At 47.1% G+C, this 1,077,806-nt stretch overlaps 1 protein-coding gene across 3 annotated transcripts; it reads right to left on the bottom strand.

Moving 5' to 3' along the window:
- Nucleotides 1-104,298: 104,298 nt before the first annotated feature.
- SLC23A1 (solute carrier family 23 member 1) lies at nucleotides 104,299-1,049,974 on the bottom strand. 3 transcript variants are annotated; one of them, XM_069654343.1, is made up of 15 exons: nucleotides 1,049,862-1,049,974; nucleotides 973,160-973,249; nucleotides 883,976-884,098; nucleotides 804,887-805,044; nucleotides 758,547-758,635; nucleotides 618,164-618,231; nucleotides 554,820-555,001; nucleotides 471,741-471,861; nucleotides 471,503-471,659; nucleotides 345,205-345,352; nucleotides 308,896-309,001; nucleotides 301,380-301,509; nucleotides 288,238-288,381; nucleotides 207,988-208,083; nucleotides 104,299-104,715 (listed from the first exon to the last, which is right to left on the bottom strand). In XM_069654343.1, exons 1-15 carry the CDS (start codon nucleotides 1,049,895-1,049,897, stop codon nucleotides 104,474-104,476), a joined length of 1,890 nt encoding a protein of 629 aa, XP_069510444.1. In that variant the 5' UTR covers nucleotides 1,049,898-1,049,974; the 3' UTR covers nucleotides 104,299-104,473. The 3 variants fall into 3 exon arrangements, with proteins under 3 accessions (XP_069510444.1, XP_069510445.1, XP_069510446.1); XM_069654344.1 differs by having other exon boundaries at nucleotides 973,160-973,246; nucleotides 1,049,862-1,049,934; XM_069654345.1 differs by lacking the exon at nucleotides 973,160-973,249 and having other exon boundaries at nucleotides 1,049,862-1,049,933.
- Nucleotides 1,049,975-1,077,806: the final 27,832 nt, after the last annotated feature.

Below are 1,077,806 nucleotides of genomic sequence, written 5' to 3'. Positions count from 1 at the left end.
GGGAGATCTTTTGACCGGAAGAGGAATGGGACGCTGAACCGCCAGCCTCACTAGTTATGCATACCATGATCTGGCTGGACACTGAGGCACTATCAGAATGAGCCTGAGGCCTTGCTCCTCTTACATCTTGCAGATTACTCCTTTTTTTTACATTTTTAAAAATAATGTAATATGGTTTATTTAAACCTTTTAAATTATGATTAGCACATCATAATTTATCATCATGCATATCACATCTGGTAAAACACCCATTTTACCTTGTATAGCAACGTCTATCAGTTTTGAACCAAATGCATTCTTAGCAGGTTATTGTCCAGAGTTTTTTCCAAAAATGTCATTGCTGCCAAGGTTAGGCACATATTTTTCCCACTCACAATCATGCTCCACTATTCCTCTGCGGATGAGTTTGTTTTGCAGATGACTTTGCGAAGGTATGTTGACCTTAGATTTCTCAATGCAGGGCAGGTAATAATTATATGTTGCAAGGATTCCCGAACTTCATTTCTTTGGCAAAATCTACACCCTAGGTTGGCGTGTGGATCTTTTTCCCAGGTGTGTAGAATTTCTCCCGTTGGGAGCGTGCTGAGCCTAAATCTTAGAAAGATGTCCCGATAGTGCTTTGAGGGAAATTTTACAAGGTACTCTGGCGTCTCGTTTAATGTTCTTCTACAGATGGGTTTGGAATATTCATTCGGTTAGTGGACTTGTCATTCTGTGTTTGAATACAATCATAATCTTTTAGCTTCTTTTTGACTATGTTATGATTTGCTGTCAGCATTTCCGTTGCTGCTCCTATTTCTGAGCCAGGTCTCACATTTGTCCTTCCACTTGTCTAGCAATTCTTCTATTGTTCTGTTTTTCTTGGTTCTAATAATTTCAAAAGGCGGGGAATGATCTTCCAATATGCGCTTCCTTACTAAATATAAGAATTTCCACAGTACTTGTGATTCCATTGATTGTAGTCCTAACTCGTATCTAATGGCACTCATCGGCAGGCTCTTGGGTAGTTGTAGGACCAGCCTCCAGTACAGGTCTTCCAGCACTGGCCATGTTTTCCCTGATAAGTTTAGTAATGTTTCACTTTGTATTTTAACACTGGAACCACCTTCCGTTTGTAAAATATAAGGACCGGTACCAATGTGTATGTTCCATAGCGGCTTAGTATGGCTTTTGCTTGGGCAGACAGTCTTCTTGTTTTGGCACAAAGTGTGTTGTACCACTCTTTCTCATTAATGCTAGTGTTGAAAAGGATGCCTAGGTAGACAATAGATTTAACTTGCCTTTGACACTGACCTCCTAGTCGCAAGTTAAAGGTCCTCTTTGTTTGCCTGCGATTTCCCAACTTAGTTCCTAGTTCCAACACACAAGTTTTCTTTATATTCATTCTTAAGTTGTTGGCAGTGGTGTAATCAACTAAGGCATCCAGCCATCGGGTCTGATCGATAATTACCATGTTGTATAGAATCCAATCAATTTGTTGGTTCGCCAGTTTCGAGGGGGAAGGCTGCAACAGAGTTCTGAGATTCATAGAAATCCGATAGGTATAGGTTGAATAATGTGGATGCAAGGGGACATCCTTGTTTTAGGCCTCTGTGTGGGTGTTGTATTTGTGACTTGATGATGATTGCTTCTGGATTGTCGTGTTTGAATATAGAGTCACAGTAGCTTCTAATAATCCTTGTGGACATTACCACTCATGTAATTTCCTCCACAGTCTGCACCTGTCCACATTGTCAAAGGCGTGCTCAAAGTCAACACATGCCAGGAAGTCTTTTTTTAAATTTATTTATTTTCTTTGGCTTTAGTATGTTTAAGATGAAAAGGTTTAGGGTTTTGATTACTCTTTTGATGAACCCTGTTTGACGTGGATCTAGCATCCAATTTCCCTTGGTCCATGAAGTTAATTCTCGTAGTAGAATGGAGCTAAAGAATGTACTCATTACGTCGAGTAGGGCCAATGCTTTGGATTTTCTCTGTCCCCTTTTTTGAAAATCTGGACAATGATAGCATTTGTTCAAGAAGACAGGATTTTTCTGTGTTGCATGATTCTTCTGAATAGGATGGTCATGAAGTCGGCCTCTTTCAGCATGCAGTTGGTTAGGCCGTCAGGGCCCGGTTCCCGCGAGGAATTCAGCATGCCGCTAATTTTTTCAATGTCGTCTCTGTCCCATTTGAAGTTCCATTGGTTCATGGTTTGGTTTGCTGTCCATTGCGGTTCTTGTGTTATGGCAGCATATAAGTTTGTAAAGAATACAGTCCAACTTTCTTCAGAGACATTCGAGGTAAGACGGCTCACTTGGGGCCTACCATTGTTGTTGAGTAGTTCCCATAGGTATGTTGTGTTTTGTTTGGTGATCGTTCCATGATTGTTTTCGCATTTTGTTGTTCTCTTTGTGACTTTATTGCTATAAACCAATTTTTGCATTTTTGTCACCTGGCTTTCAATTGGGATGTCGTGTCAGGTTGTAGATTTTGTCTAATTTTCCTTATGTCAGAGCGCAGCTTGGCTTTGACAACTAGAGTGTTGCACTAGTGTGTTAGTTTGATGGAGGATTTCTCACACTTTCTTGTTGTTTTTTTGAAACTCTTTAGTAGCCATACATATTCTGGAGCTTTATCAACTTACCCCTGAACTTTGTTCAATGTATTTATCATCACACGCAAGAACACTTTCAGCAAGAAACTTATTAAACATAATTCTTCTTTTTCACTACATGTGTTACCTACCTGTCCCTAAAAGAAGAACATCCTTTCCCTGTGTGGGGGTGTCTGTCCCTAGGTGGGAGCTGGTGCAACGCTTATCTAAAAGGGAAAGATGAGGAGAGCTGTCCCTATGGCTACAATGTTCACTAAGTATACTTCTTGGTTAAAATGCAAAACAGTCTCTACTCATTTAATGTCAACATTTCTTGGAGGAACTTTTTCTCCAGGGCAACAGAGCCCTGTTTTCTTTTTAATGACCTTTCACAAAGTGTGTTGGCACTATAACGTAGATCAGTTGCTGTGTTATGGGAAGCCCCAAGGCCCTTCTTGGAAGGACATTCTAAAAACAATATTTAGGTGTACATATAACTCCTATATACCAATAATGGATTCTAGTTTTGTTAGCAAGGTTCATTAGTTATCGAGGGCTGCACACATCTCTTTACTGCGCCACAAGTGTATTTCAAAAACTTCGACTCAAGGTCATATTAAGAGTGGATTTATTAAAACACGTGTTTCGGCACACTCCTAGTGCCTTCCTCAGATCAGGGCAATGTCCATCGACTTTTCTGTCCGCTACAAATAACGTATTTGGTGGCTGAGTCCCATCAGACTCCAAACATTTTCTGACAAGTTCTGTTTTTAGAAACCCGACGCGTGATGCAGTAGAACAGTCAGAAAATGTTTGGAGTCTGATGGGACTCAGCCACCAAATACGTTATTTGTAGCGGACAGAAAAGTCGATGGACATTGCCCTGATCTGAGGAAGGCACTAGGAGTGTGCCGAAACACGTGTTTTAATAAATCCACTCTTAATATGACCTTGAGTCGAAGTTTTTGAAATACACTTGTGGCGCAGTAAAGAGATGTGTGAAGCCCTCGATATCTTTTTCACAATCGGAGTGGGGGAACTCAATGTCTCCGTTTCTGCTGCACATACCATTGCGACACCACCAGATTTGGTGTACATAATTGAAGTCGCGGAGGTCAAAGAGTGATTTGCCCCAAAAAGTTCCCTATAAAAATTAAGGTTCATTAGTTAGTTGGGGGTGAAAGAAGCCTGTTCTCCACTAGAGTGGCATTAGTTGGGTCTCGTATCCCATCTGGTTTCAGGGATATCGTCCAACCAGTTGGTCGACTGGTTCCGATGACTATCCAAAGTGTGTCATCTTCATCAGGACCAGGTGATTTGCTTCATCAGGATCAGATCGGGTGTTTCAATTGATATGGTGATGATCGCCACATCCACCTGGGGAAAAATTATGAAGAGTGGTTTTGGTCTAGGTCCGTTAGGTATTCCATTTCTTTATATATGCAAGATTGCACAAATGTATATTCATTTTACAGTAACAACCTATTCACTATTGTTTGGGTGGTCTGTCGGCAGCCCTGGGCACCCCAGCCCTACCTAAAAACTCTGTTGCGGATGTATATCACAACCGCTTAATTCAGTCTCAATCATGGATTGGTGCAACAATGCTATGTGGTTACCTTGGACCCAGACTTTGCTCCCTTGTGTCTGTGTGATGTAGCAGGCTCCTAGTCTCTGGTAGTGTTAAGGGATCCAGAGATGTTTTCAATTTCAGTCGTGGGTTCCCTAGAGGGAAGAGGGAAGTATTAGTTATTGTTCTCCCAAATTCCAGGTCTATAACATCTTTTTTGGTGTGTTAATAACTTAGATTTTTCTGTAAGTTAAAGAAGATCCGATGCCACTCTTGAGATCATTGATCGCACCTATTGTGAAAGAGCATTAATCGAAGGATATATTAACGAAAAAGGGGCAGCCTTTCTTACACCGAGTCACCATAGGCGTCTGGCTTTTTATGCTCTACCAAAAGTGCATAAGGGGATAACACCACCGCCAGGACGTCCCATAGTATCTGGGATAAATTCAACATTAGAACCTTTGTCCCAATACTTGGACTGTTTCCTGCAAGATGAAATACCCAAGCTGACGTCCTACGTGAAAGACTCGACTGCCATTTTAAATTTACTTATCCCACTAGCCTTCAACAGTAATAACCAGTGGCTTGTCATTATGGATATTGAGGCATTATATACCAACATTCCCCAAGTAGAAACGGTCGAAATGGTTAGGCGACGCCTGATCAATGACCAACGTCTCTCCCAAGGCCATCCTGGGTTCATCACACACTTGGCTGAAACTGCTTTGACCCCCAATTATTTCCTATACGAAGATACTTTCTTCTTGCAAACATCTGGTACAGCCATGAGGGCGACTTTTGCGCCAAGCCTGGCGAATCTATATGTTGAATACTTTGAAACTGAACATATTTATGCCATAACCAACCCCTATCTGGCCCAGATCACCATGTGGAAGAGTTACATTGACGATGCCCTCCTGATCTTCAAAGAATCAGCGGAAGAACTTACCAAATTCCATCTATGGCTGAATATTTGTAATCCCCACCTAAAATTCAGCATGGATTTCAGCAAAACAGAAACGCATTTCTTGGACCGGCATATTGTGGCACAGGATGGAAGATTGGTTTCCAAAATATATTAAAAAAAGAGACGGACAGGAACTCATTACTACAATATAACAGTTACCATCCAAAGGCTCCCGGGGACAGTCTGCCCTTCAGCCAATTTTTAAGGTATCGCAGGACATGTACATTGTTGAAGGACTACAGCACACAAGCTGGAGCCCTGAAAAGACAACTGAAAAACAGGGGTTACCCCACAAAAATCATTAATGACACATACAAAAGAGCAAACAATATACCTAGGGAAATTACCCTCCAACAGCAACCAAAGACAACTGAAAGAGAAGGAATAACAGCAGTCCTGAGCTACTCGCCAATCTTCAATTCATTAAAGAAAGAAATTAAAAGACTCTGGCTAATTCTCAATACAGGGTCCAGTTCACTGGCCATGCACTCTTTTGCAATTAAAAGGCGAAAAAATACAAGATACTGTCTGGTACACACTCTTAAAAAAACTAACATGGCAGCCGGGGAGGCCACCATCTGGGGTACAAACAAACCCAGAGGCCACACTCCATGTAGTGGATGCACCATGTGTGACGAAACCACCAGGAGCATAAACATCGAAATAGGGTGGAAAACCCCCTGGGAACAGAGAAACCTGACCAATTGCAAAAGTAAACGGGTCATATACCTCAGCACATGCCCCTGTGAACTGCGCTACATGGGCATGACGGTGAGAGAAGTGAGAAAAAGACTTATCGAACACAAGTCATGCATCCAAAAAAATAGACTCACAGCTCCTTTGGTGAGTCATTTTCAAACATATGGACACACCCAGGATGACTTCAGATGGACCATCCTGGAAAAGGTGAGCCCACCACGAAGAGGAGGAAACTTTGGGCAAATGCTACTCAAGCGGGAACAGCTATGGCTATTCCGCCTCAACACAGTACAAAATGGCTTACATGAAGAGATTCAGTGGCATGAGCTTGCACTGATAAAATAACAAATTGAAAAGGGAGGTGATCGAGCTCATTTCACCTAACAGCACCAAGATAGAGGGCTACAATGCAAATCTGGCACCCAAATGACGACAAAATAACAAATTGAGAGGAGATGAGATCGACCAAAGAGCACTAAGATAGAGGGTGATAATGCGAATCTGGAACCCAAATATGCCAATGGGGGCATTTTCTCCACGAGAATGTATATATTTAAATTGCAGACATAACACAATGCCACATTGGATGCTTGTGTGTTTTCGTTTTATTAACACACAACAAGAACATGATTTATGCCATCAACGGAGAATAAACTCATGTGACATTTGAAAATACATGATTAATACATGCACAAGAATTGCTCACTAGGCAGTACCATCATTGCCTGTGAGAACTCCAGCTCAACTCTAAGATGGCCACCGGGAAACTCTTGTTGTAGAAACAGAAGATGACCTTTAAAAGCAACCATTTGTTTGCCTGGCTACTGTTTTTTTGTGCAGGACACGGGTGCGTAAGCAAGACAGCATTCGTCCAATACCGTAGGCTGGGATTCCCACATTAAGGCTAAGAGATTGGCGCTCCTGATACCACCTCTAGGTCAGATGCGTGGTAGTACAGCAGTATGCTTATTACTCATAAACACGCACTGGATACGCTATACGAATGATGACTGTCCTGTGAGAACGTGCACAGCAGATATTGCAGAATGAAACACACGCGCAAATCCAACCTTGCGCTATGCACGCAAGATGAATAATGATTGTCTTTGTAAGAACGTACATAGCAGCTATTGCAGGATGGAACACACCCACGTAACTAAATCTTGCTTGCGCTTTATGAATAATGCGCTTGACTTTTTACTAAGCCAGATTTAAGCGTGGAGTATGGAACGGGTGGCATATTTAACACAGAGCCCGTATAATACAAGGACCACCACAGATATGATATGAGCTGCTGTGGATTAACAATTAATTCAAAATACAGCAGCGGATGATATTTGTGAATATTGTGCGTATAAGAAATGGAAGTTAAGACAAGGTAAGCCGCAGGCATCACCTGCTGATCCCAATAACCCAGGTAGGGGGTGATTGGAATGATTAACCTCTCGAATAAGATAGCAATTTAGTCCCTCACTAGCTTAGAATGAGACAAGTAACTACCACACAAAAAAATACGTTATAGACCTGGAATTTAGGAGAACAATGACTAATACTTCCCTCTTCCCTCTAGGGGACCCACGATTGAAAAGGAAGCGGTTGTAATATACATCCGCAACAGAGGTTTATTTTTTTTTCCCTAATTGTTTTTGTTTTTTGGTACAAGCTTTGCAGATATTCAAGTGTTACATGCTTTTGGGGCTTGTAATAGCACACAAGAGAAGAAAACTACAATTAATACAACTGAATAATAACAAACAATAAACTTTCTCAAAGAACAGAGCAAATAATAGAGGAGGGGGGAGGGTAAGGTCCAGGGGAGGAACGGGAAGACTGCCTCTTTCACAGTTGGCTTATTGTAAAGCTGTCGGTATGTCTCAGTGCTTGGGCTCGGGATGGGCTCTTTCAGGGGAAGCTTCTGCGGATTTGTGCAACTTAGTCTGCAAGGTATTTAGCGACTCGGTTTTAAACAGAAGACCTTCGGTTCACTGGCTGTTTGTTATGCCCCTTTCCTTTCAGTCCTGGGTTTCCATCCAACGCAGCGCCGGGGTCTGTCTTGCCATGCTGGGGAATTGTTGTGCGTAGTCCAGGAAGGGGGCCCAGATACGCTCGAATTTGGTTCTGTTGCCAAGTCTGATGGCCGTGACTTTTTCGGCTGCTACGATTTCCCAACATTTGGACCACCACATTTGCGTGGATGGACCTTCCGGGTTTTTCCATAGTCTGGTGATGGAAATTTTGGCGGTTGTCAGAAGGTGAGAGCAGAGGTCCGCCATGCAGCCTGTTTAGGGGAATTGGCCATCCCCTGTTGCCCCCAACAACACGATTCCCGGGTCCCAGGGGATAGTAAGCCCAGTTATTGTTTTGATATGTTCAATGCCGTCCCTCCAGAATTGGGTGGCATTTGGGCAAGTCCAAAAGAGGTGGAACAGGGTTCCTCGGTCTGGGTAGCCCCTCCAGCACTGTGCAGGGATGGCCGGGTTGCACTTGTTTAGGATTTCAGGTGTGCGGTACCACCTGTAGCAAACTTTGAACGCCCCTTCTTTGTTTGTCACACATTTTGAGCTTTTGTGCGCCCGGGTCCAGATATGATTCCATTCCTCCGGCTTGATCGTTCTTCCTATGTCGTCTTCCCATTTTAGCATGTATGGCTCTTTTTTGGTTGGCTCCGTCCTGTCCAATAGTTTGTATAATGTGGAGATTTTCCCCCTCGGAGGGTTGGCAGTGAGTGTGTGTTCTAGCTCTGTCAGTTCTCTGCTGCCATGCTTCTTGGATAGCTCACTTGAGAGCCAGTGCTTCAGTTGCGTGTAGCAGAACCTTTCCGTCTCCGGGACGTGAAATTTGGCTTTGCACTCCTCAAAGTTCTGTGGGCATCCATTCTCAAAGAAGTCTGTCATGGTCTCCAAGCCCCTGTCTCTCCATTTCGTGAAATGATTTGGTGCAATTCCTAGGGAAAAATCTGGGTTGTCCCAGATTGGTGTGAGGGGTCCCATTGTGCTTCTGCACTTCCATAGGCGGGTTGCCTTTTTCCAGCTATTGACTGTATTTCTCGTTGAGGGCAGAGGGCCCGGGTCTTGGGTACCCTTGGGTTCTTTCATTTGGGGCAGCGCCTCATTCGGGGTCTTGCTCCAATCTTCTTCCATTTGTAGCCACCGGGGTCTATTATTGAGAAGTTTCCATGCGAAGGCTGGGGCCAGCTAAGCTGCGAGGCAGTACCTGGCCACATTCGGGACCCCTAGGCCGCCCGTCGCAGCACTCCGGAGCATGATGCGTTTTGGGATGTGTGACTTCTTTCCTTCCCAGACGAGGTGCAGTATGTCCCTTTGCAGCTTTTGGAGGGCTTTTTTTTGGATGGTCACTGGAAGGGCGTGTGCGAAGTATAGCAACCTTGGGATTAAATTCATTTTTACCTCTGTGATCCGACCAAACCATGAGATTTCTTGTTTTCTCCAGTGTCCTAGGTTGTTTTTAAAATCTTTGAGAAGTGCGTGAAAGATTGCCTTGTACAGCTTCTCCGTTTTGCTGGGTATCTGGACTCCTAGTTAGCTGATACTCCCCTTTGCCCATGGGATCAGATATTCAGCCTCCAGTGCCGTTTTGAGCTTTTTTGGTAAGTTGCTGCCCATCGCTATAGATTTTGAGATATTTATTGTGAACCCCGAGGCTGTTCGAAACTCTTCCAAGGTTTGCCATAAGGCCCCTATGGATTCTTTCGTTTGGGTGAGTGTTAGTAGCACATCATCCACTTTGTAGGATTCCCCCTTGATTGTGAGACCTTGTATCGCTGGGTTAAGGCGGACTCTGTTAGCAAATGGCTCCATTGACAAGGCAGATATGAGAGGGGATAGGGGACATCCCTGCCTTGTGCCTCTGGTTATGTTGATTCTGTCTGATTTGGCTCCGCAGCAGAGTTTCCCTTATGTATCCCCAGTCGAGCATGTCGAATGCCTTGTGCGCATCTAGTGAGAGGACCGTCAGCTCCGAGCCCATCCTGTTTGCCGATTCTATTATGTTGACAGTTCTGCGGATGTTGTCCTGAGTGCCCCGCCCTGGAATGAAGCCTGCTTGATCTGAATGGATGATGTCGGGGAGGAGCGGGGCCAGCCTGTTTGCCAATATTTTTGCAAATATTTTAGCGTCGTTGTTTAGAAGTGTTATTGGCCTATATGATGCGCATTGCATCCGGTCCTTCCCTGGTTTTGGGATTAGCACCGTTAGAGATTCTCTCATGGCTGCCGTAGTGGAGCCAGTAGAGAGAAATTAGTTATATAGGTTTGCCAGTTGGGGTGCTAAAAGGTGAGCAAATTTCTTGTAAAATGGGCAACCCGTCTGGTCCGGGGGTTGTGTTTTTCAGGAGGCGGATCGTCTCGCTTACTTCTTCCACTGAGATTGGCTGCTCTAGGTCAGTCATTAGGGGTGTGGCTGCTTCTTTGGGACCAGGGCCAGGAATTGCGTGATGGCCAGGCTCGGTGTCGGGGGCCCTACCATGATTTCCTCGTGATGTTGAACCATTGTCTCGAGCATTTCTTCTTCCATATGGTGCGGGATGCCACTTTTGTCGACCAGACATTGGATGTAATCCCTTGTTTGCAGTTTCTTCAACTTGTGCGCTAGGAGGTGGTTAGCTTTATTGCTGTTGAGGTAGTAGAATTGCTTAGTGTAGGTTAATGCTCTGGTGGCCCGGTCTGCTAGGTGTATTTCCAGCTCCCTTTTCTCTCTTTTTAGGTCTCGGTTTGTTGTTTTCGTGTGGCGCTTCTTGAGCTTGTTTTCCAGTTCTACTACCCTCTCCTCCAGCCTTCGTTGCTTCAGAAGATTTTGTCGTCTGTTGTGTCTATTGCCACCCCCGAATTACAGGTTTCATAGCGTCCCACACCATTGCCATTGGAGAGTCTAGGGGTGTGTTTTCTTCGAAGTAGTTCCGAAGCGCCTCAGTGAGGTCAGAGCTGGCGGTTACATCAGACAAGATATTGTCCTGCATTTTCCATTGCCGTTGGGCAGGTTCTGGAACTCCTTGCAGAATTAGGTTCATCGTGACCGGCGCATGGTCTGAGATTGCTATGTGCCCAATTTGCACTTCCTCCACATAGGGGGCCATCGTGTTTGATACAAGTAAGAGGTCGATCCTTGAGTACCCTCTGTGGACATGGGAGAAGAATGTATAGTCCCTTTCTCCCTGGTTGCGCAGACTCCATATGTCGATCGTCTCGGATTCCCGTAGGAATTCGACCATGGCCAGGGCTTTGATAAAGTCGTCCCTTGAAGGTGGTAGGGTCTTGTCGGTGCTCGGGTCTGGGGGGGGATTGAAGTCTCCTCCAATTAGTAAATGGCCGGCGGTGAAAGCTGTGATGATCGGGAGGAGGTTGCGAAAAAAATGGTCTTGCTCTTTGTTTGGACTGTAGATTGCCCAGGGTAATTGGGAGTTCAACCAGGAAGCCTTTTAGAAGCAAGTATCTCCCCTCCGGGTCTCTTTTGATAGTGATCTGAGTTAACGGCAGATTTTGACTCGGCAGTATCGCAACTCCTCTTTTTTTCTGTTTGGCAGAGGCGAAGTAACATTTAGGGTAACATCGAAAACATATCCGTTTTTCGTCCTCTGCTATTAGGTGAGTTTCCTGAAGGTAGACTATGTCGGCTGCTAACTGGTCCAGTCTATGTTCCACCGATTTCCGCTTTCTTTGGGCATTGAGGCCCTGCACGTTCCATGTCGTGATGGAGAGTGTTTTATCTAGCGTACCCATCTTTTGAGCCTGTAATAGTTCAGTTTGTTGTCTTCCCTGGAGGGTTCTTGTTTACTCCTTGTCGGTTCCTTTTTCTGCAATGCCCCCCCATTCAATGTGGACCACCCCCCAACCCCCCAGATCTCTCTCCACCCCTGAAAATAACAGGTTTTCCATACCAGCCTTCAACCAACGGGGCAATTGGTGCGATAACGCTGATGGAGGCAACTGCGCCTCTTTTGCTACAAAATAAAGTTGGAGAATATTCGGCTTTGTGATCTTGGGCGGAGCGTTACAAAAAGTTTTGGAAAGTGTTCAGGCCCCCTCCCCCGGGCCAGGCGTCCTTTTGAGTCGTTTGATCAGTCTGACATGAGGGTCCCAGGTGCTAGAGAGTCCGTGGTTTAGGTCAAGCAACAATTGTCTCGGACTCACTCTCTGCCAGGTTGGCGTTCGGAGGCCTGGGGGGGGGGCATAGTGACTCCCCTAAAGTGAGGTTGTAGTTGAGGGGGACTCCTTTCTTAGAGATTGTTACTCCTCTTACTTTTGGTTGGGGGGCCCCGTAGTCTTCGGCGCCCCTCCACCCTAGTCCAGGATTTGATGGAGTCCCTTTGGGATTTTTCCGTATTGTCTGCGTGCCCCCCGAGATCCCCGTCTCGTTCTCCGGGTTCATGAAGCGCTCCGCTTCCCTGGGGGAGGGGATTAGTCGTAGCTTGCCATCCCATGTGAAGATGAGAGCCATGGGGAACCCCCACCAATAGGTTGTCTTCCTCTCCCGCAGCCATTCGGTCAGTGGTTTAAGGGATTTTCTTTTTGCGAGGGTGGCCGCTGCTAGATCTTGATAGAGGGATATTGAGGCGTCTCGGAAGCCAATTTGGGCCGAACTTCTAGCTTTGCGCATGATTTCTTCCTTGACTCTATAGAAGTGAACTCTCGCTAGGACATCTGGTGGAGAGGTTGCATTCTGTTTGGCTCTGACCCTATGGACTCTGTCCAGTTCTAGGGGGGCTTCATCTGGGAGCATTAGAATGAAGCGGAATAAGTCGTTGACATAGGCCCTTAGTTCTTCCTCGGGGACAGAGCTCGGGATTCCTCTCAGGCGGATGTTGTTGCGCCTCTATCTGTTTTCTGCTTCTTTCTGCTTGTTTTCGAGGGCGTCACATCTGGCCTCCAGCGCAGTGAGCCTGTCGGCCCCCTCTCCAATCTCGAAGTTTTGCTCATAGAGAGTTGTTTCAATTTCTTCTGTTCTGGCTTCGGCTTCGATTTCGCTGACTCTCTTGTCTAGGGACGAGATTTTGCTTTTTAGTTCTTCTGTGCCTTTTTGATATTCCCTAGTGATGGCGGAGAGGAGCTCTTGGAGATCTGCTTTTGTAACTGCTTGGGTTGGCAGATCGGGACTGGGTTCAGGGGGTGCACTGGAGTTTGCATTGTCGTTGCGTTCCCCTTTCTTTGACTTCTCCCCCATGGTAGTCGACAGCAGGATAGATATGTCGGCTTGTTTGGAAGGTTTAGGGTTTCTGGACATTGTTCTGTGCTATTGTAGCGGTGGTCTGGTTCAACCCTTCGCGCCAGATGGGCAGATTTGGTTATCCGGAGGCGCGCCTCTAGCTCAGACTCCAAATTCGCGCCTTGGAGGTTTCCTGGGGTTGGTGTATGTTGTTTGGCGGCTCTGCCATGGGGCGCTGAGGCGTGGGAGCCCCCAGTGCTCCTATGTTGTTCTGGGGCCTCAGGGAGTCCTTTGCGTGAGTGGAGGATCTCCGGCCCCTACCCAGGGAGTGATAAGGATGCTAGTGGCGCCCAGCTGGGTCCTCTCTTGCAGCAAGCTGAATGGAGGCATTGGGGGAGACGTATACCTTGGCGGCCCACGAGCCGCCCGCTCCCGCCACCCCCACTGGGTCTGCAGCCAGCAGGCAAGGACAGGGAGCACCGACCCGACTTTGGTCCCCCCGGCGGGAGCTGAGGGGGAGGGACGCGGCTACCTCTCTTGGGTCCGCTCGGGCCTGCTAATTAATTTCGGGACGCCCTCCTGAGAGGACTTTGGGCCCGCTGGATCTTCCTCGCCGTCAGCGGAGAGATGGTGGCTGTAGAGCCTGCTTGCAGGGCTACAAGGGCCTGGATGGTGCGGCAGGTGCTGCCCTACCTTGGTCCGGGTGCGGGTGCCATGATCAGGATGTAGGGCCACTGAAAGTCCGCCTCTGCTTCCTGCGTCAGATGCTTGCTGAGAAGGAGGCACAGCAGCAGGGTGCCCGAATTTCCCAGAGCTGCTCCAGGCGCCGGCTTCACTGGCTTGTCGGCGAAGGCTGGTATGGGGCCAGAAGGTTGGTTGGGGGACTGAAGGGAGCCTTCACTGCGCTGCTTTGCGGTGGGTCCCCATCCGCTGCAACTGGCTGCCCTCAGTCGTGCTGGATTGGTGGTTTGCTAGCTGGAGCGGCTTGGTCCACTGGGTCTCGGCGGGTGTCGGGTCCTCGCTACGACCGCTCCCGACCACGCCGGCTGCCGCCTACAGGTGAGCGCACCCCTCAGAGGCAGCACACAAAGTTGTCCAGAGTCGGGGAGGGGATATCACTGCCACTGCCTTTTTAGGTTATCCCACATGCCCATGCCAGGGCTTATCGGGCTGTGGGGATCGGTTTAGGCACCGGTGCCGTCCGCCATCTTGGGAGCTTGTCAGACGCGCCAAACTGCCTCGCTAGGAAGCTCGGCCAAACTCCGTCTCCACAGGGCCAGGAACGTTGAGAGTGTAGCACGAGGTGCCTCAGCCTTCTGGCTCTTCAGGGTGCCGGGTTTTTGAGCAGAGGATTTGATTTTGCTGGGGCATTTTTGTTAGACACGCAGTCTCGGCCAGGAGCTCTCATCGGGCCAGCCCGTCCATCATGGTGCTAAGCCACGCCCCCGCAACAGAGTTTTTAGGTAGGGGCATTTTTGTTAGACACGCAGTCTCGGCCAGAAGCTCTCACCGGGCCAGACCGTACGTCATGGCGCTAAGCCACGCCCCTGCAACAGAGTTTTTAGGTAGGGCTGGGGTGCCCAGGGCTGCCGACAAAGCATCCAAACAATAGTGAACAGGTTGTTACCATGAAAGTAATATAAATTTGTATAATCTTGCATATATAAAGAAATGGAATAACTACCGGATATAGACCAAAACCACTCTTAATAATTTTTCCCTAAGTGGATGTGATGATCATCGCCATATCAATTGGAAGACCCAATCTGATGCAGACGAAGCAAATCACCTGGTCCTGATGAAGATGACACACTTTGGATAGTCATCGAAACTGGTTGACCAACTGGATGGACAATATACCTGAAACCAGATGGGATACGGGACACATCTAATGCCACTGTAGTGGAGAACAGACTTCTTTCACCCCCCACTAACTAATGAACCTTGCTAACAAAATTTGTATCCATTAGTGGTATGTAGGAGTTATATGTAAACCTAAATATTGTTTTTAGATTGTCCTTCCAAGAAGGGCTTTGGGGCTTCCCATAATAAGCAACTGATCTACGTTATAGTGCCAACACTTCGTGGAAGGTCATTAAAAAGAAAACAGGGCTCCGTTGCCCTGGAGAAAAAGTTCCTCCTAGAAATGTTGACATTAACTGCGTAGAGACTGTTTTGCCTTTTAACCAAGAAGTATACTTAGAGAACATTGTAGACATAGGGACAGCTCTCCTCATCTTTCCCTTTTAAATAGGCGTTGCACCAGCTCCCACCTAGGGACAGACACCTCACACAGGGAAAGGGTGATCTTCTTTTATGGACAGGTACGTAACACGGGTAGTGAAAAAGAAGAATTATGTACAATTAGTTCCTTGCTGAAAGTGTTCTTCTGTATGATAACAAGTTACCTTAATTAACACTTAAGGCAACATTTTGTATTTCCAATCAGAATTCCTGATTGTTGTTAGTGCAATGTATTTGTCATGCATCTTATGTTCTTGGCCCTCAACGTGAGTCTGTTGTGTCATTGCATAACGTCTATGTTGTTGTTTGTTTTCTGCTGCTTCTTGGAAGACATTTTGTCACAGAGCATGTCTTAGAGGTTGTAATCACTTGACGGGATGTTTTTAATGCGGTAGGTTTCCACTACTTGCAGTAGGTTTTCAGAAACTAATACATAGTCTAGGTGGCCACTTGTGTTGCCTCTGGACCATGTGATCTGTCCAGGTATATCCCCTTTTGTTTGTCCATTAAGCAGGTGTAGTTTGCTTGCTTCCGTGCCTTCTATCCACTCATGCGCCTTCCCTTTTAACACCTGTTTGCTTTACACTTCTCCCTGGTTGTTGATTAATTTTATATTCCAGTCGCTACATATTATAACGTAGGAATTTTTATGCTCTGTTGTCAAGGCTTCAACTCCTCCATAATTGAACTGACAAATGTTTTGTGCTTGCACATATTTATGCTGCGATACACGTTGCATATTATTATCGTTTGCTTCTCTTTTTTGCTCTCTAAGTATCTATCAATTATGGTTTCTTGAGAGAATATATTTAAATTTCTGATTTCTCTTACCGCAAGGCCAGTTCTGATTTTAATGAGTGTGAAGAGACCCGAGTAGGGTTGGCCGTGGGGCCCTTTCTTTGCAGGGTTTACATGGCATCTATACCCATCGCAACATGGGGTCTGTCTAAGCCAAGTTTCTTGCAGGCAGAGATTGTCATTTTTTTCTAGCCTAGGTTCCGATCAGTGAAGAGATGATAGAATCCATGTGAATTCCTGGATTCTATGTATAGAGGCGCTTTGTCATTTTTTCTCTGGCTCTAATCCTCTGTCTAAGGGGCCAAGGCTTTCGCAATCCAGCTCCCCTCTTGTTCATCCATGTTTGGATTCTGCTTCTCTGCCAGTTTTTGCCCTTTTTGTTGCGATGTTTCAGACGTGAAGTTGATTTGTATTCGTATGGGAGGTCGATCCCTCATTTCGCACTTCCAATCATCTTCTGTTATCGCTAGTGGCGATTTAGATTCATGCCGTGATTTTTGGGCTCCTTTGTTGTTCCATTTTGTCTTAGCAAAAACAAAGAGGTGATGGCTGGAAGGTTTAGACTGAATCTTAACCACTGGCATTGCTCGGGGCAACCCTCCATCTGGCGTTCTTCGCCTGCCAAGCCATTACAGAAGGGGAAAGACCCATATGCAAATCAGGCTTGGCCCCACACCAAAAGGGGCAATCCAGCCCGAACTGCTAGGTCACATCCCTTCTGCACGAGACCACAAGCATCCCCAAACATGTTTCACCCTTGTTGGGGCTCATCAGTGAGGAGTAGCCTTGGTCTCTAGGCCCAGCAGGCACGGACCCACGTCTGGGCATACCCGTCCCACTCGGGGTGACAAAGCAAAAACAAAGAGGTGATGGCTGGAAGGTTTGGACTGAATCTTAACCACTGGCATTGCTCGGGGCAACCCTCTAGACCATCGTTCTTCGCCTGCCAAGCCATTACAGAAGTGGAAAGACCATATGCAAATCAGGCTTGGCCCCACACCAAAAGGGGCAGTCCAGCCTGAACTGCTAGGTCACATCCCTTCTGCACGAGACCACAAGCATCCCCAAACATGTTTCACCCTTTTTGGGGCTCATCAGTGAGGAGTAGCTTGGGTCTCTAGGCCCAGCAGGCGCGGGACCCATGTCTGGGCATACCCGTCCTACTCAGGGTGACAAAGCAAAAACAAAGAGATGATGGCTGGAAGGTTTAGACTGAATCTTAACCACTGGCATTTTGTCTTGACTGTGCAGAAGCTTTCTTTGATTGCCTCACATGATTCTGAATTTCAAAGCCTAGTGGCAAGAAGTCAGTGGAGGATTCCAATAGGCCGTTCATGATTAAAGGGTACTTTAAGTGTAAGGTCACCCAATCTGTGCGCCTTTCATTCATGAACTGTACAATCTTGATGTCTTCAGATGTGATATATCTGAGTTTAGGACTGTGATGTAGTAATGTAATGACGTTTCTGTGATTTAATATTAAATCGCCTTTATAGAGCGAAGAATTCTTTCTATTGTCACTAGATTGGTCATGTTGTCGTTATCGTTTCTCTTGTGACCAGCTTTAGTCCAGTCTTCTTCATTCGTCGTATGATTACCAATGAACTGTTCTCGCTGTGTTGTGCTTTTCTCTTGAGCGATAGATCGTTTTTGTTCTAAGGTTAAAAATGTCTTCTGTAACGATTTCGGACTTCGTCCAAGTGTTATTGCCTCCTTGCTTGGTGTACTCGAGTCATCTTTGTGCGCTGAGCTCACTTTATGGCTGTTTATATTTGTTGTTTCTGTTTCCTCAATCGTGAATGGTTGCTCATGATTCTCCTGTATTGCAATTTCATTCAATTAATTTGGAGATGCCTTCGTACATTTCACTTTCTTCACTTTCTTAATTTTCCATGTTTGATATATTATTTAAGTTTATTATGTCAGCCCCATTGTCATTTTTTGCCAACAGTTTTTGTAAGTCGATTACTTCTGTTGGTTGCAGGCACCGTCTTTCATCTTCCATTGCCACAGTGACTAGTCTATTTGAGATCCTTTGAGCTGCTTTTGATTTTTCTTTTGTTTCTGTCATTGGCATTCTTATGTTGCATAAAAAAGCTCTTGACCCATTAGTTTTTGAACAGTTTGTATGTTTTTTGATTTTTTCATTTGTGATTTATTCGATGAAGCCCTCTGGTGGACCGCTGGAGTCTGTAGTTGTCTCTTTGTGTTTGGTTTCTTCCAAATATTTCAAAGTCCGGCAAGCTCTCTTGGTCAGGCCTAAAATCTGCGGGCTATGCCGTTAACAGAGATGTTTCCTTAACATTGGCTGCACGTGCTGCATTCTGTGTGTTTGATGTTGTGACAACTGTTCCTTGCGTGTTTAAGGTATGATGGTTGTCATGATTATTCACATGTGTTTTACTGAGGGTTAAGGTGTTCAGCGTTTCCCTGAGATCAATTTCGGCATCAATCACTTTTGTTGCTCTCCTAGGGGTTGCATTGTGTGGGCTTTCCTTTGTTCTTGGTGAGGTGTCCATTTTCCTGTGTTCAGACACATTTCCACCATGTGTTTGCTTGTTTGTTGAATTCGTTGATTGCTTTCCAGAGTTCAGGGATTGTGAGCTTGCTGTTTGTTGTGAGTGGGTGTGCTGGCGCATCCAATTGCAATTTTCCAGAACGGCTGGTATTAGATCAAGTTTATCGGACTCCTCTTTCCTTGCTAAATCGCATAATATATTTTGCCACATCAGAAGATGTCTCGGCTTCTTGGTCTAGCCTTGCGTTCACTTTATTAACTGAGCCTTCTAAATAAAATCAGTTTAGTGTGTGACATGGCTAGTAGTGTGGGTTGGTCCTTTAGAGTGTCATGAATTGCTTTGTACAATTTGATAAAGGGCGCCATGGAATTGCATAAGATGGGCATTATGCTGTTTTGCAATGGAGTGATTATCTCTGGTGTTATGTTCACTTGATGTTCAGCTAGATCATGGTGAAACAAAGTCGTCGTCTATTATGCGATGGCCAAGGGGATTTTGTGAATATTCGGGTGATGCACGCACCTCTTTATTGTGCTCATTGGTCTCGTAAGAGTCCTGGCCCAGCTGAGTATTGCTTGGACTCTTGCATTCTTGGGTCTTTTGTCAGGGATCTGTGGTCGTTTCAAAAGAAGTTTGTTTTCTCTGTCTCTCTGCCTCACAAACACACGTGTTTCTCTCGATCGATGTTCTTGAATTAGTCTTGTCAGCACGAGTTGTTTTGGGCTGTGATGCCAGTCGTGTTTTGATTTCCGTTATGTTGCAGGATCTCCTTGCTCAAGATTAGAGCGAGGCGATTCTGTATGTTTTAGTTTCTGTGATGACTGTGATTGGGGCTGCTTTCTTTTTGGGACTTCTATGGATAATCCATCTTAGGAGAGGCTGGAGTTTGCAAAGACTCGTTCCAAGGATGTGCAGGCCATGGGATGATTTACACTTAATTCTAATTCTGAGTGTTTCCACAGAATCTTGCACGCATGCACAGTTGGAAATCCCCTTTCACTTGTGCTTTCGATTTTGATTTCCTTGCTTTGGTCATCACCTCAAGTGTTCGCAGTATGTAATGAATCATGCGGCATGTTTCCCTTATCGACTCTGCTGTGTGTGGTGGTGCAGGAGCACTTGCTGGGCCACTTGTGGTCTGTTCTTTTTGTTTTTTCGTGTTTTTCTGCTTTGAGATCTGAAAGTGGATCTTTGCTGAGATGGGGTGCAGTGACATCAATGGAAGGTGGGTTACTGATACTTTGGCTGTGGCCAGGGGGCTAGATGTCTGGCCTGACACCAGTGCATGGTCTAGCTGTTTTGTCAGAGCTGCATGTTAAAGATGCTCCAACAGCCAGGGTAGGATGTCCTGTGCGCTTGTGGATGGGATTGCAGCTGTGTCATCATTGTGGTCCTGAACTGTGTTCATTTTGACAGTGTAGGCAGTGTTACCAACTGGGCGAAATCTGCAAAACCCCAGTTGTTATCTCGAGGCGCGTGGGTGGGCCACTTACCTCTTCATATCGGGTAAGGCAGCTGTCCTCGCTCAGTTGCTGGGTCAGCGGGCCGCCTGGCGACATCCCCGCCTTGGTGTCTATATCAGGCCAATGAAGTGTAGTGCAGCCACTTGAGCGCTGGATTCAGCTGGAGACTGCTGAGACCTCACCACCTCAGCACCAGCTTTGCGTCCTCTCCGCGTTAGACAGGGATTTTTTAATTGTAGTCCAACTCCTCCTCTCCAATGATAGAAAGTATGGAAAGACTGCTGAGACTGCACCACCTCAGTACCAGCTCTGCAGATGACTCTGTGTATCAAAGGAATAGGGGGAAAGCCATGCCCAGAACCTGTCCCATGGCAGGTGTAGCGCGTCCCCCAGTGATTCTCTGACTCTGCCCATCCAGGAAGCAGACTGGTAGCACCTCCTGTAGTGCTCCGTGGCAAATAGATCTAAACTTGGATGGCTGCATGTCTGAAAGATCTTGCCCAGAACCTGCGGGCATAAGCACCACTCATAGTTGTCCACGTCCAGTCTGCTGAGCCTTTCCGCTTTCAGATTGGACTTCCCCCGTAGGTGGACTGCCAAAAGCTGGCTATTGTGTGCTATTGCTTACTCCCAAATCTGGAAGCCAGCCTGCACAGGGTGGGAGATCTGGTGCCCCCCTGCTTGTTGATGTTGTACATGCACATGGAAACTGTCTGTCTGAATGCAGACTGCACTGTTCTTGGCCAGTGGTAGGAACGCACGCAATGCTAGCTGTATGGCTGTCAACTCAAGATGATTGATATGGCTAGCCCTGTCTGACCACAGTCCATGGAAGTAGTGGTCGCCCAGATTGGCCCTCCACACCTCCAGCGAGGAGTCCATCAATGCCGGCATGGGCTGGTGAAAAGACATGCCTACTGAAAGATTGATTTCCTGCCTCTCCCACAATAAATCCTGGCGGAGGTCCGCCGGAATGGAGACTGTTGCTGCCTGTGAGTCCCTCTCCTGGTTCCAGGATGCTGCTAGGTGCAACTGAATCCTCCTCATTCTGAGCCTCGTATGCAGAATCGCCAGAAGCAGGGATGCTGCCATGATGTCCAACAAGTGCTGGAACCACTAGGCCGTTGTTGTTGTCCTGCTGAGGAAATGGCAGATTGCCGCCCTCAGCGCCCCAATACTCTCTGTTCTAGGAAAGGTCTTCTGTTCCAGCATGTCACACCGCAGGCCAAGGAAGAGCAGGATCTGGGTGGACTGCAGCTGCAATTTGCGCTGGTTGATGGAGAACCCCAGCTCTCACAAGATGTACATAAGCCGGTGCGCAGTAACCTGAACCGCACCTGGAGACTCCAGCCGCACAAGCAAGTCGTCCAGATGCAGGTAAACGTTGTGGCCCTCTGACCTGAGGACTGAAGCTACAGAGTTCATCAATCTGGTGAATACCCGCAGGGCTGAGTTTAGCCCGAACGGTAGTACCCTGTATTAGAAATGGCAGCCCATCACCCTGAACTGGACGGAAACCCAGTGGGGCTGACAAATCGGGACGTGAAGATGGGCATCTTTGTGGTCCAGTGAGCACGCCCAGTCTCCCTCACACAGAGACTCCGCAATCAGAGCTGGCATAAATATCTTGAATTTCTGAAGCGGGTAGGTAAAGAATTGGAAAGGACAGATTGAGACCACTCTCAGGCCTGCCTGGTTCTTTTTATGAATTGTGAACATTTCGGAATAGAATCCTGAGCCTCTCAGAGAGGGTGGGACATCCTTCAACTGCACAACTCTCTAGAAGCTCTAAGATTTCCACAAGAAGAGTTGGTGTCCCGATCTGAGGAAGGGGTGCTGGGATGGGGATACCAGAGGGAAAGGGAGGCAGAATTAATGGGAGACCACTGAGATAATCCATGGATCCGGAAATTACATCCACCAGGACTGAATGTGAAGGGCAAGCCTGCCCCACATCGGAGAGCTGTGGACCCATATTGCTTTTTTTCCATATTTGGTAGGTACCTGGAAGGGGTACTGGAAGAAACCCTTGTTTGAGGTCCTTTGCTGCTTGTGCCTGTGAAGTATGGGGGCCCTGTCCAGCTTGCGTATCCTGCATTCCTGGTGACTTTGGAATCCCCCAAACGCCCCCTATTCCCTGTCAGACCTTGCCTGAACCTGCAACCAGCTTGGCCTTGGCTAGCCTGACTTGAAGGCCGGTTGCTTGTGCACTGGCAGATCCGAAAGGAACTCTGCAATCTCCCTCCAAAGCCTTTAGTTGGTTGCAGCAAGCATCGCATCCGCGTTTGCCTCGGGTGAAGCCCGGCGTTCGGAAATCTTTTTGCCATAGGCATCCAGAATCCTGTTGTCCTCTCCCAGCAGAGTTGAGGCTGTGGTCGAGGACGTGGAGGCCTGCTGCTTGGCATGCATGGATGCAGCCGCCGTGACCAAGAAATGTGGCTGAGGATGGACCGATAGCAGCTGGGTGTCACCCTCAGCGTGTGTTTTATTTGTTATCCAGGTGTTTGTTGGTGGGTTGTGTGGTATGGGCTTAACCCAGCCCTTTGTGGCAAAGGACTAGCTTCCTTCTGCAAAAGACTAACCAACCTAGTGGATGCTTAAATGGTCAATACCTCGGCCGGGACCCCCACCTCAGGTTGTTCCCTTTGTGGTTGAGGGATACCTAGGTACTCTGCTAGCCTGTCATGGAATGCCCAGGCAGACATGGATGTATCTGCATCCTCTTCTTCATCTGTGTCCGCCTGGTCTGTAGCCCACTGGTGAGCGGTTCCAAAACTCCCTGATCTCTGCAGTCTCCTGGCAGAGTTGCCAGTGGTATCTCTGGGATTTGTGGAGTAGAACCGGGAGAAGTGCTTGTGGTAGAGACTGGACCTGAGGCTGAGTTGGCCCGGGTTAGCCCCAAAGCCTGACACTGTAGTGGGGTGGTTGGTGCCAGAGGCAACACTGGGGCCAGAAGCTACACTGGAGCAGGCAGTGTCTGAGGCGTTACCAGGACCAGAGGCTGTGATGGCACAGACAGTACAAGAGGCATCCCCTTTATGAGGCCCTTTAAGATGCCAGTCATCTGCTGCAACCTCATCAGTGTCATAAACTCGTTGTGAAATCGCTCCTCGCATGCAGGCGTGGCTCATTCATGAACCGTTGGAGCCGCCAGGGTAGCGGACTAGGCCCTACCAATACCCTTCCTGGCTTGTGTATAACTATTCTCAGTTTAGCGCACCGACAAGGGTGGTACTGAGTAGGTTGCGCACCACAGCATCTGATGCATGTGCATGGGTGACCATTCTATCCGTGGGGTGAATTCCTGCCTGGGTGCGTGAGGCGCGACTCCCTAAGCGTGCTCAAATTGGGATGGGCGTGCCTCTGTATGCGGCACTATTTTGTCAGGTGGGGCCAGCAAGCGCAGAAACTGCATGTCCACTGAAGTACTTGCACGTGCCTCCACCTCTTTGCCTGTAGCGTAGGCTTGGCATCTCGGGCCTGGACCTGGAAGGCTTGCTGCCCTCTGGCATAGACCCATTAGTGCTTTTGCGTAAAGGCGCCCCCTCGGGCCACGACCCGGTACCAGAGCAATACCCCTCAGGAGATTTTCCGGTGCGAGAACGCTTAGGTCCCTCACTCCTTGGCCTGGGAGGATTCTTGGATCCCTCAGTCTGCTGACCGGTAACTCTAAGAGCCTCCGGCCCAGAACTGGTAATAGGATCGGTACGATCCTTCCCGCTCAGGGTCTTCCCCAGAAAGGAATCACCCTTGCCGGCTGCTTTAGAGATTAGTATACTTACCTTGGGCCTTGATTTCCTGTGCATGTACTACTTCAAGTGTTCGGGCAGAGATCTGGAGAAGAGCTCCCACCACCTAGCTAGGCTATTTTTGAGTGACTGAGGTGCGCGTTACTCACCGAGCAGCCTTCCCAGCCGTGGTCCTCACCTAGGCACTGCAGCCACAGCGCATGCAGATCCAACGCCAGGAAAGATCTGCAGCAGAAAGGGCACCTACTAAAGCCTGCCCAGGCCAACATGCGCCGGGGAGGGCGAGGCACCAGAGGCCGGTGTTAAAGTAAGGTAAGTGAAATTAAAACAAAAGTATGGGACGCTGGTTCTCAGGGGAAGGTAAAGTACGTGGAATTAAGAGGGGGAAAAGGCCTCAACCACCATCACAGGTGAAGCAGGTCTGCGCCCATCACAGCAGAAAAGAGGACTGGGGTGTGGCGCCAGAGGGTGGAGTCAGGTAAGCGCATGCTCCTGGTACCATGCCCCCGCGTGCAGCTACCTTTAAAGGGGAAAGGCTTTTTTGTGTGAAATAGGTTCTATTCCCGTCCCTAACGACGGACGCCCCATGCAGTATGGAGGAAATGGGGCGGAAAGTAGGAGTATGTCTGAATACCACTGGCCTATTGAAATGCTAGTGCTCTTCAACATGAAAACCGTAGGTAATGATGGAATGATTTCCACTTTGTTTTTTTCTTTTCCTATTATTGCACTTATTTCTTGGTAATTTATATGGCAATGCCCGTTGTGCATGCCTTGTTTAGGCCAAAATAACTTGCATTTATTTGCTTAATTTATTATTATTTCGGTGCACAAAAAGGGTTCCATGACTTGACTCCACAGTATTTACTGCACTGGTCTTTCCAGCCATTGCAGTAAATGCATTGGAGCACGTCCGTTTCTGGCCGGCCCCACTTTGACCTGCCTTTGTGAAGGAGCTTCTCCCCTTCACTCCACCCTCACCCCTGCTTCCAGTTCCCACGAAGTCTCCTGCTCTGCATTGTGGACTTCCTATTGTGCTGCGCCCCTTAACGCCCACTACCTGCCCACCCTCATCTGAAAGTGCGATGCAAGTGCAGCACCGTAACCACTTGTATCGCACTTTCGGTGCTGCAAAGGCACTTCACCAACAAAGAGTACTGTCTGAGCATAAAAGTAAAATAAGAGGCCCATTTATAAAAGAGTATTATATAAAAGAGTAAGAGTAACTTTTATTTTGGCATATGCCTTAACACCAGGGATGCGCTTAGGCTAACACTTAGAGGTTGAGGGGGAGGGTGGTTCTAACGAGGCCCGGCTCCAGGAATTTTCATCTGAGTGGGCCAGGTGTTTGATGAAAGGGGCCCAATTTCCATTGGGTGCGGGTGTAGGAGTACCTTAAACACATTGAGACAGATTTCCTAGATCCGTGATGGAACAAAAAATTGCACCGTTTTGCACCCTTCTATTGGTTTAGTCTGTTGGACTGGTTTAAAAGGTGCAGAAGCCTGGATTCAAACCCAATTTTTTAGAACCAGGAGCGAGACACTTACTCCTAAGTCTACTTGAATGTCTGATCATGATGCTGGTTAAGATTGCACTTGGTGGACGATTTAAGGCAAGGGCTTCATGGGCAAGACTGACCATGGGTAGGCTGGGCATGGTTTATGGAACTTAGGGTTGGAGTAGTTAATGCCACGTGTGGCAAATGTTACATGTTTTTAAGTGGTTTTCCCGACGGTCATTTGCCTAGGATCACTCAATTTGTTCAAGCGGAACATCTGCTCTCCTCCTAAATCCGCTCATCCATTCCAAAATCACATGCTCTACAGTATCCCTTTCCAAAATCTTCTGCTCACCTCTTACATCTGCTCCTCTGTGTTCTTCCATAAATTCCCTCGCTACTTTGACCTTCCATATGCTAGTCACTTCCACTTCCATCCTCTCCCCCTTACCTATAAAAAAAAACTATTGCCAAAGCATGAAAAATAAAAACTATCCTTCCGACCCCTGAACAAGAGCCTGTGAGGTGAATCCCAATTAATCATGACCCAAGAACAAGTTATGTATCTTGTTCAACTTAGTGCTATAAATGAGCTATAAAAACAGCACAGAAGAGAAGCAAGAAAAATAGCTCGGCAGCAACAATTTATCTGGCTTCCCATCTGCTCTCCCCTTTCTATTCTATTCATTTCACCTTCACCTTTCACCCATAGTCACATTCCATCAGCTCCCCCTGACCACTATTCCCATTTACAACCACTCCAACCAAACCCCACCATGCCTTCTTTGCCTGGCTGGGGAGAATCGGGGATGCCTCTTCCTCCTCTGTGATGGGCTGAGAAACGAGGCCCCCAGAGCTTATTCAATCTCAGATGGTGTACACTCAAGAATGCCTCTCTGAACATTGTGGCTACTCCCAGCAGGCTACGAAGGAGGTGCCTGTAGTATTGCCATCTTGTTGTGAAAGACAGACCTCACCTCCAGAATACTGTAGCAAGGAATATGACATGTTATTTCTTGCAAAATGAAATTTTGAAGCACAAAATTGTATTTGTTGAATTTTTCCAGGACATATGAATTGAGTTCTGGGTGTGAGCGAGTGCTATCATGCAGGAGAGTGAGCCAGGGGGTGGGGTGCAGGATCAGGAGGCAGATGGTGCAGGTTGAGGTGTTTCCGGCCTCCTGGTATATATTTAGGTGTGACATGGCAGGGAGGAGGGGGCCTATATGGCATTGTCTGGTACATGCTGTTTTTATTTTAATATGCAGTGATCTTTGAGGACTTCTTGTTTAACATTTTTGCTTTGATTTACTGTTGAATGTCGCAATTTTGTCAATAAATGCAGCCTTATTTCTCTGTTGTCCTGCCTCTCCCTCCTTCCCAACTGATTGGAAACGCCTGCATCCACAGGCGGGCCGAAAAAGTTGGCTGAAAAAGATAGCTGTCACTTTAAGAGTTTTAGAAGGGGAAAGGCCTATGCCACGTGTGCGTCTCTCCACGCGCCGGGCCCACACCTTACCCTCACGTCACCAACGGTGCACACCCAGTTCCTGTTTTTCCACCTACTGGGCGGGTCAGAATTTTTTGCTGTGTTGCGACTCCCTTTTCTGGGCGTTCCTTTGGCTGTCCATCCCTTTTTTCCTAGTGATTGGTTCTTTATTTTTTCTATTTGCAGTGCCTCCCTCTACGCATGCCGTATGTGAGAGGCTTCGAGCAGTGCATCCGTTGCCGGAAGCATGTTTCAGCAGCCGATCCCCACCATGGGGACATCACCCGTCGAGTACCTGCATATTTTGCTGTGGAATTCACCCGATATCTCTGCGGACTAGCCTTCTCCCCATGTCCGAGCTGGGACCGGTACCAACGGTGACTGAGGACTTCGTTCGGAACAGGAGGGAGGCCGATATCGTTAAGAGGGGGACTATACCTACTAGTTTCAGCACTGGCTGTCATTAGCCAAGGGAAGACTGCTTCCTCAGTTCCGGAGTCTTCACAGGACCATTCAGGGGGAACTCAGGGGGAAACACCCAGCCCATTCACCTGAAAGTACCTCTGGGTGGTAACGCACTAGTACCTTCAGGTGGGAAAGGGTCACAGAAGACCCACCCGGGACTGGAAGAGTTATTTACTCCGGATAAAATAACAACGGTCCCGGCAAAACCCTCTATTGCCTCGGTACACCGAACAGGCAAGGGTACGTGCAAAGAGGTTCACGCCTCCAGGTGTTGATTTGGTCCATTCCGATTCCTCTGTACCGTACAAAGCCAAATCGGCTTCTGCACATAAAACCTCTGGTAATTCGGTACCGAAAGAAAATGTTTTACCCTCAACTACCGCAGTTGAGCTTGCAAGCTCCTCGGTACCAAGGAAATCTCATAAATCCTCTCATAAGAGGCCTAAGCACTCTCATTCAAGAGCTAGTCCGGTACCAAATTCTCTGCGAAAACACAAACAGAAGAAATTTCTCCTGTGTCGGGCTCTGTCCAGGAAAGCCAGAAAAACAATTCAACTTTAATTTCTGACTCGGAAGACTTTGAGGCTTCAAAGGTTTTTACTGTTCCACCAGAACAATTGTTCAGCACTCCTGTGAGAGCTCAGACTCCTCACGTTTTGCCTCAATTTGCTCCTCAGTCGTAGGAAAATTTGGGCCAACCCGCACTAGGGCCATCACAACCTTCACCCTAACTGGCTCTAACCAAAATTCAGGTGCCTGGAACGGTGGTGTTGAACATTTTCAATCCTAGACAACCGCTTTATAGGGTCGATTCTTCTACTTCTCCTATCACACGACATCACTAACACTGTGCTAGAAAATATGCTTTCTGAGCCCTTCTTCAAAGTCTTGGCTTAACGCATCAAGGACAAAATGTCACCAGTACTACCGCAGGGATCGGCTCCAGTTGACCCTACTCCTGACCCTTTACCAGTACCAGTGGAAAATGTGGACCCTGCTCCTCCACCCAAAAACAGAAAATGTCAAAGGACACTGAGTCATATTCAGAGGAGGACACCACTCATTCACCCATTAAAGTGTTCAATGACATTGTCACTAAAGCCATGCAGGCTCTTGAAATCCTCCCAAAGGATGAGCCTGAAAGGGCTGGTGTTTTTGGGAAACTGCCACCACAGCATTATAAGATTCCTCTGCCCATGGAATTGTCTGTGTTGGAGCAAGCTCTAGCTCGTTGGGGAAAACCCCATTCCGATCCCCACATATCCAAGGCCCTAGATAATTAATACAAGGTGCCCAAGGACGAACCCTTCATTCTCATGGGAAATCTTCCAGCTCAATCAACAGTACCCTCTGCTGCCCTGGGGGGTAAAGGCCCTTCTGTAGCTTCAGTGCTGGACAAAAGTGGAAATGCATGGGAGACCCAAGGTAAGAAGTCTTACACCACTCTAGCTTACAATTTAGGCAGATTAACACTGCTACAGTTCTGGCGAGATTTAATATCCTTAACTGGGAGAATCTAGAGCGCCTCACTGACATGCTCCCTCGGGAAGCCGCAGACAAGTTCTCTTTCTGGATCTCTGAAGGCAGAGAAGCTGCTATGCAACAACTTCAAGTAGTTAAAGATCTAACTGACAGAACTGCTAGGGCAGTTACTAGTGCAGTCTGCATGCAAAGACACCCATATCTGTCTGCCTCTTCGCTTCACCAGGATATCCAGGAGAAGGTGCTTGACCTTCCATTCAATGGTAAAACGTTGTTTGACCCATCTACATGAGGTCATACAGAAATGTAAGGCTAGTGACACAGCAGCTAAGACTCTCAGTTCCATCTCAGTGAAACAACCATATCATCAAAACTTCAAGGCATTTAAACCACCCACACAAGGCAACAGTGGTTCCTCCACTTCTGCTAAATGGTACTACTCTTCCAAAAAGAGAAGGTATAGACCCAAAAATAAATGGACCCCCCATTTCCCTTCTGCCTCTTGTTCAGGAGCTGCCTCTTGTTCAGGAGCAGAAGAAGTCTATTTGATATTTGACTTTCCCCGGGCATGTACTTACCTTCCGCTCCAACCATCATCCAGGAGCATACATCCCTGGTTGCAGAAAGGCTTTCCAACTTCCTCCCTGTTTGGAAAACCGTTACTCAAGAGGAGTGGGTTCTAAATATTATTCAACATGGATACCGCCTTGCCCTTCCGGTTGCTCCACCTTCCTCTCCTCCAAAGCTCCAAAAATCATCCCCAGAGCTTTTGGAAGAGATTCAAAAACTCCTTCTTCTAGGAGCGATCGAATTGGTTCCCCAAGAGGAAATAGGTCAGGGATTTTACTTGCGTTACCTCCTGATTCCAAAGAAATCAGGCGGGATCTGTCTATTACTGGACCTTTCAGACCTCAACCAATTTATGTCTCTGGATACTTTCCATATGATAAACATCCCTCAGATTCTGTCTTACCTACATCGAAACGATTGGATGGAATCAGTAGACCTACAGGATGCGTATTTCCACATCCCCATCTATAAACTCCACCGTCAGTTTCTGTGATTCACAATAGGAAAGTCTCATTACCAGTTCACATGTCTACCCTTTGGGCTAAATTCTGCCCCCAGGGTTTTCACAAAGGTTCTGGGGTCAGTGGCAGAACTTCCTTCAGTAGCAGACAGTACATCTATATCCCTACCTAGGCGACTCGCTTCTCAAAGCCCAGTCCCCAGAGGTATTGCTTCAGAAGTTTCAAATTACTTGCCATACTCTGTTCAACCTGGGGTTCTCCATAAATGTGACAAAATCCCAACTCAGTCCCTCGCAAAGGATCCAATTCTTAGGAGCAGTTATAGACACTACTCTGCACAAAGATTTTCCACCCTTGGAAAGAGTGGAATCCATTCAACAAACCATTGTTTGGCTCTTCACTCATCAGTCACTAACAGCTTGGTGGTTTTAAAGGCCCTTGGGCCTCATGGCCTCTTGCATTAACCTAGTTCCCTTTGCAAGGCTCCATATGAGAACGACCCAGTGGCATCTTCTTCTCAAATGGAATCAGCTCTTGGATCCCCAGGAAACAAAGATTCAAATTCCAGGCCAAGTCCAAGGCTCTCTCCGGTATTGGAACACCCCAGAGAACCTGCTAACGGGATCTCCCTTTCAACCTCCCCCTCACCAAATAATCATAACAGACTCTTCAGAGTATGGTTGGGGAGCCCATTGTCAAAGCTTAACAGCTCACAGTCTTTGGGCCTCTCAGGAAAGGAAGGACCACATAAATGTACTTGAACTAAGGGCCATGTTTTTCAACTCTTAAATCTTTTCTTCCCTCACTTCAAGGAAAGGTGGTGAAAATTCAAACAGACAATACCACTGCAATGTTTTATATCAACAAGCAGGGGGGACTCACTCCCGCCTTCTGTGTCTCCTTGCAGAACAAATTTGCTATTGGGCCATTCAAAATCAAATTTTCTTGTTGGCGTCCCATCTCGAGGGCAAGAAGAACGTCCCGGCGGACAAACTAAGCAGGTTGCATTCCGCTCCGCACGAATGGGAGCTGAAACCATCAGGAGCACACATGATATTTCAGAAGTGGGGCCATGCATCAGTAGACCTCTTTGCCAATCAACACAACACACTTTGTCCGCAATTTGCGTCAAGGCAAGGTCAGGGTCCTCGGTCCCTGGGAGATGCTCTACATCTGTATTGGTCAAATCTAGCACTATATGCCTTCCCACCTCTTCCATTGATTCACAAAATGTTACTGAAATTCAAAATGTCACACAACCTGACAATGATTCTATTAGCCCCGTTCTGGCCTCGCCAGATTTGGTTTCCAGATCTTCTGGAGTTAGCGGGGTATCCCCCCTTAGATCTTCTACTTTCGAGAGATCTTTTGACTCAACAGAAGGGGCAGAATCACTTGAAGGCTTGGTTCCTGAAAATCTAGCCTTCACCCACTTGCATTTGTCAGAACAAAAGATTGCTATTATGTTGGCCTCCAGGAAATCTTCCACTAAGAAACAATATCGTAGCAAATGGTTATATTTCTGTCACTGTGCCTTAGCACAAAACCTTAACTCTCTAAAGGCCTCCATTGATAATGTCATATCCTTCATGTCTTATCTTGTTTCCACAGGTGTCAAGGTAGACACTTGCAAACATTACTTATCAGCTATTGGTACTTACCTGAATAGAGAACACAAATCTTTTTCTCTTTCCAACAAAGCCATTAAAAGGCACTTAGAGGGCCGTTTACGTTTACATCCCCCTATTCGTGAACCTCCACCTCAGTGGGACATGAACGTGGTTTTAGCAGCCCTAATGCAAAAACCATTTGAGTCTAAGGCTTAATGCGATTTAGAATTCCTAACTTGGAAATCGGCCTTCAAAGTGGCCATTACTTCAGCTAGAAGAATTGGGGAGCTCCAGCTCTTTCTTCTAAGGAACCATATATTGTGTTCCATAAAGACAAAGTTATCTTGCGTACGGTTCCCTCCTTTCTGTCTAAGGTGGTGCCCGATTTTAACTTAAATCAGGGAATATGTCTTCCTGTTTTTCTTCATAGACTGCATGCGCCTGCGGCAGAAGAGTAATTGCATAATCTAGATGTAGTAAAAACTTTCGCAAATCCGCAGATACTTTGCGCTCATTCTTCTAGAGCCAACGCAGAATCTGTAGCCTTTACCAGGCAGGTTCCCATTGTAGACATCTGTAAAGCAGCTCCATGGGCTACCCAGCTTGCCCTTTTCAAGCACGATGCTATGGACACATCGTCCAGAAATTATGCAAAGTTCGGCCAAGAGGTTCTCCGCAACTTGTTTGCCTGAATCCTGTACATGCTGTCTCCTCCACCCTTTCTTATTCAAAGGCTTTTTAGTCTGGACCCAACCAGTTGGGCAGGAGGGAGAGCCAGGACGACAGAGAAATAAAAAATTACCTTCATGGTGATTCAGGTTCTCTTAGTCTAGGCTCTCCCTCCTACACAAAACCCACCTAGCCTTCCCCTGCAGTACCCATGGAACCACAGGACCTGGGTGTGGACCGTTGGTGACGTGAGGGTAAAGTGTGGGCCCGGGCGCGCGGAGGGACGCATGCGTGACGTATGCCCCTTTCTCTTCTAAAACTCTTAAAGTGACAGCTCTCTTTTTCAGCCAGCTTTTCTGGGCCACCTGCGGATGCAGGCATTCCCAACCAGTTATGAGGGAAGGAGAGCCTGGACTAAGAGAACCTGAATAAGCATGAAGGTAATTTTTCATATTTTCCAAAGAAAGATGTGTGTGTCTCCTTTGGTGGCCCATAACCCCTGTACTGCCCATTTATTAAACCACGAGTGAGGCTTTTTTGGGATACAATTTACTGCAAACTGAATCACTTCTAGGGACACCTAATTTTTTCAGGTAAGGCACAGTGAGATAAAATGAGTTTCCCAGAATCATACTCTTTGGTTAAGTGGTAAAGCCAGTTTTTAATACATAAAATAATACTCAATTTTATACCTATTACTTTAAAAATGCACATGTCACATGATAAATCAACTGACAATGTATATATCACTGTATAAACGTGTTAATGAAAATGAGTAAGGGGTCATTTTGTTTTGTATCCTAAATTAATTGAATGGAGGGGACCATTCCTGTTTGCAAAAGGGTCCCTCCATGCAATCTACTTGTTTGCACCAAGTACTGGAAAATTAAATAGTGAAATAAAGGCAAAATCGCCTTTGCGCTTCACTTTTCCGTTACATTCTGGAAAAGTGTAAATCCCACTATTGTGGGAGCCATCTACAATGGAATCTGCCTGCTTTTACCAGGTGTAAAAGTCAGGCAGTTTTCATAGGAATGCAATGGTTTTCTCACCAGCATAAACATACATGCTGGTGGAACACCAATCACATTTGACAAGGGGACCTGTAAGAGCAGGCAAACGTGTTAAGACCGCTCTTCTCTCTAACTTCACCTGACAAATTGTACAAAATCTTACAGCACATAAAAAGTGGTGGTACATGCATTTCGTTACACTTTTTCCACTCTGCTTCACGACACCCTATGATTGTAGCTTTATTGTCCCCATCCTGAATGGAAGCCTACAAGCTCCAGCATGCAAATTTATTCGAAGTTACAAAAAATCTCATTCAAACACAAAGTGAAATGAAATGCATAACAAGGTCTGTTTTACACAGCTTGTCCTGTACCCCATAATTTATTGTCTTTAATGGGAGAGAAGCAGAGGGCATATGTCCCTTGTCTGACTGTTAAATCCATTTATGATTGCACTCTTCTGGTTATATTTAAATACCTATTTTTAGGTTGAAAAGATGTTACTTTCCAGGTATTCATGATTCATCTTCCTGTCCTGTTCTCTGTCTTCTTACCCTGGCCTTGACATGTTCAGGTATGGCATTGGACTAACACAGTGAGGTGCAGCTTGATTCCCTAGTTGTAGCAAGCAAGGCACCCACACCTTGGCATATACACTTTCACTTACTGAAACCAACATGCATTGGCAAAGCCAACAGCTTGGGCCTTTGAGTAGGCACGGGTAGGCATTTGCCTGGCACTGCCATAAGGGTACCACCTGGCCATGAGATGGGAACAGCTGGAATATGGTGCACATTCTAGGGCATATGATGTAATTAATTGCCTGGCAAATGTCTGTCTAATACCTATACAGAAGCCAAAACTGTTGCCTTTGCGACTGTTTGTTTTAGAAAGGACTCCAGTGCAAGGAGCAGATTCACGACACAAATATTGCTTATAAATGAACAGGCTACATACCCACATTTGTAGTAGATTTTTATTACACTAGAAGTTCTTTTACAGTGGCATTTAAGTCACAAAACACTCAAAAGAATGTATGGATTTAACACTGGGCCCTATACAGCATAAAACGTGGTTTTAGTTTGTGATAGAACTTGCTCACAGAGTTCCCATAGCAGTCCGTTTCGTCAGGGAGGGGCAGTTAGTTGGTGGCAATGCCATAGGGATTAACATGGCAATGGGTAGTCAATGAGTTTGTAAATGACTAAACACTCCCGTAGGTTGTGTGTTCCACCTCACATCCCATCTCTGACCAATTCGTGCTCCAGTGCAAGAGTTCTGCCTTTCACCTATAAGCAAAAACTAAAAAAAGTATGGATGCAAGTCTCTGAATCAATCATAACCACTGGCATTGCTTTAGGATTCCTACCTTGCAGATGTGTGTGGTCCAGTGTAGTATCCATAACATCATTGAAATCCCCTCCTATCATCCAGATATCAGATGTGTGGGCTGCAATTACGGGTGTGATGTCACGGCTCAGTGCAGTGATTAGTGACGGCGGGGCATATATTGCTAGAACTGCAAGAGTTTCTTTCCATAGCGTGCCCTGCAGTAATACAAATCTACCTCTGATACCCTGTACCACTATTTGACAATATAAAGGGGAGTCTCTTATGCAGCAGTATTAGAACCCCCCGTGAGCCCATGTAGAAACCAGCATGCAGTGCTATGTGATAGTTTGTGCGTCGAAATAGTTGCATGTTGTACCAGCCAGGTGTGTTTCTGTGAGGAGAACAATGTCTGGGCTGTGCCTATTAAGGAACTGTGTAACTAGACATCTTTTAATTCCTATTGCCTAGGCCATTGACGTTCCATGTCAGAAATGTTAGGGTCTTAACACTGTCCCCAGCCATTGCTATTCCGGTTGATCCATGTGTGTCTATACATAGGACAGTGTTGGGGATGTGGTTCGCATATGGAAATCGAATCGGTGGTTTGAGGACACAGGTTATGTATACATTTCAATCGGTGGATTGGAGAACAAAGTCAAACTTCCCATCCCCTCTCCCTATACTCCATCCCAACCTGAAGAATCTGTCGCCCAATAGACGAAACGGTCAGCTACCAAACTGTCGAACCTGAACCATACAAATAGGCTGCGTCACCGGTCACCAGAGCCTCGAATGGGTCCAGTAGCGTCTTTGGGGTCCGTGAAGTGTATTGTTGTACCTTTGTGGTATATCTTAAGTTGTGCTGGGAATGAAAGACCATATTTGACATTCAGGGATTGTAGTCTTTTGAGCTGGTCGAAAAATTGCCTGGTCCGCTGTACTTCTCTTGTGTAGTCTGGGAAGAAGGCAATCCGGGATCCGTTGTATGTTATTGTGCCTTTAGCCGGGCCATCTGAAGCAGTCCATCACGGTCACTATAGTTAAGTAGTTTTGTAATCACTGTACGTGGTGGTGCGCCAGGTGTCGGTCGTCCAGTTGGCATTCGGTGGGCACGTTCGATCGAGAAGAATTTGGAGAATGTTTTGGGCTCAAACATATCTGCCAGCCATTGTTCCAGAAACAGTTCCATGTTTGGCCCTTCCGATTTCTCCGGCAGGCCGTGGATGCGGACGTTGTTGCGCCGCAATCTTCCTTCCCCCTCATCCACTCTCTTCCATCGTTTTCAATCGTGCCATGATTCTGGACATCTGTTGTTCCATGCTACGGATCCCATCCTCTGCCCCAGATGTATGCTGTTCTGCTTCTCCTGTGCGGGATGTTAGATTTTGCAGGTTGTGTCGCAGGAGGGAGACGTCCGCACTGATGCCATCCTACTATTTTTCCATGGAAGCATGAGTGTTTGCAATTGCGTTCATGACGTCCTTCAGAGATATGGTGCCTTCTGTTTTTGCCATGCTATCTGATGGCTCTTGTTCAACGGGGATCGCTACTGCAGATGTCGCATATTGGTCTGTTTTGCTTTGGGTGGACATCTTCTTACGTTTGTCCTTAACCATGATGATGTGTGGTCCCAGGTGGGTCGTTGCATGGTGTACTATTGCTTAAAACAAGCTAGGTGGCTGCGCTCGGGGGTGGTTTAGTTCAGTTTCTAGGCACAGTGTGTATTGTGAGGCCGTAACTTGTCAGTCTCTGTAGTGATTGGTAATTTCCGGGTTCCAAATTACCTGCGGTTCTCTGCCTGCCATACCAGGCCGGTCAGCGGATAATCCGTGGAAGGCCATCTATGGATGCATGGTAGCAATGTCTTTTCAGTGGTGGACACTATTGCCTGCCCAACCTATGGTTGTCCAATCACTTCTTTGCAGTATTGGGCATTGCACTGTCTGCGTGAGGCCCGTCTGTTTCAGGGAGATGGGTGTTCGACTATGTCTTCAGGAATCCCGCCTCAGGAGCCTCTCGCCAGATACAGGGCTCCCCAGGCCAACCCGATCTCGGCCAGGTCACCCCTCTGCTTGGGACAGCACCAGAGTCACTGTCTCATCCAAGAGTCCCCCAATTTCTCTAGGTCTTGTTTCTTGACGGAGTTGCCTAGTGTGCTCCTCGTGGCACAGTGTTGTCTATTCCAGGATAGGTTGTTTCGTATTGCTGCAGCCCCAACGTTGCTCCGCTACTTGGTTGTCACCCAGGGTAGTGCTTGCAGGAGACCAGTTGTGGGTATGTTTGTTGTGAGGGGGTCCTTGACTAGTGTCAGCACTTCCCAAATGTCACAGTGTGAGCGCGGGTCATCCCAAGCTGGAAGGGCGCATGGTACAGAACACCATGTCAGGTGGAGATCATGGGTTGCGGCGCATGCTGGTGCAGACTTGGTCTGGCAGCGTTTCAAGCCGTGCGTGGCTTCCCAGCGTCTATCTGCTCAGAGCAGTGGTGTTCCACAAGCAAGTCCTGCAGGGTTAAAGTGTCCTTGTATTATAGCTAATGGCGTGTGTAATGCGGCGCCTCACCTGGATGGATTAGCTGGGGCCTGCGTGCCGGCATCCACTAGACTGTCTTCTTAGCAGCCTGTGGTGATATTTGCTCAATCAGCTTTTACATTTTATATGCTCCCATTTATCATGTCGCTGTCGCCTGCAAATATGCGGCGTTCCTGGTATAGTTACGCGGTCGTGGTGTAGTGATACGTTGTCTGAACTCGCATGCCGTTCCTGATTCACCAGCGACATGCACCAGAGAGTGGCATGCTGTCCTTTTGCTCCGGTCCTTGCCCGCTTTGCAGTGTAGTGGATGTAGGCGGTGTTCCGACTATGCCGGGGGTTCCTGGTGTTGTCCGGGGTTTCCAGTTTTCTTCCATATGATAGGAGGAGTGCCGGAGGCGTCTGCTGGTATATGTATCCCAGGGTATTGCCGGTGGAGTGCAATACAGTGCTGGTTATGCTACTAGGGGATTTGAGCCGTCTAGACTTGCCTCTCGGTCCGCTCACTCTTGAGGAAGCCCCGAGCAGGAACTTCTTTGATCCCCTGATGGTTGAAGGCTGCGCTGTCACCAGCTCCGGTGGTGTCTATGGAACCGCAGCGGCAGCGTTGCACAGTCCGGCGTGACCGCTTGGTTCAGTTTGGTCGGGTCTGGCTCCTCTTTGTGGACCTGTGTGTGTCGCAGTTGGATTTTCTGCTCTGATCTGTTGGGCATGCCAGTCCGCCTGTTCAGTGTTGCGGTAGCTACTGTGGCGTATCTCCTGCTGTAGTCGAGGCTTCTCACTAGCTCGATGGGATCCCGGCAGTCATTTTGGCTGCAGTTGTAAGTGCCCATATTACACACCATGACGCGTCAGATATCTTCCGTTTCGGGCTGATTTCGCCGCTCATAGTGTGTCAGTTTGTTCCTCACATCGACCGGTTAGCTGGATGCCTTCTTTTCTTTTCCTTGCCACATATGCAGGATGTTTTTTCAGGATGTTTTGGCTGCCACGGGATCTCCTAGGGACTCACGTCCACATTGCTTGTTGGCTAGCCATGCCCCCCAACCTCCACATATTTTGATTGTGGGGATGGAAGGTATCATGGCCCAAGGACACACATGGTAATTTATATCCCCTGCCTTTCAGAGATTACCCCATAGTAAGATATTGGGGCATCCTGCTTTATATTTATTTAGGCCCCAAGAAATGCACCATATAGTTACTTCCTGGACACCTGACAATCATTTTATTATCACCAGCACATGAACATTAATGAAGAAGTTGCAAGGCAAAATCTGTCCATATATGAGATGACAATGACTGACTTTACTACCGTGCCACGCCTATGTTTGCGTTTCTATCGACACCCATGCTCTTTGTCTTATTATGCATACCTTGTATTATGTCATTTGTAAACATATAAGTCTGCCACTTAATTGCAGCTGGTATTATGCTAGCACCTCACAACTGTCCGCATCCATACTCTGCAATGCCTTGGTATGCCTCCATCTAACTGGAGAGAAGGAACCAAGCATCCCCACCTCAACCACTTCACCCATATTGCCTATATGTTGGGAACCAGAGTGTGACACGTGCGGTACCAGTGAAAATACTGATAATGAGGAGAATCCTGGAAGCAAGGTTGCCCATGAGAAAGCCATACCTGCATACACGACAGTATGAAGGCCATTTGAATGAAATCCCAGAAGAAGCAGGACCAATGAATGGAAAGGAAGAATGGTGACGTCACATGAAGCCAGACTGATGTACATGGAAGAGATGCAGAGACAAGAGAAGTGAATATATTCTATAAGGCATCAAGAAATTGGCATCTTGGGATCAAGATGAAGAAAAGTATTCTTGAGGCTAGCTTTATAGTGAATAGATTGCGGCACGTGCCAACATATACATATATTGAAGAGAGTAAAGAATGGATGTTTACACTAGATATTATGGCAGAGCTGGACTAAAAAAGGAAGGCCTCTTTTTCAGTGTGTCGCAGTTAAAAATAAGTGAACGAATTAACAGGAGTGAAACTCAGAAAAGCAAGGCTGGACGAGCCCCAAGAAGCCAAGGCTGTATCAGGCTGGGGTGAGCAGACATTGGATACAAATCGTGTGAAAGAATGAAACTACTGTTCAGAAGACATTGACAAAAACAAGAAAGATGTCTGACGTCTATTAAAAATTGTATTTTAAATGCATTAGAGCTCGATTTTGTGGTCTTCAGTCATGTGGAAGGATGAAGTTGGACGAACATGATGACCACGCCTATGCATGAGGGCAGAGCGTGCCTTCACTCCTCTGAATTCTGAAGAGCAAAAGAAAACACCCAAGGACAAGTTCAAAGCCTTAATTGACAGACCGCTGAAGTGATGATAGATGAATATGCTAATTGGTGGGAAGCTATGCTTAAGACTAGCTCACCAGCACCTGGAAGACCATCCTGCGTGCTACTAACATAGGTGGAAAAGTACTGACATAGGTCAGAGTGCCAACCAATGGTAGGGAGCCGCGTGATTAATGGTCCTATAGTTGTGTAACCAATGGGACGTTGTGTATTTAGTGACGTTCATAGTGACCTATTTAAGGGGAGAGCTTAGTTTCCCCACCTGATGTTAAGAAACCTCTCAGACTAGTATGGATCGTATGCTTAGATGTTCCTTAAGGACCTATCACAATAGCCACTAGGTTTTTGTAGTTTGCCACGTAGGATGACGATAGTAAATACGTAGGTTGACATCATCAATGATGATCTTTTGCTATAAAAGAATGCTTTTTTTAACGATGCATTGAGAGACCATACGCTGAGACATCCGTTGGTGTCCCTGTTTTAGATAATTGATATTAAAACAGTTAGTGGGTTTAGTCCCACTGTACATCTAAGGACTGACTCCCAGTATGCCCTATTGCCGAGCCTAACCTATATTCCACTTGCTACACAGCCCCTTCGCACCATGAGGTAAAGCTTACCAGATGGTGCACTTACTCAAATGTCTCTATTTTGCCTAATTGTACACCGGTGTAGCCCACCGCCCCGCACCATGAGGTGAGGCTCTACTTAACTGTGCACTTGCTATCTTCCTTCATGTTGTTACTATGTTTGGTCCTACACACTGTGGACTGCTGTACCGCACTTGCAATGTAACTAGTGCCTAGATGCCTCAGGGCTTTGTGCACTACTATGAATGTAAAATAAAATAAATATAATTTTGGAAAAATTGGAACAAGTATTGCCACAAGCAAATGAATACTAGAAGAAGTTAACAGACAGAACTTGAACATGTCTCCATGTATGAGCTGTCAATATGGGGGAAGTTGGAACAAGTTGTACCAAAAGTCATTGAAGTATAAACAGTGAAGGAGTACAACTGTGTTATACTGAAAGCGAACATTGTAAGACCCCCTGGTGAAGGAAGCACATCGGACAGAACTTTTGGGAGAAAAGATACCTGGCAAGAGAGTATACCAGGGGATCTGCAAAACCCAGAAGGATTCCTGGCAGGGGATTATACCAGTAGACTATCCTCAAGAAAGTGTATGTGAAAGAGACATTTCTACTACTCTTGAGCAACCATTGTTTGAAAAGACATGTTTGCATCCTTAAAAGGTTTTTGTGTAAACAAGGCACTTTTGCTATTCTTCAAAAGATACTTTTTGCCACCCCGAAGAAAGTGTTGTGTGAAAGAGATCTTTATGCTACTCTTAAGGAATTATTGTTTAAAAAGGACACTTCCACTGTTCTATCTGAAACAATCCAAGGGAAGGGAACCACATCCTGGATTCAAGCATTTTATGTCAAATTTGCATATTTGATTTGTACACACTTTTTGATAAATCAAAAACAGAGACACTTACCTTACACCTTTGATTAATTTTTAGTGTGAGGGTCAGATACATTTTAGACACAGGGACAGTTTGCATGATTTTGATGACACAACAGTCTGGTCTTTAGTTTTAGTTTTCTAGGAAGGGAAACCCTCTTTAGGATAGGGACAAATAGGCCTTTATCCAACCCTTTTCTTTTAATAAAGTTGTATGATATTGAAAACATTGCAACTTTTTGTCCGCCTCTCATTTATTTCGGACCCCTCTTATATGGTGTCAGAGGTGGGATGTTGACCCAATTGACACAAATTGGGAACCAACTAACAAAACCTGTATATCCTAATGTAACTTATTATCCAACAGTTGGAGGAAGGGAATGTTTCAGTTGCTGTTAACCCTCATGACACTATTTTCAGTCTTAAAACAAAAGATCTTGACCAAATTTGCTTTCCCCCTCCTTCACCAAAATATTTTTTTTCACAGCCGACTTTTCTTGGATACATATAAGGTGTCCGACTACGATTTAAAACCAAATTGTAAATTAAATCAGGTCATAAAAGCAGAGATAGATCTACCTCTATCCACTTTTCCATGCCTTAAACCCAGTCTGAGGAGGCCCGCTCGAGCCCTGATAAAAGGAAGGAAGAATGATCAGATCCTATTTCTTTACTAAAGATAAGTCAACTAATAGAAATACACTCCTCCGCTGAGGTACAAGAAAAGATATTTGCATTCCTTGATCAACCAGCTAGAGACATTGATATAGTTCAGGCTGAACAAAACATGTCTTTTATTGAGGGAGAAGGTCCTGGATAAAATAGCAAAATGACAACTCTTGAAGGTCTTTTAGCCCAGTTGACTGCCCATCAGATCCAGGCAGAGACTAGATTCCAAGACGGGCTAGATAGAATTGTTGCAACCTCCCAGAGACCCATTTTTCCCCATAAGATTCTACAACCCTACAGAGAAGGAGAGGACTCTGGGAATTTCTAAAATGTTAGCGTTTGGCCCGACAATTTCATTGGGATGATGATTTAAAAACATGTTACCGAGCTATCTCACTGAGAGGAGAAATTCAGAATTCATATCACTTATTAAACCCTGCAGGAACAACCCCTTTCGATGACATCAAAGAAGGGCTGTTGAAAAAGGTAGGCCAAACAGAAAATGTATATAAACAGAAACTTCAAAGGATTAAGTTGAACCCGGATGAAACACCTATAGAGCAATCAGATAGAATACAGAATACCTTACCTGTGTGGTTGGGAAAGAAATCCTTGCCAGCGGTATTGGAGATCTTAACCATAGAACAATTGATGAGCTCAGCACCACCATACTTACAAAAAGCAATTCTGCAATTGAACAAACCTAATCTGACGTTAGTTATTGAAACAGCTCAGAATTTTGCAAAAGCTAATCGTCATGTATAAAATCTTCATAAAGTTGAAGAACTTAAGAGTCCCAAAAGGGTTTTCTCGTTTCCCCGTTCAGTAAACAAAGATAGAACTCAAGATAGTTCACACAAACTCCAAGCGAAAGAATCATTTAAGGGTGAAAGAAGGCCCATCATAGTTAAAATAAAGAGTGAGATAAGAACTGAAGAATGACAAATCCAAAAGCCTACCTCATTGGTTTGTTTTTCATGTGAACAACCTGGACATCTTGCCCGACATTGCCCTTCTAATAAAAGGGAAGAACCAATGGAGACTGGCTATATGAAGGGGCACGATTGGGAGGAGGATGATTTGGATGAGGCAAAAGTAGAAAATACTAGTAATTTATTCCTTACTAGTAATACTTCTAAGAGAAATGGTTCTGCAAAAGTTAACAAGGTTCCAGTTAAAAAACCTTAATTGATTCCAGAATTAAATAAACAGCCATAGGATCTCATTTAATATCCACCAGAAATCGGAGAAAAGCAACCCCAATTAAAGTTATCTGTGTACATGGGGATGAAGAAATTTACCATAGAAACCCAGTTACTATTAGGGCTCAAGGAGAGGCTGCTAAAATAAACGCTATCATTCCAGGATTACCCGAAGAAACAATTATTGGTACATGTTTCTCCAATTTTGAAAGGCTTCAAAGGAATGCTAGTAAAACCTCCCTTCCATATTCTCCAATTCATTCATGGGAAAAGGAAGGATTCCCATCAACAGACACTGGCTATTGGTTCTCATCAAACTAATAATCCTAGAGCGGGAGGCCAGATCTTTACAGGAATGGTATGTGATTATGTGATGAATACTGTGGAGTCATAAGTGATCCCCAGCCCTAAATCTCCCATATAGCCAGGGGACGGCAACCGCTACCTGATCCTGACCCTGCGGGTCGTAATATGAGGTAGGATCACATGGGAGGGGATGGCTATCGTGAGATGTGGTGACCCCATCAGGAGAGACATGGAATTCCTCCCTTTTAAAGGAGGAAGACCCTATAATTCCGGAATTCTTAATGCCTTGTTGTCATTTTACAAATCCCTCTCATTGTAAGCTCCAAAAAAAGTTCTTCAAAACAATCTGAGAAGACTACCATTCATACCTCATATACACGTAATACTTCACTTCACCTGTTTCCGATGTTTGTGATTTAAACAAAGATCCAAAACAATATAACCTTAAAGGATCTAACTTTCCTACTGACTCCAACTCCCATAAAGCCTCAAGTGCTGAGATGAGGAAGAGAAAGGAGTTAATGAGGATTGATGGAAACACAAAGCTAAACGTGCGGACTACTTGTTACAATACACTGTGCACAAACACAAATTGTAATATAGTTTGTGTGTATTTAATCAACACTAAAGTAGCCTGACACGTGTTTCGAGCGACTTGCTCTTCTACTGAGGCTGCGATGAAGGTTTCCTATGATTTGAACACCAAAAAATATGGTAAGCGAGGGAGGAAATGGAATCGTGGGCGCCACTTAATTGTGCAGTTTCAAGTACAACTGATAATGCGTGTTCGCGTAGACACAGCGTCTCCGTCTCTGGGAGATGCAGCGGAGACGCGAACACGCATTATCAATGGTACTTGCAACTGCACAATTAAGTGGAGCCCAGAATTCAATTTCCTCCCTCGCTTACCATATTTTTTGGTGTTCAAATCAAAGGAAACCTTCATGGTGTTCGGGAAAGGCAAAGGAGATCCACCCGAGGTGGACGGGTCAAAAGTACTAGTGCCTCTTTACCCTCGGCATCTGCATCAGCCTCCCCCAAACCACTCTGAGGTCTTTCCACACAAAACACCTGTAGGCGGCAGGTTAACTCACCATCTGATGGAATGGCAGGCTATAATGTCAGATGCTTGGGCATTGGAGACAGTTGCCCAGGGTTACTGCCTACCCTTTCTACACATCCCTCAGAGTCATCCACCGGGGCACATCTCTCTAAAAGTTCCAGATCCGCTCCTCTCGCAGGAAATTATAGACCTGCTAGAGAAAGGTGCCATAGAACCGGTACCTGTAGCGGACAGGAACAAGGGCTGGTACTCCCCCTTACTTTCTCATACCAAAGAAGGACGGAGGACTGAGACCCATCCTGGACTTACGAGAATTGAACACGTTCCTCAGGAAGGACAAGTTCAAGATGGTAACTCTCTCTCAGATCCTTCAGGCCCTCCAGCTCCAGGACTGGCTGTATCTCTGGACCTTCAGGATGCTTATTCCCATGTGCCAATCCATCTCAAACACAGGAAATACTTGAGGTTCGCAATTGGCTACTCTCATTATCAATTTCGAGTTCTGCCATTTGGGCTGACCTCCGCCCGAGGGTCTTCACCAAGCTAATGTCGGTAGTGGCTGCGAGTCTAAGGAGGGAAGGGATCCACGTCTACCCCTACCTGGACGATTGGCTGATCAGGGCTGTATCTTCGGAACAAGCTCAGATCCAGCTAGATTATGTCTGCCACTTCCTTCACAAACTGGGCTTCTCCCTCAATTTATAGAAGTCACAGATGATACCATCACAGAGACTCCAGTTCATTGGAGCGGTCCTGGACACTTCCCTGGGAAAAGCCTCGCCACCAGAGGTGAGGGCTCAAGATATTCTGCAGATGGTCAACAAGTTCCAAAATGCCCAACGTCTCCCAGCCTTCGACTTTTTGTGGTTGCTAGGCCTCATGGCATCCTGCATCTTCCTTGTGCCAGAGGCTCGCCTGAGAATAAGATCTCTTCAGTGGGCACTGAGAACTCAGTGGTCGCAATTCTCAGGGAGAATGACAGATCGCCTCCGGATTCCGGACAAGGTAGCCCACGACATTCTATGGTGGGCCTATCCAGAGAACATCTTGAAAGGAGAACTGTTTTGGCAACCATGGCCGGAGATAACAGTAGTCACAGACGCCTCACTCACGGGGTGGGGAGCCCATGCCAATGACTTGACCATCAGCGGTCGTTGGGCTCCATCGGAGTCCAGACTACACATCAACCTATTAGCGCTGAGAGCGATCAGACTAGCGCTGAAAGCTTTCCTGCCATCAGTACAGGGGAGAAATGTCCTGATAATGACGGACAACACGGTGGCCATGCACTACCTCAACAAAAGAGGAGGCGTAGGGTCACTGCCACTGTGCAGAGAGGCAATGCAGCTATGGTTTTGGGCAATTCAGGATTGAATCTCTCTATCGGCAGTCCACCTAGCTGGGGAGAAGAACTTGACAGCGGACACTCTGAGCAGGCAGAGCACAGTCTCCCACGAGTGGGAGCTAGCTCAGGAAGTTCTTCAAGAGATCTTCGCCCTTTGGGGAACCCCTCAGGTGGATCTGTTCACCACCAGCACCAACAGGAAGTGCGATCTGTTCTGTTCAAGGGAATTTCCCTCTAGGGGACGCATTCGTAGTGGACTGGGAGTTCCCACTCCTTTACGCGTTTCCACCAGTCCCTGTTATTCCTCAAATGATCAGGAGGTTGAGAAGATTCCGGAAAACCATGATCCTAATTGCCCCGGACTGGGCCAGGAGAACATGGTACCCGGACCTTCTAGATATGTCCATCTGTCCCCCAATACGTCTTCCACTCAAAGAGAATCTTCACTCACAGAAGGGAGGTCAGGTTCTCCATCAGGACATCAGAACCCTCAACCTTTACGCTTGGTTTCTGAAAGGTTGAGATACAAGGATGGGGACCTCCCAGATGACGTCATGGAGGTGTTGCTTTCAGCCAGAAGGCCAGCAACAAAGACTTTATACGGCTGCCGTTGGAACAAATTTTGCAGCTGGTGTAGAGAAAAGAATATTGAACCCTTTTCATGTGGTACACCAATGGTGTTATCTTTTCTACTCTATTTAGCGAATTCAGGTCTTCAAGTTGGAACGATCAAGGGCTACCTCGCAGCGCTATCAATCTTCAAGCGCACTGCGGAGGAGCCATCATATTTCAAATTACCCCTAGTAATACAATTTCTGAAGGGGTTAACTAATGTCTATCCCCCGAGACCGTTCCAAGTTCCCTTATGGGAGTTAAATTTTGTCTTAAATGTCCTGATGGGTACTCCTTTTGAACCACTCCACTCTTGTTCATTAAGATTTCTCACCCTTAAAACTGTCTTATTAGTGGCTTTGACATCTGCCAGGAGGGTGAGCGAATTACAAGCCCTGTCTTGTAAACCCCCTCATACAATTTTTCACAAAGACAAAGTTGTCCTACAAGTGAAGTCTAATTTCCTCCCAAAGGTAGTTTCTGAATTCCACATCACTCAGAAGATAACCTTACCTTCATTCTATCCTCCTCCCCATCCTGGCAAAGAGGAAGAGCGGCTACATGGGCTGGATCCAAGGCAAGCATTGAGTTTTTATATCAGCAGACTTGCTAGGATTTGCAAGCAGACCAACTTTTCATAGGTTACACAGGGCACAAATTAGGATTGCCAATCACAAAACAGACGATTTCCAGGTGGATTATTTTGGCCATTCTGGAATGTTAGACTGGCAGGGAAAGAGCCACCCCAAAATCTTAGGGCTCATTCAACCAGGGGTATCGCAGCCTCTTCGGCACTCCAAAGAGGGGTACCGGTCCGAGACATATGTGCGGCTGCCACATGGTCGTCCGCACATACGTTCACAAAATTTTACAACCTGGATTCCTCCACTAGTCAAGAGACCAGATTTGGCAAAGCCGTATTACATTCGGTTCATTCCTAAAAGGGATACATGACATTATTACTCCCACCTCCAATTACATGCCACTGCTATGGGAGTCTTTTACTGCTATGGGAGTCTATCAAAGATAAGGAATACGGCGGAGGACACAATCCCTTCGAAGAACAAGTTACTTCTTACCTTGTAACGTTCTTTTGATGGGATGTTCCTCCGATGTATTCCTTATCGCCCCTCCCATCCATTCCCGCAGTAATACTTCCCTTGTGGTTGCAGCTTACGCTCCTTCAAGGTCAATAACCAATTCAGGCATGACTTATCTTATGCTACAAAACGGAACTGAGCAACGGACGCAGCGCATGGCTATTTATGGGCATGGTGACGCCGGCACGGTGGCTGTCGAGGGACATCGACTCGGCGGACGTCGACGCGCAGTGCCCTCTACAGAGAAAAAATTTCCGAGGCCAGCAAGCTGGAGACGAATTATCAAAGATAAGGAATACGTCGGAGGAACATCCCATCGAAAGAACGTTACAAGGTAAGAAGTAACTTGTTCTTCTGTCTCAATTGGTGGTTGACCTGACAAGTCCCCACACCTACATTCACCTGCAGTGCTTTTCACACCACTCCTTACAACACAGGTCCTTGCACTGAACCTCGCTGTCCTTTTTTTCCAACCCCTAGCTTACTTGTTACAATAGAAATCAGCTGCACAGGACATTTAAACATGGTGAACGCTTTCAGTTGAGAAGTGGAGAAGAGAGATGCAGAACGAGTGAAGTGGGAAGCAGAACCGAAGGAAGAAGCAGACGCATGTAAACGAACCATGCTGAGAAAGGCAGATGCTTCCAAGCAACCGCCCGTGAGCGTAATTTACCAGAAAGGTGTGAGACCGGGAGAAGTGCAGCGGATGCCTCAGAAGGACAGCAGAAAGGCCAGCAGCAGCAGCAAGGCTGTTTGGGACATGGTCTTGTTGAATAGCAACAGTTCTAGGAGCAAATTAATGTGAAGTTGGCAGGAAGACTTAATCAAGGTCATGTGAGAAACCTGGCGGTATTCTCCCAGGTGGACCTTGAGAATCCCTTATTCAGGTGGCCAAGGAAGGGCTGACACGCTCAGGTCCCAAACTTGGGGGTGAAAGAACGAGAAGGGATCACCTGGATAGGGGAACTCTGGGTTATGCTCGAGGAAATACCCGAGGTGAGAGGCGGTATCATACCAGAGAAAGGAATGAGGAAGACTAGCTCTTGAAGCTTTTATAGGTTGCACCAACTCAACCTCCCTTCCTCCTAAGGAATCTCCTTTATCCAAAATCAATGACCCCTCCATATCTGTCATGCACCAGCCCTGGAAGATCCCGAGTCGCTGGAAATACTACTAACCTGGACCTGGAAGTTCCACTTTAATGGTCTAGTTTATTTCCAAGATGGCCGTAGCAATCTATAAACAGCTGTTCAAACTGGCGCTCGTTGCGTTGTATCGTATTCGTTACGTGTGCTGCCAGTCGCTTTTTTCAAAGCGACCCGCTCTCCAGAGCTTTTTCACTTCTTCTTACTTGCTTATTTTTCCTTCTGTCCTACTTTCCCAGCACACTAGGAGTATTCCAGTCTTCAGGTAAAGTTGCAGGATTTTTCTAACTGTTCTATTGTGCACCGTAGCACGTACCTCCTACGTTTGTAGATGCTACCTCTGTTTGTGTCTTTTAATTCTGCTATAATTAACTAGTCTCCTTCTGTTCTAGTACCGCCTTCTTCGGTACCGTGTGTCCTCCTAACTTTTACTGTTCTTTCATCTCTTTGTTTCTATTTTCTGTGCTCATTACTATCTAGGCATCTTGCTATATATTCTTACCTGCCTTTCTGGTTCCCGGATCGGACCTTACCTTTCTCAGTTCCGTTCCTTGTTCGGACCGCCTCCATCACACTCCAGTGTTTGTTGTATCAGAACCTCCCGTTTCGATTCCATCCTGAATCCTGTCTTCGGAAGATCGAAGGATCCTGTCTTGTTCCGTGTAGTCACCTTTCTTGTGAGCCTGGACTTTCTCCTTATTAACATTGACTATTTCGGATTGCTGCCAGCAGTATTGCTGGAATCTTCAAGTTATCATGGTCTTAAAGTGGAAGAGTCGCTTCCTTATATCCGACGACTGCACATCTACTTGGAAGAAGACCGGAAACACCTAACAGGGTTTTTTCAGCCTTTGGCTTTTTCCCTGTCCAAGAGGCGTGCTCCTCCGGGGTCCCCGAGGTCTGTATACACTTCAGATCAAGGTGGCCACCGAAGGAGCGCGTCCCTACTTACATCAAAAGAAGGGGAAGAAAACAATAGAATCTAAGAAACCCAGGAAGAAGAAGGAAGCAGAGAAGTCGGAGGAGTTGCTAGAAGACACAGGTGAGGAGGAGTGTGAGGAAGGGGATTCAAGTTGTGACAGTATCTGGTACATCCCCTAGGAACCTAAACCCTGGTATATTCGACAACCACAATTCCCAGAATCCCTGTTTTTCCTGTTTTCACCCCAAATGCTCCCAATCCTTCTTCACGTCACTTTGATTATTCTTTTCCAAACACCCACTCTACCTTGACTAAACACTACTGTTCCCACAATCCCCCTGTTCATTTCACGATAATAATCCCGGTCGTTTCCATTTGTCTCACAATATTTACTAATCTCATCCTTCTGACTTTACAGCCCCATAGTACGAGGGTTATAATTCCGTTGTCCCCTTCCGACCCTGCGGAATACTCAAACTCTACCTCTCCCCTTTTCCGAAACAAACACCTTCTCCTGACACAAAATAAAACTGACTAACACTAAATCTGTTTACCTGACATGTCCCAACGCAAGGGTTATGCAAAGTCAGACAATTAACCAGAACTGCACACATCTGACAGCCCTTTCCTTTCCGCACAGGGATAAAAGGTGGAGCACAGGAGCACAATACAAGCAAGTCTGCACAATGAGACAGCTATCCAGGCACAGCAGTTCAAGAGGAAGAGAAAGGCAGTGATAACTGAAAGGCTGACAAGGAGAGAAGTGACCTTGCCCTTTCCGACCCAGACTCACGAGACCTCCGTGGAAGGAATCGTAAGACCGCAAACAATAGCTCAAGTGTGTTGCAGCAGATGTCAATGGTACACAGAATGTGCCTATGCTGATAAGCAGGACCGAGAGAGACGCCTGCTACAATGGTACCGGCTTTGACTGCAGATACAAGGAAATCCAAGCGGTTCATCACAGTCGATGAGTCCCTGGGAGAACCGTTAAGAAACCAGACTGTGCTGAATGAAAGTCGCAAAGTGGCATATTGAGGAAAGTTCAAAGAACTGTAAATTGTTAGAACTGTAAAATTGTTAAGGGAAGTCCAGCTGCAGAGGAAATCGGCACCACGTGGATGCTCACTCGAGAGACTCTGGTTAATCCTGTGTTGATTGAAACTACTGATACCATAAGGCCATAGGAGACCCGCCAAGAAAGGTCAAAGTGGTCATACAGAGGTCTAGCAAAATCCCTGTACAGTCAAACGTCTTTGACCAACAAACCTTTGAGAACCCTTGGGAACTGAATCCTACATCAAGAGAAAGCAAAAGGAAATGTAAAGTGGCAAGAGGAAATCAGACAGAGGGGTGCCAATAAAGAGAGGCGAAGTCGGCAGTCACAAGAAACAGTGTGTTGACAAAAGTGAACCCGGCAGAGGGATGTCCACGAGGAACTGTTTTAAAATACATTAAGGACATGGAACACTGAAAGTGTGTAGACTGTTCAGGTTATTCTGCTGAAGAGGTTATGGGTTTGTGTACAGGAGTTATCCTCCTGCTCCGCGACTTCCATAGATGGTCTGTAGGCCGAATTCCGATTGCTCATTTTCTCCACGAGCTAGGTATCCATAGCTCTGTGTGCCTCAGAAGCCCGCCTTGCGATATGAAGTAATATTCACATTGTGTTGGCTCCTGGGGGGAGGTTGATGACTCTATTATTAGATTATTGCTAGCGTCAGAAGCGCATGAAAGTTGGGGGTTCACTGATATATGTGATTGTATTATGGTAGGACCGTCTGTTCTGCGGTCTTCACTGGTGGTCCGAGCTCGGCTGGGTGATGTTAACCTGGGCGAATCGGGTGCCGACTAAGTTGGGGCTGGGGAGGGGGGTGGGGGAGAGGGTGTTTGGGGAACGCACGGTTTGCACTAATTTTGACCCAATAGAAGCACAGATGCATCTCGGAAACAATGGGGTCTATTGTACGCACCGAACGACCTGGTCGTTGGCCTTTAGAAAATTCTTTGGGATCCACTCATATGACACTGACCCACACGTTGCAATAGCCGACGGGTTATGTGCCACGGCTCAGACGAAATGGCCGTTCACGTCCTTTGAACATATCTATGATGGCACCTATGTCCTGTAGCGACACATTACGCATTTGCACACTTAACGTCAAAGGCTTGAACTCCCCCACAAAACGATCAATGGTGGCCAGGGAATTCAGGCACTCGAAAGTAGACATCCTGTTCCTTCAAGAAACAAGATACCGGAGGGGTGAGGAGAGGGCCATACCATCACGGGAGATTGGGCTCGCTTACTGGAGCTCGGGTATACTGAAGAAGGCTGGGGTGGGGATTCTGATTCGCAAATCTCTGCGGATGACAGTTCTTGACATATGGACAGATACTGAAGGTAGGGCGGTCACGGTTGTGGGCAACATAGGGGGCATAATAATTACTTTGGCCACACTTTACGCACCCAATCAGGGACAAAATCGGTTCCTTCATAAAATCTCCGAAAAGGTCTTCAATATGGCTAAGGGGCACACTGTCCTGGGTGGGGACTTCAATACATGGATGGACAGCTCCATTGACAGACAAACCAGAGCCGACGCATTGGACCCGCCCGTTATCCGAACTGAGGCCGACATTAAGTTTACCCTTGACCTGTATGGCCTTGTTGACAGTTGGCGATATCTGCACCCGTTAGAAAGAGGCTTTACCTTTCACTCCCTCCCCCACGACACACTCACACGCATCGACTATATTTTCCTTTCCAACGACCTTCTGCGCGTGCTGCAAGCCGCCACCATATATCCCTCCGCATGGTCCGACCACGACATGGTTGCGATTGACATGTCTTGGACTGAGCTCGCACCCCGAAATACCAAATGGAGGTGTAATGATTCCCTCTGGGCTGACTCAGTCTTTAAGGAGGCCTTTGAAACCGAAATCGCGCAATTCTTTTCCACTAATGATACAGGAGAAGTGGGGAAGGTGTCTGTGTGGGAGGCAGCCAAGGCAACTTGGAGGGGAGTCCTCATAAGGGAAGGGGCCCGAAAGAAAAGGGAACGTGCCTTAGTGGAGAGGGGCATTAGGGAGAGGCTTGGTGTGGCCCAGAACCTGGCGCAATCTTCCCCGTCCGATAGGCCTAAGTACTTAACTGAATCCAAACAACTCAGAGAGGAATTGAGGATACTGATTGCTGGCAAAACAGCCCAGACCCTACAGTGCCTTAAGCAAAAGTATTACGAGAAGGGGGATAAAGCAGACGCTTTGTTGGCGGCTCGCCTTCGTGCACAGAAGGCGGAAAGATGGGTCGATATAATTGAGAGGACTGACGGCACTCTTATAGATACGACGGTCACGTCCCCGGAGGGCATACAAGAGGCATTTGCCTACTTCTATGAAGACCTATATATGTGTGACCCCCCTCCCCCTGTGGGATGCATAGACGCATATCTTGAGGACGCACGTCTTCCTACTCTCACGGGTACGGAGGCCGAATCCCTAGATACACCAATCACTGAGGATGAAGTTGACAATGCCATTAAGAGGTTGAAAATAGGGAAAGCCCCGGGGGATGATGGATTCACACCAGGTTTCTATAAAACATTCTCCAGCCTTATTGCCCCTTTCCTAGCATCCTTATTTAATCATATCTTCAATACAGGTCAGGCCCCCCCATCCTTCTCTCAGGCCCTCCTGGCTGTAATTCCTAAGGAAGGTCGAGACCCCAAATACTGTAGCTCTTATCGCCCCATATCACTCCTTAACATCGACGCAAAAGTGTATGCCAGAGTCATTGCGGCCCGGCTTGAAACATATCTCCCTAGATTAATACACTCCGACCAAGTTGGCTTTGTCCTGGGTAGGCAGGGCGCAGATACCATGAGGAAAACGCTACACTTACTTCACGAGGCACAGGGAATGAAGGGGGACCCATCTCTTCTGTCATTGGATGCTGAGAAGGCTTTTGATAGGGTGTCATGGGACTTTTTAGAAAGAGTGTTAGTGTCTAATGGGTTGGGACCGAAGCTCCGCTGCGCCATTAAAGCGTTGTACACCTCCCCCACGACGTCTGTGGCAGTGAATGGAGGATACTCTCGCTGGTTTCCCCTTGAGAGAGGAACGAGACAGGGTTGCCCAATGTCAGCAATATTATTTGTGATGTCCCTCGAACCATTGGCGCAGAAACTAAGGAGTGACAGTAGAGTTAAGGGCATCAAGGTAGGAGATCGGGAGTACAAACTGGGATTATACGCGGATGATATCCTGCTTCATCTGACGGACCCCTTAGAATCAATCCCAGCTGCGCTCAGCATAATTGAAGAATACGGTGCACTGGCCGGCTTAAGAATCAACACAGGAAAGTCAGTCCTCCTCCCGATTGATAAAGACAGGGACTCTGAGATCGCGCGCTTTGCCCCGCTAGGAGTTCAAGTCAGCCTAACTACCCTCCGTTACTTGGGCATCAATGTCACCCGTGACCTTGACTCCTTATATGGAGCTAACTTTCCACCACTATCACTCGCTCTACAGAAAGATAGCCAACGGTGGTCTAAGCTCACGATCTCCTGGATGGGCCGCTTAAATGCCATAAAGATGGTCTTTCTCCCCAAGATATTATATTTATTTCAGATGCTCCCCATTAGGATCCCCCCAGAATATTTCACAGCAGTGAGACAATTGTTCCTGACCTTCCTATGGCAGGGCCAGAAGCCAAGGATTCCGAGACCTTTACTCCAGCTCCGCAAAGACAACGCAGGAGTAGGCCTCCCGGATATGGAGACATATTACAGGGCGACGCTACTTAGGGTTCTCGTCCCGCACTTTAGGCAACGTTCAGAGCCTCAGTGGATAGCGCTGGATAATTATCACCTCCGTCCCTTTATTGTGTCCGAATGGTTGTGGGTCCCCAGATCTCAATTGCGGGAGGGAATCAGATCCCATCCTATCTTGGGCGCATTGTGGGCTGTATGGAAACCTGGCGGGAAAATGAAGGGCGTCACGACATGGCCATCTCCCTTGGGACACCTTTGGTCACCAGGAATTCGGGATGCAATCCCAGAACCGGGAGGCTATGATACATGGTATCAAGCAGGGCTGGAAAGGGCGGGTCAATTATGGCGCAATGGAACCTTTATAACCATTCAGGAGCTCCAGGAGGCGCTTGACATAGGCCCACTCTCAGTCTTCTTATACTTAAGACTCAAAGGGGTGATGACAAGGTCAATCTGGAAGGACCAACTGCAGAGGGATCTTACTCCGTTTGAAATGATCCTTGATCGATGGACGGGCTCCAGTGGCCTGATAAGTGCTATGTACTCGGCTTTGATCGAGGCTGATACTTCCTCCTCCCTGGTCCTTAAGAGCAGATGGGAAGTAGATATGGGTAGACCAATCTCGCAAAAATTGTGGCTACAAATTTGCAGACGTACTGCGAAATCCTCTATATCCTGCCAGTATAAACTGCATGCACTAAAGATATTGTATAGGTGGCAGTATGACCCGATCAGACTCGCCAAGATGTATCAAGGGGTCAGCCCATACTGTTGGAGGGGCTGTGGGATGCGGGCTGATTACTGGCACATGTGGTGGGGGTGCACAATGGTTCAGACTTACTGGTCGGAGGTTCTTAGTTGGATTAAGGACCTGGACAATGAAGAAAGGGTACAGCACCCAATGCTCATTCTGTTTGGTCTGATTGAAACAGAGGACAAAGTTATAAAGGCATCCACGATGGTGCTCGGTCTTCTGATGGCTGCACGAGCCTGCCTCACTATGGTATGGAAGAGGCCAAAGCTCCCGAGTAAAACCGAATGGCTTGGGGTTGCCCAAACTCTCTACAGAATGGAACACCTGACTGCCGCCCTACGCGGAGACCTTACGGATGTTGAAAGTGCCTGGTCTGAGTTCAGAGCCAAACACGCCCTGTAAAATCAATGTGTGCAGACTATTGCTGTGATTTCTGTCAATACTAACGATGAACGATGAATTTCGTTATCGCGGCGTCACGGGCCGTGTCATATGTCCTGGTCGAATACTATATTTGTACTCAAAGCTTTTCTTGATGTGGTCTTACTGTTTAATGTCGTTTTTCAATCCCATAGTTAGAAATGTTAAAGAAGGGAGGGGAGGGGGGAGGGAGGGAGCGAGATTGGGTATTACAGATTTTACTTGCAATATTGAGCAATTCTAAGGAACTAATGCGCATTCCATACGGAAACGGTACTCTACTTACAAGCCATTTACAATATCTTATTGATAAACTCTGTATGAAGATGATTGTTGACTTTGCATAAAATCAATAAATTTTGAATTTAAAAAAAAAAAAAATACATTAAGATTTGTAAATGCCAAGGAGAAAATATCTTTGAAAGGCCGTAGTGAACCTGACGGAGGGAGGCAAATGTTTAAAAAGAGTGTGTGCCCAGAAGAGGGGGATCCAGAGGTAAGAAGCCTGACCCCAGCGACATGTGAATGCAATCGAGAAATCTTTGAGAATATAAGCCAGTGTAAACGCAACGGGATGGAGGCTGATATTCGAGAGGGGCCTGTGCCCGGAAGTGGGGGATCCAGGGGTGAAGAATCACCTCAAGTGCCATCTAAAGGACCTTTTGTTTGTTAATTTTGAACCTATCAGACCGTTGGAAGCAGGAAAGCTATCCTTCGAAGCTCATGATATCGCTAAGAACCGTTTGGGGATCTGAGCCCAGAAGAGGGGTATCTAAGGGTGAAAAGCCATCACCTAACTTACTTTTAAAAGGAACTCTGTTATTTTTGGAGACTATCAGCTCCTCGGAATCGAGAGACTTTTTGTTGAAAAGACACTTAACCAGCAAAGGTCCTGAGAACCAAAACTGGAACTGTTGTTTTGTGCTGAGAAAGCTTGAGTGTGTGCTGTGCTCAGAAGGCCCACCTTGCCCTATGCTCAAAACATGGGGAAGGGAGGGCCCTAGCTACCTCATCCTGACTTATCATTCGTGAACACTTCTTTCTTTCTTGTGAATCCTATCCTACACTCTTTTCGGTATTGAGTTGAGGCCCTTTTATTTTGACAAGCCACCACTAGAACTGCCGTATGTTGATTTGATGGTCTTAGCTTGCTCCCATCTTAGATTTAGGTTTAGATTAGGTGTTTTTCCACCCTACCTATACAGTTTAATAAACACCCTTGAACTGTGATCACTTGTGTCTGTCCTTGATACCATGCCTTCCTTACAGTCAGCAGAAGCCTTGCCAGAGTGAACACTTTGCTGCATCAATGTGCCGCGATTCGGAAACGTCATCAAACGCTGGTGAGTCTTCCCATAGGGGTTGGGGACCCCAGGGCATGCAGATAGGAATATGAACAATTGCAAACTTATTTTGAATACCAACCAAGTAAATTAGAAAGATGGAATTTTCACAAATCCTCATATATGAGAAGTCAATATGGGGAAAGTTGGAGTAAATATGATCACCAGCAGATTCTATACAAGTCTCCATATATGAAATGTCAATTTAGGGAAAATTGGAACAAGTATTGCCACAAGTAAATGAATACTAGTAAAGAAGTTAACAGACAGAACTTGAACAAGTCTCCATATACAAAATGAAAATGTCAATATGGGGGAAGTTGGAACAAGTCATACCTAAAGTCAATGAAGTTTACACAGTGGAGTACAACTGTGTTAGACTGAAAGAGAACATTGTAAAATGTCCTGGTGAAAGAAGCACATCTGGCAGTGAGCCTTTGGGAGAAATATATATGGCAGGGGAGTATACTAGTGGATCAACTAAACCCATAAGGGGATTCCTGGCAGGGAAGTATACCAGGTAATCCATTCAAAATATGAGAAAAAAAACATTGGCAAGTGAACCTTTGGGAGAAAAGATACCTGTCAAAAGTATACCAGGGGATCTGCAAAACCCAGAAGGATTCCTGGCAGGGGACTATACCAGGAGACATTCCTCAAGAAAGTGTTGTGTGAAAGAGGCATTTCTACTACTCTTGAGGAATCATTGTTTGTTTGAAAAGACACTTCTGTCATCCTTAAAAAGCTATTGTGTAAAAGACACTTTTGCTATTCTTCAAATGACACTTTTTGCCATCCGGAAAAAAGTGTTGTGTGAAAGAGACATTTCTGCTACTCTTAAGGAATCATTGTTTTAAAAGGACACTTCCACTATCCTTCCTGAAACAATCCAGGCGAAGGGAACCACCTCCTGGATTCAAGGATCGTTTAATTTGTATATGTGATTTTTACACACCTTTTGCTAAATCAAAAGGGAGACTATCACCTTACACCTTTTGATTGTTCATTTTTGTTGTGAGGGTCAGATACACTTTGGACACAAGGACAGTTTGCATAATTTTGACAAGACACAGACTGATCTATAGTTTTAGTTTGCTAGGAAGGGAAACTCTCTTTAGATTAGTGACAGAGAGGCCTTTATCCAACCCTTTTCTTTTATTAAAGATCTCTGATGTTGAAAACATTACAATTTTGTGTCCACCTCTCATTTCTGACCCCCCCCAAACACTGTTTTCATCACTCCTCATGGCACTTTGAAGTATATACGCATTCCATTTGGGTTATCTTCTGCAGCTTTGGTATTTTTTTTATATACATTTTGGTTATTCGTTTGACCTTGCACATTGCATCACTTTGACATCGTTACACAATTTGCATTGCTCTTACAGCCAAACTTCTTTTTCTGTTTCTCACCCCCAACATTCCAACTCCCCCCTCACTCCCAGCCTACTTACTGCATCGCTCTCACCCCCGTCACCCACTCAACCTTCCGCGCTATTGTTCCTCCCCGCTGGCCTATCGTCTTCCGGGTCGTCCAGGTGTGGCGTGGATAGTGCCCCTACCAATAATCTCCAAGCTGTCAATGTTACTACATCCCCTTCCCCCTCCCGTTTCGACGCCTCTTGCCACACTGTTGTCTCTGCGTTCGACCATTTCTTTAAGTCTTGCCACCAGACGAAGGCTGACGGTCTTACACACGCTTTCCAGCTCATTGCAATTCTGTGCTTTGCTAAGATATGTGGCAAGTCTTTTAATTTACTTATGTGTTTACCTCTGCGCGGTCTCGGGAACCCTCCTAGTAGGCATGCCCAGGTGGTGCTCTTGTCCAGATTAATGTCTACATCTATCAGGAGTTGAGCCACCTCCCTCCAGAATCTCCAAATTTCGGGGCAAGACCAAAACATATGTACCATTCCCACTTCTGTTTCCCCCACATTTCCGGCATGTCTGTACAGTTGTGTGTTTGAACTTTGGTATTTTTTTCAAAGTCATGTATGCTCTATGTTTTACATATAGCTGGATCTTTTGTAGTCGAGCGTTTCTTGGTACCTTTTTATGATATCCCTGCGCGCTACACCACAGCCCATCATCCATTGCTTCACCCACCTCCTCCTCCCAGTCTGCCCTCGTTTGCACACTTTCCTTCCCGATCCTCGAAATCAGCAACTTGTATATACGTGAGACTTTGTGTCCTCCTTCCGACACATCATAGAAAGTTTCTATCACTGTGTTGGGTTGTCTTCATCCTTCCATCTCTTCTTCATTATACTTGCCAGCCTCAGATAGGTGATGTGCTGTCCCCGGTGTAACCCTGTGTCCTCCACCAATTCCTCAAACTCCCTAGGTTTCTCGCCTATCCATACATCCCCCACCCGCGCTATGCCCACTGGTTCCCACTTTCTCCTAATGTTCAGTCTGGATTGTTCGTCTGCTCCCACCAGCACCACCAGTGGTATCTCTGCAGCTTTGGTATTTCAGAGGTTTATGGACAGAACATTACTGCGCACAGATAGAAGTCTTTTATTTCCAAAATGGTATATTTCTCTGTGGTAGAACGAGAGAAGAGCACAAAATGGCATTATATGAAGTCCTGTTCAAATTGTAAAAAACTGAAGAAAGAAAAATGTATCCTGGCATAAAGTACAGTAGAGAACTTGGGGCATCCGAAGTGCATTCCAAAGTGGACTGTTGGGCTGGAGAGGCTGAAGAAATTGTCCGCTGCATTCTTCCTGCGTCAGTGACCGTAGTCGGCAAGAGGAAGTCTGTCATCCCACCGCAACACGTTGAATCACTTGTTATTGGACTCTAAACTTGCCAAGTAATTGATGTATTTACAGACACTGCACACCTGTTCTCTTGTCTTTGGTGCCGCGGCTTAAACATGTTGCTATTTTATAACTCTTACCTTCACTTTCTTTGTTTCCCTGTAGTTCTTCCTGTTACCGCCTTCTGTCCGCCTCTGAGCCCACCTCCTTTGCTCCCACCTACTTTTTTCCACTTCCTATATTTGAACGGGTGCGCGCGCATCGCGCTGTGCATCCGAAGTGCATTCCAAAGTGGACTGTTGGGCTGTTAGGCGGCTGGGGCGCTGGTAATTTGGTGTTGTTTGATACTGTTGTGATACTGTTTTGATATCTTGGCTTACGTTATATGCAAACACGGATTGCTGGTCCTAGGTTGACCGCATCCCTACTGTTCAAGGGTGTGCTCTTAAACCACTGGCACATGAACACTCGGAGTGTATAGACAATCACTCTAATAATGGCCGAAGGTCTGCGCAGTGGAAAAAAAAATCAAACATGCATAACATAAAAAAAGCTGGGGCGGAACAAGTCGGGGCTAATTCACTTTTAGATATACCTGCTATCCCTCCCATTCTTGAAGAGGAAACTGAAGGCAACGCTATCACTGACCATTCTCCAGTATACTTAGTTTCTCTAGAAAATGTGAATGGTCAGCTCGTGACAGGAAACGAGGGGGCTTTGATGGCAGAAAAAGATCTAGTAATTAAAGGCATAAATGTACCGGCCACCCGTGAGATCGGAGTAGTAAAAGGGACATACACCCCTCACTTACCCAAAGAAATGCCTTCCTCAATGCCCCCTAACTTGGCCGCTGAAAGTGAAAAACGTGACTTCATTGCCCCTAAACTAGAGGTACACGCAGAAATAGAAATCGAGCCTTTCAAGGATAATTCTTCACAGAAGAAATTGAATCTGAGTAACTCTTGGGAGTGCATTACCCCCAACCTGGACAAAAAAACTAGAGACTTTACAAAAGTGCTGGGGTCTCTTTCCATCAAAGAAGCCAATAAAATCTCCCAGAGAGGATGGGTTAACGAGGACTCAAACATAGATATTAGTCTAGATAGAGATGCGATCAGGAAAAAAATGGGGATAGAGAAGTTTGGTACCCACCCTGCTGACTTCTCTATGCTAGCACCTGCTATAGAGTTGGAATTGGGAAAGCGTATTAGACTATCACACAAACCCTCCACTCCAGTAAACAAAAGCAAATATGGGATCGAAAATGTTTTTCTATTTAACAATCCCCCAACTTACTCATACTCTGTGCCTCCTCACTTTAGCGCTCAAAAAGAGGCACGAATGTTAGGGGGCATTTTTCCTCCCAGAATGTCTAGCGCGGGTGGTCCTAACACTCAGACCAACAGTTCTCCAATCTCAGAAAAATCACTGACTCAAGGTACCCCACCTTCACATAGTCCTGAATGTTTTGGTGTCTCACACTGCGAGAGTCCCCGAACCATGGAAATGTGCCACGGCCGAATCATGGCCCTGAAGAGCAGCCCAAATGTGTAGATGAACAACAACAATGCCTTGAAAGCTTCCCTGTTTTGACTCGGATCCTAAAACTATTAGAAAGGGTCACGAGCAAACACACGAAGAAATAAAAACCTGTAACGCTCACCTGTTTCCCACAGAGGCGCTGACCCGTTCTGGACTGCTACCAATTCTTCTACAGTAAAGCGCAGGGCCCGGAAGATGGACTGGACTGGCCCTCCCCCGAATCTCGTCTGACTGGCTCGTAGGATAATTTTTCTGTAGGTGGGAAAGAGGGAGTTAATATCTGCTGGAAAGAGTATCTGCTCCTCCCTTTCTCCCCCTTCTAAATCCCCTTGTCGCTAGTTCGGTTTTTGTGGGCTCTCACCTTATTTTCTGTAAGGATGAGCCCTCCATACTGCTTCTGGTGCAGGGGCGCGTTGATTCCAGTTACTTCACTGGGGTATTTAGTGGGCGCGATTCCTCTGGCTGTTCGATCCCACTTCGGGATTGCCGTAAGTATGTAGTCTTTAGATTATATTAAATGTCTTTTCCCCTTCGGGGCCGAGGTCTAGAAAAGGCAGAAGGGCCCTTCTGACCCGAATGGAGGATTGAGTTCAACCAAAATCTGGTAAGTCCTTAGGTGAGTATTCCCTCCTGTATCAAGTCCGATGCTCGCCTTCTCCCCTTTTGCAGGAGCCGATTCGCTGCCGGAGTCGAAACCGCTGTAGTTCGTGGTAAGGCCTCGTAAAGGTAAGTGGAATAGGTGTGGCACCGGGTGAAGCGGAGCGCTTCTAATCGTGTCTTTCCCCTTTTTGCAGGTGCCGAGGTCCTACAAGCTTTGTAGCCGTTTCTGCACGTGGCGCGGCCACGATAAGGTAAGAGAAAGCGGTGCTGCGGCGAGCGTTGTGGTGCGCTGCTAACCTTGTGCTTTTCTTTTGCAGGATTGTCGGAGGAAGGATTTCCGAGTGCAGGATTCCGGTGAGTAAAGCTTTGGATGCTTGTCTTTTCTCTCCTTTTGTCTTTCAGGTGTTCCAGGAGCTGTGGGCGTGTCAGGAGCCAGGATGCAGGAACCGACTCGCTGAGCGTCCTGCTGCTGATGCAGAATAACGCGAAGCACGTGAATTCCTTCGGGCGTGGTTTAAATAGCAGAGGAGTGCTTCAGGTGAGTATCCTTCCTCCGGCCCCACCGAGGTAAGAAAAAGAGTTCCTGAAGAGGAAAAATAGTTCCTCCCAGCCTAAATGGCTGGAGACCTCAGCCAGACTGGATTGCTCTGGGTGAGTAAGCAGCATGGTCTGCCTCAGGTAAGTCCACCCAAGCATTATGACATGTTTTGACCAAATGAGCCTGGCGCCTATGGCGCCAGGACTGAAGCCTTTTATGAGCCTGGCGCCAAAGGCGCCAGGACGTGGTCCAAAGGGCCCCAGTAGCGGTCTGCTGGATCTGGTGATGTGGGTGATAGGTCTGCTTCCGGGGACGCTGGGCCTGGCCTGGCTCCCCGGGAGCAGCCATCATGACAGCACCCCCCCTCAAGGCCCCTCCCAAGATTGTCTTCCCAGGGGGTTTTGGTTTATTTGGAAAGGTCTGATAAAATTTCTTAATCAGCCGAGGAGCATGGACGTGGTCACTGGGTTCCCATGATCTCTCCTGAGGACCATAACCTTTCCAGTCAATTAGGTAGAACAGCTTTGACCTAATGACCTTAGAGTCCAAAATGTTCTTTACTTCGAATTCAGGTTCTCCATCCACTTGAATGGGTCCCGGAGGTTTAGTTAGTCTGGTTCCAGGTTGCATAGGTTTTAAAAGTGATACATGAAACACTGGATGTATTCGCATATGAGTTGGTAATTCTAGTTTAACAGCCACCGGATTAATTATAGCAGTAATAGGGTATGGCCCCAGATACTTCGGATTAAAAGTGCGAGGTCCTTTGAGTGATAAGTGTTTGGTGGACAACCAGACTTGGTCCCCAACCTGGTATTGAGGTGTCTCGCTCCGGTGTTGATCTGCACCTCTCTTGTATCTTTCCTTGGCTTGCTGTAAGTGTGCCGTTGCTTCTTTGAAGGCTTGGGTAATAGTAGTGTGCAGCTGATCCACGGCGGGTGTTCCGAGATCCTGAGGAGGATCGAGGTTGCAAGTTCGAGGGTGGATTCCATATACTGTGTAGAAGGGACTCTGCCCCGTTCCTGAGTGAACTGAATTGTTGTATGCATATTCAGCTATCCAAAGAATGTCTTTCCAGTTGCTTTCTGACTGTTGTAGCATGCGTCGTAAATATTGTTCGAGTGTCTGGTTCGTTCTCTCAGTTTGACCATCGGTTTGGGGGTGGTGGCTGGTTGAGAGTCTTACATCAATTTGGGCCAACTGACAGCAACTACGCCAGAAATGGGAAATAAATTGACTCCCTCTGTCGGAGATGAGCACCGACGGGAATCCGTGTAACCGGACAATATTTTCAAGGAATTCTCTGGCTAGTACTGAAGCTGAAGGTAAACCTTTTAACGGAATGAAATGTGCCATTTTGGAAAATAGATCTATAATAACGAGGATGGTGTTGTACCCGGAGCAGGGGGGTAAGTCAGTGATAAAATCCATAGAAAGGGTGTGCCAGGGAGATGGTGGAATGCCTAACGGTTGAAGAAGACCAGCCGGTCTTTTCTTTTGACCCTTGTTTTGTGCGCACACACCACAGGACATCACAAATTCTTTTATATCTTTTCTCCACGAAGGCCACCAGAATAATCTTTTCACTTTTTCTTCTGTTTTGGCTATGCCAGGATGTCCTTCTATCAATGAGTCGTGGTAGCAGGTAATAACTTGCTTTTGGAGTTCAGAGTGTGGAAGAAACAGTCGACCTCAGAAATAAGGTAGGCCATTGGTTAAGGTAAAATCAGTTCCTTTTTGTATCCAGTTCTGCAAATCAGTTGAATTTAAGAGTTGTTTAACTCTGTCCTGAATGTCTTCAAGTGATTGCGAAGAAGTCATGCCTAAGATTCTTTGCTCAGGAATTATTGGTACCGGTTCAGTGTTACCGATAACGTCCCCCATTCCAATTCGAGAAAGGGCATCTGCTTTACCATTCTTACAGCCAGGGCGGTAAGTGATTACAAAGTCGAATTCGGCAAAGAACAGGGCCCAACGGAGCTGTCGAGATGATTGTGCCCTGGCGGTTTTCAGATACTGTAAATTCCAATGATCAGTAATCACCGTGATGGTGTTTCTTGCTCCAAGGAGATAATGGTGCCAGGCCGAAAAAGGCGGATTTAATTGCCAGCAGTTCCTTGTCAGTGATGGCGTAGTTTATCTCGGGAGCCGAGAATTTCCGGGAACAGAACGCTACAGGATGGAATTGGTTGGTTTCTGGGTCTCTTTGAGAGAGAACGGCTCCCATAGATAAGCTGGACGCATCAGTTTCGATGATGTAAGGGAGGTCCGGACGTGGGTGTTTCAATATCGGTGCAGAAGTAAACTTCTCTTTTAGTTCTTGAAAGGCTTGCTCAGCTTCTTTGGACCATTCAAAACGTTTGTTCTTTCTTAAGAGTGCCGTGATGGGTTGCACCACTCGTGAAAACTCCGGAATGAATCGGCGATAAAAATTGGCGAAACCCAACATGCTCTGAACACCTTTTACGGAACTGGGTGATGGCCATTTGAGGATAGCGTCCACTTTTCGTGAGTCCATTTGGACTCCTTTAGGTGTCAGGATAAAACCCAGAAATTCGACCTCGGTGGCATGGAAAACACATTTTTCAAGTTTTGCAAATAATTTGTGTTGACATAATTTTTTAAGTACTGCTCTGACATGATTTCGATGATCAGCTTCCGAAGAGGAGTATACGAGAATGTCATCTATGTACACGACAACACAAACGTCAATGAGCTCCCTGAGGACATCATTCATAAAATCTTGGAAGGCAGCCGGTGCATTGCACAGTCCGAAAGGCATCACCTGGTACTCAAACAACCCATATTTGGTGCGGAACGCCGTCTTCCATTCGTCGCCTTCCTTGACCCGCACCAAATGGTAAGCCCCTCGGAGATCTAACTTGGTGTATATGCAGGCTTCACCTGGTCAAGAAGCTCTGGGATCAGAGGTAGTGGATATCTGTTTTTCACTGTTATCTGATTCAAAGCACGGTAATCTATGCAGGTTCTGAGGTCACCTTCTTTTTGTTGGTACGAAGAATAATGCCGAGGATGCAGGGGACTTTGACGGGCAAATAAAACCATTGGCCAGGTACTGGTCCAGATACTGACGTAAATAAAGATTCTCGGGCTCGGTGAGGGCATAAATCCTGCTGCAGGGAGGAGTTGCTCCGGGTATTAAATCTATCTGACAATCATATGACCTGTGGGGCGGTAGGGTATTGGCTTGCTCCTTTTGAAAAACGTCCTGAAATTCTCGGTATTCCGGTGGTAATTGCAAGCAGTCAGCCGTTACTGTAGCTAGGCCATTGCCCGAAGCTTGTAGGTAGCAGGTTTGTGCACACTCTGGAAAAGTTATCGTCTTTGCTCGCCAATCAATTTGCGGATTGTGTGTTTCCAGCCAAGGAATTCCCAGAATTACTTGAAATTGCGGGGCCTTGATCACGTCAAACACTATTGCCTCCCGATGCCCATCTTGACCTAACAATGTCACTTCGGTAGTTGAATGGGTTACCGGCCCAGAGGCGATCTCGGTTCCATCCACTGTGGTGATGACATCCTTGATGGTTTTTGGGCAAAGAGGCAGATTCATCCTGGAAGCCAACTCGTGATCCACGTAGTTTCCTATAGCCCCACTGTCGATGTACGCCTGAATTGCATGCAATCGTTCTGGCTGCTTCGGATTTACGAGAACCATTGGCATAATGAAGTGCGAGGTCAAAGAATTGGTTTTCAAGCTCGGCAAGCGGACCTCTACGCTTGTCGGGCGAGGTCGTTTCCCGGCTCAGACTGTACAGGATTTTTATCAGAGGCGCCTACTGTCTTCTTGGGAGGTTTCACCGGACAATCTCGAAGAAAATGCCCCGACGACCCACAGTAGAGACACAGTTGCATTTGCCGTCTTCTGTCACGCTCCTTTTGGGTCAAGGGGCCTTTTACCACCCCAATTTGCATAGGTTCAGTGGCGTCGAGGCCTTTGGAGTTACTCTGGATTTTCGCGAAAACCCGAGTTTCAAACCTGGATCGATCTGCTTTCCTATTTTGAAGTCTGTGATCCAATTGGACCACCAAGTCAATATATTCCGAACAGTCCTGGGGTGGATTTACAACCTGGGCAAGGACGTCTTAGTTCACCACGAAGACCTCGATGGAATAGCGTGATTCTTTTGTCCTCGGGCCATCTTGTTTCTACAACTAGCCTATTGAAGGTTGCAATGTAGGCCAAAAGGTCCAGATTACCTTGTCGTAGGGATAGGAGTTCATTGTCCAGGGCCTGCCCTTGGGAGTGTCTTGCAAACAGTCTTTCCATACTAGTCTGGAAGGCTTGAAAATTCCGAAGGATTGGATCAACTTGGGTAACCAATGGAATTGACTAGTCAGCTGCACTGCCACTGAGGTACGAAAGTACATAAGCTACCTTGGTCTGGTCATTCGGGAAGGCCCCAGGCCTGCAGAGAAAGTGCAATCGACATTGATTCATAAATACTGCGAATCGTTTGGGATCTCCTGCAAAACGTTCAGGTGGTGCCAACGGCACATTTCCGGGTAGGTTGATTTGAACTGGATTAGTTGCAGGCACAGGGGTGAAATTCCCCCCTGAATTGGGTAAAGGTGTCTGCCCCGCTTGACTCTGTAACAGCTGTCTGGCAAGATCATCAGTTCGTTCCTAGGACACTATCAATTCCCTCCTGAGGGCGTTTGCCTCCTGGCGGGCAGCATGAACTTCGGCCCGTAGCTCCCCTAATAGCTGAGCAAGTTGGTCTGTCTCAGAAGTTTCCATAGCGCCTGGGTAGGAGGTTATTGGTAGGCGTCGCGTTCTGTAACGCTCACCTGATTCCCACAGAGGCGCTGACCCGTTCTGGACTGCTACCAATTCTTCTACAGTAAAGCGCAGGGCCCGGAAGATGGACTGGACTGGCCCTCCCCCGAATCTCGTCTGTCTGGCTCGTAGGATAATTTTTCTGTAGGTGGGAAAGAGGGAGTTAATATCTGCTGGAAAGAGTATCTGCTCCCTCCTATCACCCCCTTCTAAATCCCCTTGTCGCTAGTTCGGTTTTTGTGGGCTCTCACCTTATTTTCTGTAAGGATGAGCCCTCCATACTGCTTCTGGTGCAGGGGCGCGTTGATTCCAGTTACTTCACTGGGGTATTTAGTGGGCGCGATTCCTCTGGCTGTTCGATCCCACTTCGGGATTGCCGTAAGTATGTAGTCTTTAGATTATATTAAATGTCTTTTCCCCTTTGGGGCCGGGGTCTAGAAAAGGCAGAAAGGCCCTTCTGACCCGAATGGAGGATTGAGTTCAACCAAAATCTGGTAAGTCCCTAGGTGAGTATTCCCTCCTGTATCAAGTCCGATGCTCACCACCTCCCCTTTTGCAGGAGTCGATTTGCTGCCGGTGTCGAAAACGCTGTAGTTCGTGGTAAGGCCTCGTAAAGGTAAGTGGAATAGGTGTGGCACTGGGTGAAGCGGAGCGCTTCTAATCGTGTCTTTCCCATTTTTGCAGGTGCCGAGGTGCTACAAGCTTTGTAGCCGTTTCTGCACGTGGCGCGGCCACGATAAGGTAAGAGAAAGCGGCGCTGCGGCGAGCGTTGTGGTGCGCTGCTAAACTTGTGCTTTTCTTTTGCAGGATTGTCGGAAGAAGGTTTTCTGAGTGCAGGATTCCGGTGAGTAAAGCTTTGGATGCTTGTCTTTTCTCTCCTTTTGTCTTTCAGGTGTTCCAGGAGCTGCGGGCGTGTCAGGAGCCAGGATGCAGGAGCCGACTCGGTGAGCGTCCTGCTGCTGATGCAGAATAACGCGAAGCACGTGAATTCCTTCGGGCGTGGTTTAATTAGCAGAGGAGTGCTTCAGCGAGTATCCTTCCTCCGGCCCCACCCAGGTAAGAAAAAGAGTTCCTGAAGAGGAAAAATAGTTCCTCCCAGCCTAAATGGCTGGAGACCTCAGCCAGACTGGATTGCTCTGGGTGAGTAAGCAGCATGGTCTGCCTCAGGTAAGTCCACCCAAGCATTATGACATGTTTTGACCAAATGAGCCTGGCGCCAGGACTGAAGCCTTTTATGAGCCTGGCGCCAAAGGCGCCAGGACGTGGTCCAAAGGGCCCCAGTAGCGGTCTGCTGGATCCGGTGATGTGGGTGATAGGTCTGCTTCCGGGGACGCTGGGCCTGGCCTGGCTCCCCGGGAGCAGCCATCATGACAAAACCCTACAGATTCAAATGATTGAACTTATAAGTAAGCTAAGCAAAATGGAGGGCATGCTGTTTCCATGTAATATGTTTTCGGCCCTGATCCACAAGAAGGATGAGACGCCAAATACTCATCACATTGCCACACAAACCAAGTCTTTCGGTGAGGCAGTGACTGTGGGCCTTCCACCCAAACCTGCCACAGTGAAGGACACTGTTCCGCATACAGCAAATACAGAGGACGTTAATACCTCAAATATCGCAGCATAGACCGTCCTAGTAACAGAGATGGCAACTACTCTTTGCACCCTAACTACCTCAGCTGTAATTGAGGACAACATGCCCTTGAATGGAAAAGATGATGTCCGCCTGGATAGTCCCTCTGCGCTTACTGACCTCATTGATCTAAGCAGAGAGGGATTTGAATCAAAGGATATAGGAGAAAAGACAACAGTCGACCAACAAGAAGATGTGCCTCCTATAATTCCTCAAACAAAAAAACAAAGAGCAGCCTTGGCTCGTGCAGAAAAGCTGAACATCTTCAATAAAAGAATGAAAGGAAAAGCAGAAAAAAAAACTAATAAAATCAAGCATGTGATAAAACAGACAAGCACAATACACACATGAGAGACATTTGTAATCTATCTGGGGGTGACACCATCATTGACCTAAATCAATTGAATGAAGAATCCAAAGCGATGCTGAATCTTCCGGAATCCAATCAGACAGTACAACCAATCAAAAAAAAATTACATGAAAAGAAAAAAGCTTTGGAAACCAAAGTGATGGGTGAATCCAACACGGGTCCAATGTATAAGGATACAAAGAAGCCTGACACGAAAGTTAAGAAAGGGGCAGTCTGTTTGGATGAAGGAACTGCAAACGCAAACTTGGAATCACATCCGCAACACTATTCTCCAAATCAAAAACAATCTGTACTTTCCAACTTCTATCCCATGCTGGACATAAAAAAGACAGAAAAAGTGATTATTGGTTTAGATAACGGGCAAAGGGCTCTCAAACAAGTCAACAGTGCAAAGAAGAAAGGAAATGTTCATATGACCACCTCTAACGGTCACAGTTCACATATTGCTGATCCAAAAGCATCAGTAATACATGCTGAATTGGATGACATGACCGCTCATGAAGGGGCACAAGACTCAGAGCAGACGATGCCAACATCAAATGCTTCGAACTCAGTGCCGCAATGCACTTTAGCAAGTGTTAATCCAATTGATATAAAATCCGCCTCAGTAATGGGGTGGGAAAGCGAGCCTGAATGTTATGGAAAGGCTCGTCTGAATCGTACCTTCATGATGACTGCAATCCAGGATATCCCCGCTCTTCGCATTATACGCTCAAATGATATTGACTGGGTGAAATTGGCAACTGTGAACAATAATAGAATGATCTGCAAATGTATGTCTCCTTTTATCCTGAAGCTGTTATGGGAACATAGAGAAGATTTAGCATCTATTGGCTTATTAACTAGAATATTTCCCTCGCTCGACGAAGCAACAAGCTTCTTGGAAACTATGCCTCCCTCTGTTGAAAGCATGCCTTCCAGTTCTACTCTACACAAGGCGATCCAACTAACTTTGATGCTAACACCATGAAACAATGTATGGCCTTTGTGTCAGCGTTAAAGGAGATGTCATGGAAGGATCCTAAAATCGATCAATTACTAAATCCATCAAATGGGATGAGAGATTCTTAGCTTGGAGAAATTTTACATCATTTTGTGGAATCTGTGCGGCTTAAATAACTTTAAAAAATGGTATAGCCTAAATTATCATCAAAGACCCGACATCATCCTTTTGCAAGAATCTATGAACCAAACTAATTTTACCATAGAGGGCTACTTTGCATACATCCAGGTAACAAGTCAGGGACCTTGGGGAAGACCGTCGGGTGGCCTCGCGATCTTAATTAATACTGCATACGAGTGCTCCACAGAAATGATCAGCAGTTCCGAATCTATATTAGCTATTGTATTAAAAGATGACGAGGATTCTTCCATTGTTCTCCTACTGATTTGTATCTATTGGAATAAACTAAATACTCCAATCGAGGCCATTTTAGATGAACTGAATGCTGTGATAGAAAAGGGCTTGATCTCACATCCATCAACTAGAATAATTGCTGGAGGTGACTTGAATTGTTACTGTTATGAAAAAAAGCTAGCTCTCATTCAAGTGCTATGTGGAACAATCACTCGACATCCTCGAAGAAACATGGGCAAATGTGGAACACTTTTTTCTCGATTGGTATATGCAGACACCTCTCTACCAACTGGAACCATATAACTATACTTGGGCGAGAGCAGACTGCAAATCCCTAATTGATTATTTTTTTGTTTCTTCGAGGCTATATTCGTATGTTGATTCTCTGACGATAATTGATCCGGCATTAGGAGATCACATGATAGTTTCACTGACCCTGAATATCCCTATTACTCGTTTTGGTGATGAGTTATTTCGTTCTCTGGTAGAACCTGATCGTCACTCTCTATCAGTTAGATGGAATTCCAGAGTTTGCACCACCTTTATAAACCATCTCGAATGGCACCCTGACATCACCCCCCATATTGTCTTAGGGGGTACTTCCCTACTACAAACACAAAATAAGAACACCATTAGAATAAAATTTCACTTGCAAAAATTAAACGAACAAACTCAAAAAGAATGACCAAGTTTCATCTAATCACGCTCACAAATTTAATCTCCAAGTAGCATGTCTGAAAGCGCAGAAAAAGTCAGAGATTAGAAGCCTCATTAAAGCAACAATACCTTCTGAAACCTGTAAAGAACGAATAAAAACAATTAGACAAAGCTATAGAAACAAGCTAAAATGGTTGAAGGGTAAACTGCACTACAAAGATAACCAAAAAGTTATTTACCACTTGCTAAAACATGACTCAAGGCAAATTTGGAATACTTTGCGCACCATAACTTCTGATCCTGCCAATGCAATAGAATCAGTGATTACAGCAGAAATTTGGGTTTCTTACTTTAAAGCCAAATATCATATGCCTGAGCTCTTTTGTATGTTAAGAGGGGGAGAGCCCCAGCTGCTCCTGGACACACAAGCCATGTGGTCGATTGGGGACATCATTGAGGCCATAGGGAAACTCAAACACTCTAAGACTCTGGGCCCCGATGGTTTACCCCATGTGTATATAAGTCAAACCCTTTATTTTGGGCTCACATTCTTAAAATCAAATTTGACTCCCATATTGCTCACTGATATAATCCCCCCCTCCTGGTCATCAGCTCTCGTCATACCCATCTATAAAAAGGGTCCTCCGGACTCTCCCTCAAACTATCGTCCGATAGCGCTCACTGACGCTTCCTCAAACATTGTTTCCCTTCTTTTGCTACAGCAACTACAAATGTACATTAATGACCATAATCTACTGTCGCTTTATCAAGTAGGCTTCAGGAAATACATTGGCTGCCCACTAAACACCACGATTTTATGTCACCTTCAGGCCTATACGTCTTCCTCCAAAAATGGCTCGGTATACATAGCTAGTTTGGATCTGACCGCAGCTTTTGACTGCTTTATACATGAGATTTTGTGGAATAAAATGTTAGCTATGGGGATTCCACCTCAACTGGTTGCATTGATCGCACTGCTGCATAAAAACACCAACTACCGTATTCGCCTAAACAAGGAAGGCGCACTTACTGACCCCATACCCACTGAAATGGGTGTAAAACAGGGTTGTAACATGGCAGTGGTGCTGTTTAATTTATACCTCTTGGGATTGGATGATCATTGGCAGATTGGAGAGTGTTTTCCAGCTAAGCTTGGTTCTCTTAAACTAGATTGGATGGGATTTGCGGATGATCTGCTATTCTTTGACAGAACCCCTTTCGGTCTACAAAGAAAATTAGTTCTATTCACAGACTTTGCTTCCAATCACAACCTCTCTCCTAACCCTGCCAAAACTTCCATATTGATCTTCTCTGATGGGAAACTCAAGCCTTACCGCTTTTCTTGGACTCTAAATGGTAAATGTCATGAGTTGAATTTGCTACCTCTGTCGGTAAAACACAATTGGAGAGGTATCACAAACTATATCAAAATGCTGAATCCGCCCAAAAACACGCTTTACACAGAATTGAATAAAATTCTGGGCGACTCGCACATCAGATTGCTACACCTCATAACTTCAAAAATTATTAAAATCCTATCTCTTATCAACGAAACTCCAGCATCTATGAGCATGTGGCTGCCGAGTCAACAAAAAACATATCAAAGATTTCATTGCTGCAGCATGCTGGATGCAATGGGTACCTATCCATCATATGAGGAATACAATTGTGTTCGGGGCAAATGGGAATGCAGACAAAAATATCTGATTCAGTTTCCCTCAGCAATTGCGAGGAAAACTTACATGCGATTCAGACTCAACCAATTCTTAATGCGTTATCGGACAAAAAACTGGGCTGTTAGTTCAAAAAGTACAGAATCAATACTGTGTTGCTTCTGTGAGAATTTTGAAGGACCTGAAACGCTGAAACACCTTGTGATTTTTTGTCCATCTTTTGAGGATTTGCGCATTCAAATATTCGAGCATTACTTTTCAAATTCAGACATTGTGAGTGAATTCCTATGGAAACACTGTATGGAAGGGTACAGCCAAAAACTCATTTTCATATTAATAAATCTGCTTGTAATTATAGAGACCAAATTGGCAGAAGTACCGTCAACTGCTTAATTGTGTAACCTTGAAGTAGTGTGAAAAATAACGGACTAGCTGAAAGTAACCAAACTAAAAGTATCCCTTTCAATATCTATGTGATGTGGAAGATATTATATACTTCTTCTGCTTTTCTTAGTTCCCAAAAAATTCAGTTATAAGTGTGACCAGTGCAATCTGTTAATGTTCTTTAAACTCTATGCAGCGGAATTTCGTCCTTATTAACTCGAAACTACAACAAACAATTTGTTCAACTCCCTTTGTTATTGTAATCAGGAGTCTTATCTTCTATGACATAACCTAGTATTTGTTTGGCACGTCTTCAAAGATGCTTTATTAATCATTGTTTTTTTTTTGTTGCGCAATGTCTATATATGAATGTAAATGTTGGACTTTTTTTATTTTGACCAAATTTCTTAATGTATTTGTGTATTTTGAATGAAAAATAATTGTAAAGGTTTTTATTCTAATAAACCAAAGACAAAAAAAAAACATTACTGACTATGCCAGGGAGAATGGGCTTATCATCAAGCCTAGAAAGACTAAAATGTTGGCATTCTCAAGGAAAAGGCAGAAAATGACAAATACCTCCTGGCTCGTTCATGGTGCAAATATTAAAAATAGCCTTAGTGTTGTATACCTGGGGTTCCATTTTGGGGCTCATGCAGGTATAAGAAATTTTAGACATACTCTTGCAATAGGTAGCCCAGCTCCAGATCATTAAGATCGATCAGAAATTTGGCAAATTCTCCTTCTAACCGACCCTTATGTTTTACGAAGGGAAAATCACCCCAAAAGTAATATATGGCCTTGAATTATACAATGATACCATATTTAGATTGCTGGATAGAATTGGAGAAAGATCTTGGGCATTCCGAATGCAATACCTTTGGTGGCCATCAGGTTTGAACTTGGGGTTATATCTCTGATGGCCCGGGTTGAGTGGGGGCTGCTGATGTTCTACTCAAAATTAGTCTCACCAATTCCGGATTCCTTGTATGAGACCCTTGGTGTTACTATCAGATGATAAAATGCTTCTCAGCATAATACCAATTATCTTGCTCAGTTGGGGAAGAGATGCAAAGCTTTTCTCTTGAGAATTGGCCTGGATTTGGAGACCTTAATTAATAACTCAATGAAGGCTAAGAGGGCTTTTTTTGACTCGATTCGGCTACAACTGATGTATTCCATTCTTACTCATCTATGAGTTACCTATCTCATGAGCATAAATGTCGGGGAATTCTATCCACATTGCTCTCCCAATTCCCTAATCGCCACTATAGGGTGTTTTACTTAGGTTGCGCTGGAATTTGCTCACAACAAAGGCTATTTTGCTCAGGAGAAGCTTAACTAACAGATGCTGAGAGTACATGTAGATTCTGAAATGCCGGTTTGGAAACTATAAAGCATTTAGTACTGGATTGTGCTGCACTAACATCTTGCAGGACCAAATATATGGTGCGTCTGCTGAAGTATCGGTTGGGCTGTATAGATGAAAACAAATGGAGATGATGCCTAAATATTCAAAATGCTCATGAAGGCTTAGCCTTATCAGGTTTTATCAAAAGCCTTAACCTGCTGCAATAACTATGTGCTTATACTATTGGACATCAACTTGTGTGCGCTTTCTTATTATGCTGCACTAGCCGTGACCCACAATTTGATGTTGAGTAATTCTAAAGATATGCTATGAAAGACTTTTACTTTATTTACTTTTACTTTCTTGTTGTTTTTTTTATGTCTAACCTGTATAAGTGGTTTTGTTGTATGTAAGTCATGTAAATGATGTAAATATTCTGTATTTCTCTGTGATGGTTTGTTTTGTAAAGGTTTAATTGAAACCAGATACAATAAAAAAAGAAAAGACATTTTATGACCTTTTACACCTCAGGAAATCATTGCTCTTCCCCGAGCCCAACAACCGAATGGCCTACATTAACTCATTAGTATAATATATACTTACTTAGGTATACACAAACATTGTGCGACCATGGATGAGCCTTTAGACTTTGCTGAATACCGGTCGTGGTAAGCAACCACACTTTCAGCGAGTCGAGGAATAGAAACATGTACTCATTAGGGATCAATAGGATGGCCATACTCCAATACCGTATGTGAAGGCCGGGGCTGTTCTGGCACTGGCGCCATTGCTAGTGCATCAGGAATTACTTACAGAGATTGTATCTCTGATCTCAGCGGCCACATTTACTTGTGAATTATCAGCCTATGAGTTGGAGCTGGCCCAGAATCCTCCTTCCTTTCCCAAAATCAAGGCCTTCTGTCTCTCTTGCATCCCAAGCAATGTGGGATGTAACTTGATACAAGTGGCTAAATGGGCAGAGGACCTCAGTATACAATTAGACAATGAGGATATGGAACAAGTTACTTACCTGTAACTGTTGTTCTCCAGCATGGGTCTGGCATGGATTCACATGCTCATGAATATTCCCCGTCGTCAGGCTGGGAATCCTCGGTAAAGAAAAATCAGTATCAGTTTCATTTCTGATCTGTCTTTCGTAGTAGTAACCAATCACTGATCTCTGTGTCATACTGACCACAGCCAATGACTGCCATCTCCCTAAGCCCCGCCTCTGGCAGCCATCTTCAGATTTGGTAGCACGTGAAGTGGCAGTATGACCAAGTGAAGAGCCGCAGAGGGGTAGGCGGGAGGGTTCGCATGTGAATCCATGCCAGACCCATGCTGGAGAACAACTACAGGTAAGTAACTTGTTCCTTCTCCAGCATGGGGTCTGGCATGGATTCACATGCTCATGAATAAAAGAATACATAGCAGTACACACATGCACAACCACGGGAGGTGGCAAAGGCTCAACATTAAAGATTACATCCAAAACTCAACATTAAGCAATTCTTACCTCCTCACCAGGCTCACCTTAGGCGAACAGGTTGCGCAGCACTGCTTGACCAACCCTGGACTCCTCCCTGGAATCCCGATCGACGCAGTAGAATTTCGTGAAGGTGTGCGTCGACCTCCACGTAGCAGCCCTGCAGATGTCCAGCAAGGGCACACCAGATAGGAACGCCGTGGTAGCTGCGATCCTTCTGGTGGAATGGGCTCTCGGACGGCCAGGCAGCGGTCGGTTTGCCAACCTATGACAGTACATGATACAGCCGGAGAGCCATCTGGAAATGGAAGCCTTCGAGAGAGCCTTCCCCTGATTGACAGGTCCAAAGTTCACAAAAAGTTGTGACGTCTTCCGAAAACTCTTCGTGCGGTCCACCTAGAACTTCAGCGCTCTAGCCACATCCAGCGAGTGCAAAGTCCTTTCAGCCGGCGACGAAGGCGACGGGAAGAAAACAGGCAACACCAAGGGTTCGTTGAGGTGGAAGTCCGCGGGCACCTTGGGCATGAAGGAGGGGTGCGTCCTGAGCACTACCCTCGTGTCGTGAAAAGTCAAGTACGGGGGCTTGCAGGAAAGGGCTCGTCGTGCGGAGGTGATGGCCACAAGAAACGCTGTTTTCCACGACAAGAATTTCAACGGAGCTGAGTGCAGAGGCTCGAACGGAGGTCCCATGAGCTTGGTCAGCACCACGTTGAGCTCCCATGCCGGGGCCTTCACCGGCGGGAACGATCTGAACAGTCCCTTCATGAATTCTTTCACCAGACGATGAGACCACAAAGACGTCCGTCCCGTGGTTCTGGTGTATCGGGAGATCGCAGCAAGATGAATCTTGATGGAAGCGTGCACCAGTCCAGCCTTGGCCAGCGTCAGCAGGTACGGCAGTACTTGAGGAGCCGTAATCCGTAGAGGGTTAATCTTCTGTGCGTGGCACCAGACAGAGAACCTCTTCCATTTGTGTCCGTAGCATTTAAGAGTTGAGGACGCCCTGGCCTTTGCAAGAACCTCTCTGCAGTCGGCCGGTATGTCGTAGCCTCCAAACTCTAACACTGCAGGAGCCAGGCCTGCAAGTTCAGCGACTTCGGGTCGTGATGGAGGATGGCGCCTCCTTCCCTGGAGAGAAGATCCGCGTCCACTGGCAGCTTGATTGACGGGGATGCTGACAAGTCCAGAAGGTCTGGGAACCATATCTGCCTCGGCCACGCAGGTGCGACGAGGATCATCCTGCACCATGACCTCTTGAGCTGGTTGATGAGCCGGATCAGCAGCGGCAAAGGAGGGAACACTTATAGGAACAGGCCCTCCCAGGGGAACGAGAAAGCATCGCCCATGCTCCTCGGCTGGGGAAACCTGCTGGCGAACCTCCGGCACTTGGAGTTCGTCGCCGTCACGAACAGATTGATCTGGGGTGTGCCCCACCGTCGGAAGAGGCGGTCCACCAGATCCTGTCGTAGTTCCCACTCGTGGCACGAGTGCAGCTCTCTGCTGAGTGAGTCGGCCATGGTGTTTTTTATTCCTGCCAGATGAAACGGCACCAGAAACATCCCTTGGCCGACGGCCCAATGCCACAGATCCTGCGCCTCCTTGGACAGGGCTGGGGATCTGGTACCGCCCTGCTTCCTGATGTAGAACATGGTGGTGGTGTTGTCGGTGAAGATCCTCACCACCTTACCCTTGAGGGACTGAAGAAAGGACCTGAGGGCCCAAAACACTGCACGGAGTTCCAGGACGTTGATATGGAGGGACTTCTCCGTCGGCAGCCAAAGGCCCCTCGCGTGCAGATTTTCGGTGTGCGCTCCCCACCCTTCCAGGGAGGCATCCGTGGTCACTGTCTTCTGGTGGCCCGGGGTCTGGAAGTCCATGCCCGCCGTCAGATGCGCGCGGGTGCCCCACCACCGGATCGCTCGTCGGAAGCTCTCGTCGAGTGTGATCCTGTCCTCGAAGCTGCCCGTCTGGATCCAGCGAGCGTCCAGGAACTCCTGTAACAGGCGCATCCGAAGCCTGCACAGGCGGTTGAGATAAATGCAAGAAGACATCATTCCGAGGAGGGACTTGATGGACCTCACCCTGGCCGCGTCCACAACCAGCATCCGCTGCACCTTGCCCAAGATGGCCCTCGTCCTTTCCTCCGACGGAGAGGCCAGAAGCGCCACTGTGTCGAGCTTCGCTCCCAGAAACAGTGCGTCTTGCGCGGGCACCAGATGGGACTTGGCGTAGTTTATGGAGAATTCCAGGTCCGTGAGTAGTTGGACGGTCCTCGCCGTGTGCTCCGCGGCGAGCTCCTTTGTCTTTGCTCGGATGAGCCAGTTGTCCAGGTAGGGGTAGACTTGGATCCCCTCCAGGCGCAGCCGCGCCGCCACCGGTGCAAGGCACTTGGTGAACACCCTGGGTGCCGACCTCAATCCGAAGGGAAGGGCTCTGAACTGGTAGTGACGCCCTTGGACCACGAATCTGAGAAACTTTCGGTGTCCCTTTAGGATGGGGATATGGAAGTAGGCATCCTCCAAATCCAACGGCGACAGGAAATCGCCCTCCTCCAGTTGACCCAGGACGTGCTGGAGGGTGACCATCCGGAAGTTCTGTGCCTTGATGAATTTGTTCAGTCGTCGTAAGTCCAGGATGGGACGCCATCCTCCCGTCTTCTTCTTCACGAGGAAGTATCTTGAGTAAACTCCGGAGCCCAAAGCCTCTTTGGGACGAGCTTGATGGCGCCTTTCTTGAGCATCGCCTTTACCTCCAAGAGAAGTTGAGGGACGTGATGTTCCTTCCTGGCCACGGGGGGGACGCGCGGGCACTTCTTTAGAAACTTGAGCGCGTGACCCTGGGCCAGGGCGTCCAGCACCCAACGGTCGGTGGAGATGGACTCCCACACGCTGATGAAGCTCGCCAGCCGGCCTCCCACCGGGGTGCTTCGGTGGGGGCCTGACCCCACGGCCGGTTCAGTCCTGCTTCGACGAGGCTTTGCCGCCTTGTCCTCCTTGGCGACGACGGCGGGGTCCCCCCGACTTGCCTCGTCCCCTATAGGCTTCCTGTGACGACGAACGGGCCGCTTGACAATAGGTGGAAAATCCGCCTCCGGAACCGTTGGAGGCACCCTGCTTGCCTCTGACGCTCCGAAAGGGCGGCCGTCGTTGCTGGAGAACACCAAGAGCCCGGGCCGTCTCCGTGTCCGTCTTGATGGCTTGTAGGGAATCGTCCACTGTTTTCCCAAACAGGTTGCTCCCGTCGAACGGCATGTCCAAGACTCTGGTCTGCACGTCCTGACGGAAGTCCGTTGCCTTGAGCCATCCACGCCATTTAAGGCACACGCCGTTGCCCAACTGGCGAAATCCAGTGTCAGCGATGTCCGTCGCTATCGTAATGGCGTGGTCCGACGCCACTTCTCCTTCCTGCTAGATCTCTAGGGCCTCCGCCCTCTTGTCGTCTGGTAAGAAGTCCAGCAGGGGGGCGATTTTGTACCACAACTCCCTGTCTTAGCGGGCTACGATAGCCAAGGCGTTGGCAGCCTTAATCGTCGTCGCTGCCGATGAGATGACTCTGCGTCGCATCGTGTCCAATTTCTTTCCCTCGCCGTCCGGCGGGGAGGTTGATGTAGAGGCCGAGGCCCCCCCCCGCTTTCTTCCTGGCCGCCGCGGAGACGTACTTCTTCTCGTACCGATCCCTTCTCGCAGGCGTTGTGGATGGGTTCTTGAGGAGGGCGAGACCCTCATTCCAGATATCGTCCAGTAGAGGTACAGCGAGGACCGTCTTCCTCTTAGTCTCGCGCCGTTGATAAAGGAAACCTTCCTTCTTCTTCTCTTCCGGGCAGAGCTGGGAAAGCTCGGATGCCCTGGCGATCATGGCATGAAACGATCCAATCTCGTCGGGCGGGGAAGCCCGGGGAGGAGGTGACGACGGGAGATCCTCGTTGTAAACCTCGTCATCTGTACCCGTCGCGGCCGTGTCAGTCCCTGTATCATCCCCACGGGTCGTGGACGGGGAGGAGGGCTGAGCAGGGCGCGATGGTTGAAAAGGAGGTGGAGGATGAATCCTTCTTCTCTTAGGAGGAGGGCTCCCAGAAGGGCCTGGCTCCGGGTCCCCCGTCGGGAGCGGTTCCTCCGTTGGTGGTAACGGCAATCTCGTCCTTAACTCCGAGCATAAGGACTGTATAGCCAACAAAATGGCCGCCGAGTTGTCTTGCGGCAGTGGTTGAGGGGATTCCGACGGGCGGTCAGTAGCCCCGTCGGCACCCTCGACGTTCTCGTCGTCTCCTACGTCGGGGTCCCTCCCGACGGGCTGGCCTTCTTCCACGCCAACGCTGTGGCTTAAGACTTCGATCAGCTCCTCCTCAGAGGTTGAGGCCAAATCCACGACGACCTCCTGCCCCCCTTTTTCTTCTCCGTCGGAGGTTTCACGGGGGTCCTGTCGATGGGCATGAAAGAGGACTCCCTCCGCGGTGGCAGGGAGACTCTGGGCCCCGAGGTCGCCACCAGTGGTGTAGCCTCCACAGGCTGAGCCAGGGCCGCCTCGACTGTCTCGATAGAGGCCTTGGCCGAGTGGATCAAGGCTTTCACCACCTCAGGTGCGCTCACCGCCTTCTCCTTGGGGGGAGGGTCACCGCCTCGCTCCCCCTCCGATGGGGCCTTCGATCTCTCCAGGAGCTTCGCCGGGTGCTCGGCCTTCCTCTTACTCGAGCCAGAGCGTTGGCTCGTGGTTGATGGCGCTGGGGAGGATGCGCCCTGCCTGGCGCCCGTAGAGCCCGACCGTTCGGCGCTCCTGGTGCCAGCGGACTCGCGGTGCTTGGCCTTCTGTTGGACCCCCGTCGTCGGGGCGCCCTCAAAGGTCTTAGAAGACCGCTCGGACTTCTTCTTCTTCTTCTCGCCTGACGGGCTCTTCCCCTCCAGCCAGTTGGCGAGACGCAGATGGCGGTCCTTCGTGGTCCGCTCCGACATATTGCCGCAAAACGCACAGTCCTTCTCCACGTGCGTCTTGTCCTCATGCAGGCAGTAGAGGCAAAGGGAGTGTTTGTCCTCCTTAAAGACATTCTGAAGCTGGCATCCAGGGCAGACCCTGAACAGCTTTCCGGGCGTCGAGCTTCCCCTCTCCTGGGCCATGATCTAGATGGGCCTGAGAAACTTCTGGAGTCCTCCAAAAGCGTGGCTCGACCAAATCTTCACCCTTGAGGGGCGTAGAAGAATCCGACACGGGTCCCCGTTGATCGGATAAAGAAACGGTGGAGCTTGAGGCTCTTTTGACCGAAAAAGAGAAAATGTTCCTAAGAAAAAGCGCGAAAAAAGCACTAAAGCTCGAGAGCAATAGCACGAGGATCCCAACACTTGAACGTGCGGTAAAAATCTGAAGATGGCTACCAGAGGCGGAGCTTAGGAAGATGGCAGTCATTGGCTGTGGTGAGTATGACGCAGAGATCAGTGATTGGTTACTACTACGAAAGACAGATCAGAAACGAAACTGATACTGATTTTTCTTTACCGAGGATTCCCAGCCTGACGACGGGGAATATTCATGAGCATGTGAATCCATGCCAGACCCCATGCTGGAGAAGTACGTGTTCTTCTCATTGATTAACGATCTGTCATATAATTTGGGCAATAGGGAAATTCAATTTAAAATTATACAATGTTTTTATTATGCTGCAGTTAAGCTTGATGCTATGAAGCTAAGTAATACCCCAGATTGCTGGAGGGGATGTGGGCAACTTGGGAAGATGGGGCACTTACACTTATTTTGTCCTTGTCCTAATATTGAACCATTTTGGAGGTTGGTATTCGGGGAGCTCAATAAGGTTTCAGGGGCAATCCCAATATTTACCCCTGGATCTATGCGGATTAGGGTGTAGGTGGAGGATGGGCTGGGGTATGTACTTTTTCGGGAGGGAGGAGTGGGAGGATGGGGTCAGTTGGGATTTAGCTACATTGCTGATACTGTTTTTTTAGAAAGTGAATATTATGTTCCTGTTTGTTTTTGATGCTGTGTGTATTCATTAATAACACAAAATGTAATTAAAAAAAGGACCTCAAGTTAAAAAAAAGCTACTGATCATGTAAGTACATTTCAACATTTTAATAGGTGGAAAATATCTCAACCATTTACAAATCGGTGGATTGGTCTATGTCCATCTGGATCCAAAGGTTTGCTTTAAAGTCAAATATGCAATTGTTAAGAAAAAGAAAATAAATCCAGAGGTTTGTCAGAGGGCCCAAAGCTCCCAGTAATCAGACCCAAATTGTAGGCTGGATCACTTGCTTTAAAAACAAAAATGCAATTCTTCTAAGAAAAGAATAAAATTCCTAGGTTTGTGAGAGACCACAAAACGCCCTCCGACAAGACATAATTAGCCTTTTGGATGAATTGCTTTAAAATAAAAAAAAAAAATGCAAGTTTTGAGAAACAAAATTCAAACAAATCCATAACTGTGTCAAAGAGCCCAAAGCTCCCTCTAGTGAGACAATTAAACAAATCTGCATTACTGCCATGGTTTCAGCCTTTCCCTGGACTGATAGTATGTGATAAGTCATTTATAACACGCCTTTACACAAGTGTTTCTAGGCGCGACAAGACAAGGAAGGGAGAACAGGAGGACAAAACAACGCTCTTACTAGGCCTTGTGTCATTCAGATTGCGCAAGTGCAGGGGGAAGTAGGGGAAAATGGGGGGAGAGTGCAAAGTAACTCGTAAGTGCTGCCGGGAGTTGGCTTATATGTGCAGAGAGTCAGGGGACTGTAGGGTTGCAGATACAGTCACTTAAGTGGTTCGGAGGGCCGGAGGCAGTGCAAGGGCAACGGGTCGTGCCGGAGCCTGGCCCGGTAGGTTCAGTGGGTGGCCAGGTAATCAGTATGCGCAGCAGACAGGGACATCAGCAAGGGAGACAGAGAGAGAAAGCGGAAGCGAAAAGGAAGGTCTTGAGTTGCTTCTGGAACCTTAGGCGGTCCTGCTCAAGTTTGAGAGAGGCAGAGAGGCTGCTCCAGAGGGAGGCCCCAGCCGATGACAGAGATCTACCCCCCACTCTGCCTGAAGAAGCATCTGACCCTCAGAGATTTGGAGGTAGAGGGGCGGAGGGCTCGAGAAGGAAGATGCTTAGCAAGAGAAAGTTGGATATATTGTGGTCCCCGACCCCGGAAAGCCTTGTGGACGATGCAGAGGGTCTTGAACTTGATCCTCGCAGCCTCCGTGAGCCAGTGGAGAGATTTCAGGGCTGAAGAGATACGATCCCTGGGCTTGAGGCCAAAGACAATTCTCGCAGTCCTGTTCTAGATTAGTTGTAAAGGACAAAGAATAGAGGCAGGTTGATTTAGAAAGAGGCTGTTGCAGTAGACCAGCCTAGAGAGGACCAGGGCTCTGGAGACAGTGAACTTCTGGGGGAAAGTGAGAAAACAAACAATACCTCTGAGGAGGTGCAGCTGATAGTGTGACTTCTTAGGGACGCCAGAGATGTGAGGAGAGAAGGAGAGGGTGGAGTCGAAGATGACACCCTGGTTCTTAGCCTCACAGGAAGGTGCAGGTAGAGGGCCCAGGGTGGGCGGGCAGAGTGTGAGAAGAGCAAGGCGGTAGCAGGTGTCCCAATGAGGAGGATCTCAGTCTTACTAGCATGAAGGCAGAGATCATTGGAGGCACACCATTCCTAAATTGCGGACAGTCGGGTGTAAGAGAAGGAGCAGAAGAGGGTGAGGGGAGCCTGAAGGAGAGCGGGATGTCATCTGCATAACACTGAAAGTTAGAACAAAAGGTATAGATGCGGTGGGCCAGAGATCCCACGTAGTGGTTAAAGAGCCAGGAAGAGAGGTTAGACCCCTGGGGAACACCACAAGTAGAGAGAGAGAGAGAGAGAGAGAGAGAGAAGAGAGGAAAGACCCAAGTTGGACTTGGGAGGGTCCATCTGTGAGAAAGGAGGTCAACCAGGCTAGGGCCTGACCAGACATACCCAGGTTATTATGGAGACGATTGAGCAGGTTGGTGTGGTTGACCATTATAAAAGCAGAGGATAGATCAAGGAGAATGAGGAAAGAAGGAAGGTGAGAGGAGAGAAGAAAGTGGTCAGTCCAAGAGAGAGGAGTGGTGAGAGGGTTGGAGATGGGGAAGTCTGACGAGATCAGAACATCCATTTATTCCTCCCATGCCAGCCCAGCTGCTTTTCATGAGGGCAATGTGGTGTGTTCTCCGTCTCTCGTATCCAGTGTCAAATTGTGTACCCTAAAATACTTTTCTTAAAGGGCATATTTTAATTGTCAGAACTGTCCATGAATTCATGTCTTTAGTGAAGAAAACCATTTTATCTGCAGCAAACGAAACCTGACCGGTGAATCAAAATATTCAGCCTAGTTAATTGCTTATGTTTGAATAGCTTTTTAAATAAAAACAATGCGTGAGATAGGTTGTTTACCTTTAGAGCAGAAACATGTGCTTTAAGTAAGCATTTGCTTGGGTAGTTCGGTTATTTTGTTTTGGCCTACAATGCATCATTTTGTCCTGTCATGACGACCTACCGGTCTAGTCTTGCCCTTGCATCTTCCGTGCTGACTTGTGCTGCTTTTGTGCCTATTGTATTAGTGCAATGGTTTGCTCGCAGCCACTCTGTACAGCTAAAGCTTGGCAAGCATCACTAGCTGCCCTTGCTTAGGTGTGAAATCGAAACATCGCTCTGTGAAATGCAGGCATGCACATGCAGACAAAGGCGGTGGAGTGAGGCTATCTTTCTTTGTTGTGCATGAAACGTGTACTTGTAAAGGTCATGCCAGCTGTATTTGTATGGTGTTGGTTCCCTGTTACCGTGGATGCAACAGTGCATCTGGATTTACATTATGTTGTGTAAGTGTAAATGTGCAATGTGCTTTCTGCCATGAATTCACACGATATTATCTTTAAACAAATAACCATGTGTACATCGTGTGTTTTAAACAACATTGCATGCCCTTCTATCCTTTCTTTAAAAGGCTGAGGAGCCTGAGACACTGGGCACATCTGTTCAGTAGTGCTGCATTTGCCCAGCTCTATATTTGGGGTATATGACAGTTCCCTTAGTTTATCCATGTCAGGGTGCTCACTACTGTGTTGGAACCACAACTCCCATAAAACAATTTATTTCACCTGGTATGGCGAACCTGAAGTAAGATTTGCAAACAGAGGACATGGTTCAACGATTTACCTTTATTTAAATTAAAGAAAATGCCTTACTAGCCCTATTGCGAAAAAGGGGTGCCCTTCCTAACAACTAAAACTAAGGTGCTTGTCATGTCAAATGAATAAAAAGCAGTCGTTCGTCATACCCTGTCCAACTAACTAGCTATACCATTAGATGAAAAGGAAACACAAACAAGAGAAATTGTTTTCACACTGGAGGTCATCAACACCTCCTAGCTGACGCCCTCTCCTACAGACAATCTTCAAATCAAATGTTCATCCAAGGACACAGTTCCTGGCCTGGGTCACCACAGTGCTCTTCAAAAGAAGACATTAGAAAGTACAAAATTGAAGACTGTCTCATTTCCACTCATTACAAAGCTCACTGAGTTCATGAAAGGTTTTCAAGTGTTCAAAAAGGATTGCTCAGTTTAACAAAAGTTTCAATGTTTTTTATCCAAGGGGGTACTTGAGGCATCAACCGCCAACAATGCTGTATCTTAATGCCCAACTCTCTCACTGCAGCCGTCAACCTCTGGGGTAGCATGGGCATTATACTTTTCAGTTTCTCTTTATGGCTCTCTTGGCCTTCAGTATTTTTATCAGTTCTCATCAGTGCTTTAAGTGGGGTAAGACATTGAGGGGGTTAATTTGGGCACTTGGCTTGCCTGATGGGTGTGGTCTAAAGAAGAACATGTGAAAATACACAGGGGTGGTCTGGCCTACATAACTAAGTGCATAGCGCAACACCATCTGCTTGCTACAGCCAAAGTGTGTGTTCCTGGACAAATCAAATAATTGCACTGTTTCTTATCTGCAGCTCTATAAGTGATTCTGATTCACCTCATAGCTTATGTTACTATATGTTATGTTAAAGGTACTTATATAGCGCACCGTCACCAACGGAATTGGGCCCCAGGCACTCTGGCGGATCTGTAAACAGGAAGGATGGGTATGGTTAGTCTGGAGGAGGGGAGCAGGAGAGTGGTAGAAGTGATGTGCTGTTGGCAGCTTAAGCTCGGTATACACCGAGTGCTGGGCTTTGGTGCTAGTATTGGATCGGGCGAGACCTCGAGTGCTGTAGGTGATGTTTATGTGTTGTTGATCTGTAGGTGATGTTTATGTGTTGTTGATGCAGTGTGGTAAAGTGCTTGCGGATTGCTGGGAGAGAGATGGTTGTGTGGCTTTGTGTGGTTTAAGTATGCAGAAGATTGAGGGTTGGGTTAGTGGGGTATATCATGATATTATAAAAAAAATAAAAATAACTACAGATTTGTGTTGTGTGACCGGGTTTCCAAGCATGGCCCCGGCTGAGCCCCACGTTTTGGAGACTGCCGGGGCTTGGCCCGGCACACTCAAAGCCCTGGTCTTACCCTGTCTGTGCTTCATGTGTTCACCTTTTATGTTTGAAGACGTCCAATAAAGACTGCGCTCAGCCCATACACTTTGCCAGCTCTATTGGAAGAAGACACATGTTCCACGCTCCTATACAAACCAAAAGGGTCCCATTGGGTCTACACAACAGGGGGCAGCTTCCAATAGAAATGCCCTATGCTCTTCTCGCAGAGCGTTCGAGCACTGGGAATATATGGAGGATGTGCTACACAAACTTAGGTTCTGGAACACAGGGGGGCCTCTCCTCTTTGAGCAGGCATGCGCCAGTATCCTCCATGCAGTGCGTCGATTTAGGAGGGACATAAGAAAGAGTCATTTGACACCGGTGTCTGAGCCCATGCATGCCTCCCCTCCCGCCATCTGAAGATAGGCAGGAACGATGTGGCAGAGGAGAGGGATGCAGTTTCGATGTGACAGATGAATGGGAGTTGTGGTCACACAAAAAACACCATGCATTACAATTGCATCCCGCCTCCAGTGACACGGGCCGTGGCTCTGTCCACACATGGCAGCTGCTATGCACGGTGTTTACCTTCTCGTCTGGGTTAACGTTTTTTGGTTGGTTTGTTGATGGGCAGGGCATTATTTGTGACATCATTTTCATTGGATGGAACTAGTATATTTTCAAGTCGTTTGTGCTGATTCATCTATTTTGCAGTAACTCTGCATATATACATGGGTACTGTTTTCAAATGCCATTTTAAACGTGTGTATAGCAAACCAGTTAGTTACAATAAAGTGTTATTGTGATTACTGGAACAGTCCGTGGCCCACATTCAGGGAAAAGGCCACTAGTGCACTGACAGGGAACACGAAACAGAACAACAGATGGGAAGAACTGGGTATACCTTTCAGTCGTGCACGCTTATGCTTCTCCATCAAACTCCGGCCGCAGCCGGAAAGGCCAGGCCAAAATGGCCTTTAGTTTGTAGCATTCTAGTCCCCTCAATATTAAGGGGGTAATTCATAGAATTTAGCACACAAGTGGCGCACGCGGCTGGCGCACTGTGTGCCCGTGCGAATCCCTGCGCCAGCCGCGTGCGTCAAAACCCATTTCCGCACACAGCGTATTCATGGATTCCAGCTACCAAAACCAGCCGTGGTGCACAGTGGCGCAGCGACCCTGCATCAGCGCCAGTTACGCCGCCAAGAACGCCTCTCGCGCAGGGAAAAGCCATCCAAATCCCCAATCCAGCTCAAAGGGCTGCGCTAACCCTGTACCAGCACGGCAACCGGGCTACGTGTATCACTGGGGTGCGCGGGAAGTACCTCACGTCATTTCAGCTGGGTACGTGTATTTCAGGGGTGCGCTTGAAGTTCCACACGCGATTCCATCAGGGTACGTGTACATCAGGGGTGCGCGGGAATTTTCCCACGTGAATTCAGCAGGGTACGTGTATATCAGGGGTGCGCAGGAAGTTCCACACGCAAATGTCCTGGCTACGTGTATTTTGGGGTGCGCGGGAAGTTCCACACGCGATATCAGCAGGGTACGTGTATTCCAGGGGTGCGCTGGAAGTTCCACACGCGAATGTCCTGGCTACGTGTATCTTGGGGTGCGCAGGAAGTTTCACACGCGATATCAGCAGGGTACATGTATATCAGGGGTGCGCGGGAAGTTCCACACGCGAATGTCCTGGCTATGTGTATTTCGGGGTGCGCGGGAAGTTACACACGCGAATGTCCTGGCTACGTGTATCTTGGGGTGCGCGGGAAGTTTCACACGCGAAATCAGCAGGTAAATGTACATCAGGGGTGTGCGGGAAGTTCCACATGCAAATGTCCTGGCTACGTGTATCTTGGGGTGCGCAGGAAGTTTCACACGCGATATCAGCAGGGTACATGTATATCAGGGGTGCGTGGGAAGTTCCACACGCGAATGTCCTGGCTACGTGTATTTCGGGGTGCGCGGGAAGTTACACACGCGAATGTCCTGGCTACGTGTATTTCGGGGTGCGCGGGAAGTTTCACATGATATATCAGCAGGGTACGTGTATTCCAGGGGTGCGCGGGAAGTTCCACATGCGAATGTCCTGGCTACGTGTATCTTGGGGTGCGCGGGAAGTTTCACACGCGATATCAGCAGGGTACGTGTATTCCAGGGGTGCGCGGGAAGTTCCACACGCAAATGTCCTGGCTACGTGTATCTTGGGGTGCGCGGGAAGTTTCACACGCGATATCAGCAGGGTACGTGTATTCCAGGGGTGCGTGGAAAGTATCACACGCGATTCCATCAGGGTACGTGTATTACAGGGGTGCGTGGGGAGCACCACACGTGAATTGCACGTGTGGGTCCTCCCAGGTGTTCCCTCCACGGCCCCTGCAGATGGCCCACACCACAGGGGCCTACCCTGCACATGTCCTGCAGGCACCTCATCTACCATGGCCATGCCCCCCAGCCAACCCACATGTCAACTTGCACTACTGCCCACCAACGCATGTCCCCCTGCACCCCCAGCCACCAGGGGCAGCCTCCACCATGCCCCCACCACCCCCACCCCCCAGCAGTGCAGGGGCAGCCTCCATCAGGCCCCCACTCCTGTCCCCTATCACCCCCACCCCCCAGCCACCAGGGGCAGCCTCCACCAGGCCCCCACCCATGTCCAACTCATGTTCCCCTGCACCCCCACCCCCCAGCAGTGCAGGGGCAGCCTCCACCAGGCCCCCACTCATGTCCCCTATCACCCCCACCCCCAGCCACCAGGGGCAGCCTCCACCAGGCCCCCACCCATGTCCAACTCATGTTCCCCTGCACCCCCACCCCCCAGCACTGTGGGGCACCTGCCAGCAGGCCCCCACTCATGTCCAACTCATGTTCCCCTGCACCCCCACCCCCCAGCACTGTGGGGCACCTGCCACCAGGCCCCCACCCATGTCCAACTCATGTTCCCCTGCACCCCCACCCCCCAGCAGTGCAGGGCAGCCTCCACCAGGCCCCCACTCATGTCCAACTCATGTTCCCCTGCACCCCCACCCCCCAGCACTGTGGGGCACCTGCCAGCAAGCCCCCACCCATGTCCAACCCATGTTCCCCTGTACCCCCACCCCCCAGCAGTGCAGGGGCAGTCTCCACCAGGCCCCCACTCATGTCCCCTATCACCCCCACCCCCAACCACCAGGGGCAGCCTCCACCAGGCCCCCACCCATGTCTCCCACCACCCCCACCCCCCAGGGGCAGCCTCCACCAGGCCCCCACCCATGTCCAACTCATGTTCCCCTGCACCCCCACCCCCCAGCACTGTGGGGCACCTGACAGCAGGCCCCCACTCCAGTCCCCTATCACCCCCACCCCCCCGGCCACCAGGGGCAGCCTCCACCAGGCCCCCACTCCTGTCCCCTATCACCCCTACGCCCCAGGGGCAGCCTCCACCAGGCCCCCACTCATGTCCCCTATCACCCCCACCCCCCAGGGGCAGCCTCCACCAGGCCCCCACGCATGTCTCCCACACCCCCCACCCCCCAGGGGCAGCCTCCACCAGGCCCCCACCCATGTCCAACTCATGTTCCCCTGCACCCCCACCCCCCAGCAGTGCAGGGGCAGCCTCCACCAGGCTCCCACTCATGTCCCCTATCACCCCCACCCCCCAGCCACCAGGGGCAGCCTCCACCAGGCTCCCACCCATGTTCCCCTGCACCGCCACCCCCCAGCACTGTGGGGCACCTGCCAGCAGGCCCCCACTCATGTCCAACTCATGTTCCCCTGCACCCCCACCCCCCAGCACTGTGGAGCACCTGCCAGCAGGCCCCCACCCATGTTCCCCTGCACCCCCACCCTCCAGCAGTGCAGCGGCAGCCTCCACCAGGCCCCCACTCATGTCCCCTATCACCCCCACCACCCAGCCACCAGGGGCAGCCTCCACCAGGCGCCCACCCATGTCCAACTCATGTTCCCCTGCACCCCCACCCCCCAGCACTGTGGGGTGCCTGCCAGCAGGCCCCCACTCATGTCCAACTCATGTTCCCCTGCACCCCCACCCCCCAGCACTGTGAGGCACCTGCCAGCAGGCCCCCACCCATGTCCAACTCATGTTCCCCTGCACCCCCACCCCACAGCAGTGCAGGGGCACCTGCCAGCAGGCCCCCACTCATGTCCCCTATCACCCCCACCCCCCAGCCACCAGGGGCAGCCTCCACCAGGCCCCCACCCATGTCTCCCACCATCCCCAGCCACCAGGGGCAGCCTCCACCAGGCCCCCACCCATGTCTCCCACCACCCCCACCCCACAGCCACCAGGGGCAGCCTCCACCAGGCCCCCTCCCATGTCCAACTCATGTTCCCCTGCACCCCCACCCCCCAGCACTGTGGAGCACCTGCCAGCAGGCCCCCACCCATGTCCAACTCATGTTCCCCTGCACCCCCACCCCCCAGTACTGTGGGCACCTGCCAGCAGGCCCCAACTCATGTTCCCCAGCCAACATGTCATCACAATCTAGATCCCTGGTCCCTATGGTCAGCCTCCAAATGCAAAACACCCACCCGAGTATTGCATCCACCCACTCAGAAATGGCAATAACATGACAGAACACCAATTGCAAGTTTGGAAACAAACACATGTCCCTCACATACACCCAATGGGTGTCAGTGAATCTCAAAACCCATATCATGATATGCATTAAACCAATGAGATGATACTACACATTGAAGTTCGATCAAAAAATATGTATTAAAGGAAACATAAATTGAATCAAAAATAAAGAAATAGAAATGGGAATGTACAAAAATGAAAAGAAGCATGTCCGTGAAAAAAAGCGAAAACCAAAAATCATAATCCAAAGGAATGGTGTCCAAAGTCACAGTCCACAAAAGAAAATCCAATGGAAAATTATAATTGAAAGCCATTGCTCCATGGGTAAATTGTGAAAGAAAAAGAAAATCCAACAGTGAACTATGTACAGACGAACAAGCCAGGGTCCATTATCCCAACAAAAAAAATGAAACCTATCTAACAACACTAACTAATAAAAAAAAAACTATATACAAAAATGTGGCCCATTGTCCAAAAGGTCCAAAATAAATTCAAAAACAAAGGAAACCTAACACTAACTACATAACTATGTACAAGGGCAGCGGGCTAGTCTGACGGCTCACTTTTGGATGTCCCGGGCCAGGGCATCATCAAACTCCTGCTCAATGTCCCGGAGGCGGTCCTCCTCCATGGCCCAGAGGGTCCGCAGGGCCGTCGACGTGTCCACCTCCAACCCCCTGCGGATTGCCTCGTGGCACTCGGCCCGCCTCAGGGCCCTCTCTCCGCCCTGACCATTCTGAGCCGTGCCTCTTCCGCCCGCTGCCGCTCCGCATATATGGCGTGGCCCAACCGCTGCCACACGGAAGACACTCTCTGTCCTGGGTCCTCCTGTCCTCCGGCCGACGATGCCTGCCCCTCCGATGTTGAAGGCCCCGAGCCTTCATGGCTCCCACCACGTTGCTGCTGCTGCTGTACCTCTGCCCGTGCACTGCCTCCTGCTGCCTGCACATCCTCCGCCAGCTGGGGTGCAGTCGTTGATGTGGCCACCCCTGCTGGACGTCCGACTCCCGACTGTGGCAGGGCTGCCTCCTCCACCAGCCTGGCCGTACTGTCAGAGGCAGCTCCACAGGGCACCCAGGTGACTGATGGGTGGGAAGATGGCACGGAGGACGACTGGCGCATAGGGGGTTCAGTTGAGGAGGGGGTCGTAGCAAGCCCCATCAAACGGAGGAATCCGGCCTGGGTGACCTGTCCCAGTAGGCCGACGCGGTCAACGAGCCATTCGAGATGACGTGCAGTCTCCTCATGAAAAGACTGCAGGTCACCTCGCATGGCCCGTTGACGCAACACCACACCAGTCAGGACAGGCTCAACCCGGACACGGATAGCCACGTCCGCAGGCAGAGGAAGGCCAGTTGTCGTTAGCTCATCCCCTGCCTGAAAACGGGTCTGGACGTAGGCATCCCTGCTGGTGCAAGATGATGCAGGGACAGGATCAGGGACAGGTTTGCACACAGGCACCTCCGCGGTGGCCTGTGCTGCCTCCTGTCCCTGGTCCTGCGCTGCACCACTAGCACCAGTGGGATCCCCACCTCCAGACCCCGTCTCTGTTGCTTGCACAGCCTCCTCCTCCACCAAACCCCCCACCAACCTGGATGACTCTGTGCCATCTTCCCCCGTTGGGCCCTGTGGGGTCCCAGCTGCCCCTTCTGCTGCCGAGGAGTCCAACTCCAACCTCCGCCTCTTGGACTTCCCCCCGGCAGCTGCGGCCTGGGACGCGGCACCGGACTCCTCACTCCCCGACGAGATCACAACATGGGAGGGGAGCCGGGCCTTGCGTCTCCGGCTGGCGGTGGGATCCCCGCCGCTGTGCTCCACAGCACCTTCTCCGCCCTCTTCATCAGTTGACGCTGCAGACAGGGAGAAATAAAACACAGGCATCAGGGCACTGTACAATGGACACATACACACATGACAGTTGTACATGAGTGGCATTGGCAAACCTCAGACATGCCATCACAATCCCCAACACACATGTCATTTCAACTCGCACACATGAGCCATACCACAGCCATTTTGCAACTGCCAGCACCATCCATACACATACAACAGCATGAGCAGGCAAAGCTGAGCCAGACATCACATGCAACACAGGAAGTGCACTACACATGTACACACACCACCACACTTGCATGCATGTGTACACCTCTGCCAAGTGTTGCAGTGTTCAGATGGGCATCCATGTCACATCTGCCAATCAGGCTTCCACATCCCGCTGTCACATGCATCCATGTTGCATCACTGTTGCACCCTTGTCAAATACACACAAATGCACATGTACACAGTGCTGATACATGCAGCTGAAAACAACATACATGCGTGACATCACGAACATGTCTACTTACATACACATTCATCCAAACGTGTGCCCACACAACTGCATTTGGCATGCAAGCCTACACACACAAGCACCATCCATGTCTCACATATTACAGCCCTTGCATGTGTTAGCCTCACGGTCCTGTACACCCCCACCCATACTCGACCCCATACAAACAGATGTGCAACCTGCACACTACTGAAACATCACCACACGCACAGCTCACAATCAGGATGCATGTACACTTACCGATCGACTCCAGACGGTCTCAAGGACCTGGACGTGGAGCGCTGGGGATATGCGTTCCAGGACCCTCATCTGATCTTCCGACAAGTGGCCCCGGCGCCCCTTAGCATCCGCTGCCTTCAAGAGGCGCCGGGCCTTGTTCAGGGTCCTGGACCTGAAGTCCTCCCAGCGCTTCTTGACATGTTGTAAGTCGCGGACTGCCACCCCCTCCGCGTTGATGGCAGTCACAATGTCAGTCCAGATCCGAGTCCGTCCTTCCTTGTCGGCGCAGGAACTTCCGAAGAGGGCATCATACTGCCCCAGGACTTGCTCCACCAGGACACCAACTTCCCTGGCACTGAAGCTGGTGCCCCTCTGCCTCTCTGGCCGGGGGTTGTCAGTGGTGCCAGATGTTGCAGTGCCCGACATGACAACCCCAGAGGCAGGAGTGGGTGGGCAACTGGGTCCTGGGGCTGGGCTGTGGAGCGATGGAATCCCAGTCGGGAGTCTTCGGTTCCAGCAGGGGTGGTCACAGCAACAGCACCCCTGGCTGATGTGCAGGCAGCAAATGGCAGGGCACGTGGGCAGCAGGCAGTCAGGCAGCAGCAGATGGCAGGTGGGAGCGTGCTCGGGGCTCTGGGGGGCAGTAATTCGGCCTTCTGGGCAGGAGCGTGGTCTTCCGTGTGCTTACGCTTGGCCAGCTTGATACGGAGTGATTTGGCACGTGAAAATTCTGCACGTCAGCGTGTAATTCGAGGAAAGGCCCTTAGCGCGTAAGCGCGTCTGCACGCATATGCAATTTCATTGGACAGAAGGCCCCTCAAGCGCAAGCGCCCCTGTGACGTGATGCGAACAGGCGTGCATGGGCATTTCAGCGCGCGTGAAAAAATGCACGTCCGCGTGTAATACGAGGAAAGGGCCGATGTGCGTAAGTGATGTGACGCGCGCGTGCGTTTCCCTCAGCACGGGTTAAAGGTGAGCGGACCCAGCAGTTCGCTGTACGTGCCTTTCGTGGAGACCGACATGTGTTGCTGCTTCCTGTTGTTTCGCGCGCCATCACAACTTCACAGCTATCAAGGACGTATCTCTTCTTTTGGCGGGGGTATTGGCTACGCGTGTTTTTCTGCATCGCGCTAGTCAGACGGTGAGTCGCACACGCTCTTTTTCCCACTGCGGGTGCCCCTGTGTATCGCACCCATTTTCGATGTCATAGTAGCCTGCGTGTCCCACGCGTACGCGTTATTCGTGTTACTGGGTGCCACCGCGTACTGCGGGAGGTTGAATCCACGCACGTAGGCTGCAGGGTTGCGTGCACGGTTTTACTGCAGTTTTGGGGTGCCTGAGCGTTGCGTGACCCGTCACTACATCACCGGGGTCACATACAGCCTTGCAGGTGCAGGGGGGCTGTTAACATCTTGCTTCCCACCCCCTTCACCCCAATTGCCCAGGTCAATTGTGGTGTACACCTCCCATTGGCACCACTCCATCTGTGCCGGCACTACTACATCTGTGCCATGGTTGGGAGGCCACCAAAGGTGTGGGGCGCCTCAGCTGTGCGTCCTCCTCGTGGCGGGCGTGGTCGGGGACGTGGCCGTGGTGATCAGGGAGTAGGGGGACTCCAGGGTGTCCAGGGTGGCCACAGACGGGGAAGAAGCAGGGATGCGCCACTTGAGCACAATGTTGTGCCATGTGTCGGTGCAGTCATGCCACCACCCCCTGTGGTTCAGGGGGATGCAGCTTCTGCATCTGGCACTGGCGCCCGTGTGACCCGGCAGTCCGTTCCATCGACTGCCACGGGCCCAAGAGTAGCGGTAGCTGCAGGTGCAGCTGTGGACACCGCCACCCAGGCTCAGGGTCTGCCAGCGCAGGCTGCGTTGGCACTTGAGGAGCCCTTGGTAGATCTCCAACAGGCCAGGAGGGAAACCATAGGGGCAGGCCGGGCTGCTCAGACCAAGACACGTGTCCCTGGGGCAGTCATGTCATCTGCCGGGTGTTGGCAAGTGCAGGGGCAGATGCACCCAACAGCACCCCGGTTGTGAGTCTGCCAACCAGGACCGTTGCGGTCAATGACCCTGCCACAGCTGATGTTGCTGCACAGGGTCCATTAGTGGGCACCCAGCTGCCACTGACACAAGTCAGGCCTTTGGTCATCCCTCCACCTGCCACTCCCTTGGCTCAGTCCACCGAACCCACTGGCCATACTGGTCAGGGCGGCATTAGCCAGCCAGGGTCTGCGCCACAGTCCAAGAGGAGGAAGGTTGCACCTGCAGCACAGGCTGGGACCCCACACACAGCCACGACCTCCTGCACGTCGAGGAAGAAGCCTTTCTGTAAGCAGGAACTGGACTTCCTCATGGACTACGTGCAGGGCCACAGCCGTGACATGCTAGTGGGTGCCAATAGTCAGACTACGGCTGCCCAACGTGACATCCACTGGATGCATGTTGCGGAACATGTCAGTTCATTCGGCCATGAGGTGGGCACGGCGCAAGAGTGCAAAAAGCGTTGGAATGACATCAAACGCAGCACTAAGGCTAAGCGTGCCTCTAATTACAACTTGACTCTGGTGACTGGCGGTGGGCCTGAACCAGAGGAGGAAGAGCTCACTCCGCATGAGGCACTCGTTGCGCAGTTCATACCACCTGAATTGGTCGAAGGAGTGGGAGAGATGCTGGACTTTGATGCCCAGTCCAGTGAGTGTTGATGCGTGTTTGTTGAGGACGTGTGTGTTTCACTTGTGGGATGTGTTGTGCATGATTGCCGCTACATGTGACATGTACATGGTTCTGATGTGTAAGTAATGCAATGCTTCCGTCATGCATGTCTCCTCTGCCTGCATCCGGGGACTCCATGTAGGCATGCTCCCTTGCCCCTCCTCTGCCACTCTGCACCCCAGTTCCACCTTTGCACTGGTGTTCTTCAATCTTGCCAATGTGTACTTTCTTGTTCATGCGTCCTGTGTAGATGCTAACTTCCAGCGTAGAATCTGCCAAACATATGCCGTGTGGTACAGCCTTAGTACTTGATGCAGGGTATCTCACTTGTACTGTGCATAGGTGAGATGTCCCGCAGGGACATGAGTGCCCATTTATGCTCCATGTGCATTGCACGCATGACCCTATGTGTCCTTGACTGGATGATCACTGTAATACAAGTCCTTGGTTACATACATTGCCTGCCATCTCATCAGCCTTCCCATGTCAACTGTGGCTCAGTCCTGCGTTGCACACATGTTTAGGGTCTGACAATCTGTGTGGCTCACAGGCCTCAGCCTGTTCAATGGCCAATGACTCTGTCCAACTGTTGTTGTGTCTTCTTCACACATGGGCGGAATCCAGAGTTTTCATCATGTGTCCTGCTTACATTTGCAGTGTTGTCACTTGAATCACATTAAGCTGTTGATGCCAGTCAACACTGCCTGTCAATACACAGGTGTATGGTCAGCCTTTTGATACCATGTCAGGTATCCCTGCTTTGGTACTAGGGTGGAGGGGTGCTTGGCTTCTAGATATGGTACACATTGAACGCACAATGCACGTGATGTCTGAATTTGACATTGCACTGCCTTCACATTTCCTGGCACACACCATGGAGTCCTTGTACATGTAGGTAGTGAGTGGCGTACACATTTTCTGCACTGCATAGACCCACTTCCATGGAAACTGCCACCTTTCAACAGGTCTGATCACAGAAGCAATTCAAAGTTGACCCAGCATGCATGCCAGGTTATATGTTGTGTGTCACATGTCTGCCTGATGCGTTTGCTGTCGGTGTGTGTGTGTGTGTGTTGTGTGCTTCTGACATGTGTAGTGACCTTTTTTCTCTCTATTTTTCAGGTGATGACGCAATGGAGGTGGCGGATGGTGTTGTCATGCCAGACACAGGGTTGTTACCACTACATCAACCCGGCACTAGTGGGGGTCGTGGGGTGGTAGGCCACGAAAACCCCCAAGTGCTACAGTCCATCTTGTCTCTGGCTGCCTATGAGTCCAGCCTTGATGACGACTCTTACGTCCATGTTGAGTTGGATGAGCATCAAGTCCATGTGTCAGGGGTGAGTGATTCTGATGTGGACACTCCTCTGTCTGCGACACCTGCACTGAGGGATCAGACAGTCTTGGTTCCTCCGCCCGTGGTGGATCGGGACGCAGGGTCACCCTCCACACCAGTCACTGATGTGCCTGGGACATCACGTCGACGGGGGTATGTAGTCGTGCAGCCGCGGGCGGTGCCAACACAGCGATGAACCCCGGTCCTTGGGTCCCGCAGGGGTCAAGCCTGGCAACGCGGTCGCCGCGCACAACCGCAGTATACTGAGTGGGAGCAAGACATGACTGCCAATTCAGAACGGCAGGGGGCAGCAATGGAGAACATCGCTGAGAGCATTGAGCGTGTGGCCAGATCTGTGCTCCCCCCTGCTAGACAGGTGCTTCTCCAGCAGCAGGCGGCACGGTCCACGGCCCGCTCGCTCAGGCTGGGCATGGCAGCCTCAGACAGGGCACGCCAGGCTGAAATGCCGTCTCTGCGTCAAGCAATTGCTGCTCACGCAGAGGCGCACATGGATGCCCTGAGGGAGGAGTATGCTTCCCTCAGATCCACTCTGGGTGTCCTTTTGATGTCCCAGAGGCAGCAGGCAAAGGAGAGGTTTGCACAGCTTGAGCGTACCATCTCGGCTGAGCTACAGGCTTGCCGGGAGGTGCAGAGGTTGTCCAGCCAGGCCTTGCAGGAGGAACTCCGTGTTACACGTGCTACCTTGCAAGAGGAAGCACGTGTATCACGTGAGGTTCTGCATGCAGACCTAAGTCACATCGCCACACAGAACCAGGCTCACCCGTCCGGCAGACTTGCTGCCGACGAGGGGCAAGCTGCGGCTAGGCGTGGCCAGGCTACTGTGCCACGTCCTCCTTTCCAGGATGAGTCAGACTCGGACGACCATCTATCTCCCACATAGGTCGGGCTGTGCAGGCGTTGAGCCCATGGAGGTTTTTTTTTTGGCTCAGCATCATCGCATGTGGATGTTGAGCAGCACCCTGTACCTCCCCCCTCCTGGGTGCCTCCCCTCCCCCCCGGGTCGTATGTGGCCATTTTCTATTATTCTTTTAGTTTAGTTAGTTAAGTTTCTGTTTGATGGTTAGTTTAATTAGGTAATGTAGGTTTTCCATAGTTAGTGTAATTAGTTAATATAGTTTAAAATTGCTTGTCTATTGTGCTTTCATGTGACAGTGCGGTGCTTTGTGGCTTTTGAAGGCATCCACTGTCTGTTCCAGCTGGGCCCTTCAGGCTTGTCTTGTGTATGTGTTTGCTGCTTGGGGTCCTTGACTCACATATGCCACTCCTGCCTCCCTTATCCATGGGCTCGCAAGGATGGTTCGGTGTCACAAACTTTTACACAAGGGCTTTGGACTGTCATATCTGTGGCATGTCTGGTGCTGTGTGACTTGTGTTTACACCCCTAGTGGGGATGATTTTGGTGTTATTGTCCACTGTTCAGCTTTTGCTAGATGGGGTGTTTCATGATTAATGTGTACATTAATTGCTATGCATTGTGTAGTATGTTTCTTATCTTTACTGTACACGTGCTTGTTGCAATTCATGCTGTAGATAGTGTTCCACACTTTGGATGTGAAAGATGGACTGATGGTGTGATTTATGATGTGACTCTCTGACATGGTCAAGTAATGAGATGCCTGAAGAGACAAACACAGATGACTTTGAAGCATTAATCATGTGTTTCATGCCCTTTCTGCAGGGGGATGAGCCTCCAGAGCACCTTTGCCAGCAGACATGGCCCATTGGACGACGGAATTCTGGACACGTTTGTTGGTGCCCACATGCACATGTGTGCACAAGCAGAGGCACAGGGATTGCAGACCTACATCCTAGAACTGCTGACGTGTTCCAAGGAACTCCAGGCAAGGTGAGCAGCACAGGGGGGCCACAACACAGCAAAGCTTGCACCAGGCGAGTTGCACGTGCAGGCTTAGTCACAGCACTGAGGGTGAGCTTGGACGAATATTGGTGTTGAAGCACACAATGCAGCTCAGATGTGTTGGTGGACTGATGGCTGTTGATTGTAAGGTTGTCTGGGACACCTGCAGGGGCAGTGGCACATACCCTCCGGTACACCAAGGTCCATCGAGGCACTTGTATCAACCATGTAGCCTTCCGAGACATGGAAAGGGGCAGCTCACAGGGACATACAGCAAGGGACATACTCGGGTGCAGTGCATTTCATTTCCATGTACTTTATGATGAATGCACTGCCAACTTTGTTTCGGTCATGGTGGTAAGCAACTTGCTCTGAAGTATGGCTTGCTATATGGGTCTGTCTGCTTACCCAGGGAACATTGCATGTTGTGTGAATTGTGACACATTGGTGTTCCATTTGCCACGCACCCACCGGCGGCTGACTTACTGCATTGACTGTGTATGACCCGTCACAGGGGTACTGTTATATATGGGTACGAAGCATCTACACCAGATTGTCTGTTTGTAGAGTAGTTTGTTGCTATGGGGCATGTTTGGTGGTGTGTTTTTGTGTAATTGGCACGTACAGGTTGTTGACTGTGGCTCTCTTTGCAGCATTGCAGTGCTCCTGTGACCGGACCTGAGAGTGCGCAGGCAGGAGGCCAGCACTCAAAACCAGAGCTAAGTGTCTTGTTGTTTTTCTTTCAAACTGCTCTGCATAGGCTTGCTGGGGGGTGCACTGATGCATGGATGTATGTGTGATTCAATTTGGTATGTTTTTTCCCCCTAATCACCCGGAATCCTATGCAATTTTGAACCCTGTACCCTCTACCCGGTGTTCCTGCTTCCCGTACCTATCCAAGCAACGTTCCCTAACCCTCTTTCCCCGCTGGGGTTGCGGATGCCTGTGTAAGCCCCGAACTTGCAGGCGCCAAAACCCTAGAGGGGGTGGTTGGTTCGTACCACTCCTAAGCCTGGACTACAGAAGGCCATGACAATGATGTCCAAGTTTGTTTGGATTGTGTATGTGTTCATGCAGGTAGTACATTTTCGTGCATTCCCTACTTTCATGTGTCATTCCTCCTCCCCTCTCCTGCCACTCATTCCAGTTATCCAGTGTGCCAACACCTGTCCCGACTGCATATCCCTGAACCTCCTTCCCCACCAGGGTCTCAGGGGCCTGTGTGAGTTTGACCTTGCAGGCACCCGGGACACAGTGGGGGTGGTTGTTTCGTGACACTCCCGCGCCTGTACACGGGACCTGTGACAGTACACATCCGTTCATGGTGCATCATCCTATGTTATGTACCACACATGGTTCACATCCTGTTGTGACATTGTTTTACTGTGCTACCTTGGTTGTTGCATCTTTGTGGTAGTACCTGGCCTTTGTGAGGTACTGCTACGTCAAGTCATCTACTGGAGGGTGTTCTGGTTCGTTTTTATGCCTTGGATTTTGTGATTTTGGAAATGAGTGTGGATTCTGAGGGTGCAGGCACCTTTTTACACACAAGGTGGGAGATGGTGACGAAGGGTAAAGGTGATCCTGTGGCCAGGTGGAATTGAGGGTTGAAGGCTCCATGACCCAGGTGCAGTTGTTCAGTGGGTCATGGTCATTTGTGAGGGAGGGGGGGGTTGTTGTTGATAGTTGCCTTGCCCTGCAGTGTGATGGGAACCCTGACATTGTAATGGTGGTATCCTATGTACATGTTGTGTTCTGCTGATCAATGCCTGTTCATGTGTTGTGTTTACCTTTCAGGTGCGAGGGGATAGTTATGGTTTGACATGCTGGGGTGTACACATGGTGAATGTTCACATGTGATGTGTAGAGAACACTGATGGTCACTTGATTGCACATGCATATGTTGAGTGCATGTCCTTGCTGACCCACACACATGCACTCTGATGCACTACATGTACTCCCACCCTTGCATATCCAGGTGTACACTGTTTGCCTTCTGGTGCCCACTGTGTCCCTGCAGCACATGTTCTGTGACCAATTATGGATCCTGTACATGCCTAATTTGCTTTTTGATGTGGTCTGTCGCTTAGATGTGATGCTCAGGGTGTGCATTACACACAATGGCTGATCACTGTGCTGTGCGCTGAGCAGTGTGTTGCAGGAGTAGGACACAGCACACAGAAGCTGCAGTGTTGATTTTGCAATGCACAATGTGCATGTAGACAGGCATTCATTGTTATGTTACGTCTACAACTCTTGTAATGCATTTGGAAATGACTTATTTTGGGTGGGAGGTTGTTGGTCTGTCATTTCATCTGATTCCAGGTCAGGCATCATTGTCTGATGCCACTGTACATTTTGGACATGGCAATGTGTATCTTATTGTTACTGTGTTGGTGTATGGGTATTGCTTGCCATGTCATGTTGTGGTTTGGGAGGGTTTGAGTGACATAACAGTGATGGCCATGGCCTGTTTTGCAGGTGTGTGTGTGATGCACACCTTGCATGTCAGGGTCATCCGCTTCTCAGAGCAACTAGCTGGGGGTAGATCTCTCTCCGCGGCAGGGCCCTCCCTCTGGAACAGCCTTCCTGCCTCACTGGAACTTGAGGGGAACCATCTCTGGTTCGGGAAGCACCTCAAGACCTTCCTCTTTGCTTCTGCTTTCTCTATGCCTCTCCCTTGCAAAATTCTTCACTGGAACTGCACTGGATCTGCAACTGGGCCACTCTCACCGACCTCGGTCCCTGGCCCAGCCACTCTCCACTTGCACTGCCTCCCTGGCAACCCCTGCACTGCGGTTCTGTCTCTCTATCCCTACAGCCCCCCCTTCCCAGCACTTGTCTGCACTTACCTTTGCAGTTGCCACCAGCTGGCCTATGTATTTGTTTTTTGGTCTACTTCCCCTGTACTGCACTCCCCCCCTCCCCCTTGCACTTTTCCCTTCCCCCTACCCCTGCACTTGCACAATCTAAATGACACCTGGCCTAGTAGTACCGTTGTCTGTCTTGTTCCCCCCTCCCTGCCTCATCGCACCTTGAAATACTTGTGTATAGGCCATATCATGTCATGTCATATGTGTGCCTTTTGGTCACACAGGAGAGCTTGTGTTTAAGTAGCTAGGGATGCAGGCAATGTGGCACTTCCATGGCAACTATCTCAGGGTGGTAGGGTTGTGACAGTTGACTGTCTCTTTGTCATCATCGATTGTCACCTGGTATGTGCCAGGCCTGTGTGCACTCCGCAGGGGTGGGAGTTTAGGTGAAAAATGTGGCCACAAGCTGGGTCCGGGCTTCCTCGCCACGTGCCCTGTCCCCTCCCATGGGCAGCGCCTGTGCCTGTGGTTGGGGATGTGGGGGCACCACCATGTCCACCGGGACGCCCTGCCGTGTTGCAACATTGTGCAGGACACATGCTGCCACAATGATCCTGCACACTACTGGTGGTGCATAGAGTAGCTGCCCGCCAGAGCGGTCAAGGGAGCGGAAACGTGACTTGAGCACTCCGAATGTGCGCTCCACTATGGCCCTGGTTGCAATATGGGCGGCGTTGTATCTTACCTGGGGTGGTGTGGTGGGGTTCTGGATTGGCGTCATCATGTGGTTGCTCAGAGGGTAGGCACTATCCCCTGGGGAGGTGTAAATGGTTGTGATTATTGTGGTTTGTTTATTTGTGTGTGTGACATGCATGCATGTGCAAGGGCATTTGTACTCACCTAGGAGCCATGTGTCGCCATGCTGCCCAGCTTCCAGGGCCCGGCTCAGGGCGGACATTCTGTATATGAAACTGTCATTGGTGGAGCCAGGGTAGTTTGCATAGACAGAGGTGATGATTCCCTTTGCATCGCATACCACCTGTACATTGATGGCAGTGCTTGTGGTTTCGGTAGATGTGCTCAGTGGCCCTAGGTGGACGTAGGGCCACATGGGTGCAATCTATGGCACCGAGCACTTTGGGGAAGTGTGCCACCCTGAAAAAATCCAGGACAACGGCCTGCCTTTCTGCGGGTGTTCTGGGCATGTATATGTGCCTGCGGACTGAGGGGCGCGCTGTCATGATTGCCAGTACCTGGTGTAGGCAGCGTGACTGCGTGGCCTGTGAGACCCCCCCCCCACTATGGCAGTAGTCCGCTGAAATGACCCAGTGGCCAAAACATGCAGGACATTGAGCAGCTTCTCCAAGGGGCTCAATGCTTGGGAGCAAAGGGTGGGGGATGTAAGGTCATCTTCCCACTCCCTGACCAGGTCTAGGATGATGTGGGGTGGAAACCTATACCTGCCATAGACCTGGTCGTCAGGCATCCCAAAAAGGCTTGTCCATGGTGTGAAAATGCGTGCCCTGGCTATTCTCCTCCTCCTGCGGTGTCCCACGATCAGTGCTGCGACAAATGGGGCATTCATCGTAGCTGTATATACGTGTTTGTTGTTTGCGCACACTTTTATACAGTGCGCGGGGACGCTTCCGCCTGCCTTCGTGTGGCGGACGCGTTGACGCCTGTGTGCGTCTTTTTCCGTGCGCGGGTTTCCCATATTCGGATCCATGAATACGGGTTGTTCGCGTGCGTGTGGGCGTTCCGTGTAGTTCCCTGCAGTACTTCCCCAGTTACGCCTTCTTTTTCATGCGTTATTCCCCATTCCGCGTGTTAGGCCCACTGTTCCGCCCACTTTGGTTGTGTGCGCCGCGCTATGTGCGCTTTTGCTGTGCGCGTAGCGCACGCCGTGTATGCCTGTGTGCGCCATGGCTGGATTGGGCGCACGGGCAGCGGGAAACACGCGCAGCGTCTTCCTTGAATTGCACACGTGTGCGTGCGCTGCGTTTCTCGCGCTTGCGCTACCTTGCGCCTGCTTGCGCATGGATTTTCGGCGCACGTTTGTTCCATGAATCGGCCCCTAAGTTGGTAACTGACTGAAATATCTGAATTTTACACTCTTGTGACTTGATTTTTGTAGCTAACTGCACACTTACAATTGAAGAGAACATGGAAAATTGATTCCAATCATAATCTACTCAATTCATTGGACACTGCTGAATAGAAACAATTTCAAGTGAGGGAGGCACATTTCCAAGAAAATGAGATCCATGGAATTTACTAAACACTCTTTCCTTCCAGCCCCACTGTCCCGTTGAGTCCTTCAGTTCCAAAATCAACGGAGTTTTGGTAGCTTAGTCAGGACAAATGTCCTCTAACAACAGTACTTTGTTGGCACCATTTTTTTGTACAGAAATACATTGAATCATTTTCTTATGAATTGGCAGCTTAGCATAAAAAAAGAATGGGACCAAAATCATCTTTAAAAACAGACTTGTTAAGTGTCCCTTACATTTTATTTAAAATGGGATGTACTATTCTGAAAAATCGTATTGGTCATCATGATTCATGCAATATGGCACATATACAGCAGGAAAAAAGCCTAATGCTTCAAAACATCATTTCAGCCAAAATGGTCACACATTTAAGAAGTTCATTAGATTTTTGTAGATATGGAAATATCTTCTGTATTTTCATTTAATATTTCAGCTGAATTGGTTTGTCTTCTAGATTTAAAGCCTTGAAAAACTGGACAAATTGGTATATATTTAAAAAACTGTTTCTTTTTTATCCATGTCATTCCAAATGGGAAATCGTAGCTTTTGTGATCAAGGGACTGTTCACTGTCGGCATGTGCACCTTCTTTCCACTGTATGAGTCCACGCTCCTCTTGAGTTCCTGTAGGTGACAAAGACAACATTTTCTTACAATTTGGAGTTTAAGAAAATGAAAGTTGCAAACATAACACATACCTATCTGAAAAAGGAATCACATCTTCTTTTGGTCCTCATTTTACTGTAGTCAGTTTTGCACTAATATTAATGCCCAGGCCATTTACCAGTAAGTTTAAGAAACCGACACTCTTTTACTCAAAACACATCTTTTCTGTCTCTGGTCCCACCCAATTCAGGGATGGGATAAACTCCGTCATCCTCTCAGAAAGCGTTTTTGCAATGCACCAACACGCTACTGTGGAGGGCGGGCGGAAATGAATGACTGTGGCAATGTTAATGTTAATGCAAGGATTCAGTATTATCAGATTGCCTGGCCATTACCCCTTTGTCTCTTCTTCATCCCATAATAACATGAGGCTATGCCAAACCATACATGATTTTGGCCTAATCAGTCTCATTTGTGAATGGCAAGGGACCATTGTGCCGCCAGAAAGTTATTTAACGCAGAACTGGAGTAATCTCATCAGTCAGTGCCCGCCACTCCCGGCTTTAAGGACAGTAAGCCTGAACGAGGAGTCACTCATGCAAAGCGTTGGGTGATGAGCAAATCTAACAGGAGATGCCTTAGTAGCTGCTCAATTAATGTCCCTCATGGATACACCACCAGACATTGCTCTTGAAGCAGCCTTCCAAGGAGTTAACCTACCCTGTACAAACTGTGGAATAGGAATATGAGACAGCTTTTCTGCCAAGGAGGTAGCGTGCTAAATCCACCCACTGAAGGCAGAAATACGAGGTTTATCTCCTTTCAACAGACATGAAAAGTACAAAGAGGGTATCAGACAAGCAAATAGAGGATGAAGGGCCTCAATCACCCCCAGAACCACAGGTTGGGATAGAGATGGTAGAACCAGATCGTGATTAAGGTGGAAATGAGACACAATATCAGGTCTGAAGTCTTGAGAGGATCTAAGGTCCAAACCCAAAGGTTTTTGTCACAGAAAAGCCCTCAATTCCTAAACAGGTTTAGTGGAAGGGGCCACGATTAGACAAAGGACTTTGGAGGATAGTAGGTTAAGGGAAGCATCGTGAAGAAGTTTGAAAGGCAGGCCCCCCAGAGATTTCAACACCAGAGTCTGGTCCTAATTGGGAACGTGAGCATGAACATTTGGGCAATCAATTTTAAAACCTCTAAGAAGGTTTCAATGGAAAATATACCCCAGGAAGATCTTGCGAGGACCGAATAGCTGCTATCAGGTACCTAAAGATAGATCCAGTCCAGCCCATTAGAACCCCTTGCTTTAGGAAGTGAGCTGCAGTTGATGATGGATAGAGATTTAGCCAAGCACAATCTGCCCAAGGATTAACAATGCTCTGCATATGATTTGAGAGATGAGGGCCTGTGTAAATGTTGGAGAGTCATAGCAACCTCAACAGACATACTCGTCATTTGTTTTGTTTGCATGACGAATTACAACAGAGCTGTTTAAAAGCACAACGGGTGGAGCGTATGAGGAAGGGTAGTTGAACAGTAAGAGTGGGAGGGGCAGTGCAATAAACAATCACAGTCCTCATCCTCCTCGATCTCTTTTCTGCCTTCGACATGGTATACCACCCTGCTCAACCGTCTCTGTGATAACCAGGGTATCACTGAACAGGCTCTGGCCTGGCTGACCTCTTTCCTCTCTGATCGCCCTTCCCAGGTCCAACTTGAGTCCTTCCTATCATCCATCTTCCTCTCTACCTGTGGTGTTCCTCAGGGATCTAACCTCTCGCCCTGGCTTTTCAACCAATACCTGGCAACTCTCGCCCACTGCATTGCCATTTTCTGTTCAAATGTTCAGTGCTACGCTGATGACACTCAACTAATTTTCAGGCTGCCCTCTGCCACCTCCTCTCCCTCTCTCATCTCTGATTGCCTAACTGCCATTCAAGATAGGTGTTCTGCCAATGATCTTTGTCTGAATGCCAGCAAGACTGAGATCCTCCTCATCGGCACACCTTCAGCATCCTTTTCCCTCACTCTCTAGCTGACCTCCCTTGGCCCTCTTCCTACCCCCTCGGGGTCATCTTTGACTCCACACTTTCCTTCGCAGCCCACATCTCTGATGTCTCTAAAAAGTCAAACTTCCTACTGCACCTCCTCAGAGGTACTCTGCCTTTCCTCTCCTTCCCCAGAAGCTCATGGTCTCCCAAGCTCTGGTTCTCTCTAGGCTGGACTATTGTTACAGCCTCTTTCTAAATCTACCTGCCTCTACTCACCGCCCTCTGCAACTATTCCAGAACAGGACCGCGAGACTTGTCCTTGGCCTCAAGCCCTTGGATCATATCTCTCCAGCTCTGAAATCTCTCCATTGGCTCCCAGTGGATGCAAGGATTAAATTCAAAACCCTCTGCATTGGGGGGGGGGGGGGGGCGCTATTGCACTTCATTAAGATGGCTGCCTGAGCGTGACGCTCCATGATGGGGAAGATTCTTTTCTCCGTTCCTGCCTCGATACTGCTGCGTTTTGAGCCGCAAACCGGCAGATTGGTTACTAAGGACCTGCTGATCCTTCTACTCGATTTGTATCTTCCGGAGAAGAGCCAATACAGAGATCCCCGCGGTGCAGCAGGACCCCGCCTGAACAAGCTGCGTCGACCCTCATACGCATCCACGGAGGGCGGGCTCCAGTGCAGGCAAGAGCTGCGGATCCTGGGACTGGCGGGAGGAGGGGAGACCGCCACTCGGCGCTGCACGCCCTTCTGGACTGCTCTTAGCGGCCGCGGTCCCGGGCCCACGTGGCCCCCCCTCCAAGGATACAATCTCTGCCGCGGGCTCGCCTGGGATTCCACCCCTCTCCTCTGGCTCCTGCTGGGCTTCCCCCCTCGACATACCCTCTGGGGGCGCGGCCTTGGGACCCTGCCTGGCACTGCCGCACGCACCTTCCATCCCACGCTCCACCAGCTGCTGGGTGCCCCGCAGGCCGGGTGGAGCCTCAGGCTGTCGGCTCCTTTGCTACACCAGCACCTGAGCTCCGAGGGCACTGACCCGCGTCGAGGCGGCGGGCAGGGGGTGGCGCTGTCCCCCCTCCATCGTGACTCAAGGTATGGAAGCCCCCACATTTCTGGCCAACCCCCATGCTGCCACTCACTTGAAGTGGTGCCCACTTGTAGTCTACTAACCCTTCTCGGAATACAAAGGGCAGCAAATTAAACCCCACATAATGGTGCAGCGCCAGATTGATCCATGCAACCTGGACGTTGCCACTGCCCCGCACTCGGCGTCCAGTGACTCTGTGACTCAGTGGGCCCACTGCCTGGGATTCATTTATGCATCAAATATACGGCCGATTCCATGGCCTGTCATACTGAGAGCACCCGGCACGTCATACTGCCCTGAACACTACGCTGCACATCCCTCCTCTGCGGCAGCGGCATCCATACCCCCCTGAACCTCGGCGACCACCCAGGGGAGCCCCCCGACTGGGCAGAGCCCCCTCTTCAGTTGGCCCACTGCTGCCCTGTGATCAGCAACGGCGACCCCGCCGATTAAAGTCGAGACACCACGGAGAGGTACTGCACTGTCCACACGCTGGGGCACGGGGTGCGAGGCTACATTACCTACACTACCGAGGGCTGTATAGGCGCATCTACCACACTGGCCCCACCACTGCACTCCCGGTGTAAATAAAAGGCAGAAACTGGGATAAGACCCTAACACCGCAAAGTCGCTCTGGGCCGAGCCCGCTGGACTGCGCACTGCTCAGGAGACCCAAGCCTGGAGGGGTGCTGCTGCACTCGATAGACTGGTGACCTGCGGGCTGGACTCTGGACCAGAGACCCCTACACTCGGAGGAGGACACCGGCGCTTGGGCGTAGCTAGCCACTCGCATCCCCCCACCCCCCGGCGACCACCCTCCGAGGACATCATGACTAAAGGAGCGGGTGCAGGCAAGAAACAAACCTCCCTAAGCATGTTTGCTATGACTCCAGCTAGGCCGACGGCAGAGTCGCCTGAGGAGACCCCTTTGACATCGGCCACACCAACCCCTGATGACTCGCAAAAATTTTTGGAATACATCCGTGAGGGATTCACCACTCTTCACACCAAGCTGGATGACATGAATGGCACCATCTCATACAGAAAGGCGCATATGGAGAGAACTGATGGCCGGGTGGCAGAAATTGAAACAAGGGTTGGTGTCGCTGAGGATGATGTTGGCTCCCTGCGGGCCACGGTCTCCTCACTCTCTGCCCGCATGCTGGCGGTTGAAAAAAAGAATGATGACTTAGAGTCCCGCTCAAGACGCAACAATCTACGCATAGTTGAGTGCCCAAGGACAATATTAACGAGCCCACGGAAGACTTTGTGGAGCGCATGTTTCTGTCAGTCTTGGTTTCCCCGAAACTCTCCCCGCAGTTTGGTGGAAAGAGCCTACCGTTCCCTGACTGCAAAACCCAGACCTGGCGCACCTCCACGCCCCATTATAGCCAGGATCTTAAATTTTCGCGACCGTGATGCTCTTATGAGAGAGGCGAGACTCAAGGGGGAGTTGCGGATGGGGGCAGCGAGAATCCATCTCTACCCTGATTTCTCTGAGGCGGTGCAGCAAGAACGTATAACCTTCATGGCGGTAAAGAGAAGACTCTGTGATCATGGGGTTAAATACTCCATGTTATTCCCTGCCAAACTAAGAATAGAACACTCCAATCAAACATTTTTTTTCACGATCCCAGAGGAGTCCTCGAAGTTCATAAATGAGCACTTCCAGGGCTCATTCTTGACTGCCGACATGGCACCAATGTAGCCCGACCACTTTGGGCCGACTCCCTGCCTGGAAACAGGCCCACAGATGCGCTCACGTACACTTGAGGCTATATTACTTGGAATGCATGGGCAACTCAATCTTGTTATTCCACCGAACAGTTGATTCTCCGGTCACGCATATTATACAACTTCCGCTTAATCAAAACTGCAGTATCGGAAATCCCCTTATATGTGCCCCAGTCCGATGCATCACCGCCAGGCCAGCCAACAGGCCCCCAGGCGCTGATACCAACGAGTTTGTTGTTGCTATGGTGTTTTTGGGTTCTTATTCCTCTAGTTGGGGGAGGGATGTGGGTGGGAAGTGGGAGTTATGTTAAAAAGCACTTGATGACCACAGAAGAGGCCACACATACCACTGTATTAAGTCACGGACTTGCGGATGGCATGAAGTGCCCGCCCCCGTTGGGCTGGCAATGCCTAGCGTCACTCCGTACCCCGGAAATCAACCAACACCCCTATACAAATGGCTGATAGTAGCTTAGCATTCATGAGCTGGAATGTAAGAGGTCTGGGTAACTACAAAAAAATGAGGCAGATGCAACTATACGCGGAGCGTCATGATATTAAAGTCCTATGCCTACAAGAGACCCATGCCCGTTCGGAACAATGCAGGAAGTTTGCTAAACAATGGGGGCCACAAAGATACTTCACTAACTATTCCACCCAAAGTCGAGGTGTCCTAACTTTGATACACAAGAGCCTAAAGTTCTTCTGTACCCATTCATTGATATACCAGCAAGGGAGGTATGTGCTACTCCATGGTAAATTACAAAATCAAGAGGTAGTCATCTTAAATATCTATTGTCCAAACATCGATGACCCCGATTTCTACTTACACCTAGCTTCAGTGTTGGAAAGCTACCCTCTGGTCCCGATCATTTGGGGTGGTGATTTCAATACGATACTTGACGTAAATCTAGACAGATCGGGCTCTTGACCTCACCAACTATCCAGGGCAGCCTACGCAATTTGAAATACACTCCCTCGTTTGGCGATCGTAGACGCCTAGCGACTCATGTACCCTGAATCTCGCACACACTCCTACTATTCCACAATGCATGATTCACACTCCAGGATAGATAGGTGGCTCATATCGAATATATTAATCAGGTGCCTGTCTTACCTAAAGATCCTCCCTAGAACTCTATCTGATCATTCACCGGTTATTATCTCACTTAACTGGGGACAAGACTATGATAAAATGAGTCAGTGGAGAATGAGACCACACGCCCTGCTCGATGAGACCACACGCCCTGCTCGACCAAACCTTTGCATCTGAACTTGAATCCTCCATCGAGGAATTTTTTGCGATTAACACTAATTCAGTCGCATCACAGGCTACTCCCCGGAAACATTTAAAGCATGTATCAGAGGTATTGCCATCTCCAAGGGGTGTGGTATCCTGAAGGAAATCCGTGTGGAAATCGCTGGCAGCGAGTCGGCTCTGGGTACCCTCGAGACCCAATATTCCCGCAATCATGCTCCTGAAACGTTGGCGCGACTGGGGTCGGAGCTAGACACCTTCCACACCCTGGCAGAACGGGAAGTCAAATTTTTGGACAGCCCACACTCGGTTAGGAAATATGGCGAGGGAGAGCGGCCAGGTCGACTGCTCGCCAGGTTGATTCACCGAGAATTCGGAGCCCCCAACATACCGGCGATAAAGAGATCAGACGGAACACTAGCCACGTCCCCACAAGACATAAACTCAGAATTCCTATCATTCTACACCTCCTTGTATTCTAAAGTGGATGGCCCCCAGGTATCTGAAATTGACTCCTATTTAGAAAACCTCCCTCTCTCGGTCCTTTCCACTGACGCTAGCATGTTCCTGGAGAGGCCGTTCACATCAGAAGAACTTACGGAAGCCATTGAATCATTGGCATCGGGTAAAGCCCCTGGCCCAGATGGCCTCCCCATCGACCTATATAAGCGCTTCCAATTTCTCCTAGTCCCACACCTATTAACCCTATGGGAAGAGGCATGTGAGAAGGGCATACTCCCTCCCCCCGTTCCGTGAGGCGATGATAACAGTCCTTCTTAAACCTGGCAAAGACCCCACCCAATGCGGCTCATACTGGCCCCTCTCACTAATCAACAGCAACGTCAAAATAAATGCCAAAGTACTGGCTATCCGACTGGCCGCATTCATGCCCCACATCATCCATCCTGATCAGGCAGGATTCGTCCCTGGCAGATCCACTGCCCTGAACCTGAGAAGGCTCTTTAATGTGATCAGTAGGATTGGTCCGGGGGTACAAGCAGTGGCTACCACTCTAGACATGCAGAAGGCATTCGACTCGGTGTCGTGGGAATATCTATGGTGAGTCCCCATCAAAGACATATATATCTATGGTGAGTCCTTGAGAAGTGTAAATTTGGCCCCAACTTTTGCACCTGGGTTAGGTTGCTCTATACTGACCTAGGAGTGCATGGTGAATAAAACTGCAGATTCTATACTGACCCATCGGCCAGGGTCCGCACAGAAGATAGATGCTCCTCCCCTTTCCAGATAGCCAGGGGAACACGGCAAGGCTGTCCATTCTCCCCACTAATATTCGCTATAGCCATGGAGCCCTTTGCCGACATAATGCGCCAGTCACACTCTCATAGGGGCTTGCGTACAGTGGGCCAAGCTGATATTGTTTCCCTATATGCCGACGATGCCCTCCTTTATATTCGCTGCCCAGAGTCCAACCTTGCCCCTATCCTGGAAGATGTGGTCCGCTTCGGTCACATATCTGGATTAAGAATAAACTGTTCTAAATCTATCCTCTTCCCACTCACAGACTCCACACTACCCCCGTCCGACCTACGAGGATTCACGTGGTTCCAATCCAATATTACCTACCTGGCGGTGGTGGTCTCCCGGCATATGGCAAAGCTGCGTGAGGAGAACTACAACACGTACCTCACGCACTTGGCCACCAAAACAGAGAGTTGGTCTAGATTCCCTATTTCCTTGGCGGGCCGGATAGGTATACTTAAAATGGTGGTGCTCCCCCAATTCCTTTACCGATTAACAAATCTTCACCTATGGCCACGCGACAAGTTCTTCTGTTCGCAGCGCTGTATAACCAACACCTTTCTATGGCACTCTGGGGCAGTCCGACTCAAGTTAACGACACTGACCACCCCTAAGGAATTGGGTGGGTTCGGTGCCCCTGACTTTACCAGATATTGGCTAGTGGCCCAAGCACAATTTGCTTCCTACTGGTTTAACACCATTGACCCCCCTCCACATGTCCGCCTAGAGAAACGAACGGTCAGTGATCAGGAGATTGGATCCCTTATTCTGAAACCTGTCCCAGCTAACCCAGTAATGGCTGATCCTGTTGCCAGTACATCCTTGGCCCTCACTAAGATCTGGAAACTGGTTCAAACACCACACCCCTTCCATGGGGACCTCCCGCTTTGGAACTTCTTCCCCGATGTCCCGAATATCCCACAATCCATAGTGTCCTGCTGGGCTGATGCAGGTTTCCTGGTACTCCGGGATATCTATAAACAGGGAAACCTCCTTGAATGGGCTGACCTCCCAATTCCCCTTAGACGTAGGCCATCTGCATGGCTGCAATACTCTTCCCTCTGGAAAAATCTCAAGGCCAGATACCCCAACTTCCCCACAATTCCACCGGACGAGCCCATTATTGAAGAGCTATTCACCTTTGACTGCTTTAGAGGGAAGGTATCAAGGCTCTATACCCTACTGCAGACTAAGGCCACCCCCCCTTCAGTAAACTGAGAAGTAGGTGGGAGGAGGACGTGGGAGTTGAGATCACTGATGAACGCTGGTCCCAGATGTGTGCTCGCACCCATAATGTATCATATAACTCTCGGTTTAAACTAATACAATTTAAGGCGCTACATAGATACCATCACACTCCAGGTAGACTACACCATATGTTCAATGAACTTCCTTCCAACTGCCCTAGATGTGGGGCGGATCAGGCCCCCTACATCCATATGATCTGGGACTGCCCGCGGCTCACGCAATATTGGACCAAAATATGCACCACCCTGTCTGCCATACTAATTACACCATAGATCCATCGCCACTGGAGTGCCTCTTCCACGACTTCCCCCAACTGAGTCGTTACTCGAAAAAACTGGCGGGAATCTGCATGATACTAGCCGTACGCTGCATCTTGATGAATTGGCTCCGCCCCAGGGCACCCACGTATGCACAGTGGCTCAGGACGGTCACGTGGGCACACGACTCCAAGGAGGCCTGGAGAGCACTGCAACACCCGCACTCAAGGCCAAGAGACATTTGGCGGAAATTTCATAATTATATGTCTGCCACGACCTCGAACTCGGACACTGAACCCTCCACCCCTGGCCTTTCTCCGACACAGGAGTCAACCCATGAATAATGAGTCCTAAGCCTTATACTCAGGCCATCACATAGTTCCCTGATCCTCTTGATGTACCCGAAGCCAACACTTTATTGCGAAGTATGCATTTTTGTAATGACGTATACTGTTCCTATGTTGTGAGCATCTCTGTTTTTTTGTATGTCGTCAAGTTGAATAAAGTTTTTTTTTTTTAAAACTGCATTTTCCACAAGGCTTTCTGCGGCCTCGGTCCAAAATACCTTCAGCTATCCCTCTGCCAATACCTCCCCTCTCGAGCTCTTCGCTCCTCTACCTCAAACTCCCTCAGTGTCAGTCGTTTTTCAAAGAAACGAGCTCGGGGTAGATCTCGGTCTTCGGCTGGGGCCTCCCTCGGGAATAGTCTCCCTGCCACTCTAAAACTTGAGGAGAACCATCTCCGGTTCCGGAAGCACCTCAAGCGCTTCCTCTATGCTTCTGCCTTCGCTCCCCCTCTCCCCTTCTGATCTGTTCTTTCTTGGCACTGTGCACCTGGCCACCCTCTGTCCTCTGGGCCCAGGTACCTGCTCACCCTGCCACCCTCCCGCGCTGTCTCCGGGCCACCCCTTGCACTGGGGTCTGTATCTGTACCCATACAGACCCCCAACCCCTCTTTTCTTCCTGCACTTATCAGACCTACCCTGTTTGTTGCCTTAAACCCAGCACTTGCCAATTGCTGGCTGCACTACCACTGTTTGTTGCCTTTATTATGTATTCATTATTATTTATTTGTTTCTCCTTTGCTCTGCACTTTCCACTTCTCCCCTCTTCCATGCGCTTTTACCCTCCCCCTCACCCATGCACTTGCGTGTTCTCAATGTCACTGGGCCGAGTAAAACTGCTGTTTTGTTCTCCCCTATTCCCCTCCCTTGCTTTGTCTAGTTCTGTTCAACCTGTGCAGTTCCCTTAGGGACCACTGCAAAAGGCTTAAGGCTACAGGTGTTGGCAGTAAACCCAATTGGTAGCAGTCTATACCACACAGATTTACCTGGTAGCTGTGGCTGAGCAGCCAGACTTCTCTCAAGAAGAGTTAGACAGTATATAGAGTATACCAGATAAGTACCAAAATACAGTAGCACAAGCAAACACTAACCAGAGCTTTGGTATCAAAGTATATAATTATTTATTAAAAAGACACACTTAGAAACACTTCAGCACTATTATTGTAAGCAAGTTAAAAAACACAGTCACTATTAATATATATATACATCCATTATTCCTTATTAGACAAGTCTTAGTTAACACCACTTATTTCCAGACAGAGGTGAGCGCTTAACTAAAGATGGCACTCCAATAAGTTAAGAAAAAGGGAGGGAAAAGGCAGAAATTAGGAAAAGCACACAACACAATACCTTGAAAGTGGAGAGAATCCTCCAGCGGGGGCAGTTGTTCCTGGCAGCGGGTGCAAGGCGCGGCGTCGTCCAGAGGAAGAGAAGATCTCGACATGGAGGAAAGCTGAAGGCCGTTGCACTGCCAGGGAAGAAACCAGCCGCGGATTTCTCCGGTTAAAAGGTACTACCCTTTTATTTGCGGTAGTGGAAAACCGTGGTATCCCGGTTGCCGGGGTGCTTGGCACAGGCAAGGCGGCCATGAGATGATCCGGGAAGGTGAAAAGGCGGGCAAACTGGTTATCCCCACCAGTCAAAGGAAGAAGACTCTTCGGGATGAAGATCTCCTCTGTCGTTGGAAGAAGTGGTGAGTCGGTTCAGCAGGGCTCCACCGGTGGTGTCATTGTTGCAGGTCGGCTCAGCTTTTCCCTCTTCGGATTATTTGGTCCTGTGGCGACGTCTGAAGTCCCAGTCCCCAAAGCCCTGCTTTTATGCAGAAAACCCCCATTCATCAGTCCTGTCACTCAAACATGCTAAGTGGTGAGCCGGGCGGCTCACCACTGGGCCAATCACACAAGAGTGCGACTTGAGTTGCCGATGCAACTCAGTCCAGGGTGCCTAAACCCCCCTCCCACACATCCTGTAGACCCAGACAGAGTGGCACCACTTTTGGAGGCTTCTGTGGAGAAGCCCGCCAAAAAGTGGAACAAAGGGCTCGACTTGGGTTGGAGTTACAGAGACGAACACAAACGCCATTTTAAAACCGAGTCCTGGCGAAAAGACCCAACTGGGGAATAAATATTAAATAAATAACCCGGCGGTATCTTTAACATTGCACCAAAAAGTGGTGCGTTTAAAATGAATGGGAAAATCCCATAGTAAATATTCTTAAGGACTATTTTGCGTGGTAACCACTGCCACCAGCCAGAAACTCGACGAGGGGGGACTGCACAGTGCCCCCTCGAAAAACAGACCCAGGGGCAATCTAATTACCCCTACCATTACTTCCACAATATGATGGTTTGTACTGGTTCTGTTCCCAATTTAAGACTAGTAAAGTCAATGGTGACTTTACATGCCCTGGGACACAGTAGTCAGTCCCAGGGTATGGAGTCTATGTTTGGGGGTCACTATGACACCCCTGTGTTACTGCACTGAGGGTGCTGTGTAACACACTTACCAAAAACCACATGAAACCCTATGGAGTAAAATACCCCATAGCCCATTAAACACATTGCAAAGTCAAAGGATATCTCAAATCATGTCTAAGAGTGGGAGATAAAGAGTCTCACTCTTAGCAGGAGAAAAAAATAAACCCCAAAAATCCAGCAAAGCTGCTGGGGGACTCACTAGGTTTGGGAAATTAGCCTTTACAGAGAATTCTCCCTAACAAGCTCTGAAACACTTGTGTACGAGCGCAATAGAAATAAAATATCAATATCTATATCAGTATAATAATCAAAAAGAAGGCAATCTCATCATAAATGTGACTGAAACTTTACATGTCTAACCCAGTAACCATTCACAGAGAGGCTGGGAAGGATAAGGAAGGGAGTGAAATGACATTCTCCGAGTCATATCAAATTGGTAAGAGGTTGCTGCCGTTCCTATTAACTGCAGGTAAAACTAGCTAAAGATCTCAGAAGTCTTTTCTTTAAAGGAAGTGTCTATTTGGAAGCACAAAGGGTAAATAGCATGTATTCAACACAAATTGCATGGGTCTGTGTAAATTGTGCAGAATGTACGCTATTTGCCCTTTGTCCTTGTGAATAGGATACATTCTATGCAATTCGCAAATACGAAGAGGATCCGTGTAAATTGTGCAGAATGTATGCTTTTTACACTTTGCCCAGTAATTCTGCACTATTTGCCCTTGGCCTAGCAAATAGTACACATTTTGCACTATTTACCCTTTGTTCTGGCAAATAGTAGACATTCTGCACTATTTATCCTTCTTCCCATTGTCCTTTTTAATAGTAGAAATTCTGCACTATTTACGCTTGGTCCTGGCAAATGTATGCATTTTTTTTTACTATTTACACTTTGTCCTTATGAATAGACATTACCTTTTTTTAAAAAAAATAGGAGGGCCACGTGAGATCTCATGAATCTGTTAAATTCAGTTGTTTGTTTTTTGGGCAGTTTGTTCTGTTTCTTATGTGCGATGACTGCACAGTTGTTCGCCCTGTTTTGCTGCCTTTTGAATTTAGGTGGAGATTAGGGGGAGATTCTTCTGCTGAGGAATTTACCACTAATCCCAATAAAGTGAAACTAAGACTGTATAGACACGAATGGATCAAGATCAGGGAGAATATATTGGAACGCTGATGTTGTAATGACCATTTTAATTGGAACAGACATTTTTTTAACACTGTTGCTCCAAACTTGGTCAAACACCTGTCGAGGGTCAAGGGATTTTATAACTAGAGTCCTAAGATTAAAACTAAATGTATTACTATCAATGGATGTCCTAGTTATGAGACAGAAGCTCCCTGTGGATCAAAGGCTATGCCGCTATGATGGTTATGGTACTGATACCCTGAGACATTTGTGGTTGGAGTGACCTGTCCTCGAAGGACCTACGTTATGCGAAATTGAACAGGTTTACAAACAACTACCAAGTGACTGGGCCACAACAGCTATGGCTCTGGATTTTAAATACCAGTGAATTTTCACTGCCATTGGCAATTGTAGAATTTTTGGAAATAGTGCTAGTTGGTTTTAGTATTGTATTTTAGTATATGTTTTTTTAAATTCGGTTCTTGGTATTTTGTGTGAATTGACTGTCTGAATGTACTGGTTCCCTTTTTATGATCTTCTAATAGTTGTTGAAACCACTATATGTAATTGAAATGTACTTGTAATGACTTGTCTTAATGAGGTTTGTGTGAAAGGTTCGGTTGTGTAACCAGAGCACACAATAAATAAAATTAATTAGGTGGTATAAGCAGGCTCTTTCGTGACACCATGAGGCTCCTGCCTGGGTGGTACAGTTTCCAAAGGACTTGTAGGCCTTACTTTGGAGGTTCCAGTAGGTCACACACAGAAACTTGAAACGGATTCTGTATTCGAATGGGAGGCCGTGGAAGATGTCATTCCTGGTGAGACAATTGTGAATTTTAAGGCCCAATGTGACTCTGGCTGCTTGATTTTGAATGAGTCTAGGTTGAGGAGATTGCTATTTGTCCAAGCCGATGTAAACACTGTTAACATTATCTAGGTTAGATAAAACCAGGGCTTTCATCAATTTAATCTTCTGTGCCATATATGACAATGTTCCCTGTCTGACCCAATGGGTGATTGGGACAGTGACCATGGGGATCGAGGGCCACCACTCGCTCCATTATACAGGGGTGGGGCTGGTATGAAGAGGATCCCCTGGCGACCCCTCTCAGACCTGGGGCAGGAGATTGACATTTGCCGAAATCCATGTATTACCCCCCTATAAAACTTGTGGCAGGAAGATTTCCATACCTGTTGATTGATTGGAGATGTGCCAGTTGGTTAGGCATTGCTCTTTTACTAAAGTTACCTTTGGTACATTTGATTGAGCTATGAATGAGAACCAGACAAACAATCTGTAAGCACTGTACATGCAACCTATTTTTCATAGTTTTGGAACCAACCACTGTTAAAACCTATATCCGATGCTGCCAAATAACTTCAAACATATCCTTTCAAAATGCAACATCAAATTTATAAAAACTTCGGCCACAACTCACACGTTTAAGATCTTATAGTCTGGGCACAAAATTCAATAAATAATCTTGCCACACATCACACGTTCAAGCTTTCATCATCTGGGCAATGAGGGCTGGTTCCTTGTTGTTGACGTCTGTGGTGGGCCCGCTGCAGAGTTGATGCATGTTTATGATTAGAGCTTAGCTGTTCTTAAGCTAGTGTAGGGAATGGTGAGGTCAGCAATGTATTGCTCTGAGCAGTAGCTTGGTTTGTAAGAGTTTGGATTGTGAAAGATTTGGCCTGGTTGGTGGACTCGATTGAAGTGTGTAACTCTCGTTTACCATGCTTATGTGCTCAAATTATCTATGCTTGTGTAGTAAAACTGATGTAGGTGCAGAAAGTGGTTTGTAGCATGTGATTCTGCATGAATGGTACAAATTGTTGCACAGAAACCGTTGCCAATTGTTTGGCGGGATGTGGATGCCCGGTTTTGTGCCAATTGGAGTGGGATGTGGATGCCCACAGTTTTGTGTAAATTGTTTAGCGGGATGTGGATGCCCAGTGTTCTGCCAATTGTTAGCGGGATGTGGATGCCCGGTTTTCTGCCAATTGGAGTGGGATGTGGATGCCCAGGGTTTTGTGCAAATTGCTTAGCGGGATGTGGATGCCCGGTTTTGTTGCCAATTGGTTAAAGGGATGTGGATGCCTGGTTGTGTGCCAATCGGAGTGGGATGTGGATGCCCAGGGTTTTGTGCAAATTGCTTAGCGGGATGTGGATGCCCGGTTTGTTGCCAATTGGTTTAGCGGGATGTGGGCGCCCGGTTTTGTTGCCAATTGGGTAGCAGGATGTGGATGCCCGTATATGTAGTGCCAATTGCTTGCGAGATGCAGATGCCCGTTATTTTTGGTTGCTGCCAATTGGTGTAGTGGAGTCGTGCTGTATGTGCTTCAGGCTGTTAGTGGGGGTTTGAACCCTGTTTTTAGTGTTGTGACACTATTTGTTGATTGTGGATGAAGCAGGATGGATTTAGGTCTGTGTTTAGTTTGTTTTGGGTGTGTGCTTGAAGGTGGGCTGGTTCCCTGAATTGAGTTTTGTGGTAGGCCACCTATGGAACTGTTGTGTTGTTTTGGTGTGGTGGGCTATACATTAGCTGTGGAAGGTACAGAGGGAAGAAAGCTTATTTCTTGGAGCATTGTCGCTTTGTAGCAAGGTTTTGGAAGTAAGTTATGGTGTTTGTTTTTTTTGGGAGTTTCCTTGTGCTTTCCTTTGTTCTATTTTTTCTTTTTTGTCATATAAGGGAGATGTGTTGTGTTTTACATCTGTCTTCCCTTTGCTGTCTTTCTTTGGCTCTCCCTGACCTGTGAGTGTGTATGTACTTAAGTTAATTTGAATATGGAATGTTTGGTTTTGTGACTCCTTAAGAAAAGTCAGTTGGGCTTGGTGCTGGAGTGAATAAGGGACCGGTGGATGTCTCCCTACATAAGATCTTGACCTAAATGTAACTTACCTTTTCCTCTGTACTTACCTGCTGTCCATGTGAACCCACGTATTCAGTAAACCATATATGCTCAACCCCAAGTAGTTTTGGTGCAGTCTGTGCTTCAAGGGTTAAACCTTTCGGCATCCTATATTTACAGGGTGTTAGGTGGGAGGACTAACAAACGTGGCAAAACATTGAGGAGCCTCAACAGGAGTTACCTGGCAACAAGGGTGAGAGAGATGAACTAGAGTGACCTCACGGGTACAAGCATATGTTGGGGTCAGAAGGTGCTGGGAAGCCATAGGAGGATAGGTACCACGAACACATCCCTCTGAACCTCTAACCCAGACTGTCCTAGACCAAGGGCTGGCCATGTGCTACTTTGACTCGAGAGCAGGTGGACACCTAACTGTGCTAGTGATTGCCGAGAGACAACAACAGGGCACATCAGCATTGTCACTCAGGGAGACCATAAAAAATAAAGCTGGAAGAGCAACAATAATGAGAAATTCCTCTTACCAGAGCGACTGAGTGACAAGAGGGAGAAACAATGAGGGAGGATTGAGAGAGCTTTTACACCCACATTCCGTCCCGTTTCCTTCACTTATGAATTTCCGTCGCCAGGAAGTGGACGGGAATGAAGCTTGATGTGGGGCAGCAGACGAATTTAAAAGAAAAGTGCACAGGGGTACTTGCCCTAGTGCTACACGGCGCACGCACACACAGCCTAAAGTGCATATACTCCTTGCTTAAACCGCCGGGGGTTGCGCCTCTTAACACAACTATTTTTTTATTTGGTGCGTTTTGGTGGTGCAACCACCAAAATATCACCAAAAACATTGAGACTGTATATGAAAAGGCGATTTCAGGAGGACTGTGACTTTGGCATGGCAACTTGCCATTGGTTGGCGATGAAATGGCCAAAGCACCAGCTGAGTTTCGTTTTTCCCCATTTGATTGGCCTTGTTTTTTATCCATTTGACATGCTTTGATGAGTTCCAAGCTCTGACAGTGGGTTCTGTTTTAGAGAGGAGAAGCCTTCAAGCCCGCAATTCGCTGCTTCACTCCACGGTGTTGACGGGACTCTGATGCAGTCTAGGAATGCAGTTGTGTAAAGGTGAAAGATGTGCGAGAGATGTGACACCCGTGACATGCAGAGCGAGCGGAAGCAGGGAAGCTTCTGCACTCCGTTAGTGTTCTGTGTGGGGCGTTGACATCACTTGCGCCTGGCGGAGATGCCTATCTTTACAAAGGCATGTTCTGGAAATGGTGTTACAATTGGGAATTTTAAATTACTACAGTAGGTCGAGCACATTGTGCTCCCCAAGACGTGCTATCTCTTTTTATGTCCGTTTGCTTCCACGGCTGCCGTTTCCCGCGAAGCTCGCACTGCGACTCTAGTCCTATGCGGTACCTCGTATGGAATGAATGGGCTGGCCTTTCGTTTACATTTTTAAATACATACATGTCAATCTCTGTGCCATTTCTCTCTCTCTCTCTCTTTGGGCTGTCACTCTCTGCAATGCTATTCTCTTTGTGTGCTGCCTTTCTATCTGTCTCTCTCTGCGCTGTCACTCCTCTCTCTCTGTGCTGTCACTCCTTGCTCTCTGTGAAGTCTCTCTCTGCTGTCTCTCTCTGCATTGCCACTCTCTCTCTCTCTGTCCTGTCTCTGTGTTGTCTCTCTCTATGCGCTGTCTCCCTCTGTGCTGTCTTTCTCCTCGCTGGTTTTCTCTCTGTGCTGTCTCCCTCATTACACTTTCTATGCTCTCTGTCTCTGCACTCTGTCTCTCTCTGCGCTGTCTGACTATGCTGTCTGATGCTCTCTCTTCACTCTCTCTCTGCTCACTTTCTCTCTTTCTGCGCTCTCTCTGCATCCTCTCTCTATCTGCATTCTCTGTCTGCACTTTCTCTCTCTGTGCTGGCTCTTTCTATGCTGTCTCTCTCCCTGCCCTTTGTCTCTGCGTTGTCACTATCTCTCTCTGTACTGGTTTTTTACATTCGCACCCTTTCTTGCTCATATTTCCTCTTGCTCATCGCCAATGCACCCTCTATCAATTGCCTCCGCCCTTCCTCTATTCACCTTCTTATTCTATTGCGCACCTGCACCCACTATCACAGCCTCCTTTGAAACTTTGAATTCTCCTGTTGCACCCTGGTGCCTATAAATGCAAAATGCAAAGAACAGGAAACGCCACAACTATTGGTAGTGCCAATGTTTGTTTCTTTTAGGTGCTCCCTGTTTATCCCCAAGGAAAAAGGCTTTAAGTGCTCTGGGTCCTGTAGCAGAGCTTTTCTGCTGCGTAGACACATGCTCTATGACTGGAGTACCTAGGGCCAGATGATGAGTGGGACTAATGCTATTTTAAAGAGTGTTCCTTCAGGAAATTCCTCAACTGGTGAAAGGACATTTTTAAGACCCTTCTTCCCCAGAGCATATACAACTTTGTTTCGGACGAGGCATGTACGGTACTGATTTTCAGGCATGCCAGCTGGGTTACACGTTTCCAGCATGTTGCCTGTCTGGGTAGGGATACTCGCATTCCTTGAGCCCCTCCTAAGCAACATTAACCAGGGCTTGCTCTGATGTGTGCGTTGGGCCTAATATCGGCCTTTGTGTTGAGAAGAAATGGCATTCAATTAAGATTTGTCCTGGGAGGAGCCCAGTGCAATGTGTACCGGCTGAAGGGCCCATCTCTTGCCTGTGAGGTTTGTGTGGACCCTGTAAGGCCCCTGAGCTATCAAAGCTACGGTGGGCTTGTCAGATCCTTGGCTCTGAGGCACATTCAATCTCTTAGTGGTTCTGGAGGGCTCTTAGTATTTGCCCTTGTATTGGACAACCACATCAGAAACCACCAAAGAGTAATGCGTTCTTCAGGGAATATGCCCCTTCGTCGTCCTTCATGGATAAGGTTGGCTCATAGTGTCACTCCTCTCAGGTGGTTACCTTACACCATCATAAGCAGTCAAACCGTTCAAAACAGGTGATGGTTCCTAGCATAAATAAAGTGTTAGACTTTGGCAGCCCTGGTTACAGTCCCAAGCTTCCAGTCTTTGCAGGAAGACAGTAAGCATTCCTTATTGGCAGAGTGCCCTCTTTGTCGCATTTCAGAGGCAACGCCCCCTCAGTCAAGGAGATCCCCCCCCTCAACCCGAGTGGTATCCCAACACCATGTTGTATTTTCCATCCGAGATAGACTAGGTTTTTATCGCCTCGGTTAGAGTAGTGTTCATCCATCGTTAAGAGATTCTTCGTACCCCACCTCCCCACACGCCTCTCTTTTCAGACTCCCCTGACCCAGCAGGGCCGAGTAGATGTACCCCCAAACCTCTCAAGGACCCACATCAGCACCAAGTGCATGACCACCTTAGCAGAAGTCAGATTTGCTTTCCAGAGTCTGGACCTTCATTTTCTTTTGTAAATCTTATTCTTTTGACAGTGATTTGACACAGCGACCGTGAGATGTCATAACATATTAGCCGAACCAAAAATTGGCATTAATGAGCCACACATTAAATGAAACTCAACCAAAATTCAACATGTTAATAACATTTGCTTACACTGCTTAGCAATTACCTGTTGAACCTATCCCCTGAATTAACCTACTTCTGCGCTGTACCTCTCACTGCTTGTACACGCCAACCTATCAGCAGAGGTCAAATCTACAATTATCTTATCTGTTATCAGAATTTCACCACTCAAGGAGGAATCTCATCTGACGGGGCGTACATTGTTTGTGTCAGCGCATTCCAGGCAGCAACATAATCGCTCACTTCTTTCCTCCCTCTGTATACTGCCCTGTGCTATACAGCTGTCTCTGCCATAGCCAATCTCTTAAGGTCCTTCCACCAAGCTTCAATCTGTGGGCCCGTTGTGGACTTCCACACCATTATTATCGTACAATTTGAAGGAAGGCAGGCTAAATCTATCATTCTGGTCAGTTGTGCGGTTGTGCGCCAATGGGGGGAAAATTCCTAATAAACAGGCCTCAGGGGTCCATGTATGCTTGGTTATTCCTCCCTTTCCTATCTTCTCTGCATTCCCAGACCAGAACAGTTCTATTACCGGGCAATGGCAAAACATGTGTACCATATTGGCTTCATTGTCGGTACATCTAGGCAGCCTTTCAGGTTCACACCTGCACATTTTGATATCCTGTGTTGGGTCATATATGCCAGGTGTGCTATGTATAGTTGTGTAAGCTTGAACCTGGCATTCGTGGATGCGTTTTTGGTGTATAGCAATGTGCTGGTCCACTCGACTTCCATGAATTCCCTTCCTAGATCCGCCTCCAATTTAGACTTCACTTGGAGTTCCCCAGTATTATATCTCGGTTGCAGTTATCCGTGTAGCCTGGACAACCCGTGTTCCCCCACAGACAAATCATACACCAGACCCAGCATGGTGTCCCCTTCTAAATTCTCTGGGAATCCTAGCCAGCTAGCCCCAATCACCTTCACCATACTAATGTAAGTCAAGAATTGGCTAATATTAATGTCATGTTATAAGCTCCAGAAACCCCCTCAATGCTCCATCCTTAATTAAGTCAACCAGCACAATTACTTAGCTATTCAGCCAGTGTGACCCAATACTGTGAAGGTCACTAGTCTGTTTCCGTAAATTGTGGCCATGGGTATGTTTGGGGAGTAGGGTTCTGCAGTACCTAGGAACTTCCGGATTCTATGCCAGATCCTTCTGCCCAATTTTAGTATGTGCTGTCCGTTAGCTATCATCTTCTATTCTAGCCAAAGGGCCTCCTTTCTGTGATGAAGCTTGACAGACACTTGTATTAGCTGCATATCGATTGAGGCCTCATCATCTAACCACCCAGCTCCAAATTAAAGCTGCCCCGCAAAATAGCATAATTCAAAATTCAGCAGCTTGACCATGCCATCCACGTAATCCCTGCTCGGTGTATTCAGCACAATCCTACTTCTCCTCCCTCCCCATATTCATCCTCCCATTCTGGACTCAATCATGTGGAAGAATGATCTAGGAATGTCGTAGGGAACGTTGTGAAAATGATACAGTAGGCGCAGAAGTACCACTATCTTGAGTAATGCCACTCTGCCTATCACTGACAAGAACAGTTTCTTCCAGAACGCCATCGATTTCTCTATGCCTCTGAAAGCTTCTAGTGTGTTATTGTCGTGTGAGGTCCCCAATTCATGCCAAATATTCACTCTGAGGTATCAAAATGTGTCCCTGGCCAATGTCAACCCGAGGTCCGGTAATTGTTCCTGGTCTAATCTTGCTAGTCCCGCAAGTGGGACGATGCGTGATTTGTCACAACTTATGGTTACACCCGAGTGCATTGACACATTGTCAAAAACGTTAAGAGTATACAGTAAAAAAAATATGTTTTTTTATATATAGCAGCATGTCATCTACGTACAAAGAAATTACATGTGTGGTTCCATCAACTGACACACCCGCCACCATAAATTCCGTCCTTGGAAATTCTGCAATGGGTTCCAGAGCAAGGACAAATATCATTGGGGCCAGGGAGCAGCCCTGTTTGGTCCTTTTTCTTAGTTCCCATTCTTTTGATATCTGTTTCCCTCTGTTCTAATTATGGATATGGGCTTTGTATGTATCAGCTTCACCCATGGCAAAAATCCAGCCCCACTCCGAAGTGCTCCAAGGAGGCGTATAGCCAGTCCCATCACACAGAGTCGAATGCTTTACTAGCATCCAGAGAAGCCACCACGCACTGGCCCTGCCGAGAGTTAATTCTGTCGATGATGTGATGTAACATTTGCAGGTTGCAGGAGGTGTTCCTACCTAGGACATACCCTGTCTGGGCCGGGACGTACAAGGTTCCCTGTAACATTTTTCAGTCCTCGCTAAGAGTGCATTGAGGATCTTACAGTCTTGATTTACCATGGATAATGGTCTATATGAACCGCACTCTAGGAGGAGCTTGTTTGGCTTAAGTACCAGTACTATGATAGATTCTCTCACTATTTGCAGAAGTTTGCCCTGTTCATGCTCTGCTTCACATGTTCTCATACGCCTGGGGATAATGTCAGCTATAAATATTCCTCATACAATTCTGCTGGTAAGCCATCTCTGCCAGGAGTTTTGCACGACGGCAGTTACATAATCACTGTTCTTAACTCCTCTTCCGTGATAGGGGCGTCTAACATGTCCACTTGTTCCTGCTCTAGGAGGGGACAGGGCGTCCTCTATGTTGCGCTCCCTCCCCACACTTTCTGTGCCATACAATGTTTCATAAAATCTGCAGAATATACCATTAATCTCGCTCTGGGCTCTACATATCTCACCACATTCCTTCGTGTCACAGATCATCTCTCTCAGTTCTTCTCAACGGCACAGCCATGCGAGTACTCTCCCAGGTTTGCCTCCCTGCTCATGTGGCATCTCTGTGTATTTTGCATGATTATACTTGCCCTGCCTCTCTTAGTCCTCAATGCATTGCTGCCTCAGTATTGTGAGTTTCTTTTCATAGCCATCGATGTGTTCCGGTGATCTTTCCAGTCTTTCTATTTCAGCTTCGATCCTGGATAGGCTCACTAGCAATTCCTTCCTTATGCCACCCTTTTTAGTTATCGCTTCCCCTTTAATAACTACCAAGAATGTTTACCATATGATCCTAACATTCTCAAGACACTTATTTACCTCAAAGAATTCCTCTATTTTCTCCCTCATGTGATCCCTGCACGGTCCATCCATTAAGGCTTCTGCATGCAGCCTCCATGTACTGATCGTGGGCATGATTGCGCAGCCTTTGCCAGGAGAAAGTACTCTCCCATTATATATAGCCTCTGTAAACTCACCAGTTATTTCCTTCCCTTTGAATAGGTAATATAATACATTCTGCACTCAGTCCCATGTATCACTCTCCATATGTCTGAAAGCTCGAAGTCTGTCAGCAAAGTTCCCAGTAATTTCGCGGCACAACCAGCTTCCTGCACTTCACATTGAACCTATCGACCCAAGGGTCTAACGTGCAGTGGAAGTCCCTTCCCCAAATCCACGTGAGACCCCTGTAGGGGGCCATCTTAGGGTACAGAAAGTTAGAAAAGGTATTGGCGTTGTGGTTGAGTGTGTAGGAATTAATGATGCATAACTCCCTATTTTCAACAAATCCATCTACAATGACCATCCTGCTTTTGTCATCTCGTTTTTCTTCCAGCAATTTAAAGGGGCAATCCATATGAGAACTCCTCTGGCATATCTAGAATAGGAGGCCCCATATCCTTGTCCCCCCACATTTTCTGACAACTGTGGTTTGTCTATCTACTGTGAGGTGTGTTTCTTGCAGCAGCGCTATCTCTAACTTTTTTCTACGCAAGTACGTCTGCACTCTGTTTCGCTTAATGTAATTGTTCAGTCCCCAGATGTTACAGGTGACATGTTTAATCCCCAATTCTCTATGTGTAGCGTGCATCCGACCCAATAAGGATTGCGTCCTGTTCTTCGCATGCAGCTTAGTACTGAACAAAGTAATCTCTAGGGCATCTATCTTAGCATAAGCATCGCAGCAGTATAGCAAACAACCAACATGAAACATTAAACTTATAACCTACAACCATAGCCCAATAGTGCCCAACTATTCAGGGCTAGCTGCTTTTCCCAGTCCGCCCGGTCTTCCCTATGTCCTCGGGTGGCGAGTGGCAGTGGAGTACTTTGAAATAGGTACCCAAAGTTATTCTGTTATTGGGGGTTTGCTTCCACCTTCAGTTACAGGGTCTTTAGGACAGTTATCCAGACTCTATGCTCGCAAACTCCTCCGGCCTGCTTCATGTATGTCCCGATGACGTCCATTATCCATCCTCCATCGTGATTATCACAGGCTTCACTTATTTGGTGTTTTCTTGATGCCTTATTGTCATGCTTCTCCCTAAGTGGGGGCCACTCTCGTTGTATCTATCCTGAGGTGTGCTTCTTCCAGATTTTTAAAGAAGTGGGATTTTCCATTGTGCAACACTAAGTTTGGCAGGGTAGAAAATGTACTTCAGCCCCGACTGCTGCAGCCGGTCTATTGTGGAGCCAAATATGAATTTATGTCTCTGGACCTGCACTGTACAGTCAGGGTAGATTATCAGCATCGCAGATGCTATATTTATGGTCCTTCTGCCCCTGGAGAGCGCCAGTATTCGTCCCCTGACCTTAAAATTCAGCATTTTAGTAATCTGTGGTCTCTGGAGTGTGCCCAGCAGTGGGTTCCTGGCCAAAGATCTGTGCACTCTCTCCACATTAAATCCCCGCGTGAGTGTGCCAGGAGCGACATATGTTTTCTACATATGTTGACGGGTCCTCTCTTCCTTCTCCTTCCGGGAGAACCAGTATCCTTACGTTGTGTCTGCGGGCCCTATCATCCGCATCTTCTGCCCTATGTTCCAGGCCTGCTGTGTCACTGTCCCACTCATTGCCGGGGCTGTAGCCTTGCCATCGCATTTGCAGGTGAAAGCCTCCATTCCTTCTCTGCCTTTGGTGCTCTTCTCTGGCATGGGGTGACTGTGGGTGGCATATCTGTTGCATAGCCTTTTGCTGGGTCTATTTGTGTCAGCAAGCAAACCCAGCCCGGTCCTGTTCCTCCCTGATCAGACAATTCTAGTAAAGTGTGCCTTTTCATATTTTATGCATTTTCTTAAGGCAGTATTGGCCTCAGGGGTTCCAATGGGGTTAGTACAACCACTAGGCCTTGTTATCAACCCAAGTTTCTTCCACCTACCGCAGGCTGCTGATGGCACCTCTGCACCCTGTTGCCTCCTCTTGTCAGCTGCAAGCTCTGCGGGTCCGTTTGCACACCGTTGACCTCCTCGCTATGTCGTTATTTCAATGGAGGTCCTCCCTTCAGCATGCCCAACGGACCTTGCGGACTCACGTGCAACACACGCTGAGGTTGCTCATGGACCTCCTCTTCTGCTACTTTTGCTGGCAGCCAGGCTCCTTCTGTCTAGCGGCTTAGAGCCCGTAGAGTTCCTTGGCTGACTCGCCTTGTGCACGGCCCTCTCGAAGGTGTCTGGATGGTTCACAGAGCAGCAGTGGTCATCTTGCTGCGGCCTTCATCCGCACTCAGAGTCATAATTGCTTCTCGCTCGCTACTCCAAATGTGTTCAGCATCAAAGTGCCTCAGCAGTGCAGTCACCGGTCCTCAGATCTGCCATGTGGAGTGCTTCAGTATCACAGGGAGCACTTTTTTATAGGATCTAGCAGGAGCGATCAAAAGGTACGTCTTCACCGCATGGATGCTGGCCACACCCCCACCTCTGGACTTTCATGAACTCATCTCAGAAGAGGGAAGTCTTTTTAGGCATGTACTGAGAGAAATGATGCCTTATCCTGCTCCCCCGTTTTTCCAATGGTACCTCTGCTGCCGCCTCCTCAGATTAGGCCGCCATCTCCTCCCCTACTGACGAGGGTTGGGTCTGTGCCTACCTCCTTTGTAAGGAGATAAACCATTCAGGGCATCTCCCATTCCAAAACCTAAAGAGTTGGAGCTGGGCACAGATCAGGATTATGAATGAAGGTAAAGCTGAATACGATCCACCCTCTTCAATATGAACATATTATTATTGTAATATATTTTCATTGCGCAAACCTAGCTCTGGACGAACAGAGAACTGTACAGGTCATAGAGAATTTAACAAGCCATCAAGTAAGCATTTGTAATAATTATCACAGTACAATATACAGGTGGGGGAGTCATTCTTGTATTAGAGAATACTATTAGTCACAGAGTTCTCAGATGTGAGTGTTCCAACTATTCCCAGATGTGAGTGTTCCTACTATTCCCCATATTGAATGAGGGTCCTAGCACTGATGCTATGCCCAAGATATGATAGATTAGGGAGTCCAACTGATGAACTTAAGTTGGAAGACAACATTTGTGACATGCCCCATCTGGTGATGCCCATAAATACCTAGATGCAAAATGTAGGTTAGTGACAGAGGATAAATCGTGTTTGGCTACCAACAAAGCACCATGCTCAGCAGTTGTATCAGCTGTTTCAGCACAGAGTGGACCCTGTTCAAATTACCAATTAGGACAAGCTTTTCTCACCCCATCAGGTAAAGAATAGAAAGCCTTGGACATTTGGTAAAGGGAATTACTGTGATGAATCTCAGGATGTCGTCACCCCTTCTCATGTGGCCAGGGTGGTGCGGCCACAGTCCAGAAGACCCCCTCAGGGTGGCAATATGAGGGAGGATCACATGGGGAGGGAGTTCCCCTATGAACTTGGGTATGATATTTCAGAGAGAACATGGTATCCCCTTACCCATCTGAGATTGACACCCAGGACCCAACTCCCCAATCCACTATATCTTATTGTTATGTTGAAAAATACCACCCTTGAATGACCAATAGGGAGGTTCTTAGAACCCCCCTTTGACTCTGACTGAAAGTACTGGGAGGAGTAAGTGGGCCAGAGTGATGAAGAATGCCTGAAGGACCCAAGCTACACAGTCTAGTTTTTGGGCCAATCCTAATGGTGTAGAACATTTTCTTTTGTTTATTTGTTTTTGGTTCAATTACAAAAAAGTAGAACCTTTACAAACAGAGAGATTTAAAAACATAAGAATGTACAGTTTACTTCACATTTTACATTGTTTTCCTTTAGTAAACAAAATAAATCAGTTTCCATCTATTTACATTTCAAAATAAAAAAAGAATCATATCGTAGTAAAAACTAGGATCTAATTAAAATTAAGTAATTCATTTTCTATGTGCTTGCACAAGCTAACCAACTCAAAAATGAGAGGTTTATGAAGACCCTGCATCATGCGAGCCCAAAGGAATTCCAAGTACTCCTCAAATTCAATGTTCACAAATTTCATCAAACGATTCGTTCTAATTAGTTTAAAATGAGGGCATTCAGTAATCAAATGCTTCATAGTTTCCATGGGCTCATTACATGATGGAAACGACATTGAGTTACTTTACTCTCCTCTTCCTTTTTCCAATTTGCTGTTCTTTCCCTGGTATGGAATAAATTCATCCTATAACGTATATAAGTATTCCTAGTATGATTGCAAGGGAATAAAACGACATAATCATATCTTGGAGTACGTAGCTTGACAAAATTACCATATTCTTTGTACAATTTGAAAGTCGAAATATTTTCTACAGTCACCCTCCAATCATGTTCAAAGATCCTCTTTTTTGCACAACCTGGACGCTGGTGGACATCATCAATAGAAATGCTTAATGAGTTCAGTAATTGCTGCATTTTGCGATGGTATTGCAAAAAGGAAGCCGAGGAGGGAGAATCCAACACATCCTCTAGATCTTCATATAATGAATTCTTTGGCTGAAAATTAATTTTTACGTAGTTGGATAATTGACGCCATTTCCAGCGTCCAGATAATGCCACTAAACCCAATTCATGACGAATTATAGCATTTGGTACAGACATAGGTAGGCGCATTACAGTCTTAATGATGGATCCCTGTGTGTAATCTAAGATTGCACTCAGGTCACAAAGACACATATCCAGGGAATACAAGATGACACTTTCTATTTTCAAGGTCAAAAAGTTGATCATAGGTGTTAAAGAGAATTTGCAATATTTGGCATATATTATTTTAAGTTGAGATATGAGAGGTCTGGTCTTATTTCTAATAAGCTCTACCCATGCCTTGATCGAGTTTTGAGACGACAACTTGTACCCAAGATAGGTTGCACTAATGGTGTTAGGTATTTGAGTCTTCATAATGTACCATTTGCAACGTTTGGTATTTGTTGTATTACCAAAAGTCATGATAGCCGTTTTTGCTGGATTAGGTGTCAAATTATGCGCCGCTGCAAACTCCTCAAAAAGGAGTAGCTTCGTTTGTAATCCAGCCGGAGTGGGGTCAAAGATGATAATATCATAGGCAAAAGCAACCCATTGTAGGCGGAGAGCCCCAATTTTAACAGAAAACAGGTTCTTAAATTTCCATTCTACATCAAGGTCTGAAAGGTATAAATTAAAAAATGTTGCCGCGAGATTACATCCTTGTTTCAGACCAAGAAATGTAGAGATAGGTTGAGTAGTTCTGCCGTCATCAGCAATTTTTATTTTATACGCGGTATTTGTATGCAGTTTAATGAACCAATAGATCAGTACCATGGGAATTCCCATGTTCATCATTTTCGTCCATAAGAGATTTCTAACTACGTTATCAAACGCTGCTGACATATCTATCATGGCTAAATAGACGGGATAAGAGTTCCTTCCTCTAGTACCTGCTATCATATGCGCCATAATGGTAGCGTTTAGAGTAGTACTCATGCCTCTCCTGAAGCCTGTTTGATATTTCGAGCAGAGATTATTTTTGGCTATAAAATTTTCAAGGTCGTACAGGAGAAGAATTGCAAACAATTTTGCATTTGTGTCAATTAAAGAAATTGGCCGATAGTTGTTAGGCAGAGTCGGATCGCCCTTTTTAAATATTGGAACAATATTTGCTGATAAGCAGGATGGAGGGATCGAACCTAAATTAATAATAGAATCGAATTTAATTTTCAGGATCGCAGCCCAAAATTCAGGGTTAGTTTTGTAGAGGCATGGTGGAAGGCCATCTGGACCGGCTGATTTCGAATAGGAAAGTCTTGAGATCGCCCATTTAAGGTCTTCAAGTGACCATTCTAAACGGGTGATCTTGCTATAACACAGTGTTAGACATGGAATAGACTCAAATTTAGTTGGAATTTGAAATTTTTCTGCTATGTAGTCTCGCCACATTTGATCTGATATACAATTAGACATATCCAACACAACCTTTTTATCAACACTTTTAATTGTGTGCCAGATTGATTGGGTATCATGAGATGAAATAGATCGTATGAGATCACAATTATCTCTATTATATTTGAGAATGCGAATATGCCTAAGATTGGACTTGTATGCCTTGAGAATTAGTAAGCGCTTCCTCCCACTTGATATTACATCCAGCCGCATTAATCTGAGTTGTCTAAGTGCCTTATTTTTCTCCCTTTTTAGACACTTACAGTTAAAGTCAAAGGGGTGGGGATGGATTTTCTTAATATATCTCTTACTAAAAAGTGTAAGTGTATTATTAATCAATTCAGAAAAGTGACTAATCAATTGCATATCCATTTTCATATTTAAGTAATCAAGTGGTCGTATTTTAAGAGAAACATGACTGACAAATTGCTGACCCAGACCATGACTCCACCTAATAGAGAGGCAGGGGCGATCAGTCTCTACCAGAGCTAAAGCTGTCTCCACAGCCAGCAATTTGCACTCTAATTTCAAGGTACATGAAATACGTGCATGATCACTAGATGAGATATTACTGGTGTGAAGGGGTGATGCAAGAAAAGTGAGAGTTTGGGTGACAAATATAAAATCGATCATAGATGATTTAATACCCCGGGACCAAGTACAGTGCGGTTCTGACTCTTTACTCACAACCATGTCCATATCCCAGTCATTTAATAAGTCTCTAAATTTCGCACCCCTGCCAATTGATACCCCAGAAACGATGATTCCAAGTACTTGGATCTCGAACATCACAATTGAAGTCACCACCAATAATTATTTCTAAAGATAGATATTGGTTAGATATAATCTCTAAACAATCATCTAATTCGTATAACATTGCGTCAATCGAAATGTCAGCAGGGTTCCAATAAAGGGACAATATTAAGATTGCAGAGCATTTAGGCAATTTGGTCTCCAACAATACACCTAGTAGACTTGCCGATTCCCATATACATTTTGATTGAAGGTTAGCAGAATTATTCATTGAAATTGAGATGCCTCCACGTGGCCGCCCTTGAAGGGATCTTTTTGCAAGCATACAGTATGTGGTAAACCCCAGAATTGTGAAGGAACACGTTTTCATTGCTTCTTGTAACAATAATATAGATGGCTGATTCTCAAACAAGAGTGATGAGAACCAGCCAGTAAAATTAGCGAAACCACACATATTCCATGATAAGACCTTTAATAAAGTATTTTCGGGGTGCTATGAAGTAGAAGGCAGGTTTTCAGACCCCAAAATAGCAGCAAGCATAGGCGCAAGCCATGGAATGCCTTTTGCTGTTGCTACATGGGTCATTAGCGCCTGTAGATCCACATCGGCGCTAAAGTTAGCATTTTTAGGAAGCAAACTTGTCGTCAGTGTCTCAGCAAAAGCAGGATTTTCCAATTCAAAGGTTAATAAACTAAAACCTTGATTTTTTAGCTCCTCTCTATTGAACCAAAGGAACTTCAGAATGGACTCAGAACTCAGGTAGCATACAGCTCTGCAATTGTTCGACTGAGCTATAGAAACTCTCAAATATCTTCTGTTTTTACCATTCTCAGTTGCGGAATTCGGGAGAATAAATCTAGAATGAAAGAACGATTTATTCGCTTCCCAGCAGTGGAGGTCGTATCCCCTTCTAGGCCAATAAGAAAGAGTTTTTTGACTGATTCAGATGTATTTTGAGAAGTTGTGTCTTCTATTCGTATGGGGGAAGGGATTTCTGCTCTAATCCTCTGTGGTGGAGATGAAAGGCACTCATTAGTTGGTAGTGCTACCTTCAGAGAATCATCATACAACGCCTTCCTAAGCATTTCAAGAATGTCATAATGAGAGCTTTCCAGAGATTTCCGCTCTATTCGAGGCGGGAGGGTCATTTCCACCCTGGTCAACTCCGATGGGAGCGAAGTTAATGATTTCGATATAGTTTTAGCATTTATAAAGCCATCCGCGAGGATTTTCCTCGAGGTTTCGTCTAACTCCAAAGGGAGCTTCACAAGGTCCTCTTTGGAATTTTCCGTCAAAACCCTGCTAAGTGCAGGGCCATGTATGGAAATTCGATTAGGAGCATAGGTAGTTTTTATGGGCTCGCTCTGGATTAGATGATTTATTTTCAGAGCGGTAGAAGGTCTGATAATGCACTCACTAGCCGCAGAAGGGACCGTACCGTTGTCAGTTGGCATAGTTGGAGAAAGAGTCTTAGACTGACCCGGAATAATGTCAAGTTGAAAGACCTTTCCCTTGCCATTTACCATATTCAAAAGATTCGGGTGATTAATAGTGTTCTGTTGCAAGTCAACCCTTTGGGGGCCTGATGACTCGATACATACAGCACTGTAGGATTTTTTTTTGGACAAAATAGACTCATTGATAGCTTCAGTATTATTAGTGTCAATAAGTTGTATGTTTATAGGATCTTTCCTAGATGTACAGTGTCTTCCTGAAATCGGAAAGTAACTGTTCAGATTTAGTTTTGGATTGAGCATAGAAGTACTTTCTAACAATTTATTTTCCTTAGCACTTTCACCTGTTTCACTATTAAGGCAAGAGGCTTTAGCAGAAGTATTGACTTTAGGAGATTTGAGATTAGACGATTTCAGAGAATCCACAAATTTTTTTGACATAGGTTCACTATTCTTAATTTGAGATATTGCTTTTGAATTCGTACTTGGGGTCGGGATAAGAGCCTCTTGACTTTCTTTGGATAACTGGCCTAGGTCAATACTTTCCCCATCGGAAATTGATATCGCAGTTTCTTGATGGGCGGTCTGAGAATCGGCAGAAAGTTGCGATATGGAGGTATTGGGCATATTATTTCGGGTTTTTTTGGCCATTGCTTCTTTTCTCCTCTTAGCATATCGCTTCACTGTTCTTAAATGTGTCTTTTTTGCACGGCGAGACAAGAAGGAGAAGTTCTCATCACTAGTCAAACCTTCATTATCTTTCTGCTGTTGCTCATTTAGAGCTTTCACCAAGGTCGAGGGACTGTCCGGTAAATCAGTGGGTATGTCCAGTTTAGCAAAATGAGTAGATATTATCAAATTCATACCTTCAATTGATAATTTAAGTTCTTTAATTTCATTGGTACAATTACACTGTGCAAACGTGGCAGGAGCATTTGGCAACTGAGGAGAAGAGAGCAGGGCTTCATTACAATATTGGGTACCTTTCTCACATTGAGGTGGATTAGTGTCCATACGCTGCTTGTTAAGTGTTCTTAGGGTGTCAGCGGCAATAATAAACCCTTCAATCTTATCCATCTGGGAACATAAATGATGCAAAATCTTTTTTACATCTTTCAATTCCAAATGGGTTAAATCATGGCCCTTATCAAGTAAATCAAGTATTTTTATCATAACAGGGAAGGTACATGGAGATCGCGAAGCCCTCTCCGTGGAATCAATAGGACCACCTGACAATTCGTTTTGAGTCGGCTTAATGAACACATCCATCGGGTCTGGGGAATAAGACAGGCGTGGTGGCTGTAGATCATAGTTGGATTCGTGAGGGCTGTCCTTATTAGGGTCCTTTACAAAACTTTGATCTCCTATTGTATGTTGATTTGCCCGTTGGCTTATTTTTGAGGGTCCATAGACAAGGGGAGTTAGCATACCGATTGCGCAGGACACCTGGGCATCAAGGGCAGCAATGTTTTTTATGGTAGAATCATGTTGATCCTTAAGAGATAAGTTGGGTATAGGGGATTCAGACCCACTTCTGTAAGCTTCCTCTTGAGAGCAGCCCACTGGCTTATTCAAATTCCCATGGGGAGGGTAAATTACAGAAAGGGAGTTTTCAGTGGCATGTACCATGACCACACGCGGTGGAAGTCTAGGCACAACCGACTGCTCCCCCAAAGTACTTGGAATCATCGTTTCTGGGGTATAAGGTTCAATATAGGAGGTGCGACCATGGCAAACCTGCGAGTCGATACTCAAAGATGTAAATGAAAGAGTACCAAGTTCATTAGTTTTGCTCCGCAAGCCGCCTGCCATTGTTACACGTGCGGCACTAGTTTAAAGAAGTATGCAGAAGTATACAGACAGGAAGAACTCGACAATCTTAATTTGAATACAAAAATAGTAGAGGCAACGTATATTCAAGTTTTAAGTGAACAAGGTGGACAAACTTCAAACAAACTCACCAATCTAGAGTCAGTTAATGCCAAGTTCACTATTCCGGCAAATACCAGAAAAGGAAATGAAAAATGAAATTCTAGAAAATAACTAAACCCCCGAAACACCGAAGCAGCGAACAGCAAACAGCGCTACTTTGAGCGCGTACTTCGATGCGCACGCGCAGATGCGCGCACAAGTCTGTTAATGTAGGCTTCTGGGAAAGGGGGCAGAGACACCTAAACAAATACAAATATGTACTGTATTAGTATCTTAGATGAATATATATAGCGTATACACTAACATATATCTAATGTCCTTTATTGTCTTGGAAAGTAAATACCCTGAGGATCCAGTAGACAAGAGTATTGGGAGTCGTAGTCCGAGTGCAGCAGCAAATCCACACTCCACACAGCAAACAGCGCTACTTTGAGCGCGTACTTCGATGCGCGCGCAATTCTGTTAATGTAGGCTTCTGGGAAAGGGGGCAGAGACACCCTGAGGATCCAGTGGACAAGAGTATTGGGAGTCGTAGTCTGAGTGCAGCAGCAAATCCACACAGCAAACAGCGCTACTTTGAGCGCGTACTTCGGTGCAGAACATTCAAAACATGGGTCGAGAGACGGGAGAGCTGCAGGCAGAATCGCAGAGCCGAAAGGCTCAGGGTGACCGCGTCCTGACGAGAGACACTTCCGAGAGGGTTACGTTGTGCGACGGTCGAAGCGGAAGGAAGGACGGAGCCTTCCTGCAGATGAAGCGGACTAGGAAGTTGGAGAAATGCTACCTTAGTACAGAGCAAAGTTGCACAGCCGAACAAAGACCGCGAGAGACCTGAAAGCCGCCATGAGAAGCGGGTGAGCCCGTAGAAGGGAGTTGGGATACTGGGGCGCCGCATGGAGACTCGCAGGGGATGAGAAGCTGGGTCAGAAACCCAATCCCTCACCCTGAAGAGGAGATCCCTTTTTCATGGCAGTACTTGCATGAGAATGCAAACTGTTACGAAAAGCAAAGTACCGAAACCTGGAATGGTAAGACATTGAAATTATATGAGACTGTGAATATTACTAAAGTCCTAGCAGGAGAATATTCCAGGCAAGAAGACTGCAAGTCTGGGGACCCACACCCAATTGTGTGAAAGAGAGTTACTAAATTTGAAGCCGGTCAAGTGGCACAGCGAGTAGAGCGCTCGCTTTGACATCAGTGCAGAGCCTGCGAACGCAGGTTCGAATCCCGGCAGCGCCAAACTCAGCGTTTCATCCTTCCGAGGTCGATAAATGAGCACCACACACCGTGGGTAATAATAAGCAGCGCTCAGATACCTAAGGGTTCGTACCGCTATATAAATGCCAAATTATTATTATTATTATTATTAAAGAGCCGGTAGGAGAGTATAACAGGCAAGAGGATTGAGAGTCTGGGGACGTACACCCAAGAGTATGAAATAGAGTTAATAAAGCCCTGGCAGGAAAGTATACCAGGCAAGAAGACTGCGAGTCTGGGGACCTGCACCCAACTGTATGAAGGAGAGCAACCCAAGTTCTGGCAGGAGAGTATACCAGGCAAAAGGATTGTGAGTCTGGGTCTCAAATCTAATTGTGTGTGAACTGTTGTATGCATGGTAAGCAGAGGAAAAGAGTCATACCATCTGGTCCTGTGTAGAATGTTGAAAGCCAGGAGAAGAGGGACTGCCTCTTGGTCTTATGAACATTATTGCATCTGGTAGCCAGGGGAAGGGAGGAAGTACCCTGGTATTAAATGTGAGTTTTGAAACATCAAGAGTGACAAGTCAACCTCTTCACTTTGTAAAGATTTATGCTTATGATAACGAGAGGCAGTACCCTGGTGTTGACTGGGGTTGGAAAAGCCAAGAGAATGAGAACTACCCTTTAAGTTCTGAACACTGCGGCAGAAGCGAAGAAGCCCTTGTCTCTATTAATGGTTGAAGAACCTTTTTATTTTGAAACTGTGAACTTTACTTTTCCCTTTTTGCTACACCTGGAGCAGTGGTGCAAACTCTGGACATTACTCTGAGGAAGCGAGTCATTCCTCTGTAGTAGGAGTCCCAGTTCTCCCTTTGTATATTAGTTTTAAGTGTATGGGTTGGAAACATGCGTTTAGGGCACAGGACAGTGGACTATTGTTTTAACAGACATTCTGACAGTTTCCTTAGTTTGTTTCGAGGCAGGGAACCACCTCTTAGATTTAGGGAAAGGTAGGATTTTCCTATTTTCTGTTTAATAAAAAGGCTATCGGCCATTAAAATGCCACCACTGTGTACACACCCTGCTTCAGACTCCTTACAGTATACAACAACTTTTCACTTAACTTGTGGATTGCAAATTCTGAAGTTATTATGGCCAGATGCAATTAAAAACTATGTAAGGAACTGGGAGATTTTGCAAAGGACTTACCCCTGGACATTAAAGTGCAGTTTCCTTCAGGAATGACTGAGATAAAGGCTTTGGTACATGATATGTTGGAAGCAGTGGAGAGGCATGTCAAAACCACTGTCAGGTACATTTGCCTAGAGCTAAACCTGAGGTGGTTACCTAGCTAAGCTTATCCAGGAGACCCAAGTAAAAATGAGAAGTCTACCTTTTGACAGCCTTTCCTTATTCTACCCCTCAACTAATGAAAAACCAATGAAGTAACAGACAAACACCATAACTAGAATTTGCCAGTCAGCAATAATGAAGCTGGCCTGAAGAACTCACTCCTTTCCCAGAAGAGTGAAAGGAATAGGCAATCCTAGGGATTCAGGAGTTTTCAAGTCGGAATGCAGTCGAGCGACAGGAGAGCAGGTACAACAAGTGTTCCACTTAGGAAATGGCACAAGTAAAGGTGTTTTTTTTACCGCCCCTACTTCTTCATCCAACAGGTCTAAAATTTGACCCTTTTCTCATCCACAGTTTCGACACCGCAGTAGGGGGCAGGATTTCTCAGTTTTCTAGAATGGTCAGCCATACCACAAAATCATTTGGCGTTTTAGGTAGTTCAATCAGACTTCGAACACCCTTATCTGCCTACCTCTCCCTCCTCCCCAATAACTTGCATTGAATCTGCAGGAAGTGTTTTGCCAAGTTTCTTCTCTATGAGATTTCCTAGGGTTTCTACTCTCACTTTTGAGTTTCCAATGAAGGACAACAGGTGCGAAGTGCTGGTTTTCTTTACATAATAACGTTATGTGAAAACAGTGTTTATATGCAAGATAGCATTGTGCAGCATAGTAATTAATGGTTTAGTTGCTAGACCAGCAGTGTACAGTTGGTATCCAATGTTATATTCCTGATGTTTTGTAAAGGTGGCAGTAAAGCAAGGTGTCAGGAAGTTGCCTCATATTGGGGCACATAGTTTAGTTGCCAAGTTCCTGAATCAGTAAGAAGGGACTGAGTAAGCACTTAATGTGCTCTACTGGTAACAAGCCACATCTTGGGGGGGACTCAGTGCTGATACAAACTGAGGGGTAAGACCTCCAGCGGGGTGTGTGAATGAGAGAGCATGTATGAATGTAAAAGGTGCTGCAAAGCCTCACCAGCACAGTGTAAAAGCACAATGCCAGCTGGACTAGGCTCACAAGACAAGAGGCAAGGAGCATGTTTTCCCTACTGTCCCCATACCCATCCATTAATTATTCCTAACCCTCTTTCTGGTGTACCTACATCCCTCTACCCATCCAATCCGTGGACCATAACCCTCTTTCCCTGTGGGGGTCACGGCAGCCTGTGTGCATACAGTTCCAGGCACCAAGACCGCCAAGGGGAGGTAGGAGTTTGTGCTGCCTCTGTGCTGGACCAAGATTTGTCTTGACAATCGATGATGTGAATCTTTTATACTCTTGGAACACCAGGGGACATGCACATATATTTGAGTCTGAAGGTCTAGTAACAGTACTAAAACACTTACTAACTGTGGCATTACAAGGGACTTGGTGTATTGATAACATCCAATTTGATGGGCGCTGTACTGTACAGCACTCAGGAGAGAAGGGGACGAAAGGGAGACCTAAGGGTGGATTAATGATATTGGTAAGATCCCCATGGACTGTGATTATGATAGACAAGTCCACCCCTTGTGTAATGGCTGCTATGCTATCCTGCCACCAAGTGGTGATACTATTAGTGAATGTGTACGATCCGCCAAACATGATAGCCACCAAAGAAAACATTAAGGTGGTAGATAACATTCTTAATCAATATGCGCATAAACACTATGTGTGGATTATGGGGGACCTAAACGCAACAATTGGTGCGACAGACGGTGGCCAAGATGGTCTGTATATGTCCAAGTCTTCCCCATTCATGAAGGATGAATCTAATAAACAAGGGAAAGCATGGAGTAAGGTGTTGTTAAAACATGGTCTTTCTATCCTGGACGGGTGCACTATGAGTGATGCCTCACAGGCATATACCTGGGTTGATCGCCGTTCTGCCTCAACTACTGATTTTGTAATCGCTAATACAGGAGGTTTAACGTATATACTTGATATGGGCATTGTCAGTCATGATGAAAGTGATCATTTTCCATTATGTGCCCTTTTGGCTCTTCCTATAGTCGGCAAAGTTGACCCACATACTGATCCGAATGGACAGATTTTTATTAATGAGGGAGAAAATCGCATTATGTAGCACTCAACCAACTTAGATAAGGCAAATTTGTTGGCAACTCAAATGCTACCTCTGTATATATCTGAGGGTTGTCATAATAACAGTAAAAGTGACAAAGGTGGTATCTCCCAGTTTAGTGCCATGGTGGGAAATAGCAAATCTGTGCAGGAGAGTGGAACTTATAAATCCTGTCTAGAAAAATCCAATAAGGTGAGGCGTAATAGAGGGGCGTGGCTTGGATGCCATGTGAAAGGACGTGCCTGAACGGGAGCTCCCGCTGATCCGAACATTATCCGGCTGAATCCGCGCAACGGCCGCTACGATGTGGCATAGACGGTGATGACTGTAAATGCGAAGCTCGGCTGCACATGTGGATGCATTTTCATACGGGATTGTGCAGCGCTTGTGTCCCCAGGAGCCGCGTGAAGTTTTTGGGCCGGAGCTTCGCCGGCAGACAAAATGGCTGCCGCCGCTTGATGTTGGGACAAAGGATCGGGGACCGGATTCTGGAGGCGACTCCCTCAGTTCACGTTCAGCGCGATCCAGCGAAAGCAAGCTTGACTGGAGGTAGCCGAAACTGTGTGGCGACGGGGGGACATAGTGCCCCCAGGCTTGGGTCCTAAGCGAGATCGAAGGGACGCTCCTGATCGAAGATATGACGAGCAAGCTCCTGAGGGCGAAGAATAAACAGCCCACGCTCGACGAATTTGCCAAGACATCGCCTGGCACCGAGGGGACCAGGAGCAAAGAAAAGGCCCAGCCCAAGGAGATGGCCGCAGGAGGAACGAACCAGGAGGTCCTGGCGGCGATCGCAGATCTGAAGGCGACATGGGAGACCAAACTCCAACTTGCGGTGGCCGAATTGAAAACTGCGATGGAACTTCAGGTCGGGGCGGTACAGGAGGACGTGAACCTCCTGAGGCAAGATGTGCGAACCCTGGCCGAGCGCACAGAGACCCTGGAGAAGGAGATGGGCCCGACTGTGGCGGAATGCACCGCGCACAAACGAGAGATCCATGCCCTGGTGCAGAGGGTAGGCAACCTGGAAAGCAGGGCTGAAGAGGCAGAAGGTCGGGCCCGCAGAAACAACATCCGGATTGTGGGCCTACCGGAGGGAGCTGAGGGCCAGAACCCCACAGATTTTATTGAGACTTTGCTGCTGCAGGAGATCACCGGAGGTGCCCTAACGCAGGGATTTGCAGTGGAGAGGGCACACAGGGCCCTGATCAGAAGGCCACCGCCGGGTAATCCGCCCAGGCCCGTGATCGCCAAGATCCTCAACTACAAAGACCGGGAGAAGATTCTGGAACATTTTCGTAAAGGGGGCACCATACGGCGAGGGGAGGCAACCATCTCTGCTTACCCCGACTACACTCTACAAGTGCAGCGCAGTCGGATGAACTTTGGGGCGGTCAAAAGGCGCCTGCGGACGGCCGGTTTCAAGTATATGTTACTCTACCCAGCCAAACTTAAGGTCTTCTTCAAGGCTAAGACGCTGTTTTTCGACACCCCGGAGGAGGCCATGGAATGGCTCGATGCGCAGAACTGCCCTCAGGAGCCTGATGAGCAGATGGCGGACGGAGCAGGGAGAGCTAAGTGAAACAGTGGGCCTGGCGGACTTTGAACATTTGGACTGGAATATAGTCTTTGCCACTTTGTGATGGGGATGCATTTTTTAACTGTTTCGAACATGGTCCGTGAGCGCGGATATAAATGTGTAGGGGGCAACCGAGGGCCGTTTTATTCGTACCCCAGTGTGTGGTTAGGTTAGTCACTGTGTGGGGTGTGACACCCTGTCGGGTTCTCTGCGGGGGCTTCCGTAGAGAACCGAACACGGGGATGCCTGAGATCCAGGGATGGAGCTGGGCGGTTGGTTGGGTTAGGGGGGTGGGGGGTGTTAGTTGTTATGTGAGCCTGGGGAAGAAACTGAGAAGGGATGTAGTCGGGACTGGGGGGAGGCGATCAGACCAGAGGGGGAAGTGGGAGCTACGGATAAATCATGGGAGACCTTAAGGTATTGACATGGAATGTTAGAGGGTTGAATAGCTACCTGAAGCGTAATAAGGTCATGTTGTATTTGAAGAGGCAGAGGATAGACGTGGCCTTGTTACAGGAGACGCATTTGACACGGGATAAACTTGAAATGGTGCGGAGAAAATGGAGGGGGACAGTGGTTGGATCCACATTCTCTGCGTATGCCAGGGGTGTGCTGGTTTGGGTTGCACCACATGTCCCGTTCAAGCTCTTGGGGGAGGTTGTGGAGTCGGACGGGCGGCTGGCCATGGTTCGGGGGATTGTGGAAGGTAGAGTTGTCTGTATCATAAACACTTATGCGCCCAACCAGGACACAGCGACTTACTTCAAGACACTGTGCGCGAGACTCGGTGAAGGGATGGGGAGCACAGTAATCTGGGGTGGAGACTTTAATTGTGTGCTTAACCCCAGGGAGGACAGGTCGGATGACAAAATGGTTAGGCCCAGCCCAGCGGCCAAGGTGTTGCAGTCGCTGCTAGCGGATCTAGGCCTGGTGGACGTGTGGAGAGCGAGACACCCGGGTGGGAGGCAGTATTCGCACTATTCGGCTCCGCACCAACTGCACACGAGGCTCGACTACTTTTTTGCCACTCCAGACATTCTTATGGAGTGTGAACAGATTGACTACAGGGCGAGGGTCCTCTCGGACCACTCGCCCCTAATCATGCATTGGCGGCTGCGCCCCCCACGTGCACGGATTCCAACATGGCGCCTTCGGGCGGAAGCGCTACGGGATCCGGTATTCAAGGAGGACATGAGGGAGGAGATAGTCGCGTACTTTGAATCGAACACAGGGAGTGTCAAATCGGCTGGTACTTTGTGGGAGGCTTTTAAGGTGGTGATGAGGGGAGTTGCTATCGCGAAGTCCAAGGGATTAATGGGCGGAATCCTGACCGACCTGCGAGAGGCCGAGATCGAGCTGGAAAAAGAATTGGAGAAGGGTGGGACCGATGTGGAAGTAGTTACTGAGCTGCAGCAGCGGTGCTCTGGGCATTGGGACAGACTTTGTAACCTGAATTATACGAAGTACATTGAGAGGTTGCATGCGGGTGGGGACAAGACAGGCAGGCTCCTCGCTTGGCTATACAAGAGCGAAACCCCTAGGGCGCCGATCCGATCGGTCATCACTGAAGGGGGTGCGGAGATCGATACGCAAGAAGGGGTAAATGGGGCATTCGCAGAATACTACCAAACATTGTATGAAGATCGGGAAGGGGGGAGCCGAGAGGAGATAGATGAAGTACTCAGGGATATAGGCCTGCCCAGAATCAGCGATGAAGAGCGAGAGGAGATGGATGCTCCGATCACTCTGGAAGAGCTCAGAGAAATAGTGCGACAGCTGCCCACTTGCAAGGCCCCGGGGGCGGACGGGTTCCCCAGCGAGTTTTATAAGGCGTATGGGGAGGAGGTACTCCCACCCATGCTGGACATGTTTAATGAGGCGTTTGAGCTGGGACAGCTACCAGAATCGCTCAGGGAAGCGGTCATAGTGCCACTCCCCAAGCACAATACACCGGGACACGGTTGCGGCTCCTATCGACCCTTGTCAATGCTGAACCAGGACTGCAAGATCCTAACAGCTGTCTTGGCGGCTAGAATGAGGAGAGTGATAGGCAAGCTGATTCACCCTGACCAGACGGGCTATGTCCCGGACAGGAATATTACCCACAACCACAGACGCCTACACAGAGTGGTCGAATGGGGATGTAGCAAAGACGGCGAAATGGCGATAGTGGCGCTGGATGCGGTCAAGGCGTTCGACTCTGTTCGTTGGCCGTGGCTGTTGGCGGCACTGGATCACTTCGGAATGGGGCCAGGGTACAGGAGGTGGGCCGAATTATTATATAGCGCGCCTCTAGCCAGAGTTCGTACGGGGGCAGTAGTGTCGGACAGGTGGCAGTTAGGTAGAGGCACCAGGCAGGGATGTCCTTGGTCCCCAATGTTGTACATCCTGGCCCTTGAGCCCTTGGCAATTTACCTTCGGCAACAGTATGACCCGGTGGGCATAGAGGTGGGGGGGGAGAGCCATCTGATATCCCTGTATGCCGACGATATGCTGTTGTACCTCCAATACCCTGAAGAGAACTTGCAATATGTCTTGGAGGTGATGGAGAGGTTTGCTTGGCTTTCTGGTATAGCGGTCAACCCTCGGAAATCCACTCTGTTCCCGCTGGGCGGCTATGTGGGGATACCGGCTGAGAGGTTGCCAGTATTGCGAATCCCATGGGCGACAAGCACCTTTCGGTACCTTGGCATAGACGTATATCACACGACCGGGGAGGAACACAGGCACAATACTGAATTGGCAGTGGGGAGGATTGAGAAGTGCATGAGGTTTTGGGAGAAACTACCCTTGGCGATGATGGGCCGGGGTGCCATGCTTAAGATGGTCGTGCTACCTAGGCTGCTGCATTATTTCAATAACATTCCATACATGATACCCAAGGGGTTTTTTGCTAGACTACATGGGGTATGTAGAGATTTCTTATGGCAGGGCACGCGAAACAGGGTCGCATTGTGGAAATTGCAGAAGGCTTATGAGAAAGGCGGCGTGAGGCTGCCGAACTTTGAGGCCTACTACGTGGCAGCGCAGCTGCAGTACGTGGCCAAGTGGCTTTCGGACGACGAAACCCAGGAACATAGACTGTTGGGAAAGGACTGCTCCCCCTTCTACCTGCGAGAGATTATTTGGGTATCCAGCACATGGATGAGGGGGCGTCCTAAGATGCTAGCGTTGGGCAGGAACATGTGGCGAAGAGCCTGCCGGATGATGGGAGATCCCCTGCCGTGCATGCCGCAGCTGCCGCTGGTGGCCTTGGCAGGGGGAGACGGACAGCTTAGGGCCATCTTGCGAACATACTGGGAGTCAGTGGGGCTGGTCACTTTGGGGGACATTTGGCAGGAGGGGGCCTTGGCGGAGTTCGCAGATCTGGAGGCGGGGGCGGGGCTGCATGCGGGGCAATACATGACGTTCCACAGAGTGGTCAGAGAGGTCCGGAGCACTTGGCCCGAGACCGTATTGGCTGACGAGCCGGATGCGACGCTGGAGATCATGTATGACGCATCCGAGGGCGGGCATGAGGTCTCCAGGCTGTACGAGATGCTGATGACAAAGGTTGGGAAGGATTTGGGGTACCTGAGGTTGGAATGGGAAACAGAGATGGGGGCCCCGATGGCGGATGGGCAGTGGGAGCGCGCCCTGGGGTACCACAAAAAAGTATCGAGGAATGCCAGGTTTAAACAGATACAACTATATATCACGCATAGGGCATACATGACCCCCCTGAGAATTTCCAGATTTCGAGACGTTGGACGCCAGGCGTGTCCTAAGTGTAACACAGAGAACGCTGATATGATTCACATGTTCTGGGCCTGCCCTGTGATTGCAACCTATTGGGGTGAAGTGGCGCAGAAGCTGGCAGGGAGGGGCATTGTACTTAAGATAGATTCGGCCTGGGCCTGTTTGCTTGGAGGGTACCCCAGGGCGCGCAAGCTTCGGCACGTGGAGAAGCTTAAGATTTGGCTTATACACTTGCCAAACGCAGAATAGCCATGGGATGGAAGAATTGTCAGAGGCCACGGGTGGAGGTATGGTGGCGTGACCTCCAGAAATGGGCTGCCGCCGAGACGACAGCATGGTGGGAGGCCAGCAGGGCGGGAGGGGAGGAAGAGGTGAGCTCCCTCACGGCATGGAAGGTGCTATTGGCTGAACTGTTTAGTACGGGGTCGACCTCGGCTGGATCTGAGAGCGACGGAACCCCACCACACGGAACGGACAATGATGGTGGACACCCTACAGGCTCATAGGGGGGAGGGAAGGGGATTGTTAAGTTAATTTCGTTCTGTTTTTTCTTTCTTTTCTTTTTCATATCTGTTGTTTGGCCTTTGTTGTGGCTTGATGTGTTCTATTTATGTTCTGTTGCACTGTGTGGTCGTTATAAAATAAAATACATTTAAAAAAAAAAAAAAAGGTGAGGCGTAATAAAAATGGTAATGATAAGTGCATAGCAAGGCCTGTCTCTGATCAGGTAAATGTTCTACTAGCATAAGCAACAATATGTCGTTCTCCTTTGCGCTCCTTCCTCGGATCTATCTGTGCCAGAATCGCACCTAGACCCACTAGACTGGCATCGACAATTATTTCAGTTTCCAATTCTGGATTAAAATATGCCAGCCGTCTGTCATTGCTTAGTTCCCCTTTTATTTTCTTGAAGCTTCTCTCACAATCTTCATTCCATAAGAATGCCATATCCTTTTTTAACAGCTGTCTCAGGGAGTCAGTGAGAGTTGCATAGTTTGGCAAGTATCTCGCACAATAGCCAGTCATCCCCAGTAAATATCTCAGTTCTGCCATGTCCTTAGGAGGGTTTAGATACAATATACTTCTTACTTTCTCTGGGTCTGCTTTCATACCATTCTCGGAAAATATATGTACAAAGAATTTCAAACTCTTTCTGTTTATATCACATTTTTGTCCATTCAGAGTCAGGCCATTTTCTTGCAATGGTCTGCATACTTGTTCCAGCGCCTCATCATGTTGAAATTGATTGGGTCTGTAGACTAGAATATCATCACTGTAGTTAAATGCATTTTGTACTGGTGCAATGACCTTTCTTATTGCTTCTTGAAATATTTCTGCTGCAGACGAGATTCCAAAGCTGAGTCTCTTATATCTAAATAAACCTTCATGGGTGCTAAAAGTGGTTATGGGTCAAGACTCTGGATCAATCACCAGCTGATGATATCCCTGATTTAGGTCCAGTTTGCTGAATCTGTTAGCCTGATTTAGACGTATTATCAGGTCACCTATGTTGGGTCCCTGGTGCCTTTCCCTCATGATGGCCATGTTGGGAATTCTCATGTCTACACATATCCGAAGACGTCCATCCGCTTTAGGTACGACCACCAACGGGGATACTCAGGGTGTTGGACCATTTTCAATGCTTTCAACGATATCATTGTCTCTCAACTGTTTCAACTCCTGTGACACCCTTGCTTGTAGGTGAAATCCTATGCGCCTTGGATGTTGAGGAATAGGTTGAACTGTTTTATCAATGTGTAGACGTATCATATTATTTTTCAGTTTACTGACTCCTTGAAACAAGTTTCATCAGGACGGGACGCTATAACACAGTATACGATTAAGTCAGTTTACAATAATATGTACTCAGGTATCCCCCTGATTAGACTCTCCCTTCCCCTGCAGCACAGACATCCTACCGTACAGCGTCCCGTCCTGATGAAGGCCGTGTTCAAGATGAGGCATAGCAGGCCCACCTAAACGGCTGAAACACCCCGATTTAGGCGCATTTCTCCTAACCACAGTGTATTGTCACTGTCCCCCACAAAGAGAACTATTGTCATCTACAATTTTGTTTGTTGTCACTATGTCGAACTGTTTTTTTGTGTATTTTATTATGTGAGTTTTCTGACAAACAATGACTGAGATTCAGTTTGTCCTACAAGCACAAATTGTTGTCAAGCCAAAAAATGTTTGGTCCTGTGTGTTGTAAAAATTTCCGTCTGTACTACCGGTTAAATACCGTTTGATGTCATGTCTCTGATACTTCATCTATGTTGATTCATACAAATTTATATAAAACCAGGATTCTTCCATAAACAGAGCATGAGAAAGTGATCTTTTCTTTATATATGCAGAGGGTGATAGGGAGTAGGAGAAGACTTGAGCACAATTCTCTCTGGACCTATTCAATTGTATTTTTTGTTTCATAAGTAACCCTCCTGGGTAGAATAGGCTCCAAACCAGGAGCCCAATTGTTAAATTTACAGCTAAAGAGGCATCTACCAACAACAGGACCTTTTATGACATGTATATTGGTTGGTATACAATGTCCTTCATGAATCAAATCACATAGAAACTGGCCTTTATTCAGCAGTGGCTGTTCTGCACCCCATTGAAAAATGTCAGCCTTTGATAGATGTAGTGGATATTGATTAGCGATCTTTTCGTATGCTTCCTCACTCATAACATTCACTGTAGCTCCAGTATCTACCAAAAAGGGTATTTCTTCTCCACATAAGTTCACTATTACTCTTATGGCAGTCTTACCACATTCATTGTCACATATTAACCTTACATATTCTTTACTTTATCTATCGTATTCCTGATAATGGTCCATTGCTGCTATCTCTCCTTCTTCAACAGGCATGGGCGGGTTTTCATATGGATCTTCATATTTTATTTCTTCTTGGCTTTGAACTTGATGACATGATGCTGCTCTCTGGCTCAGTTCCAGATCATTTTGATCTGTTACTCCGATTTGTAAACTATCCATTGCTCTAACAAATCCCGGTCGAGCTATTTGTTGATTTGATCTTGAAATAAGGTTGGGTCTTGTTTCTCTTTCTGTATATATTCGTCCTCCCAGACTCCCCGGGTTATCATATCTTCTATTATATATCATTTGAGGGTTGTAATAACTCGTCGGTGTTGTTATTCTTTCTCTACACATAGTCTGGAAGTGATTTTCCTGTACACATCGTAAACATAGTTCACCCAAAGCAGGACATGGGCCTTTGTGGGGAACTCAAATCCGCACCTATAGCATTGTCTTTCCCCTGTATTTCTGCGCATTGATCATGTTGATGTCACGCCAGGATATCTTCTCTGCCATTGTACATTCTTATTCATGACAGCAATGGTATCCATCTTCTTTGGATTTTCTATGTTAGCTGCTTTTGCGTCCACTCTTTCATATATTCTTGCGAGTTCTAACACCTCTTTCAGAGGTAGAGGTTTTTTTAACAGATGCTTCCTGAATTGCGACGATAAACATCCCTCAATGACCCTCAGAGGTATTGCTTCGTCATCATTGAAGTTGATGAATTCACAAAATGCTGCCTTCCATAAACAGAGCATGAGAAAGTGATCTTTTCTTTATATATGCAGAGGGTGATAGGGAGTAGGAGAAGACTTGAGCACAATTCTCTCTGGACCTATTCAATTGTATTTTTTGTTTCATAAGTAACCCTCCTGGGTAGAATAGGCTCCAAATTGGGCTTTGTTCTTGTGTGGGCTTTGTGTGCATTGATTGAATATGTATCTTTCATAATCTCTGATGAGCAGAATTATTATTTGGTCATTGATTGCTGCTATTAACGACTGATATGTTGCCCTGTCTTGAAATGGTATTGTTTTGATTATGCTCTTCACTTCTTTTCCCACTAGGTTTGTAAAAATGTTCAACTTATTTGAGGCTAACGCTTTTAATAATTCCTCAAATTCATCAACCCACTCCTGCCATCTTTGGCCCTGGGTTTCCTGTGGTTCCAAGGTAAAAGGGTTTGGGCGTCGCAAATAATTTAATCGATTAGCTGCCATGAGCGTACCCGTGGTACTTTGAGATGTGCCCTGCTGTCCATTTGCATCTCCACCTGCATTATCTGTTGACATGTTTATATATATCTGATCAATCCGAGCCGGAGGAGCCTGAGAAACTTGGAAAGAAAAACCGCAGTGTTTTCAAACACATTAACGTTGTATTTATGTTTTCGGTCGCTTCAAAAGTGACCGCAAACATAAATACAACCTTTTTAAAGCTGCGGTTTTATTTCTAAGTTTTCCGGGCTCCTCCTGCCCGGAAAACTTAGAAAACAAAACGCAGCTAGTGCTTATTTTTAAAAATAAATAAATAGCACTTACCAAGATTCAGCTGCAGCTTTCCTGCTCTGGTCTCCGGTCCCTGTCCTCCGCGTACAGCACCAATGAAGGAAAAGCCACCCAGCGGTAGCTTTTGTTTACTACAGCTGGCTGGCTTTTCCTTCATTAGTGCCGCAAAAGCAAAAGCCAGCACAGGCGGGCATCCATTTCACAAAATGGATGCGCCCATGTGCTTGCTTTTGCGAATTTTGAGCTTGAATAGCTCAAAATTTTACATAGGAAGTTCCAAAAAAAAGTGCTAGTATTTATGTTTAATGTTGCCTATCTATTTTTTAAATACATTTTTTAGCTGGACTACCCCTTTAACTATTAATTGTATTACCAAACAAGTATGGATCTCTCACATAGAATCCACTTTAGGTCACAAAGAACACACTGATAAGGTTTTTCCAATAAGTTCTCTCAGTTGGCCTTGTAAGGCATCACTATCGGATATTATAGAGATAATTGTACACCTAAATAACTCCAGGGCTCCCGGCCCGGATGGGGTGTGCAATAGTCTATTAAAACTGGCCCCTGAATTGTGGGCTATGGCCCTGCATATGCTATTTACTGAAATAGGACTGGTTGGCAGGATCCCTAAAACCTGGAATGTCAGCCACACCCTCACTGTCTATAAGAAAGGTGCATGGGACGACCCTTGCAATTTTAGAATGCTAGCTATGCTAGATGTGCCATCTAAGATATTTGCAAGGGTCTTGTTACAAGAACTTAATGAGTGGATAAGTGCCAATTCTATACTGCCTCCCAATCAAAATGGTTTTAGGAAAAAGTCAAGCACCATGCATAACTTGATTATGCTAATATCAGTGATTGAATACGCTTGTAAAAGGAGAGAGTTGAGCGTCTACTGCGCCTTTATAGATTTTACTGCAGCGTTCTATTCGGTCCTTGTTGAGCGCCTTGCAGACTACTCCAAAGCTAATAGGCGCCTGATAAATATTGGGAAAAGTAAAGGAATTACTTTCCCAGTAAAAAAGAATAAACCAAGTAATAAGGTTTGGTTTTATGAACAATGAAAAGCTCGAACAAGTTCATCACTATAACTACCTTGGTGTGATAGTTGATAAACTAAGATGGGAGAGTCAATGGCTCTCCATTAGTGGAAAATGTAGTGGATCTGCCAGTGCAATCAGTGTCTTTATTGGGCAAAATAATGGCTACTCAATTAGCACCATCCTAATGTTGTATACAGCTAAAATCTGTGTGATGCTCATGCATGCCATTGAAATTTGGGGTCACAAACATATTGTACATTTTAAGAAACATGAAGCAATGATCTTGCGTAAGCTCTTGAGGTTACCTAAATGCACTGCTGTTGAATATTTATATTTAGAGTTTGATGTGAAAGATATTGAGCATGAATTCACCAGAAGTATCGTAATGTGCTACACTAACCTTATTAATTTAGCAAATGGCCTCTGATCAACTTGAGAGCAGTAAAGCGATGGGTACTTTGGGTAAAATTCAAACCGTGTACTCAACATGGGTTGCTCGCTTTATACAAAATCCAGATAATCATGGGTATCGGCAGTTGAAAGGCTGGATAAAGAAAAGTGTGACAGCATTAGGCCATGAATGCAGAATGATCGAATTATCGACAAAATCTCATAGTAGAGCTTATTGTCCATATCGGCATGAGCGTGACTTAAAACCACAATATATCATGGCCTATCCGATCCCAAAAACACTTTGCTATTACCTGTTGAAGTCAATAACAGTGAAGCGCTGGAAATCAAAGGTGCGCAGGTAGGCTTGCCCAAATCCATGCGCATGTGCCGTTTATGCGGCAATGAGGTAGTAGAGTCTCTTCAACATCTGATGTTGAACTGTGATAGCCTGTTGGAACTGCGATTGAATATTGTTAGGGAGAATTCTTTCTTTAGGCTGAATTTCCTAACCTAGTGAGTCCCCCAGCAGCTTTGCTGGATTTCTGGAGTTTGTTTTTTTCTCCTGCCAAGAGTGAGAATCTTTCGCCCACTCTTGGACATGATTTATGTTGTTCCTTTGACTGTTAATGTGTTTTATGGGCTCTGGGGTCCTTTACTCCATAGGGTCTCGTGTGTTTTTACTATGTGTGTTACACAGCACCCTCCATGCAGTAAATCAGGGGTGTCATAGTGACACCCCACCATAGACTCCATACCCTGGGACTGACTACTGTCTCCCAGGGCATGTCAAGTCACCATTGGCTTTACTAGTCCCAAATTATTAACAGAAACCAGTACAAACCATCATATTGTGGACGTACTGGTCGGGGCAATTCGATTGCCCCGGGGTCTGTTAGTCGAGGGGGCACGTCTCCGTCCCCCCTGATCGAGTTTTGGCTGGTGGCAGTGACTACTACTTTTTATATTCGCACCACCGGTGGAGCCCTGCGGAACCGACTCACCACTTCCCGACGACAGAGAAGATCTCCCGGCTGGAGAGACTTCTTCCCCTGACTGGTGGGCACAACCAGTTTACCTTCTTCTCTTCACACCCCAGACCGTCTTGTGGTCGAATTGCCCATGCCAAGCACCCCGGCAACCGGATAGCCACTTACCACTGGACCGCGAATAAAAGGACCGCTCCTTTTCCCTGAGAACTCCGTGGCTGGTTTCTTCCCTGGCAGTGCAACGGACTCCTGTCTTCCTCCCCAACGAGATCCTCTCTCCCCCCGGACGAAGCACCGACTTGCATCCGCTGCCAGGAACAACTGCTCCCGCTGGAGTATTCTCACCACTTTAAGGTACCATGTCCGCCAGGCCTCCCTTTCTAAAGATTGCTACAAGGTAATAATAACCCCTTAACCTTCTGGACTGGGCTGGCCGCCTTGACCCTCTAACTGGTCCCTTTCTTTTGGTCCAACTCTCTTTGAACCTTTGCAAGACTCTTGTGCACTGCAACCGTGTGACCTTGGACACATTTAGTTTTGATCCCCTTAAAGTGGATCCGGCCTACTAACTCTAAACTCACAGTGTTACTTTGCCTTCCTCTCTTGTTGTGTTCGTGAAAAAGTGTTGGGATCTGTTTCAATTTATTCTCTGCTTTTCCCTCCCTTTTAAAACTTATTATTAGAGTGCCATCTACGTTAAGCGCTCACCGCTGTCTGAAAATAAGTGGGGCTTTACTTAAGACTTGTCTAATATTCTTCTAAGGGAGTGTATATCTTTTAGTGACCGTGTTTTTGAATTGCTTACTATTAGTGCATGTGTGTTTTTCTAGATGTGGTTTTAAATAAATAATTATATCTCTTTTACACCAAGCCCTGGTCAGTGTTTACTTGTTCTACTGTGTTCTTTTGACCTATTGTGAATACTCTATATACTGCCTAACTCTTCTTGAGGGAAGTCTGACTGCTCAGCCACAGCTATCAAGTGAATATGTGTGGTACAGAATGCTACCAAGTGGGTTTACTGCCAAACACATGTAGTCTTAAATCTTTTGCAGTGGTCCCAGAGGGAACTGCACAGGTTTCTGCCTAACAAATATCACACATTCTTTGACTACATATTAGATATTAACAATCTTTCCAACACATGGCAAACATTTTATGAATGATAAGGTACACAATTTGATCGATTTTACGATATAAGTATTGTGGCTATTCTTAACTGCTTTTAGTATGTGCAATCTTTGTCTAATAGTGGTTATTGTAAACCCTTGACCTAATTCATAGAGGCATTTTCGTATTATAGAATATCATGAATACTGCCTTATTATAGGGTTCTATCTTATTCTTGGGAATGTATTTACTTTGTATCAATGTAGATGCTGACACTATGCTGACACTATGTACCGTGCAAAAGTACTTTTTAGATTTATGTTATTAGTGTAATGTATTTTTGTTGTATATACAAAGCCTTATGGCTATAAGTATATTAATAAATTAAACTAAATATGAAATTCTCTTTTAAGCGTGTACAGAAAAAGGTTTTCAAGATGATGAGCCAGGTGTTAGTTCATGCATGTACATTTGAACGTCTGGAAACCCTACTCTGGTATTGAAGGGCCTGTTTTGTAATGTTCTCCTTTCTGTTTGGCATGATAATGTATCTCATATGCCACTCTTACAGCAGTTGTTGGATGGAGATGTGTGAGAGTAGGGCTAGGATAAACTAGGGAGTTGGTTGCTTCCATTGATATCATCACATCACATCATAACATTTAACATTGAAGCTTCCCCGCGAGCCCCAACACCTATAGCCCCAGCCCTCCCCACCCGCAATAAAAAAAATATAACAAGAGAACATCTCCTCCCACTGTTACTCCCCTCTCTTAATGCGGCGACCAACGCCTGCTCTGATCCCACCTCCCTTGCAAACATCTACAACCAAACGATGCTCACGGCCATTGACACCTTAGCACCAATTAAACTTAGAAAGGCTAAACCACGAGCACACCTCAACTCATGGTTCACTCCACAGCTAAGAATCCTTTGCAAGGCCAAACGCTGCGCGGAAAACCGGTGGAAAAGCCACCCATCTGATGAGCATAAAGACGGCTTCCTCCTCGCCTCCCTCATTTATAAAGACGCCATCATCATTGCTAAAAAAGAATCGCTTAATAATCGTATCACACAAGCCGACTCTAATTCCAAGGAACTCTTTAGAGTCCTAAAAGAGCTCGAAACCCCAGTATCCCCGCCAGACACTTGCACAAAAGACATCAAATGGTGTGCTAACATTCAAGCAGCCCTCCTAAACAAAATCTCTAAGCTCCAATCTAAAATAAAAGATAAGCAGGACTGCCTGAGGCGTGACAACCGCTCATCCTCCCCCACTAGGCCCACCCTCTCCAACTCTGCCAACATCAAACCCTTCACTTTCGCACCTCTCACTATCATCGAAGTAGAAAATATCATCCTCAGGATGAAACCTTCCAACTGCCAAGGGGACCCGTGCCCAGCTCCCATCATTAAGGACTCCGCCCATGACCTAGCCCCATTCATTACAGCCTTCATTAACTCTTCCTTTGAAACAGGTATTGTCCCGGACAACCTTAAAGACGCCTGGGTGATCTCGCTACTAAAAAAACCTTCCCTTGACCCAAGCATACCTACGAATTTCCGACCTATTACTACAGTACCATTCTTGCTGAAGATACTGGACCGTGCAGCTTACCTGCAGATCCAAAACTACCTTGAATCAAACAATCTGCTAGGTCTACGACAATCCGGATTCCGGCCCAGACACGGGACCGAAACGGCTCTATTAGACCTAAAAACCCAGATCGAAGTCCTGAAGGACAAGGGCAAATTAGCAATGCTATTACTCCTCGACCTTTCCGCCGCATTTGATTTGGTTAACCACCAGATCCTTTGCAGGCACCTCCACTCTGCTGCCAACTTCTCTCCCTCCGCAGCGGCCTGGATCAAATCCTTCCTGAGCAACAGATCTATGAGGGTCTTTGCACCCTCCGCTGCCGCAGCTCCCTCCCCTATTCATTGCGGTGTTCCTCAGGGCTCTTGCGTGTCTCCTACCCTTTACAATATCTTTACGAAACCACTCTTCGATGTGCTCGATTATCTAGGTGTCTCCTACACCGACTATGCGGACGACACCCAGATACTCATTCCCATCTCGGGTGATTATCTTGCTGACACCAAGGCCCTCAATGACGTCTACTTGGTCATCCAAGCCTGGATGGCCCAGCACCAGCTATGTCTGAACGACGATAAGACGGAGCTACTTATTCTAGGTACTTCACAACGCCTGAGCAAACTGGAGCCATCCTATCAGTCATTCATCATAGACGGCAACTCCATACAAGTCTCGAAAGACACCAAAACACTAGGCTTTTACCTGGATTCCACCTTTTCCTTGTCAAGACAAACTAATGCAGTCAGATCCACCTCCGCCTACACGTGCAAACTCATTTCAGCCTGCAGACCTTTCCTCACCACCCACAATAGCGTCACACTAGCGAGAACACTTATCATGGCAAAAATAGATTACTGCAGTGCCCTATATCTAGGCACCAGCCAAGAAAACCTGTCCAAACTCCAAACCACCCAGAACAATGCAATTCGAGCGGCTCTGAACATCCCTCGTAACCACCACATCTCAGAAGCCAGAGCTAGCCTTAAGTGGTTACCCGTGAAGCAGAGAATTTCCCTAAAAACGCTTGCCCTCACGCACAAATGACTAGCCAACAAGGCTCCGATCTATCTCTGCAGTCGGCTTACGCGCCACTCCACTGCCCGACCACTAAGAATTGCTCAGACTCACTGCCTTACTATCCCTAGGTTTAAGCTCCAAAAAGCGGGAGGCACTAGCTTCCCTGTCCTAGCCTCCAAACTTTGGAACACCCTCCCCGCTGCCATCAGAGCTGAAGACTCCTTCAACGCCTTCAAGAATAAAACCAAATCTTGGCTCTTTGACCAGCAATAGCTGTGTCAGACATCGGTCCTACTTACCCAACCCGCCTGTTCCCCTGCACGATTTCCGGTCTGCTACCTTTCCCAACTACCTCAGGGATACTTCCTCTGCAGAGCCTAGGGACACTGTACCATGTGTAAGATATGTAATTATTAAGTTTGTTTATTATGCTGTATTGTTATACTTTTTTGTAATTTATTTCCCTGTATGTTCTTTTCTTGCAACCCTGTACAAATTGCGCCCTGATGCCCCCGGGCCTGATGGTCTGCGCGTTATAAATAAACAAATACAAATACAAATAGCACTGGTTCTGCTGAACTATCGAAGAAGCCAACCTGTCCCAATTTGGAGATATTAACATCTGAATATCATAGGCTGGCAAACATGATGTGTGAGGGGGTTTATAGTCAAATTACCGAAAACAAAATCTCGAACTACCAAAATCTCGAAAAAAAAATATCGAAATTTAAAATATCGAAAATGTATACATGTCATTAAAAGGGTCAATATCTCGAATACTTAAATGTCGAAAAAAAAAAAACCGAACATGCATAAATAGAAATAAACAAAGTGACGAAATTAGCGTTTTATGATAGGGGGGGAGCCCCCCCCCAAACCCCCCCCCTGTCGACCACCCCCTTACCCGGCAGCCCGCTACCCCCACTCCCCCCCCACCCACAGTGTTGTCAACAAACGTATTAGAATCACGAGTGTAGCATTGGTTAAAATGATAGGTGAAAAACAAGAGTAAAGAACCTTGTTCAGGAACCAGGATTGGAATAACGGTAATGCCAAACCGTCATTACCTGACAGGACGACATTTGATGCTGTACTGCGGGAAAACACTTGCGTTTACTTCGGAAAACAACAGGTAATATTTATAAAACATTGAAGTGGAATATCAGTAAAAAAAAAACATTTTATGAAGACATATATGACAGGAAACATTTCTTCTTTTTTTTTTAGAGTACGAAATGGAATTTATAACAAGCCAAAAGGGAGGAAAACAGCTAACACTGAATGGATACGTTTATCATAAGGAATATGAGAAGAATGAGCGTATATACTGGAAATGTGCCGAATATAAAAGAAATACATGCCCGGCTCGCGCAATAACTGAGGGAACAAATGTGCGCAGTAAAAACGAACATAATCATCTACCGGACTAGTCTAATATAATTATAAAAAAAACCCTCTCGGAGCTGAAAAGAAGGGCAGAAGAAAATCTCGGGGAAACAAGTGGTTCGGTTGTGTCAAAAGTATGTGACCATTTACCAGTCCATATCGCTGGACAATTACCAGGTGAAAAGTTAATGCAACGGACAATAAACAGAGCGAGAAAACAAAAAGAAAATATGCCGCCTGTACCAAGGCTTTTTGAGGACATTACAATCCCTGATGTATTTAAAACAAATAAAAATGGAGACATATTTCACCAAGCAACAATTGATTTACACCAAGAAAAAATATTAATATTCGCAACTGCAAGTAATTTCCACCATCTAACGAACAGTGAAAAGTGGCAGAGTGACGCAACTTTTAAAATATGCCCGCAACCATTCTACCAGTTTTATACTATTCATGGAACAATAAACGGCAAGACAATTCCACTTGTATATACATTGATGCCGAAAAAGACTGAAGAGGCGTACAAAATCGTTTTTGACAAAATAAAACAAACGATCCCTGAGGCAAACCCAAATACTATAATCATGGATTACGAGACGGCGCAAATCAACGGATTTAAATCAATTTTCGAAAATACACGGATTCAGGGATGTTTTTTCCACTTCACACAAAGTATATGGCGAAAAATGCAGAAATTAGGCCTGAACACAAAATACACTGAGGACAGTTGCTACCAGATTAATATTAAAAAACTTTTTGCATTAGCTTTCGTACCAATAGATTATGTGACTGAATTTTATGAACATTTAATTGACAGTACATTTTACAAGAATCATGAAGAAGAATTTAGTGATCTATTAGACTATTTTGAAAAATCATGGATTGGACAATTGACAAGAAGTGGCACAAGAAGACGACCTAAATACCCATTAAATTATTGGAATTGTTATCAGGCAACCCTAGAAAAAACACCTAGAACTAATAACGCCCTGGAGGGATGGCACAGCAGGTTAAACAAGCATTTTAACATCAACAACCCCACTTTGTGGCAATTTCTACGCGACTTGCAAGAAGAAGAACAACACCAACAGTTTAAATTGGCACAAACCATATCCTTAACTAACCAGACACAAACGAGAAAAATATACAGAGACTATGAAGGAAGACTAATACAATTAATAGAAGCTTTTGACCCCCAAAACCAAGAAACCTTCTTAGAATCTATAGCGTTCAACTTAAAATGTTAAAAAATGTAACTCACGTTTCGGATGAAGTTGCAGTCCACTGTGCCATGAAACCCAAAATAAATCCAAATAAAGCAAAATAGCCAGCCAGGAAAAAATAACCAGGAAAATCCATGGAAAAAACCAAGAAAGTCCTCATGAAAACAAAAAAACCGATGCAAATCCAGTAACAAAAAAAGACGTTGTAGCCATGATCCAGAATCCAGCGACTGCAAGTGAATCCACTGTAAACCCATATTTCACCAAATCCGGCCAATCCTGTAGAAATCCACAGTCCATGTAATACGAATAAATCCAGTGAAAAAAAAGCCATCCATGGAAAAATAAAATCGAAATCCACGAAAAACCAGGAACAGCATCCAGGAACAGCCTGCCGGAGAAGCGAAAACCAGGAACAGCATCCAGGAACAGCATGCCGGAGATGCGAAGTCCAACGAAACCAGGAAATGTAACCCGAAAAAATCCAGTGGAAAAAAACCCATTCGAATTTAAAAAAGAAAAAATCCACGAAAATCCAGGAGCATCTTGCAGGAGACGCGACCGCAGCAGAAACCAGTTGAATATGAACTTTAAAAATGGCGCTTACGTTTTACGTAGAAACACGTAACGTGAATTTAAATAAGTAAACAAAGACAAACTTACAATACATACAACTGTTATTATTGATACAATAGCACCATCAAGAGGAAAAGGGATGTATTACATGTTAACATTTTTAATAAGTTTAACATAGACTATATGTAGGTTTATAATAATACATATAAAAATATATTAAATACAGTTAAATTAGAATGCTTTTCGGCTAATATATAAACAAAATTACAGTTAAAGTTGATACTAAAATAAAAAGAAAACAAAGTGTAATTTTGACTTACCTTTGTCAAAAATATGATGTTTACTCATGTTAATAAATTCGAGATTACTTGAAAAAATTAGAGATTTTGTCTTTCGAGATTTTTTATTTTCGGTATAATAAATTCGAGATTTTATTTTTCGATATTTTAGAATTCGAGATTTTGACTGACCACCGTGTGAGGGTGGGATGAAAATGGAGAGAGCGTAAGTGGCATCAAATCCCATGCAAACTAGTGACAAAACGGAGCAAGCAATTAAGTGTATGAAAATAAGCAGAGGAACAAAATATTTGGCTAGTCATTTTTTGAAACATTCAAGCAGACAATATCTGTTAAAGAAAATAAACATTTTGGTTAACAAGTGGGCAAAGGGTGGATACCTAAATCAGGGCAATGGATATAATATGTCTAACAAGAGAATACATACACAGCCACACTAGACAAGAGAGTGAGTGAGAGAAGGTGGGCAATCTGGAAAAAAGAATGGAGAGAGAAAAATGTGCTCAAGATAGGTATCTTATGTTAAGAGCTTTGTTTGCATTGTGGCATTCACCACTGTAGTAGTCCAACAGCACTAAGGCGTGTCCTAAGAGAAGAAGCACACATTTCTGGGGAATCAGGGGTCATGCCCCCAAGCAGGGCTTGAGCACTGAGGCTGGACCAAAGAATTAATCCACTCCCTGGGCTGCATACCCTCTGCGGGGATGGCAGAGCAGAAGAATCTGCTGTTTGCAGACATGGGGCCTCATTATGACCCAGTTGGTCCGGAAACAAGGGTGCCAGTAAGCTTACCTTTACTTTACTTTAATAGATAATGCGCAGCAACTGAACCCATGGCCATGATGGCGCAGACAAGACAGAACACAACAGTAAACAGAGAAGTTGGCAGTCGAAGGGAGTCATGAAATAAATGTTGTAATCAAAGTGAATGTTTTGTAACAAAAGTTTGTAATAAACTATAATTTACAAAAAAAAAAAAAAAAAAAAAAAACAGGAAGAAAACTTTAATCAAACTGCCAGGTTTTGAGCTTTCTCTTAAATAGCTCGAGTTTAGTTTCCAACCTGAGATCCAACGGCAAACAGTTCCGGGCTATCGGAGCTGCTATGACAAAGGCTCCTTTTTCACCTTCCTGGATTTACTTCTCGGGATAATAAGTATTTTAGTCTCCTGCGACCTAAGAGATTGAGGGGTACTCTTAATCAAGATCAGTTCATTCATGTAGCGGGGCATAATGCCCAGAAGGTTCTTAAACGTAATAAGTAGTAGGAGAAAGTGGATTCTTGCCTCTACATGGAGCCAGTGTAGAGTTCTTCTGGCTGGTGTTACATGATCACGTCTAGTCAGACCTGTAACCACCCTCACAGCTCTATTTTGAAAAACTTGAAGTCTGTTTGTTTCAGTTTTTCTGATGCCAGTCAACAGACTGCAGCAGTAGTCCATTTTGGCTCCCACTACGGCTCTGGCCAGTGTTTCTGCATTGGACTGGGAGATCATGGGTCAAAGGTGTGCGAAAGGTTTTAGGTAATAAGCCGTACCAGATACCACGCTTCCCACATGAGATTTCATGGAAAGGTGTTGGTTGAGGATCACCCCTAGAGACTTTACTTTCTTGAGGGTGTCGATTTTAAATTCACCAAGCTGGAAGTTACAGTACCTAGGAAATCCGACTAGGGGATCCCACAATCATGAGCTCGGTTTTGACTCTGTTCAATACTAGTGCATTCTGCACCATCCAATTTTCAATACAAGTGTAGGATTTATTGATACATTTTGTCTTGTATATGGTCTCCAGTCAAAGGGATGATACATTGCGTATCATCCACAAAATTGGTAAACCAGATGTTTTCTTGCTCCAACATGGAAAAAATGGGGACAGTAAAGATGTTATAGAAGCAGGGCGAGAGTCTTGCTCCCTGTGGGACTCCATATTCGATCAGAATCGTGTCTGCTTCTGCAATATCCGAACAAAAACAGCTAACCCGATTCTTAAGAAAGGAAGCTACCCACTGCAAGGCTTCTGAGGCGAATGCTGCCACTTGTTCGAGCCTGGTGACCAACAACATGTGGTCGACCAGGTCGAATGCGGCTGAGGGGTGCAGCAGCATAAGCATGGTGGTCGTTCCCCTATCTGTTAGATAGTAGCCTGGATTTGAGTTCCAGAATGGCTGTTTAAGTACTATGCCCTGCTCTGAAACCCGATTGTCGGCAGTTTAAGATGGGATAACTTTCTATATGTTTGGCTATTTGTTTGCATACAACCCTATCCAGAATTTTTCTGTGGGTTCTCTTTAGGAATGCCCGTTCTTTTCAGTAGAGGTGTCACGCATGAACATTTTAGTACATCAGGCACAGTGCTCTCTCCAAAAGATGCGGTCACAAACTGAAGAATGGCCGCTAGCAGTATAGGGGAACATGTTTTAATGATGATGGCTGAAAAAGGGTCAGCCCTGCAACTAGTTGTTTTCAGATGTTTCACCACCTCCGTCAATTCCTCCAGTGTGATTGCTGAAAATGAAAATTCGGGGACTGTGGGACATATAATAGGTTCCTGGCATTCGGTCGTGCTGTTATTCCTGGATGTGTTAGCCTTTTTCCGACTAATATTGGCTTTAATACCTTGGAGTTTAGCAGCCATAGCGTCCTGAATCGCCTGACACCATGCTTTATCTTTCACCACTTCATCTACCTCGTGAGCCGGTGTCACTTTTTGCTCTTTAAGAATTTTAAAGAACTCTCTAGTCTCTGACCTAGCTGAGGTAATCCTATCATTAAAATAATTTTTCTTAGCCTCCAGTATGATGGCTTTATACGATCTGGCTGCCTTTTGGTAGGCAAGGAGCAGGTCCGGAAAATGGTTCTTTTTACAGCTATAATATTGTTTGCGCATAAACACTTTCTGTTTGCATAACGCAGGTGTGAATCAAGGTTTATTGGAGGGAGCTAATTTTTGTTTTCTCAATTTCTCGGGGGCTAGGCGATTAGTGATATCCTCAAAGGTTTCCATAAGAGCTATGGAAAGCTCCTGAGTCTGGTAACTGTTCATTGATCAGATGGGTGACCAATGGGGAGATTTTTTCTAAAGTGAGCAATTGGGATTGCAACCCTTTATAGACAGTGAGGCTTTACTTTTATGTTACACAGGAAAGGCTGAGCAAATTATAAAATTAACAAAGTAATGATATGACCAAGGACAATGCATAGTGGTCAGATCTGTTATGGACACATTGGCTGCTTATGGTGAGATGGGTGGCGGTGATGTTGGGTAAAACCCAAGGAATCCATAGTAGACTCCAGATCTGCCCCTCTTGGATCATCCTGGTGGCCAAGCCAATCATTAAAGTCACCCATAACAATAAAACTAGAAAAGGGTTTAAGACATGCCATTGGGTGGTTAGATAATGCAGTAGTGAAGTCCTCGACATGAGATGGGGGCCTGTATATTAATAATAAATTAATACTAGCCTCAACATTTATGCTTATCTTGACCTGTAAGGATTCAGTACCTTCTAGGATGTTGGTTGATTTCCCCCAGATGGTAATATGAGATTTGAATATCAGCGCCACTCCATTACCACTCCCAGAGGCCCTTTCTCTTCTCAACATGGAGTATCCTTCCAGAACCGCCAGATTGAGAGAAGGGCCTGCAGCACTATGTGCCCAGGTTTTGGTAAGGGCGCAGATATCAATGTCGTGCTCTTCGATATGAGCTGCTATTTCTACAGAGTGTTTTAACATGGAGAGGGTATTAAGTAAGACATGTGTGCAAGTGTCAGCAGCTGATGCCTCCTGACCCCTGTGGTCACAATTGTTATGCTGCTGGTCGGTACTGAGACCAATGTCGGATACAGCGTCAGTCTGGTCAGGCAGAGTAGAATGAGAACCACCCCCCACGATAGGCGTGGTGGGCGGAGTAATACTAAGATTGTTATATACTCCCTGTTGAGGTTTGCTCTCCCCTACGTTTAGGCCTGTAGTACCCATGCTGGTGCGTGAAAGGGTGTTATGCGTACAGGGAGACACCTGGGGAGGCGCAGCAACAAATGGTACAGTCTCTGAACTCTTACCATCGTTCCTCGAAGATAGCGATATACCGAGCCGATATTTTTAATCTGTCTGCCTCAATTACCATAAGGACTTCATGCAAGCCCACTGTGGGCTAATACAGGAACAGCAGCAATAAAAGAGAGAAGTGTGGGATAGCTTCCAGCCTAGTCCGTCGTCCGACACGGACGGACAAAGACTGGCTAAGCCCTTCCGCGCCGGCGCGTTCGCACCGGGTTTCACAAGAAATCGATTCTGGACTACAATCCTGCTGGGGATTGTAGCCTCGGGCTGCCTAATAGTATGTGCAATAGTCTAAAAACACGTCTAAGATAATACACTAAACCAGACTAAAAAACAAGCAATCTATGAGATGCAGCCAGGTTTGTTTCCAGACCGACATATTACATGTCTGCCTGCTGGAGCTGCCATGACCAACAGGTCTGACCCTGCCGGGCACAGCGGCCATGGTAGACAGACCGGTCACGGAAGCACTGGCACCGTTAGCAACGGCGCCTGTGCTTCCATGTCCCCCCTCCCATAGATGCCTGTGGGACTCTATGGGAATGAGGACTTACATTTTATCTGCGTCTGAATTTCCGGGCCGCCGGTGTTGTAATCTCCCGGTGTCACTGGGATGTCAGGCGCTGGTAAATATTTACGGGTCTGGCAGCAACCCAGCAGTAGCACCGGCAGGGTTACAGCTGGACCCGTAATGAGGCCACATGGTCTTGATCAGTGGTAAAAAAAAAGGATGGAAAGAGCATTGGTGCTGCCAACCCATGACCACTTGGTCACCATTTTAGAGTGGACACTGTAGCTCAGGTCAGATGGAAAACGGCCCTATATATTGAAGCTCTTGCAAATGCACCACATGGGCAGGTTCAGGGAGGTCGAGTCAGTCAACAGATCTTGAAGTTGAAAGAGTCAGGGGGGCCAAATCGATCCAACATCTTTCACCTAAGGAAGAGATGAAAGAGGATTTCTTTCAAAGTGGAGTGGAATACTTCTGAAAATCTATATGATGAGGGAATAGAAAGATTTAATTTTCTAAAGGACACAACAAAAATGACAAGAGCAGCCTCCTCACGTATCATCAGAAACACCCCTGACGTAGCGACAAGTGAGGGAAAGCAAATCAGTGACCCAATGCCCAACAGAGAGACAGAGCATAGGAATCTCAAGCCAGGCAATTCCAAGAGCATTGTTCTTTGAGGCTACAATAGACACCCTAAAATGTAAACAAATTAAGTTGTACCTTTCTGTTGGCAAGCACTGATCCCACGAAGAAGGAAACACAGCACAAAGCATCCACCTATGTGTTCTCCAATCCTGGAATATGGGACATCTGAATTAACAGATGGTCAGACTCTAATCAATTCATGATCTGTCATTTTACAGAAGCAAGAATAGCAGTTCTTGACCCCCAGCCTGTCGGTTGAACCTATCTGTTGAACCTTTCTGTTTATATAAAATGTTGTCACTGTCTTGTCTTGACAAGCAGTGCAGAGCCCTGTAATTCCTTTGAGAACCACATTTAAGCTCTTGGGACTGGTGACATTTCCTTCTAGTTGGAGGAATGTTACTGTTTTCAGAGGTCTATAGACCTTGAGCTGGCCTGACCCAAGCTGTCCGTACCAACCTTGTAGGTTTGCGTCAGTGGTGCAGCCCGGTGATTTTGGCAGGATACGTGGAATTCCAGAAGAGAAGTTGCTCAGATGAAACCACCATTTGAGATCCTTGAAAGTCTTGGGGGTGCAAGGAATTTATTTGAGCTAGTCCATGAACCCCAACCACCAATGGCAGAGAAGATGGTAAACCAGAGGCTTGAAATACAACAGAGTACATAATATCACAAACAGCAGCAGACAAACTTCGCTGCACTATCAGCCAGTAAAGGGCACGGGGTGTGCTGTGCTTTTGAATCAGATAGGAATGAAGTCTGGAGGAGCATGATTTGGGATGAATTCTTTGAATTCAGAAGCCTGCAAAACTGATCTAAGAGGAGACAAACCTCCTGAGTGTCCAACTGGGCCTGAAGAAATGACCCTGCATGAATTAACCAGTCGTCCAGGCATGGGTGAATGATCACCCACACTTCCGTATAGCAAGGCCACCAATAGGGCTAGAACTTTGGGGGAAATGTTTGGAGTAGATTTCAACGGGAGCCCTTGAAATTAATATCGATGGATCAGAATGTGTAAATACGTGTCTTCCAGATTCAGTGGCCTCATGTAGCCCCCTCTTTTCTTTAGCAAGGTAGCTTTCAAATTTAAAGTGCACCCTCTTGAGGTCTATGATGGGAGGAAATGCCCTAGAGGGCTTCAGTCCCATGATCTCTGTTGAGAAAACCTCTGCACTTAGTTATTCCTGAGGAACTTGAATCATCGCCCCTTTTGCCATCACTGACACTTGTAGAGCTTTCCACCAGACTGAATCCAAGCCAAAGAGGAAGGGAAGCCCTTGCATCCACACAGCCAGGATTGCATTTCTGGAACTCAATTGGTAATTGTTTCCTTTCCCAAGTAGAGGTGCCCCCATCCTGAAAATCATCCCCTGAATAGGTTGCTGTTTGCAAGGGTTCCCTGGTGTTGAAAAAACAAGAGGCATCCAAAAAGGGGTTGACTTTGGTTTAGATGGAGGCAGGAACATGGTACATTCAGTGCCTGCCTGCTATAGCAGCTCACCTATCATATCTCTAGACAGATTGTTTCACAAAAAGCTACATGTAACCATTTGTAATGAGAATATAGATACTGTTCAGATGCTAGGGACTGGTAGTAGCAACACAGAATATGAGTGTCCTTTGAAAGTCGAGATGTATAAGATGCATAGAGGGAAGTTCTTGCTTCCACACTCGAGAAGCTGTACCCTTCCAGGCTCTGAACAAGGACTGTCTGCATCCAGCCACTGTTGAGATTATTTCTAATGCTGTGGCCTGGATGGCATCAAATTAAGCACCCTCAACCATCATCAGTTGGTTCTCCATGATCTCAATAAGTGAACTGCAGTCAGCACTGAGACCCATGCCATCACAAGTGCCTCCAAATCCCAAAACTGTGCTATGTAAGTGCTGGACACACCAGCGCTGAGGGCAAAATTAGAGGCTGTCTAGGTTCTCCTCAGTGCCCCTTCTTTACTCTTATCAGTACTGTCAGCAGGAGATGCATCCTAAGTTCCAACGAGGCACATCCTGAAAAGCATAGAAGTGAGTGCTTTTTCTTCCATCAACTGCCCTTTTAAGGGAAGCAAAGAAAGGTGGTCCCACTGAATCAGCGGTGCTGCCCTCTCCACTCCTCTCACAGGGTTACAGAAATCTCATCTAAATCAACAGAGGGAAAGAGAGGGACTTGCAATAGGGAAAGAAACTCAAAGGTCAGCGAACCATCCATCGTGCAGGGCCTCCACTCCCATACTGTTAAGAACAAATAAGTTAAAGGAGTCTACATCATGTGCAGGGATAGGTCATGACAAACAGAGAGATAACTGCACAAAAGGAGAGACCTGCTAGCCCCACATCAGAACTGAAAGCCATCCTCAGGGATGGGGCACATAGGCCAATGCCTACACCAGCTTGCTGGTGAGACAAACCTGTGTTCTCTTAACAGCAGAGGAAAGTTAGTAGGTATGGCCAGGGTGTGGCAGGCAGTGCGAGGACCATCCAAAGGGAGGGGGCAAGACAATCACATTACCTATATAAGGGGTTTCAGCCACCCTGGGACAGAGCCCAACAGCCGATTGCCATCCCATCCTGAATCCCCTTTCACCAGTGTGAGGGTAGATGGCACGGACACAGTACTATAAGAGCACACAACCTCAGCCTGTCAGTGCTAGTTTTTGAAGCAGGTGCTAGAGATAGGAGAGTGGAGACAGGTATTGTTTTGCAGAAGGATGTAGTAGAGAAATGGCAGGCCTGGAGCTAGTACAGAGACCGGGAGGCTGGAGGAGAAGCCCAGAACACTGGGCCACAATGGATCCTGGGAGTTTCAAAAGTGGCCCAAGGGATCAAATTAAAGGAGCCAAGCAAAGTGCAGTTACTGGTAAGGAGTGAGAGGGTGGTGGCCAAAGACAATGACACTAGTAGGAGGAAGGAAGGTGGAGTTATTCACAACAGTGTCCAAAGCGGTGAACGAGGTGAGGATAGTGACAACAGTAGCCAAAGGGTGGAAGAAAGTAGTGCAGAGAGGCTTGAAGAAGGGTAAGCCATTGATAATAGTGCCCGTAGAGTTGAAGACGGTGATTTTAGTGCCAAAAGGCACCTTTGTGTGTGTTTGCAGAGGATAGAGACAGGGAGTATAGAGATCAGAGCTAGTTAGCGTGTCTTGGAGAGATGGGACAAGAAGATTGTAGAAATCTAAATAAAAGTGTACACCAGTGAAGGTTGGGAAAGGGAATGTGAGAGGAAGGTCAAGAAGGAGTAGAGAAGAGCCATCAGAGAGTGAAGAATTGATAGAAGATAAGAGGAGTAAGGGTCTAGGGTGGCTTAAAGATGTTATAGAGAGCCAGAGGGATGCCAGGTCCCTGGAGATAAAGGTAGGCATTGCTAGCCACTGGGGAGCAAGTAGGAAAGTTGGCCACCATTAATACACTCCCATTTTTCCACACGGCAGAGTTTGGAATTTGCCATGCTTGCCACTGAGGTCCATTTACTCCCAGATATGGGACCCCTAAGTTCCCATTGTGGCAGATCATTTAGAGGAGCGAATGGTGGTAAACCTCAGTAGGGCAAGAAGCCCTACCAAAGTATGTACTGTACTGTCCACCGGGGAAAGAAATAACAGAACGGAGAGAGGACACTTTGAGTTTTGGTTTCTCTACACCCCACATTGGAGGAACACCTCACTTATTCTGGCACTAGTATTGAACTTTATGTATATCACATTCATTATTTCGCTCAATTCCTGAACTAGTTGCCAAATAAAATACTTAAAACATACTTTTCTGTTTATCTGGCCATTTGATATACATCACAGACGTGATATAAACCATATGTAAGGAAACATGTGGTATTGTTCACATCCTCAACTTCAGCAGAAAGTGGGAGCTCGGGTGCAGGCTCCTCCCACAGATTCGGATTAGTATGGAGCTATGCAGTAACCTCTTCCGCCAATACATTGCACATATATTTTTCTGCTGTATCCCACTCGGCTACTGGCAATCATCTGTGTGAGGCAGCATCCACAGTCCCTACAGTAATTTGTCTCAGTTTATTAGCAGACAGAGCAAAAGCAGGATAGCCAGCACAGCATGCACTGCAGGAATCGGTGAAGAATTGTCAACACTCCTAGGACAAAAGGATCTCCCATGTTTATGATGTTTTATGACAGTACTTTCTATGGTGCCAAATCACTGGGTTAAGAGTAAGATCTGAGAAGGTTACTTTTTTCACAGTTTCTTTCCATCCACCAAAAAATGACAGCAGACAAAATTATCTCAGAGAAGATCGGCACATAACCTTTGGCCACTAAACCACAGAGATTAGCAGCTCACGGAGTGTTCCGAGCAGACATCTTGGATCCTGGCAACTAGACCAGTGTTGGAATTATGATGGACTACTTTGGGATCTCTGAATCCATATTTCCTTGTAGGTACACACGCTGCCATCTTCTCCCTTGCTTGTTCGTCTCTGTTTTAGAGGGGTCCTAAAGACTAAAGAACCTTTTGCCTTCACTCGCAGGCCTTCTAACCGTTCCTCTTTTCTGCTGACTCAGCTATCGGCATGAAAGGCAGACACACAGAGCTAAACTTCAGGTCAATGAATTAAATAAAAATTAAATAAACATTGTTAGTTACATCTGTACCTGATATTGCAACCAACCAACCAGTTCACAAGTTACTTCACTCTCGAGAGACACTAAAAACAGGATGTTCCTCGTGCTGACGGAATGCATCCCCTCCCTAACAGGGAGGGCCAAAAACCATTTAAAAGATGATTTGTTTATATTTTATAAAGTAACTGTGCCAGTCTCTGGGGTCAGATCACCTCATGTAATTAAGTACTGTTATGAGGAAGAGGAAGGGTTAATGGTGACAGACTAATTCTAAAGAGTAATAAATACAATAAAAAAGAGGTATTGTTGAACTGAAAAAGTAGAAGTACTGAAAATGTGATAATTGGTTCTAAAATTGTAGAATTATTTAAATACAAAAGTAGCAAAAATTACTTGTTGCTCACTTCGGCCTCTGCCCTCAACACTGTATATCAGAACTAGCACCGCACCTGAACACAGCCAATTCACAAACTGAGATTAACTAAATTTCCTTGGGTCACCTGTTTGACATCTGGGGTATGTGGCCGAGCACATGATCTAATCCTACAGAAGAACAAGTTAATTACCCCTGGTAATGTTCTTTCGACTGGATGCTCCTCCCACGTATTCCTCATTTTATGATATAATATCTTCCAGCTTCAGCTGCTTCGGAGAAAACATTTTTCGGCAGAGGGCGCTGTGAGTCGATGCAGTCGACTCGATGTCCCGTGAGGACTTGCTTCTCAGAGTCAACGTCATCGTCGGTATATATCGCATGCGCAGCACCCATTGCCTTCAGTTCTGTTTTTAGGCCTACCTCATGCTGAATTACCAGCATCAGTTAATCCTGGACAGAGACTCTGAAAGAGCGTAAAGTGTAATGCCTGGAAATTCTACAGTGGGGTAGGTTGGGTGGGCCATTGAGGAATACGTGGGAGGAACATCCAGTGGAAAGAACGTTACCAGGGGTAAGTAATTTGTTCTTCAAATGGTTTGTGTCCTCCCACTTATTCCTACTCTTATGATAGACCCCCAAAGCAGTGTTAGGTTTTGGAGGAGGGAGTAAGAATATTCAGTTTTTAATGTTTGTCATGGATTGAGTATAAGACCACTTTCCCAAAACCTCCTTCCTCACTAGAGTATGAGTCCAAACAGTAATGCTTTGTGAAAGTGTGGATGGTAGACCAAGTGGCTGCCGCATAAATGTCTTTTATAGGCACCCCTCTTTGGAGAGCGGAAGATGTTGCCATGTCCTTTGTCGAGTGGGCTCTTATGCCTTCTGGGGGATCTTTCCTGGCCATTCTGTAGCATTCCGAAATGGCAAGAATTATCCATCTGGATAAAATGTGTTTAGTAACTGGAAGTCCCAGTTTGTGGCCAGTATAGCCAATGAAAAGTTGGTCATGCTGATGTATCTTCGTCATCTGAGAAATCTAAAAGCTCTAGGCTCTTCTTGGATTGAGCCTATGTAGCATTTCCTCTTTCTTGCTAGGGTGAGGTGGCGGATAGAAAGTTGTAAGCAACATTTTCTGGGCTAAATGAAAATCCGACACAATCTTTGGTAAAAAAGAAGGTTTAACCATCCTTGTAAAACATGGCAAATGGAGGCTTACAAGGCCTGCAATTCCCTCATCTGGCAAGTTGATGTTAACGCAACTAACAGAATGGTTTTAAATGTAAGCAGTCTTAACGGACATGAATGAAGTGGCTCAAAAGGAGCCACACATTAGGAATTTTAATACCAAATTAAGATCCCAAATTGGGACTTGAAAACGTGTAGAAGGGAACACATAAGTGAGCCCCTTAAGAAACTATATGATTAATGGCATTTTAAAATAAGATACTTCCTCCAAGGTGCGCTTGAAGATTGAAAGCGCTGCCAAGTATCCCTTAATGGCCCCAATGTGGACCCCCAGATAAGCCAAATGTAACAAAAAAGATAACACCATAGGTGTATTGCATTGGAAAGGTTCTGTGTCCCTTTCCTTACACCAGCTGCAGAATTTGTTCCAACAGCAGCGGCATAAGAATTTTGTTGCTGGCCTTCTGGCCAAAAGCAAAATCTCCATTACGTTGTCTGGGAGGTCCCAATCCTTATATCTCAACCTCTCAGAAACCATGAATGAATGAAGTTTGAGTGTCTTGACCTCTGGATGGAGAACCCAACCCTCCTCTCGCAAGAGAAGGTCCTCTCTTTGCAAAGACAAATTGCAAAGCAGATGGACATGTCCAGAAGGTACGGGTACAACGTCTTCCTGGCCCAATCCGGAGCAATCAGGATCATGGATTTTCCAAACTTTCTAAACCTCCTGATCATGTGAGGAATGATGGGGACTGGAGGAAATGTGTACAGGAGTGAAAACTCCCAGACCACTATGAACGCATCTCCTAGTGCTCCTCTTGGGGGAAATTCCCTGGAGCAGAACAGTTTGCACTTCCGGTTGGCACTGGTCATGAACAGATCCACTTGAGGGGTTTCCCAAAGAGTGAAGATCTCTTGAAGGACTTCCTGAGCTAGTTCCCACTCATGGAAGACTGTGCTCTGCCTGCTCAGAGTGTCCGCCGCAGTGTTCTCCTCTCCGGCTAGGTGAACGTCCGATAGGAAGATTCCTTCTTGAATTGCCCAAAACCAGAGCTGCATCACCTTTCTGTAGAGTGGCAGTGAACCTACGCATCCTCTCTTGTTTAGTTAGTACATGACCACTGTGTTGTCGGTCATTATCAGGACATTCTTTCACCTTACAGAGGGCAGAAAGGCTTTCAGCGCTAGTCTGATAGCCCTCAGCTCTAAAAGATTATGTGTAGTTTGGACTCCGATGGAGACCAATGACTGCTGATTGTCAGATCATTACCGTGTGCTTCCCACACCGTGAGTCATCCGTCACTACTGTTATCTCTGTCAATGGTTGACAAAAAGGTTCTTCCTTCAGAATGTTGTCCTTGCGGGCCCACCACAGGAGGTCCTGTGCGACTCTGCTCGGAACCTGAAGTAGGTCTGATAGCTTGCCCTAGAATTGGGACCACTGTGTCCTGAGAGCCCATTGGAGGGATCTCATTCGTTGGCGAGCCTCTGGCACCAGGAAAATGCAGGATGCCATAAGACCAAGCAACATCAAAAGGTTGAAAGTCGGAAGACGCTGGGTACTCTGGAATTTGGTGACCATCTGCAGAATGTGCTTATCCCTCACCTCGGGCGGTGAGGCTTTTCCCAAGGATGCATCCAGGATCACTCCAATGAACTGGAGTCTTTGAGATGGTATCATGTGGCAGTTCCTGTGACTGAGGGAGAAGCTCAGTGTGTGGAGAGAATGGCAGGTTATGCTGAGGTGTTCCAGGGTCTTTTCGGGAGAACAAGCCCTGATCAGCCAATCATCCAGGTAAGGGTAGACATGAATCCCCCCTCTCCTGAGACTCGCTGCCTCCACTGCCATTAGCTTGGTGAAAACCCTTGGGGCAGAAGTCAGCCCGAATGCCAGAACTCGAAACTGATCATGAGACCCGCCATTGGTGAACCTAGGGTACTTTCTGTGCTTGTCATGGATCAGCCCTTGAAAATAAGCATCCAATGACACCCCCCAATTCTAGAGCTGGAGGGCCTGAAGGATCTGAAAAAGTGTGACCATCTTGAACTTGTCCTTCCTGAGGAACTTGTTCAAGCATCTCAAGTCCAAGATGGGTCTCAATCCTCCTTCATTCTTGGGGATTAGAAATAGGGAGAGTACCACCCTTTGTTCCTCTACGTTACAGGTACTGGTTGTATAGCACCTTTCTCCAGCAGGCTCCAAATTTCCAGCACAAGAAACAGATCTGGAACCTTGAAAAATTGGATTCCCAGTGGATGGTCCTGAGGCCTTTTTTTATAAAGGGGAGGCAGTAACCCTGGGCTACTGTTTCCAATGCCCATGCATCTGAAGTAATGCCCTGTCAAGGCCTCAGAGAGGTTTTGAGGCAGCTGAAGCAACGGCTGAAGGTAAAGTAGCCGATGCCTGGGCGGACTTTGCATCTCTCCTTCGTTCACCATCAGGGAATCTTCTACGACCACTTGGACTAACCAGTCCACTTGACCTTACAACTAAAGAGTAGAAGCGAAAGGACTTACCCCTCCAAGAGGATCCACTGGGTTGAGAGGGTTGTGGCTATCTGAGGGTGGCTCCAAAGGATTTGATCGCTGCCTTTGAGGTCTGCAGCTTCCGCAGGCTTTCATCAGCCTTGCTGCCAAACAGCTGGGTGCCGTAAAAGGGCATGTTGAGGAGTCTGGACTGCACGTCCAGTGTAAATCCTGATTTTCTCAACCACGCAGACCTGCGTATTACCATGCTTACTGCCATGGCTCTGCTGATGCTATCAGCTGACTCCGATCCTGATTGCAGAGACTCGTTCATAGCTTCCTTGCTGTCTCTTACAATGTTCAAAAAGCTGTCTCTTTCTCCCTTTTCGGGAATATGATCAGCTGCTAGGGCGCAAGTGGCATTGGCAGACTTAAGTGTCATGCTTCCTGCAGAAAAGACCTTTCTTGCCCAGGCGTCAAAGCGTTTATCATCCCTATCTGGTGGGATGTTAGGGCATGCCGCCTGTTTTGTAGATGTTGTTGCTTGAACAACTAGAATTTCAGGTGTTGGGTGTCTATATAAGTAGGCAGTGTCGCAATTGAATGGGCTGTATTTTTTGGTAAGGTTTTTGTTTAAAGCTGGACTGGACTCAGGAACCTCCCAATTTGCCATAACCCTTTTCTGAAGAGCTATATGAAAAGCAAGTATTGGATCATTTTGTGGAACTTTATCCAGTATTTCTGTTATGTCGTCTTGCTCAAACATTGGAGCAGGTCTGCTCCATCCCAGAAAATCAATGACTATAGTCCTAAGGTGCCTATAAGAGGCTGGTCTGCTGGGTCTGGCTTGCCAAATTCCATTTCCAGTGAGGTGTCGACCCCACTAGCAGTTTGCAGATTCTCATACATATCTTTAAGTCTGGATTCTTCAGAAATAAAACTTTCTGGGACTTTAGATGTGTCCAGTATCAATCCAAATGGTGGAGTGTCATTGTCTGAGGGTTCGTAATCCTCATAGATTGATGATGAAGACTTGAAAAAGTCCTTTTTCGGTAAAGGCTTGTATGATTTTTTGAATCTCTTTAGATTGTGAAGGTAAAGGTGTCGATGGTTTCCACACAAGCGTCAATGGCTTTGACACGAACGATTTCGATTACTTTTTCATTGATGGCGTCGACTGTGTCGACGCGAAAGGCGTAAATGTCCTTGGCGACTTTTCTGTTGATTTTGCCTTTGACAGAGCCCTCTAAAGGCTTGACCCTCGACTCGAAAGAGTCTACGAAGATTTCTCTTGTTGAGATATCGAAAGATCTCGGGGGTCTCCGACTTATGACCCGGGCTTGAGGGCATGCAGGAGGTAGTCTTTGGCCTTTCCTTGTCTGCCTTATGAGACTCAACAGGAGCATGCCATTTTACCTTTTCCTTCCAGGGGGTTGGAGCCGCTTTCAAAGATTTTCAACATTTCCTGTCTGGAATGTTCCCACTCAGCCAGAGTAGAGGATTTAGTTGGACAGGTTATACCTCTCTCCGGAGAGGAATCAGACAAACTCAAAGAGGGCGACCTACAATGCCTTTTCTTCAACTTCACCGAAGATGACGAGGAATGGTGTGACCCGCTCCTGGAGCGTGATCATTTCTTTAATCTCTTCCTTTGAGGAGAGTCACCTCTTGACTTGTTGGATGATCTTTTTTTTGATGGGGTCATCGAAGGGGATTTAGTAGGGGTCCAACCCGCCGCTAGTTTCCCTTTACGCTATTTCAGAGCCTCACCGGTCATCGACTGACAGGATTGACAGTCCGCCGTTTTATGTTTGACACTAAGGCACCACAGACACACCCAATGGGGGGTTTGTGAGGGGCATCTTGGTGCCACATTTATAGTACTTCTTGAACCCGGTCTTCAGGGTTGAAGGAACTGAAGACGAGGCCATTGCTTGAACGAAGTTTTCGCACAAAGATGGAATCTTGAAGCAAATGCTATCGAGGAAAAACAGAACTAAAGCCAACGGGCGGTGTGCGTGCTTTATATACCGACAATGACGTTGACTCCGAGATTGAAGCCCTCGATAGACATCGAGTCGACCACATCGACGCACAGCGCCCTCTGCCGAAATGTTATTCTGAAGCAGCTGAAGCTGGAAGATATTATATCATAGGAGGAGGAATACTTGGGAGGACACAATCCATTTGAAGGTTATGTGAGTTACAAGACTCAACATGGTACAATTCAAAACCAAATAAAGACAATTCTAACTAGATCGATAATATACACGCTAGTATAAATAGAAACAAAACTGTCAATAGGATTTTGAGGTAAGAGCCTTAGAAAAAGAAAAGGTGTATTCGATCGTACTGTTACAATCAATATGTGGAACTCTTAAGTGGGGGCGGAAATCTTGAAATGAGCCAGATGTGGCTGGAGCTAGAGTGCAAGTGAGTGCGGAGATCATTTGAAGAAGTGAGCAGGGACACGAGATTTGAAAAAGCATATATAGGTACTAGAGGCATTCCCATTTCAAAAGGTAATTAAGCTTTGTTGCACTGCATTGTTTTGTTTCGGAATTTTAATGCATGTTATATCAAACATTGTTATCAGACTAATGTTCCTAGAACTAGCAGGTTTGACCTGGGGCAGAAGGCTTCCAATGGTTGGTCAGACTGAGAGATTTCATTAATTACCCTGCCTCTCTTTTGAAGGCTATGTTGCCTAGCAGGTATATGTTAGCCTAGGCTATTTGTGACCTACTGACTTTCCAGTGATGGTCACATCACCAACCACCCAGGTGAAGTCACAGCAGAATGTGAAGATCGCACCACTATGCAGTGACCACTGGACAGGTCATAAGGAATGCAGGATACCTTGGTGGGATTATACTACTCTGTGGAATAATAAATAAGTACTTCAGCTTGTCAAAGCAACAGGTGCAGCAAATGTACGAAGAGCCGGCAGTTTCCAGATGAAGCAGATTGAGAGCCAGGAAGATCCCAGCTCCTCTTGTTCAGTGGGTTCCATGTGTTAATATCACCATACAAAGATATCGCCATATTTTTGCGCCAATATTAAGGCACGGAACCTGCGGGGGACACCCCCACAGCCCCTGCATTATTTTTAAAGGAGCAGGGAACACCCCCGCAACCCCTGCTCCCAAAAACCCCAAAAATGACCCCCCCAAAAATATTGCCTATGGCCGTTCCAGACGACCATATATACGGCAATATTTTTGGTGGGGATAATATGTAGTGATACCGTTCAGTGGCCAGTAACAGAGAGAGACATAGGGAGAAAGAGAGAGGGAGAGAGTTTCGTAGGTAGCCAGATATGTGAGGAGAATAGCCAGAACGCAGCAGAGCTTTCCCTATGACATATTTATTTATTTTTGCATTTGTTAAGTGCACTAAACTCATAGGCATCAAGGCGCTGGTTAGAACATTGAACATCAGGGATCACACCCACCATATACCAATATACTGTTTCAAAGCACCCACAGGGCAGGGATTGAGGGAGGGAACTACAATTACAACATTACAACACAATATTTAAGAGCAGAGGGAGAGATGGAAGGGGACAAACCGACTATGCCTTGTGAGTGAGAATTCAGAACGTGCAAGTGCAGAAAGGAAGCAGGAAGAGGGCGTAAGTGCTGGGGAGTCCGAGCCTGTGGGTGAGCCATGGACAAAGTGCTAGAATGTTGAGTGCTACACGGCCTGGGCCGCAAGAGGTGTACATTTAAGTCTCCAGAGTGGAGGGTATGCATATGCAAAGTGCAGTGGAAAGGCAAAAGCTAGGAAGAATTGGTGTGGGAGGTCAAGGCCCCGAAGATGCATAAGGGCCAAGGACACTGATTCAGCAATTGTGGGATTAGCAGAGGAGAGAAGGGGGGAAGGAGGAGGAAAAGAGGGATGACTTAAGGAGCTTCCGGATTTGAGAATATCCTGCTCAAGGCGCAGGGGCAGGGGGAGGCTATTCCAAAGGAAGGAGCCAGCAGAGGAAAGTCAGCGACCCCCTGCCCTCTGCTTAGCAAAACGTTTTACACACATGGAGTTGGTGCCAGAGGAGCGAAGTGTTCTGGGGGAGAGTATTTAGTAGATAAAGTTGAATATAGTGTGGTCCTCGGGCCCAGACAGCCTTGTGGATGATGAAGAGGGATTTGAATTTAATCTGTGCAGCAACCGGGAGCCAGTGAAGACTTTTTTGTGCAGGAGAGATGCAGTCCCTCGGTTTAAGGCCAAGGATAAGTCTTGCTGCCCTATTCTGGATAAGCTGGAGGAAGAAGGAAGGCTGTTACAGTAGCCAAGTCTTGAGAGAACAAGGGCTTGAGTCACATTGAGCCTCTGAGGGAAAGTGAGAAAAGGTAGAGCTCCTTTGAGAAGGAAGAGCTGATAGTTGGACTTCTTGGCAATGTCCTGAGTGTGAGGGAAGAAGGAAAGAGAGGAGTCGAAGATGACTCCAAGGTTTTCTGGCTTCAGATGAAGGCACAGGGGGAGAGACCAAGGAGGAAGGCCAAAGTGAAGGGAAGAAGGAGGGAGCAGGGGCCCCAACGGTTTTACAGGCTTTGAGGCAGAGATCATTGGAGGCGCACCAGGACTGGATGGCAGATAGGCAGTCAGGGATGATGGAGGATGCAAGAGGGTCAGCAGGGAGTCTGAAGAAGAGCTGTGTCTCATCTGTGTAACACTGGAAGTTGGAGGAAAAAGAGCAGATGAGGCGAGCAAGGAGGGTGTTGAAGAGCCAGGGAGAGAGTATAGAGAGCCCTGAGTAACACCACAGGCGAGAAGGAACAAGGAGCGTAGAAGGTGACCAGGATGACTTGGGAAGAGCGGTTAGTGAGAAATGAGGACAGCCAATTCAGTGCCCATTCCGAGATATGAAGTGTATCGTGGATCCTTTGTATGAGGATGGAATGGTTAACTGTGCCAAATGGAGGAGAGATCGAGAGGGATAAGGACAGCTGGGGAGTTGGAGTCCAGAGATGTGAGCAGTTCTTCACGGGTGTTCAGAAGAGCAGTTTCCATGCCTCTGGATGCTCGGAATCCAGACTGATGGTTGTGGTGGCCTCCAACAAGTTCAGAGAGAGAGTTAAGTTGGGGCAAAGCATGCAGAATGCACCTCTACTCCCACTATCCTCACCTCTACCTGGCTAGCCCCTTATCAAGTGAACATTGTGAAATAAGGGTTTGTCCATTACCTCAATGCTACTTGTGAAGCAAATTTTGGCATCGCAAAGAAAAGATATCGGTCCTTATGCATTGCTTGGGCCAAGATGAATAAAACGTATTTGAAAACCTTCCTGAACTGAAGGATGTGTCATGCCGCCGACTCACAGATGCCTTTGGCGGCTTTGGAATGCTTGGTGGTGGCGGCGCCATTAGGTTGTTCCGTTTTGGTTTCCTCACTTCCTGGGTGTGCGGTCTAGTCTTTCGTTCTGTCCCTTTCATTTTTGTATTAAGCTCTGCCCTCTCTTCCGGCTCAGTGCGTTCCAACTTTGTTTACTGCTCTGTTGCTTTGCTCCCTCTTGCTCGTCCGTTTTTCTCTACTTGCCTGCCTCCGTTTCTTTCCCCGTCTTGCTCCCCTGTGTTTTGCTAGTACTTCGCTACTTGCTCCCTGCTTTTTCCCCTTTGTCTTTTCTTATTTCCTCCCTCATTCTGTTCGCTTGCCTCTCTTCGCAGTTCCGCCGCTCTGTGCATCGCCCTTCCTCCTTCTGCGTTCATTTCTTTTTTCCCTTCCTTTTTCTTTCCTTTTCCTCTGGCTGCTGTTTTCAGCCCTCCCCAGTCCTCCTCTACTTCCACACTCCTGCTGAAGCGACTTTCCTGGATTCTACCTCCCGCCAAGCTACATCTTCTACGTTCACCTGAGTTCGGCTCTCCGCAGCAACAGCACTCCACTTACCATTCTGGACGCCCGCTCCGGATCTCCTTCCTTCTATATCTGGACTTTTCAAGACTGTCAGCCAGAGGCCGCAACAACGTACACTGAGAGGTATTTTTTAAGCGGCTGCTTTTTTTCCCTCTCTGAGTGGTCTCTGCGGGAAGGGGGTCAACTGCTTCCTTGTTTAGCAGGGGATCGGCGTGGCTTCATACCGCGGAAGACCGTTTCTCTTCTCAAAGAAAAAGAAGTCAAAGAAGAAGCTACTGCACCGTGAGTTCTCCACGGAAGAAACAGGTGAGGAGGAAGGGGAGGTGGACATTGATATAGCTGGTACCCCCCTAATCACATCAGATAGTGACAGGATGAGGAAGGAAGGAATCTGACAGACTATGAAGTGTGTATTAAAACTGTTGATAAACATTGTGAGGCAAAACATAGTGTAGCATTAGTCCGAGTTGAGCCTTCAGAGTTGTGTTGAAAAGATGACTTAGGATTGGATGAGGTTACTGTGAAGGCGAACACCATGTCCTGCATGAGCAAACTGCAAAATAACTAAAATACAAGTGTGCACAACCAAGAGTTCTGAAAATGTTACCTTGATGGTGATCACAAATGTATCTGCTGTTCTTTCATGTGAAATGTTTGATTTCTGTTCAGTTTTAGCTACTTATATTACTTTAAAACCTTCATCCCACTTTTCGACTGGAAGACACGTTAACAGCCTTGTCAGCAGAATTTCAGGCGGAGTCCATAGTTGATTCCATGGTTCACTTTATAAATAAATCATTATTTGAGGTTGTTATTGCTGACTCGCTCAAGGGATCAATTTTCACCACTCCTCGAGTTGCTAATGTTTTGAAACACGGTGACTGCTCAACTACAATCATTTGTTGAATCCAACTCATTAACAGATAATTTTCAGTCTGGATTTCATCCCAACCATGGTACAGAGTCTGTCCTCTTGATTGTCTGGGATGATATCCTATCATTTGCTGATGAGGAGTTTGCGTACATTTTGGTGATGCTGGATTTATCTGCAGCGTTTGACACAGTGGCCCATGATTTGCTTATTACCCACCTGTCAAGTATAGTATGTGTTTCGGGATGTGTCATAAAGTGGTTTCAATCCTTTCTCAGTGAACGATGCCAGTGAGTAAGAAGGAGTCCACGTGCCCCCAAGATTATAGGTGACATGTGGCATTCCTCACGGCTCTCCATTGTCATCTTTAATATATATATTCTGCCAATGCACTGAATTTTTACCAATCATGGCCTGACATTTCAATCATATGCTGATGATATTCAGGTGTAATTTAAAGTTCATAATATGGTAGCAGATTTCAATAATATCACAAACTGCCTATGGGTGGATGCTAGAAAATAGGCTTCAACTAAATCCTAGTAAAACAGAGGTCATTTTCTTTGTTTCTAAATACAGTCTACAGAACGCTGGACAAACTTTCTCATCTCCTTAATTATTTGTTTTTTCAAAATAATTTGCCAATGAGATTTAAAAAAGTTGAGGTTTATTGGTAATTCAACTTAGATGTGAATTATCAAATAGGGGAAGTAACCCAAACAGCAGTTTATAAATGGTGACTGATCAAATGACTCCTTCCCTAGCTGAAAAAAGAGCACTACCACATTAACATCGGTTCTTTAATCAATTCTAGATTGGATTATTGCAACACCCTACATATAGGAATCCAGGATATCAGCTATCATGTTTACATATGGTGCAAAATTTAAGTTTCTTTGTTTGGTTTTTAAATGTGTGCATGGCATTGCCCCAAACTACTTGCTAATCTTACAAAGTAAGATTAGTCTTTACAAGCCAGAACGATACATTTCTGAAAATCTGTGCCTTTTAGAGATTCCAAGTTCCAGGTTTAGAATCAGGGGTGGGTAGTTTTTTGTTACTGCACCCAGTTTGTGGAATGAGGTACCTCTTTCCCTGCGTAAATTGGATAATTACTTGCTTTTTCGTAAAGGTCTCAATCTAACTACTACTGTTGGTTGGGCCAAGACATTTCTCTTTAGTGTACCTGTGGTGCACTACAAATACATTTAGAAAATGACCAAATTAGAGGGAGAGCAAGGACTAGGAGTAGCAGAATCACCTTTAAGGTAATTTATTTTTACTCGAGCGTCCTGCTCTCCCACCTTTCCAACTGGTTGAGAACTCAAACTGTGCAGATACTTGAAATAAGTGGAGGAGAAAGCATAGGCTAACCAGCAGCGTGGAGCGGACGTGCTCAGCGGGCGTGCCGAAGGCGAGCGAATGGCAAGCATGTGTGTGCATGCCTCAGGGCACAGGATGGGCCGTGGACCCCCTCCCTTTGTCAAACCCGGAAGGAAGGACACGGCAGTAGGGTGGAAACCTTACAAGAGAAGGTACCTCTGAACTACTCTTGTACCAAGTTGTTGGAAATGGCTCCACCCGGCTCTTTCTTATCAACAGGAGTCCAGAGTGAGAGCTCGGATAGGTCGGGAAAGCCAATCTACGCCCTATGTGAAAGCCAGGTTGAGGATGCAGCCTTTAGAGAAGAGCAAAGGGGAGGGAGAGAAACAACAGGTCTGAAGAAGGACCTCAAGGGACTGCTGATTAATGTTAGATCAGCGGGGGCACACCACTATGAGATTCATAATATACTTGAGAAGCTATCCCCTAACATCCTGTGCATGACCGAGACCTGGTTTTCTGCCAGTTCAGACCCTTATGTCTGCCAGATGTTACCTGACGATTACGCTGTATTGTGCAGGACAGGCTCCAACCTGGTCAGGGTGTTGGCCTTGCGGTAATATACCATACCTCTCTCAAATGTCAGGTTATTCCTGTAGACCACTCACTGTGCTGTGAGGTTCTTTTAGTTAAAGTGCAGTTAACGTCTAATGTGTCATTCCATTTCCTGGTGATCTATAGAGTACCCTCACATAGTCGGGCAACTTTGATTTGGAGCTCGGACAGCTGGTGGCTGACTTAGCATTAAACAACTTGAATCTGGTTCTACTGGGGATTTTAATTTCTACCCCAATGATCATTCCGATCTCTATGCAAAATATGTGATTGCCAGTCTAGCCAATCTCTCTTTTACTTTATGCAACCACCTGCCTACTCACAACACTGGGAATACCCTTGACCTCATTTTTGTGGAAGCAAATCTCATCGCTACCTTTACCCCCCTTCCCGTACTCTGGTCTGATCACCTTTTTAAGCCCTTTTGGGTTACCACACCCTATCACCCACCAAGGATCTTTCATTGCTGGAAGACCCAGCGGTTATGGATTAGGATGGATCACTCTGTGGTGGCGGATCAACTGATTCAGATTAATAGTCAGTTAGTACATCTCTTTTAAACACTGACTGAGGTCGCAGATTTGGTAGCTCCGGTGGAGTCTCGATTCGGGCTTTCAAAGCCTTCTGCGCCGTGGTTTACCCCTAGTCTTCAGTCCCAAAAACAAATGTCGTTGCTCAGAGAGGAAATGGCAGCTAAAATACTGCCAAGAATCACGTAATAATTATAAACAGGCAGTACTCTGCTATCATAAAATGATCGTCATGGAAAAAGCAAAATGTTATGCTAACAGAATCACAGAGGCAGCTTGCTGCTCCAGGGAGCTATTTAAAATTGCAAAAGAGCTCTCCATCTGCTCACAAAAAACAACGAATAACAATGAATAGCATTAGATGCACAAACTCAGTGTGCTGCTATTAGGGTTTTTTCACAGTGAAGATTGAGGGGATTCAGCAGGATATTGGGGAACAATATTTACATAAGCAGGAAGTGGCAAACTGCCTAGTTACCCCAAGGAATGTAGATCAACCACCCCACCTGCTGTCTTTCCACTAGGGCCGATTGATGATGCAATTACGGCAAAGGCCCTTAAATCAGTTAAATCAGCGTCGCCCTCTGAGCCCAATACCCTTGCACATTCTGAAAGCGTTACCACCAAGGGTCATTACTCTGTTCTCAGCAGCCTTACAAAACTCCTTCTCCTCTGGTGAGTCCCCGTTCAGCTGAAACACGATGTGGTCTCACCTTTTTAAAAAAAAAACAACCTCAACCCTAGTTTGGCTGAAAATGATTACCCTATAGCCCTGCTAGCAGTTGTGATGAAGTTAATGGAGGCTGTGATCATGCCTTGTTTTTCTCGATTCCTGGAAGTCAGCAACTGTCTGCACCCGTTCCAACTGGGTTTTCGTCCCTCGATGGGCACAGAATCTGTCATGGTCTCTCTCCTGGATGATCTTGCTCTTTGCCAGGATTGCGGTGAGGTCGGGGTATTGATTTGCCTCAACCTCTCCGCAGCATTTGACACTGTAGATCATGTGATCTTGATGGCCCACCTGGAGCAGGAAGGGGTCAAGGGCTCACTTCTGGCATAGTTTAATTCCTTTTTGGCAGAGCGCACGCAAACGGTCTCACTTCAGACCTGCCAGTACCCTCCGCAAACTCTCCCCTATGGGGTTCCACAGGGGTCGGCTTTGTCCCCTCTTTTGTTTAATCTCTATCTGCGGCCACTTGCAAATCTTATTGCGAAGTTTGGAGTCCTTTTCTACACCTATGCTGATGACACCCAATTGGTGTTTCGGCTGTACTCCCCATCAACTGATTCCTCTGCTAAGCTTAGAAATTGCCTCTGGTATCGGCAGGTGGATGGCCGCCAACTGGCTCAAATTAAATGTGGAAAAAACAGAAGTTCTGATAGTTGGCTCTCAGGCTGATGCCGGTCTTTGGAGTTCTCAGTTCTGACCAGACTCCCTGGGCCCTTCTCTGGTGCCCAGTATGTCGGTAAAAGGTCTTGGTGTGAGGCTTCTGCCTAATGGCTCTAGAGAGGCCCAGGTTTCAGGGGTTTGCAGTGCCGGGATTCGGCAAACTGAAGGTCCTGAAAAAGATCCTGCTACTGCTCCCACCCACTAACCACACAAAGATAGTCACCTCAGCAATAATGGGCTCACTGGACTACTGTAATGGAATTTATCTGGGGCAGCCCAAGCGCCAGATACAGCGGCTACAAATACTTCAGAATGCGGCAGCCACGCTGGCTGTGAATGCACCGAGGCTGACCCCTTCTGCCGGTCTGCTGCGGCAACTTCACTGGCTGCCGGTTTCCGCCAGGGTCGAGGTTAAGACTCCCTACGTCACTCACTGGGCTCTCTACGAGGGGATGGGACGAGCTACCTGAAAAGCAAGAACGAGAGGTACTACCCTACCAGATGTCTTCATTCATCTGCTTTGTGTCTTCTCTGAGTGCCTAGGTATCAGAGTGCATGGGCTGGTGACTGTTCCTTCTCTGTACTTGCCCCGACTTTATGGAACCGGCTCCCGCTCTCACTGCGATTAATAGAGGCGTACCTTCCCTTTTGGAAGGCACTTAAAACGTATCTTTTCTAAATCTTTTCTAGTGCTTTGACAGGACTCCCCTGGGTTCCCTGGTGTCCGTAAGGAGCTTTAGCGCCTAGATGCCCTTGGGCCTTAGTTGTGCTCTATACATTTTGTTTACATTACATTACATGGTCCAAGCGAAATGGGTGTGCAGTACTTTCTTGCCAAAGAGAGCATTTCTACTGAAGGAGGCATCCTTAGAATACTGCCTCACAAATGTCTGAGGAGTAGCCCAGGTAGCAGCCCCTCAGATGTCTGAATAGGGGACATGTCTCTGGTAGGCCACTGATGCTGTCTTAGTTCTGGTAGAATGAGCATGTAATCTTTCAGGAACCGGGAGACCAGTATGTTTATAAGCCTTAGAAATGCAAGATACTATCCATCTAGAGATGGTAGCTTTACTTGTGCTGTTCCCGGTGGAAAGACCACTGTGAAACATGAACCGGCAGTCAGATTTCCTGAAAGACGTAGGGCCTCATTACAATTTTGGCGGTATTCTGGTGGTAAATCCACAAGAGGGTGGGGAACCTTCCAGTGGCGTGACGAGGGACGGAATTGTTGTGGGGCATGATGGGATCAAAGGGGAGGCCAATGTGTTTCAGACTGTACAGGCGGTATGGCGGATGTTTCTTGGGAGGATTCATGTTGCATGTTTATATAGTGCAGATCTGCCATGCAGCGCAGACCTGAAGATATGGCAGATCATTGGGAGGATAGGGATTGGACGGTTGTGGGAGAAAGGGTACCAGACAGCAGTGGACCTGTTTGAAGGTGGAAAACTGATGACGTTTGCTGAATGGAGCATGCAATATGGGATTTCGAAGGAACATTTTTTGACATATGGGGTGATGTTTAAATGGCTAGCTGCGATATGGAAGGAGTTTATGTGACCCCGACCAAACTCCATGCCATGAATGGCGCCCTTAGTCAGGACGGCCCGTGCTGTGGAATGGGACCAGCGGCACACTGGCATGATCTGGGGCTGCGTGGTTATGGGGTGTTATTGACGAGCAGTTATATCAAGGGTCAATATGTTGTTGGGCTCCAGCTTTGAGTACAATCTGAAGGTGTGCTTATGGGGCATGATGTCAGGGGGATGCGACACGGGTCGCAAAATCGACTAGCCCAGTTTTTGTTGATACTTGCCAAACAGCGGATAGCCACTGCTTGGAAGAGGCCCCAGGGGCCAACGATAGAACAATGAGCGGCAGATGTTTGTAGATGGGGGATGGTGGAACTGGAGATATTGCAGAAAAACAGTGACCCTAAGCACGAGGAAGGGGTGACGGCAGACTAAGTCAAATGCTAAATGAGCTGGGTTTCCCAGCAGATTTTAAACCCCCTATGAGGGAAAAAAGGGAGGGAAATTGGGAGGTGAGAGGAAGGGAAACAAGGGGTTGCAATGCACTATAATTGCTTGATTATTGTCACTATCTACTGTGTAAATGTGTTTGAGTGGTTGTGGACCAGAGGTACTCTGAATCAATAAATGTACCAGGAGAGGGGGAGACAGAGGAAGGGGTGGCTGTGGGTTGTGTGTGTGGGGGAAGAGGGGTGTTACTGTTTGTTTTCCATGCCAAAATCAAGAAGAATATATATTTTTTTTAATCCAGCAGAATACCACCAAACGGAATTACCGTTACCACCACTTGGGCCAGTGGAATTACTGCTGTATTACAAGTGGTGGTATTGCGGTTTTAGTCCCCATTTATGGAGTCTGTAGGGCTCCATTGAGATTTCGGCAAATTACTGCTGATGGTAATTCTGCTGATTTTGGTGAGTTTTGACGGTTAGACAGGGGAATTACCTTGAGCATTTTTCTGGAGGTTTTTCCTCCACCTCACTACCAACGTTGTAGTACGGACGTATTTGTAATGAGAACCTGAGTTCTTTCCAGGTAGAATTTCAAAGTTCTTGCTACAGCGACAATGTGCAAAGTCTCCTCTGCTGAGAAAGTGCGAGGTCAAGGGTGGAAGACCGGCAAAACAATTTCCTGATTTAAATGAAAATTTGACAAAATCTTAGGAATCAAGGATGGCACAGTCCAGAGGACAACTTTGTAACGGGCAAAAAAAAGGCTGTTTTCCATGTGAGACAGTCCAATTCGTAAGAGACTAAAGGGCTGCATCATGAGTTGGGCGGTAGCGCTTAAGTGCGGCGGTAACGCTATTACTGTCGCATTTAAGGGTTGGCCTAATCATGAGTCGGGTATAAAGGTGAAGTTTTACCTCCAGCTTTTTGCTGGAGGTAAACATTTCAACTTTCCTCCCGTTTAGGCGCTATTAGTGCAGCGCTAATTGCACTGAAAAACCCTCTGGGTCCAATGGATACAATGGGGATTTACTGCGATACCGCTACTCATGATCTGGCGCTAATAGCGCCGGACTGAGTAGCGGTAACGCTATTTGCGTTGCTGGTATCCTGGCGGTATTACTGCTGGGATACCGCCAAGGCTGTGATGCAGCCTCTAAATAAAGGGTCAACGGGCCTATGCACAATGGCAGCCAGAATCACATTAAGGTCCCAGAGAAGAGGAGGTACTCTGAACAGGCGATGAAGATGAAGAAGTCCCTCAAAATGCTGCTTAATAATTGTATTCTTCAAGGAAAAAGTCTACTCAGTAGAATTAAGGCAGGTGGCTATGGCAGACAAATAATACTTACAGGGCTGAACATGAATGCTTGTATCTGCTAAAAAAGTAATGAAAGAAAAACACATTCTCTAGTGAGGCCTCAAGAGTATTGAAGTACTTCAACTGAGACTATTCGTGAAATCTGAGACATGTACACGTTATTGGCTTCTTCTGAGATCCTTCCTTGCTCCCCCCATGACCAAGATGTTTGCATCAGGGATCCAAGCATTGGCACAAACTAGTCCTTCAGGAGCCAGACGCTCACACTCAGCAATGGTAAGGAAAGAAGAAAAACGGCACCTTCCTGATGTATTAAGAGATCTTGGGTCCTGGGGAGGAGATGAAATATTCCCCTCAAAATCAGGAGGAGGTTCAAGAACCACATCTGTTGGGGTCAGTAAGGAGTCACCAAGATTAGGCTGCAACTGCAAACGTCATTGAAGCGGGGAATTAGAGAAAGAGAGGAAGGAACAAGTTACTTACCTGCAATTGTTGTTCTCCAGCATGGGTCTGGCATGGATTCACATGCTCATGAATATTCCCCGTCGTCAGGCCGGGAATCCTCGGTATAGAAAAAATCAGTATCAGTTTCGTTTCTGATCTGTCTTCTTAGTAGAAACCAATCACTGGTCTCTGGGTCATACTGCCCCCAGCCAATGACTGCCCTCTCCCTAAGCCCCGCCTCCAGCAGCCATCCTCAGATTTGGTAGCACGTAAAGTGGCAGTATGACCAAGGGAAGAGCCGCAGAGGGGTAGGCGGGAGGGTTCGCATGTGAATCCATGCCAGACCCATGCTGGAGAACAACAGTTACAGGTAAGTAACTTGCTCCTTCTCCAGCATGGGGTCTGGCATTGATTCACATGCTCATGAATAAGAGAATACATAGCAGTACACACATGCACAACCACGGGAGGTGGCAACAGGCTCAACATTAAGCAATACAACAACTCAACATTAAGCAACTCCTACCTCCTCACCAGGCTTACCTTAGGCGAACAGGTTGCACAGCACTGCTTGGCCGACCCTGGACTCCTTCCTGGAGTCCCGATCGACGCAGTAGAATCTTGTGAAGGTGTGCGTCAACCTCCACGTCGCAGCACTGCAGATGTCCAGCAGGGGCACACCACACAGGAACGCCGTGGTAGCAGCGATCGCTCTGGTCGAATGGGCTCTCGGACGGCCGGGCATCTGTCGGTTTGCCAACCGGTGACAGTGCATGATGCAGCCGGAGAGCCATCTGGAAATGGAAGTCTTCGAGAGAGCCTTCCCTTGATTCACAGTCCCAAAGTTCACAAACAGTTGTGACGTCTTCCGAAAACTCTTTGTGCGGTCCACGTAGAACTTCAGCGCTCTAGCTACATCCAGCGAGTGCAAAGTCCTCTCAGCCGGCGACGAAGGCAACGGGAAGAAAACTGGCAACACCAAGGGCTCGTTGAGGTGGAAGTCCGACGGCACCTTGGGCATAAAGGATGGGTGTGTCCTCAGCACCACCCTCGTGTCATGAAAAGTCAAGTATGGAGGCCTGGATCTCTCCCACTCGTCATGCGGAGGTGATGGCCACGAGGAAAGCTGTCTTCCACGACAGGAACTTCAAAGGCGCCGAATGCATAGGCTCGAATGGGGCCCTCATGAGCTTGGTCAGCACCACATTAAGCTCCACGCCGGGGCAGGAGCCTTCACTGGCGGGAATGATCGGAATAGTCCCTTCATGAATTCTTTCACCAGGCGATGAGACCACAAGGACGCCCGTCCCGTTGTCCTGGTATATCGGGAGATTGCAGCCAGATGTATTTTGATGGAGGCGTGAGCCAGTCCAGCTTTGGCCAGCGACAGTAAGTACGGCAGTACTTGAGGGGCCGTAATCCGCAGAGCGTTAATCTTCTGTGCACGCACCAGACAGAGAACCTCTTCCATTTATGTCCGTAGCACTTGAGAGTTGAGGACGCCCTGGCCTTTGCAAGAACCACTCTGCAGTCGGCCGGGATGTCGTACCCTCCAAACTCTAGTGCTGCAGGAGCCAGGCCTGCAAGTTCAGCGACTCCGGGTTGTGGTGAAGAATGGCGCCTCCTTCTCTGGAGAGAAGGTCTGCGTCCGTCGGCAGCTTGACTGGTGGGGACGTTGACAAGTCCAGAAGGTCCGGGAACCACATCTGCCTCGGCCACGCCGGTGCGACGAGGATCATCCTGCACCGGGACCTCTTGAGCTGGTTGATGAGCTGGAGCAGCAACAGCAGAAGAGGGAACGCATAAAGAAATAGGCCGTCCCAGGGGAACGAGAAAGCATCGCCCATGCTCCTCGGCTGGGGGAACCTGCTGGCGAACCTCCGGCACTTGGAATTTGTCGCCGTCGCGAAGAGATCGATTTGGGGTTCGCCCCATCGTCGGAAGAGTCGATCCACTTGATCCTGGCGTAGTTCCCACTCGTGCCACGAGTGCAGCTCCCTGCTGAGTGAATCGGTGATCGTGTTTTTTATTCCTGCCAGATGAAGAGGCACCAGAAACATCCCTTGGGCGACGGCCCAATGCCACAGATCCTGGGCTTCCTTGGATACGGCCGGGGACCTGGTTCCGCCCCGCTTCCGGATGTAGAACATCGTGGTGGTGTTGTCGGTGAAGATCCTCACCACCTTGCCCTTGAGGGACGAAAGAAAGGACTGAGGGCCCAGAACACAGCGCGGAGCTCCAAGATGTTGATGTGGAGAGACTTCTCCTCCGGGAGCCAAAGGCCTCTCGCGTGAAGTTCTCCGGAGTGTGCTCCCCAACCTTCCAGGGAGGCGTCCGTCGTCACCATCACCTGGTGAGCTGGGGTCTGAAAGTCCGTGCCCGCCGACAGATGGGCGCGGGTACTCCACCACCGGATCGCCCGACGGAACGTCTCGTTGAGAGGGATCCTGTCCTCGAAGCTGCCTGTCGACTGGATCCAGCGGGCGTCGAGGAACTCCTGTAAGGGTCTCATCCGAAGCCTGCAAAGGCGCACCAGATAAATGCAGGAGGACATCATCCCGAGGAGGCACTTGATAGATCTTACCCTGGCCATGTCCGTGGCCAGCAGACGCTGCACCTTGCCCAGAATGGTCCTGGTCCTTTCCTCCGACGGTGAGGCCAGCCGCGCCACTGTCGAGCTTGGCTCCCAGAAACAGGGCGATTTGCGACAGAACCAGGTGGGATTTTGGAAAGTTGATGGAGAATCCCAGGTCTGTGAGCAGCTGGACGGTCTTCGCAGTGTGCTCCACAGCGAGCTCCCTTGTCCTTGCCCGGATGAGCCAGTCATCCAGGTAGGGGTAGACGTGGATCCCCTGTAGGCGCAGCCGCGCCGCCACCGGTGCGAGGCACTTGGTGAACACCCTGGGTGCCGACTTCAATCCGAACGGGAGGGCCTTGAACTGGTAGTGCCGCCCTTGGACCACGAACCTGAAGAACTTTCGGTGTCTTTTTAGAATGGGGATGTGGAAGTACGCATCCTCCAAGTCCAACGACGACAGGAAATCGCCCTCCTCCAGCTGTCCCAGCACATGCTGGAGGGTGACCATACGGAACTTCTGTGCCTTGATGTACTTGTTCAGTCATCGTAGGTCCAGGATGGGGCGCCATCCTCCTGTCTTCTTTTTTACAAGGAAGTACCTTGAGTAAACTAAGGAACCCCGAAGCCTCTTTGGGACGAGCTTGATGGCACTCTTCTTGAGCATCGCCCTTACTTCCAATAGTAGTTGAGGGACGTGATTTTCCTTCCTGGCCACGGGTGGAACGCGAGGGCACTTCTTCTGAAACTCGAGGGCATGCCCTTGGGCCAGGGCGTCCAGCAACGGTCGGTGGAGATGGACTCCCACACGCTGATGAATCTCGCCAGCCGGCCTCCCACCGGGGTGCTTCGGCGGGGGCCCAACCCTACGGTCGGTTCAATCTTGTTTGGAGGCCGCCTTGCCTCCTTGACCTCCTTGTCGACGACGACAGGCACCACCTGACTTGCCGCGTCCCCTGTAGGCTTCCTGGGACGAAGATCTTGCCACTTGGCGGTAAGTGGAGGAGCCACTGCCGGATCCCTTGGAGGCACCTTGTCTGCCGCCGGAGCTCCGAAAGGACGGCCGTCGTTTTTGGAGCACTCCCAGTGCCCAGGCAGTCTCTGTGTCTGTCTTGATGGCCTGAAGGGACTCATCAAGCACCTTCCAAACAGGTTGTTCCCGTCGAAGGGCATGTCCAAAATGTTGGTTTGTACGTCCTGGCGGAAATCCGTGGCCTTGAGTCATCCACGTCGTCTCAAGCAAATGCTGTTGCCCAACTGACGAAAACCGGTGTCGGCGATGTCCGTTGCCACCGTGATGGCGTGGTCTGAAGCAATCTCCCCCTCCTGTAGGATTTCAAGGGCCTCAGCCCTTTTGGCGCCCGGAAGGAAGTCTAACAGAGGGGCGATTTTGAACCACAACTCCCTGTCGTAGCGGGCTACGATAGCCAGAGCGTTGGCCGCCTTGATAGTCGTCGCTGCGGATGAGATGATCCGTCGTCCCATTGTGTCCAACTTCCTGCCCTCGCCGTCCGGCGGGGAAGTTGATGTCGAGGCCGATGCCCCCCCAGCTTTCTTCTTTGCCGCCGCCGAGACGACCGAATCTGGGTTAGGTTGTGCCCGAAGGCACAAGGGGGCAGCATCGGGGACCCGGTAGTTCTTCTCGTACCGGTCCCTCTTTGCCGGCGCCGTGGCAGGGTTCTTGAGGAGGGCGAGCCCCTCATCCCAGATGTCATCAAGAAGCGGTACGGCGAGGACAGTCTTCCTTTTAGCCTCGCGCCATTGGTATAGGAACCCTTCTTTCTTCTTTTCTTCTGGGCAGAGCTGGAAAAGCTCGGATGCCCTGGCAATCATGGCATGAAAGGATCCAATCTCGTCGGGCGGGGACGCCCGAGCAGGGGGCGACGGGGGACACGTCCCGTCGTCGCCTCCGTCGTCATCTGTACCTGTCATAGCCGTGTCCGTGCCTGTATCATCCCCGTGGGTAGTAGACCGGGGGGAAGGCAGAGCAGGCCGCAGAGGTGAGAGAGGTGGCGTAGGATGCGTCCTCCTCCTCTTATGCGGTGGACTCTCCGAAGGTCCTGGCTCCGGTTCCCCCGTCGGGTCTGGCTCAGGTACCTCCGTTGGGGGAAGGGGCAACCTTGTCCTTATCTCCGAGCATAAGGACTGAATCGCTGACAAAATGGCCGCCGAGGTGTCCTGCAGCACCGGAAACGACGGGCGCGAGGGCTCTTGGGGAGCCTTGTCGGCGACACCGTCGCTCTCGTCGTCGCCCTCGTCGGGATCCCTCCCGATGGGCTGGGCCTCTTCCACGACTTCGATGAGCTCTTCTTCAGAGGTCGTGTCCGTATCCACGATGGCCACCAGCCCCTCCCCCACCTTTTCCAACGAGGACTTCGGGGGGGGTCTTCTCAATGGGCCTGAAAGACGACTCCCTCCGCGGTGGCAGGGAGACTCTGTGTCCTGAGGGCGCCTCCACTGGAGTAGCCTCCACAGGCTGAGCCAGGGCTGCGGCGACATCCTCAATCGAGGTCTTAGCAGGGTGAATTAAGGCCATCGTCACCTTCTGGACGCCTGGGGCCTTCACCTTGGGGGGAAGGTCCGAGCCTCGCTCCCCCTCTGCCGGAATCTTCGAGATCGACCGGGGCCTCTCCAGAAGCTTTGCCGGGTTCTCGGACTTACTCTTACCCAAGCCAGAGCGTTGGCTCGTGGTTGATGGCGCCGGGGAGGATGCGTCCTGCTTGGCAGCCAAGGAGCCCGACCGTTCGGCGCTCCCGGTGCCCGCGGACTTGCGGTGCTTAGCCTTTTGTTGGGCCCCCGTCGCCGGGGCACCCTCACAGGACTTAGAGGACCGCTCGGACTTCTTTTTCATCTTCTCGCCTGACGGGCTCTTCCCTTCCAGCCAGTTGGCGAGACGGAGGTGGCGATCCTTCATGGTCCGCTGCGACATGTTCCCACAAAACGCACAGTCCTTCTCCTTGTGCGTCTTGTCCTCATGGAGACAGTAGAGGCATAACGAATGCTCGTCCTCCTTGAAAACATTCTGAAGCTGGCATCCAGGGCAGGTCCTGAACAGCTTCCCGGGCGTCGAGCTTCCTTCCACCTGGGCCATGTCCGGGGTAGGCCTTGGAACTTCTGGAATCCTCCAAAAGCGTAACTTGACGAAATCTTCACCGTTGAGGGGCGTAGAAAACTCCGAAACGGATCCCCGTTGATCGGATGTAGAAACGGTGGAGCTTGAGGCTCTATTTAACCGAAGAATGAGAAAAATCTCCTGAAAAAGCGCGAAAACGCAGCAAAAGCTCGAGAGCTAAGCACGAGGACTCCCAACACTTGAACGTGCAGTAAAAATCTGAGGATGGCTGCCGGAGACGGGGCTTAGGGAGAGGGCAGTCATTGGCTGGGGGCAGTATGACCCAGAGAACAGTGATTGGTTACCACTAAGAAAGACAGATCAGAAACGAAACTGATACTCATTTTTTTCTATACCGAGGATTCCCGGCCTGACGACGGGGAATATTCATGAGCATGTGAATCCATGCCAGACCCCATGCTGGAGAAATGTGTAAATACATCTTGCTGACAAATTTAGGCTAAAGGCGTCTCTTTGGGAGTTGTAAGAAAGGCATGGTATCAAGAGAGACACAGACTCAAAAGTAAAAGTACGAAAACCTTTATTTATAAACTTTGATGGGTTGGTGGATTGCCTAACTGGCCCTAACTCTAACTGATGCTTCTAAGGGCCGTTGATGTCCGTAAGTCCAAAACCAAAGACCGTCTGTGTCTAAACCTATGCTTGCCCTTAGACAAAAAAGTGGTAAGGCATCTTCTTAAAGAAAAATTGTGGCTAAAAAGGAAATGTAAACCACAGCTGGTTTCAGGTAGTCTTACCAATAGGTGTAGTTCTGCCATTTCAAAATAGTTCAACTCAAAATGGTTGCCTTGGAACCTTCTACGTAGGGCACTTGCCATAAGTAACTAGAGTTCACAATGTCTCTGGGTCTTTTGGAGTTCCCTTCCCCAAGCTTCGATCCTTCCAGTTCCAAACAAAAAAGACACAGATCCTGTTAGGCCTCACAGGGTTCCCTTTCCCAAGGTTTAGGCCTCTCTTCACAATGTTCAACTATGTCTCTGGTGGGCCTCTCAGGGTTCCCTTCCCCAAGCTTAGGCCTTTCTTCTTCAAACTCAACAATGTGTTTTGTGGGCCTCTCAGGGTTCCCTTCTCCAAGCCTATGCCGCTCTTCTTCTTCAAACTCAACAATGTTTTGTGGGCATTTTAGGGTTTCCTTCCCCAAGCTTAAGTGTTAGGGAGAATTCTCTCTTTAGGCTGAATTTCCTAACCTAGTGAGTCCCCCAGCAGCTTTGCTGGATTTCTGGAGTTTGTTTTTTTCTCTCCTTCCAAGAGTGAGACTCTTTTTCTCCCACTCTTGGACATGATTTATGGTGTTCCTTTGACTGTTAATGTGTTTTATGGGCTCTGGGGTCCTTTACTCCATAGGGTCTCATGTGTTTTTACTATGTGCGTTACACAGCACCCTCCGTGCAGTGACACAGGGGTGTCATAGTGACACCCCACCATAGACTCCATACCCTGGGACTGACTACTGTCTCCCAGGGCATGTAAAGTCACCATTGGCTTTACTAGTCCCAAATTATTAACAGAAACCGGTACAAACCATCATATTGTGGACGTACTGGTTGGGGCAATTCGATTGCCCCGGGGTCTGTTAGTCGAGGGGGCACGTCTCCGTCACCCCTGATCGAGTTTTGGCTGGTGGCAGTGGATACTACTTTTTATATTCGACCGCGAATATATCCCTATGGGATTTTCCCATTGTTCGAGGCTACCAACTTTAATTATTTAATTCTCATAGCCTCGAACATACCGCCGGTTTATTTAATTAATATTAATTCGCCGGTTGGTATTTATTGCCAGGACTCGATTCTAAAATGGCGTTTGTGTTCTCTTCTGTGACTCCAACCCAAGTCGAGCCCTTTGATCCACTTTTTGGCAGGCTTTTACCTTCTTTTCCTCGCATCCCATGACGTCTTGTGGTCGAATTGCCCATGCCAAGCACCCCGGCAACCGGATAGCCACTTACCACTGGACCGAGAATAAAAGAACCGCTCCTTTTACCTGAGAACTCCGCAGCCGGTTTCTTCCCTGGCAGTGCAACAGACTCCCGTCTTCCTCCCCGACGAGATCCTCTCTTCCCCCGGACGAAGCACCGACTTGCATCCGCTGCCAGGAACAACTGCCCCCGCTGGAGTATTCTCACCACTTTAAGGTACCGTGTCCGCCAGGCCTCCCTTTCTAAAGATTGCCACAAGGTAATAATAATCCCTTAACCTTCTGGACTGGGCTGGCTGCCTTGACCATCTAACTGGTCCCTTTCTTTGGTCCAACTCTTTTTTTTTAACCCTTTCAAGACTTTTGTGCACTGCAACCGTGTGACCTTGGACACATTTCGTTCTGATCCTCTTAAAGTGGATCCGGCCTTCTGAACTCTAACTTCACGGTTTTACTTTGCCTTCCTCTCTTGTTGTGTTCTTGTGAAAGTGTTGGGATCTGTTTCAAATTATACTCTGCTTTTCTTTCCCTTTTTAAAACGAATTATTAGAGTGCCATCTGCGTTAAGCGCTCACCGCTGTCTGAAAATAAGTGGGGCTTTACTTAAGACTTGTCTAATTTTCTTTTAAGGGAGTGTATATCTTTTAGTGACCGTGTTTCTTAACTGCTTAACCTTAGTGCCTGTGTGTTTTACTAGATGTGGTTTTAAATAAATAATTATATCTCTTTTACACCAAGCTCTGGTCAGTGTTTACTTGTTCTACTGTGCTCTTTTGACCTATTGTGAATACTCTGTATAATGCCTAACTCTTCTTGAGGGAAGTCTGACTGCTCAGCCACAGCTACCAAGTGAATCTGTGTGGTACAGACTGCTACCAAGTAGGTTTACTGCCAAACACCTGTAGTCTTAAATCTTTTGCAATGGTCCCAGAGGTAACTGCACAGGTTTCTGCCTAAGACTAGGCCCCTCTGCTTTCACACAAAAGTTCACCTTGTCAAAATGCACCGTTTTAACACACAGTTTTTCCATGGGGTAGTGTCAGAGACTTTAAAAAAGCTGGGCTTTGGCTCCTCCCCTGCGCACCCACTCTGACTCCTAACACCTCTCTTTGTACTCTGTTTCCTTTCGAGCACCTTTCCCTCTTGTGCTCTTTTCCACTCTGGCTTTGTTTTTCTTTCACCTTTCTTTCCTTTTATGGTGCACACCTGCACCCTTCTCTCTTTTTTTCTGTGCCTCTTGCACGCTCCTCTTGGCTTTATCGTGCCCCTGGCACATTCTGCTCTTTGGTCGTGCACCCTTGCACCTTCCTTTCTTTGTATCGTGCCTTTTGCACTTTCCCTTTTCAACCTGCGGGTCTTTCATACCCCCTTTATCTGCTTTTGGGTCGCTCGCCCCCTTTTCTTTACTTTCTCTGACTTTGTAATTCACTTTCTCAATCTGTCGGGTCGCTTGCGCCCTTCTTTCATGTTTCTTGTCGGTCGCACACTCGCTTTGCTTGCTTTCACTCGTTTTCAATCTTTCACTTATTTTCAATCTGTCGGGTTGCTCGCAACCCCTTTCCTGCTTCACGTTGCTTGCACTCTGCTTTGTCCTTGCTTTCTTTTCCTTTACGCTTACCGCTTTACTTTCTGCTTTCAAGCCGCGCACCCACTCCAGCCATCCTCATGCGGCTTGGTTCCTCTCATTCACCTAGTAAGACTCACCCACACAGCACAGCGCAGACGAGCTGATCCCCAGGATACAGGGTGTGAAGTCAGGGTCTCACCACCTGCCCCTCGGTCACCCCAGGGGAACGAGCACTGGCCTAGACAGGCCAATAAGCGGCACTTTGCCTTCCTCCGGCTTCACATAGACACGGCTCTTTCGCCACGCTGCAACCCCTCTGGTACACCAGGCCAGCCTCTCGGCCTCCCCTCCTCCACCAGTCCTCCCAGGCTTCCCGTGTTGCTGCCTTCACGTTGCAACCAGCAATCCCAGCTCACTCTGCTTTACTTTCAAAATCTGGCTAGGGACTGGGAAGGGATCTCTTCTGCTCCCCAGACTGCTTCTTACTGCACTGTTGAATGCCCCACCTTTAATACACCTGAGGCCTGTTAAGGGGCTTCAGGTGTGATTCCTTGGCCTCCCTTGCTTGACCTTCACTGGGCCAATAAATAGGACATGCCTAACCCTTAAGACCCCTTCTCTCCTGGTCAATCCTGAAGTGGTGTTTAATAGAGTGCTACCTGAAGTGGTGTTTAAAATGAGACTCTATTAACGGCACAGCCTAATTGTGGAGTGTAGTAGGCCTCTCCCTGCACAGTATTGTTCCTATGTGTAATCCTAATAACTCCTGGTTCCCTCTTCCTGGTCTCAGTACATGTTGAAAATGGGGAGTGGAAACAGGATGAGATTGAAAATACCCCATAAGGGCTGAGGGAGAGTGTGATGATGTATAACTGGGAAGGGGGGAATACTGTGTCTCTGTACCAATAGATGTTACATGTGGGAAAATGAGGGAAGATGTTTTACCGCAACCTAAAGAGGTCGTGGCAGGGGTAAGGGTAGATTGGCCATCAGAAGGCAAAGGGGGATACCGCGTCTCGCCCGTGGATACCTCAGGCCCAATTCCCAAGGACCCTTCACCCAGGGTATCCTCCCCCACTTGTCCACCCCCAGGTTCTGGCTCCAACAGCGGTGGCTGTCACCTGGTCACCTGAGACAAGGTTCCAGGGGGAATAGGAGTGAGAATACCCTTAGGTTTCTCACAGAATGGAGGCCCAAGCCCTGACGAGAGGATACTCCCAATGCAGACGGGTTCTCTTTGTCACAAACAAGCCCACCAAAGGATGTTCTCATTTATGAAAACAAATTGAATGATGGCCAACGTATTGACCTCCCATTTGTGCGTGGCACAGAACAGCCTGCGCAAGAAGTCTGCTTTCATCTTCTTCTCCCCGTTTAGATGGGATACACATGGATGAACATGGTTCAGAAGGCACCAATCCAAATGCTTACAGGTTAGAATGCACAAAGATGGAGATTTTATTCCACCTTGTTTCTTCAGCTAGAACATGTCTGTGGTGTTATGCATGAACACCTGAACCACTTTTCCCTGTATTATAGGGGGGGGCGGCCTGAAGTTTGGAAAAAAGGCTCTCAGTTCTAAGTAGTTCATGTCAAGAAGCCCCTCATGGGCGTTCCACCAACCGTGAGTTGGACAGTCCCCCCGACTCCCGCTCTGAGAGGGAGGAGTCAATCTCTATTGAGATTTGAGGAGAAAAGGGGACAATCTGAGGAGGTTCTCCTTGAAAGTCCACTATGTGAGAGAACTCTCGTTTTCCTTTGTGATGGAAATCTTCATGGGCTGAGGGTCCAACAGTTGATCCCAGTTTGCTAATAAATATAACTGAAATGGCCTCATTCAGAGTCTGGCTATAAGAAAAAGTAGAGTGCACAAGGCCATCAGTCCCAGAAGCCTCTAGAACCATCAGGCAGAACTTTGCGTCATGATGGAAAAATTATGGATTGTTGGTTTCAAAGCAAAAACAAAGAGGTGATGGCTGGAAGGTTTAGAATGAATCTTAACCTCTGGCATTGCTCTGGGCAAACCTCCAGACCATTGTTCTTCGCCTGCCAAGCCATTACAGAAGGGGAAAGATCATATGCAAATTAGGTTTGGTCCCACCCCAAAAGGGGCAGTCCAGCTCGAACTGCTAGGTCGCATCCCTTCTGCACGAGACCACAAGCATCCCCAAACATGTATCGGCCTTGTTGGGCCTCATCAGTGAGGAGTAGCTTGGGTCTCTAGGCCCACCAGCCATGGGACCCACGTCTGGGCATTTCCGTCCCACTTGGGGGGACAAAGCAAAAACAAAGAGGTGTTGGCTGGAAGATTTAGAATGAATCTTAACCTCTGGCATTGCTCTGGGCAACCCTTCAGACCATCGTTCTTCGCCTGCCAAGCCATTACAGAAGGGGAAAGACCATATGCAAATCAGACTTGGTCCCATCCCAAAAGGGGAAGTCCAGCCCGAACTGCTAGGTCACATCCCTTCTGCACGAGACTACAAGCTATTAGGGAGAATTCTCTTATAAGGCTAATTTCCCAAACCTAGTGAGTCCCCCAGCAGCTTTGCTGCATTTTTGGGGTTTGTTTTATCTCCTGCTAAGAGTGAGACTCTTTTTCCTCCCACTCTTAGGCATGCTTTGAGGTATGTCTTTGACTTTTTGTGTGCTTATAGGCTATGGGGTCTTTTACTCCATAGGGTATCATCTGTTTTTCATGTGTGTTACACAGCACCCTCAGTGCAGTAGCACAGGGGTGTCATAGTGACCCCCAAACATAGACTCCATACCCTGGGACTGACTACTGTCTCCCAGGGCATGTAAAGTCACCATTGACTTTACTAGTCCAAAATTGTGAACAGAACCAGTACAAACCATCATATTTTGGAAGTACTTTAAGGGGTTAATTTGATTGCCCCTGGGTCTGTTTTCGAGAGGGCACTGTCCAGTCCCCCCTTGTCGAGTTTTTGGCTGGTGGCAGTGGTTACCATGCAAATTATTCCACCTGAATATTTCCTATGGGATTTTGCCATTTGATTTTAAACGCACCACTTTTTGGTGCAATGTTAAAGATACCGCCGGGTTATTTATTTAATATTAAATCAACGGTTGGGTCTTTTTGCCAGAACTCTTTTCTAAAATGGCGTTCGTGTCCGTCTCTGTAACTCTAACCAAGGTCGAGTCCTTTGTTCCGCTTTTTGGCGGGCTTCTCCAAAGAAGCCCTCCAAATGGTGCCACTCTGTCTGGGTTCCACAGGATGTGTGGGGAGGAGAATTGGCACCCTGGACTGTGTTGCCTTAGCAACCCAAGTCACACTCTATTCTGATTGGCCCAGTGGTGAGCCGCCCGGCTCACCACTTAGCATGTGTGAGTGACAGCTAGTCTGCTGAATGGGGTTTTTTCTGCATAAAAGCAGGGCCTTTGGGACTGGAACTTCAGAAGTCACCACATGACCTAAGAATCCGAAGAGGGAAGAAGCTGAGCAATCTGCAATGACGACACCACCGGTGGAGCCCTGCTGCAATGAACTCACCACTTTCCCAACGACAAGAGAAGATCTTCTGCTGGATGAGTCTTCTTCCTTTGAGCTGGTGGGATCAACCAGTTCGCCCCTTTCGCCTTCCAAAGACGTCTCTTGGTCTACTTTGGCTCTACAGTGTATACTGCCTTTATTCCCTTGCTTTGAACTTCTAAAAGTGTTGGGAACTGTTTTATTTGTATGCCCTGCCCTTTTCTCTCCCTTTAACTTAACTATTGGAGTGCCATCTAGGTTACGCGCTCACATCTGTTTTAACAAATAGTGGTGTTTTAACTCTGACTTGTCTAATAGTTATCAAGGGAGGTGTGTATACTTTACCTAACTGTGATTTAACGGTTCCATGTGATAATATCGCCGCAAAAATAATTTAACTTGCTTTTGATTTAGAGTGCTAGTGTATTTCCTAAAGTGTGTTTTAAATAAATAATTATATACTTTTGATACAGAGCTCTGGTCAGTGTTTGTTTGCTCTACTGTGTTTTTAGCCCTATTGTGTATACTCTATATACTGCCCTACTCTTCTTGAGAGAAGTCTGACTGCTCAGCCACAGCTACCAGGTAAATCTGGGTGGTACAGACTGCTACCAATTGGGTTTACTGCTTACTCCTGTAGTCTTAATCTTCTTGCAGTGGTCCCCAAGGGAACTGCACAGGATTCTGCCTAACACAGGCATCCCCAAACATGTTTCGGCCTTGTTGGGCCTCATCAGTGAGGAAACCGCATTAATCTGTCTGAGAGATTGTCGCAGTCTGGTAAATGTTCTTGCTCTGAGATTCCCAAATCTTAGACTCCTGATCTAGGACAGTTGGAGAATTTAGAGTAGGGCCTTTGGCCTTACTAAGAGTTGCAGAAACCAACAATGCAGACAAGTTTCCCATAACAACAAAAGGTTAATACTTTGGAGTTTTGATTTTGGAATCTAGGGATTTGGAAATTATAGGCTCTGAATATGGTTTCAACCAATACTGCATTACTTGTTCCGTTAAGGAAACCTCCATTGCCAAAAGATGCTCATCCAAACAGGAACAAGAGAGCCTTGAAAAAAGGCCTGAATCAGAAGGCTTCTCAGAAGGCAATACATCTAAAGCCTGGTTTGCCTTGTAAATTACCATATGGAACTGCTTTTGCAGAATGAATAGGAGTTTCGTCGTCCTCATCCAAAGAAGAAGAGACATCATCAACCCTGACCACGTCTGGAGGAGGAGGGCCGATTGGTACTTCTGTCGGTACTAAAGGAGGAATGGGTACAGATGGTCCTGCGGGTTGTAAAACCTCCAAAGCTCATCAGACAAAACAGACTGCATGACCATAGAATTTATAGACTCAATAAAATCTGTAGGAGGCACAGAGGGGCCTGGTACAGTCTCTTCTTCTAAAGAAGCCATAATAGATGTAGAACCATCCACCAATGTGGGCATATCAGTCCTGGGTAATGAACATCCTAAAGAAGTGTTGACAGTATTTTGGTACACATTCAACACCACTGGTGTCGGTACCAGAACATTCGTAAAGAAAATTGTTACGGAGGGCTGATAAGCTGAGGGAAAGCTTCTCTCCGAAGAGAATTGTGGTATAGGAGAACTCTTTTCTCTCACAGGTGTCCCAAAAAGCTCCTGAGGAGGTACTCTGAAATACTTTGAAGGAGCGAATTGATCAGTCTCATAATCAGAAACTTGAATGGGTTCAGAAGGAGAACTATGCACACTCTCAACATGTGAAGAGTGTTTCTGTTTCTGCTTCTTATGTTTAGAACAAGCCTCTACCAGTCCCAAAGCCAGTGCTGAATGTGGCCTGTGGTCTTCCCTCATAAGGGAAACTGGACAGGATTTGCCTTGTTTTTCGATTGCTGGTACTGAAGTAACCGGTTTGGGAACTGCCCGGGCTGACTTAGAGGTACCGGGGCACTGGAGGGAATTAGGCTCAACCTTAGAATAAAGGGAGCTAGACTCCACTTCCTTGTAGACCTCGTACTCCTTAGAGTTATTTGTGTCTTTTCGAGATGGTGCAGAGGCAGTAACGCTGCACTCCGGTACCGTTTGAACATTGTCTGGGGTGAAAAGGTTGTCCATATTGAAGGCCAACCCCTGCAACTTTGTACTTTCTTGGGCCTTTCTGAGGTGGGGACCTTAAAACTGATACCGAAAGACGATGCTGATTCAGATACAGAGCCAGGTCCCGATTCCATCTAACTACTAGGATGCAAGGTTTTCCGTCCCTCCACAAAGTCTATGGTGGCTTATGGTACCAGAACCTTCTTCAACATGGAGACTAAGGGCCTCATCATGGGGCTGGGCAGAGCAGTAAAAATGTGGTACATGTGGTAACGGTACTACCGCCACATTACCTCTCCGCCCAATCCCGAGTTTGGCTGGAAAGTGGGAGGTTTACCTCCAGCTTTTTGCTGCAGGTAAGGTAAAAAGCCCATTTTCAGTGTAATTACCACCAGCGCTATTACCGCCAGCACTATTACCAATGGTATTAATAGTGCCAAAAAGCCCCATAGAGTCCTATGGACTCCGAATAAATAGGGATTAACAGCTCCACTGCAACTCGGGATTTTGCGCAAATTGCGCCGTACCGAGTTGCGGTAACGCTAATAGCATTGGGTGGTATTCCGTCAGGATACCGCCCAACTCGGGATGAGGCTCTAAACGAGTTATCAGCAACCTGGGCTTTATACCTTTGCAGAGCTGACAGAAATTCACCAGATGGAAGTTCCCAAGACGACTTGCACAGGCTCTGGGAGAGCCAGCCACTGAGAAGTGCTTACTGCATCCAAAGTATCCTTGAACCCTGTCATCCGCAGCATGCGTGGAGGAGGAAATATTGAAAAAGAATATTACCAATGGAATTGAAAAATATGCCCCTCTGAGAGGGGACACAGTAGAAAAGAGAAAAACAACACCCTGAAAAAGGGAGGCACAGAGAGAAACTCATCCAACTGGATAGTAGAAAAACTGCAACTGGGAGATGTTGGTTGGCAACACAGGGGTGGGGGCAGGGCTGGGCATGCAGAGGGATGCCCATGTGTAGCGAGCCCCGATCTAAAAGGCTTAAGGTGACAGCATCCTCTTTTGGAAAAGCATTTTTCCATCCAGCCTGCCAGTTGGCAAGCAGGGAAAGCAGGATGCTAGAGTACATGCTATACAACTCTGACATATGCCAAATGGGAAATAAATATGTTGAACATACCCTAAATATAGTTTAGGTGAGATGGTATATAGGGTGGAAAGGATGGATCAGGTATTATTGCAGAAAACCTTAAAACACCACAGGTGTGGCAAAAAGTCACATGGTGAAGTGCTGAAAACTAGATCAGGTGAATTAGGGGTACCAAGTGAAGAAATCAATTTTTTGTGTTCGGTCTTCAATATGCGGTAATATCACATAGAACCGAATTAGGAGCTGTGGGAAGGGGTGGAGGAAGTAGTCCTAAGCATGGGACAAAATAGAGAGGATGAGGACGGAAGCAGTAATACGGTTTTAGCAGTGGATAGGAGGAACATAGCCATGATAGTAGACTCAGGAGACAAGTCAAACTTAATATTGCTCAAAGTGTATGATAGTATGTTGAAGGACATACGCTTGTGCCCAATTAACATCAACTGGGTAGCTTTCAGTTGGAAAGGCATAGCACTAGTGTTTGATTCTAAACCAACAGGATATATAAGTGGCACAAAAGCCACAGGAAAAATCAATGACTGAGAAAGGTTAATTGACCAAAAAGTGCCTGAACAAGTTACATTCCAATTCCCCCAAAGTAGTCATGGTGTTTCAAGACACAGAGGACAACAAAATGTTCAGAGGCAGCATAGGGTGTTTATGAGGCTATTGCCAAAAGATTAAGCTATGCTCAGGAGCTAGAGCGAAGCTATAAATAACATGCCCAACATCCCCATCAGAATGAACGATGAAGTAAAAAGGGATATGGAAAGCTTGGAGGAAAAGGAACAAGTAGGTGCCTTGTTTGGTTGTGGTCCACAGAGAAACTGAGATTGTGTGTTATCCTGCATGCCCTTAAGAGATATGTTATCCCTAAAAAAGACCCTCCTCCGAACATCTGTGAAATTCTGACAGTTCTTGGAGAATGCATGCTGTTTCCATGTTAGACCTCACTGCTGCCTATAGCCAAATCAAATTTTACCCGTAGACTTGGAAGCTCACATCTTTTAGGCCACCTTTATCAGTACATATGCATGCCATTCGGTTTGTGTAATCTTCTTCAGTTTTCCATACAGTTATGTATTGTTTATTTTAAGGTGTAGAAGAAGTCCAGTTCTTTCAGGATGACATCCTGGTACATAGAATGGATGTCAGCGAGTATGACTAATGGCTGGAAACTGGTGTTGCAGATAATAAAAGAGTTGAATGTTCCTAGGTCATGAGAAGTGTAAAATAAAGAAGTGAAATATATAATATTTGGGCTAAATGATGTTAGAGAAGGGGGTGATGCCCAAAAAAAGACTTAATTGGGTCAATAAGAGATTCTTCTGAACCAAAGAACGCTCCTCATTTTTAGGAGTCGCAGATTATTATTACACAAAATGTGCCAATTGATGAAGAAGGGTCAGATGTTCAAATGCAAGCAGGAGTACAAGAGGGAGTTCATAGAGGTAAACAGTGCAGTGGAAGATGCACCATTGTTAAGTCATTTCTGCCACAAAAGATAATCCCACCAATGGAGGGGAAACAATTGAGATCTTGGGGCTGTCCTAATGCAGATAAACAAAGGAAGACAAGAAGTAATCGCATTCACATCCTGAGTAATGTTGGGCACAGAACGGTTTTACGCAATAATAGAAAGAGAGATGTTGGCATTGCCCATGTTCAGATTCTTCATATATAGTGTCCATTTCGAGATCAGGATCAACAATAAGCCTATTTGTGAAATTCTAGTCTCCAATGGTCTAGACAAAGGCTCATTATGGGTTTGGTGGTATTCTGGTGGTGAATCCACTAGAATACCACCAGACGGAATTACTGTTACCACAACTTGGTCTGGTGGATTAACCAATGGATTACAAGTGGTGGTAGGCAGAGTTAGTCCCCATTTTTTGGAGTCCAGAGAACTCCATGGGTATTTTGGTGGAGTTACCACTAACGGGAATTCAGCAGGTGGTAATTCCACTGGCTTTGCACATTTTTCGGCAGAAGGTGGGAGGATTTATTCCCTCCCAGCATGATGCTGCATGACGTACTTCATCTCACCACTGATTGAACAGTCTTTCCACTATTTTTGTTGCATTTGCTCAGTTTGTATTTCTCACTGATCATCGGGGATGTTCTGAGAAAGTGTTGGTTTGACAGAATCTGCCATGCTATATGTGCCATCTGTTAGGTACGGCAGGTCTGGGATTTTGTCCTGGATCCTATTTTAAGCATCAATGGCCTTAGGTATTGCTTGCTGACTTGTGATCCAGGTGGCAAAATAACCATAAATTGCAAATAATACTGATGGAGGTCTGATTGCATGTGATCACTTACTCCTCCAATTGTATCACTGCTCCCTGCCTCTTATGGATTTAAAGCATAGCTGACCATGGCTTAGTCTAGCGCATGTATCACATTCCTATTCCTTTATGCAATCTTTAGATTCTAAACCATGGAATCTGCTGAAAGGCCGGTCGGGGACAGCTGTTGATCTCTTTTTTGGCAATTGGTCCCTGGACTGGACTTGAAGCTTTAAAGGCTCTGCATGTTGTTCCAAGTATGAGACCCTGAGGAAGATGGGCCTTTGGATTATGATCACTGGACCGTACATTTCCACACTTTTAATTTTTTCCTCTGTTACTGTCTAGCTTTTTATGATACTATCTAGTGTAACAGTACTTTTTTGCTGTTACATTTACTGCTTGATATAATCGGTCATTCTCTGCAAATGACAACTCATCAAATCCCAAAAAGCAAAATTTGTAAATAAAAATAAAATGCAAAGCAATATTGTTAATACTAGACATACATGTTCTGAACACATACCTGGCATAGTGTTGTCCATGATGAAGGCAATGCAGCCACCAACAAACATTTCTGTGGTGAGAAGCACTGTTAATATTTGATCAATTTCTACAATGCCTGCAAAAAGTGAAATGTATACAAAATTAAAGTAGGAAAATGGACATGCAAAACATATACTACATTTTCAGTTTATGTTACAAAAAAGACAAAAACCCCTTAGAATTAAAGAATATACAGAAAACGGATAACCTACGGCAGTGCCCAGGGGACGTGCATGATGAGGAGGTAGGTCAGGTCTTGATGAGAATTTTACTCTGAAACCTCTGGAGAGCCAAAGGTTGCACACTCCGGAGTTAGACAATTCAAGATATGTCAATACAAGAATTACTGTGGAAGATGTGGGGCAGTCTGTGCCTGTCAGCCTGGGTCGGGGGCACGGTTAATAGATGGTGTCCCAACTTTGTGAGAGGTTTTTTTTCAGGCATATGTTCCACTGATGCAGCCTATGCATATAAAGCAATGTGAATCTGGTACATGGATGCATGAGGTGTGAGAAGATGTTGTGCAAGTGGCAAGCAGATGTGTGGCTGTGGGTGTAAGTGGAGATGGCCTCAGGTAGGGAAGGAAAAGTTACACTTGTGGGCAGAGCCCTGATAGGCAATGTATGAAATCATGGTGTGTGTAGTCGAGTATAGAGGTGTTTTTTGTGGGGCCAGGGGGCGAATGGGCTGCATATGACAAGGCTGAGCTCTTTCTCTGAGGGCCAGAACTACTGAGTGAGTTCTAAAAAGAGTATGATGGAGTAATTCTTTTTGCTGAACACTTAAATACTAATTATGATGTTGGCCAAGTGCTGTTGAAGGTGGGGATGAATCCCACAGTGTTAAGAAAAGGCTTGTGAATACTTTTGGATTTTTATGTAGCACATGTCGCACACTGTAAATGTTATTACATTTTAATTTAAGTCGAAATAAGGGATAGCAACCTCATTAAACAAATGACACAAAAACACGATACACTGTCTGCATGTATTCATCCTCATTTGACTCAACATTAAATATTCATGTGAGAAAAGGTATGTTAAACTTTAGCTTCAATACATGTTTGCATCTCCTTGATCAGCAATGATTTTTTTTAAACTTGTTTTTATTGAAAGTTTTACAGATAGAGAAAACTTATAACAGCCAGTGCCATATGCTTAGCTATAGAATTTGTTTCCATCTCTTTAAACATAACAAAGCCTTTGTACCTCCCCACTACCTCCTCCCCCAGACCTAATGGGTTTGAAGTGTCAGTCACATGTGGGTTTCATCTAGATCTTCGGGCAATCAGTTTCAGGGGCTATTTATACATGTTGAGGAAAGGTAGCCATTCCATCTCCCTGCTCGGGGTGAGGTTGCGTTGGGCTCCCGTGATGTTTTCCATCTCGTACAGTTCCTTGGCCTTCTGGGCCCAGGCGGCCTGTGCAGGAAGGGTGTGCGATTTCCATTTTATTGTTATGCAAACCCTGGCTGCCACTAGAAGGAAGTGTGGCTTGTCTGGGAGCTTTGTCCAGAGGTCCTCTTGCTCCTCTAGTCTGCATAGGATCAGCCTGGGATTACATTCTCGCTCTACCCCATCTAGCTGTTTAATCCATGTCAGGACCTCCTTCCAGTATTCCTGGACTTTAGGGCAGGCCCACCACATGTGCCAATAATTGGCTTGTTCACTGCAACCTCTCCAGCACAAGGGTCTGGCTTGCTGGAACATCATTGACATGCGCTTGGGGTCATAGTGGCATCTGTGGAGGAGTTTATGGCCATATAGCTTGTATTGTGCGGATATGGAGGTTTTGTGAGCGCAGGTGCACAAACATTTCCATTGATCTTGGCTCATTTGTTGGCCCAGGTCTTTCTCCCATTGTTTCCTTAGGGGGTCGTTCATGTTGGCTTGGCTGCCCACAAGTGTTTTGTATAACTTTGAGATGAAGCCTCTTGATGATGTGGTTTCACGTAAGAGTTTTTCAAATGGGGTTAGATCCCTTTGTAATTTGTCGTTCCATGTCGGGACTGTCAGGACATCCTTCAGTTGGAGGAATTGGAGTGGTCCTATAGGTTTAATTTGTATTCCTTCTTCCAGATCCTGGAGGAAATGTAAGAGCCTTTCTTTAGCAATTGACCTACTGTTTCCAGGCCGGCTTCGTACCATTTTTGGAAGCGTAATGGTTCTTGAATCTCATTTCTGATAGGGGGAGCCCAAATATGGCTCAACGGCGAGGGCCAGGTCGTGTGAGCCTTCATTTCACTTTTTCACCACCCTAGCTTCAGGAGTGGCCCCAACTTTTTGTGATCAATTACCTTGGTCGGGAATGACGATTTTGGGGCCCAGAGCCACTCCCCCAGTGTTACTAGCCTTAGCATGTAGTTTTCTATCTCAACCCATTGTTTGTTTTTATCCCCTCTCAGATGGGGGATCATGGCCCTAAATTGGGCAGTTCGGTAGTAGGTATAGCAGTCCTGGAGGCCCACTCCCCCGTCCTCCTTGCCTTGTATCATAGTGCTGTAGGAGATTTGTTGCTTCTTCCCTTGCCACAGGAATTTGGTGGTTTTGGCCTTAAGATCGCAGAGTGTAGGCAGAGTGTCTGGTGCTGAGGTGCTGGCTGGTTTCTTTGTCGCTGAATTCTACTGCTGCTGCATTCAACGCGATTTGTCGAGCAACAACAAGCAAGCCTGCTTGCTAAGGACTACAAATTGGTGAGAAAAAAGGACTACATTACTCAGCATCACTGCAGAGCCTCAGTGTCACCTCCCCCGCCAACGCGCGCTTGGGCTTCAAAACCTGCCTGCCCAGCGTAGCGTAGGCAGGCAGAGTGTCTGGTGTCAGGTGACCAGAGGATGGAGGAAGGATCATCTACAACCATGAATGAAGGTGAGCAAGGGGTAGCCCCAGGTCAGGCTGTTGCTGCTCTGCATGAAGATGCATTTATAAGTGAAGACATTCCTGCCCAAGAGATATTGTCAGTCTCAATGATAGTATTGTCAGAGAATGACACGCTGAAAAACCGGGAAATTGGAGAAAAGGAAAGCCCAATTATATCTAGGAGCAACAGTTCAGAAGATCAACCTGTTGATCAACCAAGATCAGCAAGCTTGCCCGTTTAACATCATTGTAGACATTGACTTACGTACAGCGTAGCGGAAGTCTTGAAAGCAGTAAAAACAGACCCTAAGACATACATGAGAGCGCTGCCGAAAAGGAAGAGCAGCCCGGAATATAACGCCAATAGTGGCTCCGAGAGTAACCATAGCTGGAGTCAAAAACCACAGCCAGAAGCAATGGCGTTTTTCAATGACCGGGGTAAGTATCTACAAAAACGCCCCGATTGGTCCATTGAAACATTTACCAGTTTGCCGGGTCTGGTAGGGGGACCCCCGAGGGGGCAAAGAATGGGCAATATTTGGCCTGAAAAGCATACAAATGTAATGCAAAATGGTGTTTCTAGGGGGAATGAAAAATGGGTGCCTCTGAGTCTGTCCTTCGGTGATAGTTTTAGGGGGCATAGTTTTTTCTTTAACAACAAGCCGCTGTCCTCTATAACCCACGGAAAACAAGCTTCCAGCAGAGCTGCAGTTAGCTCTGAGATCTCAGATCAAATGTTATTGGAAACCTCGTTAAATATTGAGGCAGAGAGTCAACTAAATTGGGACTTTTCAAAGAAAACTTCACTACAAGATGACAATGGCCCAATTAGGTGCACCAAAACAAGCCACAACGAACAAAGTACCCAAACTTTACAAGCAATAGAGAAATCTGGGTACAGAGAGGATAAAGCTTCACAGACAGTCGATGATGCAAAAATAGCAAAAGAAAACTCACAAAAAGCGCCAACGACTCCAGAATTAGTGGCAAAGGCACAGACATTAATGAGAAAGCCTTTTTTACAGTGGAAACGCTCACAGAGATTCAATCCCCTTTTATGAAGCTGTACGAGGCCATGGAGGGCACCTTAAAGGACCATAGTAGGGTGCTTGCCATGCTACATAGCAAGATGGTTTTTATAGAAGGCTTTGTTACTGCAACAGAAAAAAACCTGGAGAATAGTGCAGCGGGAGTGACAACTTCTACATGATATTCTTGACCCTCTAATCAAAGAGAAAGCAGAACAAAGGCAATCATGTGCCTTGATGGGATTTGGGAGTGGTCTAGCGGATAAGGCTAACCTAATGGACCCCTTCGAAGTAAGTTCAAATAAAAGTGAAAGTGGATGTGTGGACTTGACCAAAGAAAGTAACCAATTAACTTCGGATAGTGTCCCCCCGGTGCCGGAGGCGCTCCTGAGCAAGCAGGAGTCCAATACTGTAACACCAGCCCTAAGGTAGTCAGAAAGTCGACCAGGGGGCACTGGCAGTGGACACACTACCCTGGCTACAGTACCAGAAATCCAGGCCTTAAATGATAACATAGAGCCTGCCATAAATACAATGGGCCCCTTGTGCAGGGAAGAGATTCAGCCCTCTCTTTTACAGCCGGAAAGTGTCAAACTGATAATCAACGCATGGACAAAGTGACAATACATCTTGTGTCTAGATTAGCTAAACAACATATTTTGGAAGACGCACATCACCTGTGACTCTTAGGGTTTGAGCTACAAGAGGAAAAACAAAGAATAGCACAGGAAAAGGGCCACCTACTAAAGGAGGAGTGGCATTATGAATCAGTGGAGAATCAAGGGAAGGCCAAAGCTGAACAAGGTTCGATAAAAGATGACAAAAACAGCAGACCGGCTGCACAGAAATTGCCTCTTGAGGGAGATGAGGCGAACTGGAAATGACTGGCGGGCATTCTAGCCGAAAAATTAGATAGGAAATAGCACCAAACAGGACCGTTAGAATGGACCCTCGTAAGTTGGAAGACCAGAGGGTCATCACACCTATTTTCTGATGATGGAAGTGATCTTGGGAAAGCAGACGTTATTTGCCTCAAAGAGGTGTGGCTCGTTGAGGGCCCTTTGATAGAGGGATATTGGGTGACGCTAAACCCGGCGATTAAAAACCAGGTGGGCTGTCCAAAAAGTGGGCTGTTAATGGCGGTGAAGAAGTCTAGGTTGGTCCTTGATGTATGCTTATTCCCCAACTCCTTCGTTCAGGTGGCAACAATAAAAACCTCAAATCATGGCCATAGTAAAATCTGAATACTCGTTGTGATAAAGATCTACTGGAATCCGTTGGATAAAAGAAACAGCAACATGGTCGACGATATAACACTGTTAATAGATGAAGAGAGGTTAAAGTGGAATGACCTGCTAATAATAATAGCGGGCGATTTGAACAGTACATGTATAGATAAGAACAATGAGCACATCTATAAAACTCAAAGAAAGAAGAGGAATCGCCTGGAGGAAAATGCTCCAATCAAGAGACCGTTTAATCTTAAATGGTATTCTAAAAGGAGACATTTCGGCCAAGCCAACATGGAGAGGTACGGCCAGTGATCAACTGTTGGACTATATTTGTGTCTCTTCAAATATTTTGTCGCTACTTAAAACACTGGCCGTAGATATAACTCAAAGCAGCGATCGTAATCAACTTAAATTAACATGCCATGCATTTGATTCAGCAGAACTACACAAGTATGTGCATAAGATCCAAGTAGATGCAGGGAAAAACAGACTACTTATCAGTGCCAACAAATTGCCGGAATTATCTCAACATCTACTTAAGGCAATCAATAAAATGCAGGATACAGAAGACTAACTTAGAATCAACTATCTCCCATTGTTTCAAAAATTTGAGGCTAATGTTCAAAGTAATCTGAGAAAACCGCAGATGTCTCATCGACTCATCTATGATAAAGTGATAACAATTAAGAAAAAACAGCTTAAAAAGAACATCCAACGATGGAAAAAAGTCAATACCGGAGAGGCTTCTAAAGAAATCCACAAGTTCAAACAAAGATACCATAACTGGCTGCGGCTTCACAAAAAAACAATGATAAATCAAGATGCTCATGCAATGTTAGCCACCATCCTAACAAAGAATACTGCGGCCACATGGGCCATAATTAATCAACTTGACGCACCACAAGATGCCTTATTGGCAACCCCAATTTCGTCTTCCGAATGGGAAACCCACTTCACCGAAATGCAATCTGAGGAAGAGGAGTCACCTTTGGAAACAAATTGCATCGTTTCGGCAATAATGAAGTTAGATAATAAAGATTCAAACCTACATATAGACAGACTCCATTGAAGGGATCATCAAAGGTTTGAAGAATTCAAGAGCGGTAGGCCCTGACAGTTTGTCCAACATCGAAGTGAAAATAAATCGTAAACTGTGGGCCACGCTTTTGCATCACCTATATGAAGGTATATTGAGAACATCAAATGTCCCATTATCTTGGAAATCGGCGGTGGTGGTCTGCCCCATTTTTAAAAAGGGATTAAGATCAAATCCGGATAACTACCGGCCGATTGCCTTATTGGATGTGGTGGGCAAAACGTTTGGATCAATATTGCTAAAAGTGTTGTCAAAATGGCGAATTACCTCGGGCCATCAAGACCCATGGCAAGCAGGGTTTGTGAAGGGCATTGGCCCTTCACTTTGTTTTTTTGATTAATGTGTTAAAAGCGACAATGATGCAAAAGAAAGGCAGCCAAATATATATGCATTTATTGACCTCTCTAAGGCTTTTGACTCCATTAAGAGAAACTTGCTATGGGAAAAGCTTGATCGATGGAATTGCCTGTAGCAAATTCTGAACATCAGAGATCGCCATCATGAAACATCCATCAAGGTCAGATAAGGGTAGGCCTGAAACAAGGGTGCCGTTAGCGCCTGAACTCTTTAATCTATTCTTATCAGATATCGAGACTGCCTTCTGTGACATACCATCATTTCCCCCAAAAATCGGAAAGAATGAAATTGGAAGACTTCTGTATGCCGATGATATAGTGGTAATTGACCAGACTCCGATAGGCTTGCAGCGTCAGCTCGACTCCATTCAGAAATATCTGGAGGAAAATAAACTAACAATAAATCCAGCAAACTCAAGGATTATGGTTTTTGGCACAGAGAACAGTGGAAGAGGGAAAAAGAACTATCCCTGGACCCTAAAAGGGCAACGAGTTTACATAGTGAAAGAATTCACTTACTTGGGCGTCTGCATTAATAAAAGCAGATGGGAGGCACTGAGAATGGAGTCATTGCAGAAAAAGGCCAAAAATTTGGCGGCACAAGGCAGAATTCTATAAAACAAATATTGTTGATACTCGCTTGCCCCGTTGGTACAATTTTTCTGATTGAAAGTTACGCCTATTTTGACATACGGGCGGTGACATCATTCATGCTGCCGGAGGAGATTTGTCCCTGGCTAGAAGGACTCTTCTGGAGAATTGTTATGGGTCTGCCAAAGAGCACTCCCATGGCCATTATTAGAAGAGAGTTTGCATAAACATCCCTTAAAGCAATATCTTTATGGAAATCTTTGTCCTTCTACCGAAAATGTATAGAGGAATAACCGAAGGGAGGTTTTGCAACATTAAACTGGCTTTACAGGACTCTAGTGAGAAGCATTTAAAACAATGGGAGAGTATCTGCCGGACGTCTCTAATGAATATGAATGAAACATCAGACTCTCTACTTCAGGGCCCTGATCAGTTGTCTGGAGATGATTGGATAGATACGCAATAATCTTTATACAAATACAAATATTATGAAGGTTTTTGGTTCTTGCCCCAGAAACTAAATGTCTTGCCATGATATATAAACATGTTTCCGAATCCATTTTTAAGGCTGCAATATCTACGTCTACGCCTGAACCTATTTCCATCTAATCTGCGGATAATTGAGAGGAAAGGAGCAAATATCATTCCTATATGTAGACTATGCCGCCAGGAAAATGTGATCGAATCCATTCAACATCTGCTTTTGAGGTGTCCTGAGTTATCGGCTGAAAGAGAACTGGAAATGGGTGAAATTCTGAGGCAATATCGCTGCAGGTCTACGGAGGACTGGTGGTGGATGATAATTGAGGAGGAAAAAACACATCTTATATTAGGCGTGGCAAAACTTTTAATTCTAATTCAGGCAAGACTTGAAGAAACCGTCCAAAAAGCCAATACGACTACTTGAGCTTATATGAAGTGTCTGGTACCCAAGGACGTTATCTGGTTTAGAGGATTATTAGACTATGTGATTTTAATTCTGTCTTAATTTATTATATCTTTTGATGTTTTTATGACAGTTGGTTTTCATTGTTTTTATTGCATTTCTTTTCTGGTTTAATTTATTTCATGAAAGTAATGAATTTGTTAACTTTGGCGAAAGGCTTTCTAAATTGCAAACCATAAAAATGCCAAATAAAAAAGATCGAAGAGGTGTAGAGGTGTATGCTTGGGATTTCTATTGGGAGCATTTGATACAGGTAGAGGAGCTTGGGGAGGATTACCATCTTCATTGCGTTAAGGTGCCATAGGCAGGATATTGTCAGCTTCTCCCATCTATCTATTACCTGGTATTAGAGCAGGTTATTGCTAATTCTACAGGGATTTAATGCTCTGCTCTGGGTGCAGAGCATTAAATCCCTGTAGAATTAGGCATAACCGGCTCTAATACGAGGTAATACACATGTAGAAAACACCTAATCTGGTTAGCCAGATAAGAAAGACAGAGCACACCGATCTGTCAGAAACGACGACCTCCATGATGCTCCGCGTACGAAATGAGTGCAGAAAGAGGCCGGCATAAGTCACACAGGTTAGATTTGGAAAGTATGCATAGAGGAATATCCAGGGTAGAGCTCCAAATCGGTGCACAACCATAGAAACTGGTCTGAATATGTGACATTATAAATATAGATGACACTGCATGGGTGCAAACTTATTTCGAGAAACTACAACCCCCATAATGCTATGTGAAGAAAACGAGTGGGAAAGGGGCCGTTATGAGCCGTAATAGATCACTTGTAGCAGCACCCATGGGTGATTATTAAATTAAATTACCATGTTACCTGGTAGTGCTGCCAAAAGAACTGACAGAATTTTTCATTAATAAAATATCGTAGTGACATGGCCATAGAAAGAGGACTAAAGAGAGGAAGGCACCACATGACTTCATAAGCACGTACGTGTCATTTGTCAAACGGCCGCACCATCCGAAGTATGGAAGGAACGGAGAGAGCAACACAGGCGCACTGACAAAGGTAAGATGCGACCCGTGAGGCAGATAATGTAGAATTATAGCAGGTGGTCTCGCGGGAGGCAGTCCCCAAGACGAGCCAGTAAATGTAACACTAGAAAACTGAGAGACCGCATAAAGAGAGAGAACGCGACCCGCGAGCCCACATTCCAGAATGGGAGGAGTATCACCTTGAGGGAAAAAGTGCCCACCAAATATCCATTTGTTTCCAGGAGGCACGAAACGCAACACTTGGAACTTGGATAAACCGCTATAAATATAGTGGGAAAGAGCTTAGAACAGAGATAAATAAATGAATGCATGTTCCGAATAAAAGTGTGGAGTTGGAGTAGATCAGTACTATGTGAACGGTGTAGACATCAGGACTTAAAGTAACCCTGCATTTGTATGTCCCTCCAGCAGGTCGCATAATAACCTATTAAAGAATATCTTTAGAATTGGAAATTGAGAACATCCATCACCCATCCTCAACACTCAGACCAGAATAGGTGGCCCAGTAACCAAGAGCAGCCACACAAATGGTAAGCAAATTCTATGGATAATTGGAACACACAAAAATTACCCCAGAAGAAATGATTGTTGTACAACTGCTGGTAATCAGATAGACTGAGTCCCTGATTATCCTTTTGCAGGGTCACTACATGGAGTAGGAGACGCACTTGAGGAGTTTGAATACAAAAGAAGAATTTCTAAACAATCAAGAACGGTTAAGAACACCAGGGCAGAACACAGGTTCACCTTTGGTGACTTGAGTAGATGTACTAAAGAGACAAAAAGTGATGGTTCTCCCTTTTATGTATTCCATTTTAGGGAACTGGAAATTAAGACGCCTACATAAGGAAACACGAGACGCTTTCCCCTGAAAAAGAATATGGAGCTCAAGTCATAAAGAAGATTGTCTTTTTTTAAATGTTTAAGACTTGATAACTGATGTCAAGCTAGAGTCCTGAAGAAAGCAGATAGTGAAACTGATTCCGCTGAAACCGGTTGACAAAAGAAGTTCAGGGTGATGACCAGACCTCCAAGATAGGCTGAATAATTAACAAGCTCGGCTGAATGATATCCTTTTAAGAGAAAGGTTTAGCTCTGTAAAATGAAAAGTGTGAACAGATATATACACACACACCTATCAATCTTCAAACTAGATTGTATTTTTTTAACAACATGCAATATGATTGCTCGTAATTGATAAGTCAGACGGAAAGGAAGCAATATGAATAAAAAAGAACAGAATTGACTTCCGAAAGTGTGCACCTATTTTTAGATGTTAGAGAAAGTTATGAGAGAGGGTAGAGCGAGTCTCTTATCTATCTCCTAACCTAGATAGGTGTTACACCAGCGCTTACTAGGGAGCGAGTATCCATCTGAGGGATATTAAGACTCAGATCAGGGATGTTTAGTTAGCCATAGGTGACTATAGATGTAGAAGTTGTAACTTAATGTGTTCTGTCTGTGTTGTAATAAACAGTAGATGGGTTCAGACAGAATTTGTAGCCCTGCGACTTTAGTTGTAATTTACAATCTTTAACCCTGCCCACTTCCTGTATTCTTTTATGACTTGGAGGATTCTTGGTATGGAGGCTGGGGGGTTAGCCAAGTAGAGGAGTCCTCGGCGTGGCCTGCGCGCATGCTGTGAAGACATGCTCCTGCGGAGCTCCGTCCGTGATCCTTTCATATAACAAGAATATCGCTGTAATGGGTTGGTAATCCAGAAACGGACCGGACGGAACGGAAGGGGAACCACTTCCCGACACTCGCCCTGACTCCCGGCCCGAATCGGAGAAGCAAAGCCAGAAAACGTGAAGCCCAAACTTGAGCCCCTGGGGCCCGCAAGATGGCGGCGCCCGTTGCGCGCCAAGACTAGAGCTGCGACCAAGTGCGACGTACTGCAGGGCGAGACGTACGCCAGCACTGAGGCTGCTGGGGCTAACTGATTGCGCTCCGGCTCTGCCTCAACCCTGGTGACTGCGTGGAGGAGCGGCAAAGTCCGGGTTTGCACCCCCTGGGCCTACGGAGCGATTGCGGTTGCCGGAGGCGGAGCTGACCGGGGCCTCGGGCCTCCAGCGGCTTCGGTGTCCCCCGCTGGAAGGACCGAGGCAGAAGCGGAGAAATTCGCCCCGCGGAGCAGGATCGGGCCGGGAGGAGCGTGGCTGGCGCAGCAGGTGAGGAGGAGGGAGCGGAGCCTGCCTGATAGACCTGTGAGTGGGAGTTCATGCTAGACTGCCGCCCACGGTTCCTCCATCGAGGCTCCTAGAAAAGGAGCGGACAATAAGCCCCTGGGAACTAATCCTACAGAGGGCCGGGAACACCGAACCCCGCAGGCAGTCCACTGACAACATAGGCGGGGGACCCCTACCACCCCTTCAAATCCCAAATAAGCTTCTGAGAGAACGCCATCTTGGATCCGAAACTCCCAGAACTAAACTCACTGGCCGAGAGTCGGCAGACCGGCCCTTGGGAAGCTCCTTGCTAGACACAATGGCAAAGGCGGGGTTGAGAACCTGAAACTAGCGGGCAGCAAGGGCCTACGCCCGGCCGGATCGACGGTCCGAACAACAGCGACAGCACCCCACCCAACTGCCCGAGAAGCGAGAGAGGGGTGTTTGCGAAACCGCAACTGGGCCACCAGATACGGAGCTGCTAAGGGCTACTCGATATCTAAAACACATTAGCCGAGAAAAAGGGGCCGCTAGGCCAACCTGCACACTGCGCAGAAACGAACCCGCAGCCCCAAAAACAAGAGATGTCTCCCCCCAAGGGCAAGCTGAAACTGGTCACGATGGATTCCTTCACGACAGTTAGACCCCAGAGACAGTCACAACAAGACCCAGAACCTGTCGATGAACTGCCCCAACAAGGAGAGGATCTTAAACATGCGCAAGTCCTACAAGCCATAGCTGCCCTCCGTACATCACTCGAAGGAAGACTGGAAGAGGTGAAATCGGACATTCAGCTCATGCTTCAGGACGCCCGCAACCTAACGGAAAGGGTCACGGTGGCAGAGACTACTCTCCAGGAAAACGTAGAGGACACCCGAGACCTGAAGAGGACGGTCCAGGATCTGGAACCGAAAGTGGTTAGGCTGGAGCCCCGCTCTGAGGAGGCCGAAGGGCGAGCCCGCCAAAACAATATCCGCATACTAGGGGTCCCTGAGGACTTGGAGGGCCCAGACCCGACAGACTTCATTGAAACACTGTTGCTACAGGAAATTGGACCGGGTAACCTCTCCCAAGGGTTCTCTGTGGAAAGGGCCCATAGATCCCTTCAGAAACGTCCTCTGCCCGGATCCCATCCACGCCCAATTATAGCTAAGATCTTAAATTTCCGAGATCAAGAAACCATATTGAGATACTCCAGAGAAGGAGGGGAGATAAAGAGGAAAGATTCAACAATAGTTATATACCCCGACTATACCCCTGCAGTGCAACGTGCAAGGAACTCCTTTATCCCAATAAAAGCCCGGCTAAGGAATCTTAATTTAAAATACATGCTGCTCTACCCATCATGCCTCAAGGTTCTCTATAAGGGAAAAGCAATATTTCTAGAGACTCCAGCCGCGGCCAACATGTGGCTTGAACATAACAACCTGGCAGATGATGGAACAGGACTATCAAAGTCGGACCAAGGCTGAATGGGAACATGCCAGAAAGAGAAGGAAACGGGTACTCCCCACATAATGACCGACCCCAACCAAGCACTATCCAATGCAAGCCTTCAGTAAAGTAAGCTATACCGGACGGACGAGAGCTCAAAGGACCAAACGAGCGAAGTTAGGCAACCCAACCCACTGAAAACTGTGTGAGCAGCCTGCCCACACACAACCTGATCCGGAAGGCCAGGAGTGGCCTGGAAGGCTCGGGACCCCCTGAGCGTTGCAAGTTGGGAGCAACTGCTAGGGACTGTTCATCTTGTTCTGTTTGTTTTTCCCCATTCAAGGCAATGGGAGTTACTCAAGTTACTGAACCTCCTACGAGTGAAACGAGCGACGCTGGAGAAGGTGGACGGGAGGGGAGATGGCATGGATCAGGGGACACCGCAGATGACACTGGTAGGTGCCGGACTGATTCAGAGACAATTCGATTGATTCGACATGGCATCTAATGCTAAAATAAAGATAATGACTTGGAATGTGAGGTGCCTGGGAACCTACTTACGCCGAAACAGAATCAAGTCTTACTTGAACAGAAAAAGAGTGCAAATAGCGCTGCATAAGGAGACACACTGCACGGCGGACTCCTTGGCTAGACTGGGAGAACATTGGGGGGGACAGGGCATGGGCACCACCTACTCCAAATATGCAAGAGGTGTGTACACTTGGATCCATCCCCAACTCCTTTTCCACTTAATCAGGTCTGAGACAGACCCTGAGGGCAGGTTTGTAATTCTCTGGGGCCGCTTGGAACTGGATGAAATATGCATAGTGAACTCTTACCTCCCCAATACTAACATTCCAATACACTTGAACTCCATGTATGCTAAAATCGCACCTTGGTATTTTTTTCTGGGGGGGAGACTTTAATTGTGTCCATGATGCGAGCCTTGACAGGTCCCAGCTCCACCCGAAAGGACCCTCAGCGGCAACCACAGCCTTATCCTTATTATCAGATAGATTGAACCTAGCCGACATTTGGACAGAGCGTCATCCTGACTCGGGGGTACTCATACTTCTCCTCCCCTTATGATCTTCACACGAGGATAGACTACATCTTCATAGGCAAAGAACACCTGTCACAAATAGAAGAAGCGCAATATTTGGGAAGGACCATTTCAGACCACTCGCCGCTCTTAATAGAATGGAATCAAACTGGCCCCAGACCCCCTATCCCTATGTGGAGAATGCCGATAGACGCCCTAAGTGACCCGGTTTTCAGGGAAGAACTGCATGAATTTATAGATAGTTTTATTGAGAGGAACACGGGGAGCGTTACCCACCTGAGCACGATGTGGGATGCTCTTAAAGAGGTGGCGAGGGGAGAAATCATTGCGAAAGCAGGGGGCATCAGGAAACAATTGAGGAGTGAATTGGATCAGTGGGAATGATAGGTTGAGCAGCTCGAATCTACCCCGGTGAATACTCACCAAAGAGAAGATAACCTTAAGGAACTTAGAGTTAAATGTGCCCTGGCATGGGAAAGACTAGCCAAATTTGATTATGCCACCAAAACAAACAGAACGCACAGAGAAGCCGATAGACCTAGCAGAATGCTGGCCTGGTTATGTAGGAAAAAACACCCTAAACACATGATCACCATGATACAGACTGAAGAAGGTAAGGTAGTACAGACACAGCAAGATATAAACGAAACCTTTAAGGGCTTCTACGAACACCTTTACTCTCACAAGGATCAGGTTCCCCGAGAGCAAATCATAGACACCCTGGAGGAAATAGGGCTCCCCAAATTGACCCCTGAACAGGCTGAAGCTCTTGACGCAGATATCACAGCGGAGGATATAGCAGAGGCAATCAAGTCACTGGCCCCCGCTAAGACCCCCGGGAGTGACGGACTGCCCACTGAGTTTTATAAGGCATATGAGACCTCCCTAACACCCTTTTTACATGAGGTCTTTCAGGAGGCACATGAGAGAGGGATACTTCCTGACAGTATGAGGGAAACCTTGTTAATTCCAATCATCAAGCCTAATAAGCCCGCCGACAAATGTGACTCCTACCGCCCAATAGCCATGCTTAACTACGATGTGAAAATATTGACCACGGTATTAGCAGGCAGACTGGCCAAAATCATAGGGGACGTAGTGCACGAGGATCAGTGTGGCTTCATACCAAGCCGGAACACGACCATGAACCTACGTAGAGTACAACAGGTTATTGCTCAGAGGGAGGCTAATACGGAGACATTTGCCTTGCTGTCCCTTGATGCCATTAAGGCGTTTGATTCTATATTTTGGGAGTGGCTAGTGGAGGTTCTTGTGGGTTTCAGCTTTGGCCCAGGGTTCATTAGATGGATCAAGATACTTTATACCAAACCTACGGCCAGATTAAAAACAGGAAAATACATATCAGAGGTCTGGGACATACGCAGGGGCACTAGGCAGGGACGCCCGCTCTCCCCCATGCTTTACGTACTAGGACTGGAACCCATTGCTATATACTTCCGAAGACAATTCTTTGATGCTGGGATACAGCTGGGGGGTATTCACCATATTATCTCTCTTTATGCAGACAACGTACTATTGTACGTCAGAGACCCACAAAACAACGTGCCCACGATGTTAGACGTCTTGGACAACTTTGCAAGGTTTTCTGGTATACAATTTAGTAGGGCGAAGTCCTGCCTGTTCCCCCTGGCAGGCCTCAGGGGGAAAGACATAGCAGAACTTCCTGCGGTAGGAATACACTGGGAGCTGACCTCATTCAAGTATTTAGGTATACACATAATGCATACCCCTACATTAATGCATGAGCACAATACGAAGACTGCGATCCCAGCCTTGAGAAAATCTATGCAATTTTGGGCGAAACTCCCCCTATCCATGATGGGAAGAGCTGCCATAATTAAAATGATTGTCCTTCCCAGATTCTTGTACGGGGTCCAGAATATACATTTTCACATTAATGTGCCTTTTTCCCGCCTGCTAGAAAGGATAACCCGGGACTTCTTGTGGGGGTCAGGGAGACGCAAAATAGCACTTTCCACCCTGATGCTACCGTACACCCAAGGGGGAATCCAACTCCCGAACTTTGAAAAGTACTACCTGGCAGCACAGCTTAGTTTTGTCACCAAATGGCTAGCAGATGAAGCCACATCCGAGACCCCCCTGCTGCAGACCCTAGTATCCCCGTTGCATATGAAAGAACTCATCTGGGCCCCCTCCCACCTGATGCAAAATGCCCCCATCCTGGGACAAAAAGTATGGCGCAGAACAGTAGCCCTTACCTGCACTAAGCGCCACTACTCCCCGGACATACCACTACTCTCGGACCTATGTGGCTTCGTCGCAGATTTGCACCACCTCAGACACTGGGAAAGGAATGGGATATACTCATGGGGGACCTGTTTGTGGATGGGGCTTTCAAAGACTTTGAAACACTTCAGGAAGTAGATGGAGTCCATGCAGGCCAGTTCCTGTGGTATCAGAAGATGAGAACCACAGCAAGAACCAAATGGACGTCATGGCCGGAAGAACCGGAATCCAACCCCCTGATTGCACTACTTTATGCTCTGGGCGAAGACTGGAAGCGGGTGTCCCAGATCTATGCCCACCTAAGCGACGTCCCCAACCCACGGACTGCCGTTTTGAGAGGCAAATGGGAAGCGGACATGGGCCGGGAACTGTCAGATGGAGAATGGGAAAGGGCCTTGACATTCCCCAGGTCTGTCTCCAGGAACCACAGATTCAGACAAATACAACTCAACCTGCTACACCGAACATACTTAACCCCATCCAGGCTGGCAAAATTCAATAATATGTCGCCCTCTAATTGCACATGGTGTGGACAGAGCAATTCGGACTTGATCCACGTGTTCTGGAAGTGCATTAGGACACAATCCCTGTGGATCGCCATACAGCAGACAAGCGACAATCTGGAGGTGACTAGATACAAATGGACCCCGGAGGAATGCCTATTGGGCACATACACTAGACCGGCCAAACTCAAGCACCTCACCAGACTAATGGACATTATGTGTATACTGGCAAAGAGGACTGTGGCAATGTCTTGGAAGAAAACGACTGGGCCCCAACAGAAAAGCTGGCACTCTGAGCTGAAACGCTGGGTACGAACAGAAACAACGGCTTGGGAGGACAGTGTAGCCAGATCCACAGATGACTCTAGTATGACCCTTGAGGCCTGGAAAGAACTCACAGACTCCCTGATTTACCCCTCAGATGACAAGCCCCCATGAACTGGTATGAATCCACTGAAAGCAGAACCATGAACTGAGTTGGCAAGACCTGTGACCATTACACTGCCACCTCACTGGGCTCCCACAGGCATGGGCCTCCCCTTTCCCCCCCTCTCCAGACCATCTGGATGCTCCACCAAGCGACAGCACCTCAACTGGAAAACACTGGGAAATAGTTAATGTTGTAATGTTAATTTGTTAAATGTTTTATTCTGAAATGCTCATTATCCTCGAAACACGGACATGCTAGGTGTCCTGTAAATGTACTAAATAATAAATGCCAATAAACAAATTTTAAAATAAAATAGCCAAGTAGAGGAGTAATTAGTCTGTGACCATAGCCAGCTTATATTCGCTTTCCCCAACCTTGATCCCTTCGATGACCAGGTCTTTTCTTATCATGTTCCCAGCGGTTCTATGGACAGGGCGTACAGGAGGGGGGAAAGCAGACACCCCTGCCTGGTGTCCCGTGTGAGGTCAAATTCCCTCGATACCTTGCCATTTACCACCACCCTACCCTATGTGGGAGTTGTATAGCCCCTTAACTCCTTTCATGAACCTCTCCTCAAATCCCATTGTGGTCAGGGTGGCCCAGAGGAAGTCTCACTCCATCCGGTCAAACGCTTTTTCTGAATCAAGGCTTAGCAGTGCATGTCCCTCCCCTTTCCCCCTCGAGTGTTCCATAATACCTAGGGTTTTGCGCATGGAGTCTGCACCCTGTCTCCCTTTTATAAAAACCCAACTGGTCAGGGTGGACGAGGCAGGGCATGATATCTTCCATGCGGGTTGCTAGTGTTCTGATGTAGATCTGTGCATCGGTATTCAACAATGAATTTGGGCGGTATGATTTGCAACTTGCGAGATCTTTTCCAGCTTTACAGATAACCACTATATGGGACCGTGTGAAGGAAGGGGGACTATACCTGTGTGTTACGCTCACCTGGTCTCTGCGGGGATGTTGGGGCATGGTTGGAGCCCTCCCTGGATTCGGCTCCCCTGGATCGATTCTCACCCCCTGCTGCTGCCCAGTACACTGTTCTGGAAGCTGATACTGCCCCTGCGGGAACACAAGAGGTAATAAGAAGAGGGTGGAGGTATTGTGACTCTCTTCGGATCTTTCGGGCCAAAATGAGGTGAGTAAGCGTTTATCCATATAGGCCCACCTGGTATTTAGTGAGGGCAAGCTCTCCGTCCTGCTTCTCATCAGCAGGGGCGCTTCCTGATGAACCAGTTGCTTCACTGGTCCGTTGATGTGGTGGCCCAGACCGGCTGTGACCGAACCACTTCGAAGGTAAGAGTTTTCGTGTTGATTATTGTTCATATGAGTATTCATTCCATGTCACATGATTTAAGTTTGTTCTCTTATAATGTCTCTTTCTCTCCTACAGGTGTCGGCGACCCAACAGAGCCGTTACGCCGGTGCAGGACTTCAAAGTGTTCCGCAAGAGGATAAAGTTGGAATCTTAAGGTAAGCGTCAGATGCGAAGGCGCGCAACCTTAAATGATGTCCCAATCAGGTTTCTAACCTTATTTCTTCTTTTCTCCTGCAGGGATCGTCTGGTGGCGTCCTGAGAAGAGTTGCGGAGCGCAGACCTGATGGCGGTGAAAGAAGTCTGTGACCGTGATGAAGCTGACCGGTGAGTTGGTGCTCGAGTAGAGAGTCAGGTAAGTGCGCGCTGGCTGGTCAAGGATGGAGTCACTGCGAGCAGGTAAGAGGCGCTTCAGCGATGATTCGGCTGGTCTTGATGGTGAAAATAAACAGGTAAGTGCGCCTCTGCGATGGTTTTGCTGACTCTGCAGGTAAGATGCTTCTCCGTAATGGTTTTGTGTTTCTGCAGGTAAGATGTTTCTCCGCAATGGTTTTGCTGTACAAAAGGTAAGTGGTTTCTCCGAGATGGGTCATTGGATAACAGGATGGATGCTTCGCCGAGATGGTTGCTCAGGAACATAGGTAAGGTGCTTCTCAGGCGGCAGTGAGCGTTACGCTGCTTGGAAAGAATAACGCGAAGCCTAGGCCTGTGGGCGGGGCAGGCTTAAATAACGTGGTCTCGGCCACGCCCCCTTGCTCTGCTAGTTGGTTCCACCCTGCCACTCCCAAATGCTTCTGCACGTGCAGCTTCTTGGATTTCAGTGGCCACGCCCAGCGCAGATGCGAGTGGCTGACTGAGATAGAATGGAATAGCACGTGCCCAGGGGAAAAGGTGTGCAGAGCACACTTTCTTATGAGCCTGGCGCCATAGGCGCCAGGACTCGATCCGCTGGACCCTTTAGGGGATGAGGACTGGGGATCCAGTCCAGTGGCCATGACACTGTGTCCTGTATATGGTTGAATAATTTCGTCATCTGAGGGACCAAGAATTATGCAAATTGGTTGTAAAAACCCATTGTAAAACCATCTTCCCTGGGGGCACCCCCGGGAGGAAGCTTTTTTTATTACCGCCTTTACTTCTTCAGCTGTGAGGGGGGACTCCAGAAACGCCCATTCTGCTTGGGTTAGTCGCGTCATCCCTGTTCCGGCTATATATTCCTGCATCGCTATCGTATCCCCGGAACCTTCCAATTTGTAGAGGTTTTCATAATATACTGCAAACCGATCCGCTATGCTGCTTGGGGCCGTCACCCAGTCTTCCTCGTCTTCCCTGATTCGCTTAACCCAACGTTCGGTCCTTCGGGCTCTCAGCCTGCCCGCTAATATTTTGTCTGCTTTGTCCCCTTTTTCATAGAATTTTTGCTTTAAATATTTCATCTTGCGTATTGTGTCTCCCACCACCAATACCTTTAAGTCTGCATGTTTCTGTTTTAGGGTTAACAAATGGTCCTCCCGGTAAGTACCCCCCGTGTGTAGGGCCTCTTCCAAATTTAATTTCCCAGTTTCTCTTCCTGTAGTCTCTTTTCCTGTTTCTTCCTTGCGCCCTCTCTCATCATGATGCCCCTCCATGTGGTTTTTCCTGCTTCCCACAGTGTTATATTCCCCACCTCTCCGTTATCATTGATTTGGAAATACTCTTCTATCGCTGCCTTGAGCTCCCCAGCAAAGAGCTTATCTAGCCAAAGGTGTTCATTGCAACGCAACCTGGATTTGTGTCCCCCTATGCCCTCTTTTTCCATTGTCATCGTCACCATGTCATGGTCCGACCATCCCACTGCACATATTGCACTATCCCTTATTTGCAAGCGATGTTCCCTGGGGACTAGTAGATAGTCAATTCTTGTGAATGTTGCGTGTACACTCGAGCAGAAAGTATACCTGCTTCTGTCTGGGTGTTGTGTCTCCTCTCCCCACTGGCACTCCCATATGCTCTGGTCTCATTGCCTGTCTGTCTAGATGGGGGTCAGCCCATGTGTTAAAGTCCCCTCCTATTATGGTTAGCCCTTTACTGTTTGCCAGGATGGTTGTGAGGGCCTCTTCATTGAAGGTGCAGTGCCCCTGGTTTGCGGAGTACACTCTTGCTAGTGTGACCCATGCCTCTTCCCATGTCCCTTGCACCACTAGAAGCCTGCCATCCATCAGCGACTGGACTTTGAGGTTCATCAGTCTGATTTGCTTTTTTAATATTAATCCCACTCCTCCTTTTTTCTGAGCAGAAGAGGCCCAGAACATTTGGCCCACTCCCCTGCCCCTCAGTGACCTGCTTTGACTCTGGTTTCTTGGATGAAAAGGACATCCAACGATGCCCTCTCAAATTCACAGCCCACCAGCGACCTTTTAGTTGGGGAGTTTAGACCCTTGACATTTAAGGATCCCACCGTTAGGGAGCTCCTTCCTGCCACCTGAGTATCTGGTTCTACCATTGGTGGGATGGATCACTTCTCCATATTTCCCCCTTACTCACCCCCTTTTCTTCTCAGTCCCCGAGTCCCCACGATCTCTCTCTTTTTTTCCATAATCCCATGTGTCTGCACCCCTCCCTTATCAACTGAAAACCTTGATAACAAAATATGCCCACGGTTGCAAACCTAATTCGTGGGGTCTTGTGGTGGGACACCCTCCTAAAACTGAGGGCCACTAGGTGGTTAGTTTTCCCCAATCAGAGGAACTTTCAACTTGGTTCCTGTACTTTTCCCTCTCTTCCTTTCGGGGCCTTGTGGAATTGAGTTGATCTCCCCTTCTGGGTCAGGGCGGTTTGGATGGCGAGGGGGAGCTTAACTTCACAAATTTCCTTCCTACTTTACTTCGTTTGCGTCTTTGTGGCAGCATTTCTGTTTGCGATGACCTTGGCGTGTGGGTTCCTCGAGGGCCCGCTGGACCCTCACCTCCTTGATGCAGCATTTGTTTCACTTCTTCAGGCATGGTCACTCAATAGTTTTGTCCCTTGACTTCAAAGGTTAATGCAAAGGGGTATCCCCACTTGTATTGTGTGCCTTGTTCTGTGAGCCATCTGGTGAGTGGTCTACAGTCTCTCCTATGTCCCAGGATGAAGCCTGCTAGGTCCTGGAACATCTTTACCTTTGAGCCTTGGTAGTCGATCACTTGGGCCTGCTTGGCTCTGAGGAGGATTTCCGTTTTTTCTTTGAACTGTGGGATATTTTGACCCACTCAGCTGTGCTGTGCTACAAAAAGGCTGCACCCCCTGCCACACACGTTTCAGGTGGGGTGGAACAGAGTACTCACTGCAGGAGTATGCCAGTGTGCTTTGCAACATTAAACATGGAGTGAAGTGAAAGAGGCAGCAGTGTGCTGAAAACCCAAAATGCCTCTTTAAATTGACACTTTCCCAATCTTAGAAGTGCTGCTTGGTGCTAAATTCATCATTTTCTCATGAACCACTGTGAGTGAAAAGGCCCTGCAATGCCCAGGATCATTCATTGTATTTTAGAGGAACCAGGCCTCACTTGAATGACAGCTCCCGTAAAATGTATCCTTGAAAAATCAACCCGGGGATCTGTTTTCATTTTACACGGGGAAATGTGGCTATTTCTTTGCAACAGTATCAAGAATCAGCTGTCCAGAGAAAGACTCTAAATAGATGCCTGTAACTGTATCCATGCTGAAAAACAATTCCAGCACTCAAGACTAGAAAGACTAGAGCTGCACAAAGTGTATATTTGCTGAGATGAAAACCGATTTGAAAGAAAGAGTAAAATGGGCTTTTCCCTGACTTAAGGGGGAAAATCATCTATTTAAAAGTACATTATTGTGTAAAGACTTGATTATTTAGAAATGTAAAAGGATTTGTTACTGTTAAAAATACACCTATGAACTGTTTTAATTCTATAGATTTAAAGTTAAGAATCAAAAGGAGAAAATCAAAGCTAAAACCCAGGCTGAGTTGGCAAACTATATAACAAAAGGAACTTGCTCTGCCAGTTACTAGCCCTGAGAAAGGATGACACCTCATAAACTGCTGGCACAGGAAAGGCTAATTACTAGCTTGGAGGCTTTGCATACCCAGGACAAAGGGACTTCCCAACTTGTCATCAGTCATTCGTCTTTGCCCCAGGACTGACACAATAGAAGGCTAAGACTCTCACCTGTCAAGTGTGAGGGGCGGGAAACTTCAGTCAAAAGAGAGGCCCCTCATCCTGCTTCAAAGGAATTGACATTTGCTGGCAGTTGGGGAAAGGCATAAACAAACTGATCAAGTGACATTTGGTTTAAAAAAGCCTATTTTGTAACTGAATTTCAAGACATTTAACTTTGCAGCAACAATGAGGAAAAATATGAAAAGTTGTAGTTTTAGATCGAATTGTATGCTCTTTCTTTGAAGATGTGGAAGAACTCCTTCCTGCATAAGGAACAGAAGTTGTAAAGAATCACAGATTGTGGGGAAAGTATGGATATTGCAAACATAACATTTTGTACACACATTCAAGGGGTAAATGCGCATCTATTTACCAAGGTGGGATATTTTAGGCCAAATCATTCATGGCTAAAATTGCCAAAATGTAGCAGAAAGGCAAAACCAGGTCCCACAGACTTGGGGTTTGGATTGAAATGTGACCCACAAAATATGTAACCTGTGTATATGATTTTCTCAGAGGTTCTAAATGCATAAACATGTATTTGTGGGAAAGTTAGATTTTGGTTCCAGTGGCTAGGGGAAGTTTCTAGTCATTGTAAAAATCATCCCATAAACATGACATCCTTTTCTGGGATCCAATCAGCGAAGAGCATGGCAGAAACAATGCTCTTGCCCAATCGTAGCATTATGGGTTTGGGTAGTAAGCCTGCCCCTGCCATATACTTTAGTGTTGTCATTTGGCATGATAAATAAGGGAACCTGACAGCACACAAGACACTGATTCCTGACTTTCTTCCTGATTTCCTGTGTGGCGTCCTTTCCTGATTTCTTCATCCTACTTGATCCTGATTCCAGATTTCATTGCAAAGCCAAGGCCTATGCATTGCTAAACCCCTTTTCAGCTAGGCCCCAAATTCTAAAAATCCCAAAAACCCAAGGGAAGCATACTGATCCAACCTGGCTCACTACTACTAGATGCATGCCTGCTCCAAACTCGCCATCCCACTGATCCACAGTCTCCAGTAACCAGAAAGGGCCAGTCCAGTGCAGTCCAGTGACCAGAACAGTCCAGATGATCCTGTCCCGCCCGAGTTGCCCAGCTGTCCTTGGTTAGACCCGACCCGTGTGATGACCAGAACTCTTGACCGTCCAAAATCCTAAATTAAAGTGGACTGTATTAATAGGAATCATAGAAAACCATAGTATACCTTGCTTTGCCTCATCCCAATCTCTAACCCATCCTATCCTAACCTTAATAACTTGTAACATTGTCTGAATCCTTAATGCTATCCTATTTTTGATTTATCTTGCTAAGCGCTATTTCTTTAGTCATTTTCATCTTCTGTAAATCTTAAGTTATCCATCATACTTCGAGTGATCCGACTGGTTCCGCCGGAGAGGACACTGGGGATCTAGTGTTGAAGTCATGAATCAACTCTAGAGCTTACTGGGTCCCTCCTTGGTATTCTGGCTGGAATGCTCTAGCATAGAGTAACATAGTAAATATTTCCTTGTCCAAAATGAGTTTCTTTTCTGTTTTCACTACCCGATTTTTCTAAAAACGCTCTTCATTCAACCTTGCATATCGTCCTCAATTTAATAGCTAGAGACTTCATTTCAACTCTGGAGTATACCTAAGACCTATAGCTACATCCCAACCTGCAAACCGCACCCAAACAGTGTATTTCACCTGTTTTTCCTAAAAAACGTTTGGTTAATTTTAGGCGGGAATCCACGTGTTTTTGCAAGTTTTACACTTGTGATTTTTGTTCTAAATTATATTCAACCTTCCATTCAGATTCAAAGTGTTTACTTTTGCTGAAACTATAGCTCATGATTGTTAGTATCTTTCCCATGTTGCTCCCATAGAAATTTGTACTGATTTAAGGATTTTTGCACACATTCATTGTTTCACACAGCCATTTCCGAAATGTCATTTTAAAAGTGTAAGATTTCAAATCCGTTTTTCTCTCTTGTTTGGAGAGGGAAGGTTGTATTCGAATTCTGTCTTCCATTCCTTATTCCTGATTACCTGCCGCTTCCTTATATCTATCTATAAAATATTGTTTATTTGTGGGTTGAGGAATATTGAAGGGGGAAATCTTAACTTAAATGCCATGTTTTCAAACAAGCCAAAAGTGTTCTTTTCTCTGGTGTTTTCCTTCTGTGTTGCTAAAAAGTAAATTCAAGTGCAATACATACCTTTTGATTTGTATTTGTATTGTCACCACATTGGCGATTGCTGCTTCCTATTAAAAGTATGTTTGATTTGAATTTTAAATAAATAAATATTACCTTTACCAACCAGCCTGATTCCTGGTCCATTGTGACCTGGGGTATTTGAGAAGGGGTGTGATATGAGTGGTATATCACTTAGAATATTGAACCTATAAAAATAATAAAATAAGTATTTCAGCTGTGCGCTGCATACTAGGCTGAGACCAGGGTGTATCGCCTGATTGAAATACTTAACAGACCTGCAGAAATTTTGCCACCACAGAGTGTTGGCCATCGCTGAAAGCTCTCCTCCCTCTGTGGGCCCGTTCTATTTGCACCGTTCTACCTCCCTCTGCTTGAAAAAGAAGATTCACCATGTCTTGCACTTTCTTTTCGACCTGGCTGGGGTCTCTCCGTCCTCTTCTTACAGGCCCACAATCCTTATGTTCGACCAACTTTCTCTATTTTCTAGGTCACCCAGTTTTAAGGTGAGTTCTTCTTCTTTCAGCTCAATGTCCGGCATTCTGCAATTTAGCCTAATTTCCATACGCTAACATTGACCTGGTTATGTTCTAGGTTCTCTACCTTTACTTCAATTCTTTCCACTTTCCCACGCAGTTCCAATATCGATGTTCGGATGTCAGTGCGGAGAGCTCTTATCTCCGCAATCACTGCTGCAATATCTTCTTTGATGGATGCGTCACTCATTACTGGGCCTGGGGTGGTGGAGCTGCCGGCCTGCTGGGGCTCTGATCTTTTAAATTGTTGAAGTGACGCCAGGCCTCTTGGGGGTAGCCCCGGTGTTGGCACCTTCCTTCCTTCTTGCGACCCTATAGTGGCACCTGGGGGTGCACTTTGGGTCCCGTCTGTCTAGGCGCAACCTCTGTTCTGGGCGGTAGTTCTTCCAGAGTCAGTTCCACCTGTCTAATGGGTGGGGTTGCGCAGCAAGTCTATTATGGTTTCCTGGGAGTGTGCCCTCCTGGGGTTTTGCGTTCAGTGGGGTGTGACCCCTGGGCCTTGTGTCAGCCAATTGTGCCCTCTTTTGGCGGTGCTGTGTCCCGCTTTTGGGTTTTCTCTCTATCCCCTTGTGCCCCCCACAGCTGGGCTGGGGGCTTGCTATCCCAGGTGGTGGCCTCCTTCTGTGGCAGGCTTAGGCTTATTTACCCAGTGCAGCCTTCGCTGGAGGTAATCAGTCTTGGGGGATCCCAATGTGGTTTATGGCTCGCTCCACTTCCCCCCACTATTTGCACTGGGCTCTTTCTGCATTGTCCTGCTTTCACTCCCTGTTTCGAGGTTTCTCAGGGCCCCCTGAGGCTGGGGGTCTTCTATTTTCCTGCGGGTCGTCTCTCGGAGTGTATGTCACTTTCTTGGAATGCTATCGTTCTGCCTGTGGCTCTGTTACAACGGCTCGGTCCGCTGCTGATACGGAGTGTGGCCTGATCCTCCTTCGCTATGCTGGAACCCCCAGTTGGGCGGCACGGCCCGTGATGGATGGTGCGCAAGGAGGGTGGTATGCTCCCCCTCTTACATCTTCATATTGTGGGATGCGCTCTCTCTCTCTCTCTTTACACACTGGTGTCTGCTCGGGCCAGCACTCCGGGGCTTTGCTTACCTTTGGTGCGTTCCCCTCCTGTGTCCTCTGCTCTGAACTCCGTTGGGACCTTGCTCCCTCCTTTCTCTCACCATCTCTGCGTGTGGCGCTGGACCAGAGTCTCTCCTCCTGCATGGCTCTCCCACTGTTCCTCCCTCAGCGTCGGAGAGCCCTGGATGCTGTTGGCTCAATCCGACGGGGGTCTCCTGTCACCTCTCCATGTCCTCACAGCTGCTCCTTCTCGCCACTCCGTGGCCAAGCCTTTAGTTGGAGGGGGCGATCCCGACTCAATCCTCCTGGGGGTTTCTTTCTGCTGGGCCGTGGCTCCTGCCTCCTGGATTGCGGCCACACACCACCCCTGTGAAAATATATTTAGTTTAGTTTCCTATGAGGTATGCATATTGGCCTAAGCACATTCGCATCACGCTACGAACATATTGCTACACACAATAATGGTGGTCACGTTGCCATTTTTTTTTATTCGCCATCTTGGATGCAATGTTCCCTGCTCATTCTGCGTTTTCATTCTGAACATGGTGGAAGACCGCAGCATGAATTTTCTGACACTTACGAGACAGGAATACATATTCTGCTGAGCGTGTTGTTTGTATTACACTGTAGAACCTAGAAGTCCTTGCAGAGGTGTAGCTATTCTACAAGTTAGGTGCCCTCCTGTCTCGACCATGTTTTCCTGCTGAACCATTAATTGTAATAATGTGCAACGAACCATGCTCCTCTAGAGAAAACCCTATTCCCAAGCTTTAGAGCAGACTACCTTAGGCCCCAGGAGTAACATAGATAAGCTGTACAGCAAATGTTCCCTTGTACCAGAGAACACAATATGCCCCCACGCATTGTTTTGCCCTGCTCCCAGACAGTAAATTGTCAGTAGGAGGATGGGGAAAAATGCAAGAACGTTGTCTTGGTAATACCATCTATGTGGAAAGGCCATGAACCCTATGGACACTATCACATGAGGGGGCTGGACAAGTGTATCGTATGTGATTCCGATTTGTATATATGTATCTGTCTCTGGTGGCTTGGGGCTCTCTCCCACCACGTTGTCTGTACACATGCATCGTGGGGCGCTGAGACCCAGTCGCGACTGTAATAAACATTGTTCTTTGACCTTGTGACTGGCTATTTCCATTTCTTTGTAGTAAGCCTCATTTTTTGTTCTTTCACCCCCACTCACCTTACGGTTCGCGCCTGCCGCAGCTCGTTACCCTCACACAGGCCTCAGGGGAGTGTGCCTACTCACGCAGTTCAAAGAGGGTAGCAAGGGTCCCCCACTTTCGCTTTCATAGCCGGTGCAGTCGCCAACTTTTCCCGACACTGCCCCTTCGTTTTCGTTTGATAGTTTCGAATGGAAACTCTCTTTTGTAATCTTTTTCTCCCTCTGATCTTGGGTGCTGCGGTTCAGGCAGCCATTGCCATCCGGACCTGGTCTCCGATCAGCAATGATTTTAACTAAGCATTACCTGAAATTGTTGGATTTTTGGGGGGAGGTTTGGCCCATTCCTCCCTACAAAACTGCTCCAACTCAATCACATTGAGGACTTCCTTGCATGGACAGCTTCCTTCATGCCATACCACCACATATCAACAGGGTGCAGGTGCCGACTTTGACTAATCAATTCTAAAACATTGATTTCATTGTTCTGCAGCCCTTCTTTTGTATGTTCTCCATCACAGGATCTTGATTTGTATTTATAAAACTAAAATATCTCCACCCATGAGCGGGATTCCGAAACACATGTAAAATAAAATGCAGTTAGTCAAATATAAATGTAGCAATTATTAAAATCTAATTTCTCGTTTTACTTTTCAAATGAAAGAAATAATAAATAAGAAGTAATTAACTTTATCTGGTTTTACAGACTTTCACATCCCAAGCGGGGCCCCCCAATCTTCTTCGTACTCAAGTTTGTGAAGAGGTTGCCAGCAAATGGGAGGTGGTAGACACAGGAAGAGATAGCGAAATTACATTGCCTGTCAGAAAGCTGTCAGAGAGCGTTCTGGCTTTGTGTCTAAATGCTGTAAAGCTTTATGTAAAGTATTACTCGTTATGGTAAATCTACAACTTATCAACCCTCTTTGGTTGGCTGAACTGAGATGGTACATCAGTATTTTTAATAATTCCTGCAATGCTTTGTAACTCAATTTCAAAATGCCTGGGCAAAGTGGGCTCATTGGTAGATTAAGTGTACAATAATCTGGTGCATATGTCCACAAAATTGTCACAGTTCTTTGCTATTTATGGATTTCACGCAAATATGTTTCCTAATACACTCTCTCAACTCACCATCCTGTTCTCACCAACACATTTGAAAAACATCTTTGTGATAATAACTACATTCGCAAAATGCAAAAAAAAGAAACGTGCAGCTATGAAAAATACCAAAGCACAATAATATACCAGATGACGTACGGCTACCAGCATCTTTTTCACACATTTCAGATTTCTGAATTTGTGCCGTGTTTTGTGGGTCACCGTCAAGACAAGATTTCTAAAAAGAAATCCACCCAATGGCCATGTGAAGGAACATGTTTCAAAATGGGCAAATCCACATGTTTTTACATGTGTCATTATGATAAACGGTCATTCCAACCTTGCAAACCATGGAAAATCAAGGACTTATGGTGATATATCGCACACCTCATTTTTACATGAATCTTTAGACACCTCAGTGATTGGAAGGGATATGGACCAGATGGAAGGTTGTGAGAACCAGCTTCTTTTGTACATGGTCCTATTCTGGTTGAACACTTCATAAAAATCCCCCTCTAAACCTTAGCCTTATGGAAAGAGATATAAAAGAGGTATGTGTCAGGGACCTATCAATAAAAAGGTTACATTTGAACAGAAAGAGATTAAGATGTGGCCAGAAACTGGATGTTTTGGCTAAAATGAAGATTTAAGGGCTCGATAAAGAGATGGTGGCCAGGACAATGGCTACTTACGGATATCACTTTAGGATCATTTTCGCCACCCTTAAAAAAAAGACCACTACTATGTTGCTTGGCAATGTCACAGTTACCACACATTGGTATACTTCCATGCCTTCCTCTTGTTGTTAAACTATCAGAAGAAACATTCTAAACACTTGTTCTTGTCCTTTGTTCCCCTTTAATCCTACCTCATTGTAATTCTTTTTTCCTCTTTGGCGTACGTTTTTTTTCCAGCTCCTTCTCTCTCCTTCCTTTTGTCCCGTTACAAAACCAGAAGTTATTTATTTATTTAGTTGTTTTTAGTTCATAGCACTATACAACTTTTATATTCAAATACATGTTAAAACCATTCAAACTATCAGCATATATTTAATTACATTGGGAAATATAATTTCACAATTCATAATTCATTAAACAATGTCTAGTACACAATTCAAGATATTATTCATAGTATTTCTCTATAGTACATCAGTACGAGTCTTATATACTATATTTCAATCGTCTTAACAAAGATCACCATTGATATGATTACATTATAGGTTGGCTGTAATGTTTCAGCTAGCTAGTTCATTAACTGGAGGAACAGATCGCCAAACTCTATATAGGGCTATTAACATAGATATTGATTGGATATTCAAACACCAATTCCAAAAGTCATCAGACTGAGTAAAATTCAGATTATGTACATAACGCACAAATCCTGAGTTTGCATTTTAGGACAAAATGTCATCACATGCCTCATTGTTTCAAGGTCGTTCACTTTCAAGCACATACGACAATCTCGATATTGGTTCTGTACTTTCCATTGAGTACCAAACGTAGCTTTCACTGGTAATTGGTTAGTTCGCATTAAAAGCCTACATTTTTTAGCTAACCGGTCTGGGCAACGGATCAAATACATTTGGGGATGATAGTAATTATGTACTATCCTTTCAATATATTTGTAGTAATGAAGTTCACTCCTTCGAGAGAAGTTCTTCTCACAGTCGTTTCCCTTAACTTTGGCCTTGAATGCAGGTTTGATTAGATTGAAACAACCACAGAAGTTGTGTTCAACTGACCAGTTTAACAAAACAACTAGCGGTGTCGTAGCTGTTTCTATGATTAGATTTTTCAACTTCGATTAATTTTTGACCCAATGTTCCAGAGTAAATGACTTTCAGGATGACAAATGGCTTTCAGAATTCAGAGGTCTCGTTGTTGCAATACAATAGATTTCAGAGATTGAAGCCCAAATTCCACCCTGATATATTGAATAGGGCAGGCGGGGGGTAATCCAAGAATATTACGCCAGAAAAACCCTCAATTTTGTCCAGCCATATAAGATTCCTGATTGGACTCCATGATATGGGAACCACTGAATCACTGGCACCGCTGTTAACAGTGCTGGTGATTCAGTGAATTCTCTGCTGGTAGGGGCCTGAACTACCAGCAGGTCAGGCCTGTCGGTAGTTCACTGACCCTACTGGTAGACTCAGAGTATGCCGGTCCGGAAAAGGTGCCGGTACACATTGTTACTAGCACCTTATTTCTGGACCGGCATGCTCATAATGACCCCAATTAACTCTCAGAAGATTGCTTTGGAAACACACTGGCAAACACATCAAGTGCAAAGTTTGATGGTAAGGGGTGATTAAAGTAAGCAAAAAGAGTTCCCATGCATGGGAAATTGCATTTTATGATTATGTACATGTATGATGTATGAACATTATGATGAATTTTAAACTGTTGAAATTGATGAAATTGTCCTAATTTTTGTGTTTTTTGTTATATGTATTTCCAACATTTCTATTAGCCAGCTATGGCGGCTTCTAAAGATATAATTAATAATTAAATAAAGAATTGTTATGTGAAATTATCAGGTTTATCCTTATTCCGTCCTTTCAGTATAGCATAAGTATCAGCATGGCCATGAACAGTCAGTCAGCATATGAGGAGGGACCTACAAGCTGTGTGTCCCTCCTCATATGCACTGCTCCCTATCTGTACTCTAATGCAATAGTTTCAGCTTATAGGTGGCACAAGTGCCACCTGATAGCCTCAACAAATTAGATCAGTACATATCTCATGGAAGCAAAGACACTGCATGGGATATTATTTTTGTTGGGGCATGTTTGAAGTTTAGTAAGAATCACAGCGGCCACACTTAAATCAACACTGATAGCACTGATTTAAGACTGACATCATTCTGAGTCTTTGTATGAAATTATTGATGCTAACATTTAGACATTTCTCCTTACATGTGCATACCCACAGTTTTTGGTAATGCTTTGACTATGGAGATTACATTTCTTATTATGTTATATTATGTTTATTGAGTTTATATAGCACTTTACTCCAAAGCGCTTTACAGTATAACAACAGTACAAAAGAAGAAGCATATTTACAAACTTGAAACAAACCAGTGGTACAGTACATAGAACAATTTACTCAAAAGGAGAGGGATGGATGGTTTTGGTGGGTGAGGTAGGGAAGGAGAGTCAGGGGGGGAGTGGAGAAGAAGGGCTTTCAGGGAGGAGCAGAAAGATGAGTAGGCGGGGGAGGAGCGGATAGGGGGAGGTAGGGAGTTCCAGTGAAGGGGGGCCAAGAGTTGGAAGGAGCAGAAGCGTGAGGAGGCACAAGGTGCTGGGGATACAGTGAGAAAGTATAGGTCAGCTGAGCGGATAGAGCGGGAGGGAGAGTAGAATGAGAGGAGGGAGGAAAGATAGGGGGGGCGAGGTCATGGAGAGATTTGTAGACAAGGCAGAGGAATTGGAATTTCAATTGTGAGAGGAAAGGGAGCCAGCCTAGCTGGGAGAGTGAGGTAGAGATAGAGTCTCGAGGGCCGAGTAGATAGAGTACGAATAGAGGAGTGTTAGATGGATTTTAGGGGAGCCAGGTGAGAGATAGGGAGGCCAAAGCAGAGAGAGGAGCAGTAGAAGAGACGGGAGAAAATAAGGGAGGAGATTAGGAGTTTAGAAGCGTGAAAGGTTAGGGAGGGGCGGATCTTCTGGATGTTGAAGAGGTGGTGCCGATAGGTATAGGTATGAGAGGTTAGAGAGATGTGGGTGGAGAAGGAGAGAGAGGAGGCAATATGGAGGCCGAGGTTGCAGGCATGGGTCGAGGCAGGGAGATTGGAAGGGGGGAAGTGGATGAAAGGAGGAGGGGAAGGTGAGTGAGTGTTAGGAGGGAAGAAAAGCACTTCAGTCTTGTAAGAATTGAGGGAAAGAAAGTGGGATGACATCCAGCTTTTTATTGCCGTGAGGCAGGAAGAGAGAGTGTGGTGGAGGTCGGAGGTGAAGGAGGAGAAGGAAAGAAAGAGTTGGGTATCGTCTGCGTAAAAGTGGTGGGAGATGCCGAAGGAAGAGATGACGGGAGCGAGGTGGGAGGTATAGAGAGAGAAGAGGAAAGGTCCAAGTACAGATCCTTTTTGGATGAGGTGCGGCCGCCCCAGGAGACAGTAAAGGATTGGTTGGAGAGGTAAAAGGAGAGCCAGGAGAGAACAGAGCCTTTGAAACCAAGGGAGGACAGAGTGCTGAGAAGTAAGGGGTGATCTACAGTGTCAAAGGCTGCGGAGAGGTCAAGGAGGATGAGAATTGAGGATTGCTTAGCGTGGCGAGCGTTGAGGAGAGAGTTGAGTACATATGTGAGAGCAGTCTCAGTGGAGTGTTTAGGGCGGAAACCAGACTGAGAGGAGATGAGGAGGGATTGAGAGGAGATGAAAGCAGAGAGTTGTGAGTACGCCAAGTGTTCAAGGAGCTTTGAGATGAAGGGGAGAAGAGAGATTGGTCTGAAGTTGGAGGTAAGAAGAGGGCTAGCATAAGGTTTCTTCAGGATGGGGATGAGGGTGGCGTGTTTGAAAGCTGAGGGAAAGGTAGCAGAGTAGAGACAAGTGTTAAAGAAAGTGGTTAGGTAAGGGATGAGGAGAGGGTAGACTTTGGGGATGAGGGAGGTGGGGATGGGATAAGAGGGGGCAGTGGTAGGGGGAGTTTTGGACAGGAGACGGGAGACACAGGCTGGGGTGATAGGAGAGAAGTTGGACATGTTAGCAGAAGTGGAAGAGGAAGGAGGGAAGGAGGGGAGAAAGAAGGAGAGGAGAGGATGTTTTGGCGAAGAGAGAGAATTTTGGATGAGAAAAAGTTGGCGAAATCAGAGGGAGAGAGAAGAGAGTTTGTGGAAGGATCAGGAGTGGGAGGGGAAAGAAGGCGAGAGAGGGTTTGGAAGATACGGCAGGGGTGAGAAGCTTGTTAGTGTAGAAGGTTAGAGTAGTAGGAGCGCTTGGCAGATGAGAGGCAGGAGTCGTAGAGAGAGTGATATGAGAAGTAAGAGGATTTGTTTGACAGAGAGGGTGATTTAAGCCAGCGTCGTTCGAGGCGACGGAGGAGGCGACGCATGGACAGAAGGTGAGAGGAGAGCCAAGGTTGGGGAGGTTTGTGAGAGGGTGAGAAGGAAGTAAGAGGATAGAGTAGGTCAAGACTGGAGGAAATGGAGGAGGAGAGTGAGGAGAGGGCATCATCGGGCAAGAGGGATGAGAAGTCAGGGAGAGGGGGAAGGGAGGAAGAACAGGTATCGAGGAAGAGAGAAGAGTTGAAGTTGCAGAGATCACGACGAAAGAAGGAGGAAGATGAGGTAGAGGGGAGGGACAATGAGGAGGGGGAAGGGGTAAGGGAGAAGGAGAGTAAGGCGTGGCCAGAGAGATAGTTGGGGAGGGACGAGACGGGGGAGGAAGAGTGAGAAGAGAGAAAGATGAGATCGAGAGTGGAGCCAGAGGAGTGGGTGGCGGGGGGTAGGAAGGGGAGAGAGGAGGTAGGAGTCAAGTAAAGAGAGAAGAGGGGAAGAATGAGATGAGGTGGAGAGAGGGAGGTTAAAGTCGCTGAGGACAGAGAGAGGAGTAGGGGAGGGAGAAATGAGAGAGAGAAGGTGGTCTAGGTCTTCATAGAAGGAAGCAAGGGTGCCAGGAGGTCTGTAGATTATTAAGAGGGACATCGCGTGAGGGTAAGTGAAGGATTTGAAGAGAAATTCAAAGGAGGAGAAGGTAGGGAGAGATAAGGGAGGAGATGAGGAAAGGCATTTAGGGTGAAAAATGAGACCGACGCCGCCTCCGCGACCTGAGGGGTGTGGGATATGAAAGACGGAGGAAGAGGGGGTGGAGAGAGATGCGGGAACAGTGAAGTTGAAGGGGGAAATCCAAGTCTCTGTGATGCAAAGGAAATGAAGGTTGAGTCGTAGGAACAGATCAAGGGCCGCAGTGGCTTTGTTGCAGATGGATCGGACATTCCAGAGTGCGATGTTGATGATACTGGAGGGATTGGCAGTGGGGAGGTGGATAAGATTAGAACGAGAAGAGATTATGCGAGGGGGAGGGGGAGGGTGTGGGTAGAAAGGGGGGTAAAAAAGGGGGATCATGAGGGTAAGTGGAAGGTAGAGGAAGAGGAGGAGGAAGGAGTGGGAGAGGGGGAGGGAGATGGAGGGAGGCCGTCGGAGGGAAAGGTAAGTAGAGGGCATGACAGGAAGGGAATGAGAGAGTAAGTACTGGTGGCCACACAGTGGGGTGCCCAGAGTTGGAGTGGGTGTCAGGGGTTGTTGTAGATTCAGTGAAGGGGAGGGGGGGTGAGGTTCTAGAGAGGAGGGATGGGGAGTTGCAACAGAAAAGAGGGAGTCCAGGCAGTGGAGTGAAGGTTGCAGTAGCAGAGTGACTGAGGGCGAGTTGGTGAGGGGGGTTGGATCCTTTGGAGATCAGCTGCAAGCAGAGAGTCAGACAGGACGATAGTCGCTGATGGACTGTAGTGAGGAGGGTGAGGTGGCACGCCCGTGGGGAGGTTACAGATCGTTGCAGCAGAGTGCAGGAAAGCTGGGACGCTCGGAGTCAGCGACAGTGCTGGGTTGAGCAGCGGATGGGATGGCGAGGGGGAGGAGGGAGGCCCAGATCTGCTGGTAGTCACAGTGGCGGTGGAGACAGATGCGGTGGCTAGACGGGAGGCCCAGATCAACTGGTAGTCACAGTGGTGGTGGAGACTGATGGAGCTGCGTAGAGAGGGCTAGAGGGAGCAACAGATCTCAGGTGGTCTGTAGTACAGATGGCGGTAAGGCACGCCCCCGATGTGCCTATTGGAGAGGGGCTCGCCTGTCTGTGTAGGAGTGGGGATGATTACTTACAGTGTGTGGGTAGAGGGAGTGAAGAGGCTCCTGCCTCAGAATGGTAGTCGGTCACTCTGTGGAATAGGGCAGTGCTGGGTGGTGGATCGGGATAGCTAGAGGGAGGCGCAGCTCCAGAATGAGGTGGCTGTGGGGGTGATATCTGGCGCAGCAGGCTTGATGGCAAGGCGGCCTCGGCAGGGACCCAATGGTAGTTGGATGTTGGGCGAAGAAAGTCAGAAGAGGTAGGTCCCGTTGGTGATCTCCGCTCCAGATGGAAGTAGGAGTGGGGGGTGATGTTAGGCGCAGTCAGCTGGCAGAAGAGGCGTCAACAGGTGCACAGAACCTCATTCAGCGCAGTGTTTATTTGGCACCACAGAACTCCTCTGGGAGTGGGCAGTGGGACGGGGCTGCAAGGTGTTGGAGGGGGGTGCAGCACCTGACGGTAGATAGGTGGTGGAGGCAGGCACGGCAGGGGGGCCAGGGCGGCAAGGTGATGAAGGGAGCCGCTGCTCTTGGCAGTGGGTAGATGGTAGAGGTAGGTACGGCAGGTGGGCCAGGGCAGCAAGGTGATGGAGGGGGGCGCTGCTCCTGAAGGTGGGTAGATGGTGGAGGCAGGGACGGCAGATGGGCCAGGGCAGCAAGCTTTTGAAGGAGGGGCGCTGCACATGAAGGAGGTTAGGCGGTGGAGGCAGGCAAGGCAGGCGGACCGAGATGGTAGGCGCAGTCCAAGATGGTGCAGTCATGGAAGTGGCAGTGCTGGAAGCAGCTCAGAGTGCTGTGGTAGGAGACGACAGAGCACTCGGTGGCACAGCACACAGTGGTAATGGTGTGCGCAGCGAGCAATATGGCAGTGTAGGCTGTGGGTCCGTCCGTAGCCTATGTCTCCAAAGCAGTGTTGGAACACCTATTATTTCACTTTTTATTACAGTGCTTAGAAGCAGGACAAATGTGTCACAGAACACTTCTTATAAATGCGATAATATTAATGTTATATTTTGTATTGACTGGAGGGAACAGGGGTCAGGAGAGGGTGCAGAGCAAATATGATAAATATATCTTTTTATTTGCACTAAGTGTATAACTCGGTGAGTTAAATGCTCAACTGTGATATGTGCCTGCCTGCACTTTCCAAGTTCAAATCTTTGCATTGCCGAATCAGTACCATTACATTTGGTAGTAATTCCACAGTTGTTACAGCACTTAGAAGTGGGAGGGTTCAAGCATGAAGCGCTATAAATAAACATGTGATGTAATAACACATTCTAGCGGCATTAGGTAAACTCTTGACCACAGTAGGATCCAAATAGAGTATTTTGGCATGCTCAAAATGTTAGGCCATAGAAAGTTAAACCAGTCAAGTTGATGCTATATAACAAGCTCTTGAATTGGAGCATGCAGTCTGCCTGACCTAAATAGACAAACCCTACTCTCTACCTGTACCCTAGCGAAAAAGCACATTAGCCACTGAAAGAAAGCCAAAACTTACGTGAAATGAGGAACATTCCTGGCAGGGGAAATTGAGCTGCAAATGTCAAACTGCAGCCTGCATTAAATGCAATGTGCACACATTTCACCTGACTAGAATCTGTAACAAACAGTTGCTGTGTGCTGCACATCCCCAGCGCCAGGCCTCCTGTTGTAAAGTAAAGGCGGGTGAGGGGAGGCCTTATGGAAGGGGTCTGCAGTGCTCTTCCTAGAAACTCCACTGTACCAGCACCAGCCATTACGGTACTCCAAAAAACAGAAATACTTTCAGAAAACCAGTTATGCTCAGTCACCAAGGAACCAGCATTGGGAGGTTACTCACATGATGATAATGGGGTACGATTCTGGCCCAGAGGAAGCTTAGGGATTCTGGGTCCGTGCATCATGAATTGCCAGACTCTGGAAATAAGAGTCTGAAGATTATAAAATTGGCAAATAAGGTGATTCAGAATCAGGCCTGGTGTTGAGGCCTTTCAAGCTACTCAGTTAGAATGGGACTCTACTCTTTGTGCCCCCTTGCCCCTTTGAATTTGACAAGGAAGCTTAATAGCTTTTTTTAAGCGGTCATTTTGGTGTTAAAGTTTCCCTGTTGGCTTTCTTTCTTTGTTTTGCTATGCAGAGGCCAGAAGACTTGTCCTGTGATAATCTGTAGTATTAACATCCTCTCTATTGCTACATATAGGATTTGCCACAGGATGCAGTCACGGGGTGAAGCAGAAGGTATGCACATATGTCCTAAAGAAAGGAACAAGTTACTTACCTGTAACTGTTGTTCTCCAGCATGGGTCTGGCATGGATTCACATGCCCATGAATATTCCACGTCGTCAGGCCGGGAATCCTCGGTATAGAAAAAATCAGTATCAGTTTCGTTTCTGATCTGTCTTTCTTAGTAGTAACCAATCACTGGTCTCTGGGTCATACTGCCCCCAGCCAATGACTGCCCTCTCCCTAAGCCCTGCCTCTGGCAGCCATCCTCAGATTTGGTAGCACGTAAAGTGGCAGTATGACCACATGAAGGGGGGTAGGCGGGAGGGTTTGCATGTGAATCCATGCCAGACCCATGCTGGAGAACAACAGTTACAGGTAAGTTACTTGTTCCTTCTCCAGCATGGAGTCTGGAATGGATTCACATGCTCATGAATATAAGAATACATAGCAGTATACACATGCACAACCACGAGAGGTGGCAACAGGCTCAACATTAAGCAATACAAAAAACTCAACATTAAGCTTCTCTTACCTCTTCTCCAGGCTCACCTTAAGCGAACAGGTTGCGCAGCACTGCTTGGCCGACCCTGGACTCCTCCCTGGAGTCCCGATTGACACAGTAGAATCTTGTGAAGGTGTGCGTCGACCTCCACGTCACAGCCCTGCAGATGTCGAGCAGGGGCACACCAGATAGGAACGCCGTGGTAGCAGCGATCGCTCTGGTCGAGTGGGCTCTCGGACAGCTGGGCAGCGGTCGGTTTGCCAACCGGTGACAGTGCATGATGCAGCCGGAGAGCCATTTGGAAATGGAAGCCTTCGAGAGAGCCTTCCCTTGATTCACAGGTCCAAAGTTTACAAACAGCTGTGATGTCTTCCGAAAACTCTTTGTGCGGTCCACGTAGAACTTCAGCGCTCTAGCTACGTCCAGCGAGTGCAGAGTCCTCTCAGCCGGCGACGAAGGCGACGGGAAGAAAACTGGCAACACCAAGAGTTCGTTGAGGTGGAAGTCCAAAGGCACCTTGGGCATGAAGGAGGGGTGCATCCTCAGCACCACCCTCGTGTCGTGAAAAGTCAAGTATGGTGGCTTGCAAGATAGGGCCTGGATCTCTCCCACTCGTCGTGTGGAGATGATGGCCACGAGAAATGCTGTCTTCCACGACAGAAACTTCAACGGTGTCGAATGCACAGGCTCTAATGGGGGCCCCATGAGCCTGGTCAGCACCACGTTGAGCTCCCACGCTGGGGCAGGGGCTTTCACCGGCGGGAATGATCGGAACAATCCTTTCATAAATTCCTTCACCAGCCGATGAGACCACAAGGACGCCCGTCCTGTAGTTCTGGTGTATTGTGAGATGGCGGCCAGATGTATCTTGATGGAAGCGTGAGCTAGTCCAGCCTTGGCAAATGACAGTAGGTACGGCAATACTTGAGGGGCCGTAATCCGCAGAGGGTTAATCTTCTGTGCACGGCACCAGACAGAGAACCTCTTCCATTTATGTCCGTAGCACTTGAGAGTTGAGGATGCCCTGGCCTTTGCAAGAACCTCTCTGCAGTCGGCTGGGATGTCGTACCCTCCAAACTCTAGTGCTGCAGGAGCCAGGCCTGCAAGTTCAGCAACTCTTGGTTGTGATGAAGAATGGCGCCTCCTTCTCTGGAGAGAAGATCCGCGTCCGACGGCAGCTTGACTGGTGTGGACGCTGACAAGTCCAGAAGGTCCGGAAACCAGATCTGTCTCGGACACGCTGGTGCGACAAGGATCATCCTGCACCGGGACCTCTTGAGCTGGTTGATGAGCCGGAGCAGCAACGGCAATGGAAGGAACGCATAAAGAAATAGGCCGTCCCAGGGGAACGAGAAAGCATCGGCCATGCTCCTCGGCTGGGGGAACCTGCTGGTGAAACTCCGGCACTTGGAGTTCGTCACCGTCGCATAGAGATCGATCTGAGGTTCGCCCCTTCGTAAGAGTTGATCCACTTGATCCTGGCGTAGTTCCCACTCGTGGCACGAGCGCAGCTCTCTGCTGAGTGAGTCGGCGATGGTGTTTTTTATTCCTGCCAGATAAAAAGGCACCAGAAACATCCGTTAGGCAACGGCCCAATGCCACAGATCCTGGGCTTCCTTGGATAGGGCAGGGGATCTGGTTCCGCCCTGCCTCCGGATGTAGAACATCGTGGTGGTGTTGTCGGTGAAGATCCTCATCACCTTGCCCTTGAGGGACGGAAGAAAAGACCTGAGGGCCCAGAACACTGCGTGGAGCTCCAAGATGTTGATGTGGAGTGACTTCTCCTCCGGGAGCCAAAGGCCTCTCGCGTGAAGATCTCCGGAGTGCGCTTCCCAACCTTCCAGGGAGGCATCCGTCGTCACCGTCACCTGGTGAGCTGGGGTCTGAAAGTCTGTGCCCGCCGACAGATGAGAGGGGGTACCCCACCACCGGATCGCCTGACGGAACGTCTCGTTGAGTGGGATCCTGTCCTCGAAGCTGCTCGTCGACTGGACCCAGCGGGCGTCGAGGAACTCTTGTAAGGGGCGCATCCGAAGTCTGCAAAGGCGCACCAGATAAATGCAGGAGGACATCATCCCGAGGAGGGACTTGATAGATCTTACCCTGGCCGTGTCCGTGGCCAGCAGACGATGCACCTTGCCCAGGATGGTCCTGGTCCTTTCCTCCGACGGCGAGGCCAGCCGCGCCACTGTGTCGAGCTTGGCTCCCAGAAACAGGGCGACTTGCGACGGGCCCAGGTGGGATTTTGGAAAGTTGATGGAGAACCCCAGGTCCGTGAGCAGCTGGACAGTCTTCGCAGTGTGCTCCACGGTGAGCTCCCTTGTATTTGCCCGGATGAGCCAGTCATCTAGGTAGGGGTAGACGTGGATCCACTGCAGGCGTAGCCGCGCCGCCACCGGTGCGAGGCACTTGATGAACACCCTGGGTGCCGAATTCAATCCGAACGGGAGGGCCTTGAACTGGTAGTGCCGCCCTTGGACCACGAACCTGAGGAACTTTCGGTGTCTTTTTAGAATGGGGATGTGGAAGTACGCATCCTCCAAGTCCAACGACAACAGGAAATCGCCCTCCTCCAGCTGTCCCAACACATGCTAGAAGGTGACCATCCGGAACTTCTGTGCCTTGATGTACTTGTTCAGTCGTCGCAGGTCCAGGATGGGACACCATCCTCCTGTCTTCTTCTTCACGAGGAAGTACCTTGAGTAAACTCCGGAGCCCCGAAGCCTCTTTGGGACGAGCTCGATGGCACCTTTCTTGAGCATTGCCCTTACTTCCAACAGTAGTTGAGGGACGTGATTTTCCTTCCTGGCCACGGGTGGAACGCGAGGGCACTTCTTCTGGAACTCGAGGGAGTGCCCTTGGGCCAGGGTGTCCAGCACCCAACGGTCGGTGGAGATGGACTCCCACACGCTGACGAACCTCGTCAGCTGGCCTCCCACCGGGGTGCATCGGCGGGGGCCCGACCCCACAGTCGTTTCAATCTTGTTTGGAGGCCGCCTTGCCTCCTTGACCTCCCTGTCGACTACGAGGGGCACCACCTGACTTGCTGCGTCCCCTGTAGGCCTCCTGAGATGAAGATCTTGCCGCTTGCCGGTACGTCGAGGAGCCACTGCCGGATCCCTTGGAAGCACCTTGTCTGCCTCCGGTGCTACGAAAGGACGGCCGTCGTTGTTGGAGCACTCCCAGTGCCCGAGCAGTCTCCGTGTCTGTCTTGATAGCCTGAAGGGACTCATCAACCGCCTTTCCAAACTGGTTGTTCCCACCGAAGGGCATGTCCAAAACTTTGGTCTGTACGTCCTTTCGGAAATCCGTCGCCTTGAGCCATCCTCGTCGTCTCAGGCAAACGCTGTTGCCCAACTGACGGAAACCGGTGTCGGCGATGTCCGTTGCCACCGTGACGGCGTGGTCCGAAGCAATCTCACCTTCCTGTAAGATTTCAAGGGCCTCAGCCCTTTTGGCGTCCGGAAGGAAGTCCAAAAGAGGGGCGACTTTGAACCACAACTCCCTGTCGTAGCGGGCTACGATAGCCAGGGCGTTGGCCACCTTGATAGTCGTCGCTGCGGATGAGTTGACCTGTCGTCCCATCGTGTCCAGCTGCCTGCCCTCGCCGTCCGGCGGGAAAGTTGATGTCGATGCCGATGCCCCCCCAGCTTTCTTCTTTGCCGCGGCCGAGATGACCGAATCCGGGGTAGGTTGTGCCCGAAGGCACAAGGGGGCAGCGTCGGGGACCCGGTACTTCTTCTCGTACTGGTCCCTCTTTGCAGGCGCCGTGGCAGGGTTCTTGTGGAGGGAGAGCCACTCACCCCAGATGTCATCCAGAAGTGGTACGGTGAGGACCGTCTTCCTTTTAGCCTCGCACCGTTGGTAAAGGAACCCTTCCTTTTTCTTCTCTTCGGGCCAGAGCTGGAAGAGCTCGTATGCCCTGGAAATCATGGCATGGAAGGATCCAATCTCATTGGGCGGGGACGCCCGAGAGGGGGCGATGGGGGACACGTCCCGTTGTTGCCTCCGTCGTCATCTGTACCTGTCGTAGCCGTGTCCGTACCTGTATCATCCCCGTGGGTAGTTGACCGGGGGGAAGGCAGAGCGGGCCGCAGAGATGGGAGCGGCTCCGGTTCCCCTGTCGGGTCTGGCTCAGGTACCTCCGTCGGGTGGAGGGGCAACCTTGTCCTTATCTCCGAGCATAAGGACTGAATCACTAACAAGATGGCCGCCGAAGTGTCCTGCGGCACTGATAACGACGGGCGCGAGGGCTCTTGAGGAACCTCGTTGGCGACACGTCGTCGCCCTCGTCAGGATCCCTCCCGATGGGCTGGGCCTCCTCCACGACTTCGATGAGCTCTTCTTCAGAGGTCGTGTCCATATCCACAATGGCCACCTGCCCCTCCCCCTCCTTTTCCAACGGGGACTTCGTGTGGGTCTTCTCGATGGGCCTGAAAGATGACTCCCTCCGCGGTGGCAGGGAGACTCTGGATCCTGAGGTCGCCTCCACTGGCGTAGCCTCCACAGGCTGAGCCAGGGCCGCTGCGACATTATCAATCGAGGTCTTAGCAGGGTGAATTAAGGCCATCGTCACCTTCTGCACGCCTGGGGCCTTCACCTTGGGGGGAGGGTCCGAGCCTCGCTCCCCCTCTGCCGGAATCTTCGAGATCGCCCGAGGCCTCTCCAGAAGCTTCGCCGGGTTCTCGGACTTCCTCTTACCCGAGCCAGAGCGTTGGCTCGTGGTTGATGGCGCCGGGGAGGATGCGCCCTGCCTGGCAGCTAAGGAGCCCGACCGTTCGGCGCTCCCGGTGCCCGTGGACTCACAGTGATTGGCCTTTTGTTGGGCCACTGTCGCCGGGGCGCCCGCACAGGACTTAGAAGACCGCTCGGACTTCTTCTTCTTCTCGCCTGACGGGCTCTTACCTTCCAGCCAGTTGGCGAGACGGAGATGGCGATCCTTCATGGTCCGCTCCGACATGTTCCCACAAAAGGCACAGTCCTTCTCCACGTGCGTCTTGTCCTCATGGAGACAGTAGAGGCATAACGAATGCTCGTCCTCCTTGAACACATTCTGAAGCTGGTATCCAGGGCAGGTCCTGAACAGCTTCCTGGGCGTCGAGCTTCCTTTCTCCTGGGCCATGTCCGGGGTAGGCCTCGGAACTTCTGGAATCCTCCAAAAGCGTACCTCGACGAAATCTTCACCCTTGAGGGGCGTAGAAAACTCCGAAACGGGTCCCCGTTGATCGGATGTAGAAACGGTGGAGCTTGAGGCTCTATTTAACCGAAAAATTAGAAAAATCTCCTGAAAAAGCGCGAAAACGCAGCAAAAGCTCGAGAGCTACAGCACGAGGACTCCCAACACTTGAACGTGCGATACTGATTTTTTACTATACCGAGGATTCCCGGCCCGACGACGGGGAATAGTCCTGAGCATGTGAATCCATGCCAGACCCCATGCTGGAGAACATTAGTCCTCACAAATTGAAGGCTGGTGCACTTTAATTGTGCATTGTTAGTCAAAGACAGACCTTTCCAAAAACTGTTCAATAATCAAAGACATGTTTCACACTTCTTTTAGTTCTTTGGAGTCGGTTTTCGAATATGATGGGAAATTAATAAAGTTCAACAGTGAAACTCATCAAGCTATCCAACTTTAAAGCTAAAACCAGGAAAAACACTCATTCATTATGCATTAGGAAACATATTCTCCTATAAAACTCTATGCAGCCTATAGTTGCCACCCCTAAATCCTTTCCCTATGTTGCACTAAATTCACTCTTCCCATTCCTTATGATACATGGATTTTGTGATCAGATATATGCGCCTGCTATTTAAAAAAATAAAATCACCAACTGAAACTGCTTGTGCTCCAAAAACGTATTTACCATTTTTCAAATGCCCTTTTGCATTTTAAATCCTAATACTACACAAGACCTGCCTCCAACTCCCTCAGGGTAGTCGCTTCTCCAAGCAACGAGTTGGTGGTAGATCTCTTTCTTCGGCTGGGGCCTCCCTCTGGAACAGCCTCCATGCCTCCCTTAAACTTGAGGAGAATCATCTTCGGTTCGGGAAGCACCTCAAAACCTTTCTCTTTGCTTCTGCTTTTTCTCCTCCTCTCCCCTGGCTGACTCTGGAACTGCACAGGTTACCTGACCACCCTCTGATCTCGAGCCCAGGTCCCCTCCCCCGCCAGTTGCACTCCTGCACCACTTGGGGACTGTTTTTCTGTATCCCTACAATCCCACTACCATTACCTGACACCTGATGTCTGCACTTACCCTTGCACTTGCCACCTGCTGGCCGTACTTTACTTATTGTTATTTTATTTTTCCCATGTACTGCACAGTCCTCTCCCCCCTCCCCCGCACTTCTCCTCCTTCCCCTTCCCAAGCACTTGCGCGATCTGTATGACACCTGGCCTAGTAGGATCGCTGTCTGTCTTCCCTCTGTTTCCCCCTCCCTTGCCTCGTTGCGCCTTGAAACACTTGTGTATAGGCGCGTTATAAATGCCATATCATATCATATCATATCAATACCTTCTTTTATGAACATACACAGACAGGTTTTCACAGCTGTAGGTAAGAGGGCCCCCAGCCAGCATTTTCAGATGCCCCACTACTCACCCTGCATAACGTGCAAGAATGGCTCAAAGAATGGTTGTCGGGACGATGGAGGCTGAGCTTCCCTGTGGAACTTCCATTCCATACAGCTGATGCTTGTCCAGCCCTGGTTAGTTTGAGCTTTTTAACAGGACTTCAGTGATGGACATGCACAGTGCTTATGAATAGAGTGGCTGAAGGCAGGCCTGGTAAGATGTTTTTATTACACCAGTAGCGTGTTTGCCACTCCTGTGAAGTCATTAACTCTCAGAAGACTGCTTTGAAAAAACCCTTGTCAAGCACTTCAAATGCAAAGTCGGATGGTAAGGCTTGATTAAAGCGAAATCAGAGTTCCCATGAGGAGGAGTTTTGAGCGGGGAAAGGCAGGCATGGGTGGGAATAGCAATGGGGATTAAGTCAAAGCCAAACAGCACCTATAGCCTGTTTGTCCCCCCTCATATGCCATTCCTCTGTGCCACTCCTCATATGCCATTGCTCCCTATCTGTACTCTATTGCAATAGTTTAGGCTTATAGGTGGCGCAAGTGACACCTAATGTCCCAGACTAAAAAGTAAAAAAAAAAAAATGGCGGTAATACATCTTTATATGCATGTTCAGCATGTGTGTGTAAAACGCCTCTAGATGGCAGTGCAGGACGACATTTAAGGGAGAACGGCTATTTGCTTGGAAAGGGGGATAATATTTTATTCAGTAATATCTTCTGAACAAGATTTCTAGGAAACTGGGATTTAAGACTGATTAAATCAGATACAACCAAAAAAGAATTAGTCTGTGGTGGACTGGGAACCAAAAGATGCCCTGGAAATAACTGTTAAAGTGGCATAGTACACATTTTCAGCAAGCCCAACCCTTTCACTATAGGAACATTTGGAAGTCTCTGATAAGAGGTTCAGGGTGCAGAGACCTACCAGGAAATCTCCAGAGTTTCCTTAATATCAGTCCATGGTAACAGAATGCATCATACATCATGATGCATCATACCACACACGGACATTGTACTTGTCTTTTCCGGTGGTTCCGGTGCAGAGTACTCACCTTCCCTTGTGTTGTTTTGTTTCCCCATTTCCCCCAAAGTTCTAGGGCATGAGGGTTCTCTTCAAACCCATGATAGTGGGTGGGTTGGAACGTAGGGACGTCGCCTCGAATTCGGCAACATAGCATCTGTGGATCGACATCCTCTCAGTGACAGCATCACTGAACACAATGTTTTTTTTTAGCATTATATAGTCTCAAACTAGGTCAGTTTTGCCATTTTAGCTGCTTTGGACTTTATTTTGTAATTTTCTAGCAGAACCATGTATTTGGCTCCATAATGTTGTGTTTTCCTTACTCCTAATCTAAAGTATGATTGTCCTCTTTGACAAAAGCACCAAACGAGGTGGGAAGATAAAGCAGGAATGGCATGACAAGTGTCTGTATTTCCTGCCTGTGGGCCATCATGTAGAACGGTGACAGATCTTTATCCGGACCAGCAAACTCCGAGTTGTGCTCGCAGGTGTCTTTCATTCCGCCAGGTCTGGCCTGGCGGAATGAAAGGCACCCACGAGCACAGCAAACCTGTAGCAACGGCACAGTAATGAACCGTACCGGTGCTACAGGCATCCCCATTCTCAATGGGACTGGGGATCTACCGACACCCGCAAAAGGGCAATTACCAGGTCCGACGGGGCCGCAATACCCCGGTAATTGCCCATTCACGGGTGCCAGATTTTCCTGCCGGTTTGGAGGTAGCCTTGCCGGTTTTACCAGCAAGGCTACCTCCAACCTTGTAACAAGGCCCTATATGTATGAGATCTGGGTCTTCTAGGTACAAAAGCCCCGCCAAGAAACCCACTGGCGGGGAGACTTATGTTACTGGAAGACATACTGACCCCAATTACACAAGGTCCTCTAGGTGACAGAGACTCCTGTGCACTTTAACTGTTCAAGGTCTCCCACATTGTGTGGTTCACTGGCTATGTACTCCCCATCCTCAAGCTTTTTGGCGGTGATGTCAGTTTCAATTTGAAGGCCTTTGACATACAGACCTTTGCCATCAAAGATTTTGATGTTGAATCATTCAGTCTGCTACTGTAACTAATAGGCCTATTCCAGCCACACTGCTAGGCCACATCTCCTCTGCATAGAAACACAAAGACCCCCAGACACGTTTTGGTCTTGTTGGGCCTCATCAGTAAATTAAAGCTTGGTTTTCTTTTGTGCAGCGAGCAAGGGACACATGTCTGTGCATAGCTTCTCCCATAAAGGAAAAGGAACTAAAATGAAAGCGGTCTTCTCCATTTTGTAGTGGCATGGCAGGCTAAAAAACAATGGTTTGGAGGGTTTTCCTGAGCATTGTCAGTGGCTGGGATTTATTCTAGACACTCCATTGATCACTCCTCAGTGTTGCATCCCCCAAGACCACAACACAAAGAGTGGGAACATGTCACAAACGGCTCCTAGACCCAACATCATCTGTTCTCTTTCTATCTCTGGACACACACGTGTCTCTTTCTACTTTAAAACCCCTTTCCTTCCACAGGGGCTTCTAAGATTAGTATATTCAATAGCGAGTGCTTCAGGGTCAAGAGGTAGGACACCACATTATCCAAACCTTCTACACCACCAAGAGTTAGGTTATCAACATCTCTGAGTCCAAGATCATCCAACCACCTAGATGCACTGCCTCTGCATCAGAAGATGTCCTTCCCACCAAGGACAACAACACAAACCCATACCCATATGTGGGTACCTTCCTAAAGAACAGGTCAATGGGCTCTGTTCGTTCTTGCAGAGGGGCGCCTATGGACTATTATTTCATTGTTTAAGGGACTTCGGTTTAGTCACCCTAGGTTTCCTAGGGTCATCCAGACGTGGACCCCTTGCTCACTGTGATCAGAGAGGCACAGCTCCACCTCACTGATGAGGCCCAACAAGGCTGAAACACGTGTATGGGGTTACTGTTGGTACTCTTGTTCAGAAGGGAATTACCATAGCATTTCGGTGCTGGACTGCCCATGGGTGTGGGACAAAGACTGATATGCAAATGGATACTTCCCATCTGTGAAAGGTACAGTGAGCTAAAGTGTGGCTGCGGACTCTCGAGTGGGTACCTTCCCAACGAACAGGTCAATGGGCTGTGTTTGTTCTCGCAGAGGGGCGCCTATGGACTATTTTTTCATTGTTTAAGGGACTTGGGTTTAGTCAACCTAAGTTTCCTAGGGTCATCCAGATGTGGACCCCTTGCTCACTGTGCTCAGAGAGGCACAGCTCCACCTCACTGATGAGGCCCAACAAGGCTGAAACACGTGTATGGGTTGCTGATGGTACTCTTGTTCAGAAGGGAATTGCCATAGCATTTCAGTGCTGGACTGCCCATGAGGGTGGCACAAAGACTGATATGAAATGGCTATTTCACATCTGTGAAAGGTACAGTGAGCTAAAGTGTGGCTGCGGACTCTCGAGTGGGTACCTTCCCAAAGAACAGGTCAATGGGCTATGTTCGTTCTCGCAGAGGGGCGCCTTGGACTATTTTTTCATACCCATATAAACTGTTCAGAATATTGTCTGTTATCTACCCAATGTCCAAAGTCCAGGTCCTTTCCCACAGATGACATTGTGACATTCAACCATATTACAGTCAAAGCAGTGAACAAGCTTAATGGTGTTTACTTTGTAGTGACCAAGAAATCACCTGTCCTTTTTTAGACACTGCGCCAGCATTCCTCATTCATGTCTTTGGTGCTGCTTCTTCCAGTAATTATGAAGTGATACAAGAATCCACCCTTACTTGCTGTTGTGAAGAAAACAAAATATAGGTATCGCAAACAATAAAAGACTCTGTCCATGATCCATTTTTCAAGAGAATTTCCTATGCCCAACTCCATGGTGGTGTCCACAGCAAGTGTGCGGCATTATTGTCCTTGTCAGTACCATCTGATATAGAGTAAGATGATTGATGCTACTGGAATTAAGGAATTCTTGATAGCAGGTACTTACCTTTTGGGTAGCCTTCTAGGTTGCTAAGATGTAGGAATGTATGTATTTATGTATCAGATTTATTACACAGGAACCTAGCTGGGAACCTACTTGTAACCTCCATAATTATTGAGCTGTTCTTTGACGGGCAGTGTCTTCAAGCCCTTCCTGAAATATAAGCTGGAGGATCCCACTCTTATCTGAAGTTGAAGAGGGCCAGTCTTGTCTGCGTTGATAATTGTTCCAGAGAAAGGGTGCACACCAGAAATACAGCTTTTTTTTCCTGTTTTTCTCTTTTTTTCTGTTGTGCGTTTCCAGCTTGGTGATGATGTAACTTCTGATGGTTCACTGGCCTCCAGAAATTGTGCATTTCTTGGCCAAGAAAGTGATGTTTTTGTTGTGACTGCTTTGCAGGTGATGCAGGCAGTTTTTAACATGATTCGTGCTTTAAGAGGTAGTCAATAAGATATGGAACTTTGGGATTCTGATAAATGCCTATCTCAATTCAGATAATTCCCAAAGACAAGCGTGAAGACCTACTGAAGGTCATAAAGGAGGGCTAACTAGTGTTTAATCACATGATGAGTTTGTCATTAGGGCTGTCCCCTAAATTGCCATGGTCTTTCTCTCTGGGAACCTCCTTGGTTCAGGTTGACATCCCTAACTTTCAGAAAAAGATTCACGACTTACCAGTTTCAGTAATATTGTTCTTCGGATCTCTGGCGGATAAGCAAGTCCAGAAGATGAAAACTGAGGTGGACATGTGCTAGTTGATTGGCCTTGACAAGAGGAGAGAACTCAGAGGCCCACCTGAGGTGGACCCTCGTGCAAGGACCACCAGCGGAGGGTCAAATACAGTGTCAAAAGCCTCACTTCTATCAAAGGCAGGGGGAATAAAACCATGGGAGGTGCACCACACAACATCAGCCACACAACGGAAGACTACACTTGCCCACAACCTCCAGTGACTTACCACCTGTTAGTTTTATACGGCCATCTCCAGCAAATATCCCACATAGTAACAGATAATTGTGTGTTACCCAATGCTGACACTGTGGAAAGTTTTATAATGGAGCATTTAAAACTGTACTGTATATTATTAGAATAAAATGTGAGTTAGGTGCATTAACCAACTGACTTTTCCTGAGTAATAGAAATTTCAATGCCAGAATAAATACTAAAATTATAGAATATTAATGTAACATTCTTTATTATATTCCCACTTGTTCAAGCCAGGCACTCAAATGAAATTGCTCAGCTGCATAATCATTTCCATCTTCCCCTGTATAGGTTTTTTACCCTGCCAAGTTCACTCGGATTGTTGGCCCGGATTGCGTCAGAAGGGAGATCAGTGTCCGGATACATTCTCAAGGCGACTTTTGACGCAGCAGACAATGCAGACCGGCTCATCGCAGAGAGCACAGTCATCAAGAGACACGCCTGGGTAAGGCAGTCGGGGTTCAAACCCGAGACACAAGCCACTCTGATCGACATGCCAGTGGAACCAAATGTCTTGTTTTGGAAAGCGGTGGAGGAGGCACTCAAAACAGCAAAAGATGAATATGACACTCTTAAGTCCCTTGGTCAGCAAACCAATAAACCCACGAACCAATGAGGGAATAATCATTTTCGTCACTCCCGCGGCCAAAATTCCCAGAGAGGGTCCAATTACTCCCAAGGGCAAGGTACATCGTGGGGAAACGACCAACAGATCACCCAGATTTTCCCAACAAACAGTGACGCGCCGCTCAGGTCCCTTCCCATACATCCCCAGTAGGGGGGCACATTTCCAGCTTCACCCACGCATGGGAAGGGATCACATCGGACAGATGGGTGCTGTCCACAGTGTCCGCGGGGTACTGCATCGAACTGTTGGAGTGCCCCTGCGACCATCCTCCAAGACAGAAAATACACTCCTTGGAGCACCAAAGAATACTCCTCGAGGAGACTGTCACTCTTCTTGCAAAGGAAGCGACAGAACTTGTCCCGGGCAACCAGGTAAACAAGGGTATTTATTCAACTTACTTCCTTGTGCCAAAAAAAGATCTAACAATGCGCCCAGTATTAGACTTACGCCCTGCAAACAAGTATGTCAAGCCTCAAAAATTTTGCATGATACCTTCCAGAAAGTAATCCCCCTACTACAAAAGGGATATTACATGGCAACATTGGACATGAAAGATGCCTATTTTCATATTTCCATGTTCCCAGCACAGAGAAGATTCTTGCGCTTCAAGGTAGACAATCAGCACTACCAGTTCAAGGTGCTGCCCTTTGGTATAGCCTTGGCTCCAAGGGTATTCACCAAGGTACTGCCGGTGGTGACGGCGCACCTATGCAGGGAGGCAATCCCAGTGTACCCTTACCTGGACGACTGGGTCATCATGGGGGAGACCCCAGTAATTTGCAGATCCAACATCCAAAGAATGATCGACCTCCTCTTCAAATTGGGCTTCTCAATCAACGAGAAAAAATCAAGCCTGGTGCCAACCACCTCCAAACAGTTCTTAGGAGTTGTCCTAGACACTCAAGAGGGGTTGGCCTTTCCATCGGAGGAAAGAATTCGGAATCTATTACTGCAAATTCCTCAATATCAGTCCGGTCGTCAGATAAGGGTTCGCAAAGCGATGTGTTTGCTAGGCATGATGGCGTCATGTATTTACCTGGTACCCCACGCGCGCCTGCGCATGCAACCCATGCAGGAATGGTTGGCGAAACAGTGGTCTCAGGCAAGTGGTCAGTGGGATGATCTAGTGGTCGTTTTGCCAACACTAGTAGAGTCTTCGCTGGTGGACAAGGGAGAATCTTTCAAAGGGGAAACCTTTTTGCGATCCAGAAATACAGGCTGTAGTCACTACAGACACGCCCCTCCAAGGATGGGGAGCACACCTCCTTCACCACACAGCGCAGGGCCTCTGGTCTCACACAGTGGGCAAGAATCACATCAACCTGCTAGAGCTTCTGGCAGTCTTCAGAGCGCTTGAGCTTTCGAATCCCACCTATCGAACCGGTCAGTGCAGATCCTAACGAACAGCACAACAGCAATGTTTTACATAAACAAACAGGGGGGCACTCGTTCGCCAAATCTGTCCAAGCTTGCCCAGAAAATTTGGATATGGGCACTCAGATGGAACATTTACCTGTCATCTCAACATGTTCCAGGGGATCTCAATTCACTAGCAGACGCTTTGAGCAGAGACCCCCTCCCGGAAGAACACAAATGTTGTCTACACAAGGAAGTCGTAGGAGACCTCTTCTCACAGTGGGGTTTCCCCACTATAGACCTATTCACCACAAGCGAAAACAGACAATGCCCAGGATTCGCATCCAGGTTCCCCTAGCCAGGCTCCATGGGGAACGCTCTATGGATGAACTGGTCGGGGATGTTTGCCTACGCTTTTCCACCAACTCCTCTGATGAGGAAGGTGGTCAACAAGATGCACATGGAATCGATGACGCTCATCTTAGTTGCTCTCTTGTGGGTGAGACAACCGTGGTTCCCGCACCTGCGCAAACTGGCGGTGTGCGAACCCATTAGACTCCCGTGCTGGCACAACCTACTATCCCAGCACGAAGGACAAACAGTGCATCCTCAACCCAGCTTGATGAACTTGGCAGCATGGCTCTTGAAGTCATAGAGTTTGGCCATCTCAATCTACCACAGAGATGCATGGATATCCTAAAAGAATCAAGGAAACCAAACACAAGACACTGTTACTTTGATAAATGGAAGAGATTTGTTATTTGGTGCCAGAATAAACAGATCAACCCGGTTGATTGCACTCCTTCCAATATTGTCACCTACATGCTCCACCTGCTGGACGCAGGGTTGGTATTCAATTCACTCAAGGTACACCTGGCGGCGCTGTCAGCCTACACCACCTCCCATAGCAAGGTGTCGTGGTGGAAAGTAATAGTGGTTAAGGCCTTTATGGAAGGGGTAAAGAGACTCCACCCTCCAATTTCGAACCCACCACCAGGATGGGACCTTAATGTGGTGCTTGCTAAACTCATGCCCCCCCCCTTTGAACCCATGCATAAAGCTAGTCTCAAACACCTGACCTATAAGACTGCCTTCATAGTAGCCATTACATCCATAAGAAGGGTCAGTGAAATTCAGGCTCTGTCAGTGCAGGATCCTTTCTTTACGGTTCATAAGGATAAACTGGTTCTACAAACTCACCCTAGGTTCTCACCTAAGTTCATTTCTAAATTCCATGTTAACCAGTCCATTGAGCTACCAGCCTTCTTCCAAGAACCCAAAAGCTCTGCTGAGGTGAAACTACACAGACTAGATGTGCGAAGAGCAGTCCTCCACTACGTAGGCAAGACCAGACAGCTAAGAAAGACAGATCAACTGTTCATCGCCATAGCTACAGGCAGAGAAGGAGATCGCGTCTCTAAGGGTGCCATCTCCAAATGGATAGCCAAATGTATCCAGCTGCGTTATTCCCTTTCAGACAAAACTCTTCCTTTTATGCCAAGGGCCCACTCTACAAGAGGCACTTGCGCCACACTGGCTTTCATTGCAAATGCACCCCTTGACACCATTTGCAAAGCAGCTACATGGAGCTCTATTCACCCCTTTACTCAGCACTACTGCATTGACACTCATTCCAAGACAGATACTCAAGTGGGACAAGCGGTTCTAAGACATTTATTTGCTCATGACCCTTCTCACATCCCACCCCCTTCTTCTAACACTGCTCGCTAATCTATGCACAGCATGTGATCTAAGCAGATTCCACAAGCCTCAGAAGGGATACATTACTCACCGTAATCGTATTTCTGATGCTTATATCTGCTTAGATTCACATCTGCTTAGATTCACATGCGCCTGCCCTTCCTCCCCCCCGAGACAAGGCGCATGGATACTTGTAGTCTTATCTTTATATCTGCTTGGAAACTCTGTACTCACGCTACTCCTCATGCTACCTCATGTCAGAAAAAAATACAATCTGAGGGTCCTGCACGCGTGAGGGATCATGGATACAGTGGACCTCACACTAGGGATAGTATTACTGGCACGTCCTAGGTTGATGCCCATTTTCGAGTTTCAAAAAAGGAACTGTAATACTCTGCAGCTTCCACTAGATGTCGGCCTATGCACAGCATGTGAATCTAAGCAGATACAAGCATCAGAAATACGATTACGGTGAGTAATGTATCCCATATGTTTGGTTTTATGCACTTATGCGTATCTGCTCCAAACAAATCTGCATCTTATTGTCATTTAATTCAAATACGTATATTCCTTACCCCCTCCCTCCCTTTCATTTGTGGTTTTGATCTTTGTTTCAAGACACCAAGCTAAAATAATTCTGTTAAAACAAAGGTCTCTAAGAGTTCAAAAAGAAAATTGTGTGGAAGACAGCATTTCTTAAAACAACCACTTAACTAGCATTAAATGAAGGACGATTTTCTTTGTTTCTTAATGTTTCTTAAATGGATATTTGGTGAAGACTAAGCATGTAAGTCCAATTTGCATATTCTGTTTGGAAACAAATAGGAAATATATTGGCATACAGCCACAAAAGGGTCCCTACACAATCTACACAATAATTCGGAAAACAGATTTTTATTAAACATAAAGAACTGCTTCTCAGGCAAACCTTAATCAAAAATATGCCAGGACAGTCCTTGCCTAACGTTTGCACCCATTAAAAAAGCTCCTTCTTAAGTTCTCAAGAATGTGGGCATCTTGCTGGCACACAAAATGTCTGTGGTTCTTTCTCTGAAAAGTCCTCTAGCTTGCATCTTCTCTGATTACACTTGTAGATTCTTTAGACATTACTGTGTCACTTCCATGAGCCATAGAAACAGCTGGAGCTTTGCTTTTTCTGGTGGACATAGACAACTAGGTGTGCCAGCCTCAGCACAGAAATGCTTACAAAGGCTTTATCACCTTCCTTCCCTAGGGTCCCAATCTCTACCCTTGATACCTCGCTCTACTCTGTTTTAGTACTGGACATCCTTGACACCACAATACGCGCTCATTCCTCCTCCCACAGTGGGTCCAACACACTTGCCTTGGCCGGTGCTTGCCCTCTTCCTGCTTTCTCAATCTTATTGCTCACAAGTGCTGGATTCCTCTTGCTTCCCAGCCTCCTGCTGCTGTTTACTTCCTACCACCTCGGAAAGTTTCTTCCTGCCACCTCCCAATGTTCACTTCCTCCCACCGTTAGATATTCCCTTTCTGTCTCCTTCTGATGTACCTTCTCCCTCTTTTGCCTTCAGATTCCGCTACTCATTCCTCTCTCCCTTTAGCCTCCTCCCACATCAGGCTTGCAGACTGATTATGCAGGGATTTTGATCGGTTCCCCTTAATTACAGCCATGAATTCAGGTGTTTTAGAGTTTTCTTGTGCTGGAAAGTGAACCGCAGCTTTAAAAGCAGCATCCACCATCTTGGAATGCGACAGTGCCTGTTTCTGTGCATGCCCTGGAGTAGGCCTCCCACTCACGGGGAGGATCATTGCTCTGGTTTCAAAGAGAGTTCCCTCTGTCGCTCCAGGTTCCTGCATTTTTCCCCCTCAGGTCCATATTCTGACCACATTCTCTATAGTACCTTTTCAGTAAACATGGGTATCCATAACAGGCTTTACCAATGTGATGCTGGAAATGCATCGGAGGGTCAGGGCCTCCATATCCTTGTGCTTTACTGCTGTTTATCGTGTGTTCTGTCGTGTTTTCCGCGCAGGAGTTCATGTGGGACTCCTGGCGGTGCAGCTCTCTCTTTTGGTTTTGGTGAACAGACCCATGGGATACCCTTATGGCACCCATGGGTGGGAGTACAACCCTGTGCCCCTAGTGTATGTTTTTGGGCACCTGTGTGTGGCCCACACAGCAGCGTACGAGCTGGTGGCAGCTCCGTGCTTAAATGACTGGTGCCCTGAGCGTCCTCCATTTTGGGATGCCCACGCCCTGTCATTGAAATCAGTAGATTCCTGATGGAGACAAAATGGCCCCCGTGGCCTCTTGCCTGCCATCACCTGTTAACTTGATCTTCCCGAAGTCCCGGGAAGCCCCGGCTTTGTCCCTTCCCCCTGACTGTCTGTTGGGTGGAAGTTCCATATATGGTAGTGTGGGGAAGTGCCGACCAGACAGGCTGGAGCCTTCCCAACGACCGTATGTTGTGGTTACACCTGTGGGTGGGACCTGGGTGAATGGAGTGTGTGACGAATATGCAGTTCTTGTTGTGGATGTCTGGTATCTAGTGGTTGACACAATGACTGAGACAGCCCTGCCCGAAACTGGTATGAATACAGTGTGTAGTGTTGAATGGCGTGGTACTTGTCCGAATCCACATTCTGTGTTATGAGTGTCTGGATGGAGAAGAATGGCCTGAATGCACTGTGCGCCTGATTGGCTGAAAGACTGCTGAATGCCCTTTGTAATGATTGGATTCTCGAGTTTGACCCAGTGGAATGAATGGGAGATCAACAGTAAATCTGGGGACCTCTCACTGCTAGGAATCGTGTTCAGAAGTGTTCAGAGCTGAAGCCCAAACTACGAAGAGTAACTGGAGTGAAACTGATGCTTGCCCTTGAAGCCCTGCTGGAAGAGAGGGATTGCTCTTGCTCTCCTTATCAATCTGAAAGCTGCTGTGTCTCCAAGGACTGACCAGTCCAATAGAGGACCTGGTAAGGCGCCCTCTTCCCGAGCTACGAGGGACCATCATGCACCAGCTGATCTTTGCCAAAGCTCCCTGGTAGACAGACCTTCGACAGGCTGCCGACCCGAGACAGGGACTGCCACGGAATCCCAAGGAGAAGTGCCCGGACTGTTGTCCGCCACTGTCGACGACCGCCGTCGCCGACCAGAGCCGCAGTGCTCCCGTTTGCCTAAGAACTCTTGATTCAAGGACGCTCTCGTCTGCATCGTCGCCGCTTTATCCCGCTGGAGAAGGCCAGACTGTTGACGCGCCGAGGAGCATCCGCCGGTGGGTTTCCATCCACACAAAGACCACAGAGAAGCCGATGACTCGACGCCCATGCTGGGTCACAGTTCTTCAAACTCTTTGCGGTCCAGAACTATCGACATCGAGGTGCCCCGCATGCTTCTTCCTTGGAGGACGTTTACGCTTCTCTGTCAACGAGCACTGCTAGGAACGAAGCTGCCACTTCACCGTCGTAGCTCACCCTGTTCTCCGTCGGAGGTTCGATGACCCATGACTCCTGCCTTAAAGGGATGACACTCAAGAAGGGCCGTCGATTCCCCGACGAGGAACGCTACAACACCAGGTACTTTGGGGTTGCAGAACTATTGGAAAGTCTCATGTGAACAATATCTGGACTGGGCTTGTGATATCTCTTTATTCTACAGGTTGCCCAGGTGGGGGGATCACCACACAGGACTGTGTCTCGGTAGGGGCCAGTATTCTGCCAATTGCTCTAACCAACTGCTTTCCTCTTACCTCTATTGTTGGTTTCCTTTACGACTTGATTTGTGTGCCTTTTAACCGTACAGTTGATGCACTTCAAAGAGATCTAATAGTAACTGTTGTACCACGTAGAACTGTATATTTGCCATTATAGACAACCGAGTACAAAGTCCGTTATTGTGATATTGTATATAACCTTGAATATTAATTATATAAAGACTGCGTTTTAACCGATACAGTGTGCGGACATTCCTTTGTGGGTGCTTGGGGACTACACTGTACTTAAGAACCAGCCTGCATCACCTCCTGAGAAGTTAGGCCTTGATTGCTCGACCACGTACCAATAATAGAGAATCTTGGCTGGGGTCCTCTGTGCCTCTCCTCTGCCATATAGATAGCAGAGGTACAGACACCCACCACCGGTCTTTACAACCACCTTCTGTCATATACACTCCTCAGCTTCCTCTGCCAGGGTGGGAAGATACATTTAATAAATCAACTAGTAAATGGGGTCCAATTTTGGACTTTAAATGTCTCAGAATTATGGTTAAAAACAAACACCCTATAGTAATATATATCAATAATTCCTGCTCCAACATTGATACTGTATTTCGCAACTAGATTTTACTTGGGACCAATCCTACCATAGCTTACCTTTGGCAGTGCCACTTGGGAGGCCTGTGGAAATAGGGACCAGCCCCTCAGGGGATTGTCCACTTTTTCTGCACTATACAGATTCATCCAGGCTGACTCTAGGAGGGTGACTCTGGGGTGGTCCTTGCAGGAATTTAGGCAATGTTGGATGCACAAGCCACCTACAACCTAGGGAACTGGAAGTCTTGGCTAGCCTTTAATAACACATTTCTTAGATTCCACTTCTGACACCATTTATCATATAGCCGAGTGGGGTCTAGAAAACTCCCAACAGAAAACCTAGGAAAACCGGTTTTATTAAACACAAAGAGCTCCGACTTGGGCAAACCTCAAGCATAGAAAAATCCCAGGAAGTCGTTCCTTAACAGTTGCCACCAGTTTCAAGGTATCCTTAATCTCTCAATAATTTAAAGTATTTTCCCAGAAATTACAGTCTTTGTGGTTCCTTCATCCCAAAAGTCTAATTGTGCATCTCTTCTCCGATTCCTCCTATAGATTCCCTAGATGTCGCTGTGTCTCTTCCAATAGCAATAGAAACAGCTGCAGATTTGGCTTTCCCAGTAGACAAAGCCAGCCAGGTTTGCCAGTCCTGGTATCCACAAAGACTTTTATGAGGGTATTGTTCCACCGTTCTCCAGGGACATAATCTCTACCCTCAACACCTCATTTCTATTCCTATTCTGACCCTGTCTCATCTCAATGTTATACTACATACTCAGATCACCTGACAGCATGGATTCTACACCGTTTAATCAGGGTCTCCCCACTACCCCTTCCTCAATCAATGCTTGCCCTCTGGTTCCTTCCTGTATTCCCTATCTAGTAGCTCACTACTGCTGGATTCCTCTTGCTTTCACGCCTCCTGCTGCTGTTTCCTTCCTACCATTTTCTGATACTTTCCTCATGCCATGTCGCGGTGTTCACGTTCTACCGTCTCGTGACACTCTACTCCTGCCACCTCCTGATGTTCTTCTCCTCCAGCATCTTGATTATCTCATGCTGCCTCCTAATGTTCACCTTCTGTGATCTTCCGATTTGCTTCTCCTACCACCTACTGAAGTTAAGCTCCTGATACTATCCACCTGCCTCTACCTGACCTGCTCCTTACTCTCTCCCTCCATCCTTCGTCTCCCACTTCTCTTCTGAATCGCCAATTCACTCTAAACTATGCTTGTGGCTTCCTTCAAACACACTTCAGCAGGGTTGGGCTGGCATTACAGGTCAGCAGCTTTGATTGTGTTGAGATTTGGATTGGCTTCTCTTAATTATGTCTCTTGGATCACAGGTTTTATTTTTGTACCAGGAAGTGGGACGTGGCTTTAAAAGCTGCGTCCAATATCATGGAATGGAACAGTGGAGGCAATTTGAACTCTTTGCATAAAGTGCACAGAGGGGACCTGTTACATCTGCACGTAAGTGCAAACAGATTCCCTCTGTGCAATTTTAGTCACATGGACAATGAAATGCAAAAGGTAGGTGTAAAAAGCAGGTGAATCACCTATACGCCTTCTTTGTATCCTTTCGTAATGCAAATTGAGTATATTTTGGCTGACATTTATGTATGGAAGGCACCATTTACAATGGATCCCTATGGAATCCGCTTGCTTTTTGCTGATGTAAAAAGCAGGCAGATTCCATAGGAATCCACAACATTTGCATCAGCATGAAAATGTCACGCTGGCTTGAATGCAGTGTATTAGTATTGCAGTGAGGATCGTGTTGGCAGAAGAACAAGTTACTTACCAACTGTAACGTTCTTTCAATTGGATGTTCCTCATCTTTAGATATGTTGTCTCCCAGCTATGCTGCTCCGGAATTTTTTTTTCACCAGTGGGCGCTGTGTTCGAGGCCGCGGAGTCGTAGTCCCTCGAGGGCCGCCGTCAGGGGCCAACGTCATCCGCTGTATAAAGGGCTCGAGCAGCGCCCGTTACCTCAGTTCTGTTTTTGCGGTGTTCACGGTTGCATCAGCTGATCAGGCTTTAAGTCCTCAGGCTCTTAAGGAAGTTTGAGTGCAACTGGCGTAAACTGTACGGAGGGGTAGGTTGGGAGGGTCGATGAGGAATACGTGGGAGGAACATCCAGTCGAAAGAACGTTACAGTTGAAGTAACTTGTTCTTCGAATGGATTGTGTCCTCCCACGTATTCCTCATCTTTAAATAGGCTCCCAAAGCTGTAAGAATTTGGAGGAGGGAGTACCAGAAATTTTAATTATGGACTGAATGAAGGACAGCTTTTGCAAAGAGTCCTCCGTGATATGAAGTAGAGTCCAAACAGTAATGCTACACAAAGGTGTGCATTGACGACCAGGTGGCCGCCGCACAAATATCCTGCACTGGGACACCCCTTTGAAGAGCCATGGAAGTTGCCATGCCTCTGGTTGAATGAGCCCTTAATCCATCTGAAGGCTCTTTTCCAGCCAATTTATACCACTCCGAGATAGCTAGAATTATCCATCTGGATAGAGTTTGTTTAGACACTCCAAGGCCTAATTTGTGTCCAGCATACCCAACAAAAAGTTGGTCACATTGTCGAAGATTTGCCAATCTGGAAATGTAGAAACTGAGAGCCCTTTTTGGGTCCAGTCTATGCAATCTTTCCTCTTCCTTACTAGCGTGAGGAGGAGGATAAAAGGAAGGTAAGGTAATTTTCTGTGACAGATGGAAATCAGAAATTATTTTAGGCAAGAAAGATGGTTTTACTTTTAGAATAACTTTGAATCTATGGAAAATGGTGTGAGGAGGCTTACAAGAAAGTGCCTGTAACTCACTAACCCTGCGGGCTGATGTTATAGCCACCAACAAAATTGTTTTAAGAGTGAGAAGTCTTAATGGGCAAGAATGTAAAGGTTCGAAAGGGGCACACATGAGACATTTTAAGACTAAATTCAAATCCCAGATGGGCACCTGGAAAGGTGTCGGAAGGTACAAATGTGTCTGCCCTTTCAAGAATTGAATTACTAAGGGCATTTTAAAATAGGACACCTCTTCCGAGGAACGTTTAAAGATAGATAGCGCTGCCAGATATCCTTTTATCGTGCCAATTTGGAGCCCCAAATTGGCCAAGTGTAAGAGGAAAGAAAGTACTGTTGGAGTATTACAAAGAAATGGGTTCACATTCTTATCCCTGCACCAGTTACTGAACTTATTCCAATGACACCGTTACAGGGATTTTGTTGCTGGCCTTCTGGCCGAAAGCTAAATCTCCATTTCGTCATCCGGGAGGTCCCAATCCTTTTATCTCAGCCTCTCACAAACCATGCGTTAAGACTGAGTGTCTTGACCTCTGGATGGAGAACCCGAACTTCCTCTTGCGAGAGAAGATCCTCTCTTTGTGGAAAATGTATTGGAGGGCAGATGGACATGTCCAGAAGGTCCGGCTACCACGTCCTCCTGGCCCAATCCAGGGCAAATAGGATCATGGTTTTCCTGAACCTTCTCAACCCCCTGATTAACTGAGGAATCACGGGGACTGGAGGAAACGCGTAGAGGAGTGGAAATACCCAGTCCACCACGAACGCGTCCCCTAGAGCTCCTCTTGGAGGAAATTCCCTTGAGCAGTACAGCTCGCACTTCCGGTTGGCATCGGTCGCAAACAGATCCACTTGAGGGGTTCTCTAAAGGGCAAAGATCTCTTGAAGGACTTCCTGAGCTAGCTCCCATTCGTGAGAGACTGTGCTCTGCCTGCTCAGAGCGTCCGCCGCTGTGTTCAGCTCTCCGGCTAGGTGAACTGCCGATAGAGAGATTCCTTCTTGCATTGCACAGAACCAGAGCTGCATTGCCTCTCTGCACAGTGGAAGTGATCCTAAGCCTCCTCTTTTGTTGAAGTAGTACATGGCCACTGTGTTGTCCGTCATTATCAGGAAATGTTTTCCCTGTACAGAGGGCAGAAAAGCCTTCAGCGCTAGTGTGACTGCTCTCAGCTCCAAAAGGTGGATGTGTAGTTTGGACTCCGATGGGGACCAACAACTGCTGATTGTCAGATCGTTGGTGTGGGCTCCCCACCACGTGAGTGAGGTGTCTGTCACTACCGTTATCTCCCCCCATGGTTGCCAAAAAGGTTCCCCTTGAGGACATTCTCCTTGCAAGCCCACCATAGGAGATCTTGAGCCACTTTAGCTGGGACTTGCAGAAGATCTGAAGATCTGACATCTCCCCCGAAAATTGGGACCATTGAGTTCTGAGGGCCCAATGAAGGGATCTCATCCTCAATCTGGCCTCTGGCACCAGATAAATGCAGGATTCCATAAGGCCTAGCAACCTTAGAAAATTGAATGCCGGTAGATGTTGGGCATTTTGAAACCTTGTTACCATCTGCAGAATGTGGTGAGCTCTCTCCTCGGGAGGCGAGGCTTTCCCTGAGGAAGTATCCAGGACTGCTCTGATGAATTGGAGTCTTTGGCTTGGAATAATTTGTGACTTCTTGTAATTGAGGGTGAAGCCCAGTCTGTGTAAGAAGTGGCAGGTCAAGCCCAGATGTTCCTGGGCTCGTTGGGGTGAACTTGCCCTGATTAGCCAGTCGTCCAGATAAGGGTAGACGTGAATCCCCATTCTCCTGATACTAGCTGCCACCACCACCATCAGTTTGGTGAAAACCCTCGGGCGGAGGTCAGCCTAAATGGTAGAACCCAAAACTGATAATGAGAACCACCAATTGCGAACCTCAGGTACTTTCTGTGCTTGAGATGGATTGGCACATGAAAGTAAGCATCCTGAAGGTCCAACGAAACCAGCCAGTCCTGAAGCTGAAGAGCCTGAAGGATCTGAGAAAGGGTCACCATCTTGAACTTGTCCTTCCTGAGGAATTTGTTCAAATTTCTTAAGTCCAAGATGGGTCTCAATCCTCCGTCCTTTTTGGGGATGAGAAAATAAGGGGAGTACCAACCCTTGTTCCTTTCCGCTAGAGGTACATGTTCTATTGCACCTTTCTCTAGCAGGGTTAAAATCTCGTGCACAAGGAGCAGGTCTGGAAATTTTACAGAGTTGGCTCCCAGTGGATGATCTTGAGGTCTTTGATGAAAAGGAAGGCAGTAACCATGGGTCACTATCTCTAGTGCCCAGGCATCTGACGTAATGCCCCGCCATTCATCCAGATACCGAGGGATTCTGCCTCCCACTAGGGTCTTGTGCGTGAAGACCTCAAAGTGGCTTTGCAGCAGCTGCAGCAGTGGCTGAGGAGGTATTAGCCGCTGCTGTGGCTGATCTAGCACCTCTCCCTTTTCCACCACGAAAGGGTTTTCTCTGTTGGCCTCTTTGACTGGCCTGCCCCCTTCCTTTTCCAAAAGAGGAGTAAAAACGAAAGAAGCGACTCTTCCAGGAAGATGAGCATGCGTAAGAGTGTTGTTGAGGCTGTTTTATAGGGGTGCTAAGTGATTTAGCTGCCGCTTTTGAGGTCTGCAGCTTCTCCAAGCTCTCGTCCGCCTTGCTGCCAAACAACCTCAAGCCGTAAAAGGGCATATTAAGTAATCTAGATTGCACATCAGGTGCAAAGCCAGATTTCCTTAGCCATGCAAACCTGCGTAGGACCTTGCTTACACTATCAGCAGTGTCCAGTACTGACTGAAGGCATTCCTCCATAGCCTCTTTACCATCTTTTACTATAGCCAGGAAACCATCCCGTTCCTCACCTTCTGGGATGCGATCAGACGCTGATGTCATGCAGTCCCACAGGGTATATGTAAATCTTGCTAAAGTACAAGTTACATTAGTCGATTTAAGGGCCATGCTGCCCGAAGAAAAAACTTTACGGGCCCAAGCATCAACTTTATCATCCCTGTCTGGTGGTATTGAGGGGTAAGCTGATTGCCTAGTGGAGGTTGCAGCTTGAACCACTAGACTTTCAGGGGAGGGATGTTTAGTTAGATATTCTGGATCTGATAAAGATGGCCTGTATTTTGGTACAAAGTTCTTCTTTACTGCTGAAATAGAATCAGGAGTATTCCAATTTGCCATCACCCTCTTCTGAAGTGCTTTATGGAATGGAAGAACAGGATCTTTTAGAGGACCTTCACTCAGGATGTCCATCATGTCATCTTGGTCAAAATTTGGGGAAGCTGCCTTCCAACCCATAAAATCAATGACCCTTCTCATGAGATTTCTATAACTAGGATCAGCATGATCTGTAGGGTATGGTCTCTCAAATTCCACTTCAGGAGAAGTGTCTAGGCCACTGGCATTTTGTAATTGTAATTGTTTTGGAATTCGGGTCCACTAGCTCTTCAGGGACCTCTCTGGCTCCAAACCTAACTCCAGCTGAAGTGGCATCCTCTTCAAAAATAGATGACATGGATCTGAAAAATTCCTGTCTGAGTTGAGGATGAAAAGCTTTAACAGGTAAAAAGTGTGGTGTCGACTTAGGTGTGGGCAATGGCGTGGACTTGGGTATCGGGATTAAAGAGTGCCTCCATAAAGCCGTCGAAGGTGTCAATAAAGAAGATGCTGGCTTTAACGTTTTCAAAGGAGACTTCGATACTGTCGAAGAAAGCTTCGCTACAGTCAAAGGCGTTGATGCCATTTTTGTCGGCGGTTTCGACGCAATAGTCGTCGACTGTGTCGAGTCGAGTTTCGTCATCGACGCCAATGTCGATTCCGCTCTCACCGATTTATGCACCAGAGGTTTTGTCTTTGTACGAGGCGTTGGGGAACTTTCCCCTGATGACACTCTCGACTCTTTTTTGGCTCTCGCGTGTTTAGATTTTGATTTCCCTCTGTCACTTTTAGAGTGGGTAGAGGCATGATCACCCGGCGGCATCTTTGAGGCGGACTGGGCCACTTTCTAGAATATTTTAAGCATCGAAGCCCTAAAGGCCTCCCATTTTTCAGGGGAATCGTGCTTGGATGGATAAATTACTCTCCTCTTAGAGGAGGAAGAGGAGGAAGAAGACCTGGATGTCGCTTTTTTGACTTCTTAGTCGAAGACGAGGAGGATTTCCTTGAGCGACTCTTCGATCTCGACCTCCTCGACCCATGTCGAGATTTTCGACTAAATTCATCCGAATCCTTTTGTCTTTTAGAAGACTTGTAAGTTTCCTCCCCCACCACAAGCTTACCTCTACGTTCCCTAAGAGCCTTATTGGACATGGCCTGGCAGGAACCGCACTCGTCAACCCGATGGTCTGGACTGAGACACCAGAGGCAATTCCGATGGGGGTCGGTTATTGACATTTTCCTACCACACTTCTGACATTTTTTTAACCCTGTCTTGGGTGTGGTGGGAGTAGATGACGAGGACATCGTCGAGAAAAAACCTGATGCGCCGTTCGTGACACAAAGCAGTTGCTGGGAAAAATGGAACTGAGGTAACCGGCGCTGCTCGGGCACTTTATACAGCGGATAACGCTCTGTGGCGGCCTTCAAGGGACTACGACTCCGCGGCCTTGAACACAGCGCCAGGTGAAAAAAAAATTCAGAAGCAGCAAAGCTGGGAGACAACATATTTTTTTTTTTATTATTATTTTTTTATTGTGTTTAACTGTTGTTAACAGTTTTTACAAAAGAAGAAAAGAAATCCTTTTTCCCAATGCATTATTTCCCAGATGCTTGTCAAAGGGGCTAAGTCCTTGTAGGGGCTTTCTGATCCCTCGCAGATGGCATCCAGCTTCAAACTATGTAGAAAGTTTACCACTGCGATTACCGGTCTTCGCCCGTTCATTAGGTATGACCTCCTCGTCCATTCTTGAAAAGTTTGAATAAAGGTGGCCCAAGTGGGTATCTTTGTTGCCAGTGGTTCCTGGGCAATGAATAATCAAGTGTTTCAGGCTTTCCTTTGAGTCTGGGTTCAGACAGAATCGACAGACGTCCGATGCAGATTTACCACGGATTTTCAGGACCTCATTGGTCTTTAAAATATTCAATCTTGCTCTCAGAAAGGTCGAGCGGTGTGTCTTGTTCGGAAATTGCAGTAGGTAGCTGATGGGCTCGTTTAGTTTTTGGGCGAATGCCGGGAGGTGGGCCACAGATTTGTAGTTTGCTGCTATCTGTTGAGTCTCACACCAATCTGAATCTTTCAGTTTTTTTGCCGTTCTTTTCGGGTTTGTCAAGAGCTCCTCCTCTGAGCTACCTATTGATTTCAGGAGAGTTTGATTTTTTTCTAACCAGATTTTGAGCGTTTTGTTTGATCCTTTCTCAATTTCTTCTTGGATCAATGTATACATTTTCTCCAAAACATCAAACACCAAAACATCAAACTGTTGATGGATACTGTTCCTTGGAGAGAGGTGAGACCGAGTTCTCTTCTTATCAAGGCTATTAGGGTCGAAGTGGGCAGTCGAAGCACTTTTTTCCAGAGTGAGCCCTCCAATTTAGGCCAAGTTGAGTCTGGGATGCCGAACATGGCCACTGTGCCATAAGTGAGCGCTGGGACAACTTTCATCCTGTAAATGTTCGTCGCCGCTTTTACTGAAAAGCGGCCACATTTTTTGTCCATGATGATCAGTTGGTTTGGCAGGGTTTTGTTTTTGTTGGTCAGGAGGTCTAGCATGGATTGCTCGTTCCGTTTGTTACTGAACATGGTGCCCAGGTATCTAAAGGCATCCACCTCTTCGACAACAACAAACGTGTTGTTGAAAAACCATGCCTCTGAGGTTTTCCGTTTGGCCGCTTTTGTCAGTCGCATCACTTTGGTTTTCATTGCATTGCTTTCCAGATCGTTGGTATGGAGATATTCGTTCAGGTTGTCTAGTTTGCGCTGTAGCCCTATCTTTGTTTGGTCGATTAAGATGATATCGTCAGCGTAGAGCAATCTACTGACTTTTTCAGATCCTAAGGAGCGTGGGAAGGCTTTTACGTTCCTTTCGGCCTGTTGGTAGTCGCCGGTTGTAGGCGTTGTAAAGTGCCGGTGCCAGAGGGCATCCCTGCTTTACTACGCTAGATGTTCCAATTGCAGAGGAAAGTAACCCTGTGCCATTAAGTCTCACTCTCATCGATGTTTCAGAGTAAAGTCCTTGTATTGGATCCAGCAGAGACGGGGGACAGTTCCAGTTTGCAAGTTTTATCCAAAGTTTCTCTCTGTTTACTTTGTCGAATGCTTTGGATAAATCAATGAAGGCCATGCATAGGGGAGGCCCCCCTTCCTGGACTCTGGCCTTCAAGATGTTGATGGTGAATATATTTGCCATGGTGTTCAGGTTTTTACGGAAACCTGTTTGAAAGTTGTCCCACCCTTTTGAAGAGGCCACCCAGGTTTTAAAGTTGTCCAGTAGGAAGGATCCGAAAAGTTTACCGATACAGTCAAGGAGTGCTATCGGGCGATAGTTGTTCGGATCGCTTCTGTCTCCTGGCTTGTAAATAGGCACAACGTTTGCTGTTTTCCAAGACTTCGGGACAGATCTGGTTGCCGTACATGATTCGAAGATTTCAGCTATCAGAATTGACCAGCTTTTTGAGTTAGATTTTAAGTCCATGTTTGACAGGACGTCAGGGCCGGGTGCTCGTGATGATTGACAACATTTCTAAAGACGAGGAATACGTGGGAGGGCACAATCCATTCTAAATGGTAATTCTGTTCCGTGGCACCTCTCTTTCATATAAATCACTGATAACGCAGAGTAGAGTAAAATCAGGTGTAAACCTTTTATGCATGCAATTTAGGCATGTTTACTGTACTCCACATTTAAAATGACTCCCAGTACGGGTTTCTGCAAGTTCAAAGAGTGAATGTACTTATCTACAGGAGACCGTGTCCATTCTGGAGCTTCTTACTTGCGCTGTTGGAGGATTGCCACAGAGGTGTGCTGCTGCTTCTGAGGACCGGGTTTGACCATATAACCTATACCATGGACTCTTTGCCCTTGCTCATGGTTTTTTCCTTGGTTGGTGGAATTGTTTGTAGGGCTCTTACTGGCTGGAATGATTGCCAATACTAGGGCTGTTTCTATGTCACAGCTGTGTTTCCTCCCTGAGAAGTCCACCTGGACTGGGATAGGGAGTCTTGCCAATCCTAGAAGAGTGGTAGGCCACCACTACAGCTGTATCTTGGGCTATTGTGGGTTGCATCCATCCTCTGCTCCGATTGTAGGACCTTTGTCTGTTGGCTGGCTGCCCCGTCTAGCACCTCGAGATGCACGGATACCTTTGGTCGGATTCCTCTGTCTTCCTGGTGTCTTCTCTGTCACTGCTTCTGGCTGGTGGATTGCCCTCCTGGGAACCGAGATCATTCTTTGTTTCATCCATCTGGGTCAGTGCTGATCTGGGGTACCGGATCCTAGTCCCAACCCTGTAATAAATGACCTATGTCATCTGGTTTCTCCCACCATCTCTGACAAGAATCTTCAATGACTGGTCCCCAGATTGTGGGGTAATGATATCTTCCTTGGAATCATTTTCAGGCATCCCCTAGGCCTTGGAGTAGTTGGGTTTTGCAGCCCCCCCCTCTACTGCGAATCGCTACGGACTTCCATTGGCCCAAATCATGCTTTGCTTGCATCATTCTCAGACTGGTGGGGCCTCATACATGGAGCTGAAACTCTTATAGCGGATCTCTTCTAAGTTCACTGGGGTTGATTGCTTCTTTCGCTGCACCGGCTGGGAAGAACTAGTCTTTATCTAGCTTTAACTCGCAACCGTGGCTTGCCTATAGGATTTGCACCTTAGTTTTCTATGGACAACACATTTGAACTCTTGTAAACTACTGAAACCGGGGCCTTTGGTATATTTCATTGCTCCACCTTAGGAGGTCCCTGTAGTTCTTTGCCACAAACTGTGACTTTAGGAAGTAACAGTGGTTAGAGAATTTAGAGTATACATTATTGCTGTTCCCTATTTTTTTTTAGGATATCTTTGGACACTTTCTTGCAATCTTTTTTAGTGTGTTTCTAGATATATCTAAGGGTGAACAGGGACCTACATTGGCCAGGGGCATGCTATCTGATTTCACTATATTTCTGAAAGACCTTCTGGGCCTGTTTTAAAATTGTTTAACCCTTTCACTTCCTCTCTGTAAAGCATATATCTATACCATCTTTTCACTTTAGGAATACATGTTATGTAATGTATTGGCAGTTGTGTGGAACAATTGTTCAACCCTTATATTATATTGGTATGGTGATTCCAGGATATATGTATGCATTTACCTGTCTGCTTAAAAATGGCTTTTCTCCTCACCCCTTACTTTTACAATGTGTAGAGTTTATCACCGGGTATAGACCTTACATTATTTATAGGAATGGAAAGGTTTTCACCTAAGGCCATTTTACTGTTTTCATAACTAGACATGGTTTTACTGTGTGATGTTTCCTAAACTTAACTTCTGAATTTTTGTGTAAATAGTTCCTAAAGTGTACAGCTTATAACGTTCTTTAGGGTTATCTATTGGAACTAATTGTCCCTGTCCACAAGCCTCCTCTGCTCCCTTGAGTGAAGCCCGATTGCTCTACCATTGCTAGCCTTTTTTTAATTTTTTTATTGTGAAACTGGTTACAAAAGCAATCTTACACAAAAAAGAAACACATATCCAGAAATACAAAAAGAACGGAAAATAAACAATTCTCACTGTATAAGAACAAAGACAATTCTCACTGTATAAGAACAGAAACACATAATAAAAATTGATACAAAGATCAAATAAGAGATACATTATGGTCCCACATCAACCGAGAACAGAAAAGGTCAGAGAAATCATATTCCCTCGGAGCATTTTGTTTATAACATCTTTCTCTATTTTCCCATAAGTAAGGACAGGCAGTGACCCAATGTTTAAGGGTTTCCTGGTCATTCATACTATCACAGAACCTACAGTGGATGTTATCAAATAGAGACTGTTGACCTGTCCAATGGATGATACGTTCTTTAGAGTGACACTGGTTGAGGCGAAAGCTTAGATAGACCTCACAAACTCTGTTCCAGGGTAACCTCTGCAAATACCAGGGCATACATTCTATTTTGTGTACAAATTTGGCATATTCAGTATATGAACTATACAAATAAATTGCATCAACTGTTTCCACCCAGTCTAATTTGTACAATTTAGCCTTTACGTAGCCAGGTTGATGAACTAATTCCTCTTCCGTTCCACCAATATTAATCAGAATGTCCTGCATTCTTTTAATAAAGGACTTGACGGAAGGGACTGTGGCTTCTTTACTGATACTGTACAGATCCATGTAGAAGCTATTGGGCGGTGGACAGAGGATTTTAGAATAGTAACCAGCATACGCCAAGTATAGCGTGCCTTGAGCGAGGTGAGGCAAAATTCATGCCTAATAACAGAATTAGGAATAGCAGTAAAAAGACCCAGGACCTGTTTCCACAGTTTACCTTGCACAACATTGAGTTAATCACCTGTGTCTAGTAGGCAAAAGTCTAGTCCATACAGTAACACAGGTTTAACATTAGCCATGTAGAAACGCTGAACTGGCAAAACAGAAAATGTGCCCAACTGTCTGTAGAGACATTTAATTTGGGAGATCAGGAGGGAGCGCCTCCTCTGTAGGCCTTCCTTCCAGATAACACCCGAGGACCAATTGATCAAGTTGTAACTCAAATACCTAAGGGAGTCCACATGTTTCAGTCTCTCCCCACCTAGATTCCATGAACAGTGTTTAATTATCTTTCATCCCTTGGAAAAGATGACAATTTTAGATTGATCCCTGTTAGGGGAAAAATTGTTGGAAGTACAATACTGAGCAAATACATTTAATTTATGTTTGAAGCCCCTGGGTGTATTATTGAAGAGGATAAAATCATCTGCAAAGACTAACCAATCAAGTCTGAGACTACCTAACCTAGCCAATGTCATTATCTCACCCTTCCACAAATATTCCACATCCCGCACATATAGATTGAAGAGGACAGGGACAACAGTACAGTCTTGCTTCAACCTCCCCCCCCCGCACCTCCCCAAGTCCGAATACAAGAAAACCAAGAACCCTCACGCATAAGACGCACCCTGAGTGAAGCAGCGCCAAGAGCTGAACCAACTTTTTTGGTAAATCCCAGCTTAGGAACTTGTTTCACAAATGGGATCTCACCACACAATCAAAGGCACTAGATAAGTCCAAGTAGGCCATATAGACCTCCCCAACATCTTTAGTGTGTATATTAGATATGAGATGGGCAAGAATAGTGGCAGCGAGTGGTGTGCCCATGTTTTTCCTAAACCCTACCTGTAATTTTGAAAAAAGACCCTGTTGCCTAATTAGTCAAGGTCCCTAAGGAGTAGAATAGAAAAGACCTTGCAGGTGGCATCAGTGTGGGCAATCAGTCTATAATTGCTGGGGTCAGCAGGATCTCTGTTCTTGTAGATTGGTATGATGATCGACTAAACCCATGAAGGTGGGATGAGATGACACATAAATACTGCATAGATGAGGGGCTTTAGAATAGTTGCCCACAGAGAAGGATAGCTCTCTAGAACAAATGGCGGAATACCATCCGGGCCAGGGGCCGTTGGTGGTTTGAGACTTTCAATAGCCCAAATAACATTAGACATTTCCCATTGACACTCCCCCCCCCCACTCCACCGGTCCCAAATTGAAGTCCGCACAGGACACCATATCTTCCGGAAGCGAGCATTTAGCCTCAAAGAATGCCACGTATGCGGCTTCAGAAGTGACAGAATCCATAACTGCGATTTGCTCCCCACAAGCAGAATTGAGGTTGGCCCAAAAGCTTGCCTCCTTGCCCAGACATAAGCTATCAAGCATGCACAGATTATCTAGTTCGTAAGACTCGATAAACAGGTTTTTGACCAGATTTGTATGGGTCTGCGCAACTTTCTTCTTGGCTAATTGATACTCCACAGAATTTAATTTGTGTCTCTTGAGTCCACGGATAGATTGCTGTTTGACTCTCTTAGAGGCCAGAACCCTATGACCAAAGGTATGGCGCTTTCCCCCCACAGTGGAAATACTCTTGATATCCCCCAGATCGTCAAGACCTTCATTAGCAATACAGTGGACAAAATGTATCTGCTCATCAGGAGACCCAAGTAACAACACCCCTTACTCATTTCAGCAGTCCTCTTGGCAATACATTGAGTACACTTGGATACTGTCTTGTAGTTCCATACAACTGTTCATCTGCCAGATTCAGGCGGAAGAAGTGCCAAATCCACTCTAACAGAATGTAAAGAGGAGAGAATGTCCAGAAAAATGTCAACAGTAAATGGTCACCCACCCCGGGATCCACACGGCACAAAGAACACCATCTAGCTCCCAGACTGGTAGCAACATAGACATAGTCGATCCTCGATCTAGAATTCCGCCTATGGCAAGTGTATGCTAATTCTCTAGTGGACAAATCCTCCAGTTGGAAAATACGTAATTCGTTCAAGAATTAACCCCATTCAAGACCTCTTTTCACATTCAAGGACTGAAAGTGTGCACCGATATTGGAGTAGTTCAGCAATGCACCCTCTGCACAATTGTAATGGAAATCCCCAGCTCGAATAATATAGGCCCCGTTCCCCTTGCATACCATCCCTCGACAAGTTGCCTTAAACTTTGGATTATATCCTCAAGATTCCAATACAGATTGACCACAAGGTACGCCCCTCCCGCCCCTGAGCAAGTGCGTGTCATTTTAACAGCAAGCAGCCATTCCGATTCAAAGAAGACCTCAGACAACAGTTTAAGGATGAGGTCAACAACCACTGCAAGCCCTCCCCCTCGGACATTCCAGACTGGAGCAAATGTCAGGTCTGGTAACCATCCAAATTAAAGTGTGCAATAGACATAGGGCCTGATTTATGGAACGTTTTCCTATGGGATTGCGCCATTATAAAACACTTCCATGAATCAGGCCCATAGTTTCCTGCTAGCGTTTAGTCTATCTTTTGCAAGGAACCCTGTCTCAACCTTAAGATAGATGGTTTTGCACTGCTCACCAGAGGGCTGTGAATAATCTCCCTAACATGCACCATGGGTGCCCAGTCCTCTCGTCCACAAGGTGGCTGTCGCTTGTTCTAGACAAACTAGTTACAGGATTTCTTGGGTCCGTACCCAGGTCTATCTAGAACTAAGTATCCACACAGAGTTCTGGTTGTTTTCCCTTATTTCTCTATCTCCTTCACCAGCTGGAGCTATAACTCAAGCTTCTTGAGAGTTTTGAGTTGGAGCAAGGAATTCCTAATACCTTTCTACATGCCAGGGCTCCTCTCCAACGCCAGAGGCATATTGCAGGACCTCCTCTCTAATTGGCTCCTTCCTACACCTGTTCTACTCTCGCGACAAAAGTGCTTGAAAATGCTGCATACAGAAGCAGATGGACCCTCAGCTATGCCCAGTGCCTTAAGTGGCACTACAAATCGAGCCGGGGCTCATCGAGGGGCCTGGCCTAACAACGGGGGTCTTGATGGTCTGTTAGGCCACGCCCCCTCGATGAGCCCCGGCTCAATGGGCTACTGGCACCCCTGCCAGGCAGCCTTTTGTAGAGATTAGCACCCTCTCCCCTATGTGGGAGAGGGTTCTGATCTCAGCATTTATTTTGGATAGCCTTGCCTGGCAGGGACAGCGCCTCGCCTATTCAGCCTTAATGGTGGTGCTGTCCCTCGCCAGCTGGGGAGGGGTGGCGTCACCATTAGGGCTGAAAAGGGTGAGGCCGCTGGAAGCAGAGGCCTTTTTCCTAAAGACTGAAACTCCCGCAAATCCGCGGGAGCTTCAGTATTTAGAAAGCAAGGCCTCTGCGTCCAGTCTCCATAATGGTGGTGCCGGCCCACGTGCATCACTTGATTAAAGTGATGCCGCGCAGGTGCGGTGCCACCATTATGGCTCAAAGGCATTTTTTTCTGAAGCCTGAAGCTCTCGCAAATGAGCGAGAGCTTCAGGCTGTAGAAAAAAATGCGTTTTCGTGTAGTGGCCGGGGCTGCCAGGGGAGATTAGTGGGCCCCGGCAGGGCCCCGCCTCAAAACGAAATTTCGGAGCCTGCCAGGGCCCAGCCACGGCAGGCCCCGGCCCACTTAAAGCCCTGGATATGCCAGTAAGATAAGGTACTGACATTCTAATTGATTCCATCAAACATATTTACCTTGTGGTCTTCTACTTTGACTCTTCTATATAGACTTTTTTTCTTTATGAAGGGGAACCCTTGATACACCTCCATGCTGCTCCTACCCACCCCATCCCACCCCTCCATCTATACTATCCCTACATACACACATATACACACACACACACACACACACACATACATACACACACACACAGTCACACACACACACACTTAAAAAGCTGACATAGATCAATTGGGGTCGATGGAATCACTGCATACCTGTACTGACATACCGGCTTCATGTGGTTGGATGTGGGTTACAATATTTGTCTATTACGGTTGATCATACGTAAATCACTTCTTACTGGAAGAGTCCTCTCCAGACCTCATTCTTTCTAATACCTATACACATTATTTCATACAATGCTTTAAAAAAGTGTTACCTCCCAATCCTATGCCCAATTTTAGAATACTTTCTCAAGCCTGGGAATTTAATGTATTCCTTTTTAAGTTGATGGGGGTCTCTATTTCATCGTTTGTACAGAATAGACCAGGTAGCTTTCCTCCTTGCCATTCCCTCCGCCAGGCAGGTGGATCAAAAACAGGCAAAGTGTTCTCACAGGCTTTATTTGGTATTTCACAGGAACAAAGGGTAGGACTAATCCTTCCTCTCGACCGCATATGGTCTCTAATTTCAATGTAAATCAGATAATGTTCCATCCTTTGTTTCTTTCCTAAGCCTTCATTTATACACCATATTGGATATTAATGGACATATTTGTTATGAGTATCAAATGCTATAGCATGATCCAAAAAGTATGAAAGTTCTGTCATTATTATTTGAGTTCACACATCTTTTCTCAACATAATATGCTGTTATAGGAGACCAAGAGTTGGGGGCACAGGTTGAAAGGTGGATGTTGTTAGGGAATGGGTCGGTTGCAATAGGAGATAATGGTGGCAGCAGCCTGAGGCACAGAACATGACCTCTGTTTGAGAGCTCAACATTAGACTACAGACTGTAACCTGGTGAGGAAATGCAGTTGAGTAAGCTAGTCACTCACTGCTTCCCTAGAAGTGTGTTGGTGGGGAATACGCATATTGGGTCTCATCTTTAAAAGTTAATGAACGAAATTCAATGAGGGGATGTATACAGAGAGAGGTGAAGGGAGGTGACATTGCTGAGAAGAATGTCCTTGTGTTAGCCTGGTCAACTAGGTTGGAGTAAAACCAGGAGATTTAGGACCCATGCACCATGCCACTGAAACAGCTCTGGCTGCTTGGTTGTAATCAGAATGCCCCATTTTTAATGTAGTACTTAATACTTGTGGTCAGCCTATTTACAATCACACCCACTTTTATAAGAAGTGGGACTGGGACAATAACAGAGAAAGCACCTTTACCACAATCACAAAATGTCATCGGATCCAACTCTTAAGTATACCTTCTCATCAGTGTCCTTTAAGTGTGCAGGCTCTGTGCTTTACTATGCTCCAACTTCAGACTTCACCAACAAGTCCTTCTCAATTTACCAGAGACAACTGGATGTCTCCCAGCACTGCATGAATAGGTGGAAGGGTGATAGGAAGATTTGCCGCTTTGTATTTTTAAATCTATTTGTCTACACTTTTCAATTCCAATACAAGGATGTATCCTGCAACCTCAATTCAGGACTGCAAGTGTTAACCCAAGTTATGGTGGCAGTAGCAAACCTTCCCCATTTTTAGGTTCTGGTTTTAATTGTCCCACAAATATGGAGGGAAGACGATGTGATATCGGAGTATGTACATTCTCCCTCACCGTAGTCACTGCTGCTTTCCAAGTCCTTAGTGCCCTTTCCCCAAAACCTCCTCCCTACTTCCCCAATAATCCTTGTTATGGTATGCATAAGCACATTGCATTAAAATGGATGGGTGGGCCAAGCCAGTGTGAAGAGTGTAGTGGGGCATGGAGTGTTCGTAAGAGCCCTCACTTTACTTTCCAAAATCAAAGGTTATGGCTGAGAACAAATGTCTATGTCCTGTCCACATAAGATAGATATACTACAAATATGGAGGAAAGTGGACTGTGGAACTGGAGTACTGTAGTCACAATGGTGAGTAACGTTTAGGCTGCAAGTTACCTCTGGTAGGAAGAGGGATAAAGAAAGGGGAAAGAAATGAGTTAGAGGTGAATCCCGATTTAAAAAAGAAAGAAATGCAGTAGTCCACATATCACACACTTCTCAAAAGTCAGTTTAGTAGTTTTATTACTTTTATGGAAAGGTAAGGAACACCTGCCAGGGGAGCAAGAACTAAAATGGGAGGTTCTAAGGTTACAGTGTCAGGAAAAGGCCACAATGTAAATTGAATCACCTATTCTAGAAAGACCTGTTGTCCTGAGTCCAAAAGTCTGTTCGTTATTCTAGAAATCACAGCTCTTCAGTGTTCACACCCAGGCCAATGTCTAGCAAAGTCAGTCACAGTCTTAGGGAGTTATGGTGCCCCAGCACACTTCTTTATCCTCCATTGGTTCTAGTCCTCCAAGACCTGGGTCATAACTTAGTGTCTGTCCTTTGCTGCATCACCTCCAGGATGGTGAGATGGCCTCTAGCTAAGACCAAATCCCTCTTGTCCTGAGGTGTTTGCCAGACTCTTGGTTGGGTAAGGTGCGTAGATCCCCCCTCTGCCCCAAGGCGCTCTCCTGTACGGTTGCCCCAGTTTGGGTAACGCGGTTAGTCTGCAGCAAAGTGGGTACTTCCGGGTCAGTGCTTACTACAGGGCTATTGAGGTAGATTGATGACTTAACCAGACTATCCCAGTCTGAGCTAAAATCCATTCTCTCTAGTCTACCTTTCTGGTCCTGGGGATATAGCATATCGTGAACTCTGCCACTTTAGGGTACATAGCTCCCATGGTTCACTGGACCAGTTTAGATGAGATATAACGTATGACTCGCTTTACTGATTCCTCTATTACTGGACAAATCCAATCTGTGGGACTAGGGCCTCAGCAGGCCCCCATAATCTAGCCTGGAGTTTTAAACTGTCCTCTTTATTCCTATGGTTCCATGGATACAGCCACCTTCTGTTCGTTGACTCTGTTTCAAGGTGACCCTCCTAGTCTAACCAACACAGCTCCTGTATGCCTCCTCTCTCTCATCTCACAATCTTACTAATTTGTTATATTGTAGTCTTCCCCACATTGCTAGGAGATTTCTGCCTCATTTCTTAATGTGAATAATCGGGAATTTGAGGTGTTGAAGGTTTTGATTTAGTGGGCTCTTTGCTCATCGACTTCACAGATTCGGATTGGCCAGGGCTCGGGGGAGGCACCTCTTTCTCCCTCTCTGTCTTCATGTGCAAAGATGTGTGAAGTGTTTTCTTCTGAGCCCTGCGTGGCTCAATAATGTCAAAGCTAGGAAAGGGTACCATGCCAGAGACCCAGGTCTGCATTCTGCTTGCTAGGTTAGTAGGGTATTGGCTCTCCGCCCTCTTAGCTTGCATGGGCAAGTGTAAGTAGTGGCCTGCAGTCGTGCACCAAGTGTGAGTGCTTACCTTCTGTCCTTGCCATGAAAGGATTTTCCTTGGGGTTCAGTAAGCAATCAATACTGGGTTTTGACTTTGTCACAATGGATCTAAAGGTTTGACAAGTTGTGGGGTAAGAAGAAAGATGTGTCAACTGCAAAATGGAGACATCTGAGCGGGTATTGACAGAAAGCATTGGAGCTACATTATGATGAAGGAGAAGGGGAGGACACAATGTTAGTTTGTAACATTTGCGGCAGACTGGAAATATTTGAGTGCTTATTTTGGGGGGTTCATTTTCATATTTACACAGTCTATTGATATTTTGCAAGGTGGCACTAATTGCTTCATGGTTTAAAAAAAGGATGCCCGAGACCACTCCTTTAAAGCATTAGATAGCTCATTGCTCATAGTCATGTGCCTTGTGCACGTGGGAGCCCACCCACCTTGCACACATGTAAGGATGGGCCAACACACTTTTCGTGCTCTGAGATGCTCATTCACCTTGCTAGAGTATCCATGCTCCTTGCACATGCAAACAGGAACATGCACTGTGCGCACATAAACCCACTATCTTTGCATGGCCCTATGCACAATACATAGACTTGCACCTTGCACGTTGGTGCAGGCCATTGAAGACATTGATTCACGCACTTTGCTTGTCTAGGTTCATGCACCTTGTGCATGCAGATAGCCCACTCATGTTGGCGTCCCACTCAGCTTACACATGTGGGTGGCTCGCGCAACTTGCAAGAGTGGGCAGTACATGCTCCCAGATGTGAGTGTTCCCACACGTCTGCACATGCAAGCACACTCGCCCCATACCTTTTATACACGTAAGGGAGAGAGAGCAACCCACTCACCTTGCACTTTCACCCTCGTGTGATCCTGTTAGTACTGCCTCCTTGTTTTTACATGAATCTGGCTCTTCGTCTCTCTCGAACCTGACCGCCAGTGTCTTTTACAGTGCTTTCAGTGGGGCTCATGTTGCTGAATTTGGTAATTTGATAGTGGGGAGCTGTTACGTGTTACACATAGGTGGCTCCCCGTGTTGATATACACATAGGTGGCTCCCCGTAGCCAAAGATATGTCATTTGCATGGCAGAGTGCAAAGGTGCAGGGCAAAAGGTGGCTTTACGTGTGTATGCCACCTTTTTCTCTGCACTTATGCACTCTGCCGTGCAAAGTGAGTAAATGCTGCCTGGCATGTTCGCATGTCAGGCAGCATTTACTTTTAATTGCGAATGCTGCTTGCCATGCATGCATGCCAAGCACGTTCACAATTACAATTTAACCATGCCCGACATGCGGTTGAAGTTCAATTGAGAACACTGATTATTTCGTGCCTTGTGGAGATCATGTTCCTGAAATTAATAATTTGACTCCGGAGAGCCATTACGTGTTGGCATACAAAGAGGCGGCTGCCTGCTGCCAAATTTTCTTCATTTGCAGGGTGGAGTGCAAAAGTGCAGGGCATAAGGCAGCGTACATGCGTGCATGATAAGCAGGGTTCACAATCACAATAAAACCTTGCCGACATTCGATAATGCCAGGCAGGGTTTAATTGTAATTGTAAACGCTACCTGCCATGCAAGCATGGTAAGCAGTGTTCACAATTGATCCCTATGGGGTTCCCCTGCTTTAAGCTGCTGCTTAAAGCTGACGGACCCCATAAAGATCTCCAGCATTTGCGCTGGCATGAAAATCATGGATCTTTTGAATGGCATAGAGGAAGGGAGGCGGCTGAAACACAAGTTGAGTTTCGCATCTCCTCTCTGTCAGACAAATGCAGGAAAATGTGGCGTGGCATGACTGAAAGGCTTGAAAGCCTTATTGAAGGCTTTTACGCTTTCCGATTACGTTGTACCACTGACCAACATGAACCCAAGTGTGTTTTCAACAGAGAGAAAGATTAGTCTAGGTGACAATTCTGCTTACTAAACCATTCTCTTAGCATAGGTCAAAGATGACAGAAGTACTCCACAAAACAGTGGCCAAACTATGTACGTACTCCACCAGCCATGGTTCTGAGCATGCTTCTTCCAGCGCCCAGCTTCACTAATCCTTTGCAGATATTACATACAACGGTGACTAAAGAGTATCCATCCTGGGGTTGCTCTAACTTGCAACATCTCACTTTCAATCAGCTGTACGGCTCCACATCGCTTGTTCTCCTATGCAATATGAATCTGCAACGGCATATCAACACCCTGAACTTGCACCCCAGATGAAGCCTGCTCCTCCCATACAACTAGAGAGCTCCATCTCTATCCGTATAACCATGTGAGTTCCCCTCCCGAAATTAACAATGTTTTGGCTTCACACTCCATTAATCATCCATCAGAGGCAGAGACCTGCTTGGATTGTGCAGTTTCCATCTAAACTAGCTTTGCACACCTGTTTGATTAGAGCTTGCACAACGCTTGCTTTTGGCTGTACGTAGCCATCGTTACAATGTCTAACGGGCCATCCTCATGCAATCTCTTTCTGTAATATAAAAGTGTAGTCAGTCCATCATGATACCTCAAGGCAGTGGGCTTTCCAGCTCTTCTCTGATTTCTGACACAGTCACCCTTCTCTCAACCCACTGGCACTCCCACAGCTACTGCTGGGATCACCTGACTACCAAAACAGTAGCGGGTGGCTAAGAGGTGTCCAACAAAACTGCAGGTCCTTCACTGACAGATAATAACAATTGGCAATAACAAATGGTAAAGTAGACTCTTTGGGAGAAGTGCAAAGGCTCCATTAAATTGTGACCATCAAACAGGACAATTTCTCAAGAGTGTCCAAATTAAAGCAGCAACCCTTGATAACAGCCAGATAAACTCCTGGTCTTTATATTTTGCAAGACTAACCTACAGACATGAGATATGACAAGCCTACAAACAGTCATTTGCCCAAAGTTTACTGGATTTCTAGGGCTGTGCTGCGAATAATCTTGTCGACGGGGAAAAAGTGGTGATGAATACCTTTGAGATGACCAAAGTGCCCCTATGTATAATGATGAGTTCGTCTTTTGAATCTAATCTGCTACAATCATATTTTCATGATGAATTCTGGCAGTACATACAAGTCACTTAATATCATTAGTGCTGTTTACACAAGCAGCCATGTCCACCAAAACAGGACATTAGATGCTGATTTTGGGAAATAGAGGACCAAGAACAGTCTTACCTGTATCAATGGCATTTGGATTTGAATCCAAGTAGTTGGGTAATGCTAAGCCAAAAAACATTGAAAATCCCAAAACAAATAGATTCCGAGATGAATTCATATCAACAAACTGGAGATTGGAAAGTCCAATAGCTGTTATCATTCCTATAGAGAAAAGAAAAGTGATGCCATGTAAGAAAACCAACATCCTAGCAATGGGCACAATATTAATTCAACTGTAAAGGCAGCAGTTCATTGTGTGAATCGACTATTCAGATATCCAGAGCCGACTGCCACTTGATGTCATCTAGAAGTGTGATTGCTTTGACAAAAGAGGACTACAGCAAAATGCTAACCATTGGTCCAATCGCAGAGGCCTTAGCTAACCTGCTAAAGGTTCAGAACATAAAAACGAAGAGGTGATGGCTGGAAGGTTTAGAATGAATCCTAACCACTGGCATTGCTCTGGGCAACCCTCCAGACCACCGTTCTTCGCCTGCCAAGCCATTACAGAAGGGGAAAGACCATATGCAAATCAGGCTATGCCCCACCCCAAAAGGGGCAGTACAGTCCGAACTGCTAGGTCACATCCCTTCTGCACGAGACCACAAGCATCCCCAAACATGTTTCACCCTTGTTGGGGCTCATCAGTGAGGAGTAGCTTGGGTCTCTAGGCCCAGCAGGCACGGGACCCACGTCTGGGCATACCCGTCCCACTCGGGGTGACAAAGCAAAAACAAAGAGGTGATGGCTGGAAGGTTTAGAATGAATCCTAACCACTGGCATTGCTCTGGGCAACCCTCCAGACCACCGTTCTTCGCCTGCCAAGCCATTACAGAAGGGGAAAGACCATATGCAAATCAGGCAAAAGGGGCAGTACAGTCCGAACTGCTAGGTCACATCCCTTCTGCACAAGACCACAAGCATCCCCAAACATGTTTCACCCTTGTTGGGGCTCATCATGATCCCCAACAAGGGTGAAACATGTTTGGGGATGCTTGTGGTCTCGTGCAGAAGGGATGTGACCTAGCAGTTCGGGCTGGACTTCCCCTTTTGGGGTGGGGCCAAGCCTGATTTGCATATGGTCTTTCCCCTTCTGTAATGGCTTGGCAGGCGAAGAACGATCGTCTGGAGGGTTGCCCCGAGCAATGCCAGTGGTCAAGATTCAGTCTAAACCTTCCAGCCATCACCTCTTTGTTTTTGCAAAGGTTCAGAACATTGCAGGGAACATCGACTGTAGACCATGCCGCCGCCAGTGGCTGCTGAATACAGCAAGAATTATGGTCAGCAAGCTTTGTGGTGCTTTTTAGAAAGACTGGGCTTGCAATGCCATTTCTGAATTTCATGGGTCATACGTCAGCTCTGCTAGTAGGGCCACATCACCTAACATTTTCATTGGACGCCAACAAAAAGCCAAATCCTTTTTGCACCATGTGCAATATAAATGGAGCAAACCAGTTCTGCTGACCAAATTAATATAAGGTAAATATTTTCCATCAGGGGATGCACTAAGGAATGACTGAGCTTTGTTTGCAGAAAAGGGACGGATGCAAACTAACGTTGTGTCAATCGTAGTCCTGACGTTTACATTCGAAAAATGGAGCAAAATTAGTTTGCTATTTTCCTAAAAGAAAAAAACTACGAATTCAGTTTGTTCACTTTTTAGCACGAGATTAAGGGCCTGGTTCATGGAAGTGTTTTATAATGGTGCAATCCCATAGGAAAACGTTCTGTGAATGAGGACCTACATTGTTAGGTAAACCTACCCAATATTATCAGTAAATGTGGTGTGACAGTGAGTGGAAGTTGCCTACATATTTGCGTCCATGGAAGAAGTTATATATTCTATAAAGCACAGGTGTCTTAAAACATGATCACCACACAAAAACAAGGTGGGATGCCTTATAAAATAATTGGTCACTAAAATTGTCAAGAGTGTTTCTCTTATATGTATTTTGTGCCCGCATATTTTCATATCTACTGTTCCGTCGTGACAAGAAAAGTGAATTATGACACAGACCCCTGTTTTGGAATGTAAAATAATGTATTGCATTTAAATTAAAAAAAACAGGTACTTAATATATTTTAATATACTAATTTGTATGTGCAATGTTTAACAATGTAAAGTGTTTCCTAAATGCAGTGAATCTAACTGGAATGCATGCCCTGATTCCTCTGTTCATTCTATTACGCAACTGGATGTAAAACGCTTTGCTATTCCCAGAAATCAAAAAAACACACATTTAAAGGGACTCCATGTCATAACTGCACATTATTTACCTGATTGGCCATCCAGCTAATGGCTGACCATGTTATGTCCAAGCACGGGGTCGGCCACCTTGCACGTCTGAGGTAAAATTGTAACCGTTCGCTGTCATCCCTTTGTGAACAGCATACAGTGGTAGAGCTGACAGGCTACTTCTGAAGAAAAAGCCCACGTTTTTGACTGAAGGTTGAGCGAGCTAAGGGGGACCCGTGCTTGGAGGCAGAGACGTTTATATAGCAGGGCAAAAGGGGCACTTGCCCAGGGACCCCACCTTGGAGGGGGGCCACCACAAGTCGGCCTGATCTAAAGACGTAAGATTCCATTGTTCACCAGACTTAAATAGCACATGCCAGGATATTTTAGGGGATGCTGCTGAGGTTCTAAATATTGCCTGTCTGTTTTGACAAGTACATTCTGCTCAATTCATCATGTAATGCCTTCTGTGTTCACTGTGGTATACATACTTTGTGTGTTCCTAAGGACACATCTCAGTAGCATTCTATCCTTCCTGTGTGAATTATGCTGATCATGTGCAATAGCTAAAGTTGAAACACAATCGTTTAGAAGTTAGCTTGGTGTGTTAAGCACTCATTGCAGAGATATGTGTTCATATGCAAGATTAGAATAGCACATTCCATCAAAGCTGGCTGAGCCTTTCCTATGTTTGAAGTTTATAAACCTGCCTGCACATGTACCTGCTTGTATAGCACATGTACATATGCATATGTACATATGTATAGCACAACAGCTGCTATTATCAGCAATGTACCTGCACCAGATAGGGGTTGCTATAAAAACGAACATATCATCTGTATGGTGAAGGTCTAGACATTGGTTTGTTCAGATGGGGTGTTGTAAAACCCAGGCAATCACCTCCAATAATGAGCATAAACTGTTAGTCCAAGAGGTGAATAAGTATCCAAATTCAAGACTGTAGAACAAAAGTGTTCATGCTTGTATCCTGGCTTTGTCAGCAGACGATACAGTGATCCTGGTCACATAATCTAATATTTCTTACATTACTGTGCTGTCTTCTGTGAGGATTGTCTTTCTGCATGCAGTGGTATTGTTTAGCCCATTACTTGATCTTTCTTCTTATGTAGGCCATTCGACTGGAAGGGGTGGTAGACAGAAAAGAGCAGACCAGGTGTTGCAAGCCTCAGGCAAGCATTGTCAAGGCCTGCTAGTTTGATACAAAAAAGGGTTTGCTTTTTGTAAAAGTCAAAGGCCCTCATTACGACCCTGGCGGAAATCGAAAAACGATGGCGGAAATGCAATACCGCCATCGAATAGCGCTCGGTGCGATTATGACCCGTCACCGTAAAGTACGATGCCATTAGCGACACCGTAGTGAACGCCAACGCTAACTGCACCAAGTACGCGCGCGCGCGCCATGCCAAACCGTAATTAGCACCATGGCGCAAGGGTACGCGAATTCCGACCCTAGCGGACATGTACTTAACGCCATCAAGCACGGCGGAAAGTACCATTCCGCCATGGTGAGAAGTACGGCATCGCGAATCAACCGTAAACGGCCCCACTGAGTGCCTGTACACCGCTCCCTGGCCACATAGTACAACTCCCCGTAGGTGCAACGAAGTCACAATGCAACCAGTGAAATGTACAAGTCACCCATGCATGCCAACGAACAAAAGAATCACAAGAGGGGCCAATGGGAGCTGCAGGGCACAGATGGCACGAATACAGAAGCTATACCAATGGACATGACCTCAGTCTCCCACCAAGAAACGCACGCAAACACAGGCACCTGTGACCAGCAATATTCCGATAATCACATCATTCCACCAATCCACCTGGCTGACCGGCATCTGTTACACAAAACCTAATCCCCCGCCCCTGAGCATGACATCATTCAAACAGTCATATTGGCAGCCCTCACCCCTGACCTCACTGGGCTTCGTAGGCAAACGCGCCCAGCACAGTACCACGCAACTATACTCCGAAGCTGGAACCCAATGCAGATCTCCTCACAATACATCGCTCCCCAAATAGGAATATGCCACATCACTTGCAAAGAAGAACGCTACACGGCCCATATCAGAATAGAAATTTAATGCACAACAAATTCACCAAGCCCATACAGACATTAGGCCATGAACTCCAAAACACATTTCACCATTGTGGGCTGCATCCGCAATAAATGACCAGCTACTTCTTGTATGACGCCCTGTTCCTTCATGGTACACAGGGGCTACATTCTCGTACGAAAAGGCAACATGGAAGCGCCTAGAACCGCAGGGCCGTCCCAATAGGGAGGCACTAGTCCAGCTGAAAGGCCGAAATGTTGCTCCGAGCCACTAGTACTGCGTAAGGGCATGTGGCCCATTGGCGATCGTCCCATAAGATCGTAATGCTGCTCCACTGATTAACACGAAGCAGCAGGTGTCGGGAGTAAAACCCATCTGCAGGAGTGGCATACAGATGGCAGTGGCAAAAGGGGAGGAGATACCTGTCGACCAAAAGAAAAGAAAAAGAATAGAATGGCCATCAGAACTACATTCGATCAACTCACTTCAATGATCACACTAGATCCACAGCCATATGCATGCTAGCCCACTCCAAAGGATCATCACCACCCCAAAACCACTTGCGACTCATAACTATCCATATCGAGGTGAAAACACCATCACAAACGAGTGTACCTGTGCATGCGTCTGTGAAAACAGAATCCATCAGATGGGATTGGTAACGTGCATGGACACAAGTGTCTGAAGGCGCGTCGAGACAGGGAGGGCTCAACAAGGCCAGATAGACGATGGTCCCACTATGGCAGCCCTGCATCACATAGCGCAGGGGAGGCGGACAGATTCCAAGAAGCCCTGTACATGGCAAACACTGTATCAAATCATCTGTCCATGCATCCATTCATCATTCCCTCATCCCGTAATGATAACGCCTGTTTCCATACTCACATAACATGTGAGAATTCCATTGAGTCTGTGCGTTATGCAGCCTGCAAAATCCACTGTGCCCCAGCCCGTAATTCCAGTGTTGTGAAGTAACATGTATTTGGGAACGTCCGGCCTCATCATCCACTTCGCTATTGCGCATCCCAAACTATTCATATCAATCATTGCATCCTCGCCATGGCCCCTGTCCCAAGGACACTGAACAATAGAACGTTATATTTGCAGTCAGACCTGTGGGCATCTCCTCGCCGCTAGCTGAAGACCGAAAGCGCCGCCCTTCGAATTCCTCATTTGCAACATCACGTCGAAAAGGCATCTGTGGCCGCTTGAAATCACAAATTAATCCATCTAGTGCGGATGTGTGTGAAAATGGCAACTGCCTTCACTCACAAATGGGACGCCCCGCCCGTCGGTGAACCTCGGTACAGTGATGCATGAGGGTCCACCGTTACTCGAGTACTACGTTCCACTGACCCTTCACAAGTCTGTTCGCGACTGCAAAGAATGCATGTGAAACAATGGGACCATAGCCGAATGAACATATCAACCAATGTTACACGGCCATCGGGTACTAATACATGATTGTAATAGCAAGATGCCATTCCTCGAATTTCAGCGTTGTGTGCGGGACGTGCTCGCCCAAAGGGGAGAGCAGCTTGCACAGGTGGAATGAATCACCACAGGTGGAGGCCATACAGCCTGAAAACACATAAATTGCACACCCAGTCTCCTCCCACAACCACACCCACTCCGAAATGCTACCGGCAGGACTCGCGATGTTGGCCCTGGGGGACCTGATAGCACTGCAAGTACTCCAACTCCAAGAAGAAGACGAACACCAACTACAACCGGACGCACGGAGGAGACGCAGGAGGAGGAGGAGGGCAAGGCAGGGCCAGCAAGGGCTGCCAGCACAGCCACTACCACCACGCAGGCAGCCCGCAATCCCATGCCTCCGAGCACATCCGTTCAACCTCACTGATGAGCAGATCCACACCCTCTACCGTTTGGACCGGGACACCATAGCCGCCATTGTGGACATGACACAGGCTGACCTTGTCAGCATGATAGATAGCCCAACCGCCATCCCACCCCTACTGAAGGTGGTGTCTGTACTCCACTTCCTGGCCACAGGCACCTACCAGCACACAGTCGGACAGTTGCATGGCATTTCTCAGCCACTGTTCTCACGGACACTATTGCAAGTGCTCGATGCCCTCCTGCAGCACGCAGACGACTACATCTCTCTACCACGCTCGGAGCAGGAAATAACCAACACAAAAGTGGGATTCCATGCACTTGGCGGCATACCGGGTTGCATTGGTGCCATCGACTGCACCCATGTGGAATTGGTCGTCCCACATGCCATGGAGGCCCAGTACCGCAACCGAAAACAATTTCATTCACTGAATGTACAAATGGTGTGTGACTCCAACAGGATCATTACACATTGTTGTGCCCGATTCCCTGGATCAACCCATGATTCTATAGTCTTGAGGAACTCAACAATACCACGCTACATGGAGCGACACGCAGGGAACAGATCCTGGCTACTCGGTGAGTCTCATTTCATGCATGATGATGTGGGGTATGTGATGCGGCAATGACCTTGCAGGAAGGGGGGGGGGGCGTACGTAGCAATGGCATTCCACATAATTCGTTTATCGTCCACATACAGGTGATGCCGGATATCCACTGAAGAGATGGCTCCTCACACCAGTCCGGAACCCACGGGACCAGCATGAGGAGGACTACAACCATGCCCACTCACGTACCCGTGTAGTCATTGAACAGGCATTCGGCCTACTGAAGACCCGTTTCCGGTGCCTCAGCAGGTCTGGCGGGGCACTCCTGTACCGCCATGAGAAGGTTGCAAAGATGGTGATGGCATGTGTCATGCTACACAACATGTGCGTACGTAGAAATGTGCCCATGCCCCCTGACGCAGAACTGCAAGCACCTGAAGATGGTCATGATGAGGGTGGGGATGTGGCAGCACCTCAAGGAGTCTGCGAGGCACAGGAGGGCCGTGAAATTCGTCAGCATCTCATAGATGCATGCTTCTAGCACTCACGCCTGGTGGCTGATACATGGACACGGGACTCGTGGCACTGTGTGTGTCTGGTACATGCACAAAATGGACTGTACGCCTATGATGGCCTAGTACACGAAGATCATTGTCCACACATCTCATTGGTTGATCGTGCATTGTTTATGGCATATGTGATATCATGTTGAACACCCTATCGACCCGCAACCCAAGTGAGCCCAACACACCCCCTCCACCCTCCTACCTCCCCCCCGAACACCAGTGTCCAAAGATGCTCATTGTCAGTGGGCATTCGCTATTGCAAGCCCCCTCTGCGGGTATCAGGGGCACCCCTGCCTGTGGAGCGCAGGTTCCTCCCAGATCTACGTTGGGGGCTGCCCTGGACGGAACTTGCAACGGATGATGTCTCTGCCTGCTCACGTCCATGCATGTCCCTACGGGTTTGTGAGAGCTCAGTGAGCACACGGCGCACTGCGGCAAGTTCGGCACATACGTCTTTGGACGTCGCATGCAGTTCCCCCCTCAGGCTCTCGGTGCTACTCTCCATTTGGACTCTCAGGCTCTCGGTGCTACTCTCCATTTGGACTCTCAGGCTCTCGGTGCTACTCTCCATTTGTGCCCTAAGTGTCTCAGTTGATGTTTCTATGTCTGCCTTAGTGCCCCCACATCCATCGGCATGGTCCTTGAGGAGCGTGGCCAGTTGCTGCTGTTGCACGATTAACTGGTCGAGGGACTGTTGCCTCTGCTGGGCCATGGCCATTTGCGGTGGTGTCACAGAGGGGCTGTTCGCCTCATGTTGCCCTGCCACAGGGCTTGTGGGGGATGGCCAGTCGTCGTCTTGTGGGTGCCCCTGCGTGGTATCCTCATGGTGTACGGGATGGAACAGACAGGGGGATTGGGACAGGTCATGGATGGATCTGACTTCGACATCCCCGTCTTCTGTGTCGGAGCATGCTGCCATTAATGGGGTGTCACCTATGGTGCTGCTGCCACCAGAGGCAGTACCTTCTGTGGCATCCATTGGGGGGACCTGTGGTGGTGCTGTTGTGGGCATGCTGGCTGCTGGGGTGCCTGTTGATGTTCCCTCCTGTGTGCTGCCACTTGATATGTGCTGCTGCCGTGTCTTGATGCGTGCAGCTGAGGTGGAGGGTCTTTGGCCGTCGGTCTTGGCCCTCTTTGCAGGTGTGCTGGTAGGGGTGTCCTGGAGCTCGTCGTTTGGATCGGACCCTGTGGTGGAGTAAAGGAGGGCGAGCGTTATTAATGGGTCTGTGGGAATTGGAATGGCAATGTATCACATGCATTGGGGTGGTACCTGAGGGTGATTTGGGTCGGGGCCTTGGAGGTGCTTTCATTTGTGTGTGGAGTGAGGGTGCAGTTGTTTGGCAGCCTGCAGTTAGGGTGTGCCTGCTGCACGTGTAGTGGGTGTTTTTGGGGTTTTTACTTATTTATGTATTTATTGTGAGTTTTAAAGTGCGCTATCAGGCCAATGTGTGTGGACGTTCTCCTGGCCATGTGTTGCTGTTGCGCTATGTGGACACATGTGAGTCACATGATTGACATTGTGGATTTGGCATGGTTTTATTTGGGCCACCTACCTGATTCTCCGGATGTCTGCACTCCTTTCTCCATCCCTCCGACTCCCTCTATGCTCTCCATTCCAATGGTGGAGGCACAGATTTCCTCCCAGGGGGTCAACTTGATGGGTGATTCCGATCCTCCCCCGGTGGCTGTGGCAATGTTGCGGTTGGCAGAAAGTATGCTACGGACGCGTATCCGCAGGTCGTCCCACCGCTTCCTGCATTGCTGTGGGTTGCGGGGTGCGGTCCCCACCGCACTTACCCGCTGTGCCACCAGGGCCCATATGGCCTTCTTGTTCGCAAGTGCCGTCCTGGTCATTTGCGTGGAGAAGACGGCGGCGGCATTCTCCTGGAGGGTCTCTGTAATGTAAGCACGGTGAGTTCCTCACGGGAGAAGTGGACCTGCCGCTTGCGGTCGCACGCTTTCTTCGCTACTTTTCCCATTTTTCTTGGTTTCACTAGGGTGGATGACGGGTTGGGATGTGTCTCAGGGTGGTGTTTTTAGTGGTTGTGTGTATTTTGTGGTTTTATAGGTGTACGGGGTGTTGTTTCCCGTTCCGGGCCCATGTTTTTACTTCCGTTTCCGTATATTTACGGTCACCGTACTTTCCGGTTGGCGCTCACTGCGGTGTCCGCTATGATGGGTGGCGGTATTGCACCTAGGGCGCCGTACGGCGGCGGTGTGGGCCGTTTTGGGGTCATTTCCGCCATCGCGGACTTTGCACTTCCGCCATGGCGTGGTGCTCGTGCCCGATGGGTCGGAATGGGCTGCACTTTGCTCCATCGTGCAATGGCGGAAACGCTATTTACGCTGTGGCGGTCCGGTCAGTCACTTTCCGCCAGGGTCGTAATGAGGGCCAAAGGCTTTTATGCACGTTAATAAATGACAATCAAGCCATTGTTTTGGAAGTATTTAAAGCTGAAAATACGTAAGAAAACCCTAGATTAAATGTGTTAAATAACATCGATTGGTAGTCTGGTACTTATATACTTCCCTTGATGGAGAGAATTAATGTAGAATCATTCCCATTTTGTGTAACACCCTTCTATAATATTTTATTTTTAAAAATGGTCATGTTGGGTAATGTGATTTGTGTACTTTCCAAGTCAGTTTTATAAAATGAGATTCTTTTCCAGTTCTTATAATGAACTAAAACAAAGTGTTCAAATGCAGAAATTGCATAGTTGGCACACATCCACCCCATAACCATTGTGGGATCCTGGGCATCTCATTTACTCTTGTATTGCCTAACCTCTCAAAATTACCAGTCTCTAATCCTTTCAAAATTGTCAGCACTTCAGAGAGATTTCCTTCTCAGGGTATGATCTTCATAAAAGCCTTGTTCATGGTTTCACTATTGTGTTGCTTCCACAAGAATAGTGAGCATTGATATATTGCCCACCACAGGCACTTGTTCCTTTGATCTCTAATGGGAACACTATTTGTAAACCATATCCCACTTCTTATCTCAGTCTGTCTGGATACAGGCACCTTCCTGGTAGATTCTAATCTGCATCCACTGCCCATGCTATGGTATGTGTAGCTTACCCCTTCCTTCCAATTGGTCTTCTCTATCCATGCTTGAGTCCTTTTGCATTCTGTGAAGCAGCTAATGTGAGATCTCTGTCTATTCTGGCTTACATGTACCTTTTACATACGGCCCTGCATTAATACTACAGGCTGCATACCTTCCTGACTAGAACAGAAGTAACCTCTTTGGAGACTGCTAATGTTGACCTTCAAATGCTATTTGTTTATCATTCTGATAAGAGCAAGAATGAAGTGGGTAAGGGGACTTATAGGGAGTAAACATGCTTATTTTGAATGTTGCAAGGCAGCATATCAACCTATAGGTTGTGATCGGGAAGAGGGTTTCGGGGGTGTGACCAGATATTCTTGATCACTTAAATCCTTCGGTTTGGTGGAGGAGCCCCAAAGATGTCTGTGCTCAGTACCCCAAATGTGGTTAAGATGACACTGCATGGAGGAGGGCAGCTGGCCTGTGCAGTCCTTGTCTGTCGGCTTAGAAAGAATGCTTGCCTTAGGCTTGTTGGGACTGCTGTAGCTGCTGAGAGCTGCTCTGGATACGCTGTCCTACTCCCTCGCCAGGGTTGAGGACAGACGCATCTGAGCTCGTCTATGGTGTGCGCCACAGCCGTGCATGCTCTGCCCTATGAACGCAAAAAGAAGACGTTGCTGCCGTTGCCTTGTGGCAATGCGGGTCCCAAGGGAAGTGTCGATGGGTGAAGTAACGAGCGCCTGGCATCTCTCGGCTCTCCCACCAGGGCAGGGTGTAGACAGCAGAATGATATGCTCATTTGTGTTTCGTAGTCTGCAGCTGCTGTTAGTTATAGGACTTGGCGAGCACAGAAATCTCAAAAAGTTTTCTAAAGGCAAAACAAGTGGCTGGTTTGCTTAAGTGACATTGGACAATTGTGCTCGCTAAGGATGCGGTACAAAAAGGGACCCAGGAATAGGGGCTGAAGGCAGAGAAAAAGATATTTCGAAAGAAGAGGCTGTAGTTAGAGTTCAGTCTGTTTTGAAACAAAAACATTGTACACACTGCTCTGCAGCCACTTCATGGATAGATGTTTCATTATGCAAGGTTAAGGAGGACTGTTCCCTCTGTTTAAGAAATGAGTTACTATTTATCCCCCAGAAGCTGTGTAGTGGCCATTTGTTTTTTTTTACCAAGAAGTGAACTAAGTACTGCATTGTCTATAGAGGATAGCTCAGGGGCAACGTGCTCGCCTTGAAAGCAAGACGATGGAAGCAACACATGTTCGATCCCCGGATCCACGCTTAGAAACCTCTAGGTATTAAGCGCGTTATAAATAACCAATCATATCATTCTATTTAAGGCCTGTTTGCTATTCATCATAAAAGACTGTATTTATTGATGTATTTCTTTATTGTATTTGAGGTTTAACCTGACAGGAGTTTTAAATACGCTGGTGAGAAGGACCGCTTACTGGCATGTTCCTGACTTTAATCATATGACCTTATAACTGTATTTGGAAGGTTGTTTCATATTTCTTTACATGTAGGGAATCCTGGGAGCACGCCCCTCCTTCACTGCCGGTGTGGGCACTATATGCTTGAGTGTGTAGACCATATACACACCAGGGTTCACATATAGGGCATGCATATATAATAACGGGTTACAGTTGAAACTACATGTTTGTGCAGCGCATAAAAAATGGTGCAATGGAATGACTAGGTCATTCTGGACATTACTTAACTGGGATCCTGAACCTGGTCACCGCCCAGGGACCATAATGCCATGGTAGGGTATTGCAGCAATTTTAACAATGACCCAAATGGCTCCAAAAAGGTGATGAATTAGTAAGAGGTCAATCTGATTCAGGTTGGCCTTTTTAATTAAATAAATGTCATCTTTGCGAAGACATATCATCCTTAAATGTCTTTAAAGCAGAGAAAGATTGGGGTCCAGAAAATCCTATCGACCAATATAAACGTGGCACATCCGGATGAGGGCCCCTCAGCCAAAAATATAAAACACTACTCTTAGCTCCTTAATGCCATGCCATATAACCTGTAACAACTATCCTCCATGTGATCTGACTTGGCTAGTGGAAATCGCTGCTGCTATCCACTCCGAAAGCATAACAAGGTGGTTTGCCATCTTGGAATCAGGTGACCTTTGTCTCTATGGCTGCCTGCCCCTAGGAAGGCGGTGCAGATGGACTCTGCTGAAGGACTTCTTTGAAGGTAAACTCCTTTCCTTGCTGCTTACTTCGCAAGTATGCCCTGTTGTTTTTTTCAGAAGCACTGCTTGCGCATTGGATACCCAAGGGCAGTTGTTTTTTTTACCTGACCTCTGTGCGGCTCACAAAGCTATGTGAGCACAGGCTCTGGAGAAACACTTATCATGCCCATCATCATGTTTCCTTTTCCTTTTGTATCTACAGCATACACGGATAGAGATGGGGTGGATGGCTTGGGGGATCTCCTGTATCCATCCTCTGGTGTCAGCAGTCAGCATCATGGCACAATTGGCCACCCCAAGACCCCTGGTACTCAAGAGACCTAGCTCCCAGCCTCTTGCAAGTGAATTCATCACAGTTGCTACACCTTCACTTTGAGACTATCAGCTATACAAACAATACAAATGCTCTTTGATTTAATCACCTTTAACGTCCACCTATATCATTGGTTCAGTAATTCAGTTAATTCCTGATATTTTTCAATGCGTAAACCAAGAATGTGTATGCCCTAGAATGTCTCATCCAAACTGGTCAAAGTGCAGTCTTCTTTCATGTGATTCTACAAATCTATATGAAATGTGTGTTAAATACTACAGTATAGTGTTGCTTACCAAATAATGTACAAAACATGCCACCGAGTATGGGATCAGGAATGGATGCAAACAGGGCAGTGAACTTTCCCACAGTTCCCAAAATAAACATGATACCAGCGCCATACTGCACCACTCTTCTGCTTCCTACCTGTAACATAAGAACACAGTTAGCAACCTAGGAGAAAGTTTATTCACAATACTAATTCTTCCGCGTTTGTGATTTAAGTACAGAACATTGATTGACATTCTTAAACAAATATTTGTGTTCACAGTTTTTGTTTTCTTTTTTGTGTGTGAATTGTATTAAGATAAATTTAGTACTAGATTCAGTGAGGGGTACATGCATTTGTTAGGGTGTTTTATAAAGAAACAAACAGTTGTCTTTCAGTCACTTCAACGCACGTTGGTGTGAAGATGCATTCACAGGTGTAAATTAGTTATTGAGTTAATTTGGCAAGCTCAGGGAAATCCTGGATTTAGTTATTGTTCCGAAGATTGGCTGTCTCATCCTTTTAGGGATGGAATGGAACATTTGTTGTTCCTAAATGGTTGGAATAATGAGTGTCTCTAATGGGAAGAGAATAGGATTGAATGCAGTGGGGAGGAAGTGGAGAGAGTATGGCCAGTGCTCTTCAGAGGGTTCTTTATCTGGCATTGTTCTTGGTCATCCTTCTCCAGTATTCTTTTCGTGGTGTACCTTACCGCGAGAAGCTGGGGTCTCCCTCGGGCAGACATAGGAAACAGGGAAGACAGAATGCGTGTGTTCCGTCAGCAAGAGATACGGTCACAAGGCTCTGGAACCCTTTAGGCATACCCCAAGGTCAGCAACTAATCTGAATGACCTACATGCACTCACTCCTGCCAGGAATGCCACTTTCCTGGCCCCACACCCTACGGCCCCGCACCCTACTTGTCCCACTGTCTTGTGCTTTCTATGGTGGCCTCCCAGTGACTGACATCCCCATATGTAAGTGTGCCAGCGAGGGTCACTCTGTTCCTGGCCACAGATGCCCACAGTTGATACAACATCTTTGCATCTCATTTTAGAGCTGAAGTGTTTCAGATTTAGTAAATAAACTGGTGTGCCCTCTTGAATTCTCATTTTGGCCTGGCTCCTTCTGTTGTCCGTTTTCTCCCCTCTTATTCAGCGACATTTTCAGCATTTTTAGAGATCATCATCTGTTACGCTTTGTGAGGATCTTTGTGTTGTCCCATCTTGCTAGTCCTCTATCCAGCTCTGTCTCTTCTTTGAGGAAGTATTTAAATTATGATGTATTCCTCATGACTGTTTTTTGTCCGAAGTCGCTGTGACCATTGTTCCCTTCACGCTTGTTACCTGCATGATCACTGAACCAGTTCTCGGCCATCCTCTCTTGACGTTGTTCCACTGAGATTTCATCTACCACTTCAGCAGTGGTTCTTTGGCATGTCTTCTTCTGTCTGTATAGGCTTGGTTTTTTGTCTTGCTTTTGGACCCTGATTATCTGGTCAATTTGTCATTGTGCGATGCTTTCTTTTTAACACATGATAATCTCTAAGCATCTGAAGTAATGCCTCGCCATTCTTTCAGATGCAGTGAGAGTCTGCCTCCCACCGGGCTCTTGTGAACTAAGGCCTCAGGGAGTTGTTGAGGTGGCTGAAGCAGTGGCTGATGGTAAAGTAGCCACTTCCTGGGCGGTCTTAGTACCTCTTCCCCGTCCACCACAGGGAAATGTTTTTTGACCTCGTTGATTTGACAGTCCTCTACCCCATACAACTGAGGAGCAAAAGCAAAAGGACATACCCTTTCTATGTGTCCTGGTGGGGCGGTTTTGTGGCTGTCTAATATCAGCACTAAGGGATTTGGCTGCTGCTTTGGAGGTCTACAGCTTCTCCAGGCTCTCGTCAGCCTTGCTACCAAATAAAAGTGTGCCGTCAAAGGGCATGTTAAGAGGTCTGGACTGCACACCTGGAGAAAAACCAGACCACCTTAACCAGGCACATCTGCGCATTAGTGTACTAGCTGAATTGACCTGGTGATACTGTCAGCAGTGTCAAGACCTGTCTGGAGGGATTCGCACATTGCGTCCTTCCCATCCATGACTAGATTTAAAAATCTGTCTCTTTCCTCCCCTTCGAGAAAATGTTCAGCTGCCATTGCTCTACATTCCCAAATTGTGCAAGTGAACCTGGCCAATGTGCACGTAGCATTCACCGACTTTAGGGCCATACTCCCCGCAGAGAAAACCTTCTTGGCCAAAGCGTCATAACGCTTGTCATTTCTGTCTGGGGGAATAGTTGGGTATGCATTTTGTTTTGAGGTGGACTTGGCAGCCTGCACTACCAAAGTTCAGGACTCAGGTGTTTCGTCAGATAACCGTGGTCACTACTGTACACCCTGTATTAGATGTTACCTTTTTATTTACTGCCGGAAATAACTGGCATCTCCCAATTGGCATTTACCCACTTTTGCAAAGCCACATGAAAGGGAAGAATAGGATCCTCCTGGGGACCTTTATCCAGGATATTTGTAAAATCATCCTGCTCATATATTGGTGTGGGTCTTTTCCACCCCATGTATTCAACCTCCCTGGACATTAAATGTCTTTAAGACCCATCTGCATGGTCAGTAGGATCAGGACTCCCAAATTCTAATTCTGGGGAAGTATCTAGTCCACTTGCATTTTGCAGGGACTCCTGTAGATTTTTAATCCTTGATTCCTCTGAGATCAAGGGTTCAGGGACCCAAGGTGTTCCATATTCTAGGCCAAAGGGACTTGAATTGAATCATCAGAGGAATGCTCTACATCCTCATAAATATAAGAAAGTGACTCAAAGAAATCCTTTCTTGGTAGTGGTGTGTATGATTTTTCAGTAATCCTCGATGGTGTTGATGGTAGCGCTGAGGTTTTCGACCCCGTTGACGTTGAGTGTTTCGACGCTTGTGGCGTCAAGGACTTTTTAGGGACCGACGAGGAGCCTTTCAGCGTCAATGACTTCTTCCTCAAAGGAGATTTGTCTCGACTCGAGAGATCCTTCGACCGCTCTTAAGGAGTTTTTTCTTTGCCTCCCGGGCTCGAGGGGGCGCATGGGTTTTGCCCTTATTCTTTTTCTTGTTGAGTTTTTCGACCTGGGCATGGCTTTCATGAGTGTTCGAGGGGGTCAAGGCTGCATTCTCGAATACTTTCATCATTTTTACTCTGAAACTGTCCTACTTAGTTGGAAAGGCTGATTTCGTTGGGCACTTGACCCGTTCTCGGGAGGAACTCGACGACGATGAAGAGGGCGACCTAAGGTGCCTTTTCTCCAAACGCCGCGAAGATGACGAGTGGTGAGAACCACTGTGTGATTGTGATCTTTTGTCATCGATGGAGATTCAGACCTACTGGCCACTAGTTTTCTTCTTCGCTCTTTCAGGGCTTTTGCCGTCATCGATAGGCAGGTCTTACAGTCAAAGGTAGCGTGAGAGTAACCCAGGCACCACCGACACACCCGATGGGGGTCCGTAAGGCTCATCTTCACCCAACAGTCCTGGCATTTCTTAAACCCCAATCTCGGAGTTGATGGCGTCGATGACGATGCCCTTTGTAAGATATTAATCAAAGATTCTCATAGGGAACCGAAGCGCACCGTATCCGAAGCAATAGCGGAACTAAAGCCAACAGTCACTGCACATGCGTTATACCATCGATGACGTTGACATCGAGATGGAGGCCTCCGATGGACATCCAGTCGACAGGCAGAGATGCGCAACACCCTCTGCTGGAAAAGAATTCCAAAGCAGCTGAAGCTGGGTATGCAAATATCATAAGATGAGGAGTACATGGGAGGACACAATCCATTCGAAGCATGATTTGCGAGCGATTTGAGACGAAGGAGGAGATCCATGTTAGAGCAGAGTCCTTGATTCCTAAGTAGTGTAGCCTGTCTGTGAGTATGGTAAGGTCAATGGTATCAAAGGCAGTAGATAGGTTGAGAAGGATGAGTGCTGCATATCCTTCCTTATCCGCTGTTCTTTTTAAGTAATCCCAAACCAACACAAGGGACGACTCAGTTCTTCAGAGGGGTCTGAAGCCTGTTTGGGTTGGGTCAAGAAGGTTGTTGGATTCTGTGAAGCTGCAGGGCTGTTTATATGCTGTGCGGTCCAGGAGTTTGTCAATGAAGATGGTGTGGGAAATAGGTCAGTAGTTCTGTGGAATGAGTGGGTTGAGCAAGGGTTTTTTGAGGAGAGGTTTGATATTGGAGGTTTTGAAGGTTTTCGGGAAGATTCCTCAGGACAGGGACTAGTTAAGGATTGACTGTGCAATGCTGCCTGCACAGGTTGTTGTTAGGATGTTCGTGAGGAGATCGGAGGGGCAGAGGTCTCCAGGCGAGCAGGACGGACGGCTTTGTGCTAGGAGCAAGAGGAACTCATGGTGTGAGGTGGGGGAGAAAGAGGAGAAGACTGGCATAGAGAAGGATGTGGGTCTGGGGTCAGGTGGAGAGTGGGGAGCTATAGAGGGCATCAGTGCTATTTTAGAAAGGATGGCATGGTGTCTATCAATAGCAATATTGTGAAAGTGTTCGGACAGGGCGCCACACAGGGATTGGCATTGGGGGGATGGGTTGAGCACCCTGACGTCTTGAATTCTGGTAGGATTCTGTGCAGTTCTTTGCTTGGGTTGCAGGAGTTGAGGATTTGGTTCCCATTGAAGATTTTTTGGCTTTCTTAATTTCTGATCGGTAGGCCCTTGTCGGTCTTGCAAGAGAGGATTTGTTTTGAGGAGTGGGCTTGGTCCTCCAAGTACGCTCCAGTTTGTGCTTGAGCGTTTTAATAGGATTGAGGTGGGTTGTGTACCATTTGGGGCTAGGGCCCGGTCTCTGAGAGGGACGTTTTGTTGGAGTGAGGGGGATGAGGGTGCTGGAGAGACAATAGCGAAGAGTTAATTGGGTGAGGACCTTTCTGGAGTGAAAGTGCCGGGAGTGATTTGAGGAGGGAATTGGCTAGATTCGGGGTTACTGGTGACTTTATTCCAGAGAGATGGCCTGCGGTGTGGGTGGGGAGGGATATGAATTGTGTCATTGTGTCAAGTTCAGGGCTTCTCGATTACCCATGAGAGAGTGGGTCATGGGGTTTGAGGGAGTGTCAAACAAGATGTTGACGTCTCCTAGCATTTTGAGAGAAGGATGCTGATTTAAAGTGGTTGATAGTGTGTCACAATGGGAGTCTGCGAAATTCTTGTTGTTGCCAGGGGATTTGTATAAGAGTAGAAAGCTGGAATTTTACAAGCAATGATTCACAATAAGTGCTGCTGGCTAAGGGGGCCCTTAAATAGTACTGGGATCTGGTGTTTGTGTAGGATGGCCAGGATGTAGGAGGAGGGACACTAAGCTTTAAGGTGTTCAGTTATTTGCCCACCCATTTACTGCTCATGGTCATGCTAATCGGTGATCATTGCCACCCAGTTAGTGTCCCACCCCATCCAAAACACCTCCTCATGGAAACTCTTTCAGCTTGCTTTACTAAACTTTGCACTCAAAAAAGTGCCTGCCAGATTTTTTTCAACGCATTCCTCAGAGAGTTAATGATTTAATTGTGGCAGTAAAAATGCTACTGGTGTCATAAAGATGTCTTAACCAGGTCTCTTCAACCACTCAATGTATAAGCAATATGCATGTCCTTCACTGAATTCATGTTCAAAACAAATATAGGCATTTGGCAGGCACTGCTAGAAGATGCCCAGATACTCGAACTATTTTGCAGGTGCTACCATCGATGGCCAGTTAGTTCACAACAGCAGTGCCTGGCAAGTACCTTTCCCATGCCTACACAAAAGCCCAAACTTTTGGAATGGCCAATGCTTGTTTACAAATCCCAACCAAGTCATTTGGCTTTATTAATGTAGAACCCATAATGTTTGTGAGAGCCTGGTATACTCCCAAAGAGAGCAAGGGCCAGAGTTGCATTTCATATGTAATTGCATGCACACCTAGTTTTGCCTATTGGAGTGAGGGACACTAATCAGTCTACAGACAAACAGGCTTAGGCTTTTTCGAGTGTGTGCATATATGTCTATTTATATTATATATCTGCAGTCGCGGCTCTAAAGTTAAGCTTACAGTAGAAGTCGCAAGGGGAATTGAAAAACATGCTTTTTACTAGAACCTTTCGACCTGTGAATGGACCTTCCCAAAAATGTTCCAAGCAACTGATTGTGTATATCGATACTATGAATCCATGCACAGCTTCGAATGTCATAAGACGTTCATAAAAGGTCATTTTTTACTCTATTAGAATGCGGATCTCCATGTGGAAATTGTACTTTCAGAACACGATTTTTAAAAATGTTTTGCTTTGATCTTTTTCACGTTTGAGACAAATGTAAAGTTTCCCTTCCAGTTGTTTATGGTGAAACGATTGTGAATGCCCCACTAGCCAAACGGGAGATATGAACTTCAGAAAAAAGACAAATGCGTCGATTTTTCTGATATGTGCAGTGTCTACATGCATGAAATATATGATGCAACAGTAATGTTCACTTCACAGTGTATTATTTACTATCCAGTACACTTCAAAAAAAAATTAATTACTGAGGATTCACTCAGGTGAATATGTATGATAAACCAAAGATTGGCAAAGCCAATAATGTTGCTGTTTTTAGCTGTTTGACAAACAAATAGTTGTTATTGTCACTTATGTAAAAATGTAGGACATAACAGGCATTGGCAAAGCCAAATGTTTTGCCATTGGTAGATGGTCATCGATAAACAAATGGTTGTAGCTTCAATTATTGGGACCCATCACTTCTGTAAGAATGTAGGCAATAATAAGCATTGGCAAAGCCAATACTTTTGCCATTTCTAGAAAAAAAAAAAGCATTCGAAAAAAGCCTTCATTTTTCTGTTTTTAGTTTTCCATTGATGAATAAATGGTAATATCTTCAATTACTACAAACAATCACTTGTGTAAAAAATGTGTGCAACGCCAAAAGTTCTGGCATTTATAGTGATTCACTGACAAATGGTCATAACCTCAATTACTATGACCAATTATTCTGTGAAGCTTTCCGAAATAACAAGCATTTGTAAAGCCAATAGATTTGGCATTTGAAGTTGTTGTTTGAGAAACATATAGTCATAGCTTTGTGTCCCGTTACCTAAGTGTATATACAAATTTTCAACAGAAAACTCATCGAACAAGCATTATCAAGGACAATATTTGGCGTTTGTACTTGTTCATCGACAAACAAATGGTCATAGGTTTTTATCTCCTTTTCGTATATCACGCAAAACCCTCCCCACAAAACACCTTAACCTAAAGAAATAATAACAATCAGCTCTACAAATATTGGGAATACCAACATTAAGGTTCCTATAATCACTCAATGAAAAGCAAATATGTTATTTTATGTTTTCTGTCCGTGGGTACCTTAAAGCATCTTAGGAGGGGATAGTGTGGTCTATAAATATGAATTAACATAACATAAAAGATGTTTATTCTTTTGAATCCTGCTAATGAAAATCTACAGCTATAGCAAATTGTGGGCTTTGAAGGAGTATAAAGAGAAATAATTACCTTTGTTATTCCGATTACACCTATGTTAGGACTAGACGATGTGGAGCCATTGCCTGTGCCAAGCAATCCCGCTAGAATGCAGGAAAGTCCTTCAATAAATATTCCTCTGCAATTATCAAATGCATTAAATGTTATTTCTTTATAATTCAATACAAATGGTTGCAACAAAGACACCATTATAAGCAACATGGAATGTTTTGCTATGTGCCTTGGCTGGCTAATATTTAAAACCTTTGTATTGTCTGTATAGCTTTCATCAATACAGTTTTACTCCACTTTTAGACAGTGGAATTTCTAAGGAAATAACATTCAACTGATACTCCACATACAATTGCATAGCAGATCAAATAAGCCAATTTGGAACATTATTCTGATACTTAAGATGTAGAACATTTTTGTATAAAACAAGTTCGACTTTCAGAACTGAAACCTTAGATTTGCATAGCGGAGTAGCCTGGGGCTTAATCACATTTGGAGTTGGGTGGTGGCCTTCTCAGAGCACATGAACAAAAAATAAGCCACACAATAAAATTGGGATGAGCCAAATTATTAAGAAATATAAATACATATTTATGTGAGTCATAGCAAGCCCTTTAGTAAGCACTAGAAAAATAAGGAACAACACAAATAAATGTGATTCTGCCTTTGTTACAGATTTGGGATGTTTGACGGTGGTAGAAATATTTGCAGCAGAATTGACTGTAGTAATTCTGGCTGCAAATACGTTTTTACAGCGGTTAAATAAACCAAACCCATGTCCCCCAATCCACCAGTATACCCACAAACCTACTTATCTTTTCACTGTCTGCCGCCTCTCCTGTACCCTGCAGCGTCAGTTCTGTCCCTCTAACACGGGTCGGATCCGACACCGCAGGGTCCCTTTTTCTTTCTTTTTTTCTTTTCCGGTCCCCTGGCTCCAATATTGAGGAATAGGGCACACCCCCGAAGCCTAAATATACCGAACATGGGGAGTGGGGGAGGTCCGTGCAACACCCGCTCTTCATGTTCAGTATTTTTAAAAATCAATCCAATGGTACTGGCCGAAATCAGTCAAATGTGCCATTCCATAGATTTATTTCAATCAAATTGGCTGATTCCCAAAGTTACAGTACTTTAAAAGTTTACAAAGCTTGGAAAGCTTTTCTGTGAATTACTTGAGCTGTAAAGTAAAGTTTGTTTCATGTATTCATGTACAAATATATTGTTTGCGAGATGGGGGAGACATGTTCGACTTTTAATAGAGAAATGTTGCATTCACAGTGAAATAATGCACACCTGTTCAACCTCAAAGCTCTCAGTTCAGGACATGTTTTTTGAACAGTAAATTAATCCATAGTTTTAGGAAGACTAGTGGTTGCTTTGCATGCTTGCATATTTTGGAAATCTCTCTAAAATTACATATATGCAGGCGCAGGATGGAATCACTGATCCAAACTCAGGCCCATACCAGTGCATTTAGGAAGGTCAGATGATTGCAAACTCACAGAAACTGTTGCTTCATTGGAAGCACATCTGCAGAAGCTCACCAACTCAGACTGGGCTTTGCTTTCCCTCCCTACCTTTAGCCCCTTCCTGTAACCCTCTGTATAGCCATGGCTCCCCATCCTTCTCTTCTCACTGTATCCTTAATAGTCCATCCTATTAATGATATCCTATTTTGAGTCCACTTGTTATGCAGTGCTTTGATGCCTGCCAGTTCAGTTTGTGCTGTATAAAACCCACTACATACATTCACATATGCTGAAAGCACCCTACACAATGGGCCTCATTAGGACCCTGGCGGAGAGGGTATTACGCCAGCGTAGTGCATGGCGTACCTCTCCGCCATACTACGAGTTCCCGTAGCGCCATGGAGGTTTTCTCCGCCTGGTTTTACCAGCCGGAGAAAACCATGGCGCTACGGGACCTCGTTGTTAATTACGCCACCGTATTTTACGGTGGCGTAATTAACTCCTTCCCCACTCCCATTATACCCTATGGGGCAAAAATGGGAATGGGGAAGGGCAGAATGAGGATTGGGGATTTACCGCTCCGCCGAGGTCGGAATGGGGCGGTAAATCCGCCAACCCCCATGGCGCTATCGGCGGCTTTCCGCCATGCTTCGCGGTGCATTTAGCACCGCGAAGTCCGCCTGGGTCGTAATGAGGCCCAATGTCTTATAAGTTTGTTTGAATTAATCTATTTATGACATTGCCCACCTGTTTCCTTACTTATTGCACAAGGTAATTGTAGCACTGGCTCGCTATTAACAAGAATGTTAAGTTTTTCTTTTGCACGTACATTATCATATCTATACAAATCACAATTAACTAGTAAGAGACATTGGGCCTCTTTTTAGGTATGGCGGTAATGTCAAAAAGTGGTGGTAACAGAATTACTGCCAACTTTGCCACTTCACCAGCAAATGAAAACCGGACGTAATTCCCCAAAACTTTTTCATCAGAGAAATTTGTGCTGGACGAATTACAGACAAGCACCAGTGGTAAATCCTTCTGTGGAATTAGTGCCCAAAAATAAAATGGCAAATCAACAGTGTTGCCAGCTGAAGTATTGCTGAAATACCACCAAAACAGGCAGTAATTCCTCCAAAAACAAAGTGCGTCCATGTTATGTAAATTAATTCACAGGTTCACACAATAGGCCCTGCAATAGTATGTAAGGGCCACATCTTCACCAAACACGTTTCCAAACACCACACAGCCACTAGCAGTAGGTAACTTTGAGATCCTGAATCTTATGCCTTTCATTGAGCACAGAGGGCCCGAAGGTGTCTGAAGGGGTCTACCAGAAAAGGAAACCACAATATTCTATACATATATAGGTGACATGTGAAGCTGACATGGCCACGAGACACTGTTGTTCCTGTTTCCCAGGTTTCACCTATTATGCCACGGTCCTGCAGAACAGTACAGCACCTATATACATGGAGACCTACAGAAGATAATGGACGTGGATCGTGGGTAAATAGAAAAGCCATTACATAAATCATAGAGGTGTCAATAGTGAAAAGGGAAGGAATTACTGGGAGGATTGTTCACCTATGTAATGCTTATGTCATGCAAGCTCTGTCACTGTCCACTGCACAGTGGGCTTTCTCTATAACACACCGCATAAGAAGTCCTACACCACCAGACACACCCCTGCATGAACGTGAGGCCATGACACAAATGCACATTCCTACAAGTACAAAGATGGTGCTACAGGTACCAAAATGCATAGAGTGACTATTCTTATACAGGACATGGCACAGATCACCATTGGAGGATGTGAGTGCAGCAGATACATAGTAGTGTTATGTAGGCACACATCCTGAATGGCATTTTCCAAGTGCATGATCACTATCACAAAGTGCAGCTGCATATCAGTAAGCATAACAGAGCAAATGCACAAGTGACGAGTACAGAAGAGCCACACAGGACACGGCCATTAGCAATCCACTAACGGTGAAGACGTGTTATTTCTGGTCGGTCAGTGATGGGGACATGGGGATTCATCTAATGGCATAAAGCATGTTGCCATTTATTTCTTGAGGCTCTGCATAACTGAGGGACACTGACCACAATGGTGGCCTTTTAAATGTTGCCATACATACATCAACCTAAAGTTTTCCCAGAATGACATTACTACTGATGACTCCCACGTATTGTACCACACCAAACATTCATCCCCAATGTTTCTGGGGGTGACCCTGGCCAATTCCAGCTCCCGCGGCTAATGACAACTGTCTGGAACCCTCAGAGAGCATAGAAAGTGGCATATAATGAGGCGCACATCAAGACGAGGCTTTGGACAGAGTATACTTTTGGCATGCTGAAGGGAAGGTTCTGGTGACTCATTCAGACATTTGGTGTACAGGTCAGATAAAGTGGGAAAGAAGTATGTGTTGCTGGTGCCATACTTCACAACATGTGAATCAGGAGACATGTACCCATGACACCGCACAGTGCCATGGCACCTTCGAGGAGGACAAAACCACACATATTTGGGTCAACATGCCGCCAGGCAGTGGCTATGAAGAAGACAGGGAAGGCATATTATGTATCAGCAACTCATAGATATTATTTTCTAAGGACATTTGATTACACCTACTTAATTTGATAGTTTATAGTCACAAAGTAAATGTTTAACACCCACTCAATGTGGACGATGCTCTCTGCAATTCATATTATAATGTTACTTTATTTTCTGACTATACCACTACAGTGACCTCGCTCTCGCCTTATAGCCAACACCCTTGCCCTCGCTCCACCTTCATCCGCAGCTCCTTTGCATCCCTCCACTTTTATTCCCAACAACTGTGCTCTCCCTCCACTCTCATCGCCAACTGGAATGTCTCAGGAACAGAAGCTCTATTTATGTTGCCGGTTTCAATGACCGGATTTCTTTGCTAGCGAGCATGTAGCAGAGTGTTGTGACTGACGACAGGGGCTCTCAGGCATTGAGCCTTCAGTAGGGGTGAGATAACATCAGAATCCAGACCCCAGATGTGCTACACTGTCCGGGGCAATAACCTCTGCATTGTCTTTGTGCTCGACAGTATTGCCACTGCCAATTTAGGAGGGACGAGATTGCGCATGGTAGTAGAGCTAATGAAAGACTCCTGGCACTTTTGCCTACAGAACAAGATATCAGTGACTGCAGCATATCTGCCGAGCGTCCAGAACACAGTGGCAGACTGGACTTCCTGCTATTGGCACGACTTCAGCGACTGGAAGTTGCACAGGGAATTGTTCAGACAAATCACATCTCTCTGGGGTGCTCCGGTCACCGACCTATTTGCCTTCAGATTAAACAAAAAATTACCAAAAGTTTCAGCAGGAGGTTCGACCCAGTAGCCCAGGGAGCAGACGTATTGCTGCAAACATGTGCAAGCGCGATGCACTACGCCTTTCCCCCCTCATAATGCTAGCCACAGTACTAGCAAAAATCAGAAGGGATTGGGTGGAAGTGATAGTGATAGCCCCAAACTGGAAATTGCAAGCATGGTTTCCAGTTCTGATGGAACTTTCTACAGATTTCACGGGAGTCCTCCCTTCCAGGAAGGATCTCCTATCTGTCAGGGAACTATCCTCCTCTGACGAAGACCGGCCAGCTACCCTTCATTGCATGCAAGATATCAGGAGCAGATGGGCCTTGCCAGGAATTTCAGACTCGGCTGCAGAGCTCATCAAACGATCCTGGGCTCTCTCCACACTCAAGAGTTACGAGGTATCTTGGGGAAGATGAAGCATATGATGCGACCAGCACAACCTTCATCCCGTTTCAGCCCCTTTAGTTCAAGTGCTCAATTTCCTGGCAGCTTTGGCCAAAGAGGGGGAAGGCTTTTCGTACAATAGCAGTTTACAGGTTGGCCACCTCAGCAGGGCACGATCCATTAGAAGGAGCACCCAGCAATAGTGAGGCTCATGCGGGTGGTTAAAGCTAGTACAACTCCCCTGCCGAGATCTGCCCAATTATGGACGTATCAACGGTCCTTCACCTATTCCTAGGCTGGCCCCGTAATAGAGACCTATCCGATCACTAGTTATCAGGGAAGCTAGCCATGCTACTGTACCTAGTGTGATGTAAAAGAGTATCAGACGTGAAAGCTCTAGAAATAGACGGAAAATCCTTCAGCGCAGACAAAGTGATTTTCACTATAGCAAAAAGAACTAAATGCCACACGTCAAGTATCTCATACCCCTACTTCCGAGAACAACCCAAGCTATGCGTTGTAGAGTGTATCAAAGAATACGAACTAAGAACAGCAGAGAATAGGCCGGCAGGCGTAACACAGCTGATCATTATGCGCAGAAAACCTTTTAGAGCAGTAGCAGCAGCGACCATAGCGCGATGGGTGCGAGAGATCATGGTTCTAGCAGGCGTAGACGTATCTAGATTTGGAGTGCACTCAGTGAGGGGGGCCATGGCTTCCAAGGCTGTAGGAGCCGGCGCCAGCCTTCAAGACATATTGAAAGCAGCAGACTAGTCCAGCGACAGCACGTTAAGGACCTTCTATTTTAAGCCTACAACAATCGCAGCAGGGGCAATAGTTCATAGCTTTGAACAAGCATAATGCTTTCCTCCGGTCTTGACATAGAAAAAAGAATACCCCTGCCTTGGCGCATGGAGTCTTGATTCTATTAAAGACACAGAGGCAAGCATTATCCCGCCCATCGACGCAATCAAAATGAATTTATGGTGATAAATGATGTGTATCGTTGATATTTGTCACAGTGCCTCATTATTTCCCACCCTAATATGTGTCTTCTCTGATAGGAGATGACCAGAAGACAACCTGAAGGTGACAGAGCGCAGTAATAGCAAGCTGCAGTCCGGATTGCCAAGGTTGGGTGTGAGATGACTATGCACGCATGGGCCGGATAAAGAGACCTTGCAATAACAGTTCAAGTTCAGTTGAGAAGTTTGTTGGAGTTACCACAGATGTCAGTTCGAAGGCATCAAAAGAAGAGGAAGGGACCTAGACAGGAAGTGATATATGGACCTCAGTATGGTCATAAGGACTACCAGAGACACTGGAATTCATAGGAAATGGAGTATGGTTATGTTTTCTTCGTTTAAAAAAGAATATGAAATATTACCTTCATGGTGATTCCAGTTCTCTTAGTCCAGGCTCTCCCTCCTTCACAACTGGTTGGGAACGCCTGCATCTGCAGGAGGGCCGGAAAAGCTGGCTCAAAAAGATGAATTTTGAAGGGCTTACGTCATCCATGCGTCTCTCTGCACACCGGGCCCACACCTTACCCTTGCTTCACCAGCAGTCCACACCCAGTTCCTGTGGTTCCGCAGAGGCAGTACAATTTAAGTACATGCGTACTGTAGGGTATGGCTGGGTGGGTGTTGTGAAGGAGGGAGAGCCTGGACTAAGAGAACCTGAATCACCATGAAGGTAATTTTTAATTTCTCTGTCCTGGCTCTCCCTCCTTCCCAACGGGTTGTGACCAGACTAAATAGCCTTTGAATAAGTAAGTGTGGAGGAGACTGCATGTACAGGATTCAGGCAAACAAGTTGCAGAGAACCTATTGGCCTAATTTTGCATCATTTTTCGATGAAGTGTCCATAGCATAGTCCTCACCCAGTTCTTCAGGGCGGGTTGTAATTTTTTGCTGCACTGCAACTTCCTTTTCTGGGCTTTTTTTTGGCTGTCATTACCCTTTTTCCTAGTGATTGGTTCTTTCTTTTTTTTCTTCTATTACTGGTGCCTCCCTCTGTGCCTCCCTCTGTGCATGCTGTATGCGACACGCTTCAAGCAGTGCATTCGTTGCCAGAAGCATTTTTCAGAGGCCGATCGCCACCATGCCTGCATCTGCTGTCTGGGTATACATTACCCGGTCAGTACCTGCATATTTTGCTGTGGAATTCACCCGATGTCTCTACGGACTCGCCTTCTCTCCATGTCCATGCTGGGACCGGTACCGAAGGCGACCGAGGACTTTGTTCTGAACAGGAGAGAGGCCTGTATAAGTAAGAGGGGGACTATACCTTCAGGTGAGGTACTAGTTTCGGCACCGGCTGTCGGTACCCAAGTGAAGACTGCCTCCTCAGTTCCAGGGTCGTCACCTGAAAGTACCTCTGGGTGGGAAAGCACCAGTACCTCCAGGTGGGAAAATATTAGTACCTCCAGGTGGGAAAGGGTCACAGAAAACCCACCCGGTACTGGAAGAGTTATTTACTCCGGAAAAAATAACAACGGTACTGGCAAAGGGTACGTGCAAAGAAGACAAAGAAATCAGAGTTCGGGAGGATATCTTGCGCTCACACCAACAGCTTATTATAAGACCTATTATCATTAGTGCAAAGTTCTTCTGAAAAAGTACAAAAGTTCCTCAAATTACATAGCAATTATCAAATATATTTTTAATTTTAATCTTCAAAGTGTAGAACAGCCGACACGTGTTTCGACCTTTGGTCGTTATCAAGGCTGTACAAATCATTACATTTGTTCAATATATCATAAAAATGAAAGAGAAAATTCAAAAAACCATACCATGCAGTGCCAACATGTCAGATCAGGATATGGGAAAATTCACGCCATAGGCAAGATATGAAACAAAAATTCAAAGAAAAATAAACAAAAAACAATAGTTTAGTTTTTCCACCAACATGACCAGAGAATATGTGAATGTTCCAAATGAACTAGTTACTCTTACCTTGTAACGTTCTTTCGATGGGATGTTCCTCCGACGTATTCCTTATCTTAGATATAAATCCTTCAGCTTTGCTGGCCTCGGAAAATTTTTTCGCCAGAGGGCGCTGCGCGTCGATGATCGCCGAGTCGATGACCCTCGACGGCCTCCGTGCCGACGTCGACGTCATCCTGCCTATAAAGGCCGCGCGCAGCGTCCGTTGCTCAGTTCCGTTTTGTAGTCCCCAGTAATGTTTTTGGATTAGACTAATCACCTTGAAGGAGCATAGGCTGCAAACCCACAGGAAGTCATACTGCGGGGATGGATGGGAGGGTCGATAAGGAATACGTCGGAGGAACATCCCATCGAAAGAACGTTACAAGGTAAGAGTAACTAGTTCTTCGAAGGGATTGTGTCCTCCGACGTATTCCTTATCTTAGATAGACTCCCATAGCAGTGGTATTGTGACTGGAGGCGGGAGTAATAAAAGTTATGTTACCCTTCCAGAATGGACAGAGTGTAACACAGCCTTGCCGAATCTAGTTTCTTGACTAGAGGAGGAATCCAGGCTATAGAATTTGGTAAATGTATGTGCGGACGACCATGTGGCAGCCGCACATATATCTCGAATTGGCACCCCTCTTTGAAGGGCTGAGGATGTTGCGATACCCCTGGTAGAATGAGCCCTTAGATTTTGAGGAGGCTCCTTTCCTGCCAATTTGTAGCACTCCAGAATGGCTAAAATAATCCATCTGGAGATGGTTTGTTTTGTTATTGGAAGGCCCAACTTATGTCCTGCATAACCTACAAAGAGTTGGTCTGCTTGTCTGATCTTAGCCAATCTGCTGATATAGAAGCTCAAGGCTCGCTTAGGGTCCAGCCTGTGCAGTCTCTCTTCCTCCTTCCCCGGATGAGGAGGAGGGTAGAAAGAAGGTAATATAATCTTCTGAGTGATGTGAAACTCCGAGACTACCTTCGGGAGGAAGTTAGGCTTCACCTGAAGAACAACTTTGTCCTTGTAAAAGATTGTATGTGGAGGTTTACACGATAAGGCTTGCAACTCGCTAACCCTTCTAGCAGATGTCAATGCTATTAGCAAAACAGTTTTGAGGGTGAGAAGCTTCAATGAACAAGAGTGTAGTGGTTCAAAAGGGGCACCCTTTAGGAAGTTTAAAATTAGGTTTAAATCCCATAAGGGAACTTGAAAAGGTTTCGGGGGATAAACATTAGTTAATCCTTTTAGGTATTGTATTACCAATGGAATTTTGAAGTATGAAGGCTCCTCTGCAGTGCGCTTAAAGATTGATAGCGCTGCGAGATAGCCCTTAATTGTGCCAACCTGTAGGCCTGAATTAGCCAGGTAAAGTAAGAATGACAACACCATAGGTGTACCACAAGAAAAGGGTTCAATATTCTTTTCTCTGCACCAGCTGCAAAATTTGTTCCAACGGCAGCGGTATAGAGTTTTAGTTGCCGGCCTTCTGGCCGAAAGCAACACCTCCATAACATCATCCGGAAGGTCCCAATCCTTGTACCTCAACCTTTCAGACACCAAGCGTGAAGGTTGAGGGTCTTGATGGCTGGATGGAGAACCTGACCTTCCTTCTGCGAGAGAAGATCCTCTCTGTATGGCAGTCGAATTGGAGGGCAGATGGACATGTCTAGAAGGTCCGGGTACCACGTTCTCCTGGCCCAATCCGGGGCAATTAGGATCATGGTCTTCCGAAACCTTCTCAACCTCCTGATCATTTGAGGAATGACAGGGACCGGAGGGAACGCGTACAGAAGTGGGAACTCCCAGTCCACTACGAACGCATCTCCTAGAGCTCCTCTCGGGGGAAATTCCCTTGAGCAAAATCTGTCGCACTTCCTGTTGATACTGGTGGCGAACAGATCCACTTGAGGGGTTCCCCAAAGGGCGAAGATCTCTTGAAGGACTTCCTGAGCTATCTCCCACTCGTGAGAGACTGTGCTCTGCCTGCTCAGAGCGTCCGCTGTCAAGTTCTTCTCTCCGGCTAGGTGAATTGCCGATAGAGAGATTCCTTCCTGAATTGCCCAAAACCAGAGCTGCATCGCCTCTCTGCACAGTGGTAGTGAGCCTACGCCTCCTCTTTTGATGAGGTAGTGCATGGCCACTGTATTGTCCGTCATTATTAGGACGTTTCTTCCCCGTACAGACGGCAGAAAAGCCTTCAGCGCTAGTCTGATGGCTCTCAGCTCCAACAGGTTGATATGTAGTCTGGACTCCGATGGAGACCAACGACCGCTGATGGTCAAGTCGTTGGCGTGAGCTCCCCACCCCGTGAGTGAGGCATCCGTGACTACTGTTATCTCCGGCCATGGTTGCCAAAACATTTCTCCTTTCAGGATGTTCTCCCGACAGGCCCACCACTGAAGGTCTCGGGCTACTTTGACCGGGATCCGAAGGAGATCTGTCATCCTTCCTGAGAACTGTGACCACTGAGTTCTCAGTGCCCACTGGAGGGATCTCATTCTCAGGCGAGCCTCCGGCACGAGGAATATGCAGGATGCCATGAGGCCTAGCAACCTCAGAAAGTCGTAGGCTGGGAGATATTGGGCATTCTGAAATCTGATGACCATCTGCAGAATATCTCGAGCCCTCACCTCTGGTGGCAAGGCTTTTCCCAGGGAAGTGTCCAGGACTGCTCCAATGAATTGGAGTCTCTGTGATGGTATCATCTGTGACTTCTTTAAATTGAGGGAGAAGCCCAGCTTGTGAAGGAAGTGGCAAACATAATCCAGTTGTCTCTGAGCCTGTTCCGAAGATACAGCTCTGATCAACCAATCGTCTAGGTAAGGGTAGACATGAATCCCTTCCCTCCTTAGACTTGCAGCCACAACCGACATTAGCTTGGTAAAGACCCTCGGGGCGGAGGTTAGCCCAAATGGCAGAACTCGAAATTGATAATGAGAGCTGCCAATTGCGAACCTCAGGTATCTCCTGTGCCTGGGATGGATCGGCACATGGAAATAAGCGTCCTGGAGGTCTAGAGATACCAACCAGTCCTGAAGCTGGAGGGCCTGAAGGATCTGAGAGAGAGTCACCATCTTGAACTTGTCCTTTCGGAGGAATTTGTTCAATTCCCGTAAGTCTAAGATGGGTCTCAGTCCTCCGTCCTTCTTCGGTATTATGAAGTAGGGGGAGTACCAACCCTTGTTCCTTTCCGCTACAGGTACCAGTTCTATGGCACCTTTCTCTAGCAGGTCTAAAACCTCCTGCAAGAGGAGCGGATCTGGAAGCTTCAAAGGGTTGTTCCCCGGTGGATGACTCTGAGGGATATGTAGGAAGGGCAGGCAGTAACCTTGGGCCACTGTCTCCAGAGCCCAAGCATCTGACGTAATAGCCTGCCATTCCGTCAGATGGTGAGTTAACCTGCCCCCTACTGGTGTTCTGTGAGGGGAGACCTCAGAGTGGTTTTGAAGCGGCTGATGCAGTTGCCGAAGGTAAAGTGGCTCCTGCTCCTGCGGGTGCGGCTTTCTTTCCCCTACCCCGTCCACCACGGGTAAATCTTCCTTGGCCTCTTTGAGCCGGTCGTCCCCTGCCCCTTCCATATGAGGAATAGTAACGAAAGGACCGTCCTCTCCACGATGATCCCGAAGGACGAAAGGTATTCTGACGGATAGCAGCTCCCAATGACTTGGCTGCTGCCTTGGACGTTTGCAGTTTCTCCAAACTGTCATCCGCCTTCTTTCCAAAGAGGGTAGAACCGTCAAAGGGCATATTCAAAAGCCTGGTCTGCACGTCAGAGGCAAAACCAGACTTCCTCAACCACGCATGCCTGCGGATTGTGGTACTTGCCGCCATGGCCCTGCTGATACTGTCAGCAGAATCTAGGCCAGTTTGTAGGGTCTCGCACATCGCATCTTTACCATCCCTGATGATGTTTAAAAATGCGTCCCTTTCCTCTCCTTCTTGGAGGCAGTCAGCCGCTGATGAAGCGCACTCCCAAAGGGTGTGGCTGAACCTAGCGAGCGTACAGGTCGCGTTAATAGACTTTAACGCCATGCTACAGGCAGAAAAAACCTTCTTAGCCATGGCATCATACTTTTTGTCATCCCTATCCTGCGGAGCAGTGGGGTATGCAGATGTGCTGCCTGATGAGGTTGCAGCCTGTACAACCAAGCTCTCAGGAGTAGGGTGTTTTGACAAATATTCAGGGTCAGAACTAGCCACCCTGTATTTTGTTGACAGTTTTTTATTTACTGCCGGGATAATTTCTGGCGTTTCCCAGTTTGTCAAAATCCTTCTCTGTAGAGCAGAGTGAAATGGAACCACAGGATCCTCCTGTGGGCCCTTGTCCAGTATGTCAGTGAGGTCATCCTGCTGAAAGGCAGGAGAAGGTGCAGACCAACCCATAAATTCTATGATTCTAGACATCAGAGCTCTATATGGAGTCTCCGCATGTTCTCCTGGGTCTGGTTTGATAAATTCTGCTTCAGGAGAAGTGTCCAAGCCACTAGCTTCCTGAAGTGCATCCTGAAGATTTTTTAATCTTCCTTCCTCAGAGGCGAAAGTCTCTGGCTCTGGTGATGTGGTCCTCTGTAAATCAATATCTTGGTCTGAATCCTCCCTTTCCTCAAAAATCGAGGTTAAAGGGGGATACATTGGTTTTTGGAATGGTATAAACCCCATTTCCAATGCAGAAGGAGCCATCATCACAGGCCTTGAAAACGTCGATGTCGTCGACACCGACGTGAAAGTACTCGAAGGCGCCGTGAAAAGCGTCGAGAAATGTGTACTAGGCCTCGAAGAACTCGAAAGGATCGGAGTCCTGCTCGAGAACGACGTCGACGTTCTCGGCGTCGAGTCGGAGGTCTTTTGTCTAACCGTTGGCTGTGGAGTAGCCGTGGTTCTTTCCTTCACCGGCGTCGATATCGGCGTCGACGTCGGCGTCGACTCGATCGACTGATGCGCCGATGGATCCTTCGACAACGGCGTCGATGGCGCCGACCTCTGTTTCGAAGGAGTTTTCGACGATGGCGTCGATGATGCTTTATCTCCCGATGGCTCGAGGCGCTTTCGGGTTGACTTTTCCGCCGGGTACTGCGACTCGCGGCGTTTAGATTTTTTGGGTTTTTTACCCGGGGTATCACCCTCAGCTGTCTTCGAGGGGGACGAGGCCGCTTTCTCGAAGACGCTTAGCATCTTTTTCCTGAATTCCTCCCACTCAGCTTGCGAGCTGCGTTTTGTGGGGCAATGAACTCTCTCAGGAGAACTCGACGAAGATGACGAAGGGGATCTCCTACGTCTCTTCTTCGAGTGTCTCGATGTCGACGAGTGGTGGGAGCCACTTCGTGATCTAGATCGAGAGTGTTTTTTATGGTGAGGAGACGAACGTCTCGACTCTACCGAAGAAGCTTTCGAGGAAGTTAAAGTTGACCTACCTCTCTCGAGCTTCCCCCTACGCTCCTTCAAGGCTTTCGCCGTCATGGAAAGGCATTCCTCACACTCCGAACTCTGGTGCGTGATTCCCAGACACCACAAACAGACCCTGTGAGGGTCCGTCAACGACATTTTCTTCCCGCAGTCTCGGCACTTTTTGAAACCGGACCGAGGGGTCGTCGGGTCGGAGGAGGATGCCATCGATATCGAGGTAAATAGTAGTTATTATATACGTTATCTTGACGAGAACTGAGCAACGGTGTTCCGAGGCACAACGAAGCGCGGAAAAACGGAACTGAGCAACGGACGCTGCGCGCGGCCTTTATAGGCAGGATGACGTCGACGTCGGCACGGAGGCCGTCGAGGGTCATCGACTCGGCGATCATCGACGCGCAGCGCCCTCTGGCGAAAAAATTTTCCGAGGCCAGCAAAGCTGAAGGATTTATATCTAAGATAAGGAATACGTCGGAGGACACAATCCCTTCGAAATATCATTACACATTAAAGTTGCAACTTACCCTCTCTATGTCAATAAGTTATATCATCTGTTTCTGTATAGTAGACCCTTTAGGTAAAAATTGAGTCTCAAAATATCCCAGTGTCTGGACACCATTTTGTACACCACGGATGAGTCTTGCGAAAATTGAGTTATTATTGAAATACAGTCACTCTCAGATTTCTCTTTTACACGGTCGCATAAGAGCTCCAATTGACTACACTCTTTGTACTTGTCTGCCGCTTTCTTAATACATTTCAGGTTATATCCTCTCTTTTGGAATCTTTGCGTGAGCAGATCAGACTCCCTCAGATAATCCAAATCTGAACTGCAATTTCGCCTGGCCCGATAAAATTCCCCAGCCGGGATATTATCGATTGTTGATCTCTGATGACTACTTTTTGCATACAGTATTGAATTGACTTCTGTTGGTTTACGATATGTGTGTGTTTCAATTTGCCCATTATTCACAAAAATGTGCAAATCTAGAAAGTCAATGCTTTGTAATACAAGATATATCGAACTATCCTCTTGGTATGTTTCAGGAAGGTCCTTTTAGTGACTCATGATGTGCAGATGGGAACTGAACACAATATAATATTATCCTGCTCAATAATATATTTGAAATGATAAAACATGGGGGATCCAGCTTACCCTAGGAAGCACTATTACCAAAATACATATATTATTTTTTGTAGGAGTAAGCCAATTTTGGATAAAAAATGTTGGAGTGTTAAGATCATTGGAACATATGGTATGATAGGAACATAGACTTTCAGGTTGGTGAACATTTGATATTTTATATTGTTTATTTTTAATTCATGTTACAATATGGGATAAAACACTTTTGCAATTCATATTACTCAATTTTTACCTAAAGGGTCTACTATACAGAAACAGATGATATAACTTATTGACATAGAGAGGGTAAGTTGCAACTTTAATGTGTAATGATATATTTGGAACATTCACATATTCTCTGGTCATGTTGGAATGGCGTCACAGGGTGATAACCAGTAATTTGTGTAACCAATATATTGTATTTGAGTATTACTATATAATTAGATGATAATTGGACACTATGTTGAATATATAGAATTACTTTATTTATACATCTATGTATTTATATTTTTGGTGGAAAAACTAAACTATTGTTTTTTGTTTATTTTTCTTTGAATTTTTGTTTCATATCTTGCCTATGGCGTGAATTTTCCCATATCCTGATCTGACATGTTGGCACTGCATGGTATGGTTTTTTGAATTTTCTCTTTCATTTTTATGATATATTGAACAAATGTAATGATTTGTACAGCCTTGATAACGACCAAAGGTCGAAACACGTGTCGGCTGTTCTACACTTTGAAGATTAAAATTAAAAATATATTTGATAATTGCTATGTAATTTGAGGAACTTTTGTACTTTTTCAGAAGAACTTTGCACTAATGATAATAGGTCTTATAATAAGCTGTTGGTGTGAGCGCAAGATATCCTCCCGAACTCTGATTTCTTTGTCTACTTTGTACAAACTTTGTGGGAAGTTTGAGGGAGTGATATAACTTGCTGCCGACCCCTCCGTTTTTCGATTATATTATATTCTTTTGAAATTTGAGAGTGGAAAAGAGCGCACGCAACCTATTAGCGATCCCACAACTTTTCGTATTTCGGTACGTGCAAAGAGGCTCGCGCCTCAGGGGTTGATTCGGTCCACTCCGATTCCCCTGTACTGGGGAAATCTCATAAGTCCTCTCATAAGAGGCATAAGCACTCTCATTCAAGAGCTACCCCACTACCGAATTCCATGCGAAAACACAAATGGAAGAAATCTCCTGTGGCTTCTGTCTCTGGCTTTCCTTTTATGGCTGTATGCACAATTTTAAATATTTTATCAACTGACGTGTAATGTAATCTACAGCTGTTATGTGTGCATGTTGTTATGGATTTAAAAGCTTCCTTGATTGTGATTCTCAGTGTTTTTCTTGACATGTGCACCTTGAGGAGGAGACAGCATGCTACTGTTCCGTTATGGGCCTTGTATGTATTCATGGCCCACACACAGCACTCTTGTGATGGATGAGTGAAACAGGGATACGTGGTCATGCAGTAGCATGGTTGGGCTAGTGCATGGAGTCATAATATCTTGGCCTGCCGTTTGTACTGATGCTCATTGGCAGATGCATTATTCATGTAGCGCTTAAATGGGTCTAGACAGTTACTGGCTCAGGTGTTTTCAGTTTAGGTGTAATGGTGCAGTATGCTTATAGGATGCATGTGGGCACGGCGGGATTTGGTTGACCATATGGTGATGGCCTGCCTCAATGGATGCATAACCAGATTGCATGAGGTCACATATGCATAGAGGCAATGATACCTTTCGTTTTTAGCAGTCAGGTAGACTAGGGGTCTCACTGTGTGTGCAACATGAATTTTGTTTGGCCAGGATTACTGTGATGGGATTTTACCTGTGTGCTTGGCTTGGCCATTGCAGCCATCTAATATCACCTGTTGGCTCGTGCATTTGCCCAAGGAGGCTTATTATACATTCACATCACAGAGATAACATTCCTCCCACGTTGTACTCACCAGGTTTGGATTGACTACCTGCTCCAAACTCTGCTACCAAATCCCCCTGGCCAGACATGTGGAGGATACTGCTGACGCTGTCTTCTTAGGGCAAATGGGTGAGTGGTTCAACTGTGACACCGTTCAAACAAACAGGGTAAGCTAGTAGAAGCTAGGGGACACGGACAAGCCATTGGCATCATTTAAACCGTTAACAGGTTACAATGTGGTAGCACAAAACGGTTTTATGGTGTTGTTTTGGACATGGGTATTCCATTTGAACTTGTTGCATTCCAGCTACTGAGACCTATGGGCATGATTAAAGTTGACACTCAGTTTGGAATACAACCTGTTGACCTGGCTTCAGGTTGTTACCACTTAGATTGGGCGGCGTCAGAATCTAATATACAGTTCTTTTTACTGCTGCAATAGCCATATGGAAATACCCTGAATATCTGACATTTAACAACCAGACACATGCCACAAGCATAGAAGGTTAGGGACAGCTCTCTCCTCTATCACTCTTAGATAGGCTTTACACCACGCGCCACCTAGGGCAAGGCACCCCCGATAGGGATAGGGTGTTCTTCCCCAGGGCGAGTTCTGCTAGCTGGGTGGCCCTTCTTCAGTCTGAGCGTTCATATAATCATTTTCTAATTTGTGTATTTTTTTAACTACTACCCTCCTATAAAACCGTTGCTTTTTGTGCTACCTCAGCTGTGACACCACCACTGACAGCTGTCTCTTGCCGGTGGATGGAGATTCAACTCTGCACCATGGCCTTCAGCCCATTCCACCACTTGCGGAAGTCTTCATTATCCTGAAGTACAATGCCCACAGCTATTAAGTTGTCTCATATTTCATTCCAGAGTATGTTCTTTCTCTGGATGGTTGTTTTCTGATGCTGTGCCCCTAGCCCAGCACAGCTGACCATCTCTTTAGCAAGGACTTGGAGCTCTGCTTCACAGAATTCTGGTGTTCACACTCGCATTTCAGGCTTCTTCCCATTGCCTTTTTCTCCTGGCATGGTTGCAGTGTTTGTGGTTTTGGATGGAAAGAGGAAATGGGTGATTACGTTTCCAAAGATGACCGCTGCTGAGCTTCCGGTTTACAGACTGATGCTATTTCCATGTGGCACTAATTCCACTGCTTTTGGTAGAATTACCAATCAGTAATTCCTCTGATTTTTCAGCAGAAGTGACCTACCCCAGGTAACGTTCTTTCGACTGGATGTTCCTCCCACGTATTCCTCATCTTTGAAATCTCCAATATCCAGCTTCAGCTGCATCGGAAAAAGAAATGTTGGCAGAGGGCGCTGTGCATCGATGCGGTCGACTCAATGTCCATCAAGGGCCAACGTCTGGAGGATGATGTCATCTAAGGTATATATAGAATGCACAGCGCCCGCTGGCTTTAGTTCTGTTTTTTCATGTCATTCTTATAGTAGAACGATCAGCATTAATGTGGTTTAGACCATACTAGACTCTGAAGAAGCATAAACTGCAATAACATGGAAAATCTACAGCAGGGTAGGCTCAGATGGGCGATGAGGAATATGTGGGAGGAACATCCAGTCGAAAGAACGTTACCAGGTGTAAGTAACTTGTTCTTCGAATGGATTGTGTCCTCCCACGTATTCCACATCTTTGATAGAATCCCAAAGCAGTATTAGTTTTGGCAGAGGGAGCAAGAATTTTGTCATCAAGGGATGATGTGAACCGAATGAAGGACTGCTTTCCCAAAGCTTCCATCCTGACTTAAGGTGGAATCAAGGCAGTGATGCTTTGTAAAAGTGTGAATGATAGATCAAGTGGCTGCCTCACAAATATTTTTTATTGCACCACCTCTTTGCAGAGCAGATGTAGTAGCCATGCCCCTAGTGGAATGGGCTCTCCAGCCTTCTGGGGTATCTTTCCCGGCCAGCCTATAGCATTCAGTAATAATCCATCTGGGCAAGGTTTGTTTAGTTACAGCCTGTCTCAGTCTATGACCTGCGTATCCTATAAACAGTTGGTCACCTAAATGAAACTTTGACATATTTGAAATGTAGAAAACTCAGACCCCTTTGTGGGTCGAGTCTGTGTAGCGTCCCCTCTTCCTTGCCAGGATGATGTGGAGAGGGTAAAAAGTAGCTAATACTGGGCCTAATTCACAGAGGCATTTTATGATGGCAAACCCCCATTGGAAAACGCTCTGTCAGGGCCACTATCTTTTGTCCTGAATGAAAATCTGATATAATCTTAGGTAGGAATGAAGGTTTTACCTTAAGGACGACCTTGTCCTTATGAAAGACCGTAAAAGCGAGTGTAGAAGATAGTGCCTGCAAATCACTCACCCTATGGGCTAGTGTTAACGCTACTAACAAGATGGTTTTGAATGTTAGTAGTCTTCAGGGACATGAATGGAGTCGTTCAAATGGTGCACACAGGGTGGGGAGTAGAGCAATCACTCTACCCTGGAAGCTCTGCCACATAACAAACCTACATACATTGAACAGTACTGTGATTATTGGCTTGTACCTTCTAAGATAGTACTGTGATTGTTAGACTACACCACACGCGTAGAGATTTCCACATACTGACTTGAATCACATCTAGAAAGCACCACAATAGAATAGTACTGTGATTGTTAGCTTGTGCCTTCTAAGATAGAACTGTGATTGTTAGCTTGTGTCTTCTAAGATACTACTGTGATTGTTAGCTTGTGCCTTCTAAGATAGTACTGTGGTTGTTAGCTTGTGACTTCTAAGATATTACTGTGATTGTTAGCTTGTGCCTTCTAAGATATTACTGTGATTATTAGACTACGCCATACCCTTAGATTTCCACATACTGACTTGAATCACATCTAGAAAGCACCACATCTAGAAAGCACCACAATAGAATAGTACTGTGATTATTAGCTTGTACCATCTAGATAACCGTGTGCATGTTAACCATTGCTACATTTAGACAGAATTGTGATTATTAGCAAATGCCACACTTGGATAGAAATGTGAATATTAGCCTGCGTCACATCTAGACAGGATTGTGAATGTTAGCCAGTGCCACCCCTGAAATACTTCTGTGATATATTCTGCCTGTCCCTCAAACTTAGAAATTGCTCCTGTTAGCCTGTTTGGCATCTAGAAAGTACCCCTCAGATATTACTGTGATTTATTCTGCCTGTCCCTCTAACTTAGAAATTGCTCCTGTTAGCCTGTTTTGCATCTAGAAATAACCCCTGGGATATTACTGTGGTTTCTGCTCGTCCCATACTTGTGAAACAGGCTCTGCTCCTGTTAGCCTGTTTCACATCTAACATCTGTTCATAAATCCATGAAAACTCGCTCATCCCATATCAGTGTGCTTGTTCTGTACTCTACACCATCACACAATTATAATGCAGCTATACCCCTCGATCAATTTAGCCTAGCTGCTCACATACGAACATTACCCCATGAACACCTCATCACTCTAATAAAACGCAGCTATACCCCATGACAAACTGGCCTAGCTGCACACATAAGCATCCTAAAGTCCTAACACAGCCAGAACCCAGTCTTGGTGCCCACCCGCAAGACTGCACACATTCAATCGACATCAATTCCACCACACCTAATTCTAGGATGCAGCTACCATCAGGCAAATACAACAGCTGCACACATAACCGGTGCACCCAAGCACCCTACAACACCCTACTCTCTCTACTGACCAGAACTAAGGTCCCCGAGGGCATTCAACCTACCAGCGCTTTGAGGTCATATCAGTGATATATAGAGTGCTATATAAATGCCAAATAACATAACATAACACATGAGAAACTTTAAAACAAGATTAAGGTCCCAAACCGGAACCTGTAAAGGAGATGGAGAGAAAAAATTTGTGAGTCCCTTCAGAAATTGTATAACCAAAGGAATTTTAAAATATGACGTTTCCTCAGAGGAGCGCTTGAAGATAGAAAGCACCGCTAAATAACCTTTAATGGTTCCAGGAGTGGAAACTCCCAGTCCACTATGAACGTTGACAAAAAGATTCTCCTTTCAGAATGTTCCACTGGCAGGCCCACCACCGGAGGTCCTGTGAGACTCTGCTCGGAAGCTGTAGGAGGTCTGACATCCTTCCTGAGAATTGGGACCACTGAGTTCTGAGAGCCCATTGGAGAGATCTCACTCTCAGGCGAGCCGCTGGCACCAGAAAACTACAGGATGCCATGAGGCTGAGCAACTTCAGAAAGTCAAAGGCTGGGAGATGCTGGGAACTCTGGAATTTGGTGACCATCTGCAGAATGTTCCGAGCCCTCACCTCTGGTGGCCAGGTTTTTCTCAGGGATGCATCCAGGACGACTCTAATGAATTGGAGCCTTTGAGATATTATCATGTGAGACTTCTTGAAGTTGAGGGAGAAGCCCAGTTTGTGAAGGGAGCTGAGATGTTCCAGGGCCTGTCTGGGGGAACATGCCCTGATCAGCCAATCATCTAGGTTGGGGTAGACGTGAATCCCCCCTCTCCTGAGACTCGCTGCCACCAATGCCATTAACTTGGTGAAAGCCCTTGTGGCGGAGGTCAGCCGAAATGGCAGAACTCGAAACTGATTATGAGAACAGCCAACGGTGTGTGCTTGTGATGAATTGGCACATGAAAGGAAGCATCCTGAAGGTTCAATGATACCATCCATTCCTTAAGCTGGAGGGCCTGAAGTATCTGAGAAAGGGTAACCATCTTCAACTTGTCCTTCCCGAGGAACTTGTTCAAGTCTCTTAAGTCCAAAATGGCTCTCAATCCTCTGTCCTTTTTTGGAATTAGAAAGTACGGGGAGTACCAACCCTTGTTCCCCTCCTCTACAGATACTGGTTCTATAGCACCTTTCTCTAGCAGAGTTAATATTTCCTGCATAAGTAGCGGATCTGGAACTTTGAAAGAGCTGTTGCCCGTTGGATGACTCTGAGGCTTTTTTAGAAAGGGAAGGCAGTAACCCTGGGCAACTGTTTCCAATGCCCATGCACATGAAGTAATAGCCTGCCATTCTTTCAGATGCTGTGAGAGTCTGCCTCCCACTGCAGTCTTGTGAGCTAAGTCCTCAGAGAGGTTTTGGGGTGGATGATGCAGTGGCTGATGGCAAAGTCCACCATGGGGGAATCTTCTTTGGCCACTTTGAACTGACTGTGCTCTGCCTCTTTCAAATGTGGAGTAGTGACGAAGGGACCTACTCCACATCAGTTTGGCGAAGACCCTCTGGGCAGAGGTCAGCCCAAATGGCAGAACTCGAATTGGTAATGAGAACCAGCAACTGCAAACCTCAGGTATTTTCTGTGCTTGAGATGGAATGGCACATGAAAATAAGCATCCTGAAAGTCCAACGACACAAACCAGTCCTGTAGTTGGAGGACCTGAAGGGTCTGAGAAAGTGTGATCATCTTGAACTTGTCCTTCCTGAGGAACTTGTTCAAGTATTTCAAGTCCAAGATGGGTCTCAGTCCTCCGTCCTTCTTGGGTATCAAAAAATATGGGGAGTGCCATCCCTTGTTCCTCTCCGCTACAGGCACTGGTTCTATAGCACCTTTCTCTAACATTTATAATATTTCCTGCACAAGCAGCGGATCCGGAATCCTCAAAGAGTGGTTTACTGGTGGATTGTTCCGAGGTCCCTTTATAAAAGGAAGGCAGTACCCGTGGGCTATGGTTTCCAGAGCCCAAGCATCCGAAGTAATGTCTCACCATTCTTCCAGATGCTGAGACAGTCTTCGCCCCACTAGTGAGCTGTGAGTGAAGACCTCAGAGTGGTTTTGCGGCGGCTGATGCAAAGGTCAATGTTACAGAGGCTGCTGTTTGAGCTGGCTTTGCACCTCTACCTCATCCACCACAAGGACATTTTTCTCTGGCCTCTTTGACTGCCCATTCCTCTCGCCCTTCCAACTGAGGAGTAGTAGCGAAAAAATCTGCCCCTCCACGTTTGCCCACTAGGATGAAAAGGCTGAGGTTGCCTAATAGCGGCACCTAAAGATTTGGCTCCCGCTTTTGAGGTCTGCAACTTCTCAAGGCTCTCGTAAGCCTTGTTGACAAAAAGATAAGACCAAGGCATGTTGAGAAGTCTAGATTGCACATGAGGTGCAAATCCCGACTTTCTCAACCGCGCAAATCTGCGCATAACCGTGCTGGTAGCCATGGATCTGCTGATGCTATCTGCAAAATCCAAACCTGATTGAAGAGACTTAGACATGGCCTCTTTGCCGTCTCTAACAATAGCTAAGAAGCCTTCTCTCTCATCCCCTTCGGGAATGTGCTCTGCCGCCGTAGAAATACAATCCCATAGAGTATACGAAAACTTTGCAAGGCCAAAATTGGAGTTGGCAGATTTTAGTGCCATGCTCCCTGCAGAAAATACCTTCCGTGCCCATCCATCTACGCGATTGTTGTCCCTATCAGGAGGAATGGTAGGGTACGCTGCTTGTTTGGAAGTAGCAGTGGCTGCCTGCCCTACCAGACTCTCCGTAGTGGGGTGTTTTGACAGGTAGTCGGGTCACTATTGGAAGGGTGTTATTTTTTTGTCAAGTTCTTATCAACTGCTGGATTGGACTCCGGAGTCTCCCAGTTCTGCATCCGCATGCTCCCCAGCCTATGGGTTTCCAAATTCAAGTTTGGGGGGAGGTATCTACCCCACTTGCTGTTTGCAAGTTGTCATACAGGTCCTTCATCCTGGGCTCTTCAGAAATAAAACGCTCTGGTACATTGGGTGTACCGTACTCTAAGCCAAATGGGGCTTCATCATCCTCAGAACGCTCCTCTTCTTCAAAAATTGAAGTAAGAGATTTAAAGAAATCCTTTTTTGGAAGTGGAGCATATATCTTGTCTGGTTTTTTAATAGTAGGCTTTGACGTCGTCGAAGTCGTCAATGCTTTCTTTATCGGTGCCGACTTAGGAAGGGCACTCGGCACTGATGGCACAGCTCGCAAGTATGGCGCGGCTGTCTTCGAAGGCTTTGGCATCGATGTAGACTTCGAGGGCCTGACGGATGTCGAAGGTGTTGATGGCGTCGACGACCTCAACCTCAACTTTTCCTTGTGTCTCGTATGATCCTTCGATGAAACATCAGATCGAGGCCTCGAAGGCTCATGATGCGGATTGGGATTTTTTCCAGGCTTGAGGGTGCACAGGATTTCGGACGAGACCTTTCTTTCTGACTTCTTTCAAATGCTCGGTAGGAGCATCAGTTTTTTGTTTCTCAAAAATCTTTAACATTTCAGCCCTGAAGGCTTCCCACTCGGCTGGAGTGGACTTCTTAGTAAGGCAAGCAACCATATCGGGGGAAACGTCAGACGACGTTGTCTAGGCAGGCGACCTATGGTGCCTTCTCTTCGATTTCTTCGAGGACGAACAAAAGTGGTGTGAACCACTCCTCGACCTGGATCGCTTGGCCTTCTACCTCTGAGGCGAGTCGCCTCTCGACTCGTCGGTAGAAGGTTTCGCGGATCGGGTAGGAGATTTATTAGGTATTTATCCTACCTTTAGTTTCCCCTCCCGTTCCCTCAAGGCTTTTCCAGTCGTGGACTGGCATTTCAAACAGTCAGAGGTGTCGTGGTCCACTCCAAGGCACCACAAACAGATAAGGTGCGGGTCAGTTAGTGACATTTTCGACCCACAATCCCAACACTTCTTGAAACCGGACTTCGGAGTCGACGGTGTCTATGATGAAGACATTATCGAGAGGAGATTGTAACAAAGATGTCACAAGATGAGGTGCGCTGAATTTCGCTCGAAGCTATCGCTGTTGCGTAAAAACGGAACTGAGGCCAACAGGTGCAGCGCGTGCTATATATGCCTTTGATGACATCATCCTGGACGGAGGCCTTCGAGGGACATCGACCTGACGCCACTGACGCACAGTGCCCACTGCCGAATTTCTTTTCAGAAGCAGCTGAAGCTGGCCATCAAGTGTCAAAGATGAGGAATACGTGGGAGGACACAATCCATTCGAAGTATCTTCTCCTTCGATGATCTTACTGAGGAAGGGGATATTTGATATAGGCTTAAAATTTGTCAAGACCTCAGGATCCAACTGAGTTTTTTTCAAGAGTGGAGTAACCTGAGCTGTTTTCAGTAAAGTGAGAAAAAATCCTCTCCGTAAAGACTTATTTATATTGGTGGCTACATCTTCCGACAACACAGGGATACACTCTTGTATAACTCTGGAGAGTCAGGGATCTAAAGATGGAAGCTTGCTTCACCTGGGTGGTGTGGGCTGGCTTGGATTGGCATTAGCTCATGTGCTTATGTTCAAATGGTCTGTTTTGTTAAGTTATGCTATCTTAATGATTTATGACATGAACTGCTGCTATTTACAGGGTCTCCAGATGTTCTGTTGGATCTGAAAGAGTAGGGCATGGGTTAAGGTGCCAACTTTGGTTGATGATAATTGTATGTTAATATGTTTTCTGTACAGACCTAGTGTCTATATCAATAACAAATCATTATCATTAAGACAAGTGAGGAGTGGAAATGCAAAGTTGCTTTGCAATTGTGTTGATGTTTGTAAATTGGAAGTACCCTGAGCTCTGCATACAAGTCTGTTTCTAGGAGTCTTAGGATGAGAGCACAGAGTTGTTGTATCTAGAGGGGAGGCATGCGTGCCCACAGTGCTAGGATGCATTGGCCAGGAATGTGATCTGTTGGGAGGGTTATGCTACCTCCTCGAAGTGACAGTTGGTGACCTTTCTCCTATTCAGTTGCTATATGTGAGTGGTTTATTTGGTATGTGCATAGTATGTTTGAGAAGAAAGGATAAAAATGTTAGTTCGGGGAGGTTAGAGGAGGACCCCGTGGATAACGTGGGGCATCCACTCCGGTGTGGCCATGAGGGTGTCATGGCTGGTGGGCCCCTTGGGCGATGTGCCAGTAGCAGTGCCCTTTGGGTAAGGTACTTGTGAGGATATGTCCTGAGGCACACTTGAATGGACTGGTATCTATGGCAGTTGATCGTGGCTGGTCCTGGAAAAGAGTGGGCAAACATGGGGAGGAGTGAAATAAATAGGGATCATGCAGCACTTGGCACCAAGTAGGCAGTGGGATTAAATAATTTGCAAGTGAAGTTCAGAGTAGGTATTCCAGAGAGGTCAGAGTCCTAGTGCGGTCACTAGATACCACTCAGCAAGCTACAAGGTCATAGTGAGCTATCTAGGAGCCAGTACGTCCACAGGAAAGCCCTTTCTGCTCTGGAAAACATTTGTCATGGGATAAATTACACTGTGTCTCCCTTGGAGTTTGTTGTAATAGACGGACAATGAGACAGCTAGAATGTGCCATAGGTTTCGCATTAAACCTATGACACTCAGCCACGAAAAACTCTATATGCTTCCTTCCCGGTTTGCCCGCCCTCCCCCGTTTCTCTCCCTTAAGTAAAAGTAACTAGTTGTGACAGCGCCTAGATGCCTTTGGGTTTTGCACACTTAACAAATGTAAAAATAAATAAATAATGTATCTGTGCAGGCCTTGTGGACCATGCTTGAAAAGGCTTCCGTTATTGTTGTTGTTTGTGCTTAAACAGTATCGCGGTTGGTGTTGAGGACTTCGCTGGTACTAATGCTGTGTTTTTGTGTTTTCTCCAGTGCTGCTGCCTAAGAAATTAAAACAATGTTCATGACTTCATATTTCTCCAGCAGTGTTGCTGGAAAAAACAATGCATCAGAATTACCATCAGGAATCCTATTCTTACTTGGCAAGAGCCATGAGGCTAACCATAAAACCTTACAATGGCTCTTCATTTCGGAGTCCTGCAGCTTGAATCTCTTAATGAGTGTTGTAGTGTCCTTCTATGTGGACCGCCTCACGCTGTCGTGTCATTTATAAAAACACATCGATAAGGATGAGCCGACACAGAGCTGGGGTGCAACACGTCTTTATTAGACAACTGCTTATCTCGAACTGACTGTCTGCCGGTAACCCCGCCCCTTAACTCACGTGGGTCACAGCCCACTAATTAATAGCAACAGACAGAGGACTCGTCCTCTAAACAAATAAAGAGTGGAGACACCACAAGTGTGTGGATGGGCACTAATCCCTTAATCAAGCAGGCCCACCATTTAAGGAACAAGGGCATGTTTTCACGTAAAGCAAGTTTATTCTGTGTCAAGACCGAAGGCAAGCATCACTTTCTCTATATTTTTTGTGGGTAAATAAACCAGGTCAAACAAAACTTACATCACCAGAGACTACAAATTCCCAGAAGTCCCCTGGGATCCTGAAGTTTTGAGTCCTGAGACGATAGCCAATCCTGCCTCAGTACAACCTCCATGTCATGTCCTGCCGATAACTCCTCCTCTTTCTTTGCTGCTCTTCCTACAGATAAGTCATGATTCCGAGTCCTTATCATGTATTGCATGTTGTATGGTGATTGAACGTGGTGTTGGTTATGATACAGGGCGGCAGTTCATTAGAAACAATTTTGGGAGTGGGTTGGTTTGCGGATTATTCATAGTGAGAGAAACCATGCTTGAAGCAGGGAAGTGACCAGGAGGCTGGAGAGTCTCCGTCTCGCCTCGAGTAGTAAAGCCGGGCACATTACATTAGCTAGCATAACGTTAGCGGGAGCGCACTGCAGCAGCGAGTCCCAACGCTATTATATCGGTCGGCGGTGCGCTCCCCAGTAGCGATTACCAACAGTGCACAGAGAAAACAACCTCTTATTGTGGTACGCGCGTCCCCAGGAAGGAACAGGAATCAGCTGGGAGACGGGATACATCTTTCCGACTTTCGTTAGAGGAAAGCACGGACAAATGTTTTACTTGCGCGCATGCGCAATGATGTTAAAGATTGTTTTGGAGTGAAATGCTGTCAGAGGTTGTGCTGCAGCAAACGCTATGGTCCACTGAGAACAAAAGAGTGATATGACATATATATAAATAGAAGTGCCAGCTCTCTCATTGCATCTTGCAACGTTCAGGACCTGAATTGGCACCAGGCACAAGCACTATATCAGGGCTCACAGGTTATGGCACAGATGGAGCCCGAAAGCTCTTCACCCGACTATTCTGAGGAGGAGCTGGAGCAGGACACAGACTTGTCCTTGAATTTTAAGAGAGTGCTGGGGGGAGCCACTAAGTATAGCAGTGGCTCAAGGAGTCCAACCCATAAAGGAGCACCTGCAGGCACTCGATTCCCTCATTGCGGCTAAGAGTACAGCTCCAAGTAAGTGAAAGAGAGCTGAGCCCAGATGAAGGTACCTTGGCTACACACCCCAAGAAGAAGGAGAGGTCCAAGGGGGAGTGCAAGACCCCGAAGAGCCAATACTCTTCTATACTCCCCCCCCGCGTCATAGAGATGGGGGTCTACAGTTACCCCAGGAGGTTGTCAACCTGTTTGATATGCTGAAGAAAGCTTCCCTAGGGAAACCGGTGGTGCCGAACCTTTGCCCGTGGTTATGATTAATTCAAAACCTTCCAGCCATCACCTTTCTGTTTTGCTAAAGTCACCCCGATTGGGACGGGTATGCCCAGATGTGAGTCCCGAGTCTGGGGGGCCTAGAAACCTAAGCTACTCCTCACTGATGATGGCCAACAAGGCTGAAACATGTCTGCGGATGCTTGTGGTCTCGTGCAGAAGGGATGTGACCTAGCAGTTCGGGCTGGACTGCCCATTTTGGGGTAGGACCAAGCCTGATTTGCATATGGTTTTTCCCCTTCTGTAATGGCTTGGCAGCCTGAAAAACGATGGTCTGGAGGGTTGCCCAGAGCTTTACCCGTGGTTATGATTAATTCAAAACCTTCCAGCCATCACCTTTCTGTTTTGCTAACCTCGTACCATCTGACCCAAGGGCGGAAAATACAGAGGACACCAACAAATGTGAGGCTCCCACAGACAAAGATAGGGGGGATGATGATAGCTGTCTGGACGATGGCAGCATTGTGGACCACAGTAGCAGGGCAGCGACTAATCCGTGCATAGCAGCGCAGGCACACAGAGATGAGCTAGAAGAAGGAGAGCACATGGGGGACATGTTTGATCGCAATGGCATAAGACACCCTAAGTTCACCGAGTGGCTACCATCTCCAAGAGTAGCGCAGTATATGTCGCCACGGATTAGAAAGCCGCTGGAGAAAGAGGTCCGCTTCCAGATGAGGGCGGAGTGCACCAGGCCGGAATTGCCAGGCAAGATAATGGACACCACGGGGCTTGATGCCAAGATTGTCACGTTTGTTACCAAAGCCCCCAAAGTTTTCAGGTGGGGGTAGAACGTGCCTGGGGGAATTGCCAGGCCAAGGTCCTTGAGATAGCCAGACCGCTAGCCAAGATAATGGATTTGGCTGAAAGAGCCAGAGACACGGGTGAACCCGTGGATGCTTCCACCCTAGCAAGTTGGCCGCAAAGTGCAGTGTGCCTGCTTGATAACGCCAGCTGTGCACTATCTTTGAAGAGATAGAGAAGCCTACTGCTAAAGATAGACAGCAAGCTGGGAGATCTCCCTAACTATGAAGCAGGGGAAGCTGCACAAGGACATCTTTTTGGCGAAGCATTTGCAAAAGAGATGTCCTGCTTCGTGGGGACCAACACAGCACTAGAGAAAGCCCAGTCGTCAATGCACAAAATATTACCAGGACAGGTTTTCGCAGGGACCGGTTCAACTTGACTAGAAGTCCCCAGGGCCCGAGAGCCCAGTACTAGGAGAGTCACCAATAAGACACCTTCTTCCCATCCAGAGGTTGAGGCCTCTGGGGACTAAGAGGCTGTGGTGGCTATAGACCGCAGAACATCTGCAGTGGTAAGTGCAAAGAGCGAGTGCTACCCCAAAGAAGGGGGTGAAGACAAGACAATGTTTGGCCAAGTGAGCTATCAAGCAATATTTGGGTCTTGAAGGCCCTAGAAGGACTAATGTTGGAGTTCGTGAGTTGGCCGCAGCAAAACAGCTTTCCACGAAACTCGCGATGGTGAAGGAGGAGGAATTCCTCCTCAACAAGGAATTAGTCAGCCTAGTTGAGAAAGGGGCGATAGAGAGATGCTCGGGGGATCGAGCAGGTTTCTACAGCACCTCCTCAGAGATATACTGAGCAAGACAGACTGGTTAACGAGGATGGACTTGAAGGATGCATATCTGATCATCCCGAGAACATCACAGCACAGGCGATTCCTCCGATTCTTGTTGAAGGGGCAGAGTTGGCAATTTACTTGTCTAGCCTTCGGCCTGGCATCAGCCCCCTGAACTTTCACCAAGGTCATGCGCCCAATGGCAGAAGCCATCAGAGACAAAGAGAACAAGATTTGGAGGCACAAGCTTTGATTCATGGGCCCCGGCCCTATGGAATTCACTTCCCAAACACCTTGCTAATAGTGGCTCCTTGTTCATCTTTAAGAAACAACTAAAGACCTCCTGGTTTGACAAAGGTTAAGACATATTAATCTTCCCTGTACAGTGCCTTTGCACTGGATCTTGTATCTCGCCATATTCTACTTTTATTTTGGCTTCTGTGAGTACTGGATTCCTTTGGTTCTATTGTGTCTTACGTTTTTTGATTGTTCTTGTTATCTGTTGTCTGTCTCTTTCCTTCTCCTGTGTGCGCCCTGAGGTCCTCGGGCTTGTGGCGCAATACAATAATTTAGATAGATAGATAGATAGATAGATAGATAGATAGATAGATAGATAGATAGATAGATAGATAGACAAGGGGATCAGGATTATCATCTATCTAGACCACATTCTGACCCTCGCACAGGACAAGCTTGCGCTTATGAATCAAGTGAGCTGGGTGTGTTCCCTGCTGACGTCATTGGGTTTCCTAGAGAATATGGAGAAGTCCCAAGACAGCAAATGGAGTTTCTGGGATTCGTAATAGACACCAGAAAGGCAACCTTAGAACTGCTCCAGCCAAAGATGAGGGCGATCAAGAAAGAGCTAACTAAGAGCAGCACTTCTGAGGACGCATATTTCGCTTCGGAATCTAGCCAGGATAGTGGGGCTTTTAGCGGCTACAATTCAAGCCATATTTCCAAGGCCTTTGCATTTCAGAGTGCTTCAGCGGCTCAAGATCAGACACATACAAGGGGGTGTCCAATATCACCAGTTAGTCCCATTAGATCGGGACGGGAGGATATAACAGGAATGGTGGTTGCAGAACATGGAGGCTGAATGGCAGTTGGTAATAGAGTGGTAATAGAGTCAGATGCAAGCAGGTCAGTTTGGGGCGCAAAGTAAGGGCATTTGCAGACAGGAGGAAAGTGGTCCCTGGGAAGTTGCAAATGCACATAAACTGTTTAGAGCTGCTAATGGGTTTGTTTGCAGTGAAAGCGCTCACCAAAGAGAAGGTGCATTCTGTTGAAGATGGACAACATCTCAGTGCTGAGGTATATAAATCATATGGGAGGAACGCGCTCGAAAATGCTGGTGGAACTCGTGGAAGATTTTTGGCATTATTGCCTAGAGAAGAACATGGCGATTGCAGCAGAATATCTGCCAGGGAAATAGAATGCAAACACGGACTGGAATTCCAGGTATCTGGAGGTCACGAGCTATTGGAAATTGCTCATGCCAGTATTCGTATGGTTACAGGAGCTCTGGGGGTGGATAGACATCAATCTTTTCACCTCCAGGTTGAACTCAGACGCCCAGGTATTTCCGCTGGAGACTAGATCCGGGGGCGTTGGGGACAAACGCGTTTCTCCACAGTTGGTCCGGGGCGCTACATTACGTCTTTCCCCCATTTTTCATGCTAGCAAGACCATTAGCGAAAGCACGCAGAGAACAAGCAGATTTAGTGGTCATCGGTCCACTCTGGAAATCACAAGCTTGGTTTCCAATTCTGATGGAATTTTCACCAGATTTCCTGAGAGTGATTCTGTTGCAACAGAATCTGTTGTGCGACCCAAGAGGTCAAGAACACCTGCTAGTGGTGACAGGGACCCTTCAACTTCTGGTGTGCAGAGTTTCAGGCAACGATGGGCACTACCAGGCCTTTCAGAGTTCGCTACAGACGCCTCCCTCCACTCTCCAGAGCTATGAAACAGCTTGGACTAAGTGGGAGGAGTGTTGTGAGTCGCAGCGTGTTTATCCTGTTTCATCATCTATCGTACACTTCCTAAATTTCTTGGCGGAGCTAGCCCAAGAGGGTCGAGCATTTTGCACTATTGGGGTGTATGTATCGGCCATTTCGGCAGGACATGAGAGGTGTGAGGGAGTGTCAATTGTGGAACACCCAGCAGTGGTTAGGTTTTTGTGGGGAGTGAAGATGCGGAAGCTGGCCTCAGCCAAGTACTCAGTGCTCTGGCATGTGGAAGGGGTTTTTCGTCTGCTTAAAGATTTTCCAGCGAATGGACAGTTGTCTATCAAGCGCCTGTCCGGCAAGTTGGTCATGTTATTGTGCATGGTATTGTGTAGGAGGGTGTCTAATGTCAAGGCACTAGAGATCAATATTAAGGTCTTTTACCCGGAAGGGGTAGCTTTTCACATTGCTAAGAGAACTAAGAGTGGGTCCTCCATTATCTCGTATAGTTATTTCCCTGGTGAGCCCAAACTATGTGTGGCCTAGTGTATAAAAGACTATGAAAAGATGACTGAGAAGGGGAGATCCTGAGTAGTGCATCAGTTAAAGACTTTCCATGCAGTAGAATCCACCACCATTGCTAGATGGGTAAGATAAATTATGCAGATAGCAGGAATAGATCTAGGAGTGTTTGGGGCTCATTCTGTTGAAGGGGCAATGGCATCCAAAGCTTTCTGCGTGGGGGTATCTCTAGAGGACATTATGAAGTCCACTGATAGGTCTTCGGAAGGGACTTTCAAGACTTTTTATTTCAAGTCTGTGTTTTCAGTAGCAGCAGTGGTTTAAGACAGCTTTGAACAAGCATAATGCTTGCCTCCGGTCTTGACATAGAATTAAGATTACCCAGGCTTATAGCACAAAGTAGTTTTTTAAAGACACAGAGGTTAGCATTATCCCACCCAGAATACACAGGTGGGACCAATTGATTTATGAGCTGAAGCAGATGTTGGTGAATTTTGCAGGTTGTGTTTAAAGGAGGATGTAAAGTTATGTGCACATTTTTCTGCATATTTTTCCCTCCCTAATGGTGAAATTTTTGTTTGGTTCCTAGGAGATGACCTTAAGAACAACTGATCGGAGGAACCATACGAAGCCGGAACAGGGCGATTGGTGCAATTGTGGAGTGGCTTGATTGAAGAAGTTGTGGTTCAAGGCAGTGCGAGTTCCTACGTCAGATCAGTTTTCGTGTTGGCTTTTCCCACACAAAGGTTTTTCCGGTTGGAATGTTTTTTACGTTGGATGATCAAAGAAAGAGGAGGAGTTATGAGCAGGACATGACATGGAGGTTGGACTGAGGCAGGATTGGCTATTGTCTCTAGACTCAAAACTGCAGGATCACAGGGGACTTCTGGCGATTTGTAGTCCCTGGTGATGGAAGTTTTGTTTGATTTGGTTTATTTACAAAAAAAACAAAATAAATAGAGAAAGTGATGTTTTTGAAATGGCTGATGTGAAGAGTGGCATTAAAGAGTTAAGCATTATGCTTGCCTCCGTGTATTTAATAGAATCAAGACTATAAGCCTGGGTAATCTTCATTGTACAATCGTCCGGGGAGGAGCTAGATGACACTGTTCTGTCAAACTAACCCGAGTCTCCTCGATCCACATAAGTTGACACATTATATACATTTTTGCAACAGTTAAAACACTCCCATATATTTTATTACAATCCACCCCCATACATGATTGGACAAAAATCTACACAGAGAAATCCAATCTTTCTCCAATTCCTCCATTCTCATTGGTCATCAATATCTTAACTACCATCTTCTTCTTGGGATTTGTCCGTCATCGATATCTTAACTACCATCTTCTTCTTGGGATTTGTCCGTGGTAGGTCGTGACATCATTACATGGTTTACACATTCATTTACAAACATAATTCATTTACAAGTCACAGCTGGCTTGAGCCCTTTAACCCTAACATAATTGCACATGGTTTGCATGGATACGTCAACAACACGGGAGAGAGAGAGAGCAGAATAAACAGGTTCCTGTTGAACTATCGATGGTCATCTCATTCGCCCTGGTTTACTCGGGTCCCGGGAACATTCTAATTTTTAAGACTACCAATTCAACACCCATGGTCCCTGGCCACATTGTGAGTAAATAATCGAAACACAAGGAGTATCGGTCACTCTGGCCTCAAGCGTCACCTCACCCTACATTTATTGTTGAATCAAAGCAAACTCCCATGCACAAAAGAGATTACATTTGCTTTATGCGGAACTACCTGGCCATAACCCCTCGGCCAGTTTCTAGCTGTCCATCTGCTCAGTTAATAATTACTCTTCCTCCAGCCTTTGATCCTGCAGAACTACCTTTTCTCAGCCACTTCAAATACACACCGCAAACCGCTAACCGCAGAGTTTCAATGAATTAATAAAAGCCTGCTACGTGTACATTTTTAAGTTCCCTGTGTATGTATCTCAGAGTGAATGCATGTTTAATAAATATGGTCTCTTCTTTAAAGTGGGTCCACCGTGACCAGTCCCCTTCCTCGCATGCACATTACAAAACTCCTTGCCGCCCAACCTCTAGACACAGGCACTTCATCTCACTCCATCTCTGGATCGTGTTTTTATATTGCATTTGCCGACTTTGGCATTTATCTTTCTATGTGTGTGCAAATCTGACATCAATATTGAACACAAAATAACACTTAAACATATCCCATTCACATTTAACTACACTGGATACATATGAAGTTGCAACATTGCGCCCATTTTGCCGCACCCCAAGTCATAAATATGGCACGCGCAACATGAACTCCTTTTCATTGTTGGGACCTTTCCTGACCATCCTAACAAGGGGCAGGCATGATTTTTTATCAGAAGTGACAGAGTTTGGGTGACTGAAAGGGACAACGTCTTTGGAATCGGAGAGGGATGGATAGAGGTAGTTGTCATGTTCTAAGGGGGAAGTCCCGTCCCATAGACATTAATTGGGTCCTTAGCTAAACACGTGACAGTTCCTAGCACACCATGGGAATGTAGCCAAGGTGGTCTGGCAATCCTCTCTTTACATCATCCTGACCCATCATGTACTAGTCTAGTTCCAAGAGGCAGCATGTCCCCATAACCACTCTGCTGCCTGTTCTCAGGGTCAAGAATGGGCCTTGCCAAGGTATGGATGGGTTTTATAAAGTGCAAGTCTAGCTGTGGAGCAACAGAGCACTGCACATAAAGGGCACATCCAGGGGATTACAAGTAAGGGTGCAAGGGTAGCAGAGGCTCTAGGATGGAGGGGGAGCAAAAGATGGGTGAGCTAGAGCTCACTAGAGAGAGAGAATTAGGAATGAGTGGAGCGATCAGCATTGGTTCAGATGTTCATTGAAGAGTAGGGTCTAAAGTGTAGGATGGAGGAGGGCACTCTTATCTGTGTTGGTAAACTGCTGTGGTTAGGCTGCTTACTGTCCAATCCAGCCACATTGTGGATACTGTATTTCCTGGTCTGTGACCTCTGAAGACTCTTGGAACATTTGTAAATTTATTTTGTAAAAAAACATTCTAAGTTCGAATGTTAAGAACTTGGACCACAGAAACACATATATACAACAGTATGCAGCAGGTTGGTCTCATTCAGGGGAAAAGAGTCCAGTTAAGCCTCGGTTCTATTAGCTTTGACACCTAGAACGGGTTGGTATTCTGGTTCCATATTCTCTGACATCCGTAGAGGAGGTATTTTGAGAAAACAGTATCTATTCCATTATTGCAGATTAGTAAAAACAAATGTGAGTCTGAGGTCTCCTGCTCCTTCTCATTTCTGAGAGTGAAATCATGGTCCTTAGTATTACTTGGGCACATGTAGTCATGTTCTTAAGACTTGGCCATTGTGCAGCAGGAAGCTCACACCAACCCACATATGAACAGTTTGGTAAAATAAGGGCCTTTTTTTCTAGGCTGAGCTAAGCACTTAGAAATTAGGGGTGGGAGCACTGCACCCTCAGTATTGACCAAGGGAGGCACTTGCAGACTGGTGCACTTCATGTCCTCAGATTCACACAGCATCATTCTTACTACAAGGGATTGTGATGCCTCTGTCAGGAAGAATTATAGCCTACACTGCAAATTTAGAAACATCTGGCATAGTGCCAAGAAGTCAGGTGCAGGGTTGAGAGTTGTATACCCACACTCCTAAGGCGAAAAGCCAGGTTTGACACACTTGTCTTATCATTGAAACACCCAAGTAAAGAGTGAATCAGGGAACAACATTGTCAGGGTTGCCTGCAGAGTTGATAGTGGCCCAGTATGACCTGTGGGGGGTTCTCAGGTATCATGGCTGGAGTTCTGGACTGGGTTACATGGGACAAGTTGCATCGATTTACATTGGCCTGCGCAGCTGGATCTGCTGTGTGTTTGTGGCTGGGATTTGGCCTCTGATTTTATTGTAGGTATGTTTACCTATTCAGTATGCCTGCAATATTGTATAGTGTTGGTTTCTTGCAGACAACAACCAAACCTTGCAGTACCCATCCACAGAATAAACAACGTTACTTTGCAAATCAACAAATACAGTTTGACCACTTCATTTAAGTGCCTAAAAATGGATCTGTGTTGTTCAAAGCATTAACTATGTGCCAGATAAATCCATAAAGGTCAATGGAGTCAAAACGTCAAAACATGAGAAAATCATTACTATATGCTGATAACTAGATTAATTAAACTATCAAACTGTAGAATGATGACATTGAAATATACATTATAACACAAAGGCATGTTACCTATTAATTGCGTGCACAGGAGGTGGTGGTGCACCTGCTAATCGGGCACATGCGTAGTAGTCTCCAATCGACTCAACAATTCCAGCCAAAGTAGCACTAAACATTCCCAATACTCCAGCAACTGTCACTATGGGTAATCCCCACTGGCCTGTAAACAAAGAACAATGAAGTTAATAGTGGGAATGCGTTTTTAAAGAAGTCATGTACACTGAACGGTGCCATTTTATTTACACAATGTTATTGCAAATAGTCAGTACTGTTTAAGGTACATTTGCACTAGCTTATAATGGTTGTCATAGTAATTGGAGTGCTCATTTGTTTGAGCCCTTTGATGAAGTCCCCTGCCAGGGGCAGTATGAGGGTGATCCACCATCCTCTGGTCTCTTCTACATGGAAGGGGTCTGCCACACATCACAAAACCCTCCCCTGCAACCCCTAGCTGGGACCGATTATATGGATCCCACCAGACACTCATCAGGCCAGGGTCCCTAAGGCCCCTTCTACTCCCTTAAAACCTCACAGGAGGTGCTGCTATGGTCCCAGTGGTTCTGGTGTACTGCAACATCACTTTTGTGAGTTCCATGGGGTGTGCGGACTCATCCAAACTCACCAAAATGCTGCAAACACTATGGGGAATATGAAAATCAGCTTTCAAACTCCTCTAGACCCCCTAATGTACTTACCAGCCCAGCAGCAGAGCACATGTACCTCTCCTATCTCCTATGTACACAGACATAACATCCCAAATGGTGGCAAGGTTTGATATAGGTTTAGGAAGGCCGCCATTCAGCCTCAACTAGACCGAAGTAAGGCTTGAACCGATAGCCAATCCAAGCCCACAAACAATTGGCAGTCACTGAGATAGGCTCTCACCCAAAGTCTTTCCCATCAGAAGGAGGGATATCCATATATGACACAAGCAACTTAGTCTGATAGTGTGTGGTGTAGGGGCAGGAGGCTTTCAATAAGAGAAGGCTGGAAACTGGAGAGTGCTGGTGAGAGAAGATCCTGTAGGGACGAAGGTGTATGGAGAGGTGACAGCAATAGGGGAAAGTAGGTGGTTACAGCTAAGTTAAGTAGGAGGCAGTTTTAACTACCGGGAATGAGGAGGAGCTTGCAGTTAAAGAGGGAAAGGAGCTGGTTACAACTAAGTTGAAGGATGAGTTAGTTATAGGAGGAGGGGGTGTCAGCAAGTAGGCAGAGTTGACAACAGCAGAAGGTTGCAGTATCAAGAAGGTGGTAAACATGCTAACAGCAGTTGGTGTCAGTGGAATTGCGAAAGAGAAGGAGTTTATGGAATGAGATGGCTATATCAATTAGGAGGAGGTAGTTACAGTAGGAGGTGGTGGTACCAACTATGTCACTAAGTGATTCTGATAGAATATGAGACAGAAAGTAACAACAGTTGAAGTTGAGAGAGAAGGTAATAGTGGATGTTCGGGAGTAAATAATGAGGTAGTGCACAGGAAGATCACTACATACACAGAAAGAAAAGAGCAGGAAGGTTCGACCGTAGGCCGGACTAGGCAATGGGAGGACCAATGCGAGGGGGTCAGGAAAGACAGCGCAGGATCAAAGAGTTTAGTTTAGTTTAGTTTGTTTATTTGTAAAGCGCGGCCAAACCCTCAGGTAGCTGGGCGCATTAAACTTGTGGACAACATGTTACATAATGTTGCGCAACAAAAGTGCAGACATTCAATGGTACATAGAAGAATACAGTAGGTGACACGATGCAGGTGCAATAGATAGTATAGGACCGGGTTACAGAGTGGTCCAGTTCAATTATAGTCAAAAATGTACGGTACTGAGTAGAGGTGTAACGGAGTCTGGTCTGTGAGTGGGCGGGTAACATTTTGTTAGGCGGAGAGCCACGATTTCACCATGGCTCTGAAGGGCCAGAAGGAGGCTTCCGATCTGATTGATAGAGGGAGTGTGTTCCAACATTGTGCAGCGAGAACTGGGACGCTAGATCCTCCTGCAGTTTTTAGATTGAATTTGGGAATCTTCAGTTGGTGCAGGTACAGTGTTTTGGTGGGTCTGGACGTGCTATGTCTAGAGAATTTGTCAGACAGGTAACGTGGGGCAGTCAGTGACAGGCATTTGTGTGTAATTACAAGGGTTCTTAGTTTGATTCTGTCGCGGATGGGGAACCAGTGGAATTCGTTACTGGCCGTGGAGATATGGGCCTTACGTGGGAGGTTGGGAGCGCACCTAAGGGCGTTATTTTGCAAAATCTGGAGTCTGTTTAGATTTTTGGTAGTGGTGCCAAGGAAGAGTGTATTACAATAGTCTCACTTGGATAATATCAACGCTCTGGATAAGGTGGGGCAACTCGTAATGGATAAAAATGGCCTGCAGGCATTAATAAGTTTGTTGGTATAGGTGGTAGATGAGATGGTGGGATTTATTTGTTTTTTCAGCGATAGGGTGGAGTCGAGGTACACACCTAGTGTTTTGACCTCTTCGGAGACTTTTATAATGTTGCCATCAATGGTGAAGGATTGGTACCTGGTGTCCAATTTATTAAGGTGAGCCTGGTAGCCTACGATAAGCAGTTACGCCTTGTCATCGTTAAGACAGAGGCTGTGTGTGGCCATCCAAGCTTGAATTTCTAGGTGCATTTCGTTGAGTTTTGCAACTTCTTCCTCATAGCGCCCAGTGAGTGTGATGAGGACCTGGGTGTCGTCTGCGTAATTCGTGTAGCTGATTGTCATGATCTCTGCTACCAAAAGGTCAGGGTTTTCCCAACTCCCTTGGAAGCAGATCCATAACCCAGGTTCCGAGTGCCAACCAGTCCCAATTGGGACCTTTTGGACCCAGTCCTGGCGCCAGTGGCACCAGGCTCATAAATATGCCCAGTCCCAGCGCTGGAAGCGCCGGGCTCATAATGCTTGGGTGGACTTACCTTCAGCAGACCATGCTGCTTACTTGCCTGCCAGTTGAGCCTCTGATCCTCTTCTGTTTGGAACTACTTTTCCTGTTGGGTGGGGCTGGAGCCACTCCCTAGATTCAGAACACTGGAACTCTTCTGGAAGGCAGGAACTCTTTTCTTACTAGGAACTCTTTTCTTACTTAGGCGTGGCTGTGGAAGGAGACACCTAAGCACTACAGGAGGCTATTTAAACCACACCCGGTGGATGAATCTTGCTTTGCGTTATTCTGCAACCTCTGCAGCAGAACGCTCATCGTGTCTTCTGCATCCGGTCCTGGGCCTAAGGAAAAAGGCTTACCATCCTGAATCCAGTCTTCAGCAACACCTATAAAGACAAGAAAGAACAGGTTAGCATTCCGGCATCTGAAAGGCAAAGGCTTACCATCCTGAATCCAGTCTTCAGCAACACCTATAAAGACAAGAAAGAACAGGTTAGCATTCCGGCATCTGAAAGGCAAAGGCTTACCTACTCTTCGTACGCTCCGGAGGCCTTCGGCGCTGCATCCCGCATCTGAAAGACAAAACAAGGTGCGTTTAAAGACATTGGGGAACTTTAATACTCACGTGCCATTACTCCTTTCCACATCTAATCCAGTGGGTATTCCGGCACCCTGCAGCCGCTCCGAACTCGTACCTGCAAAATAAAAAGACAGTTAGAGCGCATAGTGAAGCAGGCAACAAGCGCTTACTTACGTGCTTCCAGGCGCTTCTATTCATCACACGGGCTCCATCTTCAACTCACTTCAGCCCATCATCCGCCATCGCCGGAACCCTGCAAAACAAGAGACATCATTACTAAAGACTTTAAAGACATTTGAATGACTCGAAACTTACCGTTCGTGCAGTAAACGACGGACAGCAGTCCTCTGAAGTCAAGAGGCCTGCGCTACCTATCCAGTGAAGAAACTGGTTACAGCACCCTACCCCGAGGCAGATGGAGAGCTCGGCATTCACTTACCTAAGGTGAGAGCGTTAACCTTTGGGGGTCTACAGGAGAGGAGAAGAGGAAAGAGATAGGGACGCCCCAATAACCCCAGTTCATTAACCCCATATTTTCTATCTGCAGACATCTTACTCTACACGTCAGGCATACAGTGCACAGAGGTCCAGCCCAAAGAGCCAACCGGGTGCTACACATCCCCTTTGAAGATACGGTAGTCGCCCAGTCAAGACCGGCGCCTCTGCGAGAATCAGGTGAGCGTTACAGAACGCAAAGCCTACCGCAAAACTCTCGCCCAGGCGCTATGGAAACCTCGGATACTGACCCCCTAGCCCGGTTACTTGGGGAACTAAGGGCAGAAGTGCATGCAGCTCGTCAGGAAACGAATGCTCTAAGAAGTGAACTAATTATTTCCAAGGAGAGAACAGACAATCTTGCTAGACAAGTGCTACAGTCACAAGCCGGACAGACCCCGTTACCCGCATCAGGGGCAAATCTTCCTTCAACATCCTCTATGAATCCAGTGCAGATCAACCTACCTGGGAATGTACCTCTGGCTCCGCCCGAACGATTTTCTGGTGACCCAAAGAGGTTTGCAGTATTTATCAATCAGTGCCGGTTGCACTTCTTATGCCGGCCAGCAGCCTTTCCAACTGATCAAGCAAAAGTAGCTTTTGTACTTTCGTACCTTAGTGGCAATGCGGCAGACTGGTCGATCCCTCTAGTTAATCAAGATGATCCGGTTCTCCATGATTTTCAAGCCTTTCAGCTTAGTATGGAAAAACTGTTCGCAAGACATTCACAGGGGCAGGCCTTGGACAATGAGCTTCTTTCGTTGCGACAGGGTAATCAAGACCTTTTGGCTTATATTGCATCTTTCAATAGACTAATAGTGGAAACTCAATGGCCTGAGGACAAAAGGATTACGCTGTTTTATAGAGGTCTACGTGGAGAGCTCAAAGACGTTTTAGCCCAAGTAGTGAATCCCCCACAAGACTGTTCGGATTATATAGACTTGGTCGTTCAAATAGATCACAGGCTGCAGAACAGGAAGGCCGATCGTTCCAAGTTTGATGCTCGAGTATTTTCCAAACCGCCAACTCCTTCCAAAGGAGTAGACTCCGGGGAACCCATGCAAATAAGGGGTCTGAAAGGTCCTCTAACACAAAGGGAGCGGGAAAGGAGGAAACAGTTGCAATTATGCCTATATTGCGGAAACTCAGGGCACTTTCTTCGAGACTGTCCGGTGAAACCTGCCAAGAAGGCAGTAGGAGCTGCAGTTACCAAAGTTACAAACTCTGAGCAGGGAAACGACCTCGCCCGACAAGAATAGAGGTCCTCTTGCCGAGCGTGAAAACCAGTTCCGTGATTTCGCATTTCGTGATACCTATGGTCCTCATTAGCCCTGATAATCCGGATCGATTACATGCAATTGAAGCTTACGTCGACAGCGGTGCCATCGGCAATTATGTGGATCATGAAATGGTTTTGAGGATGAATCTAACTCTTTGTCCCAAGGCTGTAAAGGACGTCATTACTACGGTGGATGGTACGGAGATAGCCTCCGGGCCAGTAACGCATACCACTCAAGAGGTGACGCTAGTAAGTCAAGATGGACACCATGAGAAGATCGTGTTCGATGTGATCAAGGCCCCTCAGTTTCAGATTATTCTAGGAATACCTTGGTTAGAGAAACACAATCCTCTGATCGATTGGCGAGCAAGAACGGTCCAGTTTCCAGAATGTGTCTCTACTTGTCACCCTCCACCTGGTGTTGCACTGGCCGCAATTTCTTCAGAGACTCCCCAGTTACCTCCCGAATACCTAGAATACCAAGATGTTTTCCGGAAGGATCAGGCTAACTCTCTACCTCCTCATAGGTCTTATGACTGCCAGATAGACCTGATACCTGGATCTACTCCTCCTTGTAGTAGAATTTATGCCCTCACCGAGCCTGAGAACCTTCACCTTCGACAATACCTGGATCAATACCTGGCAAATTGGTTTATTCGTCCTTCCAAGTCCCCTGCTTCTTCAGCTTTGTTCTTCGTTCCAAAAAAGGAAGGAGACCTTAGAACTTGTATCGATTATCGCTCCCTGAACCAGATCACCGTTAAGAATAGATATCCGTTACCTTTGATCCCTGAACTCCTGGACCAAGTCAGAAAAGCATGCATATATACAAAGCTGGATCTTAGAGGAGCTTACCACTTGGTACGAGTAAAAGAGGGCGATGAATGGAAGACGGCCTTCCGCACCAAGTATGGGCTATTTGAATATCAGGTCATGCCCTTCGGACTTTGCAATGCCCCGGCCGCCTTTCAATATTTTATGAACGATGTCCTCAGAGAGCTCATAGATGTATGTGTTGTTGTTTACATTGACGACATCCTCGTTTATTCTTCATCGGAATCTGAACATCGGAAACACGTGAAAATGGTCCTCGAAAGATTGCGTCAACACAAACTTTTCGCTAAGTTGGAAAAATGTGTTTTCAACGTGACTGAAGTTGAATTCTTGGGATTCATATTATCACCTGGCGGAGTGCGTATGGATTCAAAGAAGGTCGATGCAGTTCTCAAATGGCCATCACCATCCTCCGTAAAAGGTGTGCAAAGCATGTTAGGCTTCGCTAACTTTTACCGCAGGTTTATCCCCGAATTCTCTCGAATAGTCCAGCCCATCACTGCCTTGTTAAAGAAAAACAAACGTTTTGAATGGTCTACCGAGGCGGAACAAGCTTTCCAGGATTTGAAGACTAAATTTATCTCTGCACCAATCTTAAAACACCCTCGCCCCGAACTCCCCTACATCGTGGAAACTGATGCTTCAAGCCTTGCCATGGGGGCAGTTCTATCACAAAAGGACCCGGTAACCAATCAGTTGCATCCCGTGGCATTTTGGTCCCGCAAATTCTCGCCTCCTGAAATCAATTACACGATTACTGACAAGGAACTTCTGGCTATCAAGTCTGCCTTTAAGGCTTGGCGGCATTATCTGCTGGGGGCCCGACACACCGTTACTGTGATTACGAATCACCGAAACCTGCAATATTTGAAGACCGCAAAAGCCCAATCCTCTAGACAACTCCGTTGGGCATTATTCTTTGCCGAGTTTGACTTCATAATTACCTATCGACCTGGTACAAAGAACGGTAAAGCCGATGCCCTTTCTCGGATAGGAGTGGAAGAACACTTGGTCAACCCTAAACCTGTACCAATCATTCCCGAACAAAGAATTCTGGGTGTAATCGCCACAGAATCCATAGAGGAAGTTAAGGATAAAGCCAGGCAACTTGTAACTCCAGCAGACATACAGAATTGGCATCTGCAGGGAAAGGACTTTGCAGTAAAGGACAACTTATTGTATTTCCAAGAACGATTATACCTACCCAGCACAGATTTACAGAAAAAAGTAATCTCTTGTTATCACGACTCTTTAATGGAAGGTCATCCCGGTATAGCCAACACCTCAGAAAAGATCAAGCGCTACTTCTGGTGGCCGTCTTGGAAAAAAGATATCAGAGACTTTATAATGTCCTGTGGAGTATGCGCCCAAAACAAGAGTCAAAAGGAAAGACCAGCAGGCCTCTTACGCCCTATTGACATTCCACCTCGCCCTTGGCATACGCTTTCTATGGACTTCATCACCGATCTACCTCCATGCTCCGGATACAATACGATTCTAGTAATCGTGGACTTATTCTCCAAGATGGCGCATTTCATTCCGCTCAAAGGCTTGCCAACAGCAGCAACTCTGGCCCGAGAATTTCTCGAAAACATCGTCCGACTGCACGGTTTTCCTTCGGTTCTAATTTCGGATCGAGGTAGTCAATTTATTTCTCATTTTTGGCGAAGTTGCTGTCGGTCGGCTCAAATTGATGTGAGACTATCGACCAGTCACCACCCTCAGACCGACGGACAAACCGAGAGGACCAATCAAACTCTGGAACAGTATTTACGCTGCATGCTGCAACAAACTGAAAAAACTTGGAAAGATATCCTTTGGATAGCCGAGTATGCCTACAATAACTCTGTCCATTCGGGAACTGGGAAAACCCCGTTTTTTCTTTTGTACGGCAGTCACCCTCGAACCTCGGAGTTGGATCCCCTCCAAGATCTTGAAACACCAGCAGTAGACTACCTGCATTCTACAATCACCCAAGCCTTTAAGGAAGCTGTTTCTCACCTTCAAAGGGCTAAAGAACAATACAAGAAAGGAGCAGATCAACATCGGAAGGAAGCCCCTCACTATCAAGTAGGGGATCAAGTCTGGTTATCCACCAAATATCTATCTCTAAAAGGGCCACGCACATTCAACCCAAGATACCTTGGTCCCTATTCCATCACTACCATAGTAAACCCAGTAGCGGTCAAGTTGGACTTGCCCCCGCACATGAAGATACATCCGGTCTTCCACGTCTCTCTATTAAAACCCGTGCAACCTCAAACCCGACTAACCAAATCTCCAAAACCTATCCTAGTGGATGGAGAACTCGAGTTTGAAGTCAAAAGCATTCTGGACTCCAAGATCTCCAAATCTAAACTATTCTACCTAATTGACTGGAAAGGCTACGGCCCCCAAGAGAGATCCTGGGAACCTGCTGAATATGTCCACGCTCCTCGCCTAATCAAAAGATTTCACCGAACATTTCCTGACAAGCCAAAACCCCCGGAGAAGCCCGGTTTGGGAGGGGCCTTGAGGGGGGGTACTGTCATGATCTCTGCTACCAAAAGGTCAGGGTTTTCCCAACTCCCTTGGAAGCAGATCCATAACCCAGGTTCCGAGTGCCAACCAGTCCCAATTGGGACCTTTTGGACCCAGTCCTGGCGCCAGTGGCACCAGGCTCATAAATATGCCCAGTCCCAGCGCTGGAAGCGCCGGGCTCATAATGCTTGGGTGGACTTACCTTCAGCAGACCATGCTGCTTACTTGCCTGCCAGTTGAGCCTCTGATCCTCTTCTGTTTGGAACTACTTTTCCTGTTGGGTGGGGCTGGAGCCACTCCCTAGATTCAGAACACTGGAACTCTTCTGGAAGGCAGGAACTCTTTTCTTACTAGGAACTCTTTTCTTACTTAGGCGTGGCTGTGGAAGGAGACACCTAAGCACTACAGGAGGCTATTTAAACCACACCCGGTGGATGAATCTTGCTTTGCGTTATCCTGCAACCTCTGCAGCAGAACGCTCATCGTGTCTTCTGCATCCGGTCCTGGGCCTAAGGAAAAAGGCTTACCATCCTGAATCCAGTCTTCAGCAACACCTATAAAGACAAGAAAGAACAGGTTAGCATTCCGGCATCTGAAAGGCAAAGGCTTACCATCCTGAATCCAGTCTTCAGCAACACCTATAAAGACAAGAAAGAACAGGTTAGCATTCCGGCATCTGAAAGGCAAATGCTTACCTACTCTTCGTACGCTCCGGAGGCCTTCGGCGCTGCATCCCGCATCTGAAAGACAAAACAAGGTGCGTTTAAAGACATTGGGGAACTTTAATACTCACGTGCCATTACTCCTTTCCACATCTAATCCAGTGGGTATTCCGGCACCCTGCAGCCGCTCCGAACTCGTACCTGCAAAATAAAAAGACAGTTAGAGCGCATAGTGAAGCAGGCAACAAGCGCTTACTTACGTGCTTCCAGGCGCTTCTATTCATCACACGGGCTCCATCTTCAACTCACTTCAGCCCGTCATCCGCCATCGCCGGAACCCTGCAAAACAAGAGACATCATTACTAAAGACTTTAAAGACATTTGAATGACTCGAAACTTACCGTTCGTGCAGTAAACGACGGACAGCAGTCCTCTGAAGTCAAGAGGCCTGCGCTACCTATCCAGTGAAGAAACTGGTTACAGCACCCTGCCCCGAGGCAGATGGAGAGCTCGGCATTCACTTACCTAAGGTGAGAGCGTTAACCTTTGGGGGTCTACAGGAGAGGAGAAGAGGAAAGAGATAGGGACACCCCAATAACCCCAGTTCATTAACCCCATATTTTCTATCTGCAGACATCTTACTCTACACGTCAGGCATACAGTGCACAGAGGTCCAGCCCAAAGAGCCAACCGGGTGCTACACATCCCCTTTGAAGATACGGTAGTCGCCCAGTCAAGACCGGCGCCTCTGCGAGAATCAGGTGAGCGTTACACTGATGCCCAGATCATCAAGACGGTCAAAGAGAAGCTTGGTGAAGATGTTGTAGAGTGTGGGAGAGATGCAGGAACCTTGGGGAACTCCACAATGGATTGGGACAGGGTCAGCAGCTGCTGAAGGGGCGAAGACCCTAGTCGACCTATCAGACAAAAATGACTGAATCCATTTGGTGGCATTCTAGGAGAATGCTGCAGCCGAAGAGAGGTGTTGTGTGAGGATCTGGTGGTCAACCGGGTCGTAAACAGTGGATAGATCCAACAGGAGCAAAATGGCCAGATTGCCCTTGTCTTTGGCTTCATCCATTTGGAGTTTTAGATCCAGGAGGGCGGTTTCGGTCCCGTCTCTGGGTCTAAAGCCGGACTGTCGCAAGCCTAGAAGGTTATTGTCTTCCAAATGTTGTTGTATTTGGAGGTAAGCCACTCTATCTAGTATTTTGAGGAGAAAATGGACCGTAGTGATGGGTCTATAATTCGTGGGAGTGTTGGGGTCTAGATTGGGTTTTTTAAGAAGGGGGGAGGACCCAGGCTTCTTTGAGGTTGCTGGGAACAACTGAGTTCTTAAAAGACAAATTAATCTGAGAAGTGATAAATGGGGCTAGATCTTTGGCTCCATCCTTGATGACTGAGGCTGGACACTGGTCGCCTTTGCATTTAGACGGTTTGAGGCAGCCAATTATCTTTACAACTTCATCCTCAGTGACTGGGGAAAAGTGGAAAAGGGGGCAGTCAGCAATGGTGCGACTGTTATTGCTATTGAGGTGGTTTTAGCAGCAAAGTTGGCTTTTTTAGACTCTATTTTGGCTTGTAGAAGAGCAATTTTATTTGATAGGGCTAGTTGGATATTATAGCACCAGGCTTTATCCTTGATGCAGTCCTCAGAGGGTGGCAATGGTGATTCGAGCTCTCTTAGAATAGAGAATAGTTCTTTCGTGCCCGATTTGACATTTTGTATTCTCAGGTTATAAATCTCTTTTTTAGCATTTAAGATAGCGGATTTGTAGGTGGAGGCTGCCGATGAGAATTTATCTTTAGTAGTAGGAGAGGGCGCTTTTCTCCAGTTAGTTTCTGCCGCTCTTTTAATGTTGCGGAGATCCTTTAGTTCTGCTGAGAACCTTTGTTGGAGTGGGCGATAGGTTTAGCCTTTCGTTGTTAGAGGGAAGCTATCTGGTTGAGGGCTTGTTCCAGAGTATTGTTGTAAAGATCTACTAAAGCAGATGGGTTGTTATTCCGTGTAGGGCGGTTAACCTTAGTGATGGGCATGAGGAGCGGTCTGAGGTTTTCTATGGTGATGTTACGATTGTTTCTGGAAATTATTTGAGGTGTCCTGGTAGGCAGTGCTGTTTTAGGTACGGTTTTGGGTATCGAGAAGGTGATGAGGTGATGGTCTGTCCACGCGCAGAGGGTAATGTCTGTCAATGAAAGGTTGCAATTAGCGTCTGCTAGCCAATCTAAAGATCTTCCTTTGGCATGTGTGGGTTTGTTGATGTGTTGAGTTAGGACTAAATGGGTAATGGTGTCGTTGAGAAAGGTAGCATGACTGTCATTTGGGTCATTGAGTCCCAAATTGAAGTCGCCCATGATGATAATTTGTGATTTAGGTTTGGTATTGGTGGTAAGCAGAAGAGAGATATCCTCTTAGAAGGTGGACAGGGCGCCTGGAGGTCTATGTAAAATGTGTAGGAGAATGGTTTGGGTGTTAGATAGAGGAAGTTTGATGGAATGGAGTTCGGCTGAGGGAAAGGTAGTGTTAGTTACTTCTCTGATGTTAAGGTTGGATTTAGCAATAAGGGCCACTCCCCCTCCAACTCCCGTTTTTCTGTCCGTGCAGAAGATATTGTAGTTGTCGGGGATGGCTAAGGCTAATGCAGGACCAGCTGCTTGGTGGAGCCATGATTCGGTGATTGCAATGAAATCTAAGTGGTTGGCAGTGATAAGGTCTGCAACATCGGTGGCATGGGCTACCAATGAGCGTGCATTGATGAGGGCACCCTTAATGGAGATGGAATTTGGGGTAGCATTTGTGGGTGGTGGGTTGTGGGGTGTTGTGCAGTCCTGGTTAACTGGGGATTCGGTGTGTGTTGTCTGCAATGTGTGAATCTTGGTCTGTTTGGTGATCGGGCTTGTGCCTCAGGCTGGTGCGATAGCTAAGTCTGGCATTCCTCAGATGAGTAGGGCAAGCTATGTGCAAGTTAACAATAGTGAGTATGTAGAGGCGTAAGCCTAAGTGTACGTTTCTTAGAGGTGTGGGGCATGGAATGAGAGGTGTAGGCGGGCAAGCAAATCTGTTTATCCAATCTGCTGGCGATAGGAGTTCAGGGTAACGTGGAAGAGTCATGTCGTTGCAGTTCCGCAGTGGGAAGTTGTGGAGTAAAGGGAGGAATGTGGCCATGGCAAGAGTTGCCCTTCTTAGAGTAGCCATCGTGGGAGGCTAAAATGCTGGCTAAGGGCTGGTGAAGGCTAGAGTCTGTGGTCAAGCGGGTGAATACCTGTGGATAGCTAGTTCAAGTTAGTAGTTAGGCAAATAGTGGCAGTTGAGAGGTGCAATAATGTTAATACTGGATGTAAGGTGCATGCGGGAGAAGGTGCACAAGGGTGAACTGTAAGGATTAGGCCGGTGTAACAAGTGTAGGAATATGTGTTCAACAACAACAATAGGCAATCTCACAGCAAGATGCAGAATAATATTTCAATGAGAGTGCAGGATGTATGATCTGCAGCATTAGAATGCTCTGCTAAAAAATTGATAAAATTCAGTCGACAGGCCATCCGGTCCCGGAGTCTTCCCAATTTTTAAATCATGGATAGCTCGTAGGACCTCCTCAACCATTACCGGAGAATCAATAAAGTCCCTACCATCACTAGACAGACAGGGAACTTCAATTTTATCAAAAAACTCTTCAAGTTCATTCACTGATGGACTACAGCCCTCAGCATATAGAGTAGAGTAAAAGGAATGAAAACACTCACCAATATCTTCCCTCTTAAACACCATATCACCTGAACCATTATCTAGTTTGCGGATGAAAGAGCGTTCAGTAAAACCTTTTAATCTTCTCGCCAACAACCTACCACTACAATCTCCACTCTCCCAGAAACACTGGTTCGAATAGAAGGTACCACGATCAGCCTGAGCCTCCACTTCACATTTCAACAATTCTCTCACCTTATCCATATTAATACGGTCTTCCCTAGCCCTAGTGCGGGCAAACGTAGACTGAAGTATACCTAATTCCAATTCCAGATCCTTCAACTTATTTTCCCCTTTCCGCCTAATCCTAGCAGTCCAGTTCATCAGCTCCCCTCCTATCAAGGCCTTAAAAGAGTCCCATGCTATTAGGCTATCAGCGGAACCAGTATTTTCATTAAAATAATTCACTATAGATCTAGTCAGTGAGGTTAAAGCATCATCCTCTTTCAAAATGAAAGGTTTTAATCTCCATCTACCAGACTCTCGTCTCAAAATCCCAAAATGTAGTTTGACTTTAACTAATGAATGGTCAGAGAGGAACCGTTCACAGATTTTTGCCTCCACCACAGTTTCAACTAAAGTGTCAGAGATGAACACATAATCAAGCCTGGAAAACAAGTCATGAGCAGTAGAATAAAAACAAAACCCCCTTTCCCCTTGATGTAAAGTCCTCCAAGAATCAATCAGGTCAAATGTTTCATTAAATTCTTGAAATTCCTTACTAGACCTCTGGCCAGTAAAATGACATTTTGAAGACCTATCCAATTTATAATCTAGAACACAATTAAAATCCCCTCCTAAGACAATAAGTTCCCCTTTCATACCACTCAACAGCTTAGTCAGAGAATCAAAAAAATTACCAGACACATGGGCCATAAACGGAACCAATAGTAATAACCCTATCTTCATATTTCAAATCGACCAGAATCACACGACCCACGTCATCCATTGCCACCCCTTCCACACTTGCGCCCAATTCCCTCTGAATCAAAAGCCCAACAACCCTCGACTTAAAAGAGAAGCAGTTCAGCCACACATTCGTGTATCTTGAATTAGTAAGAAGCTTCTCCGCACCCTCCACAAGATGAGTTTCTTGAAGAAAAATCACATCAATCCTTTTAGCAGTGCATTCTTTTTTTTTTTAAACTCTTTATTTAGGTTATTCAAAAATAAGTACAATTCAGAACAGACAATCAAAAATGGAACAAATAGAGCATAACAAAATATCAAATGTGATAACTAAATCAAGGCAAATACAGTGAGGGAAAAATTTTTTTAAAAACCTTAATTGCCAATTCACCACTAACCAATTATCCTAAACAGCACTTATACACTTAACTAACAAAAATACAACATCAAATACACCACAAACATCAATCCTCCCCTCCCACCACCCACTGCCCAAAAAAATAAAAATAAATACATAACACATTCTGACAGAGCATCAGTCATAAAACTCATTGAATTTACTCCATTGTAAATTTCCTCTTTGTGTAATCTACCCAATTTCTCGAAACGAGAAAGAATTTGCAATTGAACTAACCAATCATCTACACATGGCTTTTTCCTAGTCTTCCAGACTTGTACTATCAGTCTGACAGCAACTAGAAAGACTTTATTAATCCAACACAACATTAGGTATTCAAGATGTCTCACATAACTCCAAGATTTCAATATCACCGCTAATGGGTTTCTAGGAAAAGCAATCTCACACACCAAATCAACCCTATCCAAAACTTCTTTCCAAAACCCCACTACCTTTTCACAATCCCATCCATTTTTAACATAGTACCCTTCTCTCTCAAACAACCCCAGCAACTATCAGTATCACCAAGTCCCAATTTAAACATCCTATCATGAGTCCAAAAAAGACGCCCTAAAGTCTTCTGGTGAATAAAGCGCAAATTCAAATCAGCCTTCGCCTTAATAGGAACCTTCCACATACTTTCCCAATCATTCAAAGGTATAACCTCTCCAAGTTCCTCAGACCATGTGCATATCAATTTATCCCAGAATACTAGGGAACGATTTTCAGTCGGAAAGAGTTTTAAAAAACTAGACACCCCATGAGGAACAATAGAGAGAAAATCACACCTCTCAGGTCTCTGCAATAGAGGCAGATCAATCATCTGACTCCTCTCCATCATTAAAGCATCCAACAAATTATATCTCTGTAGTTCCTTTTGATGCAAATCAAACATAACCTTCAAATCCTCAAAAGACTTAATACCCCCATCATACCAGATATCTCGTAACAGTAAAATGCCCTTATTAATCCAGCTTCTCCAACACAACATCTGATTATTAATCTGCAAACCGGGATTCTGCCAGATGGAAGCTTCCTCACATAAATAAATCCTTGTCCACCACTGATAATCAGGGAGATAATAACATCTTTAGTGACCATCACAGACTGCAATTTAGCCACTTGCCTAGGCAACCTACCAAAAGAGTATAAACTTCCAATATGGAAAGGACTCAATATATTTTCTTCAATTCGAGCCCAAAGCGGAACCACTATTCATAGAGAAATAAACAGACGATTTCTTTAAAAGAAAGCCATTGAAGTAATTCTCAAGGATGGGATATCCAAAACCACCTTCAGAAGTCCCCCGGATCATTAGATATCTCGGTATCTTGGGCATTTTCTTAGCACCCCATAAACATTCCTGAAATACTTTATCTATCCGACCAAGAGTTTTTTTTAGAAAATCTTAATGGAAGAGAATGAATAATGTATAAAACCTTACGTAAGAGAACCATCTTGATGGCATTAACTTTAGCCCAAACCGTCAATGGTAGCCTTTCCCATTTACAAATGTCCTTCCAAAGGGTTTCAATGACTTTATCAACATTGAACTCGACCATCCTCTTCATATCTCTAGTGAGATATACCCCCAGATATTTCACAGAACTATTTTCCCATGTACAATTCCAATTTGACAATTGATCACGTACAGGAGTGTCACAGACCGGGAAAACTATAGTTTTTTCCCAATTAATCTTATACCCTGAGAGTTTACCCACCTCCTCAACCATATCTTGAAGTATATTACCACCCGTTTCAGAATTACCAAGGATGATCATAACATCATCAGCATAAGCCAACACCTTAATCTCAATTTCTCCCATCCTAAATCCTGAAAGGTTCTGAGATTGTCGAATATAAAGCAAAAACAGTTCCAAAGCCAAGTTAAAAAGGTAGGGCGATAAAGGACATCCTTGACGAGTACCTTTGAATAATTTGAAGGAAGCTGACAATAACCCATTCACCCAAACCCTACCACTAATATCTAATTGTAAACCCCCAACAGCGTTAATGAACAATGGACCAAAACCCATCTTCATCAGCATAAAATTCAAGAAGGTCCAGTTTACACTGTCAAATGCCTTTTCGGCATAAAAAAAAATAAAAAGTACATTTTCAGCTTCTGCACCAGAAAGATTCAAAACATCTAATAGCGTTCTAATGTTATCGTACCCAAAGCGCTGTTTCATAAACCCAACCTGGGTACTATCTATCAGAGCACCTATATGTTTATCAAGTCTATAAGTCAGGATCTTAGTGAAGATCTTGATATCCACATTCACACGGGAGATGTAGGAAGGACATAGTGTACCTTCCATCAAAAATCTATTATAAAGGTCACATAGTTCTGGAGCAAGCGGCTCACTAAAAGATTTTTATTTACTTATTTTCTTCTCTCTGATTTTTTTTTTTTAATGATTTATACTTAGTGGAAACATTGTTCTGATGTTCTTCGGAGTGCTTTGGAATTTGCTTCACTTTTGCTGATTCAATTTGGAAACATGGGGAGAGTTTCAATAATACTACTACAATGTGGATGCGGGTTTCTGGGTGGTATAGTTAGGATTTGGCCTACTTATGTAAATGCTATTTTTTTAAGGGGTTTGGCTTTAGTCCGAGCCAGTTGAATTGGTATATTGAATTGTTTTCATGTGATGTCCTGTTTTGTTTCGTTTGTCTGGGTTGGGGATACTATTACATTGTTTATTCTGGCTCTAAATGTCTGTGTTCTCTAACTGTTCATTCTATACTTTTTAGGGTTGTGTGGTCCTTTTTGGAGGTTTCCGATACTCGATTAATTTCTTTGCCATGGGATTGATTACGGTAGGAACATGGAATGTGAACGGGTTAAATTGCCCAATTAAGAGGAAAAAAGTGTTGTCTAGACTTTGGATCCCTCCAAAGGGCAACAGTTCCGGTGTCAGGGTTCCATTGGATTCCTCTTTGTCTGATCATAGATCGGTCCCACACAGGAAGAAACATTCCCGAATTCCCAGTAGATATAACAGTTCATGTTCACCTTGGAACCCTGGTCCGTCATTGTTTGCGCGTCTCTTCAGAGAACGCTATGTGTTGCCTTGGAGATGCTGGTGCCCTTTGCATTCACGGCGGCGCGGTGTGCGTGCGGTCGGCTGATCTGTATTTAAACTCCGCCCCCACGCACGGCAGCGCTTCTGAATTTGAAATTTTCAAAGCTATGTATCTTGTTATCCTGTCTTCAAGCTCTTTGAAACCCTGGTCTGTTTAGTGACCTTCCTTGCCTCGTTCTTGTCATTTGCTTTCTTTACCTGTTGCTGACTCGGAACGTCCACGGACTGCATTCGCCTCATCCCTGCACGTCTTACCTGCTTGATGCCAAACCGGAGCGCCCACGGACTGCATTCGTCTCATCCCTCACGTCTTACCTGCTTATTGCTGTTAGGCAGAAACCTGTGCAGTTCCCTTAGGGGGGACCACTGCAAAAGGCTTAAGACTACAGGTGTTGGCAGTAAACCCAATTGGTAGCAGTCTGTACCACACAGATTTACCTGGTAGCTGTGGCTGAGCAGTTAGACTTCTCTCAAGATGAGTTAGGCAGTATATAGAGTATACACAATAGGTACAAAGATACAGCAGCACAAGCAAACACTGACCAGAGCTTTGGTGTAAAAGTATATAATTATTTATTTAAAGACACACTTGTAAATCACACTAGCACAAAAAGAGGTAAGTAAATTCAACACACAGTCACTATTATATATGTACAACCCTAATTACTTCTTAGACAAGTCTTAGTGAGAAACACCACTTATTTTCAGGCAGAGGTGAGCGCTTAACATAAGATGGCACTCTAATAAGTTATTTAAAAAGGGAGGGAAAAAGGCAGAGTTATGAAAGCACACAAATCTCAATACTTTTCAAAGAACCACAGTGAGGCAGGTTAGGCAAAGTCTACTGGAGAGCAAGGAAGTTCAAATGCCAGGCCCACTCTTAGAGAGAGCAAGCGAAATCTGTCCAGGATCACACAGTGGGGTTATGCCCAAAGAGTCTTTGTAAATAGTTCACAAAAGATTGAGATCAAGTCAGGAAAAGTTAGTTAACAGGCCCCAGGCTAACCCAGGTAAGAAAGTCGAGGATTTACTGTCACCCCGAACGATCTGTCGCAAGGGAAGCCAGGCGGGACACAGTACCTGAAAATGGAAAGAACGCTCCAGCGGGGGCAGTTGTTCCTGGTAGTGGTTGCAAGTCGGTGTTTCGTCCAGAGGAAGAGGAGGTCTCGACGTGGAGGAAAGCTGAAGATCGTTACACTGCCAGGGAACAAACCAGCCGCGGAGTTTCCCTGTTACAAGGTACCACCCTTTTCTTCGCGGTAGTGGTAAACCGTGGTATTCCGGTTGCCGGGGTGCTTGGTACGGGCAAGGTGGCCACGGGATGGTCCAGGAAGGCGAAAAGATGGGCAAACTGGTTATCCCCACTAGTCAAAGGAAGAAGACTCTCCGGGCTGGAGATCTGCTCTGTCGTCGGGAAAAGTGGTGAGACGGTTCAGCAAGGCTCCACTGGTGCTGTTGTCGTTGCAGGTCGGCTCGGCTTCTCCCTCCTCGGATTCTTTAGGTCCTGTGGCGACTTCTGAAGTTCCAGTCCCGAAAGCCCTGCTTTTATGCAGAAAACCCCCATTCATTCAGCCTAGCTGTCTCTCAAACATGCTAAGTGGTGGTACCCAGACAGAGTGGCACCACTTTTGGAGGCTTCTGTGGAGAAGCCCGCCAAAAAGTCAAACAAAGGGCTCGACTTGGGTTGGAGTCACAGAAGCGAACACAAACGCCATTTTGGAACCAAGTTTCGGCAAAAAATACCAACCGGTGAATTTATTTTAATTTAATAAACCGGCGGTATGTTCGAGGCTATTTTAAAAAGTGGTAGCCTCGAACAATGGGAAAATCCCATAAGAATATATTTGTGGTTGAATATAAAAAGTAGTATCCACTGCCACCAGCCAAAACTCGGTCGTGTACAGTGCCCCCTCGAACAACAGACCCCGGGGCAATCGAATTGCCCCGACCAGTATGTCCACAATATGATGGTTTGTAGTGGTTCTGTTCACAATTTGAGACTAGTAAAGCCAATGGTGACTTTACATGCCCTGGGAGACAGTAGTCAGTCCCAGGGTATGGAGTCTATGTTTGGGGGTTGCTACGACACCCCTGGGTTACTGCACGGAGGGTGCTGTGTAACCCACATCTCAAAAACACATGAAACCCTATGGGGAAAAGGACCCCATAGCCCAAAGAACACATACAAAGTCAAAGGAACACCTCAAATCATGTCTAAGAGTGGGAGGAAAAGAGTCTCACTCTTAGCAGGAGAAAAAATAAACCCCAAAAATCCAGCAAAGCTGCTGGGGGACTCACTAGGTTTGGGAAATTAGCCTTTACAGAGAATTCTCCCTAACAATTGCCAACCTTGGAATGGCCACGGACTGCATTCGCCTCATCCTTACACGTCTTACCTGCTTGCTGCCAAACCGGAACGTCCACGGACTGCATTCATCTAACGCCTCACATCTTACCTGCTTATTGACAAGCCTGAATGTCCACGGATCGCATCGGAACGTCCACGGACTGCATTCCTCTCATTCTTCATGTCTTACCTGTTGGTTGCCAAAACAGAACGGCTATTGGACTGCTTCAACTCCAACCATCGTCACTTCCTCCCGCTCTTACCTTACAGCTCAAAGACTAAGGATCTCCAAGGACATTAGCGCATCGGCGCAAGGATCAAAGGACTTTAGCACAACCGTGCAAGGATCAAAGACTCTTTAGGCGTCCCCGTGCTGTCGGGAATAGGAAACAAGACATTCTGTTCCCAGGACTACTACTCCATTACTACAATCTCATCTTCAGAATCCATTCAGAACACTTATTGGTAAGCGCACTAATATCTGGTTATTCCTTTGTCTTACTATCCTGTACACATGGTAATAGTCTCCTCTCTTGTTTCAGGATACTCACCAATTTACCATTGCTTCTTTGCCATCATGATTTGAGAAATGTTTATTTTTTATTTTTTTGTATGCGTTACCTTTAGTTGTAGTTGTGATGTCAAGAGATATGTTAAAAGTCAAATGAATTGTCAGTCGAATTTTCTTTTAATTTTTTGTTTTTACTTAAAATGATTTGTTTGATTTTACAAACTTTTCATTAGAATAAGAACAAGTCATTTAATTCAGACCCTTTCCGATTCATTTGTAATCTCAATCCAGAATTTAATTATTGTAATGATAAACCACTGATCGTTTCCTAGTAGGAGATTAGACCATCTTTCTTCAGTCGTCTTTGCTTTTGACGAGATTTTAAAAAAATCTCTAAAGAGTTCCCTTTTTTCTTTCAGCATCGGACACTCCATGATTATGTGAAATAATGTTTCTGTTGTTTTCACTTCTTTACAAAATCTACAATTCAAGGAAACGGTGTCAGATTTATCTATCATTGCTAGATAGTCTCTGGTCGGTAGTATGTTCAGGCGAAATCTTAGAAATAAGTCACGTATATTTCTGTCCGGAAATTGACTTAAATAGTTAGGTAGTTCGTTTAAAGCTCTTGTCTCGGAGTCACATTTGAGGTAACGTTTGTAGGTTGTTTGGCTCTCTACTGTTTTTATCCAATCATTGTTTTTTAGTTTTTGTTTCGCTTGCTGTGGCCTCTTTGTTAGCATTTCTTCTGATATTTCTTCAAGTTGCAATTTTCTTTTTATTGCTGTTGTCCATTTCGAAAGAGCTGTCGTTGGAAAAGCTTGTGTTTTTCTTTTTAGTATTTCCAGTGATGGAATCTGCTCAATGTTAATTAATTAATCAAGTAATATGTTTTAAAGAAATGTTTTTAAATATTTGATTCATGATATGTCTTGTATCTATTTTGAAAGGTTGATTGAATTCAACCATATCAAATAATTAAATTTTTATTTTTAGCTTGGAACTTGTCAGTCCCTGCTCCTCACTTTGCTTAGATATTTTGTTGCCTTGAGTCTTATGTTAATACTTGATTAATTTCTCTTGCAGCCAGCTGTTTGGGTACCAGGGTGTACCAATATTTTCGGGCAATACTCACCTCAATCTGTACTTTTGTACTCTTGAGGGGTATATTGTCAGAAAGACTCAATTGCATCACGACGTGTCAAGCCACCACTACTGGATTTAGCCCTTGGGCCCTAACATCCAGTCACTTACCAAGTAGAATGTTCAATCATGGTGGCTATGGAGACGGTTGGGCAGCACAATGAGGCCCTCGGCCCGTACGGCTCAGGACAGGAGCCGAGCCTTGATGTGCGTGCCTTTGTGGGTGAGCTGGCGATCACCTGCCTGCGTCAGATAGGCTGCTAAGAGGCAGCTAGAGACCAATCAGGTCGCGGGGAGTGCACCTGGTGGTGAGTTAGGCCAGGGCAGCCATGGAGATTTGGCGAGTGAATGACTAGACCTCGTGGCAAACAAAGGAGGCTAGCATTCAAATGGTAGTTCAAAGCAGATTTCACTGCGGAAACGAAGCGGCGGCTGGATAGTTGCACTTCGTGCGAATTCTACAATAATAATCCAGCTATTGCGGCGATCTCAGCTGATGTAGATTCCTTTGCAGAGATATGGCTGATGAGGGGCCAGGGACCTACCTTTCGTCCGGTGATGCCCCCGTTCTCCTCCTGAGTGGAAGCACTGCTCCTGCAGTGTGGAGGGGTTCCAGCTCCTCCTCTGATACCAGCACAATGCAGGCAGACAGGCTCAAGACAGGAGCCGAGCCTTGATTTGTGTGCCTTTGTGGGTGTGCTGGCGTTCACCTGCCGGCGTTGGACAGGCTGCTAAGAGGCAGATAGAGACCAATCAGGTCACGGGGAGTGCACCTGGTGGTGAGTTGAGAGTGGAGGAAATAGGATATGTGCAAGGTAGAACAGGCCTGGCAGAATACATTTCCACTGCTCCCGGGCTATCACTGCAGAGGCTTGCAGATTAATTTGGTGATGGTAGGACTTTAGGCTAGCTAGTCTTGAGGTTTAGATCGCTGGAAATCCTGTATCCATGCACTCATTGGAGTGCAGCAACAGATTCCTCACCTGCACTAAAGGTCTGTAACTTGGCTATGGGGGTGATGCAAAGCTCTTGTGGGTTAGAATGTTCCTGTAGGTTCATGTTACCCTGTGATGTTTGGGGTCAAGTGTTTTGTTTCTCTGGGTGATCCAGTTTTAGATTTTCTAATTGTGTTGCGTTGGCAATTTTCCTTCAGTGGTGTTCCCTCTTTAGCTTGGTGAGTTAAAGAGCCTTGTTTTTAAGACTTTCCTGAGTTTTAGGTGGCCCTCTGTTGTTCACATTTCCTTTGGGAGCAAGTTTCCAAGTCTCATCGCCAGTGGTCTAAGTGGGCGGAAGCAGTTGGGAGCGGTGCGCCTCTACTTTTTTGTTGTTGTTGTACTGTTCCTATACTTTTATTTTAAAAAGAAACCGTTCCAGAAGGGTTTAGATTTAAAATAAAAGTATAGGAAGAATTCTAAACTTGCACTTCAGTGCACTGGCCTGAGCATTCCCTTAAACAACAGGCACATGTGTTTTTTTGGGGATTTGGATTGCATGTGGGAGAGGGCGTGGTGATGGGGTTTGGGAGGAGCGGTGGCAGGCCAGCGGGGAACATGGTTCCACTTCTTTCCGTACACTTCCACCACTGCTCACCGCTATGCAGGAGAATGCAGATCCCCTGAATGTGTGCTTTGCATATTGGTTCGGTTAAAGGCGAATGCCGTTGCTGGACCTTATTGTTCGTCTTAGTTTGTAGATGGAGATTTTTCCCCCTATGAATTCCACTCCTTGGCCGTGGATTGCTCTGTGTGTTATGCAGAGTGTTTTGAAGATTTGTTTTTTGACTGGTAGCCATTGTAGTATTCTCAATGCTGGCGTGATGTGTTCTGTGAGAAACATGAAAGTATCCGACCCGCTAGTCCCCGGGTATCTGTCATCCATGTGACCAGGACACAGCCATTGCTATTGGAACCAGTTCCTGGGGGTGGACCAGTGTGGGAAGGATCACCTGAATGAGGGGCCTTCAGGGAGTGGAAGTGGGACACCTAAAGGTGAGACGAGGTATCCTCTTTCCTGCAACACCTTTTCCCCATCCTACCAGGTAAGATACCTAAAAGCTCCACCCCCCCTTTCCTGACACAAACACTTTCTCACAGACAGTTCATCGTGAACGACAACGGACTAACACCAGAGCCTACCTGACATGGTCGAACATAAGGGTTAGGCACAGTCAGGCTATTACTGATAATTACACACACCTAACTTCTATTACACTTCCCCCACACAGATAAAAGGTGGGGCCCGAAAGCACACTCTGAGTAGGCAAAACGCACAAGGAAGCAGCAACTCCGAGATGTCTGTTTAAACCGAGGAGAAAGGTGGAGAGACGAGAAAAGGCTGCAAGGAGGAAAATACCCTTGACCTTTTTGGAGAAGATTTGTGACTTTCAAGAGGCCTTGAGGAAAAGAAACATGATCGGGAATTGCAGCTGAAAAACAGTGCAGTCTGTCGAAGGTACTCAGGGCGCTCCCACATTGATAGCCAAGGTGGGGAGAAGCAATTGCCGCTGTGGTACTGTCGTTGACTCCGACAAAGAAATGCCAGTGAATTCAGCACAGCCGGTGAGTCGGAGAGACTGATAGTAACTGGACTGTATTATGCTCAAGTGGCAACATTGAATGAGGAAAGATGACTCATATGTGATTGAACTTTATGAAACCAAAATAGGTACCAGACACAGAGTGTTCCGGTGCCACATGGGTGCTCACTCAAAGGACTCTGGGCCTCATCACGACTTTGGCGGTTACCCTTAAATCCGGCAGTAGCGCTATTACCGCCGGATTTAAGGGTCCGCCAAATCAGGACTTCGATGGATTTCGCCCCAGCTCTGAGCTGGGAGGAAATCCGCCGAAAATTCGCGCTATTACCGCCGGCGGGAAATCCGTGGGCGGTAAGAGCGCAAATTTTCCCCATTGAGCCCAATGGGGAATGGGCTCGATGGGGAATGGGGATTTACTTTACCGCCGAACTCGTGATCCGGCGCTATTAGCGCCGGGGAGTTCGGCAGTAGGGCTAATACCGCCGCCGGTAATACCGCCAGCGTTACCAGCCAAGTCGTGATGAGGCCCTCTGTTTGGTATCCAACTGAGCGTGTGAGAATTTTTTTAGTAACATCTTTTTTTTAATTAATATAAGTACAGATCAAGGGGATCAATGAGCATTTTTTTCAACAACTCACATAACCAGAGATACAACAAACCAACAAATTCCAAAAGCGGGGTCAGCCCCAGGGGTTCGGCCCAATTCCCATAAATTGTAAATGAAAAAGTTCTTATGTTAATACCATTGTCTCTGTGCCGAAGAAAATCCTGGGCTGGAGCGGGAGTGCCCCTAGCGCCACGACCCCTAGTAGAATCCCTCCTCTCCCTCCTTCCTCCCTCCCCCCGACCAAAACCCCAACTTTATATAAGCTTATCACTATAGCAACCAGGGGACACCCATAAACGTTGGCTGGCGTGATACATGGGTGGCTGGGATGGCATCAGGTGGGGAGCTGGGCGTATACTAATTCAGGGGCAGATGGTCATGCTGCACCAGGCTTAGGGAGCCAAAGAGGCTGGCGTGAAGGTTTGTGGCATTGCATGCTATGAATGTGCAGGAACTAGGGTCGCTGCAGAGGCAGCACCGGTTACATCCAACATGGAGCCTTTTGGCGGTGGGGGGGCGATGAGGCTCAGGTATTTGTATGTCGAGGCGGCCCTGGGTGGGTTTGTTTGTTTGAGGGCGCTATATTCCAGGGAGCCTATTTTCGCCATGAGAGCGATGACTTGGGTTTCAGTAGGTGGAGCCCTCTCTTTCCACTTCATGATCAGGAGTTTACGTGCAGCAAATATCCATACATTCAGGGTTTTGCACACTTGGGGGTCTAGATGCCACTCTTTCTAATTGATCCCTAGTATCAACTTCTCAGGGGTTTGTGGGATGTTCGTATTCAGAATGACAGAAGTTACTAGTTTATGCACCATGGCCCAGTAGGGTGCCAGTCTGGGGCAAAACCAGAGCATGTGGCCGATTGAGCCAATCTCCCCACAACCGTGCCAACAGCTGGGGGATGCCAGCAGACCCATTTTGTACATTTTTGATGGTGTAGTACATACGTTGGACAATTTTGTATTTGATTTCCCTGTTCTTCAGGTTCATTGACGTCCCTATATGGCTGCGAAGATCTGGCATAGATCTCCAGTTTTGATCGGCGTCTTCAGGTCCCGTGACCATGTTTCCGCTAGAGTAGAGTTTCTCCCCACGTTATTTGGGATGGCCATGGCATAACAGGTTCAGAGTCGTGGATGGGCATTTGTCTGACGTTCGAGCTCTAGCTCACAGGGGGCAGGAGTTGCTAGTCTAAAGAGCTTGGTAGTGTGCCTGAGTATCGCTGCTCGGATAGTGTTATATAGCAACCAGTGCCCTCCAAGTAAGGATAGGGTGACCATGGCCTCCGAAAGAGTATGAACTGTCGGGCCGTCACAAACGTCTTGTATTTTGATTCGCTCCCATGTGGTGTTCTGTACTGGATGCAGTGTTGATGTATGCTCTAGTGTGAGGAGGCCTTTAATCAACATCAACGTGGGTGCTGCTTTGGTGTCGATGCCCTGTGCCACTGGGTTACTGCCGGTCCCACTACTGGGTGTGTTCTGAGTTGTTGCGTTAGTTTCCCAAGGGGTGTGGCCAAGGCGTCCAGCGGGGAAAGAGGGGCAATTGATGCTAGTTCCATCGCCCTCCAGCTGGATTCATCGTCCGGATTCAGCCAGCGTTCGGCCCAGCAAATCTGGGCTGCCATGTAGTAATTCCTCCAGGACGGTAAGGTAAGGCTGCCGTCCTGCTTTGAGGCAATGAGAATCCTGAGTCGGATACGTGCCCTCTTTCCCCGCTAGACGAATTTCGAAAAGGCGGCCTCTACAGTCTTGTACATCTTCGGGCCGGGGGAGCAGGCTAACCTCATCCCCAGATAGATAAGTTTTAGGGATCGAGTTCATTTTAATCGCATGGATTCTACTGGTCATGGATAAGGGCAAGGTGTTCCATTTGGTGAGATCACCCCGGATCCACTCATTTGTATCCGGATAATTCAGATCTCGTAGGTCTTTTGTGTGTGCGCTGATATTGACACCTAGGTATTTAATATAGCCTGTCTGAAGCCAGAATGGTGCGACCCCTCCTGGATCCCATGAGATATCTGGCCGAAGTGGCATAATCTCCGACTTGGCCCAGTTGACCCGGTAGCCGGTCATCGGGCCGTATTCCTGCAGGAGAAGCGCACTCTGGGGAGGGACTTATGGGTGTCTCCTATGTACAGAAGGAGGTTATCGACATAGAGGGAGACTCAGTGCTCTTTGCCACCTCTCCATAGTCCCCGCCATAAGGGGTCTGATCGCAGGATCGTGGCCACCGGTTTGATAGATAGAGCGTATAAGAGGGGCGAGAGTGGGCAACCCTAGCACGTGCCCGAATAAAGGGCAAAGGGGGGAGAGGTCTGGCCATTGGTGGTCACCGTGGCCTCCGGGTCTGAGTACAGGAGGCGTATCATGTCTATCAAGGGCGGAGGTAGACCAAAAGCGGCGAGGGTGAGGAATATAAAGTCCCATTGGACTTTATCAAAGGCCTTCTCCGCGTCTATTGTGAGGACCGAGTCCCCTCGCTCTGGTTCCTCCGCTATGACATGCAGAAGTCGCCGTACATTATCTCCTGAATGCCTTTTGCGGATGAATCCTCTCTGATCTGCATGGATCAGATCCGGCAGAACTGTCTCAAGTTTCTGAGCCAGACATTTTGCCAGGATCTTGGCGTTCGAGTTTATAAGGGATAAGGGTCGCTATGACCCGCATTCGTCGTTGGGCCTCCCTTTTTTGTGAAACACCACTACATTAGAGGTCAGCATTGATTTTGGGAGGCGGCCGCCTGCAGCCACTTCGATAAACACTGCGTGGAGTTTTGGAGCCATGTCGTCGACAAAGGCTTTATACATGTCTATCGGGATCCCGTCTGGGCCTGCGGCTTTTCCTGAGTTTAGAGCTCTGATTGCCTGCTGGACATCCGCCACTGTCAAGGGGGTGCTTAACGCCTCAAATTGGGCTTCGGTGATTTTCGGGAGTTTGACGGCGTTCAGAAATCTTTGCATTGCCTACGGAGGGAGAGGTTCTGGTTTCGCATAGAGGTGCGAGTAAAACTCTGCGAATCTGGCGTTTATCCCCTTTTCCCCCCACTATTGGATTCCTTTCTGCATCTTGCATTGTGGAGATTGCTGTGGCAGCTTGCCGTTGCTATAGGGCAAGTGCCATAAGGCGCAAGGGCCTGTCGGTGTCAAGGTAGTAGTTCTGGGCCCAGCTGGAGAATGATTTTTGAGCTCTAGTGGTTGCGATCTCTTTGATGTCTGTGCGCGTCTGTGTAGTAGTGTGAGGGTTTGTTGGTCTGTGGATGTCTTATGCTGTTCTTCTAGAGTCGCAGTGTGGGTGTGAGTTGCTCCTCCTGGGTGCGCCATTGTTTCTGCTTGTGTGCCCACCTGGAGGTACACTGGCCTCTCATGTAGGGCTTGAACGCGTCCCAGCAATGGAGGATCGCGTGGGAGGGGCTGAGGTTGGTGTCCCAGAACATTGTCATATCCCCCCTGAGATGTTCTACGTAATCGGGATACGATAGTGCTCCGAGATTAAGCCGCCAGTGCAGGAGTTTTTGTGGTGTGGCTGGGACGGTTAGCCTGATCTTGACCGGTGCATGGTCTGAGAGGGTGGTGGAGAGGATGATACATTCATCTATGGCATGTGTCAGTGTGCGAGGGGTTAACCAATAATCGATTCTAGAGTAGCTCTGGTGTCTAAAGGAGTGAAAGGTGTAATCTTTGTGGCGACCGTGTTTTTGCCTCCAGATGTCTTCTTGGCCCGGGTCTGAGAGCAGAGATGTGATGGCAGAAATTTTTCTAGGTCCATTTGTGGTCTGTTGGCCGGAGGTTAGTCTGTCTAGCTCAGGGTCTAGGGCCACATTTAGGTCCCCCCCCAACCAGCAAAAGTCTCCTCATATAGGGTGCGCATACCGCAAATCCATGCGTGAAAAAGCAGGGAGAGTCGGATGGTGGGGCGTATAGGTTGAGGAGTATAATCAGAATATTGTGTAGCAAGCCCTGCACCAGGACATATCTCCCCTCTTTGTCAGCGATGGTAGTATGAATTACCAGGGGTGTGTGTTTGTGAACCAGGATAGATACCCCTCGTTTGCCCCGGTATGGGGCATGTGCGGTCGCTCTCACCCAGCCCCTTTCCAGTTTCTTGGATTCCCCATCTTTGAGGTGGGTCTTTTGGAGGAAGACAATGTCCGCCTGGAGATCTCTGAGGTGGTTCAGTAACCGCCTGCGCTTGATGGGGTGACCCAGCCCCTGCCCATTGAGAGTTATCAGAGTGATCTTAGCCATCTATCAGCCCTGTTGTTCTTCACCTTGATGCCCCTTATAGATTGAATTAGCCTTGGTAATTGCCCGACATATTTTACTTCAACAGGATTATCATCTTCTATTTTCCAGCTACTATACACGTTGCTTATTTCCCTGGATTCTGCAAACCAATAACCGTTAACTAAAACATTCGAACAAACTGTCTCTCCAAGAACATTGGGCGTAGGGGAACCATGCCCAATACTAGGCCTGTAAGCCCATGCATGGTGTTGTCAGGCGAGAATTAACAAATTTGTGCTCCTTACCATGCATGACGAGCATTCCTCCCATGTATGTTCATAATCTCGTGGAACGGCAAGCCTGCCCGCTCCTCGTCGTCTGGTCAGTATTGCGGTTGATTTAATTGTTGCTCGGAGCAGCAAGCATTTTATTTTTTAGGCTGGCCGTCAATGATGTCGGTAATGGGGGAGCTTGTCGGATCAAGATACTGGGGGGGGGGGGGGGGTGAAAGCCGCAGGCCCCGTTAACCGTGCAGACCCGACCTCTGCCTTGGACGTGGTTTGTGAAGACCCCCTCCAGAGCTGGTGGATATGAAGTGAGCCATTATTAAGGGTAGAAGCTAGTAGCACATTTTAGTTGCGGATAAGAGTGAGCGGGACCCTCTGCTGTGTTCCAGAACTTGAGTGCCTTCCAAGTTCTACAAAAACATATTAGCCACTGCGAGAGTGGGGGCTCAGTTGGTAGGTGTTTTGAGTCACCTGTCTGGGCCTTTCATGCCCCGTCTCGGTCTTTGCCATCTATTGCCGTTCAAGGAGGCGGGGGGCTCAGATGAGGTCGCTGCTCGTGATGCCAGCGCCCCCGGTCCAGATTCCTGTGGAAATTCCGTTGTGACTAGGTTTTGACGCTACAGAAACCGGCTGGCATCCTCCGGGTCGTCGAAAGTATGCCATTGCCGGTCGATCTGCACACACCAGACCGGCGTGAATTTCAGGTAGTGTCTCCATTCACCGCCTCGTAGTGCCTCAAACAACGGGTTGCAGTCTCTCCTCCGGCAAGTCACCTCGACCGAATAGTCATTGAAGAGCCATATGGGGGTTCCATCGATGCTCACCTGCCCCACCGCTCTGTACGCTTTTAGTATTGCCACCTTGTGTTGGTAGTTAAAAAGCCTGAGAGTTATTGGTCTGGAACGTTCGCCGGCCGCTGGTTTGGGGATGGGTGCATGGTGGATTCTCTCTATTGTAAATTCCCTGGGGTTTTCAATGTGCAAAATGTCCTGCAAAATATTATACATAAAGGTCTCCAGGCCCGATCCCTCAGCGTTTTCCGTAAGTCCAATTACCCTAAGATTGTGTCTGGACCGATTTTCTTGGTCTTCCATTTTTGCGCCGAGCTGCTGGACTTCTTTGATGACTCCATCCAGTTTGGTGGCCGTTGATTCTTGATTGTCCTCCAGGGAGCTGATGCGTTGTTCATTATCTGTCGTCCTTTCTGTTTGAATAGTGAGCCTGGCCTGCAAGTCTTGTAAGTCCCGTTTTATGTCTTGGACTGTGGTGTTGGTCTCCTGTGTTCTCTGGCCAATAAGCTTCATTTCCGTGAGGATGGCTTGAATTTGCGCTTGGACATCCATGTCTGCCTTGCATCTGGCAGAGATTTGTTTGTAGATGCAACTTTATAGTAGTTTCGCCAGGTATGGGATGTTTGAGATGTTTGAGATTAGTCAGTAGTTAGTTAGGTCCTCTGTGTTTCCAGGTGGGTCTTTTTTTTTTTAACCAATTTGATTTGTCAGAGTTTGGCTGTTGAGGCGATTGTATTTTCTGCCGGCGCTGATAGTTTGCCGTTTGGTTCTTTTATCATAGCCCCTCAGATGCTATCCGTCGGTGGCGACCTTTGCAGTCTGGGCTGCCGTTGTAGGATCAGGGTCTCGCCATTGCGGTTACTGTGCCTGAGCTTCTGCTCCGCAGCTACGTTGGGAGCCAGGCCCCCACCTCTGCTGTTGGTCCCTTCTGCGCTGGGGTCTCCCTGGTGCCCGCTATCCAGTGGGTGCCTTCCATGGTTAGTTTGGTTGCCGGTCTCCTTTGTATGAGTTTTGCTCTCTGACCAGGGTGAGGGCACTTGTGATAATGCCGAGGGTGGGGGCTCGCTCCATGCGGTTTACTACCGCGGCTGGAGGGCTCAATGGTGGGCCGACCCCCCCCCTCAGGCAGCAGCAGACCGTGTCAGCCTATATGAGACCCCGGCGAGGGAAGCCCGCATCGCTGTAGACTGGCCCCTTGGATCTGACTGACTGCCAAGGGTAGCCGCCGCACTGTTCTCGGGTTATGGGCCTCCCAGGCTACCTCGAGTGGTCCCTGTGCCACTGAGGGATTTATGGGGCGCGGTGGGTCAGTTGGTCTGTAACCTCATGAGTCACGTGGAAGGGGAGAGGAGCCCTCCGTGCGTACCCCCAGCACTCCGTATAAACGCCAGCAGGCCACCCCTCTCACCTGTTCTTCCTGAAGCAGCTCTGGCGAGGGTGGGTCCAGCCGGTGGCTCTCCTCGCTGAGTGATGTGTAGAGCGGTTGGCTGCTCCCTCGAGTCGTTAGCCGTTGTCGTAGCACTGGGAAGCAGGCGCCACTATATGTCGCCAGATGATCTGCGTTCCCTGTAGGCCCGGCAGGCTGCAGCGCGGTGTCCCACGTGTGTCTGGTGGGGAGGCCGGCCATTGGCTGCAGCCGCGAGGACGTGGCAGCCGTGCCGGTCAGCAGCACCTCCACATCAGGGACAGGTTGATGAAGCATCCTGATGGACCCCTGTCGTCTCGGCGGACCGCTCCCAATACACACCCTCCGGTGCAGCGCCATCATGGCCGAGCCGCAGGGTCACAGCTCCCACGAGGGCGGGCCCGGCTCCACGTAACGATAGGCAGCTGAGGGGGTTCCTTGTTGGGCGTTGCGTGGTGCCTGATTGTGCCCCGTTCGTCGTCCCACTCAGGCGGCCGCGTGGGAGAGTTAGTCGTTCTCCCTATCATGCGCTGATGCTGCTGCAGAGGGTCGTAGGCACTCCCACAGTCATGGCTCACCTTTCATCGCCGCGGCTGTGTTGGTTGGGGGCTGCGTTCGCTCAATTTGAGTTTGTTTGTGCCATTCACAGGCCCCGCCTGCCCTTCACTAGCCGCGCCGAAACAGGTGCTGGTGGTGGTGTAGGCGGCTGAACCTTGCCACATGGGTGCCCCGCAGGTTCTAGCTTCCATCGGGCAATTTTTGCCACCACTTGTAGGGGGGTCAGTGATATTCATTTATGCATCGCAGTGGTGGACCAGCACGGAGCCTTACAGACCCGTGGCCATCTTGCTTGGGCTCTTGAGTGCCCCCTCACCCCCCCCCAGCGTGTGAGAATTATTGAACTGTGAAATCAAAGTGGTCTTGCAGCGGGTCAAGCTAAATCCTGTGCACATTCGAAAGTCTTCAATAGCCTATGAACTGAAATTGGTCTGAGCCCAGTTGAGGGAGACTAACTTTATTAATGGGGATACAGGGTGAACCGTGAGTTACCCAAGAAGATATTGATGTGGCAAATCTGAACCCCACTGAAGGGTTCCTATGAACTGAAATTGGTCTGAGGTAGACTAATTGAATAAAAGGGGATATGAGCCCGGAAGAGGGGGATACAGGGTGAAGAGTGACTTCACCGACTTGAATATTTGGAAAGGAATTTTCTTTGTTGTTTTTGGTATATCAGGCCCTCTGAATCAAGTGTCTTTGAATGTAAGAGACTTGGGCCCAGCAGGCCCTGATGTTGGTTAAAGGAACTGTGTCCTTGTGCCGAAGAAGCCCAGGAGTGTGCTATGCTCAAGGGAACCACCTTGTCCCGTGCTAAAAACGTGGGGAAGGGAGGCCAATGGCCTGAAGATCCTGACTTAGCATTTTGTGAACACTTCTTTCATTTTCGTGAACATTACCCCACACTATTTGTAACTTAGCGCTAAGGATTGGCAATACATTATTTAGTATAGGCTCTTTTTATTTGACGAGACTCCTCTAGGACTGTATTATAATTATTTGAAGTCATAGCTTGCTCCGGTCTTAGATTTAGGTTCAGATAGGCGTTTATCACACCCTTGATAAAGTTCAATAAACACCCTTGAACTGTGGTCACTTGTGTCTGTCTTACTTTGATAACATGCCTTCCTTACAGTTTTCTCTTAGTGAGTATGAAGAGTAGTCGTGCTGTAGCGTTCTGTACTCTTTGTAGTTTTCTCATTAGGTATTCTGGCATTCCGAGATAGATGCTGTTGGCGTAGTTTATTCTTGAAATGACGAGAGAGAGAACGGCAAGTGTTCTGTGTGGCAAGGTGAACAAGAGGAGTATCATCTTGATTGTGTATAAGTGGAAGAAGCATTTCTTAACTACAGCATTGACTTGTGGGTTCTAGTATTAGTTCCTTGTCGATTAGTATTCCAAGATTGTTGACTACTTTGGATGGCTCTAGTTTCCCAGTTTGGTAGGCCAAGGAATGTCATGATTGTTTAACGGGCCGTTGGGTGCGATCATGATTTCTGTTTTTCCCAGATGGTGTTTAAGGCTGTTGATGCTCATCCATTGGTTTATTTCAGTGAGGCAGTTGGTAAGGGTTAGGTTTTGTTCTTCACTGGCGTTGATTTTGTAGATCATTTGAGTGTCATCTGCGTAGTTGTAGTGGGAGAGGGCATGTTTTTGATGAGGTTAATGAGGGGGTTAATGTAGATGTTGAAAAGTAGTGTTGAGAGTGATGAGACTTGTGGGACTCCACATATTGTTTTAAAAGATTCTGACTTGAATGGTGCTATCCAAGTTGTTTCCATTCTTTCATTCATGAAGGATTTTAGCTAGAGGAGTGCTATGCTGCCAATTCCAATACCTTTGATTCTTTTGATGAGCGTTTCAAGGTGAACTGTGTCGAACGTTGCTGACAGGTCGAGCAGTATTAGTCCTGTTTTTACGTTAGAGTCTGCATTGGTTTTTGGATCGTCGCATATCGATAGTAATGCAGTTTCCCCTCCTCTCTTGGGTCTGAAGCCTACTTGTGCCTGGTCTATTATCCGATTGTTTTCTTCATGTTCCAGGATTTGTTTGTAGATGCAACTTTATAGTAGTTTCGCCGGGTATGGGATGTTTGAGATTAGTCGGTAGTTAGTTAGGTCCTCTGTGTTTCCAGGTGGGTCTTTTTTTTTTAACCAATTTGATTTATTTTGGTTTTTCAAAATATGAATACAAACATTCATAACATTCCCTACCCCCAACCCCCAACATCCCCAACATTGGATACAGTGTAGCATATTTCAACAATTGAGACTCCTGGGTCGCCCATTCTTCCAGTTCAGAGTGTGTATTTTAAATAACAGAAATGCTGCACAATAGTCTCGGTTTAAAGTACATTTGTTCTCTATCGTTTGTGAATTTGTGTAGTGGCATCCAAGAGTTCAAGTATTTCGTATAGGAGCCGTGGGATAAAGCCGTAGTCTTTTCCATGGCCATTACCCTCCATAGCCTCACCCACCACATGGCCACTATCGGTCCTTGTTTATTCTTCCAAGTATGCGCCAGAGTTATTCTAGCAGCACTTAGCATGTGGGTAATGAGATCGGCCTTTGGTCCAGATTTAGCACAGCATCCCTGCACGGCCTCCCCCAGTAGGGCCACCATCGGGTCGAATGGTAATTGTGTCCCTGTTATCTCCTTGATGTGACTCAGTATTTCCTGTATATTTCAGCAAGTGGGCAAGACCACCACATGTGTATTAAATCACCTGGTTGTCGGCAGCCTCTCCAGCAGGACATGGGGTAGTATGGGTTAATGGAATGCATGCGTGCAGGCGTCATGTACCATCTTAAGCACAGTTTGTATGCTTCCTCTTTAATGGAGGTACATTTGGAACTTTTAGCGGCTCTTTGCCAGATTTGGCTCCAGCTTTCGCTAGCTATTGGTTTCCCCATATCCGCCTCCCACTGCTGCATATAGAGGAGTGATTCTTCAGTGTCTACTGCTCCCATTAAGCTATATAATCTTGACACCCCTTTTTTTGGCTGGCCCTCTTTTATCGTGAGTTCTAGTCCCACCGGTTGTCGGGTTGCCTCTTCTCGGACCTTCCTGTTAGTGATCCAATGCCTTAACTGGACGTAATGGAACCTCTCAGTCTCAGGTATATTGAACTTAGTCTTGCATCTCTCAAAGGTTAGGGGTGTACCTTCTTCGTAAAGGTCTCCCATTGTCAATGCTTTCTCATTCCCACCCCATTGTACCCAGAACGCAGACCGCATTCCAGGGGAGAAGTCTGGGTTATGGGCCACTGGTGTCAAGGGCCCCCCTCCAATCTTCACCCATCTACTTCGTAGTGTCTTATCCCAATACCATAGGTTGGCTTTGGTGGATTCAAGTAGCACACCCTCTTTGTTTCTGTGTCATTCAGGAAGAAAGGGGAGGCTATCCAAGGGGGCTCTAGTTGCTTCCTTTTTAAGGGTCGACCAACTCGTTTGGGTATTGCTGGGCGACCACTGTAGCACTGGGGCTAGCTGTGCTGCCCATAAGTATCTGCAGATTTCGGGAACTCCCAACCCTCCCAGCAATTGGGGTCTGAACAGGACCTTTTTAAATAAATGCCATTATCTCCCTTTGTAGTTGTGGATTGCTGGGGTTGGGATGCGTACTGGTAGGGCTCTTGCTACATAGAGGAACCTGGGGAGAAGGGTCATCTTTACAGCTAGTATTCTTGCCAGCCATGACAGTTCCTGTACCTCCCAGCGCTTTAGATCCCCTGCTAGCTCTTTCAGCAATTCCGGGATGTTAGCCCCATATATTTTCTTGTATTTGGGGGCCAGTTGTATTCCTAAGTATTTCACTGCTCTTTTTTTCCACTTCAGCGGGTACCTGTCCGCCCATTCTGTCACCTGCTCTGCTCTCTCAGTAATATTGAGTGCGCAGGATTTGCTATAATTAATATGGAATCTGAAAACTTTTGCAAACTCCGTTAATAGGTCTAATGTATTTGGTAGCGAGTGTGTTGTGTCTTTGAGAAACATGAGGATGTCATCCGCGTAAAGAGCAATTTTTTTAGGACCTCCAGTGCCCACTTCTACTCCCTGGATCTCTGGGTCGTCACAGGTCTTTTGTGCTAGTGGCTCCATGGCCATGTCAAATGTTAAAGGTGACAGCGGACACCCTTGTCTTGTGCCCTTCTGAATAGGGATATTATCCGTGAGCCGTCCATTGACCATTAGTCGTGTGGATGGCTGTGCAAAATTGGCCATTACCATGAGTATGAAAATCGGGCTACACCCGAACTTCCAGATTCATCTGTAGATACCCCCAATGTAGGCTGTCAAATGCTTGGGAAGCGTCTAATGCCAACACTGAGAATTGCTGTCCTGTTCTACAACCCCATTCAATTGTATTTATGGCTCTGCGGATATTATCATGTGTGTTTTGCCCCTGAATGAAGCCCGCTTGATCGGGGTGGATTATCCCGGATAGTACCTCCGCTAGTCTACGGGCCAGGACCTTTGAGTACATTTTTGCATCTCCGTTTAATAGCGAGATGGGGCGGTAACTCGCACACTCATTGGGGTCCCTGTCTGGATTTAGTAGTAATACTGTGGTTGCCTGGCTCATGTCTTCAGAGCTCCTACCGGTGTCGCGGATGGAGTTAAACAATTTCGTTAGGGGGCCTATCAGGGTCGTTCTGAACATTTTGTAATATGTGTTACTAAGCCCATCTGGGCCAGGGGTCTTATTCGGCTTTAGTGTTTTTATTACTTCTCCCACCTCTTCTTCAGTTCATTTTTTTCCATCTGGATCACTAATTTGTGGCAGGGTCATTTGGTTGAGGAATGCGGTTTGTTTTTCTCTCACCAGGTCCTCCCTTTTTACATTTTTGGTGTAGTATGAGTGGATCACTTCCTCCACTGTTTTTTCTCCCCATATTAGGTCCCCTTCTACTTTTTCCGGAGTTGAATTATTCGGTTCTGGTTTCTTCGCTGCTTCAGTTTAGCAGCGAGGAATCGATTAGATTTATCCCCTTTAGTGTAGTAGAATTGTTTGGTACGCAGTAGGAGAAGCGCCGCTTCGTCCACCAGGTGGGTCTCTAAAACTGCTCTAACTTTTTTCAATGCCCTCCATGCTCTCTGTGAGCCCTTCTTTTGGTACTCTGCCTCGGCCTCTGCCACTTGGGTCTCCATATCTCACTTCACCCTTTCTTTTCTTTTAATGTAATTTGTTGTGTGCGCTATAAATTCTTACTACGGCTTTGCTTGCGTCCCATATAGTATCCCAGTGAACCTCAGGGGTGGCATTTTCTTGGAAATAGTTCTGCAGGGTTCGTTCTATGTCTGTTCGGAGGGCTAAGTCTTTCAGGATTATTTAATTTAGGCGCCATGGTTTGCGGGGCCGATCTTGTGGGATCAAGGGTTCCAGCTTTAAGAGGACCGGGGCATGGTCCGACAGGCACCTCACTTCAATCTCTAATCCTGTAACTTGTGGGATCAGTGAGTCCGAGATAAGCACCATGTCAATCCGGGAGTGGCCTCTTTGTACCGCAGAGTAATGAATGTAAGCCTTTTCCTGCGGATTAAATAAGCGCCATGTTTCAACCAGGTGTAATTCTCTGAGGAATCTAGCTGAGGCCTGTCTGAACGCATGATCATTGCAGGAGGCTGGGAGCGTTTGTCCATCTCGGCGTCCATCACTCCGTTAAAATCTCCCCCCATTAATATCTGTCCCCTCCCCCATTGCACAATGATCGGGAGCGTCTCCATCAAGAAACTATCTTGTCCTTCGTTAGGGGCATAGATGGATACCAACGTTACTTGTTGCCCCATCAGTTCCCCTCCCACCAACAGGTAGCGGCCCTCAGGGTCCCTCTTCACAAATTGCTTTCAAAGGTGATCCCTTTGGCTATCAGAATGCCCAACCCTCATTTTTTCGTTCCACTGGTGGCGAAAAACTGCATGGGGAACGCTCTATGCCTCAGTCTGTGTTCGTCTTCCTTAAGTAGGTGTCTCTCTTGCATCCAAATCACTGAGGCCTGCATATCTCCCAGTCTAGATAGCATAGATGTGCGTTTGATGGGGGAATTGAGCCCCTGGACATTTAGTGTAACAAACGTTAATTCAGCCATTTTCATGTCTTGTACTCTTGCTTCTCTGAAGATCCAGGGATCTCTCCACTTTTCCGAGTGTTCTTAGTATCTGATGCATCACCGTCATCCTTACATGTAAACTTTTCCCTTAAGCCCCTTAACCATCGAACTCCAACTTCTTTTACAAACATCCTTGGTGGATTTACCACAACAAGTCACCAGGTATAACTTTCCTGGGAAACAGGGGTCTGGTTCCCCCCCCTTTTGTTCGGTTCCTATATTTTCTCGGTTTCCATCTTTATCCTCCATGTTGTATTTACGCCCCATTTTGTTGGTCCCTATCGTAGGTCAACACTTGGGGATTGAACTCGAGCACTCACGTAGGGTCTGTTGCGTTGATATCTTTATTGCGGCCCCTTGAACGGGGGCGTGCTGGCTTCCATTGTTCCTTTTCAGGTGAGTTTATTCTCTTTTTATCTCTGGGTGGAGAGCCATTTGCACCGGCTTGTCGACTGTCCTCTTTGTCTCACATAAGGCTTTCCATTTCTTCCTCTTTGGTGATCGTGTAGCGTTGGCCCTCGCATTCGAAGGATATGCCCATCGATAGCGGACTCCTTTAGCCCGCAGCCAGTTTGTCACAACCCTCAGCCGTTTTCTCTTGAGAAGGGTTGCCTTCGCTAGGTCCTGGTATAGTTGAATAGTTGCAGATCTGAAGTGGATGGGTTCTTTCTTCCTTGCGGCACGCATGATGTCTTCTTTTAACTGAAATAGGTGTACCCTTGTAATGACATCCGGAGTTAAGTCTTTGTTAAGTTGGAACGTCGAGTAGACCCTGTGTGTACGGTCTAGAACTATGTCCTTATCATCCTCAGTACTTAGAATTTGTTGGAGTAGGTCTATTACATATTGCTGTAGTTCTGGGTCGGTCACGGATTTTGGGACCCCTGCATCCTCCTACCTGTTTTGAACCTGTTCCATCTGCTGTTCCAGCTCTTGTGCTCTTTTGGTTAATTCTTTCTGTTCCTGCCCTTGTTCAGCCATCGTGGTTTCCACCTCATCTATTCTACGTTCGGCTGCCATGACCCCCTTGTTGAGATTGGCTATGGATTTAGCCAAGTCCGCTGCGTTTTCTTTAATTCCTGAAGCAGTGCCAGGAGGTCAGATTTTCAGATTGGCGCGTCTGTTGTGTCCACCAGGTCTTCCGTTGGAGAGAGGTGTACCTGTAACGCTCACCTTGTATCCACAGGGACGCCTCTGGACTGGTGTGGGACACCTCTGGCCTCTCTGCACCTTCACCGGACTTCATTCTGCCAGGAATCAGTTCTAGAAGATAGAATATAGAAGGGGGGTCAGCAACTTCTTCTCTCCCGCAGCCCGCCTCCCAGTTTTCCCTTGCAGTTTCCCCTTGGAATTTTGCTGACCTTGTTTTTTGTAATGCCGCACTCTCCGTCCTGCCGTACTAGGCAGGGGCGCGTTGTTATTGGTTTGATCCGCTGAGTTACTTCACTGGCGTTTGCCTGGAGTCCAGACCGGGTGCGACTCCACCTTTCAGGTAAGTCTTTAGTGTTTTTTGATTAAAGTCTATATTGCTGAATGTCCAAGTAACCTTCTTCTCTTGTCTTGCAGAGGCTGATGGAGATTGCAGAGGCCGACAACTGAGTTTGAGAAGGTAAGGATGCGCTAGATGCGGCGCTGAAAGCGTCCTTGCAAGTTGACTGACCTGTGCTTTGTTTCTTCGCAGGTCGCGGAGAATTCCTGGAAGCGACGATGTATTGGGACGGAACGCCAAAGGTGATGTTCGGATTGGCGGAGGCCTTCCAGGTGAGATGGTAAGTAGCTTCTAATTCTTGCCTCTTTTGTCCTGAAGATGTAGCTGGGGACCGATGGAAAAGTCCTCAAAGGCTCCAACTGGATGGAAGAGCTGGAGCTGAGCAGGTAAGGATAGCGATGTTCTTCCAAGTTGTTCGCCCGAGCAGGCCAGGATACAGAGCAGGACCCGGTGAACGTCACGCTGCAAAAGCAGAATAACGTGATGCGCGGGCCTCGGGTCGGCCGTGGTTTAAATACCCGACAGGTATCCCAGGTTCCTTTGGGGCGGACCCCACCATGAAGCTAGCCTGCTTGTTGCAGTTCCCCGATAATCCTTGTGGGGGCAGCCATATTCATCCATTGTCCATTGGAAACCATACTTGCCAAGTGAACCTGGTGCCAACGGCGCCGGGAATGCGTCCAAGGCACCCGCAATGGGCTAGTGTGGGTCTTTCTGGCCTTGGGACAGTACTGAGGGGGGCCATGGTGCCCAAGACCCATAGTCTGGGTTTGAGGTCGTGACAGCACTCCCGCCCCCAAGGCCCCTCTCACAGTGACCCTCCTGCCCGGACCTGGCTTGTCTGGGTGCTCTTGATGGAAACATTGAAGCAGGCGCGGAGCATGGATGTACTCATTGGGCTCCCATATTCTGTCCTGAGGACCGTAGCCTTTCCAGTCCATCAAATAGTAGAGTTTTGTCCTCACATACTTAGAATCCAGGATGTCCTTTAATTCGTACTCTGGTTCTGCATGAATGATTACGGACCCTGGTGGGGTAGTAAGCCGAGTTCCCAACTTTACCGGCTCTAGAAGTGACACGTGGAACACCGGGTGTATCTTCATGTGGGCAGGTAATTGTTAGGGAGAATTCTCTGTTTAGGCTGAATTTCCTAACCTAGTGAGTCCCCCAGCAGCTTTGCTGGATTTCTGGAGTTTGTTTTTTTTCTCCTGCCAAGAGTGAGTCTCTTTTCCTCACACTCTTGGACATGATTTGAGGGGTTCCTTTGACTGTTAATGTGTTTTATGGGCTATGGGGTCCTTTACTCCATAGGGTCTCATGTGTTTTTACTATGTGTGTTGCACAGCACCCTCCGTGCAGTGACACAGGGGTGTCATAGTGACACCCCACCATAGACTCCATACCCTGGGACTGACTACTGTCTCCCAGGGCATGTAAAGTCACCATTGGCTTTACTAGTCCCAAATTATGAACAGAAACCAGTACAAACCATCATATTGTGGACGTACTGGTCGGGGCAATTTGATTGCCCCAGGGTCTGTTAGTCGAGGGGGCACGTCTCCGTCCCCTCTGATCTTTTTATATTCGACCGTGAATATATCCCTATGGGATTTTCCCATTGTTCGAGGCTACCAACTTTAATTATTTAATTCTCAGCCTCGAACATACCGCTGGTTTATTTATTTAATATTAATTCGCCGGTTGGTATTTTTTGCTAGGACTCGATTCTAAAATGGCGTTTGTGTTCTCTTCTGTGACTCCAACCCAAGTCGAGCCCTTTGTTCCACTTTTTGGTGGGCTTCTCCACAGAAGCCTCCAAAAGTGGCGCCACTCTGTCTGGGTACCACAGGGGGTGTGGGAGGGGGTTTAGGCACCCTGGACTGAGTTACCTTGGTAACTCAAGTCGCACTCTTGTGTGATTGGCCCAAGTGGTGAGCCGGCCGGCTCACCACTTAGCATGTTTGATTGACAGCTAGGCTGAGTGACTGGGGGTGTGCTGCATAAAAGCAGGGCTTTGGGGACTGGAACTTCAGAAGTCGCCACACGACCTGAGAATCCGATGAGGGAGAAGCTGATCCGACCTGCTACGACGACACCACCGGTGGAGCCCTGCGGAACCGACTCACCACTTTCCGACGACAGAGAAGATCTCCCGGCTGGAGAGTCTTCTTCCCCTGACTGGTGGGCACAACCAGTTTACCTTCTTTTCCTCGCATCCCAGGACGTCTTGTAGTCGAATTGCCCATGCCAAGCACCCCGGCAACTGGATAGCCACTTACCACTGGACCGCGAATAAAAGGACCGCTCCTTTTTGACCCGAGAACTCCGCAGCTGGTTTCTTCCCTGGCAGTGCAACGGACTCCTGTCTTCCTCCCCGACGAGATCCTCTCTTCCCCCGGATGAAGCACTGACTTGCATCCGCTGCCAGGAACAACTGCCCCCGCTGGAGTATTCTCACCACTTTAAGGTACCGTGTCCGCCAAGACTCCCTTTCTAAAGATTGCTACAAGGTAATAATAATCCCTTAACCTTCTGGACTGGGCTGGCCGCCTTGACCATCTAACTGGCCCCTTTCTTTTGGTCCAACTCTTTCCGAACCTTTTCGAGACTTTTGTGCACTTTTCAACCGTGTGACCGTGGACACATTTCGTTCTGATCCTCTTAAAGTGGATCCGGCTTTCTGAACTCTAACTTCACGGTTTGACTCTGCCTTCCTCTCTTGCTGTGTTCTTTTGAAAGTGTTGGGATCTGTTTCAATTTATGCTCTGCCTTTCTCTCCCTTTTAAACCGAATTATTAGAGTGCCATCTACGTTAAGCGCTCACCGCTGTCTGAAAATAAGTGGGGCTTTACTTAAGACTTGTCTAATATTCTTTTAAGGGAGTGTATATCTTTTAGTGACCGTGTTTTTGAACTGCTTAATATTAGTGCCAGTGTGTTTTATTAGATGTGGTTTTAAATAAATAATTATATCTCTTTTACACCAAGCTCTGGTCAGTGTTTGCTTGTTCCACTGTGTTCTTTTGCCCTATTGAGAATACTCTGTATACTGCCTAACTCTTCTTGAGGGAAGTCTGACTGCTCAGCCACAGTTACCAAGTGAATCTGTGTGGTACAGACTGCTACCAAGTGGGTTTACTGCCAAACACCTGTAGTCTTAAATCTTTTGCAGTGGTCCCAGAGGGAACTGCACAGGTTTCTGCCTAACAGAAATGACAACCTTACAGCAGCTGAGTTAATGACGGATTCCACTGGGTACGGTCCCAGAAACCGCGGGCGAAATGTCCGCTTCCCCTTAATAGGTATGTGTTTTGAGGCTAGCCACACCTGATCCCCTACTTTGTAGTCCGGAGCCTTGGTTCGATGTTGATCTGCATATTTTTTCTGGCGTGCCTTGGCTAGTTGCAGATGTTCTTGAGCTCTTTTGAAGGCCTGTGTGATGGTTGTGTGGAGGGTGGTGACGGCTGGCTTCTCCAGAGTTGTCGGGATGTCTAGCTCGGACATGTGCGGGTGTCTTCTGTAGACCGTGAAGAAAGGCGTATGCCCAGTGCTGCTGTGCAATGAGTTATTGTAGGCGTATTCAGCGATCCATAAGAGGTCCTTCCAATCCCCTTCTGTTTGGTGGAGCATGCAGCGTAGGTACTGCTCCAGGGTCTGATTCGTTCTCTCAGTTTGACCGTCTGTTTGGGGATGGTGACTAGTGGACAGTCGGATGTCTATCTGGGCTAGAGAGCAGCATTTTCTCCAAAAGTTGGATACGAACTGAGTTCCTCGATCCGATATTAGGGCCGAAGGGAATCCGTGCAAGGGCACTACCTGCTTGAGGAAGATCCGGGCGAGGGCGGAGGCATTAGGCAAACCCTTGAATGGAAAGAAGTGAGCCATTTTGGAGAATAGGTCCACGACTACCAGGATTGTGTCATAGCCGTGTCAAGAAGGGAGGTACGTAATAAAGTCTAGGGACAGTGTGTGCCACGGAGCCGGCGGAATGTCCAAAGGTTGAAGGAGTCCTGCGGGTCTTTGTTTGGAGGACTTGTCCTGGGCACAGATTCCACAAGACGTGATGAATTCGATTATATCTTTGCGCCACGTTGGCCACCAGTACTTCCTCTTCACTTTAGACAAGGTCTTTGCAATTCCCGGGTGTCCCTCAATGAAAGAGAGTCAAGGTACTCAGATTTAACTTGTTCTTGCAGTTACTTCACCGGCACGAACAACCGGTTCCTGTAATACGGCAGCTAGTCCTTAACCCAAAAGTGCTCACCTCTGGAACCCCATTCTTGTAGTTGCTCTTGAGTTAGCACTCGCCGAACTTCGTATAAGAGCTCGTCCTGGGTCATGGTGGTGGTGATACCTAGGATTCTGTCATTAGGGATAATGGCCACGGGATTAGGAGGCACAAGTGCCATTTCCTCGGTGCCCATGAGCGAAAAGGCATCCGCTTTGCCATTCTTAACTCCAGGTCGATACGTGATTACAAAATCGTACTCTGCAAAAATAAGGGCCCAACGTAGCTGCCGAGATGACTGAGCTTTCGCATACTTCAAATATTGGAGATTTCGGTGATCTGTTATCACAGTGATGGTATGTCTGGCTCCCAATAGGTAATGTCGCCAAGCCTTGAATGCGGCTTTAATAGCCAGCAGCTCTTTATCGGTGATGGCATAGTTGAGCTCCGGCGACGTGAACTTCCGTGACCAAAAAGCCACTGGATGCATTTGGCCTGTGTGCGGGTCCTTCTGCGACAGCACTGCGCCCATCGCCATACTGGACGCGTCTGTTTCTACAATATAGGGAAGGTCAGGACGTGGATGCTGCAGGATCGGGGAAGTAGTAAACTTCGCCGTCAGTTCTTGGAAAGCCTTTTCCGCCTCCTCTGTCCAGCGAAAGGTCTTTTTGCATTTCCGTAAGAGTGAAGTAATCGGGTGCACAATTTGGGAGAACCCGGGAATGAAGCGGCGGTAGAGTTCGCGAAACCCAGCATACTCTGGACACCCTTGATGGAACTTGGCGCTGGCCAGTTGAGAATTGCGTCAACCTTATGAGCGTCCATGCATATTCCCCTGGGTGAAAGGACAAAACCCAGAAACTCCACCTCCGTAACATGGAACGAGCATTTCTCCAGCTTGGCGTAGAGGTGGTGTTGTCGAAGCATGGTCAGGACTGCCCGTACATGCCCTACATGTTCTTGCTCCGATCTTGAGTACACCAGGATGTCATCAATGTACACTAGGGCGTAGACGTCAATGAGTTCTCTAAGCACATCATTCATGAAGTATTGGAATGCGGCTGGGGCATTGCACAGACCGAACGGCATTACTTGATATTCGTATAGGCCGTACTTGGTGCGGAATGCCGCTTTCCACTAGTTCCCTTCTTTATTGCGCACTAGATGGTAGGCCCCTCTAAGGTCTAATTTAGTATAGATCTGGGCTTCTTTGACCTGGTCTAGTAACTCCGGGATCAGCGGCAGAGGATAACGGTTTTTAATGGTAATTTGGTTCAGGGCGCGGTAATCGATAGACGTTCTTAAATACCCTTCTTTTTTCGGTACGAAGCATAACGGAGCCGCGGCCGATGACTTGGACGGGCGGATGAAACCGTTCGCCAGGTATTGCTTTAAATAGGTTTTCAGGTGTGGGTTTTCTGGTTCTGTGAGCGCATAGATACTCCCAGACGGAATCCGGGCTCCAGGCAGCAGATCGATCTGGAAATCGTAGGGTCTGTGAGGGGGGAGAGTATTTGCTTGCTCTTTCGGAAAAACGTCCCAAAAGTCTCGATAGTGTACTGGCAGCATAGCGACCCCTCCCAGGACGCTCACAGCACCTTCACGCACTGGAGAACTGGCGTGCTTCCCCTTCCGATCTTTTGGGTAGCAAGCGTGCGTGCAACTATGTGCGAAAACCAGTTCACGGGCACGCCAGTTGATTCGCAGGTTGTGTGCGACTAGCCACGGCATTCCCAGAATTAGCCGGAAATGTGGTGCCTTGATCAAATCGAAGGTGATGATTTCACGATGACCATCCTCACACAAGAGGGTGAGTTCTGTGGTGCATTCAGACACAGGTCCCGAGGTGATCTTGGTGCCGTCAACAGTTGTGACCGTCTCGGTGGTTGACTTAGGGCAGAGTGGTAGCCCCATCTTTGCTGCGACGTCCTGATCAATATAGTTCCCCACTGCTTCACTGTCGATATAAGCTTCTATGCAATGCATGAACGATGGGTGCTGGTGAGTGATTAAGATTACAGGCAGAGCAAAATGGGAGGTCTGTAGATGAATCTTCTCGATTGATAATTGGACCCCTACAATTGCCGGGCTTGGCAGTTTTCTGACTCCTCACCGGGATTCTCCTCGTCTGTAGCCCTGATGGTCCTTCTGGGCGGTTTGACAGGACACTCTCTTAGGAAGTGGCCAGCCTTGCCACAATACAAGCACAACTGCAACTCTCTCCTTTTTTCCCATTCGGCTTTGGTTAAAGGAGGTCTGACTCCTCCTATTTGCATGGGTTCGATGGCACCCTCAGACCCTCGAGGAGCTTGGTCTTTGGGTCATACAAATACTGGGCGGGCATCTGGCTTACCACGTTCGCTTTTTCGGTCTTGCCTTCGTTGATCTACTTGCACTACGAGGCTAATGAATTCAGCACAATCCCGAGGTGGGTCCACCACTTGAGCCAACACATCCTTCAGCTCTCCTCGCAGACCCCGATGGAACAGGGTAGTCTGTCTTCAGGCCAATCTGCCTCTACCACCAGTCTATTGAATGTGGCAATATATGTCAGCAAGTCCTGGTTCCCTTGTCGAAGGGACAAAAGTTCATTATCTAACGCCTGTCCATGGTGGCGTCAGGCGAAAAGCTTTTCCAGCTCCTGTAGAAACCTTCCAAAGTCCTGCAATAGGGGATCATCCCGACTGATGAAAGGCACCGACCAATCAGCAGCACTCCCACTGAGGTAGGAAAGGACGAAGGGCACCCGCAACTGGTCGGTTGGGAATGCCCCGGGCCTGCACAGAAAATGGAGGCGACACTGGTTCATAAAAGTCGCATATCGTCGGGGATCTCCTGAGAATTGCTCAGGAGGGGCTAATGGTACTGTTCCAGGTAGGTTGATCTGGACCGGATTGTTCACTGGAGTTGGTGTAGAAGGGGCGATGCCTGGCAACGGGGCTTGCCCGGCTTGTGATTGAAGAAGTTGCCTACTAAGGTCATCTGTCCTTTCTTTGGTCACAATGAGCTCTCTCCTCAAGGCGTTGGTTTCCTATAGCGACGAGTGGACCTCTGCGCACAACTGCTCCAACAATTGGCCCAATTGATCCGTCTCTGAAGTTTCCATACCGGGCGCCCAGGTGGATTATTAAGTACAGCTTTGCGTTCTGTAACGCTCACCTTGTATCCACAGGGACGCCTCTTGACTGGTCTGGGACACCTCTGGACTCTCGGCACCTTCCCCGGACTTCGTACTGCCAGGAATCGGTTCTAGAAGATAGGAGGGGGGTTAGCGACTTCTCTCCCGCGGCCCGCTCCCAGTTTTCCCTTGCGGTTTCTCCTTGGAACTTCGCTCACCTTGATTTTTGTAATGCCTCAGTCTCCGTCCTGCCGTACTAGGCAGGGGCGCATCATTGTTGACTTGATCGGCCGAGTTACTTCACTGGCGTTTGCCTGGAGTCCAGACCGGCTGCGACTCCACCTTTCAGGTAAGTCTTTAGTGTTTTTTGAATAAAGTCTATATTGATGAATGTCCAAGTAACCTTCTTCTCCTGTCTTGCAGAGGCTGATGGAGATTGCCGAGGCCGACAACTGAGTTCGAGAAGGTAAGGATGCACTAGATGCGGCGCTGAAAGCATCCTTGCAAGTTGACTGACCTGTGCTTTGTTTCATCGCAGGTTGCAGAGAATTCCTGGAAGCAAAGATGTATTGGGACAGAACACCAAAGGTGATGTTCGGAATGGCGGAGGCCTTCCAGGTGAGATGGCAAGTAGCTTCTAATTCTTGCCTCTTTTGTCCTGAACATGTAGCTGGGGACTGATGGAAAAGGCTCCTACTGGATGGAAGCTGGAGCTGAGCAGGTAAGGATAGCGATGTTCTTCCAAGTTGTTCGGCCGAGCAGGCCAGGATACAGAGCAGGACCCGGTGAACGTCACGCTGCAAAAGCAGAATAACGCGAAGCGCATGCCTAGGGTCGGGCGTGGTTTAAATACCCGGCAGGTATCCCAGGTGCCTTTGGGGCAGACCCCGCCTTGAAGCTAGCCTGCTTGTTGCAGTTCCCCGATAATCCTTGTGGGGGCAGCCATGTTCACCCATTGTCCATTGGAAACCATACTTGCCACGTGAACCTGGTGCCAACGGCACCAGGATTGCATCCAAGGCACCCGCAACGGGCTAGTGTGGGTCTTCTGGCCTTGGGACAGTACTGAGGCGGGGGCCATGGTGCCCAAGACCCCATAGTCTGGGTTTGAGGTTGTGACAGCATCTGGGCGGTGGCTTGTATCTGGCCCCGTTTTTGAGTCTCCGCCGCTTGCATCATCGCTTTGATATCTCCCGGTGTTCCTCCTTTTGATTTAGTAGATTGTTGGGACATATTGGAGTGGGATGAGGGGAAGGCAGGAGCGCGTGGGTTTGCTACGAATGTGTTTGTAAATATGCTGTATTGCCCAGGTAGTTCTCTGCACCTCCTGACTGTGGGGCTTTATGTAGGTTGCAGTTCCTGCACACACCCTTGAAACCCCCGTGAGTGTAGGGCTCTCTGAATCTGTCTCTCTTGCTTTCTTCCGGGCGTTTCAAATTGCTCTATTGAGTGAGTTTCGCTTACGGGTAGCTCGTTGAGTGAGGTTCGCCAGTGTTGTGTTCATCTCTCCTGCTGGATTGCCGGGTCATCATCTTCCAGGCTGCTGGGTAACTCATGGAAAGGCCCACCCACAGTTGTGTGAGCAGGAAATGTTGCCACGTGGTAGAGCCATGGCGTCTTTAATAGGTGCCAGATGCTATTATGATGCAGAATTCTCCTGTAATGTGTTCCAGTGGCGTGCGGTGTCGTAGTAGTTACCTCATATTGTTTGCCTCACATCTTACTTCGGGCTTCTCCTTCCTGCAACCCCGTGTCTTCCCAAAGTTGCTAGACGCCGAGGGAGGTCCATCCTTTCCTCCCACGGCCGGCAAGGCTTATGTCTAGTTGGGGTGTAATGGAGTCACGGCTCCCGCTCCGGTGGCTTAATGAGGGGGAGGGATGGTATGCGCCCGCCTGAAGCGCAGTGTTTTGTGGTAGCCCCTCCGCTGCGCTGCTTCCTCGCTGCTGCCCGCAAGAGCCTCCGATCCCCTTCTTACCTCACACACATCCAGCGCGGGTCACAGGACTGATCCGGTCACAGCTTGGGTGAGTCTGTCCATCTCCTTGGGCTCCTGCTACCTCCGCTTCCCGCTCCCGCTGTACTCCGGTTGACGCTACTCCTCCTACTCCTCCATACGAAGCTCGATGGCTCTGCTGGCTGTTCTTTGGTCTGCGTGCACCGCAAGGGGAATTCTCCTGACAAGCCGCACAAGGTCTCCTGTAAGCGAGCATACGTGTTCGTACGCTGCGTTGTGCAACTTGCCGCCTTCGGGGACCAAAGTGAATCTCTGCGGCGCCTCACTGAGCATGCAACCGGGCTACACCTTCACATTCAGTCCTCATTGATGGGGCTCGGAATCTTCGGTCTCATTTAGGGTAGAGGCTCGATGGCTACCTCACGCAGGGTGAAACGGGACCATCCCCCATCCGCTAGCAGGCACCTGTCGTTTTCAGCATCGGTGGCTCCCCGTCGCTTCTCTGCTTTCCTGGGGCTGCCTCATGTGTTCCGCCACGCCAGCCTCTCTTCCCGGCCAAAAATGGTCACATTTGTGGGGGGATTAGGGCCGTATCGGGAAAGGGGTTACAGAGCCTACCTCTGAGCCATCTGCACGGGTTCTCGGCTGGCCACGCCCCCTCCAGGTGGGTCTTTAAGGAGAAGCTAAATAATGGATTTATGGTTTTTCCTCAGAAAAAGTGCTGAGTGCCTACAGGCATTTAATCCCAAGTATTACCAAGGCCTTCCTGAGGGAGGGCTGACTGAACAGGAAGTCCAGGTTTCACGAAGATTGGAAAAGAGCTAAGGCATGTCTGCTAGATACCTTACACTCTTTGGACCAAGATAGGCGGCAAATAGTGCAAGCTAGAGCAGCCTACATGAAGGCTAGGCAGGACAGAAAAAAGGAAGCTAAAGAAGAGGAGAGTTGGGAAGATCTGATTATGGTAGCATGACATGCAAATTCCAAATGTTTCTGGGAATCGGCAAATTATGACCTTAAACATATGAGCAATTGTATGGGGATTATGACCAATGTCCCTAATATTGTCTGGGTGAATCACCTCTCCTCACTTTATGGTGATCCTGCTACTACGCATGTTGAGTGTGATGAGGAGAGATAGGAGGTCCAGGGTACCTCTTCTCAGATGTTTGAGGCGCGATTTACTCATACTGAGATCTCAATTGCTCAACGGAAGCCAACGTGGGACAAAAGCCCAGGTCCTGATGCCATCCCCTCACACCTGCTCCGCTCCCTAGAAGAGTTTTGGGCCGCAGGCCTCACCTGCATCTTCAACTGCATGTTGGAGCTAGGATCTTTCCCAGCATCCTCTGGTCGTGCAAGGATAGTCCCTATTATTAAGCATGGGAATAGGGAATCCCTTGCAGCCTACAGACCCATCTCCCTCCTTGACTCGCAGTTTAACATTTTTGTCAGTGAGTATTGGCCCACTTACAAAATTGGGTTGACAACAAACATATTCTTGCTGATTGACAGCTGGGGTTCTAGGAGGTAGTGGGAATCAATGAGCAGGCAATACACTTGTACTTGATCACATATAACCCAATCTTTTTGCAAAGGGAGGCTATTTATATGACATTCATGGACCTGAGCACTGCTTTCAATAAAGTTAAAATTGTATAATGATGGCAGTGTCTCAGGAAAATAAATTGCGCAACTGATCTTATCCAAATTCTTTCTTTTATTCATGCTCATAATTCAGCATGCATTTGCTCACACTTCAATGAACACTGTACACCATGGTGCCCAGTGGAAACTGGAGTGAGTTAGGGGGGCATGCTTGTGCCATTACTTTGCTCCCTGTATATTAACGGTCTTACTGAGTGCTTTAATAACTGCAAAGTGGATACTCCTCACTTTTGTGCCCGCCATATCCTGTCATAGCATACGTGGATGACACTGTGCTGCAGGTCAGGACCCATGTGCACTCTAACAACTGTTGGATGCCTACAATATGCTTATGAAGGGTTTAGATCTATTAACTAATGTGTTTGAATCTGCAGTTTTAGTATGCAGGCCCAAGTGCACTTTTAAAAAGGCCAAAATCGCTGCCCTTCTGGATAGGTGGCAAAAGGCTGCAAAAGGCTGCAAATTGTAGATTAATTTCACTACTTGGGCATATCTTTTTACATGAGCTTTAATGGTAATTTATATATTGCTAAACAGACCTATAGGATGTCACAGAGCAATGCAGGAATAAAGCAGTTCGCACATTGTATAAAGCCTAACTTATCTGGTTGACAAAGGAAACTAGAGTATCCTCGATTAGAACCAGTAAGGTTCATGGTTGGTATAACCAAGATTGTAGGAGAGTCAAAATTGTCCTTGTGAAAGCTCTTAAAAAACAAGATGGAAGGAATCAAGATGAAGTGAGTCTTCTGAGACATGAATATAGAACTCTATTAAACAAAGAAAAGATAGAGTATGCTAGGGCTAAATGATCAGCATTACTTTTGGCAATACAGACATGGAACACCAAGGATTCTTGCCACCTAGTGAGAACTGGATCGACTTTTGCAGAGAACCTATGTTCAGGTGATATTTCCCTTTGTGCTTGAGTTTAGCATTTTCAGTCCTTGTATTCCTCAACTAATAGCTTAAATGTGATGGAGGAACTCAGTATGGGCAAATTGAAGGGGTCAGATTTTGTTGCGTTTCCACATCAGGTTGTTGTTTTTACTCTTCTCGAAGTCGAGAAAGCCGTTCTCTCAACACAATGATAAAGTCCCTGGCCCGGATTTTATTCCACCTGACAGTTTCAAGAATGACGCAGACATATGCGTTCCTTTTTTCACAAAATGTTCCAATGACATTAACGGCTTCTTGATCTGTCTGTTAGCTGGAGGAGAGCAACCATAATTCCGATCCATAAAAAGGAGGATTTGGATCTTTCCCCGAATTACAGACCCATATCTTTGATCGACTCAATTGCTAAAATATATGCAAAGGTTATACTGCAGTCTTTGGAGGAATGGTTTGAGGAAAATGGGATTCTTTCCTACTCACAGGCAGGCTTTGGGAAGGGAGTGTCAACTACTGACCAGGCTTTTAGGCTGGACCTAATCTTGCAAACATTTGTCTTACTACAATCGCAGACTATCTACTTGCCATTCGTTGATCTCCAGGTGGCTTTTGATACAGTCGCACGGGAGAAGCTTTGGAAGGTTTTGAGTAATCTACAGGTCCCTCCTTCTATTAGGAATCCAATTATTGCACTCTATTCTTGCAACTATGCCTGTGTCAAATGAAGCCAAAAGGGTGAGTTAACAAACCGCGTCCCTGTCAATGTGCATGATTGCTTGCTCACTCCCTTGTTATCTTTGCTATTTATCAATAGCTTAGCCACAGATATGTCTGCAGCATCATTAGAAGCTCAGATGGTGGGTTCTGTTAAGTGGAGCATTTTCTTTTTTGCAAATGATGCAGTGTTGTCTAAAAGCCCTGTTGGTCTTCAACACCAACTAGTAACTTTTAGTACATTATGTGCAACTAAGAGCTTTACCATAAACACATCCATGACAAAAGCCATGATCTTTCATACTACATGCTGTCCTTATCGTCCCAACCACACATTCTATCTGAATAACCTTCTTTTGACACTTGTGGATGGCTTTGAATATTTGGGAATATCCATTGCTAGTAATCTGAGGTGGGCAAAGCAGGTGGAAAAGAGCAAGCTAACAGCAGCTAGACAAATGGGATCTGTAGCCGGCTTTCAGCACGCTCTGGGCGAAGGTCAATTCCGTCAGCATTGAAGGTCTATAGGACACAGGCTATTCCGGCAATAACCTACGGTGCAGAACTGTGGGGTCATGTGTCCCTCTTCAGACGACCGATTTGTCTCTCCCCTGCAGTGCGCCTTCTGTACCACTAGCTCTCAAACTGGGACAAATCAAAATCAAATATGAGGCTATTATTAAACCATTGCTATAACGGCTCAAGATCTGGTTCTCGGATGAACTAGCTCTCTATAGAGAAGGCCTTGTTGATGTCCTTTCAATTGATGGTGTGAAATCTCTACTGTGGTTTAAGCATGTTAAACAAATGCTTTTGATTTTCAAGCTTGAGTCTTTGTGGTTTAAACCGTCTAGAATCAATAGGCAATCCAAAGCATTTCTAAAGAGGACATTTTATGAATGGTCCCTAGGAATTAGACTTGACATCTGTTATACAGGTCGACTGTCAGCAAGTTACTAAACAATTAAATCTTACCTGACTATGGAGTCTTATTTACACTCCCACTAGGAATGAAGATTACATCCTTATTTGTCAAATTCCGACTGGGCATCCATCCCCTGGCTAAATTTGCCAAACTTTGGAGGAAGGGAACATCTGTTTTCTGCCCAGAATGTATGACATCAGTGGAAGATGACTTGCATTTTATGTGCGCCTGTCTTTTATATGAAGCCTTGACTGAGAAATGGCTTAAACCATTGTTAAGTCTGTTTGAGGTTGAAACTAGGAGAGAGGCTCTTATAATAACGAAATGATGCTCTTCAACCAGGCTTTTTAATGCAGCCTCAAAGTTTGTATTTTCTGCCTTTAAAAAAGGGAAGGTTTTCTTAATCAATAGGAAATATTACATGCTCCATTTGTGAAGGACTTTCTTGTTACCGTTTCTTGTTTGTCATATCTTATATATTGCTTTGTATTATATTTTTAATATTTGTTCTGGAATCTCATGTATTGCGCTGCATTTTAAATTGTGAAAATTGCCTTTTATATTTTGTGTATTAACTTGAAGTAGGTGGTATGTTGGTGAAATTGTGTAATTGCTGTGTTTGATACATTTATCATGCTTTGTTTTCTGTCAGTTTTTATGGTGTGGAGACGAAATGAAGATGAATTGAACTGAAATTGAATTGATGCTTTGGATATACAGAGCTCCACATATCTAGTTACACCTGCTCCTTGCGTAGCAAACTGACCAACTGGCTTCTATCACAAATAGTCTGCAAAGAGGGGATCGGCAAACACTCCTTCTCTTGTCACGCACCCATCCTCTGGAACTCAATCCCAGTATCGACTCGGAATGACACCGCAATTCTCCAATTTCCCAAATCTCTCAAAAAGTGGCTTTTGCAACAGCCCCACACCATGGACTACTCCCAATGGACACACATTGCAACTAACAGTACTGCACTACTGTCAAAAGATGACAGCCTAAACACTGGCTACCCAAACCTTGTACAGCGCTCTGCTGCTCTCGAGCTAGGTCTGGGCTTTAAACAATTAAAACATCTTTTCTTTTTTTTAAATGTAAGAAAATTATAGTGCCAAACCAAAAGCACTAGCCCTTTATGGAGCGAGCATATGGGGGTTTGCTAACATTTCACCATTAATAACAATGGAGAATTCATTTTGAAACATGTTTTGGGCCTCCCGTTATCTATGCCTAATTTTGTAGTGCACAAAGAACTGGAATTTTCATTCTTCGAGGATGAACTAAGATTAGAACCGGGTAGGCTCTGGTTGAGAGTATGGTCAAGTGATATGCAGCACTAACCAAAGAAATATTGACCCACCTTATGGGCAGGGAAATGAACATATTGGACATCACAGAGAAGGCGTTCACATTAAGATCCCTACAGATTGGTAATTTTGCCTCCTCCTTTTTTAATCCAAGGGCACTAACAAAACTACAGTTGGTACAATTCTGGATTATTTGGGCCTTAGGGGCAACCTGGATAAAGAACGTTCAGAGATCATGAAACCAGCTGATAGAGCGCATCTAGTCGTATTTCCATACACATACTGGATAGAGAGACTTAATGCCGTGACCCCAAGGGTGATAAATAAAGATTGCAATTTCTTATGTTTCCTACGAAACTAGGATTGAAATGAATAAATAGTTTTTCTCAACGTCACATCACTTCACTCACTTTACACTAATGAACATAGTGAGAGCCTGTGATCTACTGTATACATCAGGATGTAATGATTTTGGACCACTGGATTGAAGTTAACATTGTACAATATTTGTAGGGACATATACTATCAGGTTTAAACAACACAATTTCTGAGTTTGGTAATACATCACAAGGGAATGTGAATTCAGGCATAACAAGCTTATTTTTTACCTAAGTGCCAGGCTATTATGCAAGTCTATGCAAAAAGCATTTAAGGGGTCTTGAAGGACTATGATATGTTTGGTTCTTTTGTACCGTAATGTGATGGTTGACATTATGTATGGGTATGGTTTACTTCAGCGCTTTGGCGTAAGGCGCTTTATAAATAAAAAAATACAAATACAAAATAGCATATTGACTTCTACTACCGTTACCAGGCACTTTACCACCATAATGTCCATATTAAGAGATGTAATTGGCACTTATTTTGTAACCATCATGCGATGGTGATAACATTAATATTCAGAGATTTATCTCAATGAACAGATAGCAATTCTTTCTATTAATTCCTTCGTTACACGCTGCCAATGTGTACATTTTTTGACATTAGTGATGTGACCTTGGGTATGTTGTCATGACACCTAGCTGTCTATGATGTCATCATCCATATTACTAATCATACTGAATGGATGCGCTTTTTGCTGTGGTTTTTCTGCTTATAAACATCTAGACATGCAAATAGTAAGGCTTTCGTGAAAACCTATTTTCAAATTGAGGATAACCTCAAAAGAAGTGCGTTTTATTTAAATCTAATCTTTATCCACTATGATCTTGGGTGCATATTTTGTACAACGCTTTGATGTGGTGTAGTATGTTGGTAGACAGATTTCTGAATATATACACCTCAGGTTGAGAGGAGGAATTGATACAGCATGGTTCAGGTATTGTGCAATACACTCTTTGTATAGAAATTGGTTACATTTGGATGATTCTTTCTGTGGTCAGATGTAACCATGTATTGATAGACACATATGTTTCTTCATCCTACATTTTATTAAAATTGTGGATACATATAATATAGAACACACATACAATGCATCATTTGAATTGTGTTTCAATTTGAGATGATTGCTTATTTTTGCTTTGTTTATTCTTTTTGTGTTGTGTCTATGCGACATGTCATTTTTGCATTTTTTGTATCATTTTGTGCATATTTATTTCCTCACATAATGCTGTACATTACATGAATGACTGAAAGTATATATTTATTTGATAATGCTGTGGATCTAGTGTAAACAAGTGCCCTGATGACAGAGTATCGTCTGCAATGCATTGCCATTGAATGTGCTTGTGTCTGTTTTCTCTGAATATGCAGTTTTGATTAAAAATATTGAACCATTTAACATGACACACAACTGGATTATTTGCATAATGATTATGTCTACATAACTAATGTGATTAGCTGATTTAGCATTGATTGTGAGCATGCAGTTCTCTGAAACATTCTCAGAGATCTTTTTACATGCTGAAGGTGCCCACAGCAGAAGTGTTACAAATGCTGTCATCCTGCAGGTGGGTGCATAAGGATGGTCAAATTTGTGGGCTCCTGAACAACTGGGCCTTAAAGCAGCTTGGTTTGTGATACTGCTTGCAAGCTGCAGAAACAATCACAATCTGTTGAGTTATTACCGAAGAGCCTCTGCTCCAAACCAGTCTCAGTACTCAAAGGTATCCCCAGCCCCGACCAGGACAGCCCAGCGGGAAGCGCTAGCTCCTCATAAAAGGAAGGGGCTGGTGGGAAGTAGCGTGGGTGTCAGGAGTTGTCAAGCAAGTACTGGAGGTTGCTGGAGGCAGAGAGATGCAGCAGTGAAGCAGAGAAGATGAAGAGATGAGAGGTGGTGAAGAGAAAAGAAGCGATGGACAGGACAGGTGAAAGCAGGAATATAGGCGACGAGAGGGGAAGAGGGAAAGAGAGGCCGAGGAGAACACATCCTGAGAGGAGGTTGCTGGAATAAACTGGAGGGGTGGACAGAACATCCTAGTATGGATGGAAGGAGGAGCGAGGAGATCTGGCGAAATCAACATCAAGGACAAGGTTGAAAGTAGAAACAACAGAAAGGAAGTTGGCGCAGGCACACAAGAGAGGGGTTAGGGATCCACACACAGAAGGAAAAGGAAATCCCAGGAGTTTGGAGGTAGTCCTGAGAGTGAGCAAACCCTAAGGGCTAAGAAAATGTTTAAAGGAGTTGACACCCACAACTGCTAAAGCTGAATCCGGAATGGTTGGAATTAAGAGTCTGTTGTGAAGCATTGAGGATCTCCATAAGAAGTGGCCGTGCCAGTTGAGAGGCAAGGAGATACAGAGGCGATCCCCTTATGCACAAGAGCATGGCAGTCGATCAAAGGGATGACATCTTGAAATATTCTTATGAGGGCGCTTTTACTCTATTGATTAGGTTAGATTTTAATATTTTGATGTCTAGGCTGTCTGAAGTTGCAGTAATGTTTCAGCAGGTATTGGGCTGGTTTCATTAATTCTTAAATGATTGTAAGCAAAAGGTTACATTTGGGAGCTGTCTTTCCGATCCAATCCCAATTTCCTGTGTGGTGCCTAATGGCTCATTTCTGTCTCTGTTGCTTTGCAATACATACAGTCAGCCACTTACATCTATCTTCTCTAAATTTGATATTCAATACCACTCTTACGCAGATGGCCCACAGATCTATCTGCGTGCCAGTAATCCGACAGATTCTTTTCTAGACAGGAAATTGTCAACTGCAAGTCTTAAGAAAAACAAAGATCTCTAACAAATTGGAGCCTTACCTCTCAAAAAAGAAATGATGTGTTTTGGACCTAAACATTTGCTAAGTGATCCATTGAAGATGCCACCCCCCAACCCCCATTATTGTTTGAACTGCCAACTTATTTCACACATAAAGCAAAACATGTAGGTTGCTAATGACACTCTAACTTTGGGAAGTGAATACTAAGTTGGCAAGATTGTCAAATCTATCTTTTACAGACTTGTGCAATTCCGCTCTTTTTTGTGCTTTATTCCTTCTGACGATCATCCAGCAGTGTTCGACATATTGGTTAATTCTAAATTACATTATGCAAATGCTATTTTTGCATGTTTCCCAGAGAGCCAACTATGTCTCTTACAGACTGCTCAAAATGCTGTGGTTAGCTTCATTTCTCTGTTGCTCCTATCGCTCAATTTCGGAGATCTTTTCACTGGATGCCAGTCAGAAAGAGAATTGTGTTCAAGTTATTTAGTTTGGTTTTTAAATTTATTTATGCCCTGGCTCCGTCAAATCTATCTGATAAGAATCAAACCTATCATCTTAGACGCTCTCTTACATCTTCGCATCAACACTTGCCAGCTGTACCATCAGCTGCTTTATTCAGGAGACAGGCATTTCTCTGTTCTAGGTGCCCGCTTTTGGAACATTCTCCCTATCACTCTTAGAAGGATCGATTCTGGAACCTTTTTTGGAAGGCCCACAAAACTCACCTTTTTAAGTAACTGTTTTTTTTATTTGTGTTCACTCCTTCATATTGTTCATTAGATAAAAGCGTTGGGGGAAGAATAAAACCCCAAACTCTGGCCTTGTAGTTGGTAATATAAAGTAGGTGGTCGTAGTGAATCCAAGTGAAAGAGATGCTTCCCTGTTGCTTCACAAATAATCATAAATATACACAGGTTTACTTGGTTTCAAGCAGCGCACTATCCTGTAATTGTGTTGAACACAAAAATGTTAGTTACTGCTAAACTAATGACTCCAAAACACCTTCAAAATGTTAGCAGCATGATTTATTCTGCTATACGTTAGTGATAGTAAATAGTTGTTGATGGTTGTTTGTTTGTACAACATGAGCCTACATGTGTTAGGAGAAAAGCTCTTCTTCAGGGAGAAAAGCTCTTCTTCCTAATGCACCCAATTGCATATTTGAATCATAATTTAAGTATCCACTGTGGTATTGAAGTGCATGGATGTCAAGTGTTCTTGTGTATTCCAATAAATCAGCACAATCTTCTCGTTGGAGGTGCATAATAACTGCTGCATAAGCTCCTCTCTAGGATATCACCCTTGTTAAGCGGACGTTGTGTCACGACATTGATCATTAATGATATGTGTCCTCTGTACAGACTGCTGGTTGTTGGACCTTATAAGGATAAAGATGGATCGGGCAACCTGCACAGATAATGTTTTTCTCTGCAACGACATAGGAAACTGCACTGATCCGTGCTATCACACACAGATTATTAATGATGAATTTATTAGACATCTCAAACGAGAAGATCATACCAATTATGTCTAAAGAGAACAGGTTTAAAGAGCCCAAGTAAACCAGTGTATATTTAAGAAAAAATCCTCACCTAGATGCAAAAATCCTCACCTAGATGCAGTTTGTTCTGCCTGTTGTTTTTGTAGCACAATACAAATGTCCCAAATCAAATCAGCAGGAAAGTAAGGATGGGGCCCTGGGAATATGAGCAGGATCCTGAAAACAGGAGGTGGAAAGGATGTGAAGGGCAAATACAGCTACTATTCCAGCTCAGGTTGCCATTGTTGTGATGGTGGCTTTAGGGCCAGGCCAGATATTGCCCACCCCTAGAGGCCCTAGAGCAAGTGGGCCTTTCAAAAGAAATGACAAAAAACAGATAATCACAATTATCCAGACCATGAGAAAAGAAATAAGTGTGGGGGACTCTTAAAATAAAGCAGGAATGTGTGTGACTGTATGGACTATCTAGCAAGGGAGGTGAACCATACTGAGATTTTAACTATTCTACTTGAGATAAAGTCATCCTGTTGTTATTGAAGATGTGCATGTTCATTACTTGCTTTGGCCCTCCATTGTAAATACCCATAATACATCTTTGTGTAAGCTTACATTTGGGTCCCTGCCACGCTTTAATCCTAATCGTCACAATCACACTACTCAGTGATGGCAGCAACTGTGGCAGGGTAGATTGCAAGTATCCTGGCGCTCACACTAGAAGCTCCTGTGCCAAGTTATATTTGGCAAAGACTTTACCAGTGTTGGCACCATCTGAAGCAAGCCAAGGCCCCTTGAGCATGGAAGTTGGAAGGGAACGCCTAGAAACTCAGCATGCTGACCAAAGCGACAACAGGGCATGGCATCAGTCAAGCCAAGAAAGAAATACAGGGGACACTTGAAACCTTAGTACTGTGAGGCACCTTCATCTGATTACCAGGAGACAGAGCCCTAGTGAAGCAGGTGTTGGACCATGAGAGTTCGATCCATACGCAAGATGGAATTCCTCCCTTTCACCTTCTCCTCCTCCCATTCATTTATTTTTTATTTGTATATGGTTTACATGCGAAACCTTTACAATAAAATTCAGCTAAATACATCAATAGTTAAAATACGATCATCATCACATATTTACAGATAAAAAGAGAAAGAATATGAGGACAACATTTCATAAAATGCATTTCATCATTGTCCACTTTTACTCGCAGGGTGCCTTCATACACAAAATACCTCAGATATCCTAAAACTGCTGACAGCTCAGGGAACAGGAAATTGGTAGAGAGGAAGTGCACTTAAGCCGACATATACGATATACTATAATATCTGAAGGTTGACTGTTATCCTAAAACTCCATTTACCTAAAAAAGGATACGTATATTCGGGTTATAGGCACCTGATGTATACCCTCCCGCAACATTGCAGGAGATTAATGTGCCTGATATAAAGGCATCAAAAACAGCAATGTCCCAAATGTAAGATTTCCCCATAGCCAAAGCCAGAGCAGAATCAGTATGGAGGTCCAGGGGGTTTGATAAAGCTGGCCACTGCCAATCCCTCTACATTATTCTCAATTGATATACATCAAGTCCAGATGTATTCATCTTCACCTAGAATGCACCATTTAGCAAATTTCTCCATATATGTCATTTTGTTCGTCTTGAGCTCGGGACATGCGAGCAAGAGATGTTTACTGGTTTCTATAACCCCTAGCTTATGGCAGAATCTACAGAGGACATTCATGTCATCCACCATCTTCCTTCTCCTCATTACCTCCTTTGTAGGCAGAATGTTTCATCTTAATCTGAGGAGGAGAGAGCGGTAGTATTGATTAGGAAACTGTGCCATGATAAACGAGATAGTCCCCCTTTTTTATGTTCATGTTTTAGATCAGACAGGGAGGGATAACTGTGGAATTTCCCCATCGTGTAAATCCAGTCCTTTTCATACAAACGTTTTTTAAGTTTCTCTGGATTAGTCAAAAGCCTCTCCCTATCTGTAGCCATATCTCGCAGTCTGATCACAGTACTCCCGAAGTGCATTCAGATATTCATTCCTTAAAGAACGTCCCAGAGAAAAGACCAATTTGCCTAGTTCTTCATAGAGAGTTTCACCTATGGAGTCTAATAAGCTATGGAATAAAGCCAGCGTCCACCATTGGGACCTCACTTTCATGGTCAATAGGCCAAGTTCAAATCGAATTTCAGCCATTGGAATATTGTTTGGCAATTTTAATATTTTCCTCCAAATCGATCCCTCAAGTAGATGCCAAACATTCTGTAGTTCCAAGAAGAGCAGTTCCATACCGTGAATCAATTTTGAAACTATTTTCCCTTCGTAGTAAGAGACTGCAAGTTTCATTGAGAATCTGGCAAATTTATGGTCCAAATTCAATATTTGGGCTATCAGATGTAGGGCCTTCTGTTTTAGGAAAATGCAAAGTCCTGATCTTGACGGTTGTGCCATTATCGGGAAGCCCAAATAGAGAATTCTTTGTGTGATCTGAATTGGTTGAGCTCTTAAGGTCCAGCCCAATTTTCTTTTCCTCATCCCTTTAGAAACAACCAAAATGCGGGTCTTTCTAGGATTGATCATTAGCCTGTTAATTCTGGCGAATTCATAAAATTTGTCAATCAACGGTTGAAGACCCACCCTCGTCAGGTCAAAAAGTAGGAAATCGTCCGCATATGCCAACTACAATATCCTCAGATCCCCCAACTTTGCACTTACAAGGCCCACTTCTTCATGTACTTACCCACATCTGAAACCTAGAGATTAAAAAGACAGGGTGCCAAAGGAGCATCCCTGCCTTACACCTGGATACATTTCGATTCATTACCCTCTAGATTTAAGCACACATGAATTCCAGAGTTTTCGTACATGGCCATAATTAAGTTTAGCTCAGAGGCACAACAGGATTACACTGTCAAAAGCAGTTGATAGATCGATGGATGCCACATATAAATCCCCACCAAATTTTGCCCAGGCTGACTCTTGGAGGGCTCTCATCACCAACCCATTTAAATTTGTCCAGTGCGCTACTCGAAAATTAGCCTGGTATTTGTTTAATATATGGGAACTCGTCATCCCTTCATTTACGTGCAATAGTAAAAATGGCGCAAACAGTTTGCAGTCCACGTCTATCAATGCTATTGCCCGTAATTCCTTGCTTCATTGCATTCTCCCTGCCTAAAAATAGGTATAATATGTGCTGTTTGCCAGCTAGTCGGTAGGGTTCCACTTTTTAGAATACTTCTGAACAACATTGTGAGGATTTGGGCCCATGCTGTTGGCATTGCTTTCAGTGTATTATTAGTTAGTCCAATAAGACCAGCCGCATAATAGTTCTTAGCTGTTTTAATTTGTTTTAATACTTCTGAATATTCAATACCAGCATCTCATTGTATCATTTCCCCACTAACCCCAATATGTTTTTTTTGGTAACTGTCTACATGGTCTCCATATAGATCCGAGAAAAAGCAAACCCATTGGGCCTCCGAGACCCAATTTAAATGACCCACCATGAGCAAGATATCTTGCTGGTTAATCAGTTCCCAGAAAGCCCTCAGTTCTCTTTTCACCAGAATACCAAGCATCATTTGGGCATGTTTTTGCATCATAGCAGCCTTTTTGGAACGGCAGAAATTCTTATATTTCTGTTTGATACTTTTGGTTCTAGCGATCTTCTCTGATTGTTCATAATTGGGTTTACGGATCCCTCTTAGAGTCTGGCGCAATGAAGATTTTTATTTAGCAACACTCTGATCATAAGTATGTGTGTGCCTTTTCATTGAAACCCCAATTCTTAAGTTTTACCGGGCTCTTCCAAACAAATCACTCAAGAAGGAATCAACTTCTGAGGCATTAAAGACTTTGTTTCCATAGGTAGGTAGTAGTATTGATGGTATCTATTAATTCACCATTAAGGACTTCAATGTTATTTGGTGACCATCTAATTCCTCTGCCTTGTCCCAGAGTTTAAGTTAGTCCCACCCCCTTTAAGGGTCTTAATAGGCAGAGAGAATTCTACTTTCAGGGTGCTTTGGTCACTCCACATAGTGGAGGTAATAGTGACCCCGGAGGTTAGTTTTGCAAGACCTTCGTCAACGAATGTATAATCAGTAGTGGAGCAATTGTACTCCCCTCGGCCATGTGGAATGGGAGCAATCAGATCCAGCTCTCCATTTAGGCATGCCAAACCCACAGATTCCAGGGAAAGATTCCACAATTTACCCCATTGGGATTTCTGCCTCCTACCTGATCCTCCCAAAATTTCTTCACCTAAATCTAGGTAATCCTCATCAAAGGGGATACGACATTCTGAATTAAAGTACCCGGCTATGATCACTTTCCAGAAGCCATGTCTCTTGTAAGAAAATACAATTGTTTTCTTTTAGCATAGAGGCTGTATCTGGGTTTATGAGTAAATGCGTAAACCCCTGGTGTTCCAAGAGATGCACTTCAGATTAACGATTTCTATTAATTGAACTGGTGGGTCTACACTCCCCATATTATCCTCATTTGCATAATGCTGATGTAATTTGCCCCAATCTTGCATCTCTCTAAATTGTCCTCTAGGGACATGCCTTCCTTGTTCCGGACTATTTATTTCAGGTCGAAAGACCACCTTCAAGTTGCCATTATACTCTGTGCCCTTTTGTCCCTTTGTGGAATTCTGTTCCATCTTTGTAGCTTTTACTTCAAATCCCAACTCTCTGAAAACCTCTGTTTCCCCCATGACCAGATTAAGGTCCACTCGCGATTTAAAAGAGATATTACTCATATCACAACTATCTTTATTCAGGAAGAATATCCTATCTAGATCACACGTGGACAGCAGAGTCAGCGAAGGGATCTGTGATAAGATTTTCAAGACATTGCTTTAATTAAGGCACAGCGGAATACCTTGTCTCCAGATGAATGTCATTTGTATTGCTTCTAGTTGTTCATCGTCACCACCCAGTTTTACAATGTATCCCTCACCGTTCCCCTTTGATTCCTGCATATCCAGTTCTTGTAGGTCAATTCCCCTGGCAACCCTTAGAATACTGCCTCTCCCTAGGTTCTTCGGCCCCAATGGTCTCCTTTCTTGAGGACTAAAGGATTAAAAATGATTTTCCTTAGCCCCTAATTTCTCAAGACATTTGGGGACATACAGTTCACTCAAGAATTTTAGTTCGGACTGGGAGACCCCCGGGGGGGGGGGGGGGGGGTACGATCTCTCTCGGGAGCACCTCTGTCAGCTGACTTTTCTGACTTTGATTGAGGGACTTAAAGTTATTGTCCTTGGCCCCCTGATTCTCAGAACATTCTCTAGGGTGCTGCTCTGCCAACTGGCTTTTCTGGCATTGGAAATCCTCAAACAATCGTCTCGCTGAAGCAATATTAATAAAGATAGGACTCCATTTCCAGTCAGCTGTTTTATCAGAACCGTCAGCCCAACCGCAGCTACTGCGGTGTCTTTAGGTTTTCAATTATTATTTGCCGCATTTATTTGCATTCCCTCATCATCCTTCGTGATAGTTCCTACAGCAGATGCCCTGTCTGCAAAATGTCCTCTTGTTTCCTCCACAACTCATATTGCTACAACCCTCACTCGTGATTTGGCAGTTGCAGAGGATACGGGCAGTGGATCTGTTTGGATACCAGTGTCTACCCTTAAGCAACATATTCCTTTATCATCACTGATATTCAATGGTATGGTGGGGAAACCGACAACATGTCAACCCTCACTCCCCAAAGTGTGCCCACAGTCCATTTGATCCCCTGAAAGTTATTTTTTGTGCCTTAGGCCCGATTTCCACACTGTTGCCGTTACACCTACCTTCATGTTGCAACGTTTCAGGTATAGTGAGGTTACGTAGATATTTCGTGTTATGAAATTTCGTTTTTTCATGGTCTTTTTATTTTTCGATTTCCTAACTTGCTGATTCTTTCTTTTAAAAGTCGTTCCATCTGTAGTCAAATCAATAATAATAGGGCACTCCTGATTGACATTGAGGTTATCCATCTGGGTAGCTAAATCCTCACGACGAGTCGAATCCACAAACTGTGTATCATTAACTGTGTCCTGCTGGGCAGTCAGAGTTAGGGGTTTCACACGAACTGTGTCCTGTCCCATCTCTGCTTCCCTTCGAATGTGCTTGGGGCTCGCATTATTGTCCCCCCCATCATCAGCCGTTATCACAGCTCGGCCACACATCTCAGCTAATGCAGAATTTGACTGTGGATTACGTCGGTTAGGGATAGCGGGGGCCTCTAGCCGGTCCCAACTGCCGGACACTAACCCATCTATGCCTTCCAAACCCTCTAATCTGCTGTAGATTTCTGTCAGTAGTTTGGTGTGAGATCTAACCTCTGCCCATATATTGTCATACAAGTTTACGAAGGAACTTAAAACCATGTTCAATGCTGAAACAGTAGATTGAGTAAGCCGGAATCTATCATCGGCTTCTCTCAGCGTATGGTGTATTGATGCATCATCAGAATATTATTTTGGTGCTTCCAGCAGAAGTCCTCTCTCTCCTAACCGGTTTTGTTTCTCAGTATATTCATCTACAAAATAGTTAAGTGCAGACGGGGATGCCATATGTGAGGCGTCACATGCATGCTGTATTACACTATTACATCGACTATCTAGATAGACCAAATTGTTCTCTTCGATTTCCTGGTTGGCGAACTCAATAATACTCAGATCGTCAATTTCATTATGTACTGTTTTATTCACTCAAAATAACAACAGGGCTTATTGGGCACAAAGGCCGGAAGGACAATTGCCTGTTTTATTCACTTCCAGCTTCTTTGCCACTTCAGCCATTAGTGAATGATCCAGTCTGGCTAATGCTATAGCCGATATAGCTGGTTTTATTTCACTGCTAGTGGCAGTTCTTTTCCCAAAATAATTTGAGATCTTGGTGCCCGGTATGGGGCCACCTAATAGAGTCTTAGACTGGTTTTGGTGTGATATTCTCCCACGATTACTTGCTACTGGTGTTTTAAACGATTTAACTCCCCATCTAGGGCTCTCTCGATTTAAGTCGTTCAGTGTGCCATTATTTTTTTTTTTCTTTTTTTCTTTTTTGTTTATTAACCTGTTAGGGTTTTCTACAAATCTGTGCTGTGGTAAACTGTGTTTGTGCTACTTTTATGGATTTTTTAAAGGTTGGAATTTGACCCAGAACTCACGACACCACTCTCGAATTTCCTTGAAGGTCTCTTGCTGCGGATGCAGGCAGTGAGGCAATGTCACTAGCTTTTGCCAGAGCTACTTCGAGAAATTTAGCTGCCGCTCTGGACCATCTAGTGGAATCGCCTGCAATTAGTCGGAACCATATTGTCTCTTCGTCGAGTGTGAACGGGCATGTGATGAGTGGTGTCAAATAAGCCCTTCTTTCCTGTGCCAACCCAACACATGAAGTGAGTAGATGACGGACAGATTCTATTTGGTCAACTAGACCACAGACCCGGCAGTGAGGAGAATTTGCCAGCGCTCTTTTGGCCAAGATTTCTCTCGTGTGCAGAAGATTCAGGCGGGCCCGTAGAAGAGTTTTTCTCAACCTTTTTTTGGGAAATTTTTCGCAATATTTCAGCGGAACCTTTGGGCGATTGTAAGTGGGTGGCAGATCTTTTAGGGATGTGTACGTTAAGATTTTCTCGTTAGTACGTATCCAATCTTGTTCTAAAAGTTTTTGCTTCACACGCCCAGGATTAGAGATGGGGAGGTCGTCCGTACAGTGGACTTCTAGTTTTTTTCCAATTTTCTTCGCCCAGTTAGTGAATGGTGTGCACTTCCCGTTTTCCAGTTTGTTTTCTAATATCCGAAAAATCGGCAGAGAGTCAGGGGTCCGTATTTTCCTATAAAGTAGAATCGCACTTTGCATAACAACTGAGGCTAGTGAAGGAAGGCCGAGGTCGCGCCGAATGGCTGGCATGGGGGCTGAGGTAGGAAGCCCCAAGACCGATTTCCATAGAAAACCTTCCAGTCTCAGCCAAAATTCAGCAGGTAAAGTTAAGTTGGCTGCCATGCCGTATGTTATGGCCGGTACTACCTTTGTTTTATAGAATTGCAGTACCGGGGTCCAAGAAAACTTGCAGAATTTTCTGTCGACAGCTCGAGATTGGGCTGTCAAGTTCTTGATTTTTGACCATAACGAGGCTTGAAGTGAAATGTCATTCAAAGTTTTGTCTAGTTGGATGCCCAGGTACTTGAACTCGTCTACTACTTCGATTTTTTCTTCATCGAGAAACCATACCGGACACTTCTTTGTCTTTTTTTTGCCTTTTGAAAAGGACAGGATTTTAGTTTTGTTTTTGTTTATTTGCAGATTGTTTTCTTCCATGTATGTGGCCAAGTTTGTTAGCTGTCTCTGAAGGCCCACTGCCGTCTGCTCTATCAAAATTAAGTCGTCGTCGTACCACAGTCTTGAGACTTTAGAGACACCCACTCGCGGTGGGAAGGATCTTACTGATTTCGCTGAGTCTTGGAAGTCTCCAATAAACGAAATAAACAGAGCTGGGGCTAAAGGGCAGCCCTGTTTTACTCCCCGTTTTGTAAAGATTTGCTCTGAGAGTGTGCCTTGTTGGTTTAGGCGGACTCTGAGTGAGGTGGTTGCGTGGAGTGCCATTACTGGTGCGAGAATCGGGTCAGGACATTTCCAGGTGGCTAACTTGGTCCACAGTCTTTCTCGATCTACCAGATCAAAAGCCTGGGACAAGTCCACCATTGCCATGTGGACCTTTCCAGTGCCCCTCTTTGTGTTTGCTTTAAGTATGTTCAAAAACAGTAGGTTAATTGACGTTCCTGCTCCCTTCTGGAATCCTGTTTGAAACATATCGGCTGCTGGGGAGGCACTGGCCCAGACTTTGAAGTGGCGGAGGAGTAGTGCTGCGAAAATCTTCCCTATGACATCCAGTAAAACTATAGGTCTGTAATTGGCGTGGATGTCTCTGTTTCCTTTCTTATAGATGGGCACCAGTACAGCCTCTGTCCAGGTTTTAGGAATTTCTTTAGTTTTCTGAGTTTGAGTGAATATTTCTCCAATTGCTTGCGCCCATAGTAGTGGGTGTGCCTTGAGATCAGTGTTAGTCAAGCCATCTGGCCCTGGGGCCCTTGAAGATTTAAGTTTGTTGATCGCTTCTGTGATGTCCTCAACCGATGAAAGAGTGATCCATGGGGAATCTGAGAGGACGGGAAGATGTAATGACGAGGAGGTGGGGCAGCGGTATAGCTCCGTGAAGTGCTGAATCCACTTTGACTCTGGGACACAGTTTGCCAGCACGTTTGCCCTCTGCCCGTTAATTGATTTCAGTAGCGACCAAAAGTCTCGAGTGTTCCTTGTGGCACAAGTATGGAGCATTACTTCAGCGTCATTTTGGTACATGAGCAACCGGTGCTGTTTTAGCCATGATTTGTAGGACTTTTGTTCTGCTTGATAATTAAACCATGTTTCCGGCGAGTCAGCTCTTATGGCCGTTTTTTCAGTTTGTTAAGATTTTGTCTTTTTGTTGCCACTTCTGTGTCAAAAGAGTGCATATGCGTCGGTTTCCCTATTTTTGTTCCCGCAAATTTCGTTTTGTGTGGGGCCAGAAGCGACACGTATTCCGGTCGTATGTCGCTTTTGCTCTTTGTTATTTGGACAGTTTTCCTCGCAATGTTGGAAAAAAATTTCTTTACATTGTCGGGAGTTAAACGAAGCCTGTTTTGTTGTAGGTTAGATTCCACCACTGCAGGGTAGAAGGACCTTGATGGAACTGTTCCGTTCCATGACATTTTTAGGAGGTTGTGGTCACTTTCCTGCGTTTTTACCACCGTGAAGTCGGTGAAATAAGCTATCAGTCCTTCCGTAATGAATATGTAATCCAGCGTGGCGGTCGAGCTCAGTCTTTCCCACGTAGGGATTTGTGTTTCTCGATCTTGAAGTGATGATACGTTGTGGAAGTTCCTTGATTTCATTAGGAGGGACCAGGCTCGACCTCTTTCGTCCATCGTTGAGTTCGGGCTTTGTTTGTTTTTCACTCTCCCCTCACATTTAGAGTTCAAATCACCGCAGATGATGATATTGGGTACTTTCCGCTCCACCGTTAGGTCGTCGATTTGGTTGGCGACCATGGTGCAGAACTCTGTAGTGCTGGTTTTCGCCGGGTTCCAGTAGAGGTTTATTATGCCTAACTCCGAGTTTATCCAAGCGTCTCTGGTTAAGTCTTGATGGAACCATGTAGCCAACGTCGTCAGCATTCCATAACACTCTGCTATTTTCCCTTTTGGAGTAATCCCTGAGCCAATCCGGATAGCTGTTAGTATGCCTCCGGAGGGGCGTCCTAGGATGGATTTGCAGGCGGGCGAGGCCTCTGTTACGTATCCGTCCATGGCTGGTTTGTGAACCAACCATGTTTCTTGAAGGCAGATCAGTTCGAACATACCTAAATTTGTGTCACTAGGCGTTGTGAGATGTTGATGTCCTCTCGTATTCCACGAAGCCATGTTTAGGGAGCATTTTAGTAGAGGGTTTAAGGGACCGATGCGTTGCTTCTCCGTCGAATGTGGTCCTTGGTTTTGTTGCTATTTCTTGTGATTTTGCGCAAAGGTTTCCGAAATCCATTTCCATGGGTTGCGTGCTGATGGTACGTTCGTTTCTCTTAATGGTCTACTCTCCTTTGTGAGTTCCGTTCTAGATTGTCTTGTTTCTCTTTTCTCGTGATAGCTTTGTGTTTTTGGAGCATCGTAGTTATTAGTTCGGGTCATAGTTGGAAGGGTAGTTTGGTTTCTCCGCCACCACCTTTCGTTGCCGTGTGCCGCGTTTTGTTTTCTCGGGAGCCTCTGTGCGTTGTTTTCTCTGTGTCGCTCCCTGTGTTGATTTGGACATTCAGTTTTTTCTTTTGTCGCCTTGGCATTGTCCTTCGATTGTTTCTGAAGGCAATGGATTTTTAGGCCCATTTTTTGGAGGCTCTTATGCACATCGGGAGTTAACTCCAATGATGTTTTTCTTCTTAAATGGAGATAAGCTTTTGCTTTATGTTCCCGGTGGTAGGGTTCGACCAGTGTGAAGTCTTCCGTTCTTAGGTGGCAGAGTTTCCCTATTTTCCCCAGTCTTTTTAAGACTGTTCTGCGGTTTAGGACCAGATAGGAGTCTTTAGACGATATTTGTTCTAGCTTGAAGAGTTTACCCCCTTCAAAGATCTTGTCTTTGTCTGAGGCAGCGTCCTTTTTTTCTCTTTGTTCCTTCAATGACTGAGCTCTAGCGGAATAGTTCGGTTTGTAGTGTTTCTGATCTCGATCTCTGTGTGGCTCATGTCCGGCATTTTCATGAGTCTCCTTTAAGTTTTTCAGGGCTTCTAGGGCAGTAGATGGAGAGTTTGAGCGAGATCGTTGTCTGAGCGGCTCCCTAGATGCCTCGGGGTGACTTTTTTTCTTGAATTCTCGGATGGGTTCATCTTTAGTTGAGGGGTTTGTTTGCGTTTCTTTTGAAGCGTCGTCACAGTTTGACGGCGGTGGGGAATCTAGTTCCCTTTCGTCAGAGTACAGCGATATGTTTGAGAAATCTGAGGATGAAGTTGAGTCTACACTTATTCTGGTTGTGTCTGTTGCGTTCGACTGCTTCAAGTTTGAGAGTGAGAAGTTTGTTGTCGCTTCCCCTTGGTTAACTCCCGTCTCTGTTTCCCCAATACAATTTCGATTTTGAAGGGTTTTTTGAGGGGATTCCTTTGGGCGCAACAGCACAGAGGTTTTGATGCCGTTTTTGGTCTTTTCTTTGACTTTCCCCCTGGCTGTGGATTTTGGGGGGGACAGTAGTGCTGGTGCAATCTCGTCGGCTTTATGTTTTGGAGGAATTTTTGTGAAAATTGGGGCGACTTCTTTGTTCTTCTCGGTCTGTGTGGACTGTGTGGTTTTGGTTGGTAATTCCACATTTTTATGCGTGGTGCCCTCTTTCTTTAGTAATTCTGACATCATAATGTCTATTTTTTCCTCCCACTTTGAATGTATGGAGTTCGACGTTCTTTCCATTGCTGTTAGATAGCCTTCCACGAAAATTAGCTTGTCCTTTAGTTCACTAATCATTGCTGTATTATCTTTCAAGGCCTCGTGTATTGATTCATACAGCTTTGTGAAAGGGTTTAGCACTATTGAGAATGCGGACATCACTGACAGAAGGTCTTTTTTCTTTGTCGAGGGAGAGTCATTTTCTGACATGTTTGATGTGTTCCCAGGGCGTCTGCTTTTCTGCGGGGTATTTGAGTCTTTAGCGGCGTGGAGTGTCACGAATCTTTCTGAGAGTCTTCTTTCTGCAGTTGATACGTTCGGTTGGGGAGGCTGAGATGGATTTTCCGACGATTGGCTCAAATTTCCCAAAACATGCGGCTTGTTCCACACGTGATTTTCTCGTTGTTGGCTGGGGCAGGAATTCTGGGTCTGCTTTGGTCCCTCTGAAGTGGGCACAGAAATTTCCAGGTTCGCGTGTGGCAGCTTTGGGAGACAGAGAGACTTCGGGGAGCTTGTTTGTTACGTCTGACTTCTTTTTGTTCGGATCTTCTTCTCTTTCTTCTTGCTGAGACAGTTCAGGCAGCACTGGTCTCCTTTGATTCAGGTCCCCCGATTGCATAGTCTCATGGTCGGTGAGAGCATGTGCCGTCTGAATCCGTCCTTGGAGATTTGTATCAGTTTTTCTGGCTTTACTCAGTGGAGATTTGTCTTGGATGGCCTCTAGGATTTCGGCGTCTGATAGCTCGGACTCTTGACTAATCTTTCTTTTATGTTGCTTTAGAAAGTAGTCCTTTAGGCTGCTTAGATTTGTCAGGCTCGGGTTACCTTTGTACCCTCCTAATGGTTTAGAGGTGAGTTTTTTTTCAGGGTCTTTGATGTCGTTTTTTTCTCCCTTATTACGTTCGGATTAGAGTTTTCATTTTTGCGTGCAGTCTTTTCTCCCTGGGGTGAGTTTGTAAGGAATATGCCATGTTGCTCATTGTCGCTCAGCTGTGTTTCAGCCAGCACCAAAGGCATGCCTTCAGCTGAATTTGATGTTTGTGGTCTCAGTTGTCGGTCTAGATCCTGGACTGGGGATTCGTTCCCCTCTAGGGACCCTGTGGACCCCACGAACTGAATTACTACTGATTGATTTCGGGCCTGCTCAGGGTTCATGGTGATGGTTGTTTCTGATGGTGAGTACACCTCCAGCCCTTTGTTCGTGAATACCTCGTCTTCGGATTCTGTGTCCCATGAGGAAGTTTGAGTAATTTTCCTCGTGGTTAGCTGGGCCTTCCTGAAGTGAAATCTCTTTTCAGGGTTCATCTGGTGGGCTCGACTCTGATGGACCTGAGCCTGAACCTTAATGGCTGTGTCGTATAAGTGTTCTTGCGCTGGGGCCGCCTCAGCCCACGTCGCGCTACTGACCGGCATGTTTGCCCGATCTGGGTTTTCCCCGAGTTTCTGGAATGCTGATTGAAGCTGACATGGCGAGGTATGTGGGGCCTCCAGGTCGCTTTTTCCGTTGGTAAGTTGAGTAGGTTGCAGTTGGTTCGTGTTTGAAAAGTCCTGCTTGACAGGACCCTGCCGTGCCCACCCTCCGATGGTCACCGGCAAGGAGTCACTCGTCGAGGCGGTGGTCAGACTGGGCGGCTGGTGTCGCTCCGTTCTTGCTGTTTGGCTGGGGTGACTGCGCGAATTTCCAGCTGTAGTAGCGAGACTTTCCCGCCCTCCTGCTTGTGTGGTGCACTTCAAGTTCCCATGACCGGGGTCAGATTCACGTTTTTTAGGAGTAGTAGGTGTTTTTGACGGACATGTCTCGCCCTTCCATTGCCTGTCAGCTGTTTTAGTACTGGCAGGGCGATCTTGCAGGTTCTCTTGGTCTGTTTTGCTGCTGCTGCGCAGCCGGCGGCTAATGTCGCCCTCCGTGGGTGATGGCGGAGCCATAGATGTGATGAGTGTGGTGAGAGGGTGACTGCAGGGTTGTTGCGATAGAGTGGGGACGGCACGAGTTCTTTACCTTTCTGGTGCTGCCACAGTGCGCCAAACAGTCGCTCAACAGTCCCTGGGCTTTACTCCTCTCGGGCTTAACACCACAAGGGTGGTAGCCTCCGGGCTTTGAAGGCCCACGAGATCACGTGATGTCGTGTGTTGCCGGGGAGCCCCGCCTCCTCCAGGAAGCGCGGCGAGTCAGTTGTTGCCGGTTCGCAGTGCCGGTTCTGTAGATTACGGTAAGCGTGCTCCTTCTTGGATTCCAAACAAGTTTGCTACTGAGTGCCATTATTTACCATTTGTAGCTTCACATTTTTGGGGCGAGGTACGTTTTTGGGGTACTTTATTAGTAGTATCCCCATTGATGGAATTGCAAGAAAACTCCCCTTCCTTATTACAGTTCTTAGCTTGTAGGATGCTTCCTTTCCCCTGGCACTCCTGAAGCTCTTTGGTATGTATACCTACCTGACTCTGGGTCATCCCAGCCTGATTGGGTGCAATTGCTTTCTCCACAATCTGTTCTGTAGGTTACCTGCCCTTCCTAGCCCCACCCCTTCCCCATCAAGATGTCATCAATACAGGTTATTCCTACCTCCCCCAAATTGTGGGCTAGGGCTGCTGCCAATCTATCCTCTTGGACATCAATTGATATGTCACCATTTTCTTTATAGATGCATCTATTAGCCCTAACCCCTTCCAACAACTTACCTACCTTAGTCTTAGTATTCTGAGGGACGTCTGAATTTTTTGATTATATATTTGGGCTGCAGTCAACCCATTAATCTTGCATGGAGCCCCAGTCTCAGTATCAGTTACAAGGGCTACTTTCAGTGAGTCCTCGACTACAAGGATATTCATTTCTAAAGGTAGGTCCATGGTTCTATCTTTGTACTCCAGATCTACAAAAGTATTCATCGATTTATTAGGACCATTTAGCTCCTCGGAGGTTAATTGGCTCCTAAGGCATTTACGGGTCAAGGTAGTTCAGGCCTGGCTCAAACCAGTGCACTCCAGAGGAAGGGTCCAAGAAGAGACAGATCTAGAGAAAAACTTCTCAGATTATTGCGAGGTTAGAATGGGGTAAAAAAGGGTAGAAGGCCCTTATAGTAGGGATAAATTACCCAGGAAACCAATAATGCAGCCAAATCAATTACAGGCAGGCTAAAATCCCTGCGGCTTTGGAGAAAAAATAATATATAAATAGAATGAACCCAAAATTCCCCCTTTCAACTGTAAGATTCAACTGAGATTACCGCAGATCCAAAATTACATTTACAGGAGAAAGCCCAAAATAACGTTCCTAGATTATTAATAAGGTGCACCGTATGAAGAATATTCCTAAATGTAGGGCCAAAATACTAATTTCAGACAGAACAGTCCTGTGAATCTATACCAGGTTTGACTGTATATACATATTCATGAGGCAAACCAGTTGTTTATAAAGTGCAATGTGCAAGTTAATATACCTGAAGAGGCAAACTGATCCACTAAGGGAATATTAAAAAGGCAATATGCAAATGCAATAAAAACATATAAGCATATGACAATTCTCCTAACACATATCACGTTTCACAGTGTAAACACATTCACAAGGCAAACCAGTTGTTTTATAAAGGGCAGTGTGCAGGATAATAGTCCAAACAGAATAGTCCACTAAAAGAGAATTAAAACTAGTGAATTTGTAAACGGAATATCAGTATGTGCAATGTCATTCCTATATATTTACGTTCCCACAGTTGATGTCAAAATAGTGCAAGTGGAGTAGAAACCTTTACAGCCAGTGGTAAAAAGAGATGTAAATAGGCAGGAGAAAAAAAGGGATACCAAGTTCAACAACCCCAGGTTACGCACACTATCACGGTTAATGACACAATCTAAACAACAAAATATTTCAGTCATCAGTAAGTTTATCAGTGAGTTCCAACAACTCCCAAAGGGGGAGAGCAAAACCTTGCAGCCCCCAACCACTTCAGTGGCACTTCCGCGTTCACAACCAAAGTGGCTGCACAGCCGTGCAGCCCATAAGAAATGGGAGATTGTTGTATGTGAGTGAAACTTCCAAAAGCCCTCGGACAAACTAATAGGTTCTTTTGCAGCCTTGATACCTAACACATTTGTTGCCGCCGGCCTGTGCTTCACTGCAAGGTTCTAGGAGGTTCTAAACAATATGTAGTTGTAGACGGGAGTATCCGTCCAACCGTTCTTAAGCAGCAGTTCTCAGCAAGTAAGAAAGCCAACCTCAGGTTGCTTAAACAAGCGAAACCGACAGGGCAGGGCACGCCCGACAGCTTGAGGAGCTGCCTGAGTCCGACTCTCTCCCCCCGCCGCCACCCTGGCGTTCCACACTGCTATACAGTTGAGGCAGATCAGTTTCAATCAAAACAATTTCACCTGTGGCGTAGGAGGATTTTATCCTTAACCAGGTCCCAACTAGCACAATCTGCCAGATGTCAGCACTCTGTTGCACCAGAGAGCCAGAGAGCACTTCCCAGGAGGATTTATCAAGAATGTATACCCGCCACTCGTCTGGCATCTGTCGCAACAGAAACACAGCACCCTTTTTGCTGGAGAGGGTTTAACGCCACAAGGGTTACGGAGCTCTGTTTTTATTGAGTTTCCTGTTTCCAATGGTAGGTGGCTCCAACTCTTTAAAGTGACTGGAACAGAGAAGTGAAGAGCAAGGTACACAACAGTCAGCCCAACAGCAACGCAGCGCCCTTTTCGCTGCAGAGGGCTTAACCTCCTCCCATTCATTTATACAGTTCATCCTGAGCCATGAGCCTATTTGTGTTGTAAAAGCAACATATGTGTACACAATTGTGCATGCCTTGAGTTGTCTGTTGATATTTGGGCTGTGACACACCTTTGTTTACGACATGCAACATAGTTTTAGAGAAGGGCAGTCCTGCACCAATTGAACTTACATCTTACTACAGCTAAGTAAGCTACAAAATGTGATTAATCTGGCATTCATGGACTTGTACTGTTGATTTTTTTTAAATAACCTAACCTCACTTCCCTCCTCTACTCTCACAACTCTCTCCTACCCCTACCCCCTCTCCCTATGTCTGTCCTCCACGTCTCTGCCACGAAATGCTCTCTGCTCTCACTGAACTCTTGACTCATACACTGTTTCCCTCTTCATTCATTCTTCTGCAAGATGGGGTGTAGATGTGAAATTGGTCAAAGTGACTCAGGTGCGTCTGAAGTACAGACGGCACAAACAGGCACCTACTCTACAACCTTAGCACTTGATACTATAAGGCTTGAGGGCTGCGCTGTGGTTCCTCCAACCACACCTATCTCTGCTTGGGCCACTATTTTGCTTACACTGTGCAGACTGCAGCTGCTTGGAAGTGTCAGCTCCTCCTTCACTTGGTAACAAGATAGCAATTTGGGGTTTTGAGACAGGCAATGGCTCATGAGGGTATGGGGTCGGGACCCACATGTGTCTGCAGTGGTAACAGAAGCAGACTTACACCACTCAACAAACCAAGCCCCTTCATAAGTATTAGAAATTGTGTGTACGGGCTCCGTGGACAGTATGAGATTGCCTGCACTGTAACTTCAGTTTGTCTTGCCAGGACTGCTCATAGACATAATTGTGAAATACACAGACGAGGCTAGTCATGGATTGGTCAGCAGAAGAAAGCCACCATATACCTCTACAAGGGCATACGTCTTGGAGTGGGAGTTGATCCTGACCTCTAGGGTCAACCAATCCTCAAATATGGGACTTTTTCATCCTACCCAGTATAAACGTATATGGATCATGTGCATGACCAAAACAAAAATGTGACCTTTTGGGAATTCGAGCTGTGAAACCTCAAATTATTGGTGGAATTTCATAACGAACTGTGCAAATATATTGCTTGAAAAGAACACCACATCACCATTTGATGTTTTTCTTACTATATGCTTTTACTTGACAGGAAAGCTGCTAGAACAGATTTGCTTTTACAATGAACCATTTTGTTCCTATTTTATAAACAAATCTTTGTTGAAAACCTCCACACTTGCAGATGCCTTACAACAAATAAAACCTGTATTGCCTGCAGAACACTTTTAGTATGCTATATTTAAACATGGTGGGGAGCTCACTCCAAAACAAATACCTAGCTGTGTCCCTCTATGCAATGTAACAAGAAAGATAGATCACCCAAGACTTGGATCTGATGAAATTAGCTTTTAGTAGGATTGTTGAGTCCAGGCATAAACCTTAGTTTATAGTATAAAGAGAACTCCAGTTTTCTCTTTATTGAATTGCTCAGGGGTGTTACCATTGTAGATAGTCAAGTGGTTGGGATCGGGCTTGTTTGTTCCCAGAAGTGGAACTTCAGTTTTTGCTCCACTGAGGCAGAGCAGTTTTACACATGAGTGTCATGGAATTGATAGCCTTCAACAAAACACTCCCTTCTCCAGCAGTATCTTTTCTTACTGCACAAATGTGTTAACTTTCAAGAAACTGCGTGCTTTCACATTACACCTAATGTATGCTACCAAAAATACTACAAAATAAACCCACCTTTAATTTACCTACACATTTTGTCCATTTACTCACTTTCATTTGGGATAATGACCTTTCCCCAACTTATGGTCATTGGCTTTGTCTTGTGCCACAAATTGTGGATGGGTCATTATCCTTTGATAATTACCCATCCCTCGGTCTAATGGATGTATTTAGCTACCCTTAGAGAATTTTTAAGTTAACCTGTTGACTGACGCACATAAGCCAAGGAGGTTTAGAGATTAGACGAGGCCTTGATCTCTCATGGTTAGGAGCTCCTTCATAATGAAAATACATATTATTCCTGTGATTCCTAGTAGGAGAACGCCAACTGGAACTTGCTCCGATATTTGTACTTTTCCAGGTAGATCGATATTTGGGGAGCAAATATTCCCTAAGATATAGGGGAAGCTGGACATGGGCTGGTAGATCGCTGATGTCTCAGGATCTGTGTTGGATTCTTTAGGAAGTAGGGTGATGGTGGCATCTATGAATGTTTAAATTAGTGGGGCGATAAGTTAAATAATTAACTTAAGATCGGCCACCAGAGGGTGCAGAGATGCACTAGTACATATGTGTCGCTGCCCTTCAGCTGGGCACGTTTGGGTAAGGAGCCCCCCCCTCAAGCAAACCCCAATTAGATGTGCCTGTGTCCTGTCTGGCAAGCCCACACCACAAGCGCTTAGTGGGTGAACAAAAGGACCTGGAGGTTTCCGGTTTCGAGCAGAAACACAGTGGGAGGCCCGCAGCAGTGTCGATGGCCCCCCGACACGCGTCCCAGCTCCACATTGCATCCAAGTGAGGCCGCCAGCCCAATGCGGGCCCACACCGGCACCCACAACAGCAGACAACGGGGCACTCGGTCGCCCAGGAGAGCAACCTGGGGTTCGGGCGGAAATATGGTGGAAGGCCTGCAGCAGTGTCAACGGCCCTCCCGACCCACTCCACAGTTCCGTATTGCATCTAAGCGAGGCCGCCAGCCCAAGGCGGGCCCACGCTGGCACCCACAACAGAGGTCAATGGGGCCCTTGGTCACCGGGGAGAGTAACCTCAGCTGTCCCCCACACTCCTCCACACATCTAAGGAGAATTCAACGTCTGGCACATCACTAAGAGGAGGTCTGGGGCAGACCATTGTCCGCAGTGTAGAGAGAGTGTTGGAGTAAGCGGACTCCAGCACCAGCAGGAAGAGCACCGCACAGGGAGTGGCCTCCACCACCCGTGGCTTCTACAAGATATACCACACAGGTAGGTGCTCCCCTCCCCCAGACTACACAGCGTGAATACACTGCAGCAGAGGGCACTAACGTTGAGAAGAAGGCACCTACTCCTCCCTGACTCTGCAGCCCCCAGTCACCATACATCAGGTGAGCCCAGAGTGGGTCCAGGAGGTGGTCCCAGGGGGATTGCTGGCCCCTCGGCCCGGGGAGGCCTGACCCGCAGGGAGAGGCAGTCCACAGCCAATATCAATGATGGAGCAGACTGGGGCCCACTGACGCTACATGCCCCCGCCTCTCTCTGCGCCATTGCGGAAAGACAGCCCGCCCAAGGTGCCGTGGCACTGTACTGTGCCGCCACCTGATGTCCCAGTCTGGGCAAGCAATGGGGGGCCCGTGATGGACAACCCCAGCTACATCCACCGTAAGTGCCGGACCCACAAAGCACTGTGAGGGCATTACACAGCCACAAGAGCCTGAGACCAGAGATACGATTCGGGTCACTGTTTTTGGCCCTCACCCTCTAATAATGCGACACCAGGGAGTAACCCCTCTGCCTGATTTCCCCAGGAAACGACCAACTGAGTTAAGGGTGAACCTGGTGGCTAACAAGTGTGAGAGCTTCTGGTTAAACAAGGAGAGCCCCCCACATACACATCCATGAAATGGTCTGCCCTGCTCCAGAGATACAAATGTACCCTGTCCCCCAAACCAGCAATAGAGGGGATGACCATGCCCGACCAGGGTATGGCGGAAGATGTGTTGTGCATGCAGAGAGATATATGGTGGCAATACTTGAGGAACTCAAGGGTTTCCGGTCCGATATCAGTCGCAGGCTGGATGGCCTCGATAAAAAGGTGGACAACATGGACGATAGACTTCAGGGGCTAGGGGCCAACCAGTCATTGGTAGAAGTCCTAGAGACCCAAATACATATGAGGATCTCAGAATTGGAGATAAGGGAAGAAGTGTACCCTAAAAATGGACGACTTTGAGAATCACGAGCGCCGCAACAACCTCAGATTCTTTAGATTCCCGGAAAAAGAGGAGGAGACCCAGGGGGACACTGTAACAGCAATCAATAAAGTCATCAGGATTCTTTTCGCAGAGGACATGACCACGGAACCCACTATTGACAGGGCACATAGAGCCGGAGGTGGAGGTAAGGGCCCGCGCTCCATATTGGCGAGATTTCATTACTATGCAGAGAAAGCCAACATTTTGGATGAAGCCAGCTCAGTGGGCCCGATACTGTGGGGTCTTCCCGCATTGCCATCTACCAAGACCTCTCGATATTCACCCTGTCTAGGCGAAGACTCTGTACCCAACTGACAAAATGGTTAACTGCCAAGAGCGCCAGATACAGGTGGGGTTTCCCTTTCTCTCTGAATTTTGAATACGAGTCGTATATGTACAACTTGGTAACAGAGGATGACATCAACAGGGTCTCCCGAGATCTGATGGGGCAAGCTTCAATGGACTCGGCGTCTGCAGCCGGACGGGCTACACATGGACGAACCACGAAGAACGAAAAATCATTGAACAAAAGATCTGACTTCAGGAGCATTAGGGGGTTCCACAAATATAAGAAGCTTAATTCGCCTTCCCCTGCTCAGCCGTAAGGAATGTACCCGAGTAACACACTTGAAGGGAAACAGAACCCTGCCCAATTAGCCAGCAGCACCAACGGCGGGAGAGACTGCCCCGTCTTGCTGTGCTTCCCCGGAGCTGGGCTGAGCAGAGATGGTGGCTGGGGTTAAACTACCTGCTGTTATGTCCGAACAAGTGACCACTAAAGGCATTTAGGGGACGGGGCGGGGGTTTGGGCATGAGTAAAGGGATAATCGTTTTATTGGGGGACTCGAGGGAGGAGACTTGGGGTGAAACAAGGCCAGGAGAAGAAGGGTAGGTTAGTAATCTGGCCAGATAGTGGAAGATGCATCATCTAAGGTCCAGATGCAATTGGGGGGCAAGGAGGGGAAGAAGTTATACAAGTTATAACTGTTTTGTTTGTTCTTATGGGGAAGGTTTTCAAAATATTCCTATTGTTACATGCTACACAGGGGCTTCACTTGGCCATCACCCGCAGGGGAAGGGTACACACGGTTCACATGGCAGGACCATAAAGAGCAAGGTTAGTTCTACTGTTTACAAACGAGAGCCCATATGTCTGAACTAAACGTTGCCTTAGTCTTAGGCTCTCTAAACCTCAGGGGTCTCAACTCCCCACTTAAAAGATCCTTGATGGTGCACAAATTCAATAGTTTGAAAGCAGACCTACTGTTTGTACAAGAGACCCACTGACAGAGGGGCAGGCAACCAACCATGAAGGCGAAGTTGGTTGCAACAATCCACCATGCCTCCAGTACATCCAAGAAAAAAGGCGTGGCCATTGTTATAGCTAGCAAACTGGGTTTTGTAACAGAGTTGACCCTAAGAGACCCAGAGGGATGCTTTCTACTAGTCAAAGTGTGGATAAAAGGACAAAAAGTAACCCTGGGTTCAGTTTACTGCCCCAACGAGGGACATGAACAACAGTGGTATCTGGTGAAGGGGAAAATCCAGATCTTTGTAGAGGGGCTTCTGCTAATTTTAATATGGTCTTGGACCCAGCAATGGACAGGAAAAGAGCTAACCCATCTGTAGTTTCCCATGCCCAGCTAAGCAAATCTCAGTGCTTCAGCCAAAGTAATAGTGAGCTTGGGGTATCAGACTTGCACATATGTGACGGGGGGCCAACCCACCCTACACATTCTACTCCACAGTCCATGATGCATACTCATGGATAGACTATTTCCTCCTTGACAGCTCGCTGATAAGTAGAGTATCGAAAACCACCACTGAGCCCATTCCATGGTCAGACTATGACTTAGTCAGGAGTCGAATTGGGTGATTGGACTGGAGAGACCCAGAGGGGTAGATGGATATGCAATGATCTGCTGTTGAAAGACAAAGAAGCAGTCCAGGGATTGTTGAAATCAATAAAATAATTCTTACAGTTCAACGATGGCAGGGAGGTGGTGCTACTGACAGTATGGGAAGCATTAAAGGCCTCAATACGAGGGGAGTTTATGCAGTTGGGGCGAGGGAAAAAAGGGAGAGAGAAAAAATGGAGTCTCCCTGATAAACCTAGCAAAAGTACAGAAATACAAAAGGCAGTTGAGGGCCTTGCTGGTACACCAGATGGAGCGAAAGCTAGCATCCTCAAACAAAAGTAAATGGAAAAAGGGAGCATGCAGACAAGATACTGGCATGGAGACTGTGAGCAAAGAAACGCTAGGAGGATGGGGTCAATACAAGAAGCAGAGGACAAGAGGGTATATGAGGATAAAAACATAGCTGAGGAATTTTGCAAATACTACGAACTCCTCTATATGAGCGTATTTAAGGGAGATGGAAGGCTGGTAGATACATTTCTGGATGCCCTACCCATGCCTGGCGTATGCCTGGACAGCGCAGCCGCGCTAGACGCCCCAATCTCAGCAGAAGAAATAATCTCTGCAATTGGGAAAATGAAGGGGGAACAGCGGTGGGTGACGACGGTTTCACAGTGCGCTTTTATAAAGCGTTTCGGTCTACCCTGGCCCCGTTCATGGCTAGAACGTTCAATCAAGCATCGGAAACAGGAGTTCTACCTGATTCCCTACTAAGGGCCCTAATAGTAGTGATTCCAAAAGACAGCAGGGGCCCAACGCAATGGCAGTCATATTGACATATCTCCTTGTTAAACACAGACGTAAAGATCTTTGCGAAAGTGCTGGGTAAAAGGTTAGAGAAGCTCATGCCTACACTAATTCACAGTGACCAAGTGGGGTTTATCTCCGGGTGGCAGGGAGCTGATAATGTCAGAAAAACAATTGATTTAATGCACACTGCGCAAGAGCAGAAAGTAGAGGGTGCCTAGTTTCCATTGACTGGGAAAAGGCTTTTAACAGAGTGGAATGGGCATATATGGGGAAAGTTCTAGAGAGAATGGGATTCAGCCCCAACTTTCAGAGGTGGATCTCAGCACTATATAGGGATCCGACGGCCAAAGTACTAGTCAATGGCACCATCTACACCCCTTTCCACTTAACCAGAGGTACCAGACAGGGCTGCCCCATCTCTCCACTTCTGTATGGAATTACGATGGAACCTCTGGCGATAGCAATTAGAATCAACCCTGACATCCCAGGAATAAAAGACAGTGACGTTGAATTTAAATTGTCTCTTTGCCAGACGTCATTGTATGTTATCTAACTAACATCTCTCGCCCCCTCCCGAGATTCCTGGACTTCATAGCCTCCTTTGGGGTTTTCTCGGGCCTGAAAATCAATACATCCAAGTCCAGTGTCATGCCATTATGTGCGGAACATCCCACCACGATAGAACCAGGGCCCCGGAGAGGGATGAGACTCGAACCCAATGAAATCACCTATTTGGGGATACGAGTGCCCAGAGACCTAGACCGGTTGATTGACATCAACTATTTGCCTGCACTGCACAAACTCTGCTTTGATCTCGCCCGCTGGACACCCCAGACTCTCTCATGGTACAGTACAATGACATCGATCAAAATTACCGTCCTCCTGCACTTTCTATACCTATTCATATCCATACCCTCACCCCTCCCAAATACCTTCTTGGGAAAGCTCAATTCCATGATATCTCAATTCATTTGGCAAGGGAAACATCCCAGAGTTAAAATAACTACCCTAACCCTCTCGAAAGACTTTGGAGAGTTCATCCTCCCAGATTTCTTCCTTTATTATAAGGCTGCCCAAATGCGTATCCTGCAGGAGCTCATGAGGGACGATATGGTCATGTGTTGGACGTACCTAGAGGATTCTTACTCCCACCCTAAGCATGTTAGAGATCTTATATGGGCCCCTTCCAAATCACTCCCTGCAAAAGTCCGGAACTATCCACTATTGGGAGTATTGTGGTCCTTATGGAGAAAAGAATTGCCCCAGCGAGCGACTTTACTCCTGGCCCTCCCCACTGAGCTCACTGTGGGGAACATCCATGGACCCGGGGAACAAGGAATTCAAGCATGCTCAAACATGGTCTGATAGGGGCCTGGAGAGGATGGGACAACTCTTTCAAGAGGGACAATTTAAAGACTATGACACAGTAAGAGAAATGCTAGGGGGAAATGTTTGTAGTGTATTTGATTACCTGCGGCTGAAGGGTACCTATGCAAATCCCAGAGTCCTCACCAGCCTCCCGTCGGTTTACAGGCTTTGAGAGAGTCATCAACGAGGCCACTACCAGGAAGGGGATTATTTTCAAGATGTACAGGGCAATTATGATGGCGGACCTCTCGGGGAGACAACATTTTAAACAAAGTTGGGCCTCACAAATAGTCAGAGACATACCTGAGGACACCTGGAGAATGTATACGAGATCATGTTCCAAGGCAATCCTTTTACAGATGCAATGGAGCATAATTTAAAAGTCTTACATGGTTGGCACCTATCCCCACAGAGGCTGTCGAAAATGTTCTCGAGGGTGTCCCCATTCTGCCCCAGGGAATGCGGCCAACACGCTACGTCGTACCATCTCTGGTCGTCATGCCCCAAGATCCAGATGTTCTGGGTGGAAGTCACTGAAGGAGATCACTGAAGTATGCCTAGAACTCGATTCTATGCAAATGCTGCTGGGCATCCAGGGAGGACAGGGAGGAACCCTGACTACCGGGAACCTATGCTGAGAGCCGGGAGGGTGGCAATAGCCCAGAGATGGAAAAGGAAATCTGTCCCCTCGAAAGCAGACTGGATGAATACATTATGGGATATTTTCATTCTAGAGAAGTTCACTGCAATGGTAAACGATGGTTTGGAGGTCTTCCATGCCGACTGGGGACTGTTCATTCTGAAGTGGGGTAGTAGTAGACCAACCTGATACTCTTGTGACAGTACTAGACATGTGTGTTCAAGAACGTGGGTCCATAATATGATTGACACCTCTGGGATGGGTTTGTGATGAGAGCCCTAGGCACTTTATATTGGGCACCCTCTTATCTCTTTTGTTGTTACTCGCCTTGCACGTTTTGATCAATTGTGGGCTTCGTGATTTATGTCCCGTACCCCTGTCTAGTACAAGTTTACATGAGAGGGAGTGGGTGGTTGGAGGAGGGGGGGGTTTAAAATGGAAACCATGTTATGGTAAAGATGTACTGTATTATGGTTGATGTTCCTGTTATTTACAGAAATGTAATAAAAGCAAAGTTTAAAAAAAATGTACTTCCTGGAGTAACCGCTTCTTGTATGGGGAGCAATTACTGAAAGTGACAGTAGGAAAAGGATAGTCAGCAGGGGAGATCACTGTATGAGTGGAACCTTTAAGAAGTGTTCCGATTTAGAGATTTCTTTTGCAGGGGGAGGACATTACATCATTGCCGAAAAACCTTGGTCTAATGCAGAGTCTCCTATTTCATCATAGATTGAAAGTGATCATTTGATACATATTTTGCTTTGTTAATCCAGGTTTGAAACAGAACTTTTTGCAACAGGATTGCTTTTTGTAGCGTCGGTCATGTTTGTGGGAAGTGCTTCAATGCCCAAGAGACTGGTATTTTTGCCAATTCCTTCCCAGCACTTTTCCCTCTGATTTGCATGCTACAACGTTCAGTGCTTTTTTGGTATTACCTTTCCTTTGTTAACAAAGTTCCCGTAGTTATCAAAATGGTCATGTTTTACTTTTCAAATGCAATGTTTATGCGAGAGTTAGCCAATAGAAAAGCTACAATAGGGCACATGTCTCGGACTTCGGCCTCAATGTTCGTGAGGTTCTTTGCCAGAAAAAATTACACTGAGATTGCTACTCTAGTTCCCCTAGGATGGTAAATGATATCAGTGAATGATGATAATGGCATGTATTTGTAAAAGGATTCTTGTCAGATGCACCTGGGTAGAATCGTCCCTTTCGGACACCTGTGACTGCAGATTGCACACAGATCTCAGAGGCAAACGTTTAGCTCGCTGACCTGTCTTAACAGTGTGATGATGTACCCTGTCTGGCTATCAGCTAGAAGGGTATGGGGACTATGGAGTTTGGGGGTCACCCGCTAAGTGATTCATGTCCTGGGAAGGATTAGGAGGATCACCTGGTCCACCACAGCATGTCCTGGCCACCGACATGTCCTGGCCAAATGGCAGTAGCTTGTCCCCAGGAGCATACCCATGGCAAAATTCTTTTAAAAGACTGACTCATCTCAGAAGGGTTGCCTAGTCATATCATCCTCATACAGTCAAGAAAACGCAAAACAAACTGGGTAGTATGAAAAGACCACATTTACTAACTCAGAGTGGGGCATTCCATATAAAGCATTAAGGAAGAGTAAAAAGAGAGCAAGAGAGATCACACAAGCATGAGCCCCGGTGTGCTGCGACTCGCTCTCTAATTGCTGGGTATCTGCGACTGGGGAGATCTGGAGAAAATCACAGATTACTGGGCTCCTACTCAGAAGTCGTCTCCATGTGCACACACTAATAATACAAGATGGCAAACACCTCCAAGAAGGATTGGTTCACGAAATGAGAGGAATCTAGGGATTCTACGGGGCTACTTGTTGTTGAAGTCATGAAGAAAGTAGCCAATCCAGCTTCCAAGCATAAAAGGCTCACCCCACCTGAGAAATATTCAATAAGGGCATTCCATGTGAACAGAAAAGAAGTGAGTAAACTGTGGAGTGCAGTGACACAGAAGAGCCAAAGTTGCAGGAAGGGAGAGGAGGCTGGAAAAGGAGATTGAAGAAGATTTATTTTGGCTGTAGGGAAAAACGTAACAAGTAAAGAGGAGGAGGTTGAGAATGGGGTGAAGGATTACCCGATGCTACACAGAGACCAGAAAATAGAGACGTTTCCTAGACAGGAGGTAGGGAAGTCCCATGAAGGAAGATGGTAGCAGGTGCAAGATGAAAAACTGTTAATGTGCTTTATCAAAGCCCCAATTCCTCAATTCCCCTTGGCTTGTCTTCTACCCAATTAGATGTTTGGTTGCATACATTCAGCAGCTGGTAGAGTTTACTATTAGACTACATTAAAGTAACGGTGGAGCAAAGAGTGGTCTGCTGTGGTGCTGGTGTCATCTTTCAGGCTGTTTGCTGTTTCCGTGATTAGAGGAGGAGTGTGCATGCTACTTTTTAAAAAGGGAGGACGTCGGGGGACTCCTGCAATACACTGGGATGGTCAAAACTCGCAACTGGCAAACTTCACTTTCAGTGGCTGTTCAGTGTTTCAGCTCCTCACGTCTACCGTAAATAGCAACACTGCGGTTCCTGGCTGTCGAGATGGACTTTCATTGCTTCTGGGGTCCCACACTCTGGTTCAAGCCCGGTCAGCCCTTCTTCCTGGGAATCCGGAGGATCTTCCTGGAGCTCTTGGCCAGCTTAAAAGCAACGCACACAATGTGGTGTTCCTCTCCCTGGCTATACGGTTTCCAGCAGCAACTCAGTGGAAATTCAACCAGCTCCAAGATGGATGTCTAGGTGGCTTACTTTGGAGTTGATTGGTCCCACCAACTCAAGGGGAGAAGTCGTCCTTGCAGGGGTTTCTCTGTCGATGTAAACTTGGCGTTTCGGCCCTGCAGCAGGGCTTCAACAGGCGAACCAATGGTCCAGGAGTTGCAGCAAGCGTCCTCTTCAAGTTCTTCTTCGGTTCGTTCGTCCAGTGGTCGACTCTGCCTTCCAAGCCAAAAGACTCTTTTATTCAGTTCTCTCCAATTAATTCCAGCCTAGCTGTCAGTCACCCAGCAGGGTGGCTGTCCTTGCCAGACAGTCAGCCGGCCAATCATCAGAGTGCATTTGGGTCTCCTAGGAGACTAAGCACAGGGAGTTTCGGGCACCTCCCTCACTTCCTGCCTACCCCAGAAACCCTGGAGCTAGAGGCGGGCTTCACTCGTGAATCCCGCCAAAGGCAAGCGAACAATGGGACCAAACATGGTTTGGCGTGCACAGTAAATCTCAAGAAGGACCTTTCCACAAAGAAATGGCAAAAAAAGAAGACCGGGCCATTTTGACAAATATGGCACCCTTGGGTGATTTACTGTAGTTGCGAACGCAGCCCACGCTAAATGCAGAACACGGTAGTTAAAATGAAACCACTGCCACCAGCCATTCAGTGAGGAAAGGGTAACATAAAAAATGTTACATGAAAAGCTAGACAAAGGGGATACTAGGTAACCCCTCCAGCACCCTATTGTAAGATAGTGTGTGCTGGGTCTAGAATGTTACAAATGTAAGTAAAATCAATTTCACTTTACTGCTCTTGGAAACAGTAGTTTATCCAAGAGAAGATATTTAAACCTTTGGGAAATCTGAAAGACTTTCCTAGGCTATTGCACTGAAGGTGCTGTGTGATCCAATGTAAAAGATGATGCCTATGATGTTTGTCAGACTCCACAACCAAAAGAAACACAGTGTACAAAATCACATCAAAATACATGTGAAAGTTGGAAAAGGGGTCTCACTCTCACCAGGTTAAAAAAAAATCAAGTCCTCAAAATCCAGCAAAGTTGCTCGGGGTCTCTAAGGTGGAGGGAATTAGCACACTTCAGAGAATTCTCCCCAACAGCAACCTCATGTGCAGGAACGGGGCACCTTAACAGTGTCCTCTTATTACGATCTCTAATTTCTCTGAGTCCAAATATGGCCCACACATACAACTTGCGAAGTGCGGTTTTAGGGGACGATTTGAGAGCCCCGGAATTCGAGGAACCCACATGTGAAGGGAGTAGATTGAAGAACCATCTGAAATCTCATTTCAGGTCTGCATTATGTTTGCAGTCGCAAGGATTAACATCGCAAGGAACATTTATTTATGATAATCAGGCTCCCTCATCTTCGGGCTAAATGTACAGGGGGAATGTGAAACCATGGCTATTTCTACACCGAACCATCTCACCTCAACGGAAGCAGAGGTGATATGTCCTATGGGACTCAATGGGAATGGGGAGTTACCGAATCTGCTGCCTGAAATCCCGCTCCGACAGTGCTTGTAATGCTCTGGTGGCACCAGGAAGTCAGATGGCAGATTCAGTGTTTCCAGATCGGCGGTAACCCCCGCTCACCTTGGAATGAGGCCCTGAGACAACACAATTTGTTCATAAGCTAAAGCTGCCACTCGTTAGTGGGAAAGATTCATCAACAAGGACCAAGCATGTGGAAGTAGAAAATAATAGAGAAATTTCCAATGATGAGACCCCGGGGGCTTAAAGACTGGGTCTAAAGAAGGCAGTGGAAAGTGGCATGGATAAATGTATGCAACTAATGGAATCACAGTAGGGGTTCAAACCGAAAAACAAGAGGAACCGAAAAGGTTTGTGCCCATTTTCGTGCATCGGAAAGCTAACTCCAAAGTCTTGAGAGATGTTAACTTGGTTCTCAGAAAACCCTTTGATACAAAATGTGCACAAGAAAACTAGCAAACAGGCCATAACAGTGATGTTGACAAGGCAAACGATACATTAAGTCAGGAAGGGCTGAAGAAAAATTGTAGAGTAATCCATACTCAAACAGAGGATGATAGGAGTAAGGAATCATACTTTGAACCGTGCCCGGGGCATCTAGGAGGCAGGGTAAAAAGACCTGTAAATGCCTTGGTGAACAGAAGGGACAGGAAAATAGCCATCAACAGAAGAGATCACAGGCTACATTGTAATTTGCTGTACTGAAGGTTTGGATGAAACATGTGGTTGTGACTAGGAAGAGGTCAAGGCCGCTCAATCGTATCGTAATCACTATCGATCTTCAAAGGAATACCAGACTTCTTCCATGTGTTAACTGTAGAAATTGAGTATATCCGGTTTCCACAAGCTAAATGCACTGATATAGTGGAAATAGGAATAAAGTCAAGGTTGGAAGTAAGTGCCATTCTAGCGGCAAGTGATGAATTAGTAAGGAAGGGCTTTGTAGTTTCCTCTGAATTGTTGCATGATAGCAGCTCAATGGGAAGGAGAAAAAGTACCTTTGAAATGGAAGGTCGCGATGGGCATGAATGTAACAATGATGTTCACCTAGACAGAAATATATATATATAAATGAGGCTAAGCAAACTGATGCCAAAGCGACTGTCTGGGTGCTCATTCCCGACATCTTGGGGATGATCTTTCAGAAGATGGGTTTCCTGACAAGTGCCCTATAGTAAAACAAGAAGTGAGACTGATAGGCTGGAATACCAGGGGTTCCAGTTCCTTTAAAAACACAGTGACTAAAGAATAAGTATTCAATACGTTTGACATAATTGTCTTCCAAAAGACGTGGTTAAAGTTTCAAGGTGGACGAGTTCTAAGTATTTGAGCAGTTTGCTACCGGCAAGGGAGAGGGGCCACCATCGGGAGGACTCTTGATTGCATGTATAAATTAAGTTTTCGTGAATTCCGTACTTTTTGTAATAAAACACCAGAAATTCTGGCTGTAAAAACTGTCATTATGAGTGAAAAATCTATCCAAGTATGATTGGTGATCAATCTCTATTGGAAACCCTCCTGTTCCTCTCCCTCTTGGATTTTCAGTAGTCGGTCTCAGATCTGCTCCTTAAAATCGAGGTACAATATCCCTCTGTTAGTATCATCTTAATGGCAGATTTAAATTCCCAATGTATAGGAACCAGTGTTCCGGGGGTAAGTATTTTAGAGAACCATCGGCAAATGGCAAGAACTGGTATTGTTTTCTCATGGAGTGGAATTTATTGATGGCTAATGGGGACATCACCCCTTCATCAACATGGAAGAGTGATGAGTGGTGTTCGACTATTGATTACCTCTTCTTGTCCAAGGACTTGTTTGAGAAATGTAGCCATTTCCACGTTAAACAAGGGGGCTCAAGTGACCATGAAATGCTGGAAGGGACCTTTTACCACCAAATTGTAAAGTGTAAAGAATACTTTAGGGAAGAATTATGAATAAATAATGGGAGAAATAGAGCTGTGAAATTTAGGAGGGACAGATATGACCTTATTAATAAGTTGCATAATATCATAAGTATAAGGTGCGTTAATGAATTAGCAGCAATCTGTAGTTCAAAGAATTTTGTGAACTCTTTATGGGATCTAAATCCTCCTTAAATAGTGGGAAAACAACCAACATGCCAGTACAAATATCTATTTGATGACAAAACCTGGGAAAGGAAAAGAAAACTGAGAAGAGCAGTGCATGCTTTAAAATGTAAGTATCTGGCAGATGTGTTTTTGAGAGAACTGAAAACACTGATAATGTGTATAGAAACTGGTCTAGATCTAATAAATATTTGCGCCTGCAACGGGATGGTGTTAGGCAGAAACCTGTGCAGTTCCCTTAGTGACCACTGCAAAAAGCTTAAGACTACAGGTGTTGGCAGTAAACCCAATTGGTAGCAGTCTGTACCACCCAGATTTACCTGGTAGCTGTGGCTGAGCAGCTAGACTTCTCTCAAGAAGAGTTAGACAGTATATAGAGTATACAAGATAGGTACCAAAATACAGTAGCACAAGCAAACACTGACCAGAGCTTTGGTATCAAGTATATAATTATTTATTTAAAGACACACTTAGAAACACTCTAGCACTATTATTATAAGTAAGTTCAAAAACACACAGTCACTATTATTATATATACATCCCTTATTCCTTATCAGACAAGTCTTAGTTAACACCACTTATTTCCAGAAAGAGGTGAGCGCTTAACTAAAGATGGCACTCCAATAAGTTTAAGAAAAAGGGAGGGAAAAGGCAGAAATTAGGAACAGCACACAACACAATCCTTTAGAAGCACTCAGCAAGGCAGGAAAGTCAAAGTCTACTTGTGAGCAAAAAGTTCATAGGCCAGGCTCCCTCTTGGAGAGAGTAGAACACCAATGCGCCCAAGATCACACAGTTTAAAAGGCTTAGAAAGTCTTGCAGAGAGTTCATAAAGGACTTTAGTTCAGTTTAGAAAAGTTCAGTTAGCCATCCTAGGGCCAACCCAAGTGGTAAATTGAGGCTTTAAGAGTCACCCCACACAGACTGTTGCGAGGGAGGCCAGTCGGACACAGTACCTTAAAAGTGGAGAGAATCCTCCAGCGGGGGCAGTTGTTCCTGGCAGCGGGTGCAAGTCGCGGCGTCGTCCACAGGAAGAGATGGTCTCGACGTGGAGGAAAGCTGAAGGTCGTTGCACTGCCAGGGAAGAAACCAGCCGCAGAGTTTTCCGGTAAAAAGGTACAACCCTTTTATTCGCGGTGGTGGAAAAACGTGGTATCCCAGTTGCCGGGGTGCTTGGCACAGGCAAGGCAGCCACGAGATGATCTGGGAAGGCGAAAAGGCGGGCAAACTGGTTATCCCCAACAGTCAAAGGAAGAAGACTCTTCGGGATGAAGATCTGTTCGTTGGAAGAAGTGGTGAGTCGGCTCAGATTCTCCCTCTTCGGATTCTTTGGTCCTGTGGCGACGTCTGAAGTTCCAGTACCCAAAGCCCTGCTTTTATGCAGAAAACCCCCATTCATCAGTCCTAGCTGTCACTCAAACATGCTGAGTGGTGAGCTGGGCGGCTCACCACTGGGCCAATCACACAAGAGTGCGACTTGAGTTGCCGAGGCAACTCAGTCCAGGGTGCCTAAACCCCCTCCGACACCCCCTGTGGTACCCAGACAGAGTGGCACCACTTTTGGAGGCTTCGGGAGCAGCCCGCCAAAAAGTGGAACAAAGGGCTCGATTTGGGTTGGAGTCACAGAAGCGAACACAAACGCCATTTTGGAACCGAGTTCTGGCAAAAAATACCAACCGGTGAATTAATATGAAATAAATAATCCGGCGGTATGTTTGAGGCTATGTTAAAAAGTATTAGCCTCGAACAATGGGAAAATCCCATAGGAATATATTTGCGGTTGAATATAAAAAGTAGTATCCACTGCCACCAGCCAAAACTCGCTCAGGGGGGACTGGACAGTGCCCCCTCGAACAACAGACCCAGGGGCAATTGAATTGCCCCTACCAGTACGCCCACAATATGATGGTTTGTACTGGTTCTGTTCACAATTTGGGACTAGTAAAGCCAATGGTGACTTTACATGCCCTGGGAGACAGTAGTCAGTCCCAGGGTACGGAGTCTATGTTTGGGGGTCACTATGACACCCCTGTGTTACGGCACATAGGGTGCTGTGTAACACACATACCAAAAACAGATGAAGCCCTATGGAGTAAAAGACCCCATAGCCCATAAAACACATTCAAAGTCAAAGGTATCTCAAATCATGTCTAAGAGTGGGAGAAAAAGAGTCTCACTCTTAGCAGGAGAAAAAAAATAAACCCCAGAAATCCAGCAAAGCTGCTGGGGGACTCCCTAGGTTTGGGAAATTAGCCTTAACAGAGAATTCTCCCTAACAGATGGTGAAATGATGCTAAGGGTGGTGGGTCAGACCAACTCAAGAAACATTTGGTCATTGATTATTTCAACCAAGGTATACCAGAGTAATCTCCAAGGTGGTATCACACAGGAAGATGTGTGGCCTGAGTACCTGATAAAGCTATATGGGAATACACCAGATCACATGTATGAATACCCAAAGGGAGTAAATTGGGAGTTGAACATCACACATGAGGGAACAGAAGATCTGATTTAAAAAATCATCATTGTCTCGGACCACAGGGCCTAATGTGTTGTCTAATGATATATTAAAATCTGATACTAGCCTGTGGTTCCATTTGTTATCAGTACTATTCAACGAGGTAGTGAGGACCAGACATCTTCCCGACTCATGAAGGAGATCCATTATTATCCCAGTCTATCCAACGAATTACCGCCCAATCTCGCTCTAGGAAGCAGATAGTAAAATGTTTGCGGGTGTTATATTGCAAGAACTTGAAACATGTGTGGATGCATTGGGAATCTTATCAAAACATCAAATTGGCTTTCAAAGGGGTCTTTCAACATCCTTGAATGGTCTGATAATGAGTACTGTGTGCAGTGGGTCTTTCCAAAAGGGAGGGTCCATGCTATACGGGGCCTGGATTGATTTATCCCAGGCCTTTGAAACAATAAATAGCATTTGTGGGGCAAGTTGAAGAGCTGGGGGCTGTCAGAGTCTTTATTAGCGATCATAGTGGAGCTGCATAAGGACTCGCACCTAAAGGTTAGGCTTGATAGAAAGGGCAGGTTATCTGATGTAATCAAGACGGAAAGGGGGGTAAGGCAGGGTTGCTTAGTTGCACTCTTCCTTTCCAACCTTTACTTGTCTGATCTAGCTAAGAGCCTGGAAGGATCCACTTTGGCAAGTCCTGATATCGTGCTTCTAGACTATACCCCGACAGGTCTACAACGTCTGATAGGTGCTCTAGAAGACTATGCAAGGCTGAATGAACTAAAGATAAATCGGCAAAAGTCTAAAATTGAAAAATGTAAGCATCTGCTAAGATAGAGCGCTCATTTGTATGGCACTTAGAAGACCAAGTTATTCCAGTTGCTAATGAAGTCATATACTTGGGCTTCAAATTGCAGTCTTTTCCCACCAAGGCGTATTTAACAACAATCCTGGAGGGAAAAATATTACAACTAAGCTCGCAAATGAGAAAAATCTTGAATTTGTACTGTACATTCTCGTTAAAACCAGTCATAAAGTTCTATATTGGTAAGGTCACTCTCTCTTTGCTATATGGACTAGATGCAAATCCAGTGTCTAGGTTAATTGGTTGCGAATGGCTGGAAGGCCAACTATGGAAACATATATTGGATCTGCCTAAATGTGTACCAATTGCCAGTGTGAGGTATGAATTGGGCCTTCAGTCAATGACATATCTGATGCAGTGGAGGTTAGTGTAAATATACAGGCTGATCTTGGCTCTACCTGGGGAAAACATGAATAGTTACCTGATTGATTTGAAAGCACGAGTGTTAGAGATTCTAAGGGGATGTGACCGCTCAGAAACTGATCTCATCCAAAACCCCATGAATGTTAAAGAGTGTTTGAAAAGGGTGGATTGGATAAACACGATCACATTGATGTGTAGATCGTCTTTGTCACAGGCATTGTCTTGTTTGGACAAACCGAGGGCCTGGCGGCCCATGTATCTAACGACATTTCTGGATTCTCAGGGGAGATCAGACTTCTTGAGATTTCATCTCAATCTGTTACTGTCAAGAGAAATCCTACATATTACGTATAAGGAAGAGTATAGGGACAATGTATGCCACCTATGTGGTGGAATTGATTCACAGACTCTGAAACATATCCTAATAGACAGTGTTGGTACTTGGGATCTGAGAGTCATGAAACTGTCAAGATTTGTTGATAAAATATGGTGGCGACAACGCCTTCCTTCTGGGAAAGATTGCTGTCAGGTCAAGTATTGCTGACAATGGAAATCCTGAAATTGTTGAAGAGTTGAATTTTATTACTGTATTGTTTTAATTGTATCTTCATGTGAAAAGTTGTAATTTATAACTAAAACACAATTAAAAAAATGCGACAGCTAGAGGTGGATAGAATACCGTCAGGCGGAGAAGGAAAGCTTAGTTAGAAGACAGAACTACAGGTATATCGCATATCGGGTGGATCAGAGTGAAAAAGGGGAGCAGGACCTTGCTGTGGAAAAAGGTGCTCCCCCTGAGAACAAGGAATCTGATAATCTAGAAGCTCACGATTGGATGTGTGCCGAGACAGCTGCTAGCCAGCAAACAATTAGGGGCGGGGGGGAGTTGGGAGACAAGTCTCCAGAAAGTTCTAACAAGGGGCAAGGTTCCTCTAAGGTACCCGATATCTGGTCATCCTATAAGGACCAGTTGCTGCAGGATCTAGCAGCATGTCTAAATTTTGAGGAATTTCGGTCCTGGGTGACGTCTGTTGGTCAAAAACCTTTTGCCTCACCTATGTCGACTCTGCAGAAGCCCTTAAAATCAGAAGCATACAGAGCTGAAAATTCCTCTCAAACCTTATCGGGCCAATTCATAAAATATGGCGCAGATGTAGCGCATGCGGCTGGCGCAGAGAGGGAGCGTGAGCCAGCCGTGTGCTCCAAACAGCATTTAGGCGCACCGCATATTCATGGATTTCCCAAGCCATTTGCAGGCGTGGCGCAGCGAACATCCTGCAGCGCCAGTAACCCCCCCAAGAATGCCCCTTGTGCCAGAAAAAGCCATAGAAATCCCTGATACGGCGCAAAGGGCCGCGCTAACCCTGGACCAGCTTACAGCCCCCCTACACCGTAATTGCGTGAAAAACTACGCGTACCCCATACGGCAGCAAAAACACGTGAAAATCTACTCGCGCACCCCCTTGAATACACGTACCCCGATCGCGCCAGCCAAAACGCCTGAAAATCTCCCTGCACACCCTCTTGAATACGCGACCCCCGCTCGCACCAGCCAAAATGCGTGAAAATCTCCCTGCGCACCCCCTTGAATACGCGTACGCCACTCGCGGCAGCCAAAATGCTTGACAATATCCCAGCGCACCCCCTTGAATACGCGTACCCTGCACGCAGCAGCCAAAACGAGTGAAAAAGTCTGTGCGTGTGGTGACAGGTGTTGGGTGGGGGTCCCCCCTGTGGTGTGGGCTGCCTGCGGGGCATGGCCAGGAGTGTTGGGTGGTCCCCTGTGGTGTGGGCTGCCTGAGGGTCATGATCAGGGGTGTTGGGTGGTCCCCTGTGGTGTGGGCTGCCTGCGGGGCACAGCCAGGGGTGACGGGTGGTCCCCTGTGGTAACCCCCACATGATGGTGACAGGCCAGCAAGCCCCGACTCATGACCCCCCCACCAGTGATGGGCACCTGCTAGCAGGCCCCGACTCATGTCCTCCCAACCAACACACTGTCACAACCTACATGCATGTAGCAAATGTCCACCCAAATGCCACCCCACGCTGCCCCCCCCCACAGTGCAACTCCACTCCCATCCATTGTCCCCACTTCCCAGTACAGGCCCCATGGCATGTCATTCACAGAAGCACACATGAATGTACCCAAAGACATGCCCGACATGGCCACACAGCAGTGACACATCACTGAGGCAATGACGACTGACACATGCACCAAACAAATGAGAGCAGACAACACAAATATATGAACTGATGAAAATGTATTAAGAAACACAAATCTACCAAATTAAAAGCAACCATGACAACGAAAAAAAGAAATGAATGTGATCTGAACAGAAATGCAAAATCCCAAAAATAGATGTGATAAAAAAAAGCAAATCCTCAAAGTGGTCCATGTCCAGAGTTAAAAAATCAGAATCCAAAAGGAAAATAAAAAAACATTCCTTCATGGGTGTAAATAAATAGAAGAAAACAATCCACAGTACCTGAACTATTCACAATGAAACTCTGAGGGTCCATGATCCCAAAAAAAATGAAACTTAAAAAAAAAAACCTACAAGAATACACTATACACAAAAAGTGGAGCAATGTCCGTGGACTCCAAATTTAAAAAAAACAAAGGAAACTGAAGCCTAAATAACTATATACAATGGCGGCGGGCTAGTCCTACGGCTCACCGTTCTCACCAAGAGACTTGACCAAGGCATCATCGAACTTCGAGTCTATGGCCCAGAGGCGGGATTGGGCTCTGTCCTCGAGGGCTCGCAGGGACGCCGACATGCTGTCCACCAACTCCCTGCGAGTCTCCTCGAGGAACTCTGCCCGCCTCAATGCCTGCCCCATGGAGTTCTCTGCCCTGACCATGGTGAGCCGTGCCCTTCTGCATCCATTTGCTGGCCCATCCGCTGCCACACGGAAGACACACATAGTCCAGGGTCCTCCTGCCCTTCGGCCAATGCCTGCCCCGTGATGTTGTATACCCCGATTCCGGACGCCTCCTACGTCCAGCCCGGTGCTGCTGCCTTGATGTCATCTGCCTGTGTCACCACAGGACAGGATGCTGACGACCCCCGGGGCTGTCGTGGACGTTCCCTGCTGGAAGTTGCCTGCACATCCTCCATTGACAGGGATGGGATCTCCACCAGCCTGGCAGCGGTGGATGAGGCAGGTCCACATGGTGCCCTGGTGGCTTCTGGGCGGGAAGATGGCATGGAGGACGACTGGTGCATAGTGGGTGCAGAGGAGGAGAGGGTCGCAAGAGCGGCCAGCACATGGAGGAACCCTGCGACCGACAATGAGCCGTCCTAGCCAGTTCAGGATGGCACACAGCTGTTCATGATGATGTGCGTGGTCCTGCCTGGAATCACGCCCATCATCGACACTGACTAGGACGGGCTCAACCCTGTCACGGATTGCCTCGTCCGCAGGTAGAGGAAGGTCAGTTGACGTGGACACATCCTCTACCTTGCGGACGGGCCTGAATGAGGCATCCCTGCTGGTGCAGAGTGATTCAGTTGTAGAATCAGGGACATGATTAGGCACAGGCACCTCCGCGGTGACCTGTGCTGCTTCCCGCCCCAGCCCCTGGACTGCCCCACTTGCACCATTGGAATCACCCCCACCAGGCCCCACGCGTGGGTCTAATGCAGTCTCCTCCTCTTCCTCACCCACCACCAACCTGGATGCCTCTGCACCGTCTTCCGCATTGTCCTGCCCCTGTGGGAGCTCACCTGCCCCTCCCGCTGCCGAGGAGGCCACTTCCAACCTTGGCCTCTTGGGCCTCCCCTCAGCAGCTGCGGCCGTAGTGGCGGATGCGACACAAGTCTCCTCGCTCTCGGAAGATGTCATAACCTGGGAGGGTGACTGGGCCTTGCATCCTCGGCCGGTTGAGGCATCCCAGGCACACTCACCACTCAGTAACACGCACATGTACACCATGCACGTCCATGAGGGTGACATCAGCATCCATGGTTCACACAACAGAGATGCACAACAGAGATGAGGAAAACAGAAAGTTGATGGCTGGAAGGTTTTGAATTAATCATAACCACGGGCAAAGCTCTGGGCAACCCTCCAGACCATCGTTTTTCAGCCTGCCAAGCCATTACAGAAGGGGAAAAACCATATGCAAATCAGGCTTGGTCCTACCCCAAAAGGGGCAGTCCAGCCCAAACTGCTAGGTCACATCCCTTCTGCACGAGACCACAAGCATCCCCAGACATGTTTCAGACTTGTTGGGCGTCATCAGTGAGGAGTAGCTTGGGTCTCTAGGCCCGGCAGACTCGGGACCCACGTCTGGGCTTACCCGTCCCACTCGGGGTCACTTTAGCAAAACAGAAAGTTGATGGCTGGAAGGTTTTGAATTAATCATAACCACGGCCATGGCCAGGTACAGACACAGGCATGCAATCATGTGTGCGTTGGCACATCATGCATAGCAACACACACACACCATTGTCGTTGCACCCGCTTGACCGGACTCGCATGCTTCACTGTCATGTCCCTGAACACAGACATCCATACATGGGGCATGCCAGATATACGTCCAAGGTGCACACACCTGACACACCTCAACATGCACTACGTTGGAGATGAACACATGGACAATTACCACTCGACTCCGGACGGGTCTGCATCTCGAGGACCTGGTGGGTGTATGCGCTCCAGGACCATCATCTGGATGTTGGTCAGCTGGTTCCGATGCCCCACTTCTCCACGAGCTTGAACAAGGCGCTGGGCCTTCCTAAGGACCCTGGACCTGAAGTCCTCCAGGCGCTTCAGGACACGGTCGTAGTCGCGGGATACCACCCCCTCCGCGTTGATTGCATCCACAATGTCCTTCCAGATCATCCTCCGTCCATCCCTGTCGAGCCGCGAACTTGAGAAGAGGGCATCATAATTCCCCTGGACTCGTTCCACAGGGAAGCCAACTTAATTTTCAGTGAAGCTGGCAGCCCTCTGCCTCTCTGACTGGAGGTTGCCACTGGCCCCAGATGGTGTTGAGTTGGACAGGGCAACCCCCGAGGCAGGTGTGGGTGGCCAACTTGGTCCTGGGGCTGGGCTGTGGAGCGATGGTACACCAGTCGGGAGTCTTCTGGGTCAGCAGAGGTGGTCTCAGAAACAGAATCCCGGGCAATGGCTTCTGTGCAGGCACCAAATAGCAGGGCATGTTGGCAGCAGGCAGGCTGGCAGCAGCAGATGGCTCATAGGAGGCTGCTCGAGGGACTGGTGGCCAGGTAAATGGCCTCCTGGGCAGCAGCATGGTCTTCTGTGTGTTGTCGCATGGCCAGTTTGATGCAGAATGAGCCCGCACATGAACAAACAGCACGTGAGCGTGTAATCAAAGGAAAGGCCCTTAGTGCGTAAGCAGCATGATGCGTGCGGGCGTTGCCTTCGCCAGGGGTTAAACGTGGGTAAGCAGTTCGCTGTACGTGCTTTTCGTGGAGACCGACCGCGTGTGTTTCTTCTTGTGGGTTCACACGCGATTACATCACAGCGCTTAAAGTTCATACTTCTTGTTTCGGCGGGGGAGTTGCCTACGCACACACGCGCATATATTTTTCTTTTCCACGCAAGGCAGACGGTGAGTCGCGCATTCTTATTTTTCTCACTGTGGTTGCCCATGTGTGTCGCGCACCCATTTTCGAGGTCAGAGAAGCCTGTATGTTCCACGCGTGTGTATTTTTTGTGTCCCTGGGTGCCACAGCATACTACAGGAGGTTTATTCCAAACGCGTGGGCTACCGGGGATGAGTGCACATTTATTATCATTCTTTGGGGCGCCTGAGCATTGCGTGACCGGTCCTTTATCACCAGGGGTCACAGACAGCCTTGCAGGAGCACAGGGGTGTGTCTAACATCACATACCCTGGCCCCTTTACCCCAATTGCCCAGGACAATTGTTGTGTGCACCTCCCATTGGCAATATACCATCTGTACATTGGTTGGGAGGCCACCTAAAGGAAAGGGCGGAAAAGCTGGGCGACCTCCCATGGCTGGGCGTGGTGGGGCATGTGGCCGGGGGGGCCTGGGTGGCCAGGGAGGCCAAGATGGACGCGGAGGGGGACGTGGCCAGGGTGTTCCACCGGGGCTGGATGTCCAGCAACTTGTTGGGACAGCCATGCCACCACCCCCAGCGCCTCAGGGAGATGCTGCTGCTGCAGTCATCCCCAGTGCACATCTGACCCCACAGTCAGAACCATCTGCTGGCACGGGCCTCCAGTTGGTGGAAGCTGCAGGTGCAGCCTGCCTTGGCACAGGACTCCCAGGCAGATTTTCAGGGCAGGAAGGCCAAGCCACATGTGTCCAAGGTAGCTATGACCAAGGCACATGTTCCTGGGGCAGTTTTGACATCTGCTGCCCCAAGCAGCCAGGTGGTGGGAGCTGCATGGGCAGATGCAGCCGACACCACCCGGAAGTGAGTCTGCCAGCCAGGACTGTGTCGGTCACAGCCCTTGGCACTGAGGCAGTTGTGCTGCTGGGTCCTGGCAACAGCCCCCAGCAGCCAATCACACAATCCAGTTCTTCCGTCCTCATGCCAATTTCTACTCCCATTGGCCAGTCCACCATCGCCACTTCCCCAACTGACCAGAGCAGCATTTGCACACAACCGGCCCAGAGGGGGAAGTGTGCTTCTGCGCAAGAGGCTTGGACCCCAGGCACGGCATTGGCCTCCGGCACGGCAAGGAAGAAGCCTTTCAGTAAGGAGGAGCTGGACATCCTTGTGGACTACGTGCGGCACACAACCCCAATATGCTGGTGGTCTCAGGTTGCCATACTATGCCTGCCCAGCGGCTGGTCCACTGGCAGTTCATTGTGGATGGTGTGAATGCAATGGAATATGAGAGGCGCACAGCTCAGGAATGCTACAAGCGTTGGACTGACCTCCGACCCTGTGCAAAACAAAAGCAGCCCTCCAATTACTCCCTGACTCTGGTGACTGGCCGTGGGCCACCACCAGAGGAGGATGAACTCACTCTGCATGAGGAAATCGCTGCAGAGTTCATCGATCGAGGACAGATCCAGGGAGTGAGAGAGATGCCGGATTATGATGCAACATCCGGTGAGTCTTGATGCGTGTGTGTCCAGCCCATGTGTGTTTTGCTTGTGTGATGTGTTGTGATTGACTGCCAGTTCAGGCTATGTATTAATGAGTGACATGTGTGGCACATGCAATACTTTACTGATGCGTGCTTGTCGTCATGCAGGACATATGCTGCACACGGGGGCAGTCCTCATCACCACACCTGCACCCTACTTACATGCAAGTCCCTCTGCAGCCTCTCCTGTCCGTGTACAGGCTCACTGACATGTTTGCATATAGCCTGTGGTGTAGTTCCACCCAACACTCAGCCTATGTCGTCACATGACTGACGGTTATGTGAGGACACCCTGCAAGCTGCTCCTCCTCCCGGGCATGCTTCCTTGCCTCTCCACCACCCTGCAGCTCACTGTCTCCATGGTACTGGACGTACCATAATCGTGTTGGACTACTGCATTGGCCTGTCCCCCTTTCCTGTGTACAAGCACACTTCCCTGTGCAAACCTGCCATACATGTGCTGTGGGGTACATCCTTTGTCCTTAATGCAGGGTGTCTCACTTGGACCATGCAGATGGCAGAGGCTCAGAGTGCACATGAGTGTTCATTCGTGGACCATTGCATTCCCTGCAAGCCCCCATGGGTCCGTGGCAGGCTACTCATTGTACCACATCTCCAGTATTGTATTTGTCTCGTGGTAGTTGGTCATCCATATCATGCTCACTCAGGGTCACTTCATCATCATGCACATGTTTATGGTGTCCTTGTCTGTGTGGAACACAGGCCTCCCTCTGTTACAGCCACCCTGCCTCCAGGCGACTTGTGTTGTGGCTTCTGCCTACAAAGATTTACTTGTGATGGTTCCTCATGTGTCCTGCTTTCTGTCCCCCTCCCATGTGCTGTAGTCCCGGTTGTCTCAGATGATGCCATTGACACCTGCAAACACTGTCTGCTACTTCACAGTACTGTGGTCAGCCATTCAGAGCCATGCACTGGCTCCCTGCCATTCCCTGGGGGGTGGAGGGATTGGAGGGGGCAGTGCATCCCTACAACCCAGTGCCAACACTTTGCACATGATGACTGCACTTGTCCTTACAGTGTCGTCATGTCACAAGAGTGATATCCTACAGTTCTGGTTCTGTTGATAGTTGAGGACGTACACATGGGCTGCACTGCACCCACGCACTTCTGAGCCATGTTTCACCCTTCAACATGCCTATTCACTTGTGTGTTGTCAAAGCGACCTGCCATGTATGTATCCATGTGCCTCCCTTCACTGTATTTCAAAGCACTTGCATTGTTGCATCCTGTGACACGTGTGCTTTTATTGATATTAATGTGCTTGTACTGCATGTTGACATGCATTTTGCATGTGTCATGGACACTTCTATTTGACTTACTGCTGTGACTATTTGGGAGTTGTGCCATGGCTATGCTATGTGCCATCACTTTGTTGACATCTGTAATTTTTGGCTGAGATATACGCCTGCCAGAAGATTGTGTGTGATGCAGTTGATATGCAACATGTATTACATGTGTGGGTTTGGCATTTGACATGCATCCATGTTTGCTTTCAGGGTCCCCTTCCATTTCATTGCCAATGCATGCATGCCAGAGTTTGTGTCGTGTGTGACATGGCTGCCTCATGTGTTGGCCCTCAATATTGTGTTGTCTTTGTATGTGGTATGTGCTGCTGACATGTGTGCTCATGTTTTTTTTGTTTTTTTCACAGGTGATGATGCACCAGAAGCAGTGGAGGAGATGGCAGACCGGGTGGAGGGTTCAGGTCACCTACCATGCACCAGTGGTTGTCGTGGGATGGTAGGCCACGAACATCCGCTGGTGCTCCAGGCCATCCTGTCCAGGCCTGCCTCTGGGTACGGCTCTGAGGATCTCTCTGAGTCTGATGTTGAATCCGATTCTCATGAATCCATGCCGTCGACGGTGGGTGATTCTGCAATGGATTCTGTTCTGCCCGCCACACCTGCAGTGGGGGTAGACCCCTCAAGGGGCCAGCCAGTGTTGGAATGTCGGCCTGTGGTGGTTACGGGTGCAGAGTCACACTCCACACCAGTTGCTCCTGTTTCTGGGGCAGCAGATCGACGGAGGAATGCAGTCCTGCAGCCGCAGGCTGTGCCGGCACAGCAAGGACCACGTCTCCCTGGACCCTGCAGGCGTGGTGTCCAGCAAGGCGGTGGCCGTGCCCAACCGGGGAAAACTGGGTGGGAGCAATCCATGCATGCCATTGTACAGCAACAGGGGGGAGCAACTGAGATGTTGGCTCAAGGCGTGGAATGTGTGGCTGATTCCATTCTCCCCCCTGATAGGCAGGTGGAGCTTCAGCAGCAGGCAACGCAGTCCACATGCCGCTCGCTCAGGCTGGGCACGGCAGCGTCCAACAGGGCCCGCCGGGCTGAACTGGTGGTTCTGCGCTCAGCTATTGCTGCTGATGCACAGGCCAACAGGGAAGCCCTGAGGGAAGATCACTCCTCCCTCAGAAGTACTCTGGATCTCTCATCATGGCCCAGGAGACACGGGCAGAACAGAGGATGGTGGAGCTGGAACGCACCCTCTTGGCTCAATTCCATGCAAGCCGGGAGGAGGTCTGTAGCACATGAGTCCTTGCAGGAGGAACTCCGTGTTACACATGAGGTGGTGCAGGGGGACCTCCGTGCCATATTCATACAGAACCAGGCTCACCAGGCCCACATGCTTGCTGACGTGGAGGGGCTTGCTGGGGCTATGCGTGGTCAGGCACCTGTGCCACACGCACCGCCTGATGTACAACCACGGGATGACGACGACCTCTCTCTCACTCAGGTCATGCCGTGAAGACCATGAGCCCATGGAGGAATTCTTTTTTTTTGTCTCAACATCGACACATGTGGGTGTTGAGATGCACCCTGCACCTCCCCCCTCCTGATTCCCCCCCATGCCACCAGGTCCACTATGGCCATTTTTATTTGTTGTCCATTGTGCTTTTATGTTGCAGTGTGGTGCTATGTGGCATCCGTGGCATCCACTGTGTGTTCCGGCTGGGCCCATACAGGCTTGTCTCGTGTTTGTGGCTTGGGGTCCGGACACACATGCCACTCCTGCTTCCCCTTTCCATGGGCTCACAAGGATGGCACAGTGTGACAATAACTTACGCAGAGGCATTGGACTACCGTCATATCTGTGGCCAGTCTGAAGTCCAACTTGTGTATACACCCCTAGTGGGGATTCATGATGGTTTGTCCAGTGCATGGTCGGACTGCATTTTGGTGAGTATATTGTTGACTGTGCATGATTTCATTCTGCTAATTCATGTATTGCCTTGGCTGTATATATTGTTTTTTTTTTTAAAACCAAACATTTTATTGTTTTTTGGAAACATAAAAACATACAGACTCTTATTTCCCTTTCCCGCCCAACAACAACTTCACACCATGAGTCCAATGTGATGAGTTTCTAAACACATCTTGTTGCGTTTGTTGCGCTGGTATCTCGTAATTCTAGTTTCCTGTGCACGTCCTTGGGTGCTGGCTCGGTCCTCTGATGTTGATTACCTCTCAGTGTGAGTCTTCCCACTGTTGCCATATTTTCTGGGCTTTCTCAGAACATCCCCTAGCTGTGTAGACTCTTTTTTCCATTGCAATGCAAATGTCCACGTCCGTGGTCCATTGCGCGTAGCTCGGTGTAGTCTTAGAACCCGAGAGTTGGGCTATGTTTCTCTTGATTAGTGCAGTAGTGATAGATAAAAATAGTTTTTCGTAACGTGATAGCTCGATTTCCTCTTCTATCCCCAACAGTAGATGTTTCGCGCTTCTGTGAAACGTCTTGCCCATGACCATTGAGAGTTCATTGCAGCACTGCTGCCAGTATTGTTGAAATATGGTACATTCCCATAGTGTGTGATAATAGGAGCTCTCATCCCTTTTGCATCTCAGACAGGATGAGTCAATGGTTTTGCCCCAGTTAAATAATGCTACCCTTGGGTAATACATTCTGTGTAACATCTTCAGTTGGATTAGTCTGAGCCTATGAGAGATAGCTGATTCTCTGGGGAACATCAAAGAAGTTACCCATTCCTCTGGGAGTATGGCACCCACGTCCCTTTCCCATTTGGTTTTCAGACCCGACAGTTCCCCAGTAGCAAAGGAGGTTATGGCATTGTACATGGTGGACGTAACTTTGTGCTTAATCATTTCCGGGAAAAGGTTGCGTTCTAGCGGGGTATAGTCAGGCATGTCAACCATTTGGGGAGATGGCCATGTAGCGCATATTTAAGTTGGGTGTTTTGATACTGCTCATTTGGTGGGAGTGCGAAGGCAGTAGCTAAGTCTGTGAATGATATTATTTTGTTTTATTTCACTACGTTCCCAATTTTGGTAATGCCTAATTGGGCCCAAGAGTGCCATTTCGGTAGTTTATTCACTTCCGGGAGGTATTTATTGTTCCAGAGTGGTTGTACTGGAGTTAGCTTTTTGTCCCAGCCTAAGTATTTGTGTGTATCTGTCCAAATGCGACTTGTGTGTCATCATGGACGGGGTAGCAGACCAGACTTTTTTGCAGTAGAGGTGTTTCATAATGGGTCTTTCTTGTTGGTTGGGGTCTTGCGTTCTGTTGTGCGGTAGTGTGGTGTACCCATGGAGTCTATCGTTCACTATTGCCATCTGGCTGGCCCAGTAGTAGGTTTGCAGGCGGGGGAGTCCAATTCTGCCTTCCCATATGGATCTTTGTAGTGTGGTGAGTGCCAAATGAGAGTGACCCCATTCCATAGCAATTTCCTCAGTGTCTGGTCTATTTTGTGGAATTCACTGGGCGCTATAGTTAGTGGTGCGTTTCGTAATATGTAGAGAAAGTGGGGGAGCGCCAGCGTCTTAAAAAGTGCAGCTCTACCTATTAGTGTTAGTGGCAAGGACATCCAGTGGCGGACGTCTTCCTTGAATCTCGCTGTTATTGGGTGTAGGTTCTTGGGCACATAGTCTGTTAAGTTAATCGTAATCTGTATGCCTAGATATTTGAATTGTTCCTTCTCCACACAGTAGGGGCACTTGTCTGGCACTGCGTTATCTGTTTGCTTCAATGGGAATGGTATGGACTTAGTCCAATTGACATGGAGACCGCTAAACGCGCCGTATCTAATTAGTAATCACGTCACTGTGGGGCAGGATTCGCGTGGGTCCTTCAGGTATATTAGCAGGTCATCCGCGTATAAGGATACCTTGTCCTCCCAGTCGTTCGACCACCTGAAGCCACTCCATGATTGTGTGGATCTTAAGAGAATTGCTAAGGGTTCAATTGCTATAGCAAAGATCAAGGCTGATAGGGGGCAGCCTTGTCTCATGCCTAATTGGAAAGGGTTTGAAACATGTCCATTCACCTTTGTTCCCACTTCTGGGAGGTTATATAGCAGTTTGACCCAGCTCAAAGTACAGTCCTATGCCCATGCGCTGCATAATTACCCAGATTGCTTCCCAGTAGACAGAGTCGAAGGCTTTTTCGAAATCTATGGCCAGTAGGGCCAGGGGATCCTGTATCTCGGGTAGTTTTTCTAATGCTGTATGCAGTCTGTATATGTTCTGCCTAGTGGACCTCTGTGGCATGAATCCACACTGGTCCGAATGTACCAGTGTGTGTATGACTTGTTGCAGCCGGTTGGCTAATACCTTTGCCAGTATTTTCGCCTTGCAGTTTATAAGAGAGATAGGTCTATAGGAATTGCACTTATCGGGTGGTTTATCTGCCTTGGGCAGAACTATTATCGTGGCTTTCCTTAAGTCTGGGGGGAGACAGCCCTGTGAGTGTGAGTGTTGTAATAGGCGTAGCAGGTGTGGGGAGATTACATTTGCGCCTATTTTCATCCATATTTCGATGGGGAAGCCGTTCGGGCCTGGGGTCTTGCCCGATTGGAGTTCCGACATGGCTTGGGTTAGCTCTTCCTCAGTGATTTCTTGTTCTAATAAGTTAGACTGTTGTGCGTTTAGGGTGGGGAGGGTAATTTCCTCCAGGATGTCTGTCGCGGGTGGTGAGGATGGTGCCTTGTATAGCTCAGCATAGTATTTTGCAAAGCCTTCCGCAATATCTAGGTCTGTTACTAGTGGTTCTGGTTCTTCTGTTGTCAATTTCCTAATCTGAGTGAGGCCCAGGTCTCTACGTTCTAGCCATGCCAGTATTTTCCCAGCTTTGTCCCCCGTTTCATATATCTTTGCCCTCATTGCTGTATATGCCTGTTTCGTATTGTCTAAAGCTATGTGTTGCAGTTGTGTCTGTGCTAATTGTAGTGCGCGGGGTGTTTCCGGTTGGTCCTGGGTTAGGTGATCAACCTCATTTTTTTGTACTTTTGTTTCGGCTTCACGTTTTGCTTTAAGGTGTTTTTTCTTGTGGGCTGTGGTCCAGGCTATGATTTCACCTCTGAGCACTGTCTTGAACGCTTCCCATAGCGTCACCGGGCTATCTACAGAGTCAGTATTTATCTCAAAGTATGCTTCAGTAGTCTTTTGGATGTGTTCTACTAGTTCTGGGAAACCTAGGTAGTATCCGTTCAGTCGCCAGCTGGGTGGGGGGGTCGATCTGTCGGTTGTAATCGTTATTGTGCGTGGGGAGTGATCTGATATACCTCTGGGGAGTAGTTGTGCCTCACATGCTTCATGTATGTTATTTAGTGGTAGGAAAAAGTAGTCTAGCTAGACAGTGAGGCGTGTGCTCCGGAGTGGTATGAGTATTCCCTTGTGTCGGGGTGTAGCGTCCTCCACGCATCTTGTAGCCCCAGTGCATTAGTGAATGTAGCGAGTTTGGTGCATATGTCCGGGTTCCTGGATCTTACATGTGTTCTATCAAGGTCTACATTCATTACTTCGCTGAGGTCTCCTCCAATTAGTGTGAGGTCAGCAGGATTGTTCACGATTAGAGGCGTGATGTCATTGGTCAGAGGTGTTAGCAAGTTAGGTGGTGCATATACAGCTATCATGGTAACAGTGCGTTCCCAGAGGGTCCCTGTTGTGTGTACAAATCTGACTCCCGTGTCGTGCGTAATGGACACAGGCACAAAGGGGAGTCTTTTGTGTACGAGGATTAGTACCCCTCGTGATGCCATGGTGAATCCGGCCTGCAATGCTAGCTTGTAGTTAGTGCGTCTGAATAGTGTACAATTTGTACCAGCCAGATGTGTCTCCATAAGGAATGTCACATCTGGGGAGTGTCGGTTCAATGATTGCATTACCAGTCGCCTTTTTATACTGTTGCCGAGCCCGTTTACATTCCACGTCATCACTCGGATGGTTCTGTTTTTATTCACATTGGTCACCCCTGCCATCTGAATTGTGTATTGGTGATGTCAGTGTGAGTCGGCCATCTGAGGGTGTTGTGTAGTTTCGCACCATAGTTAAGGGCTTGCCGTGACTATGTGAAGAGTGGTTTCCCATTGAAACATGCTTGTACATTCGTGTTGTGTGATTTACTAGCAATAAGAGTATTACAGTGTGTGTGTTAGAGACGGTGTGATTCTTAACGTTATAACTTGTATCCCCACCACCCCATACTCCACCCAACTTGAAGCATCTGTCGCCCCATATAACAAATTAAACACTCTGCCAAAGTTAGACAGCTAACTCATTAATTAGTAACTATTACCCAACTTCCCTCCCTCTGCTCGTTCTCGATCTTCGCTTTCCGGTCTTCGCTGGAAAGTATTCTGGGGGGGGGGGTTTCCCTTTGGGAGGAGCCTTCCTTAGAGCTCCTTCCCAGCACCATATGTCCGAGGTTTACATGTTAGGTTGCTTAATGTGGTAACCCACCAGGGTTCCGAGCCGGTTGGCCTTGCGCCATTCCATGTTTCAGGTATCCGTCGACTAGGGGGGGCCGTGGGCGGCCATCAGTGTTCCATCTGATCAGCCACCGGGTCCATGGCGTCCACGCCAGGGGCATTTGGGTTTCTGCCAGGGGGGGCCTCTCCGGCCAGGGTCGGAGCCTCCTTTTGCGTCTTTGTGGTCTCGCAGACTAGTCGCCTTCCATATTTGTTTCCGCCCACCTCCACGCTTCTTGTGGATCCGCGAAGTGGGTCGTAGAGCCTTTGTAATAGATTTTGAGTTGGGCTGGGTACAGTAGCCCATATTTCACTTTCATGAGGGCCGGTTGTCTCTTGAGTGGCTCAAATGACTGCCTTGCTCGCTATACCTCCCTGGTGTAGTCAGGATAGAATGCAATCCGGGATCCATTATGGGTGATCGTTCCTTTTGTGCGGGACATTTGGAGGAGTGCATCTCTGTCCCGATAATTAAGCAATTTAGCAATCACCGGTCGGGGAGGTGTGCCCGGGAAGGGTTTGCCCGATGGCATTCTGTGTGCCCTTTCCACTGAAAAAAAGTTTGAGAAGGAGTGGGGCGCAAAGATGTCCACTAGCCACTGTTCCAGAAACATTTCCATACTTTGCCCTTCCTCTCCCTCCGGCAGTCCGAGAATGCGTACGTTGTTGCGGCGTGATCTGCCCTCACCTTCATCCACCCGGTTTTCTAGTGTTTTGAGGCGATTTAGAGCCTGCGACAGTTGCTGGTTGATGCCTCTGATGTTGTCCTCTGTTCCAGAGATGCGCTGTTCCGCCTCCCCTGTACGGGCGGTGAGCTTCTGGAGATCATGTTGTAGGAAGGAAACACCTGCAGCAATGCTGTCCATCTTGATCTCCATGGAGGAGCGTGAGCTAGCTATCGCGGCCATTACATCTCGCAGTGACAGGTTTTCTTCGTCCCCTGGAGGGTTTGAGTGCGGCGTGTGACTTGCCGATGCCGAGGTTTTGGCGACCGCGAATTGGTCCATGCTGCTCTACGTAGCTGTCTTCCGTTGTTTCTTGTCCCTGCCCATCGTGTTGTTGACTTCGGTGCCTGGATTCTTACCGATTGTTGTCTAGCAGGCCGGGTTAGGGTCACACCAGTCTGCGTGGCCGTGCAACACCACCCGTAGCAGCGGCGGGTCTCTAGGTTCAGCCTAGGTTCAGCTCTTGCCCGTGTGCGCAGCACCAGTGTGCGCGGGGTTTCCCCCTCCCCCACCACCGTAGTTCGTTGGGTGCCTCGCGGTTCTGATTTCTGGAAGCCGATGATTTGAGGGCTGGTCTCGCACCACCGTGACACAGGCCTGTCTGTGTACAGTTGCTGCGGGTGAGGGGTCGTCCTTGGCAGGGGCGAGTATTTGGTAGAATCTGTGGCCCAAGGTAGTGGCAGATCAAGGCTGTCAGGGGTTTGGGTCCACTTACTCCCCTTCTCTACGACAGGTCTGTCTAGGTATATAGGGCTTCACCCATCCAGTGTGTATAAGGCAGGTTGTCGAGGTGGATGTGGGGGGGACTTACTTGTTTGCGCCCCAAGCCGTGGACGCAGCCTGCTCTCCTTCACCACCCGGGTACGGCGGGTTAGACTCCACCTCAGGCAGCCTCCCCCCCCACTCGGGTTATTTCACTGTATCGGGCCGCTGCGCAAGGCAACCAGGCAACTCGTGCACGGCTGCAGGGGGGGCCACGGGCAGGCCTCTGCAGGTCACCATAGGAGCCGCCTTATCCGCTGCTCGCTCGACCAGCGACGAGCGGTGTGCACTGTGTGTCTCCAGGTGTCGCGCTGGTGGGGTCGAGGTGCCCCCGAGGCCCGAGCCGCCTCGCACTATGCGCTGCAAGGCAGGGCACGTATCATGTGGTGTGTCACCTCCGCGGCGGGTTCTGCAGAGGTTGGTGTTTACCGGTATCCGGATTCTCTATATGGCCCCACAGGAGTTTGTTGGAGGCCGCTCACGGTCCCGGGCCGGCTCAACCCCTCCGGTGTTGAGTCGATTTCAGGCTGCGTCCGCCATTTTGGACTCGTGCCTATGGGCCACAGTCCTCTGCGTCTCGTCGGATTTCTCTGCACTCCGACCAGGAGTCTGCTTCAAATTAGGTCGGCCGCCGCTCGGCACCCCCTGGGCTCAGTCGTATTTTGGGGTTGTTAAATCCACGGAATCAGGATATTTTAACAGGATACTTTCGGCGCTTGGAGGAGCACAGGCAGCTCACGTCCGCATCGCTTGCGCGCTGGCCATGCCCCCTTGGCTGTATACATTGTTGATGCACTTCATGCTGTATACTGTCCCATGCCCCCTTTGGCTGTCGAGGCCACTCATGATGGTAGGGGGTCATGTGATGGCAATGTCACATTGAGGCACTTGTGCTATGGTGTTTACTCACTGTCTGACATTGTCACTGTTGGGTCCTGTGTTCATGATGTGTTATGCTGGTAAATTGATAGTCCTGTGTTGGCTTTGCTTTTGATATGTCACAGGATCAGCAATATGTTTCCGTTGCAGATGTGTCCACAACAGTGGTTAGAATTGAAAATGTATGCTACAATGTGGGTTCATGCATTTCCCATGCTAACATGCATTGAATCGCCCTGCAAACACACCCCCACAACACACAACACCCCACTACCCCCAACCCAACATCCACCCACCCACCCACACACTACTTGCCTTCTGAGATATGCTGTGTCCCTGCTGCACATGTTCACATTGACTTTCGTGATCGTGAACTGGCGCCGCTGGCTGTTTTTTTTCCTTTTTTTATGCAGCTGCAGGGGTTTCCACCCTGCAAACACCACACACAGTACTGTGTGGCGTGGTGACCGGGGTGTTGCGAGGGACAAGCCCGCAGCACCTGCATTTTCTTTTATTTTTTGGAATTCCCTGAAATGCATGCCACCAAAGGTTCAGGGTTTTGGTTTTCAGAACTTTGGTGGCATGCATTTACTTACTTTTAGTATAGGTTGGATGTTTTTGCTCACTCTCTTCTTCAGAGTCTGAGGGGATTGTCTGTGGCCTGTTTCCATTTGTAACAGTGCACTTTGTGACAGCTGTGTCATGTGGTTTGATATTTTTATTGAGGTTTTCACATTTCATGCATGGTGTTTGGGGTAGGTGACATGGGGTTGAGGGAGGTTTAGGTGACATACCAGCATTTGGATGTGCTATTTAGCATTTTGCATCTGTAGCTTGCATGTGTGCCTTTTGGTCACACAGGATTGTGTTTGTTTAAGTGGCTAAGGATGCACACATTTCTGCAATTCCAAGGACACATTCTCAGGGTGTTAAGGTTGTGACAGTTGACTGTCCCTTTGTCATCATCGATTGTCACCTGGAATGTGCCATGCCTGTGTGCACTCCGCAGGTGGGGGGGTTTAGGTGAAAAATGTAGCCACGAGCTGGGTACGGGCTGCCTCGCCACGTGCCCTTTCCCCTCCCATGCGCAGAGGCCGTGCGTGTGGTTGGGGATGTGGGGGCACCACCATGTCCACCGGGTTGCAACATTGTGCAGAACAAATGCTGCCACAATGATCCTGCACACTACTGGGGGCGCATATAGTCACGTCCCTGCGACATCCCGAAAGCTGTGCGTGAGTCGCCCAGTGAAGGTACACAACGTCGGGCCACATGGGTGCAATCAATGGCACCAAGCACTTTGGGGAAGTGTGCCACCCTGTAAAAGTCCTGGACCACGGCCTGCCTTTCTGTGGGTGTTCTGGGCATGTATATGTGCCTGTGGATTGAGGGGCGTGTAGTCATGATTGCCAACACCTGGGGTAGGCAGCGTGACTACGTTGCCTGTGAGACACCCCCAACTATGGCAGTTGTCTTCTGAAAAGACCCAGTGGCCAAAAAATGCAGGACATTGAGCACCTTTTTCAAGGGGCTCAGTGCTTGGGAGCACAAGGTGGGTGATGTGAGGTCATCCTTCCAATCAGTGACCAGGTCTAGGATGATATGAGGTGGAAACCTATACCACCTGCCATAGACCTGGTCATCAGACATCCCAAAAAGGCTGGTCCTGGGTAGAAAATGTTGGGCCTGGCTATCCTCCTCCTCCTGCGGTGTCCCACGATCACTGCTGCGAAGAATGGGACATTCATTTTAGCGGTTTATGCTTGCTTGTTATTTGTGCCTGCTTTTATGCTGTGCCGGCCCGCTTCCGCCTGCTTCGCGTGGCGGACGTGTTTCCGGCTTTGCGCGTCTTTTGGCATACGCGGGTTCGACCTGTTCAATTCCATGAATACGTGCTGTTAACGCACGTGTGGGCGTTGCAAGGGTTTCACTGCTGTACTCCCCCGTTACGCCCACATTTTTGCATTTTGTTCCCCATTTTGCATGTTCTGCCCCCTTTTAAGGTGGGTGCGCTCGACGTTGTGTACCTTCACTGGGCGACTCACGCACAGCTTTCGGGATGTCGCAGGGAATCGGTAAACGGGCACACGCGTGTATGGATTTCGGCGCACAATGATTCCATGAATTACTCCATAGGTGTCCAGCGCAGGACTCATCAGGGCTGCCAAACAGACCCCACTGACTCTGCTTATTCGAACTGGGCTTTGCAGGAAAAGTCAGTCATCCCTTCTCCATGCCCTGAGGCTAAAGTTTTATAAAAACGGTACTCTACACCCCATTAAGCCCACAGCCTTATTGGCCTCTATACCTCACAAGGACCCATGACTCAAAAAATCAGCGATGGCTAAAATCATTGACCCAATCTAAGGAGCTTTGCTCTGGATTCAAGAAATGTTATTATCACTAACGTTCAGAAACTCGTCCAGTTTGAATCAAGGGAAGCTCTAAAAAACAAAATTTTAGCATGGCTCAATGTAAAAGTGGCTCCTAACTGTGTCACACATCAGGACCTAAGGGTCCTTCGGAGAACTCAGATTGAGAACTGGTGCAGCTCAGATAACACTGATTGTATTGTGGTGGGATGTGGCTCTAACAGTTTACCTTTGTTTCTGCACAGGATGGGAATAGTTTCTTACCTGTAACTCCATTTCTCCAGCATTGGTATCTTTCATGGATTCACATGCTTAGAATATTCCCCGTCGTCAGACTGGGACCCCTCGGTACACATATATAGCCTTTTCCAATAGGAAAACTTCCGACACTTTTGTGTCCTATCTACGTCCTTTTAGGACCCGCCTACGCATGCTCCGTAGGACGTCCCCGTATAAGTGGCCCGCCCCCGCGGCTCCCCTTCAGATTTCGGCCCCACCAAAGTAGGAAGGGTTAAATTTATCAATTAAATACATTACATTCCGGGGAGGTTGGCGGGCGCATGTGAATCCATGAAAGATACCAATGCTGGAGAAATGGAGTTACAGGTAAGAAACTATTCCCTTCTCCAGCATTGGATCTTTCATGGATTCACATGCTTAGAATAGATTGTATAGCAGTAACACTTGAGACGGCGGTGAGAATGTAATGTAATATACCCTCAACATACTACACAAAGCATATGTACAGTAGGAGTAAGTTACCGCATATAACCTTACCCACCTAAAATAAACTGTCATTAAAAAGATAGACAACAGATTCTCCACAGCGTGGAGCTTACCTTATTGAAACAGATGGCGCAAGACAGCTCTTCCCATCTGCACCTCGTCCGCATGCTGCCTGGCAAGGCAGTAGTGGCGGGTAAACGTGTGGGGCACTGACCATGCCGCAGCTTGGCATATGTCCGTCAACGGAATTCCTGCCCATAAAGCTGTTGAGGAGGACATCGATCTTGTAAAATGGGCTCTAAGATGTCATTGCAGTGGCCTTCCGGCCTTAGAGTGACAAAACGCAATCGTCGATGAGACCCATCGAGCCAATCCTTGTTTAGAGATTGCTTTTCCTCTCGTCGACGGACCATATGCGACGAACAGTTGTCTAGTAGACCTGTGTACGATGAAGGTAAAATTTCAGAGCCCTCTTAACGTCCAGGGTATGAAGAGCTTTTTCTGCTGCCGATGATGATGTGGCGAAGAAAGTAGGGAGAACCATGGACGAGTGTTTGTGATACAATGTCAGAACTTTTGGGACGAACATAGGATTAGTTGCCAGGACTACTTTGTCCTTAAAGAATCTTAGGTATGGCGGGTCTACGACCAGCGCTTGCAGTTCCGAGATTCTTCTAGCTGATGTGATAGCAATCAAGAATGCCAACTTCCACGAAATGAATTTTATGTCGGACGTGGCCATAGGCTCAAAAGGCGGTTTCATTAAGCCTGCCAACACTGTGTTGAGACTCCAAGTCGGGGGGAAACGTTTTTCCGGGGGAAAAACTCGAAATAAACCCCTCATGAAGTGTTTTACAAGTCTGTCGCTAAATAGAGGAGACGACTGCCTTTTCCTTGTGAACCTCGAGATGGCCGCCAGGTGCACCTTTATCGATGCGAAGGATAATCCCCTCTCCGCCAAAAGGAGCAGGTAAGGTAGAACTTGTTCCGGCGTTACCGACAACGGTTGTAGGCCCTGTTGTCCCCTACACCATTCGCAGAACCTCCGCCACTTATAGGAGTAGGATTTGTTTGTAGAAGGGGCTCTAGCCGCCTGCAGAATTTTTTGACAATCTTCCGAAACGTCTAAAGCACCGAACTCCGAAAAGTCAGGAGCCAGGCTGTAAGGTTGAGACTGTCCGGGTCGTGATGCCACACCGTGCCTTTGTCCCGGGATAGTAGGTTCGGGGCTTTCGGAAACCCTATGGGATGTTCCAGCGACAGGTGAAGCAGGTCGGAGAACCACGGTTGCCTTGGCCAGTATGGTGTCACTACAATTACCCGGCAATTGTATCTGCGTATCCACTGTATTGTCCTCCGTATGAGGGGGAACGGGGGAAAAGCATAGAGGAACATGTCCGTCCATGGGATGGAGAATGCCTCCCCCCTGGAGCCCTCTTGAGGCCATCTGCTTGCGAATTGCTCGCATTTCTTGTTGTCTTTGGTCGCGAAGGCGTCCAGAGGGGGGTGACCCCATTTCTCGAACACTTTCATCAGGTGACCTGTGTCCATTTCCCACTCGTGTATCTGGGCCATGCTTCTGCTGAGGGAGTCTGCTTGGGAGTTCCTCACTCCTGGAAGGTGATGAGCCACGATGGAAATTTCATGCTTTAATGCCCAATGCCATGTTTTCTGGGCTTCTATGGAAAGAGTTCTTGATCGCGTCCCTCCTTGTTTCCTCAGATAAAACATGGCCGTTGTATTGTCGGTCAGTATTCGTACTCGCGAGCCCTTGATGTGTGGTAGGAATGCCTTTAAGGCCCATCGTACTGCTCTGAGTTCTAACACGTTTATGTGTAGGAGTGACTCCGTTGGAGACCAGCGACCCTGCGTTTGGAGAGCACCCATGTGAGCTCCCCATCCGGTTAGGGACGCACCCGTGACTATGGTTCGCTGAAACTCCGGCTCCTGTAGGGGTACGCCGTTGTTCAGATTGTGGAAACTCTGCCACCACTGAAGGGTCCGAAGCAGCTTGTCGTCGTCGATGGTTATCTTGTCTTACCACGATCCTTGAGCCTGCGTCCATCGGTCCGCGAGGAATTCCTGGACTGGCCTCATGAATAGGTGACAGTTTTCCACCAGATGGATGCAGGATGCCATGGCCCCTAGGACCGAAACGTATTTTCTCACTGAGATCTTGGTGTTTCGCCGTAGTCTGCATGCTTGTTGATTGAGTTTTGAGGTTCTGTCGAGAGAAGGTTTCACTAGCCCTAACTGGGTCTCGAACTGTGCCCCCAGGAATACCAGCGATCTCGATGGCTGCAGAGAGGATTTTTCGAAGTTTATGGCGAATCCCAGCTGTTGTAGAAGCTGCATGGTGGCTTGTAAACTTGTGTTGGTCGACGCTGGGGAGGATCCCCTTACCAGCCAGTCGTCGAGGTATGGGTATACATGGTGGCCTTGCTTCCTTAGCCAGGCCGCTACTGGAGCCAGGCATTTCGTGAACGTTCTGGGGGAGGTCTTGAGCCCAAAAGGAAGAACCGTGAATTGGTAGTGAGTCCGCCCTATTACAAATCTTAGGAATTTCCTGTGTTTCCGACACATTGGAATATGGAAATACGCGTCCTGTAAATCCAGGGACGCTAGAAAATCCCCCTCTTGAACGGCGCGGATCACTTCCTGCAGAGTGAGCATCTTGAATTTTAGGCTCTTCAAAGATTTGTTGAGATCGCGTAAGTCTAAAATGGGACGCCATTTGCCGTTCGGCTTTTTTACGACGAAATATCTTGAGTAGACTCCTTGACCTCTCTGTGATGTTGGAACTTATTCTATCAACGCCCTTTGCTAACATGAGTGTTACCTCTTGTTGCAGTATCTTCAGATGGGAATGAGCGGTGAACGCAGGTGGAATTTGCAGAGGGCTGTGTTTGAATTGTAGAGAGTGTCCGTTTCTTATAGTACCCAGCACCCATTGATCCGTCGTTATTCGTTCCCATTCGTCGACATATGCTGAAACTCTTCCCCCCAGAACGGTGTGTTGTATGTCACTGCTGATCTTTATTTTGCTTGTCTCTCGACGACGACGGATATGATGGTCTTTTTCTGGAAGTCTGGAAGTTCCGGCGACGGTTTGCCGTTTGGGAAGCACGTCTGTATCCCTGGGAGGGGTAAGCAGATCTGCCAAAGGATCTGTCTCCAGATGCAGAGAATCTTGAATTACCTGAAGCCCCTCTAGAGGGACGAAAAGACTTGTAGTTTCTGCCACTCTGGAGGGCACCCAATGAACGTGCCGTGTCCGAGTCCTCTTTCATTCCCTTTAGGGCTTCGTCCACCTTCTCACCGAAAAGAAGGTCTCCCTCAAAGGGCATATCTAAAACTTTGTATTGTACTTCTGGCCTGAAGTAGGTACACTTAAGCCATGACTGTCGACGTAATACGACCCCATTATTGACTTGCTTGAAGCCTGACTCAGCGAGGTCCACCGCGATGTTTATTGCGTGATTTGAGGCTTCCTCACCTTCTCGGACGAGTAACATCGCTGCCTTCCTATGCTCTTCCGGAAGATGATCAAGCAACGGAGCTAGCCTGTGCCACATCTCCCTATCGTATCTGGCAACAATTGCCAGAGAGTTTGCGGCCTTTACTGTGGTCGCTCCCACGGATAGCACTTTTTTGCAAAAGGCATCTTGGCGTCTCGCTTCGTTCTCCGGAGGAGTCGTGCACTTGTGCTGGGCCTTCGCCTTCCTCGCCGCTGCCGCCGACACCACCGAGTCTGGCGTTGGTTGGGAGGATAAACACTTGGGGGTAGACTCTGGAGCCTTAAACTTTTTTTCCAGGCGTCCTTTCACTGCCGGCTCTGAAAACGGGTGACGCATTGTCTGCAACCCCTCCTTCCATACATGGTCTAGTATTGGTATCGAGAACACAGACCTCCTTCTCTTACCCATGTGGTCGAACAAAAAAACAGTCCTTTTTCTGTTCTTCCTGGGACAAACCAAATTCTTTGCATGCCTTCTCCATCATAGAATGGAATGACGCAATGTCGTCCGGAGGGGACGGGTGAGCTGGGCTTCTAAGGGTTTCCAACTCCACCTCTGACTCCCAGGTTGGATCCCTGGAGGGGGATGATGAGATATCCGACATGGCTCCCCTGTCAGACTCCGAATCTGGCAGCTCACCTTCCTCTTGTGCCAGTGCTGAGATTGGCGTGCGTAGGTGCGTCGGTTGACGGGACGGGCCCGGCCCGTCGACGGGTGACTGTGGCAGGTTTGCCTGAGGTAGTCTCTGGTCCAACGACTGTGACAACGATTGAAGCGTGGACAGAATTTCCGACGACAAAACCGATTGAGGATTGAGAAGAGGGGCAGATACCGGTATAACGGATCCCCTCGTCGACGACTTGTCAGCCACTCGTAGCCCTAGGTCTGCTGGGCCAGCTATTCTCTCATCCTCGTCCTCCGAGGACAGCAACACAGCCTGTTCTTGTAGTAAAGTATCCGGGGGGATCGGATCAAAAATTTCAGGCCTCCAGGCCTCCTGTAGAACCCCCGTCGACGAGGCCATCGTCGACGTCGTTGTCGGTGGGACGGTGGATGCCACCTGTGGCAGGGTGGAGGCCGATGACTGGGCCGCCGTCGACGAAGGTGACTTAGCAGGTGGTTTTGGCGGTCCCGCCTTTTCCACACTTGGCTTGCTTTTACTCGACTCTCGACTCGTGGTCGATCTATGATGATCGCCCGAGGAGGATTTCCTTTCCTTTGATGAAGATGATTTCTTTGACGAGGAGTCTCTAGTTGAGTGACTTCCAGACGACTCTTTTTCCGTCGGTCGAGATTTCTTCGCCGATGGTTCCGACGAGGTAGCGCGGCGTGATGTTTTTGCCGATTGTGTGGAGCCTACCTCCGAAGGGGGGTGTGCCCCCTCTCCATCATTCAGCCATGCCACCAGTCGTCGACTGCGGTCTTTGAGGGTTTTTTGAGAAAACCCTTTGCATATGTCGCAGTTATCCGCCGAATGATGAGGGTGGAGGCAATATATACAATCCATATGTCCGTCCCCCTCGTAAACTTTTTTCAAGCCGCACGTCGCGCATGGGCGGAACAGCGCTTTTCCTGACACGGAGGACATTTTCTGTATTCAAATTCCAGTAATGCAACCCTTGTACAAAATAGTAAGACAACGCGAGGAGATCCCACTACTTTGGAGACGGTTGAAATCTGAAGGGGAGCCGCGGGGGCGGGCCTCTTATACGGGGACGTCCTACGGAGCATGCGTAGGCGGGTCCTAAAAGGACGTAGATAGGACACAAAAGTGTCGGAAGTTTTCCTATTGGAAAAGGCTATATATGTGTACCGAGGGGTCCCAGTCTGACGACGGGGAATATTCTAAGCATGTGAATCCATGAAAGATCCAATGCTGGAGAATATGAATTTGAAGCCACTCCATTCCAAGCTGAACATTGTTTTGAATTGATCTGTCATGTTTAGTTGTTTTTCCAATTTATTTAGCATTTGTTTATGGCTTTTATTGCAGATTTGTCAGGGATTCCCTTTATGTTTTATGTTGTTTAATTTCTGTGTTGTTTGTTTGTATGCACCATCATGCCTTCTGGTCCATTGTGCGCGATATAAATTCTATTAAACAAATAAATAAAGGATCAAGCATGTGGCTTGCTATTAACGTGAAAGGACAACAGGCCAGTGAGAATTAAAATGCTAGAGTATCAGAAAGGATCTGCCCCAGTAACATTCTTGTCTCAGCACAGCACAGCAATGTGGTTGAGAATGATGGGATATGGGGGAACAAAGGTAGTCCACCAGAAAGAAAGAGGAAGGGTAATATCATACTCCGCATATAAAGCAACCTTATTGCCCAGCCCTTGGTGGAGTCCTTTGGGTTAGGCCTGGATGCATGCTTTCCTCTCTCCCCTGCTGCCTATTCCAGTTGCAAGTGGACCAGGCCTGTGAAAACAGTTCTTAACAGGTGTATAGGCAATAAGGAGGTCCCAAATTTGAAAAGCCAAGAAGAAGTGACCCATAAGTATTCTTACTGACCAGCCTGAATAATGAAATACATTATAACCCTCCTTTGGCTTCTCTGTGCATTGATTCCATTCAGCTTTGTCACACAGGCGAATAGTGTAACTATTGATAGGATATTGATAGGATATCACGTCAATGTGATGTTAGGAAGCAATGGGAACAGGAGGTTGTGGTAAAGATGCAGGTTCAGCATGGTAAAAGGCTCAAAATTACCAGCTGCGGGAGTAGCCTGCTGACATGACGGGGGCTTCATTCTATGCACTACGCTAGATAATGCCCTAAATGATTGTGTTTTAATGCAAGTAACATATAGGCAATACAAATAGGCTGCAGCTAAGTATATGTGGCTTAACATTAGACCGAGGAACTGTAAACAGGCATCAGAACATGCTTTTCATTAGAAACACATTCACATTTTACTAACGTGATTAGTAGCAGCAGAAGCTGACGGCACATTGCAAATTACATGTTCCCAAGATCATACGGTAAGAAATGCATAGCTCTTGATACTTTCCAGGTCAGGGAGCTAAGATCATGGGTGCCGAAGAAAGGCAGAGGGCACACAATCATTTTATAATTCAGCAAATTAATTTATGAACCTGGTCTACTGGCAGTTTCGAAGTGTCCCCATAGGGGTTTTAAATGGCCCCTTGGCACATGTGAGCCTGAGAAAAGGTTCGAAAAGTTCTTAAGATGCAACATTAAAATGGTAATTTGTCAGTGGTCCAAGGCTCCTGCAGTGTCATGATCGACTATCTTCCCATGAAAAACGGATGGAGATAACTGGCGGCAGATGAATAAAGATCTGCTGGTCATCTCAAATGTCTCAATGTTTTGGCACGATTAATGTGGCAATTGTGGGTTGGACTGTGACGTTACACAGGTGGTCGAGGGTGGTGTGGTGAGATTTGCAGCACCCAACCATGGCGGGGGTAATGTATCCCTTTCCATAGGGGAATGATGTAGCTCTACTAATCAGCTTAATATAGAGGACTATCTCAATGTTGCAATATGATTTGATGCTAATTACTTTATTTTATTCATTTATTTATTGCATTTGTTATACACCCAAACCCTGGTGTATCACGACGTAGTTAGACATCTTGATTATAATTCGACAGTATTCAAAGTAGATACATATTCCATAAAGTTACAAAAAGGTTACACAATGAAGTGACATTGGTTGACGTTTACATTGGTTGGCGTTGCATAGTCATGTTACTTGTTTACATCTTTTGGTGGTAGTCATTGTTTAGTTTGTTTCTTGTCTAGGGAGGCGGGTGGTTGACTGTTGTAGGCTCGGTATTCAGTATCTAAAATTGGTTAAACAGCCAGGTTTTTAGAAGATTTTTGAAGCACTGGAAGGACTCTTCGTTTTTGATGCTTAGGGGAAGGGCATTCCAGTGTTTAGGTGCCTTGACTGGGAAGCTGATTCCCCCGGCTCTGGAACTTTTATACCGAGGGACCACAAGGAGCGACTTTTTATTAGATCTGAGCGTTCTGTTCAAATCTTTTTTAATTATTGAATTATTGATGTGAATGGGTGATTTCTTATAAAGACATTTGTGGGTCAGACAGTGATTTAAAAATAATTCTGGCCTTAATGGGTAGCCAGTGGGTCTCCCTCCTGATATTAGAGATGGTGTCTGACTTTTTTAGACCTAGAGCTGCTCGTAGCGCTTCGTTTTGTATGAGTTGTAGTTTACCTAGGTTGGTATTTGAAGTACCCAGTAGGAGTATGTTACAGTAGTCCAACTTGGATGATATCAATGCCCTAGCTAGGGTGATGCAGTTTGTGAGTGAGAGGATCTGGCGACTTAGAGCAATTAACTTGGATATATAGGAGGTGGATGAAGAGAGAGCATTCACATGTTTCGTCATAGTTAAATTAGTGTCGAAGTAGACTCCTAAGGTTTTTACTTGTTTTGGGACTGGAATAAGCATACCATCAATGTTCATAGATGTATAATCCAAATGAAGGGCATTGATTTTAGTTTGGGAGCCGACAATGAGAATCTCTGTTTTCTCATCGTTGAGAGCCATCCAGTTTTGTATTATTGCGTAGATTTTATTGATGATCAACGTGTCATGGTCATAGTCTCCTGTGATCGGAATGAGGATCTGGGTGTCAGCTGCAAAGTTGGTGTAGATGACACCCATGGCATCCAGAGCAGAAAAAAGGAGCTTAGTGTACGCATTGTATAGGGTAGGTGAGAGACATGACCCTTGAGGTACCCCAATGGGGATGGGATGGGATATGCCGCCTCTTTACCAATGGATACTCTAGACGTACGTTCAGCTAGAAAGGATTTCACCCAGAGGGTGGCATCTTTCGAGAAGCTAAAGTCATTCGCTAGTGTGGAACATCATTTATCGCGGTCCACTAGATCGAATGCTGACGATAGATCTAACAGCAGTAGTATGCAGAGTTTACCGGCGTTCCTAATGGTGTCCATCTGGACCGTTCCCGATTGTCTAGCTCCCAGGAGCTGGTTTTGTTCTAGATGGGCTTGGATTTGGGTGTACGCTATTTCATCTATGATCTTGAGCAGAAAGGGGTCCGTAGTTATTGGTCGGTAGTTTGTAGGTATTGTTGAGTCCAGCGAAGGTTTTTTCAGTAGAGGGGTCACCCATGCTTCTTTTATACTAACTGGGACCGTGTTGAACAAGGCATTCACAAAGTTGGTAATAATAGGAGTGAGAGTGGGGGCACATAGTGTGACTAAATGTGCTGGGAAATTATTGCTTTTACAGTTGGAAGCTTTTAATTTAGAGATGGTGTCTAACACTAAATCTTGGGTCACAGGAGAAAAGTGCAATAGCATATTCGCATTGTCATTTGTTATATTGAGAGTGGATTCAGGAGTGTTTTTGTCAGCTAAGATCTTTCTTTTTAGGAGAATTTTCTTTTGTAGCAATTCAATTTTGGAGGCTAATGCATTTTGGATAGTGGTACACCACTCTTTACTAGAGTTGGCCGGGGTGGTGTCTGTGGTTGGATTTTCGAGTTCTCTAAGGATGGTGAAAATCTCTTTAGAGTTTGAGGTGGCGTTATTAATTCAAGTGTTATATGCATTAGATATATGGGTTATGATTGCTGCTTTATACATTTTATTGGCAGTTATGAAAGCATTGGCCAAGTCTGTTGTGAGAGATTTTTTGTGGATATGTTCAAGCGATCTTTTAGTCTACCTAAGCGCAACTAGTTCATCATTGAACCAAAAGCTTGTGCGTTTTTTTCGACGCGTCGTGTTATGTTTATAATGGGTGCTACTGGGTCAATGGTAGTTGTGAGACACATGTGGTAAATGTCTGCAAGGTGACAAGGATTGTCCCTTATAGTAGTATAGGTTAACAAGGCATCACTAAGTAAAGGGAATAGGTTGTCAGCTGTTAGCTTCCGGGTGTTTCTTGTTACAAACGTGTCCGTTGTCTTGGTCTTGGGGGCACATGTCTCATTATTGAAAATAGTGAAATTGATGCAGTGGTGATCAGACCAGTCAAGGGGTGCGATCAATTCGATGGATACCTGGGAGTTAAGTGTACCATGGCTATAAACACGTTTGTTTTAGGGGTGTATTTCGACAGCACCTTTCATGCAGTACTGTTCTGCCGTCTGTGTGAATTTCACTTTCCCAGCTGCGCCTGGGCTGAGAATAAATTGCGTTACTTCTTGCCTGGTGTACACTTCTTTTTTGGATTACTTTGAGGCAACCTACAGTACAAGTTCATGGCTGTGTCCTGCTTCATGGGCTAGTGTGTGGAGCAGTTGAGGGAGCAGTTTTCATGTTATTGACATGCGTTCACCTGCCGCCCTCTGGCTTGTGGTGCACGTCCCCTCCCAAGTCGCCGGGTGTGCGATGCCAGTTGCGGCGATCCTGCCTTGAACACGCCTACGTCCGCATATCTTCCTTGGCAGTTGCCATGGCGCCTCAACGATGCTGCACAACACGCAGCTTGATGCTGTGGTAATGCAGTCTTGTAACATTTGGTATCCCTTGCAGCCTCTAAAAAAAAAAACCACAACAAAAAAACCTTTTTTTTTGTAATGTAAGCTTCTGGGCTGCGGCCAGCACCATGTGGCTCTTTACTTCTGGAGTGGCTGGCTTTCTTGTTCAGGCCCCTTACAAAAAAGAAGAAAAATAACAACAGGAGTGTCACAAGTCTAACACTTTCAGCACTGACCCTTAATAAGAAAGAATAGGAATACCAAATAATATGTCTTTTTGGAATTCTATACAATAATTGCTAGACTCATTAAAGGTTTATTTCAGGCACACTTCAGGGGGTGAGTCACTGATTTAGTCTGTTCTTCAACGCCCCAACTCAGCCTTTCATCCTTCTGAGATGGATAAATGAGTATCAACACAGGTTGGGTGATATTGGGTGTATATTTCTTCCTATATAAAGCGCTTAAGCGTAAGTGCTATATAATAACATATCATTAGGTCATGGACGTCTGCTTGCATTCACAGTAATTTGGTAATATGGGCCTATACACACTGATCTTAACGATATATATGGCGATCCATTCTTGTATGAAATGTACATCACATTATAGTGATATCGTAACCATATTTTCCGTAGTGTAAAATGCTATGTGATGCCACTTCGTGTTTTGTCAACAGGTGAAAGGTAGTGTTCCATCGCTTCCCGCGATATCACTTCAGGGTGGGGTCAAATGACATCACTTCCTGTGATGTCATCAGGGGGACAAGGGTTGTGGGATGTCACTTCCGCCACCACTGGCATTTTGGTGAAATGACGTCCCTGAAACTTTGGCTTTTGGAACTGCTCTTGAATTTACCCCTGGATTTTGGAACTTTTGGACATTGGACTTTGTGTGACTCTTTTCTCTACTTAGAACCCTGGTGAGACTGTCAAACTATTTCTTTCACTTAGCTTGTGGCCTTGTGCCGTACAGGTTAGGTTACTTCATATTTGATTCCTTGGAAAATCTCAACAGAAGAACCTTTCTTCAAGGCTCGCCTATTCCTGAATCAGGTATGCTATGTATATGGGGCGGGGTCACAATTGTATCTATAGTAGTATCGACTCTGTGTGACTAATTTCCTGTTTCCGTCTAGCTTTCGAGTGCCAGGAGGTGCTGTATCCTGTCTCACCCTTTGTTCCAATTTCTGGCCAGGGATTTCTTTGTTCTTCCCTGGCAGGTACCTGGGGAAGAAGGCATAAATTAATCTGGGATCTCAATTCACGACAGTTATGTTAAAAAAAGTCAGACGTAAAGAAGGTTCTGGATTTCTGTAGGAGGGTAGTGAGTGATTGTGCAATGGTGCAATAAGTTGGTCCTCGAAGCATTCAAGAAGCTGGTACTCAAGGGCATCTTAAGATGGACCAATAGGTTATTTTCAGATAGGGTTCTTAATCTTTGTGGATGGCTGTGAAACCCATGCCACGCCCAGGGTTGTTGTTATTTAGCAGGATGTTTCAACCATTAGAAAGAAGGTCAAATAAGGCAGGAGAAGTGGAGTGGGAAAAACATGTTTCACTGAGAGTGGGGACTGTTTCCTCAGTGAGGTCCCAGGAAATACTATGTTTTCAGTCCAAAAAAGCTAAGAATAGTGGCACTATTAACATACTCATATATAATCGGTAGTGCTGTTTATTCAAATTGTGTGAATTGTCATGTTACTGCAATAATATCCATCACATTACATACAAAGATGTAATTGTGACCTACAATATACTTACAAGGGTAGGGAAAACGAAACCATGGTGCACTTGACATTATTTCACCTCTGGCATCCGTTCTTGCTTTGTAGCCAGGTGCGCTGGGATTGCTTGGAAATACATTGGTAAGTGTCAAAATGTAGCAGATGAGCCATACGACCATAATGGCCATGATGATCTGTTAACAACAGGGATGCCGTTAAAGAACAAATAACCAACAATAACAAATAATATCTAAATAGTTTGTTAAATTGGTTACCGGAAACATTTTGAAGATTTGTATCCTGAATAGTTTGAATCCCTTGCCACGTTTATAGCCAGGCACGCATAAGCTCACATTTCTCAAATACTGGGCAAACAGAATTATCAAAAATAATGACCTACAGAAAAAAACAAAAAACATTCATTAGGCATGATCTCCCATTCCAAACTTCAAAGATGCAGCATACATTAAATGGTGAGGACCTAGAATACAAGGGACACATGGAGTTGTTTGCAATGGAACAATGACACAATTCTAAAGGTATATTCATAATGCTCTATTTTTATTATAAAAACTGGGTTTCCTTAGGACAATTATCATATGTCACTAATATAGCAAATATAACATGTATAGGGCACAACCACAAATAAAGCCATCAATGTGAAGGCAAACATTTCTCAAATTCAGCAATAAAAAGATTCAACTATGTTATGTTCAAGTTATGCTTAGAAAAAAGAAAGGGAAATGAAGAAAATGGAAAGAAAAACAAAGGGACAATTCCAAGGAACCTTCAGGGTGAGGAAGGGATTGGGAGAATAAAGTGATTGATACATAACGTGTAAAAACACTATTTCGACCACAATCACTGTAATATATACAGTAATGAAAGGTCATTCCATAAAAGCTTATACTTGTTTGGATGGTCCTCACAGTTTTATGGTTAATCTTGTATTCATGCAAGAGCCATGTAGTCTTCCAATCTGATTTTTTATTCAAAGGTTTTCTCTCGGCCAGGGTATCTATTGGCAAGGCAGGATTTATGCACATATGTGGACCTAAGCATACTTTATAATATTATAAAAATGTATTGTGTTTTAAATCTTATATTTTAAAACAGAACACATCACTGATGAGTAGATCACAGACAGTCCAGGATTAAAATGAATATACATATTCACCTCCCATATCAGATTTCTGGCCCCATCTGACAGGTAATGTAAGGTAGTACGTTATACAGGACAGTTATCTCTTGATTTGTCTGAGGCGTGAGAAGCGTGAGGAGCCCATCACTGTAACCCACAGCAACGAGTGCTACCTTGTGGCTTAGCACTCAGGTTCCATCCCTTGGGGAGGTCTTCATCAAGAAATTGTGCAAGTACCAAATAAATGTCCTTAGATCTACAAGTGGGTGCTTGCAATATGTGTTGATATGTGTCCCCACGCTCATTGCAAAGTGCCAGTTCCTTCAGCCATGACTTGTCTTTTGGAATTGGGCATTGGGTACTATATCGTGGCCAATATGCTCCTTCCTGTGACGACCAAATCTATGCATAAGAAGCATCGTTATGCCTTGTTTTTTGGTCTGAAGAGCCCCATAGATCAGAGTGCTTAGTGAGATCAGTCAGTCAATGAAACTTTATTTTGTTTTTAGCCACAAAAGTGTTATCCAAAAACCTTAAGATTCAATAATCAATACAATAATCACTTAGTAGGTTACAAAATACAGTTCGATTGAGAAGTACAACTTACTTACCCCTGGTAACGTTCTTTCGACTGGATGTTCCTCCCACGTATTCCTCATCTTATAATACTTTAATTTCTAGCTTCAGCTGCTTCGGAATAAATGTCTCTCAACAGAGGGTGCTATGCGTTAAGACGGTCGATTTGATGTCCCTAGAGGGCTTCCATCTCAGCTGATGTCACCGTTGAGTACATATACCAACGCGCAGCGCCTGTTGGCTTTAGTTCTGTTTTTTCATCACCTGTATGCCGAATAACCGGCCTTGATAAGTACCTTTAAATTATCAGACCATAAAAGAGCACAAGGTCTAAAGCTCGAAAATTCTACAATGGGGTAGGTTGGGAGGGCAATGAGAAAAACGTGGGAGGAACATCCAGTCGAAAGAACATTATCAGGGTTAAGTAACAAATGGATTGTGTCCTCCCACGTATTGCTCATATTATGATAGACTCCCAAAGCAGTAATATGTACTTTTGGAGGAGGGAGTAAAAATTTGAGTTACTGTTTGCCCAGAATGGAGCACAGAGCTGCCTTCCCAAATCTTCCGTCATTTTTCGACGTGTCTAAACAACAATATTTTGTGAACGTGTGGAAGGTGGACCAAGTAGGTGCATCACAGATTTCCTTTATCAGAACTCCCCTCTGAAGGGTAGAGGAAGTGGCCATGCCCCTAGTGGAATGAGCCCTTAAACCTTTTGGTGGATCGTTCGCAGCTAGCCTGTAGCACTCTAAAATAACCAGTATGATCCATCTGGATAGAGTCTGTTTGGTAACTGACAGACCTAGTTTGTGTCCTGTATAACTAATGAAAAGTTGGTTGTGCTGTCGCAACTTTGCCATCCTTGAAATATAAAAGGTTAGAGCTCTCCTCTGAGCATGTCTATAGAATCTTTCCTCTTACTTGCCAGGATGAGGTGGAGGATAGAAGGCTGTAAGCACAACTTTCTGTGCTAAATGGTAAACTGACATAATCTTAGGTAGAAAAGAAGGGTTGACATTAGGGACAACCTTTACCTTGCAAAAAGTGGTAAACAAAGGTTTACAGGATAATGCCTGCAACTCACTCGTCCTACAGGCTGATGTTATTGCTACTTACAAAATAGTTTTGTAAGTTAGCAGCCTTAAAGGGCAGGAATGGAATGGCTCAAAAGGAGCGCACGTCAAAATTTTTAAAACCAAGTTAAGGTCCCAAGTTGGTATTTGGAATGGTGTAGGAGGAAACACATGTTCGAGTCCTTTAAGAAATTGAATTATTAAGGGTATTTTGAAAAAGAATGCCTCTTCCGAGGTGCGCTTGAATATGGACAGCGCTGCTAGATAACCCTTGATTGTTCCAATCTGGAGCCCCAGATTTGCCAAATGTAGTAGAAAAGATAACACTGGAGGTGCATCACATTGAAAAGGGTCCACGTCCTTTTCCCTACACCAGCTGTAGAACTTGTTCCAACAGCAGCGGTGTAAGGATTTTGTTGCTGGTCTTCTGGCCAAAAGCAAATCATCCGGGAGGTCTCAATCATTGTACCTCAGCCTCTCAAAAACCATGCATGAAGGCTGAGTGTCTTGACCTGTGGATGGAGAATCTGACCTTCCACTCACAAGAGAAGGTCCTCTCTTTGTGGAAGACGTATTGCAGGACAGATGGACATGTCCAGAAGGTTGGGGTACCACGTCCTCCTGGTCCAATCAGGGGCAATTAGGATCATGGATTTCCCAAACTTTCTCAACCACCTGATCACATCAGGGATGACAGGGACTGGAGAAAACGCATACAGGAGTGGAAACTCCCAGTCCACTACGAAAGCGTCCCCTAGAGCTCCTCTTAGAGGAAATTCCCTGGAGCAAAACAGTTTGCACTTACTGTTGACACTGGTCGTGAACAGATCCACTTTAGGGGTTCCCCAAAGGGTGAAGATCTCTTGAAGTACTTCCTGATCTAGCTCCCACTCGTGGGAGATTGTGATCTGCCTGCTTAGAGCGTCCGCCGCTGTGTTCTCTTCTCTGGTTAGGACAACTGCCGATAGAGACTTCTTCTTGAATTGCCCAGAACCAGAGCTGCATTGCCTCTCTGCACAGTGGCAGTGACCTTCCCCCACCTTTCTTGCTTAGGTAGTACATGGCCCCTGTGTTGTCTGTCATTATCAGGACATTGTTTCCCCGTACAGAGGGCAGAAAAGCCTTCAGCACTAGTTTGATTGCCCTCAGATCCAATAGGTTGATGTGTAGTTTGGACTGCGTTGGAGACCAAGGACCGCTGATTGTCAGATCATTGGCGTGTGCTCCCCACCCCATGAGTGAGGCAGCCTTCACTACTGTTACCTACAGCAATGGTTGCCAATAAGGTTCTCCCTTCAGAATGTTTTCCTCACCAGCCCACCACAGAAGGTCCTGTGAGACTCTGCTCGGAATCTGAAGGAGGTCTGACATCCTGCCTTAGAATTGGGACCATTGTGTTCTGAGAGCCCATTGAAGGGATCTCATTCTCAAGCGAGCTTCTGGCACCAGAAAAAGTTAGGATGCCATGAGGCCGAGCAACCTCAAAAAGTCGAAGGCCGGAAGATGCTCGGCACTCTGAAATTTGGTGAACATCTGCAAAATGTCTTGTGCCGTCACCTCGGGTGCCAAGACATTTTCCAAGGATGCATACAGGACTGCTCCAATAAACAGGAGTCTCTAAAATGGCCTCATATGAGACTTCTTGCAATTGAGGGAGAAGCCCAGTCAGTAGAGAAAGTGGCAGGTGATACTGAGATGTTCTTGGGCCTGTTTGCGTGAACGTGCCCTGATCAGCCAATCGTCAAGTTAGGGGTAGACGTGAATCCCCCCTTTCCTGAGACTTGCTCCCACCACTGCCATTAACTTGGTCAAAACCCTTGGGTAGAGAGTCAGCCCGAATGGCAGAACTCGAAACTGATCATGAAAATCGCCAATGGCGAACCTCAGGTATTTCCTGTGCTTGTGATGGATTGGCACATGAAAGTAAGCATCCTGAAGGCCCAATGATACCATCCAATCCTGGAGCTAGAGGGCCTGAAGGATCTGAGAAAGTGTGAACATCTCGAACTTGTACTTCCTGAGGAACTTCCTCAAGTAGCTCAAGTCTAAGATAGGTTTCAGTCCTCAGTCCTTCTTGGGGATTAGGAAATAGGGAGAATACCACCCTTTGTTCCTCTCCATCACAGGTACTGGTTCTGTAGCAACTTTCTCTAGCAGGGTCAACATTTCCTGCAACAGGAATGGATCTGAACATTTAGCGAATGGTTTCCCGGTGGATGATCCTGAGCTCTTTGTATAAAGGGGAGGCAGTAACCCTGGACTACTGTTTCTAGTGCCCATGCATCCGAAGTAATACTTCACCATTCTTTCAGATGCTGTGATAGTCTACCTCCCACCGGGGTGTTGTGAGTCAAGACCTCACTCAGAGTGGTTTTGAGGCGACTGAAGCAGCGGCTGATGGTAAAGACGCTGCTGCTTCGGCAGGCTTTGCACCTCTCCCTCGTCCACCACAAGGGAATCTTCTTTGTCCTCTTTGACCAGCCGGTCCTCTCGTTCTTCCAACTGAAGAGTAGTAGCGATAAGACCTACCCCTCCAAGATGATCCGCTGGCGTGAAAAGGCTGTTGCTGCCTGACTGCAGCACTTAAAGACTTGGCTGCCGCCTTTGAAGTCTGCAGATTTTCAAGGCGTTCGTCAGCCTTAATTACAAATAAATGGGCACCGTCAAGTGGCATGTTAAGGAGTCTGGATTGTACATCAGATGCAAATTCTGATTTCATCAACCACGCAAATCTGCGTATGACAGTGTTCGCTGCCATGGCCCTGCTGAAACGGTCAGCATTGTCCAGACCTAATTGCAGAGACTCACGCATGGCCTCCTTGCCAGCCCTTATCAGGTTCATGAAACTGTCTCTTTCCTCACCCATAGGGATGTGATTAACTGCCATTGCTATGCAGTCCCGCTGGATGAATGTAAACTTTGGAAGGGCACATGTGAAATTAGCCGACTTTAAAGCCATGTTGCTTGCAGAAAAGACTTTCTTTGCCCAAGAATCAATGCGTTTGTCATCCGTATGGGGGGGGGATGGTTGGGTACGCAGCTACGCTTGGAGGCAGATGTAGGTGCTTGTACTACAAGGCTTTCCAGAGTTGGATGTGTTGACATGGAAGCTAGGGTCGCTACTGGATTTGTTCGATGTTTGTTTACTGCTGGACTGGACTCTGGAGCCTCCAAGTTTGCTGCAACCCTTCTTTGCAGTGCCACATGAAATCGTAATATAGGGTCAAATTGAGGACCTTTGTCCAATATGCCAGTCACATCGTCTTGTTCAAAAGCAGGAGCTGGTCTACTCGATGCCAAAAATTCCACCACTCTGGACATTAGCCTTCTGTAAGATGCATCTGCATGATCAGCCGGGTCCAGTTTCCCAATATCTAGTTCTGGGAAGGTGTCTGCCCACTAGCTGTTTGTAGAGTGTTCCCTAACCCTGATCTCTTCTGAAATGAAACATTCAGCTATGTTAGTATTTTCCTGAATACTTGGGAGTATCCATTGGAGACCACATAGAGGGGTATCAACTGAGGTTTCATAGCCCTCAAAAATAGATGTTAGGGATCTGAAGAAATCATGTTTAGGTGAAGGTTTAAAAACCTTTTCCTGGCTTTTGTGTGGTAAAGGTCTCGAAGAATGTACAATCGGCGTCAATGTTTTATGTATCAGCGTCAATGGTGTCGACGTCTGTGGCGTTGATGGTGTCGACGGCTTGACTTTGGTCTTGTGCTTCGAGGGACTTCGCGCTCAACTCAGCAGTTTCTTCAATTAATTCTCCTCTCGTGGAGTACCCAAAGATTCTCGAGAAATCTTAGGCTTATGACCTAGGCTCGAGGGTGCGCTGGGTTTTGCCTGGTCCTCATGCTGGTCATCGACCGTAGCATGGACACCTTTCTTGTGCTTCGAGGAGGACAGGGCCTGATCCTTGAAGATTTTGCACATCTTCTTCCTAAAGAGTTCCAACTCCTCTTTGGAGGAAGATTTAGTCGGGCAGATTATGCTCCTTTCTGAGGAAGAAGAAGGTGATCTATTCCTTCTCTTTGACTTTTTCGATGACGACAAGGAGTGCCTGCTCCTCGAAATGGGATCATTTTTAAAAAAAGATTTTGTGAGGAGATGACCCGAATGTAGATGGAGTGACATGGATTTGGGGAGAATCCTACCCACTGAGAGTTTAGCTTTGTGCTCTTTCAAGGACTTACCTGTCATTGACTGACAGGATCGACAGTCGCCGATTACATGTTCCACGCTCAGGCCCCGGATACAAATCTTTTGCGCGTCCGTAATGGACATTTTGGTGCCGCATTTTAGACATTTTTTGAAGTTCGTCTTTGGAGTGTTCCGAGCTGAAGACAAGGCCATTTTCGATACATTTTCAAAGAAAACTGAAGCGCACCGTAATTCTTGAAGCAATCACATTTGCGGAAAAACATAACTGAAGCCAACGGCCGGTGCCCGTGGTATATGTACTTGATGGTGACGTCAGTCGAGATGGAAGCCCTCGAGGGAGATTGAGTCGACCGTCTCGGCGCACAGCGGTCTCTGGCGAGAGAATTTTTTTTCCAAAGCAGCTGAAGCTGGAAACAAAGATATCATAAGATGAGGAATACGTGAGAGGACACAATCCAATTGGAAAAAGGTTTTCAACCCAGCCAATAAAACCAATTATGGGATACATTACTCACCGTAATCGTATTTCTGATGCTTGTATCTGCTTAGATTCACATGCTGTGCATAGGCCGACATCTAGTGGAAGCTGCAGAGTATTACAGTTTGTTTTTCAAAACTCGAAAATGGGCGTCGACACAGGGCGTGCCAGTAATACTATCCCTAGTGTGACGTCCACTGTACCCATGATCCCTCACGCGTCTAGGACCCTCAGATTGTTTTTTACTAGTATACAAAATAACTATACATCTCAAAATTGATTATGCTACTAAATAGTATTACAATACTAGTCCTGCTCTTAAAAAGCAGCATGCACCCTCGTAAAGTCATACAATAGCCAAGTTTTGAGATTGTGTTAATAGCATTAACGATATTATAAAATGTGATCCTCAATCCCTTCAAGAAAAGGGGAATACTGATTATACATTTTTTTCTCTTGATCCCCTTGCACTCAATTCAAAACCATTTCTAACAGCATACAGGGGGACAGGCTCAAAAACATAAGCAAAGATACATGTGTTAGGCTGCAATGACATCTCTAGGAGGCTCCAAAGTTAACCCTGATGCACCGTCTGCAACGGACCTTGAGAACTAACCCTACTGCCCAAAATAAAATTGCCCTAGCAAGACTAAAAAAGGCCTACAGATCGCAAACCTCAAAACCAAAAAAGCATTCTATGGGAACAGAATCTTGAACTCTTGCAACCCAAGCAAGGAACTGCATAGAATCACTCTAAATTCAAATTGCCAGGCTGCTCAATGCCCCCTCCTCCCAACTCCCAAACCCTACGCGTTGCCTTATCAGAAAATGTTCACAACATTACCATCGACAGACATTCTTCCATCATCTCTAAAATAGAAATAATGCCCCCGGCCGTTGCCTGCCCATCTCCCATTCCCGTCCAAAACATCTCCTGATGCATTCACCTCTTTCTCTATGATCTCACACCAGGAGTTCCTCTTGCTCCTAGCAATAATCTACCCGTCAGGATCCTCTGAGGACCCTTTTGCGCCCACCCTCCTCAAAAACATCCTAACAATGTGCACAGGCAATATTGCACGCTCAATCCTTAACCACTCCCTAACATCGGGAATCTTCCTGTAAGTTTTAAAAACCTCCTACATCAAACCCCTCCTCAAAAAACCTATGTTCGGCCCACTCCTTCCCCAGAACTACCGGCCCATTTCCAACACCCACTTCATGGTCAAACTCATGGACCGAACAGCATGCAAGCAACTCGTCCACTTCACTGAAGCCAACAATGTGAGAAACCAGAAGGTATCTCCCCCGCTAGTCGTCGGGGATCTGTCATCCAGGTGGCCAGGACATGCCCATCACTTTTGGATCCAGTTCCTGGGGGTGGACCAGTGTGGGAGGATCAACTGGGTGAGGGGTCTTCAGGGAATGGGAGTGGGACAACGGATGGCATACCAACCAGGTATGATAGGAAATTAATAGGAATTGTTACCTTTTCTCTCTTGAAGAACCATTTATACAAAAGAATGGTGAAACACGTGTCAAGAATTTAAATATATAAACTGAATTATCTATTAAAAAAGTGTGAAGCAACACTAATAGGCCAAATTTATTTAGAAAATAATCAATAATTGAACTTCTCTACAAGTGTGCTGTAGATGCTGAAGTATGCGCTATACTCTTTCTCCTTGACCTCTCTGCAGCCTTCTGTACCATTGACCACATCATTCTCCTAGACAGGTTACTCTCTTTAGGAATCAGACACTTCCCTCAATTGGATCTCCTCCTTCATCTCTAACCACTCACAAATCATGCTCCTCGACCCTTTCACCTCGGCATCCTGCCCAGTACCAAAAGGAGCATCCCTTTCTCCCCTCCTCTTCAATATCTCTTTGAACACTCTCTCCGCATTCATCCGTTTCCACAATCTCATCTGCAAAAACTACACAGACAATACCCAGATCATCCTTAAAATACCCAAATCATCGGGCTACAACCGCCTGGATCTACCATCATGCCTCTCAGACATTGACCACTGGATGACGACCAACCACCTCACAATCAACTCTTGGAAAATAAAAATCCTATCCCCTGGCATTTCTAGGTCTTCTACCGGCAACCACCACCTTGGATGCACGCTGGGCGCGAATTTATTGCTCTCCACGCACATCAAGTCCTGTATCCAGAACCTGCTTGTTTCACCTGTGCACCCTCAGGCGTATTTTCCTATACCTCATATATCCTCACTGATTCTCTGTCATCATCTCCATCATCCTCTCCAATTTGGACTATGCAAAATGCCTTTATCTAGGTGCACTGGCGTTCCAAACTAAGGAAACTGCAAAGGGTCTAAAACACTGTCGCACACCTGCTCATTGCCACCCCCCCACCCCAGGGAACACAGCTCTACACTAAGAGTGTGCATCACTCATTGGCCCTCATTACGACCCAGGCGTTGGACCATGGTGCTAATAGCACCATGTTCCATGCCGGTAACTTACTGACTCCGCCATGGCGGAATGGGGAATTACCGCCCCATACCGAGGTTGGCGGGGCGGTAATTCCCCATGCCGCCATGGCCCTTCCCCATTCCCATTTTTGCCCCATAGGGCTCAATGGGAATGGAGAAGGCGCTAAGTACGGTGCCGTAAATTGCGGCACCGTACTTAGCACCAAGGTCCCTTTGCGGGTTGGTTTTTTAACCCGCAAAGGGACCTCGTAATCAGGCGTTAAGGGTTTAACGGCGACGCCACCTTTTACGGCGCCGTTAACCCCTTAATGCGTGGGTTGTAATGAGGGCCATTGTGCCTTCCACAACACTGACCCGGAATTTGTAAGACAAACTAACTTGCTACCACCCCTCCAGTACAGCATCCCTCCTAGTTGTCCCCCATTAAAACTGCACCAGTCTATCCCACAATCCACTGCGGATACCAGCAGCATATGCAGCGGCACACTGTGACAAACCCAGACCCCTTAGCCCCCCACCCGCACCCCAGACAAGCAGACATCACTCCCCCATCCCTCCGAGCCCCCACCCACTGCTCAGGCTCTCAATCTAGGGATTCCCCAGCTGGCGAGACCAGCCAATCGCATTGGACCAAGGAAAAGTGACATTGAAGATTAACTCCAGCCGATTTTAAGGCATGTATAAACTACACCACATCTGAGGGCACATGCCACAGGCACAGTCAACCATCCATACACTATAGAATGCAGCTATGGCTACGCAAATCCGGTCTAGCAGCTCGCATAGTTATCCACACTGACACACCTGGCGTGCCTCAACACCTCTGCCATTATAATAAAGCAGCAACCTATGAAAAATATTGGTCTAGCTGGGCCCACATTGAATCTCCCGCATTAGCACTCTATCCTAAACTAACAACAGCCCTGGTACACATGCCTGACCTCTGAGCTGCTTACTGGAGCCTAGGCAGCCCTCCTACGCCCTAACCTGGCAGAATGCACACAGGCATCTTAAAGTTAACTCTTAGAATCTCCCATACATGGACTTCGGTCCCCGAGGACATTCCTACCACAAAGCACATTGATGCCATACAAATAGGAAAGTGTTGCTATATAAATGACAAATACAATACAACACAATACAATACCATGATAATGATACATTCAGCGAAACACAACTTTTACCAGACCTTGGATGGTTTGTACAAAATCTCCCTGCTTTCCCTATGCATTTAGTAACACCAACGAGAATGCAGCAGCTATTGCACAAATAACAAAAATGCAATACATCTCATATTTTTTTTATTTTTTATTTATTTATTTGCATTTATAAAGCGCACAGAGCTGCCCTGAGGCATCGTGGCGCTGTTACAGAAGGCTTGAACTTAGCATAACATACATACACAAGTAGGGTATAACATTCAGTAGCAGTGGTACATTGACAAGGTAAGAGGCAAAGAGCTTATGCGTTGCTGAGGTTACAGTGCAAGCATACCATGCATGCTGGTTTAGAGACATTAGCGGAAAAGCAAGGTTTTTAGGTTTTTGCAAAAGGTGGTGTAGGATTTTTCATTCCTAAGCGAGGTTGGCAGAGCGTTCCAATGTTTGGGTGCAAGGTATTGGAAGCTGGACCCTCCAGCTCTGGTTCTTTTCAATGTGGGAACATAGATCTGGTTGGCGCGGTGAGCTCTGGTAGGTCTGATGGAGGTGTTGAGGGTGATTCTATCAGAGAGATAGGGTGGGGCATCTAGTGTGAGGCACCTGTGGGTGATGGCCATGGCTTTAAAGAGTATGCGTTCGTTATCGGTAGCCAGTGTGCATTTTTTCTGGCTTGCGAGATGTGTTCCCTTTTGGGAATAGTCAGTGCCGCCCGGAGCGCGTTATTTTTGTGATTTGTAGTTTTTTTATGTTGTTGACAGAGGTGCCTAGGAAGAGGGCATTACAATAGTCCAGTTTGGTACCTATTGTGGCTCTGGCGATGGATAGGCAGTTTTTAGTGAATAGAAACATACCTTTTGTATGTTATTGCTCCGGAATATGACAAAAAGATGTCACACCTTTAACTGCCCAACTTGCTGTAAAAGTAGCTAATGGTAAAATACTGAAGCAGAAATTTAAAAGTGGTAAAAGGGCTCAATCATCTCCATAAAAGAATCATAGTCCATTGTGAGTTTCCAAGGTAGCTAGTGATAGAATAAACTACTAGCAGTACAGTCTGTCAAAAAAACAGAAGTAGACCATTCATTAACATTTCCAAAAACAGACTCGATGGAAGATAAGGGCAACACTCTTCGGCTTTCCCCAAATGTCACCCACATTCAAATTTGAAGCCATTTGTCAAATGTTTCTAAACCATGCAAGATCATCAGTTCCAGGATAAGAATAGACATCTTCCGATGCAATTTGATAGCCAATATAACAATGGTTTGTTTTTGTCTCATCGGCAATGCCCTTTAAGCCCGATTGTACTCTTTGGGGCTCAAGACGGGTATTAAAATACAGGGGTATTAAAAGGAAGTACATTAAAGATTTGATATAGCTTATTCAATCCAACAGCAACATCTACTTTTACATTTCCCCACAACTTGGCTCCATAAATGGCTGTTGCAAGGGCCTGGGCATCATAAAGGTTTAAGGTAGGGCCAATTGCCCTCCCACCAAACTGTACAGAATAATTTCTAATGACCCCACCTTGTTTAGCTAATTTTAAACCACGTTATTCCAGCTGAACAGAGCAAGAACCATTGGCACTAAAACGCACACCAAAATAGTCAAATTAATGTACTGTTTCAATCTGTGTCCTTTCTCACTTAATTGGGAAACCTTTTATTGTTTTTATTTGGATGCCATACCATACACTTTGTTTTGGTTGCATTCATTTCCAACCCCATTCCACCACATAGATCATCAAACAAATCAAGGTATCCTGATTTCAAGAAAAGTAAAGTAGTTTATCCACTCACCAGCTAACTTGGGGCATCAAAACAGAAAGGAGCTCATTTTCGACTGCACGTAACATAAATCAGCAGCGTAAAAGCCTTGCGTCAGGCTTTTACACTGCTGATTCCCATCGTGGCTCATTTTCTTCAATTTGTATGGCAAAGAGGAGGGGTGGAATGCAAGTGTGGTTACCGCCGCCTCCCTGTCCCGTTTCCCTTATTTGGATGGGCAGAGAAATGCAGTAAACACACTGGATGCGAATCCAGGAGAATAATTTAATAAGCACACAGAGCAAGGTTCCGAGTTAACTGTCCTTTATTCTTCACACCGCCAACTGCCTAGCGCAGAATTTTCCTCCTGTGCATGCACACTCATTCTGCATACCCATTGGCAGATACAGTCCCTGACGCAGCTCAGCAACTCCATGAATTGTGTCCTCTCTGGGACACGACATCTCCCTCCTTCGGGCAAACAAACGTCACTTACATTTCTATGTGCCTTCACATCTCTTCAATTAGATAGACAGGCCTTCTGATGCATCGTGTAGACCTGGCCCGACGTTCCTCCTGCTGTTCCTCATCTTCTTTTCTCATCTGCAACTCATGTGACCTTCCTTGTGCAGCTTGAAATTAGAGACATTCCAAGTGACCACCCTCCTGGGGCAACAAGCGGTTACCATTGTTCCATTCACATGAGATATCGTTAGATAGTGTGGATCAAATCTTGAGTCCAACTTCTTATCTTGCAGTCTGCATACGAGTACCCTGTCAACCACTTGTAGGTCAGAGTTCTTCGCTCGCCTTCTATTGTCAGCATACTTTGTTTTTCACTTCTTGCAGGCATCCACTTCTCGAATTTTTTGATCTCATCCTTCGCATCACCTGTTAGGTGAGGCAGTCTGGTCCTTATCTTTCTGCCAAAGGGTAATTCTGAGGGACACTTTCCTGTCGTGCCACGTGGAGAGTTTTTGTAATCCCTAAGCATGTTGCATACGGCCTGATTAAGTGACAGAATAAAAACATGGACCATAGTTCATTTTGTTGGAGAACTCTTTTCAGACTGCCCATAAATCGCTCCACCATACCAGTTGCTTGTGGCCATAGTGGAGTCATCTTTCTATGGTGAATGCCCAGGTATTGCATGAATTTTCAAATTCCAGGCTGCTGAACGGTGGACCATTGTCCGATTTCAGGACTTTTCCATGCAGAGAAGATGTTGTCCAACACTGGTATAATAGTGCTAGCTGCCGTAGAAGATATCATGTGTACCAGAGGCAACCAAGAATATTCATCCATGATGACTAGCCAGTATTTGTTTTCTCCAAAGGGTCAGAAAAGATCAATTGCGAGAGGAGTCTATGGGGGGTTCGGGCATGTCGGACATCTTTAGAGGTTCTGGATGATTGGGTCTGGAGGTTCTCTGACACAGGTGACATGCATTGATTGTGCGATCCACCATTTGGTCTATACTTGGGAACCACATGGTGTCCCTTATTTATCTCTTCATGGCCACTGTCCTGCTGTGGCCTTCATGAGCTAGATCTATGATGGGTTGTCGTAAGTTCATGGGGATCACTATTCAATGTCCTTGCATGACGAGTCCTTCTGCTGATATTGACAATTCTTCTTGTATGTTCTTCAATGCATGCATCTCTGCAGTGACGTGGTCTTCGCTTTGGCCACTTGGGACATCTGTTTCCATCCATCTTCTGGATTGAATCAGATCCTGCACCTTCTTCTGTGTGATCCCTCTCCTGGTGTGGTTCAGAATGATTTCAGACGTGATTGCCAGGGGACGTCCATGGTGAGTGAGAAAATTGACATATTCTTTCGCCATACTTTTGTCAGTGGAGTTGTCTGGCAGCGGGTGTCGCAATATGAAATATGCTGGATTGTATTGTTTGCCTGGTTTGTGAATAATGGTGAAACCACAGTCCTGTAGTCGCAGGCCCCACCGTTCTACTTGTGGGGGCATCTTGCATCGAGAACTTCAGTAGATGGTCACCAGGGCCTAGAAATCTGTCACAATCATGAATGGCTTACCCAGGATAATGTGTAATGTGCAGAGCTACGAGACTGGGAGCCTGACAGGCAATGCCAAACAGAGATAAAATAGCCAAGGAATTAGGTTAATCTTAACAGCAATTTTGCCTAACCAGGATATGTGTCCCCCCCCCCCGCCCAAAACGCACCATCTAACTAAATCCTCAGACAGCTCCTGAAACAAAGACAGGAAATTACGATGATAGACCTCAGAGACCTTATTGGGAATTTGCGCTCCCAGATAGGGGATATACTCTCAAGACAATTGTGTCAGGGCCAGGGGATATACTCTCAAGACAATTGTGTCAGGGCCAAGGCACCCACAGGGGATCTGTCCTGAGGTCACAAAGACATCCAACCCATGAGACTTGTCATAATTGACCTTGAAACCTGAAACCAGGCCAAACTCCATCAGTAGACGCAAAACCTCAGCCAGGGAGGTGCTGGGATTCTGCAGGGATAACCGAATGTCATCTGTGTAGAGAGAAATCTTAAAGCTCACACCACCTACCACATTACCTTCAATGGCTACATTTTGCCTAATGTGACAAGCCAACGGCTCCATGCTCAGAGCAAAAATCAGCGGACACAACAGGCAGCCCTGCCTTGTACCCCTAGCTATCGACAGACCAGATGAAAGCCGTCCATTAACCCAGAGGGAGATTGACTGATTCTGATAAATGCAAATTAACAAGGGGGGTCCTGGGAGTCCCTCTGCCAGACATTAGTCCTGGTTGCGAGAGACTTACCCAGAATCTTTAGCTCACTATCTTTCACAGAGGAGAAATATCCTAAACATATCAGTCTTTGTCCTGCCCTGGGGCAGTCCAGCACCGAAATGCTAGGCAATTCTCCTCTGAACACGAGTACCAACAGCATCCCCAGACACGTGTTTCGTTCTGGTTGGACCTCATCAGTAGGGAGGAGCTGTGCCTCTCTAAGAATAGTGAGCAAGGGGTCCACGTCTGGATTCCCCTAGTAATTTAGGGTGAGACCCAAAGTTACTTGCATATGCAAATTAACAAGGGGGGTCCAGGGAGTCCCTCTGCCAGACATTAGTCCTGGATGCCCATTTGATGAACCCTGGACCAAAACCAAAGTATGTCAGGACCCCCCAGAGATGCCCCAGGTCCGCCCTGTTAAAAGCCTTGTAGTCATCAAGCACAATTATCCCCACATCTGCCCCCGAAAACTGCCCTACCACCAATAGTTCAGGACCCGTCTCACTATGTCATGGGTTGTGCACCCTGTAATAAACCCTGTCTGATCACTGTCTATAATTCTGGGAAGAAATTCCATCAGGTGACTCGATTTTAGAGAATATCTTGGAGTCTATGTTAGTGAGCGTGATGGGGCGATATGAATCGCAATGCTTCGGGTCCTTGCCGGGTTTAGAGATCAGGACAGTAGTTGAGGTACCCATAGAGGGATCCGTCCTTCCCATCACCAAGAAGGAATTGAAAAGATCTGTCAGGGGTAAACCAGCAAAGGGAGATGTAAATACATCTGGACCAAGAACCTTGATAGCCCATTCAACTTTACATGGCAGGATCAGGGCCTCTGAGGCCTCCTCCCAAAACACTGCCCTAAAGTGAGCCTTGAATATCCCCAGTTTATCAGCTTCACCCTGCTGCACATCACCTTGATCATCCCGCAGGGACAAAATCAAATTTTGTTTTTGGAGTTTCCTCAATTTGGCTACCGGTAGGCGATTAGCACGATTCCCATTTGCGTAATAATACTGCCTGGTCCTTAACATTGACTGGGCAGTCCTATCTGCTAGGTAGTCTTCTAGGTTTTTTTGTGCTATTCTCAGTGTGCGGAAGGCTGAAAGCGTACCTAATCTTCTGTGCTCACGCTCAGCCTCCCTTAGCTTCACCTCTAGGCCCACAAGGACTATCTGATGCTCCCGGGCGTAGGCTGTGGATTTGCTAATTAACTCCTGTGAAGGGATCATGAAGTAAGACACAGACAACAGATTCACTTATGAATAAAATGGTTTATTTCTTAAATGTCTGGATGGAGTAAGGTCTTACTTGCCCTATGCTAAGGTTGGATTCCCCTACCTAAACAAACTAAGGATAGTCTGTGTCAAATGTCTGTCTGTGTCCAAAACCTATACTTGCCCTCACAACTAAAGGTATACAATGTGTAGGGATGTCAGTGACCAAAGAACCAGTGTTCAAAATAAAGTTCTGAGCTTCTTCCCCAAGTTCACAACAAGACCTTCGGGTTCCTTTCCCTAACTTCAACACAGTTCCAAAAGACCTCTGGGTTGCCTTCCCCCAAGTGCAACACAATTCCAAAAGGCCTCGGGGTTCCCTTCCGCAAGTGCAACACAATACCAAAAGGCCTTAGGGTTCTCTTCCCCAAGGTCAACAGTTCACAAAGTCTCAGGGTTCCTTTCCCCAAGAAGGCAACTCTTCTAGCTTCAAAATCACAGTCAATTGAACTTTCTCAACTTTCAATAATGATTCCCAATCCACTTTGTAATCTTTCAGGCTTTTCACCAATTCACATAGATTGCTTCTTACTTTAATAACTTTAACATGTGTTAGGCAAAATGGTTTCAGTATCTTGACTTTTCTTGGTTCTTTCCAAGTGAGGGGTTACTCTGTGCATTGCAGGTCACAAAACCAATAACCCATGGCACCTTGTTATCTTCAGACTTTGGACACTTGCTTACCCACATGTGTTCTCTCTCTTATGAACTTGTGCCATTTGACGACATTCCATTCGACGTCTCTTTTACAGTCTCTGGGTTTTACCATAACATTTTTCCATGCCTTAGGACTCTTTGAGATTATTTCAGATTCTCCTTGCCCATCTTGTATTTCATACCATTCTTCAGGCCTTATGGCCAACACATGCTTTCTCCTCTATCAAGCAGTGTTTTCAATTGATTCACTTCAGAGTCAATTCTGTTTCTTCTTGGCAGTCTCTTCACTCTGCCACAACTTGACTTTCACACAATTCACTTTGTGGTTTGTATTCCTTGTCACCACCTTGCTTTCACACTATCCAATAGTGCTTCATAAGCTCTTATTACTGACTTTCACTTTACTCATACTTTCACATTGTCCATCAATGCTTTTTACTTGTTTCACTGTGTTTGTAAATGCACATCACTTTCTTTTCACTCATGTGATATTTTCATATAATTTGCATATCTTTTACTTCGTTCGTTCGGTATTCAAACATTCATAAAGTACTTTGAAGCTTGTTCTGCATTCAATAATTTCCCTTTGGTCTCCAGATCTATTTATTACAAGTTTTCATTCGATCAGCATCTTCCTTTGCCTAAACCAAGCCCCTGGAGCGCCCCAGCATGAGTGTTCCGTCACTCACCGGTATATGGCCGCTCCTCTGGGTGCATTCGGTTTCTTCTCCTGCTGTCTCTCGCTCCCCCTTCACTTGCCGGGAGCTCCGGCGAGCAGCGCTGGCCTCTTCCAAACCTTATTGCTGCTGTCTGCAGCTTTGTGGAGTCTTCTGTGCCCCTACCTCTGGCTGGGACACACAGCACAGGGAACTCCACGGCTCTTGACCATCTGGCGGCACGTCCGGGTTTTGGCATCTTTCTCACTCTTCTGCAGTGCTCTGCATCCTTTTCACCAGCCCCTTTGAAGCCTGCTCCACGTCAGGTTGCTGCGTCCTTCTCCCCAGGCAGGGTCCTTCTCCACAGGCAGGTTCCTTCTTTCCTCTTTCCCCTTGCTACTTTCTCCTTATATTTATTAGTGGGACATACATGACCATGGTAGTGGTGTTCCAGAGTGAGGAGGTGAATGTGGATCTACCCAGCTCATATGCTCATATGTGAAGGGGTCCTTGATTGGTCCCACCAACTGAAAGGGAGAAGTTGTCTTTGAAGGGCTTCTCTTTCGAGATCAATTTGGCGATTCGGCCCTGTAGCCGGGCTTCACCGGGCAAACCAACGGTCCAGGAGTTGCAGCAGCTGTCCTCTTCCAGCTCGTCTTCGGTTCTTTCCTTCCAGTGGTCGACTCTGCCTTCCAAGCCAAGAGACTTGCCTTTTAAACAGTTTTCTCCATTTATTCCAGCCTAGCTGCCACTCACCCAGCAGGGTGGCTGTCCTTGCCTGACAGTCAGCCAGCCAATCATTTGGGTCTCCTAGGAGACTAAGCACAGGGAGTTTCAGGCACCTCCCTCACTTCCTGCCCACCCCAGACACTCGGGCGCCAGAGGCGGTCTTCATTCCTGAAGCCCGGACAAAGGGACCAAACCTGGTTTGGCGCGTAGAGGTAAACTCGAGTAGGACCTTTCAAAAAGAAATGAGGAAAAAAGAAGACCGGGACCCGTTTAAACAAAGGAGGTTCAGACGCCATCTTGAAAAACATGGCTCCCGCGATTTAACGTTACCGGGGTTCGCGGTCGGGAAAAATCATGCTAGTTCGTTGTAAAACCACTGCCAGCAGCAATTTCGATAGGAAAGAATAGCATTAGACTGCTATATGAGTTTCTAGACATAGGGGATATTAGGTAACCCCTCCAGCACTCTATTGTAAGATAGTGTATGCTGGGTCTAGGAATTTGAAAAGACTAGTAAAGTCAATTTCACTTTACTGTCTCTGGGAAACAGTAGTTTTTCCCAGAGAAGGTGTTTAGACCTTGCGACAGCCTAAAAGACTTCCCTGTGTCACTGCACTGAGGGTGCTTTGTGACACAAATAAAACGTTGATGCCAATAGAGTTGTCTAAAACTCCATAACCAAAAGAAATAAACACAGAAAACAAACAAAATTAAAAAAGTTCAAAGCCCCAAAGTTTAGCAAAAGAGCTGGCGGTCTCTAAGGTAGAGAGGAATTAGCAAATTTATGAGAATTCTCCTTAACATCCACCTATACTGATGGTGGACTCGAGGGTCATTTTGAAAGGAAGAAAAGGATGGTGTTTGACTACTGGCCCCTATAAAGGCTTCTTGGACTTATGGTTCATTGTGAAATTGGAATGAGGAATACTGTGTCTCACCTAAGGACATCCTCCCTTCAGTCCCCAAATCTCCTCCACCCAGGTAATCCTCCCTCACATAACCACCCCCAGGGTCGGGATCCAAAAGCGATGGCCTTTCCCTGGCCACCTGAGTGGAGGACATCAGGGAAAAAGAAGTGAGCACGCCTTCAGGTGTCTCCCACTCCCCCCTGACCACTGCCTCATGGCAACAGAGACAATCTCCAGGAGAGGATCTGCGGCACTATTCTCCTGAAAAATAGTTGGTTATTACTTTACCAATCTTATGACACAACACTGGGTCTCTCAACACGAGGTCATACAATTTCCATGGGTGCCTAAACTTCTCCGGTCTGCCCACAATGGGCAAGGTAAGCGATACTGGTGCATGATCCAAGAGCGTCCTCATACCTTTTCCTACCTCATGAATACAAGGGTAGAATGTGCTAGGAACCAGCATGAGGTCTAATATGGAACAGCCCCCATGAATATGTGAATGGAAAGAGACGTCCTTCTCCTCATCATGGAACAACCTTCAGGCATCCACCAGACCCAATTCCCGAATGAGAGATGCGAAAGATATGGCATGCTTAAAGTCTAGTCTGATAGCAGGCAGTGGGCCTCATCACGAGTTGGGCAGTAGCCCTTGAATGTGGTGGTAACAATATTACTGCTGCATTGAAGGGATGCCCCTATCACGAGTTGGGCGCTAAATGGGCTGTTTTACCTCCAGCTTTGTTCTGGATGTGAAAATCCCATTTAGTGCCCTGTTTTTGCGTAATTACCGCTGGCTGTATTAGCACGTAGTATTTGCACCGAATATTCCCCATTGGATCCAATGGACCCAATGGGGAATGGGGATTTTTCGTTAACATCCAACCAGTGATCCAGCGGTAATAGCACCGGACCGGTTGGCGCTAACGCTATTAAAGTTGGGCAGTATTACAACCAGGATACCGCCCAACCCATAATGAGGTCCAATGTCTTGTCCAACAAAGGGATGGGCACTAGGTTGAAATCACCCCCCCCCATCAAAACTTGCCCTTTCACAAAGGGAAGTGCATGTAAGAGAAGATTCTCCAGAAAAAACATCCTGACCTACATTAAGGGCATACAGGGATATAAAAGTGAACATGCGTTCCCAAAGCAGGCCCTTGACACACACACATACCTCCCCTGTGGGTCTCGTAAGACCTTAACTTTGGAGAAAGGAATCTGCTTCCCCAGCAGTATGGCCACCCACTGCTTCTTTTCGCCCTCATGGTGAAGAACTGACTCGGGAATGCCCCGGTGCCCTGCTGTTTCTTGTTCTGCGACCGCAGGTGAGTTTCCTGTATAAAAGCCACAGAGAGACATATCCCCCAATTTCCTTCGAAGAACAAGTTACTTTCTTGCCTGGTAACGTTCTTTCCATGGGATGGTCCGACAACGTATTCCATATCTATGGACAGGTAATCACCACAGCTGTGCTGCTTCGGAAAATCTTTCGGCATCTGTGTCCTGCGTCAATGACGTCGATACACTGTCCTCGAGGGCCTCAGTCGAGCCCACGTCACCAGATGTTATAAGTAGGACGCACGACGCCCGTAGCCTCAGTTGTAGTTTTTTCCTCAGAATGTGTGGCAGCAATCTTCTGCCAGAATGACTACAGAAAGCCTTGCGGAAACGTAAGCTGCAATCGCATAAGAAATTCTGTAGCGGGGCAGGTAGGGAGGGAGCGATATGGAATACGTCATCGGACCATCCCATCGAAAGAACGTTACCAGGTAAGAGAGTAACTTGCTCTTCGAGGGGATTGGGTCCTCCGACGTATTCCATATCTATGACAGACTCCCAAAGCAGTACCAACGTATGAAGAAGGGAAGAGAATTTAGAATATAGAAATTTAGAATGCCCAATCAAATTGCAGAGTAAAGGACCACCTTGCCAAAGGCCAGATCCTGCCCATGGAGAGTCTAGGGAGTAGTGTCGTACAAAAGTATAGACCGAAGACCAAGTGGCTGCTTCACAGATGTTACGAACAGGAACACCCCTCTGCAGGGCAGTAGAGGCAGCCATACCCCTTTTAGGCAGAAACCTGTGCCGTTCCCTCCGGGACCACCGCAAAAGATTTAATACTACAGGTGTTTGGCAGTAAACCCACTTGGTAGCAGTTTGTACCACAAAGATTCACTTGGTAGCTGTGGCTGAGCAGTCAGACTTCCCTCAAGAAGAGTTAGGCAGTATACAGAGTATTCACAATAGGTCAAAAGAACACAGTAGAACAAGCAAACACTGACCAGAGCTTGGTGTAAGAGATATCATTATTTATTTAAAACCACATCTAATAAAACACACAGGCACTAATATTAAGCAGTTCAAAAACACGGTCACTAAAAGATATACACTCCCTTAAAAGAATATTAGACAAGTCTTAAGTAAAGCCGCACTTATTTTCACACAGCGGTGAGCGCTTAACGCAGATGACAGTCTAATAATTCGGTTTAAAAGGGAGAGAAAGGCAGAGTATAAATTGAAACAGATCCCAACACTTTCCCAAGAACACAGCAAGAGAGGAAGACAGAGTAAAACCGTGAAGTTAGAGTTCAGAAAGCCGGATCCAATTTAAGAGGATCAGGACGAAATGTGTCCAAGGTCACACGGTTGAAAAGTGCACAAAAGTCTCGAAAAGGTTCAGAAAGAGTTGGACCAAAAGAAAGGGACCAGTTAGATGGTCAAGGCGGCCAGCCCAGTCCAGAAGGTTAAGGGATTATTATTACCTTGTAGCAATCGTTAGAAAAGGAGGCCTGGCGGACACGGTACCTTAAAGTGGTGAGAATACTCCAGCGGGGGCAGTTGTTCCTGGCAGCGGATGCAAGTCAGTGCTTCGTCCGGGGGAAGAGAGGATCTCGTCGGGGAGGAAGACAGGAGTCCGTTGCACTGCCAGGGAAGAAACCAGCCGCAGAGTTCTCAGTTAAAAAGGAGCGGTCCTTTTGTTTGCGGTCCAGTGGTAAGTGGCTATCCGGTTGCCGGGGTGCTTGGCACGAGCAATTCGACCACAAGAGGTCCTGGGATGCGAGGAAAAGAAGGTAAACTGGTTGTGCCCACCAGTCAGAGGAAGAAGACTCTCCAGCAGGGAGATCTTCTCTGTCGTCGGGAAGTGGTGAGTCGGTTCCGCAGGGCTCCACCGGTGGTGTCGTTGTAGCAGGTCGGCTCAGCTTCTCCCTCGTCGGATTCTCAGGTCCTGTGGCGACTTCTGAAGTTCCAGTCCCCAAAGCCCTGCTTTTATGCAGCACACCCCCATTCACTCAGCCTAGCTGTCAATCAAACATGCTAAGTGGTGAGCCGGCCGGCTCACCACTTGGGTCAATCACACCAGAGTGCGACTTGAGTTACCAAGGTAACTCAGTCCAGGGTGCATAAACCCCCTCCTACACCCCCTGTGGTACCCAGACAGAGTGGCACCACTTTTGGAGGTTTCTGTGGAGAAGCCCGCCAAAAAGTGGAACAAAGGGCTCGACTTGGGTTGGAGTCACAGAAGGGAACACAAACGCCATTTTAGAATCGAGTCCCGGCGGTATGTTCGAGGCTATGAGAATTAAATAATTAAAGTAGGTAGCCTCGAACAATGGGAAAATCCCATAGGGATATATTCGCGGTCGAATATAAAAAGTAGTATCCACTGCAACCAGCCAAAACTCGATCAGGGGGGACGGAGACGTGCCCCCTCGACTAACAGACCCCGGGGCAATCGAATTGCCCCGACCAGTACGTCCACAATATGATGGTTTGTACTGGATTCTGTTCATAATTTGGGACTAGTAAAGCCAATGGTGACTTTACATGCCCTGGGAGACAGTAGTCAGTCCCAGGGTATGGAGTCTATGGTGGGGTGTCACTATGACACCCCTGTGTCACTGCACGGAGGGTGCTTTGTAACACACATAGTAAAAACACATGAGACCCTATGGAGTAAAGGACCCCATAGCCCATAAAACACATTAACAGTCAAAGGAACACCATAAATCATGTCCAAGAGTGGGAGAAAAAGAGTCTCACTCTTGGCAGGAAAAAAAACAAACTCCAGAAATCCAGCAAAGCTGATGGGGGACTCACTAGGTTAGGAAATTCATCCTAAACAGAGAATTCTCCCTAACAACCCCTAGTAGAATGGGCCCGTGGGCCTACCGGAGGGGCCTTACCCGCCAAGCGGTAACATTCAGAAATTGCCAAGATAATCCATCTAGACAAAGTCTGCTTAGTAACAGCTTGTCCCATCTTCCAGCGTAACCTATAAAGAGATGATTGTCCACTCTGACCCGGGACATGCGTGAAATGTAGAAACGTAAAGCTCTCCTAGGATCCAACCTATGGAGACTCTCCTCTACCTTACCAGGATGCGGAGGAGGATAAAATGCCGGAACAATGACCTTCTGGCTTAAATGAAATTCCGAGACAACTTTCGGAAGAAAGGAAGGACAAATTCTAAGGACAACCCTGCCCTTATGAAACACTGTGAAGGGTGGCTTAACAGAAAGTGCCTGCAACTCATTCACTCTGCGAGCGGAAGTGACTGCAACTAAAAACACAGTTTTAAGGGTTAACAATCTCAAAGGACAAGAATGCAAAGGCTCAAATGGAGCACCCATTAGGAATTTTAGAACAAGGTTGAAATCCCAACCGGGCACCTGGAACGGCGACGGGGGGAACACATTAGTGAGCCCTTTCAGAAACTGAGAAATCAAAGGAATTTTGAAATAAGAACACTCCTCAGACGAGCGCTTAAATATGGACAGCGCCGCCAGGTAACCTTTAATGGTACCCACTTGCAGGCCCTTGAGGGCTAAAGAAAGCAAAAAAGACAGAACCACAGGAATGTCACATGAAAAAGGATCCACATTCTTAATCCTGCACCAGTCGCAGAACTTTCTCCAACGGCAACAGTACAAGGACTTTGTTGCAGGCCGTCTGGCCGAAAGCAACACCTTCATCACGTCTTCCGGGAGGTCCCAATCCTTATACCTCAGCCTTTCAGAAGCCAAGCGTGAAGGTTGAGGGATCTGACCTCTGGATGGAGAACCTGATCCCCCTCCCTTGAGAGCAGATCATCTCGGTAGGGAAGACGGCGTGGAGGGCAGATGGACAAGTCGAGAAGGTCCGGGTACCACGTTCTCTGGGCCCATGCCGGAGTAATGAGGATCATCCGGGAACCGAACCTCCGTAACCTCCGCAGCACTTGTGGGATGACGGGGACTGGAGGAAATGCGTACAGCAGTGGAAAGGACCACTCCACCACAAACGCGTCTCCTAAGGCTCCTCTTAGAGGAAATTCCTGCAAGCAGAACCTTTCGCACTTCCGGTTGACACTGGAGGCGAAGAGATCCACTTGTGGGATCCCCCAAAGGGCGAAGATCTCCAGGAGAATCTTCTGAGCCAGCTCCCACTCGTGAGAGATCGCACTCTGCCTGCTCAGAGCATCCACCATCTCGTTTTCGTCTCCGGCCAGATGAACTGCCGAGATCGAAATTTCCTGCTGGATGGCCCAGAACTAGAGCTGCATTGCCTCCCTGCACAGAGGAAGTGACCCTGCTCCCCCTTTTTGTTGAGGTAGTGCATGGCCACTGTGTTGTCCGTCAGAATCAGGACATTCTTCCCTCGCACAGTCGGCAGAAAAGCCTTCAGGGCAAGCCTGACGGCCCTCAGCTCCAACAGATTGATATGGAGTCTGTACTCCGACGGAGACCAATGACCCCTGACTGTCAACTCTTTGGCATGAGCTTCCCATCCCGCGAGGGATGCGTCTGTCACGATCGTCACCTCCGGCCAGGGAAGCCAAAATGGAGCCGCCCTCATCAGATTGCCTTCGACAACCCACCACAGAAGGTCCTGGGCGACCGAGGGCGGCACCTGAACGGGGTCCGTCATCCTGCCGGAGGACTGTGACCACTGCATCTTGAGAGCCCATTGCAGAGATCTCATCTGCAACCTGGCCTCCGGCACCAGAAGAATGCAGGATGCCATGAGGCCGAGCAACCTCAAGAACTCGAACGCCGGGAGACTCTGGGCATGTTGAAACTTATGCACCATCTGCTGAATGTGATGAGTCCTCACCTGGGGAGGCAAACACTGCCCCGGGGTCGTGTCGAGCTGTACTGGAGCCGCTGAGTTGGTGTCAAGTGGGACTTCTTTAAGTTGAGGGAGAAGCCCAGCTTGTGAAGGGAGTGGCAGGTGACGGACAGATGATCCAGGACTTGCTCGGGAGAGCGTGCCCTGATCAACCAATCGTCCAGGTAGGGGTAGACGTGAATCCCCGCTTTCCTGAGATACGCTGCCACCACTACCATGAGCTTGGTGAAGACTCTCGGCGCGGAGGTCAATCCGAACGGCAGGACCCGAAACTGAAGGTGCGAGTCGCCAACCACGAACCTCAGGTACTTCTTGTGCTTGAGATGGATCGGCACATGAAAGTAAGCGTCCTTGAGGTCGAGAGACACCAACCAGTCCTGCAGTTGAAGGGCCTGGAGGACTTGAGAAAGAGTAACCATCTTGAACTTGTCCTTCCTGAGGAGCTTGTTCAAACCACGCAAGTCCATGATGGGTCTCAATCCCCTGTCCTTCTTGGAAATCAAAAAATAAGGGGAATACCATCCCTTGTTTCTCTCCGCTACAGGCACCAGTTCTATGGCGCCTTTTTCCAGCAGGGATTGTATTTCCTGCACAAGGAGCGGATCCGGACTCTTCAAAGAGATTCCCTGGTGGATTGTCGTGAGGCCTCTGCCGGAAAGGAAGACAGTAGCCGTGGGTTATGATCTCCAGAACCCACACATCTGAAGTAATGGCACGCCATTCTACAAGATGCTGCGCCAGCCTTCCCCCAACCAGCGAACCATGGGACATGGCCTGATGACTGAGCGTAAGCAGCTGCGGCAGTGCCTGAGCGTAAAGAGGCTGGCAATCCGACGGTTGCCCCTTTGACTTGCAGCTCCCTTCGATCTACCAAAAGATGAGTAATATCGAAAGGAACCTCCCCTCCATTGTTGTCCCCTAGGACGAAAAGGCAGAGGTTGGCGAACTGCAGCGCTCAACGACTTTGCTGCAGCTTTGGAGGTCTGCAACCTCTCAAGGCTCTCGTCAGCCTTGCTGCCAAAAAGATGTTCACCATCAAAGGGCATGTTGAGGAGCCGGGCTTGTACATCAGGAGCAAACCCCGACTTCCGCAACCACGCAAATCTGTGCATTACAGTGCTCGCCGCCATGGACCGGCTGACGCATTCTGCCACGCCCAGACTCGACCGAATGGATTCACACATGGCATCCTTGCCATCCTGAACAAGAGCAAGAAAGCCATCCCGTTCCTCCCCTTCGGGAATGTGTTCAGCCGCCAACGAGACAATTCCACAGTATGAGTGAAACGTGCAAAGGCACACACGGAGTTGGCTGTCTGTAAAGCCATACCCCCTGAAGCAAATACTTTCTTCGCCCAGCCATCAAAACGTTTGTCGTCCCTATCAGGAGGGATGGTAGGGTACGATGCCTGTTTTGCCTGGGCCGTAGCCGCCTGCACCACCAAACTCTCTGGAGTGGGGTGCATAGTCAAGTAGCTGGTGTCGCTACTGGCTGGACGATATTTCTTCGGCAAAGACTTGCTCACTGCCGGGAGACTCTCCGGAGCAGTCCAAGCCGCTGCCACCCTTCTCTGCAAGGCCATATGGAATGGCAGTACAGGGTCAGTTGGTGGAGCTTGGTCAAGGATATCTGTCAGGTCATCCTGCAGAAAATCCACTGGTGGCGCAGACCACCCCAAGTATTCCATGACCATCGACATAAGGCGCCGGTATGAGGACTCGGCGTGGGTGCCAGGCTCAGGCCTACCGAACGCCACCTCCAGAGAGGTGTCCAAACCACTGGCGTCATGCAACGACTGACGCAGATCTTCAAGCTGGCTATGACCAGACAAAATCTCATCAGGTACCTCATCAGGAACCAAAGCTTCTTCCTCAGACCCTTCTTCCACCTCAGAAATATAATCCACAGGCTGGAATGGGGGCACAGAAAAAGGGACAAACATTTTTAGACTTGACCAGAACCTTTCTAGGGGGTTCCACCGTGCCACGGGGTACCTCAAACAAAGCAGCCTCGAAAGGCGTCGATGGAATCGGTGTCAACGTCGAGCGTGGCGCCGATGGCTTTGACACAGTCCTCGAGGGCGGAGCCCCGAGCGTGTCCTTCGACCGCCTGGGCACCGATGGCGTCGATGGCTTCCTCGGAGGCGAAGCCTCGAGAGAGTCGGCGACCTCACAGGCTCCGACGGTCTCAAGGGCATCGAGGACCGGGACCTGGAGCGGGCATGTCTAGAGCGATCCACCTTGTCCGATCGAGACCTCGAAGGTGCTTGTTGATCGCGCTGACCACCTGAGTCCGAAGGCGTGCGAGTGGTGGCTCTAGCACCGTCACGGCCAGCGTCTTTCGACGGCACGGACGGACCGGAGCCCTGCGACTGAAAAATCACCATCATCTCCTTCCGAAATGAATCCAATTCCGCAGGAGTGGAATGCTTGTTGGGACAAGCCACCCGCCGACGGGCAGAGCCCTCGGACGAGGACAGGGAAGGCGACCGATGACAGCGCTTCTGTGAGTGCCTCGAAGAGGCAGAGGAATGGCAGGACCTACTCCGGCACCGAGACCCACCGGACTGGCGACGACGATGCAGAGAGTCGCCCCTTGAATCGTCAGTCAAAAGCCCCGTGGATCTCGACTTCCGAGGCTTGGCCACCTTACCGACAGAACGCTTCTTCTTACGCTCCCGCAAGGCCTTCGACGTAGGCGACTTGCAGTCAACACAATCATCCGTGTCATGGCCCTCACCGAGGCGCCAGAGGCAGGCCTTGTGCGAGTCTGTCAATGACATCTTGGACCCGCAGTCCTGACACTTCTTTAAACCTGGCCGCGGGGTGGAAGAAGCCAAAGACATCATGGAAATCTTCACAACGAACAGGTTAGAAGAACCGAAAGAACAGAACTCAGAAGAACCGAGGCGCGCCGAGATCTCCGAAGCGAACATGTTCGCAGAAAAAAAAAACGGAACTGAGGCTACGGGCGTCGTGCGTCCTACTTATAACATCCGGTGACGTCAGCTCAACGGAGGCCCTTGAGGACAGCGTATCGACGTCATTGACGCAGAAAGATTTTCCAAAGCAGCACAGCTGTGGTGATTACCTGTCCATAGATATGGAATACGTCGGAGGACCCAATCCTCTCAAACCGATTTTCTTTTCATTGGGGAGTTCAACCCCTGCACATTCCATGTACCCAGGTGGATAAGATCCTCCCCCTCCAGGTCAACCATATCCTCAGCCATAGATCGCTCCCCAATCAGGCTGTGCCCGCCTCCCTCTCCCGCCCAGAAGTATCCAACCATGTATAGTGCATATCCAATACCAAACTGTCATGATTCCTGCCCCTCATGTCCCCAGCCCTCCAAGATGTCAGGCTGGAGCCAGGCCACGATCACCTACATGGCCCTCAAGGGCCTCTCCATCCCTCCAAACACCCACTTGGAGTCAGACTTGGCGCTTGTGGCACCAGACTCACTCACTCCCATAGGATACATTGGGGATTGGACTTGTAGTGCATTGATGGGGACAAGATGGATGTAGAAGAACTTAAGAATATCTTGGCTCTCACAAATGAGAAACAAGATTCATACAAAAAAGATATCGAACAGAGGAAAATACGTAAATATCGCAGAGATACCTTGGACTATTCAAGAGACATAGTATACACGTGGCAGGAATTTTATCATCAACAAAATCAGCAATTTCAAAATTCGAAATCTAGAACACCACCTCAAAAAACACCAAGAAGAGGTATTAAAAGTACAGATCCCTCAAGTGACGCCTCCAGTGAAGGAAGAGATCCAACGTCCAGTCATCCAACATCATCACCACCTACAACATCAGGTGTCACTCCAAAACCACAGAGAGAAGAAAGTCAATCAGACGCGGCCTCTTTTTTAGATGACGGCAAATGCGACAGGGAAGGCAGAAACCTAAGGAGCAAAAAGAAAACCAAAACCTGATTGTAAATATTTCTTTCAAAATTTTTACCAAACAACAATTGGATCTCTTGAGTTTAGGATTATCCTTTGTACCAACGAACTACACAAATTTGTTCCAAGAAGAGGTTAACCTAATCAAATTGATTAGGAAACTCAAACTAAAACAATTTTTTTATTCCATACCACCGATGTACGATAGATCAACTACATTTGAATCCTTAGAAATGAAACCAAGGAGCACCTTCAGTCCAAATGTAAAAAATCCGACCCTGGATCTGTTCGAATCCAAAATGAAAAAGGATCTAAGATCAATCAAATTTGCAGAAATTAAACACCAAAATCTCAGGAAACACCAACATAGAATTCTAAAAGAATTAGCTAATGATAGAACAATTGAGATTAAACGAGCAGACAAGGGTGGTGCAATTGTAATCATGGACTCTAATTTATACAAACAAGGATGCTTACTACTATTGGAGGATGATAATACTTGCATGAGTCTTGACAACAATCCCACAAAAGAAACACAACTATTGGTTCAAGAAGTAGTGAACAGAGCTGCAGAAGAAGGGTGGATAACAGAGAAAACTAAAGAATTCCTTATCAACAAAAATCTGATTCTTCCAGTATTCTATGGACTACCTAAGGTTCATAAAAATTTGACAAATACCCCATTCAGGCCAATTGTAGCAGCAACAGAAAGTGTCTTTGATCCGTTATCAAGGTATTTGGACAAACTGCTTCAACCAATAATACAAGCTACATCTACCTACCTAAGAGATACCACTCATTTACTGAACATTTTCAATGCTGTTGAAAAAATGGAAGAAAGTTGGATATTATTTACACTGGATGTACAATCACTCTATACATCTATACCACATGAAGAAGGGCTAGAAGCCCTAGAATGGTTATTACTTCAACAGGAATACTTCCCATCTAACAAAACCTTTGCGATTGAACTTGCGAAAATTATTCTCTACAATAATTATTTTAGATTTAAAAGAAAATATTATTTACAGATATCCGGAACTTCAATGGGGTCAGCCATGGCCCCAGTATATGCTAACACTTTTATGTTTCATTTTGAGACCCAACATATCTTAGAGAATCCAACTGGTGATGTGGCGTCATTACATTGATGACGTCTTTGCAATATGGAAAGGTACGAAAAAAGAACTGGAAGACTTTTTGGAGTATTTGAACATATGTAACAACCGCATCAAGTTTACTCTTGAGATAGGGACACCAGCAGTTCATTTTTTGGACACAAAGATCTATCCAGAGAATGGTAAATTACAAACAACAATTTACAGAAAACCCACGGACGTTAATAATAGTTTATTTTTTACAAGTCATCACCCAGAACATTTGAAAAGAAATCTACCTTTGAGCCAACTGCAAAGGATTAAATGTATTGTTTCCAATGAAGAAGGCTATAAAGAAGCAGAAATAGATCTACTCACACGGTACAAAGAGAGGTTTTCCACAACCGATACTGACAGAAGCCAAAGAAAGATGTCGACTGAAGAAAAGGTCTGAACTTTTAGTTCAACAGAACAAACAAGATAAGGATAATCCTCCTTTGATCTATTTGTCACAATACTCTACAAGCAGCGCACAGATCAAAAGGTGTCTACAGAAGAATTGGAAAATCACTAGACTAGACCCACAACTCAGTACTCTGTTCCCGAAACCACCGCTAATGGCATACAATAGAGGAAGGAACCTACGGGATTCACTAGTCAAAGCGGAGAGAACGACCACAACACAACAACGGTTATTACTAAAATCAAAGAAAGGGACATTTCCCTGTTTGAACTGCAGTCAATGCAATAATGTCCAAAAAGGTTCCACAACAAGACATCCTTATACAGGCCAAAAATAAATTTACAACATTTTACGCAACCTGTGAAAACAAGTGTGTGATATATGGACTAATTTGCCCTTGTGGCAAGCATTATGTGGGCCAAACACTGAGACGTGTGAAAGATTGTATATCTGCACACAGTCGAACATTAGAACAGGTAACATAAAATCACCAGTCACAAGACACTTTCGAGATCACCATCACGCAATCTCACAACTGAAGTTTGTGGTCCTTGAGACCATTGCACGACCAGCGAGAGGTGGTAATTTACAACAAATTCTGTCTCGCAGAGAGATGTTTTGGGTACACAAATTGGATGCCTTAGAACCGAAGAGTATTCCTTGAATGTATTTTTGTAAACAACTGATAACATGAAAACAACAACATGTTTAGACCAATAAAATGGAAACCAACAGAATATGCTGGTCAGATTGGTTAAAAAGTTGTTAAAAATTGTTAAACATCAAACTTTTGGATCTCACCATGATATATGATATATTTTGCCTTGATTGTGGGATAATGGAAAGAAGATCTGAATACAATTAGACTGCCTCCGATATTAGAGACACTATGATTCCCAGAATCCTGTATGGTCAGGTGATTAACATCACATGACCTATTACCATAACACGCATTGATAATATGTTTCAAATTTCATATTTACAAAGAAGTATACCTGGTGAAACTACACAGAAACAAAAGCGTATTAGTTATACATTTTGTGCAAGCATGCGATCAACATCATATGTATCAATACACAGACTCGAGTCGATTAGAATTGCAATGAGCATATTTGGCGAATACACTTAGAAGTTTAGGTGAGTTTCATACATCTATGACATACACACACAGGTTGTTCACTAATATGAACATTATACTGGAATTCACTATGATGCCCAGAATTCCAGGTGGTCACGCGCAAGTGAATCGTCTTTCGTTCACCAGAATCGGGAAAGAAATATTGACGATTAGCACACGGAGAGATTGAGGTAAGACTCGCTAATGAACAATTAATTCAGCACATAGCAGCTAGAAACCACTGAATTTTGACATGTATCATCTTTTCTTTAGAAAATCGAAAACTTGAGGGTAACTAACTCTGGAATTTGGACCACACGACATTACAATTAACTTTGACACCAGTAGAACGTGGGCTGTACCAAACAGCACTCTACGGAGTAGGTGAGTGCATTAAATAGTTCCAATATACACATTGTGTAAATACATCTTATTTGTTAATTAGAACAACTGAAACACATACATCTAACAAGTGGATATACTTTACTCCATAGGGCAATATCATTTGAACAGTCTGGCATTTGGACACCTAAAACCTGTTGGTATATGCTGTAACACGACACAGGTATTTAAATAATGTATCTTATCATTATCAGAACCTTATTTAATCCACACATTATTAATATTACATATCAATATTATTCACAGAATCTCAGAGAATTGTGCCACAAGATGACGTTTCCATAATCCCACAATTGAATGATCGTGTTGAAGACACACAAGACAATTAAGCTGAAAAATTCTATTGTGTTTGCATAAAGTTTGAAGAAAAGGCATTCTCTTGAACTGATGAACTGTAACATTTTCGTCAAAAGAATTTCTGTTAAATGCTCGGTTTTAAATATTGTTGATTGCTCCTGAAGAAGAGAGGCTCCCTCTCGAAACGCGTAGAGCTCATGATCATTACAAATAGATTTTTTTGATTGAATAGAACTCTCATTTTGATTTTCAAATATAATTACAAGATTAAATTATTCTTAATTGAACGTTTCCTTGAATGTTTTGAAATATTTGCCAAAAAGTAATTGCTTATATTGAAACACACATCGTTTGAATGACTTAAGTTGTTAAAATATTGTTTGGAACGTTTATTTCCAATACCAAATGGTGTGCAGGGGACGGGAGTTTCTATTGATAATAGGAACTCTGTCTTCTTTGACAAGATGGATGCCCCCACATATTTCGGTTCCCAGAACTGCATGTGCAGTCTAGTCTTTTGGGTGTGGTTCAGCACAGAGACACCTGGGATACCCAGAGACTATTTAAGCCACGGCCAGGCTCAGAAACATGATTTGTGTTTTCTGCACCTGCAGCGTGACACTTAGCGTGTTCGGATCGGTCTCCAGTAGGCCTGCATCTTTCTTCTGCGCTCAGCTCCTGCAAGAACAAGAACACCGTTAGGAACAGCCTTACCTTGCGGCGCTTCTGCCCATCATTCATAGCTCCTTCTGTTCTGCGGGCATCTTCGGCGGTGTCATTCCCATCCCGGCACGCCGCTTCCTAATGAAAAAGGAAAAGAACAGAAAAAAGGCATTAGTAAGCATTCAGCAAATCCAGGTTAGCGTGGAAACATCTAGAGGCGCTGCATACCGCGCTTACTCACCGCATTTCTTCTTCATAACCGGCATCCACGCTGAAAACGTTGCGGCACCTAAAAGACACAGAAAAAGAACTCAGTTCAATACAAATACGAAAGGGTTGCATCGCGCTCTCACTCACCTTCAGTGCTACTCATCTCAGCAGCACGTCGCCATCCCCGGACGCCGTCCATCATCGAAGGAAGGAAAGGAACAAAGTTAGAGAACTGTTCAAAAGACTCATTATACTTACCTGTCGGACTATTGCCAGTGAAGTAACTAGCCAGCAACGAGCCCGCATCAATCAACGCGCCCCTGCGCTGAAAGCAGGACGGAAAGCACACTTTCCAAGAAAACAAGGTGAGCTGTGGATCAAAGGGAGGGGTTGGACCCCGGGGAAGAAGGGGTTCAAGCACACAGAGACAATAGGGAGTTAAACTCTGCGAATCCTGTGTTTCAGGCCCAGTCTCCAGTCGAGTAGACTCCAGGGAAGGGTAAGAGGTCAGAACAGGCTGAGTGACGTCCCCGTGAATACCAGGTGAGCGTTACACAAACTGAACCCACAGTAAACATTTACAACTTGACACCTCCTTTCCCCCACCCCACCATCCAAACAGTAAACATTTCACAACCATAGGTATAGATCATGTGACCCGAAAGCCAGTATGGGACTTTGACATTGAAGCAACATAACACACCATCAAACTATACCCCTGCTATCCTGACCCCACTCCAAATGAATCCAACCCCACCACCAACAACCTTTAACATAGGCCAGAAGAACCACTCACCAGAGCAATCATAACTTCCAAAACCAACCAGGCTGGCTACAAAACCATTAAGGCCTTTCTGTCCAACCCTTTCACCTACCGCCCTCTGCCCACCTTCATCCATTTCTGTGACCCCTCCTATCTGGAACCACCATTGGTCCCACCTCCTCAGCTGCCCATCCAACCACCTCCCCATCCCTCAGCAGGCTCTCCGCTTCCTTCAACGATGGTATGAGACGTTGAGTGCAGTAGGAAAGCTGCATCTGTAAAACACTTCCCTACTTTGCAGCCATTCAGTAAGTGACCACAGAGCTATCCTTTTTACCAAAGTAGTGGAGGCCAAGTCTTGATACAAAGAGAGACATGCTACGGAAGGCAATTGTCAGCAAAGATCTGGCCACAGACATTATGCGTTCCTTCAGTTTAAAAAAGTGCCCTTGTGAAAGCACATCAGGAGGCCTGTCCCGGGCGAGGCAGGCCGGGACCTCATGCGGTGAGTCCTGTCCATTTCGACAGCAGGAGTCTGCAAGAAAGTTCAAGATGAAGCGAAGGATATCCGCCATAAAGTCTGGAAGCTCGTCATCTCACACTGCCAAAGTGATGCCACAAATCCAAACGTTCCTGGGGGAGTGATTCTCCCCGTCCACCTGCTTATCCTTCAAGGCATCACAACGTGCCTCCAAACTGTTGGAGCACTCCCCCAACTCATACAACTGCTCACATAACGTGTCCTCCACCTCAGACACCCACTGCTTTGTCTCCAACACCTCTTTATGCCAGAAACCTTGTAAAAGTTCCTCTGTGCTTTAGTGGATTTTTTGGGGGATTTCGGCCAACAACTCTTGCAGATCAGACTTAGTAGACATCTGTGGGAGCAGGGTCGGAAGCGAATCAGTCCCATGGACCTGGCTTGTCACCACCTCACTGCACGTAGGCTTGTCAGCTGACTGTAGCATGGCAGAAATATCACCTGGTTTACCCGGCTTGGGAGTTTTAGCCAGGGCACCAACGAGAAGCAGAGAACACTGGGAGGGAACCTATAGAAGCCACACACCATATGTGTCTTCCACCTAGCTGCGGCCAGATTCTTTGCACCCCGGGATGTGCCACACTGGGATGTCCACTGCAGACTATTTGTATACTACCACCTTGCCACACTACCGCTGCTAGCCAGCCCAGAGCGCCTAATAGGGTCTGGGTTAAATGGAGCATGTAGGTCTGCCAAGGGAATTGTAGGCCTCTACTACATACAACCACCCCGTACGGGGGCAACACCTCACAAAACCTCCACAAAGCTCACAGGAAGCAAGAAGGCACATTCAAGAACCTCCAATGGCCCAGAGGAACAATTGGGCAAAATCTGTGTTTGAAGTGTTCACAGAGCAAGCAAACGGCTCAGTTGGAGCAGCTTTAATCTTGGTTGAGAGGCGAGAGAGCACTACACACCCCACAATGCCAGCACGGTATGGGCCTGCAATGATGAGCTCAAAGAACAGCACACATGTAGAGGTGGTGGGCACTACATGTACGGCTGCAGGGTCAGCCGCACCCCCCGCCATGGTCAAAGGTGAGTACGCTTAAGGCGGGGTACCTCCTGGGGGCGGCCACTGCACTCTGAGTTATAACACCCAATGTCAGCCCTGAATGTACTCCCTTCAATGCTATAACACCCAATGTCAGCCCTGAATGTACTCCCTTCAATGCACTGACGGCACAGGTCCTCCCGCCAACATAACGCTTGTACTCTCGCTGGCATTGATGCTCCTTCTGGTGTGACATGGAGGCCCCAGCATGCAAACTCACTACTCTGCTGCCGGGGGTGGGCTCCAGATGGCCCCAGCTGTCAGGGACAGAAACTCTGCTCCACGGAAGGCAATGCGGTCCTGCAGCCCACAGCGGGGTACAACCATGCAGAGTATCCAAGAGAGCCTCTGTACAGGGGCACCGGGAGGACTCAGACACCTCCACCTCAAGTCACTGCCACAAGTTCGCGTCTCACAGCATCATGCTGGTACTGTGCTGGCCGGCGCCATCACACGGGCAAGCAGCTCGCACTCCATTAGGTCTGCTCTCTGGACTCTGCACATCATCTGACGTTGGAAAAGGGCCTATCTGCAGCGCCAGACAATGCACGGCCCGGTTCAGCCCTCACTTGTTGGTTCAGGGTGTCGGGAGAGGAGTACTCTACGGCCACATTGCGTCTAAGGCTCTTGTGGAGCCATCTTTTCTGATGACGCGCCTAGCCACTCCCTGTCTCATGAAATTTTAATACATTTTTCTCAATTGTCCTTTCAGTCCGTTTTTTTAATATACATGTAGCAAAAATCTTGGAGAAAGTATCCCATAGGGCCAATAGCCGATAGTGACTAGGGTCATTCTTAGATCCCTTCTTCTAAATAGGCACAAGAAGAGATTTCTTACAACTACTTGAGATAAAGCTAGGGCATACAATATAAGAAGTAAAAATTATGTATAAAAGATTAGCCCAAAAAGTCAGACATCCCTTAACAACAATATTGGCAATACAATCAGGGCTTGGAACCCTTGATGGCATATATTTAACAATAATCTCTTCAATATTGTAGATTTTAGAAGTAAAACAGGACAAACATAAGGTAGCTAAATTTCTAAGAGTTGGCTGCAAGTACAACTGAAGAATCTTGTTTATAATAAATAAATAAGACATGATCAATCCACCTATCCTCAGAGATGGGATTGATTTTTCTGTCATCATTAACTAGCATAACCTTTTGCATAGCATAGACTTAAGCCAATATCTGAATTTCGTTCTAAGATTGGCAATCTGAGATCTTTTGTCTGAATACTCAATATTTTACGTTCTAATTTTCCTAATATTAGCAAGTAAAGTTTTTTTTCATTCATAAGTCTTAAAGGACTTCTTCTCATAACAAATCTTAGAGACAGCAGTTGTCAGTTGCAGTGACTGTACGGTGGATCGAGTGAGCAGCAGTCTTTCTTGCTGTCCACTAAGAGGAGGAGACAAAAACCACTACAAGGCGCGGAGCACAGCAGGGTCTGCTGAGTCTGAGACAGCAGTTGTCAGCAGTTAGTGGCAGGGAGTGGCCGCACCAAACAGAACTTTGCTGTCCCACAGGACCTATCAAGACAGAGGCGGAAAGCGAAACAATACTTGGCCGGACTAGGAGACAGACGCGCATCCAAGGTGAGCTTGTCCCACCTACTTCCCTTCGAAGTGAGGATCCTACTCTTTCCCGCGCTGCTCCATGTCTTGGGGGGAAATTTGACCCTGCATTGACTCCCTGATTACCCTCCATGGGTTTGGGGAAACTCAGAAAGCACCCCTTGGTGAATGCTGGTAGCAGGGCCTCGGTCCCGGCACTTAGGTTGGACAACACAGATGACGAGATGCTGGGGCCGGCGGGTGGGAGCCTTCTGGGTCCTTATGTGCCAAATCAAGACTGTGGGAGTGGTGCAGGAAAACCAAATCTGGATTTAGAAGTTATTATACCGAACTTAAATACATTGATAGAGGGTAATCAGGCCAATGTTACACCTCACTCTCAACTAGGAACAACTGAGAACTTGAATATTGCATAAAGCAAGGGGGGGGTGAGCTAGGAGGGTTCACAATGTCATCAGGGGACTCTCCAATACTAATGGATAAGGGGGCTACAACTCTGAAGAGCCCTTTGAAGAGAAAAACTTTGGACATCACTGGAGAACAGACTCCTGTAGCTTTATCGTCCTCCTTGCTAGCGCTCCGTTTGACTCTGTTTGTCCCAGGATATAGCTCTTATCCAGGCGTCTTTGAACAATAGAGCTAACTGGGAAAGGAATAATCATCCGGCACAGGTGAATGATCTCTTAAAGGACCCATCTCCTTGGGGCAATCAAATTCAATGAATATGGCTCACGGAACTTAAAAACTTCTTCTACACAAGGAAACATCTGGCCGACTATGGATAGCCTGAGCCCTAAATCTAGGGAGGAGAACTGGGTGGCGGTTCCATCACCGGCAGAGATACCTACTCTATCTGAGATAAGTACAGGGCGCTTGCCCCTGTTATCTACAATTTTGGCGAAATCTACACAAGATTCTGAAACGTCCTTTTTGAGTGACTCAGTCTTTTGCCCGAACATTCACAATCAAATCCCTCAAGTTGGTGGTCAATCAATGCACCAAATTCAATCTCTAATCATGTCAACTCTTTCAACCTCATTGGCCCCTTTTATCAAGCTCTATGAAACAATCAATGAGGACTTTAAGGACCAAGCCAATAAACTGGCTATGGTCCATTGTAAATTGGAGAAACAAAGAGAAAACATAACACCACAAATGAAAAATCAAAAAATATTAGTATATGCTGTTTTTTATTCATAACAAGTTTACACTAAGTGAGAAAAGTATGAATTAATTTCTCCGCCATATATATACGGTTAACAGCATATAATAATATTTTTTGATTTTTCATTTTTGGTGATGTTTTCTCTTTGTTTCTCCACATTATCCCTCCCTCTTCCCCATCCTTGTTTCTCTGTCTTTAACGCACACATACACACATTATTTTGTGTTCGCATTTTTATATACTGTTCTCATAAATGTGTCATATATTTGGTTGCAATTTTTATATGTGATGTACAGACCTGGTTTGAGAAAGGCAATGACAATTTGCCGAAACACGTGTCACCAATATAGGGCTAGTTAAGGTGTATCTTCAGAACTGGATATGTTAATAAACAACAGTTTTTGAATCACCAAGCTTCAAGAGTGGCGCATTTGTATGTAGGAGGGTGTGTTCGATGAAGATGTAATTTAAGAGGTGGGGTTCTGTACCTCTATCTCTCCTGCAAGTGCGACACGGTCAATGATGACAAATAGCATCAAGGGTCACTGAGTACTTGAAAGTTGGTGCAAACAAACCCCAGTTTTTCTTCAGTATTTTTCCATTCTAAATTGATTTACTTAGAAGCTATCTCAAACAAGCTACAGACCAGACCGGACCATGAAGCCGAAACCTCAAATAAATGGCAAAACAGGCTATGTGATATGGCATGTGTGGAGCAGACCCACAAAATGTCATTAATTGAAGCAATCTTAGAATCACACAAGTGGATCCGGAAGTCAGCTGAGCAGAGTGATAAGTGGGATCAGGGGGGAAAAGACCAGAGACTGTCAGCCTTGTGGCCCAAGAGGATGCTAAGCAAAGGAAACAATACTTGTTCGAAGCTTGCCTCTGAGCTAAAGGGAAAGGATGGTCTTAATCGGCAGACGGGAGAGTCCACAAGTTCTGGGTCGACAAACATCTTGGCCACTGAGGCCAAACCAAGTGAAGTGGATGAACTGGTCGCAGAGCCGATAACATGCAATATGGAACCTTTGGAAACAGAATTGATTGCATGAAGGGGAGATAATCCCCTTAGGGGGTACAATCAGGTTCAGCCAAGCGCGAAGGCCCTAAAAGAACCAAGAGCACAATCAAAAAATCTAGAGGTCTCAGATATGACCTATTTCATTTTCAACAAAAAACCAAAGCCCAAACAAGGAGGGTCACTACTGCAAAGGAAAACAACGAAAAGAACAAGTTACTTCTTACCTTGTAAAGTTCTTTCGATAGGATGTTCCTCTGACGTATTCCTTATCTTGATAGATCACTTCCAGCTTGCTGGCCCCAGTAGAGGGCGCTGCGTGTCAACGTCCCTCGAGTTGGTGGCACTCGACAGCCTCCGTATCGGCGCCAACGTCATCATGCGTATAAACAGACTCGCGCAGCGTCCGTTGCTCAGTTCCGTTTTGAAGCTTAAGAGTAGCTGTGCATGAATTGGTTATTGACCTTGAAGGAGCGTAAGCTGCAACCACAAGGGAAGTTTTACTGAGGGGATGGATGGGAGGGGCGATAAGGAATACGTCGGAGGGACATCCCATCGAAAGAACGTTACAAGGTAAGAAGTAACTTGTTCTTCGAAGGGATTGTGTCCTCCAACGTATTCCTTATCTTGATAGACTCCCATAGCAGTGGTGTGTAAACGGAGGTGGGAGCAAAATTGCCATATTCCCCTTTAAGAATGAACAGAGTGTAACACAGCTTTGCCAAATCTAGTCTCTTGGCTAGAGGAGGAATCCAGATTGTAGAATTTTGTAAAGGTATGTGCGGACGACCATGTGGCAGCCGCGCATATGTCTCGAATCGGTACCCCTCGTTGGAGGGCCGAAGAGGCTGCGATACCCCTGGTTGAATGAGCCCTAAGATTTTGAGGGGACTCTTTCCCTGCCAATTTGTAACATTCTAGAATGGCTAAAATAATCCATCTGGAAATGGTCTGTTTTGTGATTGGCAATCCTAATTTGTGCCCTGTGTAACCTATGAAAGGTTGGTCTGCTTGCCTAATCCTAGAAAGTCTGCTGATATAAAAACTCAAGGCTCGTCTTGGATCCAGCCCATGTAGCCGCTCTTCCTCTTTCCCAGGGAGGAAATTGGGCTTCACTTGTAAGACAACTTTGTCTTTGTGAAAAATTGTATGAGGGGGTTTACAAGATAGGGCTTGTAATTCGCTCACCCAGATGTCAAAGCCACTAATAAGACAGTTTTAAGGGTGAGAAATCTTAATGAACAATAGTGGAGTGGTTCAAAAGGAGTACCCATCAGGACATTTAAGACTAAATTTAAGTCCCATAAGGGAACTTGGAACGGTCTCGGGGGATAGACATTAGTTAACCCCTTCAGAAATTGTATTACTAGAGGTAATTTGAAATATGATGGCTCCTCCGCAGTGCGCTTGAAGACCGATAGCGCTGCGAGGTAGCCCTTGATCGTTCCAACTTGAAGACCTGAATTTGCTAAATAGAGTAGAAAAGATAAAAACATTGGTGTACCACATGAAAAGGGTTCAATATTCTTTTCTCTACACCAGCTGCAAAATTTGTTCCAACGGCAGCCGTATAAAGTCTTTGTTGCTGGCCTTCTGGCTGAAAGCAACACCTCCATGACGTCACCTGGGAGGTCCCCATCCTTGTATCTCAACCTTTCAGAAACCAAGCGTGAAGGTTGAGGGTTCTGATGTCTGGATGGAGAACCTGACCTCCCTTCTGTGAGAGAAGATTCTCTTTGAGTGGAAGACGTATTGGGGGACAGATGGACATATCTAGAAGGTCCGGGTTCCACGTTCTCCTGGCCCTGTCCGGGGCAATTAGGATCATAGTCTTCCGGAATCTTCTCAACCTCCTGATCATCTGAGGAATGACAGGGACTGGAGGAAACGCATACAGAAGTGGAAACTCCCAGTCTACCACGGACGCGTCCCCTAGAGCTCCTCTCGGGGGAAATTCCCTTGAACAAAACTGATCACACTTCCTGTTGATACTGGTGGAGAACAGATCCACTTGAGGGGTTCCCCAAAGGGCGAAGATCTCTTGAAGGACTTCCTGAGCTATCTCACACTCGTGAGAGACTGTGCTCTGCCTGCTCAGAGCATCCGCTGTCAAGTTCTTCTCTCCGGCTAAGTGAACTGCCAATAGAGAGATTCCTTCTTGAATTGCCCAAAACCAGAGCTGCATCGCCTCTCTGCACAGTGGCAGTGATCCTACGCCTCTCTTTTGTTGAGGTAGTGCATGGCCACTGTATTGTCCATCATTATTAGGACATTTTTCCCTTGTACAGATGCCAGAAAAGCCTTTAGCGCTAGTCTGATAGCTCTCAGCTCCAACAGGTTGATATGTAGTCTGGACTCCGATGGAGACCAACGACCGCTGATGGTCAAGTCGTTGGCATGGGCTCCCCACCCCGTGAGTGAGGCATCCGTGACTACTGTTATCTCCGGCCATGGTTGCCAAAACAGTTCTCCTTTCAAAATGTTCTCCCGACAGGCCCACCACTGAAGGTCTCGAGCCACTTTGTCCGGAACCTGAAGGAGATCTGTCATTCTTCCTGAGAATTACGACCACTGAGTTCTTAGTGCCCACTGGAGAGATCTCATTCTCAGGCGAGCTTCTGGCACAAGGAAGATGCAGGATGCCATGAGGCATAGCAACCCCAAAAAGTCGAACGCTGAGACATTGGGCATTTTGAAACTTGGTGACCATCTGCAGAATATCTTGAGCCCTCACCTCTGGTGTTGAGGCTTTCCCCAGGGAAGTGTCCAGGACCGCTCCAATGAACTAGAGTCTCTGTGATGGTATCATCTGTGACTTATTTAAATTGAGGGAGAAGCCCAGTTTGTGAAGGAAGTGGCAGACATAATCTAATTGAATCTGAGCTTGTTCCGAAGATACAGCTCTGATCAACCAATCGTCTAGATAGGGGTAGACGTGAATCCCTTCCCTCCTTAGACTTGCAGCCACTACCGACATTAGCTTGGTGAAGACCCTCGGGCGGAGGTCAGCCCAAATGGCAGAACTCGACATTGATAATGAGAGTTGCCAATTGCGAACCTCAGGTATTTCCTGTGTTTGAGATGGATTGGCACATGGAAATAAGCATCCTGAAGGTCCAGAGATACCAGCCAGTCCTGAAGCTGGAGGGCTTGAAGGATCTGAGAGGGTTACCACCTTGAACTTGTCCTTCCTGAGGAACTTGTTCAATTCTCGTAACTCCAAGATAGGTCTCAGTCCTCCATCCTTCTTCGGTATTAGGAAATAGGGGGGCAGTACCAACCCTTGTTCCTCTCCGCTACAGGTACCGGTTCTATGGCACCTTTCTCCAGCAGGTCTAGAATCTCCTGCAAAAGGAGAGGATCTGGAAACTTCAAAGAGTTGTTCCCCGGTGGATGACTCTGAGGGGTGCGTAGAAAAGGCAGGCAGTAACCTTGGGCAACTGTCTCCAATGCCCAAGCATCTGATGTAATAGCCTGCCATTCCGTCAGATGTTGAGTTAACCTACCCTCTACTGGTGTCTTGTGAGGAGAGTCCTCAGAGTGGTTTAGAGGCGGCTGACGCAGATGCCGGGGGTAAAGAGGCACCTGCTGCTGCTGCGGCTTTTGTACTTTTAACCCGTCCACCTCGGGTGAATCATTTTTGGCCTCTGCCTTTTCCGAATGCGGAATAAAAAACGAAAGGACCTACCTCTCCAAGAGGTTCCTGAGGGGCGATAGGGAGCTTGACGGATTGCATCTCCAAGGGATTTTGCTGCTGCTTTGGATGTTTGTAACTTCTCTAGGCTGTCATCAGCCTTCTTACCAAATAAAGAAGAGCAGTCAAAGGCATATTCAAAAGTCTGGACTGTACATCTGGAGCAAAACCAGAGTTTCGCAACCATGCAAATCTGCGGATTGTAGTACTTGCCGTCATGGCCCTGCTGAATGGAGCTACTGTCAGCAGAATCAATGACAGTTTGAAGGGATTCGCACATTGCTTCTTTACCATCTTTAATGAAGTTCAGAAAAGCTTCCCTTTCTTCTCCTTCCGGAAGGCAGTCAGCCGCTGATGAAGCACACTCCCAAAGTGTATGGCTGAATCTTACGTACAAGTAGCATTAATGGATTTAAGCACCATGCTACACGCAGAAAAGACCTTTTTTGACATAGCGTCAAATCTCTTATCATCCCTGTCTTGTGGTAGTAGGGTATGCAGATCTACTGTTCGATGAAGTTGCTGCTTGAATAAACAGACTCTCTGGAGTTGGATGTTTTGACAAATATTCAGGGTCAAAAGCAGGTACCCTATATTTGGCAGATGGTTTTTTGTTAACTGCCGTGATAACCCCAGGAGTTTCCCAGTTGGCCGATATTTTCCTCTGCAATGCAGTATGAAATGGAACCACAGGATCTTCCTGTGGGCCTTTAATTAAAATGTCTGTAAGATCATCTTGTTGAAAAGAAGGTGAAGGTGTAGACCAAGCCATGAATTCTATTATTCTGGCCATTAAAAGTCTGTAAGGGGTCTCAGTATGTTCCTCTGGGTCTGGTTTAGCAAATTCTTCTGGGGAAGTATCTAACCCACTTGCATCATGCAAGGATTCTTGAAGGTCCTTCAACCTATTTTCTTCAGAGATAAATTCCTCTGGTACAGGTCTTGTAGTCCTCTGCAACCCAAAAGGTCTTTCATGATCGGAATCTGTCACGACTCTCGCCCAAAACCCCCTTTGGCAAACCCATTGGCTAGGTGGAGTCAGGACTTAGGCCTCTAGAGCCTGGCATCCTCTTCAAAAGCCCTCATGGGGCCAGTCCTGGCGCCTATGGCGCCAGGCTCATACACCATGAAAAACAATGTGCTTGGGAACTACTTTATTGTATTGTCAGCCAACATGGAGGCATCCACATAGCTTGGTTCTTAAGAACCAAGCTATGCGGTCTAGTGTTTTGGGTGTGGTAGCCTAGGGACTACTTTACCTGGACTATTTTGTTGGGGCTATTTAAACCACACCCGAGCAAGACAACACACGCTTCGCGTTACTTTGCAGCTTGCAACGTGTTGCTCACCGCGTCCAGCTATTCCCTCAAACCTCGGAGAAGCAGAACCTGCAAGGAGACAAAAGGAACATCGTTAGCAGCAGCATCTTACCTGCAGTCTTCATCTTTAAACACTCGCAGCTACTGAGAACAGCTTCCTCGAATCTGCACGCCTCCCGGACAGAACGACCTGAAAGAGGAAGATAGAGGCAACATTAAAGAAAGCTGTGGAGACATTTACAAATTACGTACTGCTCAAAAGGCTTACCTGGCTGGTCGCCTCTCGGCTGGCACCACTCCGGACATTCCACTTGCGCTGAAGAACACTGCGACCTACAAGGAAGGAAAACACAGGTTAGCAAAGGCAAGACTTCGCAGTGCTGCACATAGCGCTTACTTACCGCATCATAGCGCTCTTTATTCGCCATCATTTACCAGCAGGGCTCAACGAAGCCAGTTTGCCGCGCTGAAGCTCCGCATACCTAAGGGAGAAAAAAAGAGACATTTTAAACAAAGAAAGGCATTAAGAATAGCAACAAAACTAAAGAACAGCAATAAGACCTACCTGAACAATATCAAACGGGCCGGCGTCAGTGAGGTAACTGGACCGCACTCACCCATGAAAGACAACGTGCCCCTGCAAAGAAGGCAGGACGGAGCGCACGTCTAATTCTACCACAAGGTGAGGAGGGGGCGCCAGAGGGACTGAAATCATACGGGGGTGGAGAGAGGATACTTACCCCAGTCGGTCAGTCTTGAACACAGTCCTCCTGTATTTTCAGGCACAACCTTCCCCGCAGACCACATCAGGGCAAAGCTGAGAAGCATACCAGCGAGTAACCCTGCTGAGTGGCATTCCTGTGGATACCAGGTGAGCGTAACAGAATCCTCCCCTTCCTCATAAATAGAGGACATGGCTCTGAAATAATCCGACCTTGGGAATGGCTTAAAACACATTTCTAGAGCAGAAGGGGCCTAGCTTGTAGTAACCGGTTAAGAAAACGTCGAAGTTGTCGACGCGGAAGTCAAAGGCTTCGAAGAAACCGAAAAAGGCGTCGAAAAGGTATGAAGAGACTTCGAAGAACTCGAGAGGATCGGAATCCTACTCGGAGTCGTCAAGGTTATCGACGACATTCTCGAGGTCATGGTCAAAGCCCTCGGTATGACTACTGATTGCGAAGTAGTGACAGCAGTAAGTTTGTCCTTTATCGGCATTGGTGTCGAAGACGGCGTCGATGGGCCCTTCGATAATGGCGTCGATGACGCAGATTTATGAGTCGAAGGGACTTTCGACGATGACGTCGATGACGCGGTCTTACTGCTTTTGCTCGAGGGTCCATGACGCTCTCGGGCAGTTTCTTTTGCTGGGTGCAACGAATCACAGCGTTTTGATTTTTCGGGTCTTTCACCCAGGGTATCACCTTTAGCCGTCTCCGAGGGAGTCGAGACCGCTTTCCCGAAGACGCTAAGCATCTTTTTACGGAATTCCTCCCACTTAGCTGGAGAGCTGTGTTTCGTGGGGCAGGTGACCCTTTCCGGGGAAACAGAAGAAGACGAAGAAGAGGGTGACCTACAACGCCTCTTTTTCGAGTGTTTGAATTTCGAAGACTATTGGGAACCGCTTCGAGACCTCGAACGGGAATGTTTCCTGTGATGGCGAGGAGACGAATGTCTCGACTCAGCCGAGGAAACTTTCGAAGGAGTAGAAGTTTTAAGAGTCTTACCTCTTTCGAGCTTCCCTTTACGCTCCTTCAAGGCTTTCGCCGTCATGGACATGCAGTCCTCGCATTCTGAACAATGGTGCTCCGATCCCAGGCACCACAAACAGATCATGTGAGGATCCGTCAATGACATTTTCTTTCCACAATCGCAACACTTTTTGAAGCCGGATCGTGGGGTCGACGGTTCAGATGAGGAAGCCATTGAATAGAGTAAGCTATCTTCGAGGAATAAGCAGAATCTACTTGAAGAACGAACTGAGCAACATGATTCCGAGGCCCACGAAGCGCGGAAAAACGGAACTGAGCAACGGACGCTGCGCGAGTCTATTTATACGCATGATGACATCGGCGCCGATACGGAGGCTGTCGAGGGACACCAACCCGAGGGACGTCGACGCGCAGCGCCCTCTACGGAAAAAAATTCCGAGGCCAGCAAGCTGGAAGTGATCTATCAAGATAAGGAATACGTCGGAGGACACAATCCCTTCGAAATATGGTTTTGAAAAACAAAACAAAATCTAATTCCTCGATTTCATTCATTCAGAGTTTGAAATCCTTGGAAGATTGTGCTCATTTGATTTCAGATGTGAGAAGTGTAGCTGAAATCACTCCCGTGGAACCCCCTTTACTGACGACTACACATGGGGCCCATCAGTTGAATGAGGTGGGAGAGGAAGGTCTAGAGAGTAATGCTCATGACTCCATCTCCATATTGGACCTCTCCACATACTCGGTTGAATCATCAGAGGATGCCATTCAAAGAAATCAAACAGCGACGAAGACGGTAGCTCAGGAGAGTCTTCTTGGGTCTGTAAGGCCCCCTGGTCCTCCAACTAGGAAACTGGATCAGCGCAATGCTCCCCTAGAAGATGAAGAGACCTTCATGACCCTGGCAGATCGAAGGGTAATGGCAGGGAAAAAACTGGAGAGGCCAGAATCAACCTCAGTTTATTAAAGTCAATACTCAAAAAGAGAAAAGGAGGCCTGGGGCATCAACTGTGGAAGCAAAAAGACGTGAGCCAATAATATATCCTTGGAACATCTAAAGCAAGAATGTGATGGCCTGATATTAAATGGATCTAATGTGATGATTTTATTACATCGTTTACAGGCTTTGGGCTTCCTGAGCTCTAAGGATATTTTGGTGGTGGAATTTGTTCGAGAGGACAGAATGGATTGGGTCCGCCTCCATGTGAGATCGAAACATATTAAGAAAACCCTGTGGAGCTCTGCTTCTGTTTTTTGGTCCTTAGGATTTGACCTGGCTGAAGACATAGCCCATGAAATCCCATGCCCAGAATCAGCATATAAGCCTGAGGTTAATTTCAGGGCTGACAAGAAGAGAAATGGACAATGGGCAAAAGATCAGAAACATGTGAAAAGATTGACTTGTGTCAGACCAAATTGGGCGTTGAAGAGGATGTTCCACTGAGGAAGTCACTTTCGCAAGGAGGCCACAGATTGAAAGACCAGTGGAATATGGAAACTCCAGAATCTAGCCCTTCTCGAAGGATGAAGACTGGTCCTGGACCTGGATTCAGGCAGCTCTGGCGCCCTTGAGGGAAGATTAATGCTTAAAGAACTTCTGAAGTGATGCACTGCAAATTGGATCCTGGAATATACTGGGCTTTTCAGACCTAATGAATAACAATTCTATAGCCTGGTTGCATTATGACGTCTTACTATTTCAGGAAACATGGTTACGAGAAGCTCTGTTATGTGATGGATATACAGCCCTATTAAATCCAGCTCTAAAGGGACAGCGGGCCGACCACACTCTGGGTTAATAACACATCAAGTTATAATAAAAGTTTTAAAACATGAAACCCCAAATCCATGGATCCAAATAGTAACTGCCCAATGGCCTACGGAGGTCTCCATATAAACCAATAGTATCTGTATGGAGCGATGTATATTGGAATCTAAAGTGGCCTGTGAAATTTTCATAGACTCTGTGATGAAGGCGATTGATGAGGCCAGGTTGGCTAATGTGGATCCATGTATCATATTGGTGGGCAACCTAAATATTAGATTTATGAGTGTGCAAGAGTTTGGGTTTGGGGCAAGCAGTGCGAATAAGGCCAGCAGAGCAAGGTCAAAAGCCTGGCTCCAAGAAACCAATGCAAGAGACCTGTTCATGTTAAATAACAATATAGTCTGGGATATCCCTGTAAAGCACATGTGGGGCCGCGATAAAACTAAGGCAGTATTGCATTACTGTTTTGTCTTGTGGACTGTTCAGGAGAGAATTCAGTCGCTGATAGACATGCAGCTTGACCTCAGTGACCATTGTCTCCTGGGGATAAACTGGGCTGGACGGCCCATAAGAAGGGGGATACCTAAGCCCTTATCGGCTACGGTCTGTCAAGGGAGAAATAGACTTTGCTTGGCACTGCAAGATGTCTTGGATGGAACTACTGCCATGAGCTCTAGCACGGAGAAGTAAAATATGAGCAGGTAGATCGGAAAGGCAGCAAACCAGAATTCATCTACAAACATAAATTTAATAGGAAACTGGTAGCCGAGCGTCAGAAATCTAGGGCCGATATGAAAAACCTTAATAATATGCCCTTGATTAGTCGAGCTGAGAATTAAAAAAAAAAAGTAAGCAGCAATGTAAAAACTGTTGCACTGCTTTAGAGCGGATCGCATGCAAGTGAAGGGAGAAAATATGCTCAGTGTATGGAGTAAAAAGAATAGAAGAATCACGTGGGAATGGATAAACAAAACTGAAACTTCCCAGAGTGCAGTACAACTACAAATGGTAGATGAGCAGAAATGTGACACCCAGTTTCGGCTACTCTTTTCCTCCAAGCTGGCTGACTTTGCGGCACAACAGCCCAGAAATGATGCACAATGGTCTTGGAACCTAAATAAACAAGAAGTTATTGACGCAAACCTAAGCCTGAGTATGTCTAGGGCCCTGACTCTGATGGGCTGTCTAACTATGCATTGAAGTTAGCATCGGAGGAATGGTCTGAATTAGCCGATGTTCTGTCAAAATTCTGAGAGAAAAAAGATTCCACCGAGTTGGAATAAGGCATTTATCATACCAATTTTGAAAAAAGGGTCAAGATTGGATGGGGGCAATTATCGCCCAATAGCATTATTAGACAGTTGGGAAAATCTTTGCCACTTTGATTCTAAATTGTTTGACCAAATGGGCTAGAGATTCGGGTCATCAAGATCCCAGGCAAACAGGCTTTGTAAAGGGCATAGGAACTAGCCTGAACTTATTTCTATTAAAGCTCCAGGCAATTAAGAGGAAAACTAAACTCTACATTGCCTCGATTGACTTGGAGCAAGCTTTTGATAGTGTGGATCGAGGAAGACTATGGGCCAAATTGAGGGAATGGAACTGTCCAGAAAACTTAGTAGAACCTATGGAGGCAGTGTATCGAGATACGTTTCAGGTTTGCCTGAACCAACAAGAGCTTCTGTCGGAGGTAATCAAGGTTAATAGGGGCTTGAAGCAGGGATATGCCCTTGTGTTGATCCTCTTTAGCCTGTAGAAATCTGACTTTGAAAAGCTACAAAATGAGGTCTATGGAATCCCGCCAAAATTCAATGGGAGGCCGATTCCGTGGATCATCTATGCGAATTACCTCCTTTTGATTGATAGAACATCAATTGGGCTCAAAAGACGCTTAGATGCCCTTCACTCTTACATGGCTCTAAATGAACAGAGTCAACGTTAAAAAAAACTAAAAAAGTTCTGATATTTAATGGAAAGAGAGGCAGGAGCAAACAAGAACTCTAAAATGGCAATTAAATCGTGAACCATTGGAGTGTGTCGACTTAATTATTTATCTGGGAGTATGCCTTAATCAAAGCATAGCTGAAACCCTGTGAGCAAATATGTTAAGACTTAAGACCAAAAACCTTAGTTCTCAAGGTATGATCTTACATAAAAGATTTGGAAAATGTCTATTGTCCCTTTAATTACCTTTTCCAATCAAAAGGTAATTCCTGTTTTGTCGTATGCAGCTGAATCAAACTTGAATATGGCATGGCAAATATGGGAGACTCTCGAAGGTGCTTTTTGGAAGCAAATATTAGGGCTTCCAAGAGCTTTGCCGGTGGCATGCATGAGATTTGAACTAGATTTGCCCTCCTTGCATTCTGTATGCTTGTGGAAAACATTCTCTCTTTTCCGCAAAGGTTTGCTCTCTCACACAGCACCGCAACTGAGTATCTTGAGGGATAGTGTCTCGACCCAAGGCTCTGACCACCTAAAACTTTGGAAGACAAAATGTGTGAACATTTTGTTGGACCTGGATTCATCAGTCAAAACCCTTATATCCAACCCTGTCTCTGTAAAGAAATAATTGAGCCGACAGGACTGGATACTTACTCAATCTAAGCGAAATAAGTCGGTCCTGATGAAAGACTATGCCCTTGAATGCAAATCCTTAATGCAGATACCTAGATATCTCGAATAATGTCCCTGCTCAGTGATTAGGGCAAACGTTCTGAGATTGCATTTAAATCTATATCCGACCAGAGAGGTTTTAGCTACCCAGAAACAATTGACTAACTCAGAAATTATGTGCAGGTTTTGCAAGTTCCCAACGGGAACAGAGTCATTCAAACATTTGCTAACCTCCTGTATATGCCTAACGGATCGCTGTATTTGGTTTCTGGGGCACAGTATTGCCATGGCCCCGACACTGTCCTGGGATGAATGGTGGAGGAGATTTCTGCTGGGTGAGCATCCACCTCTGGTTTTTGCTGTGGTTAAATCTCTCAAGGGAATTATGGAAGAAAGAGGATAATCATCATGGATTTTTTTTTTATCAAAGATTTTATTGATTTTCAGCTTACAACAACATTACATTCATCTCTCGACGCTCCAGGTAGGGGACGTGGGGGGGAAGGATGGGGAGGGGGGGGTGGAGGGAGAAGGGATAGTAGGGGGGGAGCGAGGTAGACCAGAAAAAGAAAAACAATAACATTAACAACTCAGCTTCAGGGACCATGGTACGACAGTCCACCGGAATCGGCATCGGGTGTCCTCGTGACCCAGGGTGTGCTTAACAGTCAATATTTCCCCCTTTGGTAGGCCTCCACGTTCTCAGTGATTACAGTACTTGCCCATGGTCCTCAGTTATCCTCCTCCCACCTTTTCCATATTTTCTCAGCTTTTTGCGGGCAGCCCCTTGCTTTGTACACACGGTGCCCCATTACTGCACATATGTCCACATCCATGATCCATTGGTCGTAACTGGGTGTGCGCTCCGATCCCCACAACTGGGCAATGTTCTGCCTGAGAACCGCCATTGCAGTGGACCATAGCAGTTTCTCATAGCGGGAGAGGTCAGATTCCCCAGATATCCCCAAAAGCAGTTGTTTCGGGCACCTCTGTATCGGTTTACCCAGCACTCTGGACAGTTTATCGCAGCATTTCTGCCATAGCTGCTGGATATTACCACAATCCCACAGTATATGAAAAAAGGTACCTTCCTCACGCTTGCATCGCAGACATCTTGCATCCGAGGCTCTACCCCAGCGAAAGAGGGCCACTCTTGGGTAGTAGGTGCGATGTAGTATCTTTAGCTGGACCAGTCGGAGCCTTGAGGAGATAGTTGTTTCTCATGGGTACATCAGGGCTTCCACCCAGTCCTCTGGCAGAAGCTGGCCTACGTCGCGTTCCCATTTTGCCTTAAGACTGGATAGCTCCGGTGTCGCAAATGAGGTTATTACGTTGTGCATTGTGGAGGTAACCTTCCGCTCCACCCGGTCTTGGACTATATTACGCTCCAGTGGGGAGCTTTCCGGTAGTTCTTGCATGGGTTGTCGATGGGCCGTCCAAGCATGCACCAGTTGCATATGGTGGAATCTTTCTGTGTCCGGCAGGGAGAATTTCTCCTGCAGCATCTCGAATGTCGCCAGATTATCTTCGTGTACAACGTCTCCGACACTGGAGATTCCGCGTTGGGTCCACTCGGGCCATCTTGGCAGCTTTCGTATTTCGGGCAGGTTGCAGTTGTTCCATAGCGGCTGGGCCAAAGTTGTTTTCCCTCCCCAGCCTAAGTATCGAAGCGCTTCCTTCCAAATTCTCATTATGTGAGATGCCATGTCTGGTCTCGGGGGTCGGTTCAGGTCAATGTAGAGAAGCTCGACTGGTTTAGCCGTAGCGTTACAGTGGAGACCCTTGATGTGTGGCAGGTTCCTGTCACCGTGGAGCATATCGTTCACCACCTCCATCTGAGCAGCCCAATAGTATGATTGCAGTCTGGGCAACCCGATCCCCCCCTCCCAGATGGACCTCTGAAGAGTGGCAAGCGCAATTCTTGGGTGTCCCCCTTTCCAAAGCAATTTCCGAAGAGTGCATTCAATTTTGTGGAAGACCTGCTGGTGGATGTACAAAGGCGCATTTTGTAGAACGTATAGAAATTTGGGAAGGGCGATCATTTTGAACAGAGCTGCCCTGCCCAGCAGCGTCAGTGGCAAGGCGATCCAGTGTCGGGTGTCTTCTGCAAATCTTATGATCAGGGGGGAGAAGTTCAGTGTTGTGTATTCTGTAAGTTGCGCTGTGACATGTATTCCCAGATATTTAAACCGCTCCTTCTCTATCTGGTAGGGGCCCGGTGCTAGGTCCGCCACCAAAGCAATTTCCGAAGAGTGCATTCAATTTTATGGAAGACCTGCTGGTGGATGTACAAAGGCGCGTTTTGTAGAACGTATAGAAATTTGGGAAGGGCGATCATTTTGAACAGAGCTGCCCTGCCCAGCAGCGTCAGTGGCAAGGCGATCCAGTGTCAGGTGTCTTCTGCAAATCATGTGATCAGGGGGGAGAAGTTCAGTGTTGTGTATTCTGTAAGTTGCGCTGTGACATGTATTCCCAGATATTTAAACCGCTCCTTCTCGATCTGGTAGGGGCCCGGTGCTAGGTCTGCCACCGAGGTGCCTCCTATAGGGAAAAGGATAGATTTGGACCAGTTCACACGTAGTCCGCAGAATACCTCATATTGCCTCAGTAGTTGCACAACCTTGGGGCCAGAAGCGTTTGGGTCCTTTAGGAAGATGAGTATACAGAGATATTCTATCTTCCCAGGTCTCAGACCACCGGAAGCCCTCCCAGGTTTGGGTGTTTCGCAGCAGGATCGCCAGGGGCTCGATGGCAATGGCGAAGATCATGGCTGATAGTGGGCAGCCCTGCCTCGTACCTCTTCCCAGCTTGAACAGCTCGGATCTCCAGCCATTGACCCTGGTCCTAGCAACCGGGGATTCGTACAGCAGGCGCACCCAGCCCATGAAGGCATCACCGAAGCCCATGCGGCGCATTATGGTCCAGATAGCTTCCCATCTCACTGAATCGAAGGCCTTTTCGAAGTCGATTGCTAACAGGGCTAGTGGTCCCTGTATGCTGTCGGCCCTTTCCAGCGCTGAAAACAGCCTGCGGAGGTTCATGCGAGTTGATCTCTGTGGCATAAAGCCGCATTGGTCCGGGTGTATCAGAGCAGGAATTACCTTCTGTAGCCGGTCTGCCAGCAGCTTGGCAAGTATTTTAGTCTCAGAGTTAATGAGTGAGATGGGCCTGTATGAGCTGCATCTTTCTGGGGGCTTGTCTGGCTTGGGTATCACTACTATCGTTGCTTCTCGTAAATCTGGAGGGAGTGTGCCCTTTTCTCGTGCATGGAGGTACATTTTCAGCAACTGGGGGGCTATCACGTTGGTGCCTACCCTACGCCATATTTCCACCGGGAAGCCATTTGGGCCAGGAGTCTTACCCGACTGGAGACCAGAGATGGCACTTAAGATCTCATCCTCCGTGATCTCCTGCTCCAATTGCTGCCGCTGCGTCTCGTTTAAGGCAGGAATCTCAATGTGGTCCATGATCGTAGCGTCCATCGGAGCTGTGGGTTCACCGTACAACTCAGCATAGTATTCAGCAAAGCTTTGTGTTATTTCCTGGTCTGTTACTCCTGCATTTGCTTCTCTTACTTCGAGTCTTTGGACATGGCTGCGTCCCTGCTCCTTTCTTTCCAGCCATGCCAGCATCTTGCCGGCCTTATCACCTGTTTCGTAGATCCTTGCTCTCACTGCAGTGTGTGCCTGCCTAGCGTTATCCATTGCAATGCTTTGCAGTCTTTTTTGGGCTAGTAGCAACGCCCGATTAGAGGCTGGCGTACTTTCGTTTATCTGCTCCACCTCTGCCTGTTTGACCTGTGTCTCTGCTTCAAGGATCTTGCTCGCGTGCTGCCTCTTTTTGGCCGTCGTCCACGATATTATCTCGCCTCTTAGGACCGTTTTGTAGGCTTCCCAGAGCGTTTCAGGGTTCGTTCCCGCTTGTGTGTTTAGCTCGAAGTAGGTATTAGTAGTTTCCTGAAGTCTGTCAACCAGCTCAGGGTCTCCCAGGTGATAGCTGTTCAGACACCAGCACGGCGGTGGGATTTTCCGAGATGTTGTAAGTAGCATTTCAATCGGGGAGTGGTCAGAGATGCCTCTAAGCAATATATTTATTTCTTGCGCCCTGTATAGGTCGGTTGCGGGAGTGAAAAAATAGTTCAACCTGGAGAGCGAGGCATGTGCTCCCAAGTGGAAGGAGTACGCTCTAGTGTCTGGGTGGAGTTCTCTCCATACATCGCAAAGGCCGAGTGCATTGGTGAATGTGGCCAGCCTGGTGGGGACGTTAGGGTTCCTGTTGCGTATATGTGATCTGTCCAGAGTTACATTCATAACTTCATTAAAGTCACCACCTAATATCATGTAGTTGGAGGTGTCGTTGGCGATTAGCGGGGTGATGTCGGTGAGTAGTGGCTCTAGAAGGGTTGGTGGTGCGTAAATTGCTATAAGTGCCACGGATTGTCCCCACAACTCGCCCGTCACATATATGTATCGACCGCTTGTATCATGGGTCACCGAGTGGAGATGGAAGGGGAGATTTTTTTGTATCAGAATCATGACGCCTCTTGCGCCCATCGTGAAGCCAGAGTGGAATGTTAACTTATAGTTAGTTCGTCTGAATAGGGTACATTCAGTGCCTGCGAGATGTGTCTCGGATAGAAACACTATATCAGCCCCTCGTCTATTCAGGAATTGACGCACCAAGTGACGCTTGATGGTATTGCCCAGGCCATTTACGTTCCAAGACATGAGCCTCAGTGTTCTGAGGGCGTCCGCCTTACTGTTAGCCTCTGCCATGTGAGCATTTATTGTTATTGACCCTCATTGTCTCCGGCGGCGGTATACGCCCATTGGAGCCCTGCCCGTGGGGACCCAACATCCATTTTAGCCACATACCCTTTTGAGTTTGATTGGTCTCTACTGAAGCTGTCCTTAACAAACCCCTAACCCCCCACCCCATACTCCTCCCAACTAGAAGCATTGGTCGCCCGAACAACAACTGTATGGTGTCAACTGGACACTTAACATGCACTAAACCTGATTTCAGGTGGGAATGACTTTCCCCTGGATTAAACCCAAGGGGGGCGGGTGCTATTCCCCTAGGGCTGATCCCCGTGGGAAACTACCCGTGCGCTACACGCGGGGTTGACTTGCTCCCCGTGGGGAGGGGGGGGATTTCTCCTTTTACTGTAGGGCTCGGGGCTTACCGCAACCGCTACAGGTGGGTATATGTTGCCTGTCGTTGCATATGTGTGTGTGCTGTAGAACTGTAATAAAAAGGGGGGTCTATTGCTTGCTTGATTGTCGCAACGTGGCCATAGGGTGTTGCTAGGCACTTTGCGGAGGGGGGGGCGTCGGAAGGGGGTTCAACCCCAACGTCTTCCGGCGGGTTCTGTGCTGGTGGTCGTCAGGGTTCTCGCAGTTGTTCTGGTGGGGGTCTTCGATTTCTCCCCCTATTTTCGCGAGGTTCCGACCAGTCTATGTTTTGCTCAGCCCAGCGCCAAGCCTCCCTGGGGTCATTAAAATGGACTGTTGTACCTTTGTGGTAAATCTTGAGCTGTGCAGGGAAGAGCAGCCCATATTTGACTCCCATCGTATGCAATTGCCTTTTCAGAGGGTCGAAGAGCTGCCTTGTCCTTTGCACTTCCCGTGTGTAGTCTGGGAAAAAGGTGATTTTGGAGCCATTGAATGTGACAGTTCCTTTGACACGCGCATGTTGCAGTAGGGCATCGCGATCCCTGTAATTTAGGAATCTCGCAATTGCAGTTCGTGGGGGGGCTCCAGGTGGTGGTCTGGTCGCGGGTACTCTGTGCGCCCTCTCTATGGAGAAGAACTTAGGGAAGGCGTCGGGCTCATATAGATCAGAAAGCCACTGCTCTAAGAAAAGTTCCATGCAGGCACCCTCCGCCTTTTCGGGTATACCAAGGATGCGCACATTATTGCGTCTGGACCTACCCTCTCCCTCCTCCATTCTGTCCTCCAATACCTTCAGTTTGGATGTTGCGTTGTGGAGTTGATGTTGCATATTGTTCATCCTGTCCTCCGTGGTGGATATGCGCTGTTCAGCTTCTCCAGTACGTGCCGTTAGTTTTTGGAGGTCATGCCAAGGAGGGAAACATCCATACTTATGCCATCAATTTTTTGCTCCATGGATGTGCGAGAGTCCGCTATGGCAGCCATGATATCCTTCAACGAGATACCCTGGTCTGATCCCATCTCCTCCTCGGGTAGTGGGTGGTGGTCAGTGGGCTGGGGGGGTGGTATACTGGTCCATTATGCTCTGTGTGGGAATCTTCCTCGGTTTATCCTTCCCCATGATGCCACGTTGGGTGCTTAGTGTTTCGTTGCGTTGGCTCCTCTGTAATGGATGTCTCACTATGGGGGGGTGGTGGAGCCTACTGGTGTGCTCAGTGTCCAGTCTCGCTGATGCCGCCCCTAACACCGCTCCGCTTCGGGACAGCTAGCTGACCAAGGCTGTTGCATGTTGCCCCGCTCCAAATGTCACTTGCGCCGTGTGGACCGGCATATTTGCCTTGGTGCAATGCCTCCCCGTGTGTCTCTTGTCCCCCGTACCTCTCCGACGTGCCGGGCCCCTTGTGGTCTAGGGCTCCGTGACAAGATCTCACCTCCCGTTCACGTTTCAACACTCCACACTTTCAGGAGGCCCTCTACCGCACCCTGCAGCCGCTCGCTGCAGGGCCGCAGTATGTCTCTGGGTCCGGATGTCTCCTCCGCTCGTCTGCAGGCACCCGCGGGTCCGCCCGTGTGTCACTGGGCCAGCAGCGCCCGCGGGGCCGGACAGGCAGAGAGCCGTGACGCTGCTGCGGCTCCTCCACGGCCCCAGCTCCTCTCCGGGTCACTTCGCCTGTCACCGAAATCAGGGGGGCAGGGCCAGTATGGGGAGCGCAGCCCTCCTCGCCCCCGCCGGCCCAGCAGGCCTCCCGGCCGGCGGCGTTCCCAGACCGCTGCTCCCTCCGGGCTTCAGGAGGTAGGTGCAGGTGCTGGGGGACCCGGTCTCCACCTCCCGGTGGATACCCCCTCCGCTCTCCCGCTCATGTCGGCAGGCGAGATGTGTGCCTGCCGATCGGGACTCCGCTGGGACCCAGCCGGGTCCGTGCCCACTCTCCGCCACAGTCCGCTGGGCCGCCGCGGGCCGGATATCGTCCCAGCACAACCGCGGTGCACTGGCTCAGAGAATCCGATCAAGCCCGCCCGCGGCCATCTTGAAGGCAGGCCGGGCTCTGCTCATCAGCAAACTTCGCTCGAACGTCTCCAGCGGCTCCGGCCGCGGTTTTTCCCGATCTTCGGATCAAGTGTGCCCAAGGATGTTTGCCTGCACACGGAGGAGTTTCAGCTCCCAAAACTTTAGAAAATCAGGCTTTTTTTTCCAGGATGTTCAGTGCGGCTGCGGGAGCCGAGCAGACACACGTCTACCTCATCTCACTGCTGGCCACGCCCCCCAATCATCATGGATTTCACTGAGAAATTAATTGTAATATGTGTTGGCTTAATTGGAGGGAAATGGTATACTCCCTGGGTCCATTAACTTCAATGTCAAAGTGGATATGGATTATGGGGAACAGGGGAGTGCTAATCTCAATGGAAAGAATTGTATTCTTATTGTAAGAATTGAAATTATGAGATGCATAATTTGTCTAAAATGAGTTGTAGGTCTGCCTCGAATTTCTCTGTGGACTTTTCTATTCCCTCCTCCTCCTTGATTTGTTCTAATTGTTTCTTTCCCTTTTTAAAATCAAGGAATTAACTGTATTACAAGATGTTTGTTGAAGGTTTGAAATAAACTAATAAAACAAAAAGAAGAAAATAAAATGACAAATCTTAGATTTCACAAGATTGGATAAGTGATTATAAGTATTATTAATGATCACCAGAATATACCCAATATTAAGGGAAAGGCAACCATTATATAGCCAATCTTTCTCAAATCTAGTTAGTACATTACAAATCAAATTAGTATTACATTTATTGATGTTAGCCACATTCCAACGGAGTCGATTCCCCCCAGAAAAGCACACAACATTATTCATTATATATTCCCTATTATCTTTAAAATTGAATTTCAAAGTACATTGAAGAATAGCATGATCCCCCAGGTCATTGATCATTAGGACAAAATCATCAAACCAAGTCTCAAACTGCAATATCACAAACATAAAGCCAATTCTTGACTTTGAGAATCCATTGTGCCATGTACTGACATTGTGCATGCCTGTCATCCCCCTGGAATTAAGATAAATCATTTGATAACCTTCAAGTAGCATAGACGATAAGGAGCCCATATGCAGCTTAAGAATAGAAGAAACACCATCATTCTTTAACGAGAAATCACAAACCCCATTTAGAGCATCCATAACAATACATTGCAAATTAGGGTTATCAACAATCCACTCAGACATAATTATGTCAACATTATTCATTATAGATGAAGCTTGAGCACCATCAGGTGGGACATAAACATTAATCACTAACATTTTAAATTCAAAGGCAGGATTAGCAGCATTCAATACGCACATAGGGGTATGACCAATCAGACTCATATTCCTTTAAAGAGAAAATAGAATTTGCACCCATCATAAATCCCCGTACATGTATTCCGAAAATATTTTTGTTACACTGTATAACCATCTATCTAAATCGTATCCATTAACCATGTCTCTTGAAATGCAAATAGGTCTGACTCCAGAATTACCTTAAAACCATTCTTATTACTTTAAAAGGAGTTGAATCCTCTGGTATTCAATTAGATTACAAAGATTGCATAGTAATTTAATAAAATGTAATGTAAAACTATTTAATAAGTACTAATAACCAAGGGCAAAAAGGCATCTGGGCGCTCGGCACCAGAGAAGAGGAACCAGACAGAAAAATAACTAGTCTCAGAAGAAAAATAGCTTCTGTGTCCCACGGAAGCGTAAATGATCAGGGATCCCTCTCAGTAATGTGGGGAAGGAGTTCCACAAGGTAGGGGCTAGCACTGATATAGAACGGCCTCAGGCTTTGCAAAAATGGGGGACTTCCAACAAATTAGCCGAGGCTGACTGCATTTCCACAGCATCATGTTTATATTCAATCCTAATTCAATTCTTATCAGTTAAAGAGATTGATGAGCATTGAACCCTGTATCATCGTGCTGTACCAAATTATGTTGACCAAAAAATGACTTAATTCAAGACACAAACCGCTCTTCCATATCCTTGAGAATATCTGCTCCTATCTGCTGTGGAGTACCCAGAAGGCCTATCTATCTGCAGGCTCTTTTTAACCTTTATGTTAAGCCTCTCTTTGATTTGCTATCTGAAATGGGTGTTCCATTTTCAAACTATGAAGATGATACACAGCTTCTGCTTAACCTGGAAGGTGAATTTGACTCAGATTCAATAAAACTTAATGCTATCTTTAAAAGCATAAAGGAGTGGATGAGCATGCACCAGATGTGCTTCAACAACTCAAAAACAGAGTTCTTGCTTTTTATATCACCTTACACTAGATTAAGTTGGACCCCTACCATGCTAGCTTTCTCATTGACAAATGTAAAATCTTGACACAGAACAAGGTTAAAACCTTCGGTATTTACCTAGACTCCTCCCTGAGTTCTGATACACAGGTTAATAATGTAGTATGTACCACAGCATATCACTTGAAGCAACCCATGTAAATTAAACCATTTATCTCTGAGAGGAACTGTGAAACCTTGGCCAGAGGGTTCCATGTGATAATGTCCCTGCAAAAATGTCGCCTGGGAAAAAAGTCACAAACAAATTGCAGTTTTTGCAGGGACATTATCACATTGAACATGCAAATGGGACACCCCAAAACCTTTTTTTATTTTCAAAGTTAGCGGGGGACACCTCCGCAACCCCTGCTCCTCTTGACCCCATATATATGGTCACCATATATAATGTCGCCACAACCTTTTCCCAGTGACAATATGTATGGTGTCCATATATACAACGATTCCATCTAGAATCGACTATTGCAACGCCCTCTTAGGAGACACGACTAAGGGGAGCCTCTGTAAACTTCAAGGAGTTCAGAATGACGCCATCCGTATAATCAAAAACTTGTCCTGAAGAGAGCCCATTTCAGAGAATAGAAAAGATCTTCACTGGCTACCGGTGAAATCCAGAGTTCAATTTTCGATCCTTAATATGGCGCACAAGTGCATCCATGAAAAAGCTCCAGCATATCTGAAAGATACGCTAATTAACTACCAGCCAAAAAGAGTCTTGCGTTCAAGCAATAGTCAACTGCTTATCTGCTCAAAGCCAAATCGAGTTAAGGGTAATGGCAGATCCTTCCCATTTCAAGCAGCCTCTGCCTGGAACTTACTTCCGCTGGCTCTACTACTGGAAAAGAGCTTGCTGCGATTCTGCAAGCTATTAAAAGCCAAGCTGTTTGAATAGACACTTCTCACCTGTACTTTATGCTGTACTTTTAGGTTGTCCTGTGCTTTAGGTTTTGTCTGATGTGTTTTTGTCATGCCCTGATGCCTATTGAGTATTTGGCGCATAGCAAATACATAAATAAAACCACCTTACCATTAGCCATTGGAGAATCAAATCCTGCATTCTCACAAAGTTTAAAATGTCTTGTGCATAAATTAGAACATAATGCACTATAACTGGTGAAATCAAATTCTCCAGGGACCAATTCCTAGATCTTGGTGGTTTGGGAATTTCAACTAAATCAATATTCCTTGACGCAATCATTCCCAGTTGAGGGACACAGTGCAAAGGTTTCAAAACATTACATCTGTTCAAGAAAGAGCTATTGTTGGTTGCAAAAACGTCAGTGATCAAGAGAGAACATCCTCCAGATGTATTCAGTCTCATCAGAGATCCATCAGTTGACAAGGGAAATGCAAGTCGAAGTCACAGCAAAGTTTGGAAATTCATTCTTCTCCTGAGGAGATTTTTTAATAGATTGCTTGGCCAATAGCGGTGTAGCATCTTGCTGCGCACTAAGAACAGCTGTCGAAAACCTCACCCTATTGGTATCCGCAGCAATCAATTCCGATTCAATCTCACAATCTTACAGGCGGCTATCCGGGAGCCTTGGAAGCGAGACGATGCAGAGCAGCACAGGTTCGATCCCTGGATCCGCGCTTAGAATCCTCTGGGTATTAAGCGTGTTATAAATAACCTATCATATCATATCATATCCAAATCAGAACAGTCTTCCGAAGAGCAAATAGACTCCATCGCATGTTTTAAAACTTGATTAGGTTTTTGCAACCAGCCACCATGCAGACCCAAGAGTGTAGGCCCTTTCAATGTATTTATTTCTGTTTCTTTTTCGATGGCAGAATGAATTCAAAGTTGTTAGAAGTAGGAATACATTCAATGTTTTTAGAAGGGGCAGTGGCTAATCCAGAGGTGTTTTTCCTAGTGGCTTAACCGGATTATTCAGACCAGCAGATTGTACTCTTTTCCCTCTTATCCTTCGATTTTTCCTTTTATTTGTTTTCCGTAATCCATTAATTGTGACTACAGGACTCTTAGGATGATTATGGGTAGCAAGCAGATCATCAACAGTCACTACCAAAGATGAAGCATCAACATCTTCCATACAATCAGTGCCTTCCTTCAACATAGATGAGCAAGGCGGAGCAATATCCGCCACAATAGCTGAAGGACTATCAGTTGAAGTATCCGCTATAGCAGCAGGAGGAGTATCAGGCATGAAGTCGAGGTATTATTTGCAAGAATCACATTCACAATTTTCCCCACCACATTACAAAGCTCTTTCTGCTTATTAGACATATTCATGGAAAGGGTAAAAAGATCAATAACAACAATTGTGAGGATTTCACTTTGATCACAGCCAAAATCAGACTCCGAACTAGATGATGAATTACAATCATCCGGCAGATCATATACATTATTGGCAAAAGCAACTAAGTCCAGGATTTAGATAAATCGAAGCTGATGATATAACTTATAGGTGCATCTTATTGTATGGGAAAGCTTGGTAGAAGGAAACCAGTAGGCTCACGCTGCAAGCTGTAGTGCATATTGAGCAATTAATTATTATCAATACGTGGAAGTGATGAATTATCAATATGCGATCCTTGCACAGTGAATAGAAATCTCTGGTACAGCAAAGTAACAGTATCTTCCACAGTCAAGCCTGACACTATGTCAATCGAACTATTTAAAATGTTACCTACAGTGCTCGCTTGGAAATTATCAGTAAAGAACAAGTTACTTACCTGTAACTGTTGTTCTCCAGCATGGGTCTGGCATGGATTCACATGCTCATGAATATTCCCCGTCGTCAGGCTGGGAATCCTCGGTAAAGAAAAAATCAGTATCAGTTTCGTTTCTGATCTGTCTTTCTTAGTAGTAACCAATCACTAGTCTCTGGGTCATACTGCCCCCAGCCAATGACTGTCCTCTCCCTAAGCCCCGCCCCTAGCAGCCATCCTCAGATTTGGTAGCACGTAAAGTGGCAGTATGACCAAGTGAAGAGACGCAGAGGGGACGGAGGGAGGGTTCGCATGTGAATCCATACCAGACCCATGCTGGAGAACAACAGTTACAGGTAAGTAACTTGTTCCTTCTCCAGCATGGGGTCTGGCATGGATTCACATGATCATGAATATAAGAATACATAGTAGTACACACATGCACAACCACGGGAGGTGGCAAGGCTCAACATTAAGCATTACATAAAACTCAACATTACGCGTCTCTTACCTCCTCACCAGGCTCACCTTAAGCGAACAGGTTGCGCAGCACTGCCTGGCTGACTCTGGACTCCTCCCTGGAATCCCGGTCGACGCAGTAGAATGTCGTGAAGGTGTGCGTCAACCTCCACGTAGCAGCCCTACAGATGTCCAGCAGGGGCACACCAGACAGGAACGCCGTGGTAGCAGCGATTGCTCTGGTCGAATGGGCTCTCGGACGCCCGGGCAACAGTCGGTTTGCCAACCGATGACAGTGCATGATGCAGCCAGAGAGCTATCTGGAAATGGAAGCCTTCGAGAGAGCCTTCCCTTGGTTCACAGGTCCAAAGTTCACAAACAGCTGTGATGTCTTCCGAAAACTCTTTGTTCGGTCCACATAGAACTTCAGCGCTCTAGCTACATCCAGCGAGTGCACAGTCCTCTCGGCCGGCGACAAAGGCGATGGGAAAAAGACTGGTAACACCAAGGGCTTGTTGAGATGGAAGTCCGACGGCACCTTGGGCATGTAGGTGGAGTGCGTCCTCAGCAACAGCTGGAGCCTTCACCGGCGGGAACGATCGGAACAGTCCTTTCATGAACTCCTTCACCAGGCGATGAGACCACAGGGACGACTGTCCTGCAGTTCTGGTGTATAGGGAAATTGCTGCCAGATGTAATCTCGATGGAAGCGTGAGCTAGTCCAGCTTTGGCCAGCGACAGTAAGTACGGTAGCACTTGAGGGGCTGTAATCCGTAGAGGGTTATTCTTCTGTGCACAGCACCAGACAGAGAACCTCTTCCACTTATGTCCATAGCACTTGAGAGTTGAGGACGCCCTGGCCTTTGCAAGAACCTCTCTGCAGTCAGCCGGGATATCGTACCCTCCAAATTCTAGTTCTGCAGGAGCCAGGCCTGCAAGTTCAGCGACTCTGGGTCGTGATGAAGAATGGCGCCTCCTTCTCTGGAGAGAAGATCTGCGTCTGTCGACAGTTTGACTGGTGGGGACGCTGACAAGTCCAGAAGGTCCGGGAACCATATCTGTCTCGGCCACCTCGGTGCGACAAGGATGATCCTGCACCGGGACCTCTTGAGTTGGTTGATGAACCTGAGCAGCAACGGCAGGAACGCATACAGGAACAGGCCGTCCCAGGGGAACGAGAAAGCATCGCCCATGCTCCTCGTCTGGGGGAACCTGCTGGCGAACCTCTGGCACTTGGAGTTTGTCGCTGTCGCGAACAGGTCGATTTGGGGCTTGCCCCATCGACGGAAGTGTCAATCCACTTGATCCTGGCGTAGTTCCCACTCGCGGCAAGAGCGCAGCTCCCTGCTGAGCGAGTTGGCGATGGTGTTTTTTATCCCTGCTAGATGAAAAGGCACCAGAAACATCCCCTTGGACAACGGCCCAGTGCCACAGATCCTGGGCTTCCTTGGATAGGGCTGGGGATCTGCTTCCTCCCAGCTTCCGGATGTAGAACATCGTGGTGGTGTTGTCGGTGAAGATCCTCACCACCTTGCCCTTGAGGGACGGGAGGAATGACTTGAGGGCCCAGAACACTGCTCGGAGCTCCAGTATGTTGATGTGGAGCGGCATCTCCTCCGGGAGCCACAGGCCTCTCGCGTGAAGATCTCCGGTGTGAGCTCCCTACCCCTCCAGGGAGGCATCCGTCGTCACCGTCACTTGGTATGCTGGGGTCTGAAAGTCCGTGCCCGCGGCGAGATGTGCGCGGGTGCCCCACCATCGAACTGCCTGGCGGAATACTTCGTTGAGCGAGATCTTGTCCTCGAAGCTGTACGGCCCTTGTGTCCAATGGGCGTCGAGGAACTCCTGCAGAGGACGCATCCGAAGCCTGCACCTGCGCACCGGGTAGATGCAAGAGGACATCATCCCGAGAAGGGACTTGATGGACCTCACTCTGGCCACGTCCGTGGCCAGCAGACGCTGTACTTTGCCCAGGATGGCCTGCGTTCTTTCCTCCAACGGCGAGGTCAACTGTGCTACTGTATCGAGCTTGGCTCCCAGAAACAGCGCGACCTGCGACGGAACCAGGTGGGATTTTGGGAAGTTAATGGAGAATCCCAGGTCCGTGAGCAGCCGGACGGTCTTTGCCGTGTGTTCGACTGCGAGTTCCCTTGTCCCTGTTCGGCAGTTGTCCAGGTAGGGGTACACGTGGATCCCCTGCAGGCACAGCCGCGCTGCCACTGGTGCCAGGCACTTGGTGAACACCCTGGGCGCCGACTTCAATCCGAATGGGAGGGCCTTGAACTGGTAGTGCCGCCCTTGGACTACGAACCTGAGAAACTTTCGGTGTCCTCTTAAGATGGGGATGTGAAAGTATGCATCCTACAGATCCAGCGACGCTAGGAAGTCGCCTTCCTCTAGCGGTTCCAGCATGTGCTGGAGGGTGACCATCCGGAACTTCTGTGCCTTGATTTATTTGTTTAGCCGACGCAAGTCCAGGATGGAACGCCAACCTCCTGTCTTCTTTCTGATGAGGAAGTATCTTGAGCATACTCTGGAGCCCCAGAGCCTCTTTGGGACGAGCTTGATGGCTTCTTTCTTGAGCATCGCCTTCACCTCTAACAGCAGTTGAGGGACGTGGTTTTCCTTCCTGGCCACTGGAGGAATTCCAGAGTGTGCCCATGGGCCAGGGCATCCAGCACCTAACGGTCGGTGGAGATGGACTCCCACACGCTGACGAACTTCGCCAGCCGGCCTCGCACCGGGGTGCTTCGGTGGGGGCCTAACGCCACGGCCGGTTCAGTCTTGTTTGGAAGCAGCCTTGCCTCCTTGGCCTCCCTGGCGACGACGGCGAGATCCACTGGACTTGTCTCGTCCTCGGTAGGCTTCTTGCAATGAGGAACGGGTTGCTTGACGGTAGGTTGAGGAGCCGCCGCTGAATCCTTTGGAGGCACCTTGCTTGCCTCCGGAGTTCCGAAAGGGCGGCCGCCGTTGCTGCAGAACTCCCAAGGCCCGAGCCGTCTCCGTGTCGGTCTTGATGGCCTGCAGCGACTCATCCACAGTCTTTCCAAACAGATTGTTCCTGTCGAAGGGCATGTCCAAAACCTTGGCTTGCACGTCCTGCCGGAAATCCGTCGCCTTGAGCCACCCCGGCCGTCGAAGGCAAACGCTGTTGCCCAACTGGCGGAAACCGGTGTCGGCAATGTCCGTGGCCACAGTTATGGCGTGGTCCGATGCCACCTCACCCTCCTGTTGGATCGCCAGGGCCTCTGCCCTCTTGTCGTCCAGGAGGAAGTCCAACAGGGGGGCGATCCTGTACCACAATTCCCTGTCGTAGCGAGCCACAATCGCTAGGGCGTTGGCCGCCTTAATCGTCGTCACCGTCGACAAGATGACTCGTCGTCCCACGGTGTCCAGCTTCTTTCCCTCGCCGTCCGGTGGGGAAGTTGAGGATGAAGCCGATGCCCCCCCCGGTCTTTTCTTGGCTGCCGCTGAGACGACCGAATACGGGGTCGGCTGCACCCTAAGGCACAATGGGGCAGCGTCGGGGACCCGGTACTTATTCTCGTACCGGTCCCTGTTGGCAGGTGTCGTGGATGGATTCTTGAGGAGGGCAAGACCCTCGTCCCAGATGTCATCCCGCAACAGCACTGCAAGGACCGTCTTCCTTTTGGCCTCGCGACGTTGGTAGAGGAAGCCTTCCTTCTTCTCCTCAGGGCAGAGTTGAAAGAGCTCGGATGCCCTGGCAATCATGGCGTGGAAGGAGCCAATCTCGTCGGGCGGGGACGCCCGAGGAATCCGCGACGGGAGGCCAGTCCCATTGTCACCGCCATCGTCATCCGTCCCCGTCGTGGCCGTGTCCATTCCCGTGTCGTCTCTCGGGATCGGGGAAGGCGACAAAGGCTGAGAAGGCCGTGAAGGCTGACGGGGCACTGTATGAATTCTCCTCCTCTTGTTCGAAGGGCTTCCCGACGGACCAGGTACAGCTGGGTCCTCCGTCGGGGGTCGGGGCAGTCTCGTCCTTATCCCCGTGCATAAGGCTTGGATTGCCGTCAAAATGGCCGCCGAGTTGTCCTGAGGCTCAGGTTGCGAGGGGCGTGCCGGAAGCGACGGTTGATCCTCCACGGGAACCTCGTCGTCGTTGCCGCTCTCGCTCTCGTCGTCCCCCTCCCCGGGATTCCTCCCGTGGGGCTGGGCCTCCTCCAAATTCTCGGTCAGCTCCTCCTCGGAGGTTGTTTCCGTGTCTGTAATGGCCACCGCCCCCCCCCTCTTTTTCCACCGTGGTCTTCACGGGGGTCTTCTCGATGGGCTTAAAAGAGGATTCCCTTCGTGGAGGCAGGGAAACTCTGGGCCTCAAGGTCGCCTCCACTGGGATAGCTTCCACAGGCTTCGCCAGGGCCGCAGCGACTCCCTCGATAGAGGCCTTAGCCGGGTGACTCAAGGCCTTCACCACCTTGGGTTCGCTTGAGGCCTTCACCTTAGGGGGAGGGTCACCGCCTCGCTCCCCCTTGGCCGTTCCTCTGAGATCGACTGGGGCCTCTCCAGAAGCATAGCCGGGTTCTCGGATTTTCTCTTCCCCGAGCCAGAGCGTTGGCTCGCGGTTGATGGCGTCGGTGAAGGTGCGCCCTGCCTGGCAGCTGAGGAGCCCGACCGTTCGGCGCTCCCTGTGCCCATGGACTCGTGGTGCTTTGCCTTCTGTTTGGCCCCTGTCGCTGGGGCGCCCTCACAGGACTTAGAAGACCGCTCAGACTTCTTCTTCTTCTCACCTGCTGGGCTCTTGCCTTCCAGCCAGTTGGAGAGAAGAGACGGGTCAGGCGATCAATCATCGTCCGATCCGACATGTTAAAGCAAAACGCACAGTCCTTCTCCATGTGCGTTTTGTCCTCGTGGAGGCAGTAAAGGCATTTCGAATGCTCGTCCTCCTTGAACACATTTTGTAGGTTCCATCCAGGTCAGATCCTGACAGTTTGCCGGGAGTCGAGCTTCCCTTCTCCTGGTCCATGTCCTTCTCGTCCACGAGGTAGGCCTTAAACTTCTGGAATGCTCCAAGAAGCGTAACTCGACGAAAACTTCACCCTTGAGGGGCGTCGATAAATCCAAAATGGGTCCCCGTTGATCGGAAGTAAAAACGGTGGAGCTTGAGGCTCGATTAACCGAAAAATTAGATAAATCTCTTTGAAAAAAGCGCAAAACGCAGCAAACGCTCGAGAGCTATAGCACGAGGACTCCCAATACTTGAGCGTGCAGTAAAAATCTGAGGATGGCTGCCAGGGGCGGGGCTTAGGGAGAGGGCAGTCACTGGCTTGGGGCAGTATGACCCAGAGACCAGTGATTGGTTACTACTAAGAAAGACAGATCAGAAACGAAACTGATACTGATTTTTTCTTTACCGAGGATTCCCAGCCGGACGACGGGGAATATTCATGAGCATGTGAATCCATGCCAGACCCCATGCTGGAGAATTGTAGCTTGATCCACTGTCACTGCTGGGATTCATTGATTATGCCGCCTGCATCGCGCAACCAACATCCTTCACTAGAGGTGTTTTCAGCTTCCCATTGCATATTTTAGCAGAAGCTTTAGGGGGCTACTTAGAGCCACCATTACTACGTAGTTGATAACTTCTGCACTTTCCAGGCATATTGTTAACAAGGAAAAATGTACCAACAGTTTTATGCCTTAATCGCAGACACAGCCCAACGCAAGTCTACTTGTCTGCACTTTCCAATGCACTTGCTAGATGCGCACATTGCGATGCATGTGGGATGTGCGTGGGAAGCTCCTTATTTAGATAGGGGCTCACGGGAAGTGTCCACAGCTGGAATGAGGTAATAATCTGGTCATTGCGCGGAAGACACAAACAGCAGCGAGGAAGACAGCCTGGTTCCAAATTTCTCTCCAGTGGAAATCAAGCCCTTCATCCCAGAAATCAACGGCAGATCTTCTGTCCAAGCCTTGGTCCTCTCCCACCTGGATGGTGGCAATGCCCTTTTGGAGGGCTTTCCGGCGGCTACCCTGGCACCCCTGAAATGTGTCAGGCATGCTGCAGCAAGGTCCACTGAAAGACTCTGCAACTTCAACCACATCACCCCGACCCTCATCGAACTGCACTGGCTCCCACTGAAAGCCTGCATCATCTTCAACTCCTTTTACATCTTCTACAAGGCTGTCATCCTGAAGTCCCCAAGCTACCTGACTGAGAAAATCAGCATCTACTGAGGCCTGCGATCCAGCAGAAGTAAGGAAATGTGCAGACTTGAATTACAACAGTGCCGGAAGGAAAGAATCAGAAGACAGCCTTTCTCTGTCTATCCTTCAAGACTCTGGAACCTCCTCCCCGTCAACCTCAGACTTGCCCCAACACATCTAGAGCTCAGAAAAGAGCTCAAGACCTTCCCCTTCAAGGAATGGCTCCTTCTTAACAACTAGGTCCACACACCCTGAACTCCCCATCCTACCCGAAACTCAGGGATTCCAGATTGGTCCTAGTGATCAGTTACCCCTACAGTCTGCTTTTTTTTAAAAAAAGGTTTTGTATTGATACAAAATACAATTATTTGGTTTGATACATTTCTATCACTTTGTGATAAAGAGGGATCTGTCATTTCAAGTTAGGAAGGAAGATGATTCCAGGGGTTTAGAAGTATGGGTGTACTAGAATTTTCAAGTTGCTGCCTGTGGAAGTAATACTGGAAGCCCTTCTCAGTATAGAATATGAAAGGTTATTCCGTGAGATGACATATTTAGGGGGTTAATAGCCAGGGAAAACAGATAGGGGAAAAATACGGCCTTGGGCACCTAGTTGGAGTACATTCTTCTGAGAATATGTCATTTGTCAGTGCTTTGGCCTTACTGCATGAGTATAGCAGCTTTATCCACAAAATGAATTGGAACTCCAGGGCTATGACCACAGCGACATCAGGATCTATAAACGCCTGTGATTACTTTGAACGGAACAGCCCTGTAGAAATACCACTTGTCCTTATACTGTAATTTTTGTGATTTCATGAGCGGCAGCAATCTCTGTACAAGACTTTTCAGTAGTTTTGTATCAGTATTAATTAATGAACGCTGGTGTAATTGGAATATTCGTGGCAAGGTTTACCCTGTTTTAATGGCAACATATCAAGTGCTTTTTGCATGCCAGAGTGCAATGCTGTCACATCCAGGTTTAATAGAAGGGAGGGAAACCCTTCTGCATATTTGTTTATAGGATTCAGCGATCTAGTCATTTATCCTGTTGCTTTACCATTGGGTAAGGGCTGGATGATCTGTTCAATCTCTGCTAGTGTGTGATTGGCATATTGAGCACTTGAGGAGAACCATCTTCGGTTCCGTAAGCACCTCAAGGCCTTCCTCTTTGCTTCTGCCTTTGTTCTTCCTCTCCCCTGCTAATCTGTCTGCTTTGGCACCGGGCACCAGGCTTTCCTCTAATTTTGAGCCCAGAACCCTGTCCGCCCAGCCTCACACCTGAAATGCCTCCTGGCAACCCCTGCACTTGGGTCTGTATCTGCTACCCTACAGTCCCCTTGCAGCAGTTATCAGGCCACCGTTGTCTACACCTTATTCTTGCACTTACCACCTGCTGGCCGCACTACCAGTTGTTGTTCTATCACGTGCTCAGCACTTTCCACTCGTCCCTTGCCCCTCACACTTTTGCCCTTCCCTCTCCCCTGCACTTGCATGTTTGCAATGTCACTGGGCATAGTAAGATTGTTATTTTGTCCTTCCTGGTTTCCCCTCTCTTGCCGCACTCTGAAACACTTGTGTATGGGCGTGATACAAATAAAACATATCTGTTCCAAACAGTCCAATGCACGTTTATCTTCCAGAAGCCCTGGGATTCCCCTAGATAACCCAGTCAGGTTAGTGGTATATAAAGCCTTGCAATAGGTTTAGAATGCCTTGTTTCTGCTTCCCTCATAGGGTCTTAGAATCCCTACCTTGTGTTCTATACCCATGTTGCCATCAATCCCCATTTCTTGCTTTATGGATCATGCCAGAAGTCTTCTAGGCGAGAGAGGGCGAGAGAGAGGGCAAGAGAGAGAGAGAGAGAGAGGGCAAGAGAGAGAGAGAGAGCGAGAGAGAGAGAGAGAGAGAGAGAGAGAGAGAGAGACCCCTAAAGTATGTTGGCATGTATCAGTGCCATAACTAGTTTCTAAACATTTAACTGGTTTTCAGTGTTAAAGGGTTCCGGAAGGGTTTTTAGGATGCCATATTTATTTGTAGATGCAGGCACCACAGATATAAACAGGCTTTCCATAATATTGTGGCATCAGAGACTGTGCCTACATCAGTTTTGGATGACCGCATAATGTCTTCAGCTGTAGTCTTTCAGAACGGTACGTCTGTCAGTGAGTCTCCAGGGTTTGTAGCATTCAGTCGATGTTGGAAGCAGATTCTTTCCAACTCCACATAGAAGGGATGATGAGTCTATGAGCGCTACTGTGATTCCACGTACAAACTGTTCTCTCATGTATCAGTCCCTCATAGCGATCATTACAGAGTCCCCAGTCCTGCTTCACAACTCACTCCTGTCTCTCCTAAATGGCAAGGTCTGTGTAACCTAGGTCAAACATTTCGGAGTATATGTAGGTGGACGCTATCAGCAGACCGCAAATGGGGGAGAGGCTCTGTGAGGTTCTCCGTATACTACCTCTAGAGTCTGCATCACAAGGCTGATGACGTCCCCTTGCCCCCAGAGTCTCTCCCAACCGCTGTCCCTTCATGCTCCATCCAATTAGGTCACAATAGTTCATCATGGAAAGGTCCCAAGCACTGGGGAATAATATATGTACTCCCTTTCTTTAGGATATAGGCAGCACCATGCATCTGCCAGCTATATCCATTGAAACTCCACTTAAGAAACTGTTTGCCAGATGCTATCTGATTTACCAGGATCAACAGATAATGCACATTTCAAGTCACCAAACCAACTAATTTTGTAGTCAGTGTATTTGTGTCATTTTGCATTAGTCCAGGGAGTGTTTGGGGCATAAATATTCTGTAGGGCTACTGTGAAGCTGCATACCACTCCTGACACCAACAGGAATCTGCCAACCTTACCAGAGACAATAGCCAGGGATGTAATTTGTGGGACACCTGGGGTACCAGCTGCTACCCTTGTCAACTCCCTTGGTAGTCCTGGAAGTCCCCCTGAAACATCTGAGACAGGGATCGTAAGGCCATTGCCAAACTGAAACTAAAGAGGGCTCTGATGAGGTCCCCTGCACTTCCCAAGTATTGGCCTCACCAGCAGCCTGAGCTTCATATTTGGGGACGGTCACCAAGCACACAAGGATCAGACATTAGCCACATGTGGAATATGTTTCCAATCAGGTCTTTATTGGGGTTTTAAGGACAAACTAAAACAAGTCTCACAGTGGCCAAGAATGTACATAAATGTCATTAGTCAGAATAGTAACGCCCAATACATACATCAATGTCCCTCATGTAGGTTCTAGGTTTTTTCAGTTTTTGTTAAGGCTGGATAGTGGTCCTTCGTCGCGATGTTAACAAACAAAACAAATGTGGGTGTAATTGGTCAGAGATCCAAATAAAGTTTAAAATATTTCCATGAAAAATGCCTCACAATCTTGTTGTATTTACCGGGGCCCCTCTAGGCTTCTCGCTGCCTCCCACTATCTGTTGGTTCTGAGCGAGCCCCTGTCATATCATTAACCCATCAATCACGCAAAAGGCAGCATCTTTTGCACTGAGATGAAGAAGACAAAAGGAATTATGACGAACATGGCCCTAACACAAAGCAAGGACTTTCCTAAGAAGCTGGGCAGGGGGTAGAAAAAAAGAGGAGGGCCATTAGAACCTGGAAGTGGGACCAGGGAGTTTCAAACCAGCCAGATCGAGGAGGATGGGAACCCAAGAAAGACGCTGCTTTACATGCACAGAAGCAGCTATTGAGAAGAAGTACCAGCAGTACGAACAACAGACTGGAGGAAGCCTGTCAAAGTCCCAGGAGGAACACTCGAGCAGGGCCGGAGAAGAGCCCCGACATTGGCATGCTGGAGAGGCAATATGCCAAGAAAGTGCCTGAGGGAGTCTGATCAAATACGAAGAAGAGCGAGAGAACGCTGACCTGGTGACGCAGACCCCTTCCATTGCAGGTGACAGAGAGAGTGGGAGACCTGGGGAAAAGGTGTAGAGGAAAATAGGGACAGTAATATTCCTCCCATAAGCAAACCAAATATAACAATTGGAGGAAAACTATTTGTTGCAGTGAATGGAGAGATTACCAGAAGAGTACGAATCATTTAGGGACTCATCATATTCGGGCCAGAGAATGGCGAGATTATCTGAAGATTGAGAATAATTTAGGGTCTCGTACTCCTCCCAGTGAATGGCAAGATCATAAGAAGAGCAAGAGTCAAACAGATAGCAAGAGTTAAACAGAGACTATCTACATATCTCAGTAAGAAGATAAATAACAAAAGAACAGATGATTGGACTGAGAATCTGTGTTTGTATCCTAAGAAAGAAAGAAGGGTTGTGAAGCACAACACATGCCCAGAGACTAATTCAAGAGCCAGAGAAAGCCCGGAAAGGAGTCTGAGGAGTACATGGAAAAAATATACAAGGGCCTATAAAGGCCCCTTGAAAGAACTGAAAGAATTATTATGAGAGATAGCAAGAGACTATTTTGAGAAGAACATTTATGAAAAGCAATCCAGGAGAAGGGTGTCATTCTACTGGCCTTTTTGTTCTGTGTTAATGGTAGTAGGGTCAGCCTAGGTTAGTTTCAGATGGAGGGCAGATTTTTGATTTTGGACTACATTCATGACTACGAGCACCCTAGTTTAGTTATGTTAGGTAGGGAAACCCTTAGGATAGGGAAAGTTAGGCATTTTCATTATTTTCCAATAAACCTTTGGAAAGGGCACATATTCCTTCTGGCCTACCACACATAGGACATCATTAGTCAGGCTTTCTGTTAGGAACTGTGACATCTGGTTACGTAGGACAATTTACTGCGTGTAACTGATGTATTTATGGGGTGCTATCTCCCACATTCACTGATCTACCCCCCCCCCACACACTTCCCACACCCTACCCTTTCATACCATTCCCTGTTGTTCATCTATACTGCCAAAACATACCACAGGAAATGCTGTAAGTTAAGTTGTCCCTCTGACCAATGCGCAAAGTCAGCTGCGGCCAGATATGGGGATACCTTCTATTATCAGTGAGAATTTCAGTCATGACATTAATTAATTCATCTTTTATAACACGCTTAATACCGGAGACCAGCTTTCAAGTGCCAAACTGGGATTCAAACCTGTGTTGTCTTGCTTCTAAGACAAATGCTTTGCACCTGAGCTATCGGCTTAATATTGGTGCACCTGTTGACTGAATCACATTATATGTACCCCTCATTCTTCATCAGAGACACTGTTACGGATGAGCTTATATTTGTAAATAGCAATCATAATGTAATCTTGGCTGGGTTTGTATCTACATGTGTACATCACACCATGCAGGTTACATAAAAATGACTTCAAGACCGTTCCCACCCTATTGCCTCCCCAGCTATCATGGCAGTAACCCCAACTGAGAGGCATATCCTCCAAAAGAAAAGAAAATATATTGATAATGCTGTCAGCAACTCACACACAGAGGGGGTGGATTACTCCAGCAACCTTCAGATCGCACTTTTATAGGGAGAAGTGGCAAGGACATACACTGCTAAAGGTTACCACTTAAACATAGGAGTGTATGGACTAAAGGATATCGTGGACAAAATTCTTAGGCAACTGGGCCCTCATGCGATGTCACAGCTGAGGGGTCAACAGACAACTCGGGACTCACTAAATATGTTTAAACACAGATATTTCGGAACACAAACAGACCCAGTGTTTCGATGGAGTGAGAATAAGAGTGAGAAACTTTCATAAGAATCGAAAAGTGCAATTGCAGCATGCTTGAGGAGAGTAGTTATTGCTTTAATTTTCTGGGACTCTGCCTCTTGGTAGTCGTACAAAGGTCACTACCAGTCCAGTGGTTTTTATGTATCCCCTGCACTTCTTTCGAAGTTTTCTTGGCTTTTTCTGATGTAGTCCCTGTAGTCAGGATGCTGAGGTATCTTTTGGTGGTCCTCCCCAACTGTCTGATATGTGAGGTCTGGGCTTGCTTCAAATCTTTCCACACTTGGGTCTCATTCTTCCAGATTTTACAGAGTCCCAGGAGCTTCATGGGTGCACCCTGGAATAGTGGCAAGTAGCGGTGCCAGAGCTATCATATGTCTATGTCTATGTGTTTGTAACGCGCCGACAGCCCGCGGGCATCAGGGCGCGGAGAGCATCTGAGAAAAGAGTCTTGTAGATCGCCATAAGAAAAAAAACAGTTCGGGGAAAGAACAGGTGGTCGTCTAGATACTAGTGGGAGGTCCTGACATATCTGGAGGTTATTGGAAGAGGTATGTTTTCAGAAGTTTCCTGAAGTTGCCATAAGTACCTTCTAATCTAAGAATCCCTGGGAGGTTGTTCCAAAATTTGGCTGCTATGAATGGGAAGGCTCGGCCCCCCCCTGCTGCTCGTTTCACCCTGGGGATAACCAGGAGGCCTAAGTCGGCTGATCTCAGGATTCTTCTAGGTGTGTAAAGTGCGAATTTCTCTTTAAGGTATCCTGGCACCGTGCCATATAGGCATCTGTGCACGATCGTCATGGCCTTAAAATGGACTCTTTCTTCAATTCTGAGCCAGTGAAGATCTTTCCTTGCAGCCGATATATGGTTTCCAAATTTAATTTCCTTAACAATACGGACTGCCTCATTTTGCATGACCTGGCAGCGATGCAGCTCTTTCTTGGTGGCCCCCACCAATAGTGCATTGCCATAATCGAGACGGGATAGAATGATCGCTCTTGCGATGTTAGCCGCGTTTGCTTCACTTATGTAGGGTCTTATGGCTCTCAGCAAGCGCAAGTAATAAGTGTTGTTTTTGTGTAAATGGTTTACTTGCGCTTCGGCCCCTACTGAGGCTTCTACCAACATCCCAAGTGTTTTAACTTGGGGTAGGACTGAAATTTTGGCATCTTTTATACTGAAAACCTTGTATTGATCGCCTAGTTTGGTTCTGGCATGCTGAGCTCCAAAGATCATGAGCTCAGTCTTGCTATTGTTGAGGCACATCCAATGCTTCTGCATCCAGATATCGATGGTTTTATATACCTCTTCTACTTTCGCACTATCTAGTGTGTAGTCTCCCGTCATTTCAATGACCAGCTGCGTATCATCGGCATAGTTGGTGAAAAACACACCGATGTTTTCCAATAATTCACACAAACTACGCATGTAGACGTTGAAAAGCAGAGGGGACAGACTGGCTCCCTGCGGTACTCCAAATAGGATGAGAGCTGCTTCTGAGAAAGTGTCTCCCCAATGAATGCGTGCCCTCCTGTCACTTAAGAAGGAAACTAAGCAGCAGCTGAACAGATGCTCTCTCCCTAGGAACTCCCTACTCTCATTTTTAAATTCCAGGAATCATTCCCTTTCTTCTCTTACTCCTCAACCTTGCAATGATCCAGCACTCCCCTCAAGTCCCATGCTAACTTATTTTCTCCTCCTCTGGGTGAATATGGCTCCCATCCCTTCTTTTTTTTTATAAATCTGTTTATTATTTTGCAATAAAAGTCACATAAGAAAGCAAAACAAAACAAAGGTTGCATAGCTTAGGTACAGCGTATCAATGATTATAAGACAGTACAAAGAATACATGGGTGACTCGGGTTAGCCGGGCAATGAGTACATCAGGTTACATTCACACATTCAGTACGTAGTGGCTTCCATCCCGTCTTGATTCTATCCTCCTCTTTATGGTCTATTCTTTTAATTTCATACTAGTGTGAAAGCCTGTGTACATAGGTTAAAGTGCATGAGGAGAGCAATTTGCAGAGTGTTACTACAGCTGGCCTTATATATTTCTAAGGCAACAACTCCCTCTAGCGGTCACAACAGGCGAAGCGGGCAGTCTCCACTGTGCATGACTGCATCAGACAAACATGCATCTGGCATTTAATTATATTGTATGACAGGTCTATCTTTGGAAATGTCTGCCTTCTGCTTTCCTGATCCTTTTCTGTACTCATTTCTGGGCCTCCCCATTTTATGCCATAACCTTTGTTCTCTCTCCTTATCGTCAAAGCTGTTCTTCCTCATGTTTCTTTTCTCTCCCCCTCCAGGGTGTTCCTGTTTTTGATGCTCACGTCCCTATATTTCAATACTCTATCACCACTATTCACTGTGTTGTAGTGTCCCTTTGTAGCACAAGGAGCACTCATATAGTTATCAATTAGCCTTAGAACGTGAAGATCGGTTGATAACTACACCATCTGCCAATCAAAGTGTCATTTTCAGATTTGTGCAGAAATGTCCATTTACAGCATGGGCTGAATGAATTATGCTTTACCCCATGTCTGCATTCCCCCAAGATCAACACCTCATTTACAGCTGTGCTGACTCAGGGCCATTTGGTGTGCCAGCTCTTATCCAACAATTTCCAGGGATTTAATATCTCTACACAACTACCCGTCTTTCCCCCTTTGTGAACACTGCCCATTGTTGTACAGGCATCTTTAAAGTTCACCAAATTGGTCATGACACCTTCTGAGTCACACTACCTGTTTCCTGGGTATTTCTGCAGAGAGCAGTACAGTGCCAATGTGCACTACTCACTCACTGCGGCTGGGTACTTTAGTGGGATCACAGTGGTGTAGCACCCAGTTCACAATCAGGGCACTTGGTGCATAAATTCAGAGCCTGTCAGTCAGTTGCAGCTGCAGAAGAATTAGCAGCTAAGTGTAAGTAGACTTGTCTTCACATTCTCTGCATCCCCAACACTGCTTCAGATATCCTCACGACAGGGCTGTGTTTGTAGCGTAGATCTCAGACTAGTCCTCCTCCGAGATGACTGCTGTTCGTTTTCCTTGGTCTCTTCACTGCAGTGATACAATGGAGACTGTTAAAGCCTGGGAGCTCAATTCCTCAAGTGGTTCTGCCCACAGTCAGCTCCTGTTAAATGCAGCATTCACCAAGAGCACCTCACAACTGGTCCTGAGGGTGCGAACAATGTGACAGCAGAGAATTCCACCAACTCCAGATATCCTTTTGCAATGTACATGTCACAAGGCTCTCCCCTTCTCACCTGTCTTTCCTTGCTTGCAACCTTCTTTTATGATTTCTATCACACTGTTTGGGATTTGTAGAGACCCGTGTGCTGGTCTTCGGGTTCCAGAGTAAGGATAGCGGTCCTACAACAGGAGGCGTTCAGATGTCCAGGTCCGGGACCAGGAAGGAAACAATGTCTGAGCTCGGAGGCACAGAACGCCGTGACCCGAGCGCAGGCAAGGATCCAGGAAGAAGCTTGAAGGTAAGTTCGAGGAATCGGGAAACAGGACTCGGAAGGAAGCCCCGAGCGAACTCTGGCAACACACGTCAGACTACTCCGAGCGGTAGCGTTGAGACGTGCAGAGCCGCGGGGGCGTGTCTGTTTTGTAGAATGTTGAACGTAGCATGTAAACGCACCAAACGGCCATGTTGGAAGGATCACGGAATTCAGTCCTCTATGGGTCAGGGACCAAGAAGTCCATAATGGGCGCAGGCGGCGGTTCATGACAGTACATCTACACAAATACATGTATAAAGGTGGGCTGTACACTTTCAAAAGAAGGCGTATTGCCTATTGTGATATGGTCAGTGTCTTGACTCTGTCAGGGTAGACAGGGACCCCTCCTGACCTATTAGGTGGCCTACAATGGCATAAGCCAGAGCCGATCCTACCCCAGAGGCTGGTTGACAAAGCTGGATGGATCCCAGTCCATGGACCCCCCTCTTGGAAACTGGATACCAGCAAACTTGAACTGCTATCCGTTACACTGTGACTTGCAGCATCATATCTGGAAAAAGTCCTATCTTTTCTAGTGTAGTACTACCAGCTCCAGAAAGCAGTTATTCGCCAGTAGAGAATTATATGAGCAGGAACACCGAAGCCACATCAGAGTCTCGCTTCCATCATCACTTCCAGAGTGGCGGCCAGAATGCAGACTTCCACAGATGGCAGGACGGGGACCCAAGTGGCTAGAATAGCCAGGACACCGCTTCAGCAACACCACGAACACTGCTGCAGGAAAAAAGTGGGAAGGGTTAAGAAGGAGTTTTAATAATGGCGGGCCATGTAACCCAGCCACCAGAGAAAAAGAGCAATGGGGGCGGAAACAGGCAAACATGAAGGCCCGGGTATAAAAGACCCATGGGACCAGAAGTGGATGAAGGGTGTTCGGTTGAGGTCAGGAGGAGAGGTGGCGGACCAAGAGACCAGGCGGAGGATGGAATGTGGAGAAGAGTGCTGAGAAGGTGCTGGAGATTGTAACAGATTACAGGTGAGGTGTTGAGTGTCAGAGAGAGTGGTACCAAGTGTGAGAGAGCAGAGAGGCTGGTGTGAGTGTGTGCTGGAATGAGCAATAGAGTGAGGAGAGGGGAGGGTGGGAGGCAGCCATTGATCCATAATGCCCGTGAGGAAAATAAAATGATCTTTAAAAGTCAATACTCTTGCAGTCTTCAAAATATTCATGAGCAGCGGAAATCCACAATGGATCAAGTCTTTGCCTGGAGGAATGGAACAGGCTCGGCTCAATGTGACACACGAGGTGGGTCGAAAACAACAAATTTGCCTCTGTCAGCTTTTGCTGTTTTGAAGAATAATTTCAACCATTCATATCCCCTCCCCTTATAAATGTTTTCTTGCAAGGAGAGTATTTATGTCCTACGGGCCAATTTTATAAGTATCAGAAAATAGTGGTCTTTAAGTTCCTCAAATCTACAGAAGGATAGATAGTGAGCAACATCAAAGACCACTTAAATGTGGCTTCTACACACCTATCTGGTTCATACAATAAATAGCAAAACTACAGTTTACCTGGCATAACGGTCAACAACAAATGGAATTTAGATCCTGGGAGTTCTGGGACCTTGGCTATCCTTTATATGTCACTGTCCTACCGCTAGTTTTATTCTGCTCAGTTCTCAGCATCAGCTGTGAGGCAGGACCATGCGAGAGGCTGGATGATGGGACTGGTATGACTCCAAGGGCCCATGCCACCACCCTCTCAATAGTTTAGGCTCTGGAAGAGATACAGGGTGGATCTCCCAGTTCCCAAAGTCCATCACCAGCCTTGATCTAATTTCTCCACATAAGAACGCTTATGTCAAGCTCAGAGAGCCTGGGATGAGACTAAAAGTTGGTTTCCCATTAGGGGTTCTATTTGGCATTATGGGAGCAAATAAGTTCACTCAAAAGCAAGACAAATAAAACCCAGTTCCCAGTACGATATGGAACACCTCCACAAACGCCCCCTGGTACTCTGCTGAGGGTGAGGGTTCCCTTATAAAAACCCTTGCCTCGCAATCATGGAAAGACCTGTAGCAGCCCCAAGTAATCTCTGGACAGAGGTTGAGAAGATCTATACCCTTTATCCGAAACAAATGGTTTCCCCGAGAAGGCCCTGACAATGGGCCACAAGACCTCATTTGGCCTCCTGTAGAAAAGGTTAAAAGGGTTCAGGAATGCATACTGACTACACCTGGATTCGAGAAGGAAGACCAACAACCAGTTACAGCGTGGAGTAGCCCCACCTATGCGCACAGGAAACAGGAATCCAGGATACTGTATAAACTACTTGCGCACAGGAAACAGGAATCCAGGATAATGTATCAACTACTTGGAAGCTCAGATTACAGAGGAAAGGCCAGCATGTACAACTATGATGAGCCAGGAAGTTTGTAGTTTCTCAGCGAGTGCAGCAATCAGAGGGCTTGCTCATAATCATCTCCCAGTTGATGTGAATATTATAATTAGAGGGCCAGCTGATGGACCCGCTTCACTAGAAAAGGGGCACAGGGAACCCAGGGAAGTTTGGGATTTGGACGTGAGAGAAGAAAAACAGTACATAAGAGAGCGATGATGAGAGAAGCGAGGTGCGGTGGAGGAGGAGAGGATGTGTGAAAGAAGATATTAGAGAAAGGAGGGGTGGAGATAAAAGAACAAAAGAGTAGCGTAGAGGTGTAGAGGGTATGGTTAAAAAGATCAGAGGGAGAACTGAGTTGAGCGGCAGAGAGGAGGAGGACAAAGAGGAAGTGAAAGAGAAAACAGGAGAGTGGCAAGGGCCAGGACAGAGCATGGCAAAGCATAGAGGAGGAAATGAGGCGATAACTAAAGGAAAGGAGGAGCATAAAGAAGGTGGAGAGGAAAAGGAGAAAGGGATGGCCTGGAGCCGACTACCTAAAAAAGGTCCTTGCTTGCTGGGGAAAGATAAGCCAAGTAACTCTCAGTCATCACTATAGGGAGTCAGGTCTAATAACCCTGATCCAGTCAAGTACCTGAAATAGTTGAAATTATGCCCCACTTCTCAACGACGTAAACCCAGCTGTGGTGGTGCCAAAGGTATCTAGGACGAGTAGCTCACAGACCACTTCCTGATAAAAGAAACATCTCAATCAAGAAAGAAGTGTGGGGCACTTACAATACAAGGACAAAGTGATTTAGGGATGAACATTGATTTAATTTTGTTGTATTATATTCCCACAAACATACCTAAATGAAACCTAGCCCATTAGTATACTGTTGTTTCAATAATGACCCTTGAAATTCGGAATCCACTTCAAGATGTTTGTTGATCCTTCGGCCGGTGGCACAGCCCTCATCTAAATTTGACCATGGTCTTCCGGCTTCTGGCAGGACAGTGGCTCTTTCTGAGCTACCCCTGAATGACGCACACACAGAGCTGTGTCACCAAAAACCAAACTTGCATGCCCCAGCATGCATTAGCGCAAAAGCAGCGCTGCAGATACCATATTTTGCAGAGGGCACATCCTACATCAAAAATACCAGCGTTCTAACCTCAAATGTCTATCAAGCAAAACAAAATAAAAATACAACTAAGGAGCAGAAGGCGCACACAGCCAAAGATAAAGAATCTCATCTCTGATGTAGTCGCCAAGACAATCCTAAATCAGTTCATAGCTGAACATTAGCAAATCTAGGATAGTATGATGATTACACAGAATGGATATCCAGCAATATATATGAAAATAACATAACAAACATTAGTTACTGCATGCATACTGCATGTCTTTCCCAATCCATTAGTGACATTTCAATCATTTTTGGTAGTCAACAAAGCCATGCAACTAGGTTCCAGGTTCGTTTCCAATTGTAGCAGCACAGTAGATGACGTGTACTACATCATTTGAGAGTATTCTATTTTGCCATCACAATGAATACCAGCCAACATATTGGAAAAAGTGTTGATACACTTCTTTAGGTTTACAGCATGAATTGTTCATACCAAGTGGAGGTTTTTTGAAAGTGCACTTACAGTATTGAAATCCCCCAGTGGGACCCAGCTCTTTCTCCAGCTGCTTGGAACACAGAGAGTCCAATCAAGGAGATGGTCGGAGTCACCGTCAGAGGTCCAATGTAACTGAGAAGCGCTCCTGGGAGCCCCACAAATCCAATCACCACTTCCACAACGCTAGACACAATGATGGCACCTTGTATCTATTTAAGAGATGGAAGAACAGAAATGTTAAAGAAAATGTAATGAATATTGTTTCCAGCTCAACATAGCAATATAAGTAAATGTTTACTTGTTAAAGAATCACATAATTTCAACAGTGTCACTGCCAGACCTTAGCCTGTTAAGATAGACATTTCTATTTTTGGGGATTCTAGGGCCAATTTTAAAGGCACCTCACCTTTTTGATTCTGCTCCCTCTTTTATTTTTGGATAACCGACCTATTTTTGGTGGTTAAAGGGACTTCTGCAGAAGTCCCTCTGCCATTGCAACCCTTTCACACACATTTTGTGTATATGGTCCTGGGTCCCCCAAAAGGCTCCCAGTCCCATGGGTGCTTCTTGAGAACCCTATGTATGCTCTATGGTGAATATATCACTCTAACATCGTATTAGGGAGTAGGATGGTGGAACCTGCAATTTGGATTTGGCTCCTCCGGTGGTGCAAGCCGTTTCACTGCATTGGTAGCCCAATGTACCTTTTTGGTAGTCATCAGGGTACCAAAGTATTGTTTTAAGTTCTGCTCTTTATACATTTTAGGGCTTCCTTAATTCTAGGTAACTGCAAGGTAAGCTTAAAAGGGCTATTTTGCACATACTTGCTCTTTGTGAGTCCACATGGCAGCCTCCATATTGGGTTTTACTGGCTTAGAGCAGTATATGTCCTGTGGAACTGAGTGGTCAGAGTCAAGTGGCAGCCCTAAGGGTCAGCCAGATTGGTTGGCCACTTCACAACATTGTCCCTAGCCCCCTCTTATGATTGGTGTGCTGACTTTGTACAGCCCCGCAGAGTAGTGGTACTTACAGAGGAACCCTGTACCTCAGCTCAGTCCTGTTCAGGAATGTTCAGAAAGGGCAGGTTTACCTACCTGATGCAAGATTTCTTCCTCGTTCTATCTTAAGCCTTAATTGGTCATACTGGCTGTGTGCAGTTTATTGGGCACATCTAGTGTTAGGGACGTGTGTTGCTTGACATCATCCTGGGCATCCTCAATCCTCCTGCTGGCTTCACTGGTGTGTTGAGTCAGGCCTTCCATGCTGAGACCATCTCAAGACCATTTTACTGCTGCTTTCTGCTGTTTACCGCCAGGGATCTCCCGCTTTGGTGGTGGTTACAGATGTCACCTGGAAGGGAAATGAGAGACCAAAACTCTGACTTCTGCTCCTCGGGCCGCCTGGGGTTGCTCCCACCATTATCCCTATGCTGGTATCATCTTCTGCTGGGTTGCTGCCCTTTTTTTCCTGCCACGCCATTACAATCCAATTTCCTGGGTTCTACTGTCTTCCTAGAATCTTCCTAACCAATACTTTCACTGCTGGCTTGAGGGGCTCCATTGTTGAATGGACGCATGTTCCTCCCTATGGTCATCAGGGTTTTTGTTTATCTAGAGTTCAGGTCTCTGAGAGCCGAATCTCTTCAAACTGCACCTAAAAATAAGCTCTTTATTTACCGGGTTGTTCAGCCCCCCTGGAATAATATTTTGGGGAACCAATGTGTGAGTACTTACCTCTGGGTCCTGGGGTGGGTGGTTACTCTTGATACTCACCCTCAGGGGTTCTTCTGGTCCGGGATGAAGACGTTGCAGATGCAAGTCCTTAACAATTTTTTCATTGATTAACATTGTGGGTCTTCTTGCTGTATTGAATCTTCTCAAGGGACTCCTGATTCTTGAACCAATCTCTAGATATATTCATTTGGGTCCTCTCTGGTCCTCCTTGGGGTTTCTCGTTGAATCCATACCTGAGGTCACCTTCATATTTCCCAAACATGTTAATGGCCTACTGACTTTGCCCTCTTATTTCCTACACCCTTTCTACTCACCTTGGAAATTTCCTAATTTTATTTTTAGATCTGTTTATTGGTATATGACAGCTCAATACTTAGTCCACAGTCAGTATCATAAGGTCAACAAAACAAAAACTCTATTAACTGCATAGCAAATGTCAAACAAATCATAACAATGAACAGAAAAAAAACAATCTAAAAAATATTTTTAGATCTGTTTATTGGTATATGACAGCTCAATACTTAGTCCACAGTCAGTATCATAAGGTCAACAAAACAAAAACTCTATTAACTGCATAGCAAATGTCAAACAAATCATAACAATGAACAGAAAAAAAACAATCTAAAAAATGAAAAGAAAAAATCAGAAACAAAAATAGGGCATCTTGGATTACTTTATCCAGTGGTTCTGTGGGGACAGTTCACAGCTGTGCTGTGTCCTTAACCCAGAGGCCGCCCTAATAGTAGAACCATTATGATAAGAAGGGGACATGTGGCCCAGATAAAGTGTCACATATTTGTATAAACCCATTCAGGCATATGTTCAAAAAGAAAAACAGCTATCTAATGATCATGGGGTTTGTCATCTGACGGGTGCAACATTGCCAGTAGAAGCGCATTTCACAGCTTGATCTTCTCCTATGGGCTTCTGAATACCAGCTTTAAGAGCCCTTTACAAACAGTGGCCTCTGCCACGCTCCACCTAGCAAAGTCGTTATACCATAGACAATACTGTGGTCCTCCCTTCTGTTTCTAGGCCATTGCTATGCCCCGTTTAGATAGAACACATGCTAAATCCATACATTGAATTACATGCCTGTACTTCTGCGGTCTGGGGTATATGGCCAGCAAGCATTCCGTCGGATTCTAGCAGTAGCGTGTGACCTCAGCATTAACACACGCTGTCTTTATCTGGTGCCAGAAAGCATGCATCCGCGTACAGTTCCAAAACATGTGCATTATATCTGCACCACCCACACCACACCACCGACAAACAGATGTCACAGTAGGGTCAAATCTAGCCACTTGACTGGGCATCATATATGTTTATGAAGTACATTAAGTTGTAGAATGCGGAACCTTGCATTACGCGAGACCTTCTTGACAAAAAACAATGCAGCATCCCACTGAGAGTTGCATAATTCCTGCCCCAAATCTGCCTCCCACAACGCTTTCAATCTCATAGTTCGCACACTGACCACACTTAGCAAGCACCCATTCACCCGTGATACGGGGCGCCAGCCATCCTCCAATTCATCCAGCAACGTTAGTTATGTTGTAGGTTCTGGTTCTCCCGGCCAGGTTGTCCATTTCCTTTTTGCCGCTGACACAAGATTCTTGTATCACAAGAGCTGGCCTTTGGGGAGACCCTGAGTCTGTGTCAACTCCCAGAGATCTCTGGAAACTCCATCTTTGTGCATTTCCCCCATGTAGTGAGCCCTAGTTCGTACCATCGCCTGGCCACCACCAGTTCGCCTCGCTCCGAGCATGCATTGGCCATCATGGGAACATGCAGCGAGTACAGGTTACCCAACTTCAGCACCTTCACTACTCTTTCCCATACCTGTCGCCCAATTTGACCAACAGCGTAATTCGGCCTATACAACAGCTTGCAACCCAGAGGGCTTCCTTCAACACCGGCAGGTGCAGGATATCCTGCAGCAGCCTAGATTCCATAGTGGGTTCATCCGATAGCCAGCCTGCCACATATTGCAGCTGCACAGCCAGGTAATAAAGCTCCAGCCGTGGGAGCATCGCTCCCACCCCGTTCATATAGGCCATGCAGAGGGTATTCAGGATGACTTTCTGTCTGCCCTGGTCCCACAGAAATCCTCTAAGTAATGTGTTTAGCCAACGAAACAAACTATCTGCAATATAAAAGTGCACATTTGCGAAAGAGTAGAGTAGGCACAGTAATATTATCATTTTCACCAACGATATCCCGCCCAGAAGAAACAGTCAGCAATTTACCTCAAAATGTCATGGACCGCCTCACCATCTTAACTGTGATTCTGTCAGGGACAGAGGCAGGCAAGGACAGAGACAGGATACACACAAGGGTGTTGTGGGGGCTGTTTTGGCTGGGTCAGCTGTACAGATACTGCCTAAGAAACTGCAGCCGTATAAAAGACTGCTTTGCCCTATGTGCAGGAAAGCAGCACTAAAAAACTACATTGCCCAGCAGCAGGCGTCGAGTAACTACAATCCCCAGCATGCTTTGGGCCGGCCCGGGCCAATCAGGAGCCAGGACGGGCGTGGCACGCCAACGCACATGCGCAGAGCCCAAGGCACGGGGCTTGCGCTTGAGACTCCACGGCGAGAGGACGTGCACATTGGAACTCCTGTAAATTCACACGCGAGGGGCCCAGCCCCACCTGAGCAGCAGCCCGGCTCCTCGCCTTTGCAAGGTAAGTACCAGTCTATGCTAGAACCTAAGGGGATCGCGGGGAAAGTGCAGGGGGCCATCGTTTGCCCATCCATAGCCCCTGGACCTCCAAGCTAAGATAAGTGGGCGTATTTTTGCCGCGGTAGTGCGTGGCTAGCGTTTTACTGGGGAATTAACCCGTTCAGTGCTCCGTACTACTTTTGGGGTGTCTCCGCCTCCTGGGAACCAGGAAAAGGCCCATGAGGCGAAAACACCAGTGACACCATACCATATTTCCTAACGCACACGTGCTTGCGAGGGTCTGAGGAAAGACCGCTCGCACAAACCTAGTGAAATAACAGTTACGCCGGCAGGGGTCTGCAGAAAAGCCCACTTGTAGCCATTTGTGAACCCTGGTGTATATTACTTATTCTTGGCGCAATCATCCATGCACAATACCGTGCCTTGATGAAGGAACGCTGTATGCAGTGTGTTGTATGTGTCTCTGCCTCCTGGGAGCCAGGAAAAGGCCCATAAGGCGAAAACACCAGTGACACCATACCATATTTCCTAGCGCACATGTGCTTGCGAGGGTCTGAGGAAAGACCGCTCGCGCAAACCTAGTGAAATAACAGTTACGCCGGCAGGGGTCTGCAGAAAAGACCACTTGTAGCCTTTTGTGAACCCTGGTGTATATTACTTGTTCTTGGCGCAATCATCCATGCACAATACCGTGCCCTGATGAAGGAACGCTGTATGCAGTGTGTTCTATGTTTGTGAGTGTGGCATAAGTATGAGTGCTGACAACTCTGGGGGCATATTCTAATATGTGTCCTTTCTTCTAGCTTGGATCATTGGTGTGAACTTCACAGACGTGCCAAAGGACTCGACCGCCCTACCACGGACAGGACTCTAATGACCAGAGCTAAGTCTGCACGCCAAGTTGTATTGCCTAAAATCTGTTTAACTAGTTTTATGACATAGGGCTAGACAGTGAGGGGTGAACTATGTGTAATATGGTGCTTATGTGAAGGAACAGCTAAAATGGGCCGAGGACACCTGAACAAATGTGTGCAACAATCAACCTTTCCCTAAATTCCTGTGTCCTACCCATAACCTCTACCTTAGCCTCATTCCGGTTTTCCTAATTTCCCCCTACCCATCCAACCTTCGAGACCCTAACCCTCCTTCCCTGCTCTGGTCTAGGAAGCCCGGGTAAGCTTAGACTTGCGGGCTCCGCGACCATAGTGGGAGTGGTTGGTACAGCATCGTTCCTGCGCCTTGGACCTGGATATCGTGACAGTTTCTAGTGCGCATTCCCTCTGGTGTATCAGCAATGTGTATTCCCAGATATTTGAAATAACCGATCTCCCATTGCAGCCCCGGGTGTGGCAGGTTGCGAAAGTCATACAACTGCATTCTCGGTAACGGAAAGAGACACGATATTTGTCTGCTAAAAGAAATCCCAGACAATTTAGCAAAATCATCTAGCACCTCCACGATAATGGGCAAGTTATGTTCCGGTTCACATAAATACAGGAGGACATTGTCCTTGTAAAGGGATTTAAGATGACTAGACCACCACCTCACCAGTGGTTCCAATGCCAGTATATAAAGAATGGGTGACAACAGGCAACCCTGTCATTGCACTAGATGTAATTCTTAATAAAAAAAGCATCTCAAACAATAGAGCAACATTTCTAGGTGGAACTTTCCGAACATGGGCACCTGGGCCCTATATAATTTAATCAACCTTCCAAGAAGAGTTGTCAATATATTGTAGATCAGTTGCTTGGTTAAGCGAAACCATAAAAACCTTTTTCAAAAGGTACAGTAATTCGAGAGAAATTGTGTTTAAAACAAAAGGTAAGGGATTAAATATCCACTTGGCTTCTATATACCACTAATGGGTTATAATTGTTTAGACAACTTCGTTAGTTAGTCGGGGGCGGAGAATGTCTGTTCACCATTGTAGTGACATCAATTCGATCCTGTATCCCACATGCTCTTGGGGATATTCTCCGTCCAGGTGGTCGACCGGTTTCAATGACTATCCAATGTGTGTCATCTTCTTCAGAACCAAGTTATTTAGTTGAGTCTGGATCAGATCGGCATTCCCGATGGATATGGAGGTTGGTCGCCACATCTACCTAGGGAGGAACATTGAGAGCTAGTTTTTGTCTAGGTCCAGTAGGTAAATAATTGCTTTCGTATACGCATATTTGCGTTAGTCTGAATTACTTAAATCAACATGGTAACAACCCATTGCTGGTTAAAAAGGGCTCCATCTACAGTCCCAAAGTACCCCTATATCACCCAGGTGCTCTGTTTTCCACATAGTTCAATGCAATCTCAACCGTGGTTGAGTATTACCTTCAACCCAGACTGATAATGTGTCTGGGTGATCTTTAGGCGGTCCCGGTCTCCAGTCATTGGTAGAGATCCAAGGGATTCCTGTTTCGGTCTTGGGTCTCCTAGGGTTGTAAACGATTACTCTTAGTCATAGCCCACCCCAGTAGTACTTTTAGTTTAATTTGTTTTCGTTCTAGGTCCCTGTTTCACATCGTCAGTGGAGGCCTGCCTCTTAGCCTGCAGGGGCTACCCACTGATGCGCACTCAGAGGAGAACTAAAGGTGTTTTTGTCCAAAGCTGCTGGCCATTATGTAGTTCAGTTTTTATTATTGAATTATGAGGGCGGTTTCCGACAGATGGTGCGCCAGCTTGCCACCGGATGTTTCATGACAGATAAATTCTGTCCTTTATGTTTATGTCCAAATGTTGTCCGATGTGCGCTCAGTGGGCAGCTTACGGTCTGTTGCCTTCATTTTGCAGCCGTGCCGAGAGTGTCTTAAATGCATCTTTTTCTTATGTGGGCGCCGTGAAACGTGTGCTGCCCCTTTTCCCTAATCCGTATGGAAGCAGAGGCATTTAACCAACTGTAAGAGCAAAGGTGTCGTATACCTCATCAACTGCCCTTGCGAACTACGGTACGTGGGAATGACAGAGAGAGAAGTGAGAAAAAGATTGATTGAACATAAGTCATGGATTCAAACCAGCAGGCTCTCAGCACCCTTGGTGGACCATTTTCAAACACACGGTCACACAGAGGATACATTTAAATGGACTATTCTTGAAAAGATAAGACCACCACAAAGAGGAGGCAACTTTGGCGAAATGCTACTAAAATGAGAACAGCTGTGGATATTCCACCTGGACACAGTTAGAAAGGGCCTCAACTAAGAGATCCAGTGTCATGACCTTGCCCTGATGAAATGATGCACTATGAGGAATGGGTTCCCATTCCCTAAAATCAAGAAAAAAAATTCATAACTAAACAAGAGATTTTACAACGTGTCTACTTTGAATTAGATAACACTGGATTAAGTAAATTAACAAGCGGCAAAACACTCCGGTGCCACTATATTAAGGACCCACCAGAGTCATCTAGTAGACAGTACGCTATGCAGTTATGTGCTCCTCCACTCCAAAATGGCCGACAGCCTGGCTCAGGATGTAAAAACTGAAGATGGACCTTAAAAGCCAATGCTGGGTCGCCTAGCAACTGTTTGTTATGCGGACGGAGCGCGAGTAACACAGCGCCACCTCTACCCTGCTGGCTGGGATCACCTCCACACCAACGGTAAGCTACAAGCACCCCGCACCCCCGATCGTGGTGATATGCATTATACTGGCCTGTTTAACAACGAACCCACAGTGAATGGTCATGCACATGTTTTAGCCCTCTAATAGCAAAGCAACACGCAGGCTCACTTTGCCTACAAAGAACTAGATCTGGAACTTGTCCACTTAGCAATCCGCACGTTCCCCCACATTTCTACAGCACAATACGGAAAAGGGGCAGCACACGTCTCACGGTGCACACATAAAACATGTTTGACACTGCATCAAAAAGAAGGCAGCAGACCCTGCATGCTAGGACCTCCTTCACACTAACGATAAGCCACAGGCACCCCGAACCGTCGATCATGGGGGTATGCCTGATTTTGGCATGTTTGGCAGCGAGCCCACATTGGGGGTTTGCGCGCGTGTTCTGGGTCCCTGGTGGCGGCAGAACACGTGGGCTTGTTTTCCCCGCACGGAACAAGACCTGGCTTTTGTCCTAATAGTAATCTGCATGTCCCTCCACATATTGACAGCACAATACGGATTAGGGAAAAGGGGCAGCACACGTTTCACGGTGCCCACAAAAGAAAAAGATGCATTTAAGACATGCTCTGCATGGTTGCAAAAAGAAGGCAACAAACCGTAAGCTGTCCACATCGGACAACAGTTGGACATAAACATAAAGGACAGAATGTATCTGTCACGAAACATTTATCACTCGGGATGCCATTAAACCAAAGGCACCAGTGAGTTACCAATCATGATATGCCTGACATAACATCCGGTGGCCAGCTGGCGCACCATCGGTCGCGAACCGCCATCATAATTCAATAATAAAAAACAAACTACATAATGGCCAGCAGCTTTGGACAAAAACACCTCTAGTTCTCGTCCGAGTGCGCATCAGTGGGTAGCCCCAGCATGCTCAGAGGCAGGCCTCCACTGACGATGTGAAACAGGGGCCGAGAACGAAAACAAATGAAACTAAAAGGGCTACTGGGATCGGCTTTGACTAACAGTAATCGTTTCCAACCCTAGGAGACCCAAGACCGAAACAGGAATCCCTTGGATCTCTACCAACGACTGGAGACCGGGACCGCCTAAAGATCACCCAGACACAAGTTATCAGTCTGGGTTGAAGGTAATACTCAACCACGGTTGAGTTTGGATTAAACTCTTTGGAAAACAGAGTACCTGGGTGATATAGGGGTACTTTGGGGCTGTAGATGAAGCTTTTTTTAACCAGGAATGGGTCGTTACCATATTGATTCAAGTAATTCAGGCTGTCGCTAATATGCATATATGAAAGCAATTATTTACCTACTGGACCTAGACCAAAATGATCTCTCAATATTCCTCCCTAGGTAGATGTGGTGACCAACCTCCATATCCATTGGGAATGCCGATCTGATCCAGACGCAACTAAATAACTTCGTCCTGAAGAAGATGACACACATTGGATAGTCATCGAAACCGGTCGACGATATCCCTGGATATCGATATCCCCAAGAGCATGTGGGATACAGGATCGAATTGATTTCACTGCAATGGTGAACAGACATTCTCCGCCCCCCACTAACTAACAAAGTTGTCTAAACAATTCTAACCCATAAGTAGTATATAGAAGCCAAGTGGATATTTAATCCCTAACCTTTTGTTTTAAACACTATTTCTCTCTAACTACTGTACCCTTTGAAAAAGGTTTTTTATGGTTTCCATTAACCAAGCAACTGATCTACAACATATTGACAACACACTTCCTGGAAGGTCGATTAAATTATATAGGGCCCAGGTGCCCATGTTGAAAAACCTCCTCCTAGAAATGTTGCTCTATTGATTGAGGTACTGTTCTGTTTTCTATTAAGAATTACATCTAGTGAATAACATTGTAGATTCAGGGACTGTTCTTCCACTCTTTCCCTGTTAGATAGGTGGCGCGTCACCTCCTTCTTAGGGACCGACACCCCACACAGGGAAAGGGTGTTCTTCTATTAGGGACTAGTAGGTAACACATATAGGTTCTGATTAATGGAATTTGTGTGCCGAAAAATGGGGATTTGTGCACCATTCTGCCCGCAAATCCCCATTTGTTAAACAGGGATTTGCGGGCAGAAGAACAAGTTACTTCTTACCTTGTAACGTTCTTTCGACGGGATGTTCCTCCGACGTATTCCTCATCTTAGATATCTCCTTCCAGCTCTGCTGGCCTCGGAAAAATTTTTCTCTAGAGGGCGCTGCGCGTCGACGTCCTTCGAGTCGATGTCCCTCGACAGCCGCCGTATCTTCTATTGATGAATAGAATGCAGTACAGCCCTTCCAAACCTAGTCTCTTGACTGGAGGAGGAATCCAGATTGTAAAAACGTGTAAAGGTATGGACAGACGACCATGTAGCGGCCGCACATATGTCTTTAACCGGCACGCCTCTTTTGAGGGCCGATGAAGCTGCAATACCTCTGGTCGAATGAGCCCTAAGGTTTTGAGGGGGCTCTTTCCCTGCCAGTTTATAACATTCCAGAATGGCTAGAATGATCCATCTGGAAATGGTCTGCTTAGTTATTGGTAACCCCAGCTTGTGACCTGTGTAACCTACAAACAGCTGGTCTGCCTGTCTTATCCTGGCTAGTCTACTAATGTAAAAAAAACTTAAAGCCCTCCTAGGGTCTAGTCTGTGTAACCTCTCTTCCTCTTTCCCCGGGTGAGGAGGAGGATAGAAAGATGGTAGGGTAATCTTCTGAGTGATATGGAATTCAGAAACCACCTTTGGGAGGAAATTAGGCTTCACTTGCAGGACAACTTTGTCTTTGTGAAAGATTGTATGAGGGGGTTTACAAGAAAGAGCTTGTAATTCGCTCACCCTTCTAGCAGATGTAAGTGCTACTAATAAAACAGTTTTAAGGGTAAGGAATCTTAACGAACAAGAATGGAGAGGTTCGAAAGGTGTACCCATCAGGAAAGTTAGTACTAAGTTTAAATCCCATAGGGGAACTTGGAATGGTCTTGGGGGATAAACATTGGTTGACCCCTTTAGAAACTGTATTACCAAGGGTAATTTGAAATAGGATGCTTCTTCCGCAGTACGCTTAAAGATGGATAGCGCTGCGAGATAGCCCTTAATGGTGCCAACTTGAAGGCCTGAATTTGCCAAATATAGTAGGAAGGACAAAACCATTGGTGTACCACATGAAAATGGGTCGATATTCTGTTCTCTACAGCAGCTGCAAAATCTGTTCCAACGGCAGCAGTATAAAGACTTTGTTGCTGGCCTCCTTGCCGAAAGCAACACCTCCATATCATCATCAGGGAGGTCCCAATCCTTGTACCTCAGCCGTGCAGAAGCCAAGCGTGAAGGTTGAGGGTTTTGATGTCTGGATGGAGAACCTGACCTCCCTTCTGTGAGAGTAGGTTCTCTCTGAGTGGAAGTCGAATTGGAGGGCAGATGGACAAGTCTAGAAGGTCCGGGTACCACATTCTCCTGGCCCAATCCGGGGCAATTAGGATCATGGTTCGCCGGAATCTTCTCAACCTCCTGATCATTTGAGGAATGATAGGGACCGGTGGGAATGCGTACAGAAGCGGAAACTCCCAGTCCACTATGAACGCGTCTCCCAGAGCTCCTCTCGGAGGAAATTCCCTTGAGCAGAACAGGTCGCATTTCCTGTTTAGGCTGGTGGCGAACAAATCTACCTGAGGGGTTCCCCAAAGGGCGAAGATCTCTTGAAGGGCTTCCTGAGCTAGCTCCCACTCGTGGGAGACTGTGTTCTGCCTGCTCAGAGCGTCCGCTGTCAAGTTCTTCTCTCCGGCTAGGTGAACTGCCGATAGAGAGATTCCTTCTTGGATTGCCCAAAACCAGAGCTGCATCGCCTCTCTGCACAGGGGTAGTGATCCTACGCCTCCTCTTTTGTTGAGGTAATGCAAGGCCACCGTGTTGTCCGTCATTATCAGGACGTTCTTCCCTTGTACAGCTGGCAGAAAAGCCTTCAGCGCAAGTCTGATGGCTCTCAGCTCTAACAGGTTGATGTGTAGTCTGGACTCCGATGGAGACCAACGACCGCTGATGGTCAAGTCGTTGGCGTGGGCTCCCCACCCCGTGAGTGAGGCATCCGTGACTACTGTTATCTCCGGCCAGGGTTGCCAAAACTGTTCTCCTTTCAGAATGTTCTCCTGACAGGCCCACCACTGAAGGTCTCGAGCCACCCTGCCGGGAACCTGAAGAAGATCTGTCATTCTCCCTGAGAATTGTGACCACTGAGTCCTCAGTGCCCACTGGAGGGATCTCATTCTCAGGCGAGCCTCTGGCACAAGGAAAATGCAGGATGCCATGAGGCCTAGCAACCTCAAAAAGTCGAAGGCTGGGAGACGTTGGGCATGCTGGAACTTGGTAACCATCTGTAGAATATCTTGAGCCCTCACCTCTGGTGGCGAGGCTTTTCCCAGGGAAGTATCCAGGATCGCTCCTATGAACTGGAGTCTCTGCGATGGTATCATTTGTGACTTCTTTAAATTGAGGGAGAAGCCCAGTCTGTGAAGGAAGTGGCACACGTGATTTAGCTGGATCTGAGCTTGCTCCGGAGAAACAGCCCTGATCAGCCAATCGTCCAGGTAGGGGTAGACGTGAATCCCTTCCCTCCTTAGACTTGCAGCCACTACCGACATTAACTTGGTGAAGACCCTCGGGGCGGAGGTCAGCCCAAATGGCAGCACTCGAAATTGATAGTGAGAGTTGCCAATTGCGAACCTCAGGTATTTCCTGTGTTTGAGATGGATAGGCACATGGAAATAAGCGTCCTGAAGGTCCAGAGATACCAACCAGTCCTGGAACTGAAGGGCCTGGAGGATCTGAGAAAGAGTGACCATCTTGAATTTGTCTTTTCTGAGGAATTTGTTCAATTCTCGCAAGTCCAAGATGGGTCTCAGTCCTCCGTCTTTCTTCGGAATGAGAAAGTAAGGGGAGTACCAGCCCTTGTTCCTCTCCGCTACAGGTACCGGTTCTATGGCACCTTTCTCTAGCAGGTCCAAAATTTCCTGCAAGAGGAGCGTATCTGGAGCTTTCTGAGAGCTGATCCCCGGTGGATGACTCTGAGGTATACGTAGGAAAGGCAGGCAGTAACCTTGGGCGACTGTTTCCAATGCCCAAGCATCTGACGTGATAGCCTGCCATACCGTCAGATGTTGAGTCAACCTGCCTCCTACAGGTGTCCTGTGAGGGGAGTCCTCAGAGTGGTTTTGGGGCGGCTGATGCAGATGCCGATGGTAAAGAGGCACCTGCTGTTGCTGCGGCTTTAGAATATCTACCCCGTCCACCTCGGGTAGTTCTTCTTTGACCCCTTTGAGCCGGTCGTCCTCTACCTCTTCCGAATGCGGATTAGAAGCGAAAGGACTTGCCCCTCGCAGAGGTTCCTGTGGGACGAAAAGGAGTCTGACGGATTGCAGCTCCTAGGGATTTTGCTGTAGCTTTTGAAGTTTGCAGTTTCTCTAAACTGTCATCCGCCTTTTTCCCGAACAAAGAAGAGCCATCGAATGGCATGTTCAAGAGCCTGGCTTGCACATCTGGGGCAAAACCCGACTTTCTCAACCAAGCGAATCTCCTGGTTGATGTACTTGCCGCCATTGCTCTGCTGATACTGTCAGCCGAATCAATGCCCGTCTGGAGGGATTCGCACATAGCGTCTTTACCGTCCTGTATAATATTCAGGAACGCATCCCTTTCTTCTCCCTCTGGGATGCAGTCAGCCGCTGTAGAAGCACACTCCCAAAGTGTATGGCTGAACCTAGCAAGGGTGCAAGTAGCATTAACAGACTTTAACGCCATGCTACATGCTGAAAAGACTTTCTTTGCCATAGCATCATATTTTTTATCGTCCCTGTCCTGTGGGACTGTAGGATAAGCCGTCTTGACATCGGTAGAGGATGCTGCTTGTACCACCAGACTTTCTGGGGATGGGTGTTTAGACAAAAACTCTGGGTCTGTGGAAGATACCCTGTACTTTGTAGACAGTTTTTTATTTACTGCTGGTATTACATCTGGGGTTTCCCAGTTTGTCATGATCTTTCTCTGAAGAGCTTTATGAAAGGGCACCACAGGATCCTCTTGTGGGCTTTTGTCAAGAATATCCGTGAGGTCATCTTGTTGGAAAGATTGTCAAGGTGCAGACCACCCCATGAACTCTGTAATCCTGGCCATTAAGGCTCTTTAGGGGGTTTCAGCATGCTCCCCCGGGTCTGGCTTAGCAAACTCCACCTCAGGGGAAGTGTCTAACCCACTTGCCTCATGTAAAGAATCATGAAGATCCTTTAATCTGCGCTCTTCAGAGGAAAATTCCTCTCTAACTGGGGTTACAGGTCCCTGTAACTCAAATGTGTCTTGTTCAGACAAATCACCCTCTTCTAAAATTGAGGATATAGTTCTCAATTGTTCTGAACTCATAAAGGGAGTAAATCCCATTTCCAAGGCAGAGGGTGTCGAACTTGTCATTATTGGCCTCGAAAGCGTCGATGTCGTCGACGCCGACGTCGAAGGCTTCGAGCGTGGCGTCGAAAACAGAGGTGGAGGCCTCGAGGACCTCGACAGAATTGGAATTCTACTCGACAATATCGAAGCCATCGACGTCGAGGGCCTGGGGATAGTCACTGGATGTGTGGTAACCGTGACTTTTCTTGGCGTCGACGCCGGTGTCGAGGCCGGCGTCGAGTCGACAGACCCGTGTGTCGAAGGTCCCCTCGACAACGGCGTCGAAGACATCGACCTCGACGGGACCTTCGTCGACGGCGTCGACGGAACCTTCGAGGAAGGTTTGGAGGTCATAGTCCTGCTCGAGGGTTCGAAACGCGCTCGAGAGGTTTCTTTCGCCGGGTACTCCGACGCGCGGCGTTTTTGACCTTCGGGTCTTTCGACCAGAGCATCGCTCTCGGCAGTCTTCGAGGGGGTCGAGGCCGCTTTCTCGAAGACGCTCATCATATTCTTTCGGAATTCCTCCCATTCAGCCCGGGAACTATGTTTCGTGGGGCAAGGGATTCTTTTTGGCGAAACAGAAGAAGAGGAAGACGGAGAAGGGGATCTTCGACGTCTCCTCTTCGAGTGCTTCGATCTCGAGGAGTGATGAGACCCACTCCGAGACCTGGAGCGCGAATGGTGACGAGGAGACGAATGTCTCGACTTCCGAAGAAGAAGCTTTAAAAGTCTTACCTTTCTCCAGCTTCCCCCTATGCTCCTTCAGGGCCTTAGCTGTCATGGACATACAGTCCTCTCATTCCGAACAATGGTGTTCAGCTCCCAAGCACCACAGACAAATTCTGTGAGGATCGGTCAACGACATCTTTTTCCCACAATCTCGACATTTTTTGAAGCCGGATCGAGGAGTTGTCGGTTCCGACGAGGAAGCCATCGAGTACGGATCGAATAACTCGAGGTAAATAGGATTAATCTGACTAAGAACTGAGCAACGGTATTCCGAGGCACCGAGTAAGCGCGGAAAAACGGAACTGAGCAACGGACGCTGCGCGCGGACTTTATAGGCAGGATGACGTCGAACGTCGATACGGCGGCTGTCGAGGGACATCGACTCGAAGGACATCGACGCGCAGCGCCCTCTAGAGAAAACATTTTCCGAGGCCAGCAGAGCTGGAAGGAGATATCTAAGATGAGGAATACGTCGGAGGACACAATCCCTTCGAATGGCGCACAAATCCCCGTTTTTTTCGGTGCACAAATTCCATGAATCAGTATATTAGTGTAAGCAAACAAAAATACCACGTGTATACAGTTGGTTCCTTAAAGTGTTTTTCTGTGTGATAATAAATTACTTTAACTAACACTTAAGGTTGAACTTTGGACCTTCAATCAGTATCCCTGATTGTTTTTTGTGTTAAGAATAAAAGGTGCCCACCTTTTAAACCCAACAATTTAAAATGAAATATTCCAAGGGAAACAAAATCCAAACAGGAGACGTGTGCTTTGATGACACTTGCCCTCTCATCCTTATCCTTCTCACCCACACATTTGGCTTTCAACAATACTCTGTTTTATAAAGAGAAGTTGAAAAGTACACAAACTATAGTAAAGTACTAACCCAAATATATAAACCCTTATAGAAATATGCTCTGCAGAACATTTCCAATTCTGGCATTATTCCCCCCACCTGCAATGGAAGACTAAACTCCAGCATGCAATTCAGCAGTAGGCAAAAAAAATGACCTGTGGATATAGTGCGTTTGACAATAAAAGTCAGTGTTGGAAAATTAGAAAGCAGGTTGTGCTTTGCTTTTCCTTGAAAGAGCTTGGAAGCAGTGCCAGGTAGAGGGTGCTTATCGAGCAAAGAGGCCTGGCAGTGGGCCTTGAAGATAACAGCGGTGGGAAGCCAGCCCTGGATACCAGAGCGAGCAGTGCAGCTTTGGAGGATGCTGGCTAGGTTTACGGTTCGACAAAATCAATTGTTCTGAAAGCTTCAGAAAAAGCACCGCAGCATGCCAGCGCATCAGAACGATAAAGGCTAAGAACACGGGGTTGGGGTGGGAAGCAGTGGCGTCGCTATGGTGTGTCAGGGGGTGCCGGGCCCCTCCACTGAAATCCTGGGCCTTCCTTGGGCCCCCCCCACAGTGGCATACTGAGCGAGGGGGGCAAGACTGGGATATGTGTCAGTGGCACACCTCTTCCATTAGGCATCTCAATGAGGGTACCCAACGAGAAAGGTGTCCCGCTGGCAGGACAATGTGTGCTGAGCAATTCCATGCTCTTACTGCTCAACATATTTCTATGACAATGCATATAGTGTATAAGTCTACTATGAAAGAATAGTTTATTATGTAATGTGGTTTTCTTCCAAGGAATTCCTATAAATGAAGTATTATTTAAGCACATGAAATGGAAAGAAAACCTTTAATACACATCTATATCAACTAAACCTGGGAAGATGTGCTCAGTTGATTAAATTGTCCACATCCCGGTTTCACCATTTAACCAAAGTGTGTGTTCCTGGGAAAATCTTTCAACCACACCGTGTTTTATCTGCAGCTCTGTAAGTGATTCACTTCATAGTTTATGTTAATATGTCAAGCTGTTATTTAAAAAAAATGCCTAATAGAGTTGCTCCATATATAATAATAGTGCAATTTAGGTATTTTGCACCACAAATTTATTTGCCAGATGGCTTACTTATGGCAATTTATTCTAAAATCACTTCCATGGTGCCTTCAAGTATCTTAAACTGATGATGCTTCTTGCAATGTTTATTTTGTGAAGTAATTTCTGTTGGTGCAATCCATATGCAAATTAGGAGGTTTGCATGTATTTTGCCCCAGAGCGCCTGGACAGATCTGTAATAATTCTAGAGTTTTATTTGTTATTGTGTTAAAAAGCATCTGCCACTAATGTTACCAAGAACAAAAGTGGAATGGGCCAGGGGTGGGCGGTTTGGGGGCACGAATGCAATTGGGCACACAGCATTTGGGGGTGGGGGAGTACCAGGACTTTTTTCGTGGCTCGCTCCCCCCTCTTCCCACTCTTGCAATGCTGGATACTCCACTGCCACCCTACCTGGGCTAATCTCTCTGCAGTGCTGCCTGTGGTCCGCCCGCACAGCACACACACAGGGCCGCAATACACAGGGCCTCAATGATGCGGCCTGGGCTGGCTGCAAGGACAGCAAATGCAGTGAATAACGCACCATAAAGGTGCACACAGAACAGCGGCACAGGGATGATGGTCAGAAGTCAGAGTCCAGGGTTTGCCAGTGCTACTACATGCATGCGCACGCACGCACAGCTAGGTGAAAAGGCAAGCCCTGCCCCTGCCCTGCCTTATGGAGTGAGGGCACAGTGAAAAAAGACCCTAATCTGAATTTCAACAATTGGGCTCGGCGGCAATTGTTGAAATTGAAATGGGGGTCTTGAAGGGTAGCTTGCCTCTGCCAAGGGTTTCCAGGCCACGCCCACAGCGTCACTGAGGGAAGCAGGGGGCTCAGTGATTTCATCTGCTGTCCTCCTTTCCCCAGCATCACTTGCACGTTTACAAGCTCTTTGCTCTGCCTTTTTCTTTCTTCTGGCCTGAAAGGGACACACTCCCCTGAGACATCAGAGTAGCTCCATCTCTGCGGAAGACACTGCTTTAAAGGATCATAGCTTGTTGCTGGTTGACCGCTGTTATAGCGCGCACACTCACACAGTTCTTCTCTAGTTCACGTGCCCGCTCTAGATATTCTCAGAGTTCTCGCTACATTTGCACTATACAATTTCCACATTAAGACACTGCTGAGATAGGAACCCACAGCCCGAATTGTGATCTGCACAGACCTTCCAGTAAAGCACCTGCAGCCAGATGCGAGATGCACAAAAAGGCATTGTGAACCGTGGGCATTAATGGCAAACTTGTGAAAGGCCCCCTACAGCAGATGCGATCGGGACACAATATGTACACTGTATCATTCCAAAGTGCATAAAATGACAGGTGTCCATTACCAGCTAGTGACCACAGGCAACATCTGAACAAATTGCCCAAGAAGGCCCGAAACCAGTAGTGAACTAAACTACTAAACTGGTGCTGGGCTATATACTGATTTTTTTTAGATATACCAATATCGGTAACATTAAGACATATACACTAAATTGCTTGCTGTATAAATGCAAGATTTTTACCTCCCCCGGCCACTTTGAACTTCTTTGCCCATGTCAATTTGGGAAAACCATATACATTGCCCTTTTATAGGTGGCCCTCCTACTTTTGTCTGTGGCCCCCTACTTACTTGCAGACTTGCGTATATTACCCTCGCCCTGCCTTACGTACTTACCAAGCCTCGCTCCATCTCCAGAGTTAATGTTTCATTCTACTGTCTAGTTGTTCTACTCTCTACTCGCCACTCTCTCCTTTAAATGTGCGTCGAGCGTTCGTGGGTATTGAATACCGGAAGTGTAGGGGTCGGAGGGAGAAACGGAGAACTGACCCTCCTTAGGAAAGAGGCCAGGGCATCACTTTGCCGTCTTCGGATGTTTTCAGTTTTCGGTTTCCTACTGTGCATCCAAAATTAGACCGTAGTGTATTTAGAAAGTGTCTGAGCTGCTGGAGATGAAACATCATTTTGCTTTTAAATCCTTTCCAACAACTGCGCTTTTGGTAATGCAATGATATTGCCATTATCGGGAATCCATATTCCATGTGGAATTCTTTAAAAGTTAAGACGTGAGAGCTACAAAGCTGGAAAGGTAACTCAGCAAGTTGACTGACCTCGTGAGGCACAAACATGGAAATGTAAATCTCAGCAACCGTCAGTTAACCTGCTGAGCTATTGATCACCAGTGTGTCCTTGCACCTGTTTGAACCCTTGTGGGGCTGCCTTAGTTACTTTCTTTTTTTTTCCTGCAAAAGTGAATCCGATTTGTTTGTGCTTTCATGTCACATTTATTGGAGAAAGTACTAGTTCACCTTCTGAAAGATAGCTATGTAGAAAGTGTTGTTGGTGAAAACGAAGATGAAACAGGAAAAGGCCATCATTTCTGCTGTTTAAATTGTCAACATTAGAACCAGGAAACCCAGACTCCGATCTCTGCTTCCCACTTGACAGCACTGTTGGGGTTTGTCCTGAACCCCAGCGATACCCGTAAGTCCCCCAGCGCGTACAGACCACACTCACACGTCTGTACTGCTCGGCCTTCCCAGTCGCACTACCGCAGCCGGAAACGCCCCTTTTATTTATACTGCATGCGGCGGCGTGCAACGTCACGCCGCCGCATGTGCGTCCCTTCAAGGGGTAGCGCCACACTCCTCCTTTTTTCGGGAGGACAAACAAGAAACACTATAATACACACTGCAAATCAAACAACTCTGTTCACACAACACTTCAAAAACAGTTTCTCCACACACCCCTTTATTAACAACCACCCGGGTCCCCTTACTCAACAATCCCCAGACTCCGGTCGATGAGACAAATTTCCCAGCACGTAATCGCTGAGGTAAGCAGGTTTCCCTCGCCCAGCCCTCTTGAGGTACCTCCCGCTTACCTCCGGCACGGGCAGTCTATCCACAGGCGTTCCCCTGACAGGGGACTCAGGTGCGCCGGAGGGGCCTCCTCCGTCTTCAGGCATCTCCAGTAAGTCCAGTTCCGGGGGTGGGTCAGTTCTCGGGTCTCCTAGCTTCTTGAAGAAGGTCACATTCCGGGTGACGGTGGACCTCCCGTCCGAGGCAGTCACCATAGACCCCTTCACAGCCACCACGTCCAACGGCTCCGGCTCGTAGGGAAGTGAGAGTTTTCCATCAGGGTGTCTGTTGTAGATAAGGACCTCATCCCCCGGCTCCAGCCGCTGCGGGCGAAGACTCGATCCTCAATCGCCGGTCCACCTCAACCTGTTGGTTGTCGATCACCCCTGGCTCCTTCTCCCCGACCTCGGGTATCAGACCCCGTGGGCAACACCTGAATAAAGCCTCAGCCGGAGCCACCCCTGTGGACGCATGCGGGGTGGTGCGGTACACCCGCAGAAACTGATAGAGCTCTCTGGAGGGACTGTCCCTGGCCTTGGGCGATCCTGAAGGTCTTGTTCAGTGTCCTCATTAGCCTTTCGGCTTCTCCATTTGCCCTGGGCCACACAGGGGATATCTTCCGGTGCTGTATCCCGCAGCTCTCCATCAACTCCGAGAACCGTTCACTCTGGAATGGCGCCCCGTTGTCAGAGCAGAACGTGTGGGGGAAACCCATTGGGCCGCAAACACCTTCTCCACGGCCACCACCACGTGTTCAAAAGCCACAGACTCCACGAACTCCACCTCCGGATACCTTGAGTATTCATCGACGATCACTAAGAAGTGGGTGCCCATGGTTGTTGATCTGAAGTCCGCATGGACCACTTCCCAGGGTCGTGTGCCTCGCGGCATTGCCACAATGGCGGGTTCTCGCTGTAAGGGAGATGCAGCCTGACACCAGACACAGGCTGCCACAAAGTCGCCCACCTTCCTCTCTAGTTCAGGGAACCAAACCTTCAGTCGTAGCCTGGCCTTGGTCTTTGCCGCGCCCTGGTGTCCGCGGTGGGCAAGGGTGATTACGTCCTTCACCTTGGACTGAGGGACTACTATCCGGTCACCTCTGAGCAGCAGGCCTGACGCAGAGAATAACAGCTCTTCCTTGACCTTCCACAGCTGCTCCAGTCCCGTCTTGGCCTCTTGAGTCCGCCCAGCCAGGGATTCCAGCACCGACTTCCAGGAGCCTTGATGCATGGAGTGCTTCAGGATTTGGAAGCACTCATTTTCGGCTGCAGCTGCCTCCAGCTCTGCCAGGGGCATTGCGTTGGGCGTGGCCGCCTCCACCATCATTCGGACATGATCATCAGCCTCCTCCGCACATGTGTCATATTCTACCCCCCATGCGCTCCCGGGTGCCTGGGGAGATAGTCCGCTGCGTTGTTTGCCCCCCGCCCATACACCAAAGTGACCCCGTATTCCAGAAGAGCAAGCATCCACCGCTCGATCCTAGCCGGTGGTTTAGATGACCCTGTCAGAATGGGAAGCAAGGGCTTATGGTCCGTCACGACCGTCACCGGGCGCCCCAGGACATAGAGCCTGAAATGCCTGCAGCCCCAGAGAATCGGCAGCGCCTCGCGCTCAATCTGGGAATACCTCTGCTCCGTCTCAGACAGCGCCTTGCTGGCATAGGCCACTGGGGGGACCCCCGTCACAATCTGAGTCAGCACGGCGCCCAGGCCAAATGGGCTGGCGTCCACGATGACCTCCGATGGTAGGGGTGGGTCGAAAAACGCCATGGTGTCATCAGCCATCAGCGCACCCTTCATATCCTCGAACGCCGCCTGCTCAAGCGGGCCCCAGTGCCGTCAGGGCCCTGAGGGGTTCAGACCTGGAGGCGAGATTTTGAATAAACCGCCCACAATAAGTGACCATGCCGAGGAAGCTCCTCACATCGGACACCGACTCGGGCGGCTGTGTCTTCTTGATGTCCTGGACCATCTTGGGATCTGGTGACACACCCCCCTCCTTGAACACAAAACCAAAGAATTCGATGGAGGGGCGCAGGAACTCACATTTTTCCATGTGAAGGGTGAGGCCAAGTGACTGCAGTCTCTCGAATGTCTTTGTCAGCCTCCGCAGATGGTCCACCTCAGTCCTGGCGAACACCAAGATGTCATCACTAATGTTCAGAACGCCCTCCAGGTCTGCGAGGGCACCTCGGATGATATTCTGAAAAACCTCTGCTGCCGAGGACACTCCAAAGCTAAGTCTTTTGTAGTGGTAGAGTCCCCGGTGGGTGGTGAACGTGGTGATGTACCTTGATTCTGGGTGGAGGGCCACCTGATGATAGCCCGCCCGGATGTCCAGCTTGGAAAAGAACCGAGCACCCTGCCCCTCCGCAATAATGTCATCAATGGTTGGGGTAAGGTGCCTCTCCCTTTTGATGGCCTTGTTCGGCAGCCTCATATCAACACAAATACGGACTGAGTCAGGTTGCTTGGGTTTCCTGGCCACGACAATCGCAGACACCCAGGGGATCAGGCCCTCCACCTTCTCGATTATGTCGAGGTTAACAAGGTTGTCCAGCTCCTTGTCCACCTGTGGAATGGTACCCTGCAATGTTTCAGGGCAATGGGCTGCAGAGACGCCTCAATATGTAACCTTACAGGATCACCAGCCATCTGTCCAATTCCATTAAACAGGGCAGCATACTTGTCAAGCAGGTCGTTAATGTCCTCCAGGTACACTGAGTAAGCGAAGCTGACAATGCCGAGAGCCGAGGCTGCGGCACAGCTCAGAGTGTTCGTGCTTACTGGCGTTACATAGAACCGTGCAGTGATCTGCGAGCCATCGTGCTCCACCTTCGCCACGAAGGCACCATCCAGTGGGATCGGTTCCAGCCCACCAAACGCAAAGATGAGAGCTTTCGGTGTGATTAGCTTGGGGGGCATGTCCATGGCATCATAATGCCCACGGGCAATCACATTGACTGATGCCCCCGTGTCTACCAGGACCGGGACTGGCGAATCAATGACCTCCACCACACACCTCGGGTGTCTCCTGTTCTTCCCTCTCACGACTCCCACACTGGAGACAAAGAAAATGTTCTCTTCCTCCTCTTCGTCTGCCTCCTCCACCTGGGCATCTTCCTCACTCTGGTCCACCTGGGCAACATTCGGCGGGCGGTTCTGGCGTGGGAACCGGGACCGGGTCGGGCCTCTAGGCACCATCACGGACAGGGCTGCCTTGCACACCCGAGAAAAGTGATCGGGCAGCCCGCACCTACCACATGTCCTTCCCGCCGCCGGGCACTCAGTCGGGTGGGGAAGATCGTATCCACACTTCTGGCAAGACTCTCCAGCTCTTCCAGCTCTGTCACGGGGACCTACACCAGGTCTTCTGAAGCCTCTTCCACCTCGCCACATGGCACACACCTCCTCAGACTTGACTGAGCGGGACCCCGCCTCCATCCTAGCTGCCCGAGGCTCCACCACCTCGTGGCACCGGCCCAGCTCAAGGATGCGGGGCAGTGTGATGCCCGGATCTCTCAGGACTTGTCTTCTGAGTTTGCCCGAGGAGCACGCCTGTATCAGCATAGTTCTTATCATGTCCTCTGCGTCGCCCCACGCACATGCCAACGAGAGGCGCCGAAGACGTCCATAAAAGGTGTCCAACGTTTCATCTTTTTGTCTTGCGGACAGCATTACAAATCTTTCATAGTCCGAGTTGGCAAGGGGCAGAAAATGAGCCTGGAGGGCAGTCTTTGCCGCATCGTAGGAGCCATCCCCTGGTGGAAGCGACTCAAATATCTCCTGGACCGAAGCCCCCGCCGAATACAGCGTAGTTGCCAACCTGCTGTCATCATCCGCCACCTGTGCGGCCCTAAAGTACATATCGAGGCGATCAACCCACCTCTTCCATCTGGGCCCAATTCTAGATGGCAGGCCCGACACGTCAAACTCAGGGATGGGCTGCAGGGCCGCATGGGCTAGTACTTGGGCCATGACGGGAAGTCCTTGCTGGGCAACCGGCTGCACTACCGGCGGTGCCTGAGGCACTGGAGCCTGGCCTCCTACTAGAGTTTGAGGGGGTTGCTGTTGAACAGATGCCTGTGGTGGCGCCTGAGGCAATGGAGCCTGACCCCCTGCTGGAGGTGGAGGGGGCTGCTGTTGAGCTGCTGCCTGTCCTGGGGAGGCTCCTGAACTGCTGGCGGCGAAGTATCTTGACCACCAGCCCCACTCATGGGCTTGAGCGCACAGGCACCCCCAGCGTAGACCTTGGGGGCCACAACTCAACACCCACCACCACAACACAGTTCCGATGCCCCACCCAGCCAAAATGAAATGCCCAACCTGGGGGCGAAGAAGATGATGGTAAAGTGTCTCCCTCTCCAGACTGCCTCATGTGCAGACACAGCAGCTGGACATGATGAAGAACAAGAAGAGAAGAAAATGGAGGGTCCACCGCTGCAGCAGTCTTCACTGATGATGAAGAGGATGAAGAAGATGAGCTCTCCAGCCTGATAATGAAGGGGATGAAGAAGTAATCAGAACCCTAGCTGCAGCAGCACCTTGTGGGCACAAATGTTCCAAAAATTGAGCCAAGATAGAGATCTGGGCTATGCAGGCCCAGACATTGTAGCCCTTCTTCTTGCTTGCACTCGACATAGGAGACCCAAGAATTGAAAAAAAATCAGAAATCGGGCATGGGCATGTAGGTATAACTGCCTGCTAGCAGTGTGTCCAAAAATTAGGCCTGGATGCCACTCACCGCCCAAACCGGAGCTCGGTGAAGTTCCACGGCCCAACACACAAAATGGCCGCCAGCCGCGTGGGTGATGCACGGCCTACAGCACGAAACGAAAGAGCATCAAGATTCTGTTTCAGGGAAAAAAATTGAAGATTCCGTCACCGCCGGGCCCAGGCATCATCCCCCACCCGTCGCCACTGTTGGGGGTTTGTCTTAACCCCCAGCGATACCCATAAGCCCGCCAGCGCGTACAGACCACACTCACACGTCTGTACTGCTCAGGCTTCCCGGTCACACTACCGCGGCCGGGAACGCCCCTTTTATTTATACTGCACGCGGCGGGGTGCAACGTTACGCCGCCGCGTGCGCATCCCTTCAAGGGGAATCACCACAAGCATCATGTGATCGTAAGCGACACATTTTAACTAGCTGTACCTGATTTTCCTTAACTACCAGAAGTGTGACCATCGAACTGTTAATTCTGCCAGTGGATGTTCTAGAACGAGTCTATAGTGTTGCTCCATATATTGTGGAAATTTGAACTATTTTTATAGTGCAAACTGAATTGACTCACTCAGTTGTGAGTTTTTGCTATCTCACAGAAACGGTATATGCCAATGGTTAATAACGCAAGCAAATGTACGTCTATTTACGAATAAACACGTTGGCGTCCCGCCCTCTGCTCCAATGTTTGTGCGCATTATATCCCGATGGTAGCCACACCAGAACTGTTTTAGCCTTTTCTTTTTCCAAATGTTCTCAGAAATATCAAACTCCCACTTGGTAGCTGAAGTAGCGGAAAATGTTGTGTGCTCAGAACGGCCTGTGATATGGAATGTGAATCCTATTCTTTTGTAATTTACGCATACACATATTAACATGTACATTTTCGGGCAAGAACTCCCCCAACCCTTCTACTCTGAACCATTAAGGGAGGGATCGGGCTCATGTTCAGGGGATGAACCAAGAAGGCCAATAAACACAAGCAGATCTGAGTAAACAGAGCTCGCTGCAATTAGATGCCTGCCGCTTTCACATTTTTATTGAACGATTCTGCAGAGCGACCGGGCCTCTCTGACTGCAGTATGTGCGGCAGACTGCAGTGCGTAACGTAATGAGGTTTCCGCAAGACTTTGCAAAACTGAAAAGGGTCTGGGTACAGTCTGATCCAAAGGTCTGATTAGCCACGAGTTGTTTTCCAAATCAGAAACTGGTGAACAAAAACAGTCAATGCACAATTCGAAAATTTAAGAATGCACTCTTGTTGCTTGGGTTTTTAAAAATTACCTATCTCTTTAATTTGGATTAATCCTCCACAGGCGGTGTCGGTGTGTGCTGCACGCAATGTGCGCAGGATCCTGCCCCCTCAGCCACGGCTTCCTCAGGCGGGCCCCGCACTTGCTTCTCAGTTATCTGCCGCCGATGCCGCTCTTCCAATCCCAGCACCACAAGTGCTATGCCACAAGTGCTATACCAGTGGCGGCTGTAGCTTTGGTAGGGGATCTTGTCATCAGGTCCATTCTCCTAATCGCAGTGGAGGAATCCCGCTCTGTCGGTCTCCTGTGTGGCTCAAGGCACTTGCGGTTCGTCAGGCAGGGTTTGCCTTTTGCTTTAAATGTGCATACATGCGCTGTGCAAATGTGCAAGGCCCTGTCTGACCCTGTTTCCTGTGTCTGGAGCGCCCGTGCACCCCTCCCTACCCGTAAGCACCTTAGTGTGGGACAGCCCCGGGCACAAAATAAGCACTGGCTACGCCACTTGCCGGCTGCCCAGGAGCTGCCGTTAAAAAGAAAAACAAAAAAAAACGGCAGGGACTGCAAATGTGAACACAGCGTCCCCCTGGCGACCCCCAAATGGCATCCCTGCTCCTCTGTCTTCCCAGGTTTTGGTATAGAGACTAATGCAGTGACCCGCATATTGCAGGGGACTAGGCCCTGATCCTATGCTTCTTCATATACTTTAAGCAGGGCAGGGGTAAGAGTAGGACCAAACGCTTTGTGGAATTGTGAATGGAGTCCACCCCCGCCCCAGTGTCTTCCCAGTAGACAGGCACACAATCACTCTCCCCAGCTCCTCTTCCGCTAGAGGTAGTTCCAGAGTAGCAGTGAGTTCAGTGGTCAGCCGCAGAAGCTATATCTGGGATAACTCTGCGGACAGTTCTTCAGAGTCAACTAATGTCTCATGTCTATACAATTTACTATAGAACGTACTAAAAGCGTTATTTATTTCTGCTTAAGACCACCGGGGAGCACTGCATTCATCGTGTAGTAGTGTGAGTGTACGCTGGGGTTGCTCGGCCTTACAGAGGCACATCAACAGCCTCTCTGATTTGTCGGCCTTTTCATGCATGCGTGCTGTGTGTACTGTGGAATCAAATTTGCCGAGTCTTTCCCATGCTTCTGTACAATGCGTGCGTAATAGGTGAAGTCTGGCTTCAGTGTAGAGGTCCAAGATACTGGCAGATTCTATCATTTGGATCTGGCCTTCCAATGACCCCAAGTCCTCTTGCAGTGACCTCTTAAACCCCCCCAGCTCCTGCAATAACCTCCCTTCTTGTCACCACCTTCAGTGTCTCTCATAACGTTCCCAAACTACCTACACTGTCCACATTGGCCTCTAGGAATGCAGTGAGAAAACCTTCTAACTGGTCCCTAAAGGTGTCATCATGTAGTAGCTCCGCCGACATGCACGTGCCATGTCGTGACCGGCGATCTGGGTCCGCAAATATCCCAGTGCACTGTTAGTGGCGAATGATCTGAAATGGGGCGCCCCATTTGTTCTGCTTCTGAAAATTCAGCCAAGTGTTCAGTCCCCACAAACAAACAGTCAATTCTAGTATAAAGGCAATGAGGTGTTGAATAGTATGCGTATCCCCACTCGCTCACATTCTATTCCCTCCAAATGTCCACCATTGTTAAATCAGTCAGCACAGCATTCATAGCCTCGGAGGCTGGTGATGACCTGGTCCGTACAGCATCTGATCTATTCAGGGCCGGGTCCCTAGCACAGTTGTAGTCCCCACACCAAAGGAACAAGGAATCCCTCATGCATGCCAGTTTGCTGCCCAAAGGACCAAGGAAGGTGGGTATTGCATGATTAGGGCAATAGGAGTTCACTATATCTCCTGATGGTCCACATATCCATGCACAATTACGCATCTGCCCTCTTTATCCGTTTCAGCTTCTAGGAGCCAAAAGGGAACTGTGCTATCTATCCACACCATAATCCCTCCTAGCAAACCTTTAGTATGTGGATCCATATCCGACCCCTCCCCATTTGGCTACAAACTTCTCTTGTTCAGCAGGGAGCAAGTGTGTTTCTTGCAACAAAGCAATCAATACTTTTTCCTGTGCAAGCATGATTGCATCTAGTTCCTGCGCAAGTAGGAGCCCAACCCCCTGACGGTCCAGGTCAATATTTGAATCAATGCCATCTAAAGAGCACATAAACACCCCTGTCAGCATCCTCTTGGTCTGGTATGCACATTCTTCCCCCATAGAGGTCCTCACCCGGCTCCCAGGCCTCAAGTACATAAAATACAGGTTCTACATTTAACACCCCGCCACTCTGCACTTTCCACCCAGCCACCAGCCACCTTCCAGTACCTAAGATGGCAACATTCACATCAAAGAACAACCAGATATATTGAAACAAGAAAAAAGCCCCTTTAAATGGGGTTAAAACAACGCTCAGCAGCATCAAGCCATTCAGGCACCCATCCCCACTGGACGAAACCTCACCGCTTGGGAATCAGGTGAGAGGTGCCAGCAAAAGCCCAGCACCCCCCTTGTCCAATGCGCTGGAGGTGAGAGAAGTTCCACGCCCGGCAAAGTAACACTGCGCTCCCACTACCAAGCAGCTCCCCAGGCAGCAGTCATAATACAATCACCCACTGTATTCTGTAGAGTACAGCACATTGCCACCAGTTCAGAGGTTCCTCTTCTTTCTGCCTGAGCTGTCTTCCAAGGCCTCATCTGACATGCCATTGGGATAGATGCATAAATTAGCAGCTTCGGGGGTTTCAAAGAAGAGTGCCTTCCCTTTATAGAGAAACTTCAGTTTGGCAGAATATACAAGCATATACTTTAGGCCCTGTCAGCAGAGCCTCTCCTTTGTGGGGACAAACATGTTTCTTTTCGTCTGGACCTGTGGCATATAATCCAGGTAAATTACAATCATCGAGTTGCCCCATTGGATAGAGCCGCCCTCTCTGGAGAAATGTAAAATCACCTCTCTGTCTTTGATATTTAGGACTCTGGAGATCATGGGCTGCGGATTGGCACACGGTGTCTTTTCTGTAGCGAGCAGTGTTCCCTTTCAATCACAAGTCCCAGAAATAATCAGATCAGGGCCCATTTCCTGAAGTATCACATTTTCAATATATGAGGTGGGGTCGGCTTCTGCGGCCCCCTCTGGCAGAACCAGCAAGCAGATATTATTTTTGCGCAACCTCACTTCAGCATCTTCAGCGCACATCTCCAATTCCAAATTTTTCGCTTCCAATGTCTTCAGTCACAATTACAGCTCTGTGGTGGCTGCTGCAGAGTCTTGCAGCAATGTTTCCGTAGCTGCAATCCTCTCTGCCAAGGACCATACATACAGCCTCAGGAATTGTACATCCACTTTAACTTCTTCAATCTTACCCTCCAATGAAGTCCTTGACGTCGCAATTGCAGCAAGGATCTTGTCCTCATGAATCTCCGCCAGCGTCGCGTATATTTGTTCCGGTTCCTTCATCAGGGTTTGATCTTGGCGTCTCCCTTCGGCCACAAATTACTCCAGTATTGTGCCTTTGTTGCCCCCTTTTGGTTTGGCGGCCGGCATACCAAAAAATGCTTAGATATGTACTGAGCTATGCATAGCGTATTGTCAGTCAGCTGGTGGCGGTTCCATGTGTTAATATCCCCGCAAAAATATTGCGATACAAAAATATCGCCATATATTTGCAGCGATATTGAGCCATGGACCCTGCGGGGGACACGCCCGCATTATTTTGAAATGTGCAGGGGACACCACCGCAAACCCAGCTCCCACAAATTATCCCCCCCAAAAATATCACCTATGGCGAGACAAACGACCATACGTACAGTGATATTTTTGGTGGGGATAATATGTAGGGATACCCTGGCGGCAGGGACAGACGGCAGACAAAATAAATGCCCTCCCTCGTTTGCCTCGGAACAGGTACATCAGTCGAGGGGTGTCACACCAAGTGTATGTCACTGCCCACCTTTCACAGCATAAGAAGGAGGCACCCACAAGCCCCTTGCTAAGGAGAGTTCCAGTACCAGGAGTAGCCCTATGCAGGTGGCAAAGCAAGAGGAATGCTTGATAGTCCAACAGCCAACACAAGCAGGGTGCTGTCTGCCTGTGCCCAGTCTCAATAGTGTAGCGCAATCCCCACTATCCGCACCAGGGCCGGCCACCATGCTCTGGGAGCATACCCCTTGTTACAAGAGTCCCAATATGTCCATTTACTGATAAGTTATGCATCTGCGTGATAACTGTAAACACCTGCAGAACCTCCGGGGGCTTGTCTGTCCTGGTGAATTACTCACCACTTGCTATTTATCTGGTGTAGACACCTGGATCCGGCACTACCACATCAGTGCCATGAACCTATGGTAAGCAGCAGACCTCTGTTCTTCGGCCCCCAACCCACCACAGCAGGAGTGATCCACTTGTAGCTGAGCACGTTTTTTTACAGACTATCACAGTTGGTCTTTGCAGACCCAACCGAACAGCTCAATTTATCTTTCACCATGTCTTTCAGTCACTCCTACCGACTGGCCTTTCCAACCAATTTGCCAGCTAACCAGGGGTCTACCTCTAGTCTGCATGGGGTGGTCCCCCTGCCACTGTCCTGGGACAGCCATCAGGTTCAGATAAGGATGCCCCCAGAAGCACATCAGCAGGAATCTCCCACGCATTGTAGGTGTTGCCGCTGTAATCTGCAGCACCTGTGAGTCATCTCGGTTCTGTGAACTCGTATGGTAGGGATGCCTTCCTCCTCCGGCCTGCACTGTTCTCAAGAGCCGGGATGGGGGGGGCGGACAACGCACTCCGCAGTGCAACCCTCCGCTGTGCTCCTGAGCCGATGCCACAGCTGGCTCCTGCAGTTCCTCTTCCTCTCAGCAACGCAGCACCTCCTCAAAGCGGGCCACTCGGTACAAGCACAGCGGCCCTCCGTTGTCTCGGGCACTGAGTGGGGGATAACCTCTGCATTCTCACTGATCCTGCCCCTGGTGTTCACCTGGTCTCCAGCCCGATGCAGGCTGCTGTCTCCTCAGCAGGTCCCGGACAACCTGCCACTTCAGTCCCAGAGCCTCGCTGGTGTGGCCGCCATCTTGGGGTCACAATGTTCTGTCACCAGAGGCTCTACACAACCATCAGAGGACTTGAGCAGGATCAGCAAACACTGCTGCAGTTGTAACGTACAAAGGATCGTGACATAGCAGGTCAGATCTTACTGCAAAAAGGATACATTTGAGGATCCAGGCGGGAGCTCACGCCAAGCACATCCTCAAGGCATGGACCCTGGCCATGCCCCCTCTTGGACCTTTCCTAAAGTGACTTTGGAGGTACATACCTGCACCTGGACATTTTTCCTGTACCCAGTTGGGGTACAGGGCATTCTAAGCCAAGAACTAGATTGTTAGTACTTAGTGATTTGGTATGTATTTTCAAAGGCATGCTCCCCACTTCTTCAACTATTCATGTATTTTTACACTGTGCCTATTTGTAATAACTTACTATTTCTACATGAAGTGAATGGCAATAACTTTAAAAAAAAAATGTTTGGGGATTTTTTGCAGGCCTCTGTGTTTGAGAATCATGTTCACCCCTCTAGCATTGTGTGTGCATTTATATTTTTGTGACAGAATGCTGTGCATTGTTGGTGTTAGCCTAGGGGTCCTTTATTACATCTATTACTGTGTGTTTAAATGCCTGGTTCCTATCCCTTCTCTTTATATGTTGTGTGCCTACTGCCTGGTTGTGGACCTAGAAATATTGGGCTGTGTCTCAATCACAAGTTTGGTGGTTTCTGGACGGTAAATAACATAATACAGGTAACATAATACATTTATATATTTTTGGATATGGATTAGTGTGTGAACCAATTATATCTTTGCGTTAGCCTGTTACCACTTTCTGTGAGTTAAGCCTGACTGCACTATCACTCCACCTAGCTTGAAGAGAGTTTTGGCTTTTTTGTTGGTTGAGTGCCTTTGACCCAGCATAGGGTTAGTGGCCGTACAGCCCTAACCAGGGGGTTGTACAAAAACTGCCTTTACACTTGTCACAACATCTTATGCATCAGTGGGCACACCTGCAGATGGTTATTTGTACAGGTGTAGTGTGTGCCATCAAAGGTGTTGCCAGCACTGCATTAGTAGGTTCCCTTTTTGCTATCTTAGCCAAGTGTTGAAGAGTGAACATATGCAGCCCAACACATATACATATATACTAGCCATTCCCGGTGTAACATATCATAACGGTCAATATCGGTCGGTAATTCATAGGGTCAATTCTGTCCACCTTCTTCAATATTGGAATTACGACTGATCGCTTCCAGGAAGGGGGCGTATGTCCATGTGATGTATTAATGGTCATTGAAAAGGTTAAACGTATAGGTAACTGTCTTCTTTTGAATTTGAAAGGCATATTTTGAACAGATGGAATGAGAGGTATGCGCGGTACAAGAGCAGTATACAAGTTCCATCGATTACACAGGTCTCTATGATGTGTCTTTGTAGACACGTAATTGTCAATCTTGCTCTATTTGTCATGATCTCTGCTTCCAAAAGGTCAGGGTTTTCCCAACTCCCTTGGAAGCAGATCCATAACCCAGGTTCCGAGTGCCAACCAGTCCCAATTGGGACCTTTTGGACCCAGTCCTGGCGCCAGTGGCACCAGGCTCATAAATATGCCCAGTCCCAGCGCTGGAAGCGCCGGGCTCATAATGCTTGGGTGGACTTACCTGCAGCAGACCATGCTGCTTACTTGCCTGCCAATTGAGCCTCTGATCCTCTTCTGTTTGGAACTACTTTTCCTGTTGGGTGGGGCAGGAGCCACTCCCTAGATTCAGAACACTGGAACTCTTCTGGAAAGCAGGAACTCTTTTCTTACCTAGGCGTGGCTGTGGAAGGAGACACCTAAGCACTACAGGAGGCTATTTAAACCACACCCGATGGATGAATCTTGCTTTGCGTTATTCTGCATCCTCTGCAGCAGAACGCTCATCGTGTCTTCTGCATCTGATCCTGGGCCTAAGGAAAAAGGCTTACCATCCTGAATCCAGTCTTCAGCAACACCTATAAAGACAAGAAAGAACAGGTTAGCATTACGGTCTTCAGTGACAGCTCTTCACTTACCTGGTCCATCGGCTGTCACCAACGCCTCACGCTGCATTCCGGCATCTGAAAGACAAAGGCTTACCTACTCTTCGTGCGCTCCGGAGGACTTCACACTGCATTCCGGCATCTGAAAGACAAAAGCTTACCAACTCTTCGCACGCTCCGGAGGCCTTCGGCGCTGCATCCCGCATCTGAAAGACAAAACAAGGTGTGTTTAAAGACATTGGGGAACTTTAATACTCACGTGCCATTACTCCTTTCCACATCTAACCCAGTGGGTATTCCGGCACCCTGCAGCCGCTCCGAACTTGTAGCTGCAAAATAAAAAGACAGTTAGAGCGCATCGTGAAGCAGGCAACAAGCGCTTACTTACGTGCTTCCAGGCGCTTCTATTCATCACACGGGCTCCATCTTCAACTCACTTCAGCCCGTCATCCGCCATCGCCGGAACCCTGCAAAACAAGAAACATCATTACTAAAGACTTTAAAGACATTAGAATTACTCGAAACTTACCGTTCGTGCAGTAAACGACGGACAGCAGTCTTCTGAAGTCAAGAGGCCTGCTCCCCTTATCCAGTGAAGAAACTGGTTACAGCACCCTGCCCCGAGGTAGATGGAGAGCACGGCGTTCACTTACCTAAGGTGAGAGCGTTAACCTTTGGGGTTCTACAGGAGAAGAGAAAGGGAATAAGAGAGAGACATTCAATAACCCAGTTCCTTAATCCCATATTTTCTATCTGCAGACATCTTACCCTTCGAGTCAGACATACAGTGCACAGAGGTCCAGCCCAAAGAGCCAGCCGTGTGTTACACATCACCTTTGAAGATACGGTATACGCCCAGTCAAGACCGACGCCTCTACGGGAATCAGGTGAGCGTTACAGAACGCAAAGCCTACCACAAAACTCCCGTCCAGGCGCTATGGAAACCTCGGATACCGACCAGCTAGCCCAGTTACTTGGGGAACTAAGGGCAGAAGTGCATGCAGCCCGTCAGGAAACGAACGCTCTAAGAAGGGAACTGATTATTTCCAAGGAGCGAACAGATGATCTCGCTAGACAATTGCTACAGTCACAAGCCGGACAGACCCCGTTACCCGCATCTGGGGGAAATCTTCCTTCTACATCCTCTATGAATCCAGTGCAGATCAACCTACCTGGGAATGTACCTCTAGCTCCGCCCGAACAATTTTCTGGTGACCCAAAGAGGTTTGCAGTATTTATCAATCAGTGCCGGTTGCATTTCTTATGCCGGCCAGCAGCCTTTCCAACTGATCAAGCTAAAGTAGCTTTCGTGCTTTCGTACCTTAGTGGCAATGCGGCAGACTGGTCGATCCCTCTAGTAAATCAAGATGATCCGGTCCTCCATGATTTTCAAGCTTTTCAGCTCAGTATGGAAAAACTGTTCGCAAGACATTCACAGGGGCAGGCCTTGGACAATGAGCTTCTTTCGTTGCGACAAGGTAATCAAGACCTTTTGGCTTATATTGCGTCTTTCAACAGACTGATAGTGGAAACTCAATGGCCTGAGGACAAAAGGATTACGCTGTTTTATAGAGGTCTACGTGGAGAGCTCAAAGATGTGTTAGCCCAAGTAGTGAATCCCCCACAAGATTGTTCGGACTATATAGACTTAGTCGTTCAAATAGATCACAGACTGCAGAACAGGAAGGCCGATCGTTCCAAGTTTGATGCTCGAGTATTTTCCAAACCGCCAACTCCTTCCAAAGGAGTAGACTCCGGGGAACCCATGCAAATAGGGGGTCTGAAAGGTCCTCTAACACAAAAGGAGCGGGAAAGGAGAAAACAGTTGCAATTATGCCTCTATTGCGGAAACTCAGGGCACTTTCTTCGAGACTGTCCGGTGAAACCTGCCAAGAAGGCAGTAGGAGCTGCAGTTACCAAAGTTACAAACTCTGAGCAGGGAAACGAACTCGCCCGACAAGAATAGAGGTCCTCTTGCCGAGCGTGAAAACCAGTTCCGTGACCTTGCATTTCGTGATACCTATGGTCCTCATTAGCCCTGATAATCCGGATCGATTACATGCAATTGAAGCTTACGTCGACAGCGGTGCCATCGGCAATTATGTGGATCATGAAATGGTTTTGAGGATGAATCTAACTCTTTGTCCCAAGGCTGTAAAGGACGTCATTACTACGGTGGATGGTACAGAGATAGCCTCCGGGCCAGTAACGCATACCACTCAAGAGGTGACGCTAGTAAGTCAAGATGGACACCATGAGAAGATCGTGTTCAATGTGATCAAGGCCCCTCAGTTTCAGATTATTCTAGGAATACCTTGGTTAGAGAAACACAATCCTCTGATCGATTGGCGAGCAAGAACGGTCCAGTTTCCAGAATGTGTCTCTACTTGTCACCCTCCACCTGGTGTTGCACTGGCAGCAATTTCTTCAGAGACTCCCCAGTTACCTCCCGAATACCTAGAATACCAAGATGTTTTCCGGAAGGATCAGGCTAACTCTCTACCTCCTCATAGGTCTTATGACTGCCAGATAGACCTGATACCTGGATCTACTCCTCCTTGTAGTAGAATTTATGCCCTCACCGAGCCTGAGAACCTTCACCTTCGACAATACCTGGATCAATACCTGGCAAATGGGTTTATTCGTCCTTCCAAGTCCCCTGCTTCTTCAGCTTTGTTCTTCGTTCCAAAAAAGGAAGGAGACCTTAGAACTTGTATAGATTATCGCTCCCTGAACCAGATCACCGTTAAGAATAGATATCCGTTACCTTTGATCCCTGAACTCCTGGACCAAGTCAGAAAAGCATGCATATATACAAAGCTGGATCTTAGAGGAGCTTACCACTTGGTACGAGTAAAAGAGGGCGATGAATGGAAGACGGCCTTCCGCACCAAGTATGGGCTATTTGAATATCAGGTCATGCCCTTCGGACTTTGCAATGCCCCGGCCGCCTTTCAATATTTTATGAACGATGTCCTCAGAGAGCTCATAGATGTGTGTGTTGTTGTTTACATTGACGACATCCTCGTTTATTCTTCATCGGAATCTGAACATCGGAAACACGTGAAAATGGTCCTCGAAAGATTGCGTCAACACAAACTTTTCGCTAAATTGGAAAAATGTGTTTTCAACGTGACTGAAGTTGAATTCTTGGGATTCATATTATCACCTGGCGGAGTGCGTATGGATTCAAAGAAGGTCGATGCAGTTCTCAAATAGCCATCACCATCCTCCGTAAAAGGTGTGCAAAGCATGTTAGGCTTCGCTAACTTTTACCGCAGGTTTATCCCCGAATTCTCTCGAATAGTCCAGCCCATCACTGCCTTGTTAAAGAAAACCAAACGTTTTGAATGGTCTACCGAGGCGGAACAAGCTTTCCAGGATTTGAAGACTAAATTTATCTCTGCACCAATCTTAAAACACCCTCGCCCCGAACTCCCCTACATCGTGGAAACTGATGCTTCAAGCCTTGCCATGGGGGCAGTTCTATCACAAAAGGACCCGGTAACCAATCAGTTGCATCCCGTGGCATTTTCGTCCCGCAAATTCTCGCCTCCTGAAATCAATTACACGATTACTGACAAGGAACTTCTGGCTATCAAGTCTGCCTTTAAGGCTTGGCGGCATTATCTGCTGGGGGCCCGACACACCGTTACTGTGATTACGGATCACCGAAACCTGCAATATTTGAAAACCGCAAAAGCCCAATCCTCTAGACAACTCCGTTGGGCATTATTCTTTGCCGAGTTTGACTTCATAATTACCTATCGACCTGGTACAAAGAACGGTAAAGCTGATGCCCTTTCTCGGATGGGAGTGGAAGAACACTTGATCAACCCTAAACCTGTACCAATTATTCCCGAACAAAGAATTCTGGGTGTAATCGCCACAGAATCCATAGAGGAAGTTCAGGATAAAGCCAGGCAACTTGTAACTCCAGCAGACATACAGAATTGGCATCTGCAGGGAAAGGACTTTGCAGTAAAGGACAACTTATTGTATTTCCAAGAACGATTATACCTACCCAGCACAGATTTACAGAAAAAAGTAATCTCTTGTTATCACGACTCTTTAATGGAAGGACATCCCGGTATGGCCAAGACCTCAGAAAAGATCAAGCGCTACTTCTGGTGGCCGTCTTGGAAAAAAGATATCAGAGACTTTATAATGTCCTGTGGAGTATGCGCCCAAAACAAGAGTCAAAAGGAAAGACCAGCAGGCCTCTTACGCCCTATTGACATCCCACCTCGCCCTTGGCATACGCTTTCTATGGACTTCATCACCGATCTACCTCCATGCTCCGGATACAATACGATTCTAGTAATCGTGGACTTATTCTCCAAGATGGCGCATTTCATTCCGCTCAAAGGCTTGCCAACAGCAGCAACTCTGGCCCGAGAATTTCTCGAAAACATCGTCCGACTGCACGGTTTTCCTTCGGTTCTAATTTCGGATCGAGGTAGTCAATTTATTTCTCATTTTTGGCAAAGTTGCTGTCGGTCAGCTCAAATTGATGTGAGACTATCGACCAGCCACCACCCTCAGACCGACGGACAAACCGAGAGGACCAATCAAACTCTGGAACAGTATTTACGCTGCATGCTGCAACAAACTGAAAAAACTTGGAAAGACATCCTTTGGATAGCCGAATATGCCTACAATAACTCTGTCCATTCGGGAACTGGGAAAACCCCGTTTTTTCTTTTGTAGGGCAGTCACCCTCGAACCTCGGAGTTGGATCCCCTCCAAGATCTTGAAACACCAGCAGTAGACTACCTGCATTCTACAATCACCCAAGCCTTTAAGGAAGCTGTTTCTCACCTTCAAAGGGCTAAAGAACAATACAAGAAAGGAGCAGATCAACATCGGAAGGAAGCCCTTCAATATCAAGTAGGGGATCAAGTCTGGTTATCCACCAAATATCTACCTCTAAAAGGGCCACGCACATTCAACCCAAGATACCTTGGTCCCTATTCCATCACTACCATAGTAAATCCAGTAGCGGTCAAGTTGGACTTGCCCCCGCACATGAAGATACATCCGGTCTTCCACGTCTCTCTATTAAAACCCGTGCAACCTCAAACCCGACTAACTAAATCTCCAAAACCTATCCTAGTTGATGGAGAACTCGAGTTTGAAGTCAAAAGCATTCTGGACTCCAAGATCTCCAAATCTAAACTATTTTACATAATTGACTGGAAAGGCTACGGCCCCCAGGAGAGATCCTGGTAACCTGCTGAATATGTCCACGCTCCTCGCCTAATCAAAAGATTTCACCGAACATTTCCTGACAATCCAAAACCCCCGGAGAAGCCCGGTTTGGGAGTGGCCTTGAGGGGGGGTACTGTCATGATCTCTGCTTCCAAAAGCTCAGGGTTTTCCCAACTCCCTTGGAAGCAGATCCATAACCCAGGTTCCGAGTGCCAACCAGTCCCAATTGGGACCTTTTGGACCCAGTCCTGGCGCCAGTGGCACCAGGCTCATAAATATGCCCAGTCCCAGCGCTGGAAGCGCCGGGCTCATAATGCTTGGGTGGACTTACCTGCAGCAGACCATGCTGCTTACTTGCCTGCCAGTTGAGCCTCTGATCCTCTTCTGTTTGGAACTACTTTTCCTGTTGGGTGGGGCAGGAGCCACTCCCTAGATTCAGAACACTGGAACTCTTCTGGAAAGCAGGAACTCTTTTCTTACCTAGGCGTGGCTGTGGAAGGAGACTCTAAGCACTACAGGAGGCTATTTAAACCACACCCGATGGATGAATCTTGCTTTGCGTTATTCTGCATCCTCTGCAGCAGAACGCTCATCGTGTCTTCTGCATCTGATCCTGGGCCTAAGGAAAAAGGCTTACCATCCTGAATCCAGTCTTCAGCAACACCTATAAAGACAAGAAAGAACAGGTTAGCATTACAGTCTTCAGCGACAGCTCTTCACTTACCTGGTCCATCGGCTGTCACCAATGCCTCGCGCTGCATTCCGGCATCTGAAAGACAAAGGCTTACCTACTCTTCGTGCGCTCCGGAGGTCTTCACACTGCATTCCGGCATCTGAAAGACAAAAGCTTACCAACTCTTCGCACGCTCCGGAGGCCTTCGGCGCTGCATCCCGCATCTGAAAGACAAAACAAGGTGTGTTTAAAGACATTGGGGAACTTTAATACTCACGTGCCATTACTCCTTTCCACATCTAACCCAGTGGGTATTCCGGCACCCTGCAGCCGCTCCGAACTTGTACCTGCAAAATAAAAAGACAGTTAGAGCGCATCGTGAAGCAGGCAACAAGCGCTTACTTACGTGCTTCCAGGCGCTTCTATTCATCACACGGGCTCCATCTTCAACTCACTTCAGCCCGTCATCCGCCATCGCCGGAACCCTGCAAAACAAGAAACATCATTACTAAAGACTTTAAAGACATTAGAATTACTCGAAACTTACCGTTCGCGCAGTAAACGACGGACAGCAGTCCTCTGAAGTCAAGAGGCCTGCTCCCCTTATCCAGTGAAGAAACTGGTTACAGCACCCTGCCCCGAGGCAGATGGAGAGCACGGCGTTCACTTACCTAAGGTGAGAGCGTTAACCTTTGGGGTTCTACAGGAGAAGAGAAAGGGAAGAAGAGAGAGACATTCAATAACCCAGTTCCTTAATCCCATATTTTCTATCTGCAGACATCTTACCCTTCGAGTCAGACATACAGTGCACAGAGGTCCAGCCCAAAGAGCCAGCCGTGTGTTACACATCACCTTTGAAGATACGGTATACGCCCAGTCAAGACCGGCGCCTCTACGGGAATCAGGTGAGCGTTACAGAACGCAAAGCCTACCACAAAACTCCCGTCCAGGCGCTATGGAAACCTCGGATACCGACCAGCTAGCCCAGTTACTTGGGGAACTAAGGGCAGAAGTGCATGCAGCCCGTCAGGAAACGAACGCTCTAAGAAGGGAACTGATTATTTCCAAGGAGCGAACAGATCTCACTAGACAATTGCTACAGTCACAAGCCGGACAGACCCCGTTACCCGCATCTGGGGGAAATCTTCCTTCTACATCCTCTATGAATCCAGTGCAGATCAACCTACCTGGGAATGTACCTCTGGCTCCGCCCGAACGATTTTCTGGTGACCCAAAGAGGTTTGCAGTATTTATCAATCAGTGCCGGTTGCATTTCTTATGCCGGCCAGCAGCCTTTCCAACTGATCAAGCTAAAGTAGCTTTCGTACCTTAGTGGCAATGCGGCAGACTGGTCGATCCCTCTAGTAAATCAAGATGATCCGGTCCTCCATGATTTTCAAGCTTTTCAGCTCAGTATGGAAAAACTGTTCGCAAGACATTCACAGGGGCAGGCCTTGGACAATGAGCTTCTTTCGTTGCGACAAGGTAATCAAGACCTTTTGGCTTATATTGCGTCTTTCAACAGACTGATAGTGGAAACTCAATGGCCTGAGGACAAAAGGATTACGCTGTTTTATAGAGGTCTACGTGGAGAGCTCAAAGATGTGTTAGCCCAAGTAGTGAATCCCCCACAAGATTGTTCGGACTATATAGACTTAGTCATTCAAATAGATCACAGACTGCAGAACAGGAAGGCCGATCGTTCCAAGTTTGATGCTCGAGTATTTTCCAAACCGCCAACTCCTTCCAAAGGAGTAGACTCCGGGGAACCCATGCAAATAGGGGGTCTGAAAGGTCCTCTAACACAAAAGGAGCGGGAAAGGAGAAAACAGTTGCAATTATGCCTCTATTGCGGAAACTCAGGGCACTTTCTTCGAGACTGTCCGGTGAAACCTGCCAAGAAGGCAGTAGGAGCTGCAGTTACCAAAGTTACAAACTCTGAGCAGGGAAACGACCTCGCCCGACAAGAATAGAGGTCCTCTTGCCGAGCGTGAAAACCAGTTCCGTGACCTCGCATTTCGTGATACCTATGGTCCTCATTAGCCCTGATAATCCGGATCGATTACATGCAATTGAAGCTTACGCCGACAGCGGTGCCATCGGCAATTATGTGGATCATGAAATGGTTTTGAGGATGAATCTAACTCTTTGTCCCAAGGCTGTAAAGGACGTCATTACTACGGTGGATGGTACGGAGATAGCCTCCGGGCCAGTAACGCATACCACTCAAGAGGTGACGCTAGTAAGTCAAGATGGACACCATGAGAAGATCGTGTTCGATGTGATCAAGGCCCCTCAGTTTCAGATTATTCTAGGAATACCTTGGTTAGAGAAACACAATCCTCTGATCGATTGGCGAGCAAGAACGGTCCAGTTTCCAGAATGTGTCTCTACTTGTCACCCTCCACCTGGTGTTGCACTGGCAGCAATTTCTTCAGAGACTCCCCAGTTACCTCCCGAATACCAAGATGTTTTCCGGAAGGATCAGGCTAACTCTCTACCTCCTCATAGGTCTTATGACTGCCAGATAGACCTGATACCTGGATCTACTCCTCCTTGTAGTAGAATTTATGCCCTCACCGAGCCTGAGAACCTTCACCTTCGACAATACCTGGATCAATACCTGGCAAATGGGTTTATTCGTCCTTCCAAGTCCCCTGCTTCTTCAGCTTTGTTCTTCGTTCCAAAAAAGGAAGGAGACCTTAGAACTTGTATAGATTATCGCTCCCTGAACCAGATCACCGTTAAGAATAGATATCCGTTACCTTTGATCCCTGAACTCCTGGACCAAGTCAGAAAAGCATGCATATATACAAAGCTGGATCTTAGAGGAGCTTACCACTTGGTACGAGTAAAAGAGGGCGATGAATGGAAGACGGCCTTCCGCACCAAGTATGGGCTATTTGAATATCAGGTCATGCCCTTCGGACTTTGCAATGCCCCGGCCGCCTTTCAATATTTTATGAACGATGTCCTCAGAGAGCTCATAGATGTGTGTGTTGTTGTTTACATTGACGACATCCTCGTTTATTCTTCATCGGAATCTGAACATCGGAAACACGTGAAAATGGTCCTCGAAAGATTGCGTCAACACAAACTTTTCGCTAAGTTGGAAAAATGTGTTTTCAACGTGACTGAAGTTGAATTCTTGGGATTCATATTATCACCTGGCGGAGTGCGTATGGATTCAAAGAAGGTCGATGCAGTTCTCAAATGGCCATCACCATCCTCCGTAAAAGGTGTGCAAAGCATGTTAGGCTTCGCTAACTTTTACCGCAGGTTTATCCCCGAATTCTCTCGAATAGTCCAGCCCATCACTGCCTTGTTAAAGAAAAACAAACGTTTTGAATGGTCTACCGAGGCGGAACAAGCTTTCCAGGATTTGAAGACTAAATTTATCTCTGCACCAATCTTAAAACACCCTCGCCCCGAACTCCCCTACATCGTGGAAACTGATGCTTCAAGCCTTGCCATGGGGGCAGTTCTATCACAAAAGGACCCGGTAACCAATCAGTTGCATCCCGTGGCATTTTGGTCCCGCAAATTCTCGCCTCCTGAAATCAATTACACGATTACTGACAAGGAACTTCTGGCTATCAAGTCTGCCTTTAAGGCTTGGCGGCATTATCTGCTGGGGGCCCGACACACCGTTACTGTGATTACGGATCACCGAAACCTGCAATATTTGAAAACCGCAAAAGCCCAATCCTCTAGACAACTCCGTTGGGCATTATTCTTTGCCGAGTTTGACTTCATAATTACCTATCGACCTGGTACAAAGAACGGTAAAGCTGATGCCCTTTCTCGGATGGGAGTGGAAGAACACTTGATCAACCCTAAACCTGTACCAATCATTCCCGAACAAAGAATTCTGGGTGTAATCGCCACAGAATCCATAGAGGAAGTTCAGGATAAAGCCAGGCAACTTGTAACTCCAGCAGACATACAGAATTGGCATCTGCAGGGAAAGGACTTTGCAGTAAAGGACAACTTATTGTATTTCCAAGAACGATTATACCTACCCAGCACAGATTTACAGAAAAAAGTAATCTCTTGTTATCACGACTCTTTAATGGAAGGACATCCCGGTATGGCCAAGACCTCAGAAAAGATCAAGCGCTACTTCTGGTGGCCGTCTTGGAAAAAAGATATCAGAGACTTTATAATGTCCTGTGGAGTATGCGCCCAAAACAAGAGTCAAAAGGAAAGACCAGCAGGCCTCTTACGCCCTATTGACATCCCACCTCGCCCTTGGCATACGCTTTCTATGGACTTCATCACCGATCTACCTCCATGCTCCGGATACAATACGATTCTAGTAATCGTGGACTTATTCTCCAAGATGGCGCATTTCATTCCGCTCAAAGGCTTGCCAACAGCAGCAACTCTGGCCTGAGAATTTCTCGAAAACATCGTCCGACTGCACGGTTTTCCTTCGGTTCTAATTTCGGATCGAGGTAGTCAATTTATTTCTCATTTTTGGCGAAGTTGCTGTTGGTCGGCTCAAATTGATGTGAGACTATCGACCAGTCACCACCCTCAGACCGACGGACAAACCGAGAGGACCAATCAAACTCTGGAACAGTGCAACAAACTGAAAAAACTTGGAAAGACATCCTTTGGATAGCCGAATATGCCTACAATAACTCTGTCCATTCGGGAACTGGGAAAACCCCGTTTTTTCTTTTGTACGGCAGTCACCCTCGAACCTCGGAGTTGGATCCCCTCCAAGATCTTGAAACACCAGCAGTAGACTACCTGCATTCTACAATCACCCAAGCCTTTAAGGAAGCTGTTTCTCACCTTCAAAGGGCTAAAGAACAATACAAGAAAGGAGCAGATCAACATCGGAAGGAAGCCCCTCAATATCAAGTAGGGGATCAAGTCTGGTTATCCACCAAATATCTACCTCTAAAAGGGCCACACACATTCAACCCAAGATACCTTGGTCCCTATTCCATCACTACCATAGTAAACCCAGTAGCGGTCAAGTTGGACTTGCCCCCGCACATGAAGATACATCCGGTCTTCCACGTCTCTCTATTAAAACCCGTGCAACCTCAAACCCGACTAACTAAATCTCCAAAACCTATCCTAGTTGATGGAGAACTCGAGTTTGAAGTCAAAAGCATTCTGGACTCCAAGATCTCCAAATCTAAACTATTTTACCTAATTGACTGGAAAGGCTACGGCCCCCAAGAGAGATCCTGGGAACCTGCTGAATATGTCCACGCTCCTCGCCTAATCAAAAGATTTCACCGAACATTTCCTGACAAGCCAAAACCCCCGGAGAAGCCCGGTTTGGGAGGGGCCTTGAGGGGGGGTACTGTCATGATCTCTGCTTCCAAAAGGTCAGGGTTTTCCCAACTCCCTTGGAAGCAGATCCATAACCCAGGTTCCGAGTGCCAACCAGTCCCAATTGGGACCTTTTGGACCCAGTCCTGGCGCCAGTGGCACCAGGCTCATAAATATGCCCAGTCCCAGCGCTGGAAGCGCCGGGCTCATAATGCTTGGGTGGACTTACCTGCAGCAGACCATGCTGCTTACTTGCCTGCCAGTTGAGCCTCTGATCCTCTTCTGTTTGGAACTACTTTTCCTGTTGGGTGGGGCAGGAGCCACTCCCTAGATTCAGAACACTGGAACTCTTCTGGAAAGCAGGAACTCTTTTCTTACCTAGGCGTGGCTGTGGAAGGAGACACCTAAGCACTACAGGAGGCTATTTAAACCACACCCGATGGATGAATCTTGCTTTGCGTTATTCTGCATCCTCTGCAGCAGAACGCTCATCGTGTCTTCTGCATCTGATCCTGGGCCTAAGGAAAAAGGCTTACCATCCTGAATCCAGTCTTCAGCAACACCTATAAAGACAAGAAAGAACAGGTTAGCATTACGGTCTTCAGTGACAGCTCTTCACTTACCTGGTCCATCGGCTGTCACCAACGCCTCGCGCTGCATTCCGGCATCTGAAAGACAAAGGCTTACCTACTCTTCGTGCGCTCCGGAGGTCTTCACACTGCATTCCGGCATCTGAAAGACAAAAGCTTACCAACTCTTTGCACGCTCCGGAGGCCTTCGGCGCTGCATCCCGCATCTGAAAGACAAAACAAGGTGTGTTTAAAGACATTGGGGAACTTTAATACTCACGTGCCATTACTCCTTTCCACATCTAACCCAGTGGGTATTCCGGCACCCTGCAGCCGCTCCGAACTTGTACCTGCAAAATAAAAAGACAGTTAGAGCGCATCGTGAAGCAGGTAACAAGCGCTTACTTACGTGCTTCCAGGCGCTTCTATTCATCACACGGGCTCCATCTTCAACTCACTTCAGCCCGTCATCCGCCATCGCCGGAACCCTGCAAAACAAGAAACATCATTACTAAAGACTTTAAAGACATTAGAATTACTCGAAACTTACCGTTCGTGCAGTAAACGACGGACAGCAGTCCTCTGAAGTCAAGAGGCCTGCTCCCTCCCCTTATCCAGTGAAGAAACTGGTTACAGCACCCTGCCCCGAGGCAGATGGAGAGCACGGCGTTCACTTACCTAAGGTGAGAGCGTTAACCTTTGGGGTTCTACAGGAGAAGAGAAAGGGAAGAAGAGAGAGACATTCAATAACCCAGTTCCTTAATCCCATATTTTCTATCTGCAGACATCTTACCCTTCGAGTCAGACATACAGTGCACAGAGGTCCAGCCCAAAGAGCCAGCCGTGTGTTACACATCACCTCTGAAGATACGGTATACGCCCAGTCAAGACCGGCGCCTCTACGGGAATCAGGTGAGCGTTACACTATTGCACCATTGCAGTGTCTCAGTGATGGCATAAGACTGCGTAGTAGCATAATTACAGTACCTACTTTCAGTTTTAGCTCGTGAGGAGGCATTCATCCTACAGCATTTTGCTCTCTAGAGCTGAAACGTTGAGCCGGTAACTAACTGTTCATTGACACTGGAACCACCATGCCCTGTGTGAAGAGAAGTGGGGGTGGAAAGAAGTAACTTGAAATTATTCAGAATGTTTGCGATAGTGGAAGGTAAAGGTGCATAACCGTGCTCCCTCTGTTTGTTAAAATGACAGCTGTTAAATAAAAGGGCTTCTAGAGGTGCCCTTTGCAGTTTGGACAGCAGAGGACAACCTAACACTGATGAATTGCATCAACTGAGTAGGAAACATACCTAAGCGTTTTATATATTTAGATGTTCTGCATTGCTCAGACAGTAACCAAAGGCACTGCCATCAACTATGTATCCAGCTATACCCAGGTTTTGGCTGTTATTTGAAATGTGACCCATGGTGTCCTAACATCTGCACAAGCAAATGGGTCTTCGCATCTTCGCACATACTCTCTCAGTCTGGGTAGATGAGTGAGGGTGCATCCCACATTATGGGTCTACATGCTGCACGAAACAAGCTGGAGTCCAAATCACTGGTGACAGCATCTCGAGTGTTACAGTTAACACAAGAACAAACTCTTTGTGGGATGAATGGAGCTGGCATGCAGGAGTGCAAGCAGGGACATTTAAAGACCAACTTCTTCCCACAAAACATCCATCACAACAGCAACATCTCAGTAAACTCGCTCAGGACCCATCTATTGCTTCTAATTTTTAACTAAGCCACTTGCCATCTTTATATGGCATGCTTCTAAATAGACCTTGGCAGCATATATCATATTCTAAGACCTTAACAATAGCATATCATTATAACATGTGTTCCCATTTAATGTACATCCTGGTTCTTGATTGTCAATTTAATATTTCCTACAAGACCATTTATAGAATAGCATCATTATAAGTTTCGCTTTGGATATTTATACAAGATATCCATCAATTCACACAAAAAGATAACCAAACAAAAAATAAAACAGCCTTTGAAGCAGTTACAGATCCGCAAAATTATACAATAAGAAAGGCTACTGATATAATGTAAAGGCATGCATAATGAGCAAGCAGCATATTAATCAGGATACAAATTATATGATATGATAAGTCATTTATAACGCGACTGTACACAAATGTTTCTAGGTGCAAAACAAAGGAATTTCAAAATGTCGAAACATTTATCTACCTTACTATTAACGCTGCATGTAGATATATATCTAAGGCCTACGATGTCTCAAAAGTAGAAATTAATAACAGAAATACAATAATCAGGAAGGATATTTTCCAGTCTTACATTTACATATTTCGGACAAAAAAGAAAATAAAGTGTGCAGGAGTTTCAGTAATATTTGGGCAGAAAGAGCGTGTACAATCTGCCCAGGCTTTGTTATACTACTGTAAGGGTGCAGAAGTTAGAGTCCGACACAGTAGTGGCATGCTTGTTGGCAAATCATTTTATTATAAAAACTAAAGAAAAGGAAAAACCTATCTTGCCCTATTTCTATGAAGAGTTGCCCTACCTCAAGAAAACACTAAGGACTCTGTCATGATGTCTTGTAAAATATTTTGCCCACCATCCTGTGTCCAAACCTATTTCCGTCTCTTATAATAAACTAAGGAAAAACTGGTCCTCTTCTTGACCCAGAAGGAGGCTTCTCTTGTTCCGGATACAGCACTATAAAGTTCAGTTTGTGATGTGAAAACACAATGAGTGACTCTTTAAACACAGTTCCCAAGTATCGAGGGGGAAGTCTCTTCCCCTTGTTTCTTCCTCCAGCTCAAAACTGTAGCGCCAAACCTGGGGCACTATCCTGCCAGACTTGACAATAGAAAAGAGACATTTCAGAAAATTTCTCTTCCTTTGGCAATGTGTCCTCAACCACTTATTTCAGTTTTTTGCACTTATCTTTCTCTTTCACATGGGTCCCAGATTCCTCTGGGCTATCTCCACTTTGTTCTGGGCCACAGCCCCTTGACTATATGTTTCTTTGCTCTTGTATGGGTCCCCCAACTTCACGTGGATCCCAGACCCTATTGTGTTGCTTTCTTGGGTTCTTGCGAGGGTATCTGCTGTTCTGGGCGACCAACCTGCCTGCCATGTTTAATCCTCCAGGCGGACTGCATGGACCCCACTTGTTTACCTCTTGATGGTTTCACACCCTCTTGAACTCTCTCTTCAAAGTTCTTTTCAACTTTCCCTTACGGTACTTGTTGGCTATTGGTCTTGCACGTGTATTTAGCCTTAGATGGATTCCCAAGCAAACCGACTCCGAGAAGACCCGATCAAGGGAAGCCGGGGCTGCTACTGGCCTAACAACGTCTGCGGGGTGAGCCTCGATCTGAAGGACTTGGGCCCCCTGAGCGGTGCTGGGAGTCGATATTCTGTATGCCACATTTCTCGCCCCCGCCGCCGGATGGGGTTTCGGCACTGGGGTCTTCCCTCTTCACTCGCCGTTACTGAGGGAGTGCTGGTTAGTTTCTTTTCCTCCACTTAGTAATATGCTTAAATTCAGTGGGTCGCCACGTCTGATCTGAGGTCGTAGTTGGGGAGCAGAAAGCTTGATGGGCGGCCAGCCTCGGGCCCTGGGCTGTACGGGGGGTTGCCCCATGCGTACAGTCCACTGCTGCCACCACTTTGGGTATGCCTGTCATGACATAGAATCTTGCCTTTACGGCATTCACCTGTGCCAGGGTGGTTAGAAGCGCAACGTGCTGTCCCACATGCAACAGGAGTGCATCCAGCATCTCCACCAGTACTTTGGAAAATGTTGGTTGCACTAATCCGTGCAGCTGACTCACAGTATGCTAGAAAAAGCCTGGAAAAAGCCTGTTGTGAGGAAATGCAGGACAGACACTACCTTCACCAGCGGTGGTATGGCTGTGTGGATGCCAATCCTGCTTTCAATGTCGCCCTGGATCATGCTAAGCACATATGCTATGCTCTCCCTCTCCAGGCGATACAGGGTTAGTATTTGCATGTCACTGAGGGTCCATGTTGTGGCCCGTACACGGGGTATGGGTGCACGCCTTGCATGGCACCTCCTCCTCCTCCGGTTCCTCCTCCTCAACGTCCTGTCCAGTGCCTCTTGGGCCCTCTGTTGGTCCTCCAGCCGCTGCAGCACAATGTTGGCTTGAAGCATCTGCAGGTCAATTCTGACTGCAGCCAGTAGCAGCATTGTGTAGTTTGGCAGTGTATGTGTTGAAAGTGTGGCCTTTTTCACCTACACCAGGCTGCATTGGGTGCACCTGGATGCATAAGGTGCACCCGTGGCCTCATTCAACACACATGCATGCATTTGCTACCGTTTACCGCCTGCTTTTAGGTGGGGGTTTAACCGCCTTCCATTTTCCTGTGTTACTGCCATTATTTTGCTGGTATTTCTGGATAGGTGAGACATGTGGCGGTGTTCCCTCCAAGTCGTAGGTGCCCGACCGGTGGACATCGGTGCCAGTTTCTCTGCCATCGTACTTGCCCTTTGACAATTGCCATCAGCGGATTTCCCGCCTTCAGGGGGCTCCAACTGACTCGTACTTTGGCGGTCCGGTAAAAGTGGTGGTATCCTGTATTACTGGCACTTTTGTACCAGACCGCCACACTCGGAATGAGGCCCATTGTACAGTCCTAATAATGTATAGTACTGCAGAGAAGTACCAATGGAACCCTGGAGGTGATGGCGTGGCTCTCTCCGAATCAGGGAGCTTGGAATGTGGGCATGATGTCATGGTATCAGCCTGCCTTCCGAGCCCAATGTACAGTAGGAAACATTGCCTTCAAGGCTCTGCAGCTGCCCGCCAGTTACTCCTGCTCCCAGCCATTTATCCACTTAATGCTTCCCTCAACATCCCCATCCGTTTCCCGCATTCAGGCCTCATGACACAGCCTTTGCAATTGCTGATCACCCAGCTTGCAGGCCTCCTGCAATGGCTACCATGAAAAGAGAGAAGGGACTACAGTTTCCTTCTCCCTTTTTGATTATGGAAATGTTCTTGTCGTTTGTTTAAACTTGTGAAAAAGTTACTGTGCCAGCATGCTGGTGTGCTAATAGCTATATCCTCAGAAGGTGTAATTACCACATTCGAATTGTACAAATACCCTCATTAATGTAACTTGGGCCCCAGGTCATTAGCAGGCAGTGCCCACCCACCCCCATCTCTGGGATTATCGCTTAAATACAACTGGTGAAACAAGTAACAGATCTTAAAAAAAAAGTGCTGATTCTATCAGATTTAGGAATTCCATCTGTGCATAAAAGTGATATGCTATCTTAATAAAGTAAGTACGTGCTGTTGGGAAGTGCTAGTACTTTCCCATTGAAAGTAAAATAGGCCAGTTGAAAATGTAACTGTCCAGTATCATTAAAAGTGCAGTAAAGCAAAGTTGTTGCCATATCACCCCATTAAATTAATTGCAGCTGAGATGGGGTTGTAAATTGCTCGGAAGCAGCAGCGAGATGGTATTAGTGGCTATATAAACATCAATAAACTGCATTCCCAAATAAATAGTTTACAAATCCTGAGAAATTTCCACCATATTGCCCCATTAAATGAACTTCAGTTCCATTGAGAAGTGGAAGTCTAGGTGAGCTTAGAATAGATAGATATCAAATCCCTGGCATTCAGGGTGCACACATCTATTAAGAAGGCAAATTAACTCACTAATATACTTCACCAGATTTGGCTTATCATATTAAGGTTAATTAGTACCCGGCGAGGGGGGTGTGGCAGCCTCCCAGCCAAACGGGAGGCTCGGAACGGGGGAATTACCACATGGTAATCCCCCGCTCACAGCTGGAGGCCGCCGCCTTCCCCCGCCGGGGAATCAGGCAAGTACTCCCAGTTCCCTCCCTACCCTCCATCCCCTCCACAGATCCCCCTCTGCTTCCCTCCACTTACCTGCTTTTTCGCTCTACTTCAGGAGCGGATGCGCTGGAAACACTTCTGTCTCCAGCGCATCCGCTACCGATCTGCGACAAACTGCCATGGAAAGGAAGAAGGGGCTACATATAGTCCCTTTTCCCGTTTCCATGGCGGACATTTTTTTTGTTTACTTTTTATTTACCATTTACAATGGCCGCCATGGAAAGGGAGAACAGACTACGTTTCGCCCTTCTTTGGCGGCCATTTTTTTAACATGTTATTTTCTGTTGCGAAACAGAGCTTTTGGCAACAGAAAACCATTCCTTTAGTACCCCGGTCTTACAGGCCAGGGTACTAATAGCAAAAAGCCCCTTGCATGGGGGGAATAATCACTTCAGGTAATGCTCTGGGGCCTTCATTAAGGCCCTCGCTTCACTCGAGCCTGTAACTATGGGCACCAGGGCATTACCTGAAGTGGTAATGCCCCCCCCCCCCCGTGAGGGGCTTATTGCTTAAGTATAATCTTTCTAGTAGGTGCTCACACATACTAATTTGTTAGCAGGCTGTTGTCTTTGTAAGAACCTCTTGGAAGACTGCCACTTGTTTGGTGCACCTGACCTGCAAATGGCTCTAGACTAGCCTACCAGTTTTTCTAACACAGACCTATATGTTTTATAATTATATTGTGCTCTTCAAGAGTGCTTCATGCCAAACTCATCCAGTGTCTGTCATAATAAAAGGTGTAATTTCTACCCCATGTTGGATGGTACTCTATTGGTCTTTGACCGCTGAAAGGCTAAGTTGTTCCTGCCGCAGGATTCAGACATTCAAAATGCTGGCATCCTTTATGTCAGGGACCAATGCTTTACTCTTGTAGCTATCCTTCTTTGCTAAATGGAAACAACAACATAAGTGGCACTGAATAGCTGGCAGGAAAGGGGAAAGTGCAATCATTTGTCTGGCATTGGAGCATACGTGTTTACGAAAGGTGTCATATAGGGATCACTATGCCCTAAGATGACCCACAGCAATGTAATCCTTTCACACTACCCACCAGTGTGCACCATGCTTGCCCAGGATGGTAAAAAGGGATCTTAGACTATGCCCATGGATCATGTTAGCTCTCTGATGGCACAGAGACGTACTGGTACTTTGCTAATAAATGTACAGGAGGAATTCTGAAAAGTGCAGTTAAGGTCCCAATAAAAAACATGTCAGTACTGCACAGAAATGTGTATTGCACTCGCTGAAAAGGTATTTTATATGCATGTTTCAAACATGTTGTTCTTCAAAACTCTAAAAGCAAAACAACTTCATACTCCACTCTCACAAGGCTCTAGCATTACCCTAACTTTCCATTCAGAAAATAATAAATGCATGTGCTAGACAAGAAATAACAGTAATTTGTCTGAAGAATGAACTTCCTAGAATTTTAAATTACTGATAAAATCACACATTGCAAGGATGAAATAACACTTCAAATGCAGTAGACAGTGTAATTCTGCTATTGAACATGACCAGGAGGGGGGCGTGGCTAAGAGGCCATGGAGTAGGAGGTGTTTCCTACAGGGCTCCGGGTGATCCGTGAAGATCCTGATAAAAGACTAAGTTCAGAGCGAACACTGGCGCTCACAAACAGAGGAAAAGATACATGAAATTGCTGTGCGCAATCATGGGCAGTCTGGAGGCCTGACGGACAGAACGTCCACAGAACGGGCGTATCGCAGGTTTGCATCTGAATGGAACAATCTGAAACAAGATGGCCGGCACGAACAAAGGACTGCTTCACAGCTGACAGTGTAGCAGAAGATTTCGAAGCCCGGCTGGGCGCCAGCGCGCTTTGCCCTGCTGCTTGACAGCGGGCCATCGGCTGAGGCCAATTTACATTGCAACATTGTTACAAGAGGAGCGTTGCTCGTGCGGCAGGCAGGGCGACTTGGAGCGGCTCAGAGACTGTGGAGCTGCGGCAGAGGAAAGCGAGTGCCCCGGAGCAGGAGCGACGCTCGCAGAGGAAAGTGGGCAGCTGATAATATAGCGGGCCCCACGGAGGGGAAAGTTGTATCCCACGGACAGCAGAATATGAACAGAGTCGGACCGAGGGCAGCCCGCATTTAATGAGCACCAACAAAATGGTGCCCTTCCAGCACAAACAAAAGAACGGGCGGTGGGATCCCTGAAGCCCCTACCTTGCTACTGCAAAGTGCATTGATTTATCACCTTAAGTGGATGGGAGTTAATGGCACGGGGGGTGAGATTGGGACAAGGACAGGGTGTGCCCATGAGTACTGTAGAACGCGCCTGCCGGGGACAGTGGAGCGCAGGCGCGGACAGCGGGATAGGCGGAAGCAGAGGCCGTACCGGTGAATTCCCAAGGGAAGTGCCTGGGCAGCGCATAGCCCCGAAAGGTGCATGGGACAATCTCTGAGACACCACGGTGTCGGATCATGAGAAGTACTTCCTGAGGCGCGACACGGAACTCGCGCAACAGGGGAGCAACACCGAGCCCCATCTGAGGATCAAGGCAAAGTGCTCCTCGGAGTGACCATCCGCCCGACTCACGCCATAACACCTGCACGGTTCGGGTAGAAGGGGGCCATCGTGTGACAAGCGGTCCAACTGAGTCAGATAGCACAACAGGATACCACACACTTGGGCGGGCTGCACCTGCGACCTAACTGCAAGCACGGCCCCAGAACGCCGAGCCCGCAACAACACTGAGTGAGACTCGCAGGCAACTGGAGGTGCAGCTACAAACCTGGACCGGTAGGAGTGGGGGCACAGAAGGAAATAGGAATAGCCAATGCACAGTTGCGCAAGAGGACACACTCCACTCCAGGCACAGACCCGGTGGCATTAGGAAACCCTCAACCCCGGCTCACCCAGGTCCAGTTGCCAACCACAGACCTTCTCAACGGAGGCCAAAAACTAGAACGTGGTGGGTCTGGTAAACACAGGCCCAGAAACAGCAAGATGGCCAACAAATTTCCCAAGACAAAAGGCAAACAGCCCACGCTTGATAATTGCGCCAGAACACTGGCGGAGGCAGAGGGGGCCAAGAGCAAGGAGAGAACCCCCACTGTGAGCACAGAGGCCATGAGCAAAGACCAGGAGATCCTGGCGGTAATTGCAGACTTGAAAGTTGCTTGGGAAACCAAATTGGAATTGGCCATGGTCGAACTGAAGGCGGCACTGGAGCTCAAAGTTGGGGCAGTACAGAAAGAGGTGACTCTCCTCCAACAAGACGTTAGGGCACTAGCAGATCGAACAGGCGACCTAGAGAATGAAATGGCCCCGAACACAGCTGCATGCACATCCCACAAATCGGAGCTCCATGCCCTAGAACAACGAGTGGGCAATCTGAAAAGTAGGGCGGAGGAAGCGGAGGAACGCGCCCGAAGGAACAATATACGTATTGTGGGATTGCCGGAAGGAGCCGAGGCTCCAACCCCACGGAATACATCGAATCAATGCTGCTGCATGAGATAACAGGCGGAATGCTGAACCACCACCGGGTGCCCCCCCTAGACCAGTGATTGCCAAGATCCTGACCTATTGCCAAGATCCTGACCTATCGAGAACGGGAGAGGATCCTAGAACATTTTCGGAAAGGAGGAACAATACAAAGGGCGTCAGCAAACATAACGGCATACCCGGACTACACTCTGCAGGTACGACGACGATGCATGAACTTTGGTGCAGTGAAGAGAAGATTGCGAGAAGCGGGCTACAAGTACATGCTGATTTACCCTGCAAAGTTGAAAGTGTTCCACAGAAACAGAACATTGTTTTTCGATACCCCGGAGGAGGCGACAGAATGGCTGGACACGCAGAGCTGCCCACAGGAATCGGGTATCCAGAAGGAAGATGGCGCAGATAAGTAACATGGAGACTGTGGTGCCTATCCACCATCCCCACCAACCACTCTAAGGAAATGGCTCTTTGCTAAACTCACTCCAACCCAGCCCCATCCACCCTAAAAAAGCATCAGGCTCAAGAGCTTCCCAGAAACCTGTGAGGGCCTCTATCTCAAGGCAGACCTCACCCTTTCCTCATGATTACAAACACAATGCCGTTGAGATACTTGACACAAACTTACCTCAATGGGCTTCATGAGTCAAAGACCTAACACATAACTGTTGTACCTTATCCCAATTATCCTTGTAGAGGCAGCCTAATATGTTGATGATTGTGCCACCACTGATCTTGCAAAGGGACCAGCCCGACACTGATTTTCAACTGAATTGCCCCTACCATGACTGACGCTATACCATCCCGTCCTACTTTCCAAAGGGCACTCTAACAGGACGGGCTGTGTAGAACTTTCAATAATTTTTTTCTTTTTGTTCTCCTTAGTTCCACTGATTGCTGCCCCACTTAACAAAATGTACCATTCCAAACTTGACAACTGTGACTTGTGGAGGGATTCAATATCCATAGCAAGCCTCTCCAGACAAACTACAAATTAGGTACCCTGAGAGGCAAACAGAAGGAAAAAAGGAATCATAGGAGTGACTTTGTATGCTTAATTTAATATTTGCCAAAGTCTACATTTCCGTTCTGCCTGAGGAAATGGTGAAAACCATGAAAGCTTGCAAATAAATTAATTTGTTAGCCTACGTAAGGTATTGACTACTTGTATTGTTTTGCATCAACACTATATATATGCATTTATACATATATTAAATTCGGGTCACTGGGGTTAAAATACATGTCATGGTGCCCTCTGGTGTTGACCCATTATCGGGGTACATTATGGTCCAATGGTTTGGAACCGATTTCACCCTTGCAGTTGATTGTGAACCTATAGACGTAAAAAAGAGTCTACTTACTCACAGAGTATATCATCCACTATTAGAAACCGAAGAGGTCTGGATTGAGGTACATAGGCCTAAGAGATTAAAAAAAATAAAAACTTGGTATTTAGGGAATAAGAGGACACCCTTAAAGTAAGATGGACTTCGGCCATCTAACACAGAGTAAGGTGTGCATATCTAGAATAAAAACCCTAGATAAATTGGCTATTCAACATAGTGAAATCTCTATATCTTCACAGTACATTTTGTTGATCAACAAATGGCTCCTTTCATTAAGGGTTCTTCAGAGAAATATACATTTAACATTGCAAGTGACTTATTTCGATGTATGTGTTTTGTCCAGTGATTAGATATTAACGTATTTGAAAACACCTAATCAGAAACACAATTATAGTTTTGAAAAAATATTCCTCAGATGAATTTAAATCAAGTTACATTTAACTCAGAAGAATGTCCAATATGGACACTGAGCCATTCAGATTAAATTAACTGGTTCTATGGAGATCTATGGTTTCCAGACACATTAGCCAGGTATAGTCCACATCCCAGAGAGAGCTTAATGCTCAGTAAGCTGATGCAATTTACCCCCCGTAAGGAGTTATCCGACCCGTAATCAAAGTCACATTATGAACTTTTAAGATTTCATTTTGGCACCATTTTACTGATGGCACTAGAATGAAATGCACCAGTAGATAATGCCGCAATCCAAGACTCCGCTCCTACATTAGAGGGGGCAGAGCGGAACATTGAAAAAAACAGTTTTAAGACTCAGGGGTTACGGCTACAGGCAAAGTAGAAGGAGAAAAAGGTGGGTGATACAGGGAGAATTCAAGGCTCACTACAGAGAGGGATGAAACAGGTACTGTCTCATTAAGTTAATAAGTTAGTACTAAGACAGAAAGCTATTCCTCCAAAAACCACACCTTTGCCCACACATAAAATTGAAGTCGTGTATTTTTACAAGCAAGACAGCCCCATGGCAAGTGAGCACTCTGCAATGAATGGGTCCACTTCAAAATCTGTACAAAGCCTTGAAGTCTAAAGTGACCAAGGAATATAGTACACATTTGAATAAGAAAAACGTATATATGTGTATATAACAAAGGGTTACAAAAATGTTAGTAGAGAAAGGGAAGGAAGGGCTGAAAGGAGAAGTGGTGTTGACCCTCCCATTAAGGAACAATAGAGAAGAATGGGTAAAATGAAAACGATGCGGATATAGAACTTTTTCACAAGTTAGTAAAACAAGGCATGTTGAACAAATGACATAGAACCCTGGTTTCACAAGGGTCTGGGCTATCGTCACAGGAATCTCTAGGGAATGGTGGGGGCGTGGGTCAATGAGACCCCTTTCAAAGTGTCCAACCTATCCATTGTTCCCCTGCTGTGAGCACCAGCAGGTCCAGAAAAGGGCTCATGCAGTAAACAAATGTGAGGAGCTCGGCATTTGAATGAGCTCTTTCTTTTAAATTCTAGGCAGCAGAAATATGCCTTTATTTTTATTTTAGTTATATATTTATAAAGCGCTGGAGCCTGCGGGCATCAGAGCACTATAACAAGACACCACTTACAACATAAAATAACAAACAATTCACAGTCAATTGGAAACACAAAAAATGCCAGCACAGTCACTATTCATCATAATACAATCATTCTTAACAGGGGGTTTATTGCCAAAGTCTAATCCACTAAAAGGCTTAGATTTGACGAACCCTTAGCAGGCTGCTGGCCCCACATCATATTAAAACACAACCCCTGTTTTCCTGAGTGCACCACTCATCAATATCAAGCCTACTTAACATTTTCAAATCTGAAAGTCTAACCACTGCCGGTCCAGCTCTTTCACGGAGCCAGGCCAGAACGTTATTCCTTTGTGCATCTCTTGGTTCTTTCCCACATGTTTTCTCTATATTGGTAATAATAAAATTCCTGTCATCCATGACAAAGTCTCTTAAAATCTTATGCACAAGTACCAGCATTTATGATTTCCTTACTCGTACATTTTTAGAGGTAAATGAAAGAGTAGACACTTTCACGGGTCGACCCTGATCAGTTGGGCCTGGCTTGGATTTCCTTACATCCATCAATGGAAGAGGATTAATGCCTCTGAACTTCTCACCTACTTCAGGAAGAGGGACAGAAAGCCCAGCCATGAATAGAGAGAGGATAAGAGGGCCCATGTCATCAGGTGTTACCTGTGTGGTTTGTGAGGCACGGTCCATTTTCCCTGGTTGATTAACTAATTTGACCTGATGGCAATGCATTGTTTCAGGGATTAAAGGATCAGTTTGGCATAGTTTGCCCATCTTAATCATATGATAATTCCCTACGCAATTATCCAAGGAGTCCATCCAGGTGCAGAAGCCGGAAAGGTTATTGCACCGGTTCAGTTCTTTCATTATATTGGCCTTTATCAACAACCATTGTTCAGGGGTGGTCTGCTTCTGTGGATTATCCTCCGGATCAGACGATAGTAGTGCTGTAACAGAGACTTGGAGCTTGAGGTTAATCTCAGTCCCCTTAACCTCTGAGAGGGAAGTAATGGAAGGCGAGGGCACAAAAATGTCCATTGTATTTGTTAATACATTTTCAAAATTAGCAACCTGAACTGTTTTTAAATTAGCCGTATTGCAAGCCAACTCATTACTTCCATTATATAAAACAGTATCGTCGCTGATACCAGGGACCAAATCTGCCCTCTCTGTACGCAGCCTTTGCCTCCTGCGTGAGCTCAACGCCCGAACTTCCGATAGGCGATCCCCCTTAAGAGCCAGGGGAGTAACCCTACGAGTAACAGCTGTGAATTCCAGCAACTGAACTCTGTCAGTGACCCGGGAGGTGTGCACAGGAGAATTAATTGAAGGTATACCTTCCGGAGCCTGTCTTGGAGGGGTCAAAGTACATTTGTCTTTTATCAGGCATACCGCAGGCTTTTTCAGTATACCTTTTTTGACATTTGTTCTTCTCCCGGGCATAATGTATTAGGAGGAAACAAACGCAAAGACAACAAAAAACACTGTTCTCACAGAAAGCCTGAAGGCACAGTGGTTTCTAAGGTATTTCAGGCAGCTATTTGTGCAGCAGCCGTCTGGAACTGGGCCCTCCTAAGGCCACTACACTCGAGCCCCAGACCCGCCAGGCACATCACGGGTATGGTGGGCACGCCACAGGCACTAACACAGCCTCGGCTGCTACACTAGTTGATACCGCTATACTCTCCCTTGAGCCATTTACCAGTAGTTTAGAGGAAAGGACCCACATAGTCCGTACGAAAAGACGTCAAGCCACACTGCTGCCTAGAGCAAACAGCCGCCTCTGACAGTCGGGAGTTAGAGTGAGCTGAAGTATGACATTTTCTCCACAATTCCCCGACACAAGCCTTCAATTACATTTTGGGTTTCTTCCAACTGCTGATGTGCTATATTCGCAAGGGTGAAAGTAGAGACAGACTGTATTTGAATTTTTTTGAATTTTTGAAGCATTTATAAACAAGCGCACAACAACCCAAATCGTATCCTGGCGCAGATGGAACAAAACAATAGAGCTCAGAAGGCCAGGAGGACCAACTGGGTAAAACGGTACCATACAGACAAAAAGTAATCCAAAATCGCAAGTTTATTTGAAGAGATACGTTTTGAGACCTGCTCTGAAGGTCATCAAGGAGTTAGCTTGTCTCAGATATAATGGGAGACTGTTCCACAATCTGGGTCCAGTCACTGAAAAACACTGATCTCCTCTAGACCTGTACTTCATCCTAGGAATAACAAGGAGGAGTTGGTCCTCCAACCTAAGGGTACGAGTGGGTTGGTATTGTTTCAATTTGTTTATTAAATATGCTGCTGCCATATCATGCAAGCATCTATAAACCAGGCAACCAGTCTTAAATTGAATCCGATTTTCGAACGTCAGCCAATGTAGTGATCGGCGGAGACAGATATATGAGTATTTGTAGATACACCAAACACCAGTCTGACTCTGGCATTTTGTGCTTTCTGGAGACAATGGATTTGATTACTCGGTGCTCCTGCCAGAAGTCCATTACAGTAATCAAGGTTTGAATTGACCAGTGCCCCCACCACTACAGCACGATCTGCTTTAGGCACATAGGGTAGAGCTTGCCGCAAAAGGCGGATATTATAGAATACGGACTGCACCTTGGCTGAGACCTGGGCATTACATCCCAGGTCACTCTGCCATATGCAGCCTAGATTCTTTACCTTGGTGGAATATTTAAGGCTGGCTCCCAAAAACTGAGGAGGAGAGGGACATTTTCCTCCTTCAAGAAGATGTTTAGGCCCAAACAAAATCACCTCTGTTTTTTTTGGGTCCAATTGCAGCCAGTTTTCCTCCATTCAAGTACCCATCTCGTCTAGGCATCTTGTAACCAGGGCAAGATCATCCTCTACATCCTCAAGCCTGATGTACAGCTAAGTATCGTCAGCATAAGAATGAAACCTGAGATGATATTTTTCCAGGATATTCATCAAGGCACGAAGATAAATATTAAACAAAAGTGGAAAGAGAGCCGATCTCTGTGGCACACCACAACACAGAGTATTTCTGAAAGAAATCCACCCACTCGAACACTTTGCTGACGGTCAGTGAGAAAAGATGTAAACCATTGAAGTGCCCCAGGGCCCACATTGATTAGATTTTTTAGGCGATCTAACAGAATATTGTGGTCTTCTGTATGAAATGCGGCTGACAGATCAAGCATCACAAGCAGGGAAAGTTTCCCAGCATCGCCTGCCTGCAACATATCATCTCAGACCGCCATAAGTGCAGTCTCTATCCCATGTAATGGACAGAAGCCAGACTGTAAAGGATGGAGTAAGCAGTGATCTTCAACAAAGTCCTGTAGCTGTTTAGTCACTACTTTCTCTAAGATTTTGCCTGGCAAGGGGAGACCCGCAATGGGGCGATAATTGCCATAGTCTTCCGGATCCAGTCCAGCTTTTTTCAGCAGGGGAGTAACAATCGAGACTTTCAAAGCATCTGGGACAAATCCCTGGGCAAGTGAAAGGTTGACAAACAGTCATAAAGGGTGTAAGTTCCAGACAAAGTCGTTTGGCAACCAAATCTGGCAATGGGAAAAGAGAATCATTTGTGGGTTTAAGCTTGGATAAGAGTGGTGTAATATCCTCAGCTGAAACTTTTGTATGTGATAGCTCGTTATCTACAGATACATTGATTGTTTTGTGGTTTTCATGTGCATGGTGAAATAGTGAATGTTTTGACATAACTGTTGTTCTAGATTTTCCTGTATCCAGCTAGAATAGTTTTCTACACAGCACTTCATGCTTGAGTCCTCCCACTTCTAAGCGATGTAACAAATTTAATAGTATTCAATTTACTGACCTTGTAAGGATGAAAGGCTGAGTCGCTTCGGCTGCTGATAAAAGTGCAACTTGTTGTTCTATCCACTCGGACTACATCATGTCATTTGAACAACTACTGCATTTTTTATGAGATCTACCCACCACCGCCTCTGTCCCCAGTCATTTTGCAGTACAGAATATCATAATATTAACATCTTAACATTTTTATGAGGTGTCCCATGATGTAATGTGACTGCTCAGAAGAACTGTAACAGTAGGTGTTATATCAACAGGTAATGTAATCCCCAGAATCAAGTCAAGATCACACTGAATGTTACACAGGTCAGGAAATTGAAAACTGCGGCTTTAGTTATCCTCCATTTGAGCTCTACCCGTACTTTCTCCTCTACCCTGTTTCTTTACCACTGACAACTGCCATCTTCCCTCCACTACGTTTAAAGGACTTTGATGCCTTATAGTGAGGTCTGCGTTTTATAAAAACGTTTACAGCATCGTTGTTGTTCTCCCTGCATGTAATATTAAAGGTCCACGAGCCGGAGTGGACAATGAAAGTAGAAGCAAGACAAACTCGTATTTACTCTTTTATTTTCCACTCCATCTAGTGGAAGTAAATTCCGCCTCCAAATACGCTTTGCAGTCACCGTGTACTAATGGCTGACAATGGAATCTACCTGGTTTTAACAAGGCACACAACTGATGCGGATTCCAAAGCAGGCGAAAAATTAAGTGCTCACACGAGACAGAGGAGGTGAGCACATCAGGGATCTTAATTCTGTTCTGTGACCCTCCTCTGCCTTTTGTCAGCAGGAAAATGGGTCAGAGTGGGAAATGGAAGCTGAAATGCATTACGCTTCTCATTTATATCTTCCATTCCCACTATGCACTAAATGAGTTCCTAACTATAAATCGGTCACCCCTAATATTCTTTTGATCCTCTGCCTTGCATCCCTCACCTGCTGGTCTGGCATCTTTTGCCAGTCGTATTTCACACCACTTGACATCATCTGAGAGGCAATTTTCCAGGTCCTTCTTTTACATCAGGCAGTAATCCATGCACAGATGGCAAGTCTTCAGAAAAATGCAAGCTGAACACAAACTCTTTGAACTATGTCCCCACAGATAGCAGGTGATAAGTCATGATGTTACACTCCACGACATCTGCCCCACAGCATCAACTGGCATTGGGACCAAATTCCTTTATGTTGCTAGAAGACACATTGGAGCATCCAAAAAAAGACAACATTCTACTCACAATGTTTACTAGGATTTGAACCCAAATAAATGAGGGTGGAACCCTGAAGCGAGAGGGAAGAACCAACAATGAACATGACACACTTCTGTGTAATTTCTTGTGCTTTCTTTCGAAGTAAACCTTGACATTGTACATTTCAAATGACAACGTTACAACAGAGTCGCTAAAAGAATTCCTCCACGCTGATCTGTTCACTATTTTAGTGCTTTGGCCTTTCTGTGTTAATTGAGGCATAGTATTACATCCTATGATAATTACTGACAGTGGGGCCATATTCTGGCTTATGTTAGAAGTGCTCAGTGAAGACTTGCTTCGGAGTGTCAGTTCACTTGATCTCAATTATGGAATTCGCTAGAAGATGATCTGAACTTCGAAGCTCATAACTACTATCTGACGCTAAAAGAGATGTACACATGATGTGAGCACTGCCTCCGCTGCCATAAGAGTATTTATAAGCTGACTTTGCATTGCTTTGCTTTTCTACCTGTTGTCTAATGCTACCTAAGGCATGCCAACTTCTGAACAATCAAAGCATGTTCAGTATGCAGTGTACATGGAAGGAATAGGCCTAAGAAGCACTGTGAAGAACCTCTTCAATTCAGTAAGAATCATGCATCCGCACAGAGCTTCTTCCTTTGCAGCAGTCTGGGGTCTTTTATTTTGAATCAACTCCCCCCCCACCACCATCTAAAAACATCCGATGCCTCAAGTCTCAAACAATTACAACACGGCTGCCTATCTAAGCAAAATTAGGGAATGCACACTTACTGAGACATTCTAAACTCTTCCATTTTTTGGCAGAATCTTTCCTCGAATTGCCTTGCCAGACTGTCTAGAGCGCTTTCTTCTAATGGAGTAACTTTGCTGAAAATGTTGGGGGGACATGACATCTAAAGGAAAGAGGCCCCTGCCAAATGAAGGGGACAAAATGCTTTGCCGCGAAAGTTGTCGGGAAACACACCCTTGCCCCCACCTACAATTATGCCCATGTCACTTTCGCCCTAGTTAGCGTGCCTCACGCTCAACTGAATTAAAAGTTATTGTATGCGGTCTCCACATAATTGATGTCCTCTAAAAAGTGAGTAGCTACTAGTCTTACATAAATCGGGCGTGTCTATAAAACCATAGACTGTTTTTAAGGCTTGTCTGATACATATCATAGAAGTATAAATGAGGAGAATGGTTCTCTTTTTTAAGGCAAAAATGATACACAATTATTCTGAGTTATTGTCGAAATTAGCCTAGGCTCTTAACGTTTGTCATAAATGAAACAGTGGCACAAAACATGGTAAAATAGCATTAAAATAATGCCTACTTCTCTTATTCTTGGCTGCCAAATGTGGGATGTGTTTAGGGGCACTGTCCAATTTCCATAAATTTCCTCTGAAAAAGACAACAAAAATGAACATTAAAGTGAAATGTGTGCCTGTGTTTTGTGTCCTGTTTGTATAATGGGTGATACATGCAAGAATACACTTCAAGTGACACACCAGCACCATTTGAAACATTGGAAAAGTTAGTTTTGGCCTTGTATAGTATTTTGATAGATTCTTGCCAGCCACTGCCATCACATGGCCTGGTACTTACACAATTTGCCAGCTGCTTCCATTTCATGAAAAGGTAGTAACCATTTTCCAGGCATTACCATGTGTGGTCTCTCCCGGCTTGTGGGCAAGCTGCAGCACATTCGGTACTCCAAAAGGTGTGAGTAACTGGGCAAACAGTACCTAGACATATAAGCACCATGTGAGTAGGGGCTGCCATCATATGCCAATTGCAGCATAGAATGCCCCAATCATGGCACCAAGTGGTCCATGTCTACCAGAACCTCTAGTACTTTGCGGAAGGAGCCCCGTCAGCCTCTCACCAAATCTGCTATTTTCCTACTTGTTTCACAAAGTGTACATCTTACCTATTTGAGAGACACAGAGAGAGTTTGACAGTGGCAAAGTCAACATGGGAGGGTCTCCCCAGGCCAGTAGCAGGAATACGTGTTCTTTACTATCCCGTCTCATCATGCGTTATCATGCCTTGCTATGCAATGTAGGCCTTGCTGTACGTGGCTTCATGGTTGTTTGTGTCTCTCACTAACCTGCTCAACATTCCACTTTCCACTTTACAAAACACATCGGCTATCCACTCACAGACATGGGCCTCAGTGCAAGTCTGGTGGTATCCTGCTGGGAAACCTGGTGGGATACCACCAGACGGAATTACTGTTACCGGCACTTGGACTGCCGGAAATTACGGTTAGATTCCAAATGCCGGCAAGGGTGGTTAATCCCCATTCCCATGATAGGACTCCATGGGGGGATTGCCAGTATTACCGGCACCCGTAATACCAGTGGCGGTAATACCGGCATTTCTTTCCCTTTGGGGTGTCTGACTTACCTCCAGCTCTTGCCTGGAGGTAATCAACCCCCCACCGGCAAACTTGTAGTTTGTCGGTGTGGAAACATGCTGGCATACAGAAATACCAGCACGTTATTTCTGCACCGGAAAACCTGTAATGAGGCCCACTAGTCCCTGACGGGTTGCAATTCACAGCTACTTAAATATTATAAAAAGTCCAATGGTGCCCTGATTTAAAGCTCAGGTAAAGGATTCGTACGATATATATTATTTCTTCGTCCAGCCGCCTTCAAACACATTTAACGAGACTCCTATTTTCTCAGCGGCATGAAGAGCTTTATTTTCCGTTTCTTCACAGATAACCGCTTTTAGATATGCAGTTGGCTTTCTTTGTAAAATAGAATAGATTAGAACAGGGAGAAAAGTGCACACACTCATAATTTCATGTTTTTGTTGCCTTTAATTATTTTTCAATATAAATACGACATATTTGCATTATACAAAAACAAACATCCTTACCCATGGCCACTAAAGTACCATTCCAATTCAGGCAGCCTCATTTATGGAACAAGCTTCTCACAGTGTGCTGCCCAACAGACATTGCTGGGTAAAGGCAAGCCTAAAAGTACCCGGTTCAGCTCAGAGTGATGATGTCCCAGGTCCCACATCACCATTTTGCACCTGTCCATCGTGGGGGAGGCCCAGGCACCAGGCCGTATGGTGCCTCCTAACTACAAGCGAGTGCCCTCTGGCCAAGAGTCCCACGCCCGGAGGCAATTTATTTAAGTTCTAACATTTCTTCCACTTATGTTTATTGCCAACCGGCTAAATAGCTTTTCTAGTATTCTGGCCATTATTTTATTTGAAAATGGGCTACACGCTCAGTTGCCAACAGGCAAAACACTCGCTCTGGTGCCAATAATTCTTGCTTTGGGACACACATTGTTGATGCCTAGCACAGCCACACACAGATGCCAGCTTGTGTTTGTTACGTTGAGACACAAACATACTTTATTTTGCTCCTTAGCACCCAAGTTTAATTGTTTGACCAGGGTATGAATTGCTTGCTCAAACACGAATACTCTTCTACACACTATATGGAACCAACTATGCGACTCTCACATTGCAATTTAAAATCCCCACCTACAACTGTACACCTCTGAAGTTAACCTACAAATCACCACCCCGCCAACGCTCCCTAAAACCACTGGCAAATGAGGCTTCCATTTAGCCACTAATGACTATGCCAGAGGTGGGCAACCTGCAGTACTCCAGACATTTTAGCCTGCAACTCTCATCACTCCTAAGGTTCTTTGGAATTGTAAGCCAGATTGTCTGGGGTGCAGTGACTTCCAAACCACGAGTTTGGAGGTAGCCATGCCGTTTTTAGCGGGATGGCTACCCCCCAAACCGGGTACGGATCCTGAAAATTGGGAATTACCAGGCCATGCCAGCTTTGGCGGGACTGGTAATTCCCATTCTCGGGACCGGGTACATCCCCATTCCCATTTGAGCCCCCAGAAGGGCTCAATAGGAATGGGGAGGATGCTAACAGACCCGTTAATGACAGGCCTGTTAGCATCCTAGTCTGCTAGCGGGTCCCGCTCTGCATGTCTGGTCTGGCCACGTATCCAGAGTGGGACTCGCTGCAGACCTCGCAATGTGGCGTCCCGGAATGAACGGTGCCGGTCCCTTACCGGCACCGTTCATTCCGCGGCTGCCTTCCTCGTAATGAGGCCTATGTCTTTGACATAGACCACCTAGAAACAGACCTGCACTCTTTACCTGTGTACTTTCAAACTGCACAAATCAGCACAAGTATCAAAGTTATCTTGCATTTTTCCTTTCTCCAAACTAACCGAACCTACCATTTTCTCTACCTGATCTGCCAGAGTGCCAGGATATGGGAGTGCCACATGATATAAATCCCAATAACTGAACATAACACAATTTTGAAGGATCTTAATGCACTGGAAATGCTTGAACTCAGTCTGCCTGCATTTTCTATAAACTTTGCTGGTTTCAGTGGGATGGCTAATATTGTTCTATCACCAACTAGACACTGGGGGGTGGAGGGATCCTTGTCAACCAATTGTTTGTTTGATTTATAATTAAATGGACACGTTGTGATATTTCTGGGAGTAAAGGGATTTTAAACCTACTTTTTCTCAGTTTATGAAATGTCAGTGTCAATGTTTAGCAATCAATCTTTTTGCGTTCAGACAAGCCATAGCACAGAATTTCTTAACAGACGGGCTCATTCGAGGACTACGACCTAAAAGACATGTTTCCGGGGACATAACAACCAATGATTTTAGTAATGGTATTCCAGAGCATCATCTAAAAACGAATAATCGGTGGACATGTCCATGGCGTATGGGTGAAGGTAAGTTGTGAAGAATGACACCTAGGGGAACCAGAACTATTTCACTGTGAAGCTTAGAACGTTGTAATGGTGTGTTGTGATAGTGATATAATAATTTAAATTGTATGAGTTTATGAGTTTTTGAGCACATCTCAGACAAGTGATGGAAGAGTTTAACGGTTTATAGTGATATTTTCGAATAACATTTTGTCGAAAGTCAAAATGTTGAAAACAATGTCGACATTTTTTTTTCGAATATCTTTTTTTGTTTGTTTTTTGTTCGAAATGGGGGGGTTTACATGCTATTTATTTTGCTGATATCCTACTTTCAACATTTAGCAGTGATGCTTGCCTAAAAAACAAGCACCTCTCGTAAGTCTTATCAGGTTCGAAAAAAGCTGCAATATAAGCTTCTCTTGTGGAAGAAGGAAGAATAGCTTTATTCAAAGGAGTCTTGTATAAATGAAGTGCGTTAAGGTAAGTATGTCACCATAACTCTATAGTCACATTCAACTAAGAGGCCATTGGGGAAATACCTTTTACATCAATCGCCTCTTTCAATTTATTGAGTAACAGCAGTATTTTTAACCAATCCGTAGGTCCATCTTCCCACCAAAGCATAGTAATGTCATCTAAATGAGGTGAGCGTACCCCCCACCCTCGCCAGAACGGTTTACTGATAATGACATGGAAAATGTAATCAACACATCGTTCTCACTCCCTTCATTTACATCTGAACCATCTGAGTTTAGGAGGCAACTGAAGTCAACCTCTTCAGTGGTGGACCAGGTCATGGGGGATGACGGAGGATTTGGGAATGACACAATTGCTACTATTAGTAGGGGAGAATCAGCCCCTCAGCGTCTAGCACAGTTGGCGACCATGATCGGTGCATGTATCGCTGTGAGTGTTCCCCTTTATAAAGGTCCCCATGGCCCTCCCACATATCTAACAGACTTGCAACTTCCATTGAAGGGCGGGCAGGCCCTACGTAAGGAACCTGATCCAACAAATGAATGTCAGCGTCCGATTCAGCACTTATATCTAACCAAAGGCAGAGTGATTCACCAGATATAATCGGGATCCAGGAGGGGCAAAACTCACATTTGGTGGTGCGTCTCAACGGAGACATTGCCGAAATAAAAACACAACTGGACTCACACAAGAAAGGAAATGGCAGCGTCTGATCAAATACCCCTGGGACTAGCAAGAGCCTAAGGATAGATTCCCCTGAAGACGTTCTAGGGGGAGGGAGGAGGCAGGGTCTCGAGCACGGCCGAACTTCAACAAGGCAAAGGTCTCAAGCCAAGGGGGTGTCTACGACATAGATCACCAAGTTCAGAGTCCCGCTGTGTGAGAAAAATCATCCTCTGTACTCCAGTGTAGACCCTCACGAGTCGACCAATTATCATCCTCTCAGTCCTCAGACGCCTCAGAACGTGATTCCGTTTTATGTCCTAACAGGGAGGTGTATGTATCCTACTTGCCAGCTGCGGCGGAGCCACATGTTCAAAATAATATAATGGCAGCGTTATCTATATCTTTGGCCCCTTTTTCAAAGCTAAATGAAATGTTGAGCGACACACTTAAGGATCAGGCCATCTTACTAGTGATGATACATTCCAAAATGCTATACCTGGAATCCTTCACCTCTATGGTTCAAACTAGACTGGACAGAGAAGCAGACGTTTCTGCCCATTGTCAAAGTAGGCTTTGCAATCTAGCAAGAGGAGAGGTAATTGACAAACGCATCATGAGGGTGGCGCTCCTGGAAGATTGTAACTGGATGAGGGCCCACTTCAAAAATGGAAACATGGACATCACTGGCCCTAAGGTGAGGGTGGGGCGCAACTTTGCAATCCGGAGCCAATGTACCCAACCCCTAAAGGTTCCTAACACCACCACATTACAGCAGCCTAACCCACTAAACTTGGTGGCTGTGGAACCCACTACACTGCGGCAGCCTGAGTCTCCCAATAATAACCCCAGGACGGAGGGTGGGGGGCAGTGAAAAACAACAGTGAGTGCCACAATCAAACGGCGGGGAGACGCAAAGTCAGCAGGGGATAGCCACTCCCTGTAACAAGAGTGCTATAATGGCGAGGCAAAATGATCTTAACACATAAGCCCCTGTGCCCAAGCCATTTGCAATATTTGAAAAACAGAAAAGATTCACCTGTGCTAATACCTGTGAAAAATGTTGTAATGCTGTTTTAATTCCTAAAGTTAGCACATGGAGTCCCCCTGGATTGTCACTTAAAATCTAAGAGGACCAAGGAGAGGATTGCACTGTACTTCTATTGGCCCAAGATGAGTGAAGACAGACCAACACTGTAGGAGTTGTCACACCTGCCAGTTATCTGATAAGAGTTTTGCCAAGAATGTGGCACCCTTAGGGCCTCTCCCAGTTGTGGGAGTTCTTTTGAAAGGGTGGGTATTGACATTGTTGGTCTCCTAGACCCTCGAACATCTTCAGGCAACCGATTTATATTGGTTGTGGTGGACCATGCCACTAGGCACCTTGAAGCAATTCCAATGAGAACTGTTACTGCTCAGGCAGTGGCTAAGGCCCTACTTGGTATTTTTTACCAGAGTAGGATTTCCTAACAAGGTTGTATCCGATAGGGGGTCACATTTTATGTCCCACTACATGGAGGCTATGTGGAAAACCAGTTGGGTCCCCTACACGTTCTCAACTCCCTACCACTCTCAGACAAACTGGATGGTAGAGAGGTTTAATAGAACCATGAAGAGCATGATTGGAGCTTTGGAAGTAACAGATGAAAGTGGGACATTCTTCGGCCATGCCTTCTATTTGCCTAAAGAGAAATTCCTCACGCTGGAGTGGGCTTTAGCCTCTTTTATGGTCATCCAGTCAGAGGTGCTTTGGCCCTGATTAAGGAGGGTCTGGAGAGTGCCCCTTCCCTCAAGCCAGTACAGATTACTGACTATGTGCTTGGCCTCAGACAGAGGATGGCACATATGATGACAGAGGCTACGTAGAATTTGAAAGCTGGTCAAGCTCTGGTTAAGCAATGGCACAACCAGAAGGCAAACGTGATGGATTTTACTCCAGACCAACAAGTGCTCATCATGGTCCCAGTAAGACAGAGGGTCTTGCAGGACACATGGACAGGACCCTTCAAAGTTGTGGCACAACTTGTAGATGTCAATTATTTGGTAGACATGGGCAACCCCAAGGAGGCCCCTAGGGTCTATCATGCCAACCGTCTGAAGGCTTATGTTTCTAGACCAGAGATAGCAGGTTTGCTCTTAGCTTCTAGATCGAGAAGAAGAGGAGAGTGAGCCTCTCCCATATCTTCTATGGAGACACCATTCAGATGGGTCAGCAGAAGGAGTAAAACTCTCTACTAATATAACGATGCACAACAGGAGGTGTGCAAAGATTTGTTGACTCACTTTGCCCCCCTGTTCTCACTTACACCAGGCTTGATCCCTTGGGGCCAGCATGACATTGACGCTGGTGATAGTGCACATGTTAAAAGCAGGGGCTACAGGATGTCAGATAATGCGAGGAATCACATAAAATAAAGAGGTAAATAAAATGCTTGAACTTGGAGTGATTGAACATTCCACAAGTCCATGGGCTATCCCAGTTGTGTTAGTACCAAAGGCAGGAACTAGGGAACTTAGATTCTGTGTGGACTATAGGGCATTGCATGCAGTTACCAAGAGTGATGCCCATCCCTTGCCAAGGACAGATGAACTAATGGATAAGCAAAATTCCTCAATACTTTTGACCTGACAAGTGGTCATTGGCAGATTGCCATGACTGACCAGTCCAAGCAGAAGACAGCATTCTCAACTCTAGAAGGCTTGTACCAGTTTAAGGTCATGCCATTTGGCTTAAAGAATGCACTTGCCACATTCCAAAGAATGGTTACCCATGTTCTGAATGGGTTAGAGAACCTCTGTATGGCATACTTGGATGACATAGCAGTGCTCAACCCTACTTGGGAAGAACATATTGACCACTTGGGACATCTATTGCAGGCCCTTCAACAGGCCAATCTGACCATCAAAGCAGGTAAATGCTAAGTTGGTCAGAGTAAAGTAGTCTACCTTGGTCATGAGGTAGGAGGAGGGGAGATCAAGCCCTTACCCAGCAAAGTGCAGGCTGTACAAAACTGGGCCATTCCAACTACTCAAACTCAAGGAAGAGCCTTCTCATGACTTACTGGTTATTACAGGAACTTCATTAAGAACTATGGGACAATAGTTTCTCCCCTGAATACCATATCCTCTCCCGAGTACCATAAAAAGGTCAAGTGGAATGAGGACTGTGGAAAAGTCTTCAAGGGGCTGAAAGATGCCCTCTTAAAAAGCTCCAGTGCCGAGAGCTCCAGATTACACTGAGGTCTTCCTAGTCCAAACTGATGCTTCCAACACAGGGATAGAAGCAGTCATGAGCCAACTTTATAGCAAAGGCAGGAAGCACCTCATCTGAGACAAGGTGGGCAACCATGGAACGCTAATGTTTTTCTATTGTGTGGGCCCTGAAGAAATTCAGACCATACCTCTATGGAACTACTTTCAAGATTGAAATTGACCACCAACCCTTAAGGTGGCTAATGCAGATGGAAGGAGAAACTCCAAAATTGGTCAGGTGGTCCATAAGCCTACAAAGCTTCGACTTCACTATTGAGCACAGGTCAGGTACCCAACACAAGAATGCTGATGGTCTCTCCAGAAAGTATGATTGACTGGATGAAGAGAGCCATCCAGGAGTGGATTAGACCCTCCTGCCCCTAGTCTGGGGGAGGAGGGAGATTTAATTATTGTGCCTCATCCCCTCTCCTAGTGAGACCCCTGACTACTTTTTGCTGGACTTCTGGACCTTTTTCTTTCAATCCTGAATGAGTGGGCCTTTTTCCACTCATTCATTCCAGTTAGCTCTGTCATTTGAAACTCTATTCTTTGTAATCTACCTGTAGTATGGAGTCTGTCTGCTCCACAGCTCCTAAAGACACCTATGTTTTACTACTGCAGCACACAGCTCCTTATGGGCAGTATCGCTGGGGACCCTTAGGGTCCTCCTTTAAGATTATTTTTCTATATCCTTAAGTAACTACAGTTACTAAGGATAGAGATATAATTAGTGTCTCTCCCAAAACTCTATAGTCTGAGAGATTGGCACACACTGCCATCAGTGGAGTGCCAAAGGGGTACTTAGTAGCCCCCTTCTCTCTGCTCCTGTGACTTTTTAGTCACATAGACAATCTCCTAGTTATGGCTGGTGGCAGTGGATGTGTTCTACCAACTATTCTGTCTCTTTTATACCACAGGTTTTGTCCATAGTCTCTGTAGTGCACAATAGGGGCACTCAAGTACCTACTTGGGGCCTCCATTCTTTTTTCGCTATTACTAGTGTGGTTGTTCTTTGTTAGCGCCCTTCTTCTACCATTCTGAGAGGGGGAGTCTGGGAACCAGTAGGTATCCCTGATTAGGCTCCAGAGTGTCTGGGCAGGAAGTGGGGGAGGAGTCTTCCACACCCCTGTCCTTTGTCTGCCAGAGTGCCTGAATAGGTCAGGCTCACAAAGGGGGTCTGGCAATCCTGATTGGACAGCCAAACACCCCTTTCTGTAAAATGCTGAGAGAGATTGCAGAGGAGTGAGTGCTTGAACTGAATAAAAGGTGAGGCTTCCGGGGTGTAATAAAAGTTGACCACAGGAAACAGAAGTAACCGAAGAAGAAGACAACGACCAGAGACACCTGCAGACCCTTTGCAAGACCGTGAAGCATCCACTGCTGTCCTGACCCCGCTTTCTATGTGACAGAGGAGCGCCGAAGAGAACGACTCCTTCCCTTTGGCTGGTGGGAACAACCAGTCCCATGACAAACTTTTAAACTAGCCATCTCCTGAGGTGCTAGGATCTTCCAGAGTTGCGGAACCCCAATATCAGAAGTCCTGCTGCCCATTTTGAGTGCATCGCCGTGGAAAGGCTGAATCCATCCAAATCTTTGCTTCAAGGACACTCCAGAGATCCGATCCATCTCACCCAGACCCTCTCTCTCACCAGAGTGTGGGAATGCAGGAAGTGAAGAAGATTGACTGGGCAAGCCATGTCCTTTGTTGGTGCTGCTGAAAAGGTGCCAAAACTGCAGAGTGAACCAAGAAGTTGCTGAAGGTTGTCCTACAGGTCCTCCCTTGAGACTGCTGCTGAGAGACACTGTTCATTGTCCTGCCTTTCGTCACCAGACCAAGGAATCCAGAGGTCGGGTCCAGAGCTGCCACATCGCAGATGAGCCAACACGTACACTTTCCTCAAACCAAAGGTACTGTGGGGAAAAGGGAATTGCTTACCTGATTCCAAGAAGTAGCACTAGAGCATTGGAGTGCATCTAGAGGTGTTCAGGGCAACCACCTCTTACCTCTGTCCCAAACTGCTGCTTATGTCCCCTGTTCGAGTCAGTTTTTAGATCTTCTTTGTTAGTTGCTAACTTGCTGCTTCAATAACTTTAGACACTGCAAGAAATCTGTAGGAACCCTTCATTATTTCCTGTTTGTCAAGACTTCAAGCCCTAACGAACTGCCTTTGGCTAGGGTTGCGTTTTTGCACTCAAAAGACTTGCCAGGTGAAGAAACCGTCTCTAGAACCTTGAACTAAGCTCATGTTGCACTAACCACTTATTTTCCTCCCTATAACTGACTTTCCAACGCATTACCGTATGACCTGTTGAAAACTGCATGAGTGCGCAATTACCGATAATACGATAACCCTGTGTCTTCCCTGTCTAATGTTGCTTCAAATGCAACCGCGAACAAACACAAAAGTGAAAGTGCCTGTTGAAGTGTATTATCTAGTAATCCTAAGTGTTCTACCGTAAACGCCTGAAGTATTTAAAGTGACTCTGGTGTAAATATAATAAATATATATCTTTTATATAAATATATGTGTAAGAGCTTCTTTGTTGTGCCTGTCTAGCTAAGAATCAGAGTACTTACCTACAACTCACATCTTCCTCTTAAGATAAGCCTGACTGCTCTGCCACACTACCAAGGTCCTGAGCTAGTACAGACTGATACCAAGAGTTGGGGATCTACAAACCAATGGGATAGCTTACTAAAGTCTTACTGCCAGTAGGACTTTAGGAATACTCCCCTAACAGGGACTAACAGGCATACTGAACGCCTCCCGATGGCCACACATATAAGGCTCCATCTGCACACTATGCCCCATGCCAAACAACCTCTCCAGGGTTCTACCTGCCTGCTAAACTCCCCATGCTCGGCCACCTTACTAAGGGACCATGCACAGTGAACACGGTCGCGCCACAACCTACATTAACAATGGAGAATCATCTAAACCTGACCATGCACCTCACCCATCCACACCCCTATGGCACACCTACCTCTTATGACCACCCTAGCCTGCCCAAGAGCACTAAACTGATCCCTTCCCGAACACTGACCTCGACGGCTGGGAATGACGGGGGTAGCCTAAACCTACCATCGCCTTGCAGTTCACCAGACTCCTGCATCACACACTCTGATGGCGACCACTCACACTCCTCTAAACCTCTAGTTCGGCACCAGATGCACTAAGCCAAACCATTATACCCAGCCTGGTTATAAACACGCCCATCAAAAGTGCCTTAATTAACACCAGATCCCTCACAGACCACGCACTTGACATCAGCAACTTGATCACATCTCGACAACTTGGCTTACTAGCTATAAACAGAAAGGACCAACCTAATCCCCGGCAGTCCTGAGCAACTACCCCATCTTCTGCAAAGACAGGATGGACTCTAGAGAGGGGTGCTGTAACGCTCACCTGGTTCCCACGGGGGCGCTGGTCTAGTCTGGATTGCTGTGGCCTCTTCTAGCGTGATGCGCAGGACCCGGAACACCGATTGGACAGGACCTCCAAATCGTGCTTGCCTGGCCCGTAGGAATATCCTTATGCAGATGAGAAAGGGGATTAACAGTCTGCAGAATAGTGTGCTAGCTCCCCCTTTTCCCCCTTCGTTCCTCTCTAACTTCCTCCAAACCCCGGTTTAAGCTCACCTTATGGTTTGGAAGGATGAACTCTCCATCCTGCTTCAGGTGCAGGGGCGCGCGTTCGTCCAGTTACTTCACTGGTTTTCAGAATGGCGCTGGCAAAATCCACTTGACTTTCCTGAGCGATGCGCCGTAAGTATGAAAGTTCAAAGTTCAAGTGAGGCCCCCTTTATGTTGTCTTTCTAACCTGTGATCTGTCCTTTATTTCAGGTGCAGAATGAAGGCGATGCGTCGAGGGGTTAAACTGCCGAGGTGAGTAGTGATGAGGGCGATCCCTCTAAATGTCCTTATCATTCCCCAGAAATGTCTCTTGTCCTTTCCCCATAGGGGCCGGGGTACGGTACCTGCCAACGGGGCGGCGCCGACCCGAAATGTGGAAGAAAAGCCCATAAGTATTATAGCTGTTAATCAGGCTTTCCTTCTGTGTTCCTTCTGCTCACCTTTTGTTTCTTCCTCTCTCCCCTAGGTGCAGAGATGTGGCGTCCGATGCTGACAGCCGCGATGGAGCCGGGAGATGTCTCGAGGACAGGTGAGTGAAGCGTGGCGCTGCAGCGAGCAACGCGATGCTTTTAAATGGAAGTCTTTCTTCAGGGATGCTGGCGAGAAGATTCCGGATGCAGGTAAGAAGTTTGAATAGTCCTTGGTTTTCACCTTTCTCTTCTCTTCCTTCCTTGCAGGTATTCCAGGTTCGAGGCGGGCGTGGCTGGAGTCCAGGAGCAGGAGCAGACACGGTGAGCGTTAAGCTGCAGGAAGCAGAACAACGCGAAGCATGAGCTGCTGTCTGGGCGTGGCTTAAATAGCCTCCAAAGAAGTCCCAGGTATGTATCCTTCCCCAACTAGGTATGTATCCTTCCCTGGCCACGCCCGAGTGAAAAAATAGTCCCTATGAAAAAATAGTCCCTTTCAGGTCTCAGGGAGGCCTGAAGCGTGCAGCATGGTCTGCATCAGGTAAGTGCACAAAACACCTCCCTTTATGAGCCTGGCGCCTATGGCGCCAGGACTGAGTCCAAAGAGCCCCTATAAGGGGCCGCTGGGCTTTTACCCGAGGGCATGATGCCTGCTTCCGGGGGTGCTGGGCCTGGCCTGGTGCTCCGGGGGTAGGCATCATGACAGCACTCCCCCCCAAGGCCCCTCCCAAGGCCGTTCCTTCTGGAGGTTTCGGTTTGTTTGGGAAATTCCGATGGAACCTTTTTACCAGCCGAGGTGCATGTACGTGATCACTGGGTTCCCAAGACCTTTCCTGAGGCCCGTACCCTTTCCAATCAATTAGATAGAAAAGTTTTGATTTTGAGATCTTAGAATCCAAAATGTCCTTCACCTCGAATTCAGGCTCCCCATCTATCTGAATCGGTTCTGGTGGCTTTGTTAATCTGGTTCCTGGGTGCACTGGTTTCAAAAGTGACACATGAAAAACGGGGTGAATCCGCATGTTAGCTGGTAGATCGAGCTTGACTGCCACTGGGTTGATTATAGCTTTGATCGAGTAAGGGCCTAAATACCTTGGATTAAAAGTTTGAGGCCCCTTGAGTGATAGGTGTTTGGTAGCCAACCATACTTGATCCCCTATTTGGTATGGAGGCGCCTCTCTTCGATGCAGATCCGCATTCTTTTTGTATTTCCCTTTCGCATGTTGCAAATGTGCAGTTGCATCCTTGAAGGCTTGAGTAATCGTAGAATGCAAATGGTCCACTGCGGGCATTTCAAGGCTCAGAGGTGAGTCCAAGTCTGAAGTACGAGGGTGATGTCCATATAGGGTATAAAAGGGGCTCTGACCAGTTCCAGAGTGTATCAAGTTATTGTATGCATATTCAGCCACCCATAAAATGTCCTTCCAATTACCCTCCGATTGGTGCAACATACATCGTAGATATTGTTCAAGGGTCTGTTTCGTTCTCTCCGTCTGACCATCGGTCTGTGGATGGTGGCTGGTCGAGAGTCTTACGTCGATTTGTGCCAGTTGACAACACTTTTTCCAAAAATTAGAAATAAACTGGCTTCCCCGATCGGAGACTAGTATGGACGGGAATCCATGCAAACGGATGATATTTTCGAGGAATTCCTTGGCAAGAACAAAGGCTGAAGGTAATCCTTTCAACAGAATAAAGTGGGCCATTTTGGAAAATAAATCCACCACGACTAGAATAGTATTGTAACCATTACAAGAGGGCAGGTCCGTGATAAAATCTAGTGACAGGGTGTGCCAAGGTGCTGGTGGAATGTCTAAGGGCTGAAGAAGACCAGCGGGTCTTGTCTTTTGACCTTTGTTTTGGGCACAAACTCCACAGGACATCACAAAAGATTTAATATCCTTTTGCCAGGAAGGTCACCAGAATTGTCGTTTAACCTTTTCCTCTGTTTTGGCAATGCCAGGATGTCCTTCCATCAGGGTATCATGATGACGGGAAATAACCAGTTCTTGCAATTCCTTTTCTGGCAAAAATAAGCGTCCTTGGAAGTAAGGTAAGCCATCCTTGACTGAAAAGTTAGACCCCCTTTTGATCCAATCCTGCAAGGCTGAAGAGTCCAGGAATTGTTTGACTCGTGCTTGTATGTCTTCAAGGGTTTGTAAAGTGGTTATCCCCAAAATTCTTTGTTCGGGAATTATCAGCACAGGTTCTGAGTTTGTGTCTATTTCTTCCATTCCAATTCGGGATAGAGCGTCCGCCTTACCATTCTTATAGCCGGGGCGGTAGGTGATTACAAAATCAAACTCAGCAAAGAACAAAGCCCATCGGAGCTGTCGAGACGATTGAGCTTTGGCAGTTTTTAAATATTGTACATGTTGGTGATCAGTGATCACGGTGATGGTATGCCGGGCGCCGAGGAGATAATGCCGCCAAGCCTTAAAGGCGGACTTAATGGCTAATAGTTCCTTATCGGTGATCGCATAATTTATCTCCGGCGGCGAGAACTTTCTGGACCAAAATGCTACGGGGTGCAGTTGGTTGGTTTCAGGGTCTCTCTGAGACAGGACAGCTCCCATAGCTAAGCTGGACGTGTCGGTTTCGACTATATATGGGAGATCGGGACGCGGGTGCTTCAAAATAGGTGCGGACGTGAACTTAGCTTTCAACTCCTGAAAGGCCTGTTCGGCTTCCTCGGTCCATTCAAAACGTTTATTTTTTCGCAAGAGTGCAGTGATGGGTTGCACCACACGTGAAAACTCCGGGATAAACCCGCGATAAAAGTTGGCAAAACCAAGCATGCTTTGGACACCTTTCACCGAACTAGGTGATGGCCATTTGAGGATGGCATCCACTTTGCGTGAATCCATTCGGACCCCTTTAGGTGTCAGGATGAATCCGAGAAACTCAACCTTGGTGGTATGGAAAACACATTTTTCCAGCTTGGCAAACAGTTCGTGCTGGCGCAGTTTCTCTAGGACGGCCCTGACATGCTTTCTGTGATCAGATTCCGAAGAGGAGTACACAAGAATGTCATCGATATACACGACAACACAGACATCGATGAGTTCCCGAAGGACATCGTTCATGAAGAATTGGAAGGCTGCAGGCGCGTTGCACAACCCGAAAGGCATCACCTGGTATTCGAATAGTCCATATTTTGTATGGAAGGCCGTTTTCCATTCGTCGCCTTCTTTTACTCATACCAGATGATAAGCCCCCCGGAGATCTAACTTGGTGTATACGCAAGCGTCCTTCACCTGGTCAAGGAGTTCAGGGATCAGAGGCAGAGGGTAACGATTTTTAACAGTTATCTGGTTCAATGCGCGGTAATCGATACAAGTTCTAAGGTCGCCTTCTTTTTTAGGCACGAAGAACAAAGCTGAGGATGCCGGGGACTTTGACGGGCGAATGAAACCATTGGCGAGGTATTGATCTAAATATTGTCTCAAATGCAGATTCTCTGGTTCAGTAAGGGCGTAAATCCTGCTACAAGGGGGTTGTGCACCGGGCACCAGATCGATTTGGCAATCGTACGATCTGTGGGGAGGTAACGTGTTGGCCTGTTCCTTTTGGAAGACGTCCTGAAAGTCTTGGTACTCTGGAGGTAGTTGCACTGGGACAGAGGTTACTGATGCTCGATTAATCTTTGGATTTTCTGGGTAGCAGGTTTGTGCACAATCCGGGAAGGTTATTCTCTTCGCTCGCCAATCAATTCGAGGATTATGTGTCTCTAACCAAGGGATTCCGAGAATAAGCTGAAACTGTGGAGCCTTGATTACATCAAACACAACTGCCTCCCGATGGCCATCCGGACCTACAAGTGTCACCTCAGCTGTGGAATGTGTTACCGGTCCAGAGGCAATTTCGGTTCCATCTACTGTGGTGATGACATCTTTGTTGGTTTTAGGACGCAGAGGGAGGTTTATCCTAGAGACCAATTCTCGATCCACATAGTTTCCTATAGTCCCGCTATCGATGTATGCCTTTATAGCATGCAACCGTTTAGGCTGTTCCGGATCTACGAGGACCATTGGCACAATGAAATGCGAGGTCTGAGAGTTAGTTTTCAAGCTCGGCAAGCGGACCCCTACGCTTGCCGGGCGTGGTCGTTTCCCGATACAGAGTTTCCATGGATTTTATCAGCGGCTCCTACCACCTTCTTGGGCGGCTTAACCGGGCAATCTCGTAGAAAGTGTCCAGAGGACCCACAATAAAGGCATAATTGCATCTGTCGTCTTCTTTCCCGTTCTTTTTGAGTTAGGGGTCCTTTAACCCCTCCGATTTGCATAGGCTCCGAGCCATCAGCCCCCTTGGGGTTAGCGTCGGTCTTGGCCAACACCCGGGTTTCAAACTTGGACCGATCTGCTTTTCTGTTTTGCAGCCTGTGATCCAATTGGACCACTAAGTCTATATATTCAGTGCATTCTTGGGGCGGATTTACAACTTGTGCCAGGACATCTTTAAGTTCTCCGCGTAGACCTCGATAGAATAACGTGATTCTTTTATCCGCTGGCCAACCAGTTTCCACAATTAGTCTATTGAAGGTTGCAATGTAGGATAGAAGGTCTTGATTGCCCTGTCGCAGAGATAAAGTTCGTCATCCAGAGCCTGTCCCTGGGAGTGACGAGCAAATAACCTTTCCATGCTTGTTTGAAATCCTTGAAAATCACGAAGAATCGGGTCATCTTGAGTTACCAGTGGGACTGACCAATCGGCAGCACAGCCGCTGAGATATGACAACACAAATGCTACCTTGGTCTGATCATTAGGGAAGGCCCCAGGTCTGCATAGGAAGTGCAAACGACACTGATTCATGAATACGGCGAATCGTTTGGGGTCCCCAGCAAAGCGTTCAGGTGGGGCCAGTGGCATGTTTCCAGGTAGATTAATCTGCACCCGGTTACTGGAAACCACAGGAGCGGGGTTCCCTCCGGAACCGGGTAAAGGAGTTTGTCCAGCTTGACCTTGCAAAAGCTGTCTAGCCAGGTCATCAGCTCTATCCTTTATTACAATCACTTCCCTCCTGAGGGCACTAGTCTCTTGACGAGCGGCGTGTACTTCGGCCCGTAATTCCCCCAGTAATTGGGCCAACTGGTCAGTTTCGGAAGTTTCCATAGCACCTGGGTGGGAATTTGTAGGAAGGCTTTGCGTTCTGTAACGCTCACCTGGTTCCCACGGGGGCGCTGGTCTAGTCTGGATTGCTGTGGCCTCTTCTAGCGTGATGCGCAGGACCCGGAACACCGATTGGACAGGACCTCCAAATCCTGCTTGCCTGGCCCGTAGGAATATCCTTCTGCAGATGAGAAAGGGGATTAACAGTCTGCAGAATAGTGTGCTAGCTCCCCCCTTCCTCCCCTTCGTTCCTCTCTAACTTCCTCCAAACCCCGGTTTAAGCTCACCTTATGGTTTGGAAGGATGAACTCTCCATCCTGCTTCTGGTGCAGGGGCGAGCGTTCGTCCAGTTACTTCACTGGTTTTCAGAATGGCGCTGGCAAAATCCACTTGACTTTCCTGAGCAATGCACCGTAAGTATGAAAGTTCAAAGTTCAAGTGAGGCCCCCTTTATGTTGTCTTTCTAACCTGTGATCTGTCCTTTATTTCAGGTGCAGAATGAAGGCGATGCGTCGAGGGGTTAAACTGCCGAGGTGAGTAGTGATGAGGGCGATCCCTCTAAATGTCCTTGTCATTCCCCAGAAATGTCTCTTGTCCTTTCCCCATAGGGGCCGGGGTACGGTACCTGCCAATGGGGCGGCGCCGACCCGAAATGTGGAAGAAAAGCCCGTAAGTATTATGGCTGTTAATCAGGCTTTCCTTATGTGTTCCTTCTGCTCACCTTTTGTTTCTTCCTCTCTCCCCTAGGTGCAGAGATGTGGCGTCCGATGCTGACAGCCGCGATGGAGCCGGGAGATGTCTCGAGGACAGGTGAGTGAAGCGTGGCGCTGCAGCAAGCAACGCAATGCTTTTAAATGGAAGTCTTTCTTCAGGGATGCTGGCGGGAAGATTCCGGATGCAGGTAAGAAGTTTGAATAGTCCTTGGTTTTCACCTTTCTCTTCTCTTCCTTCCTTGCAGGTCTTCCAGGTTCGAGGCGGGCATGGCTGGAGTCCAGGAGCAGACACGGTGAGCGTTAAGCTGCAGGAAGCAGAACAACGCGAAGCATGAGCTGCTGTCTGGGCGTGGCTTAAATAGCCTCCAAAGAAGTCCCAGGTATGTATCCTTCCCCAACTAGGTATGTATCCTTCCCTGGCCACGCCCGAGTGAAAAAATAGTCCCTATGAAAAAATAGTCCCTTTCAGGTCTCGGAGGCCTGAAGCGTGCAGCATGTTCTGCATCAGGTAAATGCACAAAACACCTCCCTTTATGAGCCTGGCGCCTATGGCGCCAGGACTGAGTCCAAAGAGCCCCTATAAGGGGCCGCTGGGCTTTTACCCGAGGGCATGATGCCTGCTTCCGGGGGTGCTGGGCCTGGCCTGGTGCTCCGGGGGTAGGCATCATGACAGCTGCGGGGTGGTCATAATTGCTAAAGACTTCTTAGCCATTAGAGATCCAGTTATCCAAGATTTCCCATCAGGAGAGCTATTGACTATCAAATGGTCTCCATCACACACGCCCACTATAACACTGCATCTGATTTATAGACCTCCAGGCCCTCTACAATCATTTGAGGATGACATTGCTCATCTACTCTCTGTAGAGGCCAAGCCAACTTCCAAAAACATCCTCATGGGTGATATGAAGCTAGGCCTTACAGACAATACTGATGCCAACGCCCTTGCTGTAACTAATGACCTTGAAGCCTTATGCTTTACTCAACGCATCACTAACCCTACCCATAATAAAAGCCAGACCTTAGACTGGCTGGCTGACCTGAATTGCAATGTTACTATTGTATCCAATGAGCCCTGCCCTTGGTCAGATCACAATATTATCACCTTTAACATAGTGATCCGCAACCAAACCTAGGACCTTTCTAAGACCACACCTTCCACCGTAACCAGAAACACCAGAAATATCACACCCTCTCGTATCCTGCCCCTCTTGAAGGCAGTGACTGACTACCAAGACACCTCGAATGACCCATCCAAAATGGTGGACACTCACAATGATGCTCTTCTATGCGCCATCAACACAGTGGCACCTCTCGGTAAACGTAAGGCCAAACCTATCACCCACCTCAATTCGTGGTTGACCCCTAGCCTCAAAGCACTCCGCATGAACAAACGTGCAGCTGAAACCGCCAGGAGAAATGATCTCATAATTTCAAACAAACATTTTACCATCCTCTCAAAAGACTACAAGCAGGCCATACTCCAAGTCAAAAATTCCATATACAACGACCAAATCAGCAAAGCTAACTCCAGAACCCTGTGAGCTCTTTGCCATACTCCAAGAACCTGAAGCCCCAATCCCACCTCCAATAACTGTCCCAAAGATTTATCTGGTGCACTAATATACAAAATGCCTTACTTGACAAAATAACTTCCCTACAAACTAAGATCTCACTGAAGAAAAGTACATTGCCACCACCACTTGCCTCCTCTGATGCAAAACTCCCTCCCCCGCATCATGATATCCATAGCTTTGACTTTAAGCCTGTCTTGGAAACTGAGATAACCAAAATCATTAAAGGCCTTAAGCCATCCAGATGCCACGGGGACATCTGCCCAGCCACAGTTATCAAGGACTGCGCAGAGGAACTTGCACCTTTCATAGCATCACTCATTAACTCATCATTTGGCTCGAGCTCAGTTCCAACTAATCTAAAAAATGCGTGCCCCCCCCCCCCACTAACTACCACCCCATCACCATGGTACCGTTCTTCCTCAAAATTCTAGACAGAGCAGCATACCTACAGATCCAGTCCCACTTGGAATCCAATAACCTTCTTGGTCTTTGCCAATCTGGATTCCGGCCCAGATATGGCACTGAAACAGCTCTCCTGGATTTAAAGAATCAATTGGATGAGTTCAAAGTCGCTGGCAAGCTCACACTTCTCCTACTGCTTGACCTCTCAGATGCCTTTGATTTGGTGGATTACCAAATCCACTGCCAACATTTGTCCTTAGCAGCTCACATTTCCTCTGAAGCTACCCCCTGGATCTCATCTTTCCTCTCCAACAGATCTATGAGAGGGTTCTCCTCCCGCACATCAGCTCTGCCTACCCCTGTAACCTGCGGCGTACCGCTGCACTCCTGTGTCTCACCCACTTTGTACAATATCTTTACAAAACCCCTTTTTGACCTAGACTCCCAAGTTATCACCTACACAAACTATGCAGACAATACACAGATACTCATACCAATTACAGGAAACTATATCACTGACTAGACGTTACTGGGATCAGTCTACCAATCAATTTAGACCTGGATGGCCCATCACTCGTTAGACCTCAATGATGACAAGACTGAGCTGCTCCTGGTTGGGTCTCATTCCTTACTGAACAAACTCAACACAGCTTATAAATCCTTCACCATTGATGGCTTACCTATTCCAGTGTCTCAGGAAGTGAAAACCCTTGGAGTCTACCTGGACTCCAACCTGTCTCTAACGAGGCAAGTAAATGCAATCGCCTCCGTGGCAGTTTACACCACAAAACAAATGAATGCCTGAAGACCCTTCCTCTCCTCAGGCAGCTGTACTGCTATCGCCAGAGCGCTCATCGGATCCAGACTTGACTACTGCAACTCGATATTCGTTGGCACAAGTGCATGCAACATTAACACATTACAGATCATACGGAACAATGCACTGCAAGTCGCTCTGAATATCCCAAACAAAAGACCACATTACTGCAGTAAGGAAAAAAGCGCACTGGTTGCCCATCCGTGAGAGTATTCTATTTAAAACACTTGTCATCATGCATAAGTGTCTTTCGAACACTGCCCCAAGATACTTATCCTGCAAAATTAACAAAGCTCAATCTACCAGACCTACCCGTTTCACCTATATGCACCGCCTTACAACCCGAGATTTAAACTACAAAAAATGTGGAGGTTTTAGCTTCCCGGTTATAGCGGCGCAGGACTGGAATGTCCTCCCACCTGCTCTGAGAGCAGAGAAGTCTTAGTGGGCCTCCCGCAAGTATCTAAAAACCTGGCTTTTCAATGAGGACTTGTAATCTTGAAGCAGCCAAACTCTCTCACATGTCTCTGCTGAACCATGCGTACTCCCCCCTGCCATGATGCAATCTAGGTCAGCCTCCTGGCCTACCATCTTACCTCTAATTTACAAGATATGATCTTTTGTCCTGATGTTATCAACTTTACACTGTAGCCAGCAGCTAGAACACTACGGATTGTGTGTGCTTTACAAATGTCAAAATAAATAAAATTAAAATAAATCCCTTTGTGATTAAGAGTTATTTTAACAACCATGAATGTCTGATGGGCTGCTTGCACAGTAGGGCTAAAATCGGGAAGTAGCTAAAGTTGCATGTTAACATATCACACCTCACCCAATTTTCTAGCTGCTGTATGGATTAAAGCACAGTCTCTCACTTAAAAAAAAAACGGGCTCTCATGGGGTGAGGTGAACGACACTGAAGTGGCCTAGGACCTAGTGGCGGGTGCACTCTCTGTATCATAAACATGTTGAGGAAAACAACATTGCCGAGCACTTTGGGTGGAATTGTTTCTAAAATGACTCCATTAATCCCTGTATGGTGGTCTCTGGAAGGTCTACTATCTGCATGTTATTGCACCTAAATCTGGATTCCAAATCATTTTCGTTTTTGCCCTGACAGAAGCTAGCTCTTACTTGAACATTGTGATGTCAGTACCATTGATGTTGAACTGATATTCCATGTCACGTTCGCTTTTCCATTTTGCTCATTCTGGTCAAAAGCTGCTCTGTTTTATGCAGAAAGGCATCAAGCCTGTAGATTAAAAATCAGATTTAAGACCCAGAAACGATATTATCCGTTTTAGCTCCATTAAAAGCTGTTTTGGGTTAAACCCTAGTTGTTCATTGTGTGGATGTTCTGGCTGGCAAGTCTATCACATTATCCAATGGCTAGTATGATCCACCAGGATATTGTTTGTTTGGTTACTGCCAAGCCCAATTTGGGGCCGGTATACCCAATGAAAAGTTGATAAACCTGCTGAAATTTAGCCATTCTTGAAATGTAAAAGCTCAGGGCCCTTTTTGGCTCTAGCCTATGAGGTCTCTCTTCCTCTTTGCCTGCATGAGGAGGAGGATAACATTTTGGTAGCGCTATCTTCTGCGACAGATGGAAGACGAAGACTACCTTTGGTAGGAATGAGGATTTTACCCTGAAGATTACTTTATCCTTATGGAAAATGGTATGTGGAGGCTTGCAAGAGAGAGCCTGCAACTCACTTACCTGGTGGGTTGATATTATTGCAATAAGTAAGACTGTTTTCAATATTAGGAGCCTTAGAGGACATGAATGTAAAGGCTGAAATGGGATACATGACAGGAATTTTACAACAAGATTTTGGTCCCAAACAGGTACATGAAATGTGACTGAAGAGTATACATTAGTACGTCCCTTCAGAAATTGTACAATCAAGGGTATTTCGAAATATGAGACCTCTTCAGAGGAGCGCTTAAAAATAGACAGCGCTGCCAGGTATCCTTTTATGGTTCCAATATGGAGCCCCAGATTGGCTAAATGTAACAGGAAAGAAAGCACCATAGGTGTGCCACATTGGAATAGATCCACATTCTTATCCACAATTGGCAGACCTGCACTACCAAGAAATTGCACTTGGTTATCCTTATGCACTTGTTTCAGGCATATTCAAGCATTTGTTCTATGCATTTGTTGTAAATACTTCTATTATATATTTGTCAAAAACATACGAGTTTGTGTATTTGTTATATGTATTCACATTATTTTGCGTAATAATAAAATTGTAATATATTTTTTTAACAAGTTGTGTTTGATGTGATTCTGTATTGCTCTGTGTTTCTCTTGGACAGTCCGGGTAGTTTCAAGTTAGGATATCCATTTGTTGGATACTTAGGTAACCACAATTAGTAGTTTTCCTTGAGTTTACCTTTCACAGCTTGTGCATTTTTGTGAACTTAGATTTTAGACCCCCTCACTAGCTGTACCACATTTGGGGTAATCCCCTTTTCATGTCCACATTCTTATCCTTGCACCAGTTACTGAATCTATTCCAACGACACTGGTACAAGGATTTGGTTGCTGGCCTTCTGGCCGAAAGCAAAATCTTCATTATGTCATCAAGGAGGTCGCAATCGTTGTATCTCAGCCTCTCAGAAACCATGTGTGAAGGCTGAGTGTTTTGACCTCTGGATGGAGAACTCAACCTTCCTCTTGTGAGAAAAGATCCTCTCCTTGTTGAAGACGTATTGGAGGGCAGATGAACATGTCCACAAGGTCAGAGTACCAAGTCCTCCTAGCCCAATCCGGAACTATTAGGATCATGGATTTCCCAAACTTTTTCAACCTCCTGATCACGTGAGGAATGACAGGGACTGGAGAGAGCGCGTACAGGAGTGAAAATTCCCAGTCCACTATGAACGCGTCCCATAGATCTCCTCTTGGGTGAAATTCCCTGGAGCAATACAGTTCGCTCTTGCGGTTGAGACCGGTCGCGAACAGATCCACTTGAGGGGTTCCCCAAAGGGTGAAGATCTCTTGAAGGACTTGCTGAGCTAGTTCCCACTCGTGGAAGTCTGTGCTCTGCCTGCTCAGAGAGTGTCGGCCGCCGTGTTCTGCTCTTCGGCTAGGTGAACTGCCGATAGAGAGATTCCTTCTTGTATTGCCCAGAACCAGAGCTGCATTGCCTCTCTGCACAGTGGTAGTGACCCTTCACCTTCTTTCTTGTTGAGGTAGTACATGGCCACTGTGTTGTCCTTCATTATCAGGACATTCTATCCCCATACAGAGGGCAGGAAACCCTTCAGTGCTAGTCTGATTGCTCCCAGCACCGTTATCTCCAGCCATGTTTGCCAAAAAGATTCTCCCCTGAGAATGTTGTCCTTGCAAACCCACCATAGAAGATCTTGAGCAACTCTGCTATGAACTTGCAGTTGGTCTGACATATTCCCGTAGAATTGGGACCACTGAGTCCTGAGATCCCATTGAAGGGATCTCATTCTCAATCGGGCCTCTGGCACCAGAAAAATGCAGGATGCCACGAGACCGAACAACCTCAGAAAATCGAAGGCCGGAAGATGCTGGGCTTTCTGGAATTTTGTTACCATCTGCTGAATATGTTGAGCTCTCACCTCGGGAGGCAAGGCTTTCCCAGAGGAAGTATACAGGACTGCTCGACTGCTCCGATGAATTGGAGTCTTTGGAATTGTATCATATGGGACTTCTTGTAATTGAGGGAGAAGCCCAGTCTTTGAAGCGAGGGGCAGGTGATGGGAGTAGTTTCTTACCTGTAACGGTAACATCTTTCCTAGCTAACCGTACGATGAGAGTGTTCTCCCCCCTAGCCTCAGCGGACCCAATACATATCACCTGTGGCGTCCCACAAGGTTCATGTGTCTCTCCTACCATGTACAACATCTTCACTAAGCCACTCTTCGACAGACTGGGGGTAACTTATACCAATTACGCGGTGACACGCAGATCCTCATACCACTATCTGGCAACTTTGTCGAAGACACAGCCTTGGTAAACAAGATCTACCTCCTCCTTCAGGCATGGATGGCCTCCCATGGCCTCTGCCTGAATGATGACAAAACTGAGATACTGATCCTGCAACCTCAAAAAACTCAGCCCAGGTTACTGTGCCTTCAACATAGACGGCAACATAATTAAAGTGGCAGCCGATGTAAAAACATTAGGTTTCTACCTTCACATTATCTCTCAAAAAACAAGTAAATTCCCTAGCATCCTCTACAGCGTCCTCTACAGCATCCTCTACAGCGTACACCTGCAAATTAATCAGGGCCTGTAGACCCTACCTTTCCAAAAATAACTGCATTACAGTAGCAAATGCCTTAGCAATGTCTAAACTGGACTATTGTAATGCCCTCTATGCAGGCGCCAGCAAAACCGTCATAAACAAAATGCAAATATTGCAGAACAATGCTCTTAGAGCAGCGCTGGACATACCCCGCAGAGCACACATTTCTAACATCAGGAAAGACCATCACTGGTTAAAAATTAGTGACAGAGTTCTTCTCAACACGCTATCCCTCACCCATAAAGGCCTGAACAATACTGCGCCCCCCTACATCTCTGCTAGACCGATTAGAAAATCCCCCACTCACCACATTAGAGCCTCTAACCACCTCCTTCTTGAAACGCCCAGATTCAGACTATCCAAAGCCGGTGGGACAAGCTTCCCTGTCAGAGCTGCCCGGGCCTGGAATGCACTCCCCACAGCATTGAAAGCTAACCTACCCTCCACCAGATTTAGACGTAACGTGAATGATGACCTACAACTGCGCTAGGCCCGGATTGTTTATCATACTTAACTACCTGATACCTCTGATACCCAACATCAGACCATCTCATGTAAGGGACCCGCACTGCTTGGACCATGCAGTCATAGTCTGCACTCTCTGTATACCAGTCTTTGTAAATCTATCAATAATATACGCACTGTACTTTCTGTATGTATACTATGTATGTATACCTGTTTTCTTTTGCAAACTCATCAATAACACATGTGCTGCATTTTATCCTATGTATGTAACCTAAGCTTAAGTATTCTTATAAACTGCTTCACCTGGCTACCCCTGGGTTTTGTGCGCATTATCAAACAATAAACTAAACTAAACTCCATTTCTCCAGCGTTGCTATTTTTCATGGATTCACATGCTTAGAATATTCCCCGTCGTCAGGCTGGGAATCCTCAGTTTTCTTTCAAAAGCGTTTTCCTTTGGAAAACTTTGACACTTTAGTGTCCTATCAACGCCCTTTTGGGACGCTTACGCACCACCCAATAGGACGTAGGGCACAAATAGACTTGCACCGCGGCTTCTCCTCAGATTTTTACCTCCAAAATAGAGGCACCAGCTAGGTTTGCATCCAGGGGAGGCCGGCGGGTGCATGTGAATCCATGAAAGATACCAACGCTGGCGAAATGGAGTTACAGGTAAGAAACTACTCCCTTCTCCAGCATTGGATCTTTTATGGATTCACATGCTTAGAATAGATTACATAGCAGTATTCATCATACATGGTGGCGTGTAATGCAAACCAATAGATTAGGAACGCAACACATACTACCAGAAAGAAAATATTAGCCACGGTAACATTGAAACAGGTACCCCCGCTGTGGGGGCTTACCTTACTGAAAGAGGCGTTGCACAACTGCACGTCCCATCTGTACATTTGCACCATGTTGCTGCTCCAGGCAATAATGCCGAGTAAATGTATGCTGCCCCGACCAGGAGGCCGCTTGACAGATGTCCACCAGCGGAATCCCCGACCATAATGCCGCTGATGACGCGGTGGATCTCGCTGAGTGCACCTTCGGGTGCCTCTCCAAAGGCTTTCCCCCCTTAGAGTGACGGAAGGAAATGGCCGATGAGACCCAGCGTGATAGGCCTTGTTTGATGATTGCCCTTCCCTTTACTGAAGGTCCATAAGCTACAAACAGTTGTCTTGAACGCCTGAATTCCTGAGTACGACTTACATAAAATGTCAATGCTCTTTTAAAGTCCAGCGTATGCAGTGCCTCTTCTGCCGATGAGGAAGCCGAAGCAAAGAATGATGGTAGCACAATAGAAGAAAGTTTATGAAACGTAGTTGGCACCTTTGGAATAAAGTGCGGGTTAGTAGCTAACACCACCTTGTCTTTGAAGACACGTAAGTACGGAGGATAAATCACTAGAGCTTGCAACTCCGATATTCTTCTTGCTGAAGTAATGGACACTAAAAACGCCATTTTCCACGACAAACATTTCAGGGGCGTCAACGACATAGGTTCAAACGGGGCTTTCATCAGAGCCGACAGCACCAGATTGAGACTCCAGCCAGGAGGGAACTTCTTAGCCGGAAGAAAAATCCAAAATAATCTTCTTAGAAAATGTTTAACGAGATGATCACTGAACAGCGGGGTAGCGTGCCTCTTCCGAGTGAATCTAGAAATGGCAGCCAGGCGAACCTTTATGGAGGAGAATGACAAACCTTTCTTTGCCAAGTGTAGTAAGTAGGGCAGAATTTGCTCCGATGAAATTCTTAAAGGGTCTATCCCAGGCTGATCTTTACACCACCCACAAAACCTTTTCCATTCGCATGCATAAGAGACATTCGTGGATGGAGCTCTAGCCGCGTCTAAAATGCGGCAACAGTAATCCAAACTCGGAGAAGTCAGGAGCCAAGCCGTCAGGCTGAGAGAGCCCGGGTCGTGGTGCCAAACTGCCCCCTTGTCTGGAGACAGAAGGTCCGGCGTCACTTGAAACTGCACTGGTTCTGCTACGGATAGATGGAGTAGGTCTGAGAACTACGGCTGCCTAGCCCAGTAAGGGGCCACCAGAATCACATGGCATGGGTATTTCTGACTCCACTGGAGGGACCGCAGAATGAGTGGAAACGGAGGGAATGCGTACGCGAACCTGCCCGTCCACGGGAACGATAACGCATCCCCCAGCAAATTTGGCAGAGGCCATCTGCTGGCAAACTGCTTGCACTTTTTGTTCTCTCGGGTGGCGAAGAGATCCAGTGAAGGACGCCCCCATTTCTTGAAAATGCTTGACACCTGCTGATCCTTCATTTGACACTAGTGGAGCTGGTTCATTTCCCTGCTGAGAGTCTGCCTGTACAATCATCACCCCTGGTAGATGAAACGCCACAATATTGAAGTCTTGTTTGAGGGCCCAATGCCATAGTTCTTGAGCCTCTCTCGAGAGAGCATTCTGGAATGCGTGCCCCCTGCTTCCTGAGGTAGAACATTGTGGTTGTATTGTCCGTCAACACCCTCATGACCGAGCCTCGTATGTGCGGCAAAAATGATTTTAGAGCCCAATGACCTGCTCTCGGTTCCAGCACATTGATATGAAGACTCAATTTGACTGGAGACCACCGACCTTGAACTTGGAAGGACCCCAGGTGAGCTCCCTACCCTGTTTGAGAGGCATCCGTCACAATTGTAGCTTGAAATTCCGGCTCCAGTAACGGCATTCCTCGCGTCAGATTGTCCGAGAGTTGCCACCACCGAAGCGCTTCCTGCAAGTCGCTATTGATCACCACCTTGTCAGACCATAATCTGTGACTTTGAGCCCACCGGACTGCCAGGAATTCCTGCACTGGTCTCATGAAGAGACGACAGTCCTTCACCAACGGAATACATGACGCCATGGCTCCCAGCAGCGACATGTAGTTCCTGACCGATACTTTCGTTCCGACTCTCCACTCTGCTGCTTTCTGCTTGAGTTTCTGAATTCTCTTGACAGAAGGCTTCACCAGACCTGACTGGAATTCCGCACCCAAAACCACCAAGCTTGTGGAGGGAGACAGAAATGATTTTTCGAAGTTGACCACGAAGCACAACCGTTGCAACAGCTGCATGGTAACGTTGAGACTTGCCTGCGTCACCGCCGGAGATGAGCCTCATATCAGCCAGTTGTCCAGGTTAGGATAGACGTGATGACGTTCTCGTCGGAGCCACGCCGCCACCGGCGCTAAACATTTCGTAAACATCCTGGGAGACGATTTTAGACCGAACGGGAGCACTTGGAATTGGTAATGATTTTGACCCACCACAAACCGTAGGAATTTTCTGTGTCATCGACGCATAGGTATGTGGAAATACGCGTCTTGCAAATCCAACAACGCCAGAAATTCTCCTGGCTGCACTGACCGGATGACTTCCTGAAGTGTAAGCATCTTGAACTTCAGGCGTTGCAGAGTCTTGTTCAGGGCCCGAAGGTCCAGAATGGGTCGCCACTTGCCGTTGGGTTTTTTTTACCACGAAGTAACGGGAGTAAACCCCCTGACCTCTCTCGGCCACTGGAACCAATTCTATAGCCCCTTTCTGCAGCATAAGTACAACCTCCTGCTGTAAGATGTGAAGATGAGGTTGCGCAGAATACACAGGAGGAATGGGAAGTGATGGGTCCTTGAATTCTAGAGAGTGGCCCAGCCTAGCCGTGTCCAATACCCAATGGTCCGATGTAATTTTCTCCCATTCGTCGACGTGTAGGGCCACTCTGCCTCCCAGGACATCTCGAAGACTGTCATTGCTGAGATTTTGTTTGCTTATTCTTGGTGGAAGAAGACTGTCCTCCCCTCCTTCTGGATGTTGGAAAATCACAGCTTCTTCCTGTAGCCTGAACTGCTCATCTGTATCTTTGTGAGGAGTATCCACACGATTATAGTTTCGGTCTCTGGATGCGGCAAATCGTTGTTCCCCGAAGCTCCACGGAAGGGACGGAAGGGCCGAAACGCTCACCCCCTTTTTAAAGCTGCCAGTGACCTTGCGGTATGAGAGTCCTATTTCATGCCTTTGAAGGCTTCATCTATTTTTTTCCCCAAACAATTGTTCACCCTCAAAGGGCATGTCCAGCACCTTGTAATGGACCTCTGGCCTAAAGGCTGTGCACTTTAGCCAGGCCTGCCTCATTAGTACCACACCATTATTTATCTGCTTGAACCCCGATTCTGCTAAATCTACAGCGATGTTAATGCTGTGATTTGATGCCTCCTCACCTTCACGCACCAGTAGCATGGCTGCCTTCCGGTGTTCTTCGGGCAGATGTTCCAATATGGGGGCCAGGCGATGCCACATTTCGCGGTCGTAGCGTGCCATAATCGCTAACGAGTTAGCGGCCTTGACTGTCGTTGCCCCCACTGTTAAGATCTTCTTTCCGAAGGCATCTTGTCTTTTAGATTCACTGTCAGGAGGTGTTGTGCACTTGTGCTGTGTTCTGGCTTTCCTGCTAGCCGCCGCTGACACCACTGATTCAGGAGAAGGTTGTGCAGCCAAACACTTTGGCGTAGAGTCCGGGTCCTTGAATTTTTTCTCTAACCTGCCCTTAACTGCAGACTCCGGAAATGGATGGCGCATGGTACGTAAGCCTTGTGGTCCAGGATCGGAACGGAGAAAAACGCTTTTCTTCTCTTTCCCATGTGTTCAAATAAGAAACACTCTTTCCGTTCTTCCTCTGGGGTCAGACCAAACTCAACACAGGCTTTTGCCATCATGGCATGAAAAGCCCCAATGTCATCCGGGGGACACGGTTGCGCCGGACTTCTAGGAGCCTCTATTTCTCCGTCAGACTCCCACATTGGGTCTCTTGATGGTGACGATGAAATGTCTGAGATGGAGTCCCTAGGACCTTGGTCCAACTCAGAGTCTTGTAGCTCACCCTCCTCCGGGTGGGAACGAGGAGTTTCTGTGCTCATCGGCATGGAAGCCCGCAACTCAGCCGTGGACGCTGAACGCAGTGGGGCACCTGCCGCATCGACGACAGGTGTTACCGGAGGCGTACCCATAGGAGGCAGTCTGGCATCCAGCTACCTTAAAAGGGACTGCAGTGTAGATAAAACCTGAAGAGACAGCACCGACTGCAGATTCAACAGAGGAGACACAGGTGGGACATTCTGCGCCCCCGCCGTCGTCGAAGGGCCCATGCACTGTAAGCCGAGATTGGTTGGATGAACCACAGGCTCTCGTTCCTCCTCCATTGACGACACCGAGAGAGCGGACTCCTGTTGCAGTAGGGTATCCGGTAGATTGGCGTCATACGTCGAAGGCTGCCAAGACCCTGGTACATCGACCATCGACGATGAAAACCTGGGGCCCTCATCGATTGCCACCACTCTGGCCGACGACATCACTGTAGAGACCGATAGTGCAGCGGCAGTGAAGGCGTCAATGACGGGACTCCCGTTAACGGTGCCGGCAGTTGTGGCGCAGACTTGTCAGGCGATCCTGCCTTTTTCGAGTCTCTTGACAGGTGCTTTGAAGATTCTCTACTCGAGGAAGACCTATGATGGTCTCCTGAGGAGGGGCGTCTCAAAGAGTCCCTTTTGTCCTTTTTCGAAGTAGAAGAAGAAGATTTTTCATGCTTTCGGGAGTGAAGGAGCCCCTTTTGTCAGATGTTTCCCCAAAGAGGGACGACTTGTTTCGGTAGGCCGTGGCTTCTTTGCTGGAGTCTCAGCCGACAACGACCAGCGAGGAACTGCAGGGGAAGGCCTCTCCGATGCTAGACTGCGCACCGATCCTACCTCAGATGGAGGGTAGGCCCCTTCGTTCAGCCACGATATCAGTCGCTGATTGCGGTCCTTCAAGGTTTTCGGCGCAAAACCTTTGCAGATGTCACAGGTATCCGCGGAGTGATGAGGGTAGAGGCAATAGAGGCACTCCATGTGCCTGTCCCCTTCATAAACCTTTTTCATTCTGCACATAGCACACGGGCGAAACAACGCTTTCCCCGACATTGGGAAAGAAACGACTACAACCACAAAAGTGTAGAAAGCACGAGGTGATCCCGACATTTTGGAGACGGTTGAAATCTGAGGAGAAGCCGTGGGGGGAGGGTCTATTTATGCCCTACGTCATATTGAGTGGTTCGTAAGTGTCCCAAAAGGACGTTGATAGGACACTAAAGTGTCGAAGTTTTCCAAAGGAAAACACTTTTGAAAAAAGACTGAGGGTTCCAGGCCTGACGACGGGGAATATTCTAAGCATGTGAATCCATGAAAGATCCAATGCTGGAGAAACTGTCACACCCTTCTTTCCTTCTCACCTGTTTTTCCTTGTTTGTGGTCTTTTTGGGAGCACCTTCCTTCCTTCCTCCTCAATGATCGAGACTTGTACAGGTAGGGGCGCAAGTCTTCGGATTCCAGTGTGAGGTAAGCAGACTACCTTAAGCAGGATAGCGTTCAGTATCCAGGAATGTTCAGCGACAGAATTCAGGAAGGAGAGGGGGCAGGCGTCCTACGCTCAGAGAGTGCCGGAAAGACCGCGGCATAGAGCACGAGACGCGATCCGGGATAAAAGATAATAAAGTTAGCAGAAGCAAGGCAGGAATCAGGAGGGGGTTCCAGGAAGGAGAAACAAGGGGGTAAGGAACTGGAAATAGCACAGGTCACGGACTCAATACACACGCCTAACAACTCTAAGCAGTTGCGTTGAAATACGCAGAGCCGCGGGGGCATGCCTGATTTCTAGGAAGCAGAGCGTTGCGCGTAAACACTAGAGCGCAGCGTTTCTGGGCCGTCGGGCATGTTGGAAGAATCACCGACCTGATGTTGCGGTGCATCATGGACCACGAAGACCAGAAGGGCCAGAATCGGTGGTTCATGACAGCATGCCTCCTCCTAAACCCAGAACCACCGGCTTTGCCTGGATGGATTCGATGGAACCTTTGTACTAGACGGGGGGCATTCATATTTGAGACAGGTTCCCAGGTGCGTTCGCTGGGGGGGGTAGGAGGGGTATCCTTTCCATTCCACGTAATATTGGAGCTGACCCCGTCTGTATCTAGAATCAAATATCCTGGAGACCTCGAATTCAATCTGGTCATTGACGAGCACTGTGCTAGGTCTAGGAGTAGTTCTGGTGAACCGTGCATAAGGTTTCAATAAGGAAGTGTGGAAGACTGGATGTATCCTCTTCCAGGATTCTGGAAGTTGAAGTCGAAAGGCCACTGGATTAATGATTTCCTTAATGGAGAAAGGTCCATAATAATTGGGAGCCAGTTTATTAGGCCGTAGATGTCGAGGGAGAAGTTTTGAGGATAACCAAACTTTATCCCCGATTTCATATGAAGGGCTAGGTCTCCGCTTCGTATCTGCATATCTCTTGAGTTCTGTCCTGGCTTTCTCCAGGTGCTCCTTCGCTTCCCTATGTACGTTTACTAGTGTTTCAATCCAGGAATCAACTGAGGGAACCGGGTTAGAATGTGGAAGGACAGATGGCAGAACTGAAGGGTGAAATCCTTGACTGCAAAAGAATGGACTTGTCTTGATAGCCGAATGATCAGAATTGTTGTAAGCAAATTCAGCTACAGGAACCAATAGTGACCAATCATCCTGGACCTTGGTTGCAAAACAGCGGAGGTACTGTTCCAGGGTCTGATTTACACATTCCGTTGCTCCATTAGTCTGAGGATGATATCCGGAGGATAATGCACGCTGGATGCCTAGTATTTGGCATAGTTGTTTCCAGGACCGGGATATATACTGTGGTCCTCGGTCGGAGATGATCTTGGAAGGTAATCCATGAAGCCTGAATATATGTTTTAGGAATATCCCAGCCAATTCAAGCGATGATGGTAGTTTGAACAAGAGTGTGAAGTGAGCCACATGGGTAAACAGATCAATGGTAACCATTTCGGTTGTATATCCTCTGGGTGGGTGCAATTCCACGATGAAGTCTGTGGAGATAGTTTCCCAAGGGCATGTTGGTAATGCGGGTTGATTTAGGAGCCCTGGAGGTTTTCTGTTATCATGTTTGTTCTGATTGCACACTGCGCAGGTTTGGATGTAAGTTCTTACATCAGCAATCATCTTCGGCCACCAGAATTGTCTCTGAATGAGGCGGAGAGTGGTAGTGATGCCACGATGTCCCAAAGGGAAGGTATCATGACAAAGACTCATGATCTTGCCTCTCAGTTTTTGTGTGGGTATTGCCAATCGTTTGTCCTAGGTTCCATTGATTAGTCCTGATGTAATCCTCCCAGAGATCGGAAGAGGGTGTTTCAGCTCGGACGTTTTCCAGGAGGGAATTTGCCTGTGCCACAAACACAGTGTTTGGAAACATCTTCGGGAAGGCACGAGCTTCGGCAGGCTCGTAGTCAGGACGCCTGGTTAAGACATCTGCTATAATGTTTTTAGTTCCAGGAAAGTGGTGAATATGAAATTGGTATTGGGCAAAAAAGAAGGCCCAACGGGCTCGACGACAGTTTCTGCATTCCAGGGACTGTAGGACTTGCAAGTTTCGATGATCTGTTCATACTTGCACTGCATGTTTAGCACCCAAGAGTAGATGGCGCCAGTCGGTAAAGGCTTGTCGGATGGCCAATAACTCCTTCTCCAGGACAGAGTAGTGGCTCTCGCTGGGAGTCAATGTGCGGGATAGGTAGGCAATAGGATGTTCCACCTTGTCTTTGAATTCTTGTTTTAAGACCGCACCAATGGTATAGTCTGATGCATTTGTTTCCATCAGAAAGGGCCGTTTTATGTCGTGTTAGGCCTTCAGTAAATCTTTGTTTCTGCTCCTGAAAGGCTGTCTCTTGCGCAGTAGACCATTTAAACGGTGTGTCCTTTAGGAGTGCTACTATGGGATGCACTATGTCAGAAAAGGTAGGGACACATTTTCTGTAGAAATTTGCAAGTCCCAGGAAGGATTGAATCTGTTTTACAGTAGTAGGTGCTGGCCAAGAGAGTATGGAGTCGGCCTTGGCAGGATCCATTTGATTCCTTTGGAGCTCAGCACAAATCCAAGATAATGAACGGTCTGGACATGGAAGAGACATTTTTCTGGTTTGGCTAGGAGTTCTCGTAGATGTTGTAAAACTGCATTCACATGTTCCTGATGGATCGGAGGGTCGTTGGAATAAATCAGTATATCATTCAGGTACACCATGACAAAAAGAAACAGCATATCTGAGAAGACTCTATCCATAAACCGTTGAAAGACCGCAGGGGCGTTGGCGAGACCGAAGGGCATTACTAGATATTCAAAATGGCCAAAAGGGGTTCTGAAGGCCGTCTTCCATTCGTCGCCTTCCTTTATCCGAATGAGGTGATAAGCACCCCGAAGATTGAGTTTAGTGAAGATGACAGGACCCCGAACTGCCTCCAGGATGTCAGAAATGAGTGGTAGAGGATAACGATCCTTGAGAGTACATTGGTTGAGACCATGGTAGTCCAAACAGGGTCGAAGTTCTTTGTTGTCTTTCTTTGAAACGAAGAATAGAGAAGCACCAGCTGGATATTTCGAAGGACGAATAGTCCCATTTGCCAGGTTGCTATCCAGGTATTCTCGTAGGGCCCTTTTTTCGGGTTCGGATAATATGAACATTCTGCCGAATGGGATCACTTCTGAAGCATCTGTGTCAATGGCACAATCCTCAGATCTGTGGGGTGGAAGAGCTTGAACAATGGCTGTTGAAAACACATCCGAGTATAGTTGATAAATCTCAGGTACTTGGGTAATGTTGGATACACATAAGGGCGATTGTTTGGGATTCCGGGAGTTCACAGGAGGGTTTTGCAATGAGTCTTGGGACAAACAATGGGATAGGCAGAATTCAGAACCTAGAAATAGGGATCCGGCTGCCCAGTTGATGTATGGGTTGTGTTTCTGAAGCCACAGCATGCCTAAAACCATTGGGTAGTGAGCGGCTTTTATGATATCAAAACTGAGCTTTTCCTGGTGGTTGTTTATCAAAAAGTAGTAGTTTCTTCCTTTGGTGAGTAATGGGCCCGGAAGATAATGGTCTCCCGTCAATTCCTTCGACAAGTTGTATTATTTCTTTGGGTTCTCGAGGAATATTGTGACTCACAGCCCAGTCATGGTCTATGAAAACACCCATGGCACTGTAGTCCACTAGAGCCAGGATGGGGAATGATTCTTTCTCAGTAGGTGATAAGATTGTCTGGAGAATCACTAAGGTGTTTTGTCCTGGAGTATTCAAGGAAGGAATGGATGCGGAGCAGGCATCTCTCTCCCGAAGCTGCGCTCCGCTGGCGTTTCCCGAACGCTGGGGTGGTGCTATTGGGCACTCTCTCACAAGATGTTTATCAGAGGCACAATACATACAAAGTCCGGTATTGATCCTACGGATCCTTTCTTGCTGAGAAAATGGTCCACGGAAGGCACCCAACTGCATAGATTCAGGATCTGAGGAACGTGGAGTGGGTGCTTCCTTGAGGCAAGGATATTCTACGGTTGTCTTTGGGAATGTTGTCTTTGTTTTTCTTTTCTCTGCCCTTCTCTCCTGGATTCTGAAGTCAATCTGTAAGGAAAGGTCCATTAAGGCCTGGAAGGAACTAGGACTGAGCAAGAGACGGGATCCGGGATAAAAGGTGATAAAGCTAGCAGAAGCAAGGCAGGAATCAGGAGGGGGTTCCAGGAAGGAGAAAAAAGGGGGTAAGGAACTGGAAATAGCACGGGTCACGGACTCAATACACACGCCTAACAACTCTAAGCAGTTGCGTTGAGACGCGTTAAAATATCCTGCAAAAGCGGATCTGGAAATTTGACAAGAGTTGGATCCCGTGGATGATCTTGAGGTCTTTTTAGAAAAGGAAGAGAGTAACCCTGGACTACTGTTTCCAGTGCCCAAGCATCTGAAGTAATGCCCCACCATTTGTTCAGATGCTGAGAGATTCTGCCTCCCTTTGGGGTTTTGTGGGTCAAGAGTGGCTTTGAGGGGGCAGCAGCAGTGGCTGAGGGTAAAGATGCCACTGCTGGGGCTGATTTAGCACCCCTTCCTCATCCACCAGGGGGGAATCTTTTTTGTCCTCTTTTTACGGCCTGTTCCCTTCCCCTTCCAAATGAGGAATAGAAACAAAAAGGACGGCCCCTCCAGGAAGATGAGCCTGAATAGGGTTGTTATTGAGGTTGTCGAATGTAGGCGCTAAGGGATTTAGCTGATGCCTTGGAGGTCTGCAGCCGAACAACCTCGAGCCATCAAAGGGCATGTTGAGTAGTCTGGCTTGCAAGTCTGGTACAAACCCCAACTTCCTCAACCACGCAAATCTGTGCAGTATGGTGCTAGCAGCCATGGATCTGCTGATGCTGTCAGCAGTATCCAATCCTGACTGGAGACATTCTCCCATTGGCTCCTTTCCATCCTTAACTATAGCCAGAAAGCCGTCTCTTTCCTCGCCTTCTGGGATGTGATCAGCCACCATGACAATACGGTCCCACAGGGTATAAGTGAACCTTGAGAGAGTACAGCCGACATTAGTAGATTTCAAGGCCATGCTGCCGCACGTGAAAATCTTAATGTGCCCAGGCATCTACCCTCTTCTCACCTCTATCTGGGGGGATAGAGATATAAGCAGATTGCTTGGTTGAAGTGGCACCCTGAACTACCAATCTCTCAAGAGTGGGGTGCTTGGTGAGGTATTCTGGATCACTGCTGGAAGGTCTGTACTTCCTAGCAAAATCCCTGTTAACAGTAGGTCCAGATTCCGGGGCTTCCCACTTTGCTGCAACCTTCCTCTGAAGGGTTTTGTGGAAGGGCAAAATTGGGTCCTTCTGAGGGCTTTGGTCCAAGATATCGGTTTTATCATCCTGTTCATAGGTAGGAGAGCGCTGCTTCAGCCCATATACTCTGTAACCCTATTCGTAAGATTCCTATAGGTGGAGTCTGCATGCTCAGAAGGGTCAGGCCTGCCAAATTCCAGCTCTGGGGTGGTGTTAAGACCACTAGCCAACTGGAAAGAGTCATAAAGGTCTCATTTTGGATGCTTCATTAATAAGCTCCTCTCGAGCATTACTAGTGCCAAATTGCAATCCAAAAGGAGGGGAATCCTCTTCAGAGGGCTGTTCCTCCTAATATATTGAGGACATAGACTTAAAAAAGTATTTCTTTGGAGTAGGTTTGTAAACCTTGTCCGGAATTGACAAAGGCCTCGACAAAGTCCAAGTGGCCATTGACGGTGTCGAAGACGGCTTCGGCAATGGCGCCGGCTTACTCGCCACCGTCTTCGATTTCGGCATTGAGATGTTTGACTCTGATGTAGTCGACAAAGACTGAGTTCTTCGACGACTTGTGTTTCTTCGAAGGTATCGAAGAAAGACTCGGTTCCCGGGTCGACGCCCTCGACAACTTGTCATCGGGTCGAGAACTTTCTTGACGTATTGCCGGCTTAATGCTCGGCTTCGAAGTAGTAGCCTTCGACTTCCCTAAGTCGTCAGAAGGAGCGACCGGGGCATGGCTCTTGAGCAATTCTTTCGAGGGGATCGAGGCCGCATTCTCGAAATTTGTGCATAATTTCAGATCTGAACGCATCCCATTTTTTAGGGGAATCAGATTTAGTAGGGCATCGGATTACCTCAGGTGAGAATCGGAAGATGAAGAGGGAGACCTATGGTGTCTCTTCTTCGACTTCTTTGAGGAATAAGACGACGACTGACTCGATCGACTCCTTGACCGGGACCTCTTCGATTTTTTACGCCAGGAGGAAGATTCACCGGACTTTTTATCTTTCTTTGAAGAAGACTTCGAAGCCGCCCTCCCCACCGCCAGTTTACCTCTGCGCTGACACGATTTGCAGTAATCGGTATGGTGCCCGGAGCCTAGACACCACAGGCAGACCCGGTGAGGATCGGTAATGGACATCTTCGACCCGCAGTCATAGCATTTCTTAAATCCAGACTTTGGAGTCGAAGGAGTTGAGGATGAAGACATTTTCTGTGAAGAAAACTGAAGCACGCCGTTAAACACTCAAAGCGAAAGCTTTCGGAAAAACGGAACTGAAGCCAATGGGCAGTGCATGCGCTATGTATACTGATGATGATGTCGAGCTCGACGGAGGCCCTCGAGGGACATCCACGCAAGGACATCGCATACTGTGCCCTCTGCCGAGTTTTTTTTCCAAAGCAGCAAAGCTGATGAGATAATATATCAAAGATGAGGAATCTGTGGGAGGACACAATCCATTTGAAAGAGGTTTTCACAACTGATATTTAATATTTTGTTTACATGTGAACATTTTAATGCCCAGTTACTTGATTTGGCTATTCAATCAGCAAAAAAATGTAAAATGTTAACTACCAGGCACAGAGAAATACAAAAGCATTATCCACAAAAAGTCAGGGATTATATTCATCACTCCTCACTGTAACTCCTCTGACATATTCTTTAGCTCCACTGAGATGCTGACTAGCATATGTAGAGGGTGTATCTTTGTTTCCTGTCTCTATGAATTCATCTATTATCTTTCCACTGGTTTTCAACTTTGCCTATGATTCTGCATGTAATGCGTTCATGATGCAAGAAAATGTGTACACAATACCCCTTAAGGTAATTGGTTCTAATAAACGCGTCCTGTCTTTTCAGCATGCACAAGAATAACTGCATGGGTATGAGTTGCTGCTCCTTTTGACATCCATTACATTAATAAATCATATGAGATTATGAAATTCGTCCTTCGCAAAGTTATAGAATTCCTTTGCAACAATTTCCTTTACAGCTTTCTCCACTCTTGCTGCTTGTTTTAGCTAATAATATAGCAGCAATATTTAGGAAAGCTATTGTTCCGTAATTCAGACAAAAAACAGGATTTAGGGCTGGGTTCATAACTTTTTCTGTCTTTCCTATTTGTAGGGAATTTGTAAATACATTTACATCCTCCGAAAGCCTTACAAATTGTATAGGATATGGATGTGTATGCCCTAGGGTCACCCACTATCATTGGATTTCCTGCCACAGGATGTGAATGCCTATGCCCTAGGGTCACCCGCTATGATTGGATTTCCTGCCACAGGATGTGAATACCTATGCCCCAGGGTCACCCGCTATCATTGGATTTCCTGCCACAGGATGTGAATGCCTATACCCTAGGGTCACCCGCTATCATTGGATTTCCTGCCACAGGATGTGAATGCCTATGCCCTAGGGTCACCCGATATTGGATTTCCTGCCACAGCTCTGCGGTTAAAGTAGCATTTCTACTATTTCTAAGGGAATTGTAAAGGGTGGAAGTACTTATATGTTTACCGGTTGAGCTACGCCTCTGGCATGTCTGCAATTCATCAGTGCAGCGTTGATTAGTGTAAAAAACTGAAAATCGAAACAAAAAAGGCCTCTTACTCTAAAGATCCTGGATGACAGGCCGATAAATAACATTAACTTAAGTGTCCAGTAAAATATATGTATGGAGGGATCCAGTCCTTCCCAGATGGACAGACTGAACCTGTTACATGGGTCTACTTGTGGGGAATGTCGGAAGTGTAGTGGAACATACTTGCACATGCAATGTGAAAATGTAAAGATGTGCGCGCTTACGCACTGGGCAAAATGAGTCTAGTCCTGGATGGTTGGCTAAAGGCAGTCGGATACTTATTCTATTTATTGACGACTTCGCTCATGAAACTATGCTGGACACCTCTGCAAGAAGATTTAAAGGTGGGGGAAAAGTACTGCTAAAAAGCTGGAAATCCTATCGATCCTTTTAAAGTAAAGGGCTGGATTGATTCCCCATGCAAAGGGAGAGACTGGGCTACAAACCTTTGAAAAATCATCTGGCATATGTATTTCCCTTCCTCCCCCTTCTGGGGGAGACATGTTCGTTTGGGGCATACATTGCATGGAGACCACTTCCATTTGCACCTAACTGCAAAAGGACACCTTTAGTGCAATGTTTAACTTTCCCATCACATAGTGAAAAAGTGAAGAGTAAAACATTCGAAAAATCATCTCTACTCTTCAATTTTCCAGTGCATTGGTGGAAAAAAGCAATGTTCTCCTGCAATTAACGCTTGTGGGAGGCATTTATAATGGATTCCTATGGAATTTCCCTATTTTTACCAGGTAGTAAATTCCAACAAATCCAGAGGGACCCATAGCATTACACCCAGCATGAAAATCCAAGGCAGCTTCAGTTGTCTGGCAGAGCGAGAATTGGTCCACCCCGCACCACATTTCCGTCTGAGAAAAGCAGGAGCATGAGGCAGATAGGAAAAAGTGGTGGTGAACACGCGTACTACCATTTTTACCAATCTATTGCACCCTGAATATCCCCCCACAGGGGAGTTAGTGAATTTTTTGGCAAAAACATGAATGTGAAACTATCTTGCTCTTGAAGTACAAATTAAAAATGACACTGAAATGATCAGAAAGAAAGCGTAGACCAGTGCTGATAGTAGTCAACATAAATTTGCCCTGGCTGAAGCACACATTGATGTAAATCGGTACAATCAACCTAATGACCATAAAGACAGAGCACTCCTTGATGCCGGGGAAGCAACTTTAGGATGGGAGGGATAGAGCCAAGAGTCGGATGAAAGCTGAAAGCAGTGACAGGGTGGAGTCCAGGAGACAGTAGAGCAAGATGTTGTCTTGATCAATTTGATAGAGAACCAAGGTTTGCGCAATTGAGTGGAAGAGAGTGGGAGCGCAGAAGGGTTTGATCTTTCGGAGGAGACCCAGCTGGTACCAAGCTCTGTTTGCCTTCTTGGTTACATATTCCTTGAGGCGTGAGCTTGCTGTTAATGCGAAAGCAAATGGACTTGATGTCTTGGTGTACTGATGGATTGAGGCTCTCCAGGGTCATGTGGGAATGAGTTTTGGATTTGAATTTTGTGTGTTTTCCTCGTACATGTATGTGAACATATTCTCCCTTAGGTAATGGCCCAAAATGTTGCCCTTATAATTGCGACGGCCGAACTTTCTGACTTCTTTTTTTTAACACCCCCCTTACACCATATATATGGGATACATTACTCACCGTAATCGTATTTCTGATGCTTGTATCTGCTTAGATTCACATGCTGTGCATAGGCCGACATCTAGTGGAAGCTGCGGAGTATTACAGTTTGTTTTCGAAACTCGAAAATGGGCGTCGACACAGGCGTGCCAGTAATACTATCCCTAGTGTGACGTCCACTGTACCCAAGATCCCTCACGCGTCTGGGATCCTCAGATTGTATTTTTTCTGACATGAGGAAGCATGAGGAGTAGCGTGAGTACAGATAATCCAAGCAGATAGACAGAAAGGTAAGACTACAAGTAATCATGCGCCTTCTCTCGGAGGGGAGGAAGGGTGGGTCGCATGTGAATCTAAGCAGATACAAGCATCAGAAATACGATTACGGTGAGTAATGTATCCCTTCTGAGGCTTGTGGAATCTGCTTAGATCACATGCTGTGCATAGATTAGCGAGCAGTACCTGAAGAAGGAGGTGGGATGTGAGAAGGGTCATGAGCAAACAGGTGTCTTAGAACCGCTTGTCCCACTTGTGTATCTGTCTTGGAATGAGTGTCAATGCAGTAATGCTGAGTAAAAGTGTGAATAGAGCTCCAAGTAGCTGCTTTGCAAATGGTGTCGAGGGGAACATTTGCAATGAAAGCCAGAGTGGCACCAATGCCTCTAGTAGAATGGGCCCTTGGCGTAAAAGGCAGAGTTTTTCCAGAAAGAGAGTAACACAGCTGTATACAGTTGATAATCCACTTCGAGATCGCGCCTTTAGAGACGCGATCCCCCTCTCTGCCTGTAGCTACGGAGACAAACAGTTGATCTGTTTTTCTTAGCGGTCTGGTTTTATTTACATAGTAGAGGACCGCCCTACGCACATCAAGGGTGTGTAGTTTCACCTCAGCCGAGCTTTGCGGGTTCTGGAAGAAAGCCGGAAGCTCGATGGACTGGTTTACATGGAATTTAGATATAAATTTAGGTGAGAACCTAGGGTGTGTGCGTAAAACCAGTTTGTCTTTGTGGATAATAAAGAAAGGATCCTGCACTGACAGAGCCTGAATTTCACTGACCCTTCTTATAGAGGTAATGGCTACTAAGAAGGCCGTTTTATAAGTCAGGTGTTTGAGACTACTTTTATGCATGGGTTCGAAAGGGGGGCCCATGAGCTTAGCTAGCACCACATTGAGGTCCCATCCTGGCGGTGGGTTCGAAATAGGAGGGTGAAGTCTCTTTACTCCTTCCATGAAGGCTTTAACTACTGGTACTTTCCACCACGATACTTTGTTATGGGATGTGGTGTAAGCCGAGAGGGCTGCCAGGTGTACTTTCAGAGAGTTAAAAACCAAACCTGCGTCCAGCAGGTGGAGCATGTATGTTACAACGTTGGAAGGAGTGCAATCAACTGGGTTGATTTGTTTATTCTGGCACCAAATAACGAATCTCTTCCACTTGTCAAAGTAACAGTGCCTTGTGTTTGGTTTCCTGGATTCTTTTAGGATGTCCATACACCTCTGTGGTAAATTGAGATGCCCAAACTCTATGACCTCAGGAGCCATGCTGCCAGGTTCATTGAGTTGGGTTTCTGGTGCACTGTTTGACCTTGCTGCTGGGACAGTAGGTTGTACCAGGCTGGGAGTTTGATGGGCTCGCACAGCGCCATCCTGCGTAGGTGTGGAAACCATGGTTGTCTCGCCCACATGGGAGCAACTAGGATGAGCGTCATCGATTCCTTGTTCATCTTGTACACCACCTTCCTGATGAGAGGAGTTGGTGGAAAGCGTACGCAAACATCCCTGACCAGTTCATCCACAGGGCGTTCCCTTGGGAGTCTGGCTGGGGGAACCTGGATGCAAATCCTGGGCATTGTTTGTTTTCGCTTGTGGCGAATAGGTCTATAGTGGGGAAACCCCACTGAGAGAAGAGATCTTCTACGATCTCTCTGTGAAGGACCCATTCGTGTTCTTCTGGGAGGGAGTCTCTGCTTAGGGCATCCGCTAGGGAATTGAGCTCCCCTGGAACATGTTGTGCTGATAGGAAGATGTTCCGTCTGAGTGCCCATATCCAGATTTTCTGGGCAAGCTTGGACAGATTTGGCGAACGAGTCCCTCCTTGTTTGTTCAGATAGAACATGGCTGTCGTGCTGTCCGTCCGGATCTGCACCGACAAGTTTAGTAGATGGGGCTCGAACGCCCGAAGCGCTCGGAATACTGCCAGAAGCTCTAGCAGGTTAATGTGGTTCTTGGCTACTGAGTGAGACCAGAGACCCTGAGCTGTGTGGTGGAGATGGTGAGCTCCCCACCCAGTCAGGCATGCATCTGTAGTTACCACTGCCTGTACTTCGGGATCGTAAAAGGGTTTTCCCCTTGCGAGATTCTCTTTTGTCCACCAGTGTAAGCTCTGTACGAGTGTTGGCGAAACGACCACTAGATCGTCCCACTGACCACTTGCCTGAGACCACTGTTTCGCCAACCATTCCTGCATGGGACGCATGCGCAGACGCGCGTGGGGGACCAGGTAAATGCATGACGCCATCATGCCCAGTAACCGCATTGCTTTGCGTACCGTTATTTGTTGACCTGACTGATAATGTGGAATTTGCAGTAGTATATTCCGAATTCTCTCTTCCGAGGGGAAGGTCAACCCTTTCTGAGTATCTAGGATTGCTCCTAGGAACTGTTTTGAGGTGCTTGGCACCAGACTTGACTTCTTCTCGTTGATAGAGAAGCCTAATTCGTGGAGGAGGTCGATAGTCCTCTGAATGTTTGACCTGCAAATTCTTGAGGTTTCCCCCGTTATGAGCCAGTCGTCCAGATAAGGGTACACTGGGATTGCCTCCCTGCGTAGGTGTGCAGCTGCCACCGCCAGTACCTTGGTGAATACCCTTGGTGCTGAAGCTATCCCGAAGGGCAGTACCTTGAATTGGTAGTGGCGACTGTCCACTTTGAAGCGCAAGTATTTTTTGTGCGCTGGGAGCATGGAAATATGAAAATAAGCATCTTTCATATCCAAGGTTGCCATGTAGTCCCCCTTTTTTAGGAGGGGGATTACCTCTTGTAGCGTGGTCATACAGAATTTTTGGGGCTTGACATACTTGTTGGCAGGCCGTAGGTCCAATACTGGGCGCATTGTCAAATCTTTCTTTGGCACAAGGAAGTAAGTTGAATAGATACCCTTGTTCACCTGGTGTCCTGGGACGAGTTCTATCGCGTCCTTTTCTAGCAGAATGGCGATCTCCTCGAGAAGGATCTTCTGATGTTCTAAGGAGTGTATTCTTTTCGTGGAGGGTGGTTCCGGGGATGCAGCAGTAATTCTATACAATATCCTGTGGACACTGTTGACAGCACCCATCTGTCTGAGGTGATCCCTTCCCAAGCCTGGGTGAAGTTGGAAATGCGTCCCCCTACTGGGGTTGCGTGAGAAGGGACCCTGAACTGAGCGTCACTGCTTTGGCGGAGGCGTGCCACCTCCCTTGTTGGGGCTGCCTCTGCCTCTTCCACGACCTCTCTTGTTACCCTTGCTGTAACTTTGGGTAGACTGCTGGTTGTTGTTCCATTGTGTACCCTGTCCTTGGGCATAGTTGCCTCTTTGTGAATTTTGGCCGCGTGGGCGACGAAAATTACTGTTCCCCCTCTGGTTCGGGGGTTTGTTGGTAAGCGGGCCAAGGGATTTGAGAGTCTCGTACTCGTCCTTGGCATTCTTAAGTGCGTCTTCGACCGCTTTCCCAAACAATAGATCTGGTTCCACCGGCTTGTCTATTAATGAAGCCTGTGTTTCTGTTTTGAACCCCGACTGCCGTAACCACGCATGTCTCTTGATAACAGTACCTTCTGCTATCAATCTTCCTGCGTTGTCTGCAGCGTCGAAAGTTGCTTTTAATATGCAACCAGACACGGCTCTCCCTTCTGCCGAGATCCGAGCCAACTGGCCCTTTAACGGTTCAGGAGCAGAGGCTATGAGCGCTGCGACCTCTTCCCATTGATGGCAGTTGTAACTTGCCAACAGGGTGGTGGAGTTTGCAATCCTTGCTTGGTAGGCGGACGTTGAGGCTACCTTCCTGCCAAACCCGTACAGTCTTTTGCTCTCCTTGTCGGGAGGAGCTTCTGACGACGATAAGGGTGTCCCAGCCCTCTTCAGAGTGTTGGTAACCACTAGGGAGTCTGGTTTAAGATGACCTCTTATATAAAGAGGGTCAGACTGGGCTGCCCGAAAAAGTTTTTCGACTCTGGGGTTGACGGCTCTCGTGAGGTTAGGATTCACCAGGGATGGATCTATTCTACGTTGGATGGATTTAAGGATAGGGATGGTCTGAGCGACCGGCCTCCTCTCTCCCACCAACTCTTCTGCGAAGTCCCTTTCCTCCTGTACACCGTGGGTGTCGATGTGAAAATGTTCTGCTGCGCGAGCGAGAACTTCATTAAGGAGGGGTTGGTTATCAACTGGCGAGTCGGTAACTGGGGCTTCGCTCTCTACCGGGGAATCTACTCTGTAAATTTCCTGCTCATCTTCTACCTCCTCCAGGTCCTCATCCTCCGCATAGTATTCAGACCCGGTTCGTTCCTCCATAATTGTAAACTCCTGGTCCCCTTCAGGGAAAGGTTGACCTTGGTATCTGGGGTGTGGAGTAGAGTATGGAGTAGAGTAAGGCTGCACCTCGAAGGGGTCAGGTCTTTCGACCCGGGCCTTTTTACTTAGGGGGATAGGATCAGAGGAGCCTGAGGGTGTGGCCCTTTGAGGGTCATACGAAAGGAAATGTTCTGGGTTTTTGTCATAAAAATCAGCTAAGGAAGACATCCTTGGCATGACCCTGTCTATGTCCTCACTGGACCATTGTTTGGAACAGGGTATGACTTTAGTAGGCAACTTAGAGGACTTATCAAGGGTACCCTTGCTGGATGTTGATGTCCCAGTAGATTTATGTTTATCTGTCTGCTTGGGGTGGAAGGATGGTCTTACAGGAGTGGAAGGCTGAGCTTTCCGCTGTTTCCGTCCCTCCCCGTGCGTGGAAAAATGTTTTCCCTGCCCCTTGGAGGCCCCAGAGACTTTCGACGCCTGGCGCCGAGGGTCGGGAGAGGCATCTTGTTTCGAGCGTGGGGCCTCGCTGGTGTTAACTGCGCTCTCCGTCTCCTGGAGCGCGGCCTGGGGGTGGAAGTCATCTTCGTCTTCCGACGATCGAACTTCCGTTAATCTAGGGAGCGAGGCACTCTTGGCAAGAGTGGATGATTGCCTTGCGTCATGAGGCGATCTCGATCGAGAGCGCCCAGAGGACACCGAGTCGGACCGTTCTATCCGTGCCTCTTTCCGAGAAGTCGACGTCGTCGAGGTTCGGTTGGACTTAGTGTGCTTAGTGTGTGTAGGGTGTGTAGCGCTTGCGTCGCCGGGGGTCTTCCCCATAGCCGCCCTGCCGGACAACCTTCCGAGGTCGGGGACCTGCGCTCGGCAGTCTTTCGACGCCGTAATGCCCTCGCCGTCCGAAAGTACGGCGTCGCTGCCATCGCTGAAGGCGCCCTCCGCTGCCATGGCTGCCTGCCTGGCGTGGTGGGCCCAACGCTTTGTCGAACGGTCCTTAAGTGTCTTAGGCTTAAACCTACTACACGCTCTGCAGTTCGCTTCGGGGTGGTCCCTCGGCAAGCAGAGATTGCACGTGGCGTGCCTGTCGACCCAAGGGTATTTGCGGTTGCACTTGGGGCAGAATTGGAAAGGGGTACCCTCCATACGCACCTTGAGGCAGCGGGCTGGTAAGTGTAGGAAATATATAAGGTGTACCTACATACCAAGAGTGAAGAGTATGTACCACCCCCCACTCTCCCTACTTGCAGGGCCGAGGCCAGCGGCCTACTAGGCCCGGGCCGAGGCCAGCGGCCTCCGAGGCCCAGATCCGTCATGCAGCAGCCGACGGTCGATGTCTTCTCCAGCCGTCGTCGAGTGTCGATGGTCGACGTTGGGGTGGGGAAGGATGTCAATAAATAATTTTAAATTGCAATAATTAGCAAAAGTATGGCTAAGGCCAGGGGACTCCGCAAGATGCTTCCGACCAGTATGGCGGAAAAAAACAATCTGAGGATCCCAGACGCGTGAGGGATCTTGGGTACAGTGGACGTCACACTAGGGATAGTATTACTGGCACGCCTGTGTCGACGCCCATTTTCGAGTTTCAAAAAACAAACTGTAATACTCCGCAGCTTCCACTAGATGTCGGCCTATGCACAGCATGTGATCTAAGCAGATTCCACAAGCCTCAGAAATATATATATATATATGATACAAGCATCAGAAATACGATTACGGTGAGTAATGTATCTGCTTTGATTCACATGCTGTGCATAGGCCGACATCTGGTGATCTAGTGGAAGCTGTGGAGTATTACAGTTTGTTTTTCGAAACTCGAAAATGGGTGTCGACACAGGGCGTGCCAGTAATACTATCCCTAGTGTGACGTCCACTGTACCCAAGATCCCTCACGCGTCTAGGATCCTCAGATTGTATTTTTTCTGACATGAGGTAGCATGAGGAGTAGCGTGAGTACAGATAATCCAAGTAGATAGATAGAAAGGTAAGACTACAAGCAACCATGCGCCTTCTCTCAGAGGGGAGGAAGGGTGAGTCGCATGTGAATCTAAGCAGATACAAGCATCAGAAATACGATTACGGTGAGTAATGTATCCCTTCTGAGGCTTGTGGAATCTGCTTAGATCACATGCTGTGCATAGATTAGCGACCAGTACCTGAAGAAGGAGGTGGGATGTGAGAAAGGTCATGAGCAAATAAGTGTCTTAGAACCGCTTGTCCTACTTGTGTATCTGCCTTGGAATGGGTGTCAATGCAGTAATGCTGAGTAAAAGTGTGAATAGAGCTCCAAGTAGCTGCTTTGCAAATGGTGTCAAGGGGTACATTTGCAATGAAAGCCATAGTGGACCCAATGCCTCTAGTAGAGTGGGCTCTTGGCGTGAAAGGCAGAGTTCGTTCAGAGAGTGAGTAACACAGCTGGATACAGTTAATAATCCACTTCGAGATGGCACCTTTAGAGACGCGATCCCCCTCTCTGCCTGTAGCTACGGAGACAAACAGTTGATCTGTTTTTCTTAGCGGTCTGGTTTTATTTACATAGTAGAGGACCGCCCTACGCACATCTAGGGTGTGTAGTTTCACCTCAGCCGAGCTTTGAGGGTCCTGGAAGAAAGCCGGAAGCTCGATGGACTGGCTTACATGTACTTTTGATATAAACTTAGGGTGAGAACCTAGGGTGTGTGCGTAAAACCAGTTTGTCTTTATGGACAGTAAAGAAGGGATCCTGCACTGACAGAGCCTGAATTTCACTGACCCTTCTTATAGAAGTAATAGCTACTAAGAAGGCCGTTTTATAAGTCAGGTGTTTGAGACTGCTTTTATGCATGGGCTCAAAAGGGGGTCCCATGAGCTTGGCTAGCACCACATTAAGGTCCCACCCTGGTGGTGGGTTAGAAATAGGGGGGGTGAAGTCTCTTTACTCCTTCCATGAAGGCTTTAACTACCGGTACTTTCCACCACGAGACCTTGCTATGGGAAGTGGTGTATGCCGACAGGGCTGCCAGGTGTACTTTCAGTGAGTTAAAAACCAATACTGCATCTAGCAGGTGGAGCATGTATGTAACAATAGTGGAAGGAGTGCAATCAACAGGGTTGATTTGTCTACTCTGGCACCAGATAACGAACCTCTTCCACTTGTCAAAGTAACAGTGCCTTGTGTTTGGTTTCCTAGATTCCTTTAGGATGTCCACACCTCTGTGGTAAATTGAGATGTCCAAACTCTATGACCTCAGGAGCCATGCTGCTAGGTTCATTGAGTTGGGTTGCTGGTGCACTGTTTGACCTTGGTGCTGGGAGAGTAGGTTGTACCAGGCTGGAAGTTTAATGGGCTCGCACACTGCCATCCTGCGTAGGTGTGGGAACCACGGTTGTCTTGCCCACATGGGAGCAACTAGGACGAGCGTCGATTCTCTGTTCATCTTGTTCACCACTTTCCTGATGAGAGGAGTTGGTGGAAAAGCGTACGCAAACATCCCTGACCAGTTCATCCACAGGGCGTTCCCCTGGGAGTTGGGGGAACCTGGATGCAAATCCTGGGCATTGTCTGTTTTCGCTTGTGGCGAATACGTCTATAGTGGGTTACTGGTGGCTACATTGCAAGGGGCAATTGAGCAAGTGGCTGCTTTTACGATGTTTAGGACGTTTTCCTTTTTTTATCCTGGGCTGCATTTTCCTTTATTGTCCACTACCCTTTGCCTTCTAAGGACACATACTATGAGTAGGTCTCTGCAGTAGCAATACCGATAGGAGATCAGAACCCTTGCCTCTCAAAGGAAAGGTCCTCTTTCTCCTGATATAGTTTTAGGCTCATCAATGAAGGGCCAAGGAACAGAAATAAGAAAAGGAAGTGTACACAAAGCAATCTTTAGTTGACTGAATTTCACTGCACTTAATGTGCCCGATGTGTATCCATTCTATAGACACATTGTTCCTATGGACACTTTGGGGCTCATTTTGATGGAGCGGGTACATTGCACAAAGAGGACCAGCTACATATACACTTACACCTAGCAATTCATGTATGGGTTTTAAATCGGCATGGAAAACAGATTGGCCCAGGGTTTTTCTGTGCAGACTTAAAAAACCCATATGTGGAATCAATCATAAATGCCACCTTCAATGCCCCTGCATTAGAGATTCCATAAGGAATCCATCTGTTTTTTGCAGGTGTAAAACCAGGCGAATCTCCCAATGGAATCATGTCTCTGTGCCTGCGTTAAAATCAACGTAGGCGAAGATGCATGTGAATTTTCTGCACACAATATTAAAGTAGGTGGGTGCAAATGTAACCCCTCCAGCTCTGTGCAGGCACTGTACGAAAATGTCATGCATCATAAATTATCAACGACGCCAATTGTGCATACCCATTGTATTTTCCTGCTGCATGTAGAAGGGAACTAACGCAAGACAAAAGATAGTTGGACATTCCGTACGTGAGAAATCCAACACTGCTAGTCCGGCAGTCACTTGCCAGGAAACCAAGGCTGAGGATCTATGTGATCACTGCGACCCACATAATTGCACCAGCCGAAAATGCAGACTTCTTTTTTATTTAACCCCCTCTACACCACATAGATATTCTGCAGGGAGACCCCTGCAGCCTCCCCATATTACTATAATATCCCCCCCCACCCCATATATATATATATTTCTGAGGCTTGTGGAATCTGCTTAGATCACATGCTGCGCATAGGCCGACATCTAGTGGAAGCTGCAGAGTATTACAGTTTGTTTTTCGAAACTCGAAAATGGGCGTTGACACAGGGCGTGCCAGTAATACTATACCTAGTGTGACGTCCACTGTACCCAAGATCCCTCACGCGTCTAGGATCCTCAGATTGTTTTTTTCCGCCATACTGGTCGGAAGCATTTTGCGGAGTCCCCTGGCCTTAGCCATACTTTTGCTAAAATATTAATTTTATTTACATCCTTCCCCATCCCAACGTCGAACTTCGACACTCGACTCCGGCTGGAGAAGAAATCGACCGTCGGCTGCTGCACGACGGATTTGGGCCTCGGCCCGGGCCTTGGAAGGCCGCTGGCCTCGGCCCTACAAGTAGGGAGAGTGGGGGGTTGTACATACTCTACACTCTTGGTATATAGGTACACCTTATATATTTCCTACACTTAACAGCCCGCTGCCTCAAGGTGCGTATGGAGGGTACCCCTTTTCAATTCTGCCCCAAGTGCAATCGCAAATACCCTTGGGTCGACAGGCACCTCACGTGCAATCTCTGCTTGCCGAGGGACCACCCCGAAGCGAACTGCAGAGCGTGTAGTAGGTTTAAACCTAAGACAATTAAAGACCGTTCGACGAAGCGTTGGGCCCACCACGCCAGGCAAGCGACCATGGCAGCGGAGGGCGCCTTCAGCGACGCCGTACTTTCGGATGGCGGGGGCATTACGGCGTCGAAAGACAGCCGAGCGCAAGTCCCCGACATAGGAAGGTCGTCCGGCAGGGCGGCTATGGGGAAGACCCCCGGCGACACAAGCACTTCACACACCACACACACTAAACACACAAAGTCCAACCGAGACTCGACGACGTCGAGTGCTCGGAAAGAGGCACAAACAGAACGGTCCGATTCGGTGTCCTCTGGGCGCTCTCGATCGAGATCGCCGCATGACTCTAGGCAATCATCCACTCTTGCCAAGAGTGCCTCGCTCCCTAGGCTAACAGAAGTTCGGTCGTCGGAGGATGAAGACGACTTCCACCCCCAGGCCGCGCTCCAGGAGTCAGAGCCCGCAGTCAAAATCAGCGAGGCCCCACGCTCGAAGGACAGGGACCTTACCCCCGATCCTCGACGCCAGGCGTCGAAAACCTCCGGAGCCACAAAAGGACAGGGAAAACATTTTTCCACTCACGGGGAGGGGGGAAAACAGCAGAAGAAGCAGCCTTTGCACTCTTCCACACCGGTGAAACACACCACTCCCCCTAAACAGACAGACAAGACCAGGTCTGCTGATATGTCTAAAACCAAATCTACTCAAGATAAATCCCAGAGACTTGCTGAGAGAGTCATTCCCAGTTCCAAAAAATGGTCCAGTGAAGACATAGATAGGGTCATGTCAAGGATGTCTTCTTTGGCTGATTTTTACGATAAAAATCCAGACCATTTCCTTTCGTATGATCCACAAGGGGCACCACCCTCAGGCTCTAATGATCCTATCCCCCCGAGTTAGAAACCCCGGTTTGAAACACCGATGAGGTCTACAGACCCCTTCGAGGTACAACCATACTCAAGACCATACTCACTGTATCAAGGAGAAGCTTCCTTTGGTGAGGACCAAGAATTTGGCATGTTAGAAGAACAAACCGGGATGGGATACTATGGGGATGATGAGGACCAGGAAGAGGAAGAGGAAGACCCTGAAACCTACAGAGTAGATTCCCTGGTAGAAAACGAAGCCCCGGTTACCGACTCCCCTGTCGATAACCAACCCCTCCTAAACGAGGTTCTCGCACGTGCAGCAGAACATTTCCATATTGACACCCACGGTGGCCAGGAGGAGAGGGACTTTGCAGAGGAGTTAGTGGGAGAAAGGAGGCCTGTTGCCCAGACCATCCCGATCCTTAAGTCCATTCAGTGAAGAATAGACCCGTCCCTGGGGAACCCGAACCTTACCAGAGCAGTCAATCCCAGGGTTGAAAAACTTTTCAGGGCAGCCCAGTCTGACCCTCTCTATATAAGAGGACATCTGAAGCCAGACTCCCTAGTTGTCACTAACACTCGTAAGAGGGCTGGAACACCCTTGTCATCGTCCGAAGCTCCTCCCGACAAGGAGAGCAAAAAACTATATGGTTTCGGCAGGAAAGTAGCCTCAACGTCCGCCTATCAAGCAAGGATTGCAAACTCCACCACCCTGTTGTCCAGCTACAACTGCCATCAGTGGGAAGAAGTCGCAGCACTCGTAGCCTCTGCTCCTGAACCTTTAAAGGGCCAGTTAGCTCGGATTTCTGCAGAGGGTAGAGCCGTGTCTGGTTGCATTTTGAAAGCAACCTTTGACGCCGCGGACAACGCAGGCAGATTGATAGCAGAAGGCACTGTTATCAAGAGACATGCGTGGTTACGGCAGTCTGGTTTTAAGGCAGAAACCCAGGCATCATTGTTGGACAAACCGGTGGAAGCCGATCTGTTGTTTGGTAAGGCGGTCGAAGACGCACTGAAGAATGCCAAGGACGAATACGAGACACTCAAGTCCCTTGGCCAGTTAACCAATAAACCCCCTAACCAGAGAGGGAATAGTAATTTTCGTCGCCCACGCGGCCAAAATTCCCAGAGAGGATCTAACTATTCCCAGGGGCAGGGTACACAGTGGAACAACAGCCAACAGTCTACCCAGGGTTACGGCAGGGGTAATAGGAGAGGTCGTGGTAAAGGCAGAGGCAGCCCCAGCAAGGGAGGCGGCACGCCTCCACCAAAGCAGTGACGCTCAGTTCAGGGTCCCTTCTCACGCAACCCCAGTAGGGGGACGCATTTCCAACTTCACCCAGGCTTGGGAAGGGATCACATCAGACAGATGGGTGCTGTCAACAGTATCCACAGGATATTGTATAGAGCTACTGCAGCGTCCCCGGAACCATCCTCCACGACAAAGAGTACACTCTTTAGAACATAAGAAGATTCTCCTCGAGGAGATCGCCATTCTGCTAGAAAAGGACGCGATAGAACTCGTCCCGGGACACCAGGTAAACAAGGGTATTTATTCAACTTACTTCCTTGTGCCAAAGAAGGATTTGACATTTTGCCCAGTATTGGACTTACGGCCTGCCAACAAGTATGTCAAGCCCCAAAAGTTTCGTATGACTACGCTACAAGAGGTAATCCCCTCCTAAAAAAGGGGGATTACATGGCAACCTTGGATATGAAAGATGCCTATTTTCATATTTCCATGTTCCCAGCGCACAGAAGGTACTTGCGCTTCAAGGTGGACAGTCGACACTACCAATTCAAGGTACTGCCCTTCGGGATAGCTTCTGCACCAAGGGTATTCACCAAGGTACTGGCGGTGGCGGCTGCACACCTACGCAGGGAGGCAATCCCGGTGTACCCTTATCTGGACGACTGGCTCATAACGGGGGAAACCCCAGTAATTTGCAGGACAAACATTCAAAGGACTATCGACCTCCTCCACGAGTTAGGCTTCTGAATCAACGAGAAAAAGTCAAGCCTGGTGCCAAGCACCTCCAAACAGTTCCTAGGAGCAATCCTAGATACTCAAGAGGGTTTGACATTTCCTTCAGAGGAAAGAATTCGGAATATACTACTGCAAATTCCGCTTTATCAATCCGGTCGCCAAATAACGGTACGCAAAGCAATGCGTTTACTGGGCATGATGGCGTCATGTATTTACCTGGTCCCCCACGCGCGCCTGCGCATGCGTCCATGCAGGAATGGTTGGCGAAACAGTGGTCTCAGGCAAGTGGTCAGTGGGACGATCTAGTGGCCGTTTCGCCAACACTGGTACAAAGCCTTCACTGGTGGACAAGAGAGAATCTCGCACAGGGGAAACCCTTTTACGATCCCGAAGTACAGGCAGTAGTCACTACCGATGCATGTCTGACGGGGTGGGAGCTCACCATCTCCACCACACAGCTCAGGGTCTCTGGTCTCCCTCAGTGGCCAAGAACCACATCAACCTGCTAGAGCTTCTGGCAGTATTCAGAGCGCTTCAAGCGTTCGAGCCCCACCTACTAAACCTGTCAGTGCAAATCCGGACAGACAGCACAACAGCCATGTTCTACCTGAACAAGCAAGGAGGGACTCGTTCGCCAAATCTGTCCAAGCTTGCCCAGAAAATCTGGATATGGGCACTCAGACGGAACATCTTCCTGTCATCACAACATGCTCCAGGGGAGCTCAATTCCCTAGCGGATGCTCTGAGCAGAGACTCCCTCCCAGAGGAACACGAATGGGTTCTACACAGAGAGGTCGTAGAAGATATCTTCTCTACTTTCCCATTGGTATTAGTTTTAGAAAGACAAACGGATACTGTGATAGATGTGTGAAGTGAGCTACTTGGCCCCATTGTTCCACACCATTCCAGAAATCCCTTTCTCGCTGTGCTTGCTAGCTCAATGAGCATTTTTGTGGTATGATGCCAAAGCTTGGCAAAAACAGTCACTCTTCCAGGATCAAGCACAAAAGAAAATGTCCACATGTATCGTGCTTCGTGAACTCGTGCACTTCGACTTATGCTTCACTGCCAGTTGCTATTTCTCCTGGTCCCCACAACTTCACAGCACATGATTAAACACCGACGTGACCTCCTAACGCACTGAAGTCCCTGCCCATGTGGAACATGGGGCAACGCGAGTTACTTAGGGCATGGCACCCCAACAAGGACAGATATAGTCAATGCGGCAGGAGCAGTTGTGACAGGATCTGCAAATGTGCACCCTGGGCACTTCATGAACATTCCAAGATCGAAGGACAATCCATGGTTCACCTGAATTGACAGAGTGGAAAATTGATTTGTCCTCACCACTGTGCACTAGATCTAATCGTCCCTGCTGGCACAAGGTTTATGAGCAAATGGGGGATTCCATACCATACGCAATGTCAAGTGACATCACAGGAAGGGAGCCTATTTTAAAGTCAAATATGCAAATTTCATTTAATTGGTCTTTCTTAATCAAAATGCACAGGGCAATTACTAATTTTCCTTCCAGAAGATCATCAACAAACAAAATAACCAGAGACAGGAAATGTTCCTAAACTTGCTGGTGAACTATAAAAGGTGCACACCTTCAAAATGAAAGAATCTGTATTGAAATATTCCCTGCGAGCAAAGTGTCAATAAGACAATAATAGACATGTTACACCCAGTTTGGTTAGATTTTCATGTGGTCTTCGACTTATTTGCAAACTGCAATGCAAATGCTGGGCAAGAGGTTGCGCACCGCAATCAAGTGGCGAGAAACCCCTTTGTTCCCGTAACGCTGCCACTGCTTTTGAGGGTTTCTTTCCATCTTCTCCCACATAACTCAGCACGTGAGTGCGCTGCTGGTTCACCAACACAAGCCTGTTATGGGTGTCTCTGCTCCAACTTCCCTTACCTCTGCACTGCTGGATGGCTGGCGGACAGAATTGCACCTTTGTACTTCTGACTCACGACAATTGTCACTGATGCAGTGATCTGACAGGTCGACTGGACGTGCCCCAAGATAGAGAGGCCTGAAACCTGAAAGCTTCCCCCGAGGATGTCTGCAGACCCTGCTGCACCGCCTGCATGTTCAAAAACCGGCTGGGCTGACTCGCCCATTCATTCTTCTGAGGTCAAATCACGGAGTACAATTACACTGGGCAATAATAATAGGTATTATTATTGGGTGTAGGAGGAATCCAACATGAAGCACTATATACAAATGGATAATGCTATTATGATCATTATTATTAAAGCTGTACTGCGGTATATTCCAGCCAGAGGCTGTGGAGGTGTTGGGAGTGGTGAGGGAGCCACAGCCATAGAAGACATCTGGCACAAAGTCTATACATGGGAAGGACTCTGTGGGGATCAGCCCCAGCAGGGTCGAAAAAATGCCCTCAAGCCATGGCCCCAGTGGTGCTCCTGCACTAATTTCTCCAAAATGATCGACAATAAGACCTAAACTGAGTGCTAAAAGTGAATGAAAAGATTCATTACGAGTATGGCGGTAAGTGGTAAAATTGGAGGTAACTGGGCTACCTCCAATTTTACCACTATGCCCAATTATGAGTTTTGGTGTTGCGTGGAAGATTTACCTCCAGCAAAACTCTGGAGGTAAATCTTCCCACTCAACGCCAAAAAATCGGCAGAATTACCACTTGTAATTCCACTGGTGGGAATTCTGCCAAAAATCTCCAGTGTAGTCCTATGGACTCCATCAAATGGGGATTTACACCACCTACCACCACCTGCAATCCCGTGGTAAATCCACAGGACCAAGTGGTGGTATTTCAGAGGATTTACGTCTGATATACCTCCAAACTCGTAATGAGGCCCGTCAGTGCCACTCTTGACTAACAGATGTCATTATCGCCCCATGTTTAATATTATCATATCAATAGTTTTGTATATTTGGTGTTAGACTATTTGTGTTGAAATACTGAGATGGTAAAATGTAATAGAGAGAATGCATTGTTGAATTTTATAGCAGATGACTATAGTGAAGTCTTGTCATTAGAATGAGTACATGCCTTCACTTAATAGATAGGAATCCTGGATATCCTTAAAAGACTGAAGGATTGCAACCTGCATATATTAATTCGTATTTTATTTGGTTTTTGAACAATTTTATTGCAATTTTTTAAAACTTCTTATTCAATATATAATTTTTAACACACCTTTTAAAAAAGATTGTGTTCCCGTTTCATGTCGGGTCTGAAAATCCCACCACGTCTTATAGGCCACTCCTTTAGTTACATGTGCCACGGGTTCTTTTAAGGTTCATTAGCTCCTTGACACTATTAGGGCACGTCAGACACGTCTTAGGGTGTGACCCAAATCTTATTTTATGACTCAATGGAGAGACCCGTCACTTTAGTAAAGCACTGTCTGGCACATCTGCACTAGTGGTAGAGATAGGTCACCTAAGTAAGTCCTATGGTGACAACATTTAGGTAAAGTGCTGCTCTTTTTTTAATAATTTTATTTTTTATGTAATTTTATACAGTCAACAAAAGTTAACTTTTAATACAATCAATCCTATCATCAGCATATATGCATAAAACTAATATGCATTCAACATCACATGATATAGGTGTAGCCACATATATCTCTAGACAGTTTTTTTAAAAAAATAGATCAAATAACAGCACTAAAGAATGCATTTAGCACTAAAGAATACATTTGATCTGTGTCCAAAATGTCATCAAGTAATATATACAGACATCATTATTGCAGTTCTAATTTCCATATAATTTCAATGCTCACAAAATAATCTAATCTCAAACCGACAGCTGTTAAAAATCTGAAGCTAGAGGGCGCAGCACAAGCTACTTATACTGCTGGTGACATCGACACCCAACGGAGGCCGTCGAGGGACATCGACGCTGCGGCTTCGTGCACAGCGCCCTCTGCTGAAATTTTATTTCCGAACCAGGGAAGCTGAAGAGAGACATATATTATAGATGAGGAATACATGGGAGGACACAATCCATTCGAAGGTGTTTTACACTTTCTATCGGCTCTTTACCACACAATCTACATAACCTTTCTTCCTTCTGAATACCATGTCTAGCTCCAGTCACTTCAAGGGTAGTGGTAGTGTTGAATTTAATTTTCACATATTCCAACACCGAGTAATTACCTAAAAAGGCCTTAACGTAATTAGGCGCTGAAACACAATCCACTATGTACTGAACAAAATACTCAATGTGGTAGCAAAGTCAACATAAGATTGTTCCCAGCAATGTGTAAATAAGACTTTACAAACTAAATAGGTTGAATGATACGTCTATAGCATCCTGCGGCAACAATCTAGCACAATAGTCGAATCTCTTTTGAATATTAATGATGGCACTTTTTCATAAACGTTTTGTGGGTCTCTACGACTAGGAACCTTTAAAGACAATCTCATGGGCCATTCATTAACTTACATTATAAGGTGAGGAAGCATACAAGAAACTGGAATAAATTTGATGTCAAATTCAAGATAAATATATTCCACTGGCGTATTCCTTAAGAGCCGTAACAGAGCCCTCAAGATACTAGACTGCAACTTTTCAATTTCACAGATCTTATCTGTGGCCCAAATTTCTGAGCCATACAATAAAATGGAAGAATCCTGCTTGAGTATACTCTAAGAATCACCCTGACAGAATATCCCCCGTATTGATAGGACATGGATTTTATTGCTCCTTTTGCCTGGGATACTTTAATCTGAACCTGTTCCAGATGTGCCTTACAATTAAGGGAAGAATCCACTCTGTTCCCCCAAGTACCGATACCAGGTCACCTCCTCAATAAGCACTTGATTAAGTCTCCAAATACATTTAGCATAGGGATTGGAAGATTTAGATCCAAACACCATAATTATTTTGTTTTTCCAATGTTGATTTTAAGAGAGTTAGGCTCCACATATGTAAACTAAGTCCAACGAGGTCTGCAATCTCTTTGCAGTGCAGTTCAATATAGCAACATCATCTGCATATGTGAGCCACTGTAACCCAACATGGAAGCTGAATTTTTCAGCCTTGCTCCCAAATCAGCCAAGTAAAGTTTGAATACAGTGGGAGCAAGGATGCAACCTTGCTTCAGGCCAGTGTTTGTATTTAGCCAGACAGTAAAGGTGACATGATGATCCGTGCATATTTTCACCCTAGCGATGTCATGTAGAACAAGAATCATATTTAGGAGACCTGTGGGAATGTTCCAGTTCCTGAGTTTGGTCCAAAGTCTATTAATCACCACAGTGTCAAAAGCAGCACTATAGTCTATGTAGGCCCCATAGACCGTTTCCTTGCGTATCAACGAAGCTTGCTGAATGGTAGAAACTAATGCCAGCACAAACAGTAGTGCTGGCTCCTTTCCTAAATCCAGTTTGATTGAAAGGTATGATGTTATTCTCACTTATCCAGGTGTTCAGTTCCTGCAAAAGTACTCATCACCAGTAGTCGGTAATTGCCTAGGTTGGTTCGACACCACTTTATAAATGCAGGAACAATTATGCTCTCTAACCAAGTGGTTGGTAAGTGATTGGTTAGGCTGATCCAGTGTAACAGTCTATCAAATGCTTTGGCCCAAATGATGGAATTAGCCTTTATTAGCATATTAGAGAACCCATCAGGACTTTGGGCTCTGGAAGATTTAATAGTAACAATGATCTTAAATAAGTCCAGGTATCCCAGGGAATACTGCCATCGAGCATTATTAACAATGAAATCCGTATGCGACCGGGGGACGGGAGGGGGCTTTGCAATGTGGAATTGATGTATGCAACCCAATCTTTTTGGGAAACCCCACAGATTATACTCGTTCTATGGTTATCATTGTTAACAATATTCCAAAATACCTTACATCCTTAGTGTACGCGCTGCCCACCAAAGACTCCCATTTCTTACGCTCAAGATTTTGCCTATATCTTTTCAGCCACTTCCGATAGTTAGGCACAACAACATGAGTAGTGGTTAAAGGAGTGTCAGAAGCTGCCCTACGTAAATCTGCATGTAGAACCTTTTTCCTACTGCTAAACTATTTGTCAAAACGATGTGCATGGGCAGTTATTTTTAACCCCATTCCCAGCTTTGCCCTGGTGCTTTTATTTTTCAAGATTTCACCTCATGTATATAGCTCTCATATTTAGTAATGCAGCACTTCATTTCCTTCAGACAAGAATTATCACGGTCCATGATTTCACATTCCAAAGTGAAAGATGAAAGGCTAACAGAGGCCTAAAACAGGTTACCTCTATATTGTTAATACGATTTAATTAGGTGTCACGTGTTGAGTTGTGCGGTTGTCAAATTATTGACTGCCACAGTGAAGCAACATAGGCAGTTTATTTTGGTTTCTGTATATAGCAGAGCACCAATCTCAGCTTGGGTGAGCTCCATTTTAGCTGTGTCATGAACAAGTGCTTCATTGAGCCAGTGCTTGGTGTGGCATAGAGACTGCGACAGATCCTCAGATGCCCTTATGTTCTGAGTGGAATTTCAGTAGTCTTATGGAAGATGAGATATACAAGGGGCATATGACTGAGGTATGCCTCGATGCTGGTGGCGTATGTGTTTGGCAACTTACTTGCTTGCGAAAAGCCACAAATCTACTGAAAACGTAGAAGCACCGGTTGGAAGAGTGGCATTTCAGAATAAACTTTTGCTGGTTTTCGTCATCATTGTTGGTGTCTAAGGCACCCATGGAATAGGCCAGAAGTTTCCCATGCTTGTGGTGTTTGCTGGTGAAGTTAGAATGTTTATGGTGGCAGCTCTTCTGTATGTGGAAATAACTTAAGTGTGGGCAGATGAGGCTACCAAAGTTGCTATTGTCTGTGCAACTGGTTTGTGCCTCCTCTAGTACTCTTTTATTGTGCTTTCGTTTATCTGTTCCCCAATTTCTTTTACCATTTACTCTTACCTATTCTGCTCTTCATTTTCTCCCTTTTTCTCACTTGTTATTCATCTTTCACATGTTCCTCTGCTTCGTTGAGAATTGATTAGTGTTTACTCACCCTGACTGTGTACTGCTATATTGTTGTTTTGTTGCACAGTGGCCAGGATACACTCTGAACGAAAAAATAGCTTTGAACTCAAACAAACATAGCAGAGAATTCATTCGGTTAATGTATGTTCATGAAAATAAATTATTTCTTGGGTCATAGGCAAGACTAAAGACTTTACTAAGCAACATGTCAATCATGTACATACTTGCTTTGTGAAATTGAGCCATGTTTCTGTTTGCACTTTAATTGCTTGTTATTATTTTAGCTGTCTTCTCACTATTGTGCCTTAGAGGCATATTTATCTGTATGGGATATATATAATTAGGGGAACATTTAAAAAAAGTTAATGTTACAATCTGCCGGACACACCTTGGATATTCTCATCTCCTCGGACATCCCCTTCTCTAACACTCTCACCACTCCTCTCTCTTGGACTGACCACTTTCTGCTTTCCTCTCACCCAAAACTCTGTCCCTAAGGCAAAGCCTACCCCAGCACTGCCACCTACCTTCTCGGTCATACGGCTCATGAAGCGTGTGTCAGTTGATGCCTTTGCCTCTGCTTTCTATGCACCTCCTACTCCTGAGGCTGACACACTGTGACACAGCCTTCTGTAACTTGCATCTTTCTACCTGCAACACTCTGGACATCCTTGCCCCTGTCATGAGAATCTGTTTGAAGCCTACCTCTTGGTATGACTCCGACCTTGCCGTCCTGAAACGCAAGTGCAGGGTGGCTGAGAGTAAGTGGAGCGCTTCGGGTACATCCTCTGACAAACCGGCCTGCCGCCTGCTCCAAAGGCAATACAGACTCTCTGTCCTGTCCAAGAAGAGAGCCCACATCCAAGAACATGTCTGTGCGGGCTCTAACAACACAGCCAAACTCTTTAAAATCTGCAAGGATTTGGACAATCCTTCTGCTGTCTCCACCTCTCTTGTTCCCTCCCAGGCCCTATGTACGGGTCTGGCTTCGAACTTCACCAGTAAAACTAAGGACATCCTGTCCTCGCTCCCCTCTTCCTCTGCCTCTACCTCTCGTGGCTCCCCTCTGTCCACCTCTCCCTCTCCTCCTCCTTTCTCCTCTTTCTCTATGACAACAGCTGACAAGGTTTCTAGACAAGTCCGATCTATGAAAGTGTCATCCAAACAGGTGCTCCCATTCTCCTCCAGAATCATCAAGGACCACATTGACACCTCGCTCCAGCCTTGGCCAATTTCTGCAATCACCCTTTCCCCTCTGGATCTTTCCCCATTCTCCTCAAGCACTGCCTTGTGCACGCACTCCTTAAAAAGCCTTCTGTCCTTCTTACCTGTCTGGCAAACTATCGCCCAATCTCTGTCACTCCTTTCCAGGGCAAACTCCTGGAAAAGCTGGCCATCTCCCAGCTTACTCTCCACACTGAATCTGTTGGCTGTCTCCATGACAGTCAGCCTGGATTCAGAGTAGCCAGAGGCACAGAAACTGCTCTCCTGAACACCTGTGAAGATCTGTTCTCTAATCTTGACTCCAGCCTTCCTTCTGTCGTCCTCCTCCTTGACTTTTCCTCTGCTTTTGGTCAAGTGACTCCGTGAGAACCTGGGCATCACGGCTCAAGCCCTGGAGTGGTTGACCTCCTTCCGCCTGGACCAACCCTCCCCGGTCCAACTTGGGTCCTTTCTCTCCACCACCTCCCTCTCTCCACATGTGGTATTCCCCAGGGCACTAACCTCTCACCCTGGCTCTTCAAAGTCTACTTGACCCCTTTGGCCCACCTGATCTCTACCTTCTCCTCTAACTTTCAGTGTTATGTGGATGACACTCGGCTCTCCTTCAGGCTTTCCTCGCCTCTTCTCCTCTCTCGCTCATTCCTGAATGTCTAGCCATGATTCAGGATTGGTGCGCCACCAACGACCTCTGATTAATGCCAGTAAGAAGGAGATCCTTCTCATTGAAACCCCTGCTCCTGTTTTCCCTCTCTCACGCTGGCCGCCCTCCTTGGGCCCTCTTCCTTCTCCTTCCTGTGAGGCAAAAAACCTTGGTGGCATCTTTGACTCCATCCTCTCCTTCTCTCCGCACATCACATACCTTGCCAAGAAGGCCCACTACCAGCTGCACCTCCAGAGAGGTATTCTTCCTTTTATCACTTTACCCCAGAAACTCACTGTCTCTAGAGCCCTGGTTCTACTACTACTGCAACAGCCTCTTTCTCAATCTGCCTAGCTCTACTCTCCGCCCTCTGCAACTAATCCAGAACAGGACTGTGAGGCTTATCTTTGGCCTCAAGCCCAGGGACCACATCTCTCCAGCCCTGAAATATCTCCACTGGCTCCAGGTGGCTGCAAGGATCAAGTTCAAATCCCTCTGCATCGTCCACAAGGCTTTCTGGGGCCGGGGCCTGCATTACATTTCTCTGAGGGTCAGACGCTTCTCCAGGTAGAGAGTGGGGGGTAAATCTCTCTCCCCTGCAGGTGCCTCCTTTTGGAATGGCCTCCCTGCCTCTCTCAAACTTGAGCCGGACCACCTGAAGTTCCGGAAGCAGCTCAAGAGCATTCTTTTCTCCTCTGCTTTTGCTCTCTCCCTCCCCTCCTGGCCACCTGTCTGCGGCACTGACTGGTTGCTTGGCTACCCTCAGAGTTTCACTGGGTACCAGGATCCTCCACGATCACGTGCACTTATGGGCTGTAACTGTAACCTCTACAGTCCCCTGCCTCCTTGCACTTACCCAGAGCTGTGCTGCCCTGGCTGCATTAACTCAGAACAATGCTGCCTTGATTGCAATTCCTCCTTCCCTCTTCCTGGCACTGCCCCTTCTCCCTTCCCCCTGCACTTTGCGTTGTTGCACTTGCACAATCTGAATGGCACAAGGCCTAGTAAGATCGTTTGTCTTGTCCTCCCTCTGTCTTCCCTCCCTTGTCACGCCTTGAAACACTTGTGTACAGACGTGTTATAAATGACACATCAGGGGTGGCCACCAGGGGGCGGGTCGATGAAGTCGTGCTCCAAGTGAACTCGCCCCACAGTGGTCCTTGAAGAGGTCTGAGCCCCCCCTCATAGGTCCCCCCAAGGCTGAGAAGGTGCCTACCACTGGCGGTCGAAAACCCGGAGAAAATCAGAGAGGAATTTGCTGTGTAAAGTCTAGCAGAAGTGATCTCGCTGATGCGACCAGCAAAAACGAAAGTAAAAGCGCTGCGCCAACAGCAGCGCCGCCGGAGCTCTCCACAGGCCCCGCTCTGAAATGAGGCAACCTCGCCTGCCGAGAGGGAATTGCAGCCTAACACCTTCCCTGCGCCCCCCGCCTCCGCAGAGTCGCCACAAACATTTGGAGCCAGGCCGGAGGGATTCCGGCGAATTTGCGCTGGCCGCACGCTGGGATCCATACGCGTCCGGCGGCGAGGCCTGGAAGGTATGTAGATCACAGGATTCCATCAGGCGGCGGCTTTCCGGCCCGCACCGCTGCACCTCCCGGGCCTGGCGGTTGGCATACGTGGGAGGCCCGAGGTAGGTGACTCGAAACGCCCACAGAGGCCATAATACGGAAGCACCCGACCTGAGCGGCCGTTGCTGCTGGACTTCGCCCCCCCCCCTTCAAAACAAGGAACGGTTTTGTGGGGCCGCCCTCCTGGGACCACCTGCAATACCCCGGCGGCATTGCCCTGGCCCCCGCACAGCACCTAGGAGCATAGGTACAGCAAAAATGCTACGTCAGAACCAATCAGAGGACCCCGGATGCGGCAAGCTCTACCGACACCGCGGCCATAAGCGGCGGTCACGGGGAGGCAATCCCTGGTGGCGGACTCCGACGGATATAAGGTGCGTTTAATTCCTGCGCCCCCAAATTTCATCCGAAGACAAAACAGGTCCTTGGGTTGAACTCCTCGCTCCTGGCAGCGCAGCGGGCTGGCCCCCACATTGAAACCACTCCGGTCATCTGCTCACCCGAGGGTTGGGCCCCCAGGACTTGGGGCGTGTGCCCAACTCGGATGTGGCAAGCATCACCCTATGCACAGAAGCCCGAATTTCTCCTGCAACGGTCAAAAGATCGCCACCCATTTCGAGTTCTCTTCATTCCAGCCATGTCTGCACACTCAGATTGTGCAAGCCACACTCTGCGAGCTTTACTAAGGAGGTAACACCACGATAACCCTGTGGCCAAAAAGACCCTTAATCCGATACAAACTTTTGCCCGCCTCAATCTTGACTTCTACTGGACCTGCTTCAGGTTCATTGGAGCCACGACTACCGAAACATCAGTATTTCTGAAAATTCTGACGTACCTTGATCTATCACCCCCTGGGTCCGATCACAGAAGAGAAATACAGACCTATGGGATAGACCCCCTTCACTTGGCCGCATAGTGCGCATAGGTCTCCGCCCAATAAACGTGTTGATCATTTGACAGCATGAGGGTTGGGCCCCCAAACCTTGGGGCGTGTGCCCTCCTCAGTCGCGCCGGGCATCCTGCTTAACCCAACATTTACAAGCAAAATCCTCCTCGCAACGGTGAGTGGGCCCCCTACACACCCCTCATGGTCATTCCATTAATGAGTCATTCCTGCTTTTGTTGAATGGGCTAGCCACTCTTCATGCATGCAGTGAACAAGACCAGGACTCGTAAGCCTGGTACCCAAAAGATCCCCACTGCGACACAGATTTTCTTCCGCCTTTCCTCCGGCTTGCCACAGACCTGTCTTGGAGCTACTGGGGCCTCACCTACCGGATTACTGGTCCACTTCGGACCTATGGACATTAAACAGAAATTGGCCAAGTTTAAGTTAACTCAGGTCCCGGAAGCACCGCCCCTGCCCGAACCCTCGACCATGGCCTCCAAAAATGCTGAGGCGGCACTGACCAGGGGTGATATTGCCGACCTCCTTTCTGAAATGAAAGGGATGAGAGGGAACATAGGGAACAAGATTGACAAGATCACGAACAGAATTGATAAAATGGAGGAAAGGCTTAAGGAGGTTGAGCACAATCAAACCTTATCAAATACACTTGAAATGCAGATTGACCACCGCCTTGTGGAAATTGAGAACAAAGAGGAGGAACTCCGACTAAAAGTCGATGACTTAGAAAATAGAGAACGTCGAAACAATATACGCGTCTTTGCTGTCCCTGAGACGGATGGAGAATTAGAAACGCACCTCAAAAAAACCCTACATGATATCCTGAGACTATTGTTCGAAGATGATGGAATAGATGAGCCAAAAATCGACAGGATCCATTGAGCTGGAGGCAAACCAGCTGGCCCGAGGTCTATCTTGGCCCGGGTTTCACAATTACGCAGATAGGGCCCGGATTCTAGAAAAGGCCAGACTTACACCGCAGATCTCCCTGGGAGGGTCGCCTATTACCATTTTCCAGGACCTGTCCTCTCTTACATTGGCGTTACGAAGGAAGTGTCTACCGATCACTACATTTCTCAAAGATAAAGGCACCAGATACAGATGGGGCTACCCATTCTCACTGAAATTTGAATGGGAGGACACGAGGATGAAACTAACTTCTGAAAGAGACATCTCCAACACCATTGCAGAACTACTGGGCCCCCAAGCAGACGGAGCTCTCGTCCCGATACAGAAAAACGCTGAAGGCCCTTGGCAAACTAAAGGCCCTCGAAGACGGAGAATGCAAGGTTCCAGGAAATTCAGGAGGATGAAGGCCTCATCAGATATGGAACACTGACTCTTCCACTATCTTGATCACCCACCATGAGGTGGCATTTCAAAGGACAGAACTGTAGTGGGTGACACTTCAGCTGTGGTGACTTCCAGGCTGGACCCACGTACGAGGTTCGATGGCTGAATCATGAGAACTGAGGTACAGGTTGGGGTCAAGGGGGGGAAATGTTTATGAACTCGAGTACACCTGGGCAGGAGGCCACTTCCGAGATTATGTTGGCCGGTGACAGGGAAGGCCTTCTGCTCCCAGGTTTCGAGTGACATGATTGGGGGGCTCAAAAGTTAAAGTTATGTTGTGTTTTTACAAAGACAGGACCGATTGTTGTACGGTTCACACTGGTGATTCGATAACGGTTGGGTGATGATTCCTTTTGCAGAACGCAGAATACACTTGCAAATAGGTGTTGAACTGAGCTCGCTTTCTCCCAATGGCAAGAGATACACCTCGATCATATGGCAACGAGATTCACAGAGAGACATCACGACAGACACAGAGATTAGTGAAATCTTCGTCAGAAATCTCCGATGGCAATCATACATAACAATGATCATCTATGCATATGCACACTTAACGTTAAGGGCCTAAACTCCCCCACGAAGCGTTCCTTGGTGGCCAGAGAATTTAAGCGCTCCGAGATTGACATTTTATTCATTCAAGAGACACACTACCTGAGGGGAAAGGAAAGACCAATCCCGGGCGGTGCTATTGGCTATGCCCTGTGGAGCTCCGGAATAGCAAAAAAGGCAGGAGTGGGGATACTAATACGAAAGAGCCTCCGTATGTCGGTCCAAAGTACCTGGGTCGACACAGAGGGAAGAACTGCAGTTATAACAGGGCACATACAGGACACACCTGTCACTCTAGCCACGGTCTATGCTCCCAACCAGGGACAAAAAAGGTTCCTTCACAAAGCAATTGAAAAAGTGTTCAACATGGCATGGGTATGGTATGAATGCAGTATGAAAATAAGCATGGGTGATATAAATACAGAGTGAAAAGTTTTTATGGACTGGGATGTACTTCTCTATGAGAGAGGAGAACAAAGAACAGATCCCTATGACATTTTTATTCTTAATTAATTGTTAAATTAAGAAATACTACATGTTATTGAATGTGCATATTCAAATTGAAAAATATTGAGAAAGTGGTTGTTGTTTATTAATTGTGTGATAAATTGCTATAACTATAAAACAGAAAAAGATAAAAAAGTTTTTTATTAACAATATGGTGAAAAAATAAAAAAGAACTATTTTTGATACAATTTGGTGTGGTATATGATAATATAATGAGTATACATCATGTATAAACAGGAAAAACCATAATAGGACTTGGGGAAGCAAGTGACCCTGTAAACATAGTGTATCGTTAAACAAAAGTCTTTGGTAGAGGGCTGTTTACAAGTGATCGTTAAAAATAGTACCTCTGGTCTCTCTAAGTTGATTGCAACATGGCACAAGGACATACGGTCCTTGGAGGAGACTTCAACATGTGGATGGACAGTTCCCTAGACAGACAAGGTAAAACGGACGCACTCAAAACGCCACAGCCAGGCGAGGTAACCGACATGAAAGTAGCCCTCTCAACATTCGGCTTAACTGACAGCTGGCACCACCTCCACCCCGCAGACAGCGGTTTCACCTTCCGCACCATCCCACATGAAACCCTCACACAAATTGACTATCTATTTCTATCCGAGGGCCTCCTCCGAGAAACCCTGGCTGCAGACATATACCAGATTTCATGGTCGGACCACAATATGGTTATGGCAGAGATACGGTGGGTGAGGCAAATTCCCCAAAATACAAAGTGGAGGTGCAATGATTCTTTATGGAAAGACACGGCGTTCAGAGAGGACTTTGAGAACGAAATCAAACAATTCTTCGTCGCAAATGATACTGGGGAGGTTGCAAGGACCTCGGTGTGGGAGGCAGCCAAAGCAACATGGAGGGGCGTCCTTATCACAGAGGGAGCCCGCAAAAAGAGAGAGCGAACATTGATCGAAAAAAACAGAGAGAAACTGGGCACGGTAGAGGAGCAAGCACAATCAAATCCACATGACATATCGAAACACATCAATGAGGCCAAGGAACTCAGAGAAGAACTAAAAAATACTGAAAGTTGGTAAAATAACCCAAACCCTACAGTATTTAACGTGCACAGAGAGCCGAGAGATGGGTGGACTTCATAGAGAGGACAGACGGCACACTCCTGGACACCACAGAAACCTCTCCCTAAGGTATTCAGGAGGCGTTTGCTTTCTTCTACGAAGATTTGTACACCTGTGACCCGCCTTCCCCGCCAAGTGCCATAGAAGAATACCTCAAAGACATCAAACTACCATCGTTGACACGTGCAGAATCTGAGGCTCTCGATGTCCCTGTAAGTGAAGAGGAAGTCACCAATGCTATCAAGTGGCTCAAAGCAGGGAAGTCTCCCGGAGACGACGGATTCACTCCTGGCTTCTATAAGTCGTTCGCCCCGTACGTTGTTCCCTTCCTAACAACGCTCTTTAATGAAATCTTCGAAACAGGCAAAGCGCCCCCTTCCTTCGCACAAGCCCTGCTCATGGTCATTCCAAAGGAAGGCAGGGACCCGAAACTATGCGGATCATATTGCCCTATATCGCTTCTCAATATAGACGCCAAGATATACGCAAGGGTCATAGCAGCCCATATGGAGGCCCACTTACCGTGATTGGTGAATCCGGATCAAGTTGGCTTTGTGTTCAGAAGACAAGGGGCGGATACCATGAGGAAAACACTCCAACTGATACACGAAGCACAGGGTATGCCGGGGGACCCTGCCCTCCTGTCGTTGGACGCCGAGAAGGCCTTCGACAGGGTGAAATGGGACTTCCTGGAAAAAGTTCTTGTCGAGGTGGGCCTCGGCCCGAGGCTCCGCCTTGCCATAAAGGCACTATACACATCCCCGCGAACATCAGTCTCTGTCAACGGTGGCTACTCTAGATGGTTCCCCCTGCAAAGAGGAACAAGACAGGGATGCCCGCTGTCTGCCATCACGTTTGTTCTGTCTCTTGGGCCTCTGCCACAGCGGTTGAGACTGGACGCCGGGATCCGGGGGATCAGAGTCGGAGACAAGGAATACAAATTGGGCCTCTATGCTGACGATATATTGCTTCATCTTACTGATCCACTCGAGTCCATCCTGGCAGCTCTAAATATTATTGAAGAATACGGACAGATGGCAGGCTTGAAAATCAACACTGGGAAATCAATCCTGCTCCCGCTTGACAAAAGCAGAGACAGCGAGGTGGAGAGATTCGCCCCACTAGGGATGAAAGTGAGCCTGACCACCCTGCGATATCTGGGTATCAACGTCACCCGGGATCTCGACGCTTTATATCAGGCTAACTTCCCTCCCATGTCACTAACACTGAGAAATGATATGAAGAACTGGGCTATACTCACAATCTCATGGATGGGGCACCTAAATGCCATTAAAATGGTGATTCTCCCTAAGATCCTGTACTTGTTTCAGATGCTCCCCATAAGGATGCCTAAAGAATTATTCGCTGAAATAATGAAGTCCCTGTTGGCTTTCCTGTGGCAAGGTAAAAAACCTAGTGTCCCCAAATCCCTTCTGTATCTCAAGAAAGACGATGCGGGAGTGGGCCTCCCGAATCTGGAATCATATTACAAAGCGGCTCAGCTGCGAATATTAATCCCTCAACTGAGACAGCAAACGGACTTACAATGGATAGCCCTGGACAATTTCCATCTTCGCCCATACACTGTTGGTGAATGGCTATGGGTCCCTGGACCCCAACTGCGGACCAGCATCAAGAACCACCCTATACTCGGGACCATCTGGACAATTTGGAAACCAAACAAGGATATGAAAGGGATCACAACCTGGCCTTCTCCCCTAGGGCATCTTTGGGTCCGGGGAATACGTGACGACATACCCAAACCATTAAGCCACCAGTCTTGGTATGAGGCTGGTCTGGAACGAGCTGGAAAATTATGGAGAAAAAAGGCCTTTATAACTATACAGGAACTCGAGGACACACTCAATGTAGGTCCACTATCTGTCTTCCAATACTTACAGTTAAAGGGGTAAAGTCCCGGGAGAAATGGAAGGACCAGATACAGAGGGACCTCACGCCCTTTGAAAAAATTTTGGACACCTGTGCGGGCTCTAGAGGTCTGATAAGCTCCATGTATAATGCCTTGATAACAACCAACATAGCCCCCTCAACCAAACTGCGGAACAAATGGGAAGCTGATTTGTGTAGACCCCTACATGACGAGCTGCGGATGCGCATGTGTAGACAGAAGGCCAAATCATCGATATCATGTCAGTATAAACTCCACGCACTCAAACTCCTCTACAGGTGGCAGTACGACCCGCTCAGACTTGCTAGAATGTATCAAGGGGCTAATCCGCAATGCTGGAGGGGCTGTGGCCAAGACGCAAATTATTGGCACATGTGGTGGGGCTGCAACAAGGTCCAGGCTTAATGGGATGAGGTCCTCAGTTGGATCAAGGATCTAGATGACGAGGAAAGGGAGAAACATCCCCTACTGGTCCTCTTTGGTCTAATTGAAGAAGAAGAAACGATTTTAAAAGACCCCAAGATGATTCTGGGTCTCCTGCTGGCCGCAAGAGCTTGCCTTACAATGACCTGGAAGAGATCCTCCCTCCCCACTAAGATGGAATGGGTGAATGCCGTGCAGAACATCTTTAGAATGGAGAGCCTGACCGCTGCTCTACACGGACATGGTGCTTCTGTTGAAATCGAATGGGCAGACTTCCGTTCAAAATACGTCACATGAGAGCCCATGTGCATGATGCCTCGGTAAGATCCCAACAATTTACTTGATGCCTGTGCAAATGACATGTCGTTTTCATCTTTCTCAAACACTCGTGCCTATTGTTGCCATTCGAACTCTGTAAAGGACTATAACATGAATCAGGAGAACTGTTTCTATTCTCATCATGGACACAAATCGTGGGAGGGGGGGGTTGGTTTTTGTGATGTTTTTTCTTATCAGTATATTTCATGTCATACTCCTATGCTGCTCCTTTCTTGTTACATGCTCTTTCTTTGCGCTCATGTTCGCATAAAAATTGTATCACTTTTTTCTGTAAAACCAATAAAATTGAAATTTCAATAAATTAAATATCATATCATATATCTATAAAAAGTTAAATCATCTTTTTTGGATTGTCGTTACTGTTCAAATATGTTAAAATATGTTGTGTTTAGTTTGTATACTTATATTGTATGCATGCTTTTTTGTACTTGGCAAGTTAATGTTAGTTGTTGTTTAGTGTGAAGTGCGGTACAAAGATGATAATACTCACCCAGCGAAGGAAGAGGGGACAGAGAGGCTAGGCCAGGACTCCATCTCCTGGCCTGCTCTGCTCCCGACCTTCCCACTGCTGGTCCCGCCTCCCTCCCACCATTAACGCTGTTTCAGCTACCAATGCAAGCATACTCCAGGCCAATTGGAAATCAGAGGTGAGGTTATACAACTCTGTGCCCCTCAGTGGCACGCTCATCGTGGCCTCCCGGCATTGAGCAAGGCCCCCACCATCTGGCCTGTTTCCAGTGCGATTACATCTGCCTGGCCCCTGCTCTCCTCGCTACAGGGGCACTCATACACCAAGGAAAGAGGGGGCAGGGAGCCGGCCCAGGACTCCATCTCCCAGCCTGCCCTGCTCCCAACCTTTCCACCGATTGTCCCACCTCCCTTCCACCATTCACACGCCCTGCCACCCCTGCTACTTTACCCATCATTTCTGGAGCGACCTAGCCCAGAGCGACACACACAAAGAGTGATCAGCTATGGACCTTCTCCCTGCCTGTTCTCACAGCCTATTTGTCTCTTCGCCTCTGAGCTATCACTATGCTCTACCCTGCAATGCAACGCATCTGTAAGTTACTTCAGCGCCTCTTCACCCAACACTCACCATGTACTGCTCCTTCTACCTAATCCTTTCCCTTCTATTTCTCTATTCACTCTCCTTTGCAAAGAACCTATTTAAATATGTCCCAATTCCTTTAATCTCATTCCTTCAATGCTACCCGCCTCCCGCACTCATACTCTCCCTTTTCATGATTCATCCAACCCTAACTCTCCCCACACTTTCTCTTTCTGCATCTACCCTCAACGTCTCTCTAATTGCCAAACCCACCTTTATGCTTCTATGGGCCTCATTTCGAGGTGGGCGGAATGGGTTTAACGGCGCCGGTTATGCTGCCAGTGCCGGTAAACCCATTTCGCCCTATTACGAGGTTCCCTTGAGGGACCCGCTCTGAACGTCTGGTCAGACCAGACGTCCTTTGCGGGTCCCGCAAGGGGACCAGGGAGCTAATAAGGGGCCCGTTATTAACAGGCCGTTATCAGCTCCCTCCCCAGCGAGCCCTATGGGGGCTCAAATGGCAATGGGGATGGGTTTTTTGAATGAGGAATTACCGGGTCCTCCAAGGTTGGAATGGCCCGTTAATTCCTAATTCAAGGAACCCAGACCCGGACCCGAGTTTGGAGGCAGCCATGCCCTTATTATTATTAATAAGGGCATGGCTGCCTCCAAACTCGTAATGAGGCCCTATGTTTCACTCTCGGTCTATAACTCTCTGGCATGCACTGTCTGTCTGCAATAAAACCTCTTTACCACTGACTTCATTCTTTCTCATTCTCCCTCTCTTGAGCTCATTGTCCTCACTGAAACCTGGATCCCCCCTTAGACTTTGCTACCCTCCATGTCCCTGCTTACACTTTCACACACTCTCCCTGCCATCCTCGCAGGGGGGGCGTGCAGGCCTTTTATCATCCTCTACACTACCCATCTCTCCCACTCCTCTCTCTCCCGCCGACTCTCCCTCTTTCGAATACACGCAATCTACTATCCCTCCTCCTATGGCATTCATATCATATCTCTCTATTGATCACCTGGTCCTGCTGGTAAACCTCTCGCAACTAATTGACTCCATACCCCCGATCACCACCTCATAGTTACTGGGGACCTTAACCTCCCCTCCGTCTCATATCCTCTATCAGATGACTTTAGCTCTCTTCTTTCTAATCACTCTCTCTCCTCTGTCCACTCCCTGCCGACACACTCAAATGAAAACTCCCTTGACCCTATTCTCTTCGCCTCTCAACTCTCTGCCTCCAATATCTGCACTGCTCCCTCTGATCGCTCTATAATATTTGACTATCACCACTCCCACTTCCTCCTCTCCCACTCCACCCACCACCACCATTACCAAGCACAAATTCCCCACCTCCAAACTTCCTACTTACCTATCTGAATTACACTACTCTGCTGATGAATCCTTTAATAACTTTAACACTGCCTTCAACGCTCCTTTTTCTTCTCACTTCCCTATCACCACATTCCCTCCTAAACACTCCCATCCATGACCTTGGATCACATCGTCCATCTGTACCTTGAAAACTACTATGAGGAAATGCCTTTGCACTTGGCACAAGTCTAGTTGCCCCTCTGATCTCCAAAATTACCTCACTACTCTTAAAAGCTACACCTCTGCTCTTGACATTGCCAAACAAGACTTATCTCTCTCTCATTTCGTCTCAATCCTTCTCAACCTAAGCAGCTCCAAAAATCCCCGAACACAATTCTCTCTCCTCCAAAACCCTCTTCCATCTCCTCTACGCTCTCTGCCAATGATCTTGCTTCCTACATTGCCTCTACATTTTCTACCATTCAAAATACCCTCACTTCGTACCTTGGTACCCCCCCACACATTCACTTTTCTCCACCACCTCTACCCACATCTCCCGCTACTATGTCTTTCTTTACCCCCACAAACCCGGATGAGATACTTAACCCTTCCTGTGCCCCCATCAACCCTATATCCCAACTAGTAATACTCATAGCCCCTAATGTTGCTACATTCTTTTCTTCCTTTTTCAACACCTCCCTAGAACATGCCACTTTTGCAGAAGTTATAAGTCTGCGACTGTCATGCCTATCCTTAAGAAACCTGGCCTAACCTGGATCTCAGCTGTCCTGCAAACATCTGCCCTGTCTCTCTTCTACCTCACTACTCCAAAATCCTTGAGCATGTGCTCTTCAACTAACCCACAGAGTTCATTGAAACACACAACCACCGGGATCCTCTCCAATCAGGCTTTCGACCTCTGCACTCTATGAAAAAGCTCTACTCAATGTCAGCAATCAGATCCCTTCTGCCCATCACGCAAACCTTTCTACCATTCTTATTCCTCTTGACCTCTTTGCTGCTTTCAGCACTGTCAACCACTTTGACCTTCTTTCAACCCCATCTCTCCTTTCAATCAAGGATAAGGCTGTAGCTTGGTTTTCATCTCATTTCGCCCCCAGACACTTTCAGGTATTCTGGAACAACCTCATCTCCTGATCAACCCCTCTCAGAGTTCCCATTCCTCAAGGATCTGCCCTAGGTCCTCTACTCTAAACGCTCTATACTTCTGTTCTTGGGGCTCTTATGTCTAATTTTCGCTTCTCATATCAACTCATCACTGATGACACTCAAATCTCCTTCTCCTTTCCATCGCTGTCTGATTGGATGGTGACTGATGCTCAACTTAATCAAAACTGTAGTCCTTTACTTCCCATCCAGACAAACTATCTCTTCCTCTCCCCCTCTTCTTTCCTTCTCTTCTGACAACCTTCCCTACTTTGTGTCTGCTCGCAACTTAGCCGTTGTTTTTGACCCATCTCACAACTTCCAACATTTCATTTCCAAATCTGCCACCGCAGCCAGACATCAGGAAGATTCACCATCTTTAACACTGCCAAACAGCAGATCTCATCCCGAGTCCTTTCACAAACTGAAACTGTACCACTCTCCCCTATGGCCTTGCCGACTATCCTTCTTCAGCCTCTGGACAAAGTCCTCAATTTGACGGTCTGCACACGTTTCAACCCCACTCTACCTTCTCTGCCCGTCAAAGAGACAAGTACAAACTCCTTCTGATCATCTTTAAAACCATGCAGGGACTTGCTCTGCCCTAAGTCTTAGCTCATCTCACCCCCTACTCTCCCTCTCACATACTACGGTTATCCTCAGCTCACCACCTTGCCACTACTTCAGCCTCCTGTGCTCCCTCTTGTTACCACTCTCTCCCTCTCCTCACTCCCCTACTGTAAAATGATCTTCCTCTCTCTCGACTTACCATTCCTGCTCTGCCTTCATTTCAAAGCAACCTTAAAGCCCTCGTCCTTTCTAAATAATTGATGGCCTAGCACCTGTGTCACTCCCATCACCCATTTCCCTCTATCCCTCCCATCATGGACAATCATACAGCACTTCTCCCCTTTCGCCATTCGTAAATGAGCACTTCCTTCACTTTCCTGTTCCTTTGTTAGTCTGTCCTGTCCTCATCCCTGGTGTATGTTCTGACTTTCCCCTACAACATCCGGTCCGCAAATGAAATACTTGCCCCTATTGCCAAGGATACACGTTCTCAGCTTTGTTTTAACTTTAACTTGTTATATGCATTTTTGTGCCAAAAATGATATTGCTTTGTTGTATTTCTATCAAATAAATAAATAGATTAAAAAAATATATGTTGTTGTGAGCTAGTCATTTTATTTAGTAATTATGTTGTGAAGTAATTTAGTTAAAGGGAAGAAACGTATAAATACATAGAGGGGCACCACAATTTTAATTGCTAGTAGCATGCAACCTTTCCAATTGCAGAAAAAAAAAAAAATTCAATACATTTCTTGTGCCTGGGGGTATAATCTCCTGGCCCTTGGAGACTCAACATAATCTACACCAACCTACCCTGTTGTCACCAACAGGTAAGCCCTGTGCATTCTTTTGAGGACAAATAAACCTCATACATACAATTACTTGTGTTTATATTAAACGTTCAATATTGTTAATACGTGAAGATTGCATAGACAAAAAAAAGATTGCAAAAAGTCGAATACAATTCTGAATTGTGTCCAATTTTTCTCACAAACAGTGTTTATTATCTCTTTATATCTCATACATGGGTTAGGAGTTAACATCCTAAACTAAAATTAATTCCAAATCAATTTTATACAAGTACATTTTCAAAATTGCGCTCTTTGGCCCCGGTGCAAATTTGTACACATATAAACAATCTCAAATCAGGTTTGTCAGATCAGGTGTCCAGTTATATATTCATTGATAACAATCTTAATTCGAATTCAAATTTCAACAAGTAGCCAACACGTTTCGGATTCTCCATCCATCATCAGGGCTTATTATTTACAGTGTCTGTCATGAGGTAACAACACATTCACCTACAATATGTAATGATACTTCGAATAAGTATTATTAAACTAAATGATTTCCAAAGCTTCCAATGTATATCCTTAAAAATGAACCTCCAATCCTTTCTGTCAACCCCACAGTTGTAGTAATCCATAGTGTACTTGGTGCTTGTCTGTGTAAAGAATACTTGTGACTCTCTCTCCTTATAATCTAGATGGGACAATATACACACCAAATATCTGTAACAATCCAGCCACACAATTCCTCTAACCCCCACTTACACATCTCTATATCGAATGCGTTTAAAACTACATTCTAAAACAAAGTCGCTCTGAAATCACAGTGTGTTCATCTTTTAAGCGTGTGCCTCAAAGCGAGTGCTCCATTAGGAGCTAAGCTGCTCAAAAGGTCCTGTGCATGTATCAAACGCGGTGGCTACAAATAGCTTTCTTATTGCAGAGCTCATGCTGATCTCTTCCGTGTGTGTGCAGCATCGTGTATGCATTTAAATGATAACATTAACTACTTCACTTACAGTATAAGCGTCTGTCATGGATTCACCTTTCGGAGCGGGAACAGAGGCAATGAAGCCGCTCCAAAACTCGCTCGTAGTTATCTTTACCGTGCTTGCATGGATGACATGCGCATGCGCACTCACGCATGGCTGTAACTGATGGCCACATTACTAGGGGATTTTAACCTCATGGTGCCTAGGCTACCGGTGCATGTATGTTATGTTAATGTTAAAGGATATTTGTGGTGGCTCTGAAACGGGAAGGAGGGGTGAGTTAGTGGGAGTAAGCGGGAAAAGTGCAAGGGAGCAGTGATGTGCTGTTGGCAGCCTCAACACAGTTAACACTGTTTGCTGGGCTTGGGGTGTCTTCCAGTCGGTAGACGTCGTGTGCTCTTGTGCGAGTCTATGTGAGGTTTGTTTTGTTGTTGCGGTGTAATAAAGTTTGTGCGGTTTGTTGTGGTATAGGGTTGTGGTTGTGTTTGGTTAGAGTTTGAAAGGTGTAGGCAGAGAGGTGAAATTGTTAGTGGATTTGTTATTGACATCGTTGTCCATAAGCGGTGTGCTGAATTTCCATGTTTTTCTAGGTGTGGCGCGCGAACATCACTGCATGTCAATCTAGCTATGGCATCAGCCGATAATCATTATCCCTTCCATAAATGACGCTCACCAATAGTCACAACTGTGACCAAAAATTCGGCCCCTGTCCACCGTTGGAACCTGTCTATGTGTGGGGCTAGCTGGTTGTTATTTGCGATTACATCCTAATCTGGCCTCAGTGGCATTCCCGGGGCAGTCCGGACGTGGCTTTGCTCGACAACTGCTACTCTGTCCACAAGTGTCAATGGTCGGTGATCACAATCCTACCCGGCTGCTCACTCAGGCCATCGCTCACAACCCTGTCATCCAAGCGAGGTACATGTCAACACTCGTAGCTACGTCTAGGAGCGGCATCTGCCATCATCTGCCATCATTCACAACTCCGCCCGGGCACTTGGTGGCGTTCATGGAGTGGGTGAGGTTGTAGGGTGGGATTGGGTAGGGTGTTAATTCTGTCCTCATGGTTGTCGATTGTGTCCTATTTAACCTAGCGTTGTCTCTCTTGTTATTGTAGGACATTCCCTTAGTCGTTTCTGGGCATTGTCTGAGTCATCATAATTTCTGTCAACCTCTTCCCTGTGTTTCCCGTTTGGTTGTTTAGTGGTTTCAATTTGTTTCTGCAGTGTTGAAGAGCCAGGTTTTCAGTAGTTTTCTGAATTGTAGGTGGTCTTTGGTGTTTCTTATTTCGTTTGGGATAGGTATGGTTTTGGCTCCAGGCGGATTTCATTTCTTTATCTGAGTAGTCTCGTTGGCTTGTAGATTGTTATTTTCTTTTGTAGGAATTCTACTCCCTGTCCGCTGATTGCCCTGTGTTCTATGCACATTGCTTTGAAGATGATGCAATGTTTGACTGGGAGCCAATGTAGTATTTTTAGCGCTGGAGTGATGTGGTCTCTTCTGGATAGTTTGAGGAGGTGTCTGGCTGCTGCATTTTGGATGCGTTGTAGTTTCTTCAGGAGGTATTCTGGCATCCCGAGGTAGAGGCTGTTTGCATAATCGATTCTTGACATGATAAGGGTAACGATTGTGAGTGTTTTTTGGGTGAAGGAGAGGAAAGGTAGGATTCTTGTTGTGTGAAGGAGGAAGATACATTTTTTGATTATTGAGTTTATTTGCGGTTCTAAGGTTAGGGTGTTGTCCATCAGGACTCCCATATTTCTTTACTACCTTAGATGGTGTGGATGTGGTTCCCATTTCCGTTGGCCAGGGAATGTAGGTGGTGTTCTCTTGGTTTTTGGATATAATCATGATTTCTGTCTTTCCTGGATTGATTTTCAAGTTGTTAGCGTTCATCCAGTTAAAGACTTTTTTTAGACACTCAATTAGGGTTGAGTGATCAGTTTGAGTGTCTTCGATTTTGTAGATGATTTGAGTGTCGTCTGCGTAGTTGTTGCATTTAATTTTGTATTTTTTGAAGATCCTTATTCCTTGAGTCTGGTAGATGTTGAAGTATAGTGGCGATAGTGAGGATCCTTGTGGGACTCCACAGCCGTTAACTCGTAGAGTAGATTTGAAGGGTTTAATCCATACGGTTTCTGTCCTGTCTGCTAGGAATGATTTAGTCCAGAGTAGTGCCGTGTCCATTATACCTATGTCTTCCAATCTTTTGGTTAGGGTGTCATGGCTAACTGTGTCGAAGGCTGCGGAGAGGTCGAGCAGAATCAGAGCTGAGTTTGTGTTGGACTCTGCATTTGTTTTTAGGTCATCCCAGATAGATAGTAGTGCTGTTTCTGTTCCTCTTGCGGGTCTGAAACCAACTTGTGCGTGGTCTAGCAGTTGATTTTTTCTACATGTTCTTGGGTTAGTTTGTATACGTAAGTTTCTAGGCGTTTTGCCGGGTAGGGAATGTTGGAAATCGGTCTGTAGTTGGAGAGGTCTTCCATCACCAATTGTGTTTTTTAAAAGTGCTTTGATATATGCTGATTTGAATGATTTTGATACAGTTCCTGTTGTGAGTGAGAGATTTAGGAGGGTTCTGTAGTATTCTGAATGGCATTCCTTGTGCGAGGATTGATTTGTAGATGTCGGGCGAGGCAGGGATCCATGGGTGATCCTGCTTTCTTGCTATGTTTTACCAGCTTGGCGAATTCCTCTGCTGATATTTCAGGAAAGCTTTGGAGTTTGTGTTGTGGCTCTTCATTAGGCCTGTTTGGTTGAGTGTTATGGTTGGTTGGTCTGTTTTGTATGATTTGTCGGATGTCGTTGATTCTGTTCTTTAAGTGTTCTGCCAGGTCGTTGCAAAGTTTCTCTGATGGGGTTGGAGTGTTCTCGCAACCAGGTGGGTTTCTCATTTCTTTAATGATGTTGAACATTTCTTTTTGTGTGTTAGTGGCATTGGTGATTCTGTCATCATAATGCCTTCTCTTTGCCTTTTGTATTTCCTTCTTGTATGCGTGGATTTGTTCCTGAAACAGTATTTTCTTGTCTTGGTGGTATTCTTTTTTTAAAAATTGTTTTTATTTATTTGACTGGCTAATAAAATTAACCTTTCAAATGTACGTACAGATTTTAGTATCAAATCAATTCATTTATCAACATAAAAACATTTTACATACATTTAAAACCAACATTAAGACATTGTTCAATCTGATATACTCATTACAGTATCTTCTCCATCACTCTATAATTTCAAACATTAGCCATAAATCAACATTTTCCCGCATGGACTATGACTTATTTTCTTCATTTCCCTCTTTTGGAATTACACATTCAAGAAAATGTACTATAGCGATTCTCACTGCTAGTTGCCTACTAGAGAACAGTTTTTGCCAGATTTCATCTGGATTAGCTGACCAGTGTATTTTAAATGTTCCACGAAAATGTGTATTCCTTTGTTGTATCAAGCTGGGACAATCGACAATCATGTGTTTCAAAGTTTCCTTCTGGAATGGTTCTTGACAGAATCGACAAACATTGGATTCCTTGGTTATTAAACCTCTTCTGGCAAGAATGTCTCTAGTATGCCACAGGTTTCATCTAAAATGTTAAGTATGACATTCTTATTTCAGGTGAAGGGAATTTTCCTAGATAATCTGACACAGAACAAAAGAGAGTGCTGTCAAAATCTTTAAGCATCGTACATTTACGCCTATTTTGGACCCAACCGTATTGATACAATGTCTATTTTGCTCTATTGGGATTTTCCAGTAACAAGCTTATAGTTATGTCTGCATCTGCCAAATTATTCAATGTATGGTTTCCCCATTTCCTTGGGGATTCATGTTCAGATGAGACTAAATAATGAGCCATTATGCTAAGCACATTTGGTTAACTTAAGCTAAGCAGGCATTTCCGGAAAAGATTACACATTTTCCACATTATGTGGGCTGTCAATGACAACAAGCCAAGTTCGAAGCGGAGAATGGACAATGGAGTGCATTTTGGCAGATTAAAAGCGCCTTTCCAGAATCGTCCTTCCAGTATAACCCACTTATGTGCTGAATTATACAATTCTATAAAGAATAGAATCTTGGCTTGCGATATTAGGGTTGTTATTTTATTGTGTAGATTCTGCTCATAGATGGTATCAGACATGGTATTATGAACTAACATACCTAGATATGTATACTCAGTTGCAATGAGCAGTTCTGTATTTTGCAAGGTCCATCTACATTTTTTGGCTTGGGTTCTACTTGAATCTAAGTATTTGTGTTTTTTCAATGTTGACGGTAAGCTTGTTATCTTGCACATATCTCTCCAAGCCATTCAACAGGTTCTGCAAACTTAAGGGTGTTTTAGAAAAAAAGGATGAGATTGTCAGCGTATAGTAACCAAGCTATATGCTGACCATTCAGTTTGGGGGCATCATTTAAAACCGATATGAATGATGCGCCCATATCCAAAATTAATAGGTTGAATAGAATGGAGGCCAATATACAGCCGTGTTTCAAACCTCGCCTTGTAGAAAATGAGGCAGAGAGTAAGCCCTTCATTGTAAGTCTTACTTCTTACTTGCATTGATGTAGTCATATGCAGATGTTTTATTAGGGCTATAAGGGAGGCTGGACAACCATATTGTAAGATCTTATCACACAATGACCTTCGGTCGATGGAATCAAAGGCCATCCAGAAATCCACAAATACCATATATAGTGGCTTATTCCGGATGACAATTTGTGACTTCAACATGTTCAAGATAATAATATCTGGAATTGTACCTATACCTACTACAAATCCGGATTGAAACGGGTCTCTTTTATACATTGTTTGAGACCAATCATTCAGTTCCTTCAATATGATACGGCAGAATATTTTGCCTGGGGGCATCCAAGAGTGTTATAGGTCTGCAGCTTGATGGATTCCAGTGATCACCTTTTTTATATACTAGTATAACTATGGATGTTTTCCATGATTGCGGAAGGGTTTGAGTTTTATTGATGTTTTCAAACATATTCCATAGAATATCGGTCAAGACTTCAGGATGCTGCTTGAGTGTTAAATTTGATAATCCGTCTGGGCCGGCCGCTCTTGACCTACTGATTTTATTGATGTAATACAGTATATCTTCCTTATCAATTTTTAGGTGGAAGTAGTCAATGGTTTCTTTAATTTGAGGGTTATTCTGATCCTCATCCACAGAGTATATTTTTGAGTAGTATTCAATCCAATCTTTCTTTTTAATAGCATTAGATTGTATGCCAACCTGCTGGCTAGCTGTTATTTGATTTATCGCTTGCCATATTTGGGATGTGTTCTTGTTGTATAGTTCTTTCAACATATATACACCATCATTATGATATAGTGTTGATTTGTGGTGTCTTAGCCAATTTTTATACTTGGTCTTGATCCTGACTAGAGTAGGTACTCTCTCTGACGGGGATAGTTTCATTGCCTGTCTCTTTAAGGTTCGTACCATTGTTTTGATTAAGTGTACATCCGGACTATAACAATGCAATTTAGGTGTTTGTTTTTTCCTATGAGTATTAGAGGTTGCTTGAAAACGTTGCATTAACTCAGGATATACCAAAGATCCTTCCATGCTGTCAATATTCCTTTGTCCTATTTCTCTTACAAATTGCTCTTTGAACTTTAGTAAGGTTGTCTTGGACCATTGCACCTTGTTACGGCCTGGGTTAACTGTGATTATACCACTGTATCAAATTTCTCCTGTTCGTCCATAGGTTTCTCTGTTTCCCATTGCATTATTAACATGTTATGATCACTTAGTGTAGTCTGTTGTACATAGAAGGTAGACACTTGTGGCAGTAGTGAAATATCAACATAGATATAATCAATGATGGCAACACTATTTTGCCTATGCCAAGTAAAAGCTGGTGGAATATCGGAGGCAAAAGAACCATTCAATACATACAAGTTCCGAGTTGTGGCCGTATGTAACCAGCTGGCCATTCGTCCTTGTTCAGAGAGCTGTTTTTGGTCTAGACAATATAAATTGAAATCACCAGCCACAATTGTGTATTGTACATTTTGATCTCCAGCAATTGCATCTAATAGACAGCCCATGCTACTTATAAATACTTCGTTAGTTAACTCTTCCGGGTTCCAGTATAGGTTGATTAAAGTGTATCTTTTTTTATAGTGTCATATATCTTGATCAATTGCATATATGGATTAGGAGAGAGCCAGCTTTCCGATCGTAATGTGGAGCTCTGTTTAATCGCCACTAATAAACCTGACATGGGTCGTCCAAGAGTTGCCTTAATTGCTGGAACCAAATGTATATCATAATTATCCCATATGGGTACAGCATTTAACCACGTTTCCCGCAATACTACAACATCAAAATGTTCTAGTCCCAAGGTGTGTTATTAAATAGTTGTGCATGGCCCCTTGTGTTCCAGCTAACCCGAGAATGGGTTGAAAATATTCCACTCTCTAGTTAATTTTGTTTATGATTTTGATTGCATTGACAGCCATTGAGGTTGAAGGTCCCATTGTTGGTTATTACTTTAGATGGTTCACACAAATTTCACACTATATTCTCAGTTGATGTTTCTGTTAATTCTGTGAATATATTGAAACCCAAGTCATATAATTGGGATTTTTCTGCCCATAGTGTATTTATGTCAGGATCCATCCTTGGAAGCTATGGCAGAAGTGGAAGTTTTCGCCGCGGAGAACCTTCATTTAGCAGTCCAGTCCTCATCCAACATGGCTGCCTTTGTTATTTAAGCAAGCCCCGCCCACCTCCCGGCGCGTTGTATCTGTGTTGTTACTCCTTGTGATACCAGCGCTCAGCTAAATACTCCGTTTAGCTCCTTCAGTGCCCCCCAGTAGTGCTTACTCCTACCCGCTTGCCTTACCTCTGTTTTACTCTGCCTTTCCAGACTACCTTGTCCTTTCACGGCGCTTGTACGTCACTCCTTTTCAGACTTTCCTTTCGCTTTCGGCATCTTGCCACTCGTACTAGCGGTCCGCCGCCATCCTCGCTTATCTTCGTGTTCCTCTCTGTGCCTTTCGTGGATCCAACCGTTTCTGGTAAGTAGGGACTTTAACTGCTTCTCCCTCATTTCCTGCCTTTCCCTCTCTGCTCGGTCCGTGTCCCCGTTCCTGGCTCTTCCCTCTTCTCTTTCCCTCATTGCTTCTCGTTGCTGCTACCTTGTATCCGGCCAGGTCTCCACGGATCGGATCCTGCCTTCTTTTCCTCAAGCCATCTTCCATTTCGGTGGACAGAACAAACTCACTTGATCCACTTGTTTCTTGGGTTCACTCCGGATCACTCGCTACCACATCCACCATTGGAGAGTCTCACATTCAATACCATCTCAGGAAGACTACACAGGGTTTTTTACCGTCCATCGGTCTTTTCCCTGTCGCGGGGCTTTGGCTCCTCGGGGCCCCCCAAGACAGGTCCCACCTCCTGTCGAGGTGGCCTCCGAGGGAGCCAGACCCTACTTGCATGACAGGAGGTCCAGAGACAAGTCTACAAAGGAAGATACCAGAACTCCCCGAAGATCCTCCAAACACTCCAAGGACAAGCAAGAGGAAGGTGAGGAGAAGGGTGGTGAGGGTGAACAGTCTGACAATTTAGGACTACTCGTAAGTTAATCCATAGATTTGCTGATGTTTGCTTCCTGCTATTGCAGTCAAGTTCAACTAGTTCTATATCCACAGAGGATATATCATCTAGAGCAGGAATGTCAGAAAAGATTGTCAACAGAGACTTACGGTTCAAATTATATTGAATTGCTGGGCGACATGCTATCATTAGAGAATGGACAGCTGGTCTCTTACTTTTTACATTGGTCTGTATTTTCGCATTAGGGGTTTGTGATTTCAATTTATGCAAAGAACCCAATTCTTGTTGTCTGACCTGAACGGCTTGACTTACAGCCGTGTTTATTATTTGCATGATGTCAACATGAGGAGGCATCTTTATGTTGGAGCTATTAGAATTGCACCATCCAATTCCAGTTTCAGAATCTGTTTTTGAAGGAGATGGTATTTTCTGGCCACTCCCTGCTTGCGATGTTTTGGATGACTCTTGATGTATTAATGTCGGATTGGAACTTTCCCCATCCATTGATGCAGCTCCAGATTGGATTTTTTGGGTATGCTGGATCAATGGGTGATGTTTTAGAGTCGATTGGACAGGTTGTGCAGCCATATACTCATCACCAGCACGTCTAATTTTCGTCCGATGGGCACCTCTTAGTATTTGTTCTGCAACATCCCACTTTGACAATGTTCCTTTAGGAGCATTCCCTTAAGGTGTTTTATCAGTACTTTCTTGATTTCCTGCTATGGTTACCACTTCCACTAGATCATCTAGGGGCTTATATGTCTGAACCACAGGGTTCAGTTTCAAGACTATGTTGCCCTCGAGGCCTGTATTGTTGTTGTGTCAGTTCATTGCAAGGTTTTAATAAATTGCTTTGTTTGTGAGGAGGGAACGCTTTTAACATTTTTCCCATTTTTGTTTTTTGTTTTTTCATTTGTGATCGTTTGAACCTGCTTTTTATTTTTATTTTTATTTTTATTTTTGTTATTATTGACCACAGCATTGGCAAAAATAGTATATATTGGGTTAGCTACATCTTTAGGTGGATTAGTTTGATCTGAAATTCCACACTCCCCCACACGCATCACATCGATCTGTGGGTCCTGTTCACATATCACCTTATCAATGAAAGGCATTGATGAAGAAACCTCAATAATCATTTGGATTGCCATATCAGTATGCATTTTTTCCATATTTTTTTCAGGCACTGTTTGAGTTGCACACAAGGCCATATTCGTTATGTGTATCTCTGGCATTTTACAATTATTTAAAATTAATTGTCTGCCCTGTTCCCTTTCCTTTTGGCAGAGAGTTTCAATGAAGCTATTTTGCCATTTTAGTATTTGGTCAATTTGGTATGTTTGTGCATTCAGTTTGTCGTCCAGGGTCCCAAAAAGCCTTGCCATCGTTTGCATGGTAAGATTCATCGAGCCTAGAGCAATTTCAAATAACTTATTAGCTGGTTCTATGTCATTGGAAATATTAACTTCTTGACTTGTAGAGAGCTGCTTTCGCGGAGTTGGTGCAACATAAGAGACATTTAACTCCGGTATTGCACGACTATGGTTTAGAAAAAGGTCCGGGGAACCTGATACATTTTCTGACAAATCATGTGTGGAAAAACACAAATCATTTAAATTTAAATCAATGACTACAGCGTCTGGCAAAATATTAGCATCAGACTTGAGATGATTAGGAGCTGTAGAAGCCGTTGGGGCATTACACAACAAAACACTGTCTCGAGTTAGGTAGGGGAGGTTTGCTAGGGTTATATTGTTGGGATATTCCAGTGGTTGACCCTAATGTGGGTCTCTTTGGAAGAGGTTTACTGCAGTAAACAACTACGTGGTGTGAAGAGGGGTATAGCCAGTAGCTACCGAATTGTCCTAATGGGCCTACCTGACAAACACTGTGTCACCTACAGCTAACAATGCAATTTGAGTACCAGAAATTGCAGTTTGAAATAGGGCAAAGCTAGACACGAGGGTCCTGCATAGTGGGAGAGAGGCCCACGGTCAACAATACAACTTGAATACCGGCAGTGAACTTTGAAATGTGGCACAGCTAGATTTGAGCATCCTGAGAGAACGGACTACAGCGTGCAATGTAACTTGAATACCAGACAATGCAATTTGAAATAGGGCACAGCTAGATTTGAGGGTCCTGTATAGTGGGAGAGAGGCCCACAGCCAACAATGCAACCTGAAATAGGGCACAGCTAGAATTGAGATTCCTGCACAGTGGGAGAGAGGCCCACAGCTAACAACGCAATTTGAAATAGGGCACAGCTAGATCTGAGAGTCCCGCACAGTGGGAGAGAGGCCTACAGCCAACAATGTAATTTGAAATAGGGCACAGCTAGACCTGAGAGTCCTGTATAGTGCGAGAGAGGCCCACAGTCAACAATGCAATTTGAACACCAGACAATGCAGTTTGAAATAGGGCACCGCTAGATTTGAGAGTCCCATACAGTGGGAGAGAGGCATACAGTCAACAATGCAATTTGAATACCAGACAATGCAGTTTGAAATAAGACACAGCTAGATTTGTGAGTCCTGTATAGTGGGAGAGAGGCCTATAGCTAACAATGCAATTTGAAATAGGGCACAGCTAGACTTGAGAGTCCTGTATAGTGGGAGAGAGGACCACAGTCAACAATGCAATTTGAGCACCAGACAATGCAGTTTGGAATAGGGCACAGCTAGATTTGAGAGTCCCGTACAGTGGGAGAAAGGCCTACAGTCAACAATGCAATTTGAATACCAGACAATGCAGTTTGAAATAAGGCACAGCTAGATTTGAGAGTCCTGTATAGTGGGAGAGAGGCCCACAGTCAACAATGCAATTTGAATACCAGAAAATGCAACTTGAAATAGGGCACAGCTAGATTTGAGAGTCCTGTAGAGTGGGAGAGAGGCCTACAGTCAACAATGCAATTTGAATACCAGAAAATGCAACTTGAAATAGGGCACAGCTAGATTTGAGAGTCCTGTAGAGTGGGAGAGAGGCCTACAGTCAACAATGCAATTTGAATACCAGACCATGCAATTTGAAATCGGGCACAGCTAGATTTGAAAATCCTGTATAGTGGGAGAGAGGCCTACAACTAACAATGCAATTTGAAATAGGGCACAGCTAGATTTGAGAGTCCTGTATAGTGGGAGAGAGGCCTAGTCAACAATGCAATTTGAATACCAGGCAATGCAATTTGAGATAGGGCACAGCTAGCCTTGAGGGTCATGTGAGGTGGTAGGAGGGAGAAAGTGGAAATATTTGTAGTATTATTGTACTGCTTTAAGTAAGTTTGACAGTGGATGGGCTTCTAGGCCACTCCTACCGTACTGGTCCTAGTAGATGCTGGTTGACGGCTGGCTACTGGCTTCCCTTGCACCATGACACCCACAGACACGATCTGGAGCCGTCTCTCTCAGGGGCTGCCCTGGGAGGGTCAGTGATGACTTGAGAAGGGCACCAATCAGGAGCAGAGGGCGGGATGGGAGGCGGGAGGTCGAGGGAATAAGGAAATGGGGAGCGGGTGGGAGGGGAGCCTGCAAGGGTTCACACAGGCCTGAGGGGGCCCTAAAACAGGAGTAGAGGCCCAAATTCAGGTGTCCACAGGGGTACTAAGTCAAAACACTCACTGGCTGCTGCAAGCGCAGGATTGTTAAACCACATAAAGGGACAGCCATTAGATCGCATGATCCAGTGCTACTGCCCCATGTGGAATTCACAAACGGTACGTCCCTCCAGAGCACTATGTTTAAAGAAGATCCTCAACTCAAATCGTAATTCCACTAAAGTCTCATGTTCTGAGTTGGCTTTGCAACCAGGTGCAAATATAGACGTGTGTAGCCAGGAACGGCTGTCCTCTAGCCCTAAGGTTTATCATATCTACTCAAGAATCTCTGTTGCATTATGGCACGGGGAAGGGCAAACAAATCGCAGATACGACGCAGTGCCCCTTCCCCGTGCAGCACCACTTAGAGACACAATCATTCACTCGCCTCTATATTAGCGCTGGTGCGTGCATGGAAATAGTGGGCGATTTTGTGTCTATAAACCTCTGGGAATGTATGTTCATGTCTAGGTCATGGTGTACAGTATGTTGTATCCTGTCTACTGCCTTGACTTATTCTCGACCTTCAGTTCATAAAACACATCACCCTAGTGAGCTTTAAATACATATCAATGACAAAAGAAATGCAAGCGTATAAAGATACATTCATTATCTGTCCAGCTCCCACTCTCAACATCTCCTGGTCCCACAGATAGGATTGTACAGACACATTGTGCTTAACATTATCCTATCTCGGTGACCCTTCCCGACAGGATCCGTATATAGATAAAGGCAATCAGTCTAGACATTTCAATGTCCTTCATAGGTTTACACAAAACACATAAGGTCAAACTCGCAATTCATGCCACATGGAGTAAGGAAGTCTAATCTTTCTATCCATGCAATCTCCTTATGTAGGAGTTTCCTGTTGATATCACCTCCTCTGTTACTAATGGTGACCTGTTCTAGGATCACACACTTCATTTGTGCTATGCTGTGTCTGGCCTCAATAAAGTGGGTTGCCACTGGTGATTTAAAACATTTAGTAATTGTATGTATGAGGTTTATTTTTCCTCAAAAGAGTGCAGAGGGGTTACCTGTTGGTGAAAACAGGGTAGGTTGGTGTACATTGTGTTGAGTCTCCAAGAGCCAGGGGATTATACCACTATGCACCAGAAATGTATTGAATAATTTTGTTTTTCTACAATTGGAAAAGTTGTAAGATAATAGAGATTAAAATTATGGTGCCCCTCTACATATTTATACGTTTATTCCCTTTAATTCAATGTAGTTTGGCCACATCTGAGGGAGCACACCCACACCTTAATATCTTATACCTTGATTGAAATATGTCTTTTGCCAAGATTGACTCCACCACATCTAAAAGAGCAGAAGTACTTGGGTTTAGTGAGGAAGCGGCTAAGAGAATACTAGGACAGATTAAAATCACAGGGGACAAACTGGTTTCATCGGACCAACCAGAAGCATTAATTAAACAACTCGAGTGGACAATTAGGCGTTAAATCAATTTCAAACTGCATGCTACAACCTTATCAGAGTATCATAGAGCACAGAGAATACCATATGGACTACGAGTTCCTTTAGAACTGACTTTGGGTAAAGAAAATCCGAACTCCGTGAAACAATGGCACCAGATCCTAAAGAAATGTTCGTTGGATTGATCCTTTTGACCATTGAAGAGTTAGCACAGAATTTGAACACTTTGGAGGAAGAAATTACTAGCATTAAGATCAACCTAAGCAAGAATTTATCGAATGAACAAATAGAACAAATACTGGAGGATACAAATCTAAAACTAGCAAAATACAAACAAGAACTCTGGGTTAAGAAGATAAGAAAATTCAGGAGGGATACGAAAGGCTATAAATTGGATATAGTATATAGTTGGCAGGAATATTATAGCCAGAAGAGAGCAAGACCTTCGAACCCACACCGCCTGAAATTGGGCATACCTAATGCGGAGACGACCTCATCGGGACATCGAGCACAGAATTAGAAGTAACACCAAAAGCGGAACCAGAGGCAGGACCATCGGCACCGGATACAAGTGTTACAGAAATGGTGCATTTTTTAGAAAAGAATCAACTCAAAGGGGACAAAAGAAGTAACCTGCAGAGAAAGACTACGAAAAGGACCTAGTAGTAAACATTTCATCGTATCCTTTTTCTAAATCGGAATTAAAAGTACTACAAAAAGGACTGTCATTTGTACTGCAATATAGTATTACCTTCCTCCAAGAGAAGATTGACTTCTTTAGACTCATGAGAAAATTAAAACTTAAAGTTTTCTACGACTCGGTAGAAGAGGTATCAGAATAGTCGAGTGAGAAACAACCAAAGTTTTTGGAAATGTCTCCTAAAAGTGCATTTTGCCCAGTGGTACAGAATCATGTCCTTACAGTCCTCGAGAAGAAAGTCTTAGAAGGTCTCAAGAAAATAACATACAAACAAAGACAACACAGTAACTTCTCTAAAGGGGAACACCAAATATTAAAAGGATTATTAGATAATCAGAGCATCATAATTAAACCGGCAGACAAAGGCGGAGAATTGGTTCTCCTAAAGAATGACTACCTGGCAGAAGTCGAGAGACAGCTAACAGACCAGGAAACATACCGGGAAATATCATCCGAACCCACGGATTAAGTACGTGCACTGATCAAAGAGGTACTTGACCAAGCTGAGAGTGAAAATATCATCACAGACCGCACCAGATTTCAAGAAACTACACACCCAGTGATGCCAGTCTTTTATATCTTAACGAAAATCCATAAGCGTTTAATAAATCCCCCTGGAAGGCCGATCATAGCAGCAATGGGGAGTGTACTGGAACCACTGGCTAAATACCTGGATAAGGTAATCCAGCCACTGATTCAAAACAGTCCAACATTCATCAAGGACACAATGCACTTTTTATCCAAGCTAAGAAAAACAGAATTCGTGGGAGGACGTGATATCCTCTTCACTATGGACGTAGCATTGCTCTACACCAACATTGTACACAAGGCCAGAATAGTAGCAATGGAATGGCTTCTGTTACAAGCAGAATCATGCATAAGTGACAGGGTGTTTGTCCTAAAATTACTGAAATTAGTGTTGATGAACAACTTCTTTAAATTCAAGGACAAATTCTTTCTACAATTATCAGGCACGAGCATGGGGGCGGCCATGGCACCATGCTATTCCAATACGTATATGCTATATTTAAAGACCCAACATGTGCTTATCTCCAAGAGATGGATGAATCATCTTTCGATGTACGTCAGATACATTGATGACCTTTTTGGGATCTGGAAGGGACCGGTGAAGGAGCTAGAGGAATTATTCAGAATGATCAATGCAATGCATCCCAGAAAAAAGTTCACCACAGAACATAGTGAGATCAAAATTAATTTCCTTAATGTGGAGATGATATGATATGATGTGATATGACATTTATAATGCGCCTATACACAAGTGTTTCAAGGTGCGATGAGGCAAAGGAGGGGGAACAGAGGGAAGGCAGAGACAACAATCCTACCAGGCCAGGTGTCATTCAGATCGCGGAAGTGCATGGGAAGAGGGAAGGGAGAAGTGGGGGATTTGTGGAGGGGATAGTGCAGTGCATGGGATAATAAAACAAATAAACAATAAGTAAAAGTACAGCCAGCTGGTGGCAAGTGCAAGGGTAAGTGCAGACATCGGGTGTCCAGTGCTGGTAGTGGGACTGTAGGGATACAGAAAACAGTCTCCAAGTGCGGGGTTGCCAGGAAGGCAGTGCAGATGTGCGACTGGCGGGCAGGGTACCTGGGCCCGAGATCAGAGGGTGACCAGGTAACCAGTGCAGTATCAGTTTCACTCAGGAAAGTCAGCAGGGGAGAGGAGGAGAAAAAGCAGAAGCAATGAGAAAAGTTTTGAGGTGCTTCCGGAACCGGAGATGATTCTCCTCAAGTTTCAGGGAGGTGGGGAGGCTGTTCCAGAGGGAGGCCCCAGCCGAAGAAAGAGATCTACCACCAACTCATTGCTTGGAGAAGCGACTGGCCCTGAGGGAGTTGGAGGTTGATGAGCGAAGAGCTAGAGAAGGAAGATATTTAGGAAGAGAGAGTTGAAGGTATTGAGGCCCCTAATCCCCAGAAGTCCTTTTGGACAATGCACAGGGCTTTGAACTTAATCCTCGCAGCCACTGGGAGCCAGTGCAGAAATTTCTGTCCTGGAGAGATATGATCCCTGGGCTTGAGGCCAAGGACAAGTCTCGCAGTCCTGTTCTGGATGAGTTGCAGAGGGCGGAGAGTAGAAGCAGGCAGATTTAGAAAGAGGCTGTTGCAATAGTTGAGCCTAGAGAGAACCAGAGGTATGGAGACAGTGAGCTTATGGGGGAAAGAGAGGAAAGGAAGAATACCTCTGAGGAGGTGCAGTTGCTAGTGTGACTTCTTAGAGACATCAGAGATGTGAGCAGAGAAAGAGTTTGGAGTCGAGGGTGACCCTGAGGTTTTTAGCCTCACAGGTGGGAGCAGGAAGTGGGCCAAGAGAGGCCGGCCAGAAAGTGACAGGAATGGATGCGGCGGGTGTGCCGATGAGGAGAATCTCAGTCTTCCTGGCATTAAAGCAGAGATCATTGGTGGCACACCACTCCTGGATGGCAGACAGACAGTCAGAGATGAGAAAGGGTGAAGAGGTGGTTTAAGGTAGCCTGAAAATGAGATGAGTGTCACCTGCATAGCACTGGAAGTTGGGGCAGAGATCGGCAATGCGGTGGGCAAGAAGTGCCAAGTATTGGCTGAACAGCCAGGGAGAGAGTTTAGACCCCTGGGCAACACCACAGGTAGAGATATAGATAGAGGAGAGGAAGGGCCCAAGTTGAACCTGGGAGGGTCGATCAGAGAGGAAAGAAGTCAGCCACGCCAGGGCCTGACCTGTGATACCCAGGTTATCACGGAGACGGTTGAGCAGGATGGCATGGTTGACCGTATCAAAGGCAGAAGAGAGATCAAGTAAGAAGGGGGTGTTCGAATCAAGGTTGGAGAGCATGTCTTCACAGATGTTCAGGAGAGCAGTAACCGTGCTTCTGGCAGCTCTGCTGCCAGACTGATGATGATGGAAACAACCAACAGATTCAGTCTGAAGATTGAGCTGGGAGATGGCCAGCTTTTCCAGGGGTTTGCCCAGGAAAGGAGTAATGGAGATTGGGCAATAGTTAGCCGGGCAGGATGGGTCGACAGAGGGTTTCTTAAGAGGGTGCACAAGGGAGTGCTTCAGGGGTGGAGGGAAGACTCCAGTGGCGAAGGAGTGGTTGTAGAAGTCGGCCAGAGCAGGAGCCAGGGAGTCAATGTGGTCCTTGATGGTTTTGGAGGAACAGGGATGAACCTGTTTTGACAAGACTTTCATAGATCGGTCTTGTCTACAAACCTCGTCTGAGGAGAACAGGAGAAAGGCAGAACAGGAGGGAGGAGAGGTGGCCGAAGAAGGGCCAGAGGAAGAGCAGGGAGTAGAGGGAGGAAGGGGAAAGGAGGAGAGGACAGGATGTCCTGAGTTTTAGAGATGAAATGAGAAGCCAGTGCCGTGCAGAGGGCCTGGGAAGGGACAGGAGAGGTAGAGACTGTGGCAGGATTGGCCAGTTTCTTGCAGATTTGAGTTCAGCCTAGTTGTTAGATGCCGCAGAGAGGCAGGCTTGGATGTGATCTAGCTTCTTAGAGAGGACAGAGAGCCGGTATTGCCTTGGATCAGTCGGCAGGCCAGTTTGTCAGAAGATGAACCAAAAGCACCAATTTCCTCTCAGCCACCCTGCAGTTGCGTTTGAGGGTGACGAGGTCTGAGTCGTACCAGGAGTTGCACTTGGCTTGGGGCTTCAGACGGATCCTCATGTCAGGGGCAAGAACATCGAGAGCATCAGATATAGCAGAGTGGAGCATGGAAAGGGCTGTGTCAGGGTGTGAGTCAGCCGAAGGGGGAGGAGGTGTGAGAAAGTGGCGGCGAAAGCCTCAACTGACACGCGCTTCATGGGTCGGATGACCGAGAAGGTGGGTGGCAGTGATGGAGTTGGCTTGGCCTGAGGGGTAGAGGCCAAAACCGGCCACTATTTCCATGCACCGCACTGGCACTATTATCGAAGCGAGTGAATGATTGTGTCTCTAAGTGGTGCTGTATGGGGGGGAGCACCGGGTCGTTTTTGCGACCTGTTTGCCCCTTCCCGTGCCATAATACATCAGAGATTCTTGAGTACATATGATAAACCTTAGGGCTAGAGGACAGCCATTCCTGGCTACACGCGTCTATATTTGCGTGTGGTTGCCAAGCCAACGCAGAACATGAGCTCCCGATTTGAGTTGAGGATCTTCTATAACGATAGTGCTCTGGAGGGGCATACCGTTTGTGAATGCCACACGGGGCACTAGCACTGGATCATGCGATCTAATGGCTGTCCCCCAATGTGGTTTAACAATCGAGTACTGCATACCTGCAGCAGTAGACAAGGCACCAGAAGGTTAAAATCCCCTAGTAATATGGCCGTCAGTTACAGCCAAGTGCGAGTGCGCATGCACGTGGTATCCATGCCAACACAGTACACATAACTCAGAGCGAGCATCAGAGCGGCTTCACTGCTGTTTGTTGCCGCTCGGAAAGGTGAATCCGTGACAAACGCTTCTACTGTAAGTGAAGTATTTCATTTTATCATTTAAATGCTTTTGGAATGCTGCCTTCACACAGCAGAGATCGGCATGAGCTCTGCAATAAGAAAGCTATTTGTAGTCACTGCGTTTGATACTTGCACAGGACCTTTTGAGCGGTTTAGCTCATGTAATGGTGCCCTCGCTTTGAGGCACACACTTAAAAGATTAATACACTGTGATTTCATAGCGACTTTGTTTTAGAACGTAGTTTTGAACACATTAGATATAGAGATGTGTAATTGGGGGTTAGAGGAATTGTGGGGCCACGGAAGGTGGCTGGATTGTTACAGATATTTGGTTTGTATGTTGTCCTCCCATCTTGATTACAAGGAGAGAGAGTCACAAGTATTCTTTATACAGACAAGCACCAAGTTAATACGCCTGTGGACGTGACGGAAAGCTTTGGAGGTAAGGTTTTAAGGATATACATTGGAACATTTGGAAATCATTTAGTTTAATAATATTAATACGAAGTAACATTACATATTGCAGGTACATAGATGAATATGTGTTGTTACCTCATGACAGACACTGTAAATAATAAGGCGTGATGATGAATGGAGACACTAAAACGCCTCGGCTACTTGTTCAAATTGGAATTCGAATTAAGATTGTTATCTATGGATATATAAACGTACACCTGATCTGACAAACCTGATTTGAAATTGTTTATATGTGTACAAATTTGCACCGGTGCCCAGAGAGTCTAATTTTGAAATTTTACTTTGTATAAAATTGATTTGGAATGAATTTTAGTTTAGGATGTTAACTCATAACTCTTGTATGAGATATACAGAGATAATAAACACTGTTTTTGTGAAAAATTGGACACAATTCAGAATTGTATTCGACTTTTTGAAGTCTTTTTTTTGTCTATGTAATCTTCACATACTAACAATATTGAACGTTTAATATAAATACAAGTAATTGTATGTATGAGGTTTATTTGTCCTCAAAAGAGTACACAGGGGTTACCTGTTGGTGACAACAGAGTAGTTTGGTGTACAGTGAAGTCATTTAATATCAGGTGGGCTAATGGGGGTATGTTTTGAGGTCATGTAGTATAGGGTATCTATTATTTGTATTTATATAAATGGGTAATATTCAATATTTTTAGAATGTATTTGTAGAGGAGCAGGTAGCTGCCTTCTCACTAGTTCCTGCCCCCTCACCATGGTCATACTGAAGTGGTCAGAGAAGAACAGTAAACGGGACCCCCTGCGTTGTTCCCATACCACATTGAGGGTATAAGAGATGTTATGCACTCAGACAACCATACAGAATGTACCCTCTCTTTGAGCCAGTAGAAGAATGCTACATGGAAGGATGCCAGCACGCACCTATGGACATCATGGAGAGTTAAGTGAAATCCAATGAGGGCAAGGTGATGTCATAAGGAAGATATATGAACCTATGTTAAAACGATATGAAATTACTAGAGAGTAACAATGTAACTGTCGCACGAAGAGAAACATGTACCTAAAAGCTAAAGTAATCATGACTAGAAGGAAAGTTAAATTACTTATTGATGAGTCACTTTAAATACGCAGTAACGCAAGGCGTAAAGAAAACATATAGAAGCTTGCTACAAAGGTATACATAACATGGCTAGGACGGCCATGATAGGAAAATGGATGCCGATTCATTAATGAAACAACTAAACTACCTCAGAAACAAACTGAGGCCGTATAATCAGGAGAAGCGGAAGAAGAGTTCTGTGTGCAGAACCAACAATGGGTCAAGGTTGGCCCAGAATAAAGGATGCTATTTTAAGGAATAAGCACACAGAGCACAAAGAGAGTTACATGGATGGTAGTTTAAAGCATGACCTACAGATAAGGGGTAGCCAATGATGCACTAATCCATACATATTCTATAAGTAGATATGATCCCTTAACCAATCCTGCCACTCGATAGGTTCTGTACTTTGCCACGTAGAATGAGATCACAGATGACGCATATTGTGGTATAAAGGCCTCTGTGTAGTCAAGCTGTTTTGTGAGTGTACATGCATCAGTCCGATGTTTGTCAAGTCGCCCTACTTTGAATAAAGTAGTGTTTTGCAATATTCTTTGAGTCTGTCGGTTATTTGGTCAGTGATCTTCACTTGTAATTCCATCTAGCACTATAGGTGCTTCAAGGTGCTAGAGCTTACCGGCAAAGGTGTTTCCGGACCGGCACAGTCATAATCAGGCCCTATGCCTTATTATAGGGATATCGTCACCATATTTTTTGCAGTGTACTTAGGTACAATGTTTTGTCAAGAGGTGAAAGGTCATGTTCCATCTCTTCCTGTGATGTCACTTTGGATTGGGGTCAAATGACATCACTTCCTGTGATGTCATCAGAGGTAAAGGGGCAAGTGATGTCACTTCCGCTACCCCTGGCATTTTGGTGAAATGACATCCGTGAATTTGAGGTAGTGACAAGTGCAATATTGTCCTCGAATTACTCAGCATAGACTGCAGAATTAGTGGCACTCATCAAAGCACTGCAGAGCTTTGAGGATGAGGAAGTGACAGTGCACTCTGACTCTGCCTATCTGACATCCACTGTGCACGCAGGTTTGTGACATTGGAAAAGCAGGGGCTTCCTTTGTGCACACGGCACTCCGGTGCAACATGCAGCCCTATTAGATAGGCTTAACAAAGCATTAAGTCTTCCATTGACCCTAGCAGTCGTAAAATGCTCAGCGCATTTTAAAAGAGTAGATGTAATTTTGCTCAGAAATGAAGCCGCAGACGTAGAGGCACAAAAAAGCAGCCTATTATCCACCAACTCTAGTTTAGAAATAGAAGATGTTAAACAAATGATAGGACGATGTTAGTAAAGGAGGGCTTTAACGTGCTATCTTTTGTCCAGTTAATTGAGATACAAGGACAAGCTTCGCAAGAAGAGCAGGATTTATGGAAAAAAGCAGAGGCTTTCTTTATCCCCCACTGAGAGAATTTGGAGACATGATAGCACTGGAAAGCCAATTATGTCTCTAGCATTATTAAGAATAGCACTGGAGCAGCTCCACTACCCAGCACACAACACTCGAGAGAGTCTTGCTGCTACAATTGCAGATGAGTGGTTTTCCCTGAATCTGTTAAAAGATGAACTGTGCTGCATGCTCCTTCAGAATCCTACTGCAGGACACACTTTACGAACAGTAAGAGGAGCAATTCTCAGACCCAAATGCTCCTTTCAGCATTTACATATAGATTATGTGGATATACTACAGACATGCAATGGCTACAGATATATGCTAGGTGGATCGAGGAAGGCCCATGCACGCACCCTGATGCCACGAGTGCTGCCAAGTGCGAGGTGTTCCCGAGATGGGGTGTGTGGGAGGTCCTGCGGTCTGAAAACGGACCACATTTTGTGAATGAACTATTTGAGAAAGTAGTCTATTATTAGGGATTAGACACACATTTTCTTCTGCTTAACACCCACATGCCAACAGGGTTTGTAAAGATTAAGCAGACTTTTAAAAGAGAGAATAGCCACGTTAAAAATAACTCTGAAGAAGGGATGGCTACATTGCCTACCGCTAGCCCTGTGTGCATAAAGAAATCAGCCCGGCTCAGACACCATCTAACTCCTCATGAGTTGGTGACTGGACACTGTATGAGAACCCACTTGCTCCTTCAACTTGAGTAAGAACTGATGGCCATAGTATAACGAAGGCATTAGGTGACTGGATGCATGATTACCTAACAACACTGACTGCAAGTATTTCTTTAATGTCTCAACAGATAAAAACCAGAAGGAAAGGATCAAAAAGAAGAGACAAAGACAATCAACCTATTGAAACAGAGGAGTTGCTGAAATGTCCTATTTTCTATCCAGGAGACCAAGTTTGTGCACACCTGAAACACGCCCCGTTTTGAAGGGCCGCACGAGGTGTAGGAAGTTAGTCCCACCACAGTCAAACTAAAAGTCAGATATGTCTTGCTGCACCTTGATGGTATTAAACATATAAAGGTGAACCATCAACCCCTTCTGCACCTGCCCACAGTGAAGCAAAAGAAGTTCTGCATGTGCTGACCCATTCAAGTGAAGCAAGAGAAGACGTTCCGCACATGCAGACATGTTCAATGGCTAGGAACCAGAATACGGAAAACAAAGTGCACACAAGATCCGTCGACTAAAGACCAGCATTTCTCAGATAACTGACTAGAGACCAGTGGTTCTCAAAATTCGATAAAGACAAGACAGACTTGCAGTTATCCTGGAACTTTTTAGACAGGATTCATGAGAAAATGAGAGAGGAATCTGGAGTTTGAAGGGAAGAGAAAAAAAAGAACATAATTTTTTCCTACATATTACACTCTTACCCAGCCCTGATACAAAGAGGAGTAAATATAATTATGTTTTTTGGAAATCCCAAGAATAATTGTATCATATGGAGGGTGATAATTGCAATCATATTACAGTTTTTGATGTACAAGTGATTATAAAGGAGATAACAAATGTACATATAAAAGTAAACACAAAATAGAGAGCCTTGAACATTTCAGAGAATTACTACCATACAGAAAGCTGATAGGTTTCCATACAGTACTGATCATAATATCACTTTGTATTATGGTTTGTGTTTTCTTCCTTATCATTATGGCATTTAGACATGTTACATTAGGCAGTACAGGGATGAACGACGTTAGTGAAACATTTATTATTGTTCGCAATGGAGGTACAGACAGCGTTTTGCATATGTCTAGGTACTTGTTTAGTTATAAAAGGTATGTTGAGGCAGACCAAGAAGATATAAACACATATCTTGATAGTTTGATTCATTTATAAAAGAATCTATGGTACCAGCAGATGAAAGAGGTGGGCAAAAGAACGTCGAACGAAAGCTGTTATTTTTGATCCCTAATAGTGTATGCCATGAACGCGACAAGAACATTTATTGCAAGAGAAATGTCTTCACATGATGCAAAGTGCCTCAGTCATCTAGAAGCATGCACAAACAGAGGACAATTCAAAGGAAAATTGGCAATGTTACGATGGCAATCAAAACTGGCATTTATATATGAAGACACCTATGTGAAAACAAGAAGGATGGAAAATGGACTAGGATGAACAAGCAAGAAGCTAATGTATCCATCCCAGATCGGAGAACGAATAACGGTTGTCCAGATGAAGAAGCTGAACTGTTCCGAAATTATTGAGAAACCAGGAGAACCAAGATGTGGAGAGAGAGATCGGCTAGTGGTATATGGATGTGTTGTCACCAGTACCGGATGGGAAGAAGGACTATTGGCTTGCCCTGCACATTTATTGAAAAAAGAATCAGCAAGCATAGTGCAGATAGTGAGCACCAAATGCCTAGGATCATAGGCTAAGTATTCAAAGTTACTCACATGGGTCAACAATGAAGCAGAATCTGTATCTATGCAACAATTTGCTTCAGGAATGATGGTCTGGTCCTGGTTGGAGAACACAGAGGATATGGACAGATAATCGAAGTACCAGGAATTAAGGGAGGAACTGCAGTGTTGATGGACCGATATTGGGCCTGTGGAGCCAGAGCCTACATTCAGTTGCCTATAAATTGGGAGGAATATTTTCCATGGTAATGATACATGTTCCAGCATTGGTGATTCTCCAAAGTGACATTAATAATATTGATGAATTTCCAAAAATGGATGACCACATGAGAAAGAAGAGGTCACTCAACTTCCAGCGGCAGAAGAGAAGCAATTATTTCTCAGCAAAATCAATGGAGGCCTATAATAATATTCCAGATGAACATAGACTGTTCAGCATGACAGCAGTAATAATGACATCTATATTTTTGCCAGGACTCCAGACTGCAGTAAACGGCAAATGGCTACAGATTACAAGATGGGAGCTGTTACAGGTGATTAATGCAACAATAAACGGATTAAATGCAATCAGAGAAGAATTGAGAGCCATCAGGCTCATGACTCTGGAGAACAGATATGTTCTAGATTTGATTACAGCAATGGAAGGAGGCGTGTGCGCCAATGTGAGGAATTCGACCAGCCGCACGGTGAGTGTACGCTCACCTGGTTATTTTTTGAAATTTTATATTTAATTGAATGAAGGTAGGTCAACCTCTAGAAAATGTGTGGGGCTAATCTGCACACATTTTCCTATGCTCACCGTATGACATACACATAGATCTGTGTACTCTGGATGGACACAGCCTACAGGCGCCATCCTCCCTGCGACATCTAGTTGGAATGTGACACCCATGAGTACATCAAGGCATCTCAAAAGGGGGAGGACAAAACCTTCCCCCTGCCATGGTTAGCCTTATTAAATAACATAGGCTCCATGGATCCGCCCTATCATTTGTTGGCCCTGCAGGATGGCTGCAGCAATTAAACAAAGTTAGCATACTAATGGACTATACTTCAAACAGGCCCACATGGGACCTAGCTGCAGAGGCTAATACAAGATAGGAAACCCCCCCAACAACCTTTGATATGTAATGCGTCAAACTGAAGCCAGCTCCCGCCCCTTAGTATGAAGGGCAGTGAAGTGGCATGTCTGGTGCATGTGTTTACAGTAGGCAACCCCCATAGGGGGGCCCATTCAGAGGGTAGCCATATGTCATTTGATGGAGACAGAAAGTCTGTTCTCGCCACAACTTTAAGGGTGGCTTGCATTTAATGAGGAAGCACAGAGAGCTCAATTAACCAGAGAGACCCTTTGATCCACAACAGCCAGGAAGATGGGTGGGACTTAGTAGTACATGTTTTCAGACCTTTACCTTTCCTGTTGAAAAGCACTCTGGTTATGACCTCACACATAACAGAAGATTGTTGGTGGGGACCCAGGATTGTTTCATTAAGGTAGGCTTTCCCTTCACCAATTACTGGGTCCCATTTGGCTTTAAAAGCGGGTTAAGTCCCTCTTTTGGCAGATCATCTGAAGACTTTGCAAGGAGTAACAAGAAGAACTAATTTGGACCCTGGTTTAAGGTACAGTCTGCCTTACAGCTTCCGCCAGTGAAGGAAGGCCATGATTTTCAAGAGGGAATCAGGGTCCCTCCCCTAAACATCTCCCAGGGAACAGAGGGAGATACTGAATCCATTGGACTCTTCAGCAGCTCCAGAACTGGTACCCAGTGAGCACACAGCATGCCCTGCAAGCAAACTTCGTAGGTCGGAAGTGCCAGAGAGTCTCTGAACCAAACCAAGGACAGGGCCGTTGCCTGCAATATTCTCCTCAGCTTTGGGCTGTTCGCCTTAAAGGATGGCACAAGCCCAGTGAAGAAGCTAGGAGGAGTGCATCAACAAGCAACAACTAGTGTCCACCTTAAAGGACATTTTTGAGCCAGTCAAGCCCCTCGAGCTGCAACCAACTGCAATGCTGACTTTGTCACGCTGCAGTTGCTAACCTCGTCTGAGTCGGCTAGGCCAGTGCTTCAGACACGCCAACTAGCACCGAGACAACAATTCCTGACCCTGAGCCGCTGTGTAGGCCAGCCTGCAGCATCCCTCCAGCCTTGCTCGCTGAACTGCCTGCCGCCTGATAGCCGCAGCTGTCTCCCATCTTGAACTCTGACGCAGAAGTTGCAAAGCGCCCTGAAACTGACTCTAAACTGTCTAGCACCAATAACGTCTACAAGCACAAAGAACATTGTGGTTCTGTCCTCCTAGTCCTTCCCCAAAGGCCCATAGTGGCATTTTACGACACATTCCTCCCTTTGTGCTGAAACCAAGTAACTTTGAACTATTGCAATTCATTACTTTACAGACTACCCTCCTGTCAGTATCCAGAGTGCATCCATTTTCCTTCTTGAAACTGTCTGTCTTCTGCATTCCTTTACAGGGTGGGTTGTATTTTGTAGCATTCTAGAACTGTCTGTTGAATATCAATAAAGTAGATATTTTCATACAACCTTGACTCGATAGTCCCTTTTATCATGGGGTAATAATTGTATTTTCGCTGTGTTACAATCCAAAGATCCACGACCTTGCGGAGATAAGCCTGCTGTTCTGTCCAAGTTAGTAAAATTGGGCAAGGGGTTTTAAAATGTGCTTGTGTTTCCAATCTGTTTGGATCGCTTCTAGTTTATTAGAGGTGTGGGGCTGATTGATGGTTCAGAGACCGATATTCATCCCTGGACCACTGGTGCCCCGGAAGTTGATTCATCACATTGGTGGCAAGCGGTCGGATCAGTTGGAGCCTTGCGCACAGCTTAGTCACCCAACGATAAAAGTACCGTTGCAGGTAGCGTTTAGACACTGCTAGGTTTTTGTAACAATCATGGATCTTGACTGTAAAAGGCATGACCAAGGAAGTCCTGCGCGTCTTATGTCAAGAGAGGGGACCTCCCCACAGCACTAGGTTTAGTAAACCTGAGTTGCTGACCAGCCTCCAAGCTTGGGTAGAAGCAAGGATGGTTGGGGCAAAGACCCCAGGGGACGGGCTCGGCCCAGTGTACCCGAATGAAGAAGACCTTCCGGGAGGGGTAGTGTATGTATGTATGTATGTATGTATGTATGTATGTATGTATTTAAATGTATTAAGCGCAAGAGGAACCTGGCCGGAAGGCATCCGGACGCTGCTAAGGAATACTGGAAAAAAGGGGCATATCAGAAGCCTAAAAGAGGAACGTTTTTAAAGCTTTACGAAAACATAAATGGTCAGGTTTGTCAAGTAAACTCAGTGGGAGAGAATTCCACAAAGTGGGTGCCAAGACAGAGAAAGAGCATCCGCTGAGCCTAGCCCTACGAAAACGTGGAACCACCAAAATGTTTTTACCTGTGGAGCAAAGCTTTAACGCCAGTACATAGTTGGAGAGATTAGAGCAAAGAAAGGCAGGACCTATGCACTGGACTGAATGGTGCACAATACACAGGACCTTGAATTTAATCCGGCTTCTAACCGAGAGCCATTGAAGCTTAGCTAGCAATGGGCTACAATGGGAGAGTTTAGGGGCCCCCCACAGCCAGATGCGTAGCAGCATTTTGAAGAAACTGGAATCTCTGGATCAAAAATTCAGGCTGGCCCAAGTAGATGCCATTGCAGTTATCCAGAGAGCCCATGACAGAGGCTGTAACCAACAGAGAGCGATGGACAGGTGGCAAGAAAGCCAAGCCTCAAAAAACTGGCGTTACAAATGGAGGAAATTTGAGCCTCCTCGTGAGCCAGAGGAAAGATGTTTTATCCTTAGCCTTTCCACATAGCTACTAAGGGCAGGACAAGGGCCGAACGAGTCAGAAATCAGAATTCCAGTAGGACAAAGGGTCACTGGAGCCCACTACAAGGACCTCCATTTTTTCCCCATTTAGTTTCAGCCAGTTCTCTGCCATCCATACCCCAATCTCGGCAAGACACCCCCTCAATTTCGTAGAGGGTTCTGAGGCTGGGGCACCGAGGCAGAAGATCAGCTGAGTATCATCGGCATTTGTATAAATGCGTACGCCATGAGAGGAGACGAGGTCAGCGAGAAAGGGCAGATATAAGTTAAACGGTAAGGGGGCAGAGAGGAACCCTGAGGAACCCCACATGACACTGAAAAGGGGGTTGAGGAAAAAGGAAACAGACAGTCTGCTGACGCTCTGCTAAAAAAGAAACCAACGAGGCCAGAGGTATGCCTGCCATCCCAGTCTGTTTAAGACGCTGGAGAAGAATAGCATGATCAATCATGTTAAAGTCCGCAGAGAGGTCAAGGAGAATCAGGAATCTGACCTCTCCGCGATCTTGCATAAGTGCCAAATCATTGAGTACTGAGATCATAACTGACTCAGTTCCCATGCGTGGGCGAATGCCTGCCTGACATGGATGTAGGTGACCTTCGGCTTCTAAGAAACTGGAAACCTGAGGTGTAACAATGGTCTCCATGAGTTTCATAAGGACGGGCAGCAGCAAGATAGGACGATAGCTGTCAGGAAGAGCTGGATTAAGTTGGGGCTTTTTCAGCAAGGGAGAGACAACGGCGTGTTTTAGAGAACCCGGAATGACACCGCTAGTGAGACAGTAACTAAGAACAGCAGCAAAAAAAGAGACACAGTCGGACAGAAGGGCTTAAATCAGACAGAGTGATGGAATATGAAGGGGACGCGGATTTCAATGGCATCCGCAACCGGCTCATTAGTCACAGGATTGAAAAGAAAAGTTGAAGGTATTCTGAGTGTGCTGGTGATACCGAAGTAACACTTGAAGCATGCCGTTGCACTACAACAATGGCATTGCTGATTTTAACAATTTTTTCCTGAAAGAAAACGCTGATCTGGTCACAAACAGCTTGGGATCAAGAGGGATCTACCAGCAGAGGCTGTGGTACTATCAGCCCCTCAGCTATCTTGAAAAGCTCACGTGACGAACATGCGGCAGACGTGAGATGATCCGCATAGTGCTGAGACTTTACACCTTTAATGGCTTTCTGATAAATGAGGAGAGCTGATTTGTAGTTAGCTTTGGAATCTAGATCAGAGCTCAGAAACCATTTACGTTCAGCCCTCCGAGACGCTTGCTTCAGTAGCCTCAGATCAGCAGTGAACCACGGGGCTCATGTTCTAGTGGAAGATGGCGAGGAAGACAGCATGAGCAGCGTTTCTCACCAACCATCCCGCCGGGGCAAGTGTGGTTTATCAACACTCAAGAGTGTTAGTGCGGTCAGAGGCTAGTACGTCATCCCGAAGGAGCCAGGCCACAGCACAATCTCTAAGTGGCCCCGTAATTGTTCCGGCTGTTAACAAGGTAGCGGCTAGAAAGTTCCTGCTAGAGGAGAGGAGACTAATGCTAGAGGAACAGAAACAGCAGGACAAGGTCACCATAGAGCTGCGCTATCTGGCGCTTGAAGAGAAGGAGGCCAACAGATCCACCTCTAGCAAAAGCAGCACTAGTGGCTGAAACCAGAGTGCCCAGGATAAGCCCTGACGGCACATCTCCAACCTCGGTATCACTGATTAGGCTCTGGACTGGCTAACCTTTTTCCTCTCTGACCAACTTTCCCAGGTCCAACTTGAGTCCTTCCTTTCATCTATCTCCCTTTCTACTTGCAGTGTTCGTCAGGGGTCTAACCTCTCACCCTAGCTTTTCAGCCAATACCTGGCAACTCTCGCCCACCGCATTGCAATTTTCTGCCCCAATTTGCAGTGCTATGCTGATGACACTCAACTCATTTTCACGCTTCCCTCAGCCACCTCTTCTCCTTCTCTCATCTCTGATTGCTTATCTGCCATTCAGGATTGGTGTGCCGCCAATGATCTCTGTCAGCAATACGGAGATCTCTCCAGCCTGAAAAGGCCACAGGAGAGGTAGAGACTGCAGCAGGGTTCGCCAGCTCCTTGCAAATTTTAAAGAGTTCGGCTGAGTTGTTAGATGCCGCAGAGACACAGGCTTGGATGTGTGTTCTCTTAGTGTGGACAAAGATTCGGAATTGCTTTGGATCAGACTCAGGCCAGTTTGTCAGAGGATGAACAAGAAGCCCTCCATTTCCTCTCAGCCACCATACACTTACGTTTAAGTGTAGCGAGGTCAGACTCATACCATGAATTGCACTTGGCTTTGGGCTTCAAACGGATCCTCATGACAAGGGCAAGAGCATCAAGAGTATTGCGAATGGAAGAGTAGAGCACAGAGAGGGCTGTTTGAGTCAGCCAGAGGTGGAAGGGGGGCGGGCAGAAGATGGCGGCAAAAGCCTCAACTGAAGCACACTTCATGAGCTGGATGTCCGAGAAGGTAGGCAGCAGTGTTGGGGTTGGCTTGGCCTTGAGGGTACAGAGGGAGAGATGGTAGGAGAAGAGGGAGCGATCGCTCCAGCAGAGAGGAGTGGTCAGAGGGATGGGGAGGGGGAGGTCAGAGGAGATCAAGACATCAAATGTGTGCCCTGAAGAGGGAATCGGGCCAGAGGAGAGAATAGAAAGGGAGAGGGAATCACAGAGGTCACGGAAGAGTACAGAGGAGGAGCAAGGAGAGTCTAGATGGATATTAAGGTCACCATGAAGGAGGAGTTGAGTGGTAGAGGCCAGGAAGGAGGATGCGAGGTCCGCGCACTCAGAGGAAAATGAGGTGATTTGACCAGGGGGCTGGTAGAGAGTAGCCATGGTAAGAGAGTGGCTAGGAGAGAGAGAAAGCCTGCAGACAAGGCATTCAAAAGAGGAGTATGTCTGTGTGGGAATGCTAGAGGCAGGAATCCACTCAGGAAAGATCAGGGCTACACCCCCACCGGACTGGGTGCAGAGAGGATCGTGTAGCCATCAGGGAGGAGAGTGTCAAAGTTTGTGACAGAGCTGGCCATAAATCATGTCTCGGTAAAACCGAGGACATCAAGGCCAAGTTCTTCCAGGAGGTGGCAGATGTCAGAGGAGTATTTGACAGCAGAGCGAGAGTTGAGGGTGGCAAGATGAAGAATCAGAGGTATGCCCTGCGGAGGTGAATTTGAAGCCCAAGGTGGGGCAGGAGAGGAGGAAAGAAAGGGCAAGGTAACTAATGAGCAATGATGTATTTATGAGGGAAAGTTAAAGACTTGTGCAGGGTGTGACCTTTCTCTACGCCTTATATTTTATTTCGCATGAAGACTGCAACTGGATTTAAGCTGTGTTTTCTACTAGTGTACCATAAGGCAACAGTTTCAACCAGAATAGGGTGAATGATTAATGTTTCTAATTTGATGTATGGTTTCAGAGGAACTTTATTGATTTTGCTACGTTTGGTTAGAAAACACTGTGCAGCATTTTATTTTGTTTAATAAGACTCTTTTCCTTGCTTGTTAGTGTATCTATTTGTTTGTGCATGCCCTTTTATGGGCAGCTATACTTTTGTACTACACGCACAGATTAAATATTGACGCTTGTGTGACTAGATAATTGTACTGATTTATATATGTGTTTGATATATTTTTCTATGTTTTTTTTAGGTGCACTGTTCCAGTGTGAACTCTCTTTCGACGGTTTAATTTTGAACATCAGCTACAGAGCATATTTTGTTGATTTGAACTGGTTAATGAAGATTTCACTGTGCCTGTAGCAGCATCTTTCATGCATGGTGGACCTTTTACATTTGAAATAATTCTTTGTGACCTTATCACTGAAAAGTGTGGCTTAGTTGAAAACATTGGATTTGATTAATGAGGATTATACTGCACTGGAAGTAACCTAATACACTTTTAATATTTGGTAGGCCATTTACATTTGAAATAATTTTAAGCGATCTTAACACTGCAAATTGTGGCTTACTTGGAAGAACAGTACCGAGACTGATAAGTACACATTTTGTGATTGCTATCTTTTTTCAGAAATGACTTTTTTTTAATACGTACATAAGAAAAATGTGTCATGTAGTATTTCTATTTGTCTGCAATAAGTAATATATGGATTGCATATGATTTAGACTCCACCTATTTTTTTTTATATTTTCAATTGTATTAAGTATACACTGTTATTATTTAATTAAGATTTATGGTTTATTACAAACCTTTATCATAGTCTTCTCATTTAACAAAGTTCCATACATCAATGAATACAACCATAATCACTTTGTATGTTATACAACATACATTCACATCTATAAATACACTTTGACTCCGTACTAAAATTCTCTCAATCTTACCCACATAAATTAAAAATCAAATATTTCTTTTAAAAACGTTACCAGGCAAAAAACTGCTGGAAAATTCTCATCCATTACAAGAAGTTTCCAAAAACCTTCCCGCATCCTGACACTGTCTATCCGCAATCAATTTACCCATATGCCTGGTTCCGATTGCCGTCAATGCAGAGCAAAACAATGTGATATGTTTTAACGTCTCCTGCTTCCCATCTTCAGCACAAAATCTACATCTCAAATGTACTGCCTTTTTCTATACATTCAAGATTTCTTTAGTTGGGCAGAGGATTAAACAGAATCTCATCAACTGGTGTATACAAATAACTAGGAAATAATCTCAAATAATTGGGCAAACAATCATACGCTTTGCACTCATTCAAGGAAGACTGCAGACGATTACTGTTTTTGTTGTCACCGGTCAGCATCCAATTTTGTTGCCAGAGTTTTCTTTTGACCTTTTCTGGGTTTTCCCTCAGAAGCTCTGGTTCGACTCGCAGCATTTCTAGAATCCCCTGACAAATCGAGATCCAATGAACCAAGAGATCTGCTCTTGGCTTGTCTATTTCTGTACTTATAATTTGGTATGAAGCAGCCAGCAGGCAAAGGCATTATACATTTACGATGTAACGCCAAAGCCTTCCAACCGTTCTTCCATAGATAGAGATTAGTCCCAGCTCATACCTGATCACTGAAGTAGGGACTAAAATAGGTAGCCTCAGAATCCTTCTCCAGAAGCTACCTTCCAGGGAAGCCCAGATTTTATATGTGGTGAATAAAAACCCCTCCACACCGTAAATCAAAATAGGGAGTACTTTTGACTTATAAAAAGTCAAAACTGGCAAAATTGAAAATGTGCCACATTTGTTGTTAATTAAGATTCCTTGGGATGTTAGCGTTCTAACTTTCCTTTTAAGGTCCAATAAGCGGGGGCCATCGTCTAACCTGGTATTTATCTGGGTACCCAGGTAAGTCAATTCTGGGACCAGCACTAAGGGTTCTCGTTCCAAATACCATTTGTAGGTCGACATCCTCCCATTTCCCCTGCAACCAAATACTACAATGTTAGTTTTCTGAAGCATTGATTGCCAGCCGTTCTTACTTGTATATTCCAATAGGCCATCCAAACTCCTCTGCAAACCTATTGGAGTCTGGTCGATCAGCACTAAGTCATCGGCATAAAGAATCCTGGTGTGTTTTTGCTCATCCCTTTTCAGAGGAAAGGATTTGACCAAATCCAAGAGTTTCACACAAATCAGACAAAAATAAATTAAACAAAGTTGGGGTGAGTGGGCAGCCCTGTATTACAACTCAATGATTACATATAGGTCAAGTCAGCAGCCCCTGTGCGTTTAGTCTGATTTGGACTGTTGTAAATGTGTACAAAGATTTGATCGCAGTAACCAAATCAGATGGACAATCCCATGCTTCCATTTTTGACCATAACAGGTGCCTGTCCACACAATCAAAGGACTTATTTTAGATCATCGAAATCCATATACATTTTAGAACCATCTTTAAGGGCTTGACCCTTCAAGATGTTAAGCAAAAAAATATTCAAATCTGTTCCTACCTCCTCTATAAAAACCTATTTGTTGGGGGTCCTGCCGCTTTACCTCCGTTATCCATTTTTGCAGTTGTCTTAATAGAAGCACTGCAAACAATCTGTCCAACACGTCCAAGATTGCGATACGGCGGTAGTTCGATGGATCCGCTCTATCGCCCCTCTTGAATATGGGTGCAATAATCGATGATCTCCAAGAGTCCGGTATCACAACGAACTTCGTAACTTGGTTGAAAAGTGCATAAATAAATGGCAACCAAGCGTTTATCATCAAATTAGTTAAACCGCCAGACCAGGGGGCCCTTGAAGGTCTGGCTTTTTTGATTAAAAGTTCCAAGTCTAGCATATCAAAAGGAATGGACCAGCCCCCTTTTGTTTTTGTCAATGGGCGACAGGCCACCCCTCCCAGTTGGGCAAAAGCGTGTCATAGTGCTCAATCCAATCGTCTTCTGTGACCATGTCTGAGAGAGGAGCCACAGCCACACAAATACATTTATTGATAATTTGCCAAGTGTGTCCGTCATCATTTCTCGTCAAGTTAAGCATCATCCACTAAGAGTCTTTCTGCAACATTGACGCTTCGTGAGAAGCCAACCAATTTTTATAATTTTTATAATTTTGTACAAAATATGTGCCAGCAGGCAGGTAAATTGATTTATTATTTGATAAAACCTGATTGGTACAAGATGATATAGAATGGAAACTATATTTAGTTGCAAATTGTATTCGTTTGGTTTTTCTGCCTGTATCTTTGAAATAAACTCCTTTTTATGGATTACACGTTGATGATCTGAGAAGTCTGTACTAAGAAGCAAAAATGTGAAATTGAACTTCATGAAAAAATGTTTTGAACTCTATATGAAAGTTGAATTAATAACTGAATGTGATCTTACACACAGGGTCCTTCCAATTTCCTGGGTTACCCAACCCAGGAACCATCTTTTTCCCTTTTAACTTTGTCACACACACACGTATGGAACTACATGAAACTTTCCACACAATATAATCAGCACACTGATTATTGTTGGAAAGGTTTGTGAAGTATCAACTGGGGTGGGGGGGCACAACGTTCTTGAAGGCCATGCCCCATGCTCTGTCATAAATTGCATTAACTGCCTATAGCAGGAACAGCTGTAAACTCCAAGCCAGGCCACATCGCCTTGTAGCCACATATGAAACATACCGGTTACCTTTGCTAGAGTAACATTTACAAAAATGTGCATTCCAACTATTGACGTTGCCAGCATTCTCTTCTCAAACACAACTGGAAATATACAGAACATAATTAAGAGATGACATGATGTATTTTTGTTGGGTTAGCCTTTTTATCTTTCCTTGTGCAGGTGAAACACTGAGTATAGCATGGTATGTTCTCGAGCCATGGATCAAAAAAGAATACAGTTAAAACCTTTCAAACCCCCTTGCAAAGATTCATCTTGCCCTTCCTCTGTGCTTTGATGGTGTCCTTTATTTGGCTAAAGAATTATAAGGGCCAACACAGATTACATATGACGCTAGCCAAAACTCATACTACGTTAAATTCAGTGTTTCACCAGCACAGGGAACAATTAAAGGCTAACCTAACAAAAATAGTTCATGGTGTCTCTTAATGCTGCGACCATGGAAACAATAAATATATGTTAAAAGTATGGGTAAAATTGCTTATTTAAACCCCACAATATTGAAACAATCAGAAAGATAGAATTTAGAAAAAGTGCCAATGTTTAGCCCCATGAGCAGTTTACTGTCTCTCAGGGAGAAGGCATCTGAAAGCTGTTTGCTGCTTTTTTCTAAGACAATTCAGATTTGTGAATTAGTTTTGCCCCCAAAGTATTGAAGCAAGCATTAAAAATCAGACTTTGGGAAAATTGTCAAAGTACTAGTTTTAGGCCCAAACACTAGAACTGCAGTATTGGCCTACTCACTAAATCTCCTTGCTATTCTTACTCAGACAGGTTAAGATCTTGTGGCCCAGCAGTGTCCTACAGACCCTACTCCTTCATGGTTCAGCGTGACGTAGCCTTCGATGAAATCTCAACGATTCTTCTAGGCTGCTGAGACAACTTCTTTTTAAAAGCTAAGTCTCACCCTTGTTTCTCTGTTAGCTAATCACATTCTAACAGATAATGAGGTAATTCATGTAATTAGTAGGAACAGTAGAACAAAACATCTCCGGGGTAATTCATGGAATAATTGTGTGCCAAAATTTGTGGTGCAAGCTGGCGCAAGCGTGAAAAAGCTAGCGCATGCGTACAAATTGCATGCATGTGATTCATGGAAGGCCCTGCGTGTGTTTTTCCCGGGATGTGCGCCAAATCCGCGCTTACCTTACACATCACTGCGACTTTCCTAAAGTGTTGCCAACAGGAGCGGGGAAAGCGCACAACTTCTCGTGCACACACCTAAAAAGGGGGCAGAACAAGTGGAATGGGGAACAACGCGTGAAAATGTAGGCGTAACGTGGGAAGTACCACTGGGAAACACACGCAATACCCACACGCTAGTGAACATGTATTCATGGAATCGAATAGGGGAAACCTGCGCACGTCAAAACACACGCACAAATACGTCTGCCACACGAAAGCAGGTGGAAGCGCCCCCGCGCAGCATAAAAGTGCGCGCAAACAACAAACAAGCATATAAAGGAGAATAGCCAGGCCCCGCATTTATTTGCCCAGGACCAGCCTTTTTGGGATGCCTGATGATGTCTATGGCAGGTATAGGTTTCCAACTCATATCATCCTAGAGCTGGTCACTGAGTGGGAGGATGAACTCACATCACCCACCCTGCACTCCCAAGCATTGAGCCCCTTGGAGAAGGTGCTCAATGTACTGCATTTTTTGGCCACTGGGTCATTTCAGCGGACAACTGCCATAGTGCCATAGTGGGGGGCGTCTCACAGCCCAGGCAGTCACGTTGCCTGCACCAGGTGTTGGCAATCATCACTGCGCGCCCCTCAGTCCGCAGGCACATGTACATGCCCAGAACACCCGCAGAAAGGCAGGCCATGGTCCTGGACTTCTACAGGGTGGCACACTTCCCCAAAATGCTTGGTGCCTTACGTCCACCTAGGGCCACTGAAAACATCTACCGCAACCGCAAGCACTGGCATTCCATCAACGTGCAGGGTGTATGCGATGCCAAGGGAATCATCACTTCTGTCTATGCAAACTATCCAGGGCCCACCCATGACAGTTTCATATACAGAATGTCCGCCCTGAGCCGGGCCCTGGAAGCTGGGAAGCATGGCGAACATAGGCTCATAGGGGAGTACAAATGTCTGTGCACATGCATGCATGTCACGCACAGACAAATACACAAGCCCAACTAATGACAACCATTATCACCTTACCAGGGGGACAGTGCCTACCCTCTGAGCACCTACATGATGACGCCAATACGGAACCCCACCACACCACCCCAGGGGAAAGGGCATGTGGCGAGGCAGCCCGTACCCAGCTTGTGGACACATTTTTCACCTAAACTCCAACCCCTGCGGAGTGCACACAGGCCTGGCACATACCTGGTGACAATCAATGATGAGAAAGGGACAGTTAACTGTCACAACCTTACCACCCTGAGAATGTGTCCACAGAAGTGCCACATTGTGTGCATCCCTAGCTACTTAAACACAACCAATCCCATGTGACCAAAAGGAACACATGCAAGGTGCATATCCCACCCACCACTCTGCAAAACAGGGCAGGAAAGTACTGGTATGCCACCCAAACCCTCCCAACCCCCCACGACCCTCGTCTGCCACACCATACCATGGTATGCAATGGCAAAACATCAAACCATATGCACAACACATGACTCAATAGTCATGAAGTGCCACGTGAGAAATGTAAATAGGTACCAGACAATTACACCTGACATGGAATCTGAAGAAATGACTAACCAAAAACTCACACCTTGAAAACTGTGGCACCAATGCATGCCACCAGTGGTGCAAGCAACACAAGTCAGAATACCTGTTGCCATGCACATTGGACAATAGCAAATTGGCATTACAAACACTGTGTGCTGCGTGTGTGTCCCCTGCAACACACCACTCACCAGACAGCACAGTGAGTGTGCCTTGCGTTGGGGAACCCCCTTGAGCATCATGAAAAATAAGTACAATCAACAAAATAGTAGCCTGTGTTGCATGTATACGATCAATGAATCGGAAATGAACATGGATTGTAGGGACACAGCATACCTGAGAAGGCAATCTGGCTGCACATGTGTGCATGGTGTCACCGTAGTAGGTGTGGGGGGGGGGCGTAGTTGCCTAAGTGTTTGTGTCAGTAGGGACATGCAACTAATACATGCATGTGAAATGAAGTGAGCCTCAGTGTCCAGTACACAGCACATGTGAGCATTGCACTCAAGGACCCCCCCCTGTGTGTTAAACCACACCAATCCCATGACACCTCAAAATCAAACCCAACATAGGATCAGCCATTGACCAGCAGAACATATCATGTACAGAGTACCCCACATCGATAATGGCAGCCAGTGAGCAATCACTGATTCATTGAAAATCCTTATAGGGCCTACACACAAAGTGCATCAAAGGGCCTCAAGCAGGGAAGGAACAAGGGAGAATAACAGTACCTTCCTACAGGTCCTTCAAACAGTCCGGAATGTGAAAATGAACAATCAAATCAAAGTACATAGTACAAGTGCTTGTAACAATAAGAGAGAGTCTAGGGAGGGAATGTGGGAAAACAAAACTAGCATCAACATTGCTATGCCTGACAGCAATAGTTGCAGTGCAGGAGTCACATAAGGAGGGGGGTGAGGGAAGAGGAGGGAAGAAGTGAGGAGAGTAACAAAACAAGTAACAAACAATGGAAGGTCGATGAATAATCAAGATAGTGCTGGGGAGAGGGAGAAGAAACACAGAAGGGAAAGGGGAACAGACGACCTGTAATCAGTGGTGGAGGGACTGATGATAAAAGTGAGTGCCAAAATAAAACTCAAAAAGGTGAAGGTGGAGGGTGGATGGATGGAGGCAGAGGGGGAAGTGTCTGCAAAGAACAAGCGGCTACGTATCACCATGCCTGACAGTAATTGGGGTAGTGCCGGAAAAAGACAGAGAGAGGACAAGGAGGAGGGGAAAGGGTGGTGGAGAGGGAGAGGGAGAAGAGAAGGGAGGAGGGGGCCAAGGTGTAAAGGCAGGAAGGGGGGGAGGGGGAAAGAAATCACACACAGGGGGCAGAGGGAAATAAGACGGTGCAGAAGGGGAGGGGGTGTGATGGTGAAGGGGGAGACAGAGGGAGACTGGCGGGGGCAAGGGAGACAGGGAGACTGGCATGGGGCAGGTGGAGACAGGCGGGGGGCAGGGGTGGACAGGGGTAGACAGGGCCTCCATTGTGGGCCTTTGGCAGTGGTGGCAGGCTCCAGCCTCCTGGTTGGCCGGATTGTCACAAGGGCCAAGTACAACCAATGGGAGGAGGGAGCAGCTCCAGGCCACAAACCTGGCAGTCAAGTCAAAAGCAATGCAGCCATATTTCAAATAGCACAACAAAACACCAGGCGGGGCTGCAAGATGCCCAAAGCAGGGAAAGCAAGGAATTGGGGGTCGTTGAAACGTGTGGTGACAAGGATAACTCTGCATGCAGCGTTCATGTGGCATATCAAAATCACTGTAGGCCAAGTGTCCCAATGCAACATTGTCAGCACACGGACCCCTCCCACCATTAGTGTGTGTTACACAGCCAAAGGGTGCATGGTACCGCCTACAGAAGGAAGTGAATGAACATAGACAGTCAATTCATAAATAAATCATAAGCAACATGATGAAATGCACAGTCAACAGACTACTCACCAAAATGAAGTGCAGACATGCATTGGAGAAGCCATCCAGAATACCCACTAGGGGTGTACACACAAGTAGGACTACAGGCTGGCCACAGATATGACGGAAGCCCAATGCCCCTGTGTGAGATGCTGTCACACCAAGCCATCCTTGCGAGCCCATGGAAAGGGGAAGCAGGAGTAGCATATGTGTCAGGACCCCAAGCAAAACACATACACGAGACAAGCCTGAATGGGCCCTGCTGGAACAGCCTTCAAATGCCACAAAGCACCACAATGTCACATGAATGCACAATAGACAAAAATAAATGGCCACATAGGGGGTGGCACCCAGGAGGGGGGAGGTACAGGGTGCATCTCAACACCCGCATGTGTAGATGTTGAGATTTAAAAAAAAACTCACTGGGCTCAGCGCCTGCATGGCCCGACCTATGTGGGAGATAGGTTGTCGTCGTCACCCTCTGGGTGGAAATCAGAAGGTGGACGTGGCACAGTTACCTCACCACGCCTATCCACGCCTTGTCCCTCAGCGGCAGCAAGCATGCGGATCTGGTAAACCAGGTCATGCATGGCAATGACACATAAGTCTGCATGCATTACCTCACTTGTCACACGTGCTTCCTCCTGCAAGGACTCACGTGTAAGACAGAGTTATGCCTGCATGGCCTCACATGACATACAAAGTACCTCCCAGCTTGCATGGAGTTCAGCTGAGATGGTTCTTCCAAGCCGCTCCATCCAGTCTTCTGCCAGCCTATGGTCGTCCATCATGAGAGCACCCAGAGTAGATCGGAGGGTTTGGTGTTCGACCTCAGGGCCTCACGGTGTGCCTCTGCCTGAGCAGAAATTGCTTGACACAGAGTCACCATTTCAGCTCACTCAGGCTGGCCTGGCAGAGGCCGCCACGGCCAGCCTGAGTGAGCGGCACGTGGACCGCGTAGCCTGCTGCTGGAGCTGCACTTGCCTTTCAGGGGGGAGGATGGAATGGGCCACACTTTCCATACCTTGAGACATCATCTCAACTGCTCCCCCCTGTTGCTGTGCTATGGCAATAACGGCATGCTCCCACTCAGTTGACCCCGGTAGTGCACGGCCACCCTGTTGCCAGACACGACACCTGCCGGGCCCAAGGAGCTGTGGGCCTTGCTGGGTTGGTGCCGCCCGCGGCTGCAGGTCTGCATCCCTCCATCGACCTGATGCCCCAGGAACATGGCCAACTGGTGTGGAGTGTGACCCTGCACCCCTAACCACCACAGGTGGACATTCCAACCCCACCTGGCCCCCTACTACAGGTGTCGCGGGCAGAAGATCATCCAACATAGGATCACTTACTGGCGACGACACGTCATGATGCAGATCCGGCTCAACATAGTGGTCAGACGATACATCAGAGCCTGACTCAGAGTCCGCTCTGGACATGATGGCCTGGAGCACCAGTGGGTTCTCGTGGGCTGCCACCCCACGACCACCACTGGTGCCTGGTTGGTCATGTGAACTGACCAAGGTGTCTGGGATGACATCTTCATCCTCTGCCTCGAGTGCTTCATCACCTGCAACATAAACAAAAGAAACAAGAACACGCATGTCAGTAGCACATACCACACACATACAGATCACAACATTGACAGCCAACACATGAAGCAGACATGTCACACGCAACTCAAAGCCCAACATGCATCCAGTGGCATTGCAATGCAAGGGTATCCCGAAAGCAGAAAAGGATGTGTGCAAAATGTGAAGCCAACACATGTTTTGCATGTTGCCCATCACCTGCATCACACACAACCTCTAGCAGGCACATATCCAAGGCAGAAATGAGAGATGGCAACAAAGAGATGGCACGTAGCATAAGCATGTGGGAACACACAAATAGCCACAGCTGGCAATCACACCAAACACACCACGACACATGTAACATGCATGTTCACGTGCAGCACTCAACAACCATTGACTAAGCAGAGTACATGTGTCAGAGGAGGCACCTACGCTACTGCGTTTCGATACAGTGAAAGGAGGGACATGGGTACATACATGGCAGGTCACTATAACACAGCAGCATTGTGTTGGCATGTTGAAGGGCTGAATATGGCACAGGAGTGGGTGTGTGCGGTGCAGTGCATGTGTACCAACATCAACACGTACGTAGTGATGTAAATCTCCAAACGTGACGGCAGTGTAAGGTTAATTGCAGCCATCATGTGCAAATGGCATGCACCATGTAGCATGGATACCAATAAACACCCACCCTCTGGGCAACAGCAGGGAGACACTGCATGGCAATGAAAGGTTCACCACGGAACTGTGCATTGGAAGACAGTGTTGGCATGCGTCCATTGCATGTCGTCAGTCAAATGTCACTACAGTCGATGTGAAGTGGACATGATGCAGGACAGATGAGGAACCATCAGTAGTACACCCATGCATGCAGAAGACAACACCAGTTGGAAAGAAGCAGGGGGCCTGTAACAGGGGGAGCCATGTGCACGACACAGATGTGGACCACCTAAAGTCATGCGTGATGACACACAGACCCACAGTGAGCATGAAATGGCTGTCCAAATAACATGACACTTGGATCATCCTCTAGACATACTACAATGAGCAGGCGGTCAAGGACACCTAGGGACATACATGGAATGCACATGGAGCATGAATGTGCACACATGTGCACAGGGAGCCACTGCCATTAGCACAGTCAGAGTGAGACACACTGCACCAAGGACAAAGGATGTATATGACATGATATGACATCTCATCAAGATTGCCCTTGTACACAAGTGGCTCAGAGCGCAAACAAGCAAAGGGAGTGGAACAAGGGAGAAAAGGAAATGAAAACAACGATCATACTGGGCACAGTGACATTGAGAACACGCAAGTGCATGGAGAAGGGATAAAGGGTTGAAGTCCCTGGAAAGGGGTCGGGGGGAGTGGAACGTGCCAAACAGAGGAGACCAAAGAATTAAAATGAAGTCCAATGATAGAATATACATTCAAAAGGTGGTAGTGCAGCCAGCAACTGGCAAGTGCAAGATCATTTGGATAGGGAAAATCTGATGAGTACAGAAGAAGAGCGGGGGACTGTATGGGTACACGTACAGGACCCATTGAAATGGGAGGCCTGGAGGCAGTGCAGCAGGGAGGCAGGGTGAGCAGGTACCCGTGCCCGAAGGACAGAGGGTGTCCAGGTGCACAGTGCCAAGAGAGGAAACAGTTCAGCTGGGGAGAAGAGGGGCTAATCCAGGAGCAAATAGGAAGGTCTTGAGGTGCTTCCGGAAACAGAGATGTTTCTCCTCAAGTTTCAACGTGGCAGGTAGGCTGTTCCAAAGGGAGGTCCCAGCCGTAGACACAGATCTGCCCCCAGCTTGTTTCTTTGATAAACGACTGACCCGGAGGCAGTGTGAGGTAGAGGAGCAAAGGACTTGAGAGGGGAGGTATTGGCAGAGGGATAGTTGAAGGTATTTTTGACCCAGGCCCGAGAAATCCTTGTGCACAATGCAGAGGGTCTAAAATTTCATCCTTACAGCCACTGGTAGCCAATAAAGGGATTTCAGAGCTGGAGAGATAGGATCCCAAGGCTTGAGGCCAAGGATAAGTCTTGCAGTCCTTTACTGGATTAGTGGTAGAGGGCGGAGTGTGGAGGCAGGTAGAATTTTGAAAGAGCCTGTCACAGTAGTCCAACCTTGAGACAACCAGAGCTTGAGAGACAGTGAGCTTGTAGGTGAACGAGAGGAAAGGCACAGTACCCCTGAGGAGGTTAAGCAAGAACTTAATATATCGCAAGAGACGTCAGAAATGTGAGTGGAGAAGGAATGTGTGGAGTCAAAGGTGACCCTGAGGTTGTTGGCCTTGCAGGTGGGGGTAGGAGGAGGCCCAAGGGAGGCCGGCCAGAGAGTGAGGGGAAAGGATGGTGAAGGTGTACCGATGAGGAGGATGTCAGTCTTGCTGGCATTCAGACAGAGATTGTTGGAAGTACACCAATTTCAAATGGCAATGAGTCTACCAGAAATGAGGGAGGGAGAAGAGGTGGCCGAGGGCAGCCTGAAAATGAGTTGAGTGTCATCAACATAGCACAACAAGTTGTACCAGAAAATGAAAATGCAGTAGGTGTGAGCTGCCAGGTGCTGTTTGGAAAGCCTGGCCGAGAGGTAAGACCCCTGGTGAACACCACAGGTAGAGGGACATTCATGAAAGGAAGGACCCAAGTTGTAGCTGGGAGGGTCACACACGCCAAACACACATGTCATTGAGTAACATGCATCTATGCTCACTGGACGATGCATCATAATCCATCCTCTCTCCCACTCCACGGATTTGTATTCCGGGATGAACTCTGCAGCAATCTCCTCGTGCTGAGTGAGTTCTTCCTCTTCTGGTGCTGGCCCACCACCAGTCCGCTGAGACATGGAATAATTGGAGGCAGGCTTTTGTTTTGCACAGCGTCGGAGGTCATTCCAACGCTTTTAGCAGTCCTGAGCCGTGCGCACCTGGAATCCCATGGCTGTCACACCATCCGCAACATGCTGCCAGTGGACCCAACACTGGGAAGGTGTTGTATGGCACTGTGGGCCTACAAGCATATTGCGTCTGTGTGCCGACATGTAGTCCACAAGGAAGTTCAGTTCCTGCTTGCCGAAAGGCTTCTTCCTCAACGTGCTGGAGACTGGAGCTGTGTCTGGGGTCTCTTAGACTCTTGTGCAGGAGCACGCTTCCTCCTTTTTGGTGGTGGTGCTGACCCCGAGTGGCCAATGTGGACCTGATCAGTGGGGGCAGTGGCGCTGGTGGACTGGACCAAGGGAGTAGGTGTTTGAATGAGGAGGTGTTAGGGAGAATTCTCTCTTTAGGCTGAATTTCCTAACCTAGTGAGTCCCCAAGCAGCTTTGCTGGATTTCTGGGGTTTGTTTTTTTTTCTCCTGCCAAGAGTGAGACTCCCACTCTTGGACATGATTTATGGTGTTCCTTTGACTGTTAATGTGTTTTATGGGCTATGGGGTCCTTTACCCCATAGGGTCTATTGTGTTTTTACTATGTGTGCTACACAGCACCCTCCGTGCAGTGACACAGGGGTGTCACAGTGACACCCCACCATAGACTCCATACCCTGGGACTGACTACTGTCTCCCAGGGCATGTAAACTCACCATTGGCTTTACTAGTCCCAAATTATGAACAGAAACCAGTACAAACCATCATATTGTGGACGTACTGGTCGAGGCAATTCGATTGCCCAGGGGTCTGTTAGTCGAGGGGGCACGTCTCCGTCCCCCCTGATCGAGTTTTGGCTGGTGGCAGTGGATACTACTTTTTATATTCGACCGCGAATATATCCCTATGGGATTTTCCCATTGTTCGAGGCTACCAACTTTAATTATTTAATTCTCATAGCCTCGAACATACCACCAGTATTTATTTAATATTAATTCGCCGGTTGGTATTTTTTGCCAGGACTCGATTCTAAAATGGCGTTTGTGTTCTCTTCTGTGACTCCAACCCAAGTCGAGCCCTTTGTTCCACTTTTTGGCAGGCTTCTAAACAGAAGCCTCCAAAAGTGGTGCCACTCTGTCTGGGTACCACAGAGGGTGTGGGAGGGGGTTTAGGCACCCTGGACTGAGTTACCTTGGTAACTCAAGTCGCACTCTTGTGTGATTGGCCCAAGTGGTGAGCCGGCCGGCTCACCACTTAGCATGTTTGATTGACAGCTAGGCTGAGTGAATGGGGGTGTGCTGTATAAAAGCAGGGCTTTGGGGACTGGAACTTCAGAAGTCGCCACAGGACCTGAGAATCCGACGAGGGAGAAGCTGAGCCGACCTGCCACGACGACACCACCGGTGGAGCCCTGCAGAACCGACTCACCACTTCCCGGTGGAGCCCTGCGGAACCGACTCACCACTTCCCGACGTGTCATGATGCCTACCTCCAAAGTGCCAGACAAGACCCAGCTACCCCAGAGGCAGACATCATGTCTTCAAGGGAAGTCACAACAGCCTCAAGTAGGGGCTCTTTGGACTCAGTCCTGGCGCCTTTGGCGCCAGGCTCATATCGGGCCACAGTCCTGGCGCCATAGGCGCCAGGCTCATAAAAGGGGACTTTGTGTTAAAGGTGCTTAGTGTTAACTTACCTGATGCAGACCATGCTGCAACATCCAGGACTTCTGAGGCCTGAATGATGGGACTACTTTATCTTTGGTACTACTTAACCACACGGGTGTGGTCAGGGGAGGAATACATACCTGAGAGGAAGGATACATACCTGGAACTACTTTGAAGGCTATTTAAGCCACGCCCAAGCAGCAACTCACGCTTCGCGTTGTTCTGCATCTAGCAGCTGGACGCTCACCGTGTTTGCTCCTGCATTCTGTCTTCTGCCACTCCTGCCAGCATCCTGGAACACCTGCAAAGAGAGAAGAGAAGAGAAAAGGGTAAAGAAGAGTCCTTACCTGCTAAATCCGCATTCCGGAGACATCTCGCCGACGGTCCTGAAAAGGAAGACATCCATTTAAAAGCACACTGCATCGATCACTGCAGCGCCGCATCTCACTCACCTGTACAAGGTACCACCATGTTCTACGGCGACATCTGGACTCGCAGCCACATCACCGCGCCTAGGGAGAAAAAGACAACAATAAAGGTGAGAGGAGAAAGAAAACAAGGAAACCTTAATTTCCATTACAAAGCTTACCAGTTGGGTTATTCCAACTTCATTTCGGGTCGGTGCCGCATCCTGGCATTTCCGGACCCCAGCCCCTAAGGGGGAAAAGAGACAACGGCGTTAGTGGGCGCATGAAAAGACGTTACCCAACGCCCATTAAAGACTTACCTGATTTCTTCTGGATTGATCTTTGTTTCGGGTCGGTGCCGCATCCAGGCATTTCCGGACCCCGGCCCCTATGGGGAAAAAAGACATCAGCGTTAGTGAGCGCATTGATACAAGGACACAGAGAGAACTCTCATCAAGCTCACCAGAGTCTCATTCTTCGGTTCCACAGCTCTTCTCGGAATAGTTTCCGCACCTGAAAAAGAGACAATGAACAATTATTATTGTGGAATCATACTCATTAACAGAATCCTTACGGTACTATACCGGGAAAACAAAACTTGAACCCTCTACAATCAAAATCCCAGTGAAGTAACTGGATACAACGCGCCCCTGCATGAGAAGCAGGATGGAGAGCTCAACCTTTCAAACCCTAAGGTGAGACTTCACGTGGGGGGTCGCAGGAGGGTATCGTAGAGGGGTGAGAAGGAAGCGGGAGGCTTATACTTTCTCCCGCAGATTGTTAATACTCCCTTTTCACATACAGAAAGATATTCCTGCGAGCCAGACAAGCCAGATTCGAAGGTCCGGTCCAGTCCATCTTCCGGGTCCTGCGCTTCACCATAGAAGCAACAACACTCCAAACCAGACCTGCGCCTCCGTGGGAGTCAGGTGAGCGTAACACGACGACAGAAGATTTCCCGGCTGGAGAGGCTTCTTCCCCTGACTGGTGGGCACAACCAATTTACCTTCTTTTCCTCACATCCCAGGACGTCTTGTGGTCGAATTGCCTGTGCCAAGCACCCCGGCAACCGAATAGCCACTTACCACTGGACCGCGAATAAAAGGAGCGCTCCTTTTACCTGAGAACTCTGCGGCTGGTTTCTTCCCTGGCAGTGCAACAGACTCCTATCTTCCTCCCGACGAGATCCTCTCTTCCCTCGGACGATGCACCGACTTGCATCCGCTGCCAGGAACAACTGCCCCCGCTGGAGTATTCTCACCACTTTAAGGTACCGTGTCCGCCAGGCCTCCCTTTCTAAAGATTGCTACAAGGTAATAATAATCCCTTAACCTTCTGGACTGGGCTGGCCGCCTTGACCCTCTAACTGGTCCCTTTCTTTTGTTCCAACTCTTTCTGAACCGTCGCAAGACTTTTGTGCACTTCAACCGTGTGACCTTAGACACATTTCGTTCTGATCCTCTTAAAGTGGATCCGGCCTTCTGAACTCTAACTTCACGGTTTTACTTGCCTTCCTCTCTTGTTGTGTTCTTGTGAAAGTGTTGGGATCTGTTTCAAATTATACCCTGCTTTTCTCTCCCTTTTAGAAAGAATTATTAGAGTGCCATCTGCGTTAAGCGCTCACCGCTGTCTGAAAATAAGTGGGGCTTTACTTAAGACTTGTCTAATATTCTTCTAAGGGAGTGTATATCTTTTAGTGACCGTGTTTTTAACTGCTTAATATTAGTGCCTGTATGTTTTTCTAGATGTGGTTTTAAATAAATAATTATATCTCTTTTACACCAAGCTCTGGTCAGTGTTTACTTGTTCCACTGTGTTCTTTTGACCTATTGTGAATACTCTGTATACTGCCTAACTCTTCTTGAGGGAAGTCTGACTGCTCAGCCACAGCTACCAAGTGAGTCTGTGTGGTACAGACTGCTACCAAGTGGGTTTAATGCCAAACACTTGTAGTCTTAAATCTTTTGCAGTGGTCCCAGAGGGAACTGCACAGGTTTCTGCCTAACAGGAGGGAAGGTCTGGCTTGGGTCTGACTCACTGCTGGGGTGGTGTTGGCTGCATCTGCCCATGCAGTTACCACCACCCGGCTGCTTGGGGCAGCAGATGTCATAACTGCCCCAGATACGTGTGCCCCGGTCACAGCTACACTGGACACACGTGACACGCACCTCCTGACAAGATGGAAATCATACTGGGAGTCCTCATCACGCAACGCAATATGCGCTGCCCGACCCCTAGCCCGGGTGGTGGTTCCCACAGCTGCATCTGCAGCTACCACCACCGGTGGGCCCGTGACAGCAGATGTAAGTTGCTGTTGGGTCATATGGGTGCCAGGTTGTGATGCAACAGCTGCATCTCCAGGAGCCACAGGGGGTGGTGGCATGTCTGCACCAGCACGTGGCTGGGCATACTGCCCCAGTGGGGCAGCCCTACCTCTTCCCCCTATGTAGCCACCCTGGCCACCCTGCAATCCCTGTCCCCCCTGGTCTCCACGCCCACGTGCCCGACCACGCCCAGCCCTGGGAGGACGCCCAGCTGTGCCGCCCTTAGCCTTTGGTGGCCTCCCAACCATGGCACAGATGGTAAATTGCCGATGGGAGGTGAACTCAACAATTGTCCTGGGCAATTGGGCTGAAGGGGGCAGGGTACTGGATGGAATAGGTACCCCTGTGCACCTGCAAGGCTGTCTGTGACCCCTGGGGAAAAATTACGGGTCACGCAATGCCCACCCCCCCCCCCAAATAAATAAATAAATAAATAAAAACTTGACGCAAACAAAATGTGTACAATTTCAAAAGAAAAACTTGCACGCGACCCCGGTAGCCCATATGTGTGGATTTTACCTCCAGCAGTACGGTGTGGCACCCAGGGACACAAAAAACACATGCGTGGAACACGCGGGCTACTATGACCTTGAAAATGGTACGCGATGCACAGGGAGAAACAGAGTGGGAAAAATATTGTGCGCAAATCACTGCCTGCCTTGTGTGGAAAAGAAAAAGAAAAACACAGGCGCTTGTGCGCGTAGGCAACATCCTGCTAAAAGAAGAGGTACGAACTTCAAATGCTGTGAAGTGATCGCGTTTGAATCCAGAAGAGTAAACAGACGGGTCGGTCTCCACGAACAGCACGTACAGTGGACTGCTTCCCCGCTGGACCTTTAACCCGCGCTAAGGCCCTTTCCTTGAATTACATGCATTCACACGCGGATGTGCTGATTTTGCATGTGCGGATTCACTATGCATCCGTACGAGGGAAACACCCGCGTGCATCATGTTACTTAAGCACTAAGGCCCTTTCCTCGGATTACACGCGGACATGCTGTTTTTACATGTGCCAATTCACTATGCATCAAACTGGCCACACGACAACACACGGAAGACCACGCTCTTGCCCAGAAGGCCATTTTCATGCCCCCCAGAGCCCTGAGCCTCCTCCCACGAGCCATCTGCTGCCTACCTGCCTGCTAGCCACGTGCCCTGCAATTTGGTGCCTGCACGTCAGCCATCTGCAGGGGTCCAGTTGCTGCGACCACCCCTGCTGGAACAGAAGACTCCCAACTGCAGTTCCATCACTCCACAGCCAAGCACCAGGACCCAGTTGCCCACCCACACCTGCCTCAGGGGTTGCCATGTCGGGCCAAAATCCATCTGGGAGCAGTGGTGACCCCCGGCAGAGGGCTGTCAGCTTCACTGCAGGAGAAGTTGGCATCCTGGTAGAGCAAGTCCTGGTGCATTATGATGCCCTCTTCGGACGACGACATGGCGACAAGGATGGACGGAAGAGGATCTGGATGGACATCGTGGTTGCCATCAAAGCGGAGGGGGTGGCAACCCGTGACCTGCAACACGTCCATAAGCGATGGGAGAACTTCAGGTCCAGGACCCTCACGCAGGCCTGGCGCCTCTTGGACGCAGCAGATGTAGTGGGGTGCCGAGTCCGCCTTACCACTGACCAGATGAGGGGCCTGGAACGCATTTGCCCAGCGCTTCACCTCCAGGTCCTCGAGAGACAGACCCATCTGGAGTCGAGCGGTAAGTGTCCATGCGTACTCATTGGACGCAGTGCATGTTGCGGTGTGCCAGGAGTGTGCAGCTTGGACATATGTCTGAAATGGCCCATGTATGGATGTGTATGTGCAGGGACATGACCATGCTGCATGTGAGTCCACTCATGTGTGATGCACATCAATGGTGTATGTGTTCCAAAGCATGATGCACAACTGCATGTGGAGATGCACACATGTTAGCATTTCTGTGTATGTACTATGCCATGGTTGGGGTGTGACACATGGATGCTGGTTCCACCTTCATGTACATGCATGGCGTACATGTGCATGTGTGGGTTTGACATGTGTGCGACTGTGATACGCCATGGATGCATGTGACACAGACATGTAGGAAGCCGATTGGCAGATGTGACATAGTTGCTGATGATTGCACTGTGACAGGTGGTGGAGATGTACAGATGCATGTCTGTCTGGTGGCGTGTGTGCATGTGTTCGGCACAACCCATATTGCTTGTGACGTCATGCCAACCTTCGGATGTTCATGCTGTTGTGTGTGTATGGATGCTGCTGCCTGCTGCACGATTAATGTGAATGTGTGCATGTGTGTGGGTTCAAAATATATGAGTTCTGGGGAGTGTGATGCCATCTGTGAAGTGTGACACTGCCACTCATGTGCACTGTCATGTGTGTATCAGACCATCGTACAGTACCCTGATGCCTGTGTTCTGTCTCTCCCTGTCTGCAGCATCGACTGATGAAGAGGGAGGAGACGGTGCTGTGGAGCACAGCAGCAGGGATCCCACCAACATCCGGAGACGCAAGGCCCAGCACCCCTCCCAGGTACTATCTTCCGGGAGTGAGGAGTCTGGTGAGGCGTCCATGGCCGCAGCTGCCGAGGTAAGGTCCAAGAGGCAGAGGTTGGAGGTAGACTACTCGGCAGCAGTTGGGGCAGCTGAGCCCCCACAGGGGCCTAGGGAGGAATATGGCACAGCGTCATCCAGGTTGGTGGGGGGTTTAGTTGAGGAGGAGGGCGTAGAAGCCCCACGGATGGGGCCTGGAAGGGGGGATTCCACTGGTGCAGTCCAGGGGCAGGGACATGAGGCAGCACAGGCCGCCGCGGATGTGCCTGTGTGTAATCCTGTCCCCGATCCTGTAACTGCACTTCCGTCCAGACCAGTTTTCAGGGAGGGGATGCGCATACAACAAATGGCCTTGCTCTCCCTGCGGACGTGGCAATTCGTGACCGGATTGAGCCTGTCCTAGCTGGTGTGGCGTTGCTCCAACGTGGTATTCGGGATGACGTGCAGGGTTCTCGTGAGGACAATGCACGTCATTTCGAATACCTGTTTGGCCGCATCGCACTACTAGGACAGGTTGTAGGCACTGGGTTCCTCCGTGTGCTGGATCTTCTTGCGCCCCCCTCCTCAACTGAACCCCCTATGCACCAGTCGTCCTCCATGCCATCTTCCCGCCAAGTATCACCTGGGCCCCATGTGGAGCTTTCCCTGAGCCAGCGGCCAGGCTTGTAGAGGACACATCCCTGCCACAGTCGGGAGTCAGAGGTCCAGCAGGGGTGGCCACCCCACCAACTGGACCCCAGCAAATGGAGGACATGCAGGCATCAAGCAGGGCACGTGCACGGCAGCAGCAGGTTCAGGGTGGGAGCGATCATGGCTTGGGGCCATCATCATCCCAGGGGCAGGCATCGGCGGGCGGGCAGGAGGACCCAAGATTGGGTCTCTTCTGTGTGGCAGCAGTTGGGCCCGCGAACAGATGTGGAGCGGCGGCGGGCAGAGAGGCCATGGCTCACAATGGTCAGGGCGGAGAACTCCATGCACCGGGCGTTGAGGTGGGCCGAGTGCCTCGAGGCAACTCGCAGGGAACAGGCCTGCCTCCGGAACATCGACATGGAGTTCGATGATGCCCTGGCCCGGGACATGAATGAGTGAGCCGTCGACTAGCCTGCCGCCTTTGTATATAGTTTTTTAGGTTTCATTTGGTTTTTATTATGATTTGGAGTCCACAGACTTTGCTCCACTTTTTGTATATAGTTGTATTTTAGGTTTTTGGTAGGTTTCATTTTGTTTTAGGATAATGGACCCTCAAACTTTCATTTTCAAAATTCCGGACATGTACATACTTCATTTTTTTGATATTCTCATGGAGTAATGTTTTTTTATGCTTTTCATCTTAGGATTTATTTGTATGGACTTTGGGCATGGACCACTTTTATTTTTTCATTTTTGGGATTTTTATATTTCCTTGGATTTCTTTTTCATATTGCAATCATTATTTCTTCATTTGCATGTTTGATTTTCATTTTGTCATTTGTTTTTATTTTTAATACATTTCATTATTCTTCATTCTTGGTGTGGTCTACTATGATTTCTTTTGTGCATGTCTCCATGAGCATTGGCTCAGTCATGTGTTGCCACTGTGTGGCTCTGTAGGACATGTGTTGATGGGCATGGTGGTTATTGTCAGACTCTCATGGCATGAGTAATTTACTATGGATTGGGTGCAGTGGATCGTTGGGTGTTTGCATTGGGGGGTGGGATTTGGGTTGGCATTAGGGCAATGGGTCTGTATAGTTATGACGTGGTGTTTGGGAGGACATGAGTCGGGGCCTGCTGGCAGGTTGCCGTCAATGGGAGTGCGGTGAAAGGACATGAGTCGGGGCCTGCTGGCAGGTTGCCGTCAATGGGGGTCGGGTGGGGGGAGACATGAGTCGGGCCCTGCTGGCAGGTGTAACGCTCACCTGACTCCCACGGGGGCGCTGGCCTGGTTCGCGCTGCTGTGACCTCGTCTAAGGTGATGCGCAGGGTTCGGAAGACGGACTGGACCGGGCCCCCAGATCTGGCTTGTCTGACTCGCAGAAGTATCCTTCTGTAGGTGAGAATAGGGGGTTAACTGTCTGCGGGGTAATGCAATCGGCCTCCCACTTACCCCTCTCACCCTCCTCAAAACCCTTCTGTGCTTCCCCGTAGCGTCTCACCTTAGGGTCTGGAAGGACGAGCTCTCCATCCTGCTTCTGATGCAGGGGCGCGTTGGTATCCAGTTACGTCACTGGATTTTCGGATGGGTGAGAACCAAACTTGCTTGGCTTCCAGGTAAGTTTTTCTATAAGTGGTTCCCCTTGTGTCCATGCATTAATGTTCTAATGCTAATGTCTTTTTCCCCATAGGGGCCGGGGTACGGAATGCCGGGGAACAGGCACCGACCCGAGGTGAGCGGTGAAATCCTTGTGGAAATCAGGTAAGTCTTTAATGAGTGTTTTGGTAATGTCTTTTCATTCACTCATTAACGCTGATGTCTTTTTCCCCTTAGGGGCCGGGGTCCATAAATGCCTGGATGCGGCGCGGACCCGAAATGAAAAGGGAATGACCCAACAGGTAAGTCTTGACATGGAGTTTTAGCTTCCCTTTTCCCTTCTTTCTCTCACCTTTGTTCTTGTCTTTTTCTCCCTAGGCGCGCGGGCGCGACTGCGAATCCGGATGGTCGCTGCTGAACATGGAGGCACCCTGTAAAGGCGAGTAGAATGCAGCGCTGCAGCGATCGATGCGATGTGCTTTTAAAAATAAATTTCTTCCTTTTCAGGATTGTCGGCGAAATGTCTCTGGGATGCAGATTTAGCAGGTGAGGCCTTTTCCTTCTTCTGTTCTCTTATTCCCTTCCTTTGCAGGTGATTCAGGATGCTGGCATGTGTGGCAGAAGTCAAGATGCAGGAGCAGACACGGTGAGCGTCCAGCTGCTAGATGCAGAACAACGCGAAGCACGTGTGGCTGATCGGGTGTGGTTTAAAAAGCCTTGGAAGAAGTTCCTAGAATGTGTCCTTCCTCCAATCAGGTATGTATCCTTCCCTGACCACGCCCGGGTGGTAAATGAGTCCCACAGGTAAAGTAGTTCCTTTCAGGCCTCAAGGAGGCCGGGGTTCTGCAGCATGGTCTGCATCAGGTAAGTGCACCCAAACACTTTCATAATGAGCCTGGCGCCGTAGGCGCCAGGACGCTGTCCAAAGGGCCCCTATAAGGGGTTGCTGGGACCTTCCCCGGGGACTTGCTGTCCGCTTTCGGGGACGCAGGGCCTGAGCCGGCTCCCCGGGAGCGGGCATCGTGACAGCACTCCCCCCCCAAGGCCCCTCCCAAGGTTGTTCCCTCCGGGGGTTTTGGTTTGTTTGGGAAGAGTCGGTGGAATTTCCTGACTAATCGAGGTGCATGCACATGGTCACTGGGTTCCCACGACCTCTCCTGAGGTCCGTACCCCTTCCAATCAATTAGGTAGAAAAGCTTTGACCTAAACATTTTTGAATCTAAAATGTTCTTCACTTCGAATTCGGGTTCCCCATCTATTTGAATAGGTTCTGGAGGTTTGAGTAGTCGGGTTCCGGGTACCACTGGTTTCAGAAGTGACACATGAAAAACAGGGTGAATTCGCATATTAGCTAGTAAATCAAGTTTAACCGCTACTGGGTTAATTATTGCCGTAATAGAATAAGGTCCCAGATATTTTGGGTTAAAGGTTCGAGGCCCTTTGAGCGGTAAATGTCTGGTAGCTAACCACACTTGATCCCCAATCTGATACAGAGGTGCTTCACTCCGATGTAGGTCAGCATTCTCCTTGTATTTTCTCTTGGTTTGTTGTAAATGCGTGGTTGCCTCTTTGAAGGCTCGGGTAATGGTAGAATGCAGATGTTCTACTGCGGGCACTCCGAGGTTCTGAGGTGAGTCGAGGTTTGAGGTTCGAGGGTGATGTCCAAACAAGGTATAAAAAGGACTATGGCCAGTTCCAGAGTGTACCGAATTATTATATGCGTATTCGGCTATCCAAAGAATGTCTTTCCAGTTGCTTTCAGATTGCTGTAACATACACCGTAAGTACTGCTCAAGGGTCTGATTTGTCCTCTCGGTCTGACCATCGGTCTGAGGGTGGTGACTGGTCGATAATCTTACATCGATTTGTGCCATTTGACAACATTTGCGCCAGAAGTGGGAAATGAATTGGCTTCCCCGGTCAGAGATTAGTATAGATGGGAATCCATGTAGCCGAACAATATTTTCGAGGAATTCTTTGGCTAGGACAGAAGCTGAAGGTAAACCTTTCAAAGGAATGAAGTGGGCCATTTTGGAAAACAAATCCACAATTAGCAGAATGGTATTGTATCCAGAACAAGGAGGCAAGTCCGTAATAAAATCCATTGATAGGGTGTGCCAGGGTGCTGGCGGTATGTCTAGAGGTTGAAGGAGACCGGCTGGTCTTTTCTTTTGACCTTTATTTTGGGCGCAAACACCACAGGACATCACAAAAGATTTAACATCTTTTCGCCAAGAGGGCCACCAGAATTGTCGTTTCACCTTTTCCATTGTCTTGGCAATACCGGGGTGTCCCTCTATTAATGTATCATGATAACCTGAAATAACTAGTTCATGTAAATCCTTGTGCGGCAGGAATAAGTGTCCTTGGTAATAAGGTAAACCATTATCTATGGTAAAGTCTGATCCCTTTTGTATCCAATCCTTTAGGACTGTAGGGTCCAGAAGTTGTTTCACTCTGACTTGAATGTCTTCAAGCGTCTGTAACGAAGTCATGCCTAGAATTCTCTGTTCGGGAATTATAGGTAGTGGTTCTGAGTTTGTATCATATTCTCCCATTCCAGTTCGGGATAAGGCGTCTGCTTTGCCGTTCTTGCAGCCAGGTCGATAGGTAATCACGAAATCAAATTCAGCGAAAAACAAAGCCCATCGGAGCTGCCGTGATGACTGAGCCTTGGCGGTTTCCAAATACTGTAAATTCCGGTGATCAGTGATCACCGTGATGGTATGTCGAGCGCCAAGCAGGTAATGCCGCCAGGCTTTAAAAGCGGATTTTATGGCTAACAGTTCTTTGTCAGTGATTGCGTAATTAATCTCTGGTGCCGAGAATTTTCTGGACCAAAATGCTACGGGATGCAGTTGGTTGGTTTCAGGATCTCTTTGAGACAGAACTGCTCCCATGGCTAGGCTGGATGCGTCAGTTTCGACGACATACGGGAGATCTGGACTTGGGTGTTTCAATATAGGTGCAGAGGTAAACTTAGCTTTTAAATCCTGGGAGGCCTGCTCGGCTTCTTCAGACCATTCAAAACGTTTATTTTTCCTCAAGAGTGCAGTAATGGGTTGTACTATGCGTGAAAATTCCGGGATAAACCTGCGATAGAAATTGGCAAAGCCGAGCATGCTTTGAACCCCTTTTACAGAGCTAGGTGATGGCCATTTGAGGATGGCATCCACTTTTCTTGAGTCCATTCGGACTCCTTTGGGTGTCAGGATGAAACCGAGAAACTCAACTTCTGTGGTATGGAAAACACATTTCTCCAGTTTAGCAAATAGTTTGTGTTGGCGCAGTTTTTCCAGAACTGCCCTAACGTGTTTTCTGTGATCAGATTCCGAAGAGGAGTACACTAGAATGTCATCGATATAGACGACAACACAAACATCGATGAGTTCCCGAAGGACATCATTCATGAAGAATTGGAAGGCAGCAGGCGCATTGCACAACCCGAAAGGCATTACCTGGTATTCGAATAATCCATATTTTGTACGGAAGGCTGTTTTCCATTCGTCGCCTTCTTTTACTCGCACCAGATGATATGCCCCCCGGAGATCTAACTTGGTGTATATGCAAGCGTCCTTCACCTGGTCAAGGAGTTCAGGAATCAGAGGCAGAGGATAACGGTTTTTAACCGTTATCTGGATCAATGCGCGGTAATCGATACAAGTTCTAAGGTCGCCTTCTTTTTTAGGCACGAAGAACAAAGCCGAGGATGCCGGGGACTTTGACGGGCGAATAAAACCATTGGCGAGGTATTGATCCAAATATTGTCTCAAATGCAGGTTCTCAGGTTCGGTAAGGGCATAAATCCTGCTACAAGGGGGTTGTGCACCGGGCACCAGATCGATTTGGCAATCGTACGATCGGTGAGGAGGTAACGTGTTGGCCTGTTCCTTTTGGAAGACGTCCTGAAAGTCCTGGTATTCCGGAGGTAATTGCATGGAGGCAGAGGTTACAGATGCTAGATTAATCTTCAGGTTTTCGGGGTAGCATGTTTGTGCACAATCCGGGAAGGTTATTCCCTTAGCTCGCCAATCAATTCGAGGATTATGTGTCTCTAACCAAGGAATTCCAAGAATAACCTGAAACTGTGGAGCCTTGATTACATCAAACACAACTGCCTCCCGATGGCCGTCAGGACCAATAAGAGTCACCCCAGTAGTGGAATGTGTTACCGGTCCAGAGGCAATTTCAGTTCCATCGACTGTGGTGATGACATCTTTGCTGGTTTTAGGACGGAGAGGGAGGTTAATCCTAGAGGCCAATTCTCGATCCAATTAGTTTCCAATAGCCCCACTATCGATGTATGCCTTCATTGCATGCAACCGCTTAGGCTTGCTTTTCTGGATCTACGAGAACCATTGGCACAATGAAATGCGAGGTCTGAGAGTTAGTTTTCAAGCTCGGCAAGCGGACCCCTACGCTTGTCGGGCTGAGTCGTTTCCCGAAACAGAGTCTTCATGGTTTTAATCAGCGGCTCCTACCGCTTTTCGGGGCGGTTTTGCCGGGCAATCTCGTAGAAAGTGTCCAGAGTTCCCACAATAAAGACATAATTTTAACTGCCGCCTCCTTTCACGTTCCTTTTGAGTTAAGGGTTCTTTAACCCCTCCAAATTGCATAGGCTCAGAGACATCAACTCCCTTGGGGTTAGCGTGGGTCTTGACCAACACCCGGGTCTCAAACCTGGACCGATCTGTTTTTCTGTTTTGAAGTCTGTGATCCAATTGGACCACTAAGTCTATATATTCTGTGCATTCTTGGGGCGGATTTACAACTTGGGCCAAGACATCTTTAAGTTCTCTGCGTAGACCTCGATAAAATAACATGACTCTTTTATCCTCTGGCCATCCCGTTTCCACAATTAGTCTATTAAAGGTTGCAATATAGGATAGGAGGTCCTGATTGCCCTGTCGCAGGGATAGAAGTTCGTCATCCAGAGCCTGCCCCTGAGAGTGTCGAGCAAATAACCTTTCCATGCTTGCTTGAAATCCTTGAAAATCAAGGAGAATCGGGTCATCTTGAGTAACCAGTGGAACTGACCAATCGGCAGCGCAGCCCCTGAGATATGACAATACAAAGGCTACTTTGGTCTGATCATTAGGAAAGGCCCCAGGTCTGCATAGGAAGTGCAAACGACACTGATTCATGAATACGGCGAATCGTTTGGGGTCCCCAGCAAAGCGTTCAGGTGGGGCCACCGGCATGTTTCCAGGTAGATTAATCTGCACAGGGTTACTGGGAACCACAGGAGCGGGGTTCCCTCCGGAACAGGGTAGAGGAGTTTGTCCAGCTTGACCTTGCAAAAGCTGTCTGGCCAGGTCATCAGTTCTTTCCTTTGATATTATTAATTCCCTCTTGAGGGCATTAGTCTCTTGACGAGCGGCATGTACTTCGGCCCGTAATTCCCCCAGTAATTGGGCCAACTGATCAGTCTCAGAAGCTTCCATAGCGCCTGGGTGGGAATTTGTAGGAAGGCTTTGCATTCTGTAACGCTCACCTGTCTCCCACGGGGGCGCTGGCCTGGTTCGCGCTGCTGTGACCTCGTCTAAGGTGATGCGCAGGGTTTGGAAGACGGACTGGACCGGGCCCCAGATCTGGCTTGTCTGACTCGCAGAAGTATCCTTCTGTAGGTGAGAATAGGGGGTTAACTGTCTGCGGGGTAATGCAATCGGCCTCCCACTTACCCCTCTCACCCTCCTCAAAACCCTTCTGTGCTTCCCCGTAGCGTCTCACCTTAGGGTCTGGAAAGACGAGCTCTCCCTCCTGCTTCTGATGCAGGGGCGCTTTGGTATCCAGTTACGTCACTGGATTTTCGGATGGGTGAGAACCAAACTTGCTTGGCTTCCAGGTAAGTTTTTCTATAAGTGGTTCCCCTTGAGTCCATGCATTAATGTTCTAATGCTAATGTCTTTTTCCCCATAGGGGCCGGGGTACGGAATGCCGGGGAACAGGCACCGACCCGAGGTGAGCGGTGAAATCCTTGTGGAAATCAGGTAAGTCTTTAATGAGTGTTTTGGTAATGTCTTTTCATTCACTCATTAACGCTGATGTCTTTTTCCCCTTAGTGGCCGGGGTCCGAAAATGCCTGGATGCGGCGCGGACCCGAAATGAAAAGGGAATGACCCAACAGGTAAGTCGTGACATGGAGTTTTAGCTTCCCTTTTCCCTTCTTTCTCTCACCTTTGTTCTTGTCTTTTTCTCCCTAGGCGCGCGGGCGCGACTGCGAATCCGGATGGTCGCTGCTGAACATGGAGGCGCCCTGTAAAGGTGAGTAGAATGCGGCGCTGCAGCGATCGATGCGATGTGCTTTTAAAAATAAATGTCTTCCTTTTCAGGATTATCGGCGAAATGTCTCTGGGATGCAGATTTAGCAGGTGAGGCCTTTTCCTTCTTCTGTTCTCTTGTTCCCTTCCTTTGCAGGTGATTCAGGATGCTGGCAGGTGTGGCAGAAGTCAAGATGCAGGAGCAGACACGGTGAGCGTCCAGCTGCTAGATGCAGAACAACGCGAAGCACGTGTGGCTGATCGGGTGTGGTTTAAATAGCCTTGGAAGAAGTTCCTAGAATGTGTCCTTCCTCCAATCAGGTATGTATCCTTCCCCGACCGGGTGGTAAATGAGTCCCACAGGTAAAGTAGTTCCTTTCAGGCCTCAAGGAGGCCGGGGTTCTGCAGCATGGTCTCCATCAGGTAAGTGCACCCAAACACTTTCATAATGAGCCTGGCGCCTATGGCGCCAGGACTGACGTTTTCTATGAGCCTGGCGCCATAGGCGCCAGGACGCTGTCCAAGGGGCCCCTATAAGGGGTTGCTGGGACCTTCCCCGGGGACTTGATGTCTGCTTTCGGGGACGCAGGGCCTGAGCCGGCTCCCCGGGAGCGGGCATCGTGACAGCAGGTTGCCGTCAATGGGGGTGGGGGGGACATGAGTCGGGGCCTGCTGGCAGGTTGCCATCAATGGGGGTTGGGGGGGGGGATATGAGTCAGGCCTGCTGGCAGGTTGCTGTCAATGGGGGTGGGGTGGGGGGGACATGAGTCGGGGCCTGCTGGCAGGTTGCCGTCAATGGGGGTGGGAAGGGGGGGACATGAGTTGCGGCCTGCTGGCAGGTTGCCGTCAATGGGGGTTGGGGGGAACATGAGTCGGGGCCTGCTGGTAGGTGCCCGTCACTGGTGGGGGGGGACTTGTGTTGGGGCTCACAAGTGCATGGTGCCATGTGGGCTGCCTGTGGGGCATGTGCAGGGGTGATGGGCTGCCTGTAAGGCATGGGGTGGGATGGCCTGTGGTGTGGGCTGCCTTTGAGCCATGGGGAGGGGGCACACACTGCCAAATCAAGTGTAAATCTCATTTGCGTACCCCCCAGATTCACGCAGCAGTGTGGTGAGGAGCCACATGCACCCCCTGCAGCCAGACCACACCACAGGGGTCCACCCTACACCCCTCCCCATGCCCCGCAGGCAGCCCACACCACAGGCCCCCTGACCCCTCACCATGCCCTGCAGCCAGCCCATCCCCCCTGCACATGCCCCATAGGCAGCCCATCACCCCTGCACATGCCCCGCAGTCAGCCCATCACCCCTGCACATGCCCGCAGGCAGCCCATCACCCCTCCCCATGCCCCGCAGGCATCCCATCACCCCTGTACAAGCCCCGCAGCCAGCGCACACCACAGGGGGGACTTTTTCCACGCTATTTGCCTGGCGCGAGCGGGGTACGCGCATTTCGAGGGGTGCGCAGGGAGTTTTACACACAATAGCCCGGGCGCGAGCAGGGTACGCGTATTCTGAGGCATGCACAGGGGGGTTTCATGCGATTGGGTTCTTGCGTGAGAGCTGAGTGGCGTTTTTAGCTGTATACTGGTCCACTGACCTTTGCGCCATGTAGTGGGTATGTGCGGATGTTTTTGGTGCACGGGGCGGGGTTGGGGGCGTAACTGGCGCTGCTGCAGGGTCACGGCTGGTTATGGATGTAAGTATCCATGAATACGCTGTGCGTCAAAATGGGTTTTGGCGCATGCAGCTGGCGCACGCTTCCTCTGTGCGCCAGCCGCGTGCGCCACTTCTGCGCTTCATTCCATGAATTACCCCCTTTGTTTGTTTATATGTAAATTGAAGCCAATCTTGCCATTATCCTTCGCTTACATTTGAACTTGCATGTTTCAACAAGATAGGCTTTTGCCAAATTATAAAGACATCAGTGCTTTATTCAAAAATGTTCCATTGTCTGCGTGTCCTGTTTAAACATTAAACCTTGCTTAGTGTTTTATCAATGTTGGCCTGAACTAGTGTCTTTTGGGTTTATATCAACATCAGATATGTTTGCAGCTTGCAGTTAAATCTTTTCAAATCATATAAAAAAATATTGTGTATGCTTGTGAATTCTAGTGCTCTTTGCTGCTTATGTTTTAAAAATAGTAACAGTAAGTTGCTACTTGCAATACAATAACAATACTAATAAAGTGACTATGAAATCAAGGAGATTGTTTTGAAAACCAGTGCAGTAACCTGGATAGGTTAGCGTATACGTTTCAGTAATGATCTCTATGTTTGCAATTTACTTGAAAAGTGAATAGTTGGAATGCACATTTGTGAAATGCATCTCTGTCAAAGCTAGCAGGAAGATTTCATATTTGGCTACATGCTGATGTGGACTGCCCTGGAGTGTACAGCTGTTCATTGTATAGGTTTATAAAGCATATATGGCAGCACAGTGTCCACACAGTGCCCCAGGCCACATCCCATTTGTACGCTGTGGGTATGTTCGGTGTCCCCGAGTCTCAGGCATAGTGCCTTTTGGCATGGCCACAAGCCATGCCCAGTGGGTACCATTGGCATGTTAAGGTATATCATTAAAAATAGAAGGCAAATCCCTTCGATTTGGACAAATGTGAAAAAAAAAAAACTTTTACATTCCTCAAAACCTTTAGCTGAAAAGATGTTTTGTTGTGATACAAAATTTAATAAATGGGCTTAAATTGCATTGTATTGTTTTAAAATACAGTTGGATAATTCCCCATCACCAGGTAGGCATCTTGGCGCCTTGAAGAAAATATTAGAAAATATTAGTGGGTTATTGCAATGCCAAAAGCAAACAGAAAAGTCCCCTGCACTTCCCTTAACTTCACACTGTCTTCAGTTCTCATAAAATCTGGAAGTAGGTTCCACATTAATCTCCATGTACCAAAAACACTCTACGTCCTACCCTTGATTTTCTAACTGGGGGAAAAACTGGAAGTGTACATGAGATAAATGCAATTTTCTAGTTAGTACATAAACAAATGTGTTTGTCATGAACCGTATGGCCCCTTTTTGCAATAGCTAGATGGACAATGCAAGCATTGTTAAAGAGGATTCTACCAGCCACTGGGAGCCAGTGCAGGCTGCAAAGTTCTGGCGTGATATGATCCATTTTCCCAGATGGAGCAACAGATGTGCAGCTGCATTCAGTTTTTTCTTCAGCCTTCTTATAGAAGGCTTTTGAAGGTCAAGTTGCACTGTAATTGTTATTATTTTAAAAACAAATGTTTTCCTTAGCATTTTGAACCATACAACACAAACATACTACCAAACAAAGAGGGGTCTGCTAGTGCAGAAAAGGTGAACGCAAATACATGTAAAAGGAATCATTTTCTCAATAGCCTTTCGACCCTTTCCCAAGTTGCACTGCAATTATAGCTACAAAGGCATAAACCGAAGCAACACAGTGCTTAAAGGGAATACAGAGAACAAGAAGTAGAAAAGAACTGGAATCCCAGCGCTTGTAACTTGAAATAAGGTGAACATAAATTGAAACGGGCACCAGGCTGCGAGCAGTTGTGTCAAATGCTTAGCTTCCGTTTACAGTTCCACAAAACAAAACAAATCAATTACATAGAGGCAACCACACTGCGCCAATGGGCCCTTGATATTGCATTTAATTAAGCAGTTTGCAGGTTGAAACAACTTCTGAACCAGCCGACATGTGTTTCGCGCATGCTCTTTCTCAAGGCTCATTTCCCTGTTGCATGGGATTGGTCCTAAGGGTATTGTGAAAGCATATATAAAGCGGGTAACTGCCCAAAGCTAATTCTGTTCTGAGACACTGTTGCAAGAACTAATTGGAACTATGCTGGCCTTTCAGCCTAAAAGGGAATACATACAGAATATGCCTTGAGGTTCTCAGCAGAAAGAAATCCTCCTCGTAACCACCTTCATTTAAGTGTTCAATTTTATGTATTCAGCTAGGATCACCCCAACGTTACATACCTCCTCATCAGCAGTGGAGGAATCACCCAAAGAAGGAGACAAAAAATGACAATCCCAGGTTTCCTTGCATTTATCACATAGCATAATCGCAGATTTTTGAGTGCTTAAACTTAAATCAGTTACTATCCATTTTAGGGTTAACTTTCTTCATACACTCTTCGGTATCTAGCAACTCAGTGCCAGCATTTAGTCTTAGCAAGATCTGTGTATTGTCCATATAAGGGTAATGCTGGACATTGTGCTGTCTTAATAATATAGCTAAGGAACAAAGATATCAATTCAAAAGCAAAGATGACAAGTCTGTCCCCTTATGTACACCCTGAGGTACACCCCGAGAAAGCTGAGGGGGGGGGGGGTGGATTCATAGGGAGATAAGCTGATGATTTAGCCTCTAACTAGTGAGGACGGATCTTAGATGTGCATGGCATGGGATGAATTGAGAATTCCTTTATAACCATAACTGCTGAATTTCTGTGGTGTTTAGGGTTTGCATTGCAACCATAAGATCCCTGCACCTGGTGGGTATACTAGAATACCACGGTAAAGCTTAAACTGGTATTCCATACTGGAGCTTGCTGTCGGTGCCACTCTTACGGTGTCCTTCTATATTAATTTCTGCAATATTTAACATATTGAACTGTGTTTAAAAAAATTGTCATATTGTTACCTTCAGGTGGACACTTCCATTTATCCAGTGCTAATATGGATTTGGCTGGAACCAGAAAAGCGAACGCACTTGCTTGAAACAAAGGGAGCCTAGGCCAGAAAGAGTACATGTTAAATTGTAGTAACCAATTCTTTTTGAGAATGTTTACATTGTTTGGATGCACGTAATTATCAAACATTACTTTTCATACACACTTCCTCAATCCCGTGTTGTTATTCTTTACATAGTTACTGTATTTTCCTTATAGACAGATTGTAAGTGGGTGACCTTAGGTAGAGATGGCTGCTAATGCACATTATGTTTTAGATACAGCAAGAAAAATATATCTTACCGGGGTCAATCTTTGAAAACAGTGCTTTATATTGAGGCAATATAACCCCGCTGGCGGGCTGACCCTGGCGGTAATGGCCTGCCACCCGAGTTAGGGGTCTGAGCAAAGTGATGGTGACTTATCGCTGGTGATGGGATTGTTAACGGCGGTGGTCGCCCACTCCACAGGGTTATACCGCCATTAGCACCTGTGTATTTCATATGCAGATGCTAATGGTGTGTTTACATTTTTTTGTTTTTAAAACAAATCTTACCTTGTGGCTCGGGCACGCCACAGTACTTTGCTGGTTCATTCTCCGTATTGATGACCTTGACGTCATGAACACGGAAAGCGGACTGTGGAAGAGAAGCCTGGCATTGTGCCGTATGATAGGATTACTTCTTTTTTTTAAAACACACCCTTGGCACCCTGAGAAGGCTCACTTACATGTATACAGCTAATACACTCAGCAAATTACAATAGAAGACAAGAAGATCAGACTCATGGCTTTTCACTGAATATTCATAGTTAAAGGAATAGTGCGCTCAGAAATATTATTGTGCCGAGGATTCGGGCATGTGTTTTTAAGCATACGTAGATCGATCGTACGAACATTTCCTATGCACCTTACCGTAGTTTTTCACTTTTGAACACATGCGAAATCAGGCAGCAGGGCGCGGCCATTTTGTGATATTCGTATCCATTGCCGCATCGCCCAAGCAGGACTGCCCTGGCGGCACTAAATCATATCCCCCGCTCCTGAGCCTGACATCACTAAACATGTACCGCCCATTTCACAATGCCAAAGCACATCTTGTGTCAACGTTCTCTGCGCTTCAGCTAATGACGTATCACCATGGAAACGGCAGGACGCCTCTTTCCTCAATAAGTATAAACAGACCGCTCCAGAACAGACAACATCAGATTTTCTTTTCCATTCCTCTCACTGTCTTTCTTTGAGTATTCTGTGCCTCGTTTCTGTGCTCTGGTCAGCTACCTTCGTTGCTTGTAGCCCGTGAGAACAGATATCAGTACCATTACTATACATTATTTTTGTTTCTGCCACAATGGCAACGATACAGCCCTACCAGTACGAGCCGGAGTATTCCGAGGTGGAATTACTCGAAAGAGAAAGATGTGGAAACGATGGGGCTTCGGACAACAGTTGGGAGGACGATTGAACAGATCAAGAGCCTGAGCCTAGTCACAAGGGCAGCGTTTCCACCTGGTGCACCTGCAATCGGTGCACGTTAATGCCAACCGAGGAGGAGAACTGCTGCTGCCGAGAAAACTCTGGATGCTTGTCCTACATATCTCAAGGTGAGACACGGCCGCTATGCGTTACCGAGCTGCCAGACTTCAGGGCAGCCTGCCTCACACGGTCCGTGTTGAGGATTATGATGGTGCTTATGCACGAACTTCGCGCAACTGTTCGCCCTTGGAATCCAAGTAAAGAGTAAGTATAATCTGGTTGTGATGTCACTTACTGTCATGATGCCTACCTCCAAGGAGCCAGGTCCGACCCAGCAACCCCAGAGGCAGGCATCATTTCCCCCAGGGGAGTGCCAGCGGGCCCAAGCTGGGGCCCTTTGGACGCAGTCCTGGTGCCTTAGGCGCCAGGCTCATGTTGGACCCCTGTCCTGGCGCCTTAGGCGCCAGGCTCATAAAGCTAGACATGTGTTCAAGTGTTTTAATGTGCACTTACCTGATGCAGACCATGCTGCCACATCCAGGCCCTCTTGAGGCCTGAATGGGACTACTTTACCTGTGGGATTACTTTCCACCCGGGTGTGGTCGGGTGAAGGATACATACCTGATCGGAGGAAGGATACACACTTGGAACTTCTTCCAAAGCTATTTAAACCACACCCGATCAGCAACTCACGCTTCGCGTTGTTCTGCTCCTCGCAGCTGGACGCTCACCGTGTCAGCTCCTGCATCTGGACTTCAGCCACGCCTGTCAGCATCCTGGGTCACCTGCAAAGGGAGACAAGAGACCTTACCAGCAAAATCTGCACCACGGACACATCACCGACGATCCTGAAAGGGAAGACATTATTTTTAAAAGCATTTCGTTACGATCGCTGCAGCGCTGCATTTCACTCACCTTTCCTGGGTTCCTCCATCTTCAGCAGCGATCATCCGGATACACAGCCACTTCCCAGAGCCTAGAGAAAAAGACAAGAATAAGAGGTTAGAGAAGGAAGGGAATAAGACTTACCTGTTGGGTCATTCCCATTTCATTTCGGGTCTTGCCACTTGCAGGCATTTTCCGGACCCCTATGGGGAAAAAAGACAAAGACATTGAATGAGCGTATGCAAAGACAGTTCCCGAGCGCTCATCCAGAACTAACCTGCCATTTACTGGAACTAGAACTGCACGTTTCACTTCGGGTCGGCGCCATATCTCCGGCATTCCGAACCCCGGCCCCTAAGGGGAAAAAAGACATAAGCATTAGCGCTTGCTGCAAAAAGACAATGAACATTATTATTTAGCTTGGACTTTTGAACTTGCAACAGAACTTTTACAGAGCATTACCTGAATAGTCAAGCTTACCTGAACTCCCATCAATCCTCAATCCAGTGAAGTACCTGGGTTTCAACGCGCCCCTGCATCAGAAGCAGGATGGAGAGCTCATCCTTCCTGACCCTAAGGTGAGACTTCACGGGGAATCGTGGAAGGGTATCGTGGAGGGTCGGAAGAGAGTGGGAGGTTTGAGCATAACTCAGTCAGTAGGTAATACTCCCTTTTCACGCACGGGAATATTCCTGCGAGCCGGAGAAGCCAGAGTAGAGGGCCCTTCCTGTCCATCTTCAGAGTCCTGCGCTTCACCATTGAAGAAGCATCTGCACTCGAAGCCAGACCTGCGCCTCCGTGGGAATCAGGTGAGCGTTACACTTACGCCACTACTATTTCATGGTTGTCTGCTTTATTGTCGTAACTTCAATATATCATTGTCAAACCAATTTAGTCTTGCAATTCTCTAGTAATAGTCGTATAATAGTCGTTCAATATTGTACAGTGTCTAGGTAGCATTTGTACTGGCAACAATGCCATTGAATACAAGAATTGTCATTGGCAACTAAGGTTTAATACACTTATCTTGGTCATTTTCCTTCTCTTTCACAGGTGGTACAGGCTGGTGGCCTATCGTTCATACACATGGTGGCTTCATGGGAAGATTGGACACTGCGTTTGATGAGTAATATCCGCCTGTGCCGTTGGTGCCATTAGAGACACATTCCCTAGTGACAGCGGTCAATACAGAGGATTTTCCCTCACTGTGCTGCAACCTGAACTTTACAATGTGTAGTACATTTGTGCCATAATATTAAGAAACAAAATAAAGCACAACAGAACTTTTATTAATGGTTGTTTCAATTTTTCAGTGAATCAAGTGTGTCTCCATTCAGCAGTGTTCCGGGCATTGTCTGCATGCCTCAGGCCCATCCATCCCCCCTCCATTATCAAAGGCAGTTGGCACCAGTGGATGTGCGCTGCCAAAGGGGGCTGGCAGGGGTGCGAACGGTCAAGGTGCCAAACACCATGTACACTTCAAAGTTATCTTACGCCCAGGGGCCATTGTACACATGCCCTCCACTGACCCCGTGTCTCCAGGCAGGATCCCCTGAAGTAGACAGCGCCCCTGCAATCCACATAAGTGTGTCTCCATCCAGCAGTGTTCCGGGCCTTGTCTGCACGCCTCAGGCCCATCCATCCCCCCTCCATTATCAAAGGCAGTTGGCACCATTAGATGTGCGCTGCCAAAGGGGGCTGGCAGGGGGCGCGAACGGCCAAAGTGCCAAACACCATGTACACTTCAAAGTTATCTTACGCCCAGGGGCCAATGTACATATGCCCTCCGCAGACCCCGTGTCTCCAGGCAGATCCCCTGAAGCAGGCCGCGCCCCTGCAATCCACATAAGACCACGACATATACACGTCATTCATTCACATACATACCCTCTTTTCTAATTCTGTATAAACCACATGATATTTATCATGAGAACATCTTTGAGCACTGCAAGTCAACTCGTGAATGTGCTACCTGAGAAACTCGGTGACCGCTGCGAATCTGCTCGTCGTCGTGCTACCTGAGAACTTCTGTGACCGCTGCGAGTCAGCTCGTCGTCGTGCTACCTGTGAACATCTCCCTGTTCTCCTGCCACTAGCTACCCTGCTTGCTGAATGTAACTGTTTGTTGGTCAAGGTAAGGGTATGTCACCTAATCATATCTCTTTGATCTCTAAATTTCGATATATTTCGGACAAACGTACCCAGTAGTGTTATGTTCATTCGTCTCATTGCCATTGACTTGAGTTTGTTATGTTATCGATATAACAATTGTCATCAGTGTAATTTGTCATCGAATTGCATCCTTCATGGATCGGGTCTATAATATAAGCATGTTTACTTTTGATTCACGATAGTACATTTAAGGGACGAGTAACATGTTCTGATTTTCATCACATCAATGAATTGTTTATGAAAGTTATCCTATAATACAGCCGGCCACGCTACACTGGTTTTGTGGTGGTGACCAAAAGATACTTTGCTTAGAAGAATGTATGGTATAATTCCTTCTTTCTCACGTTTTAATGCAAATTAATTTTCCAATAATGTTGACCTTTTTTTGTGCAGAATTTGCAACAATGCCTGCATGCGGGATTTTCGGTTGCCCTTCTAAGACTCATGAGAAATCTGAAGGCACTACAATGCATGTATTCCCAAAGACTATAGATCGAATAAGAGAATGGGTCAGATATTGCAGATTTGCACCGGCCCTCGCTTGAAAGTAGAGTCAAACAAGTCTTGGAGGACAAGAGGGGTGATCGATACCGCATCTGCAGCCTGCACTTTACCCCGAATATGTACGACCCCTCCATGTACACAAAGAAGAATCAACTCAGAACGACTTGAAAATTGCTCCCAAATTCAATTCCGACTCTATTCGTTCACATGCCACCTCAGTTGAGTCACGGTTCCGGATTGAGCTGTAGCCCTTGGGGTAGTGAATAGGTAACTAAATGGACGGATAGGTGTTTTAGGTCTAAATGTCCCTCATAATACTTTTCATATTTACAAGATTGTATTGCTTTTTAAATAAAGACCATTTTGCTAAACATCTGTCCTTGGTTTTAGAAGCCTCATAGAAAATTGATTTATGGGCACAGATAACTATGCTATAGTGTCCTTTGAAATAAGCATAATGTTTTCGTAATCTGTCTCCTTACATGGCAATTTTTAAGATTAGCATTTCTAAATCAACAAATATTTTCCCTTTACAACTCCATGACTATGCACTGAATATGAAGGAGCAACATTCAGCATCCATGTCTTGCCTGGAGTCAACAACCACTTTGAGCGCGTATCAGGTAGTCTTACTTAGCTATTCAGTTCCAGAATTGTTTTATGCATGGAATTGAGATAATCTGATCATATTTACGTATCGTGTCATTCATTTACACAATGTTTCATTAGTGGTTTGCTATTGATATGTACCAATGTCTGCGTCACAATGTGTGTGTTCAATTAAAATTTTTTCATCCATACTAATACAAGTACTGTGTTTCAGGGAGATGCTGAAGCTTCGACTACAATTACATCATCCCTTGTAGTTGATCCAGAGCCAGATATATGCGTACTGACAGTTCCCTCGAATGAGATAATCTCATCATATTTACATATCGTGTCATTCCTTTACACAATGTATCATTCGTGTTTTTTTATAGATATGTACCATTGTCTCTGTCACATTGTGTGTGTTAAATTTCACATTTTTTCATCCATACTTATACAAGTACTGTGTTACAGGTAGATGCTGAAGCTTCGACTACAATTACAGCATCCCTTGTAGTTGATCCAGAGCCAGAGGTATGCGTAATGACAGTTCCCTCGCATGAAAGAAAGTCAGTCCTAGATCTGATACTATTAGACAGTTGCAATATTAGAAAACAGCAGTTTTTGCAAATTGCTTGAGTGCAACATTTCAAAGAGTGTGCTTTGCACAGTCAACTTTGATCGAGTAAACTAGCCATCAATCAGGTGAAATTCCAAATGTATATTTTGACTAAATGACGTACACGATGTACGAGTTTATCTGTGTAAGCCATGTGTGTGAAGGAATAATTTGATTTCTAATACAAATTACTTATTTTAAATGGATACTCTTTTCTAGGGATGTATACAAGATCCGGATATAGAAGAGGAGGCATGTGGATCTGAGTCAGTGGACCAGCTTGCTGTTGCTGACGTTACAGTAAAGAAGGGTTCAACGAAAAGTAAGAAAGATAAGGTCATTTATAAACAATTTCAATTTTTAAACAGTGTTTTGTGCTGGGGCCTTCATAATAGGCTTTTTTTTAATGTAAATTGTCCAATACTGTATGTTGGACTTACATTGAACATCTTTTTCCAACCTGTCTGCTAGTTGCCCGGTGGTGTACGGACTATGCAGACACAGACAGCGACACAAATGAGAGATGCTGCTTGCCAAACTGATTACACCATGGAGCAACTATTAATTGAGGCACAGCATGTTGAGACTCGAGATGCATTTGCCCAATGGCCAGAAAATGAATTTAATGTGACTGGCGAAGCCAGCAAAGTGTTTTTGCTGCAATGCGACTGCTCCACCAGATGAAGATGAAACTGAATGTATTGAAGATGCTTTTGAATTAGTCGCAGACCACTTGACACAATCGACATCCGCCAAAAAAGGGCCACCAAAAAATCAATCGACATTGATGATTTCTCCGATTCACGTTCAAGTAACAGACGCTGAAATGACAGAAGCATCAATACAATTGACCGAGGAACTAGAGAAAGATATCAACTACAGTATGTCCAGTTTGGCTGATATGTCAACCACAGTTCAGTGAGAAACAACATTAATGCAGGATGACAGTCGAATAAAGGAGGCCAAATACATAGTATTCGACAGCAGTTTGATGAGATTATAAAGATGCTGAAAAGTGTGCATTCAGTGAGAGGGGAAATATGTGGGGAGCCATTGGTGAATGTGACTTGTGTATCACAAGGCAGTGACCTCAAAATACATTCCACCTGTGAAATGTTCCATGAAAAATGTTCATGGTCCGCTCAACCAATGCTGGGGAAACTGCCAGCTGGCAATCTACTGTGTGCAGCAGCTTTACTTTTCAGTGGCTCTAGTTTCATTAGTTGTCCAGTTTCTGTCAATTTGTGGGACTCCATTTCATTTGTAAAATGCAGTACTACAAATATCAACATCAATATCTATTCCCTGCCATTAGTGAAGCTTGGAAAATGGAACAATTGTCTATTCAAAGTACATTCTCCGAAAAACGGTTCAGGCTAGCTGGTGATGGACAGTTTGACAGCCCCGGATTTTCAGCAAAGTACTGCACATACCACTTTCAGGACATAGAAAGTAAATAAATTGTGAGTTTGGTGGTCGTGCAGGTATCCGAATGTAAATCCTCAGTGGCCATGGAGAAACTTGGTTTTATAAAATCTACAATTGAGGGGAATGCAAATCGACCTCATAGCAACATTTCAATAGCCAAGACAATGAGAGAGCAGTTTCCAAATATTCGGCATCAATTTGATGTATGGCACGTTGCCAAATCCATCAATAAAAAAATCTCAGCCGCAGGGGAAAAAAAAGGTTCTGAAAGTATTTCACAGTGGTCCCAGTCTTTCAGCAACCATCTTTGGTGGAGCTCCAACGGGTCCAATGGGTCTGTGGAAATTCTACTAGAAAAATGGCGATCACTGATGCACCATTGTTCCAACGTTCACTCTTGGACAGAAAACCAACATTTCCACCTATGTGAACATGGCCCTTTGTCGCCGGAGCAGGAACGGAAGAAGAAGTGGTTGATTCCATCTTCACCTCCACACAAAGTCCTTGAGAAGATTGTGTTTGATAAAACTCTATCAAGAGATCTGAAAGGACTCACAGAATTCTGTCACACGTGAGATTTGGAGGTGTTCCACAATATGTGCCTAAAGTACAGGCCAAAGAGATTGCATTTCGGCATTGAAGGGATGAAATATAGGACATTACTAGCGGTATTAGTGCATAACGAGAATGTAGGCCGTGAACAATCGAGGACTGCGGGAAACCTTGGGATGCTTCACTACACTATGGCCTTTAAGAAAAGAAGCAAAAAATGGGTGGTCAAGCCAGTATATGAGGAAATAGAATTTGATTTTGTGAAAGATCTTATTATTAATGTTTCGTAGATGCATAATCACGTAATTGCGCGCGATTTTGTTGCGAGTACACATACATTGCCACAAAAAATTGCCAACATGCCCTGTCCATCTAAAGCAGAGCACGTGGAACAGTTAAAATCCAGGTACAATTGATTACCATCTGTTTTTTTGATCAACAATGTTTTTATGAAGTGTCCAAATAAAGCATCCAATTTGTCTTTTAAAATGTATCCTCTTTGTTAATTCTTTTTTTCAACTAGTGCCATTTTTACGATTGCCATACAATGTAACGCTGTGCTTTCACAGTTCACAGTTTCGTCGAACTACTGTGGGACCTTCACTCATCGTGGGAGGGCCAGATGGATAATAGTGTGAAAGAAACTTTGGGGTTCGGCAGTTGCCTTACCATACAGTTTCCCAAATAGCTGAATAACTGCTCGTCCCACAAAAAGGATGAGACCTAGGCTACATAAGATACTCGGCACGCAAGAAGTACTGACTGTGAACAAAACAGCACATCAAAGTGTGTTGTTGGTGAGAAATAGAAGCACTCTGACCAATATATTCATGAGGCATGTGTTGGGGGTCGTTTCTAATGTAAGGAAGGGGTGAGTCGGTTGAGCCCCCGGCCAACATACATTATACGTGAAAGTGGCATCCTGACCTTGCACTCTTGGTGGGCGCCTCCTTTGCCAATCTACTGCCATGGGGAAGGAGGCTGTGACTTACGCTAGACACACTTTGACTCGATTTTGTATACCTTCGACTCCAATTTTGGATTGGGCGCATTCTGTCATTGCAAAGTTTCCCCTACCCCTCAGCAGCACCACGAATAGCGAGCAATGACAGCCCCACATTTTTCCTCCTGTATCCGTGCTTCACAATTCCAGTTCTCATGGATGCGGTGAGACAAGATGTTGCAAACTAAGAATGTATCTTCATTATGAGTGAAGGTCAACAGCTTTGAATTTTTGCTTGCAAGCTGAGGAAGCCCACGCATCACACACACAGTATAAGGTTCAATAGTTTTTTTGACCTTGAGAGAAAGGGATCATTCCGAAAGGAATTGAATTAAAGGAGGGGTGTAATAACTTAAGATATGATAAGGTTCTCCATTCCAAAACTGGACTAAGGAACATGTAAGTTAAGTTTATGAAAAATCGTTGATCCGAACTCAGTCTGCGTTATGGTCTGCGTTACGCCAAGAGAATGGCATTGTCGAATATAATGTAAGTTTGACTTTCGACGATTTTATACCCAAACAAGTGAACTTATCATTAGCTGACCGTTATTGCTTGGTTACATTGGGCCTCATTATACGTTAGGCGGTAAAAAATGCGATTTACCGGCATGGCGCTATTAGCGCGTCCGCCCTCGCAGGAGACCGCTAATAGCGTTCCATTACGAGTAAGCGGAAACACGCATAGGGCCATGCCGGTAAATGACCCTACCGCCATGGCGCAAAAGCACCTTTCCGGCTCCGACCAAAGTGCTGATAGCACCTCCGCCCTCATGCTGCATGCTATTAGCGGTCACCGCTATTAGCGGTCACTGCTATTAGCGGTCACCGTAAAACACCGGAACCGGAAATAGCGTCATCGCACAGGAACGGGAAAGAGCCCGGCGGCCATCTTTAAAAACACAATCCATTGCCATCCCCTGCACTCAGGACCTGCAGCAACACCACAACTGGCAAAACCACTTCCCACAATAACAAACAATGCCCAAGGCCCTAAAGAAAGCCGATGTGCGCCAGCGCAAAGAACGCTTTTCAAACGAGGAATTGAAAATGCTGGCAGACACCCTGGCTGCAAATGCAGACGTTGTGTTTGCTAGCGACATGCGGCGCCCTGCACTCCTGAGAAAAAAGGAGATCTGGGCTGAGGTGGCGCAGAAAGTCAGTGCGGTGGGCTCCACCCCCCGCACCGTAAAGGACGTGCGCAAGCGGTGGGATGATCTGCGCCTCAGTGTACGCAGCATATTATCGGCCAACAGGAATCTGGCCATGGGCACAGGAGGCGGAGGAGGATCCCCGATGAAGATGCAGGAGTGGGAGGAGACATGTGCCAGCACCATTGGCATTGAAACCATCGAGGGAGTGGGCCGAATGGAGTGCGGTGTGGCAACAACGTCAGACGGAGGTGAGTGTCCACGCAAAACACTGCAATGCAAAGCATGAGTTCCTCCCCCAAATGTGAAATGGGAATTAGCTAATGGATGGGGTCATCACACACACATGTACACAACCCTGCATATATGCCGTGCACATCCCCACACAACCACATGCATGCAGCACCTCACACACGTGTCACCCTGACTCATGTCCAGATGACCCACCCATCTGGCCAACAACCTGCATGTCCAAACTAGATGTCCAAATCCAAAGAACTGCAGCAACAACAACATATGCATGATGCACTTTGACCCATCACTGATGCTATCCCTGTCTTGCTCCCCCACAGGGTCACATTCTGACAGTGAGGAGCTGGACTCTGCAATGCAGGCCCCACCACCCAAAAAGCAGGCCAAGGGAAAGGATGCAGGCACCAGGCCCAGTACATCGAGGGGCACTGGGAAATCTGGAGTGGCCCAGCGTTCACAAGCCACACACGCACTGACCACACCAAGGGTCGAAATGCCATCCGACACTGTGGTAGCACCCACACCACCCACCCCCACCACTCAGGAGCCAGTGCCAGAAGGCACGCCGTCCGCACCGAACAGCTCCGTCGGGGAAGCAGCAGCCACGGCACCCATGAGTGATGTGGACGACCCATGTCCGACACCGGAAGGGCAGCGTACACCCAGCACCCAGCTGTCCCCACACCACAGCCCATGCAACACATCCAATGGCAGCATCCATGAGGTGCATGCCGGAGATTCAATGGATGGGTCATTCAGTCCCGTGGCGAGCTCACCTGATGTCGGCCACATGCAGCAAGCTGCGCCGAGGAGTAACAGGGGCAGGGCCGCTGACGACAGCATGAGCCTGATACGACAGCGCCAGGAGGAGCTCAATGCCCTGGTTGCCCGGCAAGTGAGCGAGGCTGCCTCGACCAGGGAGGAGATCCGGGTGTTATCAAGGGACATGAAAGCTGCCTTGGACAGCAACACGACGCGCCTATGTGACGAGATGGCCGCTGTGAGGCAGGTCCTAACGCGCATTGCTGAGGCGATAGAGAGCATGCGTCACACACAGGGAGCAGATCAACCAGCCACCCCCTCGTCTACTAGCTCCGACCAAACAACCATCCTGCGCAGGTCCAGCCGGTCCTTGCGGCGGTCAGACTCACAACCCCCCAATGGTGGTAGTGGAGGAGGGAAGTAGGGCCAGCCTGTCACTGTTGACACTTGGAGACTAATGCAGCACTGATGTGCACACCATGTTTGGTGGAGTTGTGGGGGGAGGGGGGTGAGGGTGTTTGGTGGAGTTGTGGGGGGAGGGGGGTGAGGGTGTTTGGTGGAGTTGTGGGGGGAGGGGGGTGAGGGTGTTTGGTGGAGTTGTGGGGGGGAGAGGGGTGAGGGTGTTGGGGTGGAGGGTACATGCACGTTTGAATGACATAATGCTCAATACACACGTAATGGCATGGATAATCACATGACTGGACATTGATTATTGTGTATGTGTGCTTTATTGTTGAAGGGTGCACTGTGTTAATGTCCTCCATACACCCCGTGCCCTGAGCTCCACATCAATTGCACCCTCCTAATCCATGTGCATCAGAAACAATGGTCTATCAGGTGCTGCCGCACAGCACGTCCCTCATGGGCATCGCCACCTGCATGACCTGCAGCCCCCTCTCCTCCATCCTCATCCCCGTCATCATCCTCAGACGGTGGTTGCAGTTCAATGTCAGGGGGCATTGGCACATTCCGTCTGATACACATATTGTGCAGCATGACACATGCCATGGTGATCTTGGCCACCTTCTCATGCCCGTACAGGAGTGCCCCGCCCGACCTGCTGAGGCACCGGAAGCGTTCCTTCAATAGGCCGAATGTCTGCCCGATCACCACGCGGGTACGGGTGTGTGCATGATTGTAGTCCTCTTCGTGCCTGTTCTGTGGGTTCCGCACAGGGGTAAGGAGCCACCTCTTCAGGGGATAACCTGCATCACCTGCATGGGTGCAAGTGGGTATGTGTAAGTGTCTACATAAAGTGGAGCCTGCACATATCACACAAACAAACATAGCATTTTCAACGACATCCAGTGATCCAAGCACGCATGGCAATCAGGGTAACTGCAATGTGGGAAGGTGAGGTGGTCCTTGCGAGTGGACATGCACCATGCATGCATACGGCAGGGATTGCCATGTCCCGCCTGAGTTTAAGTAATTTGTGTTTCCTGGCCCTGGCAACGTTAGCGCCACACTGCTAGTACACTGCCATTCCTTAGTTGATGTCCCCATGCTGTTCAATGGCAATTCAGTGGTGGGGTACGGGTGTGGCTCACTACAATGGCTACAGGAGATCCATTTGTATGCACTCATGTGTGCGGATCATTTCTGATGTTGTTCAGCGTACATTTCAGATGTGATTTTTACATGCATGTTGCTGATTTGTGTAATGGGGGAATGGTGTGTTGTGCGGTGTGCATGTTGTTTGGAATGGCCTGTTTGGCGTAATGGATTGATATGTTTGTCGTGGCACTCACATGTGGTTTTGTGTCTGGTCCATTGTGGTCTGCCTCACTGTACAGTGATGCAAATATGTATGTCCATTCTTCTCCTGACACCAGTTCATGCCCAGTTGGAGTATGCATCTCCCCCCCCATCACGCCCAGTTGGAGTATGCATCTCCCCCCCCCATCACGCCCAGTTGGAGTATGCATCCCCCCCCCCAATCACGCCCAGTTGGAGTATGCATCTCCCCCCCCCCCAATTACGCCCAGTTGGAGTATGCCCCCCCCCAATCACGCCCAGTTGGAGTATGCATCTACCCCCCCACTCACAATCCACATCACACTGCCATGTGGTTGGCCTGCTACTCACCAAGTAGCCATGAACGTTGTCCAGCATGTCGCTCCATGTATCGTGGTATTGTCGAGTTCCGCAGGACCATTGCATCATGGGTTGAACCGGGATATCGGGCACAGCAATGTGTGATGATCTTGTTGGAGTCACATACCATTTGGACGTTGATGGAGTGGTATTGCTTTCTGTTACGGTACACTACCTCATTGGCATGTGGGACCACCAGTTCAACATGGGTACAGTCGATGGCCCCGATGCAACTTGGGATGCCTGCCAGTGAATGGAAGCCAAATTTGGTGTTGGAGATCTCCTGGGCAGTCCGTGGCATGTATATGTGTTGACTTGTGTGCTTCAGGAGGGCATCAAACACTTGGTTCAGTGTGCGTGAGAATACTGGTTGTGATATGCCATGCATCTGACCTACCGTATGCTGGTAGATGCCTGTGGCCAAGAGGTGGAGCACAGTTACCACCTTCAGTAGAGGGGGGATGGCAGTACGGATGTCAATGAGACTCACAATGTCGTTGTATATCATGTCTACAATGGTGGTGATGGTATCCCGGTCCAGACGGTACAGGGTGTGTATCTGCTCAGGGGTTAGGTTGAATGGACTGGCTCTGATCCTGGGAATTGGTGGCTGCCTCTGTGGTATCACTAGGTGCACTGGTGGTGCTTGCTGCGCCTGTCTTGCCCTCCTCCTCCTCTTCCTCCTGCGTCTCCTCTGTGCTGCCTGTTGTTGTAGCTGCTGCACTGCAATCATGTCCTCTAGCCCATGTAATGCTGCTAGTATTGCATCCATCTTGGTGTGGGAATGGGTGTGGAAAGGGGTGTGGTGTGCTCTTTTGTGCTGCCAGTCTCCATTGCCTCCACCTGTGCTGATTTTGTCAACCTGTGGCAGGTAGGAACACTGCTGTGCTCTTTTAACGTGTGGTTCGCGATGCCGGTATTAGCGCCTTGCCGGTAAGGTGTTTTTGGGTCTACTGCATGCCGGTATTGCCATGTCCGCATGGCTCATGATGGCGTGCTATTAGCGCTATGCCGCTATTTCCGGACTGAGGGGGCGCGCGCTCACGGACTTGCCGCTAATAGTGCCACCGTACTTAGCGGTGCCGCTAATAGCGGTATGTACGGGTCGTAATTGGGGAGGGGATTTACCGATACCGGTAATCCCTTACCGATAACGGTAAATCCCTACCGCCTAACGTGTAATGAGGCCCATTGTACTCATTTGTTCTGTGTGGCATATTACAATAAAACACAAGTGCAACATTTGTGTGTACTGGTCTTTCTAACGTGCACATGGGCAGTCCAGCATCGAGATGAATGTTGACCACCACTCGGTTCCCCCAGGTTCAAGGCTAATATTTCATAAAAATGCCATCTATGTGCACCTCGAATTGTAGCATCAGCTTCAGCATCCCGTTTTCCCGTTTAAAGCTAAACCTACTCCATAGCACTATCCTCCGAAGCAAATTGTGGAGTATTTTCCACGTTGTTTTCTCTCTGTTCACATTGTTTCACGTCTGTGCTAATCGTTAGTTTTGACAGGATGCCGAATTAATAAGTAAAATGATAAATTGTAATAAATATTGGCTACCGAGATACATTTCTATTATGTTTTCCAAAAAGGTAGATCCTGCCATTCTGCGATTGTCGTCGATTACAGGTACCAACTGATGGCTTTTTCACCTGGCAGTTGCAGTTACAGGTCAATAGCTGTATATATTTGACAATTTTTTGGGACGATCGCCAAGGGCCGATATGCCCTTACGCGCTACCAGCGATTAGGAGCAACATAACATCCTTTACGGTGGTCTAGCGCCAAGTTGATGTACAAGCCTTGCAATTCACTGTGCGACCAAAGCGCTTCTTTTACCCAAAACGAACACTTTGTGTACCCAAAAAGGAACACCGTGTGACGATAAACATTTGCGGATTGAGAGCAAAGACAAAAATTACAATTTGATTGAATATGGCAAGCGCTGGATGTTCTCGTAGCGTTTATTGTGAAATAAAAGTACTTTACATATTGTACAGTCTTGCTGTTGCCTTTTAAAATACAGTTTTATATTCCGAATTGTGACGCGCTGTGTTGTGAGACGGTGTGTGTTGATTTCTGGGTTCTGCGTCACATCACGTCACGTAGGTGATGACTGGGCGCTTTTGGCTACGCTGCCCAGTAACGTCAAGGAGAAAGGCGGAGAATATCACTAGGTTTGTTGATGTCAGGCTCAGGGGCGTGGGATATGATTTAGTGCCGCCAGGGCAGTCCTGCTTGGGCGATGCAGCAACGGATAAGAATATCACAAAACGGCCGCACCCTGCTGCCTGATTTCGCATGTATTCATAAGTGAAAAACTAAGTTAAGGTGCATAGGAAATGTTTGTACGATCGATCAACGTATGCTTAAAAACACATGCCCGAATTCTCGGGACAATAATATTTCTGAGCACACTATTCCTTTAAGGCTGTTTGTGAGAGTTTTAGATCTAATTCAGAACTAAAGTGTCTAAAAAGAAATAACATTAAGTGGATGCCAGCAGAAAATGCACCAGTTTTCATTGGTTGTTCAGGGTGTTTCTTATGATGAAGATGTCTCTGAAGATGTCGCTGTGGGATGGCAGAAGAAGGGAGCCAACCACTGGCTTCCCAAATGGTTGGTCTTCTAATCCTGGATTAAGGAGTATGTGTAGTGTCCGTTCCTGAGGAAGTACATTGGAGTTAGGTGTGCAAAACAGGTGTTGTGGTAACAATTGGAGATAAGTATATACAAGAGTAGGACTCATCGGCTTCCACCACTCTGGCAGCTCAGCATGAACTGTCTGTAGATGAACTTTAGGGTCAGAACAATACACTGCTGCCATCACACCAGTCTGGTGACATCACATATGTATGTACACCCTCATGCAGGAAATGGGGAGGCTAAGATTCCACAATGAGCTTTTCTGAGGCCATCCCATTCCTGCCCTTACGCCTATGCTTGTGGGAGGACAGCAGGGTACAATCCATCTTTAGAACTTTCTGTCGAGCCATCAACCCTCAGTCCGGGACATTATAGGACACGCAGTCACGTGGGATACACCTATGGAACAAGGCATGGGGTAAAGTAGGCATCTATGTGAGTATCGATGTCTGTGGATACAGCCCATGCAATGATTTTGCATGTCAACACAGGAAAGTTCATGGAATTGTTCTCACACATCATTTTTAAATTATATATATTATTTGTCATGCCCGAGATAAATGTACTACCTCTCTATCAATCTGGAAGACTTGAAAAGATATTCTATGTCTTTGAGCACAACATATCCCACAGTGCACTGTGCTGGTCTACTGAAAGGACTGGAACCATCTGCACTTTTCAACCTTCTTGATCCCATGACGTTGCTACCACTCAGCCAGAATGTGCATCTATAAAGATGCGTTGTACTAGTAATAATAATAATTTAGCATTTATATAGTGCTACAAACCCTCAGGCAGCTGAGCGCTGCTTATTACCCATGGTGTGTGGTGCTCATTTATCGACCTCGGAAGGTTGAAAGTCTGAGTTTTGGCCCTGCCAGGATTCGAACCTGCGTCAACAGGGTCTGCACAGACGTCAAGGCGAGCGCTCAACTCCCTGTGCTATCGGACCAGCATACAAGTGCTCTACTCCCTGTGCTATCGGACCACCATACTGTACTCCTTAAACTCTGGAGCTTATTTATGCAGTACCCAAGACTTCCAGAGTAAGACAGCCTCCAATTAAATTCAGGCCTGTAGGAGGGAAACTGTGCTTTTAATAAGAAAGGGTGCCACACGGGTGAACCCCTGAATGAAAGCACATTCATGGAAGGGGTGAGATACCCAAAAGACATTGCCCCATTTATTGTGCATGAAATGTCCACTAATATGCATTCCATCTACAGTTTCCCATGAACCCTTGGTAAGCACTATATACAACATAAAACATGAATAGACTGCTTTCTTTCACATTTAAATCTGCCTAGTCTTATCAGGAGGCTACACATCCACACAAAGGCTTCGCTGCAGACCAGCTATTATACGATTCTCACCACTGAAATAGTGTTCTCTTCTACAGCCCACATTGTCTGGGTTCTACCTTACATATGAATTTAAAATGCTACTCTTGACTCTTTAGGATTCCTTGCTTTGCTGCTCCACCCAAAGAGACTGAACTCTGTGGTGTTGCCACCAAGCAATCAGTCTCCTGTGCAGTAGCCAGATGCTTTTTTTTCCTGGGTGGAAACTGTATGCTTTGATGCCATAGGTAACCGTACGTAATCCCTGCCATCTCTGTAGGATATTCTGCTTGAGTATTTGCTGCGTAGGCGGAGACAAGAAAAGGCAAAACTACAAGTACCAGAAAGCAAAGGAAACACTAGTATGCTTGTCTCAGAAGAGATGCGGTAAGATCTCTGCAAATGGTTTTATACTTTGAAGTGCTATGAATAATAGCGCTTCTAATTAACCATCAGTGGTACTCATTTTATCAATCTTAGAAAGATGACAGGCTGAGCCAGCACAATCGGATTCTCAAACCTTTTACATGATGGCTGGCCCTGATCTCTGCATTAGATATATTAACCCATTACATTAAAGTATCTCTAGGTCTCGAGTTACCCTATGTCAAGTGTGAGTAGTTTATCCAGTCATGGTTCTCAGCATTTTGTGGTAGCAATCCCAATTTTATGATTGTGTATGGGAACAAAACTATACGTTTCAGAGAGAAAAGTAAAAGTCAGGCCTGTATGAAGTGAGAGGAACTGAATCATTTCTGTCATTAAATCAACAGCCTTCTCAATATGGTCTTCCTCAAAGCAGAGCTCCAAACATTAATTTCCAGAGACTTCCAAATAAGATAGAAAGTGCAAATATTCTATTCTAAGATAGTGCTTCATTTGCATATTGAGTATGTTTCTGAGCACTTCTTGGTCGGTGCAGATACAGGAATAGAGGTTCTAAGAGATTACTTGATAACACATGTATGTGTAATATGGGAGATTTGAAATAGGACTTGTATTTCCTGGTTTCACAGTCAGAAACAGAACCACAATACCCTGTCTCGAGAAATCAGCTTGACCCTCAGCCAGAGCTAATGTACCTAAAATAAAACAAAGAAAAAGTAAACAAAAAGGCAATCACCTGATGCCAGAGTAGGTGAACCTATTTCCATTGGTGGTTTCAGGCAGTGCACTGTTTCATTGGTGGTTTTATGTATTTCCTTCCATGAAAGTGTCAAAGTGACAGGAATGAACGACAGGAAGATGGAGTCGGACATTACCCTCCAAATAGCCAGCCACATCCTGCTCTCTTTCCAGTTATTTTTTTTAAATAGTTATTAGTGAAATGGTTCATCAAATACACAATCAATTTATCAATTTATACATGCATTCAAAATTAGAAAATCGTGTGAAGATAAAAAGGAAATGAGGAAAAAGAGAAATACACAAAGTAGAGAATTAGTAGTGCACCACTGATAAACCTTACACAGTTTCCTCTCCTTCCCACTTTTCCGACACAAACACTTTCACACAACACGAAAGACAATGGACTAATACCAGAACCATTTACCTGACATGTCCCAATACAAGGGTCAGGCAGAGTCGGGCAATTGACCAGAATCACAAACACCTGATGGCCCTTTCCCTTCCCCACAGGGATAAAAGGTGGAGCATGAGAGCACAGGACGAGCAAGGCAGACCGCACAATGAGAGCTAACTCAGTATGCCAGTTCAAGAGGCGGCAAAAGACGGCGCATACAGAGAGGGTGACAAGAAGAGAAGCAACCTTGCCCTTTTCAATCAAGGCCCGTGAAACCTCCGCAGACAGAAGCATAAAACCACAAACAATAGCCAGCGTGTGTTGCAGCAGGTGTCAGCGGTATACATGACCCTCCTCTGCTGATTACCAAGCGGGGAGAGACGCTTGTCTCGGAGGTACCAACCTTGACTCCAAAGAGAAAGAAAGCCAAGCTGTTCATAACAGCCGGTGAGTCGAGGGGGGAGTCGATAAGAAACCAAACTGTGTTGAAAGGAAAAATAGCAAACGGCTAATTTGAACTTTGAAAGGTTTAAAGAAATGATTGACGAGAGAGGGGGTAAACCAGCAACAGCGGCGTCCGGCACCATGTGGGTGCTCACACAGGAAACTCTGGACGATTACCCGACGATTACCCGTAACCAGAAGGCCTTGGGAAAAGGCAGAGAGGTCAAAGTGGTCATACAGGGGTCTTTGATCAATCCTCTGTACCGTCGAAGGTCTTAGACAGACAGACAGATGATTGTGAAAGCTAATGGAAATGAATCCTGCATGCTGAAATTAGTACATGAAGAGTGTGCTGAAAAGGTTGGCAAGAGTGAACCCGGCGGAGGGATGCTAACAAGAAGGGACGAAGTCTGAACTCCCATGAACAGTATGTTGACAAGAATGAACCCGACAGAGGGATGTCCACAGTGAATTGTTTGAAAGGACATTCACAGGCCGATTCATGGAATAATTAGCGCGGCGCAAGTGGCCAAAAACGTGCGATTCGCAGTGGAATAGCGAAAATCGCAGTGGAATAGCGAAAATCGCACGAAAAGCAGCGCACATCGATTCATGGAAGGCCGTGCGCGAGAAAACCATCGGACGTGCGATAAGAAAGTGCGCGGCGCACGTTGGCGCACAGGCCATCTAACGGCATGCGCCAGGTCACAGCGAAAATCGCACAGTCCACAGCGAAAATCGCACATAGCGCGGCGCACGCAACAAAAGTAGGCGGAACACGGGGCGTAACACTCGGAATGGGGAACAACTTGCCAAAATGTGGGCGTCACGGGGGAAGCACAGGGTAAAAGTGCGCAGAACGCCCACACGCTCGCCTACAACACGTATTCATGGAATAGAATAGGTCAAAAAAGCGCACGCTCAAACCAGCGCACAGGCACAAACACGACCGCCACAAGAAAGCAGGCGGTAGCGTCTCAGCGGCTGTAAGAAATGTGCGCCAAAAGGTGCGCCAACAAATAGCACCCATATAATGCCATGATGAATGTCCTATACTGTGGCCCTCCAGGACAAATGAGGTGCAAAGGGGTACCCACAAACACGGACACGCTGACAAAAAATACGTGTGCGCGGGAAGTCTCACACGCGATTTGGCCGGGTATGTGGATTTCAGGGGTGCGCGGGAAGGTCCACACGCGATTACAGCAGGGTACGTGCATTTCAGGGGTGCGCGGGAATTTCCACACGCAAATAGCCTGGCCGCGTGTATTTCAGGGGTGCGCGGGAAGTTCCACACGCGATTACAGCAGGGTACGTGTATTTCAGGGGTGCGCGGCAATTTCCACACGTGAATAGCCTGGCCGCGTGTATTTCAGGGGTGCGCGGGAAGGTCCACACGCGATTACAGCAGGGTACGTGCATTTCAGGGGTGCGCGGGAATTTCCACACGCGAATAGCCTGGCCGCGTGTATTTCAGGGGTGCGCGGGAAGTTCCACACGCGATTACAGCAGGGTACATGTATTTCAGGGGTGCGCGGGAATTTCCACACGCGAATAGCCTGGCCGCGTGTATTTCAGGGGTGCGCGGGAAGTCCCACACGCGATTACAGCAGGGTACGTGTATTTCAGGGGTGCGCGGGAAGTTCCACACGCGAATAGCCTGGCCGCGTGTATTTCAGGGGTGCGCGGGAAGTCCCACACGCGATTACAGCAGGGTACGTGTATTTCAGGGGTGCGCGGGAAGTTCCACACGCGAATAGCCTGGGCGCGTGTATTTCAGGGGTGCGCGGGAAGTTCCACACGCGAATAGCCTGGGCGCGTGTATTTCAGGGGTGCGCGGGAATTTCCACACGCGAATAGGCTGGGCGCGTGTATTACAGGGGTGCGCGGGAAGTCCCACACGCGATTACAGCAGGGTACCTGTATTTCAGGGGTGCGCGGGAATTTCCACACGCGATTTGGCTTGGTACGTGTATTACAGGGGTGCGTGCGAAGTTACACACGCGATTAGGCTGGGTGGGTCCTGTCACCCTCGACGGCCCCTGCAGGCAGCCCACAAAACAGGGGACTACCCTGCACACCTGCTCATGTCTCCCACCACCCCCACCCCCCCAGTCACCAGGGGTACCCTCCACCAGGCCCCCACTCATGTCTCCCACCACCCCCACCCCCCCAGTCACCAGGGGCACCCTCCACCAGGCCCCCAACCATGTCTCCCACCACCCCCACCCCCCACCCCCCACCATCCAGGGGCACCCTCCACCAGGCCCCCAACCATGTCTCCCACCACCCCCACCCCCCACCATCCAAGGGCACCCTCCACCAGGCCCCCACTCATGTCTCCCACCACCCCCACCCCCCACCATCCAGGGGCAGCCTCCACCAGGCCCCCACCCATGTCTCCCACCACCCCCACCCCCCAGCAGTGCAGGGGCAGCCTCCACCAGGCCCCCACTCATGTCCCCTATCACCCCCACCCCCCCGCCACCAGGGGCACCCTCCACCAGGCCCCCACTCATGTCTCCCACCACCCCCACCCCCCACCATCCAGGGGCAGCCTCCACCAGGCCCCCACTCATGTCTCCCACCACCCCCCAGCAGTGCAGGGGCAGCCTCCACCAGGCCCCCACTCATGTCCCCTATCACCCCCACCCCCCAGCAGTGCAGGGGCAGCCTCCACCAGGCCCCCACCCATGTCTCCCACCACCCCCACCCTCCCGCCACCAGGGGCAGCCTCCACCAGGCCCGACCCATGCCTCCCACCACCCCCACCCCCCCGCCACCAGGGGCACCCTCCACCAGGCCCCCACTCATGTCACCCACCACCCCCACCCCCCCGCCACCAGGGGCACCCTCCACCAGGCCCCCACTCATGTCACCCACCACCCCCACCCCCCCAGTCACCAGGGGCACCCTCCACCAGGCCCCCACTCATGTCACCCACCACCCCCACCCCCCCAGTCACCAGGGGCACCCTCCACCAGGCCCCCACTCATGTCCCCTATCACCCCCACCCCCCAGCAGTGCAGGGGCAGCCTCCACCAGGCCCCCACCCATGTCTCCCACCACCCCCACCCTCCCGCCACCAGGGGCAGCCTCCACCAGGCCCCCACCCATGCCTCCCACCACCCCCACACCCCCGCCACCAGGGGCACCCTCCACCAGGCCCCCACTCATGTCACCCACCACCCCCACCACCAGGGGCACCCTCCACCAGGCCCCCACTCATGTCACCCATCACCCCCACCCCCCCAGTCACCAGGGGCACCCTCCACCAGGCCCCCACTCATGTCAACCACCACCCCCACCCCCCCAGTCACCAGGGGCACCCTCCACCAGGCCTCCACTCATGTCTCCCACCACCCCCACCCCCCCAGTCACCAGGGGCACCCTCCACCAGGCCCCCAACCATGTCTCCCACCACCCCCACTCCCCACCATCCAGGGGCACCCTCCACCAGGCCCCCAACCATGTCTCCCACCACCCCCACCCCCCACCATCCAGGGGCACCCTCCACCAGGCCCCCACTCATGTCTCCCACCACCCCCAGCAGTGCAGGGGCAGCCTCCACCAGGCCCCCACCCATGTCTCCCACCACCCCCACCCCCCCAGTCACCAGGGGCACCCTCCACCAGGCCCCCACTCATGTCACCCACCACACCCACCCCCCCGCCACCAGGGGCACCCTCCACAGGCCCCCACTCATGTCACCCACCACCCCCACCCCCCCAGTCACCAGGGGCACCCTCCACCAGGCCCCCACTCATGTCACCCACCACCCCCACCCCCCCAGTCACCAGGGGCACCCTCCACCAGGCCCCCACTCATGTCACCCACCACCCCCACCCCCCCAGTCACCAGGGGCACCCACCACCAGGCCCCCACTCATGTCCCCTATCACCCCCACCCCCCAGCAGTGCAGGGGCAGCCTCCACCAGGCCCCCACCCATGTCTCCCACCACCCCCACCCTCCCGCCACCAGGGGCAGCCTCCACCAGGCCCCCACCCATGCCTCCCACCACCCCCACCCCCCCGCCACCAGGGGCACCCTCCACCAGGCCCCCACTCATGTCACCCACCACACCCACCCCCCCGCCACCAGGGGCACCCTCCACAGGCCCCCACTCATGTCACCCACCACCCCCACCCCCCCAGTCACCAGGGGCACCCTCCACCAGGCCCCCACTCATGTCACCCACCACCCCCACCCCCCCAGTCACCAGGGGCACCCTCCACCAGGCCCCCACTCATGTCACCCACCACCCCCACCCCCCCAGTCACCAGGGGCACCCACCACCAGGCCCCCACTCATGTCCCCTATCACCCCCACCCCCCAGCAGTGCAGGGGCAGCCTCCACCAGGCCCCCACCCATGTCTCCCACCACCCCCACCCTCCCGCCACCAGGGGCAGCCTCCACCAGGCCCCCACCCATGCCTCCCACCACCCCCACCCCCCGCCACCAGGGGCACCCTCCACCAGGCCCCCACTCATGTCACCCACCACCCCCACCCCCCCAGTCACCAGGGGCACCCTCCACCAGGCCCCCACTCATGTCACCCACCACCCCACCCCCCCAGTCACCAGGGGCACCCTCCACCAGGCCCCCACTCATGTCTCCCACCACCCCCCCGCCACCAGGGGCACCCTCCACCAGGCCCCCACTCATGTCTCCCACCACCCCCACCCCCCCGCCACCAGGGGCACCCTCCACCAGGCCCCCACTCATGTCTCCCACCACCCCCACCCCCCGCCACCAGGGGCACCCTCCACCAGGCCCCCACTCATGTCTCCCACCACCCCCACCCCCCAGCACTGTGGGGAACCTGCCAGCAGGCCCCCACACATGTCCCCCTGGCCCCAGGTCCTGACGATACACAATCATGGCAGTAATGGCCAGCATACCCAGCACAAACACCCAGGCAAAGATTGCATCCACCCACATAGTGAATGCAATCACATGACACAACCCCAATGCCAAGTATGCAAAAGAACACATGTCCGTCACACACACATACACAATGGGTGCAAGTGAATGTCAAAACCCATATCATGACATGTAACAAACCAATGAGAAAATAACACAAGTGTAAGAAAATATAAAAAATGTATTAAATACCAAAAATAAGTGAACTTTTCAAACATACAACGATGTGGCTAAGTAAATAAATGGTCCATGTCCGAGAACAAAAGTGATAAACAAAAAAACAAAGGAATAAAAAATTAAAATGAATTTGTCCAAAGCAATATCATGTCATAGGAAATTAATGAAAAACCATTACGTCATGGTGAAAACAATAAGAAATTAAAAAAATGTATCTCCCAAAAAAACAAACTATCTACAGGAATGTTCCAGGGTCCATGAGCCCAACACCAAAAATGAAACCTAGCACTAACTAATGTAAAATATATGTACAAAAAAGTGGCCATTGTCCGAGCGGTCCAAAATAATAAAAATAAATAAAGGAAACCTAGCACTAACTAACTAAATAACTATATACAAAGGCAGCGGGCAAGTCCTGCGGCTCACTTGGTGATGTTGCTGGCCAGGGCATCATCGAACTCCATGTCGATGTCCTGGAGGCGGGACTCTGTCCTGGCCCCGAGGTCTCGCAGGGACAACCCCATGTCCACCTCAAACTCCCTGCGAGCTTCCTCGAGGCACTCAGCCCGCCTCAATGCCCGACGCATGGAGAACTCCGCCCTGACCATGGCGAGCCGCTCCTCTTCCGCCCGCTGCCGCTCCGCACCTATCCGCTGGCCAAACTCCTCCCACACGGAACACACCACCATCCCAGGGTTGCCCTGCCCTCCGGCCGATGCCTGCCCCTCTGATCTTGATGGCCCCGAGCCATGATGCCTCCCACGTCGAGCCCGCTGCTGCCTCCGACGCCACTGCCTCTGCCAGCACAACGGCATCCAGGCTGATGGAAACCACCGACGCCGTTGTGCACGTGCCCTGCCCGATGATGCCGTCACATCTTCCATCTGCTGGGGTCCACTTGCTGTGTTGTCCACCCCTGCTGGACCTCCGACTCCCAACTGTGGCAGGGATGGGATCCCCACCGAGCTGGCTGCATTGGTCGGGGCAGGTCCACAGGGGGCCCTGGTGGCATCTGGGCCGGAAGACGGCAAGGAGAACGACCGGTGGATAGCCTGCACAGAGGAGGAGAGGGCCGTCAGATTGGCCAACACATGCAGGAAACCCCCGAACATGGCCGATCCCAATTGGGCCACGTCGGCACGGTGCACTTCGTGATGACGTGCGTGCTCCTCCCGGGAAGCACGCACGTCATCACGAATCACAGCCGTGCGCATCGCGACCCCAATCAGGACCTTCTCCACGCGGCCAGGGGTTACCACGTCCGCAGGTGGAGGGGAGTCAGGTGACATGGACATCCCCTCTACCTGCGGACGGGCCTGGGACGGGGCATCCCTGCTGGTGCATGGTGGTGCACTCACAGGGTCAGGGACAGTGACATGCACAGGCCCCTCCACGGTGACCTGTGCTGCCTCCTGCCCCTGGCCCTGGACTGCACCACTTGCACCAGCAGGGATGCTCCCACCAGGCCCCATGTGTGCACCAGTGTCGGCCTCCTCCTCCTCTGTGCAAACCACCAACCTGGATGGCTCCTCACCGTCTCCCGCCGTAGCAGGCCCCTGTGGGGGCTCACCCACCCCTTCCGCTGCAGCCGTGGGGGCATCCCCGCCGCCTTGCTCCACAGCGCCGTCTCCGCCCTCTTCTTCACTAGCCGCTGCGTAGAGGGAGACAAAGGACACAAGCATCAGGCTACTGTACAATGGTCCCCTAGACAGGAAGCAATAGCAGATGAGCACCACTGTCAAAGTACACTTCCATCATGTCCCTCCACAACACATGGGTCAGTCCAGGCAAAACACACACAGTAACAGGCATGGTGCATGCCATGGACATTTCCATGCATGTCCAATGGACTCTAGAAACATTCAATGATATGTAACTCACATGCATCATGGCTCATGCATATCACATGCACACACTTCACCTCAGTCACATCCATCTGGCCCCAAACACACCGAACACAGGCGAAACGAGGGTAAGTTGGGTGCGTCACTGAATCTGTGCATTGTCACACACATGTGTCATGCATCCATGGCATGCACAAGTCACAGACACGCAGGTCAGGCACACAGACATGGCTACCATATATGTACCTGGCATCAGCACCCATCCTTCACCCCCATCCATGTCCAGGTACAGAGACTGGCATGCTCTCATGTCCAAAATCTGCATAGGGCTCCCCATGCCGCATTTCAACACATGCAACAACCATGTGGGTCACACATCACTGGTCGCACATGCATTACCATGATGTCCCTGCACACATACATGCATACATGGCCCATGGCACACATACAGGCAAGTATCATAGAACCAGCACACCGCAACATGCCCTGTCTCACACAGTAATGCTTGGACACATACCGCTCAACTCCAGACGGGCCTCCCTCTCAAGGACCTGGGCGTGGAGCGCTGGGCGTACGCGTTCCAGGACCCTCTTCTGGATGGAACTCATGCGGCCCCGGCCCCCCTCCATGAGGTGCCGGGCCTTCACAAGGGTCCTGGACCTCAAGTCCTCCCAGCGCTTCTTGATCTTCTGGACGTTGCGGGTTGCCACCCCCTCCGCGTTGATGGCAACCACACAGTCGGCCCAGATCCTCTCCCGTCCTTCCTTGCTGGCGCGGGACGATCCAAAGAGGGCATCATACTGCCCCAGGACATGCTCCACCAGGACACCAACTTCGGTGGCAGTGAAACTGGTGCCCCTCTGCCCCTCTGGCCTGGGGTTGCCACTGGTGCCAGATGTGGAAGTGCCCGACATGGCAACCCCAGAGGCAGGTGTGGGTGGGCAACTGGGTCCTGGGGCTGGGCTGTGGAGCGATGTAATCCCAGTTGGGAGTCTTCAGTTCCAGCAGGGGTGGACACAGCAACTGGACCCCTGCAGATGGCTGATGTGCAGGCACCAAATGGCAGGGCACGGTGGCAGCAGGCAGGCAGGCAGCAGCAGATAGCACGTGGGAGGCTGCTCGGGGCACTGGGGGGCAGTAACTCGGCCTTCTGGGCAGGAGCGTGGTGTTCCGTGTGTTTTCGGGTGGCCAGCTTGATACGGAGTGATTTGGCACGTGAAAATCCTGCACGTCAGCGTGAAATCCGAGGAAAGGCCCTTAGCGCGTAAGCGCGTCAGCACGCATACGCGATTCTATTGGACCAGAGTCCCTCAGCGCGTAAGCGCGTCTGACGTGACCCGCACGGGCGTTCCCCACTCAGCACGTGATGACGGAACACACGTGGAAATACTGCACGTCAGAGTGTCATCGCGTGATTGGCCTATGTACGTGTATTTCATTGCGTGTAATTGGACAAAAGTGCGCGTACACGCGATTGGCCTATGTACGTGTATTTCAGGGGTGCGCGGGCACTTACACACGCAAGTACGTCAGCGCACCTGTATGGCTGCTGCGTGGGAATTTCCACACGCTATTGGAGTGGGAACTAGATTCCAGGGGTGCGCGGGTCACACGCTCGCCTAGAACACGCGCAAAGCATTAATTTGCGCACTTTTCAAATAACAAGCCAGATGCCAGGATGAACATACCGTTCCTAGCAGCAGTGGCAGTGGGCTACCAAAGGAGGAGGAGGAGGAGGAGAGTCAGGGCCAGAATATTCACACCCAGAACCAGCCTTTTCGGGATGCCTGATGACCAGGTGTATGGAAGGTACAGGTTTCCACCACACATAATACTGGACCTGGTGAGTGAGTGGGAGGATGACCTCACATCACCCACCCTGTGCTCTCAAGCACTCAGCCCCCTGGAGAAGGTCCTCAATGTACTGCACTTCTTAGCCACTGGATCATTTCAGCGGACAAGTGCCATAGTGGGTGGGGTGTCACAGGCCACCCAGTCACGCTGCCTACACCAGGTCTTGGACATCATCACTGCACGCCCATCAGTCCGCAGGCACATATACCTGCCCAGAACACCTGCTGAAAGGCATGCTGCCGCCCTGGATTTTTACGGAGTGGCACGATTCCCCAAAGTGCTAGGTGCCATCGACTGCACCCATGTGGCTCTACGTCCCCCCAGGGCATCAGAGCACATCTATAGGAACCGCAAGCACTGGCATTCCATCAACGTGCAGGTAGTATGTAATGCCAAGGGAATCATCACCTCAGTATATGCCAACTATCCCGGGTCCACCCACGACAGCTTCATTTACCGAATGTCCACCCTATGCCGGGACATAGATGCTGGGCGGCATGGCGATACATGGCTTCTCGGTGAGTATGTATGCCACTGCACATGCATGCATGTTGGATACTGAGCAAGGTCACAACCCCACCAATGATACCAATCACCACCTCCACAGGGGACAGTGCCTACCCTCTCAGCCCCCACATGATGACGCCAATTCGGAACCCCACCACGCCACCCGAGGTAAGATATAACACAGCCCACATTACAACCCGGGGCATAGTGGAGCGCACATTCGGAGTGCTAAAGTCACGCTTTCGCTCCCTTGACCGTTCTGGCGGGCAGCTGTTATACGCTCCCCCAGTAGTGTGCAGGATCATAGTGGCAGCATGTGTCCTGCACAATGTTGCAACACGCCGCGGCCTGCCCGTGGACATGGTGGTGGCCCCACATCCCCAACCACATGCACAGCCGCTGCGCATGGGAGGGGAAAGGGCACGAGGGGAGGCAGCCCGTACACAGCTAGTGGCTAATTACTTCACATAGTATTCACTCCCCTGTGGAGTGCACACTGGCCTGGCACATTCCATCTGACAATCAATGATGACTCAACCTGACACTGATCCTGAATGTCTGGAGATTCAACCGTGAAAAGCATATCAGCCTGAGATTGTTCACCTGGAAGTGTTACAATGTGTGCATCCCTACCCACACACAACACCAATGCAGTTTTGTGAAGGAACACATTCAAGCAGCCAAAATTAATACCCACTTGCTAAATGCAACAAGAGGACAGTGCCATGTCACCCAACCCATCCCCAGCACCGCCACACAACACACCGTGCCATGTCATGCTATGTGCAGGTAAACAAAGTAATCCCCACAACGTGACAAGTGTTGCGATGTACAGTGTCCCCAATTGAAACTTCCTACACCTGAAATGCTCACTGTAATGCAGGACAAACAACATACTTGAGCACGTACTACCATAAACATGACTTCAGTAATGTAATAAATCAGTTGTCTCACCACCTGGATATGCCTGCACTCCCACCACTTCCAACTGAACAGTGTTGGTGCCATGTAGAGTTGTAGGTGCACTGCTGCCAACAAGGACCCCATCTCCAGACTAGAGGGCCTTGTGTAGACATGAGGAAGGGACCTGCAAATTGGGAGGCAGACACAGATGATGAGTTACACATCAATGCAACATGCAGTGTACAACACAACAGCAATATGCACTAGGAATGTATACACAGTATTGACTAGACTACCCACACATGTAGTGGGAGTCCAATGTCACCATGTACTTCAATGTCACTTGGGCACACCCTTTGCAAGCCCATGGAAACGGGAAGCTGGAGGGGTGTGTGTGACTCAAACCCAGGCATCTGAACCTAATACATGACAAGCCTGCATGTGCCCAGCCACAATGCAGCGTATGCCCACAGGAACCACGGAAGCCAACAATGTGTCCCCAAAAAATTGGGTAAAATATAAAATTAAAAATAAAAATTTAAAAAATATAAAAAGAAAAAGAAAATCAAAAATGGCCATTAAAGGGCCCGGGGGGGTTGGGGAGGCCACCCAGGAGGTCCGAGGTCAGGGTGCACCAGAAACCACCTGTGTGGATCCTGGGAAAAAAAACACCTCCATGGGCTCATGGCCCACACGGCTACCCTATTGTGGGAGTATCACTGCTGTCGCTATTATCACCCTGTGCAGCTGCATCCGGAGGTGGTTGCACTATGGGAGGCAGCCCACGCAAGGCCCTACTCTGTTCCTCCATGGCTGCAAGCATGCGGGTGTGATAGGTCTCGTTCTGGAGGATGAGGGTGCGGAGGTCCCCATGCAACAACTCACGGGATGCCTGGACCTCCGCCCTCGTTGCTTGCATCTCAGCTGAGAGCGTACGGGTGAGACGCTCCAGCTGCTGTTCTGTCCTTTGGTGTGTTGAAGCCTCTAGCTCAACAAGAGTCGTCCTGAGTTGATGTAGCTCCTGCCTCAGGGCTTCCCTGTGGCCCTGGGACTCTATGGAGATGGCCTCCTGCAGAGTCGCCAGTGCCGCCCGCCTGTCCCTGTTGGACGCCAACATGTCCTCCCTGTGTGACTGGCAGATGGAGTCGGTTGCCTGCTCTAGTCGCTCCATCAGCCTTTCAGGGGGGACAATGGAAGTGGCCACCCTATCCATGGCCTGAGCCATCATCTCGGATGATGCTGCCTGTTGGGTAGCCATACCGTAAATGGATTGCTCCCATACGGTATTGCCAGGTGGCGTACGGCCACCACGTCGGCGGGCACCTCACCTGTCTGGGGCAAGGCGGACTGCGCCTTGCTGTGCCGGCACTGCCTGAGGCTGCAGGACTGCATTCCCCCTCTGATCTGCTGGCCCAGGAACAGGATCAGATGTCGCGGAGTGTGACCCTGCATCCGTAACCACCAAAGGCCTAGCTGCCAACACTGACATCCCCATTGAGGGTTCTGACCCTGGTGCAGGTGGGTGGGACAGAACAGATTCCCTCCCTGGAACACTCACCTGCGACGGCACGTAGGTCTCATCATCCGAGTCAACAGCTGAGTACAGCTCGGGGGAGGTGCAGCCATAGACACCCCTTGAGAGTACGACCTGCAGCACTTGTGGGTTTTCACCCACCAGCACACCACGTCCCTCACTGGTGGTTGGTCGGCCCTCTGACCCCTCCTGGCTCTGCACCATCTCCACAACCCCAGCAGTATCAGGTGCGTCTTCCCCTGCAATGACATAATGACAAAGAAATGGAAACCCGCATTAGCACCATGGCACACAATGAGGGCTGTGAAACAAGAGAACCAGTACTTGATTGACACATGTCCCACATGACTAAGACCCTCCCATGCATGCACCCTCACTGCGTATGAAGGGCAGGCAAATGGCACACACTCATTACACAAAGATGGAAGATGAACACATTTCATGCATGCTGCCTGGCAGTGGCATCACACATTGCCCTGTGATTGCCAGGTGACACACACATGCCATCACACAGATGGCATGTGCCATTGCTATTGAGTGTAGATGGAGAGGAGGGCAGCACTTATTCATTCTGTCCAGTTCCCACATGCAATAGCTTTTCTAATTCTGACAGGTCTGCTTTATCACCTGGAGCTGCCAGTCCAATATGGTCCAATTGCACAGGGACATGTGTGAACATATGATATCCAGGTAACAAAGTAACTCCACTTTACCATGGCCATGCCATACATGTGACTAGAGGACTGAGGAATGCCTAGTATAAGTGGTGGAATGCATACAATCTGTCTGATTGAACATAGGAAAATAATCAACAATGTAGTGGCAAGGTGACACTTCAAGGCCAACTTGGGTGCTGTTGGGCTAGATGTCTACTGTTGGCAGAAGGGATACTGCAATGGCGAAATGCAGCTGCCCAGGATGTCTTGCATGAAGCACATGGCTGACCCATTCGACTCAGGCGCACACACTCACCTGGCACACAAACAGATGCCCTCACACACACACCATGCACATGGATGACACACACATGCATGTGCACTCACCGGACAATGCCTCGTAATCAGGCAGATCTCCCACGCCTTGGATCTGTTCCTCCGTGACGTAGGTCCCAGCGACTGACTCATGTGGAGTGAGTTCCATGTCTTCTACTGGAGACCCACCTCCAGTCACTAGAGTTGCGGCATGACTTGAGGCCAGCTTCTTCTTTGCCCTGCGCTTTAGGTCATTCCAGCACTTGTAGCAATCATTGGCTGTGCGCCTCACGATTCCAAGGGCACTTACGATGTCCGCAATGGTCTGCCAGTGTGCCTGGCGTTGTGCAGGTGTGGTCTTGGATCCTGCAACAATGACCATCTCGTTATCATGTCCGGACACATACTCGACAAGTGCATTCAGTTCCACATCCGTGAAGCTGGGCTTCCTCGACGGACCGGACTGTGTAGCCGTGTCGGGGGCATCAGCCTGTGCCGGACGAGCACTCTTCCTCTTCCGCTTGGAAGGTGGTGGTGATCCTGAGTGTCCTGCGCCGCTCTGGACACTAGGGGCAGGAGCCCTGGTGGGCTCTGTATCAGGTGTGTGGGATTGCACACTCAGCATGGGAGTTGGTGCAGGCATTGGCTCAAGTGTAATGGTGTCATGGGGAATGTCAGCAGAATGGACTAGGACGGACACTGTCCTGGCTGGGTGTGAGAGAGCTGGGGTGGATGGAGCTGCAGCTGCCCCTGCAGCCTCTCCGCCCTGCCTACTTGGGGCAGCAGATGACCTTGCTGCCCCAGATCCACGTGGCATGATAGCATCAACGTGCACCAGCGCACGTGTCGTAGCCCTGCTGACCTGGAAGTCAGCCATGGAGTCAGCCAGGTCTGGTGCCACAATGGGCTGGTCCAACAAGGGCTGAGCATGGATGGTGTCAGCCACTTCAGCCTCAACGGGAGGGGGGGGAGGGAGGAGAGGGGGGGGGGGATGATGGGTGCCCTTGACTGGTCCTCCACACATGGGGGGACAGGCTCACCCTGCAAGTTACGACCACGCCCCCTACCGGATCCACCACGGCCACCACTTGTGGCTCTTCCACCTTTGCCACCCTTACGGAATCCTCGCCTCCCAGCCATCGCACTGATATTAATGTGCGTATGGGAGTGGCTGTAGACAATTGTCCTGGGCAATTGGGGGTCAAAGGGGTTGGGTACCAGATGGTAATTGTACCCTAGTGCTCTAGCACGGCTGATTGTAACCCCTGGGGAAAGATGACGGGTCACGCAACGCACAGGAGGCCCAAAAAAGGGAGATGACGTGCACGCAACCCCTCCTAGACCACGTGTGCAGAAAGAAAAACCTGCACTACGCTGTGGCACCCAGTAACACAAGAATGAACGTATGCGTGTCACACGCAGCCTAGAATGACCTCTGAAGGGGTAGGCTACACACGGGGCAAGCACAGAAGTTGGATACGTGCGTGACTCACCGTCTGCCAGGTAAAAGAGCGTGAAAAATGAGCGCGTTTGGCTGGCTAAACCCCCGCCAAAAGAAGATGTGTACGCTGTCTGAGAAGACAGGACAACAGTAGAAGGGGACACTGTTTGAGGGAACAGGCCCAGGTAAACCAGTACAAGAGGAAAAATAGAGAAAAAGCTGTCAGAGGTAACAGGGAGTACGAACTGGAAACGCTGTGAAGTAAATCGCGTGTGAAACGACAAGAAGTACAGAATTCACCCACTCGCTCTCCACGAAAAGCACGTACAAGGAAATGGTGTTCTACATGTACCTTATATACAGGCCCACACGTACAGCGTCACTTACGCGGCGTGTACGTTCACCAATCACACGCTTTGTCACTCCTGCGTGTAGATCCATTTTCACCAATCACACGCTTTGTCACTTCTGCGTGTAGATCCATTTTCACCAATCACACGCTTTGTCACTTCTGCGTGTAGATCCATTTTCACCAATCACACGCTTTGTCACTTCTGCGTGTAGATCCATTTTCACCAATCACACGCTTTGACACTGGGACGTGTCACGCAACAATTTCCTGCACGTGCAGGTGACTATAGGCGCGCATATGCTGTTGACGGGTTTACGCGCTAAGGGCCTTTCCTCGATTCACACGCTGACGTGTGGGATTTCACTCCCTATCAGGCTGTCCACGCGTTCACACACGAGAGACCACGCTCCTGGCCAGGAGGCCAAATTACTGCCCCCCAGAGCCCTGAGCACGCTCCCACCTGCCATCTGCTGCTGCCTGACTGCCTGCTGGCCACGTGCCCCACAGTGCTGGTGGGTGGGGGTGTTGGGAGACATGGGTGGGGGCCTGGTGGAGGCTGCCCCTGGTGGCGGGGGGGTGGGGGTGGTGGGGGGCATGGGTGGGGGCCTGGTGGAGGCTGCCCCTGGTGGCGGGGGGGTGGGGGTGGTGGGAGACATGGGTGGGGGCCTGGTGGAGGGTGCCCCTGGTGGCGGGGGGTGGTGGGAGACATGAGTGGGGGCCTGGTGGAGGCTGCCCCTGGTGGCGGGGGGGTGGGGGTGGTGGGGGGCATGGGTGGGGGCCTGGTGGAGGCTGCCCCTGGTGGCGGGGGGGGGCGGGGGTGGTGGGAGACATGGGTGGGGGCCTGGTGGAGGGTGCCCCTGGTGGCGGGGGGGTGGGGGTGGTGGGAGAGATGGGTGGGGGCCTGGTGGAGGCTGCCCCTGCACTGCTGGGGGTTGGGGGTGGTGGGAGTCATGGGTGGGGGCCTGGTGGAGGCTGCCCCTGGTGGCGGGGGGGTGGGGGTGGTGGGAGACATGAGTGGGGGCCTGGTGGAGGCTGCCCCTGGTGGCGGGGGGGTGGGGGTGGTGGGGGGCATGGGTGGGGGCCTGGTGGAGGCTGCCCCTGGTGGCAGGGGGGGTGGGGGTGGTGGGAGACATGGGTGGGGGCCTGGTGGAGGGTGCCCCTGGTGGCGGGGGGTGGGGGTGGTGGGAGACATGGGTGGGGGCCTGGTGGAGGCTGCCCCTGCACTGCTGGGGGTTGGGGGTGGTGGGAGGCATGGGTGGGGGCCTGGTGGAGGCTGCCCCTGGTGGCGGGGGGGTGGGGGTGGTGGGAGACATGGGTGGGGGCCTGGTGGAGGCTGCCCCTGCACTGCTGGGGGTTGGGGGTGGTGGGAGGCATGGGTGGGGGCCTGGTGGAGGCTGCCCCTGCACTGCTGGGGGTTGGGGGTGGTGGGAGGCATGGGTGGGGGCCTGGTGGAGGCTGCCCCTGCACTGCTGGGGGTTGGGGGTGGTGGGAGGCATGGGTGGGGGCCTGGTGGAGGCTGCCCCTGGTGGCGGGAGGGTGGGGGGAGACATGAGTGGGGGCCTGGTGGAGGCTGCCCCTGGTGGCGGGGGGGTGGGGGTGGTGGGGGGCATGGGTGGGGGCCTGGTGGAGGCTGCCCCTGCACTGCTGGGGGTTGGGGGTGGTGGGAGGCATGGGTGGGGGCCTGGTGGAGGCTGCCCCTGGTGGCGGGAGGGTGGGGGTGGTGGGAGACATGAGTGGGGGCCTGGTGGAGGCTGCCCCTGGTGGCGGGGGGGTGGTGGGGGGCATGGGTGGGGGCCTGGTGGAGGCTGCCCCTGGTGGCGGGGGGGGTGGGGGTGGTGGGAGACATGGGTGGGGGCCTGGTGGAGGGTGCCCCTGGTGGCGGGGGGGTGGGGGTGGTGGGAGACATGGGTGGGGGCCTGGTGGAGGCTGCCCCTGCACTGCTGGGGGTTGGGGGTGGTGGGAGGCATGGGTGGGGGCCTGGTGGAGGCTGCCCCTGGTGGCGGGGGGGTGGGGGTGGTGGGAGACATGGGTGGGGGCCTGGTGGAGGCTGCCCCTGCACTGCTGGGGGTTGGGGGTGGTGGGAGGCATGGGTGGGGGCCTGGTGGAGGCTGCCCCTGCACTGCTGGGGGTTGGGGGTGGTGGGAGACATGGGTGGGGGCCTGGTGGAGGCTGCCCCTGCACTGCTGGGGGTTGGGGGTGGTGGGAGGCATGGGTGGGGGCCTGGTGGAGGCTGCCCCTGCACTGCTGGGGGTTGGGGGTGGTGGGAGGCATGGGTGGGGGCCTGGTGGAGGCTGCCCCTGGTGGCGGGGGGGTGGGGGTGGTGGGAGACATGGGTGGGGGCCTGGTGGAGGCTGCCCCTGCACTGCTGGGGGTTGGGGGTGGTGGGAGGCATGGGTGGGGGCCTGGTGGAGGCTGCCCCTGCACTGCTGGGGGTTGGGGGTGGTGGGAGGCATGGGTGGGGGCCTGGTGGAGGCTGCCCCTGGTGGCGGGGGGGTGGGGGTGGTGGGAGACATGGGTGGGGGCCTGGTGGAGGCTGCCCCTGCACTGCTGGGGGGTGGGGGTGCAGGGGGACATGAGCAGGTGTGCAGGGTAGTCCCCTGTTTTGTAGGCTGCCTGCAGGGGCCGTGGAGGGTGTACAGGGAACACCTGTGAGGACCCACCCAGCCTAATCGCGTGTGACTTCCCACGCACCCCTGTAATACACGTACCCAGCCAAATCGCGTGTGATAATTCCTGCGCACCCCTGTAATACACGTACCTGGCCAAATCGCATCCCTGTAATACACGTACCCAGCCGAATCGCGTGTAAAACTTCCCGTGTACCCCTGTAATACACGTACACAGCCAAATCGCATGTGATAATTCCCGCGTACCCCTGTGATACACGTACCCTGGCCAATCGCGTGTTAAACTTCCCGCGTACCCCTGTAATACACGCACCCTGGCTAATCGCATGTAAAACTTCCCGCATACCCCTGTAATACACGTACCCTGGCCAATCGCGTGTTAAACTTCCCGCGTACCCCTGTAATACACGTACCCTGGCTAATCGCGTGTATAACTTCCCGCCTACCCCTGTAATACACGTACCCTGGCTAATCGCGTGTATAACTTCCCGCCTACCCCTGTAATACACGTACCCTGGCCAATCGCGTGTTACACTTCCCGCGTACCCCTGTAATACACGTACCCTGGCTAATCGCGTGTATAACTTCACGCGTACCCCTGATATGCACGTTACCCGCTTTGCGTTCCTTGTTTGGCAGCCCTGTAAACTGGTCCAGGGTTAGCGCAGCCCTTTGCGATGATTTTGCGATTTTGATGGCTTTTCCTTGCGCGAGGGCGTTCTTGGGGGCGTTACTGGCGCTGCTGCTGGGTCGCTGCGATACTCTGCGCCACGGCTGGTTTGGGAGCCTGAAATCCATGAATACGCTGTGCGCGGAAATCGGTTTTAGCGCACGTGCCTGGCGCAGTCAATCGCACGCGGACACTCTGCGCCAGCCACTTGCGACACTTTTCTGCGAAATTCTATGAATTACCCTGTAAGTTTTTTGAGTGCAAAAAGGATTGTAAGACCAGGGGAAGTAGATTTTCCCCCTTGGCATTAGGATCTGAGCCCGGCAGAGGGAGATCCAGGGGGTGGAAGGGATCACCCCAACGTTCATGTGGAACAGAACTTTTTGTTTGTTTGTTTAATTGAATGCATCAGGTCCTCAAAGGCAAGAGACTTTTATTGAAAAGAGACTTAACCATAGAAGACACTGATAGCTGGTACAGAACTGTCGACTCGTGCTGGGAAGGCTCAAGTGTGTGCTGTGCCCAGGAGATCCACCTTGTTGCATGCTCAAAACTTGGGGAAGGGAGACCCCTGGCAATCACATCCTGACTTATTATTTGTGAACACTGCTTTCTTTATTGAAAAACCCTATCCCACACTCTTTCTATAATTAGTTGTAAGGATTTGGCAATAAGTTTCTTTAGTATAGGCCTTTTTACTTTGACAGGACTGCCTTATTTTTCATGTGATGGTCGAAGCTTGCTCCCATCTTAGATTTAAGTTTCGATTAGGCATTTTTTCCACCCTGCATTTACAGTTTGATAAGCACTCTTGAACTGTGATCACTTGTGTCTGTCTTTACTGTTGCCACGTGAGTTCTTTACAGTAAGTGAAGTGTTCTTTCATAGTGTCGTCCTGGCCTTTTTGATGGCCTTGGAGCATGTTAGTCGGCATGAGGAGGGAGTAGACATAGGAAGGGTATATAAAGCAAAATACAGCTGGAAAAGCCTTGAAAAAAATAGAGCTAGATATGCGATAACCAATCTTGATATGAATCAAATAAATATAGCTATGCAACTATTAGTCTAAGTATGTGATAACATAATCATGGTATGTGACGGTCAATCAGGATGTGCAAACTTAATGTTATGCTACAATTAATATAGCTATGAGACAATTTGTGTAGAGTTGGAAATTATTAACTGGGCTACCCAGGAGTGAGGTACAGTCATACAGCAATTAATATGTTTATGCAACCAAAATCTACCTATGGAACAATCAATGTAGAGGTGAAGCAATTAATCTGGACAATCAAAGTGAGATAGACACCAAGTAGACAAGTTATGCAGCCAATGATCTAGCTTTGCAAACAATGTAGTTATGCAGCTGTCAACATGAATGTGTAACAAGAAAATATAGCTATGTAACAGTTAACAAACGTAAGTAATAAACAAGTCAGGTATGTAACAATTAAACTTGATATACCAAAATGAATCTGTGTAAGCAGTAATTAATCTAGGTATGAAACAAATTTGTACAGCCATGGAAACTAGTTACAGAGTTAATCTAGCAATGCAAAACTGAATCTGGCTATGTGACAATGTAGGGCAAATAGTTAATACGGGATAACAGTGAGAAAAAATACTGTGAGCAAGCGATTAATCTCAGGACACTACACAATGAGGCAACAATTAACCTGTGCACTCCCTCCTCACTCAAGGTGTCAAGCAATAAACTGTTTAACTGATTATTTTAATCAGTCCTATCTCCAATTCATCTAATATCCATTGGATCCCTCCTCCTGAGCTACAATGAGCCAAGAACCAGGCTGGTGTACAGGAAATATGTTTAGGTTTATTTGGATTAGATGTTACGAAACTTGCACTGAAATGTCAAAAACCACTTTATGCATGGCACACCACGACAAACTTCTTTCAACATGAATAAATCACAAACGTGAGTTGAAAATAACAAATCACAATTCTTTACTTTTTACAAATTACACTTCAAGAAATAATTAGTGATGGTCAGTGAACACATTGATAGATGTAATGCCGTGCAATTTTGATTTTCCTGCACACTTAAAAGGCTAGCAGTTTATTTTTACAAATTTATTTCACCCTCGCTTTCGCTTTAAAATAAACACAAGGTGATTTAGCGCTTTGTTTTTCAGAACCCCCCTACTTTGGTCTGGGTTGGGGAAGTCGGACAGAAAAATTGGAGTGATCTGGGAATTTTGGATTTTCGACCCCCCCAACACTGAAAGGCCTGTATTGGGGAAGCTATAGGGTAAAATTGGGATGATTTGAGAATTTAGGATTTTCAGCCCTCCCACCCCCCACTTAAAGGCCAGTGTTAGGGGAAAGTTGGACAAGAAGATTGGACTGATTTAAGAACAAAGACACCCCTCTTCCTTAATGAAGTCGGGTTAAACAGGACAAAAAAGGATTACCCAATTAAAGTATAGACTATAGTTTTTCAGTGCACACTGGGAAGTGAGCTTTATTAATTTTGAATTTTAACAAAAATCACTCCGTAGTGTTCCACCAAATGGGGAATGAATTAAATTCATCTTTTTAGCTAAGCAAGTTAAGGATCTACACAGTTTTGCCCCCTCCCTGCCCACTATAAAGGGAAGGATTTAAGGCAAGCAGATGCCCCCACCTTTTGGTTTCCCAGGGCTCAGTTCTACTTACATAGAAAGCCTCTGTTTAAAGTTCAGGAAAGTCAGCTGCGTTTCAGGACACTCTGGAAAGATAGGGCAGGGGTCTGGTCACTCCACTGTCAATGATGGCCTCCCGCTCTCCACCATAGGGCCCAGTCAGTTTTTAGGCCTTCGTAAAAATAGACGACTCCACCCATATGCACGCTCAGCAATCTCCTCTGGTGTTTCCTTGCAGCTGTCAGATGGTAAGTTTCAGCAGCCCTCCTGAGGGTAAATTTCCACAGCTCCCTTACTTTACCCTTAGTACAGTCCCCCTTATTGACACCACCAATTTTACAATCTTGGGGAAGTACCCTGCAAGGGTTCTCAGAACCAGGATTGGACAGTTACCCTTCTCTCTACTCCCAAATCCAGCCTCCCTCTGAGGATTGGTTTAAGGGTCTGGAGCATAATATGGAAATTCCCATTTGCAGTCCCCATTTTTCTTATGTCAAATTCTGGCAAAAATCTAGTTATATGGCAAAACTTCATAATTTTACTCGTAACTGCCATAATATATATGTTCTGATTCAGCTAATCCTGGGGAATTAAATAAAAGGACAGCCAGGTCTGCACCATTTTGCACGGCCATGTGGTACTTTTCTGCCGTTTTCATAAAATGCATAATCGTTTGAAAAATGCAATTGATTCCCCATATTCCTAATTTTACCCTCCACCGTTCACCGACATTTTCAGATCAGCAAGAAACCCATTTTAGATGGCCATTACAGTTCCCCGAGTTGCAGGTGGAGGACTTTTATATCCACAAAACTGCCTGGAAATTACCTAAAATATGGCACATAAATGAAAAAAATCTGTCTTATGGTTGCTGGGAAAAAGGCCTAAATTATAATAGTTATTTTAAATTAATAGCAAATCTTCATGTGGGACAAATGGCAATCCTCCTGCCCTCAGGCCATTTGTTCTCACTGGGCCCGTCTGTAACCAGAGTTTTTTTTAAATTATGTATTGGAAGCTTGCTCTTTGAAGTTGGAGATTCAGACCCCCTTAATTGTAGCCCTTTGTCTTCACACTTTTTGTCTACATTCTGGTCATGCTCCAGCCAAGGCCAGCTGTCTCTGCACAAAGCAAAGCCTTTAGGGACAACACCTTGCAGGAAGGTCACATTTTATGGCAGCTGTAAACACTAGGATGCCAGCCTTCCAGTGGGGGGAGTTCTTTGTGACATGTGTCCCACAGCCAGCACAGCCTCTGGCCTACAGAAACATTTCCATGGAAAACAAAGTGGGCTTTTCTTTTCAAATGTCTGCTGATTTTTTGCATGCAAAACATAATACACATTACTTTTTGTCAACACGCACCATGTCTTTTTCTGTGAAATTTTTCTGTTAGCAGTGGTACATTTTTCACATTTAAACTGAAAACACACATGCAAAGCTGTTTTTGTGTCAATGTTGAGAAATCCTGCTTTTCATGTGAAAGGGACCTTCAGTTTGGGGCCTTTGAATGCACCCAACAACAGATCAGCGAGGCAACAATAAATCTAGGAAAAACAATAAGTGTATGAGTCTAAACAACAAATACAGTGGGAAGACAATTAATCTGGGGTAAACAATTAAAACAGTGGGGCAACAATTAATCTGGGCACACAATCTAGGACACAGTGAACTAAACTAAAATACAATGGGCCACAATTAAATGAATGATGGGCAACGAGGAAACTAATCGCAGGACAGCGGAGCCTTTTTTAAAATGATCAATTATAGAATTCTGTATTAAGAATATTAAATATAATTTACAGTCATAATTTTAAGAACGCACAATTTTAGGAAACTGATGCTTAAAATGAAACATCATAACTCTTCTGAATATAGGGGTAGAAATATAATATAGTGTTACATCTGTGACAAGCAACCTCTCCATGGGGCAGGTTTCTGGTCAGTATTGCAGACTCACTGTTGATGATGCAGGAGAGCAGGAAAGGCCTCTAGAGATCGTTGGGGGTGATCATCCATTTGTGATTATTACTCATAGGTTGTACCCATTGTATTTCTGTTTCTCCATTGTGATCTTGTTCCTAAACTGCACACTGTTGTGACTTTGGCCTATGCTGTGCCACACTGCATCTCTACTCCCCATTGTGATGTTGCTCCAATGATGCACACAATGTTTTTGCTCATTGGGTTCACCCTTCTTTAATTTTCACTACATATATGGGATGCTACACCTAGACTATGCCCCTTTGGAGAGTCATGTAAATCAATGATGGGTTGAATACCTATGGTGCCTGGGCGTCATTACAGTTTTGCAGGTCCGGTAAAATTGCTGGTATAATTGCCATTAATTCCAGCGCCAGCACCAGCAATTTTACTGGAACAGTAAAACACAAATTTGCCAGTGGGGGCACTGATTTACCTCCAGCCAAGAAATAAATGCCAGAATTACCTGCACCAGTAATACCGGTGCCGGTAATTCTGGCAATCTCCTCCATGGAGTCCCGCGGGACTCCATGGAATGGGGATTTACTGCCCTTTCCACCACCTGTAATATCCCAGTAATTCAGTGATATCAAGCGGTGGAAAAGTGAGGGGCAGTTTGCCGGCATCCCGCCGAAATTACCAGCGTGATATTGGCAAACTTGTAATAAGGCCTTCTTTAAACCAAGGATTTGTGCTTGATGCTGGGACTCACATACCTAAAGATTCTCACTTCCACCACAGGTTGCAATATGCATTACGTGGCTTTGTTGACTATTCTAGTTTAGCTTGATGGACAGGGTTACGATGAGGAGATATCCCTCTACCCAATTCCCACACCAGTTAAGGGATCTTGAGTTATAGTCAGGGATCTTGCCACATACTTCATTGCCTAGTATTCTTAAAATATGACATTATTACCCTCACAGCACCTGTCCCTCAGTATGTTGCCATGTAGGTATGGCATTCTGAGGGATGGCCCACACTCAATATCTCTTCCCCTGTGTATGCCCCTCATTTGCCTTGCACGCAGCTCATTCTGGGCTTTGACACCACTGTCAGCTCAGAAATAGCAGATGAAGCGTTCTGAAGTCTGTCAGGATTACAGAAACACCTAATAGACAAACAAGCCCCTGTGCTGCAAAGGAATGCTCCAGCACACCTCAAACCCATCATGGAAACACTTCATAATATGTTAGTACTACAGACTGCCTACACGGGTAAAGGCTTGATTGGATGACCATTACGATTTTGTCCTTTTCTCATCAGTGCTATGCTTTGATCGTTCTACTTTGACCGTACAGCATAAAAACTTTCACATACTCCATCCCTATCTCCTCATTCTTTTCCATACATAGACAAATCGTTCATGTGCTTCTCCCCTTTACCTTTCCCCTACTTTACTGCCCTTTTTGGTTTTGACCAATTTCTGAAGTGCTTGTGCCCCAAAATTGCTGAAACAATTGTTACAGAAAAGGGAGAGAGGGAATGTGGGTTCTGAACTGTGAATATCTGGTTGGCATAGCAACAGGCAATGCCATGGCATGAAACTGCCAAATCACTAAAATCTCTTTTCCCAAACTCCTCCGCTATACTATCCAATGAGAAGTTCCCTAACAATATTTGCTCCAATCAGTAGGCGGGTGTCTGCTTTCCATTCCCAGCTGCAGTGATTTCATGTGGGCTATTTTGGGCTATTTTTTCAGACAGTTTGGCTATTTTATGGCTACTTTTAAATGCAGATTTTTTTTGTCCTGTCAAGACTGCCTTTCTACGTCCACCTACCCACCCCATGACCCCTCGCTCTATCCCCACTCCAACTCCCTCTAGCCCACCCACCCCACCCCCACTCTCTTTACCCCCACCCCCATTACATGAGCTTGTTGGGTTTTGTTTGGGCTACTTTTGACAAGTCCCCCTGAGGCTGTTTTTCTTTGTGTTTTTTGCCCCAACCAACTACCATCACCCAAGCAACACTCTCTCTAACCCCAATGACTACCCACCCTACCGCCCCCTCTCTACCCTCACCCATCCAATCCTAAATCTCTCTACAATACCCGCCCGCCGTAACCCCACTCTCTATACCTAATCCACCCTACCCTTCCCTACTCTCTCTACCCTACCCACCTCTCTCTATCCCCACCTACCCTATCCCCTTAATGCAATCCCCAACATCTCTACCATCACCCACCCAATCCTCGCTCTCTCAACACTCACCCACCCACATACCCTAACCCACTCTCTACCCCAACCCACCCACCCTAACACAACTCTCTACCCAAACCCACCCACCCTGCCCCTGCTCTCTCTAGCCCCACCCACCCTAACCCCACCCATCCACCCTACCCCCACTCTCTCTACCCCCACCCACTTACCATACCCCACTCTCTCTATCATCACCCACCCTACCCCCATCATCTCTACCCTCACCCACCCAATTCTCTCTTGACCCCAACCACACATCCTACCCATATCCTCCCACCCTACCCCCACACTGTCTACCCCCACCCTACTTCCACTGTCTCTACCACTGTCTCTACCTTGCCGACCCACCCTACCCCACCCACACTCTCTCTACTCCCACGTACAATACCCTATCCCTACTTTCTCTATCCCACCCTCCCACCCTATCCCCATTCTGTCTAACCCCGCCCTCGCACCCTACCCCCACTCTACCACTCGACCCCCACTCTCTACCCCCACTGTACCCTCCCACTCTGTCTAACCCGACCCACCCTCACTACACCCAATTTACTCCCACTCTCTTACTCTCTATCCACCCTCTACCCCCACTCTCTCTACCCTCCCATCCATCGCAACTTGCTCTACTTCCACCCACCCTACCCCCACTCTCTCTACCCCCACCTAGCCACCCTAGTCCCCACTCTCTCTACTCCACCCACTCTACCTCCACTCTCTGCCACCACCCTAGCTCCTGTCTTATCTCTAGCTCCTGTCTCAATCCCCCCCACCTACCCTACCTATGCTCTCAATACCCCCACAAACCCTAACTCCACTCTCTCTACCCCCACCCACCCACAAACCCTACCCCCACTCAGTCTACACCAACTGACCCACTGGACCGCCCTCCATAAAGTTAGACTCCTCCCACTCTTTCTACCCCTATCCCCAACACTATCCCCACTCTCTCTACTCCCAAGCACCCACCCTACAACCACTGTCTCTACCCCTACCCTACATCCACTCTCTACCCCCACCCAACCCACCTCCACTCTCTCTCTACAGACACCCACCCACCCTAACGCCACTCTCTCTACCCCACTCTCTCTACCCCAGCCACCCACCTTACCTCCACTCTCTCTACCCACACACACCAACTCTACCACTACTCTCCCTACCCCCACCCACCCTACCTCCACCCAACCTACCTCCACTCTCCCTCTACAGACACCCACCCTAATGCCACTCGCTCTACTCCACTCTCTCTACCCCTAGCCACCCTTCCCCCACTCTCTCTACCCACACCCACCCAACCACCACTGTCTCTAACCCCACCTATCCACCCTACCTTCACTTTCTTCCACCCACCTACCGTACCCCCACTCCCTACCCACCTTAACACCACTCTCTACCTCCACCCACACTACCCCCACTCAGACCCTGACCCCCCCACCCAACCCCCACTCTGTAACCCACCAACCCAACCCCCATTCTCTCTATCCCACCCACCCTACCCCACTTACCACATTATCACACTCTTTCTACCCCAATCAACCACCCTACCTCCAAACCCTCTGCCCAATCCACCCACCCTACCACCAGTCTCTCTAACCCCACTGAACCCCACTGTCTCTAGCCCACCCACCTCCCCAACCCCCACTCTCACTACCCCCACACAAATCTCTCACCAACCCACACCCCTAATCTCTACCCCCTCTCAACCTTTTGATAAAAAACACCCTTGCTTTATTTGTTACCCACTCACTCTCAACCTTTCCCACTCATCTTTTCTCTTGCTCATCATCGATGGCACCCTGTCTCAATCGTTTCCTTCCTTGCTCTGTTCTCCTTCCTTCTCATTCACTTGCACACCCCTTATCACATCGTTGTTTGAAACTTTGCACTCTCCTCCTTGCACTATGGTGCCTATAAATGCAAAATGCAAACAATAGCAGTAAATGCCAAAACTACTGGTTTTGCCAATGCTTGTTTATTATCTTACAGATCAAGGTCTGGATACAACTGTCAAAGGCAGAACATATCACCCTTCGAACAAGACTGTGTGTTGTTAGACCACTCCAGTGGTGACTAGTGCAGTTTAAAAAGTCTTAACATAACCAAGTGCAAATAATAAACATTCTGCTGCAATAACTCACCATAGTGGTGTGTTGACACCATTGATTCATTTTAGAAGTGCATTTCATGATTTGAACATAGATGTTATTGCTGTCTGTAAATATAAAAAAAGGTAGCTTACCTTACACCGAATGTGGTTTGGACTAATGTAGTAATTCCAACGCAGGTGAATATTGTTCCGATTAGCTGACTGACTGTGTATTGGTCTTTCCCAACACACAGAGATTCTGCAAGAAGGAATGGTATTGCGATGGTACCACTGAAGCAGGTCAAATAGTGCTGTAAAACAATGTTCATTGCAGGATTATTTAGAAAGACTAAGGAATTCAGAAATGGAGAAAGTTCGGCAAGTACATAAGTGCAATTGGCATTCTTTTTCAAAAACCCCATTTAATTTGTGAATATTTTATTTTTGCATGTATTCTTTTGATTGATGAGCGTTGAGCCGCAAAATATAGTTAGATTGAAAAAGGTGGAAATAGTACAAACAGAGGTGCTTATTAGCAGTCTGGAGGTAAAAACAAAGAACTGCTGCTACACATGAGACTATTCCGACACCACAAGAGCCCTCTGAGATACCAACAAGATATCACCGCCATGGTGGTGAAATAGGAGCGCATGTAAAGTAAATGTGAATTTTGCATGCATTAAGAAATGTACGACATTCACCAATTTTCTACTGCATATAGGCAATAATAAAATAGATCCACTTCAATACAGTGCTAGTGCTGGCCATCCAGGAAAAATGTCTGATGCAGACGGATGGAAGAGCCAAAGAAGGCCATCAATGCATGCTGAGATACAGTGATCGGGAGAAGACCGTCTTGTTGGAGGAGATCGTCAAGTAGGTGACACGTCATCACCAAAATAGCTCTCAGGTGGGCGGAACTGTGGTGGAGAATATGTGACTGTATCAATGCGGCTGCCATGCAACCTAGAAGCCTTCATTATGGTAAGGTGTTGAAACAGCCTCAAAAGCTGTTTGAGAGGGATTGTGGTGGAACAGCAGAGCCAGTCCACGGCCAAATGAGGTGAGAATCTGTCACTGCTGAATGTAGAAAGAGCAGTGTGTGGCATAGTGTCTTTATTCAACAATAGGGTGCATTTTTAGGATGGCTTGGTTGAGCCCACTTCCTTTTCCTTCTAAATATGAGCGATAATGTGGTTGGGCATCTCCTCGTCGGGCTCTTATAACTGGCCTGGGCTTAATATGCCCAGGTGTGCTCTTCACTGTCCTCTGTACCACTATGCATGAAAAAGATGAACACACCTATTCCGGAAAAGTGTTCTGCCCTTTTATATCCCTTAACCTCTTGGTAATCTCCCTCATATAGGCTATCATCAGCTTTGTTTTCACCCCCTGTATCACTTCAGGGTTTCCTGTGGTACCTCTTCCCCATCCTGTAACAGTGCAGCTCTCCAGTCCCTGCTGAACCATAATCTTGACTTTGACCGTTTTTGGAACTTCATATGCAATGGGTAAGCTGCAGCGCTGTGTGGGTTGTATCCAGAGGGTTGGAAGTGGATGATTGAGCACACTGAGCTATGTGCGACAGGTGTTTTCTTCCGTGTGTGGGCCGATCAGGTGTACTGTGGCGCCCGAATATTGCTAATTCTGATGGCTGCAAGAGGGGGTCTATTTGGTTGATTGTTTCAATCCTCTATAATATCCCCTGAATCCCTGCTGTGCAAACAAGTGATTAGTAGGGCCCTCGCCCAGTAAATAATACACCGACATGGAGCGGTATCTAACACATCTGCTTTATTCAACGTCCTTACAGTAATCACCCCCTGAAACCCTTGTCACGTGTTTCCTGTTCGAGGACCAGTGACAGTGAAAGGAGACTCTCTTTCTAAACACTAGAACGCTAGATCTCCCCCTCACATAAATCTTTGCATACTACAAATACTCCACCTCTTTGATCCACCTCACAGGTCAGCATACAAGCCTCTTAGATGGACTCTGGCCTCTGGACGACTCAGCTACTTCACTGTCACTAGTGTATACAGAGTCCACATCACTGTTCATGTATTCAGAGAAGCTGCCGGATGAACTACAACTGTCAGATACTTCTGTAGAAAAGATGGTATCAGCAGCCGCCTGTCCAATCTTCCGAAAGAAAGATGACTTTCAGGTAACCGAGTGGGCTTGATTTTCTACCAACACCATGGACCGCTTTACTTCCATTACTCGTAACGGACTGGGATGAAAAGCAAGTAAATCATTCTCAGACTGCTTTTGCCACAAAATAAATATTATGTTATGTTCACTTATTAAGCGCTCGTTCACCTGAGGGCATCATGGCGCTGAAGGAGAGGGAACAGCCTCGACTACAGTCACAGTACTAAAACAGATAAGTTTTCAATGCCTTTCTAAAGGTAAGGTGATATAAAAAAAAAATCTAAATCAGCGGGAGGCTGTTCCATAGTCGAGCCGAGGGCAACAGAGAAAGCTCGGCCACCAATGCAAGAGTGTCGAAATAAAGGAACAACAAGTAGGGCCGCGGTAGCAGAGCGTAAACATTGCATAGGAAGGTAACAGGAAAACTTGTTGCTGAGGTATTCAGCGCCTTGGGCATGCAGGGCACGGTGTACTAAGCAGAGGGCCTTAAAGGCAATGCACTGGGCAACTGGCAATCAGTGCAGAGAACGCAGCACAAGAGATATATGGGACCCATAAGGGGAGCCAGTGGCAACCCGGGCAGCCATATTTTGCAAGTGTTGAAGCTGCTTTATTAAGCCATGAGACAAATAAAGGGAGTTACAATAGTCTAAACCGCTGAGCACAAGAGCAGCAACTACAGGAGGATGTACATGAGAAGGTATCAGCAGAAGTATCTTCCTCAGAACTCTGAGGTGATAATGCCCCACTTTGCAAACAGCAAAGACTTGTGACTCCATGGAAAGTGAGGCAGAGACTAATACACCCAAATTCCTCACCTGTTCGGCTGGAACAAGAAGGGGGCTCAAAGAAGAAGGCAAGAAGGAAGACACCCAAAGTGAAGGATTAGGAGGAGAACTCACCACCAGCACCTCCATTCAACTTCAGCCAGTTGCGGTTTCTCCAGTCCCCCATGGATGCCAGGCACTGCTGTAAGGCACGACGACACCTCACCCTGATCAAGATCCAAACGGATAAGGATCCGAGTGTCGTCAGCATACGAATAGCACCTGATGCCGAAGGAGCGGATAAGACACACAAGAGGCCAGATGTAAATATTGAACAGAATAGGAGACAAGGCAGAGCCTTGAGGGACACCACAGAGAAGAGGGAACACAGTAGAGAGAAATGGAGTAAGTGAAACAGTCTGAGTTCTCTTGGCAAGGAATGAGGTAAACCAGGTGTGCACCTGGCCTGAAATTCCGACCTGAGCCAGGCAGTCAAGTAGGAAGGGTTGTCCACGATGTCAAATGTGTCACCCAACTGGATATCAGGTTCTCTAGCTCTTCGCCATACATCAGCATAGTTATGATATGATAAGTCATTTATAATGCGCCTGTACACTAGTGTTTCTAGGCGTGACAAGACAAGGAAGGGAGGACAGAAGGAGGATAAAACAACAATCTTACTAGGCCTTGTGTCATTCAGATGGCGCAAGTGCAAGGGGGAGGGAGGGGGAGAAGTGCCGGGGGGAGGGCAGAGGGTAGAGTGCAAAGTAACTAGTAAGTGCCACCGGGAGGCGGCTCATAAGTGCAGAGAATCAGAGGACTGTAGGGTTGCAGATACAGTCCCTTAAGTGGTTGGGAGGCCCAGAAGCAGTGCACTGCCAACCGGTCGGGCAGAATCTTGGTCCCGTAAGTTCAGTGGGTGGCCAGGTAACCAGTATGCGCAACAGATAGGGACATCAGCAAGGTAGAGGGAGGGAGAAAGCAGAAGCAAAAAGGAAGGTCTTGAGTTGCTTCCAGAACCAGAGGTGATTTTGCTCAAGTTCGAGAGGCATGGAGGCTGTTCAAGAGGGAGGTCCTAGCCGATGAGAGAGATCTACCTCCAACTCGCTGCATGGAAAAGCGGCTGACCCTCAGAGAGTTGGAGGTGGATGAGCAGAGAGCTTGAGAAAAACAAGTTACTTACCCCAGGTAACGTTCTCTTAACTGGATGTTCCTCCCACGTATTCCTCATCTTTGATATATTTAAGTCTGCTTGCAGCTTGCTTCGGAAAACCTTTTCTTAGGGTCGAGCGTCATGCAGTGTCGAATCTTGGTCCTCAACTGCCTCCGTAGCATCCTTCGTGACGTTGACGCTGATTATATATTGGCACACGCGCTGACCGTTACCTCAGTTCTTCGTTTTTCCCCCCTCCTTAAGTAGCATACTGTGTTCCAGGAGGAGATAGTCTTGACGTTGGGAGAAAGGGAGCTGTAAGACACGGACATTCTAGGCAAGAGGGGATGGATGGGAGGGCTATGAGAAATACCTGGGAGGAACATCCAGTCAAAAGAACGTTACGAGGGTAAGTAACTTGTTCTTCAAATGGATTGTGTCCGCCCACATAGTCTTCATCTTTGATAGTCTCCCAAAGCAGTTTGAGTTTGGTGGAGGGTGCCAAGAATTTACTTTACTTGTTAATGTTGTGGAGGACAGCTTTGCCAAATTTGGCTTCCTCTCCTGAAAAGAAATATACAGAGCAGAATCTACTAAATGTATGCAGGGACTTCCATGTTGCCGCTCTGCAAATGTCTCTCACTGGTACACCTCTTTCAAGAGCCGATGAAGCAGACACTCTTCTAGTAGAATGCGCTCTTAGACCTTCAGGTGAATCCGTGCCAGCCAATGAGTAACACTCATTTATTCACATCACAATCCATCTAGAGATGGTTTGTTTTGTGAACGCTAAGCCTAACCTATGACCAGCATAACCAATTAAAAGCTGATCATTTGGTGAACATTTGCAGTCCTTGTGATATAGAAACTTAGAACCCTCTTTGGTTCTAAACAATGAAGTCTCTATTCCTCCTTAGATGGATGAGGAGGAGAATAAAAAGATGGTAGTGCAATACGTTGTGCCAAATGAAATTCTGACACAATCTTCAGCAAGAAAAATGACTTAACTCTTAAACTACCTTAGAAGGTCATGAAAGGTTGTTTGGAAGATAGGGCCTGAAGCTCACTTACCCTACGGGCAGATGAAATAGCCACTAAAAAGACAGTTTTTATGGGGAGCATCCTTATAGAGCCTGAATGTGAGAGCTCAATGGGTGCTCCCAAAAGACCTCTTAGTACCAGGTTTAGATCCCATAATGGCACAATGACGGGAGCAGACGACAACAAATTTGTCAAGCTTTTCAGAAATTGTGTCATAATCGGTACTTTGAAATATGATCCCTCATCCAGAGATCTTTTGAAAATTGAAAGGAACGCTAAATAGCCCTTCACTGTGGCTACTTGCAACCCAGAATGGGTCAAGTGAAGTAGGAAAGACAAAACCTAGGGAAGTTCACATGAGAAAGGATCTATTTTCTTTTCCCTGCACCAGCTGCAAAATCTATTCCAACGGCAAAGGTACAGGGATTTAGTTGCTGGTCTTCACGCCGAAAGCAACACTTGCATTATGTCTTCTGGAAGGTCCCAATCCTTATATCTCACACTTTGAGATATCAGGCGTTAAGGTTGAGAGTCCTGATCACTGGGTGAAGAATGTGACCTCCCTCTTTGGGGAAGACAAATTGGCGGGCAGATGGCCATTTCCCAGAAGGTACGGGTACCATGTTCTCCTGGCCCAATCCGGGGCAATGAGGATCATGGCTTTCCTGAACTTCCTCAACCTCCATATTATGTGAGGAATGACGGGGACAGGTGGAAATGCATACAGGAGTGGAAATTCCCAGTCCACTACGAACGCGTCTCCTAGAGCTCCTCTTTGGGGAAATTCCCAGGAGCAGAAAAGCTCACACTTCCGGTTGACACTGGTCACAAACAGATCCACTTGAGGGGTTCCCCAAAGGGCGAAGATACCTTGAAGGGCTTCCTGAGTTAGTTCCCATTCGTGGGAGACAGTGCTCTGCCTGCTCAGAGCATCCGCTGCCGTGTTCTTTTCTCCAGCTAGATGAACTGCCAGAAGTCTTATTCCTTTTCTTAGTGCCCAGAACCCGAGTTGCATTGCCTCTATGCACAGGGGCAGTGACTCTAGACCCCCTCTCTTGTTGAGGTAATGCATGGCCACTGTGTTGTCTGTCATTAGCAGGACACTTTTTCCCCGTATCGAGGGCAGGAAGGCCAACTGCACTAGTCTGATTGCCCTCAGCTCCAAAAGGTTGCTATGGTGTTTGGACTCCGACCGAGACCAGTGTCCGCTTATTGAAAGCTCTCTCATGTGCACTTCCCATCATGAGAGGGAGGCATCTGTCACAACCGTCGTCTCCGGCCATGGTTGCCAAAATGGTTCTCCTCTCATCACATTCTCTCAGTTTTCCCACCACAGAAGATCCTGGGCGACCTTTGTCGGGACCTGAAGAAGGTCCGTCATTGGGCCTCATTACGAATCTGGTGGCACCGTCCATACCGTGCTGCCTTATTCCGAGTTTCCCTCGCGGGTCCCTGACAGCCCGCCAGGGAAACACATGGATGCACCGGCACTGTTATAAACGGTGCCGGTGCATCCATGCTCCTCATTCCCACTCTGCCCCATGGGGCAGAATGGGGATGAGGAGCCTGGCATTACCGTCACCCGTGAATGGGCAATTACCGGCCCATTCAACTCGTAATGGGCCGGTAAGTGCCCATTCGCGGGCGTCAGTGCCAGATGCCAGTTCGGCAGTTGCCGTGCCTGTAATCCAGGCACGGCTACCGCCAAACTCGTGATGAAGCCCATTCTGCCAGACAATTGAGACCACTCGCATCTGAGAGCCCACTGAAGGGATCCCATTCTCAGACGGGCTTCTGGCACCAGAAAAATGCAGGATGCCATGAGGCCGAGCAACCTTAGTAAGTCGTAGGCCAGAAGACATAGGGCACTCTGAAATTTTTGGACCATCTGTAAAAGATGTTGAGCCCTTAACTTGGGTGGCAAAGCTTTTCCCGAGGCTGAATCCAGGACTGCTCCAATAAATTGAAGCTTTTGAGAGGGTATCAAATGGGACATCATGAAGTTCAGGGAGAAGCCCAGCTCGTGGAGGAGATGGCGGGTCTGACTGAGATGATCCAGGCACTGTTCCGGAGAAACAGCTCTGATCAGCCAGTCGTCCAGGTAGGGGTAGATGCGAATCCCCCCTCCCCCTCCTTAGACTTGCTGCCATCACTGCCATAAGCTTGATGAAAACCCTTGGGACGGAGGAGAGCCCAAATGGCAGAACTCGAAACTGATAATGAAAACCACCAACCGCGAACCTCAGGTACTTTCTGTGCTTCTGATGTATCAATACATGAAGGTAAGCAACCTGAAGGTTAATTGACACCAACCAATCCTGGAGTCGAAGGGCCTGAAGGATCTGCGAAAGAATTACCATCTTGAACTTGTCCTTCCCGAGGAACTTGTTCAAGCATCTGAAGTCCAAGATGGGTCGCACTCCTCCATCCTTCATTGTGATTAGAATGTAAGGGGAGTACCAACCTTGGTTCCTCTCTGCTACAGGCACCAATTCCATCACACCTTTCTCCAAAAGGGTGAAAATCTCCTGTTGGAGGAGCGGATCTGGAACCAAGGTTGATCTTTCTCTTGGGAGGCAATCGGGAGGTCTTTTCAGGAATGGTAGGTAGTAGTCATCTGCTACTGTTTGTAGGACCCCTGCATTCAAAGTTATGCTTCACCAACTCCGAACATGGTAAAACAGTCTGCCCCCTACCACAGTTTTGTGGTTGAAGGAGCCATTTTGCTGTTCCACCTGCAGTTGAGGGTAACTGCATGTGCTGTAGGCGGAGTCCTTCCTCCTCTACCTCTTCCATCGTAGGGTCTTCTTTGACCTCTTTGTGAAAACTGGCCTCTTCCTATAGATATAGAGGAATAGAAATGAAAAGAACGGCCTCTCCATCCTTGACCTGTAGATTGAGGTTGTCTTATCATCGCCCCCAAAGATTTTGCTGCAGCTCTAGAAGCTTGCAGTTTTTCTAGACTTTTATCAGCCTTCTCCCCAAAAAGAGAAGTACCGTCAAACGGCATGTCTAACAGACGTGTTTGGATCTAGATTTTCTCAGCCAGGACATGCGTCTAAGTACCATACTCCACCAGTAGAACCATGGCTTTGAAGCCATGGCTCTACTGGTCGAGTCCACCGTATTTAAACTAGATTGCAGAAATTGTCTCATTGCATCTTTGCCATCTTGTATCAGGCTTAAAATGCCTTCTCCCTCTTCTCCCTCTGGTATGTGCTCTGCTGCTAGAGTAGCCATACCCCAAAGGGTATGGTTGTATTTCACTAATGCACTGGTAGCATTGGCAGATTTCAATGCCATACTTCCTGCAATAAAAACCCTTTCAGAGTCAATCCTCCTATCTTCCTCGTCTACTGGAGCAGACGGATAGTCTGCAGCCTTTGAAGATACTGTTGCTGCTTGAACCACTAAACTTTCAGGCTTTGGGTGCCTGTTCAGAAATGGAGGATCCACTGAAGCAGTCTTGTATTTCTTTGTCAATAATTTATTAACAGATGGTATAGAATCTGGTTTCAACCAGTTCTCCATTACCCTACATGGAATGGTAGTACAACTTCCCTAATTGTTCCACTGTCTAAGATGTCAGTGTGATCATCACTTTCAACAGTGGCTGCAGGTCTGGACCATCCCAGATACTCAGCTACTTTACCAATAACCATTCTGTATGAAGGGTCATTGTAACCAGCTATCTCAGCATTACCAAATTCTGTCTCTGGTGATGTTTTCCAACTACTGGTTTCCTTTAATGTATCCACAAGATTCTGCATCTTGGACTCCTCTGATATTAATTCTTCTGGAACATTTGGGGTTCCATATTCATACCCAAAAGGGGGCTGATCCTCTTCCTCATCATCTTCAAAGATAGAACCCATTTGCCTAAATAAATCAGGTCTTGGAATGGGTTGGAACAATTTAGGCTCAGGAATAGATTTTACAATCTTCAAGAGCGAAGAATGCTCCGATGAGGTCAAAGGCATTGAAGGTTTCGCCTTGTTTCTTCGAAACTGTCAACTAATGCACCTTATGTTGCTTTGAAGGCTCAATATGAATTATATGCCTCGAAGGTTCAGGTGACAAACATTTTGAATTCCTCGAAGAAGTCTTCGATGCCGATAGTGAATGTTTCGAGGTAACAGACACAGGCTTTTTCTTGTGCAGCGAAGAAAATTCCTTTGATTTATGTCGAGGAACCTCTTCTCGTGCGCACGAGAAGGGGAAACATGGGACTCCCTACCAGTCTCAATAGATGCAGAGGGGTGGCCACTTTTCTCGCACTCCTTAAGAGGAACACTCAGAGGAGCGTGTCTTTTAAAAATAGCTAACATTTTTAAACTGAATTTTCCTAACTCTGCTGGAGTCGAGTTCTTTTTTGGGCAACTAACTCTTTCAGAAGAGGAAGATGAAGACGATGTCAAGGACCTGTGATGCCGTTTCTTACCTTTTTTATGGGAAGAGGATGATGAGCGTTGTGAACCGGACCTCGAACGCCTATGTTTCGAATGTTTTTAACAGGAGAGACATCTTTCGAATCAGAGGAAGATTTCCTCTTTGAAGGGGTAATGGCCCTTCCTTTCCCACAAGGCCTTAACCGTCATCGACTGACACGAGCCACAGTCATCGACCTTGGGGCCCGATCCCAAGCACCACAGACAAACACGGCGCAGGTCTGTAATCAACATCTTGGCCCCACAGTTTGAACACTGATTAAAGCCGTATTTGGTTTGGAGGCCATTTGTCGAAGTAAGAAGAAGTTTTATCGCTGAGGCGAGTAGGTCCGAAGCACGCAGCAATGCGGAAAAAACAGAACTGAGGTAACGGTCAGCAAATGTGCCAATATATAATCAGCGCCGACATCACGAAGGACAGTCCGTCGAGGACCAAGATTCGACACTGCACGATGCTCGACCCATGAAAACAATTTCCAAAGCAAGCTGCAAGCAGACTTCACTATATCAAAAATGAGGAATACGTGGTAGATGTTTAGGAAGAAAGAGATGGAGGTAGTGCCGACTCAGGCCCCAGAAAGCCTTGTGGATGATACAGAGGGTCTTGACCTCAATCCTCACAGCCACAGGGAGCCAGTGGACAGGGCTGGAGAGATACGATCCCAGGGCTTGAGGCCAAGAACAAGTCTTGCAGTCCTGTTCTGGATAAGTTGTAGAGGGCGAAGAGGCAGGCAGATTTAGGAAGAGGATGTTGCAGTAGTCCATTCTAGAGAGGACCAGGGCTCTGGAGACTGTGAGCTTTTGGGGGAAAGTGAGAAAAGAAAAAATACCTCTGAGGAGGTGCAGCTGAAGTTGTGACTTCTTAGAGATGTCAGAGATGTGAGGAGAGAAGGAGAAGGCGGAGTCAAAGACGACACCCAGGATCTTAACCTCACTGGAAGGAGCAAGTAGAGGGACCAGGGTGTGCAGCCAGAGTGAGAGAGGGAAGGCGAGAGCAGAAGTCACAATGAAGATGATCTCAGTCTTACTGGCAGTCTTACTGGCATTAAGGCAGAGATCGTTGGAGGCACACCATCCCTAAATAGCGGACAGGCAGTCTGGTATGAGAGAAGGAGCAGTAGAGGCTGACGGGAGCTGGGTGTCATCTGCATAACACTGAAAGTTAGAGCAGAAGGTAGAGATGTGGTGGACCAGAGGTGGGAGGTAGTGGTTAAATAGCCAGGGAGCGATGTTAGCCCCTGTGGAACACTACAAGTAGACAGAAAGAGATAGAAGAGAGGAAAGACTCAAGTTGTACCTGGGAGGGTTGATCAGTGAGAAAGGAGGTCAACCAGGCAAGGGCCTGACCAGAGATTCCTAGGTTGTCACAGAGACGATTGAGCAGGATGGCATGGTTGACCATGTCGAAAGCAGAGGATAGGTCAAGGAGAATGAGGACAGAAGGATGGTTAGAGTCAAGATTAGAAAGCAAGTCTTCACGGGTGTTCAGGAGAGCAGTTTCCATGCTTCTGGCTGCTCTGAAACCAGACTGGTGGTATTGGAGACAACCAACAGATTCAGTATGTAGATTAAGCTGGGAGCTGGCCAGCTTTTCCAGGAGTTCGCCTGGGAAAGTAGTGATGGAGATCGGGCGATAGTTGACCAGAGAGGAAGGATCAGCATAAGGCTTCGTAAGAAGCGGGTGCACAAATTAGTCCTAAAGAGGGCCTGGGAAGGTTCCAGTGGCAAAAGAGTGATTGCAGAAATCGGCCAAGGCTGGACCAAGGGTGCTGATGTGGTCCTTGATGGTTCTGGAGTAGAGGAGCACCTGCTTTGGTGAGACTTTCATAGACCGGACTTGTCCAGAAACATTGTCAGGCGTGAACGGGGGAAGGAGGAGAAAGGAAGTGGAGAACCGGCCAGAGAGGGGCCTGTAGAGGGAGAGGAAGAAGGAGAGGAGGAGAGAGTGGACAGGATGTCCTGAGTTTTAGTGGTGAAATGAGATGCCAAGGCCATGCAGATGGCCTGGGAGGGAACAGGAGACTGCAGCAGGATTGGCCAACTCCTTGCAGATTTTGAAAAGTCTGGCAGAGATGTTAGAGGCCGCCGAGACATGGGCTTGAATGAAGGCGCTCTTCTTAGAGAGGACAGTGAGTCTGTATTGCCTTTGGAGCTGGAGGCAGGCCTGTTTGTCAGAGGGTGTGCTTGATGCCCTCTACTTCCTCTCTGCCACCCTACACTTGCGCTTAAGGGGGGCGAGGTCGGGGGCGTGGCCAGCCAGCCATGGAGTAGGACGTGCTCCAATGAGGCTGCTCCGATAGATCCGACATTGATCCTAATAATAACGCACATATGGTCCGAAAACTGCCAAAAATATAAGGGAAGGCATCGGAAGCAGCACTCTACCAAAGGTGCAAAGGACTGTTGAGCGGTGATGACCAAACTATGAGCATTGCAGGAGTCGCCTGATGGAACACGGAGTCTCGCAAAATGGCGGCGGACAAAGGCGTCGGGTTCGGAAAACACCCCGATCGCCAGAACAACTGAATCCAGCAATCCGCTGTGACTGAGGGGCTCACTTCGTGGGATGGTTGGTGGCGCACGTTTGGCCTGTGGAAACAGCTCCAAGAGACGTGCTGCGTTGTGCGATGAGCCCGGGAGAAGAGGAGCCTGAGACACATTGTTGCTGGTGGCCGCCGAAGCTCGTGTCGGCTGGGGTGCCCAGCGGAGCATTGAAATAACAGTGATACACTAGGAGCGTGTTACACTGTATACCTGGACTTGGAGAGGCCATCTGCCTCGCTTGCGGGAACGTATCGCCTGGAGGAAGCCGAGACAGGCCCAGCTGCAAGAGATTGAGGGGCACCGAAACGTGAGCGGGGCCCCCTAGTGAAGCGGAGATCAGCTGAGAAAGCTGTGCGAGGCCTCGGTTAGAAAGTGGTGGGAGCCGTGCGCCTGAGCTGTTAATGTTACGGCCCCAGGAGTGGAAGGCAGAGACATTAACAGTGCACTGGACTGATTGTAGAGCCTGAAGGAAGGAGTTGGAAAAGGTGTGCGTGACACGGTGGGCGGCGAACATTGCGGAGAGATCGAAGAAAGTGGCCTCTGGAGTGTGGTTTGAGGCTGCCGTGCAGGTGCAAGCAATGATCACCGTGCTTTTTTTTTTTTTTTTTTTTTTAAAACGAACGGAGATGCAGCATTGAGGCCTGGAGGCATGTGCAGAGGCTGAATACTGGCACACGACGCTGTGTGAGCCACAAGGTGAGGAACAGCACTGTGAGACACAAGCTGTGAAGTAAGCACAGGCCACAGCAAAAGTTGGAACTACGCAAGCCATAAGCGGCTGGGCACAGTGAGCGCATAGCCGCACAGGGCCCCGGGGACCGGATGAGCAAAAAATAGTGCGCCCTAGCATGCAACGACACAAACTGTATCGTGCAGAGACAGTCTGTTTGTGCATGAGCCCAGTGAGCATAATCTCACGTAGTGCCTCTATGGACAATCGACCTAGACCTGTGATGGCACTCTGAAATCGTACCACAGCAGGGCAACGAGACTGCTATAGCGGAGACTGAACAACCTGGAAAGGCAACTAAACCAGCAGGATGTCCATGCGGGGGGCCGTGGGCAAGAACAAAAATAAACAACCTACCATGGAAACTTTCGCTAGAGCACAGCTATCCCCAGCAACCACTGTGCCTAAAGGAGTGCCAGCAACAGCAGAGAGTACTGTAGCCACGGAGAACCATCAGATTCTAGCAGCTATCACAGAGCTGAGGGACTCATGGGGAGCAGCGATGGCGGATCTACGTACTGAACTGGAAGCCAAGATAGACGCAGTAGGCATTGACGTCGCCTTGCTACGACAAGTTGTAAGGACATTATCGGAGAGAACGAGTAGCCTGGAAAGTGCAGTGAAAACCAACTCAGAAACCGGCGCAGACAACGCAAAGGAGGTTCACATATTGAAACAGCAGGTCGTTAACCTGGAAAATCATGCGGAAGAGGCAGAAGGGAGAGCAAGAAGGAACAACATTCGCGTGGTCGGCCTTCCAGAGGGAGAGGAAGGCCAAGACCCCACAGACTATATCGAAAATTTACTCTTGCAAGAAATAGGGGCTGAAAAACTCTTGCAAGGATTTGCAGTGGAGCGTGCGCATAGAGCCCTCATGAGGAGACCGAAGCCGGGGGGACCCCCCCGGCCAATAATTGCGAAGATATTGAACTATAGGGATCGCGAGAAGATTTTGGAATACTTCCGCAAAGGGGGAACCATTGACAGGGCTTCGTGCACCGTCACGGCAAAAGAAGGCTACACGTGGCGGGGATCAAATATATGCTGCTATATCCTGCGAAGTTGAAAGTGATACATAAGAGCAAGATGTTTTTTTTCCACACTCCCGAAGAAGCGACGACATGGCTAGATCTTCAGGGTTGTCCGGAACAGGAGGCGGAACAAGCTCGAGAGTAATACGATAAGTGGCCGGGACATTGCATGTAGGGTGATATGCTGCATAGTGGGTACTCCAATGGAAATGAAGGTGATGGTTATGTTTGAGGGATATCACTGGGTACGGGTGACATTTAGAGCAGATACCATGGACCTTGGCGAACTTAAGGACTTGAATATAGTAATGTGCATACATGTGCCAATTGTACAGTTAAGTGTGTTGAGTTTATAGCGAATAGGAGCGGCAGGACGCGAGTACCCTACCCCCCCCTGTACTAGTTTTAGTAGGCTAGCCATTAGGGCGGCCTTACCCTGCAGAGCATCGAGTACAGGTGGAAGCCAGAAAGTGCTAGATGCGGGGGTGCCTGAGATCCAGGGATGGAGCTGGGCAACAGTTGGGGAGGGGGTTGTTGGGGCTGGGATGGAAAGTGGGGGGTGGGAGGCGCGGGGTGTTAGGTGTGTTTGGGAAGAGACGGGTGTGGGAAACAGGGGAGGGAGGAGTGTTTGGGGTGTGTGTAGTTAAGGGAAGTTTGCACTGGGGTACGAGCCTATATAGACGAGAACAGAAACGAAAAGTGGTTTGCACGGCTGGAGTGGGGACAGGAGCCATAACAAGCCATGGGGGACCTTAAGATAGTTATGTGGAATGTCAGGGGTCTAAACAGTTATTTGAAGAGAAATAAGGTTATGCTCTACCTGCGAAGACAAAAGATAGACATTGCGCTACTACAAGAGACTCATTTGACGAAAGAGAGACTGGGTATGATTATGAGGAAATGGAAAGGAGTGGTGGTGGGCTCAACATACTCAGTTTATGCTAGAGGGGTCCTTATCTGGGTGGCACCGCATGTCCCCTTTCATGTGTTACAGGAAACTGCTGAAGCAGACGGGAGAATGGTTATACTTAGGGGATTGGTAGAGAACAGGGAGATAAGTATAGTCAACACATACGCACCCAATCAGAATACAGCGACGTATTTCAGAACCCTGAGTGCCAATCTTGGCAGGTGCATGGGAAGTGCGGTAATCTGGGGTGGTGATTTTAATTGTGTACTAGATCCCAGGGTGGACAGATCAGATCAAAAGTCAGATAAACCTGCCCCGGTGGCACGAGTGCTACAAACGCTGCTAGATGACTTTGGCCTGGCAGACGTATGGAGAATGAAGCACCCCCAAGAAAAACAGTACTCTCACTATTTGGCCCCACAACAGCTGTCTACTAGACTGGACTATGTCTTTGCTACGTCAGACATAATGGTGAAAATGGTGCAGGCGGATTATAAAGCGAGAGTCCTGTCGGACCACTCGCCCTTGGTTGTTGGCTGGCAATACCGCCCTCCAAGAGCAAGGATCCCAACGTGGCGCCTCCGAGCGGAGGCGCTTAAAGATCCTGTGTTCAAAGAAGATATAAGGGAGGAGATCATAAATTACTTTGAGGAAAATACGGGTAGTGTGGATTCAGCGTGCACGTTATGGGAGGCCTTTAAAGTGGTGTTGAGAGGCGTAGCCATAGCAAAGTCTAAAAGTTTGCAAGGCGGTATCCTGAATGACTTGCATGCAGCCGAAAGGGAGTTGGAACAAGCGCAAAGGGAGTCTGGAGATACTGGGTCGAATGCGGAGCTGATACTTCAATTACAACAGAGGTGTGGAGAACATTGGGATAGGCTGTGTAAACTGAATTATAAGAAATACATAGAGAGGCAGCACGCGGGTGGTGATAAAACGGGACGGCTTCTGGCGTGGTTATATAAGAGCGAAATCCCCAGACCCACCATTAGGACAATAACAAGGGACGAGGGTAGTGTAGCTGACACCCAGGAGGGAGTTAATCAGGAATTTGCCACCTACTACAGGGAACTGTATGGGGACGTGGAGGAGGATAGTCAAGAAAGGATAAAAGAAACACTCAAAGATATAGGCCTGCCCAAGATAAGTGCTGAAGAGAGGGAGGAGTTGGATGCACCAATCACTTTAGAGGAGCTAGAAGCGGTGGTGAGACAATTGCCTACCAGTAAGACCCCATGGGCGGACGGGCTTCCGAGTGAGTTTTACAAAGCATACATAGCAGAAGTGCTCCCTCCGATGCTGAATATTCTAAATGAGGCGTTTGAGACGGGACAGCTGCCAGAGTCGCTCAGGGAAGCAGTTATAATTCTGCTTCCTAAACCAAATAAGCCTGGACACAGCTGTGGCTCCTACAGACCACTATCAATGCTGAAACAAGACAGCAAGATACTAACAGCTGTTTTGGCAAGCAGACTGCGAAGAGTCATAGACAAACTCATACACCCTGATCAGACGGGGTATGTTCCGAATAGTAACATAACTCATAATCACAGGCGACTCCACCGAGTCATCGAATGGGCGGGTGAGAACGAGGGTGACATGGCAGTGGGTTCCTTGGACGCGGTAAAGGCTTTTGACTCTGTCAAGTGGCCATGGCTGCTGGCGGCTCTGGCGGAATATGGGATGGGGCCTGGATACATAAGATGGGCAAAGATGTTATACAGTGCCCCGCTAGCCAGAGTTAAGACGGGAGCTGTCATTTCAGAGAGATGGTGGCTAGGCAGAGGTACTAGACAGGGATGCCCATGGTCCCCTATGTTATACATATTGGCTTTGGAGCCTTTGGCTATATATCTCAGACAACAGTATGATACCATAGGCATCGAAGTGGCAGGGGAGCGACACTCAATCTCCTTGTATGCAGACGATTTGCTATTGTACCTGAGGCACCCGGAGGAGAACCTCCAGTATATCTTGGAGGTTATGGGTCGGTATGCGGGGCTGTCTGGAATAGCTGTGAATCCTCAGAAGTCTGTACTGTTCCCGTTAGGGAACTCCCTGTAGAGCAGCTGCCGGTGATGCAAGCCCCTTGGGCTGTCGATACCTTTCGGTACCTCGGGATAGATGTGCATCATACGGTTGAACAAGAACATAAACACAACACGGAGGTAGCCGTAGGAAAAATTGAGAAAAGTATGCAATTTTGGGGGAGACTGCCGCTAGCAATGATGGGGCGTAGTGCAATGCTTAAGATGGTGGTCTTGCCCAGACTTCTACATTATTTTGGAAACATTCCACACCTCATATCGGGGAAGTTTTTTGCCAAGTTTAATAGTATATGCAGGGACTTTTTGTGGCAGGGCACCAGGTGCAGGGTGGCACTGTGGAAGTTGCAGAATTTTTACGAAAAAGGGGGGATACGGCTCCCCAACTATGAGGCCTACTATGTAGCGAGCCAATTGCAGTATGTTGCTAAATGGCTCTCGGATGAAGGAACCCCCGAATCCAGATTGTTCAGTGCAGACTGTGCCCCATTTTATTTAAAAGAAGTGATCTGGTTGTCCGACATAGAAATGCAGGGGCGCCCCAGAATGTTGATGCTTGGGTGGAGGATCTGGCGCCGAGCGTGCCGGATGATGGAAATCCCGGCTCCGTGCTCCCCACAGATACCGCTGGTTGCACTGGCCAGGGGTGATGTGCAGCTACGACGGATGATTAGGAACCACTGGGAATCGGTGGGGTTGGCAACTGTGGGTGATGTCTGGCGGGAGGGAGCCATCATAAATTTCGAAGAGCTGGGCGAGGAAACAGGTCTACACGTAGGTCAATATATTACGTATCATAGACTGGTACGTGAAATTAAAAAAACTTGGCCCGAAACAATTCTTGAAGAAGAGCCGGATGGTACTGTGGACATGATATATGATATAACAGAGGGAGGGCACGAGATTTCAAGATTGTATGACATGCTGATGCTTAAAATTGGTAGAGAACCAACGCAACTAAGATTAGACTGGGAAACGGAGATGGGAGCCCCGATGGAAGACGGGATGTGGGAGCGTGCTTTGTGGTATCATCAAAAGGTGTCGAGAAACGCTAGGTTGAAACAAATACAATTATATATTACGCATAGGGCATACATGACACCCCTGAAGATATCAATGTTTAAAAATATAGGAAGACAAGCATGTCCCAAATGTGATGAAGAACAGGTTGGCATGATACACATGTTTTGGTCCTGCCCGGTGGTTGGGCGTTTCTGGAGCGAGATAGCGGCGAAACTTGCGGATAAAGGGGTCAGATTGGTTGTAGAGTCAGCCTGGGCCTGCCTACTGGGGGGGTTCCCTAGATCGCAAAAATTAAAGCATGTTAACAAATTGAAGGACTTGGCATATGTGTTGGCTAAGAGGAGGATCGCCATGGGTTGGAAGGCTCATCATAAACCGCGGGTGGAGATATGATGGAAGGAGTTACAAAGGTGGGCGGAAGCGAAGACCATGGTATGGCAGGAGTCCAGTAATATAGGAGGGGGAGAAGAGGTGGGAACCCTATTGGCTTGGAAATTACTGATAGCGGAACTGTTTGGAACAATGCCAGATTTGGCAGATTCCAATGGAAAACAGACCTCACCACGCGGTGCGAATACAGAGTGAACAGACCGGATAGGCTCGTAAGGGGGGTGGGATTTGGGGAACAGAGATCAAATTGTATAATGTACAAAAGCGAAATTGTATTATTGAATCTTGCACTGTATATTTGGTCTGTATTGTTTTGTTGGTTGAAATATAATAAAAAAATTTAAAAAATAAAATTAAAAAAAGGGGGGCGAGGTCAGAATCGTACCAAGAGTTGCACTTGGATGCAGGCTTCAAACGGATCCTCATGACAGGAGCAAGGACATCAAGAGTGTTAGCGATAGAGAGATGAAGTTTGGAAAGGGCTGTGTCGGAGTGTGAGTCAGCCACGCTTCATGGGCCGGATGACCGAGAAGGTGGGTGGCAGTGCTGGGGACGGCTTAGCCTGAGGAGCAGAGAGAGACAGGTGAGAGGAGAGAAGAAAGTGATCAGTCCAAGAGAGAAGAGTGGTGAGGGGATTGGAGAGGGTGAGGTCTGAGGAGATCAGAACATAAAGGGTCTTCCCTACAGAGTGAGTCGGGCCAGAGGGCTGAATAGAGAGAAAGAGAGAGTCGCAGAGGTCGCGAAAGAGCCCAGAGGAGGGGCTAGTAGCATCCAAGTGGATGTTAAGGTCTCTGAGGAGTAGAAGTTGAGAGGTAAGGAGGGAGGAGGAGAGATCAGCCGACTCAGAGAGGAAGCGGGTGACCTGGCCAGGTGGCCTGTAGATGGTGGCCACTGTGAGAAAGAGGTATGGAGAGATAGAGTGTCTGCAGACCAGGCATTGGAGTAGGTCTGCGTAGGGATGACAGGAGCAAGGATCCACTCTGGGAAGATCAGGGTTACTCCCCCTCCAGGACCGTCGGTTCTGGGTTCGGAGAGGATCTTGTAGCCATCAGGGAGGAGAGTCAAAACTCATGACAGAGCTGGCCGTGAACCAAGTCTCGGTCAGACCGAGTACATACAAATCAAGCTCTTCCACAAGAAGGCAGATGTCTGAGGAGTGTTTGACAACGGATCGAGAGTTAAGAGTAGTGACGTGGAACAGATTGCCACCACACTTCCGTGGAGGGGTACAGGCAAGAGATACACCCTGCGGAAGTGTTAGAGGAGCCCGAGAATGGGCAGAGGAGGGAGGAGGCGGTGGAAGGGTAGTCAGAGAGGACGAAGAGAGTGCCAGAGAGGTAGCGGAAGTAGAAGAAGGCAGATCGCCAGAGAAACAGGGGAGGGTGTCAGAGGGATGGTGGAGGGAGGCAAAGGCAGAGCGGTCAGCCAAAGCAGTGGGGGGTACCAGAGAGGTGGGGGAGGAAGGAGGCAGCAGAACGGCCAAAGAAGCTGCAGAGTGTGCCAGAGAGGTGGCAGAGAAAGGAGGCGGCAGAGGAGCCAGAGAGGGGTAGATATGAGTAGCAGGAGAAGAAAGGAAGTTGATAAAATGCGGGAAGCATGTATCGAAAAGGAGGAGATTGGCCTGAGGGACCTGGACCAAGGCGGTACCATTTAAGTAGACATTAAAGATGGTCTTGGAATAGTGGAAGGGTGCCAGGAGGGCCTCCCACAAGGCACCATTAATGGGGGAGGAGGAAAAAGGAGAGAGAACAGAGACCATATGTGGTGTCCATACGCCCGGAGAGGGAACGACAAAGAGGATGTTGGTGAGGGTCTCTGGAGGAAGCACTGGTGTAGGAATCAGCGAAAGGGAGGCCTGGGTTGGAGATAGGATAGTCGATAGAAAAGAAGTTAGAGAAGACAGGGGAGCCAGAGCACCATAGAGGGTGCAGGCAGAGAGTCGGGAGGGGCAGGCCGAGCAGGAGAGGGAGTGGGTGGGTCAAATTTTAGAGGCAAACAGGAGGGAGGCACACAGGGGGGGTCAACACATAGAGGGGCACAAAGAAGTGTAACACTGAACAAGAACACTAGGGCCTTGTAAGGTCCTAGCGCGAGTGGAGAGAACAGTGCATGCAGCAAAAATACACTACAATGGGACTCAAGGTGTTAGACTGAAGTACAGTACAAAATACACAGCTGGTGGTCAAAGGGGCCCTAGAGAGGAAAGAGAAATCAAGCAGTGCAGCACATAAACAATACACTAGTAACCCAACAAAGCAAAACACTGGTAGTCCACGGAAACCTGGAAGTAAGAGGAATGCAGGCAATGCAATGGAAAGACAATACAGTAGTGAAATGCAAAACAGCGGACTGAAAAGTACAATGGTTGCAGGATGAGCCTGAAGAGGAAGGAGAGGAGGGAAAGGGTATGGGAAGCGTGGGGAGCAGCTCTGAGATGGAAGCGCAGGGCTGGGGGAGCAGGGACAGTTGTGTGGGGATCAACACAGAGAGTTAATGCGTGAGGAGCAGCACAGAGCAGGATGCGCTAGGCCAGGCTAGCGGGGAAAGTTGCATGGGAGTAGCACTCGGACAAGTTGTGTGGGGAGCAACTCAGAGAGTTGATGCATGGGGAGCAACGCAGAGAGGGATGCGCTAGGTCAGTTGAGTGGGGGTAGTTGCGTGGGAGCAGCACTGGGACAAGTTGTATGGGGAGCAGTGCAGAGAGTTATTGCATGGGGAGCAATGCAGAGAGGGATGCACTAGACCCGGGGAGCAGGGATAGTTGCATGGGAGCAGCACTGGGACAGTTGCGTGCGAACAGCACTGAGACAGGGGGAGCGCAGCCTAGGTTGCGAAGGGAGGGGCCTGGAAGGGCAGAACAATTGTGAGGGGGAACAACGTGTGTGAATGAGGGAGTGGGATAGATGTGAAGGTCAGGGGGTTGCGTGGAGTCTAACAATGCTACTGAACCTCCCTGTAACTTCTAACCTTGCGGCCGCAGATGGAGGGTGAAGTCGACTGCGCTCACAATCTGCACTACAACCCCATTGCCGCCAAACAGCTGCGTCACTCAACACTGCAGCCTTGTCCTGCGAGGGCTTTGCAGCACAGGGTCCGATCCTCATTTCTTAAAGGCTCAGAGGTGTGGACTTAGCTTTGCATGCTACGTATCATCGTGCAGCGTCTCCTGCATCGCTCCACACCACGGCCTTGTCCTGCGAGGGCTTTGTCACAGAGGGTCCGATCGTAGGTTCTTAAAGGCTCGGAGGCGCAGACGTAGCGCTGTGTACTACGTATCATTGGGCAGCGTCTCCTGTGCACCTGCGTCACTCAACACCACAGCCTTGTCCTTCTTCATCTTCCCCTTGTTGGTTTCATCTGTTTCTCTGGCACATTGTGTCATGGCATACTCTTTGTCTGTGGCAGGCACTTGGGGTAGACATGTTCAGATCTTCTGATTAAAGCTCAGAGGGACATATCCATGTAGTTCTATGCAGAGTGTTTCGATTGTCCCTCAGGAGAGCACATACAGCTTGCATAAATGATCCATTGGTGATGGTCATATCTGTACACTGTACTTGATGTTGGGCATTAAACGTTCAATGGTGCCATTGGCCTGTGGCCAGAGTGGGGGGATCTTTCAATGCTGGAACCCCAGAAGTTCTGCAAACATGGCAAAGTCTTGTCCACTAAAAGGGGGACCATTGTCAGATTTTACAATATTGGGAATTCCATAGTCCGCAAATAGCTTGTCAAGTGCGGGGATGATGGCGTGCGCTCTTGTAGATGATATCAAGTGCACTTCTCAATAACGTGACATCTCGTCCACTGCGACTAGAACGTATTTTCCATTTGCCAGGAGTCCAAACAAATCAACAACCACCTCATCCCATACATTTAATGGCAACAGAGTCATTCTCATAGGTTCTGGAAAAGTATGTGGTGCCACATGTGCAAGGTCAATTATGCGTTCCTGTAGGGATAGCTGAATTACGATTCTGTTCTCCTTTAATAGCAAACCTTGTGATGATATGGACATCACATCCTTCATGAGGGCAAATGTTTGCATCATTTACAGCTGGTCTTCTGATCGCTCTAATTCACCATTCGCCGTGCTGTGCCCTCTACCCGTTAGAGCCTTCTCTTTTACTCATGATAAAAGTGCGTCCTGGAATGTCTTTTGCACTATTTCCGATATCGTCAGAGTTGTAGGAAGTATGTTGCTAATAAGGTCATTAACATATTGATTGGCTTTTGATGTCTGCACCTCCACCTCACTGGTAGTGGAAACCTGGAGAGAAAGTCAGCAGGGCTGTTCTCCTTTCCTGGCTTGTGAACTACGTTGAACAAATATTCATGTATGCGTAGGCCAAAACAAGCTAAATCAGAGGGCATCTTTGTGTCAGGTTTACCATAGAACAGATGGTAGTACTCGCAGGCCAAAGCCAGACTTTGCTGTGAGTAGGTGCTTTCAGCGTTGGAAAGGTTTCTACTGGCGTATGAAACAATACCCTTTGGCAAATTAGATCCTTGCTTATACCAGAATGGCCCCTAGTCCCACAGGACTCTGGAGTCAGGAATGTTCTGGCCGTCTCTGAAGTTGGTTGCAAGCACCATCCCTGGATAGGGTGCTGCAAAATCTGTTTTCCTTTGCCCCATATTCTGAGGTCTGTGGCTTCATGTAATTCTACTATAGTTGTGTTATTATTGCTATATGTCTATATAGTAATATCTTCCTTATGGGTTAGTGATACTTGGTCCTTCCAGGTTCCTTACACGACCCTGTAGCCCCATATGGTTAGTTGCAATAAGCGACTGAAAGCTTGCTCTGCATCTCTTGCTTTTCTTGGGTTTCTGCGTTTTGCTAGTGTGAGAGAAAGGTTTCTGACAGTATGTATATGTATCTGTCCTCTATCTACAGAACTGTGTAAGCATGTTCTTCGTGTGTGCACGTGTGTGTGTAACTTCGTGCAGGGATGCGAGTTTGCTTCATGGCTAACATTACTATGTTGTGGTATCATCTAATGACGCCAGCAGAGCTGGAAATTTGTCATTAGTCAATCAGGTCCAGTGAGGCACCTGCATCCATGATCAGTGTTGAAGCACTTGCATCCAGGAAGACGTTAGCTGGATAAGGTTTGAATGGTTGTCTGAGAGAATATCAGTTCGCATATGTAGATGTCACTGGCCCTCCTGGGGGCTGGCCAAAAAGTGACTGGCATCTTGCATTTCTGGCTCTTCGAGCTGTCATGCTTTTGGGGGTCAAAAGGGCATTCCAGGGACCCTCTCTTCAGTCCCCCCCCTGGTCGACTTGTAGACCACTCCACCAAACCTAGTCACTGTTGCTTTTGGCAGCCATATTTTTGGTATTCCTCTAAGATGTGCATAGTAATTTGCATGGGCATCAAAACTCCATGTCACGTAACTGCAGTCTCCTTCTGGGCTACACAATACCCATTTTGCCCAGTACCTCTTGTTGCCCACGGGATCATTGAATGTTATCATCTCGGTCGGGAACAATGTCCTTATTTTATTTATTTATTCTACTATCTTATCTTCTTCACCATTTGTATTTATATCTACTATTACTTTCATCCCTATTGTTCTCTCTGTTGTTTTCCGGCATTGCGTGATGCAGATCCTAATCACACATCGTGCTACTAGTACCAATATTAGTGCTCCTAGTAATCCTTTTAGTCCGTCTTCCATTCATTTTGGCATTCATGTAAATATATGCGACAGCCAGCATTGATCTTTTCCCATTCCTTTCACCTCCTCCTATCTTGGCGTGCATTTACGACAACCTGGTCACTGCTTCTGGTAGCGTGCCATTTGCTTCACCGTTTGTGTGCGCGAATGTACAGCACGAATGTATAGCAAGAAGACCCAATCTTGGCGCAAACTCTTCATTCCATTGCTGTGAGAAGGACTAGAACTGTTCTGTAGGGCCATCAACCTTACTGCTTGGAGCTCTTATTTTATCACATTGAAGCCATTTGTCATGAACCACCGGATGCGTCCCTTCTGGACTTCGTGGTCCCGGACCCATAAGGGACTGAACTCAGCAGTACTCCCAACATGGCCGCTGAACGTGAAACGCTGTTTGCCAGTCTCCGCGTTGTACGCTCTGCGTTCTACAAAGCAGACACGCCCCCGCGGCCCTGCGTGTCTCAACGCTAGCGCTTGCAGTAGTCAGACGTGTGCTGCCGTAGTTCGTACAGTGATTCCCACTGATTCCTGGTTCCCGGTCCCCTAATTTTCCTCTTCCTTCATCCTCCCCTTTTTGTCCTCACCTTGCATTCCTGGATTTCCTTCACACTCGCCTTCCGAGTGCACTCCTCGCCATTTCCTGGACTTTTTTCACGGACATCTGAACGCTCCCTGGAGACGGGACACGAACCGCACGCTGGAACCCGAGGACCCACGCACAGGGTTATACAAGACACGAACGGTGCGAAAGAAGACTTCATCGAAGAACTCGAACAAACAACACAGACAGATGAGAAGGGGGAAACCTGTGACAGATTGAGACACCAACAAACTGATACAGTTACGGACATGGAAGCTGCAGTTCAAGACCTCATGCGCGACATGCAGGAGTTAACAACAGAAGTTCAGAATCTTAAGGCCGAGAATGCTGCATTGAAACAACTAGTCCTGTCACGTGATTCCACGACCAAGGAAAGTGTGTTGCTGGGCGGAGTGGTGGATAAATATGATGGCTCATCAAAGAACCTTTGTGGCTTCCTCGATTCGTGTTTAGTGCACTTTACCTTTAAGCCCTACAACTTCTCCACCCCCAAAGGTGGGCTTTATGATTTCACATCTTTCCGGGAATGCATTAACTTGGGCAACGCCCTTAGTTAATTCGGGTGATGCCCTCCTGGATGACTATGATGGTTTCGTACAGGCGCTAAAGACCATGTTTGACCGCCCAGAACAGATTTACAGTGCCCAAGAATGCTTATTGGACTTCCAACAAGGATCCCAGGATATGCTTACCTATGTAACACGCTTTAAGCAACTGGGCAAGGAAGCAGACTGGTCCTCTGAGGCCTGTTTTACCCTCTTTCGAAGAGGGCTGAATGAAGAGATAAAAGACGAGCTAGCCAGGGTAGCTCGCCCAGGTTCCTTCCAGGCTCTCATGGACCTCTCTTTACAAATAGACTTTCGTATCCAGGAAAGGAAGGCGGAAAAGAAGAAGACTAAAATGCCCTACCAAAAGACCTCTACAGAACCTTCCTCTAGACCGGAGCCCACTCCTTCACCGACCACAGACCCAGAACCCATGCAACTATGAGCCTTCCGCGGACCCATAACTCCGCAAGAAAGGATGCGACGGATTCACACCGGGCTGTGCATGTACTGTGCCTCTGATAAACATCTTGTGAGAGAATGTTCTTTAGTCCCTCCACGGCGTTCGGGAAACGCCAGCTCCTGATCCTAGATGAAGCACAGCTTCGAGAGAGAGATGTTTGCTCCACATCTATTCCATCCTTGAACTCTCCTGGACAAAACAATCGTGTGATTCTGCAGGCCTTTCTATCACCTTCCAAGAAAGAAGCTTTTCCCATTCTGGCATTAGTGGATTGTGGGGCCACGGGGATATTCATAGATCATGATTGGGTAGCTACCCACCACATTCCATATGAAACACGAGACATCATGCAACCTGTAGAGGCTATCGATGGAAGACCTCTTTCTTCAGGGCCCATAACCCTGCAAACCAAAGAGATCCTGCTTTCCATAAACCACCATCAAGAGAGGATCAAATTTGACATCATAAGATCTGCCCATTATCCAATGGTACTGGGTATGCCCTGGTTACAGAAGCACAACCCCTACATCAACTGGGCGGCAGGATCCTTGTTTCTTGGTTCAGAACACTGTATGTCCCACTGTCTATCCCTGGATTCCTCGTCAAGATCCTCTGAAGATACGCAAACAGACAAGCAAGGTCCATTCACGGTCTCCAATATCATCCAGGTTCCCAGGTTCTATCAGGATTACACTGATGTGTTATCGACTGCCATAGTTCAGGCCCTACCCCCTCTCAGACCTGAAGACTGCGCTATTGATATTGAACCCTCAGACCCAGAACCCATGCAACTATGAGCCTTCCGCATCCTTTGGAAGGATGTTCATTGTATCAGAACCAGAGAAAAGAGCCCTCCGAGAATACTTGGATACCAACCTGGAAAATGGCACTATACGACCATCTAAATCCCCGGCGGGAGCTTTGTTGTTTTTTGTTCCCAAGAAAGATACCAAGGAGCTTAGGCCTTGCCTTGATTATCGTGGTCTTAATCAATGCACTCTCAAGGACCGCTACCCATTACCCTTGATCTCAGATATCCTGGAAGCGGTGAGAGGAGCTCTAGTGTTCACGAAATTAGATCTGAGGTGCCTACCATCTGATCCGTATAAAGGAGGGTGACGAATGGAAACCAGCCTTTAGAACACCCTTTGGTCATTTTGAATACTTGGTTATGCCCCTCGGACTCGTCAATGCCCCAGCGGTCTTCCAACGTTTTATGGACCAGGTGTTCTCCGATATGCTGTTCCTCTTCGTCATAGTTTACCTGGACGATATACCGATATATTCCAAGGACCATCTGAAGCATGTAGAACATGTTAAAGCAGTCTTACAGCGTCTACGTGAACATAAGCTCTTGGCTAAACCTGAGAAATGCATTTTCCATGCGTCTACTGTTCACTATCTCGGTTTGTCCTTAGCCCAGAAGGAATTGGAATGGACCACTCGAAAGTAGACTCCATTCTATCCTGGCCTGTTCCAACTACTGTGAAACAGATTCAATCCTTCCTGGGGCTTGCCAACTTCTACCGAAAATTCATACCTTCCTTACCGGAGATAGTACAACCTATCATTACATTGTTGAAGAAGGATACTCCCTTTCACTGGACAACAGTCCAAGATGAGGCGTTTCAACGATTGAAGTCAGAGTTTACACAAGTCCCCATCTTGGCTCAACCTGACATTGATCGACCCTTCCTAGTGGAAGCGGATGCCTCTAACTATGCCATCGGGGCAGTCCTAAAACAGGAATTTCATGACAAATTAGAGCACCCCATCGCCTATCTTTCGCGCACCCTGACTCCTAGCGAAACCCACTATTCTGTTCTGGAAAAGGAACTATTAGCCATCCGTCAAGCCTTCACAGATTGGCGTCATCTACTCCTGGGACCGAAACATCCTGTTCAGGTCCGCACGGACCATCAGAATCTTCAAGTTCTTCAATCCCTGGAATGTAGGAACAGTCGTCAAGCCCGTTGGGCCTTCTTCTTTGCCCAGTACCAGTTTCAAATCCATCATGTTCCTGGAACACACAATATAATTGCTGATGCCTTATCCCGACGTCCCGACTACGAAATTCTTGAAGACCGATCCTTCCCAAAGATGTTTCCCCACACAATATTTGTTGCCCAAGCAATCAGTCTCCTGGAAGACATTCGGATTCAAACCCAGTCCTCTGGGATCTGGAAGGAGTTTACTGGGAAGAATCAATGAAATCTCAAAACAAAGGACGGATATTTGTTCAAGGATAATGGTCTGTCATCCCCACGCAGAGACTGCGACAAAGGATCAGAAGCCTATGTCATGACACCCTTCATTCAGGACACCGTGGCATCACCAACACTCTCTGTTTAATCCAAAGACAGTTTTGGTGGCCGAAAATGAAAGAAGACGTCCAGCATTACATCCAAACCTGTGCAGTCTGCACTCAAAATAAGCATGATAACAAGAAACCGGCGGGTCTCCTCCTCCAACCAGCGCTGCCAACAAGACCTTGGGAATTCATCGCTACAGACTTTATTGTGGAACTACCACCTTCCAGGGGATACACAACTATCATGGTTACCATTGATTTATTCACTCACATGGCTCATTTCACACCCTTATATAAACTACCATCCTCCCTGAACTCGCTGGAATCTTCCTGGAACACATATTCCGACTTCATGGACTACCCTCCAAGATCATATCTGACAGAGGACCTCAGTACATATCTCAGTTCTGGAAACAGTTATGTCGTATACTAGGAATCCAACGTGGCCTCTCCTCAGGTTATCATCCACAGACCAATGGAGCTACTGAACGCGTGAACCAAACCCTGGAGCAATATCTTTGCTGTTTTGCCACCAAGGTCCAGGACGATTGGTCACTTCTAATACCCGTGGCTGAATTTGCATATAATCATTCGGACCACTCAGCTTTCAAAACCAGCCCCTTTTTCTGTAGCCAAGTATTCCACCCTTCGGTTCTACCATCCATACTCCCAAATCCTACCCCAGTTCCTACAGTTGACTCCTGGATTGAAACCCTCAAATGTACACAGAGAAGCCAAAGAACACCTTGAAAAGGCCCGAACAAACACCAAGCATTATGCGGATTCCAAAAGAAGACCAGGGCCTTCATACGCAGTGGGTGATAAGGTCTGGCTATCCTCGAAACTACTGCCTCGACACTTACGGCCAAATAAATTGGCTCCCCGGTACTATGGCCCTTTTTCCATAGAGGAAATCATTAACCCAGTGGCCTTCCGACTCAAACTACCAGAATCCTGGAAGAGGATCCACCCAGTTTTTCACACTTCGCTGTTGAAACCATACGTCCAGTCCTCCCGGACTGCTCCAAGATCTACCCCTGTGGTTGTCAATGATCAATTAGAATACGAAGTGTCCAGAATATGTGACTCCAGGTACAGACGTGGTCAGCTACAGTATCTGGTCGAGTGGAAAGGGTACCCTCCCAGTGAACGCACCTGGGAACTAGTCTCAAACATAAATGCCCCCAGACTACTCCGAAGGTACCACCTTATACACTTGGGTAAACCCGGAGGAACTGGGTTTCGGAGGAGGCATGCTGTCATGAACCACCAGACGCGTCCCTTCTGGACTTCGTGGTCCCTGACCCATATGGGACTGAACTCAGCAGTACTCCCAACATGGCCGCTGAACGTGAAACGCTGTTTGCCAGTCTCCACGCTGTACGCTCTGCATTGTACAAAGCAGACACGTCCCGCGGCCCTGCGCGTCTCAACGCTACCGCTTGCAGTAGTCAGACGTGTGCTGCCGTAGTTCGTACAGCGATTTCCACAGATTTCTGGTTCCCGGTCCCCTAATTTTCCTCCTCCTTCACCCTCCCCTTTTTGTCCTCACCTTGTATTCCTGGATTTCCTTCGCACTCGCCTTCCGAGTGCGCTCCTCGCCATTTCCTGGACTTTTTTTCCGGACATCTGAACGCTCCCTGGAGACGGGACACGAACCGCACGCTGGAACCCGAGGACCCACGCACAGGGTTATACAAGACCCGAACGGTGCAAAAGAAGACTTCATCAAAGAACTCAAACAAACAACACAGACAGGTGAGAAGGGGGAAACCTGTGACACCATTTACAGTTGAGTTTATTGTCTGCATCAGCTCCCATCTCATAATCTGGAGCCATTTTGCATTTGCGTATGTCTGTACATCTGGAACTACGGACGCGAAGAACATCTCTGTCCTACTGAACAATCGATGTTCAGGTGGTACATCGTCCAGAGATGCTTCCGAAGCTAATGAGTAGTAGTTCTCTCTTTTCAATCTACTCACTTCTACTGACCTCTTCTTTCTTCTAGTATTGTCCATCCTAGGGAAGTCTTCTTTTTTGATGTCCTTTTGTGGCACTACTAGTGCTGGCGTATTGATGTGTATCAACAAACGTATTCCTCCCCAGTTGAGTGGCAGCTTCTCATATGCCTTAGATCTACACGTCCAATAATGAATCATTAATACTGCCATACCAACCTTCATGCTTGGATGCTTTTCTGTGTACATGCACTCTTTGTTTTCTCTAACCTTTACTGCACCATCATTCTGTAAACACAATTCTGCTTTCTTAAGTGGTATTATGTGCACTGGTTCAGCTTCATTGTTCACCCAGGACAGTAACTTTGCACTTGAAGCCCATTCTTTCAAGCATTTATCATTTTCTGCTTGTACTGAGTTTATTGGAACTTGTAGGAGCATATGTGTTTTTCTTCCTACAACTCCCTTCTTCCATCCTCAGCTGTGTACACTTGGCCATACACAAGCATCTGTGGATGTTCCCAACATTCTGGTTCTCATCCTAGTTCCTCAAGTCCCTTCTTTGGACATGGCAATTATTTCAGTATTATTGCTTTTGTCTCTCCTTTCTGTGGCCCGTCAGTTATGTATTGTATAGCCTGGTCTAGTTTCTAAGCATCATACATCATGTCAAGTGTTGTTATATAGCTATCTTCATAGGGGAATGCTGCCTCGGACATCCATCGCAATGTTGCTGTTCTCCCTTGGAATTTTCCTCGTGTTGTAAACATGGAATGGTACATAAGGCATTGTGCTCCTGCTATAGGTATTTCAGTTGCTACAAACATTCTGGAGGCATGCATGGCATGGGGGATTAGTGAGCAGACATAGCAATGCTCCCCTTTGGTTTGTTTACCTACTTTAGTCATGTGTTTGTACCACATGTTATTAGATACTCGAGCACTATCAATGAGATAGAGATCCATTCCTCCCATGTCTCATCAGCACTGCGTCTAACTCTCCTTACTGTACTTACAGTGCATACCTTTCCACCTGACATTGTCCTTCCACCTGTTGGAATTGGGGTTATGTTAGTAGAGTTTACAGCGGTATTACTTGCAACATATGACATTCGCCAAAAGATGAGGGCAAAAATGCCACATAAGAATAAGACACAGGACACAACAAGCATTCTTTTAATTAATGCTCCCCATCACTTACACCTCTTTGAATTCCTGTGTAGTCGTGAAGATGTCTGTTGCCCATCTGAAATGCGCTAAAAAAGGCATTATCATATTAGTATTTTATTCATTCAGGCACCACAAACTTGGTGTTGGGCAAGAAGGAATAGTTGTTGCCAAACTGTGCGTATTCTAGGATCACAAAGTACTGCAAGCACAGACGGGTTTCCTATCTCTAGGTGTGGGTATACGTGGGCCAAATAAGCTATAAAAACACAGAAAAACACATTAGGATGGCGTCTTCTATTACTGTTGGATCTCCTAACAAATTGGACAAATTGGCCTTGGAAGGTTTCGGGATGAGAATCAAGGGGAAGCATGAGACAATGCACTAATTTAATTTATTTGTTTATTTTAATTTATAAAGCGCACAGACGCACAGGCCCTTGGGCATCGTGGCGCTGTTACTGTAGGCTTACTTAGTTGCGAGATGCGTACAGGATAGTGACAATGCAGACAACAAAAAACAGGCAACATTAACAATACCTTGGTTACAGTGGAACAAGATCACATGATGGGTCCGTGGTTACAGTGGAGCCGAGTGAGCTGCAGAGGCATTTGTTAGCAGAGAACTGTTTAACATTAGAGGGGAGCGCCGGGAGGTCTGGGGAGCGTGATTAGTTGAAAAGTTTAGTTTTCAGCACTTTACGGAAGGCTGTGTAAGAAGCTACCGTTCTGAGTGCTGTGGACAAGGCATTCCAATTTTAGGGTGCTAGATGTAGGAAGCTACAGCCTCCAGCTTTAGCTCTTTTGAAGGAGGGGACGTAGATCTGGTTGGAAAGGTGCAATCTAATGGGTCTGGTAGATGTGATAGGGATGATTTTTTCAGATAGATGGGGAGGGGCGGTGCGGGAGAGGCACTTGTGTGTGATGGCCAAGGTTTTGATTAGGATGCGCTCTTTGACTGGCAGCCAGTGCACATCTCTTCTTGCCTGCGAGATGTGTTTCCTTTTGGGAATGCTCAATGCGGCTCTGAGGGAATTGTTTTGCATGACTTGTAACCTGTAGAGGTTTTTGGAGAAAGTTCCCAGGAGAAGGGCATTACAGTAGTCGTGTTTGGCCACGACGATAGCCCTGGCTATAGCGAGGCAGTTTTTGGTTTACAGGTATGGTTTGGTGCATTGATGATTTTAGTTGTGAGTGCTGCCGAGGATGCAATGGCACTGACTTGGCACGTCATGGACAGGGAGGAATCAAGGAAAACGCCTAGTGTTTTGACTGCTGGTGATAGTGATAGGCGTATTGTCAATACTGAAGGTCTTGTATTGGGTGTCGAGTTTATTGAGCGTGTCTTTGGTGCCTACCAAAAGGATCTCTTTTTTTTCTCCATTTAGACATACACCATTTGCTGCCATCCACGTCTGGATGGCTGCATAGATTCTGGCTAGGGCAGCTGAGTCCTGTTCATAGGAGCCGGTTAAAGAGAGTAAGACTTGAGTGTCGTCGGCATAGTTAGTGTAGGCTATGCCACGATCGTCCAAGACATTGAAGAGCGGAAGGATGAAGATGTTGTATAGGGTGGGTGCAGTGCACGAACCCTGCGGGACTCCACAGTGTATGGTGGTGGGTGCTGTGCATGCATTATCCAAGAAGGTCCCCATAAGTCTCCCTTTAAGGAAGGACGAGATCCATGCTGTGGCTTCAGGGGAGAAGTGAGCAGCATTGTTGAGTTGTTTACATAGGTCTCATGGTTGACGAGATCAAACGCAGCCGAAAGATCTAGCAGAAGGAGAAGTGCCGACTTGCCTTTGTCCATAATGTCACTAAGCTGGACCTTGAGATCCAGTAGGGCAGATTCTGTCCCATGGCCTAGGCGGAAGCCTGATTGCCTCTTGCCCGGGATGCTGTTTGCTTCCAAAAACTGCTGTATGTGTGTATAGGCAACTTTGTCCAGAATTTTCTGCAGGAATGGGAGCGTGGTGATAGGACTGTAGTTGTTGGCTAGCTCAGGGTCTAGTGTAGGTTTTTTTTTTTAGAAGTGGGTGAACCCAAGCCTCTTTTAGGCATGCAGAGACCATGTTAGAATTGAAGGAGGCATTAATGAAAGTTGTCATGAATGGGGCTAAGGTGTCCACACATTCTTTGACAAACTTGGCTCAGCAGGCATCGCCTTTACAATTGGACAGTTTGATTTTCCGGGTGATGTCCAATACTTCGGTCTCAGTTACTTCCCTAAAAGAGAAGAGTGTTTTCTTTTTGATGTCCGTGTAGTTGTATAGGATGCCTTCAGACTGTATTTGGAGAGGTCCTTGTGATGATCATTTATCTTCTTCTGTAGGAGTTCGATTTTATTAATCATGGCAGTTTGTACACTGGTGCACCAGGATCCGTCTTTAACGACTTCCTGAGAGTTGCTGACCGGTGTGGCCAATTCTTTAAAAATGGCAAACAGCTCTCTCGATTCTGAGGTAGCATTAGTGATCCTATCGTTGTAAGAAGAGGATTTAGCTAGGACTATAGCTTTTTTGTATTGTGTTGCTAGAGTTCTATAGGTGGTTAGCATGGAGTCTTGTGGGGATCTTTGCCAATTGTTCAAGGCTTTGCCCTTGGGGGCACGTAGTTCTTTCAGTTCGGTGGTGAACCAGGAATTAGAGTGTTTCTTTTTTTTCCTTTCTTGTTTTCTAGCAGTGCAATGGTGTCAACTGCTGTTTTGAGAGTGTTGTTGTAGATTTCAGCCAGCACAGATGGGTCTGAGAGAAGTAGGTGCTTGAGTGCTGGAATATCTAAGTAAGGATGGATCCTTTCTTTGGTTAGGTTTCGTGAACATCTGGCTAGAGCAGGCGGGACATGCAAGATTGTTTTAGGTGTGTTAGTGCTGATCGGGATGAGGAAGTGGATAAGGTGGTGGTCAGTCCATGGAGTAGGAGTATTGGAGCCGACGTCCACACAGCAGTTATGTCTACTACCTAATCTAGGGTGCGCTTTGCAGTGGGTGGGATTGGGGACTTTTTGCTTGAAGCCAAGTTCCTGTAGAGCCTTAGCTAGGGCCTTTGAATGTTTATCTTTCTGATCATTGAAGCCCAGATTGAAATCCCCCAGAAGAATGGATTTGGAGATGGTTTTGTAGAGGAGGTCCCAGATATGACCTGCACCCCTGCCCCCCATTGCGAACTGCCAGTAATGTACTCGCCGAGGTACGTGACGTATGAGGAGCAAATGAACCAACAGAGAGCCGCACTGGGACTCTGCACCTTGTACGTAAGGAGATCAGTACCGGTTGAAGCAGCCATAACACGACAACCCTGGGCAGTACGGTACCCTATCAGACAGCCGTACCAGCCACTGATACGAAATGAGGAATGTCTACATACGGTCCATGAAGAGACCCCAAAAGCCATAATGGAAGGCCAGTGGAGATGAGACAAGGACCAGAGCAGCTTCAAGAACGAACTGAAGGAGTTACTGAAAGCAAGCATGCCAGTACTGGTAACTGCGAGGATAATTGTAATAGACACAGGGGAGAGACACTGTTAAAATACAAGGGAATGGTGCCGCGAGACGAGATGGAAGCAACCACCCTGTTGAACGTGTGCAAATAAGCTTGAAATGCAAGATGCTAAGAAATCGATAATGCCTGCAATGCTCAGTCGGAGAATAGAGCGGCAAGCGCCAACCATATGTCTACCTCAATACAGCACAATGTACAAGTGCGACTCCATTTTGTAAAAGCAGAAGTACACTCAGGCGGCCAGGGCCTGACTGACCAAGTTTCATATCCAGGCCCAAGCTGAGGAAAGGAGCGGGATCGAAACTTAACAAAGAGAGGCTCATGCCGGGGAAATCGAGGTCAACCAGAGAAGGGGAGGTGAGCATGAGCTCACGAGGCACTAACTTCAGAGCATACCAGCCCGCCCGTGAAGGTCAAGATAAGAGAGGCCCATGCAGGTGGCCAAGCGCACACAGAATTAAAGGCACAAAAGGTTGCAAACTGAAGCAGATTCACGGTGGACCAGCATGTGACCAGACAGGCGCGAAGATGTACCACCGCCTGATGTCATCCAGAACCCGAGGGTGCCATAACTTTTCCTGATAAGAGATCACAGATCCGAGGGCATACCCAGCCAACTAATTGACACATAGCCCTAAAACACTGATTGATGGAAGGGACGAAGGGTGAATCTTGGGACACTAGGCACCTGGGTGTCTATTCTGCATGCTGCTAATTAAAATGGAGATTTATGTTTAGGGGTGTAACTTGCCCAATCACAAGGGACCATGTAATCTAGGGTCCTATAGACACTGTAACCAATGAGACGTCGTACTTGTAGTGACGTCAATCACGTGTGTTGTAGCGGAATGGGCGTAGACGCCCACCCGATAAGAGTTATCCAATCCACTTGCGTTATTTCCATATACAGATCTAGCACCTATACTTATGTTGCCTTTCCCAACCAATTATTTTGCATGATGATTTTTTGTAGAATTAGACGTCAATGATGACGGATTTTGCCCATAAAAGAGGCTGGTTGACTAAAGTTTGGCGAAGTCGGGGTGAGGCAGGTGTTCGAGATGCTACCGATTTCCATCTGCTGATGTATGTATCATTAAACGGACTTCCCTTTGCCAATTCTGAGTCCCGATTATTGAATCTTGCTGGAGTATGTGAATCCTGCACTGTGTCCTCACACGGTGCAGCTATCTTGCATTACTTGTTTTCGAGGGTGAGTACTGACCAATGGGCCCGTGAGTAATTTCCTCTCCTCGTCAACAGTTTTCAAATTTTCGCGAAGGAGATGGATTACGTTATCATGGAAGTCACCTAGTGGTCCTGGCGGGCGATATGCTATGTGAATAGCAATGGTGGTGTTGGAAGAGATAGCGATCTTGACTGCCAAGGAGTTGACGTTCTCTCTGAGATGTGAGGTGGTTTGTCTAGCTGCTAGAGTCTGTTTAGTTATGAGGGCTACTCCCCCACCTTTGGCAGCTGGTCTGTCTTGACGGAGGATGGTGTAACCTGGTGGAATGGCAAGGGAGATGACTGGTCTTGAGGCTTCAAGGAGCTATGTTTCCGTAATGGCTATGGCATCAAGGTCAAGATTGGTGATTAGGTAGTGAATTTCTGTTGCATGTGCTGGGAGAGATCTGGCATTAATCAGTGCACATTGCAAGGGAGAGGGCTCTGGGCTTGACTTGTGTTTTGCGTTTGTATGTCGGGGTGGTCATAGTGACATTTGTAGCTTCACGCGCGGAATGCATCATGACCATAGTAGCTGCGGGTGGGGCAGGTGTCATTGGCATTTCATGGTGTATTCAATGTGGGCTCGTTGATTTGATTATTTGTAATGTGTCGAAAGCCCGCAGGCATCAGGGCGCAGAGAGACAGATTCATGTTAGGCCATGGATAGAAGAACAGCTATGGGGTGGAACATTATTTAAAGAGATGCGTCTTCAGGTTTTTTCTGAAGATAAGCAGATTTGGCTCCGCTCTCAGCAAAGCTGGAAGGATGTTCCACTGCTGGGCAGCGCGAATCGGAAAGGATTTCCCAGCACCGGTCGTTCGAAGTGCTTGGGGTATCTGTAGCTTGCCTTGTATTTGGGATCTTAGAGCCCTTTTAGGGGTATATCGGGTAAATTTGGCTCTAAGATAGGATGGCGCCACTCCATATAAACAACTGTGAACCAGGGTCATGGACTTAAAAAGGATTCTATCCTCAACTCTGAGCCAATGGAGGGATCTTCTGGCCTCTGTCACATGGCTTCTTCTATCGATCTTTTTTATGATCCGAACTGCGTTGTTCTCCATTATCTGGCATTTGCTTATGCACTTTTTAGATGCTCCCAATAGAAATGAGTTGCCGTGGTCGAGACGAGCTAGTATAATGGCCCTGGCAATTGTGGCCGTGTTTTCTTCTGTGAGTAGTGGGCGTATGGCTCTCAGAAGCCTGATATAATATGCATTATTTTTATGGAGATAGTTGGTTTGGGATTCAGATCCTAGGGACGCCTCCAGCATCATCCCGAGTGTTTTCACATGGGAGACCACTTTGATGCTGGAGTCTTTGATAGTGAATTCTTCAAACTCTTTACCAAGCTTGCCCCTTGCTTGACTAGAACCGAAAATCATGAGTTAGTTTTTTTGCTATTCAGGCACATCCAGTTGTCTTCCATCTATCTATCAGGTTGTATATGGTTGTAATCTTTTCTTTGTCTATTTGATAATCTCCTTCCAACTCTATCACCAGCTGTGTATCATCAGCGTAGTTGGTGAAGTGAACACAGATGGATTCTAACAGTACACATAGGTGTTTCATGAATAGATTGAAGAGGAGACGAGAGATGCTGGCTCCCTGTGGTACACCTGCGCTTATGGGAGAGGATGTTGAGAACTTCTCTTCCCAATGAATTCTGGCTACACGGTCGGTGAGAAAAGATGTTAGCCATGCCAAGGCTGCCTTAGAGCACCCCGCTGTTTTCTCCAGAACTTGTTGTAGGGGTGTGTGGTCAACGAGGTTGTTATGGGATATTTAGCTTCTGAGACATGACGGGAGCGCTGACCTAGGAGTTTTTTTCTGGTGCCGCTCTATCTGGGCGGGCGTTTGCGGAAGTGGATAGGTTTGGTGCGGCTGCCAAGCCTGTTGAGCCTAGTAGTTGTATCTGAGGAGTTATGGTATACCTTGGATCCAGGATGTGGGGCGTTTGAGTCAGGTGGTTTGGAGAATAAAGATGGTAGGAAATGGGTGGGGGGAATGTCCACTGATTTGGGTGGGTCTTTAACAGCCATGCTCACGGTCATGCCGTGAGGTTGGCGGTGGATTTAGGTAGGCAGCTGCTGTGCTAGTGCCTGAGCCGTGTGACACAGCGCAGTCAAGTTAGTCAAGTTCAAGTGAGGTGCTATAGTATTAGTCTATGTGTATGGAGAGCATAGCAGTGCAATTACTTTGAGACAGTGTTATGCAGTAATAAATATACATTGCATTTCAGTTAGGCTAGTCAGTTTTTGTGCCGGTACATGTTGATACAGCACAGCGCAAATCGATATAGGTGATCATTACATATTGATGAGAAAAATCTAGGTTCGATATAAATGACAAGGTAAGCTAGTACAAGTCAATGGATTACAGTGCAGTTTGGTGAATATCTGCTATGCCAATAATATTATTGAGACATTTTACAATACAGTATTTAGGTGAAACATTTGTAGGTATCAATAAGGTAAGAGGAGCAGTGTAAAGATTATAAGGTGCAACATTTAGGGGTGGTACTGTGGAGAGGGCTCAACAGTAGCTAAAATGGCATGGGTGACCCTAGGGCAGGATATTGTGCTACTATGAAGAGGTGTTAAGGCACATTGGGCAGCAGTGTCTAAGGCAGAACAATAGCAAGCAGGGGAGCACGGGAGGAGAGATAGTGAACGAGCTGTGGTAGGCTACAACAGCAGGGCAGGGGTGAGGAGGAATGGTGGAGTTAATGGGGAAGGCAATCTAAGGTGCTATGCTTTGGCTAGTGGGTGTTGAAGGGAGGGGTGCTGGGCAGGCGATACAGGCAGTACGGGAAACATAAGGTGTGCTATGTGGCTGCTGAATGATAGGGGGAGAGAGTAGGGGGGTCGGGAAAGCAGTGCTATATAAAAATGATGGCATTCTTACAGAGAGATGTTACAGGTGCACTCGGATGTCCGGAGGTACACAGTGATCACGCAAAGTTGAGGAAGGCTTGCTGGAGCCGTGGGAGAAATGTGAAGGGGTACCGGGCAGCCCTCCAGCCTTCCCGGCTCCGAGAGGCTCGGGACAGGGCCTTTTGATTATGGGCCTTTGGTGTTGGGCTGGCTTCCGCCTGCCGACAGAGCCGACTGGCTTAAGGGCCCGACAACGCTTCAAGATGCTTAGCAACCAAATAATCAAAATCAACGCTGCTAGGAGGCGGCCCTCTTAGTCAGCTGGATGATGGCAGTGCAGGCGCTCCTCGTGGCGCTTGCCGTCCGGTTCCTAAAGCTGCATCAATTTTCACTGGATTAGCTGGTGTAAGTGCCGCTGCTGCTGTCCATTGAAAATTGGCACGGCTACTGTTGTAGCGGATGCGGTTCAATCTGCAGGTCTCACGATGCAATTCATGCGACGTAGGCTGGGCAGTGATCTTCTTCCTGGTGCCGGATGGCCACAGCAAGAGAGGTGAGGTGTAGGGTCTCCTGCCCTGGTGGATGAATAAGCATTGTTTTTAACAGTCGCACTTTGACGATGAATGCTGTCAGTGTGCAGAAAGAAAAATAATAGACAGTGTGGCCTCAGTCTGGATGTGTAGGAAGTCCGTTCCCCCATCTCTCTAGCTCTGGAGCGAGTAATCATAGGTTGGCCTCAGCTGGGTTGTGATGCTTCGAGGAAACTGTTTTGTTCTTCTGCTTGTGGATCGTTGGCCCTTTCATTGTTGGTGCTAGGAGAGGCCACCGCTTTGCAGGGCTTGATGTCGCCCAGGTAGTTCCAAGTCTTCTTCACTTCTAGTTTTACTGCTCAATCAGTGACCTGCTCCACTGCATGCATACGGTCCTGTAAAACTTTGTTTAAACCACCGCCTGATAAAGTCCCTCACCATCACCTTATCCCCCTGTTAGGGACAATTCTCTGTAAAGGCTAATTTCCCAAACCTAGTGAGTCCCCCAGCAGCTTTGCTGGATTTTTGGGGTTTATTTTTTTCTCTCCTGCTAAGAGTGAGATTATTTTACTCCCACTCTTAGACATGATTTGAGGTGTTCCTTTATCTTTCCATGTGCTTTATGGGCTATGGGGTCTTTGACTCCATAGGGTCTCATGTGTTTTTGATGTGGGTTACACAGCACCCTCCGTGCCGTAACCCAGGGGTGTCGTAGCGACCCCCAAACATAGACTCCTTACCCTGGGACTGACTACTGTCTCCCAGGGCATGTAAAGTCACCATTGGCTTTACTAGTCCCAAATTATGAACAGAAACCAGTACAAACCATCATATTGTGGACATACTGGTCGGGGCAATTCGATTGCCCCGGGGTCTGTTGTTCGAGGGGGCACGTCTCCGTCCCCCCTGATCGAGTTTTGGCTGGTGGCAGTGGATACTACTTTTTATATTCGACCGCGAATATATCTCTATGGGATTTTCCCATTGTTCGAGGCTACCAACTTTAATTATTTAATTCTTATAGCCTCGAACATACCGCCAGTTTATTTATTTAATATTAATTCACCGGTTGGTATTTTTTGCCAGAACTCGATTCTAATATGGCGTTTGTGTTCTCTTCTGTGACTCTAACCCAAGTCGAGCCCTTTGTTCCACTTTTTGGCTGGCTTCTCCACAGAAGCCTCCAAAAGTGGTGCTACTCTGTCTGGGTACCACAGGGGGTGTGGGAGGGGTTTAGGCACCCTGGACTGAGTTACCTTGGTAACTCAAGTCGCACTCTTGTGTGATTGGCCCAAGTGGTGAGCCGGCATGCTCACCACTTAGCATGTTTGATTGACAGCTAGGCCACAGGACCTAAGAATCCGAGGAGGGAGAAGCTGAGCCGACCTGCAACGATGACACCACCGGTGGAGCCCTGCTGAACCGGCTCACCACTTTTCCTGACGACAGATGAGATCTCCAGTCCGGAGAGTCTTCTTCCTTTGACTGGTGGGGATAACCAGTTTTGCCTTCTTTTCACCTTCCTGGGGCATCTCGTGGCCGCCTTGCCCGTGCCAAGCACCCCGGCAACCGGAATACCACGGTTTACCACTACCGCGAAGAGAAGGGTAGTAACTTTTAACCGGAGAACTCCGCGGCTGGTTTCTTCCCTGGCAGTGCAACGACCTTCATCTTTCCTCCACGGCGAGACCTCTTCTTCCTCTGGACGAAACACTGACTTGCATCTGCTGCCAGGAACAACTGCCCCCGCTGGAGCTTCCTTCACACTTAAGGTACTGTGTCCCGCCTGGCTTCCCTTGCGACAGATCGTTCGGGGTGACAGTAAAGCCTCGACTTTCTAACCTGGGCTGGTCTGGGACAACCTAGCTAACTTTGCCTGACTTTAATTTCATCCTTTTTACGAACTATCTACAAGACTCTTTGGGCATAACCCCACTGTGTGAACCTGGATCCCTTCTGTGTGCTCTCTCCAAGAGTGGGCCTTGCAATTTACTTCCTTGCTCTCCAGTAGAACTCTGCCTAGCCTGCCTTACTGTGGTTCTTTGAAAAGTATTGAAACTTGTGTGCTTCCTTAACTCTGCCTTTTTCCTCCCTTTCTTTACAACTTATTAGCGTGTCATCTTATGTTAAGCGCTCACCTCTGTCTGAAAATAAGTGGTGTTTCTCACTAAGTCTTGTCTAATAAGTGAATAGGGTTGTATATATATGATAGCGACCGTGTACTGAATTTACAAACCTAATTTTTGCTAGTGTAAATTACAAGTGTGTTTTTAAATAAATAATTATATACTTTTACACCAAAGCTCGGGTCAGTGTTTGTTTGTACTACTGTGTCTCTGTACCTATTGTGCATACTCTGCATACTGCCTAACTCTTCTTGAGGGAAGTCTGACTGCTCAGCCACAGCTACCAAGTGAATCTGTGTGGTACAGACTGCTACCAAGTGGGTTTACTGCCAAACACCTGTAGTCTTAAATCTTTTGCAGTGGTCCCTAAGGGAACTGCAGAGGTTTCTGCCTAACACCCCCGGATACAGTTGTGGTTGCTTCAAAAGGTCCTTCTTTGCTTCTGGGTTGTTGTTTTCTCCTCTTGCTTCATGCCTCTCCCATTGTCCCTGCAGTTGACGAGAAATTAAAGAAGCACTAGCTATCAAGGAAGCAGTGTACTTGTATATTTCCTGACCCAATACATCAGAAATATTTTTGCATCTATTGAAACCCTAGTGGGAGGAGCCAGGGGAAGTCTCATGTGCCGTCCTGTCAGCACCTCATGTGGGGTTAAATGGTGGTCGGACCCTGGTTTATTGCATAATGCGAATAATGCTAATGAAAGACAGTGCAGCAAGCTTTTATTCAGAGTCTTTTTTATTTTGGCAGTGCCTTTTTTCAGCAGCCCGTTGAAGCGCTCACACACTCTGTTTCCTTGCAGGCAATAGGCACAAGAGAATTTGTGTTGTATTCCCAACAAGATTGCGATGTGTTGGAACAACCTTATTGGCAAAGTGAAAACCATTGTAAGCCTACTGAACCTCACACATGCCCCATCGTGGGAAGATTTATCAAACCAGGAATTTTACGGTTCTTAGGGCATCAGGATGGGAACCGGGACCAGCCTCGATCCATCTGCAAAATGGGCACACAACCAATATCATGTAGCATTAACCCTGGCATACTTGGAGCATGTCAACATAGTCAACATGCAGGTGCTGGAATGACCCCATTGGGCGAGATATGGCTCCTCTCCCTACCCTTAGCGTATGACCTGCTGTAAATTGTTTACAAACTAGACAATTAGTCATGAATTCTGCCTCGTGTTCCGTCAAGTTAGGACAGAACCAATCTTCTCCTATATGAGCAGCAAGCACCTCCTTCCCAATATGGGTAGGAGGGTGCAATTGTGTCAGTGCAGTGCGCAATAATGAGAATGGCATTACCAGTTTTCCTGTGTTGTTTTGCTGCCATAAGGCATCTGTCGGAGACACTGTATATCCACTCTTTATCCATAACTCCTTTTCTTACCTGGGTGCAGCTCCCTGCAATTCCATAATCTGTGTCACTGTTGTGTGTTATATCCTTCCTTTAGTATCATTGTTCGTGCATAATTGCACGCGGAGTACGAAGCATCCATTTCCAAACGGTCCCCAAAATAGGCAGCGCCTTTTGCTTCTGCGTCTGCTGCCTTGTTGCCCCTAGAGATGGGGTCCTCCTCCCTCGTGTGTGCTTGCCACTGCCATTCGCAGTGGGTACTGGAGTACCTCTATCAGTCTGCCCAATAGTAATGCGTGCTGCACCGGTGACCCATCAGCATGTCTGAAGCGCCTCCTCAGCCAACATGACAGCCCAAGATGCACTGTGGATGTCACGTAGGCTGAATCTGAATACACTGTCACTTCCTTGCCTTTGCTGTGCTCTAGTGCCAATATTAAAGCTACTAATTCTGCTGCTTGTGCTGATAAATGTGACGGCAGACGTGCGCTTGTCACCACCTTGCTTGTCCTGTCCTCTCTTAATCTCCCCACTGCTGTCCCAGTATGTCTTTCCACAGTCGTTTGGTCAATCATTGATGACCCGTCAATATAAAACGGCACATCTCCCCCGTGAAGTGTGTTCTGCTGTATCTTTGGGTGTCGCTAAATTCTTCTATGTTGGCTGTGCAGCCGTGCACATAGTCACCCTCCTTAACGGGTTTGGCGATGAAAGTCGCCGGGTTGACAAGTCGGCAGCTCACTATCTTGAGAGCTGGGTTTCACAGTAACACCTCGTACCTTGAAGCTCTCTGTTTTGTCAATGTACTTTTGGGCCTTTCCAGTATTGCAAAGAGAGCATGCTCCACATAAAGAGTAGTGCTGCATCCCATGGTAATACTCACTGATTTGTCTAATGCAAACGCGGCAGCAGCCAATGTCGGTTCGCATGCGTAGTGTCCTCTCATTCCTGGGTCTAATTTCACACTGTAATATGCTAAAGCTTTGTGCCCCATGTTGGTCTTCCGTGTCAGTACTGCAGTCATATCCACTCCATTGGAGAGCGAGAATAAAATGAATTCACTTTGACAGTCTGGGATCCCTAACACTGGAGCTGTGCATATTGCTTCTTTCAGCTTGTCAAATACCCCAGTCATTTATTTTGTCCATTATAATGTACCCTCCCCTCTTTGTGCTTCCTTCAGTGCACTCAGTCTAACTGTTGTAGTCAGATACCCATGCTCTGAAATAATTACATAGTCCTAGAAACTGCTGCATTTGTCTTATGTTTGTGGGCTTTGCTGTCCTGTGTATCGCCTCTGCACTTTCTGGTGTCACTTTTAGCCAGTCTTGTGATATCAATTGTCCACTATATAATACCTCTTTCAGGAAATACGGTAGTTTAGCCTTGTCTACCTTGTACGCCTTTTCTGCTAGTACAGTCAACATATGCACAGAGTCATTTCTCCACTGTGTCTGTCTTGCTGCAAATCAATATGTCGTCTACGTAATGTGAAACAACGCTCTGCAATTTTACATTTCCTAAGTCCATTTGAAGGACCTTGTTAAATATGGAAGGTGATTTGATATCCCCTTAAAGAAGTCTAGTATGTTTCCACTTCTTATTTCTATATAGAAACAAAGTTAAGTCTTGTAAGACTGGGTGTAGTGGTATAAAGAAGAAAGCATTCCTTCAAATCTATGACCTGAAGTAGGTAGCTACGTGGAAATGCTACACAACATTGTCGCTGGATTTGGAACTAAAGGAAATTCTGCCTAGACAATATGGTTCAGAGGGCGCAAGTCCTGTATAAAACACCATGACACCCTTGTTGCCATTTTGACAGGGTACACCACCGTATTGCACAGTGATTCTGATGGTATCAGGATGCCTTGCGCTTCACTAGTCTCATAAATACCCTTTCTTGCATCTCTCGACAGGGGCTATTGCCTAGCTCATGGTAAAATGTCTCCTGGCTTCAGTTTTATTTTCACTGCTCCTATCCCTTTCAGAAGCCCCACATCATAGGGATTTGTGGTCCATAAGATACTGGGGCCCTTTGCCAAATCTTCGAGAAATGTTGGCTATGCATGTAGCATCATCGTCATTCTCTGTGGTACTTCCCTGTAATGTATTTTCACCCAGTATGTGATGCTAATACTGATCGTGATCTGATCGATTTTCTTTGAACAGTTCTTCATCTGTAACTATAGTCAATCTGTACCCTTTTGCCACGGTGCGCACTGATCGTCATGCTCGCTCTGTGTCATCTGTCCCATGTACTGCTATCCAATCCTTCCCCACTATTACTGACTCTAATTCGAGTGGCACCATCGTTCTTTCCTTCTTGTCTAATAGTAATTCTGGCCTGAACATGTACTCATTTGGAAGACACCACATTTTTCCCTGAATCCCTGGGAGCCATACGATTATTATTTGAGTCCCATATCAAAATAGTTCTTTGTCTGCCGGCACCCCTCAGTACCTTCCATGAGATGGTCTTGTAAAATTTGCTCATGTCTCTCCCCATTATGTTTACCGGTGTCAGTCAGGAATGCAGTAAGGGTAGAGCTAGGTCGTGCTCTCCTATAGAAAGTTGAATATCGCCTGTAAATGGAACCAATTCCGTTGCCCCAGAGAATCCCTGAGCATTCATGGCTTCGCCTGCCATTCTATACTTCCCTTCCCGGATGCAGGATCTATTCGCCCCTGTGTCTACAAGAAAGGAGAAACTTGTGTCACCTATCATCACCCCTATGTGTGGTTCCTCTGCCGGGTTGAGTGTAATCGATAGGATGGAACACATCAGGTCTGTCTGTGGGCTGTCCTATTGAGGGTATAATGACATTCCATTTCCTGCAAATGGATTGCCCCCCTCCACGGTAACCCCTCCCAGTTTCCTAATGGGAGTCGTTGCCATGGAGTCTACGTGTGCCAGTTCCCCGTCATTTTGCTGTGCCTTGTATGATGGCTGTGTATTATTCTGCATCTGTGGTATCTGTGGTGCCTGTGAATACTGTTGTGCAGGTGCCTGCATTTGTGGTGCCTGTTTCATGGGCTGGTGTGTCTGCGGGTATGCATTTGGTGCCTGTCCTTGTTGTTGTGTCTGGTCCTGGGCATATAACACATTCTTTTCCCCTGGATATGTTGGCAGGTATGGCATTCCCCCATTCTGTTGCATCCCCCTCTGCTTCTACATACCCTCGAGATATGTCTTATCTGTCCACACACCCAGCACTGCGGTGGTTCTCTTATTTGCCTCTGACACCTTCCAAAGAACCCTTCTGGTCCCTGCTGCATTGGGTGCTGTACCTGAGATACCCTGCCGAATATCACCCTTGGCTTTGTTGCATTTGATGCCCATACCCGCGTCCCCTTGGTGGCCCCCCTCTTCCAAGAAACCCATGCTCCGCCTCCTCCTGCTTCCTTTCGTCATGCTTTTTCCTTGCGTTTTCCTGCATTAACCTAAAATAATGTACTATTTTAAGTTGAATTTCGGACCACTGTTTTGCCTCCATCCCCATCAACCTCTTTAGTTTCCTTTGCACCTTCTCTGGCAACCCTTGGTATAATATATGATAGGATAATGCCACTGTTTTGTCCCACGGTTCTCACGTTTCAAGGCGCCATAACTCTTGAATAGCCTGAATATATTGCAGGGAATCTTCGCCTTCCCCCATTCTGCATGCCATAATCGCACTAATATCTAACGTGTCTGGGTACTCCGCCCATGGAGCTCGCCGTATGGCAGCCTGCCAGTTATCAAATGGTGAATCATCATGCGCAGTGTTCTGGGTGGTTACTCCTGGGTATCCAGCTGTAAAGACTGGTAGGGGGTGTCTATACTTCCGCTCTCTATATGGTAGAGAAGAGGCACAGAAGACCCCAGCCAAGATTCTCTATAAGGTAGCAATGGACGAGCAATCAAGGCCTAGCTTCTCAGGAGGTGATGCAGGCTGGTTCTTAAGTACAGTGTAGTCCCCGAACCCCCAGAAAGGAATATCCACACACTATTACTGAAAACACAGTCTTTATATAATTAATATTCAAAGGTATGTAACGATCACACAATAACGCACTTTGTACTCGGAAGTCAATAATGATAAATATATACGATTCTAAAGTGGTATCACCAATGTTATCAAATCTCATTAAAGGGCATCAACTGTACGGTTAAAATGTCACACAGATCAATAACGAGGAAACCAGCAATAGAGATGGGAAGGAACGCAAGATGGTTGAAACAATAAGCAGAAAGCTGACCCCTACCGCTAGGCACAGTTCTGTGTGGAGATCCCCCCCAACTGGGCAACCTGTAAATAAAGATATATAGCACAAGCCCAGTCCATGTAATGTTCAATAGCCTTATTTCCTCCTACTAAGGTTTTACCCCCCCAATGTACCTGGTGGAGTAGAGTTCTCCGAAGATGCATCGACCGATCCTTCTTGAGTGACTCCCTTTAAAGCAGGAGCCATGGATCGTCGAGAGGCGTTGAGGATGGTGAAGAACTGTGGCCCAGCAAGGGCGTCGAGTCGTCGGCGTCTCTGTGGTCTTTAGGTGGCGGGAAACCCACCGGCGGATGCTCCTCGGCGTGTCGACGGTCAGGCCTTCTCCAGCGGGATAAAGCGGGCGACGATGCAGACGAGAGCGTCCGATGATCAAATAAAGTTCTTAGGCAAACGGGAGCACGGCGGCTCAGTTCGACGACGGCGGTCGTCGACAGTGGCGGACAACAGTCCGAGTGCTTCTCTTTGAGATTCCGCGGCAGTCCCCGTCTCGGGTCGGCAGCCTGTCGAAGATCTGTCTACCAGGGAGCTTCGGCAAAGATCAGCTGGTGCACGATCTTCCCTCGTAGCTCGGGAAGAGGGCGCCTTACCAGGTCCTCTCTGGGTCAGTCCTTGGAGGCATAGCAGCTTTCAGATTGTGAAGGAGAGCAACAGCAATTCTTCTCATCCAGCAGGGCTTCAAGGTCAAGCTTCAGTTACTCCAGTTACTCGTCGCAGTGGACTTCAGCTTCTGAACACGATTCCTAGCAGTGAGAGGTCCCCAGATATACTGTTGATCTCCCATTCATTCCGCTGGGTCACACTCAAGCATCCAATCACAACTAAGGGCATTCATGCAGGCAGGCAGCCAATCAGGCACACGGGGTATTCAGGCCATTCACTTCTCTCCAGACACTCACAACAAGTTATGTGTATTGGGACAAGTACCGAGCCTTTCAACACTCCAAACTGCATTCATACCGGTTTCGGGCAGGGCTGTCTCAGTCATTGTGTCAACCACCAGATACTAGACATCCACAACACAGAATGCATATTTGTCACACACTCTATTCACCCGGGTCCCACCCACAGGAGGTACCCACAACATACATCACTGGGAAGGCTCCAGCTAGTCTGGTCGGGCCTTCACAACACCATATATGGCATTTCCACCCAACAGCCAGTCAGGGGGAAGGGACAGAGTCAGGGCTTCCCAGGACTTTGGGAAAACAAGGTAATGGGTAATAGAAAGCAAGAGGCTGTAGGGGCCATTTTGTTTTCCATCCGGAATCAACTGATCCCAATGGCAGGGCCGGGGTACCCCCAAAATGGAGGATACTCTGCGCACCTGTCAAATTCAGCATGGAGCTGCCACCAGCCCATACCCTGCTCTGCGGGCCACCCACAGGTGCCCAAAAACATACACTAGGGGCACAGAGTTGTACCCCCACCCATGGGTGCCATAAGGGTATCCCACGGGTCCGTTCACCAAACCAAAAGAGAGAGAGCTGCACCGCCAGGAGTCCCACATGAACTCCAGCGTGGAAAACACGACAGAACACACGATAAAAAGCAGTAAAGGACAAGGATACGGAGGCCCTGTCCCTCCGATGCATTTCCAGCATCACAGTCATCCCCCCGAGACTGAGGTGGAGGGTGCCTACTCTCCCACGGGATAGACACCCTCATCCAGACGGTCAACATACCTTCTGGAAAGGCCATCTGCATTATCGTGACTCTTCCCTGGTCTGTGCTCTATGGTGAAGTCTAGCCCTTGCAGGCTAATGGACCATCTGAGCAGTTTCGGATTCTCACCCTTCATCTGCATAAGCCACTTCAGGGGCTTATGATCTGTTTGGACCTTGAAGGTAGACCCCGTAAGGTAGGGGCTAAAACGCCTAAGGCTCCAAACTATACTAAAAAACACTCCTTTTCAACAGTAGCCCACCTAAGTTCTCTACCCTTGAGTTGTCTACTGATGAATATGATAGGGTGTTCGCTCCCTTTGTCATCTAACTGGGACAAGACAGCGCCAATTCCGGTGTCGCAGGCATCAGTCTGGACGATAAAGGGTCGGCTGTTGTCAGGCGCACACAACACGGGTGCCCTACACAGACTTTTTTTCAAGCCATCAAAGGCCCTCTGACAGTCTTCAGTCCAATTAACCTTCCTAGGCTGTTTGGGTGAAGTCAGAGCTGTCAGGGGTGCAGCTATGGTTCAATAGTCTGCCATGAAATTGCGATAGTACCCAGTGAGACCCAAAAAGGCTCTCACCTGAGTTTGAGTAGTGGGAGTCTCCCAGTCATGTACATCCTGTACCTTACTGGGGAGAGGTTGGATTTGACCCCCTCCTACCTCATGACCAAGATACGTGACTTTCCCCTGAGCTATCTGGCACTTGGTTGACTTGATAGTGAGGTTAGCCCTTTTCAAGGCCTGCAACACCCTTCCCAGATGTGTCAAGTGCTCTTCCCAAGTGGAACTGTAGACGGCAATGTCGTCTAAATAAGCCACACAAAAGGCTTGCAGCCCACTGAGAGCATGATTGACCAATCTCTGGAAGGTGGCAGGGGCATTCTTCAACCCAAAAGGCATGACCCTAAACTGGTAGAGTCCCTCTGGTGTTGAGAACGCCGTCTTTTCCTTGGCATGGTCCGTCAGAGCTATTTGCCAATAGCCTGAGGTGAGGTCAAAGGTGCTCACAAATTTGGCGGCACCTATGGTGTCCACGAGCTCAACAGCCCTGGGCAATGGGTGAGCGTCAGTTTTGGTGACGGCATTGACTCCTCGGTAGTCCACACAGAACCTCCAATCCTTGGTACCTGCCTGGGAACAAGGACCACGGGATTAGACCAGGGACTGGTTGAGGGTTCAATAACACCCAGATCCAACATCTTGGCGACCTCAGCCTGGATGTGGTTCTTAACCGTATCTGACATTCTCTTGACATGCTGTCACCAGTGTCAATCTCGTGCTTACAACACGGTCTAAGGCCTGGCGTCAGCGAAAACAGAGAGGCATACTGCTGGAGCAAAGTCCTGCAGGCCCTCTGCTGCTCAGTTGTCACATCTGGAGAGAGATACACTCCCTCCACTGAGCCATCCTGAGGGTTGCTATGCAGCAAATCAGGAGGTGGCTCACTCTCATCCTCTTCTTGCTCTGAAGCCAGCAAGAGACATGAGACTTCGGCTCGCCTGTGGAAAGGCTTGAGCCTATTAAAATGGAATACCTGAGGGGCTACCCCTGGGATTCCCATGACACTGCCTCCAGTCTTGCCATGTCAACCAGATAATTGACCTCGCCCATCTTGGAGATAATCCTGAAGGGTCCAGTCCATTTATCTGCCAATGCTCAAGGCTTGGTAGGCTCCATCACGAGGACCTCCTGTCCCGGAGTCCAATCCACTTGCGATGCTTTAAACTCATGCCAGTATTTGTTCAGTTCCCGGCTAGCCTTGAGATTCGCTGTTGCCTGACCCATCATCTGTGTCATCCTCCGTCCGAGGCATAACACATAGTCCCCCACTTACTTGGCGGGACTGGGGTGGGTGGCTTTCAAACCTTCTCTGATCAAGGCAAGGGGCCCCCACACGGGATGTCCAAAGAGTAACTCAAAGGGGCTGAAACCAACACCCTCTTGAGGTACCTCTCTGTAAGCAAACAGCAGGCATGGCAGGAGGAGATCCCATTTCCTCCTCAGGGGCTCTTCCAAAGCACCTAGCATGCCCTTGAGAGTTTTATTAAATCTCTCAACCGGACCATTGGTCTGGGGTGGTAAGAGGTGGAGAACTTGTAGGTTAACCCGCACTCTTTCCACATGATTTTCATGTAACTAGACATGAAGTTGGATCCTCTGTCAGAGACAACCTCCTTGGGGAATCCAACATGGGTGAAAATGCCCAGGAGAGCCCTGGCAACCACCTTGGCAGTAACAGTCCGAAGGGGTATAGCCTCAGGGTACCTGGTGGCATGATCTACCAAAACCAGGATGAACCGATGTTCACCTGTCGTGGGAGGGTCAAGGGGACCGACAATGTCGATGCCCACCCTCTCAAATGGTGTGCCAAACCACTGGCAATGGCTGCAGTGGGGCAATGACACTGCCTCCAGTCTTGCCAGACAACTGACAAGTTGGGCAGGTCCTGCAGTGGGACTCCACTTCTACTCCCATCTGAGGCCAGTAGAAATGGGCAGAGAGCCTTTGCTTAGTCTTCTTGGTACCAAGATGGCCAGCCAAGGGCACCTCATGCGCCAACTGCAGTAGAAAGGGCCGGTAAACCTGGGGTACCACCAACCTCTTGAGGGCACCAGGTTCAGGATTAGTGGGCTCACTAACAAGGAGCTCAGCCTCCCTAAAATTTCCGGAATGTCCTAGGTACTTCTCCTTGTGCCTGGGACAGGGCCCGTTTCCTCAGACCCTCGAGAGAGTGACACTCTATCTGTCCTTTACAGAAGTCTGCCCGGGAGGGTACCCCTTCAGCTAACAAGCATTGAAGATCGGGATGATCCTCCGGTTGAGAACCTCTCCCACAGGAGAGTCTTCTGGCTCTTCTCCCACAGGAGTTGAGACCGGGTTTACCACTGGACCCAGCCCGTCCGGAGCATGGATCCCAATGGGTGCTTTAGGAACAGCAGGAAGAGAAGGAGCTCTCTCCACAGAGGTGGCCTTCTTGCTCTTCCTTCGTTTTGCCTTAGGCCGCGCCTTCGGCTCGGGTACCTGACTCACAGCTAGACCCGGTGTCACCTGTGACCTAGAGACCGCAGCAGCAGTCATGGGAAGACCATCCGCGATCAATCCCAACTCTACTAGATCATTACCTAACAGAATGTTAGCAGGGACATTGTCCTGAACCAGGACAGGAAGCTTTGCTGTCTTGTCTCCAATTACGAGTGTGACTCGGGCTAAAGGCAATAATTTGGGAGGCCCACCAGCTAACCTGGTGGTTCTCCGAGGAGCACCTACATAGTCCTCTGGCTTGAGCAGGGTCCTGTCCACCACTGTCATGCTTGCCCCAGTGTCTCTCAAACCAGTAGAAGGCTGGCCATTCAGGAGGACACTTCTCAAAAATCTACGGGTGTTCTGTGGGATAGTCGCCAGTACTTCGCGTACTGGTCCCAGGCCCCAAGGGATACTAAGGAAATCTCTACAGGAGTACCAAATGTGATTCCTGTAGAGGAGGGGAGGACAGTGGCCTCCACCTCAGACATGGGGTAAGGGTAGGTCAGGCTGACAGCCTGTACTCCGAGTGCCTTACCTTTACACTTGGAGTCACCTCTTTTGTGATCCAGAGCCCCACAATCCCAACACGTGCCGAGAGTGCGGGGTACGGTACTGGAACCACCGGGAGCCTGCTTTGCAGCAGGTGGACCACTACTCTTATTCCCACCCATAGATGACTTATTCCCACTAGATTTTTGGGTCTTCGGAGAGGAGGGTTTAGGTTTACCAGACGGACTGCTTTTGGGACTCCTCAGCTTTCTGAGAGGCCCCCTTTTCTTTGTCCTTGTCCTTCCCACTGGAGTCCCTAGGAGACACCCGGTGGGAGACCCACTTGTCAGCCAACCTAGCCAGCTTAAAGGGATCCAAAATGTTCTGGTCAGCAACATACTGACGCAGCTCTGGTGAACAGACTTCAGGCACTCACCCAGTCAACCCAAGACGCATTCTCTCTTTTCTTAAAATCCCTGAACCTTTTAAGGTATTGTGTAGGTGTCTTGCCAAACTTGGCAATCAAAGCAGATTTCATACAATCATACTGACCCCTTTCTTCCACACTCAGCTTCAGAATACAGTCATATCCAGTTTGAGGCACTCTGCTTAAAAAACACTTAGCCCAATCTCTTTTATCAACATCATGAATTGCACAAGCCATTTCAAACGCTTCAATCCATTGGAGGATATCTGAACCCTCCACAAACACACCAACTAAATCTTTCATGAATTTAGTTGCTGGGGACCTGACACTCTCACTGGATTTCGCTGAAGTCTCCACTCTAGCTTTCTCTAGCTGGATTCTCTGACATTCAGTGTCCTTGTCTTTGAGTTCAAGATCCCTATTCTTGAGTTCAACTTGTTTTTATTTGCAATAGACTCCATTGCGCGCCAGCTCCTCCTTCTTAAGCTCAGCATCTATTTCCAACTTGCGATATTCAAAGGCCAATTTCATCCTTAATAACTAGAGCTCCAAGGAATTGCTGGGGTTCGGAATAGAGGCAGCAGGAATGGTGGCATTCCCAGAAACAGATTCAGTAGAAACCCCCGGGGGCAGGGTCCTCATTGGTTGCATTCCCCCCCTCATCAAGAGTTTCACCATCGGTCTGGTAGTCCACCAGGGCAGCTATCAGCTCAGCCCTAGACTTCTCCACAAAGTCTAACTCCCTGGCTTCACAAGCACTCTGGAGAGCCTCTAAGCTCATCCGAGTCAATTTGCCATTTGCAATAGACTCCATTGCTTGTAATGCAGTTATTTTGTACACAACCAAACCTTAATTTAATAAAGTGCAGATATTTTGTAAGTGGCACGGTTATACACTGATTCTTAAAACCATAAGCATCCCACCGCTGCCACCAGTGTAAAGACTGGTAGGGTGTGTCTGTACTTCCGCTCTATATGGTAGAGGAGAGGCACAGAAGACCCCAGCCAAGATTCTCTATAAGGTAGCAATGGACAAGCAATCAAGGCCTAGCTTCTCAGGAGGTGATGCAGGCTGGTTCTTAAGTACAGTGTAGTCCCCGAAACCCCACAAAGGAATGCCCACACACTATTACTGAAAACACAGTCTTTATATAATTAATATTCAAAGGTATGTACACGATCACAATAACGCACTTTGTACTCGGAAGTCAATAATGATAAATATATACGATTCTAAAGTGGTACCATCAATGTTTTCAAATCTCATTAAAGGGCATCAACTGTACGGTTAAAATGTCACACAGATCAATAACGAGGAAACCAGCAATAGAGATAGGAAGGAACGCAAGATGGTTGAAACAATAGGCAGAATGCTGACCCCTACCGCTAGGCACAGTTCTGTGTGGAGATCCCCCCCACCTGGGCAACCTGTAAATAAAGATATATAGCACAAGCCCAGTCCATGTAATGTTCAACAGTCTTATTTCCTCCTACTAAGGTTTTACCCCCAATGTACCTAGTGGAGTAGAGTTCTCCGAAGATGCGTCGATCGATCCTTCTTGAGTGACTCCCTTTAAAGCAGGAGCCACGGATCGTCGAGAGGCGTGGAGGAACTCGGCGTTTGGTGTCGGGGAATCGATGGCCCTTTTTGAGTGCCCTCCGTTTAAGGCAGGAGTCATGGGTCGTTGAACGTCCGACGGAGAACAGGTTGAACTACAGCAGTGAAGTGGCAGCTTCGTTCCTAGTGGTGCTCGTCGACGACAGAGCGTTGGCGTCCTGCAAGGAAGAGGCGTGGGGGGCACCTCGATTACGATAGTTCTGGACCGCAAAGAGATGGTGAAGAACTGTGGCCCAGCCAGGGCGTCGAGTCGTCGGCGTCTCTGTGGTCTTTAGGTGGCGGGAAACCCACCGGCGGATGCTCCTCGGCGCGTCGACGGTCAGGCCTTCTAAAGCATGATAAAGCGGGCGACGATGCAAACAAGAGCGTCCGATGATCAAATTAAGATCTTAGGCAAATGGGAGCACGGCGGCTCCGGTCGGCGACGGCGGTCGCCGACAGTGGCGGACAACAGTCCGAGTGCTTCTCTTTGAGTCGAGTCCCCATCTCGGGTTGGCAGCCTGTCGAAGGTCTGTCTACCAGGGAGCTTTGGCAAAGATCAGCTGGTGCACGATGGTCCCTCGTAGCTCAGGAAAAGGGCACCTTACCAGGTCTCTCTGGTTCAGTCCTTGGAGGCACAGCAGCTTTCAGATTGTGAAGGAGAGCAACAGCAATTCTTCTTGTCCAGCAGGGCTTCAAGGCCAAGTTTCAGTTACTCCAGTTACTCGTCGTAGTGGACTTCAGCTTCTGAACACGATTCCTAGCAGTGAGAGGTCCCCAGATATACTGTTGATCTCCCATTCATTTCGCTGGGTCACACTCAAGCATCCAATCACGACTAAGGGCATTCATGCAGGGAGGCAGCCAACCAGGCACACGAGGTATTCAGGCCATTCACTTCTCTCCAGACACTCACAACAAGTTATGTGTATTGGGACAAGTACCGAGCCATTCAACACTCCAAACTGCATTCATACCGGTTTCGGGCAGGGCTGTCTTAGTCATTGTTTCAACCACCAGCTACTAGACATCCACAACACAGAATGCATATTCATCAGACACTCTATTCACCCGGGTCCCACCCACAGGTGGTACCCACAACATACATCACTGGGAAGGCTCCAGCTAGTCTGGCCGGGCCTTCACAACAACACCATATATGGCATTTCCACCCAACAGCCAGTCAGGGGGAAGGGACAGAGTCAGTACTTCCCAGGACTTTGGGAAAACAAGGTAATGGGTAATAGAAAGCAAGAGGCCGCAGGGGCTATTTTGTTTTCCATCCGGAATCAACTGATCCCAATGGCAGGCCCGGGGTATCCCCAAAATGGAGGATACTCTGCGCACCTGTCAAATTGAAGATGGAGCTGCCACCAGCACATAACCTGCTCTGCGGGCCACCCACAGGTGCCCAAAAACATACACTAGGGGATTGGGGTTGTACCCCCACCCATGGGTGCCATAAGGGTATCCCACGGGTCCGTTCACCAAACCAAAAGAGAGAGAGCTGCAACGCCAGAAGTCCCACATGAACTCCTGTGCGGAAAACACGACAGAACACACGATAAAAAGCAGTAAAGGACAAGGATACGGAGGCCCTGTCCCTCCGATGCATTTCCAGCATCACACCAGCCCTTTTCCATATGTCATCAGCAACCTCTCTGAGGGTTGCCACAAGTAAACCTTTTATGCTGCCACTGCTAACCTCTGACCTGCTGTCACCCTCTCCATTTTGTATATCCATTTCCCTGCACCTGTTGTCAACAAGGGTAGCCTGCACCTCAAATGTTCCTTGTCGATAGGTTTCCATGGTCTGGATTGAGGTCGCCCCCCCCTCTCTTTTTCAGTAAGGGCAACTGTGTCAGTCCAACCTCCCCGTCCAGTCTCCCGGTGTCTTTGGTGGTGGTGAATGCCCTTGCCACTTCTCCCCTCCTTCGTGCTGGAAGGTCTCCAAGTCTCTGTGCATACAGGGTTATTTCATCTATGCTGTGCGACGTAGCCCTGGACCGTCGTGGTCTCTCGTCCTTGTTGCCCTGCAATCCCCCTGTATCTTTGTCTGTTAACCATGTGGAGCTCCGATCAGTGTTTCCCTGTCGATCGACAAACAGGTCGCCCTACTCCCTCATCCTCACTTCCTGCCAAGACATCTTCTGACTCGGTGTCTCCCAAGTCACTGCCGAAATCATCATGGAAGGTCAGTCTCCTCAGTACCCTTGCTCCCTGTGGTTCCCATTCTAAGTCAATCAAGTTCTCGCAGTCCCCCCTCACAGAGGACCCAGTGTTGGGTTTATCTGGCAGCCTATCACTTTTTCTGCAGCAATCTCGCTCTGCTTGCTCCTCTCTTCCTTTGTCATCGTCAAAACTTGCAAATCCCACTTTCAGCCTTATGTCCCCCATTGTACGCTCCTCCTCCTTGCTTCTGCGCTCTCTCACGAGCCGCTCTATTTCCCACTTCTTCCTTTCCCTCTTTACCAAACCTCACTTTTCCTTATGTTCCTCCCTTTTCCTCTTTATCTCCTCTAACTCTCTTGTTCCCTTCATCTCTCGCTTCTCCCACTCTTTCTGTTCTGCCTTTTGGTTTTCTCTTCGCACTCTCTCGCGTTCCTCCTTTTCTTGTCTCTACACCTCTTCCATTATCTCGGCCCACTCTCGTGCTACACTGTTCTCCTTGCACCCAGCTACTTCCTTACTCGCCCCTTCTGTTTCTCCCGCTGTCTTCCTGTCTAATTTCAAGAGTATTTGTCCTTCCACCCATTTGTTCAATGCTATATTCTCCAGCTCCTCCCTTGTGCTTGTCTGGGTCTCGCTGTGTACCCCTTTTCCACTTCCTGCTGGTGCAACCCCTTTCTGCCCTTCCTCCTTGGTGTACGGTGGAGATGCAACTGTTGGATTTGTGTACCCCTCTGCTGCTCTCAATTCTCGTATAGGGTATAGTCCCTGGGCTCCTGATGCAGCCCCTTTGTTCCCATGTTCAGGAGGAGGTGGGGAAGCGGGTGCTGAGGGCTGTTGGCCCCGGGTCTCCCGGATCCCCTCCATCAACCTGAAACATCTTCCAGAGCTCAAATATCAACATATGATTGCTCAACGTTTTCCCCTTATAAACCTCTTGTATGTGTTTGTGTGTGTGGGTAACAGTTGCTGCACATATTTGGAGAAACTCCTACCCTCTGGCCATGGCTTAGTCAATTTACCTTCTGTGCTTTTCGTCCATTCCCTGCTATATTTACAAATCTTGTCCTTATATCGGCCTTGCATAGGAGCTGTAGGGGCATGTCCCCCACACCTTTACCACAATACATTGTTTTTGAATACTTACTTGACCTCAAGTCCAGGTTTTTGACACTTCTGTTGTTATTGAGACATGACAATACATGTTATCTTGTTTTTCTTCAATTTTCCAGATATCAGTTCTTCTCCAAATATCAAGAGCCTCTCTGGCTCCCAACCAACTTCTCAGATGTGCTCCGCGCACCGGCCTTCTGCAACTCTCCACCTCCTTAGGCACACCCACCAATCTTGCGCATGCGCCTTTGGTGCACAGCCTCAGAACTACTTACTCTGTCAATTTTTGATTGCCAAAACCAAATTCTGCACCTCCTCATGCTCTCCTAGTCCTATACACAGACCTTCCTGGTGACATCACCTCTTGAGTAAGTAAGGGATTGATAGAAATCACTAACAGCTCACAACGATATTGTCCCATTACAAAGATATTTTCAGAAACCCAACCAACATATACCCACGGCCGTCGTCCTGCCTCCTAACAGGGGATACCAATATTTCACGTGCTCAATCTGTACCTACAGCATCACCTTGTAGATAAAACTCCTCCACGAGACTTAACCAGAAGAACACCTTCTGCAATTCAAGCTAGCTCCATTTGCTAAGTCCTATACACAGGGATACCATCATCCATGACCCAAACTAAAACACCCACTCCACAGGGAATCCAATATTTGTATAACTTCTGTCATCCATACCCTCAATTGCTGTGTGGCTGAGTCAATACGTACACTCCATGATCCACTAATGCTGCTCGGCCACCAGCTCTCCCCAAAGCTGCTACACCTCCCCTTCTGGTCTGCTCGGCTCCTCACGGACTGCAGGCAGGATATTTCTCAAGATGGCTCTTCACGGCCTCTGCACAGGGTGCTCTCCCATGTGGTCTCATGGTCCGTGGGGTGCCTCACAGTAGTCCAACGTTGCGATGGAAGAGTGGGCTCTATGCCGAACGGGCAGAGTGAACCATCCCTCTGCTGCCAATTGATTAGGTATACCAGAGGACCAGGGTTCACACCACACAAGCACAGTTCAGAGCACCTTTGGCCCAACAAACTCTCCCCGGTACAGAGATGTAGGACTCAGTCAAGGGCAAGTTAGAACGGTCCTTTATTTTTCATAGCAGACAGGGATCATACAGGAAATAGGAAAATCTCCAGCAATCACAGCTCCTGAGCCCATGTCAGGGGCTTTTGTTGGGGAGTGGCGTGACAAATTAGGGCTCTTCCCTGAAAACCTAAGAGCTTCCGCTATTGGGTGGCTGGGGTGGTATTACCTATAGACGGAACCTATAGAGGTTAGCTGACTGGTCCTTGCATGTCAGGTGGCTTTGCCTGAGCCTTCCCCAAAAACTATCTATCACATTGTTGCAGGGTTGCAGGATTACCTTTGGCCCTTGCCCTCTGCCATCCACCCCTGGATTTTGATGTTGATTGTTTGTTTATATCGCGCTCGTACACAAGTGTTTCAGAGTGCGGCAAGGCAAGGGAGGGGAGGGGAACAGGGGAGAACAAAACAGCGATCTTACTAGGCCCAGTGACATTGAGAACGTGCCAGTGCATGGGAGAGGGGGAGGCGAAAAGTGCATGGAAGGGGGGAGAAGTGGAAAGTGCAAAGCAGAAGAGAAACAGATAAATAATAATGAATAAATAATAAAGGCAACAAACGGTGGTGGTGCAGCCAGCAATTTGCAAGTGCTGGGTTTAAGGCAGCAGACAGGGTAGGTCTGATAAGTGCAGGAAGAAAAGGAGGGGGGCTGTATGGGTACAGATACAGACCCCAGTGCAAGGGGTGGCCCAGAGGCAGTGCGGGAGGGTGGCAGGTGAGCAGGTAACTGTGCCTGGAGGACAGAGGGTGGCCAGGTGCACGGTGCCAAGAGAGAACAGATCAGCAGGGGAGAGGGGGAGCGAAGGCAGAAGAAAAGAGGAAGGTCTTGAGGTGCTTCCGGAACCAGAGATGGTTCTCCTCAAGTTTTAGAGTGGCAGGGAGTCTGTTCCAGAGGGAGGCCCCAGCCGAAGACAGAGATCTACTCCCAGCTTGTTTCTTTGAAAAACGACTGACCCTGAGGGAATTAGAGGTAGAGGAGTGAAGAGCCTGAGAGGGGAGGTATTTTCAGAGGGATAGCTGAAGGTATTTTGGACCCAGAAAGCCTTGTGTTCCCTGATTGGTTGGAGCGAGTCTCCCAAGGCCAGGGGCCCAGCTCTGTTCCCAGCACTCTGTGTACCTTCTCAAGGTGATGAGAAAGACTATGGGCTGCATTACAAATTTGCCGGTCCGGAAATAGGCCTGGTTTCCGGATAGGCAAACTATGGGTTTGCCGGCCAGAGCTGCTGTGCCCGACAGGTCTGACCCTGCCGGGCACACTGGTCACAGTAGACAAAGCTGTCACAGAAGCACTGGCACCGTTAACAACGGTTCCGGTGCTTCCGTGGGCTTCCGTGTCCCCACTCCCATAGAGTCCTGCTGGACTCTATGGGAATGGCGATTAACAAAATTACTGGCGCCCGACTTCCCGGCTGCCGGACTTGTAATAGCCCAGTGGCACCAGGAAGTCAGGTGCCGGTCATTTTTGGGTTACCGCCGGACCCATAATGAGGCCCAATGTGTCGCCATTGTTTCTACTGGTATAACCATTTTGTCTTAGAGAGTGCCTGCAGGTTGCAACATTGTAAAACAACACATGCATCATTTCTTGTCTGCTTCACTGGGAACTGCTTCTCTTCCCACCGCGGTTGACTGCCCATTGTTCGGATCGGCCGGATCACGTGGGTGAAGACCGCAAAATTGAGCTTTTCTGTCTGCAATTAGTGAGGATTTATTCTGTTATTTTGCAGGTGGCTCCTTGTCTCTGGGGCCAGGAATGTTCTACTTGCCTCTGACCTTGGCTGCAAGCACCAGCCCTGGACAGAGTGCTGCAAAATCTGTTTTCCTTCATCCCATATTCTGATGTCTGTGGCTCCATGTAACTATAATTGTGCTATGATTTCTAAATGTCTATATTGTATTATCTTCCTTATGGGTTAGTGCTACTTGGTCCTTCCAGGTTCCTTACACAACCCTGTAGCTCCATATGAGTAGTTGCGATAATTGGCTGCAAGCTTGCTCTGCATCTCTTGCTTTTCTGCATTTTGTTAGTGAGAGAGAAAGTTTTCTGACAGTATGTATATGTATCTGTCTACAGAACTGTGTAAGCATGTTCTTCGTGTGTGCACGTGTGTGTCTGTGTAACTTCATGCAGGGATGTGAGTTTGCTCATGGCTAACGTTACTATGTCGTGTTGTCATCTAATGATGTCAGCACAGCTGGATATTTGTAATTAATCGATCAGGTCCAGTGAGGCACCTGCATCTATGATCAGTGTTGAGGCACCTGTATCCAGGAAGACGTCCGCTGGATAAGGTTTGAATGGTTATCTGAGAGAATATCTGTTTGCATATGTAGATGTCACTGGCCCTCCTGGAAGCTGGCCAAACAGTGACTGGCATCTTGCATTTCTGGCTCTTCGTGTTTTCATGCTTATGGGGGTCAAGAGGGGCCTTCCAGGGACCCTCTCTTCAAGACCTTTCCATGCTGCAGGGCCTATTTGTTCAGGAGAGATGTCGGTGGTGATAACCCTTTCCATCTTCTGTCTCAGTTTCACTGCTAGCCACACAAGATTTAGTTTTGATGTGGCATAAGACATTCTGTGCCACCTACAGCTAGGGGCAGGATTTCTGGTTGGGGAGGGAAGATAGGGCACGCTGATCCGGGAGCGCACTACAGAGGACGAAACCATGCACAACAGCACGTCAGGAGATGATGGCCAAAGGCAGGAAGATGAGGCAAAACTGAATATGTCTGCAGAGGTTTAATTGCACATAATTGAAATAATCCAGGCAATGGACCGTGCCCGGTAGTCCAGGCCATGTAAAGAGTCATTGCTTCCATGGACAATGTTGCGGCTCATCTGGCAAAGTTGAAAGCAAGGAGGCTGCAAAAGCCAGGCACCCTGCAATGATATTAAACTCCTGGCCACCTCCAACATGCTCAAGCCCTGCTGGATGCATTAGGCCACAGAGTAGAGTAGCATATGCTTTACTGTTATGTTGGCATACTATGGTGCCTGGAGCATTCCAGTGTCATGATGGCATTACGCTTTGGCAAAGAGCTCTATGTGAGGGACTTGGGATGTGTTGTGTTAGGATAGGGGCATCTGGTTTGTTTCAGGCTATGTTGAATGAGAGTGGGGCTAGAGGAGATGGGGGCATATTGAGTGTTATTAGCCTCTGCTGGGTTAGGGTGGGGAGTTATAGAAATTGGTTTCCAGGTGTGCTTTAAATTAAAAGTGGGTTTAGGTCAAATAGACTGTGCATCAAAGTCATATTTCCATATTGAAAGTCTTTTTCTGGCACCAATTTGGTAGATTTGTCTTTTCTTTTTATGTATACTTCGACTCACACTCATTCAGTATTTACTGCATGCAATATTTTCTTAATGCTATGTTTACCACATGCACTATTTTCCAGACAGGATTTTTACCATAGGTGATATGTACCATATGCACTGCTTGAATGTAATGAGGGTGGATGGCAAAGGCAGAATACTGCACATTTATACCATTACCACATACCTAATCATGAGGGTGTTGGCCACGAATTGTATATTTGGAATTTGGGTGATGGTTCCATATGTCATAGTAATTTCAAAACACTGTTTCACGATCTGCTAATGCTCTGTACCCTATTTATTCAAACTGGCCAACATGCATGAAAATGGAGCTCCCTTTGTCATTGTACAACACAGCTTTAAATTTGTCTGACATGTGATGCACTCTTTGTCACAATACTACACTCTCCATCTCGGTAAGCAGCTTCCACATGTTTATTTTTGCCGACATTGCTGAAAGGCCTGAGGTCAAACCTACTACACCTCCCAACAGGGTGGCACTAGACTTAAACCACAGTGCCCGTAAGTAGATTTTATCCATACATAAAGCTGGCAATAGCTGGTACTTCCGAGGATGTTGTCATTTGCATAATGATGTACCGTTCTGAGTTCAAGTGTTTATATATGATTAGCATTGATAGTGTAGAGGTTTGAACACTTGATTTGAAAAATGGGAGCTGGGTTCAATCCTCTTCCATTAGGGCTTTTATTGTTTTTTATGTGAACTCTTATGATCTGTTATTACAAACCCTGATTGTTTAAAATGTGTGCTACTGGTTGTCAACAGGTTGGTGGTGTACACAATAAAACAATGATATAAAATAAATAGTCCATAACATGGCAGCATTAAAAGAGGTGAGCAAAAGTGCACACCTGCCATGAGGCTAAAATTATGCAAGGCCATTGTTAAATAATCATTGCAACTATTTGCTGATGTGCCAACAACCAGTCTGTGGCTGCTTTGGTTGGTGCAGACATTTTAAAAACAATACCCAACTCTCTCAGTGGCAGATCCCATCAGCTACCAAAGTCCTCACCTGCAAAAAGCCTTCGGTTATGTAAAGAATGTATTTTTTCTTAAACATTCTTCATAGCAAACCAAGAATCCCTCAGTGATATTCCGCATACATTATTCAAATGCAGGTGACACTTACTGAGGAAGGTCACAGAGTAGCAGCAGCTACCTTCATCTTTATGGAGAGTGTGTGCACTGTTAATAGAAGCATGAAAGTTACCAACTGCTGAAGAAATATGAAAAAAAGCTCTTTCTGCCTGCAGGCTCCAACTTGAAATGTAAATGCAGATGATAGAGTGTCTGGGGAGGTTTATCCCTTGGCAAAAATGAAACATCAGGGTAAAGGAACATAGATTGAATCTCGAGTACCGTCGCGCAGGAGCCTTTCCAGATAGAAGGGGAAAACACAGAAATAATATCAGGGGATTGGTAGGGTTACTGCACATGTGCCTGCAGAAAAGAATGACATGCTCCATACGAAATAATAATTATTGACAATGAGTGGTGATACAGGGTTGCAAAAACATTAAAGGAAAAAGCATTGATTGTCAAGAGGGGGCCAAACATTACGAAAGACGACCGCTTTGATTGATAAAGAGATTACACTGACTGACCTACTGGGTCCACAGACAACACTGCTAACTTAGGAATAATTTAACTGGGCAATTTTTATATTTTTGATTTTGCACTTCATGTCCGAGTCCAGCCTCTCAGCACAAGGCCGGGAATCAAACCCATGCTGCTCAGCATTGTGTTATTCCCAGGGCAAACCTGTTGCCCTTGAGCTATACTCCCAACAAAAATCCATGTCCAATATGCATGTCCAAGTTAGGCCTAAGCAAGGTCTCCTTCCCTATTAATGCCCTGTTCAACTCAGAGCTTCAGGTCTCAAGTACCTACTGTATACATATTCACTGAAATGGTGCACTTAACTTGTATCTAATAAAATGACTGAATTACAGTAGAAAGCCATTTTCTATAATGCATCTTTTTGGGTGACTTGAAATACATATCCAGGCAGAGAGGACAGATGAGTGGCAGCTAGCCACACATTCAGGGAAAGTGTTAATATCTAGTAAGTTTGCAGGAGTTACGTGCAACACAAAATATGTGCAAAAAATAGTATTATTATGTTTGATCATATTTTACTGTGTATATATTCTATGTTCTGTGTTTTTATTCAACTGTATTTTGACTGGATCTGTTGCTGAATGTGGATTTGTAAAAGGTTTTTTTTAACCATATACAATACAAAAATAATTAAAAAAATAGAATTACAACAATCCATTTTTAACCGAGTTATATCAAAGAACTTAAGAGAAGCGAATCAGTGATGAGGTTCAAACTCAGCACTCATCATTTCTCACGTCCCTCCTGAACAAGTCTTATAACCTTAAATCCACCAATAAACTTCCTGTGACACATGCCAGGATGCTTACATGCCTGAAAGCAGCGCATCTGTGTGGACAGGGAATGCATGCACAGGCACTTCCATCACTGTTGAAGGACAAGGAGACACTAAGTGACAAAACGAAAGACACCATCTCACATAGAAGTATCAACTATGTATTGTGGATATTTTAGAGCCACAATAGTGGCAAGCTGTGTCAATGAGATGGCAGTTTTGAGGTGAAAAAAGAACAATATGTCAAAATGTTGCATTTAAGCACATTAGTCCTTAAATGAAGAGTAATTATATTTCCTTCACTATTCTTCTTTGGCAGAATGGACTTTCATTATGAAATACGCAGGATGTGCATTGAGAAAAATAGTTTGGTATTCACATCTAATGTGGGGTATTCTCTATTAGCACCCTGAGCCAGCCAATCCGGTGCCTATGAACGTGGGCTAAAACTGCCCATCTCTGCCCACGTTCCATGCCACCTGGAGTCTAGTTCCGCCTGCTGCCATCTTTCCCCACCCTCCGTCCACTTTTTTCCCCACTCCCACTTACCTTATTTCAGCAGCGGGCGCTACCGCAAGCCGCTGTGGAAATGAAGCCTGTCCTTCCCTTTCCATGTTGGCCATCTTGGAATAGTATTTTCTTTCTCCGATGGGGATGCATCGTGGTGTTCCGTTCGCGGTAGAAAAATAATTTTATTTCGCTCTGTCCCAGCCCTTGGTATGGGTCCTAATAGCCTTAATCCCTCGTTCCAAAGTCTAGAACGGGGGTAACTGCCTAGTTCCCTTGTTATTGACCCTCACTTCACTCAGGCCGATAACTCAGGCTGCTGGCCCGTTCACCTCTGTTCCAGCCCTTGGAAAGGGGGTTAACGCCATGGTAGAATGTACATTCACAATGAAATACACAGAATATGCATTGAAAAATGTTTTTCATTGTGCCACAGTACATTTTAGGATTACATGGTTGCTAGCGATACATACTGTACTTCATGGTTGAATATGGGCCCCAATGCCGTTACCTCCCATCCCAACAACCAGCGAGGGTATTATAGCTATTAGCACCTCAGGTTTTTAATCCAGGGTGCTGATAGCATTTACTATATTTGAATGAACGGGCGTGTGTTCACAGCACACAGTTCATTCAATTAAATACTTACCTAACATGACCATCATGGAAATGGAAAGCGGTGCTTCATACAGAGCCCCTCTTCCATTTCCATTGTGGTGCTTAATGTGGGAGTGGTGGCAGTGGCATTGCTGACAGAAAGCAGGTAATTGGGGTGGAGAGGGATCGTGGGAGGGAGTGGAGACCGGAAGGAAGGGGAGGTGGGATCAAGATGGTGGAACGATCATTCACAGCTCGGAGTATGCTCGGAACGCAGGCTTGGATCGTGGAATTCAGCATGTAATCCAAGTAAACTGATTGGCTGCAGCACCCGCCCTGAGTGCTAATATAGGATATCATGGGCCCCTGGATCAAGAGCTAACTCGAGACTGATGAAAAGGGTTTATTTTACGAACAAAACAGTCCAGCATAGTATGGCCTGGTAGTAAAAGTGAGGGACAATCAAAGAGCCCAACAATTAATAATTCTAGATTGGTTAAAGACTGTAATCCATCAGCCCATCCCTCTCTGTCCTCTGGCTGTGTCTGCTTGTGGACAAATGGAAATCTTTTAAAGTCCGTATGGTAGTAAATGTCCCTTGCTTTTCTCTCTTGCCTTTGCTGAGTGGTCACTCTTTTCTTGCCTAGTTAGGATGCTGGTTATAGAAGTGGTTCTTGCCTCCAACCAGGGCCTGAGGAGTTGATGTTTGCGGTTCCACATCTGGGAATGGTGGTGCCAAACCTCAATGGACCTAGGTGGGGTGTAGAACAGGCCCCAGAGTGTTGGTGGCTGATTCCGCCGCCGTTTCCACCAGTGCTGGATTGGTGGGTGGCTTATCCACTTGGCCCTGCTTGATGTGTCTTCTGTTTCCTGAGCTCTTCTACTTCCCTCTTCCACAATGGTCAGGCCCTCTTCACATTCTCCCTTAGCTTTTGTCCCCCTCCCCTACTTCAGCAACCTTCCTCTTCGCTACCTGTTTATCCACTGCTAATGTGGTGTTGCTCTCTTCCCCCCCCCATCTCTTTCTCTTCTTCTCATCGCTTTACTACGTTGAACCTTTTAAAACCACCTTCTCTTCAGATGTTCTCAACTCCTCAGCTTCCTCTACTCCTCTCTGTCCTTTTCCCCTTCCTCCTCCAGTTCCAAGATGTACCTCTCTCCCTTCTCCCTTTTAGTTGTTCTCGGTCTTCCACCCTTTTCTGCTTCGTCCTCCCCTCCTGAGCTATGTTTCTCTCTCCTGGTGTTTCTTCTCCTCCTGCTCTCTTTCTTTTAGGGCTGGGATTGAGCTAGGGATCTGGGGGGATCCTCAATTTTCCACCTGCAGGTCCTACATCACAGAGTGTGATGGCATCCAGCCCCCATGGTCTCCCCAACCTCACTACCCAGCCCACGACATGGGACTTTGTCACAAATAATATTATGAATGAACAAGTAAAGTGTTGCCTCATAAAAGCTGTAGAGTGTAGTAAGCACAAGATATTTTGCGGAGTAGGTCAGTGTATTGTATTATAGAATTGTGCAATTTTGGGCCTAAATCCTGTAGTTGAATCTTTCTGTATTCTAGAGTGTGTACCAAATACTGCTATAAATGTTTCTTTTCTGAAATAATCAAATGTTAAGTACAATATTCCTCAATTGAAAATTTAGAAGGAGTATCTAGTCAGTAGTAATCACAACATATTTAGAATTAAATTGCAGTGTACTAGGGCATATTGTACAATTATACACGTTTCAGGATTAATTCTGTAGTTCACGGGTTCTGTACAGTAGCATGTGTTCAGAATAAGTGCATATAAATTGCAAGCCTTAAAATCTGCACTTGCTACTAGACATTGGCGAGAGATAATTGACTATTGTCAAGTAAGAAATTGTGTATTGTGTGCATCTCACAAGATGCTCTCTTCAATACTTGGTTAGGACAGGTCTTTAGAAAAGGGGTCAAACTTATTTTACTGTAGGGATCATGGGGCTCCAAAGTTGTCTTGGTGGGTAGGGCTTTATTAAGGTGGAGAACTAAGGAAGAGTGGGACCTTTCATGTCTGGCTAGCTTGCAATTTGAATTGTTTACCCCTGAAAATTGGAAAAAGTACCTCCTCCTGTTCTATGCAAAAGGAACAAGGGGCTACACCCCATTGATGGACCGACCGATCACTAACTATATGTCATGTACTAAGTCAGGAGAAAGGAGCTGTGTCTCAGTTCGTAGTGTGACACCCGGACTCTCATCATGGTAAAGAGCACTTGGTGTCTAATTGATATGATATGATATGGCATTTGTAATGCACCTATACACAAGTGTTTCAAGGCGGAAAGGTTTTCTTATTGTGGGTAATGAGGAAGGAATACCTGCACACTATTCAAAAGCTAGATGTGACTGATATGTGCATTTTTCTGCCGTCCATGCCTTTTAACGCTAAGTATTTGACCCTGAGTTTCTGGCACTTCACTAAGGTCTCAGGTAATAAGCCATTTTTCTTAGGGTTGCAGATATCTCCTCCAAACGCAAACAAGATCATTAAACATCTGCCTTCAGTGTATTATCGTAACTTACTAAGGCTACTAGATGGTGTTTTTTTAGCAACTAAATGTTTGAATGTTGAACCTAACATGCACTGAAACCCTGAATGTGTTCAATGGGCTGCACGTTATCTGTTTTACTGAATAGTGGCACTTGTGTCACCTTGATGGCAAAAAATGTTTGCCATTAGTCTATTTTCTGCATTTGTCTACAGCACTTTGTTTTATTTTTATATTTCTTTTTATTAATTATAAAACAAGTCACAATACACAAATCAAGCATCAGACATTAATCAAGCATGGTCACATTGCAAGATACAGTGCGTTACGTTATTGAAGCAATAAGGAGTGATGGGGGGCGTATGTGGATGTTCCGAGGAGCAGGCCCGGAGGAGGGGGAAAGAGAGAGTGGGGGTGGGGCAATGGTCGTATCTTCACTCTTCAGGGCTCCATGTTACCCCAAACATGCATGCCCTCCAGGCTAGGTGGTAATATGCTCTCGGTCAATCTCCCCCAGACTTTCAGGTGTTTCCCATGGCAGCACCTGGCATTGTATATCCGCTTCTCCAGTGATGCGCTTCGTTCAATCTCATTAACCCATCAGTTTAGGCACAGTCTGTCCAGGTATCCCCATGCAGAGGCTATGAGTCTTTTTCCCAGTCTGAATGCCACAGAGAGAAAAGTTTTTTCACTTTTGGTATAATCCACTTCCCCCCAGATCCCGAGTATCACCATCTTTGGGTCCGGCGAGACAGGAGATCCCAGGACCACGTTGATCTTACGGATGCATTGGCTCCAGAAGTCTTGAATGATATCGCAGTCCTAGAGCATATGGAAAAAAGTTCCCTCGGTTCTGCGGCATCGTAGGCAATCCCCATTCTCCACCACCCCCACTTCGTCATTGAGGCCCTGGAGTAATAGGCCTGATGCAATATTTTGAACTGTATTAAGCAGAGTTTAGAGTCTATGCCAATCTCTCATGGGAACAATAGCGCCTCGACCCATTCCTCAGATTCTAGCGGGCCTACCACCCTCTCCCATTTCTCCCAGACCCCAGAGAGTTCCTGGGCCCCAAAGGCAGCAATCACCTGGTAGAGTGTTGACATGCCCTTTGCCGGGAGCCCAACTTGGAGCATGTTTGCTTCTAGGGGGGAGCACTTTGGGACATCTGCCAGAACTGGGAATTGGGCTTGGATAGCATGTGTAAGTTGCATGTGTCTGTATTGCTCTCCAGTGGGTAGTGCAAACCTGTCCTGCATATCACTAACTCACTAACTGGTGCTAGATGCCCATCCCTCACCACATCAGCAATTTCCTCCAACCTGATGAAATGTCCCATTTTGAGGATTTCAGGGATGTGTGTGTTGTTCCAGGGCGGTTGGTCCAGCGTGGGTCTCCCCCCCAGCCAATATGTTGGACAGCTTCTGCCCAGACCTTGTGGACCTGCCGTGTCATGCCGGACAGGTGAGTCATATCCCCTTCCATGGCGTACAGCGCTCGCAGGGGTGTAATCGCCCCCATACTTCTGATCTCTCCACCTATATGTGGAATCCCGGGGTCTCTGTGGAGCCATTCATTCACCACTCCCAATTGTGCAGCCCAATAGTAAGCCCGGAGGCATGGTAAGCCCATTTCTCCTTCCCAGGCAGAGCACTGAAGGGTTTTTAATGCTATGCGAGCTGTTTCCCTCCCCAGATGAGTCTCCGAAGGGTGACCTCTGTGGATGCGAAGGTCGTGTGTGGGATATGAAGGAGAGCGTTCTGAAGGACATACAGAAATCTTGGGCGAGAGAGCATTTTAAAGAGGGCCGCTCTGCCCATTAGCGTCAGTGGGAGTGATTGCCAGTGGGTGACGTCTGATTCAAATCTATCCACCACTGGTTGCAGGTTGAGGCGAGTAAAATCCTCAGGGTTAGGACTGACGGTGATACTCAGGTATACGAAGTTCTGAATGGAGACAGTAAGGGCAGTGCTGTGGGATCGCATCAGCCCCACCTTGGAGCAGGAAGAGGACAGTTTTCGGTTTATCTACTTTCAGGCTGCAGAAGTACTGATATTCGGTGAGGATATTCATGACTGTCGGGCACAAAGTCTTTGGATTACTAATGTAGATGAGCAGGTCATCTGCGTAGAGTGCGACCGAATCCTATGCGGTCCATGATAGCCCACAGGGCCGCCCACCCCACTGAGTCGAAAGCTTTTTCAAAGTCTACCGCCAATAATGCAAGTGGGTCATCAATCGTAGCAGCCCGGTCGATAGAGAATTGCACCCTTCGCAGGTTCATCCGGGTGGACCTGGAGGGCATGAATCCACATTGATCCGATGGACCAGGGAGTGTACAGCCCGTAGCAATCGATTGGCTAGAACGCAAGCAAGAACCTTGGCCTCCCCATTGATGAGTGAGATCGGCCTGTATGAGGCGCAGAGTTCAGGTGATTTCCCAGGCTTAAGGATCACCACAATGGCTGCCTAGCTGAGATCACGAGGGAGCTGCCCGTCATCCCGGGAGCGCATCATCATGCGATGCATGTGGCCAATGATTGGTTCTCCCAGCCTCTTCCATGTTTCCACCGGAAACCATTAGGGCCCGGAGCTTTCCCCGATTGGAGTTGGGCCAGGGCCGCTGCTATTTCTTCCTCTGTGATTTCTGCCTCTAGTTTGCCTATCTCATGCTCAGATAGTCTGGGGAGTGAGACAGAGTCCAAAAAGTGTGGTCCGTCAGATCCCTGTGGTATAGACTGGGGGGAATAGAGAGGCTCATAAAAAGTGGCGAATGCCTCTGCTATCTCAGCATCTTTGGAGAATAGTTCCCCTGCGGGCCCCTGTATGTCGCGCACATATCACTTGCTCCTTTCCCGTCTTTCCAACCACGCCAGTGTCTTACCGGCCTTGTCCCCCGTTTCGTAGATCTGACTACGCATGGCCCATTGGGCAGTCTTGGCATTGTCTAGAGCCAGATTCCTCAGAACCTCCTGGGCCATTACCAGTGCGTCTTTCGCGGCCACTGTCCCTGCTACAAGGCTCTCTTCTTCTGCACTGGCTGTGTTTTCCTCCGCCTCTGCAATTTCCCGGTTGCGTAGCTTACGCCGGTTCGATACAAGGGAAACCGTCTCTCCACAGAGTACTGCCTAATAGCCGTCCCATAGTGTAATTGGGCTGTCAACCGAGCCGTCATTCAGGGAGAAATATTCTTCCGTTTTCTGAGTGAGTCCTTCCACAACTTCTGGTATTCCGAGACAGTATGAGTTGAGGCGCCAGGTGGGTTTGGGTGTTTTTGGGCCATGTTTTATTGTCACGATCAGCAGGGAGTTGTCCGAGATGCCCCTGGCCAGATACGTGGCCGTCTGGAGCTGGTCTATCATGTTGTGCGGGACAAAGAAATTATCTATGTGCAATAGGGACCTATGTGCGCTCGAGAAGAATGAGAAGCCGGGGTCTGTGGGGTGCAGAGTTCGCCAAGCGTCCACCCACCCGAGTGCTCTTCAGAATGAATTTAGCTTGGTTGGGTGGTCAGGGTTCCTGGTGCCCAAGCGTGTTCTATCCCTGACTAGATTCATCAGCTCATTCAAATCCCTGCCAAGCACCCTGTCTACAGCACATTGACGTGCTGTTTTCTTTCTATAGTTGATTCATCCATTCAATGTTAGGTGTTGTGACCTTGACCTGCCTGCTTTTTTCGTGGAAGAGGGACACAGCAATCCATCTCTCCCCCTGCCTGGCAGTGCGGTATGTGAGGCATATCTGCCAGAGTGAGGTGATTAACATGAAGGAAGGAAGCAAAATTGTCCATGGCTAAGGTTATCCTCAGCTGTTTGCCTGCATAGGAGGTCCCATAGATGCCAATTTCTGAAAAGGAACTGAGAGTCATTTGTGCAGTTATCGGGCAACCTCTGCTTCCCATTGGGCTTCTCATGCGTGCTCCTTCCAAAACTTTATATAAGATTTTTTGCTGCACATCTCAAGAAAGGGGGATAGTGTTATCTGTAAGCAAAGTAGCTTTTTGCAAAATTAGCAGATTAGAAGAAATGCATGCCTTTCACAACGTCCCTATAGGTGCAAGTGCTTCACATGCACTGCTGTTTCCATGAGCCATGTCCTGCATTGCATGCTCTACAAATCCAGTAGCTTGCATTGTTCATTTAAAGACTCCTAGCTACTGGGAGAGCTTCTGAAATGGCAAAAGTAATGTTTTCATTAAGGGCTCTCGTAAATCAAATAAGACCCTGTCTCATAGTTTCAAAGGCAGTCTCTGTGGCTTGCGTAATTCACCCTTCAATTGTGTGGTGGCCCTGCAAATTGCAGGCCAGTTGACAGCTATGACGGCTTGACATGGCTGGTGTCTTTGCCATTCTTTGTTTATGGCTCACAATCTCCTGCTACAGAGGGTGTTCCTCAATGCCACCACTCCTCATGCTGTGCACTATCATCTGTGGTAGACTAGAAAGGTGAGTGAAGAAGTGGCTGTCGCACAGTGCAAAGTATACTCCCTCCAACCTGCCCTAACTGCCAGGCTCTGCCCGCTAACAAAGCAGCAATCTATTGAGTTTGATATTTTAGTTTATTTATTTAACATACTTTGGATTTGTAGCCTTTGGCCCATCTCAGATAGTAGCAAGCAGTATAAGCAAACAGAAGATTGTTTCACATAAAACGAGCGCATTTGAGCATCTCACATAGAAATGAGAACTTGAGAATCCTTGGTGTGGACAGTTAAAAAAAACGAATAAACAAAAAAAACTATTATAAGAACAATAAGAGGGGACCGAAAGGGGATGGTGGTGTCCACCAATTGGGCCAAATGTTAAGACAACAGTGGGCTATCTTGAGATGTTCTTGCAGTTGCTTGAAAAACAGGGCAGTACAAAACGGGAGAACGGTCTTTGCACCTTGATAGAATCTTCATACATGCAAGAACTTTAAAGGTCATAGGTCTATGCATGACTAATTAATTGGGCTATTTTAATGAAAGAATGTTTTGAACAATTTGCCTTATCAGAAGATTTCGCTAACAGCAACCCACTAAGATGCAATCACTCTCCTGAAACTACTCTGGGAAGCATACTCTTTTACATTTTTTCAGTACTTTTGTTCAGACCATTCCAGGTTCAACCTTTTGCCCTAGCCACACCAACATTTCATTTTGAAGGGGCTTCCTAGAGTTCTATTTTAAAATTTTCGGAAAATTGACTATTGAAATATTTCTCTGATTGTTTTCTTTTCCTGAATGGTAAGTTATGTACTTTTGTATTACAATTGTATATGGCCAGAAAAACCGGGCTAGTTGGTTTTAGTAAGTTCCAGCTACTGGGACACTTGGAGCGTTTTCTATAGAAGCTAAGAGTCTTTTATTTTCCTTTTGTTGGGAGGGTGGTGGTTTGGGTACAACTCGGTATTCTTTTAAATGTGGCTGATTGAGTCAATACTGTTTGTGATGCCTCATCGTTCTTATGATAATTAAGCTTTTAATTTCACATTTAATTTCCTCCTGAAGTCTTTTAATTGCCTTCCTTTGTAACTCCACCAATCTCCACATTTTCTCAGATAAGACCATCAGGAATTTGTTTCCACATCTCACGCATGCACTTCCTTCCTCTTAAGTGCTTCTGTCCAATTGCGCTGACGAATTTCTCCCTTCTCCGTCATCATGAGCATTTTGGTACTAACCTTTTCAAGCATCTCCCGGGAACTATAGCAGGCTTATTGTAGCCATCTGTCTTAGGCATATGTGTGTCACTTAAGGATCCTTACGATGCTAGCACAGTTGGATTCATTTTTGGACCATCCTTGACTTCAGCAGGTTCGGTTACTTTCTTTTTCTGCTCCATATGTGTTGGTCCCGTTTTTTAGCCTTTCTAATAGGCCAGAATCTCACTTACTTTCTTCGGGCCATGTGTTTTTAGTGGGGACTTTAAAAGGCTTGGGTGGGCTTTGAGCTAGGTTGTAAGTTACAGCTCTTCACCCTGGCTGTCCATAGTTTTGTCAAAAACATGTAGTAGGTGATAATGACTGCCACCTATTCTGAGCCAGTAAAATGAGCTTATTTGAACAAATTAGTACAATAAACAGTTGCATGCAGGTTCACATGTAGAACGTATTGGCGAGCTATGTTCTAATGAAATTACTGGTGGCCAACACTTGACAGTGAATGATTAAAATAATTGTCATGGCTTGGGCTGATTGCAGAACTGGAAAAATGGAATGTGACAATGGTGTTGAAAACCGCTGGTGGTATAGAAAGGTACTGGGAAGCCACTATTCTCACCGTACACACATAATGACAGAACACATGGCAGGAGGGGATGAAAAGCAGCACATCTTGTGATAGGAGGCCCACTCATCCCATAGAGAACCTCAAGTGCCCTCCTACTCTTCTTACCACACTTTTCATGCAGCAGCATTCATGATGAGAGATACTCGCCACCATCCTTTGTTATCAGGTGCCTCTGCCAGGCTGCTGTGAGTCCCTCCAAGCTTGCAAGCAGCTCCCATATATAGACTCTTCAGCTGAGTCTGTCCCAGGACCCATTAGACTTGGGCTCCAAGTTGCTCCCTGTGGAAGTGTGGAGAGTCAGACTGCTGCTGGGGAGCACGAAGCGGCAGCACCTGATTTTGGACCATGAGCCTTGGGAAATAGTATGAGGACACAGTATGTGGGATCCGTGCAGGTAAGCAGCAATAGCAGCATCCACAAAAGAACTAGGAAAAGCAAAGTATGCATCATCATGGGTGTGCACATCACATAAATACAAGTGGACACTTGCAGCCACTTCCAAAGGCATCAGCCTCCAACAATACCCCTCTAATAAGTTGTTAAAATACTATGAAATCTTCCTTATTTCTTACAAAGCACACGTCACTTGCAAACTCGTCAACATTTCCCTTTGCAAGTCAATGTTGGGGCTAATAGATTAAGGCAATTCGTAGAAGGCCCATTTGGCAACTGACCTAAAATGTTAGTTTACAAAGGAGAGCTTTCAGCACCTGACTGTGGGCAAAATGAAACCTGGCACTGCTGTCCGAAATGGGCTTAATGAAATGTGGCACTGCTATGATAACTGGGCATGATGGTTCCGATCGTTTCAACTTCTGGCTCCTAAACTTTGGAATTCTCTCCCATAGGATATTCACTCCTGTCCCACACTTTAGCTCTTCAAGAAACGTCTAAATATTTCCTCCAGCCTGGGTCTTAATTCCTCTTTATTAACTGAGTTTTTTTCATGAACTACTCTGTCATTTCCCAGTTTTGATTGTACCATCTTTATTCCTTTCTCTTTGGATAAAAGTGATATATAAGCTTTGTAATAAATAAACAAATACTGGGCACCTGGGCATATGATTCCCTCAGATGTGCAGCCGTGTTTATGCAGAAATCTGCATTCATTTGCAAATGTGTTTGAACAAGTGTGCATGAATATAGAAATCTTTATTTGTTAATTTGATTACATATTTTGATGCTCTTAAAACTGTGGAACACAGTAACTATAGAACATACTTTTGTTTAGATTACAAATAAATATACACTTAAGTAACTTGATTTGTTCAGCAAGTACCTTAGCCCTACAACATGCGCTGACTTTGTATAAAGCATACATGCTTTGTATGTAAGTGAAGGTGTACATGGCTTTTGTGCACTGTGACAAGGTGAAGGTCAGAGATTTGACCCTGACAAGAGGGGTTGGGACTCCTCTCAACCTGGGGTGGGAGCCCTACTAGGGTGTTTACCACAGTCAGTCTGCACCAGAAGTGGGGTCTGATGGTTGGACCCCAGTCTCTGTCCCTTCTACATGTGCCTGGCTAAGTGAACTAAGTGACGCCTTTTCTAGCCCCATACCTGTTGTTCACAATGCTGGCCAGTCTTTTTCTGTTGCCCCCATAGAACTAGATTTCCCAGAAGATCCGGTGGTGGAAGAAAGAGCAAGCAACCCAGCCGAGAGAGAGCCAGCAAGGAACTCCGTGACCACTGTGCACTCTGCACCTCAAACTGACAATCCAAATGCTCTATGTGACATGGACGGTTAAAAGTACTTTCAGCAGAACCGCAGAGCGGTCCACATATCAAAGCCGTCAATCCAGAAATTTTGTTTACTCCTGGCACAAACCGTGGAATTGTCTACACCTTTAACATGTCACTATTATCCAACACCAGAGAACATACAAACTCTGGAATTCACTATACTTTGTGCGTGCAGGCTTTACCAAATGCCAGCGGACCCGCATATGAAAAGGGAATTGGGCTTAAAGCCCTTTATATGCGTTTGCATACCTTTAGCACATCCTCCAAGTAGAAAGAAGCTAGTAGTTAGCCCTGCGAACCAGCTGAGGGAGAGAACCAATGGAAGGGGGAGGATAAAAAAAAGGCACAGGAAACCAATCAGTGTGGGTTGTTCAAGTGAGGTCAAGTGAGGAGGATCAACAAACCAAGTGGAGGAAGGATGGTGCAGATGAGCATGGAGGAGGATTGCTGAAAGCGTATGGTGGGAGAAACTGATACTTGGGTGTGAGAGTTTTTGCAAGTTGAGTGAGTGAGACTAACAGAGGGAGAGCAGGGGGTGAAAGAGATTGAATGAGAAGGAGACAGAGTGAAAGGAGGATGAATGTGGGAGAAGGCGTGACTGGAGTGTAATGTAGTACAGGGGTACAGGGGACATTAGTAGAGTGGAGGGGAGAGGTTAGTAGTGTAGAGAGAGGAGAGTAGTAAAGCAAAGAAGGGATAGCAGAGAGGGAAAGAGTAGAAGTGAAAAAGAGACCATCAGGAACAGTGAAAGAGAAATACGAAGAGAAAAATGGAGTTTGAATAAGAGAGGGGAGAGAGTAGAAGAGTAAAGGAAGGATAGAACATCAGGGCGAGGAGTACAAGAGCATGCAAGGAAAGGACTGAGTGACACTTGGGTGATTGGAAGACACCATTTCTTGATAACATTCTTATTGTGGAACCCAAGTTACGATTCACCTAGACTGTTCCCAGAAGAAGGGGGATAGATAAGGTGTTTGCTTTTAGGCCATAATGGCCAGCCAGTCAGTTATTAGATAGTAGGGATTACCGATCTCTCGTGTCCATTGGTTTCCCAAAGGTCCATCTTCTTGATGCTACTGGCTTTGGCAATACTGGGTCCTCCATATGCTTTAATTGTGAACACATTTATTGTTAGGAAACAGACTGCCAACATTCCTCTGGGAGAGTGTACTTGTTATTAACAGTTGCTAGCTGTGTTCTGTCTAACCTCAAACTATCCCTCAAAAATCTATTTTGAAAAGGTGATACGCTGGGATATGTAAAGCATAGAAAAAGTTACTCACCTGAATTATTGTTCCTTTTATAATTTTATAATTTGATTCCATTTTTAATTGAATGTTTTAGTTAGTTGCTGCATTTTCGATTTGATTGTGTGCCTTGTGTTTATATAAACAAATATATTTTAATATAACTCAAAGTGAGTAAGTGTTTTCTTGGGTCTATGTATGTACTGACTTCTTTGTACTGCTCTGGCGCTCACATTGTTCCCTTCTGAGATAAGCCTGGCTGCTCAGCCGATCTACCAACTTGTGTAGTACAGGCCTGTATTAAGAGTTGGGTCCCTAATACCAAGAGGTAAGTTTTATGAAGTCCCCCACCAGTTGGACTTTAGAAAAAAGTACCTAACAATAGAGAAGCCAGAGCTAGGGAGGGAATTGCTCCGGGAGACGAGAGGGGGAAGGACGACCTATAGGGAGCCCCTTCACAATAATTTCTATAAAAACCATTGTAATATCTTTTAGAGTTGAGTGTTCTCGAGGCCATCTGTGACAGCACTTAGAGCGTAAGCTTTTCTATTTCATTTTCACTGGAGACTTCTGGGTTGGCCATCCATAAACAAAGATGGACAGTGGCATACTGCACTGCAGAGATTCAAGCACCCATCTACGGATGACAACTGAGTCATGAAGTGTTACCTGGTGCTGTTGGCTATGACACTGTCCTTATCTGTACTTACTAAATAGTGTATGAGATTTGTGGCATGCCTACCTTTCATTGCAAGTAGCGATCGTGGCTACCATTGGTCAAACGTTCATAGTTGTGTGTCTCGTTCTTACCATTAAAGTATTTTGTAACTGAAAGGATTTCACATTGCACTGTGGCTTGTGTGACGTACATTCATTTGTTTATTTATAAAAGTAGTTTGTGCACCACGGGCATGTCTTCTGCCGGACACCTTAGAGCATGATGGTGCCACACGGGTTGAATGGCATAGGTAATGTCTCATTGGCATCGATTTGCACTCTGTAAATCGCATGTGTGCTCAATTTGATTAGTTCTGCTTGATTGGATGAAAGATTGAGACACAATAGTAAAAGTGCGAGTAAACATTTGTTGTAGTTCCAGCATAACGCTTCTTCCCAGATTGTGTGTGCTGTTACTTAAAGTGTTATGTGTGTGTGTGGCTTTTCGACAATTTAAACAACATCACTGCATAATGCATTCTTTTCATCCTTTTGTACTACCCTTTTCTTTCCTGAATCTTTACTTTGCTTGTGTGAGTGAATCGTTCTTGTTCCATGGTAGACTCGTTTTTGGAAAGTCTTGCAATTAGGGGTGTACTTTATATGTGTATCTGGTTGCTGCTGCCTTTTCTGATTTTATGGGCTGCCTGATGTTGAGATTTGTATGTCCTGTTCCACTTTCAGCTGAAGTTGTGTCCTTGCATTGCTGTGTAGATTTGTGTTTATGATTAAATGCTTGTCAGTTTTTTTGGCCTGATTTTTATGGGAACCTAAAAAGTGGGCATGAGAGGATGGGCAAAATGAGTACTGGCTCTAACAAGTGTTTACTTTGAAGGTGTTTACCTGTAAGCAGGAGCATACAATGCCATGATCTGGGAATATCTTATTTAAGCCCTTGCAGGTGATTGGGCAATGAAACACATTACTCAATGAGAGCACTGCATCCTCCATGTAGAAGTCCACAATGAACAATTATAAACTGAAACAAGGAGGTCAATTTGTACACACAGATAATCAGAGACAGCGTAATCCAAAATTATATGGCAGGGATATGACCAAAGAGGGGTGCAGGCTTATCAATGAATTTCCCAAAATCTATCAGAAGTTGTGTTTGGTACAAGTGAAATAGACTCTTTGAGTACAAGAGATGTGGATGACTATCCCAACGTGGTAACAGTGCCTGGACCATCTCTGGATGGAGGTGGAGGCCATCTAAAAGTAAGTGGTTGCGGGCCTGACCTCAAACTTAACAGGGTCAGGCTGGATACACAGCTTCAGCTCTCTTCAGCCGAGATTCATTTAAATATCCAAGAGTCTAAGAAAGAAATCACAACTGTACTCATGGCAAAACCAGGGACATATCATATACAATGGTAGCTTCAGTAGCAGGAAGCATCCCCATCTATGCAGAAGTAGGGTTAAATCGTCTGGTTAAATGTCTTTTTACCTGTAATCCAAGAAGAATGCAAAGGTACCACGGAGGAACATCTTCTATTCTGTAAATGAGATCAAACCCATTGTTCCCCGGCGTTACAGTTAACGAAGTTTCATTCGTGTGGACTTCTGCAGTCTGTAAATCAATTTAGATTAAGAGGATCAGTTACTTATTAAATTTTTAGTCACCATCAAATTCCAACATTTTCTACAAACTCTACATCAAGCTGCAATATAATCATATCTGTTTAACAAACGCCGGTTTGCGACTGATTGCACAGTTTTGCAATAATAATTGGTTGCAACTTCCTACACCATTCCTTGTAAAAGAACGGTTGCAGCACTCCTTGGAGAGGCAAAGCAGTAAATGGCAAGAGGTGTCCTTTTCACTTTATGGTACGGAATTGGATTGCTTTTTCTGCACACATCTCACTTTGCTCTGTCTTCTTATTAAAATTATTGATTGGTCAGCATAGACGGTTAAACATAAATCTTAAATCTAGTGCCTCTTGTTCTTGAGCATTTTTAATGTTTGGGGATTATATCCCCTCTGATCCCTGTTTGTGATGGCGTTCATCATGGATTCCTTGAGCTCCTCCCATATGATCACGCTATGCATCCACATGGTAGCCAACACACGAAAGGTTATAGTTTAGCATAATCTGAACATTAAATTTAAGGACTTGGGTCGGACATCCTGAGTAAGCCTACATGCTCATCCTGTTATACTGTCTGTGGGTCACTGTGATCCACTCCCCTTTGTCCCTTGTCCACCTACCTCTTTGTCATGGCTGTGTCATGGGTGGATAGGGTGCCTGGGGTGGGGAGGGGGATGCTGATTTCTCTATTGTCTAGCCAGTTTCTGATCAGGGCTTATTCATGTCCTAGATCAAGCTGGCACACTAAAAATCAAGTTTTTTAAAAAAAGAATTCAAAAAAGAAAATTCTTGTGTACACCTGATCAATAAGTGAGAATAATTTTAATGTAAATTGAGGGTGTCTGGCTTAGCTAAGAAAACAAGAATTTGCGTATCAGCTTTTCTAAACTCAATTCTACTTAATAGAGGATGAAATGAACCCTTTATGCTAGTACGAATTTACGCAGGAATGTCTTCACATGTAAAAGCAGGAACTATTACCCAACGTTTAAAAGCAAATACTGTAAACTCCCTCTCCCCTCTTATCCCGAATCTTTAATCATGGAGGACCCCGAGTGAGTTGTGTCCCATTTAGGGCTGGTGATAACCCACCAATGAATTGTGGTGCAGCAGACACTCACTCATGCTCACCTGGCTGACAGGTAGGGCTGGCAGAACACAAGGACGCAGTGGTAATTTCCTGAACTCTCCACCAGTATTGGGTGAGGAGTCTGTGTTCCTGCTCTTCCCCTTCCCTCTTCTGCCTGCTGCCACAGGGAGTGAACACGTGATGGGTGGATGGTAACGGGGAGAGAAGAAGACAGGTGTGCCTTTATTCGGGTGTTGACCCTCCCAGAGCCGGTGGCCCACACAAGAGAAAGACTCAGGGCTCAGGAGCATTGTGCCACACTTTCCTGTTGGTTTTTTCTTTGGGAAAGCCTCCTTTCTCACATTGCCTACATCTTGGTGTGACTTGGGAACAAGTAGAAATCAATTTGCAACCAGAGCCTTCAGTGAACAAGGGGTTGCAATTGGTTCTCTCCTTCCATGCAATTGTGGAAAGATGAAGCTGGACGGTTTGTGCTAAAAAAGGTGGTAGCCCAATTCACAAAGGGCATCTGAATGAGCGCAGATGCCCTTTTTTCCCACTTTGCACAAATAAGGGGGTGTTTCTGGGCATTTTAAAGCACATCGGACTGTTCATGACAGGCGCAGGGGGAGTTGCAAATCATGTCAGGGTAATTTCTGACCCTGCCAGGAGATTTGTTTTTGAAGTGTGACAGCCGCGGTTTAAACCGTGGCTGTCACACTAGCATTTCCATCCCCCAAACAGATGGAAATAACAAAGTTACTCATCGTAGTGACTACCTTACTCCTAGTCCATAGTCCCCTTTCCTCCATACTTTTTAGACATGCTGTCCTTCAGAACGGGACCGGAGCACTTAGAAGCATTAAAAAACGACTTGTCCTTTTATTTTTACATGGAGCCACCACACATGGCTGTAACCCCGTCTTCCTGAGGTCTGCCCCGCGCATCGCCCTTCAGTCCTTTTCTATCGCCAAAGGCAAAGGACCATTAGCAAAATTGAGGAAACTTTTTAGAGGGGTCGGCGGGCAGGCGTACGGAGGAAAGGGGACTATGGACTAGGAGCAAGGTAGTCACTACGTTGAGTAACTTTGTTATACTCTTGCGTCCTACCCCCATTCCTCCATACTTTTGGGAGATTCCCAAGCACTAACCAAAGAAACAGGAGGATGCAAATGTCCTTTACTGGTTCTTAAGAACTGCCTGGCCAAACTGGGCATCAGTCTGGGCGCTCAGTGCAAGACAATAGGGTCTACAAAAAACTGAGGGAGAAGCCCACATAGCAGCCTTGGCTATGGACTCCCAAGGGACATATTTCTGGAAGGCAAAAGCAACCGCTTTGCCTCGGACCAAATGTGCATGAACGCCCTTTCGGGCCTGAAGGTCCTTCAACTGTATAAGCCCCTGAGATACAGGAAGCGATCCATCATGAAATGGAAGCTTTTGAAGCCGGTTTCCCTTTTGGGCCCCCAAAAGTAATATAGAGTTGTGGGGAGCGTCTGAAATCGCCTGTTCTTTGAAGATAAAACTTCAGAGCTCTTCTGACATCCAGGTTATAGAGCACCCTTTCCGCATCCGAGACTGGGTCTGGAAAGAAAACCGAGAGGGACATGGACTGGTTTATGTGGAACTCTGCGACCATTTTTGGAAGGAAAGTAGGATGAGTGCAAAGCACAGCCTTATCCTTGTGAAAGTTTAAGAACAAATGCTCAACAGAGAGAGCTTGAAGCTCTCTTATTCTTCTCACAGATGTAACTGCAATTAAGAATGCCACTTTCCAGGAGAGAGTTCCGTAGTGGCAAGTGGTACGATTGGCTTGTGACACAGAGCGCTAAGGATCACATTTAGATCCCATTTTGGGTGAGGAGGCCTGACCGGCAGAAAGAGGTGAAGGAGACCAGCGAAATGCCCCTTGATTACTGGGTTTGTTAGAGAAAAAGAGCAACTATCTGGAGAACGATAAGCTGCAATGGCTGACAGATAAATTCTGCATGATAAAACGTTGATGCCAGAGGCTGCAAGGTCTGATATAAAAGAAAAGACAGTCAATAGAAGCATGTCGAGGATCAAGCTGTTTAGCAAAACACCAATGACAAAAACAAATCCATTTACTTTTGTACTGCGCTCTTATAGAAAGCTTACGTGCTGCCTGTATTATGTGCATATTATCCTCGGAAAGGTTAAACTGCGCTAAGGACATGAACTAATGCACCAGGCTGCCAAGTTGAAGGTTTGTGGCGAGGGGTGCCACACCTGGTGATTGCTCTGGTGCAGGAGGATGGGGGTCTACGGTAACCTGATTGGGTCACATATTGATAGGTGCTGACATTTCCGAGAACCAGAACCTGGCAGGCCACCAAGGAGCTATAAATTGGAGAGTGCAGTTGGAGCCCCTCCTGAGCTTCCAGCGCGAACGATGAATCAATGGCAAAGGGGGGGAAGGCATAAGCCTTCATGTTGTCCCACAGGATCTCGAGCGCATCCCCCAACGAAGATGCTCTGAGACTGTCTCTGGAGGCACAGAGTGGCAGTTGTCTGCAGTTGGCTGCAGTTGCAGTGAGGTCCACTGTTGGAGAGCTCCATTGCTGGAAAAGTTTGGCATGAACATCTCTGTTCATTTCCCACTTGTAATTCACCATAGACTGGTGGCTCAGGGAATCCGCTGCTACATTGTTCCGTCCCGGAATGTGTACGGCCTCTAGCCAGACATTGTGTTAGACTGCCAAGTTCCAAATCTGGACGCCTAGGTCCACCAGAGGAGGTGCCCTGGTGCCCCCTGTTTGTTGATGTAGAACATAGCCACATAAGAATCTTCCATGCAAATTTGCACTACCTTGTTGATGGTATAAGGCCGGAAAGCTTTCAATGCCAGGAAAACCACCAAGAGTTCCAGGTAGTTGATATGAGACATCCTGTCCTGGGTGGTCCACAGATCGTAGAGCTCGAGATGCTCCAAAGTGGCACCCCACCCAAGACGGGAGGAGTCTGTTGTGATCGAGACCAGCGGTAAAGGCTCCTGTAAGGAGGTTCCCACTGAGAGGTTGCTGGAGGTTGTACACCATTGAAGATCCAACTTCATGGAAGATGGCATCAGTATCTTTTAGGAGTCTGGGTCCAAAGCTTGGGACCAGCAGCTCTGAAGTGCCTGCTGTGCGCGCCTCATTTTGAGTCTTGCAAGAGGCAGAGCTAGAACACATAAGGCCATGAGTCCAGGGAGTCTTTGGAACCACCAGACTGACCTGTGGGTTTAGAAAAAGATGGCACATAGTTGACAAATCCGCAATTCTGTCCTCTGTTAGGAAAACTCTGTCACTGACAGTATCCTATTCCTAGGAAACCTAGGAAACCTAGGAATAGCAGGTCCTGAGCCACCGTCATAGACCACTTCTGCCAGTTCATTGACAACTCTAGGTGGAACAGGAGCTGGAGGAGAAACTGAATCGTCTAAATATGGATAGACATGAACTCTGTGAAGTCTGAGGAACGCTGCGATGACCGTCATCATCTTTGTAAAGACACAATACAGTGTCGAGCTGAGACCAAACGGCAGCACTCGATATTGGAAATGTTCCGTTCCCACGGAAACCCGAAGGTATTTCCGATGTGGGGCCCAAATCAGGATGTGTAACGCTCACCTGATTCCCACGGAGGCGCTGGTCCCGGCTGAACTGTTATAGTCTCTTCAATTGAGAAGCGTAGAGCTCGGATGACTCTCTGGACTGGGCTTCCTCTTATTGACCGTTTGGCTTGCAGGGTAAGGTTTCTGCAGGCGGAAGAAAAAAGGGTTAATGACCGTTTGGCTGGACTTCCTCCTCACTAATCGCCAACTCTCCGAAAGTCCAATGTCCTGGTGAGCTCTCACCTTAAGCGTATAAATGCTGGGCTCTCCATCCTGCGACTTATGCAGGGGTGCGTGGGTTCCAGTTACGTCACTGGAGGTCCTCAAAGTCTTTTGTGGCCTTAGAGGTGGCACAGGTGCTGAGATGCCAAAAGGTGATGCCACCGTTACTGCACGAGCGGATGCCAGTAGGTATAAAGAGTTTATAGTCTTGAAGAGATGGGCACCTTTAATGAAGTCTTTGCATTGTCTTTTTCAGATGCCTGGATGCTGAGGGCGTGGTCACTGAGAGCACGACACGTGCGGTTGTACGTAGGTATGGGAATTTCAGTGACACCTCAATAATGTCCCTTGTTTTCTGTTTTCAGGTCTTGAGATGTTGCGGGCGTTGTTCGTCCGTTGCCGTTGCACGTGCGAAGTACGTGAGTATAATGATCTGTGACCTTATTATAGCACCTCTAACAATGTTCTTTTCTTATTTGCAGGTGTCGGGACCTTGCGGGCGTTTTCCCAGTCGCGGATGCACGTGGGGAAACACGTAAGTGTTAGGCTTTCTTGCAGTCTTTAATGGCACTTAAATAATGTCTTTTCTTGTTTTCAGGTGCCGGGCTGCTGTGGTTGAAGAGATTGTAATACGCGCACAAAAGCAGGTAAGAAAAGTAAATGCGGCCGCCTTCACCCGATTCCTACTTAACAATGTTCTTTGTCTTTACAGGTGCCGTTAGGCTGCTGAAGAGAAGGCCGCGAAGAATCCGTGAAAGCACAGATGGATCAGGTAAGCGAGCGCGGCTGCGAACGTGTTGCAACTTGCTAACCTTATGTTTCTTTTGCTTGCAGGTTCTGCCGGTGTCTGGATGGTAAGTATAGTTCTCGTGTCTTTCTTCCACAGGTTGCTCAGCTGAAGCTGGAGATGTCACTGGAATGCTGGAGCTGACTCAGTGAGCGTCCTGCTGCAGATGCAGAATAACGCGAAGCACGTTTTCCCAATCGGGTGTGGTTTAAATAGTGTTGGAGTGATTGGGTGTCTTCTTCCTCAGCCTCTCCCAGGTAAAAGAGTTCCGGTGTTCCAGAGCTAAGGAGTGGCACCAGCCCCCCCCAGGTAAGAAAGTAGTCCCAGTTCAGGGAATAGTTCCTCCCAGTAGAAGTCTGGGGACTTCATCCTGCCAGCATTTGCAAAGGTGAGTATGCAGCATGGTCTGCTACAGGTAGGTCCACCCAAGCACCTTTGCAAGAATTATGAGCCCGGCGCCCCTGGCGCCGGGACTGAGGTTCCTTATGAGCCTGGCGCCAGAGGCGCCAGGACATGGTCCAAAGGGCCCCAATAGGGGTTTGCTGGAGCCGGGGACGAGGGTCGTGAGCCTGCTTCCGGGGATGCTGGGCTTGACTTGGCTTCTCGGGAGCAGTGCTCATGACAGGATGTGCATATAAGCTACCTGCAGATCTAGTACACTGAGCCAATAGCCCTTCCGGAGAGAGGACCTTATCTGGCTGGGCGTGATCATCTTGAATTTCTCATGGGGAAGTAAAATGTTGAAGCAGGAGAGGTCGAGAATAGTGCAAAAGCCAGCCTGGTTGGGTTTGAGCACTATAAACAAACGGGAGTAATAGCCCTCCCCTTGCTCCCTCAAGGGAACAGGTTCCACTGCTCTGGGGTTCAAACGTTTTTGTACCTTGGCTTTGAGGGAGGGAGATCCAGTCTGCTGAAGAGGAGGGTAAGATGGTGGGGTATGAGGAGGGGAGAGGCAGAAGCCCGCTTGGCCAACAGACAACAACCAATACAACCTAAATTTCACCATCAACCAAAGTAAAAAATGAAACCAACAGCTGCTAACACAATCTTACATGCTGATAGTAACCATCCGAAGCATATTATAAGGAATATCCCATATGGGGAAATGCTCAGAATTAAACGCAACTGTACAGAATCAGATGAATATATCGATACAAACATTTCAAGTTCGAGGATACAATGGTGGACATCTACACAAAACTTACATGAAAACAGCAAAAAGATCAAGAGAGGAACTCCTCACAAACAAAATAACCACAACTGAACCGTTCAACAAAATCAGATTCATTACAAAGTACTCATCCAATACCAAACAAATAAAAAATACCCTAAAGAAAAATTGGCATATTCTAAAAATGGATGCAGACATATCAGACTATTTGGATGACCAAGTAAACATCACCTTTCGAAAATCTAAAAGTTTACAAGAGATCTTAAGTCATTCACATTTCTCTACTAAACATTAGACAAGGGGATTATCGCACCTATGTGACTCTGATCGACTTAGAGGCAATTGCAAGTGCGGCAAATGCATAAGCTGCCCCTACAGTGCAAATGGCAAAACTGAAATTCTTTTACCTAATGGCAAGCTGCACAAAATCCAAGATGTTATCAATTGCAACACCAAATGTGTGGTATATGCCATTCAATGCATCTGCAACAAAATATAAATTGGCAGTACCATTAGGAAACTGAAGACAAGAATCCAAGAACACCTAAGAGCAATAACCAAAGAAGATCTTAGATATCCCTTAGGATACCATCACCTAATAGAGCATAAAGGAAAAACCAAAAGCAATATCAGATACTATGGGATAGAAAAAATAACCCTCCCACCCAGAGGAGGAAATGAGAAGCCTACTGGATTTGTACCCTGGACTCGTGCTATAGCGGATTGAACACTGAAGCAGAGATGAGCAACCTGTTATAAAGGACTTACGAAATTCCCGAGCAAAGCTGAGAAAAAAAGAAAAAAACAGTTGCTTGCATCGTTTATCAAAATATGAGACATTAAGAGGATATTTTTACTCTAATTTGTAAGGTAAAAATTATGCATTGACTAACCCTTTGAACCTGGGACCGTAAGGCACATGGTATTTTTGTGGTCTCTAAAGCTAATAAGATTACCAGTAATCAACTTTGCAAAATTGACCAGTACCTAGTGGGTAATATTGATAAATAGTAAAACCTAAAATTGATGAAGGTATCATTTTACATTCTTAAAATAAGAATGTTACCAACCATCATAGTAGAAACATATTGAAAACAAAAAACTATCCTATTCTAAGATGGCAGCCCCGCGATCACATGACTAGAATATACACGCGATCGCAAGCACACTTTAACCGAGCCAAATCAATAAAAAACTGAATAGATGTAGGTTTACAAGCTGGGATTCCTTAAGTGGAAAGATAACTTAGGGAACATTATGAACATTGCAAAGAATAAGTTACAAGCAGCACGTTGCAACCTATGCAATTATCCCTTTCCAAAAAGGCAGCCTCGCGACCACGTGTCAAAGATATACGCGCGACCACGAGTGCTTCCATTGAGTGAAACAATCTCGGACAAGCAGAACGAACGCTGGTTATCATGCCAGACTTTACAAACGCTTAAGAAAAACTTGGAAGCCTCACAGTAAGGTAAGCGAAAGTAGTCATTTTAAAGCCACGTGCAGCATATCTGCTCTGCAGTAAGGAAATTTGAACAGAATATACTCAGGCAGCATTGAATCCTAATAGTATAACTTGCTCTTCTCTGGGCACAAATCGGAAGTAAACATCCTGAGTCGTACTTTAAGCATTAAAGAGAGGACATTAAACCTCAAAATAAGACATAACTTTCTTTTTTTTAATCTCCGAGTCACAACAAAAGTCATAATACAAATGTAAGTATCAATTCTACTATTCTGTGCAAGTCCTTGGTTTAAAAGAAAGGGTGACCTCATTAATTTATCTAACAAGTCAAGAGAAGTGTGTTCATTTCGAAAAAATGTGTTTCAAATGTTAGACAAGAGAAAGACAAGCACTATTTCTTATGACATGATTAGGATGCATTACTTTTTATTGTTTCTTTCTAGCTGTGTATAATAGAAGTCTAATGTGGGACTATCCCTCCTGAAGATCTGTCAACAAAAAATTGACATTGAAACACGTGTAGAGGGTCTTTTACTTTTGGATATGAAAATAAAACAAAGGTCTGGAAATAAAGACACTGCAAACTTACAAAAGGTGTCTTGTCTAACTCCTAAATGAGAAAGGACATTTGGATCACTATCTACAATAAAGTAAAAACTTATCAAAACTAATCGAGCGCACATAGAAGGGTTCCATTGTTCCTTCTTTATAGTGCTGCCGCCAACACATGCAAACCAAGTTAATATACAAAAAACTGTAAAAAACATTCAGAGTTCGCCACAAGTTGTGACAGGCTGAAATGTGTATTTGCTAATCTATCGGCTGACAGACAAAACTCATCAGTCTTCTGTTATGGTCTTCCACGCCTCCAGATGAGACGATATCCGTCCTCCCACCGAAGTCTCATGTGACCGCTGGAAAACATCATTTGGACGATTTATCGGGGGCAAGAGCTTCTGTTGCAGAGGAGGAGGCTGAGGACCGAGAGAAAAACCAGCCACTCTGTCTCTGCTACTTGCATCGAGGCCCACCAGAGGAACCTTCTGCTCGGCGTGCTCAGTGCTCCGTGCTCCTGGAAACCTCCAAACCCCAAAGGATCTTCTTTGGGTCCCGGACCTCTGTATAGGCCGCTTTAGCTGGAGGCTGTTTTGCTAGGACTGACAAAGATTTAGTTGTCAATTTGCTTGCTTTTGTCTGGTTGAGTTTCTCATCGGTTGAGGAGTGGAAAAGCTCTTTCCCTTCAAATGGGAGGTTGAATACTTTGTCTTGAACCTCTTTTGAGAACTTTGTAGCATGAAGCCACGCCTTGCGGGAAATGTCTATTCCGACCATAAGGCCCCAGGCGGACGTGTCCGCATGATGGGTTGCGGCCTCCAGCAGGTCCTGAGCCAGAACTCTGGCGTACGATAGGCATTGTTTAAAATGTTCTAGCCTGTCCTGTGGGATACAATCTTAGAATTCCAAAAGCTCTCTCCACAGCTTGAGGTTTGCAGCTGCCAGAATGACAGTTTTCGCTTGATGCAGCTCAAGACCTGCATTGTAAACAACTTTTTTCCTGAGGCCATCCAGAATGTTGTCCTCCTTGGATAAGACCTGTGAGGCAGCCATGGAGGAGGTTGAAGGAGGCTTAGCCTAGAGTGTAGCTGCTGCAACTACCATTGATGAAGGAAGCAAGCAGGCAGGCAGGCAGCCAAGGGTATGCCCTCTGATGAGTGGAGCCTGTAGCGAGCATAGATTTTTTTTATTTATATGCTGCCCTGAATGAGGTTTTGCCCAGACCTTACAAGCTTATGCCAGTACATCTTTCTCGTGCGCTCTTGTGAAGTTAGGATTAACGCTCCTGAGAGAGCTCCCTCTTGTGGAGCCAGAGGCTCGGGTATTGGAATTTCCAGCAACGCTATCATATTCAAAACCTGGTCCTGAAAAGTTCTGATGGAGTGGGCTGGGTCTTCACTATCCTGGTCCGCGTGTTCCTCATCTGTTTTGGTGGGAACAGAAGAATGATCTGCGACACGTGGTACCTCAGACACCTTGGGCATATCCATTTGGCGTTGTATGAACCAATGAAAGCAGAGGCAATGGTGGCAGTGTAGGAGGAGGCTCCACTGGAAGCGGAGGAGGCAGTAACGGAACCTACTGAGGAGGAGGAGGAGCAGGCTGTGGCTCGAGAGGCTTAGGATATTTTTTGTTTGAACAGATCCTCATCGGGTCTGAGTGCATGAGGGCCTGGAATCTGCCAAAGAACATGTCCTCAGAGGAAGGTCTAGGCAGAGGAGCAGGGGGAGGCTGCTCTGGAGGGGCATACCCCCAAGATTGCATTGAGGCAGGTTACCAACATGGCCCCCCTCTAGCTGGATCCACACAAACTAAAGGAGCTGACGTATGAGGAAGTGAGACCATGTGAGGCAGTGGAAACCTGGCATGCCAGTCAGTTGACAGGGTTAAAGGGTTTCTATTATCCATGTTTTGTGGAAAAGGCTGATCCGCCACAAATGTAGGCCCTCCTGTCCCAGCCGTTGAAAAAGTTGATTTGGAGGAGCTTGTCAAAATGGGTGCCTCTGGCCGCGTGGGTTGGGCTGCCATTTTGTCACTGCATGAAGCGATCTACATCACAGGTTTTTGTGAAGCTATTGTCACCACAGGAATTGTAGGAGCTTTGGGGTCCATTTTTGCCCTTTGACAGGGAACCTCGCAGAGCAGGTACTGGATGACTGGGATTGTTTTTCAGCCCCTCGGTCCTCAGAAAAAGTATTAGCCCTCTGTGAGGGAGCCTCGGCAGAGCCTGTGTTGAAAGACTAAGGCCTTTGCCCTCCTTCTTTGCCCCCTCAGTAGGACCAGTACGACCACAAGATTCCTTGCGGGAAAGCTTAGGTTCACACCTGGTAGCCAGACTCCCACATTGGGACCCCTCGATCCTGCTGGTCTTGATTATAGCTCCTATTTGGGGATCCTCAGGAGTGACCCTGTTATTTTTAGTCACTTTACAGGAAACCTCAAGACTATGCTCGGTATGTTTAGTCCGAGACTGGGAAACCTCGGGAATACCCCCGGCTGAAGTTGCCCCAGAAATTATGGTCTTAATTTTAGTTGCCAGAAGGGAACTCTTGGAGGAAAATGTGGCCATATTAGCACCCTGGTGGGGAACCTTGGAGGAAACTCTTGTATGTAGGTTAGATCCCTTTCGGGATACCCGAGCCAGAGCCCTGGTACAAGAGCCACTTGGACCCTTCCCGGAACCAGAAGACCCCGGGAAGGAGTCCCCTGGCCGGGGTGCCCTAAAAAGGAAGGGAATTACTAGATGATTCCTTTTTTCATCGATGAACTGCTGTAAATGTGGAGGAGGTAGCTGTTGGAACACCTCCTCCCAATTGACGAGCCTACGCTGGGGTGCCCTGGACGGAGAGAGAATTGCAGTAAAGACAATAGTCCCTCCGATGTTCTGGGCCCAAGCACTCCAGACAGAGAGAATGGGGATCCGCCATCGCAAAGTGATGTTTGCACAAAGAACAGGACACAAATCCCTGATGCTCCGGCATAGACAGAGGTGAAGAAGACCGTGGAACCGGAGCAGGAAGATGAAGGACAAGTAGGAAAAGAAGAAAAAATCCCCATGATGCAAGTGCGTCCATCCGCGAGGAGAAAAGGACTGAAAGGCGATGCATGGGGCAGAGACAGGGAGGGAGGGTTACGGCCACGTGTAGTGGCCCAGCGTAAAAACAAAAGGAGGACAAAAAGTAATTTTTGGATGCTTCAAAGTAGTCTGGTTCCGTCCCAAAGGACAGAATGTCCCAAACGTATGGATGAAAGGGGACAGGATGTAGGAGTATGCTTTTCCCCCCGATCATTTCACGGAGACGGACCCATAAAAATGCGTCCCGAGCACCCACATCGATGCTGGGAGGCTGTCATACATTAATGTTGGGAGTGCACTCTCCACACAGATCTATGTGATTTTTCCATTGCGGCAAAGTCAGCGACGGAAAAGTTTGCATGAGAAATGTACGCTCCAAAAAAGGTTTGTACATTTCCCATGCGAATATAGATTTAAAACCCCTAGAAACCCACATCCCCACCCACAACACCCCCACAAACACCCCCACCCACATGCCCAACACACACCCTACTTACCTTTTAAGACACGCTGTGTCCCTGCAGCGCCGGTTCCCTTTCACTTCCGTGATCAGGATCCGACGCTGCATGGTCCTTTTTTGGACAGCTGCAGGGTCCCCCCACCTCCGCAATCCCCGCTCACTATACTGTGTAGTATAGTTAACAGGGTGTTGCGGGGACACCCCTGCAGCCCCTGTAGTCTCTTTTTTTTTTACCTACCTAAAATGTATGCCACCAAAGGTTCAAACTTTTGGTGTTCGAACCTTTGGTGGCATGCATTTAAGACCTTTTTGATAGGTCAGAACTTTGTATTCAGTCATTTCTTCCTATTCCCTCCACACTTATGTATGTATACATATTTGCACTATTTTCCAGTCCCTCCTCAAATGCTCAGGTCACCTGTGAGAGCAAGGTGACCTTAGCATTTCAGAAAGCTGCGCAAATGAAACGAGCGCATTCTCTGTGCTCCTTTCATTTGTGCTACTTTATGAGACTAAGGCCCCATGGTATTTTAAATAAGCTCTATCATGAATAATACCGCCTAATTATGAGTGGGGCTATAAGGGAAATTTACTTGATAGGGTACATAGGAAGAACTGAAAAGGGGAAATAACCCATACTTATACTATGCAGTCATTTATCTAGACTGCATGGAGTAAATAACCCATATTTAATCTATGCAGTAATTTTTCTATACTGGATGGGGTAAATATCTGATGCGATTCAAACTCAAAATTACATAGTGCTTTAACAAATAAGGGCTGTTTAAAATGTCAATGTTTTTAACGTTACCACAATACATATAGCCAGTGTGTCTAGTCAGCCACAGTAAGGACGGCCAACACAGGTGAACATTCAGCTCGCTTGAGACTGTGAGGCTGTGATGATGTGTATTTGCGCCTTTGGTGCTACTCGGGTGTTCACACACTGGAAGCTCGGCTGTTGGAGGCTGGGCACAGGATTGGCTTCTCCCAGTTACCCTTTAGTTAAGTCAAGGCCCCAAAATTGAAATAATCAGAATTGTGTTCTCGAAAGCTGTTAGTTGAGTTGTGTCTCCTGATGCTGCGGGTATGCCCATCTACTTGGACTGCCAAACAATGGGCCCTGGTAGTGATGCTCCTCATGATGCCCAATAAGTTGCATCTGCAAGCTACATCCAATGACAGTGCATTTGGAAAAGACCAGCACAGCAGAAAGCAGCAAAATGAAGCATGGAAGATTCAACAATGTCCCAGGGTCAACACAACGTGCCTTTCTCACCAAAACTGATCTCTTTTGGCACCTTAGTAAACTTTGACCTGATCAAGTGAAAGGCATTTAAATTAATGTAAGCAAGTGATTAACTGAAAAAAAATCAACCATCGACTTGTCCGGATTTAGTACAGACACCAGTCTTTGCAAGATGTTGCAAAATCAATGAAGAAGCATGCATCACTGTGACTGGTCTTTTTAAGGATGGTGAACTATTACAAGAAGTACTTTCCCCCAAACAATTACTTTATTTTAGTCAGTGGCAATTTGAATACAAAATACAATTATGCAATCATAGCTGGAGTGACTTTCCTAAGAGAAGCTCACTTGCCTATAATGAATTCTTATTTTCTACTGAAAAGGCTTGCATAAAGAACTACCAAATATTTAGTGACCTGGCCATGTAAGCAGGTAGTGCCTTAGTCGGTGAACGACAAATGATTGCCCGGTGAAAGCCTCCTTTCAGCTAGGCAAGTCCAGTAGTCCAATTGACTTTTCATTCATTAGCTTGGTTAATCTTGAACTTGGGACACCGTTTGGCAATTTTCATTGAATGAAATCAAGCCAAGATTGACAGTAAGGCCTTGACTGCTTCTCTTTCTCAAGGAATAATATGGACAAAAAGAAATAAGTTTGCCTTGGTTACCTTTTTGGGGATTTTGCGAGCAGAGTTTGTTTTGAAATCTTTTCGTAGATATGTGGTATGAAAAACGGGCTAAAAATGTTTGCATGTTTTTGGTACTGACACAATGGAATGCACCCCACACTCCCTTTGTGATATCCAATAAGCGTGAAAAGGAGAACACTCGTGTGATAGAATTTGTGTGATTGCTAGGCTCTCTATGAGGGCTGCAATTAGGAAGGGTCTGGGATTCTGGAGCCTAGAAAATCCTTTTGCTAAAGCAAAGGCTGTTCAAAGATTGCATTACAGCCACATAGAAACAGCTTGCACAAGCTAAACACTTGCATTCTCTCTGCGAGGGATGTGGGTCATTAAAGGCCATGTACGTCCCCCACAGCGGGTGTGAAAGCCATTCGCACACCAGGGTTTATCTGGGATGCAAATGTTTTTGTTCACCCTTGGGATATTGGCATGGCTTGGGCAGCCAAACTCCTGAGGAAAAAAAAAGATGACTGCTGCCATAGAGGAAAGCAGCAAAGTTCCATTTCCATTTCTATGGTGAAGTCTGGAAGACAGGAGGAGCACTGGGACCGGAGCACAACGCTCCAATTCATCATGTATGTGGGAGGGAGTAGGTGGGCAAGGAGGAAAGATTGTTTTGGGGGGCAGAGGGGATGGAGGGGCAACAGGGAAATGCTCCTATACCATCACAAAGGTAACGGATTGGTGGAGAGGATGAACAGGTGTATAATGGAAGGCATTCGGTTAATTGGAGAGTGTGGGTTAGATAGGGTGTCGGCTGTCCAGGAGAGACTGTGTACATTGAGGATGGCACCGCACTCTGTTACCAGTGTGTCACCATTTGCACTAATGAGGGGTCGAAAAGTTCATTCAGAAGTATGTACGCCCTGGCTAGGGAGAGGAGGTGGTTCGGATTGTGTGGTTGATGGAAATAAGAAGAAAATGAAAGGGAGAGAAAGAAGAGTATGTCATGAGGGAGAATGTGAGAAGAGGTAAGAAGGAACTTAGGTAGGAGTGTGGTGACTTTGTGAGGATTAAAAAAGCTATGATAAAGAGGAAGGGCAATCTGCTGTATTCCGATCCTGTATGAGTGGTGGCAGTGATGAAGGGTGCCGTCAATGAGTGGCGGACAGGTGTGGAATAAAAATAGGATTGCCATTGTGAGGAGAAGTTGTATGTGAGAAGCGAAGGAGTTATGTTATGATGATGTTCATGTGAATGAGTGTGAAAGTGTTGCTGTAAATAGTTATCCATGTGGTTCTTATTAAGTTGCTTATGTTCTATGTAGAATCGTGTGTTGTCACTGTGATGTAGTGACAGAATGTATACACTGCTATGTAGAATGTTTAGACTTGAATCTGCCGGTTATTGTGGTTGGTAGGCCAGCTTGGAGGAAGGGGATGCTGGGGGTCTGTATGTATATAGCTTTAAATAAATCTTCAGTTCAATCCTCTCACTGGAGTGTGCAACTTTATTTCATTGCCTCCCCATGTGGAACAAAATGGCGCCACCCGGGGAAGGGTGGCTGGTAGCAGTGGGTGGAGAATGTATTTTCGCCCGCTGTTCCAGCAACCTGATTGGCTAAGCACCCTTCCCCACATGCGAATGTAGAAGTTTGTGGGAGAAGCTATATCGAAGGGCACATTAAGATTTCAGACAGCCCCGGCCCTACATATTGGGGTTGAAGTTTAGAAGGAATTCCAGGCATAATTATATGCTCTGAGCATTGATGAGAGAGAATTGCCAAGTAAAGCTAGATAATGCTTCCAACTTTAGTGAATAAGACTCAGGAGATATAAGTTATACTGGCCTCTTTAAAACCTAGATTAGTGCGTGGTCCATACAATTCTTAGGAAGAAGACTAGATGGTGCGTAGATGTTTTCTTTCTCTTATTTAACAATATTTTGATCAGTGGATCAGTGCTAAGTTCTTGGAGGAAGGCTGTCACTGTACCTTTAAATGTGGATAAAGATTAGGTCCATGTTCATATAGATTTATTTCAGTTCAGCTTTTGAAAAGGTGGACCATTCACTGTTATAGCAAAAATGAACCCTAATCTTTGTTCCTGGATGGATATCCTCATTAATATAGACTTTTAATTCTGATACGTGGTCAATGTATTTGGTGGGGACCAGTGGAGAAATATTAGAGAAATTCTCCACTTTCAATGGACTCCATTGAGGTTGCAGGTTTAATTTGTTCTTAGCAGATCTCCCTTTTGAGGTAATGCAGGTGAGAAGCCAAAGAGGTTCAGTTCTGGCTATGTACTATGCATAATGTACGCAGGCAAAACTTATCTTGGATGAGACCATGGTGTGAGCATTCAGAGAAAGATTACTCAAGTGATGGAATGTTGCGGCAAAAACCATATAATTGTGAATAGTCACAAAACAACTCTGCGTTTCTAACAACAGAGGAAGCAAGTAAAGTGTTATTACTAATTGGAATAATTTAAGCAGGCAATGGAATGTAAGTATATTGGCATATATTTTACACTCCAGCGTTTGTGGATAACTGGCACTGCGTGGGTAAAAGGCATCCCACGGTCTCCTTCAGTTCAATCCATTTAATGGAATTTTAATGATTTCTCCTTAAGGGAAGCTTAAACGTGTTCCACCAATTTTAATTTTGGATTGGAGCTGGGGCCATTGTTAATGGTAGCATGTGTTAGTACACGCTGGAAGGATTTTGTTAGAGGTAACATCTGCGCATATCAATGGCTACAACAGTAGTGGCTTTATGGTTTGACCTAGGTGAACTCTCTGTTACTAGAAAGGGCAAAGCCATGGTTGAGATAAACTTCCTTAACAACGGTGATTAACTTACTAAATGTTGTTTGATGTTATGTTGAGAAGGCCATAGTGTATAGTAGTAGAACATGTGGCACATGTGCCCGGATATTACCCTCTGTAGGCTTGTATACAACTGATTTGAGGGGTGGTTCCCCAGAGATTACTAGTCATTAGCAGAGGGGGTTACCTAGGACATGTACCTGTGGAAAGACTGGCAGACAATCCACATCAAAAATCCCTTGAAATCAACCGAGACTACTGAAATCATTTGGGTGTGAAGCATTTTTGAATTACTTCCTAATGGAGACGTTACAAAGGCCATTTTGCAAAGCTAGGTTTGGGTAGGTGTTCTTTAATGTGGAATTGGGAGTTAGAAAACTGACTTCCACGGGATAGCATTAATTCAAATGTGATTTAACTGTGGAAGCTAGAGAACAGTTGTTATTTCTGTGCTCCTAATTTCAGATGGTGGTGGCAGAGGTTGCCTGCACTATATGCCTGTATCTTGATGTTAGCTTTTTTGTTGAAAAGAAAAAGAATAAAGAAAAACAAAAGGGGGCTAAATAATTTTAGTGCACTTACAGGGTCTCTGGAAATGAAATATTGTGATCCGACTAACTTGCAGGATGGGAGAAGTAAAATATATGTGGAAAAACTGTTCAACAAACTATACAAAAATAAAACATTTGGTTAACTATTGCTAAAAGCCATTATGTTTTGCCACATTGTTTAACAGAAACACTTGTGTGCAAGAACTTGCTTTGTTCCAATGTGAATATTTGGAGGGGGGTGGAAGTTGTTGACATCTTTGTGAAACTGCTCCATCACGTCTTCATACCCTATCTGAAAGCTAGATGTACTATCTGTACAACATGCATTACAGCGGTATGCCAGAGATGTATTTTGTAGTAGGTTTAAATGTCCTCTTTACTGCCAATCAAATGTTTTCATATTGTGGTGCTGGTGCTACATCGTGCCTGTGGTAACTCTATACTCTGTTATACCCTGTATAAAGTGTTGGCCCATCAAATATAACTGCCAATCTCTGAGTATACATTTATGCTAGCTTCTCATGGCTGTGGGGTTTGGGGGGGGGGAAGGGGTCCATCTACGGTACTTTCACTTATACTGGGGTACTTCCTGGATGGTGTTAATTGGAAGTGTTGCTAGTCATATTAGTTAACCCATGGCACCTTTACCCAATGTTTCCTTCCTGTACCAATCTGGATCCTTTTGCACCCCAGACCATCAAAGAACTGGAAAACTTTATCTGCTCCTATCTCTTTACCTCTCTGTCATCTGGAGTACATGGTTACATTCCTACCTTGTCTAGAAAAAATTTATTAAACCACAGCAGTCCCCAACAACCCCATGCAACTACTGACCTGTTTCCCTTCCTCCACACTATTCTAAAATCCTGGATAAGGTGGTGTTGTGTAAGAGGACACACAGTCCTGCGTTTGTCTGGAATAAATGGGACTTGTAGTTTGCAAAGGGAAGAAAACAGGACTTGATGGCCTTCTCATACATGGCAATGGGAAACATGAGAGCTCTGTATAGTATAAGAACACTTTCAATCAGTAAACCTCTACAGGACTAGCACCAGATCTCAAAGTCAATGGATTTCCCACAAGCAGATAGTGATGTGCCTTCATGGCTGGGGAGATGTGGTTTATGTGCATAAGGACAAAGATGTGGCAAGCAACGACATTCTGCAGACACTGCATTCTGTAAAGTGTTTTTGCCAGAAGCCCTACGCAGATCCAGTTTCAGCAATCGGCTCATGGCAACTGGGTACTAAGTGAAAAGATATTTGGGGCATGGCTAGCAGCTGTGCTGTGAGGATGTACTTTTCAACGCTCCTGCTCGATCCGTTGTAATCCTCGCCAAAGTAACTGATCCTGAGTATTCTGGAACTTAGCAGCAGACACCGAGATTGAGCGGTACGCTGTGTGTGCAGAAACTGACAATATACTGTAGATTAGTGGCGGCAGAGCCAGGAACGAGCCCGCTGACAGGAGCATCCCATCGCATCGGATTTGCAAAAAAGATGGCGGCCAGTCTTGGCGTTGCAGCCTGCGTAGATCCGGAGCCGGCAGAAGCATAAGGTTGCGGGCACCAACAGTACTACATCAGAAGCTGTGCGTGAGGGCAGCGAGCGGGTGTGCTGTAATGCCTAAACAAAACGGCGAGGACCGAGAAGCCACCAATGAGAACCGGAATCAAGGTAGTGCCATAGCGTGGCCCAGCGGAGCTGGCAGTAAGTGACCCGCAGACACAGAGAAGTACCCAAGAGACAGGCTGCTACCGGCGAGAGCAAATGAAGAATTGGAGAACAGCGAGTAAGCGCAGGCAGTGAAGGCTCTTATTGAAGAAGCCCGGTGCACTTGAAGGCTATAACCCTGACCCTCTGTAAGCATAGCAGCGCGAACCCAGCAGCGCAGCCTAGCCCCCAGTGACTGTGGTGGTGTAGAGGGGTGAGCAGTGGGAACAATACGCTATAAAGCGGTTTAAGCACAACGAGGCACGGATGGACACTGATAGTGGCGCACTACTAAAATCTGGGATTTGGAGACCTGAAAAAGACGCAGTGGTGGGTGACACTAAGAACTGGATTTGGCAATAAGGCATGAGCTCACGTCCCGTGCCGTGGGCACTGTGGCGGAACAAGCATCTGGTTGCCTCATCCCCATATACGGTACATCACTAACCTGACCAGAAGTACAAAACGGCCAGCAAGAGCTCCACACATGTCAGCCAAGTCACTCAAAAATAGATCAAAACAACCCACGCTGGATACATTCACAAAAACTGCAGGTACTGTCGGGTCTGCGGCCCAGACTGCAGCAGCACTGTCGCGAGAGATGGAGCAAACGGGGGGCGACCAGCAGGTCCTGATGGCGATAGCAGCCCTGAAGACCTCATTGCAAGCCAAAATGGACGCCATCAGCCTGGATGTGAACCTCTTGAGACAGGATGTATGGGTGCTGGCTGAGTGAACAGGGATCCTGGAAAAGCAAGTAGTAGAGAATACATCAAGCCTGAAATACACCACAATAATGCAACAGCAGATAAGAAACCTGAAAGGGAGAATGGAAGACACGGAAGCTAGAGCCAGGAGGAATAACATTAGAATTATCGGTCTCCCTGAAGCGGGAGAAGGGACGAACCCCACAAACTTTATTGAAGATATGCTGTTGCAGGAAATCGGGCCGGGAAGTCTCACTCAAGGCTTTACGGTTGAACGGGTACACAGATTCATCACGAAAGAAACACTGCCGAGGGGCTCGCCCGAGGCCCACTATGGCCAGGATCCTAAACTACAAGGACAGAGAAAAGATCCTTGAATATTTCAGGACGAGCGGCACAATAGAGAGGACATCATACAAAATTACAGCATATCCCGACTACACTCTGCAGGTACAAAAGCTGAGAATGCACTTTGCCTCAACGAAGAAGATATTCCAGGAGTCCAACCTAAAATACATGCTATTGTACCCAGCAAGGCTAAAGATTATATATAATGGCCGGGCCCTTTTTCTCGACAATCCAGAGGAAGCACACAAGTGGATGGATGCAGAGCGTTTGCCGTCAAAGGCAGAGAGACAGTTAAATGACGCTGTGGAGGCATGACGGTTCCCCCCAGGGGCACCGGGAAGGAAATGGAACAGTTTAGCATCAGAAAAAAAAAGGTAAAGGGGCATCCTTTACCCATAAATACTGTTACTTTCAGATACTAGCAGTTACGTATATGCGCGCGGCACACCCGGTCAGTGGGTGCGGGAGTGAGAAGCAGGCATGCCTGATCAAAAGGTGCATAGCTGGGCAACAGTTGGGGGTTGTGGTAAAGTTGGGGTTGAGAGGGACAGTTGGGGGCTAGCCTATATAGTCATGAATAGCATACACAACACACGGGGTAAATTACCAAAGCACACGGAAGATCCCGCTCATGACAGGTGACCTTAAGATAGCCACCTCAAATTTCAGGGTGCTGAATAGTTATGTAAAGAGAAAAAGAATAATGACATATTTACATCGCAAAAAGGTAGACATAGCACTCTTGCAGGAAATGCACCTTACTCCAGAAAGATATAATGCCCTCACCAAGAAATGGAGCGGTAACACTATAGGGTTGCCTTACTCGGCGTATGCAGGAGGGGTGCTCATATGGATAGCGCCAACAGTGCCCTTTGAAGTGCTTAAGATGGTGACAGATAAGAAAGGGAGGATGGTTTTGGTGCTGGGCTTCCTAGAGAAGAGAGAATTATGTATTTTAAACACCTATGCTCCGAACCATGATATTGCAGCCTTTTTCCGCTTGCTAAATCCCACACAGAAACTGCACAGTAGTCTGGGGGGGGACTTCAGTTGCACATGTGATCCAAGGTTAGACAGGTCAGATAGTAAACGTATGCATCCCACCCCCCCAGACAAAGCTCTGAACACCCTTCTGAAAGCTTTTGACCTGGCAGACTTTTGGCAATCACTCCATCCGCAAGTCAGAGGATATTCGCATTACACTGCCCCGGAAGATTTATACACGAGACTACACTAAGTTTTTACTGGCAACTAAAGCCTAGGTGAATTCACGAACACGGAATATAAGGCCCGAGTACTGTCAGACAACGCGCCACTATTAGTTACATGGCGGGCATTACCCCCAGGGCACGGATCCCGACCTGGAAGCCTATGGGGGAATCCCTGATAGATGCTGCATTTAGGGAATACCTTAGGGTGAGTATCAAAGATTACTTTGAACATAAAGCAGGCAGCGTTCCATCGGCGGGTATACTGTGGGAAGCCTTTAAAGTAGTGATCATGGGGCTGGAGAGCTAAGGTGGGCAGGATTAAAGCCACAATGCGAATGACTTGTCTAAAGCAGAAGCCACCCATGAGGACATAGAGAATAGTGAGGGTGTTGCTGGTGCCCACAAACTGGAAGTCAATAGGTTGAAACATGAATGTATGCAACATTGGGATAGGTTGGGGGTATTAAATTATGCAAAATATGTCAAGAAGCAACACGCTGAGGGAGACAAGCCGGCAGATTACTTGCCTGGTTATACAAAAAGGGACAAAAAACGCGACATGATACTACCAATTAAAGGTAACAATGGTGAGTTGTGCACGACGCAGGAGATAAATAGGAGGTTTCTTTCATTTTATAAGGCACTTTATACCAAAACATCTAAGGCACAGATCTCAGAGATAGATGAAGCCCTAGCACAGATAGAACTTCCAAGGTTAGACCCTGCAGCGGTAGAACAACTGGAAGCCCCTATACCATCAGAAGAACTAATGGCCATGATCAGAGGGTTACCAACAGGCAAGACACCGGGCGCTGACGTGTTGCCTAGCGAGTTTTATAAAGAATATATTGTGGAAGTGGCTCCCCCATTGCTGGCTATGTTAAATGAAGCATTCACTGTAGAAGCCCTCCCTACGGGAATCAATCATCATGCCATTACATAAACCAAATAAACCAGACACAGAATGTGGGTGGTACAGGCCACTGTCGTTGCTCAACCAAGACGGGAAAATACTCACGGCCCTACTTGCAAATATGCTTAAAACAGTAATAGCTGAGCTCATGCACCCGGACTAGACTGGATATGTGCCACATAGAAACATAACGTTGAACATGTGTAGGTTACACCATATTATAGACCACACCAAAGACTACGTACTAAGTACTACGCAGTGGCCTTGTTAGATGTGGTCAAGGCATTCGATTAGGTTAAATGGCCATGGTTGCTGGCAACAGTACAGCAGTTTGGCATGGGGCCTAACTAGATCAAATGGGCCCCGCTGCTGTACAGTATGCCGGTTGCCAGAGTCAAGACAGGCAACCAGAGTTCAGAGCAGTGGGTATTAGAGAAGGGCACAAGGCAGGGATGCCCATGGTCCCCCATGTTGTTCATCCTGGCTCTCGAACCCTTAGCAGTATACCTCCGTAAGGAATATGAGGAAGCAGGCATAAATATACACAGCGGGTGGCACTTGATATCTCTATATGTCAATGATATGCTCCTATACATAGAACACCCAGAGACCAATTTACAATATGTTCTTGAAGTACTCGAGCGATACGCATCACTCTCAGGCATCACGGTCAGTAAACAAAAATCGTGCTTGTTCCCATTGGCAGAGTATAGTCGGCGGCAGAAGAACACACTACCAGCACTTACTGTGAAGTGGGCGGGAGAAACATTTAAATATCTGGGTATATCACAACCCGAAGGCTGAATACGTGCGCAATTCACAGAGAGCAGTGGACAGGGTGGTGCACTCTATAGACTTTTGGACTAAGCTACCTCTTTCACTGAAGGGTAGAGCCGTGCTATTGGAAATGGTAGTCCTCCGTAGACTTCTTCATTACTTTACTAATGTCCCATATGACATCCCTAAGGGATTCTTTATTAAACTAGACACAGTATGCAGGGGATTTCTATGGTGAAACAGGAGGTGTAGATTAGCACAGACTAAACTACAGAGACCATATGATCAAGGGGGCATTAGTGTGCCTAACTTTGAAGCATATTTTGTGGCAAGCCAATTGGACAAACTGATTCAAGACACTCGCCTATTACAACCGGCGTGTACTCCATTTTCTTTAAAGGAAATTATATGGATACACATGTTGCAGTGGCCAAGGCTTCCTCTCCTGCTGACATTGGGGAAGCACATATGGAATGGGGATTGCAACTTACTGGGCAACACAATGCCCTACTCTCCCTAGATTCCATTAGTAGCGCTAAGAGCTGATGACCCGCAGGGCAGACTGAGGGTGATGAAGTATTGGGAGCCCAATGGGGTGGCGACGATCGGGGATCTGCTTCGGGATGAGAAGATAGCGGATTTTAGCACACTCATTACAGTAACGGGCTTGAATGTGGGCCAACACATAATGCACGCTTCTTTAATTAAGGTGCTTTAACAAAGGTGGCCAAAGTCCGGAGAAGGACTGAAAGAGAATGTAGGGATAGAAACACACTATAACAGTTCTGAGGGAGGCCATGTAGTATCAAGGCTATATGAATTTATCATGACCCGACAGATGGATGTGATGGCCGCAGACCCGCCAAAATTGGGAGGAGGAATTACAAGAACAGCTGGCAAACAGGGCATGTGAGCAAGCAATCTCATATCATAAAAAGGTGTCCAGAAACGCAAAACTGCAGCACTTGCATTTGTATGTAACCCGCAGGACATATCTGACCCCCCAGAAAATGTCAAGGTTTAACAATACAAACGAACAACGTTGCCCAAAATGCAGGTTCACAAATGCGGACATGGTACATATGTTTTGGGCTTGCATTAAGATTCAGCAGTATTGGGGGGAAATTGCACAAATGTTGGCAGGAGCAGATATAATATTAAACATACAGGCTCCCACAGCATGCTTGTTGGGTATCTTACCACGGCCGAAACAGACGAAGCATATTAGCAAACTTAAAGACTTGGCGTATGTGCTGGCGAAACGCAGAATAGCGATGGGCTGGAAAACACATAAAAGGTGCAGATGTACAGCAATGGTGGAGAGACCTTTGGAAATGGGCTCTTGCAGAGACTTCAGTATGGCACGAAGTGGACCGGCTGGGTCGGGGGGAGGGGAACATGGACATTGAATCATAGAGAACTATGCTCCAAGAGTTATTTGCCTCTGTAAATGCCCAGTCCCAAGCAGAAGAACCCACTCTGTCATTCAAGGAGGAGAATGAGAGAGTCATGAATACACTGTATTAACTAACTGTTGTGTTGAGGCGCAAGATAGCGTATGTGGAATCGGCTGGCAGGGGAGGGGGTTGGTGGGAGAGGAGGGAGGTAAAGTTTGGGCAGACGTCAATGATCACTTATTGGCAATGTGGTTTTCTAATGTCTGTAAATTGCATAGAAGTTAATAAAAATACATTTTATAAAACTTTTTTTTAAATTGAAAAGATCTTTTTTACTGTACCGAAATGAAAAAGGATCGATTTAGAAAGACTACTCCGTGACCGCATGGAGTGATCTTTCTAAATCGAACTCTCAGTCACTGCCGCACATGTGAGCCCCTGCCCAGTCGTTGCAGGAGTCAGAGGTGAGTTTATGACTGTATGTGTGTGCATGTATGTGTGTGTGGGCATGTGTGGTGATAATTAGTGTGTTGATGCGGGGTTGGTGGAGTTCAGGGGGTTAAACCCCCCAAGTAACGAGAGAATGAGCGGGAGAGGGTGAGGGTGGGGAAGGAGGAGGCAGTATGCAATATTCCCACATTTTAAAGCAAACACAAAAACGGCCAGAAGAAATCTGTCTTTTTTGGGTTTGTGCTTTAAAATGCAGGAATCTGACATAGAACCGGCAAGTGTTAGAGGTGTTTTTTACAGTCTGTGGGATGAGAAATATGTGCACAAAAGTCATAAGTGGAAGAATGCTGTCTTTTTGACTGCAATAATGTGTGGCCTGAATGGTAGATTATAGAATTTGATTGTGGTTTTTCTGTGCGGAGACACCATCTTCTCATGTGCTTTGTCTCTGAGGGTTGAAAACGACTTTCCCATTAAGGTGGGGTTTGTAGAGAATACCTGTTAGTGGCATAGTCCAATCTAGCTATCCAACATTGGGTTGCACGCATGGAGTGCAAGGACTGAATCCAAGATGACTTTTGATCATGACCATGAGCTATAGTGCAGACATTTCCTTACACTTCAAGTCCATGTGAAGATGGAAAAGGATTTGAGGAAAGACCCTAGTCCCCTCTTGTAAGTCAGTGGCAGGTATCCTTCAAAGCACCTAAAGGTAAAGCAGCCTATTTAAAGGGAAGAACACACCACCGTGGGAGAGAGGGACCAGGATACTGTACAAATTAATGACCTTGGACACTGAAAATATAACAAAAAAAGCTAGGTTGGTCTTTTGGTAGTAAGTTTCCGACGAGTTAAATAGTACAGACAGGAAGACTTTACTGAGGTGTCGATCTTGTGCTTTACTGGTTGTTTGACCCCGATGGCAATGCCAGTAGCGTTGAGCAGTGGCGGCGTGTGAATTTTTTAATTGGAGGGGTGTAGATATTCCCCACAAGTCTGCTAGAAAGACTAAGCATAGCGAGAGAGCCTGGAAAAACAAAAGAAGGCTTGAGGGCTAGGAGGGCATATTTGGGAATAATGGGTAAAAATGGTGCATTATACAGCACACGTTCAGTGAAAAATTGGGTAACAAGCCGGACAGCTTGCAATCAGTTTTGTAGGGTAGGTATGGAAAGGTCCAATACATGATAGTCACCAACAGTGCACATGAGCATTTCCCAACGCATTTTCAAGATGCCTTACCCCACAAAATATGCCAGTATAAAAAACATTTTCATGCTGGCTGTGCCATTATGTTTCCATGCAGGCTGCACCATATACGCCAGTATTACTATATAGGAACATACTAATTTTTTATTTGTGATTTGTGCGTTAGGCCAGTATCAACTCATTCAAACATACCCCTGTTGGATTTGCCATTAAACATGCCATACAAAAATAAAAATAAATCCCAACCTTGCTTCTCCAATGTAGGTCAGTCTATGCATGTGTCAACACTTACCATGGTTGCTTTACCATTGATGCCACAGTAGGAAGTCATAGCTAGCCTGGCTGCACCAAGATATACCAGTCTAGCCATGTAATAGCACTTATGTTTGCTTTATCATAGCTGTCCAGAAATCAATGCCATGCCATAGTAAGAAAACATGTTCTTGCTGACTGCACACACTGCATGTAGGCACACACACACACTAGTAAGAAAACATGTTCTTGCTGACTGCACACACTGCATGTAGGCACACACACACAAAGCTCCTAGTCAAGCTCCTATACAGTTTCTCAATCATACACACTGCACCCACCAGAATACTTCACTTTGTGAAAAGTCAGAGGGTGTTTCACAACCTAGTCCGAGGGAATCCTGTACTCAGGTGGCCAGGGAAATGCCATTGCCTTTGGATCCTGACCCTGGGGGTGTCCAAGTAAGGGAGGATCACCTGGGTAGGGTGTCCTCAGGGAGTGGGGGTGAAGCACCCAATTGTAAGACATGGTATCCCCCTATTTTCCACAACCCGTCTAACCCCTATCCCTGCATATTTTATGGGAAACTACAACACTTATAATTCCTCCCCACTTTTCCTTGACAAAAGTACTGAACCAAGGAAGATGAGGAATGAGTTTAGAAGGATTACCTCCCCTTACTTGCATTGGTCTTGTCCCTGTAATGAAGCCAGGCAGAGTCAGGTGCGTAGCTCTAACAATGTACACCTGCCACTTATTAACACTCCATGTGAAGATAAAGGTGGAGCACCCAGGCACACTTTGAGCGAGGCTGAGTACGAGAAGGAACGGCTCTTCCGAGGCTGATGCGATCCAGGCTGTGGAAGGTGGAAGACGAACGGGCTGATCGACAGTTGAGAGGATCAAGAGAAAGCCAGGCAAGATGTCCATGCTTTTGGGAGACCGTGTGCATTGGAAGAGCAAAGCCGGGAAAAGGAAAGAAAACCTCAAGTTGCCAGAAAGCGGCCCGTGAACCTCCCGGGTGAACGGCGGAATTGGGGCGGAGCAGAAGAGGTATTGGTAATGGCCTTGAGCTGCAGGAAAGAGATGAAAGAAATTCAATTAACATAGCCGGTGAGTTATCGAGGGAAACAAAAGTCTGGGTTATGTCAAAGGGAAAGTGATTGTAATTTGAAAGTTGAAGGATGCACGTGTGCCGATAAAACGCAAATGAAGAGAACAATTGTTGAAAAATAAGGATACTAAGTAGTAGAGTGGTCCTGCGAGATCAAGTCGCACATTCGAAAGTCTCTGTGAAATGTTATGAATTTTGAAAGATAGTAGAAGCGGAGATCAAAGGAGACGGCGGTAAGGAAAGAAAGTTGAATAAGAGGAAAGTGACATTTGTGAACTGGGAAATATGCCAAGAAGGCAAAAGTAAAATATAAGACCTTTGTAAAAAGGCAAAGAAGGCAAGTGAAAGGGAGAGAATATGAACTACAAGTACCAAGAGGCATTGGTGCTGCAAGAGAAGAATGTGAATTGAAGAATTGTTGAACGAGAGGTCGAAGTGGTCATGCAGAGGTCTGTGTAAATTCCTTGCAGTCTCGAAAGTCTTCGCCAGTGAAAAGATATGAGATCAAACGTGGGGAAGGGAACCCCCCACGAAGGAGAGACAGGCTTGAGCTTGGCAGAGGGAAGCTTGTGCAGAACTGTGAGAAATTGAGAATATATGAACTGAGCATTGATGGCAAGGCGGGAGAGGTCTAAAGAAGTGATTAAACTACCAGAAGTCAAAAGCTGATTGAATTGTTCAATTGTACCAGTAAGTCAAAGTGTGCAAGACTGAAGACTGAAAGAACTGTGCCATCCATCCATCCTTTGTTTTTTGAGAGCCTCTCTAGACCCCGTGGGGTTGTAACTGGAGAAGGGAGTTGGTGCTGAAGCCATTCAGACATTTCCTTTTGAGACACTATTTTCATTTTGTATTCCCTTAACACATTTATAATTCTAAGAAGGAGAGCAAAATTTGTTTTTCTTATTATTGGCCTTTTTATTTTGACCAGACTGACTTGACATATTTGTTAATGTTTAATGGTCGAGATTATTCCCATTTTAGAGTTAGGGCCAGTTAGGAATTCCACTATCCCAATCAAAAGTGTAAATAAAGGTTTTTGAAACTTGTATCCATTGTGTCTGTGTCTACTGCTAGATACCATGCCTTCCTCACAACTCCCACAACACAGATGCACACAGTCATATACACATTCACACAAGCAGTAATGCATGCATACAGCTTCTCTTAATCACTGAATGATTGAGAGAAAGTACATGGGTGCAGGACTGCTTGCATGAATGTGTATAATAATGTATGCATCTGTGTAAGCGTTCTATGTTACTTTGCTGACAGGAGTTTTTTCGATGTCATTTTTACCCAAAAAATGACAATGAAAAAACGAATTGAATTTTGTATTTTGTATTTTGGGGTGTCTGCCTCCTAAATCCCCCTTTTTCCCTTTCCCTATGCTATGGCACCCACCTGAAAACTTAACTTGTGCAGATACACACATTAATATACTGTAAGGGTGTCAAAGAACGAAGATGTCCCAAAAGGTGGCATAGTTTTGGTTATACACTTGTACTTCTCAAACAGAAAACCTCACTGTCGCTATCTCTAGGTGTGTTGGGGGGAAGGTTTCCCTGCCTTAAACTAAAAGAATTGTCAGAATGTCCATCAAATCAAGGTTCCACCGTCCTGTGTCAAATCCTACTCTAACCCTCACACTATAACTAAAGGATAAACTAACAGAAAGTTTCTTCTTCAGAAGAATGAATCCCTTCTCCTGCTTCTTGAGCAGTGTCCAAAGAATGTCTCTTTCTGCAAAAAATACCAGGGGGAATGACTCCCTTGCCCTGGCTTACGGGCTTCACCCATTCTTTATGCAATAACCATGAGACTGACTCCATACTCCTGGTATAAACGTATGCAGATCCTAATAGAACCCGGTGAATGACTCCCTTCCCCTGGTGTCTTCAAAGTTCTGGGCCTGCACCAGGAGAATGACTCCCTTCTCCTGGTGCTACTTGGTTCAGTTAAAAATACGGCCAGGGGGAATGACTCTCTTCCCCTGGCATCTTTATCACAGCTGTTTGTCTGATACCAGGAGAACAACTCCCTTCTCCTGGTAATGGTTGGTACAGTTCATGCTCACTGTTGGGGTTCTAGACTCTTTTCTGGTGGCCAGTGGTTTCCTAACTATCATTGCACTGAGGATGATTTCCTCTAATTCTTTCCTTCTCACTGTTGGGGTCCCACACCCTTCTATGGTGGCCAGTGGTTTCCTTGAAAGCTGGCTGCTTTCCCCAACAGGAATGGCTACTGCTGCACCTGCCACCACTGTGCTTCTCGTCACGGCTGCGTTCGGTACTGCAGCGGGGCTTGACCCATCTAACCGTCCTTTGTCCATTTTTATACTTTGTATCCAGTTCCTCCCATTCAGATTGCACAAGTCCTTCTTCATTGTTACTGACTTAATCCTCAGGCCTCCTTGGGGCCCCCTCGTACCAGTGTTATCACAGTCAATTATCTTTATGTCTCTTGTGTTCTTCCTCATCCTAGTACTTTGGTTGTAGACCCTATGTTACAATACATAGGCTTGCTTTCAATGTAGTGGCTCTGGACATTAGGGAGGGCTACAGAATGTCGGTGAGTTACGCCAGGTGATCATCCTTATCCCCAGAGGTGGAGTCCCTCCACATGATATCCTCCTGCATTAAACCACCCCTAGGTTGACTATTGGGTAGTGGCCTCACCTCCCTATCCGCATGTAAAGAGGTTCCCCTCGAGGGAGAAGTGACGAGAGTATGTGAATCATCACAAAACACATTCACAAAAGCAGTCCCAACCCCATACAGCTTCTCTCACTCTGAATGAAATAAGCTCTATGGGTTTTGGAATGCTTGTGTGAATGTGTATTTCTGTATAGGTGTTCTGGTGGGCACGCTTACACAGATGCACACATTAATATACACATTCACACAAGCAATCACACACTCATACAGATTCACTCAATCATTCACACGTCACCCACCAGAACACTTACACTCTGCATACCTGTCATCTCACCCACTTTTGGCAGATAGCACATGCAATAGGGTCAGTTCCCTCAAATGATCTTTGCCCATTAATAGCTGTCAATTGAGATCACACCCGCAAAAGGAAAATCATCTTGTTTCACTCGCTTTATCATTTGTAAAGGTTGACAGGTATGCTTTGTCAGTCATACGCAAACACTTTAAAAATAAAATCTCTTGGGGGTGTGGCCGACAGACGAGCGATGCGGCACGTGAGCTTGCGTTGCTCCTGTGCCGCCAGCCGTATCCTGTAATTATCCTGGTGTAAATATAAATTTGAGAAGAAAGAAACTGCTTCAGCGACGCTGGAAATGATGCTGCACTTGCCGGTCTAACTCTGGCCCGAATTCGATAACGGAATCTCTAGATACGTCGCCTGGAACAAACGGGCTCAAGCCGCGTAAGACAAACAAAATGGCCGCCAAGTATAACTGCTAATTGGAGGACGGCGCGCAACTGTGTTGAACCTGTCCCGGAGGCAAGGACCGCACCATCAGCGAGACAGCGGGAGGCGGGTCGTGTGTGTGGACCCTGGAATGATGTAGGTGTCGGGGCTGTGTGATCGCCGCAACTGCCACTGCCTGCTCAATCTTTGTGTATCGGAGCGGTCGCGCGGCCTTGCGCCTGCACGCACAACAGTCGGGAGCGGGTGGTCTGCCCGGTCGCTGCACCGCGATACAAACGACTGGAGGAATCCAGGTCGTGGGCGCTCCCGGAACAAGACGGAGCCCTGAGGCCTGAAAGATGCGGGCGGCCCTGCAGACATCGCCTCCGTGGCGGTACGCAGGACCGATCCGTCCCCGTGGCGAGGCCATAACGCCAGTAAGCTACCAGAACCCGCGAGTCGCGGGCGCTCCGGCTGCCGTAGAGCGCCTGCAAGACCCGCGGGGAAAGAACTCCGTAATTGCCCGCCTGCACGAGAAGAGTCCAAAGTTGCGATAAGGAGGGGGAGACACAGGGAGCGGGGTGGTGGAGGCGGAATCTCTGTCTATGCCCCAAAGACTCACTGCAATCCCTGGCATGCTCACGGCACCCGACATATAACGCACGGCGCAGGAGGTGTATGACCTTTCTTGTACCTCTGCACTGGGGGCATAACATACTGAGGAGTGAAAGTGTACACCCGACACATCACAAATGACTCAATAACTCGAACATACAACAACACGCTGTTCATGAGCAACAAGAGGATCAGTTGACAATATCGAATATACTGCTAGACATATCTCATCAGCATTCCAACCCAACTGTAGAGAGCCAGCTGTGGCAACTACATACTCAGAGCCTTGCCTTAAAACAGACTCCACTCTGGGACTCCACTCGCGGGGCTCAAACCCCACCAAGCACCACCAAACCTGCAGCCACAAGCAGGGACTCACCATAGGCGCCTGCATGCAGCCGGGAGGGAGGGAGAGAAAAGAAGCACTGAGCAACATTCGAGAACCAAACTGGGAGAAGTCTCGAAAGCACAAATCCACAGAAGGAATAACTGAATACTTTGAAAGATCCCACCGCTGTATGTAACCAACAACCTGCACCGCAAACACCGAAAAACAGGAGCAGTGTACATCCTGTAGTGGGAACCAAACAGAACAAAACACTGTGGACGGGGTAAGCACAAATAACCGACGCCACGATAGAGAAAAACAGCTTCATATACAGTCCTACAAGAAACAAACGCTTCTATCGTAAGCAGCACTACTACAGTAGGGTCCCACTCTGCGAAATAACACGGCATTACCCTGCATTAAACGCCACGACTCAGAAACACTTTAAAATCCAGAACCCAAAAGTTGGAGGTCCCAGAAACGCACCTGCGTGTCGATCCTGTCATACCCTCCCCTGGGACACAAGAAACCTTTGCCTTATCACGACACTGTCCCAACATGGGGAAAGATAAACCAAGGAAAACATCCACACAGAGCAGGATAGAACAATACGCAACGACACCCATGTCCCGCTCACCAGAACGTCTGACACCAATTGAATCTGACAACATGGAGAATATCTCCCTTAGAGACGTGATGAGTGCCATCGCCAGCTCCAGAACATCAATGGAAAAGAAGATGGACAGTATTGGTGCCGAAGTGTCCCTGCTGAGACACGACTTGCGAAAATTGACCTCGCGCACCGGAGAAGCCGAGGCCCGCATCTCAGAAACAGAGGACAGCCTACAGGGAGTCAACAGATGTATGTCCGGAATGTTAGACCGAATAAAAATACTAGAAGCAAGAATCGATGACAATGAAGGGAGATCCGGACGCCAACAATATTTGCATAATTGGCCTCCCGGAAAAGACAGAAAGGGCGAGCATGGAATTGTTCCTCGAGGAGTGGCTCGCAGACATATATGATGCAAAATCTTTCTCCAAATTCTTCTCCATTGAGCGTGCGCACCGTATCCCAACTGGGAGTTACACCAGGAGCACCACCGCGAGCAGTCATAGCAAGATTCCTGAATTACAGAGACAGGGACGCTGTGCTGCAGATGGCGAGATCGAGGGGGTCCATCACCTACAACGGATCGAAAATCGCTTTCTTCCCTGACTTTACCAAGGAGGTGCAAAAAGCGCACCAATCATTTGACCCACTCAAAAAACGGCTGCAGGCACTAGGAACAAAATCTGGTCTGATCTTTCCTGCCAAACTCAAAATATTCCACAATGGAACCACAGTGCACTCAGATCCGAAGGAAGCGTGGAATTGGGCGGAGAGACACATAGCAGGCGACTGGAGCGTAAAAAAAAAAATAGGAGGCCAACGGAATGGGCTACACCCTGAGAGACCACCATAGAACAGACCCCAGCAACAGCAGGAAGAAATACCGCCATAAGGAAATGAGCAAAGGCCAGCTGTTAACGACCAAAGCCGACACAATCACTGTAAATTGAAACGTAACGTAACGGAGCCCCGGCTCAGAACAGTAACAAGAATCAAAAGTATGCAGCGGCTGGCGGCAGTAACGGAACCACCCCACTGACAAGGAAGAGATCACATAGTAACTAACCAGTTAAGTTTGGACTAGTTTATGAAGGGGCAACAGATACTTCAGTTGGGGATGAAGTGTGGGGAGGGGGGAGTTGGATATCAGTTCAGAAGATGGAAAAGCTCAACAGAATATCGAAGCATGAGAAAATTGGAAACTAAGCTAACACTAGCTGAGGCTCCCCACCACAAGATGTGCAGGGGCGACACTACTACCCCAGGAGAACGCGATGCCACCCAGAATCACGAGCACTGAAATGCCGCTGCAAGATAGCAAGACCCGAACCCTGAAGCTTCTCACCTGGAACGTGAACGGATTAGGAAACAGCCTGAAAAGACGAATGGTGCGACAACTGCTGAATAGGCACAGCCCAGACATAGTCTTTCTAACTGAAACTCACTTAGCGGGCACGGCCAATGCACTGTTCAACCGCTCCAACTATCACTCAGCAACACAAGCAGGCTTTACGATGGGAGCCAGAGGAGTACTGATACTTGTACATAAAGGTTTGCCACTCACTCTCACGAAAACAATGCAGGATACCGGGGGGCGATTTACATACGCCACAGGCACACTCTGGAACAAATCAATATCCCTATCGGCGATCTACACCCTGCCTGCACTACAATCCACCCTGCTTGAGGATATAACGCCTTTGATGTCCGATGATGCCTCTGATATCCTGATCCTCGGGGGTGACTTTAACGATGTCATGAACAATATACATGACCGCACACATATACGCAGCAGCGTTCCCACCCGCCGAACCAACCTGGCCTAATTTGTGGAAGCACTTAACATCAGAGATGTGTGGCGCGACCTGCATCCCGGAGAGCAACAATACTCCTATCACTCAGGGGTACATGCATCCTTATCACGCCTGGACTATTTATTTGTACCTGCAGCGATAATTCATACGGCAACACGAGCGGAATACCTCCCAAGAGGCATCTCGGATCACTCCCCTCTGCTCATGTCAATAACAACATGTAAGCCGACCCTGCCACCGTTGGAGACTGAACAGTTATCACCTAGGCTCTCCTGAATTAATTTAATGTCTACAATATGCTAGCAGGACATATTTTGAACTAAATGAAGGGTCAGTGGACTGTCCTATCACGCTATGGGAAGCCTACAAACCGGTGATACGGGGGGAAATTATTTCCTGGACTGCAGCACAAAAGAGAAAATATCTAGAATCAATAAAGGAGGCGTAAGCGAATGTAAAGCAAGCAGAGGCAGCCCACCTAAGCCAAGACTGCGCTGACACGAACAGAGCATAAATCCTGGCACAGAAAAAGCTTCAAAACATTGCACTGGACAACGCAAAACAAGCACACAACGCAATGAAAGCCAGAATCTATGAAACGGGTGACAAGGCAGGGAAGATGCTTGCTTGGCTCGAACGAAGGACACAACCAAATAAGAATGATCACACCCCACCATTCAGAACCGTGCCTGACAGATGCGCAGATAGCTGAAGAGTTTGCAAGGTACTATGAGAAATTGTATAAAGCACCTACATCTGCCCCTGGGGTCTCTGTGCTGGAGGGGATTTCCCTCACCCCCTTAAAGGCCGAACAAATTGCTACCTTAGAAAAGGAAATCACTGAAGAAGAAATCATAACAGCTAGTATGCAGCTCCAATCTGGGAAAACACCCGGGCCAAACGGCTTTCCCATTGAGGCATGGAAGAAGATAGGAGGTAACGAACTGGCTCCCCATCTGCTCAAAATATACCAACAAGCCCGGATCACAGGTAGCCTGCCGGCGGACCTGCGAACATCCACAATAATTGTAATACCCAAAGCAAATAAGCCCCCAGACAAATGTAGCTCATACAGACCGATCTCCCTTATTAACACTGAGGCGAAGATACTGGCCAAATTATTAGTAACACGCCTAAAACAGGTCATACCAACTCTGATTCACCCAGACCAGTGTGGCTTCATGCCTGGCAGGTCTACAAGAATGAATATTCGGCGATTGCACTTAGCCATTGAACGTGTCCAAACCCTGAATGTTCCCCTGGGAGTCCTCGCAATCGATTTTGAAAAAGCGTTTGATTCTGTCCTCTGGGAGATCATGCGTAAAATGAGGTTCCATGAACAATTCCTATCCTGGGTTCAACTATTATACAATGCACCGATGGCCGAGGTCAGGGTGAATGGCTGGACATCTCGATCCTTCCCCTTAGGAAAAGGGACGCGGCAAGGCTGCCCCCTATCGGCCCTTCTTTTTGCACTAGCCATGGAACCACTTGCCCAGCTCCTAAGAGATGCAACCACATGAAGAGGGATACCAGAGGGACTAGACTGGGAAGACAGGGTGTCACTATACGCAGATGACCTGTTGATATACATGCGCGACCCCAAGACAGCATGTGCGGTAGCGACGCAACTACTCCAGAAATGGGTCCTTTGGCGGACTGAGTGTGAACTGGTCCAAATCAACGATATTTGCACTAAACCAGTTAGGCATGGAACCCCCAGAGCCCTGCCCATATAAAACAGCCCCCGGCCACTTTCAGTAGCTGGGTATTAAGATCACAAGAAATCTTAATGATTACACATCCAATAGTTTACAACCCATCACAGATCGGTTTGGGAGAGATGTACATCATTGGAAATCCCTGCCACTGACCCCGTTAGGTCGCGCAGCGCTGTTTAAAATGTTAACACTCCCCCGATACCTGTACATACTTCAGAACGCCCCACTTCACATACCGGAGAAGACGTTCCAAAAAATAGACTGCATACTCCGAAAACTTCTATGGGGGGTTGACGACCGAGAATAGCCCTCCGAACACTACAAAGATCGATATGGGAAGGCGGCATCGGCCTCCCAAGGCTACAGTCCTACTACTGGGCTGGCCAAATGTCGATAATAAATTACGCACTACATGCAGAACCTACACTGCCGCATGTGCGAGCGTCACCACCCCATATCCAGGCAAAGGTCACCACAGTGATGTACAATGTTATAACCTCCTTCGCCACACCAGAGCTGACACGGCTGAAGACCAAGTGGGAGGGGGAGGTTGGGGAAATCATGCCAGAAGACTGGGTCCAGACCCTAATGTACCCCCGTGAAACTGCCATCTCGACTAGACTAAGGCTAGTCCAGCTTAAAATATTGCACAGGATCTACTACCCGAGAGTGGCCTTATACCGCTGGGGCAAAATAACGGAACCCAACTGTTTACACTGCCGTGAAGAGGAGGGAACCTTCTTGCATATATTGTGGGAGTGCTCACATATCAGACATTACTGGCAACAGTGCTGCAATATCCTTACGAAAGTCCTACGGCAAACAATTCCCAGGGACCCTAAACTACTACAGCTGGGAGCAGACAGCGAAATAGACTTGTCCAGATATGAAAATCTATGCCTCATGAGTGCAACTGCGATAATTAAAAGAAACATAGCCCAACTCTGGGGAGCAGCACAACCGCCACAGGTAAACCAGTGGATTACAGATGTACAAATCTGCATAGCCATTGAGAGAAGAGTGTATAGAGCCAGGGGATGCCCTGAAAAGGCAGATAGGATATGGCAACGCTGGCAAGACACTGTATGAACCCTTGTACTTTAAAGCCTCAATAGCGTGAGAGGCGGGATATGAACAATACAGCAGACACCTCACCATGAGCAATGTTATGTATTGTATGCAATCTGTACGAGCATGTATACCATTGAATGTTACCGTTGTTGTGGTTATTATGAGCTGGCCCGGTATGGTCCAGCAGATGTATGTTATAAAACCAATAAAATTTGATATTTAAAAAAAAAAAAAATCAATCTCACACACACACACATAAACACGCATATAAAACATTTCTTTTTTTATTTTAAAAACGTACTTTGGTGGGCTGCAGCAGTGATCTTCTTTCTTCAGCCCGGGCTTCCTACCTCATCCTCCAGGCTTCATCACGTTAGAGGAAGAGGTTCAGGGGTCATGAGACTCCTTCCTCCCTCCACCCATCCTCCTCCCTATTCCTGTATCAGGCGGAGGGCAAGGCCAGCATCCTAACCCTGCCCCCGGCCTGGGACAGACTGGTAGATGGAGGGATGAAGACGCCTTCAAGATGCTTCATGCAATGAATTTTCCAGGGCCCCCGAAGCATCCTAAATGGCGTGACATCACCTGTTGTTTCTCTAGTGCCTTTCACAGAGCTTTACATGAGTGATGGCATAGATGTTTAATCATTGGCCTTCACCCATATACCATGTACGGCTTAAGTTACACCATCAGTCTATGCATTTGCAAAGAATTTAAATGTTTTAAGATTCTTTGCAAATTCTACATTTGCATTATTATGGAGCGAGTTAAAATTACTTGCTTCATAATGCAAATGATTTATTTTGTCATGTCTTGGTATCTCCAGAGGATCTGCAGGGTTCCAAAATGTAGGGGGGCAACTGCCGTAGCACCCCCTATTGGCGAGCACCTACTGGTTTTGATAAAGGAAAAATGTGGAGTGGTGGCATAGCTGAGAGAGAAATCATCTGTAATGATGATGTGTATGCAAGTAAAGAGCGCACTTGTCAGGCACGCTCATCACTGAGTCACCCCAACAAGGAATCCCTACACTCACAATTTACCATGAAAACATGCAAAATACCCAGTAAGAGGGAGCTTTTGTGGACCCCCGCCAGCTAAGGTTTCCCTTGTGCCCAAGGTCATACTTTGAATTCTGTGAGCTAGGAGCAGAGACCTGTGATCTTGGAGTCCACAGAATGTAAAGGACCCCCACTATTCATCGATGCAATTCTGTTCTCAGCTCCCACACAGCTTAGACAATGAACCTCAATCATCAGAAAAAAAACAGTTATTCCACTAAATCTCAATCATCTGCCAAAACACAGATACTTAATGCACTGCTATCTTTAGCACACATATTGCGCTAACAATGATACCCTTTCCTCTGTACGCACAGCACTCTTCTGTTGTTGCCTCCAATGTCAGCACCTATACTGCTTTTCTATTAATCTATATCCCTTTGTACCAACACAGATCAGTGTCTCAACATCCTCGTCTCCAGTAGACCACTGCTACTGCATTTCAATCTTCAGAACCTACATATCTTTGGCAATGCACCATCGTTGTAATAATATGAGGCTTTCAAACAGAGTTACATGACAGATTCCACCACTTTTAAAGGCTAGAATAATAGATGTTATTAACATATTTAATAATAATTTATCGACTGCAGAAGAATGAAGAGCTGAATCGATCCTGCTGGAATTCAAACGTTTGAAGTGCACACTATGGCATGTTAAAAGCAAGTGCTTAATTGATTAATTACTCGCCTTTGGCTGCAGCATGTCTCTTCAAAGAGCCCAGCTTAATCATCTTTCACAGAGCTATGTCAAAGCAATTCCCCATCAGCATCTACTTAGTACTCTCTGTTACTACTATTCTTGAAATAGATAAACGGGGCTCTGTGAACTGACCCTTGCTTATCTATTGGTAGTTATGGTCGTGAAATCTACACCCCACTTTCAGGAGTGGAGTCAGTGGACTGCAGGTGCAATGAACACTTGTTTTCCAGGCAGAAGTATGGTTTCAATAGTTCATCTACAATTCACCTATTTATATATACTGTAAAAACCCAAGTTTGTAGATACAAAGAATTTAAGAACTATTAAACGTTAGGGTTAGAGTCAACCTCTGGAACCAATGTTTGCCAAATGACTCAAATGTCTCTATTACATGTGTATTCCTAGAGCATGCATCCACCTCCAAGGGTATCTTGAAATTATACACAGATAATAGACATTAATCGTTACCCAACTCAATGATAATCATTTTATTTACCTTGTAAGGATGGAGGGGTGAGTGGACCTGCTGAATTCAAGCACACCGAATTCGAACCTGTGGCAATGAGGTCAAACACAGATATTTTTCCTATTGCATGCATTGGTCCATTGAGCCACAGACCCTGCATACATGATCACAGGATCAATTCAAAAGTCCAACAAACAGTTCTTGATTTTAACCACAACGTTGGATCTTGGTTTTCAAGCTTCATGAGTCAGATATTGCCTCATTCATTGAGCAGGGCTGGTCGTAATGCTGAACTAGCTTAACATGGGTGTGGACAGCACTGTTGATTGTAAAGTCAGGGCTGTATAAAAGATGCTGAAGAATTTGTAAAAACCGAAACAACAGAGAATTGAAGTTATTCCACATTGGGTGGGGGAGGTTCATTTAGTTCTTCATATACTTTGTATTAGCACATGGACATCATTATTGACCTCCCATCAAACAATCAGAATGTTGACAGTCCAGTCAATAACTACCGGCATTGACTGCATTCTGAACATCCTGTCTTCAAAAGTACCCAGGGAAACAGCAATGCAGTTTCCAAGAAAGATGTTTTTCAACAAGACACTTCCTCTCTGGAAGAAGCTTTTTTTGCTGCAATATCTTATTTTAAAACAACAAAGAGAAACCTAAAACATGGAAAAGTGCTTTCACTTTCTTACAGAGAAAACTTTTAATTTTACATGACACTTAAAGCATGTTCATGATAAACCCGCTCCAGTATGACCAGCATGGCAATTTAAATGCTTACCTTATGAAGACAATCGTATTTGAATACTACAAAATAAACACATGTAATTACTCAGTTTGTCCATTTATCTTACTCACTATTTAAGTAACGTTTTTACTATGTATTATTATCACTATGTGCTAATAACATTTTAGAACTCTGGAGGTGTCATTATCACTTGGGATAATGACCCTTCACCAAAGTATAGCCCTCGGCTTTGCCTCGGGCCATGCCTTGGTTGCAGGTCATTAGTCTGCTATGACCCCCCACCCTACCCTTAAGGCTGTACTATGGCACTTACAGCAACGTATTTGGGGTTTTTTCAACACTTTATTTATTATTTTTACAAAATAACCAACAAGTAACTAATACAAGCATTCATGTAATATCAGAGTTACAATTCCTTTCTGAACAATCAATGAATACACTACACTAACACAATTTAAGAATCCTATGATACAGTCTTGTATTATAATAAATGTAATATGGGACAATCCCCAATATCATAAATTGTCCTTGGACATAATACCCACAGAACACATCGAACGATGACACAACATCAAAAAGAAAAGAAAGAGAAAATAAAAAGAGAAAAAAAAAGAGAAAAATAAATTAATACCCTCCCCCAACCAGAATTCTTCCACTAACCTACTTCGCACGCAAGTGATTAAATACCTACCCACCATAGAGGCCTTTAAAATGTGACCAGAGTTCTAAGTAATCATCCTGCTTATTTAGTTTTTGGAACAAGTCCTTCTCAAATTCAGATAACACTTGCCCATCACTGACCCAACTCTCCACAATTTTAATATTTGTTTTAAGCCACTACTAGCACTTTGTGAATCCATTGACTATATGGCCTAGCAATCTTACACCGTGCTCTATTGGCTAGTAAACGGACTTGCAAAGGCATCCTAGGAAAGGTCATTGATAATACTGTATCCATTCTGTCCAATACATCCCCCAAAATACATTTGCCCTAGAACAATCCCACAACATATGCATAACAGTACCCTGCTCCTTACCACAACCCCAGCAAACAGAATTTTCAATCAAGCCCAATGAAGCCCAAACCATGCATACGCACCGGAGTACAGTTCAGTTGTCCCAAATCTCTTATGTCTAAGTCTCAAATTCAGATCTAAATTACTCCGAAACCTACTCTGCCACTCTTGTCCCCATTTTCCCAATACTTTTGTTTTATGAAAAAGTTTGATTAGCTAAGGTATCCTGGTCTCGATTCATTCTTAAAACGATCTGTAGCAATCCCAGTTTGTGCATACCTTTCACAGATGGGAAATATACATTTGCATATCAGTCTTGGTCCACCCTTTAACCCTATGGAACTACAGGATCATATAAGGAGACTGGCAGGACCAAATAGGACTACCCTATAGGTAATATAGAACTAGATAAGTGTGCAGAAATCATAGTATTAGTGTAATGGAAAACACATAAGGCCTCAACCGCAGGACAAGAGATGATAGAAAAGCAGAACCAGGCTGCACAAAGTGGGAAGGCCAGGACTTGCAGCCAAGGTCAGAGACAAGCAGCACATTCCAAACTTAAGACGACAAGGAGCCACCTGCAGAAAAAACGAATAAATCCTCTTAATTGCAGACGAGAAGAGCTTGATTTTGTGGTCATCAACCATGTGATGTGGCCGAGCTAGACACTGGTCATTCACCCGCGGTGGGAAGATAAACAGTTCTCACAGCCCAGATGAGAAGTGAAACATGAACAAGTTAACAATGTTGCAATGAGGAGAGCACTCTCATAGGCAAAGGTGGTGTTGCTAACAGATACATTGGGAACACAGTCATTTCATATCACCTTGAAAAGGTGCACAGAGGGCTGAGAACCAAACTGGGTCCCAGGCCTGAGGAGACCAGTTCCAGCCAATCAGGGGACAGAAATGCAGGAGTGGATGGCAGGGGGCAAGGGCCAATGGTAATCCAGCGACCCTGCAACAATATAATAGATAGTCTCATGGGGAAGGGACAGGCCAGCCACCTGACATAAGATGGCAAATCCATAATGTCTACCACTCCGAGCACACAATGAATACCGGTGATAGGTTTTTGGGGGAGGGCCCAGGTGCTGCTGCCATTCTGCATCAAAAAGGTGTAACATGTAGTTGAAATTGTGATTCTGGAGATGTGTGAATGTCCTGTATAATCCCTGTCGGTTTTTGTAATAAACAACAGTTCTAACTTGCCCTTGGCTGAGTCCTCCGTTCGTTATGGGGGTAGGGTTGTGAGCTTGTAGTAACCACCAGACCTCTGGCATACCAAGTCCTGCCCAACAAGGGTTAAGGCTGAAAAAAGTCAGATGTTCTCAAGAATGTCAAAGCAAAAGTAATATGCAGAAATCAATAAATGATTGGGATCTAAAACATAGTCCATCGACCTACATAACTCAACACTGCCTAATGCCATTTTGAAGAATAGGATGTCACACATATGTCGAGGGGGTGGGAAGAATTGTTTTCTCTCCTGTCAATTAATCAGTCCTACACCTCCAATAAGTCAAAGGAAAATCTGTTCGCTCTATTTACTGCAAGGTTAATACTTGCCGTGACCAACTATTGCGTGACAGGCAGAGTACACTTTGGCATTTAATGAGTAAAACAAAGTGTATTCCTTTACTACGTTAACTTAACATGGTGCTAAGTCTACACCATTGCAAAGCTTATGTTTTTCTATTATGTAACTGTGTTTCAATTTAATGATGTAATTGGTACAATCAGCCCAATCAATTCATGTTTATAATTAAAAGCAATTTAACCAATAGTACAAGTGGGAGCCCTGTCTTTGCTCTCGAACTACAAGGGCTGGATGAAGCCATACTGCATTGTTCAATCCACCGATTACCAATCCAAAGTAATACCAATTACAATTGCACTGTAGTCCAGGGGTTGTTTGCACTATTCGTGCCATTGTTTATTAACACCCTTTTACTCCCTTATTGTTCATTATATTTATTATATATATGTTTTAATTGATTTGGAATAATTTAATGGCTGCGCTTGTGACAACCATAGCGTGACCACTGTAGTTTAAACAGTTTCGAAGATTGTTCTCCGTACCTCCACTTAAATGAGCTATCAGAGTGATATCGGGATGTTGAATCCAAGATAATTAAATCTGAATATGTAAAGGACAATAGGCTGGCACTGTACTATAAAGGAGCCAAAAGAGAATCCGCCAAAACTTAAAGGGCCATGAAGCAGGATCTCTAGGGGATCATGAAGACCATAGCCACAGTAGAGAGAGGCCAAGAGGAAGACAGCGGGGTGTGAGGAGCAGAGGCAGAGAAAGTGAGGGCAGACAGTGGGGGAGAGAGAGAGAGGAGCAGAGGGGGGGAGAGAGGGGGCAGACAGTGAAGTGGAGGAGAGGGAGAAGAGCAGAGGGGAAGAGGGAGAAGAGCAGAAGGAAGAGGGAGAAGAGCAGAGGGGAAGAGGGAGAAGAGCAGAGGAGGAGAGGGAGAGGGAGGGGTGGGGAGACAGACTGTAGGGCTTTTCCATTAATTGCTACTGGGCAGTTCTTGACTCTAAATTACAAGACAGAAGGATGTACATGTAAATGAAAGCACAGTGTGAAGTTTTCTTTGGAGCCCCTCATTTGTGGCAAGCCTGTATCCAGCTCATACCTTTGGCTCAAGTGGTCTCTCTCCATCCTATACAAACTTTGAGGGTGGAGGAAGGTTCGACCATCCCCAACAGTCTCCTTGAGGATACATGTCTGTGGCATGGACTAAGTCATGGGGCATGTTACTGTATCTCAGTGTGACCTGCTGAATGACTAAGCCCAAGTGAGTCATTCATACATAGCCTGATAGCAACCTGACAAAGCTCCCTACACCTAGTGAAGCTCCACATTAGGGAGGAGTAGAACATCACACCTCCAACCTCCTCCTAATGATACGCCCTTAAGCACCACATCCCTGCAGCTATTATATCTACTTTTGAAGCATCGAGTTGGCCACAGTGCTTACATGCAGCCCTGCCATCCCTCTGAATGGTAGAGGAGCTGCTCTTAAGATACTGAGCAAGAAAGCATGTGATAGCTTAAGTGAGAGGCTGTGGAGTCCAGACCCTCGTGTTGCCCCATTTCCTTGCCAGATTGATGGCGATGCTGAGCACTGGGACGCGAGCGATACAGGACAACAAAGTGTGCACACTGATCATCATTCTGGGTGGATGTTTCAGTGGTAGGACACTGCATTAAACTTAGAATAATATGTATATATATATTTGTATACCCTGCACTGGACGGAATAAACAGTTATATGCTATAGTGAACAAAGTACCTTGCTTTAGTGGCCATCATTGATCTCCGAGTCCTACACATCAACCTTACTCAATTGGCAGAGTGGGTGGGATACATTATTTCCAACCTTCTGTGCAACAAGTCAATTCTGAACTGGCTACACACAAAGCCATATGGACAAAGAAGCACATTGCCACACTCCCAGCTTGCCATGAACAGTGTGCTCACAAGCACTGTTCATGGCAAGCTGGGAGTGACTGCCCACACCCTCTGACAAACTGCCGTGATTCCTGCTCCAAAGGCAGTACAGACTCTCCATCCATGCCGAAAAAAGGGCCCACATCCAGGCTCTGGCATCAGGTGCTTCCAACAACACGGCTGCACTCTGCAGGGAACTAGCCAACCCTTCCGCAAGTCTCCTCCTCCCCTCTTCCTTCCCAGGTCCTTTGCAATGCACTGGGCACACACTTCACCACCAAAACTCTGGACATCTTTAGCACCCTTGCTACCCACTTCTCTCTCACGCCCTGCCTCCTCTGGCCTCTCATCCTCCTTCTTCCCCTCTCCTCCTTCTCCCCTGTCACACCTGATGAGGTCACCAGAGGTCTCTGCTCTATGAAAGTCTCCTCCAAACAGGTTACCCCTTGCACTTCCAGAACCATCAAGGACAGCATTGGTGTAACGCTCACCTGATTCCCGTAGAGGCGCCGGTCTTGACTGGGCGTATACCGTATCTGCAAAGGTGATGTGTAACACACGGCTGGCTCTTTGGGCTGGACCTCTGTGCACTGTATGTCTGACTTGAAGGGTAAGATGTCTGCAGATAGAAAATATGGGATTAAGGAACTGGGTTATTGAATGTCTCTCTCTTCTTCCCTTCCTCTTCTCCTGTAGAACCCCAAAGGTTAACGCTCTCACCTTAGGTAAGTGAACGCCGTGCTCTCCATCTGCCTCGGGGCAGGGTGCTGTAACCAGTTTCTTCACTGGATAAGGGGAGCAGGCCTCTTGACTTCAGAGGACTGCTGTCCGTCGTTTACTGCACGAACGGTAAGTTTCGAGTAATTCTAATGTCTTTAAAGTCTTTAGTAATGATGTTTCTTGTTTTGCAGGGTTCCGGCGATGGCGGATGACGGGCTGAAGTGAGTTGAAGATGGAGCCCGTGTGATGAATAGAAGCGCCTGGAAGCACATAAGTAAGCGCTTGTTGCCTGCTTCACGATGCGCTCTAACTGTCTTTTTATTTTGCAGGTACAAGTTCGGAGCGGCTGCAGGGTGCCGGAATACCCACTGGGTTAGATGTGGAAAGGAGTAATGGCACGTGAGTATTAAAGTTCCCCAATGTCTTTAAACGCACCTGGTTTTGTCTTTCAGATGCAGGATGCAGCGCCGAAGGCCTCCGGAGCGTGCGAAGAGTTGGTAAGCTTTTGTCTTTCAGATGCCGGAATGCAGTGTGAAGACCTCCGGAGCGCACGAAGAGTAGGTAAGCCTTTGTCTTTCAGATGCCGGAATGCAGCGCGAGGCGTTGGTGACAGCCGATGGACCAGGTAAGTGAAGAGCTGTCACTGAAGACCGTAATGCTAACCTGTTCTTTCTTGTCTTTATAGGTGTTGCTGAAGACTGGATTCAGGATGGTAAGCCTTTTTCCTTAGGCCCAGGATCAGATGCAGAAGACACGATGAGCGTTCTGCTGCAGAGGATGCAGAATAACGCAAAGCAAGATTCATCCATCGGGTGTGGTTTAAATAGCCTCCTGTAGTGCTTAGGTGTCTCCTTCCACAGCCACGCCTAGGTAAGAAAAGAGTTCCTGCTTTCCAGAAGAGTTCCAGTGTTCTGAATCTAGGGAGTGGCTCCTGCCCCACCCAACAGGAAAAGTAGTTCCAAACAGAAGAGGATCAGAGGCTCAACTGGCAGGCAAGTAAGCAGCATGGTCTGCTGCAGGTAAGTCCACCCAAGCATTATGAGCCCGGCGCTTCCAGCGCTGGGACTGGGCATATTTATGAGCCTGGTGCCACCGGCGCCAGGACTGGGTCCAAAAGGTCCCAATTGGGACTGGTTGGCACTCGGAACCTGGGTTATGGATCTGCTTCCAAGGGAGTTGGGAAAACCCTGACCTTTTGGAAGCAGAGATCATGACAATTGGCTCTCTTGCCCCTGCTCTTGCTGAGTTCTGCAACCACTATTTTGCTACTGGATCCTTCCCCTCCTGCCTCAAGCACTCCTGTGTGCACCCCCTCCTGAAAAAACCTTCAACAGATCCTACCTGTCCATCTAACTACTGCCCTATTTCTATCACCCCCTTCCTTGGGAAACTCCTGGAGAAGCTGGACTCCTCGCAATTTAACTCACAAACTGAACTTGTTGGCGGTCTCCACGACCATCAATCTGTATTCCAAGCATCCAGAGGCACAGAAACTGCTCTTCTGGACACCCGTGAAAAACTGCTTGCATCCCCTGACTCCAACTCCCCAGCTGTCCTCATCCTACTTGATCTCTCATCTGCCTTTGACACGTCAACCACTCTATCCTCATAAAATGACTCCATGATGCCCTGGTTATTTCGGAGCGGGCACCGGACTGGTTGACCTCTTTCCTAACTGATCATCCATCCCAGGTTATTCTGGGCGCCTTCTCCTCATCTACCTCCTTCTCCACCTGTGGTGTTCCCCAGGGCTCCAACCTTTCCCCCTTGGCTCTTGAACACTTACCTTGCTCCGCTGGCACTCATCAAATCCTCCTTATCCCCCAATTTCCAGTGCTACGCAGATGACACTCAATTCTTCTTTAAACTTCCTGCTGACTCTCTTGCTTCTTCCATCATCCCGGATTGCCTATCTGCTATCCAGTCCTGGTGCACCTCCAATGATCTCTACCTCAATGCCAGCAAGACTGAGATCCTTCCTATCGGGACCCCTGCTCCCTCTTTCTTCCCCTAACTCTGGCCATCCTCCATGGGTTCTCCCCCATCTCCTTCATCTGAAGCCAGAAACCTTGGCGTTATCTTCGACTCCTCTCTGTCCTTCCTCCTTCACATCCTGGACATTGCCAAGAAGTCCAACATTCAACTCTTCCTTCTCAAAGGAATTCTCCCTTTTTTCACTTTCCCCCAGAAGCTCAATGTTACCAGTGCTCTGGTTCTCTCTAGACTGGACTACTGCAATAGCCTTCTCTTGAATCTACACTCTTCCTCTCTACAACCCCTCCAGCGAATCCAGAATAGAGCAGCAAGACTTATCTGTGGCCTCAAGCCCAGAGACCACATCTCTCCTACCCTAAAAAACACTTCACTGGCTCCCGGTTGCTGTACAGATCAAATTCATATCCCTCTGCATCATCCAGAAGGCTGTCTGGGGCCAGGGACCACGCAATCTGCAACTTACTATTACTAAATATTCTCCATCTAGACATCTATGCTGCTCTGGAACCAACTCTCTGTGTGTGAAGCGGTTCGCTAAACAGAGGGCTGGAGGCTGATCTCGTTCCTCGGCAGGCTCCCTCTTGTGGAACAACCTCCTCCTTCCTCTTCGTCTTGAACCTGACCGCCTCAAATTCAGGAAGCTCATCAAGACGTTTCTCTTCATTTCCTCCTTCCCTTTCTCCCTCCTCTGTTAACGTCAGTTGCTGTGATTAGTGACCAGGGCACTTATGTGTCCATGGCGCCATGGTCACCCACACCTAATTGCCTCAGCCTCTGCACATACACAGCACTTGCCTCTGCACCCACTGGCCTACGCCACTGTAGGCCTGCACTTACCACGATATTGCAGCTCAATTGCTCCATATCACTTACTTAATTTAGCACTTACAACCGCTGCTCACCCACGAGTACGGACACTCAGCACTAACCCCCGCTCCCTACTCCCTCTTCTCTCTTTGCACTTGCACGTTCTGAACCCTCACAAGGCATAGTAGCTTTATCTATATCCTCCAGTTTATAAATTGTTTTTTACTGTTATTCTCAATCCCATATTCCCTCCCTGTTGGCATGTGGGCGCTTTGAAAACGCATTTACTTGTTGGATAAACGCCTAATAAATGCACATAAATAAATAAATACATTTGCTGGAGACAGCGGTTCCCCCGTTTCATACATACATGGGGTGATAAGAGGTACAAGGTATTCAGCTGAGCAGACAAGATCCCTGCTGCTGAATGCCCCATGGATGGAGGTTCAGGAAATCTGTGCAGGATTAACGGAGGCCGTGGATGAAGGAAATGGTGTCAATAAAGCGTTACCCCAGAATATAAGGTGCCTATGAATCGGTAGATGAATATGCCGTGAGCCTCCATGAATTAGCAGTGCCCTGCAACTTCAAGAACTCAACGGAAGTCAACATATGCGCTATTCTGGCTGTGCAGATATACCAAGATACAATAAAAATGCATACACGATAAAGAAATCTAAATACATATTTATGAAAGTGTGTTTGTATGTTTGGGGTTGGCTCCAGCCTCATAACAGTTGGTGGGCTGAAATGTTGGCCCATGGTCATCATAGCAGTCTGGGCTGTACTGGCAATAGTGAAATGTGACCAACCCCACCCATTCGCCCTGCACAGGGCGGAGTCCCACCCTGTGCTATCAGTATAGGCGATTTCGGGAGATTGACGATTTTGCGATTGTTGGCTCCAGCCCCACAACAGTTGGTGGGATGAAATGTTGGCCCGAGGTCGGCATTCAAGTCTTGGGTGTAATGGCAATAGAGACATTTGACCAACCCCACTCATTCGCCCGGCCCCGGGTTGGAGCATGGTCCGACCCTGTGCTATCAGTCTAGGCGAGTTCAGGAGACGATTTTGCAAAAATAGGAAGTTATGACAAAATAAAACATACAAAAGGCTATAGCAGACCGCCACGTATGGGTGGTACCGCTAGTAGAGTTATAAAATAACCATGCCATTGACCATGCAGTAGAAGAAACCAAGCTATGCAAGGAGGACATGGGTATCAAAGTGATCACATAAATGTGGTACACCATACAGACGGGGCAATGGAACAAATGAGTCAAGAGAAAACTCATGTGGGGAATGATAACAACTTTATCAAGCAGAACATAGAGATTTGTAAAGTCCATCTCTAGAATCGACAACACAAGGTCACAACGCCGAAAGAGTACCTGTGACAGAAGTGGCTCTAATGAACATTATAAAGCATTGTTGGTATCTGACAATGTGGGTGCCAGAGATTGCAAACTGCCTTGCATACTGAAAAAAAGATGCCAATCAAGTCCATTTGATGGCAGACTCTGGATCAGTTCTCACTGTGATCGATCCGGAGGTATGCCAAGAGGCAGTCTCTAGGTAACTGTTAACACAGTAAAGTTCAAGCTCACGGTGTATTATGAAGCCTGCACCGATATCTTAGGTTACAAACACTGCAGCATCAAGCAGTACAGAGCTGGAGGGGAAGTTTAATTCACCAGACATGGTGCAGCCACACTGGCATGCATAAAGAAAGATCCCTACTACCCAGAACAAGCAATGAGCTTGGAGCCAGGGTAACCCTCAATGGGAGAAGACATTATAGATTGGCACAAAGAAGTATCCTCAAAGGTCTTGCACAAAATACAACCTTGCAAGGAAGCCCTTCCATTTAAGCACAAGGTCGGACCAGAATGTGTGACTGTCAGGCAAGCCATCAAGAACCAAGAGGTAGAAGGAAGCACTGAAGCAGGCGAGGCCACAGAATGGCTAGAGCAGCGGTTTTGATCAAGAAACCCATATCCAATAAACTGCAACTCAACTATCCATTTGGGAGCATATCTAAGCTTGTACTCACGTTGAGCAAAGCCACAGTAATCACCTATTTCGACAGGAAGCATGCAGGCCATTATATCGAAGTCTCAGACAAGTTTCTTCACACAATTTGGGACATACCTGTAAACATGCATGCAATTTAGTCTCTCTCCTCAGACCCTTCAGTATTTCAGAGAATGACAGACGTGTTCTTGTGAGAAGTCAAAATGGTGTCTTCCCTCCGGGCGATATCCTGACCCGTGGTGAAGATTACAACTCTGACAATGTAACATTACAGACAGTATTGTGCATATTACATAATGCAGGCAAGTTTGGAACAGGCTGCAATTCACTTTTCTCTGACTTTATGAGTACTATGCAAAATATGTTCTCATATATTACATTCTTTCCAGAAAAAAAGAATGTGTTTTCCTGTAGATGGGAGGATGAGCACAATATTGCAATGGCTGGGGCCAAATCTTATATTTCTAAAGCACCTTGCCTCAGAGCGGACAGATACATGCATGCATCTATTTCTCACTCTCTCTGTCTCTGTCTCTCCTACTCTCTCATCAGGATCCATATGCAGGAAATCTGGGAAGAAATAGCTGCATTTTTAAGGGAGGGTGGGTTTTGAACTATGGCCCCTCTGAGAGAAAAGACCTAGACTATCTCCTAAAATGTCTTGTAGCCTGCTGGGAACTTAATGAGGATAGTTATACTGGTGTGAGAGGCAGGACTCCCTTTGGGCTGAGCTCTTCTGGAACCTAATCTGCATGATCCAGCATTGTTTGTGTATCTTGGCTTGGGCTGTAGTTACCCTGTTCTGTTAATAGAACTCAGTATGAGGATCTAAGGTCCAAACAGGGGTGTACAGTCTGCTTATCCAGCTAACATTATTTGCAATACTATGGCCGTTATGCCTCTTTTCTTAAACTGAGTGATAATCCTGTTCATTAATCTTTTATTTGGATGTTTTGGAATGCAACCTGCCACGTTATGGCTCCTTGAAAACGCTTGACATGAGACATTAATGTGAAATCCCATAACGAAAATATCACGCAATATAACTTGACTTAACAAGGCCTAACCAGTTAGTGAGTTAGTATAAGAAAATAGCCATCATGCCGTACAAATAAAAAGAAAAGGTAAACAAATAAATATAAAATGACAATAAAAATGAGAAAAAAACTCCCTTTAAAGTCCCGGAATTCAAATTTGGTTACACGATCAAAATTGGGAAGGGAGATTTAAAAATGGAAAAACAAGGAGACAGAGCAGGGTCGAGTTTAGATGTAGTGAGAGAGAAAGTGGAAGTTCAAATGGTGGTCTGTGTGGAGGAAGAGGGCGCCCATCTAAAAGAAAAAATAATGTGGACAGCAAACGCTAAATTCAATTTAGCATGCCTTTAGATTTGGGAACAAAAGAAATAGATCCTAACAGACCAACATTGTACAACAACAAATCCTGACAACTTAAAGATGACATGGCATAGCACAAATAAGACAGCATAGCATATACAACTTAAGAAGGCATTGCGTTGCAAAGCAGTGCATGGTGAAGATATAGCACAGCCACATTGCAAAAACATGCTACAGCTTAGGAAAGCAAACAAATAAAATGTTAGTAAACACAGCTCCATTGCAAATGCAGCATGCTCTAAACAATAGCTTGGGATTGGTTGGACACCCACTCCTCCCACCAAAACATCAATTCAATACATTCAGCAAATATGCAAAAATTCAAAATAATTCCTCCCATTAAAAACATAATTTAAACCCTGGGTATCTCCGATTTAAGAGTAGGAATCTAAAACATTTCTTGCCATTCGATCAAACCTTCCATCTGTATGCGGCGCGCAGTGAGGTTCTGAACAATACTGCAGGTAATCCAAAAGAACTGTTGGCTATATAGTTCACTAAAACTATCCTTGATTAACACCACATCACTACTTAAACATGCATTGGAAGTTCATGATTATATTGTAGAGAATAGGATTGACATAATGTGTCTCACAGAGACATGGTTACAGGAAAGCAGTGGCCTTAGTATAGACCTAGCTACCCACATCCCCACGCCCCCCAGCGTTACAAAATAACCTGCAAAAACTGATTGCAAGGGAAGGGAGGAGGTGTAGCCATCATTAGTAAGAAGGAAATCGTCATCTTTGAGTCACAAATGGACTGCAGTGGATGTGAAGTCCTTCATGCGAAAATGTCTCAGACTGGTAACAACTGCATTAATATAATTCTCATTTATAGAGCCCCATCTGACATGCCATCCATTAACGAGGATCTGAGTCAACTACTCAATCCACCAAACCGTCCTAACTCCTCTACTTTACTTCTAGGAGATTTCAAACGGTTTGAAGGTGATGTTAAAGACAAGGAAGCCATTGAGTTGGAACAGAACCTAGCAAACATAGGACCCACAGTTTGCAACACAGAGCCCACTCATAAAGGAGCCCATACCCTGGATTGGGTACTAGCTCGTAATATCACATCATCTAACGCTTAAACTAACCCCTGCATTTGGTCTGACCATTATATCAATAATTGCACCTTCCAACTGCCGGAACAAGGGATTCCTCTTTGTGACCCCCCCTAAAAAAAATTGTGATTAGAAACTATGGCAAAATTTGAACAGCTGACCTTGAAAACTGCATGCAACTTATCATGAACAGCTCTACAAACTCTGACCCTCCTTGTAAGCTGGTCAACATTTACAATCTACAGGTCACAAACCTACTCGACAAAATTGCACCATTAAAAACCAAGACAATACGAGACTGCCCCAACAAGCACAATTGGTTCACCCCTGAACTAACCACCTTAAAGAGGGCGAAAAGACAAGCCGAGCGAGCATGGGAAAAAAATAAAAACATGGAAAATAGAGAAAAATGGAAATCTGAAGAAAAACTATACAGGAATAAGATCCTGGAGGTTAAGAAACTTTATTACAATGATCAAATTGAAAATGCAGGAAACAACACTAAAAAGCTATTTGAGCTATACAAGTCGTGGAAAGACCAAGTGCTCTTACTCATCATATTGACCCCAATAAGGAAGACTGTGATACAGTACAAAAAGCCTCCCGGGATAAGGTCTCACTTGCCCGTGATAAAATCCAAGATAATCTAAGCCCAAATAGAATCCTAAATGAGCAAACGATTGACACTAATAAAGAAAATAAGAAAAGGCCCTCAGGGTTCTGCTTCAACCCTGTTACTATTGAAGAAACCATCAATATCTTAGCTACCACAAGACCCACTTCTTGTATAGGTGATCTTCTTCCTGCTAAAATTATTCTCAAACACATCAGTAATTTTGCTCCCTTCTTTTCTAGGTTCATAAATCCGTCCTTCCTAAATAGGAATGTACCCACTTCTATCAAGGAAGTAGCAGTCACCCATACCATTAAAAAGCCTGAATGTAGTGCGAAAGATCCAGCAAATTTACGACCAATAACAAACACCCCATTCCTACTTAAAATTCTGGATAAGGCAGCCACATTACAATTGCAGACACATTTCGAAACCTCATTTGCCTTCCATCATAAACAATCGGATTTCCAAAGTAACCATGGGACAGAAAGCACCCTATTGGACTTACAAACACACATGTAAGAAAGAATGTACGAAGGAAAAACTGGCCTGCTCATTCTATTACATCTCTTTGCAGCATTTGATTTTCTGGATCATCCTCAACTATCAGAAACACTTGCTGCTTCAGGAATCTGTTCCAGCCAGGCCACGGAATGGATTAATTCCTTCTTGAGTGGAAGAACATCCAGAATGTGCTGGGGCACTGTTTGCTCGGACGCAGTTTCTATCAACTGCGGAGTACCTCAGGAAGCCTGCATTTCCCCGTCCCTATTTAACATATACATAAAGCTCCTATGCGAGTTACTAGAAGCAAAAGGTTTCCATTTCAGTAACTACGCTGATGACTTTCAACTAATCATGGATCTAAGCAGCGACTATCTTGCGGATACAGCTACGTTGAATGACATTCCTATTCACCCAGGAATGGATGCTTAATAACTGGATGTGCCTAAACAGCGCAAAGACCGAGCTTACGATCTTTGGGACAACCAAGCTAGAAACAAGCTCAATTCTACCTACGCCACTTTACAACTTGACCATTGTTCCATCAAGGTAGTTGACAAGGTAAAAACATTGGGGATAATACTTGAGGCATCTCTGAACTCAGACACTCACGTCACCAATGTTGTTAAAATCACTATCATCTTAGTGTTCTGAGACAAATAAACCTACTTGTGTCAAAAAGAAACTGCAAAACCCTAGTCCAAGCTATAATCTTGCTGCGACTAGACTACTGTAATGCCTTACTCAGTGCAGCCAGCCAAAGAAATATCCAGAAGCTACAGATCATCCAAAATGATGCTGTTAGGATAATGCATAATGTATCTAGGAAAGAACACATCAACTATTGAAAGAAACTTCACTGGCTGCCAGTAGAAAAAAGAATTCAGTTCAAGGTATTATCGTTGATTCATAAGTGCATACATGGGAAGGCGCCAGAATATCTAAAACACACCTTGACACGATATACTCCTAACAGGACCCTTAGATCAAGATCAGCACATCTTCTTACCATTCCTCATGCTAAAATAGCTAGAGTAAAATGTAGATCTTTCCTCAACAAAAACGCGGGGGCATGGAGTACCCTAACGACATCTGTTCTAGCAGAAGAAAAATACAATACTTTTCGGAAACTTAATAACCTTTCTCTTCACATAAATAGTGGCTGATTATGTTTGTCTTTGTCTTCCTGCTCCCACCTGTGAGGCTAAAAATCTCGGGGTCATCTTTGACTCCACACTTTCCTTCTCTCTTCACATCTCTAACATCTCTAAGAAGTCACACTACCAGCTGCACCTCCTCAGAGGTATTCTTCCTTTCCTCTCCTTCCCCCAGAAGCTCACTGTCTCCAGAGCTCTGGTTCTCTCTAGGCTGGACTATTGCAACAGCCTCTTTCTAAATCTGCCTGCTTCTACTCTCCGCCCTCTGCAACTCATCTAAAACATGACTGCCATACTTATCCTTGGCCTCAAGCCCAGGGTTCGTATCTCTCCAGGACTGAAATCTCTGCACTGGCTCCCTGTGGCGGCGAGGATTAAGTTCAAAACCCATTGCATTGTCCACAAGGCCTTCTGGTACCTGGGACTCAATACCTTCAACTCTCCCTTCCTAAATATCTTCCTTCTCGAGCTCTTCGCTCATCCGCCTCCAACTCCCTCAGGGTTAGTCGCTTCTCCAAGCAGCGAGTTGGTGGTAGATCTCTTTCTTCTGATGGGGCCTCCCTCTGGAACAGCCTCCCTGCCTCTCTGAAACTTGAGGCGAACCATCTCCAGTTCCAGAAGCACCTCAAGACCCTTCTATTTGCTTCTACTTTCTCTCCTATCCCCTGCTTATCTCCTGGCTGAATCTGAATCTGGTTACCTGGCTACCCTCTGATCTCGGGCTCAGGTTCCCTCCCCGCCAGTTTCATGGCTGCACTGCCCCCTTGGAGTCCCTTGCACTCAGGGACGGTTTCTGTATCCCTACAGCCCCCACTACCACTTGACACCTGATGTCTGCACTTACCCGTGCACTTGCCAGCAGCTGGTCACACTCATATTTATTATCTCTATTTATTTTTCTGTTGTCCTATGTACTGCACCACCCCCTCCCTTTTCCCCCTGCATTTTTCCCCTTCCTCCATCCCCTGCACTTGCACGATCTCAATGACACCTGGCCTAGTAGGATCGCTGTCTCTGTCTTCCCTCTGTATCCCGGCCCTGAAACACTTGTGTATAGGCGCGTTATAAATGCCATATCATATCTTACTTTTTGTCTATCTTTGCGCCCTGATGCCTGCGGCTATGCCGCATTATAAACAAAGAAAAAGAAATAAAAAAAATGAAGAGACGTTAGCTCAAGTTGAGAATTCTACAGCTTAACGGTGCCACCGTGTGGCCACACACTGAATAATGCCTGGACGGAGAGGAATGCAATATTTTGTACGGGGCCAAAAGTATGCACAAATATGAAACGTTGATACTCCTTTGTGCAAGCGTGTGATTTTCGAAATTTTCGGATGGCTATTTCTGTTGTTAAATATAACACTCATAGCATAGCTCTTTGTAGTGAAACCTCCAAGTAAGCACGTGCTTTGAATTGATCGTAGGGTATGGTGCTGAAATTAATGACGTGCACCTTAACCACGTGAGTGACATGGCTGTGACACCGCGCTACAGGTGGAGTAGGGCGGAACTACGTTCTCACTGAAGACAGAAAAGTGTAGAATATGGACAGGGTGGTCCTCATCAACAGCGAAATAATAATCAGGCAGGACGGAATGGGGGTGTGGAGGGTGCTCTACTACGATTGGCATACAGGAGGGAGAGCTCCGGTACGAGCGGTCCCCTCATAGAGAAAAACTAACCGTGAAAAAGGCGGATCCGGTAACCCACAGTTCAGCGACGAGAACCCCAAAGGTCCTCACCATTCAGAAAACCACCCCAGAACTTTGGGGAGGAGAGACCTGCAGCGAGGTTCAGAGGCTATGTACTGCGTTCCTGGACTCTCACCCATTTGTTCGTGTGAAAGGGCCGTGTGTGGAGTCTGGACTCGCTCGACGTACTACTTCTGGGTCACGCTGTGGACGCGGTTGAGCGCGAGGACACAAGCCAAGCAGGAGGAAGGAGCACGCTTCTACGTCGGGATTTTGACGCTGAGCAGTTAACGGCTTGCTGCCTCATCAAGCGCGCGCCGATACGTCTGCGCCAGGGAGTGGCACGTGCCAATATTTACATGCTTTAGCGAATACAACACTTTGCTTGCAGTTGCATTAAAGGCCATGCTTCATCTCTGAGTCCTGCACATCCGTCAGAAAGAATTCACCTGCCCTTGGGTCTTCCCGTGGGCGTGTGCGAGCTGAGTATTAACGTACATTGTTGAAAAAATAGCTCTTAATGTTTTCAGGAATTGTGCAGGTAAAATAGGGTTGTTTAACGGTTTTCCTTTACATTCATCGCTGTATAGGGCTAGGCCTGTGAAGGGAATGTCACATATATTTGTCAGCATTATAAAGGTAGACAAGGATGGACAATCTCGCTGGTTTAGACAATCTCCTAAATCTTTGAGGCCTGCTGGAGAACTGATTCCAGCCAGCCAAAAACGATATAAGTCGTTTACACAATGCTGTCAATGCTGTAAAAGGGAGGTATCAGTACGTAAAAAAAAAGAAGAGCAATAAAAGGTACCAAAGGAACAAAGAACCGAAAAGAAGAGCGCCACTGTGACGTCCCAGCGCCACTATCGCGCATGCGTGGGCCTCGTTCCCGGCCACGCATGCGCAGTTGAAATAAACCGCGCCCGTGCGGCAGTTCGCGCAGGGACGCGTACAGACCACCAGCGCGTCCCGTGTCCTCCTTTACTGTGTGCGTGTGTGTGAGTGTATGCGTGCATGACGGTTCCCCCGAGGCACGGGGGACCCTACAACAACTGGCGACGAGGGGAAATATCGCCACGGCAAGCGTAGAATCGGCAGTGCTACGTGTCGTAGCGAGACACGGACTCGACGCGAATAATCCTGTGATGCTTGTGCAGCAGTAGCGGCCTGAAAAGGTGCTTGTGCGCCGCTGCACAGATACTACAATCAATTTTTGGAACCTTGGTTGTTCCCCATAACCCGTGGACGACTCTTTTTTTCTCCATACAACTGACACTTCCAGGAAAGGAACCCAAGACAAGACACAGTGGGCAACCATCTGGCAGCAGCTTCAACAACACAAGAGAGCCCCCCAAGTAAGGTTTGCGGCCTCTGTGACACCAGGAGGTGCCTGTGCGACCTGAAATCATGGCAGACAGCGATGGGGAGGCAGGAACTGCGACAGGTACAATGATGCCACAACAAGGGTCTCTGCTACCAATGCAAGAGTTTGATGTGTCTGGTCCCCCATCCAAATTGCTTTGGATTAAGAAACTCGAGATGTACTTTACAGCAACCGGCATCACCGATGATAATGCGAAAAGGGCCACGCTGCTATACTCTGCGGGGCTAGACGTCTTACGTATTTTCGAATCATGCAACCTACAGGTGGTTACGTACAGCATTGTCAAGACTGCGCTGGAGAACCATTTCATACCTCTCTCAAATGTTGACTACGAGAGGTTTCTGTTTTGTGGCGAGAAGCAGAGAGAAGGAGAATCCCTTGATCAGTTCTGCGCCAGGTTGAGGTTGATGGCCACCACGTGTCGGTGGGACAATGATGAGTCAATGATACGGAACCAAGTCATCCAGGGCTGTAGCTCCGGAAAGTTAAGAAGGCAAGTGCTAAGGGAACCGGGGTGGACTCTGATGCAAATCCTGGACAGTGGCAGAATATATGAGCTGGCGGATTTGAGAGGCGCCAAAATGGACGCTGCAAGGCATCCAGGCATGTCCGAAGATGCATTTGCCGTAAGTAAACGACCCGGAATAAAGGACAAGTGGGGGCAAAGAAGACAAGAGACTCGTCATCCTCCCGAGTCAGGGTCAATGTGTCCATCTTGTGGGTACGACCTACCCCACGCAGAAGAATGCCCAGCAGTGTCGAGGTCGTGCGGCCGGTGCGGCAAGCCGGGGCACTACGCCCGGATGTGTTGTGCTCCAGCTCCCATTTCTGTGCCGAGAGGCCCAGCAAGGAGTAGTGGTAGTGGACCCAGAAGGCAAAGGAGCATTGCGGCACTTGAACAAGAAATGCAGCGGCTGCAGCTGGCCGAAGAGGAAGAGGAGGACGATGAAGAGGTGTTCTTCATCTCAAACCTGGCCTCTGGGGCTAGAAAGAAGAGACAGCCCAAATGCATGGTGGACATTCAAGGTGTGCCGACACAGGTCTTGATTGATACAGGCGCCTCAGTATGTGTGTTGGCCGAGGACCATTATCAGAAGTTGCCAGGTCCTCCCCCACTAGACAGTTCGGCAGCAAAGATATTCACCTTTGGAGGGGATGCCCCACTGCCCATCGAGGGGGTGTTTATCACGCCAGTCGCCATGGGAGACCGAATCATTAGGGCATGATTTTTTGTCACGGACGTGAGTCCCCATTCGTTACTCAGCTGTGCCGCGTCAGAAGCCCTCGACTTGGTGCATTTTGCATTAGAGGTGTATCAAGTGGACATTGAGAGCCTGCTCGACAAGTATGCGGGCATCTTTGAAGGGGTCGGGAAGTTGAAGGCGCCCCCGATAAGGCTACACATTGACGACACCATCAGACCAGTTGCCCTCAAGCATAGGCGGATCCCGTTTCATCTCAGGGAGAAGGTCGAGGAAGAGCTGAGGTCGCTCATCAGCATGGATATTATTGAAAGGGTGGAGGGACCCACACCCTGGGTTTCACCTATAGTGGTCGCTCCCAAACCAAAGCAGCCAGGAGCGGTAAGGATCTGCGTTGATATGCCCCTCCCTAATGCCGCGATTAAGAGGGAGAGACATTTAACGCCAACACTGGACGACATTGTGGGGGAACTTCAAGGGGCACGTGTGTTCTCAAAGCTGGATCTACGGGCCGGCTATCACCAACTGGAACTCCACCCGGACTCCAGATTTATTACAACCTTCACAACCCACGAAGGCCTCTACCAATTTAAGCGCCTGAGCTTCGGCATCTCGTCGGCGGCTGAAGTTTTTCAGAACACTATTAGGGGGGCACTAGCCGGCCTTCAAGGCGTTATAAACATGAGTGACGACATCTTAGTGTTCGCAGACTCTGAGGCGGAACACCTGAGAAGGTTGGAAGGTACTCTAACGAGGTTGAAAGAACTGGGTCTCACTTTACATCGCCAAAAATGCAAATTCTTTAAAGACCGGATAGGGTTTTTCGGCTTCATCTTTCAGGCTGCAGGAGTGTCACCAGACCCGGCAAAGGTCAGAGATATAAAGGAGGCAGCGGCACCACAATCCCCCACGGAGGTAAGGAGCTTCTTGGGGATGGTGACCTATTGTGGGCGTTTTATCAGGGGACTAGCTTCGATGGCGGAGCCTCTCAGGGCTCTGACAAGAAACGACGCGGTGTGGAAATGGGAGTCCCGAGAACAAGAGGCATTTCAGGCCCTCAAGAATGCTTTGTCAGATGCAGACACCATGGCGTACTTCAACCCGGCCGTCGAGTCAGAAGTGGTAGTAGATGCAAGCCCCGTTGGTGTAGGTGCGGTGTTGCTGCAACCGGATGAGCGTGGCGAGATGAGACCCATTGCCTATGCCAGCAAAGCACTTTCTAGTACAGAGATGAGATACTCACAGATAGAAAGGGAAGCACTGGCCATCCTATGGGGCTGTCGGCACTTCCGCCTGTACATTTTGGGCAAGCCGGTTGTGGTGGTCACCGACCACAAGCCGTTGCTGCCGATACTGGCGGGCGCATCATCGAAGCCGCCGCCCCAAATTGAGAGGTGGATGCTGGCCTTAATGGAATATGGGGTAAAGCTTGTATATAGGCCGGGGACCAATAACCCCGCAGACTATTTGTCGCGTCACCCTAACAAAGAGAACGCAGAAGTAGAAAACGGGGAAGTGGACTGTAAGGGTCTGCTATGTCAAGTGGTAGAAGGTGCACTTCCCATGGCGTTATCGAGACTCACCGTAGCGACGGAGTCCTCCAATGATGAAGTCTTCGGCATCATCAAGGCAGCAGTGAGAAGCGGGGACTGGAGAGAAGGGCTGCGGAACAACTCAAGGCGCCAGGAGGAAGCACAGAAGGACTTACAAGCGCTCTGGAGGGTGAGAGATGAGTTGTCGATTTCCGACGATGGACTGCTTCTCAGCGGCCAGCAGATCGTCATCCCGAGGGAGCTAAGGCTGTGTGTGCTGGAGCTGGCACACATTGGACACCAGGGTGTCGTCAAGACGAAGGCTAGGTTAAGGCCCAAAGTCTGCTTTCCCGATCTGGAGGCGAGAGTTGAAAGCTTTGGGAAGAGATGTCTGGTCTGCCAGGCGTCGACACCGGATGACAATGCTCCACCCATTAGCTCGATGGAACGTAGTGAGAAGCCGTGGGGTACGGTCCATGTGGACTTTGGTTCGACAGGTCGAGGCATGTACTTTTTGGTGGCCGTCGATCAATGGTCGCGGTACCCGGAGGTAGAGGTGGTTGAGTCAACGGCGACTGAGTTCGCCACGGCGGCGTTGGACAAAATGTTCGCTGCGCATGGATTCCCGGATACCATCTGCTCAGACAATGGACCACCGTTTACTGGCAGCCAGTTTGCGCAGTATCTACGAGAGAGGGGGATACAACATAGAAGAGTCTCCCCGCTATGGCCGCGAGCCAATGGCGAAGCCGAAAGGATGATGAGAACGCTCAACAAGGTAATGCGGATCTCGGCCAGCAGAGGTGAGGATCTTGTCAAAAGAGTTGTGGAGTTTCTTCGAGTGTATCGCTCAACTCCCCATCAGTCCACAGGGGTTGCCCCAGCTGAGGCGCTCTTCGGGCGGTGCCCGAGGGGGATGTTACCAGAAACGGAGGACAGGAGGCCGGGGGTCATAGACAATGATAAGGTTTGTGAAGAACGAGCGGTGCGCAACCGGAAGGAGAGTGAACGCAGAGGATTACAAGAAAAGGAAGTGAGAGTTGGGGACTCCGTACTAGTCAAGAATCGACATCCGGAAGGAAAGTTGACCTTACCGTTTGAACCACGCCCATGGAAAGTGACTCATGTGAAGGGCACGATGGTGACCGCAGCCAGTGAACGGGGTACCGTTACCCGCAATCAATCCTTTTTCAAGAAAGTGGATGTCCCGGCGGAACCTCAGGTCTTGAATGACCCTTCGGGCCAGGAAGGAACATCTGAGGCCCAGGAGGGCGTCCCCTCATCGGATCCTGGACCCGCACCAGAGGCGGACCGCCCTTTGCCTACGGTCACATCGAGATATCCTGTGCGTGGGAGCAGGAGACCTCCAGCTCATCTTAAAGACTATGTCCTGGACTCAGGGGACTGAGCGAGGGGTGACTTACACTTGTGGTCACCGTTTATCATGGTCATGTTACTGTTCTGTTTCACTATAAGGGTTCCATACACCAAAGGTTTGTTTTGTTCTGTTGTTAGAAAAAAGAAGGGATGTGACGTCCCAGCGCCACTATCGCGCATGGGTGGGCCTCGTTCCCGGCCACGCATGCGCAGTTGAAATAAACCGCGCCCGTGCGGCAGTTCGCGCCGGGACGCGTACAGACCACCAGCGCGTCCCGTGTCCTCCTTTACTGTGTGCGTGTGTGTGAGTGTATGCGTGCATGACGGTTCCCCGAGGCACGGGGGACCCTACAACAGCCACCAAAGTTAAATATTGGGATGGATTAGTAGGGGGTGAGGAGGAGGGACATTAGGGACATTCGTCTAGGGGACCAGATCCTGGAGGTGGCATAAAATGTAATGCTTGTTGTATTTTGCTTGTTCCTCTTGTAAAGTGCTTTGGCGTAAAGTGCTATATAAAATGTAATAAATACAAATACTAATAAAATAAAAGCAACAGAAATACTTTAAGGTCCCTAACAGATTTACGGCCCGTTTTTCACACAACATATGCAGTCCTTGAGGAGGTCAAGGACCGGTGGGAGGGAGCACTCTGAGGGTTTGGTAATGACAGGCTCATGTAATGCTGATATTATAGTCCACAGAGGCAAGAATGAGCAGTAACAGGGTGCTGCACTTATTCTAAGGCCTAGTGCCCCATTATAACTGTGCACCAGAAAACAAAAGTGATGCAGGCACAGGCTCGATCCTGGCTTGCAGTTTTAAAGGTGAACACTTACTGTAGTGAGCTATTTCCACCACGTTTCAATGGAAAAGGGAAAAACCATTTTATGAAAGAACCGCAACTCCAGCTCTGGTGGACGGGCACATGATTCTTTCAAATCATGGTTATTTTCTGATGGTGGACATCATTGCACACTCGGCCTACAGGCCACCCGGCATCTACGACAGGAATCAATGACTATACCTTATCATGGTAAATGGAAATCTGGAAATGATATACAATTGAAGAACCCGAGAGTCATTTAATTTCAGCTGCACACTGAATGCAAAAAAAGACGTCTTTGAGGCCACAATGGGAATCATCAATTACAATGAGTTACACCTACATGTGAACTATTTGAAGAATGATTTATGGATACACGCTTTCATCGAATATTAGAGATGAACGCAAAAACGCAAGACCTTACTATGGGACTCTCACAACTGAGGGTAGTATTGAGAAATGTGTAATGTATGTGAGTTCATTGAAGGCGAGAATCATTAAGAAAGTGACAAGCTGATGTTAAAAATCAGGCCCTGACGAAGCACACTTTGAGGGTTTCATCATGTTATGTTGTGTTATGTTATGTGTTATGTTATTGTGCATTTGTATAGCACCTTAAATACCATTGGTATGATCTCAAAGTGCTGTGGGTTGAACGCCCTCCGGGACCATGTGTCAAGCACATTTTGGCATGTTCTCTGAATTATTTAGCTATTATAAGGGCACACAGTGGTGCAATGATTCAAAAACATTTTGTAAGAGTATTTTGATCTTGGGAACAAAGTTCCCTTGGTAATAGGAATGCAATAGGATTACAGTATGTTGAATTGTAAAATAGGCACTATCTAATCCAAACCACTGCAGCATATCATTTAAAATAAAATTATTGAATTGACACACTGACGTAATGGTGTTTAATATTAAGGTATTGGCACAATAATTTGACCCTAAATTCATGGTTGTTAACAGTTTTTGTATTTATTAATTTAAAGTTACCAGTGTCATATGTGCGTTTCTGGGTGTGTTTGCCTGTGTTCTTTTGCGTATCTCTGTTGTGCACCCGATTCTATGTTATTTGTCTCACTGTGCAACTCTGCAGGTGTGCGTGCTGGTATATATTTTTTTACATATTTATAGAAAATCTTAATTCACTTTGCTTTATTTCTATGTGTTTGTAGTATGGGACAGATCAAGGAGGGCAACACTGTCAGTGTAGCAAATAGACACAGCTTTTCAGTGTGACAGTCCTACTTCAGTGATGATGTGGCACAAACATATAATTTGTCTACTGTGCATCCATTGTTTCTCTGGATAGCTCATGTTTCTGATAGACAAATTCATGATTAAATAATGTAGACAACACCTCTGGCATGGACCTTTTCTGTTTTATTCTTCAGCCTTGCCTTTAGTGTTTTCAGTGCTTTAGGACAGCCGAAACAGCTTGAGGATATATGTAAATAGGCAACAACAGTATGGGCTTGCTTTCCCTGTTTCAGTGAATGCCCTCTTACTCCTCTGCTCATCATGTTGAATTGGCCTTCCTCAGGTCAGTCTGACGGTTAGGCATCTTCAGGTTCGCAGTGCAAATTAACTTCTCAATTGTTCCACTTAAGGAAAAGGCATAGGACATTGACATGAACTGTTAGCTTATGCTGCTGTGTGAGAGAGGCAAATGTTGCATTTGGCAGTGCAAGGTGGTGTGGTGGGATGGTATTTAAACCTCTGTCTGCTTTGCCTCTCCACCAAACACACAGAAAGCTGTATGCTCACCATTGAATCCTATAGGAACACCTTGAAGTGGGGAGGTAGCAGAAAATATTTTGACTGAAAGAACAAATGCCATTTCCATGCTGCAAATAAATGTGAGCTTCCGCAGGTTTTAACACAATCCTGCCTGGAATTTGAAAGGGTTTGTGAAGGATTTACTTGCCTCGGTATTGCCAAATTCCCCATTTGTAGTGTTTTGACATGTGTTAAGGCAATCATGACTGCTTTTAGTAATACATTTGAAAGAAGGATGAGAACCCTATTTTTGTGCCCCTCTTTTTTAATATACAACTTCTGTCTGCGTTGATGGGGATGTTACACCACCCCCACACCAGCCACACACACACTCCTGTTGGACTTCCACTTCATTCCATCCTTGTTTTTAGTTATAACTCTTTCTTCCAAATTTTGATTTTGTTGCTAGGGGCCATTTTTGGTTTTAAAGGAGTTTCACTCATTTTTAATTGTATCTATGCACATATTTAGTTAATATCTCACCACTTACATTTTTGGAAATATCGGATATACGAGCACATTATTGTACACCGTGTTATGTTATGCTATATTATGTCATGTTTTTTTATTTCATATTTGCAATGTCATGTCACTTTGTATAAGTCTGACAAAGGCTGCGAAGCAGTGGGAAGGTGATATGTAGCACTCCACACACACCCAAATAATTAAATAAGCTAAATAAGCAGCACTTACTTCTGGTAAGGGAGACATCACCCATGCAGACCTTCAACAGCAGACTCTATCACCAATCTGAATCTAAGGTTACCCTGCTGCCCTATCGAAACAGGACAAGGTACCTGCAGACCAGTTTGAGAAGGGTACAAAAAGCTGGATTATGCAGATTAATTCCCAGATACGGCCAAGAGAAAACCAACCCACCACACCATGATTACCTTCCCCATTAAGATCCTGTCCTAGTAGGCCTCAAGAATTTCCTGACAGCCTAGTCCAGGGTTTGCTCCCAGTGAAGCCACAGACCCAAAAAAAGCTACCCTTCTTTAAGAGTGCCCATAGCTGCTCCCAACTTTCCTCTATATAGAACCTGGATGTTTGTGGCCATTTAGGAACTATGGAGTAAGAGGAAGCGTGTGTAGTCTCCTACACCTTTTGCCATCACCTCAATAGGCCTAGGCAGGGCCAGAAAGCTGCAAGACCTCTGCTTAAGATTCCAGACAGCCTCTGCATATGGGTCTTGCGATGGACAGTTGCCATCCGAGAGTGCTGTCCATGTGAATGTCTTCTTTGACCTACCTAGCCAGCCATGCATTATTTTCCAACTTTACCTCTAATTTGATTCTGTCGTACTGCATTGCCGTGGTGCATTTACCAATTCACTACGCACAACAACCTTTCTCTGTTCTCCACCTGAGGCCAATGTTGTTTGGCTCAGGAGAGAAGGGAGTTATCCATTTGGCAAACTATTTTGTGTCCCCAGCACTCATTCTGCAATCAGCCAATTCCTAGTACTAGCATATCCATCAGCGGGCTCGGCTTTACCAGAACCCGCTCCAGATATCAGCAGGAGGGAATACGATATAGCTATCTTGTTAGTAGCCCCTAAAACTCCTTAGAACTCTGGAGCACACTGCAAGGCATCACATATCCACAAATAAAATAACAGTTAATCTCTTGTTAAACACAGAGTAGGCTCCTCAACACTAAATGCTCCCTGGTGGGGCTATGCACCAAATTGTTTAATATTTTCCACCTGTCTAAGCACTTGCAGTCTCAGTGCCAAAGAGGGGTGGGGGGGGGCTGCGGAGCTAGGCGAGACTGGAGACTGGTGTATTCCACCTTGAACTGGCTGGACACCAGAGGTTGAAGGGATAGTGGTATGAGCCCCCATCCTGCTTTACAGCTGAAGGGAAGAAGAGAAAAAGGGGGATGCCTACGCATACTTATGGTGACTTGATTTTCAATCGGCACTGGAGCCTTTGTCACCCACAGTGTGTACTGGAAGGCTGGCAAGTAGGAGAGCAGGGGTCTCGCTGAGCAGTGACACAGCAGTAGGCTGTGTTGGGCGGTCCAGTTACACATACATTTGTAAATGCAGAAGTCGAAGTGAGCGGGAGCAGCGTTCCACAATTTTTCTTTTCCTGTTAACTGTCCATTTTACAACCATTTTGACCAATCTGGAATGTTTCTTGTTCAAGTTAAAGCACACGTCTATTTTGTATCACCCACATAAATCTGTTGGACGGTACAGTCACGTACACGTCTGGGTGGGCTTTAGCTGGCTTCATGTTAGCCAGGGGACAATGGAGAAGGTCCTAATAAGTTCTCTTCTCACACCCCGTCTGTCTGGGATTTTTTAAAAATGTTTCAAATTGTTAAATCTACACAAAAGCTTAGATGGTACAGTTGATTAAGTGCAGGCTTTTGACAAGAGTTACTATTTTAATATCAGGTAGCATTTATCCACTCATGTCTTTAGGACAAGTGTGCATTAGTATTAGGATCATAGTGACTATTTGCTTGGACTGTTGTAATGCGCATCTGAGGTTACTTTCATTAAACTTATTAGCACACACCAGGTGGCTCAAAATTGATTGGTTTGTATATGCAGAAATAGTAACAATTTCCTGGCGGTTCATAAGGAACCTAGTCTGGCTTTCAGCAGAGTAGTGATTTTAGCTTAACATTCTCTGCATCATCTTCAGCTGCATCCCTTGGGCTGCTCCTGCCCATCTCAAGGATGACATCACATGGTACATCCCTGCATAGAACCTTTGTCAATATAGGAACACAGACCATTCATCCCTAGGACTGTTGTCAGACAAAAGGAGATAAAAAGGGGTGTTAGGGAGAATTCTCATAAATGGCTGATTTCCCTTACCTAATGAGTCCCTCAGCAGCTTTGCTGGATTTCTAGGATTTCTTTTTTTCACCTGGTAAGAGGGTGAGCCTTTTTTCCCACTCTTACATGTGTTTTGCTGTGTGTGTTTTCACTTTTTGTGTGATCTTGAGCACTGGAGCCTCACCTACTCCATGGCCTCATATTTTCATGTGTGTTACACAGCACCTTCAGTGCAGTGACACAGGGTTGTCTTTGAGACTTCCCACCGACTCCATTTTCTGGGGCTGACTACTGTCCCCCAGAAAAGGGTAAAGTTGCCATTAACCTTACCTTAGTCACTTTAAACCACAGACCCAGTACACCCCATCTTACATGGTGTATTGAAAAGGGTTAACTCTTATCCCTTTTTGTCTGTGCCTCTTGGAGCATTGTTTCGCTCCCTTTACATTAAGACTTGGCTGGTGGCAGGAGTATCTACCCTAACTTTTCTACCGCGATTATCTTATATAAACGTGGTATTTTTTAGGTTATTATATTAGCCTCGAACATAAACCCACTTGACCAAATACATTTTATTTTGGCTCTGACTGGGTTTATTCGCCATTTCTTTTTGTTAAAGTCTTTGTTGTGTTTTTCTCTGCGCGCCAAACCAGGGATGACTCCTTTGTTTGCTGTCTTTTCGTGGGCTTCTGTACAGAAACCCTCCTTAAGGCGCCTGAAAGTCTAGGTAGGCAGGATGTGAGGGAGGGATCTTCTGACCCCTGCCATGGGTTTCCTTGGTAACCCAAGTCGCACTTCTGTTTGATTGGCTGAGGAGACTGTCCTTGCCAGGACAGCCACCCTGCTGTGTGATTGACAGCCAGGCTGTATGAATGGGGGAAAACTGCATAAAAAGCAGGTCTGTGGGACTGGAAAGGCAGAGTCGCCACTGGAACGAAAGAACCAATGAGGAACTGGCAGAAGAGGATCCCTACAACGACTGAACTGCCCGGTGAAGCCCTGCTGCAGGTCCGAATCTCCAGAATCCGACGACAGAGAAGATCCTCCAGGAAACTTCTTCCCTTGAGCTGGTGGGACTAACCAGTTCGCCCAAACTACAAACCAGGATCCCTCCTCTGGTCGAATTCGCTGTACAGAGCTACAGTGGGCCGGATCGCCAGGAAGGTCGGACCCTGCTTGGGTTTTAAGTAGCGCACCTTTTCTTCATTGCTTGGGTTTTAAGTAGCGCACCTTTTCTTCATTGCTTTGCTCTGCTGCTGGTTTCTTCCCTGGGTAGTGCAGGACCCCTCAGTCTTCCTACTTCTTGTCAGTCCGACAGTTGCTTCAGGAACCGTGAGCCTGCAGGAACTACCAGGAATGTCTATTTCGTTCAACCACGGTGAAAGTGTTTTGAAATCTTTCTCCAACCCGAGGGCTTGTCCTTCTCTTCTCTTTGAACTAACTTTTGTATCAACCAACCTCGTCCGGAAACCATGCCACAAACTTTACCGCAAACTACCCTGATCTGTGGGATCTTGAACAAAAGACATTTGACCCATTGACTTTGGCCCTAAGCCTTTCCTACCTCTTGTTCAATTGCCCTGAGTACCTACTTGTGGGTTGGACCTAATTTCTATTAACTTTGTCTTTCCCTCCCTTTTAAATTGCTGGAGTGCCATTTTGCTCCCACTTCATTTTGTGAGCTTAACTTGTCTGGAATTTAAGGGAAGTGGTGTGGTGTATTAAGAGTGTGATTTTTAGACTGCTTATAATAGTGTACTGTTATACAACTGAAGAGTGAAATAAATGTATATTCTTTTAGTTGAAAACCTTGAGTCAGTGTTTGCCTGAATCATAATAATTAATGTCCTTGTGTAACTATTTGATACTGCTCACTTACTCTTGAGATAAGTCTGGCTGCTCCGCTACTGCTACCACTATAACTGTGTAGTACAGGCTTGTACCAAAGGTGAAATTGTACTGTCACTTGTAGTCTTAATTGTGTGTGGTGTTCCCAAAGGGTACTGCATATAATTCTGCCTAAAAGGGGGCAACCCAGGTTTTAGTATAAATCATTGATTATAATCGTGACAGCACACGTTTTTCTAGTGTCAGGCCCCTGTTGAAGAAGCATCTATCCAGATGCTTCTAGGTGCTGTTTGGGTTCTAGCAGAGTTAATATCAGTGAGTAGAGGCGACTGATTTCATAAAAGGGGATATATCAATATTCTAAATGATTGACAGACTTAGGAAAAAATAAATAAAATACAGGGAACGCCCCTTTTTGCCCCTTCAACTCAATTAGCTGCCAACGGGCACGGCTGAAACCCCTTGAAACATACATTGCACATTGCTCCCCTCCTGCCTATACAGTCCTAGAAACGCCCCAACTGACATTTGTGGAACCCTGGGTGGGCGAACACTCCACTGCAATATCACATATTCATGACATCACCCACACATCACCCACACAGTTAGAGGGTGAAGACAGGATGCCACAAATATTCTTCCTTTAACTATCATACACTAGCATATAACAACCATCAACGGCAAGGAGCACGGGAGGAATAGCGCTATTCAAGACGACCGAAGGAAGCGTAAGGCTAGGATGGAGGAAGGCACCCTGCGCACTGCAAATGCCACCTGAAATGTTTTTACGGGTCTGGGTACCTCAGAGGTCCATGTGTCCCACCACCCCGGTAACTGCTGTAAGGAACATTGCACGTGCACAGTTCCACACCTGATATCACTCACTCTGACATCACAGGCTTCCACACACATACACACAGAGAGGTATATGAGGAAGCACACAGATGCCACAATAGATGCCAAAATATCCTTCTTATTTCTTCCTGTGACACCTCTGAAAGAAAACCTAACCTGCTTTTCCCGTCTCCTCGGACTCATTTTATTTAATGGGGTTTTCTTGCTGTTGTGGGAAAGAGCTTCCTCTGCAGCTTAGGAGGAATGAACGAGGAGGGACAATGGCTTGACAGACTATATACAAGCTAGCCTGCATACCCGCCTGCAGGGCTGGCCCCCTTACTATTCACCACTCACTGAGACATGTGGCGGACCTGTGACCTAGTTCCAGGATTCATAAGGGGGAGTGAAACCTCCCTTCATTCGCTTTGACAAATAACCTCTTGGGGGATTGTACCTCATGGACACCTGGGGCCAATAAGTAGCATTGCCTTTCCATGGAGCCCTGCAGTTCCTGGGCCCTGCCTTCTTACAGTGAACTACCACACATTTCTTGCCATAACAAGGCCTTATAAAGAAGCAAGCAGCAAGAGAAAATGCAATCCTTTTTGTGCCCACGCTCCTCCAGAGTAGCCGTCGATGGTGCAAAAACGTCTTCCATTAGCACCACATATGGGGTGCCTCAGGGCTCCTGCTTGTCGCCTATTCTATTAAATATCTGCATCAGGCCCTTACTCGATCTCTTGGACAGTCTGGAGGTACAATATACCAACTATGCTGATGATACTGAGATTCTCTTTGCGTAACCACATTCAAGACGGTGAAGCCGTAAATAGAGTTTAGACTTCAATTCAATCCTGGATGGCCTTTATCTCCTTGGCCCTTAACGAGGAAAAACAGAGCTCCTGATTATTGCATCTTCCCCTCAGCTGAAAAAACGTGACCCTATCTACAACCATTTCAGGATCATGGGCTGTATGATACCTGTAGCAAAAAACATCTAAAGACATCTCAGGTGTCTCTGTGTGGTTTTTTTCTGCCGCCTAAAACTCAAAATCTAGCCCATCTCCCTCTCCGTAGCCCCACAGTCCTTGCCCCATTCTCCGCTTCCTAGTCTCTACTGCCCACCTCCCGTCCCGCCCACCTGCCCCGATTGGCTCCCCAGCCGCGTGTGTTTTGACCCAGTATCCCGCTCCCCCACTGCAACGGTCATTGTGTTTGCAGCTCCATCCGGTGAGTAATCGGGCCCACAGACCGTCTGTGTAGTTTTTTCTGCCGCCTAAAACTCAAAATCTAGCCCATCTCCCTCTCCGTAGCCCCACAGTCCTTGCCCCCTTCTCCGCTTCCTGATCCCTACTGCCTGCCTCCCGTCCCGCCCACCTGCCCTGATTGGCTCCCCGCCCCGTGTGTTTTGACCCAGTATCCCGCTCCCCCACTGCAACGGGCACTGTGTTTGCAGCTCCATCCGGTGAGTAATCAGCCTCACAGACCCTCTGTGTATTTTTTTCTGCCGCCTAAAACTCAAAATCTAGCCCATCTCCCTCTTCGTAGCCCCACGGTCCTTTCCCTGTTCTCCACTTCCTGGTCCCTACTGCCCGCCTACCGTCCCGCCCACCTGCCCCGATTGGCTCCCCAGCACCGTGTGTTTTGACCCAGTATCCCGCTCCCCCACTGCAACGGGCACTGTGTTTGCAGCTCCATCCGGTGAGTAATCGGGCCTACAGACCGTCTGTGTAGTTTGCTCTGCCGCCTAAAACTCAAAATCTAGCCCATCTCCCTCTCCGTAGCCCCACAGTCCTTGCCCCGTTCTCCGCTTCCTGGTCCCTACTGCCTGCCTCCCGTCCCACCCACCTGCCCCGATTGGCTCCCCGCCCCGTGTGTTTTGACCCAGTATCCCGCTCCCCCACTGCAACGGGCACTGTGTTTGCAGCTCCATCCGGTGAGTAATCGCCCCCACAGACCCTCTGTGTATTTTTTTCTGCCACCTAAAACTCAAAATCTAGCCCATCTCCCTCTCCGTAGCCCCACAGTCCTTTCCCCGTTCTCCGCTTCCTGGTCCCTACTGCCCGCCTCCCGCCCGCCCACCTGCCCCGATTGGCTCCCCAGCACTGTGTGTTTTGACCCAGTATCCCACTCCCCCGCTGCAACGGGCACTGTGTTTGCAGCTCCATCCGGTGAGTAATCGGGGCCACAGACCGTCTGTGTAGTTTTTTCTGCCGCCTAAAACTCAAAATCTAGCCCATCTCCCTCTCCGTAGCCCCACAGTCCTTGCCCCGTTCTCCGCTTCCTGGTCCCTACTGCCCGCCTCCGGTCCTGCCCACCTGCCCCGATTGGCTCCCCGCCCTGTGTGTTTGGACCCAATATCCCGCTCTCCCACTGCAACGGGCACTGTGTTTGCAGCTCCATCCGGTGAGTAATTGGGGCCACAGACCGTCTGTGTAGTTTTTTCTGCCACCTAAAACTCAAAATCTAGCCCATCTCCCTCTCTGTAGCCCCATAGTCCTTTCCCCGTTCTCCGCTTCCTGGTCCCTACTGCCCGACTCCTGTCCCGCCCACCTGCCCCGATTGGCTCCCCAGCACCGTGTGTTTTGACCCAGTATCCCACTCCCCCGTTGCAACGGGCACTGTGTTTGCAGCTCCATCCGGTGAGTAATCGGGCCCACAGACCGTCTGTGTAGTTTTTTCTGCTGCCTAAAACTCAAAATCTAGCCCATCTCCCTCTCCGTAGCCCCACAGTCCTTGCCCCGTTCTCCGCTTCCTGGTCCCTACTGCCCGCCTCCCGTCCTGCCCACCTGCCCCGATTGGCTCCCCGCCCTGTGTGTTTTGACCCAGTATCCCGCTCCCCCACTGCAACGGGCACTGTGTTTGCAGCTCCATCCGGTGAGTAATCGGGCCCAAAGGCCCTCTGTGTATTTTTTTCTGCCGCCTAAAACTCAAAATCTAGCCAATCTCCCTCTCCATAGCCCCACAGTCCTTGCCCCGTTCTCCGCTTCCTGGTCCCTACTGCCCGCCTCCCGTCCCGCCCACCTGCCCTGATTGGCTCCCGCCCTGTGTGTTTTGACCCAGTATCCCGCTACCCCACTGCAACGGGCACTGTGTTTGCAGCTCCATCCGGTGAGTAATTGGCTCCACAGGCCCTCTGTGTAGTTTTTTCTGCTGCCTAAAACTCAAAATCTAGCCCATCTCCCTCTCCGTAGCCCCACAGTCCTTGCCCCCTTCTCCGCTTCCTGATCCCTACTGCCCGCCAATAAGTAAGTGTGGCAAGGGCGGGGACTGAAGCAATTACTTCACGCCTAACTACCCTACCACTCAACCACAAAAGCTATACTGTTGTGAACTCTTCCATCTGTGGTCTAGTTTACTTTTAGAAACTGTGCCAAATAGCATATCTGTAGTATAATTGCATTTAGAAAGTGTGTCTAATAGCATATCAGTGGTGTAGTTACATTCAGAAAGTCTGCGTAATATCAGTGGTGTAGTTACATCCAGAAAGTCTGCCTAACAGCATATCTGTAGTATAATTGCATTTAGAAAGTATGCCTAACAGCATATCTGTAGTATAATTGCATTTAGAAACTGTGCCCAGTAGCATATCTGTGGTGTAATAGCTTTTAGAAAATGTCTTTAATAGCATATCAGTGTTGTAGTTACATTCAGAAAGCCTGCGTTATATCAGTGGTGTAGTTACATTCAGAACGTCTGTGTAATATCAGTGGTGTAGTTACATTCAGAAAGTCTGCGTAATAGCATATCTGTAGTATAAATGCATTTAGAAAGTCTGTGTAACTGCATATTTGGGGTCTAATTGCATTTAGAAAGTCTGCCTAATAGCATATCAATGGTATAGTTACATTCCTAAAGTCTGTGTAATATCATATCAGTGGTGTAGTTACATCCAGAAAGTCTGCGTAATAGCATATCTGTAGTATAACTGCATTAAGAATAGTGCCAAATAGCATATCTATGGTGTAATAGCTTTTAGAAAGTCTGCGTAATAGCATATCTGTAGTATAATTACATTTAGAAAGACTACCTAACAACGTATCTGGGGTCTAATTTGCATTTTTGAAAAGTTTACCTAATAGCATATCTACGTATAACTGCATCTAGAAAGTGTGCCATTTGCATATCTGTAGTACAATTGAAAGTTTATATCTGTGGTGTAATGGCTTTTAGAAAGTGTGCCTAATAAAATATCAGTGGTGTAGTTACATTCAGAAAGTCTGTGTAATAGCATATCTGTAGTATAATTGCATTTAGAAAGTGGGCCAAATAACATATCTGTGGTGTAATAGCTTATAGAAAGTGTGCCAAATAGCATATCTGTGGTGTAATAACTTTTAGAAAGTGTGCCTAATAGCATATCAGTGGTGTAGTTACATTCAGAAAGTGTAGTATAATTGAAAGTTTATATCTGTGGTGTAATAGCTTTTAGAAAGTGTGCCAAATAGCATATCAGTGGTGTAATAACTTTTAGAAAGTGTGCCTAATAGCATATCAGTGGTGCAGTTACATTCATGTCTAATTACATTCGAAAGTCTTCCTAACAGCATATCTGGGGTTTAATTTGCATTAGAAAGTTCACCTGACAGCATATCTGCGTATAACTGCATCTAGAAAGTGTGCCAATAGCATTTCTGTGATCTAGTTTGCGTTTAGAAAGTCCACCTAATAGCATATCGGTGTTATAACTACGTTTAGAAAGTCTCCCTAATTACATATCAGGGGTATAATTGCTTGTAGAAAATCTGCCTAATAGCATATCTGGGGTATAATAGTATTTAGAAAGTCTACCTAATAGCATATTAGTGGGGTAGTTACATTCAGAAAGTCTACCTAATAACATAGCTGTAGTATAATTGCATTTAGAAAGTCTGCATAATAGCATATCAGTGGTGTAGTTACATTCAGAAAATATACGTAATAGAATATCTGTAGAATAATTGCATTGACAAACTCTGCCTAATAGCATACACGGGGTATAATTGCATTTGGAAAGTCCGCCTAATTGCATTTCTGTGATCTAGTCTGCGTTTAGAAAATCCACCTGATAGCATATCTGTGTTATAACTGCATCTAGACAGTCTCCCTAATTACATATCTGGGGTATAATTGCATGGAGAAAGAGTCTGCCTAATAGCATATCTGGGGTATAATTGCATTTAAAAGTCTGCCTAATAGCATATTAGTGGGGTAGTTACATGCAGAAAGTCTGAGTAATAGCATATCTATAGTATAATTGCATTTAGAGAGTGTGTGGTCTAGTTTGCTTTAAGAAGGTCAGCCTAATAGTATATCTGTGGTGTAATTGCATTTAGAAAGTCTGCCTAATAGCATGTCTGCGGTGTGATTGCATTGAGTAAATCTGCCTATAGCATACCTGTGGTGCAACTCCACTTAGAAAGTCCACCTAATAGCATATCTGTGATCTAGTTTGCATCTAGAAGGTCAGCCTAATAACATATCTGTGGTGTAATTGCATTCAGAAAGTCCACATAATAGCATATCTGTGATCTAGTTTGCATCTAGAAGGTCAGCCTAATAACATATCTGTGGTGTAATTGCATTCAGAAAGTCCACCTAATAGCATAGCTGTGGGGTAATTGCATTTAGAAAGTCCGCCTAATAGCATATCTATGGTACAACTGAATTCAGAAAGTCCACCTAATAGCATATCAGTTGTATAAATCAATTTAGAAAGTCTGCCTAATAGCATATCTGCGGTGTAGTTTCACTTAAAAAATCTGCCTAATAGCCTATCTTTGATCGAGTTTGCAGCTAGAAAGTCAAGTGGTCTAAGTTGCATTCTGAATATGCATTCTGTGGTATAGTTGAAATTAGAAACTGTGAATAATATCACCCGGTGGTTTAGTTGATCCTAGAAACTGTGAAAATTCGCACCAGGTGGTATAGTTGAACACAAAAATTGTGAATAATCTCACCCGGTGGTATAGTTGAAATTAGAAAGCGCGAATAATCGCAGTTTAAACACTGTTCAAATTAATCCAAACCATGAGTCTACCCAACCCACCAAAGTCCGCCGAAAACACTGTTCAGATTAATCCAAACCATGAGTCTACCCAACCCACCAAAGTCCGCCGAAAATAACCCCCTCGTGCCCGCCTCCCTTCCCACCCACCCTACCTCCCATCTACCCTACCTCCCATCCACCCCTTCCCCAAGCCATCCTGATCTCCACCACTTCCCCTACACATCCCCTATCCAAACACCAAGCCAGAGGAGCACGGTGGCGAGCCAACCATCCTAAGTCCATTGCACTTCCCATCCCATCCCCTCCACCCACCCGCCTACTATCATCATACCTGCCCCCTCTCCACCCACCCGCCAGCCCACAATCTTCATATCTGCTGCCCCCGCTCCCCAGACTAATAGCCCGCCTAGCCTCACAGGCGCTCCCAGCCCGCTACCATCCTCCCCCCACTCCCCTTATCAACTCCCACCATCATCCCCCTCTGACCCCACTCCTTCCCATCCCTAAAAACTGCATGCCTCGCCCTGGCAAGAACAGTAGCCACCTCCCTTTCCCCCTCTAACCCCCTCAACCTCTCTCACACACCAACTCCAACAAAAACACTGAAGAGAAAACATACCTGGTCCCCCTCATTCTCTCAGTACTCATCGCCACTCCTGTCCCGACCCACCTCCTCTTCCTCCCAATCTCGAGCATCACCACCCTTCCCCCTGCCTCACCCCACCTGAAATCCCTCTCCCTTGAATTCTCACTGACCACAACTGAAACTCCTAACACCCTGCGCCCCACCTTCAGAACATCCGACCTAAATCCAATCAACCCGTCACCCCAGTCCAACCTCTCCCCCCAAAACCACCAACTCAACTGCCTGCCTACTCTTCCCATCGACAACCAACCAACCCCACCCTCTCGCTTCCCATTTTCCACCATCTCCACCCCGCACCTCTGCATCCCCCTCACCCTCCTGCACCGAAGTCAATTGCATCCTTTTTAACGTCCCCGATCTGTAGCAAAAACCAGACTCAGCATCTTTGACCTCCTCGCCTCTGATAAACCAGACCTGGTCTTTATCACGGAAACATGGTTCTCTGACGACTTCGCCCCTATCGCCAATGAAGCCTCCCCCCCCCCCAAACTACTCCCTCATCCCACTGAACCGCCCCTCTAGAGGAGGAGGAATAGCAATCGCCTTCAAGTCTCACTTCCATGCCTCAATCATCGACAACCAGCCATCCATTCCTTCCTGCGAATCACTCCTCGTGAAACTTTCCCTCCCCCCTTCGTTCTCCCACAGCTTCCTAATCATCTCCAGACCCCCTGGCTATGATAGACAATTCTCAAACAACCTCTGCGACTCTATTGCCACCCTCCAACTAAAGCCTCCTACCCTCACCCTTCTAGGAGATTTCAACATTTGGCTTGACATCCCACCAACCCTATGACCCACTCTCTGATTGACGGCCTAGACGCGATTAACCTCCATACCCACATAAACGGACCGACTCACTATAAAGGGCACACTCTTGATGCCATCTTCACCACCCACAACTTGATACACCTAAAACCCCCCACCACGATCATCTGGTCCGATCACTTCATTGTTTCTTTCGCCATTCGCTATCCCAACCTGCTCCCCTTACCTGAACCAGAACCTCCGATTCTACGCAAATGCTGGAAGAAACTAAAAATCACTCCCGACCTAGCCGATGCTCTCCTCCAGTCTCATCCCCCTACCAGCCTACCCGACGAACACCTAACCTCTGACGCCTTTGACTCATGGCTAAACACCTCACTAATCCCACTCACCCCCTCTTTCAAACCATCAGCTCGCCATGGCCTTTTCCCTAGATGGTTCACACCAGAACTGAAGACCACTAAACGACTATACAAATCTCTAGAACGCACATGGCGGAAAGAGAAAACAGCCAGTAGCAGATCCACCTTAGCCCGGCACCATCGCCAATACTAGGCCGAAATCCGGAAAGCTAAAAAAGCCCATTACAATTCCCGAAACCTATACTGTAAAAACCCCAGCAAAGAACTCCACAAAATCATCGCTGAATTCACCAAACCATCATGTACCCCCACCCTTCCCACCCCCTCACAAATCACTGTGTGATTCACTCTCTCTACACTTTTACACCACAGGCTTGAAAGAACAAACTCTAACCAACAAACTATCTCTCTTACACCCACCACGCAATCCACCCACCCTACCAGCCAACCGACCGCCTGCGACCACTACCCAACCAACGTTCGACTCCTTCAGTCCAATATCAACCGACCAATTTCTCAAAATTCTCTCTGCCTGCAAACCATCCGGTTCTCCGCTGGACCCTTGCCCAGCCACAACCCTCAAAGAAATTTTCGCATCTACCTGCGCAGGAGAACATGCAAGAACCATATAGCTCAGCGGCAGCGTGCGCGTCTTGGAAGCAAGACGACACGAAGCAACAACAGGTTCGATCCCCGGGTCCGCGCTTAGAAACCTCTGAGTGTTAAAGCGCGTTATAAATACGTAACTAAAACAAACAAAAAAAAAACACGATTATGCAACTAAGAAAAACAAACAATTCCTGTAACAGCGCCTCGATGCCTGTGGGCTGTGTGAGCGCTTTATAAATGTAAATAAATAAATAAATAAATCATAAATGACTCCCTTTCCTCAGGAATTTTTCCCGACACATTCAAAATGGTTCATGTCAAACCTCTTCTAAAAAAACCTTCCCTCGACGCTCTCGGGCCCAAAAACTACTGCCCCATCTCAAACACCAGGTTCCTTGCCAAACTCATTGACTGAACCGCCTACTCCCAACTAAATGCATTTGTCGAAGCCAACAATCTCCTAGACCCCGCTCAATCAGGTTTCAGAGCCCGACACGGAAACAAAACCACCCTAACCTCAATCTGGGATGACCTTAAAAACACAGCAGATTCTGCGGGATGCGCCACATTAATCCTTCTTGACCTATCCGGCGCCTTCAACACAATCAACCACTCAACCCTCCTTGACCGCCTCCACTCCCTAGGAATTTGTGGAACCGCTCTCAAATGGATCACCACCTATTCCTCCCAAGCCCAACCAGTCAACACTGGAGTTCCACAAGGAGCATGCCTATCAGCCCTCCTGTTTAACCTCTACATGGCCACCCTCCCACAAATAATTCGTTCGCACAACATCCTGTGCTACAACTACGCCGATGACACTCAACTAATTCTAAAACTCCTGAACTCAAAACCCAACTGCCGACCTGACCTCGCTTCCTGCCTCCTCGACATAGATCTCTTGATGACCACAAACCACCTCTTGCTAAAGCCCTCCAAAACCGAAATCATGGTATGTGGCAACACCAACCTTCTTCCACACCCACTACCCTGGCCATCTACCATGGGCAACTCACCGACACCCTCTAATTCAGTAAAAAACCTTGGATGCACCCTAGACTCAGACCTAAACCTCTCGTGCCAAGTCAACAACGTCTCAAAGTCCTGCCACTACCACCTTAAAACTCTTAGGTGCATTTTTCCATACCTCTCCTTTCCCAACAGACTCTCCATGGTCCAATCAATTGTTATATCAAGACTGGACTATGCTAACCCCCTCTACCTCGGAGTCCACGCATACCAACTGACTAAACTACAAAGAGCACAAAACGCTGCAGCCAAACTGCTACTAGCGCTTGGCTCAAGAGACCACATCTCCCCACCCCTCAAAACTCTGCACTGGCTTCCGGTTACACGAAGGGTATCCTTCAAATCCTTATGCATTTCTCACCGAGCACTGCATAAAACCAGACCTCAATATCTTCAAGACAAACTAAAACCCTATCACCCTGCACATACTCTAAGATCAAGCTCAGCCGGCCTCCTAGTCATGCCAAAAACAAACTCAGTCAGGTTAGGTGGATCATCATTCTCAGCCTTGGCCCCCATTCTGTGGAACACACTCCCACCCCACATCCGACTCACCAAGGACCTCATGTCTTTCCGCAAATTACTGACCCCGAACTCAAAGTCGATAATAGCAACTCAATGACATTAGCCCAAAATGCTAGATCATAAATAGCAATTCAGCATCATGATCCGAGCGAGAAATCGAAAACTAATAACCTCTAAGGTAAACTAAAAAGGAAAAACAAAATAGAATGAGTAAAAAGGATCAAAGCATTGAAGTGGATAAAAAGAATAAGTTGTATGAGAGCAGTAAAGTGGTTGAAACTAATGAAATGGATGAAATAAATGTAATGGACAAGAGGATCAAAGTGGACGAGAGGAATAAAGTGGATAACAGCAATTCAACTAGCCCAAACTACTAGATCATAAATAACAATAACATAAATAACAATCCAACATCAAGATCCAAGCAAGAAATCGAAAACTAATATCCTCTAATGTAAACTAAAAAGGACAAACAGAATAGAATGAGTAAAGTGGATCAAAGCAGTGAAGTGGATAAAAAGAATAAATTGTATGAAAGCAGTAAAGGGGTTGAAATTAATGAAATGGATGAAATTAATGTAATGGATGAGAGGAACAAAATGGATGAGAGGAATACAGTGGAGAGGATGGAAAAGATGAATACATGATACGGATGAGTGCACAGAGTGCACGGAACAGGTAGAGTGCATGAAACAGATAGATGGCATGGAATGTAAGAGTGCATGGTATAAGTGGAACGAATAGAATAGACGATTCAAGTGCATGACACGGGTGTAGTGCATGGGACAGATGGAGAACATGGGACGGATCGAGTGCATGCGACAAGTGACATGGGTTGAACCGATAATGCAGGATGAATGGATGAAGTGAGTGGAGCAGACAAAGTCGGTGGAGTGGATGAAGTCAGTGGAGTGGATGAATGTCGGTGGAGAGAATGATGTGCGTAGAGCAGATGAGTGCATAGAGCAGATGAGAGCGTAGAGCGGATGAGAGCATAGAGCGGATGATAGCATAGAGCAGATGAGAGTGTAGAGCGGATGAGAGCGCAGAATGAATGAGAACGTGGAGCGGATGAGAGCGTGGAGCAGATGAGAGCGTGGAGCAGATGTAGGGTGTGCTGCAGATGTAAGGTGTGGAGTGGATGATAGCGTGGAGCGGGTGTAGGGTGTTGAGCAGATGTAGGGTGTTGAGCGGATGTAAGGTGTGAGGGTGTTGAGCAGCAGTAGGGTGTTAAGCGGATGGTTGATGTATGTGGACGGAACGGGTGATGTGGGTGGAAGGACTGGATGATGTAGGTGGAAGGAACGGGTGATGTATGTGGAAGAAACGGGTGAAGCATGTGGAAGGAACGGGTCAAGTATGTGGACGGAACGGATGTAGAGTGTGGAGCGGGTGTAGAGTGTGGAGGGAACCGGTGATGTATGTGGATGGAACGGGTGAAGTGGGTGGAAGGAATGGGTGAAGTAGGTGGAAGGAACGGGTGATGTATCTGGAAGGAACGGGTGATGTATCTAGAAGGAACGTGTGATGTATCTAGAAGGAACGTGTGATGTATCTAGAAGGAACGGGTGATGTATGTGGATGGAATGGGTGAAGTATGTGTACGGAACGGGTGAGGTGGGTGGAAGGAACGGGTGAAGTAGGTGGAAGGAACGGGTGATGTATATGGACGGAAGGGGTGAAGTATGTGGACGGAACGAGTCAAGAATGTTGAATGGAACGGGTGAAGTATGTGGATGGAACGGGTGAAATGGTTGGATCAAGTGAAGTATGTGGTTGGAACGGACGAAGTATGGGGTCAGAACGGGTGAAGTATGTGGGTGGAACGGATGAACTGGGTGGAAAGGATGAACTGGGTGGAACGGGTGAAGTGGGTGGAACGGATGAAGTATGTGGATGGAAAGGATGAAGTATGTGGATGGATCGGGCGAAATGGGTGGATGGAATCAGGGAAAGTGGGTGAATGGAACAGGTGAAGTATGTGGAAGGAACGAGAGAAGTAGGTAGATGGAATGGAGAAAGTGGGTGGATGGAACGGGTGCCGTGGGCGGATGGAACGGGTGAAGTATGTGGATAGAACGGGTGAAGTATGTAGATGGATGTAATGGATAAAGTATGTGGAAAGAATGAGTGAAATATGTGGAAGGAACAGAGAAAATGGGAGGATAGAACGGGTCAAGTATGTGGATGGACTGGGTCAAGTATGTGGATGGAACAGGTGAAGTGGATGGATGGAACAGGTGAAGTATGTGGAAGGACGGGTAAAGTATGAGGATGGAACGGGGGAAATGGATGGATGAAAAGGGTGAAGTATGTGGATGGAACGGGTGAAGTGGTGGAAGGAATGGGTGAAGTGGGTGGAAGGAACGGGTGATGTATCTGGAAGGAATGGGTGATGTATCCGGAAGGAATGGGTGATGTATGTGGACGGAACTGGTGAAGTATGTGGACGGAACGGGTGAAGTGGGTGGAAGGAATGGGTGAAGTGGGTTGAAGGAATGTGTGAAGTATGTGGACAGAACGGGTCAAGTATGTTGAATGGAACGGGTGAAGTATGTGGATGGAACGGGTGAAATGGATGGATCAAGTAAAGTATGTGGTTTGAACGGACGAAGTATGGTGTCGGAACGGGTGAAGTATGTGAGTGGAACAGGTGAAGTATGTGGATGGAACGGGTGAAGTATGTGGATGGAACGGGTGAAGTATGCGGATGGAACGGGTGAAGTATGCGGATGGAACGGGTGAAGTATGTGGATGGAACGGACGAAGTATGTGGATGGAACGGGTGAAGTATGTGGGTGGAACGGATGAACTGGGTGGAACGGGTGAAGTGGGTGGAACGGGTGAAGTGGGTAAAACAATAGAAGTGTGTGGACGAAATGGGTGAATTGGGTAGAACGGATGAAGTAGGTGGATGAACAGTTGAAGTATCTGGATGGAACGGTTGAAGTATCTGGATGGAACGGGTGAAGTGGGTGGAACAGGTAAAGTGGATGGAACGTGTGAAGTGGGTGGAACGGAAGAAGTGTGTGGATGAAACGGGTGAAGTGGGTGGAACGGATGAAGTAGGTGGATGAACAGATGACGTATGTGGATGAACGGATGACGTATGTGGATGGAACGGGTGAAACAGGGTGTATGGAATGGGTCAAGTATGTGGATGGATGATGCATGGAGAATGCATAACGTGGGTAGAACGAGTGAAATGAGCGGACCGGATGATCAAGGGATATCATGCATAGATCGGACAAAGTGATTGATCAGAAGGAATACATACAACTGATCGAACTGATAGTCTGCATAGAACTGAACGAGTACACGCAACGGATGGAATGCACGGAACAGATAGAGTTTTAGTTTAGTTTAGTTTAGTTTATTTGTATAGCGCCGCCTGGCCCTAGGGCATCCAGGCGCTTGCGATGAATACAACAAGAATAATACAACAGAAATGTACAAACCGATTACATATTTACAAATTTGCAGTCTTGGTGCATGCTAGTAAGGTAGGGCTAGGCAGTTTACGTTTCTTTGGATAGAAGCCAAGTTTTGGAGTTGTGTCTAAATCTGTGAAAGGACGGTTCTGATCTCAGCTCGAGTGGAAGTGAATTCCAAAGTTTGGAGGCAAGCACGGGGAAGCTGGAGCCCCCTGCTTTTTGGAGCTTAAATCTTGGGATATTTAAGCAGTGTGTTTGAGCTGATCTGGTAGGGCGCGCTGGGGTGTGGTGATTGAGATTGTCGGATAGGTATCTGGGTGCTTGGTTAGCTAGGCATTTGTGTGTGAGTGAGATGGTTTTCGGAATGGACACTGTACAAAAAATGATTAGAGTGCATGGAACGATCTGAAGTGCATAAAACGATCGAAGTGCATAGAGTGGTTAGAGTGCATAGAATGGTTGGAATGCATAAAATGGTTGGAGTGCATAAAACGGAGTGAATGGAACGGTTTGGAGTGCATGGAACGGTTTGGAGTGCAAGGAACGGTTTGGAGTGCAAGGAACGGTTTGGAGTGCATGGAATGGTTTGGAATGCATGGAATGGTTTGGAGTGCTTGAAACGGTCGGAATGCATGGAACGGTCGGAGTGCATGGAACGGTTGGAGTGCATGGAACTATTGGAGTGTGCTCGATCTCAAGCACCTAAGGTAAACCACCATATCACATCTCCACACTTACTCTCTTCTTTACACCACCGCCCAACTAGAACACAGCGATACTATGACACCATTCGGTATAGCTGTTCTCATACCATCACTTGCCTCATACTCCCCATCAACTAAACACAGCTGGTTACACACCCTCCAGCCTAGCCGTTCTTCTCTGGCCTAACACAGCCAGAATCGGTCTGGATAACAACCTGCCAGAACGAACACATACTCTCGACCTCCCAAACACCACACCTACTGCTAAGAAGCAGCTATCACACGAATGCCATACCTGCTGCACACATATCCGGTGCTCATACGCACCTTATGACTCTCTCTCTCTACTGACTTGAACTTCCCGAGGGCGTTCAACCTACCAGCACCTTAGGATCATACCAATGGTACATAAGGCGCTATATAAATGCAAAGTAACATAACATAACATTATTGCATCTTCCCCTCAGCTGAAAAAACGTGGCCCTATCTACAACCATTTCAGGATCATGGGCTGTATGATACCTGTCGCAAAAAACATCTAAAGACATCTCAGGTTCCCCATCTTCGCTCCTCCTGTTACTATGTGACTAAACGTTTGTATCAAATAAGACAGTACCTTTCAATCGAAAATTGATCTTTTCTTACAACTGCAGAAGACTAGATTATTATGACAGTCTTCTGATTGGAACATCTTGAGCCAATTTACACTCTCCAGATTGCTTAAAATGGGGGCCGTTAGAGCCTCCATGGCCTATCTAAATATGATCATGTTGCACCCGCAAGACAGGCCCTCCACTGGCTCCTAGTTGAGCGCAGGATCACCCATAAATTGCTTGCACTGATTTAAAAGCGACTAGTGGCTACCAGTATTTTACTGAATGTCATAGCCACCTTTTGATTAACCACGTGAACAGTGAAGATTTTCCCCATTTTTTACGCTACCTTGATCCACAATTTGGAGGGTAGATTTTACGACTGACCCCCTTGTCTTCACAAGTCAGGACCATTTATGTACCTATGGCCAACTTGATTTTTTTCATTATTCCAACACAAGTTTATTATTTATTTTTACAGAGTATTACTACCCTTCAAACTACCTTTTACCTACTTCGATAAAGCCATTACCCCGGAAGACTCAGGAAATACCATCCGACCACAATACGAAGTCTGAAGTAAGTCTCTTTTGAGAGCCTATTTGTTGTACAACCAAGATGGCGTTAGATGCCTAATTAGTATATGTGATTTGTGTAGGGCAGCACCACATAACCTACGGATTAGAGAGTATTGAGCTATATGTTTGTGTGTTTACAGGGACAACTCTGGGACTGCAACACTAAGAACCTAGGCAGTACCTAGGAATTATTTACTGACACTAAAGAGACGGTAAGCGCCCTATTTTAGGGCTTTATTAATCGATTATAATGACTAATGCATTTGATTGAGAAACCACAATAATTACAATGTGGTTTTCTGTTTTTACAATTAGGTTTGGCCTGGCACTCTCAACTTGTATTAAGAACAAGAGTTTGTGGACATATGTCAATCTAGATTTACCTACTCAAGCTGTGGACGTGTTCTGTATCAGCTTCCACACCCTCCTGAAGAAGTTCCTAAAACTAATCCTAAGGACTACAGGAACGAAACATGTAGGGTTACTGCAGATACTAACATCAAGTACCTGAATAAGGATTAAAACCCGCCAAGGTGTATTTTGGTATATTGTAACCAAAGCACCATGTTTTGAGACATTCAAAAAGGATAGGTCTCATTTGATGTATTATGTGTGGCATTTTGTTTACTAAAACAAGTCAAAGGTTGCCTTTTCTTGAAGTTTCTATACAAACATTGTAAATAAGTATTTGTAAACTTAGAATTCTCATGTATCCGAAAGTTAGATACAGTTCCAGTATGTATTTTGCACTTTATTAGCAATTTAGGTGACTAGCACACAGCACTTTATTTGACAGCACTGGTCACTTTGTTAGTTTTTTTACCGACTAAATCTTATGTATATGCTTTTTAACTTTATATGTTTTGTATTAAAATTGTTTTTAACAGATTTAGCAATGAAGTCAGGTTGTATTTTCCATGAACTTCTATGCGTTACTGTTTTGAATCATGTTCTAGTGTCACAATTCCTGACCAGCCAGACAACTGAGTGTCCAAACCCCTATCAGGTACGGGAGCCTCTATGGTCTATTGCTCTCTAATAAGATATGTCAGGTTTGCTCCTTGATTACCTCCAGTATACCTGATTTCCCGCTAAGTGTGTCTAACTGATTTATAAATGCCAGTTGTTAGAAAGATTTCCATTTACCCCCCAACATTTTGCTGTTGTCTGACCATTCTAGCCTGACTTTTGCCAGTGGAGCCCAGCCTTCTGCTGCACTCCGCTGGGCTTCTCCTCATTTTGTCATGGGGAAACTGACATGTCCTTCAGACAGTCAGTGCTGGGAGACTTTGTTTCCCTTAGTCTTTCACTTTGTTGTTATTTCTTAGCAACATTTTATCAGTGCCCAAAGTACCTTACAGTACAGTGCGCTGGGATCCACTTTTCAATTTTAAGGCTCTAGACACCCTCAAAGGATTTTTCGGTGAATGTACAAGTCTGCCTTGGACAGAGCTGGTGGCAGCTGTTACTTTTGATGTGTTTTCAACTGTTTTTAAGGGTCTATACCCAGGGTAGGACTTGGACAAGAAATAGGCCCGAACACCCAAATAAAAGTGGCCCACCCCTCGCCTCCAAAAAGTGGCCCTCAAACCATCATACGTCAATCGAGTCAATTCACAACTTTACAGAAATTGCTACTTATGGAGGGTTCATGTGTCTGTTGCATGTTATGTTCTGTTTTTGCAACTGAGCCACTTTTTCGTTGATGCCCGAGACAATTGTATGCCCAGCAGGCCAGCCCAGTCCGACCCTAGACCCCCTGTCCTTGTGTAGACTCATAGTGTGTGTGACAAATCCTGAATCACCCCCACTTACTAGCTGCCGATGTGACATAGTGTTAAGGCAGGCAGGCAATGTGTTAGGTGTGCAGAGAGTTATGATAAAGCACTCTCCTGCCAAGTTTCGTACACTCAGCCTTCTTAGGTCTGGAATTAGGAGTGTACGCCTGAACTCAAGCATACGCGGTCGCCGTGTCGCCCAGCTGTGGTGATAAACTTCGTGGGTGCCTTGCTGCTGTGCCCCCTGCGTCCTCAGACTCGCTGCAGTGGACCTGGCCTGATCCCTTCATCAGAAGATGAGAAATCGCCACTGTCCCACCACGGAATCATCCCTGTAACGCAGCCCTTGAAAGCCGCAGAGCCGCGCAACTGCAGGATTTGAACAAGCGACCGAAGTGGACTTGACTGCCGAAATGTGGTCCTGAGTGTGCTGAGGGTCAGTGAGTGCTTGCAACCCTTACGGTGGCCCCTGGCACATCCATCCATTTTTACGCATGTGTTCCCTGAAGGCCACTCTTCTTTATCGAGGTAGCCTGTGCTACCGAGCTATTCGCAATTCTTGGGTCCTGTTCTGCACTCTTGGGGAGACCCTCCTCGAATAGTCGGAACTTATTCTTCACTGCTTCACCCACCTTCCTGAGTCGGTACAGCTCCTTGAAGAGACCCTGTTTTGATTTAACAGCACGATTGCGTGCACCAGCAACAAAAGTACTTTTGAGCTCAAGGCTCCATTCATCTTAGGGACTGGACTGCCTCTCAGTTAGGAGTTGAATTGTGAAGGACTGCCACAGAGATATTTGCACTGTATAGCCCCTTTCTTTACAGGTTGTGGAACTGCGCAAAGTAATATCCCTGTTGGCCATTGGTTGATGTATATATGTTTGCTAGATTAGTGTTGTGTTGGTCTTGTTATTACTGTAGAATAATTACTTTGTGTTTTACTTGAAAGGCTTTTAATAAATGTATCTATATTTTAATATACACCTGACTGAGAGTCATTTGTGGAATCGTTGGCTGTGTGTGCTCATTGTGGGCTTTCAGTCACCCTCACCCCTCCTGAGACCTAGTCTTGACCGCCGCCAATGCTACCTTGATTGGTCTGGCTTGTCCAGAAGGTTACCCTTTCCCAAGAAACTAGGCTGGCCTCGTGAACCTCTGCCCACCATATCAGAGTTCAGAAATCCATCTTAACACCAGTCGGCTATTGCTCCTCCCTCTCTAATGAATCATCTAGTAGCAGTTCAGCCCATGAGATCTCCACGCTCTAGCAATCACCATAAACTGCCGCAACCACGATTCAAGTTGGTTGGACAAGTTTTGATGTGCAAGCCTCCCGGGAATGGAATGCACTCCCCCTGTCCCTGCGAATGTCTACCTCTCTGCTCGCCTTCAAGAAAGCCATTAAGACTCGACTCTTTAACCTGAATCCAGATTAAGTAGAAGTGAAGATGAAGTGAAGCTGCCTGTTCTCCCCTCAAACCGCTGACTGGACTGCGTGTTTCTATGTCCTTGTTGTTTTATGTGCGACCCGAGGCCCATGGGCATGTGGCACGGAATAAGCAATAAAATAAATGAATACATTATATTTGTCATTATGCATTAAAGTCCGGGGCACAGACGAAAGAAATCACAAAGGCGTTGGTAGCCAGACAGATGCTTGTATCTTACCACATGCTCAGTTTTAAGGTTTGGTGAAATGGGAATCTCACTGATTGCAAAAAACTGTGGGTCATCTTCAGAAAACGGGTGCCCATTCTGCTGTAAAACAACATTGAAAAGAGCATTAGGAGTGATCCGGGACATTAAAAGTAGGTGCATCGAATTGTACCAATTGTACATGTGAACAATGACGCGCAAATAAAGTTTGGTTAAAAAGAAAATGGTAAAACAAAAACAAAAAACAAAGTAGGTGCATCAGTGCAGTTCACACAACAAGCCGGACAATTGGGATTGACTAAATGCAACACCCAGCCCCTCATTCCATATCGGGCGGACACTGAGGAAATCCGTGCAAAATAGGTTTGTGCAGATTTTCTGCAGAACAGCCCATTTCAATTTTTTGTGGGATGCATATTTCCCACATAGGTGCGGGAAGCCCTGTTGGCCCCTGCACTAGTGTCGGAAATCCCTATGATGCTGAGGGTGGGCATCCCTATCCCTTCACATTGGGCACCAGTGGTGTTAAGCAGGTCAATTTCAAAGCAGACCCCTCCACATCCATCTTAATTGTATTCCCAAAAATATTCATCTTTCGCTCAAGGTTTTAATCCTCGTTTAGGCATCCCCACTTTCTTCTTTTTCATCCTCCTCTTATCCCATTCTGTCTTCATTCTCCCCTCTAACTCTCTTTGCCTTATATCGCTCAGCCCTCACCTTTCATCACACTCTCCCCTAACCTCTCACTGACCCTCTGTACATCCTGTCTATCCGACCCCTCCTGCCTCTTACCCTTCTGGTCTCTCATTTCCATCTTTGGCTCTCATCTTACTCCTATTTCTTCATACCTTGCACACTGGTTACCCTAGACTATCTCCTCTCTCCATGGCATACCTTCCTGTTTTCCACCGTCTGTTGCCAACTCATTAATTAATCTCGGGCGGATAGCTCAGGGGCAAGGTGCTCACCTTGGAAGCAAGACGGCACAGAGCAACACAGGTTCGATACCCGGGTGTCATGCCGCGGCGGGTATGGCGTGTGTGGAATCGCTGGCGTTTCTGTCCGCCGTAGCATTTCACTCCTCGTCTTTTCCCCGCACCGCTCTAGTCGTTGCACGCGAGCGTGACCCGGAAGTATAAAGCACTGCACATCCGAGTCGCATACGCGTTGCAATGTTTCCGGGTTCCCTCCTGTGTTGTTGCCGCTCCCGTTACTGGTGATATCCTGCTTTTCTGCTTTTCGTTTTCGCTGTTCCCACACAGCAGTGTTCCACCCTTTTTTTTACCCTGCCTTGCGCAGTGCCTTGTCCTTGATTTTCCTTACTTTCGCCTTTTTCCCTGTGCCTTTGCTTGCTTCGTTCCTTTTCCTCCCCTTTTCCTCCCTTCTCGGTTTTCTTCCGCCTCCTTTCTCTATCCCTTGTACCTATTTTGAACCTCTGCCCACCAGACCCGTGCCTGCTTACCGGACTGCCTGTGCCTATCCCTTGTACCTATTTGGAACCTCTGCCTACCAGACCCGTGCCTGCTTACCGGACTGCCTGTGCCTATCCCTTGTACCTAATTGGAACCTCTGCCTACCAGACCCATGCCTGCTTACCGGACTGCCTGTGCCTATCCCTTGTACCTATTTGGAACCTCTGCCTACCAGACCCGTGCCTGCTTACCGGATTGTTCTTCCATCAGCGCACTTGCCTTCTTCGATCATCCACCTGAAATACTACTTCTAGGGATTTTTGTGCCTTCTGGCTTTTTCCCCCTGTGAGGCGCTCTCGGTGGGATAACCCCTGTTGCCCCTATCTTAGTGGCACGGTGGCATCCTATCGAGGGCGTCCTTATCTTCACAAGAAAAAAGAGAAGCCTCCAAGACGTCAGGAAGGGAAGATCAAGAAGAAAGTGGAACGTGAGGAGTTGGGGGAAGGGGGAGAATCTGCTATTTCATCCGAAGAAGAAGATATAACCGACATTAGTGACACCGGATTTGCGCTTAGAAACCTCTGGGTATTAAGTGTGTTATAAATAACCTATCATATCATAACCAGCCTCTTACCCTCATCTTCCTGCTACTTCTATCTTGGACCGCATTCTAGAAACGACCCTGATGTCAACAGATTGCCGCAGTTTTTTCTATACCTGGAACCACCAGGCACAATCTGTTGAATTCTGAGCAGTAAGCACGCTATCATGACTGATTTTCGCCATGCACCTCGCCCCACATTCAATCTATTTTGGGATGAAGGATACAGGAGCCCTGTAAAAATCCTGGCAAAGAGCCAGACCGAGCGTTGGATCCGACGCCTTGGTCAAAAAGAGGTTCCCCACAGTAGTAAAGAATCTTAGGAACATGAGCATTTGTTGCACTATGTTGGATAAGGAAAGGGATACCCCATGTCTCTTTTTTCTATATGTAAAAGAAAAGTTTAAGACCCAGATCCACAGAGAATGTTGGACGCTTTCAGGTCACCTTATATTTTTAAGGGGACCTAGGACCTGCTTGCAGGAGGAACCCCATACTGGGAGCGCAGCAGTCTTCCTGCTCAGTCACCTCTCGATATCTAATTGTCAGAGATGAGCCAGACACTTGATTATGCACTGGTCCCAGTAGCCATGCGATTGTTGGGCTGTGGGCAGCCACCCGCTTGCATCGCTACTGGGTGTGCCTTACAAGACACATGCCTTAAAGGGGCCATGCCAGGCAATGTATATTTTACAGTATATTTAGGGTATATTTTGGTTTATTAGAAAACATCTTATGCAATTATAAAAATATGTCACCATTTAAAATGCAATCCCTAAAATCATTCCAATTTCACTCAACCTATGGTACATGTTATTTTCACAAATTCCCATTTCTTTCACCTTTTTCTTATTCATGCCTACAACATCAAAACCTGTGGGATCAATCATTGTACATACAGTTCTTAAAATGATTGTGCACTTCGATTATACAATTGTGTACACTTTAGTCTTAATCAATATTAACTTACAAAATGTATACAAACCTAATTTCTCTATGATTCGTTGACACATTGACAATAACATGCCACAATACACACCCCTGCAATATCACCACACCATGTTGCAAGATGGTTAAAATACAAGACGGTAACACTGGAAGAACTCAAAAACATCCTTGCATCACACAAGGCCACCTCTACCAATGGTGATGTCATCTTAGCTTCAAAAGCTGAAGATCATCACAGAAAAGGTCTGACTCCTTTGATCCCCATTCTTAACGCCTCACGCATGAAAGGCAGATTCCCCAATGCATTGAAAACTGGCCAGATCCTTGGCTCATGCTTGTCCTCTCTGCCGAATTCGGAACAGTCAACTACAAAGCACTAGAGGACGATATCCATGAACATTTAGAATTAAAAAAACGAATGGAGAAATTACCTCATTTCTTGACTGAAATACGAAGATATATTTTTGCTTTTTCTACTTTTTTTAAAGAATGAGGCAGGAGACCACACGTGCCTCCGCTCGCCTCCCCCCTTCCCTAACTTATACCCTTATCCCACCCCACCTATTATTTACCTTCATGTACAAAAATACCTACCATTTTCGATAAAAAAAACTGTCATTTCTCCTTCGTTTTTTTATTTGTTTTTTTCTACAGATTCCCTTCTGAAAACTCTGCACTCCTGCAAGGGATTTGATGCCATATTCCTTCAGTGGTTAGACTCCTATTGAGTGAACACATACCAGCTCGTCTAAATGGGCAGCTGCAGATCCGAATAGCATAAAGTAACCTGTGGAGTCCCACAAGGCTCCATCATCTCCACTATCATCCCCAACCTCTACTTGGAGCCACTGTGGGCACTCTTAGCCAAACTCAACATCAAAATCCACCATTATGTTGATGACATACAGTCATTTCTGGAGGTCAACTGCCTCAGTGGCATTCACCAATTGAAATACTGCCTCTCCACCATGTAAGCCTGCATCTCACATGCCTAACTCAAAGTCAACGCTTGCAAACGTGAGTTTATCCTGATCGGGAGCGCCACCAAAATTGGCTGATACAGATGGATCTCAGTAGCTGCTCCCTTCACCTTACCCCTGTAGCAAAGTCCCATCAAAGCACACATCTCCAAAAAGGCACAGACAGCATGGTACCAGCGTGCACCAAATCAAACCATTCACCCCGCCTCAGACTTCAGATCCGTCGTCCTGGCCCTGGTGCTCTCCCACCTGGATGGGGACAACACCATCCTGGCAGGTGTCCCAAACACTACTCTGGCCCTTGTGAAAACTGTCCAGTAAGCTGACACATGAGAGGAGAGGGTGGAAATGGAAGAAGAGGAAAAGAGGAACTGTAGTGACTATGATGACAACTCCGGAACCAGAAGATCTGGATTCTAATCCTAGCTTCCCCAAATGACAAAAAATAATATGAACTTGGGCAAATCGCTTAATCTCTCTGGGCTTCTGTTTTCTTATCTGCCAAATGTGGGGAGCTTAGAAATAAAGTGTACGCCAATATAGAGCACTTTATTGAACCACAAAACTGCCTATAAAATGTGGTGGTGATCTAGTTGTTAAATAACAAGCTTTGTAAGAAGAGGATATGGATTCTAATCTCGACTTCACAGCTTTAGCTAGCTTTACTCCAATTACGTTATCTTCCAAACATGGGAGTACGTAGAAAAATAAACTGGCAGCTACAATACATCTAAAAGATGGAAGGATCGGCAACGGGATATATATTCTAAGCAGCGAAGTCACCAGCTTTGAAACCAGATGATCCAGGTTCTAATCCTGTGTTCTCCATTTAAACAAAAGTGTGTAATTCTACATAAATCATTTAACCTTCTTTTTTTGTATTGCCTGTCAAATGTAAGTGTGATTTGAGACAACGTGTACACCGGTCTAGTGTGCAATACTGTACCAAAACAACTAGTTAGGAAAATCACAAACTTTATCAGCCCTTAAAATATTCACTTGTCACCAGCCATTGGCTATTGATAATTGGCTCTTGGCAAGTAGGTAATTGTGTGCTGTGTATATGTGAAGAGCCGAGGTGGCAAGTGATTTTTTACGCATTGCTAGAGGTTTGCAATTTGTCATTTTTAACCACTGCTTTATAATCTGATGATGTGGATTCAAATCATCGCATCTTTTTGGTGCAGCAATCACTATTTGTATGTTGCTGCTTACAACCACAGTGAACTAGTTTGCAACCCCTGGTCTGCAACCAATTTGGCAACTGGGATTTGGGTGGGTGGCAAATTGGTGCCTGTGGAACCAGAAAAACATGGTGCTAATCTCGACTTCTCCACTGGACCAAAATGGCTTGATCATTGCCCCTGTTTGACCTGTGCTCATGTGAAATCTTAATCCAAGGATTGATGATCATGAAATAGTTCTGAAATTCCCTACACACCTGGCTCCCTGGTTGGGGCATATTTAGCATTCCTGCATACAGCACGCGTCCCTATAGTTAACCTCGCTGTTGACATTCCTATGATTTTTTCGCTTAGTTCCCCATAATTAAGATATTTGTAAAATCGACATTTATTTTTTTATTGGGGTTTAATCTTCATCCATCAGAATTTTGCCAAAGTAAGTCAATGCCCTTACCTTTGCCTGTCAGTCCATTGAGGACAGATGCGGGTTTGCTCAGAAAAATTCCATAGGGCATTCATAGCCCATTCCAATACCCCTTTCTAATTTTCCGTTCTAACCGTTTAAACTAGGGAAGACTTTGCAAAGCCCAAACCTCTAAAAGAAAATAAAAAAATGCACATACTTTACAGCAGTGCTTCTATTTTGGGAACAATAGTGTAGGCAGGGTCTGCAAAGACCCTTCTCTGCACTGTGCTTTTTCCTGCTCCTGGCCTACAGCATGGCAGGCCAAGTGAAGGGGAAAAAGCTGAGGAGAGTTGCACTTTGGGATGAAACATGAACTAAGGGCCACGGGCAATGCATAGATTCACGCTACGTCCCTGTTTGATACTCCATCACCACCAATACAAAGGAAACCACAATGAGCATAAACCCACCAACTATCACCATACTGCAGAAAAACTGCACCTATTAACTGTCAGTCCATTGTGCTGCGTGCATATGTCTCATATATGTCTTATTTAAAAAGATCTCACAAGTACAAAGAAGCACTTTTTAAGTTAAAAGTTTGTACAAAATATTTGGACGCATATTTCGTCACCTCCACATGTCCCTAGTACCACCACAAACTACAATACAAAAGAAATAAAAATCACAATATTTTATGTGGAATTGAACATTTTAAATGAAAATGAATTGCCTTTTCCATGTTACTTCCTGTGCACACAGCAAACCCTATGAGCTTTCAAAAGACTACAACGAGTTTTGTTGAAGAAAGTGTAAAATGAGCGCCCTTGCGCTTGAGTCCTTTTGAAGTGGCACTTTTTCTAGCTTTGCTATAGTTACAAATGATTTGTAATGCCTGCTGATTGATCGGGAAACAATGTTTTAGAATATAAGGTTCACGATGCATCACATGCTATTCTCCCTTTCCGAACACATATACTGTTTATGATACATGTTCAAATGTTCTGCCTGGCATAAGACTGAGTGTGCCTAGCTAGTTCAGTGTATCCTGGCTGTGATTTCTGATTGGTCGCTTGTACAGTTGCATGTTGCACTTTGTGTACATCCACAAGCAGAAAGAATTGCTTTTTTAAAATTGTGAAGTGGGCGGAAGTTGAGGTAGCCAATGTCTGCAACAATGTTTCTAGTTTAAGCGAAGAACACCAGATGCAGCATTAGAAATGTTTTCTAGGCTAAACCAACTATCCACTCTTGAAAGTATTGGCCCTAGGATGGGTTTGAGTTTGGAGGATAGAACATTGAGGGGCCGATTCATGGAACCAACGTGCGCCGAAAATCTAGGCGCAAGCATGCGCAAGCATGCGCAAGCGGAAAAAAACAGGCGCACGCGCACGCGTGCGATTCATGGAAGTCCCTGCGCGTGTTCACCGCGGGATGTGCGCCAAACCCGTGCATGGCGCACAAGTCACTGCAACATCGCGAAAGGCGTGCGCGACGGTGCGCGACGCGCAGAGTGAAAGCGCACAACCTCAGCGCACACAGCAGAAAGTGGGCGGGACATGGGGCGTAACGCGCGGAATGGGGAACAACACGCGAAAATAAGGGCGTAACTGGGGATGCACTGCACGGAAGCAGAGGTAACGCCCACACGCACACGAACCACACGTATTCATGGAATGGAATAGGGCAAACCCACGCACAGCCAAAGCCGCGCACAAGCTGAAACACGTCCGCCACACGAAGGCAGGCGGTAGAGTCCCAGCGCATCAAAAAAGTGGCGCCGCGGGAAGTAAAATACGCGATTGAGCGGGGTACGTGTATTCCGGGTGTGTGCGGGAAGTGACACACGCGATTGAGAGGGGTACGTGTATTCCGGGGGTGCGCGGGAAGTTACACACGCGAATGAGCGGGGTACGTGTATTACGGGGGTGCGCGGGAAGTTCCACACGCGATTTGGCCGGGTACGTGGATTCCAGGGGTGCGCGGGAAGTTCCACACGCGATTTGGGCGGGTACGTGTATTTCGGGGGTGCGCGGGAAGTTCCACACGCGATTTGGCCGGGTACGTGGATTCCAGGGGTGCGCGGGAAGTTCCACACGCGATTTGGGCGGGTACGTGTATTTCGGGGGTGCGCGGGAAGTTCCACACGCGATTTGGCCGGGTACGTGGATTCCAGGGGTGCGCGGGAAGTTCCACACGCGATTTGGCCGGGTACGTGGATTCCAGGGGTGCGCGGGAAGTTCCACACGCGATTTGGCCGGGTACGTGGATTTCGGGGGTGCGCGGGAAGTTCCACACGCGATTTGGCCGGGTACGTGGATTTCAGGGGTGCGCGGGAAGTTCCACACGCGATTGAGCGGGGTACGTGTATTTCGGGGGTGCGCGGGAAGTTCCACACGCGAATGAGCGGGGTACGTGTATTACGGGGGTGCGCGGGAAGTTCCACACGCGATTTGGCCGGGTCCGTGGATTCCAGGGGTGCGCGGGAAGTTCCACACGCGATTTGGGCGGGTACGTGTATTTCGGGGGTGCGCGGGAAGTTCCACACGCGATTTGGCCGGGTACGTGGATTCCAGGGGTGCGCGGGAAGTTCCACACGCGATTTGGGCGGGTACGTGTATTTCGGGGGTGCGCGGGAAGTTCCACACGCGATTTGGCCGGGTACGTGGATTCCAGGGGTGCGCGGGAAGTTCCACACGCGATTTGGCCGGGTACGTGGATTCCAGGGGTGCGCGGGAAGTTCCACACGCGATTTGGCCGGGTACGTGGATTTCGGGGGTGCGCGGGAAGTTCCACACGCGATTTGGCCGGGTACGTGGATTTCAGGGGTGCGCGGGAAGTTCCACACGCGATTGAGCGGGGTACGTGTATTTCGGGGGTGCGCGGGAAGTTCCACACGCGATTGAGCGGGGTACGTGTATTTCGGGGGTGCGCGGGAAGTGACACACGCGATTTGGCCGGGTACGTGGATTCCAGGGGTGCGCGGGAAGTTCCACACGCGAGTTGGCCGGGTACGTGGATTTCAGGGGTGCGCGGGAAGTTCCACACGCGATTGAGCGGGGTACGTGTATTTCGGGGGTGCGCGGGAAGTGACACACGCGATTTGGCCGGGTACGTGTATTCCGGGGGTGCGCGGGGAGCAGCACACGTGAATTGCACGTGTGGGTCCTCCCAGGTGTACCCTCTACACCCTCCACGGCCCCTGCAGGTGGCTCACACCACAGGGGCCTACCCAGCACATGTCCTGCAGGCACCCCATCCACCATGGCCATGCCCACCAGCCAACCCACATATCAACTAGCACTACTGCCCACCAACGCATGTCCCCCTGCACCCCCAGCCACCAGGGGCAGCCTCCAGCAGGCCCCCACCCATGTCTCCCCCCACCCCCACCCCCCACCAGTGCAGGGGCAGCCTCAAACAGGCCCCCACTCATGTCCCCCTGCACCCCCACCCCCTAGCATCCAGGGGCACCCTCCACCAGGCCCCCACTCATGTCTCCCACCACCCCCACCCCCCAGCATCCAGGGGCACCCTCCACCAGGCCCCCACTCATGTCCCCCTGCACCCCCACCCCCTAGCATCCAGGGGCACCCTCCACCTGGCCCCCACTCATGTCTCCCACCACCCCCACCCCCCAGCAGTGCAGGGGCACCCTCCACCAGGCCCCCACACATGTCCCCCTGCACCCTCACCCCCCAGCATCCAGGGGAACCCTCCACCAGGCCCCCACCCATGTCTCCCACCACCCCCAACCCCCAGCCACCAGGGGCAGCCTCCAGCAGGCCCCCACCCATGTCCAACTCATGTTCCCCACCCAACATGTCATCACAGTCCAGATCCCTGGTCTCTATGGTCAGCCCCCAAATGCAAAACACCCACCCGAGTATTGCATCCACCCACTCATATTCTGCAATTACATCACAGAACACCAATTGCAAGTTCCAAAACAAACACATGTCCCTCACATACACCCAATGGGTGTCAGTGATTCTCTAAACACATAACATGAAATGCATGAAAACAATGAGACACCACACATTGAAGTGCAACAAATAAATAATGTATTAAAGGAAAGATGAATAGAAACAAAAATGAAGAAACAGAAATGTGAATGGAAAAAAATGAAAAGAAGCATGTCCGTTCAAAATAAAAAAAAAATTAAAGAATATAGAAATCCAAAGTAATGTAGTACAAAGTCAATGTCCACCAAACAAAATCCAATGTGAAAAAAAAATTATAAGCCATTGATCCATGGATAATGTCAAAAAAGAAAGTATGTACAAGTCCACAACTATGTACAATGCAAGAAGCCAGGGTCCATCATCCCAACAAAATAAAGGAAACCTAACTAACTACACTAACTAATAAAAAAAACTATATACAAAAATGTGGCCAATGTCCAAAAGGTCCAAATGAAATAAAAACAAAAATGAAACTTAACACTACCTACATAACTATGTACAAGGGCAGCGGGCTAGTTCCACGGCTCACTTCTGGATGTGCCGGGCCAGGGCATCATCGAACTCCTCCTCAATGTCCCGGAGGCGGTCCTCCTCCATGGCCCCGAGGGTCCGCAGGGCCGTCGACGTGTCCACCTCCAAAGCCCTGCGGATTGCCTCGAGGCACTCGACCCGCCTCAGGGCCCTCTGCATGGAGTTCTCCGCCCTGACCATTGAGAGCCGTGCCTCTTCCGCCCGCTGCCGCTCCGCATCTATGGCGTGGCCCAACCGCTGCCACACGGAAGACACTTTTTGTCCTGGGTCCTCCTGCCCTCCGGCCGATGCCTGCCCCTCCGATGTCGAAGGCCCCGAGCCTTCATGGCTCCCACCATGGTGCTGCTGCTGCTGTGCCTCTGCCCCTGCACTGCCTCCTGCTGCCTGCACATCCTCCGCCGGCTGGGGTGCAGTCGTTGACGTGGCCACCCCTGCTGGACGTCCGACTCCCGACTGCGGCAGGGATGCCTCCTCCACCAGCCTGGCCGCACCGTCAGAGGCAGCTCCACAGGGCACCCAGGTGACTGATGGGTGGGAAGATGGCACAGAGGACGACTGGCGCGTAGGGGGTCCAGCTGAGGAGGGGGTCGTGGCAAGCCCCATCAGACGGAGGAATCCGGCCTGGGTGACCTGTCCCAGCAGGCTGACGTGGTCAACGAGCCATTCGAGATGATGTGCAGTCTCTTCATGAAAAGACTGCAGGTCACCTCGCATGGCCCGTTGACGCAACGCCACTCCAGCCAGGACAGGCTCAACCCGGGCCTGGATAGCCACGTCCGCAGGCAGAGGAAGGCCAGTTGACGTCAGCTCATCCCCTGCCTGAAAACTGGTCTGGACATGGGCATCCCTGCTGGTGCAAGATGATGCAGGGACAGGATCAGGGACAGGATTGCACACAGGCACCTCCGCGGCGGCCTGTGCTGCCTCCTGTCCCTGGTCCTGCACTGCACCACTAGCACCAGTGGGATCCCCACCCCCAGACCCCGTCTCCGGTGCTTGCACGGCCTCCTCCTCCACCAAACCCCCCACCAACCTGGATGACTCTGTGCCATCTTCCCCCGTTGGGCCCTGTGGGGTCCCAGCTGCCCCTTCTGCTGCCGAGGAGTCCAACTGCAACCTCCGCCTCTTGGACCTCCCCCCGGCAGCTGCGGCCTGGGACGCGGCACCGGACTCCTCACTCCCCGACGAGATGACAACCTGGGAGGGGAGCCGGGCCTTGCGTCTCCGGCTGGCGGTGGGATCCCCGCCGCTGTGCTCCACAGCACCTTCTCCGCCCTCTTCATCAGTTGACGCTGCAGACAGGGAGAAAAAAAACACAGGCATCAGGGCACTGTACAATGGACACATACACACATGACAGTTGTACATGAGTGGCATTGGCAAACCTCAGACATGTCATCACAATCCCCAACACACATGTCATTACAACTTGCACACACGAGCCATACCACAGCCATGTTGCAACTGCCAACACCATCCATACACATACAACAGCATCAGCAGCCAAAGGTGAGCCAGACATCACATGCAACACAGGAAGTGCACCACACATGTACACACCAACCACCACACTTGCATGCATGTGTACACCTCTGCTAAGTGTCGCAGTGATCAGACGGGCATCCATGTCACATCTGCCAATCAGGCTTCCACATACCGCTGTCACATGCATCCATGTTGCATCACTGTTGCACCCTTGTCAAATACACACACATGCACATGTACACAGCGCTGATACAATCAGCTGAAAACAACATACATGCGTGACATCACGGACATGTCTACTCACATACACATTCATACAAACTTGTGTGCCCACACAACTGCATTTGGCATGCAAGCCCACACACACAGGCACCATCCATGTCTCACACATTACAGCCCTCGCATGTGTCAGCCCCACGGCCCTGTACACCCGCACCCATACTCGACCCCATACAAACAGATGTGCAACCTGCACACTACTGAACAATCACCACACGCACTGCTCACAATCAGGATGCATGTACACTCACCGCTCGACTCCAGACGGGTCTGCCTCTCAAGGACCTGGACGTGGAGCGCTGGGGATATGTGTTCCAGGACCCTCATCTGTTCTTCCGACAAGTGGCCCCGGCGCCCCTTGGCATCCGCTGCCTTCAAGAGGCGCCGGGCCTTGGTCAGGGTCCTGGACCTGAAGTCCTCCCAGCGCTTCTTGACATGTTGGAAGTCGCGGACTGCCACCCCCTCCGCGTTGATGGCAGTCACGATGTCAGTCCAGATCCGAGTCCGTCCTTCCTTGTCGGCGCGGCAACTTCCGAAGAGGGCATCATACTGCCCCAGGACTTGCTCCACCAGGACACCAACTTCGGTGGCACTGAAGCTGGTGCCCCTGTGCCTCTCTGGCCGGGGGTTGTCAGTGGTCACAGATGGAGTTTGCCCCGACATGACAACCCCAGAGGCAGGAGTGGGTGGGCAACTGGGTCCTGGGGCTGGGCTGTGGAGCGATGGAATCCCAGTCGGGAGTCTTTGGTTCCAGCAGGGGTGGTCACACCAACAGCACCCCTGGCTGATGTGCAGGCAGCAAATGGCAGGGCACGTGGGCAGCAGGCAGTCAGGCAGCAGCAGATGGCAGGTGGAAGCGTGCTCGGGGCTCTGGGGGGCAGTAGTTCGGCCTTCTGGGCAGGAGCGTGGTCTTCCGTGTGCTTACGCGTGGCCAGCTTGATACGGAGTGATTTGGCACGTGAAAATTCTGCACGTCAGCGTGTAATTCGAGGAAAGGCCCTTAGCGCGTAAGCGCGTCTGCACGCATACGCATTTTCATTGGACCAAAGGCCCTCAGCGCGTGAGCGCGTCTGTGACGTGACGTGCGAGGGAGTATCCCTCATTGCACGTGATGACAGTACACACGTGGATCCCAACCAATCGCGTGTGAAAGTTCACGGGACCCCGGAACACACGTACCCCGGCCAATCGCGTGTGGAACTACCCGCGCACCCCGAAACACACGTACCCAGGCCAATCGCGTGTGGAACTACCCGCGCACCCCGAAACACACGTACCCAGGCCAATCGCGTGTGGAACTACCCGCGCACCCCGAAACACACGTACCCAGGCCAATCGCGTGTGGAACTTCCCGCGCACCCCTGAAATACACGTACCCTGCTGAAATCGAGTGTGAAACTTCCCGCGAACCCCTGAAATACACGCGCCCAGGCTATTCGCGTGTGGAACTTGCCGCGCACCCCTGAAATACACGCGCGCAGGCTATTCGCGTGTGGAACTTCCCGCGCACCCCTGAAATACACGCGCCCAGGCTATTCGCGTGTTGAACTTCCCGCGCACCCCTGAAATACACGCGCCCAGGCTATTCGCGTGTGGAACTTCCCGCGCACCCCTGAAATACACGCGCCCAGGCTATTCGCGTGTGGAACTTCCCGCGCACCCCTGAAATACACGCGCCCAGGCTATTCGCGTGTGGAACTTCCCGCGCACCCCTGAAATACACGTACCCTGCTGAAATCGCGTGTGAAACTTCCCGCGAACCCCTGAAATACACGCGTCCAGGCTATTCGCGTGTGGAACTTGCCGCGCACCCCTGCAATACACGCGCGCAGGCTATTCGCGTGTGGAACTTCCCGCGCACCCCTGAAATACACGCGCCCAGGCTATTCGCGTGTGGAACTTCCCGCGCACCCCTGAAATACACGTACCCTGCTGGAATCGCGTGTGAAACTTCACGTGAACCCCTGTAATACACGTAGCCCGCTTGCCGTGCTGGTACAGGGTTAGCGCAGCCCTTTGCGCTGGATTGGGGATTTTAATGGCTTTTCCCTGCGCGGAAGGCGTTCTTGGGGGCGTAACTGGCGCTGCTGCAAGGTCGCTGCGCCACTGTGCGCCACGGCTGGTTTTGGTGGCTGGAATCCATGAATACGCTGTGCGCGGAAATGTGTTTCGGCGCACGCGGCTGGCGCAGACTACCGCACGCGCACACTGTGCGCCAGCCGCGTGCGCCACTTGTGCGCCGAATTCTATGAATCGGCCCCATAATATTCAAGAATTCCTAATGACTCCCCCGCCCTCTTTTTCTGTTCTTTTCCTAGATAACTTAATGCACCCGAAGAGGTCCTCTGACCGGGATGCTTAAAGAGCATTTTTGAGTTACTTTGTGGAAACTGCTATTTGGAATATGGAATGAGGCGCATTGTGCCCTCATTTATCAATGAGGTCATTTCTGTACTGAATGGATTAAGAAGAGCTCATCATTTTGGAAACCAGCATGCTTCCTATAAAAAGTAAACTGTGATGGACTTCGTTGAAAATGTTTTCTAACAAAGTCTTCAAGATGGATTAATATTACTGAGCATTTACCAATAACATCACACATGAATTGAATTGATATTTTATTTATATCGCGCTCGTACACCAGTGTTTCAGAGTGCGACAAGGCAAGGAGGGGAACAGGGGAGAACAAAACAACGATTTTACTAGGCCCAGTGACATTGAGAACGCGCCAGTGCATGGGAAAGGGAAAAGGGGAAAAATGCATGGAAGGGGGGCGGTGGAAAGTGCGGAGCAGAGGAGAAACAAGTACATAATGATAATAAATAAATATATAAAATAATAAAGGCACAAAACAGTGGTAGTGCAGCCAGCAAGTGGCAAGTGCTGGGTTTAAGGTAGCAGACAAGGTATGTCTGATAAGTGCAAAAAGTAAAGGAATGGATTGGGGGACTGTACAGGTACAGATACAGACCCCAGTGCAAGGGGTGGTCCGAAGGCAGTGCAGGAAGGTGGCAGGGTGAGCAGGTACCTGGGCCCGGTGGACAGAGGGTGGCCAGGTGCACGGTGCCGAGAGAGAAACAGATCAGCAGGGAACAGGGGGTGTGAAAGGCAGAAGCAAAGAGGAGGGGCTTGAGGTGCTTCCGGAACCGGAGATGGTTCTCCTCAAGTTTCAGAGTGGCAGGGAGGCTGTTCCAAAGGGAGGCCCCAGTCGAAGACAGAGATCTATCCACTGAATTGCATAATAAAGTGTTTCATTTTCTTTCTGGAAAAGCAATTTAGCATGATCACAAGTGTACTACCCACTGGTGTTACGAGATACTGCATGGGGTTGTTATTGTGTAGTAGTTGCTCTGATTGCGTAAGGAAACCTTGCGCTTCTACCGCCCATATTGTACCTTGTCATTGTGTGAGTGAACCTTGCTGTCAGAGATGCACCTGTTCTGTGCTTGAAGGAAATGTGTACGATTGATGTACGTGATGCACTGTTCTTGTCTGAGGGATGCTTGCACCGCTGCTATCTGTGCTATAGCTGTTCTACGTGTGTGAGCAAAGCATTCTTTGCTGCAACTGTTGAATGCGTGAGACAAACACCAAAAACGAGATCTCTCCTTCGTTCCTACACAAACCCCAAGTGCCATGCTTCTTACCAGTGAGGTAAAAAGCTTTTTGAGAAAACTTAGATTGAGGTTTTATTTTTCTGAGAAAACCAATATTACTGAGACCAATACATCTGGTCTAACCAGATGGTCATCCTTCCCCCCCAACTCCTCTGACATTCCACCTGAGTTGGTGACTTGACTGAGAAATACCCCTGGCCCCAATTTAAAACTATCAGAATTCCGTGCCATTGAAACTCTGGCCAAAGATCCCTTGATAGTTCTTAAAGCGGCAGATAAGGGCAGGGGCATAGTGGTTCGGGACGCAAAGTCCTATGACCAGGAAGTACAAAGACTGTTGGACATCCCAGGCCACTATACAGAAATTGCTAAAGACCCAACAGTTATGATCAAGAAGAAAATACTTTTGTTAAGTGAAAGAGCAGTACAAGAAGGATACCTATCCACCAAAGAATTTGAATGTATTAATCAGTCGGAAGAACATACTCTTCTATTTTATATTATCCCAAAAGTGCACAAGGACATTACTAATCCTCCGGGATGCCCGATTGTATCGGGGTGCGGGTCGATTCTCGAGCCACTGTCAAAATACATTGACTTTTTTATTAAACCCATTGCAATGGCCACACCGACTTTTGTACTTGACTCAAGGGATGTGATTAATTTAGTGGAGGGTTTGGCGTTTGACCGTAGTAAACAAATTCTTGTACGCTAGGCATAGAAGCGCTTTATACTAATATACCTCAAGATAAAGCGGTTCACAATTTACGAATCATGTTAGATAGACGCCCCCTTCCACACAAAGTCCCTACAGATTTTTTGAGTATGTCAGCTGAATTGGTTCTTGCCAACAGTTTCTTTAAGTTTAAGGAGACATATTTGTTGCAAAGTGAAGGGACCGCAATGGGCTGAACTTTTGCCCCGAACTTGGTCATTATCTTTATGGCATTGTTAGAAGAAAATAGTAACATCAACCGATTTTTTGAACAGATCAAACTATATTGAAGATACATAGAGGACATTCTATTGACCTGGGAGGGCAACGTTGACACATTGCTTTTGTCTGTAGATTGGCTCAATCAGGTCAATCCAAACATACATTTCACATACGACTATTCTACCATGAGAATCTCATTTCTGGATCTGTCCATCTATAATGAATCAGGTCTCCTGCAGACTGAACTCTACAGGAAATCCACCGAAAGAAACACCACGCTACAATTCGACAGTCAACACCCTAAAAGTTTGTTACATAATCTCCCATACGGGATGTTTTTACGTTCATGCCGTAAATTATACAAATATCGCGAACTTCAATAAGCACACCGATATTATGGAAATTAGGCTCCTTGATCGAGCATACCCTAGGAAACTGATCAGGCATTCTAGAAAGAGAGTACGATACATCAATCGTGAGTCATTGCTTGGCCCCAAGGCCAGACCAACTGATCAAGACAAAATGGTGCGCGTGTCCACTTTTTGCCAGCATAGTAATGCAATTAAGGCAATCATTTAAAAAAATTGGAGAATCCTCAATTCGACAGAAGTCAAATTACAAAAACCTTTGCTTGCCTTCAAAAAGAGTAAAAATTTAAGACATAAACTCACTTGTGCTAACAGACTTTCCTCTACACAGAAATTAATTAGAGATTTTAATTTTAATCCGGTATTGGGTCCCTACCCCTGCACTTCATGTGCGGCCTGTAAGTACTCCAAGAAAATAACTTCTTTCCTTTGTGAAGGTAAGAATTGGGACTTGCGCACTTTCACTACATGTAAAAGTAAAAACGTTATCTACTCGTTCCAATGCCCCTGCCAAATGTCTAGAGAGGTGAATGTGCGCATCAATGAGCATCGCTCGAAAATCAGAACACGTAATCTGAATGCACCAATGGTCCTTCATTTTGTGGAGATGGGCCATAGTGTGTAACAATTGACATGGTTGTGCATAGAGAAAATTGGCGCAAGCAATACTGTACAAATAACAAACAAGCTGGCCTACAAAGAACAATTGTGGGTCTTCAATATTAAGACATAAGTGAAAGACCTCAATAAATTAGAACCATGGAATTTCAACTCATGATACAGCGGATTTAAACAATATGTTTTGCATTTGGCAGACTTCTGTTAATTTTGCGCCTCATATACAAGGATTTCTTGAACATAAGAGGTTCCCTCTTTGTATGCTTAAGACCATGTATCAAATCATACCATGAGCCTTCCTTTGCACACAATTGGTTTCCTCTATATACTTCCGTCCGCAACTTGGATCATTGTTGTGGCAACACATCGCCCAGCTCAAACGTATTATGCAATTAGATGTGAAAAATTGCTGTTTTTTCCACCCCAGTAGGTGGACTGGTTGTATGCAGCAGTATGCTTCTTTGAGTGATGCCGTTGGTGCTGCAATTAGATACGTCTAATTTCCGAGGAGGATCCGGTCTCTTTAAATAAATTTGAGTGTCTTTCTTTCCACACTACGTGGACGCCGTATTTGCAGCAATATGCTTCTTTGAGTGATACCGCCGGTGCTGCAATTAGATATGTCTAAACTCTAAGGAGGCTCCGGGCTCTTTAAATAAATTGGTAGCGTCTTTCTTTCCTCACTACGTGGATGCTGTAGTAGCATATAACTTCCGTATTTCAGATGATCGCGCATGAGCACCCGGTCATTAATTGCTGTGGCAGCCAGCGGACGGTACACGGATCAGGTCCGTGCTAAGTTGGACACACTTGAGTCGTAAGTACTTTGCCGATTTGGTCATGGGTCTGGGAGCCATTATGCTGTTAAATAGACAGTATCTGCTTGCTCCTGTAGCTACCTCTATCTATGCTAGCGAAGCCTTGCAAGTAGGTTCGAACACGGCTTGCTTACATCTGTTGTGCTTACGTGATATATGGGCTCTTGTTTCGGTAATTGCTTTTCGCATCCTCCTTTCTTGCGATTTATATGTGACTAGTGGGATGGTATTCAGATACACTTCCTACATGCCCCAATCAACCTTAAAGCTAATCGTCTGTAGATGGAACTCGCTTTAGCATTTAGGGCCCTTGAATTATGCACTTTTTTGTACAATGTTGTTGATGGTACCTATTATACAACAAGGGACTGTCGAGGAGCTCTCTGTATCTGTATTTCAGGGCATGCTCTATAGAGTATTCAGCAGCCATTAAAACTGCCAAAGCGGCCTATATTCCCGAATAAAATCGAGTCTTCTCTGGGTCAATCCAGTGCTCTCTTCGTTGCAGTGAATTCACTGGTTTCATCTGAAAAACGTACTCCCAAAGTCACCCCCACTTAGGAATTATGTAATGCCCTATCCCAGTATTTTATTGCCAAAATTAATACTATTCGCCAGAACATCTCCATGTCACTGGCCACTTCTATGTCTGGGGAAAAACATTCTCCACCTGCTGTGGTCTCTGTTAACCCTTCAGGTTGGTCTGTTTTCTCTATGTTCTCGGAAGAATCAGTACTGACGGCCATCTCTAAAATTAAATCCTGTTCTCCCTCAGATGCTGTCCCGCTGGCAGTGATGAAACAGATCGCCCCGGCCCTTCTCACAGAAATCACAGCAGCCATCAATAATTCCTGGGTTGGTGCCTGAGGAATTGAAGAAACCCTCCCTTGATTCTGGAACTCTGTCCAATTTCCACCCTATCTCGTTTCCCCCTTTTCTGTCTAAACTGCTAGAATCACTGGTGTCACCTCTACTCTCTACAATCCTTGAATCTTCATGCTTGCTCGATACCGCCCAACCTGGGTTCCGTCCTGGTAGAGGCACAGAGAGCGTTCTGGTCGCCGTCCGGGATGATATGGCCAGGCTGGTGGACGCAGGTGGAGTGGGGGCTCTGATTTTGTTAGATCTTTCAGCAGCCTTCAACACTGTTCACCACCCCATCCTGCTGTCCCACCATGCCCAGTTGGGAATATCTGGGCAAGTACTAGCCTGGTTCAACTCTTTCCTGGCGGATCGTACTCAGACCCTCGCTATGCCTCTTTTTTCTTCTGTCCCCTGCCACGTCAGCTGTGAAGTACCGCAAGGTTCCTCTTTGTCTCCCATTCTGTTCAACATTTACTTCTGGGCCCTTGTGTGCCTCATCCGCTCCTTCGGTGTCAGGTGCTATTCGTATGCGGACGACACTCAGATCCTGATCCGGCTAGATCTTGATCGGGCTGAGGTGTTGTCCTGCCTGCAGAGGTGTCTGGCAGCCGTGGGTGAGTGGATGGACCACAAATGGCTCAAATTGAACGGAGACAAAACTGAGGTGATGGTGGTAGGTTGCCCCCCTGATCCCTCACTCTGGGTGTCTTCTTTCTGGCCTTCTTCCCTGGGTCCCCTTCCCACCCCGGTGGATAAGGTTAAAAAACTTGGGCTAGTATTGTCAGCCTCCTTGTCTATGGACAAGCAAGTAACAGCTGTATGCCAAGCTGGCCACTTTCAACTAAAAACATTAAAAAAAAGGTGCTCCCTATGATCCCTGCCCCCTGTGCCCCCCTGTGGGGGTGGCTATGGTGATCTCACGGCTGGATTATTGTAATTCCCTTTATGTGGCTCAACCTAAGGGATTAATCCATCGGTTGCAACAACTCCAAAATCTGCCCGCCCGGGTTGCCACTGGCTCTCCTATTGGAGCCCATATATCTCCAGTTCTCCGAGCCTTGCTTCCGGTGATTCAACAAATTAATTTCAACTGCATTGTTCACCGTGCCGTACATGGCCAAGGGGCTGAATACCTCCAGGCGAACTTCATGCCTTATGCCTTATGCTCCCCACCGGTCACTGCGCTCAGCCTTTGCTGACTTGTTAATGGTGCCCATATACAAACGGGTTCGGGTCGGAGGACATGCCTTCTCTGTTGCATCTGCAGAGCTGTGGAATGATCTCCCTAGGACCATAAAGAAAATCCCTAACTATCTTGCCTTCAGAAAGGCTGATAAAACTCACCTTTTTTAGGCACACCTTGGCGTCTGGCCAGGATCTCCTCACTCTAGCGCCAAGATACCTTCGGGTGACCGTGCGCTTTACAAGTAGATTTATCATAACAGGGCCAGGTAACCGTGAATTTTGTAATTATTGTTTCTTATTTAGATGATGCGGAAACACACCCTGACTAATTTTCGCTTGAATTCTGCAAACAATGAAGTGGTAATTTCCTGTTGAATCAGGAGCACCATCGGTGCTATTAATTAATATTGATAGTACCCAATGTGAAACAATTTTGGATTCTCTTAATAGCGAGGTGAGTCATCTCAGTTACTATTGAACATTCAAATGCGTCAAGTGGCGGCACATTTGGACTTTTCCTTCCAGTGCTAATGTAATTGCTGCCATGTCTCCTTTAGGCACTGACGCCATTTTGGTTTCAGCCAGCTTGTTTCATTGACTTCTGACGTTGAAATACATGAACATTGATGTAAGGTCCGTTTTTTACTGGTATTTTACTGGCTCGCTTCCATAGTATGGCAGTATTATACAGTCCATTCATACTGTGGCGGATTCACCTCACCTTTGATTCCTTTGGTACAATCCTTTCTCCACCATAGGGCACAGTCTTCTGGTTTCACAAACCTTTCTGCACTGTGAAATGAGGTGCACTGTCTTGAATTTTCTCGAGGTGCACTCTCTTAAATAACTTATAAACTTGTTTTTAAGTTGGGTAGTGCAGGTTTCTGTATAGGGAATTTGTCCTCCCTTTGTGTCTCTTTTTATGTTGTTTATATAGGTAAGTGCATTAACTATGATGTGCACATTTTTTCCAGTACATTGCATGGTTTTCCTGATTAAGACATTGCCCAAATCATCTTTATACGTTAAAACCGGTCGAAGAAATTTGGTGATGGGATCATATGGACTACATTAACTTGATCCACTCCACTAGTTGATCACATGTTTTATAATCGTAGTGATCTTTACATTGAATGTACTTTATGAAATAAGGTTTGTTTGTTGTGACCATTAGAATGTTCTACTACACATTGTATGTATTTTGGTATATGTTTTAGCATTATGTGGATGGATGATGGGCACTGAATGTGGACGAATGGGTGAATGGGTCACTGTCAGTTTGACACATTGGCATGTTTTTAAGTCTATGGGCCTCATTACACGTTAGGCGGTAAGGGAATAACGATACACACCCTGTGCCGCCTGGACCGGGATACCATCACCACCATTGCGGACATGATTCACAACGACATAGTGAGCCTCATAGACATCCGTACTGCCATCCCCCCTCTACTGAAGGTGGTAACTGTGCTCCACTACCTGGCCACAGGCACCTACCAGCATGCGGTAGGGCAGATGCATGGCATTTCACAACCAGTATTCTCACGCACGCTGACCCAGGTGCTCGATGCCCCCCGAAGCAAACAAGTAAACACATATCCCTGCCACGGACAGCCCAGGAGATCTCCAACAACAAAGTTGGCATCTATTCACTGGCAGGCATCCCAAGTAGCATCAGGGCCATCGACTGTACCCATGTGGAAATGGTGCACCCACATCACAATGAGGCAGTCTACCGAAACAGAAAGCATTACCACTCCATCAATGTCCAAATGGTATGTGACTCAAACAAGATAACAACACATTTGTGCCCGATACCCCTGATCAACCCATGATTCAATGGTCCTGCGGAACTCAACGATACCACGCAACATGGAGTGACATGCTGGACAACATTTGTGGCTACTTGGTGAGTAGCAGGGCAAGCACGTGGCAGTGTGATGTGGTGTGTGTTTGGGGGGGAGAGATGCATACTCCAACTGGTTGTGGGCTGTCGTCCATACAATAAAGGGACATACAGATGTACGCCAATGTCCTCCAAGGCAGCCCACAATGGAGCGGACACTAAACCACATGCGAGTAGTAAGCTGCACACCAAAGACATCAATCCATAACGCAAAACATGATACATCTATCCACATGCACATTGCACATCATACCATACCCTATATGACACAAAACTGCTACATGCAGCCAATATGCATAACGTAAATGTGCGTTGAACAACATCACAACAGATATGCGCCCTTGAGTGCATGCAAAGGGATCACCTGTAGCCATTGTACAGAACCACACCCATACACCACTACTCATGTGCCGCTTCACAGCATGGGGACATTGGAATCATAATGGCAGTACACTAGCAGTGTCGTACAAAGGTTGTCAGGCCCCAGGAACACCTAGGATATGTCCACACAGAGGACATAGGAAATACTGCCAGAGGCATGCATGATGCACGTCCACTTGCAGGGACTAGCTTACCTTCTCACATTGCAGTTACAGTGATCGTCTCCAAGCATGCTGGGAATCGTGGATGCCAATCAGAATGCAAGCAGAATTAGTGTGAAATGTCCAGGTTGCAATTGAGGTGACCAGTAACAAGGCCCCATTGTTCCACCCATGCAGGTGATGCTGGCTATCCCCTGAAGAGGTGGCTCCTTACCCCTATATGGAACCCACAGAACAGGCACGAAGAGGAATACTACCTTGCACATAACCGTACCCGCGTTGTGATTGAGCAGGCATTTGGCCTCCTGAAGACACGGTTCTGGTGCCTAAGCTGGTCGGGTGGGGCTCTCCTGTACGGCCATGACAAGGTGCCGAAGATAACCATGGCATGTGTCATGCTGCACAATATGTGTATCAGATGGAATGTGCCACTTCCCCATGACGTTGAAATGCAACCACCTGATGAGGATGATGATGATGGGGATGAGGATGGGCAAACGGGCCGGCAGGTCATCCAAGAGGTGATGGCCTGGAGGGACACGATGTGCGTCAGCATCTGATCTATCAAATATTCTGAGAGACATGGTTCAACTCTTTTGGATGGATATGGGTATTGTTGCCCTGGTGTATGTGGCGAAGCGCACAATGGGCCCTGTACCCAATGAAGTACACATACACAATTATGAAGACCAAGCCTGTGTTTCAACTTGTCAACAGTGTATTGTGATGAATTTGTGAACAAAAAGTGCATGGCCCCAACTGTGCAAACACCCTTTCCCTCCTCCCCCCACAACACTCCCAAAAACACCCTTTCTCCCCTGTCCCCACAACACTCCCATGTGTGGCTTGTAGTACGTAGGTGTCATGCTGCACATGTGCCAGCTAGTTCTTGCTGGCCCTACTTCTCATGGCCAGCACCGCCATTGGGAGGTTGGGATGGCGTGCGCCTCATGGTGCGCAAGGAGCGGCGGCGGGGGCTTGTCTGACGTGAACTAGCAGAGGAGGATGTACCCGGTTGATCCTGTGGTGGGGGGGGATATTGCCGGTCCATAGCATCCGCTATGCGGGTGAGGACCTGCCTCAGTTGGGCCATCTCCTCGCGGAGCCTGTTTGTGCAGGCTTTCATGCCCTCTCTTGTCTGGCTTGCATTGGCCCTAACCTCCTCCCTCAGACGGGCTGCCTCTTCCACATGCTAGCCAACCAACGCTGTTATTTCCACCTGCCTCTGGCTGATGGCTGACAGGTAATGGCGACTGCGTCCAGCTCTTGAGGTAGCTGCAGCGCCCTGGTCCATGGCCGGCCATCAGGTGAGGACACCTGAGGGCTCTGGCACCCTTCCATGGTCCCGTTGCCAGATTGTCCATGGCTACTTGATCGAGATGGTGGCCATGGGCTTGCCTCAATGGATTGCGGGGGGTTGGGGGTCTGCCTTTGTGTTTCCAGGTCAATGGTCTCCTCCACGTCTGACAGCGGCACAGTGGCTGCTGCCTCACCAGTCGAACTGGTGACAGCAGAGAACGGGCCATCCATGGTTGTTTCCAATGATGGGGGGAACACTGCCGTGGGTGCAGCAATTTTAGCAGCCGTTGGTTCAGGCATTGGTGAACTGGCGCTCTTGCTGCGTTTACCCATCTGCTGGTGCTCACTCCTCCCAGTGCCCCTTGATGTGGTGGTGGTGTCCCCTGTCTCCTGTGCCCTGGCCTTTTTTCTTGGCTGGGGGAGCCTGTGACACAGTGCCCTGCTCATCACTGTCTGTCTGTGAGCCTGTGGTGGACAAAAATAGGGAATAGCATCGGTGATGGTTCAACGTGCTTCATGCCGAATAATTACGTCATGCCGCTCTATTCATTGGGACCTCTTTAGTTGGGAATCCGGTAATGGGGATGTCGGGTGGGTCATGCATGCATGGATCTGTGTTGCATGTGTATGTGGTGATGCGTGCATGTGTGTGTGTTGGGGCGTGACACTCACATGGGCAGGGTTGTGTGCATGTATGTTTGTGGCTGGATCCATGGGCTGATTCTGGACTCACATTTGGGGGGCCTTCACCCTTCACAGTGCATTGTTTAATGTGTACACTCACCTCCATCTGATGAAATGGGCGCACCGCGCTCCATGTCCCCGACTCCCTCAATGGATTCTACGCCAATTGTGCTGGCGCAGGTCTCCTCCCACTCCCGGAGTTTGATTGGGGAATCAGCACCACCTTCCGTGGCCATGGCCAGGTTGCGATTTGCAGCCAGAATGCTGCGGACCCGGAGCCGTAGATCGTCCCACCGCTTCCTGCAGTCCCTGACAGTGCGGGTTGTGGTGCCCACCGCACTGACTTTATGGGCCACCTCTGCCCAGATGGCCATTTTATTCACAAGTGTCTCACGCTGCATGTGATTCGCAAATACGACATTAGCATTTGCGGCAAGGGTCTCAGTTAACATGATCAGCTTTTCGCTGGTGAATTTTTCTTTGCGCTGCCGATCCGCGCCTTTCTTGATGGCCTTTGGCATCGTCAGGGTATCTGGGATGCTTTGGTGTTGGAGTGGTGTGGAAACAGGTCCTGGGGGACGAGGATGGCAATGGATTGTGTTTTTAAAGATGGCCGCCATGCTCTTTCCCGTTCCTGTACGATGACGCTATTTCCGGTTCCTCAATTTTACAGTCACCGCTAATAGCAGTGACCGCTAATAGCGATCACCGCTATTAGCGGTGACCGCTATTTGCATGTTGCAAGATGTCGGAAGTGCTATCAGTGCTTTCGTCGATGCCGCAAAGGGTCTTTTTGGAGTCTTTAGCGGCATGGCGGTAGGGACATTACCGGAATGGCGCTGTGCTCGTGTCCGCGTACTCGTAATGCCACGCAATTAACGGCATCATGCCCAGCCGGACACGTAAATAGCGCCATGCCGGTAATGGCCGGATTTTACCGCGTACCGTGTAATGAGGCCCACTGAATTACTGCCACTGTTTTACTGCACCGTCGAACTCGTAATGAGCCCAGTGGTAATACTGCATGTGGTAGTATCACAAAAGCAGGCAGAAAAAAAGAGTCTTATATCTGAAACTCTTAATCAGGCCTACAGTTCAAAGACTTCATATTCTGTTTTGAATGGATGTCGTTTTACTATCTATATTATACTGACTTCCAGATATTCTTGAACATTTTAAAGTAATTACTGTGTATGTAGGGGCCCAATTATTTACGGTCCATGGGCACCACCATCATTTTTATAGCCCCCAATGACTACCACCAACTTAATGTTGGGGGCTGCTACCTTCCAAGAGATGTCTAACCTAAGCCAGCTCTGAGGGCCTTCTGCAATTGCACAAGCTTGGTTCTTGTAAAGGTTATACCTGAGTATTTTAGTAGATTTCCTTCCCAACTCAGCCCATAATCTGGAGAAAAAAACATTTTAAAAAAATGTGTGCACGAGTGGATTATCAGCTCCTATACTATGCAACATCGTTTTGATGTTTTAGAATGTATGTGGCTGCGGTCTGAAAGGTGTTTCAGTCAATCAGAACTCAAAGTTGAGAAATGTAAGGGGTGTTAAATTCCAGAGCACTGTCGGATGTTTTGGGATACCTAATTAATCAATCGATCAATACAAAAGCATGGCTCATGCATGATTCACAATATAGAGAGACGTTGCGTGATTATAACAACTGCTGGATAAAAACATCACAATAAATGCAAAAGGAACCAAATTAAGACAAACAGAATATACCTTTTAAATTTGATGAACCTTCGTTTGGTGATTTTGAGCTAATCAGCACGCCTCTCCTCTTTGGATGTTTGGGAGTAAAGGATCACATTTAGAACCTCACCCTACAACTTTGCTCCTCCTTGACCAATTTGGCATGTAGATTCATGATGCCCCAAGCATTTTGGTTAGAACGTTTGGTGTGGTAGAAAAGCATACATTCTGGAAAATTGCAACTACGAAAGTATGGAGAATTATAATTATGTGTTACTTGTGAAAGTGAATAACACTAGGGCCGGAATATAGGAAATGCTCAACTGTGAAATTCTAAATTAGGAATCTGTAAAAATATGCCTTTGAATGTGTCAGTTGTAGCCTTTTCTTTTTTGTATTGATTTATTTTTTAATGTATCATTTGCATGTTTCTATTTTAACCAAAATAAACTGTGTTTTAATTGTAAAGTTTGGTGCAGGTTTCTTAACATGAATCAAGCTTATGGACTTTCCCAGCTATGGAAGGACTCAGTGGCTTAACACAAAATGTGGGGGCCCCCTAGCAAGACCTTCTGGTAGGGTCCCCCCTAACCTCCACCCCTACATAGTTATACCCCGCCCACCAAATTAGACCATGCCTACCATATGCCCCGCCATACAAATTTGCTCCACGTTGAAAAAAGATTGTGCATGAAAAGTTGTAACCCCTTAAATGCCAGTCTATTATGCAAGTCGGTGCAAAAAGGACTCGTCCTTGACACTTTAACATACTGTATATAAAAACCTGCACAGTGTTAAGTAGATTATGTATTGTCTTTAGACCATAAAAAATGGCTGAGATTGGTGAGTACATGAGATCTTCAAGCCGAGGTAATCGAGGGCACACACAGCTTGATATCCATCACGAATATTTGTAAGATTAATTTGGATCCTAATGGGAAATCATTTACATGTAGGCAGGGCCATGTTGCATGAATTGCACAAATGGTTGGACATTTTGCATTGGGGACAGGCAAGTCATCATCAATACTTGCACAGAACAAAAAGTGCAAAATGTGGTTCTTGCACTCATCAAGTCATTTCTGCACTGCTCACTCATGCCAATGCCATTCTTGCACTAGTAAATTGGTGCAAATGTCAGTACAAAATCTCCCATCTCTGTTGGGCTTGATGTGATCCGGGTCAAAGTGGTTCCCGCTGACCCTGAGGTATGCCACCTGCAGTTCTCCAGATGTTTTGAACTACGACTCCCATGATCCCTCAGCATTGGCTATGCTTGCTAGGGCTGATGGGAGATGCTGACCAATGTGCTAACCCAATAGGTGTGCAGGCTTCAGGGCTAGATATTCAACATTATTTTAAAACATCACTGGTCGCTTCTTCAGGTGCTGTACCCAACCTTACTGGGGAGGCGTGGTTACATTTCCAATTTTTAAAAGCATATTCAAGGTATATTCAAATCCCAAAAGCATGAAAATCGGATTTGCATTATCTACAACTCTGTGTGTTAATTATTTGCAGAATATAAAACACTGTTATAAAGCTACTTACCCGATCAATTGGCGGTCTATGTATGTGGGCCTTGTCCCTGCGACAGTATTAATGTTGGCTGATCTATCAGTGGATTATAATATTAATGACAAGGACCAGCACCAAACAAAGGGAAAATACGATGCGCCAAAATCTGCGTGGGCACGACTTTCCAATCCACGAGCAGCTGTGCTCAATAATGTAGAGCTGAACCCCAATTCCATCATCTTTCCAATCTAATGAATCAATTCTCTCCAACTTTTCACTGCTGACATTTTCACAAAACAATGAGAAGGCAACATTACCAATCATCAGTTTATAGTAGTGTAAAATAAGACTCGAGACAAATGACTTGATGTATGATGTACCACTTGATTAACTTCAAGCATTGGTGCTCTGTTAAATGGCAGAGTAAAAAAAGTCACCCACTGGCAGCGATTTCATTTCTTCACACAGGGTGCTGCGCAGTAGTCTCTTTGCAGCGCCAGGCTACGACCACCTAGAGTCCTCTTTCTTGTGTTGTGGTAAACACATGAGGCCCCCAGTTTATAAGATCAACTAAAAAAACAGGGGCAGTTTCCTACACCAGAGCACCACTGGCACAGAGACTCGCCAGTCTGACAGGCTGTATTTTTTTTATTTTTTATGCGCCAGTCCCTGGTGCTGTGTGTGGCCTGCAACCACCCTCTAAAATGTATATACAAGCACACCTGCCTGTGGCTGTTCTCTTGCCATGCTCTGCCAGGCTGCAACCAAGAGTTGCTGGGGCGACGCCTAATTAAGAAGGCACAGCAGAGTGGAGAGGTTCACAGTGGGCACACACACTCTGAGCACGAGTCCCAAAAGCCCTGCTGGAACTTCAAAGGCTGGCAGATCCTGTGCCCCTGTACCTCTGCCTCATTAAACCCTTGAATGCCATCAAAGGGCTTGCTAATGGCAGGACAGCACGGCTGAACACTCCCGGCTGAGACACAAGATGGGTCGCGGCCAAGGACAGAAACCTAGAGGGCATTCCTGGACAAAGCAGCGGCCCTGTTTCCTTTCAGGGGGGACTTGGCTTATTAGTTTGGGCTGGGCTGCTGCCATTGGTGGCAGTACCTGACTGATGTGCATATGGCTGGACCCCTTTAGCAATGGCACAGACGGGCTAAAAAACTGTGGTGTGGAAGGTTTCCCAGAGCAATGCCAGTTGTTCATTCAAAACCTTCCACCCATCAAACGTGGGTCCCTTGCTCGCTGCACCAACGGGAACCAAGCTGTACTCACTGAGGAGGCCCAAAAAGGCAGAAACATGTCTGGGGTTGCTTGTGTTTCCGTGCAGAGGGGACCTGTCTTAGCAGTTTGGGCTGGCTGCTACCATTGGTGACAGTACCTGACTGATTTGCATATGGCTGGAACACTTCAGCAATGGCACAGACGGGCTAAAAGACGTTGGTGTGGAAGGTTGCCCAGAGCAATGCAGTGGTTCAGATTAATTCAAAACCTTCCACTCATCACTTTTGTGGTTATACCTTAATAAGATGAGCCTCGGGTAACATACCCTGGATGGCATGGGCAAATGCAAATTTTGATGATCCCACCCTCCTCCACTTCTACCTACCCAAATTCATCTATATCATACCTCTAATAAATATTTGGGGCAGTTATGTGGTCCGGTGGTTTTGTAACCTACTTAAAAACCTGCATTTCAATCTCGGCTCTTGAATTGTAGAAACACATTGTAACGATTCTGGGAAAACATTTTATCTCCCCATGCTATATATTATGAAAGTGCCAACTAGACGATGAGGCTTTCAGCACTGCCCACTCCCCGGCCCCTGTGCCTCTTTTTCCTCCTCTTGGGATAGGGGCAGCCCCGCCCTGCCCCTCTAAGCACTTTAGAGTGAGGTAAGATGCATTTGAAGCACTATGATGGGCTAGGGGGGAGGGAAGATGGTGAGAGGACCACCTCCTGGTATAAAAGGATCCCATTCCAATATCCAATATAACCAAATATAGTCTATCCACATAGCACAGCATAAGGCGCGAGCAGCATTGCTATTTTGCATAGATATTAGTAACCAGAGGTAGAAGGACTGGCCTGCGTGGTAAATGCGGTATTGCTGTGTGAAAATAAATGCATTTTGTGTTATTATGTGTTAGCCTAAGTGCACACATTGAAGTGCGCCCCTCAGCCTCCATTTTGGTTTCTTTGCTCACTTACTGGGTTTTAATGTCGCATGCAGAAAAGGATCGCAGCCTAAAGGAATGGTGAAAGCGTTCCTGCAAATTAATGCTTACCTAATGGAATTTACCAGCTTCAAGCCTTGAACAGGTAGGCACAAAGAGAGATAAAGGGTAGTCTATGCGTCTTTCTATCTCCTGCCTTCCGCAGCCAATTGCGCGACCAATGTTTAGGAAACATGATGTACCATGCACATTCTTGGAAAGAATAGATAATTGGACTACCAAGCTGAAATGCGAGGTGCCCTTCCCGTATAAGAAAAACATAGATAAAGATAAGCCAGGAATGTCTCCTTGCTCTGGGAACAGGATGAACCTCATTGCTCTAACAACAGTAAATTGTACAGACATGACTTAGAGCAAAGATCCATGTGTTGCCATGGATAATGCTCACGTTACGCAGGTCGTAAACCATCAGTAATTACAGCAACCAATGCCGGTCTGAACTGTATGAAGAGGCTAACTGGCCGCCCTGTAAATTGCTAAATTTCTCTATTACTGCTTGCAGACATAGCTGAACCTGAGACCGCTTGAAGCGAAAATAAACTCTTGTTATATATTTATGTTCATGACTGGTGTTCTTCATTTAATTGCAGTAATTCATTTTGGGACTTACAAATGGCGCACGGACCGTGGGGCCTCTTCCGACGATGGCCCATTGCTTTCGAAGGATGTGGGGGGCCCCTGCTAGGAGATAGTGCTTCTCGCAGTCTGCTACTTGTGATCTACATCCGTTGCTTCGCCCAGAGGTCATCAGAGCGAGAGTCCCGGACCGTATGCAGTGACTGTGTTTCACCAGACAAAAAGGGGTTTGTTTGATTTGATGGGGGATTGATTTAGTTCATTTTGATCAGGTGATTTTGTTTCAAACTGGAATTGTTTGGATAAAATATTTTGCGCAAAATATCTGCAAGGTAATAATCATCGTTTTTGAAAGCATGCCTGGTTTTAGTAAGTTGTCAACTTGTTGGGCAACGCTTTGTTGCAAGAGAAGACAGCAAAATGGTTTAGAACATAGTCAGCCGGCACCGCCGGAAGGGTCACCTGCCTACGAGATGTATGTTAAGTAAGGGTTAGGAGCTATAGTTTTTAACAGTATTTGCCACCGCCAGACCAGACATGAAGCAGATCTTCAGTGGTCGCCGTTGGGAAGTTTTGAACTGACTAGAATACTGAACTTAGAGTGAATACTATTGAGGAAGAAAGCTAGGCCTGCTGCTTTTGACGCAGATAGCGACTGGCGCAAAGCCACCCGATGCCTCAAAGGTAGGGAGAAATTTGCACGCAGACATATTACCAAGCAGAAAATGCTTTAGCGCACGATCAACAGAAACAAGATGAGGCTATAAGGGGAATGGATAGAGAGTGTCAATTAGAGGTACAGTAAATATACCCACCAAAAGAATTCCATGCATCTGATGAATTAATAAACAAACTACTGAATTAAAGGTGAACACCTCCTACCTCACCTCCTCTGTATGTTCCACCACCTCTTACACCTGCACAGCCACCATTACCAGCTCCCGACACACGCTCTGACAGTTGGCCTCCACACCCTACCACACAGAATTTACTTTTACCACCAGCAACCTCTGCCACTTCCGACATTCCTCTTTTAGCATCTAGAGACCAGAGAACTGTGACCCGTAGTGCAGTACCCCTTAGACAGAGAAAGGCTTTATGACAATGGGCAGAATTATGTATACAGGACGGCGACAAAACAGCCACTTCAGGCCCTATGACAGATCATAGAGGTATCTCTGAACAAAAGGTATTGCTTGAACAGATGGGACTATACTTAGCCGAGATTTGGGGCAATTTTACTGATTCCGCCGTTCCACAGGAGTTGCAGGATTTGAATTTCTTGTCATGTACTAGAGACACACCACTGAAAATACAGCAGCACATGTCAAAATGATTTACCTTTAAACAGGAACTAGATCAGCTGCACCAATTAAAATTATATAGAGGGACACAACAAACATCCTATGTCCAGAAAAGATTTTTAACCGCACCAAAAACTGTTAGTGAAGAGATGCGCATCTTCACGAGAGATGCAAGCAGATGCATCTCAGATGCCTCTATCCATCCTATCGACATTCATGACACTTTTAGCCAATATTCTCCCTCCATTCAAAGAAAGGTAGTACAGGTTATGGTTGAATATCTGCAAGACAAATGTGCTGTCCTGCAGATATTATGGTAACACAGGTTTTCTAATGACACCCGCTAACCTCATTGTCTCTCGACCTAGCTTTGCTCCTTAATAAATGATCTGAGATTCCCACAGCACAGCTACCCATGAGAGAAGTTCCTCCTACTCTTGTGCCCCAGAAAGAGGAAGCAGGCATTAACAGTGCAGCTGCAACAGTTACCCCGGCACACTATATCTCGCAATTTGTACATGTTCCATTCTTGTGGCAGGAAGTTAACACTCTTGAACAGTCTATCCATGACATTAGGAAGAACCCCACAGGGTTCTATTAAGAAATAGAGTCCGTATTGAACTGGTCGGTTTTCACTTTAGGGGACATAGGGCCTCATTATGACCCTGGCGGAATGGGTTTAACAGCGCCAGTAGAGCTGCTGGTGCCGTTAAACCCATTCCGCTCTATTACAAGGTCCCCTTGCGGAACCCGCTCTGGACATCTGGTCATACCAGACGTCCTTTGCGGGTCCCGCGAGGGGACCAGTATGCTAACAATGGGCTTGTCATTAACGGGCCCGTTGTTAGCATGCTCCCCATTCCCATTGAGCCCTATGGGGGCTCGAATGGGAATGGGGATGGTCCGGGTCCAGGTTCCCTGAATGGGTAAATACCGGGCCCTCCAAAGTCAGAATGGCCCGGTATTTCCCCATTCAGGGACGACGGACCCGGACCCGAGTTTGGAGGCAGCCATGCCCTTATTAAGAGCATGGCTGCCTCCAAACTCGTAATGAGGCCCATAGACTTGTTATTTCCTGTCATCTTGCCGGCAAATTTATGGAAACAGGTTAGGTCCGTAGACGATGTACCAGTTATGGGCGATACATGGCTGCACTCGAAATAGCTGATATGTCACGAAAAGCTGGCGAGAAACCTCCACAGAACATATTGATATTACTGAACACATTCTAACCAAACTCAAGGCTTTGGTACCTGAGAAAATAATAATTTGGGATAAATTAACCGCATTCATACATAGGAAGACAGAGGGAGCCACAGAGTATTTTAACAGGTTTCAGTAAATGTTTTCAGATTTCAGTGGTCAGGATTTGAGTTCTGAACCTGGGAAGAGATTGTTTGTTGATAAATGTGTATGTGGGCTATTGCCTGACATTCAGTCTCAAATAATGGCCTCTGAAAGTGCATGCCAGACTAAGTTGCAAGCCAACATTTTACATATGGCTCAGTATTATGAGAATATAGTGAACAATGAGAACGAGAAGATTGAAAAGAAAAAGGTTGACTTAAAAGCTAGGGTGCTCTTGCAGCAAATTGCAAGAGGACCACGCAGAGGCAATGCTCAACAGAGAGGACAGTTACCCCACAAATAGAGACTGTGAATGTAAATCAATGTGCCTCTTGTAAGCAGGAGGGCCACTGGAGGGCACAGTGTCCGATCCTCCAGAATATCCTCCAGCAGAAGGCAAATGGAATGCCCAGTAGAAGGTCGAGAGCACATAACAGTGGCATGCAAGGGCCGAATAGAAATCAGTTTTCCCAGAACCAGCAATATGACAGCAATGCAGGGAATCAAGATGGGCAACCGGAAACTAGGAGCGCAAACATTTTCGACAATGCTACACACACATATTTTTCTGAAGACTTTACATCCAATGACATCTTGTTTCGCTAGGATAGCCAGAAGCAGTATCTGGAACCTACTCCTATCCCCGTAGACCAGAAAGGACCCTACGTAGAAATGAAAGTAGGGGATAGGGCACTTACTTTCCTGGTGGACACGGGAGCGCAAACATGCTCTATTGGCCACTCAAAGGTTCCAGATATTCCCCTGTCATGGCAACAAAATGTATCAGTAGGGTTCTCTGGTACTCCAGTAGTAAGCCTGGACTCTAAACTGGTGCCGATTTCTTTAGGGCCTTTCACTGACTCATGTCCATTTTTATAGTTATTTACAGCTCTCGAGATGGAGTATACTTGACTATTTCTACCCAGCGGAATTCCACCTCACAATTCATGGTTTTGCCTTTACCCAGTAAATTGCACCAAGTACCTACACATCTATGGGCGATGAATGACAATGATATAGGAATTCTAGATGTTGAATCAGTGCGCATTGTCTTAAAATCTGGTGTTACATTGCCTCGCATTCCACAATATAAAGTTTCAGTCGATGGTGAGCAAGCACTTAAAAGTATTGTCTTTGATTTAATACATCAAGGTGTAATCGAAGAAATCTCTGGTAGCACATGTAATAGCCCTGGTTTGCCTGTTTATAAGAAAGGTGACAATGCTTTACCCTACCGTTTTGTTATTGATCTTCGAGTGATTAACAAGGTAGTAGCACCACAGTTTCCCATTGTTCCCGATATCACTGCCATTCTGACTATGATTTGTGCTACGGCCACGCATTTCTCAGTCATTGACTTGAAAAATGCATTTTTTAGCAACCCTATACACCCTTGGGGACGTTCCTTTACTTTCACACGAATACCACAAGGGTACACTGAGAGTCCTAGTATTTACAGTAGAGCCCTCAAAGAACAATTAGATATGCTGGAATTACCTTCCACTTGCACACTCGTACAATACATTGATGACTTGCTTATCGCTGCAGATTCAGAAAGCGCTTGTAAGGAGGGTACTATTTAGTTATTGAAGCATTTAGCTGACATTGGTCATAAAGCATCTTTAAAGAAATGTCAGCATTGTCAACAGGAGGTCACCTATCTAGGTTATCTCCTGTCGAAAGAGGTAAGGTGCCTTGCGCCTGAAAGGATACAAAGCATGTCTGATATGGCGATACCAAATACACAGAAAGAGGTTAGGGATTTTATCGGAATGGCTTCCTATTGCAGACAATGGATTCCAAATGTTTCTCTCTTGATTAAGACTTTGTTGACATTGACAAGAAAAGACGTACCGTTACCACTACCTAGGGACACAGATTGTCAGAACGATTTTGAGCTGCTCAAAACTAATCTACTTTACGCACCAATATTGAGCACACCAAATTATAGAAAGGAATTTGTTCGATTTGTGCATGAGAGAGATCGGTGAGACAGGAACATGGAGGAAGGAACAGGCCATTCGGCTATTTTTACCCCACGTTAGACCCTGTTGCATGCGCTTTGCCGAAATGTCTCAAGGCTGCGGCCGCAGCCACAACGTCAGCCTCAGCCTCAGCCAAACAATAGAAAGGCATGGTTTTGGGTCACTCCTTAAACATGATGGTGCCTCACTCAGTAGATGTACTACTGAATAGAATGCAAACTCAGCATCTCACATCTGCTCGGCTCACATGATACAAGCTTATTCTATTTGCACCCCACACCAAAATTAAGAGATGCTGTTCTTTGAATCCGGCCAAACTTTTACCTCCTCTAAATGAGGACAGTAAACCATGATTGTCTTTATGTCACTGAACAAGACACCAGAGAGAGGATTGATTTAAGCAATACACACTTGTCATCCCCAGACGGGAAAATATTTTGTGATGGTTCTTGTTTCAAACTTCCAGACGGCACTTCTACCACTGCTTATGCAATCACCACCTTAGACACCATAATTATCGAAAGCAGGAGAATTCCTCACAACACTGCACAGGCTGCAGAAATAATTGCTTGGACTAGCACTTGTGAAATATCCCAGGGGCTCAGAGTAAATGTTTATACTGACAGTCAGTACGCCTTTGGAGTAGCTCACAACTTTGGGGGACTATGGGCCGAGAGGGGATTTTTAACATCTCACGGTACTAAGATTCAACATGGTCCTTTGATAGTGCAACTATTATCAGCATTGGATCTCCCTAAACAGCAAGCCATAATGAAATGCGCAGCACACCAGAGAGTGACTGAAGATATTGGGAGAGGGAACGCATTCGCAGACAAAATAGCCAAGCAAATGGCCAGAGACACAATATCAATAATGTATGGGTTGGACTCTGCTAGATGGGTTGCTGAGACTGGGATGATGTAAGAGGGCGTTAGTAGCATGAAAGAAATTCAGGCCAAAGCCACAGCAAAGGGAATTGAACTATGGGGTTGTGGCCCAGCAGGGTTGGATAATAAAGGTTGTGGGGTTGATCATGAAAAACAATGATGGATGCTGTCCAAAACTTATGTAATGGCTGTAGTTACTATGGCTCACATCAGTGCCAAAGGTATTTGTAAACATCTAGATCCAGTATTGAGTAATGACAATATTCCAAAATTGCAGAGCGACTAGTTCAGAACTGTATGATCTGTCTACAACACAACATTGGGAAGGGAACACCAGCACCTAAGGGTAGATTTGGACCTCCTTCCATGCCATTCAAAGTGATTCATTTTGATTTCATTGAGATGGAGCGATGCCAAAATGCCAAATATGTGTTAGTAGTGATATGTGCATTTAGCAAATGGGTTGAGGCTTTCCCTTTGAAGGATAATGCCATGTCCACCGCAAAAGTCATGTTAAAAGAATACTCCCCTAGATTCGGATTACCTAGAGTAATATGTTGTGATAATGGACCTCATTTTATTGCCGCTATCATACTACAGGTATGTGAGGGGCTACAGATTAAGAAACAATTCCATTCCGCAAAACATCCTCAGAGTGCCGGTTTAATTGAACACCACAAAGGCATTCTTAAGAACAAGCTAGCGAAGGTGTGTGCATATAGCAAACTGAAATGGCCCAATGCCCTACCATTAGCTGTGTTATCTATGAGAACCACTGCCCAGGTAAAAATAGGACTTTCTCCCTATGAAATAGTGATGGGGAGAACTGCTAATGTATGGAACTCACCTAGACCTAAAAAGTTGTCGGACATCCAATACCCATTATTGACTGATTACTGTGACCAGTTGACTCAAAATTTGAGTTTGATTCACCAACAGGTTCGTGCAGCATTGCCCGATAAATATGAGGGTCCTGGTAACCGCATTTGACCTTGTGATTATGTCCTCGTGAAAGATTTTGAGCGAAAGTCGAGTCTTGCTGCTCGTTGGAAAGGTCCCTATCTGGTGCTACTGGCCACTCATACAGCTGTTCCAATGGATGGAAAGAAACACTAGATCCATGCATCGCGCCTGAAACTAGTGTCCTTGCCTTTGCCCTACGACAAGTGGGTAAAGGAGGTTTAAGGAGACTGTGAAACCAAGTGTGTGCCTTTAAGTGACGGCACATGTTCTGATCCTGAGCCTAAGCAACCTGATTGTTCACCACTTTCTCCACTTTTTTGGACACTGACCCTTTGTTCATGGATCCGAGGTGGTGGCAGGAACAATATTGTCACTCGATTCGCAAGAATTGTTGGTTTCTGACAAGAGGGTTGTCATGTTAGGAATTTATATTGACAGATAGATCCAACAGTAAAGCTAAAGGTAATTATGGATGATTAATTGTTTGAGAATACTGACAAAGACGGTGAGATGATAGTAGAGATTTGTATCCCCTGTGACATAATGATACAGTAACGAAGAGTGCAGTGCCCCCTGATGGTAGTATTAACTCCATCCCTATTTTTTGACGAGGACTTGCAACACATGCCTTTGCAGCTGAGGACTACAAATCCACATGATGTAGGAATACTAAAAGACTTGACCCCTGTGCATATAACACTGAAGCTAGGTGCAGTGCTGCCCAGAGTAAGGAAATATAGTGTAGAGGAGGAGCCAAGTGCCTCTACCCGAAGTCCCACCCCCACGTTGCCTATATGTTGGGAACCGGAAATTGCGACATGTAGATATATATATAGACCTTATAGAATCAGAATTGAACAACATCTCATGTGCGGAATAAAGATTGCACGTGCGAAGAGCACTGAAGAAAATGCTAAGTTTTTTTTTATAATTGTACAGATGCTGAAATGCAAGTAGACTAAGTGATCATAAGGCTGGCTGTACGTAGTGAATAGATTGCAGGCGGTGCTGCCATTACATATATGTGTATAGAATCTGGATGTTCCACAACGCATTTCAGCAAACTAAGACCCCATGAACAGACGGGCTGAAAGTGTGGCGCAGTAGAAGAAAACAGTTGACAATGAGGGAAGATTCGAGAAAGGTTTTCTGACCCAGTGTCAAGGGTTGTGGCAGCCAAGAAACTGGTTATCTATTTGAGAAGATACAATGAACGTGAGAAGCAAGGCAAGCTCCTGTTGAAGTAATGGCAAAACACTAGAAGTGCCAGGTTTTATTAAGTTAATAGTGTTAAATGCAAAGAAGGAGCTCAAAACCCGGTCTCCTGTCACATGGTCAAGATGAAAATAGACTTTGGGCGAGCTACACCGAGACTTGAAGATAGGACCATGCTCACACTCCCCTCTATTCTAAGGCGCAGTGATACTTTGCAAGGCTCAGTTCAAAGACAAATTTGAATGGCAGACAGCAGCAGTGATGATGGATGATGAGTTAATTGGGTGGGGAAGCATGGTCAAGTCCAGCCCTCCAGCAGCTGGGATACCAGCTTGCGTGCTTCTAGCGAGTAGAATATTCCAGAAGGGTACAAACTTGCCAACCAATTATAGAGGGCCATGTAGTAAAGAGCCCTATAGTTTGAAAGCCAATGAAACGTTGTGTATTTCATGACCGCGAAGATGACTTGCATTAGGGGTGGACATAGCTGTCCACCTGACCTTAGAGATCCAATCACAATCCTGACCCCCATAGAAAGTATACCTAGATGTTTCCCTTAAGCCTATCATAACCTCAAGTAGGTTTTCTTATTTTGCCACGTAGTATGACGTCAGTGATGACGGATTTTTGCTATATAAAGGTTATTTTTTATGAAATGCTTGCTTATGAGAACTCATGAGAGAGATTTGAGCAAACGTCCGTTGCTCTCCGTTGTACTCCCTGTTTTAGACAATTGCAATTAAAACAGTTATGTTTTTGCCAACTTCCTGAGTTGGGCTTATTATTGGTGTAAGAGTAAAATCTGCATTCCCATCCATCCCATAGAGCGCTACCTTGCTTAAAGGGCTTACGGGTTCACCTGGTAGCAGAGGATGGTTTAATAAAAGACCCATCGATTAGTAGGTCTCAAACTTTTCGAATAATTGGACACCCTCCGCCATCTAGCTAGAGGATCGCACATTGTCCTGTGGAGAGCGGCCGATATAGAACTCTTGCAAGAAAATCGATACAGGTGGGACGGATCCCTCTTTGACAAAATTCCTCCTGGTTTCCACAGGTGCTGAGCAACGGTGGTTGATTGGAGGAGGGGAGACGATAGCGAGAGCCTTGAGTTGAAGAACAAATGGTGAGTAGATAGAGGGGACTGGCAAAATAATGGGATGGGATTGTGGTAATAGAGAAAAGTAACGGGGGGTTGTCTAATATAAACGAGCAGCATTTAAACAAGGAGCGTTTTATATAGCCCAGTTTCCTACCTCAAGGCAGGTCTAGAAGGAGTCATTTCAAAACCCCATTGGGATAAATAGGCACCACATAAACAGGTTTATGATAGGGAATGACTCAAACTCCAATCAGGATATTTTAGGGGCTAGTAGAAAAGGAGTACTATGGTGAATATGTGAAAAGTAGACTAGTTTATCTGTTTGTGTATTTTGTAATTGAAAAGAGGTGTTGAAGAGCGATGAGAGTAAATTGTGAGGTTAAAGAAGAGATAAAAGGTTGTTATCTATTTTTTAGTCATTGTCGGTGCCGACTGAACAGATAGATTGAGATAATTGCGAAGGAGAGGCTTTGAGCGGAGAGGGTTGAAGCGTGCTCATATTTGTTATTTTTCTGAAACGTATCTGTGTAACTAACGGTAAGTATTGACAGTCAATTGAGACTTGTCACAATGGGGGATGTTACTGCATTGATGCATCTGTGCAAAACACGCGCCTAAGCTCAGACAGTATAGTGTGGAGTGGGTAAAGGGCACAGCAGACAAAATGTTCATGCCATGGCCACAAGGGGGATCGCTGTCAAAGGCGGTTTTGAAACACATGACCACATACTTGCACGCTGCGTACACAGGGAAGAAATTGGAAAAGAGGTTAACTATTTTAGAGGTTTGGAAAATGTACCAGGAGGAGCCGCCTCCTGAGGACTGGATGCTTAATCGATGTAGGGAGGAAGGTTTTGAGCCTTCTGCTCCACTTACCTCACCCGAAGTAAGCTGCTATAGTACAGAACATGTAGGATTGTATCCGTTAAAGGAACTACAAGCGGTGACAGGGTATAGTAATATGATATATGAACCACCTGCCTACAGCAGTGACGATAGTCCAGAAGAGACTAAAAGAAAGGAGGAGATCTTTAAGGTTTTACAGGACAAGGAGGAGAAAAGTGAACGACTGAATATATCAACAGAGATAGAACGAGAGAGTAAGAGATGGAAAGGGGAAAGGGATAAAACTGACGAGGTAACGCTCGTACAGAACGAATGGATGGGTGGACAGATATTGCTCAAGCTCGATGGGAAAAGTATTGAGGAAGTTAGGCAAAGGGAAGATCAATACAAACAGGATAGAAAAGACAGGCAACGAGAGAAAAGATTGAAAGAAGATGAGCACAAGTGAAAGAATAGGCAGAAACGAGAACAGATGTATCAGGAAAAACCGCAAAGAAAGGAAGAAAGGGCAGAGGAGCAAAGAAGTATGACAACAGGGATAGAGCAATTGAAGAATGAGATAGGCAAGAAAAGAAGAGAGAAAAGGAGGAAGCACAGAAATTAAGGGATAAAAGAATACAAAGATGAAGGGAAAAAGAATAGCGTAGAGTGAAGGAAAGAAGTGAAGAAAAAACACAAGAAGGGGAAATGTTTAGACGGGAAGCGAGAAATCAAAGAGAATTAGACAAAGGAATGGAGCGAAAAAGAAGACAAAAGGAACACGATATTGATCACATTCAGAAAGAGTTAATGGAACAGAGTCAGGTAATACCATGGGGCAATATAGAGGAGTTCCTCCTGTCACAAGGAGTAACGTCAGGACCATCTAGGATAACCCTAGAGGAGAATTTTGACATAGGGAGCATTGGGGAAAGGATCGATAAAGCCTACCAAGACTTAAGGGAAAGTAGCAAATTGGGAAGCAGAGGGAAGGGAGAACAATCCCTGGCTGCCCAATCATGAAGCGAAGAAAGAGACCTGTTTAGTCTCGAGCACAGAGCCTTGTCCTTAGACACGCTGACTTTAAATAAGGGTGATGGGGTCGAAAGCCATACTTGTTGGGGACTAGATATGTCAGACGAAGAGAGAGAAACCTTCCGTGGGGAGGATGGAGAAAGTGCATGCGGTCCCAAGGGATATCTGCAGAAAGACAAGGAAGTGAGATGGTTTGATCTAGAGCAGCCTAAGGATAAGACACCAGATCCTATGGCATATCCAGAGCGACCTAAAGGACGATCCTATAGTGAGAAGGGAGAGTCACCACCATATGTGAGCAGGCTGAGGTCATTGCCAGGCAGTGACGATCAGGAACCATTGTCTCTACTATGAATAGGCATACGATGGGAGCCGATTGCTGATTTGGGTTCACACAGTTCCCTTTATTGGAGAAAGGAGGGCCCAGATCGCAGTATATTCCATGGCCACAGATAGATAAGGATAACTTAAGATGCAAACTTCCCAGTTTAACGGCGGGTGCAGGGAAATGATTTATGAGCTAGAAAAGATGACAGGAATAAATACTCTGACAATAGGGGAAATTAAGGGTTTCTTTCCTAGCAGCCATTCTTGGGGAAAGGGCTGATGACATTTGGACAAGAGCAGGTTACTGAAGTGTCATGGCACATAACACAGCACACGATGGAGCGCCATTTAATAATTGTAGAGCAGATGTCTGGCGAGCACTCAGGGTACAGTATCCTGATACGTCAGATAAGGGTGCAATTATGGCACGTAAGATGAAAGATGATGAAGATCCGCGTGCTTACATTCAAAGTATTCAGGAATTGGACTCTTGAAATGAGGGATCCATGGGGGAAATCACTGGCAGTATTTTACCACATTTTATGTCAGGGATTGCCAGAACAGGTGTAGAGACAGCTTAACAAACTAGTGGGAATGGAATATAGCACATCACTGCCGGCTGTTAAAAGAGAAAAATAAGAAGGCAGATGCTAGAAAACCTGAGGAAGCCAAGTTAGTTTAGAAGACATTTTCGAAGTACGCCATGGAAGGGGCAGTATTGACAACCGGAGAGGGACTGGCAAAGCAGCAAGCAGTCGATACATCGCAGGCGAATAATCAAGACCAAATGGAAAAAGGAGGGAATGGGTTTATGCCATGAGGCAGAGGAATGGGTTACAGAAGAAAGGGTTTTTTTTCAGAATAATCAAGGCGGTTTCAGAATATGCAGAATGATAATCAGAATGTGCAAGGAGGATTCAACCAAGGGGGGCTGGCTAGAAAAGTTCCCCCTATATGTTGGACATATGGAGGGACAGGGCACATCGAGCGCATATGTGGAAGCCTAGGGTATGTACAGAATGAGCCATTCTCAAGAGGGGGACAGCTTATCCTCCAGCATATAGCTCACAAGCTAGGGATGGGTTTGCCCAAGATCAGACAGTGTATCAAGCACAAGCACCGCAAATGCAACAGGCATTGCAACCACAGCAAGCATCATTGAATCGGCCACAAGGGCAGTCACAGCACGCACCCATGCAGATACAGCAGAATACAAACATGGGTCAGCTATTGACACCTAGAGTAGGAAGTGTCACTGTGGTAGGAGGAACTCCTTTTACAGACACAGGGATAAGCATGTACCCACAATAGGACAGCTCACAGGGAAACTTGATGCGTACAGTACTATCAGTGACACCAGACCCTCAAGAGGAATCAAGGGTAGATGTGACGATAGGAGGCACATCTTTTTCTTTTTTAGTAGAAATTGGGGCTACTCATTCATGTATACAAGAGGGAAAATATCCATTGTCAGGGAATGCCATGAATGTGCAAGGTTTCTCTGGAGCTACGAGTAGAGTTCCTTTTACTGATAAATTACCAATATCCATAGGAGAGTGTGACATGTCTGTTCCATTATTGTATTCAAGGCAAACACCGGTTAACATTCTAGGACGTGATTTAATGACAAATCTTAATATGACAATTTATTTTACAGATGAAGGCATAGTGTGCTCTACTCCAGGGATACATTATATGAATGTGGGCGAATTTATATTGCCATTTACAGGGCAAATGGATCTGTGAGGAATGCCATTAGAGCCAGAAGTTTTCTTTATGGGGTAGTCATTTTGTTGACATGACTACCCGGCCTAGTGGGAAAGATTATGATTACCTGATGAGCTTTTGTTCAGACCACAGTACGGCAGCGGCCAGCATTTTTTTATGAAGATTTTGAAAAAGTGCCAAACTCTTTTTGGACTACGGGCTCCTATGATGTAGGCCTATTGAAGGGAATATGGGAGGTTAAGATTAAACTGAAGCCAGGAGCAATTTTACCTCGAGCAAGACAGTACCCAATGTCTCGAGAGGTGGATGAGGGTATTTTTAAGACTAGATCAGCCCTGATGGAACAAGGTATTTTAGTGACGTCAGAGTCACTGTGTAATACCGCGGTGTATCCGATAAAAAAATCAAAGGGAGGGTCGTGGAGATTCAAACAAGATATGAGACCGGTTAACCAGATTGTGGAGGCAGAGTTTCCTTTAGTTCTGAATCCGTTGATGATACTATGTAGTATCCCAGCAGAGGCTCCATATTTCATGGTGATTGACTTGAAAATTGCATTTTTCTCAATCCTGTTGCATGAGGACCCCCAAGACCTTACATCATTTACGTTTCGCCAAACTAAGCTGAAGAGCACTTGTTTGCCCCAAGGGTACTGTGAGTCTGCATCGATCTTTAACAGGGTCCTGCAGATGGACCTAAGCAATATTGATTTGCAAAGTGTTGTGCTGCAGTACGTAGATGACATTTTGGTTTGTAGCACTACAGAAGATGAGTGCAGGCAAGATTCGATTAAGTTAATAATGACTATTCTAGCAGACAAGGGATATAAAGTGGACACAGAGAAGTTGCAATATTGTCAAGAAGAGGTCTTATACATAGGTCAGTTAATCTCACATGAAGGGAAGAGAGTCACACCTGAAAGAGCTGAGGCGATTATGAAAACAGTAAATGCAGCCGTTTTTTGGGATTATGCAACTATGTTTGAGCATGGGTTTTTGATTACAGTTCATACACAAGACCACTTTTGCAGGCTCTGAAGAAAGCACAAGTGAACAAGGAAACAATAGAATGGACTGAGAAAATGGAGGGAGGGTTTGAAGAATTGAAGAAGCAATTTGTACAGCTCCAGTTTTAGGAATTCCCAACTATGATGAGGATTTTTTTTTTTATTATTTGTTTATTTATAATTCAGTGCACAGGTGAACATATACAGTAACATTTGTTTGTAACCTCTCAGAATGCATAAGACATGATATCCCATCCTCCTACCCCCGGTATTCCCAAGTGGGTATTGTTCGCGGCCCTCATTCGGCCGGGCCAGGCAGGGAGAGTTCGCTAGCAGAGTGGAGGGTTCTTGCGATCAAGGTGGCTTATAGGTTAGGGCCGGGTAGTTCTGGTCATAGTCTAGCACTGGTGCCCAAATGTTTATAAATCGGTGGAGCAGACCCGCTTTTGCTGCGTGACCTTTTCAGCTATTAGAATGTCCCAAAGTTTAACCCACAAGGGGGTCATCAGGGGTCCTTCCACAGACTTCCAGGTGCGGGCCACCGTGATTTTGGCTGCCAGCAAAAATTAGGATACTAACGTTGCCCTCCTTCCTGTTCTCGGGTAAGAGTCTGGGAGCGGGATCCCTAGGAGGACTTGCTTGGGCGCTAGCGGTATTGCCACTTGGGTGATGTCCTTTATTGTGGCAAGGCATTGGATCCAGAACTCCCTTACTTTGGGGCAGGTCCACCACATGTGGAAGTAGGATCCTGGGTGGCCGCAGAGACGCCAGCAGTGGGGGGTCCAAGGCCTGCTGAAAGTGGTGAAGACGTAGGGGGGGTAGTACCAGCACAAAAGCAATATGTGGGCGCATTCCCGATTAGTGATGCAGCGGGATGCTGCATGCGTTCTAGTCCAGATGTCCAGCCATGTGCGGTCCTCTACAGCATGACCCAGGTCCGCCTGCCATTGGGACATCTAGGAAGGTTTAGTGTGGAAGGGGTCTTCTTGCAGCAGTTTATAGAGGGCTGAAATCTTTCCCCAGGCTGGCAGGTCATTTACTGTAAGCTCTAGTGGGATAGGAGCTTGTGTTGCAGCTGCTCGGGTCTGGGGGTGGGAGCACAAGTGCCTCAGTTGGGCGTAGGTAAATCTATCTGTCTCCGCTAGCTGGAAAATTGTTTTACAGTGTTCGAAGGTGAGAGGGGTGTCCCCTTCGAAGAGCTGCCCCAGCGTTTCAAGGCCTCCTGCTACCCAGTTCCTGAAGTTCGTTGGGTGGGCTCCCGAGGAGAAGGCTGGGTTAAGGAAGATTGGGGAGAATGCACTCAGGTCTCCTGGGATACCTCCATGTCTGAGGGCCCACTCCCAGGCCTTTATTGATTGTTTCATAAAAGTCAACACTCCTGGCCAACTCCGGCGTAGTGCGGTGGGGATAAATGGAAGGAAGCGAAGGGGGAGTGGAAGGCGGGATTTTTCGATCTCTATCTACTTTGGGTGCCCTGTGGCGATTCCCCATGCTTGAAGGTGAGCCAGCTGTGCTGCTATTTGGTATTTGCGGAGGTCTGGTACCCCTAGTCCTCCCAGTTTCGTGCTGGCCATCATAGTTCTCCGAGGGATCCGCGCCTTCCAGATGAAGTCACTAATTTTCCTTTGGAGCCGCTGTAGGGGGGGAAGAGGGATTACGGTTTGGAGGGAGGCGTGGGCGTAAAGGAAGCGGGGGAGGAGGTTCATTTTGCATGTCGTGATGTGGCCCAACAGAGAGATCTCCTGCGTCTGCCAACGGGTAAGGTCCTTTTCCAATTCCTCAAAGAGAGGGGGAAAGTTTGCCTGGTAAACTTTCATTGGGTGGGTGGGGATCTGAACCCCAAGTATGGAATAGATTGCGAGTGCAATTGGAACGGGCTTTGCTTCTCCAGGGCCTCCCTCTCGCCTGGGCCACGGTCCACTCCGAGAGCCATTGATTTTTGGAAATTAATGGTGAATCCTGCTACACTCCCAAAGCCATGGATTTCGGTCAGGCCCGCCCTCATGGAAGCTGATGGTTAACAACACATTGGGCCTCATTACGAGGTAGGAGGTAGCCATGGCGCTATTAGCGCCATGGCTACCCCCTTACCACATTCCGGGTCCGGGTTCCCGGAATAGGGACTTTCCGGGTCATTCCAACCTTGGAGGACCCGGTAAGTCCCCATTCCGGGAACCATTCCCCATTCCCATTAGAGCCCCCATAGGGCTCAATGGGAATGGGGATGGAGCTAATAACGGTACCGCAATTTGCTGTACCGTTATTAGTTCTGAAGTCCCTTAACGGGTCCCTTCCATAATGCCTGGTAAAACCAGGCGTTAAGGAAGGGACCCGCTAAGGGTCCTCGGAATAGGGTGGTAAGGGATTACCGGCACCGGTGTCCTTACCGGTGCCGGTAATCCCTTACCATCTACCTCATAACGAGGCCCATTGTCTGCGTTGAGAGCAATTTTGTGTTTAGCAGAGCCGATTCGCGGGCCACTGATCCAGGGGTTTTGGCGGACTTGCTGGGCCAACAGTTCCATGGCCAAGTCAAAGAGCAGGGGGGATATTGGGCATCCCTGTCTCGTTCCACACGTGAGAGGGATTGGGTCTGATAGGTGGCTGTTAACTCTCAGTCGGGTCTTAGGGGCTTGGTAGTCCGCTAGGACCATCTTCCTGAAGGTCGGGCCAAAGCTGAAAGCCTCAAGGGTGAGGCGCAGATAGGACCAATCCACCTTGTTGAAAGCTTTGGTTGCATCCAGCGCCAGCAGGGCGAGTTGTTGGGTGTCCTGGCTGGCGACCCCTATTAGGTCTAGTGCCCTGCGAATGTTGTCTTTTGTCAACCTGTGGTTTATAAACCCTGTTTGATCCGGGTCTATAATGCTTGGAAGAATACGTGCAAGGCGATTGGCCAGAATCTTGGAGTATATGTTGACGTCCAAGTTCAACAGAGAGATGGGTCTATACGAGCTATTTTCTTGGCGATCCTTTCCAGGCTTGAGAATGAGGACTGTGATGGATTGCTTCATTGTTGGAGTGACGGTTCCAGTGGCCGCGAATGAGTTGAAGATATGAGTCAGGGGGCCACTAATTGGGGCGGAAGAGTTTATAGAATCGGGTGGAGAATCCATCTGGGCCTGGGGCTCTAGGCTTCAAGCTTTTTATGGCCACCTCCACTTCCTCATTTGCAATGGGCGCTTCAAGTTCTTCTCTCGCCATGAGAGTCAGGGGTGGGAGAACCGCCTCTTGGATGTAGGACCACTGCTCATTTAGGTCCCTCAGGACTGCCGTCATTATCTCTGACTGGTGGGCAACCGCTAGTCGTAGTTTCTCATGTTCCGCATAATGAACCATCCCCCGTGAGTCGCGGAGACCCAGAATGGTGTTTCTGCTCTTCTCCTTGGCCAGCTTATTTACCAGCAGCTTGTTAGCTTTGTTGTTATGGACGTAGTACCATTGTTTGGTTCAGGTTAGTAAGTTTGCTGTGGCGTCAGCGTAGTGCGCCTCGAGCCTCTTCCTTGCCATCTGTAGGACCCTGTAAGATTTTGGGGACCAGCCCTTTTGTTTGTGAGTGGCCTCGGCTTCACGGACCTCTGCTTCCAAAATAGTGCAGATCTCCTGCTTTCGTTTGTGGAAAGCTTCGCCTTGGGCAATCAATTCCCCACTAAGCGCCGCTTTCATGGCGTCCCAGGTATTGGCTGGGGAGGTGTCCTCATCGCGCTTTTCAGCGAAAACATTTTTTATTGTTCTGGCGATCAATGCCATGTCACCCAAAATAGGGTCGTATAAGTTCCACTGGCGGTGAGGAGGAGGGTCTGGGTCATGGGATTGCAAAGTGAGCGAGACTGGAGCATGGTCCGAGAGGATCCGGGGGCCAATAGTAACGTCATCTGTGAAGGCCAAGATCTGGGCGGAGGCCAGCAGTAAATCGATTCTGGAGAAGGTGCGGTGCACATACAAATAGAAGGTGAAGTCTTTCTCTTCCGGAGATAGCACTCTCCAGGTGTCAACAACATTCAGCGTACGGAATAGATGGAGCAGGACTTTTGCCAACTTCAGGTCCCTGGATGTTGGAGGGTGGAATGTATCTTTCAGGGGGTCGAGGACCCCGTTAAAGTCTCCTCCGATGACGACTTGCCCCTCAATGAATGGAAGGAGGGATTCTTCTAGGTCTTGATAGAACCCTTCCTGGTGATCGTTCGTGGCGTAGGCTGAGATGAGGGTATAAAGTTGGCCAACGATGATGCATTTGATTGCGATAAAGTGATCCTCCCGGCATCGTAGCGAGTCAAGGACCTGGGGCTTCAGGTCTTTTGCGAAGAGAATGGCATTATCTCCCTTCTTGGTGCCGTTGGATGCAAAAAATTGTAGGGGAAAAAGTCTGCTTCGCAGGGGGGAGATGTCCGTCGGGATTAGATGAGTTTCTTGCAAGAAAGCGATTGAGGACCCGTCATCTTGTAGCCTTTGCAGGATGGATTTCCTCTTCGGAGGGGAGTTCAGGCCCCCAACATTCAGAGTGGTGAACTTTAGTTTTAGATGCGGGGCTGGCTCTCCGGGCTCGTGTGCTGTGGGAGGGAGGGTTGGGAGAGAGTCAAATCAGCCATAGCTGTGAGGGTCAGCTGTTTTGGGCTCTCCTGTGGTTGAGGGTTTTTGAAATAGTCTCCAATGCGAGATACGAACTTCCAACATCGGCGTCCAACGGGAGGTCCAAATTGTGACCAGGGGGACTGATTTTGAACTGTCTGTGCCTCCCCTAGCCACCCAGGCTGTCATCAGCCAACATAGCCAACATGGTTGAAATTCTCTCCAAGGGTAATATGGTGACATCCACCTTGGAGGAGGGTGTGGACCGCATGGGGTCCGCGGTAAACTTAAGGGGGTTTAGGTGGTTCCAATGCTATGTATTCTTCGGGAGTGTCCTTAATCGTCATTTGGGTTTGCAGCTTCTCTGCACTGGGGGAGGTTGTGTCCGGGGCAGGGTCGTTTGGCCAGGGGAGAGCGGCCCTGTGACCCCGGGGGAGCCCGGGCGCAGGATTGATGCTGCATCGTCGAGGTGGCTGATGGTCCGAGGGGTGCCCTTGTGCGAGAATTGTAGTGCCATGGGGAATAGCCACCGGTAGCGGATCTTCTGGTCTCAGAGGAAGGGCGTGAGTGGACAGAGCATTCTGCGCTTCTGGAGAGTTAGAGGGAGAGGTCCGGGAAGATCTGAAGTGGGGAGACCTGGAAAGAGAGTTCATCGCTTGAGCGGCCTATCGCTGAAATGGCCTCCTTGGTGGTATAAAAGTGGACTCTTGTGATTACGTCCGGAGGGGGGGGTCTGTGTCGGTTCCTCGCCGGCGGCGCAGTCTGTGGGTACGATCAAGTAGGAGCTGAGCCTCATCCAAGTTCGGCAGCAGAGACTGGAAGAAATTGCTTATGTATTCGGGGAGCTCCTTGTCAGGGATTGATGAGGGCACCCCTCAGATGTGCAGGTTATTACGTCGGGAGCGATTTTCCATGTCTTCCTGTTTGAATTCAAGGATTTCGGTTCTGTCCATCAATGTCTGGATGGTGCGTTGCATATCCGTTAGTGAGTTCGAATGATCTAAGGCTAGTTCCTCGGCCTCCCCCATCCTGTGTTCGATGCTGCTGACCCGTTGCTCTGTTTGCTCTAGTTTAACAGTGAGTTCCGTCATACAGGATCTAAATTCCGATTTGATATCGGACATGAAGGCCTGGAGGTCTTCTTTGGTTGCAAGGGCCCTTTATCTTCGGTGGCCTTCTGGGGTGTAAGTTTGGGGAGATCTGTTTTCTTTCCCTTCTCCGGAGCCAGCAGCATAGTGGAGATGTATGCAGATTTAGAGAGTTTCGATGCTTTGGCCATGGCTCCAAGGTGAGGGGGCAACTCCTGGAGAGTTGGCCCGATGTTGGCGTATGGCAATTGCCGCTAAGAACCACAGGATCAGAGGATGGTGGTAGCAGGGGAGATAGAGTGGGCTGGGGCGCCCCAGGAAGTTGCGTGGGCAGGGTACTCTTCTTCGCCTTCGAGGGGTAATGGTGTTGCCTTGGTAGAGAGGTCACGCGGGGCTTCCGGGAGTAAGGTGGCTACAGGCTTACGACTCACCTTCTTCTGCGGGAGTCCTGGGTAAGGGAGATGGAGGCAGGCTCTTCACAGCTGGTGAGGATGGCAGGTGGGCAAGGGCGCCCCAGGAGGCTGAGGGAGGGGTCACTCCCACTGTTGGGGGGCAGCAGCTGAGGTTCCAGGGGCCTCGGAGACCAGGAGAGGGATGGTGTACTTTGGCAAGTAGGGGGGCCGTTCTAGTGGGCCCCAGAGAGGCCAGTCCACTCACCACAGCAAGGGCCCCTAGGGGGAGGCGGGAGGCAGGTGGCAGGTCGGGCCACAGCAGGTAGCAGAGGCGACCCTGTGTTGGGGAGAGAGGAGGGAGGCACGTCTTCAAAGCCCTGGGATGGAGTAGATGGGGCCTCAGGCACAGTATCCAGAGTGAGCCACGTATGGTAAGGGCTATTGGGAGATCACGTGTGTGTCCCCCTTCTCAGGTGCCAAGGTTGCGTTTCAGACAGTGGCTAGGAGCCCCGCTCCAGGTGGACGCCCAGCGGTCGCGGACTCACCGCCCCCACCTCCAGTGAGGAAGGCGCAGGCGGTTTGCTGGCGGGCTGTGCCAGAGCACAGGCATAGATAGAGGCAGCGGCAGGAGCAGCTCAGGCTCCGGCTCCAGAAGGGGCGGGAGCAGCAGCCACCGCGGGTTCCCTCAGACTGAGGCCCACGCCAGGAGGAGTTGGAGCGCCCCGGCTCTGGTGGCAGGCAAGTCTGGCTGGGGGTGCTGATGGTGCGGTGCCCCTTCAGGGAGCCTCGCAGCTCATAGGTCCAGTGCAGGCTGGGTCTCCAGGCGGTTCCCACCTGAGCGCCGGGTGAAGCTGACGGGTAGAAGAGGGTAGGCGCTGTCAGTGCGCTCCAGAGGGGGTCCGCTTCATGATGCAGGACCGAAGCTGGCGAGGAGGAGCCGACGGGCTGCGTGGGTTAGGACGTGAAGTTGTGGCCGCCATTTTGGATTGAGGTGTGGGATACTGGTGGTGCGTTCCCTCGCTGCGTTTTTGGTGATCCTGAGAGCCTTATGCTCTCAGATTGCAGCATGTGGTGCACTTCATATTCCACTGTGTAGTCCCATTAAACGCGGGAGGCGGGCATAGCAGGAACCAGCAAAGCTTTAGTTGTAGCCGCGGACGCACGAATAGGACAGTCATGACAGCGGTGCTTACACTGACGACTACATTGGGGTACAGACCCCTGGCATATTACAGTGGAATTTTAGATCCAGTAATGAGAGGGCACTTTCCTTGCAAACAATCGCTGGCAGCAGCCGCGTTCGCAATAGAGAAGTCTACTAGCATTGTGATGGGGTGTTCTATGACATTGTTTGTTAAGCATGCTTTGTTTGCCATTTTGGAGAAACCTAAGGGTACATTGACATCTCAGAGGGCTTCCGCATATGAGGTAGTTATATCGAATCCAGCAAGCAAAATAGTCAGGTGTAAAATAATGAACCCTGCCACATTTGTAGCTGTGCATGTTGCAGAGAATGAACATGTGCATGATTGCTCCAACTATGAGGAATTCTATGATGATATTCCACAAGTAAAGGAAAATGCGGTAGCAGGTTGAAAGGTTTTCTTTATTGGTGGGTCTTCAAAAATTGATCAAACTGATGGGGAAAGGCATTCCGGTTCAGCTATGGTAAGGCACAGAGCCAATGGTGAATTTGAATTTATAGCAAGTGCAAGACTACCGTCTCATTTTTCAGCGCAAGCAGCAGAATTAGTGGCGCTTATTGTCGCGCTCGAAAAACATGCAGGCAGCAACGGTGTACAGTGACTCCGCCTATGTGATGTCAACCGTGCACACAGGACTAGCATGTTGGAAAAGGAGGGGCTACCTCTGAGCGCACAGCACTCCAGTGCAACACACAGTATTATTGGACAGGCTTATCAAGGCATTACAACTCCCAGTTGCTATTGCAATGGTTAAATGCGCAGCACATACTAAGCAAACTGTCTTTATCTCTTGTGGGAGCGAAGCCACAGACGAAGAGGCCAAAAGGGTTGTATATTCACCAGATAATTCACATTTTTATACTACTCCAGATGTAAAGGAAAAGTAGTCACAATTATGATTGTAAATTAAGGGTTTAATCATGTATCAAGAACACAGTTGATGGAGGTTCAAGGTTGTGCACCAGAGGAAGAGCACACATTGTGGGAATTAATCCCCCTCTGAAGTATTGTGCCAACAGGACAGCACTGGAAAGTCAGTGATACCTGTAGCCTTGTTAAGGGTAGCACTTGAACAGCTGCACTACTCTGTGCATTTAACTGGGGAAAGCCTTGCAGCAGCTATTGCGTAGAACTGGTTTGTACCGAACCTGTTAGAGCATGTTGCATTTTATGTAGTAAATTGCATCGTATGTCAAATGTTTACTGCTGGGCATACACTGCGAACGATCAGAGGAGTGATTCCTTGACCGAACAGTCCTTTTCAGCATTTACATATTGACTATGTTGATATGCTGCAAGTATTTAGTATATACAGGTTTATGATAGTGGTGGTGTGTCCCTTTTCTAGGTGGATCAAAGCAGGTCATTGGACACACCCAGATGCCACTTGCGCAGCAATGTTTTTAGTCCAAGAAGACTTTCCCAGATGGGGAGTATGTGATGTGCTGAGATCCGACAATGGGCCCTATTTTGTTAATGAAGTATTTGACAGATTAGCCTATTGCTGAGTATAAAACACAAGTTTTCTTCGCCTTATCACCCACAAGTGAACCAGATATGTGAGAGACTCAACAGTCTCCTTCAAGAGAGAATTGCCAAATTGAAATTGACATTGAAAAAGGTATGGCTGTATTGCCTGCCCCTTGCATTATATGCATTAAGAAATCAGCCTGGGTAAGACCACCACCTCACACCCCACAAGCTTGTGACAGGGAGGAGAATGAGAATGCATTGGTCTCCTCCAATGAGGAGCAGAAGTGATGCCCAGAAGACTGCAGAAATTTTAGGAAATTAGTTACATGCTTATTTGACATGTATGACCGCCAGTATCTCTGTCATTTCAGATCAACTCAAGCACAAGGGGTGTCGGTCTCAGGACACAGATGAAGACCATTCAGCAACCAGACTTCAAGAACTATTTCCTGTACCTAGATTGTTTGTGGGAGATTCAGTCCTAGTGCGTAACATCACAAGGAAGTGGCACAAGCCCTGTTTCAGTGGTCCCTATATTGTGGAGGAAGTTACTCCCTCAGCAGTAAAACTGCAAGTGCAACGTGCATTGATCCACTTAAGTGATGTAAAGCCTTACGCTGGTGAGACCGATGCACCCCCAACCGTTGATTCGGAAGCAAACCAAGAAGAATAAGTTCAGCACGTGCAGACTCGATCGATGACGAGGAAGAAGGATGCCAAGATTTGCTGATTAAATAAATGCAAGTGTGCATTTGGACTGTGGCTCACCCCAGCCACTCTTTATAGATATCATAGCAGGAGTGCAAAGCAAAGTTCCCAAACCACAGGAATCTTTGAATTGGACTTTAGAAAGTGCTGATGTGCTAAATATGCCAAATATGGAATTCGAATTCGACGACTGGAAACGTGAACAGTTTCCAGATTCATTCCTCATTGATGGATAATCCCATGGATAATCCCATGGTCCTGTCAGATGCAGATGTCCACAGACTACTTCTCGCTTTCTTTGTATACATACTTCGAGCGTATCCTGCTCTTGTTGGGTGTAGCACTTATGTATGGGTTTTTCTGCAAGATCCTAAAAATGGCCCTGCAATTACGAGTTTACTTGTGGCAATTGTTGAACAGATTCTGCAGTTACATAATCATTTAACAAGGTTGCCTTATTAAAATGTTTTTTTCCTTCCTTAAAGCAGTACACAGGCACAATGAGGAATGTTGGGGGTGGTACAGTTTCAGAAATGAACAAACTCAACGATGTGTGGAGAATCATAAATGGTGGTGGAGACTAATGTATTGGTGCATAATACATGCATGCTCAACATTTATTATTGTTTTTCAGATTTTTCTAATCCATACTGTCTACTTCATTGGCCCAGATAAGGTAGAATTCCCTTTGATTCTTCCCACTCCAGTGACTTATGCAGAATTATCTGTTAACGAAAGACCAAGGCCATTTATGATTATCCCTACACCAGTGACACGTGTAAGGTCACCCATTTCTCTGACAAGTGTTCCTATGATTCCCCCTGTAGGAAGGACCCTTATTGATGTACTTCATGAGCATTATGCCCACACCCTTCTTGCAAGAGGGAGACACAGGAGAAGCACAAGGGAAGATGATTATGAGTTAAATAATTCTCTAGACAGTACAGCACATTTGGGGAATAACATGTGGTATCAGCACATGAAAGAGGCAGAAAAAAGGACATCCAAGGAGAGTTGCTATGTTTGTGCTCTCCTACCTTATGCTATGGGGAATTCCAAGATATTCATAGCTATAGAAGTAGAAACCCAGAAAGCTCACTGCCTGATGCACCTTGCACTCTGCCATGAGAGAGGTCAGTTCCAGAGTCGAACAGCATCCTTGATATGGGTAACCGAGTGGACAGCTCTGGAAGAAGATGATTACGTGCATGATTTGAAGACAAGAGCGAGATCACATACCAGAGACCATGTGATAAGATATGAACAGCCTGGAATTAAAGGAGCAGGAATCAGATGGAAATAAAAACAAAAAACGAAATTGTCAAGGAAGGAACTTTGAAGAAATACAAAAATGCAAGGAGAGAGGTCAGCTACAAATCAAGCTAACAGCACTCTCTCCAGATTGATGGGAGGAAGGCCTGGTTGTGTGTAAGGCGCCAGCACTTACAGGATACTATGAGCCAGTTCTAAATACTGCAGAGTAAGAATGCAAACATTAGTGGCCGAAGATTTCAAAATTGCTAACATGGGTTGATGATAAAGGAGGCCCGCTGCAGATAGTGCCTCTAGCCAGTGCAAAACTATGTTTTAGAAATAATGGCACAAGAAAGGTTGGAGTGAATCAGCAGTGCAGTCGGATTTTCAATTTCCCAGGAATGAAAGATGGAACAGTAGTGAAAATGGACCACCACTGGACCTGTGGATCCAGAGCTTAAATGAAGTTGCCCAAGGACTGGGGAGGGCTGTGCTATATAGTGATCATTCATATTCCAGCCTTGGTGATTCCGAAGAGTGACCTGAATATTGGAGAGTTTCCAAAAGCAGATGCTCACCTGAGAAAGAGGAGATCAGTTGAATTTCTCAATCAAACAAAGGGAGAAAACTACTTTTCAGCTAAATCGTAGAAGCCTTTGATTCTATTCCGTATGTACACAGGTTATTCAGTCAGACTTCTGCAATATTCACAACAATCTTCATGCCAGGGATCCAGACGATGGCGAATGCCAAATGGTTACAGATTACCAGATGGGAGCTCCTGCAGACGATCAACACTACCATAAAGGGATTCAGAGCCATAAGACTGATGACCCTGCAGAATAGATATGTCTTGGACATTATATCAGCTATGGATGGAGGTGTTAGTGCCAAAATCAGAGAATCATGTTGCACATTCATACCTTCTCATGATGAGGAGAATGGGACCTTGGCAGAGGACATAACAATGCTGATGAACTTGCACATTTAGATGGAAGACGAAGTCGAAGATATTGCAGATGACAGCTGGTTTGCATCGATCTTCTCATGGGTTCCACAATGGATGGGGAATATCTTCAAGTTCCTCAGAGCATTGTTGGTCATGATCATGTTTGGATTCTGTGTGATCAGAATAATAATCACACATTGTAAGAGGACAGCAAAGAAAGCAGTAGGAATGAAGATCATGATCAATGTTGAGTCAGGGTTTGGACCCAAAGAGCTGACAGATGAAGAAATCAGAAAGTATATAGAAGCAAGTATTCTAGCACCTGAGGGAATAAAGTTCCTGTATCCAAGAAACCACAAAAAGTATGTGGGAAGATGGATCTACTGCAGCCCGAATGGACAATGTAGTCACATGACCTGGAGTGTTGATGACCATGTGAAATCAGCAGGATCTCTGAAAGAAGTAATGAAGATATGGACTCCGAAAAAGCACTTTTTCCGACGACGATGTCTAGATGTAAAGATTGATGGGAGAGTGGTTGATGAATCAACCAGAGGGGGGATTGTAGAGGAGGAGCCAAATGCCTCTACTGGAAGTCCCGCGCCAATTTTGCCTATATGTGTCATGATGCCTACCCCTGGGCATCAGGACCAAGGCCCTCAGCTCCGGGAGCAGGCATCCAGACATTTGTTTAAACCTCAGCAGCCCCGGCTAGGGGCTGTCTGGGTTCAGTCCTGGCGCCTTAGGCGCCAGGCTCATCATAGAAATCAGTCCTGGTGCCATAGGCGCCAGGCTCATAGACTTTACTTACCTGATGCAGACCATGCTGCAAAAGAGTCCAAGCCTACATGAGGCCTGGATGGGACTATTTTGTTACAGGGACTATGTTTTGCTCGGGCGTGGCTCTAGGGAACTTCTTACCTGGAACTACTTTGGAGGCTATTTAAACCACACCCAAACAGCAGCACATGCTTCACGTTATTCTGCATCCAGCAGCGTGACGCTCACCGTGCCTGCAGCCAGCATCCAGTCTTCTGCCATGCCCGCGTGCCTGCAGCCAGCATCCAGTCTTCTGCCACGCCCACCTCGAACACAGAGCTCCTAGAATAAAGAAGAAGAAAAGGACAAGGTTAGAAAACAAACTTATTTCAAATTCCTCACCTAATTCCAGAACCATTTCATCTCCGGACCTGGAAAGTACATCAGTGCTGCATGCGTCGCTTCGCCAGCTCCAGCACAGCGCCAAACTCACCAGTTCTCACAGCATCTTTCGATCTGGCACTGTCTCCATCATTTCTTCGCCGTAATCCGGCACCTATGGGACACAAGAAAAAACAAGGTGAGCCAAGGGAATCAACAAATACAACCTCTTACCACCATAGACTTACCACAGGCGGTATTATTCCATAACTCTCCACATTTTCATATGCTGCATCTGTAAAGAGGGAGAAAAACAACACGTTAACGCATGCAATAGTTACCAGACAGTGTTGGGTAACGCAGACTCTTACCTGAACGCCAGCAGCAGCTACGAGACCTTCTTCTCATGAACTCAGTTGCAACTTAAGGAAGGAAGGGGACAAGAGTGAACATCGGCACATTGAACTCTTTGAACTTGATACTTACCAATCCCGCCAGGGACTTCAGAGTCAATACTTACCGGAACTCTGCCAACGCCTTCAAACCAGTGAAGAAACTGGTATCTACGCACCCCTGCAAGACACGCAGGATGGAGAGCTCATCTTTTACGAACATAAGGAAAATACTTCTTCGGGTCCAGCAGACAAGACTAGGCGCGCCAGTCCAGACAGTCATCTCTGCACTACGCATCACGTTGAAGGAGACCGCAGCTGTCTGGGTCCGATCGACACCCCTGTGGGGTCCAGGTGAGCATAACAACATGTTGGAAACCAGAAATTGTGACATGCACAACGCCTATAATGGTCCCTATACCGCAAAGAGTCCTCGAAACATGGTATCCATTGAGAAAACCCTATATGATGTCCCTGCAGAGAAATTACAGTCTTCTAAAGGAGGTTCTGGAAGAAGTGTGAAGATGAATGAAAGAGAAGACTGGTGACGTCACATGAAGGAGAAATGACGTACCCAGAAGAGATGCCAATGAAGAGAGTATATAGACCTTATAGAATCTGATGGCGAAGTAAAGAATTGAACAACATTTCGTGTGCAGAATAAAGATTGCATGTGCAAAGAGCACTGAAGAAAATGCAAAATTGTTTTATAATTGTATAGATGCTGAAACGCAAGTAGACTAAGTGATCATACGGCTGGCTATACATAGTGAATAGACTGCAGGCGGTGCTGCCATTATATATATGTATATAGAATCTGGATATTCCATGACGCCTTTTAGCAAACTAAGACCCCATGAACAGAAGGGCTGAAAGTGTGGCGCAGTAGAAGAAAACAGCTGACAATGAGGGAACAATTGAGAAAGGTTGTCTGGCCCAGTTTCATGGGTTGGGGCAGCCAACAAACTGGTTATCTATTCGGGAAGATATAATGAACATGAGAAGTGAGGCAAACTCCTGTTGAGGTAATGGAAAAACACTAGAAGTGGCAGGTTTTATTCATTTAATAGTGTTAAATGTGAAGATGGAGCTCAAAACACGGTCTCCGGTCACATGGTCAAGATGATAATAGACATTGGGCAAGCTACATCGAGACTTGAAGATAAGACCATGCTCATACTCCCTTCTATTCTCAGACGCAGTCATACTTTGCAAGTCCGAGTTCAAAGACTAATTTGAATGCAGACAACCGGAGTTATGATGGATGATGGGCTAATTGGTTGAGGAGGCATGGTCAAGTCCAGCCCTCCAGCACCTGGGTTACCAGCTTACGTGCTGCTAGCGAGTGGAACATTCCATAAGGGTACAAGCATGCAAACCAATTATAGGGGGCCACGTAGTAAAGAGCTCTATAGTTTGGAAGCCAATGAAACGTCGTGTATTTCATGACAGTGAAGATGACTTGCACTCGGGGTGGGCATAGCTGTCCACCTGACCTTAGAGATCCAATCACAATCCTGTCCCCCATAGAAAGAATACCCAAATGTTCCCCTTAAGCATATCACAACCTCAAGTAGGTTTTCTTATTTTGCCACGTAGTATGACGTCAGTGATGACATATTTTTGCTCTATAAATGTAATTTTTTATTAAATGCTTTGAGAACACGAGAGACATTTGAGCGAACTTCCTGAGTTGGTCTTATTATTGGTGTAAGAGTAAAATCTGCATCCCCATCCATCCCATATGGCACCACCTCGCTTAAAGGGTCTATGGGTTCAATCCATTATTAAGTGAGACAGAAAAACAATACATGCCTTATCGGATCAGGGGTCATTGTGCCATCAATGTTTTTGTGTAGTACAGCGATATACCCTATCAAGAAATCAACATTGGGCAATTGGAGAATGATCCAGGATTTGCACTGTCTCAATAATGTGGTGCAGAATGAAATTCCAGTAATTCCGAATTGTGTGACACTTTCATGTAGCATCCCCAAAGAAGCCACATATTTCACTGTAGTGTACTTGAAACATGCATTGTTCTCGATTCCACTCCATCCTGAGTCGGGGTACCTCACAGCATTTACACAGGGCCAGATGCGGATCAAACATACTAGGTTACCTCAGGGGTACTGCGAGAGCCCGAGGATATTCAACAGAATACTGCATGTTGATTTAGGGTATATTCAGGTGCCTAGCACGATTATCCAGTACGTGGATGATCTGCTAGTGTGTAGTGACAGTGAACCGCACTGCCAAAGGGACTCTTTTGCACTTCTACAATTGCTGGCCTGCAAGGGGTACAAGGTCGAGAAGGCCAAATTGCAATATTGTCAACAGGGGGTGCTCTATCTGGAAAGTTCATATCAGCAAATAGTAAAAGAATACTATCAGGTAGGGCAGCGTCATTACGTGCCACCCCCAGACCCGCCTCGGTTAAAGAAATGCAGAAGTGTCTGGGCCTGTAAAACTACTCTAGGGCATTGATCCTAGGATACGCAACATACAGCAGGCTACTTTTGCAGGACCTTAGGGAAGCAAAAAACACAAAGGACCATAAGTTACAGTTTGATGATTTAAAAGAAGTCATTAGTTTGGCACCCATACTGGCCACCCCAGATTAGACGCAGGAATTTTACTTGTTTTCACATTCAGATAGCCAGTTTATGACAGAGGTATTGACTCAGAAGAGCACTATGGGCCATAAGCCATTGGCCTATTAAAGCGGCACTTTGGATGCATTGATGCAAGGGCAGTTTGCGTGTGAACAAGCTTTAGCAGATGTTGCTTTTGAAATTGAGCTAAGTTCTACAATAGTAATTGGTAGTTCAGTGACGTTGTACGTGGAACATTCTTTGTTTGCCATTCTAGAAAGGTAAAAATCTACTCTGACTACACAAAGATCTTCAGCGTATGCGATTATCATTTCTAAACCCCATATTTAAGTGGTTAGATGCAAAACAGTGAACCCTGCCACCTTTTTAACAGACATACCTACTACAGAGGACTTAACGATGTCCGACTGTGCCACATAATAGGGGGAGGAGGATGACATTCCCAAAGCAACGGACTGTGCATTGTCAGAGGACAAGATACTTTTTGTTAATGGGTCTTGCACTATTGATCAGAAGGATGGGCAAAGACAGCCAGAGGCAGCGGTGGTACTACTTTATTTGAGGAAGGAAAATATAAGACGGTGGTCATGAACATGTTGCCCATGCATTATTCTGCACAGGCGGCAGAACTCATAGTGCTCATCGTAGCATTAAGAGAGTCTAAAGGGTGCTATGTCAAAATATATTCAGACTCGGCATACGTCACAACAGCAGAACACGCCGGTCTCTCCCACTGGAAGAGGAGTGGGTTTCAGAGGGTGGACGGATCCCCAGTGCAGCATGTGGCACTGCTAGAAATACTGATAGAATCATTATCCCAGCCATCTGTTGTGGCGGTCATCAAGTGCACTGCCCACACTCGCGGGACAGATGAAATATCGATGGGGAACGCAATCATTGACGTGGCAGCCAAAATGGCAGCGTATCTGCCAAATGAAACACTGAATACGTTGTGACGGCCCCACCCACAAGCAAACATCTAGCACCTTACACAGCATTGCCTATCTCCCAGATTATCAAGCTACAAGGAAGGGCACCTGAAAGGGAGAAAGAGCTGTGGTCACGGAGAGATTGTAAGCAATCTCTGACAGATCTGTTATGAAGGCAAGAGAGCTCTGGGAAGACCGTAATGCCCCAGGAGCTGCTAGCTGTAGCATTTGAACAGTTACACTACCCATCCCACAGCTCGAAGCAGCACATGGCAGCACATATACAAGAGTACTGGTTTATACCAAACATCCAGGAAAGCATTACAGAAATGGTGGTACATTGCACCACATGTGAAGAGTTCAGTACCGGGAGGAAACTACAGACATTACAGGGCACCTTGCCTCGCCCTACTGGGCCCTTCCGTGAATTGCACATAGATTACGCTGACATGGGTGAGCGTTGTAATGGCTGCAGGTACCATTGCAGTGGTTTGTCTTTTTTCAAGGTGGTTGAAAGCAGGGCCGTATGCACATCCAGATGCCAAGTGTGCTGCTAGATTTTTAGTATGAGAGGTTTTCCCTTGATGTGGTGTGTTCATGGTTTTAAGGTCAGACAACGGCACACATTTTTTAGGTGCATTATTTCAGCAGGTTACAACGCTACTTGGCATCAAGCACCGGATGTGTTTGATTTACCATCCACAGGCCAAGGGCATTGTGAAGAGAATAAACAGGCTCCTCAAAAGCAAGTCATCCAATCTGTGTCCCACGTTGAAGAAGAACTGGGTGCACTGTTTGCCCCTGGTCCTCTTCAGTTTACGCACGCAGCCAAGCAAAGACCACTATTTGTCACCTCACAAAGTGGTCACTAGTCGGTGTATGCATACCACCATATCCCCTGTAAGAAGGGCTTCATGCGCACATAGGACAGCAGCAGTGCTAGGTCGATGAATAAAAAGAGTATTTTACCACACTAACTAGGGCAATTAAACATGTCTCCCAATAGATTGCACCTCCCAGGATTGGGACGATAGAGACACCGGACATCATGACTACTACGGCAACAGATCCCGAACATATGATCACAGAACTGCTGCTGCCTGGGGGCCTCATATACGTTTGTTGGGCACGTCCAGACAGTGCACTGGTATACCACTTATCTTAAAAACAAAGAGTAGCAGTACCTGTACCCCATCTATCTCACTGGCCTGTCCAGGGGCAATATGTGTGCGGTAGCGCGCTCCAGTGGCAGGCCAAAGCCTAGATGCTAGCTCTGTATCTTCCTTTTTTCAGGAGCGCTTTTTTCTCTTTTTCTCTCTCTATCTTCTTCTCTCTCTCTCTCTCTCTTTCTCTCTCTTTCTCTCTCTATCTTTCGCGCTCTCTCTCTCTTTATCTTTCTTTTCCTCTTTCTTTGTGTAAAAAGCACGTTTTGTACATCTCTCCTTTTCGTTGTCTTGTGTCTGTGTTTTCATTTCAGGACAAAAGAAGATGGACATGACTAATGCAAATAATCTGTTAAGGAAGGACCTGAAGTGTAGATGCACGAATGAGAGAATATGGACGTATGTTTATTATTGTGGGGTGACCATTATCGTAGGTCTCTGTGTGATTTTGAATATACTATTGTTATACAATATACTATTGGGATTGTTTTGGGGGGAGGATGTTATAGGGGAAGGTCCTATAAAGGGAGGAATGGGATTGCATATTATCCGAACAGTACAATACATATAAATGTTAATAATATTAGTGGTTATATATATTAGTAATAATGTGAACACTAATAATAATAATGGAAATTAATATAACAAGCACAACACAACAGTGAGGGAAACAGTGAAAAGGTTGTTTTCAGCAAATAGGAGATTGTCTACCAATACAAAACAATATGATGTTATTTCCAATAGCCGCATTAAAGCTGCCATCCCTGAAAGCATGTATAGAATAATGAAAAGAGAAGTATGAAGAAAGTATGAAACATATCAAGGGCTGGGTTTGGATGTGATTAAGGATATGACTGATGGTAGGTGTGGGAAGAAATTCTGTGAATGGAAGCTATTATGTGTGTTCACTCATTCCGCGTGCGTAAGGAGCTCCCAAGGGTCTAGTGCCACAAGCAGTCCCAATTATAGAGGCACAATGTCTAGTTCATCTTGCTCTATGCAGAATAAAGGGAACGTTCCAGGCAGATAGTATGCAACTGCAAATGGTGGGCCCAGATCTTGTACAGTGCAGTGTCGATTCAAAAGCCATCAAGTGTGTGGAGCTTACATATCTGATGGTGAAAGGGTGTAAGCATGCCAATATTAACTGGCAGGACACCACGCTACCTTGCTTGGCCGATAGCAAGGTAGCAAGGAAAGGACAGTTTCTGTGCACAAATCTGGACAGAGCGTATCACAAAGTTGACGTGGATTGCAATAATGAAAAAGCCAGTGTGAGTGCACAAGGAAGAAGAATATAGACTCTGTTTCTGCAGCAAGGGTACAGTCTTTGTCGGCTCGAACAAACATTCCAATAAGACTTTCCTGATCACAGACATGAAGAAAGGAACAGCAGCGATGTTTAATTAATAATGGGTCTGTGGCCAACAGGCCTACTTGCACCTCCCACCATCATGGAGGGGCTGTTGTTCGCTGGCCACATTGCACTCAGCCCTATTAGTAATCCCAGAAGAACACCTGAAGGGGGAGCACTGCCTGCTGAAGGGCCAACTAGTCTCCCCACAGTCAAAAATGAAGATAAGGGCCTGTTGCCCACACAAAAGCTCCACATCCTGCCAGGAAAAGGACAGTTCCAGCAACCAAGGAGGATGAAAAGATTGAATTACATATCCAAAGACTCTTCTACATTGCTTGCTGAAATACAAGAATACAGGCTCTTCAGCACAGCAGAATCCTTTTTTGCATCTTTCCTTTTGCTGGGAGTGCAGGCAGCAGCAAATGCCAAATGGTTGCAGATTGGGAACAGGTCCAGCGCGTGAATGATACAGATTACAGATAACAGGTTCAACGTGATCAAGGTTGAGTTGTGGGCATTATGACTGATGACAATGCAACACCGATATGGGTTGGACGTGTTAATAGCAATGCAAGGTGTGGTTTGCAAAAGGTTTGGCGATTCCCGATGGACATTTGTGCCTCCAGAGGATGCGGAGAATGCATCATTATTCCACACCATCACAGCCGTCCATGGCCCGAGTGTTCGCATGAAGAAGGAGGGAGGAGTACAGGACAATTGGCCTCATTACAACCCTGGCGGTAGCCGTGCCTGTAAAACAGGCATGGCTGCCGCTGCATTTTTTCCGGCACCCAAAAATGGGCAATTACCGAGTTATCAACAGTGCCTGTGCATCCGAAAATGCTGTGCTCGCGGGTCCCTTTCATTCCGCCAGGTCAGAAGTGGCGGAATGAAATGCACCTGCAAGCACAACTCGGAGTTTGCCGGTCCCGATACAACAGTACCAGCATGCTTACCTGTACCGTTGTATCCGGACCAGCAAACTTGTAATGAGGCCCCATGATTGGTTTACTAAGGCATTTAGTTGGGCCCAGTTGTGGCTCGGAGCGATTGTGAAGATGTTAATGCCCATCATCGTGTTCATCCTTGTTATGTTCTGCACTTGTCAGCTGGACCTTCAATGTTGTGCCAATGTGGCACCTAATAGTGCATAAATGATGGCATCAATTGGGGTTTCAAAAGCACCTGACGAGAAAAAAGATATTGAAGTACAGACTGATATCCCACAAAAGGCCCTAAGTATCAAATGCTCCCCATCCCGTATGGAGATGAAGTTGACCATCTATACCACACTATCGTTTCTCCACCCCCTGATTTAGAAAATTACACAGAGGTTTGGGTGGATCTTGCGGGGGAGGTGGATGCATATATATGACTTGCTCACCTGAAGAATACACTCGTAAGGGGGAGAGTTGCAGTCCGAATGTAGGGCCTGGGTGCCAATAAAGTGAACTCAGCCATACGTGGAAGCAGAGAAGAGGGAACGGGAGCGCAGAGGTATAGCAGAGTTTGTTAATGTAGGAGTAATGAAAGGGGGGAATGTTGAGAAGGGGGCAGCTCCACCCCACCCCCTAGGCACATTAGAGTGAGGCGAGATGCATTTGAAGCACTATAATGGGCCAGGAAGGATGGTGAGAGGACCACCTCCCAGTATAAGAGGATCCCACTCCAAAATAATCAAATATAGCCTATACACATAGCCCAGCATAAGGCGCGAGCAGCATTGCTGTTTTGCGTAGATATTAGTAACCAGGGGTAGAAGGGAAGGTCTGTGCAGTAAATGGCAGCATTGCATGTACCAGGCCCAAATCGCGAGACAAGGGAAATCCCCAGCCATGCCCGAGCTCCCATGAGGACAGCCCACACCCCAACCACCACAATGCCTATTCATTGTTCTAACAGTGTTGCAAAGATGTTAGAGAGGAATGTGCCCTACAAGGCCGTGATCACAGACCGGCACCTGGTGTGCATGTCATCTCACATTGGCTAATGCATGATGTGGCCCATCCCCAGGCGACTACGAGTTATAGCCCATGTAACTGACTCAAACCTAAGACCCCTGAATTCCATGGCACCAGGTGCTCTTTGACCACCAACCCCAAAGTAACAAGCCCTGAGATGTTCAAAAAGGACGGACGTGGGCACATTGTTGAAGCAACAATTGTGTGATTTGTATTGCGATGTGCTGAGAGGGATACATTATAGCTCAAAACGATGGTGGAGACAATGGAGCCGGATAGTGCAGAAGGGAGTGAGTGAAATCTGTGTGTGAAGGTTAGAGTGCCCCAGAACCTCCTTTGTGCCCGTCTGAAGGCCTGCCAAGTGCACAGTATGAGTGATAAAGTTGTTGTATTGTAGGAGTATAATGAATTTGTTGTTTGACCTTCGACGTGAGAAGAGGATGATCACCACAGCACCCACATGATGGAAGACGGATGGATTGGGCTGGAACCAATGGCCTGGCATCCCTTATGGGGCCGGCGAATCCTGTTTAGGCACACACCAACCAGCCGTGTAGGATTTTACTATCTGTATTGAGTCATGTATGACAATGTTTATCTTTACAAGATTCTGCTTGCACTATTTTTTGGCAGAACGTTTTTAGCAGCACAGTTCTTTGCTGTTGCTCTCATCTGTGTGTGAGATTAAAACGTGTTATCCTTACAAGATCGACTTCCCTAGCGGGTTGTATTCTCTCTGGTGTGAGCATTCAGGGACTTGCCTTCATACCCCAATCACATCCTGGTGCCTTTAATCCGGTCTCAACTAGACCCCACACGACAGACTATGCTCAGCACCTCGTGTTCAAGATGCCCCACCACAATAAATGTTGTTAATGAAGCACAATGCAGCGCCTTGAAACCAGATCGACCTATATCAATTACCTATAAAGGCACCAAAGTTGGTCCCTGAAAATTTGAGAAATGTTGGTGTAGTAAAATACACATACAACTGTAAAATAAACAATTTATGATTAAGAATGAATGCTTGATTTGATTAATAACTGATGTGCCCCTCATTACTGTCTGTTGAAATGGAAGAGGTAGACAGATATGTGCCCAGCAAAGGGGACTTACAAAAACAATCACATACCCTTTTTTGACAAAAGAGGTTGAAAGCCATCAACCTTTAGTATTCCGTAATGCAAGCCTAGGTGTTACGAAAAAAAAGATCAAGTACCGAGAAACAGCACAACAAGAAGTTTAAATAGGGCTCTGAGGACGGTAAGTCTGGGCCTGGAATTCACTGCCTAAGTTTGATGTGCGCCTTGCATCCACACACGGCACAGCACCAATCAATGTGGATGGAGGTCTTCCAACACATTCTCTGTTTGGCCCTTTTGGTGCTATGCAAAGCTCTTTGATGCGCTCCTGTCTGTGAGCGTGTATGTATTCATCGTCGCCTTATAACACCATACATGCCAACATTCTGTGACCAAAAATCTGTAGGAATCAAAGTTTCAAAAATGTTGAAAAAATCGGTATTTGTTGCCACTAAATCGGTAGGCGGTAGGACTGCTTAAAAAGCGGTATCCTACCACCTAAATTGGTAGGGTTGGCAAGTATGTGGCAGGTGCCGGAGAGAGGGGCACTGCATTGTGCAGCTATGCTGAAGAAATAGCATATTGCACTTGCAGGCGGGTGGAAGTGGCGAGACTCACGCTGGGTGGGGCTGAAACGTGCGGTTTCCCCCGGCTCCTGGCGCAAGCTCACACCTGCCAGAGCTCATTAGGAGGAGTGGCTCACCAATGCTTCAGCAACTCGCCCCAGCATGTAGATGACAGGCACTGGGGAGCAGAGGTACGGTGAACCATGTGGCTGTTGATATCCAGAAGTGCTGGAGCGGATCTCACGGGCGCCTCTGACAGTCTGGGGAGGTTGCACTGGCACACTGGTCTGCTAACTGCTGCCAGTAAGAACACACCATTATAAAAGCAGCAGCTTGGACACATCCCCACTGAAGAACATTCCTTGGATTCTGTGTACTTGCGCACCGTGCAACCATGGCTGAACAGGCTGCTAAATCCAGGCCCAAAAAAATATATGTGTTTTTTAAATCGGTATTTGTTGCCACTAAATCGGTAGGTGGTAGGACTGCTTAAAAAGCAGTATCCTACCGCATAAATTGGTAGGGATGGCAAGTATGTAACACGTGCCATCTCTTTATAAACCAAATCCTGCTGTCACACAAGGCTGTATCATAACACACAGTCGTGCTGCATGAGAGCGGTGCTGCTCTCGCTTGAACGAGTTCAGAGTAGCAGAGCTCTTCAAATTAAACTGCCCTTAAAAATGGGGAAACGGGTATGCACCACGCACGACCTGCCTATTATCTGCGAGCCCTCCGCTTACCTGCCTGGTCATTCGCCTGGATGCCTCCTCCTTTCTTCAATGCACTGTGCTTGGCAGCAGGTTAACTTAAAGGTGCGTGCTCCATGTGAAATGCGGGGTTTTGCAGCCAGTTGGGCTGAGTGAAACCCGCGAGTGGTGACTCAGCTGTCGGAGAGCTTCAGATAACAGATACAGAAAACTCCCCTAGCACTTCCTGCTGTCCCTCCACTTGTTGGACACACTTGAAGTGTGTGCTTGACTTGGAAACGCAGTTAGAAGTTCAGCAGCTACTGGCTCCTAGTCCTCAGTCGGGCAGGTGTCAGGGTGCGGCTGGGCTCGTGTGGCTCGGGCATGGCTGCAATTGCCTTTTTGACTACGCTGCGCATGCGTGCACCGTGCAGCAATGTACAAGGCAGGCGGCAGCCCTGCCTGACCCTCATCCTGATGTTTCTGTCTCTGCCTCCCACCAGTGACCCTCCACATTTGTGATGCGTTTGCCTTGGCGGCAGCAGCAGTGCGGCGGTAGACACAGCAGCACCACAGAGAGGCACCCGGCCAGCACCCCATCCGAGAGGAGCACAGAGCAGTGAGCGATGTAGCAGGGGGGGCAGGTGCATCCCCACCTCAGCACCTTAGCATGGGGGGCCCCATGCACAGCAGGGGCTTTCGGGGCCCCCACTATGGCACTGCAAGAGCTGTTGGATATAGGGTAGCGTGAAATGACTGAAATTCTTTCTGCACAGAAATTGACAAATTCTAGATAAAATCTACACACTTGCCCAATTTCACTCAGAGGGCAAAATGTATGCTTTCAGACACTTACTGGCTGAACTTTCAGCTTTTTGCCTGAGATTTCAACCAAATAGGGGCTTTGAAAGTTTTCCTCCTCCCCCTGTGATTGCCCGAAATGTCAGGCAAGCCTTCAAAACTTCAGACAGACTTCTGACGAATTGGCTTCAGCCCTGCATAAGTACAAGGATGAGTAGAGGCTAAAATGCCCACTCATCCCTCAACCTTCTGCAAACCAGGAGCCAACACAGTCATAAGGTAAAACAGGCACAATCAAGAGATATGCCTCATTTGCCTTTTGTGGTAACTTGGGCCGAGGGAAGGCTATGCTCCTAAGAGGCGGGTGAATGTGATTCAGTAGCGACCCAAAAAGCAAAGCAGTCCAAAATATAGGCAATGTCCTTTCAAGATTCTATACAAATATATATACTTTAATAAAAACACATCTGCAAAATAACTAAATAGAAAAACACTATGCAAAACCCACCCCTCAGAAAAGAACAGAGAATAGGCAAGGATAGCAGAGTGCAGCACTCAGAGTAGTGAATCAGGCTTGTAAAGCAAGTAAATACCACAATGTTCTTTAAAAAGGATATGTTTCTTAGATGCAAAAATTTAATTAGTAGCAGTCTCTAGGGTCCAGAATTTGACCAAGGAGGGCAGTTAATAGCCAATAGTACCTTTTTGCAGTTCTTGGCGGTACGGCAGTGCCAAACCAGACTTCTCGGCATTGTACGAGCGATTTGACGATCTGAGGAGTGCAAAAGGCAGCACCAGAGGGTTCTGGTGGATCAAATGTGTTGAACAGTCCTTGAAAACCTGTCTCGAAGCAATTTTTCCAGGATCATCTAGAAATTTGGGCGCCCCTTTTGACAAAGGTCTTTAATGCCTGTATGGATACGGGCTCATATCCAACTTTGTGGAAATCAGCTATCATCTTCCCCATTTTTAAGAAAGGGGATCCAGCAAGCCCTAAGTCCTACAGACCCATCTCATTATTGGACATCTCCTTTAAAATCTTTGGAAGGGTTCTTCTGGGGTATATTGAGTCCTAGTTCCTGGAGAGGGCAGTCCTCTCTGACGTCCAGTTTGGTTTTCACCCTGGGGTGGGCACTATGGAACAGAGAGCCTTAACCTTTGCCTACTTGTCTCCAATTCTGTTTTTTTGTAGGGGGGAGGGAGTATACCTAGCCTTCATGGACTTGAGCACAACCTTCGACAAAGTGGATCGTACTATGCTGTGGGCCGTACTTGGTTCCATGGGTTGCCCTGAGGACATTTTGGTGGTGTTACAAGCAAGGCACAGAGAGAATGAGGCATGTGTGCGCAGTGGTTTGGGGGGGGCAGTGGTTTGGTGGGGCACTGCACCACGTGTTTTAAGGTCAGGTGTGGTGTCCGCCAAGGGTGTGTTCTAGCTCCGATCTTTTTCACCCTTTATATTAATGGGCTTCTAAAGGCTTTGGTGGACACAAGGGTGGATTATCCGTATCAGGGAGGCAGGGCTTTTCCAGTTCTGGCATATGCAGGTGACACAGTGCTTTTTGCCAGGACCCCAAGGACCCTCCAGGTGCTGATCTCTGCCAATGCTGCCTTTATGGAAAATCTGGGGCTCAAAATTAAAACCAAGAAATCTGCAGTAATGGGGTGCACGGGACAAAAGAGGTCTGCTAAAATGCATCCAATGCTTTGCAATAGGGAGATAATACCCAGAGTGAAGGAATTTGCGATCTGGGGGTCAGATTCTCAGAGACTCTTATGGGCACTGCGCATATTAAGAAACAATCTGCAAAGCTAAGCCAATAAGTGGGAGGGATTACATGTTTTTTGTCCCGCTGCCAGGAACACCGCTGGATGTTGTTCTAGAAATCTACTCCGCCCAGACTAAAGCAGTAACATTGTATGGAGCACCACTTTGGGGTATTTAGAAAGCCCCCGAGATCCAGGTGAAGGAGAACACATTTTTTAGAAGGTTACTGGGACTACCGGGATCCACTCCCTGTATCTCCATGCACAGAGAACTGGGAATGAAATTCTGGGAGGACAAGTGGGCCTCAGCTCCTTTAACATTTTGAATTAGGCTTTGGGAAAATGAATATGCATCATTGTGTGACTTTATCATTAGGTCTGTAATTACTAGGGACAATTGGAGGGAAATCCCTTGGCTCTTTTACATTGATGTAGCAATGTCCCATATAAATATTCGGATACTCTTACCTCCAGCCATTTTGCTATCTAAAAGTCAAATGAGATCCTACAAAAGCAGTCTGAGAGAAGTGTTCAAGAGGAACAGGGGTCTCATGGAGTTTGCAACCATTTCAGATAGAGCACATGCGGTGATCAGCCGGGTAGAGGCGATTGAGCCCCATTTAATTTGGGGCTCTACCAGGAGAGAACGTTGGCCGCTCACCCACGCAAGATTTGATTGCTTGCAGCTGAGGGGTACCACAGCCAAATGAAGGGGGTACCCAGACGAGGCGGGATGGCCAGCTTTTGGTGCTGATAGAGAGCAAAGGGTTCCTCTTCTATTGTTCTGCCCGGCTTATACTAACATCCGGCAGTCCACTTAACTGCTGGTGCTTAGGTCAGTTAACATCCGCACCCATAGGCCTGAAGTTCTATTTTTCTCTTGACAGTGGACTCTGTCTTGACAGCTTGGGCACTGCTATCATTCTTGAAAAGAGGCATGTACCAAGAGAGGTATGTACCAAAGAAAGGGGCTACTCACCTAACTGCCCTAAAAAGATTGGGCATTTAGAGAGCAGTCTGAAGGAGTTTTGTCCCCAATTACTTGGGAGTATTATGCAGTTCTCTTGGCCCCTTGGACTCCCATCGAAAATCCCCCTATTTTTAAAATGTGTGCACTTATAAGAAGGCACCCTATTGGATGGATCGTGTATTGGTATTTATGAATTTTTTCTGTGTTATGTAATTTTATTCATTTTTATAGAATGCTGTATTGTGATTGGTATTTATCCTTTGAAAATTGTATTTTACATCACACCCAAAGTGCTTTTCTCTAGAGGAGGTGGAAGGGACAGGAAGGAGAGAGAGAGGCAGAGAGAAACAAAATGGTGGAAGTCATTATCCACTGTACAGATCCCTCATGTCTACTGTAACCCTGCACCGTCCCTTCTCACAAGGATCAAAGGCCTTTAGAAATGCAGCACCCTTGTTTGAGGCTACTCCCTTTGAATGTGTGTGCTCCTTGACGCCTGGGCCCAGGACGGCTGCCTGTTGTACGGCTGTCTCTGGAGGATGGTTTTAGCTGTCCTCACAAACAGATCAAAGAGGATACGTGGCCATTCAGGTTCCTATCATATGGCAGGCTCAGCCTGACTGGCCAGAATACACATCAACTTCCACAGCTGGGCTGACTCACAGGAGCATACACATGTGTGATATCAAATTGGATGTGGCTACAATGATCATAAGTAGTGCTGTGCATCATATCTTAGCTCAGGCATAGCTTACATTTAGAGTTTACCCTACCACCATCACATGTTACCTATGACCATCATCGTTTTTGTACAGGGGTGCATATGTTAAGTGCAGTCCCTGCGTTGCAGAGATTGGCTGTTACTGCCACTGTCAAATGGGCAACTGGGGCCTCTGAACCTGCCTCTGAACCTGCTCTGTGCCACTGGTAGAGCAGGTGCTGCAAATCAGGATACTGATGCAGCAGGACACAGATGCACACTATGTTTTAGCCATAGAGCTCATGAAAGGGGAGTCTAATCAGCAGATTACCCTTTCAGAGATGGAATTACCTGCATCATTTTATTATTTAATAAAAAATGTAAAAAAGCCAGGGTTTCTATACCCTTGCCAAAAGGTAATCCGCCACAAGACCCAAAATGTTGAGCAGGAAAATGAAACTCGCCAAAAAGTGGCGAATGGCTCAAAAAATGTGCTATGCTGACGTATTGAAATTGGTGTTGAATTTAGCAATATCACTTTGCAGACAGTGATTTCGCCATCCCCTGGTTGGGCCTTTCCTAGGGAGTTGTGAATGATGAATATGTCACAACATGAATGTATCATAATATAGTATCTTGAAAAGGATATGTTAAATGACATGTAAAAAGTCTTGTAAAGTTGTAGTGTCATAGCCAATCACAACTGCAAAGCCTAGGGCCTTACTTTACGAAAGTATTAATTAGGCAATAAGCCCAGAGCCTGCGGGCCATTACTGCATAAGTTAATGCCCCTGGGGCCCTTAGTTACAGGCCCGAGCATAACGAGGGCCTTTACAAAGGCCCCGGGGGCATTACGTATGCGTTAATGGCCCGCAGGCGAGGGGCTTATTGCTATTAGTACCCCAGCCCATTAGACCAGGGTACTAAAAGCATTTTCTTTCTGTTCGGAAAAGCTCTGGCGTTTCGGAACAAAAAAAAAAGTTCAAAAAATGGCTGCCGGGGAAGGGAAAACGAAGTCTGTTTGCCCTTTCCATGGCGGCCATTGAAAATAAGTGAAAAAAAGTAAACCAACAAAATTGCCACCATGCAAAGGGAGAAGGGACTACATGTAGTCCCTTCTCCCTTTCCATGGTGGTCATTCAAAAAATAGGAAAAAAGTAAACAAAAAAATGTCCGTCATTAAAAGGAAGAAGGGACTACATGTAGTCCCTTCTTCCTTTCCATGACAGCCTATCACAGATCGTGAGCGGACGCGCTGGGGATTGAAGTGTTGCCAGAGCCTCAGCTCCCCGAAATGGGCAGAAAAGAAGGTTAGTGGGGGTGGGAGGGCAAGAAGGGAATTCTATGGATGGGTTGAGGGAGGGGAGAAAGGCTTACCTGATTCCCCGGTGAGGAGAGATGGTGGCCGCCAGCCCTGAAGAGTCTCAAGGCGGCGGGATTACCATTAACGCCCGCGTTCTGAGCCTCCCCATTGGCTGGGATCCCTTCACACCCCCCTCGTCAGGTAGTGATTTTGAGTATTACAGATTCATAGTATCCATGGGTCCTTCTCGTGAATTTGAATTCATTTCTGTGATTGATCTGGTGAAACCATGTGCCCAATCTCAGGCTTTAGGCCTGATTCAAAGAAGTGTTTTATAATGGCGCAATCCCAGTGCAAACCGCTCTGTGAATCAAGCTCTTTGCATGTTCAAGTACCTAAGGGAGAGAAAAGTAATATTTGTTGAACGAAGTGGTCAACGGATTACATTAACTGTTCTATGTAATATGAATTGAAAAGCTTACGCTTGTGTTATTCTGCATTTCGGTATGCTTTGAGACAGTGGTGCTAAATTGCACATCGTCTTGGTAAATTCACCTGGCCTTTTGAGTTCCCATTTTTTACTTCTGTTATTTATTTGGTGTTTTGTACAAGACAGGCATGCAGCCAAAAACGCTTCGGGGCGCTACTGGAGGGGGAGGCAGGGAAGGGTACCCTAAGAGAAAAAGGAGGAATGGCGCATTCAACGCTGTCCTGGGCGCACCCCTCTCAAAGGCATTCAGGTGCATGAAGTATGAGGTAGGTAGGGCTCCGTTTGTCTTCTTGGTGGCCTTGCCAAAGATGGACGATCCAGCAGCTATGACCGTACTGGGGTCAAGTCAGTAGATATATGCTGACGTTCACTGCACATTAAGAACTCACTGATGCATATTTTGGAAATGACAAAACCTTATGCAATTTCCATGCGATTTTACCACCACTGGAGTAAAAACACAACGAAATGCAACAAAGGCATTTTAAAGTATTTTCCAAGTGCCTAGGTCTATGTACAGTCTCTGTCAGTGTGTGTTTGCTGTTGGCAGCTCAGGTTTTCTGGTATGCCACTTTCTCGTGCCGCCTGTGAATTCTGTACCTTGGACAGTCATATGCACTTCGGACAGTCGTGTGCACTTCTTATTTTTGGCCGTATTGAGGGCCGGGACTTCTTCAAGCTTGAAGAGAGTACCAGTACTCAATAACTTTTCCAAACGCCCCACACACATTAGCATTCCAAAGCCTCCCCAGCTCGGCGTTCACACTTTGCCCTGTGTAATGTCACAGCAGAAGAATGGAATCTGCCCCTCTGCCAACAAAGCATTACACAAAGGGCGAGTTGAGGTTGTTAGGACAGGCTCGGGGGTGCCTGGGGAAGGACTATTGCATATTAAAAGGTCTTGATGAGGGGGAGGGGGAATAATACATTGTAGGGCAGTGCAATGCTGCATGCTGTGTGAAATACTGTGGTCTTCTAAAATGATTTATATAATGCCAGGTTAGTGCTTTATGTAATCTGTGTACGTTTCAATGCATTGCTATAAAACTATTCTTTAATATTTTCAAACCAAAACCATAGCAAATTCTTATATTATATGGCAAGATATGTGGCCAACTGCTTAAATCACCCACTGGGCTCCAATCTGGATTTCGCCACTTAACCAAAGTGTGTGATCCTGGGCAAATCCTTTATTCACACTGGGTCATCTGCAAAAATTCGCCCTAACATTGGGCCCGATTCAGGGGGGCAATTTCCAATATTCCAGAGCAGTAAATGAAGAGTGAAAAACACGTCTTCAGGATGTATGCATTTGTTTTTACCTAATGTGTCACACTCCAAGGGATTTTCAAGGTTTTCACTGGCTTGGGTGGGGACCCAGAAAAAAAAATACATGCCCCCCCCCTCGATCTTGCTCTATCTTTCAAAAACGAATGCATATCTATCAGAATATGAGTCTGATGATGACAGACACACATTCGATTCTTGTGGACTCCGCCAGCTTTTAGCAACTGGTACAAGCTGGCGGATTGCCATGGAATTCGTGGAAATGCCCCCTGCCGTGCTAACACACGGCAGGAGGCATTTTGTATGATTGCACTGCGAAGTTCCAAGAATGAACTGAAACTCAGGTTCACCTGAACTTCCATGCTTCTGCACTCATGGTGCGAGCAATCCAAGTGCATGGGGGAACTAAAACACCAGTGTCAGGGATAGTGAGTGGTCCTCTCTTCAGTTAGCAGAAGGAAGAAAGTGCCCCCTTTCCACCAAAGAGTAGGCAGGGCGCGTTACCCTCAGAAGGATCTGCAGAGCATCTTTTGGATGATCAGGTTTGTAGCTAAATCATACATCTAAAGGTAATCAGAACAACTCCTTAGGAATGTCAGGTCTGAAGCTAAGTGTCTGCTCATTGTTTCCTTTATGCAGCCATCCTGTGGCCCTCAGCAGGTTTCAACAGGGATTGGGAGTGTTTCTGTGACTTTTCTCTTTAAGCACACTAGTTTAGCCAGTGATAATAGTTCTTCGTATAGTATTAGCTGTCTTTCTGATTAATTTCTTTCAAACCCTACCAACTTTTATACATCACAGTATTGGTGTTCAAACAGGGCAAGAGAGGTGACTGCATTATGCTGACAGAATCATATTTTAAGTGAATGACTTAAAGGTGCACCCATTTAAGTCTCGAGAGGATAGTTCAGGGACAGTGCGCTCGCCTTAGAAGCAAGACGACATGGAGCAACACAGGCTTGATCCTCGGGTCTGCGCTTAAAAACCTCTGGCATTAAGCATGTTATAATTAACCAATCATAATCATATACTGAGTTTATGGTTGGAATCGCTGATTGTCATGTTTTAGTAAGCTAGGGCTCCAATGCCCAAGCTCAGAAAAAAATGTGACTTACACGGAGTGAAATAGGGTGGAAATATGATTGGCACAGAGTTAAGTTGGGGGAGAGGCAAATAGAAAGTGATACAAAAAGTTGAGATCCAAAGCCAAGACACACATAGAAAGTGAGACAAATAGAGAACTACGTGACTGGGTGGGGAGAGAGGGTGAATTTCATACAGCCAGGCCAGGAAGAGAGCAATTTAAAGCCTAGATTGGTGAGTACCTGCGCTTCTTTCTTTCCATTTAAAGCACTGGCTTTGACGATCATTTTTGTCACCATAAAAGCAAACAACTGTTCATACATGTATGGACGCTTTCATGCCAGAACTATTAGAAACGTAAGTAAACGGGTTGTAAAGGGCACTCACCTTCGATTTAAAGTCTTCTGAGATTGCGTTCACCATTATGGAGCCAGTCCCCCCTGCAGTGTCTACCCCGAAGTATTCCTGCTGCAGTGATGTGTGGGGAGGACTTTACCCAAACGCAACCACCGTTGTTAAATTGGTCAATCTATAACCAGTACTATCAGTAGCTGATTAGTAAGTGACTGCTGAGTTGAGCGATAATATATTAACTTCCTGAAGAGTGTCTTTTATTAAGAAAAACAGATTGGAACAGCCAGATATGGGGGCCAGAATCGTTAAAGCGTTACAGTCCCTCATGCATCTACTGCCAACCCGGCCTTGCTGAAAGCAACATTATGGAGTGAGTTCAGGTCATGTTACACCTGGCAGGTCACACCCCACGAGTGACTGGTGCATCGTCTCTTTCCATGTACCTAGACGCGCTCGTGGAATATTCCTAGTTCAGACAAGACAGGCGGGCGCCGCGCGATCACACAAGCAGCAAAGTTGTCCCTGAGCAAGGAGGCATAGGTGAAGAAAATGCCACTTTGCCTACTGTGGCAAAATGCCCTGCACCGCCAGCCCTAGGCCCCAACATGTCTGCTGCGCTGCAAACCCGGTGTGCACGTGAGCATGCCACGGCTGTGCTTTGTGGTGATACATTTTCGCAATAATAATATTTACGTTTTGTCCAATACGACAGAAACTGAAAAGCTTGAGGACAAGGAGGAGGCCAATAAAGTTGGAAGGGGCGTGGTCGAGGGAGGATCGTGTTGCATTGTCCTTCAATCACTATAATATGTTAGGGACCAGGGTAATGTTTAGTATTGAAATGATTAGCCAGACTTCTTAAATATAAACTAGGAGAGCCGAAAGGACGAGAGATAGAGAAATAAAACGTAGCTGGGCAGTGCCATCTTAAGCACTTTTGGGGCCCTGGGCATGGACACCTTTGGTGCCCTCCTCCATCAATCCAAAGAATTTAAGGGATCCAGAATAACTGGTCAGACCACCCCCCAAATCGCGATTGCAAAACATAGCTTGACATGTTGCCTCACAATGATTAAAAAAGCCAAAGGTACTCCCTTTCCTTTCAGTCCCCTTAAAATCGTCATTCTTGCTGTAATAAGAAGGATAAATAAGTAGCATTTTAAGGCCAACATCAGCAGTCCACGTCAAGGCTACTTGCATTCTAGCATCGGTACAGGTCATTTTTCATTATTAGCAGTTACAAGGAAGTTACACCAGTCATAGTAATTCAGGACACAGATCGTAGGCAAAAGGTGCACACAATCTAGAATAGATAAACGACTCAGATCAGCCCCCTCACAGAATGCAAAAGTGCTCTAGTGTGGATACAGGAGCCCAATTGGAAGCAAGGAGAAAGGTAAACCTACCATAACATAGATAGCGGATGAAGGTTGGAAGCTACCAGGAAGGTGCAAGTGGCTGTGGTGTGCAGTATGTCAAGACTCGCTATTATAGAGGAGGCAACACAATAGCCAGTGAAACCATGAGTGAAGCTGGTTTGAAGATCATACCCTGAGAACAAGCTCACTCCGAAGGGTGACAATTGTGAATGATTAGGGACTGGCAATTTTGACAGATTAGGCAATGCAAGATTGAATAAAATGGTCAGTATTACACAATAGTTAAAAGGAGAAACTGGGATTTGCGCCCACTCTGCAATTCCTGCACTTTACCACTTCCTTTTGTAGTATGTACCATAAAGTAAAATAATCACATTTTATAGATCTCACTTGAAAAGTGTACAAATCACATAACCTAAAATGACAATTTTAAAAACAAAATGTTATAGAAGTGTATTATGCAAAATGGGAATGATTCCATCTTAATTACCTCCATCATCAAGGGAAGTATATAAGTACCAACAAACTAATGGATGTGAACTTAAGAGATTGCATCTGGGTTTCTGCTTTGTATTTTAAAGCTTTAAATTGGCCCAAAACACAGGCTTGTTAAACTGTTCTTTATAAATGTGCATCAAAACGGTTCAATGTATTTATTTATTTATTTAATGGGCACTTGTTTGGCGCTTATACACTTAGCAAAACTGTTCAAAGTGCCCACATGGTAAACAAGGTGGGGACAAGGGGAAGGATGACAATGAATTACAGCAAGGATAAATAATTAAGTTAATAGTGCAAACAATAATGAGAATAAAGAGAAGGGGAGACAAACCTACTATGCCTTGTGAGTGTTCAGAACATGCAAGTGCAGAGGGGGTGGGGCTGAGGGAAAGGCGCTTTGATGGTCATGGAGAAGTGCTCTGGCTAAGTTCTAAGAGAAGAACATAAGTGCAACCACCCATAGGTAGGGTGAGCCAAGTAAGTGCATCAGAAGGACAGCGGCTGGGATGAGATGTTTGTTTGTTTGTTTGTTTATTTATTTGCTAATGCGCACCAAACACTTGGGTAGCTGGGCGCAAACAGTACAAGAAGTCTTATAGCTTGATTACATAGCATAAACAGGTGCATATCATTAAGTACAACAGGTGCATAAATACATATAATAAGGAGGTGTAGCCTTGGAGGGCCAAAGAGACATTGACATGCAGATTTGTATATACATAATCGGCTATAGTACAGTATGACTCATCAGATGCAGGGGTCAGGTGCAAGCCAGGAGTGGTGGGAGTAAGGTAAATCAGGTTAGGTGTCGTTAGTGCGCACATTTTACAAGAGAGATAGTTAGCACATACCAACAGTTTACAGTAAACATTAAAGCAGAGCTGTAATTTTCTCATGATCAAAAAAAACATTTTTATTGCTAGAAAATTCACAGTGACATACCTCCTGAAGAAAGTTCCAAAATTATTGTACGAGAACTGAAACATGTCGAGTTCATATTCTAGATGAGTAACCCGTAGACTGTTATATGTACTCTAATAATAATAGCTAAGAGAAGTGTAAGTTGGGTAAATTGCATCTATACTTTCTCTTCGAATCTCTTAACGTATACTCAAAATATGTTTCCTCACTTCATATAGGTCCATATGTCACGACTATTGTGTCGGGTTTTAGACAGGGTTTTAGTCATTATAACTACCCACCGAAAGTGACTCCACTCTCGTTTTTTATATTAATGAATTGTGTCTTTGTATGAAAATTTGCTAGCAATAAAAATGTATTTTTTGATCATGAGAAAATCACAGCTCTGATTTAATGTTTACTGTAAGCTGTTGGTATGTGCTAACTATCTCTCTTGTAAAATGAGTTCATCTCCCCGATAAAAGGTAGAGCATCTACTTTAGTAGTAACATTGGGATTCCCTCCTTTTTGTTAATTAGTTCAAAGTGGCTAACAGTCACGGGAAATCTAAAAAGAGTGAAATTGCTGTTTAATGACTGGACTCTCGCTTTTGGATGTACCAAGAGCATTTCTATAACTTCGAACTAACAACCGACTATTGTTTACCCAACAAACGGGTGCAGATTCAAATTACTATACTTACAACAATGGCAGAAGAAAAAACCTTAGGCTATAGTGATGACTATGCGACGGCACTTATGAATGCCATCTCCATCATTAACAACAGCGAGCTAGAACAAAAAAAAAACCAAAGTAAGGAATGGGACGAGATTTTACAACTAAGAAAAAGATTGATAAGAACAGAACTCCATGGAGCAATCATGCTCGAATATTTAAAAAACAAGGCTCTACCACAAGGCCTCACAGTTCTGAATGAACCCCGTTTGTTCCTTGATAACCCTAAATACAAGCTCCAATGGAGTTATATAGCGAATCGGTGTGGCCGAGATTGCTTGATTCTCATTATAGACACTGCTAAAGAAGTAGCAGAGAAAATAGAAATAGACCTAACTAAAATGGAAGAAGAAATTAAAAAAACCATCTCACTAGATAGTGTAAAAAAAAGACTAGAAGAAATCGAAAAGGAGATGAAAGAGTTTAAACAGAATAATACCTTGGAACGAATACAATGCCTAAAAAAAAATCTTACTAGATATACCCATGAGAAAGCCTACCCATACACCCAAGAAGGCTACAAAACCGTAGGTCAACAGGGGAACAGATCTCAAAACCCCAATCTTAATCGCCGAGTCCACTTTCAAGCAACTTTGTTTACCTCAAGTAACAGCAGCAGCGACCCAGATGATGTAGCCGCAAATAACACCACACCACAAAGAGGACGGGGCAGTACAAAAAGAGGACAAGGTAATTGCGGTAATAGATCAAGGAGTTTTTTACAACAAGGCCCCAACCAGGGCAATTGGACCAACAATTGGACCAACGACAAACACGGAGCAGCAATCGCTCTTAGTGAACCTTTCCAAGTATAAACTTACAGAGACAGAAGAACTAGTTCTCAATAAAGGCCTGGGCTTTGTCATCACTAAAAAGCACAACCCTTTCCTTTTCTGTAATGACTTCTTCAAATTAATGCGCAAGATCCATTTCAAAGAATTCTTTGCAGACACTACTAATGAAATGCCCGCTACTACCACTAAAAACCATACCGGGCTAAAAAATCCGTCCCACTTCTGTCCTCCTAATTATACACATTCTCCAGAGTCGATAATCTTTGAAAAACGAGTTCTCAAAGAAGTAGAAATATTGGAAAATAAATCCAATCCTATATTTCACAACCTAAGTCGCCCTGAACAAGAGGCACTTAATAACCTCTCGAAGAATGAGAACATTATAATAAAGACAGCAGACAAAGGAGGAGGGATAGTCATATTGGACAAAGACGATTACATCAATGAATGCCTAAGCCAGTTGAACAACAACCAGTATTATAAAAACTAAGTGAAGACCCTACTATAGAACTTCGAAAAATGATTGAACTCAAGGTTGGAAAAGCACACGAACAAGGATGGATCAGTCGACAAGAAAGTGAATTCTTGACTAATCCAGACCCATACACTCCTACCTTCTACTGCTTCCCTATGATTCATAAAACTCTAATAACACCTCCAGGGAGACCGATCGTTGCAGGGATAAACTCTATCCTTGAACCTTTGTCAAAATATGGCGACTTTTATCTTAAGAAATATGTCACTCTAATGAAATCATACCTAAAGGACACCAAAGAAGTGATTAAAAGATTTGAAAATCTCGCCTACGACAGTAACACACAATTCCTGATAACCCTTGATATAGTTGCATTATACACCAACATACCGCAACAAGAAACCATCGAAACCATAAAGGAAATACTCCTTACGTGCCTAGATAATAATCCAGTTCCAACTTCATTCATACTCTGGTGCATAGAAGTCTCGCTTACTAAAAACGTGTTTGAGTTCCAAGGGCAGTTTTACCAACAAACTGAGGGAACTGCGATGGGAGCTACCATAGCCCCTAGTGTGGCTAATTTATATGTTGAATTTTTTGAAAAAAGATATATCTATATAAATAATCAGTTTGAAAAACACCTCCTCTCGTGGGCCAGATATATAGATGATATCATCGCCATATGGCAAGGTACAGAAATCGAAGCCAACATGTTCCTGACTTGGCTAAATCAATGCAATCGACATCTGCAATTCACAATGACGATACAAAAAGAGAAAATTAATTTCCTAGATGTGACTATCTTCCACCAAGATGGGTCATTACTAGTTAAGCCATACCATAAAGAAACAGATAAAAACTTGCTTCTCCATTATCATAGCCATCATGTGAAACATCTGAAAATAAACTACCTTATGGACAATTCCTCCGGTTAAAAAGGAATAGCAGCACCAGGGAGGCTTACGAGGAAGAAGCAGGAATACTTTCCGAAAAACTTCGCGATAGGAAATACCCCAAGAGACTCATAAGGAAGGCAGCTAAAAGAGCTTACAACAATAACCGTGAAGCGCTTCTCGAAGAAAAAATCAAAAAAGAACCAGAAGATAGAATAGTGAGTTTTAACACCTTCACTAATTTAAGTCTCTCTATCACGAACATTGTTCGTAAACAATAGAAAATCTTTGAACAATCCACTACGAAACATCCGTGCCCACTCTTTGCATACAGAAAATCTACAACCATAGGGAACCGGCTAAGTAGTAGTAAATTAAGACTAAAACAGCCTTGAGTAGAAAGGATCACAGAAGCGTGGGGACTTACCCCCATCCAAGATCATCATCCATGTGGACACTGCTCAGTGTGTAAGTAACATGGGTTTAAACACCCCCTGGCACCAACTACATTTTACTAACTGTAACACGGAATATGTTATCTACACGATAACATGCCACTGCCAACGTAAGTATATTGGAAAAACGATACGCAAGGTGAAAACTCGCATTATAGAACACAGGAGCTGTATCAAAAACAAAACTATACTAGCCCCAATGGTGAAACACTTTTTGGAGCACAATCATACCAGTGATGATCTATACTGGACTGTTCTTCTGACAGTAGGAGGGAACGATATCGACAAAAAGAAAAAAATGTTATTCGAAAAAGAACAAAGATTCATTATCCTAACTAAAAGTGATCAAATAGGGCTCAATGAAGCCATAGAATGGAACAAAATCTAATACTCCCTACGACACCTAAGAAGACTTAACTTAAGTGCAAGCAACGAAGTCTATCATGATCGAGACATCTTTATCTCTTGCATAACATCCGATTTTATATCATGTTGAGCTATTCCTGATGAAAATGTAGCACTACTAAACCTGGTGCTACAATACTTGTTATTATTTATTCAAATTTGAATATACAGGGGAAGCTGGAGAAACTACACTGCGATTCGACTAAAAGAGTTATAGCCTCAGAATATCTTCTGATCTATAAATCTGGGGGTAACCCAGAAGAGGCTAAAAACAAACAACATAACAGATGGACATATGACCTCCTAATAGCTAATTTTCAACATAATGCTAGCGAACCCTTGTTTATAAAACAAGTAATCCATTTACGTGCAATACTCTTTCCCCATATTATGTGAAATAGGGGGTCAATTATATGTTTAAAATAAGGCCAAATAGATAATATGTTATGAATACGCCCTTCAAAACATGCCAACTGGCATACAACGTCATAGAGATACATGAACACAAAGAAAGCACAAGTGCCATTATAAATACGATCCTTTCAAGATGGCGAGTGCGACTTTTCCATTCACCACGAAGGAGCTAGGCACACGCGAGAAAGATACGCAATAGCAGCAGGGACCTAGGAACTAATTCGGGTAAGCACTCAATTCTACTAATCATAAAAGCGGAAATCGAAAATGTGATCGCCGCGAGAACTCGGCGATATAGTTACTCATTGCTTAAGTAAACGTAGCTTTCTCCTCCAACTAATTCGACCGCAAAGAGAGTTCTAAAAAAAACTCCATGTATGTTCTGTTCCAGATCGGACCCTGATCCGGTTCCACACCAAAAAACTCACAATGTGGACTACATAGAAAAAGAGACTATCACGCAAAGATCTCCAATCTAACAGATAGAATATTAACAACCTCCTATCAGGTAAGCTGGCGAATATCCAAAATATAATAGTCGATTCACGCAATACTATCATAACAAGACGTATCGATATACCATTAAAATTTGGCATTAATTCACCCTTTTTAGATACTCTACCAAGAGCCTAGACCATACTAAAAGAAAGGACTGAACACCCCTTAGAATACTTTATTGAACAACTCTACATGGAAGATACCTCAACGCTCTAACCTGGCCCCTGCGGACTAGGTAAGCTAAAAATCTATCGAATAAATTGCTTAAAGTCACCCATAGCGATATAGACCAGTGATCCACACACAGCAGATGTCTAAAACGATGCAAATTTAAATTGCAGGCTGCATAAAACCTTAAATTTGAGTCTATAGCAAGCCCTAAAGGACTAATCCCTGCTCCATTCAGGACCAGATTCCTTTGGAAACACTCTAACCACTGATTATATGGAGAATACAAGCAACTAAAGCCCATCTTCTTTGTTTTTATTTCTAATACCAACAGCTACAGTCTGAATGTGAAATGTCTGATGTTTGAAAACGCCACACAAGAACAAAGACCCACAACGACTACTTTTTTATAAAATTTTCTGTCTTCGCTGTATTAATTATAATCACAGTGACATACCTCCTGAAGAAAGTTCCAAATTTAGTGTACGAGAAATGAAACATGTCGAGTTCCTATTCTAGATGAGTAACCTCTAGACTGTTATATGTACTCTAATAATAATAGCTAAGAGAAGTGTAAGTTGGATAAATTGCATCTATACTTTCTCTTCGAATCTCTTAACGTATACTCAAAATATGTTACCTCACTTCATATAGGTCCATATGTCACGACTATCGTGTCAGGTTTTAGACAGTGTTTTAGTCATTATAACTACCCACCGAAAGTGACTCCACTCTCGTTTTTTATATTAATGAATTGTGACTTTGTATGAACATTTGCTACCAATAAAAATATATTTTTTGATTATGAGAAAATCACAGCTCTGATTTAATGTTTACTGTAAGCTGTTGGTGTGTGATAACTATCTCTCTTGTAAAATGAGTTCATCTCCCCGATAAAAGGTAGAGCATCTACTTTAGTAGTAACATTGGGATTCCCTCCTTTTTGTTAATTGGTCGTTAGTGTGCAACCATTTAAGTACCTTATGTCTGAATGTGGGATAGGGTTGTTCTAGTCTGAGGTCAAGTGGTAGCTTATTCCAACATTGCGCAGCTTTGGCAGGGAAGCTAGTTCCTCCGGCAGTCGAATGTTTAAACCTGGGAATCTCCAGCATAGATGTATTAGCAGATCTAGTAGGATGCGTCGTTGTTCTCCTGGTGATTTTTTCTGCTAAATAAGTAGGTGCTAGGTTGTTCAGGCATTGGAATTAAAAGAAGTTGTTTTAAGGAGGATTCTATCCGTTATTTTCAGCCAGTTAACCTCTTTCCTAAATTTGGTGATGTGCTCTCTGTAGGGGACATCCAACGCTGCTCTTAGGTCGTTATTCTGCAATCTTTTATCTGTGATGTATTTGTTGGCTCCTGAGTACAGGGCATTGCAGTAATGAAGTCGTGACATAATAAGAGCATTGGCTAGGGTGATACAGCTAGCATTGGAAATATACGGTCTAGAAGCTCGGATTAGTTTGCAGGTATAGGTTGTAGTGGAGGCTAGGGAGTTGACTTGCATTTTGAGTGTGAGAGGGGAGTCCAAGTAGAATCCTAGAGTTTTAACCACAGACATCACCTTGATGGTATTGTTATCAATGTTGAAGGATGTGTAGTTTGGGCCTAGCTTTTTGATGTTAATTTCCGAACCTAAGATTAGTAACTCCGTTTTCTCATCGTTCAGGCAGAGGCCATGTGATGCCATCCATGCCTGAATGATGGAGTAGATTTTGTTGACCAAGGCTGAGTCAGCCTCAAAGTTGCTCGAGAGGAGTATGAGGATCTGGGTGTCATCTGCATAGTTAGTGTAGGTGACACCCAGTCTGTCCAACTTGTCAAGCAAAGGTGTGGTGAAGATGCTGTACATGGTCGGGGAGACACAAGATCCCTGTGGGACACCACATGTAATTTTGATAGGGTCAGCAGAGGCTGAGGTGGAGAAGACTTTCATGGTGCGGTTGGCAGAGAAGGATTGGATCCAGGCTATAGCCTCTCCAGTGAAGTTGGCGGCTGATTTAAGGTGGTTGCATAAAACAGCATGATCTACCAAGTCAAAGGCTGCTGACAAATCCAATAGGAGTAGCAGAGCTGTTTTCCGTTGTCCTTTAGTTCTTCAATTTGTGTCTTAAGGTCTAGCAAAGCTGTTTCTGTGCCGTGGAGGGGGCGGAAGCCAGATTGCCGTGAGCCTAGTAGGTGGTTGACTTCCAGGTAGTCTTGGATTTGTGTGTAGGCCGCTCTATTCAAGATTTTAAGTAAGAACGGCACGGTGGTGATAGGTCGATAGTTGGTGGGGATAGTGGGGTCCAGTGTTTGTTTTTTGAGTAAGGGGAGGACCCAGGATTCTTTGAGGTTGGCAGGTACTGTATTTGATTTAAAGGAGGAGTTTATAAGCTTAGATATGAAAGGGGTTAGATCCCTAGCTGCATCTTTTATTATTTGCGCAGGGCAAGTATCGCCCTTACAGTTTGAGGGTTTGAGGGATAGTATTATTTTTTCTGTGTCAATTATGGAAATGGTCTTGAAACTAAAGGGTGTAGTTTTCCTGATCTCAAGGAGTTGAGTTGGTTGTATATCGGAGGGTGGCAGTGTAGCCTTTTTATTAGCAATTTTACATTGGAGAGAAGAGATTTTGTTGGATAGAGCATTTTGTATTTTAGTGCACCATACCTTGTCCTTAGGAGCATTGTCTACCGGTTGGATTAGGGATTCCAATTCTCAGAGGGTGGAGAAGAGTTCTTTGGTATTGGAGTTGGCTTTGGCAATTCTGTCATTGAAGGTATTCTTTTTAGTTTTAGTTATTTCTTTTTTGTACAGTTTTGCCAGTTCAGTTAGATTATTTTTGTTGTTTTCAGTAGGGGAGTGACGCCAAATAGATTGGAGCTTTCTTTTTTGTAATCTTAAAGCTTTGAGTTGGGGAGTAAATCAAGCATTTAAGTGTGCTTCTTGCCTAGCTTTGCGCAGTTTGACCGCGGCAGTTATGTCAAGTTCCTTGGTCATAGCATTATTGAAGTTGTTTACTAGTATGTCCGGGTGGGTGTTGCTGGGGGTCAAGGCTCTGAAGACACATAAGGGCCCTGCACATCAGTCACGCTGCTGTAAGATTAGCAGGGAAGAGAGGAGGGGAAACAAGAGGTAAGGATAAAGGTCGTGAAGCTTTTTCAGAACTTAAGGAGGATATGCTTAAGACACAGAGGGAGAGAGCGGCTGTTCCACAGGAGAGAGCCAGCTGAGGAAAGTGATCGCCCACTAGCCCTCTGTTGAGCAAAGCACTTAACATGCAAGGAGTTGGCTCCTAGAGGAACGGAGCAAACCATTTTTTGTTCCAAATGAGCATACCTTAAAATATGCTTGCCAGAGGCCTGCAATATCTGATCTGCTCTCTTCTGTCTAGGCCTACATAAAAAGTCAGATGAGGTAATGAATGGGGTAAACAGTACCCCCAGCATGTGAGAAGCAGACCTTATCAAGGAAGACAGTACAGTAATGTCAGTGAAATAAGATGATTTGTCCATGATCACTGTATCGTCTGCTAGCAAAGCCAGGATAGAAGCCTGAAAACTTTGGTTCCACAGTCTTGAATTTGCATACCTAATCATCTCTCCGACTAACAATTTATAGTTGTCATTGGTAGTAGCTGCCTAGGTTTTACAAGCATCCATTTTAAGAAACCAATTTCTAGACCTTTACCATACTGATGCTATATTAGTTATTTATAGCAACCACTATCTAGTACTGGTACACTGCTGATAATAGAACATGTTGCTCTACAAAACAAAGTACACATCAACTTCAAACAGAGGAAAGGCTGAGTTAGCTTTGCTGGAATTTAGTATTATAATCTTGCATAAGAACACACATGTCAGCAATCAGTGCTTAACACATTGAGCTATCTTCTGAACCAGCGCAGCACTCACATTTATCAGTATGCATTTCAACTTTGGCTATTGCATATGATGAATATCATTCCCATAGAAAGATGAGAATGCTACAGGAGCTGTGTCGTAGTGAATGCACAACCTATGTGAAGGCCAGTAAACACAGGAAGCATTCAATACACGATCAATTGACCAGAGCAGAATGTATTTGTCAATAACAGACAGGCAAAAAGTTCAGAGCCTCAACAGCATGTGTGCTATTTAAGTTTTGTATACAATGGTAATTGACGTCTTTAGATTAGGCAGCCTCGTGGGGCCCCCTCCAAGGTGGGGGCCTGGGGCAAGTGCCCCTTTTGCCCTCCCATAGAGACGTCTCTGTAGCTGGGGCACTAAGATATATACGGTAGCAATGGTTAGGGGAGGGGGGGGTTATGGGCAGTATCGTTCATGCAGCCCGGACACTGCCCAACAGCCGGAGCTTAATTTGTAAAAAAATAAGTGCCGGGGCTCAAATATTTTCTAACACGCCCAGGACACATCGGGATGAGCGGCTCCCCGCCTTCTGTTGCCACCACCCACATCTGCTCCCCATGCTGTAAACATATATGGGGTTAAGGCTGCAACTCCCACCAGCTTAGTATGGTTGATGGATGTACTCACTACGGCAGATGTGTGATTTACAAATAACCAACCATCATACACATAAAACGACATACTCATTGTGTCTTGTCATGAGACAAACGTTTAAGTGTGTCTTTAAACACAATCATCTTTTACATGTTGCTCTTATTCTATAGGTGTTTATTATGTGACTGGCGGTCAAATAAATTAAGGTTACCAAAACAGCACATCATAATCAAAATGATACTGAGATAATAAGTGCCGGGGCTCAGAAATAAGTGCCAGGGCTGATACCTGGCAAACAACCCCACAAATTAAGCACTGCCAATAGCAGGCAAGAAATGTGAATAAGAGGGGTTTCGGGGAGGGGGTGTCTAATGGAGGGAAGGTTTTGTTATTGCATGGATACATGTCGTTCCTGTTATTTGGACCATAGATCTGTATTGTGGAACATGGTGTGTCTTGAAGTGTTTGAGAACAATGCTGATTCAGGTCATGGGAATTTATTACATTATGAGTGTTTGGATGCACCAAGGGCTTGGGATTGGCATGGGCAAAGTCTTGGAGTTGGTGGCTTATTTGCACGGGTATACATTTCAATGTTACTGCAGAGCGAGCACCAGAGTATAAATAATGGGACTGTCAAGACCATGGCGCAAGATTATTGAGGACTGATAGAAAGAATTTGCAACGGGAAATGTTCCGCGTCATCAGGAGGTTAAGAGTGCATTCTGTGATGCTCATCATGTTTGGGATTATTAGGATACGTTGTATGTTGTCAGAGAAGTGATATCAGAATACGTTGCGGGATATCAGAAATGTTGCAAGGGTGGTAAGATAGTGATTAAACAGGAGCAGGAAGAGCGAAGATCCTTGGGGAATTCCAAAATAGCCCTTTTAGATGTAGAGACATATGGTTGGATTATGATCTGCTGAGGAAGGACATAACCCCTTCTACTGCTAGTTTACTAACTCTCACATTGAGAAAATGGGATCTTAGTTAAACATCATCCTCTAGTTAGGAGGCAGCTGAAAGATCAAACATGGTGATGACTTCTGATTTATCCGGATCTCTGCTTTATTTTAGGTCATCGCAAATAGATAACGGGACTTACTCTGTGCTCTGCCTAGGACTAGAACCTAGTTGTGCCAGCTCTAGAAAGTGATTTTCTCTAGTAAATTGCACGAGCTGAAGGTATGTCACTAAATTAGTTTAACTAGAAATCTACAATTATACATTGTTCTGAAATTATTGTCTAGTGCAGAGTCTAGTCCTGTGTTGTATGACTGCTTCATAGTGATCTTGAACTCTTGGGTACTTTTCTAGAGTAAACATGCATTGATAAAGGCTCTAGCCACTCCAGCTGCTAATGGTAGCCGGAGAAGATGCTTGAAGTCAAGGTTTGGCAGGTAGCCGGCCAGAGTTCTTCCAGCAACTAACTTGATTCATTTCTCTGAATAAAAAAGGACGTAAGGAAAGGTGGTGGCTGCAAAAGCAGGTTTGTGGGACCAGCAAGTGAGCTAACCGGTAGCTTTTTCTGTATCCCAATATCAAGATTCAGTTGATTAAGATAGAAGTGTGGGGTTAGAGAGCAACAGGGGTTGTGATGATGTGAGGCTGAAGGGATTGTATAATTCTGAGATTATTTTGAGAACCTTTCTCTATGGATTCTAATCGAATTGAATTTGTGCTTTGCTTTTTTTCTTGCTGTTTGCCCACCAATTGTATTGGAAGATCTGTCTCTGAGCCCCTGAGGGTGTGGAGGTCATAGCGCTTGGTGAGCGGTGGTGGCAATTTACAGTACTGTAGCTACGTCTGCATATCAGGATCAGTTCCTGCTCAACAGGGAAGGCTTGTTCCACAGGAGGATGTCTGCAAACTACTGTCAGGGCTGGATAATGATGGCAGCTACAAAACAACCTACTAGCTGAGGGTAGGGTTGTCTAATCAATGATTATGTGGGTGACCTCAGCAGTCTGTTCTATCAGCTATAGGGGTGTGGTGCATGCCTTTCAATGCTGCTCGCTCCTGGGATCTACAGCTACTCTCTACCCTACGTCGGCCGCTCCTCTCAGTTGCTGCCTTCCTTATCCCTCCATTTCCTCAGGTACTCTTACCTGGATCTGGGTCCACGGGTCGCTCGCCCTCCCGCAGTTCATTTCTCTCCTTAGGTGGGTTCCTCCCCCTCTCCACTGCCCATCCTTTGATGATTTGCACTTCTCTCCCTCCCTTTAAACTATAACTCTTCTTTGCCATTCTCATCCCGTTCCCTCTTTTCTGCATCACTGCACCACTCTGCTGGCCTCTAATCCAGCCTGACCTTGAGCGCGGCAGACCTCGTTGTTTTGCAGGTGCTCACCTCACTAGACATTTCCTCAGGACCACTTTGCCTAGAGTCTAATTTCACACAGCTACAGCCCTACTCTTGCTCGGTTCCAGCCTGCCTCAGCTCCAATATTACCTGGCTTTTACCAGATCGAGTTACCTGACTACCACCAGAATTATTTACCTCTCTACCTTTAGACCAAGTAACCTAGCTGTCACCAACCTTACCCTAAGTCCTTTCTTTGTTAGTGGTATTACATGCCAGACCACCTACCCAGGCAAGAGCACTCTTTCCCTAGGCGTCCCATGCAGTGGCAGCGCTGGGGGAGAGGGAGGCAGGAGGAGTGGCTGCCCCCGAGGGTGCCCAGTGTGCCCACCAGCCGCCTGCTGGCACCCTATTATCCACCCCCACCTGGCACCAAAAGCTGCATCCGCTACTGGTCCCATGCAGTTCAAGTTTATGGAAGTAGGAGGAGTAACTGGACATAGACTTTACAGACCAATTTTGTTTCCCTCGCTCCTACAGTCCCACTAAAATGCCAACTTGTCAGCTCCTCATGCATCTTTACCTGCCTTCCTGGGCCCAGACTGCTCATCAGCCAGAGTTTCCCATCACCAGTTATGATATGATATGATATGGTATTTGTAACGCGCCTATACACAGGTGTTTCAAGGCGCGACGAGGCAGGGAGGGGAGGAACAAGGGGAGACAAAACAAACGATCCTACTAGGCCAGGTGTCATTCAGATCGCGCAAGTGCAGGGGAGGGGGGGAAAGTGAAAGGGGAAGGGGAGGGGGGAAGTGCAGTAAAGGTAAGTGGCGTAAGTAATAAATAAAAAAGGGCCAGCTAGTGGCAAGTGCAAGGTAAGTGCAGAGCAAGTGCTGGGGAAGGGGGGGGGCTGTAGGGATACAGAGACAGTCCCGTAGTGCAGAGGGGTTCCAGGGGATCAGTGACTGGGACCAGGACCGAAGGCAGTTTAGAGTGGTCAAGTTGCAGGATCAGTGCAGTTTAGTGAAGAATTTAATTAGCTGTTCAGCAGGGGAGAGGGAGAGAGAAAGCAGAAGCAAAGAGGAAGGTTTTGAGGTGCTTCCGGAACCGGAGGTGGTTCTCCTCAAGTTTCAGGGAGGCAGGAAGGCTGTTCCAGAGGGAGGCCCCTGCCGCGGAGAGAGATCTACCCCCAGCTAGTTGCTTCGAGAAGCAGCTGACCATGAGGGAGTTGGAGGCGGATGAGCGAAGGGCTCGGGGAGGAAGATATTTGGGAAGAGAGAGTTGAAGGTATTTAGGACCCAGGCCCCAGAAGGCCTTGTGGACAATGCAGAGGGTTTTGAACTTTATCCTCGCAGCCACTGGGAGCCAGTGTAGAGATTTCAGTCCTGGAGAGATACGGTCCCTGGGCTTGAGGCCAAGGACAAGTCTCGCAGTTCTGTTCTGGATGAGTTGCAGAGGGCGGAGAGTGGAGGCAGGCAGATTAAGATAGAGGCTGTTACAGTAATCCAGCTTCGAGAGAACCAGGGCTCGGGAGACAGTGAGCTTCTGGGGGAAGGAGAGGAAGGGAAGAATACCTCTGAGGAGGTGCAGCTGGTAGTGTGACCTCTTGGCGACGTCAGAAATATGAGGAGAGAAGGAGAGTGTGGAGTCGAAGATGACCCCAAGGTTTTTTGCCTTGCAGGTAGGAGCAGGGAGGGGGCCAAGGGAGGCAGGCCAGAGAGCTGCAGGGAAGGAGGGAGTGGGAGTACCGATGAGTAGAATCTCAGTCTTACTGGCATTAAGGCAAAGGTCATTGGCGGCACACCATTCTTGGATAGCAGACAGACAGTCAGAGATGAGGGAAGGAGAGGGGGAGGCTGAGGGTAGCCTGAAAATGAGCTGGGTATCGTCCGCATAGCACTGGAAATTAGGGCAGAGAGCGGCGATGCGGTGGGCAAGGAGAGCCAGATACTGGTTGAACAGCCAGGGAGAGAGATTAGATCCCTGGGGGACACCACAGGTGGAGAAAAAGATGTCGGAGAGGAAGGACCCCAGTTGGACCTGGGAGGGTCGATTTGAAAGGAAAGAGGTCAGCCACGCCAGAGCCTGACCAGTGATACCCAGGTTTTCCCGGAGACGGTTGAGCAGGATGGCATGGTTGACAGTGTCAAAGGCAGAGGAGAGATCGAGCAGAATGAGAACACACGGAGTGTTGGAATCGAGGTTCAGGAGCAGGTCTTCACGGATGTTCAGAAGAGCAGTTTCCGTGCTTCTGGCAGCTCTGAAGCCAGATTGATGGTCATGAAGACTACCAACAGATTCAGCATGGAGGTTAAGCTGGGAGATGGCCAGTTTCTCCAGGAGCTTGCCCAGGAAGGGAGTGATGGAGATAGGGCGATAGTTAGCCGGGCAGGAGGGGTCGGAAGAGGGTTTCTTGAGAAGAGGGTGCACAAGGGAGTGCTTGAGGGGGGAAGGGAAGACTCCAGAGGCGAAGGAGTGGTTGCAAAAGTCAGCCAGGGCAGGAGCCAGGGAGTCGATGTGGTCCTTGATAGTTTTGGAGGAACAGGGGTGAACCTGTTTAGACGAGACTTTCATTGATCGGACTTGTCTGGAAACCTTGTCAGCAGAGAAGGGTGGAAAGGCAGAGAAAGAGGGAGGAGGGTTGACCGCAGAAGGGCCAGAGGAAGAGCCGGGTAGGGGGGGAGGGAGGTGAGAGGAGGAGAGCGAGGACAGGATGTCCTGAGTTTTAGAGATGAAGTGAGAGGCCAGTGCAGTGCAGAGGGCCTGGGAGGGGACAGGAGAGGTAGAGACTGCAACAGGGTTGGCCAGCTCCTTGCAGATTTTAAAGAGTTTGGCGGAGTTGTTTGATGCCGCAGAGATGCGGGCTTGGATAAGGGCTCTCTTCTTGGTGAGAACGGAGAGCCGGTACTGCCTTTGAAGCAGGCGGCAGGCCAGTTTGTCAGAGGATGAACATGAAGCACGCCATTTCCTCTCAGCAACCCTGCACTTGCGTTTTAGGGTGACGAGATCCGAGTCATACCAGGAGTTACATTTGGCTTTGGGCTTCAGGCGGATTCTCATGACGGGGGCAAGGATATCAAGAGTAGCAGATATAGCAGAGTGGAGCATGGAGAGGGATGTGTCAGGGTGGGAGTCAGCCGAAGGGGCAGGGGGGGAGAGAAGGTAGCAGCAAAAGCCTCAACTGACACACGCTTCATGGGTCGGATGACCGAGAAGGTGGGTGGCAGTGAAGATGGTGGCTTTGCCTGAGGGGTAGGGAGGGTGAGGTGGGAGGATAGGAGAAAGTGATCGCTCCAGGAGAGAGGAGTGGAGAGAGGGACAGAGAGGGGAAGGTCAGAAGAGATCAGAGCATCAAGAGTGTGCCCAGCAGAGTGAGTAGGCCCAGACGGGAGAATAGAGAGTGAGAGAGAGTCGCAGAGGTCATGAAAGAGACAAGTGGGGGGACTGGAGGCATCAAGGTGGATGTTGAAGTCGCCAAGAAGGAGGAGTTGAGTGGTTGAGGACAGGAGTGAGGAGGAGAGGTCAGCCCACTCAGAGAGGAAGGAGGAAATTTGACCAGGTGGCCGATAGATAGTAGCCACGGTAAGGGAATGGCTAGGAGAGAGAGAGAGTCGGCAGACAAGACATTCAAAAGAGGAGTAGGTCTGAGTGGGAGTGACAGTGGCAGGAATCCACTCAGGGAAGATAAGGGCAACACCACCCCCTGCACGGTTAGGCCTGGGCATGGAGAAGATCTTGTAACCGTCAGGTAGGAGTGTGTCAAAGCTGGTGGCAGAGCAGGCTGTGAACCAAGTCTCAGTGAGACAGAGGACGTCGAGGTCCAGTTCCTCAAGAAGGTGACAGATATCGGAGGAGTGCTTGATGGCAGAGCGAGTGTTTAGAGTGGCAATGTGGAGAAGGCTGCCATCCTTGAAGAACTTCCGGGGAGGGGTACAGATCAGAGGTACGCCCTGCGGAGGTATTGAGGAAGGAGGTGAAGAAGAGGGGGCAGGGAGGGAGGGTAGAGGCAAGGTAGCCAAGGATAGAGGAGGGGGGACAGCAGGAGAGGGGAGGAAGTTGATGAGGTGTGGGAAGCGTCTATCGAAGAGGTGAAGGTTGGCCTGGGGGCCTTGGACCAAGATGGTCCCATTAGCGTAGACATTAATGATGGCCTTAGAGGAGCGGAAGGGGGCCAATAGGACATCCCAACGGGTGCCACCATTAATGGGAGAGGAGGAGAAAGGAGAGAGCACAGAGACCATATGAAGGGTCCATAGGTTGGGCGAAGGCACGAAAAAGAGGATGTCAGTGAGAGTTTCCTTAGAGCAGGCATTAGTGTAGGTGTCAGCGATAGGGAGGCCTGGGTTGGAGACCAGGATGTCCTTTTTAAACTTTTTCCTACCAGATTTAGTGAGGAGAGCAGGATAGTCGATGGAGAAGCAGTTAGAGAAGATAGGTGAGACAGAGAGCACCATGGAGTAGGAGGGAGGGGGGGAGACAGACGAAACGAGAGCACGCAGACAGGAAATGAGCGGCAAGCACACGTTACCACAATTAGAGCAAACAAACAGTAAAGCGTATTAGGTACCGGGCCACCTAAATTTGAGAATGTCACCTGGCTCTTCGGGCCCAATAGGTACACAACCCCTTCCCACACCATTTTGCAGAGTGTTGATACCTGAGGGACTGGGTCCTCTGTGCATAGATACCTGTGTGAAGGCTAGTGTGTCATTTTATTTTGTTACACCTACTTGGAAGTCGGGACCAAAGGCATTTGCAAGATCATTGAGCTCCCTTCGCCTCTGGAGCATGACGGATTCTCGGGGAACAGCGACTGCGCATTCATCTGCTACACACTTGGACATGACCACAAAACAGGTAATTCAAGACATTTTAAAAGGAATGAAGGCCTTGAGGTCAGATGTACAGCCCTCCACTTAAGAACTAAAAGATTGTTTGAGAAAATTGAAGACATACTCAAAGCAGTTGAAAACGATGAGCTGTCCACAGACTTGAGTTAAAAAATGAAGCAGACTTGTCAAAATACCGATCTGGTATTGAAAGTAGATGATATTGATAGATAGAAGACTCATAAGGAAGGTGCCAGCCCAAATGGAGTGAATTGTTAGGCATTGTGAGTAATCTGTTTCAGAATGAAGGAGATCTCATCTCTTGAAGGACAGAGCAAGCAAGGAAGATTTTGTCAGAAAACGGCTGGATCCAGAGTTGTGTGCTGACATTACCTTTCTGACAAGGTGCAAGTATCAAAGAAAATAAGGGGCAAATAATCAGTGGATTATAACTGCAAAAACATATGCATTTTCTTGGACCTACAGTCATTAACACTCACATGAAGGCATGAATGCCAATTTATCATGGCCTGGTTATGGGGAGGTTGTACACCGTGAAGGAGTTACCCCTTTGCTCGTATATTTGAAATCAGAGACTGATTCTACTCACTGACCCAGTCTGACAAAATAAGGCAAGTAGCACAATTATTGTTAGGAGACACTAAAGGGGCTACAAAGGACAATTCAGAGGCCCGACCAACATCACACAACATCACACAACCACAGTCATTGCTCATATTGCTATCTCAAAGTTTAATTCTGGAATTGAATACGCTGCTGGGGGTGGCATGTGGAGTTGGACTATCGAATCAAAATGGGAATGGATGAGTAATAAGACTTACATTCTCTTAGCTCCCTTGGACTTTATCCAGGGAGTTTCTCTTATGTATGCTATTTTGCCCACTCTGGAGCTAAAACCAAGCTAGGTTTTGTTTTATTTGAAACGTGCTATGGGACCAGGCCGCCGCTTTTGGGCGCTGTCCACCAGAACCTACGCTGTGATTATGGTGTTCAGAAGCTGGCTTTAAGGAAGGGACAAGGGACATGGTGGAGAGGATGGAGATGTGGCTTTAGATATTAGTTCGCTCTGTGAGGTTTTCAAGCAATGGGTTAGACTGTGTTGAGGTTGATCGTGAAGTAACACAAGGGGATTTTTGTGCATGAACGTTTAATTACATAGTTTGGGCAAAGTGACCCCTAGAGGTGGTGGGTGGTAAGGGGCCACGCTGAATGAGAAGGTTCAAAATTCACCACATCAGTGGTCTTTACTCAAAAGTTTAAAAGGAATGCACTAGGCGTCTAATTTCTCCAGGAGACCCACTATCAGATGAATCATGAGGGAGATATTAAAGGCTCAAATGTCTAACATTAATCACTAACATTAGATTGTTAGAGATATATAGAAGTGAGAGTGTTAATGATTAAATGGTGGAAAGATTAAATGTTGTTAACTCTCTGCACACTTTACTGCTGAACTAAGACCTGGCAAATCTTCTATAAGAGGCCTTAATGAAAATCGCATCCTTGTATGTGGGTCTTCTAATTATTGGTGGGCACTTTACCTTGGTAGGAATTCCAACCTTGACAGTCAGTACCTAACACAAGCAAGGATCTCTGTTACTAGAGGTTGCCTGACCAGATTGCAGGCACTGTTGCAAACTTTTGGGTTGGGAGATAGATCGAGGGTAGGTAACCCAGGCGACAAAGGTTTTATGTTTCATTTGCAAAAATGTGTCTCTGGGTTAGATCATATTCTGATGCAAGTAGGTCAGCAATAGCCTATTGAAAGTCTTCCATTATCACAATGATTTTTGTCAGATCATGACAGGGTTGTCTTGTTTTATCTATATCTCCCTGCTTTGGGGCAGGGCAAAGGAAGATTGCTGTATGACAATTGCCTGCTTCAATGACCCCAATTTAGGAAATTCCTCAGAAGTGAGATGGAACACTACTTCATCATTACTGAGGTGAAGGAAGTCACTTCCAGGTTGAAGAGGGAAAACCCGAGCCGACTCTCAGTCCTGGACGACCCCCAACTGGAAGAAGCACCAACAACAACATGGCCGCCGGTCATACGAACTTATGCCCGTGCCTAATGCTCCAACCAGGAACAACTACGGCGAGCGGTACCCAGCCAGTTGGCCATATGTTCCCTCAGTAACACAAACCCTGCCAAGATCGGACAAAGAGACAAACGACCAAGTTAGAGAAAGCACCATTGACCGACTTGACTAAAAGACACTGTATTCAAGGCTGGTATGATGCAGGTCGTTAGAGACATCCCAACAACATAGTTCTGTTAGACATAAATCATGCGTGCAATCTGCGCATCTCACACCTACACACACACCAATCTACATGAAGAACATGTACAGTTCGTTAGATAGAGGACTGTGATAACTACACAGTGGCATGTTTGTTATTTTATCATTAGGTTTGCTATAGCACCGCAGAAACGCAAGAAGCAAGAAGAGCTTGTATACGCTTGCTGATGCTTCTATGCAGCTAACCTTATGGAAGGACAGGAGCACCCAAGCAACCTGACCAACCGTAAAGCTCATACTAACACATGGAATATGACGACTCCATACTGGTAGCCAGAGTAGACCCAGGAGGAAACAGTAGGCTGCAGAAATCCCAGAGAAATCCTGAACTGAAAAGTGCTTCGCTAGCAGAAATGCCTATGGCGGGGGCCGCAGACTGCCAAGGATATCATGTTGCAAAGTGACATTCCATTTCCTGAGCCAAGGTGGCATCGGCGCAGCAGCAATTATTCCCTATAAAATTCACACTAATTCGAGGCAATTTAGCCTGCAAGACTATTCTCCGGCCACGTTATCTGGCCAAGGTGCGAATAAGCCAGGACTCAGAGGCTAAGAACGTGCAGCAGGTCCAGGATTGGACAACGACTTGCCACATACTTGATATTTTCCATATATATATGGAAAGACAGCTGTAAGGGGTTGTGGGTGAGATTGATATAATATATTGTTGTTCTGTCAGTGCGCGTAGTGTTTTTCATCTCATCTGAACAGTATTTGGTGACAAAACTGGCCTGCGAGCCAAACTGTGGGGAGATGTGCCTGAACCTCGTATTGGCATGTGATCCCTGTGCGTTTTCCTAATAAACCACAGTAACTCCTTGCTGCTTGTGTGGACCTCGACTTCTTGGGACCAGGGAGGGAGTTAGGGCCCTCCGTGAGCTGGGAGTCCGCGGACCCTCGGCACGGCTCTGCCGGCCCCAGAAATTGCACTGACAAATTGGAGGCCCCAGTGAGATCGTTCTGTGATGTCACTCATCTAGGTGCTGCCTCCTCTGTCATCGGACCTCGGAGAACTGTAGGACCCTTGCAGGAATTGCAAGATAACCGACGTGCGCAACCAGAAGAATTTGTCATCAGGAGCCGACTTCAAAATTATACCGCTCGTGGTCGGCGAGTTGTCCACGCAGTCCAGAGGGGGCGAGATGAGCCAATGGAGGGGAGTCAGCAGCCGAGTGGTGCCGGCAGGCGTGTAACAATGTAAGTGTGGGCAACCTTATTTGCAGAGGTGGCAAAAGGGATTTGTGAATAGGAGAAGATGGGGAATGTGGATCACTTTATTAGTGAAAGACAAGGTATCTGTGTTAGAGTTGTGTAGCGACAGGGTTGGTTCTGGTGTTTCATACATTGGTTGGTCACGCAATGTGTTCAGGTCGTGAATGAAAAAGTAGAATTAAACGGATCCCTATGAGTTGGACGTTTTAGTTTGGCGAATGGAAGAAGTATTCCCATGAATGTTAGTTGAGGCTATCTATTGTGGAAGGGGAATTGACTCGGCGAGAGGCGTATCATCCGTTAGGCGATACAGCGGGTGCAGCTCAATCACGTAGAGTTAAGAGGTTGAAAATGGAAAACCTAGCAGTTGCCGTGCCTGTCAAACAGGCACGGCTGCCGCAAGAGTTGCATTTTTTCCGATGGCCAGAAATGGCCAATTACCGGATCGTTATGGCCTTTGTCAGTATTTTCCCATTCCTGGACACCGGAAAAAATTCTTCCCCATTCCCATTTGAGCCAATAGGGCTCAAATGGGAATGGGGAAGCCGGATGCACAGCGGATGGGGAAGTCGGATGCACAGCGCCGGATGCACAGCATTATTAACAGTGCCTGTGCATCCAAAATGTATTGCTCGCTGGTGCATTTCTTTCCGCCAGGTCAGACCTGACAGAATGAAAGGCACCCCCGCGAGCACAATTCGAAGTTTGCCAGTCCAGATACAACGGTACCGGTAAGCTTACCGGTACCGTTGTATCCGGACCGGCAAACTCGTATTGAGACCCAATGTATTGTTGTTCTGCCAGTGTGCGTAGTGTTTTTCCTCTCATCTGAACAGTATTTAGTGATGTCACCCATAGGCTATTGCATAGGACCCTACATTGTGGATTGGTGGAGGATTAGCAAGCTTGTATTCCTTGGATTGGTAGACAGGTGACTGAGCACAAGTGCGCAGACAGCACCTGCGCATGTTTGATGTGGTGTACCGGACAACAGTAGTTCGGGGAAAGGCGGGGGAGGTACAAGAGTACGCCGTGCAAGGTGCAGAACCACAGAGGCTCGTAAAAGAGAAAAAAAAGAAGAACACTGTACATTGCACTGTATAACCTGTGTATTTTCCTTCCTGGCGTGACAGCAGAGTGTCAAAATCCTCAACTAGAGGTCAAGTAAAATAAGGTCTGGTATTGTCCCTCACGGGAAGACAGATGGGAAGGGGAGGAGAATGTATGGTAGTTTGGGGATGGTGTTAACCCCTATTCAGCATATGTGTCTCACTCTGCCCCTGTATAAGGATAACATTATAAAGTATAGTGTGCAATGGTCCAAAAGTACTGAGGGGAAAGTAATTCTACCATGGCCGCCTAACAGCAGTTTTTCCCCAGACACGCTGCAATCACTACTGATGCACATACAAAACACATACAGGGTGAAGAAGATAGCTAACCAAATGGAAGTATATGAGTTATGGCATATGTTCCAGGCAGACCGGCCATGGATGATGAGCATGCGGGGGGTAAGGGTGAATGGTGTGGATTCATGCGTGCCACTTCCCGCACTGCCAGCGTCACTTCTGATAATGTAGAGGAGGAGGAAGAACAGGGCTTGTACCCGTTACAGGACCTAGATGAGGTAAGGGAGCCTCGAGAACTAAAAGTGGCAGAGGGATATTCCAACCCCACATACAAACCACCCCCATACACTCCCGAGGTACACGCCCCAGGCATCCTACAGGCAAAAGAGAAGGAGGCCACTATCATGGGCCCTGACAAAAAAAGTCTGCAGCGCGCGAAAACAGAGTTTGCGGGGATAGGCCCAGATGAATGGGTGGCGGCACAGGTGCTGTTAAAATTACAGGGGGTCACAAAAGGGGAAGCAGAAGGTACTGCAAGGGTGATAGAAGAGTTGGAGCTGGGACAGGGGTTTAGGGGGAAAGTGACACACGAGGTAGGTAAAGACCAGCAGTGGGAGGATGCAGAGGAAAAGGTAGAAAGGGAAAGGAGAGATCGGAAGGAAATGATAATAAAGGGGCTGGAGCTCAAGGAGCACGAATGGCAGGGACGGTCAACTCAGACGGACAGAGAAAGGGAAGAGGAAGTCAGTAGAGAGGCGGAGAGAATAAAGCAGATCGCAGAGATGGAGGAGGTGGAAAAGGAGATGGAGAAGCAGAAAAGGTAAGATGTAGAAAGAGAGATGGCATTGTGGAGCAAAAAGATATTATAACAACAGACACGTAAGTATGAAGAAGGGAAATTGAAGGAGCTGAGGTTGGCGAGAATAACTAGGGAACGCAATGAGGGGAACGAGGAAGAGCAGGTACACAAAAGGATTCAAGAGGCATTACAGCGAGAGTTGGACAGGAAGAGGCGGGATGAGGAGCGGTGAGAGGAGCGACCAGCGAACGGGCAGGCTTCGCATGGGGCCACAGTGGGTGGCATGAGAGCGTCTAAGGCAGATGACAGCGGAGACGACAACCCAATTGCTGAAGGAAGGGGAGGGCCTAGTAAACTCTACATAACACGAATGGGCACGGGAGTGTCATGGGAGTGTAAAACACAAGATGAAAGGGACAGGGGAAGAAGTGCAGACAGCATCACTCAAGGGGTGCCTGAGGGAGGGGCTGCCCCACAGACACCTTATATGAGCAGGCTCCAGGATCTCCCAGGGTGTAGATGGGAGAGGATAACAGTAACACAGACAAGGGGACATGCATGCTCACGAGGCGAGTTTTTTGGGGTGCGAGAAACACCACGCCTACCACACGCAATACAGGTGATGGACATAGACACAGCGGCGGAATATGAGAGGGGGCCTATTCAGATGCAACAGTATAGGCGCACGCCAGAGGAGAGGGCCGCATACTCGCAGATGCCTTTACTGGAGAGGGATGGAAGCAGGCCACAGTATATACCGTGGAAACACACAGACAAGGAGAACATTAAGCTGAGGTTACCCTCCCTAAATGGAGGGGTGGGGAATGGATATATACGAAATTGAAAAGCTGACAGCGGGGCATAGACTGGCGGTGGGGGATGTCACAGGTCTACTAGTGTCCATACTGGGTGATGCTGCAGACGATATCTGGAAAAGGGCAGGATTCCCAGGGGTGACCATACACAATACCGCACAGAACAGGGCACCATTTGCAAATTGTAGACATGCAGTGTGGCAAGCATTACGGATGCAATATCCCGACACATCAGACATAGGTGCAATTAGGTCACGCAAAATGCGTGACAATGAGGATCCCGTTAGCTATATTCAGGAGATTCAGGAACGCTGGTGCCTTGAAACTCAAGAGCCGTGGGATAAAACGATAGCAATCTTTTATCACATTCTGATACAAGTGTTACCAGAGCCAGTGCAGAGACAACTAAAGAAACTGGTAGGGATGGAGGTCAAGGCATGGTCAGAAATACAGCTCACAATCGTACACCACTGCAGGCTATGGCAAGATAAGATGAAACAAAAGGCAGATGATAGAAAAGCAGATGAAGCCAAGTTGGTTCAAAAGAAACTATCCAAATATACCCTAGAAGGCGCACTCATAACAAGCCTGGCCCCATAACAGCAAGTAGGAAGATCACAGCCTCAACAGGAGCAACAGTACCACACAGCACAGCAATTCATGCCCCAACAGGGAAGGGGAGACATGGAATAGGTGGGTACTCTGGCAACTATCAGGGGCGGGGAGGATTCCAGAGAGGACACCCAGGTTGTGGGTTCAGGGGATACCCACAGGGGAAGGAGGAATGGGGTACCCATGGAAAGCACGGGAACCACAGCAATGTTGGACTTGTGACCAACTAGGACATATCTCCCTCACCTGCTGCAGCAGGGGGATGCAGCCAGAGTCTGGCGAGCAGGGCCAACAAAATTACCAGAATGGGCAGGGCGGGTATTATGTGCCAGAGTCATGACAGACAGCGCCACTACACAACATACCACAACCCATCACCCTAGGTACAGCAGCAACAACAGGCGATGACAGTAACCGCACACACACATGTGTTGTAAACGCAACAGCCACAACAGCAGGGCATGACAGCTCCACAGCCCCAAAGCACGACGCTGGCACAGCAGTTGACACAAATAAAGGACGATTCCACACAAACCTCAGACACCACTGCAATGGTACCCCTGCCCAGGGTGGGTGGGGTGACGCTGGTGGGGCCCAACCCATACACTGGGAATGGACAATCATTGTACCTCCAATAAGACAGCCCACAGACAAACTTGTTGTGTCCCATCCTATCAGTCACACTTGATCCTGTGGAGGAACCTCATATACTGGTGGCTATAGGTGACAAAGTCTTTTCCTTTCTGGTTGACGCTAGGGCGACTAGGTCGTGCATATAGAAGGGAAATTATAAATTGTCAGGTGATGCCATGAACGCTCAAGGTTTCTCTGGGGCTTGTGAAATGGTTCCTTTTACTGATAACATCTCCTTATCGATAGGAGATCACGACTTATCACTACCCCTACTTTACTCCAAGCATGCACTGCCAACATACTGGGACGTTACATAATGAGCAGACTGAACATGACAATCTCCTTTATAGACAAAGGCATAATTTGCTCCACAACAGGCATTCATATTCTCACAGCCAGGCACATACTTCAGGCATACTGTGGGCAACGGGTACAGAGGGGGGGGGGCCTGTTGATGCAGTGGTCTTCCAGTACGGAACAGACATGGCCCTTGCGTGGTTGCCTGTGATCACAGGGAAGGTATCGAGAAGACCCAGAGAGTACCTCTTTAGGCCAGAGACACCAGCTGATGAAAAGGAAGGGGCGTTCATATCACTTGACATAGAGGGGATCGTGGCATGTGATGATTGGGTTGTGGTACACGCACTAGATGACAAAGGGAAGGCATGGAGGGCCATAATAGCACTTGGGAAAGGGTGCCAGCTAACACAAGAGACAGACAAGGAGCTGTTTATGCAAGCAAAGGGGAAAAGTGAAATGATGCTAGGTGTGATCGTGTACATTTGGATTCGTGTAACATACAAAGAGGTGGCACAGAGGATGGGAATGGCCTTAGAGGCTCCACCCTCATTTTGTGAAGAGGATCCAGCAAAGGTAGCTGAGGGGCTATGGACTACTAACCCGTACGATGTTGGATGCATAAAAAGCATAGGAGTGCAGATAAAACTGAAGCCAGAAGCAATCCTACCCAGGGCTCGGCAGTACCCCTT

This window comes from Ambystoma mexicanum, chromosome 3q, assembly GCF_040938575.1.
Source record: "Ambystoma mexicanum isolate Mex_15411 chromosome 3q, UKY_AmexF1_1, whole genome shotgun sequence".
In the NCBI taxonomy this organism is placed as follows: Eukaryota; Metazoa; Chordata; class Amphibia; order Caudata; family Ambystomatidae; genus Ambystoma; species Ambystoma mexicanum.
This window is presented reverse-complemented; position numbering and strand designations above follow the sequence as displayed.

Bases quoted from the DNA above. Each gene is read 5' to 3' on its own strand.
- SLC23A1 (XM_069654343.1), bottom strand. From the start codon at position 1,049,897: ATGGTGAACGCAATCTCAGAAGACTTTAAATCGAAG. The intron at 973,250-1,049,861 runs GTGAGTGCCCTT...GTTGTTTTACAG, and splicing joins CAGAAGACTTTAAATCGAAG to CAGAATGGGCACCCGTTTTC. The intron at 471,660-471,740 runs GTAACCAATTTA...TGTTGTTAACAG, and splicing joins AAATCTTCAAAATGTTTCCG to ATCATCATGGCCATTATGGT.